The sequence below is a fragment of the Anomaloglossus baeobatrachus genome, chromosome 5 (genome assembly GCF_048569485.1).
Source record: "Anomaloglossus baeobatrachus isolate aAnoBae1 chromosome 5, aAnoBae1.hap1, whole genome shotgun sequence".
Classification (NCBI taxonomy): domain Eukaryota; kingdom Metazoa; phylum Chordata; class Amphibia; order Anura; family Aromobatidae; genus Anomaloglossus; species Anomaloglossus baeobatrachus.
The window spans coordinates 509,091,195-510,002,132 of NC_134357.1; the positions used below are offsets into that span (position 1 = coordinate 509,091,195).

Genomic DNA, 910,938 nt, shown 5'->3' on the forward strand with positions numbered 1-910,938 from the left:
TGATGTACAACAAGACATGTCTTATCTGCAAAACATTTGCCACATTCTGAGCATGAAAATGGCTTCTCCCCAGTGTGAGTTCTCTGATGGATAACAAGATGTCCTTTCTGTGTAAAACATTTCCCACATTCTTGACATGAAAATGGGGTCTCACCTGTGTGAATTCTCCGATGTTGAACCAGATGTGATTTATCTGTAAAACATTTTCCACATTCTAAACATGAATATGGCTTCTCCCCTGTGTGTATTCTCTGATGTTTAACAAGATTACTTGTCACTGTAAAACATTTTCCACATTCTTGACATGAAAATGGCTTCTCCCCCGTGTGAGTTCTCAGATGTGCAACAAGATTTGATTTTTCAATAAAAGGTTTTCCACATTTTGGACATGAAAATGGTTCGTCCCGTGTGTGAATTTTCTCATGTGCAACAACATTTGATTTTCTTGTAAAACATTTCCCACATTTTGAACATGAATATGGCTTCTCACCTGTGTGAATTCTCAGATGTTGAACTAGGTTTGATTTTAATGTAAAACATTTCCCACATTTTGAACATGAATATGGCTTCTTTGTTGTGTGTTCTCTCTTAAGTTCACCATCCATGCTAGAATTTTTGTTTTGTTTAACAGTCTGTGAGGAAACCAAAGATAGGAGCTGTTGAGGAGCATCATATGATAGATCTTTAATGTCCAGGGCTGGAGATATATGTGGGATACTGTGTTCTTCATAAGCACCCAGAGTGCTACTATGATCATGTGCTGTAAAATCTGAAAATATCAGATGTGACTCTGATCTGCTGGTACAGTCATCTGCCAAGAATAAAACTTCAATATATTATTTTTCAATAACACAACCTTGAATTAATAATAATTATTACATACACTGGATATCAACATTAGAGAACAATGTATGAGCACTTTTTTTCAGAAATAATGAAATCTACATTGATCAACATGTAAAGGTTTCTTTGTAAGGGGTACACCATGCCAGTGTTTTACAAAAGATCCAAAGTTTTTATTTTGCCCAAAACGTGATGATCATAAGTAGAGACCAGCAATGTCTGTGGCACAAAGAAAGATAACTATATTTTCTGAAGGTAACCACAATCACCAATTAGTAGGAAGTGTACAGGCCTTTCCTTTGAATGACTTCAGCACATCTGCGGCCACAGGACAACACTAGTCTCTTACACTACTCTGGTATGATTCTGGTCAACTCTTCTTCCAGTCTCTTCCACAGTTCTTTGACTGTTGTGGGTTTCTTGGCCATAACTTTGTCATCAAGGATTTTCTAGAGGTTTTCTATTGGGTTTAGATCAGGACTCTGGGCTGGCCATTTCATTGTTTCAATGATTTCTGTTTCAAAAAACTGCTTTACCCGTTTTGCTGTGTGACAGGGGGCATTGTCCTGCATAAAAATTGCTGGCTGATTGAGTACAAGTAAGGAACCAAGTGTTGTTGAAGAAGGTTCTGATATACACTTGCATTCACTCTGCCATGTAATGGTATGAGAAGTCCAACTCCTGCTACAGAAAACATTCCCCAAACCATGACACTTCCTCTAATACCTTTCACTGATTTCTTATCACACTTTGGTTTCAGTTTTTTCCCAGGCTGTTGACAAACATAATGTTTCTCATCAGACCCAAATAAATTAAACTTGCTTTCATCACTAAAATGAACTGTGGACCACTTCTCCTCTGTCCACACAACATGCTTCTTTTGATTCTTTTTGCTAGTGAGAGGTTTGGTCACTGCAGAGTGGGCTTTCAATCCAAATGATCTTAAACATCGTGACACTGTACAACGAGACAGATGTTTACCTGGAGTAGTGCAGAACTGGCAAGCAATTCCAGCTGCAGTGTTGAAACGATTACCCATGGAGATTCTCCACATTATCTTGTCTCCTCTTACATTTGTATAACATAAGGAACCACAGATGAAAGTTATAGGCAACAACTCAATGGATAACTACATTCAAAGGTGGGGGAGTCTTTACATTTACCAAAAGGTTTGAAATATGCCCACAGGTAACCTCACCCCTGTATAGCCAGTCAAATGAGGGGCTTACCTAGCAAGCAGATCAGCAGTTAGTCCTGGTGTACACGTGGGGTCCCCACGTGTACACCAGGACTAACTGCTGATCTGCTTGCTAGGTAAGCCCCTCATTTGACTGGCTATACAGGAGACCTTGGTTTCTATTATGTCAGCACCTATTTTTGCACTTGCATGAGGTTACCTGTGGGCATATTTCAAACCTTTTTGCAGATTCTATGTGAGATCTGAGATCCTTGCCTGGGTCACGTGGGGTTCTTTCCCCCCTCCTTCACTTACTCACTCCGTTTTTTTCTTAAATCATTGTTATGTATACCCTATGCATTGATTAAAAAAAAATGTTTATACATTTGTACTATGGTGTTATCTAGGTATTTTTCATACTTTGGTAAATGTAAAGACTCCTCCACCCTTGAATGTAGTTCTCCTCTTACATTTGTCTTGCGAGGATGACTAGCCTTCTTGGGGTTCTTGACAGAGTTTGTGATGTTGTAAAGATGCAATATTCTCGAAATCACAGACTTGGAACAACCAACTTCTCTTGCTATGGCTGATAGGGTCACCCCTTTGGCCTTTATCTGGACAACCTGCTGCCAAAGTGTTTCAGTCACTTTGGAACAGCACACGATTTTTGCAAACTCAGTGCAAACTGGAAAGTTGGGTGGTCAGTTAAATAGATTTTGTCAGATAATTAAGGAAAATTAGCTCCAGGTGCCAGATTAAAGGGAACTGGTCACCACTTTTTTGACGTATAAGCTGCGGCCACCACCACCGGGTTCTTATAAAAAGCATGTTAGAATGCTGCATGTAAGAGCCCAGGTCGCTGTGAGAACATAAAACACACTTTATAATACTTACCTAACAGTCATGCGGTGGGCCATATGGGCGTCTCCGTTCTCGGGTGCCGCGCCTCCTCTTTCGGCCATCTTCGTCCTCTTTCTGATGCCTGTGTGCATGACGTGTCTACGTCATACACACTCGCCAATCCTGCGCAGGCGCACTACAATACTTTGATCTGCCCTGCTCAGGAACTGAATTTCCGGCGAGTGTGGATGACGTCGGACGCGTCATGCACCGCAGCTAGAGAAGAAGTAGGACGAAGATGGCCGAAAGAGGTGGCGCTGGCACCGGAGAACGGAGACGCCCATATGGCCCACCACACCACCATTAGGTAAGTATTATAAAGTGTTTTTTATATTCTCACAGTGGCCTGGGCTCTTATATACAGCATGGAAGAGAAGTTTATGATGGCACTACAGAAATAAAGATTGGGATCAATCAAAAAAACACACAAGGTGTGTAAAAAATGGGATCACCAAATAGTAGATCAAATTAATCAATTTTTATTAGCAAAATAACACCAACACTGTGTTAAAACCATTTTAAAACACACAAAAAGTGTTCAGACAAACATAAGGGTTTGCATACAATAAGGCAAAACCCCACAAGCCACCCCCTCCATATAAATATGTTTCATATGAAAACACACTATAAGCCAATAAATAAAGGCAAAACCTCAACACATATAGAAATACAGGTATCAAAAGACGAACATGCCCCATTTTTCCCCGAAGAAGCCACTCTACGGGTGGCGACACGAGTTGGTTTTTTTTTTCTCTTGCCCTCCCTCCATTATGGTTGCCTCATTTGCATTTGCAGGACTTGTTCCTGTTTGCTGATTTTTCCATTCTCAAGCCTGACTGATATGGTATTTATGGAATTCTATGTATTTCATGTATGTACTAGATGCATTATATTTGCCTTTTGATACCTGTATTTCTATCTATCGGTGTGTTTTAAATGGATTTAACACAGTGTTGGTGTTATTTTGATAATAAAAATTGATTAATTTGATCTACTATTTGGTGATCCCATTTTTTACACACCTTCTTGTCTTTTTTACATTGTTCTTATATACAGCATGTTAGAATGCTGTATTTAAGAGCCCAGTGGTGGTGGCCGCAGCTTATACGCCAAAAAAGTGGTGACAGGTTCCCTTTAAAACCAATAACTTGCAAGTATCTGAAAGTGTTCTCTAATTTTGATCAGTTTTCCTTTTCATTCATCTCATTTACATTTTAAGTATGTGCTTTGGAATAAATTCAATTTATGAAATAAGCTTAAAATACTGCTAGTTTACTCATGTTGGGATATAATCACATAAGACTACACAATCACCTTAACATTTAAGAAATTGTGTGTTCTCTAATTTTATTCTCCAGTTTATATAAATTATATATTTCTATACAAAAATAAATATCAAAGCAGGGACATCTAGATTAGGATGTTAGGCCACCAGGTTTGGACTTATTTTTCACTTTGAGATTGAAGAAAACTAGGTCATATGTCCATGTTTTAGTATGCCAGTCTCTAATCTTTTTGTTAAATATGAAATAATTAAATTTAGTGAAATATTCAATGTAGACAAAAAGATCAACTTACAAAAATAGCAAAACTGTTCACCAAAATCACTTCCCATATAACAACTATAGAACAACAAACAACTGGGGAAAGTGTTTATGTAAAAATATTCAACACATAGTAAAATCTAAAGTACATTTTAACAAAACACAGAAGTAAAACATGTCCTAACTACTTAAACATACAGAAAGCTAATCTGAGTCTAGAGCTAGAGTGCATAACCTTTTGGCATCTCTGGGTCACATTGGAAAAAGAGCTGTTGTATTGGGCTACACTTTAAATATACAAACACTTATGAAAGCAGATGAGCAAAAATAAGTCCTGACAATATTCCTAATTGTACAATGGCCGTTCAGAGAGGGTTTTAAAATCAAAGTCCAAAATCAGAGTCCAAAAATTGTAACCTATAAGATAGAAAATCTGTATCATGCAAGTATGCATCATAACATTTTGCAATGCATTAGACCAGAATTGGACTGGAAGGGACCTGTAGGTGACTGGATACATAGCCACTGTAAACAACGTCTGTGTTTCTTTTCACTTTCACTACTAGAATACTTTATTTCTTACTTGCGCCTCTGATCCGTAATCACTGGTCATCTCTCCCTCCATCCTCCCCACCCATCTCACCTTCTCCTCAGATCTATTCCTCCACGTAAAACCCTGTGTCTCTCTGTTCCTTCTCATCTCTGGTGATATCTCTCCAAATCCTGGCCCTCCTCACTACATTCCCACTGTCACTTCTATCCCCCAGCCGCAATCTATCTCAAACTTTCGCAACCTTTCTAACCTTATACCAATTCACCTGTTGAAGAGAGCCATTTAATTAAATACTTAATTAACCTCGTGACATAGAGGATTGTGGGAAGTGTGTTCAATGAAATCAATTCTCTATACATAAGCCAGGCACAGATATAAAGATGGCCGCCATTTCCTGTTCTCCACACCTTGCCTGGAATTCAAAGAATGTCCAGATGTAAGAAGACCACCATATAAGGAAAAGACCCACTGGCCAAGCTAGAGGACTAACCCACAGATCAGATGACACCATGGATTCATCCACTGACGTCAGACTCGCCCATCAGCATCAACACGGATCTCCACATTGGCCAGCCCATGAACTGTCCCACTAAATGGGCATATCCGAACTTGTGTACACCCCTGGCCTATATCAATAGGCCGCATGATCTTTACTGTTCTCTTGGCTGCCATTTTTACTGTGATCAAGGAGTTTTCACATCCGACTGTGTCGGACATGATTCTTTACGCATACACTTGATCCACACCAATTAGGCCAGGCAGTAGGCAACAAGTGATCTCTGATTAAGAGTTCACCCTAACACACCCAGCTCCCCCCCCCCACTCCTGCAGTGCCTCTAACAGGAGCCCTATGGAACGCCTGCTCTGTCTGCAACAAACTTTCCTACATCCATGATCTTTTTATTACTTCTAAACTCTCCTTCCTGAGCATTACTGAAACCTAGCTCACCCCCTCTGACACACAGCCTCTCCTGCTGCACTTTCTTTTGATGGTTTCCATCTCTATCATAAGCCCCACTCCAGTAGCAAACATGGTGGAGGAGTTGGTGTGCTCCTGTCCAATAACTGCTCCTTTACCCCACTCCCACTGCCACCCTCTGTTAATCTCCCCTCTTTTGAGGTGCAATCAGTCCGCATCTACTTCCCCTGCAATCTCCGACTAGCTGTCATTTACCACCCCCAGGGTCAGCCACCACCTTTCTTGACCACTTCACCACCTGGCTAATACATTTCTTTTTCCCTGACATCCCCACCATCATTATGGGCGATTTTAACATCCTGATTGACACTTCCCACTCAGCTGTCTCTAAACTTTTAACGCGAACTTCCATCCTCGGTCTCACTCTGGTTTTCCATGGCCACTCACAAATACGGACACAAGCTGGACCTCATCTTCACCCGCCTCTGTTCCCTATCTAACCTCTCAAACTCACCTCCCCAGTCTCCCCCGTCTGACCACAACCTACTTACATTCTCCTTCCTTTTTTCACCTAGCAATCAACCCCCACTCCACAAACTTTCATACCCACACAGAAATCTCAAACACCTTGAATTACATTCACTTTCTGAGTCCCTCCTCCTGCTTGCTGACATTGCTTCATTATAGGATATAGATGTTGCTGCCAGTTTATATAACACCACAATAACTACAGCTCTCTCGATTTGGCCGCCGCCCTCATGCATACCAAAACCCGCACAATCAACAGACAACCCTGGAACACAAGTCTGACTAAAGAGCTGAGACAGGCCTTACGGGTTGCTGAATGGAGATGGAAGAGGTATCATTCCATCGAGCACTTCATCACATACAAACAGCCCCTCACCACATTCAAGTCTGCACACACTGCTGCAAAACAAACCTACTTCTCATCCCTCATATCCTCCCTGTCTCACAACCCTATATAGCTAATCAACACTTTCAACTCTTTCCTCCATCCCCAGCACTTCCTCCTTCCCCTCTTATCTCAGCTGAAGATTTCCCTTCATTCTTCAAGCACAATATCGAAAACATCAGAGGAAGCTTTGGCCCACAGTCCCCACAACCTGTCCTCATAACTACTCAGCCCTCCACTTCCATAACCAGCTTCTCAACCTTGACAGAAGATCAGTTCTCCTCTCTTTTCTCCAGATCACATCTCACCACCTGCACACTTAACCCGCTCCCGTCCCACCTCATCCCCAAGCTCACCAATCTTTATTTTGCCTCTAACCCATCTATTCAACTGATCACTAACAATTGGTGTCTTCCCCTCATGCTTTAAACATGCCTCCATCACATCCATCCTCAAAAAGCCCTCCCTTGACCCAGCCTCTGTGTAACTATCGACACATATCACTTTTCCCCTATGTCTCAAAACAACTGGAACAACATGTCTATCTTGAATTGTACTCCCATCTCTCCTCCTGCTCCCTCTTTGACTAGCTACAATCTGGCTTCCGACCCCATCATTCCAACGAAACTGCCCTAACTAAAGCCACCAATGACCTACTAACCGCTAAAGCCAAGTGATATTACTCTGTTCTCCTCCTCCTAGACCTGTCTTCTGCCTTTGACATTGTGCACCATTCCCTCATGCTACAGATTCTCTCATTTCTTGGTATCACAGACTTGGCTCTATCCTGGATTACTTCATATCTCACAGACTGGACTTTCAGCGTCTCACACTACCTCCTCCTCCTCATCTCACCCCCTATCTGTCGGTGTCCCCCAAGGTTCAGTTCTAGGACCCCCGCTGTTCTCCATCTACAACTTCGGCCTGGGACAGCTCAGAGTCTCACGGCTTCCAGTATCATCTTTACGCTGATGATACATTGATCTACCTCTCTGGACCCCATTTCACCTCCTTCCTAACCAAAATCAATCACAATGTCTATCTGCTATTGCATCCTTCTTTTCTGCTCGATTTCTAAAAGTGAACATGGACAAAACAGAACTCATCATTTTTCTCCCATCTCACTCTACCACCCCATCTAACCTATCCATCAAAGTCAATGGCTGGTCACTTTCACCAGTCCCGCATGCTCGCTGCCTGGGGATAACCCTTGACTCTGTTCTTTCCTTTAAGCCACATATCCAAGCCCTTTCCACCTCCTGCTGACTCCAAATCAAAAAGATCCATACATTCCTTGACCAAGAATCTTCAAAAACACTAGTGCATGCCCTTATTATCTCCCGGGTTGACTACTGCAGCCTTCTGCTCTCTGGCCTCCCTTCTAACACTATTGTACCACTCCAATCTATCCTATACTCTGTGCCTTGACTAATCCACCTGTCTGCTTGCTATTCCCCAGCCTCTCCTCTCTTCCAATCTCTTCACTGACTTCCCATTATGCAAAGACTCCAGTTCAAAACACTACAAAGCCATCCACAACTTGTCTCCCCCATACATCTGTGACCTAATTTCCAGGTACCTACCTGCACGCAACCTCCGATCCTCACAATGTCGCCTTCTATCCTGCCCCCTTAACTCCTCTCTCTACAATTGCATACAAGATTTCTCCCGTGCCTCCTAAATACTCTGGAACTCTCTACCACAGCATATCCGACTCTCGCCTAACGTGGAAACCAGGGCTGTGGAGTCAGAGTCGTGGAGTCGGAGTTCATTTTGGTGGAGTCTGAGTCGGTATAAAATGGACCGACTCCGACTCCTAAAATATATAAAAAAAAATTGGGTACAGTAGTTCAATGCAGAATGTGCTGAATATTTTTTCATAGGAATTTGGAAAAGTTATGAAATGTCCTATAAATGTCTGTTCTATTCCTGATCTAAGGCTACATTCACACACAGCGTTTATGCTGTGTATTTTGAGGATACGTTTGGCAGCTGGAAAAGCAGATCAGCTTTTTAAAAAAAACGCATCACCTGAAAGGTTTTTGAGCTCATAGATAATGTTTTCAATAGCAAAAGCAGATTAGAAAAACGCCACACAACCTGGCATGCTCATTCTTTGTGAGGATCTGTTTTTGAGCCCAAAAACGGATCCTCACAAAACAATGTGTCTGAATGTCATATCTTGAAACCCATTGACTTTGCTGGGATGCCCAGAGTCACTGCATTTCACAGAATTATTTTGACGTCAATGTTCGATATGTTTGTGACAAGAGAAAAATTGTTACCAAGACACTGGCAGTAAAAGATACTAAAGCTCATAACACCAGCCAGTTTTTCCAGGCCTTAGTGGAAAAAGTTCTGCAAGATTACAAACTCAAAAAAGAACAGGTTCTTGCTATTTTAATGGACAATGCTTCAAACATGATAAGTACAATTAAACTGATGAATGAGAGTAATGAACAACAGCTAGAAGAAAAATTAGGATTCAGTATGCTTGAGATGAAAGGCCACAGTGCTGTTCATGTAACTGAGGAACAAACAGATATTACAACAGAAGAACAACAAAATGATACTTTAGAATTAGATGTTGTTAAAGCAGCTTCAAAACACTTTTATATTCATCACATGCGCTGTGTTGTGCACACGCTGCAGCTGGCAATAAGAGATAGTCTGCAAGAGGGACATGCTGAAAATATGATTGGAAAAGTGAGGAAATTGGTTATTGCCGCCAGAACCCCTAAAATTGATTCCATCTTGAAGAGACGTGCTGGGAAAGGTGTAATTGTTGATCAAGCCACTTGGTGGGGCAGCACTTATTTAATGATTGAGCGATTGCTTGAACTAAAACCGTTTCTTATAGATATGGTGAATCCTCAGGTAATCCTAAATGAAGGTCAATGGACACAGGTGGCTGCATTGAAGGAATTGCTTAATGACCCATTTACCGTGACAAAAAAATTACAAGCTGAGGATTTAACTCCTGGCATTTTCATAAGGGAGTGGAAGAACTTGCTATTTTGCCTGTCCCAAAGAAGAGGTTTAATCGCAGATGGCATTTCTGCTTCAATGAAATGGAGAGAGACACTGCTATTGGAAAATAAAATTCTTCTGGCAGCTGTTTATATGGACCCAAGTCATCGTATACTGCTTGATGATCAACAGCTTACTAAAGGAAAAGAAGCTTTGAGTGAGGTAGCAGTTAGGATGAGCGGCTACAGGACTGCCAGGCGGAAGGAGGAAGGAAGGAAGGCTTGGGTCCTGACAGTGTTACTGCTGCCATATATTCATCCTCCTTAGAAGAGGAGTTTAACTTTGACAAGTATTTGGATGACATGGAGCAGGCAAAGCGTTGCCGCAAGGAAAAAGATTTCACTTCGTCTCCTATAGCAAGCAGATTGACCAGATTTCAGCAAAATTTTTCACTTGCTCTCAAAGAAATAGAAAAATTCAACCGTACATCAAAACTGACTGTGCATGAGGCAATTCCTTTATACCCGGAAATTGTTAGAGATGTTGCCCATGTGGTTACGGCTTTGCCTCCAACCCAAGTTACCGTAGAGATGTTGTTCTCTAGCCTTAAAATTATTAGGTCAGATTTGAGGTCATCTATGAAGGAGGATCTGGAGGCAAGTCTATTTCTTAGAATAAATTCATAGACTGCACAAATGTTATTTAGTATGTTTTTGTTGAAAACTGTACTTACATAGTTTATTACATAGTGTTTATATAACACTATGTAATAAACTAAGTGGCAAACAACAGTTTTCAACAAAAACATACTAAATAACATTTAGTATATTGCTTAGATTTAAGTGAAAAATGTATTTTAGTACGATGTGAACATCAGACATTTAATCATTTTTATGATACAATAATCAAGATATTTAGATAGAACATAAAATATATTTATTGGAATACAACTTTAGAAGACAAAAAACTGTAATAAATTGTAAATATATATATAGTGAGACAGGGAATATAGTTCAGCTGGGATCTTTGCTTTGGTCCAAGCGAGTGGCTATGGATGCACAGATGACAGCGACAGACTGGCAGGTTCCAAACAGCTATGGCCACTGCCGTGTTTTTTGTTTACACTTATCCCTCAGTGTTACACATGCAAAAACGGGGAAATAAACGTCTAAGGCCGTCTGGCCACTAACTAACAACAGAATGCTAACTACAAAATAAACTACAAAATAAACCTATGTAACAAACAAAACAGTATTCTCAGTATGTGTCTTACTGTGTCGGTTCCTCAGCACATCCAGTGGAGGTATGGAGTCTCAGCCCCAGCAGCCATGAGCCTGGACTGCTCTCCTCAGCAGGCTCTCTGTTCTGAATGCCTCCTGATTACCGTATATACTGGCGTATAAGACGACTTTTTACCCCCTTAAAATAATGGCTACAGTGGGGGGTCGTCTTATACGCCGGATATACATATCTTACAGTGTAAGGACCTCGGCAGCAATCTGCGGCGCCGTCACTTTAAGGCGCGCAGACATCCTGTTTTGAATTTCATCTGTGGGCGGAGCTACTGCCTTCTCAGTCCCACAGATGAAGGAGGCGAGCTTCTGTCCGGCGCTGTGTGGGCCCTCTCTCCACCGTGACCTAATCGGGTAAATGCCCTCCCCGCCTCCCCATTATGGGCCCCGGTGAGCTGCTTCTAACCCCCCAGATGTATGCCCTGCCAATCCCCCCCCCCGCCGATGCCGCGGGTGCAGGCCCCACAGAGCAGCAGAGTTGTGTGTATTTGTCTGTATGTAGCAGAGTTGTATGTGTTTGTCTGTATGTAGCAGAGTTGTATGTGTTTGTCTGTATGTAGCAGAGTTGTATGTGTTTGTCTGTATGTAGCAGAGTTGTATGTGTTTGTCTGTATGTAGCAGAGTTGTATGTGTTTGTCTGTATGTAGCAGAGTTGTATGTGTTTGTCTGTATGTAGCAGAGTTGTATGTGTTTGTCTGTATGTAGCAGAGTGGTATGTGTTTGTCTGTATGTAGCAGAGTTGTATGGGTTTGTCTGTATGTAGCAGAGTTGTATGTGTTTGTCTGTATGTAGCAGAGTTGTATGTGTTTGTCTGTATGTAGCAGAGTTGTATGTGTTTGTCTGTATGTAGCAGAGTTGTATGTGTTTGTCTGTATGTAGCAGAGTTGTGTGTGTTTGTTTGTATGTAGTCTTATACAGTGAGTATATCCCAAATTCTATATTTTTAGGGCAGAAGTTGGGGGTCGTCTTATACGGCCAGTCGTCTTATACGCCGGCATATACGGTATTTCAGCTGATCCAGTGAGGAATCAAAACCCTGGATTAAATGTGGAGAAGGGAGCAATCAGTCCCACTGCCATTCCTACTGATTGCTCCAGGAAAAACCGAACCCAAAATTACACTGAAATAAACAGGCTTCAGTGACTAACTTATTGCTGAGCCAGATATAACTTTCCCAACTTTTCCCAGCCCATTTGCATGGGCCGACCGCTCCACAATCAATACATGGAAGCATATGAAATGAACTGAGGGGAAACATACCTGATCTCTAGTACTTCTCCCCTCGGCATCTCACAATATATATAACATATTATATATATATATATATATATATATATATATATATATATATATATATACACATACATACAGTCATATGAAAATGTTTGGGCACCCCTATTAATGTTAACCTTTTTTTCTTTATAACAATTTGGGTTTTTGCAACAGCTATTTCAGTTTCATATATCTAATAACTGATGGACTGAGTAATATTTCTGGATTGAAATGAGGTTTATTGTACTAACAGAAAATGTAACCTCATTAAGCTTTGAACTTCATAGGCAGGTGTATCCAATCATGAGAAAAGGTATTTAAGGTGGCCAATTGCAAGTTGTTCTCCTATTTGAATCTCCTATGAAGAGTGGCATCATGGGCTCCTCAAAACAACTCTCAAATGATCTGAAAACAAAGATTAATCAACATCGTTGTTCAGGGGATGGATACAAAAAGTTGTCTCAGAGATTTAAACTGTCAGTTTCCACTGTGAGGAACATAGTAAGGAAATGGAAGAACACAGGTACAGTTCTTGTTAAGCCCAGAAGTGGCAGGCCAAGAAAAATATCAGAAAGGCAGAGAAGAAGAATGGTGAGAACAGTCAAGGACAATCCACAGACCACCTCCAAAGACCTGCAGCTTCATCTTGCTGCAGATGGTGTCACTGTGCATCAGTCAACAATACAGCGCACGTTGCACAAGGAGAAGCTGTATGGGAGAGTAATGTGAAAGAAGCCATTTCTGCAAGCACGCCACAAACAGAGTTGCCTGAGGTATGCAAAAGCACATTTGGACAAGCCAGTTACATTTTGGAAGAAGGTCCTGTGGACTGATGAAACAAAGATTGAGTTGTTTGGTCATACAAAAAGGCGTTATGCATGAAGGCAAAAAAACATGGCATTCCAAGAAAAGCACTTGCTACCCACAGTAAAATTTGGTGGAGGTTCCATCATGCTTTGGGGCTGTGTGGCCAATGCCAGCACCAGGAATCTTGTTAAAGTTGAGGGTCGCATGGATTCAACTCAGTAAGACGTTGAAGTTACTCTGGGGATGGATATTTCAGCAAGACAATTACAATGTTCTGGAATGGCCATCCCAGTCTCCAGACCTGAATATCATTGAAAATCTGTGGGATAATTTGAAGCGTGCTGTCCATGCTCGGCGACCATCAAATTTAACTGAACTGGAATTGTTTTGTAAACAAGAATGGTCAAATATACCTTCATCCAGGATCCAGGAACTCATTAAAAGCTACAGGAAGCAAAAAGAGGCTGTTATTTTTGCAAAAGGAGGATCTACAAAATATTAATGTCACTTTTATGTTGAGGTGCCCATACTTTTGCACCGTTCAAATTTTGTTTAAATGCGGATTGCACATTTTCTATTAGTACAATAAACCTCATTTCAATCCAGAAATATTACTCAGTCCATCAGTTATTAGATATATAAAACTGAAATAGCTGTTGCAAAACCCCAAATTGTTATAAAGAAAAAAGGTTAACATTAATAGGGGTGCCCAAACTTTTTCATATGACTGTATATATATTAAATATTGTATTACATATTTACAATTTTACAGTTTTTTTGTGTTCTAAAGTTGTATTCCAATAAATATTTTTTATGTTCTATCTAAATATCTTGATTATTGTATCATAAAAATGATTAAATGTCTGATGTTCACATTGTACTACAATACATTTTTTACTTATATATAAGCAATATATGTCGGAGTCGGAGGTTTGGCTTACCGACTCCACAGCCCTGGTGGAAACCTTCAAAAGGAACCTGAAAACCCACCTATTCAGAGAAGCCTACAACCTGCAGTAACCCTTAGTCTACTATACCGCTGCACATCTAGCTCTACTCTCACCCACCCCTAGTAGATTGTGAGCCCTCGCAGGCAGGGTACTCTCTCCTCCTGTACCAGTCTGTGCCTTGTTTTGTTCATGATTATTGTACTTGTCTACTTTTGCCCCCCTTTTTCACATGTAAAGCGCCATGGAATAAATGGAGCTAAAATATTATTATTATCACTACACTGAGCCAGGTGTATACATCATAAAGAATACACTGGGCCTGCTGTATATTCATTCTATAGGACACACAGACTTTGCTGTATACATCACATAGCATACATTTACACTGCCGTATGTACATCACACAGGAGACATTGACACTGCTGTATATACATCACATATGATATGTTGAGACTGATGTATGTAAGTCACATAGCAGACATAGCGACCCCTTAGTAAACATCACATAGAGGATGCTGAGACTGCTGTATATACATCACATAGGATACAGAGACCGCAGTATATAGACTTAGCCAGAACACGCAACCTTAGATCCTCACAAGATCTCCTTCTCTGCTCCTCTCTTATCTCCTCTTCCCACAATCGCGTACAAGATTTCTCCCGTGCATCCCCCATACTCTGGAACGCTCTACCTCAGCACATCAGTCTCTCCACTACCGTGGAAAGCTTCAAGAGGAACCTCAAGACCCACCTCTTCCAACAAGCCTACAACCTACAATAGCCCTCAGTCCAGTAGACCACTGCGCAACCAGCTCTGTCCTCACCTATTGTACCATCACCCATTCCCTGTAGACTGTGAGCCCTCGCGGGCAGGGTCCTCTCTCCTCCTATACCAGTCTGTCTTGTACTGTTAATGATTGTTGTACGTATACCCTCTTTCACTTGTAAAGCGCCATGGAATAAATGGCGCTATAATAATAAATAATAATAATAACTTGGTGATGAAAAGCTAGGAAGCAACAGTTCTGCTATAGTGGGAGTGAAAAAGGAGGGTGGAGTGTGCCAACTCTGCCCACTTATAATGTCTAACATTTGCCAGTGCTGAACCTAATCCAGGCTGTGTGCATGGTGGTTTTAAGTAAGGAATGCTAAAAATGAAATTAAAGGGTTGGTGGCCAAAAAAACTAGGCGTCGGTCCACTATGCATTTTAGCACTGCAGCCCAATGGAAATCGGTATTAGGCCACACTAAGACCCATCCATGGCTGCATGCGGTCCTTGGATAGAACACACCTAATCAAGAGACAAAAAAGGAGTATATACATATATTATCAGTTACAGCAAGACTCCTATCTGTACAATATAATCAAAATACAGCCCAATAAAACCTCTTCAGATATTAATGTGTCATTAAAGACCTTTAATGACACATTATATTTATTTTTGAGTTATTTTTTTTCTCCTCTTTTTGCAAGAGCTATTTTTTTTATTTTCAAGTCAACATAACGGCATGAGGGCTGTTTTATATATTTTTTTTGTGGTGACGAATTACTGTTTTCAATGACGCCATTCACTTTACCACATAACTTGTTGAAAAATGTGAAATAAAAATCCAAGTGCGGAAAAAATCAAGATAATCGGGAACTCCACTTTCTGGTAATCTTGTTTCTACCCCTGACGGCCCCCACATATGCGGCCACTGTTTATTCTCCTCTTCCACTAGGTGTAAAATGGTTTTAATGCGATGTTTGAAAAATAAAAAGTTCTATTATTTGATACCTGCTTGTTATACAGCTCCGAAATTATTTTTTTTTTTCCAAAAAATGGAAAATGCTTTTTTTTTCCATTATGTGAGATTTTCAGGATCGGCAACGACTTGTTTTAACACCTTAACCCCTTCCCATGAAGCCTGTTTTCACCTTCATGACAATTTTTTTTGGAACAGATTGTGGACACAATGTTGCATTTGTAGAGCCCTTGAGGTGCTAAAATAGCAGAAAACTACAGAAGAGACCCCAATTTTGATACTACACCTCCCAATGAATTCATGTATGGGTGTGACGATCATCTTGAACCTATTCATGGTTCATAGAATTTTATAGTATTGGGCTGTGAAAATTAAATATTAAATTTTGTTGCTTTAGCACAAGTTTCTCGTTTTCACATGGATAACAAGAGAAACAATAGACTGCAGGGACCATTTTTTTACATTACTGCCATTTTGGGGTATATAAGATTTTGGATTACTTTTAAGGCTAGATTCTCATTTATCCTGAGCTCTACGCTGAACGCTTACATCACATTTTTCATCCTAATGTTCAAGAATGTCACAAATGAAACTCCTGACAAATCCATTCACTATGATGAGGAGGCAGAATTACTCTTTACACTGTCTGGCTTTCTTCAGCAGCAGGACCTCAGCTGTCAGTCGAGCTTCCGGTGGTAACTGTGTGGGCACAACTCCAGCACATGCACAATCACCTGGACATACCGTTACGTCCAGGTGCAGAAAGTCACTACAAAAAAGAACGCACCAATATGTCCAATGTGGGGAAGGAGTTAAGAGATTTGAACCAACAGTTACATGATCAATAGTTCTGTGTACTGTAATACAATGATATCCCATTACAGTATATAGGGAAGATGATGGTCCCCTATGAAGCCTTAAATTTATTTTTTTTGTGAAAAAAAATAAACCTAACAACATTGTTTGGCAATCTGAAATGTTGTCATTTATGCATCAAATATTTCAGCCAATTCAATCAGATATTAACATTCAGTCTCAATGAATCGGGCCCATAAATCTACAACCAGTGACTGAGTAGAATCTATGACTTCTCTGCATTTAGTGGTCACTACTTACCTGGGTAGTCAAACATGAGAATCTCCTCTTTACACCACTCATCACCCTTCACATATATCTCTGTAGTATTAATATGGGTCAGATCTTCACCCTGAAATAAATATTGGAAAAGTCACAGACAGATGGAAAAGTCATTGGAAATTATGAGGGAAAAACAGAAAATATCATAAATTAACAAAACGATCAAAACTGACAGCAGTAGATATCACAGAGCTGCAGGTCTCCTGTATAACCCAACCTGTCCACTCCTAATTGTAACCAGCAGTCTCCATAACGAGAAAATTGTGAGAAGATCCAGACAACATCTAATGTCTATGATCAGCTTTATCCTGTCATCTCCACCAAGTATAAACCATACACCGAATTGCCACATTATTACAGACCCCCATCTAGTAGAGTGTACATTCACCTTCAGTCTTCAGAACTATAGCAATTCTATGTCATTAGTTCCAGTCTGTGTTGATCGTTCTGCAGGAATATTGGCCCTTGAGGACAGGACAGCTTTTTACAATTGCCACAAAGAAGATGGAGGTACAGACCTGCTCTGAACAGCCCAATCTACCTCATCCTTGAAATGCTCTATAGGACCAAGATCTAAAGACTGTGAAGCCCACGGAAGCAAGAAAAACGTCTATCATATTTCTGGAAGCAATTCATGACTATCCGACCAGTGTAACATTGAGCATCGTTCTGTCATAAGTGAACTTCTGCCATAACAGAATGTTTTAGCTGTATCACAATACTCTCAGTATAATCTCAACACCATTGTATGTGGATAAAACAAGACTAACGACACAACACCTTCTACACATGATAGGGAAGATTTAACGACACCTCTTCATCTACCTGATGATCCTGAGGCCCATTGGGATTTTGTTGTTTACAGTCCTGTGGAAGAAGAGGACAGGGACATCTCTCTGGTGTTGTCCTCTCACTGGATACAACTGGAGGAAACACATACAGGGACTGAATTCATTCTTACATAAAGATAATTATTGGCAGTGTATATTTAGTCCTGTCTATTACCTGGTGATGTGAGGGACTGAGGAATCTTCATCAAGACATCCTTGTACAGATCTGTGTGTCCTTCTAAATACTCCCACTCCTCCATGGAGAAATAGACAGTGACATCCTGACACCTTATAGGAACCTGACACATACAATGATATCATCATCCCCCGATCCCTTCATAGCGTTACTGTATAATGTCCCAGCATTCCCAGCAGTGTCACCTCTCCAGTCAGCAGCTCAATCATCTTGTAGGTGAGTTCTAGGATCTTCTGGCCATTCATATCCTCCTGTATCAGGGGGTGAGGTGGAGGCCCTGTGCTTGGGCTCAGGGGTCTTCCACATCTCTCAGAGACAGGGGCCTGACAGCGCTCCGTAGAGGTCTTCTTCACTACTGTGTAATCCTGGTTATGGAGAGACACATTAATAAATCTCACTACAGACATTTCCAGAGTCCTCACCTCTCCAGTTCTGTCCATCTGTTATTCCCATAGATAAGAATGATATAATGTAATGTCATCAGAGACTCTCACCTCTCCAGTAAGCTGGAAGAGAATTTCTAAGGTGAGGTGTAATATCCTCTCCGCCATCTTGTCCCTGTCCCTATCCATCCTTGATGGGTCAATCAGGAAAATTCTCTTATATAGAAGATCTGAGAGGATTCAATATTGTAGGGACCTGAATGGGGAGAAGATGACGATGTAACATCAGAAAGATCCCATGTAAGAAATCTCCGGAGCGGTTACCGGCTTCACATGATCACTACATTCAGTCCTGGCTTTGTCCTGCCCCTGGTATAATACACAATACAATTATAGTCACACACAGAGATTTATCACAGAATATCTCCAATCCAGCACCAAAATCACAGAGCAAATCTAAAAGGAAAAATCTAAAATATCTGAATCTTTAGGTCTTGTTATTACGAAACATTTAATAAAGTTATAAGGTGCATGGAACATCCACAGAGATCGGGACTAGAGATGAGGTCCGCCGGGTTAAAAAGGAAAAAAAAAGTTTGATTCAGGGCACGAACTTGACCCCAGATGCCCAACCCCATATATGTCGGTGAAGACCTGAACTTGTGTGCTGTAAAATGGTCGTAGTAACAGCTAGGGGGCTGCAAATGGAAGTGTGACGCTCTGGCAAAATCAGGTAGTCACAGATGACTGTACCCCCCACCAAGGGGACATGAATCGCCTCCTTCTTGGGAATTAACACCACACATCCCACACATAGGAAACACCAGCCACAAATCCTAGTCACCCCCCCATGACAGCTAGGACACACCAGTGGGTGGGACCAAGTGGATGGGAACGCCCACCTAGAGGTCTTGACGTGACAAGGGGTGGGAACCAGTCAGTTTGTTAGAGTTCAGAGTGGAGTGGAGAGTAAGCAGTCGGTGACAGGAGCTGAAGTACAGTGTAGTAAGGGTTGGAGCCCTTGGACCACGGGAGGACCGACTAGGTGGCAGACGGCATTGAAGGGCCACAGGCGACAGAGATCCAGTCGCGGGAGACCTGAAGTGGACCGGGGCAGGGTTCTAGCCCGTCGGTACCGACGACGGGAATCCGGTCCGGAGGCCGTGCACCCTAGGACGAGGCAAGCTTCAAGCACCTTGTTAATTGACCAGCGGGACAAGGTACCAGGCCTTGTTTCTGAGGAGTGAAGCCCACATAGAGCAGACTGGCAGCCCAACGCGGGGGATAGGGTGTCCGCCAAGAACCCATTGAGATCCCACGGGTCAGAGTTGCGGGCAACGGCTCCCTCTGTGTACAAAGCTACAGGGGAGCGGATTTCTCCCGTTCCAAGCGGGTTTAATCAACATACAGCAAGACACAAGTGCCAACCCGTGTGTGGGACCACCACACCCCTCCAGAGGCAACCGGCATCTGGCCTTGGTTTACAATACAGACTCTGTGTGAATTCTTCCTAATTGTGAGTTCACTGGTGTCATCCGGTCCAACCTGCCGACGGCGCCCCAGCACTGCTCCCTACCTACACCTGGGCCCTGGGACTACACCTCCCCCTACCCGTGGAGGGGAAACCACCTTGCTGCCCCCACACCATCGGTCCCGGACACCGGCCCCGAGAGGCAGCGGCGGTGCCACCATCCCATCACCGCAACCCACGGATGGCGTCACAGACAATCTCCCCTGTAAATACCCCCCTCTTTTCACTGTTGCGAGGACGGGCGGTTGCACGAGCCAGTCACCACTCGAGCCTCAGACACGATCCCGGATCCAAGCGTCACTCGAGCAACCCCGGTTGCCGCAGTGGAGGCGGCCCCTGTCCGCGACAGAAGCAAAATAGGGGTAAGAGCAGGACAATTGCCCTGCAAACAAATGTGGATAGGTAAATTACTTAAAGAGGTTCTAGCACTATAGCAAGTAAATTACTAAACTAAAAATTAACAGTGAACCCACACAGACAGATTTGAGAGTTTCTCCACAAACTAACAATTTTAAAAAAGGCCTGAACAGAGCCTGTATTCCCAGTCGCCCACACAGTAAAAATTGACAGAATTCCCCCACAGAGCAACAAGTTACATTAAACCCTATAGAGCCGTTTTTCACATTTGACCATCATAGCTAAGAGTGGAAGAGTACCCCCACAGAACAACAATTTTAAGAAAAGGCACCTAGAGAGCTTGTTTTCCAAGTTCCCCCTATAGAGCCTAATTTTCTGCTCCTGTTCCATACACTATAGCAGTTGCAGTTAAAAAGCCTCTCATTGTATTTTGGATCGAGCTGCCGGTCCGTCAGATAGCCTTGCTACTGACATTCCCATTCCCTTTGCATCTGTGTGCCTCCCCAATACTGTTGGCTAAAGGTCTTGGGGACCAGAAGCATTTCTGTAGAAAAAAAAGATTGTTGTTCATATCAGGTAGCCATGCCTGAATACAATAGTTATGAATAATGGAATAGCACTCCATTTTGATTGTTTGTTGTCGGTAATGGGGTTATGATTAAGAGTGGACCAGGTGCAAGACAAAGCAAAAGGAACCTAACTACATGGGGCAGACCCATCACTCAGTACATTCACATATGTGTGGACAAATACTCTTCCACCATGTTGTTGAAAAACTCCTACTCCTACTCCTACTACGGAGGGTATCAGATGGTGATATTGAATGTTGTGGTGTGCTGAGGAACCTCCTGTGGCCTGCTTGCACCAGAGTAAGGTGTTTAATTCGGCACGTAGCGGGCACAGATCAACCACTACCTCCACCAGCTACATCTCCACCTCCAGCAAAGCCACGTCCCATATTTGAGGCTCTCCCCATTGCTTTACCCCCCTAAAAATTGCAGAACATTACATGGCCTGTAAGTAGAGAGAGAGAGTGCCTTGCACATTATTATATAGCCAGTTTTCGCTGTTTTCCCACAGAGACAAAATTTCAGCTCCAGTAGCGTACACTACAGCTGCTGCAGTTAACCCCTTCACCCCTGGGCGATTTTCCGTTTTGTTTTTTTCTTCCCCTTCCTCTGAGAGCCGTAGCTTTTTTGCTTTTCTGTCAATCTTGCCATATGAGGGCTTGTTTTATGCGGGTCGAGTTGTACTTTTGAATGAAACTGTAAGTTTTACCATATAGTGTACTGGAAAACCGCAAAAAAAATTCCAACTGCGAAAAAATTGCAAAAACAGTGTGACTGCCCGACTGTTTTTTGGATATTTTATTCACAGTTTTCACTATATGGTAAAACTGACGTGTCGGTGTGAGGCCTCAGGTCGGTACGAGTTTGTAGACACCAAATATGTACAGCTTTAGTTTTATCTAAGGGGTTAAAAAAAAAATCTGACATTTGTTAAAAAAAAAAGGGTCGCGTTTTTTGCGACATTTTCCGCAACCCATAGCGTTGTCATTTTTCGGGATCTGGGGCTCAGTGACTACTTATTTTTTGCCTCATAAGCTGACATTTTAACGGTACCATTTTTGTGCAGATGCTACGTTTTGATCGCCTGTTATTGCATTTTGTGACTACCAAAAAACGTAATTTAGGAATTTGGAATTTTTTTGACGCTACGGCGTTTACCAATCAGGTTAATTGATTTTATATTTTGATAGATCATGCATTTCTGAACGCGGCGATACCAAATACGTGTCTATTTTTTACCCTTTAATTTTCAATCAAAACAGAAAAATAATCCAGCTAGGAATCCACGGATAAAAAATTAAAAATAACTTATTACATTAAAAGTCTATAAAGACACTGACATATTCATGCTGATGGTTAAGTATGGCTCGGTGTGAGGATAACGCATTTTGGCAGGAGTGCCTTCCTCGGGCCTCCGGAGCTACAGCGAAACGCGTTGTCGTCACTGCATCATACTTAACCATCAGAAGGAAAATGCCAGTGTCTTTATAGAATTTTAATGTAATAATAAACGTTAAATTTTATTTTTTATCCGTGGATTCCTAGCTGGATTATTTTTCAGTTTTGCTTGGTACATATTGTGCTGTTTGCTGCCGTGTTTCCGTGCCTGGATCCTGAATATCTACAGAGCAAGGTGTATTCCGCCATACTTGCAGAACGGTGAGTGGTTTCCTTTTTTTAATTTTCAATGGTGCGAATGGGGAGTGATTTGAACTTTTAGGTTGTTTTATTTATTTTTTTATTTTTTAAAGGGAACATGTCACCAGTTTTTTGGCCTATAAGGCCACCACCACCGGGCTCTTGTATACAGCATTCTAACATGCTGTATATAAGAGTCCAGGCCGGGGGTATAACATAAAAAACACTTTATAATACTTACCTAACGGTCGCGCTGTGGGCCTTATGGGCGTCTTCATTGTCCGGTGTCGGCGCGCCGCTTTTCGCCATCTTTGTTCTCCTTCTTCTTCTCTAGCCGCGGTGCATGACGGGTTCAACGTCATACACACTTGCCGGCATTCAGGTCCTGAGCAGGCGCACTTTGATCTGCCCTGAGCAGATTAAAGTATTGCAGTGTGTATGACGTAGCCACGTCATGCACCCAGGCTTCAGAAAGAGGAGGAAGGCGCCGACACCGGACACGCCCATAAGGCCCCGACACCGGACACGCCCATAAGGCCCACAGCTCGTTAGATAAGTATTATAAAGTGTTTTTTTATGTTATACCCCTGGCCTGGGCCCCGGTGGTGGTGGCCGCAGCTTATAGGCCAAAAAAACTGGTGACAGGTTCCCTTTAAAGCTTTTTTTTTTTATTTATTTTGCTAGTCCCCCTAAGAGACTATAAGCATCAGCAGTCTGATCGCTTGTTTATTTCTGCTGATTCTAGCTGCACAGCCAGCGCTGTGTCGGCTGTAACAGGAAGTGAGTCATGATAGTGACAGAAGTCATTACATGACCCTGTGCTACCATTGGATCCTCGTGATCGCGTTCACAGGGCCTCCGATGGAAGCGGGGAAAGGCGCGTTCCACGCTGTGGCGATTTACATCTCACTGTCACATTTTGACAGCACAATCTAAGGGGTTAACAGGCGCAGGTGGATTGCAAATCCACCTGCGACTAATAACCGCACGTCTGCTGTACAAATTAATGTGAAGAAGACTGAAAAAACAAAAGGAGCTAATAGGGTACTAACATTACAAACGTTTGTAGGAAAAAAAAAAATCAGATGTGCTCACCTGATACAGTTGTGAAAATAGTCACAACTGCTACTGAAAGCGTGTAGTGTTACAACTGCAGCAAGCACCACAAGGAGTTAGTGTCAAAAATTCAAATAGAAGTAGACTCCCTCGCTGTTGTAAGAGGATGGTCAGCAGCAATGGTTAAACGTGATTTTATTACGCGCTTCAGAGATCACATCTACTTCCTCAGATAAATCACACATGTGACACATGATCTCTGAAATGCGTTATAAAATCACAATTAACCATTACTGCTGACCATCTTCTTACGACAGTGCGGAAGTCCACTTCTATTTGAATTTTTGATGCTGTAGAGATCAGCAGACGTGTGGGACTCACCACAGCAGCCGGTGGTGATTATACCGACATGACCTAGGACGTACTCAGTACGTCCAATATCAGTAAAAGGTTAACAATAGTCTTACAGTGCCTCTTTTGAGTTCACCTGCACAGCAAAAATTGAGTTGCCCAACAGAGAAAACATTTGAAGACTTCCCCTACAGATCCTGTCTTCTTAGTTGATGCACAGAGCAACCAGAACCAAGATTGGATAAACCTTAAAATAAAGTCTTGAACCAGGAGGCGTAGGTCTAAATGGAAAGGGAGATGGATGTGGCGGTGTAGGTGGAAGAGGCAGAGGAGGTGGCCAATGCTTTTTTTTTTTAAATATTTTTTGTTTTATTTTGGAATTAGGCTACAAAAACTTTAGAAATGCAAATAGAGTATAGCAATGTGTGGTTGTGTCTAGTCATCCAACAGTACGCACAAGTTCTGTGTCTTTCCCATACAGCCAAGATTGTTCGAGATCCATCACAGAAGACCAAATTTTTAATGAGACCTCTAGACAGCCTTTTTTCCCTGTGGGTCCCAACCAAGATTGCCCAAGATCCACAGTCTCTCCAGCACATACAAGGCGGAGTTCCACGTTGTTGGTACGTTGCATATGAGGTGATGAGCGGAAAGGCCGAAGTGACTCTGTAGTGCAGACAGGTGAGCATCAGCAGGGTGAGAACGCTGAAAGTGCGCAAAGATTGCCTACACTTTCAGCAGTAGCTCTGACATATGTACATAATTTTTTTAAGGATGATCTTCACCACTAAATTCAGCACATGCACCAGGAAAGGGACGTGTGTCCAATTGCTTAGGCCCAGAACTGGTACAAGATTTTGCCCTGCATTGCACACAATCAGGCCGGACTTCAGGCTCACCGAGAACAGATACTCATCTGTCTGTTGTTTGATCCCCATTCACAGCTCCTGCACAGTGTGGGATTTGTCCCCCAGACCGTGAATTTATTGAATAGCCTGCTATTTCTACCTGGTTGTGCTGAAGTTGGTGGTGCAGGTCTTAGGCGGGCTTTGCACATTGCGACATCGCAAGCCGATGCTGAGATGTCGCACGCGATAGTCCACGCCCCGTCGCAGCTACGATATCTTGTGATAGCTGGCGTAGCGATAATTATAGCTACGCCAGCTTCACATGCACTCACCTGCCCTGTGACCGTCGCTCTGGCCGGTGACCCGCCTCCTTCCTAAGGGGTCGGATCATGCGGCGTCATAGCGACATCACACGGCAGGCAGCCAATAGCGGCGGAGGGGCGTAGATGAGCAGGATGTAAACATCCCGCCCACCTCCTTCCTTCTCATTGCAGCCGGGAGGCAGGTACGAGATGTTCCTCGCTCCTGCGGCTTTACACACAGCGATGTGTGCTGCCGCAGGAACGAGGAACTACATCGTACCTGTCTCTGCACTGGCATTATGGAAATGTCGGACCCTACACTTATGATACGATAATGACGCTTTTGCGCTCGTTCATCGTATCAAAAAAGGTTTTACACAATACGATGTCGCATGCGATGCCGGATGTGCGTCACTTTCAATTTGACCCCACCGAAATCGCACCTGCGATGTCGTAGTGTGCAAAGTCGCCCTTAGGCTGCTTTCACACTACGTTTTTTTAACATGCGTCCTGAACGTTTTTTTAACGTAAAAACGGATCCAGTGCAAATGCGTTTTCATTTCAATGCATTTGCAATGGACTCGCGTCAACATGCGTTCACCTGTGTTTGCGTGTGTTATAGTAAGGATCCAACGAGTTCCAGTTTTTTAACATTTTTCAAAAACGATACTTGTAGCGTTTTTGAGCTGCGTCCAAATACTGCAAATTGCTGGATCCTGACTATACTGCATGCAAACGCATGTGAACGCTGGCATGCTGATAGACAGGATCCTGCTTGCTCTACTGAGCATGCACAGAAACCAGCCTCGGGTGATCAGTCCCTCTCTCCCCCTCCCTCTCTGTCTCTCTCCCCCTCCCTCTCTGTCTCTCTCCCCCTCCCTATCTCTCTCCTTCTCCCTCTCTCCCCCTCCCTCTCCCTCGTCTGAGAGCTGCGGATACTCGTAACCAAGGTAAATATCGGGTAACCAAGCAAAGCGCTTCTCTTAGTTACCCGATGTTTACATTAATTACGTGTGCAGGGAGCAGGCAGCCCGGCTCCTAGCAGCTGCGGATGCTCGTAACCAAGGTAAATATCAGGTATCCAAGCAAGTTACCCGATGTTACCTTGGTTACGAGCCTCCGCAGCTGTCAGATGCCGGCTCCCAGTCTATCAAGTTCAGTTGCACTGACTCCCGATCACATGACTCCAATGCCCGTCCATAAACTTAAAGTGACAGGATCCTGCAAAATAACACAGGATCCGCTTTTACAGCAAAAAAACGTTCATGACGCATGTTAAATAAACGTAGTGTGAAAGCAGCCTTACCTTGACCGGATGTGGATGTGTACCGCCCCCGTGTCAGCAGACGGGGCTGCTCAGATCCGCAGTGGCTCGAGGGGTCTCCGGACCCGGGGGTTGCACGGACACTCAAATTAAAGGGGGGTATGTACAGGGGACAATGTCTATATTTCGTGACGCCACCCACGGTGTGTGGTAAGGTAGAGTACCACCGGTGCTGATGGGAGTGCCCGGTGGCGATGGGATGGCAGCCAGATGTTTAACCCCTCTGTGGGTAGGGGGAATGCCCCGGGACTCGATGATGCTGGCAGGGGAGTGCTGTTGGGGAGGTAAGGGTCACTGGGAACTCACTCAGTCCAATAACGCTGACGCCGACAACTTGTAAACCAAAGTTCTGAGCACCGCTGCCGCTGGGGGAGCACGTTTTGGGTCCAGTTTTGCTGGTGTTGCCTGTTGATCTGTGACCTTTTCCTGGCACTGTGTCTTTACTCTGTTTGGATCCCTGTAGTGTAAAACTAGTCGGGTCCTGCTCACCAGTACGGCTAACTGGGTGAGCTTGCTCTCAGGGTTCACGCTTGGGATTTCCTGGACTGTATATGTGGAAAGTCCTATCCCCCTCGTTGCGCTAGTACCCCGATTTTGGAGCGGGTGGAGAACGGATCTTGAAGGCTCCGTCATCGTCATCGTCGGGCCGTTTGTTAGGGACCCGTAACCAAGGAGGAGTTGGGTACTGCGCAGAAGGGCAGATTGCACAATACCCTGTGATGTCCTGATAGGCCAGGGCGTCACAGATGCAAAGGAGGACGTGGAATAGGAAGAGGCAACACTGACACAGAAGTGTCCAGCGATCCTAGGTGGTAGTAGTACATGCGCTCTAAAGCCTTCGCCTCTGGCCCAGCCGCCACTACAATTACCTAGTCGACAGTTAGGGAGATTTAACTTCCCTGCTATGCTTACTGGTCCACGTATCCTTGGTTATGTGGACCTTTCCACTGATGGCGTTGCACGGTGTATAATGGATTTGGTCTGCAACATGTGTGTGCAAGGTAGGTATGGAATGCCTTTATTATTACACTGCCTGTATGCTGAGTGCCCCCACAGACCCTTTTTTCTGAGTACCCACACAGAGTCTGGTGCAGAGCCCACACAGAGATTTTATGGAGTTTTAGCCCACAGAAACTGGTGCACAGTGGCCAAATACCTTGTTATAGATGAGCCACACAGGGCCTGGTGCAGTGCATTAAAAGCTTTTTCAGAGATTGAGCCAACAAAACCTGGTGCACAGTGTCTTTACACAGAGGCTTTACCCCACTGGAACTTATCACAGTCCCTCACTCCAACAGTATCCTATCTTTGCGCTACTCACCGCAAAATGGCTGCACAACTCAGGATGCACACTTTATACAGGCCGAGTCATGTGGTGTGCCAGCCAATCACAGCATGGCTGCAATGGCTCCGGAAGTGCCCACAGCCTAAAAGTTTGGTGATTGGCAGCGCTGCAACCTTTCAGCAAGCTTTATTCGGATGGCAAACCCGAACAGGAAGATGAAGGTACAGTTTATAGTCCATGTTCGGGTTAAACTCCGAGCTTTAGGGTAAGGACACACAGCGAGTAAAACAGAGCAAGTGGAATGCGCTTAAAAAAAAAAATCACATTCTACTTGGACCAATGTTACTCTATGGGGTCGCTCCCAGGTGTGATTTTTCCTCAGCCCTAATCAGATAGAGAAAACAATTTCAGCATGCTGCGGCGGTGGACTACAATTCATTTTCACTCGCACCCATACGAGTCTATGGATGCGGGAGAAACATTGCACTGCAGTAGTATGACACCGGAGTGCAGTGCCATAATGCCATCAACTGATAATAGAGGAGATAGGGAGATTAGTCCCTCCCTCTCCTCCACAGCTGTGGACTGATCGCAGGATCACATCACAGTATAACACTCGTCTGACGCTCGCAGCAAAACAGGATCTGGGGATCATTAGCATACCGCATCGAATGCTCTCGCATTGGATGCTAAATGCCCGTGTGTCCTTAGCCTTACATTTTGGGTTCGCTCCTCCCTAATTGCAACGCCCTAACTGGGGGGGATGTCACTAACAAATAATGATGCAACATTAACCCTTTCATGATTTAGTCATACCGGTACGTCTAAGATCCTGTCCCTGCAAACCCATATCTTTCCCGGCGAGGAGCACAGCATTCATTGTTCCCATGGCTCCATGATGTGATCACAGGGTGCCGATGTGTGGCGCCCCTGAGGGTCCAGTCGCCACAGAGGTACTGCACTCAGCCAGTGGTGTGATATCCCATTCCCTGGTAAGGAGGAGCACACAGATCACAGTACACACAAACTCTAAAGGGGGCTTTACACGTTAGCGATATCGCTAGCAATTTCTAGCGATATCGAGCGTATAAGTACCCGCCCCCGTCGCGCATGCGATTGTTTGTGATCGCTGCCGTAGTGAACATTATCGCTACGGCAGCGTCACACGTACTTACCTAGTCGTCGTCGCTGTGACTGCCGAACAATCCCTCCTTCAAGGGGGAGGGACGTTCGGCATCACAGCGACGTCACCGCAACGTCACTAAGCGGCCAGCCAATCAAAGCGGTGGTGAAACGTAACATCCCGCCCACCTCCTTCCTTCCGCATTGGGGCCGGTGGCAGGTAAGGAGACAGTCTTCGCTCCTGCGGTGTCACACATAGCGATGTGTGCTGCCGCAAGAGCGATGAACAACATGGATAAACAACCCTTACCGATTTTTGAGTTTGGGACGACCTCTCCATGGTGAACGATTTTCACCATTTTTGAGGTCGCTTAAGGTCGCTGGTAAGTATTACACACTGCGATATCGTTAATGACGCCGGATGTGCGTCACTAACAACGTAACCCCGACGATAAAACATTAACGATATCGTAGCGTGTAAAGCCCCCTTTAGGCTATGTGCGCACGTCCATGCTGAAAAATCTGCAGCGATTTGGCAATGCATGTGCGCTTTAAATCGCTACAGAAACAGTGCGTAATGGATGCAGTGTTTCTGCATAATAGATGCCGATTTCATGCACTCTGGATGCTGCCTCTCCCATAGACAGAGCGGGAGCCACATCTAAACCGCACCATAAGTGACATGTTGCTTTTTAAGCGCAGCGATTTGGATCAAAATTTCAGCATGCAAATCGCTGGTCTTAAAAAAGCAACATGTGGATGGATTATGCACAATCTTCATAGATTGTGCTGGGGACGCGGGACGCATGCCTTTATGCTGCAGTGCAATACGCAGCGTAAAGGCATGAAAAACGCACACGTGTGCACATAGCCTAAAGGCCCCATCACACACAGAGATAAATCTTTGGCAGATCTGTGGTTGCAGTGAAATCATGGACATATTGTTCCATTTGTACACAACCACAAACCTGGAACTGATTGTCCACAATTTCACTGCAACCACAGATCTGCCGCAGATTTATCTCTGTGTGTGACAGGGCCTTTAGTGTTGCTACACCACCACAGAATGACTCTCGCATTACAATTGCAGCATGCTGCGATTGTTTTCTCGGTCCGATTACGGCTGAGAAAATAATCGCTCATGGGTGCTGACACACGGGCTAATATAAATAATTGCACTCCACTCGCACCGATTTTCATGCTGTGCGGCTTAGGCCTTAGGGAGAGCACAGACCCGGAGCCAGCCTGGGGGTGGCGTTAGTTAGTGGGTGGACACTTAGAACGGAGTGTCGAGAAAGGATAGTGAAACTAAGAAGATGGACTAGGCTGCAAAGGGGACCGGCCCCTAGACTAGTGGAGAACAAGCAGGCTCAGCTAGCAAAACCGGAGGTTGAGGTAACGTGATGTGCCAAAGCCACAACCACATGTGAATCCGCTGAAAAGGTAATCACTAGTGATGGGCAGTCCGGCTCTTTTTGGTGATCCGGTTTCCATGGCTCCGCTCACCAAAAAGACCCGGATCTTTTAGATCGTTCTCGGCTCCTTATTAAATACAGTATGTGTTCACCCCAGGTGAACACATATTTAAGATTATAGTAACGCCGCCGGGGCCCCGCCCACCCGCGGCTAAACAGGGTTTGGCCATGGGTGGGCGGGGTTTCATCATCGAAAAGAGCCGTTGAGAGATTTTAGTGGCTCTCTCTGGTGATCCGGCTCCTGTCGGTGACAGCAGGGAGCCGGATCTTTGTGTCGGATCGTTCACGACCGACACATCACTAGTAATCGCAGAGGGCCAGGGAATTAGGCAGAAGAGCCTCTCAGACAGGACCCGCGGACACCGGCTCAGGGCACTGTGTGTGAGACGCAGGGTAGGAGGACAAAACCAGCGTAGGAAGATGACCAGGAAAGGGACACAGAAAGGGACACAGGTTTTGTGCCTCCGAATTACCTGGGGATCGCCTGGATCCCATCACCGCAGAACTCAGCACTCCAAGGGCAGCATTTGACCGTCCGGACGTGATAATCAGGAACGGACAACTGTGAGTAAAGAACTAATGACTGCATCCTGCTGTGTCCTGGACTCATTGCCTGCGCCGCCAGCCCTGTGCTGTCCCCACACTTCACTGGCTAATAACTGCCTTCAGTTGCCCTGGGGCCCAGCTCCACCTATGGGAGCTGTGCCGTCATTGCTGCGTCACCATCTGCCCCAATGGTCCCGTCTAAGCAGCGTCGGCCATACCTTGCCAAAGACCACAGGTGGCGTCCCGATTCATTATCCCCTGTAAATATCACCCCCATTTAAAACGACACTGCCAGGGTCATGGAGTCAGGCCCTGCCGCCGTGACCTCCCAGATGAAAACCAGCCCGGTACCGAGTGCCCCCCACGGCCCTGATGGGGCATGTCAGATGGGTTGTGATGACAGCCGGAGATCAGCTGATGATCCCTGAGTCTGTCATGACGTTCTTCCTGTGAGTGACGGCTGCGAGCCGCCATTCATAGGAAGTCATCAATTCCGCTGTACAGATCGGTGCTGATGCTGATGCCCTGCTCTGTACAGCACAAAGATTGGATGGTTGCAGCTTCAAGGGGACGAGTAATACAATAAAAAGTGAGGAAAGAAAAGTTTTAAAAATGTGAATAAAAAAAACTAACACAAAGGTTCAATTCACTTCCATTTTGCCCCATTGAAAATAACACAATAGAAAAAAAAAATAATAAAAAAAAAGATAATGACATGGAGCGAGCGGCGGCCATAATGGAGACTGTACAGTAACAGAGCAGCGAGCGGCGTCAGGAGGGAAGTGACCCAATCTAATCCCATACAGACAGATCTCCTGATAGAGCCGCACAGACGGGAACACGTTCTGTCTCCTGGAGTGTGAGCGCAGCACTGAGGGGGTTAATGTAATGGGGAATCTCCACATACCTCCTCCTGCAGAGCCGCACACTGGATATGTAGTTCTGTGCTTACAGGACCTGTGATGATGTCACATGGAGGGGAGGAGTCAGGGGTCACATGATCAGCTCCTCAGTGTGTGCAGGACTCTGCTGTACTGGATGAGGGGAAGTTTATGTGTGGGGTCAAGAGGGATTTTCAGTGTGTGCGGAGTGTGCTAAGCGGAGCCGTGTGTGATGTCTATGCCTTTTACACAGAATATACGAGGGGCTGCTGATAAGTCTTTGGCTTTGTGATCTTTTTTTGTTTCTATGGTAACGAATGTTACATCACATAAAAGCCTTATGTGTCTAATATATGTTTTCAAAATGTTGTGTTTGTTGTTTATGGTGTGATGAGTGTAATGAGATATTCACAGCAACTGAGAGCAGAGGAGTTATACAATTCTTGTTTCTGCAAGGAAAGTCCATGAAGGATATTCATGGTGATATGTCGCAGACATTGGAGGATCAATGCCCTTCATATTCCACAGTTAAAAAATGGGTTGCCAAATGTAAAATGGGCCACTTCAGCACCAATGATGAGGAATGTCCTGGACGGCCGAGAGTGGTTGTTGTTCTAGAGATTGTTGATGCTGTGCACAACCTCATAATGGAGAATCGATGAATTTCATCTAAAGCAATAGCAGACATCGTGGGGATTTCCCGAGAACGTGTTTGTGTCATTATCCATAAACATTTGGACATGATGAAGCCATCTGCACAGTGGGCCCCCAAATGTTTGACAACAGATCAGGGAAGCATACGCGTGAAAACTTTCCGGGCCATTTGTCAGCGTTTCTGGACTGATAAGAACTTCCTGGATCAACTGGTCATTATGGATGAGACCTGGATTTATGTTCACCATGTCTGCATGCACTGGTCCTGTGCACCTGCACTGCTTCCTGGTGGCAGCTGAGGGACTAGTGCTGCAGTGGATGCTGGAGTGGAAACAGGCTGGCTATTCAGCAAGAATCTCCACATCAAGGGCATACCAGCTCCGCTCTCCATAGTGCCGGGTGTAGGCAACTTTGTCACCCACATGCAAGTCCCGATCAGGGTAGATGGGGTCTCACATCCTGGCGGGAGATGAAGACTCCCTCCTTCAGGCCGGGCTCTTTGATGAAACCCCATCCCCTTTTCAGGCTGAACCGCTCCACAACACCCTGGTACATCAGGCCCCGGGCGCGGTAGGTGGCGAGCCGCAGGCGCTGCTTCTCCTGGAGGTCTCTGGCCTCCACCTGCGCCCGCCTCACCTCCCGCTGTTCCCGCTCCTGGGCCAACTGGTTGATAATGGCCTGGCAGTATCCACAGGTGTCCTCCTCGACATGGGCCCACTCCCAGGTGACGACCGCTGCATTCCCACTACCTGGATCATGGTAGCTCGCTGCCGGAGCCCCGACAGCGACTGGGTACAGTACCTGGGGATAGTCGTCACCACCGGCGGCGGCGGCCTCCTCCGCGGCTCCCGATGACACGGTAGGCTGGGCGATCACCACTGGTGCAGATGGTGCTTGCTCCTTCTCCAGCGGAGGAGGTGATGTGACCTCTTCTGGTCTGGCAGGGGAAGCTGGCAACACTTTGTCCTTCTCCAATGGAGAAGGTAATGCGACCGCTTCTGGTCTCTCTGGCGGTGCTGCGGCCTGGTCGAGGATGGATCCCGGTGCCTGGGTCGGTGCAGCCTGGTCAAGCGGCACTCCTCTCTCTAGGGCCCGCATGGCTGCCACCACTCCCATCATCTTCGCCTTCCACTCCTCTACATGCTGCAGGTGTTCCGCCCGCAGAGTCCGGCACAGCCACTGGACCTCCGCCTCTAGCCTCTCCGTGGTCCAAGTCCCTGGGTGACCTGGTGTGCTTGCGCGATCCCCTGGATCAGACATATTGCCTGGGGAAGTCCTGGAGGCATTCTGCAGCAGCTCTGCAGGTTTTCCTTCACCACTCTCGCGGGACTTGAGCACCTCGGGAACTTCCGGGTCAGGTTACTGCCCCCTTCTGCCTGCGTTTACAGGAGTCGTGGGTGCGGGCTTTCTTTTCACGCCTTTTGCTCTGCTGTGGCGCAGTTACTTTTCACAGCAAAATGGCGGCAATTTTGCAGACAATAAAATACAGTCCATGAAGTACAATCTTTAAGGCGTATTTCACCCGGTTAAGCCGGGTCCAGTTCAATCCTGTTCGTGACGCCAGAAAAAAAGAGTAGTAGCACCCAGGTATATGGGGTACTCGGTCCCGGGCAATGTCTCTCTTGGGGGATGTCTCTTTTTGTAATGGGGATATATTTACAAAGGATTAAATTAGTTTTCATATGTGACGTCACTTGCGGTGTTGCGGCTAGAGGTATAGAGCTGCCGCTGCAGAATGCCACTACTGGGGCTGGTGGTATTTGCAGCCTGGATGGTAGGAGCTCTGCAAGCAGGGCTGGGCCCCAGAGGATGGGTGATGCGACAGGTGTTAGAAGAAGGGAGTCCACACCAAAGTTTAATGCAACTGGTTTTACTCAAATCAAGCTGGTAATGACTGGTTACCTGAGGCCGGCTGGTTTCACCTCCAGGTCCCCTTCGTTCCAGTGCCAGTTTGGTGATCTTGGTACATTCTTCACCTGTGTCTGGTAAATGGGTCCCCGTGGCTTAGAGCAACTGGGGGTCCCCGTCTGGTGGTTTGTCCACTTCTGTCTGCCTGACGGTAGAGTGAACCCTGTGGGGATGGAGTCTCTGGTCCTGTCCCCGGTTCTCCCTTTGCTACGGAGTCTTCGGATTCTTAGGGCGGCGTCACACACTACGATATATCGGGCGGTATGTCATTGGGGTCACGTCGTTAGTGACGCACATCCGGCATCGTTTGATATATCGCAGCATGTAACAGCTACGAGCGACTGTTAATGATCAAAAATACTCACCTTATCGTTGCTCATTGACACGTCGCTCATTTTCATAAAATCGTTCCTCCTTCTGCTCGCCGTTTGTTCATCGTTCCCGAGGCAGCACACATTGTTCCGTGTAACACCCCGGGAACGACGAACACAGCTTACCTGCGTCCCGCTGGCAATGCGGAAGGAAGGAGGTGGGCGGGATGTTACGTCCCGCTCATCTCCGCTCCTCCGCTTCTATTGGGTGGCCGCTGTGTGACATCGCTGTGACGCCGAACGTCCCACCCCCTTCAGGAAGAGGATGTTCGCTGCCCACAGCGAGGTCGTGCGGGAGGTAAGTACGTGTGACGGCGGTTAATGACTTTGTGCGCCACAAGCAATACATTGCCCGTGACGTACAAACGACGGGGGCGGGTGCGATCGCTTATGCGATTGCACGATATATCGTCCCGTGTAACGCCGGCCTTAGAATCAGCAAGGTCCTTGATGGTCCTTTTGCTATGCAGGTGTTAACCGGTCGGCTTGGAGCTCTTTCCTGTCCTAGGGTTCTGTACCCCGTCAGTGCGTAGTTCCGTGAGTGCTCTACCATACTCCACCAGCAACCACTTTTTCTGCGTACCAGGTCACCGTTAACCTGAGTCAGGACGTCACTTCTCTGCTCTTTATCACTGCAGACTCACTACTCTCCACCTTCACACACCACGGTCACTGACTACTTCTCTCCTCTCCACCGACTACAGTCTTTTTGTGTTCTCACTGTCCTCAGTCCACTCCTCCCTCCTGGTCAACTAGTAGACTGGACTGACTCCACCTCTAGGCGGCCATCCATTAGTCCGACCATAGCTTTGTACCATTGTATGGGGGATTGTTGGGGAAAACTGGGATTACCTGGGTTTTTGGTGTTACCGGCACTGGATCTCCGGGTCCCTAAGGGGGTAGGCTCTGCATCCTTGTGGGGATGCAGAACCTTGTAGCACCCTGATGGCTTCAGGGGCGCTACAGTGACAGTGCAGGCGTCCAATCATGCCACATAAATGAGTATGATCCCTCCAAAAACCCCTGACAATCAGGGAGTACAACTTTCCCATCATCTTGACCAGTAGTGACTTTTCTACCAGCCAGATCAGCCATGGGTACCACTAACTGTCGGACCCTGGGCCACTCCTCCTCCACAATTCCTGTGACAACCCTATTCTCACGCAATGGCTCTCTCCCTGCAGCGGTGGCTGAAGTCTGCTGCAAGGTCTCACGTAAGGGCCTTAGGCGGGTTTTACACGTTGCAACATTGCTAGCAATTGCTATCGATGTCCAGCACGATAGCACCCGCCCCCGTCGTACATGCGATATCTGGTGCTAGCTGCCGCAGCGAACATTATCGCTACGGCAGCTTCACATGCACATAACTGCTCAGCGACGTCGCTGTGACCGCCGAACAATGCCTCCTTCAAGGGAGAGGTGCGTTCAGCGTCATAGCGACGTCACCACGACGTCACTAATCGGCCGGCCAATAGAACCGGAGGGGCAGAGATGAGCGGGACATAACATCCCGCCCACCTTCTCCCTTCCGCATTGCTGGCGGGATGCAGTTAAGGAGATGTTTGTCGCTCCTGCGGGTTTACACACAGCGATGTGTGGAGCTGCAGGAACGACAAACAACATATCTGCGGTCGAACCGACATTATGGAAATGAACGACGTTACACAGATCAGCGATATTGTACGCTTCTGTGCTCGTTTATCGTCGCACCTAGGATTTACACGTTGCGATGTCGCTACCGGTGTCGGATCTGCGTCACTAACGACGTGACCCCGACGATATATCGGTAGCGATGTCGCAACGTGTAAAGCCTCCCTTACATTTCTTGTGGCAGCCCCCACCTCACGCATCGGCTCTCCCCCTGCAGCATCCTGCCCTCTGCTTATCCCCGCAGAGGGCAAAAGGTCCCAGCACACTGGCTGATTACCTGTAAAAGCATGGTCACACTCTGACCTGCCCCACTGTCACAACTGCAGCTGCGGGTGTGTCTGTGGTATCAGTGTAAGCGAAGAACTCAGTGCTCACAATCTCCTCCCTTACAGCAGGCATAGGCAACACAGGGACATTAACATCAGCAGGCGGACTGTCAATACTGGCTGAAGGATCAACACTTGGGATTTCTGCGGCCACATACTCGGACACTAGCCGCCCCAAATCTGTCCCAAGCAACACATTTGCAGGAATATTCGCATTTATTTCTACCTCCCTCATCCCTCTCTCGCGCCCCAGTCCAAATAAACTTTGGCGACGGGCAGAACTGGTGCGACGCCTCCAAACCCAGAGACGGTAACTTTTTCCCAGGTACCAAATCTTGGGGGGACACCATCTCAGGCCGTACCAGGTTCATATCAGTGCCAGTATTCCGCAGTCCCATGGCCACAGCCTGGCCAATGTTGTCAGGTTCGAACTTTTTCATGAATCTACCACAAAGTAGTGGGAAGGTGGAACGCCTTAATGGTACTCTTAAATTAAAAATCCAGAAGTGCATAGCGGAAACACATGTTCTGGGTAGATTGTTTGCCCATCACATTTTTTCCAGTGAGAACTGTCTCAAGGGGTATAGAGAGGTTGTCCGCATATGAAATATTGTTTGGTAGTGTTCCTAAGGGTGGCTTTACACGCTGCGACATCGCTAGCCGATGCTAGCGATGGCGAGCGTGATAGCACCCGCCCCTATCGTTATGCCGATATGTGAAGATCGCTGCCGTAGCAAATATTATCGCTACGGCAGCGTCACACGTACTTACCTGCTCGGCGACGTCGCTGTGACTGGCGAACCGCCTCCTTTATAAGGGGGTGGTTCGCTCGGCGTTACAGCGACGTCACTAAGTGGCCGCCCAATCAAAGTGGAGGGGCGGAGATGAGCGGGACGAACATCCCGCCCACCTTCTTCCTTCCTCATTGCTGGCGTGTGGCAGGTAAGGAGAGGTTCCTCGTTCCTGCGGCGTCACACGTAGCGATGTGTGCTGCCGCAGGGATGAGGATCAACTTCGCCCAAGCGACAGCAGCGATAATTGGGAGAGGACCCCCATGTCAACAAAGAGCGATTTTGTACGTTTTTGCAACGATCCAAAATCGCTCCTAGGAGTCTCACACAACGAGATCACAGCCAGATGTGCGTCACAAAATCCGTGACCCCAACAAGATCGCTGTAGCGATCTCGTAGCGTGTAAAGCCCGCTTAAGACAGGATTGTATTTCCCACAGCAATTGCAGGCCTCTTATGGTTTTCTCACTATGTCCTTGAGTTGCACAAACATCTGGCTGTTTCTGTTAACTTCTTTCCTCCATCCCAGACCCCAACTGTATAACTGGCAACTGGAGACTGGGTCATTGTCATGATACACATAAGGAGACCACTGGAGCCCAGATACAGGGAGCCATTCTAAGTGCTGCTAACCACTGCCACTTCTGTCAAGCTCCAAGGCAAAGATACAAAGATGACAACTCTACCGTTTGGATTATGCTGATGGCAACTATACCCCTTGCCCTGACTATCAATGGGGCACTAAAAGCGGACTGGGACAATAAACTGATAAAGCATCACCAAATTCTGTTCCGAGATATGGACTCTAAAGCACTAAGAACTGTTGGATATGCACTCTGAGCCCAATATCCTCTGTCTTGGGAGACCCACTGACATTATATATTGTATACTTCCTAAGGATTGATATCTAGTATGTGGTCACCAGGCCTATAAATGGCTTCCCCCTGGTGCAGAGAGGATCGGAACCTCGGTACGCCTTTTGCCGCTACCGTCATATTTCCTCATGGTGTCCTAGATATAAATGCTTTCCCCAAACATTCCCTATATAAACGAGCTGCAGACAACTGTCCCCGACAATTTGGTTCTGTGGTATAAGTGGGTGGCTGATGGGCATTCTTCAGATGGGAATGTTGATATTACTATTGTATATACAGTCATATGAAAAAGTTTGGGCACCCCTATTAATGTTAACCTTTTTTCTTTTTAACAATTTGGGATTTGCAACAGCTATTTCAGTTTCATATATCTAATAACTGATGGACTCAGCAATATTTCTGGATTGAAATGAGGTTTATTGTACTAACAGAAAATGTGCAATCCGCATTTAAACAAAATTTGACCGGTGAAAAAGTATGGGCAGCCTTATCAATTTCTTGATTTGAACACTTCTAACTACTTTTTACTGACTTAGTGAAGCACTAAATTGGTTTTTATAACCTCATTGAGCTTTGAACTTCATAGGCAGGTGTATCCAATCATGAGAAAAGGTATTTAAGGTGGCCACTTGCAAGTTGTTCTCCTATTTGAATCTCCTATGAAGAGTGGCATCATGGGCTCCTCAAAACAACTCTCAAACGATTTGAAAACAAAGATTATTCAACATAGTTGTTCAGGGGACGGATACAAAAAGTTGTCTCAGAGATTTAAACTGTCAGTTTCCACTGTGAGGAACATAGTAAGGAAATGGAAGAACACAAGTACAGTTCTTGTTAAGCCCAGAAGTGACAGGCCAAGAAAAATATCAGAAAGGCAGAGAAGAAGAATGGTGAGAACAGTCAAGGACAATCCACAGACCACCTCCAAAGACCTGCAGCATCATCTTGCTGCAGATGGTGTCAATGTGCATCGGTCAACAATACAGCGCACGTTGCACAAGGAGAAGCTGTATGGGAGAGTGATGCAAAAGAAGCCATTTCTGCAAGCACGCCACAAACAGAGTTGACGGAGGTATGCAAAAGCACTTTTGGACAAGCCAGTTACATTTTGGAAGAAGGTCCTGTGGACTGATGAAACAAAGTTTGAGTTGTTTGGGCATACAAAAAAGCGTTATGCATGGAGGGAAAAAAACACGGCATTCCTAGAAAAGCACTTGCTACCCACAGTAAAATTTGGTGGAGGTTCCATCATGCTTTGGGGCTGTGTGGCGAATGCCGGCACCGGGAATCTTGTTAAAGTTGAAGGTCGCATGGATTCAACTCAGTATCAGCAGATTCTTGACAATAATGTGCAAGAATCAGTGGCGAAGTTGAAATTACGCAGGGGATGGATATTTCAGCAAGACAATAATCCAAAACACCGCTCCAAATCTACTCAGGCATTCATGCAGAGGAACAATTACAATGTTCTGGAATGGCCATCCCAGTCCCCAGACCTGAATATCATTGAAAATCTGTGGGATGATTTGAAGCGTGCTTTTCATGCTCGGCGACCATAAATATAACTGAACTGGAATTGTTTTGTAAACAGGAATGGTCAAATATACCTTCATCCAGGAACTCATTAAAAGCTACAGGAAGCGACTAGAGGCTGTTATTTTTGCAAAAAGAGGATCTACAAAATATTAATGTCACTTTTATGTTGAGGTGCCCATACTTTTGCACCGGTCAAATTTTGTTTAAATGCAGATTGCACATTTTCTGTTAGTACAATAAACCTCATTTCAATCCAGAAATATTACTCAGTCCATCAGTTATTAGATATATGAAACTGAAATAGCTGTTGCAAAAACCCAAATTGTTATAAAGAAAAAAGGTTAACATTAATAGGGGTGCCCAAACTTTTTCATATGACTGTAGCTGAATGTTACTGAGCCTGCCGTGGCTCTGTAAGCATGAACCGATTTTGGACTGCAGATCTGTAGAGGTACTGAGGTGGGGTCACTCCAGCCACGAAAACTGTCTTTTCCATTCAACCTGCTTGGCTACCTGTGAGGCTCGCTAATCTTTCGGACTTGCCATCCATCTACTAGGCCTTTGTAAACGTGTTTGACAAAGAAGAGGCTGTGACTTTTCCTCCTCATAGGCCATATGACCGTTCTATTGACCTCTTTCCCAGTTCCACTCATCCTCGCTGTCGTATCTACCCTCTGTCTCAGGCTGAGACCCAAACAATGTCTGAGTACATTAAGGAGAGTCTGGAAAGAGGATTCATCCAAAAGTCCTCACTGGCCGGAGCCAGATTCTTCTTATTAAAGAAAAAAGGAAGGGTCTCTTCAGCCAAGTATCAACTATAAAGGTCTGAACCAAATTATGGTAAAGAATAAAAACCCATTGCCTTTTATACCAGAATTATTTGACCAGCTTTGAGGTTCCAGTATTTTGCCCTCCGTGGTGCATACAACTTCATTTGGATACGGTTGAGTGACAATTGGAAGACAGCCATCAATACCCATTATGGCCACTTTGATTATGGGGTAATGCCATTTGGGCTCAGCAATGCTTCGGCAATCTTCCAGTAATTCGTCAATGATATATTTAGAGATCTGCTCTACTGATGCATGGTAGTGTACCTGGATGATATCTTGATGTTTTCTACCAATCTGCCAACACACATGAGAAATGTTCGGCAGGTGCTGCAGAGACTAAGGGAGAATTGTCTCTATGTCAAATACGAGTGTTGAGGATAAGAATTAAGTAACCAAAAATACTTAATTCAGCCATTTCATAGACTCAGGTATATAGTTTAGTAGATGTAAACTAACACACATATTTATGAATGCTGTTGTTTCTTACTAACACGTATATATGTACATTGCATATTTAGTGATTTTCCTTAACACAGTATATACCAGTATATGTAACTTGAAGATGGCTGCCACATCCTGTCTACACCCAAGATGATGAACAAAGGAGAAATTCCTAAAGCTTGGACTGACCAATCCAGAAGAGATTATGCTAATTTCTATACGTCTTGAAGCCTCGACCTGCGATACTCGATTGGACCATACTTTTGTATACACCCTTACTATAAAGGCTTTGTCTAAGATTAAAGTCTCAACAGTTGGCTTGCCAGTCGTGAGAGAGAGAGTGATAATTGATTCAACTAATTGTTATTCTTTCTCGCCGTGCACACACGACAATATAATTTGGAACAGCAGTCAGATCCCGAGGGATCACTTGAGTCTCATCATTTTAACACGAGAACTGCATCTTCGAGCAGTCTTCCCAGCCTTTCCTAGGCTACATAATCTTGGACACTGGCCTGAGGATGGATCCAGATATGGTATCGGAGGTGGCCTCGGCCTGATGGTTAGAAAGCGATCCAGCGGTTCCTCGGTTTCGGGAATTATTATGTTCAGTTCATCCCACAATCCTCATCCCGAAATCTTCCCATCTCGGCTCTGACTGGCAAGGGGGTGAATCCAAAGGTGGAAGACATGTTTGTCGCCTTCAAAGAGGCCCTCTCTTTGGTTCCGGCGCTGCATAGACTTGAGACTAGTAAGCAGTTCATACTGGTAGTACTTAATCCTCCGGTGCGGTCCTCACGCAGGAGTAACTTGTGCATTCTTTTCCAGGGCCTTCTCTCCTGCCAAGCACAACTACTAGATTGGCAACTGAGACCTGTTTTCGATCAAGATGGCTCAAAAGGAATGGAGATATCTGCTGGAGGGACCACAAGAACTTTGCCTACCAACAATTGCCTCAGAAGTTAAATCTGCACTAAGATCAGTGGTCATTGTTCTTCACCCGCTTCAACTTCATTTTGCATTTCCACCTGGCTGAGAAGAACATCAAGGCCGATGCGCTTTCTTGGTTGTTTCTATTGGCCGACTAAGAGGAGAAGCCTCAGCATATTATAGAACCTTCCAGGATTCTTTCGGTGGCTCTCATAGACATGTTTTGAGTCCCATCTGGGAAGACGTTCGCTGCTGAAGCAGGCAGACAGTGAGTTCTTCAGTGAGGTTATTCCTCCAAGCTTTCCGGTGATGCTAGACCCTCCAACTGATCTCTCGGCATTAATGGTGGCCAATGCTACAACATGATGAGTTTGTTTTGGCCTGTCCTCATGTGTCTGCCACAAGACTCCAAAGAAGCTTCCTGATAGGTGACTGCGTCCTCTACTGTGCCATCTGCTCTTTGTCAACATATGTTGATGGACTTTATCACCGAGCTGCCGAAGTCCTCAAGTTGCACCACCATCTGGGTGGTAGTAGACAGGTTTTCAAAAATGGACCATTTTACACCACAAGTTACAAGTTGAAGCTACTGGCCTTGAATTCCCAAGTCCTTCCATGTGTCCCTCCTTAAACTTGTCATGCTGAGCTGTTATTACAGGAATCCAGGAACCTTGCCTCTTCCACTCAGTGATGAAGACAGCTTTGAGGTAAAATCCATCCTTGCTGTAAAAACGTTCCGAGGTGAAACCTACTTGTTAGTGGACTGGAGGGGGTTTGGCTCTTACCTTACGAGAGGTCATTGGAACCAAGGGAGAATATTAATGTCCTTCTCCTTTTCCTGGAAAAGGGGGAAATGTAAGGGAAGTGCTGTAATGCTGTACTGGTGTCCCTGCGCTGTCCTGTCCCCCTCCTGCCGACACGCTCACCGCACCTTCTCGGCTTCTGGATGAGTTCCTGGGTCCTGCTGCAGTCTTCTATGGCCTGCACACACCGAAAAGACCTCCCAAGAGTGACCATATGGTGCATGCGAGGACACTCCCTTTTTATTAAGTACACTCTGACCTGAAAGTGCTTTTCAGCATGGTTGACAGGCATCGGGTGTTTAAGGCACTTTCCCCTTATGGGAGGTGCTGAGGTAATGAGTTCTATACATTACTAATTATCAGGTTCCTTTGTGCTGCCACTGCTGTTAATATACTGTGTGCTGTTGCTGATTCAGTGCATGACAAGTCCGCTGCTGCTGCAATATCCACGACAGCTGTCTCCTATGATTGTCGCTGGAAGTTTCCATGCCAGCCGCCTCCTACGATATCTGCTGCTACTGCTGCAAGTATCCACGTTATCCGCCTCCTACGATATCGTTTCAACAAACATGGACTGTTTGCGTCTGTGGTGTCAACTGCCAAGGTAACGGTGATCCCCGGGGCTGTGCTCTGTTGGCTACCTAACAGCGTGTGTCTATCGCCACCTCCTTTGGCTTTAGTGAAGACTGGATAGCCATTCTAGTTCACTCCTCCATTCCAGTGATTGGTACTCTTGATCCAGTGGATCCACTAATCACATGCTCGCCCGGAACGCATTACAGACAGTTGCAGATGGTTAAGTCGGCATTGATTCTGATCACGTATAGCAGCATCTCTCTATAACCAGTCATTTTATACATATGATTGATACATTGACATAAAGAGTAGATCCTGTTTATTTTTCAATAAAATATGTTTATTGGTAGTTTCTTACATTGACTATTAAGCAGATAGTACTGTAAATTACATTCTCTTTCCTAGTAGATTATAACTTCTATTTTTTTTATTGTACCATTTGACAATAAAATAGTTCTAAAAAGAAAATGGCTACTTCCCTTTGTGAATTTTGTGATGTACAGTAAGATTTGATATCCGTGCAAAAATTTTCCCACATTCTGAACATGAGTATGGCTTCTCCCCTGTGTGAATTCTCTGATGTGCCACAAGACGTGCCTTATCCGCAAAACATTTCCCACATTCTGAGCATGAAAATGGTTTCTCATCTGTGTGAGTTCTCAGATGGACAACAAGATGTCCTTTCTGTGTAAAACATTTTCCACATTCTCGACATGAAAACGGGGTCTCCCCTGTGTGAATTCTCTGATGTATAGCAAGAGATGCTTTCCGTGTAAAACATTTTCCACATTCTCGACATGAAAATGGGGTCTCCCCTGTGTGCATTCTCTGATGTTTAACAAGCTGATTTTTTGCTAGAAAACATTTCCCACATTCTGAACATGAATATGGCTTCTCACCTGTGTGAATTCTCACATGTTTAACCAGATATGATTTATCTGTAAAACATTTCCCACATTCTGAACATGAATATGGCTTCACCCCTGTGTGTATTTTCTGATGTTTAACAAGATTACTTTTCACTGTAAAACATTTCCCACATTCTAAACATGAAAATGGCTTCTCCCCTGTGTGAATTCTCAGATGTTTAACAAGATTTGATTTTTCTATAAAATGTTTACCACATTCTGAACATGAAAATGTTTCATCTCCTGTATGAATTTTCTCATGTGTAAAAACATGTGATTTTCTTGTAAAACATTTCCCACACTTTGAACATGAATATGGCTTCTCCCCTGTGTGAATTCTCAGATGTTGAACCAGATTTGGTTTATGTGTAAAACATTTCCCACATTTTGTACATAAATATGGCTTCTTGGTTGTGTGTATTCTTTGAAGCTCACCATCCATTCTGTTAGTTTTGTTTTGCGTAACAGTCTGCGATGAGTCCAAACATAGGAGCTGATGAAAAGGATCAGATGATAGATCTTTCCAGTAGAGGTGGAAGGCTGGAGATATATCTGGGATACTGTCATGTTCTTCATAAGCACCCACATGATCATGTGCTGTAAAACCTGAAAATATCAGATGGGACTCTGATCTGCTGGTACAGTCATCTGCCAAAAATAAAACTGAATATATTATTTTTCAATAACACACCCTTGAATTAATATTAATTATAACATATATAAATTGTATAACATGTCTATACAAATTGTGGTACAATTCAATTATGAACTCTTGAAGGCAGTGGTGGCAACATTAAATATCAAAGCAGTGGACTCAGCGATTATGATTAGTGATGGGCGTTCCCCCCCCGATGGTCGGGATCGGGAGTCTCGCCCGATCGTTTTGTAAAAATCGGGATCGAGATAACGCGAACTTAACTCCGATCACCGATCTCGAGCTTTACAGTTATGGGATGGGGCGGGGGGCTGTAAAATAAAGAATATAGTTGATAATAAACATTGTCATTATACTTACAGGTCCCGCGACGCGTCCTGCAGACTGTCTCCCGGCCGCTTCTGCTTCCGAGTCCGATCATTGCTGTGCCCTCCCGGTAACCAGCACTGCCTAAAGGACCTTCCATGATGTCATAGCCATGTGACCAGTCAGGTGTGAATGTTGTATTACCTTGTTGGTTATAGACTGGTCACATGACTGATATAATCAAAGGTCCTGTTACTGAACTTTGATTGTCACTGTGCGAGTGTCGCATCGCATCACGGCGCACAGTCTCTTGACAGGAATGATCAGCTGCATGTATTTCTATGCAGCTAAGTGTCAAGCTTTGCGGGGTGATGCAATGCAAGACGCAAGTGCAATCATACCCTCACTGTCAGCCTGCTTCTTGCGATGTAGCAGAGCTGACATGGCTCTCTCTGCTTCTCACTTTGTATAGACTGTGTCCGTACAGAGTGATGAAGCAGACTTGACATTGCTGTCCCTGTGGATTACGTTGGACTAAGGATTTTTTTATAATAAAAATGGAGTCTCTAATTTTTTTTTGTTTTATTTCTAAAAAAAAAAAAAAAATTCTCTGGTGTTGTGGTTTTTTTTTTAAACTGTTTACTAGAAATTCATGGTGGCCATGTCTAATTTGGCATGACACCATGAATTTCGGGCTTAGTACCATCTGAGAATACAAAGCTGGTATTAACCCCTTTAAGCTACCAGGACCACTAGACGAGCCGGGTAAAACGCCTGGACATGGCAATAAGAAACAATGCGCCATTTCCAGGGGCGGCTGCAGCGAATTAAAAAAATAATAAAAAAAAAATGTGTGGGCTACCGCTGCATTATCATTATTATGAGACACAAAAACATTGAACCAAGGCACATCTCGCGTCAGAATCAACGCCACTCCATAAGGCACATGAACAAACAAGAAAGGACTGGAGCTTACAAAGGCTGTTCGTATAAAACATCAAAAAGCTTTATTATATGAATTTTTTTAAAAATTGGGTTTCAATCATTACAAAAAATATATACATATAGTGCTAATAGCGGACAAGGTGAAATACCACATATAAGTGGGGGAGCAAAGGTGACAAACACCCCAAATGGGGCGGTAATCTTAGCAGGGGCAAAGGATCATAAATAGTCATAGATGGCTGGCTAACAAATATGGCGCCTCTGTCCTGACAAGGTATGTGAAAACGTATAGCCAAATCGGCATAAATCCATTAGGCAGGGCAGAGGCACCAGAGACCAGACTAGTCATATAAAGAAGATCCAAAAACAATCCCATAACTTACACATAGTCAAGAGGGTGATCACCAGAGCATCCCACACCATTAAATGTGGAGATGAACCTTATATTTTCCACAGGCCTGGTTTCACCTCTCCTCCCGTGTAGCAGATCATCCCTAGACACCGATCTTGCTCTCTGGTAAGCGTGCTTCAAGGCACGGTTACCATAACCTCTGTTTTTAAACCTCATCCTCAAATCATCTGCCTGCTGTTTGAAAACGTTGTCCTGAGAGCAGAGTCGTCTCACCCTGAGATATTGACCAATTGGGATGGCGCGTACAGTGGAGTTGGTATGGGCAGAGGTGGCATGGAGTAGGGCATTCACAGACGTCGGTTTTCTATACACATCCGTCTGTAAAGCCCCAAACTCATCTGCAGTAATCTTGATATCCAAAAACTCAACCGTCCTTGTTGGGTGGGGGTGGCCTCGGAGCACGGAGTTACTGTGCTCCGGGCCTCCTCTCCCATTGGACGGCTGTGGGGCGTGTGATGCTGGGCGCGCGGCGCGCGTGCGTGCCGGCGGGGATCCGATTGGTCGGGACACATTTTCCAGGTCCTGGTCTGTCCAATGAGGTCATGTGACCTCCTATTTAAGGTCCTTGAACGGCAATTGCCGTACACCTTCCCTGATGAAGCCAGCAGATGTAATCCGTGCGAAACGCGAGTAGGAAGGCTCCTCTCACTGGTGTGGGATGCTCTGGTGATCACCCTCTTGACTATGTGTAAGTTATGGGATTGTTTTTGGATCTTCTTTATATGACTAGTCTGGTCTCTGGTGCCTCTGCCCTGCCTAATGGATTTATGCTGATTTGGCTATACGTTTTCACATACCTTGTCAGGACAGAGGCGCCATATTTGTTAGCCAGCCATCTATGACTATTTATGATCCTTTGCCCCTGCTAAGATTACCGCCCCATTTGGGGTGTTTGTCACCTTTGCTCCCCCACTTATATGTGGTATTTCACCTTGTCCGCTATTAGCACTATATGTATATATTTTTTGTAATGATTGAAACCCAATTTTTAAAAAAATTCATATAATAAAGCTTTTTGATGTTTTATACGAACAGCCTTTGTAAGCTCCAGTCCTTTCTTGTTTGTTCATTATCATTATTATGCATTATTATCGCCAGTCAGGTAAAGCTAGGCAGCTGGGGGCTGGGATTCTCGCTGCCCCTGGAAATGGCGAATTGTTTCTTAGCGCCATTTCCAGGCATTTTACCCGGCTCGTCAATGGCCCTGGTGGTGGTGGCACGCTGGGTAATAAGGGGGTTAATACCAGCTTTGTATTCTTAGATGGTACTAAGCTCGAAATTCATGGTGTCACGCCAAATTAGACATGGCCGTCATGAATTTCTAGTAAACAGTAAATAAAACACACAAAAAATGTTTTTTTATTACAAATAAAACAAAAAAAATGTAGAGACTCCATCATTATTAGAAAAAAAATCCACTTCATTACTCTGCACAGACAAGCGGCTCTACAGAGTGAGAAGCAGAAAGAGCATTGTCAGCTCTGCTACATCACTCTGTAAAGAGCGAGAAGCAGGCTGACAGTGAGGGTATGATTCCCCCTTCCTGATTCCAGGACCTTCGATGACGCCATAGTCATGTGACCAGTCTCTAAGCCAATGTCTGTACAACATTCACACCAGACTGGTCACATGGCTATGACATCATGCAAGGTCCTTTAGGCAGTGGTGCTTACCGGGGGCACAGCAATGATTGGATGCGGAAGCAGAAGTGGCCAGGAAACAGAGTCTGCAGGATGCGTCCTGTAAGTATAATCATAATGTTTTTTTAATAATGTGCTATATTTTTTTTTTATTTTTACAGGCCCTGGACCCAATCTGTAAGACGAGCTTCCCAGGAAAGCTAGTGATCGGGACAGAGTACACAATCACTATGTGATCGGTATAATGATCCCCGATCTTTACAGTTTGGGATCACCCATCACTAATTATGATGTAAGATCACCCAGCTTGAACATATTTCATTTTTCACTCTGCTATTGAAGACAACTAGGTCTATGTTTTAGTATGACAGTCTCTAATATTTTTGTTAAATATGCAATAATATTTAGTGAAATATTCAATGGAGACTCAAAGATCAACTTACAAGAATCAGCAAAACTGTCCACCAAATTCACTTTCCATATAACAACTATAGAACAACAAACAACTGGAGAAAGCGGTTATGTAAATATTTTCAACACTTACAGTAAAATGTAAAGTACATTTTAACAACACAGAAGTAAAACATGTCCAAACCACTTAAACATGCAGAAATCTAATCTGAGTCTACAGCTGGGGTGCGTAAACAAAATATTTCCAAACTAAAGTGGATGGTATTAGAAGAAAAATATAGTAGAAAATGTCCATCCTAAAAAAAACTTCTCCAAAGAGAAGTATATTGGATTAATAAATTAGATAACATTGCCCCAAAAGGACTAAATGAAGTTTGTAACTTTAATGTATTCTTGTAAAATGTCTTTTAGAATGATATAATTTTGTACAGCCCGTTTAATAAAACATGGTTTTTAATTTATAGCACAATAGATGGGCAGCAGGTAAACGGGTGGCAACTGCTATCGAAAACTGGTAGACTGACAGCTTAAGAAAGGGGAAGCTCCCTGAAACGTTGCGTCACAGGTGTGCAGCAGAAGGGTGATTATTACCTGGTCAGTCTCTGCATGAAAACCTAACAAACTGGAGTCACTGGCTGATCCACACCGCAAAAGAATCATGCATAATTTTTCTGATTTCTGCCTCCATAGATAAGTAAAAAAAAGTCCTCACATAGTAATACTAATTATACAATGGCCCATTCAGAGAGGGTTTTAAAATCGTTGTGTTCAAAAATTGTAATCAATAATATTGAAAATGTAGAATAAAACATTACATTGAGCTTGGTGTATACATCATAAAGAATACGCTGGGACTGCTGTATATCCATTATATAGGATACGCTGAGACTCTGCTGTATACATCAAATAGCATACACACACAGAGTGCTTTAAATACATCACATAGGAGACACTAACATTGCTGTATATCTATCACATATGATATGTTGACACTGAAGTCTATAAGACACGTAATAGACAGAGACCCCTTAGTAAACATCACATAGGAGATGCTGAGACTGCTGTGTATACATCACACAGGAGACCAAGATTGCTATATGTACATCACATTGGAGACACACTACGGCTGTTCTATATCACATAGGAGTTGCTCAGACTGCTGTGTATACATGACATAGAAGACATGAAACTGGTATATATATAGTACATCACATAGGATACACTGAGACTGTGGTATATAGACTCAGCCAGACCCTGGAGATAGAAAGCTACAGAGCAGCAGATCTCCTATGGTGGGAGTGAAACAAGGCAGGAGTGTGCTAACTCTGCCCACAAATAATGTCCCCATGCTAACATTTGCCAGTGTTGAACTTAATCCAGTCTTTACTGCATTGTGGTCTTAAGTAAAGAACGCTGTGTTTAAAAATAAAATGAAAGGGTTGGTGGACAAAAAACTAGGCTGCTGGTCCACCATGCATGTTGGCAATGTGGCCCAATAGAAATCTGTGTTGGGCCGCACTAAAGGCTGCTTTACACGGTACGACCGATTTTGCAATTTCACAATCGATCGTACCCGCCCCCGTCCTTTTTGCGTCACGGGCAAATCGCTGCCCGTGTCGCACAAAGTCAGTAACCCCCGTCACACATACTTACCTCTCGTGCGACCACGCTGTGGGCGGCGAACGTCCACTTCCTGGAGTGGGAGGGACGTTCAGCGTCACAGTGACGTCACACGGCCGCCGGCCAATGGAAGCGGAGGGGCGGAGATGAGCGGATTGTAAACATCCCGCCCACCTCCTTCCTTCACATAGCCGGCGGCGGCCGCGTGACGCAGGTGAGCTGCTGTTCATCGTTCCCGGGGTGTCACACGGAGCGACGTGTGCTACCCCGGAAATGATGAACAACTAAATTAAACGATATTATGGAACCTAACGAGCAGTACACGACTCACGATTTGTGAGCGATACTGCATCGCTAGGAGGTGTCACACAGGCCGGCATCGCCAGCGATGCCGGATGTGCGTCACAAAAACCGTGACCCCGATGATCTATCGCACGATAGATTGTCTGGTGTAAAGCAGCCTTTAGACTCATCCATGGCTGCATGCAGCCCCTGGATTGTACACGCCTAGTCTAAAGAGACAAAGGGAGTATATACATATATTCTCAGTGACTCCTATCTGCACAATATATTCAAAATACAGCCCAATAAAACGTCTTCAGATATTAACCCTTTAAGGACACATTATATTTATTTTTCAGTTTTCATTTTTGTTCCGCCTATTTTTACAAGAGCCAATTTTTGACAAATCACAGTTGTGATTAACCTCTTAAATTTCCCCAATTGCCACTGCACCAGGACAATCGGGATTAGCCGGCTAAGTGTCAGGATCTAATGGATGCACCAATTCTGGGGCGGCTGCGGGCTGCTATTTTTAGGCTGGCAAAGGCATAAATAACCATGGACTTCAAAAGTCAGCAGGGAAAGTCTTTCCATTGTGTAAAACGTTTATTGGTTTTCATTATCATTATTATTATAGCCCTCATAAAATTTTGAAGATACAGTCATATGAAAAAGTTTGGGCATCCCTATTAATGTTATCCTTTTTTCTTTATAACAATTTGGGTTTTTGCAACAGCTATTTCAGTTTCATATATCTAATAACTGATGGACTGAGTAATATTTATGGATTGAAATGAGGTTTATTGTACTAATAGAAAATGTGCAATCCGCATTTAAACAAAATTTGACCGGTGCAAAAGTATGGGCACCTCAACATAAAAGGGACATATAATATATAATATTTTGTAGATCATCCTTTTGCAAAAATAACAGCCTCTAGTCGCTTCCTGTAGCTTTTAATGAGTTCCTGGATCCTGTATGAAGGTATATTTGACCATTCCTGTTTACAAAACAATTCCAGTTCAGTTAAGTTTGATGGTTGCCAAGCATGGACAGCACGCTTCAAATCATCCCACAGATTTTCAATGATATTCAGGTCTGGGGACTGGGATGGCCATTCCAGAACATTGTAATTGTTCCTCTGCATGAATGCCTGAGTAGATTTGGAGCGGTGTTTTGGATCATTGTCTTCTTGAAATATCCATCCCCTGCGTAACTTCAACTTTGTCACTGATTCTTGCACATTATTGTCAAGAATCTGCTGATACTGAGTTGAATCCATGCGACCCTCAACTTTAACAAGATTCCCGGTGCCTGCATTGGCCACACAGCCCCAAAGCATGATGGAACCTCCACCAAATTTTACTGTGGGTAGCAAGAGCTTTTCTTGGAATGTCATGTTTTTTTGCCTCCATGCATAACGTCTTTTTGTATGAACAAACAACTCAATCTTTGTTTCATCAGTCCACAGGACCTTCTTCCAAAATGTAACTGGCTTGTCCAAATGTGCTTTTGCATACCTCAGGCGACTCTGTTTGTAGCGTGCTTACAGAAAGGCTTCTTTCGCATCACTCTCCCATACAGCTTCTCCTTGTGCAACGTGCGCTGTATTGTTGACCGATGTACATTGACACCATCTGCAGCAAGATGAAGCTGCAGGTCATTGGAGGTGGTCTGTGGATTGTCCTTGACTGTTCTCACCATTCTTCTTCTCTGCCTTTCTGATATTTTTCTTGGCCTGCCACTTCTGGGCTTAACAGGAACTGTACCTGTGTTCTTCCATTTCCTTACTATGTTCCTCACAGTGGAAACTGACAGTTTAAATCTCTGAGACAACTTTTGTATCCTTACCCTGAACAACTATGTTGAATAATCTTTGTTTTCAGATCATTTGAGAGTTGTTTTGAGGAGCCCATGATGCCACTCTTCATAGGAGATTCAAATAGGAGAACAACTTGCAAGTGGCCATTTTAAATACCTTTTCTCATGATTGGATACACCTGCCTATGAAGTTCAAAGCTCAATGAGGTTAGAAAACCAATTTAGTGCTTTAAGTCAGTAAAAAGTAGTTAGGAGGGTTCAAATCAAGAAATTAATAAGGGTGCCCATACTTTTGCACCGTTCAAATTTTGTTTAAATGCGGATTGCACATTTTCTGTTAGTACAATAAACCTCATTTCAATCCAGAAATATTACTCAGTCCATCAGTTATTAGATATATGAAACTGAAATAGCTGTGTCAAAAACCCAAATTGTTATAAAGAAAAAAGGTTAACATTAATAGGGGTGCCCAAACTTTTTCATATGACTGTAATTAGTCCTTTCCACTATACACAATTGTATTGTTTGGAGGACCTGGGGGGGACACTGGGGGTCTTGGGGTATCAATAGGCACTTAATATATAACATTTCTCACTGGAAGCTGATTCCGTTGCTGGGGCACTTACAAGATTTCTTGACATAATACTGGATAAGTAAACTTTGCATACACTGTTCCATGGTTTATGACCATGCCATTGTTTTTTCTTCTGGTATGTTTAAAATTTTAATAAAAATGATTTTTTTTTTGTTTTTTTTGTTTTTTTTAAATAATCACGGACCTCCGCAGCCTGAGAATACCAGTCCCCAGCTGTCAGCTTTATCTTGTTTGGGTATAAAAAATTGGGGGGGACTGCATGCAGTGTTTTTAAATTATTTATTTAAATAATAACAAAAAGCTGCATGGGGTCCTTCACATTTTGATACATAGCCAAAATAAGCACACAACTGGGAGCTGCATCCTCCAGCTGTCTGTTTAATCTGTGCTGGGTATCAAAATACAGGGGACCCTAAGCCATTTTTTCCAATTATTTATTTATTTTCACACTTCACTTCGGGGACTCAGACAGCTAGTGTGTGTAACCAATCACAGACGTGGGCACATCGGCAGTTTGACTGCAAAAAAATCATAGATGCTATCAGAGGGTGGGTGGGGGAAGCAGTGAATATGCATGAAGTTTAATGAGTGGACTCGAAAGCACTGTGACAGCCGCGCGGACACTCAGTAAGTATAATTGTCCTGCTTTAATCGCCATTTTTCCTTTTTTTTAGGTTTTTCCGGGTGGCCGACCTTAAATAGTGACACGGACGTACATGTTCGCGGTCCATGCATGGAACACTAGGTGTCCTATACAAACCCCGAACTTTACAGTTCAGGTTCGCCCATCACTAATCATGAGCTCTACACTAAACGCTAAGGGGTACTTTGCACACTATGACATCGCAAGCCGATGCTGCGATGCTGAGCGCGATAGTCCCCGCCCCCGTCGCAGCAGCGATATCTTGTGATTGCTGCCGTAGCGAACATTATCGCTACGGCAGCTTCACATGCACTTACCTGCCCTGCGACGTCGCTCTGGCCGGCGAACCGTCTACTTCCTAAGGGGGCGGGTCGTGCGTCGTCATAGCGACATCACACGGCAGGCGGCCAATAGGAGCGGAGGGGCGGAGATGAGCGGGACGTAAACATCCCGCCCACCTTCTTCCTTCCGCATTGCAGCCGGGACGCAGGTAAGGTGATGTTCCTCGCTCCTACGGCTTCACAAACAGCGATGTGTGCTGCCTGCTGGAACGAGGAATAACATTGTACCGTCGCTGCTGCAAAATTATGAAAATGTCGGACCCTACACCGATCATACGATAACGACGCTTTTGCGCTCGTTAATCGTATGTAAAAGGATTCACATACTGCGATGTCGACAGCGATGCCGGATGTGCGTCACTTTCGATTTGACCCCACCGACATCGCACCTACGATGTCGTAGTGTGCAAAGTACCCCTAAGGCTAGTTTCACACATCCGGCTTTTTGCCGGATTGCCAGATTCGGCGCACACCAGTACAGTGTATACAGTACAATGGCAGCGCGACAAGCGCCGTTCACATGCTGTCATTTGACCCGGAAGTTGCGGTGCTGCCATTGTACTGTATACACTGTACTGGCATGCGCCGAATCCGGCAAACCGGCAAAAAGCCGAATGTGTGAAACGGCCCTTACATTGGAGTGTTATCCAAATGTTTGAAAAATGTGAGAGATGAAACCACCGACAAATCCATTCACTATGATGAGGCAGGCAGAGTTTCTCTGTACACTGTCTGGCCTATCTTAATCACCAGGTGCTCAGCTGTTAGTTAGTTAGGGAATGGTAAGGATTTATTTATGGAATATTAGAAATTAGCTTAGATTATAGCATCAAATAGACAGGGATTTACAGTGATATGGAAAAGTTTAAGCACCCTTGTTCAAAATTACTGTTTTGTGAACGGTTAAGAAAGTTAAAGATTAATTATAAACAACAAAAAAGAAAATGAACCAATGCAAAAGCAGGAGAAGGCTATATAGCAAAACGTATTTAAGATGCCCTTTCCTTAGTTCGAAATTACTTACTTACAGCTTACAGAACTGATTGCTGTCATTTTGATAAAATCAATGGTTTCTCTACTGCAGATTTAGCAGTTATATAGAGCTCATGAATATGTTGGTGTGGTGCCTCTGCGGCTTCAGGCACCACAGGGTACTGCACCTTACCCGAGGTGTAGTATTCATTCCGGATATGGAGGAGGTCACCACTGGTAAACCACCACAATTCACCACCATACATAGTTAGTTGCCCTCTCACCGGGACTGGCTGGGGTAGAGACATTGTAGGGTGTCTATCACTAATGTAGTGGACCCTCTGCTCACTAGTCAGAAACCCAGGGGGAGGAGCTGGACACGGAGAGTAACGTGACACACACACACATACACTGAGTTTCAGTTTCTCAGAGGAGACAGGAAGTGACAGTCTGAGGAGAGAGGAGGAAGAAGCAGAGCAGCAGGAGAGGGGTCCTGGGGATGGGCAGCTGGAGGAATTTGTCCCAAGACCCAGAGGAGGGGAACAGATACACACAGACAGTCAGCGGTTAGATAGAAAATGGAAAACGAGCGAGACGTAGGAGAACACGGTTGCTGAGGGGAGATCCGATAGCTCCCTCAGGACCGGCGCACACCTCAGGGTGCGGAGCCCTAGGCTGGTGGGCACTGCAAGTCCCGCCAGCAGAATCCGTTTGGCAGAGGATTTCAAGTCTTCTGGCCCATACACAGATCCCGGGGCAAAGCAGCACATAGAGTCAGGAGTCGTAACCCAAGGGCCGCACCAGTGACGGACTCGCGCTGCCTGCTATAAGGGACGGGAACGGAACCATTCCCAGGCCTCGGGTCGTTCCCAGCGAAGCTTCAAGCCGCAGGGACTCACACAACACAGCGCAGGGAGGAAGGACTCACTGAAAGAAACACTGGTTCTGGCCTCTGAACTATCCAGGATCGGCTGGAGCCCATGACAGTGAAGTCCGGCAGTCCAAAGGTGGCGATAACTCAGTGAGTAAAGAACTTTAACTGCAACCCCTGTGTCGTCCAATCCTTCCCGCGCCTTAGCTGCACAGCAGCAGGGGACTACCACTCCCCACATCCCTGGGGCCAGAGCTCTGCCTGTGGAGAGTTGTACCATCTGAGCTGCGTTATCATCCGCCCCAGAGAAAGCACCAGCAGCGGCAGTTAATACTTGGCCGCACACCACAGGTGGGGTAGTCACGAACCTAACATCATCCCCTACACCTTTATTTGATGAAACTGCTGGGGTCACGGAATCGGGCCTCTCCGCCGCGCAGTTCTTTCCCAAACCCCCGAACTGCTGCCCGGTAACAAGTCACCCCACGGTCCCAGCCCGGGTGTGTCCCTGGACTAACTGGCAGCAGGCCAAGTAGTCCTCTAATGATAAAATCACTGTTTAATCAGCGGTAGATCAACTAATTGAAGCAGTCCAGTAAGTGACATACCGCTGGAATCGGGGTCTCTGCCCCTACGTTATGCTGCTTTCAGATTAGGTGGCAAAAACCTGGTGGCAGATTCCTTTTAAACATGATCAATAAGATAAGGTGTGGAAAAACAAGTAAAATTTCTGTTAGAGTTGTTCATAGGAGCAAATCAGAACCCCTTTTTGACTACAAAAGACCTTCAGAAAGATTTAGCAGATTCGAATTGTGGTACATTGTTCTACAGTTTACAGACACTTGCACAATTATGGCCTTCATGGATCAAAAGTATGCAAATAACACCTAAACAAACTGATGCATTTTGGAAACAAGTCCTGTGGACAAATTAGGTTAAAATAGAACTTTTTGGCCCAATGAGCTAAGGTATGTGTGGAGGAAAAAGGCACATCATTCGAGAAAGAACATCTCGCCATTCATTAAACATGGGGGTGGATCAATTATGTGTTGGGGTTGTGTTGCAGCCAATGGCACAGGGAACATTTCACAGGTAGCGAGACGAATGGATTCAATGATATTTCAACAAATTCTTGATGCAAACATAACACGATCTGTAAACACCCCCCCCCCCCGAAGTTGAAAAGAGGACGACTTCAACAAATGGATAATCAATCCTAAACATACGTCAAAATCCACAATAGGTGACCTCAAAAAGCACAAGCTGAAGATTTTACAATGACCCTCACAGTCCTCTGATCGGAACATCATTGAAAATTTGTCGCTGGACCTCAAAAAAACAGTGCATGCAAGACGAGCCAGGACTCTCACAGAACTTGAAGACTTTTCCAAGGAAGAATAGATGAAAATCCTTCAAGAATTGAAAGACTTGGCAGGCTACAAAAAGCGTTTACAAGATGTGGTAGTTGCCAAAGGGGGTGCTACTAGGTACTAACCATGTAGATAGATATCCAAACGTTTTCATCGGCCCATTGTACTTTTTTGTTAATTTAAAAATGTAAAAGATGAAAATATTTTTTTTGCCTAAAATACAAAAAAGTGTTATCTTTAACATTATGCCTTTTAAATATCATTTCATCTTCAACGTTCTTAACTGTTCACAATAACAGTAATTTTAACCAGGGGTGCCCAAACATTTGCATGCCACTGTATATTAAATTTACTTAAAATTGCTTTCAGACCCACCCCTTAAGAGATTTGAACCTGTGATTACATGATCAATAGTTCTGTATACTGCAATGCAATGATATTGCATTAGAGTATATAGGGAAGGTGATGGTCTCCTATGAAGCCTTAGATTTTTTTTATTATTTTTCTGTGAAAAAAAACAACATTATTTATTTCTGCCAATTCAATCATACATCAACATTCTGGGAAACATTCAATATTCAACACAATGGCCAAGATTCATTATGGCATTTATGCTAGAGTTTTGGCAAAACTCAATAACAGTTTTGGTATTTTTACTCCAATTACCGCCCGCTAAATGGGTGGCACTACGGCAGGACATTGCATGGTTATGCCCGCTTCTTGGATTCATGAAAATTCACGACACTAGTGGTATAACTCACTCCAGAAATGTTCTCCAGCCCCTGACGTTCACCTTTAAATCAATTAGGCACCTCTTACGCAAGCGGACCCATATATTAAGACTGACATGTACACCACCAGTCTCAATGAATTGGGCCCATAAATCTACAACCAGTGACTGAGTAGAATCTGTGACTTCTCTGCATTTAGTGGTCACTACTCACCTGTGCGGTTATCTGTAGGAATCTCCTCTTTACTCCGCTCATCACCCCTCACATATGTCTCTGTAGTATTAATATGGATCAGATCTTCACACTGAAACAAATATTGTAAAAGTCACAGACAGATGGAGAAGTCACGTGGAATGATTCAGAAGAACAGAAAAGATCATAAATGAATAAAACGGACAGTAATAATTGCATAGCTGCAGGTCTCCTGTATAATCCAACCTGTCAACTCCTAATTGTAACCAGCAGTCTCCATAACCAGAAAATTGTGAGAAGATCCAGACAACATAATGTCTATGATCAGCTTTATCCTGTCATCTGCACCAAGTATAAACCATACACTGAATGGTCACATTATTACAGACACCCATCTAGTAGCGCGTATATTCACCTTTGGTCTTCAGAACTATATTAATTGTGTTGCTTGTTCTGCAGGAATATGGGCCCTTGAGGACAGGATAGCTTTTTACATTTATCACACATAAGATGGCGGTACTGACCTGCTCTGAACAGACTATTCTACCTCCTCCTGGAGATGCTCTTAGAACTAAGATCTGAAGACTGTGAAGCCCACGGAAGCAAGAAAAGCTTCTGTCATATTTTAGGAAGCAGTTCATGACTATCTGAACATTGTAACATTGAGCATTGTTCGGTCATAGGTGAATGTCAGCCCTGAACAGATTAAATTAATTTCCGACAAGCCCTAGGTAAGCTCCTGAGATGAAGAGATGTTCACGCAGGCATTTTATCTGTAGCATCAGTGTTGTCTTCAGCTACAGTACAAGACTGAGCCCTGACTGTTCTTCAGAATGGTTGTGGATGAACTCCTGTCACTCCTTTGTCTGATGAGTTCATTATATTCATAGGACCCACTTTTCCTGCATGTTTTACCTCTTTTACAATACTCGCAGTATAATCTCAACACCATTGTAAGTACTAAATGTTCAAAGTCGATCAGCAGACTCAATATTTCTATTCTGTTGTGGATTCACACTGGAAGTGATCCACGGAAACTGATCACTGGATTTTCTTCTCAACTTTGGAGTCATTGGTCAAATTTGCATTTAGACAAGTTTATATAAGGAAAGGACCCGGTATCACCAATACATTGGCTATTTAGTGTAGAATACTGGTGGATCAAACAAGACTGAACACAAGACCTTCACAGCCGTCTACACATTATAGAGAGATCTCATGACACCTTCTCTAAATCTACCTGATCATCCTCAGGAACATCAGGGTTTTCTTGTTTACAGTCCTGTGGAAGAAGAGGACGGGGACATCTCTCTGGTGTTGTCCTCTCACTGGATAGAACTGGAGGAAACACATACAGGGACTGAGTTCATTATTTACATACAGATAATTATAGGCCGTGTGTATTTAGCCCTGTCTATTACCTGGTGATGTGAGGGTCTGGGGAAGCTCCATCATGACATCCTTGTACAGATCTTTGTGTCCTTCTAAATACTCCCACTCCTCCATGGAGAAATAGATGGAGACATCCTGACACCTTATAGGAACCTGACACATACAATAATACTGTCATCCCCCGATCCCTTCATACAGTTACTGTATAATGTCCCAGGATTCCCAGCAGTGTCACCTCTCCAGTCAGTAGCTCAATTATCATGTAGGTGAGTTCTAGGATCTTCTGCTCATTGATGTCCTCATGTATCAGGGGGTGAGGTTGAGGTCCCATGATTGGGCTCAGGGGTCTTCCCCATCCCTCGGAAACAGGGGCATGACAGCGATTACTAGAGGTCTTCTTCACTACTGTGTAATCCTGGTTATGGAAAGACATAAATCTCACTACAGACATTTCCAGAGTCCTCACCTCTCCAGTTCTGTCCATCTGTTATTCCCACAGATAAGAATGATGTAATGTGACATCATCAGAATCTCTCACCTCTCCAGTAAGCCGGAAGAGGATCTCTAGGGTGAGGTGTAATATCCTTTCGGCCATCTTGTCCCTGTCCCTATCCATCCTAGATGGGTCAATCAGGAAATTTATATAGAAGATCTTTGAGGAATCGTTATTGTAGGGACCTGAATGGGGAGAAGATGACGATGTAACATTATACATATCCCATGTAAATAATAAGAATAATCTTTATTTCTATAGCGCCAACATATTCCGCAGTGCTTAATAGTTAGAGAAAATACAATAATTAAAGCAACAAAGACAACTCTGCTCGTGAGAGCTTACAATCTACAATGAGGTGGGGGGGTGATGACAGGGTACAGGTGCTTATTTACAATTACAGTCCAGCCATCTCAAAGAAAGAAATGGGGGAAGATAAAGGCTGCCTGAATCTCCAATCTCTGAGTTGCTTTTGGGTGTGGTGGAGCTTGACGCAGAGTTATGTTGTGAGAAGTCGTGGAGAGGGGCTATTTGGATTTAATTTGATTAGTGCGATAAGCCACTCTAAAAAGATGTGTTTTTAGGGAACGTCTGAAGCTGATTAAGTTGTGATTCTTCCTGGTTTCTTAGGTCAAATTATTCCAGAGGATTGGTGCAGCTCGGGAGAACTATTGGATCCGGGAGTAGGAGGTTCAGATTAGTGTGGAGGTTAGTTGAAAGTCGTTTGCAGACCGTAGAGAACGGGTAGGGTGATAGACAGAGATGAGGGTAGAGATGTGGGGGGATGCCGCACTGTGGAGAGCTTTGTGGGTGAGAACAAGCAATTTGAATTGGATCCTGTGATATATGGGCAGCCAGTGCAATGACTGGCACAGAGCAGAAGCATCCGAATAACAGTTAGCCAGATAGGTGACCTGGCTGCTGCATTAAGGATGGACTGTAGAGGAGAGAGTCTAGTTAGGAGGAGACCGATTAATAGAGAATTGCAGTAGTCAAGGCGAGAGTGGATCAGGGCCACGGTGAGTGTTTTTGTAGTTTCCATGGTGAGAAAGGGGCGGATTCTAGAGATGTTCTTGTGATGCAGGCGACAGGAGCGGGCAAGAGATTTTATGTGGGAGGTGAAGGAGAGATCGTTGTCAAGCATAACCCCCAGACAGCAGGCCTGCTGCCTAGGAGTTATTGTGGTGCCACACACGAAGAGGGTGATGTCAGGTTTAGGGAGGTTAGAAGATGGAGGAAATAGAAGAACTTCAGTTTTAGAAAGGTTAAGTTTTAGATAGAGAGCAGACATGATGTTCAAAATTGCGGCCAAACAGTCACTGGTGTTCTGTAGTACAGCAGAGGTGACTTCAGGGGATGAGGTGTATAGTTGTGTGTCATCAGCATAAAGATGGTGCTTGAAGCCAAATTTGCTGATGGTCTGTCCAATTGGGGCAGTGTAGAGGGAGAAAAAAAGAGGGCCAAGGACTGAACCTTGAGGAACCCCAACAGTGAGAGGAAGAGGAGCAGATGTGGAGCCAGCAAATGATATACTGAACGAGCGGCCCAACAGATAGGAAGAAAACTAGGAGAGAGCGGTGTCCTTAAAGCCGATTGACTGGAGCATAGAGAGAAGGAGATGGTGGTCAACAGTGTTGAAAGCTGCAGAGAGGTCAAGAAGAATAAGCAGAGAGTGGTCACCATTACATCTTGCTGTCAGAAGGTCATTGGTCACTTTGACAAGGGCAGTTTCTGTTGAATGAAGGGGGAGAAAGACAGATTGTAAAGGATCTAGAAGAGAGTGAGTGGAGAGGTAGCGGATGAGGCAGGAATAGACCAGGCGTTCCAAGAGTTTAGAAATGACGGGGAGATTGGAGACTGGTCTGTAATTGCTTGTGCAGGTAGAGAGAGGTTTTTTTTTTAAATAATGAAGTAATGATAGAGTGTTTGAGGGAGGAGGGAAAGATACCAGAAGAGAGAGAGAGAGATTGAAGATTTTAGTTAGGTGATTAGTGACGACTAGAGAGAGAAACTGGAGTAGGTGTGAGGGGAAGGGATCAGTAGTGCAAGTGGTAGCACGAAAAGAAGAGAAGAGCCTGGAGACGTCTTCCTCTGTGACTGGGTCAAATGTGCAAAGTGAGCCGGACGGGATGTGGGGAGAGATGGGAATCGTGACGCTTGGTGGCTGGGAGCTGATCTCCTGGTGGATGTTTTCTATTTTTTCTGTGAAGTATGAGGCCAGGTCCTCAGCATGAAGGTCTATGATAGGGGTCTGGATTTTGGGGTTGAGGAGGGAGTGAAAGGAGTCAAAGAGCTTTTTTGGATTGTTGGAAAGGGAGGAGATCAATGGGATGAAGTAGGTCTGTTTGGCATGGTATAAGGCAGAGTTGGAAATTCTTAACATGAATTTGTAGTGGAGGAAGACAATGATGAGTGGAGGGAGTCTTTAAGGCCTAAGCCACACGGCGAGAAAAACGGTGCGAGTGGAGTGCGATAAAACATCGCATTCCCCTCGGACCAATTCTAGCCTGTGTGTCAGCACACATGGGCGATTATTTTCTCAGCCCTAATCGGACCGAGAAAACAATCGCATGCTGCGATTGTAAGCTGAGTCTCTTTCTCTCGCACCCATTCAAGTGAATGGGGCGAGAGAAAAATCGCACTGCACTCGCGGTACACCGGTGTACTGCTAGTGCAGTGCGAGAATGGCAATAGCCGGCTATGCAGGAAAGAGGGAGAGAAATCCCTCCCTCCCCTCCTGAGTGCCGGCCCGCCCCCCGCAGCTGAGGTCTGTTCGCACGAACGGACCTCAGTTGCAAGGACACAGGCATGACACTCGGCTCTGCTGTACTGCCAGCACGAGCCGAGTGTCATGCAAGTGGATCGCAGTAGTGCCCGTGTGGCCCCAGCCTAATTGTATGAGAATCAATGGCCTGTAGGTATCTGAATGTGTGATAGATGGGAGTGTGCTGGGGTGGGTGAGGATTTGTGATCTTGAAGATGTTGTGGTCAGAGAGGGGAAGAGGTGAGTTATCAAAGTGAGAGACTGAGCAGAGGCAGACGAACACCAGGTCAAGGGTGTTACCGTCTTCATGTGTCTCAGAGGAGAGAGCTGCGAGAGGCTAAGAGAGGTGGTTAAAGATAGAAGCTGAGATGCAGAAGGGGACATGTGGCTGTTCATGTGGATGTTAAAGTCTCCTAGGATGAGGGTTGATAGTTCTGAGGACATAAAATGTGGCAGCCAGGTGGTAAAGAAATTAGTCAAGAAACTGGGTGGGTGAGCCTGGAGGACGGTATATGACTGCTACTCTAAAGGCCACATCTCACTAAGCAACATCGCTAGCAACATCGCTGCTGAGGCACAACTTTTGTGACGCAACAGCGATGTTGCTAACGATGTTGCTGTGTGTGACATCCAGCAACAACCTGGCCCCTGCTGTGAGGTCGCTGGTCGTTGCTGAATGTCCTGGACCATTTTTTAGTTGTTGCTCTCCCGCTGTGAAGCACACATCGCTGTGTGTGACAGCGAGAGAGCAACAACTGAATGTGCAGTGAGCAGGGAGCCGGCTTCTACGGACGCTGGTAACCAATGTAAATATCGGGTAACCAAGAAGCCCTTTCCTTGGTTACCCGATATTTACCTTCGTTACCAGCGTGGATTCCCGAGAGTACAATTAAAAGAGGGAGATGAAGGTGTATAGCTAATGGTGATAAGGTTTGCAGGGTTTCTATGTGAGGTAGGGGAGGGGGTAAGTTGGCATGGGGTGGACCAGGATTACGAGAGATATCGCTTGAAAGAAGTAGCAGTAAAAGGAGAAAGATCAGATAGTTTTTGGAGTTGTGACATGGCTTATTCTGCAAGACCCTGGATCATGATGGAGTGAGGTTATTAAGGAAGGTGAAAAGAACGTGGGAGCTGTACATAGGAGAGGGGAGGAGAGAGGGGCTGATGTGGATGAGTGGGCATGGAGGGTGGACAGGGCCGTGAAAGCGGATGACAAAAACACTTAGGAAGATGGATATAGAAATAAAGGTCATGGTTGATAAAGAGGGTGATAGAGAGCAAGTTACCTGACTCCTGCCCTGACTAACTGCCATTGAAATAACTGGTCGGCACTTAGCAACTAGGGCACTTTGCATAAGAGGGCACCGTCGTGCAGGACCCCACATGAGTGCACCCCATGTAAGAAATCTCCGGAGCTGTTACCGGCTTCACATGATCGCTACATCCAGTCCTGGCCCCATCCTGCCCCTGGTATAACACACAATCCAACTATAGTCACACACAGAGATTTATCACAGAATATCAACAATCCAGCACCAAAGACACAAAACTAATGTAAAATATCTGATCCTTTATGTCTGGTTGTTATGAAATATTTAATAAAGGTTATAATAACGTTCTGGAAACATCCACAGAGATCAGGACGGCAGAACCGGGGAAGCCAGTAACAGATAATGACAGAACATGAACCCCTTCACAACTTTGGAGGTACTGGTACGTCCAAGCCTGTGTCCCTGTCTTTGATGCAGGCTCGCATGCTGAGCCTGCATCTTTCCCTACACTTGACAGCTAATCTGATCAGCTGACATATGCCACGAACAGTGGCGAACAGTGGCGGACAGATTGGAGATCTGCACTGTGCTGTTAACCAGTTGAATCCCACTGTCAATCTCTGACAGTGGGATTTTACAAGAGGCGGCGGGGAACGCGCTGTTTCCTACTACTATTGGCGGCCCCATGCCTTGATCATGGTAAACATAGGAAATTAAATATATAAAAAATTGTGGAATCGCACTTTTTTGCACATTCACAACACTTAGAATTTTTTCCCGTTTTCTAGTACACTGTGTGATAAAATGGTGTCATTGAAAAGTAAAACTCGTCCCGCAAAAAGCAAGTCCTGATACTTCTATGTTGACGGAAAAGTAAAAAGTTATTGCTCTTGGAAGAAAAGGAGGAAAGAACGGAAACAAAAATCGCAAGGCAGTGAAGTTCTGTACTATCACTGAAGCTTCTGCAGTTGCAGAATGACTTTTGGTGACATCACAGTCATGTGACTCACCTAAGGTCCTAATGCTGCACTGCGAGAATCTGGGCCTGCACATATGCGGTGTCAAGGACCTGGAGGCCCCACATCTATTCAAATATGTGCGCATCTTTCAGGCACACAATCATTTGAAGAGTGTGGTGACAGGACTGAGGCAGAGGAGCTCCTCCGCACTGCACCAACATGCAGTCATCACTGGGGCCGGAGCTGCAGAGAAGAGCAGGAGGAGGTGAAGGCACAGGTAAACGCTCCATGAGGAGCCGAAGAGGACATGTAGGCGGGGGCGAAACTACCACGGTTGCAGAGATCACCACTGCGACCGGGCCCATGCCTGCCCCAGCCCCTGATTCAGATGGATGTGTGTCCGAGGGCATGCATCCAGTTGAAATACATTGTAGCACAGAGACCCATCACGTCCCTGCGCTGCGATGTGCCGGCCGCCGATTAAGACCATGAATATTTATTGCTCCCCACGCACACAATCATGGGCATGGGGAGCAGAGATACGCTGACAGCTGCCGGTACTGTAAGGGACGTCATGCGCTGCGCCGCTTACACGTTGGTCAGTTGCCATGCCAGTGTCGCAGGAGGACACCAGGGAAGTGCAGGGTGGGTGAGTACAATCGTTTATTAATTTTTTATTACTGTGTGCTCGGGTGGGACTGTATACATACCAGGAAGATGGGGAGGCTATATACCAGGATGATGGGGAGGCTATATACAAGGCGGATATGGAGGCTATATACAAGGAGGATATGGAGGCTATATACCAGGAGAATAGGGAGGCTATATACTAGGAGGATGAGTGTGGGGCTATACACCAGGAGGATTGGGTGGAGTTATATACAAGGAAGATGGGGTGGGGTTATATACAAGGAAGATGGGGTGGGGTTATATACAAGGAAGATGGGGTGGGGCTATATACCAGTAAGCTGGGGTTGGCTATACACAATGAAGATAGGGAGGCTATATACCAGGAGGATGGGGAGGCTTTATACCAGGAGGATGGAGGAACTTTGTACCAGGAGGATGGGGAGGCTATATTCCAGGAGGATGGGGAGGCTATATACCAAGAAGATGGGGAGGCTATATTCCAGGAGGATGGGGAGGCTATATACCAGGAGCAAGGGGAGGCTATCTACCAGGATGGAGGGCTATATATCAGGATGGGGACATGCTTGGGACATATACCAGGATGGGGCTATATACCAGGATGGGGACAAGATGGGGCTATATACCAGGATGGGGACAAGATGGAGCCATATAAACCAGGATGGGGACATGATGGGAGCCATATAAACCAGGATGGGGACATGATGGGAGCATATATACCAGGATGGGGCCATATATACCAGGTTATATCTATGACCAGGGATATGATATGTAGTCTGGTCATAGTGTCGCAGAATTTCTCCCTTGTATGTGGTAATATTCGGTTACTACGTGGTCTAATTATGGTGTGGTGGTATTACTCTCTTGTATGTGGTTGTATTTGATCACTATGTGTTGGCAAAATACCATAGTGTTGCGGTATTTCTCCCTTGTATGTGCCTGTATTCGGTCACTATCTGGTGGTAGTATATTGTCTGTTCATGGTGTGGCGGTATTTCTCAGATGTATATGGTATTATTGGTTTTGGTATAGTGGATTATATTGTGTATGGAGGTCACTTTTCTTCTCTGATATCAATATGGGGAAGATTCTTTATGCCCAATTATTGTTTCCTGTTTTCTACTGCTAAATTGGCTTTGACTACGTCTTCATCTCTACAATGGGGCTCTCGACCAACTTTCAAAGCTGAATGTGGTTCTCAAAGTAAAAATGGTTGGGGACTCCTGCTATACAGTAACAGAGCAGCGAGCGGCGTCAGGAGGGAAGTGACCCAATCTAATCCCATACAGACAGATCTCCTGATAGAGCCGCACAGACGGGAACACGTTCTGTCTCCTGGAGTGTGAGCGCAGCACTGAGGGGGTTAATGTAATGGGGAATCTCCACATACCTCCTCCTGCAGAGCCGCACACTAAATATATGGTTCAGCCTAGAATGTATGGGCTGCTTCCTGGTTTGTGGGCGGAACCAGCTTGGTTGGTGGGGGTGGCGATTGTCCTCCCATCCACTATGATCATACAGGGAGGGGGCCTCCTCATCCTCGAGCTCTTACCTCCATTTCACGGCTTCTATTATAAACAACTCCATGCCCACGTGGACTAAAAAAAGGAATGTTTATTCCGTGTGGAAACATTGGGCTGCATTTTGAACACGCCCCTACATATGACAGAAATGACAACATACCTGGAAGAAGCCCATACAGTCTAGCATCTACCCACAGTAGTAATATATGGCTGCTCTGTGCTTACAGGACCTGTGATGATGTCACATAGGGGAGGAGTCAGGGGTCACATGATCAGCTCCCCAGTGTGTGCAGGACTCTAAAGTTTATGTGTGGGGTCTGGGGGGTTTAGGCTATATGCGCACACTGCAGTTTTAACTTGACTTTTACGTTTTGTCCCAGAGAGCCTGGAAATGTCAAACAAAATGCTTGTAATGATGGTTCTGATTTCATGAGGTTTTTGGTACAAGCAAGTGTAGCGCCCCTGAGACCCTCAGGGCACTACAGGGAACTGCATCCTCTTGGAGATGCAGGACCTACCCCCTGGAACCTGTAACACCAGTGCCAGCAACAGCAACACACACCTAAAAATCCCAATTACCATTCACACCAGGGCTAGTGGGAGGGCCACCCAGTGGGCAGAGCGAACCCAGAAACTAGGTCACCTGGTGAGAGGGGGGGGGCAAGCAGTCTGTGAGAGAACAGGAACCAGTCTGCCAGGACGTTGTGAGGAGAGCAGATGTGCCTGAGCTGGGTCTGTGTTAGGCTAGGTTCACACTTCCGTTAAATTGTATCAGTCACAATCCGCTGCTCTGGTAAACAACGAAATCCGTTTGGCGGATTCCGTTGTTCCCATAGACGTGTATGAGCGGCGGATTGTGACTGATGATGCTGCGTTGCACCCTCCGTCCGACTGATCAGTCGTGGAACGACTAACCGCGGGGCGGAAGGAACACAGCCTGTAATGTTTTTTGAGCAGCGCAATCCGTAGGATTTTGCTGCGCATGCTCTCTCTGGCTCCCTGCACCCGTAACCAGGATACACATTGGGTTACTAAGCAATGCGCTTTGGTTAGTTACCCGATATTTACACTGGTTACGTGTGCAGGGAGCCAGCGCTAAGCGGTGTACGCTGGTAACTAAGGTAAATATCGGGTAACCAAGCAAAAAGTGCTTTGCTTTTAGTTACCCGATATTTACCCTGGATACGTGTGCAGGGAGGCCGACACTTCCCCGCTCGGCTCCGCCCCCTCCCGCACTCCGCATGTGTACACACACACACACTCACCTGTCCCAAGCCCTGCAGTCCCCGCGGCACTGACGTCCTCAGCGCCACGGCCCCGCTCGGCTCCGTCCCCCCTCGCACTCCACCCCCCCCCGCACACAACGGAGTCCGACAATGAATTCTGTTCTTTGTCATCCGTTATACAACGTATCAGTCACATGCGTCAAGCAACGTATGTGACTGATGCAAAACAACGGAAATGTGAACCTAGCCTAACAGTGACTCAGGGGCACGGGAGTCAGATTGCCAGCATTGGGCAAACGAGTACCTCTGGACAGAAGTTAAGACCCTAGGGACAATACGAGGGAGCACACTGGAATCTGGGCACGAACGGGGCACAGGGCCCTTGGTCAAATGTCAAGTTTCAAATGGTTTGATAAATACCTGCATGGTGAGGACTAGAGTTGAGTGCGGTTCGAGGTTCAAGGTTCTCCAGTTCGCGGCTCGAGTGATTTTGGGGGCTGTTCTAGATAGAACTAGAACTCGAGCTTTTTGCTAAAGCTCGATAGTTCTAGATACGTTCGAGAACGGTTCTAGCAGCAAAAAGACCAGCTAATTACTAGCTGGCTTTCCGCTGTAATAGTGTAAGTCACTCTGTGACTCACACTATTATGAAATTTCAGTGTATAGTGTGCGGGAACAGCACATTCAGATCACTGTTGTATGGATAATGGCGATCACCATTTTTTTTTTTTTTCCTTGTCTTCCTTCCCTAAGCGCGCGCGTTAAGTGGGGCGGGCCAGCATGTCAGCCAATCCCAGACACACACACAGCTAAGTGTACTTTTAGCCAGAGAAGCAACGGCATGTGTGATAGGATGTCCATGTCACATGTCCCTGCATTATAAAAACGAGTATCTGCCCGTCCGGACGCCATTATCTCTTCTGCGTCCTTGGTGTCAGTCACCGCCGGCGCAGCACCTACAGTGCCTACAAGTAGTATTCAACCCCCTGCAGATTTAGCAGGTTTACACATTCGGAATTAACTTGGCATTGTGACATTTGGACTGTAGATCAGCCTGGAATTGTGAAATGCACTGCAGCAAAAAAGAATGTCATTTCTTTTTTTTTTTAAATTGTGAAAAGTTTATTCAGAGGGTCATTTATTATTCAACCCCTCAAACCACCAGAATTCTGTTTGGTTCCCCTAAAGTATTAAGAAGTATTTCAGGCACAAAGAACAATGAGCTTCACATGTTTGGATTAATTATCTCTTTTTCCAGCCCTTTCTGACTAATTAAGACCCTCCCCAAACTTGTGAACAACACTCATACTTGGTCAACATGGGAAAGACAAAGGAGCATTCCAAGGCCATCAGAGACAAGATCGTGGAGGGTCACAAGGCTGGCAAGGGGTACAAAACCCTTTCCAAGGAGTTGGGCCTACCTGTCTCCACTGTTGGGAGCATCATCCGGAAGTGGAAGGCTTATGGAACTACTGTTAGCCTTCCATGGCCTGGACAGCCTTTGAAAGTTTCCACCCGTGCCGAGGCCAGGCTTGTCCGAAGAGTCAAGGCTAACCCAAGGACAACAAGGAAAGAGCTCCGGGAAGATCTCATGGCAGTGGGGACATTGGTTTCAGTCAATACCATAAGTAACGTACTCCACCGCAATGGTCTCCATTCCAGACGAGCCCGTAAGGTACCTTTACTTTCAAAGCGTCATGTCAAGGCTCGTCTACAGTTTGCTCATGATCACTTGGAGGACTCTGAGACAGACTGGTTCAAGGTTCTCTGGTCTGATGAGACCAAGATCGAGATCTTTGGTGCCAACCACACACGTGACGTTTGGAGACTGGATGGCACTGCATACGACCCCAAGAATACCATCCCTACAGTCAAGCATGGTGGTGGCAGCATCATGCTGTGGGGCTGTTTCTCAGCCAAGGGACCTGGCCATCTGGTCCGCATCCATGGGAAGATGGATAGCACGGCCTACCTGGAGATTTTGGCCAAGAACCTCCGCTCCTCCATCAAGGATCTTAAGATGGGTCGTCATTTCATCTTCCAACAAGACAACGACCAAAGCACACAGCCAAGAAAACCAAGGCCTGGTTCAAGAGGGAAAAAATCAAGGTGTTGCAGTGGCCTAGTCAGTCTCCTGACCTTAACCCAATTGAAAACTTGTGGAAGGAGCTCAAGATTAAAGTCCACATGAGACACCCAAAGAACCTAGATAACTTGGAGAAGATCTGCATGGAGGAGTGGGCCAAGATAACTCCAAAGACCTGTGCCGGCCTGATCAGGTCTTATAAAAGACGATTATTAGCTGTAATTGCAAACAAGGGTTATTCCACAAAATATTAAACCTAGGGGTTGAATAATATTTGACCCACACTTTTATGTTGAAAATTTATTAAAATTTAACTGAGCAACATGACTTGTTGGTCTGTAAGATTTATGCATCTGTTAATAAATCCTGCTCTTGTTTGAAGTTTGCAGGCTCTAACTTATTTGCATCTTATCAAACGTGCTAAATCTGCAGGGGGTTGAATACTACTTGTAGGCACTGTATCTCCGATACTGCTGTGTTCGCTCTATATACAGCACTGTACAGAATAGGGATAGCACTTTCTATCAGTCCTTTTAAGGGCTAATACCGGCAGGGTCAGAACCATAGGTGACAGGTCCGTGAAAACAGAGTTTAACAGCTACACAAGATGACAGCGTCTGTGTAGCTAAGGTCAGGGATTTCCTTGCTGCATTTCCCCATTAGGAGGGATAGAAAGGAAGGCTTCCTTTCCTCTACCCAGAGACCCACAACCCTGCCACTGTACCCTAATGCCCTTTGCACACTCAAACTCATTGTTACTAAGCCATTATACTAGCAAACACTGAGTGAACTTAGTGGCATCCTAAACGTGGCTGTTGGACTTCTGTATTGTCCCACTAGTGCAAAGATATTTGCAGCACGTCTGCCTGCATTGCACACTCAAACTCATTGTTACTAAGCCATTATACTAGCAAACACTGAATGAACTTAGTGGCATCCTAAACGTGGCTGTTGGACTTCTGTATTGTCCCACTAGTGCAAAGATATTTGCAGCACGTCTGCCTGCATTGCACACTCAAACTCATTGTTACTAAGCCATTATACTAGCAAACACTGAGTGAACTTAGTGGCATCATAAAAGTGGCTGTTGGACTTCTGTATTGTCCCACTAGTGCAAAGATATTTGCAGCACGTCTGCCTGCATTGCACACTCAAACTCATTGTTACTAAGCCATTATACTAGCAAACACTGAGTGAACTTAGTGGCATCCTAAACGTGGCTGTTGGACTTCTGTATTGTCCCACTAGTGCAAAGATATTTGCAGCACGTCTGCCTGCATTGCACACTCAAACTCATTGTTACTAAGCCATTATACTAGCAAACACTGAGTGAACTTAGTGGCATCATAAAAGTGGCTGTTGGACTTCTGTATTGTCCCACTAGTGCAAAGATATTTCCAGCACGTCTGCCTGCATTGCACACTCAAACTCATTGTTACTAAGCCATTATACAAGCAAACACTGAGGAAACTTAGTGGCATCCTAAACGTGGCTGTTGGACTTCTGTATTGTCCCACTAGTGCAAAGATATTTGCAGCACGTCTGCCTGCATTGCACACTCAAACTCATTGTTACTAAGCCATTATACTAGCAAACACTGAGTGAACTTAGTGGCATCATAAAAGTGGCTGTTGGACTTCTGTACTGTCCCACTAGTGCAAAGATATTTGCAGCACGTCTGCCTGCATTGCACACTCAAACTCATTGTTACTAAGCCATTATACTAGCAAACACTGAATGAACTTAGTGGCATCCTAAACGTGGCTGTTGGACTTCTGTATTGTCCCACTAGTGCAAAGATATTTGCAGCACGTCTGCCTGCATTGCACACTCAAACTCATTGTTACTAAGCCATTATACTAGCAAACACTGAGTGAACTTAGTGGCATCATAAAAGTGGCTGTTGGACTTCTGTATTGTCCCACTAGTGCAAAGATATTTGCAGCACGTCTGCCTGCAATGCACACTCAAACTCATTGCTACTAAGCCATTATACTAGCAAACACTGAGTGAACTTAGTGGCATCATAAAAGTGGCTGTTGGACTTCCATTAGTGTCCCACTAGTGCAAATCTATGTGCAGCACCTCTGCATGACACCCTCCTGCTCTGTTTTTAATAAGCTATAATGATAGCAAAAAATGCTGCCATTTAGTGGCATACAAGAACTGGCTGTTGTATTTCATTATTGTCCCACTGGTGCCAAGCTATTTCTAGCACCTCAGCATGACACCCTCCTGCTCTGTTTTTAATGAGCTATAATGATAGCAAAAAATGCTGCCATTTAGTGGCATACAAGAACTGGCTGTTGTATTTCATTATTGTCCCACTGGTGCCAAGCTATTTCTAGCACCTCTGCATGACACCCTCCTGCTCTGTTTTTAATAAGCTATAATGATAGCAAAAAATGCTGCCATTTAGTGGCATACAAGAACTGGCTGTTGTATTTTATTATTGTCCCACTGGTGCCAAGCTATTTCTAGCACCTCTGCATGACACCCTCCTGCTCTGTTTTTAATAAGCTATAATAATAGCAAAAAATGCTGCCATTTAGTGGCATACAAGAACTGGCTGTTGTACTCCATTAGTGCCCCACTGGTGCAAATCTATGTGCAGCACCTCTGCATGACACCCTCATGCACATTTTGCTACGCTAATTTTATAGCAAACTCAGGGAATTCCTTGCTGCATTTGATCATTCGGAGGGATGGAAAGTGAGGCTTCCTTTACTGTCCTGGTACCCACAGAACACAGCCACTGTACCCACTTGTCCACTTTTGCCATGCTATTTAATTTGCCCAAAGAGCTGACTCTTTTTCTGCTTTCCTAAAATTGTCTGTAATACTAAGTTAGTGTTCCTTTGCTGCCAAGCAAGGTACAACACATGTGCATTCTACACTCCTTTCCATTTCTGGAATGCAATTATTAACTGCAGGTAGTCCAGCCAATCTGTGACGAAGGTGCAAGCGTGGATATAATGTTGCCTTCATCCAATGGTGGTTCTCTCGATGTCTGACAGCTCAATAATACCATCTGTTTCCACTTCCAAAACAAGTGATGACTTGCCAATTACACTCCCGCTTATTTGTAAAAGGGTGGAAGTTCACTGTGAAAAAGCATGGTCCCCACAGTCACAGAGGATGAAGAGCACTTGATGCACTTGATGGGGCAGGCGGTTGCACAGCCCCGCTAGGCCGCATTGTAGCACAGTGAAATTCCCATTGCGACTTATGCTTCATTTTAAGTCTTGTACTTGGTGGGCTCCACAGTATTCAGCAAAACCACGCAACAGGAAAAGGACTCTAGGCAGTTGGGTTGATAAATGATTGTTTAACTTTCCCAAAACAAACAATAAGAACCATGCATAAAATTGAAATAATAGAACAATCTATTCAGTTGCCTACTACCTGCTAGTCCCAGACTAGGCAAGGCTTACAGCCCATGTGACCTGCATAGCCAACATGACTTATGCTCAGAGGCAGAGTTGTGGCCGAGGATTCAGTTGTTGATGTGCTTCCAGTACTTTGTCTGTGTCTATGAAGACACAATGTAAACTCGTCGTCAGTAGCATCCTCCTCCACCTCCTCTGCTGACGTCATCGACTGGCTGACTTTGGTTTGGCAGTAAGTGGGGTCTCCGACCTCATCATCACCCTGTGTTTTTCATTCCCCTTGTCCTGAGTCCTCCGTGACAACCTCTTCCTGCCTGACCGAATAGCAAACTTGTCGTTACAATCAGGTATCTGAATCTCCTCATCATGTCCTGGATCCGACTCACCAAGCTTCTGGTTATCTGTGCAGATCATTTCCCCTGTCTCCTGGAACTCGCTGCATCAACACGTCAGATTATCTGCTACACCCGCAAGCTTCAAACGGAAACTGAAAACTCATCTGTTCAGAAATGACTATAACCTTCAATGACCCCACCACCATGCGTAGCTGCCGCCCAACCTACACCCCACCTACTGTCTCCTCCCAAAAATCCTTTACAATATATTCCTGCAAGGGCAGGGCCCTCTTCCCTCTGTACCAGTCTGTCTATTGTTACTTGTATATGTATTCTGTATGTAACCCCCTTCTCATGTACAGCACCATGGAATCAATGGTGCCTATAAATAAATAAATAATAATAATAACTTCTTTGTCTGTACTCACTGCAGCTTTGGAGCAGACCTCTGATTCCCAGGCTATAGTGTGACTGAACAGCTCTGCAGACTCAACCATCTCTGTTACCCCATACTCAGCAGGGCTGGTGGAAACTTGAGAGCTGTTATGAAGCAAGTGCGATTGGGTTGACACCACAGTGGAATGGAGTATTTGTGATATTGAACTTGAGGTGGAGGAGAGGCCACTTTATGGCGCACTTGAGATCCATTGAAGCAGAAGCTGTTTTGGTGCCTCATCCACTTTTGTTAGCGATGGTCATGTCCGTGAAAAAAGGATTATATCAGATTATCCACGTGAAGAAGTACACCTGTTATTTTTGCTGTTATTTGTTGTTACGAATTGGTGCCGCCGTAAACGCAAGCAACCTGCTGCGGTTCCAGTTGCACCCAGGCGTCTGCTGCCATTTAGGGCTGTGCCTCGGGTTGTCCAGCTGGCTGCTTTCTCCTCCACGTCTAAGTGTAGAGAGGCGGCTAGTGCGCATGCGTATGCCAATTTACCCCAGCCGCAGCCTAACTCCAGTGTTTCGCCTAGTGAGTATGCTCAGCCTGACTGTGCCATTCCTGAGGCTAAGTCTTCATTTTGGAATACAGCACATGCTCCCACACTTTGTGCGAAAAGCCTCTTTGCACAGGTACTTGCACAGGTTCTGGCCGGGTCTAAGTCCTGTGTTGTGCCTAGACAGCATGCTGAAGCTGATAGTCTTTTTTCGGAGACTGTATTTCATGCTACTGAGCATGCTCAGGCACTTACTGCATCAGAGGCTAGGTCCGGTAATGAACTCTTTAGTCCTGCCCCTGATGTGGGGGGCCCATATATACCACAGGGCATCAGGTGTCCTGACGATGTGGCCAGGCAACTCCCAACTGGCTTGTAGAGGCCCACCCCTATGACTTGTCACCTCATTATTGTTGGTCAGATGATGGCTGGTGAGGTGTTTGGGTCGTGGCTGCCATGAGGTCATCATTGAAGTGGTGGTTCCGAATAGGACGCTAGTTATGCCACTCTTGACGTGTCACTCTGCTTTTGTCTCCATGAGGTCCATTGTGGTCCACCTTGGTTTGGGGCATACCCAGGTTAGAAAAGGGGCTGGAGCCAACAAGGAGGTGCGCAGTCTTCTATTATGCTCCGAAAGAGCACACCTCCATGTGTTGAACCCATTGCGGCTTTAGGACAGAGGTAGGCAGGGATAGGGCATCGATGCAGGCCGCCACCACAGTTGGTAATGCAGAACGGTTAAGACCAGCTCCTGTCCTACCAGTCCTGCTTGTGCAGCCCAGTGGCATTAACAGGCCTGCTGCTGATGATGCACCTGCTGTCCACAGGTGTGTCCCCTATGCACACGAACAGCGTACCCAATGGCCCCTGTGTTGTTAACAGTGAGTTCCTGGGCTGGGTGGGCGTGTGGACCCTGTGATGCTAACAGGGCTCCCAGTCTCCAGATCAGAGTGGCGTCAAACTAGGTTTAGGCTACTATTAGTTTCAGAGTCACCCAGCTCTGTATTATCCACCTAACCTTCCAGTTGCCAACCTCTCCTTTTCCATCTGTGAGCACGGTGGACACCGACTGGCGATGGGGATATATACCTTTCTCTTTCTTTTCTTCTTAGTTTTTTTATATAGCGGTAACATAGTATATACCACCTTATCCAAATCTGCCAGTCCCACCATAACAGATGTTGTTTCTTCAGAAAATGTTACTGTTGCTTAACCACCAAACCCACGGACAAAAACTTTTTTCCCCTTTTCAACACACCTGTTCCCCTTTCCACCAGCATCTGTCCTTTTTCAACTCATTTTGTATATGACCAAAAGTGCAACTCTGCAGGGACACCGTACTCAATGCCATCTCAGCACAGCAGCCAGCCCTCGGTCCCTCAGATGTGGACAAGTAAAATACCATTTCCTCCTATCTATGACAAAGCGTTGAGATTCACTCTGTGCACCACTGGTGTTTAGTGGAAAAGCAGATCTAAGATTGCGTACCACCTTCTGCTGATAATCCTGCATACGTGCGTCCCTTTCTATGGCAGGAATTATTTTGCCAAATGTTGTCTTGTACTGGGGATCTAACAGTGTGGCAACCCAGTAGTCAGCATTACTTCGAATTCGTACAATCCGAGGGTCATGTTGTAGGTAGTGTAGCAAGAAGGTGCTCATGTGTCTTGTGCATCCAGGAGGACCAAGTCCTTGGTGTGTTGGTGGCGGAGAGGTGAGAATCGTGCCTCCTTCCTCTGCCCTGTCCCCCCAACCTAGCACAACCAAAATGTGAGCAAGCTCTCACTCATCTGCTGAGTCTTCCATGCCCATCGCCAGTTCGTCATCCATTTCTTCATGGGCTCCTGCACCTTCCTCAACAATTTTTGCTGATACTATGCGCCCTTGTTAATCCCTCTCCCCCACCGTCCCTTGACTTCCGCCTAGGTGCCGCTCACCGTCTGGACCTTGTAGATCTTATTATCCCTTCTGCATATGACTCCTCCTGTACTTCCTCCCCTTCCTCTTGGACCAACACCTGACTCCGAATAATGCTTACAGTGTGCTCCATCTTGTAGATGACCAGAATTGTCACGCTGAGAATGGCATTGCCAGTGCTAAACATCTTCGTCGACATTTGTAAACTGTGTAGAAGGGTGCATAGGTCCTTGATCTGACACCACTCCAGCAGCGTGATCTGCACCACCTCTGGATCAAGTTAGCCCAGGGTATACGTCATACCGTATTTCAGCAGGGCTCTGCGGTGCTGCCACAGACGCTGCAACATGTGCAGATTCCAATTCCTGTGTGTCGTAACATCGCATTTCAGGCGTTTAACCACCAGACCCTAAGACTTCCGGAGCGATGAAAGTTGTTGAGCTGGTGGGTGCGAAGGTTGAAAGTGAGCACATAGCAGCGTGCCCGCTGCACAAGGCCATGTAGGCCGGGATGGTATTTTAAAAATTGCTGGAGAATCAGATTCAACACGTGAGCCATACAAGGCACGTGTGTCACATTGCCCTGACGAAGGGCCGCAGACAGGTTTGCATCATTGCCGCACACGGCTGTTAAGTCACCAACGTAGTACACTCAATCAATTTGTACTCCGGTCGCCAGGTGACAACGTGTTCCTTTCGTGCATAGTGCTGATGATGGGAAAGGAGTCGATGCCAGCGGCGCAGGTGGACGCAGGTTATGCTCACCCACTGGGCTGCGTTACCTTGACAGATGCAGAACCACAGGCTGAATGTAGGTGGTGGGTATCTCACAGATGAAGTACCATCATTCAGCTACAACCAATGGGAATATACCACACCCTTTTTTAGGCCCCTCCTGTCTGCAGACCACTGCCAGACAAAGCTATGAACCTCTTGTTACTGTTACCCCCAGTTCAGTTTTATGAGTTTGTGTGCTTGTTACCTGACTACTTTTCCTGCTTGCTGTTTATGTACCTCGTTGGCCGATCCGCATTTCACCTCTGCTTGTTTTCTGATTAAGTCCTGGCCATCCCATTCTGTTCCTCTTCCTCAATTAATGTTTTGACCCTGCATGACTACTATTCTCTGGAACTGCAGCCTTCCACAGGTATTGATCAACTTGGGCCCTGTGTAATTCCAAATCACTGTATAGGGGTTAAAGGGTTTCAGGGTTCTGGGGGTCCAGCTTGGTGAGTGGCTTCCCTCTAGCCTATCCTTTACAGCCCATCTGAGTGTGTCGATCCAGGCAGGCGTTACACCGTGCCCTCTGCAGAAGGCCATGTAGGCCGGGATAGTGTTTTAAAAATTGCTGGACAACCAGGTTCAACACGTGAGCCATACAAGGCACGTGTGTCACATTGCCCTGAAGAAGGGTCGCAGACTGGTTTGCATCATTGTCGCACCCGACCTTCCCTGGCTGCTGGTTGAGTGGAGACAACCATTGATGAAACTCGGTCTCACTCTCCAGAGCTTACCGTCCAAAACTCATCTGCGGTATGACTCACATTTCCCAGACATTTCTAAGTAAAGAGTCGACCGCATCATGCTGTTGAGCTCTGCTGCCAGCATAGTAAGGAGGTGTGTGGGATTCCTTGTGCGCAGATACAAGGAAGGGTGGCCTGACCACACAGGGTTTGGGCCGAGGTGGAGGACCCACACGAGGTTGAGGAGGCAGAAGCAGTGGAGGAACTTGTACATACAGAGGAAGGATTGACACACAACTCGTGGGGACGGCAAGACTTGTACAGCAAACCCTTCTCCAACTCTCACCATAGTTACCCAGTGCCCAGTCAGCAACATGTAACTCCCCTGTCCATGCTTGCTGGTCCAAGTATCTGTGGTGAAAAGCACCCTGTCACACACAGAGTTTATCAAGGAATCGGTGATGTTGTGTGCGACCTGCTGTGGTAGCGCGGGCACGCCTTTCTTGGAGAAGGAGTGGCGACTGGCCATCGGCTCTTGGGGCACTGCAATGGGCATAAGGTCTCGAAAATACTCGGTCTCAAAAGGGTGTAAAGGCAGCCTTTCTTTAGCCAACAAGTTGCAGATGCTGAAACTCAACCTCTTAGGCATGTCATGCCCTTCGAAAATCATGTAAAACACAGCGAGGGGACTCCAACCACAGTCTCCCTCGTTGCCACTAATTGGGACCCACACACACCCCACTTGACTGGCATCAGTTGACCCCCCTTTTCAAAATGAAAAAGATGCTTTGCATGAAGCACTCTCAAAAATACGCGTGCCTTTCACCTCCCCTGGATGAGCCAGGGGAAGAAAAGTCCTCTGAGAGCCATGACTTGTTCATCTTGGTTCTTTTTTCAAAAGCGAGGGGACTCCAACCACAGTCTCCCTCGTTTCCACTAATTGGGCCACACACACCCCACTTGACTGGCATCAGTTGACCCCCCTTTTCAAAATGAAAAAGATCCTTTGCATGAAGCACTCTCAAAAATACGCGTGCCTTTCACCTCCCCTGGCTGAGCCAGGGGAAGAAAAGTCCTCTGAGAGCCATGACTTGTTCATCTTGGTTCTTTTAGAAGCATAGCGAGGGGACTCCAACCACAGTCTCCCTCGTTGCCACTAATTGGGCCACACACACCCCACTTGACTGGCATCAGTTGACCCCCCTTTTCAAAATGAAACAGATGCTTTGCATGAAGCACTCTCAAAAATACGTGTGCCTTTCACCTCTCCTGGCTGACCCAGGGGAAGAAAAGTCCTCTGAGAGCCATGACTTGTTCATCTTGGTTCTTTTAGAAACACAGCGAGGGGACTCCAACCACAGTCTCCCTCGTTGCCACTAATTGGGCCACACACACCCCACTTGACTGGCATCAGTTGACCACCCTTTTCAAAATGAAACAGATGCTTTGCATGAAGCACTCTCAAAAATACGCGTGCCTTTCGCCTCCCCTGGCTGACCCAGGGGAAGAAAAGTCCTCTGAGAGCTATGTCCACATTGTCAGTGGACAGACGCGTGTGCTTATCTGCCAGCAGACCCCAGCAGCACTGAAGAAAGGTTCCGAGAGAACGCTGGCTGCAGGACACGACAAGATCCCCAAGGCGTACGTGGCGAGCTCAGGCAATTTATCCAGATTAGAAGCCTAAAATGAGCAGGGCTCAAGTTGCACAGTAATGGCATCGATGTTTCCTTGCATATACTCATATATCTGTGTCTCCTCCTCTTTTTCCTTGTCCAGTTCTTTTGTTTTCGCATGAGTATATGTCCTTGTCACTTTCCCATGTGTTTGTGTTGTGTTGTGAGTTGTTTGTCACCTTTTGGACACCTTTGAGGGTGTTTTCTAGGTGTTTTTCTGTGTTTGTGATTGCCTGCCATTGTTTCCTATGCGGTTCGAGTTCGGTTCGTCGAACGTTCGACGAACCGAACTCGAACGGGACCTCCGTTCGACGAACCGAACTCGAGCCGAACCACGGCCGGTTCGCTCATCTCTAGTGAGGACACCTTCAAGGATTTCATCGAACCAAATAATCCGGGGACATCAGCAGTAAACTAGGATCGGGGTTCGGACACTTAGCTCCCCGCAGGGTCCGCACTGCCAGCCGTACGGAGAAGGAGACTGTACCCCAAAAGGGACGATCGGGGTTCCCAAACCCTCCACGGGACTCAATCTACAGAGAGTGCCGGGTAAAGAGCAATCTGAGTCACTATCTGGCACTGGCAATACAGGGACCTGAACCAGCCGTCCAGGGTCCACAGTGAGTAGAAACTGTTAAAGTTAACCTGGTGTGGTCTCCATCATTATACATCCTACATCACCCAGGTGCTGCCCTACCTGCGGAGGGCCTACCATCTCAGCTGCCACTACCACCATCCCTGGGAGTACCCACATTGAGCAGCGGCGGTTCTCTATCTTTAACCGATACCTGCAGGTGGCGTCACGAACATTAACTCTTAATCCCCTGTAAATATTCCCTTTTTATTTATTAAGTGTGCCCAGGGCACGGGACCAGGCAACTGTCATCAGAGTGATATTCCCAACCACAACGGCCCGGGACCGAGTCCCTGGGCTACACACAAGCCCAATAAAGCTTGTTGGAAAAAAAATTATGTCCTTCTCTTTTTCTACCTCTTCCCCCTCAGTCACTAGTTTGGAAGCAAGCTATGTGTTTCAGGTAGAAAATGCCCAGCAATGGTCCTGTAATGCGGCTCTGCCGGCTACATGGAAACCTTTTATTAATAATAGTATTGATGTTATTTCCTTATCGCAGGCGACAGGTCAGCTTTCTATTGAAAAAAAGTGTTTTTGAATGTTTTGCTGTATTGTGCAGTAACTCTATATATGTTATAGGCAAGACCAAAGAAAATGTGGATTCATCCATTAGTAATGGAACGAGAGGAGAAAGGACATTTTTATGTGTTGTACAGTGATTTAAGGAGGTAAGTTAAACAGTGTGCAGTTAACCAAATAGCAAACTATCTCTGATATATATGTCGCGGGCGGGGAGGAGGGTGTCAACGCTGTGCTCTCCCACTGCTCGGGTCCGGCCGCCGCTGCTCTGCGGCTACTGCTGCTGCTCGGTGGCTCAAGCGATGGGCCGGATCCCGGGGACTCGAGCGGCGCTCCTCGCCCGTGAGTGATAGGGGGGTTGATTTGTTGGTGGGGGATTTGATTAATGTCCGTGACGCCACCCACGGTTGTGGTGATTGTGTGGACACCACCGCTGCTCTGTCTGGGGATCCCGGGAGTGGTGATATGGAGCAGCTAGATGTTGGTTTGCCCCTCCGTGGGTAGGGGTTTTGGTAGTCCCGGGGCCCGATGATGGGGAGGTCAGGATGGTGAACAGGCGGGTTATGGGGCCTGTGGAGGTGCAGGGACGCAGGGGCAGCGCTGTGCTGCACGGCACGGAGGTACTCACTCAGCCCAAGGATGATGACACAGTTCACGGTAAACAAACGGCTGGTTGGACGGGTCCCTCGGACGGCTGCGGTGTAGATGTTCCCTGCAAGTTAGCGGTGACTGTCTCTTCCCTGCACCTAGAAACGGTTGTTGGTAGCGATGGATTCCCACCGGTAACCCGCTCCCTGACTTGGATATGAGCCGGAGGAGCCCCTCTCTTGCCCGCAGGCGCTGGCCCTGGGAAACTGGTGCCTTGGTGGTGGCGGTGTCTCCCCTTCACGGTTGGACTGTTGCCTTCAATCGGGACTTTGCTGCTCGGAGACCCGGAGGTCCCCTTCACTGACAGATTTGGCAAATTATGGCGACTCCTAGCCTTGCCGGGATCCGAAAGGCCCCTGCCAATGGTGCTGGCTTCTCTTTGTATACCGCTCCGGTACCGCCGGGCCACCACCCGTCCACGGTCCTTTCGGCAACCTCCGATCAGCCTCTCCTGCAGACGGTCACCGCCGTCTGCCAACCTTGCTGTCTCAGTCCGGGGCACACACCCGGACCAACTTCAGGCTTTCAAACTGTCACTTTTCTTCTACTCTAACTCAACTCTCCACTGTTTACTCCTTCACTCTAGCCCTGCCTGAGCTAAACTTCTTGGTTTTCCCGCCTCCAGGACTGTGAACTCCTCGGTGGGTGGTGCCAACCGCCTGGCCCACCCCCTGGTGTGAACATCAGCCCCTGGAGGAAGGCAACAAGGATTTGTGTTCTGACCTTGGTGTTCCTGCAGGGAATGTGGGGTGTGTATGGTGTTGTGACCTGTGACCCCTGGCTTGCCCAGGGCGTCACATTCCCCCTTAGCAAAACGCAGACCGTCCTCGGGCTGCCCGTCCAACACCGGTTTTATTTTCCCTTTTTTTTTTTTTTTTCTGAAAAAGATAAAAACAACACAGTACAAGTAGAAAAACATCATCCCACAATGGGAGGCACTTTGCTTAAACGTTACTAACGGTTTTAAACGGTTGCTGCTGCCGCTCTCTCCCACCCAAGTAACCTGGCCCTGATGCTGCCCCTAAGAAACAGGCAGCACCCCTTGACCCCAGTCCTGAACCAAGTTACCCGAGCGGGATCTGTCCTTCCCCTCCAGAGGGTAGCCACCGGTTCCGGTGGTGGCTGGGCCCCAGCCTGCTCTACTGCGGGCCCTCCCTCCAATCTGCCTCTCCGGAGGCGGTACGGTGGCAGTTGCAACAGAAGCATATTTACAAGCCACTAACGTTTGTGGTTGCCCTGCAAGTTCACGGACTTGTCCATAGGAGTTCCTATGCCAAACTTTTCAAGCGGTCCCCACGGGGACAACGGTGCCGGCAACGGCCGGTTTTCCAAATCACAGGTTAATCAGGTGACTTTTCGGTTATCACACATTTTCATTTTTCATCTTTTGCAAACTTTACAAACTTTTGAACAAACTGGTGGTCCCAACGGGGACTGGACAACGGTGCTCCGCTGCCCTACTCAGAGTCCTCAGCATCACTTGAGGGAGGGGGTGTAGCGCTCACACGGGCCTCTTGGCTGCCCCTCAATTTTGCATCTAGGGCAAACCACCCCCTCTCTCCACAGTGCCGGGTGTACTGGACCAAGTCGCCCGGCATCAGGTTCCGACCGGGGTGCTCCTCCGGCAGATGAGCATTAACATCCTGCCGGGCTATAAACACTTCGGCCTCCAGGCCCGGTTCATATATGAATCCATAGCCCCGGCAGACATCAAACCGCCTCACCTGCCCTTCATACAACGGGCCCCGGACACGGAAAGTTGCCTGACAGAGGTTCTCTTTTTCCCGGATTGCACGGGCCACCAACTCCGCCTTCTTTCTTTCCCTCTCCTTGATCTCCAGGCCCAACGGTACCGGCTCCCTGTCCCAGTACGGCGCTGATGTGAGCTCTGGCGCACGGGTCGGGCCTCGCGGGACATTTTGGACGCTGCCCACTGTTAGGGATCTGGGCGGCAGGTCCCGCGGCTTCTTGGCCTTGGACGCCGCCTTGCAGCGGCAACCCGGCGCAACCTCAGCCGAGGTGTGGGGGATGGGCACAGGGGCTTTCCTTTGCTGGGCCTTCGGCACGGAACGGGATATCAGCTCCGGCTCAGGGGACTTCTCGGTGGACGCCTCCGGTTTGGGCTTCGGGGCTTTCCACGGCAGCACCTCCGGGCGGCTACCGGCTCCGGCTGCAGGTTGGCCCGCCGGGGCAGGCATGCTGGGTATCGCTACCGGTTGCGGTGGCAGCGGGCCTAGTGGCGGGGTCACAGCTTCCGGGACGGGTGGCGAGGGAGGCAGCAGGGTGAGAGGGTTTAGACCGGGTCCCGCAGCCGCGATGACCGGCCCTTCAAGGGCATCGGGGCGTGGGTCACTCAACCTCCCTTCTGCAGCTTCCTCCTCGCGTCTCCGCACGGTTGCTATCACGTCCGCCATGTCGGTCTCCCACTCCTCCATGAGGAGCTGCATTTTGACCTGCAGCCTCTGGTAGAGCTGCGCGGTCCGGATCTCCACCCACGCCGCGGTCCCTGGCGCGGGGGCTACGGTGCTTCTGGACAGCATCCACATGTTGCTGGCGGTCTCTCCCAGGAACTAGATGGGTGCAGGGTCCTGGCGTCCCTGCTTTTATAGCCGCCTCACATGCGACCAGCCGCCATTCCGTCTCTCTTAGCTTCTTTACGGCTCCTCCTCTATCGGGGTGGGGTTTTGGCCTTCGCGCCTCTACTACTCGAGAAGACGCTCGAGCGGGGACTTTTCGCACCAAAGATGGCGGCTTCTGAAATTTTCTGGCCGGGCACCTCCGGCGGTAACAAGGCGCACCTCTACCAGACGGCAGAGCGGTAAGATCCTGTTTGTGACGCCAAGTTGTCGCGGGCGAGAGGAGGGTGTCAACGCTGTGCTCTCCCACTGCTCGGGTCCGGCCGCCGCTGCTCTGCGGCTACTGCTGCTGCTCGGTGGCTCGAGCGATGGGCCGGATCCCGGGGACTCGAGCGGCGCTCCTCGCCCGTGAGTGATAGGGGGGTTGATTTGTTGGTGGGGGATTTGATTAATGTCCGTGACGCCACCCACGGTTGTGGTGATTGTGTGGACACCACCGCTGCTCTGTCTGGGGATCCCGGGAGTGGTGATATGGAGCAGCTAGATGTTGGTTTGCCCCTCCGTGGGTAGGGGTTTTGGTAGTCCCGGGGCCCGATGATGGGGAGGTCAGGATGGTGGACAGGCGGGTTATGGGGCCTGTGGAGGTCCAGGGACGCAGGGGCAGCGCTGTGCCGCACGGCACGGAGGTACTCACTCAGCCCAAGGATGATGACACAGTTCACGGTAAACAAACGGCTGGTTGGACGGGTCCCTCGGACGGCTGCGGTGTAGATGTTCCCTGCAAGTTAGCGGTGACTGTCTCTTCCCTGCACCTAGAAACGGTTGTTGGTAGCGATGGATTCCCACCGGTAACCCGCTCCCCGACTTGGATATGAGCCAGAGGAGCCCCTCTCTTGCCCGCAGGCGCTGGCCCTGGGAAACTGGTGCCTTGGCGGTGGCGGTGTCTCCCCTTCACGGTTGGACTGTTGCCTTCAATCGGGACTTTGCTGCTGGGAGACCCGGAGGTCCCCTTCACTGACGGATTTGGCAAATTATGGCGACTCCTAGCCTTGCCGGGATCCGAAAGGCCCCTGCCAATGGTGCTGGCTTCTTTTTGTATACTGCTCCGGTACTGCCGGGCCACCACCCGTCCACGGTCCATTCGGCAACCTCCGATCAGCCTCTCCTGCAGACGGTCACCGCCGTCTGCCAACCTTGCTGTCTCAGTCCGGGGCACACACCCGGACCAACTTCAGGCTTTCAAACTGTCACTTTTCTTCTACTCTAACTCAACTCTCCACTGTTTACTCCTTCACTCTAGCCCTGCCTGAGCTAAACTTCTTGGTTTTCCCGCCTCCAGGACTGTGAACTCCTCGGTGGGTGGTGCCAACCGCCTGGCCCACCCCCTGGTGTGAACATCAGCCCCTGGAGGAAGGCAACAAGGATTTGTGTTCTGACCTTGGTGTTCCTGCAGGGAATGTGGGGTGTGTGTGGTGTTGTGACCTGTGACCCCTGGCTTGCCCAGGGCGTCACATTTATCTAGTCAGTGGCAGACATACCACCGGTGCAGTCCCACAGGGGCCCGGAGGTTCAGGGGGCCCTTGCTGGCCAGTTATTAATGAGGGCAATCTGACCTGTTGTCTGGAGCTCCGGGGGGCCCCTAGACAGATAGCCTTCATCACATGTAGCGTTCCGGGCAGGTCTGCACTGTGACAGCAGCAGAACGCAGGTGTCTGTCCTCTGCTCCCTGCCCAGCACTTTCTCTGTGACACACGTGCGCTTACCTTCCTGACGACAGTATGGTGTGCGCACCTGTGTCATTTGAAAAGTGCCCGGCAGGAGAAGATGCTGTGCGGCGGGCGCCGTATAGAAAAAGAAGTACTGTAACTGGGTCCCATACAGGAGAAGAAGCGGCGGGGTCCCATACAGGACAAGAAGCGGCGGGGGCCCATACAGGAAACGAAGCGGCAGGGGCCCATACAGGAGACAAAGTGGCGCCAGAGACCCGTACAAGAGACAAAGTGGCACGGCGGGGACCCGTACAGAAAAAGCGGCACGGCAGGGACCCGTACAGGAGAAGAGGTGCAGACCCGTACAGGAGAAGAAGGGGTGCGGTGGGGTCCCGTACAGGAGAAGAAGCGGTGCGGCGGGGGCTCGTACAGGAGAAGAAGCGGCGGGGGCCTGTACGGAGAGGTGAGGGTCGGCTTTCTTTTTTAATACACTGAGGAGGAGATAAGGAGGGGGATGAGTGGGATCAGAGAATGAAAGAGGAGCTTCAGAGCATTATCATAAACGCAGGGGAGAGGGGAGGTTGGGGGGGAGGACATTATATGTGAATTTCAAGGCAACCCGTTAGGTCCTCTATGCCCTCCAGCAACATTCATAACTGTATAGGGTGCTTTACACGTTGCGACATTGCTAACAATATATCGTCGGGGTCACGGTGTTTGTGACGCACATCCGGCATCGTTAGCGACATCGCAGCGTGTGACAGCTTGGAGCGACGATCAACGATCACAAAAAAATCGTTGACACATCGCTCCTTTTCATAAAATCGTTGGTGGTGCATGCCGCTGGTTGTTCGTCGTTCCTGCAGCATCACACATTGCTATGTGTGACACCGCAGGAACGACGAACATCTCCTTACCTGTGTCCACCGGTAATGAGGAAGGAAGGAGGTGGGTGGGATCTTCTGCCCGCTCATCTCCGCCCCTCTGCTTCTATTGGACGGCTGCCGTGTGACGCCGCTATGACGCCGCACGAACCGCCCCCTTAGAAAGGAGGCCGTTCGTCGGCCACATCAACGTCACATGGAAGGTAAGTCCGTGTGATGGGTGTAAGCGATGTGCGCCACGGACAGCGATTTGCCCGTGACGCACAACAGACGGGGGTGGGTGCGCTCGCTAGTGATCTCGCTAGCGAGATCGCAGCGTGTAAAGTGCCCTTATGTCAAAATGCCCTGTCTCACCAGCCCTGTGTAATGATATTCACTAAAATGAATGTTTAAAAAAAGGATTTATAGATCTCACTGTTTCTATGCTAATTAGGGCCTTGACTAGTCTATACGGCGTTGTGTCCCTAGAATAGTTGTCCCTCTTTCCATATGATCACACCCCTGTGGGCTGTTCTTCCTATTATATGCAGTGCGCCTCTCTAAAGCTGGAATGTGTACACTCTGCTTCAGAAGAGGCTCAATGTGAGTGAACACATCCACGTGCATGCCCAAAATTTCCTGACTACGATGACGCGGCATGTAGAAATAATGTTATTATGCCCACAGAGGTGTGATCACATGGAAAGAGGGCTGACTAGTCTGGGGAAACATCGCCGTATCGACTAGTCAAGGACTTAATTAGCATAGGAACAGCGCACTTTATAAGTTCTTTTTTTTTTTTAAAAAAAAAAAAACATTGATTTTATTGAATAACATTACACAGAACTGATTAGGCAGGGCATTTTGACATATAGATTTGAAAGCTGCTGGAGGGCATAGAGGAATTGACAGGTTCCCTTTAAAAGTCAACGGATGTGGGCTTGTATTATCAGGGTGGCGAGGCCCAAGTTGCTAGGGCCCCACCATCCTAAATATATGAGCCTACAGCCACCCCGGACTTGTCACATCCATTAAATGCGACAAGTTTGGCACTTTACCAGACTCTTCCCGATTGCCCTGTGGCGGTGGCTATCTGGGTAATAATTTGGGGTTGATGCCAGTGAGTTGGCTTCAAGCCCTTGTATTAGAAACGTAGAGGCATCCATAGCTACTTCCCCTTACTTAGACTTGAACAAAGTGCCATTGCCAAAATGAACAATGTCCCCTCCATAGTGGCAAGTTTTCCTGCGTATAGTGCTATCTCAAAACCTTCCCCTCCCCCACCACCGCCAATTGTCCCGTCCTCCACACATGTTCTCCAATGAACTGTCCCCAGCGTGCGTGCACAGACGAGTAGAGGCTGAAAATCCTGTCGCAATCCAAGCAGAACGATTGCCTAAAAATCCTGTCGCGATCCAAACAGACTGATAGCCTTGAAACAGTGTCTTGCGGCAGGATTTCTAGCCTCTCATCGCCTGTGTGCGCAGACAAGGGAGCTGGGGACACTTGTTCATCAGAGGACAGGGCAATCAGTGGGGGGGGGGGCAAGGTTGTGAGATGGCACTATATGCAGGTGAACTTGTTACTATGGAGGGGACAGCAGGGGACATTGTTAAATATGGGGATGGCACTTTGCTGAAGTCTTAGTAATGGGGGACTGGATGTTAAAATACTGCGGAGCCCCACAGTTTTATTTTGCTACAAAATTTGGTCAAATAACATTCAGCCAGAGACAACATTTCAACAACAGTGAGCGGTAGTGACCATGCATGAGTAAACAACAATGCTCATGCCAGGTCCTGATGGGTCACCTATTGTGTTCAGGGGATAATCACTCACACAGTCACTTAAGGTACCTTCACACATAACGACTTACCTGCGATCCCGAAAACGATGCGACCTGATAGGGATCGCAGGTAAGTCGCTGGGAGGTCGCTGGTGAGATGTCACACAGTGAGATCTTACCAGCGATGCAGAACAATACAGATCGCAGTAGCGACCTGTATAACGATCTCAGCAGTCACTGTGATCCTGTTACACAGTGTCACACACAGCGATGTGTCCTGCCCAGCAGGACATCACCTTTGAAGAAAATGGCCTGGACCATTCTGCAACGACTAGCGATCTCACAGCAGGGGCCTGATCGCTGGTAAGTGTCACACATAACGAGATCGCTAACGGGATCGCTACTGCGTCACCAAACGGTGACTCAGCTGCGATCTCGCTAGCGATCTCATTATGTGTGACAGTACCTTTAGAATAGATAGTAAACATTACATTTCTATCTGTTAGGCTATGTGCACACGCTGCGTTTTTTTGACGCTGCGTTTTTGTGCGTTTTTGGCCGCTAAAAATGCACAAAAGCGCACCCGCGGCAAAAAAGCGGCAAAAACCGCATGCGTGTTTACCGCTATTTGGTGCGGTTTTGGCTGCGTTTTGCTGTGTTTTTGATCTCTGCGTTTTTCCAATGCATTGCATGGGGGGAAAACGCAGAAAAACGCAGGAAAGAATTGACATGTCCATTTTTTTTTTAAGCTCAAAAACGCAGCTTAAAAAAAAGTTGTGTGCGAACAGCAAAAATGAAAACTCATAGACTTTGCTGGGGAAGCAAAGTCATGCAGTTTTGAGGCCAAAAACGCATCCGTAAAACGCGCAAAAACACCGCGAAAAACGCACTGTGTGCACATAGCCTTAGCTAGCTCTCTCTCTGTATTTATCCACATACGCCTTTTTCTAGCTATGTATTTTTCTGTCTATGTTTCTAAGCGTTATCTATTTTTTTTCCCCTTCTATATATGTACGCTTTATCTATCTCAACTTTTTGTTTATTTTGTCATGTCAGCACATTGCTATATCTAACTACATGTGTGTGCACATGTTATTAACTTTGTGATTTTCTCTTCCCTTTTGTAGGTGGAGACCATGCGCACATATGGGATGCAGCTTCACCAGATTACAGTGACAGATTAAAGCGGAATGCCTGCTTGAGTGCAATTTGCCGGGAGCTATACCTGTGGTGGAACGAAGCAGACGCTATGGTGCAGGATCAAATTGATAATGTTTCCTTGTAGGGATGTGTAAACATGTATTTATAGGCATTTTTGGTTTCATTTTTCACAAGCTTTTGACATATATTACCTTGTTTTCCATACAATTTTTTTTTTGCAATTTCCATTACAGATAAGGATGTGCAGAAACAGTGGCAGTCAGTCTGTGACCAATTTCAGAAATTTGAACTTTAGGCAAACCGGAGCACATCGTCACCCAACAGAAAGAAATTTGTTTACCATTATGAGCTACAGTTTATGCTCACCATGTTTACATCCCGCTCGTCTCCGCCCCTCCGCTTCTATTGGCCGGCGGCCGTGTGACGTCACTGTGACGCCGAACGTCCCTCCCACTCCAGGAAGTGGACGTTCGCCGCCCACAGTGAGGTCGGACGGGAGGTAAGTATGTGTGACGGGGGGGTTACCGACTTTGTGCGCCACGGGCAGCGATTTGCCTGTGACGCAAAAAGGACGGGGGCGGATACTATCGATTGTGAAATTGCACAATCGGTCGTACCGTGTAAAGCAGCCTTAAGTCCATCTAGTTCAATCCGTAGCCTAACATGTTGATCCAGAGGAAGGCAAAAAAAACCCAATGTGTCAAACAAGCTCCAATTCCTTCAAAATTCCTTCCTGACTCCACATACGGCAATCAGACTAGTTCCCTGGATCAATACCCTGTCATAAAATCTAAGATACATAACTGGTAATATTACATTTTTCAAGAAAGGCATTCAGGCTCTGCTTAAATGTTAGTAGTGAATCACTCATTACAACATCATGCGGCAGAGAGTTCCATAGTCTCACTGCTCGTACAGTAAAGAATCCTCGTCTGTGATTATGATTAAACCTTCTTTCCTCAAGACGTAGCGGATGCTCCCGTGTTCCAGTCGCAGGCCTAGGTGTAAAGAGATCTTTGGAAAGGTCTCTGTACTGTCCCCTCATATATTGTGATTAGATCCCCCCTAAGCCTTTGTTTTTCCAAACTAAATAACCCCCAAGTTTAATAACCTGTCTTGGTATTGCAGCCCACTCATTCCTCTAATAATCTTGGTCGCTTTTCTATCTACCTGTAAGATTATGCTATTTATAACCTTCTATACTTTTGCTATCAAGAAAAGCATCCATTCCTCTCTTAAAATCATTCAGTGAGTTGGCCATCACCACTTCCCCAGGAAGAGAGTTCCAGAGCCTCACTGCTCTTACCGTGAAGAACCCTCTTCTATGCTGATGTAGACATTTTCTTTCCTCCAATCGAAGAGAATGCCCCCTTGTTCTTGTCATAGTCCTTAGTACAAACAGATCATGGGAAAGATCTCTATATGGCCCTCTGATATATTTGTACATATTTATTAGGTCTCCCCTAAGTCTTCTCTTTTCTAGAGTAAATAGACCTAATTTTGATAACCTTTCGGTGTATTGTAATGCACCCACTCCATTTATTATTTTAGTAGCCCGCCTCTGAACCCTTTCAAGTTCAGTAATGTCTTTCTTGAGTACCGGCGCCCAAAATTGCACACAATACTCCAAGTGTGGTCTGACGAGTGATTTGTACAGAGGGAGAATGATGTTTTCATCTCGTGCCCCCAGACCTCTTCTAATGCATCCCATCACCCTATTTTCTTTGGTGACTGCTGCCTTACACTGGGCACTCCAATTTAGCTTCTCATTGACTAATATGCCTAAGTCTTTTTCCATGTCTGATTTCCCCAGCAGTTTCCCGTTTAGTAAGTAATCGTAGTGTCAAGGAAGGAATTTTGGGTGAAGACTGCTAATGGAGTCTTCGTTTAGGATCCAGAGACGGTGCCCCATTAATGCTGTATACCAGTGCCGATATATTAATATATATATCAGACAATGAATACACAGACACCCTTTCTGCTTGAGTCAGCGTCATCAACTGAACTGGTTTAATAAGATAGATCCAATTATACCGTAAGCATGAATAACCTTGAAGCTAAGAAGGAGTTCTTTTCACTCCCCATTTTCTCACATCACATTGCCTGCCTCCCGTACATTCCTTCTATGTGAACATTACTGATAACACTTCTTACAGCTTCACATTCTGGCTTTATCTTTGGTTAACTCCTTCATGACTATACAACTTTGAATTATACTATAGGTCTGTGCAATTGCTACATAGACAGACAGATAACTATGCAATTACATCTATATTTTGATTATTTATATACACAGATATTCTTATTACGTTTGAACAAACAAGCTATAGCTCAGTGCCACCTCCACAGTCCCCCCTTTAATAAAATATCTGTGAATATTATTAACCTTAAATTTAATTTTTTTTCCCCATTTAGATATATTTTATTATTTGGGACTTATTTGTGACCTACTGCCCTTGGGACTTTAATTATATCCATATCTATATATGTGGGTTTTCTATGGGATTGTTGTTTAATTTAACACTACAGGCTTTAGCTCCCCCCTTAAGTACTTATTTTTATTTATTAAACATAACTCTATGATTTATAGGGGCTATTAGAATTGGCGTTATTACTCTCATTAGGGCACATTATCCTGATTAAGAAAAATTGAATCTAAACCTTATTTAAAAATTAGCACATAATTAAAAAAACACAAAAGGATATTTGGAAATTGTCCATGGTTCTTCTTTCCGGATATGAAACAAAAAGGAGGATGCTTAGTCAGTGCTAGTCCACTTAGGGCCACTTTGTGAACCTGGATAATCTGCTCTTGATTAAAAAAAAACAACAAAACATGATGAGGGTTCATGTGAACAGTTTGTGGCGCAGACTTGGAAAAACCTTCTGGGATAATGGGTAGAATAGCGGCCGCTTTCTGCTTCGGTTGTGTCGGGTCCATTGGTTTCTGACGTCAACTTTTGTGTCGTTTGTGACGTCAACTCGCGTGTCACTGCCAGTGCTCAGCAGACTAGGCCGGAGAGACATCAGCCTGATGGGATAGGCTCTTCCAAAACTTTTCCCGAAATGAAAGAATCCATAGCTAGCATTTTATATTAAGGAAAATCACTGAATATATTCATATGAGTTACTGGGAGACAAAAACATTTGTAAATGGTTAGATTACATTAACCAAACCACATTTTTGGGTCTATGAAATGGCTGAATTAAGTATTTTATGTTACTCAATTCGTACCCTCAACAGTCCCCCCTTGACTTACTTCTGCCATTTCCAAACACTAAGGGTACTGTGTTCCCTTAGGAAAAGAGGGAGAAAGATCTGTTGGGAAATCCTGCCTGACTGAACGTTGAGGCATGGGTGGAGAGGGGAATGGGATTTCTTCACCGGTTTGAGACCAAGGACCCCTAGGCGAGTCCTCACCCTTTGTATTTGGACTTTCCCATGTCTCAAGGTTCTCTAAGTCCTCTCTTCTAACTATTTCGGCAATGATGGTTTGGGACTGTACAGGGTTTTTTGTAAAGGATAAATATGAGCAGGACGCTTAGTGCAGCTCCGGTAGATCGACCCTTCTGCAATGCGGGGCGTGAATCTATGTTGTCCTGCCGTTGAGCTTTATCGAATTTTCTGTGTCCTTTTAGGATTAATCAGTCTCTTGACCGAAAACCATATACTACTAACTCTGATTTAGGATCTGGAATTAGAAAATACACTTGTTTATTTCTCTAATTAGTCAATCATATAAAAATTATACGTAGTTTGCGCTAGACCAAAAAAAACATTTTACATTGGAACCTGTTTATTACTAAAGAGAAACACAACACACACTAAAGAGAAATATAACACGCATTGATTTACAACTTATTAGTTTGAGTTTTTTACATACCACTTGCATTATGTGGATTTTCAGCAATGACGTCGTTTTCTGCACTGGAATGCCTCTGACCAGACCTGGAAAGAAATCTACACAACACACACAGACTTGCATACAACGTGCTCATGATAAACATCTATAATCAGTTTGCAGTCTCTAAGAATGGGTAGAGCAGGTGCAGGGTGTTTCTACGGACTCTTTACAGTTTTCCCTCATCTTTTTAAAAACATGCTTCACAAGACCGGGTGAGTTTGCCTACCTGGGTACTGAACCCTGGCATCACCAAAGCGCACACTGATATCCAACTTTCACAAATATTAGTCCATATTACTTGGGCCATCATTAAGACGAGATCTCATGGCAGAGAAAGCTTACCGCCCTTCATCCACAGATCTTCCTCAGTCAGCTGGCTCCCTGTGTCTCGCACTCCACTCCTTGTTGGTTCGCTTTTTCCTGTAGGGATTTAAGAACACAAGGAGTGACAGAAGTCACTGACGTGACCGGTGTCACCGAGGCATGGTCTTTATGCATGGTAAAGGACTCCTCAACTCTAGGCCTGTTCACTGCTTCTTGGTCAACTGCACCTGTGCAGGGATCTCCATCCGATTCCATCTGCTCAGACCTAGACTTTCTTTTCGGCGTACCTAGCTTATTTGACAACAGGAAAGATCTACATCCTACATACATTTTGACTATCTTACCTACCTCTGCTCCACCCATCTAGAGAGGCACTTACATCACTTCCTGCTGTACCGATAGGAGGGGAGGGAGTGGCCTAAATTTAGACTACCTCATATTGTGTGAACTGTAGCATATCCAGTGCAGAATCGACCACCATCTGGTTTCATCTATAAAAACAAAAACTAAAAGAAATATAGATTAGATCATTCCTATAACAGACATATATTCCTACATTCATAATAATCCAATAAACATGACATAACTGTTGCAAAAGAAAGGCCAGCTTTAAAGCCTGCTTTAAAGCCTATCCAATATGTCTGCTGTTGGAAAAATGGAATAGATATCTACTTCCTCCCTTTTTATATACTACTTTGGCAAAATATATAGATCCATAACAGTAAACAATATGATTAACCAACCAATAAATATAACTTATACTCTACTGGGAAATTTTGAAACCTTACAACAGGGTTCATAGATATTCTGTATCTACAAAAGAAAAGGAAAATAATCAATATTGGCAGTTTGTATGCAAAAATAATACAAAACAAAAACATAACCAAAAAAACCCTAATTTATATATTTTTAAAAAAATATACTTTTCCCTGCAAAATTAAGCTAATTATTTAAATAGCAGCAGAATACTATTGATAATCTCCTATAAAATTTTGAACTCTAAAGCCCACTTTACACGTTGCAATTAGTTGTACAATCGCATTTGCGATGTGACACGCCCAGGTTGCATACGGGATCTATGAGATTTCACGTTGGTCGTTCATTTGCTGTCACACGAGCGTTAGTAGTCTATGTTAAATTGGTCAATTTTGTGTGCGATCCTTTAGATCATGTGTTCTGTGACGTATGCATTGGGCACCTTTTTTTTTTTTTTTTTATTGACTTGCCAAGCGTGTGTAAGGGATGCGTTTTTACTATGTCATCTGCCATTCAGCTCTGCTACATGGCCGCTAACAGCAGACACAGACAGCCATGTAGCAGAGCTGAATGGCAGATGACAGCAGACACAGACAGCCATGTAGCAGAGCTGAATGGCAGATGACAGCAGACACAGACAGCCATGTAGCAGAGCTGAATGGCAGATGACAGCAGACACAGACAGAGCCGCACTGTCAGAATGAACTCGGGTGAACTTCACCCGACTTCACGGTCATGCTGCGGCTCTGTCTGTGTCGCGCCCTGATTAGCGGTCACCCGTGAAGGACTCACCGGTGACCGATAATCTCCTAAGTTACTGAAGTTAGCAGCCCTCTCTCATACTCACCAATCCCCGATCTCCGGCACTGCACGGCGTTCACACTGCTCCGGCGGCTTTTACTGTTTTGAAAAAGCCGGCCGCCCATTAAACAATCTCGTATTCCCTGCTATCCCCGCCCACCGGCGCCTATGATTGGTTACAGAGAGACACGCCCCCACTCTGAGTGACAGGTGTCACACTGCACCCAATCACAGCAGCCGGTGGGCGTGTCTATACTGTGTAGTGAAATAAATAATTAAATAATTAAAAAAAACGGCGTGCGGTTCCCCCCAATTTTAAAACCAGCCAGATAAAGCCATACGGCTGAAGGCTGGTATTCTCAGGATGGGGAGCTCCACGTCATGGGGAGCCCCCCACCCTAACAATATCAGCCAACAGCCGCCCAGAATTGCCGCATACATTATATGCGACAGTTCTGGGACTGTACCCGGCTCTTCCCGATTTGCCCTGGTGCGTTGGCAAATCGGGGTAATAAGGAGTTATTGACAGCCCATAGCTGCCAATAAGTCCTAGATTAATCATGTCAGGCGTCTATGAGACACCCTCCATGATTAATCTGTAAGTGACAGTAAAAAAACACACACCCGAAAAAATCCTTTATTAGAAATAAAAAACACAAACACATTCCCTCATTACCAATTTATTAACCCCCGACAAACCCTCCATGTCCGGCGTACTCCACAGTCCTCCAGCGTCGCGTCCAGCTCTGCTGCATGCAGGTGACAGGAGCAGCAGAAGACACCGCCGCTCCGGTCACCTCCACGCAGGTAATGAAGACAGCCGGCGATCAGCTGAGCTGTCAGTGAGGTTACCCGCTGTCACAGGATCCAGCGGTGGATGCAGCGGTGGCCGCGGGTAAGCTCAGTGACCGCTCAGCTGATCGCGCTACTCACCTCCGCTCCGGTCAGCTCCAGTCAGCAACTGAGGTGAGTAGCGCGATCAGCTGAGCGGTCACTGAGCTTACCCGCGGCCACCGCTGCATCCACCGCTGGATCCTGTGACAGCGGGTAACCTCACTGACAGCTCAGCTGATCGCCGGCTGTCTTCATTACCTGCGTGGAGGTGACCGGAGCGGCGGTGTCTTCTGCTGCTCCTGTCACCTCCATGCAGCAGAGCTGGACGCGACGCTGGAGGACTGTGGAGTACGCCGGACATGGAGGGTTTGTCGGGGGTTAATAAATTGGTAATGAGGGAATGTGTTTGTGTTTTTTATTTCTAATAAATGATTTTTTCAGGTGTGTGTGTGTTTTTTTACTGTCACTTACAGATTAATCATGGAGGGTGTCTCATAGACGCCTGACATGATTAATCTAGGACTTATTGGCAGCTATGGGCTGCCAATAACTCCTTATTACCCCGATTTGCCAACGCACCAGGGCAAATCGGGAAGAGCCGGGTACAGTCCCAGAACTGTCGCATATAATGTATGCGGCAATTCTGGGCGGCTGTTGGCTGATATTGTTAGGGTGGGGGGCTCCCCATGACGTGGAGCTCCCCATCCTGAGAATACCAGCCTTCAGCCGTATGGCTTTATCTGGCTGGTTTTAAAATTGGGGGGAACCGCACGCCGTTTTTTTTAATTATTTAATTATTTATTTCACTACACAGTATAGACACGCCCACCGGCTGCTGTGATTGGGTGCAGTGTGACACCTGTCACTCAGTGTGGGGGCGTGTCTCTCTGTAACCAATCATAGGCGCCGGTGGGCGGGGATAGCAGGGAATACGAGATTGTTTAATGGGCGGCCGGCTTTTTCAAAACAGTAAAAGCCGCCAGAGCAGTGTGAATGCCGTGCAGCGCCGGGGATCGGGGATTGGTGAGTATATGAGAGAGGGGGATAGACTGACATGGACAGAGAGTGAGGGACAGAGATAGTGACGGACTGACAGAGATTAGTGAATGACAGACATTGTGAGGCGCTTCAGAACGCAGCTTTTCAGCTGCGCTCTGAAGCAGACCTTTTTTAAGCTGCGGTGCAGAGCGCACACCTGCGCACATAGCCTCAGACACCAAAATCGTGTGAGGGATGTCACACGTTACAATTCACTAGGTTCGTGCAACAAAACGCTCAATTCTAGAGAATGATACGATGTGTTTGCGATCAACGGTTTTGCGTACAATCCTGATCGCATGTAGCTGTCACACGCAGATACCTCACAAACGATGCCGGATGTGCGTCACTTACAACTTGACCCCAACGACGGATTGTGAGATATATTGAAGCGTGTAAAGCGGGCTTAAGGATTAAACAAAATCCACTCCACCAGCCGGAAAAAGCACTTGTTAGTACATAAGACAGAAACAGCTTTGTAAATCTGCTGAAACTACATTTTTTTATTTTTTTTATTTATTTATTTATTTATTTATTTTTTTTCCACCTGCTCTCTACAACTTGTGACTAGCAGCAGCTTACTGAAAACACTCCTACACATCCCTGCGCTGACTTATGCCCCCCCTGTCTCCTTCAGGATGCGCGATATTAGAACAGCTGGTGGGAAACACAGATACAAGAAAAAAAAACCATGGGCACAACTTCCACTATAGAAATATATAAAATATATTTCTGTACCGTGTCAGCCAGCAAAAACAAAAGTACTACAGAAACATATATTATAGAAACCTTAAGATTGATGGAGTGGAATGGAGAGCATCATTAGAGCGGGTAGCTTGGGACTGGAAATCACTGCAACAAAAACAAGCAGTCCGGGGCTCCCCCCTGTGTCAGTAGGGAAGGTTGGGGCAGACTCCTGGGTGCAGCCGGACTGTGGGCAGTATCTTGGGAAATCTCCTGGGACTGATTTAAAGGGATACTGTGATACTCTAGGAAAAGGCACACCAGGCTTCAGGTAGATCATTACTGGATCTACAGAGAACACCTTTATTGTAAATTTATGTGTTGCAAGTTTTGGTTACGGTTTTGAGGGTACCTGGCCAAACACTGAGATTTGCAGGTGTGACACTTTCTTTGATAGTGACCGGGCTGACCACAACGCCAACAATTCTGTTGCCGGCTCTGCTGGTTTTGTTGATTGGGAGCTACGTATACAGGGTTTGGGCCCTGCTGGGGCATGGGTTGTGGTGGGGGCTGCACCGGCGCGGTTGTATACACAAATTGATCTTGAGCCCATCTTTTTAAAGCGGCACAATACTGTTGTTCATTTTAGAAAATGGTGTCATCAGTGCCTGGGGGCATTGTGAGATGGGGTTTCATTAAGGGCCAAAAACTGTCTCCTGCTTTTACTTTGGTGAGATTATCCAGGTCCTTCGAGCAGCTGAATATAACTGGTGGACCTGTAGCATCTTCCTATAAAATTGCATAGGGTTAATTTCGGGATCTGGCAGGCAGGGGATTAATGCCGCTGACTGGGTGGGGTTGAAAGGGACATATTTAAATGAGGACTGTTCCTCGGTAGGTTCGGGGTAAGGCTCACTATGTGTCCTAGGGGAAGGAGGGGGATCCAAGGGGAGGGGATTGGTAACTGGGGAGCGTGATGTCAGACTGGCCGGTGAGGGGAGAGACGGCATTGCAGGTATGGGAGGGACCAGGGGTATGGGTATGGAAAGGGTTAAGGGATGCTGTCTAGTGACTGCAGCATCTGTGAATATCTCCAGGACAGGGGAATAGAATAGGGATCAGGTTGTGGGGCAGCAACAAAACAACCTGCCGGAGGACCCTCAGATCTGTCCTCAGACTCGGGTAACATATAGAAAAACACAACATCTTCTCGCTCATCCTCTTCTTCGACTTCAATATATCTTTCTGATAGCAATATCTGTGTTATTCTGTTAAACAATTCAGCATCAATCAACAAGTAATACTGTGGAAATCTCCGGGACACGTTACACAGCTGAACCGTCTCCAGCACATGCCCCTCCCTAAGGAATGCTTACTAAATCCACTGTGAATCATCAGCTTTCTTAACCTTGTCTTCTCCGTTCTAAACATTTTTGCTATCTTGGTGGTGTCTGGATTACACTAATATAACTATGCGGTGAACATTAGAGTCCGGCCGGCACCTAAGGCTACACCTCTATACTAGCTGCTCCCTCAGCTATATAGTAATAAGGGTATCCCGCGTCACGGAGGAGGGGTACAAAATGTATTCCCTCCGGACTTGATCAGCTGCACCAATATTTTTTATTGTCTTAACTCACTATCTTCGGTCACGTGAAAATCTTCCGTGTCACGGAGGAGGTCGTACAAGAATGCATATGCACATACAAACAAGTCCCGGCCTCCGGACTTGGTCAGCTGTACCAATATTTAAACGTCCTAACTCACTATCTTCGTCTCGGGAACCCCCCCGTGTCTTTAATTACAGACCGGGTCAGTCTAACTAGCTATATCCAGCCACCACCGTCTTTTCTGCCCTAACAACCGTCCTCTGGATCCCTTGTGACACTCGATCCACACCTCAGGGCTGGGATCGTGCTCTGAGCTCCAGCGGGCAACACCCCTGAGTCACAATCAGGTACCTTTTAACACCGATATGGACACACAGCCCGTCACTCCCTCCTCTCCAAAACCAACCACAACGGTAGTGAATACACAGTATGTAACACTTACCCGTGGGGTCGGAGGTGATCAGCCTGGTTGGAGCGGAGGAAGGTCACAGTCCGTGACATCCAAACGATCGGTATTTGCAGGTCGGTATTGCGTCCTTGAAGGAGCTCCACGTTGGGTGCGCCAAACTGTCAAGGAAGGAATTTTGGGTGAAGACTGCTAATGGAGTCTTCGTTTAGGATCCAGAGACGGTGCCCCATTAATGCTGTATACCAGTGCCGATATATTAATATATATATCAGACAATGAATACACAGACACCCTTTCTGCTTGAGTCAGCGTCATCAACTGAACTGGTTTAATAAGATAGATCCAATTATACCGTAAGCATGAATAACCTTGAAGCTAAGAAGGAGTTCTTTTCACTCCCCATTTTCTCACATCACATTGCCTGCCTCCCGTACATTCCTTCTATGTGAACATTACTGATAACACTTCTTACAGCTTCACATTCTGGCTTTATCTTTGGTTAACTCCTTCATGACTATACAACTTTGAATTATACTATAGGTCTGTGCAATTGCTACATAGACAGACAGATAACTATGCAATTACATCTATATTTTGATTATTTATATACACAGATATTCTTATTACGTTTGAACAAACAAGCTATAGCTCAGTGCCACCTCCACAGTAGCATCTGTTTCTCCTTCCTATGTGCATAACCTTACACTTTATACAGGTAAAATATATCTTTGTACTGTGTTAGCCAGTAGAGATAAAACTTTAGGCACTCTAGTGGCTCCTGAACAAACTGCATATTATTGCAAGAATTACAGACTTGTGAAGCTAAATGACAACAGGACCTTAATACCTCTTTCTCTTAAACAGTTAACCTTAACAATGATATCAAACCAACAATTCACAAACAAAGTGAGGACTGACACACTAGGAATAAAGAAAGGAAGGTGGGGGAAAAAGTCTGAGTAAAACCTAATTGTTAAATTGGGCCTAAAACTAATCCCAGGGAGCACAGGTACATTCAAAGAGATCAAATGCAGCATTCAGCAGTGCCGTAAAATATTCCATTCTGTGAATGTCAGAAATTCTGGTTAGTGAGTCCCAATAGGGCAGAGGATTGGACTTTTTCAATGTGAAAGCAATCCTGCATCTAGCTGCTGTTAGAATGTGTAGTAACAGTTTAGCTGAATTGTTCCTCAACCCTCTAGGTGTGAGATTACGGCCTTATTCAGACGACCATTCCATTTGTCCTGGTCAGTTCCTGTTTTTTTTGCGGACCTACTGACAAGAACATCTTTTTAATGTGTTTTGTGTAGGATCGGATGGCATACGGAAGCACTTCCGTGTGCCATCAGTTCCGCATATCTGTTCTGTTATTATGGAACATGTCCTATTCTGTTCCGCAATTGTGGACCGTGACACAATACAAGTCAATGGGTCAGCAAAATCCCCAGAAGCCACACAGAAGCACTTGTGTGGCTTCCGTTTATCGGTGCCCTTGCAGTCTATGTCCCACACCCTCGCCAGCCCCGCACCTGCTTGCACAACAGTGTGTCAACATCTGCTTGCACAGCAATGTTAGCAGCTGCGGGGATGATGAGCGCCAACATCAGGAGGTTAGCTAAGTTCATTACCTGCGGTGATGAAGTTTGCTGTACTCCTGACGTTAGCACCCATCACTGAGTTCTATGCCTGCAGTAATATAACCTCATGTCTCGCAAGCGGCTCGAGACTGAGACTAGCGGTGACGTCACGGGCTCATGCAATACTTCGCATCACAACGCGACGGTCATTGAACTCAGTGACGAGCGCTGATGTCACGAGTTCAGTGACGTTCATCACCGCAGGTAATTTACCTAGCTAACCTCATGACACCGATGCTCGTCATGCTCTACGGTGACCTGGCCTGACCTAATGATGTTAGGTCAGGTAAATGAACTGCTCCCTCAGCCGTCTTCAAAAGTCCAGTCTTCAAAGTAGGAGATAGAGAGGGGAGCCAGCACGATCTGAAAATGGCATGCATCATATAAAAAGTGCAAATTCACAGATTTATTCCAACTGTACTGTAATATAAATGAGATTTTTAGCAAATAATTGATCAATTCTTTGAGCCACCCCTGCCAACGTCACGGCAAATCTCAATAGGGGGGTCCTACTCTATATTCTGTATTTCATGTGCCATGCGGCCTCCTAGATAAAGTTAAAAGCAGAACCATAATGGAGCACACATACCTGTAACCTGTATATATAACCGCTTCTATGTTGCAAAAGAGGCAATTGTGGATAGAGGCCAGCCCAGGTCCCAGCATGTGGAGCAAGCTCTACACATACCAGGACTATATCAGAACTGACCCTCCCAGTGCCAGAGAGCAACCATTGATAAAGGCGGACCAGATCCAAGTATGGTGCTTAATTAGCAATGCCTGTGGAAAGGGTGAGGCAACTGAATGTGTACAGCTACCAACAGGAGGAATATATTGCAAACCAAGATCAGGGGTGCATAGCATGGTGGGGACCAGCCACCAGACATTTGTAGCATAACTACAACCAAACAGAGAGAGAGGGGAGCCAGCACGATCTGAAAATGGCATGCATCATATAAAAAGTGCAAATTCACAGATTTATTCCAACTGTACTGTAATATAAATGAGATTTTTAGCAAATAATTGATCAATTCTTTGAGCCACCCCTGCCAACGTCACGGCAAATCTCAATAGGGGGGTCCTACTCTATATTCTGTATTTCATGTGCCATGCGGCCTCCTAGATAAAGTTAAAAGCAGAACCATAATGGAGCACACATACCTGTAACCTGTATATATAACCGCTTCTATGTTGCAAAAGAGGCAATTGTGGATAGAGGCCAGCCCAGGTCCCAGCATGTGGAGCAAGCTCTACACATACCAGGACTATATCAGAACTGACCCTCCCAGTGCCAGAGAGCAACCATTGATAAAGGCGGACCAGATCTAAGTATGGTGCTTAATTAGCAATGCCTGTGGAAAGGGTGAGGCAACTGAATGTGTATAGCTACCAACAGGAGGAATATATTGCAAACCAAGATCAGGGGTGCATAGCATGGTGGTGACCAGCCACCAGACATTTGTAGGATAACTACAACCAAACAGAGAGAGAGGGGAGCCAGCACGATCTGAAAATGGCATGCATCATATAAAAAGTGCAAATTCACAGATTTATTCCAACTGTACTGTAATATAAATGAGATTTTTAGCAAATAATTGATCAATTCTTTGAGCCACCCCTGCCAACGTCACGGCAAATCTCAATAGGGGGGTCCTACTCTATATTCTGTATTTCATGTGCCATGCGGCCTCCTAGATAAAGTTAAAAGCAGAACCATAATGGAGCACACATACCTGTAACCTGTATATATAACCGCTTCTATGTTGCAAAAGAGGCAATTGTGGATAGAGGCCAGCCCAGGTCCCAGCATGTGGAGCAAGCTCTACACATACCAGGACTATATCAGAACTGACCCTCCCAGTGCCAGAGAGCAACCATTGATAAAGGCGGACCAGATCCAAGTATGGTGCTTAATTAGCAATGCCTGTGGAAAGGGTGAGGCAACTGAATGTGTACAGCTACCAACAGGAGGAATATATTGCAAACCAAGATCAGGGGTGCATAGCATGGTGGGGACCAGCCACCAGACATTTGTAGCATAACTACAACCAAACAGAGAGAGAGGGGAGCCAGCACGATCTGAAAATGGCATGCATCATATAAAAAGTGCAAATTCACAGATTTATTCCAACTGTACTGTAATATAAATGAGATTTTTAGCAAATAATTGATCAATTCTTTGAGCCACCCCTGCCAACGTCACGGCAAATCTCAATAGGGGGGTCCTACTCTATATTCTGTATTTCATGTGCCATGCGGCCTCCTAGATAAAGTTAAAAGCAGAACCATAATGGAGCACACATACCTGTAACCTGTATATATAACCGCTTCTATGTTGCAAAAGAGGCAATTGTGGATAGAGGCCAGCCCAGGTCCCAGCATGTGGAGTAAGCTCTACACATACCAGGACTATATCAGAACTGACCCTCCCAGTGCCAGAGAGCAACCATTGATAAAGGCGGACCAGATCTAAGTATGGTGCTTAATTAGCAATGCCTGTGGAAAGGGTGAGGCAACTGAATGTGTATAGCTACCAACAGGAGGAATATATTGCAAACCAAGATCAGGGGTGCATAGCATGGTGGTGACCAGCCACCAGACATTTGTAGGATAACTACAACCAAACAGAGAGAGAGGGGAGCCAGCACGATCTGAAAATGGCATGCATCATATAAAAAGTGCAAATTCACAGATTTATTCCAACTGTACTGTAATATAAATGAGATTTTTAGCAAATAATTGATCAATTCTTTGAGCCACCCCTGCCAACGTCACGGCAAATCTCAATAGGGGGGTCCTACTCTATATTCTGTATTTCATGTGCCATGCGGCCTCCTAGATAAAGTTAAAAGCAGAACCATAATGGAGCACACATACCTGTAACCTGTATATATAACCGCTTCTATGTTGCAAAAGAGGCAATTGTGGATAGAGGCCAGCCCAGGTCCCAGCATGTGGAGCAAGCTCTACACATACCAGGACTATATCAGAACTGACCCTCCCAGTGCCAGAGAGCAACCATTGATAAAGGCGGACCAGATCCAAGTATGGTGCTTAATTAGCAATGCCTGTGGAAAGGGTGAGGCAACTGAATGTGTACAGCTACCAACAGGAGGAATATATTGCAAACCAAGATCAGGGGTGCATAGCATGGTGGGGACCAGCCACCAGACATTTGTAGCATAACTACAACCAAACAGAGAGAGAGGGGAGCCAGCACGATCTGAAAATGGCATGCATCATATAAAAAGTGCAAATTCACAGATTTATTCCAACTGTACTGTAATATAAATGAGATTTTTAGCAAATAATTGATCAATTCTTTGAGCCACCCCTGCCAACGTCACGGCAAATCTCAATAGGGGGGTCCTACTCTATATTCTGTATTTCATGTGCCATGCGGCCTCCTAGATAAAGTTAAAAGCAGAACCATAATGGAGCACACATACCTGTAACCTGTATATATAACCTGTATATATAAAAAAAAAAATAAAAAAAAAAAAATTGATCAATTATTTGCTAAAAATCTCATTTTTTTCATTTTTTTATTATAGTACAGTTGGAATAAATCTGTGAATTTTCACTTTTTATATGATGCATGCCAATTTCAGATCGTGCTGGCTCCTTTTTTTCAAAGTAGGAGATAACCAAATCCTATCTTTCAAAAATATTAAACTGAAGGTGTCATCAACAAAGTTGGGACCAAAATTTATTGGCCCCTATGAGATTCTGGAGGTAATCAGTCCGGTTGCCTTTAGATTGAAACTTCCTCGGTTTTTTCGAATCCCTAACATTATCCACAGATCCCTGTTAAAGGAATTTGTCCCTCCAGTGTTGTCACGCACATATCTGCTTCTTCCTGTTTCCGTTGATGGGGATTTAGAGTACAAGATTTAGAGAATCGTGGATTCTAGGAAGTTCCAGAATTCCTTCCAATATCTGGTTCATTGGAGGGGAAGCGGAATGAGGAGATATCCTGGGTTCCACCTCATTCTGTAAAAGCCACTTGTTTGATCAGGGTTTTCCATTGAAGTTTTCCTGGGAAACATCAGGGTGTGGTGGCCCCCTTTCGAAGAGGGGGTATTGTCACAATTTCTCTGCTCAGTGGTACTGGGTTCCTGCTCGTATTCCTTGTTCCCGGTAATTGCCCAACTATTTAGCCGAGCAGTTTATCCCATAGCACTGCCAGTCTTAACCTTCTGTTTAGTGGTGCTTGTTTGCCTCTTATTTGTGCTCAGTGAATTGATATTTTGCTGCCAGACATCTGACTTCATTTGACCATCCTTTTAGCCTTGTTCCTTTGCTCTGATCCACTACCGCCCAGGTATTCTGACTCTGGACTGTGACCTGACTAGGCACCTCTCTATCCCTTTAATCTTGAAATACTCTCTTGTTACCTGTCCCAGGAACTATCGACTATCCAGCCTCTCAACTGGTCCGTGTAGTGGCTAGAGTCACATTATTATTCTCAAAAAATGGCAATCAACAAAAAAATAAAAAATTCTGTTTTGTTTACAAATTCTGTTTTGTCAATTTCTTTAAGTCACTAAAATATCTAAAAAAAATCTTCACAAATTTGGTATAGTTGTAATCATTTTGACTTCTAAAATTATATTTTGACATCACAATGTTTTTTCACGGTTTTAAAGTAAATTACATGGTAAAGTGTCAAAAGGAAAAACAAAATATATAAATATATGGAAGAGTAAAAGAAAAATTAAATAATCAAGATTGGCTGCATCTTTAATGGGTTAATCTCTGTATATGTTTATTGGGCTGATGTTTATTATCTGAGAAAACCGGATTAGGGCAGATAATAGGACCATATTAATAGTTGGTCAGAGACTATACCCCAAAACACAAAATTAGAATAACAGGAGAGAAAAGGGGTGATGATAGTCAGAGCCAAAATATAAATATAATAGAAAATAGTTTATTAATACATATTTAACAGCAAAAGGGAAAACGGTTTAGTTAATTCATTAATTTTTATATAAATAGTGACCAAGTAGATAAATAGAGAGAGTCCCAGAGATAAAACACTACACAGAGAACCCCATGAAGTGAGTTGCCGCCCTATATCCTCATACTAACATTTACGTTACTGGAATAAAGGGGGCTTTACACGCTACGACATCGCTAATGCGAACTCGTTGGGGTCACGGAATTGGTGACGCACATCCGGCCGCATTAGCGATGCCGTTGCGTGTGACACCTATGAGCGATTTTGCATCGTTGCAAAAACGTGCAAAATCGCTCATCGGTGACATGGGGGTCCATTCTCAAAAATCGTTACTGCAGTAGTAACGAGGTTGTTCCTCGTTCCTGCGGCAGCACACACCGCTCCGTGTGACACCACAGGAGCGAGGAACCTCACCTTACCTGCCTCCCGGCCACTATGCTCGTCTCCGCCCCTCCGCTTCTATTGGGCGGCGGTTCAGTGACGCAGCTGTGACGTCGCTGTGACGCTGAACAAACCGCCCCCTTAGAAAGGAGGCAGTTCGCCGGTCACAGCGACGTCGCCGGGCAGGTAAGTAGTGTGACGAGTCTGGGCGATGTTGTGCGGCACGGGCAGCGATTTGCCCGTGTCGCACAACAGATGGGGGTGGGTACCCACTCTAGCGATATCGGTACCGATATCGCAGCGTGTAAAGCGGCCTTTAGTCAAGAATGATCCCCCCTACCGTCAAGAGACACTAGACGGCAGTGGAGGCCCATAAACAAAGTGCTTAATGATATACAGTATATCGGTAAATAGATGAGACAGCACAGTGTACCCGTTATGGGTGAGTTTGCCTAGCTCTTTGTGTTTTATCATGTGCATATAGGTTAAATATGTCTTTAGTGTCTCATCTATTTACTGATTTATATCATTGAGGATATACTCATACTGTTAAGGATATGCCCCTAAAAGGTCCCCATACACCTTTAATGACAAGTTTCATGCTGATTTATGCCTTTTTGCAGCAGCTCTTTGTCATAGTGATCACTTTCTACTCAGAATCCTCTGCTCCCTTCTTTCTACATTTCCCATCATTATTCCTTGTGCCGATATGCCAGCAGTGAGCACAGACCTGTATTCCGCCTACAACTCTCTTACTCCAACCACAGAGTCACACACAGTCCCAGCATCATCTCCTGGACATTGCAGGGGATAGAGGTAATGCACAAGGCACCAGAACAGCAGCCCTCACAATAAAGATTAAGGGGTACTTTGCACGCTGCGACATCGCAAACCGATGCTGCGATGTGGAGCTCAATAGTCCCCGCCCCCGTCGCAGCAGCAATATCTTGTGATAACTGGCGTAGTGAACATTATCGCTACGCCAGCTTCACATGCACTCACCTGTCCTGCGATGTCGCTCTGGCCGGCGACCAGCCTCCTTCCTAAGGGGGCGGGTCGTGCGGCGTCATAGCGACGTCACACGGCAGGCGGTCAATAGCAGCGGAGGGGTGTAGATGAGCAGGTCGTAAACATCCCGCCCACCTCCGTCCTTTCGCATTGCAGCCGGGACGCAGGTAAGAGATGTTCCTTGCTCCTGCGGCTTCATACACAGCGATGTGTGCGGCCGCAGGAACGAGAAACAACATCGTACCTGTCGCTGCTCCGGCATTATGGAAATGTCGGACTCTACACCGATGATACGACAACGACGCTTTTGCGCTCGTTAATCGTATCAAAAAGGATTTGCACACTACGATATCGACTGCGACACTGGATGTGCGTCACTTTCGATTTGACTCCACCGACATCGCACCTGCGATGTCGTAGTGTGCAAAGCCCCCCTAAAACCTATTCCCCCTCACTGACATGGATGATGGGATGGATGGGGAGAGATCTGAATGTAAACAATCTCTGCACTATTAGTATAAAGGCCCAGTCACACACAACGACTTACCAGCGATCTCAACAACGATACAACCTGATAAGGATCACTGGTAAGATGTCACACAGTCAGACCTTACCAACGACGCAGTAACGATGAGTGACCTGTATAACGATCTCGGCGGTGGTGAGACCCTGTTAGGAGGTCATTGGTAAGCGTCAAACACAGCAATGTGTCCTGCCCAGCAGGACATCGCCTTTGAAGAAAATGGTCCAGACCATTCGGCAACAACTAGCGATCTCACAGCAGGGGCCTGATCGCTGGTAGGTGTCACACATAACGAGATCGCTGGCGAGATTGTTACACCGTCACAGAAACTGTGACTCAGCAACGATCTCGTTAGCGATCTCGTTGTGGGCCTTTATGTAGACAACTGATTAACAAGCAAGGTCATACACCACAGATAACTGCTTAATAACAGGCAATGTCATACACCACAGACAACAGTTTAAAGCACCATTCCAGCTTTTTTTTCCCGAACTGGAGCAGTTCTTTAGATCTAAACCCCCTGTCATATACTTACCTTTTGGCGTCTTCACCATTTTCCAATGCCGCTCCGGTCTCACAGCACCATCTTTTGGTGTTAACTTCACACTAGCCGGAAGTCAGAAGTTACGGTCACAAACACTGAATGCATCTGTGCTGCCCCCGTGCCAACAGCCACCGCTGCTTGGATCCGGACCTTCTTGGGGGGGTGGCTCGAGAGTCTCCGGACCCGGGGGTCTCGCGGACACGCCGAATAAAAGGGGGGACGTAGTTGTACGGGCTAGGCCGTATTAAGTTTGTGACGCCACCCACGGTGTGTGGTGTGGTGAAGTCAACTTGAACATCCTCTGCTGGAGCTACGCCTAGCTCCAGCCCACACTCCTCTCCACTTGAAGTCTAAGCTTCAACTCTCTGTTTTCCCGCCCTGGGCTGTCTAAACCCATGGGTGGGCGTGTCCAACCACCTGGCCCCGCCCACTGGTGTGTATCTTTCCCTAAGGGGGGGTGACTAGGGTTTCAGGTTGGCTGTGTGTTTCCTAAGCGAGGGAAAGGTGTTGTGCGGAGGCCTATCTGTGACTACCTGGTTTTGCCAGAGTGTCACATTCCCCCTTGGTTTAATACAGACCATCCGCGGGCTGTCCGACCACCAACATTTATTGAACAGGAACTGAAAAAGATGAAAAAAGGGTAAAACACTATTATAAGTATACTAACATATTCACATCAAAGTATATTTGGTTTCTTCCCTTACGGGAGGCAATGTTCTTAAACGTTGAACATTTAAAACCGGGACGGGACGGACCGGGTCCTTCTCACCTCACCCACCCAAAACAACCTAGCCCTGATACCACCTCTAAAACACAGGTTGGCACCCCTTTCCCAAGTCCAGGTTAGGTCCGGATGTTACCCATGTGGGCTGGGTAAAAAGTTCCTTACCCTGCAGTCCTTTTCAAGGGCCCCACGTCCAGGGGATCCTTGACCCGGAGGGTAGTCACCGGTTTTGCTAGTAACTGGGCCTCGGCCGACTCTACCATAGGCCCTTCCTCCAATCAGCCTCTCCAGAGACTGCTGCAGGATGAGAAGGTTGGTCAGGGACTATTTACAAGACCTAATAATTTTTGGGTTGGCTTCCCAGTCCAAAGCCATGGTCCATGAACTGTAACGGGAACTTTAAAACTGCAGACGGTCCAAACGGGGACTTCAAACTTGGGTAGCCTGGGAACGGCTACCTAAACATTTTACTCAGGGGAAGATGGCAGAAAGGGGAGGGTGAGCTAGGCGCCCATTCTCAAACACTTTTTCACATCGAGGGCAAACCACCCCCTCTCTCCGCAGTGCCGGGTATATGTGACCAACTTTCCGGGCTCCAGGTCTCGGTGGCCAACGGGCAAATGAGGAGACACATCCCTCCGAGAAACAAAAATCTCGGCCTCCAGGCCCGGTTCATAGATAAAACCCCAGCCTCTCTGGGCATTGAAATGCCGGACCTGGTCTTGGTGTGTTGGGCCCCGCACCCGGAAGGTGGCGTTCCAGAGATGGTCCTTTTTACTGTAGGTCCGGGTCAGGACCTCCGCCTTCCTTTTCTCCCGGGCTGCAATTTCCTTGCTCAGCTGGCACCGCTGCCGCTCCAGGTACGGAGCATCTGCTGCATGCTCCGCTTCTACCTGCGCAGGGGCCGGGCCCAGCCGGAGTCCCTCCGTGCCGGGCTACGACCGGCACTACTGGCAATGGAGGGCCCCGCTGTGATATGGCCCGCTCTGCTGCCCCGCAGGTGCATTCCAGCTGTGCCTCAGCCGAGGACGGGAGCTTGGGAGTGGTCAGCATCTCTGGTGGTGCTGGCTTCCGGTCGGGGACTGTCTCCGCTGCGGCCGGGCGGACTGCCGGGGCCGTCGTCATCACGGGCGCTGCCTTCTCCAGGACCGGGATCGATGTTATCTGGGTTGCGGCCTAGCTCGGGACCGGACGGGACATCTGCCGGGACCCGGTCTGGCTTGGAGCTGGCACGGGTGCTGGGTCGACGACGTGCTCGCGGCCTGAGGATTCTGGTGGCGGGTCCTCGCAGGCAGACGGGACGGGTACCACTGCCGTTGCTGGTGGCAGCGGACCGAGCGTGGTGTCAGCAACAGGTGTGGGTGGCGAGGGAGGCAGCGTGGCGGACGGAGGCAGACCGGGCCCCTCCCTGGTGGGCCGGTCCCTGGGGGACATAGGGGTGTGGGTCGCTTACCCGCTCCTCCGAGGCTGCCTCCACTTCACGGGCTCGAACGGCTGCAGCTAGCTCCGCCATCTCAGCCATCCATCGCCTTAACAGCACATTGGCCCGAGCCTGTATCCGGTGGCACATTCGCGCTGTCTGGGCTTCCACCCAGTCGGCTGTTCCGGGCACAAATCGTTCCATAACGGGCTTGCCAGACTGTTCAGCCATCTTCCTCTGTCGGGATCCAGGAAAAAAAGGGTGGCAGAGTCCTGGTGTCTCTGCCCTTTATCTGCACGGGTCACATGCTGCAGACTCTTCGCCCGCCCCCCCCTTGGTCTTTTGCAAGCACTCCCTTTTCGGCTCGTTAGTTTCGTTTTACGACCTAGGGGTTCACCTTCCGGCCGTGTTCCCAGGGGGCTCGGCTTCAGCTTCGCGCCCTTTCTCGGGGAAGAAGACGCTGGGCTGCAGTTTTCGGGCCTAAAAAAAATGACGGAAAAAATGGCGACTTCTGAAACTTTTTCAACGGGTCACCGCTGACTGTCCAATGCAAGGCGCACTTTCACCAGGTAAGTGGATGGGTATGTATCCTGTTCGTGACGCCAAGTTTCGAGGTGTGCCGCCCCCGTGCCAGCAGCCGCCACTGCTCGGATCCGGACCTTCTTGGGGGGTGGCTCGAGTGTCTCCGGACCCGGGGGTCTTGCGGACACGCAGAATAAAAGGGGGGGTATAGTTGTATGGGCTAGACCGTATTAAGTTCGTGACGCCACCCACGGTGTGTGGTGAGGTGAGACACCACCGCTGCTGTTATGGGGCACCCGGGGGAGATGTAGTTCCAGCTGGATGTTAACCCCTCCGTGGGTAGGGATGGTTGCCCCGGGACCCAGTGTCTTTGTGCAGGGAATAGCGATGGCGAGGGCCGGCGCGCCTGAGCAAGCAGGGGGATGTTTGGTTACTCACAGTAAATGAATCACACGAGTCTTTTGGTAAACCAAGGTGCTGGTGGCCGGCCGCCGTGGCCGGTTGCATTCAGGTCCCCCCACCCAGGCTGGTGGTCACTGTCCTTTTCCTCTGCAATTGTTTTGGGAATGGTGGACTGCCTGGTCTGGAACTCAGGAGTCTGCTCCCGTCTGGATGTGGCCAAAGGAGCCGTACCCGCAGACGCTGGCCCGTGGAATCTATGGGCCCTGGCGGTGGCCTCCTATCCCTATCGGTGGGCTGTTGTCTTCTCTTAGGGACTTTGGATGGGACAAGACCTATATCCTGGCCTCAATCGGTTAATTAGCTAGGCCGCTAGTTTCGGTACTGGCTTCAGGGTCCGAGTACCCCCTCTGTGCTATGGTTTCCGGTTCGGTTCCCCGTGTCGGTACAGGCGGGCTACAACCCTGTCCCAGTCCACCTTGGTTCTGCCGAGCCGTCTTCCCATCTCCTGCTGACAGAGACCACCGTCTGCCACGTAGCCAAAGGCACCAGGGCTCCTACCCTGGCACTGTTCAACTTGAACTTCCTCTGCTGGAGCTACGCCTAGCTCCAGCCCACACTCCTCTCCACTTGAACTCTAAGCTTCAACTCTCTGTTTTCCCACCCTGGGCTGTCAAAACCCCTGGGTGGGCGTGTCCAACCACCTGGTCCCGCCCACTGGTGTGTCTATCTTTCCCTAAGGGGGGTGACTGGGGTTTCAGGTCGGCTGTGTGTTTCCTAAGTGAGGGAAGGGTGTTGTGCGGGGGCCTATCTGTGACTACCTGCTTTTTCCAGGGCGTCACACATCTGTGCTGTGTTGAGTGCACTGGCAGGTTACAAATCGCCAGGACTGATCAGAACAGCGACGATAGAAGGTGAGAATATTATTGGGGTCAGTAGACTTAGATTTAAAGCATCACTCCAACAGAATGTGACGCCCCAGGGCTGTGGAGTACTCGATCCCGGGCGCTTGGTGCACAGTGTGGTACAGTCGTGGTCGCGGCCGATTTCCGATTCTGTGACCCTAGGGGTCGGTCCGAATAAAAAAAGGGGAAAAAAATGAAAGAAAATGGAGAAATAAAAATAAAGAGTTTTTCGACTACGCAACTTGCGGTGTGCGGCCAGGATATTGAAACCACCGCTGCAGGGTCCTGCTGGGGCTGGTGGAGTAATGCAGCTTAGGTGTTTTGGGCCCTCCGCAAGCAAGGTTGGACTCCAGCAGTGGATGATGGGGGTTATAGTAGGGAACAGTAAGTGTGTGTGTACGGAGGTGATAAGGAAACAGTCCACACTAGAATTGCAGTTTTAACTTGCCTTGTTTTTACTTGGTGTCAGTGTTTGGACCCGCTGGTGCCGGTTCCAGGTGTTCCCACTCCCCTTGTTCTCCATGCTAGCTGTTACCTGGGTTGGCTGTCCTCCATGCACACTTTTTGTTGATGGTCTCCCGTGGCCTAGAGCTGCTTGGGAACCCCTCCGTTTCTGTCTTGGTCCTATTGCAGGCAGCCTGGACTATTTAAGGGGATCAATCCCCGGTACCCTCTTTGCTGCTGATGCTTCAGACTCTTTGGTTGGCCATGGACCCTGGAGATCTTCTTCTCTGGCAGATTTAACAGTTGACCATAAAGTGTCCCGCTGTCCTAGGGTCTGCACCCCACCTTGTGCTGAGTCCTGTGAGCCTAGGTTTCAGACTTCCAGAGGTGCCCCGCGGTCCCTGGAGCTTTCTACTTCCACAGGCAATCCACGGTCCCTTGAGTCCTGATTACTTACTCCACAGTCCCTCCCTCCTGTCACAGCACTCTGTTGTTACTTCAGGTCTTTTCCTTTCTTTCTGTACTTTCACTCCTCCGACTACTATTCTCAACTCCTCTCTCCTTACTCGACGGACTAACACTTCCTCCCACCAACTTTCCAACTGACCACTGGCCCCTCCCCTTGCTGGGTCTCTCCCCACAGATTGGGTGGTGACTATCCAATCAGTGCCCATCCTTTTTACCTGTTGCTATGCAGTCTCCCAGTCTGGTGTTGGGGTTGTGTATGTGCGCCTGAAGGTGCTGATGTGTTGACTGGCACGGATATTCCGGGGTTTGGGTTTCCACTTACATTTTGTGGCACCTGGTACCACAGGGGTGCTACAAGAGCAATAAAAAAAACACCGGAGTGATGCTTTAAAAGCAGCAGCTTGATTAAATTGCTACGAATAAGCAGTGATCACAGACCTATAACTCCACCTACACCTCTCCAACTCGTCCCCCAAAGACAGTCAGACACAGTCTCAACATGATCTTTTGTATAGGACACTTCAGGGGATAGACGTAATGCACAAAGCACCAGAACAGCAGCACTGACTATAAAGATTATCCCTTACACCCCCTCAATGACATGGATGATGGGATGCATCAATGAATGAATGAATGGAGAGAAAACTGAATGTAAAGAATTACATTGTTTGTTAAGCAGTTGTATTTGATTAATGGCATTGCCTGTTATGCATCTTGAGTTTTCTAGATTGGGGGCGCTGGTGTATTTACTATATATGATATCAGGACATCAAAAAACGGTATATAGTTCTTTGATGTCCTGATGAAGGAGACAGTGATATCTGAAACGCATTGACCTGAACAAAGAATAAAGAGATGAAATAATTAACATTGGTTTCCTTTGGTGATAGCACGGCACACACCCGATCTCCCTCCTATACATTATTGGCATGAACTTGAAAGATGTTGTATCAAAATAAAATTAATTGTTGCGTAAATGCATATGTGCCGCCTCGGCGCAGACCGGGGTGCTCGGATCCAAGGTGGTCGTGGCTCGAGGGGTCCGGACCCAGGCTCGGCAAATACTCCGATCCTTGAAAGGGAATTATTTACAGGGGAGAAGTTTGTGGCGCCACCTGCGGGTTGCGGTAATGAGAGTACCGCTACTGCTGGAAGGAGTACTGGGGCAGATGGTGTGGAACAGCAAGGTGTCAGTCCCTCTAGGGAAGGCCCTGGCCTCTGGGTTTTGGTGGTATATTTGGGAGCGCAGGGTGCAGGGGACCAGTTTAGTTGGCCGCTTTATTGGAAAGCCCTATCCCCCACATTGTGCTGATGCCTTCAATCTCTGAGCTCTTAGGGAAGTTCATAAAGAGACTCTCCCTCCCAGGTTAATTATCAGGACATTGAATCGGCTACTCTATATGGAGAGAAGGTATGCACACCAGTGACTATGTAAGGGGAATATATGAAAAGCAGAAACTGCTGTGTGAATACTGACATGAAAAATCCAATAGCTATATGTAAGAATGAAAGTATGAAAATGGAATCTGCATTACTGCCATGAACATATCAATAAAGAGAAATTTAGCTATTGAATTGATCAATGCAACAGAGCTAAATTTCTCTTGATTCATATGTTCATGGAAGTAATGCAGATTCCATTTTCATACTTTCACTCTCACATATAGCTATTGGATTTTTCATGTCAGTATTCACACAGCAGTTTCTGCTTTTCATATATTCCCCTTACATAGTCACTAGTGTGCATACCTTCTCTCCATATAGTGTAGATTTTTTAGTTTTTTTGCACCCAGTTCAAACTCAGAATGGAGTTCCAGACGTTATTTCTTGATTGATTTGTAGTTTTTCGTTTGTGAACCCACCCCACCCACACCTATTGCCAGTCCACATTATATGCATATATAGCCTGGGTCTCAGCTTCCCATACACGGTAAGTTTTTTAACTGCATGAGAGGACATACACTAGCTAGGGACCCCAACGTAGAGAAATTACTTGGCATAGTGTTGGGGCTCTGTTGCATTGATCAATTCAATAGCTAAATTTATCTTTATTCATATGTTCATGGCAGTAATGCAGGTTCCATTTTCATACTTTCACTCTTACATATAGCTATTGGATTTTTCATGTCAGAATTCACACAGCAGTTTCTGCTTTTCCTATATTCCCCTTACATAGTCACTGGTGTGCATACCCTCTCTCCATATAGTGTAGATTTTTTAGGTTTTTTGCACCCAGTTGAGACTCAGAATTGAATCGGCTACTGACCTAGGGTCCTGTACCCAGTCGTGCTCGGTACCGGTCACCCTGATATACTCAGGAGCACCACACATAAACGTCTTGTTTTGGAGGCAAAAAACCACACAATATAAATAGGAGAGGGGCAACATGATACACCTTCCTACATGGCACACTCTAGACATATGAGAACAAGGAGAACAACAACAGAGTGTATTGCAAAAGTGAACAATTTATTGACAAAGACAGGCACAGGAAAGGATAAGCGGCGACATCAAAGACATGTGTGTGACAGGATTGTATGGGAGATGTTACAACATACAAGATAATTCCGATGGGCCACCTTAACTGTTAAAATGGTAACAACAATAATGTGCATATGACAGGAACACATATGTAAGGACAAGCAGATGCAAAATAGCGGAGGGAAAAATTATCATAAGCACAGGTTATGTGCCCCCTATTAAATCATGCATCAGAATTGACCATGGTCATAAGCATAATGCCCATAGTATGTGGCATGTGTAAGGATGGAAACGCATGTGCACATGAAAAATACAATAATAGATAATGTATTAATACAATTAGGTATGAATCAAACCAAAGTCATAGACTATAGATGCAGTGAAACAACATGGCGTCAGCATCACATATATACATAGCACAAGCAAAATGCTGTATTGAGCATAAGAATCGCATATGCATAGCGAAAACAGGTGGCAATCACATAGAGCCTAAGTCAGGCATGTAATAAAAAAGCAATGGGCGCGGACCCAAATAGGAAGCATACCCATAAAGCACACACAGCCAGTGAGTGGCAGCAAAGAAGTCCCCCTAGAGACCCCGACGTATACGTTTCACGATCCAGGAAGTATGATCATTTCATCAGGGGGATAACCACGCTGTAAGTGGAACATGCTTTTAAGCATGGCGCCTACCTCCCTGGTCACTCCCCCCGCAGTGTCAGCACAGACCGCATCATAGGAAGTCCCGGGCCCGGAGTCATCGGCAATCAACGCCCATCAAGATGGTTTGCGCATGCGCGGGAATGAGGACGCGTCACTCATGACCAGCGCATGCGCAGAGGCGATTAGAGATGCCGAGGAGACCAGCTGTAACCCGGAAATGCGGCTGTCAGACGCGGAGGGGAGGGACCAGGGAGGGGGCAAGAGAAAAGAGAATAACATGGATCACATAGAAGGAAAGATGCAGTATCGACAATCCTGTAGTCTTGAGTATAGGTCCAAATCCGTGATCCCAAATGTAGAGAGTATAAGAAGATGCCATGCAGAAGTAATCAGCGCTCCTAAGAAAGTGCCAGAGGAAATTTATAACTAGAATAAAAACAAAAAATATGAGAAATTAAAAACGAGGCACTTAAAACCAGGGAGACAGGAAAAAACGGAGAGACTATACACTGTCACAAAAATGGTGCAAAGCTGAGATGCTCATTTAACCCCCTGGGGGACATTGTTCCCAAGGTGTAAATCCAGCGAGTTTCACGTTGTGCTAAGATTTTTCGTACATTACCTCCACGTGCACCCCCATGAATGACATCTATACCCCTAACAAGCAGAGATTTAGGATCACAAGCATGAAAAGCATGAAAGTGACGTGGAAGGGTCTTGAGGCTGGAAATATCAACCGCCGTCCGGGCCGCAGCAATGTCCCTCACATGCTCCCTCACGCGTTTGCGTAACTCTCTGCTGGTGAGGCCAACATATATCATGCGGCACCCACAGGTGGCATAATAAACCACATTGCTGGTGCCGCATGATACATAATGTTGAATATCATAAGTACGGGCCCCATCAGCAGAGGTGAAGGATGAACTGCGAAGGACATTGCTGCAGGCCAGACAGTGGCCGCAGGGAAAACAGCCTTTAAGGGGGCTACCAAGGTCCAGGAAAGTACTGGGCTGGCGTGGAATGTAATGACTCCGGACAAGAATGTCACGGAGATTACGTGACCTGCGGGATGTCAAAAGTGGATAATCAGATAGTAAATTATGGAGGGTAGGGTCTGATTGGAGGACCCCCCAATGCCTGCTAAGAATGGTTCGCATACTATTCCATTCATGATTGAATGTAGAGATGAACCTAATCGGACCGGGATTAGAGGAGATACCAGACTTAGCCGCCCCACCATAAAGCAAAGTTGAACGAGGGGTATGTTTTGCCCGTAAATACGCCCTTTTAATGCTCCTATTACTATAACCCCGCTCTTGAAACCGAATTGTAAGGTCCGCCGCTTGCTCCTCAAACTTAAGGTCAGAGGAGCAAATGCGCCTCATGCGCAAAAATTGGCCCGTCGGAATGGCTCGAATAGTAGACTGGTCATGGGACGACGAGGCATGAAGCAAGGAGTTGACCGAAGTTGTTTTACGGAAAACATCAGTCTGGATAACCTGATTACCATCAATCTCAATGTCAATATCAAGGAAATCCAGACGTCTTGCATCACTCCTATAGGTTAGTTTGATGATAAAGGAGTTCATGCCCAGTCGGCCCATGAATTCGTCAAGTTGCTCCGCCTTGCCCGCCCACAAAATAAACAAATCATCAATATATCGCAACCAGCACTGCGCATGGGCGTCGGCCGGCCCGCCCCCGTCACACAGCAAACCCCTCTCCCAGTATCCCAGGAAGAGGTTTGCGTACGAAGGCGCACAGGCCGCGCCCATCGCAGTGCCGCGCTGCTGCAAATAATAATTATCTTTAAATAAAAAGAAATTGTGGGTAAGGACAAAGCGGAGCAACTCAAGGATCAAGTCACACATCGAGCCATCCCGACCAGAGGCCAACAAAAAATACTTAGTAGCCTCCAGTCCATCCTCGTGGCAAATGCAGGTGTAGAGGGACTCAACATCTGCAGTAACAAGCAGTGTCCCTTCATCCACAGAGATGCCGTCAATCCTCCTGAGAACGTCCGTAGTGTCACGGACATATGAGGGGAGTGTTTCGACCAAGGGTTTTAAATAATAGTCGATAAATCGGCATGTTGGCTCACACAACCCCTCAATGCCGGACACAATAGGACGGCCAGGAGGACAGAGGGCATCTTTGTGGATTTTGGGTAGTAAATAAAAAGTAGATATTTTAGGAAAACGTACTGTGAGTCCCTCTACAACCTGCTTACTAATGATACCATCATCACATGCCTTGCCAAGGATGGACTGGAGTTGGGCGGAGAAGGTCAGAGCGGGGTTATAGTGGAGACGATGGTAAGTGGCTTTATCGCGTAACTGGCGAAATGCCTCCCTCTCGTACATGATAGTGGGCCAGATCACAATGTTTCCCCCCTTGTCCGCAGGTTTAATAACAACATCATCCATCCTGTCCAGGGATTCAATCGCCAATCTATCTTGATGTGTAAGATTATCATGGCGACGTCGCCTGGACAGTTGTTCAAAATCTTTAATAACAAGTTTGGTAAAAATTTCCACAGCGGGACAAACGGACAAGGGGGGAAACCTGGTCGATCTGGGCAAAACACTAGGTGGAAATTGATCATGCATGGTGGGCGCAGCCTCGTCCAGCAGCTCCTCGAGATCCCGGATAGCCTGCTGTTCGCGAGGGTCCAATGGTTCACCAGACTGGTTACGTTTGTTATGAAGTTTACTCAAAACAACCTTCCGAGCGAAAAGGTATAGGTCCTTCACTGCTGTAAAGCAGTGAAAGGAGTTGGTAGGTGAAAAGGATAATCCTTTAGACAGAACATTGATCTGAGAGATGGAGAGGGTATGGTTAGACAAATTAATTACCTGTAAGGCTTTACGCTTGCTAGTGTTAGGTTGTTGCTGTTTGGATTTAAGCCTTGTCAAAACGCCACTGGGTTGACCAATCTCCATATCTGATTCGTCCGTATCACTGGGAACCATATTCAGACGTCCAGTTGAACCAGCACCCCGCAACCTGGAAAGCGAACGCGATCTAGATCGCCGTCCAACGATATTGGATCGCCACCTGTAAACACGATCTTGATGGGAATCGTTTTGATCCCGTTGGAATTTTTTGATTTTTACTGCTTTAATTTCTTTTTCCAGGCGTACAAGGTCAGATTCATTCTGACTGGTAAATTTAGCCAGGGCATCAACCGACATACTCTCTTTGATTGTGGTCAAGAGTTTCTCCATCTCCCCCTCCATCTCCGAGATCGAGGCACTGTCTATTTCACTCAGAAGGCTGAGGAAACCCCTTGAGCAGACATTGGAAAGCTCCTCCCAGCGGGTTTTAATGGATTCATTATCCACCTGAAAGGAAGGAAAAATTTGGATCCTTAGGCCTCTTGGTATGAGCCCCCTCTGTATATATTTATCCAGAAACGCCCGATTCCACCAGACCTTGGTGCGTCTGTGGAGCAGGTTTCTATAGCTTTGCACACTTTCGGACAATGTAAAGTCTCCCTCTGTCTCTGCTGCAGCGCCGCCGACCTCAGCAAGTGCCTTGTCCAGCTCTTTTAACCATGATTCATCATGGGAGCGGAAATCCATGGTAGAAGTGGAATGAACTGTGGAAACCACAGAAAAACGTATTAGAAGGCAAAAAACCACACAATATAAATAGGAGAGGGGCAACATGATACACCTTCCTACATGGCACACTCTAGACATATGAGAACAAGGAGAACAACAACAGAGTGTATTGCAAAAGTGAACAATTTATTGACAAAGACAGGCACAGGAAAGGATAAGCGGCGACATCAAAGACATGTGTGTGACAGGATTGTATGGGAGATGTTACAACATACAAGATAATTCCGATGGGCCACCTTAACTGTTAAAATGGTAACAACAATAATGTGCATATGACAGGAACACATATGTAAGGACAAGCAGATGCAAAATAGCGGAGGGAAAAATTATCATAAGCACAGGTTATGTGCCCCCTATTAAATCATGCATCAGAATTGACCATGGTCATAAGCATAATGCCCATAGTATGTGGCATGTGTAAGGATGGAAACGCATGTGCACATGAAAAATACAATAATAGATAATGTATTAATACAATTAGGTATGAATCAAACCAAAGTCATAGACTATAGATGCAGTGAAACAACATGGCGTCAGCATCACATATATACATAGCACAAGCAAAATGCTGTATTGAGCATAAGAATCGCATATGCATAGCGAAAACAGGTGGCAATCACATAGAGCCTAAGTCAGGCATGTAATAAAAAAGCAATGGGCGCGGACCCAAATAGGAAGCATACCCATAAAGCACACACAGCCAGTGAGTGGCAGCAAAGAAGTCCCCCTAGAGACCCCGACGTATACGTTTCACGATCCAGGAAGTATGATCATTTCATCAGGGGGATAACCACGCTGTAAGTGGAACATGCTTTTAAGCATGGCGCCTACCTCCCTGGTCACTCCCCCCGCAGCGTCAGCACAGACCGCATCATAGGAAGTCCCGGGCCCGGAGTCATCGGCAATCAACGCCCATCAAGATGGTTTGCGCATGCGCGGGAATGAGGACGCGTCACTCATGACCAGCGCATGCGCAGAGGCGATTAGAGATGCCGAGGAGACCGGCTGTAACCCGGAAATGCGGCTGTCAGACGCGGAGGGGAGGGACCAGGGAGGGGGCAAGAGAAAAGAGAATAACATGGATCACATAGAAGGAAAGATGCAGTATCGACAATCCTGTAGTCTTGAGTATAGGTCCAAATCCGTGATCCCAAATGTAGAGAGTATAAGAAGATGCCATGCAGAAGTAATCAGCGCTCCTAAGAAAGTGCCAGAGGAAATTTATAACTAGAATAAAAACAAAAAATATGAGAAATTAAAAACGAGGCACTTAAAACCAGGGAGACAGGAAAAAACGGAGAGACTATACACTGTCACAAAAATGGTGCAAAGCTGAGATGCTCATTTAACCCCCTGGGGGACATTGTTCCCAAGGTGTAAATCCAGCGAGTTTCACGTTGTGCTAAGATTTTTCGTACATTACCTCCACGTGCACCCCCATGAATGACATCTATACCCCTAACAAGCAGAGATTTAGGATCACAAGCATGAAAAGCATGAAAGTGACGTGGAAGGGTCTTGAGGCTGGAAATATCAACCGCCGTCCGGGCCGCAGCAATGTCCCTCACATGCTCCCTCACGCGTTTGCGTAACTCTCTGCTGGTGAGGCCAACATATATCATGCGGCACCCACAGGTGGCATAATAAACCACATTGCTGGTGCCGCATGATACATAATGTTGAATATCATAAGTACGGGCCCCATCAGCAGAGGTGAAGGATGAACTGCGAAGGACATTGCTGCAGGCCAGACAGTGGCCGCAGGGAAAACAGCCTTTAAGGGGGCTACCAAGGTCCAGGAAAGTACTGGGCTGGCGTGGAATGTAATGACTCCGGACAAGAATGTCACGGAGATTACGTGACCTGCGGGATGTCAAAAGTGGATAATCAGATAGTAAATTATGGAGGGTAGGGTCTGATTGGAGGACCCCCCAATGCCTGCTAAGAATGGTTCGCATACTATTCCATTCATGATTGAATGTAGAGATGAACCTAATCGGACCGGGATTAGAGGAGATACCAGACTTAGCCGCCCCACCATAAAGCAAAGTTGAACGAGGGGTATGTTTTGCCCGTAAATACGCCCTTTTAATGCTCCTATTACTATAACCCCGCTCTTGAAACCGAATTGTAAGGTCCGCCGCTTGCTCCTCAAACTTAAGGTCAGAGGAGCAAATGCGCCTCATGCGCAAAAATTGGCCCGTCGGAATGGCTCGAATAGTAGACTGGTCATGGGACGACGAGGCATGAAGCAAGGAGTTGACCGAAGTTGTTTTACGGAAAACATCAGTCTGGATAACCTGATTACCATCAATCTCAATGTCAATATCAAGGAAATCCAGACGTCTTGCATCACTCCTATAGGTTAGTTTGATGTTAAAGGAGTTCATGCCCAGTCGGCCCATGAATTCGTCAAGTTGCTCCGCCTTGCCCGCCCACGTCTGACAGCCGCATTTCCGGGTTACAGCCGGTCTCCTCGGCATCTCTAATCGCCTCTGCGCATGCGCTGGTCATGAGTGACGCGTCCTCATTCCCGCGCATGCGCAAACCATCTTGATGGGCGTTGATTGCCGATGACTCCGGGCCCGGGACTTCCTATGATGCGGTCTGTGCTGACGCTGCGGGGGGAGTGACCAGGGAGGTAGGCGCCATGCTTAAAAGCATGTTCCACTTACAGCGTGGTTATCCCCCTGATGAAATGATCATACTTCCTGGATCGTGAAACGTATACGTCGGGGTCTCTAGGGGGACTTCTTTGCTGCCACTCACTGGCTGTGTGTGCTTTATGGGTATGCTTCCTATTTGGGTCCGCGCCCATTGCTTTTTTATTACATGCCTGACTTAGGCTCTATGTGATTGCCACCTGTTTTCGCTATGCATATGCGATTCTTATGCTCAATACAGCATTTTGCTTGTGCTATGTATATATGTGATGCTGACGCCATGTTGTTTCACTGCATCTATAGTCTATGACTTTGGTTTGATTCATACCTAATTGTATTAATACATTATCTATTATTGTATTTTTCATGTGCACATGCGTTTCCATCCTTACACATGCCACATACTATGGGCATTATGCTTATGACCATGGTCAATTCTGATGCATGATTTAATAGGGGGCACATAACCTGTGCTTATGATAATTTTTCCCTCCGCTATTTTGCATCTGCTTGTCCTTACATATGTGTTCCTGTCATATGCACATTATTGTTGTTACCATTTTAACAGTTAAGGTGGCCCATCGGAATTATCTTGTATGTTGTAACATCTCCCATACAATCCTGTCACACACATGTCTTTGATGTCGCCGCTTATCCTTTCCTGTGCCTGTCTTTGTCAATAAATTGTTCACTTTTGCAATACACTCTGTTGTTGTTCTCCTTGTTCTCATATGTCTTGTTTTGGAGGTCTATACAGTTTGATCGACAGTTGGGATAAGAAAAAATACAGATCCAAACAAAAGTAATAAAATCTAAAGTTTGAAAACAATAGGCAATATTTTTTTTAAAAAGTTATTCCATCACCTCAAACATCTGATTTGATATAAGCTATGGGAAGATGACGTTGTACGCTACAGGGATAGCTGCTGATGGTTAGCTTGGCATTGGTCCTGATCACTTATAGCAGCATCTCTCTATAATCAAAGTCATACGTTTGATTGATACATTGACATGAAGAGCAGCTCCTGTTTATTTTTGAATAAAAGATGTTTATTGATAGTTGCTTACATTCACTATTAAGCAGTTAGTAATGTGTATTACATTCCCTTCTTTTGTAAGACAATAACTTGTATTTTGTGCTTGTACCATTTGACAATAAAATGGTTTCAAAAAGTAAGCGGCTACTTCCCTTTGTGAATTTTGTGATGTATAATAAGATTTCATATCCATGCAAAAAAGTTCCCACATTCCCACAATGTGAATTCTCTGACGTGCAATAAGACGTCTTTTATCTCCAAAATATTTTCCACATTCTGAACATGAAAATGGCTTCTTACCTGTTTGAGTTTTCAGATGGATAACAACATGTCCTTTCCGTATAAAACATTTTCCACATTCTCAACATGAAAATGGCTTCTCCCCTCTGTGAATTCTCTTATGTGTAACAAACTGATTTTTTGCTATAAAACATTTTCCACATTCTGAACATGAATATGACTTCTCACCTGTGTGAGTTCTCAGATGTCTAAAAAAATATGATTTATCTGCAAAACATTTCCCACATTCTGAACATAAAAATGGCTTCTCCCCTGTGTGCATTCTCTGATGTTTAATAAGATTACTTTTCACTGTAAAACATTTTCCACATTCTGAACATGAAAATGGTTTCTCCTGTGTGTGAATTCTCTGATGTGCAACAAGACGTGCTTTCTCTGTAAAACATTTTCCACATTCCGAGCATGAAAATGGCTTCTCATCTGTGTGAGTTCTCAGATGAATAACAAGATGTCCTTTCCGTGTAAAACATTTTCCACATTCTCGACAGGAAAATGGGGTCTCCCCTGTGTGTATTCTCTGATGTTTAACAAGATTACTTTTCACTGTAAAACATTTCCTACATTCTAAACATGAAAATGGCTTTTCACCTGTGTGACTTCTCAGATGTATAACAAGAGATGATTTTTCTAAAAAACTTTTTCCACATTCTGAACATGAAAATGCTTTGTCCTGTGTGTGAATTTTCTCGTGTGTAACAACATTTGATTTTCTTGTAAAACATTTTCCACATTTTGAACATGAATATGGCTTCTCACCTGAGTGAATTCTCACATGTTGAACCAGATTTGGTTTATGTGTAAAACATTTCCCACATTTTGGGCATGAATATGGCTTCTCTGTTGTATGTACTCTTTCAAGTTTACCTTCCATCCTGTTGTTTTTGTTTTGCTTAATAGTCTGCGATAAATCCAAAGATAGAAGCTGTTGAGAAGGATCATATGATAGATCTTTACTGTGAAGGGCTGGAGATATACGTGGGATATTGTCATGTTCTTCATAAGCACCTGGTGTGACACTATGATCATGTGCTGTAAAATCTGAAAATATCAGATGTGACTTTGATCTGCTGGTACTGTAATCTGCCAAGAATAAAACTGAATATATTATTTTTCAATAACACAGGCTTGAAATAATATTAATTATAACATATATAAATTATAAAACATTTCTATACAAATTATAGTACAATTCAATTATGAACTGACGAAGACAGCGATGGCAACAATATATATCAAAGCAGGGACTCAGATTATGATGTGAGGCCACCATCAGGTTTGTAATTATTTCATTTTTCACTTTCTAATATTTTTTTAAGTCTTTTTTTGTCTCTATTTGTTTGTGAAATATGAAATATTTATATTTAGTGAAATATTCAATGAAGACTTAAAGAGCAACTTAGAAGAATCAGAAACTGTTCACCAAATGCACTTTCTATATAACAACAAATAAAATATTACACTGAGCCTGGTTTATGCATCTTACAGAATATACTGGGACTGCTGTAAATCCATCATATAGGATACGCTCAGACTCTGCTGTATATATCACATAGCATATACACTGAGAGTGCTGTATGTACATCACACAGGAGACATTGACACTGCTTTATATCCATCACATATGATATGTTAAGGCTAATATATAGAAGTAACACAGTAGACAAAGACCCCTTAGTAGACATAACATAGGAGATGTTGAGACTGTCGTATATACATCACATAGGATACACTGAGACTGCGGTATATAGACTTGACAGATTTTGAAAATGGAAAACTAAGCAACAACCGATCTACTATTATGGGAACGGTACTGGAGGGAGGAATGTACTTCTCCAATTCATGGAAATTTACCACACAAATGGTATAACTCACTCCAGAAACGTTCTCCAGTCTCTGACATTCGTCTTTACATGAATTAGGTGCATCTTACACCAGTGGCCCCATATATTAAGACTGACATGCACAACAACAGTCTCAATAAACTGGGCCTATAATTCTACAACCAGTGACGGAGTAGAATCTGTGACTTCTCTGCATTTAGTGTTCACTACTCACCTGTGCGGTTATCTGTAGGAATCTCCTCTTTACACCGCTCATCACCCCTCACATATGTCTCTGTAGTATTAATATGGGTCAGATCTTCCCCCTGTACAAATATTTTAAAAGTCACTGAAGATGGAAAAGTTGTGAGAAATGATTCAGAAAAACAGAAAATATAAAAAATGAACATGACAATCAAAACTGACAGCAGTAGATATCACAGAGCTGCAGGTCTCCTGTATAATCCAACCTGTCCCCTCCTAATTGTAACCAGCAGTTTCCATAACTAGAAAATTGTGAGAAGATCCAGACAACATCTAATGTCTATGATCAGCTTTATCCTGTCATCTCCACCATGTATAAATCATACACTGAATGGCCAGATTATTACAGACAATCATAGTATTGAGTACATTCACCTTCGCTCTTCAAAACTATAGGAATTTAATGTCATTTGTTCCAGTCTGTGTTGATCGTTCTGCAGGAATATTGGCCCTTGAGGACAGGACAGCTTTTTACAGTTGCCATAAATAAGATGAAGGTACTGACCTGCTCTGAACAGCCCAATCTACCTCATCCTTGAGATGCTCTATAGGACTAAAATCTGAAGACTGTGAAGCCCACGGAAGCAAGAAAAATTTCTGTTATATTTATGGAAGCAATTCATGACTATCCGACCAGTGTAACATCGAGCATTGTTCTGTCATAGGTGAATTTCTGCCCTGAACAGATTAAATTGATTGCCAACTAGTCCTAGGTAAGCTCCTGAGCTGAAGAGTTGTTCGTTCAGACACTTTAGATATATGCATCAGTGTCTTCAGCTGCAGTACAAGACTGAGCCCCGACTATTCTTCAGAATGATTGTGGATGAACTCATGTCACTGATAAGTTCATTATATTCACAACACCCACTTTTTCTGAATGTTTTACCTCTATCACAATACTCTCAGTATAATCTCAACACCATTTTATGTACTAAATGTTCAAAGATGATCAGATCACTCAATATTTCGATCCTACTTTAGATTCTCACTGGGAAAGATCCACAAATTTGATCACTGGATTTTCTTCTCAACTTTGAAGTCACTGGTCGAATTTCCATTTAGAAGATATTATATTAGGAAAGTAGCACTATCGCTAATACATTGGCTACTCAGTGTATAATAATAGTGGATAAAACGAGACTAAACGCATCATAGGGAGATCTCATGACACCTTCTCTCCATCTACCTGATGATCCTGAGGAACATCGGGATCTTCTTGTTTACATTCCTGTGGAAGAAGAGGACGGGGACATCTCTCTGGTGTTGTCCTCTTGCAGTGGGTGAGCAGACCCCCTGCAAAAGGGAGCATAGTTAACCCGGAAATGTTACTAATAAAAATGTTTTATTTGCATGTGTATTGTGTTAGGGTACCCCTAGTGGCCGGGTGGGACGGCTGTCACCACAGTGGGGAGGAGGAGCCGGCAGAGACAAGGGGAGGAGAGAGCAAGGGTGTGAGGAAAAGATTAGATCAAGGGAGCAGTCGTCTCGGGGACAGGAGCGGAGCAGCAGAGCCGGGGCAGAGTGTGGGAGCTGGAAAGCAGGGAAGCCGGTGAGAAAAGGAGCGGGCGGAACCTCATAGTGTGAAGCAGTCCGGTGTGGGTCCGGGCTGTGGGTAGCCAGAAGTGGGAGCCGGGCGAAGTGGAGTAGTCGGGCACATCCCCACTGGAGGGGACGCAAGGACAGGCTTCCCCCAGCTAAGAAAGCGTATCATCACCTTTATTGCTTTGTTTGGGACTTTGTGAAGAATAAAAGAATGTTTGTTCATTGCATCGAACCCTGCCTGAAGAGTGTTTGTGCGCCGGATAACATCTGCATCACCACCACACTCTGCCCCACCAAGTCATCTCCTGTCCCCATAGTGACGGTGGAACCAGGGGTAAGCCGGATTGCAAGGGCCACGACTACAAGGCCAGAGGCACCCCTGGCACCCCGTTACATGTGGCGTAGTCGGCAGGATCCGAGTCCCCTGCCAGGGACCCAGGAGGCTGGAGATCGGGTCGTGCCTGAAGCACAGGATCCGGACCAGGATACAAGATTTCCAGTCCTGTGGTGGGAAGAGAACCCAGTACCCGTAGCGTTGGACCGGGTACAAGATGGCGGTAAGGAGGCCGTTATCTGTGAGGAAGAAAAGGCGCGGAAAATTGGCGCCGAAAGAAGAGCCTGGGGCTGGCCGGTGCCGAAGAGAAAGCATGGAGTACTCCGCCCAAAGAGGGGAGGCGCCAGCTCCAGGGCACGGAAGAAGAAAAAGAAGTACCTCAGCGGAGGAGTCAAGATGATGCGTGAGGCTGGGGGTGGAGTCTGTTTAAGAGCGGGAAACGAGGACCCGCCTCCACTCTACCCAGTCTCAGCATTGACACCGCCGCCGTTACCAGCAAGATTGTCAGGGGCAGCGACGCCTTCACCACCGAGAGGAGCTGCAGCAGCTGCGCCTGTGGAGCCACCCTACGCCCCTGCGTCCTTCCAGAGGATCCGTCAGCAGCCGGGACAATCCCTGGGGGCATACATCCAGGCCCAAGCGGAGGAATGGAAGAGGGCCTGGCCCCCAGAGTAAGTCACCACTGCTGATCTGTTGTTTAAGTCCGGCGCCGTTTAGCCGGCAGAAGTTCTTTTAAAGTTTCACGGGACGAGCTCCCTTCTGTGTGTTTGTACGGGCAGTCGCCCCATCTAAGACCGGGAGCGCTGTTGCCAAGCCTCCGGGCGCTAGTTGAAAGAAGGACCGGGAGCGCTGCAGAAACCGCCGGGCGCGGGACTGGTGGCTGTCCAGAGGAGGAGAACTGGGCACACTGGTGGCCGTCCAGAGGAGGAGAGCTGCGCACACTGGTGGCCGTCCAGAGGAGGAAAGCTGCGCACACTGGTGGCCGTCCAGAGGAGGAGAACTGGGCACACTGCTGGCCGTCCAGAGGAGGAGAGCTGCGCACACTGGTGGCCGTCCAGAGGAGGAGAGCTGCGCACACTGGTGGCCGTCCAGAGGAGGAGAACTGGGCACACTGGTGCCCTCTGTGTGGGTGCTGCGCCTATTGTGGACGGTATTGCAGACTTTACGTGCTTCTGTATGTTTTAAGGAAGAGCCGTGCCGGGAGGCTCGGGTTTTAAGAGGGGAGGTATGCAGTGGGTGAGCAGACCCCCTGCAAAAGGGAGCATAGTTAACCCGGAAATGTTACTAATAAAAATGTTTTATTTGCATGTGTATTGTGTTAGGGTACCCCTAGTGGCCGGGTGGGACGGCTGTCACCACAGTGGGGAGGAGGAGCCGGCAGAGACAAGGGGAGGAGAGAGCAAGGGTGTGAGGAAAAGATTAGATCAAGGGAGCAGTCGTCTCGGGGACAGGAGCGGAGCAGCAGAGCCGGGGCAGAGTGTGGGAGCTGGAAAGCAGGGAAGCCGGTGAGAAAAGGAGCGGGCGGAACCTCATAGTGTGAAGCAGTCCGGTGTGGGTCCGGGCTGTGGGTAGCCAGAAGTGGGAGCCGGGCGAAGTGGAGTAGTCGGGCACATCCCCACTGGAGGGGACGCAAGGACAGGCTTCCCCCAGCTAAGAAAGCGTATCATCACCTTTATTGCTTTGTTTGGGACTTTGTGAAGAATAAAAGAATGTTTGTTCATTGCATCGAACCCTGCCTGAAGAGTGTTTGTGCGCCGGATAACATCTGCATCACCACCACACTCTGCCCCACCAAGTCATCTCCTGTCCCCATAGTGACGGTGGAACCAGGGGTAAGCCGGATTGCAAGGGCCACGACTACAAGGCCAGAGGCACCCCTGGCACCCCGTTACACTCTCACTGGATAGAACTACAGGAAACACAGACAGGGACTGAATTAATTCTTTACATACAGATAATTATAGGCCGTGTGTATTTAGTTCTGTCTATTACCTGGTGATGTGAGGGGCTGGGGAACATCCATCATGACGTCCTTGTACAGATCTTTGTGTCCTTCTAAATACTCCCACTCCTCCATGGAGAAATAGACGGTGACATCCTGACACCGTATAGGAACCTGACACATACAATGATACCGTCATCCCCCGATCCTTCATAGCGTTACTGTATAATGTCCCAGCATCCCCAGCACTGTCACCTCTCCAGTTAGCAGCTCAATCATCTTGTAGGTGAGTTCTAGGATCTTCTGGTCATTGATGTCCTCATGTATCAGGGGGTGAGGTGTAGGCCCCGTGATTGGGCTCAGGAGTCTTCCCCATCCCTCAGACACAGGGGCCTGACAGCTCTCACTAGAGGTCTTCTTCACTACTGTATAATCCTAGTTATGAATAAACACATTAATAAATCTTTCTACAGACATATCCAGAGTCTTCACCTCTCGCGTTCTGTCCATCTGTTATTCCCATAGATAAGAATGATGGGATGTGACGTCATCAGAATCTCTCACCTCTCCAGTAAGCCGGAAGAGGATCTCTAGGGTGAGGTGTAATATCCTCTCCGCCATCTTGTCCCTGTCCCTAGCCATCCTTGATGAGTCAATCAGGAAAATTCTCTTATATAGAAGATCTGAGAGGATCCGATATTGTAGGGACCTGGAATGGGGAAAAGATGATGATGTAACATCAGAAAGATCCCATGTAAGAAATCTCCGGAGCTGTTACCGGCTTCACATGATCACTACATCCATGGCCGGCTTTAGGCATGTGCGACTTGTGCGGTCGCACAAGGCGCCGACGGCCATGCTTCAGGGGGGGCGTAGCAGAGAGGTAAGAAGTCGTAAATTTCCTGGCTCCTCCGGTCCCAGCACTGCATTTTTACTGTAACCGCCACTGGTTAATTACTTAGCTTTATGTAGCCCCTGGCCAGCCAGGCCCACGATGTTCACCGAGCCCCAGTCACAGCTGCAGCAGAGGGTCCCGGCGGTGTCGCTCCAACTACAACTGCAGTCTACACATGACTAAGGTGCGTGCAAAGTCCTTCTAGGGCATTGCATGCAAATTAGCCATGTGGTGGGGGAGGCACTGTGAAGGGAGCAGAGCAGAAAGGTGGCGCGTGATCCCGTAGCCCAATGTGATGAGGTCATCACTCTGCACCTCATTACAGTGCTGCGGGCAACACAGAGCTGGTGAGCGCGCGGCATCCGGCAGGGAGAGGTAGGCGCTCTATGAGCTGAAGATTGCCGGGGGTGGGGGGGACCCGCTGACTCCAGCCGCGGGGGGAGGGGGGTCACTGACTTCAGGGACAGGGGGTGCTGACTCCAGCTGCAGGGGGTGGGTAGGTGCTGACTCCAGCCGCAGGGGGTGGGGGGGCGCTGTCTCCAGCCGCAAGTGGTGGTTTGGGCACTGACTCCAGGGGCGGAGGGGGTGCTGACTCAAGGCGGGGGACTGGGGGCGCTGACTCCAGCCGCGGGTGGTGGGGGGGCACTGACTCCAGCAGCGGGTGGTGGGGGGTGGGCACTGACTGCAGCCCCTGCCTTGCTTTAGCTGGATGTGTGGAGGGCACACATCCAGCTGAATTGCATCGCTGCTCAAAGAGGACGCTGCAGGACGTGGAAGCCGGGGAGGGTGAGTAAAATGTTTTTTGTTTTTTTTTTCTTTTTGCAGTAGACAAATATATGAGCAGAGACCCAGGAAAGGCACATATACACAAGAAGGAGGAGATATATACCAGGAAGGGGACAAAGACCAGGATGGGAACATATATACCAGAATGTGTCCAGGAGGGAATATATATACATAAGGAGGAGCCTAGGATGGGGATATATATGCTGGGAAAGGGACAAATAAACCATGATGTGACCATATAGACCAGGAGGAGGACATATATACCAAGAAGGGGACAGAAACCAGGATGGGGACATATATACCAAAATGTGCCCAGGAGTGGGATATCCATACCAGGTGCCCAGGCTTGGACATAAATACCAGGATAGGGACAAATAAACTGGGATGGGAACATGCATACCAGGAGGGTCCCTGGATGAGGACATATATACCTGGAAGAGGACATTTATGCTAGGAAGGGAACAATAAACCAGAATGGGGACATGCATACCAGGAAGGGCCCAAGATGCAGACATATATACCAGGATTTGGACATATATACCAGGAGGATATTATACAGATAATGTGTGTGGGGGGATAGTATACAGAGGGGTAGTGTGTGTGGGGTGATATACAGAGGAGCATTTTGTGTGTGACGATATATATAAAGAGGGGCAGCTTGTTGGGGGATAGTGTACAAAGGGGCAGCGTAGATGAGGGATATTACACAGAGGGTCATTGTGTGTGTGTATATTATACAGAGTTGCAGTGTGTGGGGGATATATAGAGAGGCAGTGTGTGGGATATTATGCAAATGGGCAGTGTGTGTTGGTATTTACAGAGGAGCAGTGTACGTGTGGGGACATTATTTAGAGGAGCGGTGTGTGGAGGGGTATATATTGAGGAGCAGTGTTTGTGGGGAGATATTATACAGAAGAGCAGTGTGTGGGAGGATATCATACAAAAGGAGCAGTGTGTGGGAGGATATTATACAGAGGAGCAGTGGGTGTGGGAGGATATTATACAGAGGAGCAGTGTGTGTGGGAGGATATTATACAAAGGAACAGTGTGTGTGGGGGATATCATATTGATAAACAGTGTGTGGGGGATACTAAACAGAGGAGCACAGCGTGGGGGCATATTATACAGAGGAGCAGTGTGTATGTGGGGATATTATACAGAAGACCAGTGTGTGAGGAGGTATTATGCAGAGGGGCATTGTGTGGGGGGATATTATACTGAGGAGCAGTGTGTGTGTGGAGGGATAGTATACTAAGGTGCAGTATGTGTGTGGGGGATAGTGTACTGAGGTGCAGTGTGTAGGGGGATATTATACAGAGGAGCAGTGTGGGGGCGGATATTATACAGAGGCGCAGCATGTGGGGGATATTACACTGAGGAGCAGTGTGTTTGGGGGGATATTATACAGAAGACCAGTGTGTGGGGAGGTATTATGCAGAGGGACATTGTGTGGGGGGATATTATACAGATAAGCAGTGTGTGGGGGGATATTATACTGAGGAGCAGTGTGTGGGGGGGATATTATACTGAGGAGCAGTGTGTGTGTGGGGGGATAGTATACTAAGGTACAGTATGTGTGTGGGGGATAGTGTACTGAGGTGCAGTGTGTATGGGGATATTATACAGAGGAGCAGTATGGGAGGATATTATACAGAGGTGCAGCATGTGGGGGATATTACACTGAGGAGCAGTGTGTTTGGGGGGATATTATACAGAGGAGCAGTGTGTGTGTGTGAATATTATATACAGGGGCATTGTGTGGGTATATTCTACTGAGGGACAGTGTTTGTGGGAGAGATATTATACAGAGGAGCAGTGTGTGTGTGTGTGTGTGTGTGTGTGTGTGTATATGTATGTGGGATATCTTACAGAGGGGCAGTGTGTGGGGATATTATACACAGGGATATCATGTGGGGGTACACTGAGGGGCAGTGTGTGGGGTAATATAAATAGGGGCAGTGTGGGAGAGAGATTATGAAAAGGGTCTGTGTAGAGAATATATTATGGAGAGGGGAAGTGTAGGATATTATACATGGGGCAGTGTGTGTGGGAGAGATATTATACAGAGGAGCAGTGTGTGTGTGTGTGTGTGTGTGTGTGTGTGTGTGTGTGTGTGTGTGTGTGTGTGTGTGTGTGTGTGGGATATCTTACAGAGGGGCAGTGTGTGGGGATATTATACACAGGGATATCATGTGGGGGTACACTGAGGGGCAGTGTGTGGGGGAATATTATAAATAGGGGCAGTGTGGGAGAGAGATTATGAAAAGGGTCTGTGTAGAGAGTATATTATGGAGAGGGGAAGTGTAGGGGGTGTATTATTAATTTTCTAAGGAAAATGCTTTATTTTCTGGAACAACTTCAAAGGTGCTAACACTTTTGGCCGTGTGTGTGTGTGTGTGTATATAATATATATAAATATATATATATATATATATATATGTTATATATACACATACGTTTTTCCGAGAATGGTGGTGAGTGTGGAGGGCTTGAGGGGTGGAGTCGGCGCTGGGGTGGGGTGTAATATCCATGGATACGGCATAAATGGTTGAAATCGGAAGACATCTAAAAAATGGGATCAGACGTGATGGATTTGAAGTGCAGATTCTCCAGCACAAATTTGTAATTTATTGTACATTTGAAGAGATCAATTTTCTTAGGATATAAAAAAAATGGCCTCCTGTCCTCGTTTGTTTCCTGGGAAACTGGGTAGAAAATCAGTAGGGAGGGCACCAAAGGGCAGTTTTGCACAGGGCACCATTCAGGCTAAGGCCGGCCCTGACTACATCCAGTCCTGGCCCCGTCCTGCCCCCGGTATAACACACAATCAAACTATAGTCACACACAGAGATTTATCACAAAATATCTACAATCCAGCACCAAAAACACAGAACAAATCTAAAAGGAAAAATCTAAAATATCAGAATCTTAATAATATATTTCAAAATAAGAAGAGAGTTATAAAGTGCAGGAACATCCACAGAAATCGGATGGCAGAACCGTGGCTGTCAGTAACAGTTAATGATAGAACATTAATATCTCCTGACAGTGACAACATGGAGCGGGCGACGGCCATAATGGAGATTGTACAGTAAGGCTAGTTTCACACTTGCGTTGAACGGTATCCGTTGCATTGCATTGTGTAACGGATGCAACGGATGTGTTGCATATAGTAGCACAACGGATGCAACAGATGCTGCAAAACAACGCAATTCGTTTTGGGGTTTTTGTTTTTTTTTTTACAGTTTTACCACCGGCAGACTATTGTGAACGATCAGCTGATCGCTCCCAGTAGCCGGCCGCCGGGTGATCAGCTGATCGCTCCCTGCAGCCGGCCGTCGGGTGATCAGCTGATCGCTTCCAGTAGCCGGCCGCCGGGTGATCAGCTGATCGTTCCCTGCAGCCTGCCGCCGGGTGATCAGCTGATCGCTCCCTGCAGCCGGGTGATCAGCTGATCGCTCCCTGGTGTTGGCCGCCGGGTGATCAGCTGATCGCTCCCAGTAGCCGGCCGCCGGGTGATCAGCTGAGCGCTGTCACTTGCCGGCGCCCGGGCATGCCGGCGGGCAGGCGCTCAGCTGAACGTTCGGCCAGCGCAAGCCAAAATAAAGTTTGATTTAAAAAAAAAAAGAGCATGCGCAGTGAAATCCAGAGGATTCCGCTGCTCAAAATAACGTTACATGCTGCGTTCCTCCCGCTGGGCGGAAGCAACGGAGCGTCGCCCAGCGGAAGCAACGCAGGTCCTTTTGGTACAATCCGTCACCCATACAAGTCTATGGGAAACAGCGGAATCCGTTAACGGATTCCGCTGTTTCCCAAAAGGGCGGATTGTAACGGAAGGAAATAAACGCAAGTGTGAAAGTACCCTAACAGAGCAGCGAGCGGCGTCAGGAGGGAAGTGACCCAATCTAATCCCATACAGACAGATCTCCTGAGCCGCACAGACATGTTCTGTCTCCTGGAGTGTAAGCGCAGCACTGAAAGAGTTAATGCCCCCTGTGCCCAGTAATGGGGACTCTCCACATACCTCCTCCTGCAGAGCTGCACACTGGATATATGGCTGCTCTGTGCTTACAGGACCTGTGATGATGTCACATGGAGGGGAGGAGTCAGGGGTCACATGATCAGCTCCTCAGTGTGTGCAGGACTCTGCTGTGCTGGATGAGGTGAATTTTATGTGTGGGGTCAGGAGGGATTTACAGTGTGGAGCAGAGCTGTGTGTACAATGTGTATGGAGCAGAGACGTGTGCATGATGTGTGCTGAGGAGCAGAGGATAACAAAGTCAATGTTTTGGAGTGGCCATCACAAAGTCCTGATCTCAATCCTATTGAAAACATATGGGCAAAATTGAAAAGGCCGGTGCGAACAAAGCGACCTACAAACTTGGCTCAGTTACACCAGTTCTGTCAGGAGGAATGGGCCCAAATTCCTACCAGCTATTGTGAGAAGCTTGTGGAAGGATATCCAAAATATTTTACTCAAGTCACACAGTGTAAGGGCAATGCTAGCAAATACTAATGAAATGGATGGAAACTTGTGACTTTGCAGAAAGTAATAAAAATGCCTTAAAACATTTGTGGCGCCCCTGCGGCTTCAGGCGCCACAGGGTACTGCACCTTACTCGAGGTGCAGTATTCATCTTGGATAGGGAGGAGGTCATTGCTGGTAGACAACCAACAACACACTCAACCAACACATAACACGGGAGCTCTTCTACTGGGACTGGGCTAGGGTAGGTGCTGGGGTGAACTTCACGAGATATGGGAACTCTTGCCCACTAGTTCAGAAAGCCGGGAGGTGGGGCACCAACAGGGGAGTTAGGAGCTATGCCAAAAAGTTGTCAGCTCCGGGCGCAGCAAGCGCCAGGTCTCATGAAGGAGGAGATAAGCAAAGACACGGACAGTTCTGGGCCTGGGGTTTGGAGCTGGAAGCTCGACCCATGTTCTTAGGAAAGAAGTGGGATCCCAGGATTCACGGGGAGTGCAGAAGGCTCCCGTGACCCGTTCCACGGCCCAGGAGCTGGGGTGGAGGGAAACCGTCGAAAGGTGACACACAGAAGGAAACACAAGCCTCGACCTCCGAAGTATCCGGGATCGGCTGAAGCCCATCACAGTGTAGTTCCGTGCTCTAATGGCGGTGTGCTTCCAGTGGGTAAAGAACTTGAACTGGACCCTCTGTGTCGTCCCATTACTGCCGGCGCTTCCAACATCGTGCTCCTGCGCCATAGGCGACTACTACTCCTATCATCCTCCCTGGTGCCAGTTCTGCCTGTGGAGAGTTGCAACACCCGAGCTGCGTCCTAATCCGCCCCAGCAGAGAAAGACTTCCCGCAGCGCCGGCTAATACTGGCCGCACACCACAGGTGGCGTCACGAACAACTACTCCCATCATCCCCATCCCCATCTTTACTGACACCGCCGGGGTCACGGAAGCGGGCAAGGCCACTGCGGTGACCAAGGAGAAGAACCGCGGCCCAGTGACGGGTAACCCCAGACCCCGTGGGCACGTCACATTCTCTCTCTCATTATTCTGGCATTTGGTAAATATAAATCATTTTGGTTCCTAATTGACCTAAAATGGTAAAAATGTATTCTGATTTCATGTCAGACAGTGAGAAAAACATGCAGATGTGTCTTTACAGAGAGTGGATGTAAACTTCTAGGTTCAACTGTAAATGACCCATTAAAAAAAAAGATTATGAAAAGCGGTTTCATTTAAACCAAACTAAATAGGTATTAAGGCTGCTTTACACGCAACGACATCGCTAACGAGATGTCGTTGGGGTCACAGAATTCGTGACGCACATCCGGCCTCGTTAGCGACGTTGTTGCGTGTGAAATGCACGAACGACCGTTAGCGATCAAAATTACTTACTCGTTGATCGTTGACGCGTGGTTCCTTTCCCGATTATCGTTGCTGTTGCAGGATATTCGTCGTTCCTGCAGCAGCACAAATCGCTATGTGTGACACCGCAGGTATGAGAAACATCACCGTACTTGTGCCCGTCCGCAAAGAGGAAGGAAGGAGGTGGGCGGGATGTTTGTCCCGCTCATCTCCGCCCCTCCGCTTCTATTGGGCTGCTGCTTAGTAACGCCGCTGTGACGCCGCACGAACCGCCCCCTTAGAAAGGAGGAGGTTCGCCGGCCACAGCGACGTCGCTAGGCAGGTAAGTCCGTGTGACGAGTGTAAGCGATGTTGTGCGACACAGGCAGTGATTTGCCCGTGACGCACAACCGACGGGGGCAGGTATGCTCGCTAGCGATATCGCTGTGTGTAAAGTGCCCTTTAGGCTCTGTTTATGTCTAGAGAAAAAGGTTCAATCCCCAGAGGCAAAGAGATTTCTTTACAACTAGAATTCATCTATGCCATTACCTGTCTCAAAAACGGGTCAAAGTGGGGGAGCCGTCAATGGTTTCAAAAATGGCTGAGATGATTACTTACAACAAAATAAAATAAATCCTTAGGTAGATGTAAAAACTTCTTGTTTTGTCAATCCAGTCTGATCAATTCTCGGGATCAGAAAAAAAATACAGATCAAAAGAAAAAGGAACATAAGTTTTAAAAACAGATGTTTAAAAATCATAGGTAACCATTTTTAAAGGGGTTGTCCAACCACCTCTTCCCTCTAATCTGATATCTGCCATGATATGATGATGCTGTAAGTGTCAGAACAGTTGCATATGGTTTGTTAACGTACAATCATTTGCAAAAAAAATAAAAGTAACATTTTGAATAATCAATATGAAAACCAAAATTTCAATTTTGCGAAGTGGCAAGTAATAGCAGAACAAATAATAAACCAAACATAAGGAAGAAAAAAAGAACAAAAACATAAAATCGAGGAACCCCCCCCCCAAAAAAAAATAATTATATGTTTCTTAATAATAAGTGACAATAATAAAAAAAAATAATAAAAAAAGTAAAAACAAATGGTAATGTAATAGGAGATGAGAGGTTCTGGTCTCCTCCATTGGCAGCGTGGAATTAACCTTTCGACTCCTGATACACTGCTCTTTAATTTTAAGTGTCCACGGCAGTCTCCTCTAGGTTTCTACTCTATGGTTGTGGATTTACAACCCCAATCAATTGAGCTTACTACTATTGAATATACCCTTTACCGCTATGGTAATATCATCTTCCATTGTCTTCATTCCAGATGCTATTCCTGCAAAAATGTTAGGGAAAGGTAAGGATAAAGACAATATATAGGGAATAGAATGGAAATAAGTCCACGATGGGAGACAAAATCCCTATAAGAGAAGGCTAGTCCTCTATATTAGTGTCTTTCTAGGTATGGGAGATTGCCAAGCGAACGGCAAAAGGAAAGCAAAGGGAAACCCTGCATCTAGGGAAGGGGTAGATGGTGACTCCTGACCTAACCTACCGCTGGCCCCTGGCCTCACCACCCTAGATAGGTTCCACATCTATGCAGTGAGCCGGATACCTGACCTTAGGATGACCCTAGAGCTGGGTGATAGATAGCGCATGGGTGGGATGAGTTCTTCGTCAACCCCACCAAACACTAAAGAAGACACAGGGAGCATACATATGGGAAAAGCGCATGAACAACTTATCTCCAGATGCCTCAGGACAAAGTTCAGCAAAGAGCAGCAACGATCCTACCATTGAGTGCAAGCCACCTGCTTGTATCCAGAGATTGTGAAGAAACTGAATACCACCAGCACAAGTCCAGGGAAAATGAGAGTATTTAAACCCAAAGATAAATACAAATGATAAGCAACTGAAGGGAAGAGGAGCTCCGCAGGGTCCTAAACGGAAAAGGATGAAAACCCAGCAGAGGAGATACCTAGTACATGGAATACTAACAGCAGAATAATAGAAAGTCAGGGAGAATTTTCCACATCCAAATGCTGTGACCTTCTAATGCCGGATACCACAGGACTGTCTGTCACCCATTACAAACCCGTGACAATTAAAGGGAACCTGTCACCAGATTTTTTCCCTATGCAACGAAAACTACCACCTTCTGCAGCTCCTCAGTTGCATTCTATGAAGATGTTCCTTGTATCTGGCCCATTTTTCAGACCGCAAAAATAACTTTATAAATATTAGTTTTTCGTATGTACATTTTTTAGTAGGGCCTAAAGGGCAGGGTCTCTTTTTCCTTCGTTCCCACCCTCCTGCCGCTGTACGCTGTCCCCTGTGTTGATTTGAATTGATGACGACGGTCCTGTCATCCTCCACGCTGTGCCGAAGTCTCGCGCATGCGCCGTTATCGTAGGCCACTATTGCGGGCCTGTGCACAAACTATCCCGCGCGCACGCCCGGGATGTATTTGCTCAGGCACGAGATTATGGGCGGGTACTAGCATGACGCTGGTGAGGTCATGCACAGCGCCGCCCATAATCTCGTGCCCGAGAAAATACATCCTGGGCGCGCGCAAGGGATACTTTGTGCACAGGCCCGCGATAGTGGCCTACGATAACAGCGCATGCGCGAGACCGGCACAGCGTGGAGGATGACGGGACCGTTGTCATCAATTCAAATCAACACAGGGGACGGCGTACAGCGGCAGGAGGGGGGGAATGAAGGAGAAAGAGAGCCCGCCCTTTAGGCCCACTGATAAAATTTACATACGAAAAGGTAATATTTATAAAGTTATTTTTGCGGTCTGAAAAGGGGGCCAGATACAAGGCGCAACTTCATAGAATGCAGCTGAGGAGCTGCAGAAGGTGGTAGTTTTAGTTGCATAGGGAAAAATCTGGTGACAGGTTCCCTTTAATCTTCTTAACTGGCAATAGTGTAAGAGATGACAGATATCTACAGCTTAGAATAGTAATTATACCCAACTGGATATAAGAAATTATAAAAGCACAATACACAATAGATTAATATAAAACGGATGCAAATATATATCAGCAGAAATAAAGAGAAACAAAAAGTTCTTTCTATAGTGCCAACAAATACCACAGTGCTTTACAGTTCAAAGGTTCATATATGTACAAACGATCGTAAATAACAGTTATAGAAAATACAATGATTAAAGCAAAAATAAAAACCACACTGCTCATAAGAGCTTACAATCTATAATGGGGTGAGGTGGGAATGACATAATGTTCAAGTGTTTATTTACAACAATGATCCAGCCATCTTGAAGAAATGAAGAAGATGCGATCAGGTTTGGACTGGGGTGCCAGGGACCTACCAGGGAAATTGACTCTAGGGGACCACACTATAGCTACAATAGGCGTTTTTATTACTTGTTCATTTTCGGCTTCTTTCAGTATAACATGCGCCTTTTAGCAAACTATACAATGCGCAGAAGAGTACTGTATTGTAAACTGTGCTATATCAGAGTATTTCTTGTTCAGCATCTTATTTATTATAGTGATAATGGAATCTATTATTTACAGTCATTCGCAGTTTTTCTTACACACGGACGTTCCTTGTCCTCAGTAAACCACCAAGTCTATTAGCCAAGCAATATTCAACGTGAAGCAAAATGCTATCCAGTATCTTCACATGGAGAGATTACTATAATTAACCCCCCTATGCCGCCATCTATCCACCATATAGGGTCTGTCCCAACTGACTTGAGAAATCCTCTATAAGAGTCAATATGTGGTGCTGTGAAGCATTACCACTCCAATACACTTTTCCATGTGGAGACTCTTTCCACCTTCAGACATTTACATAATTAACAGGTAATGATCGGCTACGAGTGTCTATACTGGATGTGACCAGTCATTCTGTGGGGACAGAGGCCCTATAAAAGAATCACTATGGTTTCCAAATTAGTTTTACATGTTGGATAAACCCTTCACTAGTCCTGTGTATTCTGACAATACTGACAATACTGCTTTATAGGCAGATCATGTTAGTTTTTTGTTTGTTTTTTTTACATATATTTATATTGAGGCCCCTCCTGTACTATCATCACATATAGAAGCCCCCCTGAAGAGTACTTACATATAGCCTAAGATAATAACACTGATACTGGGGGTACAGGACAATGACACTAGGGTACAGTATAATGACACTGATACTGGGGGTACAGGATATTGACACTGGGGGTACAGAATAATGACAGGGACACTGGGGGTACAGGATAACGACATTGGGGGTACAGGATAATGACGCTGACACTTTGTGTTCGGGATAATGACACCGAAACTCAGGGTACAGGATAATGAGACTGACACTGGGTGTACAGGATACTGACACTGGGGGTACAGGATAATGAAACTTGGTACTCGGTACAGGATAAGACACATGGGGTACAGGATAATTACTCTGGACACACAGTTCTTTTCCTCAGCACTCAGTTTTTCTATGTTCTGATAGCCATCTTGTCCTCAGCACCCAGCTTTCCCATGATATCAGAGAATGGGAAAGCTGGGGCTGAGGACAAGACAGATATCAGAGCATAGAAAAGCTGGGTGTTGAAGAAGAGAGCCATTTTCTCTCAGCTCAACACCCAGCTTTCCCAATCCCATGCTCTGACTGCTACTATCCCACTTTCCTTAATTCCTACTGATATATGGTTACTGTATGGACTTCACTCATGTCACGCAGCAGGGACTGGTGCACACACCCTGGACCCCAAAATCATACACACCCTGCCCCGCATATCTCACACAGCCTGGCTGTACCCCAAATTACCCCTCTCTCAAACACACTGCAACCCCATTTGATTAGAGAGGGTGATAGGCCACCCTAAAAAGATGCGTTTTTAGGGGGTGTCTGAAGCTGTGTAAGTTATGTATCATCCTAATATCTTGTAGTAGAGCATTCCAGAGGATTGGTGCAGCATGGGAGGAGTCTCAGAGCCGGATGTGGGAGGTCTGGATTAGTGTGGATGTTAGTCGATGGTCGTTTGTGGAAAGTAGATAACGGGAAGGCTGATAGACAGAGATGAGGGTGGAGATGTAGGGGAGTGCCGCAGTATGGAGAGCTTTGAGGGTGAGAACAAGGAATTTAAATTTGGATCCTAAAATGACTGGCACAGAGCAGAAGAGTCTGAATAACGGTTAGCCAGATAGGTGACCCTGACTACAGCATTAAGGATGGACTGGAAAGAGGAAGGTCTAGTGAGGGAGAGGCCAATTAATAGAGAATTACAGAAATCAAGGTGGGAGTGGATAAGGTAAACAGTGAGGGTTTTTGTTGTCTCCCTGGTGAGAAAGGGGCAGCTACCATATGTTCCACAAGTTTATAATGGCAGAGACTCAAATAGGTAAAGAAACAATCATCTAATATGGTGGGTACCTTAAGACATAATGAGTCAGTTAAGCTAGAATGTGGATCGAGGAAGGCAAACAGGCACCACTAACCTCCAGCATCAGCTCTCTACAACCAATGGAAGAGCGAATCATCGAATAACCCCTTCAAAATGAAGCTATTCTGTATTTATAAATGTGAAATATTTTATTCATATGAGTAATACATAAGCGTGATACGTAGCTTGTTTGTTTTTCAATAAAAGATGTGAATTGCTAGTTTCATATCTTTCTTATTATTCAGTTAGTCCTGTAAATTATATTCCCTTCTGTTGCAGACTGTTTATTTTTACATTGTACAATTTGACAATACAGTTGTTTTAAATAGAAAATGTCTACTTTCCTTTGTGAATTTTTTGATGTCCAATAAGATGTGATTTCTGTGCAAAACATTTCCCACATTCTGAACATGAAAATGTTTATTCCCCTGTGTGACTTCTCTCATGTGTAACTAGGTTTGATTTCTGTGCAAAGCTTTTTTCACATTCTGAACATGAATGTGGCTTCTCCCCTGTGTGAATTCTCAGGTGTTTAGCAAGACTAGATTTCATTGTAAAACACTTTCCACATTCTGAACATGAAATTGGATGGTCTCTGATATGAGTTCTCTGATGTTTAACAAATTGACGTTTTTGTTTAAAACATTTCCCACATTCTGAACATGAATATGGCTTCTCACCTATGTGAGTTCTCTGATGGTTAATAAGCAGGTTTTTCACTGTAAAATGTTTCCCACATTCTGAACATGAAAATGGCTTATCCCCAGTGTGAAGTCTCAGATGGTTAACAAGTTTTATTTTCTCTGTAAAACATTTCCCACATTCACAACAAGAAAATGGCTTCTCCCCTGTGTGAATTCTCTGATGTTGAACAAGATTTGTTTTTTTTGTAAAACACTTTCCACATTCTGAACATAAAAATAGCTTCTCCCCTGTGTGTATTCTCTGATGTGTAACAAGCTGGTTTTTCACTCTAAAGCATTTCCCACATTCTGAACATGGAAATGGCTTTTCCCCTGTGTGAATTCTCAGATGTTGAACAAGATTTGATTTTACTGTTAAACATTTTCCACATTCTGAACATGAAAATGGTTGCTTCTCTGTGTGAAAAGGATCAGGTGAAAAGTCTTTACTGTTAAGGGCTGGAGATATATCTGGGATGCTGTCATGTTCTTCATAAGTATCACATGTGATACTATGGTCATGTGCTGTAATATCTGAAAGTATCAGATGTGCTTCCAATCTGCAGGTACAGTCATCTGCAAAGAATAAAACTGAATATTAATTTTCAATAACACAGAATTAAAATGATATTATAGCATCTATAAATTTTATAACTTTTCTATACAAATTGTAGTTTATGAAATAGGAAATATTTCTATATATGTATTGAAATATTTAGTAGAAACTCATAGGTCAACCCCAAAAAAATCCTCAAAACCAACATCCACATTCACTTTCTATATAACAAATATAGAACCAACAAACTACACTGGAGAAAGTTTACTTGGACAAGTGCCGTGCCCCAGAGCTATGGGGTACTCGGTCCCAGGCCTGGTTTCACTGGGAAGTGTCACGGGTGTAATGGCCAGTGCCCGACTCCGTGACCCTGGGGGGGGGGGGTCGCTTTTAAATAGGGGATTATAATAAAGTTTTTGTTGTGACGCCACTTGCGGGTGGTGGCTATATGGATGGAGCCGCCACTGCACAGTCTCTCATGGCTGGGGCTGGCGTTAATGGCAGCCAGGATGTTATGGCCCTCCGCAAATAGAGCTAGGCCCCAGGGGATAAATGATAGTGTTTGATGTTTAAGTCCGTTCACAGTGTCGGGGTGAGGAAAGAAGGTAGACTACACAAGAGATTGCAGTGTAACTGGTTCTTTACTCACGATGGTGATGCTTGCAACCCGATGGAGGCTGGTCCTCACCACTGGTCCGTACAGCAGTCAGTTTGAGCCCTGCTGGGCCGGTTCTCTATTCCGGTCCCTGGTTCTCCCGTCACTGCTGAGCCCCGAACTTTAAGGTCGGTGAGGTCCTGGATGGTTCCCTCACCGTGCAGATTTAATCAGGTCTGCCTAGAGCGTTTTACTGACCTAGGGCTCTGCACCCCGTCGGTGCTATGGTTCAGAGAGTACTCCACCGTACTCCTTCGGCAACCACACGCCTGAACCTGACAGGTCACTGTTACACTCTCCCGTCAGTACTGTTACGTCTGTCTGCTTTCACGTCCACTTACTGACTGACCCATCCTCCCTGGTTGTCGTCTAGTGGACTGGATCGGTTCCACCCCTAAGTGGTCATCCATTAGGTCCAACCCTAGCCTGTCACCAGTCCTTGAGAAAGAAATAAACAGGGATTATATGTGTGTTTTGGTGTTACTGGCACTGGTCTTCTGGGTCTCTGGGGATAGGCCCTGCATCTTTGACAGGATGCAGTTCCCTGTAGCTCCTGATTACTTCAGGGGCGCTACACAAGCCCCTCCCATTCCCCATAAAAATAAATAAGCCTATACACACCTAAGCTACTGATGCGGTTCCAGTGCTGTTGGAACACGCGCTCCCGGAGCCCACATGACATTGTTATGACACGCAAGCCCACGACCAATCATCCTTTTCCTGCCTTCGGATGTGTAAGTAATTAACAGGAAGTGAACGCTGCGGTTACGGCTCACATCCTGTCAACCGTATGAAGGCGTGTAGAAGGAAGTCAGTGGCGATTGGTTACAAGGCTCGCATGTCATAACAATGTAACCTGGGCATCGGGAACACGAGTTCCGGCACCGCTTAGACCACACCAGCAGCACAGGAGAGTAGGGCACACATAGGAAATGAAAAGGGGTTTCCCAAGTAGTGGACAATCACTTTAACAGACAATCGACACACATGCTAACTACTTAAAAATACAGAAGTCTTTTCAAAGTCTGGAGCCACGCAGGGGGTATATACTGCTAGTGTATGTATTGAACACATCACCAATTTTATACGTAAATACTGTATATTTCTAAAAGTACTATTGGCATGAATTTCTCACCAGAACTCGGTAACAACCCATCCAATCCACAATGGCAAAGAAATGAAACCATAGCTGTCCATAAATTAAGTTATGTGTAATAATGAGAAATGACACAGGAAAAAAGTATTGAACACGCATACTGAAATTTCTTTCACACTTAGTATAAAAGCCTTTGTTGGTGATGATAGCTTCTAGATGCCTCCTGTATATAGAAACTAGTGGAATGGCATTGCTCAGGTATGATTTTAGACCATTCTTCCACACAATCACACTTCAAATCCTGAAGGATCCATGGGTTTCTTGTATGAACTCTGAGCTTCAGTTCCTTCCATACATTTTCTATTGGATGCAGGTTGGGTGATCGGCTCGTCCATTCTGGCATCTTTATTTTCTTTTTCCTAAACTACAGTGGAACCTTGCTTAACGAGAACAATCCGTTCTGGGAGTGTGCTTGTTAACCAAGTTACTCATTCAGCAGAGCAAAATTTCCCATAGGAGATCATTGCAATGCTGACAATTCGTTCCACAACTAGTTAAGTGTCCCATCCTGGTCCCCTGTTGTCATTCCACACACGTACAAACACACACAAACACATACAAACACACACAAACACACACAAACACACAAGCACGCATGCACACGCACATATTATATGCTCACCTTACCTTCCGTTCCATCGCCGGTCTCCTGGGACTTGCTGTTCTCTGGTGCGGGCCGTGTATCGGGTTACCATAACGACGAGGGAGGAACTTCCTGCCAGAGCGCTGACGTCAAAGGCTGAGCCGCTTGCCTCTGATTGGCCAGCATGCTGCCTTTGAGTAGCAGTGACAGGAACCAGGAAGTTCCTGCTTCGTCGCTATGGATGCAGATGCCTGGAGTGAAGCGGAGCGGCGCACTACAGGACCCAGGAGACCGGCGATGAAACGGAAGGTACACATATTATATGCTCACCTTACCTTCCGTTCCACCGCCGGCCTCATGGTACTTGTACTTCGCCGCGAGCATGTCACGATGTATCCGGGAACTACAAGAACCATGAGACCGGCGGTGGAACGGAAGGTAAAGTGAGCATAATACTGTATGTGCGTGCGTGTTTGTTTGTGTGTGTTTGTGCGTACATGTGTGTGTTCGTGTGGACTGCAAGTGCGGGTCAGAGTGCGGTGGATGGACGGAACCGGAAGTGTTTGAGGTGAGGATTTTGCTTGTATAGCAAAGCTTTCTCGTAAAGCGGGTTACACATTTACAGAAAGCTTTGCTTGTTAAGCGAAATTCTCGTTAAGTGGGTTACTCGTTAAGCGAGGTACCACTGTAATTGAGTGTTTCCTTGGCTGTGTGTTTGGGATTTTTGTCTTGCTGATTTGTCCACTACCGTTTCATCTTCATCATTCTGGTAGATGGCAGCAGATTTTTATCAAGAATGTCTCGGTTCATTTGTCCATTCAGCAGTTGCTTTTCAGCTCAGCAGGTCTTCTCCAGGGTTAATGGAGGGATGGATGCCTACACTTTATCAGGACCTTGGATCCAGAGCATGTGAACTTAGTCAGCTGGGACACAGTAGCGTGGAGATGCCTCACCTGTAATTCCTGATGCTGCCCACAGTCCTTGTTGCTCCTCTACTCCGAGACAAGTCACCAAGATGCCTTCCACTTCCTCTCCGAAACGAGCCCGGACAGATTTCTTTGGCATCTAACAGGTTAATGCAGGAAAATTAAAGACTCGCAATCGCCCAGCCATGTTCACCTTCCTTTATGGAATGCTTTGGTCCACAGGATGTCAGGAAGAGATAAAATCTTCAGCATGGCATTCAGGATAGCAGGAGCTCCAATCCAACACATCTGCTCAGTGCATGAGCATGACCACTCCCCCTCTTGATGAGCAAACTTTAAACTCACTTGAACAGGCTTTTTGATCAGCAGTGGAGTCTTGTGTGGTCATCACTCATGCAGGCCATGGATGCTCAGTGCATTATGTTTTGTTTTCTTTAAACAATTGTACCGGCTGATTCCAGGTCATTCTGTAGTGCTCCACAGGTGATTCTTGACTCTTGGACAACTATTTTGATAATTCTTTTCATTCCCATGTCTGAAATCTTGTGGGGAGCAAGTGGTCGTGACCGACTTACGGTGAAATTATGATCTTTCCACTTCTGGATTATGGCTTCAGAATTGCTTACTGGACCCTTCAATAGTTTAGAAATTTCTCTGTAACCAATGCCATCTGTATATTCTGATATAATAGGTCTTGAGACAGCTCACTCTTTTTAACCATCATGAGATGTTTCTTGTGTGGAATATTTGTAATGAGCCACCTTTTCATAGGCCATCAGTTGAACCAGCTGATATTTTTCTATAAGCGGCAGGATTGCTTTCTAACTACCGAAAAATTTCAGCCAGTGTCATGACTTTCCATGGCTTTTTGCACGTCAATTTCAACACTTTTCCCCTGTGTATTTTCTCATTATTACACAACTTAATTTATGGACATCTATGATTTGATTTACTGTATTTGCTGGTGTGGATAGAATGGGTTGTTATCGAGATCTGTTGAGAATTTTATGTCAATGTCACCTTTAGAAATATATTTAGGCTATGTGCGCACTTTGCGTTGAGTTTCTTGCAGTTCTAAACGCATCCTCTGGCAGAAATTGTCTTTGTCAAATTTGGTTTTAACCAAAAAAACGCTATAAATACGCTTGTGATTTTGCCGCGTTTTTACCGCGATTTACATGCTTTTTCATTGCTTAAAGTCAGATGCGTTTTTAATACAAATACACTACTAAATAATGTTTAAACATTCAAACACTATGAAAAAAACGGGGAAAAAATGATAAATATTATGATTAAAATCATGCACAAAATAGCTAATTTTATTAAAATTATAACTATTTTATAATATTTATGCATAAAATAGAGTTAAATTATGGTTTTTCATTAATTTAATTGTCGGACTATGTGTGTGTGTAAAGGGACATATCATGCCCTTATTATAAAGTCAAAAACGCATGCGTTTATTTTGTCAAAAAAGCATGTTTTCTGCATCAAAAAAGCATGTTAAACGCTGGGATTTTGAATTAATGAGAAGTTGCAAAATGCATCCTGACTCTAATGTTAGCAAAACGCTGCCAAAATGGCAATACAATTGACATGTTGCTTCTTTAAACGCTGAGTTTTTGCCAAATTTTCTGCAACTGAAACGCTGCGTTTTTAACTGCATTGTGCGCACAAGAAATCACAATTTCCCATAGACTTTTCTTGAAAATCAAAACGCATGCATTTTGGAATTAAAACGCTGCAGTTCAAAAAGCTGCAGAGACGCATGAAAAAAAACGCAAAGTGCGCACATAGCCTTACTAAGAAAATTGGTGAAGTGTTCAATACTTATTTCACCCGTTGTAGATGTGTATATAGAAGTGTGGGGAAATTAATTAAATTGGCAAGTACACCTACTGGTAATTTTGTTTCCTCCAACTATGAAAGCTGCAATATTTGCCCACCATTCTGTATTGTTCCCTTCCACAATGAGTAGACAGCTTTTATGATGTGATGTTAAAGTTGTTTTTTCATTTATGCATGTTTGTTTCGCTATTGATTGCGGAATTTAGATAGTTAAGCAGCCAAGGGGGCTGAAATCTATGGCAAAATAGGACGTAGTCTGAATGAATAAAGTACATATTTCTACAAGCTAATGACTAAGTAGAATCTGTGACTTCTCGGCATTTAGTGGTCACTACTCACCTGTGCGGTTACCTGCAGGAATCTCTTTACACCGCTCATCACCCCTCACATATGTCTCTGTAGTATTAATATGGGTCAGATCTTCACCCTGAAACAAAATATTGTAAACCACAGACAGAAAAGATCTTAAATAAACATGATGACCACAAATGGCATGACAGCAGTAGATATCACAGAGCTGCAGGTCTCCTGTATAATCCAACCTGTCACCTCCTAATTGTATCCAGCAGTCTCCAAAACCAGAAAATTTTGAGAAGATCCAGACAACATCTAATGTCTATGATCAGCTTTATCCTGTCATCTCCACCAAGTATAAACCATACACTGAATGGCCACATTATTATTAGAGACACCTATCTGGTATTGTGTTGGAGCTCCTTTGCCCTCCAGAAGTTTAGGACGATTGTTGAACTCCCGCCGTTCCTTCCTCTGATGAATTACTTATATTCATAGGAACTGCTTTCCCTGGATGTTTTTTTCTTAATCACAATATTCTCAGTATACGGCACGTTCCAAATTACGGTATAAATTGGATTTTATTGTCATAAAGAGAGCTGGACAGCCCCTTTAGGGTCCCTGATGAAGTGAAACTGAAATGACCTCGGCACAGTATATAGAGTTTCTGACTGATCACTTTCTTCCATGGTACATAAAGAAGAACTGTGCCATCCATAGCAAAGTCATCTTCACGAATGACAATGCACCATCTCATGCTGCAAATATACTTCTGAGTCATTGCCTATTAACTTATGTTGTGGCCACAACCCTGTTGAGAACCTTTGGCATATCCTCAAGGGAAATATATGAGATTGGGAGTCAAGTCACATGAAAACAGCAGCTCTGGGACACTATTCCGACATCCGGCAAAGAAATTCAAGCAGGAATTCTCAAGCTCAAAGAATGAAAGAATTTTGAAGGTGATATCAAAAAGGATCCTATGTACGTTTGTCTGTTAATATGTTTTTTTATTAAAAAAGCTTTTGATTTCAGTAAATGTAACCTATTAATGCTGCAAACTTATCAAATAATCATTTTCAGTTCTTTACAACCTATAAATATTTTAAAACTCTTGTGCATAATAATTTGGAACACTGCATTTTGAGTTTTTTTAGTTTTGAAAAAAATATTGTTATCTTTGGAAGGTTTGTCCAAAAAATGTGATTTATCCTCTCACAGTTCATGATTTGAACATTGTGCTGATTCATTTACAGCAACTATCTTGGAAAATCAGCGAAAAATAACATTTGCATAATAATTTGGACCGTGGTGTAATCTCCGAGATACCATTGTATGTACCAAATGTTCAAAGTCGTTTTTTCCTAGTAAGAGATGGATTCACACTGCAAGTGATCCACTGATCACTGGATTTACATCTCCACTGTTACTGGTTAAATTTCAGTTTAGGAATGTTTATATCAGGAAAGGGCCGGTGTCTCTAATACATTATAAAAAATGGCCATTCAGTATATAATACTGGGAGATAAAATGAGACTGAGCACAAGACCTTCACAGCCGTCTACACATCATAGGGAGATTTCATGACACCTTCTCTCCATCTACCTGATCATCCTGAGGAACATTGGGCTCTTCATGTTTACATTCCTGTGGAAGAAGAGGACATGGACATCTCTCTGGTGTTGTCCTCTTACTGGATAGAACTGGAGGAAACACATACAGGGACTGAATTCATTATTCACATACAGATAATTATAGGCCGTGTGTATTTAGTCCTGTCTATTACCTGGTGATGTGAGGGGCTGGGGAAGCTCCATCATGACGTCCTTGTACAGATCTCTGTGTCCTTCTAAATACTCCCACTCCTCCATGGAGAAATAGACGGTGACATCCTGACACCTTATAGGAACCTGACACATACAATAATACCGTCATCCCCCGATCCCTTCATAGCGTTACTGTATAATGTCCCAGCATTCCCAGCAGTGTCACCTCTCCAGTCAGCAGCTCAATCATCTTGTAGGTGAGTTCTAGGATCTTTTGGTCAGTGATTTCCTCATGTATCAGGGGGTGAGGTGGAGACCCCGTGATTGGACTCAGGGGTCTTCCCCATCCCTCAGACACAGGGTCCTGACAGCGGTCACTAGAGGTCTTCTTCACTTCTGTGTAATCCTGGTTATGGAGAGACACATTAATAAATCTCACTACAGACATTTCCAGAGTCCTCACCTCTCCAGTTCTGTCCATCTGTTATTCCCATAGATAAGAATGATGTAATGTGACATCATCAGAATCTCTCACCTCTCCAGTAAGCCGGAAGAGGATCTCTAGGGTGAGGTGTAATATCCTCTCCGCCATCTTGTCCCTGTCCCTATCCATCCTTGATGGGTCAATCAGGAGAATTCTCTTATATAGAAGATCTGAGAGGATCCGATATTATAGGGACCTGAATGGGGAGAATATAATAATAATAATAATATTTATTCATTTATATATATAGCGCTGTTAATTCCACAGCGCTTTAAATACAATGGCAACACTGTCCCCATTGGGGCTCTCAATCTAGGTTCCCTAAGAGTATGTTTTTGGAGAAGAAGACGATGCAACATCATAAAGATCCCATGTAAGAGATCTCCGGAGCTGCTGCCGCCTTCACATGATCACTACATCCAGTCCTGGGCCAGTTAATGCGCCCTGTGCCTAGTAATGGGGAATCTCCACATACCTCGTCCTGCAGAGCCGCACACTGGATATATGGCCTTTATGTGTTTACAGGACCTGTGATGATGTCACATGGAGGGGAGGAGTCAGGGGGTCACATGATCAGCTCTTAAATGTGCGCAGAACGTTGATCCTAGAATGTATGGGCTCATGCTGAGGATTTGAACCCCTTTGGCTCCAGGAAGAAGTGTGTGAAATTAGATACACAGTTTTTATATGTGGTCCGCCATGTCTTGGCCTCTATATCTGGGTCTTTGTGCCTGGGCCTCCATGTCTGGTACTCGGTGTCTCGGCCTGCATTACTGTATCGGACTTCTGAATCTTTAGGTAATAAGCTAAACCCCATGATCCATTGTAGAGACCCGCGCTCATCACTTTTTACTCTTTGGGTCTATTCGCATTGGGGTTTTTTATACAAGGATTTAGAAGTTAATTTTATTTCAAATTCACATGTAATATTCTTCAGATACTTTCTCTCCAGAAATAGAACAATGTACAGCAAGTGGCAATAAAGTTAAAATTTAGCTTTTAATTAAGTCTATTAAAATCGACTCAAGGTCTAATATTCACCCGTGCAAAATAATCACACAAAATAGACGGACATATAAAAATTGGGTATTCAATTCCAGGAGATATTCAAAACCTCGCCGGAAAAGGATAGGTCATTGCTAAGGATTGCTCTTATCCAAAGGGTAGTGCAATTACACACAATATCTGATTTTTTACCTCAAATTGCTGTTTTACATCTGGCAGAAATAGGGTATCATATTTCACCCATCCTCTCTGGCAGAAAAAGAAATAGATATTACCTTAAATGGGACATGATGCACAGTGTTAATTCAGCCCAAAGGTAATAGCTAGAGTATGCTCAATGCCCTCCTTTTTTTTCTTCCCAACGCGTTTCCTCTTATCGATTCATCAGGGGAAAGTATTTTTTGGAGGCTTATCAGAGGAGCATGGGACCTATATTGCCCTAGGTGTGAGCTTCCATAACACACCGGGTCTGGGGACCACGCTTCTTTGAGGTAAAAAATCAGATATTGTGTGTAATTGCACTACCCTTTGGATAAGAGCATTTGATAATGAGGTACCATAGGAGTAATTGATATCTGACCTATCCTTTTCCGGCGAGGTTTTGAATATCTCCTGGAATTGAATACCCAATTTGTATGTGTCCGTCTATTTTGTGTGATTATTTTGCACGGGTGAATATTAGACCTTGAGTCGATTTTAATAGACTTAATTAAAAGCTAATTTTAACTTTATTGCCACTTGTTGTACATTATTACTTTCTCTCCAGCAGATTTTTTATTCTTGTGCTGCAGTGGTGCTTTAAACCCAAGCCCCCTGTCCCCAATCTTATGCTCACCCTCCAGTGTTTTCATCCTTTTTTGGTGTTCCACGGCGCCATCTTGTCCCCTTATCATATATTGTGACTAGCTGAAGTCAGAAGTAATGTCACAAGCTCTCAATTCAAGCATGAATCTGTGGTGCAGGGCACGGGGCAGGCCGCGGTAGTAGTAATGGTAGCAGGGGACAAGTCACACCATAGCCTGTCATTAACCACTTACCTCCCCGTCACACGCACAGGAGAACTCCATAACAGTCCAGGCTACACCCAACTTACTTTCTCAGGAAATAAAGTCCAGTTAAAATTTATTTTCTCAAGCAAGCAAACTTTATTTTCCGTTATCTTCCACATCACCTCATTCCGCGCTTCGCTGGTACACTTCCCATATGGTTTCCTTCTGTTCTTCCTTCCCATACATAATTTAGCAGCAGTCCATATCCCTGGCACCTGGGAACTTTCTGTCACCTCTAGGCCTCTCCTTCCGTCACTACACTTCACACTGGCACCGACCGGGTCATGAAATCCGTTGAGCCACTACACCCCACCCACAGGGGACGCTAACATGTAAGAAGGACTGCAACTGACAGGGCTCTCCTGTCTGTGCCCAGGCCATTCAAGCTACTTGAGGGTGCACTGACCTTCAGTGAGTGAGGAATTTGTTGAGTATCAGCAGCGAGGTAATACGAACGCCAGACCCCCCTGACTGTCAGGACTAAACCCCTCTCCTTGGGGGACGCAGTTAGTCAATCCGGAATGTCACAGTCGCAGGGGTGACCCTTAGGGTCAGAATATTCAAATTGGGGTTCTTGTCAGTAAATCTCCTCAGGGACTCTTCTGCTCTCTACTTCCTATCTCACCCTTTTATATGTCTTGCTCTCCTCCTCTTCCTTAACTCTTTTTCTGCTCACCCAGGTGCCAGGACAGCCGTACTACCACACTGTCACCTGGTGGCAATTTACAAACTACACAATACACATACATATTATAACATTACACAGCATCACATGTTATATATTATAACATGACATGGCATTAGGCTGCTTTCACACTACGTTTTTTTAACATGCGTCATGAACGTTTTTTTAACGCAAAAACGGATCCAGTGCAAATGCCTTTTCATTTCAATGCATTTGCAATGGACTCGCGTCAACATGTGTTCACATGCGTTTGTGTGCGTTATAGTGAGGATCCAGCGACTTGCAGTTTTTTAATTTTTTTCAAAAACGCTACTTGTAGCGTTTTTGAGCTGCGTCCAAATACTGTTTTTCACTGGATCCTGACTATACTGCACGCAAAAGCATGTGAACGCTGGCATGCTGATAGACAGGATCCTGCTTGCTCTACTGAACATGCCCGGAAACCAGCCTGCCGTGATCAGTCCCTCTCTCCCCCTCCCTCTCTCTCCTCTCTCTCTCCCCCGCCTGAGAGCGGCGGATGCTCATAACCAAGGTAAATATCGGGTAACCAAGCAAAGCGCTTCACTTGGTTACCCGATGTTTACCTTGGTTACGTGTGCAGGGAGCAGGCAGCCTGGCTCCTAGCAGCTACGGACGTTCGTAACCAAGATAAATATCGGGTATCCAAGCAAAGCACTTCGCTTAGTTACCCGATGTTTACCTTGGTTACCAGCATCTGCAGCTGTCAGCTGCCGGCCCCCAGTCTATCACGTTCAGTTCCCCTCACTCCCGATCACATGACTTCAATGCCCGCCCATAAACTTCAAGTGGCAGGATCCTGCAAAATAACACATGCGTTTACATGCGTTTTTATTTGTAAAAACAGGATCCACTTTTACAGCAAAAAAACGTTCAGGACGCATGTTAAAAAAACGTAGTGTGAAAGCAGCCTTACACGTTATATGTGGCCCTACAGTGTGCCGGCTAGTTCTGCAGGGGTGGGCGTAACCATGACCCTCCTACAAGAAAGAGGTTGCCATACAGATGCATTGAGTTGTGATCTCCGGCTGCATCAAACACTGGAGCCACTGGCAGGTCACAAATCACAGGAGACCGACCGGAGAGGTGAGAACAGTGGTGTCAAAGGGTGAGTATAAGACAATGAGCCCGTGACTTAGATTTAAAGCACATGGGGTAACATGGTGGCTTAGTGGTTAGCACTGCAGTCTTGCAGCGCTGGGGTCCTGCGTTCTCATTACACCACAGCAACATCTGCAGGCAGTTTGTATGTTCTCTGTGGGTTTCTTCTACTTTCCTCTCACACTCCAAAGACATTCTGATATGGAATTGTGAGCCTCAATTGGGACAGCGATGATATCTGTTAAGCATTGCAGAATACGATGGCGCTGTATAAACAAAGCATAATAAATAAAGTACCACTCCAGAAAAAAATATTAAGAAAAATGGTGGAGTGGTGCTTTAAGTTTCCTATTCATTTTATTGCAAAATCTTCAAAATAACTTGAAAAAAATCAACAGCACTGTGAAGAATATGGAAGATATAATTTATAACTGGTCCGAGATTATAGAACTCTTTGAAAATGTGAAACAGACAGGACACGCTCAGCATATGGTCCAGCTCCAAGGGGAAAAAACTCAAAGCCCTAGTAGCTTGGCTGTGACCAAGGCCTTCTGACAGGATGAACCCCTACTAGGAGCCTAAGCTGCTTAACTGTTACAAAGAAACCTCCCCGGACAGACGGGAGCTGCAATTTTATAAGGAGGTATGGAGTTATCGTACATCCTAACCATATACAGGTTACGTTTTCGAGACCTCGTGGACGAGACAAATGCTCGCCCGGCTCTCGACCTGTTCTAGCATCTTCGGGTGGGGAGATATGTAAAAGGGCTAGTAGAAACCAGGTAATCAAAGCCGTGTTTGACCTCCAAGCATAACGGGAGCCTAACTAGCTCTGATGGCTCTAAAACCGCCTCCTTAAGATCTTCCACTGAGAAGTTATGATATATCATAGGTTTTTTTTTATTTACAGCTCTAAGACTCAAGGAGAGGGAAACTAGGACCACCCCAGGGGTGGGATAAGGAGTGACCAACAAAGGGGTTAATTTCTCATTCAACCGGAAACTGCTGGCACCACACACCTACCATATGGCAGTGCACCACCAAGGCCTAACATCCAACTGGTAACTAACTTTTGTGTCATCTGCTTATACTTATTGTACTGCCACCTGTATCTGCATATTTGACCATCATATCTGTATATCTATTGTGTATATAGTGTTTGGTCTAGTGTGCCCTTAAGGGAATTAAATATCCAATTTAACCTTGGGCTGTATTTTTATCTCGATTCACAAATTCAGATGTCTGTCTTCTAGGTTTAATGTCACACGCTACCGGGGCTGGTTTAGGGCTTAATATGATGTTATTAACGGACCAGGTTTATATCTAATGAGAAACTAGTGTCAGTCCTTGGATTGTGAGCAAGTGTTGTGCCACGCCGGCAGTTGCGTGGCCTGTCCTTTCTCACTCCCCATGGCTCTTTGTGCCCATGTGGACAGGGGGTGTCTGTGTAGAACTGTGCCAAACTGACATTACGTAACCCCAGGGCGTGAAGAATGACACGTTTTGGTTAAAGTGGGGAGACCATACAGAGTGATCCCAAGAGACTAGTGGCGACTGGTATGGCTGCGAGGTGTGGTTCTTCACAAGCACTTTGTGCACTAAAGGAGCTTTTCCCAATAAAATCAGTCCAAAACTTATCCAAAGAATAGTCGTCATGTTTTTTTTTTATAAGGATTTAGAAGCAGAATCTCTTTATTAATCCTGGTAAAAAAAATATTTTTAAGGCTGAAGGTAGACTTAAGTCCATCGAGTTCAACCCATAACCTAATGTATAGATCTAGAGGAAGGCAAAAACCCCATGAGGCAGACAGTAGGCTCCATTTTAGGAGAAAAATGTTTTCCCGACTCCACATATGGAAATCAAATTAGTTCCCCGGATTAACGCCCAATCACAAAATCTAGTGCACATAATCGGTAATAATATATTTTTCAAGAAAGGTATCCAGGCTTCTCAAATTTTAGTAATGAATCAACCATTACAACATTATGTGGCATTGAGTTCCATAGTCTCACTTCTCTTACATTAAAGAATCTGCACCTGTGATTATGATTAAAGGGAACCAACCAGCAGTATTTTCAAACAGAAAAGTAAAGACAGTGCTATACTAGACCTAGGATGGTGAATCAAATCATATCTTCAGTATAGAGATTGGATGTTTGATTACAGAAAAAACATTATCAAAGGTCCAGAAATGAGTGCATTGGTTGAGTGGTATGTGCATCTGGGCAGAACTTTGTGGGTTGGGTCTTCTGTAAGGATTCCTTCCCTAGCTGCCTGCCTCCCCTCTATTTAAATGTCTCCCCCTGCTGCCACGATTAACACTATACCCGTCACATGTACACAGTATTATTGTAAAGGTTTTCTCCAATTCTTCAATAAAATGGCGCCAGAATCAGCGCATGTGCGCAACTCGATCTCCGGCTTAAGTTTATTGAAGATACTGTAAAGATGAATATGAGCAGTGGCGGCGCATGTACAGATTGAAATATATATATTTTTTTATCAGCGCATGTGCCGTCGATGTTCATAGTCATCTCCATAGTGTCCTCAATAAAATGCGCTGATTCCTGTGCCAGTTTATTGAAGAGTTGGAGGAAAACTTGAAAATAATACTGTGCACACACCAGGGAAATATGCGACACGAAGAAATATACGCAGTCTTAACATTCTCCTAAATAAGACTTATGACCAGGAGAACAGGCTCAGAAGAAATAATATATACCTTATGGGCGTTCCGGAGCATGCTGAGGGAAGGGTTCAGTTAGCCATTTTTGAATCATAGGACTTTTTTATGAAGGTCCAGAAAAAAAAAGAGCTATTATTATGGCTATAAAGAAGCACTTAAATGCCTTGATCGTTCAATACGCAGTGCTGAGGTCAATCATTCTATGAAGAAACAGGTGTGAATCAAGTGGCCCTTATTTAAGGGTGAAGCCAGCCCATGGGATACATGCATTTCTCCTTGAAAGCTGGAGAAATATGGTTTGTTCGAGACATTGTTCAGAAGAACAGCCTACTTTGATTAAAAAGTTGATTTGAGAGGTTAAAACTTATAAAGAGGCGCAGCCAATGATTGGCTGTTCAGCTAAAATGATCTCCAGTGCTTTAAAATGGAAAACAAAAACAGAGATGTGGAAGAAAACATTCAAAAATGGATGGAAGAATAGCCAGAATGGCAAAAAGCTCAGCCAATGATGAGCTCCAGGATGATCGAAGACAGTCTCAAGTTACATGTGAGTACTGAGACAGAAGATGCCTGTGTGAAGCTAATCTATTTGCAAGAAGTCCCAGCAAAGTCCCACTCAAAAAATAGACATGTACTGAAGCGGATACATTTTCCAAAAACATATCAAATGACCTAAAGAAAAATGGAGAAACAATTTATGGACTGATGAAGTAAAAATGTTCTTTTTTGGGTCCAAGGGCTGGACAGTTTGTCAGACGACCACGAAACTTTGAATCCAAGCCACAGTACACTCAGAAGACGGTGAGCAAGGTGATGCAAGCATTAAGATATGGGCATGTTTCTTTTACTATGGTGCCGGTTCTATTTACCGCATACCAAGGATCATGGACCAGGTTGCATATATCAAAATACTTGAAAAGGTCATGGTAAGGTAATTACACTGAAGAGGAAATGCCCTTGAAATAGGTGTTTCAACAAGACAACGACTCTAATTACACCAGTAAACGAGCAAAATCTTGGTTCTTGTCCAATAAAATTAAGGTTATGGAGTGGCCAGCCCAATCCCCGGTCCTTAATCCTATAGCACACTTGTGACGTGACATCAAAAATGCCATTTCTGAGGCAAAGCCAATGAATACAAATACATTGTGGGATGTAGTCAAAGCATCCTGGGCTGAAATAAGAGTTGACAAGTGCCAGAAGTTAACTCTATGCAACATAGATGTGAAGCAGTTCTAAAAAACTTTGGTTATACAAATAAATATTAGGTTAGTGATTCACAGAAATGCTAAATAATTATGTTATATTTTCGGTAAAGTAGTTTAAAATAGTATACATTTCTTTGCATGTTTTGATTTAGAAAACAGTATACAATGTTCCCAGTGCATAGAAATAAGCCTAACATTTTTATAATAGTTTTTAACTCATGTTTTTTAATAAATTGCTATTATTTTTAACACAACTGTGTCTTCTTTGCTGGCCTTGTACTGGTAAAGGCCCATGTTCGCTCTCACAGAGAGAAATGGTGTATATGTTCAATGTTTTTGGGAGGTTGGAGGTTTCTTAATCTGGAACACAAGTTCCTCCTGTTGGTTAGTTGTGTGTATGTATATTCAGACATTGGGAATCTATCCAGCAGAGTTAATGCATCCATGGTCATAAAATGGCTTACAATATAAATATTATTGCTTGTAACATGCGAGGTCTGGGGGATACGAATAAGAGGTGTACCATCTTACTTCTGCTTCACCAATTCCAGCCAGCTATTGTTTGTTTGTCAGAGACACACACTTTATAAAAGATAAGATCTAGGTATTTAAATGCTGTTGGGTGGGATCCTCCTACCATTCAGTATATTCAATGCATTCTCGGGAGGGTCAGTATGTTGGTTCATGGCTCCAACCCATTTGTTTGTGACAAATCATCGATAGATGTAGATGGGAGTTATACAGTGGAACCTTGCTTAACGAGTAACCCACTTAACGAGAATTTCGCTTAACAAGCAAAGCTTTCTGTAAATTTGTAACTCAGTTTACGAGAAAGCTTTGCTGTACGAGCAAAATCCTCACCGCACACACTTCCGGTTTTGTACAACCACCGCGCTCTGACCCGCACTTGCAGTCCACACAAACACACACAAGCACGCACAAACACACACAAACACACACGCACGCACGCATATACAGTATTATGCTCACCTTACCTTCCGTTCCATCGCCGGCCTCATGGTTCTTGTAGTCCGCCGGTACATCACGACGTCCTCGCAGCGAACTACAAGACCCAGGAGGCCGGCGATGGAACGGAAGGTAAGGTGAGCATAATATGTGTACCTTCAGTTCCATTGCCAGCTTCCTGGGTCCTGTAGTTCGCCGCTCCACTCCAGGCTGTGCATCGGCAACCATAGCGACGAAGCAGGAAGTTCCGCTGTCAGACGCTATTCAAAGGCAGCGCGCTGACCAATCAGAGGCAAGCAACTCCTGCCTTTGATGTCAGCGCTCTGGCAGCGGAAGTTCCTCCCTCGTCGTTATGGTAACCCGATACACAGCCCGTAACAGAGAACAGCAAGTCCTAGGAGACCGGCGATGGAACGGAAGGTAAGGTGAGCATAATATGTGCGTGTGCGTGCTTGTGTGAGTTTGAGTGTTTGTACGTGTTTGGGTGTGTTTGTGCATGTGTGGAATGACACAATAGGGGACCAGGATGGGACATTTAACAAGTTGTGGAACGAATTGTCTGCATTGCAATGATTTCCTATGGCAAATCTTGCTTTGCTGAACGAGTAACTTGGTTAACAAGCACACTCCCAGAACGGATTGTTCTCATTAACCAAGGTTCCACTGTATATGCCTTGTCTGTTCTATTTATAATGTAACTATATTAGTTGCCCTATATATTTCTCCCCTATATTCTGGTGAAATTCTTAAAAAATATTTTTGTCTTTATTTCTACATGTCCACCTGCTCCAGTTCTCCTTATTGTTAACTTTATTAACTATCTTGCATCCTTTCTGCGATAAATTTCACTTGGGGAATATCTCCAAATCAGCTTCCCCGACCTTAATGGCTTTGGCTCTTGCTGAAATGTGGTGTCACAATTTAATAGTGGTTGGTTCTGATTCTATGATACTTTTAGCTGCAGAGGTGGAATAGAACAGTCAATTGGTTATACAGAAAGGTCTGTGGCAGATCTCTATATGCTTTGTTGAAGTAGGATGGAGAAGGAATTGGACATCTCAGTCATCAACGTTATCCATGATTTATAAAGTTTGGAACAGAGTTAAAAATCTGCTTGACATCTCTGGCTGCACTATTTATACACCATTGTGGCATAATCCTTGGTTGCCTGAATTTATGAAGTTAGAGGTTTTTTTGCATGTTTTTTTTTCCATGAGGTTATGCAAATTAAAAGCTGATTTTTACAGTAGTAGCAAAAGCTATGATTTCCGAAATCTCATGCACACTTGCTTTTCTTCTCTAAATGAATGTAAAAACTGCTGCATTTTTGAAAAAAGCAGCATGTCAATTATTTCAGCGTTTTTGCTGTTTTTCAGCATTGAAAGCAAAGAGTGCAAAAATGCAGCTGCCTTTTTACTGCTTTTCTGGCGAATAAAACTAACTTTATTTAAAAGTTTTGTAGACAAAAGACATACCAAAAACCTGACTAATAACACAGCGAATAAAACACAACAAATTTTGGAAGCTGTTGTATTTCCAAGAGAGCAGGTTTTGCTTCAGAAAAACAAGCAGCAAAAACTACACTGTGTGAATATAACCTAAGATATAATGCGGCGATAACAGCGAAGGAGTATAGAGAGGGCGCACAGGCACAGCCAACCTCATTTCTCTACAACCAATGTCATTTCAGGCAGAATATCAACTCATCGAACAACCCTTTAAAATGAATCTTTACTGTATTTATAAATGTGAAATATTTTATTCATATGAGTGATACATAGGCGTGATACGTAGCTTCTCATTGTTTTTTTTTTAATAACAGATGTTTATTGCTAGCTTCATATATTTACTATCATCCAGTTAGTCCTGTAAATTACATTTCCTTCTCTTGAAACCAATAATTGTAGTATTGTCTTGTAAAATTTGACAATTAAACTGTTTTAAAAAGAAAATGTCTACTTTCCTTTGTGAATTTTGTAATGTCCCATAAGATGTGATTTCCGTGCAAAACACTTGCCACATTCTGAACATGAATATGGCTTCTCCCCTGTGTGATTTCTCTCATGTTTAACAAGATTTGATTTCTGTGTAAAGCTTTTTTCACATTTTGAACATGAATATGGCTTATTCCCTGTGTGAATTCTCTGATGTGCACGAAGGTTTGATTTGTCTGTAAAACATTTCCCACATTCTGAACATGAATATGGCTTCTCCCCTGTGTGAATTCTCAGATGGTTAACAAGACTAGATTTAATTGTAAAACACTTTCCACATTCTGAACATGAAAATGGATGGTCTCCGATGTGAGTTCTCTGATGTTTATCAAGTTGACATTTTTGGATAAAAAGTTTCCCACATTCTGAACATGAATATAGCCTCTCACCTGTGTGAATTTTCAGATGGTTAACAAGCTGTTTTTTCACTGTAAAACATATCCCACATTCTGAACATGAAAATGGCTTCTCTCCTGTGTGAATTCTGAGATGGTTAACAAGCTGAGCTTTCACTGAAAAACATTTCCCACAGTCTGAACATGAAAATGGCTTCTCCCCTGTGTGAATTTTCAGATGGTTAACAAGCTGGGTTTTCACTGTAAAACATTTCCCACATTCTGAACAAGAAAATGGCTTCTCTCCTGTGTGAATTCTCTGATGTTTAACAAGCTGGGCTTTCACTGTAAAACATTTCTCACATTCTGAACATGAAAATGGCTTCTCTCCTGTGTGAAGTCTCAGATGGTTAACAAGCTGTATTTTCTCTGTAAAACATTTCTCACATTCACAACAAGAAAATGGCTTCTCCCCAGTGTGAATTCTCTGATGAAGAACAAGATTTGATTTTCGTGTAAAACATTTTCCACATTCTGAACATGAATATAACTGCTCACCAGTGTGAATTCTCAAATGGTTAACTAGGTGGTGTTTCACTGTAAAATATTTCCCACAATCTGAACATGAAAATGGCTTCTCCCCTGTGTGAATTTTCAGATGGTTAACAAGCTGGTTTTTCACTGTAAAACATTTTCCACATTCTGAACATGAAAATGGCTTCTCCCCTGTGTGAATTCTCAGATGGTTAACTAGCTGTTTTTTCACTGTAAAACATTTCCCACAGTCTGAACATGAAAATGGCTTCTCGCCTGTGTGAATTTTCAGATGGTTAACAAGCTGGATTTTCTCTGTAAAACATTTCCCACATTCTGAACATGAAAATGCCTTCTCCCCTGTGTGAATTCTCTGATGTTTAATGAGATAATATTTGACTCTAAATCGTTTCCCACATTCTGAACAAGAAAATGGCTTCTCTCCTGTGTGAAGTCTCAGATGGTTAACAAGCTGTATTTTCTCTGTAAAACATTTTCCACATTCACAACAAGAAAATGGCTTCTCCCCAGTGTGAATTCTCTTATGCTGAACAAGATTTGATTTTTGTGTAAAACATTTTCCACAATCAGAACATGAAAATGGCTTCTCTCCTGTGTGAATTTTCAGATGGTTAACAAGCTGGTTTTTCACTGGAAAACATTTCCCACAATCTGAACATGAAAATGGCTTCTCTCCTGTGTGACTTTTCAGATGGTTAACAAGCTGGATTTTCACTGTAAAACATTTCCCACATTCACAACAAGAAAATGGCTTCTCCCCAGTATGAATTCTCTGATGTTGAACAAGATTTGTTTTTTTTGTAAAACGTTTCCCACATTCTGAACATGAAAACGGCTTCTCCCCTGTGTGAATTCTCAGATGTTGAGCAAGATTAGATTTTTCTGTAAAACATTTTCCACATTCTGAACATGAAAATGGCTTCTCCCCTGTGTGAATTTTCAGATGTTGAGCAAGATTAGATTTTTCTGTAAAACATTTTCCACATTCTGAACATGAAAATGGTTGCTCCTCTGCGTGAATAGAATTAGGTGAAAAATCTTTACTGTAAAGGGCTGGAGATATATCTGGAATACGGTCATATTCTTCATATGCATCAGGTGTGACACTATGATCATATGCTGTAAAATCTGAAAGTATCAGATGTGATTGTAATCTGCTTGTCCAGTCATCTGCCAAGAATAAAACTGAATATAAATTTTCAATAACACAGCCTTGAAATTATATTATAGTATCTATAAATTTTATAACATTTCTATACAAATTGTAGTTTGTGAAATATGAAATATTTCTTTGTATCTACTGAAATAGTTAGTGGAAGCTCATAGGTCAACCAAAAAAAACCCCCTCAAAACCAACCACCACATTCACTTTCTATTTCTCTATAACAAATATAGAACCAACAACCATCACTGGAGAAACAGTTTATGAAACAATATACAACATTTATAACAACAATGAATTGCAGTTACAGGTAGCAGACAAGCGACACATGCAGGGCCGCCACTAGGAATTTAAGGAGCCCACACTGGAAAAATGTATGGGTCCCTTTGAGACTCCGCCCAGGCTCCATCTCCACCCCTCAAACCTTCCACAACCCGCTGCCACTCTTGGAAAAACATATAACTACATACACACACACAGTCATGGCCAAAATTGTTAGCACCCTTGAGGTTGTTTCAGAAAATAAAGTATTTCTCTCAGAAAATTAATAATACACCCTCTACACCGCCTCTCTCCTTAATACACTCTCTACAACCCCCCTCTCCATAACACACCCTCTACACCGCTTCTCTCCATAACACACCTTTTACACCGCCTCTCTCCATAATACACCTTCTACACCGCTCCTCTCTCTAACACACCTTCTACACTGCTCCTCTCCATAATACACCCTCTGCACTGCCTCTCTCCATAATACACTTTCTACACTGCCCCTCTCCATTAAACACCTTCTACACCACCTCCTTCCATCATATATCCTCTACACTGCCTCTTTCCATAATACACCTTCCCCATTGCCCCTATCCATAATACACCCTCTACACCACCCCTCTCCCTAATGCACCCTCTACACCACCCCTCTCCATAATACACACTCTACACTGCCCCTTTCCATAATACACCCTCTACACCACCCCTCTCCATAATACACATTCTACACCTCCCCTCTCCATAACACACCTTCTATACCGCATCTACCCATAATACTCCCTCTATATTGCCCCTCTCCATAACACACCTTCTAAATTGCCTTGTTCCATAATACACCCTCTAAAGCACCCCTGTCCATAATACACCCTCTAATACTGCCTTTCTCCATAATAAAGCGTGCCTCTCCATAGTACACCCTCTACACCACCCCTCTCCCCTACACCTTCTATACCACCTCTCTTTCCATAATACACCTTCTACAGTTCCTCTCTCCATTAAAAGTCTCCTACACTGCCCCTATGTATTATATTCCCACACAAATGCTACCCCTCTGTACAATATAATTCCCACACACACTGCCTCTCTATATATCCCTCACACACTACCCCTCTGTATAATATCCCTTACATATGCTGCCCCTCTGTATACTATCCCCCCACACACTGCCCCTCTTTATAATATCCTCCCACACACACTGCCCCTCTGTATATTGCCCCCCACACACTACCCCTATATATACTATCCCTATGTATACTATTCCCTCCACAGACACTGCCTCTCTGTATAATATCCTCCTGGTATATATGTCCCCAACCTGGGTCCTTCCTGGTATGTATATCACCCTCCTGGTATATATGTGGCCCTCCTGGGCCTATCCTGAATTATTTGTCTCCTTCCTAGCATATACGTCCTTCTCCTTGCATATATGTCGCCTCCCTGGGCAGCTCCTGGTATATATGATATATGTCCCAATCCTGATTTATTTATCCTTATACTGCTATATATGGCCCATCCTGGGGTCCTCCTGGTAAATATATCCCCCTCCTGGACACAGTCTGGTATATATGTACCCATCTTGGTTTCTGTCCTTCTCCTGCCATATGTATTCCCTTTCTGGCTTCCTCTTGACGTATTTGCTGCAAAAAAACCAAAACATTTTACTCACCCTCCCCGGCTTCCACGTTGCGCGGTGTCCTGTCTGAGCCGCGATGCATTTCAGCTCGATATGTGCATTCCGACACGCATCCAGCTAAAGCAAAGCAGGTACTGGAGTTAGCAGGATCCCACCACCTCCGGTGATCTCTGGTCCCGCCGGCTACCAAGCCCTCGCTACCTCTGCGGCTCTGCTTTCCTGCAGTAGTGTGATGAGGTCGCATTATCTCATCACACTGCTGCACGCTCTGCCCCACTGAACCTGTGTCCAACACATGCAAATGCGATGCAAATAAGCGGTATGTAGTTGCAGAAGCGACACTGCCGGCTTGGAGCTTAATAAAGCTAAGTTATAACTCCGGGCCCCCCTCTTCACCAGGCCCCATACACTAGTCACAGTTGTAATGCCCTGATGGTGGCACTAGACACATGTGCGAACCGCTTAAAAATACAGAAAAAGTCGTATTTCTAGCTCACCACTGTCGATTCAATGTTTAAGGAGTAGATCACCTGATCCTGCACGGAAATCCCAGGTATAGAGATTCAATAGAACCAGCAAATTCCCGCGGATCACAGGCAATGGGTGAAATAAAACTTGCACTTTATTTTCACATTAAAAAATTACAGATGGTATCCACAGAAATACAGGAAAAAAATCATCCAAAGTGTTTCGACATAACGCAGTGTCGTAGAGTCTTATTCATGGATGTCGATTCATCCATGAATAAGACTCTATGACACTGCGTTATGTCGAAATGCGTTGGATGATTTTTTTCCTGTATCTCTGTGGATACAGTCTGTAATTTTTTAATGTGAAAATAAGGTGCAAGTTTTATTTCACCCATTACCTGTGATCCGCTGGAATTTGCTGTTTCACTTAAAAATACAGAAATCTTTTCTGAGTCTGAAGCACGTAGGAAGTATATACGTGGGTTGAAATAAGTATTGAACACGTCACCAATTTTCTAAATAAATACATTTCTAAAGGTAGTATTGGCATGAAATTCTCACATGGTAACAACTCATCCAATCCACACAGGCAAAGAAATCAAACTATAGGTGTCTATAATATTATTGATGTTGATCTGTAATAATGAGCAATAACACAGAGAAAAAGTATCAAACACTCTTACTGAAATGTTTTAATACTTTGTACAAAAGCCTTTGTTGGTGATGACAGCTTCAAGACACCTCCTGTATGGAAAACCTAGCGGCATGCATTGCTCATTGCGATTTTGGGCCATTCTTCCACAAAAACACTCTTCAAATCCTGAAGGCTTTGAGGGCTTCTTTTATAAACTCTAAGCTTTAGATCCTTCCATAAATGTTCAATTGGATTCTGGTCAGGTGACTGACTGGGCCATTCCAGCAGCTTTATTTTCTCTGAAACCAATTGAGAGATTTCTTGGCTGTGTGTTTGGGATCATTGTCTTGATGAAATGTCCATCCTTCTTTTATCTTCAACCTACTGGTAGATGGCAGCATATTTTTAATCAAGAATGAGTCGGTACATTTGTCCATTCATTCTTCCATAAATTATATTATTTATTTATATTGCACCCTTGAATCCATGGTGCTGTACATGAGAAGTAGCTATATACAAAATACAGATATAGGTTACAGTAAATAAATTCACAATGACCGATATTCTGAAAAACAGCCCCACACCATGATGTTCCCACCTCCAAACTTTACTGCTGCTATGGTGTTAACGGCCTCCAAAAATGGTGTGTATTATTGGATCCATTGAGTTAAATTTTGGTTCCATCTGAACAGATTATATTCTTTCAGTATTTCACATGCTTGTCTAAATGTTGTTGAGAAAATGTTAAACTCACTTGATGATGCTTTTTGTTCGGCAGTGGAGTCTTGCATGGTGAGTGTGTATACAGGACATGGAGGTTGAGTGCATTACTTTTTTTATTATTGAAACAAATGTACCTCCTGATTCCAGGTCATTCTGTAACACTTCATAGGTATTCATGGCTCTTGGGTAACTCTCTTGCTACTTTTCATTAATCTGTCCAGAATCTTGTGGTTAGCACCTGGTCTTAGCTAGTTTTTGGTGAAATTATGTTCTTTCCACTTCCAGATTATGGCCCCAACAGTGCTCACTGGAACCTTTAATTAATATTTAATAGAAATTCTGTAACCACTGCCATCAGTCTGTTTTGCAACTATAAAGGTTGCGAAGGTCTTGAGACAGCGCACTGGTTTTACACATCATGAGATGTTTCTTGTGTTTTAATGAGACATCTTTTTATAGGCCATTAGTTCAATCAGCTGATATTTTTCACTAAGTAGAGAGCTTTCATTCTAATTATTAATAGATTTTAGCTGGTGTCATGACTTTCCATAGCTTTTTGCACGTTTTTCTGCATGTGTTCAATGTTGTTTCCATGTGTAATTTCATATTATTACACATAACAATTTAGGTACATCTATGGTGTGATATCTTTGCCTGTGTGGATTGGATGGGTTATTACCGACAACTGGTGAGAAAGTCATGCCAATAGAATCTTTAGAAACATATTTACTGAGAAAATTGGTAACATGTTCAAAACCCTTTTTCACTCACTCTGGATATATATACCGTATATAGAATTGTGGGGAAATTAATTAAATTGGTAATAACACTTACTGGTAATTTTATTTCATGCAACCATAATAGCTCCCATATTTACCCATATTTTTAATTTTATGCATGTTTATTTACTCCCTTTGTGACAATTTTATTTTTTGCATTTTCATTTTTTCTTGCTCTTCTACCAAGAGCCATAACTTTCGTATTATTGCATTACAATATATATATATTTTTTTGTTCGTGGGATGAATTTCATCTTTGATTGACACCATTCATTTTACCAAAAAATAAACCGGAAAACAGTAAATAGATTTCCAATTGTGTTGAAATAATGAAAAAAAAATATGATTTTGCAATTCTTTTTAGGGTTTTGTTATTAATCCATTCATTGTACTGTGAAAATGACCTAGCAGCCTGATCCTTCAGGTCAGAACGATTACAATGCCGATAAGATGAAAGAGGAAGCACAGAGCATCTTCCTTTTCACAAGCTTTTAAATGCCTAATCGCTATTGATTCCAGTGTTTAGAGGGGTTAACAGTTAGGAATGGTGCTGACTCTTAGGGGTACTTTGCACGCTGAGACATCGCTAGCCGATTGTAGCGATGCCGAGCGCGATAGTCCCCGCCCCCGTCGCACATGCAATATCTTGTGATAGCTGCCGTAGCGAACATTATCGCTACGGCAGCTTCACACGCACTTACCTGCCCTGCGACGTCACTCTGGCCGGCGACCCGCTTCCTTCCTAAGGAGGCGGGTGGTGCGGTGTCATAGCGACGTCACACGGCAGGCGGCCAATAGAAGCGGAGGGGCGGAGATGAGCGGGACGTAAACATCCCGCCCACCTCCTTCCTTCCTCATTGCAGGCGGGACGCAGGTAAGATGTTCCTCGCTCCTGCGGCTTCATACACAGCGATGTGTGCTGCCGCAGGAACGAGGAACAACATCGTACCGGTCGCTACAGCGAAATTATGGAAATAACCGACACTACACAGATCACCGATTTTCGATGCTTTTGCGATCGTTTATCGGTGCTTCTAGGCTTTACACGTTGCGACGTCGTTACCGGCGCCAAATGTGCGTCACTTTCGATTTGACCCCGACAAGATCGCAGTAGCAATGTCGCAACGTGCAAAGTACCCCTTACAGTATGAGCTTAGCTATCTGTTAATCAGAGCGCCTGCTGGTGATTATGTGGGGAAACTCCTGCGCATCTCCTGGACGTACTGGTACAACCTTTTTATGGGAATTTCATTACAATATGGGATGGTGATCCCTATTGATTGTGGCATTCAGAAGGTTAAACAGCTACTGTAGAGCCTGGAACTCACGGCAAGTAGGACATAATCTGAATAAAGCACATATTTTTAAAAGCCAATGACTAAGTAGTATCTGTGGCTTCTCTGCCTTTAGTGATTTCCACTCACCTGGGTAGTCATATGTAGGAATCTCCTCTTTACACCACTCATCACCGCTCACATATGTCTCTGTAGTATTAATATGAGTCAGATCTTCACCCTGAAACAAATATTGTAAAACACATAAACAGAAAAAATCTTAAATAAACATGATTACCACAAATGTCATGATAGCAGTAGATATCACAGAGCTGCAGGTCTCCTGTATAATCCAACCTTTCGCCTCCTAATTGTAACCAGCAGTCAAAAATTGTGAGAAGATCCAGACAACATCTAATGTCTATGATCAGCTTTATCCTGTCATCTCCACCAAGTATAAACCATACACTGAATGGCCACATTATTACAGACATCTGGTAGTGTGGTGGACCTCCTTTGCCCTCCAAAGCTTCAGGACGATTGTTGATGAACTCCTATCATTCCTCCCTCTGAGTTACTTATATTTATAGGATCTGCTTTCCATGGATGTTTTTCCCTTAATCACAATACTCTTAGTATATACCACATTCCAAATTATTATGAAAATTGGATTTGATTGTCAGAAATATTTAATATTTTGGTTTTCAAATAAAGTAATCGATGGTCTGGATGGATGTAGTGGATGATTGGTGGATGGCCACCATGACCCAATAAGACTTAAGTCAGAAACAAGGTGGCGGAGTCATGTTTAAAGGAGAGAGCTGGAAGATCCCTTTAGGGTAACTGAAGGTATGAAAATCTCGGCCAATTGAACAGCGTTTACAACTAATCACTTTCTTCCATGGTACATAAAGAAGAACTGTGCCATCCATAGCAAAATAATTTTCATGCTGACAATGCATGCTACAAGAGATACTGCTGTTAAGTGCATAAAAGAGAAACTCGTGGTATGGCCACAAGTCTGCCCTAACCTCAAGCCTGTTGAGAACCTTTGGAGTATCCTCAAGGAAAATATATTTAAGAATGGGAGGCAGGTCACATGAAAACAGCAGCTCTGGACGACTATCCTCAATTCCTGCAAAGAAATTCAAACAGAAACTATCCAATAATTCACAAGTTCAATGGAAGCAAGAATTGTGAAGGTGATATCAAAGAAGGGTTCTATCTTAACATGTAACTTGGCCTTATGAGATGTTTTTGAAGGGATAAGCTTTTGATTTCAGTAAATATGACCTCTTAATGCTGAAAAGTCAACAAATTGTAACGCTCAAGGCCGATGTAGGGGCAGCGAGCGGGATTAGTGGACCCAATGGACCACAGGGGGGGGACCTGGGCATACTCTTTAGAGGGAAGAGGTTAACTAAGCACTTACCGCTAGGTGGACACCAGGTACCGCACTACTCCCAGGACAGTGACTAGGACTGTGGCAGCTGACCCCTAGGACATGAGATGGACTTGGGTACCATCACAGATGCAGGCAGGTATAGGTCGGATGACCGGGGCAGACAGGCAGGCGGGTATGGACAGGTATGTTGGGCACGGCAGGGACAAATAGGTATGGGAAGGCAGACTCAGGTACAGGTGACGGACACAGGGATAACGGGAACTGACAACTAGGTAGACAGGACACTAACTAACTAAAGGTGTTGCGCAGGCACCTCCCCAAATGGAAGGGTGCCTTAATACGCAGTGCCACTCAGCCGTAGGCTGAGAGGCATTTCCAGGAAATGGCGCACCAGCCCTATAAGAGGAGGGCCGGTGTGCCTGCATGCATGCACATGTCTTATATGCACTCTCAGCAAACCTGCAACCCTGTGCGGCATGTACAGGGCAGAGAAGGGAAAGGAGGCAGCAGAGGACATGGAAGGCCGCACGACAGCAAGGAAGAATGGGACTCGGTCGGGGCGGTGAGTAAGTTGGCATCTCTACAGGGACGCTGGTGCTACATAAATAATCCTTTTCAGTTCTTTACAATCTACAAAAGGTTTGGAAACTCTTGTGGATAATAATTTGTAATAGTGCATTTTAATTTTTTTCATTTTGAAAAAAATACTGTTATGATTGGGAAGTTTGTCTAATAAAATGTGATTTATCCTCTAACAATTGATGATTTGAACATTATACTGACTCATTTGCATCTACCATTTTCAGTTTTCAAAACAATAACATTATCAACCAGTAAATGGCACCACAATCTATATGTATTGCTTGAACAATGATCCCTAGTTCCCTAACACTATTATTCATCCTATAGAACTGCTGTCCTTCTGTTTATCCTATAGCTGTGACAGAAGTTTCTTCTAGTATATTAAACTTCCCCTGCTCTTTTTCACTTCCAACATGGTGGATCCTACCTCTTGTGGATGCACATGTGATTCTTGATGTCACTTCCTCTTTTTCCAGGCCAATCAGTCCTCCAGCTGTCACAGCAAACCACCCAAGTGACTGAAGTGAGCCGTACAATCTGCGGTGCTCTCACTCAGGTGTTTGCTGTCACAGCTCGAGACCTCCACCTGTGAGCACACATCAGACCTCGACTGAAGTGAGCCGCAGCTGGAGGACTCACGTGGGTGACGGCACCGTCGATCGCGCGGCTCATTTCAGTAGCGGCCTGAGCCACAGTGGATCCATGACATCATAGCTGCGACACCCGCCGTACTGCGGGACCTGTAGCTGTGACGACAGGGGTTCACCCCAGTTCATTCTGGTCGCTGCGGCTCTGTTCATACTCACAGCTGGCAGCCATGCTGTATGAACGCTGGCTGTGACAGGACAGGGATGTAGCAGAGCTGGAAGCGTCGTGGGACCTCATGTGGATTACTTCGGACCTGGAGGTGTGTTTTGGAAGTTAACAAAGTGGTGAAAGAGGGTGTTTTTTATTTTATTTCAAATAAAGGATTTTTTTGGCTGTTTGTGGTTATTTACTTTGACTTACAGATTAGTGATGTGGGGTGTCTCATAGACGCCTAACATCACATACCTAGGGCTTAGTGGCAGCTATTGGTTGCCATTCCTCCCTTATTATCCCCATTGCCACCGCACCAGGGCAACGGGAAGAGCCGGGTCCAGGGCCAGAATTGACGCATCTTATGCATCCGCCACTTCCGGGGCGGATGGGGGCTGCTATTGTTAGGCTGGAAAGGGCTAAATAACGATGGCCCTTACCACCCTAATAATATCAGCCCCCAGTTGTCTGCTGCACCTTGGCTTGTTTTAGAAAAATGGAGAGACCCCATGTCATTTTGTTTTTTTAATAAATCAAATAATTAAAAAAAAAGCATGGGATCCACTCTATTTTTCATAACCAGCCAAGGTACAGCAGACAGCTGAGGGTTGCAGCCTGCAGCTGCTACTGTTCCTGTGTTTGATATGAAAAAGTGGGGAGACCCCACGTCATTTTCTTTACCCCCCCCAAAAATTAATAAAACAGCTAACCAAGCTGGCTATCGCTCTATCAAGCTATTCTGTTATTTCTTTCTATGTATTCTTTCTGTTCTTTCTTATTATCTAATTTATATGTTCTTATCTATCTATCTATTTATCTATCCATCTAGCTATTCTTTCTATTTTTTTCTATCTATCATCTAATCTAGCTATCTATCCATTATCCTATTCTATTATATTTTGTTTCACTTTTAAAAAAACGCAATAATAAAAACGCACCAAAAATGCACTAAAAATGCATCAAAAACGCACCTACATTACAAGCGGTTTTTTTTTTAACACTTCCAGGCTCTCTCTGACAAGGTGCAGTTTTGATTGCAGAAAAAACTGCAGCGTGCGCATGTAGCATTTGTGTTTTTCTATTTTTAATGAGGTATTTTTTTTAACTTCAGTCTACAGTATGTGTGCTTAATGTATTTTGTACAATAAAGTTTCCATATTCCAATATCGGAATTTATTTGTGGAATACGTCAGCGCTATCTAAGAGTTAATTATTGGTCTGAATTCTTTGTTTGGGACTCTGGTAAGGATTGATATATTGTCATTACCATAATATGGGCCATTTTATTCAGAATTGGCAAACATGTAATATAGACTCGCACTGCAAATGATCCACAGAAAACTGATCACTAGATTTTCTTCTCCACTCCACAGTTAAGGGGGCTTTACATGCAGAGATATCGGCTAGCAATCGGGAACGACGAACAACCTGCTAGCTCAACAATCAACGATTTTTTGAAAAGGAACGACGTGTCAACGATGGATGATTTGGTAAGTATTTTCTATCGTTAACAGTCGCTCCTTACTGTCACACGCAACGACATCGCTAACGATGCCAGATGTGCGTCACGGAATCCGTGACCCCGGCGATATATCGTTAGACACGTCGTTGCGTGTAACGGGGCCTTTACTGTTCAAATTTCAGCTTAGTAGTGTTTATATCAGGAAAGGTCCAGTGTCTCTAATAAACTGTTCAGTGTATAATACTTGGGGATAAAACAAAACTGAACACAAGATTTTTACAGCCGCCTACACATCATAGGGAGATTTCATGACACCTTCGTTACATCTACCTGATGATCCTGAGGAACATTGGGAATTTCTTGTTTACAGTCCTGTGGAAAAAGAGGACAGGGACATCTCTCTGGTGTTGTCCTCTCACTGGATAGAACTGGAGGAAACACATACAGGGAATAAATTCATTCTTTACATACAGATAATTATAGGCCGTGTGTATTTAGTCCTGTCTATTACCTGGTGATGTGAGGGGCTGGGGAACCTCCATCAGGACGTCCTTGTAGACATCTTTGTGTCCTTCTAAATACTCCCACTCCTCCATGGAGAAATAGACGGTGACATCCTGACATCTTAAAGGAACCTGACACATACAATGATACCGTCATCCCCCGATCCCTTCATAGCTTTACTGTATAATGTCCCAGCATTCCCAGCAGTGTCACCTCTCCAGTCAGCAGCTCAATCATCTTGTAGGTGAGTTCTAGGATCTTCTGGTCATTGATGTCCTCATGTATCGGGGGGTGAGGGGGAGGCCCCATGATTGGGCCCAGGGGTCTTCCCCATCCCTCAGACCCAGGGTCCTGACAGCGCTCACTAGAGGTCTTCTTCACTACTGTGTAATCCTGGTTATGGAGAGACACATTAATAAATCTCACTACAGACATTTCCAGAGTCCTCACCTCTCCAGTTCTGTCCATCTGTTATTCCCATAGATAAGAATGATGTAATGTGACGTCATCAGAATCTCTCACCTCTCCAGTAAGCCGGAAGAGGATCTCTAGGGTGAGGTGTAATATCCTCTCCACCATCTTGTCCCTGTCCCTATCCATCCTTGATGGGTCAATCAGGAAAATTGTCTTACATAGAAGATCTGCACTGAGAGGATCCGATATTGTAGGGACCTGAATAGGGAGAAGATGACGATGTAACATCAGAAAGATCCCATGTAAGAAATCTCCGGAGCTGTTACCAGATTCACATGATCACTACATCCAGTCCTGGCCCCGTCCTACCCCCGGTATAACCAAAATCCAATGATAGTGACAGAGATTTATCACAGAATATCTTCAATCCAGCAGCAAAAAAAACCATGGGGATACAGAGGCCTGCCAACTCCAGTGTGTTCTTCAGCTGGATGTGCGCTCTCAAATCCCTGCACTGCAATACAAGCTGCGTGCAGGCAGCTGACGTCACAGGTTCTCTGACTGGGGGCACATGACAATGAATTCATGTGCCATGGGGGGCATTCTAATGTCAGCTGCCTGGCTACAGCATGCTGCCTACAGAGGAGGACGCTGGGCAACCTAGGAGTGGAAGGAGGTGAGTAGAGGATTTGGTTTTTTTTTAAATGCGTTAAGACACAAAACAGCAACCGTATATACCAGGAAAGGGCTCAGGATAAGGACACACATATATATATATATATATATATATATATATATATATATATATATATAAAAAATAAATTAATGTTTCATGAGAATTTGGGTCATTTGAATTATTTGGAATTTCTGATATTTGATGACCCTCAAAATAGCTTGATAAGTTGGAAATTTAAGGACATATATAGTAGGATCGGACCCTGAATGGGAATATATATATATATATTAAGATGGGGCCACATATATCAGGAAAGACCCAGGATGGGGACCATGTACACTAGGATTGGGATATACAGTGGGGAAAATTAGTATTTGATACGCTGCCGATTTTGCAAGTTTTCCCACCCACAAAGAATGGAGAGGTCTGTAATTTTTATCGTAGATACACTTCAACTGTGACAGCCAGAATCCCCCCCAAAAATCCAGAAAATCACATTGTATGATTTTTAAATAATTAATTGCATGTTATCGCATATAAAAAGTGTTTGATCACCTACCAACCACCAAAAATTCTGGCTCTCACAGATCTGTTATTTTATCTTGAAGAATCTGTTTGAATTTGTTACCTGTATAAAAGTCCACACTCTCAATCACGCTCCAACCTTTCTGCCATGGCCAAGACCAAAGAGCTGTCTAAGGGTACTTTCACACTTGCGTTTATTTCCTTCCGCTACAATCCGCCCTTTTGGAAAACAGCGGAATCCGTTAACGGATTCCGCTGTTTCCCATAGACTTGTATGGGTGACGGATTGTACCAAAAGGACCTGCGTTGCTTCCGCTGGGCGACGCTCCGTTGCTTCCGCCCAGCGGGAGGAACGCAGCATGTAACGTTATTTTGAGCAGCGGAATCCTCTGGATTTCACTGCGCATGCTCTTTTTTTTTTTTTTTAAATCAAACTTTATTTTGGCTCGCGGTGGCCGAACGTTCAGCTGAGAGCCCGGCCGTCGGCAAGCGACAGCGCTCAGCTGAGCGACCGGCCGCCAGCATGCCCGGCCGCCGGCAAGTCACAGCGCTCAGCTGAGCGCCCGCCCGCCGGCATGCCCGGGCGCCGGCAAGTGACAGCGCTCAGCTGAGCGCCCGCCCGCTAGCATGCCCGGCCGCCGGCAAGTCACAGCGCTCAGCTGAGCGCCCGCCCGCCGGCATGCCCGGGCGCCGGCAAGTGATAGCGCTCAGCTGAGCGCCCGCCCGCTGGCATGCCCGGCCGCCGGCAAGTCACAGCGCTCAGCTGAGCGCCCGCCCGCCGGCATGCCCGGGCGCCGGCAAGTGACAGCGCTCAGCTGATCACCCGGCGGTCGGCTGCAGGGAGCGATCAGCTGATCACCCGGCTGCAGGGAGCGATCAGCTGATCACCCGGCGGCCGGCTACTGGGAGCGATCAGCTGATCACCCGGCGGCCGGCTGCAGGGAGCGATCAGCTGATCACCCGGCGGCCGGCTACTGGGAGCAATCAGCTGATCACCCGGCGGCCGGCTGCAGGGAGCGAACAGCTGATCACCCGGCGGCCGGCTGCAGGGAGCGATCAGCTGATCACCCGGCGGCCGGCTGCAGGGAGCGATCAGCTGATCACCCGGCGGCCGGCTACTGGGAGCAATCAGCTGATCACCCGGCGGCCGGCTGCAGGGAGCGATCAGCTGATCACCCGGCGGCCGGCTGCAGGGAGCGATCAGCTGATCACCCGGCGGCCGGCTACTGGGAGCGATCAGCTGATCACCCGGCGGCCGGCTGCAGGGAGCGATCAGCTGATCACCCGGCGGCCGGCTGCAGGGAGCGATCAGCTGATCACCTGGCGGCCGGCTACTGGGAGCGATCAGCTGATCGTTCACAATAGTCTGCCGCTGGTAAAACTGTAAAAAAAAAAAAAAAAAAAAAATCAAAACGAATTGCGTTGTTTTGCAGCATCCGTTGTGTCACTATATGCAACACATCCGTTGCATCCGTTACACAACGCAATGCAACGGATACCGTTCAACGCAAGTGTGAAAGTACCCTAAGGACAACAGGGACAAAACTGTAGGCTTGCACAAAGCTTGGAAGAGCTACAGAACAATAGGCAAGAAGCTTGGTGAGAAAGCAACAACTGTTTGGTGCAATTAGAAAATGGAAGAAACACAAGATGACTGTCAATCTTGCTCTGTCTGGTGCTCCATGCAATATCTTGCCTTGTGGGGTATGGATGATTCTGAGAAGAGTCAGGAATCAGCCCAGAACTACATGGGAGGACCTGGTCAATGATCTGAAGAGAACTGGGACCACAGTCTCAAAGATTACAGTTAGTAACACACTACAACATCATGGATTAAAATCCTGCAGGGCACGCAAGGTCTCCTTGCTCATGCCAGTACATGTGCAAGCCTATCTGAAGTTCATCAATGATCTGGATGATCCAGAGAAGGCATGGGAGAAGGTCATGTGGTTAGAGGAGACCAAAATAGAACTTTTTAGTATCAACTCCACATGCCGTGTTTGGAGGAAGAAGAAGGATAAGTACAACCCCAAAAACACATAGGCAGAAGCATAGGGGTGTAAACATACTTTTGGGGTGCTTTTCTACAAAGGGGAGAGGACAACTGCACCATATTGAAGGAGGATGGATGGGGTCATGTATCGCAAGCTTTTGGCTACCAACCTCCTTCCCTCAGTGTCACGATCGTCTCCCTGCATGTAGAGATCACTGCCAGCATTTGGACTGGAGCCTGTCATCTGGCTTTCTTCATTTAAATGTGTTTCATTTCTCATGGCACTGAAGTGGTTAAGTGCCAGGATTGCTATTGCAGATTTTCAAAGCAGTTCCTTGTTCAGTGATCAGCTGCACTTACTAAGTAGTCATGCCCTTCAGCTTTAAATAGTGGTGTATCACAGCATTCCCTGCTGATGACACAAAGTCATTTCTGTCTTGGCCACTTTTGACAAAGGTTCTGTAAGTCTAGTTCCTGTGCTCAGGCAATATCCTTTTGATTGTTTTTCCCCTCTGTTTGTATTTACTTTCCTGGTGTGTTGTTAGTGCAGCGGTGTGGTCTATTGAACACCACTTGCCACTCACTAGTCAGGGTTACTACAGGGTCTTCATAGGGTCCCAGGTTCCTGTTTGGCGACAGTTGCGGCAACAGTATAGGTGAGGAGAGGAGGGATAGCTGCAGATGAGTTTAGGAGGTTCCCCCCTTCCCCTCTCACTAGTTCCAGGGCCTCCCATTGTTTTTGTGTCCCCTGTGCCCTCCTTTTCCTGTTTTTTTTTTTTTTTTCTTGTGCTTCAGATGCACGTAGGTCTAAATGCATCTCGCCATGCTTGCTACACCCGGCAATCGTGACACTCAGTAAAAGCAAATAAGGAATAACGTTTGGAACACCATTCTAAGTCTGAACTGGGTGCAAAAACCTAAAAAACATCACTATGGGGAGATAAGGTATGCACACCAGTGACTATGTAAGGGGAATACATGAAATAGCAGAAACTGCTGTGTGAATACTGACTTGAAAAATCCAATAGCTATATGTAAGAGTGAAAATGTGAAAAATGGAATCTGCATTACTGCCATGAACATATGAATCAAGAGAAATTTAGCTACTGAATTGATCAATGCAATAGAGCCCCAACACTACGCCAAAGTATTTCTCTACGTTGGGGTCCCTAGCTTGTGTGTCCTCTCATGCAGTTAAAAAACTTACCGTGTATGGGAAGCTGAGACCCAGGCTATTTATGCGTATGATATGGATTGGCAATAGGTGTGGTTGGGGAGGGTTCACAAAAGGGTTCAGACTTAGAATGGTGTTCCAAACGTTATTCCTTATTTGTTAGTAGTTTTTCGTTTGTGAACCCTCCCCAACCACACCTATTGCCAATCCATATCATACGCATAAATAGCCTGGGTCTCAGCTTCCCATACACGGTAAGTTTTTTAACTGTATGAGAGGACACACACAAGCTAGGGACCCCAACGTAGAGAAATACTTTGGCGTAGTGTTGGGGCTCTATTGCATTGATCAATTCAGTAGCTAAATTTCTCTTGATTCATATGTTCATGGCAGTAATGCAGATTCCATTTTTCACATTTTCACTCTTACATATAGCTATTGGATTTTTCAAGTCAGTATTCACACAGCAGTTTCTGCTATTTCATGTATTCCCCTTACATAGTCACTGGTGTGCATACCTTATCTCCCCATAGTGATGTGTTTTAGGTTTTTGCACCCAGTTCAGACTTAGAATGGTGTTCCAAACGTTATTCCTTATTTGTCAGTAGTTTTTCGTTTGTGAACCCTCCCCAACCACACCTATTGCCAATCCATATCATACGCATAAATAGCCTGGGTCTCAGCTTCCCATACACGGTAAGTTTTTTAACTGCATGAGAGGACACACACAAGCTAGGGACCCCAACGTAGAGAAATACTTTGGCGTAGTGTTGGGGCTCTATTGCATTGATCAATTCAGTAGCTAAATTTCTCTTGATTCATATGTTCATGGCAGTAATGCAGATTCCATTTTTCACATTTTCACTCTTACATATAGCTATTGGATTTTTCAAGTCAGTATTCACACAGCAGTTTCTGCTATTTCATGTATTCCCCTTACATAGTCACTGGTGTGCATACCTTATCTCCCCATAGTGATGTTTTTTAGGTTTTTGCACCCAGTTCAGACTTAGAATGGTGTTCCAAACGTTATTCCTTATTTGTTAGTAGTTTTTCGTTTGTGAACCCTCCCCAACCACACCTATTGCCAATCCATATCATACGCATAAATAGCCTGGGTCTCAGCTTCCCATACACGGTAAGTTTTTTAACTGTATGAGAGGACACACACAAGCTAGGGACCCCAACGTAGAGAAATACTTTGGCGTAGTGTTGGGGCTCTATTGCATTGATCAATTCAGTAGCTAAATTTCTCTTGATTCATATGTTCATGGCAGTAATGCAGATTCCATTTTTCACATTTTCACTCTTACATATAGCTATTGGATTTTTCAAGTCAGTATTCACACAGCAGTTTCTGCTATTTCATGTATTCCCCTTACATAGTCACTGGTGTGCATACCTTATCTCCCCATAGTGATGTGTTTTAGGTTTTTGCACCCAGTTCAGACTTAGAATGGTGTTCCAAACGTTATTCCTTATTTGTCAGTAGTTTTTCGTTTGTGAACCCTCCCCAACCACACCTATTGCCAATCCATATCATACGCATAAATAGCCTGGGTCTCAGCTTCCCATACACGGTAAGTTTTTTAACTGCATGAGAGGACACACACAAGCTAGGGACCCCAACGTAGAGAAATACTTTGGCGTAGTGTTGGGGCTCTATTGCATTGATCAATTCAGTAGCTAAATTTCTCTTGATTCATATGTTCATGGCAGTAATGCAGATTCCATTTTTCACATTTTCACTCTTACATATAGCTATTGGATTTTTTAAGTCAGTATTCACACAGCAGTTTCTGCTATTTCATGTATTCCCCTTACATAGTCACTGGTGTGCATACCTTATCTCCCCATAGTGATGTTTTTTAGGTTTTTGCACCCAGTTCAGACTTAGAATGGTGTTCCAAACGTTATTCCTTATTTGTCAGTAGTTTTTCGTTTGTGAACCCTCCCCAACCACACCTATTGCCAATCCATATCATACGCATAAATAGCCTGGGTCTCAGCTTCCCATACACGGTAAGTTTTTTAACTGCATGAGAGGACACACACAAGCTAGGGACCCCAAAGTAGAGAAATACTTTGGCGTAGTGTTGGGGCTCTATTGCATTGATCAATTCAGTAGCTAAATTTCTCTTGATTCATATGTTCATGGCAGTAATGCAGATTCCATTTTTCACATTTTCACTCTTACATATAGCTATTGGATTTTTCAAGTCAGTATTCACACAGCAGTTTCTGCTATTTCATGTATTCCCCTTACATAGTCACTGGTGTGCATACCTTATCTCCCCATAGTGATGTGTTTTAGGTTTTTGCACCCAGTTCAGACTTAGAATGGTGTTCCAAACGTTATTCCTTATTTGTCAGTAGTTTTTCGTTTGTGAACCCTCCCCAACCACACCTATTGCCAATCCATATCATACGCATAAATAGCCTGGGTCTCAGCTTCCCATACACGGTAAGTTTTTTAACTGCATGAGAGGACACACACAAGCTAGGGACCCCAACGTAGAGAAATACTTTGGCGTAGTGTTGGGGCTCTATTGCATTGATCAATTCAGTAGCTAAATTTCTCTTGATTCATATGTTCATGGCAGTAATGCAGATTCCATTTTTCACATTTTCACTCTTACATATAGCTATTGGATTTTTTAAGTCAGTATTCACACAGCAGTTTCTGCTATTTCATGTATTCCCCTTACATAGTCACTGGTGTGCATACCTTATCTCCCCATAGTGATGTTTTTTAGGTTTTTGCACCCAGTTCAGACTTAGAATGGTGTTCCAAACGTTATTCCTTATTTGTCAGTAGTTTTTCGTTTGTGAACCCTCCCCAACCACACCTATTGCCAATCCATATCATACGCATAAATAGCCTGGGTCTCAGCTTCCCATACACGGTAAGTTTTTTAACTGCATGAGAGGACACACACAAGCTAGGGACCCCAAAGTAGAGAAATACTTTGGCGTAGTGTTGGGGCTCTATTGCATTGATCAATTCAGTAGCTAAATTTCTCTTGATTCATATGTTCATGGCAGTAATGCAGATTCCATTTTTCACATTTTCACTCTTACATATAGCTATTGGATTTTTCAAGTCAGTATTCACACAGCAGTTTCTGCTATTTCATGTATTCCCCTTACATAGTCACTGGTGTGCATACCTTATCTCCCCAAACTCAGTAAAAGCAAACTGAAGATGGGTTGTGGCTGGTTCTTTCAGCAAGACAATGACCTGAAACACACAGCAAGAGCAACTAAGATGTGGCTCCGGAAGAAGCTTTTCTAGGTCCTGGAGTGGCCTAGCCAATCTTCAGACCTGAATCCAAAAGAAAATCTTTGGGGGAAGCTTAAACTCAATGTTGCCCAGCAACAGCCCCGAAAACTGAATGATCTGGAGATCTGTGTGGAGTGAGCCAAAATTCCCTGCTGCAGTGTGTACAAACCTGGTCAAGAATTACAGCAAACGTCTGACCTCTCTAATTGCAAACAAAGGTTTCTATACCAAATATTAAATTCTGTTTTTCTATTTTATCAATTTCTTATTTCCTGCATTGGTCTGAGGTCTTTTTTTGGGGACTATGGTAGAGATTGATATATTGTCATAACCATAATATAGGCCATTTTGTTCAATACTGTCCAACATGTAATAAAGATTCACATTACAAGTGATCCACAGAAAACTGATCACTGTTAAGGAAGGTTTATATTAGGAAAGCGCCGGTGTCTCTAACATATTGGCCATTTAGTGTATAATACTTGGGGATAAAACAAGACTGAACACAAGACCTTCACAGCCGTCTACACATCATAGGGAGCTTTCATGACACCTTCTCTCCATCTACCTGATGATCCTGAGGAACATCGAGATTTGCTTGTTTCCAGTCCTGTGGAAGGAGAGGACGGGGACATCTCTCTGGTGCTGTCCTCTCACTGGATAGAACTGGAGGAAACACAGACAGGGGCTGAATTCATTCTTTACATACAGATAATTATAGGTCATGTGTATTTAGTCCTGACTATTACCTGGTGATGTGAGGGGCTGGGGAACCTCCATCATGACGTCCTTGTACAGATCTTTGTGTCCTTCTAAATACTCCCACTCCTCCATGGAGAAATAGACAGTGACATCCTGACACCTTATAGGAACCTGACACATACAATAATACCGTCATCCCCCGATCCCTTCATAGCGTTATTGTATAATGTCCCAGCATTCCCAGCAGTGTCACCTCTCCAGTCAGCAGCTCAATCATCTTGTAGGTGAGTTCTAGGATCTTCTGGTCATTGATGTCCTCATGTATCAGGGGGTGAGGTGGAGGTCCCGTGATTGGGCTCAGGGGTCTTCCCCATCCCTCAGACACAGTGTCCTGACAGCGCTCACTAGAGGTTTTCTTCACTACTGTGTATTCCTGGTTATGGAGAGAAACATTAATAAACCTCACTACAGACATTTCCAGAGTCCTCACCTCTCCAGTTCTGTCCATCTGTTATTCCCATAGATAAGAATGATGTAATGTGACGTCATCAGAATCTCTCACCTCTCCAGTAAGCCGGAAGAGGATCTCTAGGGTGAGGTGTAATATCCTCTCCACCATCTTGTCCCTGTCCCTAGCCATCCTTGATGGTTAATAAGGAAATTTCTTTTATATATAAGATCTGAGCGGATCCGATATTGTAGGGACCTGAATGGGGAGAAGATGACGATGTAACATCAGAAAGATCCCATGTAAGGAATCTCCGGAGCTGTTACCGGCTTCACATGATCACTACATCCAGTCCTGGCCCCTTCCTGCCCCCGGTATAACACACAATCCAACTACAGTCACACACAGATTTATCACAAAATATCTCCAATCCAGCTCCAAAGACACAGAACAAATCTAAATGAAAAATATAAATTATCTGAACTATTTTTATTAATCTGTCACCAGGTTTGTGCTCCCCCATCTGAGAGCAGCATATTGTAGGGGCAGATGTGTCACTTACTGATCTGTTTGCTATCATTTTGATAAAATCAATGTTTTCTCTGCTGCAGATCTAGAAGTTATACAAAGCTCAGGAATATGCTGGACTATCTGGCAGCACACCAAGTAGTCCTCTAATGATAATCTACTGCTGATTAAACAGTGATTTTATCAAAACTACACTAAGCAGCCCAGTAAGTGATATATCTCTGGAATCAGGGTCTCTGTCTCTACGTTATGCTGCTCTCAGATTAGGTGGCAAAACCCGGTGACAGATTGCCTTTAAAGGGAATCTGTCAGGTGATTTTTGTGTACCATACTAACAGTATGCTGAAATAGTGCTTGGGTAGGCCTTTCAGGATATATACAGTCAGGGCCAGAAATATTTGGACAGTGACACAAGTTTTGTTATTTTAGCTGTTTACAAAAACATGTTCAGAAATACAATTATATATATAATATGGGCTGAAAGTGCACACTCCCAGCTGCAATATGAGAGTTTTCACATCCAAATCGGAGAAAGGGTTTAGGAATCATAGCTCTGTAATGCATAGCCTCCTCTTTTTCAAGGGACCAAAAGTAATTGGACAAGGGCCTCTAAGGGCTGTAATTAACTCTGAAGGCGTCTCCCTCGTTAACCTGTAATCAATGAAGTAGTTAAAAGGTCTGGGGTTGATTACAGGTGTGTGGTTTTGCATTTGGAAGCTGTTGCTGTGACCAGACAACATGCGGTCTAAGGAACTCTCAATTGAGGTGAAGCAGAACATCCTGAGGCTGAAAAAAAAGAAAAAATCCATCAGAGAGATAGCAGACATGCTTGGAGTAGCAAAATCAACAGTCGGGTACATTCTGAGAAAAAAGGAATTGACTGGTGAGCTTGGAAACTCAAAAAGGCCTTGGCGTCCACGGATGACAACAGTGGTGGATGATCGCCGCATACTTTCTTTGGTGAAGAAGAACCCGTTCACAACATCAACTGAAGTCCAGAACACTCTCAGTGAAGTAGGTGTATCTGTCTCTAAGTCAACAGTAAAGAGAAGACTCCATGAAAGTAAATACAAAGGGTTCACATCTAGATGCAAACCATTCATCAATTCCAAAAATAGACAGGCTAGAGTTAAATTTGCTGAAAAACACCTCATGAAGCCAGCTCAGTTCTGGAAAAGTATTCTATGGACAGATGAGACAAAGATCAACCTGTACCAGAATGATGGGAAGAAAAAAGTTTGGAGAAGAAAGGGAACGGCACATGATCCAAGGCACACCACATCCTCTGTAAAACATGGTGGAGGCAACGTGATGGCATGGGCATGCATGGCTTTCAATGGCACTGGGTCACTTGTGTTTATTGATGACATAACAGCAGACAAGAGTAGCCGGATGAATTCTGAAGTGTACCGGGATATACTTTCAGCCCAGATTCAGCCAAATGCCGCAAAGTTGATCGGACGGCGCTTCATAGTACAGATGGACAATGACCCCAAGCATACAGCCAAAGCTACCCAGGAGTTCATGAGTGCTAAAAAGTGGAACATTCTGCAATGGCCAAGTCAATCACAAGATCTTAACCCAATTGAGCATGCATTTCACTTGCTCAAATCCAGACGGAAAGACCCACAAACAAGCAAGACCTGAAGGCTGCGGCTGTAAAGGCCTAGCAAAGCATTAAGGAGGAAACCCAGCGTTTGGTGATGTCCATGGGTTCCAGACTTAAAGCAGTGATTGCCTCCAAAGGATTCGCAACAAAATATTGAAAATAAAAATATTTTGTTTGGGTTTGGTTTATTTGTCCAATTACTTTTGACCTCCTAAAATGTGGAGTGTTTGTAAAGAAATGTGTACAATTCCTACAATTTCTATCAGATATTTTTGTTCAAACCTTCAAATTAAACGTTACAATCTGCACTTGAATTCTGTTGTAGAGGTTTCATTTCAAATCCAATGTGGTGGCATGCAGAGCCCAACTCGCGAAAATTGTGTCACTGTCCAAATATTTCTGGACCTAACTGTAACTCTTATTCCTCAATGTTGCCCCATTGTGTAATCCCTTGAAATTTTAGTCACAAGCAGACTATTCAAGTGTACGTAAATGCCTCATGCATATTCACCCCTTCCCCAGCCCACCCATCTGTGCGTCGTGAAGTGATTGGTGCAGACTGTCAGTATTCATTTGTTAGAGCAAGTGAAACTAATCCTGCAGCTTTGACACCCTCTCCTTTAGCAGCACACTATTAGTGTATTTGTCTGGTATTATTGTACCAGATCTGGTCAGCGTCATGTTTCATACCTTGTGTGTTGTGCTGGATAAGCTCCATGACACAGGCATCTGCAGTGTCCAGCTGATCCTGTGGTTGTCGGCTCCTGGTTCACAGACTGGATGTGATGGGGAGAGAACTATAGGAAGGCCTAAGACACACGGCGTGAAAATCGGAGCAAGTGGGATGCGATAAAACATTGCATTCCACTCGGACCAATATTAGCCTATGTGTCATGACCCATAAGCGATTATTTTCTCAGCCCTAATCGGACCGCTGCTGCATGCTGCGACTGTAATGCGATTCAGGTTTCTCTTGCACCCATTCAAGTCTATGGGGCGAGAGAAAAATCGCACTGCACTCGCAGTACACCGGTGTACTGCAAGTGCAGGGCAAGAATGGCAATTACCGGCTACGGAGGCGAGAAGGAGATAAATCCCTCCCCTCCTCCGTGCCAGCCCACCCCTCCTCCGTGCCGGCCAGCCCCTCCTCCGTGCTGGCCCGCCTCTCCTCCGTGCCGGCTCGCCCCTCCGCAGCTGAGGTCCGATCGCATGATCGGACCTCAGTCGCAGTGGCATTCGCATGACACTCGGCTCCTGCTGTGCTGCCAGTGCGAGACGAGTGTCATGCGAGCATCGCCGTAGATCCCCGTGTGGCCCCGGATTTGAGTACAGAGCCCACACAGACTAGGATCTGCGCGATACCACCTCCTCCCCTAAATGACTGCACAGCACTTCAGTTGACACGGCTTTACTGGCAGACAGAAGTGATGTGCGGTCCTTTAGGAGAGAAGGTGATGACGTGCACAGCTCCCGGTCTGTACTCACATGCTGTTGCTAGCTCTCTCCCTTCTCCCCAGCACATCCCGTCTGTGAGCCGGGAGCTGATATCCACAGGAACCTGGATCAGCTGAACACTGCAGACGCCTCTGTCAGCGAGCACCTCCAGTACAACACACGAGGAGTGTAATGCTATGTGCGCACACAGCGTTTTTTTGATGCTGCATTTTTTGGCGTTTTTAGCCACAAAAAACACACAAAAATGCAAAAAAATGCACCCACAGCAAAAACGCGTTTAGGTGCGTTTTGCTGTGTTTTTGATCACTGTGTTTTGCTTCATTTTTCCAATGCATTGCATGGGTGAAAAACGCAGTAAAACGCAAGAAAGAATTGACATGTCCATTTTTTTTTTGCTAAAAAACGAAACTAAAAAAAAAATTGTGTGCGGACAGCAAAAATGAAAAGTCATAGACTTTGCTGGGAAAGCAGTCATGCAGTTTTGAGCCTAAAAACGCACCCGAAAAACGTGCAAAAACGCTCAGTGCGCACATACCCTAACATGAGTAAACTAGCAGTAGTTTAAGCTTGTTTCATAAATTTAATTTATTCTAAAGCACATAATAAAAATGTAAATGAGATAAATGAAAAAGAACACTGATCAAACTTAGAGAACACTTTCAGATACCTGCAAGTTACTGGTGTTAATCTGGCACCTGGTGCTAATTTCCTTTATTGTTTGACAACCCTTATTTAATTGGCAGCCTAATGCAGGCATCACACGAGACGATCTATCGTGCGATCGCACGAGCGATCGCACCCGCCCTTGTCGTTTGTGCGTCACGGGCAATTAGTTGCCCATGGCGCACAAAGTCGTTAAACCACCATCACACGCACTTACCTGCTGAGCGACGTCACTGTGGGCGGCGAACATCCACTTCCTGAAGGGGGTGGGACGTTCGGCGTCACAGCGACGTAACACAGCGGCCGGCCAATAGAAGCGGGGGGGCGTAAACATCCTGCCCGCCTCCTTCCTTCCGCATAGCCGGCGGGACGCAGGTAAGCTGTGTTCGTCGTTCCCAAGGAGTCACACGGAGCGATGTGTGCTGCCCCGGGTACGATGAACATCCGGCGCAGAGAAGAAGAAACGACTTTTTGAAAATGAGCGACGTGTCAACGAGCAACGATAAGGTGAGTACTTGTGCTCGTTCACCGTCGCTCGTAGCTGTCACACGCTACGATATAGCAAACGATGCAGGATGTGTGTCACTTACGACGTGACCCCGCCGACATATCGCATGATATATCGTCTCGTGTGACGCCTGCATAACTTTCTAGTTTGCAGTGACTTTGCAAAAATGTTATGCCGTTCAAAAGTGACTGAAACCCTCCGGTAGCAAGTTATCCCAGATGAAGGCCAAAGGGCTTACCCGATCAGCCATTGCAAGAGAACTTGGTTGTTCAAAGTCTGTCCATAAAGGCACCGTTACACGCAGCGACATCGCTAACTAGATGTCGTTGGGGTCACGGAATTCTTGATGCACATCCGGCCTCGTTAGCGACGTCATTGCGTGTGACACGTACGAGCGACCGTAACGATGTAAAGTACTCACCAAATCGTTGATTGATGACACGTCGTCCATGTCCCAAATGTCGTTGCTCGTGAAGGACGCAGGTTGTTCATCGTTCCTGAGGCAGCACACATCGCACCCCAGGAACGACGAACACCGCACCTGCGTCCTGCCGGCAACGAGGTGGGCGTGACTTTCTGTGGCTGCTCTCTGCCCCTCCGCTTCTATTGGATGCCTGCCTTGTGACGTCGCAGTAACGCCGCACGAACCGCCTGTTTAGAAAAGAGGCTGGTCGCCGGCCAGCGAACAGCCTCTTTTCTAAGGGGGCGGTTCGTGCGGCGTCACAGCAACATCGCTAGGAAGGTAAGTTTGTGTGACAGCTCCCAGCGATATTGTGCGCCACGGGCAGCGATTTGCCCGTGACTCAAACGACGAGGGTGGGTGCTTTCACGAGTGACATCGCTAGCAATGTCGCTGCATGTAAAGCCCCCTTTAGAAGCAAAGAATGTCCGGCACCAGAATCCACACATGTAGCTCCACTATACATGTAACATCATCTGGCATAGCAGGAAAGCCAGTAAGGAGACCAGACCAAAAACAGCGGTGCAACACCTCCAGGGAAAAAAACCAATGAACAATCTTAAAGGTAAAGAAGAAAAAAGTGGCACTCACCAATTGGAAATATTCATTCATTCAGACGAATGGGACATGAAAAAGCAGGGGGGAAAGCGGGGGGCGTCGGAGACGACGGTGGCCGTTTCGCGCTCATGGGCGCTTTTTCGGGTCCAGACTCACTGAGTCTTTGAAGATTGTTCCAAGCCTGTGATTTCGAGAATATTGCATCTTTACAACATCACAAACTCTTCAAGTCCCCCAAGCAGGCTGGTCACCCTCGAAAGACAAATGCAAGAGAGGACTGGATAATGCAGAGACTCCCAATGAGTAATCATTTCAACACTGCAACTGGAATTGCTCGGCAGTTCAGCACTGAACAGGGTAAGGATCTGTCTCATCATACAATGTCACGACGTTTAAGAGCATTTGCACTGAAAGACCACTCTGCAGTGACCAAACTGCTCATTAGCAGAAAGAATCAAAAGGCTAGACTCACCTTTAGTGGAGCATTTTTTGTGTAGACAGAGAAGTGATCCAGTTCATTTTAGTGATGAAAGCAAATTTAATTTATTTGGTTCTGATGGGAAACATGTTCATCAATAAACTGGGGAAAGACTGAACCCAAAAAAGCACTTTACATGCTGCGATATCGCCATTGATATCGCTAGCGAGCGTACCCGCCCCCATCGGTTGTGCGTCACGGGCATATCGCTGCCCGTGGCGCACAACATCACTTACACCCATCACACGGACTTACCTTCCCTGCGACGTCGCTGTGGCCGGCGAACCGCCTCCTTTCTAAGGGGGCGTTTCGTGCGACGTCACAGCGACGTCACACAGCAGCCGTCCAATAGGAGCGGAGGGGTGGAGATGAGCGAGCGGAATATCCCGCCCACCTCCTTCCTTCCTCATTGCTGGTGGACGTAGGTAAGGAGATGTTTGTCGTTCATGCAGTGTCACACATAGCGATGTGTGCTGCCACAGGAATGACGAATTACCAGCGGCATGCACCACCAACGATATGAAAAGGAGCGACGTGTCAACGATCAACGATTTTTGACGTTTTTGCGATCGTTGATTGTCGCTCCTAGCTGTCACACGCTGCGATGATGCTAACGACGACGGATGTGCGTCACAAACACCGTGACACCGACGATATATCGTTAGCAATGTTGCAGCGTGTAAAGCACCCTAAAGTGTGTTAAGAAGTCAGTGAAAGATGGTGGAGGAAGTGTCATGGTTTGGGGAATGTTTTCTGCAGCAGGAGTTGGACCCCTCATACAGCTACATGACAGAGTGAATGCAAGTGTGTATCAGAACCTTCTTCAACAACACGTGGTTTCTTACTTGCGTTCATCACTCAGTCATCCAGCAATTTTCATGCAGGACAATGCACCCTGTCACAGAGCAAAATGGGTGAAGCAGTTCCTTGAAACAGAAAACATTGAAAAAATGAAATGGCCAGCCCTGATCCCTGATCCGAGTCCTGATCTAAACCCAATAGAAAACCTCCGGAAAATCCTTGGTGACAAAATTATGACCAAGAAACCCACAACAGTCAAAGAACTGTGGAAGAGACTGGAAGAAGAGTGGACCAAAAATCACACAGAGCAGTGTGAGAAACTAGTGATATCCTGTGGCCACAGATGTGCTGAAGTAATTCAAAGCAAAGGCCTGTACACTTCCTACTGATTGGTGATTGTTTTTACCTTCAGAAAATTTACTTAGAATCTTTCTCTGTGCTACAGTCATTGCTGTCCTCTAATGATTTGGGCAAAATAAAGGTTTTATGTTGATAAACTTTGGATCTTTTGTAAAACACTGTTCTAATAGCATGGTGTACCCCTTACAAAAAACCTTCAAATGTTGATCAATGAAGATTACATTATTTCTGAAAAAAGCAAGTGATCATACATGCTACAGGGGTCCATACATCTGACAAATATGAGAGGGGGAGGGGGGCAGGCTCAAACTTTGCATCAGGGCCCATTTGACTCTAGTTCGCCATTGAACATCAATATCTCCTGATAGTGACAACATGGAGCGGGCGGCGGCCATAATGGAGACTGGACAGTAACAGAGCAGCGAGCGGCGTCAGGAGGGAAGTGACCCAATCTAATCCCATACAGACAGATCCTGATAGAGCCGCACAGACGGGAACACGTTCTGTCTCCTGGAGTGTGAGCGCAGCACTGAGGGGGTTAATGTAATCGGGAATCTCCACATACCTCCTCCACTGGATATATGGCTGCTCTGTGCTTCCAGGACCTGTGATGAGGTCACATGGAGGGGAGGAGTCAGGGGTCACATGCTCCTCAGCGTGTGGAGAATGTTGAGTCGAAAAGGCTCCAGGAAGCAGTGTGTGAATTAGACAGAAAGCCTCTGTGTCTCGTCCTCCGCGACTGCTCGTCTTTGTCTCAGTCTCCGTATCTGGGTTTTAGTGTCTGATCCTCCGTGTCTCGGCCTCCATTGTAGTGTATGGGACTTCTGAATCATTAGACAATAAGCTAACCCCCATGCTCCATTGTAGAGACCCGTGCTCATCGGCTCTTCCTCTTTCGGATCCACTTGCATAGTTATTTTTACAAGGATTTAGAAGCAAACTTTATTGGAAATTCTCATGTAATAATTCTTCAGATACCTTTTGAGTAAAGCGGGCTTTACACGCTACGACATATCTAATGAGATTGCGGCGGGGTCACGTCGTAAGTGACTCACATCCGGCATCGTTAGTGATATCGTAGCGTGTGACAGCTATGAACGAACAGAAATACTCACCTTCTCGTTCATCATTGACACGTCGCTTATTTTCAAAAAATCGAACGTCCTGTTGTTCATTGTTCCCGAGGCAGCACACATCGCTCCGTGTGACACCCCGGGAACGATGAACAGCAGCTTACCTGCGTCCCGCCTGCAATGCTGAAGGAAGGAGGTGGGTGGGATGTTTACGTCCTGCTCATCTCCGCCCCTCCGCATCTATTGGCCGGCCACTGTGTGACGTTGCTGTGACGCCGAATGTTCCTCCACCTTCAGGAAGTGTATGTTTGCCGCCCACAGTGAGGTTGTTTGGAAGGTAACTACGTGTGACGGGGGTTTACAACATTGTGCGACACGGGCAAGAAATTGCCTGTGCCGCACAAAGATGGGGGCGGGTGCGATCGCAAATGCGATCGCACGAGAAATCGACACATGTAAAGCAGCCTTTAATCTCCTCTCCAACAGTTTTTGTTCAGTGCTGCAGTAGTGCTGTAAACCCAAGTCCCCGGTCCCTGGTCCAATACTCACCCTCCAGCATTTTCATCCTTAACCAACACCGCTCTGGTCCTGCGGCGCCATCTTGTGCCCATATATTGGGACTGTCTAGAAATCAGAAGTTACATCACAAGCTCTCAATGCATTAATGAGGCCAGAACAAGTCTCCCATACAGATGCATTGAGTTGTGAATTCCGGCTCCATGAAACACTTCAGTTGCCGTCTGATCACAAATCACAGGAAACTGACCAGAGCGGAACGGAGAACAGTTTTAAGGCTATTTTAAGGTTTAAGGCTAGTTTAAAGGTAGCTTTACACCCTACGATACCGTTAATGTTTTATCGTCGGGGTCACGTTGTTAGTGACGCACATCCGGCGTCATTAACGATATCGCAGCGTGTGACACTTACCAGCGACCTTAAGCGACCTCAAAAATGGTGCAAATCGTTCACCATGGAGAGGTCGTCCCAAACTCAAAAATCGGTAAGGGTTGTTTATCCAGGTGGTTCATCGCTCATGCAGCAGCACAGATCGCTATGTGTGACACCGCAGGAGCGAGGAACGTCTCCTTACCTGCCGCCGGCCACAATGTGGAAGGAAAGAGGTGGGCGGGATGTTACGTCCCGCTCATCTCCGCCCCTCCGCTTTGATTGGCCGGCCGCTTAGTGACGTCGCGGTGACGCCGAACGTCCCTCCCCCTTGAGGGAGGGATTGTTCGGCAGTCACAGCGACACCGCTGACCAGGTAAGTGCGTGTGACGCTGCCGTAGCGATAATGTTCGCTGCAGCAGCGATCACACGATATAGCATGTGCGACGGGGGCGGGTACTTACAAGCTCTATATCGCTAGAAATTGCTAGCGATATCGTACCGTGTAAAGCCACCTTAAGGTTATGTTCACACATTGCGGTTTTGCTGTATTTATTCCTGAGTTTTATGCAAATTAAAACCTACTTTTTACAGTACCGGGAAAAGCTATGAGATTCCAGAAATCTCATGCACACACATTTGCTATTTTTTCTGATTGAAATAGACAACTGCTGCATTTTTTAAAGAAGCAGCGTGTCAATTGTTTCAGCTTTTATCACCATTGAAAGCAATAAAATTACAAAAACGCAACTGCCTTTTTTGCTGCTTTTATGCTGAATGAAACTACTGTATATTGTAGATTATAAGACCCACTTTTCCTCACAAAAATTTGGGAAGAAAATGGAAGGTGTATTTGGTTACCTATAATCACTGAGTACATCTCCAGCCTCACAGTGCCCACAGCATAGCCAAGACACCTGCCATACCTATTCCACCACCACCCCTGCCTCCCTGTGACCCTGATGTACCACCGCTGCTGCCACCCGGTGAGATACAACCGGATAAGACGGACCCCATCTTCACCAAAACTTATTTTTTTAACATTTTTCTGTCTCTAAATTTGGGGTGCGTCTTATAATCCGGTGTGTCTTGTAAAATGAAAAATATGGTAACTTTATTAAACATGTACTGTAGACAACTGACACCAAAAATGCTGCTAAAATCCGCTTAAAAAATGCAGCAAAACTTGCTTTTTGGAAGCAGCTTTTTTACTGCCAAGAGAACAGGTTTTGCTGTAGCAAAAAAGCACCTATGAACATAGTTTAACAGAGGGGTATGTTGGCTTACATTTAAAGCACATGGAGCAGCACAGTGGCTCAGTGGTTAGCACTGTTATTTTGCAGTACCATGGTCCTGGAGTTTGTATGTTCTCCTTGTATTCCCATGGGTTTCCTCCAGTTTCCTCCCACACTCTAAAGACATACTCATGGGGATCTAGACAGTGAGCCCCAATGAGGACAATGATGATAATGTCTGTAAAGCGCTGTGGCATTAATGGCGCTATATAAGCAGAGTGATAAGTAAATAAAGCACCACTCCAGCACTGAAAAAAATAAAAATGGTGGAAAGCTTCTTTAAGGCCCTGTGCGCACTTGCCGGATTTTGTCGCGGATTTCCTGCGTTTTTGCTGCATGTTATGTTCATAACATTTCTGCAGTGATTCACCAGCAAAACCTATGGGAAAAAAAAATGCTGTGCGCACTATGCGAATTTTGACAACTGCATGTTTTGCTACGGGATTCCCGCAGCAAAAACAATTGCATGTCACTTCTTTTCTGCACGTCGCCGCGGGATTTCACTCCATTGACTGCCATGTAATCGTGAAATCCCGCAGGGAATAACGCAGGCAGCAAATTCTGTGCGGTTCATTGCGTTTTCCTGTGTTATTCCCTCCAGTATTTCGCGGTTTCGGGACATAATGTTCATCACTGCCTGCGTTTTGCAGGGAAGTGATGTTATTATGACAGGAAGAGGAAGCGGAGCAGAGAGTAAACATACACACACATCACAGACACAGACATAGAATACACACACATTTGACTCACACACAGACATATAGAATACACATACAAATCAAACGGACATATAGAAACAAAAACACGTGGGCTCCGCCGTATTTTTACCTTGCAGCCACGGTAAACACACAGCGGCGGCCCAGTATTCTCAGGCAGGGGAGGGCGAGGGCCAGGGTTAATGTCCCCCCCTCCCGCAGGCGAGAATATCAGCCCGCAGCTGCCCCGGGACTGTCGAATCTATTATGCGGCAGTACAGGAGTGTCCTCAGCTCTTCCTGTTGCCGTGATGCGGTGGCAATCAGGGTAATATAAGGAGTTAATGGCGGCGGATCGCCGCCACTAAGTCCAGGCTTTATCATGGCAGCGTCTATGTGACAGCTGACATGATCAACCCGTAAGTAATGTGAAAAAAAACACACACCGAAAAATCCTTTACTTTAAATAAAACACAAAAAAGCTCCTGTTTCACTCCCTTATTAACCCCTCCCAAACACACAGCTCCGGCGTAATCCACGTCCTGCGATGCTTGCATCCAGCTGCGACTGACACAGCGCTGAATGCAGCCTCGCAACGAGACAGCAGAGGTAACCACAGGTCATTTCCCATGGCCGGTCATGTGAACAACACATTACCGCTCGGGAGAAATGCAGCGTGTGCTCACAGGGACTCTATCTATCTATCCCTCTATCTATTTATCTATCTACTATCCATCTCAGAAGGAAATTACTTTTTTTTTTTTTCAATGTGCTTTATTGCATTGAATGCATTAAAACACATGTACCAACCCGCACGCGGCAAAACCGCGGCAATACCGCGAACAATACCGTGGTAAAACCGCCGCAAACCGCATGCGGTTTTCAGGTGCGGTTCGCTGCGTTTTTTTACCGCGGGTGCGGTAATCTTTCAGACCCTGTGGAATTTTCTTAAGAAAATTCCGTTTCCAGTGCGCACAGGGTCTTAGTTTCCTATTAATTCTACTGCAAAATCTTCAAAATAACTTGAAAAAATAAACAGCACTGTATGCGCTAAAGGAGCTTTTTCCAATAAAAACAGACAACATTTTTTCCAAGGAATATTTGATGCGCTTAATGATGTAGATTTATGAGCAGAATCTCTTTTATAAATGCTGGTAAAAAAAAAAGCCCTCTGTGTGAAAATCCCATTAGAGCGGTGATTGTTTGAATGGAGTCCTGCAAGTAGAATTTGTACCTTTCAGAAATTTATGGTATATATTTTCCATATGCCACAAATGTCACAAAAGGTAATATCACTTTTAATTTTTATTGTGTCCCCGGATTGGTTCAGTATGAAAATGCGGCTCTTTGATCAAAAACATGTGCACCCCTGGTCTAGAATGTACACTGGAGATAATGTAATCTACATTGATGAACATTTGAAGGTTTTTTGTAAGGGGTGCACCATGCCACTAGAACAGTGTTTTACAAATGATTGAAAGTTTATCAACATAAAACCTTTATTTTGCCCAAAATGTGATGATCATAATTAGAGAACAGCAATGACTGTAGCTTAGAAAAAAATTATAACTAAATTTTCTGAAGGTAACAACAATCACCAATCAGTAGGAAGTGTACAGGCCATTGCCTTGAATGACTTCATCACATCTGCGGCCACAGCACATCACTAGTCTCTCGACCTGCTCTGGTGTGATTTTAATCCACTCTTCTTCCAGTCTCTTCCACAGTTCTTTGTTGTGGTTTTCTTGGCCATAACTTTGTTGCCAAGACTTTTCTGGAGGTTTTCTTTTGGGTTTAGATCAGGACCCTGGGCTGACCATTTAATTATTTCAGTGTTTTCTGTTTCAAGGAACTGCTTTACCCATTTTGCTGTGTGACAGGGGACATTGTCCTGCATGAAAATTGCTGACTGATTGAGTAATGAACACAAGTAAGGAGCTACATGTTGTTGAAGAAGGTTCTGATACACACTTGAATTCACTCTGCCATGTAGCTGTATGTGAGGTCCAACTCCTGCTGCAGAAAACATTCCCCAAACCATAACACTTCCTCCACCTTTCACTGACTTCTTAACACACTTTGGGTCCAGTCTTTCCCCAGTTTGTCGATGAACATAATGTTTCACATCAGACCCAAATACAGTAAATTAAACTTGCTTTCTTCACTAAAATGAACTGTGGACCACTTCTCCTCTGTCCACACAACATGCTCCTCCCTAAAGGTGAGTCTACCTTTTTGATTCTTTCTGCTAATAAGAGGTTTGGTCAATGCTAAGTCGGCTTTCAGTTCAAATGCTCTTAAACATTGTGACACTGTATGATGAGACACATCTTTACCCTAATCAGTGTTGAACTGCAATTCCAGCTGCAGAGTTGAATTGATTACCCATGGAAAGTCTCTGCATTATCCTGTCCTCTCTTGAATTTGTTTTTCAAGAGCGACTAGGCTTCTTGGGGACTTGAAAGAGTTTGTGATGTTGTAAAGATGCAATATTATCAAAATCACAGACTTGCAACAACCAACTTCTCTTTCTGTGGCTGATAGGGTCACCCCTTTGACTTTCATCTGGACAACCTGCTCTCCGAGGGTTTCCATCACTTTAGAACACACACCATTTTTGCAAAGTCAGTGCAAACTGGAATGTTAGGCTGCCAGTTAAATAGAGTTTATCAGACAATTCAGGAAATTAGCACCAGGTGCCAGATTAACACCAATATCAAAGAAGACTTGGCACTTAGGAGTTGATGTGAAAAAAATTAGATTTTTTTTTATTCCAAGACACTACCAAGCACAAATGTTTTGGTCCGTAATGTTCCATTGCCTTACGCTGAAGGGAAAAAGCCCTTGACATAGGTGCTTCAACAAGACAACGACGCTAAACACACCAGTAAATAAGCAAAATCTTGGTTCCAGTCTAACAAAATTGAGGTTATGGAGTGGCCAGCACAATCCTTGGACCTTAATCCGATAGAACACTTGTGGGGTGACATCATAAAAGCCAACAAATGCAAATAAATTGTGAGATGTAGTCACAGCATCCTGGGCTGGAATAAGAGTTGACAGATGCCAGAAGTTGGTTGACTCTATGCAACATAGATGTGAAGCTGTTCTCAAAAACTGTGGTTATACAACTAAATAATATGTTAGTGATTCACACGAATGCTAAATCCTAAATTAAAGAGGACAGATTTTGAATATGTAAAGACAAATGCAGGCACTGCTTTTTTTTTTTTTTTGAACAGCCCAATATTCATTTTTGATATTTTCTGTAAAGTAGTTACATATATACATTTATCTGTATGTTTTGATGTAGAAAACAGTGTGCAATGTTCCCAATGCATGTAAATAAAAACTATTATAAAGATTTTGGGTTTAACTCATGTTTTTGTATCTACTGCTATTATTTTGAAAACAACTGTATTTCTGTATTTTCATCCTTTGATATTTTGAATGCCCTTTGTTTTATTTTACTTTGTACTGTCTTATTTATCCATAGTGGTTTCTTTTTATTCCTGGACATTTTATTACCAGAGGGTATAAGTTTTTTACAGGACTCTAGGAGTATATCCTTACACTTGCCCAATTTATGTTCAGTATCCCCAGTTACCATGACATTGTCCCAATCTACACAATTAAGCTCTTCCCTTATTTGTATTTTTAAGCAAAACCAGGAGTGAGTAAAAAATGCAGAACTGGTGCATTTATTTTTAAGGTTGAAGGTAGACTGAAGGCCCCGTTACACGCTACGATTTATCTGACGATATGTTGTTGGGGTCACGGTTTTCGTGACGCTCTCCCGTTGTCGTTAGCAATGTCGTTGCATGTGACACCTATGAGCAACTCCGAACGATCTTAAAAATAGCGAAAATCGTTGATCGCTGACACGTCGTTCATTTTCAAAATATTGTTTGTCGTATAGAATGCAGCACATATATTGCTACGTTTGACACCCTGCCAACGACGAACAACATCGTTAGTGAGTCCGTCATCAGCGACGCAGGCGTGTCGTTACGAGCTATGCTCCACGCTTCCTCCGCTCTAATTGGTGGTACCAACTGCGTTCTGATTTGGCAGGCATGGTTGATAAGGCGGACACAATTATACGCCTCTGTCGTTGCCGGAATCGTTGGGAGGATTGCTGTGTGACGGTGTCCACACGACCGCCTTGGTCAAACAATATATGGCTGAACGATGTTGCATCGTTTGTGAGATGGGTACGTGTGACCGCTACAAAACGACCTATGAGCGATCTCGGCAAATCGTAGCAACGATCTGGGCATGTCACATCGCTAACGAGATCACTAGCGATATCGTTGCGTGTAAAGCGGCCTTTAAGTCCATTGAGTTTAACCCATAGACTAACATGCTAATCCAGAGAAAGGCATAAATTCCATAGAGCAGACAGTAAGCTCCATATTACAGGAAAAATTCCTTCCCGACTTCAGATACAGCAATCAGAGTAGTTCCCTGAAACAACGCCTAATTACAGAATCTAGAGCACCTAACTAGTAATATGTTTATCAAAACAGGCATCCAGGTCTTTCTTAAATCAGCCATTACAACATCATGAAGTAGCGAGTTCCATAGTCTCACTGCTCTTAGTATAGAATCTCTATCTGTGATTATGATTAAACCTTCTTTCCTCTAGACAGAGGATGCCTCCTTGCCCCCGTCAAAAAGATTATTAGAAAGGTCTCTGTACTGTCCCCTCATATGTGTACATTGTAATAAGATCGCCCCTAAGCCTTCATTTTTCCAAACCGAATAACCCCAAGTTTAATAACTTGTCTTGGTATTGCATTCCACTCATTCTTTTAATAATCTTGATTGCTCCTCTCTGCACCCGCTCTAGTTCAGCTATGTCCTTTCAATACATTGCAAACCAATTGTACAAAGTATTCTAAGTGTGGTCACACTAGTGACTTGTATGAGGGTAAAACTATGTTCTTCTCGTAAGCATCTATGTCTCTTTAATGCAACCCATTATTTTGTTGGGCTTGGCAGCAGCTGTCTGACACTAGTCAGTAAAGTTGAGTTTGTCATCTACCGTACACCCAAGTCTTTTACAGTGACCGTTTTACCCAATGTTTTACATTTTAAGTACATAATTATACATTTTAATTAATCTGCACAAGTGCATGACCTTACATTTAACCACATTAAACCTCAATTTTCCATTTCTAAGCCCAAATACTTTTGTAATACTAAATTATCCTGCTCTTTGATTACCCTGCAGAATTTAGTATCATCTACAAATATTGAAATTCTACTCAGTATGCCCCCTAAAAGGTCACTAAAAATATGTTAAAAAGAAGAGGGCCCAAAACTGATCCCTGTGTTATTCCACTGTTAACTGTAACCCACTCCAAGTGTGTTCCATTAATAACCACCCTTTGTTTTCTATTACCAGTTCTTAACCGAGTTATACATATTTTCCCCTATTCCCATTATTCTCATTTTATGTACCAATCTTTTGTGTGGTACAATATCAAACGCCTTTGAAAAGTCCATACAGACAAGATCCAGTGAATTTACCTGGTCCAGTCTGGAACTTACCTCAAAGAAACTGATCAGATTAGTTTGACAGGACCGATCTCTCATAAGCCCATGTTGATACTAGCGCTTGCTTTAATTCTCTAAATGCTTTCTTTTCTTTTTGTCATTTATTGTGCCCCTAAGGCTATGTGCGCACTAGGCCGTTTTACCCGTGATTTTGCTGCGGAAATTTCTTGAAAAATGTTTGAAATCTTTCTGCAGACATTTCCCAGCAAAACCTATGAGAAAAAAAAAATAGCTGTTCGCACACTGCGGTTTTTTTCTCAAGAAAATTCTTTGTGAAGATTTTCTTGAGAAAATTTCTTGAGAAAATGTGCATGTCACTTCTTTTCCGCAGGTACCTGCGGTATACCCCCGGTATTTCACTCCATTCACTGTAATGTAATTGCGAAATACCAGAAGTATACCGCAGGTAGCAAATGATGTGCGGTATACCCCCGGTATAGCTGCGATTTACCTGCGGTAATGTACATCGCTGCCTGCGGTTTTGCAGGAAGTGATGTCATTATGACAGAAGAGGAAGCGGAGCAGAGTAAACACACAGATCGCACTCCCTGTGACCTCAAGGTGCCCGTGCAGTCTGTTTCCCGCTCCGGCCCCGCCGCTGCCTGCCCTGCAGTGTGTCACTGTCTACCCGCAGTGTCTGCAGCTTGTCACGCTGCATCGTAGGCAGACACTGACACACAGCAGTGCAAGCAGCCGCGGGGATGCCGAGCGCTGCTGTCAGGAGGTGAGAAGAGATCATTACCTGCTGTGACGATCTCCTGCCTCCTGACGTCACCGCTGTCACTGCCGTCTATGCCCACGGCCCGAGACTGTCACTAGCGGTGACGTCACGGGCTCTCGCGATACTGCTGACAACGCGGAGGGCATAGAAGGCAGTGACAGCGCTGATGGCAGGACTGCAGGAGATCATCACAGCAGGTAATGATCTCATCTAACCTCCTGACAGCAGCGCCCGTCATCCCCTGCAGTGACCTGGGCTGACCTATTGATGTTAGCTCAGGTCACTACATTGCTCTCCCAGCCAATCGGGAACCTCCTGTTCTTCACTTACTGGGACAGTGACTATGGTATGGATCGTCGTGGGACCCCCCCCTTATTGGATTACGCCGGACCCGAATTTGATTTTTCTTGTCAATAAATTGGTGAAAAAGGGAATGTGGGGAGTGTTTTTTCAAATAAAACTTTTTTTTGTCTATTGTTTATTTCTTACTGACTGGGTTGGTGATGTCGGGTATCTGACAGACGCGTGACATCACTAACCCCAGGGCGTGATGCCAGGTGACATTACACATCTGGCATCAACCCCATATATTACCCAGTTTGCCACCGCACCAGGGCAACGGGATGAGTTGGGGGCGAAGCGCCAGGATTGGCACATCTAATGGATGCGCCATTTCTGGGGCGGCTCCAGCCTGCTATTTTTAGGCTGGGGAGTGTCCAATAACAGTGGACCTCCCTAATCTGAGAATATCAGACCCCAGCTGTCTGCTTTACCTTGGCTGGTGATCCAATTTGGGGGAGACCCCACGTTTTTTGTTTAAAATTATTTATTTAATGAGAAATAACAGTGTGGGGTGCCCTCTGTTTTGGATTACCAGCCAAGGTGAACCTGCCAGGTGTGGTCTGCAGGCTGCAGCCGTCTGCTTTACCCTAGCTGGCTACAAAAGATGGGGGGACCTCACGTCATTTTTTTTTTAATTATTTATTTATTTTTTGGCTAAATACAAGGCTAGGCACCCTTTAGTGCCACATGAAAGTCACTAAAGGGTGCCAGCTTAGAATATGCAGGGGGGTGGTACATTATATAGGTCTTTCTCATCTATCTATCTATTCATCTATCCATCTTTCCCTCTATCCATTATCTATCTATCGATTATCTATCTATTATCTATATTATTTATTGCAGTTCAGCATAAAAAAAACGCAGGGACCAACCTGCGGAAAAACCGTGGCAAAATCGCGGCAAAAATGCATGCGTTTTTCCCGCAATTTTGGTGCATTTTTTTACCGCAGGTGCGGTAATCTTCAACTCCCAGAAGTTTCTCAAGAAATTTTCTTGAGAAAAATCACTTTTCTAGTGCGCACATAGCCTTACAGCTTTATTTAGCCATAGCGATTTCCTCCTATTTCTAGATTGTTTATTCGTATAGTTCTATATTGTGCACTGGCCCTATTCAGGAAGCTTATAAAAGTGTCCCATTTGCATTGTCTACTTTTAATTCTCAGGACATTGTCCCAGTTTATGGCACTAAGTTCATTTGTTATGCTTTGGAAAGTCTCCTTCCTGAAATTTGGTGTCTTTGTAGCCCCTCTATCGTACATTCCATTAAAGGATGCATGAAAACTTATTATTTTAGGCAAGCACTGAAATGCTTGGGTACTCGGTCTTTACTCGAGTCAAGCAGGTTAGACACTCTGAAAGTGCTTAACTCAAGTGACGAGTATGTAACACCCTTACAGTCGTCTCTGCACTGTCCTGGACCTCGTCACTGGCAGAGACGCTGGCACACTCACCCTCACGGCCACTCGGGGGTGGATGCTCTGTCCCCGGTCCCTACTGCCAACTTTGGGGCCTGCGCATGCCTGATAGGCCTCCTGTAAGCACTCTTAGGGTGCACGCTCATCTTTTCTTAAGGGTCAAGCGCACACTAACCTGGAATGTATACAAGTCTTTCCTTATGGGAAGTGTCTGGGCAACGTGATCTAATCCTAGAGTTGCTAGTTGTTCAGATCCCTTACCTATGTGCTGCTGTGTTACTTACACCTGTCTGTTTCGTAGTCCCGGCTGCTGCATCATGCCATATCAGCCAAGCCTGCTGTTCCAGCCACTGCTACTTCGTACCATATCAGCTAAGCTTGCTGGGGCCAGCTGTCGCAGCACCGAGTCTCTCTGATAAGGACCTGGTTTCTACCTGCAGTCAAATCCACCCTCACCATCACAGGCTCTGGTGAAAGCTTGGTGTGAGCCATAGTCCACCCCTCAGATATTGTGTACTGTGGCCCACTGGGTCCACTCCTCGCTCGTACCCGCAAGCATTACAGACTATAAAAGGAAGTCAATGATTTGGCTTTCCACCCACATACAACTAGCCATAAACAGAACATTTCCGGGGGTGGGAGGGCGTTATTTTTTTTGCTTTGACACCCTACATTCGAAAACATTGTTTTAACCCCAGTAAGAGCCATTCAGAGACTGCAAATGGCTCTCACCGGGGAGCCTGCACACATACAGTGAAGCAAGCCTGTGCTTTGTGTTCAATGTTTCATGGATGAAACATCTGAGCACTCGTGATACTCGACTGAGTACCGCGAGCACCCTAGGACCCCGATGCTTGATTGAGTACTGAACAGTAGCAAGCACACTCACTCAACACGAATTATTTTGTGACCACTAGTGATGAGCGAATATATTGTGCACCATTCTTTACTCGCATGAATATTAAGGTATTTGTAAAAACCGTTACTTACCGACTATTTTGGCATTTGCCTTTTGATTTTCGAGACCCCTCCCCAGCATATTTGGCGCCTGATTTTCAGCCACTAAAGATACTAGAATTGCCTGCCAATTACAATAATGCCGTAGACATGTTTGATACTGGCATTACTGTGATTGGGGGAGGTGCAGTAAAAAATGGCTGCAATAAGACTGCCGTTGTGTTTGATTGGCTGCCCTCACAGTGGCTGTCAGGGTCCCCTAATGGATTGTAAAAATAAATTTAAAAAAATTGCAGGGTCCCTCATATATTGATACCCAGCACACAAACCATACAGCTACAGGCTGCAGACCCCAGCCATGTGCGTTTTCTTGGCTGGGTATCAAAATAAGAGTGACTTCTTGCGGCTTTTATAAAATTATTTAAAGATCCACCTGAAAATTTAGTTTTCTATTGACTTCCATTTATTACGAATACACAAATAATAGAAATTATTTGGCTCAAATAATCTTAACCTAAATATTTCACTATTCCCCATCTTTAGTGATCAGTATTACCCAAGTGACTCCTAAACCGTATAATTGACATGCAGTCCAGCCTATTGGTTAATATTAGGTTTAGCAGTTGGGTCCTGAACCAGATTTGAAAGATAATTGCTTTTAATGTTGTCAAAAGCCAGTTTCCTTTGCTGGACCTACAGGTTTCTGCTCCCCAATTTACTTCAGGGTGGTTGAAGTCCCCAATTCTCTCTGAGCCTCCCAGGGCCTCATATTTGCAATATGAGGATATTTTCTGCCGCTTGCCGTACTTTTCGCTTTGTAAGGCCCCTTTCACACGTCAGTGATTCTGGTACGTTTGTGTTTTTTTTAAACGTACCAGAATCACTGACATACGCAGACCCATTATAATCAATGGGTCTGCTCACACGTCAGTGATTTTTCACTGCACGTGTCTCCGTGCAGCGTACCCGCGTGTGCGTGATTGCTGCACGGAGACATGTCCATTTTTTTCTGGCATCACTGATGTTCCACGGACCACGCAGTGGTGTGGTCCGTGAAACACGTGCCAGAAAAAAACGTGCATTTAAAATAATAAACATTTTAACTCACCCAGCGTCCAGCGATGTCCTCTGCAGCCCGTCCTCCCTGCTGCTTCTAAGCCAGCTGATTACTGTCGCGCATATTCATTATGCGCGACACAGCCGACCCAGAAGCAGCTGCTGCGGGGGTCACCGCCAGCCGGATGCTGCGTCGCGGGAGCGATCAGCACCATGGACAGAGGGAGCGGGCGCAGGTGAGTTGATTTCTAAGTGAAATCACGGGCCACGGATAACGGATTGCACTTAGACAACCCACGTGTGCCGTGATTCACGGCACACGCAGGGACATGTGCGTGTTTTACACGCCAGTGAAAAACGTCACTGTTTTTCACTGACGTGTGAAACGGGCCTAAGACACACTTTTTTCCCCCAAAACTGCGTGCGTCTTATAAAACAGATATGGTTTATCGGGACAGTGGTGGTGGCGCAGGGTCATAGCAGACAGGGTTACAGGACACGGTTGGGGGTGTCGCGGCGGGTGGCGTTGATCTCTGGGAAGGCATTGATCAGTGGGCAGGCTGCGAGGGTGTCTCAGGACTGGGTATCTCGGCGGCGAGTGCCTTGAGCTGACTGCTGGCTCCATTGAATCGCCTGCGGTTGACGCAATGAACTTCAAGAAAGTGGCCGCGGAAGCAGCGCATACGCAGATTAAAGCAATGAACTTAAAGTCAATGGTCACATGCTCCGCACCTGCGGCCATTTTCTTGAAGTCCATCTCGTTAACCGCGGGTGATTCAATGGAGCTCGCAGTCAGCTCAATGCACCTGCCACCGAGACACTCCATCCTGTGTCGCTTCCACAGCCCGCCCACCGATAGATAGTGCCCGCTGCAAAACTCCCGAGCATGTCCTGTGACTCTGCCTCCTATGACCCTGCTCCACCACCATTGCCTTGGAAAGCCATATCCAGGGAATTCAATGGTGCCCGCCGCTACACCCCTGATCCCGCAGTATTGCCGACCCTTCTGAGCCACAGCACCCCCTCCTCTGAGCCCGCAGCATCACCTACCCTGCCTCCTGTGACCTTCCCGAGCCGCTCCACCACTGCCGCTGCCCCCAGTGAGCATTAGAATTAAAACACACTAGGATTATAAGACAGACCCACATATTAACTTTAAAAATTACTTTTTTTTCATATTTTTCTCCTCTAAATTCGGGGTGCGTCTTATAATCGGGTGTCCTTTAGTACCTATTGGGATTGATGAACAGCTCATCAAATCCGCTCCCTACCTAGGGCCCAGATCATGGTCAACAACCTAGGGCTAAGTATCCAGCTCAGCGGATAGGTGTGGAACTTTTCTGGGGTGGTGAGGGAACCCAGGGCCCAGCAGTAAGCTTGGTCAGGGGTCACCATCTCCCCTTCCCTGGACACGGGGATTCCCTTCCCTTTCGCCAATTGCTTGGTACCTCCCCATACCCAACGTCACACCTTAAGGAGAAGTGGTAGAGAGGTGCAGGTCCTATATCCACAGAAATTTGGGATGATATAATCCAAAACATTCCCCTGATTTCAGTTAGTAAAGCACATAGACTCTCCCAAGTGTTCTTGGTACACGGGGTATATAGGACTTCGTTATTTTTATTTAAATAGGAGCAAAACCAGATTCATGTGGCTGCAAGTGAGGTGCCCCGAATGCAGATCTGATACATCTAATGTGGAACTTCCTACATCTAAGGAGATACTGGGTTGGTGCAACTGATTTGATAAACTCGGTCTATGATTGTGAGATAGATTCAAGTCCTTTGATGTGTGTCCTGAGCTACACAGATGAAATTCTAATTCAAGAAAATCACAGGATAGCCATTGCACATAGTCTATACCAGGGGCAGAAAATCATAACGGCATACTGGAAAAACACTAAGGCTACGGTTGTTAAAGAATTGGTTGATATTATGAATAATATCTTTAGATTAAAGACATGTTCCAGAAAAGAAAGGCCTACAAGAAACTTGAGGATATCTGGGCTCCATGGTTAGACACCCCGAATTTAGCACCAATGACGTTGACCAGATCTCTATTAACAGGTCTAACCTGAGTAGAAGGGATAGTTAGGTACCTAACTAGAGAGAAGAGAGAGAAGGTCTATATACCTGTTTAAGTGCTCGTGTTCAAATGTATGGTTACCCTGATTCATTGTATGTACTATATATGTTTGAAGTGGGCAACCTTTGTTTCTGATATGCTTTGTATCTAGGTTTTCAAAAACAAATAATTCTTGTTAATGTCATTATTTTCATTGGATTGATGTTAAGGGGGGGGGAGAGGGGAGTGGGTGTTTTTGTACTTTGTACTTGTTTATACAGAATATGTTTAATAAAAAAAAAATATCTGATTACAAAAAAAAGACAATCAGCCAATAAAGGTGAAGAAGGATAGAGGGGCCGGCACAGGCACCTGTAACCTGTAGCATCAGTTGTCTACAACCAATGTAATTTTAGGCAGAAGAGCGACTTATCGAACACCCCCTTTAAAATGAAGATATATTGTATTTATAAATGCAAAATATTTTATTCATATGATTGATACATAGGCGTGATGCGTAGCTTCTGTTTGTTTTTTCATAAAAGATGTTCATTGCTAGTTGCATCTTTCCTATTATCCAGTTAGATCTGTAAAATACATTCCTTTCTCTCATACCGTAACTTTTGTATTTTTGTCTTATACAATTTGACAAGAAAATGTTTACTTTCCTTTGTGAATTCTGTGATGTCCGATAAGATGTGATTTCTGCGCAAAACATTTCCCACATTCTGAACATGAAAATGGTTTTTCCCCTGTGTGACTTCTCTCATGCTTAACAAGATTTGATTTCTGTGCAAAGTTTTTTTCACATTTTGAACATGAATATGGCTTGTTCCCTGTGTGAATTCTTTCATGTGCACGAAGATTTGATTTCTCTGTAAAACATTTGCTACATTCTGAACATGAATATGGCTTCTCACCTTTGTGAATTCTCAGATGGTTAGCAAGACTAGATTTCATCGTAAAACACTTTCCACATTCTGAACATGAAAATGGATTTTCTCCAATATGAGTTCTCTGATGTTTAAGAAGTTGACGTTTTTGTATACATTTCCCACATTCAGAACATGAATATAGCTTTTCCCCTATGTGAATTTTCAGATGGTGAACAAGCTGTTTTTTTACTGTAAAACATTTCCCACATTCTGAACATGAAAATGGCCTCTCTCCTGTGTGAATTTTCAGATGTTGAACAAGCTGGGTTTTCACTTTAAAACATTTCCCACATTCTGGACATGAAAATGGCTTCTCCCCTGTGTGAGTTCTCTGATGTTTAACAAGATAACATTTGACTGTAAAACGTTTCCCACATTCTGAACATGAAAATGGCTTCTCTCCTGTGTGAAGTCTCAGATGGTTAAGAAGCTGTGTTTTTACTGTAAAACATTTCCCACATTCTGAACATGAAAATGGCTTTTCCCCTGTGTGAATTTTCAGATGGTTAACAAGCTGAGTTTTCACTGTAAAACATTTACCACATTCTGAACATAAAAATGGCTTCTCTCCTGTGTGAAGTTTCAGGTGGTTAATAAGCTGTATTTTCTCTGTAAAACATTTCTCACATTCACAACATGAAAATGGCTTTTCCCCAGAGTGAATTCTCTGATGTTGGACAAGATTTGATTTTTGTGTAAAACTTTTTCCACAATCTGAACATGAAAATGGCTTCTCCCCTGTGTGAATTTTCAGATGGTTAACAAGGTGGTTTTTCACTGTGAAACATTTCCCACAATCTGAACATGAAAATGGCTTCTCCCCTGTGTGAATTTTCAGATGGTTAGCAAGCTGGATTTTCACTGTAAAACATTTCCCACATTCACAACAAGAAAATGGCTTTTCTCCAGTGTGAATTCTCTGATGTTGAACAAGATTTGTTTTTTTTGTAAAACATTTTCCACATTCTGAACATGAAAATGGTTTCTCACCTGTGTGAATTCTTTGATGTTGGACAAGATTTGATTTTTCTGTAAAACATTTTCCACATTCTGAACATAAAAATGGCTTCTCACCAGTGTGAATTCTTTGATGTTGAACAAGATTTGATTTTTCTGTAAAACATTTTCCACATTCTGAACATGAAAATGGTTGCTCCTCAGTGTGGAAAGGATCAGTTGGAAACTCTTTACTGTGAAGTTCTGGAGACACATCTGGGATGCAGTCATGTTCTTCATATGTATCATGTGTGATATTATGATCATGTTCTGCAAAATCTGAAAGTATCAGATGTGCACCCAATGTGCTTTTACTGTCATCTGCCAAGAATAAAACTGAATATTAATTTTAAAACAACACAGCCTTGAAATTATATTATAGAATCTATGAATTTTATAAATATTTGTGTTCAAACTGCAGTTTGTGCAATATGAAATATTTATGTATGGAAATATTTAGTGAAAATTTATAGCTAAAGCAACAAAAAAATCCTCAAAACCAACCACGACATTCACTTTCTATTGCTATATAACAAATGTAGAACCAAACAAAAAACACTGTAGAAAGCAAGTATGTAACATTATATAACATTTGGAACAGTGAATTGCAATTATATGAAACAGAGAAGGCACACACTTGCTAACTTAAAAATACAGAAATCTTTTCTATAACCAATTTTCAAAGCAAATACATTTCTAAAGGTACTATTGGCATGAACTTCTCACCAGATGTTGGTCGGTAACAACCCATCCACTCCACACAGGCAAAGAAATCAAACTATAGGTGTCTGTAAAATTAGTTATGTGTAATAATAGGAAATGACACATTGAGAAAGTATTGAATGCTTTTACTCAAAATTATTTAATACTTTGAACAAAAGCCTTTGGTGGTCATGACAGCTTCAAGACACATGAAATAACTAGTGGCATGCATTGCTCAGCTGTGATTTTTGGCTATTCAGCCACGCAAACACTCTTCAAATCCTGAAGGTTCTGTGAGCTCCTATGAACTCTGAGCTTTAGTTCCTTCCATAAATTTTCTATTAGATTCAGGTGAGGTGATTGACTCAGCCATTCTAACATCTTTATTTTCTGTCTCTAAAACCAATTGAGGAGTTTTCTTTGCTGTGTGTTTGGGATCATTGTCTTGCTGAAATGGCCACCATCTTCATGATCCTGGGAGATGGCAGCATATTTTTATCATGAATGCCTCGGTACATTTGTCCATTCATCCTTCCTTCAATTATATGAAGTTTGCCAGTGCCATATGCTGAAAAACAGCCCCACACCATGATGTTTCCACCTCCAAACTTCACTATTCATATGGTGTTAAAGGCCTCCAAACATGGTGTGTATTATGGCATCTAGAGAGTTCAATTTTGGTCTCATCTGACCAGACTATATTCCCCCAGTATTTCAAAGGGTTGTCTAAATGTTGTTGATCAAACGTTAAACTACCTGAAGATGCTTTTTGTTCATCAGTGGAGTCTTGCATGGTAAGCATGCATATAGGCAATGGAGGTTGAGTGCATTACTTTTTCATTTCTTGAAACAATTGTACCTACTGATTCCAGATCATTCTATAGCTCTCCACATGTGGTTACTGGCTCTTAGATAACTAGTCTGATAATTATTTTCACTACTCTGTCTGAGATCTTGTGGGGACCACCTGATCGTGGCTAGATTATGGTGAAATTATGTTCTGAAACCTCCAGATTAAGGACCCAACAATGCTCAATAGAACCTATAACCCCTTCAGTCCCCAGCCTGTTTTCACCTTGATGACCCAGCCATTTTTTGCAATTCTGACCAGTGTCACTTTATGAGGTTATAACTCTGAAACGCTTTAACGGATCCCAGTGATTCTGAGATTGTTTTTTCGTGACATATTGGGCTTTATGTTGGTGCTAAATTCAGGACAATATTTTTTACGTTTATTTGTGGAAAAAATTGGAAATTTGAAAATTTTGAAAATTATGCAATTTTCAAAGTTTGAATTTTTATGCTCAAACCAGCGAGACATATGACACAAAATAATTAATAAATAACATTTCCCACATGTCTACTTTACATCAGCACAATTTTTTGGGGAAAAAAACAATTATAAAGGAAGTTATAGGGGTTCAAACTTTATGAGGAATTTCTCATTTTTACAACAAAATTTACAAAGCCACTTTTTTTAGGGACCACATCACATTTGAAGTGATTTTGAGAGGTCTACATGACACAAAACACCCAAATTTGACACCATTCCAAAAACGGCACCCCTCAGGCTACTCAAAACCACATTCAAGAAGGTTATTAACCCTTCAGGTGCTTCACAGGAACTAAAGCAATGTGGAAGGAAAAAATGAATATTTTACTTTTTGCAACAAAAATGTTAAATTTAGCCTCAAATATTATATTTTTACAAGGGTAGTAGGATTAAATGACCCCAAAATTTATTGGGCAATTTCTTCTGAGCACACGGATACCTCATATGTGACGAAAATCCACTGTTTGGGCGCACGGCAAGACTCGGAAGGGAAGGAGCGTCATTTGACTTTTTCAACAGAAAGTTTGCTGGAATTGTTAGCAGCACCATGTTGCGTTTGGAGAACCCCTAATTTGCCAAAACAGTGGAGCTCCCCCCACATCTGACCCCATTTTGGAAACTAGACCCCCGATGTCATAAAAAAAAAAATCAGAACGCATGCACGGATGTGCTGCAAAAAGGGGGGGGGGACTAGGTGGGATGGAAAAAAGAAGTCCTGTCCAAAGTAGAGTATGGCTGCAGGACGCTTGGTTATCAGGTTCCTAATTGTTCAAGTTTTGTTTTTTGTTTTTTTTTTATTTGGGGTGCACAAAAAAAGCAAAAACTCGAGCAATTACGTAATTGATCAGCCAATCACGTAGCTGATCAGCACTTGGCTGCAAGCGGGGGAAGGGGGGGGGAGGGAGTGGGAGGTGGGCTTGGGGATAGTTAGAAAAGTGCCACGAACAATGCAGCAGGATCACAGGAGAGATGGAGGGAGATCGATGAGGCAGCAGATGGGGGGCGGCAGCAGATGGGAGGCGGCAGCAGATGGGGGGGCAGCGGCAGATGCATGGGCGGCGGATGGAGGAGTGGCGGAGGATGGGAGAGGGCGGCGGATGGAGGAGCGGCGGCAGATGGGAGGGGGGGAAGGGGTGTGGGGGGGGAGGGAGGGTGGGTGGTGAGATTGGGGATAGGTACCTTACAGGATGGAATTAGGCAGCAAGATCACAGCAGATGGAGGAGGGAGCAGATGGAGGAGGGTGAGAGGTGGGAAAGGGGGCAGCAGATGCAGGAGGGTGAGAGGTGGGAGACAGCGGGCAGCAGATCGGGGAGGGGGGCAGCGGCTGATGGGGAGAGCGGTGGCGGATGAAGGGGGGCAGAGGCTGATGGGGAGAGCGGTGGCAGATGGAGGGGGGCAGCGGCTGATGGGTGAGAGCGGTGGCGGATGGAGGGGGGGGCAGCAGATGGAGGAGGTCACTGGCAGATTGGCGGCAGTGGATTGTGGGCGGTGACTACTGCTGCTGCACCTGAAAGGGGGCAGTGGCGGGGGCTGATCAGGGGCAGCGGCGGATCGGGGGCACTTACCAAATGGCACTTGCAGGGATCACTCTCCTCAGCTTTCACGGATGGAGTGAATCTGAGGGGAGTGGTCACCTACAGGTCATCGGCCCCAGATCCAAGGTGATTGGAGAGAACGGTCACAAAGCCGATCTCTCCAATCAGAGCTGGAGGCGGGTGAAACAAAGGTCACCCAGCTCCAGCCAATGATCAGTGCTATAGCTGCACTGATCTTGGCTGGATTTCAATGTTTCAGCCATTTTAAATGGCTGAAACATCACAGTGGCTGTGATTGGCTGAGCGGTGTTCATCAGCCAGTCACAGCCTCCGTGGGTCCTGGGGGGGAGACACCACCCCTCCTGAGGTCAGGCAGAGGTCCCCTGCTCCCCGAAACTAAGGTTTTTGCACACCGATCGCAGCCACCAGGGCCGCGATTTTGCCATGAGGTACTGGGTACGTCATGGGTCGTTAAGTACCAGGGAATCATGACGTACCCAGTAAGTCATGGGTCGTTAAGGGGTTAATAGTTTAGAAAAACTGTAACCAATGCCATCAATCTATTTTGCAACAATAAGGTTGCGAAGGTCTTGAGACAGCTCACTGGTTTGTGTAAAACCTTATCATAAGATGTTTCTTGTGTGCCACCTTGCTAATGAGACACCTTTTTATAGGCCATCAGTTGAACCAGCTAATATTTTTCACCAAGTAGCAGGATTTCCTTCTAATTATCAATAGATTTTAGCTGGTGTCATGACTTTCCATGGCTTTTTGCACCTCTCTTTCTGCATGTGTTCAATACATTTTCCCTGTGTTATTACACATAACAATTTATGGACATCTATGGTTTCATTTCTTTGCATGTGTGGATTGGATGGGTTATTACCGACATCTGGTGATAAATTCATGTCAATAGTACCTTTAGAGATATTTTAGATTTGCAATGTGTTCAATACTCATTTCACTCACTGTAGATATAGAAGTGTGAGGAAATTAGTTAAATTGGTAAGTACACTTACTTGTAATTTTGTTTCTTACAACCATACTAGCTCCTATTTCTGCTCACCATTCTTTATTGTTCTCTTACACAATATGTAGAGGGTTTTCTAATGTGGTGTTAACAAAAAATTTTCATTTTACTCATGTTTGTTTGTTCCCTTTGTGACAATTTCCTTTTTTGCATTTTCATTTTTTCATGGCCGTCTACCAAGAGCCTGTCACAAGGGGAGTTTTGCATACATCGGCAGCTGTCATGGTAGCGACAGGATCTGTAGAAACTACAGATTCTGGCACTCTGCCTGCTAACTTCTCTGATGTTTGTGATCAGCACAGGGAGACAAGGGGGTTAACACACAGATATAGGCAGTCTAGCAAGAGTTAAGGGCCATTTACACGCTGCGACATCGCTAACGATTTATCGTCTGGGTCACGGTGTTAGTGACGGACATCCGGCGTTGTTTGCGACATCGCAGCATGTGACACGTACGAGTGACCTTCAACGATCGCAAAAGAGGTAAAAAAATCGTTTGTTTTGGAGAGGTTGTCCATTTTCCAAAAATCGTTGTATCTGCAGTAACGAGGTTGTTTGTCGTTCCTGCAGCAGCACACATCGCTATGTGTGACACCACAGGAACGAGGAACATCTCCTTACCTGTGACCGCCGGCAATGAGGAAGGAAGGAGGTGGGCGGGATGTTCGGCCCGCTTATGTCCGCCCCTCCGCTTCTATTGGACGGCCGCTTAGAGACGTCGCTATGACGCCGAACGAACCACCCCCTTAGAAAGGAGGCGGTTCACCGGTCACAGCGACGTCGCTAGGCAGGTAAGTATGTGTGACTGTTCCTAGCGATGTTGTGCGTCACGGGCAGCGGGTACGCTCGCTAGCGAGATCGCAGCGTGTAAAGTACCCTTTATTCTCTGTTGAAATGCATGTTAATCACTTTTGATCACATGGTGTGGGGGAGACAGTCACTTTCGCTTCCCTCCTATATATGGTGGCTGGAATATTCCATTAATGCAAGCTATAATTTACCTATTCTGGTCTGGTGAGGTGTTGTGATCCAGACTTTCTGGTGTTTGTTGTGCTTTATTGTTGTAAACGGTTGTGGTGTCAACCCTTCTTGTCGCCTTCTTGCTCTTGCTTTTTTCCTTAGTCTTTTACTGTTTGTTCCTTTGAGTCCCCTTCTGTCTTAATTTGTGTTTCCATCACACTCCTGTTCCTTCCTTGGGGGGTGATAAAGATTAGATCTGCTCAGGAGAATTTTAAGGCACAAGACTCCAGTGTCTCCACCTTCAGAGGTAATCTGAATGTCAGGGATAGCCTAAGGTCCCCTAGCGTGAGGGACAACATAGGAGTCCTCTGTCCCTCACTATCCCACAATCACACCGTGACAGAGCCATATTTATTACTCCATTGCAAAAGTCATAAGACAGCATTTTTTTTGTGGGATGAATTTCAGTTTTGAATAATATCATTCATGGTACCAACAACAAACTGGAAAATAGTACATAAAATTCCAATTGTGCTGAAATAGTGAAAAAAAATATGATTTTTCAATTCTTTTTGAGATTTTGTTATCCCCTCATGAGAGATGGAGCACCTTTCCTTTTTCACAATTGCTATTGTTTCCAGTGTTTAGAGGGTTTAACAGTTAATGGTGGAGCTGCCCATTACATAATGAGCTTGGCTATCTGTTAATCTGAGCTCCTGGTGGTGATTATGTGCATCTCCTGCACACGCATAATCAACTGGACATACTGGTATGACTTTTTTTGGAATGTCACTGCAATATAGGATTGCGATCGGTATTGCTTGTAGCGTTTAGAAGTTTAAACAGCTAGAAGCTAGAGCTCACGGCAAAGTAGGACATATGTGCTTTCTTCATTCAGACTATTCCTATAAGCCAATGCTAAAGTACAATCAGTGACTTCTCTCCATTTATTAGTCACTACTCACCTGTGAGGTTATCTGTAGGAATCTCCTCTTTACACCGCTTATCACCTCTCACATATGTCTCTGAAGTATCAATATGGGTCAGATCTTCACCCTGAAACAAAAATTGCAAAACACAGACAGAATATATCTTAAATAAACTTGATGACAAAAAGTGGCATGACAGCAGTAGTTATCATATAGCTGCTATTACGCCATCAGCAGTGGCGCCCGTGCACTAGGGCAGGAATGTCGCTGCTCTCACATTCCCGACCGTTTTGATTACCCCGCAGTTTCTATCCCCCATGGCTCATGTTCCTGCCCTTTTCTTTCGGGGCCTGCACACATGATGCAGGTCCTCTGGGAGCATGCTTAGGACATGCACGTGTACCCCGTCTCTTAAAGAAACAGCGCACTCAATTAGGTCATGCCCCCAGCCTATCGTTGGGAGGCATCAGGTATTTACGGCACCCTCTCCCTTAGGGAGGTTCTCTTTCAACAACTTTCCTGACCCTGTACTACTTTATAGGTGTATTTACCTGTTCTTCTATCCTGTCATATATCCAATACCCGTTTCCTGAATCCCGCATTTGTGTCCAGTATCCTGTACCAATGTCCTCTGCCGGCGCCCACTACAAGTACCAGCATCCAGCTTTCAGTATCTTGCAACAGCCTGCCCCGCTTGTGCTTCACCCTAAACCAGTTCTATCCGTGACCTGAAATCTATACCTGACTAGCCTGCACCTTTCATCCTACTGGTGCCAGTACCCAAATCCTTGCTAGCCCGTGGTCCTGCTCTGCCCATCTCCTGCATCCACACGAGCATCCCTGACCCTTTCGAGTTGTCTGCTACAGTGCCGAAAGTTCCACTGGATTGGTACCTGGTGGCTATCTTCTAGGACAAGGCTAACCTCACCATCAGAGGTTCTAGTAATGACAAGGTAGCCGTTAGTTATGCCCCTCCAGGGTGAGTCCGGTCCTGTGGCGCAGTAGGTCTACACCCGCATGTGTGACAGGTGCAGATGTCCTATATAAATCTAACCTGCAGGCTCAAAATTCTAAACAGGACAGTAGTCTCCATAACAGAAAATTGTAAGACGATCCATACATCTAATGTCTATGCTGAGCTATATCCTGTCATCTCCTCCAAGAATAAAGCATAATCTGAATGGCCGCATTATTAGAGACACCCATCTAGTAGTGTATTGGAGCTACTTTGCCCTCCAGAACAATTGCTGATGAACTCCTGTCACTCCTTCCTCTGACGAGTTACTTATATTCATAAGATCTGCTTTCCTTGGATGTTTTTCTCTTAATCACAATATTCTTAGTATACACTGAGTTCCAAATTAGTATGCAAATTGGATTTTATTCTCACATAGATTTCAAGTAGTGGATGGTTGATGGATGGACACTAAAGGGTGCTTTACACTCTGCGACATCGCTAACGATATATCGTCGGGGTCACATCGTTAGTGACGCACATCCGGCGCCATTAGTGACATCGCAGCATGTGACACCAAGGAGCGACGATCAACGAACGCAAAAACGCCAAAAATCGTGGATCGTTGACACGTCGCTCCTTTCCTTAATATCGTTGCTGCTGCAGGTACGATGTTGTTCGTCGTTCCTGCGGCACTACAGATCGCTGCGTGTGACACCGCAGGAACGACGAACATCTCCTACCTGCGTCCACCAGAAAAGAAGGAAGGAAGGAAGGAGGTGGGCGGGATCTTCCGCCCGCTCATCTGCGCCCCAACGCTTCTATTGGACGGCTGCCGTGTGACGTCGCTGTGACTCCGCACGAACCGCCCTCTTAGAAAGGAGGCGGTTCGCCAGCCAGAGCGACGTCGCAGGGAAGGTAAGTCCGTGTGACGGGTGTAAGCAATGTTGTGCGCCACGGGCAGTGATTTGCTCGTGTCGCACAACCGACGGGGGCGGGTACGCTTGCTAGCGATATTGATACCGATTTTGCAGTGTGTAAAGTACCCTTTAGACTCAATAAGACTTATGTCAGGAATCATGTTTTAGGAGAGAGCTGTTAGGTCCTTTAGGGTCCTTGAAGGTGTGAAAGTGACCTTGGCAAAGTATATAGAGTTTATGACTGATCACATCTTCCATGGTACACAGTGCCATTAATAGCAAAATTACGCTAACAATGTACCATCTCATGCTGTTAAAGATACCTCTGTGAGGCTAGTTTCACACTTGCGTTCAGCGGAGTCGGTCACTATGGAGAATAGCGCAGTCCGTTAACGCACTGCGCTATTCTCCATAGACTTGTATGGATGACGCACTGTAACGCAAGTGTCAGCGTTGCATCCGCCGGACGACGCAGCATCGTTATTTTGACGCTGCGTCGGGCGGAAGGAACGCAGCATGTAACTTTTTTTGAGCAGCGGAATCCTTTGGATTTCACTGCGCATGCTCTCTCTGGCTCCCTCCACCCGTAACCAGGGTACACATCGGGTAACCAAGGAACCCTGGTTACGTGTGCCGGGAGCCCGACACTTCCTTGCTCGGCTCCACCCCCTCCCCGTACTCCGTATGTATACACACACACAATCGCACGCACACACACACACACACACACACACTAACCTGTCCCCCAGCGATGCAGTCCCCGCGGCACTGACGTCCTCAGCCATGGCCCTGCTCGGCTCCACCCACCGCACTCCACCCCCGCTCCCGACCCCCGCACACATTGTCGGCGACCGAACGATCAGCTGATCACCCGGTGGCCGGCTACTGTGAGTGATCGGCTGATCACCCAGTGGCCGGCTACTGTGAGTGATCGGCTAATCACCCGGCGGCCGGCTACTGTGAGTGATCAGCTGATCACCCGGTGGCCGGCTACTGTGAGTGATCGGCTCATCACCCGGCGGCCGGCAACTGTGAGTGAGCGGCTGATCACCCGGTGGCCGGCTACTGTTAGTGGTCAGCTGATCACCCGCCGGCGGACTACTGTTAGCGATCAGCTGATCGTTCACAATAGTCTGCCGACGGTAAAACTGTAAAAAAACAAAACAAAACGAATTGCGTTGTTTTGCAGCATCCGTTGCATCCGTTGTGACACTATATGCAACACATCCGTTGCATCCGTCACACAACGCAATGCAACGGATGACGTTCAACGCAAGTCTGAAACTAGCCTTAAGGACATAAAAGAGAAACTCATAGTGTGGCTACCAGCCTGCCCTAATCTCAACCCTGTTGAGAGCCTTTTGAGTATCCGCAAGGAAAATATGTATGAGAATGAGAGGCAGGTCACATCAAAACAGCAGCTCTGGGAGGCTATCCTGACATCCTGCAAAGAAATTCAAGCAGAAACTATCCAATAATTCACAAGGTCAAGGGATGCAAGAATTGTGAAGGTAACTTGTAACTTGGCCTGATGAAATGTTTTTAAAAGGGACAGCTTTTAATTTCAGTAAATGTGACCTCTTAATGCTGCAAATTCAGCAGTTAATAATTCTCAGCTCTTTACAACCTATAAAATCTTTGGAAACTCTTGTGCATAATAATTTGGAACATTTTAAGTTTTTTAGTTTTGAAAAAAGAGAATTTTGTTTACTTACCGTAAATTCTTTTTCTTATAGTTCCGATATGGGAGACCCAGACCATGGGTGTATAGCTTCTGCCTCCGGAGGACACACAAAGTACTACACTAAAAAGTGTAGCTCCTCCCTCCGAGCATATACACCCCCTGGATGACCAAATCTAGCCAGTTTAGTGCAAAAGCTGAAGGAGGACATCCACCCACAAGTAGAGACAGAGCAAAACCCGGAACAACCGGAACCTCTGACTACAACAACAGCCGGTGAAAACACACGGAACAAGAAAACTGCCAACAGGCAACAGGGAGGGTGCTGGGTCTCCCATGTCGGAACTATAAGAAAAAGAATTTACGGTAAGTAAACAAAATTCTCTTTTCTCTTCATCGTTCCTTATTTGAGACCCAGACCATGGGACGTCTCAAAGCAGTCCATGGGTGGTAAATAAACAGAAAACTGAGAAGTAGGCAAAACCTAACTTCACAAATGGGCGACAGCCGCCTGAAGGATGCGTCTGCCCAAGCTCGCATCTGCCGAAGCATGAGCATGCACTTGGTAGTGCTTTGAAAAGGTGTGCAGACTAGACCAAGTGGCAGCCTGACAGACCTGCTGAGCCGTAGCCTGGTGCCTGAAAGCCCAAGAGGCACCGACAGCTCTGGTCGAGTGTGCCTTGATCCCCGGCGGGGGAGGCACCTGAGTACTCTGGTAGGCATCGGATATGGCCGACCTAATCCAACGAGCTAGGGTCGGTTTAGAAGCCGAGAGACCCTTGCGCTGACCTGTGGTCAGCACAAAAAGAGAGGTGCACCGCCTAAGAGCGGCGGTGCATGACACATAGATCCGGAGCGCCCGCACCAGATCTAAAGTATGCAACGCTTTCTCAAAGCGATGAACAGGGGCCGGACAAAGGGAAGGCAATGAAATGTCCTGGTTAAGGTGGAAAGGAGACACCACCTTAGGAAGAAAGTCCGGAGTTGGACGGAGAACTACCTTGTCTTGGTGAAAAACCAAAAAAGGTGACTCCGAAGAGAGCGCGGCCAAATCAGAGACTCTCCTGAGAGAAGTTATGGCCACCAGAAAGACGACTTTCTGTGAAAGTCGAAACAAAGAAACCTCCCTAAGAGGCTCAAAGGGGAGGTTCTGTAAGGCCGTGAGGACCAGATTAAGGTCCCAGGGATCCAAAGGCCGCCGGTAAGGTGGAACGATGAGAGATGCGCCCTGCATGAAGGTGCGCACCTGAGCCAGTCGGGCGATACGCCGCTGAAAGAACACTGACAGAGCCGAGACCTGTCCCTTAAGAGAATTGAGGGATAGCCCTAGCTGCAGACCGGACTGTAGAAAGGACAGGATGGTTGGCAAGGAAAAAGGCCAAGGAGCATGGCCGAAAGAACGACACCAGGACAGGAAAATTCTCCAAGTCCTGTGGTAAATTTTTGCCGAAGAAGACTTCCGAGCCTGAGTCATAGTGGAGATGACTTCGGGAGGAATGCCGGAAGCCGTCAGGATCCAGGACTCAAGAGCCACGCCGTCAATCTGAGAGCCGCAGAATTCTGGCGGAAAAACGGACCTTGAGAGAGAAGGTCTGGGCGGTCCGGGAGACGCCACGGCACCTCTACGGACAGACGGAGCAGGTCTGGGTACCAAGCTCGCCTGGGCCAGTCTGGGGCGATGAGTATGACCCGACGGCCCTCCATTCTGATCTTGCGCAGGACTCTGGGCAAGAGAGCTAGAGGGGGAAACACGTAAGCCAGACGAAACTGGGACCAATCCTGAACCAGCGCGTCCGCTGCAAAGGCCTGAGGATCGTGGGAGCGAGCCACGTAAACCGGGACCTTGTTGTTGTGCCGGGATGCCATTAGATCCACTTCCGGAGTGCCCCACTTGCGGCAGATCGACCGGAACACTGCCTGATGCAGAGCCCACTCGCCGATGTCCACGGTTTGACGGCTGAGATAATCTGCCTCCCAGTTTTCCACGCCTGGGATATGGACTGCGGATATGGTGGACTTGGAGTCCTCCGTCCACTGCAGGATGCGTTGAACCTCCAACATTGCCAGGCGGCTGCGAGTCCCGCCCTGGTGATTGATGTAGGCAACTGCTGTCGCGTTGTCTGACTGGACTCGAATGTGCTTGCCCGCCAACAGGTGGTGAAAGGCTACGAGAGCTAGGAGCACAGCTCTGATTTCCAGCACATTGATCGAGAGGACTGATTCGGACAGAGTCCAAATGCCCTGTGCTCGGTGGTGGAGAAATACTGCTCCCCAGCCGGAAAGACTGGCATCCGTGGTGAGGATCACCCAGGACGGGGTCAGAAAGGAGCGTCCCTGAGACAGAGAGAGAGGCCGAAGCCACCACTGAAGAGAGCTCCTGGCTTGTGGCGACAGAGCCACCAACCTGTGCAAGGAAGAAATCCGCTTGTCCCAACAGCGGAGAATGTCCAGCTGCAGAGGACGCAGATGGAACTGGGCAAAGGGAACCGCTTCCATTGACGCCACCATCTGACCCAGCACCTGCATAAGGTGCCTGATGGAGTGACGGCGGGGCCTCAACAGAGAGCGCACCGCCAGATGGAGGGACTGCTGTTTGACTAAGGGCAGCCTGACAAGTGCCGGCAGAGTTTCGAATTGCATCCCTAGGTACGTGAGTTTTTGGGTCGGGGTCAGAGTGGACTTGGGCAGATTGACAAGCCACCCGAATTGAACAAGAGTGGCGAGAGTGAGCGAGACACTCCGCTGACAGTCTGCGCTGGATGAAGCCTTGACAAGAAGGTCGTCCAGGTAAGGAATTACTGCCAACCCCTGGAGGTGCAGGACCGCAACCACTGCTGCCATGACCTTGGTGAATACTCGAGGGGCCGTGGCTAACCCGAAGGGGAGAGCCACGAATTGGAAATGTTCCTCTCCGATTGCAAAACGTAGCCAACGCTGGTGTGAAACTGCAATTGGCACATGCAGATAGGCATCTCTGATGTCGATGGATGCCAGGAAATCTCCTTGGGTCATTGAGGCAATGACTGATCGCAGAGACTCCATGCGAAAATGCCGCACCTGAACATGCTTGTTGAGAAGCTTGAGATCCAGGATGGGCCGGAAGGAACCGTCCTTTTTGGGGACTAGGAAGAGATTTGAATAGAAACCTCTGAACCGTTCCCTGGCGGGAACCGGCACAATTACTCCGTTGGCCTGCAAGGATGCCACAGCCTGAGAGAAGGCGGCGGCCTTGGAGCAGGGGGGAGTTGACAGAAAAAATCTGTTTGGCGGGCTGGAAGAGAACTCTATCCTGTAGCCGTGGGAGATGATATCCCGCACCCACTGGTCGGAGACGTGTTGAAACCACACGTCGCCAAAGTGGGAGAGCCTGCCACCGACCAAGGACGTTGCTGGCTCGGCCAGATAGTCAAGAGGAGGCTGCCTTGGTGGCAGCAGCTCCTGCGGACCCTTGTGGACGTGGCTTCTTGCGCCAGGTGGGCTTCTGGTCCTTGGCCGAGTTAGTGGACGAGGCCGAGGGCTTAGAGGATGACCAGTTAGAGGAACGAAAGGAACGAAACCTCGACTGGTTCCTGCCCTGGACAGGTTTCCTGGCTTTAGTCTGTGGCAAGGAAGTACTCTTCCCGCCAGTAGCCTCCTTAATAATTTCATCCAGCTGTTCACCGAACAGCCTGGACCCAGCAAATGGGAGCCCAGCAAGGTACTTCTTTGAGGAAGCATCCGCCTTCCACTCACGAAGCCACAAGATCCTGCGGATAGCGAGGGAATTGGCGGAGGCCACCGCAGTGCGGTGAGAGGCCTCCAGCATGGCAGACATGGCGTAGGCTGAAAAGGCTGAAGCCTGGGAAGTTAAAGCAACCAATTCAGGCATAGAGTCCCTAGTGAGGGTATGCATCTCCTCCAGAGAAGCAGAGATGGCTTTGAGAGCCCACACTGCTGCAAAAGATGGGGAGAACGAGGCCCCTGTCGCCTCATAGACAGACTTGGCCAGGAGGTCAACCTGGCGGTCAGTGGGATCCTTGAGTGAGGTGCCATCAGCCACAGATACAACTGTCCGGGCTGAGAGTCTAGCCACCGGAGGGTCCACCTTTGGTGAGAGAGCCCACTCCTTGACCACCTCTGGTGGAAAAGGAAAACGGTCATCAGAACCACGCTTAGGAAAGCGTTTGTCAGGACAGGCTCTGGGCTTGGACACAGTGGTCTGAAAACTGGAGTGGTTAAAGAACACACTCCTTGGTCTCTTAGGCAAAGTAAACTGGTGCTTTTCTGCCAGAGAGGGTTGCTCCTCCGATACTGGCGGATTGAGGTCCAGAACAGTATTAATGGACGCAATCAAATCACTAACATCTGCATCCCCCTCAGTCAGATCAATGGGGCACATAGAGGTAGCGTCCGAGCCCCCAGTAAAGACATCCTCCTCGTCCTGCGAATCGGCTCGTGAATCGGAGCCGCAGGACGAGGAAGGAGAGGGGTCCCTGCGTTTCCTTTTAGGAGGACGGGGTCTGGGAGCAGATTAAGAATCCTCTGTGAGCTCTGGAGAGCGAGCCGAAGCAGCAGAGGCACCCTGTGAAGGGGGCTGATGCATGCTCAGCAGAGTCCGGTACAGCTCTCCCATGGAGTCAGCAAAGGACTGGGAGATAGACTTAGTAAACAATTCTACCCAAGCCGGGGGTTCAGCCACCGGGGCCGGAGCAGCCTGAGGGACCACTGGGGAGACTCCAGGCTGAGGCACCACCATGTTAGAGCAGGCATCACAATGAGGATATGTGCTCGGTTCAGGCAGTACGAGCTTACGTGCAGTGCATATTGAGTACAGCCTTGCAGCCTTGCTCCTAGTGTGAGACATGCTGCTGAGGTGGATGCTCTGCAGTAAGAACACACTCCTTCAGAATGACCCCCAGAGAGTGTATAATAAAGTCCACCACCAGAGGTTGTGGCTTACCAGACCGATTTGTGTGCCCTCCGGATCCCACAACTCAGACCCCCAGACAGGTTGCAGAGATGCAGCAGCCAGCGCCGATCAGTGTGAGAACGCTGATAAAATGGCGCCGGAGTGAGGAGGGGGGGCGGGGCTTAGTCCAAGAGCGGGAACCGGAGGGCCAAGGGGATATACAGGGGAGGGAAACATCTCCTCAGAGAGGAGTGTCCTCCCCTCTGCTGAACGGCCGGTGGGCGGCGCCGCACTGTCCCTCTGCCTGACTGACATGCAGGAGCAGTGAAACCGAAAGTAGGCCGCAGCTGAAGCCGGGGACTAAATTTTACAGTGCGGCCGGCGAGCAGGCACCTTCGGCGCGGTTCTCAGGGGAAACCCAGAGAACCGGCCGGAAATGTCACCAAAATAACTAACACACTCTCCCCAACAATAAAAAATGCAAGGGACCCCCTGACAATAACGTCTCAAATACTTAGCTTGAGAGACGCAGGGCCAGGTCCCTGAGGGATGAGTGCTCCGTCCGGCAGGGTCCTGAGAGGGCTGCAGATGGAGACCGGTCTCCTGCAAAGCAGTGAGAACCGTGATGGCTCCCACTTCAAGCCAGAGCCCGAGGGATGGTGAAGGAGCGCGGCATGTAAAGGCTCCAGCCTTGAAATCAACCTTAACAGCACCGCCGACACAGTGGGGTGAGAAGGGACATGCCGGGGGTCCAGGCTTGGACCCGCTTTTCTTCCAACTCTTTAAAATCAAAAATCAAAAATCAGATGAAAATGCATGTGTGACCTCCTGAACACAAAGCATTGAACTGGCTACATTTGGTCATCCAGGGGGTGTATATGCTCGGAGGGAGGAGCTACACTTTTTAGTGTAGTACTTTGTGTGTCCTCCGGAGGCAAAAGCTATACACCAATGGTCTGGGTCTCCCATAAGGAACGATGAAGAAAGAATATTGATATCATTGGTTTGTCCAATAAAATGTGATTTATCCTCTCACAGTTGATGATCTGAACATTATACTGACTCATTTACATCGACCATTTAGGAAAAGCAGAGAAAAAAACGTTTGCATAATAATTGGACCATGGTGTAATCTCCACACCATTGTATGGAACAAACGTTCAAAGTCTATCACTTTATTTTCCTATTATAATATTTTTTTTCATACTGCAAGTGATCCACAGAAAACTGATCACTATATTTACATTTCCATTGTTATTGATTAAATTTCAATCTAGGAATGTTTATATTAGGAAAGTACCAGTGTCTCTATTCATTAGCTATTCAGTGTATAATACTGGAGGATAAAACGATACTGAACACAAGACCTTCACAGCCGTCTACACATCATAGGGAGATTTCATGACACCTTCTCTCCATCTACCTGATCATCCTGAGGAACATCGGGATCTTTTTGTTTACAGTCCTGTGGAAGAAGATGGGGACATCTCTCTGGTGTTGTCTTCTCACTGGATAGAACTGGAGGAAACACATACAGGGACTGAAATCATTCTTTACATACAGATAATTATAGGCCGTGTGTATTTAGTCCTGTCTATTACCTGGTGATGTGAGGGGCTGGGGAACCTCCATCATGGCCTTCTTGTACAGATCTCTGTGTCCTTCTAAATACTCCCACTCCTCCATGGAGAAATAGACGGTGACATCCTGACACCTTATAGGAACCTGACACATACAATGATACCGTCATCCCCCGATACCTTCATAGCGTTACTGTATAATGTCCCAGCATTCCCAGCAGTGTCACCTCTCCAGTCAGCAGCTCAATCATCTTGTAGGTGAGTTCTAGGATCTTCTGGTCATTGATGTCCTCATGTATCAGGGGGTGAGGTGGAGGCACCGTGATTCTGCTCAGGGGTCTTCCCCATCCCTCAGACACAGGGGCCTGACAGCGCTCACTAGAGGTCTTCTTCACTACTGTGTAATCCTGGTTATGGAGAGACACATTAATAAATCTCACTACTGCATTTCCAGAGTCCTCACCTCTCCAGTTCTGTCCATCTGTTATTCCCATAGATAAGAATGATGTAATGTGACGTCATCAGAATCTCTCACCTCTCCAGTAAGCCGGAAGAGGATCTCTAGGGTGAGGTGTAATATCCTCTCCGCCATCTTGTCCCTCTCCTTATCCATCCTTGATGGGTCAATAAGGAAAATTCTCTTATATAGAAGATCTGAGAGGATCCGATATTGTAGGGACCTGAATGGAGAGAAGATGATGATGTCACATTATAAAGATCCCATGTAAGAAATCTCCGGAGCTGTTACCGGCTTCACATGATCACTACATCCAGTCCTGGCCCCGTCCTGCCCTCGATATAACACACAATCTAACTATAGCCACACACAGAGGTTTATGACGGATATCTCCAAACCAGCACTAAAAACATAGAACAAATCTAAGGCGGGCTTTGCACACTACAACATCGCAGGTGCGATGTCGGTCGGGTCAAATTGAAAATGACGTACTTCCGGCATCGCATGCGACATCGTAGTGTGTAAAGGCTCAATGATACGATTAACGAGCGCAAAAGCGTAATCCATAATTACGCTGACGCGACGGTCCGATGTTGTTCCTCGCTCCTGCGGCAGCACACATCGCGTCACCGCGGCTTCCGTAGAATATGCGGAAGGAAGGAGGTGGGCGGGATGTTTACATCCCACTCATCTCCGCCCCTTCGCTCCGATTGGCCGCCTGCCGTGTGACGTCGCAGTGACGCCGCACGACCCGCCCCCTTAATAAGGAGGCGGGTCGCCGGCCAGAGCGACGGTCGCAGGGCAGGTGAGTGCATGTGAAGCCGGCGTAGTGATAATTTTCGCTACGCCAGCTTTCACAAGATATTGTACCTGCGACGGGGCGGGGACTATCGCGTGCGACATCGCAGCATCGGCTTGCGATGTCGCAACGTGCAAAGCCCGCCTAAAGGAAAAATCTAAAATATCTGAATCTTTATTAATTATTTCATAAGAACAAAACAAAGTTATACAGTGCCGGGAACATCCACAGAGATCGAGACTTCAGAACCGGAGCCGTCGGCAGGGCCAGACTGGGACTAAAATATAGCCCTGCCATTTGAAGGTACATATTCACTATGCGATAAGTGGGCCTATGTAATATCTTTGTGCACTTGTAGATTTAAAGAAGTGATTTGTGTAACATGAGCACAAAAGATGTAGTCACAGCTACGTCCAGTATTAGGCTATGTCCGCATGCTGCGTTCGTTACAAATGTAAACACTGCATTTGACAATTAAAAATGCTGTAAAAACGCATGCGTTTTCACTGTGTTTCCCTGCGTTTGGGCTGTGTTGTGGACAGTGCGCTCTTAAAGGAGAAATAAAATATGATAGGATAGGATAGGATTTGATAGATAGCTAGAATACATACAGTGCTGGCCAAAAGTATTGGCACCCCTGCAATTCTGTCAGATAATAATCAGTTTCTTCTTGAAAATGATTTCAATCACAAATTCTTTGGTATTATCTTCTTCATTTAATTTGTCTTCAATGGAAAAAAAAAATTGTCATAAAACCAAATTGGATATAATTCCACACCAAACATAAAAAAGGGGGTGGACAAAAGTATTGGCACTGTTTGAAAAATCATGTGATGCTTCTCTAAGTTGTGTAATTAATAGCACCTGTAACTTACCTGTGGCACCTAACAGGTGTTGGCAATAACTAAATCACACTTGCAGCCAGTTGACATGGATTAGGCTACTTTCACATTTGCGTTGGACGGCTTCCGTTGCTATTCGCAGCCTTGAGGAATTACGGTAACCGTTGAAGGAAACCGTTATATTCCTCATAGACTTCTATTAGCTACGGATAGCAACGGATGGTCTTGCGGTGCATCCGCTGCACGACGCAGCGTTGTTATTTTGACGCTGCGTCGGGTGGAGGGAACGCTGCATGTAGCGTTTTTTGAGCAGCGCAATCCGTAGGATTTTGCTGCACATGCTCTCTCTAGCTCCCTGCACACGTAACCAGGGTAAACATCGGGTTACTAAGCAATGTGCTTTGCATAGTTACCCGATATTTACCCTGGCTACAGGTGCAAGAAGCCAGTGCTAAGCGGTGTACGCTGGTAACCAAGGTAAATATCGGGTAACCAAGCAAAGTGCTTTGCCTAGTTACCCAATATTTACCCTGGCTACGTGTGCAGGGAGCCCGACACTTTCCTGCTCTGCTCCGCCCCCTCCCGCACTCCACTCCACATGTACACATGCACGCACACACACACTCACCTGTCCTCAGCCTTGCATTCCTCGCTGCACTGATGTCCTCAGCGCCATGGTCCCGATCGGCTCCACCCACCCCGCACTCCGCCCCCTCATACAGTCTCGGCGGCCGAACGATCAGCTGATCACCCAGCGACCAGCTGCTGTGAGCGATCAGCTGATCACCCGACAACTGTCAGCGATCAGCTGATCACCCGGCGACCAGTTGCTGTCAGCGATCAGCTGATCGTTCACAATAGTCTGCCGCAGGTAAAACGAAAAAAAAAAAAGATTCCGTTGTTTTGTACGATCCGTTGCATCCGTTGTGCCACTAAATGCAACACATCCGTTGCATCTGTCACACAACGCAAAGCAATGGATGCCGTTCAACGCAAGTGTGAAAGTAGCCTTAATGTTGACTCAACCTCTGTCCTGTGTCCTTGTGTGTACCACATTATGCATGGAGAAAAGAAAGACGACCATAGAACTGTCTGAGGACTTGAAAATCCAAATTGTGAGGAAGCATGAGCAATCTCAAGGCTACAAGTCCATCTCCAAAGACCTGAAAGTTCCTGTGTCTACGGTGCGCAGTGTCATCATGAAGTTTAAAGCCCATGGCACTGTGGCTAATCTCCCTAGATGTGGAAGGAAAAGAAAAATTGACGAGAGATTTCAACGCAAGATGGTGGATAAAGAACCTCGACTAACACCCAAACAAGTTCAAGCTGCCCTGCAGTCCGAGGGTACAACAATGTCAACCCGTACTATCCATCGGCATCTGAATGAAAAGGGACTGTACGGTAGGATACTTAGGAAGACCCCACTTCTTACCCTGAGACATAAAAAAGCCAGGCTGGAGTTTGCCAAAACTTACCTGAGAAGGCCTAAAACGTTTTGGAAGAATGTTCTCTGGTCAGATGAGACAAAAGTAGAGCTTTTTGGGAAAAGCCATCAACATAGAGTTTACAGAGGCATTCAAAGAAAAGAACACAGTCCCTACAGTCAAACATGGCGGAGGTTCCCTGATGTTTTGGGGTTGCTTTGCTGCCTCCGGCACTGGACTGCTTAACCGTGTGCATGGCATTATGAAGTCTGAAGACTCCCAACAAATTTTGCAGCATAATGTAGAGCCCAGTGTGAGAAAGCTGGGTCTTCCTCAGAGGTCATGGGTCTTTCAGCAGGACAATGACCCAAAACACACTTCAAAATGGTTTGATAGAAAGCACTGGAGACTACTAAAGTGGCCAGCAATGAGTCCAGACCTGAATCCCATAGAACACCTGTGGAGAGATCTCAAAATGGCAGTTTGGAGAAGGCACCCTTCAAATCTCAGGGACCTGGAGCAGTTTGCCAAAGAAGAATGGTCTAAAATTCCAGCAGAGCATTGTAAGAAACTCATTGATGGTTACCGGAAGCGGTTGTTCAACCAAGTATTAGGCTAAGGGGTACTTTGCACGCTGCGACCTCGCACGCCGATGCTGCGATGCCGAGCGCGATAGTCTCCGCCCCCGTCGCAGCTGAGATATCCTTGTGATAGCTGCCGTAGCGAACATTATCGCTACGGCAGCTTCACATGGACTCGCCTGTCCTGGGACGTCACTCTGGCCAGCGACCCGCCTCCTTATTAAGGGGGCGGGTCGTGCGGCGTCACAGCGACGTCACACGGCAGGCGGCCAATAGGAGCGGAGGGGCGGAGATGAGCGGGATGTAAACATATCCACACATAACACATATCCTACGGAAGCCGCGGTGACGTTGGTAGGAGATGTTCCTCGCTCCTGCGACTTCACACACAACGATGTGTGCTGCCGCAGTAGCAGGAACAACATCGGACCGTCGCGTCAGCGTAATTATGGATTACGCCGACGCTGCACCGATGATACGATTACGACGCTTTTGCGCTCGTTAATCGTATCATCGAAGCTTTACACACTACGATGTCGCATGCGATGCCGGAAGTACGTCATTTTCAATTTGACCCCCACCGACATTGCACCTGCGATGTCGTAGTGTGCAAAGCCCGCCTAAGGGTGCCAATACATTTGTCTGGCCCATTTTTGGAGTTTTGTGTGAAATGATCAATGATTTGATTTTTGTTTTATTCTCTTTTGTATTTTTTCATTGCAAGCAAAATAAATGAAGATAATAATACCAAAGAATTTGTGATTGCAATCATTTTCAAGAAGAAACTGAGTATTATCTGACAGAATTGCAGGGGTGCCAATACTTTTGACCAGCACTGTAGATATATAGAAGGATAGATAGAAATAGAAAGAATAGATAGCATGACTGTTCACAGACAGAGACAGAGCCATGTAATGAGAATGAACTCGGGTGAACCTCTGAGGTCAGTACCACGACACAGGCAGTAGTGCGGGGTCCGCAGCTGTGACATCAGAGCTTCCCCCGAGTTCATTGTCATCGCGCTGGTCTGTCTCTGTGTCGCGGCCTGATTTGCGATCACAAGTGAAGGACTCACCTGTCACCGCAAATCACCTGAGTGACGTCCCGCTGATCACTTCAGTCACTCGGGCGACTTGCTGTCAAAGGTGGAGGACTCCAGCTGTGGCCGCTAGTAACCTGAGTGACGTCATCACTGATAGCATGACTCACTTCAGTTGCTGTGTGGAGCTCACAGCTAGCGGTCATGCTCTATGGACGTTCGCTGTGAGCTTCCGATGTAGCAGAGCTGGAAGCGTCGTGGGACCTCGTGTGCATTATGTAGAACCTGGAAGGCTGTTTGGGGGTTAATAAAGTGGTGAAAGAGGGTGGTTTTTTTGTCTTTTTTTCAAAATAAAGTATTTTTTGGGTGTATGTGTTTATTTACTTGCGGCAATTCCGGGCGGCTGCTGGCTGATATTTTTAGGCTGGGGGGCAGCCTAAAAACGATAGGCATCCCCAGTCTGAGAATACCAGCAAGAAGCTGTGAGGCTTTATCTTAGCTGGGTATCAATTGGGGAGGGGAACCGCACGTTGTTTTTTTTTTTTTTAAATTATTTATTTTACTGCACGAAATAGACCCGCCCACTGACGGCTGTGATTGGTTGCAGTGAGACAGCTGTCACTCAGCGGGGGGGGGACTCGTCTGACTGCAACCAATCATAGGCACAGGGGGGAAAACAGTGAATATGAGATGAGCCTAATGAGCGGCCGGCGCTTTCACAAGCAGGAGAAACCGTGGGAGCGGTGTGACAGCAGTGCAGTTCCGCGCTGGTGATCGTTGAGTAGGAAGGAGGGAGAGAGGGAGAGACCGACTGACATAGAGAGAGAAAGAAACCAAGACCGACAGAGAGAGAGACCGAAGACCGAGACTGATAGAGGGAGACTGACACAAACAGAGAGCGAGAGACCAACACTGACAGAGAGAGACCGAAAGATCTGCGTTTTTGTTGACAAGAACACATCCAAAATTCAACCAAAATGAAGTGCAAACGCACAGCTAAATATTTTGGTTGCATTTTGACACACCTCATTCATTTCAATGGGTGGAAAATGCAACTAAAACGCAATGAGAAGTGACATACTTTTTTTTTTATGCAACAATTTTGACAAATATTTGTCAAACAATACGCTGCCGAAAAAAAATCAACGTGCTCATGGAATTTTGTGACTTCTCAAAGACTTTGCTGGGGAAGCAAAACGCATGCATTTTGTCATTGACATGGTGCAGTTTAAAACGCAACCAAAACGCAAGAAAAAAACGCAACGTGTGCACATGGCCTTAAGGCTCAAACCTATTTATTGTTCTTAGTTGCAGGACCTGGGAAAGCCACTATTTTTCCCTACAGAGCTGGGTCTCGCAGACAATGAAGAGGATGCTGCTCTCCTTACTGCTGCAGCCTCGTCATATAGCTGATGGCAGGAATGTAACTAATCACATCCCCCTGAACTAATATTGATGACCTATTCTACAGATAGGTGATAAGGAAGCTGTAGTTTTCACTGATGCTAATTTTGGGTGCATACCACTTAGGGAATCTGCAATGACATTGAAAAATATGTGACAAAAACAATGAGAAAACACTAAGAAAAACAAAGATGGTCAAAACCATAGAAAAATACCCAGGAAACGACAATGGGTCAGGGAAAAAGAACGCCATGGTTTTCAACATCTTCTGCTTGAAAAACATGGTGGTTTTGCTGGTGTTTAAAATACCTTGTGTGCACATACCCCTAGGTTTTCCAGTTTTGGAAACCCATTGCCTGCATTTTTTGTTTGTTTTGTTCACTCTACCCAGGTCTGCCATTGTCTGCAGCGCTGATGTCACATCACCAATGACAGCGCTGCAACCAATCAAGGAGCTCAGCAAGCAGCTAACTGATTGGCTACAGCGCTGCTGATGTGATGTCAGAGAAGCAGACAATTATAGACACCAGAAGCAACAGCCGTTTGCATTTTTTATAACAAAACAGACGCTTCAGACATCAAGAGGATGTGAGCAGTCAGTGTCATGGAAGGGATTACTTATATGAATACATCACCAGAGCCAAGTTTTGAATATCCGAGGAGGATTTGGAAAAATTCTGCTTCAAAAAAATATATGAAAACATATGCTAATTTACACTGTTTTTGGAGCAGAAACTGAGCAGAATCTTGCCGAATTCTCCTCATAATCTCAAATCAAAGTTTTGAGGATTTTTACGCTTTCACATAGCCATGAAACTTCTTTTGGATTGTTAAAAGTGTACAAGTTCAGAACCCCTGTCAGCACATGAATGCTGTGCCAGAACAACCATCAGTACATGGATGCCACACCAGAACGATCATCAGCACATGAATGCAGCACCAGAGTCACTATCAGCACATGAATGCAGCACCAGAATCGCCATCAGCACATCAATACGGTGTCAGAACCATCATCAGCACATGAATGCAGTGCCAGAACCACTATCAGCACATGAATGCAGCGCCAGAACCACTAACAGCACATGAAAGTAGCTCCAGAACCCACAGTCAGCACATGAAAGCGGCTCCTAAATCACCACCAGTACATGAAAGCAGTGCCAGAACCACCACCATCAGCAGATGAATGCCACACCAGAACCACCATCAGCACATGAATGCAGCGCCAGAACCAGAGTCAGCACATGACTGCAGCATCAAAAGCACCGACAGTACATGAATAAATCACCATGCTAAGCCCCATGTAGAATTGTATCGCATGAACCGACAACTCCCAGCTTGTCGTTAACAATGATAAGGAGATGCTGGGAGTTGTTGTTATCAATAATTATCAGACTGCGGACCATACAGGAATCACAGTACTGAAAAGACGTAAAGAGTATTACAAATAAACATTTACATCCAGGTACTTTACAGATGACATCTTCTCTGATCTGAGTCATTCCCGTCCCTTTTGTCTTCATGCAGTACAGCAGAGATGCTATGATGAGATTTCAAGCTCAGAGCTTGTCTCTGAAGATCTCCTCTTTACTCTTTAGCAGCACTTCCTGACACAGTGCCCTTAAAAAGAAAAACATCATTATACTGCCCCGGAGAAGCAGAGGAGAGGACGCGCAGGGCTGCAGGTAAGCGCTCAGAAGGAGCCGAAGAAAAAAAAAATCATTCTCACCTGTTCCCGCGGTGCTCCAGACCGCAAGACACAGACCCCCTCAGAGACCCGTCCAATGTACGGAGCCGCCGCTGCAGGCTGACTTCATTGCTTTACTGCAGTAAATGCTTTACGGCGCCGCAAAGCATTTAACTGCAGTAAAGCCATGATGGCATCCTGCGGTGGCGGCTCCGTGCACCGGACGAGATCATGGAGGTGTCCATGAGCCTGCGGACTGGTAAGGTAAGGACAGCGCAGGAACGGAGGACAGGTGAGAATAACGTGTGTGTGTGTGTGTGTGTAAACAACGACATAGTAGGGGACAAGAAGAGGGGCCCATTGCCACAGTACACAAGGCTGGGGCGCCCAGTGCTACAGTACACAAGGCTGGGGGGGCCAATGCTACAGTACACTAGGCTGGGGGGGGCCAGTGCTACAGTACACAAGGCTGGGGGGGCCAGTGCTACAGTACACAAGGCTGGGGGGGGGCAGTGCTACAGTACACAAGGCTGGGGGGGCCATTGCTACAGTACACAAGGCTGGGGGGCCCATTGCTACAGTACACAAGGCTGGGGGGCCCATTGCTACAGTACACAAGGCTGGGGGCCCATTGCTACAGTACACAAGGCTGGGGGGCCCATTGCTACAGTACACAAGGCTGGGGGGCCCATTGCTACCCCCAGTGTCATTCTCCTGTATCCCCCCCAGTGTCAGTGTCATTATCCTGTATCCTCAGTGTCAGTGTCATTATCCTGTACCCCCAGTATCAGTGTCATTATCCTGTATCCCCCCCAGTGTCAGTGTCATTATCCTGTATCCTCAGTGTCAGTGTCATTATCCTGTATCCTCAGTGTCAGTGTCATTATCCTGCACCCCCAGTGTCAGTGTCATTATCCTGTACCCCCAGTATCAGCGTCATTATCCTGTACCCCCAGTGTCAGCGTCATTATCCTGTACCCCTAGTGTCAGCGTCATTATCCTGTACCCCCAGTGTCAGCGTCATTATCCTGTACCCCCAGTGTCAGCGTCATTATCCTGTACCCCCAGTGTCATTATCTTGTACCCCCAATGTCATTATCCTGTACCCCCAGTGTCAGCGTCATTATCCTGTACCCCCAGGGTCAGCGTCATTATCCTGTACCCCCAGTGTCAGTGTCATTATACTGTAACCCAGTGTCAGCGTCATTATCCTGTATCCCCAGTGTCAGCGTCATTATCCTGTACCCCCAGCGTCATTATCCAGTACCCCCAGTGTCAGTGTCATTATCCTGCACCCCCAGTGTCATTATCTTGTACCCCCAGTGTCAGCGTCATTATCCTGTACCCCCAGTGTCAGCGTCATTATCCTGCACCCCCAGTGTCATTATCCTGTACCCCCAGTGTCATTATCCTGTACCCCCAGTGTCATTATCCTGTACCCCCAGTGTCATTATCCTGTACCCCCAGTGTCAGTGTCATTATCCTGTACCCCCAGTGTCAGTGTCATTATCCTGCACCCCCAGTGTCATTATCCTGTACCCCCAGTGTCAGTGTCATTATCCTGTACCCCCAGTGTCAGTGTCATTATCCTGTACCCCCAGTGTCAGTGTCATTATCCTGTACCCCCAGTGTCATTATCCTGTACCCCCAGTGTCAGTGTCATTATTCTGTACCCCCAGTGTCATTATCCTGTACCCCCAGTGTCAGTGTCATTATCCTGTACCCCCAGTGTCATTATCCTGTACCCCCCAGTGTCAGTGTCATTATCCTGCACCCCCAGTGTCAGTGTCATTATCCTGTACCACCAGTGTCAGTGTCATTATCCTGCACCCCCAGTGTCATTATCTTGTATCCCCCAGTGTCAGTGTCATCCTGTATCCTCAGTGTCAGGGTCATTATCCTGTACCCCTAGTGTCAGCGTCATTATCCTGTACCCCCAGTGTCAGCGTCATTATCCTGTACCCCCAGTGTCAGCGTCATTATCCTGTACCCCCAGCGTCATTATCCTGTACCCCCAGTGTCAGTGTCATTATCCTGTACCCCCAGTGTCAGTGTCATTATCCTGTACCCCCAGTGTCATTATCCTGTACCCCCAGTGTCATTATCCTGTACCCCCCAGTGTCAGTGTCATTATCCTGTACCCCCAGTGTCAGTGTCATTATACTGTACCCCCAGTGTCATTATCCTGTACCCCCAATGTCATTATCCTGTATTCCCCCAGTGTCAGTGTCATTATCCTGTATTCCCCCAGTGTCAGGGTCATTATCCTGTACCTCCAGTGTCAGTGTCATTATCCTGTACCACCAGTGTCCGTGTCATTATCCTGTACCCCCAGTGTCCGTGTCATTATCCTGTACCCCCAGTGTCAGTGTCATTATCCTGTACCCCCGGTGTCAGTGTCATTATCCTGCACCCCCAGTGTCAGTGTCATTATCCTGTACCACCAGTGTCAGTGTCATTATCCTGTACCCCCAGTGTCAGTGTCATTATCCTGTACCCCCAGTGTCAGTGTCATTATCCTGCACCCCCAGTGTCAGTGTCATTATCCTGTACCACCAGTGTCAGTGTCATTATCCTGCACCCCCAGTGTCATTATCTTGTATCCCCCAGTGTCAGTGTCATCCTGTATCCTCAGTGTCAGGGTCATTATCCTGTACCCCTAGTGTCAGCGTCATTATCCTGTACCCCCAGTGTCAGCGTCATTATCCTGTACCCCCAGTGTCAGCGTCATTATCCTGTACCCCCAGCGTCATTATCCTGTACCCCCAGTGTCAGCGTCATTATCCTGTACCCCCAGTGTCAGTGTCATTATACTGTACCCCCAGTGTCAGCGTCATTATCCTGTACCCCCAGCGTCATTATCCTGTACCCCCAGTGTCATTATCCTGTACCCGCAGTGTCAGTGTCATTATCCTGTACCCCCAGTGTCAGTGTCATTATCCTGCACCCCCAGTGTCAGTGTCATTATCCTGTACCCCCAGTGTCATTATCCTGTACCCCCAGTGTCAGTGTCATTATCCTGTACCCCCAGTGTCAGTGTCATTATCCTGCACCCCCAGTGTCAGTGTCATTATCCTGTACCCCCAGTGTCATTATCCTGTACCCCCAGTGTCAGTGTCATTATCCTGTACCCCCAGTGTCAGTGTCATTATCCTGTACCCCCAGTGTCAGTGTCATTATCCTGTACCCCCAGTGTCATTATCCTGTACCCCCAGTGTCAGTGTCATTATCCTGTACCCCCAGTGTCATTATCCTGTACCCCCAGTGTCAGTGTCATTATCCTGTACCCCCAGTGTCATTATCCTGTACCCCCAATGTCATTATCCTGTATTCCCCCAGTGTCAGGGTCATTATCCTGTACCTCCAGTGTCAGTGTCATTATCCTGTATTCCCCCAGTGTCAGTGTCATTATCCTGTACCACCAGTGTCCGTGTCATTATCCTGTACCCCCAGTGTCAGTGTCATTATCCTGTACCCCCAGTGTCAGTGTCATTATCCTGCACCCCCAGTGTCAGTGTCATTATCCTGTACCACCAGTGTCAGTGTCATTATCCTGCACCCCCAGTGTCATTATCTTGTATCCCCCAGTGTCAGTGTCATCCTGTATCCTCAGTGTCAGGGTCATTATCCTGTACCCCTAGTGTCAGCGTCATTATCCTGTACCCCCAGTGTCAGCGTCATTATCCTGTACCCCCAGTGTCAGCGTCATTATCCTGTACCCCCAGCGTCATTATCCTGTACCCCCAGTGTCAGCGTCATTATCCTGTACCCCCAGTGTCAGTGTCATTATACTGTACCCCCAGTGTCAGCGTCATTATCCTGTACCCCCAGCGTCATTATCCTGTACCCCCAGTGTCATTATCCTGTACCCGCAGTGTCAGTGTCATTATCCTGTACCCCCAGTGTCAGTGTCATTATCCTGCACCCCCAGTGTCAGTGTCATTATCCTGTACCCCCAGTGTCATTATCCTGTACCCCCAGTGTCAGTGTCATTATCCTGTACCCCCAGTGTCAGTGTCATTATCCTGTACCCCCAGTGTCAGTGTCATTATCCTGTACCCCCAGTGTCATTATCCTGTACCCCCAGTGTCAGTGTCATTATCCTGTACCCCCAGTGTCAGTGTCATTATCCTGTACCCCCAGTGTCATTATCCTGTACCCCCAATGTCATTATCCTGTATTCCCCCAGTGTCAGGGTCATTATCCTGTACCTCCAGTGTCAGTGTCATTATCCTGTACCACCAGTGTCCGTGTCATTATCCTGTACCCCCAGTGTCCGTGTCATTATCCTGTACCCCCAGTGTCAGTGTCATTATCCTGTACCCCCAGTGTCAGTGTCATTATCCTGCACCCCCAGTGTCAGTGTCATTATCCTGTACCACCAGTGTCAGTGTCATTATCCTGTACCCTGAGTGTCAGTGTCATTATCCTGTACCCCCAGTGTCATTATCTTGTATCCCCCAGTGTCAGTGTCATCCTGTATCCTCAGTGTCAGTGTCATTATCCTGTACCCCTAGTGTCAGCGTCATTATCCTGTACCCCCAGTGTCAGCGTCATTATCCTGTACCCCCAGTGTCAGTGTCATTATCCTGTACCCCCAGTGTCAGCGTCATTATCCTGTACCCCCAGCGTCATTATCCTGCACCCCCAGTGTCATTATCTTGTACCCCCAGTGTCAGCGTCATTATCCTGCACCCCCAGTGTCATTATCCTGTACCCCCAGTGTCCGTGTCATTATCCTGTACCCCCAGTGTCCGTGTCATTATCCTGTACCCCCAGTGTCAGTGTCATTATCCTGTACCCCCAGTGTCATTATCCTGTACCCGCAGTGTCAGTGTCATTATCCTGTACCCCCAGTGTCAGTGTCATTATCCTGCACCCCCAGTGTCATTATCCTGTACCCCCAGTGTCAGTGTCATTATCCTGTACCCCCAGTGTCAGTGTCATTATCCTGTACCCCCACTTATCAGTGTCATTATCCTGTACCCCCAGTGTCAGTGTCATTATCCTGTACCCCCAGTGTCATTATCCTGTACCCCCAGTGTCAGTGTCATTATCCTGTACCCCCAGTGTCAGTGTCATTATCCTGTACCCCCAGTGTCAGTGTCATTATTCTGTACCCCCAGTGTCAGTGTCATTATCCTGTACCCCCAGTGTCATTATCCTGTACCCCCAGTGTCAGTGTCATTATCCTGTACCCCCAGTGTCAGTGTCATTATCCTGCACCCCCAGTGTCATTATCCTGTACCCCCAGTGTCAGTGTCATTATCCTGTACCCCCAGTGTCATTATCCTGTACCCCCAATGTCATTATCCTGTATTCCCCCAGTGTCAGGGTCATTATCCTGTACCTCCAGTGTCAGCGTCATTATCCTGTACCACCAGTGTCCGTGTCATTATCCTGTACCCCCAGTGTCCGTGTCATTATCCTGTACCCCCAGTGTCAGTGTCATTATCCTGTACCCCCAGTATCAGTGTCATTATCCTGCACCCCCAGTGTCATTATCCTGTACCCCCAGTGTCAGTGTCATTATCCTGTACCCCCAGTGTCAGTGTCATTATCCTGTACCCCCAGTGTCAGTGTCATTATCCTGTACCCCCAGTGTCATTATCCTGTACCCCCAGTGTCAGTGTCATTATCCTGTACCCCCAGTGTCATTATCCTGTACCCCCAGTGTCAGTGTCATTATCCTGTACCCCCAGTGTCATTATCCTGTACCCCCAGTGTGACGACATGGGTTAAAGTTTCTTAAAATCCAGCCAGACAGCATGATAGATTGTCTATAGACGGGGGAGAAGTCCCTCATTGTTTTTACAAGACTCTTGTTGACTCAATGTACTTGTGTTGGCCACTGAAAGCTAGACGTATTGTAGTTGTGTATTGATAATGTAATTACCTTAGTAGCCATTGTCTAGACGGTGACTCCCAGTTTACATGTACACCCTCAGGCTTTCTACCCATATCATTTAAATGAACATTGTCCATGCAGCTTGAAATTCCTCCAATGGGAGAAGCAATCTTGTCCAACCAATCGATGAGGACACAGTGTACCCAAGTGGAAGGTTGTGGCTATAAAAAGGACTTCTTTAAGCCACCAGGGGTTGTTGATGGTTGTTGGATTCAGTCTAAGCTCTTTGGAGCTGACTGGAGGATCAGGACATCTTATGGCTTCAATCTAGGGACTCCGGATCCGGTTGGAGACCATATCCACAGCCTAGGGATTTCGACTCCGGCTGCCAGGATTGTAACAGCAAACCAGGACTACCTAAGGAGGACACGCAGGTTGGGACAGTTCAGTCACCTGTTACAGACTTTGCAGACCTCAGACAGCTTGGAACCTGTGAGGCATGGACATTCTAATCCCTGGTGAGCCAGCGGAAGGGTGAGACTCTGTTGCCTGTTACATTTGTGTGTTTTGCTGGTTATGTGTTATGTGCTGTTAATTGTTTGGGGATCCAATAAAGTCTAATTATTGTGGTTCCCTCACCCTGTGTTGTCTGAGTAGTGTTACGCCCACGGTTAAGGAGGCCGGCGTTCAGTTGGGATGAGCCCTGAGCCTTGCTGTCTTTCTAAAGGCGGTGGGTTTTAGTGGACGAGAGCGCCCACTGAGCCCCGTGTCTCCACAATTGGTGGCAGCAGTGGGATACTACTCAGCCTGGTTTACCCAGGGGAGCTGCAGTGGACTGGTGTTTTCGGACACCGTCCAGGGCTCAACAACCAGGGAGGCACATAAGCATACCCAGCAGGCCATAGGGGAGGCATTCAGGTTTCGGACGCTGCCATGTCCAACCCCACCAGCTCAGCCATGGGACAAGGACCAGAGAGGAGTTACGACCGCTGCAGTAAATGGATGCTACAGGATCTGTGCCAGATGCGAAAGATTGACTACAGGAACACTGACACTCGGTCAGACTTGATCCGGAAATTAGTCTGTTGGGATGCCCAGAATGATGCAGAGGATGATGAGGACACTGCCGTTGTGGTATCAGAGGAGGTAAACCCTGTATCTCATCCTAGATCCAGTGAGTCTGGAAACAAACCAAAACCAAGCAGACCGAGTCAAGGAATTGTTTACTGCATTGGGGCCTGAAGCTTCAAGGGAAGAGAGGGCTGGTGTTCTGCAATTTGTGTTTGGATTTCCAATTTCCTCACCATCAGCACCTACCTCCAGGATAGACCACCACCAAGGAAGTCATCTTCGCTACAGGGATGTGCCAGTGTTTAATGATTCCAGCACTGAGATAGATGAACACTTGCAAAACTTTGAGATGCTAATGCGTATGCACCAGGTGCCCACAGATGAGTGGTCCAAATACCTGTGGACAAGCTTGCCGGTCCGGGCCCAGGAGGCTGTCCGATCACTTGGGCCTCAGGACTGCTTGGACTACGGAATTATTAAGGACACTTTGTTGGCCCTTTTTACCATAACACCCGAGAGACATCGCACTAAGTTCCGGACTATGTCTCGCCAGGGTGTCTCGTACGTCGAATTTGGCAGTCAACTCCGACGACACTGTAATCGCTGGCTCGATGGACGGGCTGCCCACTCCGCTGCTGCCCTCCGTGATGTGATAGTGCTTGAACAGCTGCTGGTGCAGATGGACCCGGAAATCCGAGAATGGGTAGCTGACAGGAAGCCCGACACCCCAGAGCAAGCAGCGCGATTGGCTGACGAATTTATAGCCAACCGACCCAGCTGGAGGCCCAATAGGTCCCTCAACCATGGATCCAAGCGACCCCCAGACTCACGTGCTGGACTAACTCGTTACCCCACAGAAGCCCCAACAAGACAAAGGTTTACCAACAGGGTGGGTGACTTGTCTAACCCACGGCGCTGTTATACGTGTGGGCGCCTTGGACACATGGCCAAAGAGTGTCTACAAAACCGGGGCCCCATGCCTGGAGCCCGTCTACCAGTCAACATATGCCGAGATGAACCAACGAGACCTGAGGAATGCTACTCCCGAGAAACACCAATAGCTGAGGAAGTGGTTTATCCAGTCCACACCCTACGGCAGGCCGGACACCGTACACCAGCTAACCTCCATCCCCACATCCAGACGGTCAAGGTCGGTGACATACAGGCTCAGGGACTTCGAGACTCGGGATCTTCCATCACCCTGGTCAGCCCAGATATTGTTCCCACAGAACATCATTTACCTGGCCGCCAAGTGACCATCATCCTTGCTGGGGGCCAGCGCTCGAACATCCCTCTGGCACGAGTGCAGTTGGACTGGGGAACTGACCAAGGAGAGGTTGAAGTGGGGCTCATGGACGGCCTCCCCACCCCTGTAATTTTGGGAAATGACCTAGGACAAGGACTATCCAGCCAGTTTGTCACCGCCATCACCCGCAGCCAAGCCAAACACCATCCTGGTGCAGGTCTTTCTTCCAGCCCATCAGAGGAGAACCCAACTCCTCAATTTTCAGCCTCCTCATCAGAGCCAACAAATGTGAGTACATCAGACCCAACTGTGGCCATTGATTGGGGGGAGATAGATCGTAAAGAGTTCAGGGAAGCTCAACTGTCAGACCCCACCTTAGAGCATATCCGTAGTGCGGCCACCCAACCTGGGGGAGGAAATCAGGGGGAGGTATATAGATGGGAAAAAGGCCTCTTATATCGGGAGAAGCCCGCATCCTGCCCAGAAAAACCCTGGACCCGTGTACATCAGCTTGTGGTACCCCAGCCATACCGACCCCAACTGTTGCGTTTAGCTCATGATGTTCCTGCGGCTGGGCACATGGGGACCAAGAAGACTCGGGCCCGCCTGCTGCATAGTTTTTTCTGGCCAAGGGTCACTCAAGAAGTGCAAAAATACAGAGTCTCTTGCCCAGTGTGTCAGCGTATGGGGGGAGCCCCATGCCGTGCCCCACTTCAACCCATGCCCTTGATAGGAGAACCGTTCCAGAGAGTTGCCATTGATATAGTAGGCCCCTTAGCCATCCCCAGCCGCAGTGGAAAAAGATTCATCCTCACCCTGGTAGACTTTGCCACCCGTTACCCAGAAGCCGTTGCCTTAACCTCCATAGATGCAGAGCACGTGGCTCAAGCTCTACTGGACATCTTTAGCCGGGTAGGGTTTCCACAGGAAGTATTGACTGACCAGGGGGCACAGTTCCAAAGTGAACTGATTCACACCCTGTGGGAAAAACATGGAGTCCGCCCCATGCGCACAACCCCCTACCATCCTGAAACAAATGGATTGTGTGAGCGCTTCAACAAAACGCTCAAACAGCTCATTAGCCGATATGTGGAGTCCGAGGGGGGGGACTGGGAGAAAAACTTGCAGCAGCTCCTTTTTGCTTACCGGGAGGTGCCGCAGGACTCCACTGGGTTCTCTCCCTTTGAATTGCTGTACGGCCGAAAAGTACGAGGGCCCCTAGAGCTGGTACGAGAGAGTTGGGAGGGCACCTTCCCCACAGAAGAGGTTCCCATACTGGACTATGTTCAAAAGTTTAGGGAAAGGATGAGGCACCTCATGGCGTTAGCCCATGGGAATTTAGAAGTGGCTCAGGAAAGGCAAAAACGATGTTACGACCGCACTGCCCGGCCCCGAGAATTTGCCTGTGGACAGAAGGTCCTAGTACTAGTACCGGTGCGGAAAAACAAGCTGCAAGCCATGTGGGCGGGTCCATTCACCATTACCAAGAAATGTGGCAATACTGACTACACCGTGGCCCTGGATCGAGCAGGTGTTCGTGAGCGTACCTACCACATCAATAGGCTAAAAGCTTATGAGGAACGAGAAGTCACCAATTTATCAGTTTGCTGTCCAGAGTTAGATGATCCAGAGTTGGACCAGATCGCAGACCTATTAGTGGACTCCAAAAGGGAAATGGGGGTAAAAGATGTATCACTAGGGGAGCAGCTTTGTCCATCACAGAAGCGACAGATATCAGACATACTCGGAACATATAAAACCCTGTTCACAAGTCAGCCTGGTAGAACCCCCCTGGTCCAGCATCATGTCAATACAGGGGCAGCCACCCCACTAAGACAACCCGCCTACCGGGTGACCCCTCCTGTGTTGGCAATGATGAAGGCCGAGGTGGATGACATGTTAAATATGGGAGTCATAGTCCCCTCCCATAGCCCATGGGCTGCCAGTGTGGTATTGGTGCCAAAAAAGGACAAGAGTACTCGTTTCTGTGTGGACTATAGACGGCTCAATGAGGTCACGATTACAGATGCTTACCCCATGCCCCGGGTGGATGAACTACTAGATAGGTTAGGGGGGTCTCGGTTTATATCTACCCTCGATTTGAGCAAGGGATACTGGCAGATCCCACTCACAAAAGACGCTCAAGAGAAATCGGCCTTCATAACCCCTTTTGGCCTCTTTGAGTTTACCAGCATGCCTTTTGGGATGAAAAACGCCCCAGCCACCTTCCAGAGGATGGTAGACCATTTACTAGAGGGATGTCAGGGGTATGCCCAGGCCTATTTGGATGACATCGCTATCTTCAGCGACACTTGGGAAGAGCATCTTCAGCATGTGTCCCAGGTGCTGCAGAGGGTAGCCAAAGTCCAGCTCACCATCCGACCTGACAAATGCCAAATGGGGATGGCCGAAGTGCTATACCTGGGACATCGGGTGGGAAGTGGGTGCATTCGTCCCGAACCTGCAAAAGTAGAAGCCATTATCCAGTGGCCACGCCCGGTCAATCAAAAACAGGTCTGTGCATTTCTAGGAACCGCAAACTACTATCGAAAGTTTATCCCCAATTACAGTACCATAGCAAAACCGCTCACTGACCTCACAACCAAAAGATATGCCCGTAACCTTATCTGGACCCCAGAATGTGAAACTGCGTTCCTCCAATTGAAAGACCGGCTAGCCCAAAGCCCAGTCTTGACTGCTCCTGACTTCCGTCGCAGATTCATTGTCCAAACAGACGCATCGGACACAGGACTAGGAGCTGTACTTAGCCAAGTGGGGGACAACGGTGAGGAACATCCGATAGCTTACCTCTCCCGGAAACTGTTGGACCGAGAGAGGGCTTATGCCACCATAGAAAAAGAATGCCTGGCCATAGTCTGGGCCCTAAAAAAATTGCAGCCCTACCTCTATGGCAATGAGTTCACAGTCCTCACTGACCACAATCCATTGAGTTGGCTAAATCGCACTGCCGGGGACAACGGACGCTTGCTCAGGTGGAGTCTGGCATTACAATCTTACAATTTTTCCATCTCCCATAAACAAGGCAAGAACCATGGAAATGCGGATGGGCTTTCCCGACAAGAGGAGAAGGATGATCGGAAGCCTATCATGTCTGGCTAATATTAAGAAGGGGGAGGAATGTGACGACATGGGTTAAAGTTTCTTAAAATCCAGCCAGACAGCATGATAGATTGTCTATAGACGGGGGGAGAAGTCCCTCATTGTTTTTACAAGACTCTTGTTGACTCAATGTACTTGTGTTGGCCACTGAAAGCTAGACGTATTGTAGTTGTGTATTGATAATGTAATTACCTTAGTAGCCATTGTCTAGACGGTGACTCCCAGTTTACATGTACACCCTCAGGCTTTCTACCCATATCATTTAAATGAACATTGTCCATGCAGCTTGAAATTCCTCCAATGGGAGAAGCAATCTTGTCCAACCAATCGATGAGGACACAGTGTACCCAAGTGGAAGGTTGTGGCTATAAAAAGGACTTCTTTAAGCCACCAGGGGTTGTTGATGGTTGTTGGATTCAGTCTAAGCTCTTTGGAGCTGACTGGAGGATCAGGACATCTTATGGCTTCAATCTAGGGACTCCGGATCCGGTTGGAGACCATATCCACAGCCTAGGGATTTCGACTCCGGCTGCCAGGATTGTAACAGCAAACCAGGACTACCTAAGGAGGACACGCAGGTTGGGACAGTTCAGTCACCTGTTACAGACTTTGCAGACCTCAGACAGCTTGGAACCTGTGAGGCATGGACATTCTAATCCCTGGTGAGCCAGCGGAAGGGTGAGACTCTGTTGCCTGTTACATTTGTGTGTTTTGCTGGTTATGTGTTATGTGCTGTTAATTGTTTGGGGATCCAATAAAGTCTAATTATTGTGGTTCCCTCACCCTGTGTTGTCTGAGTAGTGTTACGCCCACGGTTAAGGAGGCCGGCGTTCAGTTGGGATGAGCCCTGAGCCTTGCTGTCTTTCTAAAGGCGGCGGGTTTTAGTGGACGAGAGCGCCCACTGAGCCCCGTGTCTCGACACCCAGTGTCAGAGTCATTATCCTGTACCCCAATGTCATTATCCTGTACCCCCAATGTCATTATCCTGTATTCCCCCAGTGTCAGTGTCATTATCCTGTACCCCCAGTGTCATTATCCTGTACCCCCAATGTCATTATCCTGTATTCCCCCAGTGTCAGGGTCATTATCCTGTACCTCCAGTGTCAGTGTCATTATCCTGTACCACCAGTGTCCGTGTCATTATCCTGTACCCCCAGTGTCCGTGTCATTATCCTGTACCACCAGTGTCCGTGTCATTATCCTGTACCCCCAGTGTCCGTGTCATTATCCTGTACCCCCAGTGTCAGTGTCATTATCCTGTACCCCCAGTGTCAGTGTCATTATCCTGCACCCCCAGTGTCAGTGTCATTATCCTGCACCCCCAGTGTCATTATCTTGTATCCCCCAGTGTCAGTGTCATCCTGTATCGTCAGTGTCATTATCCTGTACCCCCAGTGTCAGTGTCATTATCCTGTACCCCCAGTGTCCGTGTCATTATCTTAGGCTATATGTAATTACTCTTCAGGGGGCCTCTATATGTGATGATAGTACAGGAAGAGTCTCAGTATAAGAACTGTATGAGTAAAAAAAAAAAAAAGCCTGATCTGTCTATAGAGCAGTGTTGTCAGAATACACAGGACTAGTGAAGGGTTTATTCAACATGTAAAACTAGTTTAGAAACTATAGTGAAGACAAATATTCACTGACTCTTAGGGCCCTTTTGCACACTACGACATCGCAGGTGCGATGTCTGTGGGGTCAAATCGAAAGTGACGCATATCCGGCGTCGCTGTCGATATCGTGGTGTGCAAATCCTTTTACATACGATTAACGAGCGCAAAAGCGTCGTTATCGTATGATCGGTGTAGGGTCCGACATTTTCATAATGCCGGTGCAGGGACAGGTACGATGTTCCTCGTTCCTGCGACAGCACACAAGGAACATCGCCTTACCTGCGTCCCAGCTGCAATGTGGAAGGAAGGAGGTGGGCGGGATGTTTACATCCTGCTCATCTCCGCCCCTCCGCTGCTATTGGCCGCTTGCCGTGTGACATCGCTGTGACGCCGCACGACCCGCCCCCTTAGGAAGGAGGCGGTTCGCCGGACAGAGCGACGTCGCAGGGCAGGTGAGTGCATGTGAAGCTGGCGTAGCGATAATGTTCACTATGCCAGCAATCACAAGATATCGCAGCTGCGACGGGGGCGGGGTCTATCGCTGCAGCGTCGGTAACACATTGTTATTGATGTCGCAACGTGCAAAGCCTGCCTTAGGGTATGTGCCCACGATCAGAACTCCCCACAGCGGGTCCTGACCTGCGGGGCTGCGCATCTCCTCTGCAGGAGACCTCAGCTGTCAGTACCCACAATCAGGTTTCAGTGCGCTGCGGTCTCTCACTTGTGTTCTCCATACGGAGGATCATGCGATTACGCAGCAAACAATTGACATGCTGCGGTCTAGAAAGAAGATCCGCAGGTCAGTGTTCGCTGCGGAAAAAAGAATCACATTGGGCACGGGATTTCTAGAAATCCATCCACTGTGCTTGTACTTACAACGCAGCGTTTTGGATGCAGCTGAACCATGCTACAGCCAACATGCTGCAAACACTGATCGCGGACGGCTGGGCACGCACCCTTATAGGGGTTTTCCCAGATAGATGGCGGCAGAGGGGGATTAATGTTAGTAAATGTTTCCATATGAAGATGCTGGATAACATTTTGCTTCTCTTTGATTATTGTTTTCCTGATGGACTCGGTGGTTTTCCTAGGACAAGGAATGTCCGTGTGTAAGAAAAACTGCGACTGATTGTAAATAATAGATTCCATTATTAACTACAATAAATAAGAGGCTACAAGAAATCCTGTGCTATCCGCAGGCACAGGACAGGGCTCTTCTGCGCTATCTGCAGGCACAGGACAGGGCTCTTCTGCGCTATCTGCAGGCACAGGACAGGGCTCTAATGCGCACTGTAGAGTTTGCTAAAAGGCGCATGTTATACTTAGAGAAGCCGGAAATGATCAAGTAATAAAAACGTTTATGGTAGCCACAGTGCGGGCCCCTAGAGGCAATTTCCCTGGTAGGCCCCTCACACCGACCCTCGCGGTGACTGTAGATTGAGCAGCCCACTACAGGGACTGGCCCTTCTGGCATTTGCCAGATGGCCAGTCCGGCCTTGGCTGTCAGTAACAGTAATGATAGAACATTAAAGGGAACCTGTCAGGTGCAATATGCACCCAGAACCATGAGCAGTCCTGGGTGCATACTGCTAATCCCTGCCTAACCGTCCCTGTAAACACTAGCATAGATGAAGAGATCTATAGAAAAAGTATTTCTAAAGATCAGGCAGGGATTAGCAATATGTACCCAGGACTGCTCGTGGTCCTGGGTGTATATTGCACCTGACAGGTTCCCTTTAATGCCCCCTGCGCCCAGTAATGGGGAATCTCCACATACCTCCTCCTACAGAGTCGCAGGCTTGATGTATGGCTGTTCTATGCTTACAGGACCTGTGATGATGTCACATGGAGGGGAGGAGTCAGGGGGGTCACATGATCAGCTCCTCAGTGTGTGCAGGACTCTGCTGTGCTGGTTGTCATGGTGCTGGATGAGGGGAAGTTTATGTGTGGGGTCAGGAGGGATTACAGTGTGTGGATGAAGCCGTGTGCGTACGAGGTACGGAGCGGAACCGTGTGCGTACGAGGTACGGAGCGGAACCGTGTGTGTACGAGGTACGGAGCGGAGCCGTGTGTGTACGAGGTACGGAGCGGAACCGTGTGTGTACGAGGTACGGAGCGGAGCCGTGTGTGTACGAGGTACGGAGCGGAACCGTGTGTGTACGAGGTACGGAGCGGAGCCGTGTGTGTACGAGGTACGGAGCGGAGCCGTGTGTGTACGAGGTACGGAGCGGAGCCGTGTGTGTACGAGGTACGGAGCGGAGCCGTGTGTGTACGAGGTACGGAGCGGAGCCGTGTGTGTACGAGGTACGGAGCGGAGCCGTGTGTGTACGAGGTACGGAGCGGAGCCGTGTGTGTACGAGGTACGGAGCGGAACCGTGTGTGTACGAGGTACGGAGCGGAACCGTGTGTGTACGAGGTACGGAGCGGAGCCGTGTGTGTACGAGGTACGGAGCGGAGCCGTGTGTGTACGAGGTACGGAGCGGAGCTGTGTGTGTATGAGGTGTACAGAGTGGAGCCGTGTGTGTACGAGGTACGGAGCGGAGCCGTGTGTGTACGAGGTACGGAGCGGAGCCGTGTGTGTACGAGGTACGGAGCGGAGCCATGTGTGTACGAGGTATGGAGCGGAGCCGTGTGTGTACGAGGTACGGAGCGGAACTGTGTGTGTACGAGGTACGGAGCGGAACTGTGTGTGTACGAAGTGTGCGGAGCAGATCCATGTGTATGACGTGTGCAGAGCAGATCCGTGTGTACGGAGTACAGCTGTGTATACGACATTTACAGAGCGGAGCCGTGTGTAGACGTATGCGGAGCGGATCCATGTGTACAAGATGTATGGAGCGGAGCCGTGTGTACTACATGTACGAAGCGGAGCCGTGTGTATGACATGTACGGAGGGGAGCCGTGTGCACTACATGTACAGAGCGGAGCCGTGTGTACTACATGTATGAAGCGGAGCCGTGAGTACGACATGTATGGAGCGGAGCCATGTGTACTACATGTACGGAGCGGAGCCGTGTGTGTATGGAGCGGAGCCGTACGTACGACATGTACGGAGCGGAGCCCTGTGTGTACGACATGTACGGAGCGGAGCCGTGTATACGACATTTCGGAGCGTAGCCGTGTGTACGACATCATCGGAGCTGATCCGTGTGTGCGGAGTGGAGCAGTGTGTGTATTACGTGTATGGAGCGGAGCCGCGTGTGTACCACGTGTGCGGAGTGAAGCCGTGTGTGTATGACGTGTATGGAGTGGAGTCGTGTGTGTATGACGTGTATGGAGCGGAGTCGTGTGTGTATGACGTGTATGGAGCGGAGCCGTGTGTGTATGACGTGTATGGAGCGGAGCCGTGTGTGTATGACGTGTATGGAGCGGAGCCGTGTGTGTATGACGTGTATGGAGCGGAGCCGTGTGTGTATGACGTGTATGGAGCGGAGCCGTGTGTGTATGACGTGTATGGAGCGGAGTCGTGTGTGTATGAAGTGTATGGAGCGGAGTCGTGTGTGTATGAAGTGTATGGAGCGGAGTCGTGTGTGTATGAAGTGTATGGAGCGGAGTCGTGTGTGTATGAAGTGTATGGAGCGGAGTCGTGTGTGTATGAAGTGTATGGAGCGGAGTCGTGTGTGTATGAAGTGTATGGAGCGGAGTCGTGTGTGTATGAAGTGTATGGAGCTGAGTCGTGTGTGTATGAAGTGTATGGAGCGGAGTCGTGTGTGTATGACGTGTATGGAGCGGAGTCGTGTGTGTAGGAGGTGTATGGAGCGGAGTCGTGTGTGTATGACGTGTATGGAGCGGAGCCGTGTGTGTAGGAGGTGTATGGAGCGGAGTCGTGTGTGTATGACGTGTATGGAGCGGAGCCGTGTGTGTATGACGTGTATGGAGCGGAGCCGTGTGTGTATGACGTGTATGGAGCGGAGCCGTGTGTGTATGACGTGTATGGAGCGGAGTCGTGTGTGTATGACGTGTATGGAGCGGAGTCGTGTGTGTATGACGTGTATGGAGCGGAGTCGTGTGTGTATGACGTGTATGGAGCGGAGCCGTGTGTGTATGACGTGTATGGAGCGGAGTAGTGTGTGTATGACGTGTATGGAGCGGAGTCGTGTGTGTATGATGTGTATGGAGCGGAGTCGTGTGTGTATGGAGCGGAGTCGTGTGTGTATGATGTGTATGGAGCGGAGTCATGTGTGTATGGAGTGGAGCCGTGTGTGTATGACGTGTATGGAGCGGAGTCGTGTTTGTATGATGTGTATGGAGCGGAGTCGTGTGTGTATGACGTGTATGGAGCGGAGTAGTGTGTGTATGATGTGTATGGAGTGGAGTCGTGTGTGTATGACGTGTATGGAGCGGAGTCGTGTGTGTATGACATGTATGGAGCGGAGTCGTGTGTGTATGACGTGTATGGAGCGGAGTCGTGTGTGTATGACGTGTATGGAGCGGAGCCGTGTGTGTATGACGTGTATGGAGCGGAGCCGTGTGTGTATGACGTGTATGGAGCGGAGTCGTGTGTGTATGAAGTGTATGGAGCGGAGTCGTGTGTGTATGAAGTGTATGGAGCGGAGTCGTGTGTGTATGAAGTGTATGGAGCGGAGTCGTGTGTGTATGAAGTGTATGGAGCGGAGTCGTGTGTGTATGAAGTGTATGGAGCGGAGTCGTGTGTGTATGAAGTGTATGGAGCGGAGTCGTGTGTGTATGAAGTGTATGGAGCGGAGTCGTGTGTGTATGACGTGTATGGAGCGGAGTCGTGTGTGTAGGAGGTGTATGGAGCGGAGTCGTGTGTGTATGACGTGTATGGAGCGGAGCCGTGTGTGTAGGAGGTGTATGGAGCGGAGTCGTGTGTGTATGACGTGTATGGAGCGGAGCCGTGTGTGTATGACGTGTATGGAGCGGAGCCGTGTGTGTATAACGTGTATGGAGCGGAGTCGTGTGTGTATGACGTGTATGGAGCGGAGTCGTGTGTGTATGACGTGTATGGAGCGGAGTCGTGTGTGTATGACGTGTATGGAGCGGAGCCGTGTGTGTATGACGTGTATGGAGCGGAGTAGTGTGTGTATGACGTGTATGGAGCGGAGTCGTGTGTGTATGATGTGTATGGAGCGGAGTCGTGTGTGTATGGAGCGGAGTCGTGTGTGTATGATGTGTATGGAGCGGAGTCATGTGTGTATGGAGTGGAGCCGTGTGTGTATGACGTGTATGGAGCGGAGTCGTGTTTGTATGATGTGTATGGAGCGGAGTCGTGTGTGTATGACGTGTATGGAGCGGAGTAGTGTGTGTATGATGTGTATGGAGTGGAGTCGTGTGTGTATGACGTGTATGGAGCGGAGTCGTGTGTGTATGACGTGTATGGAGCGGAGTCGTGTGTGTATGACGTGTATGGAGCGGAGTCGTGTGTGTATGACGTGTATGGAGCGGACTCGTGTGTGTATGACGTGTATGGAGCGGAGTAGTGTGTGTATGACGTGTATGGAACGGAGCCGTGTGTGTATGACGTGTATGGAGCGGAGTAGTGTGTGTATGACGTGTATGGAGCGGAGTCGTGTGTGTATGATGTGTATGGAGCGGAGTCGTGTGTGTATGGAGCGGAGTCGTGTGTGTATGGAGCGGAGCCGTGTGTGTATGACGTGTATGGAGCGGAGTCGTGTGTGTATGACGTGTATGGAGCGGAGTAGTGTGTGTATGACGTGTATGGAACGGAGCCGTGTGTGTATGACGTGTATGGAGCGGAGTAGTGTGTGTATGACGTGTATGGAGCGGAGTCGTGTGTGTATGATGTGTATGGAGCGGAGTCGTGTGTGTATGGAGCGGAGTCTTGTGTGTATGATGTGTATGGAGCGGAGTCATGTGTGTATGGAGTGGAGCCGTGTGTGTATGACGTGTATGGAGCGGAGTCGTGTTTGTATGATGTGTATGGAGCGGAGTCGTGTGTGTATGACGTGTATGGAGCGGAGTAGTGTGTGTATGATGTGTATGGAGTGGAGTCGTGTGTGTATGACGTGTATGGAGCGGAGTCGTGTGTGTATGATGTGTATGGAGCGGAGTCGTGTGTGTATGACGTGTATGGAGCGGAGTAGTGTGTGTATGATGTGTATGGAGTGGAGTCGTGTGTGTATGACGTGTATGGAGCGGAGTCGTGTGTGTATGACGTGTATGGAGCGGAGTCGTGTGTCTATGACGTGTATGGAGCAGAGTGTGTTTTAGGATGTTGAACCTGATGTATGGGCTCCTACTGAGGCCTTTAACCCCTTCACGACCGCGGGCCGTAAAATTACGTCCTATTTTAACGTGACTTAACGACCAGGGACGTAATTTTACGGCCTAAACTTCATTTGATTGCCGTGGCCATAGCAACGGCTTTCAAATGATGTTCCCTGCTGTTTCTTACAGCAGGGGACCTTTGCTTGACCCCAGGGGGGGCGGCATCGCCACCCCCTATCAACGATCGATGTGATTGGCTGTTCAAATCTGAACCGCCAACCACATCGATCGCACTAATTTCGGCAAAAATAATGCCCGAATTAGTGCGATCCTGTGAGATCCAGCTATGAGATGCCGCAGCTGCTGCAGCATATCATAGGTGGACCTCAAACATGCCGCCCCCAGCCCCTGCAGCACTGATTGGAGCGATCGTGCTATGACGCGCAATCGCTCCAATCAGTGTGCAGTGGGGCGGTCTGATCTGCCGGTGGCCGCCCTCCCCAGGCCTGTGCTGGCCTGCGAGCCCTCCCCCAACATGTATGCAGCGTGCAGTGGCTGGTACTTGTGGTACCACGCCACCGCTGCTGCTGCCGCCGTAGCTGAGGTCACCGCTGCTGCTGCACGTGAGTACTGTGCTCACTTTGCAGCCCGTGCGCGCTCCCGTGGTGCCCCTGCGCGCTGCCGTGATAGCCCCTGCCGTGCCCCCCCTGCGATCTGCCCCCCCGACATCCCAATCTGCTCCCCCCAACCCCCCTCCCCGACATCCCGATCTGCTCCCCCCGCGATTTCACTGCCTCCCCCATTATCTCTATTCTGCTTCTGCAGCTCCCTCTCCGGTCTCCCCCTCTGCTCTCCCCCCTCCCCCTCTGCTCTCCCCCCCCCTCTGCTCTCCCTCCCCTCTGCTCTCAACCCCCCCTCTGCTCTCACCCCCCCCTCTCCCCCTCTGCTCTCCCCCGACGTCCTCTTACCTGTCTTCACCGGCCTGATCACATCTGCGTCCATCGCTGGGTCCTTCCTGGGCATTCTGCTGATCTGCCTGCTGCTCCTGTAAAGCTGTCCATCTCTCTGTCATCTGTTCCTCTGCAGCTCTTCTGGTCAGTGATCCTCCTGCTAGTCCTCTGGGTACTGTGAGTATAACTTTTTTTTTTTTTCCCGTATCCCCTGTCCATTTTTACACCTCATCCGTCCGTGCGTCCCGCCAAGCGCTGATCAGGGATGCAGATAACGGATCGGCATCCCTGCTCAATTTTTGGCGTGACTTTTTTTTTCCGTATCCCCGACGCTTTTTGTATCGCATCCGTCCGTGCGTCCCACCAAGCGCTGATCAGGGATGCACATAACGTATCTGCATCCATGGTCAATTTTTGGCGTGACTTTTTTTTTTACGTATCCCCGACGCTTTTTTTTATCGCATCCGACCGTGCGTCCTGCAGCGGCCGATCAGTGCACTGCGTCTGTGCGTTTGAAAAGTCAAATGGCGCTCCTTCTCTTCTGAGCCCCGCCATGCGCCCAAACAATTACTTTCCACCACATATGAGGTGTCTGTGTACTCAGGAGAAATTGCACAATACGTTTTATGGTGCATTTTTTCCTGTTACCCTTGTGAAAAAAAAAGCTACCTAGTTGAAGCAACCGTTTTGTGGTAAAAAAAAAAAATTTCTTTTCACGGCTCAACGCTATAAACTTCTGTGAAGCCCCCAGGTGTTCAAAGTGTTCACCAAACATCTAGAAAAATTATTTGAGGGCTCTAGTTTCCAAAATGGGGTCACTTGTGGGTGAGCTCCATTGTTTAGGCACCTCAGGGGGTCTTCAAACCCGACATGGCGTCCGCTAATGAGTGCAGCTAATTTTGCGTTCAAAAATTCAAATGGCGCGCCTTCCCTTCTGAGCTCCGCTGTGCGCCCAAACAATTGATTTTTACCACATATGGGGTATCAGCGTACTCAGGAGAAAATGCACAATAAATTGTATGGTGCACTTTCTCTTTTCTCCCTTGTGAAAATGAAAATTTTATGGCTAAAGTAACATTTTTGTGTTAAAAAGTAAAATTTTCATTTTTTCCTTCCACATTGCTTTGGTTCCTGTGAAGCACCTAAAGGGTTAATAAACTTTTTGGATGTGGTTTTGAGCAGTGTGAGGGGTGCAGTTTTTAGAATGGGGTCACTTTTGGCTATTTTCTGTCACCTCGGCCTCTCAAAGTCACTTCAAATGTGATGTGGTCCCTAAAAAAATTATTTTGTAAATTTTGTTGGAAAAATTAGAAATTGCTGATGACCTTTGACCCCTTCTAACTTCCTAACGAAAAAAAAAATTTGTTTCGAAAATTGCGCTGATGTAAAGTAGACATGTGGGAAAGTTTATTTAGTAACTATTTTGTGTGACATATCTCTCAGATTTATGGGCATAAATTTTCAAAGTTTGAAAATTGCGAAATTTTCTAAATTTTTGCAAAATTTCACAAATAAACGCAAAAATTATCGGTTTAAATTTACTACTGACATGAAGTACAATATGTCACGAAAAAACAATGTCAGAATCGCCAGGATCCGTTGAAGCGTTCCAGAGTTATAACCTGTCAAAGTGACACTGGTCAGAATTGCAAAAAATGGCCCGGTCATTAGGGTGTTTTAGTGGCCGGGGGTGAAGGGGTTAATACCCTCAAAAATGCATAAATAAATTCACAGGTATATATCACCATATACGGTCATTATTGATTGGCAAGGAAGGCATTGTACATTTGTTTTTATTTTTATTTATTTATGGGACACATATACACCCAATCATCTCAAATACAACACAGCTGTCGTGCCAATCAAAAACAGACCGCCCCGTAATGTATTTATAAATATAGTTTAATGCCGTTGCAGTCACAGATATTATTAGTCCATTAACTATACTTTTTTCTCAATGCAAAATATCCCATGGTAAAATACCAAACTTTAGGCATGAGTAGTCAGCTCTCAATATATACTGCTACAGTTAAATAAAGTGGGGGCTGCAGCATCCACCAGTCAATGACAGCCAGTATCAATATATCACCTGTGTTTATAAAAACTAGTCATTCACAATGGTGCGAATTTAAGCCTGGCTGAGAGGACGGTGCAGCCCTCTAAAATCAGCCACCATATGGCAGGCAATCAGACACAAGCAGTGATAAAAGGCATAGGCTGGAGATCTAGATAATTGCGTAATAGCTAGCAGCGATAACACATACACAGTAACCTGCATAAACGGGGCATCACACTGAAAGAGTGGAAAGTAGAGACAATATACCTTAGAAGAGGGTCACTTGGGCGAGCGCTCCACCACCCCTGATGCCGTTTCGCCTCGCTTCTTCAAAGTTTCAAAAATTGTAATTTACATTACATGTTTTCCACTTCGTACCTGAGCATTATGGTGCTCAGTCTGTTGGTCTGAATAATTTTTGAAGTCTGTGCTCATGTTGGACAATTGACATTAAGTATATTGTCATACCATGCCTGATAAAGAGACCTAAGGAGTCTTGAAAGCTTGCTCTGTAGCATCACTTATTTTATTTTAGTAAGCCACTAAAAGGTATCCCAACTACAAGGAGATACAGTGCCTACAAGTAGTATTCAACCCCCTGCAGATTTAGCAGGTTTACACATTCGGAATTAACTTGGCATTGTGACATTTGGACTGTAGATCAGCCTGGAAGTGTGAAATGCACTGCAGCAAAAAAGAATGTTATTTCTTTTATTTTTTTTTTTAAATTGTAAAAAGTTTATTCAGAGGGTCATTTATTATTCAACCCCTCAAACCACAAGAATTCTGTTTGGTTCCCCTAAAGTATTAAGAAGTATTTCAGGCACAAAGAACAATGAGCTTCACATGTTTGGATTAATTATCTCTTTTTCCAGCCTTTTCTGACTAATTAAGACCCTCCCCAAACTTGTGAACAGCACTCATACTTGGTCAACATGGGAAAGACAAAGGAGCATTCCAAGGCCATCAGAGACAAGATCGTGGAGGGTCACAAGGCTGGCAAGGGGTACAAAATCCTTTCCATGGAGTTGGGCCTACCTGTCTCCACTGTTGGGAGCATCATCCGGAAGTGGAAGGCTTATGGAACTACTGTTAGCCTTCCACGGCCTGGACAGCCTTTGAAAGTTTCCACCCGTGCCGAGGCCAGGCTTGTCCGAAGAGTCAAAGCTAACCCAAGGACAACAAGGAAGGAGCTCCGGGAAGATCTCATGGCAGTGGTGACATTGGTTTCAATCAAACCATAAGTAACATACTCCACCACAATGGTCTCCGTTCCAGACGAGCCCGTAAGGTACCTTTACTTTCAAAGCGTCATGTCAAGGCTCATCTACAGTTTGCTCATGATCACTTGGAGGACTCTGAGACAGACTGGTTCAAGGTTCTCTGGTCTGATGAGACCAAGATCGAGATCTTTGGTGCCAACCACACACGTGACGTTTGGAGACTGGATGGCACTGCATACGACCCCAAGAATACCATCCCTACAGTCAAGCATGGTGGTGGCAGCATCATGCTGTGGGGCTGTTTCTCAGCCAAGGGGCCTGGCCATCTGGTCCGCATCCATGGGAAGATGGATAGCACGGCCTACCGGGAGATTTTGGCCAAGAACCTCCGCTCCTCCATCAAGGATCTTAAGATGGGTCGTCATTTCATCTTCCAACAAGACGACTCAAAGCACACAGCCAAGAAAACCAAGGCCTGGTTCAAGAGGGAAAAATCAAGGTGTTGCAGTGGCCTAGTCAGTCTCCTGACCTTAACCCAATTGAAAACTTGTGGAAGGAGCTCAAGATTAAAGTCCACATGAGACACCCAAAGAACCTAGATAAATTGGAGAAGATCTGCATGGAGGAGTGGGCCAAGATAACTCCAGAGACCTGTGCCGGCCTGATCAGGTCTTATAAAAGATGATTATTAGCTGTAATTGCAAACAAGGGTTATTCCACAAAATATTAAACCTAGGGGTTGAATAATAATTGACCCACACTTTTATGTTGAAAATTTATTAAAATTTAACTGAGCAACATAACTTGTTGGTTTGTAAGATTTATGCATCTGTTAATAAATCCTGTTCTTGTTTGAAGTTTGCAGGCTCTAACGTATTTGCATCTTATCAAACCTTCTAAATCTGCAGGGGGTTGAATACTACTTGTAGGCACTGTAATTATATATATATATATATATATATATATATATATATATATATAATATTACACACACTTTTTTTTTTTTGTTTCTCTCACTGAGAGCAATCAATTATTTTTCAACTGGCTAAGGGTGGCTTTACATGCTACGATATCAGTACCGATATCGCTAGCATGCGACCCGCTCCCATTGTTTGTGCGAAACGGGCATATCGCTGCCCGTCGCGCACAAAATCGCGCACCTGCGTCACACATACCTGCATAGCGACGTCGCTGTGACCGGCGTACCGCCTCCTTTCTAAGGGGGCGGTCCGCTCTGCGTCACAGCGACGTCACTGAGCGGCCACCCAATGAAAGCGGAGGGGCGGAGATGAGCGGGACGAACATCCCGCCCACCTCCTTCCTTCCGCATTATGGCTGGCGGCAGGTAGGAGATGTTCCTCGTTCCTACGGGGGTCACACACAACGAGGAACAACAACGGGAAAGCGATAGTATCGATAATTGGGAGCGGACCCCCATGTCAACGAGGAGCGATTTTGGACGTTTTTGCAACGATCCAAAATCGCTCCTTGGAGTCACACACTACGAGATCGCTACAGCGACCGGATGTGCATCACAAATTCCGTGACCCCAACGAGATCGCTGTAGCAAAATCGTAGCGTGTAAAGCCGGCTTAACACAGTACCAAAACCTTTTTTCTTTTAACTTTGAAAGAAGCAGCATGTCAATTTTTTTTTACGTTTTTGCAGCTTTTCCCCATTAAAAGCAATGAGAGTGGAAATAATGCAGTTGCTCTTTTGCTGCTTTTGTGGTGAATAGTACTAACTACTTTTTAAATTTATTGTAAACAAAGGACACCAAACATGCAGGAAAAAAATTGCAAAAACACAGCAAAACCTGCATTTTTGCAACGTGTGAACATACCCTAAGAAGGGAAGGCCGAGGGCTTAGATTTAAAGCACATGGGGCAGTTAAGTGGCTCAGTGGTTAGCACTGTTACTTTTCAACACTGGGTTCCCGGAGCTTGTATGTTCTTCCTGTATTTCCATGGGTTTCCACCAGGTTCTTTGGTTTCCTCCAACACTCCAAAGACATGCTGATCTAGATCGCAAGCTCCAATGGGGACAGTGCTGTGGAGTATGAAGGTGCTATATAAGCAATGCATAATAAATAAATTCGCACTCCAGCACTGAAATAAGAAAAATGCTGGAGTGCTGCTTTAAGACTAGGTGCGCACGCTACAGTTTTGCTGTCACAAAACAAAACTGCACCTTTGAGACATCACAGCCTGGATATATATATATATATATATATATATATATATATATATATATATATATATATATATATATATATATATATATATATATATATATATATAAAAATATGTTATATATTATATATATATATATATATAAAAAAAACGCTTGTAATGATGCAGCGTTTTTTGCGCATTTTGGTCAATTCTGATTTTGATGCATTTATTTTGTGAAGAATAGTGTTAAGTGGACGGAACTGTAAAGTTCGACCTCCACTGGTTCAAAGGCACCCAGATCCTGCACTCGGAGAAATAAAAAAATAAAGTAAAGATAAATTTAAAAAAATAATAGTGAGCACGCTATACTTACCTCTCCAGTGTGGCAGTGACTGCTCTCGTGACCACTACTTCTTCTGTGGCCGCTCATTAGGCTCATGCATTGACTTATTCCCCTGCCCACCAGTATCTGTGATTGGTTGCAGTCAGACAGCTCCCTCAACCAGTGTGACAGCCTGTCTGATACTTCCAACACAGACCCGGTCTGCAGGTCTATAGCTGCAGGTCTATAGCGTACAGTAAAAATAAATAACGATTACAGCTCTGCTACATCTGAATTGCCACCGAACGGCCATAGAACATGACCGCACACTGTGAGGGTCAGGCAGAGATTGAGTGAGCCCCACAATGAGTGAGCGGTGATGTCACTCAGGTTAGCCGCGGCCACACCTGAAGGTTTCAACGGTACTTCATCTGTGACCACAGGTAACCTGACCTCAATGAACTCCATTTCCTTGGAGGGCCACACAGCACTTTAATGCAGGTCTGGGAATAGATCTTTCAGGAGAACATCTGCCGCCTTATCAGGAGCATGCCCAGGCATTGTAGGGAGGTCGTACATGCACGTCGAGGCCACACACAGGTTACTAAGCCTCATTTCCTTGTCTTGAGGCATTTCCACTGAAGTTGGATCAGCCTGTAATTTTCCACTTTGATTTTGAGTATCCTTCCAAATCCAGACCTCCATGGGATATTAATTTTGATTTGCATTGATCATTTTTATGTTTTATTATTCTCAACGCATTCCACATATAATCAATAAAGATTTGCAACTGGAATATTTCATTCATTGAGATCTAGAATGTGGTATTTTAGTGCTCCCTTTATTTTTTTTTAGCAGTGTATGTTACTCTGATTGAGGCCACGTACATACTGTGGGAATCACTCACCAGAGCTTACTTCTTGAGGTAGCAAAATGGATACCGACACTTTAAGAGTCCATCAAGTTTATTTCTTCCACATAAACTGACTCTCCAACAAAATATTATGGGCCCGATTGTGGCTTCAAAACATCATAACAGCAGTATGGCATTCATTCCTGGTCAGGACAATTTTCTCTCTCTCTCTCAGGGATTACTTCCAAAACGCATAGCAGCCTCCTCTTACTGACCATGCGCCATACGAACCAACATCATATTAAAAGCCTGAGACACACCCAAGGCTGGAGGTTTGTGGATAGCCAGACCCGCCCATCTCTCCGGTGAGCCATAAAATCTGCCCCTAGAATGCTCTAATAAGCTTTGTGGCACTACAAGTGCTTTAGCAGATATTCAGGCTTATACCACTTTCATGGTACACACCCTCCACCATGTTACATACCACCCCCTCTGCCTAATGCTGTGGGGCTTTGCACCTTTCTTCAGGAAACCAATGAGGCTTTTCTGGTAACTTAGACTGTCTGTCACTATCATTGTCAGTAAACCCTTTTTGGGACATTACACCAATTGGGTAAGCACCTCTGTCAGACCCCCTCCTCAGTGACAGGCGTCTAGATATTGTCCAGTCTGTCTCTGGATTATCTAGTACCTTAAAGCAGGGGTGGGATTCAAATTTTTAACAACAGATTCTCTGTAAACCCTGCCCATTTGAAAACCACACCCATTCTGTAACCACACCCATTTTGTTAGCCACACTTATTTTCACGCACTTTCCTCAACCAAAAAAATACAAGTAATTTAAAGTAAAATCTCTTTCCCCTTCTTCCCCTCCTATACCTTCACTCTCCTGTCCAACACCAGTTGCTCCAGTCACTGTCAGTCATATTGTATTAAACGTTTTTTCTACAATTTTTAAAAATTATTACTAAAGGAGCCCAGCTAAAATTGAAACGATTGACCTTCCTCATACAGATCCCATCCCATGTGGCTGCTTTTCCAGTCCAGATCCCATCCCATGTGGCTCCTTTCCCCCAACAAATCCAATCTCATGTGGTCTCTTTCCCCTGCAGATCCCATCCCATGTGGTCTCTTTCCCTGCAGATCCCATCTCATGTGGTCTCTTTCCCCTGCAGATCCCATCCCATGTGGTTTCTTTCCCCTGCAGATCCCATCCCATTATGGCCTTTTTCCCCTGCAGGTCCCATCCCATTATGGCCTCTTTCCCCTGCAGATCCCATCATGGCCTCTTTCCTCAGCAGATTTCATCCCATGTGCTCCTTTTCCCCGCAGATCATGTCCTATATGGCTCCTTTCCCCATATAGTTCCCATCTTATGCGGCCTCCACTCCCCATATAGTTCCTATCTTTTGCGGCTCCTCTCCCCATATAGTTTCCATATTATGCAGCTCCTCTCCCTGCTCTCTGCATCTTTGGCTCACTGAGCGCTTACCTGCTCCAAGCACCGGTGGTCTCTCCTCTGTCTTCCTCCGCAGCACTCTGCACACTGACACTCACAGATGGCAGTAAGAAGAGCTACCTCACCACGCTGCCGTGACCTCTGCAGCGTCAGCGCGTCGCTGCACGCCAGGTGAGAGAGCAGGCAGGCTCCACTGAACCCTGAAGTGCGGCGCGTACGGAGGTACGGGGATTCATTTGTGCTAGTGTCTTGCCGGTTCGGGGAACTGGCTGCTATTTTAACAAACGGTTCGCCCGAACCGGAGAGAACCGGCTGAATCCCACTCCTGCCTTAAAGGAGGCACTGTCTGGATCCTTTGGTAATGAGCTGACAGAAGATTTGACACTTTTAGATCCTCTGCAATTTTTTCTTTTGCAGACCTACTATGGCCTTTTCTCTCATGTCGTCTTCCACTGTTGCTCAGTCGGTGAATTGCTCAAATTCTCAGCAGTTAGACACCAGTCACTCAATTCACCCTTTACTTTGGACTCCATTTCAGAGGGATTGAATGGCTCAGCATTTGTACCATTGCCCGAAGTGTAATTATATCCTCTATGACCTCGGCTCCTTTCACTGCAGAACCTGTTTCTCCTGACATGCGAGGAAATACAATCCTCAAATGAATAACACTTCTTTCTCTGGGCCCCGGCCCGAAAGCGGTCGCCACCTCATACAAACTTGACGAAGTTGTTCTTTAATCTTCCATCCTTCTAGTTTAACTGCCTCACCTCTTCAAGGTATGCAATATGATATTCTAGAAGCAACACTTTCCTTAGTTCCTCCAATGATAAATTGAACCATTCCATCTTCATGAGGTATCTTGGCATCATTATGCCTTCCTATTCTCACTCTCACAACTCCATATTTATCTATGAACTCCCGAATGCTTTTTCCATTTTTTCCAACTATTTTACCAACAAGATTTCTGGGGACCTGGATAAAATCTTCCACAAGTTCAAATAAATTCCCAGCTCTCTTCACCGCTTTCGCTCTCTCCATAAATTAGAAATGCTCTCTTCTTTGAATTTAATTGCTGCGAAACCTGGAATTTTTCTTGCTTGCTAAATGTTACTTCTGAGTGTATGTATGGCAAGCCCAATTAAGTCTCTTCTCACTACTATAATTTCCTGAAATGCTGCGGTCAGCTGCTTCGTACGCTTTAAGTGTCTGGCGGATTTTTCATTTCTTAACATGATCATCTGCATTGTACGGACACATCATAGGTGCATGTTACTCAGGATAGCCACCCGCGTCACTGTGGCTTCACTTGCATACAGTATAATTAGTTGATTTTTCTCTGAGGTAAGATACACTCTACATGCTCTTACGCCTTTCTTTAATCCTTCATGCACCGTCTCATTGGCACAATCTTCTCTTAAGTCTTCGGGCACATCTACCATGCACTTAAAGACTGGACTGATTCCTTTACTTTCAACGCCATCCGACCGTTCCTTGGGTCTTTTGCATCCATCTTTTTTCCCTACCAAAGGCTCCACCTCTTGAGTTACATACTCCTTAAGTTCAGCCCCAGCTTCAGAGCCTTTGGGTTTCTCATTGCCTTTGATCTCAGGTCCCATATTCTTTTTAGCCAAGTAAATCTCTATGTCTTACATTTTGGTCTTACCAGCCTGGTTAGTCAAGCGCTCAGCTCCTAATGAAACCTCTGGTTCAGACTTCACCTCCTCAGAGGATCTTTACACTTCCACATCATCAGCTGTCTCTTGGTTCTCCACTGCATTACCTTCAACTTCCCCTTGAGTCTCCACAGTGTCACCTTCAGATTTCTGTTGAGTCTCTGCAGCATTACTTTCTGCCTTCTCTTGGGTCTCTGCAACATCCCCCTCAATTTCCTCTGATTTCTCCAGAACTTCAGAGGTTTTCTCACACTCCAACTCCTAAGCCTCATATTCTTTGGAATCTTCACTATTTTCCTTTTCAGATTTCTCTTCTTTTCCTGCCAGGATGTCACACCCCTCAGTGCTGTACTCTTTTGGATATCTGAGGAATTTTCCTCCACCAATGATTTCCAGGATTTGAGCTCAATCTTATTGATGTTTTGATATTCGTTTAACATTTGAAAAAAATAATCCGATTACAAAAACAAAACAGACATCACCACCATAGAATAGTGATGGTAGCCAACTGGATATAAAGTACAATATGCAATAGATGAATATAGAATAATTAATGCAAATATATATTACCAGAAAAAAAAGAAATAAAAAGTATATGTCCCACAAGTGTATAATGGCTTAGATTCAAATAGGTTAAGGTGCAATCAAATAAGGTGGGTACCTTAAGACATAATGAGCCAAAACAGGCAGAAGGATAGAGGAAGGTGCACAGGTACCTCTGACGTCCAGCATCATCACTCTACAACCAATGGAATTTTGGGCAGAAGAGCAACTCATAGAACAAACTCCTTAAAATGAACCTGTACTGCATTTATAAATGTGAAATATTTTGTTCATATGATTGATACATAGGCGTAATATGTAGCTTCTCTTTGTGTTTTAATAACAGATGTTTATTGCTAGTTGCATATCTTTACCATTATCCAGTTAGTCCTGTAAATTACATTCCCTTCTCTCATACTGTAACTTTTGTATTTTTGCCTTGTACAATTTCACAATTACGTTGTTTTAAATGGAAAATTTCTACTTTCCTTTGTGAATTCTGTGATGTCCGATAAGATGTGATTTCCGTGCAAAACATTTCCCACATTCTGAACATGAAAATGGCTTCTCCCCTGTATGAATCCTATGATGTGCAACAAGATATGATTTTTGTGTAAAACATTTCCCACATTCTGAACATGAATATGGTTTTTCCCCTGTGTGACTTCTCTCATGTTTAACAAGATTTGATTTCTTGGCAAAGCTTTTTTCACATTTTGAACATGAATATACCTTCTCTGGCTTCTCCCCTGTGTGAATTTTCTGATGTTGAAAAAGATTTGATTTAGTATAAAAACATTTCCCGCATGCTGAACATGAAAATGCCTTCTCTCCTGTGTGAGTTCTGAGATGGTTAACAAGCTGGGTTTTCACTTTAAAACATTTCCCACATTCGGAACATGAAAATGGCTTCTCTCCTGTGTGTGTTCTCTGATGTGTAACAATTTCAGCTTTCGTAGAACAAGATTTCCCACATTCTGAACACGAAAATGGCTTCTCCCCTGTGTGAATTCTCAGATGTCTAACAAGGTCTCTTTTCAGATTAAAACGTTTCCCACATTCACAACATGAAAACAGCTTTTCTCCAGTGTGAATTCTCTGATGCTGAACAAGATTTGTTTTTTTTGTAAAACATTTTCCACATTCTGAACATGAAAAAGGCTTCTCCCCTGTGTGAATTCTTAGATGTTCAACAAGATATGATTTTCTTGAAAAACATTTTCCACATTCTGAACACGAAAATGGTTGCTCCTCTGTGTGAAATGAATAAGGTGAATAAGCTTTACTGTGAAGGGCTGGAGATATATCTGGGATTCTGTCATGTTCTTCATATGTTTCTTGTGTGAGACTATGATCATGTGCTGTAAAATCTGAAAGTATAAGATGTGCCTCCAATCTGCTGGTACAGTGATCTGTAAAGAATAAAACAGAATATTAATTTTAAACAACACAGCCTTGAAATTATACTAAGTTATAGTATCTATACATTTTATGCAATTTCTATGCAAATTGTAGTTTGGAATATGAACTATATATTTATATGTATTGAAATATTTAGTGGAAACTCATAAGTGAAACAACAAAAATATCCTCAATAAACCACAACATTCACTTTCTATATAACAAATGTAGAACCAACAAACAATACTTGAGAAAGTGATTATGTAAAAATATACAACATTTACAACAGCAGTGAAATGCAGTTAAATGAAACAAACAAGTCACACACATGCTAACCACTTAAAAATACAGAAATCTTTTGAATAACCAATTTTCTAAGTAAATACATTTCTAAACATACTATTGGTATGAATTTCTCACCAATTGTTGGTAACAACCCATCCAATCCAACCTGAGTCTGGAGCCACGTAGGAGGTATATACAGGGGGTGAAATAAGCATTGAACATGCATGCATTTAGGCCATGGACTTTGAGTGCATTACTTTTTGTTTTCTTGAAACAATTGTACCTGCTGATTCCATGTCTTTCTGTAGATCTCGACAGGTAGTTCTTGGACAATTCTTCTGATAGAGTAGTGAAAACAATTATCTGAAATCTTGTGGGGAGCACCTAGTCATCGGCTGCCAGGAGTGGTGCCCGTGCTGCTCCCGGCAGATTAACCCCCTAAATGCTACAATCAATGCATTCAGGAGGAAGGGAGAGGGATCGCTTACCTCTCCATGGCGATCGGGTCCCTGTAATGCGATCACAGGGACCTGTTTGCTGCCATGGTAACCGAGGATCGTCACAATGATTTTTGAGATGAAGTATCAGAGCTGCCGCTGCAGCTCTTACACTTATCAACTGCAGTGATCGAGCATTGCAGTGGATTATACCAGTGATCAGTTCAATGACACTTAAGCGGGCTTTACACGCAACGACATCGCTAACGAGATGTCGTTGGGGGTCACGGAATTCTTGACGCACATCCGGCCTCGTTGCGACGTCGTTGCGTGTGAAATGCAGGAACGACCGTTAACGATCAGAATTACTTACCTAATCGTTGACACGTCGTTCCTTTCCCGATTATCGTTGCTGTTGCAGGACACAAGTTGTTCGTCATTCCTGCGGCAGCACACATCGCTATGTGTGACACCGCAGGAACGAGGAACATCACCGTACCTGCGGCCACCCGCAATGAGGAAGGAAGGAGGTGGGCGGAATGTTACGGCCACTCATCTCCGCCCCTCCGCTTCTATTGGGCGGCCGCTTTGTGACGTCACTGTGACGCCGAACGAACTGCCCCCTTAGAAAGGAGGTGGTTTGCCGGCCACGGCGATGTCGCTAGGCAGGTAAGTATGTGTGAAAGTATGTGTGATGGGTCCTAGCGATGTTGTGCGTTACGGGCAGAGATTTGCCCGTGACGCACAATCGACGGGGGCGGGTTCTTTCACCAGGGACATCGCTAGCGATATCGCTGTGTGTAAAAGCCTGCTTTAGTGTTCCATAAAGGGACGAAGTAAAAAAAAGGGGTTTCAAAATTGATAGAAATATAAAAAAAAAACCAACCTGAAAATAAAGAACAAAAAAAGTTCTGATAAATAAATATGTAAATTTATGTAAAAAACTCAAATAACGCAACTACACATTTGGTATCGACGCATCCGTAACAACCCAATCTATAAAATTGTTATACTAGTTAACCCCTTGAGTAAACACTGTTAAAAAATAAAAAATGTAGCAAAAACTGTCTTATCATACAGCTGACAAAAAAGTAGAATAAAACACGATCAAAAACTGAAATATAAATAAAAATGGTACAGCTGAAAATGTCATCTTGTCCCTCAAAAAACAAGCCATCATACAGCTCCGTCAGCCAAAATATAAAAAAGTTACAGCTCACAGAATTCAGCAATGCAAAAACTGTTTTTTTCCTAAAAAATATTTTTTGTGGTGTAAAAGCAGCAAAATATTAAAATAAAAAACTGTATATATATAGTATTACTGTAACAGTACTGACCTAAAGAATAAAACTGTCTTATCACTTTTACGGCACGATGAATGGCGTAAAAAAAAAAAATCCAGAGTTGCTATTGCTTTTTGATTCTAACAAAAAGCGGAATAGAAAACGATCAATTATGTGGCCAAAAATGCTGCCAATAAAAACTCCAACTCATCTCAAACTCAATTTGATATATTCCAGGGGTCAATTTTATCTCAAAATAGTTATCATAAACCCCAAATTTTAAAAATATTCCTTTATTATATCAAAAAGCTAAACAGACTCATAGACATAAATACATACAGTGTCTCAGCTGGATTCAACCAATTGGGGGGTAGATGCATAGCAAATATAAATCATCCTTCTTTCACAAATCGATACATATTTCTCCTCATCAAAAAATTCCTCAGAGGGAAAAATTGCAATTTTTCAAAGGTTTATATATACTTCATACCATTATTCACATTATATTTTATATGAAACCTATTAAACTCACCGTCACACAGTGGTTTTAGGAGCTTTATACAGAGACAAAAAAGATATTTCGTCTCTATATCTAGTTCCAACCCCTATCCAGTTTTAGAGACCATACAACCACACTAATACAAAAATTATCCCTGGTCACTCTTTTTGATATTTTTATGACCACTACTCGACATCCAAATCACATCCTCAACTGGTCAATTTAACAGAGGAAAAACAGGGATAACTTTAAAAATAAGCACATCCTGGAATACCCATAGGTTATTCCTAACAGAACCAACACCCAATATGTAGTGTAAACTCATCTACCGAACTGTTATTTTAGATACCATGCACCCTATAGAATGCCAAAAGGTCATTCTCTACAGAACAGAGACCTAATATCGGCCCAAGGCCATCATCTGAACTGTTAGAAAAAAGATTTTTTCAGCAAAGCAACAAACACATATATGCCAAGGATAATACAGAATGAAAAAGTCCAGTAACCATAATTTGTTCCTTAATAGGATTCTTGATGGATGAAATATTTATCACATATCCACTTGAGATCATATAAAATAATATCCTTCTTCATAGAGGTAGTTGATTTCAGACATGTGACATGTCACAGGTTCCTTTAGGTAATGGTTAGACACTCTGTGCTCGATAGCTTCACAATCTTGGGATACAATTTACACCTTACACCTCGACGCGTTTCCCCCCTTGTATGATAGAGCCAAAGGGTTCATCAGGAGGTTTTATTGATCCATGAGTTTAATATTCAATATGGATCTAAAAGAGGAAGAGAGAAATATATACAATCTCTCAGTATAGATAAAAAACACTTCCCAACATATACATAAGAAGACTACACCATCAAGATCTTACTTAAAATGAGGCTATAAATAATCTCATTAGATACCAATTGCCCCATTCCGTATACATATTCCCTACATCAAAACAGGTCTACTCCTTACAAATAGAAAGGAGAGCACCAATAAAAACTCCAACTCATCCCGCAAAAAACAAGTCCACTCCTGACGTGACTGTCGGCAGACAAATAAAAACTATAGCCTTCAAGATTCGGTGCAAAAATACTTTATTTTGTAAAAAGCGTTTTTAGTGTGATAGTCGCCAAACCTAAAAAAAAGATATAAACCTGCTATCGCTGTAAATATACTGACCCAAGGAATAAAGCTGTCAAATCTCTTATACTGTACAGTGAATGGCGTAAATAATAAATAAAGCCAATTCTTCAAGTGATATTGATTTGTTCATTCTGCCTCTCAAAGATTGTGGTACAGCGCAGCTCCTATTTATCCTGCGCTTTAGGCTGAGTGTTTGCACCAGGATTAGGTGTAAGGGTGCATGCCCACAATCATGAATTGCAGTGTTTTGGACTCAGCTTGTTTTCGCTGTGTCCAAACTGTTGCGTTATACAGTACAAGCACAATGGATGGATTTAAAGAAATCCCATGCCCACTGCGCTTCTTCTCCCCGCAGTGTAAGCTGACCTGAGATGCGGTTTCCCTGGATGGAGCATGTCAATTTATGCTACAGAGACACGAGTGTCCTCAGCTGGGAAAAAAGTGAGAAAGTCCACAGTGCCCCAAACCGTGATCTTGGGCATGGGCAGCTGCAGTATTCTGCAGAGAACACTTGCGTATCTGCAGAGGATGACTGAACACGGCGAGTACAGATCGTGGACACAAACTCTAAAGTCTCTGAAAAACATGATTCAGACAAAATTCCCAAGGGAACATTTACTGTAATGAGGAAGACACTTTGACTTAACGTATGGCCTGTGGTCCGGCGGTGTCCATTTTGTTACAGTCGTGACAAAATCCCTGTGGCTTGAAGGACCTTCCTGGTTAGTTGGCGTGACTGGCTTGGTTAGTGGGCGTGGTGATGTTTCCTCCCATCCAGTATAATTATGCAAGGGGGAGCTTCGCCCCCATGCACCCACCCCCGTCTGAGGGTCTTACCCCCATAACCCCGCTTCTATTATAAACAATTCCAAGACCATTTGGAGTTTCTTTTGGTATCAGCTATGCTCGTGGAGCCCCACCGCTTCTGGTCACATAGGCATGATGTCAGCAGTGGTCCCTTAGCCGACTGTAGTATCAATATGCTCAGTGCCCTGGATGAATTAATTGACAAGTGCAGTTTGTAAAATAGGGTCACTTGTGGGGGGTTTATGCTGTTCTGGAACCTCAGAGGCTCTGCCATTGTGACATGGCACCCGCAAACCATTCCAACTAAATCTGCACTCCAATATGGCGCTCCTTCACTTCTTCACTTTGTACTGTGCCTCAGAAGTAGTTTTTGACCACATATTGTGTATTCAGGAGAAATTGCACAACAAATTATATGGTGCATTATCTCCTGTTACCTTTGTGAATTTGAAAAAATTGGGTTAACCCAACATTTTTGAGGTTAAAAATGTATTTTTTCATTTTCACAACTCAACGTTCTAACATTCTGTTAAGCCCCAGAAGTTCCAGGTGCTCACCAACCATCTAGATAAATTCCTTGAGAGGTCTAATTTCCAAAATGGGGTCATTTGTGTGGGAGCTCCACTTTTTAGGCACATCAAGGGCTCTACAAACGTGAAATGGCATCTGTTAAGGATTTCGGGGAATTTTGCAGTCAAATGGTGCTCCTTCCCTTCCGTGCACCCAAAGAGTTGATTTCTACCACATATTGGGTATCTGCGCACTCAGAAGAAATTGCACAATAAATTTTATGGTGCACTTTTTCCTGATAGCCAGATACCCTTGGGAAAAAAAGGTAAGTAAAAAAATATTTTTTTATTTTCACGGCTCAACGTTATAAACATCTGTCAAGCTACCGGGGATTCAAAGTGCTCACTAAACATCTAGATAAATTCCTTGAAGATTCTAGTTTCCAAAATGGGGTCACTTGTGGGGGGTTTCCACTGTTTAGGCACATCAGGGGCTCTCCAAAAGCGACATGGCATCTGCTAATGATTCCAACTAATTTTACTTTTAAAAATTGTAATGGCGCTTTTTCCTTTCAGCCAAGATGGCAGAAGAAGAGGCTGTGAAAAAGGTCAGGAAGCATCATGGCAGCCGCAACCCAGTACTGGTACGCGGAATTGGGAAGTATTCTCGATCTGCAATGATTGCAAGGAAAGCGCTGTACAAGCGCAAGTACAAGGCCCCTGAGACTAAGACTGAGAAGAAGCAGCGGGAGAGGCCACGTGCTACCGTGTCTAAGACAGTTGGTGGAGATAAGAATGGCGGAACACGTGTGGTTAAACTTCGCAAAATGCCCCGTTACTATCCTACCGAAGACGTTCCACGTAAGCTTCTGAATCACAGGAAGAAACCCTTCAGCGAGCACAAGCGCAATCTGCGCTCCACCATCACCCCTGGGACCGTGCTGATTCTTCTTCAAGGACGTCACAGGGGAAAGCGTGTTGTCTCCCTGAAGCAACTTCAGACTGGTCTTCTCTTGGTATCAGGTCCTCTGACCATCAACAGAGTTCCTCTCAGAAGAGCTCACCAGAAATTTGTCATTGCCACATCTACTAAAATTGATATCTCCAAAGTCAAGGTCCCAAAACACTTAACTGACTCCTACTTCAAGAAGAAGAAGCTGAGAAAACCCAAACACCAGGAGGGAGAGATCTTTGACACAGAGAAAGAAAAATACGCAGTTACACAACAGCGCAAAGCAGACCAGAAGTTTGTTGACTCGCAGCTCCTGACTGTCATCAAGAAAGAGCCCCAGCTTCGTGGATACCTGCGCTCCATGTTTTATCTGTCAAACGGAATGTATCCCCACAAACTGGTCTTCTAAGAAACTTATAAAGGGTTAATAAAAGGAGTAAAACGTCTACTCTGGTTTTTCGTTTTCTAAATATTCCCTGTTGCATTATGGCGTCTTTATTATTTCCTTGTGCTGCACTAATTTGGTAAAAGCAAATGTTTCCTATTTTGATAAAAGAAAAAGGTCCCAAATTACTAAAAGAAATGAAGCAATCTCCCGTTCTCGTCACGGAAACAAAGATCGGTCAAATTGAAGTACAACACGAGTCATAAGGAAAACGCATCCCACAAGTCATGTGGCTGTTACACCAGGCAGTGTATTGGAATGGAGCTACCAAACTGACCTGTTCTGTGCTCAGCACCTTTGTAAAATGTGCCCTTTTATTGTAACATAATGAATGGGAAACAAAACTGATAGTGTGGCAGGACATTTGTAGACACTTTAGTCCTGTCTAACCATTTTACAAGTGTTGATTAGCCATTATCCGTCCCTGCAAACCATTTAATCTTTTCTTGGTGCTTTGAAACAATAACTTTGTACAGCATTAAAAGGATAATTATGAAAAAAAAAAAAAAATTGTAATGGCACTCCTTCCCTTCCAAGCCCTGACGTGCACCCAAAACCATTTCAACCACATACTGCATACTCGGGAGAAATTATCACTATAAATTTTATGGTGCATTTTTTCATGATTCCCTTGTGAAAATGCTACATTTTATAGCTGAAGTAACATTTTTGTGTAAAAAGGTAACATTTTAATTTTTTTCCTTCCACAATTGGTTCCTGTGAAGCTCCTAAAAGGTTAAAAAACTTCTTGGATTCTAACTTCCTAACAAAAAAAATTATGTTTAAAAAATTGTGCCGATATAAAGTAGACAAGTGGTAAAAGCTATTTAGTAACTATTTTGTGTGACATAATTCTCGGATTTATGAGCATAAAATTCAAAGTTTGAAAATTGCTAAATTTTCGCCAACTTTCCGGTATTTTCACAAATAAACACAAAAAAATATCAGCCTAAGGTTACAACTATCTTGAAGTACAATATGTCATGAAAAAACAATGTCACAATTACCGGGATCCGTAGAAGCTAGAAGCATTCTAGAGTTATTACCTGTCAACGTGACACTGGTCAGAATTGCAAAAGATAGCCTGGTCGGGAAGGTGAAAACCATACTCTGGGGTAAAGGGGTTAATTAAATTGGTAATAACACTGCTAATTTTGTTTCCTACAATCATGACAGCCCCCATATTTGCTCACCATTCTTTATTGTTCTCTTCCAAAATGTGCAGAAGGTTTTTATAATGAGGTGTTAACAAAAAACAACAAACTTGTTTTTTTATTTTATGCATGTTTGTTTATTCCTTCAGGTCAGAACGATTACAATGCTGTGCCTATAGGATGAAAGAGGGAGCAAGAAGCACCTTCCTTTTCAATGGTACAACCACTATTGTTTCCGGTGTTTAGGGGGTTAACAGTTAAGGCCCCTCTATACATTGAGACTTTCTAGCGATCCCACCAGCGATCCCGACCTGGCCGGGATCGCTGGAAAGTCTCTAAACAGTCGCTGGTGAGCTGTCAAACAGGCAGATCTGGCCAACGACGCAGCAGCGATACGGACCTACAGAACGACCTCGCTGGTCGTTGGGGACGTGTCACTGCAGCTATTTGAAAGGGAACGCTGGGTTCAAAGTCACTAACGATGTCGTTGTAACGGTGTCAAACACACCGATGCATGCTGCGCAGCGGGAAACAAAGGACCAAAAAATGTTCCTGAAAGATTTGTAGTGATCAGCGATCTCACAGCGGGGCCAGGTCACTGATGCGTGTCACACACTGCAATGTCACTGGGGAGGTCGCTTTTACGTCACAAAACCGGTGAGGTTACAGCGATATCGCTAGCGATGTTGCAGTGTGTAAAGGGGCCTTTAGGGATAGTGCTGGCTGTCACAGTATGACCTTGGTTATCTGTTAATCTGAGCTCCTGGTAGTGACTATGTGGGGACATCTCCTGCGCATGCATAATCACCTGTACGTACTGGTAGGACCTTTCTCGAAATTTCACTGCAATATGGGATTGCGATTGCTGTTGATTGCAGCATTTAGAAGGTTATACAGCCAGAGGCTGGAACTCATGGCAAAGTAGGACGTAATCTGAATCAAGCACATATTTCTAAAAGCTAATGACTAAGTGGAGTCTGTGCAGGGGTGGAACGATTGCAACAGCGACCGGGCCCGGGGGTGCAGGGGGCCCGCTGGCCACAGCCCCTGTTTCAGCTGGTTGTGCGTCCGAGGCTGCACATCCAGCTGAAACACATTGCGGTGCAGAGACCAGTCGGGTCCCTGTACTACGATACAAGCTGCCAGCCATGCAGAAGCTGGCAGCTTTCATCTGTGTCCCAGTGACTGAGGATGGCGCATGACAATGATATCATGCGTTGCAATAGCACTGATGCCGATGAAAGCTGCCGGCGACTGTATGCTGGCTACACAGGAGGATGCTGCGAGATGTGGGAGCCAGGGAGGGCGAATAAAATATTGTTGGTTTTTGCATTAGATAGAACGGAGACTTTACCAGGATGGGGAAATATATAACAGAAGGAGGACAGTAGATACCAGGAAGGGGACAGTATACAGCAGGAGGGCCCTAGGAGGCACACAGTATATACCAGGAGGGCAACAGTATATAACAGGAGGGGCCCAGAATGGGGAAATATATACCAGGATGGGGTTATGTATACACCAGGATGTGGGCTAAAAATGGGGAACATATATACTAGGATAGGGGACATATATGCCAGGATTGTTGTCATATTTACCAGGAAGGAGCCCAGAATGGGGGACATTACTACATAATGTTTGCACCAGGGCCCATCAAACTCTAGTTACGCCAGTGTGTGACTTCTCTGCACTTAGTGGTCATTTAGTGGTCACTACTCACCTGTGCGATTATATGTAGGAATCTCCTCTGTACACCGCTCATCACCCCTCACATATGTCTCTCTAGTTTTAATACAGGTAACATCTTTACCCTGAAACAAATACTGTAAATACAGAAAAGGTCTTAAAGGGAAGGTATCGTCCAAAATAAAAAAAATTAAATAACTGAAAACATGTAAATTATTAAATGTATTAATTAAATATTATTTCTTTTTAATTGAGCAAAATAAAAAAAGAAAATTAAAAAGTTTGATATTTTTCACTGTTAAATACTAGAGGGAGCAGCTGCTGAAATCCTGTTGCAGAGCTACTGTAGAACTAGCTCACATTACAGCTGCAGTAAAAGTGGGTGGAATCTGCTCTCCTGTGTGTGATGTCACAGCTCCCCCTCCCAATCTGGGTGTTTCCAAAAGGATAAGAGAGAATGAAGTTTAGGATCACAGTGCAAAGCCATTTTATTTGTGACGTGTCACCAAGGACAGCTGCATAGTGCTCCCCACATAGCGCTCTGTACGCCCCATTCCAACAATGCTCTGCCACATGCACGCCCACCCGCAATGTTCTGTCACACGCCCGCCCGCAATGCTCTGCCACATGCACACACACAATGCTCTGCCACACGCACGCTCGCAATGCTCTGCCACACGACCGCAAACACACATTGCTCTGCCACACGCACGCACACAAACAAGGCTCTGCCACAGGCACGCAATACTCTGCCACACGAACGCACACACACAATGCTATGCCACACGCACGCACACACACAATGCTCTGCCACACGCACGCACACACACAATGCTCTGCCACACGCACACCCACAATGCTCTTCCACACGCACGCACACAATGCTCTGACACACACATGCCTGCAACGCTCTGTCACATGCACGCCCGCAATGCTCTGCCACATGCACGCCCGCAATGCTCTGCCACTCGCACGGCCGCAATGAACTGCCACTCACACGCCCACAATGCTCTGCCACATGCCCGCCCACAATGCTCTGCCACACACACGCCCACAATGCTCTGCCACACGCACGCATGCCCAGAATGCTCTGCATGCATGCACACCTGCATGCAATGCTCTGCATGCACGCACACCCGAACACAATACTCTGCATGCCCGCACGCAATGCTCTGCATGCCTGCACGCAATGCTCTGCCTGCAAGTCCGCACTGCTCTGCCTGCATGCACGCAATGCTCTGCATGCATGCATGCCCGCACGCAACGCTCTGCATGCACGCCCGCAATGCTCTGCATGCACGCCCACAGAGGCTGTGGCAAGGAGAGCGGGTGGGAGGGTAGCAGCGGCGCGGGAGGGTGTCATTGGAGATGGTAGAAGCGGCGGCAGGGGGAGGGTCGCCGGTACTCACACAGGCTGAACGGGTGACAGGGGGAAACGATGACAGGGAGACGGTACAGCAGCTACGGCAAAGAGAGCGAGGGGGAGGGTAGTGGCGGAGCGGGGGGTGTCATTGGAGACGGTAACAGCGGCGGCGGGGGGAATGGCCCCGGTACTCACACAGGCCGAACGGGTCACAGGGCTGCACAAAGATGGCACTCAATTAGGTCATGCATCCAGCCTATTGCTGGGAGACATTAGGTATTTACGGCACTCTCCCCCTAAGGTAGGTGCCTTTGCAACAAAGTTCCTGACCCTGTACTACTGTGCGTTTACCTTTCCTTGTATCCTGTCCCATATCCATTACCCGGGTCCTGCATCTGTACCCTGTATCGTATACCCATGTCCTGTATCGGTGCCCAGTAGTAGTACCAGCAACCAGTATCCTGAGTCCATGTACTGTGGCCGTATCCTGCACCAGGCCATCATGCCTGTGCCTGTACCAGTTCTGTCCATGACCCGAAACCTGACTAGCCTGCAACTTCTATCCTGTTCTTACCAGTAGCCGAATCCTCACCAGCCTGTGGTCTTGCCATGCCTATTTCCTGGATTCGTATCAGCGTCCTAGGGTCAGCTGCTAAAGTGCCAAGAGTTAACCTGGAGTGGTACCTGGCGGCTACATTCCAGAATTATTAGTTACATTTCAGTTTAGGAAGGTTTATATTAGGAAAGTACCGGTGTCTCTAATAAATTGGCCATTCAGTGTATAATACTGGGGGATAAAACATGAATGAATACAAGACCTTCACAGCCGTCTACACATCATAGGGAGATTTCATGAGACCTTCTCTCCATCTACCTGATCATCCTGAGGAACATTGGGATCTTCTTGTTTACAGTCCTGTGAAAGAAGAGGACGGGGACATCTCTCTGGTGTTGTCCTCTCACTGGATAGAACTGTGGGAAACACATACAGGGACAGAATTCATTCTTTACATACAGATAATTATAGGCCGTGTGTATTTAGTCCTGTCTATTACCTGGTGATGTGAGGGGCTGGGGAACCTCCATCATGACGTCCTTGTACAGATCTTTGTGTCCTTCTAAATACTCCCACTCCTCCATGGAGAAATAGACGGTGACATCCTGACACCTTATAGGAACCTGACACATACAATGATACCGTCATCCCCCGATCCCTTCATAGCGTTACTGTATAATGTCCCAGCATTCCCAGCAGTGTCACCTCTCCAGTCAGCAGCTCAATCATCTTGTAGGTGAGTTCTAGGATCTTCTGGTCATTGATGTCCTCATGTATCAGGGGGTGAGGTGGAGGCCCCGTGATTGGGCTCAGGGGTCTTCCCCATCCCTCAGACACAGGGTCCTGACAGCGCTCACTAGAGGTCTTCTTCACTACTGTGTAATCCTGGTTATGGAGAGACACATTAATAAATCTCACTACAGACATTTCCAGAGTCCTCACCTCTCCAGTTCTGTCCATCTGTTATTCCCATAGATAAGAATGATGTAATGTGACGTCATCAGAATCTCTCACCTCTCCAGTAAGCCGGAAGAGGATCTCTAGGGTGAGGTGTAATATCCTCTCCGCCATCTTGTCCCTGTCCTTATCCATCCTTGATGGGTCAATCAGGAGAATTATCTTATATAGAAGATCTGAGAGGATCCGATATTGTAGGGACCTGAATGGGGAGAAGATGACGATGTAACATCCGAAAGATCCCATGTAAGAAATCTCCGGAGCTGTTACCGGCTTCACATGATCACTACATCCAGTCCTGGCCCCGTCCTGCCCCCGGTATAACACACAATCCAACTATAGTCACAGACAGAGATTTATCACAGAATATCCACAATCCAGCACCAAAGACACAGAAACAGGGAAAATATAAAATATTTGAATCTTAATTAAATATTTAATGAAAACGAGACAAAGTTATAAAGTTTCGGGAACCTCCACAGAGATTGGACGGCAGAACCGGGGCCGTCAGTAACAGATAATGATAGAATATGATATTAATCTCCTGATAGTGACAACATGGAGCGGGCGACAGCCATAATGGAGACTGTACAGTAAGGCTATGAACATGTCCAAGAACATGTAATCCTTGAAAAAGTCTGATGTTTAACCCGAAACGTGGGACAGGATGTACAACACTTTTCTTTTGATCATGTAAATAAAAGCACTATAGAAAACAACTTCTCTTTTTTCTTTTATGTTTGAGTGCAGAAGCATTTACTAGTATATTAGTGGTAGCTATGGGCTGTTATTAACTCCTTTTTACCCTGATTGCCACTGTACCAGGGCAATGAGGACGAGCTAGATAAAATGCTGGGATTGTTGCATCTAATGGATGTGACAATCCTGGGCGGATGCAGGCTGATATTTTTAGGCTAGGGGGCACCCAATAAAAATGGGTCTCCCCAGCCTGAGAATACTAGCCCCCAGCTGTTGGTTTTATCTTGGCTGGGTATCAAAATTTTTTAAATAATAAAAAAAACAAAAAAAACAGCAAGCGGTTCCTCTTATTTTGATACACAGCCAAGATAAATGCACTCCTGGGAGCTGCAGCCTGTAGTCGTATGCTTGATCTGTGCTGGGTATCATAATATGGGGGAACCCTAAGCTAATTTTTAAATTATTTTTAGTACGATAGACCCGCAGACCTGGTCTGTGTTGGTTGTAGGCAGATGTTGTCACTCAGGCTGGGGGTGCTTCTGACTGCAACCAATCACAGATGCCAGTGTGGCAGGGACAGCAATGAATATGCATAAGGGCAATGAGCGGCCCCGGAAGTAAAAGCAGGTCCAGCGACATCAGAGATTGGTAAAGTATAGCGCACTGGCTTTATTTTATTCTTTTTTTTTTTATTACACGAGTGGCGAATCCAGGTCAATCCAGCAGTCTGATACCTTTGAACCCCCTGTGGCTCTGGACTTGGTCGGGCCATCACAGAAGTGTAAAAAGACACTGTAAAAATGCCATAAAAACCGCCCCAAAAGCATACCAAACATGCAGAAAACCACCAGGTCATCTCCAGGGAGATTTCTGCCACAAGATCAGGTTTTGGTCAGGAAAAAAAACGCACCAAAAACGCCCTGTGTGAACATAGCCTAACAGAGCAGCGAGCTGCGTCAGGAGGGAAGTGACCCAATCTAATCCCATACAGACAGATCTCCTGATAGAGCCGCACAGACGGGAACACGTTCTGTCTCCTGGAGTGTGAGCGCAGCACTGAGGGGGTTAATGTAATGGGGAATCTCCACATACCTCCTCCTGCAGGGTAGACGCTAGAATGTATGGGGCCTTTCCAGGTATGACGTTAATTGTCACGTGATAGGGGTGTATATGGCTGCTCTGCTTCTCTGCTTACAGGACCTGTGATGATGTCACATGGAGGGGAGGAGTCAGGGGTCACGTGTGTGTGTGTGTGTGTGTGTGTGTGTGTGTGTGTGTGTGTGTGTGTGTGTGTGTGTGTGTGTGTGTGTGTGTGTGTGTGTGTGTGTGTGTGTGTGTGTGTGTGTGTGTTCCTGCTGAGGTGTTTAACCCCTTTGGCTCCAGGAAGCAGTGTGTGGATGAGACAGACCTGGTCCTCTATGTTTGGCCTCCACTGTACTTTATGGGGCTTCTGAATCATGAGGCAATAAGCTAAACCCATACTCCATTGTAGAGACCCGTGTTCATCACCTCTTCCTTTTTGGGGTCCATTTGTATAGGTTTTTTGTTTTTTTTTTAATTAGGATTTAGAAGCAAATTGCATTGGAAATTCACATGTAATATTTCTCTTCTTTTGATTAACCCCTTCACCCACGGGCATTTTTCATTTTCACTTTTTCCTCTCATTCCAAGAGTCATAACTTTATTTTTCCGTCAATCTTGCCATATGAAGGCTTATTTTTTTTTGCGGGTCGAATTGTACTCTTGAATGAAACCTTTATGTTTACCATATAGTGTACTGGAGAACAGAAAAAAAAAATCCAAATGAGGAGAAATTGTGAAAAAAGTTAAATTCCACGATGGTTTTTCTTTTTACTATTCACAGTGTTCACTACCGTGTTTCCCCGATAGTAAGACACCCCCGATAGTAAGACATAGTGGGGGTTTTGGGGGGGTCGGCTAATGTAAGACGTACCCCGAAAGTAAGACGTAGTAAACGGAAAGCGTTAATTATTTTTTTTTTTTCTTCTTTACAGTACCGGCCTAGCGCCCAGCTGAGCGCCCTGACATGCCGGCGGCCGAGCACTCAGCTGAGCGCCCTGACATACCGGCGGCCGAGCGCCCAGTTCTTCTTTACAGTACCAGCTGAGAGCCGTCAAATGCCAGCGGTCGGGCGCCCAGCCGAGCACCCTGACACGCCGGCGGCCGAGCGCTCAGCTGAGTGCCCTGACATGCCGGCGGCTGAGCGCTCAGCTGAGAGCCGTCACTTGCCGGCGGTCGGGCGCCCTGACATGCCGGCGGCCGAGCGCCCAGCTGAGAGCCGTCACATGCCGGCGGTCGGGCGCCCAGCCGAGCGCCCTGACACGCCGGCGGCCGAGCGCTCAGCTGAGTGCCCTGACATGCCGGTGGCCGAGCGCTCAGCTGAGAGCCGTCACATGCCGGTGGTCGGGCCCCCAGCCGAGCGCCCTGACATGCCGGCTGCCGAGCGCCCAGCTGAGAGCCGTCACATGCCGGCGGTCGGGCGCCCAGCCGAGCGCCCTGACACGCCGGCGGCCGAGCGCTCAGCTGAGTGCCTTGACATGCCGGCGGCCGAGCGCCCACTTGAGCGCCCTGACATGCCGGCGGCCGAGCGCTCAGCTGAGAGCTGTCACATGCCGGCGGTCGGGCGCTCATCCGAACGCTCGGCCACCGAGAAATGTTGCAGTAATGTTGTCCGTGGTCCATCAGGACCACGGACAACATACAAAAACACGCAGCCTCAGTGCCCTCATGTGCAGCAATCGCGGCAAGTCCCCATACGGTACATTGCATGGAGACTTGCTGCGATTGCTGTGGGATTTTTTTCCAAAATAAGACATACCCCGAAAGTAAGACATAGTGGGTCTTTTGGGGGTAAAAAGAATGTAAGACACTGTCTTACTTTCGGGGAAACACGGTATATGGTTAAAACTGACATTTCAGTATGATTCCCCAGGTCAGTACGAGTTCGTACATACCAAACGTATACTTTTATCTAAGGGATAAAAATATTAAAAAAAAAATCCGTTTATCCAAAAAAATAATAGCGCTTTTGTCGCCATTTTCCGAGACCCGTAGAATTCTCATTTTTTTGCGATCTGGGGCTCAGTGATAGCTTACTTTTTGCGTCTTGAACTGACATTTTTATTTATACCATTTTTGTGTAGATTCAATGTCTTGATTGCCCGTTATTGCAATATTGTGGTGACCGAAAAAAAAAAACCACCGTAATTTTCGTGTTTGTCATTTTTTTTCTCGCCACGTCGAGTATTGATCGGAATAACTGATTTTATATTTTGATAGTTCAGACATTTCTGAATGCGGCGATACCAAATACAGTGGAACCTTGGTATACAAGAACAATCCGTTCTGGGAGTGCTTGTAAACCAAGTTACTTGTCTAGCAAAGCAAAATTTCCCATAGGAAATAATGGAAGCTCAGACAATTCGTTCCACAACTTGTTCAATGTCTCATCCTGGTCTCCAAATTGTGCCATTCCACACATGCACAAACACGCATGGACACACACATATTATGCTCACCTTATCCTCCGTTCCATCGCCGGTCTCCTAGTTCTTGTAGGAGGAACTTCCGCTGCCAGAGCATTGACGTCAAAGGCAGGAGCTGCTTGCCTCTGATTGGCCAGCTCGCTGCCTTTGAGTAGCGGAGGTTCCTCCATCATCGCGATGGTTACCCGATACACATCCTGTACCGGCGAACTACAAGAACCGGGAGGCCGGTGATGGAAGGTAAGGTGAGCATAGTGTGTGTGTGTGTGTGTGTGTGTGTGTGTGTGTGTGTGTGTGTGTGTACTGCAAGAGTGGGTCAGAGCGCGGTTAAAGTACGGAACCAGAAGTGTGTGCGGTGAGTATTTGCTCGTACAGCAAAGCTTGCTCGTAAACTGAGTTACAAATTTACAGCAAGCTTTGCTCATATAGCAAAATACTCACAAACCGAGTTACTCGTAAACTGAGGTTCCACTGTATGTATTTTTTTTTTATTTTCAATGGGGCAAAACGGGTGATTTGAACTTTTTAGGTTTTTTGAATTTTTTGTTTAACTAATTATACTAGTCACCCTAGGGGATTTTATGACTGTAGTACTACAATCATTTCTTCTGATCACAGCGATGCTGCATCATCGCTCTTTTCTAGAGAAATGCAGCGTTCCTGTGGGTGTCGGCGCTCTGCGACTCTCACAGGAAGTGTCTCATGACAGTGTCAGGAGTCGTCATCATCTGATCCGCCCGCTGTCATGGTACCACATCCACATCAGCACTCCAGGATTGCATCACAGGTCTGCCGATGGGGAACAGTGCCTAAGGGGACAGACCGGTACAGAGATCCCCAAAAATCCCACCAACAAATAACAGACAGGGGTATAAAATGAAACACACGCACACCAAAAACCCACCAAGGGAACTACAAAAAGGTGCATTGGGAGGGGTACAAAGGTGCAAAAGTAACACTCTGGTAACTCACAACAAATGACACCAGCAAGCAACACCTCACCACTACAGGCTAGCTCTAAATTGATTAACCAGCACACTCTGCATGGTACAAAGGGCTTATATCCAGGCCAAAATTGATCAACCACTGACAGCTGAGCAGGTCTGCTGCTACACCAGAAGAAGGAGTTAGGCTAGGGGCCCCACTTTGCGTTTTTAACCTGCGTTTCTGCAGCGTTTTGAGCTGCAGCGTTTTATGGCCAAATGGCTTGCGTTTTGTTTTTCCATGTTATCCTATGGAAAATGTGAAATTTCTGACCACACTTTGCGTTTCAAAACGCTGCGTTTAATTTGCATATTTTGTGGCAAAAAACATGTTTTTAAAGAAGCAGCATGTCAGTTGTTTTTGCCATTTTGGGTGCGTTTTGACAACATTGAAGTCAATGAGAATTGTACAAAATCTTGTTTTCTTCAGAAATATGCGTTCTAATAGCGTTTTCAATGCTTTTTCACTGCGTTTTGAGCGCAAAAAACGCAGCAAATGGAGGATGGAAATGAATGCAAAAACGTCATCATCGACATCACTTCCTTCACAAATAAAAAGGAGCCAAGTAGAATCATTATTTAGCCCCCTGATTTTTAGGAGAAGGTTTATTTTTTGGTGTTGAAATATATACTAAACAATGGCTTGGTATCAACGGCTAAAAATAGATGTTCCAAAATTGATCGGTATGGTAAGTGGTTTTTTTTTATATATATATTTATTTTTTAATTTTTGTTTTCCATATTTTTGCCTTGAATTTGTAAATTTAAAGATAAATATATTAAATAATATTTATTTAATTTTGTCTTTGTTGTAAAAGGTTGAATCAATGCCTTGCCTCTGGGATCCAGCTTCGCCAGACTATCTGTTGACGCTAAAAAGATCAGACTGTTGGCTAATAATTTGTCGGGAATTATTCCCACAGTGGCATGAGGTTGATCAGGCAATGCAACATAAAAATGGTACGTTTTTTTGGCAAATATTAAATTTAAAAGTTTTTTTTTTTAAATAATATTTTAACACGTAAATTCATACTAAATAATTTAAAAAAAAAAATCCTATAATTTCAACTCTAGAACAAGATGTCAGGAAGAGATGGCGGTCAGTCAAAGACCGATTTAAAAAAATAAGGCTAGAGGGCATGAAAAGTGGATCATCACCAAAAAAGCCCAATTTTATATATTATAATGGCCTTCGTTTTCTATGTACAAGCCGTCAGTTACGTCCGTAAGTTTTGGGGGTTTTTTGTTGTTTTTTTTTTTTAAATTTGTGAAAAATATTTGTCATTTATTTAATTTTGGTGCATAATAAATTTTTAAAGTCTATGATTTTCAATTGCAGAACATCAGGTAATATTTCACCACTAGTTGAAACACCTGAAGAAGAACAAGCAGGTGAAAGCCTAGGTACACCTGATGAAGATGTTTATGATAAACACCAGCCTACAACAGTCTATTGAGGGTGAGGAATCAGAAAACAATCCACTTACAGGAGAAACCAGTGGGACAAATTTAGGACTTCAACCTGAGAAAAGGCCACCCTACACCAAAGCAAAAAAAAAAACAAAACACATTGGTAAAAATTTAGAGGAGGATGTCTTATCAACTAAAACTTTGAATATCTTAAAAAAAGCAACAGATGACGAATTTGATACATTTGCCATGAGCATTGCTTCTCGCCTTAGGAAAATTCAAGACCCAAAAAAAACCCCCACATGTATTACATCAATATGTGGCATGATGAGCTGTTACGAGGAGGAGGGTCCATATCCTTCTGCTGGTGAAATGATAAATTTTCTTGAAAAAACTTTTCAAAAGGAAAAAAAAAAAACATCAAGAAATAAGTGAGCCACATCCCCAACCTCTAACTACTACCATGCAACATCCCTATCAGGAATACCCTACCCAATATATACAACCCTATGTTCACAAGTATTACATGAGCCAAAATCAAATAGATTTTAGTCAACAACCACCACAAAATGTCCAAAATAACCCAAAATGTAAGACCACCAGAAGAAAACAAGGATACTTCACCCAGCAGTTGCACTCAGATACATAATATTTGAATGTTAAATCATGATGTTAATTATTTAATTTAAACAAAAGAAAAAAAAACTAAAGGAAATTATTTATTTTGATGTTTACAATCATTTTCACATTTATGTATGTACTGTTCTGATAAAGAATGTTTTATGTTTAAAATAACAAAAATAAATTGTCTAAGATACATCACTCAAAGTTCAATTGTTTTTTTTAATTTTTTAAACAGTTTAACCTAAATGGTGTTTTATCAAATGGATGTTAACATGTCTACAGGACATGACATCAGCCCTTTTTTTTAAAATTTAAACAAAAAAGACAGACATCTTGTTTTATCAATAGCTAAACTTTATTTAGCTTTGTGTTTCTTTGCAAAACGCACATCACTACTTGCTGTTGTAAACGCATGTGAAAACCGCTGAAAACGCATCTAAAACGCGGTAAAGGGGGCGTGTCCTGGCTATGAAGGAGTGAGGACGTGACTTGTCTTAGCTCCTGCCACTGGACTTTATAACTGATGATCCACGCAACTGAGGACTCTGCAACACAGGCTATGCAGCGGAGGAGACGAGGGAGATCCCAGGGGTGCAGCAGCAGAGCTTCACAATCGGAGGAGAGAGGGATCAAACACTTTTTATCCAGGCCGGGGCAGAGAGAAGCTTCACGGGTGGCACCCAAGATGGCTGCTAAGGCTACACAGGAGGTGAGCTCAGCGTGCAGCAGTGAGATGGCAGCTATGGAGATGCAGGGAAAGGCTCAGCAGCTGACACGACTGAGAGGAGAGGCCACCCGGAGTGAAGAGGAGATACAGAAGATAAGGCCAGACAGCCCAAGATTGCAGGTACAGGGGAAACCCGGAGTGAGAAGCACGGGGGAAGTGCCTGCTGATACAAACAGTAGCCCTGAAGCCTGGAGGCCTCTGGAGGGGGAAGTAACGTCCTTTCCTATAACACACATGCAGGAGTGTGAGGAATTTCAGGAGGGGGGACACTGCACTGCAAATGAGTTACAGGTCCCTGACAGAAGTGAGACCATACCCAGGGAGAAGCACAACATAAATCTAAAGTTACCAGATGCAGACAAGCATGCAGGGTCAGGGCCAGCCATAACAACAACACAAGAGTCAGGAGTTCTGACAGAGCTTAATGAGATGCGGGCACGTTTCTCAGCTATACCCACCAGGGAAGATATGGAGGCATATATAACCAGGCTGGAGCAGGCGTACCGCACAGAGCTGTCAGCCCTGAAGGGGGAGGTGGAGAGAGTGGACACCCAGAGTCAAGTGCAGGCAGCTAAAATTCAGAATATGGAGGACACTTCACAGGCCCACGGGGCACTATTAGAACAACACTCCCGCCAAATACAATACGTGGTTGAAGCAATGGATGATGCTGAAAATAGGGGCCGAAGAAACAATCTCAGAGTGCGCGGCCTGCCTGAGTCTGTCGAGTCCAAGGACTTACATGGCACCCTTCAAGTGATCTTCAATAATATTCTGGGTGAACCATCAAGCCAACCCCTGGAATTGGATAGAGCGCATAGAGCGTTGGGCCCCAAACCAGCCCAGAACGACCGACCTCGGGATGTGATCTGTAGGGTCCACCGCTATGTTATTAAGGAGGCCATTCTGTTTAAGCTCCGCAGTGGAGTATCACCATCGTATGAGGGGAGACAAATCCAGATTCTACAAGATCTATCCCGTTTTACCTTACAAAGGAGAAGAGCTCTTAAACCTCTGCTGGACATTCTCCGCTCATACGAGTTTCCATATAGCTGGGGGTTCCCCTTCCGCCTGCAGGTTCGGCACGCGGGACGAATGCATGTTCTTCGGTCTCCGGCGGATTTACCCACGTTCACCGCGGCCTTGGACATTCCATTAGTGCCTATAGAGGACTGGCCGGACTTTCCAATGGGGGGGGGAGTCACCGTCCCAGCCGGTGATCGGATGCGTGGCTCTTGTAGAGAAAGAGGAGGGAGGCCGGTCTGATGTATAAGAGAATGGTGGATTAAATTGTTCTAGTATGTTTTTGGTTATAGGATCACAGTACGATGGAGTCTATCCCCTGGTCCTGATGGGAATTTCGCGTTGTGGGGTTATTGTATCGCCCTGGACAGGGGGGTGGGGGGGTTCCCTCCTTCCATCCTGGGTGTAATGGGGGGCGCCCCTCAACATTATAAGGTACAATACCCTCTCAAAGCCCCTTCTCCCTTCTTTATACAGAGCTTTAGTTGCAAATCAAAATATATATAGTTAAAAGTTGTTTTTTAGTCCAGGGCAGGGGGCTCCTTTGTGGAAAGTTCCCTCCCTGATTGGGATAACACGCCACAGGGTAGTGGCGTAGGATTAACATCCCTGGTATATAGAGATTCTTATTTTTCTGCATTTACCTCTAGTCTATTTGACCAAGTATAAGGGTCACGTTACGACCCTACAGGCAAGAGGTGCTTTGACCTTTTTGCCTACGGTACTCTCTCTTTGTTTGTAGTTTCCTTTATATACTTAATCCTTCTACCCCCCCCCCTCTTTTTTTTTTTTTTTTTTCCCTTTCTCTCCCCCTCTCCTAACCTTCTCTATTCTCTCCACCCACACCTCTCTTCCCATCCCCATCCTCTGACCCTACTTCCCGGTTCCTCACCGTTCCTCCTCCTCAGAATGACGCAGATTACCTTTGGCTCATTGAATGTGAGAGGCCTCAATGTCCCACAAAAACGGTCTCAGGTATTCTTTGACATGCATAAGAAACGAGTCCATATATTATTGATTCAGGAAACACATTTCAAAACTGGTCACCTCCCTAACTTTAAAGACAGATATTACACCAAATGGGTCCATAGCACCAACCCAGAGTCAAAATCAAAAGGGGTGTCTATAGGCATCCATAAAGCCCTGGTGCACACGGTTCTGGACACGAGAGTGGACACTGAGGGAAGATTCATTTTTCTGAAAATTAATGTTAATTCATCTATCTTTACCATTGTCAATTGGTATTTACCAAACAGAGATCCGGCGACGTCCTGCTCCTCTCTCCTGTCATCATTGGATGAATTCGCAGAAGGGACCGTGATCGTGGGTGGCGATTTAAACTTCACTTTGGACCCTAAGGTAGATACAACTTCGGGACACAATTTTCTCTCTCTCAGAAAGCTAACAAAAGTTAAACGCTCAATACAAGAGCTTCGATTGGTAGATGTGTGGAGAACGTTACACCCAGTGGAGCGTGACTACACATACTTCTCCCCGGCTCACTCCTCGTACAGCCGCATAGACCTGTTTCTTGTGAGCCAAAAGGCTCTGACTTGGCAGATACAGGCCTCTATAGGCAGTATATCCTGGTCTGACCACGCTCCTATATTCCTGAGCCTTACTATCCCAGATGGGGCAGGGAGGCCGTGGTCTTGGCGGCTGAACGATAGTCTGCTTGGGGATCAGGGGTGCATGAAGGATCTACAGAACACGATTGATGAATTTTTAGAAATACACTCAGAAGACCCCACAGCCCTTCCCGTGCAGTGGGAGGCACTTAAATGTGTGTTGAGAGGGGTTTTGATCAAACATGGGGCTAGGCTTAAGAGAGAGAGAGAGCCCAAACCATTTTGTCCCTACTTCAGAATATTTCAGATCTGGAAAGGGCCCATAAGAAGACATTATCACCTTTGACACTGGCGGAGCTAGTCAAAAATAGAGAGGAGCTTAAATCGATTCTCGACCGACAGTATGAGCGACATAGGACTAGAATAAAAAGATTCCTCTATGAGTATGCAGATAAATGTGGTAGACCACTAGCTAGGATTCTACACCCTAGGGGAGACCCCAGCCACATTCCCATGATTAAACAAGCAGACGGCTCTTCGACTCAGAACCCAACTCTCATCGCGGAACAGTTCCAAAAGTATTATAGAGACCTATATAACATAAAGGGCAAATTTGGAGACATGCCACATGACGCATTAGAAAATAAAATAAACGACTACGTATCCAGAACGGCCCTACCGGTTATACCCAGCGCTGAGGTTGAAAATTTAGAGACGGACTTTACAGAAGCAGAAGTGGCATCTATCATTAAAGAATCTCCCTCAGGCAAAAGTCCGGGTCCAGATGGGTTCACCCCTAAATTTTATAAAATATTCCAAACTCAGCTATCCCCGTTCTTGACTAAAGTATTTAATTCCATCTCAGAAAATTCCCAATGGGTGGCGCAATCTCTCGAAGCCCATATATGTGTTATCCCCAAACCGGGGAAGGATCACATGTTAGTTACAAATTACAGACCCATTTCACTGATCAATCTAGACCTAAAACTTTTTTCCAAAGCCTTAGCCAACAGACTTGCTCCTTCCTTGCCCGGGATAATACACACAGATCAAGTGGGGTTTGTACAAGGTCGGGAGGCGCGTGACAATACCAACAAACTGTTCCTCCTGATGACTCGGTCGAGGGCTCATTCTCTTCCCATGTGTTTACTCTCAGTGGATGCGGAGAAGGCCTTTGACCGGGTCAGTTGGAATTTCATGATGGCCGCTCTAAAGCAGGTGGGTTTGGGCAAAAAATTTTTAGATAGGATTGCGTCCCTTTATTCGAGACCCTCAGCAAAAGTTAGGACGGATGGGTTTCTGTCGTCATCGTTTCAGGTCCACAATGGAACAAGGCAAGGATGTCCATTGTCACCTCTGCTCTACGTCATTGTCATGGAGCATCTTGCGGTCGCCATAAGAAATAATGCTAGTATCCATGGGATAGAGGCCGGGGGAGGGAATCGCAAGTTAGCTTTATTTGCTGACGACCTTCTCATGTTTATTTCCCAGCCACACATATCCTTCCCGTATTTGCTCAAAGAGTTCGAGGAGTTTGGTAACTTAAGTAATTTTAAAGTGAACTTCTCTAAATCAGAGGCTATGAATGTGACCCTGTCGGCGGAAGATCTAGCCCGTACAACCCAAAATTTTCCCTTTAAGTGGCAACCGTCAGCTATAAAATATCTGGGGGTAGTTGTACCTCGGGATCCAACAAAAATTATGCATCATAATTTTCTACCCCTGTTAGAGAGGACAATTAGGGATTTAAAGAAGTACGACAAAAAAAGACTATCGTGGTTTGGGCGTATCAACGCTATTAAAATGGATGTTCTTCCTAGGTTTCTTTTCTTGTTCCAAACGGTACCTATTCAGCTGCCGGGGAGTTACTTTTCCAAAATTCGGACGGCTTTGTCAAGGTTCGTTTGGGGGAATAGGAGACCTCGGACAAGCATAAAAACTCTTACCAGACACAAAAATAATGGAGGGGCAGGGCTCCCAAATTTCCAGTTATACTACAGGGCAACTATTCTAACGAGGATAATGGATTGGCACTTCCATAGGAACTCGAAACAATGGGTCGCGATCGAACAGGACGGATTGGGAGTCCCTTTGCACTTACTCTCATGGATGGGAAAGGAGAGTAGGTCACAGATAGAGAAGGGAATGGAGTTTATTTGGACAGTGATGGGGACGTGGGACGGTGAGGTTAAGAGGGGTTCTCTCTCACAGGGGAGGGGTCCACTTACCCCCCTCTTTGGCAACCAGGAGTTCCCTCCGGGGCTTCATTCCAATAAATTTCTGGGATATGCTCGGGTGGAGGAAACTCGTTTTTTTCATGTGCTCCAGGGAAATACCCTGCCCCCTTATGCATCTCTACGGGCCACAGGGAGAGAGGTTTCCTGGATAGAATATATGCAGCTGAAATCGTTTCTATCCAACCAGGACAGGGAGAGGAAGTTGAGGACCCCCCCTACTCCATTTGAGAAATTGTTCTTGCAGGGTTCGTCACCTGGGCATGTCATCTCTCTTATTTATAAAATGCTGAACCAGAGAGACATGTTGGACAAACCCAAATTTGTCTATAGATGGGGAGAGGAACTGGGAGAGGACATTTCGGAGGACAGATGGAGCAGGGCGTTTCTGTGGACCCACAAACTTTCTCTGGCTTGTGCCGCCCAAGAGAAAAACTATAAAATTCTCACAAGGTGGTACCAATACCCGACCAAATTGCATGCTATTTTTCCCTCAGTGTCCGACATGTGCTGGAGATGTGGTACAGAAAAAGGGTCTATGTTACATATATGGTGGAGCTGTGCTAAATTGCAACCATTCTGGGACTCAGTGTTTTCTCTGTATAAAAAGATGAGTGGGGGTGAGGTGGAGAGATCTCCCCAGGTGGCCCTCCTCTCTATCCTCCCAGGTTCATTCAAGTCACAAAAGAGGGACCTGCTGCGATTTTGTTTAGCGGCAGCCCGTATAATTATTCCCAGATACTGGAAACAGACTAGATGCCCCACGTTAGCTGACTGGGTAGAGGAGATGGCAAACCTCCAGAGAATGGAGGAACTCACAGCTGAACTTAATGGGCTCACGGAAAAATGTATCACAGTGTGGGGACCGTGGATTACGTTCATGGAGTCTCCTGAGTTCACGGTGAGTCTGGCAGGTTATTTGGGATGAGAAATGGTGACATTTATTCTGTATAGAGGACTATATGGGGCCAATTATTGTATATGGAGGACTATGTAGGGTCCGTTATTCTATATGAAGGACTATGTGGTGTTCATTATTTGTATGGAGGGCTATGTGGGGCCCATTTCTCTGTATGGTGGGCTATGTGGAGCCCATTATTCTGTATGGAGCAATATGTGGAGTCCATTATTCTGTATGGAGCAATATGAGGGGCCCATTATTCTATATTGAGAACTATTTGGGGCCCATTATTCAGTATGGAGGACTCTGTGAAGCCCACGACAAGTTTTTAAGTTTGGCCCTCTGTATTTGAGTTTGACATCCCTGGTCTATATAAAGTGAGGAAGAAAAAAACCCACATTGCTATCTGGTGCAATGTTGTTTTTTGTTTACTAAGGTTTTTTATTTAATATGTTCCTATAAAAATCATCTTTTACATAAGCATCGCAGGAAGCCTCATTCATCAGAGCTTATTCCCCTTTGTTGTGATGTTCGATCTAACTAGAGAATTAATATTAGATCATAGGTTTAGGACTTTTTGCACTGCATTTGGTCAAAAAGATTTGCAAAACCCTGGTCCGGTGATCACATTGTAGTCCATGGCTGTCATACTATGGCCTCTACCTGCTAAATCCCCTGTCTCTTAAAGGGAACCTGTCATCAGAAATTTACCTGTAAACCTAAAAGTTTCCCCCTCTGCAGCTCCTGGGCTGCATTCTAGCAAGCTTCCTATAGTTTTTGTGGCCCCTTTTATACCAAAATAAATACTTTATAAACTTGTACCTTTTTTGTATGCAAATTTTGAAAATTATCCATGGGGGCGGGCTGCCTGATGTCCGTTGTTGTCCTCCTGCCGATTTACGCCGCCCCCCGAACAATGAATTTCAAACCTCAGGACGCCGCCCCTGGGCGCCCGTGGTCCCGCGCATGCGCTGTGCGACTGTAGCGGTGCTGTGCACTGTGTACACATGTGACCGCTGGTGACGCTTTGCGCGGGCACGGGGTTATGAGCGGCGCTGTGAGTGTCATCAGCAAGTGCCGCCCATAACCTCGTGACCGCACTTTCCCCTTTGCCTCCTGCGTTCTGCGCAAGCGTCTCCTCGTAACCTGTGGTGGCCTGATCTGCTCCTCCCATCTATTTCCTGCTGCAGGGCAAGATGGGAAAGGTGACGTCGGATCATTTGGCCAGCGCTTGCGCAGAACACAGGAGGCAAAGGGGAGAGCCCGGCAGTTTAACCCCCTAAATGCTGCAATCAATAGTGATCATAGCATTCAGGTGTCAGGAAGAGGATCGCGCTCCTCTCCCATGCAATCAGGTTCCTGTAATTTGAGCAAAGAGTCCTGATCACTGCCATGATAACCCTGTGTCATCACTATGATAACCCATTGATTACCCAGCTATTGAAAGCCTCACACACCATGCAATATGCATGTTGTGCAAGACAGTGTCAGTGCTGCGAGTGCAGCACTAAAAGATCTAATCCACTGCAATGATTAAGCGTTAAAGTGGGTTATATGAATGATCAGAGGGAAGAAAAGTTAGTGTCCCATAAAGGGAAAAAAAATAATTCTGAAAATAAATAAAAAAAATAAAAAAAAAATATTCCTATAAATAAGAACATTTATGTAAAAAACAAACAAAAAAGTACACATATTTGGTATCTTCGTATCTGTAACATAAGAATCTATAAAACAGTCACACTAGTTGACCCCTTCAGTGAACACCGTAAAAAAGTAGCAAAAACCATATATTTTCATCATATAACTGATAAAAAAGTGAAATAAAACGCGATCAAAAAGTCATATATAAATAAAAATGGTATTGCTGAAAACATCATCTTGTCCCGCAAATAAACAAGCCGCCATACAGCTCCATCAAGCAAAAAAGAAAAAAAAACTATAGATCTCAGAATACAGCAATGCAAAAACTGTTATTTTTTTTATAAAATAGTTTTAAAAGCAGCAAATCATAAAAACCTATAGAAATATGATATCGCTGTAATCGTAGTGACCTGAAGAATAAAGTTAACACAAAATATAGCCAGCTCACCATATCCAAATGATTCAGAGTGTATCACGTTGTCCGAAAGGAAAAACGTAGGCACGGGCTACATAGACTTCCAAGAGAAAGGAACATCCAGTGGACTAAGTTGAGGATAAATAAAACTCCATCTTTATTCAAATCTTTATAAACAGCCACAGTGGGACAGGCACCAACAGATCTCATGGGATGGACGATCCAACGCGTTTCAACAAAAAGGTACTTATGTCTTATTCATGGATAACTAGACAACCATGACTACTCCTTTATATAGCTCAAACAAGTCTGTTAACGTGAGACAACTCTGAATGACAATGAGTAGAGTTGAGCTAATATCTAACTATTCATACTCGCCATACTTACAATGAATACTGTCTAATACATTCAGGATAAGAAAAGAAAAATCCAGCTCACCGCACAACCTTGCTGGTATGATCCAAGACCCGCGCACGAAAATGGTTTGGCAGCCAATCAATGCAGAAAAAAGAGAAAAGTTTCCAGCGCCAGGGATAAATATTAAAAGTCCATTTTATTGAAGATTATAGTTAAAAAATCCAGCAGGTAAGGCATAAATGTCAGGTGACCAGCAGAACAATGCGTTTCGACGCTCAGGTCTTAATCATGTTCATGATTAAGACCTGAGCGTCGAAACGCGTTGTTCTGCTGGTCACCCAACATTTATGCCTTACCTGCTGGATTTCTTAACTATAATCTTCAATAAAATGGACTTTTAATATTTATCCCTGGCGCTGGAAACTTTTCTCTTTTGTCTAATACATTCGTTCTGAATAGCGTGTGCAATGCAAGTCAATGGGGAATACTCGCAAAGTAACGAGTAACCCAAATGCTGCACTATTTGCTACTCGCACGAATAGTTTTTCAAGCGCACAATAAATTACCCAACATAGGGGCACAGTTAGCTACAAACCGCACCATATCCGTTTTTAATGTGTCTGCTGGACTATGTTTAGTGCAACAACTCCATTCCTGTCTATTAGTGTTCAGTTGCTTAGTTTGTGTGCTGTTAATAAAGATAGAACAAAAAAAGGAGAGAAAGGAGGTCACAGGAAGAACATGTGACTGCATATTCAGTAGTCTAGTTTCCTGTGCTTTATAGTGAGATGCTGCCTGCAGACGCTGTAGAGACACAGGCGGAACTACAGTAATTACTTGCTGATTTACTAAGCTTACTATATTTGTTCCTGATTGTTCCTGAATAAAACCCACAGTTGCTGTGTTGCACGCTTAGGGTGCTTTCACACATCGGTGTTTTGCCATCAGGCACAATCCGGCAAAAACCTGAAAAAAACGATCTGGCGTTTGTTGCTGCCGGATCCGTTTTTTTCACCCATAGACTTCTATTAGCGCCGGATTGTGCCGGATGGCCTTGCGTTCCATCCGGCTTTTGCCGGATCCGGTAAAATTTGCTTGTCCGGCGGCCGGATGGAACGCTGAGGGGAACGTTTTTTGTCTCCGGTGAAAAACCATATCGCGCTGGATTGGCATGTTTTATAATGGAAACCTATGGACACCGGATCCGGCATAATGCGGCAAAAAAAACGGATACAGCTGTCGGATCAATTTTTTTGAACTGAGCATGCTCAGTATCACAACGGATCCGTCAAAAAACTGAAGGAACTGATGGAAAAAACTGATGCAACTAATCCGTTTTTTCGCCGGATCCGTCGCATCAGTTTTTTTGCCGGATCATGCCTGATGGCAAAAAACTGATGTGTGAAAGCATCCTTAGGCTATGTGCACACGCTGCGTTTTTATGACGCTGCGTTTGTGCGTTTTTGGCCGCTAAAAACGCACAAAAACGCACCCGCGGCAAACAAATGCGGCAAAAAACGCATGCGTTTTTACCACGATTTGGTGCGTTTTTGATCTCTGCGTTTTTCTGCGTTTTTCCAATGCATTGCATGGGGGGAAACGCAGAAAAACGCAGGAAAGAATTGACATGTCCATTTTTTTTTTAAGCTCAAAAACGCAGCTTAAAAAAAAAGTTGTGTGACGACAGCAAAAATGAAAACTCATAGACTTTGCTGGGGAAGCAAAGTCATGCAGTTTTGAGGCCAAAAACGCACCTGAAAAATCGCGCAAAAACGCCGCGAAAATGCACTGTGTGAACTTAGCCTAAGGCCTTGTGCGCACCAGGCATTTTTGCTGCGTTTTTAACCGCGTTTTTGCGCTGAAAACGCAGTGACATTCCTTCCCCAGCAATGTCTGAGTTTTTATTTTTGCTGTCCGCACACGTTTTTTTGTAGCCGCGTTTTTGTGGTGACCACAAAAACGCAGCATGTCAATTATTTCTGAGTTTTTCACTGCGTTATTCACCCATTGAGTTCAATGAGATGTTCAAAAACGCAATGATAAACGCATATAGCTGCGTTTCTATGACTAAAAACGCAGCTATAAACGGAAAGAGTGGGTACTAAAGTGACGTGTACAGGAAGAGGATTCCTTCTGTTGGTAAACACAAGCATGAATCATCCCGGTACCGTCACCGCTGCATCCACCTCCAGTCCTGTGCATGTCAGCTCCCGTGCGGCGCCATGTCTGGGCGGGAGGTGGAGGCAGCGGCGAAAACAAAAGTGAACAGTAGAAAAAAAATGTCATACTCACCTGTCTGCAGACTCCCGGTGCCATGCCCGCTCTCAGCTCTTCTACCGGTACCGCCGCTCCGGCTGTGTGCTCTCAGGCACGTACGATGCCTACAAAAAAGGAGAAAAGGCGATCATAGAAGCCCAGACACACAATAAGATATAATTCAATTTTTTATTTTTTATTAGTATGAACAATCTTTAATGCAGGCAGTGGTAAGGACCAACATAATATGCATGATATTCATATATGCTCTAGACAAGGTAATGTCACAAATATATTACATATCATAAACATCATATATATCTGTAATTTAGTATCCATACTTCCAATTACTCTCACTCATAAAAATATATATCGAGGAAAATAGATTATCCACCATACAATATGTGAGCTAAATTGATGTAAATAAGGCCACATGGCTGATAGCAATCCTGTCAAAGCGAATCTTAGCTAGTTAGATAAATACCGCCAATGTTTATATAGAGGTCAAGCAACAATTGTTATATAATCAAAAATAATTATATATATCTTAAAGTGGTCAGTCCTGATAGTTGTATAACACCACCGGCTCAAATAAGCCCAACCCTATCACAGTCAGGACTGAATATACCACAAGTTTTTATATATATCACCTCCAATATACACAGTGGTGGTAATCATCACCCACAAAATGACGTAGATTGCAACCTGAATCAGGCTTGCAATCACATATATTGCGGTATAGATACCATCTATCTGTACCTACTAGCTATCGCCATTAGATGTCACTGCAGCCATATAAAACATATATATATATATATTTATATATATATATATATATATATATATATATATGTATCACATTACACTGATCACCTGAGATCATCATCAAGCTGTTAAATTAGCCAGGTGACTAGCCATGTCTCAACATACCCACACCAGAGACAGGCAACAAACAGTGTAACCAGACATAAGGAGCATTAGAAGAGAGACATTACCAGTCAGGAGCATAGCCGTCCGACACGTGTTTCGATAGACTCTTCGTCAGGGGGCGTGTCTAGGTTGCCAAACAGGGAGGTTTAAATAGTGCCCACCTCCAATCACCATAAGGAACCAATTATGACGCACAGGATGCCCCGGTGACTCACCGGCTCCCAGCCAGCGGCCGCGTCACGGATCAACCCGCCCAGGCATATAATATGCCTCAAGCAGAGAAGAGCCATACAGATACAGCACACTGGGTGAGAGCCGGAACACCTCGGCATCTGTGCGTGCAGGAATCAGGCAAGGATCAAATCCCTATTATATCGGGCAAACATGCAATTATGTTTTTAATAATAAATATAAAGGACAATTGTCCCAATCAACAGTGAAAACATACAAACATATACACATATAGAATAGTCGATTCCATTACAATTAACAAATAGAACATATTATCGGTGTGAGTGGTCACAAATGTTTAAAGAAACAGACAATAATCATATGCCAGTTTAAACTCACATATTATACCCAAACAATCATTATTGTAGCGATATTATAGTAGACATCATTAATATATTCTTAGCAAGTCGATGAAATTTAAAATTTAAAAAATGTGGGGTCTCCCATCATATATATATCCCGATCGGCAGCTGTATAGAAATTCAAAAAAATGACTGAAGCCTTAGACATCCACATTCACCAAACAACAAATGATAGGTATTAGAAATAAATATATCCATTTCCGTGGCCATCCACACCAATCACTAGTATTTGTCTTCATGGATCAACTATTTTTCTATTTATGTTTTTAAGGCTAATAGTTGATCCATGAAGACAAATACTAGTGATTGGTGTGGATGGCCACGGAAATGGATATATTTATTTCTAATACCTATCATTTGTTGTTTGGTGAATGTGGATGTCTAAGGCTTCAGTCATTTTTTTGAATTTCTATACAGCTGCCGATCGGGATATATATATGATGGGAGACCCCACATTTTTTAAATTTTAAATTTCATCGACTTGCTAAGAATATATTAATGATGTCTACTATAATATCGCTACAATAATGATTGTTTGGGTATAATATGTGAGTTTAAACTGGCATATGATTATTGTCTGTTTCTTTAAACATTTGTGACCACTCACACCGATAATATGTTCTATTTGTTAATTGTAATGGAATCGACTATTCTATATGTGTATATGTTTGTATGTTTTCACTGTTGATTGGGACAATTGTCCTTTATATTTATTATTAAAAACATAATTGCATGTTTGCCCGATATAATAGGGATTTGATCCTTGCCTGGTTCCTGCACGCACAGATGCCGAGGTGTTCCGGCTCTCACCCAGTGTGCTGTATCTGTATGGCTCTTCTCTGCTTGAGGCATATTATATGCCTGGGCGGGTTGATCCGTGACGCGACCGCTGGCTGGGAGCCGGTGAGTCACCGGGGCATCCTGTGCGTCATAATTGGTTCCTTATGGTGATTGGAGGTGGGCACTATTTAAACCTCCCTGTTTGGCAACCTAGACACGCCCCCTGACGAAGAGTCTATCGAAACACGTGTCGGACGGCTATGCTCCTGACTGGTAATGTCTCTCTTCTAATGCTCCTTATGTCTGGTTACACTGTTTGTTGCCGGTCTCTGGTGTGGGTATGTTGAGACATGGCTAGTCACCTGGCTAATTTAACAGCTTGATGATGATCTCAGGTGATCAGTGTAATGTGATACATATATATATATATATATATATATATATATATATAAATATATATATATATATGTTTTATATGGCTGCAGTGACATCTAATGGCGATAGCTAGTAGGTACAGATAGATGGTATCTATACCGCAATATATGTGATTGCAAGCCTGATTCAGGTTGCAATCTACGTCATTTTGTGGGTGATGATTACCACCACTGTGTATATTGGAGGTGATATATATAAAAACTTGTGGTATATTCAGTCCTGACTGTGATAGGGTTGGGCTTATTTGAGCCGGTGGTGTTATACAACTATCAGGACTGACCACTTTAAGATATATATAATTATTTTTGATTATATAACAATTGTTGCTTGACCTCTATATAAACATTGGCGGTATTTATCTAACTAGCTAAGATTCGCTTTGACAGGATTGCTATCAGCCATGTGGCCTTATTTACATCAATTTAGCTCACATATTGTATGGTGGATAATCTATTTTCCTCGATATATATTTTTATGAGTGAGAGTAATTGGAAGTATGGATACTAAATTACAGATATATATGATGTTTATGATATGTAATATATTTGTGACATTACCTTGTCTAGAGCATATATGAATATCATGCATATTATGTTGGTCCTTACCACTGCCTGCATTAAAGATTGTTCATACTAATAAAAAATAAAAAATTGAATTATATCTTATTGTGTGTCTGGGCTTCTATGATCGCCTTTTCTCCTTTTTTGTTCACATGTTCATGCGATTTGTCCTCACACGTAGTCCTATCTGATGATTAGATTGATGGTTTCTACTATATATATAATGAATATCAGTTCACTGTATCTCACCCTTTTTGCCACGTACGATGCCTGCAGGACCTGGCGATGGATCACCTGATGCAGTCACCTGACGCATCAGCTGATCGTAATTCTCGCAGTGACGCCGGCTTTTTAGCGCCCGGCCGGCTTAACTTATCAGCTGATCCTGCCGTCAGGAGACTTCATCACTGATTACCGGCAGCTCCTGCAGCGATGGGACAGGATCAGACTCTCATCCGATCGCTCCAGGAGCTGCCGGTAATCAGCACATAAGTATTTTTTTTTTTTTCTACTGATGCATCAGCTGATTGTATAATCGGCTTTTATACAATCAGCTGATGTGTGATGTGATTCACATCCATGTACCTGACACATCATCAGATCACTTTGCCTTCCAGCAGACCGATCAGATGATATTGGATCCGGATTGGACGGCGCGGGACCCTTGACCCAGGATTACTGCGGAGGGGGGTTCTTTATTTCAATAAAGATGGAGTCACTAATTGTGTTGTGTTTTATTTCTAATAAAAATATTTTTCTGTGTTATGTTTTTTTTTAGCTTTACTAGAAATTCATGGTGGCCATGTCTAATATTGGCGTGACATCATGAATTTTGGGCTTAGGGCCAGCTGATAATATACAGCTAGCCCTAACCCCATTATTACCCAGCGAGCCACCCGACATCAGGGCAGCTGGTAGAGTTGGATACAGCGCCAGAAGATGGCGCTTCTATGAAAGCGCCATTTTCTGGGGTGGCTGCGGACTGCAATTCGCAGCGGGGGTGCCCAGAAAGCATGGGCACCCTGCACTGTGGATTCCAATGCACAGCTGCCTAGTTGTACCTGGCTGGACTCAAAAATTGGACGTCCCCCAACGAGATTATGGGCGGCGCTGTGATTATCATTGCAAGTGCCGACCCATAATCTAGTGCACGCGCTTTCCTCTCTGCCTCCAGCGTTCTGCGCAAGCGCTGGCCGTAACCGCTGGTATCCTGCTCCGATCCTCCCATCTATTTCCTGTTACAGGGAAAGAGGGGACGTGCGGTCATCTGGCCAGCGCTTGCGCAGAACGCTGGAGGCAGAGGGGAAAGCGCGGGCACTTGCGATGACAACACAGCGCCGCCCATTCTCGTGCCTGCGCAAACGTCACCAGCGGTCACACTGTGCAAGCAGTGCACAGTCCCGCTACAGTGGCACTGCGCATGCGCCGGACCACGGGCTCACTGGGCGGCATCCTGGAAGTATGAAATGCTGCGTTGGGGGACGGCGTAAATCGGCAGGATGGACATAACGGACACCAGAGAGCCCGCCCCCATGGACGATTTAGAAAATTAGCATCCCAAAAGTACACCTTTTATAAAGTATTATATTTGGTCTAAAAGGGAGCAAAAAACCAACAGGAACCTTGCTAGAATGCAGCCCAGGAGCTGCAGAGGGGGAAACATTTAGGTTTAAAGCAAAATTTCTGATGACAGGTTCCCTTTAATTATATATACTGGATGACATGATTTTGCTTGCAAGAGGGAATTACTATCCATGGGTTTCCTATACGGGGTAATATTAACTGAACCACTAGTCACATCTCCTGCCATGGTTATATCCAAATAGTTAATTGCACAAAACTGTAAATTAGAAGTAAATTTTAGGTTGAACTGATTGTCATTCATGTATTGAATAAAAGAGTGACTTTGAATTACCTCCCCCCCTTCCACACAAAGATAAAATCATCTATGTAACAACCATAAAATTTTATGTATTTACTAAAGGGATTCAGTTCACTAATGATGTATTTCTCCTCCCAAACTGCAACCACAATATTTGCTAGGGACGGGGAAAATGTCTCCCCCACACTGCCCTCTCGTTTTTGAATGAAAAATTTCTTGTCAAAAACAAAAAAGTTATACATCAATAAAAATTTGACTGGTAGAACCAAAAAATCTTAAATGAGAGAAGAATAAGAGCTAAGCTTATATAAACAATATATAAGACTCTCAATAGTGATCCCGTATGTCGCAAAACAACTACTTACAGTATATTCTGATTTCCAGACAAAAATCTGCATACTACAAATAATGGACTTGGTAACCCGTACATAACCAGGTAACGTGTGCACTAGTGGCTGCAAATAAAAATCAGCCCAGGAACCCAATTTTTCATTCAAGGAACCTATATTATCCCTGCAATAATGATTCTGAAGGGGGGAACCTCTCTTTGTAGATTTTAGGCATGGCATGGTAAATTGGTATAATAGGATGTTCCACAAAGATATTTTTCAGATTATCATCTATTGCTCCCATGTAAATACCTAACCTGGGAATTTCTTGATAAATTTTGCTGTTACTCAACATCTCCAGTGGCAGGTCTGATAGCTCTTGGCTTAATTATAAAGGCTTTTACAAGTGTGGACATTTTCCATGCAAACCTTGCAATCGCGTTGCTAGGGGAGACCACTTTATTTTGTTTTCTAGAGGTCTGTGTTACCAACTAAATCGTCACATGAACTGCAACAGTGAGGGTGTATCTAATAGATTAATTAAATTAGGTTAATTAAAATGATTTACTCTTGGGAAGAGACATCAAAAATTGGACATATTTAAAGAGAACCTATCACCAGGATTTAGCACTAGAAGGTAAAGCCATGTCCAAAATGGTGCTGTGATGCTAGTTAAACTGATACCTACAGTGAAGGAATCCGATCTGTAGTTGTTGAATAATCATCCTCCAAAGTTTTCATCTAATGACATCTTCTGTGCATCTGAGTGGAACTTGGGCGTAGGGTCTTCTGCTTCTCCACCTGCCTCCTTTGTTTCTTCTAGAAGTCCCTGATTATTCAGTGACCTGCCTCCTTTTTGATATTCCATGCTGATTTTCATATTGAATATTCAGAAAGTGACTTATGTTTTGGGTGGTGAATTTTTAAAGGTTGACAAACCATCTGCAACTGACCTGATACATACAGAGTCATCATCTCACGGCTGATATCAGATCAGGTGGAAGAGGTGGTTGGACAACCTCTTTAAAAACTTATGATTTTTAAACAGCTGCTTTTAAAACCTATATCCTTTTCTTTGGCTCTCTATTTTTCTGATCCTCTGATCCCAACTGTTGATCAGGCTGGATTGACAATTAAACAAGAATTGTATACATTTACATCAGTGTTAATTTTATTTTGTTATAAGTAATTGTATCAGACATGTTTTTAAACCATTGATGCCTTCAATATAATTAAAAATATTAACAAAAAAGTATAAAGAATGGTAGGGAGAGGTGAGAATAAAGACACTATATAGGGAATATAATGGAAATAAGTCCATAATTGGGGACAAAATCATTCTAAAAGAAGGCAATAGTCCCCTATATTTGTCCTCTTTACTAGCAATGGCGTAAGAGAGAACAGACAACTCCAGCATATAATAGTAGTGATACCCAATTGTATATAAGAAAATGATAAAAGCACAATACCAAATAGATGAATATAGAACAAATGCAAATATATGATCTTTGCAGAATAAAAGAGAAATATAAAGTATATATCCCATAGGTGTATAATGACAGATTCAAATAGGTTACGATACAATCATCAAATATGGACACCTTAAAACATAATGAGCCAATAAAGAAAGAAGGAGGATAGAGAAGGCACACAGGCACCTCTAACCTCCAGTATCATCTCTCTACAACCAATGGAATTTCAGACAGAAGAACAACTCATCGAACAACCCCTTTAAAACGAAGCTACACTGTAAGTAAAATTGTGAAATATTTTTTTCATATGATTGATACATAGGCGTGATATGTAGCTTCTGTTTGTTTTTCAAAAAAATGTTTTTGGTAGTTTCATATATTTACTATTATCCCGTTAGATGGGAATGTATTTTACAGAACTATCAAAGGCTATAACTGTTGTATTTTTGTCTTGTAGAATTTAACAATTAAGGGTACTTTTCTTTGTGAATTCTCTGATGTGCATCAAGATATGTTTTTCGAGCAAAACATTTTCCACATTCTGAACATAAAAATGGTTTTTCCCCTGTGTGACTTCTCTCATGTGAAACAAGATTTGTTTTCTGTGTAAAGCTTTTTTCACATTTTGAACATGAATATGGTTTTTTTCCTGTGTGAATTCTGTGATGTGCAAGAAGATTTGATCTATCTGTAAAACATTTCCCACACTCTGAACATGAAAATGGCTTCTCCCCTGTGTGAGTTCTCTGATGTCTAGCAAGAAGGTGTTTGACTGTAAAACATTTCCCACATTCTGAACATGAATATGGCTTCTCACCTGTGTGAATTCTCCGATGATTAGCAAGACTATATTTCATTCTAAAACACTTTCCACATTCTGAACATGAAAAAGAATTGTTTACAATGTGCGTTCTCTGATGTTTAACAAGTTGGAGTTTTTGTATAAAACATTTCCCACACTCTGAACATGAATATGGTTTCTCACCTGTGTGTATTCTTTGATGTATAACAAGCTGTTGTTTCACTGTAAAACATTCCCCACATTCTGAACATGAAAATGCCTTCTCCCCTGTGTGAGTTCTCTGATGTTTAACAAGAGAATATTTGACTGCAAAACATTTTCCACATTCTGAACATGAAAACGGTTTCTCACCTGTGTGTATTCTCTGATGTATTACAAGCTGTTGTTTCTCTTTAAAGCAATTCCCACATTCACAACATGAAAAAGGCTTCTCCCCAGTGTGAATTCTCAGATGTTGAACAAGATTTGATTTTTCTGTAAAACACTTTCCACATTCTGAACATGAAAATGGCTTCTCACCTGTGTGTATTCTTTGATGTATAATAAGCTGTTTTTTCACTGTAAAAGAATTCCCACATTCTGAACATGAAAATGGCTTCTCCCCAGAGTGAATTCTCAGATGCTGAACAACATTTGATTTTTCTGTAAAACATTTTCCACATTCTGAACATGAAAATGGCTTCTCACCTGTGTGTATTCTTTGATGTATAACAAGCTGTTTTTTCACTATAAAACATTCCCCACATACGCGACATGGAAATGGCTTCTCTCCTGTGTGAATTCTCAGATGTTGAACAAGATTTGATTTATCTGAAAAATATTTTCCGCATTCTGAACATGAAAATGGCTTCTCCCCAGTGTGTTTTCTCTGATGTATAACAAGCTGTTTTTTCACTGTAAAACATTCCCCACATTCATGACATGAAAATGGCTTCTCCCCTGTGTGAATTCTCATATGCTGAACAAAATTTGATTTTTCTGTAAAACATTTTTCACATTTTGAACATGAATATAGCTTCTTTTTTATGGGAGCTACTTCATGTTCATTAACACTTTTGTAATTTTTGTTTTGCTTAGCTGTCTGTGATGAATCCAAATATAGGAGCTGTTGAAAAGGATCAGGTGAAAAATCTTTACTGTGAAGGGCTGGAGATATATGTGGGATACTGTCATGTTCTTCATATGTATCAGGTGTGATACTATGATCATGTGGTGTAAAATCTGAAAATATCGGATGTGCCTCTGATCTGCTGGTACAGTCATCTGCCAAGAATAAAATTGAATATTAATTTTAAACAGCCTTAAATTTATATTACTTATACTTGTAGTATCTAAAATTTAACATTTCTATACAAATTGTAGTTTGTGAAATCTGAAATTTTTTTTATATGTAGTGAAATACAATGACAAACAAAAGGGTAAAAAGGTTTTGAACTGTTGAATTTCAGACCCCATACCTCACCATCTTACATTCAATAATAGCTCAGTATTTTATTAGGTTGATTCCAAGCGAAATGTTACTGGCTCGAATCAAGGGGCAGCTATGAAGAATATTTCCCAAGAAAAGAGAAATAGCAGCACCAAGTTCATAGATAGCAGTGTCTGAGACCAAAAAATTGCCAAACTGCATCATGTAAGTTCCGTAATAGTTGTACGAATATGAAATAAAGTCCATCCATTCAATAACCAAGAAGTGGATGTACAGGCAAAATATCGGAGTCAACAAGTCGGCACAAGGTCTATCAGTTCTGGCACAACAAACACAACAGTGGAGGTGGCTCATATGCTTCTTAATATTGAGGTCACATATTGGGGGTCACAGACATCCATGTAAGCACCGTGCGATGCATGTTACACAAGTATGGAATGGTGGTCCGAAAAAAGGTGAAGAAGCCTCGACATCAATATCATCATGAGCAGTGTCGGCTCGAGTTTGCAAATAAGTATGGAGAGTGGATAGTAGAAGATTGGAAACGAGTGATTAAGAGCGATGAGCTGCAAGTCAATAGACTAGGCTCTGAAGGGTGCAAATGGGTCAGGAAGAAATAAAGGAAAAAGGGGCTAAAGATCAAGAGATTTAAGGAACTGTAAGCTTCAGTGGAGGACGCCTTATAATATGGGGTCATTTCATAGCCAATAGCGTTGGATACTTGACCAGAATCAATGGTAAGCTCAATGCTGAGCTATATGTGAGTATCCTACGAGATGAGTTACTTCTTACACTCAAGTACTATGGGTATGAAAAGGACAACTTAGTGTTATAGCACAACAATGATCATAAGCATACATCGAGATTGGCGGAAGCATACAGTACATCGAAATTGGCGAAGAAATGGTTCAATGACAATGAAGAAGAGGTGCTGGATTTTCCCCCCACAGTCCTTAGACCTCAATCCAATCGAACACTTAAATTTTTTGTTTTTAGGAGCAAAACAGTAACATTGCAATGACATTACAAGAATCTGCATAACTAATCATATGCTAAATAGTTAAAAGTCCAATTTATGTATGAGATAGCCAAGATGATTGTCTATAAAATGAAGGTAGTCTCAAGTTCGAAGCTGTAGTGGATTTTGAGATATGGGGCATGAAAGTCAAAAGTTCAAAACATTGTTAACCTTTTGCTTGTCAAGGTATTTAGCGGAAAGTCATAGGTCAACCAACCACCACATTCACTTTGTGTTTCTATATAACAAAGATCGCACCAACACACAACACTGGAGAAAGTGTTTATGTAACATTATACAACATTTATAACATCAAAGGGAAATTAAATTAAACATACAAGCGACACAAGTGCTTGCCACTTAAAAAACCACAAATCTTTTCAGAGTCTGAAGCCACGTAAGGATTGTATACAGAGGGTGAAATAAGTATTTAACACGTCACCAATTTTCAAAATAAATATATTTAAGTACTATTGACATGAATTTCTCACCAGATGTCAGGAACAACCCAGCCAATCCACACAGGCAAAGAAATCAAACCCTAGATGTCTATAAATTTAGTGATGTGTAATAATGAGAAATGACACAGGGAAAATGATTGAACATGCTTACTGAAATTTACTTAATACATTGTCCAAAAGGCTTTGTTAGTGATGACAGCTTTAAGACCCCTCCTGTATGGAGAAACTAGTGGCATGCATTGCTCAGGTGGGATTTTGGCCAATCTTCCACACAAACACTCTTCACGTCCTGCATTTCCTGGGCTCCTTGTATGAACTCTCAGTTTTAGTTCCTTCCATAAATTTTTGTATTTGATTCAGGTTACGTGATCGGTTAGCCATTCTAGCAGCTTTATTTTCTTTCTCTGAAACCAGTTGAGAGTTTTCTTGTCTGTGCGTTTGAGATCATTGTCTTTCTGGAATGCCCACTTTCATTTAAAGTGAACAGCTCAGTACATTTGTCCATTGATCCTTCATTCAATAACATGAAGTTTACTGGTGCCGTATACTGAAAAATGGTCCCACACAATGATGTTAACACCTTCAAACTTCTCTGTTGCTTCACCTTCAAGACATTTGACTTACGTTTACGTCATGGTCGGGAAGGGGTTGCCGCAAATTGACATAAATACCGTACCGTATTTTTCTGACTATAAGACACACTTTTTCCCCCCCAAATGTTGGGGGAAAGTGGGGGTGCGTCTTATAGTCCAAATGCATGCTACAGGGAATAAGGGTGCTGCGGTGGAGCGGGTCATCGGCGGCATGAGCAGGCTGTAGCAGCACCTACCGTGACTCCGTGGGCCCGCTCATTAGCTTCTTTTCATATGCACTGCATCCTCCCGCCCATCATCTCTCAGCGCTGAAGCCGACGCTGACAGGTGGGCGGGATGATGGGCTGAGGATGCGCGCAAAATTAAAAGCCGGCCCGCATGATCACCCCTGGCAACTACAGCCTGGAGTGATCATGTGTGGCTATATTCACTGCCCCCCGCGCATCATTATCAGCGCGGGGGGCAGTGAATAAGTATACTCACCGGCCACAGTTCCCTGCAGCATCGCGATGTCCTCCTGTTTGCCGACCCGCTGATGTGTGTGGAGAGCGGTGCGCACAGCAATGACGTCATTGCTGTGCACACAGCTCCACACAGGTCAGCGACGCTGCTGCTGCCACAGACAGGAAGACGAGTTATGCTGCGTGGAGCGAGGAAAGGGGAGTATGAACGTTTATTTTTTTGTGTGCCACAGGATCCGGGCCATATACCAGGATATAGGCATATAGCAGGATGGAAGCACATACCAGGATGGGGGCACATATCAGGATGTGGGCATATACCTGGATGTGGGCATATACGGTACCTGGATGTGGGCACATACCAGGATAGTGGACATATATACAAGGATGGGGATCATATACAAGGCAGGAGGACCATTACCAGGATGGGGTACCTTAGTAGAGGATTTGAGGACATTACCCCCATAACAGTGTCAGCAGCAGATCCTTGCCCCATAACAGTGTGTCATGACTACAGTTTTTGCTTAAAATTTTATTTTCCTATTTTAATCCTCTAAAACCAGGGTGCGTCTTATGGTCCGGTGCGTCTTATAGTCTGAAAAATACGGTATGTCATGTGAACTTCCGGTCATCGTGTCTTCAGGGACACAGGGACTCGTTACCATGAGGGGGGGTCACCCCGCAACTACGATAGGTGTGATTAGCTGGTCAGTCCTTAATACCCAATCACAGCGATTTCAATGTTTCAGCAAATACAAATGCCTGAAACATTGAGCTCCAGCTGTGATCGGTGCTACAACAGCACCCATTATAGGCTGGAGCCTGGCAATGGTGGTGTCACCAGTGCCAGCACTGATTGATACATATGGATGTCAACGCCCCAATCAGTGAGCATCAACGCATTCTGACCTCACATTGATCACTCTGCAGTTCATTCCAGCTTGTAGATGTGAGGAGCGTAGTCACGGAGTAATTCTGCTGCACATCTGCTGGAACTTGTGGTGCCACAGATGATTTTAGTCTGTGCCACCACTTCTGCTGCTGTCTGAAGAAAAGAAGAAAGAAGACCTGTCTGTCGTGTTCCTATCCCCTGCTTTTTTCTAATCTACCCCAATCTCTCTATTCCTCTCTTCCCCTTTTGCTAATCCCTCCCACACTAATGTTGATAAATGTAAAGTAATGCACCTAGGACGGAGTAATCCTATAACTGCGTATACATTAAATGGAAGTAAACTCGGGACTACAGAACAGGAGAAGGACTTGGGTATTCTCATTACAAATAAGCTGAGCAGCAGTACTCAATGTCAAGCAGCAGCTGCTAAAGCAAACAAGATTTTAGGGTGTATAAAAAGAGAGATTAGATCCCGTGATCCCAACGTATTGTTACCCCTCTATACAGTTAGGTCCAGAAATATTTGGACAGTGACACAATTTTCGCGAGTTGGGCTCTGCATGCCACCACATTGGATTTGAAATGAAACCTCTACAACAGAATTCAAGTGCAGATTGTAACGTTTAATTTGAAGGTTTGAACAAAAATATCTGATAGAAATTGTAGGAATTGTACACATTTCTTTACAAACACTCCACATTTTAGGAGGTCAAAAGTAATTGGACAAATAAACCAAACCCAAACAAAATATTTTTTTTTTCAATATTTTGTTGCAAATCCTTTGGAGGCAATCACTGCCTTAAATCTGGAACCCATGGACATCACCAAATGCTGGGTTTCCTCCTTCTTAATGCTTTGCCAGGCCTTTACAGCCGCAGCCTTCAGGTCTTGCTTGTTTGTGGGTCTTTCCGTCTTAAGTCTGGATTTGAGCAAGTGAAATGCATGCTCAATTGGGTTAAGATCTGGTGATTGACTTGGCCATTGCAGAATGTTCCACTTTTTTGCACTCATGAACTCCTGGGTAGCTTTGGCTGTATGCTTGGGGTCATTGTCCATCTGTACTATGAAGCGCCGTCCGATCAACTTTGCGACATTTGGCTGAATCTGGGCTGAAAGTATATCCCGGTACACTTCAGAATTCATCTGGCTACTCTTGTCTGCTGTTATGTCATCAATAAACACAAGTGACCCAGTGCCATTGAAAGCCATGCATGCCCATGCCATCACGTTGCCTCCACCATGTTTTACAGAGGATGTGGTGTGCCTTGGATCATGTGCCGTTCCCTTTCTTCTCCAAACTTTTTTCTTCCCATCATTCTGGTACAGGTTGATCTTTGTCTCATCTGTCCATAGAATACTTTTCCAGAACTGAGCTGGCTTCATGAGGTGTTTTTCAGCAAATTTAACTCTGGCCTGTCTATTTTTGGAATTGATGAATGGTTTGCATCTAGATGTGAACCCTTTGTATTTACTTTCATGGAGTCTTCTCTTTACTGTTGACTTAGAGACAGATACACCTACTTCACTGAGAGTGTTCTGGACTTCAGTTGATGTTGTGAACGGGTTCTTCTTCACCAAAGAAAGTATGCGGCGATCATCCACCACTGTTGTCATCCGTGGACGCCCAGGCCTTTTTGAGTTCCCAAGCTCACCAGTCAATTCCTTTTTTCTCAGAATGTACCCGACTGTAGATTTTGCTACTCCAAGCATGTCTGCTATCTCTCTGATGGATTTTTTCTTTTTTTTCAGCCTCAGGATGTTCTGCTTCACCTCAAGTGAGAGTTCCTTAGACCGCATGTTGTCTGGTCACAGCAACAGCTTCCAAATGCAAAACCACACACCTGTAATCAACCCCAGACCTTTTAACTACTTCATTGATTACAGGTTAACGAGGGAGACGCCTTCAGAGTTAATTGCAGCCCTTAGAGTTCCTTGTCCAATAACTTTTGGTCCCTTGAAAAAGAGGAGGCTATGCATTACAGAGCTATGATTCCTAAACCCTTTCTCCGATTTGGATGTGAAAACTCTCATATTGCAGCTGGGAGTGTGCACTTTCAGCCCATATTATATATATAATTGTATTTCTGAACATGTTTTTGTAAACAGCTAAAATAACAAAACTTGTGTCACTGTCCAAATATTTCTGGACCTAACTGTAAATCACTTGTAAGGCCACATCTGGAATATGGGATCCAGTTTTGGGCTCCACATTTTAAAAAGGACATTCAGAAGTTAGAGTGAGTTCAAAGGCGGGCAACTAGACTACTACAAGGAATGGAAGGCCGCCCATATGATGAGAGGTTGGAAAAGTTAGATTTATTTAGCTTAGAGAAAAGACGTCTCATAAGAGATCTCATTTATTTGTATAAATACATGTGTGGTCAATATAAAGGACTGGCACATGACTTATTTCTTCCAAAGACAATACTAATGACTAGGGGGCACTCACTGCGAGTGGAAGAAAACCGATTCCGACAGCTAAATAGGAAAGGTTTCTTTACAGGTATAGCAGTCAGACTGTGGAATGCCCTACCACAAGAGGTAGTAATGGCAGATACTATAACAGCTTTTAAAAAAGGGCTGGATGATTTCCTCAGTACACAAAACTTTGTTGGTTATAAATGACTTAGTGACCAAATGTAGAACTGGTGGAGGAAGGTTGAACTAGATGGACCTAGGTCTTTTTTCAACCTAAGTAACTATGTAACTCCCTCTTCTGCCACAGAGCCCTGATCAGTACTTGATCATTTGATTTTTGGCAGTTTTCTGTTTTGCACCACTTCCGTGCGCACGTCCTGCAGCTGCCAAGCACTAATCAGTGACGCACATCACTGATTGGTGTCCCTGCTCGCTTTTGGCCAGGACTTAGGGGTACTTTGCACGCTGCGATATCGCAAGCCGATGCTGCGATGCCGAGCGCGATAGTCCCCGCCCCCGTCGCAGCTGCGATAGCATTGTGATAGCTGCCGTAGCGAATATTATCGCTACGGCAGCTTCACATGCACTCACCTGCCGTGCGACGTCGCTCTGGCCGGCAAACCGCCTCCTTATTAAGGGGGCGGGTCGTGCGGCATCACTGCGACATCACACGGCAGGCGGCCAATAGGAGTGGAGGGGTGGAGATGAGCGGGATGAAAACATTCCGCCCACCTCCTTCCTTCCGCATAGCCGACGGGAGTCGCGGTGACGCAGGTAGGAGATGTTCCTCGCTCCTGCGACTTCACACACAGCGATGTGTGCTGCCGGAGGAGCGAGGAACAACATCGGACCGTCGCGTCAGCGTAATTATGGAATTTGCCGACGCTACACCGATGATACGATTACGACGATTTTGCGCTCGTTAATCGTATCATCTAGGATTTACACACTACGATGTCGAGATTGACGCAGGAAGTGCGTCACTTTCGACATGACCCCACCGACATCGCACCTGCGATGTCGTAGTGTGCAAAACCCGCCTTACTTCCTTTTCATTTTTTCCCCACTTTTGCACCACATCCGTGTGTGAGTCCCGCAGCCACTGATCGGCATCTGGTTAGAATGGAAAAAAAAAACAATAATTTTGAGTAGTTGATAGGGCCAGTAAAAATATACTGTAGTAAACAGCTGGTTTTTTATTTTACCATATTTTTATATTCTCCTTTATATTTTATTTTTATGTTTTTCTTTGTACATTTTTTTGTCTATTCTTTTTTTCCCTTTTTCTTCTATTCAAATACAGAAATAAATAAATAAAATAAAAGTTTACACCAAACACACACCTGAATAAAATTTGATTATTTTACACATACATGAAAAATAAAATGTCCCTCTCATCCAAAAGACGGTATTCAGCCAAAGAATACACCATCCTTGCCTCCAACACTGATAGTGAGGGAAAGGATCCCAGCTTTCTTTATTTTTCCTCCACCTCTTCTTCCTCCAGTGATAACGAATCTCCACGCAGATGCCCAGGGACACTAAATGAGCAAGCGCTCACCATTAGTGACTCCCTATGGACCTCACCTCCCAAAATGTATGAGCCTCAGGTTCCTGATTTTGTGGCCCAATCAGCAATCAAACTCGATACTGTCAGTGTACCGCCCCGCTCTCGGCAGCCGAGCTGCTCGGATCTGATCCTTCTGTGGGTGGCTCGAGGGTCTGCGGACCCGGGGGTCTTGCGGTCACTTCAAGTGAAAAGGGGGGTGATGGGATGGTGGATGTAGGACGTATATGTACGGGCTGGGCCGTACGGAGTTCGTGACGCCACCCACAGTATGTGGTGATATTGGACACCACCGCTGCAGTTACGGGGCACCCGGGGGGAGATGTTGTGCAGCAAGTTGTTAACCCCTCCGTGGGCAGGGATGGTGGCCCCGGGACCCGTTGGGGTTTGGCGGTGCAGGGAGATGGGTGACCGCAGGGTGCTGATATACTCACTCTTAGAAAACACACGAGTCTCTGGTAAACCAAGGTGATGGTGGTCGGTGCCCGCAGCCGGCTGCGTTCCGGTTCCCCCACCCGGCTGGTGGTCTCTGTCTTTCTCCTGCATCTGTTTTAGAATGGTGGACTGCCTGTGCTTGCAACTTCAGGAGTCCGCTCCTGGCTGGTTGTGGCCTAAGGAGCCCTTGCCCGCAGACGCTGGCCCGTGGGATCTCTGAGCCTTGGCGGTGGCCTGTTATCCCCCTCGGTGGGCTGTTGCCTTCTATTAGTGACTTTGGGTGGGACAGGACCTCTAGTCCTGGCTGCAATCAGTTAATTAACTAGTTCCAGTCGCTTCTGGACCTAGCTTCAGGGTCCGAGTACCCCCCTGTGTGCTCCGGTTTCCGAGTCGGTTCCCCGGGTTGGTACCGGCAGGCTACAACCCTGTCCCTGTCCACCTCGGTTCCACCGAGCCGTCTTCCCGGCTCCTGCAGACAGAGACCGCCGTCTGCCTCCTAGCCAAAGGCACCAGGGCTCCTACCCTGGTACCTGTCAGTTTTCCTCAGGCCCAGACACAGGCCTGACCTCCACTCTCCTCGAACTCTGAAACTGAACTGTTTTTCCCCGCCCCGGGCTGTCTAAAACTCCTACGTGGGCGTCTTCCAACCGCCTGGTTCCGCCCCCTGGTGTGTCTATCAAGCCCTTAGGGGGTGACTAGGGTTTTAAGGTTGGCTCTGTGTTACCTGTGCGGGAAGGTGTAATGGAGGGCCCTATTTGTGACTACCTGGCCCGGCCAGAGCGTCACACCAGCCTCACAGAGATTAACTTTTCCAAAGACTTTTTCTCTGAATTTTGTAAATCTCATGACCAACTTTTCAAACTTCGGCGAGTCATTGATCAATTCGGCAACAAATTTACTGAGGTATACATTCCCCAAAAGGACATCTGCATAGATGACTGTAAAATATATGATAGCGCATATGAGAAGCACCCGTGGGATAGGAGGTTTATATTTGTTTAACAGAACTACTCACCTTGTCAGGTTGTGCGCCCTCGCACAACCTCGGTGATGGATGTGTAAATCCTCTGGGGAATGAGGGGCTGTCTCGGCTGGCGTTATCCGATGTTAGGCTGGGTGGACCTGGAGAGATGACCGCTGGAGGTTCCTGGTTCACCGACTCCGGAATTCCTGGAACTTCTTGCGGCTCTGCGTCCTCCCGCTGGAGTATTCAGAGTGAATTAATGGAATCTATTGCTTTCAGCAGCTCTATGCCGGAATCCCTTTAGGGAGTGAGCATATGTGGATAGTAAAAACCGGTCTTTTGAGCGCTAGTAATAGATCTATTAGTCTTTAGTTTTCTTGGAATTAATAAAGCTTTATTTGTGACAGAATAATAAAATAAAGCTCTTGTTTTCACAACGCGTTTCAGCAAGATCCACCTGAGGATAGCAAGTGGATCTTGCTGAAACGTGTTGTGAAAACAAGAGCTTTATTTTATTATTCTGACACAAATAAAGCTTTATTAATTCCAAGAAAACTAAAGACTAATAGATCTATTACTAGCGCTCAAAAGACCGGTTTTTACTATCCACATCTGCATAGATGAGGCCCTAATACATTTTAAGGCGAGGCTTAAATTCCTGCAATACTTGCCCAGTAAGAGGGCCTGGTACAGAATTAAACTGTACAAGCTGTGTGAGAGTACCTCAATGTACACTTCCCAGATTTAGGGTTTATCAAGGGAAGGACACCAAAAGTGAACATTCTGAACACCCCTGAGAGTGGGAAAATTGTGTGGGATTTGGTGCACCCATAAGGGTTATCACCTCTTTGTATATAAGTTTTACAGAAATTATGAAAGCAGTGCCCAATGTAGCGACAACATGCTGTTACTCTAGTATAAGGACAAGAGAGATGTCTTTTTCTTGACTAGAATATGTGGTAATGGCAGCACCCCCACCCGTGTACGAGGTACATCTACACAGGTCCCCAAGCCAGAATGTGTCCTGGGAACATGGGGGTAGTTCATCTCTCTGATCAAGTCCTCCAGCCCTACAGTTCCATAAGGAAAACTTAGGTATATTATAAAAAGCTGGTCGTGCACATCATACATATGGCATTGTAGAACGCTTACGTGCTATCACGATGTGCAGATCAGACCAGCAAGTTCCTTCAGTTCCAGGAGGTAGTGATCAAGATCATATTTGGAAGTCGGGAATGAGCGGGCTCAAATACTTCTGGAACTGAAGGTGCCTGTACAGCATCAGGGCAACATTTCCCCCAAACTGGAAAGAAAAATCTGTCACAAAAAAAGGTGAAAGTGTGTTACAGAAGGTGGATAAGAAAAGGACACCATTTTTTAGTATGACACCTTCCCCAACAAATCTGACCTGTGTATAAAGGAATGTTTTAAAGTGTAGCAGTCATCCATGCACTACTAAATTTATTTCTGACTTACTCTAATTTATTGTATGACTGAATGTACTCTACACAACTTACTTATACCAACCAGATGTACTCTACAAAACTCAGAAATGCCACCCTGATGTATTCTACACAACTAATCTATGCCAACATATTATAACATTCACATACAAGGAAACTGTAGATCAATTCCTATAGGTACATTTGTGGGGGGTATGTCTGTAAATGAGTCATGGCACCAGCAAACAATTCCATCTAAATGGCTTTACATGCAGCGACATCGCTAGCGATGTCGCTGGTGAAAGCACCCGCCCCCGTGAGTTGTGCGTCACGGGCAAATCGCTGCCCGTGGCGCACAACATAGTTAGGACCCGTCACATGGACTTACCTGCCTAGAGATGTTGCTGTGGCCGGCGAACCGCCTCCTTTCTAAGAGGGCAGTTCATTCGGCGTCACACGGCAGCCGTCCAATAGAAGTGGAGGGGCGGAGAGCAGCCGAAGGTAAGACACGCCCACCTCATTGCCAGAGGACGCAGGTACGGTGTTTTTCGTCATTCCTGCGGTGTCACACATAGCAATGTGTGCTGCCGCAGGAACGACAAACAACCTGCGTCCTGCAACAGCAACGATATTTGGGATTTTAACGATGTGTCAACGATCAACAATAAGGTGAGTAATTTTGATCGTTGACGGTCGTTCGTGCATTTCACACACAACGATGTCGCTAACGAGGCCGGATGTGCGTCACGAATTCCGTGACCCGAACGACATCTCGTTAGCGATGTTGCAGCGTGTGAAGCCTGCTTTAGTCCGCTTTCCAAAATGTCATTCCTTCTTTTCAGAGCTCGACAAGGAGTTCAAACACTAGTTTCCCACCACATATTAGGAATCACCCTACTCAAGAGAAGTTGCTCAACAAATTTTGGAGCCCAATTTCTTCTTTTACCCTTGTTAAAATAGAAAAATCTTGGGCTAAAACACCACTTTTGTAGGAAAAATGTGATTTGTTATTTTCACGGCTCAAAGTTATAAAATTCTGTGAGGCACCTGGGGGTTCAAAATACTCATCACAAATATAGATACATTCTTTGAGGTGTCTAGTTTAAAAAATGGGGTCACTTGTGGGGGGATTCCACTGTTTAGGTACACCAGGGGCTCTCTAAACATGACATGCTGTCTGTTTTGCATTCCAAAACTCAAATGGCACTCTTTCCCTTGCGAGTAGTGCCTTGCATCCAAACAGTATATTTCACCTCATACGGTATATCAGCGTACTCAAGATGAAATTGCATACATTTTACGTTACATTTTCTCCTGTTACCCTTATGAAAATGTAAAATTTGGGGCTAAAGTAAAATTTTCATTTTATCCTTCCACACTGCTTAAAGGGAACCAATCACCAAAATTTTCGTATATAAGCTAAAGCCAGTGCTATACTGGCACTATCAGGCTGATTCTATACATACCTGTAGTGGTCAGCTCGGATGTATAGGTTTTGAAATACAAAAAATTAAAGTTTATAAAATGAGCTGCTTGTTGAGTGACAATTGCACTGGAGCAGATCATATATTCATAGTTATCTTCTCCCACTGTTAAAATTAGCATAAGTATTATACAAACGACTCACTTTGTCTGTGGAAGGACCTGTGTGAGGTCATACTGTACCCATGTGACCTGGTATACAGCCTTGGTGGCTGAGGCCCCGCCCCTTCTGGTCACATGGGTATGACCTCACACAGGTCCTTCCACAAAGTGAATAGTTTGTATAATGTTTATGCTAATTCAAACAGGGGGAGGGGATAACTATGAATATATGATCTGCTCCAATGCAACTGCCCTCAAGAAGCAGCTCATTATATAAAGTTTACTTTTTTGGATTTCAAAACTTAAACATTCGAGCTGACCACTAAAGATATGTATAGATTCAGTCTGATAGTGCCAGTATAGCACTGGCTTTAGGTTATATACAAAAATCCTGGTGATTGATTCCCTTTAAGTTCCTGCGAAGCATCTGATGGATTGCTTTCAAATTAACTATAGATATTAGCTGGTGTCATGACTTTCCATGGCTTTTTGCAACTCTCTTTCTTCATGTGTTCAATACTTTTTCATTCTATTATTTCTCATTATTACACATAATTTATGGACATCTATGGTTTGATTTCTTTGCCTGTGTAGATTGGATAGGTTGTTATCGACATCTGGTAAAAAAATTCTTGTCAATGGTAACTTTAGAAATGAATTTACTTAGGAAATTGATGACGTGTTCATTACTTATTTCACCAGCTGTAGATGTGGATATAGAAGTTTGGGGACATTAATTAAACTAGTAAGTACAATTACTGATCATTTTGTTTCCTACAACCATGACAGCCCCCATTTTGCTCACCATTCTTTATTGTTGTCATCCACAATGTGTAGAAGGTTTTCAATGTGGAATTACGAAATAAAAAACAAGTTGTAGTTTTATTTTACTCATGTTTGTATTAACCCTTTGTGACATTTTCTTTTTTGCATCTTCATTTTTTTCTTGCCCTTCTTATTATTCCATTTCTGTAACCATGAGAGCCAGATTCTTTTTTTTTTGTGGGATGAATTTCAGCTGTGAATGACACCATTCATTTTACCAAACAACAAACTGGAAAACACTAAGTAGATTTCCAATTATGCTGAAATAGTGAAATAAAATATGATTTTGCAATTATTTTTGAGGTTTTGTTATCACTTCATTCATTAAATTGAAAAACTGACCTAGCAGCCCGATCCTTCAGGTCAGAACGATTACAATGCCAATAAGATGAGAGAGGGAGCCCCTTCCCTTTCACAATCTTTTTAATTCCGCAATCGGTATTGAGGGTTTTAAAAGGGTGTGGTGCTGGCTGTCACAGCATCAGATTGGCTATCTGTTAATCTGAGCTCTTGGTGGTGATTATGTGGGACATCTGTGCACGCATAGTCACCTGGACAAACTGGTATGACCTTTTTCGGAATCTCACTGCACTATGGGATTGCGATCGTTATTGATTGCGGCATTTAGAAGGTTAAATAGCCAGAGGCTGGAACTCATGGCAGAGTAGGACGTAATCTGAATCAAGCACATATTTCTACAAGCCTATGACTAATTAGAATCTGTGACTTCTCTGATTTTAATGATTTCTACTCACCTGTGCGGTTATCTGTAGGAATCTCCTCTTTACACCGCTCATCACCCCTCACATATGTCTCTGTAGTATTAATATGGGTCAGATCTTCACCCTGAAACAAATATTGTACAGTCACAGACAGAAAAGATTTTTAATACACATGATTACCACAAATGGCATCACAGCAGTAGTTATCATAGAGCTGCAGGTCTTCTGTATAATCCAACCTGCCGGCTCGCAATTACAACCAGCAGTCTCCAGAAATTGTGATAAGATCCAGACAACATCTAATGTCTATGATCAGCTTTATCCTGTCATCTCCACCAAATAAAAACCATACACTGAGTGGTCACATTATTACAGACACCCATCTAGTAGAGTGTACATTCACCTTTGGTCTTCAGAACTAAAGCAATTCTATATCATCAGTTCCAGTCTGTGTTTATCGTTCTGCAGGAATATTGGTCCTTGATGACAGGACAGCTTTTTTACAGTTGCCACAAATTAGATAGAAGCGCTGACTTTCTCAGAACAATCTCGTCCTGGAGATGTTCCATAGGGTTAAGATCTGGAGATCATAGAGCAAGATAAAACATACTGTCATGTTCTTGAAAGAAGTCCATGACTAGTCAACCATTGTGGCATTGAGCATTGTCCTGATGTAAATGTCCTTCTGCCATGGGGATGAAATTGATTTCCTGTAAGCCCTAGGTAGGCTCCTGAGCTGAAGAGTTGTTCATTCAGACACCTTAGCTGTATCATCAGCATTGTCTTCAGTTGCAGTACAAGACTTTGCACCGACTGTTCTTCAGGATGATTGTTGGTGGACTCCTGTCACTCTTTCCTCTGATGAGTTACGTATATTCTTAAGATCTGCTTTCCCTGGATGTTTTTCCATTGATCACAATACTCTCAGTATACACTGCGTTCCAAATTATTATGCAAATTGAATTTCACTGTCAAAAAGATTTAATATTTTGTTTTTCACCTAAACTCCTTGATGATCTCGATGGATGGAGTAAAGGATGGTTGGAGGTTGGTCATCATATCCCAACAAGACAGAGTCATGTTTTGGGCATGAATCATGGGGAAAGAACAGGTAGGCCCCTTTAGGGTTCATGGAGGTGTGAAAATGACATCAGCAAAGTATATACAGTTTCTGACAGACAGTTTTCTTCCATAGTACAAAAAGAACTGTCCCATCTGTAGCAAAATCATCTTCATACTGACAATGCACCATCTTATGCTGCAAATAAAGCCTCTGAGTCATCTGGTGTTAAGGACATAAAAGGAGAGAAACTCATGGTGTGGCCACCAGTCCGCCTTGACTTCAACCCTGTTGAGAACCTTTGGAGTATCCTCAAGAAAAATATATGTGAGAATGGGAGGCAGGTCACATCAAAACAGCAAAGCAAATAAATTCAAGCAGAAACTATCCAACAATTCACAAATTCAAGGGATGCAACAATTGTGAAGGTGAAATCAAAGAAGGCTCATATCTTAACATGTAACGTGGCCTGATGAGATGTTTACAATTGGAAACAGCTTTAGATTTCAGTAAATGTGACCTCATAATGCTGAAAATGTAACAAATAATCATTTTTTGTTGTTTACAACCAATAAAATGTTTGGAAACTCTTGTGCATAATCATTTGGAACCAGGGTGTATTTGATTTAAATCTAACTGATTTAAATCACGATTTAAATCACTAGTCAGTAAGGCTTGATTTAAATCAGTGATTTAAATCAAAGTTTCTACCTAAGCTAGTTCTTGCTACTTTAACATGCAAGTAGATGAAGATTTTTAGAATCACTTTTTATATTACTTTTTTCTCCCCAGGTTAATGGGTTAATCATTCATATTTGGACACCACTGTTCTGTTGTACTTAGGAAGGAGAAAAATAATCCTGACCTTAATAACAATTTAAATATATTTATTCAACTGAAACAATAACAAAATTACAGCATAAGTTATTTGCTTAAACAAACATCCATGTTTGTTAACTAATTTGGCTAAACAAAATATATATATATTTTAAGAAACTTAGACTGTCAGCCCAGCCGACACATAAAAAACTTAAATACTACTGTCCCTGCTGTCCTCTGTAGCTCACTTGTCGTCATCTTCATCATCATCATCTTCTTCTTTGTTCCTATTCATAATCTGGAAAAGAAAAACAAGCTTTCCTGCTTTATTGGGTCCCAACCGATTTCTCAATTTAGAATGAATGAGTCCAAAGGAAGAGAATATTCTTTCAACGCCTGCAGAAGAAGCTACTGCTGTTAAAAGTGAAATCATTACTTAAACAGTCTCTATATCCAAGCGCTTAAGTGACTTCCACCAGTTTACTGGTGTGACCTTCCTTAAAATATCTTCAGCAAACATATATTTCTTGAATGGTTCCCCCTTAGCTCTGAAGTTTATTATAGTTGGCATTAAAGATGGATGATTGCTGGATACCCATGTCATAGCTAACTCCTCTTCCTCAGCACTTAGGTTTTGACCCCGATATTGGATATTGACAATATTTGCCAAAAAATGAGCTGGAGTCAGTGCTTGTCCCATTCGTTTGTTTACTGCTTGTAATTTAATTCTGTCCATGTGTAGTTCTGTTTTTAAGTGTTCACTCAGTTCCTTCCAAATTTCAACAACATCCGCAATAAAACAGCTATTTTTCTGTATTTTGTTTAAAGCTTGAGAGATGGGTTTCAGGAAGCTCAGCATATGATCAACATTTCTCTTAAGCCCAATGTTGAGGATTTTGGCCGTGACAGTGCCATCTATTTTATCTCGATTTTCTTCACAAAGTGTCATCAGAATAGGCCAGTTTTTGATATACTGCTCAAAACAGTCCACCACAGAGTTCCATCTAACATCTTGTGGGATCGTTAGCTTGGTTCTACCCATCCTTTTCAGAGCTGCTGCAGCAAAATGATTATTACGGAAGTATTTAGCAATTTCAACAACATTAGACTTTATTTCTGGAACACTTAAGTCTTTGGCTAAGAGGTGCAGCAAATGAGCACTGCAACCATATGTTATTAGCAGCTTTGTATTCCCTCCCTGCTCTTCTAAATCTCTTCTCATCTTGGATACGTTTGCAGCATTGTCAGTGACCAAACTGCGTACTAGACATTTGAATTTTTGTTCACATGTCGTTATAGCTTTTACTGCCACTTCTTGTAAGTATTCTGCTGTGTGTGCATTTCCTGACGTAGCAGTTGTTTGTGCAAGGAAGACTTTACCTTCTTCTGTTGTTATACAAGCACATACAATAGGATCATTGTGGACATTACTCCACCCATCAATACTTAGGTTAACAATTTTACCCTCCAGAGCTGTTGCACATTGCTCCATTTCTCTGTCATACACTTGATCCAGCAGTTTCCCTGCAACATCAGCTCTGCTGGGTGGACTGTATCCTGGTCTCAGTGACTGAACCATATTAATGAAATGTGGGTTCTCAGTCAGACGGAAAGAAGAGTTTGTTGCATAAATAAACTGGGCAATTTTTTCATCAATCAACTCTTTTTCTAATCTGCTAGTTCTTATCACAAACCTATCTATGGTGGTTCCAGGAGGTAAAGGTTTTTTCTTCCTTTTGGGTGATGGTGATATGTGGCTGTGGGTGTCTGATGATGATGCTGCTGCTAATGAAGCACTATCCTGGATGGATAACTCTGAAACTGTAGAACAGGATGATGGTGATCTTGGAGGTGGATAGTTTCCAGAATCCATGAATTCCCCTAAACAAAAAAAAGTCAATGCTGTTATTTTGTTTATTATACAATTTCTGCTTATTGTACACAACACATCACTGCCCCTGCCCCAAAAGGAATATTTGTTTTTCTTCATAACTGTACCAAATGACAGTAACATGCAGTAATAATAAGAAATATAATTTTTCTCACACATGACAGTTCAGTCTTTAGAAATAGGATTCAATAAAAATGTTTACCAACCTGAAGATCCTGCCTGTTCAGAAGTGTTTCTTTGGTCATCTTCATCACCGCACTTCTCATGATGTTGCCTCATTCGCGCCACCAGGCCTTGCATCTCTTTGTTGCATCATTTGCAATTTGCACGCATGCCTGCCTTACCGATAGGCGAAGGAGCTTCATTAAAATATTCCCAAACTGGGTCTCTTTTACGGCCTGATGCCATTATAAGGAAAGAATGGAATAAACCTCAGATCGTACACACAAACAGATCCAGACTTGTCTGTCTGTGGCTATGCTGCAGTATTATGCCCAAAGTTTCACTTTCATTTTCTTGTCTGCTTGCCCTTCCTCCTCCTCTTCACACTTAGATTCACATTCTTCTTGTGTTGTGCAGATCTATTCCACTCCAAACAATCAGAAACATATTGTCTAACTTCTTGGCCTTGGCACTGAAGGGGTTGATTCTGTATTCATAGGTTTGTAGAACAATAGGATTAAGGTCTTTTTCTCAACTCTGTTCATGTTGTAATATTTTTGCTGTGAAGAAGAGGCTGGGACCTCTGCGGAGTCAAATTCAGTTTTGAGAACTGCGTAAGTAAAGCGAGCGTCTGTGATAATATAGGAGAGAAACTGCCCACTAATCCTACAGAAACCTCTGGAAGAGCATGGCATTGTGAATGTTACACATATACAGCCTTTATTCTACTGAGTTAAACAACTCAGCTTTATCTCATGATGGAAGAACCTTTGGATGGTAAAATAATTTCCTCAAAAAGCAGTTTATTGAAAAAAATCCGATTTAAATAAAAAAAATCCGATTTAAATAAAAAAAATCCGATTTTTTTGATTTTTTTTTAAAAAAAACATTGATTTTTATCCACCCTGTTTGGAACAGAGGATTTCTGAGGGTTTTTTAGTTTTGAAAAAATATACTGATATCATTGGGAGATTTGTCTAATAAAATGTGATTTATCCTCTAATGGTTGATGATTTTTACACTATACTGACTCATTTACATCAACCATTTAGGAAACTCAGAGAAAAATAACATTTTCATAATAATGCATAATAATTTGGAACATGGTGTAATCTCCACACCATTGTATGTACCACATGTTGAAATTCGATCACTTTATTATCCTATTATAATATAGATTCACACTGCAAGCAATCCACAGAAAACTGATCACTGGATTTACATTTCCAGTGTTACTGGTTAAATTTCAGTTTAGGAAAGTTTATATCAGAAAAGGACTGGTGTCTCTAATAAATTCTCTGTTCATTGTATAATACTGAGTAGTGATGAGCGAGTATGCTTGTTACTACTCGGTACTCGCACGAGTATCACTGTACTCGGGCTACTCGGCGGGGACCGAGTAATCTCGCAATACTCGTGCTGTACTCGTGGTCTTCATGTTGGCGCTCTTTTTAGAGCCAGCCCTTATGCAGGGATTGGCTGGCAGACCACTGCAATGCCACAGCCCTGTTGTGGAATTGCAGTGATTGGCCGGCCCTCACAGCATGACCGTGCCTTTAGCCCGACACTTCCCCGCTCGGCTACGGCCCCTCCCGCACTCCACTCCGCGTGTATATATATATGCACGCTTACACACACACGCACGTTTTTTTTTTTTAATTTACAGTTTTATGGTTTCTACATGCTGCCGGTGGTCATTTCAGAATAATACTCGGGTCCCCCATAGGATAACATTGGGCTCGGTGCTCGGGCCGAGTACACGAGTATCTTGGGATGCTCGGCCCGAGCCTTGAGCACCCGAGCTTTTTAGTACTCGCTCATCACTAATACTGAGGGATACAACAAGACTGAACACAAGACCTTCACAGCCATCTACACATCATAGGGAGATTTCATGACACCTGCTCTCCATCTACCTGATCATCCTGAGGAACATCGGGATTTTCTTGTTTACAGTCCTGTGGAAGAAGAGGACGGGGACATTTCTCTGGTGTTATCCTCTCACTGGATAGAACTGGAGGAAACACATACAGGGACTGAATTCATTCTTTACATACAGATAATTATAGCCGTGTGTATTTAGTCCTGTCTATTACCTGGTGATGTGAGGGGCTGGGGAACGGCCATCATGACGTCCTTGTACAGATCTTTATGTCCTTCTAAATACTCCCACTCCTCCATAGAGAAATAGACGGTGACGTCCTGACACCTTATAGGAACCTGACACATACAATGATACCGTCATCCCCCGATTCCTTCATAGCATTACTGTATAATGTCCCAGCATTCCCAGCAGTGTCACCTCTCCAGTCAGCAGCTCAATCATCTTGTAGGTGAGTTCTAGGATCTTCTGCTCATTGATGTCCTCATGTATCAGGGGGTGAGGTGGAGGCCCCGTGATTGGGCTCAGGGGTCTTCCCCATTCCTCAGACACAGGGTCCTGACAGCGCTCACTAGAGGTCTTCTTCACTACTGTGTAATCCTGGTTATGGAGAGACACATTAATAAATCTCACTACAGACATTTCCAGAGTCCTCACCTCTCCAGTTCTGTCCATCTGTTATTCCCATAGATAAGAATGATGTAATGTGACGTCATCAGAATCTCTCACCTCTCCAGTAAGCCGGAAGAGGATCTCTAGGGTGAGGTGTAATATCCTCTCCGCCATCTTCTCCATGTCCCTGTCCATCCTTGATGGGTCAATCAGGAAAATTCTCTTACATGGAAGATCTGAGAGGATCCGATATTGTAGGGACCTGAATGAGGAGAAGATGACGATGTAACATCAGAAAGATCCCATGTAAGAAATCTCCGGAGCTGTTACCGGCTTCACATGATCACTACATCCAGTCCTGGCCCCGTCCTGGCCCCGTCCTGCCCCCGGTATAACACACAATCCACCTATAGTCACACACAGAGATTTATCATGGGCTCAGCACTGAAGGGGTTAATGCCCCCTGCGCCCAGTACTGGGGAATCTGCATTCTGCACATCCCTCCTCCTGCAGAGCCGCACACTGATGCTATTCTGTGTTTACAGGACCTGTGATGATGTCACATGGAGGGGAGGAGTCAGGGGGTCACATGATCAGCTCCTCAGTGTGTGCAGAACGTTGAGCCTAGAATGTATGGGCTCCTGATGAGAAATGTTACCCCTTTGGCTCAGGAAGTAGTGTGTTAGGCCTGCGACACACATCCGTGCCTCCAGTACGTGTTTGGTACGTTTTTGCACGTACCAGAGACATGGAGACATGTTGACAAATGTTACCCTATGATAGAAGGCACACACACGTAAAACCACACGCATACCTCCCAACTTTTCAAGAAAGGAAAGAGGGGCAACTTTTGACCACGCCCCTAGCCACACCCATTTGGCAGTAAGGGTCATTCAGCAGATGTCCCAGACTGTTCATTCATATTCATAGCAGTCAGAATTTTTTTATATTTCTGTGTCACTATATGACATTGCTTATTTGTGCTTATCAATCTGTGTTCAAACGTTGCATAAATTCTGTTTCTTTTTGTTTCTGTCTGCACCAAACTACACAATAACAATCTTCTCTGTTTTTTCCATTTTTGCTGCATTTTTTCTGCCTTTTCTCCATTATTTAATGTGTTTTTCGTTCAGATGTGAATCTGCGTTTTAAGGCTATGTGCCCACGCTGCGGATTTTGCCGCGGATTTGCCGCGGATTTACCGCGGATTTTCCGAAAATCTGCAGCAGCGGCACTTCCAAGCCATTTCAATGGCATTTTGGAAATGCTGTGTCCATGCTGCGGATTTTTCCGCGGCGGATTTGCCGCGGATTTTGATTCGGAAAAATCTGCAGCATGTCAATAATTGTTGCGGATTTTGGTGTGGATTTTGGGTATAGAATGGGGGGAAAAAAAAAAATCCGCATCAAAATCCGCGGCAAATTCGCGGTAAATCCGTGGTAAATCCGCGGCAAATCCGCAGCAAAAAAAGGTGCGGATTTGCCGCGAAAGTCGCGGATTTTCATGCAGAAAAATCCGCAGGTACATTCTACCGTGGACACATAGCCTTAGTGTTTTTATTGTACAGAGAAGCTTTTTCCTGCATTTTTTTAAGCTCCACATAGAAACCTCCAGAGAAACCCCCCCCCCCCCCCCGAAAACTGCAGAATTCAGCGGCGTCTTTTCATGGAACCACATACACTTTACTTGGACAATTAAACACAGCAGAATAAATGTGCAAAAAAAAGCAGAAAAAAATGCACCATTTACACTACATGGGAACACGGACTAAATATCCAAGCAAAGTGGATGAGACGTCCTGAAATCTCCGCCCCTGGTGCGTGGAAAGACGCCGCTGAACTGTACGCATTTGGTGTTTCTTTCTTTATAAGCTTCAGGATTCACATCAGCAACAAACATGTATCAAATAAAAAGATAATGCATAAAAAATACCGCAAACACGCAATAATCAGAGAAGATTGTTATTGCGCTCGTGGCGCGGACACCTGCAGAAAAATGCAGCATTTGCCCTGTGTGTGAACACGGCCTCAGTGATCCATTTTTATAACATTTTTTATGGGTTTTAATAAAGAAAAATAATAAATTGCGCCATTTTTTTCCCGCCATTTACCGATCCCCATAAATAACCTGATCACTGCGTTATTCGGGTCATTACGATTACAGGGACACCAAATATGTCCATGTGATTTGCTGATTTGTGATCTTTATTATTTTATAAAAAAGTAAAATTACATTATTCTATTTTTTTTATTATTTTTAGTAACTTTATTAGAAGAAAAAAAATCCTCTTTTCCTCTCTCTCTAGAATACAGGAGATAGAGACACTGCAGTGTACAATGGAGCTGTGTCCTGTGTAATCTGCTGTGTAAGAGGCTGCATTGTAGGTTCATGTATGTAAAATCCTCCCTCTGACATCATCAATCCTAGTGGCTCAACAGCTAGAGCAGCTAGGAGGCTGCTGAACACAAGTTTTGAACGTTGCTGGTTTGAATCCAAGGTGGTGAAAATAAAAAATAAAAAAATTGTATTTGTATTTTTTTCCTCATTTCTTTATAGTAGTTTTATGGGAACAAATGAATCTGACTCTTTCCTTCACCTACATTAAGATACAGTATTTATCTATTTATCTATCTATCTATCTATATCTATCCCTCTATCTATCTATCTCTATCCCTCTATCTATCTATGATTCTATCTATCTATGATTCTATCTATCTATGATTCTATCTATCTAACTATCTATGATTCAATCTATCCATCTATCTATGATTCTATCTATCTCTCTATCTGTGATCCTATCTATGATTCTATCTATCTATCTATCTATGATTCTATCTATCTCTCTATCTATGATCCTATCTATGATTCTATCTATGATTCTATCTATCTATGATTCTATCTATCTATCTATGATTCTATCTATAATTCTATCTATCTATCTATGATTCTATCTATGATTCTATCTATCTATGATTCTATCTATCTATCTATGATTCTATCTATCTATGATTCTATCTCTATCTATCTATTATCTGTCGTGTATCTATATATCCCTCTATCATCCATCCCTCTATCATCCATCCATCCCACTATCATCCATCCATCCCTCCCTCTATCCCTCCCTCTATCCCTCCATTCATCCCTCCATTCATCCCTCTATTCATCCCTCCATTCATCCCTCTATCATCCATCCATCCCTCTCTCTATCCCTCCATTCATCCCTCCATTCATCCCTCCCTCTATCCCTCCATTCATCGCTCTATCATCCATCCATCCCTCCCTCTATCCCTCCATTCATCCCTCTATCATCCATCCATCCCTCCCTCTATCCCTCCATTCATCCCTCTATCATCAATCCATCCCTCCCTCTATCCCTCCCTCTATCATCCATCCATCCCTCCCTCTATCCCTACATTCATCCCTCCATTCATCCCTCTATCTTCCATCCATCCCTCTATCCCTCCATTCATTCCTCCATTCATCCCTCCATTCATCCCTGTATCATCCATCCCTCCCTCTATCCCTCCATTCATCCCTCTATCATCCATCCATCCCTCCCTCTATCCCTCCATTCATCCCTCTATCATCCATCCATCCCTCCCTCTATCCCTCCATTCATCCCTCCCTCTATCATCCATCCATCCCTCCATCCATCTTTGCAGCTGAATAATCTGCTTCTGGTGTCTCACCTGCAGTATAGAGGTCAAGATAACAAAATCTTCCTATTAGTTTCAATACAGGCAGTAGCTCAGTGGTAAAGCTGCTGCCTTTGCAACAAAAAGCTCACAGTTCCACGAGTTCGAATCCTGGCCGAACTCTGGCCGCCCCGAAAATACAGAGCCGATGATAATTTAATTTAATTTATTCACTGCACTGAGGGGAGGAGCCGGGACATCAGCTGTGAGCTGCGGGAGTGCGGGACACACCTCTAAAATCGTGGCAGTCCCGCAGAATCTGGGACGGTTGGGAGGTATGCACACGGAACGTGTGTCCGTGTGGTTAGTACGTGTGTGCGTTTTTCCACACGGCCGACATGTCCGTTTTTAGCCGTCAGCACGCAGGCACGGACCCGCTAAAGTCAATGGGTCCGTGCCTGCACGGACGGCACACGTAGCATGTCCGTGTTCAGCACGTACCGTCCGTGTGCGTTTTTAAACGAGCGATGTCGGGCTTTTTTTTTTTTGTTAAATGTCAGTCTACTTACCTTTTTTTCTGCTGTTCTCAGTCATCATCCCTTTGGCGCTCGGTCTGTATCTTCCCCTGTCGCATACTCACCGATCCCCGATCATCAGCGCGGCGAAAAACAGCTGTGGATAAGTTGAGGAAATGAGGGACCGCACTCCGTGCCGCTGTGCAGGAATCTATAGTTTATTAGACGGTGCAGGATAAAAAGCAGGAGACGAGCTGTGAGCTGGCTCCCAGGTAGAGGACGACAGCCGTTTCGCCTAATTAATTAGGCTTCCACAGGTCCATAATTAGGCGAAACGGCTGTCGTCCTCTACCTGGGAGCCAGCTCACAGCTCGTCTCCTGCTTTTTACCCTGCACCGTCTAATAAACTAAAGATTCCTGCACAGCGGTACGGAGTGCGGTCCCTCATTTCCTCCACTTATCCATCGTTACTTGGACTTTTCTTCTGGACGAGCACCCCCGCTCAGGATACGGTAATTCCCAGCCCTCGACGAGCACACATGCGTTATCGCTGAGTGACATACAGTGGTGCAGCACCCTCTCTATCTTGCTGAAAAACAGCTGTGCCAAAGATAAGCGGCTTCAATTAATTTGAAAATGCCGGCCGTTCATTAATCAATCTACTATTCCCTGCTTCCCCCTCCCACAGACGCCTATGATTGGTTGCAGTTAGATACGCCCACACGCTGAGTAACAGCTGTCTCACTGCAACCAATCACAGCCGCCGGTGGGTGGGTATATACTGTGCAGTTAAATAAATAATTAATTACAAAAAACGACGTGCGGTCCCCCCAATTTTGATACTAGCCAGGGTAAAGCCATAGGTCTGAAGGCTGGTATTCTCAGGATGAGGAGCTCCACGTTATGGGGAGCCCCACAGCCTAAAAATAGCAGCCAGCAGCCGCCCAGAATTGCCGCATCCATTAGATGCGACAGTTCCAGAACTGTACCCGGCTGATCCCGAATTGCCCTGGTGCGTTGGCAATTGGGGTAATAAGGAGTTAATGGCAGCAACCCATAACTGCCACTAAGTCCAAGATTAATCATGGCAGGCGTCTCCCTGAGATACCTTCCATGAGTAATCTGTAAGTTAAAGTAATTAAACACATACACCTGTAAAAATCCTTTAATTGCAATAATAAACACTAACAAATACACTCGTTAACACTTTATTAAGCCCCAAAAACCCATCCATGTCCGGCGTAATCCACGGAGGTCCCGCGTCGCTTCCAGCTCTGCTACATGAAGGTGACAGGAGCTGCAGAAGAACACCGCCGCTCCTGTCAGCTCCACGCAGCAACTCAGGTGAGTAGCGCGATCAGCGATGACGTCGCTCAGGTAACTCGCGGCCACCGCTGGATCCTCCAACTGTGAAAGCAAGTCGCCCAAGTGACAATGAAGAAGTCACAGGTGACTTGTGGTCTCGGGGGGGAGGACTCCAGATGGCCGCAGGTAGCCTGAGTGACGGCAGCGCTAATCACGCTGCTCACTTCAGTCACTCAGGGGATTAGCGGTCACCTGTGAGTCTTTCACGGGTGACCGCTAATCAGGACGCGACACAGACAGAGCCGCGGTATGACAATGAAGTCGGGTGAAGTTCACCAGAGTTCATTCTCATCGCGCGACTCTGTCTGCGGTCAGCCGACATGTATCAACGACATTGAGCATCACACATGGATCATTTCACACGGACATTACACATACGCATACACAGCCTTTCCATACGCACACACGGCAAGCATACGCCATCACACGGATGTCACACGTACCGGAGAAACGCCCATAAAAAACGGAACACGGACCCGAAAAATGGAACAGGAGACACGTACGTTTTTTATGCGGAAGTGTGTTTTAGGCCTTAGACAGTTTCTGTGTCTGATCCTCCGTGTTTCAGCCGCCATTGTACTTTATGTGACTTCTGAATCATTAGGCAATAAGCTAAACCCATGCTTCATTGTAGAGACCCGCGCTCATCACCTCTTCCTCTTTCGGATTCATTCTCACAGTTTTTGTAAGAGGATTTAGAAGAAAATGTTATTGCAAATTCGTATGTAGCAATTCTTCAAATACCTTTGCTTAAATCTCCTCTCCAGGGTTTGGCGGGAAGAAAAGAGGAGGTGTTTGAACACTGGAGTGGTGCCTTCACCCCTTCATCACCTTGCAATTTTCCGTTCTTCATTTTTGTATTTTCCTCCCCTGCTTCATAACTTTTTTATTTTTCCGTCAATCTTGCTATATAAGGGCTTATTTTTTTGCAGGATAAGTTGTACTTTTGAATGACACCATTCATTTTACCACAGTGTACTGGAAAACAGGAAAAAAAATTCCAAGTGCGGTGAAAATTAAAAAAAAAGTTCATTTGCACAATACTTTGGGGGTTTTTTGTACCATGTTCACTGTGAGGTAAAACTGACCTGGCATTATGATTCCTCAGGTCAGTACGAGTTTGGAGATACCAAACGTATAGTTTTTTTTTTTAATTTTAAGTGGTAAAAAAAAATTCAGAAATTTTGTTAAAAAGAAAAAAAAAGAATTGTGCTTTTCCAAGACCCATAGTGTTCTCATTTTTTAGGATCTGGGGCTGTGAACACTTATGTTTTGCGCCCTGAGCTGATGCTTTTAATTATACAATTTTTGGGTACATGTGATGTTTTGCCTCTGATTGCATTCTATTGCAATGTTGCGGCAACCAAAAAATGCAAATCTGGTGTTCTGATTTTTTTCCCTCATTACACCGTTTACTGATTAGATTAATTTATTTTATACTTTGATAGATCGGGCATTTCTGTACATAGGGAACAGCTTTAGAATGCACAGCCAAAAAATTAAATAATGGCTATTAAGGGGGGGTGCACATGTCAAGCAGAACACATATTAGAAAGGAGAACAAGACGCTTGACCATAAAAGGCACTCACTCCAAAGGTATATATAGGAAGTTAAAAACAATTTTATTTGTGTACAGCATATTAAAAACAGCAATAATAAAGTATAACACAGTGCACAAAAAAGTGAAGAGACACCAAAACAGCATATAATAACCAGTTGTCTTCCTAAAGAGGTATATACAGTTAGGTCCAGAAATATTTGGACAGTGACACAATTTTCGCGAGTTGGGCTCTGCATGCCACCACATTGGATTTGAAATGAAACCTCTACAACAGAATTCAAGTGCAGATTGTAACGTTTAATTTGAAGGTTTGAACAAAAATATCTGATAGAAATTGTAGGAATTGTACACATTTCTTTACAAACACTCCACATTTTAGGAGGTCAAAAGTAATTGGACAAATCAAACCCAAACAAAATATTTTTATTTTCAATATTTTGTTGCGAATCCTTTCGAGGTAATCACTGCCTTAAGTCTGGAACCCATGGACATCACCAAACGCTGGGTTTCCTCCTTCTTAATGCTTTGCCAGGCCTTTACAGCCGCAGCCTTCAGGTCTTGCTTGTTTGTGGGTCTTTCCGTCTTAAGTCTGGATTTGAGCAAGTGAAATGCATGCTCAATTGGGTTAAGATCTGGTGATTGACTTGGCCATTGCAGAATGTTCCACTTTTTAGCACTCATGAACTCCTGGGTAGCTTTGGCTGTATGCTTGGGGTCATTGTCCATCTGTACTATGAAGCGCCATCCGATCAACTTTGCGGCATTTGGCTGAATCTGGGCTGAAAGTATATCCCGGTACACTTCAGAATTCATCCGGCTACTCTTGTCTGCTGTTATGTCATCAATAAACACAAGTGACCCAGTGCCATTGAAAGCCATGCATGCCCATGCCATCACGTTGCCTCCACCATGTTTTATAGAGGATGTGGTGTGCCTTGGATCATGTGCCGTTCCCTTTCTTCTCCAGACTTTTTTCTTCCCATCATTCTGGTACAGGTTGATCTTGGTCTCATCTGTCCATAGAATACTTTTCCAGAACTGAGCTGGCTTCATGAGGTGTTTTTCAGCAAATTTAACTCTGGCCTGTCTATTTTTGGAATTGATGAATGGTTTACATCTAGATGTGAACCCTTTGTATTTACTTTCATGGAGTCTTCTCTTTACTGTTGACTTAGAGACAGATACACCTACTTCACTGAGAGTGTTCTGGACTTCAGTTGATGTTGTGAACGGGTTCTTCTTCACCAAAGAAAGTATGCGGCGATCATCCACCACTGTTGTCATCCGTGGACGCCCAGGCCTTTTTGAGTTCCCAAGCTCACCAGTCAATTCCTTTTTTCTCAGAATGTACCCGACTGTTGATTTTGCTACTCCAAGCATGTCTGCTATCTCTCTGATGGATTTATTCTTTTTTTTCAGCCTCAGGATGTTCTGCTTCACCTCAATTGAGAGTTCCTTAGACCGCATGTTGTCTGGTCACAGCAACAGCTTCCAAATGCAAAACCACACACCTGTAATCAACCCCAGACCTTTTAACTACTTCATTGATTACAGGTTAATGAGGGAGACGCCTTCAGAGTTAATTGCAGCCCTTAGAGTCCCTTGTCCAATTACTTTTGGTCCCTTGAAAAAGAGGAGGCTATGCATTACAGATCTATGATTCCTAAACCCTTTCTCCGATTTGGATGTGAAAACTCTCATATTGCAGCTGGGAGTGTGCACTTTCAGCCCATATTATATATATAATTGTATTTCTGAACATGTTTTTGTAAACAGCTAAAATAACAAAACTTGTGTCACTGTCCAAATATTTCTGGCCCTGACTGTATAAAGGTATTGCCATAGAGATCCACAGAAAAATTCAATCCATGTAGTGCCTAGGAGCCAAGCAGTTTAGTTCAAATCAGATAAGCACTGAAGTTCAAAGTAGAGCAGTCAGATACAGACTAAGTGACCTAATGATCAACATATTTCAGTACATCAATGCCCATTAATCCATTTTGAGATAATAGCTACAATGGCTAAACTTAGCTTTAAAGGAGCAAAAAGGAGCCTGGCTCAGTGGTCAAAAAATCCAGATCCACTATCACAAGCAAATACAATTTCTGTTATGGCAAATACTTAACTCATGATAAAGGGGAAGACCTGGCCCGACGCGTGTCGCTAGAACAGCTACATCAGGGGCAAGGGGTGTCAAGGCAGGGTATTTCTGAGCTCAGCAATACCAAATATGTGTGTGACGCCCTGGCAAAACCAGGTAGTCACAGATAGGCCCCCGCATAACACCTTCACTCACCTAGGTAACACACAGCCGACCTGAAACCCTAGTCGCCCCCCTTTAGGGAAAGATAGGCACACCAGTGGGTGGGACCAGGCGGTTGGAAACGCCCACATAGGGGTCTAGACAGCCTGGGGTGGGAAAGCAAGCAGATAAGTTTGTAGCTCAAGTTGAGAGGAGTGTGGGCTGGAGCTAGGGTAGCTCCAGCAAAGGAAGTCCAAGTTGAACGGTGCCAGGGTCGGAGCCCTGGTACCTTGGCTAGGTGGCAGATGGTGGTCTCCGTCAGCAGGAGACGGGAAGACGGCTCGGCAGATCCGAGGTGGACCGGGACAGGGTTGTAGCCTACCGGTACCAACATGGGGAACTGACCCGAAAACTGTAGCACAGAGGGGGTACTCGGACCCTGAAGCCAGGACCGAAACCAGCGGCCTAGCTAATTAACCGATTGAGGGCAGGATTATAGGTCCTGTCCCACCCAAAGTCCCTAAAGAAGACAACAGCCCACCAATAGGGATAAGGCCACCACCAGGGCCCATAGATCCCACGGGCCAGCGTCTGCAGCCACGGCTCCTTAGGCCACAGCCAGCCGGGAGCGGACTCCTGAGTTCCAGACCAGGCAGTCCACCATACACAAGACAAGTGCAGAGGGAAAAGAACAGCGACCACCAGCCCGGGTGGGGGACCTGAATGCAATCGGCTGCGGCGGCCGGCCACCAGCACCTTGGTTTACCAAAAGACTTGTGTGATTCATTTACTGTGAGTAACCAAACATTCCCCCACCTGTCCTAGCGCGCCGACCCTTGCCATCGCTATACCCTGCACAAAGACACTGGGTCCCGGGGCAACCATCCCTACCCACGGAGGGGTTAACATCCAGCTGCTACTACATCTCCCCCAGGTGCCCCACAACAGCAGCGGTCGTGTCCCACCTCACCACACACCGTGGGTGGCGTCAAAAACTTAGTATGGCCAAGCCCGTACATCTACGTACCCCCTTTTATTCGGCGTGTCCGCGTGACCCCCGGGTCCGGAGGATCCCTCGAGCCACAGACACACAGAGCGGGTCCGGATCTGAGCAGCGGCAGCTGCTGGCACGGGGGCGGTACATGTGTATTTTTTTTGTGTTGTTTTATTTTAATTGAGGAAAAAGGGGGGTGATTAGAACTGTAGTGGTGGCCTTTACTTTTTCCTATTTTTAAAACCTTTTTTTTTCACACTTTTTATCATTTTTACTAGTCATTTTATGGGACTTGAAGCTGAGACCTGATCTCTCGTGCTGTTCAGAGCAGGGCATCAGTACTAATGCTGTCTTCCTATGAACGCCGGTGCTCACAGGAACTACATCATGACAGATGAGCCCTGGCTGTCACAACAACCTATTGGCGCCCATAATCACGTCACAGGGCCGCGGAATAGTGCACGTTAAATCCCTTTGTCATGGATTAACACCAGGCAGTAGCCATTTTGTTTTGCCATAATCGTTAAGATGGCAACTACATGTGCAAAGAAAGACACACCACTCTAAATATTCCACAATTTGTAAAATCCTTGGTAGTGTATATCCTACTTGTTATAATATTGTGAAAGCTTTTAGAGGAATGGATAAAGCTATAACATTTACAATTACTTGTTACATCTACAACCAACCAGCAGCTTTTATAAGATCTATCCAAGTACCATAGGATTTAAGTGGGACATACATACTATGAACCAATCTGTCCTTAATGCACCAATCCAGTTGTTTTTTTATTGCACTGCTTTAAATCCAAGTCCCCTGAGCCCTCTCTTATACTCACCTTCATGATTTTTCTGCAGTGCTCCATTCGATCTGTTCTGAAACGTGTCTAGCCGGAAACTCCAGTTTTTAATGGACCACACCGGAGGTCACTCTTCAATGCATCTCTATGAGAGTCTCGTTCTGGCTTCCCTAGAGATGCATTGAGTGCCTGTGACGTAGCTTCTTAGTTCTAGCCAGTCAGAAGCTATGGGCACAATATGACGTCACAGGACTGGAGGGGCATCAGTAAAACGGTGAATTTTATAAGACTGTGGGTGGGGGGCTTACATTAAAAACACCACTAGAGAATGATAAGTAACACCAGAGAAATATTAAAAAGAATAAAATGAAGTACATATTCATAATAGTGTCAAAAATGAACCAAATTGTGGATTATACTCAAAATTACAGAAGAATGGAAATGTTTTAATGGATTCTGGATATTCAGCTCATGGCAAGCATTCTAACCAGCCAGACTGATGGCCAGAGACATAACACTGTAGAAATTGCTCGAGTATTTGGCTGGCACGTTTAGTCTCTGAGTGATAAGAAGATGAAAAGGACAATTCAATATTAATTTTACTACAGAAGACCTCCAGAATTTAGAAACATACTGAGTTCCTCTATCGAAAACAATATGCCAAGTTTGGTAAACAACTTACTTAAAGTTTGGGAGTTTGGCAACCCAGACAAGGGTTTAAAATTACACTTTGCTAAATCTGTCCACCCCTACCGAAATTACAGTTTTCCCTTCAGAGGGTGGGAGATGAGTAATGAAATCCATGGAGAAGTGGGTCCAAGAAGTTTTTGGAGAAAGGACTGGTGAAGTCCTGCTGGGTGGGTTTGGGAGTTTTTGTTCAGGCACAAATTTCACAAGTATTATCATATTCTCCACAATCTCTACAATGGTTGGCCACCATAAATTCCTGGTTATTAGTTGGATAGTATTGCAAATCCCAGGTTGACCTGAAAGGACAGAATCATGAAACACGTAGATGAAAATGCGCTGGAACAAGAAATTTTTGAAAAAGAGTATTGTCAGGAGCTAATTCTTGATTGTTACTAATTCCCTCATCAAGAGCTAGAGAGTCTGTTGACACAACTATACCCTCAGATAAAATAGACTTATTCTGAGTCTGTGGTTTGGAATGTGCAGAAACCTCAGGATAGAACATCGGCTTTCATATTTTTTCTTCCAGGCACTACAAAATCAAACCAAGAGAAGAAGGCCCATATAGATGTCTAGGATTCAATGTTTTGGCTGACCCAAAATACGTCAAAATTTTGTGATCAGTAATAAACGTGACCTTATATTTGGCATCTTCGAGGAAGTGACACCATTCCTAGAGACCCATTTGACTACCAACAATTTATGATTGCTAATATCATAGTTCTTTTCAACAGATAAAAATGTTCATGAAAAGAAGGCACATGGGTGGAGTTGACTGATAGTGTACCAAACTGCATCATGTGAGTGCCATGACAGTTGGAAGAATACAAAATTAAATCTATTCGTCCATTCAAAAGCCAAGAGGTGGACGTCCAGACAAAGCATTGGAATCAACAAGTTGGCTCATCATGAGATCTATCAGTTCTGGCATGACAAACAAAACAGTGGAGGTGGCTCACATGCTTTGTAATAGTGAGATCACAGACGTCCATGCAAGAATACTCTGGAATGGTGACCCAAAAGAGGTGAAGAAGCCTTGATGGGCACCTCAGTGGTTCAGTGGTTAGCACTGTTGCTTTGCAGCGCTGGGATCCTGGGTTAAAATCCCACCAAGGACAAAATCTGCAAGAAATATGCATGGGTTTCTCTGGGTTCTCCAGTTTCCTCCCACACTCCAAAGACATAGATGATAGTAAATTTGTTCAAGGATCGTTTCTTCCTCCAGAAGCACAGCACTGCGATGGGCACGGTGTGCGCGCCTTCATAAGCTAAACTTTTTCTGGGGCGATGAGAGAGAGAGGTTTTCGGTGACGGCGCCAACGACACTGCCCAGGCGCAGTGCTGGCTACACTTCATTGACGACATCTTGATAATTTGGTGGAGAACTGACATTGAGATTCAGGAGTTTATGACATCCCTTAACTGCAATGATCTGAACATTAGGCTCACATATAAATGGAGTCTGGAGGAAATCGATTTCCTGGATATTAAAGTAATGGTTATACCTGATAGGTCACTCCAACCTAATATATTTAGGAAGGAGGTGTCCGTTAATAGCTTACTTCATGCTACATCTGCTCATTTACCCTCTACAATTAGAGCTGTACCTATGGGACAGTTTCTGTGAATTTGGAGGGTGTGCTCAACTGAGGAATTCTTCGAACGCCAGTCTCTGGACCTAAGGGATCACTTTAAGAATAGAGGGTATAGCTGCAGAAACATCAACAGAGGGTATCTAAGGGCCAGAGCCACCCCCAGGAACCAGCTTCTCTCTAATGTGGAGAAAAATAGGCAAACAGACACTACTATTAGGTTTATCTCCACATATAATAATCAATGGGAGGAGATTAGAAAGATCCTGGGAAGACATTGGTCCATTCTACAGACTGAGCCCTCCTTTAGAAATGTTCTCTCGGAACGCCCATCACTAACGGCTTGGAAAGGTAAAATCCTGAGAGATCACCTGGTCTGTAGCCATTATGTTGGCAAATCCTCTCTCCCATTCGATACTGGGAAACCCAGATAAGGATGCTATTGTAGCACCCCTGAGGTATCAGGTGCCACAAAATGTAACCTGTGGAAACCCAAACCCCGGAATATCCGTGCCAGTCAATACATCAGCACCTTCAGGCCACATACACAACCCTAATACCAGACTGGGAGACTGCCTAGCAACAAGTAAAAGGGATGGGCACTGATTGGATAGTTGCCACCCAATCTGTAGGGAGGAACCCAGCAAGGGAAGGGGCGAGTGGTCAGTTGGAAAGTTGGCGGGAGGAAGTGAAGAGGAGAGTTAGAAGTGATGGAGAGAATTGGTGAAGAGACGGAAGGGAAGGAGTGTGGAGGAAGAAGTCAAGGAGAGGAGAGTGAAAGTACAGAAAGAAGGGAAAAGACCTGAAGTAACACCAGAGTGCTGTAACAGGAGTGAGGAACTGTGGAGTAAGGAACCAGGACTCCAGGAACCGTGAGTTACCTGTGGAATTATAATATGCCAGGGACGGCGGGACGCCTGTGGAAGTCTGGAACCTAGGCTCACAGGACTCAGCACAAGGCGGGGTGCAGACCCTAGGACAGCGTAACACTTTATGGTCAACTGTAAATTCTGCCACCCAAAGAGTCTGAAGCATCAGCAGCAAAGAGGGCACCAGGGACTGAACCCCTTAAATTGTCCAGGCTGCCTCCAATAGGACCAAGACTGAAAGGAAGGGACTCCCAAGAAGCGCTAGGCCACGGGAGCCCATCAACAACAAGTGTGCACAGAGGACAGCCAACCAAGATCACAGCTGGCACGGATAACAAGGGGAGCGGGAACACCTGTAACCAGCACCAGCGGGTCCAGGTACCAGCCTCCAGTAAAGGCAAGTTGAAACTGCAATACCGATGTGGACTGTTTCCTTCTCATCTCTGCACACATATACTGACTGTCCCTTACCATTTCCCCCTTCACCATCCACTGCTGGGGCCTGTCCCTGCTTGCGAAGGGCCCAAAACACCTAAGCTGCACTTCTCCATCAGCTCCAGCAGGACCCTAAAAACACCAAAAAAACTGAGCTGTAACAAAAAAAACAGTAAACATGCAATGTTCCAAGCATGTAAATGGCAGCCTCTAGACAAGAAAAAAAACAAAGAGAAAAATTGTATGAAAAATACCCTGAATAACAATGAATAAAATACAAGTGCTCAATAGCGGTGTACTTAGTATATACATTTTTGCAAAAAGGTAGGAAGCCATCCCACCTTGTCACGGTTTACCTATCTGGGACGGTCCCTAACCAACTAAAGTTAAAAACATTTATTGCAAGTTGGGGGCGCAGCCCTCCTTATTCTGAGACTGAGCAATTAATTTGCTTCCCACTTTGCTGTGTATTTAGTCTGGGACCCAGCTGACCACTTGTTACCATTCACATTGGAGTTTTGATAGACACAAGTCAGATATATAAAATGTTTTTAACCTTACTTGGTTAGGGACCGTCCCAGATGGGTACACCGTGACAAGGTGGGATGGCTTCTTACCTTTTTGCAAAAATGTATATACTAAGTACCCTGTTATTAAGCACTTGCATTTTATTTATTATTATTCAGGGTATTTTTTATACAATTTTTCTCTTTGTTTTTTTTTTCCTTGTCTAGAGGCTGCCATTCCACATGCTTGGAACGTTGCATGTTTACTGTTTTTTTTTGTTACAGCTCAGTTTTTTGGTGTTTTTTTTCTGCTATCTTGCTTTATTACAAGTTGGGGGTGCAGCCCTCCTTATACTGAGGCTGAACAACCAATTACTTCCCACTTTGCTATGTATTTAATCTGAGACCCAGCTGACCACTTGTTACCATTCACATTGGAGTTTTGAATGTTTTTAACTTTAGTTGGTTAGGGACCGCCGCAGATGGGTACACCGTGACCAGCAAGACCCTGCAGCGGCGGCTTCAATAACCTGGCCGCACACTGCAAGTGGCGTAGTCGAGAACTCTTTTATTGTATTTCATTTTATTTTTCTTACATTTTTCACCCCTTTTTTATCCAACCAACTCCCAGGGTCACGGAACTGGGCATTGGCCGTGACCACGACTTATCCCCACCCTGTGCACCGCACGGCCGGGACCGAGTACCCCACAGCCCTGGGGCGTCACACTATCCATGCGGGTCATGCTTGGTGTTCCGCAATATTGAAAGGGCGAGGTCTTTTGTGTCGGCGGATGGTCAAAAAATTTTCAAGATCAGACACTGTATGTCGTGTAGCACCGAATAAGTGATATACTCAGCCAGATGTGGCTGTGGATTAATTTATGTAGCATTGACCTCAAGACAGTTCCGTATTCGTGTACGAGAACATGTTAGAGATATCTTAGCAGCGAAGGAGGTGTCGGATCTTAAGACCTTGAAAACCATTCCCCGACACTTTAACACTTTAAAATTCATCATAATTGTGACCCGTCCTCTTTGAGAGTAATCCCAGCAATTTTTCAGCTTAAGGAGACTCTTCCTTCTTCCCAGAATGCACTGGAAATATACAGATGCGGCTTCCGGGTGCTCCAATACCTGTTTTTTTTAAGTCCTCAAAGCAGCGAGCCCTGGCTAATCCCAGCAATTGTTCAGCTAAGGCCTGTTTCAGACGTTAGTGATTCTGGTACGTTTGTGCTTTTTTTTTAATACGTACCAGAATCACTGACATACGCAGACCCATTCTAATCAATGGGTCTGCTCACACATCAGTGATTTTTCACTGACCGTGTCTCCGTGGGGCGTACACGCGTGTCCGTGATTGCCGCACGGAGACATGTCCATTTTTTTCTATCATCACTGATGTCCCACGGACCACACAGTGGTGTGACCCGTGACACACGTGCCAGAAAAAAATGTGCATATAAAAAAAAAATCATTTTTACTCACCCGGCTCCAGCGACGCTCTCTGCAGCCTGTTCTCCCTGCTGCTTCTGAGCCGGCTCATTACTGTCGTGCATATTCATGAATGCACGACACAGCCGACCCAGAAGCAGCTGCCGCTGGGGTCAGCACCGGCCGGATGCTGCACCGCGAGAGCGTTCAGCACCAAGGAGAGCGGTAGCGGGCACAGGTGAGTTGATCTCTATGTGCAATCACGGACCACAGTGAACGGAGCCTGGATTGCACTTAGACAACCCACGTGTGCCGTGAATCACGGCACACGGAGGGACATGTGCGTGTTTTACACGTCAGTGAAGAACGTCTGTGTTTTTCACTGACGTGTGAAACAGGCCTTAAGGAGACTCTTCCTTCTTCCCAGAATGCACTGGAAATATGCATTGCACACCACCATGCTGGACTTGAGGTTAACCGGTAGGAACCACTCATCTGTCTTTGGTTTAATCCCAGTCCACAGTTCCTGCGCAGTGTGGGATTTATCCACCAGACAAATGAATTTCAGAATAGCCTGCTGTCGTTGCCCCCTGGCTGTGCTGAAGTTGGTGTTGCAGGTCTTATTCTGACCGGATGTGGAGGCAGTGGAGGAAACAGAGTAAAGCGGGCTTTACACGCTACGATCTCGCTAGCGAGATCGCAAGCGATCGTACCCGCCCCCGTCGGTTGTGCGACACAGGCAAATCGCTGCCCGTGGCGCACAACCTTGCTTAACCCCGTTACACACACTTACCTTCCCTGCGACGTCGCTCTGGCCGGCGAACTGCCTCCTTATTAAGAGGGCGGTTCGTGTGGCGTCACAGCGACGTCACACGGCAGGCGTCCAATAGAAGCGGAGGTGTGGAGATGAGCGGGACGTAACATCCCGCCCACCTCCTTCCTTCCACATTGCCGGTGGAGGCAGGTAGGAGATGTTCGTCACTCCTGCGGTGTCACACATAGCGATGTGTGCTGCTGCAGGAACGACGAACAACATCGCTAATAAGCATAAAACGATTTTTTGTTTCAGGACGACCTCTCCGCGGCAAATGATTTTGACCGCTTTTGCGATCGTTTAAGGTCACTCATAAGTGTCACACACTGCGATATCGTTAATGACGCTGGATGTGCGTCACAAATACCGTGACCCCGACGATAATTCATTAACGATATCGTAGCGTGTAAAGCCCGCTTAAGAGGAGGAGGAAACACAGACAGCAAAACGTCTAGCAATCCTCGGTGGTGGTAGGACATGCACTAGAATGCCTTCAACCTTTGGGCCAGCCGCCACTACATTTACCCAATGGGCAGTTAGGAATAATGTCCCTACCCGTGTTTTCTGGTCCACAATTTGGTGGATATGTGGACCTTTTACACTGATGGCGTGTGCAGTGCACAACTGATGTAGCCCACATCATATGTGTTCAGGACAGGCATGACCCACCTTTAAAAGTAGTGGTGGCTGGGAACAATATACTGTGGGATAGCCACCGACATCAGTTTTTAAAACTATCCGTCTCCACCAGCCAGATTGGCAACATTTCAAAGGCCAGGAATTTTGAAATGTTGTCTTTCATGGCCAGGGCTCAAGGGTAGGTAGGGGTGTATTTCCTCTTTCTATCCGGGGTTTGGGGGGATGGAAAGCTGACCACTTCCATGGGACGATGTGGTGATGTTCGGTTACACTGTGAGTAGTGGTGATGTTGTCACGGGCAGGGGGTGACTGACCACGTCAGGGAAGGCTGCCCGAGTGGCGGCCGGATCCGGGGCTCGTACAGCGGCACGTTGCCCAGAACAATAAAAAAAAGGGGGTATTTACAGGGGAAGAGTTTGTCAGTGACGCCACCCGTGGGTTGCGGTGAGGGTTGGTGACACCGCCACTGCCTTGGTATGGGACGCCCGGGGTTGATGGAGCTGGGCAGCAAGGTGGAATTGTCGCGGGCGGAGGAAGGGACGCTGCGCTCTCCCACTGCTCGGGTCCGGCCGCTGCTGCTGCTCGGTGGTGGCTCGAGCGGTGGGCCGGATCTCGGGGACTCGAGCGGCGTTCTTCGCCCGTAAGTGAAAAGGGGGATTTGATTGTGGGGGTTTGGTATTGTCCGTGACGCCACCCACGGTTGTGGTGAGATTGGTGACACCACCGCTGCTCTGGACGGGGGATCCCGGGAGCGATGACAGGGAGCAGCCTGGATGTTAGTTCTCCCCTCCATGGGTAGGGGGTTGGTTGTCCCGGGGCCCGGTGATGGGGTAGGGATGGATGGCAGGCGGGTTACGGGGCCTGGCGAGGTGCAGGGTCGCGGGGGCAGCGCTGTGCCGTACGGCACTGTGGTACTCACTCAGCCAATGATGAGGACACAGTTCTCGGTAAAACACACGGCTGGATGGACGGGTCCCACAGACAGCTGCGGTATTTCTCCTCCCGGCAGGTTGATGGTGACTGCCTTTCCCTGCACCTGTGTAACGTGTACGGTTCCAATGGGTTCCCACTGGTAACCTGCTCCCCAGATTGGATGGGTGCTGAAGGAGCCCCTTTTGCCCGCAGGCTCTGGCCCTGGGAACTTTAGCCTTGGCGGTGACTGTGTTCCCTCTCTCGGTTGGACTGTTGCCTTCTGTCGGGACTTGGCTGCTGGGAAACCCAGGAGGTTCCCTTCGCTAACGGATTTGGCAAATTCACGGCGACTCCTAGCCTTGCCGGGGTCCGTAAGCCCCTGCCGGATGGTGCTGGCTTCTCTTTGCGTACCGGTCCGGTACCGCCGGGCCACCGCCCGTCCACGGTCCTTACGGCTGGCTCCAATAGGCCACTCCTGCAGACGGTCACCACCGTCTGCCAACCTTGCTGATCCGTCCGGGCCACACACCCGGACCAACTTCAGTCTTCTCTACTGCCACTTTCCTCCTTCCACTTGTACTTCCAAAATTAATTTGCCTTACTTTTCCCGCCTCCAGGACTGTGAACTCCTCGGTGGGTGGGGCCAACCGCCTGGCCCACCTCCTGGTGTGGACATCAGCCCCTGGAGGAAGGCAACAAGGGTTTTTGTCTGACTTTGGTGTGCCTGACCGGGAGTGTGGGGTGTGTTGGTGTTGTTCTGTGACGACCTGGCTTGTCCAGGGCGCCACATTCCCCCTTAGTAAAATGCAGACCGTCCGCGGGCTGCCCGTCCATCACCGGTTTTATTTTCACAAACTGGAAAAGATGAAACAGTAAAACATATTACAAGTATAATAACATCTTCCCACATCGGGAGGCATGGTACTTAAACGTTGCTAAACGGTAACGGCTTCCGCTCTCTCCCACCCAAGTAACCTGGACCTGATGCTGCCCCTAAGCAAACAGGCAGTACCCCTTGACCCCAGTCCAGCACAAGTTACCCGAGCGGGTTCTGTCTCTTTCAGGGGACCCACGTCCATGGGAAACCCCTGAAACCCCCGGAGGATCGCCACCGGTTGCGGTAGTGGCGGGCCTGGGCCATCACTTCCCTCCAGGCCCATCCTCCAAATCAGCCTCTCCGGAGGCGGTTACGGTAAAGTCATGAAACACATTTTATTTACAAACCACAAGTTCGTGGTTGCCCTGCCAGTTCTCGGGCTTGTCCGTAGTAGTTCCTACGCATTTGGTTTGTAAGGGGTCCCAACGGGGACCACATTGCTTCGCAGTCAACGGGCTACCACAAACAAAACTGTAGGGTCCCAACGGAGACTTGCCGTAGGGTCCCGACGGGGACCGTCAGCTGGGTCCCAGGGGCCATCCACAACACCTGGCTCCGGTACAACTTCCTCCGCAGCTTTCCCACAGTCCACCACCGAACAGCACGAGCCCCCAACGCCACCCACACACAGGGGTGACACTGTCCCACAGGACTCCATTTTCAGCTGCCGATGATGCGGGTATGACTGCCCCTCCAACCGGACTCCTTAGCATTGAGGGCCGTCTGGAACGTCAGCAGAGTCCCAATGGGGACCGACAGCAAGGTAACCGGGAACCGCTACCATGCTTGAACTTTTCTTACTTCAAGGCCGGCCATTTGCAGGGCACTGACCTGCAAAATGCCCCCACTGCCGACAGTACCTGCAGCGCGCCATCCATGTGTCTCCGAAGGCGCGGATGACGAGCGGGGCCTCATCTCCCGACAGAGACTCCGTATCTTCCCCTGAGCTACTTCCATCTGTCGTCTCCTGTCCTGAGCTGGCTCCACCTGGGTCTTCTGCGCCGCCCGCCATTCTGGTCACAGTCGGGCGGGTTGCCGGGGCAGACACCCTCCCCGCGGCAGGCGGGCCGCTGTCAGCTGCCGCGCGGGGAATTACTGCCGCATTCTCGGGGCCCGCGGCTCCTGCGACCGGAGCAGGGGCTGCAGCCATCTCACCATCCTTTGCCCCCGCGGGCGCCGCCGCTCCATCAGGCGGTTCGGGGCTAGCATCAGACCCGGGAGCCGACATCTTCCATCCCGTTCCCCCTTAGTCTCTTTCCAGCTCCTCCTCTACAGGGGCGGGGCTTCGGCCTTCGCGCCTCTACTACTCGAGGAGACGCTCGAGCGGGAATTTTTCGCGCCCAAGATGGCGGCTTCCCCAATTTTTCGGCCGGACACCTCCGGCGGTAACAAGGTGCACCTCTACCAGACGGCAGAGCAATAAGATCCTGTTCGTGATGCCAAGTTGTCGCGGGCGGAGGAAAGGACGCTGCGCACTCCCACTGCTCGGGTCCGGCCGCTGCTGCTGCTGCTCGGTGGTGGCTCAAGCGGTGGGCTGGATCCCGGGGACTCGAGCGGCGTTCCTCGCCCGTGAGTGAAAAGGGGGATTTGATTGTGGGGGTTTGGAATTGTCCGTGACGCCACCCACAGTTGTGGTGAGATTGGTGACACCACCGCTGCTCTGGACGGGGGATCCCGGGAGCGATGACAGGGAGCAGCCTGGATGTTAGTTCTCCCCTCCGTGGGTAGGGGGTTGGTTGTCCCGGGGCCCGGTGATGGGGTAGGGATGGATGGCAGGCGGGTTACGGGGCCTGGTGAGGTGCAGGGTCGCGGGGGCAGCGCTGTGCTGTACGGCACTGTGGTAGTCACTCAGCCAATGATGAGGACACAGTTCTCGGTAAAACACACGGCTGGATGGACGGGTCCCACAGACGGCTGCGGTGTTTCTCCTCCCGGCAGGTTGATGGTGACTGCCTTTCCCTGCACCTGTGTAACGTGTACGGTTCCAATGGGTTCCCACCGGTAACCCGCTCCCCAGCTTGGATGGGTGCTGAAGGAGCCCCTTTTGCCCGCAGGCTCTGGCCCTGGGAACTTTAGCCTTGGTGGTGACTGTGTTTCCCTCTCTCGGTTGGACTGTTGCCTTTTGTCGGGACTTGGCTGCTGGGAAACCCAGGAGGTTCCCTTCGCTAACGGATTTGGCAAATTCACGACGACTCCTAGCCTTGCCGGGGTCCGTAAGCCCCTGCCAGATGGTGCTGGCTTCTCTTTGCGTACCGGTCCGGTACCGCCGGGCCACCATCCGTCCACGGTCCTTACGGCTGGCTCCAATAGGCCACTCCTGCAGACGGTCACCACTGTCTGCCAACCTTGCTGATCCGTCCGGGCCACACACCCGGACCAACTTCAGGCTTCTCTACTGCCACTTTCCTCCTTCCACTTGTACTTCCAAAACTAATCTGCCTTACTTTTCCCGCCTCCAGGACTGTGAACTCCTCGGTGGGCGGGGCCAACCGCCTGGCCCACCCCCTGGTGTGGACATCAGCCCCTGGAGGAAGGCAACAAGGGTTTTTGTCTGACTTCGGTGTGCCTGACCGGGAGTGTGGGGTGTGTTGGTGTTGTTCTGTGACGACCTGGCTTGTCCAGAGTGCCACATTATCCCCTCCATGGGTAGGGGAGGTGTAGACCCGGGGCCCAGAGGATGGTGCGGGATTGCAGCGAGCAGTCTTTAGAAATAGTACCGGTACCATTGTACTCACTGTTGCAATAAATCACACAAAGTCCATGTGGTAAACCAAGGCCGGATGCCAGGAGCCTCTGGAGGGGGTGTGCTTGGTCCCTCACACGGGTTGACAGGGCATGGGCCCTTCCTCCTGCACTTGTGGTTTCTTGTGTGTTGACTTAACCCGCATAAAATGGGAGAAATCTGCTCCCCGTATTTTGTGTACTGTGGGAGCCATTGCCCGCAAAATCTGACCCTTGGGATCTCTGTGGGTTCTGGCGGACACCCTATCCCCCGCGTTGGGCTTCTGTTTCAATCTCTGGGCTACTTGTGGTACAAGATCTGGAACCTTATCCCCTGCTGGCTAATCGGTAAGGCGCTTGCAGCAGTCCTTGCCCTGGGGTCCAGGTACCCCATCTGTGCACGGCCTGCGGACCGGATTCCCGCTGTCGGCACCGGCGGGCTACAACCCTGCCCTGGTCCACTCAAGGTCTCCCGCGACCGGATCTCCGTCGCCTGTGGCCCAGCTCTGCCGTCTGCCACCCAGTCAGCTCAGGTAGTCCGGTATCTCACTACAGCTAAACACACGGGCACAGGCACTATCTACCCAAGCTCGACAGATAGAACATCTGACAGATTTGCTTGATGACCTCGAAAACAGAGGGAGGCGAAATAACATTAGAATACGGGGTATCCCAGAAACCCTCGCCCCCCAAGATCTAGATGAGTCACTGCGACATCTCTTTAATTCAATATTGGGCCTTCCACGGGACTCCCGTTTGGAATTAGATAGGGCACACAGATCTCTGGGCCCTAAACCAGATGAAGGATCTAGTCCACGGGACATTATCTGTAAAGTCCATAAATACAAGATAAAGGAAGAAATCTTGAGAAAGGCACGACAGAAGGACCCCATCTTATTCAAGAACACGTCAATCCAATTGCTGCAGGACTTGTCTCGGCACACATTACAAAAACGCAGGGTTCTAAGGCCCCTATTGGATGCCCTGAGACAGAGGAACATCCTTTACTCATGGGGATTCCCATTTAAATTGCAAGTCCGACAAGGTGGTTCTTCACATATGCTGCAGTCTCCGAAAGACATACCGGCTTTCTGTGTGGCCCTTGGGATTCCTGTGGTGCACATCACTACTTCCGATTGGCCACATGTTCATGGGATACCGGAGGTGGTGGCGGAGACTCCTCGGTCGCAGCAGGTCCGTAAGAGGGATCGGGGCCCACGGCGACGGAGTGGAGCAAAGTCCGGAGCACCACCAACAAGTGGAGACTGAGAGTCCCTGGACTATCTTAAATAGGATACATTGATATGTGAAGAGAGGTGATGGTTATGCCATACAGGGTTCACTGGTTTATGCAGGCAACCAATATTTCTAATGTCAGCATTGATAATTCTGGTTTCATATCTTCATAGAGTTTATTGTGTTTAGGATTCTTAGTCTACATATTCAGTTAAGTTGGGCCTGGGGCCGGTCCGGCGGGGAACACGCCTCCGTTGAAAGTTCACATTCCCTTGGGGCTCTACACGCTGCAGGCAGGTGTAGTATATACTGGCCCCCAATTGTAAACTGTTACTCACTCTAAGAGTATTTCGTATAGATAGGTTATTTGTATAACTAATTCTTTGTCTGGTACTGTGATTTTTCGACTCTTCTATCTTATTCTTTTCTCTCCTCTATTCCTGAAGTAACCCTTTCTTAACCACCCCCCCCTTTTTTTTCTCTTCTTTCTTCCTCTCTTTCCCTCTTTCTCTTCTTTCTGTTCTTTTCTGCCCTCCATACTAAAGTTTCGTTCTCACGTCATCTAGCTGTCTTAAAACTCACTCTCTTCCCTCTGACTGTGTGTGAAATCCCCAAATTCCCTAGTGTTTGGTTTTTATTTTCTTCTCTCCCTGACAGAGGTGTTGTACTGAACTAAGATGCCACAACTTAAATTGAGCTCACTGAATGTCCGAGGTTTTAACACCCCTCAGAAGCGGTCTCACATATTATATGAGATGCATAAACAAAGAACTCAGATTATAATCCTACAAGAAACCCACTTTAAAACCGGACATGTACCCGACATTCGTAATAGATACTATACACACTGGTTCTGTTGAGGAGAGCCATAAAATGAAATACTTAATTAACCTCTGGACATAGAGCATTGTGGGAAATATGTCGATTTGCCTTACATAATTCAGCTCTCAGATCATACACATGACACAGATATAAAGATGGCCGCCATTTCCTGTTCTCCACACCTTGCTTGGAATGCAGGGAATGAAAGAAGATACAACATAAGGGAAGACCCCTGGTCAAGCTAGAAGACATCACAGACCAAACCATCAGCATGGATGCACCAGATGACGTCCCTCCCATCATCATGGTTTCATCCACTGAAGTCAGACGCACCCATCAACAGCAACACGGATCTCCCCATTGGCTAGCTCATGAACTGTCCCACTAAATGGGCATATCTGAACTGGTGTACGCCCCTAGCGTATATCAAGAGGACGCATGTTCCTTCTCTGTCTGTTTGGTGCCATCTTTACTGTGACCAAGAAGAGATTTCATATCCGACTGTGTCTGGTGTGAATTCTTTTATGCATGCACTTGGTATATACCAATTCGGCCAGGCAGTAGGCAACTAGTGATCTCTGGTTAAGAGTTCACCCTAACATTAATGGTGCCCAACATGGGGCCAGTATAGGAGAAACTCTACAATCTTGAGGACCGGCGATTGGAATGGCAGGACGTGCTGGATACCCTGAGCCAAGAGTCTGATCAACTCTTATACGAGAACACATGGTAAGTCTGCTGATTTTTATAATCTGAAGTCTTACTTGTGTGTCTCAGGGTGTGTGGCACTGATTGCCTGACCGTGTCCGGTTTTTGCGATCTCTGTGACGGCAGAAGAGTTTCTCCGCTGCTGGCCATATTTAATTGCGGAAGAACCGTCACATATTCAGTTACCTGCTGTCTGTTGTGTGTATTTGTGAAGAGGGGAAATTAAGAGAGCATGTGGGTTTGTGAGTTCTGTTAGTTGTCGCCTGTGATATGGTTTGTGGTTCTAGTGGAGACTTAAGTAGTTAATACAGTTTGGTACAAGACCTAGAGATATAGCGCAGGTTTTAATTGGTCAGGTTAGGCACGTGTTTTTCATGGGCTCTCAAATTTGTTGATATGGTAAAGGATTTTGTCTGTGGTATAGTATACGGTTGTCGCCTGTGGTACAGTTTATGGCTCTGTAAGGAAATACGTGGGACTGCTGGTACGTGGTAATCTTGGGGCCTAGCGCAGTGTAGCGTGGAATGGCTGGTACGGATACCATTGGGGCATAGCGTTTAAGTTGCGCATTGTGGCTGGTACGTAGTAGTCTTGGGGCCTAATGCTGGACGTGAAATGGCTGGTACGGATACCATTGGGGCTTAGCGCAAGCTTGGGTGATATAATTGGTGTCTTGGGGTCTAGAAAAAGCGCTGGACGTGAATCGGCTGGTACGGGCACCTTGTAGCCAGGGGTGACACCATTGGTGTCTTTATGAATTACGGACCATGTAGAAACTGGGCAGGGACACCGTGACGAGGCGCCTGCTGCAGACTTAACAAAAACTTTACTTAGTGTTCAAGTTGTGTGTCAGTTGTGAGTCATCTCCTCCTGTGTTTGTTTGTTGGTTTTGTTGGTGTTGTTTATCTTGAAAGAAAGATGGAAAAATTGATGAAGCGGTGTTTAGTTGTGCCGGAAAGATCCGGATGAAAGTGGACTTTGTTGGGATGTGGGGACTCTAGGCCGCAATCCTGTGATAAACCATGTGCTAATCATGGAGGCAGACATTTTAGATCAGATTTTAAAATGGTGGACGAAGCACATGGCTACGGCATGATTGAGACAAAGAAAACGAAGTTAGTAGGGGGATGTGCAATGGATTGGCTGGAGTACTATGTACTTAGACAGAAACATGAGTGTTTTTAACTGTAGTTGGATCAGGACTGTAGATATCTGAATGTGTGTATATGATATATATAAATGTATGTGTGGTGTGTATGAATAAAATCCAGACTATGGAATATAGGGGGAAATAGTTGAGAAGAGAAAAAAAAAAAAAAGATTCCCTTCCCCTTCCCCTCCCCCCAGATAATGCTACAATCCCAACAAAGAGAAGGAAATCATGTGCTGTGGGGCCATTTTCTATAGGCCTCAGTGGAGCTGACAAAACTGCAGCCACTGAATAACATGAAGTGTTAGTAAATGTTTATAGTACTAAAAGATGGAATATTGTATGATTGGGTAGTTGTGGAAGACACTTAATATAGATCCAGTGTGCAGGTTGGATTGAGTCAGGACAGTCACAAGGAACAATATCTTATTAATTAGTAAGCAATAAAAGAATAAGAGAAAAACTTTAAAATAAACGTACCTTAAAACAGATCTGATGAAAATAACTAAATATTCCAGTTATGGATCTGATAGATTGATCCCGAGAGTTATATGTTTTAAAAATAAATAAATATATAAAAAGATAAATATATCCATGCGAAGAGAGGTCGGCATGTTGAGTTGTCTTGCAGAAGGAAAAAAAAAAAAGAAACCCTGTTTTTGGCTACAGGGGGAGGAGGAAAAATACAGGCTTTTCCACTAGAGTATCAGGTTACAGGGGGGGGGTAGTTCTATCTATTTAAGTTTACACCTTAACCCCTTCACGACCTTGGACGGATCTATCCGTCCAGGATCGTGTCCCGTTAAGCCCCGCCCCCTGCCGCGGGCAGGCGGCGTGGATCGGCACACATATCAGCTGTTTTCAACAGCTGACATGTGTGCCTGCTAGCCGCGGGTGGAATCGCTTCCACCCGCGGCCATTAACCCCTTAAATCTTGCTGCCAAAGTCTGGCAGCAAGATTTAAATGCGCGCGGCCATGTTTGTTACTTACCGCCGCCCAGTCACGTGTGTTATCACGTGACTATCGGTGGTTGCCATCGTAGCACAGGGTCATGTGATGACGCCTGCTGCTACGATGTCTCACTTTCGTTTTCCCTCGGCCGAGAGCAGAGGGAAAACCAAAGTGACTGAATCTGCTGATTACAGCTGTATTGCGCTGTGATCAGCAGATAGCGATAAGCGATCGGATTGCTGATTGCTATAGCCCCCTAGGGGGACTAGTAAAAAAAAAAAAAAGATAAAAAAATAGTTTTTTAAAAAAAAAAAAACAACCTAAAAGTTCAAATCTCCCCCCGTTCCCCCCATTGAAAATTAAAGGGTTAAAAAATAAATAAATATACACATATTTGGTATTGCCGCGTTCAGAAATGCCCGATCTATCAAAATATAAAATCAATTAATCTGATTGGTAAACGGCGTAGTGTCAAAAAAATTCCAAACGCCAAAATTACGTTTTTTTGGTCGCCGCAAATTTTACACAAAATGCAATAACAGGCGATCAAAACGTAGCATCTGCGCAAAAATCGTACCATTATAAACATCAGCTCGAGACGCAAAAAATAAGCCATCACTGAGCCATAGATCCCAAAAACTAAGAACGCTACGTGTTTCGGAATATGGCGCAAAACGTGCACCACTTTTATTGGACAAACTTGTGAATTTTTTTAACCCCTTGGATACAAGTAAACCTATACATGTTTGGTGTCTACAAACTCGCACCGACCTGAAGCATCACATAGATACATCAGTTTGATCATATACTGAACACGGTGAATAAAACATCCCAAAAACTATTGTGCGATGACACTTTTTTTGCAGTTTTTCCACACTTGGAATTTATTTGCTGTTTTCCAGTACACTATATGGTAAAACTATGGTTTCATTTAAAAGCACAACTCGTCCCGCAAAAAACAAGCCCTCATATGGCAAGATTGACGGAATAATAAAAAAGTTACGGCTCTCGGAAGAAAAGGAGCAAAAAACAAAAACGCAAAAACGGAAAGTGCCCGGGGGCTGAAGGGGTTAAAGAGCAGCCCAAGGGAAAAAAAAAAGAGCTTTCTGCATTTAATTCATTGCAAATTATACTGGAAAAAGGTATAATTTATTTTACTAATTTTATCCTAAAGGAATAAAACTTAATTGTGTAAATGTTTAGATTTATTGGTAGATACAAGAGCATGGGAAGCTGCTTAATCAGATGGATTTCTATGGTAAATCAGCATTTTATAAAAAAAGTAATAGTATTTATGGACAGAATTATCACAGAGATGCTGAAAATTTCCTGATAATTTTCCTCAATTTTGCAAATATGAACGCCTCTATAGCCAGAGGTTGTGTTACGTTATTAATATTATTGTTGTTAATAATAATGATAAAAATAATAATTATTAATAATTTATTCATAATTACAATAATTTGGTTTAAAAGTATGTGGATGATTTATGGCATTCTGTGTTTTATATATAATGTATTGAATCATCTGTTTCCTTTTTATAGAAAGAAAGATTGTAATGCAGATTTCTGTGGTTCAAGCGAAGGTTGAAAAGCCATTGAAATAGTTTTCTATTGTAAGGTTATACAAACATAATATTTATTTTGTTCCCGATTTAGGTACAATCTACACAATGTGACTTTTATGCCTAAATGTAGAGCTCCGGGGCCACACAGTTTTTGAATCTAATTATGCTTTGGATAATAGATTCAAAAAGGGGGGGAAGATGATGTGGAAAGTCACACGTATTATTTAAGGTTTTAATTTGTTCATCGATTGGGTTTTTCTATTAAGTGTTCTTTAAAATTTTTATCTGTAAGGAGGATACAGCAGACATACATATATCTCATGATTGCTCTGATGTAACAAGAATTGTCAGGTTTTGAACATGTCTCAGATGAGGCCATTGCTAATGCAGATTTTGAGTTTTTCCGTAGATGGATCCAGATACCAAGATGCTGGTTGATTCTGCACTGGATATGCTCAGGTTACGCAACATGAGGTAATAAAAATCAAACCACTCCCATAGGAAAACGAGTTGAAGATTTGCGATCACTGTGGTTTGTAGAGCGGAAAGGGGTAAGATAGTCAAAATGTGGATATAGGCAGCAGCCGGAGGAGATGCTCGCACAGGTGCACAACAAAGAACAATGGGCCTAGAGTTGAGAGTCCAATGCAGACCAGTACCTCGGTGGCTCCTGTCACGTCGTCCGTGACATTGGTCACTCCTTGTGTTCTTAAATCCTTACAGGAACAAGCGATTCAGCAAGGAACGGAGTGTGAGACGCAGGGAGCCAGTGACTGAGGAAGGTCTGTGGATAAAGGGCGGTAAGCTTTCTCTGCCATGAGCGTTCTACTCAATAATGGCCCAGGTAACCCATGTGACAAAGGTGTTGGGATGGACAAGATATGGGCGGCACCACTGCTCAGTACCCAGGTGGCCAGACACATCCAGTCTTGTAAGACGTGTGCCTATTAAGGTAGAAAAAACTGTAAAGACCTCGTAGAAACACCCCCCTCATCCGCTCTACTGCTCCGGTGATTGCAGATTAGTCATATACATCTACCATGAGTAGGTTTATATGAGTTTTGTGCGTGTTGAGTGAATTTCTTTTCAGGCCTGCTCTGAAACATATCCAGTGTGGAAAACGTTACTGCTGAAAAACTCATGGTGGTGGTGGTATGTAAAGATGGAGTTCCTAAAAAGCGGTAAAAGAACATATTCTATAGCAGAGGTCACTATAGAGGTCAGTACCTGATGAACCCATCTGCCATTGTGAAGAAGGGAGAAACGCGTTGGGCTTCTTTCAAGCTCAATGTCTGACAAATATGCGTTTATTTTATTAGCCTGAGTGTGAATTGTACAGTGGAGAGTCTGTGATCGGACAAGATCTCCTCATGACTTTACCTGGCCTTATTATTATATTGATACAGTGGGTACATGTTATACATGTGAGATATTTAATTTATTTTAGGGTTTGGTCCTTGAATTTGCTGTATCATATTGATTTAAGCTACCAAACAGCTATGTAAAATACAGAGTGTGAATATTTAATCTTTGGGAATGAATTGTATATATATAATTGCATATTGACGCCTCTTTATCCCCGGTATCTCATGGTTTCTATATTTCCTCACTGACATTAGCAGCACGTATTAGCTTAGCAGTGTAGGGATAGGGAGCGTGAGCCGTCGGTGAGCGGGGGCGCCAATTCGCCTTATAGGGTGCCGACCTCCGCTGCGAGGTAGGGAGAGTTTTAGGGCTATTGCCCCAATCCCTGCCCCTCCTTTATTGGAATATTTAATTGTGTCTATAGTCACATGGGTGTATGTTGTTTGGAATTTTAATGATTATAACATAAACATGTAACGATCCACAAGATAATGGTGAACGCTGCAAATCATGTAACAAATGTTCGTTTTCCTTTAATAATTAGATCTTTATATAAGGTATTTTTGGTTTAGTACCTAGAATGTGATTATATTTCTCACAGATACTGCAGATACAGTGTGATATCCTGACCAGTGATGTATGAGCCGTATACAACTGCCTGTATAGTGTGTTAAACATGTGTATCCTTCAATTCCAGATCCTAAATCAGTGTCAGGAGCACGTGGTCTCCAGCCAGGAGACTGGGTAATCCTAAAAAGACAAGTCAGAAAGAGCCATGAGTCAGAATCAGATGGGCCGATCCAGCTTATCCCAACCACAGCGACTTCCATGAAGCTTGAGGGAAAACCCAGACAACAGCGGCTGTAAAGAGTCCATCGTACCAGCAGAATTAGGGTCACAACACACATAGTGCTGGATTATCTCACATAGAACCTTATGGAGAATTTCTAGATTGGGGATGATACATGGGAATTAACCATAAGGGAACAATGGGTACAGGAACATTACACAAATAAGGGCTCATGGTGGGAAAAACATTATCTGACCTGAACCAATCAATTATTTTAAGGGTTTAAGTGACTTTTTAAGGATAACATACACTTGTAGGTAACTGGTATTGTTTTATTTGTTGGTATTTGAAGCCGTAAAAGTGCTACTCTGTGTTACTGAAGGTAATCGGATCCATGTGTAAGGGAAATCTTGTTAAAGGCCTCCTGGTGGTAGATTATAGACCCGAGACAAGAAGAGATCCATTAGTGTTGTGATACAATCAGGTGTATTCGGGTAGAAAAGTCTCGAAGACGCGGACAGCACTCGGATATTGACTGAGAATCAGTCTTTCAGAAACAGTAATGCTAAAAGCTGCAGCATAACAGTAAGAAGCTTATTCTTACAATTGCCTTACTCTTTCTAATCGATTAATCTCAAATTCTGAGTAAGCTCTTCGGCATTAAATAGTCTGTTCTAGTTACCTATACCTCTGTGAACTGTGTGTGCGGGATGTGATCAACTCTCTGAGCAAAAGCTTAGCATTGCTTGTATAGCAGATAGAAAAATGAAAAAAGGTTGCAGTTAAAGCATTAGAGCTGATGTGTTAGAGGACCACGGTAGGGTCAGAAGGTTAATAAAGTATTTAGGGGGGACTGTTGAGGAGAGCCATAAAATGAAATACTTAATTAACCTCTGGACATAGAGCATTGTGGGAAATATGTCGATTTGCCTTACATAATTCAGCTCTCAGATCATACACATGACACAGATATAAAGATGGCCGCCATTTCCTGTTCTCCACACCTTGCTTGGAATGCAGGGAATGAAAGAAGATACAACATAAGGGAAGACCCCTGGTCAAGCTAGAAGACATCACAGACCAAACCATCAGCATGGATGCACCAGATGACGTCCCTCCCATCATCATGGTTTCATCCACTGAAGTCAGACGCACCCATCAACAGCAACACGGATCTCCCCATTGGCTAGCTCATGAACTGTCCCACTAAATGGGCATATCTGAACTGGTGTACGCCCCTAGCGTATATCAAGAGGACGCATGTTCCATCTCTGTCTGTTTGGTGCCATCTTTACTGTGACCAAGAAGAGATTTCATATCCGACTGTGTCTGGTGTGAATTCTTTTATGCATGCACTTGGTATATACCAATTCGGCCAGGCAGTAGGCAACTAGTGATCTCTGGTTAAGAGTTCACCTTAATAGTTCCACAGCACGAATAGTGAATCGAGATCTAAGGGAGTCTCAATAGTTCTACACAAAAGCCTGATACATTCAGTGATAGATTCCAAATTAGACAAGGCAGGTAGATATGTGATACTAAAAATTAAGATATGCTCAACAGTGTATACGATCGCAGGCTGGTATGGCCCTAATTGTAATCAGACTAACGCTTGTCGCTCTTTCCTAAAGGTTCTGTCAGATTTTGCGGAGGGGGAAGTGTTGGTGGGCGGCGACTTCAATCTTACACTAAATCCGGTGGTGGACGTGTCGACTGGGAGGAGTGCCATACCTCTGAGACGCCTGACGGCCCTGAAGCGTGAGTTGCATAACCTTCATCTGGTGGACGTATGGAGAATTATGCATCCCCAGGAAAGGGACTATACATTTTTCTCCATCCCACATCAGACATATAGTCGAATCGACTTCTTTTTGGTCAGCCAGCGGGTCCTTGCGTGGCACCCGACCCCTACCATTGGGAATGTGGTCTGGTCGGATCATGCCCCGGTCTTTCTAGATGTCTCTCCCCCAGACTCCCCAAACCAAACGTGGACGTGGAGATTGAACGACTCCCTGTTGAGAGATGAGGGGTGCATCTCGGACGTAAAAGAGTCTATGGAATTTTTTGTGTCCTCATATGCAGCTGACTCTACGCCCTTGCCTTTTCAATGGGAGGCTTTTAAATGCGTTATCCGAGGAATTCTAATTAAGCATGGGGCACGGATTAAAAAGGAAAAAACAGCGGAAATTGCTCTGCTCCTTAAGGAAATTTCCACGTTGGAAACCTCTCATAAATCCAACCCCTCCCCAGAAACGTTGGCTAAGCTCTTTACAATCAGGGAAGCTCTGCGGAGTTTGCTGGACAGCAGACTACTAAAGTTCAAAACCCAATTTAAAAGGGTGTTGTATAGACACTCTGACAAATGTGGCCGTCCGCTCTCACGCCTTCTTCACCCTCGGGATCAGGCTTTATATATCCCTAAACTGAAGTCCCAGAAGAATACCGATACATACGACCCCACTAAAATTCTAGGTATTTTCAAGGAGTATTACGCAGATCTATATAATATACAGGGGAAGTACTCCAATATGGCTCCACAGGACCTCCAAAAACGCATAGATGACTACGTCGCTGAAACCCCTCTTCCAGTGTTAGACATGGGGACCATAACACGGTTAGATGACAGGTTTGGGGAAGATGAAATAGCAGCAGCAATAGGGGACTCCCCAAACGGGAAAAGTCCGGGTCCAGACGGATTTTCGCCTGCTTTCTATAAATTATTCAAAAGCCAAATTACCCCTTTTATGACGAAAGTCTATAATTCGGTATCGGACACATCCCCTTTTGCTCCTCAATCACTGGAAGCCCACATTGCAGTACTGCCAAAACCCGGGAAAGATCGGTCGGTGGTTTCTAACTACCGTCCGATCTCTATAATAAACAAAGACGTAAAAATCTTTGCTAAACTTCTGGCAAATAGACTAGCCCTACTTTTACCGTCCTTAATCCACACGGACCAGGTTGGGTTTGTACAGGGAAGGGAGGCCCGAGACAATGTAAACAAGATGATACATTTAATTGCAAGAGCCACGTCTCAATCACTACCCTTGGGGCTCTTGTCATTAGACGCAGAAAAGGCATTTGACCGTGTGCATTGGGGGCTTATGAGATCAGCACTAAGTCAGATAGGGCTAGGCCCGAATTTTCTTGGCAAGGTCATGGCACTGTACTCCAGGCCATCAGCTCGTGTCAGGGCTAACGGTGCCCTGTCTGGCCCGGTAGCAATCAAAAATGGCACCCGACAGGGTTGCCCCCTATCTCCCCTTCTTTATGTCATAGTAATGGAGCACCTTGCGGTGACAATTAGGGGGAACCCCAATGTACATGGTCTGAGCCTTGGGCACAAGGAATATAAAACCGCTATGTACGCGGATGACCTTCTGCTGTACACCTCCCAACCTTTGGTCTCATTCCCCTCGTTAATAAAAGAATTCGAACGGTTTAGTAACTTGAGTAATTTCAAAATAAACTACTCCAAAACGGAGAAATGGAGGCATTAAATATATCCCTGAACCCGGCTGAGGTTACAATCCTAAAAAGTAAATTCCCCTTTCGATGGCAAAACACATCAATCAAATATCTCGGAGTTTTGGTCCCTTCCAAGTTAAGCCTGCTGTACTCTTTGAATTACCAGAACCTCTTAAATAAAACTCTCAAAGACCTGGAGACCTATAATAGGAAACCTCTCTCGTGGTTTGGTCGGATAAATTCTTTTAAAATGGACATCCTCCCAAGGTTCCTTTATATTTTTCAGACAGTCCCCATAAATCCTCCTTCGGCCTTCTTCAAGACCCTGAGGTCCGCACTGATCCGTTTTGTTTGGAAAGGAGGTAAGCCTCGGATTAGCTACAAGACACTGGTCTGATCTAAGCAGAGGGGAGGAGCTGGGTTGCCGGACTTACAGGCCTATCATAGAGCTTCCCTGGTTGCCCGCTTGATTGATTGGCAATATCACAAAGAGACTAAACAGTGGGTAGAGTTGGAACAAACTTTTTCCCAGGTCTCTTTTGGAGGACTCGCATGGATTCAGAAAGAGGACATGGAGGCGGTAAAGAAAAAGACAGACCCTAATGGGATTCTGTTCAGGGCGACTTTGGAAGCTTGGGAGGACATAAAATGCAAGGGCAGCCTTTCGGGTAGTCCCACCCTATTGGCTCCCCTGTTCGATAATCCAGGCTTCCCTCCAGGATGCAACGCAGACAGGGTTCTCGGATGGGAGAGGGGGTTGGACATCAGATTGGGGCAGATCTTACAGGGTAAACACCTGCCTCCTTTCGCAGAAATACAGGCCACATTCCCAGACCTTCACTTGAACTGGTTTGAATATGTGCAGCTACACTCTTTTGTGCGGTCGTGGCTCGGGGGGGACTTCCCCCAGATCCGACTACGTCCACGCCGTTTGAACGTTTATTTTTTCAGTCTTCACCGCCCACACACTCGATCTCACTCATATATCGTTTGATTATTGAGGCCCGCGGTTCGGAGGACCCTGGGTATATCCGAATGTGGGAAACCGAACTTGGTCTCAGTTTTCCGGAAGAGGAAAAGCGGAAGGCCTTCCTGTTCTCTCACAAAATTTCAGTAGCTTGTAGTGCTCAGCAAAAGAGCTACAAGCTGTTAGCGAGATGGTACCAGTGTCCTGCCACATTACACAGAGTCTTTCCATCAGTCTCGGAATGCTGCTGGCGATGCGGAATGGACAAAGGCACGCTGACCCATATTTGGTGGGCATGTCAGAAATTGTCAAACTTCTGGTCTCAGGTGTTTCAAGTGTATAATCAAATGTCTGGTGAGAACATCACCCCCTCAATTAAAATAGCACTTCTGTCAATTCTACCCGGCTCGGTAAGGCAGCAAAAGAGGAGCCTTCTACGATTTTGCTTCATAGCAGCCCGAGCGCTCATTCCTAGGCACTGGAGAGCCACAGAGGCCCCCACTATCGGGGAATGGCAGATGGAGCTGTCACATATTTGTCACATGGAGGAACTTTCAGTAATGGTGACGGGAAGTAACGAAAAATGTATTAAGGTCTGGCAACCCTGGGTGTTATTCAAGGAGTCCTCGGACTTCCAAGCCTTGTTTCGGTAACAGCACATAACCACACACTCTCCTTACCTTCCCCTCCAACCCTTTGTCCAATCCCTCTTGGTCTCTTATTTTCCTCTGTCCTTCTCCCCCCCTCTTTTCTTCTGTTTTTAATACTCTTGGAATACTTATTTTTCTTTGTTGTTTGAAGTCTAGTTAGCCATATCTTGAGGAGATTCAGGTTAGGTTGGAAAATATCAAGCCGACCCGGAGGCTTCCCTTAAGTAATAAGTGGTTGTGCGATACGATATCGAGATAAACCGTTGCGACCGTCATATTCAGTCATCGGGTCGATAATATAAAGAGGATGTGGCTAATGTATTATTCATTTTTTTATTCATACTCTTTGTTGCTTTCTTTATGTAATCATATTTTGATGAAAAAATTTCAATAAAAACAGATTTATCATAAAAAAATAGTTAAAAAAAAAAATGACGTGGGGTCCCCCAATTTTTGATAGCCAGCTAGGGTAAAGCAAACGGCTGTAGTCTGAAAACTATAGCTGGCAGCTTTACCGTGGTTGGTGATCCAATGTGGAGGTCACCCCAGGCTCTTTTTTTATGTTTAATCTTTCTTTATTAAAGTAAACAAGAGAATTTACAGGAAGAAAAAAAAAAGAAGATTCAAATACGTGATTACTTCATGTCAACTTACAGAGAAGAGTATAAGCCACATCCTAACTAACACCTCTTCTCTTACTATCATAAGGCACGCATACGACATGTAACCACCTTTTATAATACAGACAATCTCCTTCCAATTGAGAACTACACCTCAAACAAAGTGAGGCTACTGCCGAAAACAAAAAAGAAAAGGAAAAAATGTGAAGATTTAACGAGAACTAGAGAGAAAGGAAAGTAGCAAGGGGGAAAGATAAGGAAAAGAAGAGAAGGAAAAGGGGGAGAGAAGAGCAACAGAAAGAGAGGGAGGGAAGGCATGGTAGGGATTACTTCCCCAGTACTCGGGCCGCTACATTGGACTGACGTAACACGCGTCATGCGTTACCAATAAGGTTCTGAAATGGTAGAGAATCAAGAGCCAGGGTCCAGGGGGTCCAGATCCTAAGAAATTTATCCACTGAGTCATTGGTTTCTGCCATTAGGGACTCTATCCTGTGGATGATGGCCATCTCCACAAACCACTCCCTTACAGATGGCACCCCAGTCGATTTCCAGTATCTCGGGATCACCATGCATGCCGCCGTAAGACAGTATCTCAGAAGGCCCCGCTTTCTGTGATTTAAGTGATCCTGGGAGAATTGAAAGCAGCGCCATCTGAGGGGAACCCACCAACTGCTCTCCGCAAATCCCAGCGTATGCTTTGAACACGGACCTCCAGAAAGGTTGTATCAATGGGCAGTCCCACCAGATATGCAGCATTGTCCCCCTTCCCCTTTCGCACCTCCAGCAGCTATCTGAGACCCCGGGAAATATTGCGTGTAGAGTATCCGGGCACCTGTACCAACGGGTCAGAATCTTATAATTTTTTTCCTGTGCTGCACAGGCGATGGAAAATTTATGAGTGAGGACTTTTTCCAGTCCTCCTCAGGAATGAAAGTCCCCAAATCTCTATTCCACTTCTCGATATATTTAAGGTCTCCCATGTCCGCCTCTGTAATCAGGAAGGAGTAAAAACAATTGTTCAAATTTTGTGGGCTGAGCCGCAAAAAGCCCAAGTCTGTTGTCAACCATCAAGAAGGACCTAAGTTGAAGGTATTCCAGCCAAGCCGTTGGATGCCGACCCTCTGGGAGCAAAAGGGCCGAAAAGGGGGGTACTTCCAAACCGTGCAAAGTCTGGGCTATCCGTGTGTCCTCACCCCTCCTCCAACCTAAGAAACGCTCGACTCCCATCCCTGGGGGGAACTCCGGGTTAGAGAAAAGCGGTGAGAGCGGACCAGGACCCCTAGAGAGAGATCCCCGCCTGCACTCAACGTCCCAGACCCTCAGGGATGCCCTGAGAAACTCCGCCTCTCCATCTATCCGTCCCCTCCGCAGCGGTGTGATCCACGGGAGGAACCGCAGGGGCGTTTCGGACCAAACCTGCTCCAGACTCACCCATTGTTTAGTGCTCCTATTAAATTGCCAATCCATTAGTCTCAGCAGAAGAGACGCCTTGTGGTACTTTTTAAAGTCTGGCAACCCTGCCCCCCCTCTCCCTTACCTCTACTCAACACTCTCCTCCCCACCCGAGAGCATCTCCCTTCCCACACAAATTTGTTAATAATTGACTGTATTCTGGTGAAGAAAAACGATGGTAGTGCTATAGGGGCCGTTTGAAAGATATATAGAAAACGAGGGAGAACATCCATCTTGATGACATTAATACGTCCAAACCAGGACAGTTTGTGTCTATCGATTTGTTTAAGATCTCTCAGTGCGTTCCAACAAAGGGAGGTAATTGAGGTGAAAAATCTTGGTACTGTCCCGTGGTACCGCCACCCCCAGATAAGTCAGGGCCGATGTCTGCCATCTAAAAGGAAAGTTGGATGCAATATGATCTACTTCCCTCCCCGGCAGAGTGAAATTCAAGGCTTCTGATTTATTATAGTTAACTTTAAAGTTGCTTATATGTCCGAAGTTCTCAATTTCCTTAACCAAGGAGGGAAAGGATATGTGGGGCTGTGTAATGTATAGGAGGAGGTCATCTGCATATAATGCCGCTTTACAATGATGCTCTCCCACCTCTATCCCTTTTATATCTGGGTTCTGTCTAATGGCCAAAGCCAAATGCTCCATTACGAGAACAAATAGGAGGGGGGATAAGGGACAACCCTGTCTGGTACCATTTTTTATGCTAATTGGCGCGGACAAGGACCCATTTACCTTTATTCTGGCAGTCGGTGTACTATAAAGGGAGGCCACTCCTCTAAGGAACCTGTCACCTATCCCCACCTGTCTCAACGCTGCCAACATGAAACTCTAGCTGACCCGGTCGAAGGCTTTCTCCGCATCTATAGAAAGTAAACACATAGGTAGTGCCTTTGCCTTCGCCCGAGCCAGCAGAAGAAACGTCTTATTCGTGTTGTCTCTTGCCTCTCAGCCCCCCACAAAACCCACCTGGTCCGTGTGTATCACTTTTGGAAGCAAAGGTGCCAGTCTATTGGCGAGAGCTTTTGAAAAGAATTTGACATCTATATTAATCAATGATATGGGACGGTAATTGGAGACATTAACCGGGTCCTTCCCTGGCTTCGGAATTACACATATATGCGCCTCTAGAGACTGAGGAACAAAAGATGCTCCAGCAGGCACCGAGTTAAAGACCCGTGTCAAAAAGGGGACAATTTGTTCCCTAAAAATTCTAAAAAATTTAGTTGTAAAACCATCCAGTCCCGGGCTCTTACCTACTGGGGTGTCTCTGGTAACCGAAGATATCTCCTCTTCCGTAAAATCTGACTCCAGCGTCTCAATTTCTGATTGCGCTAGCCTAGGCAAGGCAGTCCGCTGGACATAGTCCTCAATCTTATCATTGAGTGCCGTCGGAGACATATCAGTAAACTGACCCTTTATGTTGTACAGGTCCCCATGAAAGGCACGGAACTCTTCAGCTATTTTTAGCTATTTTTAAACTCTTCGGTTTATTTTAACCGGGTCCTGAATCATATGTCCTCCTCTGTCCTTAATTTTCGGGATATGATTTGTGAGTTTCCTCGGGTGAATAAACCTGGCTAATGCCCTTCCACACTTGTCTGCATGTTCATATAAGTATCTCTGTAAACGTACCCTCTGTGCATAGTATTTTTGATCTAAGAGCCCCCTAAGTTCCTCCCGGGATCCCACCAATTCAGCGTACACTGAGGCCGATAAGGATTTTTTGTGGGATGCCTCCAAGGTCTGTATTCGCTGAACCAAAGAGGTAATCAGAGAGGCCCTCTCCCGTTTAAGTCTTGATCCATGCTTTATTAATATACCCCGCACCACACATTTAAGGGCCTCCCACTGTGTCGGCAAGGCCGTCTGGTCCTGAGCGTGAATTTCCAAGAAATCACTCATCACCTGTCGTATTTCTGCTACACATAAGTCGTCTTTAAGTAGATGTTCATTAAGACGCCACGTCCATGGTCGCCGTGAACCGTCTGGGGGAGTGAGTTGGACGAACACGGGTGCATGGTCCGATAGACATATAGACCATATGGAAGCCTGGGCTTGCCATGGCATGGCGTGTTGGCTAATCCACAACATATCTATACGGCTGTAAGATTAATGAATTGGGGAGAAATAAGAGTAATCCCTCTCCGTGGGATGCAGTGCCCTCCAAATATCAACCAATTGTAATGCTTGCAACTTTTTCCCTAGTGCCAACATCCTTTTTTGTGAAATAAAACGCCGCCCCGAGGAGGTATCAATTGCCGGTTCAAAGGTGAAATTAAAGGTTCCCCCAGCTATTAAAGTCCCTTCTGCAAATTCCGCCAGCCGAGACAGGAGGGAAGAGCATGCCACAGTGGGTCTGGAGTTGGGTAAATACCAGTTAGCTACGGTATATACCCCCATACCAATCTGGAGCTTCAGAAATATAAATCTACCCTCAGGATCCACCAAAGAGTCGATCACGGAGAACACCAATGACTTATGGAGAGCAATGGAGACCCCCCCGGATTTAGCAGTCGGGTTAGGGCTGTGAAACCATGTTGTGTAAAATCTATCCCTAAGAACTGGGACCTGGCCTGCTTTAAAATGGGTCTCTTGTAATAATAACACCTGAGTCCTTTGTTTATGCATAGCATAAAATATTTGCGATCTCTTTTGCGGCACATTCAACCCTTTACAATTAAGGGAGCCAAAATTAAGTTGCGTCATGCCGAGCACTGGGGTCCTACACCTAAGGATAGGGGTGAAGAAGGGGAAAGAGAGATGACCAGAGTAAGGAGCAAGAAATGCAGCAAGAATCAAGAAAAGATTAGGCTGTGAAATAGAGAAAAAGAAAAGGGAAAACAAAGATTACAAACTGTAAGCCCAACAAATGCGGTAATTCCTGGGTATTGCTTTCAAGCGTCACTCAATCCGCGACGCGTAAACCCAAACCAGGCGTGTACTTTCCAGGACGGAAGCCCCCCCCCCCTCCCAGGCCTCATTATAAAACCCAAACCACAGACAAACCCCAGCTCAGATGCGCACCCTGCAATACCCCCCCACGACCCACCCCCCTCAGGGGAAGGAAGGGAGGGAGAAGAGAGAGGTAGAAAGAAAAGAGAAAAGAAAAAAAAAACAGGGGGAAAGGAAAAAAGTGGGGAAGAAGGGGGGGAAGGAGAGAGAAAAAAAAAAAAGGGGGGAAAGGAAAAAAGGGAAAGGGGGAGGAGAGAAAAGAAAAAAAAAAGGGAGGGAAGGAAAAAAGGGAGGGAGGAAGGGAGGGAAGGAGAGAAAAAAAAAAAAAGGGGGGGGACGGGGACAGGGGGGGACAGAGGGCCACAGGGGGCAATAAGAAAGGGGGAAGAGAGAGGTCGTGGAGCACGGGCCCGAAAAGAGGCGATAAAAGGCCAAAGGGGACACAGAAGGAGGAAGCGGAAGGAAACATGAAAAACGGGGGGGGTGTTAATCATAACCATACATGTCCTATATGAAACTGCTAGGAATTCTGTAAAAGCATGAAACTACAAGAATCGGGGGCAGGAGGGCAAAATTGTAGCGGCAGAGAGAGGGAACCGTTTCGACTCACGTCAGTTATTATATCTAGCGTTAAACCTCTCCCATGATACAATACCTCTCCCCAAATAACAATACTACTCAAGTACAGTATAAAGTGTGAGAAGCATACAAGCCCCGTCTTGACGAACATCAGTCCTTGGTAGATGGACGACCTCCTCCTCCTGTCTTCCTCTCCCCGCAATTACTTCTTGGAGGACGCTGAGGAAGCCCCCGCGAGAATTCTCTTGGAATAGAAGGCCAGTCCTCGATTTCAACTCTGGGGAGATTCAAGGCCTCCGAAAAGGGTGTCAGATCCTCTGGTGAATGAAGAACGTGCATTCGGCCGCCACTGCGGACTTGAAGGCGAAAAGGGAAGCCCCAGCTATACACCAAGTCCCGTGACCGAAGGAGCTCCAACAGAGGCCGTAGTGCTCTCCTCCTCTGGAGAGTAAGACGAGAGAGGTCGGGTAGGATCTGCAACTTAATCTTTTGGAAAAGGATCGGTACCCCTTCCCGGAGCTTCAGCAGAATAGACTCCTTTTGTAAATAATGGTGGACCCGACAGATCACGTCCCGCGGGAACTCCGAGTCCGCTGATTTGGGTCCCAAGGATCTGTGTGCTCTATCAAGTTCGATCTCTGTGGCTGGAGGGAGCCCCAATATCTTGTTGAAGATTCTTTGGAGGACACGTGGGAGTTCCCTGGAATCAACGGACTCTGGCAGACCCCGTACTCTTAAGTTGTTGCGTCGTCCTCTGTTCTCTGCATCGTCCAGTGCTTCAGTCAGGTAGTGGAGCTGGTGAGATTGGGTCTCTAGCAACTCTTTATGAGAGGATAAGTCCTTCTGCATTTCTTGTAATTGGGTCTCCTGAGACAGGACCCTTGCATCTATATTCTGCACACTGGAACGCACTTCTGTCAGCTCTGACCTGCACGCCTTCTCCAATCTGGAGATATAGCCTTCCATGTCCTCTCTGGATGGGATGCTGATGATTCTTGCGCTGAGCTCTCTTAGCTCCCTCAGGATACCGGAACCTTCCTGTCCCAGACCCAGAGTGCTGACATGCTGAGAAATCTGGCTGGTGGAGTGCTCCATACTCTCCATATCTTCTATATTAGCTTTGACCTCTGTGCCTGTCACAGCAGCTGCAGAGCCACTGAGTAGCAATGGGCTGGAGGTCCAGGGAGCCCCATCCTCCTGTCCCTCCTGGAGCTCCATTGACAGTGAAGGGCTCAGGGGCAAAGTCAGATCCCTCTCCCCTCCTCCAGGAGAAGCTGCAGAGTCTGCAAGGCCCAGGCCTCTCACCTGCCGCCCGTCCACCTCTCTGCCAGGACCTGCTCCCCATGCTGTGAAGACACCAGAGCCTGCTCCCTCCGAGTACCTGGCTCCTCAAACCCCACTTCTCCAGCTGCACAGGATGTGTCACCATCTGGATTCCTGCCTCCACCTTCTGCTCCTCGGGCTGTTCTCTGCTGTGGGCCTCTGACAGGTACTCTGTGCGCCCCCTCCCCCGCTGCCACTGCTGCATAGCTGACAAGGCCAGCGGCCATCTTACTTCCCTCCTACTCCATCTGTGCCACTCTTGGTTTAGCCAGAAATCGCTGGATGCTGCCTCGATTCTGCCTGGAAAGGTGTCCCTGAGCTCCCCTTCGCCTCCTTGTGCTCATAGTCTGGGATAGAGGGCCGAAAAAATTAATGTAGTAGCTGATTTCCTGGGAGATAAGGGGGAGCTGAGGCAAAAGCACAACCTCACTCCCTCATGGCCAGGACACGCCCCACCCCAGGCTCTTTTTTTTATAATTATTTTATAAATAATAATAATTACAAAAAAAGGTAGGGTCCCTCCCAAATTGGATCACCAGCCAAGGTAAAGCAGACAGCTGTGGTCTGGGATTCTCAGGGTGGGAAGGTCCGTAGTTACTGGCCCTTCACAGCCTAAAAATAGCAGGCCGCAGGCGCCCCAGAAGTGGCGCATCCACTAGATGCACCAATCCTGGTGCTTCACCTCCAGCTCATCCCATGCCCTGGTGCATTGGCAAACGAGGTAATAAATGGGGTTGATACTAGCTGTAAGGTCACCTGACATCAAGCCCAGCAGTTTGTGATGTCATGGCGTCTATCAGATACCCGACATCACAAACTGTCAGTACTTACAAAATAAATAGACAAAAAAAATGTATTTGAAAAACACTCCCCAAAACATTTCCTCTTTCACCAATTTATTGTAAGGAAAAAAAAATAAGGGGGTCCCACGACGACTCTGGACCGTCTAGAATATTGGGGGACATGTTAAGGGAACGTATCGCCAATTTTCTAGGAGTGCAGACCCTCCATGTGAGGAGTGTGGGTGCAATGAATCTGCACCCACTCTTCCCGGGTCCACAGCAGCAGAGTCCATGTCGTAACTGTTGCTACCAAAGCTGCAATGCCCTGCTCATGAGTTAAGGGCATGCCTAATCAGGAGAACTATTCTACATTTCCAAATATTGGTATTTGCTAATATTATTACTATTCCACCTACTATATATTGGGGATAGGATCTTGGAGATGGAATACCCCTTTAAGTCCAGTTATCCTGCTGAATGAATACTAAACAACAGAGCTCGCTATTTAGACATGTTTTCTTGTGGCGTATAACGGACTCTCATGTTTGGTAGTCGTTCAGCAGGGCAACTATAAAATCAAATACCTCCATTTGGAAATGTAGTATAGTTCTCCTGATTAACTATGTTCCTTACCTCATGAGCAGGGCATTGCAGCAGCTTACAGATGCATGGTTACCACCACTCACTGTGTCTGAACACAGGAAGCTGAGCTGACAGCCGCTCTGTGCATGCGGCAGCGTCTATTGTGAAGGAGGGGGCAGCGGGGGATCAACGCTGCACAGGTACCGTGGGACACCAGGAACACCGGTGGGATTATAGGGGGTGACCTGGCAGGGCCTGGGGAGGAGTTTTCTGTCACATGTGTCATGGCAAATGCAACAGAAATCAGAGGAGTAGGGTGAATGCGGCCAGCGCGCTGCTGTGCGCGCGGCCATCTTGGATATCCGGGAGGGGGTCGGGGGGGCACACTGGCGACATCGGGGGACCGAAGGGGACCGGGGAGGAGATTTATCTCCCATCTGACATGTTTGTTCATGCCAGATGGGAGATAAATAATTTTTTACCGGCGCTGTCATTTACTGTAACTTGATCATCGGTATACAGTGTATACCGGTGATCACGTGAGCGGGGACTGGAAACACCGGCCTGAATCATGATCTCCAGGGTCTCAGCTACCCCCTGAAACACCGGAGATTTTCTGACGATGGGGGGCGCTATTCACTTATTTCTGCCTGCTGTTTATAAACGTCAGATCAGAATAAGGCTACATTCACACGACCAATCCGTTTTTGCGTTCCGCAAAAAACGGTCTGTTTTTTTCACTGAGGCATCCGCGTGGCATCCGTTTCCGTTCCGTATACGGTCCGTATGTCATCCGTTTGTCATCCGTGTGCCTTCTGTTTTTTTGCATACTGCAAAAAACTGAAGGAGGGAAAATACATAAATTTACCCAGGATCCATAGCTTCAACCTACATGAGACGGTCACATGTTCACTCCAGTGCCATTTTCTACTGCTTTTCACAGCGTAGAGCGCTCTGGTGATTTTCTTGTGCTTGTACACTTCATATCAGTCTTTTCTGTCACTATAATGGCAGAAAGACACATAATGTCCCACTCTCCTGCATTTTGTAATTTTGTGCCCTTTGGTGCCTTTCATGTGGCACTAAGGGGTGCTTAGCCTTGTATTTAGCAAAAAAAAACATTTAAAAAAAATTGATGTGGGGTTCCCCCTATTTTTGATAGCCAGCTAGTGTAAGGCAGACGGCTGCAGCCTGCAGACCACAGCTGGCAGCTTCATCTTGGCTGGTAATACAAACCTGAGGGCACCCCACGCTGTTATTTTAAATTAAATAAATAATTTAAAAAAAAAAAACACGTAGGGGTCCCCCCAAAATTGGATCACCAGCCAAGGTAAATCGGACAGCTGGGGTCTGATATTCTCAGACTAGGGAGGTCCATGGTTATTGGACTCTCCCCAGCCTAAAAATAGACTGAAGCCGCCCCAGAAGTGGCACATCCATTAGATGCGCCAATCCTGGTGCTTCGCTCCAGCTCATCCCGTTGCCCTGGTGCGGTGGCAAACAGGGTAATATATGGGGTTAATACCAGATGTGTAATGTCACCTGGCATCAAACCCTGGGGTTCATGATGTCAAGCGTCTATCAGATACCCGACATCACCAACCCAGTCAGTAATAAAAAAAAAATAAACGACAAACACATTTTTATTTGAAAAAACACTCCCCAAAACATTCCCTCTTTCACCAATTTATTAGAAAGAAAAACAAATCCAGGTCTGGTGTAATCCAAAGGGTTCCCATGACGATCCATACCATAGTCAATGTCCCAGTCAATGAAGAACAGAATGTTCTATATTGGCTGGGAGAGCAATGCAGTGACCTGAGCTAACATTAAAAGGTCAGCCCAGGTCACTGCAGGGCATGACAAGTGCTGCTGTCAGGAGGTTAGCGAGGTACATTACCTGCGGTGATCGCTGCACTCCTGATAGCAGAGCTGTCACTGAGTTCAATGACCGCCGCCTTCACAACCAAGTATCGCGGGTGCCTGTGACGTCACCGCTAGTGACAGTCTCGGGTCGGCAGCGAGAGGAGATGTGACAAGCTGCGGCCATGGAGGACAGCGACAGCGCTGACGTCGGGAGGGCAGGACTTCATCACCGCAGGCAAGGAACTTCACTAACCTCCTGACGGCAGCGCTTGTCATCCCCGCGGCTGCTGTCACTGCAGTGTGGGCAGCTGCGGACACATTACAGTGCCGGCAGCTGCAGACACTGCTGAGTGGGCAGCCGTGGGGCTGGGGCTAGGGCTGGAGCGGGACACAGACTGCAGCGGCATCCGACGGAAGTCACACGGAAGTGCTTCTGTGTGGCTTTCGGGGATTTTTGCACACGTAGCCAGGGTAAACATCGGGTTACTAAGCAAAGCACTTTGCTTGGATACCCGATATTTACCCTGGTTACCAGCTTACCGCAGGCTGCCAGCGATGGCTCCCTGCACACGTAGCTGTAAAAAGCCACGCTTTTGGTGATCGAACCGTTCTCGAACGTAACTCGAACTGCCGAATTTTTAGCAAATCGTTCGAGTTCGTCGAACGACTCGAACACCCCCCAAAATCGCTCAAACATGAAATTGGCGAACGTCGAACCTCGCTCATCTCTACTTATAATCTAAAAGCGCCTCTACTTATTCTTGCCCCACCATCCATGTAGCGGTATACGGGCCTACAAAATGACGCAGAATGTCCTGTCGCGTGCATAGACCACATAGACCAAATTTCGGCACATAGCAGGCACAGATCGACCACATCCTCTCCCTACAGCAGCTCCATCACCATCACCAGCAGCCCCATGGCCCCTATTTAATGCTCTCCTCATGGTTTTATCCCACAAATAAATTCAAAGTCGAGAAGAAGCTGTATTATGGCTGTATGCATGAAGTAAGATGAGACCAGTATACAACAAGCTGTATTAGAGTTGTTTGCACCAGGTGGTATAAGAGCAGTATTGCACCAGGCTATAATAGAGCTGTTTTCATCAGGCGGTATTATATTAGTGTTACACCAGGCTTTATTAGGGCTGTTTGCACCAGGCAGTATAAGAGCAGTATTGCACCAGGCTATATGATATCCGTTTGCATCAGGAAATTAGAGTAGTATTGCATCAAGTTATATTAGAGCTGTATTGCACCAGGCTATATTAGAACTGATTAAACCAGCCTGTATAAGAGCAGTATTACACCAGGTTGTATAAGAGCTGATTAAACCGACTGGTATTAGAGCTGTTTGCACAAGGCACTGATAGAGCAGTATTGCACCAGGTTGTATTAGAGCTGTATTGCACCCGACTGTATTAGAGTTGTTTACACCATGGGGTATTAGCGCAGTATTGCACCAGGCTATATTAGAGCTATTTGTACCAGGCGGTATTAAATCAGTATTGACCCAGGCGGTATTAGAGCAGTATTGCACCAGACTAGATTAGAGCTGTTTGCACCAGGTGTTATTAGCGCAGTATTACCCTAGGCTATATTAGAGTTACTTGCACTAGGCGGTATTAAATCAGCATATCTATATTAGAGTTGATTATACCATCCTATAATAGAGCTGTTTGCAGCAGGTGGCGTTACAGCAGTATTGTACCAGGCAGTATTAGAGCTGTTTGCACCAAGTGGTATTAGAGCAGTATTGCACCTGGCTATATTAGACCTATTTCCACTAGGTGGCATTAGAGCAGTAGTGCACTAGGCTATATTAGAGTTACTTGCACTAGGCGGTATTAAATCAGCATATCTACTGTATATTAGCGATGATTATACCAGCCTATAATAGAGCTGTTTGCAGCAGGTGACATTAGAGCAGTATTGTACCAGGCAGTTTTAGAGCTGTTTGCACCAAGTGGTATTAGAGCAGTATTGCACCTGGCTATATTAGAGCTATTTCCACTAGGTGCCATTAGAGCAGTATTGCACTAGGCTATATTAGGCCGGAGCCACACTTGCGAGTGCCTCGCTTGTATCTCGCGCAAGTCTCTCATTGAATCACCCGGCACGGCCACACATTCTCCAGACAGGAGCATCTCAGCTGCATAGAGATACATGCAACCGACCCGCTCCTGTCCGGAGAGTGTGCGGCCGTGCCTGGTGATTCAATGAGAGACTCGTGCGAGTTACACGTGAGGCACACGTGAGAGTTACTTGCACTAGGCAGTACTAAATCAGCATATCTACAGTTAGGTCCAGGAATATTTGGACAGTGACACAATTTTCGCGAGTTGGGCTCTGCATGCCACCACATTGGATTTGAAATGAAACCTCTACAACAGAATTCAAGTGCAGATTGTAACGTTTAATTTGAAGGTTTGAACAAAAATATCTGATAGAAATTGTAGGAATTGTACACATTTCTTTACAAACACTCCACATTTTAGGAGGTCAAAAGTAATTGAACAAATAAACCAAACCCAAACAAAATATTTTTATTTTCAATATTTTGTTGCGAATCCTTTGGAGGCAATCACTGCCTTAAGTCTGGAACCCATGGACATCACCAAACGCTGGGTTTCCTCCTTCTTAATGCTTTGCCAGGCCTTTACAGCCGCAGCCTTCAGGTCTTGCTTGTTTGTGGGTCTTTCCGTCTTAAGTCTGGATTTGAGCAAGTGAAATGCATGCTCAATTGGGTTAAGATCTGGTGATTGACTTGGCCATTGCAGAATGTTCCACTTTTTAGCACTCATGAACTCCTGGGTAGCTTTGGCTGTATGCTTGGGGTCATTGTCCATCTGTACTATGAAGCGCCGTTGATCAACTTTGCGGCATTTGGCTGAATCTGGGCTGAAAGTATATCCCGGTACACTTCAGAATTCATCCGGCTACTCTTGTCTGCTGTTATGTCATCAATAAACACAAGTGACCCAGTGCCATTGAAAGCCATGCATGCCCATGCCATCACGTTGCCTCCACCATGTTTTACAGAGGATGTGGTGTGCCTTGGATCATGTGCCGTTCCCGTTCTTCTCCAAACTTTTTTCTTCCCATCATTCTGGTACAGGTTGATCTTTGTCTCATCTGTCCATAGAATACTTTTCCAGAACTGAGCTGGCTTCATGAGGTGTTTTTCAGCAAATTTAACTCTGGCCTGTCTATTTTTGGAATTGATGAATGGTTTGCATCTAGATGTGAACCCTTTGTATTTACTTTCATGGAGTCTTCTCTTTACTGTTGACTTAGAGACAGATACACCTACTTCAGAGAGTGTTCTGGACTTCAGTTGATGTTGTGAACGGGTTCTTCTTCACCAAAGAAAGTATGCGGTGATCATCCACCACTGTTGTCATCCGTGGACGCCCAGGACATTTTGAGTTCCCAAGCTCACCAGTCAATTCCTTTTTTCTCAGAATGTACCCGACTGTTGATTTTGCTACTCCAAGCATGTCTGATATCTCTCTGATGGATTTTTTCTTTTTTTTCAGCCTCAGGATGTTCTGCTTCACCTCAATTGAGAGTTCCTTAGACCGCATGTTGTCTGGTCACAGCAACAGCTTCCAAATGCAAAACCACACACCTGTAATCAACCCCAGACCTTTTAACTACTTCATTGATTACAGGTTAACGAGGGAGACGCCTTCAGAGTTAATTGCAGCCCTTAGAGTCCCTTGTCCAATTACTTTTGGTCCCTTGAAAAAGAGGAGGCTATGCATTACAGAGCTATGATTCCTAAACCCTTTCTCCGATTTGGATGTGAAAACTCTCATATTGCAGCTGTGAGTGTGCACTTTCAGCCCATATTATATATATAATTGTATTTCTGAACATGTTTTTGTAAACAGCTAAAATAACAAAACTTGTGTCACTGTCCAAATATTTCTGGCCCTGACTGTATATTAGAACTGATTATACCAGCCTATAATAGAGCTGTTTGCACCAGGTGGCATTAGAGCAGTATTGTATCAGGAAAAATTAGAGCAGTTTGCATTAGGCGGTATTAGAGCTGTTTGCACCAAGTGGTATCAGAGCAGTATTGCACCTGGCGGTATTAGAACAGTATTGCACCAGGCGTTATTGAGACGTTTGCACCAAGAGGTATTAGATCAGGTTAAACCAGTCTGTATTAGAGCTGTTTAAACCCTCCAATATTAGGGCACTCTTCACTGCACCAGGATCAGAATGTAAAATGGCGGTGCAACCCATGATCCAACCTTTATACAGGCTGGGTCATCTGGCATGGATGTGATGACAATGGAATTGCCTACATCCTAAAAGCTTGTTAATTGGCTGCTCTGCAGCCTTTCAACAAGCTTTATTTGGCTGGCGAACCCGAATAGGAACACGGACGTCAGGTTGGAAGTCCATGTTCTGGGTTCTGCACTGATGTGAACCCCAAGGTTTACAGTTAGGGCTCGCTCATCCCTAGTAAGGACATGTGTTTCTACCTGTTTTGTTCAGGGATGTCTGCGATCAGTAGCAGGTGCCACAATGACATAATCACTACATTGTGTGAATTTCCCTGTATTGTGACATCCCTGTGTGTATTTTCCCTATAAATTAACATTAGCATGTTTATTATTCTGTACCCTGACTTTACCTAGTATATCTTTGTACTGTGAAATGTCTGAGTTTGTATTTTCCCTATACCATGATATCACCAAGTATATTATCCTGTACTGTGACATTACAGTGTGTATTATCTGTGCACTGTAACACTACTGTGTGCATTATCCCTGTACTGTGACATCACTGTGTATTACTGTTGCGGACGGGGACCGCTGCCGCTGCAGGGGCTCCTCGGATCCGGGTTCGTTACTGCGGCCCGAGTAGTAACCGGTCCGGTTGTGAGGACGGGCTCGCACGGCCGTCCGTCCTCACAACTGTAGGAAGGGAGTATTTACAGGGGATTGGTGTGTCAGTGACACCACCCATGGGTTGCAGTGAGGCATTGGTAGCCCCGCCGCTGCCTGGTGATGGGGCGCCCGGGGCCGATGGAACAGGGCAGCAAGGTGGGATCCCCTCCACGGGTAGGGGAGGTGTAGTCCCGGGGCCCAGGTACGCGGGAATAATGGCTGCTGGAGGTGGCGTGCCGGGTTGAACCGGGGGGCAATGGTGTACTCACAGTTCAAAGAATCACACACAAGTCCGGTGGTAAACCAAGTTGCCAGTGACCGGTCGCCTTTGGCGGGTGTATTCGGGTCCCACACCCGAGTGTAGCAAACAGGGGTCCCTTCCTCCTGCACTCTTTGTCTGTGTCTTCTCTGGGACAACTCCATTTGGAACGGAGAAGTCCACTCCCGGTACTGTGTATGTTTGGGAGCTGTGGCCCGCGAAATCTGACCCTTGGGATTTCTGTGGGTTCTGACGGACACCATATCCCCCGCGTTGGGCTTCCGTTTCACACTCCACTGTCAACGGTCTGCACTTTACTACTGTCAAAACTTGTCTCCTGTGTTCCTGCCCCTGACACCTTAGGACCCCTAGGTGGGCGCTCCCATCCACCTGATCCTGCCCACTGGTGTGTCCCTATTGTCATGAGGGGGTGGCTAGGCTTTAATGGCTATGTGTTGTACCAGGGTGTGGGTTTTTGTGTTGGAATCAAGTAGGGTGGACTACTTCTGTGACTACCTGATTTTGCCAGGGCGTCACATTACCTTTATACTGTGACATCACTGTATGTATTATCACTGTACTGTGACATTACTGTATGTGTTATCCCTGTACTGTGACATCACTGTGTTATCCTGTACTGTTACATCACTGTGTGTATTAAACCTGTACTATGACATCACTGTATGTATTATCTCTGCACTGTGACATCACTCTGTGTATTATCCCTGTACTGTGACATCACTGTGTGTATGACCTCTATACTGTGATATCACTGTGTGTATTATGTCTGTACTGTGACATCGCTGTGTGTATTATCTCTATGCTGTTACATCCCTGTGTATTATCCCTGTACTTTGACATCACTGTGTGTATTATCTCTGCACTGTGACAGTGCTGTGTATTATCTCTGCACTGTGACACCACTGTGAGCATTATCCCTGTACTGTGACATCCCTGTATGTATTACACTGCACTGTTGCATCATTGTGTATTATCTCTGCACTGTGACAGTAATGTGTATTATCTCTGCACTGTGACACCACTGTGTGCATTATCCCTGTACTGTAATATCACTGTATTACACTGTACTGTAACATCACTGTATTATCCCTGTAGTGTAATATCACTGTGTGTATTACACTGTACTGTAACATCACTGTATTATACCTGAACTGTGACATCATTTTATGTATTATCTCTGCACTGTGACATCACTGTGTGTATTGTCTCTGCATTGTAACATCACTGTATGTATTGTCTCCACACTGTGACATCACTGTGTGTATTATCTCTGTACTGTGACATCACTGTGTGTATTGTCTCTGTATTGTGACATCATTGTGTGTATTATCTCTATACTACGTCATCAAAATGTTTATTACCCTGTACTGTGACATCACCAGAACCTCCAGAGATCTGCTGGAGTCCACAAGATCTGAATCTATTTGAACATGATGAAATAAAAGAAATCTTATGGCTCTAACCATGTTTTACTAGTTCATCACTGGATTTTTTTCCTCAAGCATTTTGGATTATACGGAACTTTTCTTGAAACAGAGTCTATATCCCTTCTGTACTTGCAGATCATAGTGTTTATAACAGCATGCAATGTCATCAGCTGCATAAGGCAAGCAGGATACTGCCATAAGTTAAAACAAATGTGGATTTGTGAGACAGCAACATGATATTAACCACAAAGCATTACTGCAGCCACATCTGAAATATGCAGTTCTGTTCGGGCACAAGTTCATAGAAAATATTCTGGTGTCAGAAAAGGTACAAAGAACAATTCAGAACATGGTTGTGTAAAATCCAGCAGCCAAAGGTTTCTCAATACTTTATTGTATCACATTAACAATGCACCCACAGGTGTGGTAGGTATAACTAACATTGGCATGTAATAGTAGCAATGAATACAGCTCGCTCACCAGATCTTTATCCACGCTCTGTACAGAGCCCAGACAAAGGCCCTGCCACGGCCTTATAATTGAACAAGTAAAACAGGAAACCTGAACATTGGCATGTATCCGAAACATGTAGTCTATGTATTGCCCATTAACCACAATTGATCTTCATTGCTCGTTGTCCTTGTGTTGTCTTGTACCGCACTGGGTTTCTAAGAACCAGAATTCTCACAGCTACTGATTGTTGAGTTGCACCCACTTCACATATCAGTTTTTTAAAAAAAAAAAAATAAAAAACTAAATAATGGGCATAAAGAATCTAAAGACACAATTGGATGAGCTGATAATCATCAATCGAGAGTTCGTTTTAATGTTCGTTGTGATTATCAGTCTATGTAAAGAGGCCGGCAATAACCGGATGAACGAGCAAGATGCTAAGTCGGTAGGTAATTGGATTTGGATTGTTTATTCCAGAAAACAATGATTTTTATTGTTAGCACAACATTCTGTGTAAACAGGTGATGTGCAGCCAAAAACAGGACATTCTCTGGGTACAAACATCATATTAAGATTATTCAGTTTCCATTTTGTTTTTCAGACTTTTATAAACAGACCAGTAAATGATTGCCAATTGATTTGTACATAAGAGATTGGTGATCGTTTAATGGTCTTAACGAAGGACCAACCACTAGGATTTTCATATATAAACTAAAGACAGTGCTATACTGGTGCTATCATGCTCATTTTAAACATATCTTTAGTTGTGATATCTGAACTATAGTTTTCGAAATATAGGCAAGTATAGTTTGTGAAATTCACCATTACGTGATTGATAGGTGCTGCAGAATATCTAATATGTGGGTTGGGTTTTGATAGTTATTTCCGCCCCAAGTAAATCCTGGTGGTTGGTCCTCTTTAAATCAGTCAACCAGTAAATGTGCTGTTCATTTTAAGGAAAGAGTAAAAGGATTACATTCATTTAGATTTCAGACATGAAAAGTGGCACATGATTAACTTGTACTGTACAAGAATATAAATGACCAGTAAACAAATGATTATGAAAAACTGTGCCATTTAACACCACCTCAAAAGATAAGGAGTCTGGAGGAAAAAAAGGTTAGTCTTCAGAGGTGATAAGTTCTTTAAAATGGAAATGTATGCCTTGGAATAGCTAAAAAACTGGTCAGAATGGGAATAGAGATGAGTGGACCCGAACTTTAAAGGTACCGTCACACATAACGAGATCGCTAGCGAGATCGCTGCTGAGTCACGGTTTCTGTGACGCAGTAGCGATCCCGTTAGCGATCTCGTTGTGTGACATCTACCAGCGATCAGGCCCCTGCTGTGAGATCGCTAGTCGTTGCAGAATGGTCCAGGTCATTTTCTTCAAAGGTGATGTTTTGCTGGGCAGGACACATTGCTGTGTTTGACACTGTGTGACAGGGTCACAGTGACTGCTGAGATCGTTATACAGGTCGCTACTGCGACCTGTATCATTCCTGCATCGTTGGTAAGGTCTGACTGTGTGACATCTCACCAGCGACCTCCCAGCGACTTACCAGCGATCCCTATCAGGTCGCATCATTTTCGGGATCGCTGGTAAGTCGTTGTGTGTGACTGGGCCTTTAAGTTCGGCGTTCATACTGAACATAAACTTTACAAAAAAAATCAGTGTTGAGTGTGGGTGCTTTGCGTATGCAAATCACTTGATCGAGCATTGCTGTGCTCGGGTAAGCTTGCTCAGCCCAGTGCGAGTCACTTGCAGTGTTTGAATGGCTCACAGTGGGGGTAAAATCAGCCTTATCAGACGTAGTGTGCACAACAAAATAAAGAAAACCCCACGACCTCCCTGCAATTTTTCTGTTTATGGCTGACTGCATGTGGCTGGAGAACCTAACTGCAATCAGTGACTTCCACTAAAGTTCAGGTCCAGGACAGAACTTTATCAAAAGTCCGGCTGAACCCGCAGAACCCGAACTTCCACGGGTCCACTCATCTTTAAATTGGAACCATTAATGGTTTAAAAAATTGGCTGAAATGATTACTTATAATGAAATAAAATTAATCCTTATATAAAAACATTCTTGTTAAGGATATAAATTCAGTCTGATCAGAAAATCAAATGAAAAGAAAGATCCAAACAAATTGATACAAGTTTTAAAAGCAGATGTTTAAATTAAAAATTATAGGAAACAATTTTTTCAAATGGTTGTCCAACCACCTTTGTCCCTGCCCATGTGATGCGTTCTCAACCATGGGAAGGCGATTCTGTATGTTATCAGGACAGTTGCAGATTGTTGACTTGGCAATAGTTCTAATGGGTGCTTTACACGCTTCGACATCACTAGCGATTGCTAGCGATGTCGAGCGCGATAGAACCCGCCCCCGTCGTACATGCGACAATTGGTGATCGTTGCTGTAGCGAACATTATCGCTACGGCAGCATCACATGCACATACCTGTGCAGCAACGTTGCTGTGACTGCCGAACAATCCCTCCTTCAAGGGGGAGGTGCGTTCGGCGTCATAGCGACGTCACTGCGGCGTCACTAAGCGGCTGGCCAATAGCAGAGGAGGGACAGAGATGAGCGGCCAGAACATGCCGCCCACCTCCTTCCTTCTATTCCGGTGGACGCAGGTAGGAGATGGTCGTCATTCCTGCGGTGTCACACGTAACGATGTGTGACACCGCAGGAACGACGAACAACATCGTACCTGCAGCAACAATGATATTAAGGAAATGAATGATGTGTCAACGAGCAACGCTTTTTCACGTTTTTGCGCTCGTTTATCGTCGCTCATTGATGTTACACGCTGCGATGTCGCTAACGGCGCCGGATGTGCGTCACTAACGATGTGACCCCAACGATATATCGTTAGCGATGTCGCAGTGTGTAAAGCACCCTTTAGCCTCTCTACAATTAATGCAAAAGAGCAACTCATCGGACAACCTCTTTAAAATGAAGGTGTATTAATAAAATGTGAAATTTATTATTCATATGATTTATACATTCGCGTGATACATAGTTTCTTTTTGTTTTTCAATAAAAGATGTTTATTGGTAGTTGCTTACATTTACTACTAAGAATTTAGTCCTGTAAATTACATTGTATTCTTTCGTAGACCATAATGCGGGCTTTACACGAGACGACTGATCGTGCGATGCATCGTCGGGATCACGGCTTTCATGACGCCCATCCGGCATCGTACACGACGTCATCTCGTGTAACACCTCCTAGCGACGTAGTATCGCTCACAAATCGTGAGTCGTGTACTCGTCGCTAGGTTTCATAAAATTGTTTAATTAAAATGGCGGCGGTTGTTCATCGTTTCCGTGGCATCACACGTTGCTCCGTGTGACACCACGGGAACGATGACCAGCATCTTACCTGCCTCCCACGGCACCCGACGGCTATGTGGAAGGAAGGAGGTGGGCGGGATGTTTACGTCCCGCTCATCTCCGCCCCTCCGCTTCTATTGGCCGGCTGCCGTGTGACGTCGCTGTGACGCCGAATGTCCCTCCCACTCCAGGAAGTGGACGTTCGTCGCCCACAGCGAGGTCGTCCGGAAGGTAAGTGCGTGTGACGGGGGTTAAACGAGTTTGTGCGCCACGGGCAACTAATTGCCCATGACGCAAAAATGACGGGGGCGGGTACGATCTATCGTGCTATCGCACAATCGGTCGTCTCGTGTAAAGCAGGCTTTACTGCTGTATATTTACTTGTAACATATCATAGTTACATAGGTTGAAAAAGATCATCTGTAACTATATATGTCTGCATAGTATGTTTCTCACATTTTAAACACAAATATGTCTTCTTCCCTGTGATAAATATCTGATGAACAAGAAAATTTAATTTCTCTTTACAACATTTCCCACATTCTTAACAGGAAAACTGCTTTTCACTTGTGTGTTTTTTTCTGATGGCTAACAAGAATTGATTTGGTAGTAAAACACTTTCCACATTCTGAACATGAATATGGCTTCTCACCTGTGTGAGTTCTCTGATGTTTATCAAGAGTTGATTTGACTGTAAAACGTTTCCCACATTCTGAACATGAAAATCGCTTCTCCCCTGTGTGTATTTTTTGATGTTTAATAAGATGTGTTTGCTCTGTAAAACGTTTCCCACATTCTGAACAGAAATATGGTTTCTCCCCTGTGTGAGTTCTCTGATGTATAACAAGACGTTCTTTCACTGTAAAACACTTCCCACATTCTAAACATGAAAATGGCTTCTCCCCTGTGTGAATTCTCATATGGTTAATGAGAGTTGATTTCTCCGTTAAACATTTCCCACATTCGCGACATGAAAATGGTTGCTCACCTGTGTGTATTCTCTGATGTTTAATAAGCTGTTTTTTCAATATAAAACATTCCCCACATTCTTGACATGAAAATGGGGTCTCCCCTGTGTGAATTCTCTGATGTTTATCAAGAAGTTCCTTCACTTTAAAACATTTCCCACATTCTGAACATGAATATGGCTTCTCATCTGTGTGAATTCTCAGATGTTTAAGAAGATTTGATTTTTCTGTAAAACATTTTCCACATTCAGGACATGAAAATAGATTGTCTGTGGTGTTAGTTTTGTGAAATAGCTTCTCACCGGTGTGACTTCTCAGGTGGTTAATAAGAGTTGATTTTACTCTAAAACATTTCCCACATTCGGAACATGAAAACGGCTTCTCCCCTGTGTGAATTCTCTGATGTTTAACAAGATTTGATTTGTCTATAAAACATTTTCCACATACTGAACATGAAAATGGTTGCTCACCTGTGTGAATTCTTTCATGTGTAATAACATGTGCTTTTCGTGTAAAAAATTTCCCACATTTTGAACATGAATATGGCCTCTTTCTTGTGTGAGCTCTTTGATGTTCACCATCCAATCTGTTATTTTTGTTTTGCTTAACACTCCATGATGAATCCGAAGATAGGAGATATTGAAAAGGATCAGATGAAAATTCTTTACTGCCAAGAACTGGATCTGTATCTGGGATACTGTCATGCTCTTCATATGCAGCCGCTGTGATAGTTTGATCATGTGCTGTAAAATCTGAAAATAACAGAAGGGCGTGAAATCTGCTGGTACAGTCATCTGCCAAGAGTAAAAGTGAATATATGACATTTCAATAAAACAGCCTTTAAATTATATTAGTAACTAATATTTATACATTTTATAACATTTCTATACAAACTGAAGTAAAATTCAATTATCAACTGATAACTTGATGACAAAAGAAAATCTAAAAGCAGGGACTCAGGTTATGATGTTATGGATCCAGGTTTTTGTAATTTACATTTTCAACATTTGCTGTTGAAGATAAATACTTTGGAGTTCCATGATTTAAATGTGCCAGTCTCTAATGTCTTGTGAAACATGAATCATAAGAAATATTTTGTTTTAGTGCAATATTTACTTCAGACTTCATACAGTCAACCTACAAAGAAATCCTCAAAACTGTCCTCCACATTGACTTTACATATAAAAAATAAACAAACAACTAACAAGAATGAAGAAAGTTTTTATATAACAATAAACAACACTTAAAACCAGATGAAGTTGCAAGTGAAAGTAAAACACTTAAAAATATACAGTAGAAAGCTGGTCTGAGTCTAGCACTATGAAGGAGGTATATATAGTTAGGTCCAGAAATATTAGGAGACTGACTGAATCTTCGTGATTTTACCTCTGCATGCCACTAATTTTTATTTAAAATGACACAATGAGATGCAATTAACGTGTAGACTTTCAGGTTTAATTAAAGGGGATGAACAAATTATCCTGTGAAACACTTAGGAATTTCAGCCATTTTTCTACAAAGGTTCCTCATTTGAGAGGCTCAAATGTAATTGGACAAATTTATTTTACCATGAATAAAATGTAAATTTTGAATTTTATTGTACAGAATCCTTTGCAGGCAATGACTGCATGAAGTCACAAAGCTATCAATGTCACTAAACACTGGGTTTCCTCCTTGGAGAGGCTTTGCTAGTCCTTTACTGCAGCCGATTTCTGTTGTGGGTCTTTCTGCCTTGTTTTAGCTTATGTATATGCAAAGCATGCTCGATGGGGTTGAGCTCTGGTCAACAAACTTAACCATTGCAGGATATTCTACTTCTTTGCCTGAAAATACTTCTGGGTTGCCTTCACAGTATGTATTGGATCCATGTCCATCTGTACCGTGAAGCACGGTCCAATCAACCTTGCTGCATTTGGTTGAATCTGAGTAGAAAGTATCACCTTACACAGTTAAGAATTCATCCGTCAACTTGTGTCTTCAGTCACATCAATAAACACTAGTGACCCAGGGCCATTGGAAGCCATGCATGCCCATGTCATCACACTGCGTCCACCATGTTTTACAAAGGATGTGCTTTGCTTTGGATCATGAGCCATTTTAAGCCTTTTCCATACTTTCTTCTTCCCATCATTCTGGTACGGGTTCATCTTAGTTTTATTTGTCAAAAGAATGCTGGGCAGCTTTTTTAATTTTTTTTTTTGGCAAATGTTAATCTGGACTTCCTATTTTTCAGGTTGATTAATGGTTTGCACCTCGTGATGAACCCTCAGTTCCCAAGCTCAGCCTTGCGCTTTTTTTTTTGCAGAACATATCAAACTATTGATTTGGCCACTCCTAACATAAATTTCTGCTATCTCTCTGATAGATTTTTTTTTTTCCAGCCTAATGATGATCTGTTTCTCTTCTATTGAGATTGACCATATGTTCTAGGTTGAGAGCAACAGCTTCAAAATACCACACCTGGAATCAGCTCCAGACCTTTTACCTGCTTAATTGATGATGGAGTAACCTATGCAGACCATTAAAGAGCTTTTTGAGATAATTGTCCAATTACTTTTGGTCCCTTGAAAAAGATGCAGTTACATATTAAAGAGCTGTAATTCCTAAACCCTTACTCAAAATATGATGGAATACCCTCAAATTAAAGCTGAGAGTCTGCAGTTTAAGGCCATTTTGACTATATAACACACACATCTTTATACCGTATTTTTCGTTTTATAAGACGCACTGGATTAAGACACACCCCAAATTTAGAGAAAAAAAAGGAAAAAAAACCCAAGAAGTCCGTTTCATAATCCAGTGGTGTCTTACTGGAGAAGGGCGGCAGCGGTGGTCACAGGAGGCAGGGATAGTGCTGAAGTAGGCGATGCTGCGGGTAGTGCAGAGGGGGGCCCAGATACTCACTGCAGTGTTGCTCTGTCCTGGAGCTGCGGGCTCTGCTCTTTGGTGGGGCAACAGGCTCTTCTCCATCCTGGAGCACCGGGCACTGCTCTGCGCTAGGGCTTCAGAGAAATGGAGACTGGAGTCGGCACCTGCACTAATGAGAGCTTGAGCTGAGATCTCCATCTGTGCATGCGCCGACTCTGGGCGCCATTATTTGAAGTACTCCCCACTGTAGCCCGCACAGATGCCCACTGTCAGCGGCCGTACAGATGCCCGCCGCCGCTGGCCGCACAGATGCCCGCTGCTGGCCACACAGATGCCCATTGCTGCAGGCCGCACAGATGCCCACCGCCACCGCAGGGTGCATAGATCCCCGCCGCAGGCCACACAGATCCCCACCGCACAGAGCCCCGCAGCTCCAGCACAGAGCAGGGCACACCATTGCTCCTACTTCCTTTGACCCCTCTCGACCACCCCCCGGTATATTCGGATCTTAAGACGCACCCCTCACTTTACTCCCAAAGTTTTGGGAGGAAAAGTGCGTCTTATAATCCAAAAAATACAGTGTGTAATATATCTATCTATCTAGCTCTATATCTCTCTCTCTCTTTATATATATATATATATATATATATATATATATATATATATATATATATATATATATCTATATATATATATAGATATATATATATATATATATATATATAGATATATATATATCTATATATATATATATATATATATCTCCACATACAGTACAGACCAAAAGTTTGGAGACACCTCATTCAAAGAGTTTTCTTTATTTTCATGACTTTGAAAATTGTAGATTCACATTGAAGACATCAAAACTATGACTTAAAACATATGGAATTAAATACTTAACAAAAAAGTGTGAAACAACTGAAAATATGTCTTATATTCTAGGTTTTTCAAGGTAGCCACCTTTTGCTTTGATTACTGCTTTCCACACACTTGGCATTCTGTTGATGAGCTTCAAAAGGTACCGGAAATGGTTCTCACTTCACAGGTGTGCCCTGTCAGGTTTAATAAGTGGGATTTCTTGCCTTATAAATGGGGTTGGGACCATCCGTTGTGTTGTGCAGAAGTCTGGTGGATACACAGCTGATAGTCCTACTGAAAAGACTGTTAGAATTTGTATTATGGCAAGAAAAAAGCAGCTAAGTAAAGAAAAACGAGTGGCCATCATTACTTTAAGAAATGAAGGTCAGTCAGTCCGAAAATTTGGAAAAACTTTGAAAGTGTCCCCAAATGCAGTGGCAAAAACCATCAAACGCTACAAAGAAACTGGCTCACATGAGGACCGCCCCAGGAAAGGAAGACGAAGAGTCACCTCTGCTGCGGAGGATAAGTTTATCCGAGTCACCAGCCTTAGAAATCGCAGGTTAACAGCAGCTCAGATTAGAGACCAGGTCAATGCCACACAGAGTTCTAGCACCAGACACATCTCTAGAACAACTGTTAAGAGGAGACTTTGTGCAGCAGGCCTTCATGGTACAATAGCTGCTAGGAAACCACTGCTAAGGACAGGCGACAAGCAGAAGAGACTTATTTGGGCTCAAGAACACAAAAAATGGACATTAGACCAGTGGAAATCTGTGCTTTTGTCTGATGAGTCCAAAATTTTAGATCTTTGGATCCAACCACCGTGTCTTTGTGCGACGCAGAAAAGGTGAATGGATGGACTCTACATGCCTGGTTCCCACCGTGAAGCATGGAAGAGGAGGTGTGATGGTGTCGGGGTGCTTTGCTGGTGACACTGTTGGGGATTTATTCAAAATTGAAGGCATACTGAACCAGCATGGCTACCACAGCATCTTGCAGCGGCATGCTATTCCATCCAGTTTGCATTTAGTTAGACCATCATTTATTTTTCTACAGGACAATGACCCCAAACACACCTCCAGGCTGTGTAAGGGCTATTTGATTAAGAAGGAGAGTGATGGGGTGCTACGCCAGATGACCTGGCCTCCTCTGTCCCCAGACCTGAACCCAATCGAGATGGTTTGGGGTGAGCTGGACCGCAGAGTGAAGGCAAAAGGGCCAACAAGTGCTAAGCATCTCTGGGAACTCCTTCAAGACTGTTGGAAGATAATTTCCGGTGACTAACTCTTGACGCTCATCAAGAGAATGCCAAGAGTGTGCAAAGCAGTTAACAAAGCAAAAGGTGGCTCCTTTGAAGAACCTAGAATATAAGACATATTTTCAGTTGTTTCACACTTTTTTGTTAAGTATTTCATTCCACATGTGTTAATTCATAGTTTTGATGCCTTCAATGTGAATCTACAATTTTCAGAGTCATGAAAATAAAGAAAACTCTTTGAATGAGAAGGTGTGTCCAAACTTTTGGTCTGTACTAACGGGAAGTTGGATGCTCTGAAGGGCCCAACTCGAGTATAATGGAAGTCAATCAAGACTAGAGTATTTTTCACAGGAAAATTTCTGTGAAAATGCTCGAGTCCCGCATTGATTTCCATTATACTCAGGAATTTGAGTCGCGCCCATCCGAGAATCCAACTGCTTGTTACAACTACCAGAGCATGGTTGTGCTTGCTCATCACTCATTGGACGGCATGGTGGCTCAGTGGTTAACACTGCAGTCTTGCAGCGCTGTGGTCCTGGGTTCAAATCCCACTAAGGACACCATCTGCAAGGAGTTTGTATGTTCTCCCCATGTTTGCGTGGGTTTCCTCTGGGTACACCGGTTTCCTCCCACACGCCAAAGACATACAGATAGAGACTTTAGATTGTGAGCCCCAATGGGAACAGTGTTCCTGATGTATGTAAAGCGCTGCGGAATATGTTAGCTATACAAAAAAAAATAAAGAAAAGCTTTATAAAGACTAGTAAACATGAGCAACCGATGCATTACAAGCCGAAGGACAGCATTTTCAATAAAATGGCGCTAGAGATAGTGGTATGCGCAGATGCCGACTCTGGCACCATTTTAATGCAGTGACTGAAATACTTCAAGTGTATACTGCACACGCACTGGCCATAATTATAAATCGTGGTGACAGAGGGAATCTATTTACATACAGGCCATGAAACCACACAGGGAGGAATAATAAAGGAAGACCCGACCCACATAGTCCCGCCCCGATGCACACACCAATCAACTGATGCATTGATTTCTGGAACTTTGATAAAACGTTTTACTGCGATGAAACATACAATATGGAAAGTGACGGTATGATTTAATTTACCATCCTGGCGCCAGTATGACACGGCCTTTACATTATATGTGCAAATCCTGGTGGTTGGTTCCCTTAAAGGCTTGGTTCACATGTATCTTGTGCTTTATGCTGAGCACTTAGAACAGAGTTTCCATCTATATCTCTGAAACTAATGAGACAGAACCCCTGATGGATTTACTCACTTGAAGTCACGGGTGTGAAGGGATGAATAGGAGCAGGGGAGCTTAAACTGGACCTCAGGCTAGGGGAACCCCTGCTGACCTTGATTCCAAAGATACATGTGAAGGTGATGATCTTTGCTCTGCCTTCCTTACCTTAGGTCCTGAGCAACCCTGGTTTAGTGTCCCCCCTCCCGCCACCAAGGAGAGGGCCAGGAGAGGAGTCATTAATCCCACACAAACAGACGGGAAAAAAACAAACTCATAGAAATCACTCAAAGAGGTATAGACAATATGTGATCAGGAGGAAACTAAAGGAAGAGAGGAAATAATAAGACAACAAAAGTATTTCCACAACACACCAAACAGCTCACAAAAGTATACCAGCAACTAGATGATAACACACAAGGACCGAGATCGCATAAAACTATCAGCAGCATGGGAGAACAGGCTCCACCATCTTTAAAAGGGCAGAGGCGACTGGTATAGGTCTCCTACATCATGTGATTCAAGCAGTAATCCACAGGATAGCAGGAATTAACTCCTGCAAGTCCGATCACCAACAAACGTACAGCTGGTCGACACCCGAGCCTGTCTGTGCAACTCAAAACCAGCATTATGTGGAGTGTCCGACTCTGAAAAGCGTCAGACGTAGTCCTTACATTCTGCGCGTTTTGAGCTAGACACAGTGTGACACTTTAATGATGCAGACAGAGTTACTATGGACTCTGTCTGACCTCTCTTCAGCCATTTCCATCATTTCAGTATAGCCCAAAACTTTCGTCAATCAAAAGATGGACAGAGCGAATTATAGGCCAGACAGAGTCCAAAATGACTCCATCTGCCTCATTTTAGTGAATCCTCTGGACGTTTTGTGTGAATCACATATTTCTGAGATTTACATGGAAATCCCGATGTAACTGCTCAGTGTAGAGGTGCAGGATAAATTTAAACCGAGTCTTGTAATCTTTGGGAGGCGGAATGAACAAAATAACAGCAGTTCAAGAATTGCTTTTATTTTTTTACACTGTTCACCGCGCAGTACAAGTATTATTCTTCAGGTCATTTTGTTTAGAGATACAAGACTTATACTGTTTTTTGTTGTTTTTTTTAGATTTTGATGCTATTTCATGGAAAAGTTTTTTTGTTTTTTTTTACAAACTCCCCATATTTTGAGAGCTATATATTTTCTGCCAACAGGGCCACATGCAGGCTTCTTTTTTCCAGGATATGTTGAAGTTTTTAATGGTACCATATTAAGGTACATAGCTAGAGCTGAGCGAACCTCAGGCTTGAGCCTTGGGGCGAGAATTGCGCTGTGTTCATGTGTGAGCGATGCCCTGTATTGTCTGCGCTGCGGGAAGTGTTTGTTCGGCTCAAAAAAAAAAATTAAAAATACCGCCCACCTGCCTCTGGAAATGTTTTGCTATGGGCCAAAAGCAAAACATTTCCGGAGGTGGGTGTGTTTTTTTGTTATTCTCCGTGAACAATACATCTGAAAATGCTGATTGTAAGCCAAATCTGAGCTGAACAAATACTTTCCGCAGTGCGGACAAAGTGGGGCATCACTCATAAATGACCACAGCACGATACTCAATAGGGTGATTTTTACGGCATTTTCCAAGCCCGAATCCTGAGCTTCGAGCCTAAGGTTCCCTCAACTCTATGCATAACATTTTTTAAATGGCTTTCAATCAGATTTTTGGACTCTGAATTAACAAAAAAAACACAGCAGATTACGATTTTTAGTTTTTACACCATTCACCGTGTGATAAAAGTGATAAAACAGCTTTTTTTTTCTATGGGGCAGTACAATTACAGCAATACCACATTATTTAGGTATATTTGTTTAACGTTGGCACAATAAGCTCAGTTATCGAAAAAAATGTTTTTGAATCTCCATATTTTGAGAGATATAGCTTTTTTATTTTGAGATGAATGGGATTTGTTTTTTTGTGTGATGAGATGTGGTTTTCAGGGACACTAATTTTATTTTCATATGACTTTTTGATTAGTTTTTATTTAACTTTTTATTTGGTGTGATGATGAAAAACAATTCTGTACTTTTTTGGTTATTTTTGTTTTTACATAAATATGCGTATTTAATGGCAGAATATTGTTAATCAATTTTTTTACTTTATTTTCTGTATATTTTTTCTTAGATTTTATTATTTAGGCCCTTTATGGGACATTAAATGTTATTTTTCTGATCACTGGTCTAATGCACTACAAAACAATACAATGCATTTTAGTTGTCACATCCATGTCTGAACATACTGCTGCAGCCTCTGCCCTGGTCGCCAGTTGGCGCTGCACTAATAACGTTGTTAAAGGGAATCTATAGTACAATACTAATGTTTTCTTTAAATAAAGCTTAAGGAGACCTTTTAGGTTCAGTAAGTTTTAAGCTGGGTTTACACACTGCAACATCTCAAACGACATCGCTGTAACGTCACCGGTTTTGTGATGCAATAGCGATGTTGTTTGCGATGTTGCAGTGTGTGAAACCTATCAGCGACCTGGCCCCTGCTGTGAAGTTGCTGGAAGTTGCTGATCACTACAAGTCGTTCAGGACCATTCCTAGGTCCTTTGTTTCCCGCTGTGCAGCATGAAGTTTCAGTGTGTGAATCCTTTTCAGCGACTTTGTTAGCAACTTCCCTTTCAAAAGGCTGCTTATCAACGTCCCCAACAACCAGCTAGGTCGCTCTGCAGGTCCGGATCGCTGGTAAGTTGTTGGCCAGGTTTGCCGGGTTGAACGCTCACCAGAGACTTAGCAGAGACTTATGGAGATCGCTATTGCGTCACCAAACCGGTGACGTTACAGCGATGTCCTTTGCGATGTTGCAGCGTGTAAACCCAGCTTTACTGTTCTACCTTATCCTGTTATCTTGCTGTAAGCTCTGTAGAATTTAGTGTCTCCTGCACACTAATCAAGTGTATATAATTATAATTTGCATATTCACTGCTCTCCCACATCCCAGTGCATTCACTATCACTACTGAGAGGTGGGAGGGAGTATGAGTGAGCTCAGCAGTGCAAATTCAATTCAGATTTACTTTTCCTGATGCCAACACTGAGATACTGTACATACACATGACTACTTACTAGTCACTAATTAACAGTCACACTGAATTCTCCTGAGCTTACAGCAAACTAACAGGATAATGTAAAGCAATAAAAATTATCCTGAAAGGACTACTTAAGCCCTATTTAAAGCTAGCATTAGTATTGTACTAGAAAATAACTTGACAGATTCCATTTAAGGCTGGACATTGGGAGTCTGTTGCAGTTTAGTTTTAGATTTCTGAGACTATTTAACTCTTTCCTGTCCACCTGTATCTTGCTGCAATGTGCGGATATGTCATGAACTCTCTACTGGGAGTCACGGGCAGGTCCTTCCTATATAAACCCCAGCTGTCAGTCTTTAGCTGCCAGTTATTCAGTTCAGCTAAGACCTGGTCATTCTGATCACTTGCTCCTGTGTGCTATTTTGAATATATTGTTTTCTTATCTCATTTTTTATTTTTACCATGTGCTGGCTTTGGGATTTTGGCTCTCGTGACCTCTTGATAGTGACCCCAAGTGACGACACCTCTTGCCTGTAGCTTGCTTGACCAGACAAAAAAGAACAGATCCTTGTACAGGGGTTAAATGGTGAAGGTTGGTGTTTCTCTGGAATCTGTCAGATAGAGAGGCTCATGCCAAGCCTGTCCAAGGTAGATTTTTTGAGTCTACGGCATTTGACAGATGTAGTAGTAAAGTATTATACCTGTCAGTTTCAAAGTGGCAGAAAACCTGTTAGCAGGGCCTAATAGACCATGGCAAATGGCATACCTGAAGATCATACTTCGACCTCTGGTTTCCATGACCTCCATCATCAACTCCCAAATGCGTTGCGGGGATGCCTATAGGGTAGGAGAGGGAGCTCCCACCCTACCACAATCTTCTAATGCCGGCATCACACGGTACGATTTATCGTGCGATCGCACGAGCGATCATACCTGCCCCCGTTGTTTGTGCGTCACGGGCAATTAGTTGCTTGTGGCGCACAAAGTCGTTTGTGCGTCACGGGCAATTAGTTGCCTGTGGCGCACAAAGTCGTTAACCCCCTGTCACACGCACTTACCTCCCGGACGACCTCGCTGTGGGCGGTGAACATCCTCTTCCTGAAGGTGGAGGGAGGTTCGGCGTCACAGCGACATCACACAGCGGCCGGCCAATAGAAGCAGAGGGGCGGAGATGAGCGGGACGTAAACATCTCGCCCACCTTCTTCCTTCCGCATTGCCGGCGGGACGCAGGTAAGCTGTGTTCATCGTTCCCGGGGTGTCACACGGAGCGATGTGTGCTGCCCCGGGAACGATGAACAACCGGAGCACAAAAGAAGAAACGACTTTTTGAAAATGAGCAACGTGTCAACGAGCAACTATAAGGTGAGTATTTTTGCTCGTTCACCGTCGCTCGTAGCTGTCACACGCTACGATATATCAAACGATGCCGGATGTGCGTCAATTACGACATGACCCCGCCGACATATCACCCGATATATCGTACCGTGTGACACCGGCATAAGTGTTGCGATCCCTGTTAATTGTGGCAATTAGAGGGTTAAACAGCCAGGCATGAGAACTCACTGCAAAATAGGACGTTATAGGACTCATAATTCTTTAGCCAAAGACTTGTTAAAATCTGTGACTTCTCTGCATTTAGTGGTTACTACTCACCTGTGCGGTTATCTGTAGGAATCTCCTCTTTACACCACTCATCACCCCTCTCAAAAGTCTCTGTAGTAATAATATGGGTCAGAATTTCACCCTGAAACAAATACAAATGGCCACTAAAACTGACAGCAGTAGATATCACAGAGCTGCAGGTCTCCGGTATAATCCAACCTGTCCCCTCCTAATTGTAACCAGCAGTCTCCATAACCAGAACATTCTGAGAAGATCCAGACAACATCTAATATCTATGATCAGCTTTATTCTGTCATCTCCACAAAGTATAAAATATACGCTGAATGGCTACTTTGTTAGAGACACCCATATAGTATCAGAAAGGACCTCAATAATTTATTATGTCATCAATTGCAATGTGTTGATTATTTTGCACCATTTGAGTGTTTTTTTGGGACAAGATGTGGTTTTCAGGGAAACCAATTTATATTCATTGGCTCGTAAGGAGGAGAGGACGGCTTTTTACAGTTGCTATAAATTGTATTTCGGTAGTGACATGCTCAGAACTAGAGTTGAGCGCGGTTCGTGGTTCGTGGTTCTCCAGTTCGCGGCTCGAGTGATTTTTGGGCTGTTCGAGATCGAACTAGAACTCGAGCTTTTTGCTAAAAGCTCGATAGTTCTAGATACGTTCGAGAACGGTTCTAGCAGCAAAAAGCAGGGCTTTTTACAGCTACAGTGTGCAGGAGACATCGCTGGCGGCCTGCCACAAGCTGGTAACCAAGATAAACATCGGGTATCCAAGCAAAGCGCTTTGGTTAGTAACCCGATGTTTATCTTAGTTACGTGCAGGAAGCCCACACTTTCCCGCTCAGCTCGCTCCACCCCCTCCTGCCCGCGGCATGTACACATACATACACATACACAAACACACACACACACACACACACATCCACCCCCCCCCCCCCCGCCCGCCCGCTCGCTCGCTCGCTCGGCTTACCTGCGGTGATGAAGTCCCGCCATCCCGACCTCAGCGCTGTCACTGTCCTCCATGGCCGCCGCTTGTCACATCACCTATCGCTTCCGACCCGAGACTGACTAGCGGTGACGTCACGGACCTCTCGCGATACTTGGTGTGAAGGCGCCGGGCGGTCATTGAGCTCAGTGACAGGGGCTGTCAGTGTGCTGGAGATCAGCGCAGGTAATGTACCTCGCTGACAGCAGCACTTGTCACCCCCCTGCAGTGACCTGGGCTGACCCATTGATGTTAGCTCAGGTCACTGCACTGCTCTCCCAGCCAATGGGGAACATCCTGCTCTTCATTGACTGGGACAGTGTGCATCGTCATGGCAACCCCTTGGATTACACCAGACCTGGATTTGTTTTTCAATCTAATAAATTGGTTAAAGAGGGAATGTTTTGGGGAGTGTTTTTTCAAATAAAAATGTGTTTGTCGTGTATTTTTTTTTTATTACTGACTGGGTTGGTGATGTCGGGTATCTGATAGACGCCTGACCTCACCAACCCCAGGGCTTGATGCCAGGTGACATTACACATCTGGTATTAACCCCAAATATTACCCCGTTTGCCACCGCACCAGGGCGCGGGATGAGCTGGGGCGAAGCACCAGGATTGGCGCATCTAATGGATGCGCCACTTCTGGGGCGGCTGCGGCCTGCTATTTTTAGGCTGGGGAGATTCCAATAACCATGGACCTCCCTAGTCTGAGAATATCAGGCCCCAGCTGTCTGCTTTACCTTGGCTGGTGATCCAATTTTGGGGGACCCCTACGTGTTTTTTTTTTCAATTATTTATTTAATTTAAAATAACAGCGTGGGGTGCCCTCAGTTTTGGATTACCAGCCAAGGTGAGGTTGCCAGCTGTGGTCTGCAGGCTGCAGCCGTCTGCTTTACCCTAGCTGGCTACAAAACTAGGGGGAACCCTATGTCATTTTTTTTTCATTTTTTTGGCTAAATACAAAGCTAAGCACCCCTTAGTGCCACATGAAAGGTACCAAAGGGTGTTCCACTTTTTCTCCATTTTTTTCTCCACTTTCTCTCCACTTTTTCTCCACTTTTTCTCCATTTTTTTCTCCACTTATTCTCCACTTTTTCTCCTCTTATTCTCCACTTTTTCTCCACTTTTTCTCCACTTTTTCTCCTCTTATTCTCCACTTTTTCTCCACTTTTTCTCCACTTTTTCTCCATTTTTTTCTCCACTTTCTCCACTTTTTCTCCACTTTTTTCTCCACTTTTTCTCCTCTTATGCTCCACTTTTTCTCCTCTTAATCTCCACTTTTTCTCCACTTTTTCTCCACTTTTTTCTCCACTTTTTCTCCTCTTATGCTCCACTTTTTCTCCACTTTTTCTCCACTTTTTCTCCACTTTTTCTCCACTTTTTCTCCACTTTTTCTCCTCTTAATCTCCACTTTTTCTCCTCTTATGCTCCACTTTTTCTCCACTTTTTCTCCACTTTTTCTCCACGTTTTCTCCACTTTTTTCTCCACTTTTTCTCCTCCTATGCTCCACTTTTTCTCCACTTTTTCTCCACTTTTTCTCCACGTTTTCTCCACGTTTTCTCCACGTTTTCTCCACTTTTTTCTCCACTTTTTCTCCTCTTATGCTCCACTTTTTCTCCACTTTTTCTCCACTTTTTCTCCTCTTAATCTCCACTTTTTCTCCTCTTATTCTCCACTTTTTCTCCACTTTTTCTCCACTTTTTCTCCATTTTTTTCTCCACTTTCTCCACTTTTTCTCCACTTTTTTCTCCACTTTTTCTCCTCTTATGCTCCACTTTTTCTCCTCTTAATCTCCACTTTTTCTCCACTTTTTCTCCACTTTTTCTCCACTTTTTTCTCCACTTTTTCTCCTCTTATGCTCCACTTTTTCTCCACTTTTTCTCCACTTTTTCTCCACTTTTTCTCCACTTTTTCTCCTCTTAATCTCCACTTTTTCTCCACTTTTTCTCCACTTTTTCTCCACTTTTTCTCCACTTTTTCTCCTCTTAATCTCCACTTTTTCTCCTCTTAATCTCCACTTTTTCTCCACTTTTTCTCCACTTTTTCTCCACTTTTTCTCCACTTTTTCTCCACTTTTTTCTCCACTTTTTCTCCTCTTAATCTCCACTTTTTCTCCACTTTTTCTCCACTTTTTCTCCACTTTTTCTCCACTTTTTCTCCACTTTTTTCTCCACTTTTTCTCCACTTTTTCTCCTCTTATGTTCCACTTATTCTCCACTTTTTCTCTACTTTTTCTATGGTCGGTCTACCCATTAGCTCTGCCATGCATAGTGTAGCTCTACACCTACTGCACATGTTACTTTATGATTGACATCTCTTTCGTACCAGAGCTGTCTAAGTCTACTCTGACCCCATATTTGTCATTACTATATTGTCCTTGTACTGTATTATGACATTTGTATCATGTGTTTCATTTCTTGCTGTGTTGCAATTTTTTTGCTGCATCCCAATTGTACCTCTACATTGTTCGAGTTTATGTTATTGTTCTCTCACTCTTATGTGATACTGATTATTGTCATTTTTCATGATTACATGCAGATAAGTCCAATCTGACGAAGGCTCAGGCCGAAACGTCATTTGTAACTTGTTTTGGACAAAAACATATATGCTTATGAAAAAAAAATTTTCTTAATACGGACCAATAAAGAGTGATTTTGCATTACTATCCGTTGTGAGTTACTGACTTAGTCTGGGAGATATAGAGTGCCGAGGTTACTCACTAATTTTATCTATTATTACCTCTGAGCACCTATATACCAGTGAGCAGAGCTTCCTCTACAGTAGTTCTCCTGATTAGGCATGCCCTTACCTCATGAGCAGGGCATTGCAGCTTTGGTAGCAACCATTACGACATGGACTCTGCTGCTGTGGACCCGGGGAGAGTGAGTGCAGATTCATTGCACCCACACTCCTCACATGAAGGGTCCGCACTCCTAGAAAATGGGGGATACGTTCCCTGAGTGTCTCCCCCCCATATTCTAGACGGTCCAGAGTCGTCGTGGGACCCCTTTATTTTTTTTCTTACAATAAATTGGTGAAAGAGGAAATGTTTTGGGGACTGTTTTTTCAAATAAATTTCTTTTGTCGATTTTTTGTTTTTGTTAGTACTGACAGTTTATGATGTTGGGTATCTAATAGACGCCATGACATCACAAACTGCTGGGCTTGATCTCAGGTGACTTTACAGCTAGTATCAACCCGATTTATTACCCCGTTTGCCACTGCACCAGGGCACGGGATGAGCTGGGGTGAAGCGCCAGGATTGGCGCATCTAGTGGATGCGCCACGTCTGGGGTGCCTGCGGCCTGCTATTTTTAGGCTGTGAAGGCCCAATAACTATGGACCTTCCCACCCTGAGAATACCAGACCACAGCTGTCCGCTTTACCTTGGCTGGTGATCCAATTTGGGGGGTCCCCTACTTTTATTGTGTAATTATTAATATTTATAAAATAATTATAAAAAAGAGCCTGAGGGGACCTCCACATTGGATCCCCAACCACGGTAAAGCTGCCAGCTGTGGTTTTCAGGCTACAGCCGTCTGCTTTACCCTAGCTGGCTATCAAAAATGGGGGGACCCAACGTAATTTTTTTTTTTTAACTATTTTTTAAATAGAAAAAATTAATGGGCTTCCCTGTATTTTGATTGCCAACCAAGGTAACGGCAGGCAGATGGGGGTGGCAACCCATAGCTGTCTGCTTTATCTGCGCTGAGAATCAAAAATACCGCGGAGCGCTACGTCATTTTTTTAAAGATTTATTTTTACAGCACTGTGATGTCCAGCAATCAAAATACAGGGAAGCCCATTTTATTTTTAGTTATTTAAATAAATAATTAAAAAAAATATATGTTAGCTCCCACTGCATTTTTTGTATTGCTAGCTAAGGGTAATCCAAGCAGCTACTGGCTGCCAACCCCCACTGCTTGGTGTTACCTTCACTGGCAATGGAAAATCCAGGGAAGCATTTTTTTTTTTTTTTGCCAAAAAGCTACAAAAAAAGGACGTGAGCTTCGCCATATTTTTGTATGCTAGCCAGGTATAGCAGGCAGGTGCTGGAAGAGTTGAATACAGCGCCAGAAGATGGCGCTTCTATGAAAATGCCATTTTCTGAGGTGGCTGCAGACTGCAATTCGCAGCAGTGGGGCCCAGAAAGCTCAGGCCAACCTGTGCTGCGGATTCCAATCCCCAGCTGCCTAGTTGTACCTGGCTGGACACAAAAATGGGGCGAAGCCTACGTCATTTGTTTTCTAATTATTTCATGAAATTCATGAAATAATAAAAAAAGGGCTTCCCTTTATTTTTGGTTCCCAGCCGGGTACAAATAGGCAACTGGGGGTTGGGGGCAGCCGTACCTGCCTGCTGTACCTGGCTAGCATACAAAAATATGGCGAAGCCACATAATTTTTTCAGGGGGCAAAAAACTTCTGCATACAGTCCTGGATGGAGTATGCTGAGCCTTGTAGTTCTGCAGCTGCTGTCTGTCTGTATGGAGAAGAGCAGACAGCAGCTGCAGAACTACAAGGCTCAGCATACTCCATCCAGGACTGCATGCAGAAGTTTTTTGCCCACCAAAAAAATGACGTGGGCTTCGCCATATTTTTGTATGCTAGCCAGGTATAGCAGGCAGGTGCTGGAAGAGTTGGATACAGCGCCAGAAGATGGCGCTTCTATGAAAATGCCATTTTCTGAGGTGGCTGCAGACTGCAATTCGCAGCAGTGGGGCCCAGAAAGCTCAGGCCAACCGGTGGTGCGGATTCCAATCCCAGCTGCCTAGTTGTACCTGGCTGGACACAAAAATGGGGCAAAGCCTACGTCATTTGTTTTCTAATTATTTCATGAAATTCATGAAATAATAAAAAAAGGGCTTCCCTTTATTTTTGGTTCCCAGCCGGGTACAAATAGGCAACTGGGGGTTGGGGGCAGCCGTACCTGCCTGCTGTACCTGGCTAGCATACAAAAATATGGCGAAGCCACATAATTTTTTCAGGGGGCAAAAAACTTCTGCATACAGTCCTGGATGGAGTATGCTGAGCCTTGTAGTTCTGCAGCTGCTGTCTGTCTGTATGGAGAAGAGCAGACAGCAGCTGCAGAACTACAAGGCTCAGCATACTCCATCCAGGACTGCATGCAGAAGTTTTTTGCCCACCAAAAAAATGACGTGGGCTTCGCCATATTTTTGTATGCTAGCCAGGTACAGCTGGCAGCCACGGGCTGCCTCCAACCCCCAGTTGCCTATTTGTACCCGGCTGGGAACCAAAAATATAGGGAAGCCCGTTTTTTTTAATTATTTCACTTATTTCATGAAATAATTAAAAAACAAATGACGTGGGCTTCGCCCTATTTTTGTGTCCAGCCGGGTACAACTAGGCAGCTGGGGATTGGAATCCGCAGCACAGGTTAGCCCGAGGTTTGTGGGCGCCTCTGCTGCGGATTTCAGTCCGCAGCCGTCCCAGAAAATGGCGCTCTCATAGAAGCGCCATCATCTGGCGCTGTATCCAACTCTTCCAACAGCCCTGGAGCCGGGTGGCTTGTTGGGTAATCATGAGTTAATACTGGCTTTGTTTTACCAGCCAGTATTAAGCCAGAGATTCTTAATGTCAGGCACGTTTGACCCGGCCATTAAGAATCTCCAATAAAGGGTTAAAAAAAGACACCACACAGAGAAAAAATACTTTAATAGAAATAAATACACAGACACATTAGAGACTCCATCTTTATTACCCCCTGTCAGCCCTCCACGATCCTGCTCTTCTGTCTTCTTTCTTTCTAGTGTAGTAGTAGTGACGATTGTAGTGAGGGGCATCACTTGGGGCTGGGGAACCTCCATCCTAACTACAATGCTCACTACAATCGGGAAGCAGCGTGCAGCCTTCACTCCGTGAGTGATCACTGCTGGCTGCTAGCGGTAACAGCGGTAACGCTGACAGACGCGTTACCATAGCAACGGTGCTCCCGGAGCCGCGGTTAGCGGTGACGTCACCGCTAACTGCGTTGCTATGGCAACGGTGATCTCCGTTAATGACCGGCTGTGTCAGCCGGTCCCTAACGGAATGGGGAGTCGACCGTGTGCTAGAGCATGTCGCCGGTACACGGCGATACACATATGTGCACCGTGTACCGGAGAGATGCACTCGCAGGTCCTACATGACGTGTCATAGTCATGTGACCAGTCTGTAGCCAATGAGATAATAGCCACGTGACTGGTCACATGGCTATTTTGACGTCACGATAGGTCCTGCTTCTCTGCTGGCAGTGCAGGTCACCGGGAGGATTCAGCGATCATCGGATGGAATAGCGGCAGGAGACAGAGTGCAGAAGGGATCGCGAGGACCGGTAAGTGTTATGGCAATGTTTATTAACTGTTTGTGTACATTTATAATGCATTTTTATGTGTTTGTGATTGCCTCCCATTATAGCCTATACGTTCGAGTTCGGTTCGTCGAACGTTCGACGAACCGAACTCGAACGGGACCCCCGTTCGGCGAACCGGCCTCGAGCCGAACCGGGACCGGTTCGCTCATCTCTACTCAGAACAACCCGTTCTACATCGTCCTGGAGATGCTCTAAATGGTTCAAATCAAGAGATTGTAAAGGCCAAGGAAGCAAATAAATAACCTACCTGGAAAAAAAATCACAATACAACCATTTTGGCATTGGGCATAGTCCAGCTGTATGTGTCCTTCTTCCATAAAGGGATGACATGGCCAACAAACCCTAGGTAAGAACCTAGTGTCTTCATCTACACTACATGACTGTGCACCGCCTGTTGCTGATGAGTGCCTTATGAGTTACTTCTATTCATAAGATCCGTTTTTCATGGATTTTTTTTTTATCACAACATTTTCAGTATAATCTCAACAGTATGTACAAAATGTTAAAATTCTATCAGATCACTTTATATTTCTATTGTAAGGGTAAGATCCACTTGCGAGAGACTGGTGCATATGTTGCATCGCATCACCCGGCACGGCCTGCCTCTCCCGATAGGAGCGGGTCAGCTGCATGTATTTCTATGTAGCTGAGACGCTCCCATCGGGAAAGAGGCAGGCCGTGCCGGATTATGTGATGCGAGATACGCGCGAGTCTCTTGCAAGTGGAATCCTACTCTAATGTAGAGTCACCCTGCAAGTGATCCACAGAAAACTGATCAATAGATTTTTTTTTCTCCACTGCTCAAATTTCCATTCAGAAAGGTTTCAATCAAGAAAGCACTGATGTCTCATTATAAATTAGCCATTCAGTGTATAATACTGGTGGATAAAACAAGACCGAACACAAGACCTTCACAGCCGTCTACACATCATAGGGAGATTTCATGTCACCTTCTCTCCATCTACCTGATCATCCTCAGAAACATCAGGATTTTCTTGTTTACAGTCCTGTGGAAGAAGAGGACGGGGACATCTCTCTGGTGTTGTCCTCTCACTGGATAGAACTGGAGGAAACACATACAGGGACTGAATTCATTCTTTATATACAGATAATTATAGGTCGTTTGTATCTAATCCTGTCTATTACCTGGTGATGAGAGGGACTGGGGAACCTCCATCATGACGTCCTTGTATAGATCTTTGTGTCCTTCTAAATACTCCCACTCCTCCATGGAGAAATAGATGGTGACGTCCTGACACCTTATAGGAACCTGACACATACAATGATACCGTCATGCCCCGATCCCTTCATAGCGTTACTGTATAATGTCCCAGCATTCCCAGCAGTGTCACCTCTCCAGTCAGCAGCTCAATCATCTTGTAGGTGAGTTCTAGGATCTTCTGCTCATTGATGTCCTCATGTATCAGGGGGTGAGGTGGAGGTCCTGTGATTGGGCTCAGGGGTCTTCCCCATCCCTCAGACACAGGGGCCTGACAGCGCTCACTAGAGGTCTTCTTCACTACTGTGTAATCCTGGTAATGGAGAGACACATTAATAAATCTCACTGCAGACATTTCCAGAGTCCTCACCTCTCCAATTCTGTCCATCTCTTATTCCCAAAGTAGTGGAGTACCGCAAATAGCGACAAACCACGCAGCTACTATGGAGCCCGTGAGTCAGGGGGGCCCGGTGCCAGCATTCAGTATCGCACTTTCACTTGTATCGTCATCGCAGATGCTGATATAATTGAAAGCAGTGATGAAAGAGAGAACAGAGCACTGCCTCTCTTATCATTCTCCTGCTGTGTCTGCTCTTTGACATCTCATCACAGCAAAACACGATGACATCTCTACTGCGCGCTGCTGTGCTGAGCGCACGACACTCGCACGGAGACCGGAGCAGCGGGGGAACTGAAGAGAAGTGAGTATAGTATGTATTTAATTATTGAGTGCACTGTGGCCAGAGGACTATGGGGTACATTGAATGATATGAGGGTTGCATTATACTATATGGTGGAATATAATAGTTGCATTATACTTTATGGAGGAATATGGGGGATTCATTATAAAATATGTAGAAATATGGAGTGCATTATACTATATAAAGACTACATAATATATATGGAGGAATATAAGGGGTGCATTATATATGGAGGAATATGGCAGTACATTATAATATATGGAGGAATCTGGGGCTCATACTATATGGAGGACTGTGGGGGATGCATTATACTGTGTGGAGAAATATGGGGGCTGCATTATAATATATGGAGGAAAAATGTGACTGCATTATATTGTATGGAGGAATATGGGAACTGCATTATACTATATGGAGGACTATGGCGTGTGCATTATAATAATTGGGGGACTATAGAGGCTGCTTTATAATATATGGAGAACTACAGGGGCTGTATGATAATACATGGAGGACTATGAGGTGCATTAAACTATATGAAGGGCTATGGGGTGCATTATACTATATGGAGGACTATGTGGCGCATTATAATATATGGAGGACTATGTGGGGGTCACAGTTGGGGATCTTACTGTGTTTAGGTCACCATTCATTGCCTGGGTAGTCGAAGGGAGGTACAGTAGGATCATCATACAGTGTGTGTGGAGAGAGTATTTTGGAGATATTTACTGTGGGGGTATCATACAGTGTTTGTGGGGCATTTTGTTGCAATCATACTTTACAACTGCAAAGAAGGGGAATCTAGGGGTTTCAAAAGGAGGAAAATAACTTTATAAGGGCTGTAAAGTTGTGACATATACTCTTCTGTGACCCAGCCAAATATATATATTTTATTTTGGGGGGTAGGGGGGGTAATTGCAAATTTTGCTATAGGGCCCCATGATTTCTATGTACTCCCCTGCGCCATAGATAAGTATGATGTAATGTGACGTCATCAGAATCTCTCACCTCTCCAGTAAGCCGGAAGAGGATCTCTAGGGTGAGGTGTAATATCCTCTCCGCCATCTTGTCCCTGTCCTTATCCATCCTTGATGGGTCAATGAGGAAAATTGTCCTATATAGAAGATCTGAGAGGATCCGATATTGTAGGAACCTGAATGGGGAGAAGATGACGATGTAACATCAGAAAGATCCCATGTAAGAAATCTCCGGAGCTGTTACTGGCTTCACATGATCCCTACATCCAGTCCTGGCCCCGTCCTGCCCCCGGTATAACACACAATCCAACTATAGTCACACACAGAGATTTATCACAGAATATCTACAATCCAGCACCAAAATGACAGAACAAATATAAAAGGAAAAAACTAAAATATCTGAATCTTTATTAAATATTTCATGAATACAAGAAAAAGTTATAAAGTGCAGGATCCACAGAGATCGGACGGCAGAACCGGGGCTGTCAGTAACAGATAATGATAGAACATTAATATCTCCTGATAGTGACAACATGGAACGGGCGACGGCCATAATGGAGACTGTACAGTAACAGAGCAGCGAGCGGCGTCAGGAGGGAAGTGACCCAATCTAATCCCATACAGACAGATCTCCTGATAGAGCCGCACAGAGGGGAACACGTTCTGTCTCCTGGAGTGTGAGCGCAGCACTGAGGGGTTAATGCCCCCTGCGCCCAGTAATGAGGAATCTCCACATACCCATGTTTCCTCCCTCTACTAACCTTCCTAACCCAATGTTGCCATTTCCGTGTGTGGTTCTAACATTACTCCCCAGCTGCACACCCGCTGTCTTGGGGTCATATTTAACTCAGATCCCTCTTTCACTCTCTAAATCTGATCACTCACATGCTCATGTAACCTCCATCTCAAAAACATCTCTAGAATTTTACCTCTTCTTACCATTGACTCTGTAAAAACCCCTAGGGGTACGTTGCACGTTGCGACATCGCTAGTATTGGCTAGCGATGCCAAGCGCGATAGTACCCGCCCACGTCGCACATGCGATATCTTGTGATAGCTGCCGTAGCGAACATTATCGCTAAGGCAGCTTCACACGCACTTACCTGCCCTGGCCGGCAACCCGCCTCCTTCCTAAGGGGGCGGGTCGTGCATCGTCACAGCGTCGTCACACGGCAGGCGGCTAATAGAAGCGGAGGGGCGGAGATGAGCGGGACGTAAACATGCTGCCCACCTCCTTCCTTACGCATAGCCGGTGGAGGTAGGTAAGGAGATGTTCCTCACTCCGGCGGCTTCACACACAGCGATGTGTGCTGCCGCAGGAACGAGGAACAACATCGTATCTCCTATTGGTGCGACATTATGAAAATGACCAACGCTACACAGATCACCGATTTTCGACGCTTTTGCGATCGTTTATCGGCGCATCTAGGCTTTACACGTTGCGACGTCGTTACCGGCGCCGGATGTACATCCCTTTCAATTTGACCCCGACGATATCGCAGTAGCGATGTCGCAATGTGCAAAGTACCCCTTACTGTCTCTCTTATTCATTCTTGTGTTAACTATTGCAACTCTCTACTAATTGGTCTCCCTCTTACTAAACTCTCTCCTCTCCAATCCATCCTGAATGCAGCAGCCAAAATTATATTCCTCTCCAACTGCTACACCGATGCCTCCACCCTGTGCCAGTCATTACACTGGTTGCCCATCCGCTACAAACTACATAGTACAATATAACATGGAGTGGGCGGTGGCCATAATGGAGACTGTACAGTAACAGAGCAGCAAGCGGCGTCAGGAGGGAAGTGACCCAATCTAATCCCATACAGACAGATCTCCTGATAGAGCCGCACAGACAGGAACACGTTCTGTCTCCTGGAATGTGAACGCAGCACTGAGGGGTTAATGCCCCCTGCGCCCAGTAATGAGGAATCTCCACATACCCATGTTTCCTCCCTCTACTAACCTTCCTAACCCAATGTTGCCATTTCCGTGTGTGGTTCTAAAATTACTCCCCAGCTGCACGCCCGCTGTCTTGGGGTCATATTTAACTCAGATCCCTCCTTCACTCTCTAAATCTGATCACTCACATGCTCATGTAACCTCCATCTCAAAAACATCTCTAGAATTTTACCTCTTACCATTGACTCTGTAAAAACCCTTAGGGGTACTTTTCACGTTGCGACATAAATTTATGACTCTCACCTACAAAGCGCTCCACAGTTCCGCACATCCTACATCTCCTCCCTCATCTGTCTATGCCCCTACCCGTGGCCTCTATTTTGCTAATAACCTAAGACTGACATCCTCTATAATCTGAACCTCCCACTTCCGCAATTCTCTAGAATGCACTGCCCAGGACATGTTGCTTTAGGGGTACTTCACACACAGCGAGATCGCTACTGAGATCGCTGCTGAGTCACGTTTTTTGTGACCTCATTAGCGATCTCGCTGTGTGTGACACTGAGCAGCGATCTGGCCCCTGTTGTGAGATCGCTGCTCGTTACACACAGCCCTTGTTCGTTTTTTTATTGTTGTTCTCCCGCTGATAAGCACACATCGCTGTGTGTGACAGCGAGAGAGCAACAATCCTGAATGTGCAGGGAGCAGGAGCCGGCGTCTGACAGCCTGCGGTAAGCTGTAACTAAGGTAAACATCGGGTAACCAAGGTGGTTACCCGATATTTACCTTCGTTACCAGCCTCCGCAGCTCTCACGCTGCCAGTGCCGGCTCCTGCTCCCTGCACACGCTAAGCTAAGCGGTGTGAGCTGGTAACTAAGGTAAACATCGGGTAACCATACCCGATGTTTACCTTAGTTACCAGTGTCCGAAGCTTCCAGACGCCGGCTCCGTGCAAGTGCAGCGTCGCTTGCACGTCGCTGCTGGCTGGGGGCTGGTCACTGGTCGCTGGTGAGATCTGCCTGTTTGACAGCTCACCAGCGACTATGTAGCGATGCAGCAGCGATCCTGACCAGGTCAGATCGCTGGTCGGATCGCTGCTGCATCGCTACAGTGTGAAGGTACCCTTAATCCCAATACATTAATCACAGAAGGTATCTATTACAAGGTTTATTGAGTTTACAGACATTAATTTTTTTTTTTTTTTAAACACAAATTTTATTGCAGTTTTCAGAATCATTACAATATATCTAACATTTGAACAAGAATAAATTCACCTTACCAATTTACCCACCCTTGTCTTAACCCAACCTCTTTTATTCCCACTTTATCCCCCCCAACATTTTTAATACACAGAACACCAGATATAAGTCGCGAAAGAACACACAGCTCCTCTATATTCTGATTCCCGTTTGAAGCCCTATTTCTCTGAAACCCTCGTCTCGCCCTACTGTCGTGTCTCTACTGCGTGTGTATTTTCAGCTTTCCCAATGTGCCTTGCAAGTCTCCCAGTAGATACCATTCCGTATTAGTGAAAGGAGATACCACTTTCCGTATTTCTGCAACTCCATACTGTTGTACTATAAATCTCTTCCATTTTTTAAAAAAGTTTCCCGTTAGTTCGTCCTTATTTCTTTCGGCTTCCAACTGTTCAATATTGAGCAGCTTTTTAATCTGATTGACCACCTCTTCCTCTGATGGAACAGATTCCTCGAGCCATCTGCGTAGTAGGGCCTTTTTCCCTATCATAGCAATATTATGGAAGAGTCTTGGAATCGTGGTCCCCCGTGTATCTCCTCCTCCTTCCTTTTCTTTAGTCCTGTGGTGGAAAATCCATAACAATGGGTCTAGTTCCATTTCCACTTCCCATACTTTTTCTATAAGTGTCTCCATTTTTCCCCAAAATTTCTGACTTTCTGGGCACTGCCAAATCCCGTGGTATAAGTCCGTTTTCGGCTGCTTACATTTGGGGCAATGTTCTATTTTATTCATCGTCTGCTTGGTGGGGATGTTAAAACCATAAATTGCTCTGTGCATTAATCTAAACTGTGTGTCCCTCCAGCCCTCATTAATCACCTCCTTCCTCATCCTCATCCATCCCTGCCGTATCTTTTCTCCTGCCTGTGTATCTTTTACTTGTCGTGCCCACGCTCCCCAGACCTGGTCAGAGTGCAGTGGCACCAGTGCTGTTCAGGGAGGAGATAGTAATCTCCTGTTTATCCTTCATTATAAATTGGTCCATTTCATTCATTACCTGTTCTTTTCTAACATCCCTCAATAGTCCCATTATTCCCTTTTCCACCTGTTTGTATTGTATGATTTGGAATGGAGAAAGCCCGTACCTGTTCACCAACTCCTCAAGGGTCAACCACCTATGTTCCGTTTCATGGAGCAGATCTTTCACCCCACCGATCCCCTTATTTCTCCATTCTAGAAATAGTTTGTTTTCCCTCCCTGCTGGAAATTCCGGAAAATTCCAGATATTTAGGTATTTGGAGATTCGCCAGGACAGGTTAAACTTTTTCCTCACTGCTTTCCACGCCATTATCGTATCTCTACATACCAGGGAGTGCTTAATTTTCCTCTGAATATTGGCCAATGACGTGTGTAATATTGCCCCCAAGTCCCATGGTCTACAGTACTCACTTTCCAATTTTATGTTAGAATAGCTATTTGTCTTCCTCAGCCAGTCTATTACGTGCCTCATCAAGCATGCAAGGTTGTAGCCTCTCACATTTGGCATCTTGATTTCTCCCTTTTCTAGTGGTAGCATTAGTTTTTCCGCCCTAATTCTTGGTCTTTTTCTCTTCCATAGGAAGCTTGTAAATGCTTTATTCAGTCTATTTACATCCGCATGCTTTAATAATAGAGGGATAGTCTGCATTGGGTATAGCAGCTTCGAGAAACTCATCATTTTTAAGAGGTGGTTTGTACCTAGCAGGGATAGCGGCAGCCCCTCCCACATCTTTAGCTCTTGTTCTATTTTCTGTATCACCGGTTTGAAGTTTAATTCATAAATGGAGGCAGGCTGGCATCCCATCTGGATCCCCAGGTATTTAAGGTGAGTTTTTGCTATCGGTATCCCACATATGTTATCCCCTATTCCATAGGTTTTCAGGGATGACATGGTTCGCTCATTCAGAAACAGTACTTCACATTTTGTCTTGTTCAATTTAAAACCTGCCATAGACCCAAATCTCTCTATCTGTTGTATTGTTTTTAAAAGGTCATTCTGTGGTCTATTCATGAATAATATGATATCGTCCGCGAATAGAGCTGAATGTACTTTTTCCGTTCCGATGTTAATGCCCTCAAAGCAATCTCCTCCATTGATCATTTTTGATAATGGCTCAATGGCTAGATTGAACAAGAGAGGAGACAGCGGGCACCCCTGTCTCGTCCCTTTGGTCAAAGAGAAGGGTCGTGACAAAAATCCGGGTGTCGCCACTCTTGCCTGAGGGTTTGCATATAGTATACCTATAAATGTTCTGAATGCTCCCCTGAAGCCCATATTATCTAGGACTGTTTCTAGCCATGGCCACTGCACATTATCAAACGCATTTTCAGCATCCAACTTGATCATGGCTGGAAATTCTCCTCCTTGTAGATCTCTGTGTCTGATGGCGTCCATTACTATCATGGCCTTTCTTACGTTCGTCACGGCTGCTCTCCCCTTTACAAACCCCGATTGGGCGGGAGAAATTAGCCTTGGTAATACCTCTGCCAATCGATTGGTCATCAATTTGGCCACTAGTTTAAGGTCTTGGTTGATTAGTGAGATTGGTCTATAATTCGTTGGATTGTCCAAATTTTTATCTCCCTTGGGTAAAAGTTTTATATATGCAGTGTTAAGGTGGCTAGACATTCCCGTACCCCCTAACATTTTATTAAACATACGTGTCAGCGTTGGTGATATTTCCTCCTTTAGTACTTTATAGAATTCCCCATTGAACCCGTCAGGCCCCGGTGCTTTATGTATACTCAGTTCTCCTATTGTTGTTTGCACTTCCTCTATTGTGATGTCCGCGTTCAGTCTAGTCAGTTCGTCCTCGGTTATTTGTGTAAGTCCTAATGTCTTTAGCCACTCCCTCCCTTCTTCTCCATTTTCATCCCCCTTACTATATAGTTTGGCATAGTATTCCCCCAAGATCTGGTTGATCTCCTGCGGATTCGTCGATTTGGTCCCATCCTGTCTTGTCATACTAGCTATTAACGTCAACAGTCGTCTTCCCTTTGCCAGGTTAGCCAGCAGTTTACCTGCCTTATTGCCAAATCGGTGCAAGTCAACCTCCTGCTGGGACCTTACTAGTTCTTCTCGTTTTCCTACCCACATGTCAAACTCTTGTTTTGCTTCCTTCCACTCTTCTTTTGCTTTTTGGGATTTGTTTTCTAGGTACCTTGTGTATTTCTCTCTCAAACTAGTGCTTGCCTCCTGGTAATGTTTTTGCGTCTGTTTCCTGATTTTGGCTAAATGCCCCATCAGTCTCCCCCTTAATACTACTTTCGCTGTTTCCCAGAATAGCATTGTCTCTTCCTCGTGCCCGCTGTTAGTGCCGCAATATTCCTCCCACCACTCCTTTAATGTTTTAATAAAATCTTTATCTTTGAGTAAGAATGATGGAAATCTCCATATATAATCCGAGCCCCTCTGTATTCTGTCATTTAAGTCTAAGGTCACCGGGCTGTGGTCGGATATAACCATGTTCTCTATGTCTACATCCTTGACCCTGTGCCAGAGTCTTTGGTCTACTAACATAAAGTCAATCCTTGACCATGCTTCGTGTGGGTGTGAGTAGTGTGTAAATTCACGTTCATATGGGTGTTGCGTTCTCCAACTGTCCTGCAGATTTGTGTCTTCCAGTAATTTGGCCATCAAACCCTTTGTATTCCTACTCTGCCTACCTTGTTCCTTGCCATACCTCCTATCCTCCTCTTTCGAAACTACTGCATTAAAATCTCCCCCCACTATCTTATTTGGGTCTACATCCACTCCCAATTTGTTGGTGATAAAGTCAAAGAAGGCTTTTTGTTCGTTATTAGGGGCGTATATATTGTGTATGCTAAACTCTCGTTGCGGGCTAGTTAATTTGATATGTATGTACCTCCCACCATCATCACTGTCTTGGTACACTATTTCGTGAGTAAAGTGTTTATTTATTAAGATCATTACCCCTGCCTTCCTTCCCTGGGATCCCGACCCGACTACCGCCCCCACCCATAATTTTTGCATACAAAAAAAATCCCCTTTTTGCAGGTGGGTCTCCTGCAGTAGTGCGATATCTACCTTCAGTCTTTTAAGGTGTCGTAATATCATCATGCGCTTATGTGGAGACTTCAAACCTTTTACGTTCCAAGTGACTAATTTAACCATTATCCCAACATCTCGGGACATTTGTGTCGCTATATGTTCTCACTTGTGTGTGTCTTGGCGCCTTTCCCTGGTCTTTTCCCTGCCTTAACTCCGCTGCGTACTGACAACTATGTATTGCCTGGGCGCAACCTTGTGTCCCCTTCTTGGCATTAACTATAAACCTGGTGGCTACCCCCCCAACTGCCCTCAGTTTTCTTTCGGCGTGCTTATAGCGTTGCTTTCCCTGAACCCAACTATTCAACCTAAATCTATTGTCAACTAACAACCCCTCAACTGTCCCCCCCTTTACAATCAATCGTCTCATCACTTCCATTTTTTCTGTGATGCTCCTGGCTCCGCAATCCCCTCTCAGCCTACTGATTCACATTTACATATGGCCTGTCCCCCATTGTTCTGTTATCTAACACACCAGAGCAAGGCCTTCCTGGTCAATAACCGTGCCAGCATACAATACCCCCTCCCTCATTGCCCATACCTATTATTTGTTGCCTCTGGTCTCAATTTCACTTCACCTCCCATCAGCATAAGTGACCTGGCTACCAGAAGAGCGATTTATCAGTAGATACTAAAGAGAGAGAAACCCGGTCCCCCATAGATGTTAGGATCCCCTATACCCCCGAGGGGGAAGGGCACCTTGATCCATATAGATTGAAGAGGCGTGGGGAACTGAAGAGAAAGAGAAAAGAATGGAAAAGCCTACAAGAAGAAGAAAAAAAAAAGTGGAAGTAGGAAGAGGAAGTAGGAAGTGGAAAAGGAAGTGTAAGAGGAAGAGGAAAAGAAAGTGGAAGAGGAAGTGTAAAGTGGAAAAGGAAGTGGAAGAGGAAGTGGAAGTAGGAAGAGGAAGTAGGAAGTGGAAAAGGAAGTGGAAGAGGAAGTGGGAGTAGGAAGTGGAAAAGGAAGTGGAAGAGGAAGTGTAAGTGGAAAAGGAAGTGGAAGAGGAAGTAGGAAGTAGAAAAGGAAGAGGAAGTGGAAGAGAAAGTAGGAAGTGGAAAAGGAAGTGGAAGTAGGAAGTGGAAGAGGAAGTGGTAGAGGAAGTGGTAGAGGAAGTAGGAAGTGGAAGAGGAAGTAGGAAGAGGAGGTGGAAGAGGAAGTAGGAAGAGGAAGTAGGAAGTGGAAGAGGAAGTAGGAAGAGGAAGTGGAAGAGGAAATAGGAAGTGGAAGAGGAAGTAGGAAGTGGAAAAGGAAGTAGAAGAGGAAGTGGAAAAGGAAGTAGGAAGTGAAAGAGGAAGTGGGACAGGAGGTGGAAGTAGGAAGTGGAAGTAAGTAGGAAGTGTAAGTAGGAGGTGGAAGAGGAAGTGGAAGAGGAAGTAGGAAGTGGAAGAGGAAGTGGAAGAGGAAGTAGGAATTAGAAGAGGAAGTGGAAAAAGAAGTAGGAAGAGGTAGATGGGGTGGAAAAGGAAGTGTAAGAAAAGTGTAAGAGGCACTATGAAGTGGAAGTAGGAAGTGGAAGCAGAAAGTAAAAATGCAATAATAAACAGTAGATGTTACTCATCCCCTGCATTCCGTCAGTCCCCTCTCTCTTGGGCCCCTCAGTTCAGTTCAAAAATATCGATTCTTCTCCTTGCAGCCTCTCTCATGGCGACATTAAATTTTACATATACAACCACACTAACATTTTATCAAAAGTGACTCATGACTAAAACCTTCTATCCTTTCCCTATTTTTTTCTGTTTCTGCCTATCTTGTGGGGGTCGGCAACCTATTGGATTGCTGGAGAGATTTGTGCCCCAACTCTGCGGCGACTCTCCCTGTTTTTATTGTCTACCTGGATTTTTTACAGTTTTTTATTTAGAATAGATAGGCACCAGTGTAGATTGGTTTAGAGATTTGTGATACATAGGTATAGGATAGAGTTATATCTTTCCACCAATTGATAGGGAAGGTATAGGATTTCATTAAAAGTGTTGACCCACTAAATGGACTAACCAAATTGAATGACCCAACGCATTTCTCTCCACACTTTGGGGTTCATCAGGGGTCTTAAAAACAAAAGACAACACTGGTCATATCTTGATAAGGATTATCCTTTGTTTTTGAGGAGAGTGATTTTTCAGGTCCTATTGATAAAAATCTTATTCGAATTCACTTCTCTTCTCCCCCTTCTACTTTAAGGTTCCTTCTTTTGATGTGAAGGACATGATATTTATTGTTGTAGGGTTCGTCTTGGTTTATTGGGTCAACATTTTTAATGAACTTTTACCTTCCCTATCAATTGATGGAAATATATAACTCTATCCTACCTACCCACCTGCACGCAACCTCAGATCCTCACAAGATCTTCTTCTCTACTCCTCTTTCCACAATCATACAAGATTTCTCCCGTGCCTCCCCCATACTCTGGAACGCTCTACCTCAGCACATCAGACTCTCCCCTACCGTGGAAAGCTTCAAGAGGAACCTGAAGACCCATCTCTTCTAACAAGCCTACAACCTACAATAACCCTCAGTCCAGTAGACCACTGCGCAACCAGCTCTGTCCTCACCTATTGTACCATCACCCATCCCCTGTACACTGTGAGCCCTCGCGGGCAGGGTCCTCTCTCCTCCTATACCAGTCTGTTTTGTACTGTTAATGATTGTTGTACGTATACCCTCTTTCACTCGTAAAGCGCCATGGAATAAATGGCGCTATAATAATAAATAATAATAATATCCTATACATCTCTATCACAAATCTCTAAACCAATCTGCACTGGTGCCGATATCTTCTAAAAACACTGTAAAAAATCCAAGTAGACAATAGTGGGAAAAACAGGTATGGAGAGTCGCCGCAGAGTGGGGGCACCAATCTCACTAGCGATCCAATAGGGTGCCGACCCCCACAAGATAGGCAGAAACAGGAAACATAGGGAAAGGATAGGAGGTTTTAGTTACGGGGATCACGTTTGATAACATGTTTGTGTGGCTGTAGATGTAAACTTTAATGTCTGTAAACTCAATAAACCTTGTAATAGACACCTTCTGTGATTAATAACTAGGATCTATGAGACTATAATAACTGTGAATGGTTAAATCCCAAAATACACAGCTTTAAGCGTGCCCTAAAAACGCATTTCTTTAGACCGGCCTATCCCCTCCCTTATATAACTCTGCCCATTCTACTCTTACAACATTTTCTTCCAAGCCTCGTCCCTTGTCCGATCTTACTCCCTCCAGGCTGGTGAGCAGGACCCGCACTGCTCTTGGTATCTGTTCAATTGTGTCATTCTGTAATCTCTTTACTGTCTGTATATATCGCCTCTGAATTGTAAAGTGCTGCGGAATATGTTGGCGCTATAGAAATATCGATTATTATAATTACCTCCTTCTGCAGAGCCGCACACTGGATATATGGCTGTTACAGGACCTGTGATGATGTCACATGGAGGGAGGAGTCAGAGGTCACATGATCAGCTCCTCAGTGTGTGCAGGGCTCTGCTGTGCTGGGTGTCATGGTGGTGGATGAGGTGAAGTTTATGTGCGGAGGAATTTACAGTGTGGCTGTAGCGGAGCCATGTACAATGTGTTTAGAGCAGACCTGTGTGTGAGGTTTACGACGCAGAGCCGCGTGCATACGTGTACTGAGCGAAGCCGCGTGCGTACGACGTGTAATGAGCGGAGCCACATGTGTAGGGAGTGGAGCCGCGTGTATACCATGTGTATGAAGCGGAACGAGTGTGTACGACATGTACGGAGCAAAGCCACGTGTGTTCAATGTGTACGGAGCAGAGCCATGTGTGTGTACAATGTGTACAGAGCAAAGCCATGTGTGTGTACAATGTGTAAGGAGCAGAGCCGCGTGTGTACGACCTGTATGGAGCAATGCCACATGTGTACGGAGCAGATCTGCGTGTGTACAACCTGTATGGAGCAAAGCCAAGTGTGTACGACCTGTATAGAGCAATGCCACATGTGTTTGGAGCAATGCCACATGTGTACGGAGCAGAGCTGCGTGTGTACGACCTGTATGGACCAATGCCACATGTGTACGGAGCAGATCTGTGTGTGTACGACCTGTATGGAGCAATGACACATGTGTACGGAGCAAAGCCGCATGTGTACGACATGTATGGTGCAATGCCACATGTGTACGGAGCAAAGCCGCATGTGTACAACCTGTATGGAGCAATGCCACATGTGTACGGAGCAGATCTGCGTGTGTACGACCTGTATGGAGCAATGACACATGTGTACGGAGCAAAGCCGCATGTGTACGACCTGTATGGACCAATGCCACATGTCTACGGAGCAGAGCTGTGTGTGTACGACCTGTATGGAGCAATGCCACATGTCTACGGAGCAGAGCTGTGTGTGTACGACCTGTATGGAGCAATGCCACATGTGTACGGAGCAAAGCCGCATGTGTACGACCTGTATGGAGCAATGCCACATGTGTACGGAGCAGATCTGTGTGTACGACCTGTATGGAGCAATGACACGTGTACGACCTGTATGGAGCAATGCCACATGTGTACGGAGCAAAGCCGCATGTGTACGACCTGTATGGAGCAATGCCACATGTGTACGGAGCAAAGCCGCATGTGTACGACCTGTATGGAGCAATGCCACATGTGTACGGAGCAAAGCCGCATGTGTACGACCTGTATAGAGCAATGCCACATGTGTACGGAGCAGATCTGTGTGTACGACGTGTATGGAGCAGAGCCGCATGTGTACAACCTGTATGGAGCAATGCCACATGTGTACGGAGCAGATCTGTGTGTACGACCTGTATGGAGCAATGACACGTGTACGACCTGTATGGAGCAATGCCACATGTGTACGGAGCAAAGCCGCATGTGTACGACCTGTATGGAGCAATGCCACATGTGTACGGAGCAAAGCCGCATGTGTACGACCTGTATGGAGCAATGCCACATGTGTACGGAGCAAAGCCGCATGTGTACGACCTGTATAGAGCAATGCCACATGTGTACGGAGCAGATCTGTGTGTACGACGTGTATGGAGCAGAGCCGCATGTGTACAACCTGTATGGAGCAATGCCACATGTGTACGGAGCAGATCTGTGTGTACGACCTGTATGGAGCAATGACACGTGTACGACCTGTATGGAGCAATGCCACATGTGTACGGAGCAAAGCCGCATGTGTACGACCTGTATGGAGCAATGCCACATGTGTACGGAGCAAAGCCGCATGTGTACGACCTGTATGGAGCAATGCCACATGTGTACGGAGCAAAGCCGCATGTGTACGACCTGTATAGAGCAATGCCACATGTGTACGGAGCAGATCTGTGTGTACGACGTGTATGGAGCAGAGCCGCATGTGTACAACCTGTATGGAGCAATGCCACATGTGTACGGAGCAGATCTGTGTGTACGACCTGTATGGAGCAATGACACGTGTACGACCTGTATGGAGCAATGCCACATGTGTACGGAGCAAAGCCGCATGTGTACGACCTGTATGGAGCAATGCCACATGTGTACGGAGCAAAGCCGCATGTGTACGACCTGTATGGAGCAATGCCACATGTGTACGGAGCAAAGCCGCATGTGTACGACCTGTATGGAGCAATGACACATGTGTACGGAGCAGAGCTGTGTGTGTACGACGTGTATGGAGCAGAGCCGCATGTGTACAACCTGTATGGAGCAATGCCACATGTGTACGGAGAAGATCTGCGTGTGTACGACCTGCATGGAGCAATGACATGTGTACGACCTGTATGGACCAATGCCACATGTCTACGGAGCAGAGCTGTGTGTGTACGACCTGTATGGAGCAATGCCACATGTGTATGGAGCAGAGCCGCGTGTGTACGATCTGTATGGAGCAAAACCGTGTACGGAGCAAAGCCGCATGTGTACGACCTGTATGGAGCAATGCCACATGTGTATGGAGCAGAGCCGCGTGTGTACGACCTGTATGGAGCAAAACCGTGTACGGAGCAAAGCCGCGTGTGTACGACCTGTATGGAGCAATGCCACATGTGTACGGAGCAAAGCCGCATGTATACGACGTGTGTGGAGCAATGCCACATGTGTACAAAGCAGAGCCGTGTATTCAATGCTTCAGTGACCTCAGCCTCTGCCCCCTAATGATGTCTCCCTGACTATCCCAGCATGCATTGAGGATTCCGAAACGAAGTGTCATCAAACAGAACTTTGGAGGAAAAAAAGTGGTTAGATAGCAGAATGAGGGAGGGATAGGAACTTCTTACATAATAGAAAGAAAATAAGATTACTTCATAATAAATGGGTGCACTGAGGAGATAAATTCTTCTTATGTCCCTGCCCTCATAAACTACAAAGATGAAATGCCCAGTGCAGTCCTACAGTGCCTTGCAAAAGTAATTATCCCCTCCTTGGCTTTTTACCTATTTTGTTACATTACAACCTGTAGTTAATTGTTTTAGTAATCCTATTTGTATATAATGCATCATGACTAAATAGTCTAATTTGGGGAAGTGAAGTCAGAAAAATATAGCAAAAATGTAATTTATGGGATAAAATAAATAAAAATTTGCATATGTATTCACCCCTTTTGCTATAAAGCCCTTAAAGATTTCTGGTGCAAGCAATTAAGCATAAGTCACATGAAAGGAAGTCCACCTTTGTGCAATCTAAGCATCCCGGGGTCAATCAGTTTATACACACCTTTTCTGAAAGGCCACAGAGGCTGCAACATCATTAAGCAAGAGGCACCACTAACCAAACAAGACCATGAAGACCAAAGAGATCTCCAAACAAGTCAGAGACAATGATGTTGTGAAGTACAAATTAGAGTTGGGTTTTAAAAATAATATCCAATTTGCTGATGATCCCCAGAGCAATAGCAAATCCATTATTATCAAATAAAAAGACATGGTACCCAACAAATCTTCCAAGAGAGGGCCGCCCACCAAAACTCTCAGTCTGGGCAAGGACATTAATCAGAGAGGCAGCACTGAGACCAAAGGTAACCGTGAAGGAGCTGCAGAGACTGGAGTATCTATCCATATGAGCACAATAAGCCATTCACTCCATACTCCATATAGCCGGCCTTTATGGTGAAGTGGTGACAAAAAATGCCTTTACTTACAGCCAAGAATTGGAAGACTCGTTTTGATTTGACTAAAAGACACGTGGGAGATTCTTCAAATGTAGGAGGAAAGTGCTGTGGTCAAAAGAGACCAAAAATGAACTTTTTGCCCTCCAAGGTAAACGCTAGGTCTGCTGCCAAACTAATACAGCTCATCACTCCAAGAAAACCATCCTCACAGTGAAACATGGTGGTGGCAGCATCATGCTGTGGAGATGTTTTTTTGGCAACAGGGACATGGAAAAAGGTCCGAGCCTAGCGAAAGATGGTGCGAAATACAGGGATATTCTACAGCAAAACTTGCTTCAGTCTATCAGTATTTGAGAATGATAGCCATAGAATCAAATAGAGAAGAGGACAGCATGGGATTGTGGACCCTATTATCGATTATTATAAGAGGTTTCTTAATATTATTGTTTTTTCCTGTTTGACTGTTAAGGTGCATAGTGTTCATGAGGTATCCTCATGAGGAGATTCTGGTTTTATTTAAATGTACGGTAACAGAAGCAAAGCAGGGCTGTGATTGGTCTGGCTGTCTGTGGTACGGGCAGTTTGGATTGGCCGCAATAGTGCGGGAATTTAGATTATATTTATCTTCACGGTGTCTTTGGACAGCATTCAGCTGGTCAGCTGCCAGAGAAGAAGCACCAATATGGATCAGCTACTTGAGTAATTTCGCACCAAAGTGTCAGGAGAAGGAGGTCTGGAGAGGCTGAAAACTTGCTTAACTATGCCTCCCTTAGTAGCTGAGGTGATGGTCGAGGTGCAGGTTACTTGTGTGGATGACGTGCCAGTTTTAGAGGTCCCGACGGATGTGGCTCCAGTTGCAAAACCCCAGCATGAGCTGAGGAAGAGGCGGTCTAAAGAAGCTTATTCCCCGCTGACGCCGAGCGGCAGGTTGAGCGGTGCCCAAAGGAGGTTTGAGGAAGAGATTAGAGGTCAGCCCTCAAGCTTACAGGTACCTGCTGAAGTATTCTCTTGGGAGCGGAGTTGTGGTGGACTGCAAAGCCACAAACAACAAAGGACGGAAGAGGGCGAGCCAGAAGCAGCCGAAGAGATCTAGGTATCTGGAGGAACGTGATGTTGGGAGGAGTGTGGGTTCAGGGGCGGTTCACAGCAGTGAGCCGTACGCTGTTTCCCCACATTTGGAGAGCGCTTCCAAGGCAGGATTGCTCCCACATCAGAGGCCCATAACGTCCTATCAAGGTGCCTTACTGGAACAAGCATGGGAGGCCCCGAGGGCTTCCAGTGATGAAGGCGAACATATTGCTTCTCAGATGGTGGAGCTGGGGGATCAATCACAGCCGCCGAGGATTGCATCCAGCCACAGTCAGAGAGTGCATGCAGGATTCGTGAGACAATGTTATCTGTGGGTGAAGGGGATACTGGTACAGCTGGGGAATTGCAAGCTATGATTCATAGACTAGTGCTACAGGTATTGGCACAGAAAACAGCAGTTGTTCCTCAGCAGGGCAGTGTCTATACTAGGCAGCTGCCAGTATCTGCTTCACTACTTAAGGAAGCGATGATATGCCAGGTTTCCCCTTTGGGGTTTCATCTCGCTCAGGGGGTTAAAGAAAAAAATTGGCAGCAGGCGTATATAGATATTATTTCTCTCCTGCCGACTTTTAAGGCTTCTGGATATTCTGTAGAAAAGAAACTTGACAAAACTGATGAGAAAAAAAAATGATAAGGTCTTTCTATAACTGGCTGCAAGCTTTTGCTATATATGCAGCGGTTATGGGAGGGAAGAAGTCTCATTTCTGTATGGAACTCTTCCAACATATGGATATCATTTTGGAAGCGTACAGAAATTTTGGGGGCTCTGCTTGGTTATTATATGATGAAGGTTTTCGTCAGAAGCTGGCAGTACATTCCAATGCCACCTGGGGTGTAAAGGATGTGATATTGTGGATTAATTTAATGATCCCACAGAGGCAGAATTCACTGAAAGAGGCTTCGGCTACCACAGCTAAGCAAGGGGTGTGCTTTTCTTTTAATGAGGCGGGTTGTAAGTGGCCCAATACATGCAGATTTCGGCATGAATGCGCGTTTTGTGGAGGAGCACACTCTGCATCCAAGTGCTTTAAGAAATTGGAGATTGTACCAGGGGGAGCTGCTAAGGATACTACGGAAAAAGGGGCGGAAGCCAGTGAGGCTGTCCGCAATGCTTCCATGGCTAAGCAGGTACCCCAATCGGGAGAAGGCGGTGCTTCTCATTAGAGGTATTGATGAAGGTTTTTTGTTCTGGAGTTTTTGGGTGATGGTTGTCGCCTGTATGATAATTTAAAGTCTGTGTATATGCATGTTGATGCTGTGGCGAATTATATTTCAAAGGAGCTTTTGCTTGGACGTATTGCTGGCCCATTTGATTTTACACCTTTTAGTAATTTTCGGGTTTCTCCTCTTGGTGTAGTGCCAAAAAAAGAGGCTAATACCTTTCGGGTGATACACCATCTCTCTTACCTGATTGGGACGTCTTTGAATGATTCAGTAGCTGGTATGCAAGTGGAAGTTAAGTATTCGTCTTTCGATGCTGTGGCTGCCTTGTTGAGGCGCTTTGGTCCATGTTGTTTCTTGGCAAAAGCAGATGTAAAGGCAGCTTTCCGTTTGTTACCGGTGTTCCCTAATGGGTTTAATTCCTTAGGTTTTCATTGTTTTGAGCAGTTTCTCTTTGACAAATGCCTGCCGTGGGCTTCACATTATCCTGCTTTTACTTTGAATGATTTTCAACGTTTTTGCAGTGGGTTACGGAGCAGCGTTGTCACGTTGGTGGTTTGATCCATTATTTGGATGATTTCTTATTTGTTGGCCCACCATCTTCCCCTGACTCTAGTGTGCTATTGAACGACTTTTGTACGGTTATAGATGAGTTTGGTGTTCCTTTGGCATTAGACAAAACTGTCCATCCATGTTTCTGTTTAAATTTTCTTGGTATCACATTGGATACAATGAGGATGGATTTGCGGTTATCGGATGAGAAGGTTCATAGGCTTAGGGTTGAGATTTTGGGTGTCTTGGTTAAAGACAAAGTTACTCTTAGGCTATGTGTCCACGTTGCTTTTTGCCTGCTTTTTTGCTGCTTTTTCAACTGCAGCGTTTAATGGCAAAATAGATGTGCTCTGCTTTTCAAGCAAAGTCTATGGGAATTTGGGTTTCTTGTGCCCACTATGCAGTTCAAACTGCAGCCTTTTTCTAGCAGAAATTTGGTCAAAAACTCTGCTTTGCAGTTCAAAACGCAAATGGCAAAAACAATTGACATGTCAATTGTTTTTGCCATTTGGGTTTTTCACTGCAAAGCTGAGTTTTTGTCCAAAGTTCTGCAACAAAAAGGCTGCAGTTTGAACTGCATAGTGGGCACAAGAAACCCAAATTCCCATAGACTTTGCTTGAAAAGCAGAGCACATCTATTTTGCCATTAAACGCTGCAGTTGAAAAAGCAGCAAAAAAGCAGGTAAAAAGCAGGTAAAAAGCAACGTGGACACATAGCCTTAGGGTAAGAAAGCACTTTGCTTTTTACCTGCTTTTTCAACTGCAGCGTTTAATGCCAAAATGGATGTGTTCTGCTTTTCAAGCAAAGTCTATGGGAATTTGGTTTTCAAAATCGCACTATGCAGTTCAAACTGCAGCCTTTTTGTGGCAGAAATTTGGGCAAAAACTCTGCTTTGCAGTTCAAAACTCAAATGGCAAAAACAATTGACATGTCAATTGTTTTTGCCATTTGCGTTTAGAACTACAAAGCAGAGTTTTTGCCCAAATTTCTGCCACAAAAAGGCAGCATTTTGAACAGCATAGTGCGGACAAGAAACCCAAATTCCCATAGACTATGCTTGAAAAGCAGAACACATCCATTTTGGCATTAAACGCTGCAGTTGAAAAAGCAGGTAAAAAAGCAAAGTGCGTTCTTACCCTTAAGGTTTTGCAGGCTTAACTTTGCTTTGAGGATTATGCCCATGGCCAGAGTTTTTTGCAGACGTTTATATGATTTCATTGCCGGGTTATCCTCCCCGTTTAGTCATGTGAGAATTTCTAGTGGTATGAAAGCAGTCTTGTCAGTTTGTTTACAATTTTTTTAGTCGTTTAATGGGATTTGTTGTATCCAATCACCATTTGTGTTGGCAAAGGAATTTGATTTATCGGTGTTGTCAATTTGGAAGGATAGTTTTGTGGTGTCTTTTAGTTCTCAGTGGCTTCTGGGGACCTGGCCAGAAGGAGTATCGTTAAGGTTTGATCGGGTACTCTGTAAAGTTTTCACGGTTTTGGTATTGTTTTCTGTTTGGGGATCGGACTTTCAAAATAGACGGGTGAAGATTCAGTCTAATGATAAAGGGGCAGTAATCTTTAAATACTTTATCATCCAAATCAAATAAAAGCAGAGTTGGTGGAGGTGGCATTCAGCTGTCTAGATGATTTTCTTTTTCACCAGGATTGGACAGCTCGCACAGTGGAATTTCCCTTCATCGATCGGGAACGCATGACTTGCCCGTTGGAGCTATGGGATTTGCTCCGGAATTAGGCGGGCTTTACACGCTGCGACATCGCTAGCAATTGCTAGCGATGTCGAGCGCGATAGCACCCGCCCCCGTCGCACATGCGATAAGTGGTGATTGCTGCCGTAGCGAACATTATCGCTACGGCAGCTTCACACGCACATACCTGGTCGGCGACGTCGCTGTGACCGCCGAACAATCCCTCCTTCAAGGGGGAGGTGCGTTCGGCGTCACACGCCGGCCGGCCAATAGAAGCGGAGGGGCGGAGATGAGTGGGACATAACATACCGCCCACCTTCTCCCTTCCACATTGGCGGTGAACGCAGTTAAGGAGATGTTTGTCGTTCCTGCGGTTTCACACACAGCGATGTGTGGTGCAGTAACGACAAACATCGTACCGGCAGCAGCGATTATTATGAAAAGGAGCGACGTGTCACCGATCAACGATTTTTGACGTTTTTGCGACCTGTGATCATCACTCCTAGGGTTTACACGCTGCGATGTCGGTAACGGCGCCGGATGTGCGTCACTAACGGCGTGACCCCAACGATATATCGGTACCAATGTCGCAATGTGTAAAGCCTGCCTTAGTGTCGGATTATATCCGGAAGTCGATGTCTGCAGTTACATGGGCCGCTTATTTGGCTGCGCGGCATGGGAGGCACATATTTTGTGCTGCATTACAAGTGGATGTTTGGTCAGTAGATCCTTCGCTAACGTTACCATTTTTACAAGATTTGGTGGATAATAGTTACAGTTATTCCCGGATGTATAAGTCCATAGCGGTCATTTCTTTTTTCAAAAAATTAGCTGGAAAAACTCTTTTGAGTTTATTTCCGGTCAAGCAATTTCTAAAGGGCTTTAAATGAAAGCACTCCCATCCAGATGGGAGGAGACCTGTTTCGCCCACACTTTCGTCCTAATTAATGAATATTTTACAGGATGTTTGTTTCAATAAACACGAGTGTTTGTTATTCAGAGCTGGTTTCACATTGGCATTTTTTGGGACATTTAGAGTGGGTGAGCTTGTTGCTAAGAATAAAATGGGATTGTCGGGTTTAGGTTTGAGTGATGTCAGCATCTCGCAGACGGGGATCTCAATATGTTTACGAAAATCTAAAACGGACCAAGCAGGTACAGAGAAGTGGGTTAAGTTGCAAGCTATTCCTGGATCTGATTTATGTCCACATAAGCATTTAACGGCATTTTTAAGGGTTAGATCGGGCCTTCATGGCCCATTACTAATGCACGGTGATGGTTCTCCCTTGACAGTATACCAATATTCTGCGGTGTTTCGGAATGGTTTGGGAAAACTGGGTTTAGCGGGTTACCATTTTTCTTCCCATTCTTTCCATATAGGGGTTGCTACAGAGGCAGCAAGGCGTGGTTTACCGGAAGAACGTATTTAAAGGATTGGGACATGGCGTTCAAATAGGGTGAAGTTATATATACGTCCTTATTTTTGCATTTGAATTTGTTTATTTCTTTTGTTCTCTTTTTCTCTTTTTAGGACCTTTGCATATCTGGATTGTCGGCCATTCTTATGTTTATTGGGCTTGGAAGAGGGCGGCCAAACGACGCAAATTTTCAAATTTATCTTTTATCAATAGGAGGGTGGTGGTAAGGTGGTTTGGAAAAAGAGATATGCGATGGGAGTCAATAATAATAATCTTTATTTCTATAGCGCCAACATATTCCGCAGCGCTTTACAATTCAGGAAGCTCATATACACATTATATACATAAACATATACAAACAAGTAACAATTATAGAAGATACAATATTTAAAGGGAAAAAAGGCAACCCTGCTCGTGAGAGCTTACAATCTACAATGAGATGGGGGGAGGGGCAAGGTACAAGTGCTTATTTACAATAACAATCCAGCCATCTCAAGGAAATGGATAGATAATGGCTTCCTGGACCAATAGGCCAGAGCCTTGAGATGCATTTGGGTGCCATGGAGTTTGACGTGGGGTTATGTTCTGAGAAGTTGTAGAGGGATTATGTGAAATTAGTTTGGCTAGGGAGTGTGATAGGCCGCCCTAAAAAGATGCGTTTTTAGGGAGCGTCTGAAGCTGAGTAAGTTGTGATTTGTCCTAACTTCTTGGGGTAGAGCATTCCATAGGTTTGGTGCAGCTCGAAAGAAGTCTTGGATTCGGGAGTGGGAGGTTCGAATTAGTGTGGGTGTTAGTCGAAAGTCATTTGCAGAGCGTAGAGAATGGGTGGGATGATAGACAGAGAGGAGGGTGGAGATGTATGGGGGCGCCGCACTGTGGAGAGCTTTGTGGGTGGGTGGGTTTTAAGTTAGTACAGATTTCTTCTCAATTCCACCACCCGGATTTGATTATTCTAAACTATATAACAAATATATATATATATATATATAATATATATATATATAATTAGTTATTTTATTTTATGAATAAAGAAGTAACGTTTTATGGAGTTTTATTCGTAACCCTAGGACTACATTGGGCATTACATCTTTATAGTTTATGAAGGCAGGGCCAGTAGAATAATTTTTTTTTATCTCCCTGGAGTACTCCGTTAAATAGCCTTTTAGGCAAAATAAAAAACAATATTGGTTTAAGGATAAATTATGCGGCGCACAGAAGAAAATCTTGACAAGTCACACCCATTTGTCATTTCTTTCTACTTTGGTAGGAGGAGTTGTCAGAGGGTCGGTGGCAGTGAGGGACATTCAGGTGCCGCCCGAGACTGCAGGGCACAGACCCAAATCCAGGACTGTCGGCTGGAACTGGGATTAGATGTGTGGTTCGATATACAGGAATCTGGTGACTAGTCCAGGTCAGTGGTACCTGGCGTATCTCTTACCTTCCAGGGCCACACGGCTTTTGATTATCCAAGGCATCTGTGTGTCCTGTTGATCTTCATTTGTGACCTATGGATTTATTTTTTTGTCGTAGACACTAGAACTTTCTCACGTTTTATGGAGCTTCACTATACAGCATTTCGCTTTTTTATGTCTGTAAGGCCGTGTTCACATGTTACATAATTACTGAGTTTTTTGTTTTCTGTGGGTGTCCGCACTCAATTATGCAATAACAATCTTCTCGGATTATTGCATTTTTGCTGCATTTTTATGCCATTACCCACTTATTAGATTTTTTGGGGGGTACAGCTGTGAAGCAGTGCTTTTTATAGTACAGAAAAACTTTGATTCTGCATTTAAAAAGTACCGTATTTTTCGGACTATAAGACGCACCGGACTATAAGACGCACCCTGGTTTTAGAGGAGGAAAATAGGAAAATAAATTTTTTTTTTTTTTTTTAAACTCGTTTTATTGAAAGTTAAGTAAAACATTACATAGAAGAATAAATCAGCAAATTGTTTAATGAGACAGTATACATGTAACCGGTTGGTCTTCAGGATAATAAAATAACAACAATCAAATCAGCGTCCATTATTTCAGCATATCCAAAGAGCATCAAACATAGCAAAGGTGTTAGCTCGCGAGACACATCCAACTCAAGGCAAAAGAACTCATATCGTCAAGGAGAGTGCAACCCAAGCTTCGGGGAACTCGTGGTATCCCTAATATAGTGTATCACGGATCACATGTGTCTCCTTTCTGCCTGCCGGGCCACTACTGGCTATTATTGCGATAATACTGACTGTAGGTTATCCGCAAGAGAACCAGGAGATCCGCCAGTCAAGGGCGACCTCATCCATCTACCCCAGATTTTGTCAAATTTAGCTGAAGAGCCTCTTGTCTTGTAAACAAATTGTTCTGACGGGATTATTGCATTTACCAATGCAATCCAAGAGGCTCTAGTTGGGGAATGAGTGCTCATCCAATTTAGTATAATGCCCTTCCGGGCCAGAAAAAGGACCTTCTTTATTAATAGATTCTCATCATGGGACCAGGAGTGTACATCTACCACCCCAAATAGACACAGGACTGGGCACATAGCAACCGCTTTTTGAAATATGGCGGAAAGAGTCGTTACAATCTCACTCCAATAGGAGAGAATAACCCGGCAATCCCATATCATGTGCCAGAAGTCAGCACCGTCTCTCCCGCATCTCGGACAACCCATCCCCACCGAATTGTTCAGCTTTTTCATTTTGTTCAATCTCTGGGGAGTAATATAACTTTGGTGTATTATATATAATTGGATCAGTCTATTGTTAACAGCAGGAGAGACCAATGTGTGCGATTCGACAATGTCGTCCCACACTACATCATCAATTTCAGGGATCCTGGCACTCCACCTCTCACGGACAGAAAGAGGATTATTCATGGCCTTGGCCCGAATGAGGGAGGAATATAGTTTAGAAATAAGACCACCAGGGCCCTGTGATCTAATAATTCCAATGACTGGGAAGGAAGAGAATCTAACCCCACGACCAGAGAACTGAGCTCGAAAGGCGTGCCTAATCTGGAGATACTGAAACCCATGAGATTCCGGCAAATCGAATTCTGTCCGCAGTTGTGCAAGGGAAAATAAAATTTTAAGCAAAAAAATGTGGTCATGACACACTGTTATGGGGCGAGGATCTGCTGCTGACACTGTTATGGGGGTAATGTCCCCAAATTATCTACTAAGGTACCCCATCCTGGTAATGATCCTCCTGCCTTGTATATGATCCTGCTATAAACCCCCATCCTGCTCATATACCCCCATCCTGCTCATATACCCCGATCCTGCTCATATACTCCTATCCTGCTCATATACCAGCATCCTGCTCATATTCCCCCATCCTGCTCATATACTCCCATCCTGTTCATATACCCCATCCTGTTCATATACCCCCATCCTATTGATATAACCCCCATCCATCCTGCTCATATTCCCCCATCCATCCTGCTTATATACTCCCATCTTGTTCATATACTCCCATCCTGTTCATATACCCCCATCCTGTTCATATACCCCCATCCTGTTCATATACCCCCATCCTATTGATATACCCCCATCCTATTGGTATACCCCCCATCCATCCTGCTCATATACTCCCATCCTGTTCATATACCCCCATCCTGTTCATATACCCCCATCCTGTTCATATACCCCCATCCTGTTCATATACCCCCATCCTGTTCATATACCCCCATCCAGTTCATATACCCCCCATCCATCCTGCTCATAGACTCCCATCCTGCTATATGCCCCCATCGTGCTCATATACCATCCTGGTATATGGCCTGTATCCTATAGCACAGAGAAAAAAAAAAAATGTTTATACTCACCTGTTCCTCACTCCCTGCAGCACCGATCATCTTCCTCTCTGCGCCACTGACCTGTGTGTGTGGAGCCATTCCCCTGCAGCATCGCGATGTCTTCCTGTCTGTGCCGATCAGCTGATCAGCACAGATCAGCTGACTGGCACAGACAGGAAGACATTGCGTGCTGCAGGGGGACGGCTCCACACACGGGGACGGGTGAGTGTACTGATTCACTGCACCCCGCGCTGATGATGACGCGCGGGGGGCAGTGAATACAGCCGCACATGATCACTCCAGGCTGTAGTTGCCAGGGGTGATCATGCGGGCCGGCTCTTTACTATGCGCACGTCCCTGCTCGTCCTCCCGCCCACCTGTAGCGCCGGCTTCTGCGCTGAGAGATGGGCGGGAGGATGGGCGTGCATATGTAATGAGCGGGCCCACGTGGTCACGGCAGGCGCTGCTGCTGCCTACTCGTGCCCCCGATAACCCGCTCCACCGCAGCAGCCTCATTCCCGGCCGCAGCCCTATAGTCAGACCATAAGACGCACCCCCAACTTTCCCCCAACATTTGGGGGGAAAAAAAGTGCGTCTTATGGTCCGAAAAATATGGTAACTGCAATTTTTACAATTTTGTGGGGGGGTTTTTAGGCTCCACATAGAAGCTTTTAGAAAAAACAATAACCCAAAACCACACAGTTCAGCTGCAGAGTTTTAATGAAATCACATCCACTTTTGTGGGACAATTAATCCCTTCCCGTCGTGCTCATTTTCCGTTTTTGCACTTTTTTGCCTCCCTTTCTTCCAAGAGCCATAGCTTTTTTATTTCTCCATCACTATAGCCATATGAGGGCTTATTTTTTGTGGGACGAGTTCTATTCTTCCTTGATACCATTCATTCTGCCACATATTGTACTGGAAAATTGGAAACAAATTCCAAGTGTGGTGAAATTGCAAAAATGTTAAATTCCACAATGTTTTTTTTATTCTTTCAAATTACCTTTGTACTATATGGTAAAACCGACCTGGCAATATGATTACTCAGGTTAGTATAAGTTTGTAGATACCAAATATGTTTAGTTTTATTTTGACTTAAAGGGTGAAGAAAAATTCTGAAATTTTGGGGAAAAAATCTGGATCTGGGGCTGTATGAGCACTTAGTTTTTCTGGCCTGAACTTATGTTTTTACTGCTACGATGTTTTGATCACGTCATTTGCATTTTATTCCAATGTTGCAGGAACCAAAAAAAAACGTAATTCTGGTGTTCTATTTTTTTTTCTCATTACTCCCTTTACCAATCAGATTAATTTATTTTATTGATAGATCGGGCATTTCTGAATACGGTGATACCAAATAGTTGTAATTTTTTTATAGTTTTATTGTCAATGGGTCAAAAAGGGCGTGATTTGAACTTTTGTATTTTTTTTCCATATTTTTTTTACCACTTTTTATTATATTTACTATTTCCCTTAATCCTCTTTCACACATCAGCACTGCTCTGTATAGCAGAAATGCTTCCTATGAACGCCGGCACAGAGCCAGCGTCCACAGGAAGTTCGTCATGACCAACACAGGGGTCATAAGCTGATATCTGGCAGTCATGACAACCCATTGGCGCCCGGCTGGCGTGTGTTAAATCCCACTGTAAGAGATTGATAATGGGACTTAACTAGTTAAAAAGTGCAGGTGGATCGGTTTAGAGGCACATGTTTCAACCGACATGTGCAGGGAAAGATGACCTAGAACGTACCAGTACATTCTATGTCGATAAAGAGTTAAACATAACAGAATTTCTGTGCAAAAAAGCAGGTGAAAAAAATGCAGCATTTATGCTACATGTGAATACAGCCTAAATGTCCAAGAAAAGGGGGATGTGATTTCATGAAATCTCCACCCTCGGTGCCCCTAAGGACACTGCTGAACTTTCTCAAGAGGATTATATGTGAAGCTTCAAAGTACACTGTGTACAGAATTATTAGGCAAATGAGTATTTTGATCACATGATACTTTTTATACATGTTGTCCTACTCCAAGCTGTATAGGCTTGAGAGCCAACTACCAATTAAGTAAATCAGGTTATGTGCATCTCTGTAATGATGAGGGGTGTGGTGTAATGACATCAACACCCTATATAAAGTGTGCTTAATTATTAGGCAACTTCCTTTTCTTTGGCAAAATGGGTCAGAAGAGAAATTTGACGGGCTCCGAAAAGTCCAAAATTGTGAGATGCCATGCAGAGGAATGCAGCAGTCTTGAAATTGCCATGCTTTTGAAGCATGATCACCGAACAAACAAGCGTTTCATGGCAAATAGCCAACAGGGTCGCAAGAAGCATGTTGGGCAAAAAAGGCAGAAAATAACTGCCCATGAATTGAGGAAAATCAAGTGTGAAGCTGCCAAGATGCCATTTGCCACCAGTTTGGCCATATTTCAGAGCTGCAACGTTACTGGAGTATAAAAAATCACAAGGTGTGCCATACTCCGGGACATGGCCAAGGTAAGGAAGGCTGAAAAACGACCACTTTTGAACAAGAAACATAAGATAAAACATCAAGACTGGGCCAAGAAATATCTTAAGACTGATTTTTCAAAAGTTTTATGAACTGATGAAATGAGAGTGACTCTTGATGGGCCAGAGGCTGGATCAGTAAAGGGCAGAGAGCTCCACTCCGACTCAGATGCCAGCAAGGTGGAGGTGGGGTACTGGTATGGGCTGTATCATCAAAGATGAACTTGTGGGACCTTTTTGGGTTGAGGATGGAATGAAGCTCAACTCCCAGACCTACTGCCAGTTTCTGGAAGACAACTTCTTCAAGCATTGGTACAGGAAGAAGTCGGTATCGTTCAAGAAAAACATGATTTTAATGCAGGACAATGCTCCATCACATGCATCCAACTACTCCACAGCGTGGCTGGCCAGTAAAGGTCTAAAAGATGAAAAAATAATGACATGGCCCCCTTGTTCACCTGATCTGAACCCCATAGTGAACCTGTGGTCCCTCATAAAATGTAAGATCTACAGGGAGGGAAAACAGTACACCTCTCGGAACAGTGTCTGGGAGGCTGTGGTGGCTGCTGCACGCAATGTTGATTGTAAACAGATCAAGCAACTGACAGAATCTATGGACGGTAGGCTTTTGAGTGTCATCATAAAGAAAGGTGGCTATATTGGTCACTAATTTTTTGGGGTTTTTGCATGTCAGAAATGTTTATTTCTAAATTTTGTGCAGTTATATTGGTTTACCTGGTGAAAATAAACAAGTGACATGGGAATATATTTGTTTTTTATTAAGTTGCCTAATAATTCTGCACAGTAAAGCGGGCTTTACATGCAACGAAATCGCTAACGAGATGTCGTTGGGGTCACGGAATTCGTGATGCACATCCGGCCTCGTAGCGACGTCGTTGCGTGTGAAACGTACGAACGACCTGTTAACGATCAAAATTACTTACCAAATCGTTGATCGTTGTGCAGTCGTTCCTATCCCGATTATCGTGGCTGCTGCAGGATGTAGGTTGTTCGTCGTTCCTGCGGCAGCACACATCGCTATGTGTGACACCGCAGGAACGAGGAACATCACCGTACCTGCGGCCGCCCGTAATGAGGAAGGAAGTAGGTGGGTGGGATGTTCGGACCGCTCATCTCCGCCCCTCCGCTTCTATTGGGCGGTCGCTTAGTGATGTCACTGTGACGCCGAACGAACCGCCCCCTTAGAAAGGAGGCGGTTCGCCAACCACAGCGACGTCGCTAGGCAGGTAAGTATGTGTGACTGTTCCTAGCGATGTTATGCGCCATGGGCAGCGATTTGTCCGTGACGCACAACCGACGGGGGCGGGTGCTTTCACCAGCGACATCGCGATGTCGCTGTGTGTAAAGCCCGCTTAATAGTTACCTGAAAAAAACACTGAAACACTGAAAAAAACACTCCTACTTCCAAAAATATTAAGCTTTGATATTTATGAGTCTTTTGGGTTGATTGAGAACATAGTTGTTGATCAATAATAAAAAAATACTCTAAAATACAACTTGCCTAATAATTCTGCACACGGTGTAATGCTTGTAGGGCTGGACTCACACGAGTGTATGGCATCAGATGCGACAGCATCAAATGCGATATGATAATGACCCCCGGCTCAGGCTGTGCAGCGAGCGTGAGCCGAGTGTCATGCGACTGTGACCCGATCTTGCGATCGGGCACAGTTGTGAAGCTGAGGGCGGGCGCTGCGGAGGAGAGGGAGGGGTTAATCCCCCATCTCCTCCATTGTCAGCCTGTGCGTATATCGCACTGCACTGGGATAACATCTGAGTGCAGTCTGATGTTTCTCTCGCATCCATTAACTTGAATGGGTGCGAGGGATACGGCTGTAGCAGAAAATTGCAGCATGCTGCTTTTTTTCCCATCCAGAATCTGGATGCGAGAAAAGCTGACCAACTGGTCTCCCTCATTCACTAACATTGGTCAGAGTGCATTGGTCAGAGTTTTCTCGCATTGCACTTGTCCGATTTTCACGCTCGTGTGAGCGCATCCTAAGGCTGGAGTCACACTTGCGTATGACTTGCACAAGTGCAATGTGAGAAAATCTCGCATTGCAATCGGCCCAATTTAAGACAATGTTGCAGCTCAGATCTGCGTATTTTTCCTCAGCCTTAAATGGACTTTGGAAAAAATGGCAGCATGCTGCGATTGTTTGCGAGACCCGTGTCACTCTTACCCATACAAGTCTATGGGTGCATGAAAAACATCGGACTGCACTCGGATGTTATTCAACTGCAGTGTGATATACACACAGGCTAACAATGGAGGAGATGGGGAGATTAACCCCTCCCTCTCCTCCGCAGCGCCTGCCCTCTCCTTCGCAGCTGTGACCCAATGACAAGATGGGGTCACAGTCGCATGACACTCAGCTCACACTCGCAGCAGAGCCCAAGCCGGGGGGGCATTAGCACATCGCATCCGTTGCTCTCGCATCAGAAGCAATACGCAAGTGTGACCCCAGCCTAAAACAAAAAGTTGTTGCATTTTTAAAATAAAAATGCAGATTCACATCTGTACAAAAATGCATCAAATAAGGGGGAAAATGTTTGACAGAAAAGCGATAATCAGAGAAGATTGTTACTGTGTCATGTGGTGTGGACACATACATAAAAAAAAGCAGTAGAAAAAAAATACTGCATTTACCCTACATGTGAACACTGCCTCGGCATTATATTTTTATTACATTTTTCAATTGATTTAATAGAGGAAGGAAAACAAAAAATCCTACCAATTTGTATGCCATTTACCAATCACCGTAAATACGCCTATAAGCTAAAACGAGGAGTGGGTAAAAAATGCAGCAGTGGTGCCCGTGTTTCTATTATACTTTTCCTCTGATTGATCCACTCCTAGCTTTGTCTTACAAATAATGCGGTTAAAAACTCACCAAATACTCGTGTTCACGTAGACTTCAAGAGTCAGAAACTTCAGATGGGGAGAGGCTTCAGCTGGAAAATTAAGGAAAAAGTTCAGTGCTTGTAAAGACAGATGCAATACTAAACTTTCACTGTAGTTGGTAAGATAAATCCAGATTTCTGTTGTACCATGCTGATGGGAAAATGAGAATTTGGTGCAAACAGCATGAATCTATGTATCTTTCCTCTCAAGGATGAACATTTCAGACTGGTGGAAGTGGAGTAGTGATGTGGGGAATATTTTCTTGGCAATTCTTGGATCCACGGATACCTGTGGATGGATGATTGGACAGTAGATCTTACCAAAATAATGTGGTCAACAAAATTGATCCCTTAATAGTAGTTGCTTGTTTGTGGTAGAAGGACACTGCTCCATGTCATAAAGGTTGTATCGTTATGGATGCCTTCAAGGACATGACTGTGGTTTTTCTTTCTTCCCTGGACTATACAGCTTCCAGATACTAAAGAGAGGTAGAACCAGTTGTTCAGGTTATGTCAGGAGCTCTAGTTAATTGCTGAAACTGCAAGAAGCTGTCTTGTCGGGATGGGCCAAACCGTCGGCAGATCTATTTCAACACCTAATAGCATCTGACACAATTTTGAGCACTGTAGTCAGCTCCTGCTGTGAATGCTGTGAGCTCCTGCTCTTCAGCTCATCTCTGACCTGACGATAGAAAAAGCTCTGTACACACGAAACACTATGAAAGAGGAGATCAGAGGGCATATGGGAAGGTTCCAAAATACTCAAATAAGAAATGTGGGTGGACAACTGCTTAGCAGAAGACCCTGATATCGCACGAGTAGGTTCTTCATAATTGCTTTATTTTTATTTTTTTCAGGAAATAGGTACATTAAGAGTGACCAGGGCACACAAGTGAGCGCCAGTCTGACTCTCCTTGGGTTCCTCTTCAATAACTGCGGAAAGAAAGGTGCATAGGGTCTTACCAGATAAAAAAAAACAGATAAAGGTAAAACATATACACTCACCTATAGGGGTTGTGAGATGTCACAATACCTAAAACCGCATAATCATGGGTGGAGATAGCTGCACCTCCGTGGGAATGTAAGGCAACGTTATCAAAGGAAAAACGGGGGTCACCACCACGCTTATCACCAATGTAAGTCGAAAGATATTAATCCAAGTCATTTTATTGCAGGCACATATACAGGTCAACGCATTTCAGGGGTCTCTGCCCCCTTCTTCAGGACAGTATAGTAATGACAAGGATAGATATATCAATATACGATATATATATATATATATATATATGTATATATATTGTGACAAGGCGACCGGCCTTATTGTAAATGGCAGGTATGTACTACGAAACTGGTGTGATCCTGGGAACTTTTACTGTCACTTATAGTGCCACAGACATTTGCCTATAGTTTGAATGGGTCAGGCTTACAGATGGCTAAGAGATGGGTGGGACTGGCCATCCACATACCCCTCCATTTGGGTGACATGTTTAATTAGCTTGTTTGGAACATGGCAGATCAGTATGTGTGGGGCCTAAAACACACTTCCGCATAAAAAACTTACGTGTCTCACTTTCCGTTTTTCGGGTCCGTGTTCCGTATTTTAGGGGCGTTTCTCCGGTACGTATGGCATCCGTGTGATGGCGTATGCGAGCTGTGTGTACGTGTGTGTTGTCCGTATTGTCATAAAATACGCATGTGTGCTGTCCGTGTGCGGTCCGTTTTGTAAGAACCGTATTTTACCACTAATAACCTTGTTAACCCATCATGATGTGCTCCAGTTGTGTTTAATTGGACAATTAACTTCCCAATTTTGTTTTCTTGTTTAAAAACCCTGTGAAAACAAGGCTTTTGGGCTCTTTATCACATCATACACACTCCAACATGTCTCTCTCCAATGAAGCAACCATGTATTTGCTGTGGTTGATATCTAGGAGATTTGGGGTTAGGCGACATATGATTTAAGAAGAGCCAGCACAGGAGAAAATGATGTGGATTCACCCCCTTGTGAAGCTCAGAAAAACACATGGGCATTTTAATATTCTGTATGCCGAAATGCGGAAATTTCCTGCCAAGTTCCAAGCCTACTGCCATCTCACCATTAATTCATTTGACAACATCCTTGGCCTTGTGTATAATCGTTTGAAGCATCAGGACACCTCTATGAGCCTCAGCATCTCCCCTGAGGAACGACTGTTGGTCACTTTACGGTAGGTTTTGTTATGTATACTCATGTGTTTGTCAAAAATGTGTGAAAAATGTATAACAAATTAAAGGCATGCATTTAGCTAAACTATGCTTTTTTAAAATGTTCTATGTGTGCTGAAAATTAATATAGACCACATAACCTCATTGTAAACAATGATAATGGTCTGAGTGCTTACCCATACCATTCTATTGCTAAAAAGATATAACACACAAGAGACAAACCTCAAACTATCTTGTTTATTAAACAGATCAGGGTTTTTGTTTCCAATATAGAACGTAAATATCAAAAAATATGTTTTAACCACAAAAACAATAAAATAATAGTCATACAGAGTATGTTGCCAGCCATTGCATGACACAAATATTTGTTTTGAAAACCAACTGTAATGATTACACAAAGTAATGTCTTGTTATTTTACAATTTCAGTTACATTGCAACTGGGCAATCCATCAGCAGTCTACATTTCGAATTCTTATTGAGAAGGTCTACAATAGGCAAGATAATCCTGCATACCTGCACTGTGCTATGGGAGACCCTTAGGCATCATGTCATGCAGCAGCCAACAACACAGGATTGGATGCACATTTCGGATGAATTTTTGGAGAAAACATCTTTCCCAAATTGTATTGGCGCCATTGATGGAAAGCACATTAGAGTGAAGAAACCACCTAACTCTGCATCAAGATATTATAATTTTCACAAGTTTTTTTCTGTAGTTATATTGGCAATGGTAGATACAAACTACTGCTTTGTTTTTGCTAATATTGGGGCCTATGGCAGTGCCTCAGATGCGCGCATTTTCAGAAGCTCACGTTTAGCAAGACGATTAATGTCTGATAGTTTAAGTTTGCCTGCACCAAGACCATTGCCTGGTACTAATGGGCCTATTTTACCTTTTATCATGGTTGCAGATCAGGGGTTTGCCTTGTCTAGGCATTTGATGCATCCATATCCCAGAAGGGGGCTGGACAGATCAAAAGCCCAATTTAATAGCAATTTGGCAAATGCACGTTGCTATGTTGAACGTGCCTTTGGCATTTTGGCCTCAAGATGGCGCATTTATCAAACCACCATCCAACTCCAACCATCCACCATCAAGGCTGTCATGCAAGCTACAGTAGTGTTACATAATTACTGTAGATTACATGAAAGCAATGACGAAGACATGGAAGAGTTGCCTGTTTTAAATGCCCCATTTGTAAATAATGGTACTATTAGAACCAATTTGTCCTCTTCTGGTCTACAAGTGAGGAATCAGTTTAAAGATTATTTTAGTTTAAATCTCCATAGTTATGTATAAAATTGACATTGTTATATTTTTTTTTAATCTCAGTTACATAATTACAAACACATATGTAATACAAAAGAGAAAATCACCATAGATAGGTATATTGTTTGGTGTACTTTGTTGTTTTGTTGTGTTTCAGCTACCAATAAGCTATTTTTTTTTGGGGGGGGGGGAAACTAAGTAAATATTGTTTTGACAGTGACATTACTACTGAATGTAGCTGAGTAATAAAAAAATTGCTATATGTTTTCAAAAATTGGAGTACTGATTGTTTATTGTACCTATGTATGTCTTTTTTCTTTTGCAAAACACACTGTATTCTATTATTATTATTATTATTATTATTATTATTAATAAATAATTTTGTCAGGGACATAATCCCATACAAAACACCATACTGTATTATGCAATAATGTCACGCAAACATGATTTGTTTGACACTGTTGGAATACAAGTATGGGACCAGACCATATGCAGATACTGCATAATGGGTGGATTTTTAGTAATAAAGGTGTTTGAATGTTAGTGTAGTAGTTTATGTGCGTGCATTTTTTCTATAAACACAGTTTTGTCTAATGGATTGACTAAACACCATGTCCAGAGCAAGGCAACATTCTTACAGGCCGGTAATGTTTAGGAAGTGATAGATTAACTTTCTGTTTACATTTTGGAAACATAATGACAAAAATTTCCCCATGCATATAGAGTGATTAATGTTTAACATTTTGAAATGTTTTGAGACCATCTATAACCCTGAAAACATAACAAAATGTTGAACAATGCATACTTAATCACATTATGAGTCAACTAAATCCTCTAGGCTAGTGATGCTTTCCTGTGTAGTCTCCATTGCATTGACACCTACTGAATATGTTTGTTGGCCAACACTAGATGTTGTAGTAAGTGCCTGATCAGTGTTTCCACTAGTAACAGTTGTTGTACTTGGAACAAATATTGATGCAGTTGTTTGAGCAGATGGAAGACCAAGTGTAGGTGGTACATATTGATGTGTTGGAAGAGGCTGAGTATGTGTGTATGTGTAGTTAGGTGGGTAAGGCTGATGTTGAAAGTACTGTTGTTGTAGATTATTAGGAACATGGTAGGATGTTGGTTGTTGAATCATTTGAGGTAGTCTATGAACATTACTAACATTACTTGGATAGCTAAAAGAGGATTGTATTGGTGTCTGTTGTGGGCCTTGTGGGTTAAGTGATGGCTGTTGAGATGGCCTTTGTATCATTAATGTACCAGTTTGATGTGGGACAATTGTTGGCCTAATTTGTACATCACTTCCCATAGAAGAAGAAGGCCACTGTATATGTGTTTGTTGCAGTACAGTATTTAGTTGTGAATTAGAGTAATGTTCATCTGTTTGGGTTTCCACAGTTTGTAGGATTGTGTTTGTGTGTGGGCCACGTGGATTTGCTCTCCATTGCTCAATCACTTCAAAACAATATATGGGTTCAGGCTCACGCTGGGTAGCAGATATTAGTGTTATTAAGGATGCCCTTAACCTGTCCTGCCTATCAGCTTGGACCAATGCAAGAGAGGGAGAAAGGGAGCGGCAAAATCTCTCTCCATCACTCTCTGGTATCAGTGAGTTCATCATGTGTATTATTCTGGTATCAATGATCTCAGGCAGGGACCGTAAATCTTCAAAACGCCTATGTCTGCAACCACGGATAGATTGGGCTATTGTGCGCATGGTATTAGTTGTTATTCTTGGCTGTGGGCCTGTGGGTTGCTGTGGACTACTCTCTGCAAGAACTGGTGAAGGACCACTTTGTTGACCTGTAGACTGGCCTGGAATTACAGATGTGGATTGACTTGTTCCCAAACCCAAATCAGATGACATTTCTTCAGCGTCAGGCTGGCTGGCGTTGGGGATTCGGGGTGGATGGTAGGAGGTTGGCTCCATCTCGGAAGCAGAGGTAGCTGTAGCTGTTAAGACTGCTGACTGTGCCTCCTCACTGTCTTCTAGATTATTCTCTGTACTTTTGTGTAAAGAAAAAAATAAATAAATAGTGTGTGCATTTAATAAAAACCGCCATGTGTGAAGCTGAGTCTTGCATAATGCACATATTTTTTCTATTTTGATGCTGCAGCTGTGGTTGGCACTGGGTTATATTCTCTTCTGTAGACCAAAGGAAAAAAAAACCCTTAAAAATACATTTTATTAATTCCAATTTAAAACAATCCCCAGACAAACACACATGAACAGGACAGACAATCCCAGATTTGCCAACGTCCAGTGGGACCCCTCTGTAAACCTAACAGATAGGAACAGGCAAATGAGTAGGGGAAGTCAGAATGTCCCTATTGAATAATCAGTTAATACTGTACCTAGATCAATCCAATGTTATGAAAGAGTGCCAGAGTAGATGATAATAGTGCAACCAGGGTGTGGCCAAAAAAATTCCCTATAGTGGCCCTGCCTAACCGCGGAGGTTGGCACCCTACACCTGGACGCTGTGGCGCCCCCGCTCAACGATGACTCACCCTTCTTTCCCTCTGCTGATCTAATGTGCAGCTGATCTGGGAAAGGGGGAGTGTGGGGAGGTTGCACCAATTAACTACTCAATCAATGAGAACTCAAACACACATATCAATGATACAGTAAATATTCAGTTTTTTTCAGAGTGTTAAAGTGGACCAGATCAACAAAAGGGATCACTTTCAATAATAAAGTACCAAAGTTGGATCCTAGGTGCTTAATAATTCCACTTGCATAAAGTTATAAATGCCCAACAAAACTCTAGTTAGACAGATGGATACAGTGAAGTGCATCAATGCCTCATTAGTATGTTAAATACATCTTCTGTGTACCACCATTAAATCACAAGATGGATATAGTACCCATGCTTACTAGCAACAAAAGGGCATAGGACTCTCTAAGTGAGGTCACCAAAAAGACCGATTGGTCACAAAGCAGTCCTCTCTATGCAAAAGATGAGGATGTCCAGCTCTTCAGGCAAAAAAATCACGTCTTTATTTTATCATGCAGACACAAAGAATGACATGACCAGCACAACGCGTTTCAGGTGAAAGCACTCACCCTTAATCATGATACTGGATAGATGGTGCTGCAAAGCTTATATGCAAATGCTAATCAATGTAACAGATGTTTAAATTACTTCAGCACCTTACATGCACGAAATAGGTTTTACCATGAAAAACATTACATACATATACAATTAAAAAAAACCAATGATACAATACAATACAGTACACATTTTTCAATGGTTTTCTGGATTTGAAGATATATACGTTTATAACCAAACCAGTTGCAGTGCGCCATTCAGTGTGTGCAGATATAATACCTTCAAGTTTAATGCACATACATATGTGCCAATATATCATATTTAAATACATAAATCTGCACTCAACAAATGGCGCACACCGGAATTTTTTTTACAAACATATTTACTCATGTATATCCCCATGTATATGCACACATATTGCCCTTCTATATATGTGCTCAGTTGTCATACTATGTAAAAGCTTTTAAGTTCCGACATGGACGTTTAATAACTATATTATGTGGATTTTCCTGCACTTCGGAGTACCTCAATGCTTATATATAAACTCAAATAGATTTATATACTTTGAAGGAAGCCTCATTTTTTATTGTCAAAAGTTTGTTTTAATTACAAAAAAAAAAAAAAAAAAATTTTTAATTTTTTTTATTTTTTTTTATTAAATCATTATTTAAACTATGCTTCAATGCAAAAAACACATGGTTGTTCTATATTATGGTAGAACACAAAGCGCCATGTTGAATGTAACGCAATATAACCGCACAAGTCGCAGATGGTATAAATTTGGTGGGAATTAAAAACACAAGTAGGAGTTTTGGCTATGTATGCATGCACACTGCTTCTATATTTGTGCTCGATTTATATTGTGTAGGGGCTGTTAAGTTTGAACTGGAAGATTTAATATCTGTGTTATATAAGTTTCATCCTACTCAGGAAAAAAATTCTTTTTTTTTTTTTTTTTTTTCTCCTTCTTTCCCCTTTTTTTTTCTTTCTTTTTTCTCCTTTTTTATCAATTGATGTCTATAAAACATGCTTTAATAAATGTATATGCTTGAAAAGAAAAATACCACAGCCAAATATATAATGAGCTGACCTTCAGCTTTAACATTAGGGGTTAAACTGCAACAATTGTTCCAAGGGGCTAGAGCACACCCTGTAATTAGCATTTGTGAAAAAAAGAAAATTTTTTTTGAAAAAACTTTTTTTGGTTTTTTTGGTTAAATTGTTATTTAAACTATGCTTCGATGAAAGAAACACATTGTTATTCTATATTATGGTAGAACACAAAGCGCCATATTGAGTGCAACACAATATAACCGCACAAGTCGCAGATGGTATAAATTTGGTATGAATTAAAAGCACAAGTAAGAGTTTTGGCTATGTATATATGCACACTGCCCTTCTATATTAGTGCTCGATTTATATTGTGTGGGGGCTGTTAGGTTTAAACTAGAAGGTTTGATATCTGTTATATAAGTTTCATTCTACTCAGGAAAAATTTATGAATTGATGTATGTGAAACATACTTTAGTAAATTTGTATGCTTGCAAAGAAATACCACAGCCAAAAATGTAATGAGCTGACTCTCAGCTTTAACATTAGGGGTTAAACTACAACAATTATTCCAAAGAGGCTAAAACACACCCTGCAGTTAGCATTTGTTGCAACCACACAGAGGGAGCCAAGTATCTCCAACAATGAGGGAAAAAAAAAAATTTCTATCACCTAATAGAAAATCATGAGATCCCTGCGGAGATTCAAACCACAGGGAAAGGTGGTTTTTAATTTGAATATCCACCAGGCCTCTCTCTTACGCAAAAGTTTTTCCATGTTACCCCCTCTATGCGACTTTTGTATTTTTTCTATTCCATACACCCGCAAAGTATCCAATGTGCCTTGATGTTTGTTGATAAAATGTTTTGATAACTGAGATGTGCCCCCAGAGGTTTTTTTATGTATTACATCATATATATGTTCTTTTATGCGTGTGTGCAGTTCTCGTTTTGTACTTCCAATATATTTTAGTTTGCAAGTTATGCATTCTGCCAAATACACTATATATGAACTTCTACAATTTATAAAAGTTTTTATCGCATAGCTACTGCTAGCATCACTGTTTTCAAAAGATGTGATTTTTTTAGGAGTCAATGGGCACATTTTACACTGTTTTCTCGCACAATGGTAAAAACCCTTTAAAGACAGCCAGTTGGTGCCTAGAAGATTCGATTGTTTATTTTTATTTTTGATGTCACTTGGAGATAACTTATCCCCCAGTGACATTGCTTTTTTGGCAACTACTCTACAATTATTATTGAGAATTTTTTTCAAGGTTGTGTCTGTTTTTAATATAGTTAGATTGCGGAAAAAAATCTTTCGTATGTCCGCAAACTGATTACTATATCGTAAGGCTAAAGTGATGGCTGAATTAGCAATTGGTTGTTTTTTAGTCGTGGTCTGAGTGGTGGTTTTCGTAGAATTAATTTTTGATTTTACAACCTTTTGTGCTCTATTTAACATCCATTCTTTGTAACCTCTTTTTTTGGGTCTTATACTAATGGTATCTACTTCAGTTTGGAGGTTTTTCTGAGAGTTGCAATTTCTATGCGCTCGTTGCATTTCTCCTACTGGTATGGCCTTGATGGTATGTGAGGGATGGTGACTTGCTGCATGCAAAATTGTATTTCCTGATACTTGTTTTCTATGGGTGCATGTTTCTATTAACCCAGTGTTAAGACCTGTCATTCGTAAGTCCAAAAAATTCACAGTGTGTTGTTGAAAATCCACCTTAAATTTTAGATTGAAAGGATTATTATTTATGTACATAGTGAGGTCAGATACGAGAGACCCACCGCCCGCCCATACCATGATGACATCATCGATGAATCTCCCGTACCAGACCACACATCCCACAAATGGATTGCTGTCACAATAGATATATACCTCTTCCCACCAGCTCATAACTAAATTAGCGACTGACGGGGAATACTTAGCACCCATAGAAACTCCAGTTTTTTGAATAAAAAATTGGGAATCAAACAAAAAGTAATTGTTCGCCATAAGAAACCTGATAGCTTCTACTATGAAGGAAATTTTTTCGTTATCAAAATTTGAATATTTTGCCAAGTGATGTTGGACTGCCATTATTGCTATTTGTTGGGGTATTGAAGTATAAAGAGAAATGACATCTGCTGTTATCCAGCCATAGGTATTTTGCCACTTTATATCATTAACTTCATTTAAAACACTAATAGTGTCCCTGAGGTAACCTGGAACACGGCGGGCCAGGGGCTGCAAAACAGAGTCAATCCACTGCCCCAGCCTCTCGCCCGCCGAGCCAATGCCCGATACTATGGGCCGCATGGGGGGTGGATTCTCCCCTTTATGTGTTTTAGGTAACCCATAGAGGATGGGTGTTCTGGGATTATTAATTTTAAGCCGCTCAGCGTATTTTTTGTCATAACAACCAAGGGAAGCCCCCTCATTGATTAGCTTGTGAATTTTCTTATTGATGGTGATGGTGGGGTCAGTGGCGACAGGGACATAAGTGTTGGTATCAGACACCAAAAGGCGCATCCAATCAATATAATCAGCTTTGTCCATTATTACCACCGATCCCCCTTTGTCAGATTTTTTGATTATAATATCTGAATTTTTCTCAAGTTGACAAAGTGCCTCTCTCTGTTGGACATTTAAGTTACTGAGATTGTTGTTTTTGCCAGATTCATGTAGCAGTCTCAGATCCCTCTCCATATTTTTTTGGAAGTTTACTATGGCTTTACATCTTTCATTTAACGGATAAAAATCCGGATTGAAAATACTATGGGCAGAATCTCTACCATTGGGGGACTCTAGTTTGTATTGATCTCCCAACTCTTCCAATGTTAGCAATGCCATTTGTTCTTTAAATTTAAAATTTGTATACATATTTTCATGTTCAACTATATTGGCATCGGATTGCACAGTATCATCCCCTTTTTCCACGGTGAGCTGATTCATACTATTGAACTTTTACTTTCTGCTTATCGGGACTCCCGTGTTTTGCTCTCTATATCAAATTAGCAGACTACTAGTTGGTTTTCTGGACTTTACCCCTCGTGCTCATTCAGCCTTTAATATGAATGGCTGCAGTCAACGTCTGAATAAAGCAAAACTGCTATTTGGAGCCACAGATATCAATGCACCTGCTGTTTTTGCAACAAGCAATGAATCTGTTAAAACACTGCAAAGATTAGCAGAGAAAGAAAATAGAATTTGGTGGAATATAACCACCTTAAAAAATTATGTTGAAAAATCTATTATTCCAAGGGGCTTACGCCTGAAGAAAATTCCTAATACAATTTACTCTGAGAACTTTGTTTCTAAATGGAATGACACGCTATCCTCGTGCTCCTTGAAACTCATGGGCTTGATTATTGAACATGAGGAAATCACACTCAAGGAGACTCAGACAGGCTTGGATGAAGCAAAATCCACACTAAAAACAATCACTTCTGAAGCAGACTACATGGATACGATTAGTCATATACAAGCAGCAGTTGATAAAATTGAAGTAAGCATCATGGATATGAAAAAACGCAAGTTAAATAGAGACCTACATGACTATTCAGCTAACCAGGTGTATGAATGGGGCAGATGGGAAAACACCAACAGATGGAAAAGTCCGCGTTCCATACTAAAGACTCCCAGAGTAAAATCCAAAGTTTCATTTGGCTCCTCTGATCTAGATACGTCCGTAGGTTACACCACAGATGAATCATCTGCTGAATCAACACTTCAACCTTCAAAAAACTACTACAGAAAACAAAAGCATTTCAGAGGAAATGCAGAAGAAGAGATAGGAAACACAAATCCAAAAGGCTATACCCTGCGTCCCAAAAAGACATAGACTCTAATGTAAATTTTGATGTCATTAATTTATCTTCCTGTGACATTACGGCAACACAAAGAGCACTTCTTGCTCTGGGCTTAAATTTTGCACCAACTAATAATTTTGATTTGTTTGGTACATTGTGTGATATTAACAAATTTGTTCGTAATGTTGTGGTAAAAAAACATTTTGTTGGGGATGATACTGTGCAATCCGATGCCAATATAGTTGAACATGAAAATATGTATACAAATTTTAAATTTAAAGAACAAATGGCATTGCTAACATTGGAAGAGTTGGGAGATCAATACAAACTAGAGTCCCCCAATGGTAGAGATTCTGCCCCTAGTATTTCCAATCCGGATTTTTATCCGTTAAATGAAAGATGTGAAGCCATAGTAAACTTCCAAAAAAATATGGAGAGGGATCTGAGACTGCTACATGAATCTGGCAAAAACAACAATCTCAGTAACTTAAATGTCCAACAGAGAGAGGCACTTTGTCAACTTGAGAAAAATTCAGATATTATAATCAAAAAATCTGACAAAGGGGGATCGGTGGTAATAATGGACAAAGCTGATTATATTGATTGGATGCGCCTTTTGGTGTCTGATACCAACACTTATGTCCCTGTCGCCACTGACCCCACCATCACCATCAATAAGAAAATTCACAAGCTAATCAATGAGGGGGCTTCCCTTGGTTGTTATGACAAAAAATACGCTGAGCGGCTTAAAATTAATAATCCCAGAACACCCATCCTCTATGGGTTACCTAAAACACATAAAGGGGAGAATCCACCCCCCATGCGGCCCATAGTATCGGGCATTGGCTCGGCGGGCGAGAGGCTGGGGCAGTGGATTGACTCTGTTTTGCAGCCCCTGGCCCGCCGTGTTCCAGGTTACCTCAGGGACACTATTAGTGTTTTAAATGAAGTTAATGATATAAAGTGGCAAAATACCTATGGCTGGATAACAGCAGATGTCATTTCTCTTTATACTTCAATACCCCAACAAATAGCAATAATGGCAGTCCAACATCACTTGGCAAAATATTCAAATTTTGATAACGAAAAAATTTCCTTCATAGTAGAAGCTATCAGGTTTCTTATGGCGAACAATTACTTTTTGTTTGATTCCCAATTTTTTATTCAAAAAACTGGAGTTTCTATGGGTGCTAAGTATTCCCCGTCAGTCGCTAATTTAGTTATGAGCTGGTGGGAAGAGGTATATATCTATTGTGACAGCAATCCATTTGTGGGATGTGTGGTCTGGTACGGGAGATTCATCGATGATGTCATCATGGTATGGGCGGGCGGTGGGTCTCTCGTATCTGACCTCACTATGTACATAAATAATAATCCTTTCAATCTAAAATTTAAGGTGGATTTTCAACAACACACTGTGAATTTTTTGGACTTACGAATGACAGGTCTTAACACTGGGTTAATAGAAACATGCACCCATAGAAAACAAGTATCAGGAAATACAATTTTGCATGCAGCAAGTCACCATCCCTCACATACCATCAAGGCCATACCAGTAGGAGAAATGCAACGAGCGCATAGAAATTGCAACTCTCAGAAAAACCTCCAAACTGAAGTAGATACCATTAGTATAAGACTCAAAAAAAGAGGTTACAAAGAATGGATGTTAAATAGAGCACAAAAGGTTGTAAAATCAAAAATTAATTCTACGAAAACCACCACTCAGACCACGACTAAAAAACAACCAATTGCTAATTCAGCCATCACTTTAGCCTTACGATATAGTAATCAGTTTGCGGACATACGAAAGATTTTTTTCCGCAATCTAACTATATTAAAAACAGACACAACCTTGAAAAAAATTCTCAATAATAATTGTAGAGTAGTTGCCAAAAAAGCAATGTCACTGGGGGATAAGTTATCTCCAAGTGACATCAAAAATAAAAATAAACAATCGAATCTTCTAGGCACCAACTGGCTGTCTTTAAAGGGTTTTTACCATTGTGCGAGAAAACAGTGTAAAATGTGCCCATTGACTCCTAAAAAAATCACATCTTTTGAAAACAGTGATGCTAGCAGTAGCTATGCGATAAAAACTTTTATAAATTGTAGAAGTTCATATATAGTGTATTTGGCAGAATGCATAACTTGCAAACTAAAATATATTGGAAGTACAAAACGAGAACTGCACACACGTATAAAAGAACATATATATGATGTAATACATAAAAAAACCTCTGGGGGCACATCTCAGTTATCAAAACATTTTATCAACAAACATCAAGGCACATTGGATACTTTGCGGGTGTATGGAATAGAAAAAATACAAAAGTCGCATAGAGGGGGTAACATGGAAAAACTTTTGCGTAAGAGAGAGGCCTGGTGGATATTCAAATTAAAAACCACCTTTCCCTGTGGTTTGAATCTCCGCAGGGATCTCATGATTTTCTATTAGGTGATAGAAAAATTTTTTTTTCCCTCATTGTTGGAGATACTTGGCTCCCTCTGTGTGGTTGCAACAAATGCTAACTGCAGGGTGTGTTTTAGCCTCTTTGGAATAATTGTTGTAGTTTAACCCCTAATGTTAAAGCTGAGAGTCAGCTCATTACATTTTTGGCTGTGGTATTTCTTTGCAAGCATACAAATTTACTAAAGTATGTTTCACATACATCAATTCATAAATTTTTCCTGAGTAGAATGAAACTTATATAACAGATATCAAACCTTCTAGTTTAAACCTAACAGCCCCCACACAATATAAATCGAGCACTAATATAGAAGGGCAGTGTGCATATATACATAGCCAAAACTCTTACTTGTGCTTTTAATTCATACCAAATTTATACCATCTGCGACTTGTGCGGTTATATTGTGTTGCACTCAATATGGCGCTTTGTGTTCTACCATAATATAGAATAACAATGTGTTTCTTTCATCGAAGCATAGTTTAAATAACAATTTAACAAAAAAAAACAAAAAAAGTTTTTTCAAAAAAATTTTTCTTTTTTTCACAAATGCTAATTACAGGGTGTGCTCTAGCCCCTTGGAACAATTGTTGCAGTTTAACCCCTAATGTTAAAGCTGAAGGTCAGCTCATTATATATTTGGCTGTGGTATTTTTCTTTTCAAGCATATACATTTATTAAAGCATGTTTTATAGACATCAATTGATAAAAAAGGAGAAAAAAGAAAGAAAAAAAAGGGGAAAGAAGGAGAAAAAAAAAAAAAAAAAAAAAAAAAAGAATTTTTTTCCTGAGTAGGATGAAACTTATATAACACAGATATTAAATCTTCCAGTTCAAACTTAACAGCCCCTACACAATATAAATCGAGCACAAATATAGAAGCAGTGTGCATGCATACATAGCCAAAACTCCTACTTGTGTTTTTAATTCCCACCAAATTTATACCATCTGCGACTTGTGCGGTTATATTGCGTTACATTCAACATGGCGCTTTGTGTTCTACCATAATATAGAACAACCATGTGTTTTTTGCATTGAAGCATAGTTTAAATAATGATTTAATAAAAAAAAATAAAAAAATTTAAAAATTTTTTTTTTTTTTTGTAATTAAAACAAACTTTTGACAATAAAAAATGAGGCTTCCTTCAAAGTATATAAATCTATTTGAGTTTATATATAAGCATTGAGGTACTCCGAAGTGCAGGAAAATCCACATAATATAGTTATTAAACGTCCATGTCGGAACTTAAAAGCTTTTACATAGTATGACAACTGAGCACATATATAGAAGGGCAATATGTGTGCATATACATGGGGATATACATGAGTAAATATGTTTGTAAAAAAAATTCCGGTGTGCGCCATTTGTTGAGTGCAGATTTATGTATTTAAATATGATATATTGGCACATATGTATGTGCATTAAACTTGAAGGTGTTATATCTGCACACACTGAATGGCGCACTGCAACTGGTTTGGTTATAAACGTATATATCTTCAAATCCAGAAAACCATTGAAAAATGTGTACTGTATTGTATTGTATCATTGTTTTTTTTTAATTGTATATGTATGTAATGTTTTTCATGGTAAAACCTATTTCGTGCATGTAAGGTGCTGAAGTAATTTAAACATCTGTTACATTGATTAGCATTTGCATATAAGCTTTGCAGCACCATCTATCCAGTATCATGATTAAGGGTGAGTGCTTTCACCTGAAACGCGTTGTGCTGGTCATGTCATTCTTTGTGTCTGCATGATAAAATAAAGACGTGATTTTTTTGCCTGAAGAGCTGGACATCCTCATCTTTTGCATTATTTTGGGCTGTGGCAGTGCCTGTCCGTGCTCCAGGACGAAATCAAGACTGAGCTTTTTCCACGGTGAGCTGATTCATACTATTGAAAGTCCTCTCTATAATCTATTGGGGACTATCCACCAATATATTTTGTGAGAAGGTAGGCACTTCACAGAAGGCAAGACAGATAATAAACTTTCACAGAAGGCAGAATAGTATATAAACTTCACAAAAGAAAATGCATGCAGTGGAGCACAGCTAGAAAGGTCCAGGTAACCATACTAAAATTCATCAGACATGAACATAGTACTTAGCTTATCCTTGAAGTCCTATGAATGGTGTAAATACACCAGGGTCCAAATTGACACCTCAAAACCTTTCCCAACGCGTTTCCCCCCAATCGAGAGTCACATCGGGGTTCATCAGGGGCTCCCTATTAGGGTAAACAGCACTGGCTGCAGTCAGCCAAGTGTGCAACTTGGTATCCGTCACCGTCGTTCCAGGATATGTGCAGAGCGTCAGTGTTTAAAAATGGCGCCAGACGCCACCCATCATCAGGGATCCCGGATGTGAAGTTACACCCCCACCGTCGTAGGCAGTGACGTAGGTGAGGAAGGCCCAAACACGGAGTGTTGCCCATGTATGGTATGCACGGAGGAGAGGCAGGAAAATGCCGACGTCACAGGAAGTGACATCAGAGGGCTTCATGTCAGAGCGCTGTCTCTGTTATGCATGCTGTGGAACGCAGCGTGCGCTCCACAGAGAATCCGCCGGACATAGTAACCGGAGATATAATGGGTAAATAAATTACCCCCTCCAGATATAAAGCGCCAATATTATAAATAGGGATGACAGCCTACAGCCTTTGTTGTGGAACAAAACGTGCGTTCCAAAGATGAATAGCCGGAAGTGGCATACGGAACAAAGGCTGGTGTGCTGAGATGATAAACATCCCCCTCAGAACAAAAAGCACCAATAATACGTTCCGCCCATCTATAACAACACTCAAGAAAATTGAGCCCTAAGAGGTTAATCTATCAGCAACAAATTAACTGAATATCCCCCTTTACAACCCAGGGAGGTACAGTGATTAATGTCGATAGATACACTTGTGAAATGAACAAACAAGCCTGATAGCATAATAGATAACCATCCTTATATGATATTGCAACTTCACATTAACATTAGTAACATAAAACGGATCAAGACAAAAAACAGAGTAAATATGATTACTAAGGTTTGGGGACATTGTCTAAGTAGAGTAAATATAATTAGGGTCAACTAGTCCATTAACCCATATCAAAAACCGTGAATATTAGATCACAGAAATATAATTGCTCGTGATAAGATCATTAACGAGCCAAAGCTGACTAAACTCAGGGAGAAGTAACCCGAATATTACAAGGCTCAGTCCAAAATTGGAAGGCCCAGGACCTGGGACCAAATAGGGACAAAGGGGGTGGGGTAAAAAAGGGGGGGGAGGGGGCTGGTTAGATAAAACTAGAGAAGACCAACTGTTCATTCAAGCCACTAGGGTTGACTGAATCTAGCCAGAAGATCCAGCGTGTCTCCCTCTGCAGAAGTTTCTTGTCCCAATCTCCTAGTCGAACCGATAGTGGGATCACCTCAATGACCCTAAGGGTACCTTCACACTTAGCGATGCAGCAGCGATCCGACCAGCGATCTGACCTGGTCAGGATCGCTGCTGCATCGCTACATGGTCGCTGGTGAGCTGTCAAACAGGCAGATCTCACCAGCGACCAGTGAACAGCCCCCAGCCAGCAGCGACGTGCAAGCGACGCTGCGCTTGCACGGAGCCGCCGTCTGGAAGCTGCGGAGACTGGTAACTAAGGTAAACATCGGGTATGGTTACCCGATGTTTACATTAGTTACCAGCGCTGTGTGCAGAGAGCAGGGAGCCGCGCACACTGAGCGCTGGCTCCTTGCTCTCCTAGCTACAGTACACATCGGGTTAATTAACCCGATGTGTAATGCAGCTACATGTGCAGAGAGCAGGGAGCCGCGCACACTGCTTAGCGCTGGCTCCTTGCTCTCCTAGCTGCTGTACACATCGGGTTAATTAACCCGATGTGTACAGCAGCTACATGTGCAGAGAGCCGGAGCCGGCAGCACAGGCAGCGTGAGAGCTGCAGAGGCTGGTAACTAAGGTAAATATCGGGTAACCACCTTGGTTACCCGATGTTTATCTTGGATACAGCTTACCTCAGCTGTCAGACGCCGGCTCCTGCTCCCTGCTCGCTTCATTTGTCGCTCTCTTGCTGTCACACACAGCGATCTGTGTGTCACAGCAGGAGAGCGGCTTTGAAGAAAACGAACCAGGGCTGTGTGTAACGAGCAGCGATCTCGCAGCAGGGGCCAGATCGCTGCTCATTGTCACACACAGCGAGATCGCTAATGAGGTCACTGCTGCGTCACAAAAAGCGTGACTCAGCAGCGATCTCGGCAGCGAGCTCGCTGTGTGTGAAGCACCCCTAAATGAGATAGAGTCAAGATTACCATCATGGCAGCTATTTACTCTTCTGAACTGGTCACATGCAGACCGCCAACGGCGTTTAACAAGATCCACTATTTCCAAAAAAAACAGAATATATCAACATCATGAACACAATATTTTCCATTACAAAAAGGCACATAGATCTTGTCTACCAAACTATTCAAAAATTAGGCTAACAAATTCATGTTGATTAATACTGCAATCCATGACAATCATATAGTGACATAATAACACAATTAACCCGACCAAGTAAACCAGTTCACCATTACACAGATTAAACCAATTTATAATCATTTATCACTTACAACTTGTTAAAAAAAAAAAAAATGCCATTAGTAAGCCATGAGACCCTAAATGTCTATAAACCCATGAAGTGCCATATGTTACACAAATCTTGTACATTACAAACTACAATTTACAGTTACCATTACAGAAATGGTGGCAACAAGGGTAATGCATGAAAAAAAAACCCAAAAAAATTAATGTATAGACACTTAACAGCACATTGTAAAAATCCTTACAAAAATTAAAAAAAAAAAGTTTGAATGCTGCTTTAGCATGGCCGGCTTTAGGCATGTGCGACTTGTGCGGTCGCACAGGGCGCCGACGGCCATGCTTCAGGGGGGGCGCCGCAGAGAGGTAAGAAGTTAATTTCCTGCCTCTCTGTGGGGGCGGACGGCCGGGTGCAAGCCTCTCTTTATGGGCGGCTGGGTGCCAGCCTCTCTTTGCGGGCGGCCGGGCGCCTGCCTCTCTGTGCGGGCGGCCGGGTGCCTGCCTCTCTTTGCGGGCGTCGGCTGCTTGTCTGTGCGGGTGGCCGTCCGGCTGCCTGCCTCTCTTTGCGGGCGCCGCCTGCCTCTCTGTGCAGGCGCCGGCCTCTTGTCTGTGCGGGCGACCACCTGCCTCTCTGTGCGGGTGGCCAGCCACCTGCCTCTCTGTGCGGGCAGCCGCTTGTCTCTGCGGGCGGGCGGCCACCTGCCTCTCTGTGCGGGCGCCGGCCGCTTGTCTGTGCGGGCGGGCAGCCGCCTGCCTCTCTGTGCGGGCGCCGGCCGCTTGTCTGTGCAGGCGGGCAGCCGCCTGCCTCTGTGCGGGCGCCGGCCGCTTGTCTGTGCAGGCGGGCAGCCGCCTGCCTCTCTGTGCGGGCGCCGGCCGCTTGTCTGTGCGGGCGGGCAGCCGCCTGCCTCTCTGTGCGGGTGGGCGGCCGCTTGTCTGTGCGGGCGAGCGGATGGCCGCCTGCCACTCTGTGCGGGCGCCGGCCATTTGTCTGTGCGGGCGGACAGCCGCCTGCCTCTCTGTGTGGGCGCCGGCCGCTTGTCTGTGCAGGCGGGCAGCCGCCTGCTTCTCTGTGCGGGCGCCGGCTGCTTATCTGTGCGGGCGGGCGGCCGGCCGCCTGCCTCTCTGTGCGAGCGCCGGCCGCTTATCTGTGCGGGCGGCCGGCCGCCTGCCTCTCTGTGCGGGAGCCGGCTGCCTCTCTGTGCGGGCGCCAGCTGCTTGTCTGTGCGGGCGGGCGGCCGTCCGTCTGCCTCTCTGTGCGGGCACCGGCCGCTTGTCTGTGCGGGCGGCCGCCTGCCTTTCTGTGCGGGTGCCAGCCGCTTGTCAGTGCGGGCGGGCGGCTGCCTGCCTCTCTGTGCGGGAGTCAGCTGCTTCTCTGTGCGGGAGGCCGACCGGCTGCCTCTCTGTACGGGCGGGAGGCCGGCCGCCTGCCTCTCTGTGCGGGCGGGAGGCCGGCCGCCTGCCTCACTGTGCGGGCGGGAGGCCGGCCGCCTGCCTCTCTGTGCGGGCGGGAGGCCGGCCGCCTGCCTCTCTGTGCGGGCAGGAGGCCGGCTGCCTGCCTCCCTGTGCGGGCGGGAGGCCGGCCGCCTGCCTCTCTGTGCGGACGGGAGGCCGGCCGCCTGCCTCTCTGTGCGGACGGGAGGCCGGCCGCCTGCCTCTCTGTGCGGGCGGGAGGCCGACCGCCTGCTTCTCTGTGCGGGAGGCCGGCCGCCTGCCTCTCTGTGCGGGCGGGAGGCCGGCCGCCTGCCTCTCTGTGCGTGCGGGCGGGAGGCCGACCGGCTGCCCCTCTCTGCGGGCGACCGGCTGCCCCTCTCTGCGGGCGACCGGCTGCCCCTCTCTACGGGCAGCCGGCCGGCTGCCTGCCTCTCTGTGCTGGAGGCCGGCTGGATATCTGTCTTTGCGGACAGCGGTGGCTGTGTGGAGCAGGGCGGTGTGGCTGATGTCCCAGATGCTCTGGGTTCAAATGATGGTGTCCGGGGGGGCGCGTGTGCAGATGGAGCCCTTAGCTCAAGATCTTGTCATTGAACTGAGAGCTCAATCTGCTCCGGAGGCTATTTCTTTGAAGTCCGCACCGCTGACAGAGCATCTGGGACACCCGCTGCACCAGCCTGCTCCACACAGCCAGCACAGCTTCCGCTGCCAGCACAGCTTCCGCTGCCAGCACCGCCACACCGTTCCCACCGCCGTGCCTGCCTCCTGTGACTCTCCTCCCTCTCCAGTAAGACAACAATGGAGTATAAGACGGACCCCATTTTTTTATCTCTAAATTTGGGGTGCGTCTTATAATCCGGCACATCTTATAAATCAAAAAATATGGTAGGTGCTTTTGTTACCATCAAGGATACGTGATTGTGTTCCTGGAGTGGGCATCATTTTCATGCAAGGGGTAGTGTGTGTGTGTGACCTTACATAGTGGTATATTAATATGCACCATTACTGTAAAATGTCACCTCCTTGAAAAATAACCACATACACCCTTTGTAATAAAATGATGCCCCACTCCCGTCCATAAAAGGGAAGTCCACTACTTGGACAACCCCTTCTTATTCCCCTTGTTTGCTACAGAAAAATAAAGAAAGCTATACGCCCCTCCAGTGCAGCCTCAGTTCAAGCGATGTCTAAAACTGCGTTCCAGGGACATCTGTGACATTGTTATGACACACGAGCCCCAAAAGCAATCAGCGCCTGCTTTCTTATGCCACCTTTGGACATTTCGGCAGAAATTCAGTGTAGCACTCACATCCTGCTCAAATGTCTGAAGGCGGAGAGAGAGACACTGGGCGCTGTTTGGTCAACGGGCCTCATGGAACGCAGCTTTAGACATCGCTGGAACCGAAGCCGTACCTGAGGGGAGTATAGCTTTATTTATTTTTCTGGGGCAAACAGGGGGAATGAGAAGAGGTTGTTGACATCCCTTTTATGGATTGAAGTGGGGCATCATTTTATTACAAAGGGTGTTTGTGGTTATGCTTCAACAAATGGAATGAATAGGGGTTGTCAAATTTAGTGGACAGCCCTTTTAAAGGGGCTGTTCTTTTAGTAAATGTCTAACCTAAGGTGTAGGTTATTATAAAGAAATTATAATGCTGTTACGCAAACACCGTAAATTAAAAAAAAAAAACAAAAATAAAAACTTTGGGAAAAATAACTCCAAAAATGTTTTTTAGTCTTAGTGAAAACACAAAAATGGAATAAAAAGCCAACAAAAGTCCTATGTGAAGGAATAAGCCCTAAAAGCTCTTTTGAACAAAAAAATTAAAAAAGTTACAGCTCTCAGAATATGGCGATGCAAAAAGAAAATAATTTTTGTAAAATATTGCTTTTAGTGTGCAAACGTCGCAAAGTATAAAAAATTTATAAATCTGGTATAGTGTAATCGTTCTGACCCGAAGAATAAATCAGTCATCACTGTTATCGCATGGTGAACTGAGCAAAAAATTTAAAAGATTAAGCGAATTGCTGGTTTTCCCTCAAAAATCTGAATAAATAGCAATCAAAAACTGGTATGTACCCCATAATAGTACCAAAAATCCTTCAGCTTATTGCACAAAAAATAAGCTTCCACACAGCCCTGTTCGCTCCAAAAAGAAAAAAATTACAGTTCTCACAATATGGCGATGAAAAAACTTTTTTTTTTTTATAAAAAAAAAAGCATTTTCATTGTGTGATAGAAGCTGAACAATATAAATCTGGTATCAATGTAACAGCACCAACAAAGAGAATCTGTCAGCAGCTTCTGCTACCTCACCAGAGATTACTGACTGCATTCGTTCAGACATATTCTAAGATTTAAGATTTTAGGCCTGTTTTGCATGTAAAGCGCATGTGTCCCTCTGTGTGCCGTGATTCACAGCACACGTGGGTTCTCAATGTGCTATCCGTGATCTGTGATACATGATAGCACATGGAGATAAACTCACCTGCCCCCGCTCCTGCTGTCCATGGGGCTGAACTCTCCAGCTCTGCTACATCCGGCCGCCGCTGTGTCTCCCCTCTGCAAGTACTTCCGGGTCGGCTGTGCCGTGCATAAATGAATATGTATGACAGTAATTAGCCGGGCAGGAAGCAGCAGCCAGCAGAGGCCGTAGACAGCTGGAGAAGTTGAATGTAAAAATCACTTTATTTTCAATGTCCGTGTTTTTCTGGTACATGTTTCACGGATCACAGCATAGTGTGGTCTGTGGGACATCAGTGATGCCAGAAAAAAGCGGACATGTTTCTGTGCACAACAGATAAAGCGTGTGAGCAACAGGGAGTATCTGCCTAAAAAAGCGCTGCAAATACACCATAGCAAAGGGACATGATGCACAGCAATTTCAAAATGATTTTGCTGTGCACATGTTGCATCTTTGGCTAATTATTTTAGCTGCTGTAGGCTTCAAAAGCCATGAAACGGCTAAAAGAAGTAACCTTTTCATTCGTGGGGCGGCTAAAATTGGAAGAAGCCACTCGCTCTATATACTTAAAGGACACAGAATACCGTCATTGAATAGACACCAGAAATGAAGCCAGTAACAATGGCGCATACATATAGACTTTCAGGATGTTTTTTTTTTCAAATGTTTATATTTTTTTTTAATAACTAAATTGCAGTATACTTAGGGCGAGGATTTTTTGTCATTTTACAGTACATGAAAAAAACAAACGCAGCAGAAAAGCAATACAACCAGGCACCGCGGTCTTGTGATCTGCAGCCAATCAGCGGCTGCTTCATTCACTATCCCTCTTTCAAAACTGTAATCCAGCTGCTGCTGTTTTATGACTTCCTCTGGGTGTCAGTTTTATCTAAAGAATGAGAGAGTAAACCAGCTGCTGATTGGCTGCAGGTCGCCTGTGACATGGTTTGGGGGCACCAAAGGGTAATTTGGCACAGGGCGCCATTTAGCCTAAGGCCGGCCCTGCCCATATACACATGATGACATTACTACAAAACAACAAGGATTAGTTTAAAATACCAAGAAACAACACTATCCTGTTTGTGAGTCTCTAGTGTAGCTCAAAATGAGTCAGGCCCATTAATACATGCCAAACAAAGTATACAAATATGCCTATATTCTGCCTACAGAATGTGCACATGTAGGTAAAGACAGAAGTAATGTAAATATCTGTACTCACCATATCTATTTTTCCTTCCATTGAGACCATCCATTCCTAGGGTAGACTAGTTCAGCCACAGACATCCATGCTCGTTCCACCATCAACCTGTCATGGTAGCCATCATCACGTGTGTCCCACAGCTCTAGATGCCTCTCTACTTCTCCAATCAGCCTCTCTGTATCGATTCTGGGTGCCATGATCAGTACCTGTGGTGTTCTCTGAGCTCAAAGTTCCCCTGCAGTGAGAGGACAGGTGCCCAGCTGCTGTCTGGCGTGCAAATGAGACAGGAAATGTATGTTTGTCTCTGTATGTGTCTATTTCTCTGTGTGTATCTGTCTGTGTGTGTCTGTCTGTCTGTGTGTCTGTTTCTGTCCCTGTCTTTCTATCTTGTATGTCTGTGTTTTTTAAAACGGGTTAAATGCTGCGCTAGAAACCATAAATCCAGTATATGATGAATTCCTTTTTCTTTATTTTCACAGGTCAACGTGTTTCAAAGACATCTATGTCTTCTTCATCAGGACAAAATCAAAGGCACTTGTTACATGCGAGGGTTACATATATACAAAAAACCATAGTCAGCTCACCCCTCTTCACTCTCAGACTCCAACCGATGCAGGGAACGCCCAGGCCCGGGCGGAAAGACAACTTGAAGAAAGGCAAATATCCAGCATCAAGGAGAGTAGTAGATTAAAACTTGCTTTTATTAGACAAGTAAAAACAAAATATAGTCCAGTAAGCACAGAGGCACAAGTTTTAGGCGTGTAAACCAACGCGTTTCGACCAGAGCGTCTTATTCATGGCATGTGAATTACCCCAAAACTGACACCATATAAGAGGAGGCACACATTATACGTCATTGGCAAGGCTGAGTGCTTAATTAAAATTAAAACAGGTGCAAGTCCCAGTGCAATATAGACATATGGGACTGGAGTAAAAACATATGTGTGGAAAACCGCAGTTTGAAGTACAAAATTTACATAGACATATAAATGAAAAAGTAAAACACAGATCAGAATCATAGTTTACAGAGGATTAAATTTGGGAACAGAAAAATGAATATGCATGTATGCATATATATGCTTCCTTTAAAAAGTTATAATGAAGCATTAAAAGGCAAGAAAAAGAATTTATTATTGTTATTTCAACATGTTATAGAAATGGAACCCGCTGGATATTCAGACTGTGCGATATTGTAGCAGCAAATCCGAAAATCCAGCTGGATTCCGTCATTGATGTATTTACTCTGATGGAACCGGCCGGACATTCAGACTGTGCGGTATTGTGGCACCAGATCCGAAAATGTTGCTTGATTCCATCATTGATATAAATGTTCGGATAGTTCAGTCAATACCTTGGTCGATTGAAATAAATGTAAGTGAGACAGTCATGGTGTTGTATATACTGTCAGTTGGGGCATCCGACAAGAGCCATGCAAATATCATAGGTAACATACTCGTGGTATATCATAAGTAGTAGATTTAACATGAAAAGATTTCTTATGATAGATTACAAGCCATAAGTGGCATTCAATACAAATTTAATATATGTTTAAATGTCCTACATGAAATTTTATATAGATAAAAATTAAAAATTAATTATCTCAATTGTTTTTTAGCAAGTTTGTACCTTGTGCAAAAATTATTGATGCAGCAGGAGGATCACTCGCAGGACAGTGAAAATTTCTAATTATCCACGAGTGGAACCCATAGGTATATGCAGAGCTCCTGGTGTATATAGCAAATAGCTCTCCATAGCACATAATTTTTGTATGTTGGGAGAATTTTTTATCTCATATAGTAGTGAGATGTATTTTTTATATATATTTTTTTGGTATATAAATGATTTGAATGATATCATGACATTGGGAAAAATATGAAAATACGTGGATGAATACTTTTATTGAAATCAGTTGTCTTTATTGTTTGTGATGAATTACTTAGGAGTATTGCAGAATTAAATCCTGCCGGATGTTCAGACCATGCGGTATCCTGGTACCAAGCCTGAAGATCCAGAAGGATTCTCTATTCAGGAGTTTTCTTCTGTGATCTCCTCCTCTTACTGGCTTGATCACTTTTTCGATACCCATAAATGTAAATGAGTCCAAACATCTATTGTGGGTATTCACAAAGTGTCGTGAGACAGCTGAAATATTGGAGGCATTGACATTTAAAGTATCAGACAAGTGCCGCCTGATCCTTATTTTGAGCGGACTCCCGGTGCATCCGGTATATTGGATCTTACATAGAGTACATTCAATTAAATAGACCACAAAGGATGTATTGCAATTGATATAATTTTCAATATTATATGTAGAATTTGTATGAGTAGAAGTAATAGTTTTGCTGATTTTTGCATATTTGCACGCTGTGCAATAATTGTGGCCACAACGGAAAAATCCCTTGCAGGAAAGCCAGTTCTTATTATTTATCCTAGTGTCAGTGATCATGCTAGGAGATAAAATATTAGCAAGACTCATGGCACGTTTGGCAAGAAATTTAATATCATATTGTTCTAGTATATTAAAGAGATTTTTATCCTGGTGAAGTACTGGAAGATGTTTTTTAATGATTTTCACAATGTCATGATATTGTGGAGAATAGACTGTGCTGAAAGTAATTTTATTGGAGCTATTTTTTCTATGTTTATTTTTATTATTATTTTTTAGTAAATCGTCTCTATCAATATTATTTACAATTTTACAAGCTCTTTCTAGGCTCCATTGAGGATAACCCCGATTCCTGAGTTTATTGACAGTTTTGGTACATTCCTGTGGAAAGAGATCAGAAGGGGAACAATTCCTTTTGGTCCTGATTAATTCCCCCACAGGAATGTTTTTAATTGTGTGGGCCGGATGGCAAGAACTGGCCAATAATAGTGAGTTACAATCTGTGTCCTTGCTATAAGGTATAGCATCTATATGGTTCTGATTCCCCACCAAAGTAACGTCAAGATAATTAATTTGTTCAGAGTTGGTATGATATGTGAATTTTAAATTAAAAGGATTGTTGTTGATATACTCCATGAAATTAGGAATAGCCTGCGAGTCCCCCTTCCAAATTAACAGTAGGTCGTCTATGTATCTGGTGTAAAAAACAATATGGTCAAAAAATGGATTATTGAGTAAATCAAAAATATAAACCTCTTCAAAAACAGCCACGACAATGTTAGCTAAAGATGGGGAAAATTTACCCCCCATACTAACTCCACAACGCTGTAAATAAAATTCCTTGTTAAAAGAAAAATAATTGTGTGTTAAAAGAAAATTAACCGCTGTCACAATATAATCTTGAATGTTAAGTGGATACGAACTGTGTTTGGAAAGAAAAGACTCCAGGCACTCCAAGGCTACATGGTGGGGAATAGACGGATACAAACTCACTATGTCACAAGTGACCCAAATATATTCAGGCTGCCAAGTGTGGGAATCCAGATTGTATAGAAGGGCTTTAGTGTCCCTCAGAAACCCGGGGAGATCTTTGACAAGGGGTTGTAGAAAGTGATCAACCCAGGATCCCAATCTTTCTCCCAGTGATCCTATGCCCGAAATTATGGGCCTAAAGGGGGGGGGAAACCCCCTTATGGATTTTGGGTAAAGCATGGTAGATGGGGATCACTGGGAAGTCCACCCTTAAATAATCAAATATTTTTTGTGGAAAAATTCCCCTTGTGAGCCCATCTTCCAACAACCTGTCAATTTTATTTTTGAATAAGAGAGTTGGGTCTCCTTTGAGGTGAATGTAAGTATTGGTATCTTGCAGAATTTGATTATTCAATTGGATGTATAGTGGTAAATCCAAGACAACAATCCCCCCCCCCTTGTCAGCTTCTCTGAAGACAAGATCTTTATTGTCTCTCAGAGATTCTAGTGCTGTTTTTTCAGCAGATGTCATATTGTGAATCGTTGTTTTATGAGCAAGATCCAAGTGTATTAGATCATGCTCAATCTTTTCCTGGAAAACGTCCAATATTGGGGGACGAGATTGCAAAGGATAAAAATATGGGTTGGACGTCTTGAAAGATACGTCTGGTAATTGATCTAATGTCCTGGATTCCGACTGTAATTTTCTCAAATCTGTAAGATGAACAAGTTCATGAAAACTGGGTATTATGTTGTTTTCTCTAGTGTCCATAGTCTTTTCTTTCCAAACACAGTTCGTATCCACTTAACATTCAAGATTATATTGTGACAGCGGTTAATTTTCTTTTAACACACAATTATTTTTCTTTTAACAAGGAATTTTATTTACAGCGTTGTGGAGTTAGTATGGGGGGTAAATTTTCCCCATCTTTAGCTAACATTGTCGTGGCTGTTTTTGAAGAGGTTTATATTTTTGATTTACTCAATAATCCATTTTTTGACCATATTGTTTTTTACACCAGATACATAGACGACCTACTGTTAATTTGGAAGGGGGACTCGCAGGCTATTCCTAATTTCATGGAGTATATCAACAACAATCCTTTTAATTTAAAATTCACATATCATACCAACTCTGAACAAATTAATTATCTTGACGTTACTTTGGTGGGGAATCAGAACCATATAGATGCTATACCTTATAGCAAGGACACAGATTGTAACTCACTATTATTGGCCAGTTCTTGCCATCCGGCCCACACAATTAAAAACATTCCTGTGGGGGAATTAATCAGGACCAAAAGGAATTGTTCCCCTTCTGATCTCTTTCCACAGGAATGTACCAAAACTGTCAATAAACTCAGGAATCGGGGTTATCCTCAATGGAGCCTAGAAAGAGCTTGTAAAATTGTAAATAATATTGATAGAGACGATTTACTAAAAAATAATAATAAAAATAAACATAGAAAAAATAGCTCCAATAAAATTACTTTCAGCACAGTCTATTCTCCACAATATCATGACATTGTGAAAATCATTAAAAAACATCTTCCAGTACTTCACCAGGATAAAAATCTCTTTAATATACTAGAACAATATGATATTAAATTTCTTGCCAAACGTGCCATGAGTCTTGCTAATATTTTATCTCCTAGCATGATCACTGACACTAGGATAAATAATAAGAACTGGCTTTCCTGCAAGGGATTTTTCCGTTGTGGCCACAATTATTGCACAGCGTGCAAATATGCAAAAATCAGCAAAACTATTACTTCTACTCATACAAATTCTACATATAATATTGAAAATTATATCAATTGCAATACATCCTTTGTGGTCTATTTAATTGAATGTACTCTATGTAAGATCCAATATACCGGATGCACCGGGAGTCCGCTCAAAATAAGGATCAGGCGGCACTTGTCTGATACTTTAAATGTCAATGCCTCCAATATTTCAGCTGTCTCACGACACTTTGTGAATACCCACAATAGATGTTTGGACTCATTTACATTTATGGGTATCGAAAAAGTGATCAAGCCAGTAAGAGGAGGAGATCACAGAAGAAAACTCCTGAATAGAGAATCCTTCTGGATCTTCAGGCTTGGTACCAGGATACCGCATGGTCTGAACATCCGGCAGGATTTAATTCTGCAATACTCCTAAGTAATTCATCACAAACAATAAAGACAACTGATTTCAATAAAAGTATTCATCCACGTATTTTCATATTTTTCCCAATGTCATGATATCATTCAAATCATTTATATACCAAAAAAATATATATAAAAAATACATCTCACTACTATATGAGATAAAAAATTCTCCCAACATACAAAAATTATGTGCTATGGAGAGCTATTTGCTATATACACCAGGAGCTCTGCATATACCTATGGGTTCCACTCGTGGATAATTAGAAATTTTCACTGTCCTGCGAGTGATCCTCCTGCTGCATCAATAATTTTTGCACAAGGTACAAACTTGCTAAAAAACAATTGAGATAATTAATTTTTAATTTTTATCTATATAAAATTTCATGTAGGACATTTAGTATAGATGAAGAGATGGATGTTTAAAAACCGCGCCAAAGACCACTGGTGCAGGAGATGGATTTAACGTGACTTTATTCCATATTCAGGTCTACGCGTTTCAGGAGCGACCGCTCCCTTCCTCAGGACAATACAGGCACAAGCAACATCAAAATCAGCAGTCAAAGAATGAACCGAAAACTTTATACCTTCCGGTGTGACGTCATTAGTACGCCCACTTGACCCAGAAAAGAAAAAAATCGGCGGGAATTACATACATTCATTGAATAAAACAGTAACATGATTTCAATGCAAAAACCGCTTTTCCTTGTCATGAACATATCTATTAAAATTGTCATTAAAAAACCAGATGAAATAAAAGAAAGGAAAAAGAAAGGAAATTAGAGTCCCGTGTATTTGTGACAGTGAAAAAATAATATATAATTATATACTTGTGTATGGAGAACAGACCAAGCAATGAATCAGAATAGAACCTGCAAGACATCGGATTCATATGTGTGAAGAATGTGACAAGGGATTAGACCATTAAACCATACCGAACAGGTAGCGGTATATATAAAAAAACCCGCTCCTGCGACACCAAACATCAAAAATGAGTGCTATATACATCCTTCATAAAATACAAGAAGTAGAGAACTGCACTTCTCAGAGCAGGTGAGGTCGTGAAAGTTCAGACCGTGGGAAAAAAACTTATACGCATGCGGGAAAAAGGTAAGAAGCAAGATAGAATTGTGAGGTCGAGAAAGTTCAAAGCGTGGGAAAAACACAGCTGCGCATGCGGAAAGGAATGAAAAGATTTGCCAGTGATAGATATACACAGGGAAATATTACTGAATAAGAAAAATGTGCGAAAAAAGTGCGAAAAAATCAAGAAAACAGTGAATATATATCAGAAACCAAAACTCCCATTGAATTATAGAGAATAAAAAATGATAATTACAAAGATATATAATATTAATATCTAATAAATAATTCTTGTGATCATTAAAATTACACAATCTACATAAAAATAACCAAACAATAACCAATAATAATTTAATACAATGCTAAAATATGAGGTGAGACCTGAAGATGAACTATAAAAATGCAACAAACATTATTTAAAACCAACAATTAAAACTGCACGTAAATCAATTTTCATAATACCCTAATGTATAAGCCTAACCAATAACGGATATATAAAAAAATTATAATAAATAAATAATTATTAATACGTATAAGGATATCTATGTATATATGATGTGTAGCACAATTTAAAAGGGATATAAACATATATATATATATATAGATATATATATAAACACATATATATGAAAATTAAAAATACATTTTTATAAAATCAAACAGGCAAGAACCCCTAGTGAAAAAGATCAGTTACCTCATTCAACCCCGACGGTTTAAGGGTGTTTAACTTATAGATCCAATACGTTTCCTTTTTATTAAGTAATTCATTCCGATTAGGGGTATGTAGAGGTATCTGCTCAATAGGAGTAACTTTAAGACAAAATTTTTTATCATGAACCATGGTCATATGCCTGGATAGACCATGGAACATAAACCCAATTTTTACATTGTGCCTATGTGAATTCATTCGATTATGCAGGGCTTGCGTGGTCCTGCCCACATAACGCATATCACAGTCACACTCAATAAGGTAAACAACAAATTCGGATTGACAAGTGAGATGACTCTTAATAGTGAACTCAGTGCCTCCTGGATACAAACCAAAAACCTCCCTTCTATGCTGTATGGATCTGCAACAAAGGCAGTTTTTCATACCACATCTAAAAACTCCAACAGGTTTATCAATTAAAGGTATATGTGAAAAGTTCCTCAATCTACTAGGGGCTAACTGGTTTTTTAGACTAGAAGCCCTCCTAAAAGTGATCCCAGGTTTCTTTGGAAGAACCTCCTTCAAAAAAGGATCATTAAGAAGAATGTTCCAGTGCCCTTGAATTACATTTTTTATGGCAACACTATCCCTACTATAAGTCGTCAAGAAATTTAGAGAAAAATTTGACTCATTCTTAATGCTATTTTTTATCATAGATTCGTTCTTTTTACCTTTAATTAGTTCCACCTGTTGGGATTTTAAGTTCTCTTTATATGCTCTTTTGATCACAGAATGTGGATATTTTTTATTTAAAAATCTGTCCTTTAGGACCCCTGCCTGTTCAATAAAATCTTTATTAAGGGTACAATTCCTGCGTATCCTCTGATATTGATTTCTGGGCACATTTAACAGCCACTTACAATAATGATCACTAGTGAAATCAATATATCCATTGCTATCCACCTTTTTGAAGAACGTTTTGGTCACAATAGTACCCTCCTCATGCTTAATAGTGAGGTCCACTATTAAGCATGAGGAGGGTACTATTGTGACCAAAACGTTCTTCAAAAAGGTGGATAGCAATGGATATATTTTATTTAAGATTTTATTGAACAGGCAGGGGTCCTAAAGGACAGATTTTTAAATAAAAAATATCCACATTCTGTGATCAAAAGAGCATATAAAGAGAACTTAAAATCCCAACAGGTGGAACTAATTAAAGGTAAAAAGAACGAATCTATGATAAAAAATAGCATTAAGAATGAGTCAAATTTTTCTCTAAATTTCTTGACGACTTATAGTAGGGATAGTGTTGCCATAAAAAATGTAATTCAAGGGCACTGGAACATTCTTCTTAATGATCCTTTTTTGAAGGAGGTTCTTCCAAAGAAACCTGGGATCACTTTTAGGAGGGCTTCTAGTCTAAAAAACCAGTTAGCCCCTAGTAGATTGAGGAACTTTTCACATATACCTTTAATTGATAAACCTGTTGGAGTTTTTAGATGTGGTATGAAAAACTGCCTTTGTTGCAGATCCATACAGCATAGAAGGGAGGTTTTTGGTTTGTATCCAGGAGGCACTGAGTTCACTATTAAGAGTCATCTCACTTGTCAATCCGAATTTGTTGTTTACCTTATTGAGTGTGACTGTGATATGCGTTATGTGGGCAGGACCACGCAAGCCCTGCATAATCGAATGAATTCACATAGGCACAATGTAAAAATTGGGTTTATGTTCCATGGTCTATCCAGGCATATGACCATGGTTCATGATAAAAAATTTTGTCTTAAAGTTACTCCTATTGAGCAGATACCTCTACATACCCCTAATCGGAATGAATTACTTAATAAAAAGGAAACGTATTGGATCTATAAGTTAAACACCCTTAAACCGTCGGGGTTGAATGAGGTAACTGATCTTTTTCACTAGGGGTTCTTGCCTGTTTGATTTTATAAAAATGTATTTTTAATTTTCATATATATGTGTTTATATATATATCTATATATATATATGTTTATATCCCTTTTAAATTGTGCTACACATCATATATACATAGATATCCTTATACGTATTAATAATTATTTATTTATTATAATTTTTTTATATATCCGTTATTGGTTAGGCTTATACATTAGGGTATTATGAAAATTGATTTACGTGCAGTTTTAATTGTTGGTTTTAAATAATGTTTGTTGCATTTTTATAGTTCATCTTCAGGTCTCACCTCATATTTTAGCATTGTATTAAATTATTATTGGTTATTGTTTGGTTATTTTTATGTAGATTGTGTAATTTTAATGATCACAAGAATTATTTATTAGATATTAATATTATATATCTTTGTAATTATCATTTTTTATTCTCTATAATTCAATGGGAGTTTTGGTTTCTGATATATATTCACTGTTTTCTTGATTTTTTCGCACTTTTTTCGCACATTTTTCTTATTCAGTAATATTTCCCTGTGTATATCTATCACTGGCAAATCTTTTCATTCCTTTCCGCATGCGCAGCTGTGTTTTTCCCACGCTTTGAACTTTCTCGACCTCACAATTCTATCTTGCTTCTTACCTTTTTCCCGCATGCGTATAAGTTTTTTTCCCACGGTCTGAACTTTCACGACCTCACCTGCTCTGAGAAGTGCAGTTCTCTACTTCTTGTATTTTATGAAGGATGTATATAGCACTCATTTTTGATGTTTGGTGTCGCAGGAGCGGGTTTTTTTATATATACCGCTACCTGTTCGGTATGGTTTAATGGTCTAATCCCTTGTCACATTCTTCACACATATGAATCCGATGTCTTGCAGGTTCTATTCTGATTCATTGCTTGGTCTGTTCTCCATACACAAGTATATAATTATATATTATTTTTTCACTGTCACAAATACACGGGACTCTAATTTCCTTTCTTTTTCCTTTCTTTTATTTCATCTGGTTTTTTAATGACAATTTTAATAGATATGTTCATGACAAGGAAAAGCGGTTTTTGCATTGAAATCATGTTACTGTTTTATTCAATGAATGTATGTAATTCCCGCCGATTTTTTTCTTTTCTGGGTCAAGTGGGCGTACTAATGACGTCACACCGGAAGGTATAAAGTTTTCGGTTCATTCTTTGACTGCTGATTTTGATGTTGCTTGTGCCTGTATTGTCCTGAGGAAGGGAGCGGTCGCTCCTGAAACGCGTAGACCTGAATATGGAATAAAGTCACGTTAAATCCATCTCCTGCACCAGTGGTCTTTGGCGCGGTTTTTAAACATCCATCTCTTCATCTATACTATTCGTTACTGGGATGACTGCTGCCTTTGACCCAATCCATATGCCTGCATAGTGGTTGTGACTTTCACAACTACACTTGGTGAGTAACCTCTGCGAATCATACCCCATTTGTTTGTCGGGTAAGACCCTATTGCGCTCCTTTTCCACAGTGTTTTGCACATGTAGGACATTTAAACATATATTAAATTTGTATTGAATGCCACTTATGGCTTGTAATCTATCATAAGAAATCTTTTCATGTTAAATCTACTACTTATGATATACCACGAGTATGTTACCTATGATATTTGCATGGCTCTTGTCGGATGCCCCAACTGACAGTATATACAACACCATGACTGTCTCACTTACATTTATTTCAATCGACCAAGGTATTGACTGAACTATCCGAACATTTATATCAATGATGGAATCAAGCAACATTTTCGGATCTGGTGCCACAATACCGCACAGTCTGAATGTCCGGCCGGTTCCATCAGAGTAAATACATCAATGACGGAATCCAGCTGGATTTTCGGATTTGCTGCTACAATATCGCACAGTCTGAATATCCAGCGGGTTCCATTTCTATAACATGTTGAAATAACAATAATAAATTCTTTTTCTTGCCTTTTAATGCTTCATTATAACTTTTTAAAGGAAGCATATATATGCATACATGCATATTCATTTTTCTGTTCCCAAATTTAATCCTCTGTAAACTATGATTCTGATCTGTGTTTTACTTTTTCATTTATATGTCTATGTAAATTTTGTACTTCAAACTGCGGTTTTCCACACATATGTTTTTACTCCAGTCCCATATGTCTATATTGCACTGGGACTTGCACCTGTTTTAATTTTAATTAAGCACTCAGCCTTGCCAATGACGTATAATGTGTGCCTCCTCTTATATGGTGTCAGTTTTGGGGTAATTCACATGCCATGAATAAGACGCTCTGGTCGAAACGCGTTGGTTTACACGCCTAAAACTTGTGCCTCTGTGCTTACTGGACTATATTTTGTTTTTACTTGTCTAATAAAAGCAAGTTTTAATCTACTACTCTCCTTGATGCTGGATATTTGCCTTTCTTCAGGTTACATATATACTGTTACGTCCGGGTGGTGGAACCTCTGGACCGTACACCGGTTTCCCTTGAGGAGGCAGCCAGGCAGGTCACCCCGCCAGAGGGTCTGGGTGCACGGCAGCCGAAGCACAGGTGGTAGACAGGCAGTCCGTAGAGCAGCAGGAAAGGTGGATGGAGTTCTGGACGGTAGTCCGGGTGACGAGGCTCAGAGTCCGAAGCCAGGTGGTAAGGTCAAGCGGGATCCGGAACCTGCTGAGCGATGGAATGGGTCACCAAACGGAGCCAGGGACTGGAGACTGGCGGAGCTGCAGAGGTGGTGGAACATCCGCCGAAGTCACCGTCAGGGTACAGGAATGAGCGTGGTTCGGGGCGTCTGGCGTGGCAGGACAGGCTCTACGAGACAGGACAGGGTTAATGCAGGCAAAGCACAAGGCAAAGCAATAGGGGACCTGAACACTAGCTTGCTAAACACGGAGAACAGGCCCCGCCCACTAGGAAAGTGAATCTTAATATACCCTGTACCTGTCTAAGCAATTTCCTGTTTCTGGGTGCTGGCCCTTTAAGAGAGGGTCAATGACCGCGCGCGCGCCCTAATGCGCATGCGCGAGGCCCGGGTGCCAGAAGCCAGAGGAGGGAGCGGTGAGTAGGAAGCAGGAGAGCCGGGCTGAGGCCGAGTTGCCGACGGGCGCCGGGAGCGGGGACCGGGCTGTCTGGGGACCGCAGGCGACGGAGCAGGAAGGCTGTGGAGCGGGGGACCGGGAAGCCTGGCACGGGAGCGGCGGAGCGCGACCTGAGAGCGGGGAAGCGTGGCAGGGGAGCCGGTAAGCATGGCAGGAGAGCCGGGGAGCCTAGCAGGAGAGCCGGGGAGCGTGACAGTACCCCCTCCCCCACGCCCCCCTCCCCGCAACCGGGACAGGAAGGCACGAATCAAAGGAGTGCCAACATTCTCCCGGGGCTCCCAGGACCTATCCTCGGGACCATACCCCGCCCAGTCCACCAGGAAATACTGCCGACCTCGTACGGTCTTCATGGCCACGATATCCCTTACCGCATAGATGTCATCGTCCGCGATGGGTGGATGAGCAGTACCGGCATCAGCGGAGAAGGGACCAAGGACAACAGGCTTGAGCAGGGAGACATGGAAGGAGTTGGGTATCCGCATCGTGGCCGGGAGCTGCAGCTTGTAGGAGACTGCATTAATCCTGCTGATGACTTTAAACGGCCTGATGTAACGAGGACCCAACTTGTACGATGGCAACTTCAATCGGACATACTTGGATGCAAGCCAGACCAGATCACCAGGGGAGAAACACGGAGGATCCAGGCGCCTTTTGTCCGCACGTCTCTTCATCCGCAAAGAAGCACGCTCTAGGGAAGTCTTGACAGAGCTCCATATGGCTGAGAATTCTTGGACCAGAGCATCTGCCGCGGGGACGTCGGAAGCCGAGGATATTGGCAATGGGACAGAAGGCTGAAGTCCGTAAACGACTCGGAATGGAGAGCTGGAGGTGGACTCGCTGATGTGATGGTTGTGGGAGAACTCCGCCCAAGGAAGAAGTGTGGACCAGTCATCGTGATGGGCATTAACGTAGTGGCGCAGGAAGGAGGTCAGGATCTGATTGACCCGTTCCACTTGCCCATTCGACTGAGGATGATAGGCCGAAGAAAAGTCCAGAGATACTCCCAGATGTTTGCAGAGGGCCCTCCAGAAGCGCGAGGTGAACTGAGTTCCTCTATCAGACACAATGTGTGCGGGAAAGCCATGCAATCGGAATATATGTTGGATGAAGGAGTCAGCTAGCTCCTGGGCAGAGGGCTGTCCGGCCATGGGAATGAAGTGAGCCATTTTTGAGAAACGGTCCACCACAACCCATATGACTGTGTGTCCGGAGGATAAGGGTAAGTCCGTAATGAAGTCCATTGCGATATGTTGCCACGGAACAGAAGGAATGGGCAGAGGCAGGAGACGTCCATATGGTAGGTGCTTGGGTGTCTTGTTCCGGGCACAGGACGGACAGGCCGAGACGAAGGTTGTGACATCTTTACGGAGGGACGGCCACCAGTAGTGACGGACAATCGTACTCCAAGTCTTCTGACCAGCATGGCCGGCAATCTTCGAGGCATGGCCCCAGTGCAGGACTCTCTGTCTGTCAAAATCTGAGACATAGGTTTTTCCCAGGGGGTACCTGAGTTAAAGCGACAGGATTCACCGGAATGATTTTGCTGGGGTTGATGATGGGCTGGTATGTCTCCTCCTCCGACTCCACGGGCACGAAGGACCTGGACAAAGCGTCTGCCCGCACGTTCTTGTCCGCAGGCCGAAAATGGAGTTGGAAATCAAAGCGAGCAAAAAACAAGGACCAGCGGGCTTGTCGTGGGTTCAGTCTTTGGGCAGACCGCAGGTACTCCAGATTCATGTGGTCCGTGTATATGATTACAGGGTATACTGCTCCCTCCAAGAGGTAGCGCCATTCCTCCAAGGCAAGCTTCACGGCCAGTAGCTCCCGATCCCCGATGGTGTAGTTGCGTTCGGGTGCCGAGAAGCACTTGGAGAAGAATCCACAAGTGACCATCTTGCCGGAGGGGGAGTTCTGCATCAACACTGCCCTGGCTCCTGAGGAGGAGGCATCCACCTCCAAGGTGAACTGTCGGTTCAATTCAGGGCGATGGAGAACCGGGGAAGAAGCAAACGCCTGTTTTAAGGAGCAGAACGCGGCATCGGCCGCCGGGGGCCAGTCCTTAGGATTAGCTCCCTTCTTGGTCAAGGCAGAGAGAGGCGCAGTCAAGGCAGAGAAATGTGGGATGAATTGCCGATAATAGTTCGCAAAGCCGAGAAAGCGTTGGATAGCCTTCAGTCCTGAAGGAGGAGGCCAGTTGATGATGGCAGACACTTTCTCAGGGTCCATCTGCAGGCCGGTGTCAGAAATTACATAACCCAGGAAGGGAAGAGATGACTTTTCAAAAATGCATTTCTCGTACTTGGCGTACAGACGGTTTTCTCTAAGCCTCTGAAGAACTAGCTGCACGTTTTCTCTGTGGGTCTGTAGATCCGGAGAGAAGACCAGGATGTCGTCCAGATACACCACGACACAGACATAGAGGAGATCTCTGAACACGTCGTTCACCAGTTCTTGGAAGACTGCCGGAGCATTACACAGACCAAAGGGCATGACACAATACTCGTAGTGCCCATCCCGAGTGTTGAATGCGGTTTTCCATTCGTCTCCAGAGCGAATGCGAACCAGGTTATAGGCCCCACGGAGGTCCAACTTGGTGAATATACGGGCTCCTCGGAGCCGATCGAATAGTTCGGGGATAAGCGGCAGAGGGTATTTGTTCTTAACGGTGATCTGGTTTAAACCCCGGTAGTCAATGCAAGGGCGCAGATCACCTTCCTTCTTCTTGACGAAGAAAAACCCTGCTCCGGCAGGGGATGAGGACCTCCGAATGAACCCCTTTGCCAGGCTCTCGGTAATATAGGCAGACATAGCTCGTGTTTCAGCAGGGGACAAGGGGTATATTCTTCCTCTAGGAGGCGTGGTTCCTGGCAGTAACTCGATGGCGCAGTCGTAGGGACGATGAGGCGGTAGTACCTCCGACTCCTTTTTATCAAACACGTCCGAGAAGGACCAGTAGGCAGAGGGCAGTCCTGGTAGAGACTCTGGAACCGAAGGGCGTCGAACGGGCTGGATGGTTTTCAGACATCTCTCGTGGCACGAGGAGCCCCATCGGGTGATTTCACCTGTACTCCAGCTGACCGATGGTTCGTGTGTCCGTAACCATGGGAGTCCCAGCAGGATCTGGTGAGACATGCGCGGGAGGACGTAGAAAGCGATCTTCTCGGTGTGCAGGGCACCGATCCGTACTTCCACAGGCTTGGTGATCAGTGAGACGGTGTCAGAGAGGGGTCTCCCATCTACAGAGGCGATCACCAGCGGTTTCTCTAGTGGGAGGACAGGCACCTGGTACTTATCTACCGTGGCCTGCTGGATGAAGTTGCCTGCTGCTCCGGAATCGAGATACGCCTCTGCTGTGAACCGGATCTCTTCTGTAGTGACTTGAATAGTCCAGGTGACGGAGTCAGAGAGTGTCCCAGCACCTAGGGTGGCCTCTCCTACCAAGCCTAGGCTTTGGAGTTTCCCGGCTTCTCGGGACAAGAGCGTAGCAGGTGGGAGCCATCACCGCAGTAGAAGCAGAGTCCCTTTGCAAGTCGTTCTGCACGGCGTTGCTCCGACTGCCTCAGGCGGTCAATCTGCATGGGCTCGTAGGTAGACGCACCAGGTGATGCCGACTGAGGAGCGATGGGCTTCTGTGGTGGGGAGGAGTGCCGTATTGGACGCCTCTCGCGGGACACCTCTTTGGATCGTTCCTGAAAGCGAAGATCCACGCGAGTCGCTAGAGCAATCAGGGCATCCAGGGTGGAAGGCACGTCACGATCAGCCAGCTCATCTTTAATGCGACCCGAGAGTCCTTCCCAGAAGGCGGCGGTTAGGGCCTCGTTGTTCCACCCGAGTTCCGAGGCCAAGGTGCGGAAACGAATAGCATATTGGCCCACCGTCAGAGTCCCTTGACGTAGCCGGAGGAGGGATGAAGCAGAGGCGGTGGAGCGTCCGGGCTCGTCAAAGGTGTTACGAAAAGCCTGCAGGAATTCCTGGATGTCAGTGGTCACCGGATCCTCCTTCTCCCACAAGGGGTTCATCCAGGCCAGTGCCTCTCCCTCTAGATGGGACATCATGAACGCGACCTTGGCTTGGTCGGAGGCAAACAAGTGCGGCAGCAGCTTGAAATGGAGAGAGCATTGATTGATGAATCCCCTGCAGGTCTTGGGATCTCCGGCGTACCGGAGTGGTGAGGCCAAATGAAGACTGGAGGCATCCGAGGAGGCTGCCACGGGAGCAGTCGCCGTGGATTGTACTGTGGAAACCCGAGATGCCGAGGATGTGGCCGCCGCTTGTAGCGCGTTCAGGCGGGTATCCACAGAAGTCATGAAGTTCAGCATGCGGGTCTGGGTCTCACGCTGGCGTGTGAGTTCCTGCTGCAAGGCCGTTAGTGCTTCGGCGGGATCCATGGCCTGTTCTAGCTGTTACATCCGGGTGGTGGAACCTCTGGACCGTACACCGGTTTCCCTTGAGGAGGCAGCCAGGCAGGTCACCCCGCCAGAGGGTCTGGGTGCACGGCAGCCGAAGCACAGGTGGTAGACAGGCAGTCCGTAGAGGAGCAGGAAAGGTGGATGGAGTTCTGGACGGTAGTCCGGGTGACGAGGCTCAGAGTCCGAAGCCAGGTGGTAAGGTCAAGCGGGATCCGGAACCTGCTGAGCGATGGAATGGGTCACCAAACGGAGCCAGGGACTGGAGACTGGCGGAGCTGCAGAGGTGGTGGAACATCCGCCGAAGTCACCGTCAGGTACGGGTACGGGTGGCAGGACAGGCTCTACGAGACAGGACAGGGTTAATGCAGGCAAAGCACAAGGCAAAGCAATAGGGGACCTGAACACTAGCTTGCTAAACACGGAGAACAGGCCCCGCCCACTAGGAAAGTGAATCTTAATATACCCTGTACCTGTCTAAGCAATTTCCTGTTTCTGGGTGCTGGCCCTTTAAGAGAGGGTCAATGACCGCGCGCGCGCCCTAATGCACATGCGCGAGGCCCGGGTGCCAGAAGCCAGAGGAGGGAGCGGTGAGTAGGAAGCAGGAGAGCCGGGCTGAGGCCGAGTTGCCGACGGACGCCGGGAGCGGGGACCGGGCTGTCTGGGGACCGCAGGCGACGGAGCAGGAAGGCTGTGGAGCGGGGGACCGGGAAGCCTGGCACGGGAGCGGCGGAGCGCGACCTGAGAGCGGGGAAGCGTAGCAGGGGAGCCGGTAAGCATGGCAGGAGAGCCGGGGAGCCTAGCAGGAGAGCCGGGGAGCGTGACATATACACTTGAAAAAGGTGCCACGTTTACAGAAATTACGTCAGCATCCCCATGACTGACGTAATTTCTGTAAAACGCGTTGACCTGTGAAAATAAAGAAAAAAGGAATTCATCATATACTGGATTTGTGGTTTTTAGCGCAGCATTTAATCCGTTTTTTCTTTCAAATATCCTCATTGAATTTACCGTCTGTATCGGGGATGCTGCTGACCACCATTCTCATTTCTTTCATGCCTTTAAGGAGTGCCTGTCACAACTACAGCAGGTGAGTGCCTGCCCAAATATCCACTTTAACCCCATATCGGGTAAAACCCTGTGTGTGCTTTTTTCCACAGTTACTCAGTTACCTGTGTGTCTCTGTAACAGTCTCTGTGTGTTTTTACCGATATCACATCACCTCACACATAAGCTGTCTTATACTAAGAATATTCTTCGTTGCCAATAGCAACCATTCAGAGCTCCTATTAATGACCTGTAGCTCCAAACTCCATTGACTTTAATGTAAGCAGGTTATTTGTCGAATAACTGAAGCGGGGGGTTAAATCTTCCCCTCAAAACATAATCTATGATGCGCCATGAGTCAAATGAGGTGTCTGTGCAAAATTTTGTAATTGTAAATGCGACAGTCCGGATTCCTTTAGCAGACATACACACAAGCATACTCAGCTTTATATATTATATATCCATACACACATACATGTATATACATAAAATATAAATCCAGCGCAATCATATGGAATATTAAAAAGTTGTCTTCTTTATTGATAGTTTTTCATAAAATCCAAAAGGTACATGCAGCATAAAAATAAAGGATGCCCAGGTCAGAGCCTTTTGGATTTTATGAAAAACTATCAATAAAGAAGACAACTTTTTAATATTCCATGTGATTGAGCTGGATTTATATTTTATATCTATTTGGAGACTTCTGACCATCCGTGCGCTGATCATCCACCACAGGACGATTATGGGACTGCAGCAGGCTTGGTGAGCTGATATTACCTATTATTGCTTATATATATATACGGTATGCATATATGTGTATGTATGTATAGATAATATATACAGCTGAGTATGTTTGTGCGTATGTTTGCTAAAGGAATCTGGACTGTCGCATTTACAATTACAAAATTTTGCAATATATAAGCGTGTGTGTGTGTGTAATGAAATAGGCCCAAACAGTACACAGAATCTGATCAAGTCATGTAAAATTCCAATAAACAGACTCAAAGTACTATGTCTAAACATATTAGTTTTATTATTTAAATTGGTATCCTAAGCAAATAGGGATATGCACACATCAATAATCCATATACTGTAAATGCTGCATTAACAATATGAAAAATACGTTCATCATATTTAGCAGAGACAAATGTTACACAATCGTAGTAGTGATTACTTTGTGTCCCAAAACCAGAATAAAGTAGCAGCACGTGAACACATACAATATAGAATCCAATTACCAGGCCACGTCTTAAGGCCCAGTCACACACAACGACTTACCAGCGATCCCGAAAACGATGCGACCTGATAGGGATCGCAGGTAAGTCGCTGGGAGGTCGCAGGTGAGATGTCACACAGTCAGATCTTACCAGCGATGCAGGAACCATACAGGTCGCAGTAGCGACCTGTATAACGATCTCAGCAGTCACTGTGACCCTGTCACAGTGTCAAACACAGCGATGCCTCCTGCCCAGCAGGACGTCGCCTTTGAAGAAAATGACCTGGACCATTCTGCAACGACCGGCGATCTCACAGCAGGGGCCTGATCGCTGGTAAGTGTCACACATAACGAGATCGCTAACGGAATCGCTACTGCGTCACCGAAACGGTGACTCAGCTGCGATCTCACTAGTGATCTCGTTATGTGTGACAGTACCTTTAGTACCCTAAATGCGAGTTGATAGTCCACATTGGCTCCCTCATTAGCAGACTATCACACAAAATAATGCTGACACACATCTTCAACCTCGAAACCTAATTTGGGAGATTCAACTCCTCTAATCACTTTGTTACATCAAATTAATTGAAACAACTCCTTTATTTTCCTCACACTCGATATTACCTCTTTGTATTCAAACATCTCACATGATATAGGTTCACTAAGCTTTGAATATTACCTTATACATGACTTTAGACTACTACCTGTCCAAAAGCCTTCATCAAACTAAGACTTTCATTCATCCTCACCAATATCTATTTCACATTTCTTGACTCATGCTACCATTAGGTGAGTGGGATTGCAATGGGTTAGACAGTAGCACCCACATACGAAAACCTTTTCATGGAAGTGTTAGAAGAAATTGTCATTAACAGTAGTTTCTTTAAAAAAAAAATCATAATTTTATATAAACGCTACATAGATGATCTGTTCCTGATATGGGATAATTCAGCTGAGAACATTCATGTTTTTATAGATTGGCTGAACTCTTAACAATTGAGGTTTATCCTTCTCTCCCAAATATGGACAAATCTACCATTGATTTTCTTGACCTCACTATTTTTCATGTCGCTGAATCAATACTCACCCAAACGTTTTTCAGCAGATTGGATGCAAATAGCTATATGCATATTTAAACTGACTATTACCACAAATGGTTAAATAATATAACCCATAACCTATATAAGAGGCTTAAAATAAATTGTTCCCTTGACAGAGACTATAAACTTCAAGCTAACCTCTTCTGAAATAGATTTAAAGAACGTGGATTTACAGACTCCCTCATAAAAAAAATGCCTTTATTGAAACTAAGAATTTCAATCAAGACTTTTTTTTTTTTTTTAAAACTCAGCCACAAACACCACTAAAAAAGACTGAATTCAATTCCATAACTACATTTTGTTTGGAAAATGGAAAGATTTGGGAAATATTTGTCACGCTAGGTACAGGAAAGTACCAAGCGTACTGCAAAAGGAAAGGGAAACCCTGTGTCTAGGGAGAGGGAAGATAGTGCCCATTGACCAAACTTACTGCTGATTCCTGGGGTCCCTCACCACCCTAAATAGGTTCCGCACCTATGTGCCAAGCACGACACCTGACCCTAGATATCCCTAGTGCTGGGTTCTAAATAGGGAACAGATGGGATGAGCGTTTCATCAACCCCACTATAGAAGACACAAGGGGGACACACGGAGAAAAGCATGAACTACTTATCATTAGATAACTCAGGTAGAAGTTCTGCAGAGCTTTTAGCAAGGATACCACAGAGGCGTACAAACCCCCTGCTTGCAACCTCAGCTTGAAGGAACTGAAAATATCACCAGCACAGTCCAAAGAAAGGAAGGGGTATTTAAACACCAAGGGAATACTGACAATCAACAGCTGGGTGGAAGTCGAGCGCCTGCTGAGTCCAAAAGGGAGAGAGATTAAACCAGCATGAAAGCTACCTACAAATGAATACTGAAAGCAGGAACAATGGAAAGTCAAGCAGCATTGTGCGAAGCATGACGCTGTCACCTTCTATGGCCAGAAACCTGATGACTATCTGCCACATGTGACACACCTGTGAAAAGATTGCTAACTGACCCCATCCTGGGCAAATTCTTCCCTAGAAATCCAGCCATCAGAAATACAATAGCTCCGAGCAGACTGAAGACAAATGTCAAAAAAGATCAAAACTAGAAACAAGGAGTTGTTAAATGTGGAGCAAAAAACTGTATTTGTTGTATTTCTGCCATGGATGTACACATTTCTGCTCAAACAATCCCACTGAAACCTTCCCTATTAGTGATGAGTGAGCTTGCTCGCCACTATTCGATACTCGATCAAGCATTGGGGCGCTTGGGTTCACTTGTTACTCAATTGAGTATCGTGGATGTTTGAGCACCATGCTTGAGTCCCTGCCCCACATTTTTTCACAACTGTTAAGACAGCCAATTTACATGTGGGGATTGCCTTCCAATCATGGTAATGTCATAGCCATGTTGGCTACTGTTATTACTGTGATTAGAATGACCGCATCGGGTCTTGTATAGGACCCAGTGACTTGATGCTCGACTCACTGTCCTCTATAGGCAGTTCAGGGAGAGTTGGTGTAGGAGGGAGAACTTAGATTACAGCAGGGTTTGTACACTTGTACACTTTAGTGTCTTTTATATAGTTTAAAACAAATTATGTGGGGTCCTCCCTATTTTTGATAACCAGCCAAGGTAAAGCAAACAGTTGCGGGCTGGTATAATCAGGCTGGGAAGGGCCATGATTATTGGTAACTTTCCAACCTAAAAATAGCAGCCCACAGCTGCTCTAAAAGTGGCACATTAATGCTCTAATTCTGGCGCTCTTCCCAATTGCCCTGATGTGGTGACAATCGGGGTAATATTTTTTGGGTTGATGTCAGCTGGCATCAAGCCCAGGGGTTAGTAATGGAGAGGCGTCTTTTCAGACACCCCCATTACTAATCCAGTAAGTTCAAAGAGTAAAAAATACACAAAAATATTTTATTTTAAGATAAGCACTCTTAACGCTTGCCCTGGTTCACCAATTTAGTTTAAAAAAAGCCATGCAACTCCGAAGTAGTCCACTAAATTCAACATAGTCCACGAATGGGAACCTGAAAGACATCAAAAGAGGTAAAGAAATAAGAAAAAAAAAGAAACTGGCCCTTGTTCACCAATTATTAAAAATTAAATGCAGCTCCAACATAGTCCATGGCGTTCCCACGACATCCTTGAATCTGTGACAAGCAGTGATGATGTCAGCATTGTTACTGCTCATCACCGCTCTCTCAGAGTCACAGAGGGCAGCGTGAGACCTTAAATATCAGATGAGCGGTGACGTCACTAAGTTACTGACATCATCACTTGTTGGACATTCCGGATCTCGCACTGCCCTCTCATGAGACCCATCGAGAACGGTGATGAGCAGTAACGTTACTGATGTCATCACTGCTCATCACAGTCACCAGGTATTGCACAGCACAACTGGACCATGAGTCAGCTATGAAGCATCATTTTCAGAATGAGGTTCCTTAGGTGGTACTACAGAATCGGTGGATGTCGTGGGAATGCCAAGGACAATGTCAGAGCTGTGGGGATTTTTATTGATAGACTGGTGAATGAGGGAGTGTCTTGTTTTTATTTCCTTATTTTTGTCTTTCAAGTTCTCCTTTGTGCACTACAAAATATTAAATACTTTTGCCAAGCATTGTATATAAATGAGGACAAAACCAGTAGTGCCTTAGGGATAGAAGGAGGGGGACAGATTGCATGAGATTTCGATAACTACAGAGCCAGAGGAGACAAAAATAGGCACATTTGGGGAACCAAATATATAGTCTATTAAAGGGAAGGTGTCATCCAAAAAAAAATAAAAATTCAATAACTGAAAAAATGTAAAGTATTAATGTTTTGTTTATGTATTATTATTTGTTTTTAATTGAGCAAAATATAAAAAAAAATATAAAAAGTTTGATATTTTCCACTCTTTAACACTAGGGGGAGCAGCTTCTGAAATCCTACAGAAATCCTACTGTAGAAATAGCCTGGATTACAGCTGTAGTAAAAGTGGGCAGAATCTGCTCTCCTGTGTGTGATGTCACAGCTCCCCCTCCCAATCTGGGTGTTTCCAAGGGATAACAGAGAATGAAATTTAGGATCACAGTGCGGAGCCATTTTGCTGGTGACCAGAAATGTCTAAAGTGTCACCAAGGACAGCAGAAGTATCACACAGGATAGGATTAGATAAACAGCTCAGTAGGCAGTATCACACAGGAGAGGATTAGATACCCAGCTCTGGAGACAGTATCACACACAGGATAGGATCAGATACAGCTGAGCAGGCAGTATGATACAGGAGAGGATAAGATACATGGCACGGGGGGGTGTCATTGGAGACGGTAGCAGCGGGGTAGGGGTGCCACTAATCACGCACTGCTCTGCATGCACGCCCGTAGCGGCTACAGCAAGGAGAGTGGAGGGGGTGTCATTGGAGCATTGGAGATGGTAGCAGCGACGGTGGTGGGGGGAGGGGCGCCGGTAATCACATGCTCTACATGCACACGCACACAAAAACACAGCTCTGCTGCATGAACGCCGGCAGTGGCGGCGGGGGGAGAGCAGGGCTGCATAGAGTGGGGGGAGGGGGAGTAATTGGAGACGGTAACAGCAGGGGGAGGGGAGGGGAGGGGAGAGGAGGCGCCCCGGAGCCCCGTACTCACACATCCCGGCGGTTGACAGGGGTAAAGTGGAGCAATCAGCATACACTGTAAGCGCCACAATGATGGCGCTGATCTCCTCCCTCTGCTGTGATCTCGACTGCCCAGGGGGCACGTCCAGGTCACAGCAGACACCTTCTCTAATGTTACTAAATGGGCTCGGAGCCCGACTATCAGAATCTATGCCCAGGGGGTTGCCATAAAGGAGGTGAGAAACTGTAGTTACAGTCACCAAATCCAAGATGGCAGCCCCCAGTGCCTTCAGTAAAATTAGAATGAAACAAAAACTAAATAAGCAGTGATTTTAATTTTGTATTGAAAATACTTGATTTCATAATCACTATTATTAATACGAAAATAAAAAAAACGCGACATCCTACCTTTAAGGATAGTGAATACCTAACCAAGGAATAACAAGTGAACTTTCTAAGTATTGGATTGGATGTCTCCAGAGGTCAATCCATATCACATCCCTAAGCAACTGTCTAAATTGGCAGGGAATAGCATCAAGTGAGTCTAAGGCTAAGTTCACACACTGCGTTTTTTTGATGCTGCGTTTTTGTGCGTTTTTTGCCGCAAAAAAACGCACAAAAAACGCACTTGCGGCAAAAAAAAACAAAACGTTTTTTGCTGCGTTTTGCTGAAAAATCCTTTATTAGAAATAAAAATCACAAACACATTCCCTGGTTCACCAATTTAATCAGCCCCCAAAAGCCCTCCATGTCCGGCGGAATCCAGGATGATCCAGCGTCGCTTCCAGCTCTGCTGCATGGAGGTGACCGGAGCAGCAGAAGAAACCGCCACTCCTGTCAGCTCCACGCAGCAACTGAGGTGAGTAGCGCGATCAGCTGAGCTGTCACTGAGGTTACCCGCAGCCACCGCTGCATCCACCGCTGGATCCAGGTAACCTCAATGACAGCTCAGCCGATCACGCGGCTCTCTTCATTTGCTGCGTGGAGGTGACAGGAGTGGCGGTGTCTGCTGCAGCTCTGGTCACCTACATGCAGCAGAGCTGGAAGCGACGCTGGATCATCCTGGATTCCGCCGGACATGGAGCGCTTTTGGGGGCTGATTAAATTGGTGAACCAGGGAATGTGTTTGTGTTTTTTATTTCTAATAAAGGATTTTTCAGTTGTGTGTGTTTATTTACTGTAATTTACAGATTAATCATGGAAGGTATCTCGGGGAGATGCCTGACATGATTAATCTAGGACTTATTGGCAGCTATGGGCTGCCAATAACTCCTTATTACCCCAATTTGCCAACGCACCAGGGCAAATCGGGAAGAGCCGGGTACTGTCCCAGAACAGTCGCATCTAATGTATGCGGCCATTCTGGGCGGCTGCTAACTGATATTGTTAGGCTGGGGGGCTCCCCATAACGTGGAGCTCCCCATCCTGAGAATACCAGCCTTCAGCCGTATGGCTTTATCTGGCTGGTATTAAAATTGGGGGGAACCGCACGCCGTTTTTTTTAATTATTTATTTATTTATTTCTATACTCCATAGTGACACGCCCACCGGCTGCTGTGATTGGGTGCAGTGAGACACCTGTCACTCAGCGTGGGGGCGTGTCTCACTGCAACCAATTATAGGCGCCGGTGGGCGGGGAAAGCAGGGAATACGAGATTGTTTAATGAGCGGCCGGCTTTTTCAAATTAGAAAAAGCCGCCGGAGCAGTGTGAACGCCGTGCAGCGCCGGTGATCGGGGATCGGTGAGTATGAGAGAGGGGGGGACACTTCAGTCACTCGGGGGATTAGCGGTCACCGGTGAATCCTTCACAGGTGACCGCTAATCAGTACACGGAACACACACAGAGCCGCGGCATGACAATGAAGTCGGGTGAAGTTCACGCGAGTTCATTCTCATCCCGCTACTCTGTCTGCTGTTTGCCGACATGTAGTAAACGACATTTTGCATCACACACGGACATTCCACACGGACAACACAAACACATGTCAATTAAGTTTCACACGCACACACGGACATTTCACACGCACATACGGCTAGCATACGGGATACATATGCAGGCCACACATACCATAAAAACGGACCTAAAAAACGGAAAACGGACCCGAAAAACGGCCCGTTTTACACGCACGTGGTTTTCACGGATGTGTGTTTTAGGCCTTAGACTGAGGTCTTCTACTGGACCACAGATTGTGTGGTTCATCACATTACCTAAAACACTTGTACATTAACTGGAGCAAATAGTTCTGTGTTTAGATATTTATTCCATGTGTAGGAGAGTTCTTGTATTGCATATTTATATTATATTGTATATTGGCTCCTGGCGTGCCGGGTCACGAGGCCTATGGCTTTTTAAGTGTTTTTTAATCATGTTTCTATGTGTGCCTCACTCCTAGTGTGGAGACATGTGGTCTTACTATTTTTGCAATAAAGTTTTTCCTAAATATCTGATGGTGTGGTGATCCCTTGTTGGTATACCTTTTCCTTTTTTTCCTTTATACATTGTGTCTGTATACCAGGAGATCCCACCGGGTGGTGCCCTTCTCTTTTGTTTGTTGCCAATATTAGACATGGCCACCATGAATTTCTAGTGAAGATAAAAAAAAACACAACACACAGAAAAATATTTGTATTAGAAATAAAACACAACATAATTAGTGACTCCATCTTTATTGAAATAAAGAACCCCCCTCCGCAGTAATCCTGGGTCAAGGGTCCCGTGCCATCCAATCCGTATCCAATATCATCTGATCGGTTTGCTGGAAGGCAAAGTGATCAGATGATGTGTCAGGTTCAAGAGCCTGAATCACATGACACAGCAGCTGATTGTATAAACGGCTTTCATACAATCAGCTGATGCATCAGTGCAAAAAAAAAACAACACACACTTCTGTGCAGCGTTGGACTGGCTACCGGAGGAATCTCCAGTAATGCCAGGCCTGGATTCAGGTACCTGCACTGCACTCCGGAGCTCTCACCTGAGCTCCAACGTGCAGCCGAGACTGTACAGCGAGCGCCGAGTGATTGATTCCCCGCCATTTGCGGTTCAGTTCATGACAGCTGCAGACATCCAGGGCTAATCTCCGGTGCTCTCACCTGAACTCCGAAGATCACCCCAGCCTGTTTGCAGCTGTCATGAACTGACTGCAAGAGCCGGGGAATCAGTCACTCAGTGCTCGCTCGCTGTACAGTCTAGGCTGATGCATCAATGCAAAAAAACCCAAAAACAACTACACACGTCTGTCCTGACTCCCGTCCGACCGCTACAGGAGCTGCCGGTAATCAGCTGATGAAGTTTACTGACGGTGGAAACGTAACTAAAAGGCGGCGTCACCGCGAGACTTACGATCAGCTGATGCGTCAGGTGACCGCATCAGGTGATCACCGCCAAGTCCTGCACACAGCCAGAGCGGGGGTGGCGGTACCAGGAAGAGGAGCTGGGAGCGGACATGGCACCGGGAGTCTGCAGACAGGTGAGTATGACATTTTTCTACTGTTCACTTTTGATTTAGCAGTCGCTTTCACCTCCCGCACGGGAGCAGACATGGCACCGGACGGGAAATGGAAGCAGCGGTGGCGGTACCGGGAGGATTCATGCTTCTGTGTTTACTGACAGAAGGAATCCTCTTCCTGTACATGTCACTTTTCTACCCACCCCTTGCGTTTATAGCTGCGTTTTTAATCATAAAAATGCACTAAAACGCAGCTATATTTGCAATTTGTGATTTTCATTGCGTTTTTGGACATGTCATTGAACTCAATGGGTGGAAAAGGCAGTGAAAAACGCAAAAATAATTGACATGCTGCGTTTTGTGGGCACCACAAAAACGCAGCTAAAAAAAAAAACGCTGTGTGCAGACAGCAAAAATGAAAAATCATAGACTTTGCTGGGGAAGCAAAGTCATGCAGTTTTCTGAGCAAAAATGCACCTGAAAAACACGCAAAAACGCTGCGAAAAACTGTGTGAACATACCCTAAGGCTGGAAACACACTTATGCGTGTAAAATCGGTCCGAGTTGCATGATAAAAAGTCGGACGATTTTAGTTCACGTTAAGATCAGTGTGCAATGCAACTGCACTGCGATCCTGGGATTTTTCTCATGATTGCAGTGCATGTGCAATGCGTGTTTGGTGCGTATGGGATCCGTTTTACTATGTCATCTGCCATTCAGCTGTGCTACATGGCTGCTGACAGCAGACACAGACAGAGCCATGTAGCAGAGCTGAATGGCCGCTGACAGCAGACACAGACAGAGCCGCACGATCAGAATGAAGTCGGATGAACTTCACCCGACTTCATTGTCATCCTGCGGCTCTGTCTGTGTGGCATGGCCCCTGATTTTTGGTCACCGGTGAAGGTCTTACCGGTGACCGCAAATCCCCTGAGTGACCGCAGTGAGCCGTGTGATCAGCGGTGCCATCACTGAGGTTACCTGCGGCAACAGCAGAATTCCTCCCGCTGAGATCTGTGGCCGTGGGTAACATAAGTGACATCAGCGCTGATAGCGCTACTCACTTCAGTCACTGTGGGGCGCTCACAGAGAGCGGTCGTGGTCTGTGACTGCTCTTTGACAGCTTCCGATGTAGCAGAGCTGACTGCGTCGAGGGACCTCTGTGGATTACGTCGGACATGGAAGGGTATTTGGGGTCTTGAATAAAGTGGTGAAAGAGGGTTGGGTTTTTTTGTTATTTATTTCAAATAAAGGATTTTTGGGTGTATGTCTTCATTTTCTTAATCTTACAGGTTAATCATGGAAGGTATCTCGGGGAGACACCTGCCATGATTAATCTAGGACTTAGTGGCAGCTATGGGCTGCTGCCATTATCTCCTTATTACCTCGATTGCCACCGCACCAGGGCAATTTGGGATGTCCGGGTACAGTCCCGGGACTGTTGCATCTAAAGGATGTGGCTATTCCGGGCGGCTGCTGGCTGATATTGTTATGGTGGTTGGCTCCCCATAATGTGAGGCTCCCCATCCTGACAATACTAGCCTTCAGCCGTGTGGCTTTACCCTGGCTGGTATTAAAATTGGGGGGAACCGGGGGCGTGGCTTGCTGATGGCCGAGTGAGTCGCACGTGCTGGGAGCTCTGTCCTGAACTTCCCCCCTTAGCCTCTATTAGAGCACATTAACATCTCCCTGCTTATGGGCAGATCCCGGAAAGTCACCCAACACCGAGGTGAGACAAAGGAGACAGTGAGCAGCATGGATCGTTTCCTCAGCCAGAATACCTCAGCAGCCGTCAGGAACACTAGATCAATGATGTCGTAGGCCTCCTTCATGGAAAGCTCACAGCCCTGGGAAACTCAAACACAGACACAGCAGGACCCAGGGAAATCACAGCAGGATTTCTCGAGGAGGACAATGAGGGAGATCTGCCTAATCTACATGAGATAAGTAAATCTATCAAGGCTTTGCCTACAAAAAAAGATTTTGACAGATTTGCTAGGAGGCTTGAGAATACTTATAAGTAAGAGCTGCAGGCACTGAAATCTGAATTCACATACAGGGTAGAGGAGGTGGAGAAGTCCCAGGAAGCCATCACTGCTGAGTTGTCCCTACAAAGGAAAATATTACTTAGCCACTCAGCAAAGATTGATGAGCTCACTTCAGGGTAAGAGGACTTAGAGAACCGCAATTGGCGAAATAATGTCCGTATACGTGGCATCCCTGAAAGTATTGGCACGCCTGAACTGGAGGCCATGGCACAGAAGCTCTTTGCTCAAATTCTGGGAGAACAAAGCTCTGGGCCGACTGAGTTAGACCGCATACATAGGGCCCTGGGTCCCAAATCCCCTCCAGATTCACGTCCAAGGGACATAATATGTAGAGTCCACTTTTATAAGGTGAAGGACTCCATCATGTCCGCGGTGCGGCAGGCAGGATCCATCAACTTCCAGGGGTCCCAGGTCCAGACATTACCGGATCTGTCTAGACGCACTCTGCAGCTTCGAAGAGCATTAAAACCCTTGCTCCAACACCTCCAGGACAGAAACATTCCATATAGATGGGGTTTCCCCTTCCAGCTGACAGCGCATAAGGATGGGAAATCAGCAATCTTCCGCAAACTCGGAGATTTGGCTAAATTATTGGGGACTTTCGAGCTTCCTATAGTGGCAATGCCGGATTTGCCCTCAGGCCCCCAACTCCCTGTGGAACCCCCAGTATGGCAGCCAGTCCATCGCCATGGGAGACAAAGAGGTCATGACAAGAACAATCCGACAGGGTAGCAGTCCTGTGTAGCACCCCTGTTTCCTACTGGAGATAACCTTCATGGGCCCTTCCGGCATGATAGCCAATTATCCCTGGAGCCACAGGGGAGGGCCTTTTCATGAAACTGCACCAAAGGCATCGTTGCAAGTTACTGTGATTTGTTGAAAGTCTTTCTCCTGTCACCTATATTGCTTCTTTCCAGACTAGCATTGTGTTATTTCACAGGTGTTACCAGAGGTTCTGACTTTGGGTCAAGTACTACTTAAACCTCATAGGAGGAAGCAGTAAACTGTTTGTGTTATAGATCCACTTGGACCCTCCACCTGGTGGACCTGGTTGGGAGTGTCTTCCCCTAGCCTTTACTGACCTGACCCTGTGGGGCTGGACCGTCTGGAGGCGAAGATCTGGGCCTGTTGAGAAATCAGCCCGGGAGACCCATGTGATTTTCTTGTTTTTTACAATTACTAGAATCTTGTCCCTGATCTGAGCACTTTGCTTACCTACTGTCACGTCCCCACCGGAGCCCGCTCCTGCGACTTCTGCTCCGATCACCAGACGACGCCATGTTCCCACCATGGATAGTGCTGGTGATGAGAGAGGAGTCGGTGCCCGTGGATCTGCGGAGCACAGGCTCCGCTCATCCACTAGGCTGTGTTTCCCTGGAACCTGCAGTACCACTGGCTGACTGTAGGTGGCGTGTGTGTCTTCCAGCTGAAGTTGCCAAAATTCACCTGCAGCCAATGGGAAGACACCACATCCTTCTTATTCCCCCTCCTGTCACATGACCACTGCCAGAGATAGTTCTGTACTCCTGGCTCATGTGCTGTTTGTATGTTGATTCCTGTGCGCTGACCTTTGCTTGTTTTTTGACTACCTTCCTGCCTGTCGTTTTTGTACCTTGCTGCCAGTTCTGGATTTGACCTCTGCTTTGTCTCCTCACTACGCCCTTGACTGCCGATTTGGTTCCTGTTTTGCATCTCTTGGTTTTTGACCCTGCCTGACGACCACGGACTACAGCCTACCACAGGTAGTGATCTCTGGGGCTCTGTGTAATTCCAAATCCCTGTATAGGGGTTAAATGGTTGCAGAGTTCTTGGGGTCCTGCTTTGTGAGCGGCTTTTCTCTAGACTCCCCTTACAGCCAGTCTCAGTCTGTGGCTCCAATCAGGCATTACACCTACCGGGAATACTGATTGGGGTCAATGCCCAGAGTAATAGCCTGTTATGATGTTTACTTTTCTTTAGATGATAATGTTTTAGCCGGGGCATATAGTTAGTGCGCTTTATAATGATATATCATATTGTATTAGAGGCGGGGGGGGGTAAGGGACGGACTCGCTGCCGTTCTTGGCTTCCTCTAACCCCCCTTAGTGCAAATGGCAATCCATTGCCATGGAAATTTTGCACCACTTAATACTAGGGTTCCTTACCCACCTTTTAGGTCCCTTGACCTAAACCTTGCTCTTTCTTTTCTCTGTCTTTCTTTCTTCTCTATCCTTCTCTCTCACCTGACTGGACCAGCCCCCAGATACCACATCATGCTTCCAGCTGACCTGCATTATGGATAGTGCCAAGTTTTGCTCCTTCAACGTTAAAGGTTTGAATGTCCCTGAAAAAAGAAAACAGATAACATATTCCTGTCATAAGCAACGGGTGGCCATCTTGATGCTTCAGGAAACTCACTTTAGGTCAGATGCAATTCCTAAGTGTGCCTTGGCTTACTACCCGATTTGGCACCATAGCTCGAATCCTGATGCTAAGTCTAAGGGGGTTTCTGTGGCGTTTCATAGGTCCTTCATACCAGAGGTCTTAGACTCCTGTATCGACCCCAAGGGAAGATATATTTTCTTAAAGCTTTCTTTGAAAACCAATATCTTTGTTATTGCTAACATGTACTTTCCTAACCAGGGGCAGGACAGATTCTGTGCAGACGGGAGGAAAATTCTGGAAGATTTTGTGGACTCCTCTCCGGTAATATTAGAAGGCGATTTTAATCTGCCAATGAACCCGGCCCTCGATGTGTCCTCGGGTAAGTCGTCCTATCTGGCCTCAGTCATACAAAGGGTCAAAAAGCACATGCATGGTCTGAGATTGGTGGACATATGGAGGATTCTTCATCCGAACACCAAAGATTACAGCTTCTATTCCTCGGTCCATTCTGTCTATGGCAGAATTGACTCCTTCCACATGTCTCATGCCCTCCTAGACATGACAGTAGAAGCGACCATAGTTAATATACTCTGGTCAGACCACGCTCCCATTTACTTATCGATTCAGTTTAGGCCTCGTGTCAAATCAAATTTCACCTGGCGACTGAATGAAAACTTATTACAGGATCAGTAATGCAAAGCGGACCTTACCCAGTCAATTCATAACTTAATTAGAGATCATGAATGTGATACCACTTCTCTTGCAATCCAGTGGGAATCACAGAAATGTGTATTAGGGTACGCTCACACGAGCGTGAAAATCGGACGAGTGCAATGCGAGAAATTCTCGCATTGCACTCTGACCAATGATAGGCAGTGAGGTTGAGCTGTTGGTCAGCTTTTCTCGCATCCAGATTCTGGATGCGAGAAAAGCGGCAGCATGCTGCGTTTTGCTGCTACCGCCGTATCTCTCGCTCCCATTCAAGTGAATGGATGCGAGAGATACATCGGACTGCACTCGGATGTTATCCCAGTGCAGTGCGATCTACGCACAGGCTGACAGTGGAGGAGATGGGAGGATTAACCCCTCCCTCTCCTCCGCAGCGCCTGCACTCAGCTCCACAGCTGTGACCCGATCGCAAGATCGGGTAACAGTCGCATGACACCCGGCTCACGCTCGCAGCAGAGCCTGAGCTGGGGGACATTAGCATATCGCATCCGATGCTCTCGCATCGGATGCCATACGCTCGTGTGAGTCCAGCCTTAAGGGGTATTTTGATCTCATATGGTACCCGCCTGAAAAAAGAAAGAGCCATTGAAATAACGCAGTTATCTAACCAGATTGCCTCACTAGAAACCAAAACACAAACGGCACTCATCTCCCACAACCTACGCACAACTCTCTACAACCAGACATAAATTACTAGAGATATGAGACCAGAAATCCAGGGGCTTAAGAGAACGTCTCAAAAGCCGCTTTTATCAACTGGGCAATAGAAGTGGGAAACTTTTTGCAAGGGCCCTCTATCCCCGCTCCATGAATACTTACATCCCTTTTATAAAAGACCCAGGAAGTGGTGGTCATTTGCATAGCAACCAGGACATTTTAGCAGGCTTCCGCACATTCTACAAGGCGCTTTATGATATTAGGGGACAATCGGGACACATAGCGACATATGGGACTCAAGATGATGTTAAAGCTTACCTGAAATCCCATAATCTCCCTTCCATCTCAAATGATACCTTACTGGAGCTGGAAGAGGACTTCTCCCTGGAGAAGGTCAACACGGTAGTCTCAGATTTGAAGTTAGGGAAAAGCCCAGGTCCAGACGGGTTCTCAGTGGGTTTCTATAAAAAAATTTCAGAACTTCTAAATCCACTGTTCCTATCGGTCTGTAGATATATAGCTGCAGAGGGTGTGTTCCCTGCCCAGGCGTTGATTGCCAACATCACAGTTATACCCAAACCAGGGAAGGACGCATCTCTTTGTTGCAACTGTAGACCGATCTCGCTCATAAATCTAGATATCAAGCTTTATTCTAAAATGATATCAAATAGATTATGAGACCTTCTTCCCAGACTGGTAAATCCAGACCAGGTGGGTTTTGTGCCCAGCCAGGGACAACACCCTGAGGACCATCTCCCTGATTGATGGCGCAAGACGTCACAGGATCCCCATGTGCATCCTGTCGGTAGATGCAGAGAAGGCGTTTGACAGGGTGCACTGGGGTTTCATGTTTCAGGTCCTTAAAAACATAGGGTTGGGAGAGCACATGATGAACAGAGTTACAGCACTCTACTCTTCGCCCACAGCACGAATCAAAATAAATGGCTCCCTCTCAGATTCCTTTACAATATGTAATGGAACAAGACAAGGGTGCCCCCTTTCCCCATTATTATATATTCTGACCATGGAACATCTGGTGGTGGCATTGAGGAGCAATATATCAAAGGGGTTACATTTCACAAACAGGACCATAAATTAGCTTTATTCGCAGATTATCTGCTCCTGTACGTCACCTCTCCACTCATTAGTCTACCCAACATAATGGCTGAATTGCGGAGGTTCAGATCTCTGAGTAATTTTAAAATAAATACTCATAAATCTGAAATACTGAATAAATCTCTTCCTCCAATGCTGTTGACTCAGCTCAAAGCCTCTCTCCCCTTCAAATAGCAGGTGGATTCATTGACATACCTAGGAATTAAACTGATGGCAGATCCCCTTGACCTCTTTAAATCAAATCACCACCACATTTCCAGGAAGTTAGAATTAGACCTCAATAACTGGAACAAACTCCAGCTTTCATGGTTTGGGAGGATAAATGCGATCAAAATGGACCTGTTACTGAAGCTGCTTTATTACTTCCAAACCATCCCCTTAGTGTTGCCGGCCTCTTTTTTCTCACGTCTGAATTCTAGCATAACCAAATTTGTCTGGTCACATAAACGCTCACGTATTTCCCACAAAATATTGAGTAGATCAAGGGATATGGGAGGAACTGGGCTCCCTAATCTCCTTTTGTATAGCTACGCCTCTCTGGGGACGTGCGTTCTGGATCTATTTAACTCAGGGGAAACGAAAAGATGGGTGGAAGCCGAATGCGCGCAATCTGATGTTGATCCGAAGGTAGTTATTTGGATCAGAGCACCACCCAGCTTCAGCTCTATCACAGTACCCTTTATCATCAAGCAATTGCGGAATTGTATGTCTCGAGGTAATAAATATCTTGACTTTTCCTCCATCCAAGGCCCATTGACACCGGTCCATAGTAATTCAGATTTTCAGGCGGGTTTCCATAGATCAACATTCCTCCATAAAAGGAAGAGTGACCATCCTATTATTCGTGACTTTATCTCAGACACAGGTATTAAACCCCTACATAATTACTCTTCAGATATCAACAAATCTCAACATATGTGGTTCTTCTACGAACAGCTGAAAAGTTTTATAGTGTCCATGGCTAGGAGGGTAGACATCTATAGGGCACTCACACCCTTTGAGACCCTTTGCCTAGAGAAGGATCCTCCAAGCCCTACCGTTTCAACCTTGTATGACTTGTTTCTCAGATGCAGAGGTGCGAGGGACGGCTTGCCTGGGTACTTTGGGAAATGGGACAGACAAGGGGGGAGGTCATTCTCGGCTGAGGAGCAGACCAAAATCCTTCTCTTTATTGGTAAAACTTTGCTGAATGTGATATCACAGGAGAGGTGCTACAAGATCCTATCTAGGTGGTATAGGTGTCCTGTGAGTATCCATGCTGCCTTTCCATCAGCCTCTGATGTGTGCTGGAGATGCCAAAAGGAGAGGGGAACCCTCACTCGTATCTGGTGGTCATGTCCCCCGGTGAGATCATTCTGGGAGAGCATTTTCCAGTTACTCAATAAACTATCCTTGAGGCAGATCCAGCCCACAAAAGAGTTAGCTCTCCTGTCCCTCGGGAATGTTCCTGCTTCAGGGTTTAGGAATGGTTTATTAAGACATTTTTTAACAGCTGCCAGAAACCTAATTCCAAGATATTGGAAGCAAACTAGAATCCCATCACGGGATGAATTCATAGCAGAGTGCAATGAGATCCTCAGGATGGAGACCTTGATAGGTCAGACACTCAGCAACAAGGACAAAGTTGATGCTACGTGGGCCCCGTGGGTCATGTTCAGGGACTCACCGGATATGGGTCTATGGATTCACGGGAGGCAGGTATGTAGGTAATTTTCCATTCTCTTATTTCTGTACCTGGAAGGTTAGCCTTGAAAATGTGGTTTTGATGTAGGAGGGCGCGTCCATTCGGGTGGGAACCCTTTGTACCCTTCCCCTTTCACCTTACTTTCCCACGTTTCTGTTGTCTTTACTGTCTCTAAATTCTTCCACCTCCTCTTCTTTATCTCTTTATTTTTCAACTTGTTCTTCCTATTTCACACACATACGAATTGTACTTGTTATTTTTGGTCGCCAGTGGCGCAGGTGTAGTCAAGGAACTGTGATGTTTTTAGCAGCTAGCGTGGGATATATACCCTCAGCCTGCGCGCTGTGCAATTGTTTGATTCTTCTTCTATTCTAATAAACTTTGATTTGAACAAAATTGGGGGGAACCGAATGCAGTTTCTTTTAATTATTTATTTTACTACATGATATAGACCTGCCCACCGGCAGCTGTGATTGGTTGCAGTGAGACAGCTGTCACTCATCGTGGGGGCGTGTCTGACTGCAACCAATCATAGGCGCCGGTGGGCGGGTAAAGCAGGGAATACGAGATTGAATAATGAGCGGCCGGCTTTTTCAAAAGAGGAGAAGCCGCCGGAGCAGTGTGAACGCCATGCAGCGCCGCACTGGTGATTGGGGATCGGTGAGTATGAGAGAGGGGGGGAAAGGAATAGACCGACATGGACAGAGAAACCGACAGAGAGAGACCGACAGACCGAGAGAGAATAGAGACCGAGAGGGAGAGACCGACTGACAGAGGTAGAGATTGACCGACATTGTAACACCTCACTTATTTCCAGTGTTTTGTGAAACATGCGATAAATGTATTTAGAAAAACGAATGTCACTAGGATGGTTGAGTGCCAGTCCGTGTGACATCCGTTTATTTACCCGCTCCCATAGAGTTGCATTGGAGAGACTCGCGCGAGAAACTCTCCAAAACGCAGCATGCTGCGATTTTGTTTCTCAGTCCGATTTGGACTGAGAAAAAAAATAGCAGATGGGAGCTGCCTCATTGATTAACATGTGTCCGAGTGCAATGCGAGAATTTCAGAATGAAATGAATCCTATCAAGTACCTGATGCACAAATTGATTGGAATCGCTCTTGCAGAGAACATAGGAGGGGAATTGCTGAGCAAAGCTAATGGGCTCCTGAAGCACATAGGCTCCTGCATACTGAAGATTATATATACAAAGAATTGTAAACAGCTTAGTATTAATCTTGGCATGGACAATGATAAATCTTCCCTCCATATCTCGCCAAATTTGCACAGGGTCCCACTGAAGAGATTTGTGAATCAATAGTAAAAAGCCTCTGGAGTAAGGGTATGTGCGCACGTTGCTTTTTACCTGCTTTTTACCTGCTTTTTTTGCTGCTTTTTCTTCTGCGCTGTTTAATGCCAAAATGGATGTGTTCTTCTATTCAAGCAAAGTCTATGGGAATTTGGGTTTCTTGTTCACACTATGTTGTTCAAAATGCTGCCTTTTTGTGGCAGAACTTTGGTCAAAAACTCAGCTTTGCAGTGCAAAACCCAAATGGCAAAAACAATTGACATGTTGCTTCTTTGAAAAGCTGAGTTTTTGACCAAAGTTCTGCCACAAAAAGGCAGCATTTTGAACAACATAGTGTGAACAAGAAACCCAAATTCCCATAGACTTTGCTTGAATAGAAGAACACATCCATTTTGGCATTAAACAGCGCAGAAGAAAAAGCAGCAAAAAAGCAGGTAAAAAGCAGGTAAAAAGCAACGTGCGCACATACCCTAAGACATGACATGAGGGACAGACCCAATGGATTGGGGGTTTAGACCAGGTGTGTACAATCTGCAGCCCAGGGCCCAGAATGGCATAATGCTTTTCTCTGCACCCTCCTACCATGGACAGAAAAATCTTGTCTGATAGGTTAACTTTTTTTTTTTTAACTAGAATGTTTTTATTAAGATTTTCAATATACAGACAAAACCACATTGGAGGTAAACTTGCCTCTTTCCCACACCCAACCAACCCCCCAACTTACAAACCCCCATTTTCATAAGGAAAGGAAAGAGAAGAAAAAAATATTAACTGCCAGCTCTGTACAGTAAAGACTAGAGATGAGCGAGTCTCTAGAGGCTCGAGTTCGGTTCGTCGAATGGAGGCCGCGTTCGAGTTCGGTTCGGCGAGCCGCTCGACGAACCTCTCGAACCCCATTAAAAACAATGGGAGGCAAATCACAAACACATAAAAAACACATTATAAATGTACACATAGTTAATAAACATTGCCATAACACTTACCTGTCCCCGTGACGCGTCCTGCACTCTCTCTCCTGCCGCTATTCCTTCCAATAATCGCTGCGTTCTCCCGGTAACCAGCACTGATGATAGGACCTATCGTGACGTCAAAATAGCATATGACCAGTCCCGTGTCTATTATCTCATCGGCTACAGACTGGTCACATGGCTTTGACGTCATGCTAGGACCTGTCAGTGCATCTCCGGTACGCGGTGCTCGTTTGAGCATGTCCGTGTACCGGCGAAATGATCTGGTACATGGTCGACTCCCCGTTCCTGCATGTGGACGCTCTTTACAGAGTCAGCCACATGCAGGGACTAGCTGTCACAGCCAGTAAATAGCGGCATCGGGAATCACGTGATCGGAGCACCGTTGCTATTACCATAGCAACGGTGCTCCGATCACGTGATTCCCGATGCTGCTATTTACTCGTCTGTCAGCGGTGATGTCACCGCTTACAGCACGCAGAGGCGATCACGTGATCGGAGCACCGCTTACAGCCAGCAGCCTCTCTCTGATCACTCACGGAGAGAAAAGACTGCACGGGCAGCAGCGTCTTTCTCCCATGCAGTGCTGTCTGATGTAGCAGAGCTGCATGGGTTGAACGAGAAAGAAGACAGAAGAGCAGAATCGTGGAGGGCTGACAGGGAGTAATAAACATAGAGTCTCTAATGTGTCTGTGTATTTATTTCTATTAAAGTATTTTTTCTCTGTGTCTTTTTTTAACCCTTTATTGGAGATTCCCAACGGCCGGGTCAAACTTGCCTGACATTAAGAATCTCTGGCTTAATACTAGCTAGTAAAACAAAGCTAGTATTAAGTCATAATTACCCAGCGAGCCACCGTCACCAGGGCAGCTGGAAGAGTTGGGTACAGCGCCAGATGATGGCGCTTCTATGAAAGCGCCATTTTCTGGGGTGGCTGCGGACTGCAATTCGCAGCAGAGGCGCCCAGAAACCTCGGGCTAACCTGTGCTGCAGATTCCAATCCCCAGTTGCCTAGTTGTACCCGGCTGGACACAAAAATGGGGTGAAGCCCACATCGTTTTTTGCTTTTAATTATTTCATGAAATAATTAAAAAAAGGGCTTCCCTATATTTTACTTCCCAGCCAGGTACAAATAGGCAGCTGGGGGCAGCCGTACCTGCATACAAAAATATGGCGAAGCTCACGTCTTTTTTTTAGTTTTTTGGCAAAAAAAATAAAAAATGCTTCCCTGGATTTTACATTGCCAGTGAAGGCAACACCAAGCAGTGGGGGTTAGCAGCCAGTAGCTGCTTGGATTACCCTTAGCTAGCAATACAAAAAATGCAGCAGGAGCCCATATATATTTTTTTTAATTATTTATTTAAATAACTGAAAAAAAATAAAAATGGGCTTCCCTTTATTTTGATTGCCTGACATCACAGTACTGAAAAAATAAATCATTAAAAAAAATGACGTAGCGCTCTGAGGTATTTTTGATTCTCAGCGCAGATAAAGCAGACAGCTACGAGTTGCCACCCCCATCTGCCTGGCGTTACCTTGGCTGACAATCAAAATACAGGGAAGCCCATTAATTTTTTTTATTAAAAAAATAGTTTAAAAAAAATGACGTGGGGTCTCCCCCATTTTTGATAGCCAGCTAGAGTAAAGCAGACAACTGTAGCCTGAAAACCACAGCTGGCAGCTTTACCGTGGTTGGTGATCCAATGTGGAGGTCAACCCAGGCTCTTTTTTATAATTATTTTAGAAGTATTAATAATTACAAAAAAAGTAGGGTCCCCCCCCAAATTGGATCACCAGCCAAGGTAAACCTGACAGCTGTGGTCTGGTATTCTCAGGGTGGGAAGGTCCATAGTTATTGGACCTTCACAGCCTAAAAATAGGCCGCAGGCGCCCCAGAAGTGGCGCATCCACTAGATGCGCCAATCCTGGCGCTTCACCCCAGCTCATCCCGTGCCCTGGTGCAGTGGCAAACGGGGTAACAAATGGGGTTGATACTAGCTGAAAGGTCACCTGACATCAAGCCCAGCAGTTTGTGATGTCATGGGGTCTATCACATACCCGACATCACAAACTGTCAGTACTAACAAAAAAAATAGACAAAAAAAAAATTTATTTGAAAAAACACTACTCAAAACATTCCCTCTTTCACCAATTTATTGTAAGGAAAAAAAAGTAAGGGGATCCCACGACGACTCTGGACAGTCTAGAATATGGGGTGACACGCTCAGGGAATGTATCCCCTATTTTCTAGGAGTGCAGACCCTCCATGTGAGGAGTGTGGGTGCATTGAATCTGCACCCACTCTCCCCGGGTCCACAGCAGCAGAGTCCATGTCGTCACTGTTGCTATCAAAGTTGCAATGCCCTGCTCAAGAGGTATGCCTAATCAGGAGAACTATACTAAATTTGCTAATAAAGGTATGTCCTAATATTATTACTATTCCACCTATTATATATTGGGGGATAGGATCTTGGAGATCGCTATTTAGACATGTTTTCCTGTGGCATATAACGGACTCTCATGTTTGGTAGTCATTCAGCAGGGCAACATTAAAATCAAATACCTCCATTTGGAATTGTAGTATAGCTCTCCTGATCAACTATGTTCCTTACCTCATGAGCAGGGCATTGCAGTAGCTTACAGATGCATGGTTACTGCCACTCACTGTGTCTGAACACAGGAAGCTGAGCTGACAGTCGCTCTGTGCATGCTGCAGCGTCTATTGTGAAGGAGGGGGCCGCGGGGGATCAACGCTGCACAGGTACCATGGGACACCGGTGGGGTTATAGAGGGTGACCTGGCAGGGCCTGGAGAGGAGTTTTCTGTCGCATGTGTCATGGCACATACGACAGAAATCAGAGTAGGGTGAATGCGGCTGGGGCGCTGCTGTGCGTGTGGCCATCTTGGATTTCCAGGAGGGGGTCGGGGGGGGGGGGAGACACTTTGGCGACACCGGGAAACCGGGGAGATTTATCTCTCATCTGACATGTTTGTTCATGCCAGATGGGAGATAAATAATTTTTTACCGGCGCTGTCATTTACTGTAACGTGATTATTGGTATACGGTGTGATCACGTGAGCAGGGACCGGAAAAACCGGCCTGAATCATGATCTCCAGGGTCTCAGCTACCCCCTGAAACACCGGAGATTTTCTGACGCTTGGAGGCTCTATTCACTTAGTTCTGCCTGCTGTTTATAAACAACAGATCAGAATAAGGCTACATTCACACGACCGATCCGCTTTTGCGGTTCGCAAAAAACGGTCAGTTTTTTCCAAGGGTGCATCCCTGTGGAACCGTTTCCGTTCCGTATATGGTCCGTATGTCATCCATTTGTCATCCATGTGCCTTCTGTTTTTTTGCGTACTGCAAAAAAACTGAAGGAGGGAAAATACATAAATTTACCCAGGATCCATAGCTTCAACCGACATGAGGCGGTCACATGTTCTCTCCAGTGCCATTTTCTACTGCTTTTCACAGCGTAGAGCGCTCTGGTGATTTTCTTGTGCTTGTACACTTCATATCAGTCTTTTCTGTCATTATAATGGCAGAAAGACACATAATGTCCCACTCTCCTGCATTTTGTAATTTTGCACCCTTTGGTGCCTTTCATGTTGCACTAAGGGATGCTTAGCCTTGTATTTAGCCAAAAAAATGTAAAAAAAATGATGTGGGGTTCCCCCTATTTTTGATAGCCAGCTAGGGTAAAGCAGACGGCTGCAGCCTGCAGACCACAGCTGGCAGCTTCACTTTGGCTGGCAATCCAAAATTGAGGGCACCCCGCACTATTTTAAATTAAATAGATAATTACAAAAAAAGCAAAACACGTCAGGTTCCCCCCAAAATTGGATCACGAGCCAAGGGAAATCAGACAGCTGGGGTCTGATATTCTCAGATGAGGGAGGTCCATGGTTATTGGACTCTCCCCAGCCTAAAAATAGCAAACCGCAGCCGCCCCAGAAGTGGCGCATCCATTAGATGTGCCAATCCTGGTGCTTTGCCCCAACTCATCCCGTTGCCCTGGTTCGGTTGCAAACGGGGTAATATATGGGGTTAATACCAGATGTGTAATGTCACCTGGCATCAAGCCCTGGGGTTCGTGATGTCAGGCGTCTATCAGATACCCAACATCACCAACCCAGTCAGTAATAAAAAAAAACAGTCCCCAAAACATTCCCTCTTTCACCAATTTATTAGAAAGAAAAACAAATCCAGGTCTGGTGTAATCCAAGGGGGTCCCACGACGATCCATACCATAGTCAATGGAGAACAGAATGTTCCATATTGGCTGGGGGAGCAATGCAGTGACCTGAACTAACATCAATAGATCAGCCCAGGTCACTGCAGGGCATGACAAGTGCTGCTGTCAGGAGGATAGCGAGGTACATTATCTGCGATGATCGCTGCACTCCTGATAGCAGAGCTGTCACTGAGCTCAATGACCGCCGCCTTCACAACCAAGTATCACAGGTTGTGTGCGGTCAGCGGAGTGCGAGGTGGGTGGAGCCGAGTGAGGCCATGTGTGCGGACAGCGGAGTGCGAGGTGGGTGGAGCCGAGCGGGGTATTGTGTGCGGGCAGTGGAGTGTGAGGTGGGTGGAGCCAAGTGGGGCCATGTGTGCGGGCGGCGGAGTGCGAGGTGGGTGGAGCCGAGCAGGGTATGTGCGGGCAGCGGAGTGCGAGGTGGGTGGAGCCGAGTGAGGCCATGTGCGCAGGCAGCGGAGTGTGAGGTGGGTGGAGCCGAGCGGGGTATTGTGTGCGGGCAGCGGAGTGCGAGGTGGGTGGAGCCAAGCGGGGCCATGTGTGCGGGCAGCGGAGTGCGAGGTGGGTGGAGCAGAGTGGGGCCATGTGTGTGGGCAGTGGAGTGAGAGGTGGGTGGAGCCATCCGAGTGAGGCCATGTGTGCGGGCAGTGGAGTGAGAGGTGGGTGGAACCGAGTGGGACCAAGTGTGCGGGTGGCCGAGTGAGAGGTGGGTGGAGCCGAGTGGGACCATGTGTGCGAGCAGCGGGAGTGTGAGGTGGGTGGAGCCGAGCGGAGCCATGTGTGCGGGCAGCGGAGTGCGAGGTGGGTGGAGCCGAGCGGGGTATTGTGTGAAAGCAGCGGAGTGCGAGGTGGGTGGAGCTGAGCGGGGCCATGTGTGCGGGCAGCGGAGTGCTAGGTGGGTGGAGTCGAGTGAGGCCATGTGTGCGGGCAGTGGAGTCTGAGGTGGGTAGAGCCGAGCGGGGCCATGTGTGCGGGCAGCGGAGTGCGAGGTGGGTGCAGCCGAGTGAGGCCATGTGTGCAGGCAGCGGAGTGCGTGGTGGGTGGAGCCATCCGAGCGGGGCCATGTGTGCGGGCAGTGGAGTGCGAGGAGGGGGGAGCCATCCGAGTAAGGCCATGTGTGCGGGCAGCGAAGTGCGAGGTGTGTGGAGCCGAGAGGGGCCATGTGTGCGGGCAGCGGAGTGCAAGGTGGGTGGAGCCAGCCGAGTGGGGCCATGTGTGCGGGCAGCGGAGTGTGAGGTAGGTGGAGCAGAGTGGGGCCATGTGTGCGGGCAGCGGAGTGTGAGGTGGGTGGAGCCAGCCGAGCGGGGCCATGTGTGCGGACAGCGGAGTGCGAGGTGGGTGGAGCCGAGCAAGGTATTGTGTGCGGGCAGCGGAGTGCGAGGTGGGTGGAGCCGAGTGGGGCCATGTGGCGCTGAGGACGTCAGTGTCGGGGACTGCATGGCTGGGGACAAGTGAGTGTGTACATGCAGAGTGCAGGAAGGGGCGGAGCCTAGCGGGGAAGGGTCGGCTCCCTACACACGTAGCCAGGGTAAATATCGGGTTACTAAGCAAAGCGGTTTGCTTGGATACCCGATATTTACCTTGGTTACCAGCTTACCGCAGGCTGCCAGCGATGGCTCCCTGCACACTGTAGCTGTAAAAAGTCACCTTTTGGTGATCGAACCGTTCTTGAACGTAACTTGAACTGTCGAGCTTTTAGCAAAAAGCTCGAGTTCGAGCACCCCCCAAAATCACTCGAACATGAAATTGGCGAACCCCGCTCAACTCTAGTAAAGACCGCTAGTCAGATGATATCCAAGATACAGTAACCACTTACAAGTTCGGATTAAGATAGATTTTTGCTATAAGTTTAGTAACTACAGTTTCTGTGCTGTTCACCATACCAGTCTCTTACACAGTGAATTTCATTAAGTTCAGACTTTGCACCTCTTCAATAGCTCTTTATTAAAATAAACCCAAAAAGGAATCAGCCAGCTCGCTCAAGGCTAGCCCGAACCATCAATCCACTATGCCCATATTTTTTCAAATTTGAGAACACCGTTCCTTTTACGATATATGCCTTTCTCCAAATTTACCAGCCAATTAATTTTATTTATATTATATATATTTATATTCTGCAATTGTAGGGGTTTGATCAGAAATCCACTACTGAGCTATCAATTTTCGGGCCATGAAAAGCATTCTGGATATGGCAAGCCTCCCCTCCTCAATCGGTAGATCCTCAATGTATCCCAGGATGCAAACAAAGGGCGTTAGGTTCAGCTTAACGGAATAAACTCTATTAACTATCCCTGTTACCCCTCTCCAGAACACTTCAAGATTTGGGCACGGCCACATCATATGTAGTAGATTAGCTGTGTTTATGTGGCACCTTGGGCAGAGAGGATCAGATCGGACTCCAATATGAAACAAAAATTTGGGTGTACGGTAGACCTGCTGAATTACATATACTGTAAGTGAGACAGGCAGTGAGCTTCTCCCAGCAAAAGACTCGGTACCCTCTCTAAAATTTCTGCCCATAGGTTGTCTTCAACAGGCCCTATGTCCTGTTCCCACCTCTCCTTCGCGTTCACTGGGTGATTCAGAAGAACCAAATATATGTCCCAGTATAAATAGATCACCCCTGCTGCGCCACTAGACATTGCAATACGCTATATAATCTTATTTTGTTGTATCGATCTACCTACAATAAAGGCCACGTCACACTAAGCAACATCGCTGCTAAGGAACAACTTTTGTGACGTAGCAGCGATGTTGCTATGTGTGACATCCAGCAACAACCTGGCCCCTGCGGTGAGGTCGCTGGTTGTTGCTGAATGTCCTGGACCATTTTTTAGTTGTTGCTCTCCCGCTGTGAAGCACACATCGGTGTGTGTGACAGCGACAGAGCAACAACTAAATGTGCAGGCAGCAGGTAATTAACCCGATGTGTACTGTGGCTAGGAGTGCAGAGAACAGGAGCCGGCACTGACAGCTGAGAGCGGCGGACACTGATAACGAAGGTAAATATCGGGTAACCAAGGAAAGGGCTTCTTGGTTACCCGATGTTTACCGTGGTTACCAGCGTCCGCAGAAGCCGGCTTCTGCTGCCTGCACACGTAGCAGAGTACACATCGGGTAATTAACCCGATGTGTACTGTGGCTAGGTGTGTAGGGAGCCAGCGCTAAGCGGTGTGCGCTGGTAACCAAGGTAAATATCGGGTTGGTTACCCGATATTTACCTTACTTACCAAGCGCAGCATCGCTTCCACGCGGCGCTGGGGGCTGGTCACGGGTTGCTGGTGAGATCTGCCTGTGTGAGAAGCTCACCAGCAACCCGTGTAGCGACGTTCCAGCGATCCCTGCCAGGTCAGGTTACTGGTGGGATCGCTGGAGCGTCGCTTAGTGTGACATCTCACCAGCGACCTCCTAGCAACTTACCAGCGATCCCTATCAGGTTGTATCGTTGTTGGGATCGCTGGTAGGTTGTTTAGTGAGACTGGGCCTTAAGACTCTCTGCTTGATATGCATGTCTCATTTGTAAATACTTGTAGAATTCTGAGTTCTGAATCCCAAATTCCATTTGTAGATGTGCAAATTCTGTGATCTGATCCCCATCCACTATGTGTCCAAATCTACTTATCCCCCTCCGAGCCTGGCTTTAAAACCCCTCCAATCGATACAGGTTAGACAGCCAAGGGGTCCTCCAAATGGAGGTATATTGAGAGGCTCCCTGAATGGTCTGCATCTTTTTTATTTCACCCCATATTCGTGGATTAAGAGCAGGGTAGGGGAATCATGCGCCGACATCCCAAAGCCCCCTGACTCCGATACCTCGTAGAGACTGAGAGCCAAAGTATTGTTGTAGAAACTTACGCTGAGCACCCCCCCCCCCTCCCCGGGTCCTCCCAACCACAGATATGGTGAAGGTGAGCTCCCATATAATATACCCACGGATTGGGGACAGCCAGACCCCCATCACTCTTTCCTCACTGTAAGGTCGCCAACCTAACCCGTGGTGCCAGTCTGCCCCATATCAGTTCTCTAAATAGCGAATTTACCTTACGGAAAAATCTTAGCGGCACTCATTGTGGGGAGTTGTGTAGCATGTATAGCAATTGTGGCATCCAGATCATTTTCATCAAATTGGTGCGCCCCATCACTGACAAAGGAAAGCGTAACCAAATGTCTATTTAAGCTTAAATTTAGAAAGAATGGGTGTGAGGTTGCGGCTCTCGTAGTCTTTGACATGTGTGGTAATCTGTACCCCTAGGTATTTGAATTGAGTGACCACCTGCAAGCCCAATTTAGTGTAGTTAGTGACGCTGTCCGTGCCGTCAATTGGGAGAAGCGCAGAATTCTCCCAGTTGATCGTTAGACCAGAATACTTCCCATACTCCTGAATCACCCCCAGAGCTCTTGGTAGCATGGCATTGGCCAGGAAAAGCAGTGTGTATAACGCAATTTTTTCTTCCGGTCTCCCCCGGTGAAACCCCATTATCTTTGGGTTGGATCTAATCAGCGCAGCCATCGGTTCGATTGCCATGGTGAATAACAATGGGGATAAGGGGCGTCCTTGACGGGTGCCTCTGAATAGTCTAAAGGGTGGGGTAAGACGTTCATTTACTTTAATTCTTAATTTAGGACAGTCATATAGAAGCTTTACCCAGGATATGAAGTTCTCCCCCAGCCCAAATTTATGCAGTACTGCCCATAGAAACTCCCACTCAATAGAGTCGAAAGCCTTGGTGGCATCAAGGGAGCAGATTACCCTATCTCCCGAATTGTTAGTCGGTAGTTGTAAGTTGAGATGTAATCGGCGAATGTTTATCGCTATGGATCTAGAGGGCATGAACCTGGACTGGTCTGTATGAATTAAAGAGAGTATCACGTTATTCAATCTAGAGGCCAATACTTTGGCTATAATTTTAATATCCGTTGGCAGCAGTGAAAGTGGCCTATAGGAATCAGGGGATCCTTGCCAGATTTAAGGATAACCACACCCACTGCCTCTTGCATTGATGGGGGCAAAGAACTGCTCTCAGCAGCACCCTGAAAGGTTTTCAGCAGCTGGGGGAGTACAATATCTCCAAATTTTTTATAAATTTCTGTAGGGATACCATCTGAGCCTGACGATTTGTTATTGGGCATAGAGGTGACTGCCAGTTGTAACTCTTCTACTTGGAGTGGACTGTTTAAATATGTCCAGTCTGTCTCAGAGTGGGTAATGAGATATTGTTATTTGTTCTTTGTCAAATTGTAACTTCGTACAATAGAGTTCTTTATAAAATTAAAAAAAAACTTAAAATTTGTCTGGTTGGTTAACTATTGCTCCACTTTTGTCCCTAAGTGCCCCTACGAATATGTTCCCCTTTTGTGCCTTTGCAATTACTGCCAAAGAGTGTCCTGCCTTTTCACCTTCTTCAATAAATCTTTGCTGCAAGAACATTCTCTTGGTAGTAGGCCGCTCCTTAATATGAATATCTTACGCCTTTTGTGCCTCCTTGCACATCAGCAACTCCCGTGTCTCCCCTGTAGAAATGTATTGTTCTGACGCCTGGACTCATTCACTAAGGAACACAACAAACTGATTAGACTTAAGGCCGCTTTACATACTGTGACTTCGCTAAAGCGATGTCGTTGGGGTCACGGAGTTCGTGACGCACATCCGGCCGCTTTAGCGATGTCGGTGTGACACTTACGTGCGATCGAAAAAGGTCGCAAAATCGTTGACATGCTCCCATATTCCCAATTATCGTTGCTGCTGCAGGTACGATGTTGTTCGTCATTCCTGTGGCAGCACACATCGCTATGTGTGACACCGCAGAAACGTGGAACTACCTCATACCTGCGGCCGCCCGCAATGAGGAAGGAAGTAGGTGGGCGGAATGTTTGTTCCGCTCATCTCCGCCCCTCCGCGTCTATTGGGCTGCCGCTTAGTGATGTCGCAGTGACGCCGAACACACCGCCCCCTTAGAAAGGAGGCGGTTTGCAGGTCACAGCGACGTCGCTCAGCAGGTAAGTAGTGTGACGGATCCGAGCAACGTTGAGCGCCACGGGCAGCGATTTGCCCGTGACGTATAACCGATGGGGGCGGAAACGCACGCTAGCGATATCGATATCGTAGCGTCAAAAGCGGCCTTTAATCTTAGATCTACTGACCCCCTGAATTAAGGTCCCTCTCAGACAGGACTTCATGGTATCCCATAGCGTTTTAAGCAACACCTCATCAGTGTTATTGTCTTGAAAGTAATGTTTAAGGGCCAGCGAGATTGGGTCTATGTCTATAAACTGCAGCCAAAATGGGTTAAACGACCATGTATTACAGGCAGGATCCAGACCGGGCAGGAGATTAAGGCTTAATATTGGTGAGTGATTCGATAGTGCTCTGGGCAGGTATTCAATTTTGTCAACTATTGGTAGTATTTCTGCCGAGGATAGGTTAACTTTTAACCTTATGTGAGCAGCAACACACACACAGAAGAGTAGTTGAAAGCAGCTGAGAAGCAGGAACGGACTAGTACTAATGGTGCTATGTGTAGACATCTCTGGATGCCTCATACATCTGGAGAATGAGGTCTCAACTCAATTAGCACTCCAGGAAAAAAAAAAAAAAAAAGAAAGTATATCTGTATCGGAGACTCACGACACTGTACTTTGTGGGAGCTCTGAAATGGATAGTAAGAAAAAAAAAACCCGCAAAACATTATCTAGAGCCATCTACATTCATGACCTCTTCTTCTTTAGAGCCTATTCACACATTATGTGGATTTGCAGAAAAAAAAAATCAATCTACCTATTAACCTCGTAAATAAAATCTTTAAAACAATGCTATGTGCACTAAAGGAGCTTTATCCATTAAAATCAATCAGAAGTTTATTCAAAGAATATTGAACATGTTTTTTTACGTGGATTTAGAGATATAATTATTTCTAGATGCTTGTATATGTATATATATATATATAAAAAATATATATCAACTTAGCGTGCACTTTATAGTGCTGATTTTTGGAGGTAAGATTCCTATAAGCAGAATTTGCACTTAGACATTTATGGTACATACTTTCGATGTGCTATAACTGTTACAGAAGGCAATACCTCTTTAATTTTTAGTACAGTCCCTGGCTTAGTTTACTATGACAATAAGGCCCAAAAAGGTTTGTGCACCGCTGGCAGACAACCTGAGTTCTCTATGTTAATGTATATCTCCAAGTTTCTGCCCTGATTGACTTACCAGATGTCTAACATGACATGACTTTCTCTATACTACATTTTCCACCCTGGAATCATTAAAATGGCTTCTTTGCTGTGAGTTCTCTGATGTTTAACAAGATGGTGTTTCACTGTAAAACATTTCCCACATCCTGAACATCAATATGGCATCTCACCTGTGCCAATTCTCTGATGCAATGTTAAAACAGATTTTAGTTTAAAGCGCTTTCCACATTCGAGTCATGAAAATGCCTTGTTTCCCCTTGATGACTCATCTGATGTATAGCAAAATGTGATTTGTCTGTAAAAGATTGCCCACATTCTGAACATGAAAATTACTTCACCGCTATATGAGTTCTTTGATGTCTAACAAGTTTTGCTTTCGCATTAAAACATTTCCCACATTCAGCACACGAAAACGGTTTCTCCCCAGTGTGAATTCTCTCATGTACAACAAGTTCAAATTTTCTAGTAAAACACTTTCCACATGTTGAACATGACAATTCCCCTGTGTGACTTCTCTGATGTACAACAAGTTCAGATTTGATAGAAAAACATTTCCCACATTCTGAACATAAAAATGGCTTCTCCCCTGTGTGACTTCTCTGATGTATAACAAGTTTAGATTTGGTAGAAAAACATTTCCCACATTCTGAACACGAAAATGGCCTCTCCCCTGTGTGAGTTTTCTGGTGCCTAACAAGATCTCCTTTCAGATTAAAACATTTTCCACATTCTGAACATAAAAACGGCTTTTCTCCTGTGTGAATTTTCTGATGCGCTACAAGTTTGGATTTCACACTATACTGTTTCCCACATTCTGAACATGAAAATAGCTCTTCTCCTGTGTGAAGTCGCTGATGCAACCTTAAAATTGATTTTTGTTTAAAACATTTTCCACATTCAGAACATGAAAATGCCATGTTTCCTTCATGACTCATCTCATGTGAAATAAGATGTGATTTTCCTGTAAAACATTTCTCACATTTTGAACATGAAAACGGCTTCTCCCCCGTGTGAGTTCTTAAATGACGAACAAGATGCGCGTTCCTAGAAAATGATTTCCCACATTCTGAACACAAAAATGGCTTCTCCCCTGTGTGAATCCTTTGATGTTTAACAATTTCAGATTTCGTACAAGCACGTTTCCCACATTCTGAACATGAAAATGGCTTGTCCCCTGTGTGAATTCTCTGATGTAGAACAAGTTTAGCATTCCGATTAAAAGATTTACCACATTCTGAACATACAAATGGTTTCTCCCCTGTGTGAATTCTCTGATGATAAACAAGTTGTGATTTATAAGTAAAAAATTTCCCACATTCTGAACAGAAAAATGGTTTGTCTTCTATGGAAGCTATTTTATGTTCAACTGCCTTTCTGTGACCTTTGTTTTGTATATTTGTCTTTGAGGAATCAGAAGAAAGGAACATGGCTTCAGGTGTATCTGGTATAACGACATTTTCTTCACATGTATCTGTTGCAAAATCTGAGAATATCTGATGTTCTTCAGGGCTCTTGATACAGTCATCTGTCAAGAATAAATCAGATTTTATCATTTTTAAAAAACACTGCATTGGAACTATTACATAGGTCTTTTTTTCAACCTATGTCCATCTAGTTCAACCTTCCTCCACCAATTATACATTTTGTCACTAAATCATTTATAACTGAGTTACATATAAATATTAATCTATTATATACTTTATAACATTTCCATACAAATTGTAATACAATTCAATTAGTAACAAACTAAGACAGTAGATCACGAAAGTGCAATTCATAGATTATACATTTTAATTTCTCTATTGTTGCCCTCTGCAGCATCGCTGTGACAGAAGAAGCGATTGCAGTGTATAGTATAGTTTACAGACTAGTAAAATAATTAAAAAAAAAAAAAGTTCAAATCACCCCCCTTTTGCCCCGTTGAAAACAAAAAAGATACATATTTGGTATCACTGCGGTCAGAAATGCTCAATCAAAATATTAAATGAATGAATCTGATACGGGGTAGTAACAAAAAAAAAATGTTAAAAGCCAAAATTACATTGTTTTGGTTGCTGCAAGATCACATTTTCACAAAAATGGTGTAATTAAAAATGCCAGCTAAATACGCAAAAAAAAAGCAGTCACTGAGCCCCATATCCCAAAAAATGAGAAAAAATTGCACCACTTCATGTGATCAAAACCACATTCAAGAATTCTATTAACCCTTCAGGTGCTTCATAGGAATTAAAGCAATGTGGAAGGGAAAAATTAACATTTTAAATTTTCCTACAAAAATGTTGATTTGGCCCCAAATTTTTCATTTTCACAAGGATAAACAAAACATGGATACAGAATTGATTGTGCAATTGATCCTGGGGACACCAATGCCCCATATATGTTGGGAAAACTACTGTTTGGGTGCACGGCAGGGTTCGGAAGGGAAGGAGCACCATTTAACTTTTGAAGCACAAAATTGGCTGGAAAATGTTGCTTTGCACAAAATTTTTGATTTTCACAAGGGCAATGGGAGAAAACTGACCCCAAAATATGTTTTGCAATTTCATCTGAGCAGGACAATGCCCCATATATGGGAGAAAACTACTGTTTGTAACATGACAAGACTCAGAAGGGAAGGAGGGACATTTTGGCTGGTATAGATAGAGGATGCCAGGTCACATTTGAAGAGCTCCTGACATGGCAAAAAAGCAAAAACCACTGGTGACCCTATTTTGCAAACTACACATCTCAAGGAATTCATTTAAGGGTAAAATGAGCATTTTTATCTCTCATATGTGATCAGATACTTCTTCTCAGGCATAGGGAAATGCTCAGATGGGAAAGAGCTTCAGTTTATAGTGCAGATTTTGCTGTTATGGTTTGCGGGTGCCATGTCACATTGGCAGAGCCCTGAGGTGTCAGAACCACAGAAGCCCCACATAAGTGACCCCTATTTTACAGATTCTACCCTTCAATTAATTGATCTTGGCGTGTAGTAAGCATATTAACACAACAGGTGCTTCACGGAATGTTATTCCATTTGGCGGTAAAGAAAACAATTACATTTTTACTACTAAAATTTTGTTTTAGCCCCAGATTTTACATTTTCTCAAGAGGGAATAGTTAAAATAGCACCAGAATTTGTTACTCACTTTTTTGCTGAAGGTAAAAATACCCCATATGAGGCTCTATAGTACTGTTTGGCCACCCGGCAAAGCTCGGGTGGGAAGGAGCACTATATGACTTTTGGAGTGCAGATTTTCCTTGAATCTTTTGTAGATTTCCTTTGCAGAGCCCCTAAGTGCCAGAAGAGAAGAATCCCCTCTAAGCTGTCTGCATTTTAGAAATTACAGCCCCCTGGGAATTCATCTACTGGTGAGTGAAGATTTTGACTCTATGGGTGATGTCCAGAAACGAGCTGGGGATGAATGAAAATTGCAAATATGCTATTGTAGTGCTAATAGATTGTAGTACAAGTACATTGTAGTGCCCATAGATTGTAGTACCCATACATTGTGCCCAGCTTATGCTTTTGGAGATGCACTCAGTAATTAAGTGGTTTGTCCTCACTAACTGCATTTTATACAGACTATGGGGTTTAGATGGGAAGTAGCAGTTTGGATTTAGGAGTGCAGATTTGGCAATATATCTTTTGGAGGTTGAAGGAAGAGGAGCCTTTGTGCTACCAGTAGCATGGAAACCCACTGTATTCCTGTTAACAGATAACGGACATGAGTGGGGACATCCCCTAACAAAAATCTTAATAAATATATCTTTTGATTCATATCCTATTTTCAGATAGTATTATAACCATACGCTAACTGCTAAAACACTCACGGATGGCACTATTTAACAAAATTGTGTAAAACTGCACATTTATGAACACTTAAAAAGATGCACACTACTGGTTCATAGACAGACAGTCTTCATTGTCCCCATCTGAGACATTACTGTGAATCTTGTATTGGGGGGGGTCCATCTGAATCATATATTTCAAAGATTTACACGGAAACCGATTGTAAGTGCACAGCTTAGAGCGCAGGATACATGTGAGCAGAGCCTAAAGCGGGCTTTACACGCAACATCGCTAACGAGATGTCGTTGAGGGTCACGGAATTCGTGACGCACATCCGGCCTCGTTAGCGACGTTGTTGCGTGTGAAACGCAGGAACAACCTATTAACTATCAAAATGACTTACCAAATTGTTGATCGTTGTCCAGTCGTTCCTATCCCGATTATCGTTGCTGCTGCAGGACACAGGTTGTTCGTCGTTCTTGTGGCAGCACACATCGCTATGTGCGACACCGCAGGAACGAGGAACATCACCGTACCTGCGGCCGTCGGCAATGAGGAAGGAAGGAGGTGGGCGAGATGTTCGGCCCGCTCATCTCCGCCCCTCCGCTTCTATTGGGCGGCCGCTTAGTGACGTCGCTGTGACACCGAACGAACCACCCCCTTAGAAAGGAGGCAGTTCGCCGACCACAGCGACGTCGCTAGGCAGGTAAGTATGTGTGACTGTTCCTAGTGATGTTGGCGCCACGGGCAGCGATTTGCCCGTGACGCACAACCGACGGGGGCGGGTGCTTTCACCAGCGACATCGCTAGTGTGTGTAAAGCCCGCTTTACTGCGAGCTTTGGGAGGCAGAATAAAATCAACAGCAGTTCAAGAATTTTATTTTTGTTTCACACTTTTTACACCTTTCTCCATGCAGTACAAGTAATAACACGACTTTATCTTTCCGGGTCAGTGAGATTACAGCGATACCAGATTTATATTAGGTTTTCATGTTTGTCTACTATCACACACTGTAGAATAAGGCTATGCGCGCACAGTGCGTTTTTGACAGCGGTTTTGCATGTTTTTCGGGTGCGTTTTTGGGATCAAAACTGCATGACTTGGTTCCCTAGCAAAGTCAAGGAGTTTTCATTTTTGCTGTCCACACACAACTTTTTTTTTTAAGCTGCATTTTTGAGCTTAACCCCTTCAGCCCCCAGCCTATTTTGACCTTACTGACCTCGCCATTACGCGACGTAGTGTATGTTAGGTTGGTGTGTGGTGTAGTCTACGTCAGGTTGATGTGTCTGGTGTAGTAAACACCACACACACCAGCCTGATGTATACTACACTACACACACACCAACCTGACATACACTACGTCAGGTTGGTGTGTGGTTTATTGTACGTCAGGTTAGTGTGCAGTGTGGTATAGTGTAGTGTACGTCAGGTTGATGTGTGGTGTAGTATATACTACACACAACCTGATGTACACTACAACACACACACCAACCTGACAGTATGTCAGGTTGGTGTAGTGTAGGTCAGTTTGGCGTGTGGTGTAGTGTACGTCAGGTTGGTGTGTGTGGTGTAGTGTACGTCAGGTTGGTGTGGGTGGTGTACGTCAGGTTGGTGTGGTGTAGTGTACGTCAGGTTGGTGTGGTATAGTGTATGTCAGGTTGGTGTGGTGTAGTGTACGTCAGGTTGGTGTGTGTGTGGTGTTGTGTATGTCAGGCTGGTGTGGGTGAGTTCTGCAGGGGAATGTCAGGGTATGTTTAGTCCAAGGACGTGTGATGAATTCTGAAGCATTCATTCAAATACAGTCCAGGTTTTTCAGGACACGTTTCACATTGGAAACGCGTCTTCTTTCTTATCCCCTTTTTGTAGCAGACCCGGCACCTTTTTCTTGATATTCCCTCACCGGGAAAATGTTGCCGTGGTACCATACGGGAAACTTGAGTTCTTGGGGTGCTGGGGCCTGCTCCTTCCTCGTCTCCAAACATGAGGGCTTTTATTACAGCCTCCTGGAACTGAAGGAAGGTGTTGTTGGTCTGGCCTGCACATCGTGAGAGCACGTATGAGTTATACAGTGCCATCTGTACAATATGCACGGCCAGCTTCTTGTACCACACCTTCGCCTTCCGCATGGCACCATAGGGCTGGAGGTCTTGATCAGAAAGATCAACTCCCCCCATGTGCTTGTTGTACCCCAGTAAACTGTAAAGGGGAAAAAAGCGCAATAGGGTCTTACCCGGTATGAGGGTGGACAAACAAGACAAAGAAGCACTCACCTGGTGAGGTTGTGCCAGTCACAACCCCTTATGATAGCCTGCGAGAGTGCCTGGTGGTTTAGCTGCAGCCCCGGGAGAGGAATTTTGTATCACACAGGTAGAAGAGAAGACCGGGTTTATGCCGTGCTAAAAACCACTGATGCGTGTAAATTAAAAGATTTCCTTTTTATTGGACAGTTCCTACGCATTTCAGAGACATCCGTCTCCTTCCTCAGGAAAAGAAATCATAACATATGATTTCTTTTCCTGAGGAAGGAGACGGATGTCTCTGAAACGCGTAGGAACTGTCCAATAAAAAGGAAATCTTTTAATTTACACGCATCAGTGGTTTTTAGCGCGGCATAAACCCGGTCTTCTCTTCTACCTGTGTTGTACCCCAGGGCACAGTCCGGTTTGTAGACCTGTCCTGAGGAACCTCTAGCAGTGGTGGCCGTGGTGCCGGGACCATGGATTGTTGACAAGAAAAAGACGTCCCTTTTGTCTTTGAACTTGACCACAACCATGTTGCCGCTACATTGGGCTCGGCTCTCACCCTTAGGGAGAGGCTACTCAACTAGCGAAAAAAGGGAGACCCTTCTGGTTTCTGCGCACAGTACCGCTAGTGGCGGTAGTTCTGGCAGAGAGGGACTGAAAGAGTGGGCTGCTTGTGTAAAAGTTACCAACGTACAGATGGTAACCTTTATCAAGCAGTGGGTGGATCAAATCCCACACTATTTTCCCCACTCTCCCCCAGAGTAGGTGGGCATTCTAGGGGCTGGATCCTGCTATCCTTCCCTTGGTAAACTCTAAAGCTGTGAGTGTACCCTGAGGTACTCTCACACAGCTTATAGAGTTTTATCCCGTACCTGGCCCTCTTACTGGGCAGGTACTGACGGAATTGAAGCCTCCCTTTGAAGTGGATGAGGGATTCATCCACACAAATTTCCCTTTTGGGAATGTACACGTCAGCAAACTTGTTGCTGAAGTGCTCGATGACCGGTTGAATTTTGAACAGTCTATCAAAATTCGGATCATAGCGGGGAAGGCTGTCCGCATTGTCCCTAAAATGAAGAAACCTATGAATGGCCTCAAACCGTTTGCGGGTCATGACCATGCCAAATATTGGAGTTTGATATAAAATATCAGTACTCCAGTAATGGCGAATTTCTGGTTTCTTCACAATCCCCATGTGAAGGACCAGTCCCCAATATTTCATCATTTCTACTGAGTCAATGGGACTCCAAGTAGAATATGACGAATTTGGGTTTTCGGCCAAAAATTGCTGGCATACAGTTTAGTTTGCTCCACCATAAGACTGACAATTGACTCAGAGAAATAGACATTGAAAAAGTGTATTTCTCTGAGGTTGGCAGTCTCGAACTGGATTCCTGATTGGGGAACGAAATCAGGAATCCGTGAAGCAAAATTTGACTAGCATGACTAGCACTAGGTTGGGGGGTATTCACAGTTGGCTGTGGCTCTTCTCCCACGGCCTCCAGCCAATCTCTTGTCCTGCGACGTCTTCGTGGCGGCGAGTCTGTGTCACTGGAGGAGGAAGAGTGGGAGGAATAGAGAAAAGTGGGGTCCTGTCCCTCACTATCAGCTTCAGAGGCACATGCCTCCTCAGCTGAGTACACCATTTGTGACCGGGATGAGCAGGACAGTGTGTGTGTGTGTGTGTGTGTGTGTGTGTGTGTGTGTGTGTGTGTGTGTGTGTGTGTGTGTGTTAGTGAAACTTTCTAGGGCAGCCCGACACGCACGGAGGGCTGTCACGCGGTGATCACTGTGAGAGGGGGGTGATCACTGGGGCAGAGGGGTGATCACTGGGGCAGAAAGGTGATCACTGGGGCAGAAAGGTGATCACTGGGTCGGGGGGGGGGGGGATTACAGGGCCGGGGGAGTCAATTACAGGGGGGGCAGTTACAGGTGGGGGGGCCCAAAAGGGCTGGGGGGGCGGGGGGCGATTACAGGGCCGGGGGGGAGGGGCCCTCACAGCACTCAGGACGCTGGCAGAAGCAGGGCAGTGAGTGATCACAGGGCAGGGGGGAGGGAGCGGAGGTCGGGGTGGGGGGCTGGAATTGGACAACAGGGGGGTGGATTCGGACGCCGGGGGGTGGGGGTAGTGTAATCAGACGACGGGGGGCAGCGGAGATCGGGGTGGGTGTGGAATCGGATGGCAGAGGAGAGTGGGGGACAAATACTACCGGATGGCAGCACGGTGATCGGTGGCAGTGGGAGATCGCGGTGGCAGCAGCAGCAGGGGACCTCGCTTTTCGCCTTCCATGGACAGGATGAGTCTGAAGGAGGAGGGCACCCACTGGTCACACTGGCCCTCCACTTCTGATTGGAGGGATAGCGTCACATGGACGCTAGCTCCAATCAGATCGGGGGGAGGGGGTGACAAAGAGGTCATTCTGCTCCAGCCAATGGCTGATGATATTGCATCAGCCATGGCTGGATTGTAATATTTCACCAAGTTTGATTGGTGAAATATTACAATCGTTCTGATTGGATATGAAAGTGACACTTTCAACAGCCAATCAGAGCGATCGTAGCCACGGGGGGGGGGGGGGGGGAAGCCACCCCCCTCTGGGCTCAACTACAAGTCCTCATGTACCTGCAGGGCTGGTGACATTGTAGTGAACCCGGTCACCAGCGCTGCAGGAACGGAAACCCGCCATGACGCATACGGTGCGTCAAAGGTCGGGAAGGCACAAACTTTCATGACGCATATGGTGCGCCAAGGGTCGGGAAGGGGTTTAAAAAAAAAAAAAAGGACATGTCAACTCTTTCCTGCGTTTTTACCCCCATGCAATGCAATGGAAAAACGCAGAGATCAAAAACGCAGAAAAATGCAGCGAAAAACGTACCAAACCGCGGTAAAAACGCATGCGTTCTTCCCAATGCGTTTTTTGAGCGTTATTGTCGCGGGTACGTTTTTGTGCATTTTTAGAGGCCACAAACACGCAGCGTCAAAAAACCGCAGCATGCGCACATAGCCTAAATGCTGAAGGAGACAAAAAGGCACAAATGGTGTCTTATCCTAATAGCAGGAGATAAAAAGTGCTTGGATACACTCACCTCAGGGAGTTGTGAAGGTCACAACTGCCGTTAAAGTGTAATATGAACCACATGGGCTGCCGCGTACCCAGCAGATACAGGATAATTATTGAAGGGAGAAAAGGGTTGACCTCGCTGCCGTGGAGAAAATCAGGAGATGAATCCAAGGGTTAATCCTCGTAATTTTAAAATCACGAGGATTATCCCTTGGAATCATCTCCTGATTTTCTCCACGGCAGCACGGTCAGCCCTTTTCTCCATTCTGTTATTATCCTATTATCACATACTAAAACAATGCTTTAACTCCTTCACTGCCAAGGACGTACCTGTTCGTCCTTGGCCGTGTCTGTCTGTTTAATGCAGGCTTGCGCGACATAAACGTCTGCTGATCAGATCAAAGAATTTTGGATCAAAGTGATTTGCTTTATTCTAGTCCAATTCATACAATAGACGGCAGCTCCTGCACCCATCAACAGCGTAAATCTAGATTCGCTCACGAAAGCAAACAGGTCCACAGCCTTCTCAAACGTCTTGTCTACAGCAGGACGAGGTCTGAAAGGCAATTTACTAAAATTCACACAGAAGCCTCCAGCAGATCCAGGAGAGCACATAAGATACAGAATAACCTTCCCCTGAGCTATTCCATACCTGTACATTTCCCTCGAATACACAATTGATTGAGTCTTTATGTCAGTTTTCTGGCCCAAAACACTTTGAAAAGTAAAAAAATCCTTCAAGTTTTGACGCATTTATGCCAGTTCTGGTCAGATCCACCAAAGTAGGTAGAGCATGGACAGGGTGTGGTGGCGCTAATCCAACGAAAAGACCAAAAATTAACACTACTCTGGTGGTGAAATTTACACCAGAAATGCTACTCCAGTCCTTGAATGCAGCACCATTTCTGGCAAGGTGCACACCATAGAGAAGACGTGTAGAATTAATTGGTATTTTTCTTGTAATGAATTCGGTGCATCGTACCTCACCACACCCCTTCATTAGGACTGGCGTCCACAGCGCCAGTCGTAATGAAGCAGCCCCTACATTTTAAAGCATAAAGTCCAAATCACAAATTCCATGTGAACACACTATGATAAATCAAATAAAAGTTATTATAGAAGCCGGTGATTGAGTAGAATCTGTACAGTAGTTCAAAAATAGAAAATGGCGGTACTCGGTACTAACGTATTGTGCTTATCTCTTATTGACACAAATACCGTATTTTTCGCGTTATAAGACGCACCTGATTATAAGACGCACCCCCAAATTTGGTGAAGGAAAAATGAATTTTTTTTAATGTTGAATATTGTCCGTCTTATAATGCCAGTGTCCGTCTAACAAATCATACAGGGTATATGTCCCTCATAACCCCCTAATCCTAAAATTAGCCCCCTTAATCTGGATATGGCCCCCTTGTGCTGGCACACGTCCCCCAGTGATGCCACATGTCCCCCATTGATGGCACACGTCCCCTATTTATGGCACACGTCCCCCCTGTGCTGCCCATGGCCCCCTATGGATGGCACACGTCCCCCCCTGTGCTGCCCATGGCCCCCTATGGATGGCACACGTCCCCCCCTGTGCTGCCCATGGCCCCCTATGGATGGCACACGTCCCCCCCTGTGCTGCCCATGGCCCCCTATGGATGGGCACATGTCCCCCACTGTGCTGCCCATGGCCCCCTATGGATGGCACACGTCCCCCCCTGTGCTGCCCATGGCCCCCTATGGATGGCACACGTCCCCCCCCTGTGCTGCCCATGGCCCCCCTATGGATGGCACACGTCCCCCCCTGTGCTGCCCATGGCCCCCCTATGGATGGCACACATCCCCCTGTGCTGCCCATGGCCACCTATGGATGGCACATGTCATTTCATGTCATGTCATAAAGGATTAATAATTGTCGTCCTGATTTTTTGGCCCAGTCACAGGAACTGATGACATGAAAACGTGAAAGGGAGTATCCAGAGTGGGCAATTTCCAAAGCCTTTACTAACGTCTTGCAAGTTGATAGGAACTGTTTATATTATATTGTAAAAGAAATAATAAGACTAAATTGTTGGGCAATGTAAACATGAAAACCCCCCAAAACAAAAACATAAAAAAAAAAAAAATATATATATATAAAAGAAAGCAACTATTCCACCTATAGTATTATTTCACAGATGTTGTGACAATGTTACTTCGGGATAGCGAGGGCCAGGGGGCTCCTATGCTGTCCATTAAGCCCGCTTTACACACTACAATATATCTTACGATGTGTCGGCGGGGTCACGTTGTAAGTGACGCACATCCGGCATCGCAAGTTATATTGTAGTGTGTAACAGCTACGTGCGATTGCGATTGAACGGTAAAACGTTTGAACTTCAGGTTGTTCATCGTACCTGGGGTAGCACACATGGCAGTGTGTGACACCCCGGGAACGATGAACAGATCTTACCTGCGTCCTGCGGCTCCCGGCCCACAATGCGGAAGGAAGGAGGTGGGGGGCTGTTTACGTCCCGCTCAGCTCCGCCCCTCCGCTTTTATTGGCCGGCTGATGCATGTCGATGTGACGCCGAACGTCCCTCCCACTCCAGGAAGTGGACGTTCGCTGCCCACATCGAGGTCGTATGGACGGGTAAGTACGTGTGACGGGGTTAATCGTTTGTGCGGCACAGTCAACAAAATTGAACGTGCCACACATACGATGGGGGCGGTTACGATCGCATACGATATCGTATGCAGAATCGTAACATGTAAAGCAGGCTTTACGCTACGGGACGCCAAGGCAATCCCTCATCTCTGGATTACTCCTAATGGTGGAGATGCTAGTGTCCCATGCCTTTCCATTTTCCTGAGTAATACTACTCTAATACCTCCTCCCCCCAGGGAGGGATGGGGCAGGAGTTAGATGGTAAACAGATAAGGACAGGAAAAGGAAAACCAAAACTCTGCCACACTGCATACACACAGGAATAGACAAAAAGAGACTCAGGAGAAAAACAAGAGCAGGAGGCCAGCAATAAAAAGGCAACAAGGGTTAACTCCACAACCGCACAGAGATTATCTAATGTGATATCTGTTTCTATCACCACACCTCCCCAGACGAGCTAAGAAACTACTGCTGGCATATGTGGAAGAATCCATTCAGCAAATATAGGACAGGAGCAGATGTGATTTGCTCCCCCACAGCAGGTGATCAAAGGAGACTAAAGCCTCAGCTCCACTTACATTTCACTTCTGAAACGAGAGCATTGGAAGCAATATACTAATGACAATTGGGTCAGGCTCTGCTGCGAGCATGTGTCATGCAACTGGGATCCGATCTTGAAATCGGATCACAACAGTGGAGAAGAGTGTACTTTCTCCCTCTTCTCCGCTGCCTGTCTCTGTGTATATTACACTGCACTTGGATGACATCAGTGCAGTCCGATGTTTCACGCGCACCCATTAGACATGTATGGGTGTGTGTGAGCCTAGACTTGCTGCCTAATGCAGCATGCTGCAATTCTTTTCTTATAACAACATGACATGAGAAAAGATTTGCAGATGGACACTGCCTCATAAATTTACACTGGTGCAAGTAGAATCCAAGGTTTACAGTTTCAGCTGTCAGACTGTGGAATGCCCTAACACAAGAGGTAGTAATGGCAGACACTAACACTTTTTAAAAAAGGGCTGGATGATTTTTTTGCAGTTGTCCATTCTGGGTTTAGGAGGACCCCAAAATATCTGACTACCCTGCCTTCAGACCTGCCCGTGAGCAAGTGACTAGCGTACAAAATGTCTGTCCTTTGCAAGATTAGTAGGGTGGATCAAACTGCTGATAGTTCTTAGAGACATAAAATTATTGCGGATGGACAGTAGAATCATTAGATGAGATGCGCTTGGTCCTCCAGGCTTAAATGGGGAAAAAAACCCAACTTTGCTGTGTTTTTAGAAAAGTTTGAATAATGATTTCAAATAATGTGGTGCATATTTTCTTTTATATCTGTACTGTTTGAGAGATAGTCATGTCATTAAATCTAGATAGCAATGTGGAAGTGCCTGATTTTTATTATAATTAGGTGTAAAACGTGTTCCTTTTTGCTATTTAACACTGGGGGGGATGTACATTTCCCATATGCCATACAGAAAGCTTGTGTTCAAACTCAACAGTGTTGGCCGACTGGGATAGGGTGTGCCGGCATAGCAGGGCTGTGGAATCGATAAGCCACAGTTGCGACTCCGAGATTTTATCAGGTTCAGGCTCCGACTCCAGCTCCGACTCCTTCATAAATAGCCAGTTCATAACAAATTTACTGTTGTAAAATATTAACAACGTGCTTATTCAGTTTCTCACCATCATATAAGTAAATCAGACCACTTATAGCAAAAACTACATTTATTCGATTACAATTAGAATATAGCAAATCACTTTTATAAACTTTTCTAAACTGTAAGTAAATATGCAATAAACACTTTTATGCAGTTAAGAAGAAATCTATAAATTTGTCCTTAGAAAAAGTATTGCCTCTGTCAGATCCTCCTTCATGGATGCCCTCAAATCTGATCTAATTATTTTGAGAGCAGAGAACAACCTCTCTACACTAACTTGTGTTGGTGGCAAAGCAGTAACCACTCGGGCAACATCTCTGACAATGTCAGGATACAGAGCAATCGCTTGTTGCACTGTTATTTTTGATGAACGGTCAAATTTCTCAATTTTTTAGTGCACATGAAAAATTCTGCTGAAATGTACTGGCTGTGTGCTTTGATGGGGGTGACTTCTTCTATGCGGGAACGCTTTGCACGGTCCTTGTGATCCAAATATTTTTCGAAATTAAATTCTTCATCAGTTGATGATGAGGGTGAAGATGTGGCAGGACGACCAAATTCTTCTTGTTCCTCCTGACTGTTCTGCAACCCTTTCATCCTTACTGCTATTTCAAACAGAGCTTCTTTTCCTTTACTTAGCTGTTGATCATCTAGAAGAATCCGATGCATTGGGGCTACATAAACAGCTGCCAAAAGAATGTTATTTTGTAATAGTAGCTCCTCTCTCCGTTTCATTGATGTAGCAATGCCACTTGCAATTAACCCTCCTCTTTGGGACAGGCGAAACATCAGGTTCTTCCACTCCTTTAAGAAAATACCTGGAGTTAAGTCCTCTGCTTGTAATTTTTTAGTCACTGTAAATGGGTGCTCTAGCAATTTTTCCAGCTCAGTCACCTGATTTCACTGACTTTCATTTAGCGTCAGTTGAGGGTTAGCCATGTCTACAAGAAAGGTTTTCAGTTCAACCAAGAGCTGAATCATTAAGTAAGTACTGCCCCATCGTGTGGCTTGATCAATAATTGCCCCTTTTCCAGCACGTCTCTTCAAAATTGAGTCAACTTTAGGGGTTCTGGCAAAAGTATAGCCAATTTTCTCACCTTGCCAATCAGTGCAGCAGCATGTCCTTCTTGCAGACTGTCTCTTATAGCCAGCTGTAGCGTATGCACAACACAGCGCATGTGATGAATGAAAGAACATATTGACACAGTTTCAACAAGATCATCTAAACTATCATGTTGCTGTTCATCTGAAGCAACTTCAGTTTGCTCCTCAGTTACAATACTGTGGTTCCTCTATTTCAAACATTTCTGTGTCTGTGGACCCAGAATGTTCTTCTAGCTGCTGGTCACCATCATTACTCTCATTCATTAGCTTAATAGTACTTATCATATTTGAAGCATTGTCAGTTACGACAGAAAGAACCTGCTCTTTTTTAAGTTCATAGTCTTGCAGAACCTTTTCCACCAAGACCTGGAGAAACTCACTGGTGTGATGAGCTTTGGTGTCTTATACTGCCAATGTCTTGGTAACTATTTCATTTTTGTCACAAACAAAATCGGACATTGATGGCAAAATAGTTCACTCTGTGACGTGTGCAGGCATCCATTTTAAGAAACAGAAAGCGTCCCTTGAGAGTTTTTTTTAAGTCCTTCCTTTTGTTTAAAAGCTTCTTCGATTACTAATTTTCTAATACTCTCTCTCTCCAGAGAAACACCTGGCTTGCGGGCCATTTCCCCATTCAGACACATAAAAGCTGGTCGTGAAAATAATGAAATAGGCACACTATCCTTTACAACAAGCTCTATGATCTGTTTTTTAAATGTATCTACTGTCATTGTCACAGTAACTTGGTCACTGACAAAATATCTTGCAACTGATGGCTGCAAAGTTCTCTGCTCCTTTGTTTGGCTGGAAGAGCTGTGCACTGGTTCATTGGTTTGGATGCAGTCTTTCTCATCCACTGCTTTCAGTACTTCTGGATGAAAGCGCTGTAAATGTCTATTTAGATTACAAGAACTGGTAGGAGCATTTTTATCTTTGCCTGAATATGCACTCATCTTGGCTTCACAGCATTTGTTTTCGTCTGGATCATTTGTTATATACACTGACAGACATGTTTTCTATCTTGAGTGATGGTGAAATGTTCAAATACAGCTGATTTAATGTGATGCTTCTTTGACATTCTCAGGTTTTTAATTCTGCATTCACAATCCAAATGACAATTGTTTTTCCTAAAAACAATTGTACAAAATTATTGCCAGGTCGTACACCTGATATAGTGGTCAGTAATACTGTTATTATTCCTCATGTACTCACAGTTAACTGATGCAAAGTATGTTGAAAGGATAATACTTCTTACAGTCTTCCTCTTCTGAGTAGCAGGCAGCTGTGAGATGCTTGGAAGACGCACACCTGGTATGATCTAGTCTAGAGGAGGAGCTTTACTACTAAGAATTTGCAACACATTTTCACTTTCAGTTTCATACATTGTAAGTAGGAGACTTGGAGCAGCATGAGGTTAACCAAGTATAAGATTAGATAAGGGCAGTGAACAGTAAAGGTCCAGTCACACTAAGCAACTTACCAGCGATCCCAACAACGATAGGGATCGCTGGTAAGTTGCTAGGAGGTTGCTGGTGAGCTGTCACACTGCGACGCTCCAGCGATCCCACCAGCAACCTGACCTGGCAGGGATCGCTGGAGCGTGGCTACACGAGTTGCTGGTGAGCTCACCAGCAACCAGTGACCAGCCCCCAGTCTCCTAGTTACAGCACACATCAGGTTAATTAACCCGATGTGTGCTGCAGCTAAATGTGCACAGAGCAGGGAGCAGCGCACACTGAGCGCTGGCTCCTTGCTCTCCTAGTTACAGCACACATCGGGTTAATTGCCTGATGTGTGCTGCAGCTATCTGTGCACAGAGCAGGAGCCAGCAGCACAGGCAGTGAGAGCGGAGGAGGCTGGTATCAAAGGTAAATATCGGGTAACCAAGGACAGGGCTTCTTGGTTACCCGATGTTTACATTAGTTACCAGCCTCAGCAGAAGCCGGCTCCTGCTCACTGCACATTAGTTGTTGCTGTCTCGCTGTCACACACAGCGATCTGTGCTTCACAGCAGGACAGCAACAACTAAAAAATGGCCCAGGACATTCAGCAACAACCAACGACCTCACAGCAGGGGCCAGGTTGTTGCTGGATGTCACACACAGCAACATCGCTAGCAACGTCACAAAAGTTGTTCGTTACCAGCGATGTTGCTAGCGATGTTGCTTAGTGTGACGGGGCCTTAACATACAAGAAGTAAGAAATGTCTATCTCCAGCAGAACTGCTTATCACTGTTGTTCATAGTTTGATATATATGTTCTATTTGAGTAACATTTATAAAATTCATATGAAAGTTCAATTATGAAATATTAATACATTTATTTTTTTTTAAAGCTGGAGTCGGAGTCGGTACATTTCTACCGACTCCGACTCCAACCAAAACTAACTCGGACTCCGACTCAGACTCCACAGCCCTGCGGCATAGCTCATGTATTTGTTCCAATAAAGGTACAGAGTGCGGCTATTTTGTATTTTTTGGCCTATAGAATATATCTGTATAGATGTTGAGCACCATGACTTGTGCTTCCACCTACCTGACTCGTTTTCCTGATGTGGTTTCAGTCCTGTGGAGTTATTAAAGCCTGGAGCCTGTTGTGCCCGTGAGACATCTACTTTTGGAGTAAAATCTGACTTCTCTGAATTTAGTGATCACTACTCACCTGGGTAGTCATATGTAAGAATCTCCTCTTTACACCACTCATCACCCCTCACATATGTCTCTGTAATAATATGGGTCAGAACTTCACCCTGAAACAAATAAATATTATAAAGTTACAGACAGATGGAGAAGTCACAAGAAATGATTCATAACAGAAAAGATCAGAAATTAACATGACGACCAAAGCTGAAAAGAAGGGAATTTTGTTTACTTACCGTAAATTCCTTTTCTTCTAGCTCCTATTGGGAGACCCAGACAATTGGGTGTATAGCTTCTGCCTCCGGAGGCCACACAAAGTATTACACTTTAAAAAGTGTAACCCCTCCCCTCTGCCTATACACCCTCCCGTGCATCACGGGCCCATCAGTTTTGGTGCCAAAGCAGGAAGGAGGAAACTTATAAATTGGTCTAAGGTAAATTCAATCCGAAGGATGTTCGGAGAACTGAAACCATGAACCAAAAGAACAATTCAACATGAACAACATGTGTACACAAAAGAACAAACAGCCCGAAGGGAACAGGGGCGGGTGCTGGGTCTCCCAATAGGAGCTAGAAGAAAAGGAATTTACGGTAAGTAAACAAAATTCCCTTCTTCTTTGTCGCTCCATTGGGAGACCCAGACAATTGGGACATCCAAAAGCAGTCCCTGGGTGGGTAAAAGAATACCTCGATAAAAAGAGCCGAAACAACGGCCCCCTCTTACAGGTGGGCAACCGCCGCCTGAAGGACTCGCCTACCTAGGCTGGCATCTGCCGAAGCATAGGCATGCACCTGATAGTGTTTTGTGAAAGTGTGCAGACTAGACCAGGTAGCCGCCTGACACACCTGCTGAGCCGTAGCCTGGTGCCGCAATGCCCAGGATGCACCCACGGCTCTGGTAGAATGGGCTTTCAGCCCTGAAGGAATCGGAAGCCCAGAAGAACGGTAGGCTTCAAAAATCGGTTCCTTGATCCACCGAGCCAAGGTTGACTTGGAAGCCTGCGACCCCTTACGCTGGCCAGCGACAAGGACAAAAATCGCATCAGAACGGCGCAGTGGCGCCGTACGAGACACGTAGATCCGGAGAGCTCTCACTAGATCTAACAAATGCAAATCCTTTTCACATTGGTGAATTGGATGAGGGCAAAATGAAGGTAAGGAGATATCCTGATTGAGATGAAAAGTGGACACCACCTTAGGGAGAAAGTCCGGGACCGGACGCAGAACCACCTTATCCTGGTGAAATACCAGGAAAGGGGCTTTGCATGACAGCGCTGCAAGCTCTGACACTCTACGGAGTGATGTAACCGCCACTAGAAATGCCACCTTCTGCGAAAGACGTGATAGAGAGACATCCCGCAGCGGCTCAAAAGGTGGTTTTTGAAGAGCCCGTAGAACCGTGTTGAGATCCCAGGGTTCCAGCGGACGCTTGTAAGGTGGGACTATGTGGCAAACTCCCTGCAGGAACGTGCGGACCTGCGGAAGAGACAAACCCTTGTCCAATCCAGCTTGAAGGAAGGAAAGAAACCTGGGTAAGGCAAACGGCCAGGGGGTAAACCCCTTCTCAGAGCACCAGGCTAAGAAGATCCTCCAAGTTCTGTGATAGATCTTGGCTGACGTTGGTTTCCTGGCCTGTCTCATAGTGGCAATGACATCTTGAGATAACCCTGAGGACGCTAGGAGCCAGGACTCAATGGCCACACAGTCAGGTTGAGGGCCGCAGAATTCAGGTGGAAAAATGGCCCTTGAGACAGCAAGTCTGGTCGGTCTGGGAGCGCCCACGGTTGACCCACCGTGAGGTGCCACAGATCCGGGTACCACGACCGCCTCGGCCAATCTGGAGCGACGAGGATGGCGCGGCGGCAGTCGGACCTGATCTTGCGCAACACTCTGGGCAGCATTGCCAGAGGAGGGAATACATAAGGCAGTTGAAACTGCGACCAATCCTGAACTAAGGCGTCCGCCGCCAGAGCTCTGTGGTCCTGAGACCGTGCCATGAAGGCCGGGACCTTGTTGTTGTGCCGAGACGCCATGAGATCGACGTCCGGCGTTCCCCAGCGGCAACAGATCTCTTGAAACACGTCCGGGTGGAGAGACCATTCCCCCGCGTCCATGCCCTGGCGACTGAGAAAGTCTGCTTCCCAGTTTTCTACGCCCGGGATGTGAACCGCGGAGATGGTGGAGGCTGTGGCCTCCGCCCACAGCAGAATCCGCCGGACTTCTTGGAAGGCTTGACGACTGCGAGTGCCGCCCTGGTGGTTGATGTACGCAACCGCCGTGGCGTTGTCCGACTGTACGCGTATCTGCCTGCCCTCCAGCCACCGATGGAACGCCTTGAGAGCTAGATACACTGCCCTTATCTCCAGAACATTGATCTGAAGGGAGGACTCTGTCGGAGTCCAGGTTCCCTGAGCCTTGTGGTGGAGGAAAACCGCTCCCCATCCTGACAGGCTCGCGTCCGTCGTGACCACAGCCCAGGATGGGGGCAGAAAGAGATTTTCCTTTCGACAGAGAAGTGGGGAGAAGCCACCACTGAAGAGAGGTCTTGGCTGCCAGAGAAAGAGAGACGTTCCTGTCTAAAGACGTCGACTTCTTGTCCCATTTGCGGAGAATGTCCCATTGGAGTGGACGCAGGTGAAATTGCGCAAATGGAACTGCCTCCATTGCTGCCACCATCTTCCCCAGGAAGTGCATGAGGCGCCTCAAGGGGTGCGACTGGGTCCGAAGAAGGGATTGCACCCCTGTTTGCAGCGACCGCTGTTTGTCCAGCGGCAGCTTGACTATGGCTGAGAGAGTATGAAACTCCATCCCGAGGTACGTCAGTGACTGGGTCGGAGTCAATTTTGACTTTGGAAAATTGATGATCCACCCGAACTTCTGGAGAGTCTCCAGAGCAACGGTCAGACTGTGTTGACAAGCCACCCGGGAGGGTGCCTTGACTAGGAGATCGTCTAGGTAAGGGATCACCGAGTGGCCCTGAGAATGTAGGACCGCTACAACGGATGCCATGACCTTGGTGAAGACCCGTAGGGCTGTCGCCAGGCCGAAAGGCAGTGCCACAAACTGAAGGTGTTCGTCCCCAATGGCGAAACGCAGGAAGCGTTGATGCTCTGGAGCGATCGGCACATGCAGATAGGCATCTTTGATGACGATTGATGCTAGGAAGTCTCCTTGGGACATCGAAGCGATGACAGATCGGAGGGATTCCATGCGAAACCGCCTGGTTCTCACATGTCTGTTGAGCAATTTGAGGTCCAAAACGGGACGGAATGAGCCGTCCTTTTTTGGCACCACGAACAGGTTGGAGTAAAAACCGCGACCGCGTTCCTGAAGGGGAACGGGGATCACCACTCCTTCTGACTTCAGAGTGTCCACCGCCTGAAAAAGCGCAACGGTTCGCTCGGGGGGCGGAGATGTTCTGAAAAAACGAGTCAGAGGACGAGAGCTGAACACTATCCTGTAACCGTGAGACAGAATGTCTCTCACCCATCGGTCTTGGACATGTGGCCACCAGGCGTCGCAAAAGCGGGAGAGCCTGCCACCGACCGAGGATGCGGTTTGGGGCAGCCGAAAGTCATGAGGAGGCCGCCTTGGAGACGGTGCCTCCGGCGGTCTTTGGAGGACGTGACTTAGACCGCCATGCAGAAGAGTTTCTCTGGCTCTTCTGTGTCCTGTTGGACGAGGAGGATTGGGATCTGGCTGAGGGCCGAAAGGACCGAAACCTCGCTTGAACTTTCCGTTGCTGAGGTCTGTTTGGTTTGGGCTGGGGTAAGGACGAGTCCTTTCCCTTGGATTGCTTAATAATTTCATCCAATCGCTCGCCAAACAGTCGGTCGCCAGAAAACGGCAAACCGGTCAAGAACTTTTTGGAAGCAGAGTCTGCCTTCCATTCGCGTAGCCACATGGCCCTGTGGACTGCCACAGAATTGGGGAATGCTACCCCTGTACGGCTAGCCGAGTCCAGGACAGCATTCATGGCGTAGGATGCAAATACTGACGCCTGAGAAGTCAAAGATGCTACTTGTGGCGCAGCGGTACGGGTGACCGCATTAATCTCAGATAGACAAGCTGAGATAGCTTGGAGTGCCCACACTGCTGCAAAGGCTGGGGCAAAAGACGCGCCTATGGCTTCATAGATGGATTTGAGTAGGAGCTCTATCTGCCTGTCCGTGGCATCCTTGAGCGATGCACAGTCAGCCACTGCTACTACGGATCTAGCCGCCAGTCTAGAGACTGGAGGGTCCACCTTAGGACATTGAGCCCAACCCTTAACCACGTCAGAGGGGAAGGGGTAACGTGTGTCATTAAGGCGTTTAGTAAAGCGCTTGTCCGGGAAAGCCCTGTGCTTCTGGACAGCATCTCTAAAGTTAGAGTGATCGAAGAAAGCACTCCGTGTACGTTTAGGAAACCTAAACTGGTGTTTCTCCTGTTGTGAAGCCGACTCCTCTACAAGCGGAGTTGGAGGAGAAAGATCTAGCACCTGGTTGATGGACGCTATAAGGTCATTTACTATGGCGTCCCCTTCAGGTGTATCAAGATTGAGAGCAACGTCAGGGTCAGAGTCCTGGGCTGCGACCTCCGCCTCATCCTCTAGGGAATCCTCAAGCTGAGACCCCGAACAGCGTGATGAAGTCGGGGAAGATTCTAAGCGAGCCCGCTTAGCTGGTCTGGGACTGCGGTCCGTGCCGGAGTCCTCCACGTAATAACTAGAGGCCACACCAGGAGCACGCTTCGTCGCAGACCGAGAGTGGCCTGGGGGTGATCCCGCAGTGCCCGGGACCTGTGTAAGGGCCGGTCTGGACTGCAAAGCCTGTAGAAACTTAGCAGACCATTTATCCATAGACTGAGTCATGGAATGTGAAAGCGACTCAGAGAGTTTGTCAGCTAAAACAGCAAACTCTGTCCCTGCTATTTGGACAGGGGGAGCCGGCGGTTCTACCTGTGCCGAGGGACCCCCTAGTGCCCCAGGCTCCGGCTGAGCGAGTGCCCCAGTGCCCGAGCATTGCTCACAGTGAGGGTAGGTGGAACCTGCAGGTAGCATAGCCGCACAAGAGGTACAGGTAGCAAAATAACCCTGTGCCTTGGCACCCTTGCTCCTTGTGAACGACATGCTGTTGTCTCCCAGGAGCGTGATCACTGAGGGTATATAGCCACAAGCTAATGGTACAGCCGAACCGGAAAATGTATACACATATAATGTATCTATATACAGTTCAGCACCCTAGGGGGACCAGCACCGGGTAACCGGTGTGGCTTACCGACCGCTCCAGCGGTGTGTGGCCACCAGATTCCCTGCCTCGGGTCTCCCAGAGCTGCTGCCAGAAGTCCTCCACCGGCAGAATGTGTTAAAACATGGCTGTCGGCGTTCACAGGGGAGGAGGGAGCCGTGGGCGTAACTTACAAAAGTGCGGGAATCTGGTGCCCCATAGGGATTAGTGAGGGGGGCGGAGGACAGCTATGTGTGCTCCAGCCCTCACTGTCGGCGTCAGACCGACCGTCCCGCCCTTGCCCCTGACTGGCAGGCCCGGGGGCGGGAGTTTAATGCACTAGGCCGCAAAAGCCGGGGACTAAAGTAAAAACCGCGGCCGGCAAGGTCGGCGTGGTAGTCCCGGTGAAAAATCAACACCGCAGTCGCTGCAGCGTCTGAGGCCCAGGTGCTCCATGCACCGTCCCAAAGGGGACACAGAGTACCTGTAGATGCAGGGCCCTGTCCCTGACGATACTCAGTCTCCTGTCCAGCAGATTCCCCCAGGGGCTGCGGAGGGAGCCCGGTCCCAGTGCCTGGATGACCGGTTAGGATCCCACTTCACCCAGAGCCCCTAAGGGATGGGGAAGGAAAACGGCATGTGGCTCCTGCCTGTGTACCCGCAATGGGTACCTCAACCTTAACAACACCGCCGACTCAGTGGGGTGAGAAGGGAGCATGCCGGGGGCCCTGTTAGGGGCCCTCTTTTCTTCCATCCGATATAATCAGCAGCTGCTGCTGACTAAAATGTGGAGTATTGTGTGAATGTGTGCCTCCTTCAACACAAAGCATAAAACTGATGGGCCCGTGATGCACGTGAGGGTGTATAGGCAGAGGGGACGGGTTACACTTTTTAAAGTGTAATACTTTGTGTGGCCTCCGGAGGCAGAAGCTATACACCCAATTGTCTGGGTCTCCCAATGGAGCGACAAAGAAACGTTGATATTACAGAGCTGCAGGTCTCCTGTATAATCCAAACTGTCGCCTCTTAATTGTAACCAGCAGTCTCCATAACCAGAAAATTGTGAGAAGATCCAGACAACATCTAATGTCTATGATCAGCTTTATCCTGTCATCTCCACCAGGTATAAACCATACACTGAATGGCCACATTATTACAGACCCCCATCTAGGAGCGTTGGATTTACTTTGGCATTTAGGAGTTCAGCAATTTATCACATCAAAGATTCCAGGTGATGAAATAGTTCTGCAGGATTACAGGCCCATGGGGACATGAAAGCTTCTTAGGCCCCTTTCACACATCAGTTTTTTGCCATCAGTCCGAATGCGTTTTTTCAAAGGATCCGTAGCAGAGTGTGCAAATACTGATGAGACAAATCCCTGTAAAAATCGGATCCGTCGTACATAGTTTTTCAGGCCATAGGTTATTTGCTGTTGAAAAGAGGAGAGAGGAGAGAGGAAAGAGGAGAGAGGAGAGAGAGAGAAGAGAGGAGAGAGAGAGAAGAGAGGAGAGAGAGAGACAGACAAACATTTTTCGACGGATCCGTCGAACGACGGATGAAGCATGAGGCCATCTTTCACTAATACAAGTCAATGACAAAAAAAGGGATCCAACATTGGATCTGTTTTTTTTCAAAATTCGACAGATTGTGACTGATGGCAAAAAATGGATGTGTGAAAGGGGCATTACATTTACCGAAAATTAGATGAAAGGTGGTGACAGGCGCTGCACATCCCATTCTGCCTCGTCCCAGAGATGCTCTATAGGACTAAGATCTGAGGATTGTGAAGGCCGAGAAGGCAAGGATGGAAAGGATGAGAACATTGTGCTTCTAAACTGACCCTAAAACCTATACGCGGCTGAGACATTGTAGTACAGCTGGTAAAACCTGGGACCCGGTCAGAGATCCAGTAAGGAAGAAAGAAAAACAACTCTACTGGTTGTGAGCTGGAAGTCCAGAATGGTAACCAACGGTTATTGGAGACATTGAGACGGCAAGGACAAAGACTACGTGCAACACGGACTTGGAGGTTAAAAAAGTCTAGATAGCCAAGACAAGGCACGTATGGTACACACTGGGAGAGGACAGCATGGAAAAGGAGTCAGGAAAGATGGCAGGACAAAGAATGCTAATGACTGCAACTGTTGGTTACTGACTAAGTTATCTGCCACTTTATAAAACTGTTAAATATGTGGCTTTGTTGGAAACAAATTTGATTTGATTGACAAGTCATGTACAAGCTATTTTTATATATGGTACATCAATCAGTAAAATTCAGTTTATTTTCAAATCAGGGCCTGAATCCTTTCTTGTCGATACGTTACATCTGGGGGTCTTGTGTCATCTGGAACCTGATTCACTGGTGTCTAGGATCAAAAGACAACTTGGCCCATGTGACCCTTAAACTGGAAACAATCCATGACTACATGATTCTTAGTGCATGGATCATGGCCTTCTGCAACAGTGTAAACAGTGTAATCTGTGGACCCCAGATCAGCCCAGAAAACACTCCCAGAACCATTACACCGCCACCAGTCTAAAGTTTGACACCTAAAATGAAGGACACATTCATGCTGCTTGTGCTAAATTCTGATCCTCCCATAATCAGGAAAAAGCAGCAACCTGAATTCCTCCAAAAAATGTTTCCCACTGCTCTGTGATATTATTGTGCGCTCTTTTTCCCAATGAAGTTTTATTTCTTTTTATTTCCGTTAGACAGCAATCACACTGGAACTGGTCCTCTGCTACTATAGCCCATTTGTATTAAGGAATGATGACTGCATTCGAATAAATTAGATGATCACCATCATTGTATTAAAGTGCAGATAGATAAAAAAGGAGGAATAAACATCCTCCATAGATTAGAAAATACTTACAGCAACAAAAGCAGTTGTGAACTCCCCAGGCCTAGAAACGAATGCACTAGCAGGATGCAGTCAAACCCCCATTAGGTAGAGGCATCACAGATGAAGAAGAGAAGAGGAGCAAATCATACACACGCCTCCAAAATATGGAGGGGGCAATTGCTGGATGATAAAATGCACACTAGTGGCTTGCATAGGGCACCGTTCACACATTCAGGTGCATAGTAACTGCCCTTTATGGTGCATATAAGTGCTGGGGCAGCTAGCCTGGTCGAATAGTATGGGCGTGGTAATAGGCTGCTGGCAACTGCATGTGTGAACGGTGCCCTATGCAAGCCACTAGTGTGAATTTTATCATAGAGCAATTGCTCCCCCATATTTTGGAGGTGTGTGTGATTTGCTCCTCTTGCACCTGTGATGCCTCCACTTACTGGGGGTTTGGCTGCATCCTGTTAGTGCATTTGATTCTTGGCCTGGGCAGTTCACAACTGCTTTTGTTGCGGTAAGTATTTTCAGCTGCAGATACCAAAATGATAAAGTACTGGTCCTGACTAGCGATGGGCGGACCCAGACTGTAAAAGTCTGGATCCGTGCATTTTGAAATGTAACCGGGTGCCAGACCCGGGCCCGGGATTCCGGGTATTGATATGGAACTGGGGAAATTAAGAAAGAAAAAAAAAAAAAAAAAAAAAAAGGAAAAAGAAAGTAAGTAAGAATGAAGCGAGCGAGAATGATACTTACCAAGGCTCAGTCATGGCTCTACACTGCTCCTGTAATTAGTGCATATTCATATACACTGCTTTCCCCGGCCACTGGCCATCCTGGCTTGTGTGATTGTTTGCAGTCAGATGTGCCCCCAGCCTGTGTGACAGCATCTGACTACAACCAATCACAGGTGCATGGACGGCCGGTGAGTGGGGAAACCAGTGCACCTGTCTGCAGGTTAGTATCATAGTATAAAAATAAAGAAATAAAATAATTTGGCATAGGGCCCCTCCATATTATGATACCTAGCACAGAAAAAGCATACGACTACAGGCTGCAGCCCCCAGCTGTGCGGTTATCTTGGCTGTGCTTCACAATAAGTGGAACCGCATGCGGCTTTTTCTTTTATTATTTATAATTAAAATAAATAATTTTAAAATATGACTTGTGGTTCGCCCCAATTTTAATACCCAGCCATGATAAAGCACGACAACTGGGGGCTGGTATTCTCAGGCTGGGGAGACCCATGGTTATTGGTTCGCCCCTGCCTAAAACTAGCAGCCTGCAGCCTCCCGGAATATGTTCATCCATTGGCTGCAACAATACCAGCACTTTACCAGCTCTTCCGATTGCCCTGGTGCGGTGTCATTCGGGGTAATATGGGGTTAATCACAGCCCACAGCTGCCACTAAGCCCTAGATTAGCAGTGGGAGGAACTATGAGGTCCCCCCATTACTAATCTGCAATTGAAAGTAAATAAATACAAACACTAAGAAAAATCCTTTATTTGAAATAAAATATAGCACCCTCTTTTCCATCTTTATTAACCCCAAAAAGACACTTAAAGTTCCACCGTAATCCACACGACATTCCACGACGGTCCTGACTCTGCTACATCAGAGCCTGGAGAGACGAAAAACATGTCCAATCTCTCCAGGCTTCAGGAAACACTGACAAGGGGGACCTGGCTGGTAGCACTGATGTCACCCAGTTCACCGGAGGTCATACTTGGGTTCCTACGGAATGACCTCTGGTGACATGCGTACGACCCTCTGGCTGAAAGTGCAGGGCCATACCCCGCAAGCCCTTTAACATTCACAGTGCCGGCCGGGGAGTCTCCCTGAACCCCGGCCGAGACTGTTAATGCTAAAGGGCTGGCGGGGTGCAGGGCACGACCCCGCACTTTAAGCCATAGTGCTTCAGGTCATGAGAGGTCATACCGTGTTCCATGATTGTGCGCTATGAGCTTCAGATGTAGCAGAACAGAATCTTTGTGGGACCTCGTGTTCATTAAGTCGGTCCTGCAGGGGTGTTTTGGGGTTAATAAAGTGGTGAAAGAGGGTGTTTTTTGTCTTTCATTTCAAAGAAAGGATTTTTTGGTGTTTGTGTTTATTTACTTTCACTTACAGATTAGTGATGGGGGGGGTCTCATAGATGCCTGCCATTACTAATGTAGAGATTAGTGGCAGCTGTGGGTTGCCTTTAACCTCTTATATTAACCCGATTGCCACCGCACAAGGGCAACTGGGAAGAGCCGGTAAAGCAACGGGCTTGTCGCATCTAATAGATGCGACAACCCAGGCGGCTGCAGGCTGCTAATTTTAGGATGGACCTTTCCAGCTGGAGAGTACCAGCCCCCAGCTGTTGAGCTTTATCTTGGCTGGGTATCAAAATTGGGGCGGTCCGCACATCGTTTCTCAAAACCTATTTATGTAACTAAAAATAAAAAAAACAGCATGAGGTTCCTCCTATTTTCATACACAGCCAAGGTAAGAGCACGGCTGGGGGCTGCAGCCTGTAGCCATATGCTTTATCTGTGCTGGGTATCATAATATGGGGAAACCCTAAGCCAAATGTTTTATTTATTTATTTTTAGAGAAGAAAGACACACACAGCGCCTGTAATTGGAAGCAGTCAGCTGACATGCTGAATCTCAGGGTGGGGGCGCGTCTGACTGCAACCAATCACAGGCGCTCGTGGGCAGGGAAAGCAGTGCATATTCAATTATTGTAATGCGCAGCACCAGAAATGAATGGGAGGTATGGGAGCAGCGTACAGCCATGCCGGAGCCTCAGTGAGTTCAATCCGCTTGGTCCCATCCCACTATCGCTTAAACCACCATTTTTTTGAATCATCGGATAATGGTCCCCCATAGACTTATATGGGGACCGGAATCCGCCCCAGAACTGGATTTCAGAAACCAGATCACTGGTCCCAGTAATCTGAGAGTCTGCTCATCACTAGTCCTTGCAAATCTAGCACCAGTGATCTTGTTCAGTCATTCAGATTTTCCAACCATTACACTGTGAAAACTGATCACTACATTATATGCTGCACTACAGGGTCATGTGTCTAATAGGTTTGAGATGTAAGATTGAAAGTGTCTCTAATAAACTGTCCAAATGTGAGAATGAAGTGGCAAACTCTTTAATCTGTGATTACAGATGAAAACATGAACGGGGAGGAAGGGGGTTGCGGGGGCGGCAAATAAATAAGTCGTTATTTTTCATGATATAGTTAACTTATTTTAAGCATATTTATGCAGAAAAAATAAAATAATCTAGATTCCATAAAAGGTTTTTTATAATTAAAAAAAACTCTTCAATAAGTCTTATTTTTCATGATTCTTTGGCATAATATTTATTTTAATATATTTACCCCAAAAAAAGTCACATCTATTTGACCGATCCAGGTTTGGAGAGAAAAGAAAAGGATAACATCAGTTTCTGCTGATTTCTGATTTACTGTCTAGTGCTACTTTATATCTAAATATTCTAAACAGATTAATGATACTGGGTAAAATTTTATGCAAATATCTTGCTTTGCCTTTGTTATGATAATAAACGGATTTTTGTGTACTTACCGTAAAATCATTTTCTCTTAGCCATCATTGGGGGACACAGGACCATGGGTGTTATGCTGCCTATCCATAGGAGGACACTAAGTAAATGCAAAAGCATAGCTCCTCCTCTGCAGTATACACCCCCTCGCCGGGCCAGGCAGCCTCAGTTTTAGTACACAAGCAGTAGGAGAAAAAACAGTAAAAACTTCTCAACAGAGGAACATGAGAAAAGAAGAGTCATAACCAAATAAGGTACTGAGAGAACCAAGGCCCAACAGGGCAACAGGGTGGGTGCTGTGTTCCCCAATGATGGCTAAGAGAAAACGATTTTACGGTGAGTACACAAAAATCCATTTTTCTCAGACGCCTCACTGGGGGACACAGGACCATGGGACATCCTAAAGCAGTCCATGGGTGGGAAACATAAAAGAAGACAACACAACCCAAGGACTAGGAATCAGTCCCAGACAGCCTGGAGCGCCTACTGAGAGAGGTGCTCTACTGCAGTTTGTAGAATTTTCCTTCCCAGATTTGCCTCAGTTGAAACATGGGTATGGATTCTGTAATGCTTTGAAAACGTATGTACGCTAGACCAGGTCGCAGCCTTACACACCTGTTCCACTGAAGCCTGATGCCGAATGGCCCACGAAGCGCCAACTGCTCGCGTGGAATGAGCCCGCAGCCCACTAGGAATGGGCTTGAGTTGCAAGCGGTAGACTTCCTGGATCGCAGAGCGAATCCAGCGAGCCAGAGTCGCCTTTGAAGCTGCCTGTCCCTTCTTAGGCCCCTCAGGAATGACGAACAAAGAGTCCGTTTTCCTAAAGGGGGCTGTCCTGGATATGTAATATCTGAGAGCTCTGACGAGGTCTAACGAATGCAGAGACCTTTCCACCCTATGAACTGGGTGTGGACAAAAGGAAGGCAGAACAATGTCCTCGTTCAAATGAACCGGGTTAAAGAATCTTTAGAAGGAAATCCGGAAGGGGGCACAGAACCACCTTGTCCTGGTGAAAGATCAGAAAAGGCTCGCGGCAAGAGAGTGCTGTTAGCTCCGAAAGCCGTCTGATGGACGTAATTGCCACCAGGAATGTTACCTTCCAGGACAGAAGAGCAAGGGAGGATTCCTTGAGGGGTTCAAAGGGAGACCTCTGGAGACCGTCCAGAATGAGGTTGAGGTCCCATGGGTCCAGCGGCCGTTTGTACGGGGGAACTAGATGGGAAACGCCCTGGAGGAAGGTCTTGACTTGCGGTTTTTGAGCCAGGCGGCATTGGTAGCAGATTGAGAGCGCTGAGACCTGCCCTTTAAGGGAACAGAGCCAACCCCGCTTGCAAGCCAGACTGTAGAAAGTCGAGAATTCTGGGGATGGCCAGAGGCATAGGCTGGACGTTCGTTTCCCTGCACCATGAAAGGAAGATTTTCCATGTACGATGGTAAATGCGGGATGAAGGAGGCTTTCGGGCGCTGATCATGGTGGAAATAACCGCGGGGGAGAATCCCGCTCTTGTTAATACCCAGGTCTCAATGGCCATGCCATCAGCTTCAGGGCTCTGGAGTTCTGATGGGAAATGGGCCCTTGGGTCAGCAAGTCTGGGATGTCTGGAAGGTGCCACGGTGCGTCTGCGAGCATTTGTACTAATTCGGCGTACCAGGCGCGCCTGGGCCAGTCCGGTGCCATCAGTATCACCAGGACTCCCTCTGCCTTGATCTTCCTGATTACACGCGGCAGCAGGGGTACAGGTGGAAATATGTAAGGCAGGCGGAAGTGGTGCCAGGAGCAGACTAGAGCATCCGCGCCGATGGACTGCGGGTTGCGTCACCTGGCTATGAACGCGGGTACCTTTGAATTCAACCTTGAGGCCATTAGGTCCACGTCTGGTGTGCCCCAGCGAGTGCAGATGTGTAGAAACACATCTGGGTGGAGAGACCATTCTCAGCGGCCAGGCCTTGGCGACTTAGAAAGTCTGCTGCCCAGTTCTCTACCCCCAGTATGTGTACCGCTGATATCACTGATCCCGTCGATTCGGCCCAGCTGAGGATCTTGTGGGCCTCGAGATATGCCGCTTTGCTGCGGGTGCCCCCCTGCCGATTGATATAGGCTACAGCTGTCGCATTGTCCGATTGGACTCGAATCTGACGACCCGCTAGCAGAGGGCAGAACGCTCTGAGAACGAGGAAGATCGCGCGGAGTTCCAGGATGTTGATGGGTAGGAAAGACTCCTGGGGCGTCCAACGTCCTTGAGCAGTGTGGTGCCGGTACACTGCTCCCCAGCCTAGGATGCTGGCGTCCGTGGTCAGGACCAGCCAGTTCACTGAGAGAAAAGATCTCCCCTTCGATAGGGATGAGGACCGAAGCCACCAGCGGAGTGCGTACCTGACTGAAGGCGTCAGGTGAAGATGTCTTTCCAGGGAGAAGGGGCTCGTGTCCCAGGCCGCTAGAAGGGCTAGCTGCAGTGGGCGGAGGTGCAGTTGAGCAAAGGGTACTGCTTCCATAGCCGCCACCATCCTGCCGAGCACTTTCATGCTGAATCGAATGGAGCGAGACGGAGGACGTAGAAGGCAGCGTACCGCTCGTTGAAGAGCGAAGTCTTTTCCTGAGGGAGAAGGATCAAGCCCCGACGGGTGTCCAGGGACATGCCCAGGAAGGTGATGGATCGTGATGGGATCGGGGATGATTTGTCCAGATTCACTAGCCACCCTAAGCGGGATAGGGTGTCCACAGTGATCTGTACGCTGGTTGAGCAGTCACGGAAGGAGGGGGCCTTGATGAGGAGGTCGTCCAAGTAAGGGAGAACGACTACTCCCCTGGCGTGAAGGACGCTCATGGCGGCCGCCATGACTTTGGTGAAGAAACTTGGTGCGGTGGCAAGGCCGAAGGGTAGAGCTATGAATTGAAAGTGGGAGTCCTGAATTGCGAAGCGGAGGAGCTTTTGGTGATCTAGGAATTCCCCTTCGACCATGGATGCAATAATGGACCTTAGGGACTCCATTCTGAATCTCCGTACGTGCACATGTTTGTTTAAGTGTTTGAGGTCCAGGATGGGTCGAACTGACCCATCATTTTTGGAGACCACAAAGAGGTTGGAATAAAACCCCCCGAACTTCTCGTCGTCTAGGACAGGTATTATCACTCCTGCTGTTTGGCGCGAGTGGATTGCTGAGAAAAAAAGCTTTGCGTCGTTTTCGAGTCTTTGGGGGGTTTGAGAGAAAGAACCGACTCGGGGGGGGGGGGTCGGGTCCGAAATTCTATGTGGTAACCGGAAGACACAAGGTCTCGCACCCATTTGTCGTCTGAGGCAGCAGCCCAGATGTGTTGAAAGAGCCGCACTCGACCTCCTACAATGAGTGTGTCTTCCGGGGCGCCGAAGGAGTCATGAGGGGGGAAAACGTTGTGGCAGAGTCTCCCTAGTCCTGGACTGTTTCGGTCTAGGCTGCCATGAAGAAGTGGGTTTCGGGGAGAGCTGAGAAGGTCGGTCCCTGCGTAGTCCGCGGCTGGGGACAGCACGGGATGTCGACCAACCAAATGAGTTCCGAAAGGAGCGGAACGAGGACTGTGGAAGTCTGGTGAAGGACGTCCTGGACTTCAGCTGGAGGAGGGAGGTACTCTTTCCTCCAGTCGCGTCAGAAATGAGCTTGTCTAGACGTTCGCCAAACAATCGGTCTGGGAAAAAAGGGAAGGCCCGTGAGAGACTTCTTGGAGGCAGAGTCCGCTCGCCATTGTCGGAGCCAGAGAGCTCTACGGATTGCTATGGTATTTGAGGCGGCAAACGCTGCGCAGGTAGCAGCGTCCATGGAGACCTGCATGAGGTACTCCGCTGCAGCGGCAATTTGAGCTGTTACCTCTGTGAAGGTATGAGTGAACTGGGATTCCTCAAGCGAAGTGTTAAGGGATTCTGCCCAGACCGAGATCGCCTTTGCAACCCACACAGAGGCAAAGGAGGGCGAGAGGGAGGAACCCGCAGCCTCAAAAGCAGAGCGGGCGAGGTGCTCCACCTGTCTGTCTGTCGGGTCCTTGATGGAGGAACCATCAGGTAAAGACAGGAGTGTCTTTGTGGTAAGGCGGGAGACCAAGGTGGGGGGGGGGTCGACCGAGGGCGGATCGGCCCAGCCCTTAGGGGCAGGTGAGGCAAAAGGGTAACGGGACTCCATGAGTTTTCGGTTACCGAAGCGCCTGTCAGGCTTCTCCCTTTGCTTTGTGAGAATATCCTGAAACTCTGGGTGATCAGCGAAAACCTTTTGGGGTTTCCTTGCCCTCTTAAAGGAGACCGCATGGTCAGTGGTAGTGGATGGGGGATCCTCCACATGCAGAGTTTGGTTGATTGCTGCTATAAGGGAGTCTATTGCAGTTTGATCATCTGGGGAGGATGAAACCAAGGAATCCTCCTGGTACAAACAGCATTCTGCCTCCTCCAGCTCTTCAGAAACCGTGGAGCGTGTGGGAGAGCCTGCCCTGTGTGCTCCCGAGAGAGAGTCATGGGGGCCATGAGAGAGTGCTGGAGACACCTGGCCGTGTGCTCTTTTCCTGATCCCTGCAACCGGTGAAGCATGTGCCCGGAATACCTCAGAAGGATCCTCCATAGGGGCATCCTCAGGCTGCGTTCCGTCCAGGGACCCAGAAGGGTGTGGAGGACGACATTGCAAAGCCAGCACCAGGTTCTGTGACAGTTTTTCCATGGATTGGGACAGAAACTGTGCCCATTCCGGTGGGCTGGGAGCCCTAGGCTCTGGGCTGACGGTTGCGGCGGTAGTGGCAGGGGGGTCTTGGGCTATAGGGGCACAGGACTCACAGAGAGAAGAGGTGTGTTTACATGGTAGCTCAGCGTGGCAGGCAGTGCAGGCTGAATAATAGACTATGTGGGTCTTAGCACTCTTAGTGCCCTTAGAATTCTGCATGTTCCTAATAGGAGTATGCCAGGAGGGGGAGCAATGGTCAGCAGAGCTACAAGTGAAGCAAGCACCTCACCAGCATCAGCCGGTGGCCCTGTCCTCAGGAAGGAGTAAGCTCTGTGGAGATCTTCGCACACTTTCCGGGGGGGGGCTTAGCGCTAAAAGAGCGCGAAGAAGTCAGTGTGCCCCCCCCCCTGCTGTGGGTAGTAAAAAACGGCGGGAAGGGAGCTTCTGACCGTTTTCCTCCCTCTCCCTCCAGTCAGCACACAGCTTGTCACTGGTGGTTATCTCTGCGGCTTTTCTGCTAGAGCAAATAAACAGAGCAAATAAACAGCATGAGTTCCTGAGCTCTGGGCCCTCCCCCTGCCACGGTAAATTATCTGTGCAGGACTTTCTGCAAACAGCGAGGGACTTCCCCCTCCTCCAGCCAGCAAGCTAGAGAAAAGTTAACACTGTGTGTTCAGGATCCCTGGGGCTCTCCTCCTTGCAATCAGCAAGGGACTTTCTCATAATAAATACTGTAAATTCAGCAGTCCTGGGAGCCTTCCCTGCACCGTCTTTTCTCCCTTTGTCTGGGAAACCAGTCAGGGGGGATCTCACCTTAAACACTGCTTCAGTCCAGGCAGTGGAAATAGAGTCAGCCTGCTGTGTCCGGTCACACAGGTGCCATATTCAACTCAGAGCCTGCAAAGAGGGGCTGAGGAATTGTGCCTCTGTCCTGGGCTCTGGAAAATCGGTGTCTGTGGAACCAGTCGTCCATCCCAGGATCCAGCGTCGCAGGAGGGGGTACGTGGAGGCGACACTCTAAGTTCCCGCCCGTTGATGGTAGTGGGAGATCGGTCCCAAAAGGAAACCAATTGCCCTCAAAAAATAAACCTTGAAAGGCAGTGCCTCCTACAGACACTAAGCTAAAACTGAGGCTGCCTGGCCCGGCCAGGGGGTGTATACTGCAGAGGAGAAGCTATGCTTTTGCATCTACTTAGTGTCCTCCTATGGATAGGCAGCATAACACCCATGGTCCTGTGTCCACCAATGAGGCGTCAGAGAAAATGCTGTATCCGCTTTTACAAACCTTTGTTGTAATCTTGCACAGGTAACTTGTTACATTGTAACGTTGTCTTTTAACCTGACTACGTCAGCAGCTATGACTCACTAAAAGGAAGTCCGCTGACGATTCAGACTAGGACTCGTCAAAGCGCTAGCCACAGCGCGAAACGGCTGTCGTCCGTCTGCCGCCCCCCCCCTCCCTCCCCGTTCAGGTTTTCGTCTGTAATCACAGATTAAAGAGTTTGCCACTTACCAGGGTGAGTTGCCGCTTCATTCTCACATTGGGATCATCTTGAACTTGACCACGCTGCCAGCAGAGCTGATCGCTTGATTCTGTGAGTATGGCACCACCACACAGCTTTGTGCTGCAGTGCCCAACATTCTAATGTTATCTAATAAATTGTCCATTCAGTGTATAATACTGAGGGATACAAGAAGATTGAACACAAGACCTTCACAGCCGCCTACACATCATAGGGAAGATTTCATGACACCTTCTCTCCATCTACCTGATCATCCAGAGGAACATCGAGATCTTCTTGTTTACAGTCCTGTTGAAGAAGAGGACGGGGACATCTCTCTGGTGTTGTCCTCTCACTGGACAGAACTGGAAGAAACACATACAGGGACTGAATTCATTCTTTACATACAGATAATTATAGGCCGTGTGTATTTAGTCCTGTCTATTACCTGGTGATGTAAGGGGCTGGGGATCCACCATCATGACGTCCTTGTACAGATCTTCGTGACCTTCTAAATACTCCCACTCCTCCATGGAGAAATAGACGGCGACATCCTGACACCTTATAGGAACCTGACACATACAATGAGACCGTCATCCCCCGATCCCTTCATAGCGTTACTGTATAATGTCCCAGCAGTGTCACCTCTCCAGTCAGCAGCTCAATCATCTTGTAGGCGAGTTCTAGGATCTTCTGCTCATTGATATCCTCATGTATCAGGGGGTGAGGTGGAGGTCCCGTGATTGGGCTCAGGGGTCTTCCCCATCCCTCAGACACAGGGGCCTGACAGCGCTCACTAGAGGTCTTCTTCACTACTGTGTAATCCTGGATATGGAGAGACACATTAATAAACCTCACTACAGACATTTCCAGAGTCCTCACCTCTCCAGTTCTGTCCATCTGTTATTCCCATAGATAAGAATGATGTAATGTGACGTCATCAGAATCTCTCACCTCTCCAGTAAGCCGGAAGAGGATCTCTAGGGTGAGGTGTAATATCCTTTCCGCCATATTGTCCCTGTCCTTATCCATCCTTGATGGGTCAATCGGGACTTCTCTTATATAGAAGATCTGAGGTGATCCGATATTGTAGGGACCTGAATGGGGAGAAGATGACGATGTAACATCAGAAAGATCCCATGTAAGAAATCTCCAAAGCTGTTACCGGCTTGACAAACACTATATCCAGTCTTGGGCAAAATAAGACAGTTATAAAGTGCAAGAACAGCCAGAGAGATCAGGATGGGACAACCGGGCATGTCAGTAACAGATAACGGTAGAGCATTAAGGCTATGTGCGCACGTTGCATATTTGCATGCAGTTACGCTGCGTATTGCACTGCAGCGTAACTGCATGCGTCCTGCGTCCCCAGCACAATCTATGAAGATTGTGCAAATTCCATCCCCACGTTGCGTTTTAGAACGCAGCATTTTGGCTGCTGCCAAGACGCTGCGTTCTAAAAAGCAACATGTCTCTTCTTTTGTGCGTTTTGGTTGCAATGTCGGTCTGTCTCCCTGTCGGTCGGTCTCTCTCTGTCGGTCTACCCTTCTCTCATACCTCACCGATCACTGCCCGATCACCGGCGCGGCACTGCACAGCTGTCACACTCCTCCGGCGGCTTCTCCTGCTTTTGAAAATGCCAGCCGCTTATTATTCAATCTCGTATTCCCCGCTTCCCCTGCCCACCGGCGCCTATGATTGGTTGCAGTCAGATACGGCCCCACGCTGAGTGACAGCTGTCTCACTGCAACCAATCACAGCCGCCGGTGGGCGAGTCTATGTAGTGCAGTAAAATAAATAATAAAAAAAAAAAAACAGCATGCGGTCCCCCCCCAATTATGGGGAGCCCCCCAGCCTAAAAATATCAGCCAGCAGCCACCCGGAATTGCCGCATCGATTAGATTCGACAGTCTTGGGACTCTACCCGGCTCATCCAGAATTGCCCTGGTGCGGTGGCAATCTGGGTCATAAGGAGTTAATGGCAGCCCACAGCTGCCACTAAGTCGTAGGTTAATCATTGCAGGCGTCTATGAGACACCCGCAATGATTAACCTGTAAGTGAAAGTAAATAAACACATACACCCAAAAAAAATCGTTTATTTGAAATAAAAGACAAAAAAATACACCTCTTTCACCACTTTATTAAAATACCCAAATACCCCTCCAGGTCTGACGTAATCCACACGAGGTCCCGCGACGCTCTCAGCTTTGCTACATTAAGCTAACAAGAGCGGTCACAGACCAGACCGCTCTCTGTCAGATCCATGCAGCAACTGCAGAGAGCCGCGCGATCAGCGATGAAGTCACTGGTGAGTTGCGGTCTCAGGTGAAGGACTCCAGCTGGCTGCGGGTAACCTCAGTGACGGCACCGCTAATCGCGCTGCTCACTTCGGTCACTCAGGGGATTAGCGGTCACCGGTGAGTCCTTCACGGGTGACCGCTAATAAGGACGCCACACACAGACAGAGCCGCGGTATGACAATGAAGTCGGGTGAAGTTCACCCGAGTTCATTCTCATCGCGCGACTCTGTCTGTGTGTGCTATCAGCCGGCATGTTCATGTACTACAATAAATTTTTCACTTAACTATAAGCAATATATGTAGGAGTCGGAGTCGTGGAGTCGGAGTCAGTCTGTGCAAGGGAAATTGAGGAGTCGGAGTCGAAAGTGTGGTTTACCGATTCCACAGCCCTGCCTTGAAGGAGGGATTGTTCGGCAGCAACAGCGACGTCGCAGAACATGTATGTGCGTATGACGCCGCCGTAGCGATATTGTTTGCTACGGCAGCGATCACCACATGTCGCACGAACGATGGGGGCGGGTGCTATCGCTCGCGACATTGCTAGCAATCGCTAGCGATGTCGCAGCGTGTAAAGCATCTTTAAATCATCACTACACCCGAAGATTAACTCCCAGAGAGGTGCAATTTCAAAATTTGGTCACTTTGGGGGGGATTTTCTTCTTTTCTGGCACTTAGGGGTTCTGCAAATGAAATCTGCAAACTATTCTAGGAAACTGTGCTCCAAAAATCAAATGGCGCTTCTTCCTTGTGGTGTGTTCAAACAGTACTGTACTATCACATGTGAGGTATTGCTGCCTGGCAGCAGACTTAAAGGGAACCTGTCATCAGAAATTTAGCTATAAAGCTAAAAGTTCCCCCCTCTGCAGCTCCTGGGCTGCATTCTAGGAAGCTTCCTATAGTTTTTTTGGCCCCTTTTATTCCAAAATAAATACTTTGTAAACTGGTACCTTTTCGTATGGAAATTTCTAAAATCATCCATGGGGGCGGGCTGCCTGGGGTCCGTTGTTGTCCTCCTGCAGATTTATGCCGCCCCCGAACGCTGAATTTCGAAAGCTCAGGACGCCGCCCCTGGGTGCCCGTGGTCCCGCGCATGCGCTGTTACACTGTAGCGGTGACCGCTAGTGACGCTTTGCGCGTGCACGAGGTTATGGGCGGCGCTGTGAGTGTCATCAGTAAGTGCCGCCCATAACCTCGTGACCGCACTTTCCCCTATGACTGCAGCGTTTTGCGCAAGCGCTCGCTGGCCTGATGCCCGGACGTCCCCTCCTTCCCATCCTGCTCAGCAGCAGGAAATAGATGGGAGGAACCATCCATTTAGAATCACTAAATTTCTGATGACAGGTTCCCTTTAAGGAAAATGGCACCCGGAAGTGGCTCTTGTGCAGATGAGATCTCTGCTTGCAATTGAGCCGAGAGCTCAATCTGCGCTGACACCGGGCGCCATTTTTTTGAAGCGCTCACCGCCCGCAGCCACAACCCGAGCCCCAGCACAGCTGCACCAACACAGCTGCCCCAGCCGCAGCAGCCCGAGCCCCAGCACAGCTGACAGTTTCTGGGACACCCACCGCCCCTACCTCCTCTGACTCCGCTCCACCACCGCTGTTGCCGTCTCCGGTAAGACACCACCGGATTATAAGACTGACCCCATTTTTTTTCACCTTATTTTGCTCTAAATTTGGGGTGCGTCTTATAAGCCAGTGCATCATATAAACCAAAAAATACGGTAATTATTTTTTATTTATCGACCAATATTATACAATGTTGTGACACACCTGTGATGTGTGATAATATACTCATTGCACCACTGGATGAATTAATTAATGGGTGAAATTTGTGAAATGGGGTCACTTGTGTTTTTTTTTTTTTTACTGTTACGGCATCTCAAAGGCTCTGCCAATGCGACATGGCACCCACAAACCATTCCAACTAAATCTGAACTCAAATATGGTGCTCCTTCCCTTCCTCACTTTGTACTACAAACTGTATGGTGCATTATCTCCTGTTACCTTTGTGAATTTGAAAAACTTGGGGTTAAAGTAACATTTTTGTGGTTAAAAAACGAATGTTTTCATTTTCACGGCTCAACGTCATAAAATTCTGTGAAGCACCTGGGAGTTCAAAGTGTTCACCAAACATCTAGAAAAATTAATTGAAGGATCTAGTTTCCAAAATGGGGTCACTTGTGGGGAAGCTCCACTGTTTGGGCACCTCAGGGGCTTTGCCAATGTGACATGGCACCCACAAACCATTCCAATTAATACGCTCCTTCACTTCTTCACTTTACCTCTAAAGTAGTTTTTGACCACATATTGGGTATCACTATACTCAGGAGAAATTGCACAACAAATTGTATGGTCCATTATCTCCTGTTACCCTTGTGAAAATGAAATATTTTGGGTTAAAGCAACTTTTGTGAGATAAAAAAATTATTTTTTCATTTTCATAGCACATTTTTCTGTAAAGCACCAGAGAGATCTAGGTGTTCAAACATTTAGATACATTTTTGAGGGGTCTAGTTTCCAAAATAGGGTCACTTGTGGGGAGCTCTTACGTTTAGGCACATCAAAGGATCTCGAAGTGCGACATGGCGTCTGCTAATGATTTCAGACAATTTTATGTTCAAAATGTCAAATAGTGATCTATCCCAGCCCTGCTGTGCGCCCAAACGAACGGATTTTTGTGTACTCACCATAAAATAATTTTCTCTTAGCCATCATTGGGGGACACAGGACCATGGGTGTTATGCTGCCTATCCATAGGAGGACACTAAGTAGATGCAAAAAGCATAACTCCTCCTCTGCAGTATACACCCCCTGGCCGGGCCAGGCAACCTCAGTTTTAGTACACAAGCAGTAGGAGAAAAACACAGTAAAAAAGGATGGATTAATAATTGTCAACACGGAGGAACATGAGAAAAAGAGTCATAACCAAATAAGGTACTGAGAGAACCAAGGCCCAACAGGGCAACAGAGTGGGTGCTGTGTCCCCCAATGATGGCTAAGAGAAAACGATTTTACGGTGAGTACACAAAAATGCGTTTTTCTCTGACGCCTCATTGGGGGGCACAGGACCATGGGACGTCCTAAAGCAGTCCATGGGTGGGAAAAATAAAAAGATAACACAACCCAAGGACTAGGAGCCAGTCCCAGACAGCCTGGAGCGCCTACGGAGAGAGGTGCTCTACTGCCGTTTGCAGAATTTTCCTACCCAGATTTGCCTCAGCTGAAACCTGGGTATGGACTCTGTAAAGCTTTGAAAAAGTATGTAGGCTAGACCAGGTCGCAGCCTTACACACCTGTTCCACTGAAGCCTGATGCCGAATGGCCCACAAAGCGCCAACTGCTCACGTGGAATGAGCCCGCAGCCCACTAGGAATGGGCTTGAGTTGCAAGCGGTAGACTTCCTGGATCGCAGAGCGAATCCAGCGAGCCAGAGTTGCCTTTGAAGCTGCCTGTCCCTTCTTAGGCCCCTCAGGAATGACGAACAAAGAGTCCGTTTTCCTAAAGGGGGCTGTCCTGGATATATAATATCTGAGAGCTCTGACGAGGTCTAACGAATGCAGAGACCTTTCCATCCTATGAACTGGGTGTGGACAAAAGGAAGGCAGAACAATGTACTCGTTCAAATGAAACGGGGTAAGAACCTTTGGAAGGAAATCCGGAAGGGGGCGCAGAACCACCTTGTCCTGGTGAAAGATCAGAAAAGGCTTACGGCAAGAGAGTGCTGCCAGCTCCGAAGCCCGTCTGATGGACGTAATTGCCACCAGGAATGTTACCTTCCAGGACAGAAGACCAAGGGGGGATTCCTTGAGGGGTTCAAAGGGAGACCTCTGGAGACCGTCCAGAACGAGATTGAGGTCCCATGGATCCAGCGACCGTTTGTACGGGGGAACTAGATGGGAAACGCCCTGGAGGAAGGTCTTGACTTGTGGTTTTTGAGCCAAGCGGCACTGGTAGAAGATTGAGAGCGCTGAGACCTGCCCTTTAAGGGAACTGAGAGCCAACCCCGCTTGCAAGCCAGACTGCAGAAAGTCGAGAATTTTGGGGATGGCCAGAGGCATAGGCTGGACGTTAGTTTCCCTGCACAATGAAAAGAAGATTTTCCACGTACGATGGTAAATGCGGGTTGAAGCAGGCTTTCGGGCGCTGATCATGGTGGAGATAACCGCGGGGGAGAATCCCGCTCTTGTTAATACCCAGGTCTCAATGGCCATGCCATCAGCTTCAGGGCTCTGGAGTTCTGATGGGAAATGGGCCCTTGGGTCAGCAAGTCTGGGATGTCTGGAAGGCGCCACGGTACGTCTGCGAGCATTTCTCTAATTCGGTGTACCAGGCGTGCCTGGGCCAGTCCGGTGCTATCAATATCACCGGGACTCCCTCTGCCTTGATCTTCCTGATTACCCGCGGCAGCAGGGGTACAGGTGGAAATATGTAAGGCAGGCGGAAGTGGTGCCAGGAGCAGACTAGAGCATCCGCGCCGATGGACTGCGGGTCGCGTGACCTGGCTATGAACGCGGGTACATTTGCGTTCAACCTTGAGGCCATTAGATCCAAGTCTGGTGTGCCCCAGCGAGTGCAGATGTGTAGAAACACTTCTGGGTGGAGAGACCATTCTCGGCGGCCAGGCCTTGGCGACTTAGAAAGTCTGCTGCCCAGTTCTCTACCCCCAGTATGTGTACCGCTGATATCACTGACCCCGTCGATTCGGCCCAGCTGAGGATCTTGTGGGCTGCTTTGCTGCGGGTGCCCCCCTGCCGATTGATATAAGCTACAGCTGTCGCATTGTCCGATTGGACTCGAATCTGACGACCCGCTAGCAGAGGGCAGAACGCCCTGAGCGCGAGGAAGATCACGCGGAGTATCAGGATGTTTATTGGTAGGGAAGACTCCTGGGGCGTCCAAGGTCCTTGAGCAGTGTGGTGCCGGTACACTGCTCCCCAGCCTAGGAGGCTGGCGTCCGTGGTCAGGAGCAGCCAGTTCACTGGGAGAAAAGATCTCCCATTCGATAGGGATGAGGACCGAAGCCACCAGCGGAGTGCATACCTGACTGAAAGCGTCAGGTGAAGATGTTTGTTCAGGGAGAAGGGGCTCTTGTCCCAGGCAGCTAGAAGGGCTAGCTGCAGTGGGCGGAGGTGCAGTTGAGCAAAAAGGTACTGCCTCCATAGCCGCCACCATCCTGCCGAGCACTTTCATGCTGAATCGAATGGAGCGAGACGGAGGACGTAGAAGGCAGCGTACCGCTTGTCGAAGAGCGATCGCCTTGTCCTGAGGGAGAAAGATCAAGCCCCGACGGGTGTCCAGGGACATGCCCAGGAAGGTGTTGGATCGTGCTGGGACCGGGGATGATTTATCTAGATTCAGTAGCCACCCTAAGCGGGATAGGGTGTCCACAGTGATCTGTACGCTGGTTGAGCAGTCGCGGAAGGAGGAGGCCTTGATTAGGAGGTCGTCCAAGTAAGGGAGAACGACTACTCCCCTGGCGTGAAGGACGCTCATGGTGGCCGCCATGACTTTGGTGAAGACCCTTGGTGCGGTGGCAAGACCGAAGGGTAGGGCTACGAATTGAAAATGGGCGTCCTGAACTGCGAAGCGGAGGAACTTTTGGTGATCTGGGGCGATGGGTATGTGCAGGTACGCGTCCTTGATATCTATGGAGGCGAGGAATTCCCCTTCGACCATGGATGCAATAATGGACCTTAGGGACTCCATTCTGAATCTCCGTACGTGCACATGTTTGTTCAGGTGTTTGAGGTCCAGGATGGGTCGAACTGACCCATCCTTTTTGGGGACCACAAAGAGGTTGGAATAAAAACCCCTGAACTTCTCGTCGTCCGGGACGGGTATTATCACTCCTGCTGTTTGGAGCGAGTGGATTGCTGAGAAAAAGGCCTTGCGTCGTTTTCGAGTCTTTGGGGGGTTTGAGAGAAGGAACTGACTCGGGGGGTCGGGTGCGAAATTCTATGTGGTAACCGGAAGACACAAGGTCTCGCACCCATTTGTCCTCTGAGGCGGCAGTGGTGGCGGGGGGGGGGCGGTCTTGGGGGGCTATAGGGGCACAGGACTCACAGAGAGAAGAGGTGTGTTTACGTGGTAGCTCAGCATGGCAGGCAGTGCAGGCTGAACAATAGACTATGTGAGCCTTGGCACTTAGTACCCTTAGAGTTCTGCATGTTCCTAATAGGAGTATGCCAGGAGGGGGTGCAATGATATGCAGAGCTACAAGTGAAGCAGTGGGAAGCAGGGATTGTATTTGCTTCGGTGTACCTCACCAGAATCAGCCGATGGCCCTGCGTCCTCAGGAAGGAGTCTCTGTGGAGATATTTGCGCGTTGTCCTGGGGGGGTGGGGCTTATTGCGGCCCGCGGGGGGGGGGGCTTAGCGCTAAAAGAGCGCCAAGAAGAAGTCAGTGTGCCCCCTGCTGTCGGTAGTAAAAAACGGCGGGAAGGGAGCTTCTGTGACAGTTTTTCTCCCCCTCCCTCCAGTCAGCACACAGCTACCAGTAGGTTATCTCTGCAGGAGTCCCTGTAATCAGCAAGGGACTCCCCCTCCTCCAGCCAGCACACAGCTACAGGGAATAAACACTGAGTTTTTGAGCCCTGGAAGCCCTCCCCCCGCCACCGTTAGCTGTGTGCTCTGCAGAGATAATCTATGGTGGGAATAAAGACTGTAAATTCAGCAGTCCTGGGAGCCTTCCCTGCACCGTCTTTCTCCCTTTGTCTGGGAAACCAGTCAAGGGGGATCTCACCTTAACAGTGCCTCAGTTCAGGCAGTGGAAATAGAGTCAGCCTGCTGTGTCCGGCCACACAGGTGCAATGTATCAACTCAGAGCCTGCAAAGAGGGGCTGAGGAATTGTGCCTCTGCCCTGGAGTCTAGAAAATCGGTGTCTGTGGGACCCGTCGTCCAGTAAAAGGCAGCCCAGGATCCAGCGTCGCAGGAGGGGGTACGTGGAGGCAACACTCCGAGGTCCCGCCCGTTGATGGTATTGGGAGATTAGTCCCTAAGGGAAACCGTCGCCGTCGAAAGGGAAACCGTCGAAATGGGGTCACTTATGGGGAGCTCCACAGTTTGGGCACCTCAAGGGCTTTCCAAACATGACAAGGCTTTTACTAATGATTCCAGGCAATTTTGTGTCCTAAAATTCAAAAGGGGCTTCTTCCCTTCCGAACCCTACCATGCGCTCAAACACTAGATTTTCGTCATACTCAGGAGAAATTGCACCAATTGTCAGGTGCATTTTCTCTTTTTACCTTCTTGTGAAAATGCTACATTACAAATGCTACAAGCAAAGTGCTGTACTGGTTAGCAGAAAGAAAGTACAATACTGTATCCACAAATACAAATTCATAGACATGCTATATAATATATACTTTTTACTTTACAATGGTATATTGTATACAGTAAGTATGTACAGAAAGTTACCTCCAGAGCGGGTCAGAGCATGGTGAAAGGACGGTACCGAAATTGTGAACCAGGAGTATTTGCTCTAATTGCAAAGCATTGCTGTTAAACTGAGTTACAAATTTTTAAAATGCTTTGCTTGTCTTGCAAAACGCTCTCAAACAAAGTTACTCTTAATCCAAGGTTTCACTGTATTTTTTTGTCACCTAAGCCTCTCAAAGTCACTTCAAATGTGATGTGGTCTCTAAAAAATAATTTTGTAAAATTTTGTTGGAAAAATGAGAAATTGCTGATGAACTTTGAACCCTTCTAACTGCCTAACAAAATAAAATGATGTTTCAAAAATTGCGCTGATGTAAAGTAGGCATGAGGGAAATGTTATTTATTAACTATTTTGTGTGACATAACTCTCTGGGCTTAAAGGGAAGGTATCGTCAGAAAAAAAAATGCAATAACTGAAAAAATGTGAAGTATTAATGTGTTAATGTTTTGTTTAAATATTATTTGTTTTTAATTGAACAAAATATAAAAAAAAAAAATTAAAAAAAGTTTGATATTTTCCACTGTTAAACACTACGGGGAACAGCTGCTGATATCCTACAGAAATCCCACTGTAGAAAAAGCTCACATTGCAGCTGCAGTAAAGTGGGCAGAATCTGCTCTCCTGTGTGTGATGTCACCTCCCCCTCCCAATCTGGGTGTTTACAAAGGATAAGGGAAGATGAAATGTAGGGACACAGTGCGGACCCATTTTGTTGGTGACAACAAATGTCTAAAGTGTCACCAAGGACAGCAGGAGTATCACACAGGACAGGATTAGATACACAGCTCAGCAGACAGTATCACACAATATAGGAATAGATACACGGCTCAGCAGACAGTATCACACAATATAGGATTAGATACACGGCTCAGCAGACAGTATCACACGATAGGATTAGATACACGGCTCAGCAGACAGTATCACACAGGATAGGATTAGATACACAGCCCTGCAGACAGTATCACACAGGATAGGATTAGATACACATCCCTGCATACAGTATCACCGGTTCACGCACAGGCCGACAGGTGGCAGGAGGAAGGAGGGGGGGTGTTTTTGGAAACGGTAGCAGTGGCAGTGCTCACATGCAGAGGCACACACACACACACACACACACACACACACACACACACACACACACACACACACACACACACACACACACACACACACACACACACACACACACACACACACACACACACACACACAGCAGCGGCAGTGCGGGGCTGGGTAGAGCGGAGGGAGTGTCATTGGAGACGGTAAGGCCGGGGGGTGGGGTGGCGGCAGAAGCAGAAGCGGGGGTTGGATAGAGCGGAGGAAAGGGGTGTCATTGGAGACGGTAACGCCGGGGGGAGGGTAGGCAGCCTTTACTCACACATCCCGGCGGTTGATAGGGGTAAAGTGGAGCAAACAGCATAGCTGTGAGCTCCACAGTGATGGCGCAGATCTCCTCCCTCTGCTGTGATCTGGACAGCCCAGGGGGCGCATCCAGGTCCCAGCAGATGCCTACTGTAAGTTAGTGAATGGGGTCTGATCCCGACCACTGTTCTCTATGCACAGGGGCTGCCATAAAGGAGTTAGTTACTGTCATTACACACACAGCAAAACCAGCATGGCAGCCCCAGTAAAATTAGAATTAAATAAATACTAAATAAGCAGCGATTTAAATTTTGTATTAAAAATACTTGATTTCATTATCACTATTTTTAACTCCATAGCGACGGCCTAACGTCTCAAAACGTCGGAAAAACAGGGTACTTATTCTGTTCCGACGTCTTGAGACGTCAGGCCGGAAAAAGCTTGTAGCGCCCCCCAGTGACGAAAAATCTCGGGGGTTTCAGCTACCGGAGGTAGCTGAGACCCCCAAGATTATGAATCGGGGTGTTTTTTTTGGACCCCGTTAATGCGATCGCCGGTATACACCGTATACCGGCGACAACATTAAAAAAAAAAAAAATGGCCGGTAAAATTGATTTATTTCTCATCTGACGTGATCAAACATGTCAGATGAGAAATAAATATAATCCTCTAGTGCCCCCAAAGCCCCCGGTACCGGAGAGTCCCCCCCACCACCCCTACCCCCCCTCCGGAAAATCCAAGATGGCGCCGACGCGCGCTGAAAACTGCCGCCGCCGCCGGCTCTGCATTCATTTCCCTCCGATCTGAAATGATCAAACATTTCAGATCGGAGGTAAATGTCCTCCCCCTGACCCCTCCTCCGGTACACCGGAGATCTCTGGTCCCCGGAGCCCCCTCCGGTTCTCCAGAGCCGCCCCCCCTCCCCCCTCTCCCCTCCGGAGCGTGGAAAATGGCGGCCGCATTCATCCTACTCTTTCTGCCGCATGTGACACGTCACATGCGGCAGAAAGTTGTCCCCAGGTCCCCCCGTCACCCCCCCCAGCCCCCGGTCATACGTTACCTGGCTGCTGGTGCTCCGGCCCCGCGATCACGCCGCCTCCTTCTCTTAAATGCTGGCGGCGCATGCGCAGACAGCGGCTGTCAGCTGGATCCCTGCAAGCAGGGACGCTGACGTCGCTGCTGCAGTAGGCTGCTCCACTGTGGACCGGGGGAGGGTGAGTGCAGTAATCTGCAGACACACTCCTCACATGGAGAGCCTGCTGTTCTAGAAAATGGGGGGTACGTTCTGTGAGCGTGCCCCTCATATTCTAGAATGAGGTTACTGCAGGTCACTCTGCCCTAGGTTGGACCGGGGCAGTGTGAGTGCAGTATTCTCAGATTACTGCACCCACACTGCTCATGGAGAGCTTGCTCTTCCAGAAAATGGGGGATACGTTCCCTGAACGTGCCCCCCATATTCTAGAAGATCCAGAGACGGCGTGGGACCTCAAAAATGGATTACAGCGACCGAAATTTATTTATTTACAATAAATTGGTAAAAGAGGAATGTTTCGGGGAGTTTTTTTTCAAATAAATTTTTTTTTTGTCTTTATTTTTTTCTATTTCTTGACTGGGTTAGTGATGTCGGGTATCTGTTCAGATGCCGTGACATCACTAACCCCAGGGCTTGATGCCAGGTGACATTACAGCTGGTATCAACCCCATATATTACCCCGTCTGCCACCGCACCAGGGCGCGGGATGAGCTGGAGCTAAGCGCCAGGATTGGCGCATCTAATGGATGCGCCACTTCTGGGGCAGCTGCGGCCTGCTATTTTTAGGCTGGGAAGAGTCCAATAACCATGGCTCTTCCCACCCTGAGAATACCAGACCCCAGCTGTCTGCTTCACCTTGGCTGGTGATCTAATTTGGGGGGACCCCACGTTTTTTGTTTTTTTTTAAAAAACGCCTGGGGAGCCCTCCAAATTGATCACCAGCCAAGGTGAAGCTGTCAGCTGTGGTTTGCAGGCTACAGCTGTCTGCTTTACCCTAGCTGGCTATCAAAAATAGGGGGGACCCCACGTCGTTTATTTTAATTATTAATTTTTTGGGGGGCTAAATACAAGGCTAGGCACCCTTTAGTGCCACATGAAAGGCACTAAAGGGCGCCAGCTTAGAATATGCAGGGGGTGGGACGTTATATTTGTTTGACATCTATCCATTCATCCATTGTAGCATTTTAGGCTGTGCGCCCACAATCGGGATTTGCAGCGTTTTGGGCGCAGAGTGTTTTCCCTGCGTCCATAACGCTGCATTGTGCAGTAGAAGCACAGTGGAAGGATTTTTAGAAATCCCATGCCCAATGTGCTTGCCCAATGTACTTCTCTTCTCCGCAGCATAAACCGACCTGTGGCGGCAGCTTCCCGAGCCTCAGCATGTCAATTTATGCTGCGGAGATGAGTGTTCTCTACAGGTAGCATAGAGCTCCACAGCGGCCTGAACCCAAATCGTGGGCATAGGCAGCTGCGTTTTCCCGTGGACAACACTCACATCTCTGCAGGAGGCTGACACTGTGTACTAGACGCCGTGTCGCTGGATCATGGCCACATAGCCTAAAAGTGAGACATTTGTTGCTACAGCAACATTTTTGTGAAGTACCTGTGGATTCAAAAGGCTACTATACTCCTGAATAAAATCCAGTTTCCAAAATGGAGTCACTTGTGGGGGGTTTCTAATGTATAGGTACCCAAGGGTCCCTGCAAATGTGACATGGTGCCCGCAATTTATCTCAACTTTTCCAGAATTCAAATGGTGCTCCTTCCATTCCAAGCCCTCCCATTTATCCAAACAGAGGTTTTTGGCCACATGTGGGGTATCCCTGTGCTCATAAGACATTGGATAACAACCTGTTGGGTCCACGGTTTGTTGTTGTCTCTTGAAAAAGTGAGAAATTTGATGCTGAAGCAACATTTTTGTGAAAAAAATGAAAATTTTCAATATGGCAACCTAAGCTTATCAAAATCTGTGAAGTATTCGTGGATTCAAACTGCTCACTATACACCTAGATAAAAGCCTTGAGGTGTCTTGTTTCCAGAATGGAGTCACTTGTGGGGGACAGCCACTGTTTAGGCACCTCAGGGGCTCTCCAAATGCAACCTGGCGTCCGCTATTGATTCCAGCCAATTTTGCAGTCAAATGGCACTCCTTCCCTTCCGAGCCCTGCTGTGCACCCAAACAGTTGATTTCCACCACATATAAGGTATCGCCAAACTCAGGAGAAATTGCACAATAAATGTTATGCTGAATATTTTCCTTTAACTCTTGTAAAAAAAAAAGCTACCTGGTTGAAATAACAATTTTGTGGTAACATTTTTTTTTTTTTTTTTCATGGCTCAACGTTATAAAATTATGTGAAGCACCTGGGGGTTCAGGGTACTCACCAAACATCTAGATAAATTCCTTGAGGGGCCTAGTTTCCAAAATGGGGTCACTTGTGCGGGGTTTCTGCTGTTTAGGTACCTTAGGGGACCTCCAAATGCGACATGGTGCCCGCAATCTTTTTCAGCCAAATTTCCTTTCCAAAATTCAAATATTGCCCCTTTCGTTCCAAGCCCTCCCATTTGTCCAAACAAAGGTTTCAGACCACATGCGAGGTATCACCGCGCTCATAAAAAAGTGGGTAACAAACCTTGAGGTCAAATTTTTGGAATTACCTCTTGAAAAAGTGAGAAAATTGATGCTAAAGCAACATTTTTGAGAAAATTATTAAAATTTTCAATATGACAACGTAACGTTAACAAAATCTGTGAAGTACCTGTGGATCTAAAATGCTCACTATACCCCTAGATAGAATCCTTGAGGGGTCTAGTTTCCAAAATGGTGTCACTTGTGAGGGATTTCTTCTGTTTAGGTACCTTAGCGGACCTGTAAATGCAACATGGTGCCCGCAATCTATTTCAGCCAAGAAGGGAATTTTGTTACTTACCGTAAATTCCTTTTCTTCTAGCTCTTATTGGGAGACCCAGACGATTGGGGTATAGCTACTGCCCTCCGGAGGCCACACAAAGCACTACACTAAAAAGTGCAAGGCCCCTCCCCTTCTGGCTATACCCCCCCCGTGGTATCACGGGTTCTCCAGTTTTAGTGCCAAAGCAAGAAGGAGGAAGCCAATAACTGGTTTAAACAAATTAACTCCGAATAACGTCGGAGAACTGAAAAACCGTTCAACATGAACAACATGTGTACCCGCAAACAACAAAAAAATCCCGAAGGACAACAGGGCGGGTGCTGGGTCTCCCAATAAGAGCTAGAAGAAAAGGAATTTACGGTAAGTAACAAAATTCCCTTCTTCTTCAGCGCTCTATTGGGAGACCCAGACGATTGGGACGTCCAAAAGCTGTCCCTGGGTGGGTAAAGAGATACCTCATGTTAGAGCTGCAAAACAGCCCTCCCCTACGGGGATGTCACTGCCGCCTGCAGGACTCTTCTACCTAAGCTGGCATCCGCCGAAGCATAGGTATGCACCTGATAATGTTTGGTGAAAGTGTGCAGACTCGACCAGGTAGCTGCCTGGCACACCTGTTGAGCCGAAGCCTGGTGTCGCAAAGCCCAGGACGCACCCACAGCTCTGGTTGAGTGGGCTTTCAGCCCTGAAGGAACCGGCAGCCCAGCAGAACGGTAGGCTTCCAGAATTGGTTCTTTGATCCATCGAGCCAGGGTGGCTTTAGAAGCCTGCGACCCCTTGCGCTGGCCAGCGACAAGGACAAAAAGTGCATCTGAACGGCGGATAGGCGCCGTGCGAGAAATATAGATTCTGAGTGCTCTCACCAGATCTAGCAAACGTAAGTCTTTCTCATACCGGTGAACCGGCTGAGGACAAAAGGAAGGCAAGGATATATCCTGATTAAGATGAAACGAGGATACGACCTTAGGGAGAAACTCCGGAATGGGGCGCAGCACTACCTTGTCCTGGTGGAACACCAGGAAGGGAGCCTTGGATGACAGAGCTGCCAGCTCAGACACTCGCCGAAGCGATGTGATCGCAACAAGAAACGACACTTTCTGTGACAGGCGAGAAAAGGAAACGTCCTTTAGAGGCTCGAAGGGCGGCTTTTGCAGAGCAACTAGTACTCTGTTCAGATCCCATGGATCTAACGGCCGCTTGTACGGGGGCACAATATGACAGACCCCCTGTAGGAACGTGCGCACCTTAGGAAGACGTGCTAGACGCTTCTGAAAAAACACAGATAGTGCCGAGACTTGCCCTTTAAGGGAGCTGAGCGACAATCCCTTTTCCAACCCCGATTGCAGGAAGGAAAGAAAGGTGGGCAATGCAAATGGCCAAGGGGATACTCTCTGTGCAGAGCACCAGGATAAGAAAATCTTCCACGTTCTGTGGTAGATCTTAGCAGACGTTGACTTCCTAGCTTGTCTCATTGTGGCTACGACTCCTTGAGATAATCCTGCGGACGCTAGGATCCAGGACTCAATGGCCACACAGTCAGGTTCAGGGCCGCAGAATTCTGATGGAAAAACGGCCCTTGGGACAGTAAGTCTGGTCGGTCTGGCAGTGACCATGGTCGACCGACCGTGAGATGCCACAGATCCGGATACCACGATCTCCTCGGCCAGTCTGGGGCGACGAGTATGACGCGGCTGCAATCGGATCTGATCTTGCGTAACACTCTGGGCAAGAGTGCCAGAGGTGGGAAGACGTATGGGAGCCGGAACTGCGACCAATCTTGAACTAATGCGTCTGCCGCCAGAGCTCTTTGATCGCGCGACCTCGCCATGAATGCCGGGACCTTGTTGTTGTGCCGGGACGCCATTAGGTCGACGTCCGGCACTCCCCATCGGCGACAGATTTCCTGAAACACGTCCGGGTGAAGGGACCACTCCCCTGCGTCCATGCCCTGGCGACTGAGGAAGTCTGCTTCCCAATTTTCTACGCCTGGAATGTGAACCGCGGATATGGTGGATGCTGTGTCCTCCACCCACATTAGAATGCGCCGGACTTCTTGGAACGCTTGCCGACTGCGCGTCCCTCCTTGGTGGTTGATGTATGCCACCGCTGTGGAGTTGTCCGACTGGATTCGGATCTGCTTTCCTTCCAGCCACTGTTGGAAGGCCAGTAGGGCAAGATACACTGCCCTGATTTCCAGAACATTGATCTGAAGGGTGGACTCCTGCGGAGTCCACGTCCCCTGGGCCCTGTGGTGGAGAAACACTGCTCCCCACCCTGACAGACTCGCATCTGTCGTGACCACTGCCCAGGATGGGGGCAGGAAGGATCTTCCCTGAGACAATGAGGTGGGAAGGAGCCACCATTGTAGAGAGTCCTTGGCCGTCTGGGAAAGAGAGACTTTCCTGTCCAGGGACGTTGACTTCCCGTCCCATTGGCGGAGAATGTCCCATTGAAGTGGGCGCAGATGAAACTGCGCAAAGGGAACTGCTTCCATGGCTGCCACCATCTTCCCGAGGAAGTGCATGAGGCGCCGTAAGGGGTGCGACTGGCCTTGAAGGAGGGATTGCACCCCTGTCTGTAGGGACCGCTGCTTGTTCAGCGGAAGCTTCACTCTCGCTGCTCGAGTATGAAACTCCATGCCAAGATACGTTAGCGACTGTGACGGTGACAGATTCGACTTTGGAAAGTTGATGATCCATCCGAACGTCTGTAGAGTCTCCAGCGTAGCATGTAGACTGAGTTGGCATGCCTCTTGAGAGGGTGCCTTGACAAGTAGATCGTCTAGGTAAGGGATCACCGAGTGTCCCTGAGAGTGCAAGACTGCTACCACCGCCGCCATGACCTTGGTGAAGACCCGGGGGGCTGTCGCCAGACCGAATGGCAGAGCTACGAACTGAAGATGGTCGTTTCCTATCACAAAACGTAGAAAACGTTGATGTTCTGTAGCAATTGGCACGTGGAGATAAGCATCTTTGATGTCTATTGAGGCAAGGAAGTCTCCTTGAGACATTGAGGCAACGACAGAGCGGAGGGTTTCCATCCGGAACCGTCTGGCGTGCACATGTTTGTTGAGCAGCTTTAGATCCAGAACAGGACGGAACGAGCCGTCCTTTTTTGGAACCACAAAGAGATTGGAGTAAAACCCTCGCCCTTGTTCCTGAGGCGGTACAGGAACCACTACTCCTTCCGCTCTTAGGGAGTCCACCGCCTGCAGCAGGGCATCTGTTCGGTCTGGATGTGGGGAGGTTCTGAAGAACCGAGCTGGAGGACGAGAACTGAACTCGATTCTGTACCCGCGAGACAAAATGTTTGTCACCCACCGGTCTTTGACCTGTGACATCCAAATGTCGGAAAAGCGGGAGAGCCTGCCCCCGACCGGAGATGCGGAGGGGGGGGGCTGGAAGTCATGAGGTAGCCGCTTTGGAAGCGGTTCCTCCATTTGCTTTCTTGGGGCGTGCGTGAGCCCGCCAGGAATCTGAGACTCTTTGCGTCCTCTGCGTCCCTTTGGACGAGGAGAATTGTGTCTTGCCCGAACCTCGAAAGGACTGAAACCTCTGCTGCCATTTTTTCTGCTGAGGTTTGCTTGATCTGGGCTGGGGTAAGGAAGAGTCTTTACCCTTGGACTGTTTAATGATGTCAGCCAATGGCTCGCCAAACAGTCTATCTCTAGATAAAGGCAAGCTGGTTAAACATTTTTTGGAACCAGCATCTGCTTTCCAGTCCTTTAACCACAAGGCTCTGCGCAAAACTACCGAATTGGCGGACGCCATTGAGGTGCGGCTGGTAGATTCTAGGACCGCATTGATAGCGTAAGACGCAAACGCAGACATCTGCGAGGTAAGGGACGCCACTTGCGGCACCGCTGGATGTATGATAGCATCCACTTTTGCTAAACCAGCTGAAATAGCTTGGAGCGCCCATACGGCTGCGAATGCTGGAGCAAACGACGCGCCGATAGCTTCATAGACAGATTTTAACCAAAGGTCCATCTGTCTGTCATTGGCATCTTTAAGTGAAGCGCCATCCTCCACTGCAACTATGGATCTAGCTGCAAGTTTGGAAATCGGGGGGTCTACTTTTGGACACTGGGTCCAGCGCTTGACCACATCAGGGGGGAAAGGAAAACGTGTATCCTTAGAACGTTTAGAGAAACGTCTTTCTGGATGAGCGTCGTGTTTCTGGATTGACTCTCTGAAGTCAGAGTGATCCAAGAAAGCACTCAATTTACGCTTGGGATAGAGGAAACGAAACTTCTCCTGCTCTGCAGCTGCCTCCTCTGCAGAAGGAGCTGGGGGAGAAATATCCAACAGTCTATTGATGGCTGAGATAAGCTCGTTTACCATGGCGTCCCCATCCGGGGTATCCAGATTGAGAGGGGTTCCAGGATAAGACTCCTGATCACTCTCTTCAGACGCATCACAGGGCGACTGATTGCGCTGAGACCCTGAGCAGTGTGATGACGTTGAGGGTCTTTCCCAGCGAGCTCGCTTAGGGTGGCTGGGGCTATCATCTGAGTCATAATACTCAGCCTGGGAAGCCGGGGACCCCCTTGCAGTCTGGATTAATTCCAACTGAGGGGGATTAGAGGACAGAGACCTCGCCGTGTCCATAGACTGAGCCCCAGTCATGGATTGCAAAGTTTCAAGGATTTTTGCCATAGTCACAGACATTCCATCAGCAAAAACTGCAAAGTCTGTCCCTGACACCGGGGCAGGACTTACAAGCGTCTCAGCCTGGGTCACTACCCCTCCGGACTCCGGCTGGCGAAGCAGCACCGGATCTGAGCATTGCACACAATGGGGGTCTTTGGAACCTGCTGGTAGAGCAGCCCCACATGCAGCACACGCAGTGTACACAGCCCTAGCCTTGGCAGCCTTGCGTTTTGTGGATGACATGTTGCTGCCTCCTCAGAGCGATCTGGGTCCAGCCAGGAAGCGACCTCACAGTGCAAGAAATAAATAAATATATATATCTGGTGACACAGTACACCAATACACACTGAGGCACTAGAGGGGCCAGCTGAAATGCCGCTTACCGCCCGCTTAAGAGCGGGTGTGTGGTCTCCAAAAGCCCCCTAGTCCAGGTCTCCCAGAGCCTTGCGTCCTTCCTCCAGCCAGACTGCATGTAATGGCTGCCGGCGTCCTGGGAGAGGAGGGGGGGCGGGCCCTGGGCGTTCCTGGCTAAGAGCGGGAAGCCTGCTTCCCTCTGTGCCTAGTGAGAGGGCTGGAGCATGTAAATCAGGCTCCAGCCCTCGTCGCTGCTGCGAAACAGCGTCTCTCCCCTACCCTGATTGACAGGGTGGGGGCGGGAACGAAGCGGAGCTAGGCCGCAAAAAGCCGGGGACTAAAGTTATAAACGCCGCCGCCGTAAAAGCGCGGTCGGCGTGTCCCCGGCGCACCACAAGTCACAGCAGCGCCGCCCGATCCAGTGGGGGTCGGCGCTGCGTTCCCACAACACAAAGTCCCCCAGTAAACTGTAGGAACACTAACTCCAACGTTACGGTCCCCGGCGCACTACAACACCCAGCCAGCCCGGAGTGTGTCTGTGCCTGCCGGGGACACAGAGTACCTGTATGATGCAGGGCCATGTCCCTGATTGTACTCCTGCTCCGTATCCATCAGGTGCTATGGGTCTGTGGATGGAGCCCGGCGTCAGAGCTTAGAGGCCGGCAGGATCCCACTTCCACAGAGCCCTACAAGGGGATGTGGAAGGAAAACAGCATGTGGGGCTCCAGCCCCTGTACCAGCAATAGGTACCTCAACCTTACAACACCATCCACGGGTGAGAAGGGAGCATGCTGGGGGCCCTATATGGGCCCTCTTTTCTTCCATCCGAAATAGTCAGCAGCTGCTGCTGACTAAAATCTGTGGAGCCATGCGTGGATGTCTGACCTCCTTCGCACAAAGCTTGAAAACTGGAGAACCCGTGATACCACGGGGGGGGTATAGCCAGAAGGGGAGGGGCCTTGCACTTTTTAGTGTAGTGCTTTGTGTGGCCTCCGGAGGGCAGTAGCTATACCCCAATCGTCTGGGTCTCCCAATAGAGCGCTGAAGAAATTTGCTTTCCAAAATTCAAATATTGCTCCTTCTGTTCCGAGCCCTCCCATTTGTCCAAACAGAGGTTTCTGATCACATGTGGGGTATCGGCGTGCTCATAAGAAAGTGGGGAACAAGTTTTGGGGTCCATTTTGTTGTGTTATTTCTTCTAAAAGTGAATAAATTTGGGTTAGAGCAACATTTTTAGGTAAAATTTAATTTTTGCTTTTTTTCATTCCACATTGCTTTTGTTCATGTGAAGCACCTGAAGGGTTAATAAACTTCTTGAACGTGGTTTTGAGTACTTTGGGGGGTGCAGTTTTTAGAATGGTGTCACTTTTGGGTATTTTCTATCATCTAGGCCTCTCAAAGTCACTTCAAATGTGATGTGGTCCCTAAAAAAATGGTTTTGTAAATTTTGATGTAAAAATGAGAAATCGCTGATAAACTTTGAACCCCTCTAACTTCCTAACAAAAAAAAATTTTGTTTCCAAAATTGGTCTGATGTAAAGTAGATAAGTGGGAAATGTTATTTATTTTTTTCCAATTTAAGATTTTATTAACTTTCAAGGGAATTACAAAATTAAAACATACATCATACATCCATGCTGTACCAAATGATACAAATCAGAAATCCCAAGTCAATGCAATACCATGCCTTCGCAGGCTTCGTGATATTCTATGGATAGTAGAAATAATACCCGGGTAAACATTTAAAACCTTAGATGATAATGTAACAAGAAGAAGAGATTAAGTTGAGTGATAGTCATAGAATCCAAAGAAGGAGAGGTATTCCAGAGGAAAGAGGGGAGAGATAGAAAGCAGGGTGAGGCGACCGGGGCTGATGCCTTGTCTATTGAGCTAAAATTTGTCAAGAGGGTGGTGTGTACTGTCTAAAAGAGAAAAGGCCAGGGTGCCCCCAATCCGGAGATTAAATTAGTTCAAGAAATTTCTCACTGGACAGGAAAGACTCCCACTGGAACCACTTAGTGGCTGTCTCCACTGTTTGCCCTCGTGATTGGGCCATCACCATCTCCATGCGATGGATCACATTTACCTCTGTTACCCACTCGTCCAATGTCGGGGGGGTAGAGTCTTTCCATCGCCGTGGGACCACTGTCTTGGCGGCCTGAAGAAGGTGACCCAAAATAGATTTTTTAAAAACCTTTTCCGGTACGTTAAAGATATACAGTAAAGCTGCCTCCGGGCGGCTGGGTACTACGATCCCTGTAACCTCTTTTATGGCTACCAGTACTTTGTTCCAAAAGACCGACAGGCCCGGGCAGTGCCACCAGATGTGAGACATGGTGCCTCCTGAGGCCCCGCAACGCCAGCACGTGTCCGGTATTTCGGGGCACCACGCATGAAGAGACGCCGGAACCCTGTACCACCTGGAAAGTATTTTATAGCTGGTTTCTTGCATCCTAGTGGCAACTACCGACCTATGGGTCAAGCGGAAACAACGCTCCCATAGATTCCTGGGGATCGTTTGGTTGAGTTCCAACTCCCAAGTTCTACAAAAGCGAGGAAGCGACCCCTCAGCTGCACTAGTCATAAGCTTATACACCCTTGATATTGCATGACGCGTGTCGGAAGGCCCAGTGCAAAGGTTTTCAAAAGGAGTTTGGGGTGGGGAATGAGCCCTGGTAGTGTCCTGAGAGGCTAGGAAATGCTTGAGTTGAGCATACTCAAAGTTAAATCGCATTTTGAAATTCCGGCCCTCTACTATCTCCAGGAGTGGGATGAGAGACCCGCCCGGAGCCACCCGGTTTAATCTTAAAGGAGTCAGTTTCGTGCTTCCCAGAAAATTATTAGATGACGCTCCCGGTAAAAACTCCGGGTTATCGGTTAGTGGCATAAGGGGCCCTCCAGGCTGAATCATGAGATTGCGTGATGACACAGAGTGGACCGTTTTCAGTGTTTGTTTAGTACTATAAGACATCTCAATCTTATGTCTGGTGAGGAGCGGCCAGGTCCAGGGCAGGGTCGGTAATGATAAGGGGCACATATCCTGTGCCATACAGACCCAAAGCTTAGAACCAGTATTATGTAAAAGGTCCAGGATCCTGGCATAAGCGGCTGCTAAGTAGTACCGCCTACAGTCAGGTAGTCCTGTCCCTCCCGCATTCTTGGTCCTAGTTAGAACGCTACTCCCTATACGGGCACGCCTTCCGGACCAAACAAATTGATTGAATATGCGCTGCATCTTGGCCCAATAGGATGCTGGAACATAAACCGGAACTGTCTGTATCAAGTACAGCAATCTCGGCAGCGCCGTCATCCTGAGTGCGCTGATCCTGCCGAACCATGAAAGAGTGCCTCTGTGCCACCGGGCTAAATCACCCTCGAGCCGTGACAGGAAACTTTGGTAGTTTAATTGAAAGAGCTTGGACAAGTCAGATGGGATCTTGATGCCCAAGTACCCAATATTACCGTGGGGTGGCCATCTAAAGGGAAAGTTTGGTTTTATAACATTCACAGTTGTTTGGGGTAGAGAAATATTTAAGGCTTCTGATTTATCAAAATTGATTTTAAAATTGGACCATTTGCTAAAGCGGTTCAGCTCCACCATTAAGGATGGGAGAGAGGTGATGGGGTTACATAGATAAATAAGGAGATCATCAGCAAAAGCAGCACATTTATGCTCCCGGTTGGCGATTTTAATTCCCTTTATGTCCGGGTTGGCCCGGATGGCCGACAACAAGTGTTCCATGACTAAGACATACAATAAAGGTGACAAGGGACATCCCTGCCGGGTCCCGTTTCGAATGGAGAAGGGTTTCGACAGAGTGCCATTAATCTTAAGGTGAGCAGTCGGGGCATGGTATAAAGCCATAATTTTGGATGAGAAAACCGGTCCCAAACCTATGTGATCCAAGGTCTGTGCAATTGACTGCCAGGAGACTCTGTCGAAAGCCTTCTCAGCATCCAAAGACAGCAACATCATCGGCAGTTGTTTAGTATGTGCGTGTTGAATTAAATCCAGGGTTTTTATGGTGTTGTCCCTTGCCTCTCTACCCGGAACAAACCCAACCTGGTCCAAATGGATCAGGTCAGGAAGCAAGGGACCAAGTCTATTTGCCAAAAGCTTGGCATAAATTTTTAAATCTACATTAAGAAGTGATATTGGTCTAAAACTACCACACACCGTGGGGTCCTTTCCAGCCTTACTGAGTAATGAGATGTGTGCTGTGGTGGAATGGGGTGGGAAGGGGACAGAGTCCGAAATCGAGTTAAAGGAAAGGAGCATTAGGGGTGCTAATTGTTCCGAAAAGGATTTATAAAATTTGGCGGGGAATCCGTCGGGGCCAGGGCTCTTGTTTCCAGGCGTGTCGCGAATCACTGCCAGCAGGTCCTCCAGTATAAATGGACTTTCCAAGTTGTCAATTATAGAGCTATCGAGACGTCCAAAAGGTGAGGGCATTAAGGGGCCCTCATCACTCGACCTGGGGGGCTCGACCGGTAAATTATATAACTTGGAATAATAGTCGTGGAAAGTATTCGAGATTTCTGGGGTGGCATAGAGTATTTCGTCGCGTGGGTTCTTGATGCAAGGTATGAGGGTATGAGCTCTTTCTTCTCTCAGCGCATTGGCCAACAATCTGCCGGGTTTGTCCCCAAACTCGTAAAACCTCCCCCTTCCCACCTGTATTAGACGCTGATATGAGGAATCAAGCAGTTTTTTAACCTGGAACCTAGCTTGTAAAAGGGCTTGTAGATTTGTGGCCGATAAGGCTCGCTTGTGGATGAGCTCCAGTTCAGAGACCTTCTGGAGAGCTTTTACTATGCTTTGGGCCTTCTCTTTCTTGATTCGGGACCCGTGTTTAATAAAAATACCTCGTAGGACACATTTCAATGCTTCCCACTTATATGTGGGGGCTGTGTCATCTACTGAGTGGTCCTCCATGAACCTAGTAATAGAGGTCTGAATATCAGTAACACAAAGCTCATCCAGTAGCAACGACTCATTCAGCCGCCACGACCCTTTAGGAGCCGAAAGAGAGGGGATCTCTATTGTGCAATACACCGGCGCGTGGTCTGACCACAATATATTATCCATTCCCGTATGATGGATCCATGGGAGAGCGCTATGTTGAATTAGTATGTAGTCAAGACGACTATAAGAGTCCTGAGTGTGTGAATAAAAACTATAGTCTCTGTCCGAGGGATGCTGTATTCTCCAGGTATCAAACAATTGAATGCGCAGTAGAGCTTTTTTGATCCGTTTAATGGTGGTGTATGCAATACTAGATTTCCCTTTGGAATTATCTAATGTGGGGTCGAGGGTGACATTTAGGTCGCCACATAAAATCACCGTGCCCTGTAGCAAGGGGATCGCGACGTCAATCAGACGGGAAACAAAGCTGTCCTGTTTTTGATTTGGGGCGTAAGCATTAATTATTGTGAAAATGTGGGTTCCCACCCTCAGTGAGAGTATAATATATCTTCCAAGACTATCTGTCGTGCACTTTAAGATTTGATGTGGGAGGGATTTATGGATGGCTATTGCCACGCCTTTAGAACGGGAGTCTGGGTTGTCTGAGGATACCCATGTCTGGTAATATTTATTTTTAAGAATAGGGGCATGTCCTTGTTTGAAGTGTGTCTCCTGGAGGCACGCTATTCTCACCTTCCGTTTATGAAGATGATACAGTATCTGTGTCCTTTTCTCCGGAACATTGAGGCCCCTGGCATTGAAAGAAGCAATGGTTAGATCCGCCATCTATAAAAGAGTAGTACATTAGAGATATATAAGAGAGGGTATCGAACACTATCAGCCCGGCCGCCGAGAATAGAAAGAAGGGAAAACTGGAGGCAAGTAGGATATAGTGGGGAGAAGAGGAAAAGAGTAACGAAAACAGGGAGAACATCAGGCAAAAAAAACCTTGCACAGTAAACTAAATCCGAACAATTGTTCCTAGGGAACATATCCGCCTGATCTAGGCAGGACAGAGGATCCCGACCTATTTGGGGAAAAAGGATGTCAGACATAGCCAAGCCGAGCTCCGTGCATTCAAGAAAAACATTAAAGATAACCACAGGAACCGGCAACAATATCAAATATTCATGCAGTACGGGCGATGAATAAACTTAAAGGCAGCATACATTCCACCACTGAGCACATCTATATCGGTCACCGGGGACGGCCCGTCCCCCGACCCCGCCTTTCTCTCGGGGGCAGCCCCCTGCCGGACACAGGAGGCGTGGACCGTCCAGAAGAGGCCGGCCATCCCCTAGGTACCCACTGCTGGAGTAGGGTAGTCGGCCAGGTTGCAATAGGGATTGTAGGTAGATTCAGGCTCTTAGTAAAAGCCGGGAGGTCTTCTGGGGATCGCAAGACCATCCATCGGGAGTCCTTCCGCACCGACAGGGAGAATGGAAATCCCCATCGAAACGGTAGACCCCTCTCCTTCAAGGCATCAAGAAGGGGCTTAAGGGTCGCACGTTGGGCCAGGGTGTGGCGTGAGAGATCCGGCATTATGCGTATGGTAGAGCCATTAAACGACAAGGTTTGTTTCCCCCTAGCTGCTTGTAGGATGGCCTCTTTTACAGCGAAAAAATGCACTCTGCACACGATATCCCTCGGGCGGGGGTCATCTGGATCCGGGGGACGCAGGGCTCTATGGGCTCTATCGAGCTCGAGGGGAGCCCCTGGTGGCCTCTTTAGCAGATTGTTAAAGATAGAACGGAGAGCAGTAGGTATATCAGGAGCGGCAATAGATTCCGGGATACCTCTAATACGTAAATTGTTCCGTCTGTTTCTATTCTCTAAGTCGTCTACATGTTGTTGAAGGGCAAATAGTTGCTTGGATTGGTTTTCTACAGTCTCTTGAATAGATTGAATAGACGTCTGAGAATTTGATTGTTGCTCTGTCAGGGTGTCGACCCTGTGAGTAAGTGAGGAAAGATCTTGCCGTAGTTGGATAAACTCTTGTTTACATTCCGCCACCACTTGATTAGCCAGTGCTGCAATGTCGTTCTTGGTGGGGATCGCTTGCAACAGTGACCGTAGGTCTGCCAGGGAGGCCGGGCGGTCCTCGCCCATCGAGGTAGCAGCGCAAGACGTATTGGGGTATGAATAAAAAGAGTCCTGTATAGCTGGACCGTATATTAGTGTTTGCGTTTGCGTGCTTTGGGGGGTTTTCATATCGTCCCATATTAGTGGCATGGACGTATGGCGCATTGGGGGTGTTCCCAGTGCCCTGGGCCCTCCATCCCGGGGAATCAAAATGCCCATTTCTCTGTCCGAGACTGTCGGGCTCTCAGCCCAGGAAGATCCAGTGGACCATCGATCTGGAGAGGGAGGGGTTGCTTCCCTCTGAGGTGTCCCCCAGGATTCGTTGGCAGCTACCCAGGATTCAGGTGGCTCCCCTGCATTTCCAGCTTCCCCTGCAGGTCTTTTAACCCCTGGAGCATATGCCTGGCTGGTTATTTTACCTCCCTCTCTGGTAGGAGTCCCGCTCCCCAGGCCCTCCCGCGGTCCCCGTACCTGGGTCTTTTCTCCCAGCAGTCCTTCTGGGCATATCGCTGCTCCCTCCTTTCCTCTGGCTGCCGGGCCAGTGTATGCAGACAGGGGCAGCAGTGCATGCAGCGCGGCTTCCCTGTGCAGCGCCTGCTTCTCCCGTGCCCGGGCCTGCCACGGTGATGCATCTTCTTGGCCCGAGCACACGTGCACTCCGTGCACGCACGCCGCATTACTCTCCGTTCCCCTGATGCCGGCCGCCGGTGAGTCATCCGGATTACCCGGCTCCAGCAGAGATGTCGCGGGGCGTGAGGCAGGTAGGACGCCTGCTGCGGTCGACCCATCTTCCCTTCCCGGTCTGCTGGATGGCGTCTCCATGGCGCGGCCGCCATCTTGGAATGGCGCCGCAGATGATGCCGCTTCCTCCACCGCAGGGGGTCCACTGATTCCCGCTGTCCCCGGGTGTTCTTTGGAGGGTCCATCCTTGTCATGTGGGGACCCTGCCGCCTCACCCCTTCTCTGGGTCTTCGGGCCCATCGCCCCAGCGGACACCGGTGCAGGGGCCCCTTCAGGCTGTAGTTCTCTCCCAGGCTGAGAGGCAGTCCCAGGCTCCCGGGAACGGGTGAGGTACACCCCAATCGTGCCCTGAGATGCAGGAAGTTGCCCTGAGGTGTTGGGCTTGTTTTTCTTGGTGGATTTGCCCATTATATATATAGTAAACCGGCCCTTTGGATGGATATTTAGAGGAGCTCTAACAAGCAGCTTCCTCACTCGGCCATGTCCAGCTCCACCCCCGAAATGTTATTTATTAACTATTTTGTGTCACAGAAATCTCTGGTTTAACGGTATAAAAATTCAAAAGTTGAAAATTGCAAAATTTTCAAAATTTTTGCCAATATTCAATTTTTTTCATAAATAAACGCAAAAAATATTGTCCTAAATTTGGTACTAACATGAAGTCCAATATGTGACGAAAAAACAATCTCAGAATCACCGGGATCCGTTGAAGCGTTCTAGAGTTATAACCTCATAAAGTGACACTGGTCAGAATTGCAAAATTTGGTCTGGTCATTAAGGTGAAAATTAGCTCCGTCACTAAGGGGTTAATTCAAAGATAAAAAAAATAAAAAAACGCGACACCTTCCCTTTAAAAATCAAAGTTTGAAAATGGCTAAATTTTCACCAAATTTCCGATATTTTCTCAAAATAAACACAAATATATCGTCATAAGATTTACCACTATCATGAAGTACAATATGTCACCAAAAAAAATAAACTCAGAATAACCAGGATTCATTGAAGCGTTCGAGTTATAACCTCAAAGTGACACTGGTCAGAATGAAACAAAATGGCCTCATCATGAAGGTGACACCAGGCTCGGAGGTGAAGGGGTTAATATATCCGGATAGGGACAACATAGAGCGAGTGAAACTGTACAGTAAGGGCTCATTCAGACGACCATTCCATCTGTCCTGGTCAGTTCTTGTTTTTTTGCGGATCTACTGACAGGACCACCTTTTCAATGTCTTTTGTGTAGGATCGGATGGCACATGGAAGCACCTCTATGTGCATCTGTTCCTACAAAAAAAACACATCGGATGACGTATGTCCGTTCCGTTATTATGTTACATGTCCTATTCTGTTCTATACCTGACCGTGACTCAAAACAAGACAATGGGTCCGCAAAATTCCCGAAAGCCACACGGAAGCACTTCCGTGTGACTTCCGTCAAGTGCCCCTACAGTTTGTGTCTCGCACCAGCCCTGCAGCTGCTCGCACTGCAGTGTGTCAGCATCTGCGTGCACAGAAGTGTCAGCAGCTGTGGGAATAAGGCGTGCAGACATTAGGAGGTTAGCAAAGTTCATTACCTGCTGTGATGAAGTCCTGCACTCCTCACGTCAGCGCTCGTCACTGAGTTCAATGTCCGCCGCGTACTCACATCAAGTCTCACGAGTGGCCCAAAACTGTAACTAGCGGTGACGTCACGGACTCATGCGATACTTCGGTTGTGAATGCGGTGGACAATGGAAGTCAATGACGAGCGCTGACATCAGGAGTGCAGCGGCATCCATCACCGCAGGTAATGTACCTAGCTAACAACCTGACATCGGCGCTCATCATGCCCTGCAGTGACCTTGGCTGACCTATTCATGTTAGCTCAAGTCACTGCACTGCTCTCCTAGCCAATGGGGAACATTCTGTTCTTCATTGACTGGGACAGTGACTATGGTATGGATCATCGTGGGACCCCCTAACTGGATTAGCCGGACCCAGATTTGTTTTTTCTTTTCAATAAATTGGTGAAAGAGGGAATGTGTTGGGGAGTGTTTTTTCAAATAAAAATTTGGTTTGCCGTTTTTTTTTTTTTTCTTATTACTGCACTATTGATATCGGGTATCTGATAGATGCCGAGACATCACTAACCTCTGGGCTTGATGCTAGGTGGCATTACACAGCTGGTGTCAACCACATACTGTATATTACCCAGTTTGCCACCGCACCAGGGCATTCGGGATGAGTCGGGTTAAGTCCCAGGATTGTCACATCTAATGGATGCAGTAATTCCGTCCTGCTGCTAGCTGATATTTTTAGGCTGGGGGACTCCCAATAACGTGGGTCTCCCCAGTCTGAGAATACCAGCCCCCAGCTGTGTGGCTTTATCTTGGCTGGTATCAAAATTGGGGGGAACTGCATGCAGTTTTTTTTTTTTTTGAATGATTATTTATTGTACTGTACGATATAGGCTCGCCCATCAGCGGCTGTGATTGATTGCAGTCAGACAGCTGTCACTCAGCGTTGGGACGCGTCTGACTGTAACCAATCACAGACGGGGGGAGGAGTGAATATGTATGAGCCTAGTGAGCGGCCGGCTTGGGAAGAACAAAGAGCTGCCGCTGGAGCAGTGTGACAGCCGCCCCAGTGATTAGTGAGCATGTAGCGCTTGTCCTACCCCTTTGCGCCATAATCTGTTCCCCATAGACCTTATATGGGTCCAGCATTTGGCCAGATACCCTGGACTGAATATAACTCTCCTTCCGCTTTTTTGCAGTCCGCAAAAAAATACAGAAGTCACACGGATCATATACGGAACAGGACGGATGTAGTTGTCACATAGATGCATCTGTGGAAAAACAGGCCCGCTTTAAGCGGACCGCAAAAATGGAACGGTCGTGTGAATGTAGCTTTAGGCTAAGTTCACACATCCGTTTTTTCCAATCAGGCACAATCCGGTTTGTGCCTGATGCAAAGGATCCGTCTCAGATTGTGTAAAAACGGATGCGACGGATGCGTTAAAAAAAGTATCGGATTTGGGTTTTTTAAAAAAATTTTTTTTTATGCAGAGAGAGAGACCCCATCATCACCGCACAAACACCGGCACTATCGTCCCCACCATCACTGCTCACACACAGACACTACAGCCCCCATCATCACCGCACAAGCAGGCACTCTCCCACGCATCATCACCGCACACGCAGGCACTAGCGGACGCATCATGACCGCACACGCAGGCACTAGCGCACGCACCACCACGGCACACGCAGGCACTACAGCCCCCATCATCACCGCACAAGCAGGCACACTCGCACGCATCATCACCGCACACGCAGACACTACAGCCCCCATCATCACCGCACAAGCAGGCACTACAGCCCCCATCACCGCACACGCAGAAACTCTCGCACGCATCATCACTGCACACACAGGCACTACCTCAGTGACGACAGCGCGACTCCCTTCAGTTGCTGCGTGGAGCGGCGGTGTTCTACTGCCGCTCCTGTCAGCTTCATGTAGCAGAGCTGAAATCGTCGTGGGACCTCTGTGGATTACGTCGGACCTGGAGGGGTATTTGGGGATTTTAATAAAATGGTGAAAGAGGGGTTTTTGTTTTCTTTTATTCCAAATAAAGTATTTTTTTGGGTGTATGTGATTATTTACGTTCACTTACAGGTTAATCATTGGGGGTGTCTCAGACGCCTGCCATGATTAACCCCTTATTACCCTGATTGCCACCGAACCAGGGCAATTCGGGAAGAGCCGGGTAGAGTCCCGGGACTGTCGCATCTAATGGATGCAGCAATTTCGGGCGACTGCTGGCTGATATTGTTAGGCTGGGGGGCTCCCCATAACGTGGGGCTCCCCATCCGGAGAATACCAGCCTTCAGCCATGTGGCTTTATCTTGTCTGGTATCAAAATTGGGGAGGACCACACACAGTTTTGTTTTTTTTATTTATTTTACTGCACGATATAGACCAGCCCACCGGCGGCTGTGATTGGTTGCAGTGAGACAGCTGTCACTCAGCGTGGAGGCGTGTCTGACTGCAACCAATCATATGCGCCGGTGAAGCAGCGAATACAAGATTGAATAATGGGCGGCATTTTCAAATCAGGAGAAGCCGCCAGAGCTTTGTGACAGCCGTACAGTGCCGCGACCCTGTTCGGTGAGTGAATGAGTCAGTGAATGAGAGAGTTGGAGAGAGTGAGTGATTGATTTTCTGACAATGACTTTTTATCACTTCTCGGCATGCTCAGAAGTAAAACTCGACTTTCATTATACACCATGCCGCACAGCGCCGCTATGCGTTTTTTTGCCGCTGGCAAAAAATGTTCCTCTCGGCGTCCTGTGCGGCCGCCGGAGTGACGATTTTTGCCGCATCCGGCAAAAATCGGATCAAACGCAAGTACATGCGGCACAATCCAGCACTAATAAAAGTCTATGAGGAAAAAACGCACCCGGCGGCAAAAAAAACTTGGATGCGTTTTTCGCGCAAATTGCCGGATTGTGCCGCAGAGCAAAAAACTGACATAACCTAGGCTGCTTTCACACATCTGGTTTTTGCAGTGTGGCTCAATCCGGCTTAAAAACCTATGCAACGGATGCGGCGAAAAAAACCCAGATCCGTTGCATAAGTTTATCCATGCGGCCCGTCCGTTTTTTGACGGATGTGGCTTGATACTGAGCATGCGCAGTGCAAAAACCGCATCTGGCCGCCGTATGCTGTTTTTGCCGCAGGACGCCGCATCCGGCGTCCATAGGCTTGCATTGTACATCGCACCGCATCGCGCCGTATCCGCCGCGATGCGTTTTTTTCGCCACACAAAAAAAAGGGCCAGGCAACGCTCCATCCGGCCGCCGCATGGGCTAAATATGCCGCATCCAGCAAAAACCGGACGCAACGCAAGGTCATGTGGCACAATACGGTGCTAATGCAAGTCTATGCGGAAAAAAACCGCAACCGGCGGCAAAAAAAAAACAAAACCGGATGTGTGAAAGCAGCGAGCGGCGTCAGGAGGGAAGTGACCCAATCTAATCCCATACAGACAGATCCTGATAGAGCCGCACAGACGGGAACACGTTCTGTCTCCTGGAGTGTGAGCAGCACTGAGGGGGTTAATGTAATGGGGAATCTCCACACCCCTCCTCCTGCAGAGCCGCACACTGGATATATGGCTGTGACTAAATCCTAGTGGTGAAAGCTCCGCTCCCTCTGCCACCAGGATTTCCCCGCTCCCCTTTATCACACACAGTCTGTTCTCGGCGCCATCATTACCCGACTCTCTCCCTCTCTGCAGCTTCTTCTCTCACATGCGGCCTTTACCTATGGTACGGCAGCGTCTAGAGTGGAGTTGATTTTTTGAGGGAAAGCCGTCACCGGAAGGGGCGGGGCCTCCTCAGTGCAGAGCTGTGGGCGGGAAGCAGCAGTGCTCGGGCTCCTCTGTGCAGAGCGGACGGATCCTGACCCTGAGGTGGAGAATATTCAGCTTTTCCTCATTAGTTTTATCTCTGGGGTCTGTATTTTGGGGGCACAGAACAGTGTCTCCGGTCAGTGCTGTGGGCTGCAGTTCGTGTATATCTCACAGGGAATGTACTGAAGCTGCAGCACCGTGCTGTGGAGGCTTTCATAAGGAATGTGGGGGTTACACTAGGCAGGAGGTGACGCTGCATGTTTAGGGGGCTTGCAGGAGGCAATGTGGAACGTTTTAGGGGACTTGCACTTGCCAGGGAGAGACGCTGCACGTTTGGGGGCGCTCGCACTGGGCAGGCTCGCACTGGACAGGGGGTGACACCATGTTTGGGGGGCTTGCACTGGGCAGGAGGTGATGCTGCAGGTTTGGGGGGCTCACAGGGGGCGATGCTGAACACTTGGGGGAGCTTGCACTAGGCAGGGGGCTATACTGCACATTTGGGGGGGCTCGCAGGGGGTAATGCATGTTTGGGGGGCTCATGCTGGGCAGGGGGTGATGCATGTTTGGGGGGCTCACGCTGGGCAGGGGGTGATGCATGTTTGGGGGGCTCACGCTGGGCAGGGGGTGACGTTGCAGGTTTGGCGGGCTTGCAGGGTGTGATGCTGAATGTTTGGGGGGGCTTGCACTGGGCAGGGGGCTATACTGCACGTTTGGGCGCGGCTTGCATGGGGCGACGGTGCACGTTTGGTGGGCTCTCACTTGGCAGGGGGCGATGCTGCACATTTGGAAGGGCTTGCAGGGGGCTATGCTGCACGTTTGGGGGGTCTCACACTGGGCAGGGCGCGATGTTGCAGGTTTGAGGGGCTCGCAGGGGGTGATGCTGAAAGCTTGGGGGGTGCTTCCACTGGGCAGATGGCTATACTTCACGTTTGGGGGGTCCAAGACTGCAAGTTTGGGAGGCTCGCACTGGACAGGGGGCTATACTGCACATTTGGGGGGGCTTGCAGGGGGCGACGCACGTTTGGGAGGCTGGCACTGCGCAGAAGGGCGACTCTGCACATTTGGTTGGGGGGCTCGCCCTGGGCAGCAGGATACTTGGTTCGCATTGTGGGGGCTCGCCCCCTGGGCAGCGGAGCGTTGGTTCGCTTTGTGGGGGCTCGCCCTGGGCAGTAGGGCGTTGGTGCGCGTTGTGGGGGCTCGCCCTGGGCAGGGGGTGATGCTGCACGTTCTGGGGGCTCGCACTGGGCAGGGGGCAGTGCTGCACGTTGTGGGGGGGCTCGCACTGGGCAGGGGGTGACGCTGCATGTTGGGTGGGGTTCGCAGAGGGAAGCTGCACATTTTAGTGGGGCTCACACTAGGTAGGGGGCGACTGCGCATTCTGGGGCTTGCACGGGGCTGTGTTGCACTTTGGGGGGGCTTGCAAGGTGCACTAGGCAGGGGGCAACATGTTGGGGGCGCTCGTGCTTGGCAGGGTGCCATGTTGCACGTTGGGGGGATCGCGTGCTGGGCAGGGGGCCGTGTTGCACGTTGGGGGGGGGGGGGCTCGCAGGGAGAGCGGCTGCATGTTGGGGGCGGGGGGGCTCGCAGGGAGAGCGGCTGCACGTTGGGGGCGGGGGGGCTCGCAGGGAGAGCGGCTGCACGTTGGGGGCGGGGGGTCTCGCAGGGAGAGCGGCTGCACGTTGGGGGCGGGGGGGCTCGTAGGGAGAGCGGCTGCACGTTGGGGGCGGGGGGGCTCGCAGGGAGAGCGGCTGCACGTTGGGGGCGGGGGGGCTCGCAGGGAGAGCGGCTGCACGTTGGGGGCGGGGGGGCTCGCAGGGAGAGCGGCTGCACGTTGGGGGCGGGGGGGCTCGCAGGGAGAGCGGCTGCACGTTGGGGGCTCGCAGGGAGAGCGGCTGCACGTTGGGGGCGGGGGGGGGGCTCGCAGGGAGAGCGGCTGCACGTTGGGGGCGAGGGGGGGCTCGCAGGGAGAGCGGCTGCACGTTGGGGGCGGGGGGGCTCGCAGGGAGAGCGGCTGCACGTTGGGGGCGGGGGGGCTCGCAGGGAGAGCGGCTGCACGTTGGGGGCGGGGGGTGCTCGCAGGGAGAGCGGCTGCACGTTGGGGGCGGGGGGGCTCGCAGGGAGAGCGGCTGCACGTTGCGGGCGGGGGAGCTCGCAGGGAGAGCGGCTGCACGTTGCGGGCGGGGGGGCTCGCAGGGAGAGCGGCTGCACGTTGCGGGCGGGGGGGCTCGCAGGGAGAGCGGCTGCACGTTGCGGGCGGGGGGGCTCGCAGGGAGAGCGGCTGCACGTTGGGGGCGGGGGGGCTCGCAGGGAGAGCGGCTGCACGTTGGGGGCGGGAGGGCTCGCAGGGAGAGCGGCTGCACGTTGGGGGGCTCGCAGGGAGAGCGGCTGCACGTTGGGGGGGGGGGGGGGGGCTCGCAGGGAGAGCGGCTGCAATATTGGTGGGGGTGGACGGCTCGCACTAGGCAGGGCTGTGGAGTCGGAGTCGTGGAGTCGGAGTCGGAGCTCATTTTGGTGGAGTCGGAGTCGGTATAAAATGCACCGACTCCGACTCCTAAAATATATAATAAATTGGGGACAGGAGTGCAATGCAGAATGTGCTGAATATTTTACTAAATAACAACATTTAGTATAATGCTTATATTTAAGTGAAAAATGTATTGTAGTACAATGTGAACATCAGACATTTAATTGTTTTTATGATACAATAATCAAGATATTTGGATAGAACATAAAATATTTATTGGAATACAACTTTAGAACACAAAAAAACTAATAAATTGTAAATATGTAATATATATAATATATATATATATACAGTGTATATACACACACACAAGATATATATGTAATCTACTGTATATTACATAGTGTATTACATATTTACAATTTATTACAGTTTTTTGTGTTCTAAAGTTGTATTCCAATAAATATATTTTATGTTCTATCCAAATATCTTGATTATTGTATCATAAAAATTATTAAATGTCTGATGTTCACATACACATATTCATGTACTACAATAAATTTTTCACCTAACTATAAGCAATATATGTAGGAGCCGGAGCCGGAGTCGGAGTCGGTGCAAGAGAATTGTCGGAGTCGGAGTCGAAGGTTTGGCTTACCGACTCCACAGCCCTGGCACTAGGTAGAGAGTGATGCTTAACTTTGGCGGGGCTTGCTGGGCAGGGGGCCGTGTTGCACGTTGGGGGGGGGGGGGGGGGGGCTCGCACAGGGAACTCTGTGTGTTTATTAATCTTCTCCCTTTGTTTTTCAAATACAGCTTGTTACTACTGGCATCTGGGTGTAATTGCCCCCCGTCGTCCCACCGTAGAGACTGAGAGAACAGTGTGGTCTAATCCCCATCAGACCTCCTGTGTCCTCCAATGTATTCAACAGGATTTTTATGGTAAATGGAGAAATACAATTTTTACACCTAAAACGCACGAGACTCCGATACAAAAGATTTTTTTCTTTCATTGTCACCAATGTCCAACATGGCTTTATTCTACGTATTGATTTGTAAAGTTGATTGTTATGTATTTGTATCCCTGACCTGTCTCCTTCCCATTACCCTGTAGACTGTGAGCCCCCGAGGGCAGGGTCCGCTCCCCTCTGTACCAGTCTGTCAGGATTGGTTTATTCACATCTGTATTTTTTGTGTAACCCGTTCCCATGTACAGCATGGAATCAATGGTTCTCTATAAAAATAACTATAAATATTTCTCCTTTTTGTTAGAATTATTGATATACTTGTTTTATTAAAACTGTTCTAGACGTATGGGTGAATGTTCATTTCTATATTGATAAAGCTCGGTGTGACATTAGTGATCAAGTCACTGCCGGATGGATCTGTATCGGGCTGTGTTCACACATTGCTGTAGGTAATTTCCAGTTCTCGCATGTAGACCCACAGTAAATTGTTCAGATCTCGCTGACCATTTATTTTCTGTCTTTAGCAGCCCCTGATCCTCTTATGCCCCACATTTATTAGGCCCTAGTCCTGTTTCTCGGTGTTTCCCTCTTTTTGTGGCAACATAACTCCATGAGGCTCACACCGCCTGATTCAGGTCATTTGGAGCGAAACCGTTTTTTTTTTTTTTTTCTTCATTTAAAGAGACGTAAGTCGCTGAGGGTCTGAAGCTGTTGTCACCACTGTTCCATAGGATGGGCTCTGGCAGAGGTCACACTACATATTTTACAGAGGGGTAACAATACTCCTTAGAAATTTTGAGAAGTATTTTTAGCCGCTGAAATTTTCATGTCTAGCACAGGAACAGCAGCAGCTGCAGGCAACCCGCAGTTGTCTGCTGTACCTTGGCTGGTTATGAAAAATAGAGGGGATTACATGCTTATTTCTTATTTTTCAAATTTTTAGATTTAAAACAATTTTGTGGGGTCCCCTCCATTTTACTAAAAACCAGCCATGGTACAGCAGACAACTGGGGGATGATATTATTAGGGTGGAAAGGGCCATGGTTATTTGGCCCTTTCCAGCCTAAGGGCTCATGCGTACTTGCATGCATTTACGCTGCGTATTGCACTGCAGTGTAAATGCATGTGTCCTGCGTTCACTCTACAATCTATGTAGATTGTGCATGATACGTGCGCACGTTGCTTTTTTGAACGCAGCGATTTGGGTGCTAGAATTTTGACCCAAATCCGTGCGTTCATAAAAGCAGCATGTCAATAATTTGTGTGTTGTGGGGGCAGCAGCCATAGCGCATGAAATCGGCTTTTTTTTAACTAAAACAAACTGCATCCATTATGCTGTGTTTCTGCAGCGATTTGAAGTGCACATGTGCTGTAAAATCGCTGCTGAGTAGTCAGCAGTTACATGCGCATGAGCCCTTACAATAGCAGCCCACAGACACCTGAGAAGTGGCACATCCATTAGAGGCGCCAATTCTGGTGCTGGACTCGGCTCTTCCCGTTGCTCTGGTGCGATGGCAAATCGGGTAATTGTAGGGTTGATTCCAGCTGGTATCAAGCCTTAAGCCTGCTTTACACGTTGCAATTTCGCATACGATTTCGTATGCGATTTGCAACGCCCCCATCGTATGTGTGGCACGTTCAATTTGAACGTGCCGCACAAACTATTAACCCCCATCACATGTACTTACCTTCCATACGACCTCGATGTGGGCGGCGAACATCCACTTCCTGGAGTGGGAGGGAGGTTCGGCGTCACATCGACGTCACGCGGCAGCCGGCCAATAGAAGCGGAGCTGAGCGGAACGTAAACATCCCGCCCACCTCCTTCCTTCCGCATTGTGGGCCGGGAGCCGCAGGACGTAGGTAAGATCTGTTCATAGTTCCCGGGGTGTCACACTGCAATGTGTGCTACCCCGGGTACGATGAACAACCTGACGTGCAATTCTAGAGACAGGTACGATGTGTATGCGATGAACATTTTAACGTTCAATCGCACGTATCTGTCACACACTGCAATGTAACTTACAATGCCGGATGTGCGTCACTTACGACGTGACCCCGCCGACACATTGTATGATATATTGCAGCGTGTAAAGCGGGCTTTAGTATTAGTAATGGGTGGCGTCTAGCAGACACTGCCATTACTAATCCAGTAGTTGAAATAAGAATAACAAAGTTTATTTGAACAAAAAAACTCCGACTTGGTCCTCATTCACCAATTTATTTGATTTTTATAAACAAAAATTCCGCCGTAATCCATGGTGAGGTCCCATAACATTCCCCAAAAGCAAACCTGGAAAGACATAGAGAATCATTCAATAAATAAAGACAAGAGACACCCTCTTTTCCAATTTATTTCTCTATCAAAGCCCTAATCCTGGTCTGCCAAAATCCAATTGTTGGCGGCCACGTCGATCCTATACTGCTGTCCCATTCAATGGAGCACCGAACGTTGGGTATCAGATGAGATATTCTAATGGCACTCGGATCAGGCTCTGCTGTGAGTGTGAGTGGAGTGTCATTATACTGTGATCCGATCCAGTGATTGGATCACAGGTGAAGGGGAGAGGGAGGGATTAATCTCTCGATCTTCTCCATTACTTGTCTGCGTATATCCAGATTTCATCAGAGCGCAGTGTGATGTTACACACGCACCTATAGACTTGTATGAGTGCAAGTGAATCCAGACTCCCTGCAATTGCAACATGCTGCTATTTTTTACTCAGTCTGATTGGGACTGAAGAAAAGATCGCAGATCTGAGCTGCATCATTATCTAACATGAAGCAGAGTGCAATGCGAGATTTTCTCGAGTCATATGCCAGTGTGACTCTGGCCTTAGACAGTACAGTACCCAGAAATCATGAACCTCAGTGCAACAACTGCGATCTAGTCATCTCTGTACTGAGCAGTGGTGTAACTAGAGTTTGATGGGCCCCAGTGCAAAGTTTGGACCTGGGCCCCCCCAATACAGACACACGGGGTACGGGATAATGACGTTAACACTTGGCTCTTTCCCTCCGCACCCAGGTTTCTCATGATCTGAAATCCTTCTTTCTATCATCACCCAGCTTTACTATGTTCTGATATCCATCTTGTCCTCAGCACCCAGCATCCCCATGCTCTGCTATATATCTTTACCTCAGCACCCAGCTTTCCCACATCATCAGAGTACCTGAAAGCTGGGTGCTGCAGGAAAGCGCCTCTTTCCATCAGCACAAAACATTCCCATCCCAAGCTAGTGTCTTTTTCCCCCCTCGTATATATAGTTCTCCAAATACTATAATGGCCCCCTCATAGCCTTCCATATAGTATATTGGGTCCCACGTAACCCTTCATTTTATTAGAATGCACCCCATAGTCCTCCTTGTATTATAATGCATTTCCCATAGTTTCTCCATGTATAAGGTAGCTCTCATAGCCCTCCAATTAGTATAATACAACTCCCATAGTCCTCCATGTATTATAATTCACTCCATAGTCCTCCATATATTATACTGCACCACATAGTCCTCCATATATTATAATACAACTCCCATAGTCCTCCATGTATTATAATTCACTCCTTAGTCCTCCATATATTATACTGCACCACATAGTCCTCCATATATTATACTGCACCACATAGTTCTCCATATATTATAATGTACCACCATAGTCCTTCATGTTTTATAATGCACCTCCGTAGTTCACGTATAAGGTAGCCCTCATAGGCCTTCATATATTATAATGCAGCCCCCTTAGTCATGCATGTATTATAATTCACCCCACAGCTCAGCATGTATTATAATGCAGACCCCATAGGCCTCCATGTATAATAATGCAGCCTCCATAATCTATAGTATTCTATGTATTACTGTATAATGAACTCCCCATAGTACTCCATGTATTATAATGCAGCCTCCAAAGTCCTCCATATATTATACTGAACCCCATAGTCCTGTATATACTGCACCCCATTTTCCTCTATGTATAATTCACCCCATAGTACTCCATATATTATACTACACCCCATAGTCCTCCATGTATTATACTGCACCCCATAGTCCTCTGTATATTATACTGCACCCCCATAGTCCTCCATGTATTATACTGCACCCCATAGTCCTCTGTATATTATACTGCACCCCCATAGTCCTATATGTATTATAATGCAGTCCCCATAGTCCTTCATATTGTATTATTCACCCCATAGTCTTTCATGTATTCTAATGCAGCCCTATGGTCCATGTATAAGGTAACGCCATTAGTCCTCATATAATGCAGCCCCCATAGTCCTATATGTATTATAACGCAGCCCCATAGTTCTTCATATTGTATTATGCAGCCCCATAGTTCTCTATGTATAATGCACCCTCACATTCCATGTATAAGGTGTCCTTCATATTGTATTTTGCAGCCCCATAATCCTCTATATATAATGCACCCTTATAGTCCATGTATAAGGTAACCCCATTAGTCCTCCATATAATGCAACCCCCATAGTCCTATCTGTATTATAATGCACCCCACAGTCCTTCATATTGTATTATGCAGCCCCATAGTCCTCCATGTATAATGCACCCCTATAGTCCATGTAAAAGGGATCTTTCATATAGTATTATGCACCCCTTATATTCCTCCATATAGTATAATACACCCCTTCCCTTATATTCCTCCATATAGTAGTATGCACCCCTTATATTCCACCATGTACTAGTATGCAGCCCCCATATAGTGCACCACCATATTGGGTGCCCCAATATAATATTGTGCGCCAACATATAGTTATATGCAGCCCCCATATACTATTTTGCAACCCCCATATAGTAGTAAGCTTCCCCATAGTCCTCTGGCCATCTTTTTAAATACACAAATATACTCACTTCTCCTCATTCCTCCACTGCCCAAGTCTCCAGCGTGTGTCCACTGTTCTGCCACTCTGACATTTTAGCACAGTGGCATGCAGTAGTGACGTCACCGCACTCCTCTGTGCTGACACATCAGAGTGTCACAGACACGCATCGGGAGAATGATGAGAAAGGGAGTGTTCTGCTCCTTCTCTCATTATTCCTTTCAATTGTATTGGCATCTGTGATGCCGATATAAATAAAAGTGCGATCCTCAGCGGGGGGGGGGGGGTCGCTGCCAGCAGCGCTGGCTTTGGGCCACAGTGACTCACGGGCCTTATAGCGGTGAAGTGGCTTGCCTCTATTGATGGTATACCACTGGTGGAGGCTACAGGAAGATCATCAAAAAATCCACTCCAATCTAGCCAGCTCACTAATGAATCATCTAGAACATGGGTCCCCAATTCCAGTCCTCAAGAGCCGCCAACAGTGCATGTTTTCAGGATTTCCTTAGTATTGCACATGTGATTGAATCATCAACTGTGCAGGTGATTAAATTAACACCCATGCAATGCTAAGGAAATCCTGAAAACATGCACTGTTGGCGGCCCTCGAGGACTGGAGTTGGGGAACCCTGATCTAGAATGTAGTGGCTAAAATGAGGTCCTCAAAAAATCAACTACGAACCAATATTGTAAATTATTACGACTCTGCTACACTCTGTTACGCTTCCCCCTTTAGGCTTCGCCCAATCTTCAAAAAAACTCCATTCTAGTCACCTCAGCACCGACCTGTCCACAGTGGAGGCTACGATGAGGTCCTCAAAAAATCCACTCCAATCTAGACAGTTCACTAGTGAACCATGTAGAGTGGAGCTGCTAAAATGAGGTCCTCAAAAAATCAACTACAATCCAATATTGTACAATTTGACAACTCTGTTGCGCTTCTCCCTGTGAGGCTCAGCCCAATCTTAAAAAAACCTCCATTCTAGTTACCTCAGCACCGACCTGTCCAGAGTGGAGGCTATAGTGAGATCCTCAAAAAATCCACTCTAATCTAGCCGGCTCGATAGTGAATTATCTAGACTGTAGTTGTGAAAATGAGGTCCTCAAAAAATCATCTCCATTCTAATGTTGTAAATTATGACGACTCTGTTGGCTGCGCTCTGTTCGCATGTTGCAGTTTGGGTGCAGAAATGTTCTCCATGAAATCTGCATCTTCTGACAAAAAAATGCACCAAAAAACACATGCGTTTTGGTACATTTTGGTGCCATACGATTTTCTTAATGTAGTCATTGGGTTGAAGGGCTAAAAAGTGCAGGAAAAAACACAATAATATTCACATGCTGTAGATTGCACTAAATCTGCAAAAAAAAATAACGTGCGCAAAACACGTCAGTATTTACATTAACTTTGCTGCCATAGCTGGCATAAAGATAGACATGCAGATTTTTGCTACAAACTGCAACAAATCAACAACATAAACCGCACTGTGTGCTTACAGCCTTCGGTTATGTGCCCAAGGGAGAAAGTAACCGCAGATTTTGCAGCGGAAAACCCGCTGATGTGCTAGATTTTCCAGATAAATCTGCGGGTTTACGCAAGTACAAACACCCCATGTTATCCTATGAGATTTGGGGAGTGCTGTATCAATGCTGCGGTATTCGCGGCTGCGAAAAATGCTATGGATTTCCCGCAGCCGCACGTAACTGCATGTCCATTATTCATGCGGAATTATCTGCGGAATTCCGCCCCTCCACTATGGAGATACAGGGCGGGAATTCCGCACGAAATCCGCACTTTTTCTGCAGGTTTACCGCAAAAACTCTACACGTATACCGCAGCAATGGATAGCTGCGGATTCCGGGCAGTTGCTGCATGAACCTGCGGAAATACTTGCAGAAAAGTCTCCCGTGGGCACATGGCTTTACGCTTCTCCTTGTGAGGCTCCACCCACTCTTCAAAAATGTCGCTATCGAGGCTGGGACTGGAGGGCGTAAAGTAAAACTCAAAATGTAATTTTACCCTATAGAAATACATAAAAAATATAAGTCTGGACGATTGCTCCATTAAAAACTTGAGCAATTCATGAAAATGCATTAAAACATTAGTCATGAAATCATTACAATTATTAAGCTGGTATATGTGTGTTATATGTGTGTGTGTGTGTATATATATATATATATATATATATATATATATAATGTATGTGTGCATTTATATGTGTGAGTGTTTATATATGTGTGTGTGTATATATGTGTGTGTGTGTGTATATATATATACATACATGTGTGGGTATATATTTATATATATATAAATATGTGTGTATATATATGTGTATATATATATATATATATATATAAAATGTGTGTGCATTTATGTGTGTGTGTGTGTGTGTATATATATATACAGTATATATATATTGTGAGGCATCAACCGGCTGCATTATAAATGGCCGGTATGCTCTGCAATCTGAATATTGGCTGGGACCTGTGGTTCCACAGGATTGCATTACATGCAGAGTCATGGAAGGGTGTGTGAGGCTGATTAAACACTCCTTACCACCAGTGGGTGTGGCTCCAAGGGTTAAATCAATCCTGTGTTTCTGAACCTGAAGCAGAGTGTCTAGTGCAGTCTAGGGGAGACTGTCAGTGTGTGCTGCAGAGGATGAGAGCAGAAGCAGGGTGTTCTGCTAAGGAGACCTTCTTGAGAAGGTATGGGCTTTAAAGTCTATGTGTAAAGCCTGGCTGGAGCCAGGGGGAATCTGGTAAGGACACTAGCCACCTTCAGAGGATGGTAACCAGGATTGCAACCAGTGTCTGAATATTGACAAGGGTCAGGGACACCTGTGTGGAAATCCCACAGTGTTTGGACTTTATATTCTTGTTGAGGAGAGCCATAAGATAAAATACTTAATTAACCTCTGGACATAGAGCACTGTTAGAAGTGTGTTCAATTAAATCAATTCTCTATACATAAGCCAGTCACTCTTCAGAGGAAGCAAAGATGGCCCCCGATGACATCACAGACCAAACCATCAGCATGGATCCACCAGATGACGTCCCTCCCATCACCATCACCATGGATCCATCCGATGACGTCATAGACCCGCCTACAATGACGCCCACCAATCAGCTCATGGACTAACACATTGTTCAACCCACTGACCAATGGACACATCCAAGTATGCTCACTGTGAATCTGACCATGCCCCTTTCCTAGGTTATATAAAGGCATGCCCTTGAATAAATCAGGCAGAGCATGGGCTGACTTCTGTCGAGGAAAGATGAATATCCGACTGTGTCTGATCTCATTTTTCAACCATGCACTCGATCCACACCAATTAGGCTAGGCAGTAGGCAACTAGTGATCTCTGATTAAGAGTTCACCCTAACATGTGTTGGTCTTTGAGGAGAAAGCCAAGGAACGGCATCTTTATGTTATGTGACCTAGTATGATTTATGGAGCTGTTAATAAACCATATGGGCTGTTAAAGTGACAAATTGCTCTGGTGTGCTTTAATCCCGCTACCTATGGGGAGATAAGGTATGCACACCAGTGACTATGTAAGGGGAATACATGTAATAGCAGAAACTGCTGTGTGAATACTGACATGAAAAATTCAATAGCTATATGTAAGAATGAAATGTGAAAAATGGAACCTGCATTACTGCCATGAATATATGAATAAAGAGAAATGTAGCTACTGAATTGATCAATGCAATAGAGTTAAAAGTTTTTTAACTGCATGAGAGGACACACACAAGCTAGGGACCCCAACGTAGAGAAATACTTTGGCGTAGTGTTGGGGCTCTATTGCATTGATCAATTCAGTAGCTAAATTTCTCTTTATTCATATATTCATGGCAGTAATGCAGGTTCCATTTTTCACATTTCATTCTTACATATAGCTATTGAATTTTTCATGTCAGTATTCACACAGCAGTTTCTGCTATTACATGTATTCCCCTTACATAGTCACTGGTGTGCATACCTTATCTCCCCATAGTGATGTTTTTTTAGGTTTTTGCACCCAGTTCAGACATAGAATGGAGTTCCAAACGTCATTTCTTATTTGTTAATCCCGCTACCTGACGCGTGGTCCCCCATACATTCGGGGCCCACATCATCACAATATGTGTGTATGTAAATATATATATATAGATTATATATATATATATATATATATATATATATATATTCCTAGGAGTAAGCAGCATTGAAGATGAGCTCCTGAGTTCTTCATCATTTATACCTTGTAATGAGCAAACAGTAAGACAAAACCTGGAAAAATTGAACTCCGTGGAAGAGAAAAGCGAGCTGGACTAAAGATTTTTAGATTTTTATGAAAAAGAGGAAATAGAGGATTTCAAGGACATAAGAAAAAACCTGATGGAGGACAGATTACATACAACAGGAGGACTCCAGACTGGCATCCAGAGATCATAGCATCCAAAGGTAGGACCATCCTCCATCCTTACCACAACCTACAGACAATGCTGAAATTACATCTCTGATAAATAAGGATTATTATAAAAATGGAAAATATAAATGTAATACAAGTAATTGAGCAGAGCTGAAGACACAGGACAGCAGGGGGTCAGACACTGGAGATCACATACTCTGAGGAGCATAAGACCATTCAAGCACAGAAAGCCATAAAACATGCCAGAATTAGAGAAGATCCAGAGACCCTCTTTGCTGATTTTACCTCTAAAGAGGAAGATAAAAGAAAAACCAATTTATTATTCTACACAGACCAACCCTTAGGCTGGCACACCGCCCTGTGCAAACAATATAAGCATATATCCAAGGGCGGCATTAATAAGGGCCGGCAGATCAGAATTAGAAATCAAAACGAAGACGAGACCAACTCACTGACCATAAATGTGTACAATAATTCATGGTACAAGGGACTGAGGAAAACTTACAGAAATTTGAAGTCAGTTTTTCTCAAATGAAACTCCAGGCACAAAATTGCAAAGAACAACAAACCCCAGCAGCCACCATCACCTCTACAGAGACCTCCAAAGACAGAACTGCAGCCCCCAACACCTCACACCCCTCACCCGAGACCCTCAGAGACTGTTTATTTCAATTAGAAAGAGCCTTTGTACAATTTAAAGAAGAACTTCAAAGAAACCTTGGCGACAGAAATGCAAATGACCAAGTAATGAATGAGATAAACTGAAATGTGAATACAGGTCGGCTCTACAGGAAATAAGAAGCAAAATGTATGAATTGCAGCAAGAAAATGCCCGACTGAGACAAGAGATAACAGAGCTGAAGACTCCTGGACACCTGGAACAGGAGGACGCCATAGAAGCACAGAGGAGTGAAGACAAAATGGCCTCCACTGGCCAGGAGGGAGCTATTTCAACTAACACCAGTACAGACACCTTGGCCTCCACTGGTCAGGACACTGAGATACTAAATAACTCCAACAATATGAATGCTCCTGAAAATAACATAAGTGAACCACAAACCAGAGAAAGAGAAAAGAGAAGAGAACCAGCCACCAGCAAAATCTCCAGCACAGACCCACAGCTTCACCCTCGTACCCCACCCGTGACCTCACAAAGTTTTGATACCATCCTAATAATGGACTAAAATGGGAAATACTTGAATACATGGCCACTATTCCCAGGAAAAAGGGTCAATAAAATCCGCTGTGCAACTATTGAGCAGGTGGCAGCAGTCCTCAATAACCCACGGTTTACAAGCCCAAATCATATTTTTATACATACAGGAACAAACAATCTGCCAGCCCAACACCAGCAGATTGCAGAACAACTGACCCAACTAGTAAAGACGGCAAAACTAAAATTCCCGGACAGCAAAATAATTCTATCATCTCTGCTCCCAAGAAATGATTTATCCAGCCAAACTATCCAGAGCATCAACACGGACCTGACCACAAGAATCAAGGCTGTGCCTGACATGATCCTGGCACAACACCCCTCCATAAATCACCAACACCTCTATGACGACAAGCACCTAAACAAATGAGGGGTCAGCCTACTGGCCAAAGAGCTGAAGGACATTATACTAAACAGAGACCCCATGCCTGGACTCAACAACAACCAAAATCCCATGGAAAGACCCCCAACAATAAAAAGACAGGAAACCCCAATTTCATCACATGATGCCAGAAACAAAGCCCTTCACCCAAAATCGGGCCATCAGAGGAGGAGACCACCATGGAGGGGACCATCAGCCCCACACAGAGACATGCAGGGCAGAGATATGGAAAGATTAGAACCCTGCTCAGCACATTGTGCAGGAAACTAATGTGACTAGATCAAGCCTAACACATCTATAAACCAGTCGTAAATCCAGAGTGTCTTACACAGCCACACTCATTACAAGGTATATACACATGAGGTATATAGAAAAAAAATGACCTCATTCACAATCAGCAGCTGGAACATCCAAGGCCTGAGCACCTCGGCCTTTGGATGTAAAACAAATGACCACGACTTTATTCAAAGACTGAAAAATATAGACATTCAGATCCTCCTGGAAACATGGACCAGAGCTGAAAACGAATCTCTGGTGCCAATCGGATACAGGGAAATCTCTGTCCCTGCCCTGAAAAATTAAAACATCAAACAGGGCTGCTGTTCAGGAGCACTATTGATCTGGTATAAAGAAGAACTCCACCAGTACATCAAACCAGTGAAGAGAGGAGGCAGCTACATATGGATCAGAATCAGCAGCTCCATCCTCACCTCTCAGTCCGATGTCTACCTCTGCACCACCTATATACCACCGCCAGAGTCCCCCTACTTCAATCCAGACAGCTTTGAGATCTTACAAGAAGAAGCCACCCATTATCAGGGCCTGGGAAAAGTTCTCATCTTTGTAGACCTCAATGCAAGAACAGGGAGAGAAAAAGACTTTCTGACCACAGATGGAAACATCTACATATTTGGGGTAGAGAATGACAGTCACGACTCAGAACACTCAAAGAGAAATAGCTATGACAGTACAGTCAACAAAAGTGGCAAAAAGCTCCTGAACTTATTTAAAGTTTAAGTCTTCATATTCTTAATGGACGTACGAAGGGAGACTCACTCCTACCCATGTAGGAAGGAGTGTAGTAGACTACGCCATTACAGATATAGACCCGGCAAATATTAGCGCCTTCATAGTCACCCCACAAACGCACTTGTCAGACCACAGCCAACTTCTCCTGTACATAAAATCTACAGAGAAACCATCCACACAAAAGCCACAGCAGAGCAGCCTCTACAACCGACCTCCATCCTATAAATGGTCCAAGATGTCAGAAATAAAATATAAAGAGGCTCCCAACAGACCCGAAATACAGGAGATGCTCCACAACTTCTACAAGTACAAGTCAAACCCAGAAGGAGTAAATCAAGCTGCAAAAGACCTCAACAAAATACTCTACACCATGGCCAAACTGTCCGACCTCAAACAAGTCAACTACAAGAGGCCAAAAGAAAAGCAGATCAATGGTTGGTTTGACAAAGAGTGTAAAGCCGTTTGAAAGACCCTCAGAACAGCCTCAAATAATAAAGACAGAGACCCCAACAACCCAGACCTGAGGGAAGCCTATGACACCATACAAAGGCAGTACAAAACCATCCTCAGGAGGAAGAAGCAGAGCTACATCTCTACCAAACTTAGCCAACTCCAAGATGCCCTCCAAGACAACTCCTTCTGGGAAATATGGAACCACATGGACACGAAGAGCAAGAAAAAGAATGACACCCATATCCAAAATGGTAACATCTGGCTCCAGTACTTCAGAGACCTCTACAAAGACATCCCAAAAGAAGGACTAAAGGCCGCTTTACACGCTGCGATATCGGTACCGATATCGCTAGCGTGGGTACCCACCCCCATCTGTTGTGCGACACGGGCAAATTGCTACCCGTGCCGCACAACATCGCCCAGACCCGTCACACTACTTACCTGCCCGGCGACGTCGCTGTGACCGGCGAACCGCTTCTCTTTTCTAAGGGGGCGGTTTGTTCAGCGTCACAGCGACGTCACAGCTGCGTCACTGAACCGCCACCCAATAGAAGCGGAGGGGCAGGGATGAGCGGGACGTAACATCCCGCCCACCTCCTTCCTTCCGCATAGCGGCCGGGAGGCAGGTAAGGAGAGCTTCCTCGTTCCTGCGGTGTCACATGGAGCGATGTGTGCTGCCGCAGGAACGAGGAACAACCTCGTTACTGCTGCAGTAACGATTTTTGAGAATGGACCCCCATGTCACCGATGAGCGATTTTGCACGTTTTTGCAACGATGCAAAATCGCTCATAGGTGTCACACGCAACGGAATCGCTAATGCGGCCGGATGTGCGTCACCAATTCCGTGACCCCAACGAGTTCGCATTAGCGATGTCGTAGCGTGTAAAGCCCCCTTAAGCCAAGAGCAGGAAAACATAACATCAAAACTAAAGGCAATGGAGGAGAAAATCAAAAATTTCCAAAACCCACTGGACACACCAATTACATTACAGGAAGTTGCAGAGAAAATCACTTCCATAAAGTGTAAAAAATCTAGTAGTCTGGATGGAATCCCCCCAGAGATGCTGAAGTACAGTCCACCAGAAATTCAAGCTGCAATGGTTAAACTGTTCAACATTGTGCTGAGTGCTGTTTACTTCCCTCGTACCTGTAATCAAGGACTCATTACACCGATCCACAAGAGTTGGGACAGGTATGACCCTGCCAACTACAGAGGCATATGTGTCAGCAGTAACTTGAGAAAACTGTTCAACAGCATCCTAAACAAAAGAATCCTCAGTTTCCTTACCGAGCACAATGTCCTGAGCAAAAGCAAAGCAGGGTTCGTGCCAAACCACTGCACCACGGACCACATCTACACCCTGCACAGTCTCATTCAGAGCCACGTCCACAATACTAAGCATGGGAAGATATACGCCTGCTTTGTAGACTTTAAAAAGGCCTTTGACTCAGTGTGGCACTCGGGCTTGTTCTTGAAATTGTTGGAGAGCGGAATAGGAGGAAAGACCTACGATGTCATCAAAAGCTGCTACACCGAGAACCTCTGCAGTGTGAGTGTGAACGGTAGAAGAACGGCCTATTTCCAGCAGAGCCGAGGAGTCAGACAGGCTGCAGCCTAAAGGGGGCTTTACACGCTACGACATCGCTAATGCGAACTCGTTGGGGTCACGGAATTGGTGACGCACATCCGGCCGCATTAGCGATGCCGTTGTGTGTGACACCTATGAGCGATTTTGCATCGTTGCAAAAACGTGCAAAATCGCTCATCGGTGACATTGGGGGTCCACTCTCAAAAATCGTTACTGCAGCAGTAACGAGGTTGTTCCGCGTTCCTGCGGCACCACACATCGCTCCGTGTGACACCGCAGGAACGAGGAAGCTCTCCTTACCTGCCTCCCGGCCGCTATGCGGAAAGAAAGAGGTGGGCAGGATGTTACGTCCCTCTCATCTCCGCCCCTCCGCTTCTATTGGGCGGCGGTTCAGTGACGCAGCTGTGACGTCGCTGTGACGCTGAACGAACCGCCCCATTAGAAAGGAGGCGGTTCGCCGGTCACAGCGACGTCGCCGGGCAGGTAAGTAGTGTGACGGGTCTGGGTGATGTTGTGTGGCGCGGGCAGCGATTTGCCCGTGTCGCACAACAAATGTGGGCGGGTACCCATGCTAGCGATATCGGTACCGATATCGCAGCGTGTAAAGCGGCTTTTAGTCCAACGCTCTTCAATATCTACATGAATGACCTGGCTACTCCTCTGGAATCTTCACCTGTTCCAGGTCTCACACTCCATAACGTCCAGGTGAAATTCTTGCTCTGTGCAGATGACCTACTGTTGCTGTCACCAACCGAGAGAGGCCTCCAAGACAACCTACAAATCTTGGAGAAATTCAGCTCCACATGGGCACTACCGATCAATCTAAAGAAAACCAACATCATGGTGTTCCAGAAGAAAAAAGGAGGAGATTTGACCAGCATCCTCCATTTGTACTAAACAACTGCACTCTTAAGGCCCCTTTACACACTGAGACTTTCCAGCGATCCCACCAGCGATCCCAACCTGGCCGGGATCGCTACAAAGTCTCTGGTGAGCTGTCAAACAGGCAGACCTGGCCAACGATGCAACAGCGATCCGGACCTGCAGAACGACCTAGCTAGTCATTGGGGACGTTGTCAGGCCTAAAACACACATCCGTGAAAACCATCGTAAAAACTGTCGGCAGACAGCAGACAGAGTAGCGCGATGAGAATGAACTCGGGTGAACTTCACCCGACTTCATTGTCATGCCGCGGCTCTGTTTGTGTGCCGTGTACTGATTAGCGGTCACCTGTGAAGGATTCACCGGTGACCGCTAATCCCCCGAGTGACTGATGTGTCCCCCCCTCTCTCATACTCACCGATCCCCGAATACCGGCGCTGCATGGCGTTCACACTGCTCCGGCGGCTTTTTCTAATTTGAAAAAGCCGGCTGCTCATTAAACAATCTCGTATTCCCTGCTTTCCTTGCCCACCGGCGCCTATCATTGGTTGCAGTGAGACACGCCCCCACGCTGAGTGACAGGTGTCTCACTGCACCCAATCACAGCAGCCGGTGGGCGTGTCACTATGGAGTATAGAAATAAATAAATAATTTAAAAAACCGGCGTGCGGTTCCCCCCAAATTTAATACCAGCCAGATAAAGCCATACGGCTGAAGGCTGGTATTCTCAGGATGGGGAGCTCCACGTTATGGGGAGCCCCCCAGCCTAACAATATCAGTCAGCAGCCGCCCAGAATGGCCGCATACATTAGATGCGACTGATCTGGGACAGTACCCGGCTCTTCCCGATTTTCCCTGGTGCGTTGGCAAATCGGGGTAATAAGGAGTTATTGGCAGCCCATAGCTGCCAATAAGTCCTAGATTAATCATGTCAGGCGTCTCCCCGAGATACCTTCCATGATTAATCTGTAAATTACAGTAAATAAACACACACAACTGAAAAATCCTTTATTAGAAATAAAAAACACAAACACATTCCCTGGTTCACCACTTTAATCAGCCCCAAAAAGCCCTCCATGTACGGCGGAATCCAGGATGGTCCAGCGTCGCTTCCAGCTCTGCTGCATGAAGGTGACCGGAGCAGCAGAAGAAACTGCCGCTCCTGTCACCTCCACGCAGCAAATGAGAGCCGCGTGATCGGCTGCGCTGTCACTGAGGTTATCTGGATCCAGCGGTGGATGCAGCGGTGGCTGCGGGTAACCTCAGTGACAGCTCAGCTGTTCGCGCTACTCACCGCCGCTCCGGTCAGCTCCACGCAGCAACTGAGGTTAGTATCGCGATCAGCTGAGCTGTCACTGAGGTTACTCGCGGCCACCGCTGCATCCACCGCTAGATCCAGGTAACCTCAGTGACAGCTCAGCCGATCACACGGCTCTCTTCATTTGCTGCGTGGAGGTGACAGGAGCGGCAGTTTCTTCTGCTGCTCCGGTCACCTTCATGCAGCAGAGCTGGAAGCGACACTGGACCATCCTGGATTCCGCCGGACATGGAGGGCTTTTTGGGGCTGATTAAAGTGGTGAACCAGGGAATGTGTTTGTGCTTTTTATTTCTAATAAAGGATTTTTCAGTTGTGTGTGTTTATTTACTATAATTTACAGATTAATCATGGAAGGTTTCTCCGGGAGACGCCTGACATGATTAATCTAGGACTTATTGGCAGCTATGGGCTGCCAATAACTCCTTATTACCCCGATTTGCCAACGCACCAGGGCAAATCGGGAAGAGCCGGGTACTGTCACAGAACAGTCGCATCTAATGTATGCGGCCATTCTGGGCGGCTGCTGACTGATATTGTTAGGCTGGGGGGCTCCCCGTAACGTGGAGCTCCCCATCCTGAGAATATTAGCCTTCAGCCGTATGGCTTTATCTGGCTGGTATTAAATTTGGGGGGAACCGCACGCCGTTTTTTTTATTTATTTATTTATTTATTTCTATACTCCATAGTGACACGCCCACCGGCTGCTGTTATTGGGTGCAGTGAGACACTTGTCACTCAGCGTGGGGGCGTGTCTCACTGCAACCAATCATAGGCGCCGGTGGGCGGGGAAAGCAGGGAATACGAGATTGTTTAATGAGCGGCTGGCTTTTTCAAATTAGAAAAAGCCGCCGGAGCAGTGTGAATGCCGTGCAGCGCCGGTGATCGGGGATCGGTGAGTATGAGAGAGGGGGGGACACTTCAGTCACTCGGGGGATTAGCGGTCACCGGTGAATCCTTCACAGGTGACCGCTAATCAGTACACGGCACACAGACAGAGCCGCGGCATGACAATGAAGTCGGGTGAAGTTCATTCTCATCCCGCTACTCTGTCTTCCGACATGTAGTAACATTTTGCATCACACACGGACATTTCTCGGAAGATCAAATAACACGCACGTGTGCCTTTAAACATAAAAAAAATATGTACACGTTTGGTCGTATCTCCGGTATGTACGGAAACGGACCAAACACGCACGTTTTAAACGGATGTGTGTTGCAGGCCTAAAGCAGCTTTTTGAAAGGGAAGTCGCTAACGAAGTCGCTGTAAAGTCCCCTTTACACACTGAGACTTTGCTGCACAGCGGGAAACAAAGGACCAAAGAATGGTCCTGAACGATGTGTAGCGATTAGCAACTTCACAGCAGGGGCCAGGTCGCTGATGTGTTTCACACACTGCAATGTCGCTGGGGAGGTCGCTATAACGTCACAAAACCGGTGACGTTACAGCGATGTCGTTTGCGATATTGCAGTGTGTAAAGCCACCTTTACAGGAACAGACAAATACACCTATTTGGGCCTGGACATTCACCAGTCAGGGAGCTTCAAACAAGCCATAGAGACCCTGAAAAACAAGGCCTCCAAGACCTTCTATGCCATCCGAAGGAAACTATCATTTGAAGCCTCCAGTGAGGGTCTGGCTAAAAATCTTCGATTCCATCATCGCCCCAATCCTCCTGTACAGCAGTGAAGTCTGGGGCCTTCACACTTACCCAGATTGGTCAAGGTGGGATTCCAGCCCAACAGAATTATTCCACCTTGAATTTTGTAAGCACCTTCTCCAGGTCCATCGAAGCACTTCCAACAGCGCCTGTCGAGCCGAGCTGGGCAGATTCCCTCTACACCTAGCGGTACTGAAGAGGACACTATCATTTCGGGCTCACCTACAGAGTAGCAATCCAAGCTCCCATCACCACAAAGCTCTGATATATATACGTGGTCCAGATGAACCAGGACCCCTGGCACAGCTCTCCCAAACCCAACTGGACAAAATAACCAATCACAGCAGCCTGACAAGAACCAGAATCAGGAAGATGGTAGACGAGGGCCAGGAGATGTATGTCAATGACTGGAGGACCGACATCAACACCTCACAGAAACTGACCATATACCAGAGACTACAGAGAGACTACAGACTGGCCCCATATCTGGAAAAACTCCCGGATCCCAGAGACCGCAGGACCCTGAGCTGATATAGACTCAGTGCCCACAGTCTAGCCATCGAATCCGGCCGACACAAGCAGAGCTACAAGCCCAGGGAGGACAGACTGTGCCAACACTGTGACCTGGAGGCCCTGGAGGATGAAACCCACTTCCTGCTACACTGCACCAAGTACTCAGCAGTGAGGGATACTCACTTCAGGAAACTCTCCCATCTCTTCCCGGATTTCAGCTCCATGAAGGAGGAAGAGAAAACATATATCCTGCTGGGGGAAGAAGAGAGCGCAGTGCAGATAGCAGTGCGGTATGTGAGCGAATGTCATAGACTTCGAGAAAGAGAACTATGATAAGCCATGGACTTCCATAGCCCCCCATCCCAGATGTGGCCCCCCCAATCCCCTCCCTGGATATGCCCCATCCACCGTTACTACAGTCCCCACCCTGGATATGCCCCATCATAAGCCATGGACTTCCATAGCCCCCAACGTCACCACCCTAGATGTGCCCCATCCATTCCTCCTATAGTCCCCACCCTGGACATGCCCCATCCATCCTACCTACAGTCCCCACCCTGGATGTGCCCCATCCATCCTTACTATGATCCCTACCCACCATCCCCACAGTCTCAGTCCCTATAGTACACTTGCTTTGGCAAAACTAATTTGTATTTGGTCCTGCCAATAAAGCTTTTTTGATATGATTGATTATCTATATATATATATATATATATATATATATATATATATATATATATATATATATATATATTATAAACAGTACAGACTAAAAGTTTGGACACACCTTCTCATTCAAAGAGTTTTCTTTATTTTCATGACTCTGAAAATTGTAGATTCACATTGAAGGCATCAAAACTATGAATTAACACATGTGGAATGAAATACTTAACAAAAAAATTGTGAAACAACTGAAAATTTGTCTTATATTCTAGGTTCTTCAAAGTAGCCATCTTTTGCTTTTATTACTGCTTTGTACACTCTTGGCATTCTCTTGATGAGCTTCAAGAGGTAGTCACCGGAAATGGTTTTCACTTCACAGGTGTGCCCTGTCAGGTTTAATAAGTGGGATTTCTGGCCTTATAAATGGGGTTGGGACCATCAGTTGTGTTGTGCAGAAGTCTGGTGGATACACAGCTGATAGTCCTACTGAATAGACTGTTAATTTGTATAAAGGCAAGAAAAAAGCAGCTAAGTAAAGAAAAACAAGTGGCCATCATTACTTTAAGAAATGAAGGTCAGTCAGTCTGAAAAATTGGGAAAACTTTGAAAGTGTACCCAAGTGCAGTGGCAAAAACCATCAAACGCTACAAAGAAACTGGCTCACATGAGGACCGCCCCAGGAAAGGAAGACCAAGAGTCACCTCTGCTGCGGAGGATAAGTTTATCCGAGTCACCAGCCTCAGAAATCGCAGGTTAACAGCAGCTCAGCTTAGAGACCAGGTCAATGCCACACAGTCACAGCAGTCACGTCTCTAGAACAACTGTTAAGAGGAGACTTTGTGCCGCAGGCCTTCATGGTAAAATAGCTTCCAGGAAACCACTGCTAAGGACAGGCAACAAGCAGAAAAGACTTGTTTGGGCTAAAGAACACAAGGAATGGATATTAGACCAGTGGAAATCTGTGCTTTGGTCTGATGAGTCCAAATTTAAGATCTTTGGATCCAACCACCGTGTCTTTATGTGACGCAAAAAAGGTGAACGGATGGACTCTACATGCCTGGTTCCCACCGTTAAGCATGTAGGAGGAGGTGTGATGTGTGGGGGTGCTTTGCTGGTGACACTTTTGGGGATTTATTTTAAATTGAAGGCATACTGAACCAGCATGGCTACCACAGCATCTTGCAGCAGCATGCTATTCCATCCGGTTTGCGTTTAGTTGGGCCATCATTTATTTTTCAACAGGACAGTGACTCCAAACCCACCCCCAGGCTGTGTAAGAGCTATTTGACTAAGAAGGAGAGTGATGGGGTGCTACGCTAGATGACTTGGCCTCCAGTCACCAGAACTGAACCCAATCGAGATGGTTTGGGGTGAGCTGGACCGCAGAGTGAAGGCAAAAGGGCCAACAAGTGCTAAGCATCTCTGAGAACTTCTTCAAGACTGTTGAAAGACCATTTCTGGTTACTACCTCTTGAAGCTCATCAAGAGAATGCCAAGAGTGTGCAAAGCAGTAATCAAAGCAAAAGGTGGCTACTTTGAAGAACCTAGAAGATAAGACATATTTTCAGATGTTTCACACTTTTGTTAAGCATTGCATTTCACATGTGTTAATTCATAGTTTTGATGCCTTCAATGTGAATCTACAATTTTCAGAGTCATGAAAATAAAGAAAACTCTTTGAATGAGAAGGTGTCCAAACTTTTGGTCTGTGCTGTATATGTCCATATATATACGTGTGTGTGTGTGTGTATATATATATATATATATATATATATATTATAGCCTTATTTTGTCTTGCTCCAAAATGATGTCATTACAGTGACAACCGTCGCATTGGCCGCTCGGCCCGGCCCCGCCCCCCGCACGCATTCCCCCCGAACCCACACGGAGCCCCAACTCCCAAGTGACTGCTGCACCCCCGGGAGCCCACACTGGCAGCCCAGCCGAGACATACCCTTGCGTTGCTGGGATCGTGACGGAGCCAGCGTACACTGGTAACCTTGGTACACAGTCGGGTAACTATGGAAACCGCTTTGCTTAGTTATCCGATTGTGTACCATGGTTACTAGCTTACCCCGGCTCCCGACACACGTGCCGGGAGCCGGCGTGCGCTGGTAACCATGGTATACATTGGGTAACTATGGAAACCGCTTTGCTTAGTTATCCGATTGTATACCATGGTTACTAGCTTACCCCGGCTCCCGACACACATGTGCCAGGAGCCGGCGTGCGCTGGTAACAGTGATACACATTGGGTAACTATGGAAACCGCTTTGCTTAGTTACCCGATTGTGTACCATGGTTACCAGCTTACCGACGTACGCTGGTAACCATGGTACATAATCCTGTAACTATGGAAAGCGCTTTGCTTAGTTACCCAATGTAACTCTGCCCAGCCCCCCGCACACCTTGGCTGCTCAGCCCCGCCCCCCGCACACATTGGGCACCTATACACCCCCCCGCACACATTGGGCACCTATACACCTCCCCCCAGGACTACTCCACCTATTAGATACCTCCCCCCCAGGACTACTCCTCATTATACTCCACACCTCCAGGACTACTCCTCCTATTATACTCCTCCTATTATAGTCCTCTCTGAGGGGTGCGCAGCATGGGGGGATGAAGCACACTGGGAACCACAAACACTGCCCTACAGACACCCACACACACAGACAACACCGCACACACACAACACCCAACACACAAACACCGCGGCACACACAAATATATGCACACATCGCGCAACACACGCACACATACACACACTGCACAAAACATACCTCCCCCAAAACACACACACACCCACACAAACCGCACAACACACACAGCACCACACACACACAACGCTGCAGACACACAGCACTCCACAAACAAGGCAACACATAAACAACACCGCTCTCACACCCCCACACCCAGACAACACCCAGAACATTTACAGCGCCCTACACAAACACTTGGCAACTACACACAACATATCTATATATATAATTGCCTTATTCTGTCTGTCTGTCTGTCTTGCTCCAAAATTGTGTCACCGTGACATTGTGTCACCGTGACAATGTCGTTACAGTGACAACTGTCGGATTGGCCGCTGGGCTCGGCCTGGCCCCGCCCCCCCCACGGATTGGCCGCTCGCCCCCGCATGGATTAGCTGCTCGCCCCGGCCCTCCGCACACATCGCCCGCTCCAGCGTACACCGGCTCCCGGTACACATGTGCAGAGAGCCGGCATACGCTGACGCCTCGCCTGCTCGCCCCCGCCACACGTTGGCCCACTCGGCCCCGCCCCCAGCGGACATAACCTTGCGATGCTGGGATCGTGACGGAGCCGGTGTACGCTGGTAACCATGATACACATCGCGTAACTATAGGAAGCGCTTCCCTTAGGTACCCGATGTGTATCATGGTTACCAGCGTACACTGGCTCCCGGTACACATGTGCAGGAAGCCGACATACGGTGACGCCTCGCACGCTCAGCCCCACCCCCGGCACACGTTGCCACGCTCAGACCCGCCCCCGGCGGCCCCAGCTAGTCACTTCACTAGTTAGCTGTCTAGTGTGGAGGGCCTAAAATGAGGTCCCTCAAAAAATCAACTCCAATCTAGTCACCTCAGCACTGAACCGTCAAGAGTGGAGTTGATATAATGAGGTCCTCAAATTTTCCGGTCAAAACATAGACTATGACGTTCCCTGAGTCACATGAGGTGTCTGTGCAGAATTTTGTGAATGCCTAAATGCGACTGTGCAGATTCCTTTAGCGGACATACACACACATACATACATGCACACACACTCAGCTTTATATATTAGATAATACAGTCTCTGTAAATATAATCCCCCCCCCTTTAAATATAATCCTGCACTCTCTCCTATTGTGCGCTCTATCCCCTGTGCGCTCTATCCCCCTGTGCACTTTTTATACCCCGTGCTCTCTCTTCTCCTCCATGCTTTCTCATTGTCCTCTCTTCTCTCCCGTGCTTTCTCTTCTCCCCCGTGCTTTCTCTTCTCCCCCGTGCTCACTTTTTTTCTTCATGCTCTCTCTTCTTCCTCATTGTCGCGCACCGGGACAGCTGAGCTGCTCGGATTTGGGCGATCCGTGGTTCGAGGGGTCCCTGATTCGGGGGCACAGTCAATCAGTTTTAAATAAAAGGAAAATAGTAAAAATAGTCCGACTATGCCACTCGCGATGCGCGGCCAGGGATGGTATGCCGCCTCTGTCGGTCCTCTATGGGGATGATGGATGGGGCAGTGTGGACGGTGAAGCCATCCTCGATTAGGGCATTTCCCCAGGAGTAGGTAGGGGTTAATGTGGAGGCGCAGAAATAACTCAGCCCAGACAGGGGAGTGCAGTTTGGTCGCTTTTACTTACAGCTGGGTTCGCACCTGGGGACGTGCTGGATCCCAGATGTGCCCGAGTGCTGTGTTCCTGTGCCAGCCGACCTGGTGCCACTCACCCACCGATGCACTCGTGTCTGTGTGAGGGTCCTCCCTGGCTTGAAGCACCCGGAGGTCCGTCTGGTGTCTGGGTCCTGCCGCAGGCAGCTTAGACTATTTAAGGGAATATGTCCCGGTCCTCCCTTTGCTGCTGATGCCTCGGCCATTCGTGATGGAAGACGAGTCCTGGAAACTCACCCGCCTGGCAGAGTTAACAGATGGCTTGAAGTTCCTGTCTGTTCTGGTATCTGCACCCGCGCGTGCAAAGTACTGGGACCACTGGATTTCCACCCTCACAGGATCCCACTGTCCCTGGAGCTCTCGCTCTCCAGCTACTTTCTCCCCTGAATGGCTGTTTCTCCTCAGGTCCTGGCGGTGTCACTCTTTACTACTACTCCGCCGGTTTTCTTACTCCTCACTCTCCTTTCTGTTTCCTTCTCTTTCTCTGTGTCTCAAGATTCCTTTGTTTATCTTGACACCTTTGCTGTCAACTCTCTCTTTCTTACTACTGCTCATTTCAGACTCCTTTCAACAACTCTCCTTCTTCTTCCTTCTTTTTCCTACTCCCTTCCGCTGTCTGCCCCCCCCACAACCACTCGCTCCTCCCCCAGGTGGCTGCCTGTTCGCTAACAGTTCCCAGCCCCTGTCACCTAGTTGTAAGTGACCTAGTGTGCTGGTGTGTGTACTGACTGGCACAGTTAGGTAGGACCCGAGCTGTTACAGTGGTGTTACCTTGTTTTGTGACACTTGGTTACCGCAGGGTGTCACACTAATGCTCTCTCTTCTCCCTCCAGGAGCTCTCTTCTCCCTCCGGGCGCTCTCTTCTCCTCTGTCTTCTCTTACGTGCTTTCTCTTCCCCTCCATGTGACGCCCCTGGACTATTCAGGTCATCACAAGGTACTGCAAAAACTGTCCTACCCGTGCAGTATTCAAAGCCTCGTGGTTCTGGGTCTCTATCCTGCAGTACTGCTTCCGGCCTGAAACACACATCCGTGAAAACCACATCCGTGTAAAACGGGCCGTTTTTCGGGTCCGTTTTCCGTTTTTTAGGTCCGTTTTTATGGTATGTGTGGCCTGCGTGTGTATCCCGTATGCTAGCCGTATGTGCGTGTGGAATGTCCGTGTGTACGTGAGTGAAATAACTGACATGTGTGTGTGTTGTCCGTGTGAAATGTACGTGTGTGATGCAAAATGTCGTTACTACATGTCGGAAGACAGAGTAGCGGGATGAGAATGAACTCGGGTGAACTTCACCCGACTTCATTGTCATGCCGCAGCTCTGTCTGTGTGCCGCGTATTGATTAGCGGTCACCTGTGAAGGATTCACCGGTGACCGCTAATCCCCCGAGTGACTGAAGTGTCCCCCCCTCTCTCATACTCACCGATCCCCGATCACCGGCGCTGCACGGCATTCACACTGCTCCGGCGGCTTTTTCTAATTTGAAAAAGCCGGCCGCTCATTAAACAATCTCGTATTCCCTGCTTTCCCCGCCCACCGGCGCCTATGATTGGTTGCAGTGAGACACGCCCCCACGCTGAGTGACAAGTGTCTCACTGCACCTAATAACAGCAGCCGGTGGGCGTGTCACTATGGAGTATAGAAATAAATAAATAATTTAAAAAAACGGCATGCGGTCCCCCCCAATTTTACCCAGATAAAGCCATACGGCTGAAGGCTGGTATTCTCAGGATGGGGAGCTCCACGTTATGGGGAGCCCCCCACCCTAACAATATCAGTCAGCAGCCGCCCAGAATTGTCGCATACATTATATGCGACAGTTCTGGGACTGTACCCGGCTCTTCCCAATTTGCCCTGGTGCGTTGGCCGCGAGTTACCTGACTGACAGCAGCTGATCGCGCTACTCATCTCATTAGCTGCGTGGAGCTGACAGGAGCGGCGGTGTATTCTGCTGCTCCTGTCACCTGCATGCAGCAGAGCTGGAAGCGACGCTGGAGGTCCGTGGATTACGCCGGACATGGAGGGCTTTGTCGGGGTTAATAAATTGAGGGAATTTGTTTGTGTTTTTTATTTCTAATAAATGATTTTTTCAGGTGTGTGTGTGTTTTTTAACTGTCACTTACAGATTAATCATGGAAGGAATCTCGGGGAGACGCCTGATATGATTAATCTAGGACTTATTGGCAGCTATGGGCTGCCAATAACTCCTTATTACCCCAATTTGCCATCGCACCAGGGCAAATCGGGAAGAGCCGGGTACAGTCCCAGAACTGTCGCATATAATGTATGCGGCAATTCTGGGCGGCTGCTGACTGATATTGTTAGGGTGGGGGGCTCCCCATAACGTGGAGCTCCCCATCCTGAGAATACCAGCCTTCAGCCGTATGGCTTTATCTGGCTGGTATTAAAATGGGGGGGGACCGCACGCCGGTTTTTTTAATTATTTATTTATTTCACTGCACAGTATAGACACGCCCACCGGCTGCTGTGATTGGGTGCAGTGAGACAGCTGTCACTCAGCGTGGTGGGCGTGTGTGACTGCAACCAATCACAGGCGCCGGTGGGCGGGTAAAGCAGGGAATACGAGATTGATTAATGGGCGGCCGGCTTTTTCAAAATAGTAAAAGCCGCCGAAGTTTTTATAACAGCCGTACAGCGCCGCGCCGGAGATCGGGGAACGGTAAGTATGAGAGAGGGGGGGAACTGACCGACAGACAGCGAGAGGGACAGATAAGACAGAGAGACCAACCGACAGACATAGAGGCCGACCGACGGACTGAGGGAGAGAACGAAACAGAAAAAGAAAAAAGACCGACATCACATGAAAAAAGCACAAAACGTACAGGGAGCAAACAAAGATGCGTGCGCACAGACCCATTGACTTTCATTGGGTCCGTGCTGCGTGTTGCGTGCAGAAAACGGACATGCTGCCATGCAAAACGCACACAGGTACGGATCACGGACACGGACAAACGGACATGCATCAAAAACGCACGTGGAGCTTTTATCATACAATAACATTGGTGCACGTTTGGCCGTGTCTCCAGTATACACGGAAACGGACCAAACACGCACGTGTTTCACGGATGTGTGTTTCAGGCCTCCAACAGTATTCACAAATCCTAGATACACTTTGCACCACACCTGTCAGGCACACCAGTGGGCTGCTTAAGCAGGAATAGGGCTGCAAACCTAAGGGTCAGGCAAGGAGGTGGGAGGTGTCAAGTCAGAACAGAAGTAGCTCCCAGTGAGTGAGGAGCTGGGAGTATGAGCTCCCCAGAGTTGAGTGGTAGCCCTCGAGCTGTGAGGAGCTCTGAGGAAGCTGGAAGTTGTAGCTCCCAGGGGAGAAGTAAACTAGGTCTCAGACTGTGGTCTGAACCTAGAGGAGTCGGACCCCCGGTCGCAAGGGATTGAGGCTAAGTGCCTGGAACCCGTCGAGGAGGACGATTAGCAGCCTGGTCCTATCACCGGTCCGTGACCGAAGGCACGTCGAGGTACACAGACCCTAGGTCGGGGAGAAGCTTGAGGCGACCCAGCAATTAACCTGCGGAGGACAGGGCCTTTATGGACTGTTCCCACCAGCTCTAGAATTGGGGCACTAGTGCAACGAGGGGGATAGGGCTTTCCTAGCAAGCAACCCACTGAAATCCCAAGCGTGAGCCCTGAGAGCAGGCTCCTTCACTTAGCCACAGTGGGGAGCGGGGTCCGGATGGCTCCAAGCTACCGGGCCACTACGGACAATCTAAATTGGTGCCAGGAGGCAGGTCACAGACCACCGGCAGTACTGCAGGGGATGGGACCCAGACGAGCTCCCCTTGAGAGGCAACGGCAGCCAGAGACTTGGTTTACCCTGTTGTCAGCGTCTGCTTCATTTCTGAGTGAGTACTAGAAATGAGTTCGGTTCGGCGAACCGTTGGACGAACCTCTCGAACCCCATTGAAACCAATGGCAGGCAAACACAAACACATAAAAACACATTATAAATGTACACATACAGTTAATAAACATTGCCATAACACTTAGATGTCCCCGCAACGCGTCCTGCACTCTGTCTCCCGCCGCTTTTCCTTCCGATAATCGCTGCGTTCTCCCGGTAACCAGCACTGATGATAGGACCTTCTGTGACGTCAAAAAAAGCATGTAACCAGTCACGTGTCTATTATCTCATTGGCTACAGACTGGTCACATGGCTATGACGTCATGCAAGGTCCTGTCATTGCATCTCTCCGGTACGCAGTGATCGTTCCAGCATCTCCGTATACCGGCGAAATGCTCTGGCACATGGTCTGCTTCCCCGTTCTGCTTCTCTGTTCCGTTATTCACCGGCTGCCACAGCCGGTCAATAATGGAGATCACCGTTGCTACTATAGCAACCCGCCTGTCAGCGATGACATCACCGCTTACAGCCCGCAGCGGCACCGGGAATCACGTGATCGGAGCACCGCTGCTATGGTAACCCGCTTGTCAGCGGTAACGTCACCGCTTACAGCCTGCAAGCTCTGCTCACTGACCGAGTGATTACTGCACGGAGCAACAGCGTCTTCCTCCCATGCAGTGCTGTCTGCATTGTCACGAGAGGCTGGAGATGATGATTGATTCAAAAGATGAGCGCTGCCATCGCCAGGTGTTTAAAACCAAAAGAGGTGTGCTCCTGTTCGCTCTCGCCCCCATCATATTCGCGCTCACAGGGCACAGTAAGCTTAGGATCATGTGTGCTTGAGTGCCGGCGCAGTAATATGACTTCATTGCCCCGGGACGCATGTCCTTGCTCATATTCTGGTCCGGCGGTGAGATCCTTTCAAACGCCACCCTTCTCCGTTGTCTGAATCCCTACAGGCAGCAGCTCCTGCCAGAACAATAGATTGCTTAGATCTTTTGTTGTAGTAGCCTGCTCATCTTCTGACAAACCATGTCAGCAAATGGGCTATTATCAGTAAATGAACGTTGTCCATTGGCTTTGATATGAATATAAAATCTGGACTTTCTGGTCTAGGTCATTTGTAAACAGTGGGGTAGAATCTAAGGGGACATTTATACTTATATATAAACAATATAAAATATATATTGTAAGAGTTTGGCTGCTCACGTAATGGGGGTCACTCACTTGGCAGCGTTTCTGAGGTAGCACAGGGACACAAATCTCTTAAAAAGTCCAAATGGTTTATTAAAAAAAAATCCAGCATAAACCGTTCCACAAAACATAACAGAAATACAGATGGATTTCAGGTTCGTTAAACTCATGCACATTTCAGATACACAATCTGAGTGCAGCTCTCTCAGCCTCCACTCAGTCACTTCCAGTCTTTTAAAACCATAGAGGTTTCTGTGCCTCTTTCACTGAGTCCAACAGCCCCGTTACCTCTCGCTGGCAGTTTCCCCAGGAACACTGATTTCAGGTCTGTCTTTGTTGCAGTCCGCCCGCTCAGGTTTGGATACTTCCCAGCATCCTGAGTAGGGCTCTCTCAGCATCCACTCACTCACGTGTGAAGCCAACCCTCTGCTCCTTCAGATGGGTTCCTTCCAGAGGATTCAGATCTCTCTGAGATAAACAACCTCTTTTCCCTCAAAGGCTGCTCCTCATGCAGTGCTTCTCCTACACTGACTGCTCCACGCACTCTCTGACTCCAAACAAGCTAATTAAGACCTGTGTCAGACGCACCCAGGGCCGGACTGGCCATAGGGCAATTCTGGCAAACGCCCCCTGTAGTGGGCTGCTCGGTTCTCTCTACTTAGTCGGCGCCATGGTCATTAACTCTGCTACTGCTCTGACTCTGTCCGAACGCTCTAGCGCTGAAATCACAGCAGCCGCGCGCTATACAGGAGAAGTTGGGCGGTCTTCACTCAGATCACACGCTGCAGTGATGTAAGGCATTGCCAGGGGACTGAGAGCACTGTTCAGTACTCGTCTGGCTCTGCCTGTTCATTAAGTCACTGCATTGTGTGATCTGAGTGGAGAGAAGATCGCCAACCTTCTCCTGTATAGCGCGCGGCTGCTGTGATTTCAATATATCACTGCCAAATTCACCAACAACATCCTCGTGTGTAGTGCGGCTGCAGTGTTTTCCTTAAGTCCCCTTCCTACCTCCTCATGTCTACAGCAAGTAAACATGGGAGAGAAGTTTTGAAGAGGCGGCAAGGAAAGTATTAGTACTACAATAACATTAAGTGTTATAATTAAAAAAAAAGAGTAAATAAAAGCACAGTCCCACTCCGGTGGTGTACCATAGCTCCCAAAATGCCACTGAAGTTGCTGAACATGTTGGGAGTTAGGGTAAATGCAGTGATGCAGTGCAGTGTGTTTTTCTTGCGGAAACACTAGTGTTCTCTGTAGGAGAATGCAGCGTCCGTCAGGATTTTCCCTGTGTTCTCCCACCCAGAACGCTAGCATTTCCGCAAGAATAAATTTACATGCTGCGGCTCTGGATACTAGATGAATCACAGGTGTCAAAAACACACAGCCAACAGGTGGTATGCAGCCCCTGGGGCTGTTTCTCCACAGACATGTAGACCCCTTGATGATTGTCAGCGACAGACTTGTGCAGCTAAGGCTGCTTTCACACATCAGTTTTTTTGCAATCAGTCACAATCCGGTGTGTGCCTGATGCAACGGATTCGGCAAAAAGTGTGTAAAACCGGATGCAACAGATCCGTTAAAAAAACGGATCCGTTGTAGCAGTTTGTACCGAAAATTCAGCTGTGGCCGCGGATACTCGCGGCCAGCTGCAGACCTCCACCTGACAGCTGTGGCCGCGGGTAACCTTAATGAAGTCACTGCTGATCGCGCGGCTCACTTCAGTCACTCGGGCGACTTGCTGTCACAGTTGGAGAATTCAGCTGTGGCTGCGGGTAACCTGAGTGACGTCACCGCTGACAGCGCGACTCATTTCAGTTGCTCTGTGGAGCTCACAGTGAGCGGTGGTGTTCTACGGCCGCTCCTGTCAGCTTCATGTAGCAGAGCTGAAGTGTCATGGGACCTCGTGTGGATTACGTCGGACCTGGAGGGGTGTTTGGTGGGTAATAAAGTGGTGAAAGAGGGTGGTTTTTTTTGTCTTTTATTCCAAATAAAGGATTTTTCAGTCTTTATGTTTATTTTCGTTAACTTACAGATTAATCATGGGTGGTGTCTCATAGACGCCTGGCATGATTAACCTAGGACTTGGAGGCAGCTATGGGCTGCCATTAACTCCTTATTACCCCGATTGCCACCGCACCATGGCAATTCGGGATGAGCCGGGTAGAGTCCTGGGACTGTCGCATCTAATGGATGCGGCAATTCCGGTCGGCTGCTGGCTGATATTTTTAGGCTGGGGTGACTCACCATAACGTGGGGCTCCCCAGCCTGAGAATACCAGCCTTCAGCCATGTGGCTTTACTTTGCTGGTATCAAAATTAGGGGCGACCGCACGCCGTTTTTTTAAAAAAATTATTTATTTTACTGCACGATACAGACCCGCCCACTGGCAGCTGTGATTGGTTGCAGTGAAACAGCTGTCACTCAGCGTGGGGGCTCGTCTCACTGCGACCAATCATAGGCGCCTGTGGGTGGGGGAAGCAGTGAATACGAGATGGAATAATGAGCGGCTGGCATTTTCAAATCATGAGAAGCCGCCAGAGCTTTGTGACAGCCCTGCAGTGCCGCGCCAGTGATCGGTGAGTATGAGAGAGGGGGTGAGACCGACTGACAAGAGAGAGAGACGGAGAGAAAGAGAGAAAATATTTTAGGACCAGAACAGAATTTATAACACACTTCTGGGCATGCTCAGTTGTAAATAACCGCATCCGGATCATGATTCTGGCGTTTGCCACATGCCACCTGATCCAGCACCCATAGATATATATTATGCACCATGCTACATAGCACCGCATCCAGCTCTCTGCGTTTTTTTGCCGCTGCTAAGAAACGTTGCTTGCTGCGTCCTGTCTGGCCGCCGGACTGACAAATTTTGCCACATCTGGAAAAAAACGGACCAAACCTAAAACCATGTGGCACAATCCGATGCTAATGCAAGTCTATGAGGAAAAAACGTATCCGGCGGCAAAAAAAACGGAAGCATTTTTTGCTGCAAAGCGCCGGGTTGTGCCTGACAGCAAAAAACTGATGTGTGAGAGCAGCCTAACAGGCAGGGGTCAAGCTGTTCCTCGTTGCTGGGAGGACACAAGAGTATACAGACATTACTGCATGGAATAACAGCTGATTCTTTTGTGAGGTAAAACTTTGCTTAAAAACAAGCAGGGAAATGGTTTACCTACAAAAAGAATCCCATGCTGTAGGGTCTGTATACTTTATTACTTCCTCCCCGGCCCAGGAGATGTGGTATGATTGTAGCGCCCCTGAAGCCATCAGTGAGTTTAAGGTACTGCATCCCCACCAAGATGCAGGGTCTACCCCCAGGGTACCCAGAAAACCAGTGCCGGTACCAGCAAAACACAAACTAATCCCTGTTTTTCCCCATTTCCAGACACTGATGACAGACTAGGGTTGGACCTAGTGGACGGCCACCCAGAGGCAGAGCCTACCCAATCCACTAGATGACGGCCAGGTGGATGGGGTCAGGCAGTTCGTCAGTGACCATGAGAGTGAGTGGAAGCACTGACAGGAGTGTGACGGTGACCTGAGGGCCCAGGTGGATGGTTGCTGGTTGAGCATGGTGAAGTACTCCATGAACCACGCACCAACAGGGTACAGAATCCTAGGTCAGGCAAACGCTCCAGGCAGACCTGATAAAATCTGCACAGTGAGGGGACCATCAAGGACCTCACTGACTGTAAAGTTCGAGACACAGTTGCAACGGTAGAACCGGGGAACAGGACCAGAGACTCCAACTCCACTGTGTTCACGCTACTGTCATACGGACTGCTGTAAGACACAACCTGGAGGGGACCTCCAGCCGTTCCAAGCCACGGGGACCCACCAACCAAAGAAAGGTGCAAGGGAAAGAAGCCACCAGGTCACTAAACCAGCACTGGGACTAAGGGGACATGCGGTTAAGACCAGCCATCCTTGGGTAACCAGTTTACACCTTACCATGAGTAAAGGAAGAGACAATCTCCCTATTCTGTTTCCTTCCTATAGTACGGGGGTCTGTTGTACGCCAGTGCAGGACCTATACCCTATGCAGACGGATGCAAGTGACCTGGGTTGCTGAAGTCACCACTGTATGACATAAACGGCTGCTCCACTTAGGGTCAGCAACCAGGATTTGGGTCTTGCATACTGTGAACCCGGACTACTTATGGAGGTTGATCCCTCTGTGGGATGAAAATTTACTACCTGTACATATCTTTAAGGTCGCCTGTTTCCCCCGATTCTGGTGGTCGTAACAACTGCTATATTCTTTATATAAACACATCTGAAGTGACATTTAAGCTGATTTGAGCTCATATATAATAACGTGATCATCATCCTGATGAGATACCAGATGGATCTTAGGATCATATCATCATTACTAGCCCAGTGATTAATAGGACCGTACTTACTCCGATATCTAAATAAGGAGTTTATCAAGAAATTGTCCTCAAGCCCCTGATGAGCCCTACACCATTGAGATGTTAATGGCGAAACGCGTCGGGCACTTATGTAACTGTGGGCACTCCTGTTTAGGAATTGTGTGTCTCAAATACGTCCTTAAATTGAGCACACCAGTTATGTGCTGAATACTCTCTGAACAGCACACTTATTTAAACTGTGCTTTACAACTACCTTTCTGAGCACACTGACAGATTTGACAAATCACAGACGACCCCTAAGCCCCACCCCAAAATTAATGCTATACTATCAGCTACATTTAAGTCACCCCGGACTGTGCACTGTCTATCCACCGTGGTGATAATACTCTGGGAATTCAATCTACCAGAAGGGGTGCACTATATCTGTCATAGGGAGGGCTCAATATAGGGACCTAGTCGTCGTTGAACGGGGGCGTCATTGACCTAGGACGCCGACCCCCGTACTGTAGGAAGGAAACAGGATAGGGAGATTGTCTCTTTACTTCCTCTTTACTTCTTATTTTAAGTGTTTATGTATGTTTGTGATTGATTATTTAATAAAATTGATTTTTATAATAAGTAGTGAAGACTATAAGGTTTTGAATTAACATCTACTTTATATGACTTATCTTGGTATACAATTCATGAGTAAAGGAACCAGTTACACTGCAACCCTGTGTGTGACCTACCTTCTTTTAACACCTGTTTAAATCACCCATCCTCTGGGGCCTGGCCCTACTTGCGGAGAGTCCAACATCCAGGCTGCTACTAACACCAGCCCCAGCAGTGGAATCTGGCAGCGGCGACTCCATCCATATAGCCACAACACTGCAAGTTACGTCACGTGTGAACTTTCTTTTATTATCCCCTAAAAATATTCCCCTTTTAAAAAGCACCCAGCGCACGGAACCGGGCAACGGCCACCAAGTGACATTTCCCCAGTTATACACGGCCCGGTGTAACGAGGGCAGGGGGCGCCTCAGGGGGTGTAGTCGGGTCCCCTCGCCTTGTGGGCCGCAGGCTGAACCCCGGCCCGGCCGTTACTTGCAAAACAGGTGTGTTGTTGGGGCAGAGTGTGGATGCATGGGGCCCATTCATGACAGCGTTCCTTCTGTGCTTTCCAGCTCCTTCTTCACTTTCAGGAAAGAGACAATTGCAGGCAGCGGGTAAACCAAACACCGTTTTATTAAACAAAGCTTCCATCTTTTTGTTTGCAGCAGGTTTACTTTAGTACGTTACAAGTTACAGGTCCTTTTCTACAAAAACGGTTTCCTTTTTCTCTACGGGCACTTTCCTTTGCCTGCAGGGGACATACGTTAACCCCCTAGTAGCTGTGCTCTAACCCGGATTTACTGTAGGGCAGATCCAGCACACACTACCGGCTCTGGATAAGTTCTCACCTCTCCACTTCTTTGTCAGGGCACTAACCTTCGCCTGCAGGGGCCACTTGTTATCCCCCTGATAGCTGCACTCCACTCTAGTACACACCACCGGCTCCGGACTAGTCCCAACTCTTCCACCGTTTCTCATGGGTTTCCTCTGCTTTCTAGCCAAGAGTACTCACTCAGGCTGACTGCCTCGTCTCACTCCCACACTCTGCCCCGTCACCTCAGACCGAGCTTGCTCGCCTCTCACATCTCACTGCATACTGGGCTCTGCATTCAGAACCCTTCCTTCCCCACCTAGGCTGCCCTGCCCCTTCCTTCCCTGCCACTGTTACCAGGGGAACCACTGCTCTACACTGGCACCTAGTGGGGAAACAGTTTATGACAGGTAACATTTTACCATCAACATTTACAATTTGCCACCATACTACTGTGGCGTTTTCAGGGGGGAAAAAAACGCTCCTTCACTACCAGGGGTCCAACTACCCCTTACACCGGAACCAAGTATCCCATAACCCTGGCGACACATGATCAGACCATGTCCCTGTACGGTCAGACACAGCCATTGCACAGTATATACCAGGGACACAAATATAAGATGATCTCAGCACAGGAACATTTTATATAACATCCAATTGTGGAGATTATTATTATTCCAAGATCTATTGATTAAAATCAACTTTAAAATGAACATTGTTCGTGGGAAAACACCTTTAACTTATTACTTTGTAAAATAATAATAAAAAGATGTTATCTGGTGTGGTCTTGATGCAATCAGATGTGTATATATATATATATATATATATATATATATATATATATATATATATAGTTATATTTTATTAAATTAACCTGCTCTTTAAAGTGATTACCAAGTACTTGATACTGATGGCCTATCTGTAGGATAGATCATCAATATGTTCAGCATTGACCTCATTCCATCCATGTCCATCAGCTATATGAAGAGGCTGCAGCACTATATGGACAGCACAGCATCCTTTTCATTATCTACGACACGGTTCCCCAACTCCAGTGCTCAAGGCCCACAACAGTGTGTGTGTCCAGGATTTCATTTGTATTGCACAGGTGAAAACCCTGAAAACATGCACTGTTAGTGGTCTTGAGAACTAGAGCTGGGGGACACTGGTCTACGAGACTCCGCTCTGTAGGTAAAATACCGGATTTGCCAGGTACTGCAACTAAGAGCAATAAATAGGACTGAGCTGTAATACAGGACACAGCTGTGACTATATGTTATATGGTCCTGTTACAACCTACAAGTGCACAAATATATTACATATTCACCATGCAAAAAGTGGGCCTGTGTACCCCAAAATGCCAGGACTGAATTTTAGTCCCAGTCCGGCCCTGGACACACCCATAGGCAGGGGTATGTGGATGGCCAGTCCCACCCATCTCTTAGGCTGCTTTCACACCTCCGGTTTCTGCAATGCGGCACAATCCGGCACTTTGCAGGAAAATCGCAACCGTTTTTTTTTGCTGCCGGTTGCGTTTTTTCTGCATAGACTTTAATTAGTGCCGCATTGTGCCGCAAGGCCTTGCGTTCCATCCGGTTTTTGCCGCATGCGGCAGATTTAGCCGATGCGGCGGCCGGATGGAACGTTGCCTGGCACGTTTTTTCGTGCGGCAAAAAAACCCGCATCGCGCCGCATTCGGCCGATGCGGCGCATTTTTCAATGCATGCCTATGGCGGCCGGATGCGGCGCGATGCGGCAATAACCGCATCCGGCCGCCGCATGCGGTTTTTGCCACTGCGCATGCTCAGTAGCATGCCGAAGGCGGCAAAAACCGGACTGGCCGCAAAGGAAAAACTTTTGCAAAGGATGCGGTGTTTTCACCGCATCCGTTGCATAGCTTGCACAGCCGGATTGAGCCGCAGAGCTCAAGCCGGATGTGTGAAAGCAGCCTTAGCCATCCTTAATCCTGGCCCATTCAATACTATAGGAAGATGTGGTACTACATGTACCAGAAAGAACTCCCAGGATCACACTACTTCCGTGGTACATACCTGTCATTCACAATATAACCAGTTGCCTTGTCATAGTGTAATATATATATATATATATATATATATATAAAATGTGTGTGTGCTGCCCCCATGCCCAGCAGCCTGCCGCTGCTCTGGTCCGGACGCTCCGGTGGGTGGCTTGAGGGTCTCTGGACCCGGGGGTCCTGCGGTCACTCCGAAAAAAATTGGGTGATTGGTGTAGGGTCGTACACTTAGGTCCAGAAATATTTGGACAGTGACACAAGTTTTGTTATTTTAGCTGTTTACAAAAACATGTTCAGAAATACAATTATATATATAATATGGGCCTAAAGTGCACACTCCCAGCTGCAATATGAGAGTTTTCACATCCAAATTGGAGAAAGGGTTTAGGAATCATAGCTCTGTAATGCATAACCTCCTCTTTTTCAAGGGACCAAAAGTAATTGGACAAGGGACTCTAAGGGCTGCAATTAACTCTGAAGGCATCTCCCTCGTCAACCTGTAATCAATGAAGTAGTTAAAAGGTCTGGGGTTGATTACAGGTGTGTGGTTTTGCATTTGGAAGCTGTTGCTGTGACCAGACAACATGCGGTCTAAGGAACTCTCAATTGAGGTGAAGCAGAACATCCTGAGGCTGAAAAAAAAGAAAAAATCCATCAGAGAGATAGCAGAGATACTTGGAGTAGCAAAATCAACAGTTGGGTACATTCTGAGAAAAAAGGAATTGACTGTTGAGCTTGGGAACTCAAAAAGGCCTGGGCGTCCACGGATGACAACAGTGGTGGATGATCGCCGCATACTTTCTTTGGTGAAGAAGAACCCGTTCACAACATCAACTGAAGTCCAGAACACTCTCAGTGAAGTAGGTGTATCTGTCTCTAAGTCAACAGTAAAGAGAAGACTCCATGAAAGTAAATACAAAGGGTTCACATCTAGATGCAAACCATTCATCAATTCCAAAAATAGACAGGCCAGAGTTAAATTTGCTGAAAAACACCTCATGAAGCCAGCTCAGTTCTGGAAAAGTATTCTATGGACAGATGAGACAAAGATCAACCTGTACCAGAATGATGGGAAGAAAAAAGTTTGGAGAAGAAAGGGAACGGCACATGATCCAAGGCACACCACATCCTCTGTAAAACATGGTGGAGGCAACGTGATGGCATGGGCATGCATGGCTTTCAATGGCACTGGGTCACTTGTGTTTATTGATAACATAACAGCAGACAAGAGTAGCCGGATGAATTCTAAAGTGTACCGGGATATACTTTCAGCCCAGATTCAGCCAAATGCCGCAAAGTTGATCGGACGGCGCTTCATAGTACAGATGGACAATGACCCCAAGCATACAGCCAAAGCTACTCAGGAGTTCATGAGTGCAAAAAAGTGGAACATTCTGCAATGGCCAAGTCAATCACCAGATCTTAACCCAATTGAGCATGCATTTCACTTGCTCAAATCCAGACATAAGACGGAAAGACCAACAAACAAGCAAGACCTGAAGGCTGCGGCTGTAAAGGCCTGGCAAAGCATTAAGAAGGAGGAAACCCAGCGTTTGGTGATGTCCATGGGTTCCAGACTTAAGGCAGTGATTGCCTCCAAAGGATTCGCAACAAAATATTGAAAATAAAAATTTTTTTTTGGGGTTTGGTTTATTTGTCCAATTACTTTTGACCTCCTAAAATGTGGAGTGTTTGTAAAGAAATGTGTACAATTCCTACAATTTCTATCAGATATTTTTGTTCAAACCTTCAAATTAAACGTTACAATCTGCACTTGAATTCTGTTGTAGAAGTTTCATTTCAAATCTAATGTGGTGGCATGCAGAGCCCAACTCGCGAAAATTGTGTCACTGTCCAAATATTTCTGGACCTAACTGTATATTTACAGGCTGAGCCGTATACAGTTCGTGACGCCACCTACGGTGTGTGGTGAGGTTGGACACCACCGCTGCTGTTACGGGTCACCCGGGGGAGATGTTGCGCAACAAGTTGTTAACCCCTCCGTGGGCAGGGATGGTGGCCCCGGGACCCGTTGGGCTTTGGTGCAGGGAGATGGGCAACCACATAGGGTGCTGGTGTACTCACTATTAGAATGAAACACTCGAGTCTCTGGTAAACCAAGATGATGGTGGTCGGTGCCCGCAGCCGGCTGCGTTCTGATCCCCCACCCGGCTGGTGGTCTCTGTCTTTCTCGTGCACCTGTGTGTGATGGTGGACTGCCTGTGCTTGCAACTCCAGGAGTCCACTCCCGGCTGGATGTGGCCTAAGGAGCCCTTGCCCTTAGACGCTGGCCCGTGGGATCTCTGAGCCTTGGCGGTGGCCTTCTATCCCCTTCGGTGGGATGTTGCCTTCAGTTGGGACTTTGGGTGGGACAGGACCTCAAGTCCTGGCCGCAATCAGTTAATTAACTAGTACCAGTAGCTTCTGGGCCTAGTTTCAGGGCCTGAGTACCCCCTCTGGTGCTCCGGTTTCCGAGTCGGTTCCCCATGTCAGTACCGGCGGGCCACTACCCTGTCCCGGTCCACATCGGTTCCACCGAGCCGTCTTCCCGGCTCCTGCAGACAGAGGCCTCCGTCTGCCTCTTAGCCAAAAGGTACCAGGGCTCCTACCCTGGCACCTGTCAGTTTGCTTCAGGCCTGACACACAGGCCTGACTTCCACTCTCACTGAACTCCAAAACTGAACACTGTTTGTTTTCCCGTCCCAGGCTGTCTAGACTCATTGGTGGGCGTCTTCCAACCACCTGGTTCCGCCCCCTGATATGTCTATCAGGCCCTGGGGTGGTGACTAGGGTTTTAATGTTTGGCTGCTGTTACTTATGAGGGACAGGTGTAATGTAGGGGCCTATTTGTGACTACCTGGCCCGGCCAGGGCGTCATATATATATTTACAGTATATACACACTCTATAGAGTGTACACCCATATCCTGTCCACCGCCATTAACTTGAGAACGGCGGTAGCTATAGGAACAGAAGTGGTGTCTAGGTATAGTAAAGTAGCCATGCGCTATGCAATGAAACCACCTATAGCACCACCTGGGGGAAAACAATGGAGTTAGCATTTTTATCTCGAAAACGGAACCAGATAGAGGAAAAAAAAGTGAGTTACAAAATTGTAGGGCATCATCAATTCAATACGAATTGACACCTTGCATACAAAAATGCTATAATATGAAACCCATGACCCCTCCCCCCAAAACATTGAATGCTGGTCACGCATATAGCACTCAGTTAACTTTGATGCTCAAAGTGGCCACCGTCAGCTGCAATGCACATCTGGAATCTGGACAGCATATTGTATCTTGCTGCATGCTCTGCAATATGGTAGGTGACACGTTTGCACAAGCATTTGTGATACGTCGTCGTAGGTCCTGCAATGTTGGTGGAGGGGTCGCATAAACCTGCTGTTTGATGTGACCTCACAGAAAGAAGTCCAATGGGGTCAGGGTACATGAGCGTGAAGGCCACTCCACGCAGCCACCATACCCAATGACTTGTAGGAAGGTCTCCATGAGGTATCGCTTCACGTCCGCAGCCTTGTGAGTTATACACGTTCTAATCATAGCATTTCTGTATGCAAGGTGTCGAGTCGTATTGAATTGATGATGTCCTACAACTTTTGTAATTTACTTTTTTCCTCTCTCGTTCCGTTTTCGAGATAAAAATGCTAACTCCGTTGTTTTCCACCAGGTGGTGCTATAGGTGGTTTCATTGCGTAGCGCATGGCTACTTTACTATACCTAGACACCACTTCTATTCCTATAGCTGCCACCGTTCTCAAGTTAATGGCGGTGGACAGGATATGGGTGGACACACTGTATATACTGTACGCTATATATATTGATTTCAATTACAAAGGCCAGACGTTTTCTGTAGTTCTTGACCAAGTTTGCACACACTGCAGCAGGGATTTTGGTCCATTCCTCCATACATGTCTTCTCCAGATCTTTCAGGTGTCGGGGCTTTCACTGCGCAACATTGAATTTCAGCTCCCTCAAAGATTTTCTATTGCGTTCAGGCCTGGAGACTGGCGAGGCCACTCCAGGACCTTGAAATGCTTCCTTAGTTGCCCAGGCTGTGTTTTTCAGGTCAGTGTCATGCTGGAAGACCCAGCCACCAGGGGCGACACAATCGTGGTTGCAAAGATCGCCATCGGGCCTTGCAGGGTTAGGGGCCTGGCACCCGCCCTGCAGATAAGCAGCCGGCTCCTCTCAGTGAGAGAGGAGCAGCGCTGTTCAGTGGTAGACCACGTGGCCGCTATGGGGCCCGTGAGTCAGGGAACCCGATGCCAGCGGCCGTACCAGGCCCCCCTCGCCCCTGGGCCCTCGCCTGTCATCACACACAGCAGTAACGAAGGACGGAGCAGAGCGCTCCGCTCCATTCTTCTTCATTCTCCCCCTCTGCCTGCACTCGATTTCTCAGAGCAGCAGAGCGCGGTGATGGCAACACTGTGAGCTGCTGAGCTGAGACTGCAGAGCGCAGGATGGGAGGATACTCTGACCGAAGCAGCGAGGGAACGAGGAGAGGTGAGAACTTGGTTAATTTTTTTAATCAGTGAGTACACAGTAGCCAGAGGCCTATGCGGGTGCGTTAAACGGTATGGGGTTGCATAACACAATAAGACTATAGTCCATGTATAAGGTGTTATATAATAATACATGGAAACCTATGGGGCTGCATTATACGGTATGGGGGCATATAATATAATATGAAGGACTATGGGGCTGCATTATGAAACATGGAAGACTATGGGGCTGCATTAAATGGTATGGGGGCTGCATAATATCATATGGAGGGCTATGGGGCTGCATTATAATGTATGGAGGCCAATAGGGTGAATTAGAATACATGGAGAACTATGGGAGGTGCATTCTAATATATGAAGGGTTATGTGGGACCTATTATATTATATGGAAGGCTATGTGGGGGCCTTATTGTATTTGGAGAGTTACATACATATGAGGGGGGATGAGGATAAATCCTGGGATGGGAAAGTTTTCTGCTGAGGGAAATGTACCGCCCCAGCAGCGGTCGAACCGCTCGGATCCGGGTGTCTCTACTCGTGGCTCGAGGGTCTCTGGACCCAGGGGCTCAGGGTCACTCTAAAACATGATGGGGGGGGTTATTTACAGGGGAATTAGATAGTTTGTGACGCCACCTGTGGTGTGCGGTAATAGGGAGTACCGCCGCTGCCGTTGAGAGTACCCGGGGTGATGGAGTTGGGCAGCCAGCTGACGTTGCCCTCCACGGGTAGGGGATGACCCCGGGACTCTGGATGGTGGGATGGCTTGCAGGGGAAGAGCAGACTTGCTGATAAAGCTAAGTTCACACACTGTGTTTTTTTGACGCTGCGTTTTTGTGCGTTTTTGGCCGCTAAAACGCACCCGCGGCAAAAAAACGCGGCAGTGGGTTTTTTAGCTGCGTTTTTGTGGTGCCCAAAAATGCAGCATGTCAATTATTTTTGCATTTATCACTGCGTTTTCCACCCATTGAGTTCAATGAGATGTTCAAAAACGCAATGAAAAACGCAAACCACAAATATAGCTGCGTTTTAGTGTGTTTCTATGACTAAAAACGCAGCTATAAACACAAGGGGTGGGTAGTAAAGTGACATGTACAGGAAGAGGATTCTTTCTGTCAGTAAACACAGAAGCGTGAATCCTCCCGGTACCGTCACTGTTGCGTCCACCTCCCGTCCTGTGTCATGTTCGCTCCCGTGCGGCGCCATGGTCGGGAAGTGGAAGCAGCTGCGAAATCAAAAGTGAACAGTAGAAGAAAAAAAAAATGTCATACTCACCTGTCTGCAGACTCCTGACATGTCCGCTCCCAGCTCCTCTCCCGGTACCGCCGCTCCGGCTGTGTGCCGGCTCCCGGGCATGTCCGATGGCTGCAGCACCTGGAGGTGATCACCTGATGCAGTCGCCTGATGCGGCACCTGACGCATCAGCTGATCGTAAGTCTCGCAGTGACACCGGCTTTTTAGCGCCCGGCCGGCTGTCAGGAGACTTCATCAGCTGATTACGAGCAGCTCCTGCAGCGATCAGACAGGATCAGACTCCCGGTCCGATCGCTCCAGGAGCTGCCGGTAATCAGCACATCATTTTTTTTTCTTTTTGCACTGATGCATCAGCTGATTGTATAAACGGCTTTTATACAATCAGCTGCTGTGTCATGTGATTCACCCTGGAACCTGACACATCATCTGATCGCTTTGCCTTCCAGAAAACCGATCAGATGATATTGGATCCGGATTGGACGGCGCGGGACCCTTGACCCAGGATTACTGCAGAGGGGGGTTCTTTATTTCAATAAAGATGGAGTCACTAATTGTGTTGTGTTTTATTTCTAATAAAAATATTTTTCTGTGTGTTGTGTTTTTTTTTATCTTTACTAGAAATTCATGGTGGCCATGTCTAATATTGGCGTGACACCATGAATTTTGGGCTTAGGGCCAGTTGATAATATACAGCTAGCCCCAACCCCATTATTACCCAACGAGCCACCTGTCACCAGGGCAGCTGAAAGAGTTGGATACAGCGCCAGAAGATGACGCTTCTATGAAAGCACCATTTTCTGGGGTGGCTGCGGACTGCAATTCGCAGCAGGGGTGCCCAGAAAGCTTGGGTACCCTGTACTGCGGATTCCAATCCCCAGCTGCCTAGGTGTACCTGGCCGGACTCACAAATTGGGCGAAGCCCACGTCATTTATTTTTTTAACTTATTTCATGAAATTCATGAAATAATTAAAAAAAAAAAAAAGGGCTTACCTATATTTTTGGTCCCCAGCCGGGTGCAAATAGGCAGCTGGGGGTTGGGGGCAGCCAGTAGCTGCCTGCTGTACCTGGCTAGCCTACAAAAATATGGCGAAGCTCACGCCATTTTTTTGGGGGGGGGGGGGCAAAAAACTCCTGCATACAGTCCTGGATGGAGCATGCTGAGCCTTGTAGTTCTGCAGCTGCTGTCTGCTCTCCTGCATGCACTAGTGGATGGAGTATGCTGAGCCTGGTAGTCCTGCAGCTGTCTGCTCTTCTGCATACACTAGTGGAGAATGAAGAACATATTGAATAAGGAAATGAAATCAGACCTTTTTTTTTTTTCAACAATCTTTAATGGCATTGCTCACTGATAAAAAAAATGCATAAAAACGCAGTGAGCAAAAACGCAGCAAAACGCACCAAATCGCGGTAAAAACGCATGCCACGTTTTTTGCCGCGGGTGCGTTTCTGTGCGTTGTTTGCCGCAAAAAACGCACAAAAATGCAGCGTCAAAAAAACGCACAGTGTGAACTTAGCCTTAAGCTGAAACGCAGCTTAAAAAAAAGTTGTGTGAAGACAGCAAAAATGAAAACTCAGACTTTGCTGGGGAAGCAAAGTTAGGCTAAGTTCACACACTGCGTTTTTTGACGCTGCATTTTTATGTGTTTTTGGCCGGTAAAAATGCACAAATACGCACTCGCGGCAAAAAGACGCGGCAAAAAACGCATACATTTTTATCGCAATTTAGTGCGTTTTTGGCTGCGTTTTGCTGAGCTTTTTATCTCTGCGTTTTTCTGCGGTTTTCCAATGCATTGCATGGGGGGAAAACGCAGAAAAATGCAGGAAAGAATTGACATGTCCATTTTTTTTTTTTTAAGCTCAAAAACGCAGCTTAAAAAAAAAGTTGTGTGCGGACAGCAAAATTGAAAACTCATAGACTTTGCTGGGGAAGCAAAGTCATGCAGTTTTGAGGCCAAAAACGCACCCGAAAAATGCGCAAAAACGCCGCGAAAAACGCACTGTGTGCACATAGCCTTAGGCTAAGTTCACACATCAGTATTTTCCAATCAGCCACAATCCGGTTTGTGCCTGATGCAACGGATCAGTCTCAGATTGTGTAAAAACGGATGCGACGGATCCGGTAAAACGGATTTGTTTTTTTGTTTTTTTTTTTATGCTGAGAGAGACCCCATCATCACCGCACAAACACCGGCACTACCGACACCACCATCACCGCACACCCAGGCACTACCACACGCATCATCACAGTACACGCAGGCACTACAGCCCCCATCATCACCACACAAGCAGGCACTCTCGCACGCATCATCACCGCACACACCCCGGCACTACCGCACGCATCATCACCGTACATGCAGGCACTCTCGCACGCATCATCACCGCACACCCAGGAACTCTCGCTCACACCATCACAGCACACGCAGGCACTCACGCACGCATCATCGCCGCACACGCAGGCACTCACGCACGCATCATCGCCGCTCCTGTCAGCTTCATGTAGCAGAGCTGAAATCGTCGTGGGACCTCTGTGGATTACGTCGGACCTGGAGGGATATTTGGGGATTTTAATAAAATAGTGAAAGAGGTTTTTTTTTGTCTTTTATTTTAAATAAAGTATTTTTTTCGGTGTATATGTTTATTTACTTTCACTTACAGGTTAATCATTGGGGGTGTCTCATAGACGCCTGCCATGATTAACCCCTTATTACTACAGTTGCTACCGCACCAGGGCAATTCGGGATGAGCCAGGTAGAGTCCCGGGACTGTCGCATCTAATGGATGCGGCAATTTCGGGCGGCTGCTGGCTGATATTGTTAGGCTGTGGGGCTCCCCATCCTGAGAATACAAGCCTTCAGCCGTGTGGCTTGATCTTGGCTGGTATCAAAATTGGGGGGGACGTCGTTTTTTTTAATTATTTATTTTACTGCACGATATAGACCCGCCCACCGGCAGCTGTGATTGGTTGCAGTGAGACAGCTGTCACTCAGCGTGGGGGCATGTCTGACTGCAACCAATCATAGGCGCCGGTGGGCGGGGAAAGCAGTGAATACGAGATTGAATAATGGACGGCCGGCATTTTCAAATCAGGAGAAGCCGCCAGAGCTTTGTGACAGCTGTGCAGCGCCGCGCCCGCGATCAGTGAATAGGAAAGAGAGAGTGAGTCAGTGAGTGAGTCAGTGAGTGAGAGAGTTTGAGAGAGAGAGTGAGTGAGTGATTTTCTGACAAGCAATGACTTTTTATCACTTCTGGGCATGCTCAGAAGTAAAACCTGGATCCGGTACATGCTTCCGGCGTTTGATGCATGCCACCGGATCCGGGGCGCATAGACTTTCATTATGCACCATGCCGCACGGCGCTGCACCCGGCGCTATGCGTTTTTTTGCCGCTGGCAAAAAACGTTCCTCTCTGCGTCCTGTGCGGCCGCCGGAATGATGATTTTTGCCGCATCCGGCAAAAACTGGATCAAACGCAAGTACATGCGGCACAATCCGGCGCTAATAAAAGTCTGAGGTAAAAACGCACCCGGCGGCAAAAAAAAAGGATGTGTTTTTCCTGCAAATCGCCGGATTGTGCCGTAGAGCAAAAACCTGATGTGTGAACATACCCTAACAGGGGCTGATCAGGTACTCGCTCAGAAGGAAAGCACATGCTGACAACGTAGTAAACCAAGTCACTGGGTGCCACTGCCCTCTTGGGGGGGGCTTGTCCAGGTTCCGTTCCCCTGCAGCACTGCCTACACAGAATTTTCACAATTTTTCCCTTAGTTTCTCTTTGTCTTATGGACAGTGTGAACATGAGCTCACAAGCTCCATGTATACCATCTCATATTCCGGCTCACTTTTTTGTTTTTATGTAGTTTTTTTTTGTATTCAGTACAAATAGGGTGTGGCCCTACCTCTTAGGCCTCTGCCACACTCACGTGAAAATCACGCACGTGCGGAGAGACACGTATTTCCCCTGCGTGTCGCGTGCAGGTAAGTACGTGTCTCTGGTACGTGCGGGCCACGTGTGTTCTACGTGTGCTAGGCGCGATAGCACACGTAGAACCGGTAATTTACATACTCATGTCGTCCTTCCTGCTGTCCGCGCTGCTGTCCGTGGTGCTGATCTTCGGTCTCCAGCCCTCCCGTCTCCCCGCTGCTGCTGCTGCCAGGCAGTGAAGTGAATATTAAATGAGCATAATGAGCGGCGGTCGGCAGCAAGAGGCAGCAGCGGAAGAGACAGGACGGCTGGAGAAGGTGAGTAAATGTTTTTTGTTTTTTTTTTAACTGACACGTGTGTTTTCTCCGGCGCGTGTCACACGGGACCGCATCCACACTACACCCGTGTGATACGGGTGCGGGCCGTGTGACACCCGTGCTGCCGGAGAAAACACTGACATGTCAGCGCTTAGAAAAACGCACACACGTACAAACGCACACGGACACATGTTCCGTGTGGTTTTACGTGTGTGTGCCTGCTACCATAGGGTAGCATTGGTGTACGTGTATCCGTGCCGCTGGGACGTGCAAAAAATGACAAACACGTGCCGGCGGCACGGATGTGTGTCGCAGGCCTTAGTGAGCTGGGCATTTCATTCTGTGCATCCCTGACTGTGTGTCCTGTTGGGACCCGATCACTCTCAGCCCTTAGCCACATTGAGGCCTATTATAGACCCATGGTAAGGTTTTAATATTAGAGAGTGTAGGTGCTATCCCAACTGGGTACACTTTGGTGTTGGTGGGATAGCTTTATGCTTTTTTTGATCAAAAACAAGTTTTTACTAAGTACCCTATGTTTATATGTACTATGCTTTTATTTAATTACAGCAGGGTATGTTTTCACAATTTTTCCCTTGGTTTCTCTCTGCACAGAATTTTAGTAGTGTCCAAGTGGCCTGTAAGCTTGCAGCTGTCCGGGCCCCACTCCCTTTTATGGGTAGTAAAGGAGCTTGCTCTCAGGAGCTCATGCTTGGGATTTCAGTGGGCTGCTTTGTTTGGAAAGCCCTATCCCCCCTCGTTGCGCTAGTGCCCCCGATCTCTGAGCATCGTGGGGACAGTCCATAAAGGCCCTATCCTCTGCAGGTTAATTGCCAGGTTGCTTGAAGCCTCACCCTGACCTAGGGTACAGTACCCCGACGTGCTTTCGGCCCCAGACCAGCTATTGGACTGCAGCTGCCGACCGTCCTCCTAGACTCAGCCAGGCACCCATTCCCAATATCCCACGACCGGGTTTCCGACTCCTGTGGGTCCAGACCACCGTCTGCAACCCAATCTACTTCTCCCCTGGGAGCTCCAACTCCCAGCTTACTCGAGCTCCTCACTCCTCAAGGGCTACCACTCGACTCTCTTGTCACCTCCCACCTCCCTGCCTGACCCCTAGGTGGGCAGCCCTATTCCAGCTTAGCAGCCCACTGGTGTGCCTGACAGGTGGGGTGCGAGGTGTGATTAGGATTTTTAGATGCTGATGGAGGCAGTGCTGCAAGTTGGGAACCCAGAACCATGGGGGGTTGAGTCCTGCACTGGGAGATACAGAGCGTGCAGTACCCTATGACACCCTGACTAGTCCAGAGGCGTCACAGAAACAGGCTCTTTCTTTGAGCACCCAGCTTTCCCATGCACTGCTATACATATTTCCCTCAGCTCCCAGCTTTCCCATGCTCTGATATCATGGAAAACCTGGGTGCTGAGGGAAAGAGCCAGCTGTCAGCGACACTATCCCGTACCCCGAGTGTTAGCATAATTATCCCGTACCCCAAATGTCGGTGTCATTATTCCGTATTGCGAGAGCCATGTCCAAACTTGCACCAGGGCCCATCAAACTCTAGTTACACCACTGCCAGCCATCTTCAATGCTTCTTCAAGCTATCACAAAACGCGTGTTCGATCCTGGCTGCCCTAGGCTATTTATTACATTATGCTGGGTACATCTCCTTTGTTTGTGGGAGCCACTTGGATTTCGTATATTTACTTATTTAATATCTTATGTACTTCTATGTTCTTATACCACCATCTTACAACTTTAGCCATTTTTTCTTAGATTATATATTATAACGGTATTGTTTATTTGAGCACTAATTGTCTTGTATACTTATAGATTAAATTATTTTGCAAGTCAGTTTTTTTTTTTTTTTTTTACTATATATAGGCATAGTTATACACTGCTGCTATCTAGTGGAGGAACACAGCAATTACCTGTGAAATTTGGCTTCATTTTTACCAATGTTAAAGGGAAGGTATTGTCAAAAACAAAATAATTTTAAATAACTGAAAAAATGTAAAGTAATATAAATATTTAAATGTTTTTAATATAAATATTTAAATGTTTTGTTTAAATATTATTTGTTTTTAATTGTGCAAAATATAAAAAAAAATAAAGTTTTGATATTTTCCACTGTTAAACACTAGGGGGAGCAGCTTCTGAAATCCTACAGAAATCCTACTGTAGAAAAAGCTCACATTACAGCTGCAGTAAAAGTGGGCAGAGTCTGCTCCCCTGTGTGTGATTGCACGCCTCCCCCCTCCCAATCTGAGTGTTTACAACACATAACAGAGAATGACATGTAGGGACACAGTGCAGAGCCATTTTGTTGGTGACCAGAAATGTCTAAAGTGTCACCAAGGACAGCAGGAGTATCACAGGATAGGATTAGATACACGGCTCTGCAGACAGGGACAAAAAGAAAGATTGGTATCCGCTCACCTGTGGCCAAAGGAGGGGTCACCGTATCCAGGACTCTTGCAAGGGAAAGGGTATATATACTGGCAATCCAGATTGTAGACAGAGGGTAATCCAGCAACAAAGTCCAAGGGATATTAAAATCCAAAAGTTTTATTAAATCAAATTAAAATCCTTATAAAAAAAGGTCTAAACATGGTATAAACAACTGTCAGAGAGGATGCATTTCGAACCCAATGGCTCTTAGTCAGTCTCTACTGAATGAATGGAAATGGACTAATTAAAATAAGCTGTGAACCCAGTGAGGACAGAAGTGGGTTCAACTGGGGGTTGGGGGTCGGCACTTCGGCGACCCCGGGGGACCGGAGGGGACCGGGGGAGGAGATTTATCTCCCAGCTGACATGTTTGATCATGCCAGATGGGAGATAAATCATTGTTTACCGGCGCTGTGATTTACTATTACATGATCATCGGTGTACGGTGTATACCGGTGATCATGTGAGCGGGGACCGGAAAAAACGGCCCGAATCATGATCTCCAGGGTCTCAGCTACCCCCGGTAGCTGAAACCCCGGAGATTTTCTGACGCTGGGGGGCGCTATTTACCTTTTTCTGACCGCCGTTTATAGACGGCGGATCAGAATAAGGACCTGATTCTGCCGCCGTTTATCTCCGTAAGGCGGTCGTAATGGGGTTAAGGGTAAAAGTGTAAATGTATTGGAGTGGCCTGGTCAAAGCCCAGTCATTAAAAAAATTGAGAAGCTGTGGTCAGACTTGAAGATTGCTGTTCACCAGAGGAAACCATCAAACTTGAAGGAGTTGGAGCAGTTTTGCCTTGAGGAATGGGCAAAAATCCTAATGGCAAGATGTGGAAAGCTCATAGAGACCTATCCAAGAGACTTGCAGCTGTAATTCCTGCCAAAGGAGGCTCCAAAGTACTGATTTTAGGGGGGGTGAATAGTTTTCTGTTATTTTGTCCTATTTGTTGTTTGCGTCATAATAAAATGAAAAACAAATGTTCACAGTTGTGAAGATCATGATCTTCACATGAACTGATGCAAACCTTCAAAAAAACAGTGAAATTCCAGGTTGGGGGGAAGCAAAGCATAAAAAACGCCAAGAGGGTGAATACTTTTGCAAGGCACTGTACATCCACACTATATACTGAATTGCAGGTATGATGAGGATATAGGACTGCACTGGGCATTACATCTTTATAGTTTATGAAGGCAGAGACAGTAGAATATTGGTTTTTTTTTTAGCTCCCCGGAGTACCCCTTTTAGTTACCCTTACTTTTTACCCTTGCCTGTAGAGGAGGAGCTTCACTGGTGCTCAAGTGCAGCACAGACTTATCTCAGCTAAGACAAAGCCTAGATCTTCAGGCTACATACATTCACACACAGCGTTTTTGCGGATCCGTTTTTTGCAGTGAAATGCAGTGACTCTGGGCATCCAGCAAAGTCAATGGGTTTCAAGATATGACATTCAGAAATATCATTTTGTGAGGATCCATTTTTGGGCTCAAGAACGGATCCTCACAAAGAATGAGCATGTCACTTTGTGTGGCGTTTTTCTAATCTGCTTTTGCTATTGAAAACATTATCTATGAGCGCAAAATCCTTTCAGTTGATGCTGTTTTTTAAAAAGCTGATCTTCTTTTGCAGCTGAAAAACGTATTCTCAAAAAACGCTGTGTGTGAATGTAGACTTTGATCAGGAATAGAACAGCCATTTATAGGACATTTCATAACTTTCCCAAATTCCTATGAAAAAATACTCAGCACATTATGCAATGAACTACTGTACCCAATCTATCTATCTATATATATAATTGCCTTATTCTGTCTGTCTGTCTGTCATGCTCCAAAATTGTGTCCTTACGGTGACATTGTGTCCTTACGGTTACACAAAGCTGATTGGCCGCTGGGCTCGCCATGGCCCCGCCCCCCCACACGGATTGGCCTCTCGCCCCGGCTCTCTGCAGGCCCCGCCCCCCTCACGCAATGCACGCTCGCTCTGGCCTAACTGACACGGAGCTCCGACTCCCAGGTGAGTACACACACACACATCAGATCACACTCACTCTCACACACACCTCACACATCACATCCACACACTCACAACATCCTGGGATATCGCTTGCTTCTACACCGGCTCCGTCACGATCCCAGCAGCGCCAGACATAACCTTGCGATGCTGGGATCTTGACGGAGCCCGTGAACGCTGGTAACCATTATACACATCGGGTAACTAAGATCCCTTGGTTACCCGATGTGTATCATAGTTACCAGTGTACACCGGCTCCGTCACGATCCCAGCAGCGCCAGACATAACCTTGCGATGCTGGGATCTTGACGGAGGCCGTGAACGCTGGTAACCATTATACACATCGGGTAACTAAGGTCCCTTAGTTACCCGATGTGTATCATAGTTACCAGTCTACACCGGCTCCCGGTACACATGTGCAGGGAGCCGGCATTATACTCCTCTCCCCCCAGGACTACTCCTCCTATTACAGTCCTCCTATTATACTCCTCTCTGAGTATAATAGGAGAACTATTATAGCATGGGGGATGTAGCACGATGGGGGGTGCGCAGCATGGGGGATGTAGCACGATGGGGTGCGCAGCATGGGGGATGTAGCACGATGGGGAGTGTGCAGCATGGGGGATGTAGCACGATGGGGAGTGCGCAGCATGGGGGATGTAGCACGATGAGGAGTGCGCAGCATGGGGGATGTAGCACGATGGGGGGTGCGCAGCATGGGGGATGGAGCACGATGGGGGGTGCGCAGCATGGGGGATGTAGCACGATGGGGGGTGCGCAGCATGGGGGATGTAGCACGATGGGGGGTGCGCAGCATGGGGGATGTAGCAAGATGGGGAGTGCGCAGCATGGGGGATGTAGCACGATGGGGAGTGCGCAGCATGGGGGATGTAGCACGATGGGGAGTGCGCAGCATGGGGGATGTAGCACGATGGGGAGTGCGCAGCATGGGGGATGTAGCACGATGGGGAGTGCGCAGCATGGGGGATGTAGCACGATGGGGAGGTGCGCAGCATGGGGGATGTAACACGATGGGGAGTGCGCAGCATGGGGGATGGAGCACGATGGCGGGTGCGCAGCATGGGGGATGTAGCACGATGGGGAGTGCGCAGCATGGGGGATGTAGCACGATGGGGGATGTAGCACGATGGGGGATGTAGCACGATGGGGGGTGCGCAGCATGGGGGATGTAGCACGATGGGGAGTGCGCAGCATGGGGGATGTAGCACGATGGGGAGTGCGCAGCATGGGGGATGTAGCACGATGGGGAGTGCACAGCATGGGGGATGTAGCACGATGGGGAGTGCGCAGCATGGCGGATGTAGCACGATGGGGAGTGCGCAGCATGGCGGATGGAGCACGATGGCGGGTGCGCAGCATGGGGGATGTAGCACGATGGGGAGTGCGCAGCATGGGGGATGTAGCACGATGGGGGATGTAGCACGATGAGGGATGTAGCACGATGGGGGTGCACAGCATGGGGGATGTAGTACGATGGGGAGTGCGCAGCATGGGGGATGTAGCACGATGGGGAGTGCGCAGCATGGGGGATGTAGCACGATGGGGGGTCGCAGCATGGGGGATGTAGCACGATGGGGGGTGCGCAGTATGGGGGATGGAGCATGATGGGGAGTGCGCAGCATGGAGGATGGAGCACGATGGGGAGTGCGCAGCATGGAGGATGGAGCACGATGGGGAGTGCGCAGCATGGGGGATGGAGCACGATGGGGGGTGTGCAGCATGGGGGATGGAGCACGATGGGGAATGCGCAGCATAGGGGATGGGGCATGATGGGGGGTGTGCAGCATGGGGGATGGAGCACGATGGGGAATGCGCAGCATAGGGGATGGGGCATGATGGGGGGTGTGCAGCATGGGGGATGGAGCACGATGGGAGGTGCACACCTCCCCCCAACACACACACACACACACACACACACAGGGAACCACAAACACCGCCATACACAGACACCCACACACACAGACAACGCTGCACACACACAACACCCAACACACAAACACCGCGGCATACATAAATATACGCACATACCGCACAACACACACATTGCACAAAAGATACCTCCCCCCAAAACACACCACACACACAACGCGACAGACACACAGCGCTCCACAAACAACGCAACACACATACAACACCGCTCTCACCCCCCGCCACACCCAGACAACACCCAGAACATGTACAGCGACCTACACAAACACTTGGTAACTACACACAACAACATATATATATATATATATATATATATATATATAACAAAAATCATACATGAACTACACAATACGTAAATTCTAGACTACCCGATGCGTAGAATCGGGCCACCTTCTAGTATATATATAATTGCCTTATTCTGTCTGTCTGTCTGTCTGTCTATCTTGCTCCAAAATTGTGTCCTTACGGTGACAACCAGCGGATTGGCCGCTGGCCTTGGCATGGCCCCGCCCCCCCAGCACGGATTGGCTGCTTGGCTCGCCTTGGCCCCGCCCCCTCATGGATTGGCCGCTTGCCCCGGCACCCTGCACGCATTGGATGCTTGTCCAGGCCCCGCCCCCTCACGCATTGGATGCTCGCCCTGGCCCCGTCCCCCCGCACGCATTCCCCGAACCCACACTGAGACGCTCGACACCCAGGTGACTGCTGCAGCACCCGAAGCCCACACCGCAAGACAAAGTGGAGAAAAGCCACTAGCACACGTGTGCCGGAGCCGGCGTAGGCTGGTATCCATAGTACACATCGGGTAACTATAGAAACCGCTTTCCTTAGTTACCGATGTGTAAGATGGTTACTAGCTTACCCCGGCTCCCGGCACACGTCAGCACTGTCGCTTACCTTTTCTCCACTTTGTCGCATCCGGCGCGCTCCCGTGCACTGTGTACGCTACAGTTGCCGCGCGACAACCTCCGATCACGTGTTTTCATGTGACCAGGAAGTTGCGGCGCAGCCACTGTCCTGTACAGTGTACGGTTACACACACACACACACACACACAGCAGACACACATGGATACACCGACGCATACACACATAGCACACATGCATGTATACACACACACTGAGCACATATACACACATAGCAGACACACATGGATACACTGGGCGCATACACACAGCGCACATGCATGTACACACACACACTGAGCACATATACACACATAGCAGACACACATGGATACACTGGGCGCATACACACAGCGCACATGCATGTATATACACACACACTGAGCACATATACACACACAGCAGACACACATGGATACACTGGGCGCATACACACAGCGCACATGCATGTATATACACACACACACTGAGCACATATACACACATAGTAGACACACATGGATACACTGGGCGCATACACACAGCGCACATGCATGTATATACACACACATAGCAGACAAACATGGATACATCGAGCGCATACACACAGTGCACATGCATGTATACACACACAAAGTGAGCACATATACACACATTACAGACACTGATAGATACACCGAGCGCATACACAAATAGCGCACATGCATGTATACACACACACAGCAGACACAAATGGATACACCGTGCGCATACACACATAGCGCACATGCATGTACACACACACACACACACATACTCTGCTGTACACTCACCCAGCGATGCGGTCAAAGTCAAGAAAAGCCGGATGTGTGAAACCACTAGCTTACCCCGGCTCCCGGCACACGTGTGCCGGAGCCGGCGTACGCTGGTAACCATGGTACACATCGGGTAACTATAGAAACCGCTTTGCTTAGTTACCCAATGTGTAACATGGTTACTAGCTTACCCAGACTCTCGGCACACGTGTGCCGGAGCCGGCGTACGCTGCTAACCAGTGTACACATTGGGTAACTATGGAAACCACTTTGCATAGTTACCCAATGTGTACCATGGTTACTAGCTTACCCCGGCTCTCTGCCCATTCAGATCATTGGTCTCCCACTGTCAAACACGCCGATGCGTGCTGCACAGCAGGAGACCAACAAGCAAAAAATAATCCAGCACTGTCGCTTTGCATAGTTACCCAATGTGTACCATGATTATCAGCTTACCGACGTATGCTGGTAACAAATGGTACACAATCCTGTAACTATGGAAAGCGCTTTCGTTAGTTACCCAATGTGTACCATGGTTACCACCTTACCCCCGGCTCCCGACACATGTGTGCTTGAGCCGGCGTACGCTGGTAACCATGGTACACATCGGGTAACTAAGCAAAGCGCTTTGCATAGTTACCCAATTGTGTAACATGGTTACCAGTGTACGCCGGCTCCCTGCCCATTCAGATCGTTGGTCTCTCACTGTCAAATACGCCGATGCGTGCTGCACAGCGGGAGACCAACGAGCAAGAAATGAACCATCATTATTCAAGACTTGCTGATTATATTATTATTCAATCTGCTACCCTACATACACATTCTAGACTACCCGATACGTTAGAATCGGGCAACCTTCTAGTATGTATATAATTGCCTTATTCTGTCTGTCTGTCTTGCTCCAAAATGACGTCATTACAGTGTCAACCATCGCCACATCGCACGCGCTAAAGGGCCTGCGACCAACGGTTTAGCTAACTGAACAGCCCGAACTACGGGTTGATAGGACGACGCCTAACACTTTTCCGAGCACGCACACGGAGCCCCGACTCCCCGGTGAGTGCTGCACCCCCGGGAGCCCACACCGGCAACCCAGCCGACACATAACCACCGCTCGCCTCCACCCCCCGCACACATTACCCCACTCGGCTCCACCCCCCCGCACTCCGCATGTATATACTGAACACAGACACACACACACCTGGATAGTCACCTGTCCCCAGCCATGCAGTCCCCAGCACTGACGTCCTCAGCGCCATGGCCCCGCATTGCTCCACCTCCCCACCCCCGCACTCTGCCCCCCGCACACATTACCCCGCAGGATGGGGGCACATGTCAGGATGGTGGCTGCACCACAATAAGGGCACATACCAGCATTGGGCCACATCACAGCATCAGCATATTTTTACTTAACTTTACACTGTTCATGGCCTTCTTTCATTACAAGCCATGGTCATCATTAAACATTAGACTCATGTATTAAAACTGTTCCTTCTGTTATTTGTCATTTTAAAACCAATAAACAATTATAAGAATACTAAATTAAACCTAACCCATCCAGTCTATTCATTACCTTATTATTCAATCTGCTAATCTACATACACATTCTAGACTATCCGATACGTTAGAATCGGGCCACCTTCTAGTTTATTATATATTATAGTAGTCTGAGTCGATCCATTTTATACCGACTCCACCAAAATGAACACCGACTCCGACTCCACGACTCCAACTCCACAGCCCTGCTGAACTTCATATTGTATTGGAATACTGTAATGGCCTCATTCTGCATTGTGGGAAGAGATGAGCGAACCTGATGTTTGGTTTTTCAACTGAACACCAACTTAAAAAAACAGGGCCCGGGTTCAGAGTTCGAATGCTTTACGTGCAAACGTAACTCTCTCGAGCAACGCTGAACTCAGGTATGCTTGGTGCTCAGCCCTGTGTGAGCCGCTTGCAGTGTTTGAACGGCGCACACTGGGTGTAACAACAGCGGGATCACACGTAGTGTGCAACCTAAAATAAAAAGATACAAAATTTGAAAATGCTTGCCCACCCCCATAAGGGATCTGCTTATGGCTGGCTGTATGTGGGCGGAGGCTCAAGCTGCTAATCATTGTTTCCGAACCTCCTCGGACAAGGTTCGGACACCTGGAGGCTTGGTTCGTTTGCTGCCAGAGAACCGAACCTCTAAAGGTTCGCTCATCTTTAATTGTGGGCACTGTAGGTACATCATAATCAATATAGGAGCACTGTGGGTAGGGGTTATATTGTGAAAGAAAATTTACTATGTTGGCACGGTAATGTGCATGTGGCAGTTATGGTAGGGATAAAATGTGTAGTGTTGATATACTGTGTGAAAGGAATCTTTGTAGTCATCATACTCTGTGGAGGAGTATTGTGGAAGTGTCTCACTGTGCAGACGCACAGTCAAACAATAAATAAAATAAGTAGTTTATTTAATTAAATTATTGAAAAATGATGAATTAACATGCTAAAGTGAAAGACAGAGTTATAGATTACAAAGTAAGCTGCCAAAGCTGGGGAACTGGGCATACCCTGAGCGCTGTCATAGCGATGTAAAGAGCCTGGGAAGGGGGATGTAACGCTGTGCGAGTTAACCTGAAGACATGGAGTATGAGAAAAATATGTATAATATGGTGTGAGGGAATATCCATATAAGAGATCGTGATGAGATGAAATAGATTAATGGAATGTAACATAAATTAGTTAGGAAAGTATTAATGGAAAACTACTTCTGTGGTTTCAGGGGAAGTAGGTAGATTAATTTACAGATAGCATATGAAGTAGTGGACTAGTTTGTATATATATTAATACATATCGCTCTGTCTCTCATATAATATATATGTGAATACTAAATGAAATAGGCCCAAACAGTATATAGAATCTGATCAAGTCATGCAAAATTCCAAAAAACAGACTCAAAAGAACTATTTCTAAACATATTAATTTTATTATTTAAGCAAAGAGAGATATGCACACATCAACAATCCATATAAAGGCTGCATTAACAATATGAAAAAATATATTCATTATATTTAGCAGAGACAAAAGTTACACAATCATAGTAGTAGTGATTACTTAGTGTCCCAAAACCAGAATAAATTAGCAGTACATGAACATACAAGATAGAATCCAATTACCAGGCAACGTGTTGGAGGTGTCCCCTGACGAGCGTTTCGCTAAATCCGAGCTGATAGTCTGCTTTAGGGAGCAAATGTGGACTATCAGACAAAATAATGCTGACACACATCTTCAACCTCCAAACCTAATTTGGGAAATTCAACTCTTCTAATCATTTTGTTACGCCAAATTAATTGGAACTCCTCCTTTATTTTCATGTGTAGGGAGCAGAGCCGCATGTGTAGGGAGCAGAACCGCATGTGTATGGAGCAAAGCCGCGTGTGTACGACATGTACTGAGTAGAGCCGCATGTGTACAGAGCAGAGCCGCGTGTGTTTTGACATGTACAGAGCAGAGCCGCATGTGTACAGAGCAGAGCCGCATGTGTACAGAGCAGAGCCGCATGTGTACAGAGCATAGCCGTGTGTGTACGACATGTATGGAGCAGAGCCGCATGTGTATGACATGTACTGAGCAGAGCCGCATGTGTACAGAGCAGAGCCGCGTGTGTGCGACATGTACGGAACAGAGCCGCGTGTGTACAGAGCAGAGCCGTGTGTGTGTACGAAGCGGAGCTGTGTGTGTACGAGGTGTACCGAGCAGAGACGTGTGTGTGTGTGTGTGCAGTGTACGGTGCGGAGCCATGTGTGAACGAGATGTTCCGAGCAGAGCCGCGCGCGTACAACGTGGACCGAGCAGAGCCACATATGTAGGGAGTGGAGCTGCGTGTATACCATGTGTATGGAGTATCAGCACGTCTACGAAGTCGAGAGGGTGTGTACAACGTGTACGGAACAAAGCCACATGTGTACGGAGCAGAGCCACATGTGTACGGAGCAGAGCCACATGTGTATGGAGCAGAGCCGCATGTGTATGGAGCAGAGCCGCATGTGTAGGGAGCAGAACCGCATGTGTATGGAGCAAAGCCGCATGTGTACGACATGTACTGAGTAGAGCCGCATGTGTACAGAGCAGAGCCGCGTGTGTTTTGACATGTACAGAGCAGAGCCGCATGTGTACGACATGTATGGAGCAGAGCCACATGTGTACAGAGGAGAGCCGCGTGTGTACGACATGCACGGAGCAGAGCCGCATGTGTATGACGTACGGAGCAAAGCCACATGTGTACAGAGCAGATCCGCGTGTGTACGACATGTACGGAGCAGAGCCGCATGTTTATGACATGTACGTAGCAGAGCCGCATGTGTACGGAGCAGAGCCGTGTATTCAGTGTTTCAGTGACCACAGCCTCTGCCCCCTAATGACGTCTCGCTGATTTTACCTATTTTGTCACATTACAACCTGTAGTTATTTGTTTTAGTAATCCTATTTGTGTATAATGCATCATGACTAAATAGTCTAAGTTGGGGAAGTGAAGTGAGAAAAATATAGCAAAAATTTAATTTATGGGATAAAATAAATAAAAATTTGCATATGTATTCACCCCTTTTGCTATGAAGCCCCTAAAGATTTCTGGTGCAACCAACTATCGTCATAAGTCACATGAAAGGAAGTACACCTGTGTGCAATCTAAGCGTCCCGGGGTCTATCAATATATACACACCTTTTCAGAATGGCCACACAGAGAGCAACGCCATTAAGCAAGAGGCACCACTAACCAAACAAGACCATGAAGACCAACGGGATCTCCAAACAACACCATGAAGACCAAGGAGATCTCCAAACAAGTCAGAGACAATGTTGTTGAGAAGTTCAAGTCAGAGTTGGGTTTTAAAAATAATATCCAATTCTCTGATGATCCCCAGAGCAATAGCAAATCCATTATTATCAAATATTATCAAATCCTGCTCCCTCATTGACCAGCTACAATCTGGCTTCCGAACACATCATTCTACTGAAACTGCCCTAACCAAAGTCACCAATGACCTACTAACCGACAAAGCCAAGTGACACTACTCTGCGCTCCTCCTTTTAGACCTTTCCTCCGACTTCGACACAGTAGACCACTCCCTCCTATTACAGATTCTCTCATCTCTGGGCATCACAGACTTGGCCCTATCTTGGATCTCCTCATACTTAACCGACCAAACTTTGAGCGTCTCCCATTCTCACACCACTTCCTCATGCAAAATTCCAAAAAACAGACTCAAAAGAACTATTTCTAAACATATTAATTTTATTATTTAAGCAAAGAGAGATATGCACACATCAACAATCCATATAAATGCTACATTAACAATATGAAAAAATATATTCATTATATTTAGCAGAGACAAAAGTTACACAATCATAGTAGTAGTGATTACTTAGTGTCCCAAAACCAGAATAAATTAGCAGTACGTGAACATACAAGATAGAATCCAATTACCAGGCAACGTGTTAGAGGTGTCCCCTGACGAGCGTTTCGCTAAATCCGAGCTGATAGTCTGCTTTAGGGAGCAAATGTGGACTATCAGACAAAATAATGCTGACACACATCTTCAACCTCCAAACCTAATTTGGGAAATTCAACTCTTCTAATCATTTTGTTACGCCAAATTAATTGGAACTCCTCCTTTATTTTCCTCACACTCGATGTTGCCTCTTTATATTCAAACATCTCACATGATATAGGTTCACTATGCTTTGAATAATACCTTACATGACTTTAGACTACCACTTGACCTAAAAACTTCACCAAACTAGGACTTTTCTTCATCCTTACCAAAAACTATTTCACATTTCTTGACTCATGCTACCATCAGGTGCGTGGGATTGCAATGGGATGGACAGTAGCACCCACCTACGCAAACTTTTTCATGGAGGTAGTCGAAGAAATCCTCATTAACACTAATTTGTTTATCAAAAACATAATTTTGTATAAACGCTACATAGATGATCTGGTGATGCACAAGGGTGTGCTTTTGTGCACATTCAGGTGCATGCACCTTATTGTGTATGTTTGAAGTGACTTTTCTATGTGTTGTCACTAACATGTAGGGATACCCCTCCGTTTTAGAGCCCTCTATATTATAAAATGATGATATTTTTTAAACTTTTTGCATGTTTTTTGTACTCAATAAAATGATAATTTTATGAATATGGAACTCCACGTGTGTTTTCTACACATCCTATTGTAAATAGATGATCTGTTCCTCATATGGGATAGTTCAGCCGAGAACATTCATGTTTTTATAGATTGGCTAAACTCTTAACAATTGAGGTTTTTCCTTCCCTCCTAATATGGACAAATCCACCATTGATTTTCTTGACCTAACTATTTTTCATGCAGGTGAATCAATACTCACCAAAACGTCTTTCAGAAGATTGGATGCAAATAGCTATGTACATTTTCAAACTGACTATTACCACAAATGGTTAAATAATATACTGTACCCCATAACCAATATAAGAGGATTAAAATAAATTGTTCCCTTGACAGCGACTATAAACTTCAAGCTAACCTCCTCTGAAATAGATTTAAGGAACGTGGATTTCCAGACTCCCTGATAAAAAATGCTTTTATTGAAACTAAGAATTCCAATCAAGACTTTTTTCTCTCAAACTCTGCAACAAACACCACCAAAAAGACTTTGAATTTAATTTCATAACTACATTTAGTTTAGAAAATGGAAAGATTCGAGAAATATCTGTCACACTAGGTACAGGGAAGTACCAAGCGCACGGCAAAAAGGAAGGAAAACCCTGTGTCGTCTGGGGAAAGGGAAGATGGTGAGCCCTGACTGAACCTACTCCTTATCCCTGGGGTCCCATACCACCCTAGATAGGTTCTGCACCTATGCGCCGAGCAGGATACCTGACCCTAGATATCCCTAGTGCTGGGCTCTAAATAGGGAACGGATGGGATAAGTTCTTCATCAACCCCACTATAGAAGACACAAGAGGGACACACAGGGAAAAAAGCATGAACTAATTTTCTTTAGATGGCACAGGTAGAGGTTCAGCAGAGCTTTCAGCAATGATACCTCAGAGGAGTACAAACCACTTGCTTGCAACCTCTGCTTGTAGGAACTAAAAATATCACCAGCACAGTCCAAAGAAAGGAAGGGGTATTTAAACACCAAGGGAATACTGATAATCAACAGCTGGGTGGAAGTCGAGCTCCTGCTGGGTCCAAAATGGAGAAAGATGAAAACCCAGCAGGAAAGCTACATATACCAATGAATACTGACAGCAGGAACAATAGAAAGTCAGGGAGCATTCTGCAGAGCCCGATGCTATGACCTTCGATGGCCAGAAACCTGACTGTCTGTCACACGTGACACACACGTGATAATATTAAGATTGCCGATCCTGCTAAATGACCCCATCCTGGGCAAAAGGGACATTCCTCCCTAGAAATCTGAGCATTACATTATGCAAGGCACCGAGCATCAGAAATACAATAGCTCTAAGCAGACTGAAGACAAATGTCAAAATAGATCAAAACTAGAAACTGTAAAAAACTGTATTTGTTGTATTTGTATCTGCCATGGATGTACACATTTCTGCTCCAACAATTCTATCGAAACCTTCCCTAATAGTGATGAGTGAGCTTGCTCGCCACTATTCGATACTCGATTAAGCATTGGGGTGCTTGGGTTCACTTGTTACTCAATTGCGTATCGTGGGTGTTTGAGCACCATGCTCGAGTCCCTGCCCCGCATTTTTTCACAGCTGTTAGACAGCCAATTTACATGCGGGGATTGCCTTCCAATCATGGTAATGTCATAGCCATGTTAGCTACTTGCATTACTGTAATTGCAATGGCCGCATTGGGTCTTTTATAGGACCCGGTGACTTGATGCTCGACTCACTGTCCTCTAGAGGCTGTTCAGGTAGAGTTGGTGTAGGAGGGAGAAGTTACATTACGGCAGGGTTTGTACACTTGCACCCTTTAGTGCCTTTTATGTGGTTTTAAAAAAAAATGTTTTGTCCCCTCTATTTTTGATAACCAGCCAAGGTAAAGCAAACAGCTGCGGGCTGGTTTAAACAGGCTAGGAAGGTCCATGGTTATTGGTAACTTTCCAGCCTAAAAATAACAGCCCGCAGCTGCTCTAAAAGTGGCATATCACATTAAATGCTTTATTTCTGATGTTGTACCCCAGCTCTTCCTGATTGCCCTGGTGCGGTGGCTATCTGGGTAATATTTTTGGGTTGATGTCAGCTGTGTAGTGTCAGTTGACATCAAGCCCAGGGGTCAGTAATGGAAGGACATCTTTTCAGACACCCCCATTACTAATCCAGTAAGTTAAAAGAGAAAAAAAATACACAAAAATATTTTATTTTAAGAAATACACTGCCCAACTCTTACCCTGGTTCACCAAGTTATTTTAAAAAAAGCCATGCAGCTCCAAAGTAGTCCACTAAATTCAACATGTGCACAAGTGGGAACCTGAAAAACATCAAAAGAGGTAAAGAAATAAAAAATTAGACTGGCCCTTGTTCACCAATTATTAAAAAATAAATGCAGCTCCAACATAGTCCATGGCGTTCCCATGACATCCCTGAATCTTTGACAAGCAGTGATGATGTCAGCAATGTAACCGCTCACCACTGCTCTCGCAGAGTTACACAGAGGAAAATGTGAGACCCTAAATATCTGATGAGCAGTGACGTCAGTAAGTTACTGACATCACCTCTCGTTGGACATTCCGGATTTCGCACTGCCCTCTCATGAGACCTGTCGAGAACGGTGATGAGCAGTAACATTACTGATGTCATCACTGCTCATCACAGTCACCAGATATTGCAGAGCACAACTGGACCATGAGTCAGCTATGAAGCATCATTTTCAGAATGAGGCTCCTTAGGTGGTACTACAGAATCGGTGGATGTCGTGGGAATGCCAAGGACAACATCAGAGCTGTGGGGATTTTTATTAATAGATTGATGAATGAGGGAGTGTCTTGTTTTTATTTCTCTATTTTTGTCTTTCAGGTTCCTCTTTGTGGACTACAAAGTATTAAATACTTTTGCAAAGCATTGTATATAAATGAGGACACAACCTTAGGGATACAAGGAGGGGGACTAATTGCATGAGAATTAGATAACAAAAAAGCAGAAAAGACAAAAATAGGCACATTTGTGAGAAGACTCTGGAGTAAGACACATGATATGAGGGAAGACCCATTGGATTGGAAATTTAGATCAGGGGTGCACAATCTGCCGCCCAGGGCCCAGAATGGTGCAATACTTTTCTCTGCGGCATCCAACTGCAGAGACAGAAAAACCTTGTCTGATAGGTTAACTTTTAACTTTATGTGAGCAACAACACACAGAAGAGTAGTTGAAAGCAGCTGAGAAGCAGGGACTGGCAAGCATTAATGGTGCTCTGTGTAGACATCTCTGGATGCCTCATACATCTGGAAAAATAAGTCACAACCCATTTGGCACTCCAGGAAAAAACGGAAAAAAAAAGAAGTATGTCTGTGTCTGAGACTTGCGGCTCTGTACTCTATGGGAGATCTGAATTGGACAGTAAGCAAAAAGAAACCCAAAACATCTATTGTAGAGAGCCATCTGCATTCATGACCTCTTCCTATTTAGAGCCTATTCACACATCTAGATTTGCAGTAAAATCTACTTCTAAATCCTCATAAATAAAAACTTTAAAACAATGCTGTGTGCACTAAAGGAGCTTTTTTCTTAAAATCAATCGGAAACTTATTCAAAGAATATTGAACATGTTTTTTTTATGTGAATTTAGTAGTAGAGTCTATTTCTAGATGCTTGTAAGAAAAAAAAAAACAAAAAACAACTCAGCATGAACCTTCCATTGTAGTGCTGAGTTTTGCAGGTAAGAGTCCTATAAGTAGAATTTGCACTTAGACATTTATGGTACATACTTTCGATATGCTATAAATGTCACAAAAGGCAATACCTCTTTAATTTTTATGTTTAATCTTTCTTTATTAAAGTAAACAAGAGAATTTACTGGAAGGAAAAAAAAAAAAGAAGATTCAAATACGTGATTACTTAATGTCAACTTACAGAGAAGAGTATAAGCCACATCCTAACTAACACCCCCTCTCTTACTAACTATCATAAGGCACACATATGACATGTAACCACCTTTTATAATACAGACAATCTCCTTCCAAATGAGAACTACACCTCAGACAAAGTGAGGCTACTGCCGAAAACAAAAAAGAAAAGGAAAAAATTTGAAGATTTAACGAGAACCAGAGAGAAAGGAAAATAGCAAGGGGGAAAGATAAGGAAAAGAGAAGGAAAAGGGGGAGAGAAGTGCAACAGAAAGAGAGGGAGGGAAGGCATGGTAGGGATTACTTCCCCAGTACTCGGGCCGCTACATTGGACTAACGTAACACACGTCATGCGTTACCAATAAGGTTCTGAAATGGTAGAGCGTCAAGAGCCAGGGTCCAGGGGGTCCAGATCCTAAGAAATTTATCCACTGAGTCATTGGTTTCTGCCGTTAGGGACTCCATCCTGTGGATGATGGCCATCTCCGCAAACCACTCCCTCACAGATGGCACCCCAGTCGATTTCCAGTATCTCGGGATCACCATGCGTGCCGCCGTTAGACAGTATCTCAGAAGGCCCGCTTTCTGTGATTTAAGCGATCCCGGGAGAATTGAAAGCAGCGCCATCTGAGGGGAACCCACCAACTGCTCTCCGCAAATCACAGCGTATGCTTTGAACACGGACCTCCAGAAAGGTTGTATCAATGGGCAGTCCCACCAGATATGCAGCATTGTCCCCCTTCCCCTTCCACACCTCCAGCAGCTATCTGAGACCCCGGGAAATATTGCGTGTAGAGTATCCGGGCACCTGTACCAACGGGTCAGAATCTTAGAATTTTTTTCCTGTGCTGCACAGGCGATAGAAAATTTATGAGTGAGGATAAAGGACTTTTTCCAGTCCTCCTCAGGAATGAAAGTCCCCAAATCTCTATTCCACTTTTCGATATATTTAAGGTCTGCCATGTCCGCCTCTGTAATCAGGAAGGAGTAAACCAGAGACAAGAGATGCCCGGGAGAATCCTCCCGCAAAAACAATTGTTCAAATTTTGTGGGCTGAGCCGCAAAAAGCCCAAGTCTGTTGTCAACCATCAAGAAGGACCTAAGTTGAAGGTATTCCAGCCAAGCCGTTGGATGCCGACCCTCTGGGAGCAAAAGGGCCGAAAAGGGGGGTACTTCCAAACCGTGCAAAGTCTGGGCTATCCGTGTGTCCTCACCCCTCCTCCAACCTAAGAAACGTTCGACTCCCATCCCTGGGGGGAACTCCGGGTTAGAGAAAAGCGGTGAGAGTGGACCAGGACTCCTTGAGAGAGATCCCCGCCTGCACTCAACGTCCCAAACCCTCAGGGATGCCCTGAGAAACTCCGCCTCTCAAGCTATCCGTCCCCTCCGCAGCGGTGTGATCCACGGGAGGAACCGCAGGGGCGTTTCGGAGCAAACCTGCTCCAGACTCACCCATTGTTTAGTGCTCCTATTAAATTGTCAATCCATTAGTCTCAGCAGAAGAGATGCCTTGTGGTACTTTTTAAAGTCTGGCAACCCTGCCCCCCCCTCTCCCTTACCTCTACTCAACACTCTCCTCCCCACCCGAGAACTCCTCCCTCCCCACACAAATTTGTTAATAATTGACTGTATTCTGGTAAAGAAAAACGATGGTAGTGCTATAGGGGCCGTTTGAAAGATATATAGAAAACGAGGGAGAACATCCATCTTGATGACATTAATACGTCCAAACCAGGACCGTTTCTGTTTATCGATTTGTTTAAGATCTCTTATAGTGCGTTCCAACAAAGGGAGGTAATTGAGGTGAAAAATCTTGGTACTGTCCCGTGGTACCGCCACCCCCAGATAAGTCAGGGCCGATGTCTGCCATCTAAAAGGAAAGTTGGATGCAATATGATCTACTTCCCTCCCCGGCAGAGTGAAATTCAAGGCTTCTGATTTATTATAGTTAACTTTAAAGTTGCTTATATGTCCGAAGTTCTCAATTTCCTTAACCAAGGAGGGAAAGGATATGTGAGGCTGTGTAATGTATAGGAGGAGGTCATCTGCATATAAGGCCGCTTTACAATGATGCTCTCCCACCTCTATCCCTTTTATATCTGGGTTCTGTCTAATGGCCAAAGCCAAATGCTCTATTACGAGAACAAATAGGAGGGGGGATAAGGGACAACCCTGTCTGGTACCATTTTTTATGCTAATTGGCGCGGACAAGGACCCATTTACCTTTATTCTGGCAGTCACCTCTTTAATTTTTAGTGCAGTCCCTGGTTTAGTTTAGTATGACAATAAGGCCCTTGCACAAAAAAAAAAAAAGGTTGTGCACCCCTGGAGACAACCTGATTTCTCTATATTAAGGTGTATCTCCAATTTTCTGGCCTGATTGAATTACCACTGTGACTTTCTCTATAATACATTTCCCACACTGGAAACATGAAAATGGCATCTACCCTGTGTGAGTTCTCTGATGTTTAACAAGATGGTGTTTCACTGTAAAACATTTCCCACATTCTTAACATGAATATGGCATCTCACCTTTGCCAATTTTCTGATGCAACATTAAAACATATTTTAGTTTAAAGTGCTTTCCACATTCGAATCATGAAAACGCCCTGTTTTCCCTTCATGACTCATCTGATGTATAGCAAAATGTGATTTGTCTGAAAAAGATTGCCCACATTCTGAACATGAAAATGACTTCACTGCTGTATGAGTTCTTTGATGCCTAACAAGTTTTGCTTTTGCATTAAAACATTTCCCACATTCAGCACACGAAAACGGTTTCTCCCCGGTGTGAATTCTCTGATGTACAACAAGTTCAAATTTTCTAGTAAAACACTTTCCACAATCTGAACATGACAATTCCCCTGTGTGAATTCTGTGATGTACAACAAGCTCAGATTTGCTAGAAAAACATTTCCCACATTCTGAACATATAAATGGCTTCTCCCCTGTGTGAATTTTCTGATGTATAACAAGTTCAGATTTGGTAGGAAAACATTTCCCACATTCTGAACATGAAAATGGCCTCTCCCCTGTGTGAGTTTTCTGGTGTCTAACAAGATGTTCTTTCCGATTAAAACATTTTCCACATTCTGAACATAAAAACGGCTTTTCTCCTGTGTGAATTTTCTGATGCGCTACAAGTTTGTATTTCACACTATACTGTTTCCCACATTCTGAACATGAAAATAGCTTTTCTCCTGTGTGAAGTCTCTGATGCATCCTTAAAACTGATTTTTGTTTAAAACATTTTCCACATTCGGAGCATGAAAATGCCTTGCTTTCTTCATGACTCATCTCATGTGAAATAAGATGTGATTTCCCTGTAAAACATTTCCCACATTTTGAACATGAAAATGGCTTCTCCCCAGTGTGAATTCGCAAATGATGAACAAGATGTGCGTTCCTAGCAAAGGATTTCCCACATTCTGAACACAAAAACGGCTTCTCCCCTGTGTGAATTCTTTGATGTTGAACAATTTCAGATTTCGTAGAACCCCGTTTCCCACATTCTGAACATGAAAATGGCTTGTCCCCTGTGTGAATTCTCTGATGTAGAACAAGTTTAGCTTTCCGATTAAAAGATTTCCCACATTCTGAACATACAAATGGTTTCTCCCCTGTGTGAATTCTCTGATGATAAACAAGTTGTGATTTATGACTAAAACATTTCCCACATTCTGAACATAAAAATAGTCTGTCCTCTATGGAAGCTATTTTATGTTCAACTGCCTTTCTGTGACCTTTGTTTTGTATATTTGTCTTTGAGGAAGCAGAAGAAAGGAACATGGCTTGAGGTGCATCTGGTACAACGACCTTTTCTTCACATGTATCTGTTGCAAAATCTGAGAATATCTGATGTCCTTCAGAGTTCCTGGTACAGTCATCTGTCAAGAATAAATCAGATTTTATTATTTCTAAATAACACTGCATTGAAAAAATATGGTAATTAAAAGTGCAAGCTCAAAACGCAAACATAGCTGTTACTAAGCACCAGATCCCAAAAAATGAGAAAGCTACAGGTGTCAGAAAATGGCGACAAAACCTCAATTCTTTTTGGACAAACTTCAGATGTTTTTCACCACTTATATAAAAAGTAAAACGATACATGTTTAGTATTTAGAAACTCGTACCGATGTGAGGCATCATACTGTCACATCAGTTGTACTATATACCGTGTTTCCCCGATAGTAAGACACCCCCGATAGTAAGACGTAATGGGGGTTTTGGGGGGGTCGGCTAATGTAAGACGTACCCCGAAAGTAAGACGTAGTAAAAATTTATTTATTTATTTTTTTTCTTCTTTACAGTACAGTTACAGCGGCCGAGCGCTCAGCTGAGAGCCCTGACATGCCGTCGGCAAAGCGCTCAGCTGAGCGCCCTAACATGCCGGCGGCCGAGCACTTAGCTGAGCGCCCTGACATGCCGCCGGCATGTGACAGCTCTCAGCTGAGAGCCCTGACATGCCGGCGGCAAAGCGCTCAGCTGAGCGCCCTAACATGCTGCCGGCATGTGACAGCTCTCAGCTGAGAGCCCTGACATGCCGGCGGCAAAGCGCTCAGCTGAGCGCCCTGACTTGCCGGCGGCAAAGCGCTCAGCTGCGCGCCCTAACATGCCGGCGGCCGAGCGCTCAGCTGAGCGCCCTGATATGCCGCCGGCATGTGACAGCTCTCAGCTGAAAGCCCTGACATGCCGGCGGCAAAGCGCTCAGCTGAGCGCCCTGACTTGCCGGCGGCAAAGCGCTCAGCTGAGAGCCCTGACATGCCGGCGGCAAAGCGCTCAGCTGAGAGCCCTCACATGCCGGCGGCAAAGCGCTCAGCTGAGCGCCCTGACCTGCCGGCGGCAAAGCGCTCAGCTGAGCGCCCTGACTTGCCGGCGGCCGAGCGCTCAGCTGAGCGCCCTGACATGCCGCCGGCATGTGACAGCTCTGAGCTGAGAGCCCTGACATGCAGGCGGCAAAGCGCTCAGCTGAGCGCCCTGACTTGCCGGCGGCTGAGCGCTCAGCTGAGAGCCCTGACATGCCGGCAGCAAAGCGCTCAGCTGAGCGCCCTAACATGACGGTGGCCGAACGCTCAGCTGAGCGCCCTGACATGCCGCCGGCATGTGACAGCTCTCGGCTGAGAGCCCTGACATGCCGGCGGCAAAGCGCTCAGCTGAGCGCCCTGACTTGCCGGCGGCCGAGTGCTCAGCTGAGAGCCCTGACATGCCGGCGGCAAAGCGCTCAGCTGAGAGCACTGACATGCCGGCGGCAAAGCGCTCAGCTGAGCGCCCTGACCTGCCGGCGGCAAAGCGCTCAGCTGAGCGCCCTGACATGCCGACGGCAAAGCGCTCAGCTGAGAGCTGACACATGCCGGCGGTCTGGCGCTCAGCTGAGAGCCCTGACATGCCGGCGGCTACCGAGAAATGTTGAAATGTTGCAGTAATGTTGTCTGTGGTCCATCAGGACCATGGACAACATACAAAATCACGCAGCATCAGTGCCCTCATGTGCAGCCGCTGGTGGTTAAGTTTCCTTAACTTGCGGTACACTTAGGGCGCAATCGCGGCAAGTCCCCATACGGTACATTGCATGGAGACTTGCTGCGATTGCTGTGGGATTTTTTCCAATATAAGACATACCCCGAAAGTAAGACATAGTGGCACTTTTGGGGGTAAAAAGAAAGTAAGACACTGCCTTACTTTCGGGGAAACACGGTATTAAAAACAATTGTGGAATTGCACCACATCACATATGAAGTGACTGTGGGGCATTTATGACAGAAAATACGCAAAACTAACACCATTGTAAAAAAAAAAGAAAAAAGATGCACTTCTTAATGTGATCAAAACTACATTCAAGAATTCTATTAACCTTTCAGGTGCTTCATAGGAATTAAAGCAATGTGGAAGGAAAAAATGAACATTTAACATTTTCCTATAAAAATATTGCTCCAAATTTTTCATTTTCACAAGGGTAAACGGAAAAGATGGATATATAATTTGTTGTGCAATTTCTCCTGAGGACACCAATGCCCCATATGTGGTGGGAAAACTACTGTCTGGGTGCATGGCAGGGTTCAGAAGGGAAGGAGCACCATTTGACTTTTGAAGCACAAAATTGGCTGAAAAATGTTGGTTTTGCCCCAAATTTTTCATTTTCACAAGAGCAATGGGAGAAAACTGACCCCAAAAAAATTGTGTAATTTTATCTGAGCAGGACGATGCCCCATATGTGGGAGAAAACTACTGTGTTGGCACATGATAAGACTTAAAAGGGAAGGAGGGACATTTTGGCTGGTATAGATAGAGGATACTAGGTCACAATTGAAGAGATCCTGATATGGCAAAACAGTAAAAACCCCAGAAGTGACCCTATTTTGGAAACTAAACCTCTCCAGGAGTTCATCTAAGGGTATAGTGAGCATTTTTATCTCATGTGGTCAGATACTTCTTCTCAAGCATAGGGCAAAGCTCAGATGGGAAGGAGCTTCATATTATAGTGCAGATTTTGCTGTTATGGTTTGCGGGTGCCATTGGCAGAGCCCTGAGGTGTCAGAACCGCAGAAGCCCCGCATAAGTGACCCCCATTTTTACAGATTCTGCCCTTCAATTAATTGATCTTGGCGTGTAGTAAGCATATTAACACCACAGGTGCTTCACGGAATGTTATATACCATTTGGCGGTAAAGAAAACAATTACATTTTTACTACTAAAATTTTGTTAAAGAGAGAGCGTGGTCTGGCCATGCAGGAGTGAGGATGCATACCAGCTTCGCTCCTGCTCCCGGATCGGCAATCAGCCGACGCAATCAGTTGTCGGTGCTCCTTACCGGATCATGAGTCAGAGGAGGGGGAGGAGAACACAGGGGAGCGAGACCTGAGACCAACAGCCAGTAGAAAGAGGCATCAAGCGGTTTATCCCCGGCAAGGCGTGGGCCGCGGCCTCCCACAGCACAGATAAGATGGCCGCTGCGACTCCACGAGGTGCTGTTGCGGCCAGTGGCAGAGGAAAGAAGGCGAGCGGGCAGAGAGGAGTGCCCCTCCAGCAGCCGGCACTGGACTGCCCAACTCCCACTAAGAACCCTGGAGCAATAACAAAAGCATCCAGCAAACAGCAGCATGCATCTGTGGCACCAGAACGAACACAGTGGCACCAGAACGAACGCAGACAGAGGAGGCTGAAGGAGAGCTCGTCGGGCCAGGCAGCCCCGGACTGCAAGAACAGCAAGTACAGGAGGGGAGATCTCCTTCCACAGGGTCAAAAGAAAATTCCTCACCAGAGATTGGACGGCGGTGGGGGCTGCAGAGTCCGGAGAGCCCCTTGAGTGGGGGAGGGGAGTTGGGCCTTGTAGGGGCCATTGGGAGTCCAGACCTTACCAGCATTAAATTATCCCAGGAGGGGACTGAGGTTCTGGCAGAATTAAAGGAGCTGCGTGCTCATATAACTGCCATACCTACCAGGGAGGACATGGAGGCATACATAGCCAGATTGGAGTCCGCCTATAAGGCTGAATTGGCTGCTTTACGGGGAGATGTGGAAAAGGTGGAGGCCCAAGGACAGGCACACGAAGGGAGACTTCAGGCCCTCGAAATAACCGTCCAGAGTCAGCAAACGTTAACAGAACAACACTCCCAGCAATTGCAGTATATAATTGAAGCTATGGACGATGCAGAAAATAGATGGAGAAGAAATAATATTAGAGTGAGGGGGCTGCCTGAGTTTGTAGAATCCAGGGACCTCCCTGGTACTTTACAAGTCATCTTTAATGAAGTCCTGGGAGAACCTCCTGACAAAGAACTGGAGCTTGACAGAGCTCATTGGGCTCTGGGTCCTAAACCTGTGGAGATGGATCGTCCAAGAGACGTTATTTGTAGAGTGCATCACTATGTTCTGAAAGAAGCTATTATGCATAAGATCCACAATGTAGCTTCAGTGTCTTTTCAGGATAGAAAGCTTTTTATCCTCCCAGATCTGTCTCGTCTCACCCTACAGAGGAGAAGAGCCCTGAGACCCCTCTTGGATATGCTACGGGCCTATGACTTTCCCTACAGTTGGGGATTTCCGTTCCACCTCCAGGTGCGACACGAGGGGCGCTTGCACCTCCTGCGGTCCCCATCCGATATGGTAGCATTCACTACGACTCTGGACATTCCGGTGGTCACTATTGAGGACTGGCCTTCTTTTCCACTGTGCCCCTCGAATGGTGTGCTGTGGGAGAGGCGGGAGGCCTGACCCGAAAAGGAGGAAGAGAACGGATGGCCCCGCATTTCCCTTGAGAAGGGGTTGGGCAGCTTATAATGGTGGATCTTAGATAGTACAGGAATGTGGCAATTGAATGAGGATCTGTGCACGTGGTCGGTTAGAAATAGCTGGGAATATGGGTAATTGAAGAGAGGGGACCTGTTAGGGTTAATATGATTTTGTTCCCATTGGGGCTTAACATAGGTCCTCCCTCTCCCTCCTTGGGGGTAACGACGGGGTGGGGAGCGTCTGTTTGGTTCGTCGTGTCCGGGGTTATACTTTGACAAATGTTTAGGTTAATCTTATTGCCACATAGATTAGTTTGATACATATATGGAGCGTGAAAGATGCTGTACTCTCCAATCTGGGGCAGGTAGCTCCACATTGGAAAGCACTCCCCGACTGGGATTGTACGTCACGAAGTACTGACGTCGGTGTTGTATCCCGCAGTTATATATTTTAAGTATCTGTTAACCAGTTCAAATTTATAACGTGATTTGTGGTACGGTGTCACCCACAAGGTTGAACTACTTCATTTGCTTTTCCTTTTTTCCTCTCCCCCCCATTTTTTTCTCTCTCTCCTTTTCTTCTCCTCCTTTTTCCCCCCTCTCTGATTCCTATATCTTCCCTGCTTGCTTTCGCTCCTAAGCTATTCCCTTTCCCCCACTGTATTTGAACCCCCTCTGAACTCAACTTCACCCTACTAGTTATCCTTCCTCATTTGCACCTAACCTCCCATTTCCATGGCTAAAGTTTCCTCTCCCCCTCAAGATGACACAACTAAAATGGGGATCCCTCAATGTGATAGGGTTGAATATTCAGCAAAAACGAACCCAGGTGCTATATGATATGCATAAGAAAAAGGTTCACATCCTATTATTGCAAGAGACGCACTTCAGAACTGACCATCTTCCCTGCTTCAAAGACAGATACTATACATCGTGGCTGCATAGCACAAATCCTGAATCTAAAGGCCGCTTTACACGCTGAGACATCGCTAACATCGGCTAGCAATGTCGTGTGCGAGAGCACCCGCCCCCGTCGGTGGCACGATATGTGGTGATCACTGCCGTAGTGAACATTATCGCTACGGCAGCGTCACACACACATACCAGCTCTGCCACGTCGCTGTGACCGACGAACCGCCTCCTTTCTAAGGGGGCGGTTCGTTCAGCGTCACAGCGACGTCACAGCAGCGTCACTGAACCACCGCCCAATAGACAAGGAGGGGCGGAGATGAGCGGCCGGAACATGCCACCCACCTCCTTCCTTCCTCCTTTTCTGGTCTACGCAGGTAAGGAGATGTTTGCCGTTCCTGCGGTGTCACACGTAGCGATGTGTGCTGCAGCAGGAACGACAAACAACATCGTATCTACAGCAGCATCGATAATTGGGAAGAGGGGGGCATGTCACCGATGAGCGATTTTGAACGTTTTTGCGACGATTCAAAATCGCTTATAGGTGTCACACACAACGACATCGCTAAAGCGGCCGGATGTGAGTCACAAATTCCGTGGCCCCAACGAGATCGTTTTAGCGATCTCGTAGCGTGTAAAGCCCCCTTAAGTAAAAATGGGTCTCTATAGGCCTTCATAAGTCCCTGGTACACTCGGTCTTAGACACTGTGATTGACCCAGAGGGTAGGTACATCTTTTTGAAAATTAGTTTTAACTCTACAATTTTTTCCATAGCAAACTGATATCTTCCTAACAAAGGCCCAATGTCAATTTGCTCCTCCCTCTTGTCTTTGCTGGCAGAATTCGCAGAGGGAGTTCTAGTGGCGGGTGGCGATTTCAACTTTAGCCTCGACCCTAGAGTAGATTCCTCATCAGGTTCCCATCTTTTCGCCTTTAGAAAAATCAGTGCCGTGAAACGAGCCATTCAGAACCTCCATCTGGTGGATGTGTGGAGAGCGCAACACCCCACGGATCGTGATTATTCCTACTTTTCTCCAGCACATTCCTCATACAGTCGTATTGATTTATTTCTAATCAGTCAGCGTGCTCTGACCTGGCAGATCCAGTCCTCTATTGGAAATATCTCCTGGTCAGATCATGCCCCAATATTTTTGTGTCTCACTATTCCAGATGGGATCTCGAAGCTGTGGACATGGAGTCTTAATGACACCTTGTTGAGAGATCAGGGGTGTGTTGACGAAGTACGGCGGACTATATCAGAGTTCATAGAGGTGCATACAGCTGATTCCACATCTCTTCCAACACAGTGGGAGGCGCTTAAATGTGTGGTAAGGGGCATTTTAATTAAGAATGGAGCCAGACTCAAGAGGATCTCCTCTTTGGTGGAGACGATAGCTACCCTGGAGCGTGATCATAAAGGGTTGCTTTCGTCACCTGTCTTGGGAGACCTTATTAAAGCGAGAGAGGAGCTCAAAACTATAGTAAACCAACAATATGCTCGCCAAAAAATTAGATTCAAACGATTTATATATGAATTTGCGGATAAATGCGGGAGGCCGCTGGCTAGAGTTCTTCATCCACGGGGGGACCCTTGCTATATCCCAGTGATCAAGCGTCAGGATGGTAGCTCTACCCAGAATCCTGTGCAAATTACAGAACAGTTCCAAAAATATTATAGTGACTTGTACCATATTAGGGGACAATTTGGGGACATGGCCCCAGAGGCCCTAGAGCAAAAAATTGAGGAGTATATACAAAAAACAGCTCTCCCGACTGTCCCCATGGACTCGACAGAAGCATTGGAAGAGGACTTCTCTGAGACAGAGGTTGCATCCATCATTAAAGAGTCCCCGGCGGGGAAGAGTCCAGGGCCCGATGGATTTACTCCCAGGTTTTACAAATTATTTAAGGATCAGCTAGCCCCATTTTTAACAAAAGTGTTCAATTCCGTTTCTGATAGTACCCCTTGGGTAGCAAAGTCCCTGGAGGCCCATATCAGTGTTATTCCCAAACCAGGAAAGGATCATAGTGTAGTAACTAACTATAGACCCATATCTTTAATTAACATAGATATTAAACTGTACTCCAAGGCTCTGGCCAATCGGCTCACTCCATTGCTCCCGGAAGTAATACACACAGACCAGGAAGGGTTTGTTAAAGGGCGGGAGGCCAGGGATAATACCAATAAATTGCACTTAATCCTGCAAAGCGCAATATGCTAGGGACACCCCCATGCTGTTCCCGTACGTGGGCAATCAATCTGGGGGATTCAGAGAACATTTCAATTCCATTGTGTCTGGCAAGGGTTCCCCCAGATTGATTTCCCACGTACGGGAACAGCATGGGGGTGTCCCTAGCATATTGCGCTTTGCAGGATTAAAGAAGGTCACCCTCCCTCCTCAGGGGGGCGATCTGCATAAATTATTGTTACAGGAAGAGGCAAAGTTAATAATAAATTACGGAGCGCAAGGAAATTTAGGTCTTAATGACCGTATTTATCTAACTGTATTTTTGTGATTTGATTTTTTTTTGGTCCTTGTGATCTACTTGTATATATGTTTATTGTTGTGATATTTTCACAAATAATTGTTTTTATGTAATGTAACATAATATGTCTATATGCATTCCTCTGTTTGTTTTTTTATGTGGTCAGTGACGTAACCTGAATGCACTCCTACAAAAGGGGTGGTGTGTCGTTGCCACATGTGGACCCGTGGAAGCCTAATTTGTTAGGCGAAACGGCCGTCGTCCACTACTAGGAGCTCGCATTCAGTTCTCCTCCTGTCTTTTATCCTGCACGTTTTTTGAATAAACCTACATCCAGCACAGCGGACGAGTGCAGTCTACTTCTTACCTTGTGTTGCCCTAAAATTCAACCTTTCTGGGAGTCAATATTCTATGTGTACCGGAAGATAAGTGGGAACCAGGTACGTGGCTCTCCACAGTTGGCTCTTCTTTCTGTTCTTCCGGGCTCTATCAAATCCCAGAAGGGCGACTTGTTGAGATTATGTCTAACTGCAGCTCGGATGGTTATTCCAAGATTGTGGAAGTCTACAAGGAGCCCCTCCTTGACGGATTGGGTAGGGGAGATGGCCAGCTTTCAGAGGATGGAGGATCTCACTGCGGAGAAGGACGGAACGGGTGATAAATTTGCTCGGATTTGGGGACCCTGGATCATATATATAGACACCTCAGAGTTCCGGGAAATACTTGAAGGGGTGTGAGTGGGAGAGGAGACTTTATTCCCCTTCCCTCCCCCCCCCTTTTTTTTTCTTTTCTTCCCCCTCACCCATCCCCTTTTCTTTAGTATAGGGGTGGGTTTTGTTTTCTGTTTTTTTTCTTCTCTCTTCTGTTATTTTATTTTTATTCAAGGGTTTTTAGTTTACTTTGGAAATTACCAAAATGGTAGAGAATAAGTTGCTAACTTCTGTTATTTTATTTTTATCCAAGGGTTTTTAGTTTACTTTGGGAATTACCGAAACGGTAGAGGATAAGTTGCTAACGTCTGTTATTTTATTTTTATTCAAGGTTTTTTAGTTACCTTGGGAATTACCGAAATGGTAGAGGATAAGTTGCTAACTAAGCACAATTATACAGAATGTTTCTCATGCAATAATTTTGTATTTTTTTTTCTTTTCTTTCCTCCTTGGAAAAATGTATATGCATATTGTATCTGATATCCCTTTGTACAATATTGCTTAATAAACACAGTTTAAACATAACATTTTGTTATAGTCCCAGATTTTACATTTTCTCAAGAGGGAATAGTTAAAATGGCACTTAGAATTTGTTACCCATTTTTTTTTTGCTGACGGAAGAAATACCCCATATGATGCTCTATAGTACTGTTTGGCCACCCTGCAAAGCTCGAGAGGTAAGGAGCACTATATGACTTTTGGAGTGCAGATTTTCCTATAATCTTTTGTAGACTTCATTTGCAGAGCCCCTAAGTGCTATAAGAGAAGAATCCCCTCTCAGCTGTCTCAATTTTGGTAATTACAGCCCCCTGAGAATTCATCTACAGGTGAATGATGATTTTGACTCCATGGGTGATTTCCAGAAACGAGCTGGGGATGTTGCACAATGAAAATTGCAAATATGCTATTGTAGTGCCCATAGATTGTAGCACCCATACATTGTAGTGCCCATAGATTGTAGTACCCGCACATTGTGCCCAGCTTGTGCTTCTGGAGATGCACTCAGTAGTTAAAGTGGTTTGTCCTCACTAACTGCATTTTATACAGACTATGGGGTTTAGAAGGGAAGTGGCAGTTTGGATTTAGGAGTGCAGATTTGGCAATATTTCTTTTGAAGGTTGAAGGAAGAGGAGCCATGTCACTCTTTCAGAGCCTTTGTGCTACCAGTACTATAGAAACCCCCTGCATTTCTGTTAACAGATAATAGACATGAGTGGGGACATCCCCTAACTAAAAATACTAATAAAATATATCTTGATTCATATCCTATTTTCAGATAGTGTTATAACCGTACGCTAGCTGCTAAATAGTGTCATCCATGAGTGTTTTAACAAAATTGTGTAAAACTGCACATTTATGAACACTTAAAAAGATGCACACAACTGGTTCATAGGTCAGACATAGTCCTCAGTGTCCCCATCTGAGTCATTAAAGTGAATCTTGCATCGGGGGTTCCATCTGAATCATGTATTTCAAAGATTTACATGGAAACCCATTGTAAGTGCACAGCTTAGAGTGCAGGATAAATGTGATAAGAGCCTAAAGGCCCCGTCAAACGCAGCGATATATCGCCGGGGTCACGGATTCCGTGACGCACATCCGGCATTGTTAGCGACATCGTTGCGTGTGACAGCAAGGAACGACCGTTAACGATGGAAAATACTCACCTTATCGTCCATCGTTGACACGTCGATCCTTTTTAAAAAATCGTTGATTGGGGAGGACGCAGGTTGTTCATCGTTCCCGAGGCAGCACACATCGCTATGTGTGACACCTCGGGAACAACGAACTGCAGCTTACCTGCGGCCGCCGGCAATTTTGTGCGCCACTGGTCAACAATTTGCCCGTGACGTACAAACAACAGGGGGCGGGTGCTTTCACCAGCGATATCGCTAGCAATGTCGCTGAATGTAACACCCCCTTTACTGCAAGCTTTGGGAGGCAGAATAAAATCAACAGCAGTTCAAGAATTTTTTTATTTTCTTTCACTTTTTACAGCTTTCTACATGCAGTACAAGTAATAACACGACTTTATCTTTCCAGGTCAGTGAGATTACAGTGATACCAGATTTATCTTAGGTTTTCATGTTTGTCTACTATCACACACTGTAGAATAAATGCTGGAGAAGACAAAAAGGCACAAATGGTGTCTTATCCTAATATCATGTGATAAAAAGTTCTTGGATACACTCACCTCAGGGAGTTGTGAAGGTCACAACTGCCATTAAAGTATATGAACCACGTGGGCTGCCGCGTACCCAGCAGATACAGGATAATAACAGAAGGGAGAAAAGGGTTGACCATGCTGCCGTGCAGAAAATCAGGAGATGAATCCAAGGGTTAATCCTCGTGATTTCAAAATCACGAAGATTAACCCTTGGATTCATCTCTTGATTTTCTCCACGGCAGCGGGTCAACCCTTTTTTCCATTCTGTTATTATCCTATTATCACACACTAAAACAAATGCTTTAACTCCTTTACAGCCAAGGACGTACCTGTACGACCTTGACCGTGTCTGTCTCCTTAATGCAGGCTCGCATGGCACACACGTCTGCAGATCTGATCATAGAATTTTAGATCAAATTGAGTTGCTTTATTCTAGTCCAATACATACAATAGACGGCAGCTCCTGCACCCATCAACAGCGTAAATCTAGAGTCACTCACGAAGCAAAACAGGTCCACATTATGCAAAGTTAACTGTCACGATTTTTGACATGGCCGTCTACATCCAGCCTTATCAAACGTATTGTCTATATATATATATGGTCTCATGCAAACCGAACTTGTCCTTCTAAAAAGCCTGTTTTCTCATTATTAGGAGTATTTGATAGATTCTCTAGACATCCACTAATGGCAACTATGCTCTTACATGATTAACTATTTATGCTCCACACCTTTTTTTATAGATATTTACATTTCACGGCTTTATATGAGCTTTAGATTGTATGGACTAGTTCAGTTTTCATTACTCCATGGACATACTTGCCATTATTGTATTGATTGTATCTATATTGTACCTATACTCTTCTTGCAAGCATTAGGTGACCACTGGGGGTCAATTTGTTCTATCATTGTGTTGTAATCTCCCTCTCTCTCTCCTTTTTCTACAATTTCCCTTTTGTAACTTTTTATCCATTTCTTATCTAATTGATCCAATAATAAATATTATTGTTCTTACAACATGTGTTTCAGTGGTTTTTCTGTAGGTTCTTATGTTAATGTACACTGGAACAACTAATATGTTTTCCTGTTTATTCAAACGTATTGTCTACAGCAGGACGACGTCGGAAAGCGACTTTATTAAAATTCACACAGAAGCCTCCAGCAGATCCAGGAGACACATAAGATACAGAATAACCTTCCCCTGAGCTATTCCATACCTGTACGTTTCCCCCTAAGACACAATTGATTCAAAGTGTTTATGGCAGTTTTCTGTTTTCTGGCCCGAAACACTTTGAAAAGTCAAAACATCCTTCAAGTTTTGATGCATTTACGCCAGTCGTAGCCAGATCCACCATAGTAGGTAGAGTATAGACAGGGTGTGGTGGTGCTAATCCAACGAAAAGATCAAAAAATACACTACTCTGGTGGTGAAACTTACACCAGAAATGCTACTCCAGTCCTTGAATGCAGCACCATTTCTGGCAAGGTGCACACCATAGAGAAGATGTGCAGAATTAATTGGCATTTTTCTTGTAATGATTTCGGTGCATCTTACCTCACCACATCCCTTCATTAGGACTGGCATCCACAGTGCAAGTCTTAATGAAGCAGCACCTATATTTTAAAGCATAAAGTTTAAATCACAAATTCCATTTGAACACACTCTGATAAATCATATACAGTTATTATAGAAGCCGGTGATGGAGTAGAATCTGTACAGTAGTGTAATACTATTGTATGAACTTGAGGATTCTTATCGCTTAGGGCAATGAAGAGCAGAAGAGGGTTCTTGGTGCAAGGAATTTATATAATACACAGCCAACAATATGTACCCAGTATGTAACACACAGAAACAAAACACAAACATGGTATATGTCGCTGAGCACAGTCCTTACGAATATAGTCCAGAAAATAAGCAGTCCAAGTAACGATGCGAATTAACAAAGTTCGTGGCACAAATCCTCACACCGGTGTGACTGGGTGATAAGTCCCTGGTTTTGGTCCACATGAATAAGGTATCAATTAGTCCTGGCAAAGTTCAATAAGTCCAAACATATCTTTAGCAGAAAGAGTAGATACGGGTAAAGTTCCGGAAAGACAGTCACAATATAGTTATCCGGTAGTATCGCTTACATACACTTGGGACGTCCAACCGCTGGTAGAAGCAATACTGCTGGGAGTTCACCTGAGACCAGCCTGACAAGGAAGCCTCCGGTAAATCACAAGGATCCAGAAAGGCACCAGGTAATGAGAGCAGTTGAGCAAGAGCAGACAGGAAGCAGTGAACTCAAGCAACTAGACTAAGCTTATGGGCGGGCTTTTATACAGATGAACCGGACGTAGGTCACACAGCACAGAAACTACATTTTAACCAAGGGCAAAATCCTTCAGAAGCAGCCTGGAAACCCCGGAACACTGACAAGTAGTTCAAAAATAGAAAATGGCGGTACTCGGTACTAACGTATTGTGCTTATCTTTTATTGACACAAATACATGAATTATGCCAGGCAGACACTATCCCAGTTGGCCTATGCCGTATCGCGTGATCACAAGCTTTCTCAAGGCCACATGGGAAATCTAAACCATCCCAGTGTTAAATAGCAAAACAATATCACAATCGGACCGAGAAAACAATCGCAGCATGCTGCGCCTGTAATGCGATCCAGGTTTCTCTCGCACCCATTCAAGTCTGTGGGGCAAGAGAAAAATCGCACTGCACTCGCGATACACCGGTGTACCACGAGTGCAGGGCGATAATGGCAATAGACGGCTATGGAGCAGAGAGAGAGATAAATCCCTCCCACCCCTCCTCCTTGCCAGCCCCCCCCCTCTGCAGCACCGGCCCGCCCCTCCTCAGTGCCAGCCCACCCCCCGCAGCTGAGGTCCGCTTGCACGATCGGACCTCAGTCGCAGGGACACTCGCATGACACTTGGCTCTGCTGCACTGCCATCGTGAGCCAAGTGTCATGTGAGAGGATCGCAGTAATCCCTGTGTGGCCCCGGCTTAATAATGTAAAAAGCAGACAGGTAGTTGTGGAGCTCCAGGGAATGCTGGCAAAAAGGAGTTGTATTCATGACAACCAGGTGAAAAATATCTGTGAGAGAAATTTGAGGGAACAGACCAGTGGGTTAGATCAGTGTTTTTCTTGAGAAACGGTCTATATAAATAAGGAGGCTCAGGACAAGATTCTGTATTATCTCAAGATAGGAGTAGAGGGACAGTACAAACTATTTTCTTCCTACCACACCTCCATTGTATGAGGCAAGTACAGACTGCACAATTCTAGACACGCTTTAAAGAGGACTGATCTGTGAGGAGAAACGCTTTGTATAGAGTTGTTGATGAGTTATCGTATGAAGAGAAGTAATTTCATGTATTGGAAAGAAGTTGAATAAAATTCCAATAGTTACCTTCACATTTGAATTGTGTGATAACTGTGCCTGAAGATCCGGCCTACCTTTACTGTACAGAAGAATAATGGTCGCCCTGTGTAAGATTTCCCTGGGATTCCAGAAGAACTCATGTGAAGTATAAGCCTTCACATACTGAGGGTCGTACTTGCAACAGTTGTCATCCACAATGTAGATAAATAATCATTGCCTTTCAGTCAATTCATTCAATTGAAAAGGATTAATAATTGTCGTGCTGATTTTATGGCCCAGTCACAGGAACTGATGACACGAAAACGTGAAAGGGAGTATCCAGAGTGGGCAATTTCCAAAGCCTTTACTTATGTCTTGCAAGTTGATAGGAAGTGTTTATTATATTCAAAAATAAACAATAAAACTAATTATTGGGCAATGTAAACATGAAAAAAAAAAACAAAAAAAACAACCCATAAAATAAAACAAAAATATAAGGTGAACTACCTAGCGTAAATGGTATTTACTGGTTGATGATCTTAGTTTAAAAGATAAAGCAACTATTCCACCTGTAGTATTTTTTCACAGATGTTGTGACAATGTTACTTCGGGATAGCGAGGGACAGGGGGCTCCTATGCTGTCCCTTATGCTACGAGATGCCTAGGCAATCCCTCACCTCCAGATTACTCCTAATGGTGGAGATGCCAGTGTCTCATACCTTTCCATTTTCCTGAGTAATACTACTCTAATACCCCCTCCCCCCAGGGAGGGATGGGGCAGGAGTTAAATGGTAAACAGATAAAGACAGGAAAAGGAAAACCAAAACTCTGCCACACTGCGCACACACAGGAATAGACAAAAAGAGACTCAGGAGAAAAACAAGAGCAGGAGGCTAGCAATATAAAGGCAACAAGGGTTAACTCCACAACCGCACATAGAAACAGATATCACATCAGCTAATCTGTATCACCACACTTCCCCAGGTCAACTAAGAAACTATTGCTGGCACATGTGGAAGAATCCATTTAGCAAATATAGGAGGGGAGCAGATGTGATTTGCTCACCCACAGCAGGTGATCAAAGGAGACTAAGGGGTACTTTGCACACTACGACATCGCAGGTGCGATGTCGGTAGGGTCAAATCGAAAGTGACGCACATCCGGCGTCGCTGTCGACATCGGAGTATGTGAATCCTTTTTTACTACGATTAACGAGCGCAAAAGCGTCGAAATCGTATGATCGGTGTAGGGTCGTTCATTTCCATAATTTCGGAAGGACAGATGTTACGATGTTGTTCCTCGTTCCTGCGGCAGCACACATCGCTGTGTGTGAAGCCGCAGGAGCAAGGAACATCGCCTTACCTGTGTCTCGGCTGCAACGAGGAATGAAGGAGGTGGGCGGGATGTTTACGTCCCGCTCATCTCCGCCCCCCTGCTTCTATTGACCGCCTGCCGTGTGACATCGCTGTGACGCCGCACGACCCGCCCCCTTAGGAAGGAGGCGGTTCGCCGGCCAGAGCGACGTCGCAGGGCAGGTAAGTGCATGTGAAGCTGCTGTAGCGATAATTTTACTACGGCAGCTATCACAAGATATTGCAGCTGCGACGGGGGCGGGGACTATCGCGTCCGGCATCGCTACCATCGGCTTGCGATGTCGTAGTGTGCAAAGCACCCCTAAGGCCTCAGCTCCACTTGCATCTCACTTCTAAAGTAAAAGCATTGGAAGCGATATACTAATTACAATCGGGTCAGGCTCTGCTGCGAGCGTGTGTCATGCAACTGGGATCTGATCTTGTAATCGGATCACAGCAGTAGAGAAAAGGGAGAGTGTACTTTCTCCCTCTTCTCCGCTGCCTGTCTTTGCATATATTGCACTGCAGTTGGATGACATCAGTGCAGTCCGATGTTTCACGCGCACCCATAGACATGTATGTGTGACACCCTGGCACAGCCAGGTTGTCACAGAAAGAGTTAATCCTCCTTGGTAATCTGATCCCACACCGATGCAGCAAGACAAACCACATCCCCAGGGTAGGAGAAAAGCAGAGCAGAGGGGAGGGGCTGGAGCAGAGAGTGTTTGGAGAAGCAGACAGAAGAGAAGCCTGGAGCTGTAGCTCCCAGGCTGAAAGCAAAGCGTGCTCCGAGAGGGCCGGGACAGGCTGTAGTGAGGAAGGGGCCAGAGGTAGCCGGAGCAGGGCGGTGGCCCCTCGGTACCTGGGTGACCCGGATCACTACAGGGGAGTGGACTCCCCGTTCCCGGCTGAGGAGAAAGAGGAAGAGAGTGGAGAGAAAGGCACCTGGCTGCAGGGAAAGAACAACAAGGGCTGCTGCACCGTGTGTGGGACACTAACACCCCCGTACCAAAGGCTGCGGACACCGGCAATTCCTAGTTTACCAGTGACTCCGTGTGACTTACTTGTGAGTACACCCGTGCCCTCGGGCACCGCACCGCAGCACTGCACCCTGCTCCCTGCTTACCCCATCACCGGGCCCCGGGACAACCAACCCCCCTACCCACGGAGGGGACATAACAACTACGCTGCTTCTTGTCATCGCTCCCGGGATCCCCGTCCAGAGCAGCGGTGGTGTCACAAACCTCACCACAACCGTGGGTGGCGTCACGGACAATCTCCCTTACCAAATCCCCTTTTACTGTGGAGCCTGGGATCACAGACCGGGTCACGCCACCGTGATACCCACAGAAGTGACTCTGTGGCCCGGATCTGAGTACCCCTGGTCCCCGGGCGACACATATGGGTGTGTGTGAGCCTAGAATTGCTGCCTAATACAGCATACTGCGATTCTTTTATTATAACAACATGACATGAGAAAAGATTTGCAGATGGACACTGCCTCATAGATTTACACTGGTGCAAGTAGAATCCAAGGTTTACAGTTAGAGCAGTCAGACTGTGGAATGCCCTAACACAAGAGGTAGTAATGGCAGACACTATAACACTTTTTAAAAAAGGGCTGGATAATTTCTGCAGTTGTCCATTCTGGCTCTAGGAGGACCCCAAATTATCTGACTACCCTGCCTTCAGACCTGCCCGTGAGCAAGTGACTAGCGTATAAAATGTCTGTCCTTTGCAAGATTAGTAGGGTAGATCAAACTGCTGATAGTTCTTAGAGACATAAAATTGTATACTTTAGAAATAGGAGGGCACCAACCCCTGGGATCTCCCCTGGTACTTGAAGCACATGTTCAGGAAAGAAGAAAAAGAAGTGCCATAAATGAGGGATCACCACACAAATAGTTAATCAAAAATGGTAAATATATTTATTGTAGATCAAAAAAGCATATGAATCACACAACACCTTTGGTGTACAACAAGTTTAAAAGCATTTAAAAAACATACAAAGACATACAAAAGAACCATGTGATCCCCAGGTCAGGACAGACCCGAAATGTAAGAGCTGGCTATTATGTCAGAAAAAGTACACAGATATTATGGAATGCAAAGCACAAATAAACAGTATGTCAGGAAAATGTACTTAAATAATCCCAAATAATTGAGGCACATCCAGATCCTAACTGTAGCTTGCAATGTGGTCATAATAAACCATAATGTCAATAGTACAACCTGAACAGAATAAAGTGTATGGACGACTCCATATAGTAACATCACAGGCTGTGCTAACAAAAAGCGTGCACATCAATGATTCAAAGCCAAAGCATGTTGATAGATAGCCCTAAGCTAGAAAATGGTCCAGAAGTGACCCAGGGGGATCACCTTACCCGACGTGTATCGTCACTCAAAGGTGACTTCCTCAAGGGCAAAAGAATGATTATTTTGCGTCGGGTAAGGTGATCCCCCGGGTCACATCTGGACCATTTATCTAGCTTAGGACTATTTATCAACATGCTTTGGATTTGAATCATTGATGTGCACGCTTTTTGTTACCACAGCCTGGGATGTTACTATATGGAGTCGTCCATACACTTTATTCTGTTCAGGTTGTCCTATTGACATTATGGTTTATTATGACCACATTGCAAGCTACAGTTAGGATCTGGATGTGCCTCAATTATTTGGGATTATTTAAGTACATTTTCCTGACATAGTGTTTATTTGTGCTTTGCATTCCATAATGTCTGTGCACTTTTTTTGACATAATAGCCAGCTCTTACATTTCGGGTCTGTCCTGACCTGGGTGATCACATGGTTCTTTTGTATGTTTTTTAAATGCTTTTAAACTTGTTGCACACGGTTGTTTTGGACACCAAAGGTGTTATGTGATTGATATACTTTTTTGATCTACAATAAATATATTTACCATTTTTGAATAACTATTTGTGTGGTGATCCCTCATTTATGGCACTTATTTTTCTTCTTTCCTGAACAGAGACATGAAAATATTGCGGATGGACAGTAAAATCATTAGATGTGATACACTTTGCTGTGTGTCTTGTAAAACTCTTGAAGGGTCCTTACCCCCCTCCCCACCATCAGCCACAGATCGTCATGACGATTGTCTGATCGGCCTGAAAGTTTAGAAATTTACGACTCTGGGATGGTAGACCTACAGCCAAAAGATGCACAGAAAAGTCAATCCTTGACAATCCTTTGTTCTGTTGGAGGGAAAACTCATAATACAGTTTTTTACGTGGTCCGTTAATGCTAGAAAAATGAAAAACATAAGAATCCCTGTGGAGGGCTGAACCCAGCGCACCATTTAGCTTGACTGGGAGATCGCTGGTATCACGACAAATTAGTATTGGCCAGTAAAATCATGCTAGATGCGTTGTGTTTGGTATCTATATAAATGTAAAATCGAGATATAAAATATGACGCTAATATCTTTCACCTGTGTAGCCCAGGGGCAAAGATATGTGAAAAGCTAGAATTAAAGACCTTTGTGACACTCTTGGCAATTAGCTCCTTGTTGGGGGGAGTCAGTATTGGAGGGCATCAGTAAGTGGTGATGCTGGCCGTCGTTCTACCATCTTCTTCTCTTGGAGCCCCTCCCTCCCTAAATTCGGACGTCACATCTATGGCACGAGTGTAGTAAGTTTCACGTTTATACCTTTTATTTTTATGTACCTGTCTATATTGTATTTGCATTGTTCCCTTTTGTAAATTCTCGTATATTTTTTTAAACACTGCCTATTTTTGGATTAAATATATAAAATTTAATAGTTTGTTTCCTTCTGTTCTATATACGAACCCAAACCCATCCAAAAAGCCTTCTGCTATCTGAAACGGGTCCCCAGCTACCTTTAGAAGTCTGGGTGGTGGCAGCGTAATTATTATTGCATAGAATTATTGGAGTGCTATCATTAAGGGTATCGAGGAATATATATATATATATTCCATTAGCAGGAATTGGTGATATATACATTTACCCTTGCTGTGAGACCTCCAATATTTGTCGTCATTAGCTCAGCAGCCTCATTTTATGTATTGTCCTGCAGTACCAAAAGTGGCCTGCCGACAAGGAGGGCGCTAGAGAGTAGTCGTGTTCGTGACAAATTAGTGAACAGCTGCAGGATATCTGAGTGACTCCCCCGGCTGTTCGTGACAAATTGGTGGCAGCGATGGGATATAGAGCATTAGTGATTTGGTTTGAACAATCATCCCTTTCACTAAAAACTGACAAAAGTTTTGAGGATCGAACACAGTGTTTAAATATACCTGGAACAATACTGTACTTGTAGCAATTACCCCCTCCCTTCTCTCTTGTTTTTCTATCCTATCTTTTATTTGGCAATTATGGCTGCATTGATCGAAGCCTGGTACAGCCAGCTGACGAAGGAGACTCTGATTGCCATCTGCACGACCAGAGAGATTGATGTCAATGGCAAAAACAAGCCAGACCTCATTAAAGAACTGTTACAATGGGACACAAAGCAAGTCTGATCCCCCAGTGCTGATGACGGGGAGACAAGCCAAGCCCTGGATGAAACTGTGGCCACCATGGACTTCTACAAGCAGATGGCCCTACAACAACTTGCTGCAGATGACCGGGAGGGTTGGCTGAAGCTCATTCAGCAATATCAGGAGAGAGCCGAGCGAGAGGCTGAGAGAGCCGAGCGAGAGGCTGAGAGAGCTGAGCGCAAGGCCCAGGCTGAAAGAGCTGAGCGAGAGGCTGAGAGAGCCAAGCGAGAGGCTGAGAGAGCCGAGCGAGAGCGCCAGGCCCAGAGAGACCATGAATTGAAGGTCCTCCAAGCCCGGCAGCAGACCTCTTCCTCACTGAACTGTGAGTCCAATAATGCCAACAGTTTTAAGCCCCGACCGGAACACTTTCCTGTGGTGGAAAAGGACGGGGACTTGGACACCTTTCTGAGGGGATTTGAAAAGACTTGCTTGCAGCACCAGTTGCTTCCAGCACAATGGGCACGATACTTAACCCCAGGGCTGCAAGGCAAGGCTCTGGATGCGTTTGCCAGTCTCCCTCAAGAGCAGAGTGGAGACTATGAGGCCATAAAGCAGGCCCTAATACGGACGTATCAGCTAACTCCAGAAATGTACCGCAAAAAGTTCCGGACCCTCCAGCGTTGACCACACGACAACAACAGAGACGTTGTGGATGGGCTCCGGACCAACTTTAACCATTGGGTCCAAGGACTGTCCGCCACCCCTGCTGAGCAAATAACAGACCTGATGGTAAAGGACCAATTCCTACACCTTTGTCTTGTGGACGTGCAACAGTTTGTGATGGACCGGGAACCAAAGGATGCGAATACAGCAGCACAGATTGCTGACACCTATGAGGTCCACCGTGTGGAAGCCACGCTCCACCAGCTGGAAATGGGGTAAGATGACAACTACCACCCCCAATGCCCCTACCAGCCGACCTCCTGTAGGTCCTGTGTCATCCACCAGTGCCCAGCCCACCTCTGACACTCGCAGGTGTTTTTCCTTCAACCAGCCTGGACACCTCAGTTCCGCTTGCCCAGAGAGGCAGAAGAGGAACCCCACACCCAAGGTCCAAGGGCCTAGTGCATCTGTTTTTTTGGTGGGGGAGGCGAGTGGTAGGGCCTGTGAAAACCTACACTCTGTCACCGTGGGCGGCATCCTCACTGTGGGGCTCAAGGACACTGGAGCCAAACGAACCCTGATCCGCCCCGAACTGGTGCCTACTGAAAACTTTATCCCGGGAAAACTCCTGACTGTCACTGGGGTTGGGGGTGTTCGCGAATCTTTCCCAATGGCCCAGGTTTCCCTCGACTGGGGTGCTGGGAGAGGGTGGAGGGAAGTGGGGGTGTCCGAACATCTACCTACCAATGTTTTATTGGGAACTGATCTGGGACGATTGGTTGCACAATTTGTCCCTGATGACCCTCTCCAATCCAATAAGTCATGTGATGCAAATGTTGTTGATAAGCCATGTGATGCAAGCGCTGTTAAGTCATGTGACCCGAATGTGGATATCCAGAACGTGATTACAAATGTTGTGCATGGTAATAAAGTGGAGGTTTGTACAGGGGAACTCAGCAATGCCACGCTGCGGGGTGACGTGGCTGAGGACGTCCCCAAGGTAGTAAGTGTCTGTGCTGACAGAGATGGAGACAGACATGAGAACCACGATGAAGGTGGTCAAATGTAGCTAACCAGTGTCACAGCGGACAGTGACACGGCCGGTGGTAGCTACCCCAGGATTGGTACTGTTCCTAAGGTACTACGGGATGAGGAGCAAGTAGCACCCAGAGTCGGCCAGGCTGACAGGGAAGAGTTGTTATCCCCCAGGGAGACAGCCTTCATTGGTGCTGTCACCCGCAGTCAGAGTGCCCAGAACGCAAATGAAACCTTGCCTTCTGACACCTCTTCACCCAGAGGGATAACGGAACTGGTTACAGACCCAGAGCAGGTCCCAGAGGGTCCCGGTGAGGTTGGAACCTTAATGTCACTTTTGGCTGCATCTAGCCAAGAGTTCCAGGTGGCTCTACGAACTGATGCCAGTCTAGAGACGTTAGGGACCTCGCAGAGAAGCCTTCCTCCGAGACAGATAAAGAGAGGGTATTCTGGGACCAGGGGAGGTTGTACCGGGAGACTGTTCCCTGTAACCCCCAACAGGAGTGGCTGAAGGAAAGACAGCTGGTGGTGCCTCACCGCTTTAGGAGTGAGTTGCTGCGGATTGCCCATGAGATCCCACTCGCCGGACACTTGGGGGTCAGCAAAACCAAGGCCCGGCTGTCTCACCACTTCTATTGGCCCAAAATGGGGACAGATGTTGCCAATTACTGCCGCTCCTGTATCACATGTCAAAAAGTCGGAAAGTCAGGGCCTGCTCCCAAAGCTCCTCTGATCTCTTTGCCGGTGATAGAGGAGCCTTTTCAGAGGATCGCTGTGGACATCGTCGGGACTCTGGCCGTCCCCAGCAGCTCTGGAAAACGTTTCATCCTTACTGTGGTAGACTATGCTACCCGGTATCCGGAGGCAGTGGCTCTGTCCTCAGTTAGGGCCGATAAGCTGGCAGATGCCCTCTTGGCCATATTCTCCCGAGTAGGATTTCCCACAGAGATGCTTATCGACCAGTGGACTACGTTCATGTCTCGTCTAATGAAGGCTCTCTGTAAGAAAATACAGGTGCAGCATCTGGTATCAAGTGCCTATCACCCACAGACCAATGGTTTGTGTGAACGATTTAATGGTACCCTTAAGCAGATGCTTAAAATGCTGGTTGAGTCACATGGACGCAACTGGGAGCGGTATCTCTCACACCTGTTTGCTTACAGAGAGGTACCACAGGCCTCAACGGGGTTTTCCCCCTTCGAGCTCCTGTATGGTAGACGAGTCCAGGGGCCTCTTGGTCTGGTAAGGGAATCCTGGGAAGAGGAACTGAACTCCCCAGAAGTGTTCGTTGTGGAGTATGTCATTCGGCTCCGTGACAAAATGCAGTCAATGACGCGGCTGGTGCGTGAGAATATGGTGCAAGCCCAGGCCAGCCAGAAGCTATGGTACGACCAACACGCTCGAGAGCGGATGTACGAAGTGAATCAGAAGGTGTGGGTCCTAGTCCCAATGACCCAGAACAAGCTTCAGGCCGCCTGGGAGGGTCCATATCTTGTGCATCAGCGCCTCAATGATGAAAACTAAGTGGTTACCATCGACCATGCCAGGAAGAGGCAAAAGGTCTTCCATGTCAACATAATGAAAGCTCATCATGACAAGGAAGCCTTCGCCCTTCCTGTGTGTAGCCTTCCCGAGGAAGGCGAAAGCGAAGTCTTGGTGGACTCGCTTGCATCGGGCTGGGATGGAGGGTCTATCGAGGAGGCGGCAGTCAACCCACAGCTATTCATGGACCAAAGGTCCCAGCTGGGGGAGGTGTTCCTGCCCTACCTGATGACCTTCACGAATGTCCCAGGGAAGACATTCCTAGCCACCCACCAGGTGGACACAGGGAGTCATTCCCCAGTCCGTCAACCCCCATACCGTGTCTCCCTAGAGGTACAAAAGGACATAAAAAGGGAGATCGATGAAATGCTAGCCCTGGGGGTGATCCAGAGGTCCAAAAGTGCATGGGCCTCGCCTGTAGTTTTGGTTCCAAAAAAGGATCGAACAACCCAGTTTTGTGTGGACTACAGGAGGCTAAATGCAATCACAGCACCCGATGCGTACCCAATGCCACACATCGATGAGCTACTGGATTGCTTAGCCGGGGCCCGGTACCTGACAATCATGGACCTGAGTCGAGGGTACTGGCAGATTCCTATGTCCAAGGAAGCACAAGAAACATCCGCCTTCATCACCTCATTCGGGCTGTATGAATCCCTCGTCATGCCCTTTGGCATAAGAAATGCCCCTGCCACTTTCCAGCGATTGGTGGACCAGCTGCTCGAGGGACTAGGAGACTAGGAGGGTTTGCAGTCGCTTACCTAGATGACATTGCCATCTTTCGTCCCACTTGGGAGGAACACCTGGGGCACCTGGAGCAGGTGCTCAGGCGGATCCAAAGTGCTGGTCTGACTATAAAGCCAGGGAACTGTCAGATCGGCATGACGGAGGTACAGTACCTCGGACACCGAGTGGGTGGCGGGAGCCTGAAACCAGAGCCAGGGAAGGTTGAGGCCATCACCTCCTGGCCTACCCCCAAGTCAAAGAAGCAGGTGATGTCCTTCTTGGGTACAGCAGGGTACTATAGGAAGTTTGTTCCTAACTATAGTGCTCTTGCTAAGCCGTTGACGGACCTCACCACAAAGAAGCTACCGCAAGTAGTCACCTGGACAGATGACTGTGAGCGCTCCTTCAGAGCATTGAAAGCTACCCAGTTCCCCAATCCTACAAGCCCCGGACTTCTTCCGACGGTTCATAGTTCAGAGAGATGCCAGTGCATTTGGCCTGAGTGCAGTACTCAGCCAGGTATATGGGGAGGGAGAAGAGCATCCGGTGGTGTTTCTCAGCCGCAAGCTCTTATCCCGGGAAGTGGTCTACGCCACTGTGGAGAAGGAGTGCCTCGCTATAGTGTGGGCCCTGCGGAAGCTGCAGCCCTACCTATATGGACGCAACTTCACCATAGTAACAGACCACAACCCTCTCAGCTGGCTACACCGGGTTGCCGGCGACAATGGTAAGCTACTGCGGTGGACCTTGGCACTACAGCAGTATGATTTTACCATTCAACACAAGAAGGGTGTTGAGCATGGCCACACTGATGGGCTGTCCCAGCAAGGGGATGCCAACAAAGTAGGCTTAGGAGACGATCGGTAAATCAATCTCCCATGCTACCTCAAAAAGGGGGAGGTGTCATGTAAAACTCTTGAAGGGTCCTTACCCCCCTCCCCACCATCAGCCACAGATCGTCATGAAGATTATATGATCGGCCTGAAAGTTTAGGAATTTACGACTCGGGGATGGTAGAGCTACAGCCAGAAGATGCACAGAAAAGTCAATCCTTGACAATCCTTTGTTCTGTTGGAGGGAAAACTCCTAATACAGTTTTTTACGTGGCCCATTAATGCTAGAAAAATGAAAAACATACTGCCAGAATCCCTGTGGAGGGCTGAACCCAGCGCACCGTTAAGCTTGACTGGGAGATCGCTGGTATTACGACAAATTAGTATTGGCCAGTAAAATCATGCTAGATGCGTTGTGTTTGGTATCTATGTAAATGTAAAATCGAGATATAAAATATGACGCTAATATCTTTCACCTGTGTGGCCCAGGAGGATATGTGAAAAGCTAGAATTAAAGAACTTTGTGACACTCTTGGCACAGCCCACACGAGACCGTAAAATGAGTTCACAGAGAGGGGGGTTACCTGAGGGCATAGGAGCGATTAGCTCCTTGTTGGGGGGAGTCAGTACTGGAGGGCATTAGTAAGTGGTAATGCTGGCCATCGTTCTACCATCTTCTTCTCTTGGAGCCCCTCCCTCCCTAAATTCGGACATCACATCTATGGCATGAGTGTAGTAAGTTTCACGTTTATACCTTTTATTTTTATGTACCTGTCTATATTGTATTTGTATTGTTCCCTTTTGTAAATTCTTGTATATTTTTTAAACACTGCCTATTTTCGGATTAAATATATAAAATTTAATAGTTCGTTTCCTTCTGTTCTATATACGAACCCAAACCCGTCCGAAAAGCCTTCTGCTATCTGAAACGGGTCATAAACCAAAAGAAACTATTTTACCTAAAAAATCATTTTTATTCACATATATGCCACAAACAAGGTACACATGTTAAAATTAATAAAAATTGAGAAGGAAAGGTGGGAAACAAAACCCTGCTCCTCACCCTTCCTGTCATACAGGGGTCGACGTCCTAAGGTTACCTGACGCCCCTGTTCCTCGTCGACTGAAGTCCTATAACAGCCCTCCACTAACACTAGGAAAGTACCGTGTGCCCTAATTTAAAGTGGGTAAGGTGAAACACCCAAGGTCAGACCCATATAGACAGTATGTGACAATAATCTAGTCAAGATAGTAATTTACTGTCAATAGATGTCATAGATTATCTATGGGGGGGTTGTTTACTCAGTCGACTATCAGTCAGGAGTTACAGATCATAAAAACTGCTGTTGCAAATGTCCAGGATGCACCCTACGCGTTTCGCCCTCTTATCAAATCAATAGGGCTCATCAGGGGTATAGAACATAGATCCTTGACAAATAAATCACAGCTTCAACCTAGAACAAAACATAAATATAGTAATCAATACACTGTTACCAACTTAGAGATCAATAGTTATGTCAAAAATACAATATAAGGGAAGAGAAAGGATAGTACTGACCGGTAATAAGTTGAACCAGAACAATCTTATATACTGTTAATAATTTGTCCTCCAAAATTGTAGACCAGGAAAGCGCATCTAGCAATACAAACAATACATGATATATATACACAGATACGGACACGGATATACACAAATATGGGGTATCTATTAACTCCGTCCCTCCTAAACAAAAAAGGGGGCTCACGTATCAAAACAGACATATGGACATATGTATAAATACCTGTTGAAGCAGTCCCGGTTCATGGGCATATCCCTCAACAAATCTGGGGACTATCCCGAAGTTCAAGCACACCCATATAAGCATGTGCTGGTCTATGAGAAATCAAATCAGGACATACAAATCAAATCCCCTCTCTCTGCATTCAACAATGTAAGTAAACCACACAAATCCATACATAAATCCATACACCCAATAAGGATGTTTTATAGAAAAACCAACTCCTTCAGTTGTCCCTGCCTATTTGACAGGACGTAACAAATGTACGTATATATATATACAGAAACAATACCCAGACAATACCTGGTCTAGTTAGGGAATGATGTCAGCACTTTTGGAAATTCATCCCGTAATAAAGGCTCAATCTCCTAAATGATGGTACAAATGTCCTCAGGAAAGCCAGTCTTCCCTCAGATAGATCCGGATCCCGGTCTAGGCAACATCTCTATTATTGCCTAAATAGAATGGGATATAGCCCAATTCAGTCCCATTATGTGAGAGAACAATTCAGGGCATACAAATCAAATCCCCTCTATCTGCTTCAAAAGTGTAAGTAAACCACACAACTCAATACATAAATCCATACACTCAATAGGGACGTTTCATAGAAAAACCACCTCATTCAAATATGGGATATGCCCATGAACCGGGACTGCTTCAACAGGTATTTATACATATGTCCATATGTCTTTTTTGATACGTGAGCCCCCTTTTTTGTTTAGGAGGGACGGAGTTAATAGATACCCCATATTTGTGTATATCCGTGTCCGTATCTGTGTATATATATCATGTATTGTTTGTATTGCTAGATGCGCTTTCCTGGTCTACAATTTTGGAGGACAAATTATTAACAGTATATAAGATTGTTCTGGTTCAACTTATTACCGGTCAGTACTATCCTTTCTCTTCCCTTATATTGTATTTTTGACATAACTATTGATCTCTAAGTTGGTAACAGTGTATTGATTACTATATTTATGTTTTGTTCTAGGTTGAAGCTGTGATTTATTTGTCAAGGATCTATGTTCTATACCCCTGATGAGCCCTATTGATTTGATAAGAGGGCGAAACGCGTAGGGTGCATCCTGGACATTTGCAACAGCAGTTTTTATGATCTGTAACTCCTGACTGATAGTCGACTGAGTAAACAACCCCCCCCATAGATAATCTATGACATCTATTGACAGTAAATTACTATCTTGACTAGATTATTGTCACATACTGTCTATATGGGTCTGACCTTGGGTGTTTCACCTTACCCACTTTAAATTAGGGCACACGGTACTTTCCTAGTGTTAGTGGAGGGCTGTTATAGGACTTCAGTCGACGAGGAACAGGGGCGTCAGTAAACCTTAGGACGTCGACCCCTGTATGACAGGAAGGGTGAGGAGCAGGATTTTGTTTCCCACCTTTCCTTCTCAATTTTTATTAATTTTAACATGTGTACCTTGTTTGTGGCATATATGTGAATAAAAATGATTTTTTAGGTAAAATAGTTTCTTTTGGTTTATGAATTTAATATTTTTACCTTGATACTGTATTCGGTTTATGATATCTGAAACGGGTCCCCGGCTACCTGTAGAAAGTCTGGGTGGTGGCAGCGTAATTATTATTGCATAGAATTATTGGAGTGCTATCATTAAGGGTACCGAGGTATATATATATTCCATTAGCAGGAATCGGTGATATATACATTTACCCTTGCTGTGAGACATTCAATATTTGGTATTATTAGCTCAGCAGCCTCATTTTAAGCATTGTTCTGCAGTACCAAAAGTGGCCTGCCGACAAGTAGTCGTGTTCGTGACAAATTAGTGAACAGCTGCGGGATATCTGAGTGACTCCCCCAGCTGTTCGTGACACTGTGTTTTTATAAAACTTTGAATAATGGTTTCAAATAATGTGGTGTATATGTTCTTTTATATGTGTACTGTTTGAGAGATAGTCATGTCATTAAATCTAGATAGCAATGTGGAAGTGCTTCATTTTTATTATAATTAGGTGTAAAACGTGTTCCTTTTTGCTATTTAACACTGGGGGATGTGAACATTTCCCATATGGCATAGAAAAATCTTGTGTTCACACTAAACAGTGTTGGCCGACTGGGATAGGGTGTGCCGGCATAGCTCATGTATTTGTTCCAATAAAGGTACCGAGTGCGGCCATTTTCTATTTTTTGGGCTATAGAATATATCTGTATAAATGTTGAGCACCACGACTTGTGCTTCCACCTACCTGACTTGTTTTCCTGATGTGGTTTCAGTCCTGTGGAGACATTAAAGCCTGGAGCCTGTTGTGCCCGTGAGACATCTACTTTTGGAGTAAAATCTGACTTCTCTGAATTTAGTGATCACTACTCACCTGGGTAGTCATATGTAAGAATCTCCTCTTTACACGGCTCGTCACCCCTCACATATGTCTCTGTAGTAATAATATGGGTCAGAACTTCATCCTGAAACAAATATTGTAAAAGTTACAGATAGATGGAGAAGTGTGAAATGATTCAGAAGAACAGAAAAGATCAGAAATGAAGATGACGACCAAAGCTGATAGCTGTAGATATCACAGAGCTGCAGGTCTCCTGTATAATCCAACCTATCGCCTCCTAATTGTAACCAGCAGTCTCCATAACCAGAAAATCGTGAGAAGATCCAGACAACATCTAATGCCTATGATCAGCTTTATCATCTCCACCAAGTATAAACCATACACTGAATGGCCACATTATTACAGCCCCTCATCTTGTAGCGTTCGATTTACTTTGGCATTTAGGAGTTCAGCAATTTATCAAGTCAAAGATTCCAGGTGATGAAATAATTCTGCAGGATTACAGGCCCATGGGGACATAAAATCTTCTTGGGCCCCTTTCACACATGAGTTTTTTGCCATCAGTCCCAATGCGTTTTTTCGACGGATCCGTAGCAGAATGTGCAAAAACTGAAGAGACAAATCCCTGTAAAAAATGGATCCGTCGTACATCGTTTTTCAGGCCAAAGGTGAGAGAGAGAGAGAAAGAGAGAGAGAAAGCGAGAAAGAGAGAGAGAAAGAAAGAGAGAAAGCGAGAAAGAGAGAGAAAAAGAGAATGAGAAAGAGAGAAAGAGAGAGAAAGAGAGAGAATGAGAAAATTAGATGAAAGGTGGTGACAGGCACGGAGCATCCCATTCTGCCTCGTCACAGAGATGCTCTCTAGGACTAAGGCGGGCTTTGCACGTTGCGACATCAGTAACAATGTGTTACCGATGCTGCAGCGATAGTCCCGCCCCCGTCGCACGTGCGATATCTAGTGAAAGCTACCGTAGCGATTATTATCGCTACAGCAGCTTCACACGCACATACCTGCCGTGCGACGTCCCTCTGGCCGGCGACCCGCCCCCCTAAGGAAGGAGGCGGGTCGCCGGCCAGAGGGACGTCACACGGCAGGTATGTGCATGTGAAGCTGCCGTAGCGATAATAATCGCTACGGTAGCTTTCACTAGATATCACAGCGACGTCACACGGCAGGCGGCCAATTGAAGCGGAGGGGCGGAGATGAGCAGGATGTAAACATCACGCCCACCTCCGTCCTTCTCATTGCAGCCGGCGTCAGGTAGGAGATGTTCCTCGCTCCTGCGGCTTCACACACAGCGATCTGTGCTGCCGCAGGAGCGAGGAACAACATCGTACCTGTCGCACCATCGGCATTATGGAAATGTCGGAGGCTGCAGCGATGATACGATAACGACGCTTTTGCGCTCGTTCATCATATCAAAAAGGTTTTACACGTTGCGATATCGACTGCGACGCCGGATGTGCGTCACTTTCGATTTGACCCATCGACATCGCATGTGCAATGTCGCAACGTGCAAAGCCGCCCTAAGATCTGAGGTCTGTGAAGGCCGAGTAGGCAAGGAAGGAAAGGATGAGAACATTGTGCTTCTAAGCTGACCCTAAAACCTATACGCGGCTGAGACATTGTAATACAGCTGGTAAGACCTGGGACCAGGTCAGAGATCCGGTAAGGAAGAAAGAAAAGCTACTCTAGTGGTTGTGAGCTGGAAGTCCAGAAAGGTAACCAACAGTTATTGGAGACCTTGAGATGACAAGGACAAAGACTGTTAGGGTGAACTCTTAACTAGAGGTTCACTTGTTGCCTACTGCCTGGCCTAATTGGTGTGGACCAAATGCATGCATAAAGAATTCACACCAGACACAGTCGGATGTGAAATTTCTTCTTGACCACAGTAAAGATGGCACCGAACAGAGCGAGTACAGAGCATGTGTCCTCTTGATATAGGCTAGGGGCGTACACAAGTTCAGATATGCCCATTTAGTGGGACAGTTCATGGGCTAGCCAATGGGGAGATCTGTGTTGCTGTCGATGGGCGGGTCTGACTTCAGTGGATGAATCAATGGTGATTGTGATGGGAGGGACGTCATCTGGTGGATCTATGCTGATGGTAGGGTCTGTGCTGTCATCGGGGGCCATTTTGGGTTCCTCTGAAGACTGACTGGCTTATGTATAGAGAATTCATTTCATTGAACACACTTCTCACAGTGCTCTATGTCCAGAGGTAAATTAAGTATTTCATCTTATGGCTCTCCTTTATAAGACTATGTGCAACACGGACTTGGAGGTTAATAAAGTCTAGATTGCCAAGACAAGGCACGTATGGTACACAGAGAGGACAGCATGGAAAAGGAGTCAGGAAAGATAGCAGGACAAAAAATTCTAATGACTGCAACTGTTGGTTACTGATTAAGTTATCTGCCACTTTACAAAACTGTTAAATATGTGGTTTTGTTGGAAACAGAAGAGTTGATTGACATTTCACGTACAAGCTATTTTTTATATATGGTACATCAATCAGTAAAATTCAGTTTATTTTCACATCAGGGCCTGAATCCTTTCTTGTTGATACGTTACATCTGGGGGTCCTGTGTCATCTGGAACCTGATTCACTCGTGTCTAGGATCATAACACAACCTGGCCCATGTGACCCTTAAACTGGAAACAATCCATGACTACATGAGGATCGTTGTCCTTCTGCAATAGTGTAAACAGTGTGATCTGTGGACCCCAGATTAGCCCAGAAAACACTCCCAGAACCATTACACCACCACCAGTCCAAAGTTTGACTCCTAAAATGAAGGACACATATTCATGCTTTCATGCTGTTTGTGCCAAATTCTGATCCTCCCATCATCAGGAAAAAGCAGCAACCTGGATTCCTCCAAACAATGTTTCCCACTGCTCTGTGATATATTGTGCGCTCCTTTTCCCAATGAAGTTTTATTTCTTTTTATTTCCGTTAGACAGCAATCACACTGGAACTGTTCATCTGCTGCTATAGCCCATTTGTATTAAGGAATGATGACTGCATTCGAATACATTAGATGATCACCATCATTGTATTCAGCTGCAGATATATAAACGACAAAAAGAGAAATAAATATCCTCCATAGATTAGAAAATACTTACAGCAACAAAAACAGTTGTGAACTGTCCAGGCCAAGAAACTAATGCACTAACAGGATGCAGCCAAACCCCTAATAGGTGAAGGCATGACAGGTGCAAGAGGAGCAAATCACACACACGCCTCCAAAATATGGAGGGGGCGATTGCTGGATGATAAAATGCACACTAGTAGCTTGCATAGGGCACCGTTCACACATGCAGGTAAATAGTAACTGCCCTGTATGGTGCAAATAAGTGCTGGCAGCTAGCCTGGTCGAATAGTATGGGCGTGGTAATAGGCTGCTGGCAACTGCATGTGTGAACGGTGCCCTATGCAAGCCACTAGTATGCATTTTATCATCCAGCAATCGCCCCCTCCATATTTTGGAGGCGTGTGTATGATTTGCTGCTCTTCTCTTCTTCACCTGTGATGCCTTCACCTATTGGGGGTTTCGCTGCATCCTCTTAGTGCATTAGTTTCTTGGCCTGGGCAGTTCCCAACTGCTTTTGTTGCTGTAAGTATTTTCAGCTGCAGATACTAAAATGATAAAGTACTGGTCCTGGCTAGCGATGGGCGGACCCAGACTGTAAAAGTCTGGATCCGTGCAGTTTCAAAGGCACCCGGGTGCCAGAACCGGGATTCCGGGTATTGATCCGGAACTGGGGAAATTAAAAAAAAAAAAAATAAAGGAAAAAGAAAGAAAATAAAAATGAATCGAGCGCTTCATACTTACCGAGGCTCCATCAGGGCTGTACACTGGTCCTGAGCGGCTAATTAGCGTACATTCATATACACTGCTTTCCCCGGCAAATGGCCATCCTGGCTTGTATGATTGTTTGCAGTCAGATGTGCCCCCAGCCTGTGTGACAGCATTTGACTGCAAACAATCACAGGTGCCAGGACAGCCGGTGGGTGGGGAAAGCAGTGCAACTGTCTGCGGGTCAGTATCATAGTATAAAAATAAACAAAATATTTGGCATAGGGCCCCTCCATATTATGATACCCAGCACAGAAAGTATACAGCTACAGGCTGCAGCCCCTAGCTGTGCGCTTATCTTGGCTGTGCTTCACAATAAGTGGAACCGCATTCAGCTTTTTTTTCTTTATATATTTATCATTATTTATATAAATAATTTTAAAAAACGACTTGCAGTTCCCCCCAATTTTAATACCCAGCCATGATAAAGCACCACAACTGGGGCTGGTCTTCTCAGGTTGGGGAGACCCATGGTTATTGGTTCACCCCCTGCCTAAAAATAGCAGCTTGCAGCCTCCCGGAATTGTTGCATCTATTGGATGCAACAATCCCAGCACTTTACCGGCTCTTCCCATTGCCCTGCTGCGGTGGCAGTCGGGGTAATAAGGGGTTAATCACAGCCCACAGCTGCCACTAAGCCCCAGATTAGCAGTGGGGAGGGTCTATGAGATCCCCTTATTACTAATCTGCAAATGAAAGTAAATAAACACAAACACCAAGAAAAATCCTTTATTTGAAATAAAATATAGCACCCTCTTTCCCATCTTTATTAACCCCAAAAAGACACAAAGTTCCGCTGTAATCCACATGACATTCCACGATGGTCCTGGCTCTGCTACATCTGAGCCTGGAGAGACGGAAAACATGTCCAATCTGTCCAGGCTCCAGGAAACACTTTCAAGGGGGACCCGGCTGGCAGCACTGATATCACTCAGTTCGCCGGAGGTCATACCTGGGTTCCCACGGAATGACCTCTGGTGACCCGAGTACGAAACCCTGGCTTAAAATGCGGAGCGAAGCCCCGCCAGACCTTTAACACTCACACTGCCATCCGGAAAGTGTACGGCAGCCCCACTCCCCCCCCGCAGCCGACAATATCGGTGTTAAAGGGCTGGCGGGGCTAACAGTGACAGTGCTGGCCAGGGGCAGGGAGGTGCAGAGCAGCCCAGCCCTCCCTGACCCCCAGCCGGCGCTGTTAATGCTAAAGGGATGGCAGGGTGCAGCCCCGCACTTTAAGCCATAATGCTTCAGGTCACGAGAGGTCAGACTGTTGGAACCCGGGTATAACCTCCAGTGAACTAAGTGACATCACTGCTGCCAGCCTGGTCACCCTTATCAGTGTTTACCGGGGCCTGGAGAGATCAGACATGTTTTCGGTCTCTCCAAACTCAGATGTTGCAGAGCCAGGACCTTCGTGGGATGTCTGTGTGGATTACTGCGGAACTTCAAGGGTCTTTTTGAAGTTAATAAAAAGGTCAAGAGGATTTTTCTCTGTTTGTGTTTATTTCTATTTACTTATAGGATTAGTGATGGTGGGTCTCATAAAGCCCCCTACCCATCACTAATTTTGGGCTTGATGACTACTATGCGCCATTTCGGTTCAGTTTTCTGCCAAGAGGTGCAAATTTGGTGCTGAAATGTCTGCACCAGATTTTAGCATTAAATTTGCACCTGCTGGCAGATAAAGCGTTTTTTTTGCACTTCGGGGCCAATAGATTTAAATTTGGTGATGAAATGTTTACACAATGTTCACGAACATGAACTACACATAATGGGAAAAGAAACGCATCAAAACTGCTGGATGCGTGAATAGAATGGGTGGAGGAATCCGGTGTAAAAATTTCAGCGCCAAATCTGCTTCTCTTGACAAAATTACCGTGGTTTTCGTCCAGGAGATGCGGGTAAGTTCACTGAGTTTAATGAGGTCACCAGGGGTATTGTGAGGTCAGGTTACCTGTGATCACAGGTGGAGGACTCCAGCTGTGACCACGACTAACCTGAGTGACATCACCGCTGATTGCACGGCTCATTCATTCTCTGCCTGGAGCTCACAGCAGTCAATCATGTTCCATGATCGCGCACTGTGAGCTTCATATGTAACAGAGCAGAATCATTGTGGGACCTCGTGTGGATTACGTCGGACCTGCAGGAATGTTTTGGGGTTAACAAAGTGGTGAAAGAGGGTTTTTTTTGTCTTTTATTCGAAACAAAGGATTTGTTTGGTGTTTGTTTTTATTTACTTTCACTTACAGATTAGTGAGGAGGGTCTCATAGATGCCTGCCATTACTAATGTAGAGATTAGTAGCAGCAGTGGGCTTCCATTAAGCTCTTATATTACCCCGATTGCCACCATACCAGGGCAACTGGGAAGAGCCAGTAGAGCAACTCGCTTGTCGCATCTCATAGATGCGACAACCCAGACGGTTGCAGGCTGCTGTTTTTAGACTGCACCTTTCCAGCTGGAGAATACCAGCCCCCAGCTATTGGGCTTTATCTTGGCTGGGTATCAAAACTGAGGGGGAACCGCACATCGTTTCTCAAAACTTATTTATGTAAATAATAAAAAAAAACCAGCATGCCGTTCCTCCTATTTTCATAAATAGCCAAGATAAGTGCACGGCTGGGGGCTGCAGCTTGTAGCCGTATACTTTATCTGTGCTGGGAATCATACTATGGGGGAACCCTACCCCAAATGTTTTATTTATTTATTTTTAGAGAAGATAGACACACACAGCGCCTGATTGGAAGCAGTGAGCTGACATGACCGGTTCATGCAGCGGGTTTTGAATACCCTATTAAATCGATGGTTGGACCATATATAACAAGTTTTTCTCCCCCCCCATTCACCTTTTGTGCCTCCCCTCTTTCCTCATAGACTTTAGACATAGACATAGACTACGAGCAGGGCCATCACTCCTCCTGGTATCTTAATTTTGTTTTGTACTGTCTCAAATTGTCTGTACATGTCCCATCTGAATTGTAAAGCGCTGCGGAATATGTTGGCGCTATAGAAATAAAACTTTATTATTATTATTATTATTATGCTGACACTCAAGGTGGGGGCGCGTCTGACTGCAACCAATCACAGACGCTGGTGGGCGGGGAAAGAAGTGCATATTCAATTAACGTAATGCGTGGCACCAGAAATTAATGGGTGGCCTGGGAGCAGCGTACAGCCATGCCAGAGCCTCGGTGAGTTCAATCCGCTTTGTCCCATCCCCATATCCCTTCAACCACCATTTTTAATCACCGGAATCTGGTCCTCATAGACTTATATGAGAACCAAAATCCGGCCCAGAACCGGATTTTAGAAACCAGATCAACGGTCCCAGTTATCTGCCAGTACGCTAATCACTAGTCCTGGCTAATCTAGCACCAGTGACCTTATTCAAAGTCATTTAGATTCTTCAACCATTACACTGTGAAAACTGATCACTACATAATATGCTGCACTATACAGTCATGTGTCTAATAGGTTTGAGATGTGAGTGTGAAAGTGTCTCTAATAAATTGTCCGTTCAGTGTATAATACTGGGGGATACAACAAGACTGAATACAAGACGTTCACAGCCGCCTACACATCATAGGGAAGTTTTCATGACACCTTCTCTCCATCTACCTGATCATCCTGAGGAACATCGGGATCTTCTTGTTTACAGTCCTGTGGAAGAAGAGGACGGGGATATCGCTCTGGTGTTGTCCTCTCACTGGATAGAACTGGAGGAAACACATACAGGGACTGAATTCATTCTTTACATACAGATAATTATAGGCCGTGTGTATTTAGTCATGTCTATTACCTGGTGATGTGAGGGGCTGGGGATCCTCCATTATGAAGTCCTTGTACAGATCTTTGTGACCTTCTAAATACTCCCACTCCTCGATGGAGAAATAGACGGTGACATCCTGACACCTTATAGGAACCTGACACATATAATGATACTGTCATCCCCGATTACTTCATACCATTACTGTATAATGTCCCAGCATTCCCAGCAATGTCACCTCTCCAGTCAGCAGCTCAATTATCTTGTACGTGAGGTCTAGGATCTTCTGCTCATTGATGTCCTCATGTATCAGGGGGTGAGGTGGAGGCCCCATGATTGGGCTCAGGGGTCTTCCCCATCCCTTAGACACAGGGGCCTGACAGCGATCACTAGAGGTCTTCTTCACTACTGTGTAATCCTGGTTATGGAGAGACACATTAATAAATCTCACTACAGACATTTCCAGAGTCCTCACCTCTCCAGTTCTGTCCATCTGTTATTCCCATAGATAAGAATTATGTAATGTGACGTAATCAGAATCTCTCACCTCTCCAGTAAGCCGGAAGAGGATCTCTAGGGTGAAGTGTAATATCCTTTCCGCCATATTGCCCCTGTCCTTATCCATCCTTGATGGGTTAATCAGGGGACTTCTCTTATATAGAAGATCTGAGAGGATCCGATATTGTAGGAACCTGAATGGGGAGAAGATGACGATGTAACATCAGAAAGATCCCATGTAAGAAATGTCCGAAGCGTTACCGGCTTCACATGAACACTATATCCAGTCTTTGGCAAAACAAGACACAGTTATAAAGTGCAAGAAAAGCCACAGAGATCAGGATGGGCGTACCGGGTAGGTTAGTAACAGATACTGGAGGATAATTAAACCTTCACGACCTTGGACGTAACTATACGTCCTAGAAGGGAGTTAGTTCCCAACTTAGGACGTATAGGTAAATCCTGGCGATCGTGGGAGCACAGGAGCTGTGCCCGGCATCGTCCCTTGATGTTTAACTTCCTAAACGCCACAATCTATATTGATCACAGTACTTCGGGGATTGGAATCACTCTCCTTCTCCCCTCCGATCGGTGGCTCCTCGATGTAATCGCGAGGGCCTGATCGGTGCCATGGTGACCAAAGTTCGTTATGACGACCTCCGGGTCACCAGACTACGGGAAGATTCAGGGATCATGCCTGCAGCTCTGACAGCACTGTACTGCAATGATCGATCATTGAAATGAAGTGCAGCTACGATCAGAGCAGTGAAAGATAAAGTCGCATAAAGGGACTAAGTAAAGTAAAAAAAATATATATGTATGAAAAGTAAAAAGTAATAGTTAAAACAGAAAATAATGAACAAAAAAAAAGAAAATATTATTAAACAGTTATATTTGTGCAAAAAGAAAAAAATACACATAATGGTTATTACGCGTATGTAACAACCTGATCTATAAAACAGTCACACTAGTTAACCCCTTCAGTGAACAGTTTAAAAAACAAAAACTATAGAAATGTGGTATTGCTGTAATTGCACTGACACAAAGAATAAAGCTGTCATCACTTATGACATGGTGAAAGTCGTAAAAAAAACAAACAAAAAAAAAAACAATTCCTGAATTGCTGTTTCTTCATGATTCTGCTTCACAAAAAAGGAAAATCAAACGCGATCAAAAAATATTCTGTGGTCCAAAACGGTACCAATAAAAACTCCAACTCATCCCACAAAAAAAAACAAAAAAAAAAACCCAACAAACTCTCACATGACTGTCGGCAGATAAATAATAAAAGAAAAAACTATAGCCTTCAAACTTCAGTGATACACAATACCTTTATTTTGTAAAAAGCGTTTTTAGTGTGATAGTGGCCAAACCTACGAAAATTATAGAAATCTGGCATCACTGTAATTGTACTGACCAGACGACTAAAGAATAAAGGCGTCTGATCATATATCGCACGGTGAAGGGCATAAAAAAAATAAATAAAGACAAAACTGCCACTGCTGTTGATTTCTTCATTCTGCCTTCCAAATATCGCAGTATGGTGTGGCTTATATTTATCCTGCGCTCTGTGATGAGCGCTTACACCAGGGTTTACGTGATTCAGACAAAATTCCCAAAGTAAAGTTCACTGTAATGAGGCAGAAAGAGTCAATTTGATCTCACATCTGGCCTGTGGTCTGGCAGTGTCCATCTTTTTAAGTGTCTTTTTAGGCATGCACAAAAGTGAGGTTATCAATAGATTTGTGCACCTTTGAAAAGACGGACACCGCTGGACAGAGGCCAAACAGAGTCCACAGTAACTCTGTTGTCTCATTATAGTGAATGGATCCATTGGGGGTTTCACCTCAATCATGTATTTTTGAGATGTACTGTAGATGGAAACCCTGATGTATAAGTGCATCTCAATAAATTAGAATATCCTCAAAAAGTTAATTTATTTCAGCAATTCAATACAAAAGGGTAACACATATTATATAGAGTCATTACACACAGCGTGATCTATTTCAAGTGTTTGTTTCTGGTAATGTTGATGATTATGGCTTACTGCCAATGAAAACCCAAAAGTCATTATCTCAGAAAATTAGAATAATTACCACATAACAGCTGCAAAGGCTTCTTAAACGTTTAAAATGGTCCCTTGTCTGGTTCAGTAGGCTACGCAATCATGGGGAAGATTGACTGCCTTCTGGACATCTGTCAAGTCAATATCCACACGCCCCATAAGGAGGGTAAGCCACAAAAGGTCATTGCTAACGAAGCTGGCTGTTCAGAGTGCTGCACCTAAGCATATTAATGGAAAGTTGAGTGGAAGGAAAGAGTGTGGTAGAAAAAAAGTGCATAAGCAACTAAAATAACTGCAGCCTTGATAGGATTCGTAAGAAAAAGCCATTCAAAAATTTGTGGGAAATTCACAAGGAGTCAGTGCTTCAAGAGCCACCACACACAGACGTATCCAGGACATGGGCTATAACTGTCGCATTCCTTGTGTCAAGCCACTCATGGCCAATATAAAACGGCACAAGTGTCTTATCTGGGCTAAAGAGAAAAAGAACTGAACTGTTGCTCAGTGGTCCAAGGTGTTGTTTTCAGAAGAAAGTAGATTTTGTATTTCATTTGAAAATTAAGGTCCCAGAGTCTGGAGAAAGAGTGGAGAGATACACAATCCAAGCTGCTTGAGGTCTAGTGTGAAGTTTCCACAATCAGTTATGGTTTGGGGGCCATGTCATCTGCTGGTGTAGGTCCACTGTGTTTTACCAAGACCAAAGTCAGCGCAGCAGTCTACCAGGAGATTTTAGACCACTCCATGCTTCCCTCTGCCGACAAGCTTTTTGAAGATAAAAATTTCATTTTCCAGCAGGACTTGGCACCTGTCTACACTGCCAAAAGTACCAATACCTGGTTTAATAACCACAGTATCACTGTGCTTGATTGGCCAGCAAACTCACCAGACCTAAACCCCATAGAGAATCTATGGGGTATTGTCAGGAGGAAGCTGAGAGACACCAGACGCAACAATGGAGACGAGCTGAAGGCTGCTATCAAAGCAACCTGGGCTTCCATAACACCTCAGCAGTGCCACAGGCTGATTGCCTCCATGCCACACCGCATTCATAGTATCATAGTTTTTAAGATTGAAGGGAGACTCTAAGTCCATCTAGTTCAACCCATAGCCTAACATGTTGATCCAGAGGAAGGCAAAAAAAACCCAATGTGGCAAACAAGTTCCAATGGGGAAAAAATTTCCTTCCTGACTCCACATCCGGCAATCAGACTAGTTCCCTGGATCAATACCCTGTCATAAAATCTAATATACATAACTGGTAATATTAAATTTTTCAAGAAAGGCATCCAGGCTCTGCTTAAATGTTAGTAGTGAATCACTCATTACAACATCATGCGGCAGAGAGTTCCATAGTCTCACTGCTCGTACAGTAAAGAATCCTCGTCTGTGATTATGATTAAACCTTCTTTCCTCAAGACGTAGCGGATGCCCCCGTGTTCCAGTCGCAGGCCTAGGTGTAAAAAGATCTTTGGAAAGGTCTCTGTACTGTCCCCTCATATATTTATACATTGTGATTAGATCCCCCCCTAAGCCTTCGTTTTTCCAAACTAAATAACCCCAAATTTAATACCCTGTCTTGGTATTGCAGCCCACACATTCCTCTAATAATCTTGGTCGCTCTTCTCTGCACCCTCTCCAGTTCAGCTATGTCCTTCTTATATATCGGTGACCAGAATTGTACACAGTATTCTAAGTGCGGTCGCACTAGTGACTTGTACAGAGGTAGAACTATATTTTTTTCATGAACACTTATACCTCTTTTAATGCATCCCATTATTTTATTAGCCCTGGCAGCAGTTGCCTGACACTGTCCACTAAAGTGAAGTTTACCATCCACCCATACACCCAAGTCTTTTTCTGTGTCTGTTTTACCCAGCATTGATGCAGTAATTCATGAAAAAGGAGCTCAGACCCAGTATTGAGTGCATTTACTGTACATACTTTTCAGTAGGTGCCAACATTTCTGAGTTTAAAATATTTTTGTCAGTTGGTCTTATAAAATATTCTAATTTTCTGAGATAATGACTTTTGGGTTTTCATTGGCTGTAAGCTATAATCATCAACATTATCAAAAATAAACACTTGAGATAGATTGCTATGTTTGTAATGACTCTATATAAAATATATATTTCCCTTTGTGTATTGAATTACTAAAATAAATTAACTTTTTGAGGATATTCTAATTTATTGAGATGGATTTGTAAATGCTCAGCATAGAGCACAGGATAAATGTGGACTGATCCAAAATGTTCTGTACCCAAATCGCCACCAAATAGCATTTAACTCAACCCACAAAAACAAGTCCCCACTCAGGTCCGTTGTCTGTTAATGGAAATATAGGAGGCTTCCATTCCATGTTACTGGTATTACGAAGGCTCTGGAAAAACGCTATGGCTCGCCTAAACCAGGGTTAGCATCCCCATGTTTGGCATTATGGCAGTAAGGAAAGCTCGATTAAATGTACGGGGTGCAGGTTTACAGAAGCACGAGGTGGGCACAATGAAAGGGTACCCCAATGTTCTGGGCATGACATCTGGGGTTAAAACATTTTACTGCTAAAAATGTTTTGGAAATAAGACCTTTTTTTGGAAATAAGAATTTTTTGGAAATAACACTTTTCCTCCCAAAATTTGGGTAACAGTGTGGTAGAGAGGGGTCGCAAGAAACCGTGGGTATGCTGTGGAGACTGGTGCTGGGGGGGCTGTGCGGGGTCTGCAGCGGCTGGTGCAGCTGTGAAGGGTCTCCGGTGGCTGTGCAGGTCTCTGGAGGCTGGTGCTGGGGAGGCAGTGCGGGGTCTCCAGTGGCTGGACTGGCGCTGCGGGGCGGGCTGTGAGAACTTCAAATAATGCTGCCCGGAGTCGGCGCATTCACGGATGGAGCTCTCAGCTCAAACTCTCATCTGTGCACGTGCCACCTCCGGCCCGGCAGTGGACTTAAGGAAAATGGCACCCGGAGGTGGCTCTGCGCAGATGAGATCTCAGCTTGGAATTGAGCCGAGAGCTCAATTTGCACTGACTCTGGGCGCCATTTTTTGAAGCCCTCACTGCACGCAGTTGCAACCCGAGCCCCAGCACAGCTGCCCCAGCCGCCGCAGCCCGAGCCCCAGCACAGCTGACAGTTTCTGGGACACCCACCACCCCTGCCTCCTGTGACTCCGCTCCACCACCGCTGCTGCCCTCTCCGGTAAGACACCACCGGATTATAAGATGGACCCCATTTTTTTCACCTTTTTTTGCTCTGAATTTGGGGTGCGTCTTATAATCCGGTGCATCATATAAACCAAAAAATAAGGTAATTATTTTTTTATTGATAGACCAAATTTATAACATTTTGTGACACACCTGAGATGTCAATATGCTTATTGCACCACTGGATGAATTCATTAATAGGTGAAATTTGTAAAATGGGGTCACTTGTGGGTTTTTGTTTTTTACTGTTATGGCACCTCAAAGGCTCTGCCAATGTGATTTGGCACCCGCAAACCATTCCAACTAAATCTGAACTCAAATATGGTGCTCCTTCCCTTTTTCACTTTGTACTACAAACTGTATGGTGCATTATCTTCTGTTAGCTTTGTGAATTTGAAAAATTTGGGGTTAAAGTAACATTTTTGTGGTTAAAAATGTATTTTTGCATATTCATGGCTCAACATCATAAAATTACGGTATATGAAGCACCTTGGGGTTCAATGTGTTCACCAAACATCTAGAAAAAATTAACTGAAGGATCTAGTTTCCAAAATGGGGTCACTTGTGGGGAGCTCCACTGTTTAGGCACCTCAGGGCCTTTGCCAATGTGACATGGCACCGGCAAACCATTACAATTAATGCGTCCTTCCCTTCTTCACTCAATCTCTAAAGTAGTTTTTGACCACATATTGGGTATCGCTATACTCAGGAGAAATTGCACAACAAATTGTATGGTCCATTATCTCCTGTTACCCTTGAGAAAATTAAATATTTTGTGTTAGTTAAAGCAACATTTTTGTGATAAAAATGTATTTTTTCATTTTTACAGCACATTTTTCTGTAAAGCACCTGAGAGATCTAGGTGCTCAAACATCTAGATACATTTTTGGAAGGTCTAGTTTCCAAAATAGGGTCACTTGTGGGGGAGCTCCTACGTTTAGGCACATCAGGGGATCTCCAAATGCGACATGGCGTCTGCTAATGATTTCAGACAATTTTGTGTTCAAAACATCAAATAGTGATCTTTCCAGCACTGCTGTGCGCTCAAACAGTATATTTCCACCACACATGGGGTATTGGAAATTACCCAACAAATTGTATGGTGCATTTTCTCCTCTTGCCCTTGTGAAAATAAAAGATTTGGGGTTAAAGCAACATTTTTGTGGTAAAAATGTATTATTTCATTTTCACAGTTCAACGATATAAAATTCTGTGAAGCACCTGGGGCTTTCAGGTGCTCACCAGACAGCTAGATAAATTCCTTAAGGGGTCCAGTTTCCAAAATGGGGTCACTTGTGGGGGAGCTTCACTGTTTCGGCACCTCAGGGGCTTTCCAAACATGCCAAGGCTTTTGCTAATGATTCCAGGCAATTTTGCGTCCCAAAATTCAAATGGGCCCTTTTACCCTTCCGAGCCCTACCATGCGCTCAAACAGTATATTTTCGTCATGACGTCATACTCAGGAGAAATTGCACAAATTGTATGGTGCATTTTCTCTTTTTACCTTCTTGTGAAAATGCTACATTTGGGGTTAAATTAACATATTTGAGGGAAAATGTAAAATTTTCATTTTTTCCTTTCACATTGCTTTAGTTCCTGTGAAGCACCTGAGATCTTGGATGTGGTTATGAACAGTATAAGGGGTGCAGTTTTTAGAATGGTGCCCCTTTTATGTACAGTGGAACCTTGGATTACGAGCATAATTTGTTCCGGGAGTGTGCTCTTAAACCAAGTTACTCTTATATCAAAGCAAATTTTCCCATAGAAAATAATTGAAACGCAGACAATTCGTTCCACAACCCAAAAACATTTACTGTATTTATACAAACTTATTACAGTAATACAAAATAATGTACTGTATTCATATAAAATTATTACAGTACACAAATACAAAATACTGTACAGTAAAATAATATAAAACAAATTAAACTGCACGTTAGCTTACAATAGAATTGTTGGTGTGCGGGAGGCGCACTATAGAGAGAAAAATTATGTATAAATATGACAACCTTTATTCTAGTACAATACACAAAAAAGAGCACACCCCAAATCTATTCTCCCCAAAATAAGGGCAGAACTATGCCAAATATGAGGTAGGAATTCTGCCCAGGCAATTAGATTACAGTACAAGCAAAGTGCTGTACTGGTTAGCAGAAAGAAAGTCCAATACTGTATCTACAAATACAACTTGATAGACATGCTATATAATATATACTGTACTGTACAATGGTATATTGTATACAGTAAATATGTACAGAAAGTTACCTCCAGAGCGTGTCAGAACGCGGTGAAAGGACGGTACCGGAAGTGTGAACGAGGAGTATTTGCTCTTATTGCAAAGAATTACTCTTAAACCAAGTTACTAATTTTTAAAAACCATTGCTTGTCTTGCAAAACGCTCTCAAACCAAGGTTTCACTGTATTTTTTTGTCACCTAGGCCCCTTAAAGTCACTTCAAACGTGATGTGGTCCCTAAAAAAATGATTTTGTAAATTTTGTTGGAAAAATGAGAAATTGCTGATGAACTTTGAACCTTTTTAACTTCGTAACAAAACAAAATGATGTTTTAAAAATTGCGCTGATGTAAAGTAGAGATGTGGGAAATGTTAGTTATTAACTATTTTGTGTGACATAACTCTCTGGGCTTAAAAATCAAAGTTTGAAAATTGCAAAGTTTTCACCAAATTTCTGATAGTTTCACAAATAAACACAAATATATCATCATAAGAATAAACACTATCGTGAAGTACAATATGTCACAGAAAAAACAATCTGAGAATAACCGGGATCCATTGAAGCGTTCGAGAGTTATAACCTCATAAATTGACATTGGTCAGAATGAAACAAAATGGCCTCATCATGAAGGTGACACCAGTTTCGGAGGTGAAGGGGTTATTATATCCCGATAGTGACAACATGCAGTGAGCGACGGCCGTAATGGAGACTGTACAGTAAGGGCTCATTCAGACGACCGTTCCGTCTGTCCTGCTCAGTTCTTGTTTTTTTTGCGGACCTACTGACAGGACCATCTTGTCAATGTCTTTTATGTAGGATCAGATGGCACTTCCGTGTGCATCAGTTCCTACAAAAAAAACATATTGGATGCCGTATGTCCGTTCCGTTATTATGGAACATGTCCTATTCTGTCCCATAATAACTGACCGTGACTCAATACAAGTCAATGGGTCAGCAAAATCCCCGGAAGCCACATGAAAGCACTTCCGTGTGACTTCCGTCAAGTGCCCCTGCAGTCTGTGTCCCGAGCCAGCCCTGCAGCTGCTCTCACTGCAGCGTGTCAGCATCTGCGTGCACAGCAGTGTCAGCAGCTGCGAGAATGACGAGTGTCGACATTAGCAAAGTTCATTACCTGCTGTGATGAAGTCCTGCACTCCTGACGTCACTGAGTTCAATTTCCGTCGCATATTCACATCAAGTCTCGCGAGTGGCCCGGAACTGTGACTAGCGGTGATGTCACGGACTCCTGCGATACTTCGCTTGTGAATGCGATGGACAATGGAAGTCAATGACGAGCGCTGACGTCAGGAGTGGAGCGGCGTCAATCACCGCAGGTAATGTGCCTAGCTAACCTCCTGACACCGGCGCTCGTCATGCCCTGCAGTGACCTGGGCCAACCTATTCATGTTAGCTAAAGTCACTGCACTGCTCTCCCAGCCAATGGGGAACATTCTGTTCTTCATTGACTGGGACAGTGAGTATGGATCATCGTGGGACCCCCTTATTGGGTTACGCCGGACCCGGATTTATTTTTTCTAGTCAATAAATTGGTGAAAGAGGGAATGTGTTGGGGAGTGTTTTTTCAAAAAAAATTTTGTTTGTTTTGTTTTTTTTATTTATTACTGTATTAATGATGTCGGGTATCTGATAGACGCCGTGACATCAGTAACCTCTGGGCTTGATGCCAGGTGACATTACACAGCTGGTGTCAACCACATACTGTATATTACCCCATTTGCCACCGCACCAGGGTATTCGGGATGAGCCGGGTTAAGTCCTGGGACTGTCGGATCTAATGGATGCGGTAATTCCGTCCTGCTGCTGGCTGATATTTTTTAAGCTGGGGGGGGGCTCCCAATAATGTGGGTCTCCCCAATCTGAGAATACCAGCCAGCAGCTGTGAGGTTTTATCTTGGCTGGTATTAAAATTGGGGTGGACAGCATGCCGTTTTTTTTTTTCTTCAATGATTTATTGTACTGTACGATATAGACTTGCCCACCAGCGGCTGTGATTGATTGCAGTCAGACAGCTGTCACTCAGCGTGGGGAAGCATCTGACTGTAACCAATCACAGATGGGGGAGGAGTGAATATGTATGAGCCTAGTGAGCGGCCGGCTTGGGAAGAACAAAGAGCACACTGCTGGAGCAGTGTAACAGCCGATTGGTTAGCATGTAGCGCTTCTCCCACCCCTTTGCGCCATATTCTGTTCCCCATAGGGACCAGCATCTGGCCAGATACAGTCCAGGGTATGTAACTCTCCATTGTTTTTTTGCAGTCCGCAAAAAAGATGGAAGTCACACGGGTCATATATGGATCGGAACAGGACAGATGCATCTGTGGAAAAACAGGACCGTTTTATGCGGACTGCAAAAATGGAATGGTTGTGTGAACTTAGCCTAACAGAGCAGCGAGCGGCGTCAGGAGGGAAGTGACCCAATCTAATCCCATACAGACAGATCCTGATAGAGCCGCACAGACGGGAACACGTTCTGTCTCCTGGAGTGTGAGCAGCACTGAGGGGGTTAATGTAATGGGGAATCTCCACACCCCTCCTCCTGCAGAGCCGCACACTGGATATATGGCTGTGACTAAATCCTAGTGGTGAAAGCTCCGCTCCCTCTGCCACCAGGATTTCCCCGCTCCCCTTTATCACACACAGTCTGTTCTCGGCGCCATCATTACCCGACTCTCTCCCTCTCTGCAGCTTCTTCTCTTACATGCGGCCGCTTCCTACAGGGGAAATCACTTCACTTCCTGTAAACTCTAGCATGGCTCCTCCCCCCATGTGACTAATCACATGACTATGACATCATCACAGGTCCTGTAAGCACAAAACAGCCACATATCTAGTGTGCGGCTTTGGGACTTTTGGGTTTTCATTGGCTGTAAGCCATAATCATCAACATTAACAGAAATAAACACTTGAGATAGATCACTCTGTGTGTAATGACTCTATATAATATATGTGTTTCCTTTTTGTATTGAATTACTGAAATAAATGAACTTTTTGATTATATTCTGATGTATTCAGATGCTCCTCTAGTATGCGGCTCTACAGATGGAGGCAGCTCTGGCTCCAGGTGTTCGTGAGCCCCGGGTGAAAAAGTTTCAGTGGGCCCCTTTAGCACATACCACAATTCATGATGTTAATATAGAGGTTGCGGGCTGTATATATATATATATATATATATATATATATATATATATATATATATATATATATAATACAGTCTCTGTAAATATAATCCCCGACGTAAATATAATCTTGCACTCTCTCGCTGTTGTGTGCTCTATCCTCCTTTGAGCTGTATCCCCCTGTGCGCTTTTTTATACCCCGTGCTCTCTTTTTCCAGTGCTCTCTCTTCTTTCCCATGCTTTCTCTTTTCTTCATGCTCTTTTCTTCCCTGTGCTCTCTTCTCCTCTGTGCTCGCTCTTCTCCTCTGTGCTCTCTATTTTTCCAGTGCTCTCTCTTCTTCCCCATGCTCTCTTCTCCCCGTGCTCTCTTCTCCCCTTGCTTTCTCTTCTCCTCTGTGCTCTCTTCTTCCCAGTGCTCTCTCTTCTTCCTATGCTCTCTTCTCCCCCAAGCTCTCTCTTCTCCTCTGTGCTTTCTTCTCTGTGCTTTCTTCTCCTCCGTGCTTTCTTCTCCTCCGTGCTTTCTTCTCCTCCGTGCTTTCTTCTCCTCCTTGCTTTCTTCTCCTCCGTGCTCTCTTCTCCTCCGTGCTCTCTCTTTTCCTCTGTGCACTGTCCTCCCCGTGCTCTCTCTTCTCCTCTGTGCTTTCTTCTCCTCTCTGCTCTTTCACCTCCGTGTTCTCCTCTTCTCATGCTCTCTTCTTCCCCATGGTCTCTCTCTTAACCCCATGCGCTCTCTATCTTCCCCTCCATTCTCTCACTTATCTCCGTGCTCTCCCTTCTTCCCCGTGTTCTTTCATCTTCCCATGCTCTCTTTCCTCACCCCCATGCTTTCTTCTCCCCACGTTCTCTCTTTCCCCACCCCTTGTGCTCTCTTCTCCCAGTGCTCTTTATTCTCCCAAGTGCTCTCTCTTCTCCCTGTGCTCTCTTTCCTCACCCCCATGCTTTCTTCTCCCAGTGCTCTCTCTTCTCCCCACATGTTCTATCTTTCCCCACCCTTTGTGCTCTCTCTTCTCCCAGTGCTCTTTATTCTCCCCATGCTCTCTTCTTCCCTATGCTCTCTTTCCTTGCCCCCATGCTCTCACGTCTCCCAGTGCTCTCTCTTCTCCCCCTGTACTTTCTTCTCCCCATGCTCTCTATTTCCCCATTCACTCTCTTCTTCCGTGTGCTCTCTTCTTCTCCATGCTCTCTCTTCTCCCCAGTGATGTCTCTTTCACCACTCCGTGCTCTCTCTTCTCCCCGTGTGTTCTCTTCTCTCTGTGCTCTCTCTTCTTCCTGTGTTCTCTTTTCTTTCTCTGTCCTCTCTTCTCCCCCATGCTCTCTCCCACCTGCGCTATCTTTGTGTGCTCTCTTTTCTCCCCTGTGTGATGAACGCAGCGTCTGGACTGCTGGTGGCTTCTATATAGTAATAAGCCAGGATCAGAGTAGTGTCACTATACGGTGATGCATGAGATCAGCGCAGATGACATCACTGGTCATATTTATTCAAACTGTCTCTCCAGGGAGGAAGGAGACAAATTCTAGCACCATCTATTGGAAGTAGCAATCCTAAAAGTCAAAAGTGGCCCTTTAATATGCCTTTTCATATGACTTAGGATTTATGCCAGATCACAACCCCAATTTGCAGACACGGTGTTTCAGGGTGATTGCCCCTCGTCAGTGCAAAGTATGGGTATCTGATCTGGCTTATGAGATGCTATAGTGGGGACCACGGGGAAGAATATTCTCCTTGCAGAGATATGACAAACCATACTGGGGGACCCTGGTAGAGGCTGGGACAAAGTCGCAAACTGGAACATCACACATCTTACCCACGCCAAGAATAACGGGCCCAACTTCTACCAGTGTTTCCGCCTCATCATATGCCACTTCCTGTCTTCCCTCCTCCTACGGCTTCTCATCCTCTGCTGAAGTACCCTCCCCATCACTGCCAAGCTGAGAGCTGTGAAGCAGTGCATCGGCAAAGCGGCAATGCGCTCTGATGAAGCTGATCTGTTTAGGTAACAAACCACACATTGTAGCAGAGCTGTGGCAAGGTATAAAAGAGCAGACTGATCAGTGGCTCTCCACACTGCACCTTCAATCTAGTCTGATGGTTTGCGATAATGGGCGCAACCTGGTGGTGGATTTAAAGGTCGGGAACCTGATACACATGCCATGCATGGCTCATGTGCTGAATCTAGTTTAGAAATTTCTGAAAACATACCCTGACTTGCCGTACCTACTTGAGAAGGTGCACTATATTAGCGCCCATTTCTGTCATTCCTCTACCTCTTTTGCTGGTCTTACAGTGCTGGAAAATCACTTCAATTTGCCAAGTCACTGACTCATGTGCAACCTGCCCACGTGGTGGAACACTACATATCATATGTTAGCGAGGATTAATGAGCAGTGGAGGGCAGTAGCTGAATACCAGCTTCAACATGCCCATCAGATTGAGAGTCAGCCAGCACTCATAACTGATGAGTGGGTGTGGATCGCTGACAATTGTGAGGTTCTTGAGAACTTTGAGTACTGCACCAAGCTCAACAGCAGTGATCAGGCTGTTATCAGCTTAACCATCCCCCTGCTGTGTCTGTTGAAACAATTACTGCATAATCTCAAAGAGGAAGCTTTGAGTGCCCAGCATGTGGTTATGGAGCCAGATTTCCCAATGTGTCATGGTACTGATCATGAGTTATGGTAATGAAGAGGATGAGGAGGGAGAGGACTTGTTTTTCTGTGCTACCAAGGGGACACCCAATGCTGCACAGGGCACTGTAAACCCCAGCTTCATGTGTGGCGCCCCTGCGACCTCAGGCGCCACACGGCATTGCACTCACTTAAGGTGTAATGTCTTCCTGAACTCCAAGGGACCAGCACCGGTATGTACCAGACCAAATTGCCCACCCCTGTCCAAGCCCAGGGGGAGGAGTCAGTTTGGGGGAGGAGAGTAGAAACTGGGGAGTTGAAGGTTGGAAGTTGAGCAGTGAGGAGCTCTCCTGCGCAACCTCTGTAGACTGTGAGGAGGAAAGTGAACGATTGCCGGTGGAAGTGAGACAGGACTCACGGAAAAGCCTGAGACGTAGCTGCAAGAGAGTGAGTCTGGGTAGACAAGTGAGGAAGCAAACCCCAGAGAGGTTCCCTGCTGCAGGTATGTAGGCTGGTACTAAGACCAGTGCAGAAAAGCGTCCCCCAGGAACCACAGGTCACAGGGACCAAATTACTGGGACACAAAGCGGGAAGAGTCTGCAGGGGAGAATACTGGTGTCGGAACCAGAGGAGAGAGGGATCCTGAGGCCCACTTTGGTGAATACCAACCGCAGGGGCTCACCAACACTCCCAGTGTGTAAAAAGACTTTTAAACGACTTCCCTGTGTTGTCCCAGTGACTTTTGTGGACACACTTACACTGACTACTACTCCCATCCTCCACTGGGGCCAGCCCTACCCACAGAGGGCTTACCTACCTGCTGCTCATAACACCGGCCCCAGCAGGAGTAAAACACAGCAGCGGTGGCCATTCCACCTGGCCACACTATCGTGGGTGGCATCACAAACTTTTCCACTTAAATTTTTCCCCTTTTATTGTGGAGCCACCCCAGGGCACGGAACCGGGCATCGCCACCAGTGACCTGTTAAGCACGGGACCGAGTAACTGCCCCTGATCCCTGGGACTGCGCCCCCTAATAGCGCAGGGCGACACACGTCTGTCTAGCATGGATGGGCTGGAGAGAGGAGGAGGAGGCTAGTCAGTGTGAGGAGAGGAAGGATATTGTTCCTCCTGGTGGGGACACAGAATCTTAGCCTGTTTGCAGATTGGCCCACATGGCACAGTTCATGTGTAAGTGTCTGTAGAAAAACCCTAGCAGGATACACATTTTATCCAACAACCTATACTGGTTGGTCACTTTTCTGGATCCACGGTACAAGGAGAAATTTCCTTCTCTCCTTTTAGAGTCACCAAAGGGTTGCACAATGGAAGCCTTCAAAAGGGTCATTGTAGATCAGTTGCTGAAAGCATCACCCTCAGACAACGCTGGCGGCAGAGTTACTGGCTCTTTTCAACACCAAGGTTTAATGGGGAGAGACATGAACACCAGGTCCATCAGAGGTTAGGGGAAAATGTGTGCAAACAGGGCCATTTTCAATAAACCAGCACATCAGCAAGGCTATCTGTGCCTGTAACAATGCCAAGAAGGGAGAAGTTGCACAATATAGTCAAGGGGTACTTAAGTGACCATACCTGCATCCTTTCTGATGCTTCAGTTCCCTTTAATTATTGGGTGTCCAAGCTGAATACTTGGCCTGACCTCTCCTTATACGCCTTGGAGGTGCTGGCCTGCCTGATTGCTAGTGTGATGTCAGAGCGTGTTTTCAGTTCTGCTGGGGCAATCATCGCTGATAGGCGCACACGCCTCTCTACAGAAAATGCAGACAGACTTAAGGGTGCTTTACACACTGCGATATCGCTAGCAATCTCGTTAGCGATGTGACACACCAGATCGCAGATAAGATGTGCCGAGATTGCACATGTGACCGGCGCTACAAAAATGACCTATGTGCAATCTCTGCAAATTGTATCTGCGATCTGGCGTGTCACATTGCTAACGAGATCGCTAGCAATGTTGCAGCATGTAAAGCACCCTTTACTCTGATTAAATTCAATAAGGACTAGATTTGTCCTCAGTTTCTAATCCCTCCAGATGAGAGCAAGCCAAACTAAATTTCACGATATGTTGATTTTGACCACTGCTGTTAATGTCGCGGGCGGGGAGGACGCCGTCGCTGCTGCGTTCTCGCTAACGCTCGGGTCCGGCGCTGCTGCGGTGGCTGCTCGGTGGCTCCAGCGGTGGGCCGGATCCGGAGACTCGAGCGGCGCTCCTCGCCCGTGAGTGAAAGGGGTGGTTGGTTTGGGGGATTTAGTCCGTGACGCCACCCACGGTTCGTGGTGAAGATGGGCACCACCACTGCTGATGACGGGGATATTGGGAGCGATGGTAGGGAGCAGCTGGGATGTTGTTTCCCCCCTCCGTGGGTAGGGGTCGGTGGTCCCGGGGCCCAATGAGGTGACGGGGAGGCAAGGTGGGTGAGGTGCAGGGTTGCAGGGACAGCGCGGCGCGGTGCCGGATGGCACGGGTGTACTCACTCAGCAAGAAAGGTACAAAGTCCTCGGTAAACCAAACGGCTGGATGGACGGGTCCTGCAGCCGGCTGCAGTGTCCCTCCCCGGACAGGTGATGGCGGCTGTCTTTCCCTGCACCTTGATGTTCTTCTTCTGACTACTATGGATTCCCAACGGTAGTCCGCTCCCCGGTGTATGGGTACCGGAGGAGCCCATTTGCCCGCAGGCGCTGGCCCTTGGGTCTTTAGCCTTAGGCGGTAGCTGTTACCCTCACGGTGGGGGCGGTTGCCTTCAATCGGGTCTTTGGCTGCTAGGAAACCCCTGGGGTTCTGGTCGCACTTGGATTTGACTATTCGTCGGCGGCTCCAAGCCTGGTCGGGGTCCGATGGCCCTGCCTGTGTGTGCTGGCTTCACTTCGCTCCCCGGTCGGTACCGGCGGGCCGTCGCCCGTCCCCGGTCCTACGGTTCCGCGTCGATACACCACTCCTGCAGTCGGCCACCACCGTCTGCCGACCTTGCTGTCAGTGCCTGGGCTACAAACCCAGACACCCAAGTGTTTACTCCTCTCACTTCAAACTCCTAAACTGTTCTGTCACTTTTCCCGCCTCCAGGCCTGTGAACTCCTCTGTGGGTGGAGCCAACCGCTTAGCTCCGCCCCACCTGGTGTGGATATCAGACACTGGAGGGAGGCAACAAGGGTTTTGTGTTTGGCTGGTGTCCCTGTCTGATGGGGATGGGGTGTTTGTGTGTTATCTGTGATGACCTGGCTAGGCCAGGGCGCCACATTAACATCTACCCCTTCCCATATAAAGCCGTTTCATTCCTGCGTCAACCATGACTCAACCCATAGGGCTAATTTTTGAAAACACTAGGCACATTGTGAAGTGGTGGGAAAACCAGGACAGTACACCTACTCCAGCCTAACTACTATTTATCATTAGAGGCCCTTGTGATGGTGACTCCCTGCGTTAATCATGACTCAGGCCATATGGCTAATTTTTGTAAACACCAGGCACATTGTGCAGGGATGGACAAACTAGGACAGTACTCCTACTTCAACCTAACTACTATTTGTAATTGGAGAGCATAAAAAAATTAGAAAATAGCCCTGCACCACTGGGTTTACCTTACAAAAGGAAGTTTGTGTCGTGGAGGAGGTAGATCTCGATTTAACATCCGAACTTTTTCCGTGCACCATCATCAACCTTTCCAACCATGTGTTGTCTAATGATATGATTTCTGTGTTGTCAAGAGGTCTTAAATTTTGTGTCCCGGAGGAGTTTAATTTCGTTGATTTCAGGATAGATTTGTATAAAGCAATCAGAAAAATACACCTTTATAAGCATTTTCATTCAATTCCCCAGAGTACACGTGTAATCCCAGAAAGTCAGTTGCCTTGCGCTGCTGGTACTAACACCTTTGATTGTACGGGGGCTTTTCATGCAGCCCTGCAACATTATTCTGAATTTTTGCTCAGTATCAACGGACCCCATGTGGAGCAAGGGTGCCTTTATCTACAGGTGTATTGGAACATGAGAGTTTCAAGAAGGGGATAAAATCAAATTTTTGCCCTCCTACGGCACAGGGCAACTTAATTGACCTTTTTCAAGATACTGTCTTCAAGGATATTGAGGCTTTGGTGTATCCTAGCCTTCCAGCTAATTTAACCATGGGGGAATTGGTTGAGGTCCAAACGATGCAAAAATGGGATGACACAGTGTTCCGTGAGGCGGACAAAGGCGGTAACGTAGTCTTCCTCACGCGTGAATACTATGTGCAAGAATCCCTTAGACAACTAAGTGATAAATCCACCTATATACCCTTATCGGTGGACCCAACTCATTGTTTCAAAAAACAACTCATACGTCTGCTTGACAAATATGTGAATCTGGATTTTCTTTCTCGCAGCCAGGCAGATAAACTCATTCCTTTATATCCCACGAAACCTTATTGGTATTGCATACCTAAGGTATATAAAAATAAAGAAAAACCCCCAGGCCGCCCCATAGTGGCAGGTATAGGCTCACTTACTGAGCCTCTATCCCACTATGTGGACTGGTTACTGCGGCCACTTTTGGTCAATATTCCGTCGTATGTAAAGGATAGTAATGAGTTTATCGCCTTATTGAAAGGCATTACCTGGCAAGAGGGCTTTATGCTGACATCAATAGATGTAGAAAGTTTATATACCCGCATACCTCAGAAACTGGGCATTGAAACAGTCAAGGTAATAGTGGTGAATAGTGGGCGAAGCGATCGGTTTTGTGAATTCATAGGTGAAGCGTTGGAATTTATTTTAACTAAAAACGCATTCACCTTTTTGGACAGATGGTATTTACAGTGCGGGGGCACCGCAATGGGTACCCCCCCATCTTGTGCCATGGCGAATATTTTTCATGGTATTTTTGAGAGCCGGTATATTTTTGCAAACACTAATCCATTTTTGAAGTATATTAAACACTACCTGAGATATGTGGATGACATATTTCTCGTGTGGGACGGATCAGGGGAGATTTTCTCTGAGTTTGTTTCCCATTTAAATAACAACAACACGATGAATATGACCTTCACATCTCTTTTTGATGGTAAATCCCTTAGTTTTTTGGATGTAGATGTTGAGGTCCGTGATGGAAATATATTCACAAAGGTTTTCAGAAAACCGACCGCTTCAAACTCTTTATTGCATTTCCAGAGTGCTCACCCTATGCACACAAAAACAGCTCTACCATATGGCCAGTTTCTGAGGCTTCGCAGGGTTAATAATGACAACAACACTTTTATTGAACAAGCCGCGGATTTAAAAAATAGATTAAAAAATAGAGGCTATCCGGTTTCTGTTATCGATGCCGCATATAATAAAGCTATTTCCAGATCCTCCTGAACCGCTTCTACGATCCCCAAAAAAGAATCTGGGAAGAGATTTAATTTTAATTTTAAATTCGGTCCCCTTGAAAATACTATAAAAAAGTGCTTTTTAAAAACTGGCACATTTTGGAAAGGGACACTGACCTGAGTGACATGACAGTTTTAAAACCTATGGTCACCTATCGGAGGTGTAATAATCTGAAAGATATGTTGGTTAAAGGCAGATTGAACAGCCCTAATACGTTGCTAGATAAATTTTGTCCAACAGGCAATCACCGCTGTGGGAATTGTAAATTTTGCAATCTGCATCTAACCTGCGATCCACTTCAGATTGGCCAGTATTCACATTCTGTTAAACAGTTTATCACCTGCCGAACGAAGTTTGTAGTATACATCATTTTTTGCCCTTGTGGCCGATTTTATGTCGGCAAAACCATAAGGTTCCTTTATGTACGTTTCAAGGAGCACTTTAATTCCATTTTGACAGGCAAAGGTTCACCCCGCTTAGTTGAGCACATTAGGGCTTGTCATGGGGGCAATCCTGAACCTTTGTGTTTTGCTGGCCTACAAAGGGTTAGTCTTCCTCCACAGGGCGGCAACTTGCACAGACATTTGTTGCAGATGGAGGCAAGTCTGATTATAAAGTTCAGAGCTCAAGGAGATCTAGGTTTAAACGACAGGAATGACCTGTCGGTATTCTTGTAAACCCATGACCTTATCTGTGTATTTTGTAAACTTCTGTGTACACAAAGAATTTTATAAATGAGTCTGAAAATGTTTTGGACATTTTATTTGTATATAATGTATCTTGAGTTTTTTGCATTCTCCATGTTTTTAACGGTAGTGACGTGGGCTGGGTGCACTCCTTTTAAGGAGCCGCTTCCCGTCACTTCCTGTGGACCAGTCGAAGCATACACTAACGTGAAACGGCAGTCGTCCTTTTGAGGAGCCTGCACCCAGCTCCCTCCCTGCTTTTTATGCTGCACCTTTTGGAATAAAGAAGTTTTCACCTGGCGCTTGGATTGTGCGGTCCTTCCTTTCTATATTCTACATGGACATTATTTGTAATTGGAGACCCTTGTCACGGGTTGTCTCATATTGTGACTGAGATAGTGGATACAAATTCAATAGAAATCTTCTGTCAGTCATCTTAGCTGGCAAAAAAAACATCCCTGGGTTGTTGAAAACTTGAATTGAGGGCCGCAGAATGACATGGAGGAGGAGTAGGGTAAAGTCCAATGCTACAATGGGTGCATTGTAAACTGATATGGAATATGTATTCCACTATCTGAGTCTCAATGAGGGAGGGACCTCTCAAATATATAAGTAAGAGCAGTCCCTCCCAAGCGTATGTTACTTGGCCACCTTTGGGTGCTCACCGAGCTCAGGTTTCCTGACACCTGCAGGCCCTCTGAAAACTTAAGTAGGAGGGTAAAGCCCAACGCTACAATGGGCGCATTGTAAACTGCTATGGAATATGTATTTCACTCTCTGAGTCTCAATGAGGGAGGGACCGCCCAAATGTATAAGTAAGAGTAGTCTTTCCCAAATGTATGTTAATGGGTCACCTCTGGGTGCTCACCAAACTCAGGTTTCCTGACACCTGCAGGCCCTCTGAAAACTTGAATTGAGGGTCACAGAATGACATGCAGGAGGCAGAAGAAGAGGAGGGTAAAGCCCACCGCCACAATGGGCACATTGTAAACTGCTATGGAATACAGTATGTATTGCACTGAGTTTCAATGAGGGAGAGGCCGCCTAAATTTTTTGTGTAACAGCAGTCCCTCCAAAACATATGTTACATGACCACTTGAGGCCCCTCAGGTCAAAGATCAACATAACAACGGGAACGTTGTAGCTGGCCTTGTAAAGTGCTGAGGAATAGCCAACTAGAAATTATGTATGACAGGGGGACCTACAAAATGTATAAGTCAAGGCCCTTCCAATTGCAAAAGTAAAAAAAAAGCCAAAACACTATATGTGAACAGGAAGTTTTTAACTATTAACCTATATACAAGTGATTATTCAGGAAAAACTGTTTCTTAACCTTTTTGGCCTGTAAAATGCAATTTAGATTAGGTTTGGTAGGTCTTCTTGTGCATCTGTAAAAGTGGCGTAATACTGTGACAGCCTCATTCCCAGAAACCATATGTCAGTCAGAAATGCATGCAGGCATATTCTCCAGGCTCTCCCCATTCAGTTTCATCACTTTCCTATCCATTTCAGCCTTTTCCTCAGGCCCCCAGACCACTTTGTTGAGTCCAGCAGAAAAATACTCATATTTCCCATTGACTTGCATTGTACTCGCTATTCTAAAATTAATACACGAGTATTACAAAGTACTCATTATGAGTATAGCGATTACGAATATTACGGTAATTGTTCATCTCTATCAGGAACCCCTTCCCAATCGTGACTTACAGTTACATCTTGGTAATTATGGGAGCATAGGAACTGTGCCCACACAATCTTTCCCGGGAGCTCGACATGAATGATAACAGCTGTAACAGGTAGGGGAGGTACCACATCTCTTTGGCTGTTTAACCCACTGAATGCTGCAATCAAAAGTGATTACGGCATTTACATGGTTGTGAGAGGGAGTAGGCTTCCTCTCTCCTGATCAGGACCCCTGATATGTGTTTGGCATTAGATCCACTTCTACGAACATTACAAAATTTGCCAGAGTTCCAGGGAGTGAAGGTCGGACATTCTATGACCAAAATACTGGCCTTTGCAGATGATGTATTGCTATTTATAGCCAACCCTGCTCAAGCAATCATGGCAATAATGAATACACTAAATAGATTTGGGGAAATCTCAGGCTTTAAAGTTAACTACAACAAATCGGAGGCATTGGCGATATTTAGAACTGGTGAAATTAATGATGCCTCATTTCCATTTCAATGGTGTTCGGAGTTTATTAGGTACCTGGGCATCCAACTACCAGCCAACCCGTCACTGAAGTATAAATTAAACTATAGGCCTTGTATAGCCTCCTTGCTTCAGCTCCTGCAGTCATGGGACAGATTTAAACTATCTTTCTCGGACCGGTGTCATCTCATAAAAATGATAGCTTTTCCTAAATTGATGTATCTCTTCCAATCTCTTCCATTGCTGCTAACCAACTCTGATATAAAGATGCTAAATACGGGATTCAGGAAATTCATCTGACGTGTGGGGTGTTCCAGGATAAGCCTCTCTAAACTTACCCTTCCCAAAAAGGAGAGAGGAATTAATTTTCCAGATATTGGTAGATATAATCTAGCAGCAAATTTCAGATATGTCTTGGATTGGGTGCGAGGCTCCTCCCATTTTGCCAATGTCCAACTGGAAGGACAGTTATACCCACACTTATCTTTGATGACCTTGTTACACTTGAGAGGAGATGAGCTTCCAGGTGACATCACAGAGCATCCCACACTTTGGGCTACAATAAAAACATTGAGAAGGGTAAGAAAGATTTGCGGTGCTAGCTGCTATGTAACACCATTCCAGACATTTAGGGGGAACCCACACTTTCTAGAGGGTAGGCCCTCAGTAGAGTACGAGATTCTGGCCACGTAAAAATGTCAGATGGCGGTGGATATGCTGGATTCCGGCTTTTCTTTACTAACTTTCGAGGAAGCGACAAGCGGCTTTCCAGCATTCACGCACAAACCTTTCTTTTTCCTTCAAGCTCGTAGCTTGGCACTAAAAAATATTACTCAAGGAGCAGGAGTAGGGCCAAGTAGAAAATTGGACACTTTTATCCGTAACGCTAGGACGCAGGCCACCTCCACTAGCCAGATATACTCGTTACTACGTCCTCACTGGAACTGGGAGGAGGAGAAGGCAGGCCCGGCAAAATGGAAAACAGAGTTGCCGGAATATGAGATAGAAGATATACTGGGAGCTACCCTGTCTCTAGTAAAATTAGTGCCATATGCTAGTTACACAGACATGGCTTTACGGGTCTTTCATAGCACCTCTGGTTAGGTCCAGGATGGCATCTACAATATACGCTTGCACGAAGTATGGTCTGGCAAAAGCTACACTATACCATCAGTTTTGGGAATGCACGCAAATTTTGGAACTGTGGAAACAAGTGCATCTGAGAATTCAAAGCACATACAAGATTAAATTCCAGTTAACCCCTCAATGGGCCATCTTTAATATCCTAGGGGAGACTCAGCAAAGTATCCCTAGGGGAACAAAGGCGGCACTCTCTATTTGGGCAGCGGCCACTAGGAAACGCATTTTACACCAATGGATAAACTCGAATCCCCCAACTATGGCATTGGTTGAAACAAAAATCAAATTTTTGTTTAAAATGGAGAGATTGGAGACGTTGACAAACAAGGAAAAATTGACCAGGACATTTTTTGAAACATGGAGTCCATACATCCAGACACTCCCCATAGACACCAAATATAGTCTTAGATCACAATTTGAAAATACCTCATGGTACCTGCTGGAGGTCATTGGAGGGCACAACCCAATACCATAAAGATCTAGGTTTGGAGAGAGGACACGCAGAGGTGGGGTAGGGGGAGGTCGGGAGGGGGGTTGGGATTCGAGGAGATACATTATCTGTAATTTTCTAGTTTAACCCCTTCCCGACCTTTGACGCACCATATGCGTCATGAAAGCTTGTGCCTTTTCGAACTTTGACGCACCGTATGCGTCATGGCGGGTTTCCGTTCCTGCAGCGCTGGTGACCGGGTTTACTGAAATGTCACCAGCGCTGCAGGTACATAAGGACTTGTAGTTGAGCCCGGGGGGGTGGCTTTGCCCCCCCCGTGGCCACGATCACTTTGAGTGGCTTTTGAAAGTGTCACTTTCACTTTCAATGAGAACGATTGTAATATTTCACCAATGAAACTTGGTGAAATACTACACTCCAGCCATGGCTGATGATGCAATATCATCAGCCAATGGCTGGAGCAGGGAGAGCTCCGTGTAATGTCCCCCCCCATCTGATTGGAGGTAGCGTCCATGTGACGCTATCCCTCCAATCAGATCTGGAGGAGCGATGTGACCGGTGGGTGCCCTCCCCCTTCAGCTTCATCCTGACTGTGGACTGCGACGCTGAAGAGGAGGGTCACCTGCTGCCGCTGCCACCGCGATCTGCCGCCACTGATCACCATCCGGTAATTTTTTCTCCCCTCTTTGCTGTCTTTCCCTTTGTTTCTGTGCTGTCTTCCCCCTTCCTTCTGTGCTGTTCCACGCTCCCCTCTGCTGTCTTCCGTCCACCCCCCTGACTTCCGTTCCCCCCCCTGTTGTCTGATCCCACCCCCACCCCGACCTCCGCTCCCCCCGCCGTCCGATTCTACCCCCCCAACCCACACTGACCTCCACTGCCTTCCACGACCTCCGCTTCCTGTGATCACTCTTCGCCGGTGTCCTGCTTCTGACACCCGGCTGGTGTGAGTGACTGCTGCTGCTGCCAGTGATCAATACCCCGCCCTGGTGATCAATGGGTAGCAGGGGGCTGATCACTGGGCAGCAGGGGGCCGATCACTGGGCAGCAGGGGGCCGATCACTGGGCAGCAGGGGGCCGATCACTGGGCAGCAGGGGGCCGATCACTGGGCAGCGTTGCATCCAGCTGTGCTGCATGAAGGTTGACTGGAGCTGCAGAAGACACCGCCGCTCCTGTCACCTCCACGCAGCTAATGAAGGTAATAGCGCGATCAGCTGTATTCAGCGTTGGCCACGAGTAACCTCAGTGACAGCTCAGCTGATCACGCTATTGCCTTCATTAGTTGCGTGGAGGTGACAGGAGCGGCGGTGTCTTCTGCAGCTCCGGTCAACACACAAACGGACATTCCACACGGACATTCCACGTACACATACACGGGCATTTTACACACAAACACGGACATTTTACACCTACACACGGCCCGCATACGCCATCACACGGATGCCATACGTACCGGACAAACACCCCAAAAAAACGGAACACGGACCCGAAAAACGGACCGTGTCACACGGACGTTTTTTTTGCGGAAGTGTGTTTTAGGCCTGAACAAGCCGCGGATTTAAAAAATAGATTAAAAAATAGAGGCTATCCGGTTTCTGTTATCGATGCCGCATATAATAAAACTATTTCCAGATCCTCCTGTCCTGCTTCTACGATCCCCAAAAAAGAATCTGGGAAGAGATTTATTTTTAATTTTAAATTCGGTCCCCTTGAAAATACTATAAAAAAGTGCTTTTTAAAAACTGGCACATTTTGGAAAGGGACACTGACCTGAGTGACATGACAGTTTTAAAACCTATGGTCACCTATCGGAGGTGTAATAATCTGAAGGATATGTTGGTTAAAGGCAGATTGAACAGCCCTAATACGTTGCTAGATAAATTTTGTCCAACAGGCAATCATCGCTGTGGGAATTGTACATTTTGCAATCTGCAGCTAACCTGCGATCCACTTCAGATTGGCCAGTATTCACATTCTGTTAAACAGTTTATCACCTGCCTAACGAAATTCGTAGTATATATCATTTTTTGCCCTTGTGGCCAATTTTATATCGGCAAAACCATAAAGTTCCTTTATGTACGTTTCAAGGAGCACTTTAATTCCATTTTGACAGGCAAAGGTTCACCCCGCTTAGTTGAGCACATTAGGGCTTGTCATGGGGGCAATCCTGAACCTTTGTGTTTTGCTGGCCTACAAAGGGTTAGTCTTCCTCCACAGGGCGGCAACTTGCACAGACATTTGTTGCAGATGGAGGCAAGTCTGATTATAAAGTTCAGAGCTCAAGGAGATCTAGGTTTAAACGACAGGAATGACCTGTCGGTATTCTTGTAAACCCATGACCTTATCTGTGTATTTTGTAAACTTCTGTGTACACAAAGAATTTTATAAATGAGTCTGAAAATGTTTTGGACATTTTATTTGTATATAATGTATCTTGAGTTTTTTGCATTCTCCATGTTTTTAACGGTAGTGACGTGGGCTGGGTGCACTCCTTTTAAGGAGCCGCTTCCCGTCTCTTCCTGTGGACCAGTCGAAGCGTACACTAATGTGAAACGGCAGTCGTCCTTTTGAGGAGCCTGCACCCAGCTCCCTCCCTGCTTTTTATGCTGCACCTTTTGGAATAAAGAAGTTTTCACCTGGCGCTTGGATTGTGCGGTCCTACCTTTCTATATTCTACATGGACATTATTTGTAATTGGAGACCCTTGTCACGGGTTGTCTCATATTGTGACTGAGATAGTGGATACATATTCAATAGAAATCTACTGTCAGTCATCTTAGCTGGCAAAAAAAACATCCCTGGGTTGTTGAAAACTTGAATTGAGGGCCGCAGAATGACATGGAGGAGGAGTAGGGTAAAGTCCAATGCTACAATGGGTGCATTGTAAACTGATATGGAATATGTATTCCACTATCTGAGTCTCAATGAGGGAGGGACCTCTCAAATATATAAGTAAGAGCAGTCCCTCCCAAGCGTATGTTACTTGGCCACCTTTGGGTGCTCACCGAGCTCAGGTTTCCTGACACCTGCAGGCCCTCTGAAAACTTAAGTAGGAGGGTAAAGCCCAACGCTACAATGGGCGCATTGTAAACTGCTATGGAATATGTATTTCACTCTCTGAGTCTCAATGAGGGAGGGACCGCCCAAATGTATAAGTAAGAGTAGTCTTTCCCAAATGTATGTTAATGGGTCACCTCTGGGTGCTCACCAAACTCAGGTTTCCTGACACCTGCAGGCCCTCTGAAAACTTGAATTGAGGGCCACAGAATGACATGCAGGAGGCAGAAGAAGAGGAGGGTAAAGCCCACCGCCACAATGGGCACATTGTAAACTGCTATGGAATACAGTATGTATTGCACTGAGTCTCAATGAGGGAGAGGCCGCCTAAATTGTTTGTGTAACAGCAGTCCCTCCAAAACGTATGTTACAGGACCACTTGAGGCCCCTCAGGTCAAAGATCAACATAACAACGGGAACGTTCTAGCTGGCCTTGTAAAGTGCTGAGGAATAGCTAACTAGAAATTATGTATGACAGAGGGACCTACAAAATATATAAGTCAAGGCCCTTCCAATTGCAAAAGTAAAAAAAAAGCCAAAATACTACATGTGAACAGGAAGTTTTTAACTATTAACCTATATACAAGTGATTATTCAGGAAAAACTGTTTCTTAACCTTTTTGGCCTGTAAAATGCAATTTAGATTAGGTTTGGTAGGTCTTCTTGTGCATCTGTAAAACTGGCGTAATACTGTGACAGCCTCATTCCCAGAAACCATATGTCAGTCAGAAATGCATGCAAGCATATTCTCCAGGCTCTCCCCATTCAGTTTCATCACTTTCCTATCCATTTCAGCCTTTTCCTCAGGCCCCCAGACCACTTTGTTGAGTCCAGCAGAAAACTACTCATATTTCCCATTGACTTGCATTGTACTCGCTATTCTAAAATTAATACACGAGTATTACAAAGTACTCATTATGAGTATAGCGATTACGAATATTACGGTAATTGTTCATCTCTATCAGGAACCCCTTCCCAATCGTGACTTACAGTTACATCTTGGTAATTATGGGAGCATAGGAACTGTACCCACACAATCTTTCCCGGGAGCTCGACATGAATGATAACAGCTGTAACAGGTAGGGAAGGTATCCACATCTCTTTTTCTGTTTAACCCACTGAATGCTGCAATCAAAAGTGATTACGGCATTTACATGGTTGTGAGAGGGAGTAGGCTTCCTCTCTCCTGATCAGGACCCCTGATATGTGTTTGGCATTAGATCCACTTCTACGAACATTACAAAATTTGCCAGAGTTCCAGGGAGTGAAGGTCGGACATTCTATGACCAAAATACTGGCCTTTGCAGATGATGTATTGCTATTTATAGCCAACCCTGCTCAAGCAATCATGGCAATAATGAATACACTAAATAGATTTGGGGAAATCTCAGGCTTTAAAGTTAACTACAACAAATCGGAGGCATTGGCGATATTTAGAACTGGTGAAATTAATGATGCCTCATTTCCATTTCAATGGTGTTCGGAGTTTATTAGGTACCTGGGCATCCAACTACCAGCCAACCCGTCACTGAAGTATAAATTAAACTATAGGCCTTGTATAGCCTCCTTGCTTCAGCTCCTGCAGTCATGGGACAGATTTAAACTATCTTTCTCGGACCGGTGTCATCTCATAAAAATGATAGCTTTTCCTAAATTGATGTATCTCTTCCAATCTCTTCCATTGCTGCTAACCAACTCTGATATAAAGATGCTAAATACGGGATTCAGGAAATTCATCTGACGTGTGGGGTGTTCCAGGATAAGCCTCTCTAAACTTACCCTTCCCAAAAAGGAGAGAGGAATTAATTTTCCAGATATTGGTAGATATAATCTAGCAGCAAATTTCAGATATGTCTTGGATTGGGTGCGAGGCTCCTCCCATTTTGCCAATGTCCAACTGGAAGGACAGTTATACCCACACTTATCTTTGATGACCTTGTTACACTTGAGAGGAGATGAGCTTCCAGGTGACATCACAGAGCATCCCACACTTTGGGCTACAATAAAAACATTGAGAAGGGTAAGAAAGATTTGCGGTGCTAGCTGCTATGTAACACCATTCCAGACATTTAGGGGGAACCCACACTTTCTAGAGGGTAGGCCCTCAGTAGAGTACGAGATTCTGGCCACGTAAAAATGTCAGATGGCGGTGGATATGCTGGATTCCGGCTTTTCTTTACTAACTTTCGAGGAAGCGACAAGCGGCTTTCCAGCATTCACGCACAAACCTTTCTTTTTCCTTCAAGCTCGTAGCTTGGCACTAAAAAATATTACTCAAGGAGCAGGAGTAGGGCCAAGTAGAAAATTGGACACTTTTATCCGTAACGCTAGGACGCAGGCCACCTCCACTAGCCAGATATACTCGTTACTACGTCCTCACTGGAACTGGGAGGAGGAGAAGGCAGGCCCGGCAAAATGGAAAACAGAGTTGCCGGAATATGAGATAGAAGATATACTGGGAGCTACCCTGTCTCTAGTAAAATTAGTGCCATATGCTAGTTACACAGACATGGCTTTACGGGTCTTTCATAGCACCTCTGGTTAGGTCCAGGATGGCATCTACAATATACGCTTGCACGAAGTATGGTCTGGCAAAAGCTACACTATACCATCAGTTTTGGGAATGCACGCAAATTTTGGAACTGTGGAAACAAGTGCATCTGAGAATTCAAAGCACATACAAGATTAAATTCCAGTTAACCCCTCAATGGGCCATCTTTAACCCCTTCACCCCCGGCCACTAAAACACCCTAATGACCGGGCCATTTTTTGCAATTCTGACCAGTGTCACTTTGACAGGTTATAACTCTGGAACGCTTCAACGGATCCTGGCGATTCTGAGATTTTTTTCGTGACATATTGTGCTTCATGTCAGTGGTAAATTTAGGCCGATATTTTTTGCGTTTATTTGTGAAAATTTAGGAAATTTGGCGAAAATTTTGAAAATTTCGCAATTTTCAAACTTTGAAAATTTATGCCCATAAATCTGTGAGATATGTCACACAAAATAGTTACTAAATAACATTTCCCACTTGTGTACTTTACATCAGCGCAATTTTCGAAACAAATTTTTTTTCCGTTAGGAAGTTAGAAGGGGTCAAAGGTCATCAGCAAATTCTCATTTTTCCAACAAAATTTACAAAATAATTTTTTTAGGGACCACATTACATTTGAGGTGACTTTGAGAGGCCTAGGTGACAGAAAATACCCAAAAGTGACCCCATTCTAAAAACTTCACCCCTCACACTGCTCAAAACCACATCCAATAAGTTTATTAACCCTTTAGGTGCTTCACAGGAACCAAAGCAATGTGGAAGGAAAAAATGAAAATTTTACTTTTTAACACAAAAATGTTACTTTAGCCATAAAATTTTCATTTTTACAAGGGAGAAAAGAGAAAGTACACAATACAATTTATTGTGCATGTTCTCCTGAGTACGCTGATACCCCATATGTGGTAAAAATCAATTGTTTGGGCGCACGGCAGAGCTCGGAAGGGAAGGAGCGCCATTTGAATTTTTGAACGCAAAATTAGCTGCACTCATTAGCAGACGCCATGTCGGGTTTGAAGACCCCCTGAGGTGCCTAACCAATGGAGCTCCCCCACAAGTGACCCCATTTTGGAAACTAGAGGCCTCAAATAATTTTTCTAGATGTTTGGTGAGCACTTTGAACCCCTGGGGGCTTCACATAAGTTTATAGCGTTGAGCCGTGAAAATAAAAAAAATTTTTTTTACCACAAAACGGTTGCTTCAACTAGGTAGCTTTTTTTTTCACAAGGGTAACAGGAAAAAATGCACCATAAAATGTATTGTGCATTTTCTCCTGAGTACGCAGATACCTCATATGTGGTGGAAATCAAATGTTTGGACACACAGCAGTGCTCGGAAGGCAAGGAGCGCCATTTGAATTTTTGAGTGCAAAATTAGCTGCACCTGTTAGCGGACGCCATGTCGGGTTTGAAGACCCCCTGAGGTGCCTAAACAATGGAGCTCCCCCACAAGTGACCCCATTTTGGAAACTAGAGCCCTCAAATAATTGTTCTAGATGTTTGATGAGCACTTTGAACACCTGGGGGCTTCACAGAAGTTTATAGCGTTGAGCCGTGAAAAGAAAAAAAATTTTTTTTACAACAAAACGGTTGCTTCAACTAGGTAGCTTTTTTTTTCACAAGGGTAACAGGAAAAAATGCACCATAAAATGTATTGTGCATTTTCTCCTGAATACGCAGATACCTCATATGTGGTGGAAATCAAATCTTTGGACACACGGCAGTGCTCGGAAGGCAAGGAGCGCCATTTGAATTTTTGAATGCAAAATTAGCTGCACTCATTAGCGGATGCCATGTGGGGTATGAAGACCCCCTGAGGTGCCTAAACAATGGAGCTCCCCCACAAGTCACCCCATTTTGGAAACTAGAGCCCTCAAATAATTTTTCTAGATGTTTGGTGAGCACTTTGAACACTTGGGGGCTTCACAGAAGTTTATAGCGTTGAGCCGTGAAAAGAAAAAAAAATTTTTTTTACCACAAAACGGTTGCTTCAACTAGGTAGCTTTTTTTTTCACAAGGCTATCAGGAAAAAATGCACCATAAAATGTATTGTGCATTTTCTCCTGAGTACGCAGATACCTCATATGTGGTGGAAAGTAATTGTTTGGGCGCATGGCGGGGCTCAGAAGAGAAGGAGCGCCATTTGACAGCAAAATTGGTTGGAATCATTAGCGGACGCCATGTCACGTTTGGAGACCCCCTATGGTGCCTAAACAGTGGAGCTCCCCCACAAGTGACACCATTTTGGAAACTAGAGCCCTCAAATAATTTTTCTAGATGTTTGATGTGCACTTTGAACACCTGGGGGCTTCACAGAAGTTTATAGCGTTGAGCCGTGAAAAGAAAATTTTTTTTTTTACCACAAAACAGTTGCTTCAACTAGGTAGCTTTTTTTTTCACAAGGGTAACAGGAAAAAATGCACCATAAAATGTATTGTGCAATTTCTCCTGAGTACGCAGATACCTCATATGTGGTGGAAAGTAATTGTTTGGGCGCATGGCGGGGCTCAGAAGAGAAGGAGCGCCATTTGACAGCAAAATTGGTTTGAATCATTAGCGGACGCCATGTCACGTTTGGAGACCCCCTATGGTGCCTAAACAGTGGAGCTCCCCCACAAGTGACACCATTTTGGAAACTAGAGCCCTCAAATAATTTTTCTAGATGTTTGATGTGCACTTTGAACACCTGGGGGCTTCACAGAAGTTTATAGCGTTGAGCCGTGAAAAGAAAATTTTTTTTTTTACCACAAAACAGTTGCTTCAACTAGGTAGCTTTTTTTTTCACAAGGGTAACAGGAAAAAATGCACCATAAAATGTATTGTGCAATTTCTCCTGAGTACGCAGATACCTCATATGTGGTGGAAAGTAATTGTTTGGGCGCATGGCGGGGCTCAGAAGAGAAGGAGCGCCATTTGACAGCAAAATTGGTTTGAATCATTAGCGGACGCCATGTCACGTTTGGAGACCCCCTATGGTGCCTAAACAGTGGAGCTCCCCCACAAGTGACACCATTTTGGAAACTAGAGCCCTCAAATAATTTTTCTAGATGTTTGATGTGCACTTTGAACACCTGGGGGCTTCACAGAAGTTTATAGCGTTGAGCCGTGAAAAGAAAATTTTTTTTTTTTACCACAAAACGGTTGCTTCAACTAGGTAGCTTTTTTTTTCACAAGGGTAACAGGAAAAAATGCACCATAAAATGTATTGTGCATTTTCTCCTGAGTACGCAGATACCTCATATGTGGTGGAAATAAATTGTTTGAGCGCATGGCGGGGCTCAGAAGAGAAGGAGCGCCATTTGACTTTTCAAACGCACAGACGCAGTGCACTGATCGGCCGCTGCAGGACGCACGGTCGGATGCGATAAAAAAAAGCGTCGGGGATACGTAAAAAAAAAAAAAGTCACGCCAAAAATTGACCATGGATGCAGATCCGTTATGTGCATCCCTGATCAGCGCTTGGTGGGACGCACGGACGGATGCGATACAAAAAGCGTCGCAAATATGGAAAAAAGTCACGCCAAAAATTGACCATGGATGCCGATCCGTTATGTGCATCCCTGATCAGCGCTTGGCGGGACGCACGGATGGATGTGATACAAAAAGCGTCGGGGATACGGAAAAAAAAAAGTCACGCCAAAAATTGAGCAGGGATGCCGATCCGTTATCTGCATCCCTGATCAGCGCTTGGCGGGACGCACAGACGGATGCGATACAAAAAGCGTCGGGGATACGGAAAAAAAAGTCACGCCAAAAATTGAGCAGGGATGCCGATCCGTTATCTGCATCCCTGTTCAGCGCTTGGCGGGACGCACGGACGGATGCGATACAAAAAGCGTCGGGGATACGGAAAAAAAAAAAAAAGTCACGCCAAAAATTGAGCAGGGATGCCGATCCGTTATCTGCATCCCTGATCAGCGCTTGGCGGGACGCACGGACAGATGAGGTGTAAAAATGGACAGGGGATACGGAAAAAAAAAAAAAAGTTATACTCACAGTACCCAGAGGACTAGCAGGAGGATCACTGACCAGAAGAGCTGCAGAGGAACAGATGGCAGAGAGATGGACAGCTTTACAGGAGCAGCAGGCAGATCAGCAGAATGCCCAGGAAGGACCCAGCGATGGACGCAGATGTGATCAGGCCGGTGAAGACAGGTAAGAGGACGTCGGGGGAGAGCAGAGGGGGAGAGGGGGGGGGAGTGAGAGCAGAGAGGGGGGGGGGGAAGCAGAGGGGGAGGGGGTAGAGCAGAGGGGGAGACCGGAGAGGGAGCTGCAGAACAGAGATAATGGGGGAGGCAGTCAGATCGCGGGGGGAGCAGATCGGGATGTCGGGGGGGGGGGGGGGGTTGGGGGGAGCAGATCGCGGGGGGGGCACGGCAGGGGCTACCATGGCAGCGCGCAGGGGCACCACGGGAGCGCGCAGGGGCACCACGGGAGCGCGCACGGGCTGGCTGCAAAGTGAGCACAGTACTCACGTGCAGCAGCGGTGACAGCTAGGGCGGCGGCGGCGGCAGCAGCGGCGGTGGCGTGGTACCACAAGTACCAGCCACTGCACGCTGCAGACATGTTGGGGGAGGGCTCGCAGGCCAGCACAGGCCTGGGGAGGGCGGCCACCGGCAAATCACACCGCCCCACTGCACACTGATTGGAGCGATTGCGCGTCATAGCACGATCGCTCCAATCAGTGCTGCAGGGGCTGGGGGCGGCATGTTTGAGGTCCACCTATGATATGCTGCAGCAGCTGCGGCATCTCATAGCTGGATCTCACAGGATCGCACTAATTCGGGCATTATTTTTGCCGAAATTAGTGCGATCGATGTGGTTGGCGGTTCAGATTTGAACAGCCAATCACATCGATCGTCGATAGGGGGTGGCGATGCCGCCCCCCCTAGGGTCAAGCAAAGGTCCCCTGCTGTAAGAAACAGCAGGGGACATCATTTGAAAGCCGTTGCTATGGCCACGGCAATCAAATGAAGTTTAGGCAGTAAAATTACGTCCCTGGTCGTTAAGTCACGTTAAAATAGGACGTAATTTTACTGCCCGCGGTCGTGAAGGGGTTAATATCCTAGGGGAGACTCAGCAAAGTATCCCTAGGGGAACAAAGGCGGCACTCTCTATTTGGGCAGCGGCCACTAGGAAACGCATTTTACACCAATGGATAAACTCGAATCCCCCAACTATGGCATTGGTTGAAACAAAAATCAAATTTTTGTTTAAAATGGAGAGATTGGAGACGTTGACAAACAAGGAAAAATTGACCAGGACATTTTTTGAAACATGGAGTCCATACATCCAGACACTCCCCATAGACACCAAATATAGTCTTAGATCACAATTTGAAAATACCTCATGGTACCTGCTGGAGGTCATTGGAGGGCACAACCCAATACCATAAAGATCTAGGTTTGGAGAGAGGACACGCAGAGGTGGGGTAGGGGGAGGTCGGGAGGGGGGTTGGGATTCGAGGAGATACATTATCTGTAATTTTCTAGTTTAACCCCTTCCCGACCTTTGACGCACCATATGCGTCATGAAAGCTTGTGCCTTCCCGACCTTTGACGCACCGTATGCGTCATGGCGGGTTTCCGTTCCTGCAGCGCTGGTGACCGGTTTTTCTGAAATGTCACCAGCGCTGCAGGTACATAAGGACTTGTAGTTAAGCCCAGGGGGGGTGGCTTTGCCCCCCCCGTGACCACGATCGCTCTGATTGGCTTTTGAAAGTGTCACTTTCACTTTCAATGAGAACGATTGTAATATTTCACCAATGAAACTTGGTGAAATACTACACTCCAGCCATGGCTGATGATGCAATATCATCAGCCATTGGCTGGAGCAGGGAGAGCTCCGTGTAATGTCCCCCCCCCCCGTCTGATTGGAGGTAGCGTCCATGTGACGCTATCCCTCTAATCAGATCTGGAGGAGCGATGTGACCAATGGGTGCCCTCCCCCTTCAGCTTCATCCTGACCGTGGACTGCGACGCTGAAGAGGAGGGTCACCTGCTGCCGCTGCCACCGCGATCTGCCGCCACTGATCACCATCCGGTAATTTTTTCTCCCCTCTTTGCTGTCTTTCCCTTTGTTTCTGTGCTGTCTTCCCCCTCCCTTCTGTGCTGTTCCACGCTCCCCTCTGCTGTCTTCCGTCCCCACCCCCCTGACTTCCGTTCCCCCCCGTTGTCTGATCCCACCCCCACCCCGACCTCCGCTCCCCCCGCCGTCCGATTCTACCCCCCCAACCCACACTGACCTCCACTGCCTTCCACGACCTCCGCTTCCTGTGATCACTCTTCGCCGGTGTCCTGCTTCTGACACCCGGCTGGTGTGAGTGACTGCTGCTGCTGCCAGTGATCAATCCCCCGCCCTGGTGATCACTGGGCAGCAGGGGGCTGATCACTGGGCAGCAGGGGGCCGATCACTGGGCAGCAGGGGGCCGATCACTGGGCAGCAGGGGGCCAATCACTGGGCAGCAGGGGGGTGATCACCCGGACCCCCCTGCGCCCCTGCGATCGCCCCACCTGCGCCCCTACGATCTGTGCCCCTGCGATCGCCCCACCTGCGATCTGCGACCCTGCGATCGCCCCACCTGTGCCCCTACGATCTGCGCCCCTGCGATCGCCCCACATGCACCCCTGCGATCTGCGCCCCTGCGATCGCCCCACCTGCGCCCCTGCGATCTGCGCCCCTGCAATCTGCGCCCCTGCGATTGCGTCCCACCTGCGCCCCTGAGATTGCGTCCCATCTGCGCCCCTGCGATTGCGTCCCCCTGCGATTGCGTCCCCCTGCGATTGCGTCCCCGTGCGCCCCGGTGATTACGCCCCTGTGATTATGCATCCCTGCGACTGCCCCCCTGTGATTATGCGTCCCCCTGCACCCCAGTAATTACACCCCTGCGATTTAGTCCCTGTGATTGCATCCCCCTGTGATTGCGCCCCAGTGATTACAGCTCCTGCATCTCCCTAGCCCTCTCCTGCAGTAGAAAGTTTCACCAAACACTTGCACATACACACGCACACTAAAATAAAGTTTAGGGTTTGGGGTTTTTTTGCACACGCGCACACAAATGTCCTGCTCGTCCCTCCGTAGCTGATAGTGAGGGAGAGGGTCCCACTTTTCTCTATTTCTCCCACTCTTCCTCCTCCAGTGACACAAACTTGACGTCGCAGGAGAAGAAATCGTCCGGAGGCCGGGAGGAGAAGAGCCCGAGGCCGGGAGAAGAAGAGCCGGAGGCCATGGAGGAAGACCCACAGTAAAGTGTGAGTAACCCCCAACCTAGCGCTAGTGCACTAAACCACACACACCAAACTGAAGTACATTACACCACACTAACCTGAAATACACTACGTCAGGTTGGTATGCGGGGTGGTATAGTGTACGTCAGGTTGGTGTGTGTGTTGTAGTGTACATCAGGTAGTGTGTGTGTGTGTGTGTGTGTGTTGTATGCTACACCACACATCAACCTGACACACACCAACCTGAGGTACACTACCCTATACCACACTGCACACCAACCTTACTTAGTGTATGTTAGGTTGGTGTGTGGTGCATGTCAGGATGGTGTGTGTGGTGTATACTACACCACAAATACCAACCTGACGTAAACTACACCACACACATCAACCTGACCTACACTACACCACATACCAACTTGACATACACTACGTCAGGTTGGAATGTGGTGTAGTGTAGGTCAGGTTGATGTGTGTGTGTGGTGTAGTGTACGTCAGGTTGGTATGTGTGGTGTAGTATACACCACACACACCATCCTGACATACACCACACACCAACCTAACATACACTAAGTCAGGTTGGTGTGTGGTGTGGGGTGTAGTGTATGTTAGTTTGGTGTGGGGTGTAGTGTACGTCAGGTTGATGTGTGTGTGGTAAACACCACACACACCGACCTGACGTATACTACACTACACACACACACACACACACCAACCTGACATACACTACATATTCTCCATGCGCCACATGGTGTCCGTAAATAATTGGAGCTAATTTTCCATTCAAATTGTTAGCAGACACCATGTCGCGTATGGAGAGCCCCTGTGTGCCTACACATTAGTGCTCCCCCAAAAGTGACCCCCATTTTGGAAACTAGACCTCTCAAGGAACTTATCTAGATGCATAGTGAGTACTTTCAACCTCCAGGTGCTTCACAAATTGATCCATAAAAATGAAAAAGTACTTTTTTTTTCACAAATTTTCTTTTAGCCTCAATTTTTTTCATTTTCACATGGGCAACAGGATAAAATGGATCCTAAAATGTGTTGGGCAATTTCTCCTGAGTACATAGATACCTCATATGTGGTCATAAACCACTGTTTGGGTGCACGGCAGGGCTCGGAAGGGAAGGAGCGCCATTTGACTTTTTGATTGGAAAATTAGCTCCAAAAGTCAAATAGCGCTCCTTGCCTTCCAAGCCTTGCCGTGCACCCAAACACTTGATTTCCACCACATATGAGGTATCTGTGTACTCAAGAGAAATTGCACCATAAATTTTATGGTGTAATTTTTCCTGATACCCTTGTGAAAAAAAAGCTACCTGGTTGAAGTAACAATTTTGTGGTAAAAAAAAATATAAATATTTTCACGGCTCAACGTTATAAACTTCTGTGAAGCCCCCAGGGGTTCAAAGGGCTCACTAAACCTCTAAAAAAAAATTCCATGATGGGTCTAGTTTCCAAAATGGGGTCACTTGTGCAGGAGTTCCATTGTTTAGGTACCTCAGGGGGTCTCCAAACTCAACATGGCGTCCCCTTACGATTCCAGACAATTTTACGTTTGAAAAGTTAAATGGCACTTCTTGCCTTCCGAGCCCTGCCGTGCACCGAAACATTTGATTTCCACCACATATGAGGTATCTGCGTACACAGGAGAAATTGCACAATAAATTTTATGGTGTAATTTTTCCTGATACCCTTGTGAAATGCTACATTTTATGGCTAAAGTAACATTTTTGTGTAAAAAAAGTAAATTTTAATTTTTTCCTTCCACATTGCTTTGATTCTTGTGAAGCAACTAAAGGGGTAATAAACTTCTTGGATGTGGTTTTGAGTAGCCTGAGCGGTACAGTCACTTTTGGGTATTTTCTGTCACCTAGGCCACTCAAAGTCGCTTTAAATGTGATGTGGTCCTTAAAAAAAGTTTTTTGTAAATTTTGTTGGAAAAATGAGAAATTGCTGATGAAGTTTGACCCCTTCTAACTTCCTAACAAAAAAACCATTTTGTTTTGAAAATTGCGCTGGTGTAAAGTTGACACGTGGGAAATTTTATTTAGTAACTATTTTGTGTGACATAATTCTCATATTTACGGGCATAAAATTTCAAATTTAGAAAATTGCGCAATTTTCTAAATTTTCGCCAAATTTACGAAATTTTCAAAAATGAACGCAAAAAATATCGGCCTAAATCTACCACTTTCATGAAGTACAATATGTCACAAAAAAACAATGTCAGAATCGCCAGGATCCGTTGAAGCAATCCAGAGTTATAACCTCATAAAGGGACACTGGTCAGAATTGCACAAAATGGAGAAGTCAGTAAGGTCAGAATAGGCTGGGGGCTGAAGGGGTTAACATAATCGTAATGTATTGTATTATATGATTATTGATTATCTATTTTTGTTATTAAAAACTAATAAAAAGAAGGTTAAAAAAAGAGAAAATAAAGTACAAATGTAAATTGGCAAAAAATAATACATCATTAAATACACATATTTATATAACAATAAAAAGAAATTTCACATATTTGATATCGACACAAGCTAAAATGGCCTGATCTATAAAACTGTTACACTTAAAGGCGCTTTACACGCTCGTGAAAGCACCCGCCCCCGTCGTTTGTGCGTCACGGGCAAATCGCTGCCCGTAGCGTACAAAATCACTAGTACCCGTCACACGTACTTACCTTCCTAGCGATGTCGCTGTGGCCGGCGAACAGCCTCTTTTTTAAGGGGGCGGTTCGTGCGGCGTCACAGCGACGTCACACGGCAGGCGTCCAATAAAGCGGAGGGGCGGAGAGCAGCCACATGAAAGTCACGCCCACCGCGTTGCCGGAGGACGCAGGTACGGTGTTGTTCGTCGTTCCTGGGGTGTCACACGTAGCGATGTGTGCTGCCTCAGGAACGATGAACAACCTGCATCCTGCACGAGCAACGACATTTGGGAAATGGACGTGTTAACAATCAACGATTTGGTGAGTATTTTGCATCGTTAGCGGTCGCTCGTACGTGTCACACGAAATGACATCGCTAACGAGGCCGGATGTGCATCACGAATTCCGTGACCCCCAATGACATCTCGTTAGCGATGTCATTGCGTGTAACGGGGCCTTAACTCCTTCGCACCGAATACCAGAAAAAAAGAAATACAAAACCGCGGTAGACACTATGTTATATCATCATATAGCTGAACAAAACAAAGATTAAAATGTGATAAAAATTAGTATGTAAATAGATATGGTATGTTTCAAATAGTCATCTTGTCCCACAAAACACATGCCATCAGTCAGGTCCGTCTATAGAAAAATAACAAAAAATATGTAAAAATATAAATATGGATTATTCCCTTCTGAACATAATTTGTTATTTTTATGGTCCAATGTTTTAAAATTTTGTGAAGCAACTGTGAGTTGAAGATGCACACCAAACTCCTAGATAAATTCCTTGAGGGCTGTAGTTTCCAAAATGGGGTCACTTCTGTGTGGTTTCTGCTGTTTTGGCATCTTGTTGACTCTTCAAATGCAACATGGCAGTATGACTGGAGTAGGACTGGTATGGTGTTCCCTTCTGAAGGCGTCTTTATGACGCTTAAAGGGAACCTGTCAGGTGCAATATGCACCCACACCACAAGCAGTTCTGGTTGCATATTGCTAATCCCTGCCTAACTGTCCCAGCATCTAGTAGCATATATAAAGAGATCTTTAGAAAAAGTATTTCCAAAGATCCTCTATGATATGCTAATGAGCACAAGGACTAGTCGTAAGGGTGTTAGTTCCTACGCTCATTCAGCCCTCTTAGCATGTGAGCATGCCCACAGGGGCGTGCTAACATGTTATTCAATGCCCATCGCCCTGCGTCATCATCGGTGGTGACGCGCGTACCTGAGTCCATTGCACCACCCCAGAACACTGGGGTTAGGGTTAGTGTGTGTCGCGGGCGGAGGAGGGGACGCTGCGCTCTCCCACTGCTCGGGTCCGGCCGCTGCTGCTGCTGCCGCTGCTCGGTGGTGGCTCGAGCGGTGGGCCGGATCCCGGGGACTCGAGCGGCGCTCCTCGCCCGTGAGTGAAAAGGGTGGGGATTTGATTGTGGGGGATTTGAGTATTGTCCGTGACGCCACCCACGGTTGTGGTGATATTGGTGACACCACCGCTGCTCTGGACGGGGATCCCGGGAGCGGTGACAGGGAGCAGCTTTGTTGTTAGTTCTCCCCTCCGTGGGTAGGGGGTTAGTTGTCCCGGGGCCCGGTGATGGGGTAGGAGTAGATGGCAGGCGGGTTACAGGGCCTGGTGAGGTGCAGGGTCGCGGGGGCAGCGCTGTGCCGCACGGCACGGTGGTACTCACTCAGCCAATGATGAGGACACAGTTCTCGGTAAAACACACAGCTGGATGGACGGGTCCCACAGACGGCTGCGGTGTTGTTTCTCCCGGCAGGTTGCTGGTGACTGCCTTTCCCTGCACCTATATACGGTAAACGGTTCCAATGGGTTCCCACCGGTAACCCGCTCCCCAGCTTGGATGTGGGCCGGAGGAGCCCCTTTTGCCCGTAGGCTCTGGCCCTGGGAACGGTAGCCTTGGCGGTGGCTGTGTTTCCCTCTCAGGGTTGGACTGTCGCCTTCTGTCGGGACTTGGCTGCTGGGAAACCCAGGAGGTTCCCTTTGCTGACGGATTTGGCAAATTCACGGCGACTCCTAGCCTTGCCGGGGTCCGTAAGCCCCTGCCAGATGGTGCTGACTTCTCTTTGTGTACCGGTCCGGTACCTCCGGGCCACCGCCCGTCCACGGTCCTTACGGTAGACTCCGATAGGCCACTCCTGCAGACGGTCACCACCGTCTGCCAACCTTGCTGTACCGCCCGGGCCACACACCCGGACACTGTCAGTTAGTTGCTCCACTACCACTTTCCTTCCTTCCACTTTCACCTCCAAAACTGAACTGTCTGCTTTTGCGGCCTCCAGGACTGTGAACTCCTCGGTGGGCGGGGCCAACCGCCTGGCCCACCCCCCTGGTGTGGCCATCAGCCCCTGGAGGAAGGCAACAAGGGTTTGTGTCTGACTTCGGTGTGCCTGACCGGGAGTGTGGGATGTGTGGGTGTTGTTCTCTGTGGCCCCTGGCTTGTCCAGGGCGCCACATGTGCATGATCATAAATCACCGATACTTCCGGTCATCTGCACTAGACCTCTCTGAAGCTGTGACGCGTACACCCGGCTTCATAGTGAAAATGACCGAAAGTGCAGAGACTTCTGATCATGCGCTAAGCCCGGAGTTCTGTAGCGATGCAATGGACTCAGGTACGTGCGTTACCACCGTTGATGACGCTGGGTGATGGGCATTGAATAGCATGTTAGTACGCCCCTGTGGGCATGCTAACATGCTAAGAGGGCGGAATGAGCGCAGTAACTAATGCCCTATGCTCATTAGCATATCATAAAGGATCTTTAGAAATATTTTTTCTAAAGATCTCTATGTATGCTACTAGATACAGGGACTGTTAGGCAGGGATCATAGATATGTGCACAGAACTGCTTGTGGTTCTGGGTGCATATTGCACCTGACAGGTTCCCTTTAATATATGGTTTGCTAGTGGTTGACAGACCAGGTTTTATCCTTCAAATCTGCCATTCAGACTATGCAGAGTTTACATCTGTTTACTTCTTGCTCTACTTCCAGTTTGTCATTTTCCCAACCACTGGGACACGCAACATTCAACTGTGGTATCTTTGTAGGAGGGTGACTTGTACCCTGAATATGTCATGGTTAATCTGTGTATTATTGTGTGTGAAATGTTGTTTATGTGCGTGTACCCTCGGGTGCAGTATGTTCAGCCACCACTAGTTGCTTAGGGCTGGGATGGTGTGACAGGGCTGAAGGAGTTCAAAGGGAAGTAGATTGGCCCACACTAGGGCATAAGGCAGTAGGAACTTCCTGATTCTAGTCAGATAGGGATACCAGTGAATAGAGTGACGAAGCTGTATTTGAGGGAGGTATAGGGAAAGAGTCCAGATTAATTCGGTCAGACCCTCATTGTCACCCCAGAAAGTCAGTAGCAAGAAGCTCTTCTGTAGCCGGATGCAGCGAAAGGCACGGACTCTGAAGTTGTGGTTCTTGGCTCTAGTGGGACTTCTGAGCAGCAACTGACTCCAATAGGACTGGTCTAGGTGTGAGGTAACATAGACCTGGGTGAACGGGTCATCACAGAGACAGTGGTGAAGGAGCGACATCCGGTGGTGTATGACATCCCTGTGGGAGGGGACACGGTTAGATCCATGTGGGACTCTATGAATTCATTGTCTGCCACTGTGGTGTTGCTAGGGGAAACAGACATTCCTATAATAACGGGAGAGATGTGCAGGAGGGAGCAGTCTGCAGGAAAATGTGCAAAGAAACCACACCATAATATGCCTGTAACGTTCAAGCTTTGTGCCAGCAGTGGATGTGTTCCACATAAACTGTGTGAGTTAGTTATTCAGTAAAAAAGTGTTAAACATTCTTTTGGACTCTATGTCTGTAGGGCATGTCAGTGGGGCTACACTGAATGCACCCCGACTGCTGAGCCCCGTATATAAGGGGTTAAATCCATCTCCCATGCCCGAATCCGCCCCCTTGTGTTTGTCCAATCCCACTGTTGTCACGCTCCCGATGCCTCGGCATTGCTCCTTACCCGCTGATCCGGTCACACCATCCCGGCACCGCTCCGTACCCACTGCTCCAGCCTCACCGTCATTGCACTGCTCCTTAACCACTGATCCAGTCCACATGTCCACCGGTCATGGCTGCCGCTCCCGCTCGTGCTCTCCTGTGTCCTGCTCCTGGTCTTATGAGTCTGACTCTGAGTCTTAGCCACATGGTTCTGTATAGGACCAGGCCGCGCCCACTCTCCTGGTCTTATAGGCCCAGCACACCTGCAGCAGGAAATGACATGAGGCTGTGCTGGGTATATAAGACTGGCCTTTCCATGTGGGCGGGGCCTGATCAATGTGTCTTGAAGCCTTGTCTTGTGAGCTAGGTGCTCAGGTCCCCTTGTGCCGTGTCCTGGACTACTGTTTGTCTTTCCTACCCGGCACCTGTACCAGTATACCGTACAATCTTAGGAACTCCGTGTCCCCAGTGACTTTGTTCTTCCCGTCCCCTGTGGGACGCGGCTCCCGTCCCGGCCACGCCAGTGCTCCGGCTGCCGTGTACCCTACCCCCCGGTGGGGTGCTCGGTCCAGCGGATCCACCTCCTGGGTCTACCAGTCCTCCCGGTCCTGACAGATTGATCAGGCCATGGATCCCGCTGGAGCACAAACGTCTGAGCTGGTGAACTACGCCAGGAACTGGTGCAACAGCGTGACACCTTACACCGCATACTGAAGTTCCTGACGTCTGTGGACCACCGATTGTACATGTTACAGACCGCCGCCTCGTCTCAGTCCACGCAGCAAACGGTGTCTGGATCCGAACCCGTTGTCTCCGCGGCCTCGCAACTTCGCCTCGCTGCTCCGCCTCGCTATGCAGGGGATCCCAAGACCTGCAGAGGCTTCTTGAACCAGTGCTCCCTGCATTTCAAGTTGCTTCCCCATTTGTTTGTTTCAGACCAAGCTAAGGTGGCCTTTCTAATGTCCCATCTGGAAGGCGAAGCATTGGCCTGGATGAATCCTTTGTGGGAGAATGAGGACCCAGTGACCACCGACCTCCTGGATTTCCTGCAGGCCTTTCGTGATACCTTTGATGAACCGGGCCGCACCACCGTGGTTACCTCCTCGCTCCTCCGGCTACGCCAAGGAACCCTGACGATGGGCCAGTACGCCATCCAGTTCCGCACGCTTGCCTCCGAACTAGGCTGGAACAACGAGGCATTGACGGCAGCCTTTTGGGAGGGCCTGTCGAGCCGCATTAAGGACTAATTAGCCGGTCGTGACGTTCCCCGTACGTTGGACGCTTTGATATCCCTTGCCACCCGGATTGACCTCCGTTTCCAAGAGCGAACCAAGGAAGTATCCTGGGAGAAGCGACCAATCCGTCACATCTCCGTTCCGCAGAGGTCTACCATTCCCCCGCCATTGCCGTTCTGCGATTCTACTCCTGAACCAATGCAAATTGACCGACTGAGCCAAGCTGAGCAACGCCGTGCAGAGCGACTCGCCCAGGGCCTGTGTTTCTATTGTGGAAGCGGTTCACATCTGCTCCGCTCATGCCCTGAGAGACCAGGAAGACCCCGAATCCAAGGGATGGTGGGAACCGCCACCCTTGGTACCGGAATCCCCTCAGTCCCGGTTACACAGACTATCCAGATAACGACTGAGAAGACCCGGTTCACGGCAGAGGCTCACATTGATTCAGGGGCAGCGGGTAATTTCATCCTACAAGCTACCGTGGACCGTTATCGGATACCGGTCATCCCGCTTGCAAAACCCCTCTGGTTCGCCTCCGTGGACGGAAAACCATTATACGAACCCGTCGTATATACAACAGAACCCGTGAGACTGCGTGTTGGTGCTCTGCACACTGAGACTATTGCTTTATATGTCATCCCGAGAATGGCTCCCGCACTCCTGCTGGGTCTGCCCTGGCTACAACTCCATGACCCTGACATCAGTTGGCGCTCTGGCGCAATCACTCGCTGGAGTCCCTCGTGCCATGATAACTGTCTACAGCCCGTTCCTCAGCCCCTGGCACCTGACCCTGTCATGTCGCAAGAAGAAGAGGAAACGACGCAGTCCAGCGTTGTACCACAGCTCCTGGCACTTGTGCCTGTGGTACCACCGGAACCAGAAGAAGAGACGACGCAGTCCAGCGTCGTTCCACCGTCCCTGGCAATTGAGACTTTGATACCACCTACTTCTGATGATGTGACAATATCCTGTGCCCGGTCCGAGGCACCCGAGCCGGTCGTTCTTGATACCTTCTCTTCTACCGCCTGTACTACCGATCCGGTCGTCCACGATTGCCGTCCTGCTTCTGCCCGTCCGCCTCTTCTTTCTGTTGCCTCTGCTAAGGGTTCTTCGGCTAAGCGTGGTGCGGTCAAGAAGGTGGCACGGGGTCAGCAGTCCTTCCTTACCTTTGCGTTGGGTTATGGTCCGGAAGCTCGGTCCGGTGTGCCCCAGGGGTACTTTGCACGGAGGGGGGGGCGTACTGTCATGCTCCCGATGCCTCGGCACCGCTCCTTACCCGCTGATCCGGTCACACCATCCCGGCACCGCTCCGTACCCACTGCTCCGGCCTCACCGTCATTGCACTGCTCCTTAACCACTGATCCAGTCCACGTGTCCACCGGTCATGGCTGACGCTCCCGCTCGTGCTCTCCTGTGTCCTGCTCCTGGTCTTATGAGTCTGACTCTGAGTCTTAGCCACATGGTTCTGTATAGGACCAGGCCGCGCCCACTCTCCTGGTCTTATAGGCCCAGCACACCTGCAGCAGGAAATGACATGAGGCTGTGCTGGGTATATAAGACTGGCCTTTCCATGTGGGCGGGGCCTGATCAATGTGTCTTGAAGCCTTGTCTTGTGAGCTAGGTGCTCAGGTCCCCTTGTGCCGTGTCCTGGACTACTGTTTGTCTTTCCTACCCGGCACCTGTACCAGTATACCGTACAATCTTAGGAACTCCGTGTCCCCAGTGACTTTGTTCTTCCCGTCCCCTGTGGGACGCGGCTCCCATCCCGGCCACGCCAGTGCTCCGGCTGCCGTGTACCCTACCCCCCGGTGGGGTGCTCGGTCCAGCGGATCCACCTCCTGGGTCTACCAGTCCTCCCGATCCTGACAACTGTTTTCCCTCCTACTGTTTTTCCCTATATAATCCCCCTACTTCCTGGTTTCGGTCTCTCCTCAGCCTGAGACCCGGACGCTGCTGTGCTGCTGGACACCCGGACACACTTGCGCTGCTGGTGAGAGATGGCCGACACTTTGGCTGCTGCCATAAGGGACAGATTCAGGAGGGATGGTGACGCCTGGCTTGACTGTTTCTTAGATAGGCCGCGTCCCGTCCCTCCTGAGGCTCAGGCGGTGATTCCCGGCAGCAGGCGGTCCGCTCAGCGTACCCGTCCGCCGGAGCGCCTGAGTCCCACACTGATAATGTCGCGGGGCGTGCGCACTTCTCGTGCGCGCGCCTCGCGACTAGCCCCCCAAAAACCCCCTCGGTTCCCGACCGCAGTGGCTACACGCCAGTACTGTCCCTCTGGCAGCGTGGACCTGCGGTCGGTAGCTATGAAGTCACGGGGCGTGCGCACTTCTCGTGCGCGTGCCTCACGACTAGTACCGCCCACTTCCACCCAGCTCCCGGCCGCAGCGGCCGTGAGCCGGGACTGTCCCCCTGGCCGCGTGTATCTGCAGTCGGGAGCTGTTAACCCCCATGTACCACCAACTCATGTGGATCCCTCCCCCCTCATCCCCTCCCAGCTCCTCACCCCCTCCCAGCTTCCGGCCGTGGCTGATGCACGCAGGCACTGTTCCCCTGTCAGTGTAGAGCCGCGGCCGGTATTAGTTAACCCCTGCCTACACGAACCACCAATTATACATCCTCCATCACCACTTATAATGCAGGGACACCATGTCTGCGGCTCCTCGTCTATAGAGGGGTCTGCAAACATGGTGCAGCCCCACCCCCCCCTCCCAGTCTTTTCAACATGATGCACCTCTGGCTGCTAGGGCATTAATAAGCCCTTCTACCCCCCTTTCACAACCCCCACTGCTGGCCTTGCCACCATTACGGCAGGAGGCTGCAGGTGTGCACCCTGCAGTGTCTGCCCCCACCCCACAAGCCCCATCTGCCCCAGGTGGACCTGCCCCAGTTTTTCAACCCCCATATCTTGCTGGTCCACCGCAGGTGGGTGCTGGAACACCGGCCCGCGGTCGTAGCCACTGTGGGCGCGGTAACCGCTCCTCCTCGCTTTCCTCGCCGTCACCCCCTCGCACCCCTCGCCGACACAGACGCTCTGCTGGATCACGTGGCAGACGTAGCTGCCATTCTGCCCGTCGTTCCCGATCCTCTCGGAGGAGCCGCCATTCTCGTTCATTGAGGTGGCGTTCTCCTTCCACCACACTGGACTCCTCAGCAGGGCTGTGGAGTCGGTAAGCCACAGTTGCGACTCCGAACACCTGGATTTTATCAGGTTCCGACTCCGGCTCCGACTCCGGCTCCGGCTCCGACTCCTTCATAAATGGCCAATTCATAACAACAAATTTACTGTTGTAAAATATTAACATTGTGCTTATTCAGTTTCTCACCATCATATAAGTAATCAGACCACTTAGAGCAAAAACTACATTTATTAGAATACAATTAGAATATAGCAAATAACGTTTATAAACTTTTCTAAACTGTAAGTAAATATGCAATAAACACTTTTACGCAGTTAATAATAAGAAGAAATCTATAAATTTGTCCTCAGAAAAAGTATTGCCTCTGTCAGATCCTCCTTCATGGATGCCCTCAAATCTGATCTAATTATTTTGAGAGCAGAGAACAACCTCTCTACACTAACTTGTGTTGGTGGCAAAGCAGTAACCACTCGGGCAACATCTCTGACAATGTCAGGATACAGAGGAATCGCTTGTTGCACTGATATTTTTGATGAACGGTCAAATTTCTCAATTTCTTTTAGTGCACATGAAAAATTCTGCTGAAATGTACTGGCTGTGTTCTTTGATGGGGATGACTCTTCTTCTATGCGGGAACACTTTGCACGGTCCTTGTGATCCAAACATTTTTCGAAATTAAATTCTTCATCAGTTGATGATGAGGGTGAAGATGTGGCAGGACGACCAAATTCTTCTTGTTCCTCCTGACTGTTCTGCAACCCTTTCATCCTTACTGCTATTTCAAACAGAGCTTCTTTTCCTTTACTTAGCTGTTGATCATCTAGAAGAATACGATGCATTGGGTCTACATAAACAGCTGCCAAAAGAATGTTATTTTGTAATAGTAGCTCCTCTCTCCGTTTCATTGATGTAGCAATGCCACTTGCAATTAACCCTCCTCTTTGGGACAGGCGAAACATCAGGTTCTTCCACTCCTTTAAGAAAATACCTGGAGTTAAGTCCTCTGCTTGTAAATTTTTAGTCACTGTAAATGGGTGCTCTAGCAATTTTTCCAGCTCAGTCACCTGATTCCACTGACTTTCATTTAGCGTCAGTTGAGGGTTAGCCATGTCTACCAGAAAGGTTTTCAATTCAACCAAGCACTGAATCATTAAGTAAGTACTGCCCCATCGTGTGGCTTGATCAATAATTGCCCCTTTTCCAGCATGTCTCTTCAAAATTGAGTCAACTTTAGGGGTTCTGGCAACAGTAGCCAATTTTCTCACCTTGCCAATCAGTGCAGCAGCATGTTCTTCTTGCAGGCTGTCTCTTATAGCCAGCTGTAGTGTATGCACAACACAGCGCATGTGATGAATGAAAGAACATATTGACACAGTTTCAACAAGATCATCTAAACTATCATGTTGCTGTTCATCTGAAGCAACTTCAGTTTGCTCCTCAGTTACAATACTGTGTTCCTCTATTTCAAACATTTCTGTGTCTGTGGACCCAGAATGTTCTTCTAGCTGCTGGTCACCATCATTACTCTCATTCATTAGCTTAATAGTACTTATATTTGAAGCATTGTCAGTTATGACAGAAAGAACTTGCTTTTTTAAGATCATAGTCTTGCAGAACCTTTTCCACCAAGACCGGGAGAAACTCACTGGTGTGATGAGCTTTGGTGTCTTTTACTGCCAATGTCTTGGTAACTATTTCATTTTTGTCACAAACAAATCGGACATTGATCGCAAAATAGTTCACTCTGTGACGTGTGCAGGCATTTATTTTAAGAAACAGAAAGCGTCCCTTGAGAGTTTTTTAAGTTCTTCCTTTTGTTTAAAAGCTTCTTCGATTACTAATTTTCTAATACTCTCTCTCTCCAGAGAAACACCAAGCTTGCGGGCCATTTCCCCATTCAGACACACAAAAGCTGGTCGTGAAAATAATGAAATAGGCACACTATCCTTTACAACAAGCTCTATGATCTGTTTTTTAAATGTATCTACTGTCATTGTCACAGTAACTTGGTCACTGACAAAATATCTTGCAACTGATGGCTGCAAAGTTCTCTGCTCCTTTGTTTGGCTGGAAGAGCTGGGCACTGGTTCATTGGTTTGGATGCAGTCTTTCTCATCCACTGCTTTCAGTACTTCGGGATGAAAGCGCTGTAAATGTCTTTAGATTAGAAGCTCTGGTAGGAGCATTTTTATCTTTTCCTGAATATGCACTCATCTTGGCTTCACAGCATTTGTTTTCGTCTGGATCATTTGTCATACACTGACAGACATAATGTTTTCTATCTTGAGTGATGGTGAAATGTTCAAATACAGCTGATTTAATGTGATGCTTCTTTGACATGCTCAGGTTTTCAATTCTGCATTCACAATCCAAATGACAATTGTTTTTCCTAAAAACAATTGTACAAAATTATTGCCAGGTCGTACAACTGATATAGTGGTCAGTAATACTGTTATTATTCCTCATGTACTCACAGTTAACTGATGCAACGTTTGTTGAAAAGATAATACTTCTTACAGACTTCCTCTTCTGAGTAGCAGGCAGCTGTGAGATGCTTGGAAGACGCACACCTAGTATGATCTAGTCTAGAGGAGGAGCTTTACTACTAAGAATTTGCAACACATTTTCACATTCAGTTTCATACATTGTAAGTAGGGGATTTGGGGCAGCATGAGGTTAACCAAGTATAAGATTAGATAAGGGCAGTGGAGAGCAGTGACATACAAGAAGTAAGAAATGTCTCTATCTCCAGCAGAACTGCTTATCACTGTTGTTCATAGTTTGATAGAACATATATATTTGAGTAACATTTATAAAATTCATATGAAAGTTCAATTATGAAATATTAATACATTTTTTTTAAAGCTGGAGTCGGAGTCGGTACATTTCTACCGACTCCGACCAAAACTAACTCTGACTCCGACTCCACGACTCCGACTCTACAGCCCTGCTCCTCAGTCGTGCCCCATGGGCATCACCGCCGTCGTTACCAACCTTCTCAGACGGAGACGGTTATTCCCTCAGCACGTCGGCAGCCTGTGGAATTTGTTGACGCAGTACAGGAGCCTGATGTCGCTCCCCTTCCGGATGCTGCTGAGTATCGATACTCGGGGGCGTGGGGGGATAGTGCGGGTATGGCAGCGGCTATTAAAACACTTTTAGATAATTTGCAGCCTGCGGCGGGGGGGAATATACTAGTTGGCCCTTCATCTTCCAGTCCCCCTCCTATACAATCTGACCCCCCGCCTCGCGCCGATATTCATAGGGACGCTTTCTTTTGCGGCGTTACCCCTTTGGGATCCCACTTGACTGAGGAGACCGTCCGAAAAATGTGGGCGAACGATTATGTTGATATATGGTCTTTAGTTTCGACCGATCAACATGCAATTGATAAGGAGTGGCGCTCATCTGCTCGTCCTTTTGAGAGGACGCCAAACGTGGCTAAGTCCATTAACAACTGGCTTCAGGCATTTTTTGTTATGGGATGTGTCATGGGACAAAAGCACCCTGAGCGTTGTTCTGAGATGTTTATATATCTGGACACCATATATAATTCTTACAAAGCTCATGGAGGATCAGCCTGGTGGCGCGACGACGAGGATTTTCGTCGTCGTTTGGCCCTTTAACCCCAGTTGGGGTGGGGAGTAAAAGCCACGGACACCTGGCTGCGTTTAATGTTGGCCTAGAAGGATTATAACCCCTTTCATTCTGCACCTCCTAGCACCTCTGCCGGCTCCGGCCCAGTGGCCGTTCGTAGACCTGGCACGTGTTGGTTATTCAATGAAGGCCACTGCCGCTTCTTTGGCCTTTGTAAATTTAAGCACGAGTGCTCCGCTTGTGGTGGACCACACGCAGCAGCCCAGTGCCCCCGACCATCTGCAAAATTGCCAGCAAAACCGCTCATCATGCCACATATGGACGCCAGTGAGCATTCTTTGGATGGGACCACGGCTCGACCGCAACCCCAATAAAGGGGCAGCTGCTCAGCGGTAATTTGGCTTCACTTTTGTTTTTATTTTTCACCTTTTATCTTTCCTAGGGAACCTTCGTTTGCTCCAATCCTTAAGCGGATTCTGATTTTCACCATGTTTCTTCACAAGCTGGACGTTGAATCGTCAATTGGCGGGGTCCTGGTTTCTTTTTTCTGACACCGAGTCGATTTTTCGTATTTTTCAAGTTCACCTGTTTGCCATCATTTGCTGAGTTGTTTTGTCAATCTCTTTCTTGGATGATTTTCTCTTGGCGGCCCAGTTTTGCCGTCTCATGTACACATTTGGTCCCCCCCTGTTTGTTTCTGGTCATGTTCTCCGGAACAAGGGTATTTTTCCTGGCTGTCCACATGAGCGTAGTTACTGCCATTAAATTTTTTGTCTTCTTTTCACCCCCGGTAATTCAGTTATTTAAAGCATTACTGCTTAGATGCTTGAACCTAACATCTGTTTTTCGCATCTGTTTTCGCACTCGTCATGTTCTCGGTTTTTGTAATTCTATTGCCGATACTTTGCCCATTTTATTTTTCAGAAGTTTCGGGGGCTTCGCGCTCGGATGGTGGGGTTGCCTTGCCCAGTCAGTATGGGTAACTTGATTGTCAACATTTGTCTCCCTTCCTGGTGAGCTTCGCGTCTCTTGACACGTGGCAGGCTTGCGGAGGTACTAGGCTGGTAGTGTGGCGGTTGGGCCATTCTTATATTTTTGGTTTGGTCAGGGAGCGGTGCAACGGACGAAGCCTCCAGTATATTTTATCGGCCTCTCAGGACGGGGTTGTGCAGGCCCTATCTATCATGGGTGGGGGTCGGAGCGCAGTCTAGCGACTTTTGATCCTCCGTGGCAGTCAGTGGTCGAAAATGGTGGATGTTAAGCGAAGGCTGATTGCGCCGGAAGTCCGCCCTGGCATTACGCCTCGTTGACATGGTATATTCAGTTGGTTAATTACACCTGTTATTTCAAAAGCTGTGACCGACCCTAACCCAACAAAAGATGAGAGTTTGTACATATTTGGTTATCTCTCCAATAAAGTTTATTTGGTTTACTACATTTGTGTGTTTTGTTTGGGCATGGGAGACTTGATGCGGTGGTGGGGTCTCAGCAGTCTGTAGGGCATGTCAGTGGGGCTACACTGAATGCACCCTGACTGCTGAGCCCCGTATATAAGGGGTTAAATCCATCTCCCATGTCCGAATCCGCCCCCTTGTGTTTGTACAATCCCACTGTTTTCCCTCCTACTGTTTTTCCCTATATAATCCCCCTACTTCCTGGTTTCGGTCTCTCCTCAGCCTGAGACCCGGACGCTGCTGTGCTGTGGACACCCGGACACACTTGCGCTGCTGGCCCACCCTCCCTCCCCTTTTGTCGTATGTTATATTGTTTAAGTCACAGCGGTCAGTGGTCGAAAATGGTGGATGTTAAGCGAAGGCTGCTTGCGCCGGGAGTCCGGCCTGGCATTACGCCTCGATGACATGGTATATTCGGTTGGTTAATTACACCTGTTATTTCAAAAGCTGTGACCGACCCCAACCCAACAAAAGATGAGAGTTTGTACATATTTGGTTATCTCTCCAATAAAGTTTATTTGGTTTACTACATTTGTGTGTTTTGTTCGGGCATGGGAGACATTGATGCGGTGGTGGGGTCTCAGCAGTCTGAATTGATCTTAAAGAGAAGTTGTGGTGTTCCTTGTTGTACTGTGGAGATGACAGGAGTGCAGCACAAAAGAGAAGTGCTGCTTGGAAGCAGGACCTCGCCTCTGCCCAAGACTACGTCCCCCTGCCATCCCCACATCTTCTTGACATATGCGAATTGCAGTCTGTCTAAGTGAAAAGCAAAAGTGACCCGACATATACAGTTAGGTCCAGAAATATTTGGACAGTGACACAAGTTTTGTTATTTTAGCTGTTTACAAAAACATGTTCAGAAATACAATTATATACATAATATGGGCTGAAAGTGCACACTCCCAGCTACAATATGAGAGTTTTCACATCCAAATCGGAGAAAGGGTTTAGGAATCATAGCTCTGTAATGCATAGCCTCCTCTTGTTCAAGGGACCAAAAGCAATTGGACAAGGGACTCTAAGGGCTGCAATTAACTCTGAAGGTGTCTCCCTCGTTAACCTGTAATCAATGAAGTAGTTAAAAGGTCTGGGGTTGATTACAGGTGTGTGGTTTTGCATTTGGAAGCTGTTGCTGTGACCAGACAACATGCGGTCTAAGGAACTCTCAATTGAGGTGAAGCAGAACATCCTGAGGCTGAAAAAAAAGAAAAAATCCATCAAAGAAATAGCAGACATGCTTGGAGTAGCAAAATCAACAGTCGGGTACATTCTGAGAAAAAAGGAATTGACTGGTGAGCTTGGGAACTCAAAAAGGCCTGGGCGTCCACGGATGACAACAGTGGTGGATGATCGCCGCATACTTTCTTTGGTGAAGAAGAACCCGTTCACAACATCAACTGAAGTCCAGAACACTCTCAGTGAAGTAGGTGTATCTGTCTCTAAGTCAACAGTAAAGAGAAGACTCCATGAAAGTAAATACAAAAGGTTCACATCTAGATGCAAACCATTCATCAATTCCAAAAATAGACAGGCCAGAGTTAAATTTGCTGAAAAACACCTCATGAAGCCAGCTCAGTTCTGGAAAAGTATTCTATGGACAGATGAGACAAAGATCAACCTGTACCAGAATGATGGGAAGAAAAAAATTTGGAGAAGAAAGGGAACGGCACATGATCCAAGGCACACCACATCCTCTGTAAAACATGGTGGAGGCAACGTGATGGCATGGGCATGCATGGCTTTCAATGGCACTTGGTCACTTGTGTTTATTGATGACATAACAGCAGACAAGAGTAGCCGGATGAATTCTGAAGTGTACCGGAATATACTTTCAGCCCAGATTCAGCCAAATGCCGCAAAGTTGATCGGACGGCACTTCATAGTACAGATGGACAATGACCCCAAGCATACAGCCAAAGCTACCCAGGAGTTCATGAGTGCAAAAAAGTGGAACATTCTGCAATGGCCAAGTCAATCACCAGATCTTAACCCAATTGAGCATGCATTTCACTTGCTCAAATCCAGACTTAAGACGGAAAGACCCACAAACAAGCAAGACCTGAAGGCTGCGGCTATAAAGGCCTGGCAAAGCATTAAGAAGGAGGAAACCCAGCGTTTGGTGATGTCCATGGGTTCCAGACTTAAGGCAGTGATTGCCTCCAAAGGATTCGCAACAAAATATTGAAAATAAAAATATTTTGTTTGGGTTTGGTTTATTTGTCCAATTACTTTTGACCTCCTAAAATGTGGAGTGTTTGTAAAGAAATGTGTACAATTCCTACAATTTCTATCAGATATTTTTGTTCAAACCTTCAAATTAAACGTTACAATCTGCACTTGAATTCTGTTGTAGAGGTTTCATTTCAAATCCAATGTGGTGGCATGCAGAGCCCAACTCGCGAAAATTGTGTCACTGTCCACATATTTCTGGACCTAACTGTAAGTAAGAAGGCAACTGAAAAATACAAATATAAAATTTTATTTTGTATGGGATATAGTTGATTATACAAATATTAAAACCACATACTGTAAATAAACACACTGCACATGAATAAAATGGCAAATTGCAGATCGGAGAAGTAAGGGATCAGCAAAGTAGTCTCAATGAGAAATGGAAGTATCAATTAGGCCAGGACTTTAATATGTAAATGTTCAATGGGAGCCCTAAAAATCTACTTACTTCCCAACATTTCTACCTCTTGTTATTAACCGTCCCTGCCTGACATTGTGTGGGTGAGTCTTCAAGAGCAGAAATGCGTTCACCATTGTCCACCACTCTTGTAGTTGAATAGGATCCCTGAGAATCTACTTACCGGTTACCGCCCAATATTCCTAAATCCTCTTTATAATAGTCGGTCCTGTGCTAATAAAAACAGGAGCCTGAAATGCAGAGAGGTGAGGAGATTCACGGGGCTCCCATCCAATGCTCACAAATTACTTACCTAACTGATGGACCGGAGTCCTGTCAATCCATTTCTGATTAGGAGTTCTTTGCTGCTCCTCTGGTAACGATTGGTAACAAGTTTGAACATAAATTGTCCAATGCTTCTCTGATCCACTTGATCTGACATACGGCTTTGTGAGCCTCTACTGTACATGATCAGACAATAGTTAAGACAACTATTCGACTCTTAATTAGTGGCATATTACCAATGGCAGCATAATGATAAATAGAAAAGGTTTTTCAGCTCACCCGGTGTTTGTAATCTGGATGTCCACCTAACCGAGTCTTAGTTTTATTATATCTGAAATAAATGGATTTTTAAAGTATTGCATACTTGGACGTCATGCTGGAAAAAAAATCTTCCAAACTACTCTGCCAATGGCAGCCCCACATTATCAGGTCTCCATATTAATTAGATGAGACAAGCTGGACATGGGATAGTTTCTTTCGCAACTGTCCTGACCATGTGTAGACACTTGATTTCACTATAACTTTCATTTTTTAGGTTGTAAATAAAACAAGTATAACATGAAAAATGGCTACTTTCCTGTGTGTGTTCTTTGATGTATACAAAGATATGTATTCAGCCTAAAACATTTCTCCCAATTTGAATCTCATCATGATTTTTCCCTTTGTGAATTTTCTCACATATAATAGGATCCGATTTTGCTGTAAAACGTTTTTAACATTCTCAACATGAAAATGGATTCTTCCCGCATAAGGCTATGTTCACACACTGCGTTTTTTACCCACCTTTTTGGTGCGTTTTTGCTTCAGAAATTTCTTGAGAAAATGGTTGTACCTTTCTGCAGACATTCCCCAGCAAAACCTATGGCAAAAAAATTAGCTGTGCGCACACTGCGTTTTTTTCTTAAGAAAATTCTTTCAGTAGATTTTCTTAAGAAAAAGAATGAGCATGTAACTTCTTTTCTGCAGCTAACTGCGTTATTCACTCCATTGACTGTAATGTAATCATGAAATCACGCAGGGAATAACGCAGGTAGCAAATTCTGTGCGTTTCATTGCATTTTCCTGTGTTATTCCTGCGTTATTTCACGTTTTTCAGGACATAATGTTCATCACTGCCCTGCGTTTTGCAGGGAAGTGATGTCATTATGACAGGAAGAGGAAGCTAAGCAAAGAGTAAACACACACAGGTCACACTCAATCCCTGGAAGCCGCACGGAAGCACTTCCGTGTGACCTCCGGGTGCCCGTGCAGTCTGTGTCCCGCTCCTTGCCAGCCCCGCGTCTGCCCGCAGAGCAGTATCAGTAGCTTCTCACAGCAGTGCGGGCAGCCGCGGGGATGACGAGTGCTGCTGTCAGGAGGTTAGATGAGATCATTACCTGCTGTGACGATCTCCTGCACTCACTCCTGACGTCAGCGCTGTCACTGCCTTCCATTGCCTGCCACGTTCTCACATCATGTCTCGTGGGCGGCCCGAGCCTGTGACTAGGGTGACGTCACGGGCTCCCACGATTCTTCGCTGTGAACGCAGCGGGCATAGAAGTCAGTGACAGCGCTGACGTCAGGAGTGCAGGAGATCGTCACAGCAGGTAATGATCTCATCCCCTGCAGTGACCTGGGCTGACCTAATGATGTTGGCTCAGGTTACTGCACAACTCTCCCAGCCAATGGGGAACATTCTGTTCTTCATTGACTGGGAAATCGACTATGGTATGGATCGTCGTGGGACCCCCTTATTCGATTACGCCAGACCCGGATATGATTGCTCTTTTTAATAAAATGGTGAAAGAGGGAATGTTTTGGGGAGTGTTTTTTCAAATAAAACTTTTTTTGTTGTCTATTTTTTATTTCTTACTGACTGGGTTCGTGATGTCAGGTATCTGATAGACGCGTGACATCACTAACCCCAGGGCTTGATGCCAGGTGACATTACACATCTGGTATCAACCCTATTACCCCATTTGCCACCACACCAGGGCAATGGGATGAGTTGGGGCAAAGCGCCAGGATTGGCACGTCTAATGGATGCGCCACTTCTGGGGCGGCTGTGGCCCGCTATTTTTAGGCTGGGGAGTGTCCATTAACGGTGGACCTCGCTAGTCTGAGAATACCAGACCACAGCTGTCCGCTTTACCTTGGCTGGTGATCCAATTTGGGGGGACCCCACATTTTTTGTTTTAAATTATTTATTTATTGTAAAATAAAAGCGTGGGGTGCGCTCTGTTTTGGATTACCAGCCAAGGTAAAGCTGCCAGCTGTGGTCTGAAGGCTGCAGCCGTCTGCTTTACCCTAGCTGGCTACAAAAGATATGGGGGACCCCATGTCGTTTTTTTTTAATTGTTTTTAATTATTCTATCCATCTTTCTATCTATCCATTATCTATCTATCTGTCTATCTATCTATCTGTCTATCCATCTATCTATTTATCTATCTATCAATTATCTATATTATTTATTGCTATAAAAGCATTAAAAAACGCAGGGACCAACCTGAACAAAAAACGCACCAAAGACGCACCTACGTTATTGGTGCGTTTTTTAACGCAGGTGCGCTAATCCTTCACTCTCAAGAAATTTCTTAAGAAAAATCATTTTTCTACTGTGAACATAGGAAGCTTCACTTGCATAGCTGTAGAATATAGTTATTACAGGACCCTGATGTAAAGTACTGTCATTATATGGTTAAAGCTATGGGTCATTTTACCTACTTAACGATTAAAGTTATGGGAGAAAAGGTGGCTGGGTAAGGGAAGAGCTACAGAGGGTCAGCCCTGCAGCTGGGCAGAGGAAAGTTACAGAGGGTCAGCCCTGCAGCAGAGCAGGGGAGAGTTACAGAGGGTCAGCCCTGCAGCTGGGCAGGGGAAAGTTACAGAGGGTCAGCCCTGCAGCTGGGCAGGGGGGAGTTACAGAATGTCAGCCCTGCAGCTGGGCAAGGGGGAGTTACAGAAGGTCAGCCCTGTAACTCCCTTGGGCACGGGAGAATTACAGAGCCCTGTAACTCCCCCTTGAGCACGGGAGAATTACAGAGGGTCAGCCCTGTAGCTGGGCAGGGGATAGTTCCAGAGGGTCAGCCCTGCAGCTGGGCAAGGGGGAGTTACAGAAGGTCAGCCCTGTAACTCCCTTGGGCACGGGAGAATTACAGAGCCCTGTAACTCCCCCTTGAGCACGGGAGAATTACAGAGGGTCAGCCCTGTAGCTGGGCAGGGGATAGTTCCAGAGGGTCAGCCCTGCAACTGGGCATAAGGGAGTTACAAAGGGTCAGCCCTGCAGCTGGGCAGACAGTTACAGAGGAGCTGGGCAGAGGACAGTTACAGATGGTCAGCCCAGCAGCTGGCAACGGGAAAGTTACAGAGGGTCAACCCTGCAGCTGGGCAAGGGAGAGTTACAGAGATTACATGAATGGTATGGGTTATTGTCCTTCTACCAAACAGTAAACAGCTGCTATGAAGAGATGATCTTCGTCTGTCACAATATTTAGGTAAGCTCTAGTGTCCAAAATTCCATCCACAGGTATCCGTAGACCTGTGAAGCCCCACAGGTGTTGTGTCGGTGCATTATCTTCAAGGACTCCACGTGGAGGAACAGTCTGGTCACAGGTAAGTTGTTTTCTTTGGATTCGTGACGCCACTCTTGGTATTGCGGTCAGGGTGACCGCCACTGCAGATTAGGGGACGCCTGGGGCTGATGTTGGATGCAGCTAGATGTAGTGGCCTCCCGAGAGTGAGGCAGGCCCCAGGGCCCTGTGTAGGTGTGTGGAACCACAGGTCACAGAATAACTCAGGCACAGTCTAGACAGTCTTTCAGGGTTTTTACTCACAGTAGATGGCAGGGTGAGTACCCGGGCGTAGCTAGGATTAACCAGAGGAAACCAGGCACTCCGTCAGGCTGACTTTTGAGGGTGACTACCGACTCGCCTTCTCTAGCCCTGGTGTTTTTGGGGTGACCCTGACTTGAAGTCCCTACGGGGGTCACCCAGGGAAGTTGCTGCTGCCTGTTCTCCCCTTTTTTCGGCCCGTTTGCTTGTAGCCTGGACCAGGTCACTCCGGCTGCTTGCCTCTTGCGAGCTATGGGCCCCCTCGTTGCTACGTGGCTGCGGACTCTGTGGTGTTGTGGTGGGGGTCTGAAGTGCCCCCTCCGGCAGGTTTGGCAGGAGAAAATTGAATGAATCTCTGCACTGGGACCTATTACCCTTACAGGCCTGGTACCTCCCTGGCAGTCCCCTTACTCAGCCACCGCTTGCCTCCAGCCTCGGGTAGTTTTCGGGTGGCACTCCCAGGTGACCGTTCTCCCCCGTTGGTAGCCACTGCACGTGCGCTGTCAGATTGTGCCAGACTCCAGGGTCTGCTGCATGCGTCTGCTCTCCCTGAGCTGCACTCACTAACTGGCTCACTACTTCCTCCCCACTGTGCCTGCCTACGCAACCTAGCAACCAGGCTCTCTACCACACCCCTTGAGTGGAGATGGAGGCCAAGCCCCCTCCTGGATTCCCCAGGGGTCCACTCAAATGTAGATGTGTGAGACCTGATTACTATGCGTCTGTGTAGTCACACCTCGGTCAGCCTTCTGGATTACCTGTATTGCACTGCCCCAGCATGGGTGCAGTACTCAGTGGTGCCTGACCAGGTCAGGGGCGCCACAGACCCATGATGAGCCCAGAAAACCAAATACATCGTTACAATTGCACCATTACACCAACACCAGATGTGAGTGAGAAAGTGTCTCTAATAAATTGTCCGTTCAGTGTATAATAATGTTGAACAAAACAAAACAAGACTGAACACAAGACCTACACAACCATTTACACATCATAGGGGACATTTCATGACACCTTCTCTCCATTTACCTGATGACCTTGACGAACATTGGGATCTTTTTTTTTACAGTCCCATGGAAGAATAGGACGGGGACATCTCTCTGGTGTTGTCCTCTCACTGGATAGAACTGGAGGAAACACAGACAGGGACTGAATTCCCATAGCAGTGGAGTACCGCAAATAGCGACAAACCATGCAGTTGCTAAGGAGCCTGTGAGTCAGGGGGGGCCCGGTGCCAGCATTCAGTATCACACTTTCACTTATATCGTCATCGCAGATGCTAATACAATTGAAAGCAGTGATGAAAAAGAGAACAGATCACTGCCTCTCTCATCATTCTCCTGCTGTGTCTGCTCTCTGACATCTCATCACAGCAAAACACGATGACATCTCTACTGCGCGCTGCTGTGCTGAGCACACAACACTCGCACAGAGACCGAAGCACCAGGGGAACTGAGGAGAAGTGACTATAGTATGTATTTAATCAGTGAGTGCACAGTGGCCAGAGGACTATGGGGTGCATTAAATGATATGAGGGTTACATAATACTATATGGTGGAATATATAGGTGCATTATACTATATGGAGGAATATGGGGGATTCATTATAATATATGTAGAAATATGGAGTGCATTATTCTATATAGGACTGCATAATACTATATAGAGTAATATAAGGGGTGCATTATATATGGAGGGATATGGGACTGCATTATGATATATGGATGAATATGGGGCTCATACTATATGGAGGACTGTGGGGGATGCATTATACTACGTGGAAAAATATGGTGGCTGCATTATACTATATGGAGGAACATGGGAGCTGCATTATAATATATGGAGGAAAAATGTAACTGCATTATATTATATGGAGGAAAATAAGGGGTGCATTATACTATGTGGAGAAATATGGGGGCTGCATTATACTATATGGAGGAATATGGGGGCTGCATAATACTATATGGAGGAATATGGGAGCTGCATTATACACTGTTAGCAGAATTATTAGGCAAGTTGAATTTTAGGGGATTTTTTTTATTATTGATTAACAACTATGTTCTCAATCAATCCAAAAGACAAATATGAAAGCTTAATATTTTTGGAAGTTGGAGTAGGGTTTTTTAGATTTGGCTATCTTAGGAGGATATCTGTTTGTGCAGGTAACTATTACTGTGCAGAATTATTAGGCAACTTAAAAACCAAATATATTCTCATCTCACTTGTTTATTTTCACCAGGTAAACCAATATAACTGCACAAAATTTAGAAATAAACATTTCTGACATGCAAAAACAAAACCCCAAAAAATTAGTGACCAATATAGCTACCTTTCTTTATGATGACAATCAACAGACGACCATCCATAGATTCTGTCAGTTGTTTGATCTTTTTACGATCAACATTGTGTGTAGCAGCCACCACAGCCTCGCAGACACTATTCCGAGAGATGTACTGTTTTCCTTCCCTGTAGATCTCACATTTTATGAGGGACCATAGGTTCTTTATAGGGTTCAGATCAGGTGAACAAGGGGGCCATGTCATTATTTTTTCATCTTTTAGACCTTTACTGGCCAGCCACACTGTGGAGTAGTTGGATGCATGTGATGGAGCATTGTCCTGCATGAAAATCATGTTTTTCTTGAACGATATCGACTTCTTCCTGTAGCACTGCTTGAAGAAGTTGTCTTCCAGAAACTGGCAGTAGGTCTGGGAGTTGAGCTTCACTCCATCCTCAACCCAAAAAGGTCCCACAAGTTCATCTTTGATGACACCTGCCCATACCAGTACCACACCTCCATCTTGCTGGCATCTGAGTCATAGTGGAGCTATCTGCCCTTTATTGATCCAGCCTCTGGCCCATCCATCTAGCCCATCAAGAGTCACTCTCATTTCATCAGTCCTTAAAACCTTTGAAAAATCAGTCTTAAGATATTTCTTGGCCCAGTCTTGACGTTTTATCTTATGTTTCTTGTTCAAGGTGGTCGTTTTTCAGCCTTCCTTACCTTGGCCATGTCCCTGAGTATGGCACACCTTGTGCTTTTTGATAGTCCAGTAACGTTGCAGCTCTGAAAATATGGCCAAACTGGTGGCAAATAGCATCTTGGCAGCTTCAAGCTTGATTTTCCTCAACTCATGGGCAGTTATTTTGCACCTTTTTTTGCCAACACGCTTCTTGCAACCCTGTTGGCTATTTGCTATGAAACGCTTGATTGTTCGATGATCACACTTCAAAAGTTTGGCAATTTCAAGACTACTGCATCCCTCTGCAAGACATCTCACAATTTTAGACTTTTCAGAGCCTGTCAAATCTCTCTTCTGACCCATTTTGCCAAAGGAAAGGAAGTTGCCTAATAATTAAGCACACCTTATATAGGGTGTTGATGTCATTACACCACACCTCTCCTCATTACAGAGATGCACATCACCTGATTTACTTAATTGGTAGTTGGCTCTCAAGCCTATACAGCTTGGAGTAGGACAACATGTACAAAAATTATGTGATCAAAATACTCATTTACCTAATAATTCTGCACACAGTGTAATATATGGAGGAATATGGGGCTGCATTATATTATATGGAGGAATATGGAAACTGCATTATACTATATGGAGGACTATGGGCTGTGCATTATAATAATTGGAGGACTATGGGGGCTGCTTTATAATAGATGGAGAACTACGGGGGCTGTATGTTAATACATGGAGGACTATGTGGTGCATTATAATATATGGAGGACTATGTGGGGGTCACAGTTGGGGATCTTACTGTGTTGAGGTCTCCATTCATTGCCTGCGTAGTTGAATGGAGGTACAGTTGGATCATCATACTGTGTGTGTGGAGAGTATTTTGGAGATATTTACTGTGGGGGTATCATACAGTGTTTGTGGGGCACTTTGTTGCAGTCATACTTTACAACTGCAAGGAAGGGGAATCTAGGGGTTTCAAAAGGAGGGAAATGAATTTATAAGCGCTGCAAAGTTGTGACATATACTTTTCTGTTACCCAGCCAAATATATATATTTTGGGGGGGAGGGGGAAAATTTACACATTCTGATAGGGCCCCATGATTTCTATGTACTCCCCTGCGCCATAGATAAGAATGATGTAATGTGACGTTATCAGAATCTCTCACCTCTCCAGTAAGCCGGAAGAGGATATCTAGGATGAGCTGTAATATCCTCTCCGCCATCTTGTCCCTGTCCCTATCCATCCTTGATGGGTCAATCAGGAAAATTCTCTTATATATAGGATCTGAGAGGATCCGATATTGTAGGGACCTGAATGGGGAGAAGATGACGATGTAACATCAGAAAGATTCCATGTTAGAAATCTCCGGAGCTGTTACCGGCTTCACATGATCACTACAAAATCACAGAACAAATATAAAAGGAAAAAACTAATATATCTGAGTCTTTATTAAATATTTCATGAATACAAGACAAAGTTATAAAGTGCAGGAACATCCACAGAGATCGGACGGCAGAACCGGGGCCATCAGTAACAGATAATGGTAGAACATTAATATCTCCTGATAGTGACAACATGGAGCGGGTGACGGCCATAATGGAGACAGTACAGTAACAGAGCAGCGAGCGGCGTCAGGAGGGAAGTGACCCAATCTAATCCCATACAGACAGATCTCCTGATAGAGCCACAGAGGGGAACACGTTCTGTCTCCTGGAGTGTGAGCGCAACACTGAGGGGGTTAATGCCCCCTGCGCCCAGTAATGGGGAATCTCCACATACTCATGTTTCCTCCCTCTACTAACCTTCCTAAACCCAATGTTGCCATTTCCGTGTGTGGTTCTAACATTACTTCCCAGCTGCACGCAGACTGTCTTGGGGTCATATTTGACTCAGATCTCTCTCACTCATTTGCTCATTTCATCGTCACCTCAATAACATGTCTAGAATTCAGCCTCTTTTTACCATTGACTCTGTAAAATCCCTTACTGTCGCTCTTATTCATTCTCATCTGAACTATTACAACCCTCTACCAATCGGTCTCCCTGTTACTGAACTCTTCCCTCCAATCCATCCTGAATGTAGCAGCCAGGATCATATTCCTGTCCAGCCACTACACCGATGCCTACACCCTGTACCAGTCATTACACTGGTTGCCCATCCGCTATAGAGTACAATATAAACTTATCACTCTCACCCACAAAGCTCTCAACAGTTCCGCACCGTCCTACATCTCCACCCTCATCTGTCTATGCCCCTACATGTGGCCTCCATTTTGCTAATAACCTAAGACTGACATCCTCTATAATCTGAACCTCCCACTCCCGCAATTCTCTAGAATGCACGGCCCAGGACAAGTTGCTTAAATCACAATACACAGAGCTTTAAGCGTGCCCTAAAAACGCAATTCTTTAGACCGGCCTATCCCCTCCCTTATATAACTCTGCCCATTCTACTCTTACAACATTTTCTTCCAAACCTCGTCCCTTGTCCAATCTTACACCCTCCAGGCTGGTGAGCAGGACCCGCACTGCTCTTGGCATCTGTTCAATTGTGTCATTCTGTAATCTCTTTACTGTCTGTATATATCACCTCTGAATTGTAAATTGCTGCGGAATATGTTGGCGCTATAGAAATATCGATTATTATAATTACCTCCTCCTGCAGAGCCGCACACTGGATATATGGCTATTACAGGACCTGTGGTGATGTCACATATAGGGGAGGAGTCAGGGGGTCACATGATCAGCTCCTCAGTGTGTGCAGGACTCTGCTGTGCTGGATGACGTCAAGTTTATGTGTGGGTTCAGGAGGGATGTACAGTGTGGATGTAGCAGAGCCGTGTACGATGTGTTTAGTGCAGACCTGTGTGTGAGGTGTATGGAGCGGAGTCGCATGCATACAACGTGTACCGAGCGGAGCCACATGTGTAGGGAGTGGAGCCGCGTGTATACCATATGTATGGAGCGGCAGCACGTGTATAAAGCGGAGCGAGTGTGTACGACATGTACGAAGCAAAGCCACATGTGTACGGAGCAAAGCCAGGTGTGTACAATGTCTACGGAGCAGAGCCGCGTGTGTACGACCTGTATGGAGCAGTGCCCTATGTGTACGGAGCAGAGCCGCGTGTGTACGACCTGTATGGAGCAGTGCCCTATGTGTACGGAGCAGAGCCGCGTGTGTATGACCTGTATGGAGCAATGCCACATGTGTACAGAGCAGAGCCGTGTGTGTATGACATGTATTGGGCAATGCCACATGTGTACGGAGCAAAGCCGCGTGTGTATGATGTGACGCCCTGGCCTATCAGGTAGTCACAGGGTATTGTGCAACCTGCCCTTACGCACAGTATCCACCCTCCTTGGTTACTGGATCCCAGTCCACTGGTGTTGTTAACAGCTAGTCCAATTAAAATCCTAGGAACACTTCCCACTTGAACCTGCCAGACACACCATTGGGAGCCCAAAAGGAATAGGGCTGCCCACATGGGGGGTTGGTGAGGAGAAAGTGAGGACAGTGAGAGTTGAGAGTGAAGGAGAGAGGAGGTGAGGTGGCTCTCGTGAGGAGAGGCCTCGGAGGAGAGCTCCTGTATACTAGGTGGCAGACGTTGGTCTGGGCCTGGTGGGAGCTGGAACTCGGTCGCGTGGGACAGTGTCAAGGGGCACGGACTACCAAGGAGGGCAGCCGGCGGCCTTGAGCTGTAACCGGGCAGGGGCCAGGGCACGACTGGGTACGTGGACCCCAGGCCGGAAAGTAGCTTCACGCGTTCCGGTAATTTACCCGATGGTGGTGAAGACTTCAAGTATCATTCCCAACCCGCTCCAAAATCGGGGTACTAGCGCACCGATGGGATAGGATTTTCCCACTACAGTCCAAAGAAATCCTACGCATGAACCCTGAGAGCAAGCTCACTCCGTTAGCCATACGAGTGAGCGGGACCCAGAGAGTTTCATACCGACGGGTCCAATGGAGACTAAGGTGCCAGGAATAGGGCCACAGATCAACAACACCAGGGGCACGGATCTGGGCGTGCTCTCCACAGGCTGCAGTGGTGATCAGAACTTTGGTTTACAAGCTGTCGATGTGGTTATTCTGAGACTGAATGAGTACAGCGGAAACCCCCTGCACCTATTCCCCAACAGCACCCAACACCGTCCTTTACGAACGGGCCCCGGGACACAAACCCCCTACCCACGGAGGGGTTAAACATCAGGCTGCTGTACCATTGTCACCGGGCTCCCCAATGGCAGCGGTGGTCCCTCACATTACCACGTACCGTGGGTGGCATCACGAACTTTCCAACATCCCCTTGTACATATCTACTCCCCCTTTCTTTTAATCGAGTGGCCGCGTGACCCCCGGGTCCGGAGACCCCTCGAGCCACCACGGATCTGGATCCGAGTGGCGGCAGCACCCCGGCTGCTCGCCTGGGGGCGGTACATATTACATGTATTGGGCAATGCCACATGTGTACGGAGCAGAGCCGCGTGTGTACGTCCTGTATGGAGCAATACCACATGTTTACGGAGCAGAGCCGCGTATGTATGATATGTATTGGGCAGTGCCACATGTGTACGGAGCAGAGCCGCGTGTGTATGACATGTATTGGGCAGTGCCACACATGTACGGAGCAGAGCCGCATGTGTACGACCTGTATGGAGCAATATCACATGTGTACAGAGCAGAGCCGCGTGTGTACGACTTGTGTGGAGCAATGCCACATGTGTATGTGTGCCGACCCCGCGACAGCTGATGGGCTGCTCGGACCCGGATCCACAGTGGGTCGAGGGGTCTCCGGATCCGAGGCGGGGTCACGCGGACACCAGGAATTTAAATAATAAAAAAAAGGGGGGTGTTTTCTGTTGTGGAAGGGGATAATGTTCGTGACGCCACCCACGGTGCGTGGTAACGTGAGGGACCACCTCTGCCGGTTTGGGGAGCCCGGGGATGCTGGTGTATGGCAGCTCGAGTTGTTAACCCCTCTATGGGGAGGGGAGTGGTGTCCCGGGGTCCGGTGATGGATGGAGTGGGGAGCCCGTCGGGTGCAAGGGGGATAACGTGTACTCACACAGTCCAAAGTCACTGACGCTGACACCAGGTAAACCAACTCTTGAGCACTATGTAGTCCTTGGGCGCGCACGCTGGGTCCGTGCCTTTTTGGTGTTGCCCGTTGACCTGAAGCCTTGTCCCTTGGCACTGTGTATCCTACGTGTGGATCCCTTACACTTGAAGCGTTTCGGGTCCCTCTCACCTGCGTGGCTAGCAGGGTGAGCTTGCTCTCAGGGTTCACGGTTGGGATTTTCTGGACGGTTGTGGGAAGTCCTATCCCTCTCGGTGCGCTAGTACCCCGATTCTGGAGCGAGTGGGGAACGGTTCCTGAAGATTCTGTTCCCGTCGGGTGAATTACTGGGCTGCGTGAAGCTACTACCCAGTCTAGGGTCCGCGTACCCCGTCGTGCCCTGGCCCCTGCTCGGTGTAGCACAAGGCAGCCGGCCCACTCTATGTAGCGGCACCGCCCTCCCTGTCACTACCTCCTGCAACCGGGGTTCCAGCTCCTTCTGGCCAGGCCAACGTCTGGCACCTGGAACTGGTGCAGGAGCCCAGCTTCACAGCGTGACCTCTCTCTGTCACCGCTGAACTTCAATTCTCTACTCAACTGCACTGACACTTCTGCCCTCCTTCTACCAGCCCCCCATCTGGATGGCCCTATTCCCCTCAGGCTGCCCAATGGGTGTTTGGTGGGTGTGGTGCAGAGTGTTCCTCAGGATTTGTGTACACCTGTTTGTAGCAACACCAAAGTGACAGGACCCGTAACCAAGGAGGAGCGGGTACCATGCAGAAGGGCAGATTGCATGGCACCCTTGTGAAGACCTGATGGGCCAGGGCGTCGCATACGGAGCATAGCCGCGTGTATACGACGTGGACGGAGCAGAGCCGCATGTGTACGACATGTACGGAGCAGAGCCGCGTGTGTACGACGTGTACGGAGCAGAACCGCGTGTGTACAGAGCAGAGCCGCGTGTGTACGACCTGTATGGAGCAATGCAACATGTGTACGGAGCAAAGCCGTGTGTGTACAACCTGTATGGAGCAAAGCTGCGTGTGTACGACCTGTATGGAGCAAAGCCGCGTGTGTACGACCTGTATGGAGCAATGCCACATGTGTACAGAGTAGAGCCACGTGTGTACGACGTGTATGGAGCAGAGCTGTGGAGTCAGAGTCGGAGAGTCTGAGTCGGTGTTCATTTTGGTGGAGTCGGAGTAAAATGGACCGACTCCGACTCCTAAAATATATAATAAATTGGGTACAGTAGTTCAATGCAGAATGTGCTGAATATTTTTTCAAAAAAATTTGGTAAAGTTATGAAATGTCCTATAAATGGCTGTTCTATTCCTGATCTAAATGTAACGGGGGCAGGGGGCGCCTCAGGGGGTGTAGTCGGGTCCCCTCGCCTTGTGGGCCGCAGGCTGAACCCCGGCCCGGCCGTTACTTGCAAAACAGGTGTGTTGTTGGGGCAGAGTGTGGGTGGCAGGGACACTTCCATGTGGGCAATTTGCTTCTCGGTGACACCTTTTTCTCTCGGCTCACAGGCCTCTTCACCACTCCCAGTAAAGAGCCACAGACAGGCAGTTGATGAACCAAGAAACATTTTATTGAACACAGCTTCCACTCTTCTTTACACCTTTCAGCATCAAGTCACTTTGGTTTACAGGTTAAACTTCTTGCTGACGGTTTCCTCTTTCCCCGGTAACTTTCCCTCACCTGCAGGGGACATGCGTTAACCCCCTAGTAGCTGCACACTGAACCCTGTTTCACTGTAGGGCAGATCTAGCCAAACTACCGGCTCCGGATAAGTTCTCACCTTTCCACTTCTTTGCCGGGGAACTGCTTCACTTGTTTTCTACGGGCGTTCCCATTTACCTTCACTTCTTTGTCAGGGCACTACCCTTCGCCTGCAGGGGCCACTTGTTATCCCCCTGATAGCTGCACTGCACTGTAGTACACACTACCGGCTTTGGGACTAGTCTTGACTCTTCCACTTCTGCCACTGCAGCACTTCCACACTCTGCCCCGTCACCTTAGACTTCTTTCTCCAGTCACATCTCACTGCACACTGGACTCTGCATTCAGAACCCTTCCTTCCCCACCTAGGCTGCCCTGCCCCTTCCTTCCCTGCCACTGTTACCAGGGGAACCACTGCTCTACACTGGCACCTAGTGGGGAAACAGTTTATGACAGGTAACATTTTACCATTAACATTTACAATTTGCCACCATACTACTGTGGCGTCTTCAGGGGGGGAAAAACAGCTCCTTCACTACCAGGGGTCCGACTACCCCTTACATTCCTCCCCTCTTTAACCTCAGCCTCCTGGCGAGGTTCGTACCTGCAAAACAACACATGTAGGAAAACACACAGACTGGCACACAAGTTTGGTGCCCGGAGTCCCTCCAGGGAAGCTCCCGGTCTTAGTCGCACATCTGCCCGGAGGCCCTCCTCAGGCGCTCCCGGTCTTAGCTGACCTTCTGCCTGGAGGCTATTTCCAAGCGCTTCCGGTCTTTGGGTGGGCAGAAAACAACAAGACAACAAGATTCCTTCTTAACAGTCACGGAAGGAGTCCACGCACAGTTCTGCATTAAGCGCCTCCCGGGTTCAGTACTTTTAACGTTACTGTAACTGGAAACATTCACCGGCTTTCAACGGCAAACAAATCACTCTCTTCCGGACGATTACCTCTGGTTCTGGGATATCTTGCCAGTACGGGGCCTTAACTCCTGAGGGGGGCAGAGGGCCTACCTTAACAGACGCGGGCGCCTCCGGAATCTGTACGGATGCTCCTGGTGGCCCGCTCCCCAGAGTCAGCCGGGACTTGTAGGTGGCCCGGACTTCCATCGTCGTTTCCCCGGTAACGGCATCCCATGAGGTAAAAAACGTGACCTTCGCTGGTTTCTCCGAGACTCCAGTCACGGCCGGTATCATGCTTGCCGGCAACGTGATGGTGGGTAACTCTCCCACCGAGCTCTCCATCGGATGTCCTCTTCCGCATCCTACGGGCACCAGCGCACCCGCTACGGCTTGCTTGTCTGTCCTGGCCTCCATTTTGTGTAGCACAGGTAACTGGAACTGTTGCTTCTGCTGCTGGGATTGCAATGGCGCCGGGGAAGGTGGAGGCGGTTCTTATTTTCCCGCTTTAGCACAAACTCCGCCCCCGGCTTCACCCACCAGGTCTGCACCAGGTCTGCATAGCGTTGGCGACGCCTTTTCTTTCTTGCGGCGCCGCCCACGTCTCTAGACCTCTGCAGCTTCTTGGGGCAAGTACCTCCCCTCTTTGGGCGGCGCACTCCGGGCTTCTTCCTCCCAGGCCAGCCCAGTGCTTTTCGTTTGGCGCCAACTTTTCGCGCCTCCACTGAGTCCATGAGGACGGCCGCCATCTTGCCGCCATCTTGTGGCCCGTTCAGCACGTCAGGCACCACTTGATCTTCCTCACAGTCTCTGGTCAGGGTTTCTTGCATGCAGGCTTGATCCTGCCGACTACGCCAGTTTGTAACGGGGGCAGGGGGCGCCTCAGGGGGTGTAGTCGGGTCCCCTCGCCTTGTGGGCCGCAGGCTGAACCCCAGCCCGGCCGTTACTTGCAAAGCAGGTGTGTTGTTGGGGCAGAGTGTGGGTGGCAGGGACACTTCCATGTGGGCAATTTGCTTCTCGGTGACACCTTTTTCTCTTGGCTCACAGGCCTCTTCACCACTCCCAGTAAAGAGCCACAGACAGGCAGTTGATGAACCAAGAAACATTTTATTGAACACAGCTTCCACTCTTCTTTACACCTTTCAGCATCAAGTCACTTTGGTTTACAGGTTAAACTTCTTGCTGACGGTTTCCTCTTTCCCCGGTAACTTTCCCTCACCTGCAGGGGACATGCGTTAACCCCCTAGTAGCTGCACACTGAACCCTGTTTCACTGTAGGGAAGATCTAGCACAAACTACCGGCTCCGGATAAGTTCTCACCTTTCCACTTCTTTGCCGGGGAACTGCTTCACTTGTTTTCTACGGGCGTTCCCATTTACCTTCACTTCTTTGTCAGGGCACTACCCTTCGCCTGCAGGGGCCACTTGTTATCCCCCTGATAGCTGCACTGCACTGTAGTACACACTACCGGCTTTGGGACTAGTCTTGACTCTTCCACTTCTGCCACTGCAGCACTTCCACACTCTGCCCCGTCACCTCAGACTTCTTTCTCCAGTCACATCTCACTGCACACTGGACTCTGCATTCAGAACCCTTCCTTCCCCACCTAGGCTGCCCTGCCCCTTCCTTCCCTGCCACTGTTACCAGGGGAACCACTGCTCTACACTGGCACCTAGTGGGGAAACAGTTTATGACAGGTAACATTTTACCATTAACATTTACAATTTGCCACCATACTACTGTGGCGTCTTCAGGGGGGGGAAAACATCTCCTTCACTACCAGGGGTCCGACTACCCCGTACATAAAGGCCCCGTCACACTAAGCAACATCGCTAGCAACATCGCTGCTAACGAACAACTTTTGTGACGTAGCAGCGATGTTGCTGGTGATGTCGCTGTGTGTGACATCCAGCAACAACCTGGCCCCTGCTGTGAGGTTGCTGGTTGTTGCTGAATGTCCTGGGCCATTTTTTAGTTGTTGCTGTCCCGCTGTGAAGCACACATCGCTGTGTGTGACAGCGACAGAGCAACAACTGAATGTGCAGGCAGCAGGAGCCGGCTTCTGCGGAGGCTGGTAACCACAGTAAACATCGGGTAACCAAGAAGCCCTGTCCTTGGTTACCCGATATTTACCTTTGTTACCAGCCTCCGCCGCTCCTGCTCTGTGCACATGTAGCTGCATGACACATCGAGTTAATTAACCCGATGTGTGCTGTAGCTAGGAGAGCAGGGAGCCAGCGCTAAGCATTGTGCGCTGCTCCCTGCTCTGTGCACATTTAGCTGCAGTACACATCGGGTAATTAACCCGATGTGTGCTGTAACTAGGAGAGCAAGGAGCCAGCGCTAAGCGGTGTGTGCTGCTCCCTGCTCTGTGCAGCTGCACCCTGTACTCTATACCCTATATATGTACCCTGTGCAGCTGCACCCGGTGTGCGCTGCTCCCTGCTCTGTGCACATTTAGCTGCAGTACACATCGGGTAATTAACCCGATGTGTGCTGTAACTAGGAGAGCAGGGAGCCAGCGCTCAGTGTGCGCTGCTCCCTGCTCTCTGCACGTGTAGCTGCGTGCGCTGGTAACCAAGGTAAATATCGGGTTGGTTACCCGATATTTACCTTAGTTACCAAGCGCAGCATCTTCCACGCGGCACTGGGGGCTGGTCACTGGTTGCTGGTGAGCTCACCAGCAACTCGTGTAGCGACGCTCCAGCGATCCCTGCCAGGTCAGGTTACTGGTGGGATCGCTGGAGCGTCGCAGTGTGACATCTCACCAGCAACCTCCTAGCAACTTACCAGCGATCCCTATCGTTGTTGGGATCGCTGGTAAGTTGTTTAGTGTGACTGGACCTTAAGACTACATTCACACACAGCATTTTTGCTGCATTTTTTGAGGATATGTTTTTCAGCTGCAAAAGCTGATCAGATTTTTAAGAAACCGCATCACCTAAAAGGTTTTTTAGCTCATAGATGATGTTTTCAATAGCAAAAGCAGATTAGAAAAACACCACACAAACTGACATGCTCATTCTTTGTGAGGATCCGTTTTTTAGCCCAAAAACGGATCCTCAAAAAACGATACATCTGAATGTCATATCTTGAAACCCATTGACTTTGCAAGGATGCCCAGAGTCACTGCATTTCACTGCAAAAACGGATCCGCAAAAAAGCTGTGTGTGAATGTATGTAGCCTGAGGATCTAGGCTTTGTCTTAGGCCCCTTTCACACGTCAGTGATTCTGGGACGTTTGTGCTTTTTTTTAAACGTCCCAGAATCACTGACATACGCAGACCCATTATAATCAATGGGTCTGCTCACACGTCAGTGATTTTTCACTGCACGTGTCTCCGAGCAGTGTACCCGCGTGTGCGTGATTGCTGCACGGAGACATGTCCATTTTTTTCTGGCATCACTGATGTTCCACGGACCACGCAGTGGTGTGGTCTGTGAAACACGTGCCAGAAAAAAACGTGCTTTTAAAATAAAAAACATTTTAACTTACCCGGCGTCCAGCGATGTCCTCTGCAGCCCGTCCTCCCTGCTCCTTCTGTGCCGGCTGAATACTGTCGCGCATATTCATTATGCGCGACACAGCCGACCCGGAAGCAGCTCCTGCAGGGGTCACCGCCGGCAGGATGCTGCGTCGCGGGAGCGATCAGCACCATGGACAGCGGGAGCGGGCGCAGGTGAGTGAATCTCTAAGTGCAATCACGGGCCACGGAGAACGGAGCCCGGATTCCACTTAGACAACCCACGTGTGCCGTGATTTTCGGCACACGCAGGGACATGTGCGTGTTTTACACGCCAGTGAAAAACGTCTGTGTTTTTCACTGACGTGTGAAACGGGCCTTAGCTGAGATAAGTCTGTGCTGCACTTGAGCACCAGTGAAGCTCCTCCTCTACAGGCAAGGGTAAAAAGTAAACACTCAGAAAGAAGGAAGGCCTGCACTAGATGAGAAATATTTTGTGTGTCAATGTATGACAAGTAGAAAACGAAATTCCAGCGGATCACAGGCAGATGTAAAAGTAAAACTTGCACTTTATTTTTGCATTAAAAATTACAGGCGGTATCCACAGAGATACAGGCAATAAATCATCCAACGCGTTTCGACATAATGCAGTGTCGTAGAGTCTTATTCATGGATGTTTTACAAGTGAAACATTACCTCTATTTAACATACAAACACTCCCATCCTGCTTAACCCCTTCAGCCCCCGGGCACTTTCCGTTTTTGCGTTTTTGTTTTTTGCTCCTTTTCTTCCGAGAGCCATAACTTTTTTATTATTCCGTCAATCTTGCCATATCAGAGCTTGTTTTTTGCGGGACGAGTTGTACTTTTAAATTAAATCATAGGTTTTACCATATATTGTACTGGAAAACAGCAAAAAATTCCAAGTGTGGAAAAACTGCAAAAAAAGTGTGATCGCACAATAGTTTTTGGGATGTTTTATTCACCGTGTTCACTATATGATAAAACTGATGTATCTGTGATGCCTCAGGTCGGTGCGAGTTTGTAGACACCAAACATGTATAGGTTTACTTGTATCTAAGGGGTTAAAAAAAATTCACAAGTTTGTCCAATAAAAGTGGCGCACGTTTTGCGCCATTTTCCGAAACACGTAGCGTTCTTATTTTTTGGGATCTATGGCTCAGTGATGGCTTATTTTTTGCGTCTCGAGCTGACGTTTATAATGGTACCATTTTTGCGCAGATGCTACGTTTTGATCGCCTGTTATTGCATTTTGCGTAAAACTTGCGGCGACCAAAAAACGTAATTTTGGCGTTTGGAATTTTTTTGCCACTACGCCGTTTACCAATCAGATTAATTGATTTTATATTTTGATAGATCGGGCATTTCTGAACGCGGCGATACCAAATATGTGTATATTTATTTATTTTTTAACCCTTTAATTTTCAATTAGGGTAAAGGGGGGTGATTTGAACTTTTAGGTTTTTTGTTTTTTTTTTATTTTTTAAAACTTTTTTTTTTACTTTTTTTTTTTATTTTACTAGTCCCCCTAGGGGGCTATAGCGATCAGCAATCCGATCGCTATTATCTATTTGCTGATCACAGCAATACAGCTGTAAACAGCAGATTCAGTCACTTTGTTTTTCCCTCTGCTCTCGGCCAAGGGAAAACGAAAGTGAAACTTCGTAGATGCAGGCGTCATCACATGACCCCGTGCTACTATGGCAACCACCGATAGTCACGTGATAACACACGTGACTTCCGGTGGGGGCGGCGTTAAGTAATAAACATGGCCGCGCGCATTTAGATCTTGCTGCCAGACTTTGGCAGCAAGATTTAAGGGGTTAATGGCCACGGGTGGAAGCGATTCCACCCGCGGCTAGCAGGCACACATGTCAGCTGTTGAAAACCGATGTGCCAATCCGCAGGGGGCGGGGCTTAACGGGACACGATCCTGGACGGATAGATCCGTCCAAGGTCGTGAAGGGGTTAAATTAACTTCAATCATTTTACACCTGAAGAAAACACCTGTTTAAAATAATAAGATACAGAATACAAAAGTTAAAAAAACAAAGTCACATGAATAAATTTAATTGTATTAGACTATCATATCCTGGCGTATATTAAGCCCATATGGAATTCTTGTATTTAACCTTAAACATCCAGAAGGATTCACGATTAAGAACTTTCCGCTAAAAATCTCCTCCTCTATCCATTTTATTCACTTTTTCAATAGCTCTAAAGCCAAATCCCTTTAAATTGCCCCCATGACATGTCACAAAGTGTTTTGTTACCGCTGTCACTTGTCACTTTGTGACTTTCCATGTTTAAAGAAGTTGTCCAGTTACCAAAACTGATTTTTTTTTCTGATAAATCTTGCTAATATGTGCCTCTCCACACATCTATTATGTTTTTCAGCAATATTACCTTTTATCGTGCTCTAGCAGCACATCCTCATTTCTGGCTCCAGCTCTAATGGGGTTAATCTCTCTTCTGACTTCCTGGGTTCAGTTCCTACAGCTCCCATAATTCTTTGTGGCTCTAGGGCTGTATCTAACACACCCACTGTATCTAACACACCCACTCAGCTCTCCTCTCAATCCAAAGTCTCCTCCCTGCCTCTTCCCTGTGGATGCACTGAGAGTAATCACAGCAGAGACAGCCGAAGCTCCCAGCTCTGCACAACCAGGGGAAGAAAGCGGCTATTTTCTGCTTGTTCTCATATAATACATAGTGTGTGTGTGTACAAAAATTATGATTATTAGCCGGCGCAACATGTGAAAAAAATAATTGGGGAAAAAAAAAAAATGAAGGGGTCATGAAATTGCTTTTTTTCCCTCTTGCCTAGTCTGTGTGTATCATCCATGTGGCATGCATTTTGTAGGCTACTTTCACATCAGCGCTTTTTTGCCTGTAGGCAAAAAAGCGCAAACCGCATATGACCAGATCCTGTGGATTAACCGTGCAACGCATGCAACCTTATTTTACCGGATCCTTCTGCAGCGGGAAACAGAATTGATCGGCCGACACTGGAGTCAGCTGACTCCTGATCTCACAGCCCGCACACGCTGCAATAGCTGCAGGTTAACAGCAGTCACTGCCTGCTTCCGATCACATGTGACCGTGTGCGGCTGCGTGTACAGGAGTTCAGCTGAGTTCAGATCAGCTGACTCCAGTGTCGGCCAATCAGGCTGGGGCCACACAGGGATTACTGCGATCCCCTCGCATGACACTCGGCTCATGCTGGCAGTATAGCAGAGCTGAGTGTCATGCGTGTGTCCCTGCGACTGAGGTCCAACTGTGTGAGCGGACCTCAGCTGCGGCGGGCGGTCCGGCACTCAAGAGGGGCGGGCCAGCGCTGCGGAGGGGCGGGCGGGCCAGCGCTGCGGAGGGGCGGGCGGGCCAGCACTGAGGAGGGGTGGGAGGGATTTCTCTCCCTCTCTCCTCCGTAGTCGGCTATTGAGATTATCGCTCTGCACTCGCGGTACACCAATGTACCGCAAGTGCAGTGCATTTTTTCTCTCACCCCATATACTTCAATGGGTAAAAGAGAAAGTCTTGCATTACAATTGTAGCATGCTGTGATTGTTTTCTTGGTCCGATTAGGGCTGAGAAAATAATTGCTAATGTGCGCTGATACACAGGCTAATATTGAAAAAAGTAAGACTATATTGAATATCCACATATTTAATCATATATACTCACAATCAACTTGTTATAACATAGAAATTCATAATATGTGGATTATCAGGACTATCAGGACAATTGCAGACATAATGAGAAAGAGGGGGAGAGAAAGAAGCGATCAAGAAGTCCAAAATAAGTGTAAATATTTTATTATCAAGTGAAGGGTTAAAACACCATAAAAAACTAATAGTAGGGTGACAAATCTCTTATAGATGCCAATTTGTTACAGGTTAAAATTGCAAACAAATTCAATCAGACTGTTGAAAAAAGTGAGGTTATTCCATAGGTAAAAAACAATGTATTCCTATAATATACTGATTATATCAGATTTACCCCACAAATTTTATTATTTTAGTCAAAAGCAATTTTTATGTTGGGAACCGCACCATACCAGCCTCCCATTGGAATATCTGATATATATCCATATATTATCAGAAAAAACAGATCACAATCTGCAACCATTCAAAAATAGTAAAGATGTATAGGTATGTATCAATCCATATATTTTCTTTGTAGACACCGTACTACAAGCCAGTTTGATTAAGATAAACCAGCACATGTATACAGATTATTAGTGTTTTAACATATACATATAGCTATGCAAGAGATGTAATATATAGTGGGGTGACTGGGGTTGATAAAGTAAACTATAGCTTAGTGGTAATCTATATATATAATTGCCTTATTCTGTCTGTCTGTCTGTCTGTCTGTCATGCTCCAAAATTGTGTCCTTACGGTGACACAAAGCTGATTGGCCGCTGGGCTTGCCATGGCCCCGCCCCCCCACACGGATTGGCCGCTCGCCCAGGCTGCGCCCCCACACGGATTGGCCAGCCGCTCGCCCAGGCTCCGCCCCCCCACAGATTGGCCTCTCGCCCCGGCACCCTGCAGGCATTGGCAATTCGGCCACGCCACGCCCCGCCCCCCTCACGCAATGCACGCTAGCTATGGCCCCGCCCCCCTCCCCCCACGCATTCCCCGAACTGACACGGCTGTCACGGAGGTGAGTACTGTACTCCCGCCCCCTCCCCCCCCAGCGCATTCCCCGAACTGACACGGCTGTCACAGAGGTGAGTACTGTACTCCCCCCCCCCCATCCCCCGCTCGCACGGGAGTGGTGTGGATACGTTGGTAACCATGCTGGCATGGTTACAAGCGCATCAAGGTCCTGCAGCGGCGGAAGATCCACTCGCACACACATAACAGCACACACACACATACACACACATCAGATCACTCTCACACACCTCACACACACCTCACACACACATCACATCGCATCCACACACTCACAGCATCCGGCGATATCGCTTGCTTCTCGGCCTCGATACTGTGCTGTTGTGACCTTCCAGGACCTGACGGAGGATCACATGGCCAGAAGCATGTGGTATCTCCGGATGTTGTGAGTGTGAGCGCGTATGTGCGATATCGTCAGTGTCTGTGTGTGTGAGTGTATGCGATCGGGTGTGTGTGAGTGTATGCGATCGGGTGTGTGTGAGTGTATGCGATCGGGTGTGTGTGAGTGTATGCGATCGGGTGTGTGTGAGTGTATGCGATCGGGTGTGTGTGAGTGTATGCGATCGGGTGTGTGAGTGTCGGCAGAGGAACACGGCGTGCTGGAGGAGGCTGGGAGCAGAGAGGCTGATCTTGGGGAAGGCTGGGAGGGGGAGGCTGATGCTGGGGGAGACTGGGAGGGGAAGGCTGATGCTGAAGGAGGCTGGGAGGGGGAGGCTGGGAGGAAGGAGGCTGGGAGGAGAGAGGCTGATCCTGGGGAAGGCTGGGAAGGGGAGGCTGATGCTGAGGGAGGCTGGAAGGAGAGAGGCTGATGCTGCGGGAGGCTGGAAGGAGAGAGGCTGAGGCTGGGAGGAGAGAGGCTGATGCTGGGGAAGGCTGATGCTGAGGGAGGCTGGGAGGGGAAAGCTGATGCTGGGGAAGGCTGGGAGGACGGAGGCTGGGAGGAGAGAGGCTGATCCTGGGGAAGGCTGGGAGAGGGAGGCTGATGCTGGGGGAGGCTGGAAGGAGAGAGGCTGATGCTGGGGGAGGCTGGAAGAAGAGAGGCTGATGCTGGGGGAGGCTGATGCTGGGGGAGGCTGGGAGGAGAAAGGCTGATGCTGGGGAAGGCTGGGAGGAGAGAGGCTGATGCTGGGGACAGAGAGGGGAGGCTGATGCTGGGAGGAGAGAGGCTGATGCTGGGATGAGAGAGGCTGATACTGGGAGGAGAGAGGCTGATGCTGGGAGGAGAGAGGCTGATGCTGGGGGAGGCTGATGCTGGGGGAGGCTGGGACGAGGGAGGCTGATGCTGGTGGAGGCTGATGCTTGGGTAGGCTGATGCTGGGGGAGGCTGGAAGGAGAGAGGCTGATGCTGGTGGAGGCTGATTCTTGGGGAGGCTGATGCTGGGGAGGCTGGAAGGAGAGAGGCTGATGCTGCGGGAGGCTGGAAGGAGAGAGGCTGAGGCTGGGAGGAGAGAGGCTGATGCTGGGGAAGGCTGATGCTGAGGGAGGCTGGGAGGGGAAAGCTGATGCTGGGGAAGGCTGGGAGGACGGAGGCTGGGAGGAGAGAGGCTGATCCTGGGGAAGGCTGGGAGAGGGAGGCTGATGCTGGGGGAGGCTGGAAGGAGAGAAGCTGATGCTGGGGGAGGCTGGAAGAAGAGAGGCTGATGCTGGGGGAGGCTGATGCTGGGGGAGGCTGGGAGGAGAGAGGCTGATGCTGGGGAAGGCTGGGAGGAGAGAGGCTGATGCTGGGGACAGAGAGGGGAGGCTGATGCTGGGAGGAGAGAGGCTGATGCTGGGATGAGAGAGGCTGAGGCTGGGAGGAGAGAGGCTGATGCTGGGGGAGGCTGGGAGGGGGAGGCTGATGCTGGGGGAGGCTGATGCTGGGGGAGGCTGGGACGAGGGAGGCTGATGCTGGTGGAGGCTGATGCTTGGGTAGGCTGATGCTGGGGGAGGCTGGAAGGAGAGAGGCTGATGCTGGTGGAGGCTGATGCTTGGGGAGGCTGATGCTGGGGAAACTGGGAGGGGAAGGCTGATGCTGAGGGAGGCTGGGAGGGGGAGGCTGGGAGGAAGGAGGCTGGGAGGAGAGAGGCTGATCCTGGGGAAGGCTGGGAAGGGGAGGCTGATGCTGAGGGAGGCTGGAAGGAGAGAGGCTGATGCTGGGGGAGGCTGGAAGGAGAGAGGCTGAGGCTGGGAGGAGAGAGGCTGATGCTGGGGAAGGCTGATGCTGAGGGAGGCTGGGAGGGGAAAGCTGATGCTGGGGAAGGCTGGGAGGACGGAGGCTGGGAGGAGAGAGGCTGATCCTGGGGAAGGCTGGGAGAGGGAGGCTGATGCTGGGGAAGGCTGAGGCTGGGAGGAGAGAGGCTGATGCTGGGGACAGAGAGGCTGATGCTGGGAGGAGAGAGGCTGATGCTGGGAGGAGAGAGGCTGATGCTGGGAGGAGAGATGCTGATGCTGGGGGCAGAGAGGCTGATGCTGGTGCAGCATGGGGGATGGTGCACGATGGGGGGTGCGCAGCATGGGGGATGGAGCACGATGAGGAGTGCGCAGCATGGGGGATGGAGCACGTTTGGGAGTGCGCAGCATGGGGGATGGACCACGTTTGGGAGTGCGCAGCATGGCGGATGGACCACGTTTGGGAGTGCGCAGCATGGCGGATGGACCACGTTTGGGAGTGCGCAGCATGGCGGATGGACCACGTTTGGGAGTGCGCAGCATGGCGGATGGAGCATGTTTGGGAGTGCGCAGCATGGCGGATGGAGCACGTTTGGGAGTGCGCAGCATGGCGGATGGAGCACGTTTGGGAGTGCGCAGCATGGCGGATGGAGCACGATGGGGGGTGCGCAGCATGGCGGATGGAGCACGATGAGAGGTGCACACCTCCCCCAACACACACAACACACCACACACACACTGGGAACCACAAACACCGCCCTACACAGACACCCACACACACAGACAACGCTGCACACACACAACACCCAACACACAAACACCGCGGCATACATAAATATACGCACATATCATGCAACACACACACATTGCACAAAACATACCTCCCCCAAAACACACCACACCCACACAAACCGCGCAACACATACACACACAACGCTACAGACACACAGCGCTCCACAAACAACGCAACACACGCAACACACACACAACACCGCTCTCACCCCCCGTCACACCCAGACAACACCCAGAACATGTACAGCTCCTACACAAACACTTTTCTATATACACACCCACAATTAAATTAATGCGCTATAGTAGCATGAGACTAACATGTGTTGGCATACATACACATTAGTTCTGTAAGAGATATAATATATTATAATATCAGGGTGGCTAGAGGTTAATATTACCTGATACAATTAATGATATATGGCAGGTCAAATATACCCGGTTACACAGACGCCCTACACGTGTTTCGGCAACACACCTTCGTCCAGGGGCTCCTGTATATAGAAAAGTCTGCACTCTTGTGGTAATTGTGTTTCTTTAATGACTTATCTGCATCATGTTATTCACTCTTCACTGCTGCCAGCATATGGTTTGCAGCGATGGGTTTTAAAATACTGCTGTCATCTGCTAGTTCTATCTAGATACTGACGGATATATTTGACCTACCATATACCACTACTTGTATCAGGTATTATTAACTTCTAGTCACCCTGATATTATATATTATATATCTTACATAACTAATGTGTATATATGCCAGCACATGTTAGTCTTATGCTACTATAGCGCATTAATTAATTATGGGTGTGTATATAGAAAAGCCTGTTCCTTAGGCTATGTGCGCACTAGAGCAAAATACCCGCGGATTTACCCGCGGATTTGCCGCGGAAATTTCTTGAGAAATGTCTGCAATCTTTGTGCAGACATTTCCCATGAAATTCTATGAGAAAAAAAAAAAGCTGTGCGCACTGGTGCGGATTTTTCTCAAGAAAGTTTCGGTGCGGAAATTTCTCGAGAAACTTTCTTGAGAAAATGAACATGTCCATTAAATCCGCAGGTATCCCGCGGATTTCTGCAGTACAGCCTGCAAAAATCCGCAGGGAACCACCCGCGGGAAAATCGCTGCAATTTCGCGGCAATTTCGCGGCAAATCCGCGGTAAATCCGCATGCGGTTTTGCCGCGGATTTTTTCCGGAGTTCAGCAAATCTTCACTCCTAGAAGTTTCTCGAGAAGATTTTCTCGAGAAACTTCACATCTCTAGTGCGCACATAGCCTTAATGACATATCCGCATCACGGTATTCATTTTCACTGCTGCCAGCACAGGGATTGCAGTGATGTGTCTTAAAATACTGCTGTCATTTGCTAGCTCTATCTAGATACTGACGGCCACATTGTCCAAATATAGCAGCACGAATTAGATATCATTGTTATCTTAATCTATTTAAATCCTCTTATCATACACTTGATGGCTTGGTTGTGGCTGTTAGCTGTGACGGAGCTGCAATGTAGCGTTAATTGATTTCATGAATGTGGCTATAGTCCTTTATAATTAATTACCACTAAGCTATAGTTTACTTTATCAACCCCAGTCACCCCACTATATATTACATCTCTTGCATAGCTATATGTATATGTTAAAACACTAATAATCTGTATACATGTGCTGGTTTATCTTAATCAAACTGGCTTGTAGTACGGTGTCTACAAAGAAAATATATGGATTGATACATACCTATACATCTTTACTATTTTTGAATGGTTGCAGATTGTGATCTGTTTTTTCTGATAATATATGAATATATATCAGATATTCCAATGGGAGGCTGGTATGGTGCGGTTCCCAACATAAAAATTGCTTTTGACTAAAATAATAAAATTTGTGGGGTAAATCTGATATAATCAGTATATTATAGGAATACATTGTTTTTTACCTATGGAATAACCTCACTTTTTTCAACAGTCTGATTGAATTTGTTTGCAATTTTAACCTGTAACAAATTGGCATCTATAAGAGATTTGTCACCCGGCTATTAGTTTTTTATGGTGTTTTAACCCTTCACTTGATAATAAAATATTTACACTTATTTTGGACTTCTTGATCGCTTCTTTCTCTCCCCCTCTTTCACAGGCTAATATTGGTCCGAATGGAATGCGACGTTTTATCGCACTTCACTCGCACTGTTTTTCTCGCCGTGTGGCTTAGGCCTTACTTGTTCTATGTCACCCTGCATCCATCGCAGCATGTGCGGGCTAGAATTCAGCTGAGTTCAGATCAGCTGACTCCAGTGCTGGACTGAACTCAGGTGATCTCACAGCCTGCACACGCTGCGATGGATGCAGACAGACACAGAACAAGTAATCGGCCGACACTGGAGTCATCTGATTACTTGTTCAGCTGGCGCTGTGGTCAGGAGTAGGGATGAATGAGCAGTAAAATGCTCTGGTGCTCGATGGGCGAAGCTCATGTCGATTTTGTTTTTTTAAATTAATTAAAATTAAAAAAAACAAACAAACACATAACCCTAACCCTAGGGTTAGGGGTAAAAAAAAAAAAAAAAAGTGTGGGCTCCCGCTGCATTTTCTATTGCTAAGGGTAACCCAAGCAGCTACTGGCTGCTAACCCCCGCTGCTTGGTGTTACCTTCACTGGCAATGGAAAATCCAGGGAAGCCTTTTTTTTTTATAATAAAGGTTATTGCCCAAAAACTTTTTTAAAAAAATGACATGGGCTTTGCCATATTTTTTGTACGCTAGCCAGGTACAGCAGGCAGGTACGGGCTGCCCCCAACCCCCAGCTGCTTATTTGTACCTGGCTGGGAACCAAAAATATAGGGAAGCCCTTTTTTTTTTTAAATTATTTCATGAATTTCATGAAATAATTAAAAAAAAAAAAATGCTGTGGACTTCGCTAATTTTTTTGTGTCCAGCCAGGTACAACTAGGCAGCTGGGGATTGGAATCCGGAGTGCAGGATGGCCCAAGCTTTCTGGCCCCCCCGCTGCGAATTGCAGTCCACAGCCGCCCCAGAGAATGGCGCTTTTATAGAAGCGCCATCTTCTGGCGCTGTATCCAACTCTTCCAGTGGCTCTGGTGGCAGGTGGCATGCTGGGTAATAAGGGGTTAATACCAGCTATGTTTTACCAGCTGGTATAAAGCCCGAGATTCTTAATGTCAGGCCAAGTTTGACCTGGTCATTAAGAATCTCCAATAAAGGGTTAAAAAAAAGACATCACACAGAGAAAAATATTTTATTAGAAATAAATACACAGACACATTAGGGACTCCATGTTTATTACTCACTCTAACCCCTCCACGATTGAGAGATTTCTGTACTGACCATGCCAGGAGAGGGAGAGAGAGAGAGGGAAAAGAAAGAGAGAAGAAAAAGAGAGAGAGAGGAAAAAGAGAGAGAGAGGGAAAAGAGAGAGAGAGGGAGGGAAAAGAGAGAGAGAGGGAGGGAAAAGAGAGAGGGAGGGAAAAGAGAGGGAGGGAAAAGAGAGAGGGAGGGAAAAGAGAGAGAGAGAGGGAAAAGAGAGAGAGGGGGGAGGAGGGAAGAGGGGGGGGGAGGGAAGGGGGGGGGAAGAGGGGGGTAGAGAAGAGGGGCAAGAGGGGGAAGAGAGGAGGGGGAGAAGAGGGGGGGGAAAGAGAGGGGGGGAGAGAAGAGAGGGTGGGGAGAGAAGGGGGGGAGAGAAGAGAGAGGGGGGAGGTGCTCTGTCACCAACTTGCTCCACTGTGACTTGTGGTGCAGGTGACAGAGTGCAGACAGTTGGTCCTATGCAGAAGGACAGGTGACAGAGCAGAGGGGTGACATGCTCTGCTCTGACACATGCGGTGCTGCGTGTCACCAGCCTGTCAGTCTCTTGCTGCGTCCTGTGGTGCTGGTTGAAGGAGCACATGATCACACCGCCCGACACCGCTCGTTCTCCTGACATCGGAGCAGAGCGGACGGGTGGATAGTGAGATCAGTACTTACGTGACAGGGGGGTTTCAGCTGAATAAACCCCCCTGTACTCCACACTGACACCCCATGCATCCCCATCTGCCGGACGCTCAGCCCTCTTCACCGCTCCACACTGGTGCCCTCCGGATCCTCCCCTCGATGCTGGGCTGTGACATTCGGTAGTCACCGTCCACAGCCCTGTCAATCACTGTGAGTGGCACCAGCATCCTCTGACGTAACCGTCAAGTTCGAGAGCCCAGAACTTGACGGGACGTAAGAGGGTACTAGCGGCCGTAGCACCAGGGGTCATGTGACCGGCACTGAGCGTGCAGGATGGCGCCGCTCAGTGCGAGAACTGCAAATAGAAGCCAATGCAGAAAACGCCTATAATGATAAGGTACACTCATAGAGAAAATAAAAAAAATGGGTGAACCACCCCTTTAAGTTAAATACAAGAATTCCATATGGGCTTAATATACGCCAGGACATGTTAGTCCAATACAATTAAATTTATTCATGTGACAGTTTTTTTTAACTTTTGTATTCTGTAAAATTTAATTTTATTTGTACCTATTACATGGTGTTTTTTTCCTACTCCCTGAAAACAGGTGTTTTCTTCAGGTGTAAAATGATTGAAGTTAATTTATTCCTGAAGCATTGTTTGTATGTTAAATAGAGGTAATGTTTCACTTGTAAAACATTCATGAATAAGACTCCACGACACTGCGTTATGTCGAAACGCGTTGGTTGATTTTTTGCCTGTATCTCTGTGGATACCGCCTGTAATTTTTAATGCGAAAATAAAGTGCAAGTTTTACTTTTACTTCTGCCTCTGATCCGCTGGAATTTCGTTTTCTTCTTATTGGATCCTTATACCTGGGATTTCCATGCAGGATCAGGTCATCTACTTTTTGAGCAACAAAATCAGCAGGGGTGAGCTGGATATACAGTTTCTTTCCTCAATGTATGACAAGTGACCCAGATAAAACCAAATGCTGTGATGCCAAAATCAGTGCATACTCAGACAGTGATAAAAATGCTCCTACAAGAGCTTCCAATCCAAAAAGACATTTACAACGCTTCTACCCAGAAGTTTTCAAAGCTGTAACTGAGAAAGATAACAGCAGCACCAAGAAACCAGTGCCCAGCACTTCCTGCCAGACAAGGGTGGAGGAAAGAGCATCTCAAACATCATTAACAAGATATTTTGTAAATGACAAAGTTACTGTAACAATGACAGCAGATATATTTAAAAGACAGCTCATACAGCTTGTTGTGAAGGATGGTGTACCAATATCATTATTTGCACAACCAGCTTTTACAGCTCTTAATGGAGAAATGGCCCGCAAACTTGGTGTTTCTCTGGAAAAAGAAAATATTAGAAAATTAGTGATTGAAGAAGCCCTTAAACAAAAGAAAGATCTTAAAAAGACTCTCAAAAGATGCTTCATGTTTCTTAAAATGGATGCCTGCACACGTCACAGAGGGAACTATTTTGCCATCAATGTTTGATATGTTTGTGACAACAAAGAAATTGTTATCAAGTCACTGGCAGTAAAAGATACTAATGATCATCACATCAGCCAGTTTCTCCAGACCTTAGTGGAAAAAGTTCTACAAGATTACAAACACAAAAAAAGAACAGGTTCTTGCTCTTGTAAAGGACAATGCTTCAAACATGGTAAGTACAATTAAACTGATGAATGAGAGTAATGAACAACAGCTAGAAGAAAATTTAGGATTCAGTATGTTTGAGATGGAAGGCTACAGTGCTGTTCATGTAACTGAGGAACAAACAGATATTACAACAGAACAGCAAAATGATACTTTAGAATTAGATCTTGTTGAAGCTGCTTCAAAACACTTTCATATTCATCACATGCGCTGTGTTGTGCACACGCTGCAGCTGGCAATAAGAGATAGTCTGCAAGAGGGACATGCTGGAAATCTGATTGGAAAATTTAGGAAATTGGTTATTGCCGCCAGAACCCCTAAAATTGATTCCATCTTGAAGAGACGTGCTGGGAAAGAGGCAATTGTCGATCAAGCCACTCGGTGGGGCAGCACTTATTTAATGATTGAGCGATTGCTTGAACTAAAATCGTTTCTTATGGAGAACCCTCAGGTAACAATAAATGAAGGTCAATGTACAAAGGTGGCTGAATTACTTAATCACTCATTTACTGTGACTAAAAAAAATTACAAGCTAATTTAACTCCTGGCATTTTCATAAGGGAGTGGAAAAACTTGCTATTTTTTCCAAAGAGGAGGTTTAATCGCAGTTGTCATTTCTGCTTCAATGAAACTGAGAGAGACAGCTATTGGAAAATAAAATTCTTCTGGCAGCTGTTTATGTGGACCCAAGTCATCGTATACTGCTTGATGATCAACAGTTTACTAAATGAAAAGAAGCTCTGAGACTGAGGTAGCAGTTAGGATGAGTGGCCTACAGGAGTGCCAGGCGCAGTAGGACTTGGGTCCTGACAGTGCTACTGCTGCCATATCTTCATCCTCATCAGATGAGGAGTTTAATTTTGACAAGTATTTGTATGACATGGAGCAGGGCAAAGCGTTGCCGCAAGGAAAAAGATTTCACTCCGTCTCCTATAGCAAGCAGATTGACCATATTTCAGCAAAATTTTTCACTTGCTCTCAAAGAAATAGAAAAATTCAACTGTTCATCAAAACTGACTATGCATGAGGCAATTCCATTATACCCGAAAATTGTTTGAGATGTTGCCTATGTGGTTACGGCTTTGCCTCCAACACAAGCTTGTTTAGAGAGGTTCTCTAGCCTTAAAATCATTTAGGTCAGATTTGAGGTCAGCTATGAAGGAGGATCTGATGGAGGCAATTCTATTTCTTAGAACAAATTCATAGACTGCACAAAAGTTATTTAGTATATTTATGTTGAAAACTGTTTTTTTTGCCACTTACATAGTTTATTACATAGTGTTATATATATATATATATATATATATATATATATATATACACACATATATATATATATACACACACACAGTACAGACCAAAAGTTTGGACACACCTCATTCAAAAAAGCTTTCTTTATTTTCATGACTCTGAAAATTGTAGATTCACATTGAGGACATCAGAACTATGAATTAACACTTGTGGAATGAAATACATAACAAAAAAGTGTGAAACTGAAAATATGGCTTATATTCTAGGTTCTTCAAAGTAGCCACCTTTTGCTTTGATTACTGCTTTGCACACTCTTGGCATTCTCTTGATGAGCTTCACCGGAACTGGTCTTCCAACAATCTTGAAGGAGTTCCCAGAGATGCTTAGCACTTGTTGGCCTTTTTGCCTTCACTCTGCGATCCAGCTCACCCCAAACCATCTCGATTGGGTTCAGCTCTGGTGACTGTGGAGGCCAGGTCATCTGGCGTAGCACCCCATCACACTCCTTCTTAGTCATATAGCCCTTACACAGCCTGGAGGTGTGTTTGGGGTCATTGTCCTGTTGAAAAATAAATGCTGGTAAAAATAACCGGATGGAATAGCATGCCGCTACAAGATGCTGTGGTAGCCATGCTGGTTCAGTATGCCTTCAATTTTGAATAAATCCCCCAACAGTGTCACCAGCAAAGCACCCCCACACCATCACACCTTCTCCATGCTTCACGGTGGGAACCAGGCATGTAGAGTCCATCCGTTTACCTTTTCTGCGTCGCACAATGACACGGTGGTTGGATCCAAAGATCTCAAATTTAGGTGAGAGAAAAACTTCGGACTGCACTCGAATGTCATTCAAATGTAGTGCGATATACGCACAGGCTGACAATGGAGGAGATGGGGAGATTAACCCCTTCCTCTCCTACGCAGCGCCCACCAAGATCGGGTCAGAGCCGCATGACACTCGGCTCACGCTCGCAGTAGAGCCTGAGCCGAGGGTCATTAGCATATCGCATCAGAAGCAATACGCAAGTGTGACCCCAGCCTAAAACAAAAAGTTGTTGCATTTTTAAAATAAAAATGCAGATTCACATCTGTACAAAAATGCATCAAATAAGGGAGAAAATGTTTGACAGAAAAGCAATAATCAGAGAAGAGTGTTACTGTGTCATGTGGTACGGACACCTACATAAAAAAAAGCAGTAGTAAAAAATGCTGCATTTACCCTACATGTGAACACTGCCTCAGCATTATATTTTTATTACATTTTTCTATTGATTTAATGAGGGGGAAAAAAAAAAATCACACCCATTTGTATGCCATTTACTAATCACTGTAAATACTCCTATAAGCTAAAACGAGGAGTGGGTAAAAAAATGCAGCAGTGGTGCCCGTGTTTCTATTATACCTTTTCCTCTGATTGTTCCACTCCTAGCTTTGTCTTACAAATACTGCGGTTAAAAAGTCACCAAATACTCGTGTCACGTAGACTTCAAGAGTCAGAAACTTCAGCTGGGGAGAGGCTTCAGCTGGAAAATTAAGGAAAAAGTTCAGAGCTTGTAAAGACAGATGCAATACTAAACTTTCACTGTAGTTGTGAAGATAAATCCAGGTTTCTGTTGTTCCATGCTGAGGGGAAAAAGAGAATTTGGTGCAAGCAGCATGAATCTATGTATCTTTCCTCTCAAGGATGAACATTTCAGGCTGGTGGAAGTGGAGTAGTGATGTGGGGAATATTTTCTTGGCAATTCTTGGGTCCACGGATACCTGTGGCTGGATGATTGGACAGTAGATCTTACCGAAATATTGTGGTCAACAAAGTTGATGCCTTAATGGCAGTTGCTTGCTTTGTGGTAGAAGTGTGGCGCCCTGGACAAGCCAGGGGCCACAGAGCACAACACCTACACACCCCACACTCCCGGTCACGCACACCGAAGTCAAACACAAAACCCTTGTTGCCTTCCTCCAGGGGCTGATGTCCACACCAGGGGGTGGGCCAGGCGGTTGGCCCCGCCCACCGAGGAGTTCACAGTCTTGGAGGTGGGAAAAGCAGGCAGTTTCAGTTTGATAGTGGAAGTGAGAGGAAGCGAAGTGGCAGTAGAGCAGACTGAAGTTGGTCCGGGTGAGTGGCCCGGACAGATCAGCAAGGATGACAGACGGTGGTGACCGTCTGCAGGAGTGACCGATCGGAGTTTGCCGTAAGGACCGTGGAAGGGCGGTGGCCATGCGGTACCAGACCGGTACACAAGGTGAAGTCAGCACCATCTGGCAGGGGTGTACGGACCCTGACAAGGCTAGGAGTCGCCGTGAATTTGTCAAATCCGTTAGCGAAGGGAACCTCCTGGGTTTCCCAGCAGCCAAGTCCCGTGAGAAGGCAACCGTCCAACCATGAGAGGGAAGCACCGCCACCGCCAAGGCAACCGTTTCCCAGGGTCAGAGCCTGAGGGCAAAAAGGGGCTCCTCCAGCCCATATCCAAGCTGGGGAGCGGGTTACCGGTGGGGACCCATCGGAACTAAACACTACACGGGTGCAGGGAAAGGCAGTCACCATCAACCTGCCGGGAGCAGAAACCACCGCAGCCGTCAGTGGGACCCGTCCATCCAGCCGTGTGTTTTACCGAGAACTGTGTCTTCGTCATTGGCTGAGTGAGTACCACCGTGCCGTGCGGAACAGCGCTGCCCCTGCGACCCTGCACCACACCAGGCCCCGCAACCCGCTTGTCATCCACCCCTACCCCCATCACCGGGCCCCGGGACAACCAACCCCCTACCCACGGAGGGGAGAACTAACAACAAAGCTGCTCTCTGTCATCGCTCCCGGGATCCCCGTCTAGAGCAGCGGTCGTGTCCCCCAAAATCACCACAACTGTGGGTGGCGTCACGGACAATATCAAGCCCCCACCATCCAAGCCCCTACCCCTTTTCACTCACGGGCGAGGATTGCCGCTCGAGTCCCCGGGATCCGGCCCACCGCTCGAGCCACCACAGAGCAGCGGCAGCAGCAGCCGGACCCGAGCAGTGGGAGAGCGCAGCGTCCCCTCCTCTGCCCGCGACAACTTGGCGTCACGAACAGGATCTTACCGTGTTTCCCCGAAAGTAAGACAGTGTCTTACTTTCTTTTTACCCCCAAAAGTGCCACTATGTCTTACTTTCGGGGTATGTCTTATATTGGAAAAAATCCCACAGCAACCGCAGCAAGTCTCCATGCAATGTACCGTATGGGGACTTGCCGCGATTGCGCCCTAAGTGTACCGCAAGTTAAGGAATCTTAACCACCAGTGGCTGCACATGAGGGCACTGAGGCTGTGTGATTTTGTATGTTGTCCATGGTCCTGATGGACCACGGACAACATTACTGCAACATCTCAACATTTCTCGGTAGCCGAGCGCTCAGCTGAGCGCCCGACCACCGGCATGTGTCAGCTCTCAGCTGAGCGCTCAGCTGCCGGTATGTCAGGGCGTTCAGCTGAGCGCCAGACCGCCGGCATGTGTCAGCTCTCAGCTGAGCGCTTTGCCGCCGGCATGTCAGGGCGCTCAGCTGAGCGCTTTGCCGGCGGCATGTCAGGGCGCTCAGCTGAGCGCTTTGCCGGCGGCATGTCAGGGCTCTCAGCTGAGAGCTGTCACATGCCGGCGGCATGTCAGGGTGCTCAGCTGACCGCTCGGCCGCCGGCATATTAAGGCGCTCAGCTGAGCGCTTTGCCGGCGGCATGTCAGGGCGCTCAGCTGAGCGCTTTGCCGGCGGCATGTCAGGGCTCTCAGCTGAGAGCTGTCACATGCCGGCGGCATTTCAGGGTGCTCAGCTGAGCGCTCGGCCGCCGGCATGTTAGGGCGCTCAGCTGAGCGCTTTGTCAGCGCTCTCAGCTGAGAGCTGTCACATGCCGGCGGCATGTCAGGGTGCTCAGCTGAGCCCTCGGCCGCCGACATGTTAAGGCGCTCAGCTGAGCGCTTTGCCGGCGGCATGTTAGGGCGCTCAGCTGAGCGCTTTGCCGGCGGCATGTCAGGACGCTCAGCTGAGCGCTCGGCCGCTGTAACTGTACTGTAATGAGGAAAATAAATAAATAAATAAATTTTTACTACGTCTTACTTTCGGGGTATGTCTTACATTAGCCGACCCCCCCAAAACCCCCACTACGTCTTACTATCGGGGGTGTCTTACTATCGGGGAAACACGGTACCGCTCTGCCGTCTGGTAGAGGTGCGCCTTGTTACCGCCGGAGGTGTCCGGCCGAAAAATTTGTGAAGCCGCCATCTTGGGCGCGAAGAATTCTCGCTCGAGCGTCTCCTCGAGTAGTGGAGGCGCGAAGGCCAAAACCCCGCCCCTGTAGAGGAGGAGCCGGAAAAAGACTAAGGGGGACTGATGGCGTCTAGCCGCATGTAGCCTGCGGCTATAAAAGCAGGAACGCCAGGACCCTGCGGCCATCTTGTTCCTGGAAGAGGCCGCTAGCCAGATGTATATGCCATCCCGTAGCACCGTAGCCCCCGCGCCTGGAACCGCAGCGTGGGTGGAGATCCGGATCGCGCAGCTCCAACAGAGGCTGCAGGTCAAGATGTGTGATGAACTGTGTCTTCGTCATTGGCTAAGTGAGTGCCACCGTGCCGTGTGGCACAGCGCTGCCCCTGCGACCCTGCACCACACCAGGCCCCGCAACCCGCCTGTCATCCACCCCTACCCCCATCACCGGGCCCCGGGACAACCAACCCCCTACCCACGGAGGGGAGAACTAACAACAAAGCTGCTCCCTGTCATCGCTCCCGGGATCCCCGTCTAGAACAGCGGTGGTGTCCCCCAAAATCACCACAACCGTGGGTGGCGTCACGGACAATATCAAGCCCCCACCATCCAAGCCCCTACCCCTTTTCACTAACGGGCGAGGCACACCGCTCGAGTCCCCGGGATCCGGCACACCGCTCGAGCCACCACAGAGCAGCGGCAGCAGCAGCCGGACCCGAGCAGTGGGAGAGCGCAGCGTCCCCTCCTCCGCCCGCGACAGAAGGACACTGCTCCATGTCATAAAGGTTGTATAGTTATGGATGCCTTCAAGGACATGACTGTGGTTTTTCTTGCTTCTCTGGACTATACAGCTTCCAGATACTAAAGAGAGGTAGAACCAGTTGTTCAGGTTATGTCAGGAGCTCTAGTTAATTGCTGAAACTGCAAGAAGCTGTCCTGTCGGGATGGGCCAAAACTTCGGCAGATCTATTCCAACACCTAATAGCATCTGACACAATATTGAGCACTGTAGTCTGCTCCTGCTGTGAATCTCCGCTCAGCTCATCTCTGACCTGACGATAGAAAAAGCTCTGTACACATGAAACACTATGAAAGAGATCAGAGGGCATATGGGAAGATTCCAGAATACTCAAATAAGAAATTTGAGTAGACAACTGCTTAGCAGAAGGCCCCGATGTCGCATGACTAGGTTTCTTCAAAATTGCTTTATTTTTTCTTTTCCAGGAAATAGGTATATTAAGAGTGATCAGGGCACACAAGTGAGCACCAGTCTGACTCTGCTTGGGTTGCTCCTCAATAAGGTATCAAAGACTGCGGAAAGAAAGGTACATTGGGTCTTACCACCTAAAAACAGATAAAGGTGAAAAATGTACACTCACCTATAGGGGTTGTGAGAAGTCACAACACCTAAAACCGCATGATGTTGGGTGGAGATAGCTGCAGCCACGCAGGAATGTAAGGTGAATTTTTCAAAGGAAAAACAGGGGTCACCGCCGCGCTTATCACCAATGTGAGTCAGGACATATTAATCCAAGTCGTGTTATTGCAGGCACTTATACAGGTTAACGCGTTTCAGGGGTCTCTGCCCCCTTCTTCAGGACAGTATAGTAACGACAAGGATATATATATATATATATACACACACATACATATATCATCTCTCTCTCTCTCTATATATATATATTATTTAGCTGTAATACCGTGTGTCTGTGTCTCTCTATGTGTCTCTTTGTCTCTGTCTGTATATATATATATATATATATATATATATATATATATTATATATATATATATACACACACACATACACACACATACATACTTGCTGTAATAACTGGTGTTGCCCGGAACAGTACCTAAGTGTCTCTCTTTCTCCTTCTCTCTGTGTCTGTACCTTTGTGTGTCTGTCTCTGTGTGACTGTGTGTCTCTCTGTGTGTGTCTGTTTCTCTGGTTGTCTGTCTGTCTGTCTGTCTGTTTCTGTCCCTGTCTGTGTATCTGTCTGTCTGTCTGTGTGTGTATCAGTCTGTGTCTGTCTTTTTGTATATCTCTGTCTCTGTGTGTGTGTCACTGCCTCTGTGTGTGTCTGAGTGTCACTGTCTGTGTCTCTGTCTCTGTATCAGTCTCTGTGTGTTTCTACCGATATCACATTACCTCACACATAAGCTGTCTTATACCTAGAATGTCCTTCGTTGCCTATAGCAACCAATCAGAGCTCCTATTAATGACCTGTAGCTCCAAGTTCCATTGACTTTAATGTAAACAGGTTTTTCGTCGAATAACTGAAGTGCGGGGTTAAATCTTCCAATCAAAACATAGTCTATGATGCTCCCTAAGTCAAATGAGGCGTCTGTGCAAAAATTTGTAATTGTAAATGTGTCAGTGCAGATTGCTTTAGCAGACATATACACAAACATACTCAGCTTTATATATTATATATACATACACAGTGTGTGTGTGTGTGTGTGTGTGTGTGTGTGTGTGTGTGTGTGTGTGTGTGAATACGAAATGAAATAGGCCCAAACAGTACACAGAATCTGATCAAGTCGTGTAAGATTCCAATAAACAGACTCAAAGAACTATTTCTAAACAGGTTAGTTTTATTATTTAAATTGGTATTTTAAGCAAATAGGGATATGCACACATCAATAATCCATATAAATGCTGCATTAACAATATGAAAAAATACGTTCATCATATTTAGCAGAGACAAAAGTTACACAATCATAGTAGTAATGATTAGTTAGTATACCAAAACCAGAATAAATTAGCAGCATGTGAACATACAAGAGAGAATAAAAGAGAGAATCTAATTACCAAGCCACGTGTTAGAGGTGTCCCCTGACGACCGTTTCGCTAAATGCGAGTTGATAGTCTGCTAGTGGGGGAACCAATCTGGACTATCAGACAAAATAATGCTGACACACATCTTCAACCTCGAAACCTAATTTGGGAGATTCAACTCCTCTAATCACTTTGTTACATCAAATTAATTGCAACAACTCCTTTATTTTCCACACACTAGATATTACCTCTTTGTATTCAAACATCTCACATGATATAGGTTCACTATGCTTTGAATATTACCTTATACATGACTTTAGACTACTACCTGTCCAAAAGCCTTCATCAAACCAAGACTTTCATTCATCCTCACCAATATCTATTTCACATTTCTTGACTCATGCTACCATGAGGTGTGAGACTGCAATGGGTTAGACAGTAGCACCCACCTACGCAAACCTTGTCATGGAAGTATTCAAAGAAATTGTCATTAACACTAATTTGTTTAAAAAAAGCCATAATTTTATATAAACGCTACATAGATGATCTGTTGCTGATATGGGATAATTCAGCTGAGAACATTCATGCTTTTATAGATTGGCTGAACTCTTAACAATTGAGGTTTATCCTTCTCTCCCAATATGGACAAATCTACCATTGATTTCCTTGACCTCACTATTTTTCATGTCGCTAAATCAATACTCACCCAAACGTTTTGCAGCAGATTGAATATGTATATAGCTATTTGCATCCAAACTGACTATTACCACAAATGGTTAAATAATATAACCCATAACCAATATAAGAGGATTAAAATAAATTGTTCCCTTGACAGAGACTATAAACTTCAAGCTAACCTCTTGTGAAATAGATTTAAAGAACGTGGATTTACAGACTCCCTCATAAAAAAATACCTTTATTGAAACTAAGAATTTCAATCAAGACTTTTTTTTTTTCTTACACACTCAGCCACAAACACCACTAAAAAAAGACTGAATTTAATTCCATAACTACATTTTGTTTGTAAAATGGAAATATTTGACACGCTAGGTACAGGAAAGTACCAAGCGTACTGCAAAGGAAAGGGAAACCCTGTGTCTAGGGAGAGGGAAGATAGTGCCCATTGACCAAACTTTCTGCTGATTCCTGGGGTCCCTCACCACCCTAGATAGGTTCCGCACCTATGTGCCAAGCAGGACACCTGACCCTAGATATCCCTAGTGCTGGGTTCTAAATAGGGAACAGATGGGATGAGCGTTTCATCAACCCCACTATAGAAGACACAAGGGGGACACACGGAGAAAAGCATGAACTACTTATCATTAGATAACTCAGGTAGAAGTTCTGAAGAGCTTTTAGCAAGGATACCACAGAGGAGTACAAACCACCTGCTTGCAACCTCAGCTTGAAGGAATTGAAAATATCACCAGCACAGTCCAAAGAAAGGAAGGGGTATTTAAACACCAAGGGAAAACTGACAATCAACAGCTGGGTGGAAGTCGAGCTCCTGCTGGGTCGTCCAAAAAGGAGAGAGATGAAATCAGCATGAAAGCTACCCACCAATGAATACTGACAGAAGGAACAATGGAAAGTCAAGCATCATTGTGCGAAGCATGACGCTGTCACTTTTTATGGCCAGAAACCACATGACTATCTGCCACATGTGACACACCTGTGATAATATTAAGGAAAGATTGCTAAATGACCCCATCCTGGGCAAATTCTTCCCTAGAAATCCAGGCATTACCAAGCATTAGAAATACAATAGCTCCGAGCAGACTGAAGACAAATGTCAAAAAAGATCAAAACTAGAAACAAGGAGTTGTTAAATGTGGAGCAAAAAACTGTATTTGTTGTATTTCTGCTCAAACAATTCCACTGAAACCTTCCCTATTAGTGATGAGTGAGCTTGCTCGCCACTATTCGATACTCGATCAAGCATTGGGGTGCTTGGGTTCACTTGTTACTCAATTGAGTATCGTGGGTGTTTGAGCACCATGCTCGAGTCCCTGCCCCGCATTTTTTCACAACTGTTAAGACAGCCAATTTACATGTGGGGATTGCCTTCCAATCATGGTAATGTCATAGCCATGTTGGCTACTGTTATTACTGTGATGAAATTGGCCGCAATGGGTCTTGTATAGGACCCAGTGACTTGATGCTCGACTCACTGTGCTCTAGAGGCAGTTCAGGGAGAGTTGTTGTAGGAGGGAGAAGTTAGATTACAGCAGGGTTTGTACACTTGCACACTTTAGTGTCTTTTATGTAGTTTAAAACAAATTATATGGGGTCATCTGCGGGCTGGTATAATCAGGCTGGGAAGGGCCATGGTTATTGGTAACTTTCCAGCCTAAAAATAGCAGCCCGCAGCTGCTCTAAAAGTGGCACATTAATGCTCTATTTCTGGTGCTGTGCCCTGACTCTTCCCAATTGTGACAATCAGGGTAATATTTTATGGGTTGATGTCACCTGGCATCAAGCCCAGGGGTTAGTAATGGAGAGGTATCTTTTCAGACACCCCCATTACTAATCCAGTAAGTTAAAAGAGCAAAAAAAATACACAAAAATATTTTTATTTTAAGATAAACACTCTAACTCTTGCCCTGGTTCACCAATTTAGTTTAAAAATAGCCATGCAGCTCCGAAGTAGTCCACTAAATTCAACATAGTCCACAAATGGGAACCTGAAAGACATCAAAAGAGGTAAAGAAATAAAAAAAAACTGACCCTTGTTCACCAATTATTAAAAAATAAATGCAGCTCCAACATAGTCCATGGCATTCCCACGACATCCTTGAATCTGTGACAAGCAGTGATGATGTCAGCATTGTTACTGCTCATCACCGCTCTCTCAGAGTCACAGAGGGCAGCGTGAGACCCTAAATATCAGATGAGCAGTGACGTCACTAAGTTACTGACATCATCACTTGTTGGACATTCCGGATCTCGCACTGCCCTCTCATGAGACCCATCGAGAACGGTGATGAGCAGTAACGTTACAGATGTCATCACTGCTCATCACAGTCACCAGATATTGCAGAGCACAACTGGACCATGAGTCAGCTATGAAGCATCATTTTCAGAATGAGGCTCCTTAGGTGGTACTACAGAATCGTTGGATGTCGTGGGAATGCCAAGGACAACGTCAGAGCTGTGGGGATTTTTATTAATAGATTGGTGAATGAGGGAGTGTCTTGTTTTTATTTCCCTATTTTTGTCTTTCAGGTTCTCCTTTGTGCACTACAAAATATTAAATACTTTTGCCAAGCATTGTATATAAATGAGGACAAAACCAGTAGTGCCTTAGGGATAGAAGGAGGGGGACTGATTGCATGAGATTTCAATAACTACAGAGGCAGAGAAGACAAAAATAGGCACATTTGGGGAACCAAATATATAGTCTATTAAAGGGAAGGTGTCATCTAAAAAAAAATAATTCAATAACTGAAAAAAATGTAACGTATTAATGTGTTAATGTTTTGTTTATATATTAATATTTGTTTTTAATTCAGCAAAATATAAAAAAAAAATTAAAAAGTTTTGATATTTTCCACTCTTAAACAATAGGGGAGCAGCTTCTGAAATCCTACAGAAATCCTACTGTAGAAATAGCCTGGATTACAGCTGCAGTAAAAGTGGGCAGAATCTGCTCTCCTGTGTGTGATGTCACAGCTCCCCCTCCCAATCTGGGTGTTTCCAAGGGATAACAGAGAATGAAGTTTAGGATCACAGTGCAAAGCCATTTTGCTGGTGACCAGAAATGTCTAAAGTGTCACCAAGGACAGCAGAAGTATCACACAGGAGAGGATAAGATACCCAGCTCTGGAGACAGTATCACAGACAGGATAGGATTAGATACAGCTCAGCAGGCAGTATCACACAGGATGGAGGATTAGATACAGGGCACTGAGGGAGCGGGGGGTGTCATTGGAGAAGGTAGCAGTGGGGGAGTGGTGCCACTAATCATGCACTGCTCTGCATGCACGCCCGTAGCGGCTACAGCAAGGAGAGTGGAGGGGGTGTCATTGGAGCATTGGCGACGGTAGCAGCGGCGGTGGTGGGGGGGAGGGGCACCGGTACTCACATGCTCTGTATGTACACGCACACAAAAACACAGCTCTGCTGCATGCACGCCGGCAGTGGCAGCGGGGGGAGAGCAGGGCTGAGTAGAGCGGGGGGAGGGGATGTCATTGGAGACGGTAACGGCGGGGGGAGAGGAGGGGAGGCGGGCCGGCACCCTGTACTCACACATCTCGGCGGTTGACAGGGGTAAAGTGGAGCAATCAGCATACGCTGCAAGCTCCACAATGATGGCGCTGATCTCCTCCCTCTGCTGTGTTCTCGACAGCCCAGGGGACACATCCAGGTCACAGCAGATGCCTTCTCTAATGTTACTAAATGGGGTCGGAGCCCGACTATCAGAGTCTATGCCCAGGGGGCTGCCATAAAGGAGGTGAGAAACTGTCGCTACAGACACCAAATTCAAGATGGCAGCCCCCAGTGCCTTCAGTAAAATTAGAATGAAATAAAAACTAAATAAGCAGTGATTTTAATTTTGTATTGAAAATACTTAATTTCATAATCACTATTATTAATACAAAAATAAAAAAATGCGACACCCTACCTTTAAGGATAGTGAATGCCTAACCAGGGAATAACAAGTGAACTTTCTAAGTATTGGATTGGATGTCTCCAGAGGTCAATCCATATCACATCCCTAAGCAACTGTCTAAATTGGCAGGGAATAGCATCAAGTGAGTCTAATGGTGAATGAAACCTATCAAGTACCTGATGCACAAATTGATTGGAATCGCTCTTGCAGAGAACATAGGAGGGGAATTGCTGAGCAAAGCTAATGGGCTCCTGAAGCACATAGGCTCCTGCATGCTGAAGATTATATATACAAAGAATTGTAAAGGGCTTAGTATTAATCTCGGCATGGACAATGATAAAACTTCCCTCTATATCTCGCCAAATTTGCACAGGGTCCCACTGAAGAGATTTGTGAATCAATAGTAAAAAGCCTCTGGAGTAAGACATGATATGAGGGACAGACCCAATGGATTAGGGGTTTAGACCAGGGATGCACAATCTGCAACCCAGGGCCCAGAATGGCATAATGCTTTTCTCTGCACACTCCTACCATATGGACAGAAAAATCTTGTCTGATAGGTTAACTTTTTTTTTTTAACTAGAATTGTGGCGCCCTGGACAAGCCAGGGGCCACAGAGAACAACACCAACACACCCCACACTCCCAGCAGGCACACCGAGGTCAGACATAAAACCCTTGTTGCCTTCCTCCAGGGGCTGATGTCCACACCAGGGGGTGGCCAGGCGGTTGGTCCCGCCCACCAAGGAGTTCACAGTCCTGGAGGCGGGAAAACAGACAGATTAGTTTTGGAGGTGAAAGTGGAAGGAGGAGAAGTGGTAGTGGAGCAACTAACTGACAGCGTCCGGGTGTGTGGCCCGGGCGAGACAGCAAGGTTGGCAGACGGTGGTGACCGTCTGCAGGAGTGGCTGCTTGGAGTCTACCGTAAGGACCGTGGACGGGTGGTGGCCCGGCGGTACCAGACCGGTATGCAAAGAGAAGCCAGCACCATCTGGCAGGGGCTTACGGACCCCGGCAAGGCTAGGAGTCGCCGTGAATTTGCCAAATTCGTTAGTGAAGGGAACCTCCTGGGTTTCCCAACAGCCAAGTCCCGACAGAAGGCAACAGTCCAACCAAGTGAGGGAGACACCGCCACCGCCAAGGCAACCGTTTCTCAGGGCCAGCGCCTGCGGGCAAAAGGGGCTCCTCCAGCCCATATCCAAGCTGGGGAGCGGGTTACCGGTGGGAACCCATTGGAACCATCTACCGTGCATAGGTGCAGGGAAAGGCAGTCATCACCAACCTGCCGGGAGAAACAACACCGCAGCCGCCTGTGGGACCCGTCCATCCAGCCGTGTGTTTTACCGAGAACTGTGTCCTCATCATTGGCTGAGTGAGTACCACCGTGCCGTGCGGCACAGCGCTGCCCCCGCGACCCTGCACCTCACCAGGCCCCGTAACCCGCCTGCCATCCATCCCTACCCCATCACCGGGCCCCGGGACAACCAACCCCCCACCCACGGAGGGGAGAAATAACAACCAAGCTGCTCCCTGTCACCGCTCCCCGTCTAGAGCAGCGGTGGTGTCACCAATATCACCACAACCGTGGGTGGCGTCACGGACAATAACCAAAACCCCCACAATCAAAATCCCCTTTTCACTCACGGGCGAGGAACGCCGCTCGAGTCCCCGGGATCTGGCCCACCGCTCGAGCCACCACCGAGCAGCATCACCAGCAGCAGCCGGACCCGAGCAGTGGGAGAGCGCAGCGTTCCCTCCTCCGCCCGCGACAGAATGTTTTTATTAAGATTTTCAATATACAGACAAAACCACATTGAAGGCAAACTTGCCTTTTTCCCACACCCAACCCACCCCCCAACTTACAAACCCCCATTTTCATAAGGAAAGGAAAGAAAATAAAAAAATATTAAATGCCAGCTCTATACAGTAAAGACCACTAGTCAGATAATATCTAAGATACAGTAACAACTTACAAGTTCGGATTAAGATACATTTTTGCTATAAGAATAGTAACTACAGTTTCCGCGCTGTTCACCACACCAGTCTCTTACACAGTGAATTCCATTAAGTTCAGACTTTGCACCTCTTCAATAGCTATTAAAATAAACCGAATCTAGCCAGCTCTCTCAAGGCTAGCCCCAAACCATCAATCCACTGTGCCCATATTTTTTCAAATTTGAGGACACAGTTCCTTTTACGATATATGCTTTTCTCCAAATTTACCAGCAAATTAATTTTATTTATATATTCTGCAATTGTAGGGGTTTGATCAGAAATCCACTACTGCGCTATCAATTTTCGGCCATGAAAAGCATTCTGGATATGGCAAGCCTCCCCTCCTCCTCAATCAGTAGATCCTCAATGTATCCCAGGATGCAAACAAAGGGCGTTAGGTTCAGCTCAACCGAATAAACTCTATTAACTATCCCTGTTACCCCTCTCCAGAACACTTCAAGATTTGGGCACGACCACATCATATGTAGTAGATTAGCTGTGTTTATGTGGCACCTTGGGCAGAGAAGATCAGATCGGACTCCAATATCAAACAAAAATTTGGGTGTACGGTAGACCTGGTGAATTACATATACTGTAAGTGAGACAGGCGGTGAGCTTCTCCCAGCGAAAGACCCGGAACCTTCTCTAAAATTTCTGCCCATAGGTTGTCTTCAACAGGCCCTATGTCCTGTTCCCACCTCTCCTTCGTGTTCACTGTGTGATTCAGAAGAACCAAATATAATATGTCCCAGTATAAATAGATTACCCCTGCTGAGCCACTAGACATTGCAATACGCTATATAATCTTATTTTGTTGTATCGATCTACCTACAATAAGACTCTCTGCTTGATATGCATGTCTCATTTGTAAATACTTGTAGAATTCTGAGTTCTGAATCCCAAATTCCATTTGTAGATGTGCAAATTCTGTGATCTGATCCCCATCCACTATGTGTCCAAATCTACCTATCCCCCTCCGAGCCCGGCTTTCAAACCCCTCCAATCGATACAGGTTAGACAGCCAAGGGGTCCTCCAAATGGAGGTATATTGAGAGGCTCCCTGAATGTTCTGCATCTTTTCTATATCACCCCATAATTTGTGGATTAAGAGCAGGGTAGGGGAATCATGCGCCGACATCCCAAAGCCCCCTAACTCCGATACCTCGTATAGACTATGAGAGCCAATGTATTGTAGAAGCTGATGCTGAGCACCCCCCCGGGTCCTCCCAACCACAGATATGGTGAAGATGAGCTGCCATATAATACACCCACGGATTGGGGACAGCCAGACCCCCATCACTCTTTCCTCGCTGTTAGGTCGCCAACCTGACCCGTGGTGCCCGTCTGCCCCATATCAGTTCTCTAAATAGCAAATTTACCTTACGGAAAAATCTCTGCGGCACCCATTGTGGGGAGTTGTGTAGCATGTATAGCAATTGTGGTATCCAGATCATTTTCATCAAATTGGTGCGCCCCATCACTGACAAAGGCAAGCGTAACCAAATGTCTTTTTTAAGCTTAAATTTAGAAAGAATGGGTGTGAGGTTGAGGCTCTCGTAGTCTTTGACATGTGTGGTAATCTGTACCCCAAGGTATTTGAACTGAGTGACCACCTGCAAACCCGATTTAGTGTAGTTAGTGGCGCTGTCCGTGCTGTCAATCGGGAGAAGCGCCAAACTGTCCCAGTTGATCGTTAGACCAGAATACTTCCCATACTCCTGAATCACTTCCATAGCTCTTGGTAGCAAGATGGACACATTGGCCAGGAAAGGCAGTGTGTCGTCAGCATATAACGCAATTTTTTCTTCCTGTCCCCCTTGTTGAAACCCCATTACGTTTGGGTTGGATCTAATCAGTGCAGCCATCGGTTCGATTGCCATGGCGAATAACAATGGGGATAAGGGGCATCCTTGACGGGTGCCTTTGAATAGTCTAAAGGGTGGGGTAAGACATTCATTTACTTTAATTCTTGATTTGGGACAGCCATATAGAAGCTTTACCCAGGATATGAAGTTCTACCCCAGCCCAAATTTATGCAGTACTGCCCATAGAAACTCCCACTCAATAGAGTCGAAAGCCTTGGCGGCATCAAGGGAGCAGATTACCCTATCTCCCGAATTGTTAGTCGGTAGTTGTAAGTTGAGATGTAATCGGTGAATGTTTATCGCTGTGGATCTGGAGGGCATGAGCCCGGACTGGTCTGTATAAATTAAAGAGTATCACGTTATTCAATCTAGAGGCCAATACTTTGGCTATAATTTTAATATCCGTTGGCAGCAGGGAAAGGGGCCTATAGGAATCAGGTAGGAGGGGATCCTTGCCAGGTTTAAGAATAACCACAACCACTGCCTCTTGCATTGATGGGGGCAAAGAACTGCTCTCAGCAGCCCCCTGAAAGGTTTTCAGCAGCCGGGGGGAGTACAATATCTCCAATTTTTTTTTAAATTGCTGTAGGGATACCATCTGAGCCCAACCATTTGTTATTGGGCATAGAGGCGACTGACAGTTGTAACTCTTCTAGTTGGAGTGGACTGTTTAAATATGTCCGGTCTGTCTCTGAGAGTGTGGGTAATGAGATATTGTTATTTGTTCTTTGTCAAATTGTAACTTAGTACAATAGAGTTCTTTATAAAATTCCAAAAAAAACTGTTAAAATTTGGTCTGGTTGGTTAACTATTGCTCCACTTTTGTCCCTTAGTGCCCCTACGAATATGTTCCCCCTTGGTGCCTTTGCAATTACTGCCAATAAGTGTCCTGCCTTTTCACCTTCTTCAAAAAATCTTTGCTGTGAGAACATTCTCTTGTTAGTAGGCCGCTCCTTAACCCCTTCACCCCCGGCCACTAAAACACCCTAATGACCGGGCCATTTTTTGCAATTCTGACCAGTGTCACTTTGACAGGTTATAACTCTGGAACGCTTCAACGGATCCTGGCGATTCTGAGATTGTTTTTTCGTGACATATTGTACTTCATGTCAGTGGTAAATTTAGGCCGATATTTTTTGCGTTTATTTGTGAAAATTTAGGAAATTTGGCGAAAATTTTGAAAATTTCGCAATTTTCAAACTTTGAAAATTTATGCCCATAAATCTGAGAGATATGTCACACAAAATAGTTACTAAATAACATTTCCCACTTGTCAACTTTACATCAGCGCAATTTTCGAAACAAATTTTTTTTCCGTTAGGAAGTTAGAAGGGGTCAAAGGTCATCAGCAAATTCTCATTTTTCCAACAAAATTTACAAAATAATTTTTTTTAGGGACCACATCACATTTGAGGTGACTTTGAGAGGCCTAGGTGACAGAAAATACCCAAAAGTGACCCCATTGTAAAAACTACACCCCTCACACTGCTCAAAACCACATCCAATAAGTTTATTAACCCTTTAGGTGCTTCACAGGAACCAAAGCAATGTGGAAGGAAAAAATGAAAATTTTACTTTTTAACACAAAAATGTTACTTTAGCCATAAAATTTTCATTTTTACAAGGGAGAAAAGAGAAAGTACACAATACAATTTATTGTGCATGTTCTCCTGAGTACGCTGATACCCCATATGTGGTAAAAATCAATTGTTTGGGCGCACGGCAGAGCTCGGAAGGGAAGGAGCGCCATTTGAATTTTTGAGTGCAAAATTAGCTGCACCTGTTAGCGGACGCCATGTCGGGTTTGAAGACCCCCTGAGGTGCCTAAACAATGGAGCTCCCCTACAAGTGACCCCATTTTGGAAACTAGAGCCCTCAAATAATTGTTCTAGATGTTTGGTGAGCACTTTAAACACCTGGGGGCTTCACAGAAGTTTATAGCGTTGAGCCGTGAAAAGAAAAAAAATTTTTTTACAACAAAACGGTTGCTTCAACTAGGTAGCTTTTTTTTTTCACAAGGGTAACAGGAAAAAATGCACCATAAAATGTATTGTGCATTTTCTCCTGAGTACGCAGATACCTCATATGTGGTGGAAATCAAATGTTTGGACACACGGCAGTGCTCGGAAGGCAAGGAGCGCCATTTGAATTTTTGAGTGCAAAATTAGCTGCACTCATTAGCGGACGCCATGTGGGGTATGAAGACCCCCTGAGGTGCCTAAACAATGGAGCTCCCCCACAAGTCACCCCATTTTGGAAACTAGAGCCCTCAAATAATTTTTCTAGATGTTTGGTGAGCACTTTGAACACCTGGGGGCTTCACAGAAGTTTATAGCGTTGAGCCGTGAAAAGAAAAAAATTTTTTTTTACCACAAAACGGTTGCTTCAACTAGGTAGCTTTTTTTTCACAAGGCTATCAGGAAAAAAATGCACCATAAAATGTATGGTGCATTTTCTCCTGAGTACGCAGATACCTCATATGTGGTGGAAAGTAATTGTTTGGGCGCATGGCGGGGTTCAGAAGAGAAGGAGCGCCATTTGACAGCAAAATTGGTTGGAATCATTAGCGGACGCCATGTCACGTTTGGAGACCCCCTATGGTGCCTAAACAGTGGAGATCCCCCACAAGTGACACCATTTTGGAAACTAGAGCCCTCAAATAATTTTTCTAGATGTTTAGTGAGCACTTTGAACACCTGGGGGCTTCACAGAAGTTTATAGCGTTGAGCCATGAAAAGAAATTTTTTTTTTTTTTACCACAAAACGGTTGCTTCAACTAGGTAGCTTTTTTTTTCACAAGGGTAACAGGAAAAAATGCACCATAAAACGTATTGTGCAATTTCTCCTGAGTACGCAGATACCTCACATGTGGTGGAAAGTAATTGTTTGAGCGCATGGCGGGGCTCAGAAGAGAACGAACGCCATTTGAATTTTCAAATGCATAGACGCAGTGCACTGATCGGCCGCTGCAGGATGCACGGTCGGATGCGATAAAAAAAAGCGTCGGGGGATACGTAAAAAAAAAGAGTCACGCCAAAAATTGACCATGGATGCAGATACGTTATGTGCATCCCTGATCAGCGCTTGGCGGGATGCACGGACGGATGCGATACAAAAAGCGTCGCAAATACGGAAAAAAGTCACGCCAAAAATTGAGCAGGGATGCCGATCCGTTATCTGCATCCCTAATCAGCGCTCGGCGGGACGCACGGACGGATGTGATACAAAAAGCGTCGTGAATACGGAAAAAAGTCACGCCAAAAACTGACCACGGATGCAGATCCGTTATCTGCATCCCTGATCAGCGCTCGGCGGGACGCACGGACGGATGCGATACAAAAAGCGTCGTGAATACGGAAAAAAGTCACGCCAAAAACTGACCACGGATGCAGATCCGTTATCTGCATCCCTGATCAGTGCTCGGCGGGACGCACGGACGGATGCGATACAAAAAGCGTCGTGAATACGGAAAAAAGTCACGCCAAAAATTGAGCAGGGATGCCGATCCGTTATCTGCATCCCTGATCAGCGCTTGGCGGGACGCACGGATGGATGAGGTGTAAAAATGGACAGGGGATACGGAAAAAAAAAAGTTATACTCACAGTACCCAGAGGACTAGCAGGAGGATCACTGAACCAGAAGAGCTGCAGAGGAACAGATGGCAGAGAGATGGACAGCTTTACAGGAGCAGCAGGCAGATCAGCAGAATGCCCAGGAAGGACCCAGCGATGGACGCAGATGTGATCAGGCCGGTGAAGACAGGTAAGAGGACGTCGGGGGAGAGCAGAGGGGGAGAGGGGGGCGTGAGAGCAGAGGGGGGCGTGAGAGCAGAGGGGGGCGGAGAGCAGAGGGGGGCGGAGAGCAGAGGGGGGCGGAGAGCAGAGGGGGGCGGAGAGCAGAGGGGGGCGGAGAGCAGAGGGGGGCGGAGAGCAGAGGGGGGCGGAGAGCAGAGGGGGGCGGAGAGCAGAGGGGGGCGGAGCTGCAGAAGCAGAATAGAGATAATGGGGGAGGCAGTCAGATCGCGGGGGGAGCAGATCGGGATGGGGGGGGGTTGGGGGGAGCAGATCGCGGGGGGGGCACGGCAGGGGCTATCACGGCAGCGCGCAGGGGCACCACGGGAGCGCGCACGGCTGCAAAGTGAGCACAGTACTCACGTGCAGCAGCAGCGGTGACCCCAGCTACGGCGGCGGCAGCAGCAGCGGTGGCGTGGTACTACAAGTACCAGCCACTGCACGCTGCAGACATGTTGGGGGAGGGCTCGCAGGCCAGCACAGGCCTGGGGAGGGCGGCCACCGGCAGATCAGACCGCCCCACTGCACACGGATTGGAGCGATTGCGCGTCATAGCACGATCGCTCCAATCAGTGCTGCAGGGGCTGGGGGCGGCATGTTTGAGGTCCACCTATGATATGCTGCAGCAGCTGCGGCATCTCATAGCTGGATCTCACAGGATCGCACTAATTCGGGCATTATTTTTGCCGAAATTAGTGCGATCGATGTGGTTGGCGGTTCAGATTTGAACAGCCAATCACATCGATCGTCGATAGGGGGTGGCGATGCCGCCCCCCCTGGGGTCAAGCAAAGGTCCCCTGCTGTAAGAAACAGCAGGGGACATCATTTGAAAGCCGTTGCTATGGCCACGGCAATCAAATGAAGTTTAGGCAGTAAAATTACGTCCCTGGTCGTTAAGTCACGTTAAAATAGGACGTAATTTTACTGCCCGCGGTCGTGAAGGGGTTATTATGAATATCTTACGCCTTTTGTGCCTCCTTGCACATCAGCAAGTACCGTGTCTCCCCTGTAGAAATGTATTGTTGTTCTGATGCCCGGATTCGTTCACTAAGGAACACCACAAACTGATTAGACTTAAGGGGGTGTTACACGCAGCGATATCGCTAGTGATATCGCTGGTGAAAGCACCCACCCCCGTCGTTTGTGCGTCACGGGCAAATCGCTGCCCGTGGCGCACAATATCGTTAGGAGCCGTCACACGGGACTTACCTGCCTAGCGACGTCGCTGTTGCCGGCGAACCGCCTCCTTTCTAAGGGGGCGGTTCGTGCAGCGGCTGCCCAATAGAAGTGGAGGGGCAGAGATGAGCGGGACGTAACTTACCGCCCACCTCCTTCCTTCTGCATTGCCGGCAGCCACAGGAAAACTTCAGTTAGTTGTTCCCAAAGTGTCACACGTAGCGATGTGTGCTGCCTCGGGAACGATGAACCTGCGTCCTCAAGAATCAATGATTTTATGAAAATGAACGACGTGTCAACGATGGACGATTTGGTATTTTCCATCGTCAATGGTCGTTCGTGCGTGTCACACGCAACAAGGGGGCTAACTATGCCGGATGTGCGTCACGGAATCCGTGACCCCGGCAATATATCGTTAGATACGTTGTTGCGTGTAACGGTGCCTTTAATCTTAGATCTACTGACCCCCTGACTTAAGGTCCCTCTCAGACAGGCCTTCATGGCATCCCATATCGTTTTAAGCGACACCTCATCAGTGTTATTGTCTTCAAAGTAATATTTAAGGGCCAGCGAGATTTGGTCTATGTCTTGTGATGATGTGGGCCCCGAGGGTATGGGGGCCACACGTCAGGTAGCGGGATTAAAGCACGCCAGAGCAATTTGTCTCTTTAACAGACCATCTGGTTTATTAACAGCTCCATAAACCATACCAGGTCACATAACATAAAGATACCGTTCGTTGGCTTTCTCCTCAAAGACTAACACATAATATAAAGTTCACACACTGTTGGACTTCCACACACGTCACTGACCCTTGTTAGTATCCAGACCTCAGGTCCAATCCTGGTTACCTTCCTCTGAAGGTGGCTAGTGTCCTTACCAGGTTCCCCCTGGCTCCAGCCAGACTTTACACATGGACCTAAAAGCCCCTTCCTCAGGAGAAGGTCTCCTGAGCAGAGCAAAACACACCGCTTCTGCTCTCACCGTCTCCAGCACACACACTGGTAGTCTAGAGCCAGTCTCTCCGTAGACTGCCCTAGACACTCTGCTTCTCAGGTCCAGAACCCCAGGATTGTTTAACCTTTGGAGCCACACCAACAGGTGGTAAGGAGTGTGTAATCAGCATCACACACCCTTCCATGGCTCTGCATGTAATGCAATCCTGTGGAACCACAGATCCCAGCCAACTTCACATTGCAGAGCACCCACGCTTCTGCAAAACATACCGGCCATTTATAATACAGCCGGTTGATGCCTCACATATCCTCCCCCTCTGTTCAAACCCGTAGGGGAGAACACTTGCCAGCGACCTGGGGCCGCGAGACAGGGCATCCCCGCTGCCATGCCCCACCAGTCGAGAGGGCCATCCCAGGCACCCAAGAGCATTAGTCCCTGAGACATCACCCGGCACTGTCACCAAACCCTGTCTTGTCAACCTAGGGGTCAAAGGACGTCCCATTTCCGGACCGTTCTCTCCATGACCCCCTCCCAGGGTCACCACAGTAGAGACACTTTTTCCCAGTCAAACCTACAGACTTGTCCGAACCTAGGTTTCCTCGTGTACGCCCAAGGCCACTGTCGGGAACTCTAAGCTCATAGTGGCCACCATCTACAGTACATTGCAGCTTATTTCTCTGTCAGCAATTTCTTTTATCGCGTGTCTCAACTACTGGACCGACACGCCACTTTCCTCTTCTTTCCCCTGAACAACGGGTAGAAGACGGCTGATGTCTTCCACACAGTTGGCGTAGCTGCTCCTCAATTTTCAGTTTTTCTTGCCTCAACTGCTTCATGTCATGTACATGGTTCACCCGATATTCAAGAAGAATTCGTATGTTTCCAAGACTCTCTACAGTCCCGACACAGACGAACGGCACCATACCAGCTTCCCTGGGTATCTTACTCTCGTTAGCAGCAGGGATTCTTAATCTCACCAATCCCGACTAATTCACCATGTCTTGCATGACTCCCCCCACCACAGCACAGGGTACTTGGACGATATCTTCCGCCAGACTCTGCGCTTTCCTTTTATACTCTAGCTGTCTAGTGGCTTCTTCATTTTGCAGCTGGACCTGCCACATCACACGAAAAGCCATCAGAAGCACATGGCCACAGGATTGAGAAATGTTTGGGGCGCCCAGATGTGGGTGTGGTTCTGGATTTGCTATATCCAGTTATCATAGGATGGGACTTTGAGTTATTTAAGGACTTATGGAAGACAGAGGCCGGGACCGATTGCACAGGTATGAGTCGGCCCCCGCCTAAGAAAGCCTCTTTTCCGTATGAGGTTATACAGATTCCCTGTGGTATATTGAGGTGCAAAGAGGAGATGGTACCTCCAAATAAGGACTGTCCAGAGTTAGGGGTGACCAAGGGAAAACGAGGGTCTCCCCAAGTTAGTGACGTGACGTCTCCAAAGGGGAGTGACGATGACTCCGGTAAAGACACTGACTCAAGAAAGGTGATGAACGAGTACAGTAAGGGACAAAGGAGGCCGGGCCAGTCTGCGGGGAGCGCCACCCTGCGCGCCGCCGACCCGGGGGAGCTGGGGGCGCCGCCGGAATGGAGGGGCCACCAGGAGGAAGAGCAGAGCGCGGCGGGAAGAGGCGGCCGGCCGTGCCTGCGGCGGGAGGAACCGGGGCTTGTGCTGTGGGGAGAAGCGGAGGAGGCCGCCGGGGAGGACGCCTTGTCAGATGAGGATGACGGCTCACCATTAGATCTGGGATGACCACACATTTCCAAACCAGATCAGAGCCGAGCTGAAAAAATGGCATCGGATCACAGCGGAGAGAAAACGGACGAGTCTAAAGCTTCTCTGACAGATCCCACCCGCGACATCCGCTGTGAGTTCTGCAATGAGTTTTTTGAGAATCGCAAGGGACTGTGTAGCCATGCCCGCATTCTCCATAATGTGACGATGTGGGCCCCGAGGGTATGGGGGCCACACGTCAGGTAGCGGGATTAAAGCACACCAGAGCAATTTGTCTCTTTAACAGACCATCTGGTTTATTAACAGCTCCATAAACCATACCAGGTCACATAACATAAAGATACCGTTCGTTGGCTTTCTCCTCAAAGACCAACACATAATATAAAGTCCACACACTGTTGGACTTCGACACACATATCACTGACCCTTGTCAGTATCCAGACCCCAGGTCCAATCCTGGTTACCTTCCTCTGAAGGTGGCTAGTGTCCTTACCAGGTTCCCCCTGGCTCCAGCCAGGCTTTACACATGGACCTAAAAGCCCCTTCCTTCAAAAGAAGGTCTCCTGAGCAGAGCAAAACACCCTGCTTCTGCTCTCACCGTCTCCAGCACACACACTGGTAGTCTAGAGCCAGTCTCTCCCTAGACTGCCCTAGACACTCTGCTTCTCAGGTCCAGAACCACAGGATCCTTTAACCTTTGGAGCCACACCCACAGGTGGTAAGGAGTGTGTAATCAGCATCACACACCCTTCCATGGCTCTGCATGTAATGCAATCCTGTGGAACCACAGGTCCCAGCCAACTTCACATTGCAGAGCACCCACGCTTTTGCAAAACATACCGGCCATTTATAATACAGCCGGTTGATGCCTCACAGTCTATAAACTGCAGCCAAAATGGGTTAAACTACCATGTATTACAGGCAGGATCCAGACCGAGCAGGAGATTAAGGCTTAATATTGGTGAGTGATCCGATAGTGATCTGGGCAGGTATTCAATTTTGTCAACTATTGGTAGTATTTCTGCCGAGGATAGGTTAACTTTTAACGTTATGTGAGCAGCAACACACAGAGAAGTAGTTGAAAGCAGCTGAGAAGCAGGAACTGACTAGTACTAATGGTGCCCTGTGTAGACATCTCTGGATGCCTCATACATCTGGAGAATGAGGTCTCCTAACTCAATTGGCACTCCAGGAAAAAAAAAAAAAGTATATCTGTATCTGAGACTCGCGACACTGTACTTTGTGGGAGATCTGAATTGGATAGTAAGAAAAAAAAACCAAAATATTATCTAGAGCCATCTGCATTCATGAACTCTTCCTCTTTAGAGCCTATTCACACATTATGTGGATTTGCAGAAAAAATATACTTCTAAACCCTTGTAAATTAAATCTTTAAAACAATGCTGTGTGCATTAAAGGAGCTTTTTCCATTAAAATCAATCAGAAACTTATTCAAAGAATATTGAACATGTTTTTTTACGTGGATTTAGAAATACAATCTATTTCTAGATGCTTGTATAGTATATATATATATATATATATATATATATATATATATATATATATATATATCAACTCAGCGTGAACTTTCCATTATAGTGCTGACTTTTGGAGGTAGGATTCCTATAAGCAGAATTTGCACTTATCAGACATTTATGGTACATACTTTCGATGTGCTATAAATGTCACAGAAGGCAATACCTCTTTAATTTTTAGTGCAGTCCCTGGCTTAGTTTGGTATGACAATAAGGCCCTTGCACCAAAAAAAAAAAAAAAAAGGGTTGTGCACCCCTGGCAGACAACCTAGTTCTCTATGTTAATGTGTATCTCCAAGTTTCTGCCCTGATTGACTTAAAAGATGTCTAACTTGACTGTGACTTTCTCTATAATACATTTTCTACACTGGAAACATGAAAATGGCTTCTTCGCTGTGTGAGTTCTCTGATGTTTAACAAGATGGTGTTTCACTGTAAAACATTTCCCACATTCTGAACATCAATATGGCATCTCACCTGTGCCAATTCTCTGATGCAATGTTAAAACAGATTTTTAGTTTAAAGCGCTTTCCACATAGGATTCATGACAATGCCTTGTTTCCCCTTCATGACTCATGTGATGAATAGCAAAATGTGATTTGTCTGTAAAAGATTGCCCACATTCTGAACATGAAAATGACTTCACCGCTGTATGAGTTCTTTGATGTTTAACAAGTCTTGCTTTCGCATTAAAACATTTCCCACATTCAGCACACGAAAATGGCTTCTCCCCAGTGTGAATTCTCTCATGTACAACAAGTTCAAATTTTCTAGTAAAACACTTTCCACATTCTGAACATGACAATTCGCCTGTGTGAATTCTCTGATGTACAACAAGTTTAGATTTGGTAGAAAAACATTTCCCACATTCTGAACATGAAAATGGCCTCTCCCCTGTATGAGTTTTCTGGTGCCTAACAAGATCTCCTTTCAGATTAAAACATTTTCCACATTCTGAACATAAAAACGGCTTTTCTCCTGAGTGAATTTTCTGATGCGCTACAAGTTTGTATTTTACACTAAACTGTTTCCCACATTCTGAACATGAAAATAGCTTTTCTCCTGTGTGAAGTCTCTGATGCATTCTTAAAACTGATTTTTGTTTAAAACATTTTCCACATTCGGAGCATGAAAATGCTGTGTTTCCTTCATGACTCATCTCATGTGAAATAAGAAGTGATTTTTCTGTAAAACAATTCCCACATTTTGAACATGAAAATGGCTTCTCCCCAGTGTGAATTCTAAAATGACGAACAAGATGTGTGTTCCTAGCAAATGATTTCCCACATTCTGAACACGAAAATGGCTTCTCCCCTGTGTGAATTCTTTGATGTTTAACAATTTCAGATTTTGTAAAACCGCGTTTCCCACATTCTGAACATGAATATGGTTTGTCCCCTGTGTGAATTCTCTGATGTAGAACAAGTTTAGCTTTCTGATTAAAAGATTTCCCACATTCTGAACATACAAATGGTTTCTCCCCTGTGTGAATTCTCTGATGATAAACAAGTTGTGATTTATAAGTAAAACATTTCCCACATTCTGAACATAAAAATGGTCTGTCCTCTATGGAAGCTATTTTATGTTCAACTGCCTTTCTGTGACCTTTGTTTTGTATATTTGTCTTTGAGGAATCAGAAGAAAGGAACAAGGCTTCAGGTGTATCTGGTATAACGACATTTTCTTCACATGTTTCTGTTGCAAAATCTGAGAATATCTGATGTTCGTCAGAGCTCTTGATACAGTCATCTGTCAAGAATAAATCAGATTTTATCATTTTTAAAAAACACTGCATTGGAACTTTTACATAGGTCTTTTTTTTCAACCTATGTCCATCTAGTTCAACCTTTCTCCACCAATTATACATTTTGTCACTAAATCATTTATAACCGAGTTACATATAAATATTAATCTATTATATACAGTCATATGAAAAATTTTGGGCACCCCTATTAATGTTAACCTTTTTTCTTTATAACAATTTGGGTTTTTGCAGCAGCTATTTCAGTTTCATATATCTAATAACTGATGGACTCAGTAATATTTCTGGATTGAAATGAGGTTTATTGTACTAACAGAAAATGTGCAATCCGCATTTAAACAAAATTTGACCGGTGCAAAAGTATGGGCACCCTTATCAATTTCTTGATTTGAACACTCCTAAATACTTTTTACTGACTTACTAAAGCACTAATTTGGTTTTGTAACCTCATTGAGCTTTGAACTTCATAGGCAGGTGTATCCAATCATGAGAAAAGGTATTTAAGGTGGCCACTTGCAAGTTGTTCTTCTATTTGAATCTCCTATGAAGAGTGGCATCATGGGCTCCTCAAAACAACTCTCAAATGATCTGAAAACAAAGATTATTCAACATAGTTGTTCAGGGGAAGGATACAAAAAGTGGTCTCCCCGGCCGGGAGGTAAGTACGTGTGACGGGGGGTTAACGAGTTTGTGCGCCACGGGCAATCAATTGCCCGTGATGCACAAACGACAGAGGCGGGTACGATCGATCTTGAAATCGCACGATCGGTCATCCCGTGTAAAGCAGGCTTAAAGGGGTGGTTCACCCATTTTTTTTATTTTCTGTATGAGCTCTACTTACCTTTCTAGGCGTCTTCTCCATTGGCTTCTGTTTCCAGTTCTGGCACTGAGCGGCGCTATCCTGCACGCTCAGTGCCGGTCACATGACCCCCTGGAGCTGTGGCCGCCGGCATCCTCTGACGTCCCGGCATTTCCGGGCTCTCAAACAAGACGGGTACGTCACAGGATGCCGGCGCCACTCAGATTGAGTGACAGGGCTGTGGGCGGTGACTACCGCACGTCACAGCTCAGCATCGAGGGGAGGATCCGGAGGACGTTTGTGTGGAGCCGGCTAGCGTCCTGCAGATGGTAAGACACGGGGCGCCAGTGTGCAGTACAGGGAGGGGGTCTTCAGCTGAATCCCCCCCTGCACGTAAGTATGTGATCACACTGTCCACCCGCCCGCTCTGCTGCGATGTCAGGAGAGCGGCCGGTGTCGGGCAGTGTGATCATCTGCTCCTCCCAGCAGCAAGACACTGACAGGCATGTCACCGCTGTGCTCTGCCATCTGTCCTTCTGCATGGGACCAACTGTCTGCACTCTGTCACCTGCACCACAAGTCACAGAGTGGAGACAGTTGGTGACAGAGCACCTCTGCCCCCCCCCTGTTCTTTCCCCACTCTCTTCTCTCCCCCCACTCTTCTCCCCCTCCCCTCTTCCCCCTCTTCTCTGCCCCCCTCTTATCCCTCTCTCCTCTCCCCTCTCTTTTCCCTCGCTCTCTTCCCCCCTCGCTCTCTTTTCCTCCCCCCACGCTCTCTTTTCCTCCCCCCTGCGCTCTCTTTTCCTCCCCCCTGCGCTCTCTTTTCCTCCCCCCTGCGCTCTCTTTTCCTCCCCCCTGCGCTCTCTTTTCCTCCCCCCTGCGCTCTCTTTTCCTCCCCCCTCGCTCTCTTTTCCTCCCCCCTCGCTCTCTTTTCCTCCCCCCGCGCTCTCTTTTCCTCCCCCCCTCGCTTTCTTTTCCTCCCCCCTCGCTCTCTTTTCCTCCCCCCTCGCTCTCTTTTCCTCCCCCCTCGCTCTCTTTTCCTCCCCCCTCGCTCTCTTTTCCTCCCCCCTCGCTTTCTTTTCCTCCCCCCCTCGCTTTCTTTTCCTCCCCCCTCGCTCTCTTTTCCTCCCCCCTCGCTCTCTCTTCCTCCCCCCTCGCTCTCTTTTCCTCCCCCCTCGCTCCCTTTCCCTCCCCGCTCGCTCTCTTTTCCTCCCCGCTCGCTCTCTTTTCCTCCCCGCTCGCTCTCTTTTCCTCCCCCCTCGCTCTCTTTTCCTCCCCCCTCGCTCTCTTTTCCTCCCCCCTCGCTCTCTTCTCCCCCGCTCGCTCTCTTTCCCCCCCCCGCTCGCTCTCTTCCCCCCCCGCTCGCTCTCTTTCCCCCCCCCCCCTCGCTCTCTCTCTTTTCCCTCGCTCCCTCCTGGCATGGTCAGTACAGAAATCTCTCCATCGTGGAGGGGTGAGAGGGAGTAATAAACATGGAGTCCCTACTGTGTCTGTGTATTTATTTCTAATAAAGTATTTTTCTCTGTGTGGTCTTTTTTTTTTAAACCCTTTATTGGAGATTCTTAATGGCCAGGTCAACCTTGGCCTGACATTAAGAATCTCGGGCTTTATACCAGCGGGTAAAACATAGCTGGTATTAACCCCTTATTACCCAGCGTGCCACCTGCCACCATGGCCACTGGAAGAGTTGGATACAGCGCCAGAAGATGGCGCTTCTATGAAAGCGCCATTTTCTGGGGCGGCTGTGGACAGCAATTCGCAGCGGGGGCCCCAGAAAGTTTGGGCACCCTTCACTGCGGATTCCAATCCCCAGCTGCCTAGTTGTACCTGGCTGGACTCAAAAATTCGGCGAAGCCCATGTCATTTTTTTTTTTAATTATTTCATGAAATTCATGAAATAAAAAAAAAAAAAAGGGCTTCTCTATATTTTTGGTTCCCAGCCGGGTACAACTAGGCAGCTGGGGGTTGGGGGCAGCCCGTAGCTGCCTGCTGTACCTGGCTAGCATACAAAAATATGGCGAAGCCCACGTCATTTTCTTAAAAACGTTTTCAGGGAAAAACCTTTATAAAAAAAAAATGCTTCCCTGCATTTCTATTGCCAGTGAAAGTAACACCAAGCAGCGGGGGCTAGCAGCCAGTAGCTGCTTTGGTTACCCTTAGCAACAGAAAATGCAGCGGGAGCCCACAAACAATGTGATTTTTTTGTTTTTTTATTTTTAATGAATTTTTTTAAAAAAAAATCGGCATGGGCTTCGCCCATCGAGCACCAGAGCATTTTACTACTCAATTCATCCCAAGTAATCAGATGACTCCAGTGTCGGCCGATTACTTGTTCTGTGTCCCCCTGCATCCATCGCAGCGTGTACGGGCTGTGAGGTCAGCGGAGTGGAGACAGTGACATGCTCTGCTCTGACACTTAGTGTGCTGCATGTCACTATCTTTCTCCACTCTGGCACTTGTAGTGCAGGTGACCGGATGCTACATGTCACTAACTGTCTCCACTATGGGACTTGTTGTGCAGGTGAGAGTGTATACAGTTGGTACTATGCAGCAGAAATCACAGAGTGGGGCAGTTAGTGACATGTATCATCCGGTCACCTGCACAACAAGTCCCAGAGTGGATACAGTGACATGCAGCACACTATGTGTCAGAGCAGAGCATGTCACCAACTTGCTCTGCTCTGTCACCTGCGGTGCTGCATGTCACGTTTTTGCCGCGATTTGGTGCCTTTTTTGCTGCGTTTTTGCTCACTGCGTTTTTAATCAGTGCACAATGCCATTAAAGATTGTTGATGAAAAAAATAAAAAAGGTCTGATGTCATTTCCTTATTCAAAATGTTCATTGTATGCAGGAGAGCAGACAGCAGCTGCAGAACTGCAAGGCTCAGCATCCTCCATCCAGGACTGTATGCAGTTTTTTACCCAAAAAGAAAAAAAAAATGACGTGGGCTTCGCCATATTTTTGTATGCTAGCCGGGTACAGCAGGCAGGTACGGGCTGCCCCCAACCCCCAGCTGCCTAGTTGTACCCGGCTGGGAACCAAAAATATAGAGAAGCCCTTTTTTTTTTTAATTATTTCATGAATTTCATGAAATAATTTAAAAAAAAAATGACGTGAGCTTCGCCTAATTTTGGTGTCCAGCCGGGTACAACTAGGCAGCTGGGGATTGGAATCCACAGTGAAGGGTGCCCAAGCTTTCTGGGCACCCCCACTGCGAATTGCAGTCCGCAGACACCCCAGAAAATGGCGCTTTCATAGAAGTGCCATCTTCTGGCGCTGTATCCAACTCTTCCAGCTGCCCTGATGCCGGGTGGCTAGCCGGGTAATAATGGAGTTAGGGCTAGCTGTATATTATCAGCTAGCCCTAAGCCCGAAATTCATGGTGTCACGCCAATATTAGACATGGCCACCATGAATTTCTAGTAATGATATAAAAAAAAAAAAAACACAACACACAGAAAAATATTTTTATTAGAAATAAAACACAACACAATTAGTGACTCCATCTTTATTGAAATAAACCCCCCTCCGCAGTAATCCTGGGTTAGGGTCCCGCGACGTCCAATCCGGATCCAATATCATCTGATCGGTTTGCTGGAAGGCAAAGCGATCAGATGATGTGTCAGGTTAAACTACGTGAATCCCATCACACATCAGCTGATTGTATAAAAGCCGATTATACAATCAGCTGATGCATCAGTGAAAAAAAAAAATAAAATAAATAAATACTCACGTCTGTGCTGATGACCGGCAGCTCCTGCAGCGGAGTCTGATCCTGGCCCATCACTGCAGGAGCTGCCGGTAATCAGCTGATGAAGTCCCCTGACGGCAGGATCAGCTGATAGCCGGCCGGGCAAGAAAAAGCCGGCGAGACTACGATCAGCTGATGCGTCAGGTGACTGCATCAGGTGATCCACGGCCAGGTCCTGCAAGCTTCGTGCGTGCCCCGGGGAGACTGCACACAGCTGAAGCGGCGGGACCGGGACAGGGGCTGGAAGCAGGCATGGCACCGGGACCCTGCAGACAGGTGAGTATGACACACACACACATACACACTCACTCACACACTGTATATATACACACACACTGTATATACACACACACTGTATATACGCGCACACACACTGTATATACGCGCACACACACTTTCTTCCCCTGGCTGTGTAGAGCTGCTGCTGTCTCTGTGTAATTGATCTCAGTGCACATCCACTGGGAAGAGGCAGGGAGGAGGGTTTGGGTGGGAGCAGAGTGGGTGTATTAGACACAATGGGTGTGTTAGATAAGCCAGATACCGCCCTAGAGCCACAAAGAGTTCTGGGACTTGTAGGAACTGAACACAGGAAGTCAGAGGAGAGATTAACCCCATCAGAGCTGGAGCCAGCAATGAGCATGTGCTGCTAGTGCACAATGAAAGGTAATTTTGCTGAAAAAACATAATAGATGTGTTGAGGGGCACATATTAGCAAGATTTATCAGAAAAAAAAAAATCAGTTTTGGTAACTGGACAACTTCTTTAAGACAGTAGACCACGAAAGTGCAATTGATAGATTATACATTTTCACATTTTAATTTCTCTATTGTTGCCCTCTGCAGCATCGCTGTGACAGAAGAAGCGATTGCAGTGTATAGGGTAGTTTACAGACTAGTAAAATCATTACAAATTAAAAATAAAGTTCAAATCACCCCCTTTTGCCCCGTTGAAAATAAAAAATATACATATTTGGTATCACTGCGGTCAGAAATGCTCAATCTATCAAAATATAAAATGAATTAATCCGATACGGTGTAGTGAGAAAAAAAAAATTGAAAAGCCAAAATTACATTGCTTTGGTTGGCGCAACATCACATTTTCACAAAAATGGTGTAATTAAAATTGCCAGCTCAGGGAGGCGGGACCGGAAGTACATGGAGTGAGATGCCTGGCTGAGCTCTCCCCGTGGTCACAGCTACATTTGCGGTCATAACTACTCACAAATCCACCGCCGACGCTCCAGAGATGGTGAGGAATCCCCAACAGAAGATGCTGAACGGATCGGTGCCCTCCTCGCAGCCTGCTTCAGCGCCAGGACCCCTGGAAGTGTTCCTCTGCCCTGGCGCTGGGAAAGCGCGTGCAGGTAATATGGCGGCGGTGCGGCGGGAACCTCTGGAGAGTGACACCAGACCTTTACAGCAGGAGGGGAGCCTGGGCAATAACGGCTATATACCACCCCAGAACGAGCGGAAGGTACCGGGCAGAGAGGGAGATGAGGAGGGCACGGGAAAACGCAGCTCCCAGCAGCACACAGCAGAGCAGAGGGAGGGGGCAGGATGCATGGAGGGAGAAGGCCTACAAGTCCCAGCAGGGAGCGAGGCTTTACAGCAGCTAAGACAGGAAGCTGACTCCCTGACAGCTTAATGTACTAAAGCCAAGGGACAACACAGTGACCCTCCCCCCCACAGACACAGAGACCTGCAAAAGATTTCCACTTATCTGCTACCCCCTCCATGTCCAGATATGCACAACCAGTCACTCTTTTCTCCAGCACCTCAGATACCCCTCCCTTGTCAGATGACGACTCTCAAGGTATATCAATGAGGGACTGGAGACTGTACATGGCACAATTATCTACAAAAGAGGACTTGCAGTCCATGATACAGGAAATCAAGAAGGTTTGCAGAACAGAAATCTCGGCTGTCAGACAAGATATTCACCATGTGGCCCAAAGAGTGGAAGCTTTGGAGAACGACCATGATGACACAAAAAATTATGTAGCTAGCTTGCAATCTACAGTAGCAGCACAACATGACACCCTCTGTGAATATCAACGTCACCTGGAGGATCTGGATAATAGGGGGCGACGTCATAACATCAGAGTCAGGGGTCTCCCTGAGCATAGTGGAGAGGAAAATTTATTTATGGTCCTGCAAACCTTATTCAACAAAATTCTGAAAGCTCCGCCATCTCACAAAATAAGCTTAGACAGAGCACACAGAGCCCTCCGGCCAAAAAATGCATCTCAAAGACCTAGAGACATCATCTGTTGTGTCACTGATTATAAGCTCAAGGAAGAAATCATGCTACAAGCATGGAGACTGCGTACCATAGACCATGAAGGCCATCCTCCCCAACTTCTGCCAGACCTCTCCTGGATTACCCTGCAAAAGAGGAGGATGCTCAAGCCTCTCCTAGATGTCCTAAAGGAAAACCAGATTCTTTACAGATGGGGTTTTCCCTTTAGTCTCTCAGCCAGAAAGAATGGTCGCACAGCCACGATCAAAGAAGCATCTGACCTTCCTCATTGCTGCGAAATCCTGGGGGTCCCTGTACCGAAGCTGTCCAATTGGGAACTGACCCCCGGCAGCCTCCCCTCACGGCGGTTTGGCACCAGGTCACTTCTAAAAGGCAGCGCTCACCTACATCTTCGAATTCTACCAGAGCAAAGGAAGGTGGATCGGACTACAGGAGATAAGAAATAGGATTACTCCATATTTTCAATGTGGCTGTGTCCTATTTGGCCGCATTGAACACTACCTGCAAAAGACGACTGCGGGGAGCAGACGTGCATAAAGCCAGTTGTGTTTTTTTTTTTTTTTTATATCTCTATTCAGAGTTGTTAGATTTAAAGTGGAAGATCTGTTTTACTTCTGAGTTCGCAGACCCCTAAGAGTGAATTCAACTCCTAGAGCAAATACGGCTCTAGCGGAGGCCAATTCTATTGTTATCTGTGGGCGGCACGGTGGCTTAGTGGTTAGCACTGCAGCCTTGCAGCGCTGGGGTCCTGGGTTCGAATCCCACCAAGGACAACATCTGCAAGGAGTTTGTATGTTCTCCCCATGTTTGCGTGGGTTTCCTCCCACACTCCAAAGACATACAGATAGGGAATTTAGATTGTGAGCACCAATGGGGACAGCGTTCCTGATGTATGTGAAGCGCTGTGGAATATGTTAGCGCTATATAAAAATAAAGATTTATTTATTTTATTTATCTTTACGCTAATTGTAGACACTTGATCACGGTTCTTCATAGGTTTTTGAAGACCGGAAAAAACAATTTTGAAATGTCATTGTTGATATACTTGTGTATGATGATCCTAAATGTTATTTGTCGTCCTCCACCTTTCCTAATGTGTTTTCCTAACCTGTATTATCTTTAATTGATTTACATGATGCATTCCGATATATCTGTGGTGCCAAGGAGCAGTCTGGCGGAAAACTACTGTGCGGGGATAGGGATAGTATATCTGCTGAAGCGGGGTAAGATTAAAGACCATTCTCAACTAACCATCTACAATCACAACCATGATCCGTATAATAACCATAAATGTCAAGGGGCTAAACTCCAATGTTAAACGGTGACTGGCCCTACAGGAGTAAAAGGCCTCAAAGGCAGATGTGGCGTTTATACAAGAAACCCATCACGATGATGCAGGTTCATTCCACTTGCAAGGGGGAAATTCCCTACAGCATACACAGCTCCATGCGATAATAAGAGAGTGGGAGTAGCCATTCTTATAGCTAATGGGTGCCCGATTCAAATCGCTAAGACTGTTAAGGATCCCAAAGGCCGCTACATTATTTTGGCTGGACAGTTGAGAGGAGTCCCAATTGTCCTATGCAATGTATACGCACCAAACACGGGCCAAATACCCTTCCTTGAGCAGGTCCTAAATAAGATTACTCGGGAGCTCCCTTCCACACTGTTTATCGGAGGTGATTTTAATATGCCATTCTCAGAAATAAGGGATAGAAATTCACTGAGTGGTCAGCAGCTGGGAGTGCACTTAGTCAGGCAGTCAAAAGTTTTCCATGCCCTGATTCACAAGCATGCACTTTTTGACTTGTGGCGAGTGACCAACCCCACCTCCTGACAATACACATTCTATTCACATCCACATTCCACACATACACGCATTGACACCTTCTTGGGTAATCTTCCAGCACTACATCTCACTGGAAACTCTGAGATTGGCCAAATTACTTGGTCTGACTACGCTCCTGTCCTGCTTGACGTCTGTGAGTCTGCCTCGACTAGGAGAGTATGCCATTGGAGACTGAATGACCATCTCCTAAAGGTCCCCATAACCTCGTAACTTAGACTGGTGTATTTGGAAGATTATTTTCAACTGAATGGAGGATCTGTTTCCTCATAGTCTACTCTGCGGGAGGCACATAAATCTGTCATGAGGGGTAGTTGCATCTCATTGGCATCCCATTTGAAAAAAGACGCAGGCGAACAACATAGGGAACTTACCAGTCAGCTTGCAAAGTTAGAGCGGGACATGCTTGCTGGACCCTCCATTTCCAAACTAAAATCTATTAAGACCGTGAGGTAGGCTGAGAGATTTGGTGATCAGGAAGGTGGAAAAAATGTTGGTATTTACTAAACAACGGTATTACGAGAAAGGCAATAAAGCCCACTCCCTTCTTGCAGCACAACTCAGGGATTGAAAAGCACAATCCACGCCCTTGACTATCAGGGATGCCCGAGGACACCTGACGTATGACCCCCAGGGACATGCAAATGCCTTCAGGGTCTATTATACTAAATTATACTCACTTCCCTCAACTCTTCCGTCAGATATAGACGCGAAAAACCACCTACTTAACGAATATCTAACCGCACGGTCACTCCCATCGCTAAATGCAGATGCCCTTAATACACAATAGCCCAATTACCACTGAGGAACTGACTTCCACAATTAAAGAACTCCCAAATAGAAGGGCTCCGGGACCGGACGGCTTATCATACTTGTACTATCCCAGGACACACTCATCCCTCACATGCAGACTCTATTCAATTCATTCCTTGATGGCAACCCAATCCCTCCCTCGATGTTGAAATATCACATAATAGTGATTCCAAAACCAGGAAAAGACCCCTCGTACTGTGCAAGCTACCGCCCGATATCATTGCTCAACGCAGACTTAAAAATATTTGCAAAAATTCTGGCCACTAGATTATCAGTGTTCCTCCCGCAGCTGATTCATGGGGATTAAGTAGGGTTTGTCTTGAATAGACAAGCAGGAGACAACACCAGGCGAACGATAAACCTTATAGACGTATTAAATCACCAGAGGGGGGGGGCCTGCTTCTCAGTTTTCGATGCAGAAAAGGCCTTTGATGGGTTAGGTTGGCCTTTCCTATTTGCCACACTTAAAAGATTCGGCATTGAGGGGCCTTTTCTGCAAGCTATCTAAGGCTTATATACGAACCCTGAAGCTTCGGTAAAGCTTCCCCTTGTGTCATCGTCTGCCTTCCCCATTTATAACGGCTCAAGACAGGGGTGTCACCTATCCCCCTTATTATTCGTACCAGGCATAGAACGCCTAGCTGCACAGATCAGGGAGAGCCCAGATATTCAAGGGGTCCAGGTAAGAGGGCGCGAGTACAAATTGTCGCTCTTTGCAGAAAACCTCCTTTTAACTATACGAAATCCCCTGACATCCCTGCCCAATCTACACTCTATTTTAACTGAATACGGTAATTTGTCGGGATATAAAAATAATGATACAAAAACGGAGGCTCTGCCACTAAACCTAAAGCCATCGACCATTGCAACACTACAATCAGCATTTACATACACCTGGAAAAAAGATCATGTAAAATACCTAGGGATATACTTAACAGACACATACAAAACGCTCTATTCACATAACTTCCCTTCTTTTTTTGAATATCTCAAAAAAACACTAGCGTACAAAATGTCTGTCCTTTGCAAGATTAGTAGGGTAGATCACCCTGCTGATGGTTCTCAGAGACATAAAATTATTGTGGATGGACAGTAGAATCATTAGATGAGATGCACTTAGTCCTCCAGGCTTAAATTGGGGAAAAAAAACAACTTTGCTGTGTTTTTATAAAACTTTGAATAATGGTTTGAAAAAATGTGGTGTATATTTTCTTTTATACGTGCACTGTTTGAGAGATAGTCATGTCATTAAATCTAGATAGCAATGTGGAAGTGCCTGATTTTTTATTATAATTAGGTGTAAAACTTGTTCCTTTTTGCTATTTAACACTGGGTGAGGGTGGGTGAACATTTCCCATATGGCATACAGAAAGCTTGTGTTCACACTAAACAGTGTTGACGACCGGGATAGGGTGTGCCGCCATAGCTCATGTATTTGTTCCAATAAAGGTACCGAGTGCGGCTATTTTGTATTTTTTGGGCTATAGAATATATCTGTATAGATGTTGAGCAGCACGACTTGTTTTTCCACCTACTTGACTCGTTTTCCTGATGTGGTTTCAGTCCTGTGGAGTTATTAAAGGCTGGAGCCTGTTGTGCCCGTGAGACATCTACTTTTGGAGTAAAATCTGTGACTTCTCTGCATTTAGTGGTCGCTACTCACCTGGGTAGTCATACGTAAGAATCTCCTCTTTACACCGCTCATCACCCCACACATATGTCTCTGTAGTAATAATATGGGTCAGAACTTCACCCTGAAACAAATATTGTAAAAGTCACAGACAGATGGAGAAGTCGTGTGAAATGATTCAGAAGAACAGAAAAGATCATAAATGAACATGGCGACCAAAACTGACAGCAGTATATATCACAACCTGTCACCTCCTAATTATAACCAGCAGTCTCGTAAACCAGAAAATTGTGAGAAGATCCAGACAACATCTAATGTCTATGATCAGCTTTATCCTGTCATCTCCTCCAAGTATAAACCATACACTGAATGGCCACATTATTACAGACACCATCTAGTAGCGTTGGATTTACTTTGGCATTTAGGTGTTCAGCAATTTATCATATCAAAGATTCCAGGTGATGAAATAGTTCTGCAGGATTACAGACCCATGGGGACATAAAAGCTTCTTAGGCCCCATTCACACATCAGTTTTTTGCCATCAGTCCCAATGCGTTTTTTAGACTTATCCGTAGCAGAGTGTGCAAAAACTGATGAGACAAAGCCCTGTAAAAATCGGATCCGTCGTACATGGTTTTTCAGGCCATAGGTTATTTGCTGTTAAAGAGACAGAGAGAGACAAACATTTTTCGACTGATCCGTCAAACGACGGATGAAACGTGAGTCTTTCACTAATACAAGTCAATGAGAAAAGAAGGGATCCAGCAGTGGATCTGTTTTTTTCAAAATTCGACGGATTGTGACTGATGGCAAAACAATGGATGTGTGAAAGGGGCATTACATTTACCGAAAATTAGATGAAAGGTGGTGACAGGCGCTGCACATCCCATTTTGCCTCGTCCCAAAGATGCTCTATAGGACTAAGATCTGAGGACTGTGAAGGCCGAGGAGGCAAGGATAGAAAGGATGAGAACATTGTGCTTCTAAACTGACCCTAAAACCTATACGCGGCTGAAACATTGTAGTACAGCTGGTAAGACCTGGGAGCAGGTCAGAGGTCCAGTAAGGAAGAAAGAAAAACAACTCTAGTGGTTGTGAGCTGGAAGTCCAGAAAAGTAACCAACGGTTATTGGAGACCTTGAGACGACAAGGACAAAGACTATGTGCAACATGGACTTGGAAGTTAAAAAAGTCTAGATAGCCAAGACAAGGCACGTATGGTACACACTGGGAAAGGACAGCATGGAAAAGGAGTCAGGAAAGATGGCAGGACAAAGAATACTAATGACTGCAATTGTTGGTTACTGACTAAGTTATCTGCCACTTTATAAAACTGTTAAATATGTGCTTTTGTTGGAAACAGAAGATTTGATTGACAAGTCATGTAAAAGCTATTTTTATATATGGTACATCAATCAGTAAAATTCAGTTTATTTTCACATCAGGGCCTGAATCCTTTCTTGTTGATACGTTACATCTGGGGGTCCTGTGTCATCTGGAACCTGATTCACTGGTGTCTAGGAGCAAAAGACAACTTGGCCCATGTGACCCTTAAACTGGAAACAATCCATGACTACATGATCCTTAAGGCCCCGTCACACTAAGCAACATCGCTAGCAACATCGCTGCTAACGAACAACGTTTGTGACGTAGCAGCGATGTTGCTAGTGATGTTGCTGTGTGTGACATCCAGCAACAACCTGGCCCCTGCTGTGAGGTCGTTGGTTGTTGCTGAATGGCCTGGGCCATTTTTTAGTTGTTGCTGTCCCGCTGTGAAGCACAGATCGCTGTGTGTGACAGCGAGACAGCAACAACTAAATGTGCAGGCAGCAGGAGCCGGCTTCTGCGGAGGCTGGTAACCACAGTAAACATCGGGTAACCAAGAAGCCCTGTCCTTGGTTACCCGATATTTACCTTCGTTACCATCCTCCGCCGCTCTCACTGTCAGTGCCGGCTCCTGCTTCTTGCACGTGTAGCAGAGTACACATCGGGTAATTAACCCGATGTGTACTGTAGCTAGGAGAGCAGGGAGCCAGCACTAAGCAGTGTGCGCGGCTCCCTGCTCTCTGCACATGTAGCTATAGCACACATCGGGTAATTAACCCAATGTATGCTGTAACTAGGAGAGCAGGGAGCCAGCGCTAAGCGGTGTGCGCTGCTCCCTGCTCTGTGCACATGTAGCTGCAGCACACATCGGGTAATTAACCCGATGTGTGCTGTAACTAGGAGAGCAGGGAGCCAGCGCTAAGCGGTGTGCGCTGCTCCCTGCTCTCTGCACGTGTAGCTGCGTGCGCTGGTAACCAAGGTAAATATCGGGTTGGTTACCCAATATTTACCTTAGTTACCAAGCGCAGCATCGCTTCAGTGCATCGCTGCTGGCTGGGGGCTGGTCACTGGTTGCTGGTGAGATCTGCCTGTGTGACAGCTCACCAGCAACCCGTGTAGCGATACTCCAGCGATCCCTGCCAGGTCAGGTTGCTGGTGGGATCGCTGGAGCGTCTGACTGTGTGACCTCTCACCAGCAACCTCCTAGCAACTTACCAGCGATCCCTATCAGGTTGTATCGTTGTTGGGATCGCTGGTAAGTTGTTTAGTGTGACGGTACCTTTAGTGCATGAATCATGGCCTTCTGCAATAGTGTAAACAGTGTAATCTGTGGACCCCAGATTAGCCCAGAAAACACTCCCAGAACCATTACACCACCACCAGTCCAAAGATTGACACCTAAAATGAAGGATACATATTCATGCTAATTGTGCCAAATTCTGATCCCCCCACCATTATTATTATTTATTATTATAGCGCCATCAATTCCATGGCGCTTTACATGTGAAAGGGGTATACATAATAGGGACAAGTATAATAATCATAAACAAAACAAGGCACAGACAGGTACAGGAGGATAGAGGTCCCTGCCTGCCAGGGCTCACAGTCTACAAGGGATAGACTGTGAGGAAAAAGCAGCAACCTGGATTCCTCCAAACAATGTTTCCCACTGCTCTGTGATATTATTGTGCGCTCTTTTTCCCAATGAAGTTTTATTTCTTTTCATTTCCCTTAGACATCAATCACATTGGAACTGGTCATCTGTTGCTATAGCCCACTTGTATTAAGGAACGATGACTGCATTCGAATACATTAGATGATCACCATCATTGTATTCAGCTGCAGATATATAAACGACAAAAAGAGGAATAAATACCCTCCATAGATTAGAAAATACTTAAAGCAACAAAAGCAGTTGTGAACTGCCCAGGCCAAGAAACTAATGCACTAACAGGATGCAGCCAAACCCCCATTAGGTAGAGGCATCACAGGTGCAAGAGGAGCAAATCATACACACGCCTCCAAAATATGGGGGGGCAATTGCTGGATGATAAAATGTACACTAGTAGCTTGCATAGGGCACCATTCACACATGCAGGTGCATAGTGTCAGGGCCGGGCGGTCGGGCAGACCCAGGAGGTGGATCCACTGGGCCGAACTCTAAGATGGTGGTAGGGAGTCCGGTAGCTGAAGCACTGATGGGCAGCAGAACAGTCCGTGCAAGTGAAGGTAGCGGAGGAGTCCCTGGGACCACGGAGTCACAGATGGCAGTCCGGGTGACGTAGCTCAGGTTCGGAAGCCAAGATGATGTCAGGCGGGGTCCGGAACCTTTGGAGCGAGATGACGGGTCACCGCAGGGATCCGAGATGGTACGGACTGTCAGATGGCAGACGGACAGCGTGCGGGGCTCGGGATTCAGCAGGACTGGATGGCGAGGCGGGATCAGCTCTAGAAGAGAGATACGTAAGTATGGCAGGAAAACACAAGGAGACCTGACTCCTAGCTCAGAAAACACGAAGATCAGGCCCCGCCCCCTTGGACAAGAACCCCCTTTATACCCCGTACCTGTCTAACCTCATTTCCTGTTAATGGGCGCTGGCCCTTTAAGAAAGGGTCAGTGACCGCGCGCGCGCCCTAATGCGCATGCGCGCGGCCCGGGTGCCAGAAGCCAGGGAAGGAGGCTGAGAGGAGGACGCAGGGGAGCCGGCCAGGGCCTGGGAGGCCGTCGGGCGCCGGGATCGGCGGCCAGGGAGCCTAGGAAGGACGGGCACAAGAGACTGGGACGCGGGGAGCGTGGCAGGTGAGCCGGGGAGCGGGACAGGAGACCCGGGAAGGGGAGCCGAGGGCCCGGGGAGCGTGACAGTACCCCCCTCCCCACGCCCCCCTCCCCGCAACCGGGACATGAAGGCACGGATCAGAGGAGAGCCCACGTTCTCCCTGGGTTCCCAGGATCTATCCTCAGGACCATACCCCTCCCAGTCCACCAGGAAGAACTGCCGGCCACGAACAGTCTTCATGGCCACGATATCCCTTACCGCATAGATGTCGTCCTCAGCAATAGGAGGAGGAGCCGGACTGGCAGCAGCGGAGAAGGGACCAAGGAACACCGGCTTGAGTAGAGAGACGTGGAAGGAGTTGGGTATTTTCATCGTGGTCGGAAGCCTCAGTTTGTAGGAGACCTCATTGATCTTGCTGAGGACCTTAAACGGCCCGATGTAGCGAGGACCCAGCTTGTAGGAAGGTATCTTCAGTCGGATGTACTGGGAAGCAAGCCAGACCAGGTCACCAGGAGAGAAACACGGAGGATCTAGACGCCTTTTGTCAGCGTGTTTCTTCATCCGCTGGGAAGCGCGCCCAAGGGACGCCTTGACAGAGTCCCAAATGGTAGCGAAGTCACGGGCTACAGTATCAGCAGCAGGGACATCCGAAGAAGGGGATATAGGCAACGGGACGGAAGGCTGCAGTCCGTAAACGACATGGAAGGGAGATTTGGAGGACGACTCACTGACGTGGTGGTTATGGGAGAATTCAGCCCAAGGCAGAAGCGTGGACCAGTCGTCGTGATGGGCGTTGACATAGTGACGTAAGAAGGAGGTCAAGATTTGATTGACCCTTTCCACTTGGCCATTAGACTGAGGATGGTAAGCGGAAGAAAAGTCCAGAGTCACTCCCAGATGCTTGCAGAGCGCCCTCCAGAAGCGGGAGGTGAACTGAGTTCCTCTGTCGGACACGATGTGGGAAGGAAAGCCATGCAAGCGGAAGATATGTTGTATATAGGCTTCCGCGAGTTCCTGAGCAGAGGGCAGTCCGGGCATAGGGACGAAGTGAGCCATTTTGGAGAACCGATCCACCACGACCCATATGACTGTGTGTCCGGATGATACTGGCAAGTCCGTAATAAAGTCCATCGCTATGTGTTGCCATGGAACTGAGGGTATCGGCAGAGGCAGAAGACGGCCATAGGGCAGGTGTTTGGGCGTCTTGTTCCTGGCACAAGAGGGGCAGGCAGAGACAAAGGCGGCAACGTCCGTGCGAAGGGATGGCCACCAGTAATGGCGTACAATCGCACCCCATGTTCTCTTCTGGCCTGCATGGCCGGCTGTTTTCGAGGCATGACCCCAGTGTAACACTTTTTGCCTGTCGGTCTCAGAGACATAGGTCTTCCCGGGTGGTATCTGGGCCAGAGTGACAGGAGCCACCGGAACAATCTTGCTAGGAGAGATGATAGGTTGGGTAGTCTCTTCCTCCTGCTCCAGAGGCATGAGAGACCTAGACAAGGCATCAGCGCGTATATTCTTGTCTGCGGGTCGGAAGTGAAGCTGGAAGTCAAACCTGGCAAAGAATAAGGACCACCTGGCTTGTCGTGGGTTCAGTCGCTGAGCGGACCGCAGGTATTCCAGGTTCTTGTGGTCCGTGTAGATAATCACAGGGTACACTGCTCCTTCCAGGAGGTAGCGCCACTCCTCCAGAGCCAGTTTGACCGCCAATAGTTCTCGGTCACCGATGGTGTAATTACGTTCAGGTGCTGAGAAGCTTTTAGAGAAGAAACCGCAAGTCACCATCTTCCCGGAGGAGGATTTTTGCATGAGCACTGCTCCGGCTCCTGAGGAGGAGGCATCCACCTCTAAGGTGAACTGGCGGTTTAACTCCGGTCGGTGGAGTACAGGAGAGGAGGCGAATGCTCGCTTCAGGGAGCAAAACGAGGCGTCGGCCGCAGGTGACCAGTCCTTTGGATTAGCCTCCTTTTTGGTCAGAGCGGAGAGAGGAGCAGTCAGGGCGGAGAAGTGAGGGATAAACTGGCGGTAGTAGTTGGCAAATCCCAGGAACCGTTGGATTGCCTTCAGTCCAGAAGGGGGAGGCCAGTGGAGGATGGAGGAGACCTTCTTTGGATCCATCTGCAGCCCAGTACCCGAGATGATGTATCCCAGGAAAGGAAGAGAAGACTGCTCAAAGACGCACTTTTCATATTTGGCGTAGAGACGATTCTCTCTCAGTCTTTGTAGAACCAGCTTTACGTTCTCTCTGTGGGTCTGGAGGTCCGGAGAGAAGACAAGGATGTCATCCAGATAAACTACTACACATACGTAGAGGAGGTCACGGAAAATGTCGTTCACCAGTTCTTGGAATACGGCAGGAGCGTTACACAGACCGAAGGGCATCACGCAGTATTCATAGTGCCCATCGCGAGTATTAAACGCGGTCTTCCATTCGTCTCCAGAGCGGATACGAACTAGGTTGTAGGCACCCCGAAGATCCAGTTTGGTGAACACACGGGCTCCTCTGAGCCGATCGAATAATTCGGGGATGAGCGGTAGGGGGTACTTGTTTTTTATGGTAATCTGATTCAAGCCCCGGTAGTCAATGCATGGGCGTAGGTCACCCTCTTTCTTCTTAACGAAGAAGAAGCCTGCTCCCGCAGGAGAGGAGGATCTCCGGATGAATCCCTTTGCCAGGCTTTCCGTGATGTAGGTGGACATGGCCCTGGTTTCGGCTGGAGACAACGGATATATCCGTCCTCGAGGTGGTGTTGTTCCTGGGAGCAGGTCGATGGCGCAATCGTAGGGACGGTGTGGCGGAAGTACCTCAGACTCCTTCTTGTCAAAAACGTCCGCGAAGGACCAATAGGCCGAGGGCAGACCCGGTAGGTACTCAGGAACCGGAGGTCGTCGGACTGGTTGTATAGACTTTAAACATCTTTCATGACAGGCAGAGCCCCAACGGGTGATTTCGCCAGTACCCCAGCTGACTGATGGTTCGTGTGTTCGCAACCAAGGAAGTCCCAGCAGGATTTGATGGGACATGTGTGGAAGGACGTAGAGAGAGATGTTCTCGGTGTGCAGAGCACCGATACGCAGTTCCACCGGCTTGGTGATCCAGGAGATGGTATCAGAGAGGAGTCTCCCATCCACCGAGGCAATCAGTAGGGGCTTCTCGAGTAGAGTAACAGGCAGCTGGTATTTGTCCACCGTGGCCTGCTGGATAAAATTGCCTGCTGCTCCGGAGTCGAGGTATGCCTCAGCCGTGAAGCGCGTCTCTCCTGTTGATACTTGTACCGTCCACATAACTGGGTCTGAGAGAGTCCCAGCACCTAGGGTGGCCTCTCCTACCAACCCTAGGCTTTGGAGTTTCCCGGCCTTTCCGGACAGGAGCGTAGGAGATGTGTGCCCTCTCCGCAGTAAAAGCAGAGGCCCTTGGCGAGCCGCTCTGCTCGACGTTGGTCAGACTGTCGTACACGGTCAACCTGCATGGGTTCGTGGACAGGAATCCCAGCTGTTGATGACTGTGGCACAGAGGATTTCTGTGGCGGGGAGGAGTGCCGTACGGCACGTCGCTCACGAACCAGCTCTTTGGAGCGCTCCTGAAAACGAATGTCCACTCGAGTGGCTAGGGCAATCAGGGCATCTAGGGTGGAGGGCACGTCACGACCCGCCAACTCATCTTTGATGCGACTCGAAAGTCCTTCCCAGAAGGCGGCTGTCAGGGCCTCATTATTCCACCCGAGTTCAGAAGCCAAAGTGCGGAAACGGATGGCGTATTGGCCCACCGTCAGTGTTCCTTGACGTAGGCGGAGAAGTGATGAAGCAGACGCAGAGGCGCGTCCCGGCTCGTCAAAGGTACTGCGAAAGGCCTGCAGGAACTCTTGAAGATCCTTGGTCATGGGGTCCTCCTTCTCCCACAAGGGGTTCATCCACGCCAGTGCCTCGCCCTCCAGGTGAGACATTATAAAGGCGACCTTGGCTTGGTCGGAGGCGAACAGATGTGGCAGCTGCGTGAAATGAAGGGAACATTGGTTTATGAAGCCCCTGCAGGTTTTGGGATCTCCAGCATAACGAGGTGGTGACGCCAAACGGAGTCGGGAGGCATCCGACGCGGCTGCCACTGGTGCGGGAGCCGTGGATTGCCTAGTGGGGGACCTGGTTGCCGCAGGCGTCATTGATGCTTGTAACGTGTACAGGCGGGTGTCCACGGAGGTCATAAATTGCAGCATGCGGGTCTGGACTTCACGCTGGCGTTGGAGTTCCTCTTGCAGGGCCAATAGTGCTGCAGCGGGATCCATGGCCTGATCTTACTGTCAGGGCCGGGCGGTCGGGCAGACCCAGGAGGTGGATCCACTGGGCCGAACTCTAAGATGGTGGTAGGGAGTCCGGTAGCTGAAGCACTGATGGGCAGCAGAACAGTCCGTGCAAGTGAAGGTAGCGGAGGAGTCCCTGGGACCACGGAGTCACAGATGGCAGTCCGGGTGACGTAGCTCAGGTTCGGAAGCCAAGATGATGTCAGGCGGGGTCCGGAACCTTTGGAGCGAGATGACGGGTCACCGCAGGGATCCGAGATGGTACGGACTGTCAGATGGCAGACGGACAGCGTGCGGGGCTCGGGATTCAGCAGGACTGGATGGCGAGGCGGGATCAGCTCTAGAAGAGAGATACGTAAGTATGGCAGGAAAACACAAGGAGACCTGACTCCTAGCTCAGAAAACACGAAGATCAGGCCCCGCCCCCTTGGACAAGAACCCCCTTTATACCCCGTACCTGTCTAACCTCATTTCCTGTTAATGGGCGCTGGCCCTTTAAGAAAGGGTCAGTGACCGCGCGCGCCCTAATGCGCATGCGCGCGGCCCGGGTGCCAGAAGCCAGGGAAGGAGGCTGAGAGGAGGACGCAGGGGAGCCGGCCAGGGCCTGGGAGGCCGTCGGGCGCCGGGATCGGCGGCCAGGGAGCCTAGGAAGGACGGGCACAAGAGACTGGGACGCGGGGAGCGTGGCAGGTGAGCCGGGGAGCGGGACAGGAGACCCGGGAAGGGGAGCCGAGGGCCCGGGGAGCGTGACACATAGTAACTGCCCTGTATGGTGCAAATAAGTGCTGGCAACTCGCCTGGTTGAACAGTATGGGAGTGGTAATAGGCTGCTGGCACCTGCATGTGTGAACTGTGCCCTATGCAAGCCACTAGTGTGCATTTTATCATCCAGCAATCGCCGCCTCCATATTTTGGAGGTGAGTGTATGATTTGCTCCTCTTGCACCTGTGATGCCTCCACCTACTAGGGGTTTGGCTGCATTCTGTTAGTGCATTAGTTTCTTGGCCTGGGCAGTTCACAAGTGCATTATTTTCTTGGCCTGGGCAGTTCACAACTGCTTTTGTTGCGGTAAGTATTTTCAGCTGCAGATACCAAAATGATAAAGTACTGGTCCTGGCTAGCGATGGGCGGACCCAGACTGTAAAATTCTGGATCCATGCAGTTTCAAAGGTACCCGGGTGATGGACTCGGGCCCGGGATTCCGGGTATTGATCCGGAACTGTGGAAATAAAAAAAAGAAAGAAAAAAGAAAGAAAATAAGAATGAAGCGAGCGCTTCATACTTACCGAGGCTCCTTCACTGCTGTACACTGCTCCTTGGCTAATTAGTGCACATTCATATACACTGCTTGTGCCCACAGGGCGTTTTTTTCTAGTGTTTTTCATTGCTTTTTTAATCAATAAAAGCAAGGAAAAAGCATCCCAGAAAAGTCTATGAGAATCGGGACCTGCTGTACCCACGTTGCTTCTTTTTCAGTTGCTTTTTTTCTTGCTGAAAAAAAGAAGCAACATGTCAATTGTTTTAGCATTTTTTCCTGTTTTTTTTCCCCAATTGACTTCAATGGAGTCAGGGAAAAAAGCAAGAAAAAACGCATGTGTAATGCCCACGTTGCTTTGTATTTTATGCGTTTGGGCATTTTTAGGGAGAAAAGAAAGCTATGGCTATGTAGATTCCTTCATAGAGGAAAGCACATAGCCAGCATCAGGGGCTGTTTCATTATCTCCCACTGTTTACCGCAACACCTCTCTGCAGGGACCCCCGCTGACGTCACTAGGTAAAGAGTTAATCCCAGCGGGGCATCTTCAGGAAACCCAGGTAATCCTCCTGCAAGAATTTTATTCACCTCATGACATCCCTGGACTTCTCTGCAATGACGTGTCGTGGTAAACAATGCAGGGACCCCCGCTGATGTCACAAGGTGAATAGTTCCTCCCAGCGGGGGATCTCCAGAAACCCCCCCCCCTGGTATTCCTCCTGCATGAATTGTATTCACCTCCTGACATCCTCGGACTTCCCTGCAGAGAGGTGTCGAGGTAAAACACCACAAGAATACTGAATGCCTGGTGCACAGCCTATGCCACATAAATGCAGAGAACGTCAAGGTGAACCTCGAAAAAACCCGGTGATCCTGCTGCATGAACTGTGTTCACCTTGTGCCATGCACCAGGCATTCAGTATTCTTGCGGTGTTTTACCGTGACACCTCTCTGCAGGGAAGTCCGGGGATGTCACAAAGTGAATACAATTCATGTAGGAGGATCACCGGGGTTTCCTGGAGATCCGCCGCTGGGATGAACTCTTTACCTAACTCACCTTTCTGCAGACTCCCGGGGTCACGTCCGATGGGCTCCAGGACCTGCCGGTAAGCAGCTGATTGTTTACGTCCAGCGGTGAAAAGCCTGCCGGCTTTTTAACAATCAGATGTTGAATCAGTTGATCTTTGCTGGATGTAAACGATCAGATGATGCTATCAGGTGACAGCATCAGCTGCTTACCGGCGGGTCCTGGAGCTCATGGGACGTGACCCAGGAGTCTGCAAAGGCTTTTAAACAATCAGCTGATGCGTAATCTGAATCAGGTCCTTGAACCTGTATCAGGTTCAAAGACCTGGATCCAATATCATCTAATCGGAAGGCAAATCGATCAGATGATGTGTCATCATCTGATCAGTTTGCCTTCCGATCAGATGATATTGGATCTGTTTTGGACATCGCGGGACCCTCGACCCAGGACTATGGCGGAGGGGGGTTCTTTAGTTCAATAAAGATGGAGTCACTAATTGTGTTGTGTTTTATTTCTAATAAAAATATTTTTCTGGGGTTTTTTTATCTTTACTAGAAATTCATGATGGCTATGTCTAATATTTGCGTGACATCATGAATTTCAGGCTTAGGGCCAGCTGATAATACAAAGCTGACCCTAACCCCATTATTACCCAGCGAGCCACCCGATACAAGGGCCGCTGGAAGAGTTGGATACAGCGCCAGAAGATGGCGCTTCCTATGAACGCGCCATTTTCTGGGGTGGCTGCGGACTGCAATTCGCAACGGGGGCCCCAGAAAGCTTGGGACACCCTGTACTGAGGATTCCAGTCCCCAGCTGCCTAGTTGTACCTGGCTGGACACATAAATTGGGCGAAGCCCACGTCGTGTTTTTTTTTAATTATTTTATGAAATTCAGGAAATAATTAAAAAAAAGGGCTTCCCTACATTTTTGGTAATCAGCTGGGTACAAATAGGCAGCTGGGGGTTGGGGGCAGCGCGTACCTGCCTGCTGTACCTGGCTGACATACAAAAATATGGCGAAGCCCATGTCGATTTTTTTTTTTTAAATTCATTAAAAAAAACCAAACCCAAACACATAACCCAAAAGGGCTAGGGGTAAAAAAAAAAAATGTGTAGGCTCCAGCTGCATTTTCTATTGCTAGCTAAGGGTAACCCAAACAGCTACTGGCTGCTAACCCCTACTGCTTGGTGTTACCTTCACTGGCAATGGAAAATCCAGGGAAGCCCTTTTTTCGCCAAAAAATTAAAACAAAAATTACGTGGGCTTCGCCCAATTTTTGTGTCCAGCCAGGTACAACCAGACAGCTGGTGACTGGAATCCGCAGTGCTGAGTGGCCCAAGCTTTCTTGGCTCCCCGCTGCGTATTGCAGTCCGTAGCTGCCCCAGAAAATGGTGCTTTCATAGAAGCGCCATCTTCTGGCGCTGTATCCAACTCTTCCAGCGGACCTGGTGCCGGGTGGCCCACTGGGTAAAAAGGGGTTAATACCAGCTTTGTTTTACCAGCTGGTATTAAGCCCGAGATTATTAATGTCAGGCCAAGTTTGACCTGGCCATTTAGAATCTCCAATAAAGGGTTAAAAAAAGACACCACATAGAAAAAATACTTTATTAGAAATAAATACACAGACACACTTAGGGACTCCATCTTTATTACTCCCTCTCACCCCTCCTCGATCCAAGCATGGGGGACAAAGAACGCTTCTGCTCCCTGTGCTGTCTAATCACTCAATGAGTGAGCAGAGACTGCAGGTTGGTAAGCGGTGACATCACTGCTGCTACTGTTGCCATAGTAACCTAATGAGCGGGTTACTATAGCAACGGTGATCTCCGAGCACCTGATTCCCGACGCCGCTATTCGCCTGCATGAGCCGGTGAATAACGGCGCTGGTAAACGATCTAATAGATCGTCATTTTCCTGTCACTTTTAGTCCAAAATGGAGATTGAAAAAAAATGGGTTGAACAAGGAAATTACATAACACCTTTTTTTTTACATCCAACTTTAATGAGCTGAAACAAGCAGTCAATGGTAACAAAAAAGCATGAAAAGAAGCATGTAAAAAGCATGAAAAAAAGCATGAAAAGAAGCATGAAAACAAGCATGAAAAAAGCAAGAAAAAAAAGCATGAAAGCATGAAAAGAAGCAAGATAAAAGCATGAAAGCATGAAAAGAAGCACAAAAAAGCAGCTTTTTTGTGCTGGAAAAAAAAGCACCGTCAGTACATAGCCTTATTAACCCCAAAAGACACTTAAAATTCCGCCGTAATCCAAACGACATTCCACGATGGTCCTGGCTCTACTACATCCGAGCCTGGAGAGACGGAAAACATGTCCGATTTCTCCAGGCTCCAGGAAACACTGACAAGGGGGACCCGGCTGGCAACACTGATGTCACTCAGTTCACCAGAGGTCATACCTGGGATCCCACGGAATGACCTCTGGTGACCTGAGTACGACACTCTGGCTTAAAATGCGAGGCCATGCCCCGCCAGCCCTTTAATACTCACATTGCCGTCAGGAGAGTGTGGTGCAGCCCCACTCCCCCCCCTGCAGCCGGTTTTGTCAGTGTTAAAGGGCTGGCGGAGCTAACAGTGACAGTACCGGCCAAAGGCAGGGAGGTGTGGGGCATCCCCGCCCTCCTTGAACCCAGGGACTGTTAATGCTAAAGGGCTGGTGGGATGCAGAGCATGGCCACGCACTTTAAGCCATAATGCTTCAGGTCATGAGAGGTCATATCGTGGGAACCCGGGTATGACCCCAGGTGAACTGAGTAACATCACTGCTGCAAGCCTGGTCCCTTTATCAGTATTTCCCGGGGCCTGGAGAGATCAGACATGTTTTCGGTCTATCCAGGCTCGGATGTAGTAGAGCCAGGACTTTCGTGGGATGTCTGTGTGGATTACAGCAGAACCTCAAGGGTCTTTTTGAAGTTAATAAAAAGGGGAAAGAGAAAGTGCTGTATTTTATTTCAAATAAAGGATTTTTCTGTGTTTATTTCTTTTTACTTATAGGATTAGTGATGGGGGTCTCATAAAACCCCCTACCCATCACTAATTTTGGGCTTGATGACTACTGTGCGCCATTCGATGCAGTTTTCTGCTAAATGTTGCAAATTTGGTGCTGAAATGTCTGCACCAGATTTCAGCATCAAATTTGCACCTGCTGGCAGATAAACCGTTTTTTTGCATTTCTGGGCCAAGAGATGCAAATTTGGTGATGAAATGTTTACATAATATTCACGCACACAAACTAAACCTCCTGGGAAAAAACGCATGAAAACTGCTGGGTGCATGAATAGAATGGGTGCAGGAATCCAGTGTAAAGGTTCAACACCAAATCTGCATTTTTTGGCAAAATGACCTTAATTTTCTTCCAGGAGATGCGGGTAAGTTCACTGAGTTTAATGAGGTCACCAGAGGTCTTGTGAGGTCAAGTTACCTGCGATCACAGGTGGAGGACTCCAGTTGTGAGCAAGACTAGCCTGAGTGACATCACCGCTGATTGCACGGCTCATTCATTCTCTGCTTGGAGCTCACAGCGGTCAGTCATGTTCCATGATCGTGCGCTGTGAGCTTCAGATGTAGCAGAGCAGAATCGTTGTGGGACCTCGTGTGGATTACGTCAGACCTGCAGGGATGTTTTGGGGTTAATAAAGTGGTAAAGAGGGTGTTTTTTGTCTTTTATTCCAAAGAAAGGATTTTTTGGTGTTTGTGTTTATTTACTTTCACTTACAGATTAGTGATGGGGGGTCTCATAGATGCCTGCCATTACTAATGTAGAGATTAGTGGCAGCTGTGGGTTGCCTTTAACCTCTTATATTAACCCGATTGCCACCGCACAAGGGCAACTGGGAAGAGCCGGTAAAGCAACGGGCTTGTCGCATCTAATAGATGCGACAACCCAGGCGGCTACAGGCTACTATTTTTAGGCTTGACCTTTCCAGCTGGAGAATACCAGCCCCAAGCTGTTGGGCTTTATCTTGGCTGAGTATTAAAATTGGGGTGACCGCACATGGTTTCTCAAAACTTATTTATGTAAATAATAAAAAGAAAAACAGCATGAGGTTCCTCCTATTTTTATACACAGCCAAGATAAGTGCACGGCTGGGAGCTGCAGCCTGTAGCCGTATGCTTTATCTGTGCTGGGGATCATAATGTCGGGGAACCCTAAGCCAAATGTTTTATTTATTTATTTTTAGAGAAGATAGACACACACAGCGCCTGTGATTGGAAGTAGTCAGATGACATGCTGACACTCAGGGTGGGGGCGCATCTGACTGCAACCAATCACAGGTGATGGTGGGCGGGGAAATCAGTGTATATTCAATTAACATAATGCGCGGCACCAGAAATGAATGGGCGGCCTGGGAGCAGCGTACAGCCATGCCGGAGCCTCGGTGAGTTCAATCCGCTTGGTCCCATCCCCCTATCCCTTCAACTACCATTTTTAGTCACAAGATTCTGATCCCCATAGACTTATATGGGGACCGGAATCTGGCCCAGAACTGGATTTTTAGAAACCAGATCACCGGTCCAGTTATCTGTAAGTCCGCTCATCACTAGTCCTGGCTAAGCTAGCACCAGTGACCTTGTTCAAAGTCATTCAGATTCTTCAACCATTACACTGTGAAAACTGATCACTACATTATATAAAAAATGTGAGGATGGAAGGCACTCACCAGTTTTTTCTTGAAGAAAAATTCAGATTTATTATTTTTTAAGGAGGAAAAACATCCTAGGAGGGAGGGGGAGAGGGAGACATAGAGCACACAAACAACAGCTGTGTCGCACCAGCAGCCGGCGCTTTGACAAGTCTGAGAGACTTTTTCCTCCTTAAAAAAGAATAAATCTGAATTTTTCTGCAAGAAAAAACTGGTGAGTGCCTTCCATCGTCACCTTTTTTTATGTCAATTGTTATATGTCTCTTCTTTGAAGTTGCACCGCCAGTTTGCAGACCCATACCCAGGAGTTAAAAAGTCTGTTCACCGAGGCAGGTGAATGAGGTGTAGTGATTACTAGCTGGAAGTTAGTGCTCGGATTTCCTTCTACTTTGGTTGATCACTATATTATATGCTGCACTACACAGTCATGCGTCTAAGGCTATGTGCCCACGGGACTCTGTATCTGCGGATTTTTCTGCAGCTAAAACCGCAGCATTCCCCCGGAATCCGCACCTTTTCATAGGTGCTGATTTTGTGCAGATTTTCTTTACATTTAATTGAATAGGCAAAATCCGCAGGTAAATCTGCAACAATAATTGACATGCTGCAGATTTTTCCGCACGGAAATCCGCATGATTTCCGCTGCGAACAAATCCGCAGCGTGGGCACAGTGTTTCCCAAATGCCATAGAAATGGCTCGGGAGTAGCTGTGCTGCAGATTTCTGAAAAATCCGCGGCATTTCCGCGAGAAATCCGGGGCAAAATCCGCGCATTTTCCGCAGCGTGGGCACATAGCCTTATAGGTTTGAGATGCGAGAGTGAAAGTGTGTCTAATAAATTGTTCGTTCAGTGATAATACTGGCGGATACAACAAGACTGAATACAAGACCTTCACAGCTGCTAGCACATCATAGGGAACATTTCATGACACCTTCTCTCCATCTACCTGATCATCCTCAGAAACATCAGGATTTTCTTCTTTACAGTCCTGTGGAAGAAGAGGACGGGGACATCTCTCTGGTGTTGTCCTCTCACTGGATAGAACTGGAGGAAACACATACAGGGAGTGAATTCATTCTTTACATACAGATAATTATAGGCCGTGTGTATTTAGTCCTGTCTCTTACCTTGTGATGTGAGGGGATGGGGAGCCTCCATCATGACGTCCTTGTACAGATCTTTGTGACCTTCTAAATACTCCCACTCCTCCATGGAGAAATAGATGGTGACATCCTGACACCTTATAGGAACCTGACACATATAATGATAATGTCATCCCCCGATCCCTTCATACCATTACTGTATAATGTCCCAGCATTCCCAGCAGTGTCACCTCTCCAGTCAGCAGCTCAATTATTTTGTAGGTGAGTTCTAGGATCTTCTGGTCATTGATGTCCTCATGTATCGGGGGGTGAGGTGGAGGCCCCATGATTGGGGTCAGGGGTCTTCCCCATCTCTCCAACATAGGGTCCTGGCAGCGCTCACTAGAGGTCTTCTTCACTACTGTGTAATCCTGGTTATGGAGAGACACATTAATAAACCTCACTACAGACATTTCCAGAGTCCTCACCTCTCCAGTTCTGTCCATCTGTTATTCCCATAGATAAGAAGGATGTAATGTGACGTCATCAGAATCTCTCACCTCTCCAGTAAGCCGGAAGAGGATCTCTAGGGTGAGGTGTAATATCCGCTCAACCATATTGTCCCTGTCCTTATCCATCCTTGATGGGTCAATCAGGGGACTTCTCTTATAGAAGATCTGAGAGGATCCGATATTGTAGGGACCTGAATGGGGAGAAGATGACGATGTAACATCAAAAAGATCCCATGTAAGAAATCTCCAAAGCTGTTACCGGCTTCACACTAACACTATATCCAGTCTTGGGCAAAACAAGACACAGTTATAAAGTGCAAGAAGAGCCACAGAGATCACGATGGGAGAACCGAGCATGTCAGTATAGATAATGGAAGAGCATTAAACTTTCACGACCTTGGACGTAACTATACGTCCTAGAAGGGATAGTTCCCAACTTACAGTGCCTACAAGTAGTATTCAACCCCCTGCAGATTTAGCAGGTTTGATAAGATGCAAATAAGTTAGAGCCTGCAAACTTCAAACAAGAGCAGGATTTATTAGCAGATGCATAAATCTTACAAACCAACAAGTTATGTTGCTCAGTTAAATTTTAATAAATTTTAAACATAAAAGTGTGGGTCAATTATTATTCAACCCTTAGGTTTAATATTTTGTGGAATAACCCTTGTTTGCAATTACAGCTAATAATCGTCTTTTATAAGACCTGATCAGGCCGGCACAGGTCTCTGGAGTTATCTTGGCCCACTCCTCCATGCAGATCTTCTCCAAGTTATCTAGGTTCTTTGGGTGTCTCATGTGGACTTTAATCTTGAGCTCCTTCCACATGTTTTCAATTGGGTTAAGGTCAGGAGACTGACTAGGCCACTGCAACACCTTGATTTTTTCCCTCTTGAACCAGGCCTTGGTTTTCTTGGCTGTGTGCTTTGGGTCGTTGTCTTGTTGGAAGATGAAATGACGACCCATCTTAAGATCCTTGATGGAGGAGCGGAGGTTCTTGGCCAAAATCTCCAGGTAGGCCGTGCTATCCATCTTCCCATGGATGCGGACCAGATGGCCAGGCCCCTTGGCTGAGAAACAGCCCCACAGCATGATGCTGCCACCACCATGCTTGACTGTAGGGATGGTATTCTTGGGGTCGTATGCAGTGCCATCCAGTCTCCAAACGTCACGTGTGTGGTTGGCACCAAAGATCTCGATCTTGGTCTCATCAGACCAGAGAACCTTGAACCAGTCTGTCTCAGAGTCCTCCAGGTGATCATGAGCAAACTGTAGACGAGCCTTGACATGACGCTTTGAAAGTAAAGGTACCTTACGGGCTCGTCTGGAGCGGAGACCATTGCGGTGGAGTACGTTACTTATGGTATTGACTGAAACCAATGTCCCCACTGCCATGAGATCTTCCCGGAGCTCCTTCCTTGTTGTCCTTGGGTTAGCCTTGACTCTTCGGACAAGCCTGGCCTCGGCACGGGTGGAAACTTTCAAAGGCTGTCCAGGCCGTGGAAGGCTAACAGTAGTTCCATAAGCCTTCCACTTCCGGATGATGCTCCCAACAGTGGAGACAGGTAGGCCCAACTCCTTGGAAAGGGTTTTGTACCCCTTGCCAGCCTTGTGACCCTCCACGATCTTGTCTCTGATGGCCTTGGAATGCTCCTTTGTCTTTCCCATGTTGACCAAGTATGAGTGCTGTTCACAAGTTTGGGGAGGGTCTTAATTAGTCAGAAAAGGCTGGACAAAGAGATAATTAATCCAAACATGTGAAGCTCATTGTTCTTTGTGCCTGAAATACTTCTTAATACTTTAGGGGAACCAAACAGAATTCTGGTGGTTTGAGGGGTTGAATAATAAATGACCCTCTGAATAAACTTTTCACAATTTAAAAAAAAAATAAAAAAAAAAATAACATTCTATACATGGAGCTTGTGAGACCATGTTCACACTGGCCATAAGACAAAGAGAAACTTTTATTTAGTTACAGCAAAGTATATGTTCCATGTATACCATCTCATACTCCGGCTCACTTTTTTGTTTTTATGTAGTTTTTTTGTATTCAGTACAAACAGGGAGTGGCCCCCTTCTCAGTGAGCTGGACATTTCATTCTGTGCATCCCCCTGGCTGTGTGTCCTGTTGGGACCCGGTCGCTCTCAGCCCTTAGCCACATTGAGGTCTATTTTAGAGCCATGGTAAGGTTTAAATATTAGAGAGTGTAGGTACTATCCCAACTGGGTACACCTTGACGTTTGGTGGGATAGCTTTATGCTATTTTTTTTTATCAAAAACAGTGTTTACTAAGTACCCTATGTTTATATGCACTATGCTTTTATTTAGTTACAGCAGGGTATGTTTTCACAATTTTTTCCTTGGTTTCTCTTTGTCTTATGGCCAGTGTGAACATGGTCTCACAAGCTCCATGTATACCATCTTATACTAAGAAAAAAAAATACACATAATGGTTATTGCCGTGTATGTAACAACCTGATCTATAAAACAGTCACACTGTTAACCCCTGCAGTGAACACAGTTTAAAAAAAAACAAAAACAAAAATACTATAGCCTTCAAAGTTCAGTGATACACAATACCTTTATTTTGTAAAAAGTGTTTTCAGTGTGATAGTAGCCAAAGAAAATTATATAATTCTGGTATCGCAGTAATTGTACTGACCAGACAAATGAAGGCACCTAATCACTTATACCGCACGGCGAATGGCATAAAAAAAAAAAAGCCAATTCTTCCACTGCTGTCGATTTCTTCATTCCGCCTTCCAAATATCGCAGTATGGTGCGGCTTATATTTATTCTGCGCTCTATGATGAGCACTTACATGATTCAGACAACATTCCCAACGTAAAGTTCACTGTAATGAGGCAGAAAGAGTTAATTTGATCTCACATCTGGCCTGTGGTCTGGCGGTGTCCATCTTTTTAAGTGTCTGTTTAGGCATGCACAAAAGTGCGGTTATCAATAGTGTTGTGCACCTTTGAAAATATGGACACCGCTGAACAGAGTCCAGAGTAACTCTGATGTCTCATTATAGTGAATGGATCCATTGGGGGTTTCACCTCAATCATTTACTTTTGAGATGTACTGTAGATGGAAACCCTGATGTATAAGTGCATCTAAACAAATTAGAATATCCTCAAAAAGTTAATTTATTTTAGTAATTCAATACAAAAAGGGAAACATATTATATACAGGCATTACACACAGAGTGATCTATTTCAAGTGTTTATTTCTTTATTTCTTTTAATGTTGTTGATTATGGCTTACAGACAATGAAAACCCAAAAGTCATTATCTCAGAAAATTAGAATAATTACCAAAGAACACCTGCAAAGGCTTCTTAAACGTTTAAAATGGTCCCTTGTCTTGTTCAGTAGGCTACACAATCATGGGGAAGACTGACTGCCTTCTGGACATCTGTCAAGTCAATATCCACACACCCCACAAGGAGGGTAAGCCACAAAAGGTCATTGCTAACGAAGCTGGCTGTTCAGAGTGCTGCACCTAAGCATATAAATGGAAAGTTGAGTGGAAGGAAAAAGTGTGGTAGAAAAAAGTGCACAAGCAACTAAAATAACTGCAGCCTAGATAGGATGCGTAAGAAAAAGCCATTCAATTTGGGGGAAATTCACAAGGAGTCAGTGCTTCAAGAGCCACCACACACGGACGTATCCAGGACATGGGCTATAACTGTTGCATTCCTTGTGTCAAGCCACTCATGGCCAATATAAAACGGCACAAGTGTCTTATCTGGGCTAAAGAGAAAAAGGAACTAGACTGTTGTTTAGTGGTCCACGGTGTTGTTTTCAGATGAAAGTAGATTTTGTATTTCATTTGAAAATTAAGGTTCCAGAGTCTGGAGGAAGAGTGGAGAGGCCACAATCCAAGCTGCTTGAGGTCTAGTGTGAAGTTTCCACAATCAGTGATGGTTTGGGGGCCATGTCATCTGCTGGTGTAGATCCTCTGTGTTTTATCCAGACCAAAGTCAGCGCAGCCGTCTACCAGGAGATTTTAGACCACTCCATGCTTCCCTCTGCCGACAAGCTTTTTGGAGATGGAAATTTCATTTTCCAGCAGGACTTGGCACCTGTCCACACACTGCCAAAAGTACCAATACCTGGTTTAATAACCACAGTATCACTGTGCTTGATTGGCCAGCAAACTCACCAGACCTAAATCCCATAGAGAATCTATGGGGTTTTGTCAAGAGGAAGCCGAGAGACACCAGACGCAACAATGGATACGAGCTGAAGGCTGCTATCAAAGCAACCTGGGCTTCCATAACACCTCAGCAGTGCCACAGGCTGATTGTCTCCATGCCACGCCGCATTGATGCAGTAATTCATGAAAAAGGAGCTCACACCCAGTATTGAGTGCATTTACTGTACATACTTTTCAGTAGGCGCCAACATTTCTGAGTTTAAAATATTTTTTTCAGTTAGTCTTATAAAATATTCTAATTTTCAGAGATAATGACTTTTGGGTTTTCATTGGCTGTAAAGGCTGCTTTACACGTTACAATTAATCGTGCGATCGACCCGCCCCCATCATTTGTGTGGCACGGGCAATTTCTTGCCCGTGTCGCACAATGCTGTAACCCCCCATCACACACACTTACCTCCCGAACGAACTCTCTGTGGGCGGTAAACATCCACTTCCTGAAGGGGGAGGGACGTTCGGCGTCACAGCGCCGTCACACAGCGGCCGGCCAATAGAAGCGGAGAGGCGGAGATGAGCGGGACGTAAACATCCCGCCCACCTCCTTCCTTCAGCATTGCCGGCGGATGCAGGTAAGGGGAGGTTCCTCGTTCCTGGGGTGTCACACGGAGCGATGTGTGCTGCCTCGGGAACAATGAACAACAGGACGTTCGATTTTTAGAAAATGAGCGACGTGTCAACGATGAATGAGAAGGTGAGTATTTCTGCTCGTTCATATCTGTCACACGCTACGATATCACTAACGATGCCGGATGTGAGTCACTTACAACATGACCCCGCCGACATCTCGTTAGATATATCGTAGCGTGTAAAGCCCGCTTTAGCCATAATCATCAACATTAAGAGAAAAAAAAACACTTGAGATAGATTACTATGTTTATAATGACTCTGTATAAAATATACATTTCCCTTTTTGTATTGAATTACTAAAATAAATTAACTTTTTGAGGATATTCTAATTTATTGAGATGGACTTGTAAATGCTCAGCATAGAGCACAGGATAAATGTGGACTAATCCAAAATGTTCTGTACCCAAATCACCACCAAATAGCATTCAACTCAACCCACAAAAACAAGTCCCCACTCAGGTCCGTTGTATGTTAACGGAAATATAGGAGGCTTCCATTCCATCTTACTGGTATTACGAAGGGTCTGGAAAAACACAATGGCTCGCCTAAACCAGGGTTAGCATCCCCATGTTTGGCATTATGGTAGTAAAAAAAGCTCGATTAAATGTACGGGGTGCAGGTTTACAGAAGCACGAGGTGGGCACAATGAAAGGGTACCCCAATGTACTGGGCATGACATTACTGCTAAAAATGTTTTGGAAATAAGACCTTTTTTTGGAAATAAGAATTTTTTGGAAATAACACTTTTCCTCCCAAAATTTGAGAGGAAAGTGAGGGGTGCAGCTTATAATCTGAATGTAACTTGGGTAACAGGGTGGTGGAGAGGGGTCGCAAGAAACCGTGGGTATGCTGTGGAGACTGGTGCTGGGGGGGCTGTGCGGGGTCTGCAGAGGCTGGTGCAGCTGTGAAGAGTCTCCGGTGGCTGGTGCTGGGAGGCTGTGCGGGGTCTCCGGTGGCTGTTCTGGTGCTGCGGGGCGGGCTGTGAGAACTTCAAATAATGCTGCCTGGAGTCGGCGCATTCGCAGATGGAGCACTCAGCTCAAACTCTCATTTGCGCACGTGTCATCTCCGACCCGGCAGCGGACTTAAGCAAAATTGCACCCGGAGGTGGCTCTTGCGCAGATGAGATCTCAGCTTGGAATTGAGCCGAGAGCTCAATTTGCGCTGACTCCGGGCACCATTTTTTGAAGCCCTCACTGCACGCAGCCGCAACTTGAGCCCCAGCACAACTGTCCCAGCCGCAGCAGCCCTAGCCCCAGCACAGCTGACCGTTTCTGGGACACCCACCACCCCTGCCTCCTGTGACTCCACCACTGCTGCTGCCCTCTCCGGTAAGACACCACCGGATTATAAGATGGACCCCTTTTTTTGCTCTGAATTTGGGGTGCGTCTTATAATCCGATGCGTCATATAAACCAAAAAATACGGTAATTATTTTTTATTGATAGACCAATATTATAACATTTTGTGACACACCTGAGATGTCAATATGCTTATTGCACCACTGGATGAATTCATTAATGGCTGAAATTTGTGAAATGGGGTCACTTGTGGGTTTTTGTTTTTTTACTGTTATGGCACCTCAAAGGCTCTGCCAATGTGATATGGCACCCGCAAACCATTTCATCTAAATCTGAACTCAAATATGGTGCTCCTTCCCTTTTTCACTTTGTACTACAAACTGTATGGTGCATTATCTTCTTTTACCTTTGTGAATTTGAAAAATTTGAAGTTACAGTAACATTTTTGTGGTTAAAAATGTATTTTTTCATTTTCATGGCTCAACGTCATAAAATTATATGAAGCACCTGGGGGTTCAAGGTGTTCACCAAACATCTAGAAAAACATTAATTGAAGGATCTAGTTTACAAAATGGGGTCACTTGTGGGGAGCTCCACTGTTTAGGCACCTCAGGGCCTTTGCCAATGTGACATGGCACCGGCATACTATTCCAATTAACGCGCTCCTTCCCTTTTTCACTTAACCTCTAAAGTAGTTTTTGACCACATATTGGGTATCGCTATACTCAGGAGAAATTGCACAACAAATTGTATGGTCTATTATCTCCTGTTACCCTTGTGAAAATGAAATATTTTGGGTTAAAGCAAAATTTTTGTGATAAAAATGTATTTTTTCATTTTTACAGCACATTTTTCTGTAAAGCACCTGAGAGATCTAGGTGCTCAAACATCTAGATACATTTTTGAGGGGTCTAGTTTCCAAAATAGGGTCACTTGTGGGGGAGCTCCTACGTTTAGGCACATCAGGGGATCTCCAAATGCGACATGGCGTCTGCTAATGATTTCAGACAATTTTGTGTTCAAAACATCAAATAGTGATCTTTTCCAGCACTGCTGTGCGCTCAAACAGTATATTTCCACCACACATGGGGTATTGGCAATTACCCAACAAATTGTATGGTGCATTTTCTCCTCTTGCCCTTGTGAAAATAAAAGATTTGGGGTTAAATTATTTTTGTCGTAAAAATGTATTTTTTCATTTTCACAACTCAACGTTAAAAAATTCTGTGAAGCACCTGGGGCTTTCAGGTGCTCACCAGACAGCTAGATAAATTCTTTGAGGGGTCCAGTTTCCAAAATGGGGTCACTTGTGGGGGAGCTCCACTGTTTGGGCACCTCAGGGGCTTTCCAAACATGACAAGGCTTTTGCTAATGATTCCAGGCAATTTTGCGTCCCAAAATTCAAATGGCGCTTCTTCCCTTCCGAGCCTTACCATGCGCTCAAACAGTAGATTTTCGTCATGACGTCATACTCAGGAGAAATTGCACAAATTGTATGGTACATTTTCTCTTTTTAAATTCTTATGAAAATGCTACATTTGGTGTTAAATTAACATATTTGAGGGAAAATGTAAAATTTTCATTTTTTCCTTTCACATTGCTTTAGTTCCTGTGAAGCACCTGAGTTCTTGGATGTGGTTATGAACAGTATGAGGGGTGCAGTTTTTAGAATGGTGCCACTTTTGTGTATAGTGGAACCTTGGATTACGAGCATAATTCGTTTCGGGAGTGTGCTTTTAAACCAAGTTACTCTTATATCAAAGCGAATTTTCCCATAGGAAATAATTGAAATGCACTCATCTCCTCTAACAAGCCTTTCCATCAAACTTGATGGTTGCTCACTCTCCCCAGTCTCGCAAGCTCGTTGCCTTGGAGTAACCCTCGACTCTGCTCTATCCTTCAAGCCACACATCCAAGTCCCACTTCACCTCATGCAGACTACAACTCAAAAATATCTCCCAGATCCGTGCTTTCATTAACCAAGAATCAGCAAAAACATTAGTGCATGTCCTCATCATCTCCCGCCTCGACTACTGCAACCTCCTGCTCCCTGGCCTCCCTTCCAACACTCTTGCACCCCTCCAATCTATCCTAAACTCTGCAGCTCGCTTAATCCACCTCTCCCCTTGCTATTCCCCAGCCTCGCCACTCTGCCAATCCCTTCACTGGCTTCCCATCGCCCAACGACTTCAGTTCAAAACATTAACCATGACATACAAAGCCATCCACAACCTGTCTCCTCCTTACATCAATGACCTAGTCTCCCGGTACCTACCTGCACGCAACCTCAGATCCTCACAAGATCTCCTTCTCTACTCCTCTCTTATCTCCTCTTCCCACAATCGCATACAAGATTTCTCCCGTGCCTCCCCCATACTCTGGAACGCCCTACCTCAACATATCAGACTCTCCTCTACCGTGGAAAGCTTCAAGAGGAACCTCAAGACCCATCTCTTCCAAAAAGCCTACAACCTACAATAACCCTCAGTCCAGTACACCACTGCGCAACCAGCTCTGTCCTCACCTATTGTACCATCACCCATTCCCTGTAGACTGTGAGCCTATGTGGACAGGGTCCTCTCTCCTCCTATACCAGTCTGTTTTGTACTGTTAATGATTGTTGTACGTATACCCTATTTCACTTGTAAAGCCCCATGAAATAAATGGCGCTATAATAATAAATAATAATAATGCAGACAATTCGTTCCACAACCCAAACATTTTTACTGTATTTATACAAACTTATTACAGTAATACAAAATAATGTACTGTATTCATATAAAATTATTACAGTACACTAATACAAAATACTGTACAGTAAAAACATATAAAACAAATTAAACTGCACGTTAGCTTACAATAGAATTGTTGGTGTACGGAAGGCTTACTATAGAGAGAAAAATGATGTATAAATATGACAACCTTTATTCTAGTACAATACACAAAAAAAGCACACTCCAAATCTATTCTCCCCAAAATAAGGGCAGAACAAAGCCAAATGTGGGATAGGAATTCTGCACAGGCAATTAGATTACAGTACAAGCAATGTGCTGTACTGGTTAGCAGAAAGAAAGTACAATACTGTACCCACAAATGCAAATTCATAGACATGCTATATAATATATACTATACAATGGTATACTGTATACAGTAAATATGTACAGAAAGTTACCTCCAGAGCGGATCAGAACGCGGTGAAAGGACGGTACCGGAAGTGTGAACCAGGAGTATTTGCTCTTATTGCAAAGAATTACTCTTAAACCAAGTTACTAATTTTTAAAAACCATTGCTTGTCTTGCTATACACTCTCAAACCAAGTTACTCTTAATCCAAGGTTTCACTGTATTTTTTTGTCACCTAGGCCCTTCAAAGTCACTTCAAAAGTGATGTGGTCCCTAAAAAAATGATTTTGTAAATTTTGTTGGAAAAATGAGAAATTGCTGATGAACTTTTAACCCTTCTAACTTCTTAACAAAACAAAATGATGTTTTAAAAATTGCGCTGATGTAAAGTAGAGATGTGGGAAATGTTAGTTATTAACTATTTTGTGTGACAGAACTCACTGAGCTTAAAAATCAAAGTTTGAAAATTTCAAAATTTTCACCAAATTTCTGATATTTTCACAAATAAACAAAAAATATATCGTCATAAGATTTACCACTATCATGAGGTACAATATGTCACAGAAAAAACAATCTGAGAATAACCGGGATCCATTGAAGCGTTCGAGAGTTATAACCTCATAAATTGACACTGGTCAGAATGAAACAAAATGGCCTCATCATGAAGGTGACACCAGGCTCGGAGGTGAAGGGGTTATTATATCCTGATAGTGACAACATGCAGCGAGCGACGGCCATAATGGAGACTGTACAGTAAGGGCTCATTCAGACGACCATTCCATCTGTCCTGCTCAGTTTTTTGTTTTTTTTTGCGGACCTACTGACAGGACCATCTTTTCAATGTCTTTTGTGTAGGATCAGATGGCACTTCCGTGTGCATCAGTTCCTACAAAAAAAACACATCGGATGCCGTATGTCCGTTCCGTTATTATGGAACATGTCCTATTCTGTCCCATAATAACTGACCGTGACTCAATATAAGTCAATGGGTCAGCAAAATCCCCGGAAGCCACATGGAAGCACTTCCGTGTGACTTCCGTCAAGTGCCCCTGCAGTCTGTGTCCCGTGCCAGCCCTGCAACTGCTCTCACTGCAGCGTGTCAGCATCTGCGTGCACAGCAGTGTCAGCAGCTGTGGGAATGACGAGTGCCGACATTAGCAAAGTTCATTACCTGCTGTGATGAAGTCCTGCACTCCTGATGTCACTGAGTTCAATTCCCGTCGCATACTCACATCAAGTCTCGTGAGTGGCCCGAAACTGTGACTAGCGGTGACGTCACGGACTCATGCGATACTTCGCTTGTGAACGCGGTGGACAATGGAAGTCAATGACGAGCGCTGACGTCAGGAGTGCAGCAGCGTCTATCACCGCAGGTAATGTACCTAGCTAACCTCCTGACACCGACGCTCGTCATGCCCTACAGTGACCTGGGCTGACCTATTCATGTTAGCTCAAGTCACTGCACTGCTCTCCCAGCCAATGTGGAACATTCTGTTCTTCATTGACTGGGACAGCGAGTATGGATCATTGTGGGACCCCTTTACTGGATTACGCCGGACCCGGATTTGTTTTTTCTTGTCAATAAACTGGTGAAAGAGGGAATGTGTTGGGGAAGGTTTTTTCAAATAAAAATGTTTGTCTTTTTTTTTTTAATTACTGTGTTAATGATGTTGGGTATCTGATAGACGCCGTGACATCAGTAACCTCTGGGCTTGATGCCAGGTGACATTACACAGCTGGTGTCAACCACATACTGTATATTACCCCGTTTGCAACCGCACCAGGGCATTCGGGATGAGCTAGGTTAAGTCCCGGGACTGTCGCATCTAATGGTTGCGGCAATTCTGTCCGGCTGCTGGCTAATATTTTTAGGCTGGGGGGCTCCCAATAATGTGGGTCTCCCCAGTCTGAGAATACCAGCCAGCAGCTGTAAGGCTTTATCTTGGCTGGTATTAAAATTGGGGTGGACTGCATGCCGTTTTTTTTTCTTCAATGATTTATTTATTGCACTGTACGATATAGACCCGCCCACCAGCAGCTATTATTGATTGTCTGACTGTAACCAATCACAGACGGGGGGAGGAGTGAATATGTATGAGCCTAGTAAGTGGCCGGATTGGGAAGAACAAAGACTTGCCGCTGGAGCAGTGTGACAGCCGCCCCAGTGATTGGTGAGCATGTAGCGCTTGTCCTACCCCTTTGCGCAATATTCTGTTCCCCATATACCTTATATGGGGACCAGCATCTGGCCAGATACCCTGGACTGTATGTATCTCGCCTTTGTTTTTTTTGCAGTCAGCAAAAAAAGATGGAAGTCACATGGATGACACACGGATCATATACGGAACGGAACAGGACTGGTGCATCTGTGGAAAAAAAGGACCGTTTTATGCGGACCACAAAAACGGAATGGTCGTGTGAACTTAGCCTTACAGAGCAGCGAGCGGCATCAGGAGGGAAGTGACCCAATCTAATCCCATACAGACAGATCTCCTGATAGAGCCGCACAGACGGGAAGACGTTCTGTCTCCTGGAGTGTGAGCGCAGCACTGAGGGGGTTAATGTAATGGGGAATCTCCACACCCCTCCTCCTGCAGAGCCGCACACTGGATATATGGCTGTGACTAAATCCTAGTGGTGAAAGCTCCGCTCCCTCTGCCACCAGGATTTCCCCGCTCCCCTTTATCACACACAGTCTGTTCTCGGCGCCATCATTACCCGACTCTCTCCCTCTCTGCAGCTTCTTCTCTTACATGCGGCCACTTCCTACAAGGGAAAACACTTCGCTTCCGGGCAACTCTAGAATGGCTCCTCCCCCCATGTGACTGATCACATGATTATGACATCATCACAGGTCCTGTAAGCACAGATCAGCCACATATCTAGTGTGCGGCTTTGGGACTTTTGGGTTTTCATTGGCTGTAAACCATAATCATCAACATTAATAGAAATAAACACTTGGAATAGATCCCTCTGTGTGTAATGACTCTATATAATATATGTGTTTCCCTTCTTGTATTGAATTACTGAAATAAATTAACTTTTTGATTATATTCTGATGCATTCAGATGCTCCTCTAGTGTGCGGCTCTACAGATGGAGGCAAGGCTGGCTCCAGGTTTTTGTGGGCCCCTTTAGCACACGCCACAATTCATGATGTTAATATAGAGGTTGCGGGCTGTATATATATAATACAGTGTCTGTAAATATAATCCCCCCGTAAATATAATCCTGCACTCTCTCCCTGTTGTGCGCTCTATCCACCTGTGCACTTTTTTATACACCGTGTTCTCTTTTTCCAGTGCGCTCTCTTCTTCCCCATGCTCTTTTTTTCTTGTGCTTTCTATTCTCCCCAATGCTCTCTTCTTCCCCATGCTCTCTTCTCTCCCCGTGTTCTATTCTCCTCCATGCTCTCTCGTCTCCTCTGTGCTCTCCCTTCTCCTCTGTGCTCTCTATTTTCCTCGTGCTCTTTTTCCACTGCTCTCTCCTTCCTCATGCTCTCTCTTCTCCCCGTGCTCTCTTCTCTCCTTGCTTTCTCTTCTCCTCTATGCTCTCTTCCTCCCTGTGCTCTCTCTTCTTCCCCAATGCTCTCTTCTTTCTCATGCTCGCTTTTCTTCCCCATGCTCTCTTCTCTGTGCTCTCTTCTTCCCCGTGCTCTCTTCTTCCTATGCTCTCTTCTCCCCATGCTCTCTTCTCCTCTGTGCTCTTTCTTCTCCTCTGTGCTCTTCCTTCTCCTCTGTCCTCTCTCTTCTTCCCTGTGCTCTCTGTTCTCCCAGTATTCTATCTTCACCTCCGTGTTTTCTTTGTCGCTCCATTGGGAGACCCAGACAATTGGGTGTATAGCTATTGCCTCTGGAGGCCACACAAAGTATTACACTTAAAAGTGTAAGGCCCCTCCCCTTCTGGCTATACACCCCCAGTGGGATCACTGGCTCACCAGTTTTGTGCTTTGTGCGAAGGAGGCAAGGACTCGCTGTGTAATGAGGCGGAAGTAGCGGCTCAGGATTCTGATCCTGAGACCGCTCTCAATCTGGATACACCTGATTGTGACGCCATAGTAAATAATCTTATAGCGTCCATCTATAGAATGTGGGTTATTTCTCACAGCTCCTCCAGTGGAGGAGTCAGCTTCACGTATTTTTCTGGACCACTCTGCCTTCAGAGAGGCAGTCCAGGAACACCACGCTTATCCAGATATGCGCTTCTCCAAACGGCTTAGGATACACGTTATCCCTGTCCCCTGACCAATCTCCAGGCTTGTAGCTAGATCCATAGTTGCAGTGGGAGATGGAACTGCAAACTCAAAGATGCCACTGACAGACAGATGGATCTCTGGTCGAAAGCCATCTATGAGGCTGTCGGCGCACCGTTGGCTCCGGCATTCTCTCCCTTGGGGCACTCCAAGCTATTTCAGCTTGTCTTACACAGATTGACACGGTTACACGTACATCTGTGCCGCAGGTGGCATCCTTAACCTCTCAAATGTCTGCATTTGTTTCTTACGCGATTCAGGTTGTCCTGGACTCTGCGAACCGTGCGGCGGTAGCCTCCGCTACTCCGTGTTTTTTAGCAGAGCCTGGTCTGCTCGTTAAGTGAATGGAAGGCAGATTCTGCTTCCAAAAAAGGTTGCCTAACCAGTTGCCTTTTTCTGCTGACCGACTGTTTGGTGAGCGTTGGATGTAACCATCAAACAGTCCAGGGGTAAGGATTCATCCTTTCCTCAGCCCGGACACAACAAACCCCAACAGAGCAAGAGGCAGTCGGGGTTTTCGGCCTTTTCGAGGCTCGGGCAGGTCCCATTTTTCCTCGTCCAATGTGGACTCAAAAGGATCAGAGGAGCTAAGATTCTTAGCGGGCTCAGTCTCGCCCAAAAAAGCGACAGTCTGAAAACCCGCTTCCAAGGCGGCTTCCTCATGACTTGCAGCCTCGGTCGGTAGCAGGCTCTCCCGCCTTGGCGATATTTAGCTGCCATAGGTCAATGACCATTGAGTGTGAGACATTCTGTCTCACGGGTACAGGATAGAGCTCACTTCTCGTCCTCCAACTCGATTCTTCAGAATTTCTCCACCTCCCGGCCGGGCCGCTGCTCTTCTGCAAACAGGGTGCACTCTATAGGCAGAAAGAGTGATGACCCCCGTTCCTCTTCAGGAACAAGGTCACGGTTTTTACCCCAAATTCTTTGCGGTACCTATAACAACGGGCCGTTCCGTCCCGTTCTGGATCTAAAAATGCTCAGCAAGCTCGTGGACACCAGGCGGTTCCGGATGGAATCCCTCCGCCATGTCATCGCCTCAAGGTCCCAAGGATATTTCCTAGCATCATTAGGCATCAAGGATGCTTATCCACACGTGCCGATTGATCCAGAGCACTAGCGTTTCTACGCTTCGTTATAGGAGACGAACACCCTCTGTTCGTAGCTCTACCTTCCGGCTAGCGACAGTCCAACTGGTCTTCGCCAAGGTCAGGGCAGCAGTAGTCACAGTCCTGCACTCTCAGGGTCACTCTGTGGTCCCGTATTTAGACGATCTACTTGTCAAGGCACTCTCTTAGGAAACATGCCAACACTGCCCGAACGTTGCGCTGGAGACTCTCTAAAGTTTTGGGTGGATCATCAACTTTTTAAAGTCAGATCCGACCCCGACCCTATCGATAACATATCTAGGCATAGAGTTTCTTACTCTCTCAGCGATAGTGAAGCTGCCGCTAGACAAACAGCATTCACTACGGGCTGCAAGCTCTTCTTTAAGAACCAGTCGCACACATTGAGACGCCTCATGCACTTCCTACGTAAGATGGTAGCAATGGAGGCAGTTCCTTTCGCGCAGTTTTACTGCGTCCACTACAATGGGACATTCTCCGCCAATGGGACGAGGAGTCGACGTCCCTCAACAGAGTCGTCGTTCTTTCTCAGGCGGCCAAGGAATCTCTACGGTGGTGGCTTCTTCTCACCTCTTGGTCAAAAAGAAGGTCCAGACGCGAGTCTATCAGGGTGGGGAGCAGTTTTTCTCCACTACAGCGCTCAGGGTACGTGGACTCAGCAAGAGTCCACTCTTCAGATCAATGTTCTTGAACACAGAGCAGTGTATCTTGCCCTACAATCCTTCCAACAGCGGCTGGAAAGCAAGCATATCCGACTTCAGTCGGACAGCTCCACAGCGGTGGCATACATCAACCACCAAGGAAGAACGCGCAACCGGCAAGCCTTCCAGGAAGTCCGGCAGGTTCTGATGTGGGTGGAAGACACGGCATCCACCATATCCACAATTCACATCCCAAGTGTGGAAACTAGGAAGCTGACTTCCTAAGTCGCTGAGGTGTGGCCGAAAGAGTATGGTCTCCTCACCCGGACGGGTTTCAGGAGATCTGGCGCCGCTGACAGAGGCCGGACGTCGATCTAATGGCGTCACGGCACAACAACAATGTGCCAGCTTCATGGCACGGTTTCACAATCATCGAGCTCTGGCGGCAAACGCCTTAGTTCAGCATTGGTCGCAGTTCCAGCTACCTTAGGTGCCACCTCTGGCATTGTTGCCCAGAGTACTGCGCTAGATCAAGACCGACTGCGGCCGCGCCATCCTCGTCGCTACAAATTGGCCGAGGATGTTGTGGTACTCGGTTCTGTGGTGCCTCACGGTAGGCTAACCGGGGGCACTACCAGACCAATCAGACTGGCTGTCTCAAGGGCCATTCTTCCATTTGAATTCTACGGCCCTCAACCGGATGGTGTGGCATTGAGTCCTGGAACCTAGTGTCGTCAGGATTACCTCAGGACGTGGTTGCCACCATGAGACAGGCTAACATACCAACGTCCGCCAAGATTGACCACAGGACGTGGAAGATGTTCTTATCTCGGTGCTCGGCGCAGGGTGTTTCTCCCTGGCCGGTTGCATCGTCTATGTTTCCTTCCTTCCTGCAATCTAGGTAGGAAAATGGGTTGTCGCTCAGTTCCCTTTAGGGACAAGTCTCAGCGCTATCTGTATTTTTTCAGAAACGACGACTTCCTCAGGTACGCACGTTCCTACGGGGAGTTTGTCTTCTCAGCACTCCGTACAAGCGGCCGTTAGAGCCCTGAGATCTGAACAAGGTTCTAATTGCTCTCCAGATGCCGCCTTTCGAGCCTTTGAAGGATGTCTCCCTTCCCGTTTTTCACGGGAAGTGGCCTTCTAGTAACGGTCTCGTCTCTTAGGAGAGTTTCCGAGCTAGCAACGCTCTCATACAAACTCCCTTCCTGGTCCTTCACCAGGACAGGTAGTTCTGCGTCCGGTTCCGGAATTTCTCCCTAAGGTGGTATCCCATTTTCATATCAATCAGGATATCACCTCACCTTCTTTGTGTCCTCGTCCAGTCCATCAATTTCAGAAAGATTTGCATCTGTTGGTTCTGGTGAGAGCACTCAGGTTCTACTTCCCGCATGGCGCTCCTGCGCCACCCGGATGCACTCTTTGTCCTTGTCGCTGGTCGGCGTAAACAGTCGCAAGCTTCCAGATCCACCCTTGCTCGGGGGCTCGAGGAACCAATTCTTGAAACCTACAGTTCTACTGGGCTTCTGGTTCTCTCAAGGCCGAAGGCCCATTCTACCAGAGCCGTGGGTGCATCCTGGGCATTACGGCACCAGGCTACGGCTCAGCAGGTGTGTCAGGCACCCACCTGGTCGAGTCTACTTACTTTTACCAAGCATTATCAGATGCATACCTACGCTTCGGCAGACGCCAGCCTAGGTAGATAAGTCATTCAGGCGGCGGTTGGCCACCTGTAGGAGAGGGCCGTTTGACGGCCCTATCATGAGGTATTCTTTTACCCACCCAGGGATTGCTTTTGGACATCCCAATTGTCTGGGTCTCCCAATGGAGCGACAAAGAAGAAGGGAATTTTGTTTACTTACCGTAAATTCCTTTTCTTCTAGCTCCAATTGGGAGACCCAGCACCCGCCCTGTTTTCTCGGGGTTTTTCTGTTTTTTCGGGTACACATGTTGTTCATGTGGTATGGTTCAGTTCTCCGATGTTTCCTCGGATTGAATTGGTCTTTAAACCAGTTATTGGCTTTCCTCCTTCTTGCTTTGGCACTAAAACTGGTGAGCCAGTGATCCCACTGGGGGTGTATAGCCAGAAGGGGAGGGGCCTTACACTTTTAAGTGTAATACTTTGTGTGGCCTCCAGAGGCAATAGCTATACACCCAATTGTCTGGGTCTCCCAATTGGAGCTAGAAGAAAAGGAATTTACGGTAAGTAAACAAAATTCCCTTCTTCTCTTCTCTTCCCATACTCTCTCTTATCCCCATGTTCTCTCTTTTCCCCATGCAGGCTCTTCTCCTCTGTGCTGTCTTCTTCTACATGTTTTATCTTCCCCTCCATGCTCTTTCTTATCTCTGTGCTCTCCCTTCCTCCCAGTATTCTCTCTTCTTCCCGTGCTCTCTTTCCTCACCCCTATGCTTTATTCTCCTAGTGTTCTCTCTTTTTCCCACACGTTCTCTCTTTCCCCACCCCTTGTGCTCTTTCTTCTCCCAGTGCTCTTTATTCTCCCCGTGCTCTCTTCCCTATGCTCTATTTTTCCCCGCCCCCATGCTCTCACTTCTCCCAGTGCTCTCTTCCCTATGGTCTCTATTTCCCCATTCACATCCCCATTCACACTTTTCTTCCGTGTGCTCTTTTCTTCTCCATGCTCTCTCTTCTCTCGTACTGTCTCTTCTCCCCGTGTTCTCTCTTCTCCCCAATGCTGACTCTTTCACCACTCCGTGCTCTCTCTTCTCCCCCCGTGTTCACTCTCCTCTCTGTGCTCTCTCTTCTTCCTGTGCTCTCTTTTCTTTCTCTTCTCCCTCATGCTCTCACTCACCTGTGCTGTTTTTGTGCACTCTCTTTTCTCACCTGCGCTGTCTTTGTGCACTTTCTTTTCCCCCCTGTGTGATGAACGCAGTGTCTGGACTGTTGGTGGCTTTTGTATAGTAATAAGCCAGGATCAGAGTAGTGTCACTATACGGTGATGCAGGAGATCAGCGCAGATGACATCACTGGTCATATTTATGCAAATTGTCTCTCCAGGGAGGAAGGAGACAACTTCTAGCGCCACCTTTTTGAAGTAGCAATCCTGAAAGTCAAAAGTGGCCCTTTAACAAGCCTTTTCATATAACTTAGGATTTTTGCCAAATCACAACCCCAATTTGTTTCGGGGTGATTTCCTCTCATCAGTGCAAAGTATGGGTATCTGATCTGGCTCATGAGAAGCAATAGTGGGGACCACGGGGAAGAATGTTCTCCTTGTGGAGACCTGACAAATCAGACTGGGTGACCCTGGTGGAGGCTGGGACAAAGTCGCAAACTGAAATATTACACATCGTACCCACGCCAAGAATAGCGGGCCCAACTTCTACCAGCGTTTCCGCCTCATCATATGCCACTTCCTGTCTCCCCTCCTTCTCCTTCCGTACCTACTTGAGAAGGTGCACCATATTAGTGCCCATTCCGTCATTCCTCTACCTCTTTTGCTGGTCTTACAGTGCTGCAAAAGTGCTTCAATTTGCCAAGTCACCGACTCATGTGCAACCTGCCCACGCGGTGGAACACTACATATCATATGTTGGCGAGGATTAGTGAGCAGCAGAGGGCAGTAGCTGAATACTAGCTTCAACATGCCCGTTATATTGAGAGTCAGCCAACACACATAACAACTGTCGAGTGGGTGTGGATCGCAATTGTAAGGTTCTTGAGAACTTTGAGTACTGCACCAAGCTCATAAGCAGTGATCAGGCTATCATCAGCTTAACCATCCCGCTGCTGTGTTTGTTGACCATACATGCATCCTTTCTGACACTTAAGTTCCCTTTAATTATTGGGTGTCCAAGCTGAACACTTGGCCCAACCTCTCCTTATACGCCTTGGAGGTGCTGGCCTGCCTGGCTGCTAGCGTGATGTCAGAGCGTGTTTTCAATTCTGCAAGGGCAATCATCACTGATAGGCGCACACGCCTCTCAACAGAAAATGCAGACAGACTAAAGGCCGCTTTACAAGCTGCGACATGGCTAGCATCGGCTAGCGATGTCGCGTGTGATAGCACCCGCCCCCATCGCACGATATGTGGTGATCGCTGCCGTAGCGAACATTATCGCTACGGCAGCGTCACACACACATACCTGCTCTGCGACGTCGCTGTGACCGGCGAACCGCCTCCTTTCTAAGGGGGCGGTTCGTTCAGCGTCAGAGCGACGTCACAGCAGCGTCACTGAACCGCTGCCCAATAGAAAAGGAGGGGCAGAGATGAGCGGCCGGAACATGCCGCCCACCTCATTCTTTCCTCCTATTCCGGTGTACGCAGGTAAGGAGATGTTCGTCGTTCCAGCGGCGTCACACATAGCGATTTGTGCTGCCACAGGAATGACAAACAACATCGTTACAGCAACGATAATTGGGAAGAGGGGGCATGTCACCGATGAGCGATTTTGAACGTTTTTGCGACGATTCAAAATCGCTCATAGGTGTCACACACAACGACATCACTAAAGCGGCCGGATGTGCGTCACAAATTCCGTGGCACCAACGAGATCGCTTTAGCGATCTCGTAGCGTGTAAAGCCACCTTTACTCTGATTAAATTCAATAAGGACTGGATTTGTCTAATTTCTAATCCCTCCAGATGAGAGCAAGCCAAACTAAATTCCCCAAAATGTTGATTTTGACCACTGCTGTTAATGTCCACACCTTCCCATATAAAGCCGTTTCATTCCTGTGTCAACCATGACTCAGCTCATAGGGCTATTTTTTGTAAATACTATGCACTTTGTGCAGTGGTGGACAAACCAAGGCAGTACTGCTACTCCAGCCTAACTACTAAAGTGGAACCTTGGTTAACGAGAACCATCCGTTCTGGGAGTGTGCTTGTTAACCAAGTTACTCGTTCAGCAAAGCAAGATTTCCCATAGGAAATCATTGCAATGCAGACAATTCGTTCCACAACTTGTTAAATGTCCCATCCTGGTCCCCTATTGAGCTATTCCACACACGCACAAACACACACATATTATGCTCACCTTACCTTCCGTTCCATCGCCGGCCTCCTGGAACTTGCAGTTCGCCGGTACAGGATGTGTATCGGGTGACCATCACGACGAGGGAGGAACTTCCGCTGCCAGAGCACTGACGTCAAAGGCAGGAGCCACTTGCCTCTGATTGGCCAGCACGCTGCCTTTGAGTAGCGGCTGACAGCGGAGGAACCATCGTCGCAATGGTTGCCTATACACATCCTGTAGCGGCGAACTACAAGAACCATGAGGCCGGTGATGGAACGGAAGGTACACATATCATGCTCACCTTACCTTCCATTCCATCGCCGGCCTCATGGATCTTGCAGTATAATGACCTTATACATGACTTTAGACTACCACTTGACCTAAAAACATCATCAAACTAGGACTTTCCTTCATCCTTACTAATAACTATTTCACATTTCTTGACTCATGCTACCATCAGGTGCTTGGGATTGCAATGGGTTGGACAGTAGCACCCTCCTACGCAAACCTTTTCATGGAGGTATTCAAAGAAATCATCATTAACACTAATTTATCAAAAACATAATTGTGTATAAACACTACATAGATGTTCTGGTGATGCACATGGGTGTGCATTTCTGCACATTCAGGTGCATGCACCTTATTCTGTATGTTTGAAGTGACTTTTCTATGTGTTGTCACTAACATGTGGGGATACCCCTCCTTTTTAGAGCCCTCTATCTATATTATAATATGATAATATTTTTTAAACTTTTTGCATGTTTTTTGTATTCAATAAAATGATAATTTTATGAATATGAAACTCCACGTGTGTTTTCTACACATCCTATTGTAAATAGATGATCTGTTCCTCATATGGGATAATTCAGAACATTCATTTTTTTATAGATTGGCTAAACTCTTAACAATTGAGGTTTATCCTTCTCTCCCAATATGGACAAATCTACCATTGATTTTCTTGACCTAATATTTTTCACGCAGGTGAATCAATACTCACCAAAACTTCTTTCAGAAGATTGGATGCAAATAGCTATGTACATTTTCAAACTGACTATTACCACAAATGGTATAATATACCCCATAACCAATATAAGAGGTTAAAATTAAATTGTTCTCTTGACAGTGACTATAAACTCCAAGCTAACCTCCTCTGAAATAGATTTAAAGAACGTGGATTTCCAGACTCCCTGATAAAAAAAATGCTTTTATTGAAACTAAGAATTCCAATCAAGACTTTTTTCTCTCAAACTCTGCAACAAATGTAGCGTCCACGGGGCCTTAGGGTACTCGTCACCGGGCCAGTGGTTCCTTGGGGTAGCGGTGACTGGCCTGATCCGATTCTGTGACCCCGGTGGCTACATGTAAAACAAGAACAGCAGACAGACAAGTATTCAATACAGATGGGGATGGAAGGAGGGTGACGGGCCCCTGGGAAGTGTGTCACCAGTTGCAGCGGTGACTGGGGTCTCGGCTTCCTCCGCCGCCGACCCTTCCTGCGACTAGTTCTCTCCCAGGGGCAGTACTGGATGAGGAATGGGGATGCTTTGCAGCGCCACCCGCGGTATGCGGCCAGAAACTGGCCGCCGCTGCACAGTCTCTCTCCGGGGCAGATGTTATGTGCAGCCGGGATGGTATCGCTCCCCACGGGCGGAGCGGAGTACCCTGGGAGGTTGGTGAGAACGGGGGCAGCAGTCCATGAGAGCGCCGGAGCGCAGGGTGGCAGCAGTTACTCACAGAGTCACCAGGTGCGGGTTCCAGTCACTTTATTTACTGGCCCAGGTGGTATCGCACCCCGGGTGCTGGTCTTCGCCATCAGAGACTCCGGTCGCTTCACGGGCAGGTCAGAGGCTGGATCTGGTTTGGTAATCTGTGGCCTTTCTCCTCCATGCACAACTCTGTACTCTTCCCCGGTCTCGGTCCGCATGGCCGGCAGCCTGGGCCTCTCATGGGTCAGACCTCTATCCCCCTCTCTCAGGCTCCCTCTCTGCTGCCGCACCTCGGCCACCCGAACTAGGGCTCTGTACCTCTCTTGTGCCCAGTCCCGTCTCTCTGGCGACTGCTCCCTTTTAGTCCACAATTACAGGCATTGCTCTAGATGTTACTGGCCCCCAGCTTGGTGGAGCTATCTGTTCGGTGTTACATCCAGACAGCTCTTTTCTGTTTCCCTGAAGGCCTGACAGCCTCCCCTTCAAGGAGTTGCACCACTGTGCGTCTGCTCTGTCTCGTGTCCAAGCTCATTCTGACATAAAGTGAAAGTTTTCTTCTCCTAACTGCTCATGCCCCCACTTTGGAAGTTGCTATGGCAACCTGGGTCTGCTAAGAACTGGCTGAGTCACTTCCTGTGTCTGTAGAAACATTGTTAAACCTTTCCTAGTGACTGCTTCTCCCTGCTGTATGGTGGTGTGAGGTGTGTGTAGCACTTACTAGATTAGCATCTTGACCTGCCAGGGAAGGATATAATGATATACCCTGTAGCGACCAGTCTCAGGGGCACTACACAAACACCACCAAAAAGACTTTGAATTTAATTTCATAACTACATTTTATTTGGAAAATGGAAAGATTTGAGAAATATCTGTCACACTAGGTACAGGGAAGTACCAAGCGCACGGCGAAAAGGAAGGAAAACCCTGTGTCGTCTAGGGAGAGGGAAGATGGTGACCCCTGACTGAACCTACTGCTGATCCTTGGGGTCCCTCACCACTCTAGATAGGTTCTGCACCTATGCGCCAAGCAGGATAACGGACCCTAGATATCCCTAGTGCTGGGCTCTAATTAGGGAACGGATGGGATAAGCTCTACATCAACCCCACTATAGAAGACACAAGAGGGATACACAGGGAGAAAAGCATGAACTACTTTTCTTTAGATGACTCAGGTAGAGGTTCAGCAGAGCTTTCAGCAATGATACCTCAGAGGAGTACAAACCACTTGCTTGCAACCTCTGCTTGTAGGAACTAAAAATATCACCAGCACAGTCCAAAGAAAGGAAGGGGTATTTAAACACCAAGGGAATATTGACAACAGCTGGGTGGAAGTCGAGCTCCTGCTGGGTCCAAAATGGTGAGAGATGAAAACCCAGCAGGAAAGCTACCTATACGAATGAATACTGACAGCAGGAACAATGGAAAGTCAAGCAGCATTCTGCAGAGCCCGATTCTGTGACCTTCGATGGCCAGAAACCTGACTGTCCGTCACACACACGTGATAATATTAAGATTGCAGATCCTGCTAAATGACCCCATCCTGGGAAAAATCCTCCCTAGAAATCTGAGCATTACATTATGCAAGGCACCGAGCATCAGAAATACAATAGCTCTGAGCAGACTGAAGACAAATGTCAAAATAGATCAAAACTAGAAACTGTAAAAAACTGTATTTGTTGTATTTCTGCCATGGATGTACACATTTCTGCTCCAACAATTCTATCGAAACCTTCCCTAATAGTGATGAGTGAGCTTGCTCGCCACTATTCGATACTCGATCAAGCATTGGGGTGCTTGGGTTCACTTGTTACTCAATTGAGTATCGTTGGTGTTAGAACACCATGCTCGAGTCCCTGCCCCGCATTTTTTCACAGCTGTTAGACAGCCAATTTACATGCAGGGATTGCCTTCCAATCATGGTAATGTCATAGCCATGTTGGCTACTTGAATTACTGTGATTGGAATGGCCACATTGGGTCTTGTATAGGACCCGGTGACTTGATGCTTGACTCACTGTCCTCTAGAAGCAGTTCAGGGAGAGTTGGTGTAAGAGGGAGAACTAAAGAGTGCTTTACACGCTGCGACATCGCTACCGATATATCGTCGGGGTCACGTCGTTAGTGACGCACATCCGGCGCCGGTAGCGACATCGCAGCGTGTGACACCAAGGAGCGACGATCAACGATCGCAAAATCATTTAAAAACGGTGAACGTTAACACGTTGCTCCTTTCCTTAATATCGCTGCTGCCACAGGTACGATGTTGTTTGTCGTTCCTGCGGCACCACACATCGCTGTGTGTGACACCGCAGGAACGACGAACATCTCCTTACCTGCGTCCACCGGCAATGAAGGAAGGAGGTGGGTGGGATGTTACGTTCCGCTCATCTCCGCACCTCCGCTTCTATTGGCCGGCCGCTTTGTGACGCCGCTATGGCACCGAACAAACCGCCCCCCTTAGAAAGGAGGCGGTTCGCCGGTCACAGCGACGTCGCTAGGCAGGTAAGTGCGTGTGACGGGTGTAAGCGAGGTTGTGCGACACAGGCAGCGATTTGCCCGTGACGCACAACCGACGGGGGTGGGTACGCTCGCTAGCGATATCGATACCGACATCGCAGCGTGTAAAGCACCCTTTAGATTACGGCAGGGTTTGTATGCCTACAACCTTTAGTGCCTTTCATGTGGTTTAAAAAAAAATGTTTGGTCCCCCCTATTTTTGATAACCAGCCAAGGTAAAGCAAACAGCCTGCAGCTGCTCTAAAAGTGGCATATCACATTAAATTCTTTATTTCTGATGCTATACTCCAGCTCTTCCTGATTGCCCTGGTGCGGTGGCAATCTGGGTAATATGTTTGGGTTGATGTCAGCTGTATAGTGTCAGCTGGCACCAAGCACAGGGGTCAGTAATGGAAGGGCATTTTTTCAGACACCCCCATTACTAATCCAGTAAGTTAAAAGAGCAAAAAAATACACAAAAATATTTCTTTTATGAAAAACACTCCCCATCTCTTGCCCTGATTCACCAAGTTATTTTAAAAAAAGCCATGCAGCTCCGAAGTAGTCCACTAAATTCAACATATTCCATGAATGGGAACCTGAAAGACATCAAAAGAGGTAAAGAAATAAAAAAAAGACTGGCCCTTGTTCACCAATTATTAAAAAATAAATGCAGCTCCAACATAGTCCATGGTGTTCCCACAACATCTCTGAATCTGTGACAAGCAGTGATGATGTCAGTAATGTTACTGCTCATCACCGCTCTTGCAGAGTGACACAGTGGGCAGCGTGAGACCCTAAATATGAGATGAGCAGTGACGTCACTAAGTCACTGACATAATCATTTGTTGGACATTCCGGATCTCACAATGCCCTCTCATGAGACCCATCGAGAACGGTGATGAGCAGTAACGTTACTGATGTCATCACTGCTCGTCACAGTCATCGGGTTTGCAGAGCGCAACTGGACCATGAGTCAGCTATGAAGCATCATTTTCAGAATGCGGCTCCTTAGGTGGTACTACAGAATCGTTGGATGTCGTGGGAATGTCAAGGACAACGTCAGAGCTGTGGGGATTTTTATTAATAGATTGATGAATGAGGGAGTGTCTTGTTTTTATTTCTCTATTTTTGTCTTTCAGATTTCTCTTTGTGGACTACAAAGTATTAAATACTTTTGCCAAGCATTGTATATAAATGAGAACACAACCAGTAGTGCCTTAGGGATAGAAGGAGGGGGACTTATTGCATGAGATTTAGATAACAACAGAGGCAGAGAAGCCAAAAATAGGCACATTTGGGGAACCAAATATATAGTCTATTATGGATAGTGAATGCCTAACCAGGGAATAACAAGTGAACTTTCTAAGTATTGGATTGGATGTTTCCAGAGGTCAATCCATATCACATCCCTAAGCAACTGTCTAAATTGGCAGGGAATAGCATCAAGCGAGTCTAATGGTGAATGAAACCTAGCAAATACCTGATGCACAAATTGATTGGAATCACCCATGCAGAGAAGATAGGAGGGGAATTACTGAGCAAAGCTAATGGGCTCCTGAAACACATAGGTCCTGCAAGCTGAGGATCATATATACAAAGAATTGTAAAGGGCTAAGTATTAATCTCGGCATGGACAATGATAAAACTTCGCTCCATGTCTTGCCAAATTCGCACAGGGTCCCACTGACGAGATTTGTGGATCAATAGTGAGAAGCCTCTGGAGTAAGACATATGAGGGAAGACCCATTGGATTGGGGGTTTAGACCAGGAGTGCACAATCTGCAGCCCAGGGCCCAGAATGGCGCATTGCTTTTATCTTCGGCATCCAACTGTATGGACAGAAAAATCTTGTCTGATTGGTTAACTTTTAACTTTATGTGAGCAACAGCACACAGAAGTATAGTTGAATGCAGCTGAGAAGCAGGGACTGGCAAGTACCGTATTTTTCGGACTAGAAGACACATTTTTTCCACCCAAATGTGCGCATAATTATCAGCCAGCCCGCGTGATCACCCCTGGAGTGATCACGTGCGGCTTTATTCACTGCTCCCCGCGCATCATCATCAGCGCGGGGCGCAGTGAAATAAGTATACTCACCGCCCTGCAGCATCGCGATATCCTCCTGTCTGCCGGCCCGCTGATGTGTGTGGAGACTAGGTGCGCACATCGATGACGTCATCCCTGTGCGCACCGCTCTCCACACACTTCAGCGGGCAGGCAGACAGGAGGACGAGCGATGCTGCAGGGACCGGTGACTGCTCCACGCAGGTCAGCGGCACTGCTGCTGGCAAAGACAGGAGGAGGAGCGATGCTGCGTGGAGCGAGGAAAGGTGAGTATAAACATTTTTTTTTTGTGTGCCACATAATGCGGCCATAAACCAGGATAGGGGGTATATAGCAGGATGAGGGCTATACCAGGATGGCAGTATATAGCAGGATGGGGGTATATAGCAGGATGATGGCTATTCCAGGATGGCAGTATATAGCAGGTTGGGGGTATACAGCAGGATGAGGGCTATACCAGGATGGGGGTATATAGCAGGATGTGGTTATATAGCAGGATGAGCGTTATACCAGGATGGCAGTATATAGCAGGATGGGGGTATATAGCAGGATGGGGGTATATAGCAGCATGAGGGCTATACCAGGATGGAAGTATATAGCAGGATGGGGGTATATAGCAGGATGAGGGCTATACCAGGATGGCAGTATATAAGCAGGACGGGGGTATATAGCAGGATGAGGGCTATACCAGGATGGTAGTATATAGCAGGATGGGGGTATATAGCAGGATGAGGGCTATACCAGGATGGCAGTATATAGAAGGATGGGGGTATATAGGAGGATGGGGGCTATACCAGGATGGTGTTATATAGCAGGATGGAGGCTATACCAGGATGAGGGACATATATATATATATACAAGGATGGGCATCATATACAAGGCAAAAGGATCATTACCAGGATAGGGTACCTTGATAGAGAATTTGGGGACATTACCCCCATAACAGCGTCAGCAGCAGATCCTCGCCCATAACAGTGTGTCATAACCACATGTTTTGCTTAAAATTTAATTTTCCTACTCTAAAACCAGGGTGCGTCTTATGGTCCGGTGCATCTTATAGTCCGAAAAATACGGTACTAATGGTGCCCTGTGTAGACATCTCTGGATGCCTCATACATCTGGAAAATGAGGTCACTTATCCCATTTGGCTCTCCGGGAAAAAAAAAAGAAAGTATATCTGTGTCTGAGACTCGCGACACTGTATTTTGTGGGAGATCTGAATTGGACAGTAAGCAAAAAACATTATCTAGAGCCATCTGCATTCATGACCTCTTCCTCTTTAGAGCCTATTCACACATTATGTGGATTTGCAGTAAAATCTACTTCTAAATCCTCATAAATAAAATCGTTAAAACAATGCTGTGTGCACTAAAGGAGCTTTTTCCATTAAAATCAATCGGAAACTTATTCAAAGAATCTTGAACATGTTTTTTTTGTGGATTTAGAGGTAGAATCTATTTCTAGATGCTTGTAAAAACAAAAATCAACCCAGCATGAACTTTCCATTATAGTGCTGATTTTTGCAGGTAAGAGTCCTATAAGTAGAATTTGCACTTATCATACATTTATGGTATATACTTTCGATATGCTATAAATGTCACAGAAGGCAAAACCTCTTTAATTTTTAGTGCGGTCCCCGACTTAGTTTAGTATGACAATAAGGCCCTTGCACCAAAAAAAAAGGTTGTGCACCCCTGCCTTAAACTGACAACCTGATTTCTCTATATTTTAATATCTGTCTGCCCTGTATGAATTACCAGATGTCTAATGTGACGCCCTGGCACACCAGGTGGTCACACATAGGCCCCCGCATAACACCGTCCCTCACAGGGTTACATCAGCTAACCTAAAATCCTAGTCACCCCCCTCAGGGTAGGACAGACACACCAGTGGGCGGGACCAGGTGGATGGAGAACGCCCACCTAGGGGTCTAGAGAACCCCGGACGGGAAGAGAGTCAGTGAAGTTTTGAAGTTCAAGTGGGGAGGAGTGGGAAATTGGAGTGTAAGCCAGTGTCAGTGCTGATTGACAGAAAAGAAAGGCGTCGGGGTTGGAGCCCCGGCGTACTGGCTAGGTGGCAGACGGTGGTCCGTGTCAGGCAGGAGACGGGAAGACGGCTGCCGGAGATCCGAGGTGGACCGGGACAGGGTTGGAGCCCGCCAGTACCGACACCGGAGAACCGACCCGGAAACAGTGCACATAGGGGGTACTTTGACCCTGAAGCCAGGACCGGAACCAACGGCCTAGCTAATTAAAAAATTGAGGGCAGGATTTTAGGTCTTGTCGCAACCAAAGTCCCAAAAGCAGACAACCACCCACCCAGAGGGATAGGGCATCCGCCAGGGCCCGGTAGATCCCAAGGCTCAGCGTCAGCGGGAAAGGTTCCCAACAAAAGGACTGGGAGCGGACTCCCGTGTTTCACACCAGGAAGTCCAAACACACCAAACACAGAATGCAGAGGAAAGAGACATTGACCACCAGCCCGAGTGTGGGACCAGATACACCCAACCACGGCGGCCGGCCACCAGCACCTTGGTTTACTATTGGGCTTGTCTGATTCTTCCGATCGTGAGTAAACTAACAATTCCAGGCCTGACCGGGTGCGCCGGCCCCTGCAGTCACCATGCCTAGCACAGAGACACTGGGCCCCGGGGCATCCATTCCTACCCACGGAGGGGTTAACATCCAGCTGCCATCACATCGCCCCCGGGTGCCCCACAGCAGCAACACACCGTGGGTGGCGTCAAAGAATATCTACAGCAAATCCCGTACAAATACGTCCCCTTTTTATTCGAAGTGTCTGCGCGACCCCCGGGTCCGGAAGAACCCCTCGAGCCATACCGCAGATCCGGATTCGAGCAGCCCGATGGCTGGTGTGTGGGCGGCACATCTAATATGACTGTGACTTTCTCTATAATACATGTTCCACACTTGAAATGTGAGTATGGCTTCTTCCCTGTGTGAGTTCTCTGATGTTTAACAAGATGATGTTTCACTTTAAAACATTTCCCACATTCTGAACATTAATATGGCTTCTCACCTGTGCCAATTATCTGATGCAACAGTAAAACAGATTTTTGTTCTCGTAGTTACTTTTATATGTGATTGTGATTTGATGAAAATTTCAATAAAAATAGACTTATTAAAACAGATTTTTGTTTAAAGTGCTTTTCACATTCGGATCATGAAAACGCCTTGTTTCCCCTTCATGACTCAGCTGATGTATAGCAAATTGTGATTTGTCTGTAAAACTTTGCCCACATTCTGAACATGACTTCACCGCTATATGAGTTCTTTGATGTCTAACAAGTTTTGCTTTCGCATTAAAACATTTCCCACATTCTGCACACGAAAATGGCTTCTCCCCGGTGTGAAGTCTCTGATGTATAACAAGTTCAGATTTGCTAGAAAAACATTTCCCACATTCTGAACATGAAAATGGCCTCTCCCCTGTGTGAGTTTTCTGGTGCCTAACAAGATGTTCTTTTCGATTAAAACATTTCCCACATTCTGAACATAAAAACGGCTTCTCTCCTGTGTGAATTTTCTGATGTGCTACAAGTTTGTATTTCACACTATACTGATTCCCACATTCTGAACATGAAAATAGCTTTTCTCCTGTGTGAAGTCTCTGATGCATCCTTAAAACTGATTTTTGTTTAAAACATTTTCCACATTCGGAGCAAGAAAATGCTTTGTTTCGTTCATGACTCATCTCATGTGAAATAAGAAGTGATTTTCCTGTAAAACATTTCCCACATTTTGAACATGAAAATGGCTTCTCCCCAGTGTGAATTCTCAAATGACGAACAAGATTTGCATTCCTAGAAAATGATTTCCCACATTCTGAACACGAAAATGGCTTCTCCCCAGTGTGAATACTTTGATGTTGAACAATTAGAGCTTTCGTATAAAAGCGTTTCCCACATTCTGAACACGAAAATGGCTTGTCTCCTGTGTGAATTCTCTGATGTAGAACAAGTTTAGCTTTTCGATTAAAAGATTTTCCACATTCTGAACATACAAATGGTTTCTTCCCTGTGTGAATTCTCTGATGATAAACAAGTTTTGATTGATGACTAAAACATTTCCCACATTCTGAACATAAAAATGGTTCGTCCTCTATGGCAGCTCTTTTATGTTCAACTGCTCTTCTGTGACCTTTGTTTTGTATATTTGTCTTTGGGGAAGCAGAAGAAAGGAACATGGATTGATGTGTGTCTGGTATAACGACATTTTCTTCACATGTATCTGTCGCAAAATCGGAGAATATCTGAAGTTCTTCAGAGCTCCTGATACAGTCTTCTGGCAAGAATAAATCAAATGTTATCATTTTTAAATAACACTGCATTGGAACTATTACATAGGTCTTTTTTTCAACCTAATGTCTATCTAGTTCAACCTTCCTCCACTAATTATACACTTTGTCACTAAATCATTTATAACCGAGTTACATATAAATATTAATCTATTATAAACTTTATAATATTTCCATACAAATTGTAATACAATTCAATTAGTAACAGACTAAGACAGTAGACCACGAAAGCGCAATTGATAGAATATACATTTTCACATTTTAATTTCTCTATTGTAACCCTCTGCAGCATCGCTGTGACAGAAGAAGATTGCAGTGTACAGTGTAGTTTATAGACTACAGTAGTAAAATCAGTAAAAAAAAAAAAAAAAAAAAAAGTTCAAATCACCCCCTTTTGCCCCGTTGAATATAAAACAAAAAATACAGATATTTGGTATCACTGCATTCAGAAATGCCTGCTCTATCATAATATAAAGTCAATTAATTTGATCATTATACGGCGTAGCAAGAAAAAAAATTCCAAAAGCCAAAATTACGTTGTTTTGTTCGACGCAACATCGCATTTTCACAAAAAATGGTGTAATTAAAAACGCCAGCTCAGAATGCAAAAAATAAGCAGTCACTGAGCCCCAGATCCCAAAAAATGAAAAAGCTACAGGTCTCGGAAAATGGAGACAAAACCTCAATTTTTTTTTGGGACAAACTTCAGATTTTTTTTCACCACTTAGCTAAAACTAAAATGATACATGTTTAGTATCTACAAACTCGTACCGATATGAGACATCATACTGTCACATCAGTTTTACCATATACAGTGGAACCTTGGTTTACGGGTAACCCGGTTTGCGAGCATTTTGCTATATGAGCAAAGCTTGATGTAAATTTGTAACTCAGTTTACGAGCAAGCTTTGCTGTACGAGCAAATACTCACCGCACACACGTCCGGTTCCATACTTTAACCGCGCTCTGACCCTCTCTTGCAGTCCGCACAAACACACACAAGCACGCACACACACATATTATGCTCACCTTACCTTCCGTTTCATCGCCGGCCTCATGGTTCTTGTAGTTTGCCGATACAGGATGTGTATCGGGTAACCATCACGACCGATGGAGGAACTTCCGCTTGCAGGAGCTACTCAAAGGCAGCGCGCTGGCCAATCAGAAGCAAGAGGCTCTGCCTTTGACGTCAGCGCTCTGGCAGCGGAAGTTCCTCTATCGTCGCGATGGTTACCCAATACACATCCTGTACCGGCTAACTACAAAAACCATGAGGCCGGCGATGGAACGGAAGGTAAGGTGAGCATAATATTTGTGTGTGCATGCTTTTGTGTGTTTGCGTGTGTTTGTGCATGTTTGTGCATGTGTGAAATGGCACAATAGGGGACCAGGATGGGACATTGAACAAGTTGTGGAACGAATTGTCTGAACTTGCATTATTTCCTATGGGAAATTTTACTTTGTTACACGAGTAACGTAGTTTACAAGCACACTCCGAAAACGGATTATGCTCGTAAACCAAGGTTCCACTGTAGTAAACATGCTGAATAAGAGAATTAAAAAAAACCAAAACATTGTAGAATGAATAGAAGTGATTATAGGGCATGTGTGACAGAAAATACACAAAATTAACACCATTTAACAAAAAATGCACTCCTTAATGTGCTCAAAACCATATTCAAGAAATCTATTAACCTTTCAGGTACTTCATAGAAATTAAAGCAATGCGAAAGGGAAAAATTTACATTTTACATTTTCCTACAAAAATATTGCTTTAGCCCACATTTTTCATTTTCACAAGAGTAAACGGAAAAGATGGATATAGAATTTGTCATGCAATTTGTGCTGAGGACACCAATGCTCAAATGTGGTGGGAAAACTACTGTTTGGGCGCACGGCAGGGTTTGGAAGGGAAGGAGCACCATTTGACTTTTGAAGCACAAAATTGGCTGAAAAATGTTGTTTTTGCCCCAAATGTTTATTTTCACAAGGGCAATGGGAGAAAACTGACCCCAAAATATGTTTTGCAATTTCATCTGAGCAGGACGATGCCCCATATGTGGGACAAAAATACTGTTTGGGAACATGACAAGACTCAGAAGGGAAGGAGGGACATTTTGGCTGGTATAGAGGATGCCAGGTCACATTTGAAGAGCTCCTGACATGGCAAAACAGCAAAAACCCCAGAAGTAACCCTATTTTGGTAACTACACCTCTCGAGGAATTCATTTAAGGGTATAGAGAGCATTTTTATCTCTCATATGTGGTCACATACTTCTCAGGCATAGGGCAAAGCTCAGATGGGAAGGAGATTCATAATTATAGTGCAGATTTTCCTATAATGGTTTGCGGGTGCCATGTCACATTGGCAGAGCCCTGAGGTGTCAGAACCACAGAAGCCCCACATAAGTGACCCCATTTTACAGATTCTACCCTTCAATTAATTGATCTTGGGGTGTAGTAAGTATATTAACACCATAGGTGCTTCAAGGAATGTTACACCATTTGGCGGTGAAGAAAATAATTACAAGCTGACATTGAGGGTATGATTCCACTTGCAAATGACTCGTGTGAGTGTCACATTGCATCACCCAGCACAGCCTGACACTCTCCTGACAGGAGCGCCTCAGCTGCATGGAAATACATGCAGTCGACCTGCACCTGTCAGGAGAGTGTACGCCGTGCCAGGTTATACCGATGCGAGACTCGCATAGTGACAGTCAAAGTTTAATGGAGTTCATGAGCCATGGACTCGGGTGAACCCTTACGTCACCACGAACACGGCCAAAAACAGCCAAAGACTGCCGAGTGACAGCAGTGCAGTGAATACCCCTGGAATTTATGATCGAACCCAGAAGCAGAAGCGGCCGAGAGACAGAGTCTACAGGAGGTGTCGAAGGACCTGTAAGTATAATCATAATGTTTTTTAATAATGTGCTTGTTTTTACTGCCCCTGTGCCCGAACTATAACACGAGCTTCCCAGGAAAGCTTGTGTTGGGATCATGTGCACGAACACTATGTGTTTGTACAGATCCTGAACTTTACAGTTCGGGTTCGCCCATCACTACTAGTGATCCTACACTCTATCTGCAATAATTTGATATGTCTCTCTACCCTCATAAATCCTGCAGAGGACCGATGTTTGCAGTTCGCCCCATGAAAATCTTGAACAATATATAAAATGCTGGAGTAGATATGTAGATGATACCTCTTTTCTGATCAAATGACCAGGGTATCAAAATCATGGAATTTATGCAAATCTGAATAATATATCATGGAATATGAAATTTACAGCTGAATATGATGGTACTGCTGGAACTTTTTTGGATGACAACATTTCTATGCAGAAAGGGAAATTGTACAGTATTCTACGGTAGGGGCTATTGAAAACCAACTGCTACAAACTCATTACTGCATTAAAATAGTAATCAGCCACAACATAGAAAAAACATCATTGCCTTACAGTCAATTAATTCAGTTGCAAAGGATTAATAGTTGTTGTGCTGATGTTCTGACCCAGTAAAAGGAACTAATGACATGAAAATGTGTAAGGGGGAATTCAGAGTTGGCAACTTAAAAAGCCTTTTCAACTTACAGGTTGATAGGAACTGTTTATTTTATTGATCAGAACCAATAAGATTAATGATAAGGCTTTGACGTCAAAATGAAAAAAATAAACCCGTGTCAGAAAACATCAGACGCATTAGCCAGCGTAATTGGTATTTACTGGTTGATGATCTTGGTTTAAAAGAGAAAGCAGCTATTTCACCTATAGTCTTTTTCATAATTGTCAAATTTGAGGGGCTTTTTAGTACAAGTAAGACACATTGAAACAACTAATATGGATGTTAATTGGTTAAAAATAGGTTAACTATAACTGGCCACTGCTCGTTTTGTTCTCAATTTCTCCATTTTAAAGTGGGTGGAGAAGAATTTTTGATAAAGGATTTTATCACAAGTAAAACTTAGTTTGCAGTTCTTGTGATTTTCTGTCCATGTTTCTCTTTTTATATAGGAAATATTATTAGGCTTGTTTACCTCTGTTTTCGGGAACATGGTCTTTCGATTCAGACTGGAAAAGGATGTGCTAAATTAATCCTGTTTGTGATCGTCATGGAGCTGAAAGCAAATGTGTCACGATTCTGCCGTGTAGTAGGCCTCGACACTGTCAGACAATGTATGCTGGCTGGAATCTGGGCATACTGAGCTGTGAGTTAGGCCGGTGTCCCACTTGTGATTGCCCCGCATGTACTGAGTTTCGCGGTGCATCACCTGGCACGGACTCACGCTCTGCTCACAGAAGCGGGTCGGTTGCATGCATCTCTATGCAGCTGACCAGCTCCTGTGAGCAGAGAGTGAGTCCGTGTTGGGTGATGCACCGCGAAACTGGCGCGAGATACATGTGAGGCAATCGCAAGTGGGACATCGGCCTTAGATGAATGACAGCATAGTCGTCCATTCTGATTCTGGGTTGTTCAGGTGTTCAATTTTCCCAGTGATTGCCCAGCTTCTTAGCTGAGCAATCTCTCCTTGAACTCTTCCAGTCGTACATTCCATTATAGTGGTGCTGTTAGCCTGTGTTTTTGTGTTCTGATCATCATTATCTGACCCTGGACCGTTGCCTAACTATTCCTCTGTTTGCTCCCTGTATTCGACATGCTCTCCTGGTATTCTGAACTTGGACTGTTACTTGACTACACCTCAGTTTACTCCCCGAATCTACAATGAGCTCTCCTGGTACCTGACCCCAAATTATCTGACTAAGGCCCCCTTCACACGCACGTGTCTCCGGTACGTGCTGGGTCTGTGCCCGCATGTACACGAGACACGGACACATGTAAACCCATTAAAATCAATGGGTTTATGTGCACGCACGTGTGCAGCCATTGGCCTGTGCCTCTGTGTGGCGCAGACGTGAGCCCGTGTGCTCCACATGGATGCATGTCCGTTTTTCTCTGGCAGCACGGGTGTCACGCGGCCCGCACACGTACCACACGGATGTAGTGTGGATGCAGTCCTGTGTGACACGCGCCGGAGAAACACACGTGTCAGAGAAAAAAAATAACAAATCTTTACTCACCTTCTCCAGCCCTCCTGTCTCTGCCGCTGCTGTCACTTGCTGCCGACCGCCGCTCATTATGCTCATTTAATATTCACTTCACTGCAGCAGAAGCGGCAGCAGCGAGGAGTCGGCAGGGCTGGAGACCGAAGATCAGCACTACGGACAGCGACGCCAGGGACAGATGAGTTGAAAGTTCTCGTCCTCCATGTGTTATCATGGATAACACACGGAGAACACACGTAGTGCCATAAACACGGCACACGGTGGGGAAAACGCACCTTTGATACGTCCGTGAAACACGTGCGTGATTTTCATGGACGTGTCAAGGGGGCCTAAAACTGCCTTCAGACCTGCCCGTGAGCGTCATAAAATGTCTGTCCTTTGCAAGATTAATGAGGGTAGATCAACCTGCTGACGGCTCTCAGAGACCTAAAATTATTGCAGATGGAGAGAAGAATCATTAGTAGATGTGATGCACTTGGTCTTCCAGGCTTAAATGGAGAAAAAAAAATACTTTGCTGTCAAAACTTTGAAATAATGTGGTATATATTTTCTTTTATACGTGTACTGTTTGAGAGATAGTCATTTCATTAACTCTAGATAGCAATGTGGAAGTGCCTCATTTATATTATAATTAGGTGTAAAACATGATACTTTTTGCTATTTAACACAAGGGGGGGGGGTGAACATTTGCTATATGGCCTTGAGAAAGCTTGTGCTCACACTAAACAGCGTTGGCCAACTGGGAAGGTGTCTGCCCAACATAGCTCATGTATTTGTTTCAATAAAGGATACGCTAGTACCAACTGCCATATATATGATGAGCACTACTACCTGTGCTTCCACCTACCTAACTTGGATCGTGTTCCTGATATGCTTTTACTCCTGTGGAGTTATTAAAGGCTGGAGCCTGTAGTGACCGTGAGACATCTCCTTTTGGAGTAAAATCTGTGACTTCTCTGCATTTAGTGGTCACTACTCACCTGGATAGTCATACGTAAGAATCTCCTCTTTACACGGCTGATCACCCCTCACATATGTCTTCGTAGTAATAATATGAGTCCGAACTTCACCCTAAAACAAATATTAGAAAAGTCACGGGAAATGATTCAGAAGAACAGAAAAGATCAGAAATGAACATGACGACCAAAACTGACAGCAGTAGATATCACAGAGCTGCAGGTCTCCTGTATAATCCAACCTGTCGCCTCCTAATTGTAACCAGCAGTCTCCATAACCAGAAAATTGTGAGAAGATCCGGACAACATCTAATGTCTATGATCAGCTTTATCCTGTCATCTCCACCAAGTATAAACCATACACTGAATGGCCACATTATTACAGACACCATCTAGGAGCGTTGGATTTCCTTTGGCATTTAGGAGTTCAGCAATTTATCACATCAAAGATTCCAGGTGATGACATAGTTCTGCAGGATTACAGGCTCATGAGGACATGAAAGCTTCTTAAATTTACCGAAAATTAGATGAAGGTGATGACAGGTATGGGGCATCCTATTCTACCTCGACCCAGAGATGCTCTATAGGATTAAAGGCCCATTTACACGCTACGATATCGCTAGCGAGCGTACCCACCCCCATCATTTGTGCATCAGGGGCAAATCGCTGCCTGTGGCGCACAATATCGCTAACACCCGTCACACATACGTACCTTCCTAGCGACGTCACTGTGGGCGGCGAACAACCTCTTTGCTAAGGGGGAGGTTCGTGCGCCGTCACAGCGACGTCACACAGCGGCCGACCAATAGAAGCGGAGGGGTGGAGACCAGCCGCATTAACGACAAGCCCACCTCGTTCCCGGAGGACGCAGGTAAGCTGTTGTTCGTCGCTCCCGGGGTTTCACACGTAGCGATGTGTGCTGCCTCAGGAACGACGAACTACCTACGTTCACAACGACCAACGAGATTTTGAAAATGAACGACGTGTCAACGATCAACGATTAGGTGAGTATTTTTGATCGTTAACACTCGCTCGGAGCTGTTACACGCAACGACGTTGCTAACGACGCCGGATGTGCGTCACGAATTCCGTGACCCCAACGACATATCATTAGCAATATCGTTGTGTGTAAATGGGACTTAATATCTGAAGACTGTAAAGGACGAGGAGACAAGGATGGAAAGGATGAGGACATTGTGCTTCTAAACTGACCCTAAAACCAATACGCAGCTGAGACACTGGAGTACAGCTGTTGAGACCTTGGACCAGGTCAGAGATCCAGTAAGGAAGAAAGAAAAGCAACTCTAGTGGTTCCGAGCTGGAGGTCCAGAAAGGTAACCAACGGTTATTGCAAACCCTGAGACTGCAAGGACAAAGACTACATGCAACACAAACTAAAGGGTGCTTTACACGCTGTGATATCGGTAACGATATATCGTCGGGCGTCACGTCGTTAGTGACGCACATCCGACGCAGTTACCGACATCGCAGCCTGTAACACTAATGAGCGACGATCAACGATCGCAAAATCGTTCCAAAACGGTGATCGTTGACATGTCGTTCATTTCCTTAATATCGCTGCTGCCACCAGTACGATGTTGTTCGTCGTTCCTGCGGCATCAAACATAACTATGTGTGACACTGCAGGAACGACGAACATCTCCTTACCTGCGTCCACCGGCAATGCGGAAAGAAGGAGGTGGGCGGGATGTTACGTCCTAGCAATTGCTAGCGATGTCGCAGCGTGTAAAGTACCCCTTAGAGGTTTAAAAAAGTCTAGATAGCCAAGACAAGGCACGTATGGTACACTGGGAGAGGACAGCATGGAAAACGAGTCAGGAGAGATGGAGGCTCTGTCAGCGTGGCCGGGGTCAGGTCACCAGAGGTCATACCGTGGGAAAATGGGTATGACCTCCGGTGAACTGAGTGATGTCACTGCTGCCAGCCTTGTCCCCCTTGTCAATCTATTCCCTGGGCCTGGATACATTGGACATGTTTTCAGTCTCTCCAGACTCAGATGTAGTAGAGCCAGGACCATCGTGGGACATCTGTGTGGATTACAGCGGAACTTTAAGGGTCTTTTTGGGGTTAATAAAGAGGGAAAAAAGAGTGCTGTATTTTAATTCAAATAAAGGATTTTTCTCTGTGTTTGTGTTTATTTTTCTTTACTCATAGACCCCTACCCATCACTAATTTTGTGCTTGATGACCCCTGTGCGCCATTTCGGTGCAGTTTTCTGACAGAAGGCGCAAATTTTGTGCGAAATGTTTGCACCAGATTTCAGCACCGTAATGAAAATTTTACACCATATTCATGCACCCAATCTACAAGTAATGGGGGAAAAAAAGCATCAAAACTGCATGATCTATGATGTGATAGTGATGTGATTTTTTTTGCCAGGAGGTGTATAATGGGTGCAAGAATATGATGTTAAAACTTCAGCACCAAATCTGCATCTATTGGCAAAAAAATGCAGTTTTCGGGCAGAAGATGCAGATGAGTTCACTGAGGTCACCAGAGCTCCTCTGAGGTCAGGTTATCTGCGGACACAGGTGGAGGACTCCAGCTGTGACCACGACTCATTCATTCTCTGCCTGGAGCTCATAGTGGGAAGTCATGTTCCATGATTGCGTGCTGTGAGCTTCAGATGTAGCAGAGTTGAATCATTCTGGGACCTCATGTGGATTACATTGGACCTGCAGTGGTATTTTGGTTGTTAATAAAGTGGTGAAAGAGGATGGTTTTTGTCTTTTATTCCAATTAAAGGATTTTTTCAGTGTTTATTTACTTTCACTTACAGATTAGTGATGCGGGGGTCTCATAGATGCCTACCATTGCTAATCGAGAGCTTAGTGGCAGCTGTGCACTGCCATTATCCTTTTATATTACCCCGAAAGCCACCGCACCAGGGCAATCGGAAAGAGCCAGGTAAAGCGCCGTGCTTGTCGCATCTAATGGATGCAGTAATCCCGGGAAGCTGCAGGCTGTTATTTTTAGGCTGGACCTCCCCAGCCTGAGAAAACCAGCCTCCAGCTGCTGGGATTTATCTTGGCTGGGTAACAGAATTGGGTGTGAGGAACCGCATGTCGTTTTTTTTAAATTATTTACTGTATTTAAATAATTAAAAAAAACAAACAAAAAAAAAAACGCTGCATGCAGTTTCTCCCATTTTGCTATACGGCCAAGATAAGCGCGCGGCTGGGGTCTGCAGCCAGTAGCAGCATGCTTTATCTATGCTGCGTCTCTTAATATGGAGGACGATTACGCCAAATGTTTTATATATTTATTCATTTTTAGACTAAGAGAGACGCACACAGCGCCTGTGATTGGAAGCAGTCAGCTGCCAAGCTGCCACAAAGAGTGGGAGCGCGTCTGACTGCAGCCAATCTGAGGTGTGGGTGGGTGGGGAATGCTGTGCATATTCATTTAAAGTAATGCGCGGTACCGGAAGTTAATGGGCGGTCTGGGAGCAGTGTACAGCCATGCCGCAGCCTGGTAAGTACAGCGCGTTTAGTCCCATCCCACTATCCCTTCTACCACCATTTTTAATCACCAGATTCTGGTCCCCATAGACTTATGTGGGGACCAGAATCCGGCCTGGAACCAGATGTTGGTAATTGAAATTGGAACACCGGGATCAGCTGGTCCCAGTTATCTGCGAGTTCAGTCATCACTAGTCCTGGCTAATCTAGCACCAGTGACCTTTAGAGATGAGCGAGCACCAGAATATTTCTAAATCGCTATACTCGTAATGAGTACTTTGTAATACTCGCGTATTCATTCCGAATAGGGAGTACAATGCAAGTCAATGGAAAATGCAAGTAATTTTCTGCTGAACCCAACAAAGAGGTCTGGGGGCCTGAGGAAAAGGCTGAAATGGAGGGGAAAGTGATGAAACTGAATGGGGAGAGCCTGGAGAATATGCTTGCATGCATTTCTGACTAACATATGGTTTCTGTGAATAAGGATGTCACAGTATTACACCACTTTTACAGATGCACAAGAAAACCTACCAAACCTAACCTAAATTGAATTTTACAGGCCAAATAGGTTAAGAAACAGTTTTTCCTGCATAATCACTTGTATATAAGGAAAATAAATTGGAGAAAAAAAAATATCCCTGTTAGCGTTTGTTCACAAGTAGTGTTTTGGCTTTTTTTTACTTTTACAATTGGGAGGGCCCCGACTTATACATTTTGTACATCCCTCTGTCATACATAATTTCTAGTTAGCTATTTCCCAGCACTTTACAAGGACAGCTAGAACGTTCCCGTTGTTATGTTGATCTTTAACCTGAGGGGCCTCAAGTGGTCCTGTAACATACGTTTTGGAGGGACTGCTGTTACTTATACATTTGGATGGTTCCTCCGTCATTGAGACTCAGATAGTGGAATACATATTTATAGCAGTTTACAATGTGCCCATTGTGTCGGCGGGCTTTACCCTTCTCCTCCATGTCTTTCTGCAGCCCTCAATTCAAGTTTTCAGATGGCCTGCAAGTGTCAGGAAACCTGAGTTTGGTGAGCACCCAGAAGTGGTCATTAACATACATTTGGGAAAGACTGCTCTGACTTATACATTTGGGCGGTCCCTCCCTAATTGAGACTCAGATAGTGGAATACAGTGTACAATGTGCCCATTGTGGTGTTGGGCTTTACCCTCCTCCTCCATGAAATTCTGCGGTCCTAAATTTAAGTTTTCAGCGAGCCTGCAGTAGTCAGGAAACTGGAGTTTGGTGAGGGCCCTGAGATGGCCCAGTAACATACATTTGGGTGGGACAGCTCTTATGTCTATATTTGGGCGGTCCCTCCCTCATTGAGACTCAGATAGGGGAATACAGTGTACAATGTGCCCATTGTGATGTTGGGCTTTACCCTCCTCCTCCATGTCATTCTGCAGGCCTCAATTCAAGTTTTCAGAGGGCTTGCAGGTGTTAGGAAACCTAAGTTTGGTAAGAGTCCTCAGGTGGCCCTGTAACATACGTTTGGAAGGGCCCTCCTCTATAAATTTTTAAGGGCTCTCTTCTGTACATTTGAGAGTGCCCTTGCTTATTCATATCATAGAGCCCTCACTCACTCATTTAAGGGCAAAGACTAAAGAAAAGAAGGGCAAGCGACGTGGAGTAGAAAAGGGAGACGTGACTGCAGCCTGCAAGCCTCAGGTTTGGCTGAACTCTGCCAACAGAAAAAAATAAAGCTGCACTAGTCAACTGGATGATGAGCCCAAATATATAAATTGTGCAAGTGAATGGACAATGGATATATGGTGCCCCACCTCCAGGATGGATTGGAGAAGCTCCTCCAAATGGCTCAGAAATATTTATTGGCAATATTCCCAGACTATATTGGAAGAGAAGACTTGTTGATACTCTAGTACTTGGTCCAGTGCCGTATGTACATCGGATTTCTAAAAATTACTCCTGGGTGCTGTGTCATAGATTAAGAAAGACACCATGACAAAGGCCTCCCATGACAAACATTATCTACGTAGGACTAGTGTAGTAGTTGTGGCCCTCAATTCAAGTTTTCAGAGGGTCATCAGTTGTTCATCAAAAGTCATTGTAAATTGCTATCGAATATGTCTCCCCTATCTCAGTCACAATGTGGGAAAACCCATGGATGTTTTTTTGCCAGCTATGGTGACTGACAGAAGATTTCTATTGAATATGTATCCCTATTTCAGTCACAATGTGGGACAACTCGTGACAAGGGTCTCCAATGGCAAATGTTAGTTTGGTAGGACTGCTGTCCTGGTTTATCCAGTCCACAATGTGCATTGTTTACAAAAATTACCCCTATGGCCTGAGTCATGGTTGACACAGGGGGTCACCATCACAAGGGCGTCCAATGACAAATAGTAGTTAGGCTGGAGTAGGAGTACTGTCCTGGTGTGTCCATCACTGCACAATGTGCATAATGTTTACAAAAATTAGTCCTCTGTGCTGAGTCATGGTTGACGCAGAAAGGAAACTGCTTTATATGGGAAGGGGTGAACCTTAACGGCCGTAGTCAAAACATTTTGGGAGAATTTAGTTTGCCTTGCTCTCATCTGAAGGGATTACAAACTGAACAGCAGAACTGAAAACATGCTCTGACATAGCAGCCGGACAGGCCAGCACCTCCAAGGCTTAGGGGCACTTTGCACACGACATCGCAGGTGCGATGTCGGTGGGGTCAAATCGAAAGTGACGCACTTCCGGCGTCACTCTCGACATCGTAGTGTGTAAAGCATTTTTGATACGATTAACGAGCACAAAAGCATCGTAATCGTATTATCGGTGTAGCGTCGGTCATTTCCATGAATTGGGAAAGACCGATGTTACGATGTTGTTCCTCTTTCCTGCGGCAGCACACATCACTATGTGTGAAGCCGCAGGAGCGAGGAACATCTCCAACCTGCGTCCCGGCCGGCTATGCAGAAGGAAGGAGGTGGGCGGGATGTTTACATCCCGCTCATCTCTGCCCCTCCGCTTCTATTGGCCGCCTGCCGTGTGACGTCGCTATGACACCGCACGACCCGCCCCCTTAGGAAGGGCAGGTGAGTCCATGTGAAGCTGCCATAGCGATAATGTTCGCTACGGCAGCTATCACCATGATATTGCAGCTGCGACAGGGGCGGGGACTGTTACATCTCGTGGCTCTCCTGAGGCAAGGACTGAGGCAGTCTCCCATTCCTTGCCTGCCACGAGCACTCCTGCTCAGCAGCGCCGAAGGTCTGCCAGACTGCGCAGTGTGCAGGAGATACCTTCTCAGAGAGGCAGCAGACGGGTGACACCTAGTGGTTCTCCTGTTAAAAGGAGTGAAGCGGTCTCCCATTCCTGGCCTGCCGCAGACTCTCCTGCTCAGCGGCCCCGAAGGTCTGCGAGGCTGCGCAATGTGCAGAGGTTTACTGCTCAGGGAAGCAGTGAGATTCCCGTTATCTCTGCACATTGTGAGACCGAGGATCCCGCCTCTATTTCCCAGAGGCAGGAGGGTGAGCATGTGCAATGCGTGGTGGGTCCTGATTCGCTCACTGACGTCACACGGCTTGATGACAAGGCTGGTGACGTGGTCAATCCTGACTGGCCAGGCTGGGACGTCGTGGACCCTGATTGGGTCAAGTCCGTCATCTCCGCCTCGCGCCCGCCCTCGGGTGGAGCTGCACCTCCTTAAAAGCTCCCCCTGCCATCATGGCGGCGCGCGACCGTCCTTCTATGTTTGGATGTCTGGCAGCGTGCTGCCACGCCACTGCTCAGGCATTACTGTCTCTTGTGGGCTTGGCCCTTGCTGCTCCGGCAGTACCTCGTTTGCAGGCCGTGTTCCTGCCTTGCTGCTCCGGCAGTACCCCCGTCAACAGGCCGTGTTCCTGTCCCAGGTGAGCTCCTCAAGTCTCCATTGGACTCACCTGCTTATTGAAAGCACACGTGCGTGGGCACCTCTGTGCTACCCTCGTGCCATATTCTCGTGACTTCCACTGGCACACGTGCGTGGGCACCTCTGTGCTTCCCCGTGCAACAGGTACACCGAGACGTGAGATCTGTGCCATACAACCCTCATGGGTTAGGGCAGATCGGTGTACATAGATCGTCTGTGACATTCCAGACGATTGCTAGCAGCAACCCGCTCACTCTTCACCCACCATAGCGGCGGTCCCTTACACCGCACAGTGGACCTTGACCGGCGGAAGCAGTCCATTTCCCATCTTGGCACGCTTCCCCGGGTCCCCCTCGTAACATTACGGTCGCGCCAAAGGTCTGGCTATGGCTGAAGAGCAGCAGCAGTTGCTGCGTTATGTGCAGCAGTTGGAGTCACGATTGGCAGCAGTGGAGCAGTCTTCCTCCGATAAGACTACTCGGACCCAGGCGGCTACCCAGGCTGTGCTATTGGGCGGAAGGTCTCCTCGCCTTGCGCTTCCAGAGCGCTTTAGCGGCAACAGCTCTGAGTGCCGTGGTTTTATAAACCAGGTTACCACCTACTTAGAGCTGTCCGCGACTCTTTACGCTACCGAGAAGGCGAAGGTAGCCTTCGTCCAGTCCCTGCTCACAGGGAGAGCGCTGAAGTGGTCCACGCCGTTGTGGGAGCGCGGATATCGTGTGGTGAATAACTTAGCAGCTTATCTTGGGGCCATGAGAATGGTGTTCCTCGGGCCTCAAGTCACCCACGATTCCGCGCTGCGCCTCCTACGACTTCGGCAAGGGTCTGCTTCAGTCGGGGACTTTGCTGTACACTTTAGGACACTGGCCGCAGAGCTGGACTGGCCGGATAAGGTCCTTGTCCCTGTGTTTTGGGAGGGCCTGGCAGGGTTTGTCAAAGACGCACTGGCCACACGTGAGGTGCCTGCCACTTTAGAGTCCTTGATTCAGGTTGCCTCTCGCATAGACATCCGCCAGGCGGAGCGAAGGCTCGAGGTCTCTTCAGCACCCACGTCTTCTCGGCCTAAAAAGCGTCTGACTCCCGTCTTCCATCAGACAGGTCCCCCAGCCAGTCCTGTAGGCGACTCCGTGGAGTCAATGGAGGTGTCCAAGGTGGTCTCCTCTGCCCCAGGTTCTCGGTCTTGTGTCATCTGCTTTTCCTGTGGGCAGAGGGGACACATAGCTACCCGATGTCCCAAACCGTCGGGAAAAGACAGCGTCTAGTTTCTATCAGAGGGGGGACTCTAGACGCTACTTCTCCCTCTAGGTTGACTATCAGCACCCAGTTGCAGTTCGGCACTACTCTCTTCTCTGCCCTGGCTTGCTTGGACTCAGGCGCTGAAGGCAATTTCATCTCGACCTCCCTGGCAACCCGATACTCAGTTCCCCTGGTTCTGTTGCCCAAGCCACTCAGGGTCCGGGTAGTCGACGGGTCCATACTACTCGATCCTATCACCCAGATCACCATCCCTCTCAGGATGGATGTACCACCGGGACACCATGAGCAGGTGTCCTTCCTGGTGCTTCCAGGGGGGACGGATGAGATCCTACTGGGCCTTCCCTGGTTGAGACAGCATGCTCCTATACTCAACTGGGCAACAGGGGAGATCTCATCCTGGGCAGGATCCTGTAGAGAGCACCTCGTGACTACCGAACCACCCGCTACCATTAGGTCGGTTGGGTCCTCAGGGAATACTGAGGGGCCGGGTTTACCGACACCTTATGAGGCCTACAGGGATGTCTTTTCCAAAAGGGCCGCAGATACTCTTCCTCCCCACCGGCCATATGATTGCCGAATAGACCTGAAGCCAGGCTCCGAGCCCCCTAGGGGCAGAGTGTATCCACTCTCTGCTCCAGAGACGGAGGCTATGTCCAAATATATTCAGGACAGCCTGGCGAAGGGGTTCATTCGCAAGTCTATTTCACCGGCTGGTGCAGGGTTCTTTTTTGTGCAGAAGAAGGAAGGGGATCTGCGCCCCTGTATCGATTACAGGGGATTAAATGCAATCACAATCAAGAACAAATACCCTTTGCCCCTCATTACTGAGCTATTTGATCGATTCCGCGGGGCAAAGGTCTTCACAAAGCTGGATCTACGCGGGGCGTATAATCTAGTGCGAGTCCGAAAGGGCGATGAGTGGAAGACCGCCTTTAACACCGGGGACGGTCACTACGAGTATCTAGTAATGCCCTTCAGACTCTGCAATGCCCCCGCCGTATTTCAAGACTTTGTGAATGACATTTTCCGGGATTTGTATCTTTCCGTGGTTGCATACCTGGATGACATTCTTATCTTCTCCCCCGATCTTACCACCCATCGGAGGGATGTCATCCGAGTACTTAAGAGGCTCCGCACCCATTCGTTATATGCTAAGCTGGAAAAGTGCGTTTTTGAACAGGAATCCTTGCCGTTCCTGGGGTACATAGTGTCCAGTCAGGGGTTAGCAATGGATCCGGGGAAGTTGGAGACAGTGATGAACTGGCCTGAGCCCCGCTCGCTGAAGGCGATCCAGCGATTCTTGGGGTTTATCAATTATTATCGCCAGTTCATTCCCAACTTCTCGACGGTGGCAGCACCCATCATTGCCCTTACCCGCAAGGGCGCTAATCCCAAAGCATGGACATGGGAAACGGTAGAGGCATTTCACACTCTCAAAACTCACTTCTCCAGAGCTCCCATCCTTCATCGTCCAGACATCTCCAAACCCTTCCCACTGGAGGTAGACGCCTCTTCGGTCGGTGCAGGTGCAGTCCTGTACCAGAAAAACGAACGAGGAAGGAAATATCCGTGTTTCTTTTTCTCCAAGACCTTTTCTCCGGCCGAGAGGAACTACTCCATAGGGGATAGGGAGTTACTGGTGATGAAACTAGCATTCCAGGAATGGCGGCATCTCCTGGAGGGTGCGAAGCATCCATTTGAGGTTTTTTCTGACCACAAAAACCTCACATACCTCCAGACAGCACAACGCCTGAACCCAAGGCAGGCCCGTTGGTCTTTATTCTTCTCCCGGTTCCGCTTTATTATCCGCCACCTGGCCGGTGAGAAGAACGTACGGGCCGATGCCTTGTCACGTTGTATGCTTGTGTTGGAGGAGGACGAGGAGGAGCCTCGTCTTATACTACCCCCGGACAGCTTGAGGATGGTCACTCCCACTTCTTTGGACCAGGTGCCACCTGGCAAAACCCTCGTTCCCCCTGAACTACGGAACGAGGTGCTATCGTGGGCCCATGCCTCCAAGGTCGGGGGTCACTTCGGGGTCAAAAGGACCAGAGACCTGGTGACCAGGCATTATTGGTGGCCGAGACTACCCCAGGACATACAGGAATATGTGGGAGCCTGTATGTCGTGTGCTCGGAATAAGCCGTCCCGGCAGAGACCGGCAGGTCTTCTTCACCCACTGCCAGTGCCGGATCGTCCCTGGGAAGTGGTAGGGATGGACTTCCTGGGAGATCTGCCCAAATCAGCAGGGCACAGGGTCGTATGGGTCATCACGGACCACTTCTCTAAAATGGTCCACTTGGTGCCTCTCCCACGACTCCCGACGTCACGTGCTCTCGCCACCTTGTTCATTCGGCATGTATTTAGGTTGCATGGCATGCCTGACAAGGTGGTGAGCGACCGGGGTCCCCAGTTCGCGTCTTGCTTCTGGAGAGAGCTCTGTAAGCTCCTGCAGATAGAGCTGAACATCTCCTCCGCATACCATCCCGAGACCAATGGACTAGTGGAGAGGACTAATCAGACCTTGGTAACTTACCTCCGCCATTTTATATCCGCGCACCACGACAACTGGGCTAACCTCCTTCCTTGGGCCGAATTTGCCATTAACAATTCGGTCCATGAATCCTCTGGCCAGACTCCGTTCCTACTCAATAACGGACAACATCCCAGAATCCCGGTTCCGATGCCCATTACGTCACCCGATACTAGAGTGGAGGATTGGGCTACCAAGGCCCGGGAGATCTGGGATGACACCCAAGAGGCTCTTAAAAGGGCTAAAGACCGGATGGTGACAACGGCTGATGTTCGCCGCCGCCCTGCACCATCCTTCGCCCCTGGTTACCTAGTATGGCTGTCCTCTAAGAATGTTAACCTACGGGTACAGGCAGCCAAATTCGCCCCTAGGTATCTGGGTCCGTTTAAAGTACTACAGCAGGGTGTGGCCTGGACCTCATGTAGAGAGGAAGCAGCGTGGGTGATCTCCTGCCTGGATCCTGAATTATCCTGCACACCGGCCTTGCTGACAGGCACTACCGACCCTGGAGGGCTGCAACACAACTTATAACACCCAGGGAAGCGAGCACAGCCAGGATATGCCGACCCGCAGTAGCAATAAAAGGGACAGAGACGCGCAGGAGCGTGCCTCTGAAGAATCCAATATGGCGCCGCCGGCATCCACACCATCCCGAGCTGGAGCAGTGGGAGTAGCAAGCAGGTTGGAGCGGTTTGCCAGAGTGGCCCCTGGCACAGAGCCTACCTGCAACGAGGCACCCGATGGCAGCGCTGAACGGGCCCTGGAGCAGGGAGAAAACATACCCGACAGTGAGACTGTGAGTACCCTGGGCCCTGCATGTTCAGCAGCACAAGGTATGCAGACACACAGGCCTGTGCTGGCAGAGGGAGGAGGGGGAGATGTGGAGCAAACAACACCTGTTTTCACTGAGGCCATACTGAGAGACATTCTGGCAGCAATTAACTCTTGCAATACCACATTGGCCACTCTAAGCAGCCAGATGGGAACTGTCACCTCAGATATGGCCTGTATTAAACGTGAGCTGCAAGGGGTGACTGTCAGAATGGGGGAGTTGGAGGAAAGAGTGAGTACAACAGAGGATAAATTGCCCCCAATGTCACGAGAGCTGGGAAAGGCCACGCAAAATATCTCCACACTGCTAAACAAGGTGGATGATTTAGAAAATCTCTCCCGCAGAAGTAATTTGCGACTGGTGGGGGTCCCAGAGAGGATGGAGGGCAATGACCCACTGAATTTCTTTGAAAAATGGCTTAAAGACACCATGGGAAAAGACATACTGTCCCCTTTCTTCACCATTGAAAGGGCGCACAGGGTCCCTGCGCGTGCCCCACAGCCGGGAGCACCCCCACGTCCTATTCTGATTAAACTACTGCACTATAAAGATAGGGACACTATCCTGCGCAGAGCCAGAGATATCAAAGAACTTGCAATTGATGGGAGGAAGATATCAATATTTCCTGATTTCTCCATGGAAGTGCAACGTAAAAGAGTGCAATTTATTGAGATAAAAAAACGACTGCGCAACCTGCAAGTGCCATACTCCATGATGTACCCTGCTAAGCTGCGGATTGCTGCGAACGGAGAGACTCATTTTTTTGATACGGCTGGGGCGGCATTGTCTTGGCTGGATATCAATGAGAGATCCCTGAGGAGGAAGAATACCTGAGACTTCCCTTTCTGCCGCCAGGCGTTGTTTTTGTTTGGGACGCTATGCTGGTGAGCTCATTACAGTTAAATTCATCTAGGATCCAGGTTGGGAGACGGCCGGTTCATTGTGGACACCCGCTGCACTAGCGAGTTGTGGACCCCCTCCCTGCATGGACTTGGGGCGTGTTTTTAGCCCTGATTCTCTCTATTTGGGAGAAATGTGTAAGATACACTTGATTTTGAGGGCAGGGGCACTGCGCACTGGTGTGCGGAGCCCTATCTCTCTCCTTGTTTTTCTTGTTTATTGTTGTATGATGCAATCTGTTTGGGAAGTGTGGTGTGCCTCAGTCGTGTCGCTCAACCTAATGTTTTTGAGAATCGGTGGAGAACGCCTCTCTCCTCCAGGTATGAAGTATCCGTCCGGATCATATCTTAGTCTACGCTTATGGCGACATCTTTAAATATTGTAGCGTGGAATGTTAGAGGGCTCGGAGATGCGAACAAAAGATGTGCTATATTTACTCACCTACAGAAACTTTTACCGGCTATTTTATGTCTCTCCGAGACCCACATGGTCAGGGATAATGTTCATTGGCTGAGGAAGGGATGGATCGCGCATGAATATCATTCCACATACTCGACCCATGCACGGGGTGTGAGTGTGTTGGTGCACAAATCCATCCCGTTCTCATGTACCAAATCAGTGATTGACCCGGGGGGCAGATTTGTATGTTTGCTTTGCACGCTGTATGGTATACAATTTATTCTGGTTGCGATATATATCCCTCCACCATATTCAGTCGAACCGGTAAAAAGGATATTGTCTATTTTAGATTCCCTTCCATCTGTGCCGACGCTTTTGATAGGGGATTTTAATAATTACTTACATCCCTATCTAGATAAATTACACTCGGGAAACATATCGGAGAACGCCGCCCCGACTTCATTTGCTAGAATGCTAACGGAGTTGGGTTTTGTAGATCTTTGGCGTGCCCAACACCCCACAACCAAACAATTCTCCTGTTACTCTAGCTCCCACCACACCATGTCACGGATAGACCTGGCTATTGGAAACGCACTTATGGCCTCATATACACAAAAGGTGGCCTACCTACCTAGAAGCGTATCTGATCACTCACCATTACATGTTACGCTTGCATGGGGAAACCCCGTCACTCTGCCCAGGCCTATCTGGAAACTTAATCCCTTCTGGATCCAGCTTATTGGGGAATCTTTACATGATAACATTCTAGAATACTTCCATGTTAATGAGTGCTCTGCACCGCCACACATAGTTTGGGACTCTATGAAACCTGTGGTAAGGGGCATATATATTAGAGAAATATGCATTCGCAAAAATCAAACCAAATGTTACACCCAGAGTCTGATTCAGGAGGTATCTGATGCGGAGGCTGCGGTGGTGCTCAACCCAACAGTAGAAACTAAAAACACTCTAGAGAAGGCACAGATGTCACTCAAAGAAAATCTCATGTCGGTGGCAGAAAATAAACGCTATTTCCTTAAACAAAATTATTTTATGGCAGGGGAGGGCGTGGGGCACCTACTGGCCACAGTCATTAGAGCACAGGAAGGATCTTCTTATATAAATAGGTTAAAGACGGAATCAGGTGACTTTGTAACAGAAAGCGAGGATATAATAAGAGAAATAAAGAGCTATTATATGCGGCTATACACATCAGACTGTGACCTCACGGAGACTGAGATTGAGCAGTATTTGGATGCTCTCTCTCTTCCTTCACTGAGTGATGTAAACAGGGAATTGCTGGACCGGGACATCTCATTGCAAGAACTGGAGGAAGCGCTTGGCCAGACACAAAATGAAAAAGCTCCGGGAACGGATGGCCTGCCTGGAGAGTTTTATAAAGCGTATGCACCCTTACTGCTACCCAAACTACTTAAGGTATTTGAAGAGGCTGAAAGGCAGAGGGTCCTCCCGCCCTCTATGAGGGAAGCCTTAATAGTCTTAATATTAAAACCTGGAAAAGATCCAGAGATCCCGGATTCGTATCGCCCAATCTCTCTCCTACAAACAGACATTAAATTGCTGGCCAAGGTGCTCGCCAATAGGATGTCCCGAGTCATCTCATCTATAGTGCAGAGTGATCAGACAGGCTTCATTCCATGCAGAGCCACATCTATGAATCTCAGGAAATTATATTTGGGAATTCAACATAGTTCTGAGGTACCGGGGGAAAGGGCAATTTTGTCATTAGACGCCGCTAAGGCGTTCGATAGCCTTGAATGGGAATATATGTGGGCTGTACTTCGGAAAATGGGCTTTGGACATAGATTCATAGATTGGGTAAAACTGCTATATGACTCACCGGTGGCAAAGGTTAGGGTTAATGGCAGGGTCTCCGAGTCTTTTCCTCTTGGAAGAGGTACTAGACAGGGGTGCCCGCTTTCACCCTTGCTATTCGCAACTGCAGTGGAGCCGTTGGCAGTGGCAATACGGAAATCCAGGGAGGTAGAGGGATTTCGGTGTGGAGCCGTGGAACAAAAGATATCATTATACGCAGACGATCTACTCTTATATTTAGACAGGGTACGTTCCTCGATTTTGCCGGCAATGAATATCATTCGGGAATTTGGACAGAGGTCTGGTCTACTAATCAACTGGTCCAAGTCGGCTTTAATGCCGTTGGACCCCCTTCCGGGGGACTTTTCGGACTTACAGATTCCAGTTCCTGTGGTCCGGGAGTTTAAATATCTGGGAGTAATTGTCAGCCCAATCCCGAAGGATTTCCAGGCCCTAAATCTGGAACCCCTGTTACAGCGATTCAGAGCAAAAGTGCATACCTGGTGCCGTTTGCCGCTATCAAATGTCGGCAGATCCAATTTAATTAAAATGGTAATGATGCCACAATTACTATACCTTATACATAATTCTCCAGTGTGGATATGTAGGGAATTTTTTGTAAAAATTAATACAATATTCCGGGAACTTATTTGGAAGAAAAAGCAAGCTAGGATTCGACTGGAAGTGCTACAGCGGGGAAAGGAGGAGGGAGGACTGGCGGTACCAAACCCATATATATACTATATAGCCTCCCAGATGCAACATCTGAGGGGTTGGGGCAAAGAAGGAGGGTATGATACCAGTGGTGATATAGTGAGAGAGGGATCAGTATGGAAGTACCCAGGTTGCCGGTTGGATGTGGGACAAAGACAGATAAATGGGGCACGATATCCCACACTGGCTATGATATTCCGGGTGTGGGACAGGGGTAAGTCTCTTTTGAGGATAAGCGGACCTACAGAGCTCTGGCCACTGTGGCAGAACCCCGACTTGCCAGAAATTAAAAAATTAGTAGGGTTCAGAGGATGGGAGGATAAAGGGATCCATTTAGTGTCACAAGTACTACAAAATAATACTCTTAAAAGCTTTGAACAATTGAGAACGGAGTTTCACCTTCCGCATGTCTTCTTTTATCAGTATTTGCAGCTGAGACACGCACTGGAAAGACAGGGGAGGACAAACCCGGTCACAGTGACACATAATCAAACATTACATAGGCTGCTTACATCTGAGTCCTCTAAGGGTCTTATTTCGGAACTATATAAAAAATTACTACCTGCCCATCTGGAAACACATCCATTGCTTGTTAAAAGCAAATGGGAACGAGACGTCGGTCCCCTGACGGAAGGCCAGTGGTCTGATATATTGGAACAAGTTCCTAAACTGGCGGTATCGGAGTGCCAAAAGCTGTCTCAAATATATCTCATCCACAGGGTATATAAAACTCCCAGTCTACTATTTAAGATGGGACTCAGACCAAACACACAGTGTGTTAGGTGTGGACAGGATGATGCCCATTTGATGCATGTTATGTGGGAGTGTGGACACATTGGTGATTTCTGGAACCAAACCCTGGGACTTATAGGTCAAATATATCATATCACAATACAACCGTCGCCCCGCCTGTGCCTGTTGAGCCTATGGGAAGGAGAAGTGGATCCGGATTCTCCAACAGCCCTGGGAATAGCACGTATCTTGTACCAAGCAAGAAAGCTACTTGCATATCACTGGTTAGACCCTCTACCACCAACATTACCAGAGCTCAAAAACAAATTAAATAACGTCATAAGATTGGAAAGGGGAGTTTATTTAAAAAGAAAAACATTGAAAAAGTTTTACAACATTTGGCGGCCATGGATGGAGTTGCCGGGCCTACCCTCTAGTGCACTGGTTCGGGATGCAATGCTGGACCGGTTACTGTTGTGCCTGCAGTGATGGCATGTGTGAGGAAGGGAATTAAAACTAGTTTTTTCTGTGGCGAAATAGACTTTGAATGAAGAGGTGAGAGAGGACTGGAATGGTTTCATGGATGACTGCACGGAGAGGGAGGGGCGGGAGAGTATAGCAATATGATGTGGAGCGACACGGCTGATGGAGGAGGTGTTTCTGTTAGTCTGAGGCATTATTGCATAATTTAAGTTTTGTTTATTTGTAGAGCCACGAGGTTTGTAGGCTCAAGTTATATAATATAATTATGATTTGAGAACTCTATTATTATATTTACATATATGCAGAGAAAGAACCTGATTTATAAATCATATGTGTTTATCTGTTTATGGTTATCAGTTATATGAAAAGTGAAATACTCTCTGTATTGATCCCTAATGATTTAATAAAAAAAGATCTGATTTAAAAAAAAGTACTACAGCAGGTAAACCCAGTGGCATACCGACTCCAGCTCCCTCCACGCTGGGCTATAGCCAACACCTTTCACGTGTCCCTCCTGAAACCCGTACGACTTAATAAATTCTCGGGGTCCCTGCTGGCTCAAACCGACTCCCCGTCCGACGACCCTGAGGTGGCAAAACTTGTGGAGACAAAAGTCATACAGGGCAAGAGGTACTACCTCGTGGAGTGGGCCGGCCGTGGTCCGGAGCATAGATCCTGGGAGTTGGAGGATCATATCCGCGCCCCGGGTTTGATAGCGGCCTTCGAGCACGGACAGGGGGGGAGGCCTAGACGGGGGGGTAATGTTACATCTCGTGGCTCTCCTGAGGCAAGGACTGAGGCAGTCTCCCATTCCTTGCCTGCCACGAGCACTCCTGCTCAGCAGCGCCGAAGGTCTGCCAGACTGCGCAGTGTGCAGGAGATACCTTCTCAGAGAGGCAGCAGAAGGGTGACACCTAGTGGTTCTCCTGTTAAAAGGAGTGAAGCGGTCTCCCATTCCTGGCCTGCCGCAGACTCTCCTGCTCAGCGGCCCCGAAGGTCTGCGAGGCTGCGCAATGTGCAGAGGTTTACTGCTCAGGGAAGCAGTGAGATTCCCGTTATCTCTGCACATTGTGAGACCGAGGATCCCGCCTCTATTTCCCAGAGGCAGGAGGGTGAGCATGTGCAATGCGTGGTGGGTCCTGATTCGCTCACTGACGTCACACGGCTTGATGACAAGGCTGGTGACGTGGTCAATCCTGACTGGCCAGGCTGGGACGTCGTGGACCCTGATTGGGTCAAGTCCGTCATCTCCGCCTCGCGCCCGCCCTCGGGTGGAGCTGCACCTCCTTAAAAGCTCCCCCTGCCATCATGGCGGCGCGCGACCGTCCTTCTATGTTTGGATGTCTGGCAGTGTGCTGCCACGCCACTGCTCAGGCATTACTGTCTCTTGTGGGCTTGGCCCTTGCTGCTCCGGCAGTACCTCGTTTGCAGGCCGTGTTCCTGCCTTGCTGCTCCGGCAGTACCCCCGTCAACAGGCCGTGTTCCTGTCCCAGGTGAGCTCCTCAAGTCTCCATTGGACTCACCAGCTTATTGAAAGCACACGTGCGTGGGCACCTCTGTGCTACCCTCGTGCCATATTCTCGTGACTTCCACTGGCACACGTGCGTGGGCACCTCTGTGCTTCCCCGTGCAACAGGTACACCGAGACGTGAGATCTGTGCCATACAACCCTCACGGGTTAGGGCAGATCGGTGTACATAGATCGTCTGTGACATTCCAGACGATCGCTAGCAGCAACCCGCTCACTCTTCACCCACCATAGCGGCGGTCCCTTACACCGCACAGTGGACCTTGACCGGCGGAAGCAGTCCATTTCCCATCTTGGCACGCTTCCCCGGGTCCCCCTCGTAACACGGGACTATCGCGCTCGACATCGCAGCATCGGCTTGCGATGTCGTAGTGTGCAAAGGGCCCCTTATAAGGAGAGGTTGGGCCAAGTGTTCAGCTTGGACACCCTATAATTAAAAGGGAACTGAAGCATAAGAAAGGACACAGGTATGGTCACTTAAGTACCCCTTGACCATGTTGTACAACTTCTCTCTACTTGGCATTGTTACAGGCACAGATAGCCCTTGCTGATGTGCTGGTTTACTGAAAATGGCTCAGTTTGCGCACATTTTCCCCCCACCTCTGTTGGACCTGGTGTTCGTGTCTCTCTCCATTAATCCTTGGTGTTGAAAAGAGCCGGTAACTCTGCCGCCAGCGTTATCTGAGGGTGATGTTTTCAGCAACTGATCTACAGCAACCCTTTTGAAGGCTTCCATTGTGCAACCGTTTAGTGACTCCAAAAGCAGAGAAGGAAATTTTCCCTTGTACCGTGGGTCCAGAAAGGTGGTCAACCTGCATAGGTTGTTGGATAAAATGTGGATTTCGCGAGGGTCTTGCCACAGACATTTTCACATAAACTGTGCCATGTGGGCCAAGCTGCAAACAGGCAAAGGTTCTGTGTCCCCACCAGGAGGAACAATACCCATCCTCTCCTCATGCTGTCTCGGCTCCTCCTCCTCTCTAGCCCATTCATGCTGGACAGACATGAAGCTGGGGTTGAGAGTCCCCTAGATAGCATAGAAAAATAAGTCTTCATCCTCCTTATCATCACCCAATGTTGCCTCAAAATATTGACTGGGCAGCATCACCCATTGGGAAATCTAGCTCCATAGCCACATAGCCACATGCTGGGTACTCACAGCTTCCTCTTTGAGATTATGCAGTGATTGTTTCAACAGACACAGTTGCGGGATGGTTAAGCTGATAATAGCCTGATCACCGTTCACGAGTTTGGTGGACTACTCAAAGTTCTCAAGAACCTCACAAATGTCAGCGATCCACACCCAGTCGACAGATGTTACGTGTGCTGGCTGAATCTCCGTCTGCCGGGCATGTTGAAGCTGCTATTCAGCTACTGCCCTCTGCTGCTCACCAATCCTCGCCAACATATGATATGTAGAATTCCACCACTTGGGCAGGTCGCACATGAGTCGGTGACTTGGCAAATTCAAGTGCTTTTGCAGCGCTGTAAGACCAGGAAAAGTGGTAGAGGAATGGCAGAAATGGGCGCCAATACGATGCACCTTCTCAAGTAGGTATGGCAAGTCAGGGTATAGTTTGAGAAATTTCTGAGCAACTAGATTGAGCACGTGAGCAATGCATGGCACATATACCAGCTTGCCGACCTTTAAAGCCGCCAGCAGGTTAACCCATTATCACAGACGACGAGACCGAGTTGGAGATGCAGTGGGGAGAGCCACTGATCCATCTGTTCTTTAATATCTTCCCACAGCTCTGCTGCAGTGTGTGGTTTCTGACCTAAAAAGATCAGCTTCAGCAGACTGTGTTGCCACTTTGCCAATGCGCTGCTGCACAGCTCCCAGCTTGGCAGTGATGGGAAGGAAATTCAGCAGAGGATGAGGAGCAGGAGGAGGAGGAAGGGAGACAGGAAGTAGCATATAATGAGTCTGAAACCCTGATTGTAGGTGTGCCCACTATTCTTGGCGTGGGTAGGATGTGTGATTTTCCAGTTTGTGACTTTATTCCAGCCTCCACAGGTTCACCCAGTGTGCCGTGACAGATATGTATAGTCCTTGTTCACAACAACTTGTCCACGTGTCTGTTGTTAGGTGGAGCTTCCTGGTTAGTGTTGATCAGAGCATGGTTGAGATTGTTTAACACTTGTTTATGTACGTAGGGACGGAACAATAGGCAAAATAGTAGTGGCTGGGAACACTGTATTGTGGGGCAGCCACAGCCAAGAGATCACTGATAAAACCCGCTGATAAAGAGGGGAACGTGGTCCTGTGGCCACATGCAATGTATGTTAAAGAAGCCTTAAGACAATTAAAAGATAACAATTGCTACAGGAAACTTACATTTAATCCTCTACATCATTTTCCTTGTCACTACAGGGATTGGTGCAAAATGTGTTGAGAGATGGAATCATCACGGAGGAACAAAAGGAATTCTTGACGGTGCAAAATCCACGGATTCCCTGTCTCTATTTGTTACCAAAGGTACATAAAAATAGAATATCTCCACCTGGGCGTCCCATTGTTTACAGCAATGGTAGCCTATGTGAGCCAATGTGTCAATTTTTGGATTTTCACTTGAAGACTTTGGTATTTGACTTACCGTGATTCATTACAGATTCGACCGATTTTCTACGGAGAATCGAAGGTATCCAATTGGAAAATGATATGTGGATGGCGACCCTTGATGTGGAAGCATTATACACATCTATTAAACATCATGATGGAATTCAGGCGGTCCAATATTATTTATCCATGGGAAACCTGGACAGTAATTTCAATGAATTCTTGCTTACACTACTGGAATATGCACTGACGCATAATTTCTGTTTGAGGAGTCCTCTTTCCTACAGCTCCAGGGGACAGCCATGGGAGCGGCCTTCATGCCCTCCTATGCTAACCTGTTCCTGGGGTTGTGGGAAAGGTAGTCTCTTTTCAGTGACACCTTTGAAAATTCTGACAAAATATTATTGTGGGCAAGATTCATTGACGATATTTTTTTGATTTGGCAGGGAGACAAAGGAGACCTGGACCAATTTATTTGTTCTCTCAATCAGAATGATCGCAATATCAGATTGACTAGCAAGATGAGTCAGGAGAAAATTGAATTTCTGGACCTAAAAATCTATAAAGACAAACATGGTTCTATTCATACCATGAAAGATACTGCAGTAAATTCATTGCTCCATTTTTCTTCGCCTCATCCTCGATCATTAAAGAAATATATTCCATATGGTCAATTTTTAAGACTCCGAAGAAATTGTTCAGAAGATGATTCATTTTTTCAGCAGTCACGTGAACTCTTCATAAGATTCCGAGAGAGGCTACAGCAGACGAACAATCAGGAAGAGCTTTCAGAGAGCCTCATAGGCCAAGAGGTCAGACTTATTGAAAGTGAAGAAAAAAAGCAATCTGATACAACCAGTGAGGTTAATCTCACAGTATAATGAGGATTGGTGGCAAATGAAAGAGGTGATGAAGAGATTCTGGCCTTTATTAAGCCAAGATGAAGTATTAAAAACGTGTATTCCTGATGAACTGTCAATTATCTTCAGACGTGCCAAAAATCTTAAAGACATGTTGGTCCACAGTTATTATCAGGGAAAGGAGAATCCGAACCCCTTTGGCACCACAGGACCCAAATGGGGTTTTTATCCTTGCGGACAGGGTCTGGCGTGTCCTAACATGAAAAGATCGGAGGTCTTCCACTCAAGTAGTGGAGAAAGACAATTTCGCATTACTCAACACATCACATACAACACCGAAGGTGTTGTATATTTTGCAACATGTCCATGCAGCCTAATTTATATTGGGCTAACATCCAGGAAGCTGAAAGTACGGATAAGAGAACATGTCCTCGATATTTTGAACGCTTCCAAGACGGATGAAGGTGCAGAGCTGAAACCAATACCTCGTCATTTTAAAGCGAAACATCAATGCGATGCCACATTATTGAAAGTGATGGGAATTGATCGGATTGTTCTCAACCAAAGAGGAGGAAATTTAAAGAAATTATTAGCACAACGAGAGGCCTTTTTGTATTTGGAAAATAGACACGGTATGTCTAAAGGGTCTCAATGAAGTTTTGAGTTATGCCACTTTTTTTATAGAATATAGAACCAATATCTAGCCCTCTATTTCTTGGCTTTGTAAACCCTATTTTTAATACATTTGATGTTTGTAGTGGTTTGTGTTTTTAATATTTAACATGTTTTTAATCCTTTTTACTTGTTTTTATTTGTAGTGTTTACAGTTGGATATTGTATAAAAGAAAGTACTGGAGAGAGATTAAGAAATCAATTAGGCGCTATTTGAATTCTCGAAAATTGAAATCATTGGAAACCAACCCCCCTTCCCCCCCCCCCTTCTCCCTCACTTCCCTTCCTTCCTATCCCCCCCCTCCGGTCCCCCCCCCCTCTTCTCCCTTTTCTCCCACCCTGGGAAACCATACAATTTGGGATTGTGCAATGTGGTTATGTAGATGGTCTCCTGTTCTCAGGGTCACCTCATATTTTTATATATATCTTTAGATATATTTATATATTTTTTCACATTGATTTTTACATATATTATTATTATTATTTTGTACGCTTTGCACATTTTTTCTGTTTGTGTGATTGTCATGTCCAGTCTAGTTTTATCTGTTAGAAATTGAATGAATTTGCTTAAGTATAGTATTTATTCACTAATCATCTCACTTCACTTTTTGCTCACTTTGCACTTTTGCACTGTCACTTTTTTTATTATTATTTTTATCGTTAGTTGTAATTTCATATCTTTATATACACATAGATGTTTGTTTAGATCCATGAATGTGGCTTGTTCTACATTTTATTGTATTTAATTCATATCTATCAGTGGTTAATTATTTTCTGCATTTTTATTTGTCACTACCAATACCTTTATACACTTGTTTAGATTCATGAACAGAGCCCGTTTTACATGGGCATTAATCTAGATTAATCTACTTCACACTATGGATCTTTTTAGGTTCATCGGTATAGCTGGTATTCCTGTTGTTAACTTCCAAGTATGAAAAAATCCTTAGAGCGCATGCGCTTCCCTGGGCCGCATGGTTGTCGGGTTTCCATGGTGAGGCGTCCTCACGTGGTTCATGGACGCGCTCCCTGGGTTACCAGGGGGAGTTTCCATGGGCTGCGGGACGCTGACCCAGGTGCTTTGGACTCTCCGGCTTCCATGGTAAGCGCTACACAGCTGCTGCTATCAGTAATCAGCGTGTCATTGGACAGCTGTTACATAAATAGACTGTGTGCCTTACCAGACTTCACCCCTTCTGAGGAAGAGACGAAACGATCGTTAAGGGGGATCCTGTGGCTCTTATGTAAGATCTATATTAATGCTTATGGTTCTTTGCCGCTCTATATGACTTGTTTGACAATATGTTGATTTAATTCTTGTACCTGCTTGACAAAGTATTGCTCTAATTACATCATTCTTTATGGCTTAATGTTATGTGGCTTGCCTGGTAACATGCTGATGTAATCCTACTCCTGCAAGTGTTTAGCAGACTGAGTTTTTCTCTGTTAACCCCTTGTATACCTGCTTGATGAGTATTGCTCTAATCACATCATTGTTCATGGCTTAATGTTATGTGGCTTGCCTAGTAACATGCTGATGTAACCCAATTTCTGCAATCCTTCAACAGATTGATTTTTGCTCTGTTAACCCTTTATAGAGATGCATAGGCACGTTAGGTATCTGTTCACAAACAGTTTTTTGGTAACTAATGTAACAATGTGAGTGCCTATAAGAGACAATTTTTTCTGATGCAGTTTTTTTGTGGCTTGCCTTATATGATTAAAAACCCTGCATAGATTTATTGGAATGAGCAGATTCAACCTATTTTTTATCCCTAAACAAAACTATTCAACCCCCTTTTTTTCATGTATCTTTGGTCACTTAAATTATGCACTAGCACTTTCCTATAGATCACTAATTATATATTATATCTGTGTAATACACCTCGATACGTGCGGATTAGGATTTGAGTACCTTTTCAGGAGACCAACCTCATAAAAATATATGTACAAAATTGTATTCAAAAAATTGTGTGTGTTATGAACCTGTATGAATTTATTATGTACAATGTAAAAGAAAAACTAACACTTGTTGAGCCCAGGATATTTTTATATAATTATCCATCTTTTTAATATTTTTCCTGTGTGTATGTCTAATAAAACAATAAAGAATTGTATGTTTTATGAGAATATGGGTCATTTGAATTATTTGGAAATTTTGATCACAGCATGGTTGAGATTGTTTAACACGTGTTTGTGTACGTAGGGACGGAACAATGGGCAAAATAGTAGTGGCTGGGAACACTGTATTGTGGGGCAGCGACAGCCAAGAGATCACAGAAACACTGTGTTCCCACTAGCCTAAACGGCAACATATCCACGACTAGCAATTTGGCAATGTGTGAGTTTAGGTTTTGTGCCTGTGGGTGTGTGGCTGGGTATTTATGCTTCCATTCCAAGCTCTCAGGCACGGACAACTGGACACTTTGCTGGGACAAGGAAGTGCATGTGGTTGATGTTTGCTGTGTCTGTGCAATCGCAGCCTGTGGGCAGGATGTATGAGCGCCTTCTTTTTGAACAGCAGATTGTGAAGGACGTAGCCCAGGTGACATGGCAGTGGTTTGACCCACAGACACAAATTTGGTACCCTGGTGTTCTAAATTTCTCAGAAAAAAGAATTCTTTAAATTGGTATACAGTTTTAGCTTTATGTCAGAATATTCCCAACTCCTATTATTGACTAATATTAAAATTTTTCTTTTAATTCATATGCATTAAAAAGTTTTTCAGAACCAAGACAAACAACAGAGTTCATCAGGAGATTTTTTTCATTTTTCACACCAGGTGTCATACCGCTCTGATTCCTGGAGGCCACAACATCAAAGCAGGCTATTATGCCACTATGAAATATGAAAAAAATCTCCTGATGAACTCTGTTGGTCATTTATATGGAGTGAAACGCGTTGAGATGAGATCCTAAGGAATTTTTGATATGGAATATTGGATGTTTTCTAGGCACCTTGCAACAAAGAAATTACAGATAAGTGCAAAGTCCTATTGTTATATTTATTGAAAATTTTTGATGCTTCGTGATTACTCATAAGGAATATAGGGCATTTGTAGGGCTAGCCGCCGAGGAATGGGGGCACCGGAAAAATAAGGGTGTACTCCATTGCCAGGTAGGAGAAAGAGTATTGAGGGAAAGTATTAGTGGAATTCCTTCGATTTTTATCTTGGAATGTTCCTATATAATGCTATATAATTTTGCATTTCCTCATATATAATTGGGTGCGAGGAAACATAGGTGTTTCTTATCACTGCAGAGGCCCTTGATTATAATCTGAGAGGGAGAGTTAGGGGAAGGAAAAGGGAGAGTCGCCGAGGAATGGGGGCATCGGTTAAGTAAGGATGTACTCCATTGGCAGGCAGGAAGAGACCCGGGTAGGGGAAGAATAAGGAAATGGTTATTACTCTACATGTTCCCCTCTAGTATTGATATACATTGTTTTGAGATACTGTCTTGATCAATAATATCACCTACTCTCTGCCTCTTAAGCGCCTCAAGTAGAATGAGTAAGACACCTTGTTAATCTTCACTGAAAAATAATTGTTGTTTGTTTGTCTTGGTTCTGAAAAACTTTTAATGCATATGATTAAAAAGAAAAATTTTAATATTAGTCAATAAAAGGAGTTGGGTATATTCTGACCTCTGCTCAACTTGGTATGGCAGATGCTACAGATTACAATGTTTTTCTCTGAAGGACCTTCAGAAAAAAAAAAACTTCCAGACAGCGGCTAAACGCCTCCTTGCCCTGACTTGGGCCACAGTGGGGGTGCTCGTCGTAACAATTGACCCAGTTCTTAATGTGGGCAAACCACTATCCCTTGGTGCCTGTGTTGGTGCTACATATCCATCTTCCTCTGTGTTGCTGTGCTGACTATGCATGTCAATAGTCCAGATTGGATCTGGATCAGTGGACTCATCACCGACCACCTCGTCTTCCATCTGATCCTCCTGCCCAGTTGAGATTGTAGGCTGACCTGATGGCAACGGTGTCTCATCATCATCATCAGCTTCCATCTCTGGAGACAGTAAATCAGGTTCTTCAAAGTGGCATGCTTCTGGCCATAGGTCCTCAAATATTTGCGCATCCACGCATGCCACCTCCTCACGCCCCTCTTCAATGCGACACTGTGAGAGTCCTTTGGTTAGCTCTGGCCATGTACAAAACAGATCCTCAGAGTGAACTAGCTTGGTATCATATGTGTCCTGTGACTCATGATGGGAGGAGAAAGGAGGACAAGGTTGAGGATTGGATGGGCCAATCTTCTGTGTATCCACAGTAGACTGTGTGGTCATGGAAGATTTGTTGCTGCGTGAGAAATGCGAAGAGGCCTTGTCTGCTATCCAAAACAAAATGTGCTCTCGCTCTTCTGGCTTCCACACACAATTACGTTCCAGAAAGTGAAATTTGGCAAGGAACATGGTGGATGCATCAAGATTCTTCTGACCTGACACAGACTCAGTGGCTTGTCTCCCACCACTGACAACACCATGCCCATGTCCCTGTCCCTTAACAACTGGCTTTTTTTGTCATTTTGGGTTTTGGTGACATATTTGCAGATGTTGATGGCCTAAGCCAAGCAAACTTTGACCCCAAAAATATTGTGGGAAAAGTACTAGTGAGTACTTTGTACCAGGCAGCACAAAATGCTAGTAGTATTGTTTTGTATTTGGCAAGCCCACTAGCAACGTATTAATGTAGCTGATGTGGATGGCTCAAGCCAAGCTGTGACCCCAAAAATCGAGGGGAAATAGGACCGGTGCACTTTAGTGTATCAGGCAGCACAAAATGCTAGTAGTACTGCTTTGTAATTGGCAAGCCTACTAGCAACATATTAATGCAGCTGATGTGGATGACACAAGCCAGGCTGTGACCCCCTAAATATTGGGGACACAGAACCGATGCGTTTAGTGTATCAGGCAGCACAAAATGGTAGAGTTGTGCTTTGTATTTGCAATGGCTTTTAGCAACGTATTAATGTGGCTGATGTGGACATGTGCTGCCAGGCTGTGACCCCCTAAATATTGGGGAAACAGGACCTCTGCATATAGTGTATAATGCAGCACAAAATGCTAGTAGTACTGCTTTGTATTTGGCAAGCTCACTAGCAACGTATTTATGTGGCTGATGTGGACGGCACAAGCCAAGCTGTGACCCCAAAAATAGTGGGGGGAAATAGACAAGTGCTTTTAAACAAGAGGCAGCTCAAAATGACACTTCTCTGTGTGATAGAAAAAAACAGCTCTGACAAGAGCTGTTCATATATGGACACTGGAAGAACAGTTTAACCTCTCCCTACCTAATCCACAATCTCTCCCACCTGTACTGTGAACTTGTTCAGTGGTTTCAGCTCTTAAAACAGCTATTGTATTCTGGAACTATAGAGGTAGTGACAAGCTCCTTTAAACTCTGTCCCTGCTTGAAAATATCTCCCTCCCTACACTACACTGACCTACTATATACTGCAGATAGCCCTGAAAAGAGCTTTTGTGTTATTAAGAGGCCTAAACACTCTCCCTCGCAGCTGCTCACTCTGTCCCTATGCTTATGCAACCCTAGCTCCGGATGTAATGTTCGCAAAATGGCAGCGGAAGGGCTTTTACAGACCCTATGATGCTGCGCGGCCAACCAATCACAGTAATGCCATAACCAAGATGGCTGCGGTATTACTGTGATTGGTTAAGAAGCCCATCAGATTTATTAGCTGCAAATCAGGCGCCAAACCTGCTGGGCAGGACATATGAATATCGCGATGAGAGTACACAAAAACTTGCAATATGGTGAAAAAAGGGGGTTTTACACGCTATGACATCGCTACTGCGAACTCGTTGGGGTCACGGAATTTGTGACGCACATCCGGCCGCATTAGCGATGCCGTTGCGTGTGACACCTATGAGCGATTTTGCATCGTTGCAAAAACGTGCAAATTCGCTCATCGGTGACATGGGGGTTCATTCTCAAAAATCGTTACTGCAGCAGTAACGAGGTTGTTCCTCGTTCCTGCGGCACCACACATCGCTCCGTGTGACACCGCAGGAATGAGGAACCTCTCCTTACCTGCCTCCCGGCTGCTATGCGGAAGGAAGGAGGTGGGCGGGATGTTACGTCCCGCTCATCTCCGCCCCTCCGCTTCTATTGGGCGGCGGTTCAGTGACACAGCTGTGACGTCGCTGTGACGCTGAACGAACCGCCCCCTTAGAAAAGAGGCGGTTCGCCGGTCGCAGCGACGTCGCCGGGCAGGTAAGTAGTGTGACGGGTCCGGGCGATGTTGTGCGGCACGGGCAGCGATTTGCCCGTGTCGCACAACAGATGGGGGCGGGTACCCACGCTAGCGATATCGGTACCGATATCGCAGCATGTAAAGCGGCCTTAACTCGAATACCATACTATTCGTGCGAGCAGCGAAACCTAACGATTACACTCGGTCATCATTAGGGACCCAGTTCAAAGTCATTCAGATAGTTCAACCTTTTCAAGGTGAAAACTGATCGCTACATTATATGCTGCACTACACGGTCATGTGTCTAATAGGTTTCAGATGCAAGTGTGAAAGTGTCTCTAGTAAATTGTTCATTCATAGTATAATACTGGAGGATTAACCAAAACTAAACAAAAGACCTTCACAGGCGTCTACACATTATAGGGGAGAGTTCATGACACCTTCTCTCCATCTACCTGATGATCTTGAGGAACATCGGGATTTTCTTGTTTACAGTCCTGAGAAAAAAGAGGACGGGGACATCTCTCTGGTGTTGTCCTCTCACTGGATAGAACTGCAGGAAACACATACAGGGACTGAATTCATTCTTTACATACAGATAATTATAGGCCGTGCGTATTTAGTCCTGTCTATTACCTGGTGATGTGAGGGGCTGGGGAACCTCCATCATGATGTCCTTGTACAGATCTGTGTGTCCTTCTAAATACTCCCACTCCTCCATGGAGAAATAGATGGCGACATCCTGACACCTTATAGGAACCTGACACATACAATGATACCGTCATCACCCGATCCCTTCATAGCGTTACTGTATAATGTCCCAGCATTCCCAACAGTGTCACCTCTCCAGTCAGCAGCTCAATCATCTTGTAGGTGAGTTCTAGGATCTTCTGGTCATTGATGTCCTGATGTATCAGGGGGTGATGTGGAGGCTCTGTGATTGGGCTCAGGGGTGTTCCCCATCCCTCAGACACAGGGGTCTGACGGCGCTCACTATGGATCTTCTTCACTACTGTGTAATCCTGGATATGGAGAGACACATTAATAAATCTCACTACAGACATTTCCATAGTCCTCTCCTCTCCAGTTCTGTCCATCTGTTATTCCCATAGATAAGAATGATGTAATGTGACGTCATCAGAATCTCTCACCTCTCCAGTAAGCCGGAAGAGGATCTCTAGGGTGAGGTGTAATATCCTCTCCGCCATCTTGTCACTATCCTTAGCCATCCTTGATGGATCAGTCAGGAAAATGCTCTTATGTAGAAGATCTGAGAGGATCCGATATTGTAGGGACCTGAGTGGAAAGAAGATGATGATTTAACATCAGAAAGATCCCATGTAAGAAATCTCCGGAGCGGTTACGGGCTTCACATGATCATTACATCCAGTCTTGGGCAAAACAAGACAGAAAGTTATAAAGTGTAGTAACAGCCACAGACATCAGGAACCGGGGAGGTCAGTGACACATACTGTAATGGTAGCACATTAACCCTTCATGACCTTGGACGTAACTATACGTCCTAGAAGGGAGTTGGTTCTTGACCCAGGACATATAGGTACATCCCAGCGATCACAGGGGCACAGGAGTTATCCCTGGCATCGTCTCTTGGTGTTTAACCCTCTAAATGCCACGATCTATATTGATCACAGTACTTAAGGTTATTGAGATCACGCTCCCTCTCCCCTCCGATCGGTGCCTCCGCGATGTAATCGCGAGGGCTTGATCGTTGCCATGGTTACTCAAGGTTGTTATGAGGACTGCTGGGTCACCAGACTACGGGAAGATTCATGTATCATGCCTGCAGCATGATCACTGAAGCTTTTCACAGTGCAGCTCTGTCAGCTGCACTGTACTGCAATGATCGATCATTGAAATGAAGTGCAGCTACGATCAGAGCAGTGAAAGGTAAAGTCGCATAAAGGCCCTGTGGGCATGATACCATGGATTCACATGTTTGCACTTACCATTTCCGCAGCCTTTTCCGGGTGCTCGTTGTCAGTTTCAGACGCGCACTGCGCATGATCAGAAGAGTCTGATCATGTGCAGAGCGCGTCTGAAGCCGGTGAGTGAACACCCGGAAAATGTTGCGGGAATGGAAAGTGCAAACACGAGCTGGATCTGAAGGAGCGACGGGGGACGTCACTCGTGTAAATCCATGGTATCATGCCCACAGGGGCGTGATACCATGGAAAGTATGCAAACGCACATAGGGCAATGCGACGCCCATGGGGCTAGAGACCCTGCTATTTACATAGGGAATATGGAAGTAATAAAACATTTTTTATTACTTTCATATTACACAATTTTACAACACAGGGATGGGTAGGGAGGTGTAAATAGGGCACACATGCGTCTGCTGATAGTGACAACATGGAGCAGGTGACGGCCATAATGGAGACTGTACAGTAAAAGAGCAGCGAGCGGCGTCAGGAGGGAAGTGACCCAATCTAATCCCATACAGACAGATCTCCTGATAGAGCCGCACAGACGGGAACACGTTCTGTCTCCTGGAGTGTGAGCGCAGCACTGAGGGGGTTAATGTAATGGGGAATCTCCACATCCTTCCTCCTGCAGAGCCGCACACTGGATATATGGCTGTGACTAAATCCTAGTGGTGAAAGCTCCGCTCCCTCTGCCACCAGGATTTGCCCCGTCCCCCTTTATCACACACAGTCTGTTCTCGCTCGTTCTCGGCGCCATCATTGCCCGACTCTCTCACTCTCTGCAGCTTCTTCTCTTACATGCGGCCACTTCATACAAGGGAAAACACTTCACTTCCTACAAACTATAGAATGGCTCCTCCCCTCATGTGACTGATCACATGACTGTGACATCATCGCAGGTCCTGTATACAAGTATTTTTCAATAAATTAGAATATCATCAAAAAGTTAATTTATTTCAGTAATTCAATACAAAAAGGGAAACACATATTATATAGAGTCATTACACACAGAGAGATCTATTTCAAGTGTTCATTTCTGTTAATGTTGATGATTATGGCTTACAGCCAATGAAAACTCATGTCCTGGATGCATCTGTGTGTTGTGGCTCTTGAAGCACTGACTCCAGCAGCACATGCAACGACATCGCTAACGAGGCCGGATGTGCGTTACAAATTCCGTGACCCCAACGACATCTCGTTAGCGATGTCGTTGCGTGTAAAGTGGCCTTAAGGGACCATTTAAAACTTTTATCAAGCCTTTGCAGGTTTTGTGGTAATTATTCTAGTTTTCTGAGATAATGACTTTTGGGTTTTCCTTGGCTGTAAGCCTTAATCATCAACATTAACAGAAAGAAACACTTGAAATAGATCACTCTGTTTATAAGGACTCTATATAATATATGCGTTTTCATTTTTGTATTAAATTACTGAAATAAATTAACTTTTGATGATATTCTAATTTATTGAGATGCACCTGTATCTAGTGTGCGGCTCTGCAGGTGGAGGCAAGGTAAATACTAGACTGTATTGGCTCCTTCTAGGTATGATGTAATTTGTCACGTGATATGGGTCATATTCAAAATGAAGTCCATGTGATCATGGAGTTTATAATAGAAGCGGGAGTCCGGGGGTAATACCTCCAGATGGGAGGGCAGGGGGGGCGATGCCTGCATGATTATAGTGGATTAGAGGAAACACCACCACGCCCAGTAACCAAGCCAGTCATGCCGACTAACCTGAAACGGGACCAAACATTCTAGGATCAATCGTGGCTCTATAGATGGAGGCAGGGCTGGTTCAAGGTTTCCGTGGGCCACGGGTGAAAGCGGGACCTTTTAACACATACCACAATTCATGATGTTAATATACACTGTTTGCAGAATTATTAGGCAAATGAGTATTTTGATCACATGATACTTTTTATACATGCTGTCCTACTCCAAGCTGTATAGGCTTAATAGCCAACTACCAATTAAGTAAATCAGGTGATGTGCATCTCTGTAATGAGGAGGGGTGCGGTGTAATGACATTAACACCCTATATAAGGTGTGCTTAATTATTAGGCAACTTCCTTTCCTTTGGCAAAATGGGTCAGAAGAGAGATTTGACGGGCTCTGAAAAGTCCAAAATTGTGAGATGTCTTACAGAGGGATGCAGCAGTCTTAAAATTGCCAAGCTTTTGAAGCGTGATCACCGAACAATCAAGCGTTTCATGGCAAATAGCCAACAGGGTCGCAAGAAGCGTGTTGGGCAAAAAAGGCGCAAAATAACTGCCCATGAATTGAGGAAAATCAAGCGTGAAGCTGCCAAGATGCCATTTGCCAACAGTTTGGCCATATTTCAGAGCTGCAATGTTACTGCAGTATCAAAAAGCACAAGGTGTGCCATACTCAGGGACATGGCCAAGGTAAGGAAGGCTGAAAAACGACCACCTTTGAACAAGAAACATAAGATAAAACGTCAAGACTGGGCCAAAAAATATCTTAAGACTGATTTTTCAAAGGTTTTATGGACTGATGAAATGAGAGTGACTCTTGATGGGCCGGATAGATGGGCCAGATGGATGGACCTGAGGCTGGATCGGTAAAGGGCAGAGAGCTCCACTCCGACTCAAAAACCAGCAAGGAGGAGGTTGGGTACTGGTATGGGCTGGTATCATCAAAGATGAACTTGTGGGACCTTGTCGGATTGAGGATTGAGTGAAGCTCAACTCCCAGCCCTACTGCCAGTTTCTGGAAGACAACTACTTCAAGCGTATGGTTAAAAAAAACAACATGATTTTTATGCAGGAAAATGCTCCATCAAATGCATCCAACTACTCCACAGCGTGGCTGGCCAGTAAAAGTCTAAAAGATGAAAAAATAATGACATGGCCCCCTTGTTCACCTGATCTGAACCCCATAGAGAACCTGTGGTCCCTCATAAAATGTAAGATCTACAGGGAGGGAAAATAGTACACCTCTCGGAACAGTGTCTGGGAGATGCAGGTAACTATTACTGTGCAGAATTATTAGGCAACTTAATAAAAACCAAATATATTCCCATCTCACTTGTTTATTTTCACCAGATAAACCGATATAACTGCACAAAATTTAGAAATAAACATTTCTGGCATGCAAAAACAAAACCCCAAAAAATTTGTGATGAATATAGCCCCCTTTCTTTATGATGACACTCAGCCACCTACCATCCATGGATTCTGTCAGTTGCGTGATCTGTTTATGATCAACATTGTGTGCAGCAGCCACCACAGCCTCCAGACACTGTTCCGAGAGGATGAATTGTGTCATTCTGTAATTTATTGTCTGTATATATCGCCTCTGAATTGTAAAGTGCTGCAGAATATGTTGGCTATATGGCTGTTACAGGACCTGTGATGATGTCACATGGAGGGGAGGAGTCAGGGGTCACATGATCAGCTCCTCAGCGTGTGCAGGACTCTGCTGTGCTGGATGAGGTGAAGTTTATGTGTGGGGTCAGGAGGGATTACAGTGTGTATGAAGCAGAGCCGTGTGTGTACGATGTGTACGGAGCAGATCTGTGTGTGAGGTGTACGGAGTAAAACCATGTGTGAACGAGGTGTATGGAGCGGAGCCGCGTGTGTACGACGTGTACCGAGTGGAGCCACATGTATACCATGTGTATGGAGCAGCAGCACGTCTACGAAGTGGAGAGTATGTGTACAACGTGTACGGGGAAAAGCCGCATGTGTACGGAGCAGAGCCGCGTGTGTACGACATGTACGGAGCAGAGCCGCATGTGTACGGAGCAGAGCCGCGTGTGTACGACATGTACGGAGCAGAGCCGCATGTGTACGGAGCAGAGCCGCGTGTGTACGACATGTACGGAGCAGAGCCGCATGTGTACGGAGCAGAGCCGCGTGTGTACGACATGTACGGAGCAGAGCCGCATGTGTACGGAGCAGAGCCGCGTGTGTACGACATGTACGGAGCAGAGCCGCATGTGTACGGAGCAGAGCCGCGTGTGTACGACATGTACGGAGCAGAGCCGCATGTGTACGGAGCAGAGCCGTGTATTCAGTGTTTCAGTGACCACAGCCTCTGCCCTCTAATGACGTCTCGCTGACTATTTTACCTATTTTGTTACATTACAACCTGTAGTTAATTGTTTTAGTAATCCTATTTGTGTATAATGCATCATGACTAAATAGTCTAAGTTGGGGAAGTGAAGTGAGAAAAATATAGCAAAAATTTAATTTATGGGATAAAATAAATAAAAATTTGCATATGTATTCACCCCTTTTGCTATGAAGCCCCTAAAGATTTCTGGTGTAACCAACTATCTTCATAAGTCACATGAAATGAAGTCGACCTGTGTGCAATCTAAGCGTCCCGGGGTCTATCAGTATATACACACCTTTTCTGAAAGGCCACACAGAGAGCAACGCCATTAAGCAAGAGGCACCACTAACCAAACAAGACCATGAAGACCAACGGGATCTTCAAACAAGTCAGAGACAATGTTGTTGAGAAGTTCAAGTCAGAGTTGGGTTTTAAAAATAATATCCAATTCTCTGATAATCCCCAGAGCAATAGCAAATCCATTATTATCAAATATTATGAAATCCTGCTCCCTCTTTGACCAGCTATAATCTGGCGTCCGACCACATCACTCTACTGAAAGTGCCCTAACCAAAGTCACCAATGACCTTCAAACCGCCAAAGCCAAGTGACACTACTCTGTCCTCCTCCTCCTGGACCTGTCCTCTGCCTTCGACACAGTTGACCACTCCCTCCTATTACAGATTCTCTCTTCTCTGGACATCACAGACTTGGCCCTATCTTGGATCTCCTTATACCTAACCGACTGAACTTTCAGCATCTCCCATTCTCAAACCACTTCCTCATCTCGCCCCCTATCTGTCAGTGTCCTCCAAGGCTCAGTTCTTGGACCCCTGCTGTTCTCCATCTACACCTTCGGCCTGGGACAGCTCATAGAGTCCCACAGCTTTCAGTATCATCTCTATGCTGATGATACTCAGTTCTACCTCTCTGGACCTGACATTACCCCTCTACTAACCAAAATTCCACAATGTCTGTTATTTCATCCTTCTTCTCTGCAAGATTCCAAAAGATTAACATGGACAAAACAGAATTCATTGTCTTTCCTCCTTCTCACTCAACTCCTCCAACAAGCCTTTCCTTCAAACTTGATGGCTGCTCATTCTCCTCAGTCTCACAAGCTCGTTGCGTTAGATCAACCCTCGACTCTGCTCTAACCTTCAAGCCACACATCCAAACCCTCTTCACCTCATGCAGACTACAACTCAAAAATATCTCCCGGATCCGTGCTTTCCTTAACCAAGAATCAGCGAAAACATTAGTGCATCATCTCCCACCTCAACTACTGCAACCTTCTGCTCTGTGGCCTCCCTTCCAACACTCTTGCACCCCCCAATCTTTCCTAAACTCTGCAGCCCGCTTAATCCACCTATCCCCTCGCTATTCCCCAGTCTCGCCACTCTGCCAATCCCTTCACTGGCTTCCTATCACCCAACGACTTCAGTTCAAAACATTAACCATGACATACAAAGCCATCCACAACCTGTCTCCTCCTTACATCTGTGACCTAGTCTCCCAGTATCTACCTGCACACAACCTCAGATCCTCACAAGATCTCCTTCTCCACTCTTCTCTTATCTCCTCTTCCCACAATCGCGTGCAAGACTTCTACCGTGCCTCCCCCATACTTTGGAGCGCTCTAACTCAGCATATCAGACTCTCCCCTACCGTGGAAAGCTTCAAGAGGAACCTAAAGACCCATCTCTTCCAACAAGCCTACAACCTACAATAACCCTCAGTCCAGTTACCACTGAGCAACCAGCTCTGTCCTTACCTATTGTACCATCACCCATTCCCTGTTGACTGTGAGCCCTCACGGGCAGGTTCCTCTCTCCTCCTATACCAGTCTGTTTTGTATTGTTAATGATTGTTGTACATATACCCTCTTTCACTTGTAAAGAGCCATGGAATAAATGGCGCAATAATAATAATAATAATAAAAAATAAAAAGACATGGTACCCAAAAAATCTTCCAAGAGAGGACCGCCTACCAAAACTCTCAGTCTGGGCAACGAGGACATTAATCAGAGAGGCAGCACTGAGACCAAAGGTAACTCTGAAGGAGCTGCAGAGACTGGAGTATCTGTCCATATGACCACAATAAGCCATACACTCCATAAAGCCGGCCTTTATGGATAAGTGGCGACAAGAAAAGCCTTTACTTACAACCAAAAATTGGAAGACTCGTTTTGATTTGACCAAAAGACATGTGGGAGATTCTTTAAATGTATGGAGGAAGGTGCTGTGGTCAGAAGAGACCAAAAGTGAACTTTTTGCCCTCCAAGGTAAACGCTATGTCTGCTGCCAAACTAATACAGCTCATCACTCCAAGAAAACCATCCTCACAGTGAAACATGGTGGTGGCAGCATCCTGCTGTGGGGATGTTTTTTTGGCATCAGGGACATGGAAAAGGGTCAGAGTCTAGTGAAAGATGGACAGTGCGAAATATAGGGATATTCTACAGGAAGGGTGGGGAACCTTTTTACCGCCGGGGGCCATTTGGAATTTTCTTGAACTTTCGGGGGCCACATCAAATTATCAACTTGAAATCTACCCTGCTATATTTGGTCAAACAATTTGTTAACTCACCCCTACTATGGTGCCTGGAGCTGCTTTTCTTTGGTGTGGCTGTGATGTTCGGTGATATTGATCCTGTTTCTCACAACTGCTTTTTCAGGATTGTCTCGTTCTGCAGAGGTTGGGGGTATAGACATTACAGGAGACGCTGGGGCGCATAAATTACAGGATACGCCGGGACATACACATCATAGGAGATGCTGGGGCGTATAAATTACAGGAGACGCTGGGGGTACACACATCACAGGAGAGGCTGGGGCATACACATCACAGGAGGGGCATATACATTACAGGAGAGGCTAAGACATATACATCACTTTGGGGCACGGACAGCACTGGTGGCGGCACGGACATCACTGGGGAAGCATAGACATCACCAAGGGAGCAAGGACAGCAATGGGGGGGCACGGACAACAGTGGCAAGTACACAGCTTCTGGGGGATGGCACACAGCACTAGGGGGTGGCACACACACTACTCGGGGTACACAGCACTGGGGGCTGGTGCACAGCACCTTGAGCTGACATACAGCACTGGGAGCTGGCACAGCACTGGGACCTGGTACACAGCACTGGGACCTGGCACACAGCACTGGGACCTGGCACACAGCACTGGAGGTTGGCACACAGCACTAGGAGCTGACACACAGCACTGAGATCTGGCACAGCACTGGGACCTGGCACACAGCACTGGGGGCTGGCACACAGCACTGAGGGCTGCCATACACACACTATTAGGCTATGTGCGCACGTGTGCGTATTACATGCAGTTACGCTGCGATCTGCAGCTCAGCGTAACTGCATGCGTCCTGCGTGCCCTGCACAGTCAATGGAGATTGTGCAGGAGCCGTGCGCACGTGGCATATTAGAACGCAGCGATTCGGCTGCTGCCCGAATCGCTGCATTCTAAGAAGTGACATGTCACTTCTTCCGTGCGGTTTGCATGCTGTCTATAGGGAGAGGCAGCATGCAGAGCGCACGTTCTCTGCCGGCACCATGCGCATCAGAAAGGAGCTTTTCAGCTGCGCTCTGAAGCGCACCTTTTAGGTGCGGTGCAGAGCGCACACGTGCGCACATAGCCTTAGGGGGGTACACAGCACTTGGTTGCAGCCTCACAGCACGGGGGGGAGGAGTCACTCACAGGTACAGGAGGCATGTGCAGCAGGGAGGCCGGTAAGCTGCTGCTCCTCTTGTTCTTCTGTGGATGGGAGGAAAACTCGCGCAGTTTACCTCACCCACAAGGTAAGCTCTGAGCAGTGCAAGGACCTCATGGTATGTGCACGCAGCAGCGTGCGCGTCCTCACATCACCATTAGGATTATTATTATTATTTATTTATAGAGCACCATTAATTCCATGGTGCTGTACATGAGAAGGGGTTACATACAGAATACATACACAAGTTAGGATTTAAAGGGCCAGCAACCGGTAAGACCGCAGCTGCCGCCCAAGCACTGTGGTTCCCGGAAATCTGCCCAGGGCCCGCAGGAAAACTCATCGCGGGCCGCAAATGGCCCGCGGGCCGGAGGATCCCCACTCCTGTTCTACAGCAAAACCTGCTTCAGTCTGTCAGTATTTGAGAATGGGACAGAGGTTCACCTTCCAACAAGACAATGACCCAAAGCTACTGCTAAAGCAACACTCAAGTGGTTTAAGGGTAAAAGTGTAAATGTATTGGAGTGGCCTGGTCAAAGCCGGACCTTAATAAAATTGAGAAGCTGTGGTCACACTTGAAGATTGCTGTTCACCAGAGAAAACCATCAAACTTGAAGGAATTGGAGCAGTTTTGCCTTGAGGAATGGGCAAAAATCCTAGTGGCAAGATGTGGAAAGCTCATAGAGACTTATTCAAGAGACTTGCAGCTGTAATTACTGCCAAATGAGGCTCCACAAAATAATGACTTTAGGGGGATGAATAGTTTTCTGTAATTTTGTACTACTTGTTGTTTGCGTCACAATAAAATGAAAAATAAATGTTCACAGTTGTCGGCATGATCTTTACATGAACTGATGCAAACCTTCAAAAAAACTGAAATTCCAGGTTGTGGGGAAGCAAAACATAAAAAACGCCAAGAGGGTGAATACTTTTGCAAGGCACTGTACATCCACACTATATACTGAATTGCAAGTATGATAAGGATATAGGACTGCACTGGGCATTACATCTTTATAGTTTATGAAGGCAGGGATAGTAGAATATTGGGGTTTTTTTTATTACCCGGAGTACCCCTTTAAATAGCCATTTAGGAAAAATAAAAACCAAAATTAGTTTTGTATCACCCCCCAAACCTTTGAAGAACAGAGAGCGGGATAAATTATGTGGCACACTGAAGAAAATCTTGACAAGTCACATACAACTGCCACTTCTTTCTCCCCGGCAGGATTTGTCAGTGGGTCGGTGGCAGTGAGGGACATTCTGCCACCGTCCGAGACTGCAGGGCACAGGCCCAAATCCAGAACTGTCCGCTGGTTCCGGGATTAGATGTGCAGATCGATATACAGGAATCTGGTGAAGAGTCCAGGACAGTGGTACCTGGCGTATCTCTTACCTTCCAGGGCCCCAGGCGTTTGATTATCCAGGGCATCTGTGTGTCCTAGTCATCTTCATTTGTGACCTAAGGATTTATTTTTTGTCATAGAGACTAGAACTTTCTCACCTTTTATGGGGCTTCACATGAGCTAAAAAAAAAATACAAACAAACATCAAGCATACAAAGAGAACATACAGTATACTGGACTATTGATTTATACAGTTTATTGAAAGTTTAAATATGCTTTAAAAAGTAATTACCTTAATCTTCTTATCCTGTTCACTCTAGCAATTCTGAGATGAGTGCGGCCTTCCTTCTTTCTGAGTGTTTACTTTTTACCCTTGCCTGTAGAGGAGGAGCTTAACTGGTGCTCAAGGGCAGCACAGACTTATCTCAGCTAAGACAAAGCCTAGATCTTCAGGCTACATACATTCACACACAGCGTTTTTGCGGATCCATTTTTTTGCAGTGAAATGCAGTGACTCTGGGCATCCAGCAAAGTCAATGGGTTTCAAGATATGACATTCAGACGTATCGTTTTGTGAGGATCCGTTTTTGGGCTCAAAAACGGATCCTCACAAAGAATGAGGATTTCTGTGGCGTTTTTCTAATCTGCTTTTGCTATTGAAAACATTATCTATGAGCTCAAAAACCTTTCAGGTGATGCGGTTTTTTAAAAAGTTGATCTTTTACAGCTGAAAAACGTATCCTCAAAAAACGCTGTGTGTGAATGTAGACTTAGATCAGGAATAGAACAGCCATTTATATCACATTTCATAACTTTCCCAAATTCCTATGAAAAAATATTCAGCACATTCTGCATTGAACTACTGCACCCAATTTATTATATATTATAGTAGTTGGAGTGGGTCCATTTTATACCGACTCTGACTCCACCAAAATGAACACCAACTCAGACTCCACAGCCCTGCTGAACTTCATATTGTATTGGAATACTGTGATGGCCTCATTCTGCATTGTGGGTAGAGATGAGCGAACCTGAGGTTTGCTTTTTCAACCGAACACCAACTTAAAAAAACAGGGCTCGGGTTCAGAGTTCGAATGCTTTACATGCAAACTTAACTCTCTCGAGCAACGCTAAACTTGGTGCTCAGCCCTGTGTGAGCCGCTTGCACTGTTTGAACGGCGCACACTGGGTGTAACAACAGCGTGATCACACGTCGTGTGCAACCCAAAATAAAAAGATACAAAATTTGAAAATGCTTGCCCACCCTCCCCCAGAAGGGATCTGCTTATGGCTGGCTGTATATTGGCGGAGGCTCAACCTGCTAATCAGTGTTTCTGAACCTCCTCGGACAAGGTTCGGACACCTGGAGGCTTGGTTCGTTTGCTGCCAGAGAACCGAACCTCTAAAGGTTCGCTCATCTTTAATTGTGGGCACTGTAGGTGCATCATACTCAATATGGGACCACTGTGGGGAGGGGTTATATTGTGAAAGAAAATTTACTATGTTGGCATGATAATGTGTGATGCCCCTGGACTATCAGGTCGTCACAGGGTATTGTGCAATCTGCCCTTCTGTGCAATATCCACCTCCTCCTTGGTTATGGGTCCGCAACTACATGGTGTTGCCTACATCAGCCAATTAAAATCCTAGGTACAGTCTGCACCATACCCACCAAACACACCAGTGGACGGCCTGAGTGGAATAGGGTCGCCCACTTGGGGAGTTGGCTAAGGGGAGGTCAGGAGTGTCAGTCAGTTTGGAAAGTGGAGCGTGAAGTGTGGGAAGTGAAGGAGAGAGGAGGTCAGGACCCGGGCTCCTTGGAAGCAACTAGGTAGCAGACGGTGGTCTGGGCCTAGTAGGACCTGGACCCCCGGTTGCAGGGGATCATGACAAGGGGCACGGAACTGTGGAGGAAGACAGTCGGCAGCCTTGTATAATCACCGGGCTGGGACCAGGGCACGACGGGGTACGTGGACCCTATGTCAGGGAGCAGCTTCAGGCAACCTGACAATTTACCCGATGAGAATGGAACCTTCAAGATCCACTCTCCACCCGCTCCAAAATCGAGGTACTAGCGCAACGAGGGGGATAGGACTTTCCACTCAAACGGTCCAGTAAATCCCAAGCGTGAACCCTGAGAGCAAGCTCTCATAGTTAGCCACACTGCAGAGCGGGACCCGACTAGTTCTATACTACCGGGACCAACAAAGAAGTGAACTAAGTGCCAGGAGGAAGGTCACAGATCACCAGGCAGCACCATTGGGGACGGGAACCAAAAGTAGCTCCCCTCAGCGGCAGTGGTGTCCAGAACTTTGGTTTATCCGGTTGTCGGTGTCAGCTTTTTGGACTGAGTGAGTACGAAAGTGACCCCTTTCACTCCCCACAGCACTCCCCCAACACCATCACCAAGTCCCGGGGCATCCCCCCAACACCTGGCTGCCCCACTTCATCGCCCCCGGGTACTCTCAACTGCAGCGGTGGTATTTCACATTACCACACACCATGTGTGGCGTCACGAACTCATACATAATCCCCTGTAAATACCCCCTTCATTTGAGAGGCCGCACGACCCCCGGGTCCGGACGCCCCTCGAGCCACCACGGATCCGGATCCGAGCAGCCCGGCTGCTGACACAGGGGCGGCACAAATGTGTATGTGGCCGTTATGGTAGGGATAAAATGTGTAGTGTTGATATACTGTGTGAAAGGAATCTTTGTAGTCATCATACTCTGTGGAGGACCATTGTGGAAGTGTTTCACAGTGCAGGCACACAGTAGGCAATAAATAAAATAAGTAGTTTATTTAATTAAATTATTGAAAAACGATGAATTAACATGCTGAAGTGAAAGACTGAGTTGACTATAGCTTAGAAAGTAAGCTGCCAAAGCTGGGGAACTGGGCATACCCTGAGCGCTGTCATAGCGGTGTAAAGAGCCTGGGAAGGGGGATGCCAAGCTGTGCAAGTTAACCTGAAGACATGGAGTATGCGAAAAATATGTATAATATGGTGTGAGGGAATACCCATATAGGAGATCGTGATGAGATGAAATAGATTAATGTAATGTAACATAAATTAGTTTGGAAAGTATTAATGGAAAACTACTGCTGTGGTTTCAGGGGAAGTAGGTCGATTAATTTACAGATAGCATATAAAGTAGTGGACTAGTTTGTATATATATTTATACATATCTCTCTGTCTCTCATAGAATACACTGTGTGCAGAATTATTAGGCAAATGAGTATTTTGCTCACGATACTTTCTATACATGTTGTCCTACTCCAAGCTGTATAGGCTTGATAGCCAACTACCAATTAAGTAAATCAGGTGATGTGCATCTCTGTAATGAGGAGGGGTGTGGTGTAATGACATCAACACCAGATATAAGGTGTGCTTAATTATTAGGCAACTTCCTTTCCTTTGGCAAAATGGGTCAGAAGAGAGATATGACGGGCTCTGAAAAGTCCAAAATTGTGAGATGTTTTGCAGATGGATGCAGCAGTCTTGAAATTGCCAAACTTTTGAAGCGTGAGCACCCAACAATCAAGTGTTCCATGGCAAATAGCCAACAGGGTCGCAAGAAGCGTGTTAGGCAAAAAAGGCGCAAAATAACTACCCATGAATTCAGGAAAATCAAGCGTGAAGCTGCCAAGATGCCATTTGCCACCAGTTTGGCCATATTTCAAAGCTGCAGCGTTGCTGGAGTATCAAAAAGCACAAGGTGTGCCATACTAAGGGACATGGCCAAGGTAAGGAAGGCTGAAAAACGACCACCTTTGAACAAGAAACATAAGATAAAACGTCAAGACTGGGCCAAGAAATATCTTAAGACTGATTTTTCAAAAGTTTTCTGGACTGATGAAATGAGAGTGACTCTTGATGGGCCAGAGGCTGGATCAGTAAAGGGCAGAGAGCTCCACTTTGACTCAGACGCCAGCAAGGTGGAGGTGGGGACTGGTATGGGCTGGTATCATCAAAGATGAACATGTGGGACCTTTTCAGGTTGAGGATGGAGTGAAGCTCAACTCCCAGACCTACTGCCAGTTTCTGGAAGACAACTTCTTCAAGCAGTGGTACAGGAAGAAGTCGGTATTGTTCAAGAAAAATATGATTTTCATGCAGGACAATGCTCCATCACTTACATCCAACTACTCCACAGCGTGGCTGGCCAGTAAAAGTCTAAAAGCTGAAAAAATAATGACATGGCCCCCCCTGTTCACCTGGTCTGAACCCCATAGAGAACCTGTGGTCCCTCATAAAATGTAAGATCTACAGGGAGGGAAAACAGTATACCTCTCGGAACAGTGTCTGGGAGGTTGTGGTGGTTGCTGCACGCAATGTTGATTGTAAACAGATCAAGCAACTGACAATCTATGGATGGTAGGCTGTTGAGTGTCATCATAAAGAAAGGTGGCTATATTGGTCACTAATTGTTTGGGGTTTTGTTTTTGCATGTCAGAAATGTTTATTTCTAAATTTTGTACAGTTATATTGTTTTACCTGGTGAAAATAAACAAGTGAGATGGGAATATATTTGGTTTTTGTTAAGTTGCCTAATAATTCTGCACAGTAATAGTTACCTGCACAAACAGATATCCTCCTAAGGTAGCCAAATCTAAAAAAAACCCACTCCAACTTCCAAAAATATTAAGCTTTGATATTTATGAGTCGTTTGGGTTGATTGAGAACAAAGTTGTTGATCAATAATATACAAAATCCTCTAAAATACAACTTGCCTAATAATTCTGAACATGGTGTATATATGTGAATACTAAATGAAATAGGCCCAAACAGTACATAGAATCTGATCAAGTCATGAAAAATTCCAAAAAAACAGACTCAAAAGAACTATTTCTAAACATATTAATTTTATTACAGTCATATAAAAAAGTTTGGGCACCCCTATTAATGTTAACCTTTTTTCTTTATAACAATTTGGGTTTTTGCAATAGCTATTTCAGTTTCATATATCTAATAACTGACGGACTCTAATATTTCTGGATTGAAATGAGGTTTATTGTACTAACAGAAAATGTGCAATCCGCATTTAAACAAAATTTGATTGGTGCAAAAGTATGGGCACCTCAATATAAAAGTGACATTAATATTTTGTAGATCCTCCTTTTGCAAAAATAACAGCCTCTAGTCGCTTCCTGTAGATTTTAATGAGTTCCTGGATCCTGGATGAAGGTATATTTGACCATTCCTGTTTACAAAACAATTCCAGTTCAGTTAAGTTTAATGGTCGCCGAGCATGGACAGCACGCTTCAAATCATCCCACAGATTTTCAATGATATTCAGGTCTGGGGACTGGGATGGCCATTCCAGAACATTGTAATTGTTCCTCTGCAAGAATGCCTGAGTAGATTTGGAGCGGTGTTTTGGATCATTGTCTTGCTGAAATATCCATCCCCTGCGTAACTTCAACTTCGTCACTGATTCTTGCACATTATTGTCAAGAATCTGCTGATACTGAGTTGAATCCATGTGACCCTTAACTTTAACAAGATTCCCGATGCTGGCATTGGCCACACAGCCCCAAACCACCAAATTTTACTATGGGTAGCAAGTGCTTTTCTTGGAATGCCGTGTTTTTTTTGCCTCCATGCATAACGCCTTTTTGTATGACCAAACAACGTAACGTTCATGCTCCCTGACTGGTTAGGCAGTTCCATCTGAAGTATCCTGACAAGCCACAAGAGGTGGTGTTCGGTGGCCGCTCTTGAGGTGGGAGTCCTGTCAGGAATGCCCAGGTTACCTACTCTCTGGTTACCTCGCCCTTAACCTTGCCCTCAGCCAAGATGGTGGAGCATGCTTCCTAAAAAGCTCCTTCCTCACCACCTGTTTGTTTTAACTATCCAGCCTGGTTCAATCCTCATTGCTTGATTATTGTGTAAAACTCCTGCTTGCAGTTCTCTTGCTGGAACCGTCTCTTTCCGGATCGTTCCTTCCTCCTAATCTGCATCCTGCACAACTGTCAGCAACCTGTTTATTGTCTCCACCTGCCGTGCAACTACAAGTCCCAGACTGTACATGAGTTCCCTTTTGGTCAGTGTACTTGCCACTTCCAGCGTTCTCCCTTGTTCCCGCCATTGGGCTCCAGCTATTGCCACCAGTATCGTGACAGTATGTTTGAAGTGACTTTTCGATGTGTTGTCACTAACATGTGGGGATACCCCTTCTTTTTAGAGCCCTCTATCTATATTATAATATGATGATATTTTTTAAACTTTTTGCATGTTTTTTGTACTCAATAAAATGATAATTTTATGAATATGGAACGCCACGTGTGTTTTCTACACATCCTATTGTAAATAGATGATCTGTTCCTCATATGGGATTATTCAGCCGAGAACATTCATGTTTTTATAGATTGGCTAAACTCTTAACAATTGAGGTTTATCCTTCCTTCCCAATATGGACAAATCTACCCTTGATTTTCTTGACCTAACTATTTTTCACGCAGGTGAATCAATACTCACCAAAACTTCTTTCAGAAGATTGGATGCAAATAGCTATGTACATTTTCAAACTGACTATTACTATAAATGGTTAAATAATATACCCCATAACCAATATAAGAGGAGAAAAATAAATTGTTCCCTTGACAGCGACTATAAACTTCAAGCTAACCTCCTCTGAAATAGATTTAAAGAACGTGGATTTCCAGACTCCCTGATAAAAAATGCTTTTATTGAAACTAAGAATTCCAATCAACACTTTTTTCTCTCAAACTGCAACAAACACCACCAAAAAGACTTTGAATTTAATTTCATAACTACATTTAGTTTAGAAAATGGAAAGATTCGAGAAATATCTGTCACACTAGGTACAGGGAAGTACCAAGTGCACGGCAAAAAGGAAGGAAAACCCTGTGTCTAGGGAGAGGGAAGATGGTGACCGCTGACTGAACCTATTGCTGATCCCTGGGGTCTCTCACCACCCTAGATAGGTTCTGCCCCTATGCGGAGGAGCAGGATACTTGACCCTAGATATCCCTAGTGCTGCGCTCTAAATAAGGAACGAATGGGATAAGCTATTCATCAACCCCACTATAGAAGACACAAGAGGGATACACAGGGAGAAAAGCATGAACTACTTTTCTTTAGATGACTCAGGTAGAGGTTCAGCAGAGCTTTCAGCAACGATACCACAGAGGAGTACAAACCACTTGCTTGCAACCACTGCTTGAAGTAACTAAAAATATCACCAGCACATTCCAAAGAAAGGAAGGGGTATTTAAACACCAAGGGAATACTGATAATCAACAGCTGGGTGGAAGTCGAGCTCCTGCTGGGTCCAAAATGGAGAGAGATGAAAACCCAGTAGGAAAGCTACATATACCAATGAATACTGACAGCAGGAACAATAGAAAGTCAGGGAGCATTCTGCAGAGCCCGATGCTGTGACCTTCGATGACCAGAAACCTGACTGTCACAC

The 910,938-nt window shown here is 46.0% G+C and overlaps 5 protein-coding genes and 3 pseudogenes across 5 annotated transcripts in view; 1 reads left to right on the top strand and 7 right to left on the bottom strand.

Annotated features, from left to right (window-relative positions):
- The window catches only part of LOC142312855 (uncharacterized), a 155,981-nt gene extending 137,297 nt beyond the window's left edge, over window positions 1–18,684 (bottom strand). Inside the window, 6 exon segments of the mRNA XM_075351840.1 lie at window positions 1–811; window positions 17,003–17,093; window positions 17,849–17,946; window positions 18,029–18,152; window positions 18,235–18,414; window positions 18,544–18,684. The exon segment at window positions 1–811 is cut by the window's left edge and continues 102 nt beyond it. Of these exon segments, the coding sequence (XP_075207955.1) occupies window positions 1–811; window positions 17,003–17,093; window positions 17,849–17,946; window positions 18,029–18,152; window positions 18,235–18,414; window positions 18,544–18,621 (1,382 nt within the window). The 5' untranslated portion in view covers window positions 18,622–18,684.
- A 25,081-nt stretch (window positions 18,685–43,765) lies between these two features.
- LOC142312006 (uncharacterized) lies at window positions 43,766–131,588 on the bottom strand (annotated as a pseudogene).
- A 12,392-nt stretch (window positions 131,589–143,980) lies between these two features.
- LOC142312856 (uncharacterized) lies at window positions 143,981–152,603 on the bottom strand. The gene is made up of 4 exons (XM_075351841.1): window positions 152,471–152,603; window positions 152,290–152,387; window positions 150,730–150,817; window positions 143,981–145,242 (listed from the first exon to the last, which is right to left on the bottom strand). The coding sequence occupies exons 1-4, from the start codon at window positions 152,601–152,603 to the stop codon at window positions 144,404–144,406; spliced, it is 1,158 nt and encodes a 385-aa protein (XP_075207956.1). The 3' UTR covers window positions 143,981–144,403.
- A 10,831-nt stretch (window positions 152,604–163,434) lies between these two features.
- LOC142312857 (uncharacterized) lies at window positions 163,435–695,120 on the bottom strand. Its single transcript, XM_075351842.1, is given in 18 exon segments — window positions 163,435–165,707; window positions 171,633–171,723; window positions 176,060–176,157; window positions 176,241–176,334; window positions 209,575–211,184; window positions 217,390–217,480; window positions 227,221–227,315; window positions 227,399–227,498; window positions 265,099–265,350; window positions 265,512–265,814; window positions 265,867–265,912; window positions 305,231–306,818; window positions 320,400–320,490; window positions 684,229–684,326; window positions 684,410–684,533; window positions 684,615–684,794; window positions 684,924–685,068; window positions 695,047–695,120. Coding segments are annotated over 17 exon segments (7,038 nt in total). The 5' UTR covers window positions 685,002–685,068; window positions 695,047–695,120; the 3' UTR covers window positions 163,435–163,608.
- On the bottom strand, window positions 264,076–279,472 carry LOC142311990 (uncharacterized). The gene is given in 5 exon segments (XM_075350867.1): window positions 264,076–266,591; window positions 266,593–267,359; window positions 276,587–276,689; window positions 278,790–278,887; window positions 278,971–279,472. Coding segments are annotated over 5 exon segments (1,290 nt in total). The 5' UTR covers window positions 279,104–279,472; the 3' UTR covers window positions 264,076–266,402.
- LOC142311993 (large ribosomal subunit protein eL6 pseudogene) lies at window positions 272,884–273,713 on the top strand (annotated as a pseudogene).
- On the bottom strand, window positions 380,271–576,256 carry LOC142312009 (uncharacterized; annotated as a pseudogene).
- Window positions 695,121–797,159: 102,039 nt separating the features above from the next.
- On the bottom strand, window positions 797,160–892,929 carry LOC142312007 (uncharacterized). Its single transcript, XM_075350881.1, has 4 exons — window positions 892,854–892,929; window positions 863,541–863,631; window positions 856,452–857,481; window positions 797,160–798,407 (listed from the first exon to the last, which is right to left on the bottom strand). Exons 3-4 carry the CDS (start codon window positions 857,381–857,383, stop codon window positions 797,363–797,365), a joined length of 1,977 nt encoding a protein of 658 aa, XP_075206996.1. The 5' UTR covers window positions 857,384–857,481; window positions 863,541–863,631; window positions 892,854–892,929; the 3' UTR covers window positions 797,160–797,362.
- Between the last annotated feature and the right edge of the window lie 18,009 nt (window positions 892,930–910,938).

What these genes read in the sequence shown, in the direction of transcription:
- LOC142312007 (XM_075350881.1), bottom strand. Translation starts at nt 857,383, where the DNA reads ATGTTCCTTTCTTCTGCTTCCCCAAAGACAAATATACAAAACAAAGGT. An exon ending in AGAACTCATATAGCGGTGAA is followed by an intron (nt 798,408 to 856,451) that starts GTCATGTTCAGA and finishes CATAGAGGACAG; the next exon opens with ACCATTTTTATGTTCAGAAT.
- LOC142312856 (XM_075351841.1), bottom strand. Translation starts at nt 152,603, where the DNA reads ATGTGTCAGGTTCCTATAAGGTGTCAGGATGTCACCGTCTATTTCTCC. An exon ending in CCAGCCCCTCACATCACCAG is followed by an intron (nt 152,388 to 152,470) that starts GTAATAGACAGG and finishes TGTTTCCTCCAG; the next exon opens with TTCTATCCAGTAAGAGGACA. An exon ending in TCCTGCAGGTAACCGCACAG is followed by an intron (nt 145,243 to 150,729) that starts GTGAGTAGTGAC and finishes TATTCTTTGCAG; the next exon opens with ATGACTGTACCTGCAGATTG.